The following is a 1,153,433-nucleotide window of genomic DNA, read 5'->3' as shown; positions in this document are numbered from 1 at the left end:
CAAGAATGCTCAATTCCTTACCCCACCAGTCCGCCAAAAACACCCAGGTCAGCAGGCTAGGCCCAAAATGTTCAGGAGTGGAGTCAGAACTCAGATTGCAAAATCAAATATTGTTTCACACTGCCTTCGCCCGTGAACCCCCCTGAATGGTCTACATAATAACCTCCCTATAGAAAGGATATCTTCAAAGGAAGTCTCCCTCCTGAAGAGCCAGTGTGGTCAAAGCTAACAGCTCAGTGCCCCTGACCTTGGCTGTCCTTGGTGGCCTTCACTGCCTCATGTTTGAGAGAAGAGTCTGAAGCAGAAGTCCAGTTCTGGTTTACGATGTCAGCAACAAAAGCTGAGCAAAAGAGAGATACTGGATCATTCCAGATTTCACTGTGCTTTTTATTTTAAATGTAAAACAGTACCTTCATTTGAGTCTAACCTTTCCCAAAGACGTGGCAACAAACTTCAGACCTCTGGAATTCTTTCCATCCCTATCATTCCTATAAATATTTGAACAACTTTTTATTTCTTCTTCTTATTATTATTATTATTTTGAGACAGAGTCTCTCTCTGTCACCCAAGTTGAAGTGCAGCGGTGCAATCTCAGCTCACTGCAACTCCTGCCTCCCAGATTCAAGAGATTTTTTCTGCCTCAGCAGAAAGCCTGAGTAGCTGGGACTACAGGCATCTACCACCATGCCCAACTAAATTTTGTACTTTTAGTAGAGGCAGGGTTTCACCATGTTGTCCAGGCTGGTCTCGAACTCCTGACCTCAAGTGATCCACTGGACTCAGCCTCCCAAAGTGCTGGAATTACAGTCGTGACCACTGCCCCCTCAGTGAACAGTTTTTTTTTAATGCTTACATATCGATCTAAAAGAAAAACGATACATGTGTGGAAAGTGTGGAAAGGTCTACTTTATTCTCAGTGAGAAGCTTTCTCATTTGGTAGGACACAAAGTACTGTCCAATATAGACTCCAATCAAAGGAAACCGTGGTTGAATAAACTTCCACATCGAACTAATTAGAACAGTTCTTACCAATCACTCATCATTTTCCTCAAATAAAATGGCTAAACCAAATGTGAGTTTTATTTAAGTAAATATTTGGCAGCTCATTAAAAACTAAACATGGAAGATCCAAATTTTCTAATGCAGCCTTGGATCAGTATTTAGGCTAAAGAGTTGAAAAGAGTGAAACTATTGTGAAACCATTATGTAATGATATTTTTTCAGCTGAAGTTTCATTGACAGATTATATGTATAATTCATACTTATACATTTTTTAATTTTTATTTTTTTTTACTTTTTGAAATGGAGTCTTGCTCTGTAGGCTGGACTGCAGTCTCTGCACTTGGCTCACTGCAACCTCAGTCTCCTGGGTTCAAGCAATTTTCATGCCTCAGTCTCCCGAGTAGCGGGGATTACAGGCATGTGCCACCGTGCCTGGCTGATTTTTTTTGCATTTTCAGCAGAGACAGGGTTTTGCCATGTTGGCCAGGCTGGTCTTGAACTCCTGGCCTGAAGTGATCTGCCCGCCTCTGCTTCCCAAAGTGCTGGGATGCTCACAAGTGTGAGCCACTGTGCTTGGCCATACTGACACATTTATATATATAAATAATGTATATACATATATATGTGCACATTATTTGTAATCAAAACTGTATCAAGTTCAAATATTATTACAAACTATTTGTTTTGTTTTTGTTTTTGTTTCAAGACAGAGTCTGGCTGTGTTGCCCAGGCTGGAGTGCAGTGGCACAATCTCAGCTCACTGTGACCTCTGCCTCCTGGAATCAAGTGCCTCAGCTTTCCAAAATGCTGGGACTACAGGCATGAGCCACCCCACGCAGCCTATAAACTATTTGTCATGTTCCTCTGTAAGAGCCTGTTCTGACACCAGCTGCTGTTACTGCAGTTTAATTCTGGCACTAACTCCTTGGAGTTAAGTGCAGATCCACATGTTAAAGGGCGTGGTGGTACACAGACTGCCCTTACTTCAGATGCCAGCCACAAACAGTGTCCCCAGGTCACCCAAACTTTTGTCCAACTGGCAACAAATCCAGGGAGTTCCCATGACCCCTCAGGTTTGATAATTCACTGGAACAGCTCACAGAATTCAGAAAAGTGCTACTTTTATGGTCAGTTTTATTGTAAAAAAAAATACAAATCAGAATGAGCCACATGAAGAGACACATCAGACAAGGCCTAAAGGGTCCTGAATGCAGAGCTTCCATGTTGTCTCCCTGTATTAGCCTATTCTCACGTTGCTAACAAAGATATATCTGAGACTGGATAATTTATAAAGGAAAAAAGTTTAATGGACTTCCATTCCAAGCCCCCGCATGGCTAGGGAGGCCTCACAATCATCGTAGAGCCGAAGGAGGAACAAAGCCACGTCTTACATGGTGGTAGGAAAGAGAGTTTGTGCAGGGGAACTCCCATCTATAAAACCATCAGATCTTGTGAGATTTATTCACTATCACAAGAACAGCATGGGAAGACTCGCCTATGATTCAGTTACCTCCCACTGGGTCCCTCCCATGACACATGGGAATTATGGGAGCTACAATTCAAGATAAGATTTGGGTAGGGACACAGCCAAACCATATCACTGCCTACGGAATCAGAGCATGTCACTCTCTTGGCACATCCATGTATTCACTGATCAGGAAGCTCTACTGAATTTTGTCAGTGATGTCCAGAGTTTTTATTGGTGTTTCATTACCCAGGCATAATTGATAACTCAATCTCCAGCCTTCCTTCCTCTCTGGAGGTCAAGCTGTCTCAAAGCTCCAACCCTTTGATCGCAAGATTGGTCTTTTGATAACCAACCCAGTTCCTGAGCCATCTCATTAGCATAAACTCAGGCATTGAAATAACAACAATACTCCCTATCACTTGGTAAATTCCAAGGGTTTTAGAAGCTCCATGCCAGGAACCCTGGACAAAGACCAGAAAAATTATTATACAATAGAGCCAATGGCACAAAACCAAATGCAGTCAGGTAAAGCAATTCTACACATGGCCCGCCTATCTCGGTCCAGGTCCCTCAATTATCTTATGGTCTGGCTTAAAACAAGAGTCAATTTTAGAGTTAAAAGGATGAAATGGACTACTTATCTTTGAAGTTGTCCTTCATAATCGTTGATTCCCTCTGCTATATCTTCAAAATGTATATTATCTAATTAAGACCCCTGAAAAACTGCATGCAAGGAGAAACCTGATAGCTATCACCTTAACCAAGCAATTTGAGGTAACATCATCAATAACGGGACAAGAGACATTGCCTGCTCCATTGCACAATGCACTGAGAAGGATACACCATTACTTCTGTGGTTTTACCACTAAAAATTCACAACTTGAACCTCCTCACAAGGAAACATCAGATAAACATACGTCTCGGGATGTTTTACAAAGCAACTGGCCTGTATGCTTCAAAAATAGCAAGGTCACAAAAAACAAAGACAAAAACGAAGGAGTGGGTCTGGATGAAACAAAAAACTAAAGAGACAGGACAAGTAATTGAATCTCATCACCCTAGGTTGGATCTGGGGTAGGAAAAAAAGATCTTATAAAGGATATTACCGGGCCAGTTTGTATATGGACTGTGGACCAAATGATATTATTATGCCAATGTTATGTTTCGCCCATGCTGGAGTGCAGTGGCACGATCTTGGCTCACTGCAACCTCCACCTCCAGGGTTCAAGCGATTCTTCTGCCTCAGCCTCCCATAGCTGCGACTACAGGCGCACCATGCCCAGCTAATTTTTGTATTTTTAGTAACGACAGGGTTTTACCATATTGACGAGGCTGGTCTCAAACTCCTGATCTCGTGATCTACCCACCTTGGCCTCCCAAAGTGCTGGGATTGCAGGCCTGAGCCTCCGCACCAGCCGAGAGCACTCTTTTATCAAAGTGTCCAATGTTAGAACAAGGAGCAGATGACCAAAATCATAACACTTCTGTCTGTGTTTCTTCTACAGCAGTTAATGGATTTTGTTTGCAACATTACATATTTTCACTGCATGCATAACTTTATTTTTAGATTTTTATTTGATATAATTTTTTTTGAGATGAAGTCTCCCTTTGTCACTCAGGACGGGAGCATCTATGTTCATCATGGAGATTGACCTGAAGTTTTCTTTTTTTGTTGAGTCTCTGCCGGGTTTTGGTATCAGGATGCTGTGTGTCTCATAAAATGATTTGGCGAGGATTCTCTCTTTTTGTATCGTTTGGAATAGTTTCAGAAGGGGTGGTACCAGCTCCTCTTTCTATGTCTGGTAGAATTCGGCTGTGATTCCCTCTGGACCTAGGCTTTTTTTGGTTGGTAGGCTATTAATTGCTGCCTCAACTTCAGCCCTTGTTATTGATCTATTCAGGGTTTCAACTTCTTTCTGGTTTAGGCTTGGGAGGGTGCAAGTGTCCAGGAATTTATCCATTTCTTCCAGGTTTACTGGTTTATATGCATAGAGTTGTTTCTAGTAATCTCTGATGGTAGTTTGTATTTCTGTGGAATCAGTGGTGATATCCCCTTTTTTGTTTTTTCTTGCATCTATTTGATTCTTCTCTCTTTTCTTTTTTATTAATCTGGCTAGTGGTCTATTTTGTTAGTCTTTTCAAAAAACCATCTCCTGGATTTATTGATTTTTTGAAGGATTTTTTGTGTCTCTATCTCCTTCAGTTCTGCTCTGATCTTAGTTATTTCTTGTCTTCTGCTAGCTTTTGAGATTTTTTTTATTGTGCTCCTCTAGCTCTTTCAATTTTGATGATAGGGTGTCGATTTTAGACCTTTCCTTGCTTCTCATGTGGGCATTCATTGCTATAAATTTCCCTCTAGACACTGCTTTAAATGTGTCCCAGAGATTCTGGTACATTGTGTCTTTGTTCTCGTTGGTTTCAAAGAACATCTTTATTTCTGCCTTCATTTCATTGTTTATCCAGTCAACATTCAAGAGCCAGTTGTTCAGTTTCTACGAAGTTGTGCAGTTCTGAGTGAGTTTCTTAATTCTGAGTTCTAATTTGATTGCACAGTGGTCTGAGAGACTGTTTGTTATGATTTCCATTCTTTTGCATTTGCTGAGAAGTGATTTACTTCCCATTATGTGGTCAGTTTTAGAGTAGGTGTGATGTGGTGCTGAGAAGAATGTATATTCTGTGAATTTGGGGTGGAGAGTTCTATAAATGTCTATTGGGTTTACTTGGTCTATATCTGAGTTCAAGTCCTAGATATCCTTATTTATTTTCTGTCTCATTGATCTGTCTAATACTAACAGTGGAGTGTTAAAGTCTCCCACTATTATTATGTGGGAATCTATGTCTCTTTGTAGATCATTAAGAACTTTATGTATGTATCTGGGTGTGCCTGTATTGGGTGCATATATATTTAGGATTGTTAGCTCTTCTTGTTGCATTGATCCTTCTACCTTTATGTAATGTCCTTCTTTGTCTCTCTTGATCTTTGTTGGATTAAAATCTATTTTATCAGAGACTAGGATTGCAACTCCTGCTTTTTTTTTGCTCTCCATTTGCTTGTTAAATCTTCCTCCATCCCTTTATTTTGAGCCTATTTGTGTCCTTGCATGTGAGATGGGTTTCCTGGATACAGCACACTGATGGATTTTGACTTTTTATCCAATTTGCCAGTCTGTGTCTTTTGACTGGGGCATTTAGCCCATTTGCATTTAATGTTAATATTGTTATGTGTGAATTTGATCCTGCCATTTTGATGTTAGCTGGTTGTTTTGCCCATTAGTTGACACATTTTCTTCATTATGTTGATGGTCTTTTGGTCTTTACCATTTGGTATGTTTTTGGAGTGGCTGGTACTGGTTGTTCCTTTCCTTGTTTAGTGCTTCTTTCAGGAGCTCTTGTAAGGCAGGCCTGGTGGTGACAAAATCTCTCAGCAATTGCTTGTTCATAAAAGATTTTATTTCTCCTTTGCTTATTAAGCTTAGTTTGACTGGATGTGAAATTCTAGGTTGAAAGTTCTTTTCTTTCAGGACGTTGAATATTGGCCCCCACTCTCTTCTGGCTTGTAGGGTTTCTGCCAAGCGATCTGCTGTGAGTTTGATGGGCTTCCCTTTGTGGGTAACCCAATAGTTCTCTGACTGCCTTTAGCATTTTTTCCTTCATTTCAACCCTGGTGAATCTGACAGTTATGTGCCTTGGGGTTGCTCTTCTTGAGGAATATCTCTGTGGTGTTCTCTGTATTTCCTGGACTTGAATATTGGCCGCCTTGCTAGGTTGGGGAAGTTCTCCTGGATAATATCCTGAAGAGTGCTTTCTAGCTTGGATTCATTCTTTCCGTCACATTCAGATACACCTATCAAATGCAGATTAGGTATTTTCACATAATCTCATATTTCCTGGCAGCTTTGTTCATTTCTTTTCACTCTTTTTTCTCTAATCTTGGCTTCTCATTTTATTTCATTGAGTTGATCTTCAATCTCTCATATCCTTTCTTCTGATTGGTTGATTCAGCTATTGAAACTTGAGTATGCTTCACAAAGCTCTCGTGTTGTGTTTTTCAGTTCCATCAAGTCATTTATATTCTTCTCTAAGCTGTTTATTCTCATTAGCATTTTGTCAAACCTTTTTCCAAGGTTCTTAGTTTCTTTTCATTGTGTCAGAACATGTTCTTTTAGCTCAGAGAAGTTTGTTATTACCCACCTTCTGAAGCCTGTTTCTGTTAATTCATCACACTCATTCTCCATCCAGCTTTCTTCCCTTGCTGGCGAGGAGTTGTGATCCCTTGGAGGAGGAGAGGCATTCTAGTTTTGGGTGTTTTTACCCTTTTTGCACTGGTTTCTTCCCATCTGTGTGGATTTATCTACCTGTGGTCTTTGTAGTTGGTGACTTTCAGATGGGGTCTCTGAGTGGACATCCTTTTTGTTGATGTTGAAGTTATTTCTTTCTGTTTTTTAGTTTTCCTTCTAACAGTCCAGCCCCACCCCCTGCTGTAGGACCACTGGAGGTCTGCTCCAGACCCTGCTTGCCTGCGGGCTGCAGAACAGTAAGGGTTACTGCCAGTTTCTTCTTCTGTTATATTTGTCCCAGAAGGATACCTGCCAGATGTCAGCCTGCGCTCTCCTTTATGAAGTGTCTCTTTGGATATACGGGGATTGGGGAGCTGCTTGAGGAGACAGCCTGTCCCTTATATGAGCTCAAGTGCTGAGCTGTGAGCTCCGTTGTTCCATTCAGAGGTGCTGAGCAGGCACATTTAAGTCTGTTGCAGCAGAACTCATAACCCACTTTTTTCCCAGGTGCTCTGTCCTGGGAAGGTAGGGCTTTATTTGTAAGTTTCTGACATGTTGCTGCCTTTTTTCAGAGACGCCCTGCCCAACAAGGAGGTAGCCTAGTCACAGTCTGCCAGCAGAGGCATTGCTGAGCTGCTCTGGGCTCTGCCCGGCTGCTATGTGAACTTCCTTGTGGTTTTGTTTACAGAGATATAGTTAGAACAGTCTCTGTAATGGCAGACTGCCTCGGTAAAGGCAGACTGCCTCTGTAATGGTGGACTGCCTCAGTCATGGTGGATAGCCTTGGTAAAGGCAGACTGCCTCTGTAATGGCGGACTGCCTTACTAATGGTGGACTACCTCAGTAGTGACAGACTGCCTGGGTAATGGCGGATACCCTTCCCCCCACAGAGCTGGACCATCCCAGGTCCAGCTGCACTTGCTGTGAAACTCTCAATCCAGAGCATTTCATATTGCTGGTCTTTGTGGGGGTGGGACCTGCAGAGCCAGATCACCTGGCTCCCTGTTTCAGCCCCCTTTTTTCAGTTGAATGGGCTGCTCTGTCTCCCAGGCATTCCAGGCACCAGTTGAAATGGCTGCCCAGATTTGTGTGAGTTTTTGTGCGGAGACCCACTATGCCAGCTGATACAGCCATGCTGGGAACTCATGGCGCTTTTCGGCTCAGGAATCTCCTGGTCTGTGGGCCATAATAACTCGTTTGGAAATGTGGTGATCACTCTACCTCTGCATTGTTCTTGCTGGGAACTACACTCCAGAGTTGTTCCTATTTGGCCATCTTGGATACCCCTCTCAATAATTCTTGATGTATAAGTTAATGCTACCAAAATCCCTAATCCATAGAAAAAATGTTGCACTAGTTATACTAAGTTTAGATAAAATCCTCCAAATTGATTTTTTCTAATTTGTAGCTCATAAATCTTAATCTTCACCCTTCCTCTCTTTTAGAAACTATAGAGAAGCAATACATGTCTGTTGTACATCATCCAATTCTAAAAACTTGAGAGTCCATATATTTTTCAATAGTAGGTGTGGCTATTAGAAAGTATAGCTCCTGTGTATGATTTTTCTACACTCATTGAACTAGCACTGACCACCTGAAATTGATTACTTCAAAAATACGAAAGAGGCAACACCTCTATTTTATCCACATGGATGAAATGAGGCTCTTTCTTGCTTGTGGTAATAAGACACAAAAGGAACCATTATAGCCTTACTACACGTACTGTAGAAGGGCCTATGTCTGGAAATCATTCTTTTCTCCCTTGGGCAAGAACATTTGGCATTATTAACAAAAGTGCTGTGACCAACTATTTCTTGGCCAGAATTCCTTATAATGCTATTGGTTTGGTCCAAAGAACTTGGAAAAAGAAACCAGTTTGGCTTAATTTTACATATACATATGTGTGTGTATATACATATATATATATAAATGTTTTATATAGATGTATACACACAGAAAGAGAGAGAGAAAGAAGATTTTTTATAATTTAACTCATGTATTTTGGGCTTTACATAGGCATTGTTATATATTGTGCTCTCATATGCTTTGAGTAATTAAAAACAACAATTTCTCATCTTAAATATTTGAAAAGGTCCCATTCTGTTCAGGGCATTTGTAAATTGTATGCTTATAACCACCAAAGAAAGACCTCTAAAGTTAATATCAGCAGTACAGCTGTGTTTATTTGTAGTTAAGATGACCAGGAAAATTGAGGGGAGATATTAATCGCATTGCTTTCAAGGCAAGGCAAATTCAGTTACGGTATAGTCAAACATTCATGAGATTAAGCCAGCTAGCTGTTAAGCCTAAATTTGTTCTATTTTGTGGGGTACTTCAAAGGGCATTAATTACCTGTACTCTTCACTGGTTTGTGAGCCCCCTTTGGACCGTCTTCACTTCCCCTTTCTTTCTCCACCTAAAGCCAAATTAAAAAGGGAGATAAAGCTAAGCACATGAGCCACAGTAGAGGCCCTGCAGACAGGGAAAGAAATGAAGCAGAAAATCAAGTGTATTTGGGCAAACTGGGGGAAGCCCCTAAATATATAAATTGAACTAACCAAGAACTTGCGCTTCTGGGCTTATGTCCTTGCCTAAGGAACACCCATGTCACCATCAGTTCCCTGTTCCCACTGGCTTTGAAATACATGGCTCACATGTCTCCCTAAGGATGTCCGACCACCCCCTTCCTCCTCACTGCATCGAGGCCCCTCTCCCCATCACACTCAGTCTGATGAGTATTTCTTATTATTCCAGGCATTATCCATTGATTTATTTGGGCTATGTTTCCCTCAGATTTAAGTGTGCTCTCTATCTCTTTTTTTCTATTTTCACCTATTAATGCTTGACCTTTCCAAGACCCTGTGTAAAAAGACGTATCACCTCTAATATGCAAAACTTCTTAGGCTATTCCCCCACAAATCTCAGTTTTCTTTGCTTGTCTTTTTCACTCTGCTTCCGCTGCAATTATTTACATCAGTGTTGTCCTTCTCTGATATCTATTTTCCATTTCCTTTTTTTCTCATCTGCTGTGACCTTTCATTCTGTAACTACGTTGAACTATATATAACTACAATAAAAACCATGACACATTTGGGAAACAAATGTGTTGTATGAAAGAGATGCATACAAGAAAACTGTCTCACTGCATTGGGAGATTTTCAGCTTTCATTTGTGTTTCCCAATGGGCAGGCTTGAAAGAGGCAACTCGTTTCTGTCATTTTTTACCTGATGTGGTTAGTTTATTGTCAGTGCAAACCACAAAGTAGGTTAGACGAACAACAGAGGAAGAGAGCAATTTTATAAATTATTACAGTGAAGCAAAAGCCAAGCATGGTGGCTCACGCCTATAATCTCAGCACTTTGAGACGTTGAGGCGAGAGAATTGCTTGAGGCCAAGAGTTCAAGACTAGCCTGGGCAACATAGCAAGATCATGTTGCCACAAAAAGTAAAAATAAATGATCCAGGCATGGTGGTGCACACCTGTAGTGCTAGCTACTCAGGAGGCTGAGTGGGGAGGATCTCTTCAGCCCAGGAGGTTTAAGGCTGTGATGAGTGTGCCACTGCACTCCAGCCTCCAGGCATGGTGGTGCACACCTGTAGTGCTAGCTACTCAGGAGGCTGAGTGGGGAGGATCTCTTCAGCCCAGGAGGTTTAAGGCTGTGATGAGTGTGCCACTGCACTCCAGCCTCCAGGCATGGTGGTGCACACCTGTAGTGCTAGCTACTCAGGAGGCTGAGTGGGGAGGATCTCTTCAGCCCAGGAGGTTTAAGGCTGTGATGAGTGTGCCACTGCACTCCAGCCTAGGGGATACAGCAAGATCCTGCCAGGCTGGAGTGCAGTGGCATGATATCGGCTCACTGCAACCTCTGCCCTCCTGGGTTCAAGTGATTCTCCTGCCTCAGCCTCCCAAGTAGCTGGGACTATAGGCGCCCACCACCATGCCCATCTAATTTCTGTATTTTTTTTTTTTTTTAGTACAGAAGGGGGTTTCACCATATTGGCCAGGTTGGTCTCGAACTCCTGACGTTGTGATCCACCCCCCACCTTGGCTTCCCAAAGTGCTGGGATTATAGGCATGAGCCCGCATGCCTGGCCAAGATTTTTAAAAGTGTATGTGTTTTTTTAATCTTTTAAAAAACGTTTTTATGGGATTTTTTTGGGGGTTGTTTTTAACTACAGAGTTGTGAAAAATATAAATATAACTGTAATAAACCTTAAACAAAAGAAGGGTAAAAAAAATGACTTCTTAAATCAGGCAAATTCATGTGGCTATTTCTGTTAAAATAACTGTTTGGGAGAAGGAATAGCAAAATGGAAAAGAATTTTCTTTCTCTCACTCAGGCCGAGAACATCAAGAATGCGTTTTTATTCGTGAGACTTGCTGCAAGTCACTGCCAAAGGGAGAGAGTTTTTGGAAGTTTGTCATGGTCAACCAATGTGTTTGTCATGGGTTAAAGAATGGCAGAAGATACATGAAAACCTGATGCTGATCGCTTGGTTACAAATGACTTGCAGATGTTAAAATGTGTTTCCCAATAAAAAATAAGACAAAATGCCAGGCTGCCTGGCAAGAAGGGGCCAAGCACCTGCCTGAAAACAATGATCAGAATCAGCAGCAGCCACCTAGATGTTCCTGTGACTTCCTGAAAGCTCACAATAGCCTCCTCTAGGTTCTCTTTTTTCACACAAAGTACATATTCTTAGACTGAACCCATATGAGGTGGGTCCTACTAATTTCTTCTCAATATGTATGAGGATATGTCCACTTTTGCAACTCTGGTGAAACTGTGATTCCTATAAGGGCCTGGTTCGCATTCTGTTATTTCTATACTAACTGCAGAAAACGCCTCAAGAGAAGCTTTGGGGCCCGGTGTAGGGCTCCAAATGGCTTGCAGCTGCCGGCTAGCTCTTCAAGTTCATCGTAGAGATTCAGGCAAATTAGCGTAATGTGACAAATGATATTGAAAGAGACCCTCCGGTTCTCTGGCCAGTTTGAGATAGAGATCAACCCTTAAATAGGATCATTTCTCATATACAGACCAAGTGAATTCCTAGGAGGCCTCCAGACAGAGGTGGAAGAGCTATAGGTCACACGCTGGAAAAAGCAAGTTTATTTCAGGTCAAGAGGCAAATACCCAATTACCTTCTAGGCCAATCAGACCTCACTGAGACACAAGTTTTGTATTTAAGGCAGCCTAGTGAATGGATTAGTCCAAAGATTTGCAGACTCTGGGAGCCCATGCAGGAGAGAAAAGGGGTTACAAAAGCCCACGAGGATTAGTCAAACATCCTGAGTTCTTACTTCGCTGTGAATGTCGTAAAGACATCATCGTGGCATGGTTCAAGATACACAGCAGTTAGGCTACGTAAATATATAATTTTGACTTAAAGACAAAAACATGCAATCTCTTCAAAAGTATAAACTTAGGAAAATAATCAATGTCAGTAAACCAACCAGAAAAAGAGACAATAGTTAGGCATTTCTGCTAAAAGAAATAGTCAATCCTCAAACCACCACCTTAAATAATGAGAATGTTTCTTTATTCATACACATATATTTCATTTGTGCTTTGGAAAGATATGAATTTCTAGTAGCAAGTGGTATCGGGACTTTTGGAGTTTGGGTTGTGTTTATTCTTCAAAGACTTGTTTTGGTTAAATGTGAGTTAATTGCATTTAAACCTGTTTAAAAGGTATAATTAAAATAGTTAAGATGTAAAGGTCAAACATTTTTAGTGTCTATTGCCTTGTATTGCTTTGGCTGCTTAATTTTATGCAAACACACACACACACAGACACACATAGACACACAAACACAGACACACACACACAGACACACACACACAGACACACACAAAAGCCCACTTAAGTGAACACCTGCTCAACGAATAGCTTTGTAGAAAGGATCATATCTGAAATTAAATATAAGTTAAAAACCACTCTATAAAATGATACTCCATTATCCTTGGTCTGCTCATAATGAAATACTAAATATTTATACAATATAATGATGAAACTGAATATAGAGAACTACGTGGTCATTTTTAATTTCCCGTCTCAATTGCAATCATTCTTATTCATCAGTTTCATTTGAAAATAAACAGATATACAAACCATTAAAATAAAGATATTCCTTATAAAGATATCAAGAAATTTATTCATCCCTTCACAGAGCGCACAATGCATTATTAAAGTGCACCTGTAGAAATCAAACCAGCAACTGAAAATTTTCTAGAGGTTTGCCTTATTCAAATAATCTTCATTTACAGTGAGAAGCTGTTTTTTGTATGTCATTTCTGTGGAATGTTATCAATGTCATTTATGAATTCAAAAATTCAGTTAAGATATGGCTTATCTGCTATGTTAATTAGACACAGTCCCTCAAATCCCATTCTTTAATAGCTACTCAGAACATTTTCACTTTAAGATTACCTTTCCTTTTTCTTTTTTCTTTTTTTTTTTTTTTTTTTTTGCATACTAGAAGGCTATCATTATATCTAGCATTGTAAAATAAGGTAAGATTTCATCTTCTCCTTAAGTTTAATGATTAGACCATACTTGAAAGATTTCTTTAAACAGCATCAACATTCTTTGAGCAGAGTCCACATATGAAAATTGGTACAGAAATTCTTTTCTGATATAAAACATGTAAGTAAAATTACTGTTTTGTGACATTTGATTCTCTCTTCTGTTTTTAATTATTAGTAGAAGATTCCTGGGTTGGCATCTGATGACTAGATAATTCATCTACGTCACACGAAAAATACGGAAACATTCTGATCACCATGTTTAGGAGTCCTGTCAACTATGATCTTTCTACAAAGGAACACTTTTGGAATATGTGTTCTCAGGACATATTTACAATCTTAAAAAGCTGGCATGACTCCTGAGGTGGTTTAAAGAGTTTATACCCCAATCTTACAAAAGAGGAAGTTTTGATAAGATTTTTATATTAGAGGAATAAAGAGAAAAACAGATGATTCCAGCGATTAGTGGAATGGAAGCCTCCGACAACCTTATTTTTGTTTATTTCATTTTATTAACAAAGACTTCATATACTCTCGTTCCCTCTAGAAAAAAAAAATGAGATTGATAAAAACTTCCATAGGTTTTATAAATACTAAAATTAAAGAGGAATGTCTGGCCTAAGGGGTCCACTCACATTTAAAATATCCCCATAAACTACAACTGCCACCCCAGAGAGTCAAGCTGAACTAGTGGCCACATTTTCACAGGCGCATGCTAAGCAGCTGTCCTCACAGGGTTAACAAGAATCCTAGACAGAAATATAGTTATAAGCATTAATCAGGCTGCACTTTGACCCGCTTCCTTGTAGCCGAAAGTCACGGAGGACTAGATACCCACCACTTCCATCTCCATTGTTCTTATAGATGGGGTTTCTGAGGTTAGAATCATAAGGCCTTTGTTCAAGAATTGCTTAAAGTGTTTTTCAGATCATGAATCCCAGTGAAACAGCTGACACCAACCAGTTTGAAGACTCTCACAAAAAAACGGGATCAGCATGAAAACACAGTTTCTTTTCCTTTTTTTCTTTTTTTCTTTTTTTTTTACGACCGTCTCCCTTTGTCGCCCAGGCTGGAGTGCAGTGGTGTGATCTTGGCTCATGGAAACCTCTGCCTCCTAGGTTCAAGCTATTTTCCTGTCTCAGCCTCCCAAGTAGCAGGGATTACAGGTGTGCGTCACCACACCTGGCTAATTTTTGTATTTTTAGTAGAAACAGGGTTTCTCCGTGTTAGCCAGGCTGGTTTCAAACTCCTGACCTCAGGTGATCTGCCTGCCTCTGCCTCCCAAAGTACTGGGATTACAAGCATGAGCCACAATGCCCACCAAGACCATAGTTTGTTCACCTCCCTGTCCCGTGACTTCACCCTGCACCCTTTGACCAATCGACAATCTCCACACTTGGGCCCACTTCAAAATCCTTAAAAATCATCGCCTTAAATTCCTAGGGGAGATGGATTTGAGGTCTCTCCCCTCTCCTCCAGCAGCCCTAATATAAAACCTCTTTGTTTGCTGCAGTTCTGTGTCTCAGGCATATTGACTTGCTGTGTGTGTGTGATCTGGGCAAGGGATCTGTTAGGGTTATAGAAAGAAGGGCACCTTGAGAGCCACAGGCAGTGGCTTCTGTAATCCGTGCAATTTCTTGCTGCCTGGAAGGAAGTAAATGCATTTAGAGAAGGAGCTGGTTCCTGCAAAGTGGAAGAGAATGATAGGAGAAATCCAGAATCGGCAAACAGAAATGTCTTGTTTTTCTCTGGGTCCCCACTCTTGGTTCCATGATGCTGACACCTTCCACCTGGCAAGGTGTTCACCGAGGCTCAGGCATAGGTCTCTCTCAGACCCTTTAACAGAGGTCTCTGTGGACCCCACTGTCATCACCATGAACACATTAATAACAGCAGTAACAATATGTGTTGAGTTGCTATCAGGGGTCAGGCCCTTCACATACCATCTTGCTCAAACTTTGTAATAGCTCTGCTAAGTAGGAATTATCCTCAAATATTTGAATTAAGGTTCAGAGAGGTAAGGAATGTGTTCAAGGTCACACAAATTCCTGGCTAATCTGGGATTTGGGATTAAGTAAATTGGAGGCCAAATCCAATGCTTATTCCACTTCACCACTCTGCTTAATGAGCTTTCAGATGATACACAGAAGATAGAAGACACATTTTTATTAAAGGAGTCCTCTTAGCACATTTCTAACCCAATCACATATGTCACTTACTCTAAGGCCAAATATCTAAGTGTTGCTGAATCTGTTTCTGCATTGTTTTATCAAACCCAAGTACAATACATCGAACCATATGTAACCTACATTATATTCTTGGATAAAAACAACTTTGCAAATTACCACTAAATTAGGGTGGCAGTTTATGTTATTCAAGTATCCACAAACCGAAATTTAGTTTCATTATGGGATTAATTTGGCAATGCAAGGAGTCACTGCACTTTGATTCCTCCAGCCTGGATTGACTATGACCAGGGAAGCCATTCACAGCTTTTTCCTACAAAATATAGTACTTGAGAGACTTCCCAAAGGATGTGAGTTTCGTCTCATATGAGCTTTGCCTTATATTTCCCAGATTCTTGCATTTCTGAACTCTGGTTTCTCTGATTGTTGATTCTGTCCAATTATCCTACTACCATCACCCTTACCTCCTGCATGGTACTTGCTGAGTCTGTAATGCTGCCCAGAGTTTTTCCTATGCATTTATTGATTCATTCAATGAATATCCAGCAAATTTCTACTATGTACTATGTATAATTTTAGGCACCAGGGACAAAAGGAATGATGAAGATGACCTGGTCCTGCCCCGAAGCGTCTTGTCTCCTGTTCCTGACCGTTGGATGGTCCAGTTCTGATACGGAGCATGTAACCCACAACCCAGCATGATTGGCCCCCACTAGTCATAGGCATGGATGTGGGTTTAGGTGCTGTGGACATTGATAAAGGGTTGGCAGTTATTTCCAAAGATGCAAAGTGCTATAGGAAGTAATTGTTGCCTGGCTGTCAGAAGGCACACTGTCTCATGAAGAATGTGGTTTCTTCTAGACATCTGTGCTTAGATGATTAAAGAACTTTCCTTATCTTGATAAATTGCCCTTTGGTCCAGGATATTCTTTCCATGGATTTGATAACATCTTTTTATCTGACAGTAGGGGGTCTTCTGGTGGTCATTCACATGTGGACGATTACCTCTGAAAAATGGAGAAAAGTGATCTGGTTGGTTTCCTTTGATGCTTTTGAACAAGATAAATGATTATCCTGGGTCCATCGACTTACATGTGTGAGAGGCTGTCTTTAGTATTAAGTAGTTTCTTTCTTCCATGGTCTTCCCCCAAGGGATGTTTTATCATCTAGCTCCATCTCCGATTTGAAATCCCTTGTTAATGAATTGAATAAACCCATGCCTCTTGAACTGTATGATCCTCTTGGCTTCTTCAACATCGAAATTAATTCTTGGGTAAGATCTGTAAGATGACAATCTGCATTAATTCTGATCACATCTGAAATTCTTGTCTTGACCGTTCCTTAATCTAATTATTCTCTTTTTTTCATTCCACCCAATACAGAGAGAAATGATATAATGGATATAAAAGTTTGGATAGGAAGGATTTCGACTAGAGAAATGATTTTGAAATGTCATTCCCCCTTTTCACAGGAAAATTCTTTCTTCCAATAATATTATAAAGTAATATATAAAATATAACAGGATTGTTCTTACTGAGATAGAGGACAGAGCCTTCTTCCATTGTGTTCCTGCTCTCTTTTCCCCATCTAAGCTCTTTCCCATCGTATAGAGCACCTAGTAGTAGAGTTTGAAGATGACCAAGCTAGATTATTTAACTCTGCAATCGCTTCTAGCTCTAACACCAACATCGTGATTCTGAGGTCAGCTACAGTCTTATTACAATCATGTCTTTCCAATACTGATATTTCAAGATATGTATAATTCTAATTTTTGTGCAGATTATAATTACCATTTCCTTGGCAATATTAGTCATCACTAAATCATGGAAGAGGTCCTATTATAAGATTGAATCTTTCACAGAACCCAGCATAGAATGAGATGCAACACACATTCTGCGGTTTAGAGATACTTGGCCCCCTTCAGTGGAAATGCTTATAATGTGTAGGAGAGCAGGAAGCATGTGTGTCTTCCTCACCTTTGTAGCCTCAATGGGACATAGTAGGTGCTCAATAAATGTTCATTGAATGTATGCAATTCATTTATATTAATTTACTAAAAATGTTAATTTTATCTAGTTTTTCTAATTTGTGTTAATTTATGCTTCACCTGCAAAACAATACCTCCCCCACTGGGGGTATTGGAGAGGTTAAACGAGGTAGAAACATTATGTTTGGCATAAAGTAGACATTTAGTAACTATATGTCAATAGGTAAAGAATGTTGCCCCCTTTTATTCTGCAAAGGCTAAGGAAGCATTTGAGTTTACTGAATTTGTCATCTGCTTTATTATCTTAATGAAATAGGGTTGTTGTGTTTTCTTCAACTAGATACCAAAACTGTCAGAATGTAGTCATAAATTTGCCTCTTACATAACTCAGTGTTAGGAGAGTTTCTGTTGGGGTAACTTTTATTGGTTGAGTTTTGCAGAGATTATAAAAGATTATAAGATTATAAGAGATTATAAAATAAAGTATTTTACAATGGAAATAGCCTTTTTGACTTAATTCACCAATAACTCAGAAGCAGCTGCAGGCAATCTTTTTCTTATGTTCCAAAAAGAAAAAAAAATGGCCTCAGAAGAAGCAAAGAAAAGTTTAACCCCAGAGAATAATGTTTTGGAAAGTTCCAATTGAGTGAAACTTGGGGTTACAATAGAAATGTCTTACAAACCTAAGTACGGCTTATACTAGAGTGAATAACATAATGATATTGTGGAATCCAGCTTAATTTACTCTGTAATAGTACTAGACAGCAAACAGGATACAAACAAAAGGAACATTGACGCCTTCTAAAATGAATAGCTGGTAAGAGAATGTTGACAAAGGGTGTTTGTCAGCAAAAACTAGAAGTAGGACCTATACGTGTCTAGTTCTCCCCCTATGCCTTTACAAGGTATTCATTTAAAAGGAATTTGCTATTCTCTCATGTAGTTTACTTGTCAGATGGTACAATTATAGTTATTTTGCAGAGTCAATTTTCTGTTACATAATCACATAGACTTGCATCTAATGCAACAGAAAATTGCCTGAGTGGAATAACTTTCAGGTGTCGGTTTAACTCTGGGGATTTCATGTTTGCTTTTTGGTCACAAAGTTTTATTTTTATTCACATCTCTCTGAGAAGTTTTAGTCCCAACACCCCCTAGGAGAAACACTGCATGTAGTCCTTAAGAAAGAAGGTGCTAGAAAGCTGTGGAGAAACAGGAATGCTTTTACACTGTTAGTGGGAATGTAGATTAGTTCAACCATGTAGAAGACAGTGTGGCAATTCCTCAAGGATCTAGAACTAGAAATAGCATTTGACCCAGCAATCCCATTACTGGGTATATACCCAAAGGATTATAAATCATTCTATTATAAAGACACATGCACTCATATGTCTATTGCAGCACTATTCACAATATCAAAGACCTGGAACCAACCCAAATGCCCATCAATGATAGACTGGATAAAGAAAATGTGGCACATATGCACCATGGAATCCTAGGCAGCCATAAAAAGGAATGAGTTCATGTCTTTGGAGGGACATGGATGAAGCTGGAAGCCATCATCCTCAGCAAACTAACACAGGAACAGAAAACCAAATACTACCTGTTCTCACTTGTAAGTGGGAGATGAACAATGAGAACACATGGACACAGGGAAGGGAACATCACACACTGGGGCCTGTTGGTGAGGCAGGGGGACAGAGAGCATCAGGATAAACAGCTAATGCATGCGGGGCTTAATACCTAGGTGATGGTTGATCTGTGCAGCAAACTACCATGGCACACGTTTACCTATGTAATGAAACTGCACCTTCTGCACATGTATCCCAGAACTTAAAATAAAATTTAAAAAGAAGGTGCTAGAATCAAGTAAAGCTGGTGTTGAATCCCAGCTCCAACACTTACCTGTCATGTATTTCTGGGTGTGTCTTGTGTTGTGAACCGGACCTCTTGGTGAGACAAAGCTGAGTTTACTGCTCACCACAGTGAAGAAGGTCACCACTGCAGAGTTCAGATGGGGTCTTAGAGGCAAGAGGCAAGGTCGATTCTTACTGAGAACTTGAAGTTTGACTTCAGGCAGGTTTTACGAAGCAAGGATTTGATTTGGATTGCGTAAGGATCACAATACAACAGTCTAGGGTTTGTGGAAAGAGAGAGGTGAGAGTTTTAAGACCAAGAATTCCAAGAATTTTAGAACACAAATGTAACTGTAACAGGTCCATTGCCTTATGCTCACAGCAAATCAGTATGCCAAGACGCCAGGCTGCAGCAAAGAAAGAAATGTAATCATAGCGTCTCCAAATGAGGAGATGGGAGGAAACCTCAGATCCATCCCATCAAGGAGCTGGGGCTATAGTTTTCAAGGGGTTTAGGAGTGGGCTGAGGTGTGGAGATTGTTGATAAGTGGAAGAGTGCAGGGCGAAGTCATGAGACAGGATATAACCATCTAGAATTGGTGGAAACAGCTGGCAGAGGGTTTGCAGTGAAGAGCTTGAGTGTCAATGTGAAGGAACTGTGTTCTCAGGCTGATCCCCTTCCTCTGTGGGGGTGTTCAAACTGCTAGCTGGGATTCAGGGTCTGAAAACCATCTTATGCAATCCTTAAGCAAAAGTTTTATGATTCTGATGTCAGAGATCCTGTCTATAGCAACAACGGGGATGCAAATGGTCAGACTCTGGCGCTGCTGACTTTTAGTAACAAGGAAGTGGCTTACAGAACAGCCTGATGAATGCTTCATTATAACTGTTTCTGTCCAGAACCCAGAATGCAATTCTTCTCAACACTGTGGGGACAGTTTCGATAGAGTAGATGGGTCTTTGGTAAATTCCTGTAATGAACGCTCTAACCATCTGCCTGGCAAGAGACTCTCTGGAAAAGTCAAGTATGCTAACGAAGACAGTGGAAGAGCAAAGTCATACTAATGTAGACAGGAAGGTGTGGTTTCTGGTTCTCAGCATCCGGGCTGAGTGTGGTAGCAAAGGCCACACTAAGCCTGTTTTCTCAGCTGTGCAATGTTCTTGGAAGAACTAAAGGAATCAATGAATCAACAGGCTAGCACATCATGGGTGCATAACAAGTAGCAACCATGATTATTTTGACAGTGTATTTCAGGATGAAGTAGTGTTAAAATAGTGCACGGTGGGGTGAGGTGGCGGAGAGACTGTATATGTACGGGCTGGCAGGTCAGATCGTTCCACGCTCCTGGGAGGATGTTCACCAGAATCCCTGGCATCTCCTTTAGTGCTATCCCCCGAAGCAACTTGAGACCCCAGACCATGTTTCTCTACCCAGTTTGGGCACTGATGACCAAAACTACCTGCCCATCCACCCACTTTACTGTCTATGTAAACATGACCTTGCAATTCCACTGTCTTCATGAGCAAAACCTCACTATTCCTAGAAACTCTTACCCAGGCAAATAGTGTGATTGTTCATTAGTTGAACTTTCTGAAACATCCATCAACCCTTCAGTAGGAAGCAGCAACCTGCCTTGTATACCCTAAGACTCTTCATGCTACCAGCTGAGTTGGCTTTTCCCAAAAGATGGAATTCTTTTCTGTCCGTTGCCACAAAGCCAATCCATGGAACCAAAAGTGAGCATCAAGCAGTACAGGCTTCATTCAACGGCCAAGGAATGGAGAAGCAGGAGCATGGCTCACATCAACTCATTCCATGAGAGGCAAGAGGTTAAAATGTACAGTTTTCCAGAAATACCATTTGACCCAGCAATCCTATTACTGGGTATATACCCAAAGGAATATAAGTCATTTGACTATAAAGACACAGGCACACATGCACATGTATGTTTACTGCAGGACTATTTACAATAGCAAAGGCTTGGAACCAACCCAAATGTCCATCAGTGATAGACTAGATCAAGAAAACGTGGTACATATACATCATGGAATACTATGCAGCCATAAAAAGAATGAATTCATGTCCTTTGCAGGGACATGGATGAAGCTGGAAGCCATCATTCTCAGCAAACTAACAGATGAACAGAAAACCAAACACCGCATGTTCTCACTCATAAGTAGGAGTTGAACAATGAGAACACATAGACACGGGGAGGGGAACATCACACACCAGGGCCTGTCAGGGGTCGGGGATCGGGGGAAAGGGGAGGGAGAGCATTAGGACAAATGCCTAATGCATGCGGGCTTAAAACCTAGATGATGGGTTGACAGGTGCAGCAAACCACCATGACACATGTAACCTATGCAACAAGCCTACTTGTTCTGCACATGTATCCAGAACTTAAAGCAAAACTTAAAAAAATGCTAAGAAAAAAGTAAATTAAAAATACGTACAGTTTTCTCTAAGGAAGGGGTTGGGCATTAAAAGCTAGGGGAGAAATATTTGTGTCCATTCTGGGAACGGGCAGTGAACGTCTCGGAACTAGAGTACCACACGCTTTTTGTGCCTTTATGGTTTCTTCCTCTTGTTGTCATGGTGACTGTCAACTGTCATGGCACTGGTGGGAATGTCATTTAGCATGGAAATTAGATTATAATGAAGTCTGAGGTCTATTGGAGGTTGTTCAGCCACCTTGGTTCTAAATGGCTTTCACTGGTTCTCTCGCTGAGGAGGAACGCTTTCTGCATGCCTCCTGTTCCTGAAAGACAAACAGAGTTAGGGAGAGATAGACATCCAGCTACGTCACAGTATGCATTACACTGGGTGACACTCGGATTCCTCACTTCAAAACCTCTGCTAGCCGTTTCCACCAGTTCTAGGCTATTGTATCCTGACCCTTACTCAAGTCTACTCTAGCCCCTGCTTTGAAAGACCGATCTTAAACCAAACCTGAAACCTCAATAAGACCCAACTTTGTCTTTCCTGCTACAGGGCACTATCAGAGTTCTCTTATCGGTGTTCTATCTTACTGCAATAAACACAAAACACAGCTTTGTCTTTTCAACAGGCTGTCTAGGTGATTGCTGGGGAACAAGCATTTGCAGGCTACAGAATTGTATTCCATGATGCTGTCACTCTGAAAATCTAATAGGTAACATTTGGAGGTTTGGGGGCATTTTGTTTGAAATCAGTTTATAAACTCTAAGAAAACAGTTACACGCTTCTCCCACACACAAGGGGTTTAAACCCCCCAACCTGTGCCTCTTCATTTATCCAAGTTCAAAAATAATTTCCTTGTCACTCTAGTTTGTCCTGAGTTTTGTCTTCTGATGTCTCTGTTATTTTGGTTTGAATCTTTTTACTTCTTATAATGAAGACTCTTCCACTGTTCTCTTCTCAAACATTTTAATGCTCAATCTGGAAGTGGGCTGAGCAAAGATGAATACAGCTCGGCCATTTGCCATTAAGGAGTTCTTAATCTAACACTTGAAAGAGAATAAATGTTTCCATGCTGTTATAAACTTTTTGAGAACAGGCATCACGCTTTTATAATGTTCTGTGCCACGGAACCAAATGCATGGCTTGAGCTCAAGGAGTACCTGCCGATTAGAATGGGCTCCCCTCACCCCCACCCACCCCCCTTTCTTGCAGGCAGAGTGTAGAGCGGCAGCTTAGAAGATGCCCTGTTTCCAAGGACACAGTAGAGCTGTATCTGCTTGACATTTAAACAATTTAGTCAAATTCAATCTAAAATCAAGTCAGTCCAGATGTATTTAATTGGGAGACAATGCCTAAGCCCTCTACCAGTATGGCTTTTGGGAAACATGCCTTCAAGACTTGCTTTTCTGCCTTCAGTTTTCTGAACAGTAGAAGGGTAGGGTGGGGGGAAGTCATTAACATTAGCATCGCACACAGGAGGCTTAGATTTTCCTGCTGAGAAACAGACCTTACTATGGATCTTGGGATTTCAGCAGGAGTGAAATTGACTGCCCATTAGACTCATTCACAAGACACTTCCTGTCATTGCCCATCCTTCCTGAAAGTCACATTTTTGACTTGGCTGTAGTGTGAACAGGATGGGGTCGTTCTCTTCATTCGAATCGCAAATGTCCTAAAGAAAGAAAAGAGCTATTGTGTCAGGCACACCTTGGCACTATCTAGTCTTTGTTTATTTCTGCCTGTTTCTTGTGCATTCCCTCTCTTTTTTCTTGTTAGTTCCCTTGGTATTAGTCCAGCTCTTAATAGCCTCCCTTCTGATGTTTTCTCAAACAAAGCATCCTTTGTGTCAACTGTCAAATACATAGGACTTTGCCATGTCCTCTCCTCTTACTTTGTATTTTTTGGACAAATATGAAGAGGCTGTTTGATTTTTTTTTAAATTGTCTTCATTATCTTAAAACAGCAATTAAGACACCAACCAGAACTCTCCTGTGCTCTATTGGAAACAAACCCATCATATTCAGCCTTCCCTATAACTGAATTATTGAAGCTTGATGTCATTTTGGTTTCTGTGCAGAACAAGCCCTTAAGAGCAATTTCATCCTTTCTCAGACCTGATAACCAGTCCTCATGCCAATTCTCTAAGGTACCTGAGATCGAATCTCACAAGGCCATAATTTCATTTTCTTTATCTGTTTTATATCATTTCTTGCCACATAACTGCCCTTAACATTGTTTATATTGTTTTTATTATATCTGTGAATGAAGTTACTAAAACTTTTGCCATTTAAAATACCTGGAAGATTTAGCAACCATTTTGGTGAAATAATTTTAGTGGAGTGGGTTTGACTCTTCCAAATAATACTCTAATCATGCCATTCCGAAGTATAATATAAATTTCTTCGTATTTTTCTTATTAATCAGCTTAAATCTTATGATCAATTTTATTAATTGCTCTATATCATCCTGCTAAATCTAGGACTATTAATAACTGTATTCTTTGTGCACTTTCTGCTCTAATCCCTTGTAATATCTTTCTGAGTTGAAAAATCAGTCTTTGTTTTCTTCTAGGTAGCCAATTTTCATTATAATGGCAAAATAATAATTATTTAAATTGTACTGTGCCTCTGGTAAGCACCAATCATCGGCTCTGAAACTAGGCTGACCTTCTTGGCTGCACAATGAAATAACAGTCTTATTATTATAGGGAAGAACAGAGTCTAGGCTATCATTTTAACTCAATGTGAAAGGCAGAAAAATGTTCTACAAATGATTGTCGCCGAATTGAAGAAGATTGTCCTGCCTTGTCGCTAGTTTCCAGGAAGCCAAGACGTACATTTCTTCCTAAAGGTCTGCTCTTCCACTGTTGCTGGGCGCTGGTGAGCCCCTGGGAAGAGGACGGGGGCAGAGTCCTGTCATTACGCTCAGGTCTTTCCTTCATTATGTGCCACACGATTAGTATTCAGAAGAGCAGATGGAGGAGCCAGTGGAGCTATGGCAAATTATTTAATGAACTCTGCTATACCCACAAGTGTTTCATGAATGCAATTCAGCCGATCTGTTGTGATCCGAGTTTGTGAGGGATGAGCTATATTCAGTCTTTGAACTAATTGTTTAATAGTAGAATTAATATCTTACAGGGCATTTAGTGCCTTACAAATCAAAGTACAGTGACTCCACCTCTGTTTGGGATCTAATGAGGAATTCTATGGCTTTCCATCAATACACTCAACCTCTGATCGTTTTCAGTTACCACAAATTAACCTTCTTTACTTCGGGAAGAAATGTGTTTCAAGTATTTTCAGAAATTGTCTCTTGACTACAAGGAGTTCTTCCGTGATTTCCAGTAGGACAGTACTATTCCAACTGAGTGGGAGCCTTTTCTTATATAAGAAGAGGTTTCTCATCACTTTTTGAAATGCGGTGTCAGGCGCTGGCTCTCCAAATATCCCCAGCACCATACTGCTAGGAATTTTTTTGCTCCCACAGTGAGTGGGGAACACTATTTTCAAAGAGTTTTGGTAGCATCTTGGATTGGGAAGGGCACGTTTGGATTTTCTCAAGATTTTGAAGTTTGGTTTGTCAGGGAGGAAAAACTTTTCCCCACTCTCTTAGTTTTATGTTTAGGGGCATGCAAATTAAACTTACAAAAAACAGACCAGTCATGGTGGCTCACGCCTGTAATCCCAGCACTTTGAGAGGCCGAGGTGGGTGGATTGCTTGAGGTCAAGAGACCAAGACCAGCCTGGCCAACATGGTGAAACTCCATCTCTACTAGAAATACAAAAATTAGCCAGGCATGGTGGCACATGCCTGTAGTCCCAGCTACTCAGGAGGCTGAGGCACAAGAATCACTTGAACCGGGGAGGCAGAGGTTGCAGTGAGCCAAGATTGCACCACTACACTCCAGCCTGGGCAACAGAGCCAGACTCAAGTCTCAATCAATCAATCAATCAATCAATCAATGGCTAAGCACGGTGGCTCACACCTATAATCCCAACACTTTGGGAGATTGAGGCGGGTAGATCACAAGGTCAAGAGATTGAGACCATTCAGGCCAACATGGTGAAACCCTGTCTCTACTAAAAATACAAAAAATTAGCTGGGTGTGGTGGCACACGCCTGTAGTCCAAGCTACGCAGGAGGCTGAGGCAGGAGAATCGCTTGAACCTGGGAGGTGGAGGTTGCTGTGAGCCGAGATTGTGCCACTGCACTCCAGCCTGGTGACAGAGTGAGACTCCTCTCAAAAAATAAATAAATAAATAAATAAACTAACAAAAACCAGAATAGCAAGAGAAAAGACAGATTTTTATTCATCTACATATGAGGGAGTTCACAGAAAATTGTGAGTCAGTGTGGTTAGAATTGGGGGCTTATACACAATCATGATGGGGAAGGGGAAGGGAAGAAGGGACACTTATAAGGAAGCACGTGACTTTTAGGAAAGACACATGGGCCCTTAGGAGAGAAGACATGATTGTTTTGTGACAATGTCCTATCCCAGTGCTGACCACTATTGTCACTGACAGGTGTCACTGTCGTCTGGTTGTGAAACTCCTAGAGAGGGGATTTATGCAGTTGAAGTCTTTTTGGGAGCCTCTGCTTTTAGAGAGATGGAGGAAGTTCAGAAAAAAAGACTTCACACCGTGGTGTATTCTGGATCCATTTGGGCTTACGGTGGGTCTTTCAATGAGGGACAGTAGCAGGGATGCTTAGTTAGAATTGAGTAATGATCGGGACTCCAGAGATTAGGATTGGTGGGAAGAGCAAGAGGAGGAATTTTAGGTAAAGGGATTAAACAGTCTCAGTCTAAAAACCATTTATGCTTCTTTTGAAGGACTGATAGTTCCTGACAGTTGTTCCCACAGTGAACAAACAAGTTACTTGCCAGGACAAGAGTCTCTTGAAATAGTAAAGTTAGGCTAATGAATACAAGGGAATGAATATTAAACTCAAGCTAATGTGGACCACAGACAGCATGCGGGTAGGTGGTTCTTGTTCTCACTACTCAGCACGCTGAACTCCTGCTCTTCCTTTGGTTTATAGACCAGTTCGTATATCCTTTACATCTGTGTGCCTCTAGCCAGAACGTTACAATCAACATTAATTGCTTTTCATAATATTTCATTTGTACTTCGAAAAGGTTGACCTTTCTTCCCTTGATTCTGATTTTGAAATGTTCTGACATCTTGATCACTTGAGTTACTTTAAAAAAAAAAATTGTACGTTAATTATTTCATTGAGGCCTGATACATAAAATACAAAAGTCATCGTAGCCTGCAATCATTTTCTTCATATATAAAGATTAAAACCAATGGCAGGTCAGGCGCGGTGGCTCACTCCTGTAATCCCAGCTCTTTGGGAGGCCGAGGCAGAGGGATTACTTGAGGTCAGGAGTTCAAGACCAGCCTGGCCAGCATGGTAAAACCTCATCTGTACTAAAAATACAAAAATTAGCCAGGCATGGTGGCATTGGCTTGTAGTCTCAGCCACTTGGGAGGCTGATGCTGGAGAATCCCTTGAACCTGGGAGAGGGAGGTTGCAGTGAGCCGAGACTGTGCCACTACACTCCAGCCTGGGCTACAGAGAGAGATGCTGTCTCAAAAAACAAACAAATAATAAAACCAATGGTACGTCTGGGCACGGTGGCTTACACCTATAATCCCAGCACTTTGGGAGGCCGAGCCAGGTGGATCACCTGAAATCAGGAATTTGAGACCAGCCTGACCAACATGGTGAAACTCCCTCTCTACTAAAAATACAAAAATTAGCCAGGCGTGGTTGCGCATGCCTATGGTCCCAGCTACTTGGGAGGCTGAGGCTGGAGAATCGCTTGAACCTGGAGGCAGAGGTTATAGTGAGCTGAGATCACACCATTGCACTCCAGCCTCAAAAAACTCCATCTCAAAAACAAAAGCAAACAAACAAGAAAAACAGTAAACATTCCAGGCCATATAAAATGCCAGAGAAGATAAAATAATCTAGATAAAGAATCGGCTTCCCTAATGTAGTATAAAACGGCCAGGAACCTCAAATCAGCACAGAGACAGGCCTGTGTCTGCCCTCACCCTGTGTTACCTTGTGGACCAGCCAGTTCTTTGCAATCACAGTCTCTGGTGAACCCCAGAATAGTTCCACTCAGGAAAGGCTATGTCCCACAGGAAAGCATAAAGGTGCCTGGCTGCCCCAGTGTGAGTTACAGAGAAGGTCAACCCACGCCAATCCCAGAGACTTATGGATAGCAATGATTAAGAGAATGGACTGGGCCAGGAGCAGTGGCTTACGCCTGTAATCCTAACACTTTGGGAGGCTGCAGTGAGCAGATCACCTGAGGTTGGGGGTTTGATATCAGCCTGACCAACATGAAGAAACCCCATCTCTACCAAAAAATACAAAATTAGCTGGCTGTGGTGGTGCATGCCTGTGATCCCAGCTACTCAGGAGGCTGAGGCAGGAAAATTGCTTGAACCCAGGAGGTAGAAGTTGCAGTGAGCCGAGATCGAGCCAATGCACTCCAACCTAGTCAAAAAGAGCAAAACTTCGTCTCAAAAACAAAAAAGAGAGAGAGAATGGACTGCGTGGGCGTTGATGGAAGCTGTCAAGGACCTGTAAAGGTCTCCCACAGATACTAAGACTCTGTCATTTTTACTTATGTCTCCCTGCCCCGACCTGTCTCATAGTAGGTACCCCAGAAACATTTTAATAATTTCCATTTCATAGACATTTAAAGCCCAGAGTCTTTCCCTTTTCAGTTTTTGGAACTTGTCATCTCTTCTTAGCAGCATGCCACCAAAAGAGCTGTAATGAGGTGCAGTCCTTTGGATGGAGCTGAGAAGCACAAGCAGGGTGTCACTGACTCACAGGGAGCCAAGCTAAATTCTGAAGGAAGGAAGTTTTATCCTGGCAAGTATGTTCTTCATCCTCCTTCTGATATGGACAGGAGGCAGGGAAATACTGGGTAGAAGAGGGGCAGTTTCCTGGCAAAGCCCACCCAAATATTACTTTTTTGGCCTGCCCCATCCCCTTATCCTGTGCCCCAGACCTCAGCTAGCAGAGAGACAAGCAGCTGAAGGTTAAGAGAAGAAGCAACTGAACATTGGAGACTATGGCTAGACGAGGCTTTACTTCAGTCAGCACGACTTCAGAAAGGAGCCCACCGGAGACATCCAGGCTTCAGGAAAAGATCACCTTCTTCCCACACTATCCCCTTTCCAGCTCCCCTTCTTCTGAGAGCCACTTCCACTGCTTAATGCAATCCTCCACATTCATCACCTTTCAAACCATTCGTGTGACCTGATTCTTCCTGGATGCCCAAAAAGAGCCCAGGTACTAAGAGGGCAGGGTGTAAAAGGCTGTCACCCTGACTCTCCACTGAGCTGGTTAATACTTAGTCATCCACGGACAGCAACTGCTAAATGAGCATTGATTGTTAACACACCCCTAGATGCTGCTGTGGGGCTGGAGCCCCAAAGCACTGGCCCCGGCCATGGCACTAGCTGATCTGCATGCTCCCCCTCTGGCAAGGGCTTTGAGCAAGATGGCAGCTGGCTGAGTGAAGGAGCCACTCCCCCATTGCAAGAAGGGGTCAAGGGAACTCTTCTGTCTCACTTCTACTTCTCTTTCCAGGTCTAGCTGTCTTGTTCTAGCCCTTGTTTGCCCAAGATGCTCTGACATGGAACCTGATCTAGGTCTGCTGTCTCCACAAGATTTGACCTCCTTCAAAAGCAAAGCCAATTTCTTCTCAACTTCCACTACTCAGGAATTTGCTCTGGGATAATACACTCCCATTAAACAGTAGGAATATCTTCATCATAATGGACAGAAGCATAGGTTCTCTCAGAAGCCTGAGCTGGAGCTAATGTTAGTGTAAACAAGACTGATGTACACAGTTGTGCACATTATGCACAGTGCAACATAAATGGGAGTGGCGCCCCCTAGTGTTGTGCAGCAACTCTGTCCCATGCAGCCTCTGGGGGGGTCCCTCAAACTGCATAGTACAGATACCTCCAAGTAGGGCCAGCCTTAAATTCACTGAAAAGAGAACACATGCTTTGCTTTTCTGGTAACGACGCTAGATGCAAACTCATGAAGCTTCATTTTCTTTATCACTTTAAAATGTAGCTGGCTGGCTTTCAAGACTCAGATTCGAAATCCTCTGTAACCAATGCTAGTGTGAGGGAGAAGAAACTCTTTTTTTTAACCAATGATATGTCCAGTGCAGCGGCTCATGCCTATAATTTCAGAACTTAGGGAGACTGAGGTGGGAGGTTAGCTTGAAACAAGGAGTTTCAGACCAGCCTGGGCAACATAGTGAGACTGCCATTCCTACAAAAAAAAAAAAAAAAAATCAATATATATGTGTGTGTGTGTGTGTGTGTGTGTGTATCAGGATGTGGTGGCACATGACAGTAGTCCCAGCTACTTAGGAGGCTGAGATGGGAGGATCACTTGAGCCCAGGAGTTGGAGGCTGCAGTGAGCCAATATCATGCTACTACACCCCAGCCTGGGTAACAGAGCAAGATCCTGTCTCTGAAAAAAAAATTTTTTAGAAATCATAACTTATATCATGTTAATTTAAACCTGTGTATCTTGAGCAGTATAAATTGTGGGTTTGTAAGGATAAGATCCCTCAATTCAGGAGAGCTTTATCGAAACTCTAGGTAAGATAGGGAGTCATGTGCAATTTCAAAGGGCTATAAAATAATTTGATATTTTGGAGCAATTATTTTTTGGTAATTGGAAGAGCACAAAGGTCAACAAAACCTTCTGATGGAAATGATTTTCAGGCAGGTGGGATACACGCCTTCAGTGAACGCGTTGGAAACCCTCACAGGAGAAGGGGGCAACTTCCCTGCTTTTTGTTAGTAAAGCGGAGATGGTTACAAAGAAAACACTGTAAACTGCCATATGTAAATTCACCTCCAGGAGGACTGCAGTTCATCTTTGCCAATGTGTCAGGATTCCAAGAGAACACAGTAGTAAATGATAGTGACTCAAGTGGACTTGCAATCTGACAGATCCTAGTGTCTATCTTTGACTCTGCCATTCTTCTGTTGTGTGAGCCTAGACAAATTATTCAATCTCTTTGAGTCTTAGTTTTATCATTTACAAAATGTAATTCATTTGTTGTCATTTCTCATAGGAAAAAATAGCACATATGAAAAACTAGTCCCGGAAATCACCCAATAGATGGCAGCTATTATTGTTATAACCATCTGAACATTTAGAACCATCTTTTGATTTCATCAGTTACCCCAAATTTCTCTCCCATTCTTAAAGAAATCCAAGATCCTGAATCTGTCTCGCTCTGTGTGTGTGTGTGTGTGTGTGTGTGTGTGTGTGTGTGTGAGAGAGTATTCTGGTTTGAAACTCAGTGACATTTGCCTACATCCATTGTGAGAGAAGTCTCCAGTGGTTGTCTATTGCCAAACTGGTCACAGGAGACAGATGAGAATCTCTGTGCCTCCAGGAAGCCCTCACAGTCTCTGGAAGGCAAGAGAGTCAATTTCCCTGAAAGAGAAATTATGGAGAAATCTGTAATAACAGAGAACAATCACTGAGAAGAAAAACCAACAGGGCACAGCTACGTTCGTATACAAGGCTGTGCAGCACATAAGTTTGGCTCATTTTCCAAATCCAGATTAAAAAGAGAAAATACTCAGCTACTCAGTCAGCTCAGGCTCTGTCTATATGTGACTCTAAACACCTCACATATTCAAAGACAGAAAAAATATGCTGCTAATAAAAATAAACCGGAGACTGGGTAATTTATAAAGGAAAGAGGTTTAATGGACTCACACGTCCACATGGCTGGGGAGGCCTCGCAATCATGGTGGAAGGCAAATGAGGAGCAAAGTCACGTCTTACATGGCAGCAGACAAGAGGGCGTGTGCAGGGGAACTCTCCTTTATAAAACCATCAGATCTTATGACACTTATTTACTACCACAAGAACAGTATGGGGGAAATTTCCCCTATGATTCAATTATCTCCGTCTGCTCCCACCGTTGACACATGGGGATTATTACAATTCAAGGTGAGAGTTGGGTGGGACACAGCCAAACCATATCAGCATTATATAGATAAAATACTCATTTTAATTTTGTTTTTGTTTTTATTTCATTTTATTTTATTTCTTGAGACAGGGTCTCACTCTGTCGCCCAGGCTGGAGTGAAGTTTTGTGATCTCAGCTCACTGCAACTTCTGCCTCCCAGGTTCAAGCAATTCTCCTGCCTCAGCCTCCCAAGCAGCTGGAACTACAGGCACATGCCATGTCACCCAGCTAATTTTTTTATTTTTTGGTAGAGATAGGGTTTCACTGTGTTGGCCAGACTGGTCTTGAACTCCTGGCCTCAAGTGATCCACCTGCCTCAATCTCCCAAAGGGCTGAGAATACAGGCATGAACCACCGTGCTTGGTCTATTTTTATTTTTTATAATGTAATATTATTTATTTTTTTGAGACAAGGTTTTGCTCTGTTGCCCAGGCTGGAGTGCAGTGGCGGGATCATGGCTCACTGCAGCCTCAATTTTCTGGGCTCAAGTGATCTTCCTACGTCAGTCTCCTGAGTTTCTGGGACTACAGGTATGCACCACCATGCTTGGTTGATTTTTAATTTAATTTAATTTTTTTTGTAGAGAAGGTGTCTCACTTTGTTGCCCAGGCTAGTCTTGAACTCCTGGACTCAAACCATCTTCTTTTTTTATTTATTTATTTTTTTGAGATGGAGTTTCACTCTTGTCACCCAGGCTGGAATGCAATGGCAGTCTCTTGGCTCACGGCAACCTCAGCCTCCTGGGTTCAAGTGATTCTCCTGCCTCAGCCTCCTGAGTAGCTGGGATTTGAGGCACTGACCACCACACCCAGCTAACTTTTGTATTTTTAGTAGAGACAGGGTTTTGCCATGTTGGCTTGGCTGGTCTCGAACTCCTGACCTCAGGTGAGCCACTGTGCCCAGCCTCAAGCCATCTTGTTACCTCAGCCTCCCAAGTAGCTAGGACTACAGGTGTGAACCACCACATCCAGCTAATTTTTGCATTGTTTGTAGAGATGAGGTTTCACCATGTTGCCAAGGCTTGTCTCGAATTCCTGGTCTCAAGAGATCCTCCCGCCTCAGCCTCCCAAACTGCTGTGATTATGAGTGTGAGCCACTGTGCCCAAATATTATTTTATTTAGATTCAGAGGGCACATGTGCAGGTTATTACTTGGGTATATTGTGTGATGCTGAGATTTGGGTTCTAATGATCCTGTCTCCCAAGTAGGGAATGTAGAACTCAATAGGTAGTTTTTCAGCCCTTGCCCCCTCCTTCCTCCCCCTTTTGGAATCCCCAGTACCAAGTGTCACCATTGTTCGTCGTGTGTACCCAACATTTAGCTGCCACTTATAAAGGAGATCATGCAAAAAATACCCATTTTAAAACTGAACATTTTACTTTTATTTGAATATTTGGCAGCATGTATTTATTTATTTATGTACGCCCCCTACTCCCCCAAAGGGTTGGAGATGGCAACATCATAAAGACAGCCTTAGGTTATAACTTGCTCTAGAAAACCTCTCGTGTAATGCCTTACAAAAACAGTGTTTGAAAAGGAGGAGTTATGGGCTTATGTAAACACAGCACCATTAATTTAAGTAGTAAACTAAAATAACAAACAATATACGAGGCATAAAATTGAATCGGCAATTGTATCTTAAAGTACCAGCGTGAAAACATAATCATTTTAACTAGATGAGAGCACTCTTTATTATAACAAAATTAATCTGCAAAACCCGTTTGCATTTGTCTATGTGCTTGACACCAACACAATTTCAGAAGCCAGCTTCCTAAAGGACTGAAGTTATTACCACACCCCTCTGGTCAAATTCGCCCAGAACAAAAATTCAGTTAGTCCTTAAGTGAGAAAAGAAAAAACACATTTTATGTCACAACAGGACCAAGGTTTCATTTCTTCACATCATTCATATAATACAGTCATAAAAGGAAATCATCAAATTCTAAATAGCAGCTACAACTGTAACAGCTACAATCCCTTAAGAAATTCCTGTGTGTTGACTGCTTTCAATACATGATATAGAATGGTATGGATGAGGGCTGCCCCCTAGTTTGGGTTAGGTGTGTACCATCATTAGATCTTTATTGTTATCATTATATTTTATTAACAATAAATTAAAAATAAGTGGTAAGATGAGTTTACAAATTATATAAGCATTAAATTTTGGTTTGTAGTCTAAGCAGGACTTTGCAAAGCGTGTGTTTTCTCAAGTTAAAATATAAAAATATAGGCTGGACATGGTGGCTCACGCCTGTATTCCCAGCCCTTTGGGAGGCTGAGGCAGGTGGATTACTTGAGGTCAGGAGTTCAAGACCAGCCTGGTCAACATGGTGAAACTCCGACTCTACTAAAAATACAAAAATTAGCCAGGCGTGGTGGCACACACTTGCAGTCACAGCTACTCGGGGGGCTGAGGCATGAGAATCACTTGAACCTGGGAGGCAAAGGTTGCAGTGAGCCGAGATTGCACCACTTCACTCCAGCCTGGGCAACACAGAGAGATTCTGTCGTAAAAAATATATATGTATATGTACATGTGTATTCTGAGTATCTATTTGTACACAAGGGCAAACTAAACATGATTCCACCAGACCTTATCCAGCCTCATGTATTTGTAGCTGCCTTTGTTGAATACTTTTCACTACTCTCCAGGAACAAGCTGACCCCGTTTGGTCCTCACCACAAGCCTGGGAAGAAAGCATTAGTGTGTTTGCCTCACAGTTGGAGAAACTGAGGCTTGGAAGGCACAGACCACAAGTAGGAGACCCTGAGTCCTGTCTGCTTGGCCCCAAAGATTATCATGCCTGTTATCACCACATTCTCCCATGTTTTCTTAACATTTTATCTCATCTTTAATTTGTGTTATTTCTCCATGTGGATTTTTGTTCCTGGTACTAAGAGCATATAATTAAGTAAAGCTCACTGTCAAAGTTTATCTTCATTACTTGTCCTGTAAATAAAATTAAAGCCCCAATAATCTAGGTCTGCAGTTCAAATTCTCTGGTACACATTCCTTCCTGGAAGTGTGACCACACCTGAAGGAGGCTGATCCAATCAGTACCCAAGCAACTGAAGAAAATGGTCTGATGGCTGCCACGCTGGCTTTAGGTGCTGAATCTATTAGCTCATTTTCACGCTGATGATAAAAAAACATACCTGAGACTGGGAAGAAAAGGAGGTTTAATGGACTTACCATGCCACATGGTTGGGGAGGCCTCACAATCATGGCGGGAGGCAGGGAGGAGCAAGTCACATCTTACGTGGAAGGCAGAGCCAAAGAGAGAGCTTGCACAGGCAAACTCTTGTTTTTAAAACCATCAGATCTCATGAGACTCATTCACTATCATGAGAACAGAGCAAGAAAGACCTGCCCCCATAATTAAATCACCTCCCACCAGGTTTCTCCCACAACACAGGGGAATTGCGGGTGTCACAATTCAAGATGACATTTGGGTGGGGACACAGCTGAACCATATTATCCCACCCCCGGCCCCTCCCAAATTTCATATCCTCACATTTCAAAATCGATTACACCCTCCCAGTAATTCTCCAAAATCTTAACTAATTTCAGCATTGACTCAAAAGTCCATGGTCCAACATCTCATCTGAGACAAGACAGTTCCCTTCCACCTATGAGCCTATAAAATCAAAAGCAAGTTAGTTACTTCCTAGATACAATGGGGGTACAGGCATTGGATAAATATGGCCATTCCAAATGAAATAAATTGGCCAAAACAAAGGGCTACAAGCCCCATGCAAGTCCAAAATCCAGCAAAGTAGTTAAATCTCAAAGCTCCAAAATGATCTCCTTTGCATCCATGTCTCATATCCAGGTCACTCTGCTGTGAGAGATGGGTTCCATGGTCTTGGGCAGCTCTCCCTCTGTGGCTTTGCAGGGTACAGGCTTCCTTCTGGCTGCCTTCACAGGCTGGCATTGAGCATCTGTGCCTTCTCCATGCTCACAGTGCAAGCTGTTGGTGTATCTACCATTCTGGGGTCTGGAGGACAGTGGCCCTCTTCTCACAGCTCAACTGGGCAGTGCCCCAGTAGAGATTCTGTGCGGGGGCTCTGATCCCACATTTCTCTCCACACTGCCCAGCAGAGGTTCTCCATGAGACTCTTACCCCTGCAGTAAACTTCTGCCTGTACATCCAGGCATTTCCATATGTTCTCTGAAATCTAGGCAGAGGTTCTCAAACCTTAATTCTTGCCTTCTGTGCACCCAAAGGCTCAACACCACATGGAAGTTGCCAAGGCTTAGGGCTTCCACCCTCTGAAGCCACAGCCTGAGCTGTGCCTTCGCCCCTTTTAGTCATGACTGGAGCAGCCTGGACACAGGGTACCAAGTCCCTGGACTACACACAGAATGGGAACCCTGGGCCTGGCACACTACATCATTTTTTCCTCCTAGACCTCTGGGCCTGTGATAGGAGAGACTGCCACAAAGGTCTCTGACATGCCCTGGAGACATTTTCCCCATTGTCTTGTGGATTAACATTCAGCTCCTCATTACTTATACACGTTTCTGCAGTCGTCTTGAATTTGTCCTCAGAAAATGGGATTTTCTTTTCTATTGCATTGTCAGGTTGCAAATTTTCCAAACTTTTATGCTCAGCTTCCTTTTTAAAACTGAATGTCTTTAATAGAACCCAAATCACCTCTTGAATGCTTTGCTGCTTAGAAATTTTTTCCTCCAGATACCCTAAATCATCTCTCTCAAGTTCAAAGTTCCACAAATCTCTAGGCAGAGACAAAATGCCACCAGTCTCTTTGCTAAAATATACTAAGAGTCCCCTTTGCTCTAGTTCCCAATAAGTTCCTCATCTCCATCTGAGGCCACCTCAGCCTGGATCTCATTATCATTATCAGCATTTTGGTCAAAGCCATTCAACAAGTCTCTAGGAAGTTCTGATCTTTCTCACATTTTTCGTGTCTTCTTCTGAGCTATTTACCACCCAATGCCACTTGTCTAATGTCCTCTAAGTCCCAGAGATTTTATCTGGCTCCTGACAGAATCTCTGCATTCCAGCAGAATTCTCCAACCCCCATTTCCTCCACCCTGCAAACACAGTCACTCCAACTTTTATTTCTTCCACTGTCCTTTTGAGATTATTCTTACCTCCTGCCTTATCCTTACCCTGCTCTCATTTTGTGATTTCTTTAATTCCAACATCTTTCTACCATTTTTCTCACAGGCCCTGCAACTCAAGCCATACTCCTCTGCATTATCCATTTGAGATCTTCAAAAACTTATGTCTCCTTTTTATTTATTTATTTATTTATTTTTGAGGCTGCATCTCACTCTGTTGCCCAGACTGGAGTGCAGTGGCATGATCTCAGCTCACTGCAACCTCCACCTCCCAAGTTCAAGAGATTCTCCTGCTTCACCCTCCTGAGTAGGTGGGATTACAGGCGTGCACCACCCTACTCAGCTAATTGTTGTATTTTTAGAAGAGACGAGGTTTCACCATGTTGACCAGATGGTCTCAAACTCCTGACCTCAAGTGATCACCTGCCTGCCTCAGCCTCCCAAAGTGCTGAGATTACAGGTGTGAACCACTGCACCCAGCCTCATGTCTCCTCTATAAACACAACTCAGAGTAATATTAGCTGCTTCTTTAAAAATGTTCATGCTCTACTATTTATATTTTAATTAAGATAGTGATGTCTCGAGGTACACGGTACCACTTCTCAATTCAACCTACTTTTTTTTTTGAGATAGAATCTCGCTGTGTCACCCAGGCTGGAGTGTGGTGGTGCAATCTTGGCTCACTGCAAACTTCACCTCCTGGGTTCAAGCAATTCTTTGCTTCAGTCTCCCAAGTAGCTGGGATTACAAGCTCCTGCCACCATGCCTGGCTAATTTTTGTATTTTTAGTAGAGATGGGGTTTCACCATCTTGACCAGGCTGGTTTTGAACTCCTGATCTCATCATCCACCCTCTTCGGTCTCCCAAAGTGGTGGGATTACAGACGTGAGCCACTGCACCCATCCCGAACCTACCTTTTAGGAATTTGTTTTCATCACCTCCTCTTCACCCCACTGGTGAGGGAGGATTTCTGCACTAGGTTTACAGGCCAAACACATGTCACCTGACCCTGCTCAGGTGAGACTGACAGCAGTTTCTTAGTCACGTATAAGCACAGCCTGGCGAGGAGGACACCGCATGCCAGCAGCAACACAGGGAGGTTGCCCTGGGGACCCGTGAAGAAGCAGGGGTCTGTGAGAGGCAGGCTTTGTAGTAGCAAGAGGGTGGGGTGACCCATGTTCCCAGTGAGAGGATGGGATTGGCTTGTTTGACTAATTTCTTAGCTTGGCAGAGAACTGAAACCCACTACTCAGGGATAAACAGGAATTGTACATGACCCCATCACAAGGAGATGTATTTGGCCAGAGCCATTTGAGACCCTCCTGGTTTTCTGAGATGTCAAGATACACATCATATCGGGCCTCAGTTTTTAGGCCTTGAACCATAGGAATGACCGTGTTACCTAAGGAGAGCCATAAGGTCTCTTTTACCTGGACACGATAGAATATAATTATATATGAAATGTGAAAAGAGAATTGAGGCCATTGTTTATAATGCATCAGGGGCAGAGAGCAGGGGATAGCTGCCAGCCTGGAGAATTGAATCCAAGTATGCAAGGGCAGAGGCCTCATCCCTCCAAGTCTCTTAGGTCCTGGTGTTACCGGGACCTGTTCTTCCCAGTATGTGTGGTGCTGGCAATGCAACGGCCATGCTGACTGCCGGCCCCTCAGAGTGACAGGACACTGCGCAACCATGGCCTGATCACACCCACATCTTTATGTCCAGAAGTACCGTGAGAGCATGATCTGAGTGGGTCCTATCGTAACCAGCGCGGGGCTGCGTACTCAGCTCCCTCCCCATTCTGATGAGGTCCTTGGCCTCTCTTACCCTGAAGAATGGGGAAAGGGGTCCTGGAGGCATGGTGAGCTTATTGTTGGAATAAATATCGTGGACCCAAAGAGTTTTACAGAGAGCAATGTATTAGGCAGAGAGAGAGAAAGAGAGAGAAGGAGAAACAGCTCCCATGCTTCTGAGGGAGGGAATCTAGAGGAGTCCCTATAGGGAGGGAGCAACGGGATTTTAACCCTTGAGTTATTCCCTCCCCATTCATGTTCTCATCCAATGAGAGGAGTTCTTACAAACTTCCTCTGGAGTGACTGATCTTTGACTCTGATACCAGATTGGCTGCTTGGTCCACAACAGAGCCCCCTCCTCCCAGAGCTTTCCAGGGCTTTTTGGACAACGACAGCCACCTGGATTTTTCCAACTAGCCTGCCGGGAAACCTAGACAGAGAACTTTACATTCCCAGATGGAGGGGTGGAACCGGGAAATTCCTGCCTCTGAAACTCCACCCCTTGTGGACCCAGGAAGAGTCCCTCACTATGTGGCTCAAGTGGAAACATCTCACTGTGGCCAGTAATAATTGTTATACCCTGTACAAGACTGTATGCATCTAGGGAGACAATTTTTATCAAAATAGCCAAACAGAAATGGAAAGTTTGCAATATCTCACTCTACGCCAAGCTTTTCCAACCTGCAGTCCCAAGATAGCTCTGAATGCAGCCCAACACAAATTCATAAACTTTCTTAAAACATTATGAGATTTCTTTGTGGATTATTATTATTATTTTTTTAAATGGAGTCTTGCTCTATCACCCAGGCAGGAGTGCCGTGGTACCATCTTGACTCACCACAACTTCCACCTGCCAGGTTCAAGCGATTCTCCTGCCTCAGCCTCCCGAGTAGCTGGGACTACGGGCGTGTGCCACCACACCCACCTCACTTTTGCATTTTTAGTAGGGACGGGGTTTCACCGTGTTGGTCAGGCTGGTCTTGAACTCCTGACCTAAAATGATCACCTGCCTGCCTCGGCCTCCCAAAGCGCTGAGATCACAGGACTGAGCCACCGCGTCCACCCCTTTGTGATTATTTTTTAGCTCATCAGCTATCGTTAGTGTTAGCGTATCTTATGTCTGGCCCAAGACAATTCTTCTTCTAATGTGGCCCAAGGAAGCCAAAAGCTTGAACACCCCTGCTCTGTACAGTTCACATTGTTCCTCAAATTATTCTGGAATTTAGAATTATTCTACAATTTAGAATTATTCCAGAATTTAGAATTATTTTAGAATATGTTTTTCTGATACTTTTACTCCCTGGAAAACCTAAGGTCTTTAACATTAAGAGTGATTGGCATCTCAGTATTTTGCCTTCTTGATATGCCAGTTTCACCCTTGCAACCAGAATATATAAACGCGAGCCACAGGCTACTGTATAAATGAGGAAGGAGCAGTTGGTTCCACTTAAATGAGCTGATTTATGTTATTCTTTATGGTAATACACACTGATTTTGTGTTCAGAGACTTTTTTACAGGCATTTGTTTATTTTCCGTGAATTTTTCTTTGAGACTTCTGAAAAGACAATGCAAGGCTATTGCTAAACTGTGAGAACATGATAGATTATCCCACACAAACATATGCTATTTCCTTCCTCCCATTTTCTCCCCCTTCTAAAGAATGGCGATTTTTTTTTTTATTGTTGTTTTTGAACATGGTCTTAAAGGGTTGCCCTGAAGTCACATTATGGTGGCCTCACAGCTGAAAGCTTACAGTAACCACTATTCTTACAGGCCATATCCTGCCATTGATTTTTACATAGAACTCCCCATTGACTGCCAAAGGGAGTTTTTTCCTGAGATCGATGGCAGGATACAGCCAGTGACATTAAGCATAGATAAAAGACCCTTGAGTTAACTGTCAAAGGACTAAAATTTAGATGTAAACTCATTTAACAAAAATTGGCTTTCAAAGGTTCATCAAAAAAGAAATCATTTCAAAATGTCCCCTTTAAGGTCAATGTAAATAAGATTTCTTCTTCCCAAATCACTGTTTTCTTAGATTTGTCTTTCTGTGTTTCGTGTTTATTAAAATCACATTCTCGTTAGTACTGCTAACAAATTTAAAGATTTGTTTAAAAGATGTGGGTTTTGCTCTCAAACAATATATAAAATCTAGTAGGGAGGAAAATGGGTACATAATATTTCTAATACAAAGTAAAAGGGGAAAAAGCAAGAGAAGAGAAAAGGGAGACAGTGTTTTAAACTGTGGGGTGTTGAGAAAGAAATCTCTCTACAGTACATATACAGGATCTCAGGGAAAGAAGTAAAAAATTAGAAATTTAATCATCCAAAAGTTTTAATAGTATATAATGCCACACATCTATTGGCCCTATGCATGCATATGTTGGCGTTAAAGCCAAATTACCTGCTAACAGAATGGGCTATTCATAAGGTTACTCTATTTCCCAGTATTCCTGGGAAATCCTAGTTTGCACCTGATGTCCTCCACCAACTTACACTCTCAAAAACGACCCCATTTAACGGATGAATTTCACAAATACACTGTTGGCGATGCTGATGTCAAAATCTGTCTTAGTTGTGGCAAGTTAATGAGCAATGGGAAAGCGAAGTGTGGAGAACTCTGATGTCCCAGTCCAGGGTTCTGAGCGTTGGAGGGGCCAGGGCTCTAATCCAAGGCTACGCTGTGGGCAGCGCGTGGCAGGGTGACGCCCAAGGCCATCCGTAGAGATACGCATGCTGTTATCCTCAAAGATAATTTGTTCTTTCCTTTCCTTGATTTACCCCCATTTTATCTGTCTCTGTCTCTCTTTTTTTCCCTTCTTCCGTCCATCCTAGAGTCACCAGTTGCCGGGTAGTTTATTCTTAAGTCAACTGCTCTGTTGGCCTACCCAAGAGCATCCAAAATGCCTTCCTGATGCTTGAAAACTCATCCTTTCCAATCTGCCAGCCAGTGAGTCAACAAATGTTTGTTGAACAACTGCTTGAACCAGGCGGAGTACACCTGGTTCAAGCATACCTGGAGGGGGCTGCAGACCCCACTACGTATCAGAGATGCAATGATAAAAGTCAAAATAGAACTACAATCCTTTCTATATTTAGATATTTACAGGGGTTCACCATGCAGAACAAATGCCACATAACCGTGATTGCAAATTTGCTGACAAATTTGTGAATGTAGTCACATAAAATTGTCTTGAAGTTTTCATTAGTGTGAACAGTTTAGGTTATTCAAATATTTTTCAAATTAGCAGGATAGCAGTTGGGGTTGATTCATGTATATTTGAAATTGACATTCATCACACTGAAACATGTTTAATGAGCAACCATTAAAATTTGATATAAGTAGTCCACAAGTATGTTCTCTTTTTAACCAAAGAATCGTGTGGGTAAAGTGATACATGCATTCAAGTAGTCTTGGTCACGAGCCATAAAAACATCTGACTGAGGGACCAAAAAAAAAAATTCTGATGTTTCAAAATGATTTTTTAGTTTCATGCTGCTTATTTTCCCCCATCTTCATCAACCCAAGTAAGGAATCAGATTTTGAACAAGATGGGCTGCTCTTGTTGACATTCTGAAAGTAAAAGCTTGAATTTGAAGAAACACAGGCAAATTAAGAGTTAATCTATTTCACACGTTTGGCTTCCAGAACCTTCAGTTAGCAAAAGGACGTTGATACAGCTCTTGAAGTTATTTTATAGGAAACTGAATTGTAGATATCTTCCATTTCATTACTCTTGCCGTCTCTGCCCACGAATTCTCTCTTTCACTGCAGCCAGCAATTAAATATAGGCCTGGATTTGGACAGTCAGATGTAAGCATGGCATTTAGATTTAGCCTTATTTGTAAATAGCGTGATTCACAAAAATCCATGTGAATAACCAAAGGAAGAGGACAGTTCTGTGAGAAGCTTTAATTAATGGGAAGCTAACCCGAGGAAGTGCAGACTGTCAATTTCTTCCTGGCTGCATGGGAGGCTGCAGCTGACGTGTCTGCCCTTATGCAAGAACAGTTTGCAATCTCAGTAAAGCAATCATCATGCAAAAGACTGGTAGATCTGGGAAGCTGTATTAAAAATAATCACTCTCTTCTTAAGGATTACCCTCTGGGTGAAGAGTGAAGAAATATGCTCATTTCCCTGAAGTCCTTCCACGACACATAAAATCATTACATAATATTAGAAGCCCAGAGGGTGGGAATTGCTTTCCCACCAGAAAAGGCTTCCATTTCTCACCACGCCACTATGCTTCCTGCTGGTGTCCTGAGTGGACAGCTGCCTTCCCACCTCCTGAAATAAGACAGTTCAATTCTTCTCGCCATCTCTCTAGCTTAGAAAGCTCTGCAGTCGTATCTAGAAGCTGTCCACAGCTCATTTTCAGGCCAGCAGCGGGGTTCTTAGAACATAAATTAAACAGTTCTATTGTGGTTAAGTACCTGGATGAGTAAGAGGTTTACCGGAGGGATGGGGACAGAGAAGGGCATTGTTTGCTGTCCTTGGGGTTACCTGTTTCAGCTTTAGCTCTTTACTTGCACGTACACACAGGCACCACTCACTCACTCACTTAGGAGAAATTAGAAAAGGCTGTCTGGAATTTTGCCATCACCTCCACTGGCTGTCCAGAGTTGCCGATCTGCATTACTTATAGCTGTGAAACTCATTAGTGCTATCTGGGTTTTTCTTCTAAGGACTGAAGCATTGCAACTGCTCGCCCTCCTACAGTGGGGTGTGGCTCTGGCCAGGGAAGGAAGTGGGTGCGCGGATGCTCCCCTTTCAGATGGAAGCGGCAAGAGTCAGGGGGCAACTTGCCACCCTCTCTTCTTTCCTTTTGCCCCTATAACCGGCAACTTTTTTTTTTTTTTTTTTTTTTTTTTAGCTGGTGGTTGTTTTATACTGGGTCCTGGAGAGAGGAAAATGCAGTAGAGAAAATGATCAAATGCATGGACAGGAAATACACCTTGTGTTTTTTTTAAACTGACAGGCAAGAGTTGCTGGCTGCTATTGTTTAACCTAGCCTCATGGCTGATACGCCAACCCTGACTGCCTAACGGACTTTCAAGAAATTCTTAGGTTTACGCAGACTATCTTGGAACACAGCCCCATGGACCAACATGTCACCTGCGTTCTGCTCAGCAGACAACACTGATGGAGCTGTCAGTCACACTGGAGCCGGCATGGACTCCTGCTGGTTTCCGTATCAGCAAAATGCTTTGCAAAAGCTACCCAACACTTTTGACATCAGCTCTGGGCTGTGTACCTCTGCAAAGAAAAAAAAAAAAAGATGACTTTAAAAGTCCATGCCTTTTGTTTTCGAAACCAGCTCTCGTTCTTTATCAGCTCCCTACCTGAACTTACTCTCTCATAAATCCAAACAAGATGACCAGCCCGTCAGACATTAATAGAGATGTAGGAAACATGCACTTAGTCACCCATTCCTCCGCCTAGCCATTCATCTGCCCCCACTTCCAGGGATGATTTCTGTTGAGAACAGCAGTTATTCTTTCTCCATCCCCCAGTCTGCCTTGGTTGAACCATCTCTGAATTCATAACAGGCAATTTGAAACGCAAACCGACTCAGGGAAGTGGGCTGCCTCTGATCACCAGTGTTGCTGCCTTGGTTTCTCCCACGTGTCCCTCGACTGGGGCCACGCTGTCAGCAGCACCAGCAGCTGGCTTAGGTTTCTCGCCTTCCATCAGCACAGACACATAATAAGAATCGAATCTCAAAAGGCAGCTTTCTGCAAATGTTCGATTTATTAACCTAAAGTTTCCGAAAAAGGTTCAATTGGTGATAGCAGAACCCACTGTCTCCCGCAGTCCTGAAAGAAAAGAAATTTAAGGGGGGAAAAAACCAGTGACATTGAAATATTCAAATGTAGGATCTACATGATAATGGGGAATACTTTGCTCCACATTCTACCTGCAACGATTACAGAGCAGTACAATCATTTGCACGGCAAAATCAAATCCTGTTTCGATTAAACCCAGAAGTTCAAAAGATTGATGGAAATCTTCTGCTCATTTCCAAAACAAAGTCATCAAAGGACACTAGAATACACCCTAGATAACTGGTCTCTCTTTCCGACCTAAGTAACAGCGCTTTTCACTCCATGTCAAAGGCCGCTCTTTGCAGGCAATCTGTAGAGTGGATTGGAAGATGGCACGTTGTTCTGAAGACATTTCTGTTTAGGGAAAGCGATGCCTCCCTGCTGGCGAGGTGCCCGTTTTTCAAGCTTCCCAAAACATTTGCTGAAACTATGTCTGTCTTTTGTCTACTATTCACACCTCGTGGGGACTTGTCTGACACTGCATCCCCTGAGGGCAGGGGCCACGTCTGGTCTTACCATGGTACTCTTGGCAGTAAGCGTCGTGTCTGGCACAGAGCAGATACTCAATAAATACTGAATATTTAGGGCTTTTTCATCACGCCACCTTTGAGCATCCCAGACTCTTGTCATAGCCAAGACAGGAGCAGGGAGAGGCCTGGAGTCCCACTACCTGAGCTCTCCTTCCAGGAAGGAGTTCATCCAAGAAGAAGTCGCACCCACTGCTCAGGGTTCTCTCCTTTAGGGAAAAGTCAAGGGACAGCCTATCTGCTAAGCATCCTAAAACTGTGGAATTATGATTTGGATTTTCCTGCCTTTGTCTTAAAGCATTGAATTCCTGTCTTTTTTTCTTTTTTTTCCAAGACTGGGTCTCTCTCATCCAGACTGGAGTTCAGTGACGCGATCTCAGCTCACTGCAGCTTCTGCCTCCCAGGTTCAAGCGGTTCTCCTGCCTTAGCCTTCTGAGTAGCTGGGGTTACAGGTACGCACCAACACGTCTGGCTAATTTCTATATTTTAGTAGCGATGGGTTTCACCATATTGGCCAGGCTGGTCTCAAACTCCTGACCTCAAGTGATCCACCCACCTCAGCCTCCCAAAGTGCTGGGATTACAGGCGTGAGCCACCACACCCGGCCTGAACTCCTTTTCTGTCTCTTTTCAGCACTCAAGACATCAAAGCAAGAACGTAGTGAGTCCTCCAGTTCAGAATTCTGGATTTTCCTAGGTCTTCCGATAGGAGCTGTGATCACCTGTGCTGACCACACAGGAGCCAGAAATCTATACATCATTCCCATGAAGGGGCTCACAGCTGGACAGACTCCCCACTGCTGGTGTGATGACATGGTGAGGGTCACAGTCAAGAAAGGCAAACCAGAGATCAGAAAGAAGGTCTGTGCAAAAGTGGTCATTTGACGGCAAAAGTCATATTGGAGAAAATAGAACAGTTAAAAAAATTGTTTTGAAGACAATGCAGGGGTCACAGTAAAAAAAGTAAAGGCAAGAGGAAAGGTTCTGCCGTGACAGGGCAAGTCGCAAAGGAGTCTGCAGACCTGTGGCCCGGGATGGCGTCCAGTGCTGGCAGCGTTCATCGTCCGCCAGTATTTCTGGAAAAAGAAAAACATTGATTGGGAGGCTGAGGCGGGTGGATCACGAGGTCAAGAGATCGAGACCATCCTGGTCAACAAGGTGAAACCCTGTCTCTACTAAAAATACAAAAAATCAGCTGGGCACGTGGCGCTTGCCTGTAATCCCAGCTACTCGGGAGGCTGAGGCAGGAGAATTGCCTGAACCCAGGAGGCGGAGGTTGCGGTGAGCCAAGATTGCGCCATTGCACTCCAGCCTGGGTAACAAGGGCAAAACTCCGTCTAAAAAAAAAAAAAAAAGAAAAAGAAAAACATTGAAATGTATTTACCCTCTCACAAAAGAAGGTTTGAACTCTTGATAAAAATATGCCAACGATTGATTCTGCATTTGGCAGATTCCAATCTTAAACACACACATACCACTTATCAAAGGCTTCCCATCAAACTTTTAAAGACCTGAACTCTTTATTTTAACCAACAAGGCCTGGGTAAGCTGAGCCTTAGGGCCCAGCTCTCTGAACTCCTCCCATTTGCTTTTTTCATTCCAGCCAGCCTTCTTTCTACTCTCGGCTCACACCCAGTAACTTCCCAACCCATGGCCTTCACAATGTGAGATTGCCTCTCTCCTAGCATGCTTTCCCCCTAGAACTTTGCATGGCTCACTCCTTCCCCAAGTTTCTAGTGCTTTCTCAGAGAGAGGCCTTTCCAAATCACCTGATCTTTCCTGACCTTGTTGTTCACTCATTTATTTTTTTGAGACAGAGTCTCGCTCTGTCGCCCAGGCTGGAGTGCGGTGATGTGATCTCAGCTTGCTGCAACCTCCTGCCTCAGCCTCCTGAGTAGCTGGAATTACAGGCACACACCACCACGCCCTGTTAATTTTTGTATTTTTGATAGAGATGGAGTTTTCATATTGGCCAGGCTGGTCTCGAACTCCTAACCCCACATGATCCACCCACCTCGGCCTCCCAAAGTGCTGGGATTACAGGTGTGAGCCACCACACCTGGCAACACTTTATTTTGATTCCCTTGTTCACTCTTTTCTTCCTGATAGAGAACACTATCTGCAATGACTCTCTCTCTTTCTTTTTCTCTTTCCTTTCTTTCTTTCCCTTTCCTTCCTTCCTTCCTTTTCCCTGTTTATTGTCTGTGTCTCCTACTATAAAACCCAGGGGGGCTGGGACTCAGTCTCAGCACTCAGGCATACTCACTGGACACCTACTTTGTGAGTCAACACACTTGGGGTTCACAGGGTGAGTGACCTGCTTAGAACCACAGGACCTGGATATTTTGACAGCTCCTCCCAGGGTCTGTCTCTACCACAAGGATGTAGGCAAATAGAAGTCTCAAATCACCTCCTCTTCAGTCCAAGGGACCCAACGGCCCTTTTTGAATAATGTGCTACTTTTCTAGGACTGCCATGACAAAATACCACAACTTGGTGACTTAAAACAACAGAAATGTACTCACAGTTCTGGAGGCCAGAAGTCCAAAATTAAAGTGTCCGCCATGCTGTGCTCCCTCTGAATGCTGTAGGGGACAACCCTTCCTTTTCCCTCTAGCTTCTGGCGGTATCCAGCAGTCCTTGGTGTCCCTAGCTTATATTCATCACTCTCATGCCGCCTCTGCCTTCACATGACCTCTCTCCAAGCATGTCTGTGTTTCTCTTTTCTTCTTCGAATAAGGACACCAGTTATTCGGGTGTCCTCCCCAGCATAACCTCATCTTAGCTACATTGCATCTGCAAAGACTCTACTTCCAAGTAAGGTCACGTTCACAGACACCGAGGTTAAAACTTCAACGTACCTTTTGGGCAAGACGATTCAACCCACAAGAGCTGACTGAGTTGGTCCCATGGAGAACATGCAAGCCACTGAGAGAATAAACCAGTTTTTCTGGCCTGATCTTGAAGCCAGGCCACATAGAAGCTCCTGGGACACAGGCACAGGAGCTACCCCGTGGCATCTTTGTATCAAGAAACTCATCAAGCTGGGTGTAGTGGCTCTCATCTGCAATCCCAGCTACTCAGGAGGCCAAGGTGGGAGGATCACCTGAGGCCAGGAGTTCAAGAATAGCCTGGGCAACATAGCAAGACTCCATCTCTAAAAAAAATTTTAAAGATTAGCTGCGTGTGGTGGTACACCTGTAGTCCCAGCGACTTGGGAGGCTGAGGCTGGAGGATCGCTTGAGCCCAGAAATTTGAGGTTACAGTGAGCTATTATCACACCGCTGCACTCCAGCCTGGGTGACAGAAAAACCTTGGCACTACTAAAAAAAAGAAAAAGAAAAAGAAAAAAGGAAACAGAAGCTTATCAGCCTCAAACACATGGAATTTTGGAAGGAACTACAATAGAAAGAACCTCTAAAATATTTATTATATGCCAGGGACAGGGCTGGACAGAATGCAAAGTATTTAGATGATAAGATGCTGTCAACATTAGTAAGAAGAGAGAAACTTACCAGTGTCTTTAAGAAAACTAGGATTTTAGAAAAAAGATGGGTCCACATTTTTACCAAGAAATCAAACAAATTTAGACTTTGCAGTAAAAATATATTTACTGAATGCACGCATTTCTGGAGCAGAAATGTGAGAAATGACCCCAAAAACCCAAACAACAAGTGGCTATTCTCTGCGCACAAAAACCCTAAAACTGCATCTCAGTAATGCCAAAACCACCAGATGATAGCGTCAAAATTCAGTAAACAGATACTCGTTCTATAGGATACCAAATGTCCGACTGTCATTTTTATTTCTCGCAGAACTGGCACTCTGACCTAGTGTCATGTCGCTGCTCTGAGAAGGCAGGGTTGTGGCCATGACCGCCAGGCTCTTCCACAGGATGAGCAGAGCCATCTTCTCCACTGCAGCTGATCTTTGAAGCTCTACCTGGACCCAGCTGAGGACTGCAGAAGCTTTCTGCTTTCCTTTCCTGCCATGACTGTCATAGGAGGGTCACACCCACAGTGCTGCGAGACTGCTCCACTATGAGGAGAACTGTAGATCTGCTGAAAAATCCAACTCAGCAGAGGGCATTAAGTCAGTGATGACTAAATGTGAATGCATTCCATTCCTAAGCAAATTGACAGTGTGATTTGGAGCTCGTGAGAAGTTCCCGAGGGAAGGCATGGTATCTATTTCCAAGATTGGTATAACTGGGAGTCCTTAAAAAGAGAAATGCATTTCATTTGGCTCAATAGCGCACTCTCCAAAAATAAAATACTTTCATGTGAGGTAGCAGTTGCCTAATTTTTGAAAATATACAAGCAGCAACTAAGATACTATGAAATGAATACCTACAAAATTGAGAGGGACAATCTCCATGTACCTTCCAACTCTAAAAACTGTATAACTTTGAAGTTTTATTTCAGTCCCAGAAGATTTCAGATACACAGATATTTCAAGTTCATTGAAACAGAGATCAGAAAAGTAAAACTTTATACAAGATTGAGAAGCAGTTTAATAATGAACACCGCACACAAAACAAGCAGCTGATCCATCAAAGCAAATGTCTTAGGAGAAAAGAGCAGCTGTCTTCACCTTCAGAGGCTGATGGAAGCAATTTCAGAGGGTGGCTCTAGGACTGCATGACTGGGAAATCAAGTCTTCAGAATCCCCAAAAGAGCCATAAGAAGCTGTACTTCCTTCAGAAGCTTAGATTTGGCTGGGCATGGAGGTTCACACCTGTAATTCCAAGGAAACCCAGGCAGGAGGATTACTTGAGCCCAGGAGTTTGAGACTAGACTGGACAACACGGTGGGATCCCCGTTTACACCCAATTTAAAAATTAGCTGGGCGTAGTGGCATGCACCTGTAGTCCCAGCTACTAGGAAGGCCGAGGCGGGAGGATCACTTGAGCCCAGGAGTTTGAGGCTGCAGTGAGATATAATTGCACCACTGTACTCCAGCCTGGGTAACAGAGCAAGATCTTGTCTCTTAAAAAAAAAGAGTTTATATTTTATAGCACCAGTTCTCAAATTGACAAAGGGATTCTGGGTGAGGTGGAGAGAGCATTAACCAGGAGCCTTCAGATAACATCCTCCCATTCTTGGAAGCTCAGATCTTTTGGTAGAGGATGGAAAGGAGGGGGAAAAGACGGACAGGGATGACAGGAGGAGAGTTTGAAAAGACTTCCCAGGTGATTCTACTAGTCTTAGAATCACTTCATGTGAAATAGAATAAAAAGGATTTTTCTTCTTTCTGTCTACCATTGTGAATGATTTTTCCCCCAAAGCTGGCTTTGCTTTTCATCCGGCCTGACTTTTCTTATGCATGGTAGGCTGTTACAGAAATTCCTGTAATGATTTGCTTAGTAAAACTGACTTAGCCAAGTAAAACTATTAATTTGTGGCGATAACAATCTTTTACATCTTGGGAGTTTGGAGAAAAAATTCAAAATGATATGATTGCCAAACAACGTGGTACATTTCCTTCTGGGTTGCTGCACAAGTATGAGTTTATCCCAAGCAGACCTCCCATGTTAAGGGACTTTCCTCAAACCCCTGACTTTTCAAGATTATGAAATGTGCTCCGGGTACCGCTCCCTTAAGTCTCCACACCCTCCCACTCCATGAAAGAGACAGAACATCTGCTCCTCATCTCTGGGAAAGTATATTTAATTATTGGATGCTTTCCTTTTCAAAATGGTACTGGCTTATTGTGGGTTTTTTTTCTTTCTTTCTTGTTTTTGGCCTCCAAGGCACAAACAAAATAAAATCATCCCTTCGCTGTTTAAATCAGATCATAGCATCTGCATCAACAAAAATAATGGCTAATAGCATAAAATTGTTTCTTTTATACTTACTGAGAAGCAAGAGTCAATAACAGGCGATCGTTCTCTCAGCATCCATGAAATAAATTTTCTAGAGGAAACTTCTAGAAGCAAGGCCGTACCAAGAACAGGGTAGGTAGGAGCAAAGAAAGATTACATCATCTCACAGGTTAGAGGACCCTACAATGATCAGCTATCCTTTCTCGGTCCTAACAGAATCTATCGGAAAATTGTGTTTGTGCGTAAGAGACAGAGAGAGAAGAAAAAAAATGAAAACATTGGGGGAAGGGAGAGAAACGAGCCAAGCCTGTGAGTCTTCTTACTGAGAAAATGTAATGCCTTCCACAACTTAATGTAAAAGACGGTTAAAATGAGAAGCAGAGATTTCACTGCAGTAAATATTTGCCAAAAAACCCACAAAAGTTTCAGCAAGTGTGGGCCTGGTATCATTCACATTTGAACACCAGCTAAAGACCAATATTACCCATTTCTTTAAGAATTTTGGAGGGACAGCTTTGTCATTTTTCTAGTGTCTTCTTTGTTTTAAATCCTGTTCTTCTCAAAGCAAAGAAGAACTAGCCAAAAGAAAATTTGTTTTTGTTTTAGAGCAGGAGAGGGAGAAAAAGATAGGAAGCATTCATCAGTTTCAGTTCAATTTAACTCAATGAATAGTTTCTGAACCACTTCTAAGCCAGACAGAGTCCCTGTTCTCCTGGAGTGGGTATCTGTTGAGGAGACCTGCAGTTAGAGGCGGTTGTAGTGCAGTTTGGAGAGGAACTGAACTCAGACTTGGAGGGAGGGGCAGACCAGGGAAGGTTCTCAGAGGAGAGATATCTACACACGGTTCCCAAGCTCAGCTGCTTTTCAGAATTTCCAGGGAAGCCTTTGAAACTACGTATCCCAGGATCTCTCTCCGGATCTTTTGAAATCAGAATCTCTAAGAGAGGACTGCACTTATGAGTTTCCCCAGGCAAAACAGAAGTGATGATCTGATCCGCGCTGTGGGAGGAGAAATATCGAGGATGTCTAGGAGCCTGGAGGTGAGGACGAGGGCATCGAGGGAAGAACCTTCGATGAGATTACGGGGAACCACACCAGAACCAAGTCCTTCTCTAGGGGTTTTAAACAGCCAGGGGGCCGGGCATGGTGGCTCATGCCTGCAATCCCAGTACTTTGGAAGGCAGAGGTGGGAGGATCGCTGGAGCCCAGGAGGTGGAGGCTGGAGTAAGCCGTGATCGCACTGCTGCACTCCAGCCTGGGAGGGAGACCCTGTCTCAAAAAATAAAATTAAAATAAAATAAAAATCAGTTCCTTCGCCCTTACTCCATTATTTACCGCCCTGTCCCCTTCCATTTTATCTATATGCCTCCCCATGGGGAAAGCAGATGAGGTGGAAATATACATGTTGTTTATAACCGGTTAGTATACCCTTGCTCTTTGACTTGTGTTAGCAGCAATGTACACAACTTCATGAAAGGAGAAACGACGCAGCCCTAAGCCCTTTCCACCACCCCTCTTGCACGACTTCTTTCTCCACGAACACTGCTTCTGATGCTCATTTTACCTGAATCCGCTTGTCAGTCACTGTCCTGGTCTGTTTGCGCCCTCTCCCTCCGACGGTGGGCTGGACCCATGCCGCTGAGACGCAGGGTAGGATGGTGCGCACACGGTCCGCCCTGCCATGTGACCATACCCTCAGGTTACAAATCTCCTTCCCCGATTCATTAGGGAGTCCTCATGTTGTAATGTAAGAATGGGAGCGGACTGGGTGCAACAATAGAGAACGGGTACATAACAGAGGAAAGGTCTTTCATCTTCATGCTGCAGGCAGCCCCGCTAAGGTGCACTGATGCGAGCTCAACTCGTGAAACTGGGAATCAGGAAGAGAGTTCAGCGGGAAGATTCAGTAAAAACATTTAGCAGTAAGGTCAAGAGATAGATCTTTGAAAACCACAGATTTCTCCCGAAGCCTCTGTTTAAGTGAACACACTTGCACTAATAAGAGTTGAGGTTTCCTGAAGCAGAGGAAGTAGATAAGCAAGAGAAACCCGAGTCCTTGATAACAACAGCTAATACCTTTACCAGTAACCACATATCAAATAAACTGTGCTGGAGGACAAATTAAAGACATCCCCTTTGTCCACCAGGTTTTCAAACAGGGATTGTTATTGAAAGAATCACCCAGCCTGGAGAATGTGCAGTTAAATGTAACTACAGACACCGGCCAGCAGGTCACGCCAATCCTTACACAGCTTCTTGTAGCTCTGTTTCTGGGGTTTCTAAGAATGAGGGGAAAAGTAATTAGAGAATGACTAAGCTTGGCCAGGCATGATGGCTGACACCTATAATCCCAGCACTTTGGGAGGCCAAGGTGGGTGGATCACCTGAGGTCTGGAGTTCGAGACCAGCCTGGCCAACATGGTGAAACCCCATCTCTACTAAAAAATACAAAAAATTAGCCAGGCGTGATGGTGGATGCCTATAATCCCAGCTACTCTGGAGGCTGAGGCAGAAGAATCACTTGAACCCGGGAGGCATAGATTGCAGTGAGCTGAGATCACACCACTGCACTCCAGCCTGGGTAACAAGAGTGAAACTCCGTCTCAAAATAAATAAATAAATAAACGGAATGACTAAGGTAAAACTTTGTTTTCTACTTTGGGTTCAATCCTATTTGAACCCCAAATCGAAAGATGGAGAGTCTGAGAGTTTTGATTTCCCCTACTCAGAAGTATTTTCTCCTAAAGCTAGGCTAGTAAGTTGGAAAGAGGACTCTCACAGCTTGAAAACACCTAATAAAGGTCACTGTTGAGATCTACACATTAATTTTGGTGAAAGAGAGCTTCCATACAACAAATCATACCAGGGAGTGTACAGCAGTGTCTTTGCATTGGATTCTTGTTTTGGGGGAAAAAAATCCTTCCATATGAATTGAGTTACGACTCTAACATTGTAGTTTAAATTTGTTGAATGAAGCCAAGATTCAGATCAAAGGTAAAGTAATTTAAAATAAAAACCTAAGAGCTGAGCTCATAACTGAGCTCTGCAAAACAGAGAAAACTTAACACAGTAAGAGTATCACGGTCTTGAGCTATTCTTCCCAGGAGATGGAAAGAAAAATGGAGCAATAAACAGAAGCAGAGAAACGCAGGGAAGATAAGGAAGCCAGAATATTCTGTCATCCATGGGCAGGTAGCTTGCCTGTGTCTCGCTCTTCAGCTGAACCCAAATTCTGAATGTGTAAGTGAGGTAGAATAATAAGTCTTTCCTTGGGTGTTTGATATAGTCTGAAGCTTGTGAATATGGATTCAGAAACATCTGTCTTCCGCATCATCTGACTATAGCTTGCCTTAGACTAAAATCTTGGGTGGAACTAATAACTCCAGTCATGCGAGTTGATGCCTCCCAGGAAAGCAGGTAAGAACGTAGAAATATTAATACAACCATCGGAGAAATGACTTGAAGCCAGCAGCTGACACGATTTAGTCTCATTGACTTACAAGGACTGGGTAGTTTTGAAAGGGAGTTATGAACGTGGTTAAGGGCTTGCTTGAGGAAAATGTTGGCAGGAATCAAAACCAGACTGTTTGCGGCCACTTCTAAGATTTCAGTTGACATGAATTTGTGGTTGAGAAGTCAGGAGGACTTCTCTGGATCTAGAGTTCCGTGCCTCCTATTCTAATGCCAAATCCAAACCTGGGATGAAAGCCAATCTTTAGAGAGTCAAAGACACCGACAGTGTATACACTTTTTTCATCTGATTTCTACAACAGGATTCTGGTTGGTTAAATTTCCATCATGTTGAGGAAGCCGAATGCAAGACACCAAAGCAGGAGACAAGTCTAGGCCTGCTTGGGATCCAGGGGTTAAAAAGTTTGTACTGAGCAATTCCTTAGGCTGTAAGCCTGAAAAATACAATAATGAAACCAAGTTTGGTCCTAAAGCGATAACCCGGGCACTGCAACATCAAATCAAAACCTTCCATTTCTGTGTTTCAGCCAAAAAGGCAAATTAGGTAAATGTGGCCGAAATCAAACGTTTCAACTTCATTAGTGCTCATCCCCAAAATAATATTTATGTTTATATAAAGGAAAAGCAAGGTATTATTTCTGAATCTGCATTTAAGATATGCTTAGAATCTGTACCATACTTCACATTTATTTTATTCCTAACTATTCAAAGACCATTCAGCAAGGCACAGGATGATTTTTATGGCAATTTCATGGTCCTGACTTCAAAGACGTCGCATTATTTTTCTAGATGCACCCAGCAGCACAGATCCCAGAGTCACAAGACCGCTTATTTTCAGTGCTCCGCTTGGCAGGCCGTGCCTAGTCTCCAGATGGGTGGTTTAGTGACGTAGAACTTCATTTTCAGTCATGAGACCTAAGTAGAGGTACAAGCTCCTAACCCTGGGTTCTTTGGTATTGGGCCAATTTGCAGTAATCTATATTTTTGACTTGACTTATATCTAGCCCCTTTAAAACTATATTCCCATCAGAGCTGTTTGTAAGTTCTTTAACTTTTGTTATTAAACATTTTTATGGCATCTACTAGAAAAATGCTTTTGTGAAATACTGAGATACTAAAGCATACACTTTCAAGCCATCTAACCATGGCATAAACATGACATGTGAAGTAGAATACCGTATTTATTAGCAGCATAGCCTCTGAGCTCAACCTCCTTGCCTTAACCACACCTATTAGCTGTATAACCTTGAGCAGGTTTCTTAACTTGTCAGCGTCTGAGGTTTTTTTTTTTTTTTGAAACAGAGTTTCGCTCTTGTTACCCAGGCTGGAGTGCAATGGTGCGATCTCGGCTCACCGCAACCTCCACCTCCTGGGTTCAGGCAATTCTCCTGCCTCAGCCTCCTGAGTAGCTGGGATTACAGGCACGCGCCACCATGCCCAGCTAATTTTTGTATTTTTAGTAGAGACGGGGTTTCACCATGTTGACCAGGATGGTCTCGATCTCTTGACCTCGTGATCCACCCGCCTCGGCCTCCCAAAGTGCTGGGATTACAGGCGTGAGCCACCACGCCCAGCCTGAGGTTTTATAAGTTATCAGCCTTCCAACTTTTTTCTTCTTCTCCATTCTTCCTTTATACCTTTTTATGTTTCAAATTCATACATAAAAACCATACATCTTTTTGAGATACATAGCGATATTTCGGTACATAGATGTGTAACAATCAGATCGGGTAATCGGCATATCCATCATCTCAAACAATCAGCATTTCTTTAGTGAGGAAACTAGGGCACATACCTCATACAATAATTATGTGAGAATTAAAAGCAATAATTTATGTAAAGTTATTAAAAAGAGTGCCTAATGCATAGTATAGTGCTGGATGGTCTGTTTTTATCAAATCAATATTTGTACATAATTTAAAAAGTAAAATAGTACTGAGCAGGAGGAAGGGGAGGTAGGGTTCTAACCACTCCATAAATGGAATTTCCAGCCTTTAGCGAGAGCTTTTTGGCCAGTTCTTGAGCCCACCCCAAGTCCCGAGTCTGTGAAATACTAAAAGGCCTTTTCATCATCGTTTCTTTCTGAAGGCACATATGTTTCCGATGTCGAGTCCCCCTCTGCCCTGCATCTTCTGAAACATCCCGTTCACTGTGTGTCCTCCCCTGTCCTTTGGTTTTCAACCTTTGAAAATCATTTACTTGCCGGGCGCCGTGGCTCACGCCTGTAATCCCAGCACTTTGGGAGGCCGAGGCGGGTGGATCACGAGGTCAAGAGATCGAGACCATCCCGGTTAACATGGTGAAACCCCGTCTCTACTAAAAATACAAAAATTAGCTGGGCATGGTGGCGCGTGCCTGTAATCCCAGCTACTCAGGAGGCTGAGGCAGGAGAATTGCCTGAACCCAGGAGGCGGAGGTTGCGGTGAGCCGAGGTCGCGCCATTGCACTCCAGCCTGGGTAACAAGAGCGAAACTCCGTCTCAAAAAAGAAAAAAAAATTATTTACTGTCCGCTTTGAAGCAATGGGGCTGGCGCAAGGCCGACGGTGTATGCTCAGTGCACCACAGTGCTTAATTATGTTAAATATTTTACTATTTAATATAATAATGTTCATATTGTTAAATACCTTAATTATGTTAATTAAATAATGTTAGGTATTTTACTCTATGTTGTCACGATAATGTTGAATATTTTACTATGGTTGTTATTAACACACAATAACATTCTCAGATGATATTGCTATCATAATCATCATTAAGCATGTCTGTTCACTATGAATCTAAAAACTTCAAACCAGGGGCTGGGTGCGGTGGCTCACGCCTGTAATCCCAGCACTTTGGGAGGCCAAGGCAGGCGGATCACCTGAGGTCAGGAGTTCAAGACCAGCCTGGCCAACATGGCGAAACCCCTCTCTACTAAAAATACAAAAAAATTAGCTGGGCCTGGTGGTGCGCACCTGTAGTCCCAGCTACTCAGAAGACTGAGGCAGGAGAATCGCTTGAACTCGGGAGGCAGCAGTTGCAGTGAGCCAAGATCACGCCATGGCATTCCAACCTCGGAGACAGAATAAGACTTCATCTTAAAAAAAAATTCAAACCAGGAAGTGTTGGTGAAGAGTGGGCCCTGGGCGTGCTCTGCATATCTCAGCCTGGCTCTGAATAGTTCAGCAGTGGAAAATCCTTTCTCCTCCTTCTCAGCAGAATGACTCCTTGATAGTGGCTTTCCTGAAACTTTCTGGGTTTCTCTCCTCCTATAACTTTTTAATAGGCCCCCTGACTACACGTCGACCTCCCAGAACCCTTGATTCCCTGCAAATCTGTCTCTCACAAACCCATCTTAGCATTTGCACATTTCCTTCACGTCTCTCTGTTTCCAGTTGCCCCTGGTTGGCTTTCTCCTTGTCGGGTCATGAGCAGGTCTGGATAATTTGGCTCACAGATCACTGACCCAGCAAGGCATAATGGAGCATTGGATTAAGTCCTTTAATTGTGGCAGGGGGTCCTGAGCTCCTCAGAGAAAAGGATTTTGTGAGGGGGTGAAATGATAAGGGAAATAAGACCAATTGTCCCAGAATGTTTCCAACAATTCCACAAGCAGGCACTGAAGGGAAAATGAGTGTATCGAAAGAGAAGGGTGGGACTCCATTGTGTTCCGTGACCTGGGGTTGTAGAAAAGTTGGCAGCACGGCTTGACTGGAGCTCAGCAGAGACCTCACCTCTGCTCTGGACTGGGCACATGGAGAGAAGTAAAGACGACCTTTCTCCCCTTCTTAACTCGGAGTTGTGCAATGGAATGAGGCAAGAGACTTGGTTTGCCTAGAATGTGAATTATTGGCCGTCTTCCCTCAGGCCTTTAGATACAAGGACTCAAATCTGTGAAGCAAGCTTGAGTTTCCATTCCTGTCTCTTCCTGACTTTCTGAGTACTGCACCATCATGCAGAGAGAACTGGGATTCTGACTGCAAGGGAAGTCTCTGCTCTTCTGGAAGTTTCCCTTGATTTTGGGATTCTCCAGCCAACTTTTCTAAGTATATCCTACGGAGATATAAATGCCCTAAAAAAGGCTGCCATGCAAGAGAAACCTCTGGTTTTATGAAGGAGATTCCAGCTCTACTGAGAAAGAGCAGAGAACAAATGTAAGGAAAACATACAAAGACACAACCCGCAACAGCAGGAGTGAAGAGCTTGGAAGTGATACATGCAACAGGGCAATTGTTTGGCAACTTCCTGTCTACCCAGAGCCAGTACTGCAAGACCAAGCTAGGAAAAGTACACGGTGAATCACGAGGCCTGTGAGTGCTGTTAAATAATGGAATAATTTAGGTGAAATGCTGTCCTCGGCTGAAATCTCCGGCGTTGTAATTGGCTGATACAAAGGAAACATTGGCAAAATCTCAAGTGAGAAATCCTTGGTGGATTTAACTCTCCATTCCCACCATCCCTTACCATACCTCCCAGTGAGTGGAGGAGTCGTGCCAGTGGCATACAATGTTTTGGTTTAGCAGAAGATTGTTTATCTTGGCTGCTAAAATTCCACATGTCATCTCCTACCTTCTCATGGGTTGAACAATACTGAGTTCATGGAAGAGATAAGAAAATTGCCCTTTGGAATAAAATAAAGAAAATACATTTTGATTTATCAGATGCTTCGTAGAACAAATGAAGGCATAGTTATTCTGTAAATATCCCCCACCATCCATTACCTTCCCCACTTTTACTTTCCCAGGAATAGACATCAGCAAGACTGAACAATGATAATTTACACCAGCCTCAGCCCATTCAGGACATGACCTATTTTTTTTAATTAACTTTACATTTTTTTAAAAAGACAGTTCTTTAGCAGCTTTAGGTTCACAGCAAAATTGAGCAGAAAATATAAAATTTCCCATATACGCCTCAACTCCAAATGCATAACTTTCCATATTATCAACATTTCCCTTGAGAGTGGTCTGAGACCTTTTTTAAAAATAAACCAGCCTATCTTGCCCAATCACAACACTGAGTTAACTGTAATATCCATCATCATTATCCAGCTTTAAAGAAAGTAATAAAAATAACAGACTATCTTATCATAGAAGCGACTTTTAAATAATTATTTCATCCAAATTCTTTTTGGTAAATACAGGATTTAATTCTCCTGCAGTCACTTCTGTAGGAAAATTAAAGTATGCAGAAAAGAAAATGTGAGAGGTTTATTAAATTAGGGAAAGCCGTGGCCAACAGAGAAAAAAGTGATGGGGGTGAGGGTGGTATTCGACCAACTGGCCCTACTTAAAAATACTAAGATGGCAGAAGGTTCTCTATCTTTCCATAAGTGGTGATTTTAAAATAGTATTTTAAAGCTTGCACCTCACTCCCGAAGATGCAGCTGCTGTGCTGTTTTTCTTGGCACGTTTAAGGATCCTCCGTGGGTACTGAAGAAACCTGAGCCTCGAAACTCAGCAACTCTAGAACCAGACGGCTCGATGGTTCTCCAGAGAGTTCAAATATTTGAGTGAAAAGATATGTCGAAAACTAACTTCTTGTTTGGATGCAGGGGAATATGGACATGGAACCAGGTGTGAAAACATGACGCAGCTTCTGTAAATGTGCTGGGTATCGCTGGTCTCATGGGAAGATGGAAAATGATCCTTCCCAAGCCATAGAATCTTGGCAGAAAAACTCAACCTCCCGATTTGTACTAAGGAGACGTGTCCACCTCCGCTTTGGTGACCCGGTTTTCTTGGGGCTTTCAATTAGGAGCACATTCCTTTTCTCCCTTTTCTGTTTTCGAGTTTAGTTCAGGTCAATAAGCACCTGAAGCTTTTTGGACAGCAAATAATAAACTTAATCAGCCTCCTGATGAGTGAAAATGCTCTCTGAGTCTTACAGCACTTGAGCTCTTGGCATTTTCCTATTCAAGATAAGCCTAGATAATATCCAGGATCAAATGTGGTTGATGAGGTTTGAAGTATCCAAATACTTACTCCTTTTTTTTTTTTTTTTAAAGAGAACTTAACCCTATTCCACTCATAAAAGTAGACTAGTAAGTACATGGTTTTTTCACTCCAAATCTTCCATCTTTTGAAAAGTTTTCTTTAAAGCCCAAATTTAAATGCATCAGGAAATTTCTACAGTAAAGTTAGTTGCACACGGGAGTCGAAGAGGCCAAGGAAGAGCTTGTTTCAAACTTTGAATCCAGCTGAAATACACAATCGCCATGTCTGTAGAGGTTACTAAAGTCTGTTTAATTTGAGGAGGGCTGGCAGAAATTGAAATAGTGGTTTTATGGAAATCAGTAATCCGCAAGCAATTCATGGTGGTTTTTTCAGAAGCACGCCTATTTCTTTTCTTTTTTTTTTTTTCTTTTTTCTTAGAGATGGGGATCTCACTGTGTTGTCCAGGCTGGTCTTTAACTCTGAGCCTTAAGCAATCCTCCCACCTTGGCCTCCCAAAGTGCTGGCATTACAGGTGTGAGCCAACATCCCCCACCCATCCCTGTGACTTTCTTTGGTAAATTAACTTAGATTCTATTCATAGAAAAAGAACCAAGAAGGAATATCTGAGTCATCCTGTGAAGAGGAGAATTTGTTTCAGTGAACTTGGCACAGAGCTCATCTGCCCTATGAAAAGCCCTCTCTGTGGCACCTTAGTTGCATGGTTCTTGCCTAGCTGCCCTTTTGATTTCTGCTGAACAGTTGAAGGCATGGCTTCCTTCCCAGTCAGTCTTGTCTGCTGTCTCTGATCTGCCAGGCTCCCAGACCCAGACCCAAGGCCTGCTCTACACAAGACCAAGGCTCACCAGGCTGAGAATGGCCACCTCATCGCTACGTCATGATCACGGCGAAAAGGCATGGCCATCTGCAGTGGATACTCACCCCAAAGCGAGCATCGTCTCTGCAACGCAGCGTGGGAAACCGAGGAATGACTAGAATTATTGTCACACTTCACCTACCTGTGGACCTTGCAGGTAAATGTGAAGTGAGTTTTTGTTTTGGGCAAAGCTAGGCGGTGCTAGTTTGAGATACATTGCGGCGTCTTCAGGTCGTGCACAAATACTCAGGTTTCGGTTGAAATAAATTTAGCTTATTTAATTTCATGGTGTATTTGGCCATTCTTGCATTGCTGTAATGAAATATCTAAGACTGTGTAATAAATAAATAAATAAATAAATAAATAAATAAATAAATAAATAAATAAAGAGGTTTCATTGGCTCACAGTTCTGCAGACTGTCCAGGAAGCATGGCCCCAGCATCTGGTCAGCTTCTGGTGAGGGCCTCGGGAAGCCTACAACCATGATGGAAGGCAAAGAGAGAGCAAGCTTGTCCCCTGGCTGCAGCAGGAGCAAGAGAAAGAGGGGGAAGGTGCCACACAATATTAAACTAAATTTCTCTTGAGAAACCATTCACTATCATGAGGTCAGCACCAAGGGGATGACACTAAATGATTCATGAGAAATCTGCCCCCCGATCCAGTCACCTCCCATCAGGCTCCACCTCCAACACGGGTGTGAAAGGAAAATAAATCCTGGCGCCCCAAAATCACTGAGCTAAAGGGAAAAGTCAAGTTGGGACCCGCTCAGGGCAAACCTGCCTCCCATTCTATTAAAAGTCACCCCTCTGCTCACTGAGATAAATGCATATCTGATTGTCTCCTTTGGAAAGGCTAATTAGAAGCTCAATGACCTGGAAGCCCCCTCACCCACTTCCAATTGTCTCGTATTTGCTTCCAGTTGTCCCACCTTTCTGGATCAAACCATTGTTGATCTTATACATATTGATTGATGTCTCACGTCCCCCTACAACGTATAAAACCAGGCTGTGCCCCAACCACCTTGGGCACACGTCATCAGGACCTCCTGAGGCTGTGTCATGGGTATGCATCCTTAACCTTGGCAAAATAAGCTTTCTAAATTGATCCTGTCTCAGATATTCGGGGTTCACACTGGGGATGATATTTCAACATGAGATTTAGAGGAAACAACATTTAAACCATAGCACACGTGTTACAGGAACCCAGAGGGAAACTGTCACTCCTGATTAGAAAGTTCAGAAGACAACACTTATGAAGAACATAGTGTAAGTCTGGTTGCCTCACCTGGAGCTCGGGCGCACACCCCCCTCCTCTTTTTTCCGAAAGCTCGGGCATGCTCGGGCATGTTCCCTTCTCCCTTTCTCGCACAGCCTGGCTTTCCCTTAAAGAACCCAGTATGCAAGCGGGGTCTTGTGATTCTAGCCAATAGCAGCCGAGTCTTTCTAGCCAATAGCAGCCGAGTCTTTCTAGCCAATAGCAGCCGAGTCTTTCTAACCAATAACAGCCAAGTCCTTCTAACCAATAGCAGCCAAGTCCTGTATGCAAACAAAGGCTTGTGACCTTACCCAATAGTAGTCCTGCTCTCCCACAACCAGTCGAGCTCCTTCACTCCCTATAAAACCCCACGTCTGAGAGGAGTCGGCTCGACATCTCCGGCCCCTCCTGTCGGACCGCAGAACCTCGCCCGGGAGCGTGAATAAATTCCTTCATATTGGATCTTCTTGTGTTGGCCTCAGTTTCTTCCTTTTAAACTCGGCAAGAACAAACCTTACACATAGCACTTGAGCAAGATTGTGCAGCAGATGCAGGAAGTGGATCACAGTGGGAGGAGTGGAGAGAGAGAGCGTGCAATGGAAGCAGAGGCGGTGGGGAAGAAATGGGAGTCGATAGTAGGAGGAGAGAAGCTGAAAAACGCAGCTTGAGGGTCCTCCCCCAGTGAACTCTGACTTCTATGCCAAGATGTATTAGTCTGTTCTCACGCTGCTAATAAAGACATAACCAAGAGTGAGTAATCTGTAAAGGAAAGAGGTGTAATTGACTCACACAGCATGGCTGGGGAGGCACCACGAAATGTACAATCACGGCAGGAGGCACCTCTTCACAGGGTGGCAGTAGAGAGAATGGGAGCCAAGCAAAGGGGAAAAGCCCTTATAAAACCATCACCCCCATGGTTCAATTACCTCCCACCTGGTCCCTCTCCTGACATGTGGGGATTATGGGAACTATAATTCGAGATGAGATTTGAGTCGGGACACAGCCAAACCACGTCACAGGGATGTAGCTTATTCTCTGGACAAAGGGGAGCCATTGAAGGTTGCTGAGCAGGAGAGTATCATAATCAGAGCAGTATTTTTAGAAAGATGAATCTGACTATGCTAGTGGATTGGATTGGAGATAGGAAGGACAAGAAGCAGACATCAACTAGGAGGGCACTGAGTGATTTTCAAGGGAAATAAGGGTCTGAGTCACAGGTGACAGCGGTACGGGAGGTCAGGGACAGAAGGGAGAAATGTAAGAAAGGACGGATCAAGGACTTGCATGTGAGTTGGACCCGAAGAGAGATGGAAAAGGGAACTAGGAGGCTACCATTAGTTTCCAAGCCAAAGCGACCATGGGCTCTAAGTTACCAAGGATGAACAAAGGGAATCTATGTTAGCATTGTATTCAATCTAGCCGTGAAGATAGAGGACTCCAGGACAGGAAAGAGCTAAGAGCCAGAAATGGAGATTGGTAGTGGGGAAGGGTCTGCACAAGGTAGGACCCTGTCTTAGTTAATTTTGTGCAGCCATGATGGAACAACTGGGACTGGGTAATTTATAAGGAATAGAGATTTATTTCTTACAGTTCTGGAGGCTGGGAAGTCCAAGGTGGAGGGGCCCACAACTGGTGAGGGCCTCCTTGCTGCATCATCCCATGGCAGAAGGTACAAAGGCAAAAAAGCATGTGTATGCAAGAAAGGGAGGAGGCTAAAGCTATTCTCTTCTCATCAGGAACCCATTCCCACAATAACTAACCCACTCCCAAGATAATGGCATTAATGCATGCATGAGGGCTAAGCCCTCATGACCTAATCACCTTTTAAAGGTCCGATCTCTCAACACTGTTGCATGGGGGATTAAGTTTCCAACACATACTTTATGGAGAACATATCCAAACCATAGAAGACCCCAGGGCAACCAGCACAGTGCTGCTTGCTTCACACCTTTTCCACAAGTGCAGATGCATCTCAACTTGCAATGGGGTCATGTCCCAATTTGAACCCATCCTAAGCTGAGACTAGCGTAAGTTGAAGACATATTTAATACCCCCATAAACCCAGCACAAAGCCAAATTATGATAAGTTGAACCATTGTAAGTCCAGATGATCTTCAACTTATGATGGGGTTATGTCCTAATAAGCCCATTGTAAAATTGAAAAATGGTTAAGTCAAACCATCATAAGTCAGAGATCATCTCAACTAATTAAATGAATAAGAGTGAAAAGGGGGAGGAAAATATGAATATATATGCATTCATTAGACCAGTTTACAACAAAGACTGAATGCAATGAAATTCAGATACAGAAAAAGGCTGGAAAGTAGAAAAGGCATGATGAAGCAGGTGCTCTAAAAAGCTTAGTTAAATTGAAACCATTCCTGCCATCTAGAATTAACTTAATAAAATAGGCATAGCATGATGTAATTATGGCATAGGACATAACTTGCATTAATGAAGTATAACAACCACTCACAAAATCCAATAATATTTTTAAAGTACCAAGAGTACTGCTTTGCTCAGTAAATTATGTAATCAGAATGAATCTATGGCATCCTTCTAAAGTAATGGAATTTCTGAATCCAAGAATTCAGGCACTATACCGCCGGAAGTGGCTCATTACATGGCATGTCAAGCATTTCGAATCTGAGTACAGCACTTTCAGTCATCAGCGGTTGTAAACCGTTTTGTTTTGTTTTATTCTATTTTGTTTACCCTTCTGAAATTAGCAGCATGTGATGGCAGTAAAGTTATAGACAATGGTCACTTCTCCAAGCACTTGATTTTTTTCTCTCTCATTCCATCGGACTTTGGGTGCTAGTGAGAGATAAGTGTGAATACTTGTCCAAGAAACTGTCAGTGGTGGGAAAGAAATGGGAGACTGTAATAATATTACCAATCTGTATTTGTGTAGCAGCCTTACTTGAAAGAGCTTAGAATGCTTTTAGAACTATTTCATTACATCAGTATACATGGAAAATATGGTGGTATTCATATTACAGATTTTTTAGCTTGGTCAATAAAACTTTCTGTACTCCACCAATAAAGAATATTATTAAGATGTCAACTCTTAAATCCGAGTCCTCTTTTCATGAATGGTCAGTTCTTTCTAAATCTCCGTAGTGAATATATCATCTGAAATGGTTTTCACTAAAATTCCCTTAGCTGCAGAGCTAAGCAGGATTAATAATTTGAAGAATCATTGCCTTTAATTTTCAAAGAAAATAATGTTACCACCTGAGTAATGGTGCAGGATGGAGGTAGAAAGAAAAGAGTGAGCTGGACGAGCGGAGAAGAGAATTGTGTAGCGAAACCTCCCCATGCAACGTGCACCTTTTAACTGTGAATAAATAAGGAAATGATTAAAAGGACATTCCAACTCTGTCAATGGAGTCCAGAAATTTCCTAGTTACTCCTCACCTTTTGCAAGCCAGCTGCCCAGGCTAAGGTAAAATGAGTTCTAGCTAATGGAATTCATAAATCATTTGTAAGCGCCTGGGCACCTTTACACTTTAGCATTCTTTTGTGTGGTCCTCAAATGAATGGGCAGGTCAGGCATTTAAAATATCTCTCAGCCACTGTCCTTTCCTCACTGCCACAAACCCTCAAAGAAAGGCAGAGATGGTGAACTAGCAATTCTGCCTTCCAGCTCTACCAGTGACTTCCCCTCAGGCAGCTAGGAGCAGAGATTGGATCTATTCCGATTATGAAAAGAAGAGTCAGCAAAAATGGAAAACACAGCTCAGCTGCCCTTCCCTTTAGCCCTCAAATATTCATGGAGGAGCTGTGGGAGCTAGCCTTGTGAAGGATCCCAAAATAAATAAAACCCACCTCCTGTCCTCAAAATCACTTATCAAGGAAGAAGCTAGGAAACACCCCATTGGTGCCACCATTGGAGGTGGCTGGGCCAGCGAACCTTTGCACCCAGCCCCTTGGGCTATTTGCAAACCCTTCTAATATGTCCTCTTTCAGCCTAGAGGAAGTGGCAGGGCAAAACTATGAATTATTTAATTTGTCGTGGCTTCCTCTGGTCCTATCCATCCACTTCTGTCTTCTCCACGATGCTGCTTCCTCTCTTCCCTCCCTGGCCCATCTCAGAAACATCATCATTTGGTTCATATCTTTCTCACTCTCTCAGGAAAGAATCTGAAGTCTGTTACTGAACAAGAACTGACGTGTGTTTTCTCTTGTGATCAGAATACAGCAAGGCTTCTTGAACAACAGACAGTCACTAAAGTAAGGAGGCTGATTTTCTTACATGACTTTTGTAGGGACACCACCACCCCAACCTTAACAAAAACTTAAGCCCCAGTGACACTTGCACTTAAGGTGTTGCAGTTCAAGCTATTTCAAGCATTATGAACTGATGTGTGTGGCAGTAATCTGAGGGCAAAGGGTGCTTTCTGAGACCTCTCTGAAATCACTCCACTCATATGCCAACACAACATTCTTCATTCTCTCAACCTGTACTGTCCAATGTGGTACCTGGTAGCCACATGTGACTGTTTACATTTAAATTCATCAGAATTAAATGAACTGAGTACAGTGGCTCACGCCTGTAATCCCAGCACTTTGGGAGGCCAGGTAGGTGGATGGCTTGAGCCTGGGCAACATGGTGAAACCCACCTCTACAAAAATACAAAAAATTGGCTGGACATAGTGGCTTGCACCTGTTTGTCCCAGCTACTCAGGAGGCTGAGGAGGGAGGATCGCTTCAGCCCAGGAGGCAGAGGCTGCAATGAGCTGAGATTGCATCACTATACTCCAACCTGGGCAACAGAATAAGACCCTGTCTCAAAATAAATAAATAAATACACAATAAAATAAAATAATTTAAACTTTAGAGTCTCAAAGAATAGGATCATATTTCAAGGGCTCGGTGATCACACCAAATGGTGGCCACCATATTGAACACAAAATGGTTATTTCCATCTTTGTAGAAAGGTCTCCTGGACAGTGTTGCTCTGAACCATTATTCAAGCCATAGCTGAGGATCACTTTTAGATGGGAAGTTCATACGACAGCAATTTAACCATTTGTGGAAAAAATCAGCCACCATAAAAAAATGTAAGCTATACTTAGTTGTGCAAAATAATTTCTTTTTTTGAGACAGAGTCTCGCCCTGTCCCATAGGCTGGAGTGCAATGGTGTGATCTCAGCTCACTGCAACCTCCGCCTCCAGGGTTCAAGCTGTTCTCTGGTCTCAGCCACCTGAGTAGCTGGGATTACAGGCATGTGCTGCCATGCCCAGCTAATTTTTTGTATCTTTAGTAGAGATGGGGTTTCACCATATTGGCCAGGCTGGTCTCGAACTCCTGACCTCATGATCCGCTATGGCTGGCCGTGCAAAACAGTTTATTCTCCCACAATATAATATGACCAGAGACAACATTTTTTATTATATACCAAAGAAAGAACACAACAAAGACTTCCTAGATATATGGCTGGGCATGGTTGCTCACATCTGTAACCCCAGCACTTTGGGAGGCTGAAGTGGGCAGATCACCTGAGGTCAGGAGTTGGAGACCAGCCTGGCCAACATGGTGAAACCCCAACTCTACTAAAAATACAAAAATTAGTTGGGCATGGTGGCAGGTGCCTGTAATCTTAGCTTCTCAGGAGGCTGAGGCAGAAGAATTGCTTGAATCCAGGAGACAGAGTTTGCAGTGAGCCGAGATCAAGCCACTGCACTCCAACCTGGGTGACAGAGCAAGACTCCATCTCAAAAAAAAAAAAAAAAAAAATACATTCCTAGATACAGTAAGGACTGAACTGAAGTGAGATAGGAAAAACAAACCAACATCTTTTAAACAGGCACAGTCTTCAGAGATCTATGGTAAAGAGGCACCTCATAACAATAATAATTCTCAAATAATACTCTAAAATTCACATTAATATTTTCATCTTCATATTGCTCCTTTAGTGTCTAATGAAAACACACACCAAAGGCCTGCAGTGTTATAATTTGATACATCATTACACAACACACAAGGCAATCTCCAGCCAATCAGAAATGGGGCAAAGTGCAGAAACCAGGAGCAAAGGGAATGGCACTAAATACAAAGAGGGCCATGGGACGGCTACTCATGGGGCCCCTCCTGTGTTCCAGCAGCTGGAGAAGCTTGTTTTTGCCTCTTAACAGGACCTGGAGGTATAGTTTGGCTGTGTCCCCACCCAAATCTCACCTTGAATTCCCACCTGTTGTGGGAGGCACCTGGTGGGAGGTCATTGAATTGTGGGGGCAGGTCTTTCCTGAGCTCTCCTGGTGATAGTGAATAAGTCTCACAAGATTTGATGGTGATATAAGGGGGAGTTTCCCTGCACAAGCTCTCTTTTTGCCTGCTCCCATCCATGTAAGACAGGACTTGCCTCCTTGCCCTCCGCCATAATTGTGAGATCTCCCGAGCCACGTGGAACTGTGAGTCCATTAAACCTCTTTCTTTTGTAAATTGCCCAGTCTCAGGTATGTCTTTATCAGCAGTATGAAAACAGACTAATACACTTGGCTGGTGCTTTTCTGTTTTTTTTTTTGGCAGGGTCTGGCTCTGTCGCCCAGGCTGGAGTGCAGTGGCATGATGATCTCAGCTCACTGAAGCCTGGACTTCCCAGGCCCCAGCAATCCTCCCACCTCAGCCTCCCAAGTAGTTGGGACTACAGGCGTGTGCCACCAAGCCCAGTTAATTTTTTTTTTTTTTCAGTAGAGAAGGGGTCTTAGTGTGTTGCCCAAGCTGTTCTTGAACTCCTGGGATTAAGTGATCCTCTTGCCTCTGCCTCCCAAAACACTGGGATTACAGGCATGAGCCACCACAGCTGACCTGATATTCACATGTTAATATGCAATCCTAAAACAATAAATCTTCCTCTTTCTCATACTCTCCTCTTGAATATAAGCAGCGCATCCTCAGTGACACTGGCATTTTCATGCTCTTGAGGAGAGGTGTCAGGGCAAAGTCAAAAGGCTGGGAGTGAACAACCAAGCACTCTCGTCTTCCAGGTTGGATGGGAACACTACATTGGAAGAGATAAACAGGGCTGAACATGTTTAAATCTTCCAAGGAAAAGTAGGAACGCTCAGCTGCTGAGCTGCCCTGTGACTCCACCAGGATGACAGTTTTAATTGCACTAGGCGGATGAGCTAATTATGGTCAGGGAAAGTTAGCACTGAGGTTGCAACGAACGACACATTTTTTTCTGGGAAATGCAGCACACAGGTGACATCCTTATGCAATTCAAGTGCTTCTTCAAAGGTTTGGAAAGATATTTAAACCAAAAGAGTTCAAGATAAAGGGGAGGGAAGAAAGACTATCTGTGTGGAACTGTGAGGGTTGAGTGGTGAGCAGGAAGTGGAGTTCAAAAGAGGTAGAATAATAGCTCGCAAAAGGCAGCAAAAGTAGGAAAGAGCAATTAATTGGATCAGTCTGTTAAGGCTCAAAACAGTCTGATAGAAAGACGACGTAATATCCTGATCCCTGAGTCAGGATCCTGAATCTTCCATATGACTAATAATTAAAGCCAGCTCTTGGGAAATGCATTCTTTAATTTGTACATTTGAGAGGGGGACTGCAGTCAGCCCTCTGACCTTACTCCAAATTTTCCTTTGGAAGGTAAATTCCTTAAGATCTTCAGAAAAGAAAAAAATAATGTTTGGAAGCATTCAATTTAACCATGACGAATTTGGGGTCCTAATGAAAGAACCAGGAAATAACCTTCACTTCCAAACGTTCAACCACATCTCACACGATCCTCGAAGTTTGCTTCTAACACTCAACCGCTCGCTCCCACTGTCCTCCATTCAGGGAGTTTTACTAAGGATGTTGTGTTGTTCTGTTTATTTCTCCACGTTGTTACCCAACTTTTTTTTTTCGAGACAGAGTCTTGCTGCTCCGTTGCCCAGGCTGGAGTGCAGTGGTGCAATGTCGGCTCACTCCAACCTCCGCCTCCCAGGTTCAAGCGATTCTTCTGCCTCAGCCTCCCCAGGAGCTGGGACTACAGGCTTGCATTACCACGCCCAGCTAATTTTTTGTATTTTTAGTAGAGACGGGATTTTGCCACCTTATCCAAGGCTGGTCTCGAACACCTGACCTCAGGTAATCCTCCCGCCTCAGCCTCCCAAAGTGCTGGGTTACAGGCATGAGCCATCACGCCGAGCCGTTACCCAATTTTTATACCCACAGACGCGCGCACACACACACTCTCTCTCTTTCTCTCTCTCTCTCTCTCTCTATCGCCACCAGGAGTTTTAGCAGAAGCAAACGGCTAGTGACACTAGAGTGAGCAGAGCTGGAAAACAGGCCAGTTATTTAGGATCTCAGAATAGAAAACAGAGACATACATCCAGCCCATTGCCCCCGCAACAGCTATCACTCCAGGAGAACCCCAGATTACCACCTGGCCTTTGTCAAGACAGTTGGACAAGGCCAGGCGCAGTGGCTCATGCCTGCAATCCCAGCACTTTGGGAGGCCGAGGTGGGAGGGAGGATGATTTAAACCCAGAAGTTCAAGACCAGCCTGGGGAACAAAGTGAGACCCCACTTCCTACCAAAAAAAATTTAAAAATTAGCCAGGTGTGGTGGCACGTGCCTGTGCTCCTAGCAACTTGGGAGGCTGAGGCAGGAAGATCGTTTTAGCCCAGTAGGTCAAGGCTGCAGTAAGCCATGATCACATCATTGTACTCCAGCCTGGGTGATAGAGTAAAATCCTGTCTCAAGAAAAAATATATAGGCAAGCATGGGCAACATAGTGAGATCCCACCTCTAAAAATAATGATAATAAAATAGTTACTAGTCCAACCATGTTGAATGTTGAAGATTGATTTTTTTTTGTCATGCAGGTTTTAAATTAGATAATAGATCCATCTTCACCTCTGGGAAGGTGAGTTATTCAAGTTTTGGGACTAAGAATAAAATGAGTGAGAAATAGCCATTGAAAGTTCACGGTATTGGCGGTTGAGAAATGAAAAGATTATAAAAGGTGTTTTTTTTCCTTTTTTGAAGGAGGACTTTAGTTTCTGCTTCCAGAAATAGTCACCAGTCCTTCTCCCCGCTCAACAGGAAGAAAGGAAACGTAAAATGGCCCTGACGTTAGGAAGAAACAACGGAAGGTGTGTTGTGCTGTTGGTGGGTTAAGGCAAATGCAGCAGAGGAAAGAAAACAGCTGAACGCATCTCCAGGGACAGTGACTGAGGCTGCTGAGAGCAAGGCACCTGGCAGACGCCAACACCAAAGCCCTGAAGAGCCCGGAGAGCAGAAGAAAGCCTCAGGTCCCTGCTCACACCCATCCCAATCACCATTACCATGCATGGGGGTCAGAGGCCAGGCCTCACACTCCAGAGACTGATTCAGTAGTTCTGGGTGGGGTCAAAGAATTTGAATGTCTAACAAACTCTCAGATAGGGCCAATGCTGCTGGTACTGTGGGTAGGTACATTTCACCTTTCTCTAGAGCCCCTGGCTAATATTCAAGACATTGGACTTCTATGGGGAGCTCAGGCTCCATTCTCCTTCACCAGTAGTACAATGGCATCATCTGTCAGGATTCTTACTGGAAGATGGTGCTGACTCCCTTGCAGGTGAGGACAATCTGACTGTCCCATGGGGCCTGTGTTCTCAGGAGTCAGGAGAGGAGACTCATTTGCTGAATGTTGGTTCTCTGTGACAGAATCATCTCTGCTGAGGGTCACGTTAGGAAATTTGGAGACATGGTTTATATATACATATAGCTTTTAGGACCCTTCTCTAAATTAAGAAAAATGCTTGTTATTCCACTTTTTCACGTTCTCAGTCTGTAAGACACAACTCCAGACACCCCTTGTATTAGTCTGTTATCACATTGCTAATAAAGACATACCCAAGACTGGGTGATTTATAAAGGAAAGAGGTTTAATGGACTCACAGTTCCACATGGCTGGGCAGGCCTCACAATCATGGTGGAAGGCAAGGAGGAAAAGGTCACGTCTTACGTGGATGACACCAGGCAAAGAGAGAGAGCTCATGCAGGGAAACTCCTCCTTATAAAACCATCAGATCGCCTGAGACTTATTCATTATTGAGAACAGCACAGGAAAGACCTACCCCCATGATTCAGTGACTTCCCACTGGGTCCTTCCCAGGACACGTGGAAATTGTGGGCGCTACAATTCAAGATGAGATTTGGGTGGGGACACAGCCAAACAATGCCACTCCTGCATATTATACCAAGACTTTATTCCTCCTCTTCTTCATAAGCAGTGGTTGATCTCCAGGCCTATTAAAAGTCCTTAGAGACTTTTGAACACCTGTTCAGAGAACCGAGAATCACACTAGTCTGGAAAGAAAACTGAGATTGTCAGACACATTGGCTTTGTTTGGTGTTGAACTGGATTTAGTGGTGATAGGATCAGGTGCTCCCAAAGGGAAATTGCAAAGATATACGCAATGCTTTTAACTGAAAAACTCAGTGACTCAGGCAGATCTGTTGTGTTTAGCCACCTAAAAATTGTGTCCCCAGGTGATCTGAGCAAGGCAACTTCTTTAGCCATTGGTTGGAAAGCCTCACTTCCACTGCAAAAACATTTCAGCACTTGCTCATTAAATTTGAAACATCAAAGACGATTTCCAAATCTGGAAAACATTTGTGAAAAATTTAAATGGGGTGTCACTTTGGCAGTGTAAGTGGCATGAACTGTTTGATTTTCAACTATTTACAGATGTAGCTGACTCTGGAATTAACACGTATATTTTCCAGGAGAAGTTCTGTATGCAACGTTTTGACCAAATTTGCCTGCAAGAGGAAAATGAGCTTAAGTCTATATAGTGTGGAACTATTCCCCTATGCATCGCACGTTTGTCTCTTCGGGTGCATATGAGAAAAGAGAAATTTTTTTTTCTGTAAATGTATATTGTATTATAGTTCTTGATATCAGAATTTCTGCATGAGAAGATTTAATAACTTAATGTCCTATCCTCATTTTTGTTTGGAATTCCGAGTCCCAAATTTAACAAATCCTTTCTTTCCTGGTTCAAATTTATGTTTGGGAACTTTGTTTAAATAACTGTGTGAAAACTGGTCACATAAGACAATGTGAACTGAGAACATATTTGGCCCTGTGCAAGTCTAGAAGTTTTCTCAAATATTGTTTTCCTGCCTCGGATTCCAGTAAATGAATCTTTCTGTGACTCAGAGCCTCAACTCTTGGGAAAAGAAGGGAGAAAGTTCACGGTTTGCCTGGAATATTTTGAAATATTGAGCATTTTCTGTAGTTCACATTTTAGTTATTCTTTACTTCACTTTTTACTCCTGAAAGGATTTGATGTGACTTACAAAAGTACATACAATACTTTAAAAAGCAAGCCAAAAAATGGAGGAAAAGAAAAATTAATTGCCATATATATATTTCACTACAGGTTGGCTGCATTTTGGGACCCGAATTTTCTTACATCCAACCCAGAAAATAAAATATTCTTTTTGAAACTATTAGAAATAAAAAAATCAATTGTTCAAGGGAAGTAAGACTAGTCCTGGGACTAAGACCTAAGTGAAATTTTTTACATGGGTCAATTTATTCTATAACAGTCTCAACAACTTTCTTACATAGTATAATAATGAGTCTTAATTTCTATATATAACATATATATTTTAGCGATATAGATATATATTTTAGAAACCCCATCACTAATATATATTTCATAGATATCTATTACATATCTACAATATATAATATTACATATAGCTATATCTATATTAGATATAGATCTATAATACATAATAGCTGTCTATTACATACATAGATATATACAAATAGATAATCTATTACATATATATGTATTACATGTACATACAGATATCTATTACATATTTATGTATATGTATTTTTAATATATATATATATATATATTTTTAGAAACCTCATCTCTACTAGAGATATCTATGTATATACACTTCACCATGTTTCCCAGGCTGGTCTTGATTGGATAATAGATGCAGATTTATTAGAGATATATATATACCTAGAGATATATTTTATATGTATAAAATATGTATTAGAGATATATATCTAGAGATATATTTTATGTATTTTATATATACATATATATGAGATGGGCTTTCTAAAATATATACTATATGTAGATTCACACACACACACACACACACACACACACACACATTTCACCATGCTGCCCAGGCTGGTCTTGAATCATAGGGGCAGATTTATTAGAGATATATATCTAGAGAGATATTTTATATATATATATATATACACACACACACATATATACATATATATATCTCTGAGATGGTGTTTCTAAAATGTATACTATATATACATATTTTGCCATGTTGACCGGGCTGGTCTTGGTTGGATCACAGGGGAAGATTTATTCATAGTTTAGCACCATCCCCTGGGTGCTGTCCTCGTGATAGTGAATGATTTTTTGCATTCTCAATCCCCCTGCCTCAGCCTCCCAAAATGCTGAGATTACAGGCATGAGCCGCCCACCATGCCTGGTCAATAAAGAATTTTAAAAGACTGAGTTCTATACACCCGTGAGCAAAGTCCAGGGCCTCAGCCCCCAAAAACAGCTCAGTCCAGCTTTGCAATGAAAAGGCAGAATGGTGCATTCTGGGAAATCACCTGTACCCTAGGCTGATCTAATCCAAGAAGAAAATTTTGTGTATGTAGCAAAATAGACTGCATATCCTCCAGGCAATCCTTCCTAGACACTATCATTTTGAAAACAAGCCTTTGAAAAGTGTTGAACAATGTCCCACAGTCCTCCTCCTGCATGTCACTAGGGAAGCTTTTTAAACATGCAGATCTTCAGCATCACCCCGGGTCTAATGCATCAGAATTTCTGAGTGAATATCCTAGTACCTGTAAAGCCCCTCTGGGCAGCTGGAGTTGGTTACCATCTGAGCAATTGACCATATTAGTTCATCACTTCTGTGCTTCCTCCACTGCCTTCCGTGACTCTGAACCCTCTTGGCTTGTTTCTTTACTTTTCTCAAAGATACTTTTCAGATTCTGCCCCTTTCTCTTATGCCCTAAATAGTGACATTTTCTTAGTTTTTCTCTTCAGTTTCACACTCAGTGACACAAACAGGAATATACACTTGATATCGTTTGGCCGTTTGTCCCCACCCAAATCTTGTGTTGAAATGTGACCCCAGTGTTGGAGGTGGAGCCTGGTGGGAGGTGATTGAATCACAGAGGAAGATTTATCATGAATGGTTTAGCGCCATCCCCTTGGTGCTGTTCCTGTGATAGTGAATGATTTCTCGCAAGATCTGCTTGCTTAAAATTGTGTGGCAACTTATCCCTCTCTCTCTTGCTCCTGCTCTGGCCACAGGACAGTCTTGCTTTACCTTTGCTTTCCTCCATGATTGCAAATTTCCTGAGGCCTTCACCAGAAGCCAAGCAGATGCTGGAGCCGTGCTTCCTGTACAGCTGACAGAACCATGACCCAATGAACCACTTTATCAATTGTTTAGAGTCAGGTATTTGTTTTCTTTTCCTTTTTTTTTTTTTTTTTAAGACAGAGTCTCACTTTTTCACCCAGGCTGGAGTGCAGTGGCACAATCTCGGTTCACTGCAACCTCTGCCTCCCAGGTTCAAGTGATTCTCTTCTCTCAGCCTCCTGAGTAGCTGGAATTACAGGTACCACCACCACGCCCGGCTAATGTTTGTATTTATTAGTAGAGACAGGATTTTGCCATGTTGGCCAGGCTGGTCTCGAACTCCAGATCTCAGGTGATTCATCAGCCTTGGCCTCCTAAAGTGCTGGGGTTACAGGCATGAGTCACAGCGCCTAGCCCAGGTATTTCTTCATAGCAAAGAAACAGCGGCCTAATACAACATTCAACCAGTCCACCAAAACTTTCGCTCTTTAAAGCTGCCTTTCCCTGGCCACAGTATATTTTCATTTGCCTGGCAAACATCATCTCATGAGTCTCCTATCAATCTTTTAAACCCATACCCATGGGTTTACCCATATCTCTTTAAAAGAGATTCTCTCTTCTTCTTAATCAGCTTCATCATCACCAATACCCTTCCACTTATGCAAATTTGTTCTTGTTTTTATTTTTTAGAGACAGAGCATCTCTCTTGCCCAAGCTGGAGTGCAGTGGTACCATCATAACTCACCGCAGCCTTGAGTTCCTGGGCTCAAGCAATCTTCCCACCTCAGCCTCCAGAATAGTTCCGCAAATTTGAAACCTTGAAGTCATTGTTCTTGCTGTCTTGGCCTTACGACTGTTTTCAACCAATTGCCAAGTTCTCCTAATGACGTTTGTAAAATCAGTCTCGTATTTTGGTCACCACTGTCTTCTCTTTGCTGCTGCCCTATGTTGAGTCATCATTGCATATCACCTGAAATTATCGGACTCTGTAATTTCCTTCAGTCTAGATAAATTGAAAAGAGTCGGAATACTTGGGATAGAATTAAGTTCTAGAGTCCTAAGGCACACCTCTAACCTTAAAATTCTTGTTTCCTTTTACTCACCAGAACAAGTGCTATGCTTTGGGAGCTCTCTTTCGCTTCCCAAACAGCCTTGCCCCTACAGTTCCGGAACTTTCCCATCTCTTTGCCAATGTGCATATTGTTTCCTCTAGTGGAAATATCTCTCTGCTCCCCCACAAAATAAGGTCCAAATCCCACCTAGTCTTCAGGGCCAGTCAACTGTGTATTCTGTACACTAATTTAAAAAATGTCATTTCCAAAGTTGGAATTCAATTAGTGTTGACTGAATGAGTGAAAAGATGAATGAATACATATTTATTTCAGAATTTTCTCTTGGCTGCATCATCCAGAGAAGTAAGACTTTTTTTTTTTTTTCATTAGCGCTCATTTATTTGACTCAGTCTTTTTTGGCCAGGACTCGGGGGAGTCTTTTCGGCCTGCTTTGGCACTTCTTTACAACAAAAGAGCAAAAGAAACCCTTTCCAGGAAGCAGAAAACCTTTCAAGTGAGCCCCATGTTGTGTCCTCTTAAGGAGACCTTGTTTGACACCATGAATCAGAGCCTCTGTGAGGGGCAAGCTGAGGCATGACACAGGGAAATGCACAAGATAGGAATTTGCTCAGGGTCGTGGGCTCCACAAGAGCAATATCTCAGTTAGGAAAGAAGCACCAGGGCTTGGGAGCATGCCTTCCTCTCCACCTGCCTGCTATTACGGGTGCAATGACACCACGGGACACTGTGATTTATCAGAGAAAAATCGCCTGGTAATAGGAGTAGAACTAGCCCTCATTAAGATGAAACACCGTCTGATATCCTTGAGTCAGACAAAAGAGAATATGAAATTGATGTGGTCAGCATTGCTGCCAGGCTGCATTTGAAAAGAATCAAACCAAGTGGCAATTGACAGCACTTCAGGAGACAAAAGACCGACAAGTGAAACAGAAGCATGTTGACTGTAAACTTCTAGTTTTAAACACATTAAAATATGACTTTACACTTGATTTCTTTCCACAGCGAGTCATTCAGAACCAATCTATAAAAGAAGCAAGGTGTACACATTTAATGTGCTCTTGCCGAAGCCCTACAGCAAAGGGTGGTGGTAGGATTAATTTAATTACCAAACTGTCAACCTTTTAAAATAAGTATGGGCATGTTTCTAGTGCTGGAAAGACCAAAAGTGCTTCATGAAAAGGGGCTAGGCTTGGGGGGTGGGGTCAGCTGGTGACACTTGACTTGGAGAATATCACTGTCCCTGGCCAAAGTCTCCAAGGTCTTTAACTATTAAATAAAGGAATTCTGAGTGCTCCAGCATTAATTTGCTTCTTCCTACCTCCTGAAACTGTAGGTAAGATGAAGACATTTGTTTAGAGTACCCTTTAGCTAGCGAGCCAGGCCATCTGTAAATAGGGAAGTTTTCACGCACAGGAAAATCTGCCTTATCAAGTTGCTCTTAAGAAAAGAGCCAACATGCTTGTGTTGGAAAAGCAAGTGGTAGCCTTTTGAAACCAGCCCAATTGTCCCACAGAATTGATGTTTCAGTCTCATTAAATGAACATAGAAATTGGCCCCTCTGGTCTTAAAGCTTCAAACTTGCATTCATGTTATGTGAGTTCCCTCCTCAGGAAACTTACTCTCAGACCTCCCAGATAGTATCAAGAAACTGAAACTCGGGCCGGGCGTGGTGACTCACACCTGTAATCCCAGCACTTTGGGAGGCCGAAGAGGGTGGATCACGAGGTCAAGAGATCGAGACCATCCTGGTCAACATGGTGAAACCCCGTCTCTACTAAAAATACAAAAAATTAGCTGGGCATGGTGGCGCGTGCCTGTAATCCCAGCTACTCAGGAGGCTGAGGCAGGAGAATTGCCTGAACCCAGGAGGTGGAGGTTGCAGTGAGCCGAGATCGCGCCATTGCACTCTAGGCTGGGTAACAAAAGCAAAACTCCGACTCAAAAAACAAAAAAAAATAAATGAAGAAACAAACTCATCAGCTCACCACTTGTAGACCATGAGAAGCCAGAACCCTCGTCCCTCATTTTCTTTGTGTGTGTGTGTTTGATTTTTTTTTTTTTTTTGAGACAGAGTCTGGCTCTGTTGCCCAGGCTGGAGTGCAGCGGCACAATCTCAGCTCACTGAAACCTCCACCTTCCGGGTTCAAGCTATTCTCCTGCCTCAGCCTCCCAAGTAGCTGGGATTACAAGGGCCTGCCAACACACCTGGTTAATTTTTGGATTTTTAGTCAAGATGGGGTTTTGCCATGTTGGCCAGGCTGGTCTTGAACTCCTGGCCTCAAGTGATCCTCCCACCTCAGCTTCCCAAAGTACTGGGACTGCACCTGGCCCCTCATGATTTTCTTAACCCTCCATAATTCCTGTTTACCTGTATATAGTTACATTTCATCCCTGCTATATAAACCCCTACTTGTAGCTGGTCAAGGAGATGGATTAGAGAGACTGAGCTGCCAGCTCCTCAGCTGCAGCACCCGATTAAATCCTTCTTCCCCGGCAGTCCTCGTTGTCTCAGTGATTGGCTTCCTGTGCAGCCAGCAGCAGGACCTAGACCAAACTGGTGTGTCAGTACCACTTTCACTCCATGTCAGATTCAGTATTGCTTGATATGGTTTATGTATTGACTAAAAGAAGAAAACTTGGTGATCACTTCTCTTTTCCAACAAAAGTATCTCTATTCATGCCTTCCATTCACATCCTCCAAAGGCACTACCCCTCTTCTCCTACCCAGGGGCCCATCTCCAGCCTTTTATCTCTCAGTCTTTGATCTCCTTCCCTGCCCTCATCACATTTTCGAAACAACCAAAGGGAAGCTTTGAGCTAAGGAAGGAGCTTCTAAGCTCCTTGGAAATGCAACAGAAGTCAAATCTATTCTGGGGCCCTTACCTTGAGGGCCTCGCGTGGGAGAGAGGAAGTTTCCACTGCTCCCTCCTGGCTACAGTGCCCTTTCTCCCTTCTCTTAGAGGTTAACCACTTTTAAAGTGAGAAACTTGTAGACTTGAAATAATGTGAGGTCATATTTTTAAAACCATTAGCACGGTCAATGTCTTAATTTTAAAAACTTCAAGTGAGATATACGTATATGTGGTAGAGATGACACTGTTTAAAAGTAAACTTCTTGTTGTTAGACGATTTTGCTAAACAGAAAGTTGTATGCAACAAATCTTTGGAGAACATCCTCTCATTGGATGTTCTCTTCAGCTCTTCTTTAGCCAACTCTGACAATAATAATAAAGGGTGCAGTTCTGTGCTGTGGGAAAAGGCAAAGTAAACAGAAAAGTGCAATGTGTTCCTTACAGAGCTTTGCTTTGAAACATGACCCATCGTCACTGCAAAGGAAGAAAATCTCCCACCCTTCTTCAGAAACCTCCCTCATTTGAACTTAAAACTAGGAAACAATGAACTTTTCTGATTTTAATTTTACTTGTTCAAATAAATAAATTCATCTGGCAGGGCAAAGATACAACCTGATTAAAAACAAAACCACATTGAACTGTCCATGCCAAGTCTCAGGACTCCATGAGTCAGCTCCTAAATCTTAATGATCCAGCTTTCCTCACCTGCAAGGTGAGATTCCAAAAGCTGACATCCCTACATGGAGAAAAATTCACCAGTAACAACCAAAAGAAGGCTTCTGAAACTGACACAAGAACACAAAATCAAACACTGCATGTTCTCACTCATAGACGGGTGTTGAACAATGGGAACACATGGACACAGGGAGGGGAGCACCATACACTGGGGTCTGTTGTGGGGGGACAGCGGGGGGTGGGGAGTTGAGGAGAGATAGCATGGGGAGAAATGCCACATATAGGTGAAGGGGAGGAAGGCAGCAAATCACACTGCCACGTATGCACCTATGCAACAATCTTGCATGTTTTTCACATGTACCCCAAAACCTAAAATGCAATAAAAAAAAAAAAGAAAGCTTCTGAACTTTGTGAATACATAAGTCAAATCACAGCATTTATACTACTTTAGGGAACTTTCGTAAGAGACTCATGTTGTTTTTAGCTTTGGCCCTCCCGGTAAATTTTTTCTAAGGAGAATTGCAACAGAAGACAACAGAATTAAAAAACAAAATATTTTCCAAATCTTAGAGCCAACATAAATATGGTGTGTGTGATGCGGGGCAGGATGAGAAGACAAAAAGAACATCACGCTGACCTGCCCCGGACCCCTTGGCCAACCTAGAAGGTTATTTTGCCAATTGAGGGGAGATGCCAGAGTTTACCCCAGAATTAATACTGGGGTCAGAAAAAAGCACTGCAAAAAAAAAATCATAATCCTTTAATTTTTACTGTGAAAAATGAGCATTTTTTTCTCTATATTAAGCATACGGCAAAAAGTAATTTGTCAATGAATTATATGTTTATGAATTAAAGGAGTTTTTGTATGTGATTTAGGAAAAAATGTGAGAAACCACAAACAGAAGAACTGTCATTTCACTTAATATAATTCCCTTTCCCACCCATTTCTCACCATCATGTACTCGTGATATATTTAATCTTTTGCAATGGTTCCCATAGCAACTCCTCCTGGTAGTGGCAGAGCTGAAGGCTACTGTGGTCTTGAAACCGAGCCCTGCCCTGAGCTGGGTTTTTTTTTTTCTTTTATTTTCTCTCTCTCTTCATTTATTTGTTTATATTAAACCCTGGGCATCTTAGAACTCTCCTTGCATTGACCATCAGAATCATGCCAGAGATGAGAACATGAGAATTTTTTAAGGACAAAAGATGTGTTGTTTTCATTTTGGTTTTATGTTTAACGGTTTTCAAAGCAGAGGCCCTGATTCATTTAAATCTGTCCTCTCCATCACCACTTAAAACCTCCTTAACAGCTTGTATGAACATGAGGAGGTGCACTTTAAGGAGTATTAATTAAAATGTGTCCCTAAAGACTGAAAACATTACCTCAGGAACACAAGATAGTGGAAATCCCCGGTGTAAAAATTCATGGGTGACACACGCGGGGTCTGCCATGGCAGCTTTGAGATGGTGTAATGCTTAAGAATTCAAATGGTAGGACACACTTCTCATTGCCTTCCTGCAGTTTGCTTCTCTGCCCCCAGATAATACCAGCTCTGAGGAGTGGGCTCAGGGACTAGAAAATCAAATATTATTATTAATCACTGTAATTACTTTTCTTGGCCCAACTGTGGAGCTGGGAAGCAAACCAAATTCTCTTGAGTGCAGTCTTAACTAAAACATGTTGCTGGGCCACTATTACCTCATTCTTAGTCATCTTAAACTAGAAAGAATATTACTGCAAATTATTTTTTCTGAAATATAATTGTGCTTGTTTATTTACATACATTCCGCTCATAAAAGACAAGGTTTAAAGTGTTTCTCCCTAAAGACCAAGAAAAACCTCGTCGCTAATTCTCAAATGTACAAAAAACTTCAACATAAACAAAATTACTTTAAAAGTTACCCCTAGAGCTAAGCATGGTGGCACTGTGTCTGTAATCCCAGCTAATCAGGAGGCTGAGACAGGCAGCGGATCTTTTGAGCCCCCGAGTTTGATGTTATAATGTCCTGTGATTGTGACTGTGCATAGCCGCACTGCCTGGGCCAGATAGCCAGATTCCATCTCTGAAATTTAAAAGAAAAAAAATCCTCAAAAAACTAAAAGTAGAACTATCACATAATCCAGCAATCCCACTGCTGGGTATACACCCAGAAGCAAGGAATAGTCTATCAAAGAGATATCTGCACTCCTATGTTTGTTACTGCACTTTTCAAAATAGCCAAGATTTGGAAGCAACCTAATTGTTTATGGACATTTAGAAACAACAATTAGAGAGGCTGTTTGATTTTGAAGTGTTGCTTCCAAATCTTAGGTATTGTGAGTGGGAAAAGAAAATGTGATACATATACACAATGGAGTACTATTCAGCCATAAAAAAGAATGAGATCCTGTCATTTGCAACAACAGTGATGGAACTGGAGACCATTATGTGAAGTGAAATAAGCCAGACACAGAAAGACAAATATCACACATTCTCACTCATTTGTGGGGTCTAAAAATCAAAACAATCGAACTCATGGACATAGAGAATACAAGGCTGGTTACCAAAGGCTGGGAAGGGTAGTGGGGATGGGGGTGGGTGATGGGTACAAAAGCAATTCAAATGAATAACACCTACTATATGATAGCACGAGAGGGTGGCTGTAGTCAGTAATAATTTCATTGTGCATTTTAAAACAACTAAAAGAGTGTAATTGGATTGTTCGTGACACAAAGAATAAATGCTTGAGGGGACAGATGGATACCCCATTCTCCTCGATGTGATTATTTCTCATTGCATGCCTGTATCAAAATATTTCATGTACCCCATAAATATATACACCTACTATTTACCCACAAACATTAAAAATAAAAAAATTAAAAAAAGAAAAACAAATTTTATTGTATACATATGAGACTATACTTCTGTTTACCTGTTGAAGAAGATGAAACTTTCAGAGTTAATGATACTTAAGTGTCATATTTGAAATACAACAATTATACTTCTAATAAATGGATGATACATTTTCTTTTCTAATAAATGTACATCTAAGATCTTCAGCACTGCAAAACTCTATAGGGTGCCGTTTGCATTGATGAAATAATAGATTTGTGCATTTATTAAGACCATTTTCCAGCAGATAGAATTAAAGCGGTTTTATCTTAAACAAACCAAAAACAGCATATTATGACATTTTTCTGAGCTTGGAAAGTAAAGTATCCTGACTAATTCGTACCATTTTTTAATTCATGCAGAAGCAATTATTAAATAAATTTAATCCATTTTATTTAAAGCCATCGGTATGGGCTATAGAATATACCAAAACATTCTCACTGACATTTATGGCCAGATAGAAAATGTGGATTATTTTGTGCTATACTCAACAATTAGAAAGACTGTTTAAATTTTTCAACCCATGGATTTACTATCTCAAAGGCAGTAAGCTTTGAGACTATAGGAATTTTACATTGTTGACCATTTATTAAAATGTCACTGCGACTTAGCTTTATGGGTGGCAGAAAACCAAAGCTTTCATTTTCATGAGCTAGTTTAGACACACTGCCTTCTTACATGGTTTGGGGCATGTCAGTCTACTCCCATCCAGTCCTGTTTCTTCACCTAAAAAAAAAATTACAGAATCCCTAAGATCTCTTTGATTGTATATTTCATAACATGATGAATTTGATCCACCTATATTTTCAGGAATATATCATTGCATTGCAGCCAAAGGCACACTCCTTAAAAATCACTGATATTTTGTGGGTTAAATGATAGCTTTGAAATAGTTGTATTTCTATTTTCTTTTTTAAAATGTGACATACAATAAGCAACATATAAAGCATATAATTGGATAAGTCTGATTTATGTAATTGCTTCTTACCATAATCAAGGCAATGAACACTTCTATCATCCAGATAAATTCATGTCCCTCGTTAGTCCTTCTTTTTGGCCTCTCCCCTCCCCAAATCCCACTCTTCAGGAAACCGCTGATATGCTTTGTTTCACCATAGATTATTTTGTATTTCCTAGAATTCGTATATAAACAGAAGTATATATACGAATTTTTTTTGTCTGGCTTCTTTCACCCAGTATAGTCATTTTGAGATTCATGCATGCCGTTGTAAATACTGATCATTTATTCCTTTTGATTGTTGAATGATATTCCACTTTACGAAGATCCCAAAGTTTGTGTATCCAGTCACCTGTTGATGGATATCAGGGCATTGTTACAAATAAAGCTGCTGCAAACATTTGTGTATAACTCTTTATGGAGATATAGGTTTGAGTTCTAAGAGTATACAAACTGGATCATAATGTAGGTATATCGTCACCTTAAGAAACTGACAGATCATTTTCCAAAGGAGTTGCATCCTTGCACATTACCTCCAGCAGAGTATGAGAGTTCCAGTTGCCCTATGCCCTTGCCAACATTGGTATCACAAGTTGGTTTGTTTTTTTTTTAGATGTTCTAACCAATGTATAGTGATATGTCATTGTATTTGTCCATTTCACACTGCTGACAAAGACATACCTGAGACTGGGTAATTTATAAAGAAACACAGGTTTAATGGACTCACAGTTCCACGTGCCTGGGGAGGCCTCACAATCATGGTGGAAGGAGAAAGTCACGTTTTACGTGGTGACAGACGAGAGAATGAGAACCAAACAAAACGGGATTCCCCTTTTAAAACCATCAGATCTCGTGAGACTTATTCACTACCATGAGAAGAGCATGGCGGAAATTGCCCCCATGATTCAATTATCTCCCACTGGATGGCTCCCACAACACATGGGAATTATGGGAGCTACTATTCAAGATGAGATTTGGGTGGGGACACAGCCAAATCATAACAGTCATTGTGGTTTGAATTTGCATTTCCTTGATGATTAATGATGTTCAGCATTTTTTCATGTGCTTATCTGTCATGCATATATATTCTTCAGTGAAATATGTACTCAAATCTTTGGCACATTTTGTATTTGGCTGTTTGTCTTCTTATAACTGGGCCTTGGAAACCTCTTTATATATTCTGAATATAAGTTCCTTAGCTGATACGCGATTTGTAAATATTTTCTCGCTGTCGGTGGCTGTCTTTTCATTCTCTTTACAGTGTCTTTCAAAGAGTGCAGTTCTTCATCTTAATGAAATCTAATTTGTCAGACTTTTTTCTTCTATGGATTGTGCTTTTGGTGCTATATGTAAAAAAATGTTTGCCCAATCAAACATTACAAGGATTTTCTCCTACGTTTTCTTCTAGAAGTTGTATCGTTTTATGTTTTATATGTAAGTCTATGATCCATTTAGAGTTCATATTTGTATGTGGTGCAAGGTGGGTATCGGGGTTCATTTTTGCATATATGGTTATCCAATTGTCCCAGTACAATTTACTGAAAAAACTATTCTTTTCCCACAAAATTGCCTTTGCAACTTGGTCAAAAATTCACTTGCATATATGTGTGGATCCATTTATGGACACTCTATTCTAGGTTTGTCTGTTTATCTCTGCAACTCTACCGATTTTTTCTTCCTGTATTTCGGACTCTGTTATTTAGGTATATTAACATTTACAGTGGTTGCTTTCTGTAATGAATTGACCCTTTTATCATCATGAAATGACCTTCTTTATCACTGCTAATATCCTTTGCTCTGAAAACCGCTTTGTGTGATATTAATATAACCACTGTAGCTTACTTATGATTAGTGTTAGCATGATACATCATTTTCCACACTTTTAACCTAATTGTGTGTTTACAGTTAAACTGCGTTTCTTGCAGGCAGCAGATAGTGGTTCTTGCTTTTATTTTCTTCTGACAACTTCTGCCTTTGAATTTGGCTGTTAAGCCACTGTGATTTAATGTAATTATAGAAATGATTATATCCTCCATCTAACTATTTGTATATTTCCCATCTATTTCCTGTTCCGTTTTTCTCTTTCCTTTTTTCTTTTTTTTTTTTTTTTTTTTTTTGCATTTCTTAAGGGTTTATTCATTGCACTACCTGCAAAGAATGTTTTAAAGCTCCTTGATCTTTTTTTTTCCTTATTCTATTTTTATTTTTTTATTGCATTTTAGGTTTTGGGGTACATGTGAAGAACATGCAAGATTGTTGCATAGGTACATCATTCTCAGCAAACTGACACAAGAACAGAAAACAAAACACCGCATGTTCTCACTCATAGGTGGGTGTTGAACAATGAGAACACATGGACACAGGGAGGGGAGAATCATACACTGGGGTCTGTAGCGGGGAAATAGGGGAGGGACAGTAGGGGGTGGGGAGTTGGGGAGAGATAGCATGGGGAGAAATGCCAGATATAGGTGATGGGGAGGAAGGCAGCACATCACAGTGCCCCTTTTTCTCTTTTCTCTGCCTTTTTGGAGTTGGGAGTTTTTTCTAATTCATTCAGTTATTTAAGAAGTATTTGTCAGGCATGGCGGTAGACACTGGGAATACAACAGTGGGTGAAACAGACAAGATACCTGCCTTGTGAGATTTAAATTCTAGTTGAAGAGATAGTAAGGGGGCCAGTAACACTGGAGTAAGGTGTGGAAGGAAGAGAATGGACAAAACTCAGTAAGAGGTTCAGTGAAGGGACTCACCTAGCAAGTTTTTTGTTTCTCATTGCCTTTTTTTAGTTCTGTAATTTCTATTTGGTTCTTTTTTTATCACTTATGTCTTTGCCAAGGTTTACTATTCTTTTCATTCCTTTCATGAGACTTAGTCATACTTCGCTGAATCATTTTCATGATGGCTGCCTTAAAATCTTAGTTCTTGATGTGCAGGTGATATTTTATTATATCTTGGACATTTTGGATTTTATATTAGGAGATTCTGGGCCCCATTTAGATCTGTGATGACAGCAGACAGTCAGCCTATTTAGGTTTCGCACAGCGGTTCTGGCCTAATTTTATGGGCTGTGTTTCTAATGACAATTTCATTTTCAGAGCTGTCTTGACTGCTTGCTTTCTTCGGTGCCACCGGGGCTCCCAATCGTCCCTGCTGGTACTGCTTGTGGTGGTGGAGGACAGTTTCCCTAAGCCAGGCCGTCTCGTGTTTCCTAGGAGGAGAAAGGAAGTCTCTGACCCAAGGGGACAAATAGTCTTCCTGGATCAGGTCCTTAGAGTCGAGGGATTCCCCTTGCTAGTGTCGCCTGGCCACTCAGTGTCTCTGGGTGGAGGATGGGAGTCGCAAGCCTGGCAAGAAATTAGAGTGTTTTCTGGGCCAGGGGCTTCCTGCAGTGGGTCTCCCTTCCCAGGGCCTGCTGGTGCTTGGGTTGGGGATGAGCATCTCAGCCCCAGTGGGGAAGGAGAGCACGTCACCTGGACGCTTACTCTTAGCAGGGCCCTCAATCAGTCTCCCTTGCCGGGGTTGCTGAACTTGTCATTGCTGGTAGAGTTCATTTGTTTTTCTTTCCATCGCGGCTGCACAAATTAATGGCAGGGCTTTTGTTCAATCCAAGGAAGAAATGAGCTGATCTGAGCCCCCTTTAGTGGATAGGCTGGGAATCAGAAAATGCTAGGCCTGAGTCCCTTTCTTGTGTTGGATAGAGGGGATGTCAGACACACTGCTGCTGTTTTTCTCTGTTCCAGAGGCACCCCACCCCCAGTCTGCCTTCCTCTTTCCATCATGTATAGTTCTTCTTCAACTGCCTCTTATATCATTTCCAGGGTTTATAGTTGCACTTAGCAGGGAGAAATGAGTCTACCCTCTACACCACTTCACCTGGATCAGAAATCCCTGGATTGAGTGTATTTTTAATGATTTCATTGATTACCGTGTTTTCTTATTAGCTATAACTCTGGGTGACATTGTTTTAGTTGTTCTTTTGGGATTTATATTGTACATCTTTACCTTATTAGAATCTACCTTTGAATGTTACTGTATCAATATAATTTCATATATAGTACAAGGATCTTACAATGGTATACTTCCATTTCCAACCTTCTGCTATTTTTGCCATATATTTTATTTCATATATAGTACAAATAATATATACTCCACAATGAATTGTCATTGCTTTAAGCAGTTCATTATCTTTTCAAGAGATTTAAATGAGAAAAATCTCTTAAATTATCTGCATAGTTACCATTTCCTAGGCTCCCTATCACTGTGTGTAGATATAGTTTCCATCTGGAATCATTTTCTTCTGCTGGAAGCACTTTCTTTAAGGTTTCTTGTAGTGCAGGTGTGTTATCAATAAATTTTTTCAGCTTTGTTTGTCTAAGACTTTATTTTGTCTTCGTCTTTGAAAGATGTCTTCGTCTTTGGATCCTGATAAAGAATCCAAGTTGACAGCTTTCTTTCAGAATTTTCTCACTTGCCTTAATTCTGAGGAGGAAACGACTTATTTTTGTTCTGCTGTATATAATGTGTCCTTTGTCTCTGGGTGTTTTCAATATTCTCTGTATTGCTGGTTTTGGACTATTTGATTATGACACGTCGTGACGCAGTTTTCTCCGTGATTCTTGTCTTGGATTTAAGCTTTCTAGATCTGTTGGTTGCAGATTTCATAAATTTTGGAAACGTTTTAGCCATTATTTCTTCAACCCATTTTTCTGTCCTACCCCAATTATGCATATATTAGGCTCCTTAAAGTTGCTTCGTAGCTTACTGATACTCACCTTTTTTTTTTCAGTTTGTTTCCTTTTTGTTTCATTGTGAATCGTTTTTATTGCTATGTCTTCAAGCTCACTAATCTTTTCCTCTGCGACATCTAATCTGCTATTAACCACAGAGATCTTTCATCTCAGGCATCACAGGCTTTGTCTCTAGAAATCTGACTTTCTTTTTTTATATTTTCTGCATCTCTACTTAGCACATTTAATCTTTCCTCTAGTTGTTTTATAATAACTATTTTAATGTCCTTATCTATTAATTTTATCAACCATGTCAATTCTGAGTCAGTTTTGATTAATTGCTGTCTATCCTTATTTTGTATTTTCTGCTTTTTTTTTTTTTTTTTTTGCATGCCTGGTAATTTTCTTTTTTTGTTGTTTATTTATTTATTTATTTTTTGAGATGAAGTCTCACTCTGTAGCCCAGGCTGGAGTGCAGTGGTGCATTCTCAGCACACCACAATCTCTGCTTCCCAGGTACAAGCAATTCTCCTGCCTCAGCCTCCCAAGTAGCTGGAACCACAGGTGTGTGCCACCAAGCCTGGCTAATTTTTTGTATTTTTAGTAGAAGTGTGGTTTCCTGGTGTTAGCCAGGATGGTCTCGATCTCCTGACCTCATGATCCTACCACCTTGGCCTCCCAAAGTGCTGGGATTATAGACATGAGCCACTGCACCCAGCTGGTAATTTCCAAAGTACCAGACACTGTGATTCTTACACTGTTGGCTGCTAAATATTTTTGTATTCCTGTCCATTTTGTTTTGTTTTGTTTTTTTCTGGTATATGATCAAATTACTTTAAAGTAGCTTGATTCTTTTCGATCTTGCTCTTAAGCATTGTTAGACAGAACCAGTGGAGCATGAAGTTCAGGGACAATTTTCCTCCCGACTGAGGCAAAACCCTTCTGAGTATCCTACTTGATAAACCATAAATTATGAGGTTTCCCACTCTGACTGCTGAGAAAATAGGCGTTATTATAGATCCTGATTGAGCTTTGGGTATGTTTTCCACTAATTCCTTTGAGTGGTTATTTCTCAAGCACGAGCAGTTTCCTCACTGACGTGCACTGACCAGTATCCAGCTAAATACCTGCGGAGGACACCTAGCAGATCTCCTGAGTTTTCTCTCTTTGCAGCTCTCTCCTCTCAGGTACTCCACCTCGTGAAATCTAACTACCTTGATCTCCCTGCTCTCCTTTCCTTATTCAGAGAGACTCCTAGACCGCATGCGGCTTCTTCTCCCTGCATCATGGCCTGGAAACTGTCCACGTGATAGCCTAAGTCAATCATGGGACTCACCTGGTTTGTTTCCTTGCCTCAGCTATCCTTGCTCTTCATGACCCAGTGGACTGATATCCAATATCTTGTGAACATTTTTTTCCAATTTATTTTAGAGTCAGTGAGCACATGTGCAGGTTTGTCACCTGGGTATATTACATGATGCGGAGATTTGGAGCACAAATGAGCTCATCACCCAGGTACTGAGAATATACCACATAGGTGGTTTTTCAACCCTTGCCCCCTCCCCTCCAGTAGTTCTCAGTGTCTGTTGTTGCCATTTTTATGTCCACGAGTACCCAATGTTTAGCTACCACTTATAAGTGAGAACACGTGGTTTTCTTTTCCTGTATTAATTTGTTTAGGATAACGATCTCCAGCTGCATCCATGTTGCTGCAAAGAACATGATTTCAGTCTGGGCACAGTGGTTGATGCCTGTAATCCTAGCACTTTGGGAGGCTGAGGCGAGCGGATCACTTGCGGTCAGGGGTTTGAACCATCCTGGCCAACATGGTGAAACCCTGTCCCTATTAAAAATGCAAAAAAGTTTGCAGGGCGTGGTGATGGGTGCCTGTAATCCCAACTACTCAGAAGGTAAGACAGGAGAATCGCTTGAACCGGGGAAGCGGCGGTTGCAGTGAGCAGACATCACGAGCTGTACGCTCCAGCTTAGGAGACAAGAACAAAACTGTGTTTCAAAAAAATAAATTAAAAACAACATGATTCTGTTCCTTTTTATGGCTGCATAGAATTCCATGGTGTACGTATCCCACATTTTCTTTATCCAGTCTACCATTGATGAACACTTAGATTGATGAGCACCTAGACTGATGCCATGTCTTTGCTATTAATGAATAGTACTGTAATGAATATGTGAGTGCAGGTTTCTTTCTGATAGAAAGATTTATTTTATTTTATTTTATTTTAGACACACACCCAGTAATGGGATTGCTGGGTCAACCAGTATTTCTAAGTTCTTTCTTTTTCTTTTTGAGACAGAATCTTGCTCTGTTGCCCAGGCTGGAGTGCAATGGCACAATCTCCGCTCCCCGCAAACTCCGCCTCCTGGATTCAAGCAATTCTCCTGCCTCAGCCTCCCAAACAGCTGGGATTACAGGCATGACCACTGCGTCCGGCCTTCTGTTTTAAGTTATTTGAGAAATCTCCAAACTGCTTTCCACAGTGGCTGAACTCATTTACATTCCCGTTAGCAGTGTGTAAGCATTCCCTTTTCTGGCCAGCATCCATTGTTTTTTTTTTTTGACTTTTTAATACTAGTCATCCTGACTAGTGTGAGATGGTATCCCATTGTGGTTTTGATTATCAATTCCTTGACAATTAGTGGTGGTGAGCATTTTTTCATACATGTGTTGGCTGCTTGTATGTCTTCTTTTGAGAAGTGTCTGTTCATGTCTTTTGCCTGTATTTTGTTGTTGTTTTTTGTTTAATTTAATTTAATTTTTATTTTAAGTTCTGAGTCCATGCGCAGGATGTGCAGGTTTGTTACACAGGTAAACGTGTCCACGGTAGTTTGCTGCACCTTTCAACCTATCACCTAGGTATTAAGCCGAGCATGCATTAGCTATTTTTCCTAATGCTCTCCTTCGCACCACCCACCAAAAGGCCCCAGTGACTGTTGTTCCCCTCCCTGTGTCCATGAGTCCTCACTGTTCAACTCTCACTTATAAGGAGAACATGTAGTGTTTGGTTTTCTGTTTGTGCATTTGTTTACTGAAAATAATGGCTTCCAGCTCCATCCATGTCCCTACAAAGAACATGATCTCATTCCTTTTTATGGCTGCATAGTATTCCACGGTGTATCTGTATCACAATTTATTTATCCAGTCTATCATGGAGAAACTGTTAACAGGGTAAAGAGACAACCTACAGAATAGGGGAAAAAATTCACAACCATGCATCCCATGAAGGTCTAATATCCAGATTCTTTAAGTAACTTAAACAGTTGAACAAGCAAAAGACAAATACTCCCATTTTTAATTAATGCATTTCCATCTAGGTAAGACTAACAAGAAGCAGTAGGGATGGAGAGAAGTGGATAGATTTGAGAGGCATTTGGGAGGTAGGATCAACAGTAGTTGGTGAGCAAAGCATTGTGCCAGAGGAGGGGCAGAGGAGGGAGAAAGGGGTGTTGACTTGCGCTGCTGGGTCATACTGACATTACTCCCTGACATAGCAAATTTAATTGTTTAAGTTTCTGAAAGATCATGGATATTAGACCTTTGTCAGATGCATAGTTTGTAAATATGTTCCCCCCTTCTGTAGGTTATCTGTTTACCCTGTTGATAGTCTCTTTTGCTGTGCAGAAGCTCTTTAATTAGTCTAATTAGGTCCCACTTGTCAGTTTTTGTTTTTGTTGCAATTACTTTTGAGGACTTAGTCGTAAATTCTTTCCCAAGACCAGTGTCTAGGATGATGTTTCCTGGGTTTCTTTTAGGGTTCCTAGAGTTTGAAGTCTTACATTTAAATCTTTAATCCACCTGAAGTTAATTTTCATATATAGTGAATGGTAGAGGTCCAATCTCACTCTTCTGCATATGGCTCGCCAGCTATCCCAGCACCATATATTGAACAGGAAGTCCTTTTCCCATTGCTTATTTCTGTCGACTTTGTCAAAGATCAGATGGCTGTAGATGTGTGGCTTTATTTCTGGGTTCTCTATTCTGTTCCGTTGGTCTGTGTGTCTGTTTTTGTACCATGTTTTAAACCATGCTGTTTTAGTTACTGTAGCCTTATAGTATAATATGAAGTCAGGGAATGTGATACCTCCAACTGTTCTTTTTGCTTAGAATTGCTTTGACCATGTGGAATCTTTTTTGATTCCGTATGAATTTTAGAATTTGTTTTTTTTTGTCTGTGAAAAACAGTGTTGGTAGTTTGATAGGAATAGTATTGAATCTGTACATTGCTTCGGGCAGTATGGCCATTTTAAGGATATTGTTTCTTCCAATCCACATGCATAGAATGTTTTCCCATTTGTTTGTGCCATCTACGATTCTTTCAGCAGTGGTTTGCAGTTATAGAGATCTCTCACCTCTGTGGTTACATGTATTCCTAGGTTCTTGTGGAGGATTTTTTTGTAGCTACTGATTTGGTTCTCAGCTTGAATCTTATTGGTGTATAGAAATGCTACTGATTTTTCTACACTGATTTTTGTATCCTGAAACTTTATTGATGTTGTTTACCAGTTCCAGGAGCCTTTTGGCAGAAATGAACTCTTGTTTTATATATATATAAATTTTTTTTCTAGTCTTTCAGTTTTACAGGCAAAAGGATATATCTAGTACCTGTTAATTTATTTTGGCCTGAAATAGAAATTTGACTCTTACATCCTTTATATAGAAAACTGACCTAGAAGGAGTAGGCATAGACATGGAGGATCCAGTTGGGCTTTGCATTTGCATCCAGGTAAGTCTAGGAAGAACAGTAGGGATGGAGAGAAGTGGATAGGTTTGAAGGCTACGTGGGAGGTTGGACCATCAGTAGTTGGTGACCAATGGATTGTGCAGGAGGAGGGCCAGAGGAGGGAAACGAGGTGTCGCTGGGTACATGGTGACACTACTCCCTGACATAGCAAACTCTGAAGGAGAAGCTACTGTGCAGTGAGGTACGATCAAGTTGGGATATATCCAACTTGATTCTGATGGGTCAAGTGTTTATGGAGTGACAGCGACTTATTAAAAAGTAATCTTGAAGATGAAATAGTAAGAAAGAACATAGGCTGTAAAGAATAGAAAAAGAAAAGAGCTGTGATCACGCCTTTTTATGGTAATTATTATGCATCATTGCCGCTCTCTTTTGTTAGAGGTATTTATTTTATGTGACACTTAGAAATATGGATGTTTCACTGACCACTGCTGACTGCTTTTGACATGTCAACAAAAAATTTAAATGGCCTCAACTTCTGCCTTTAGCATTAGGAGTGCTCGAGATTTTTATTAATGGAGTAAATGTTTCATAATGAATATCCTGTGAGTCAGCTTCTTTATGCATTTAAAAATTCCTGATTTGCACCATCGGGCTCTTATGTTACAAGCTGTCACACCCTATCAAGAAGACACTACCGCTAATGTAGATAGCAGAAGTATAGCAGTGGTCCCCCGCCTTGTTGGCACCAGGGACCGCTTTAGAGGAAGACAATTTTGCCATGGGTTGGGGTGGGGTGATGGTTTCAGGATGATTCAAGCACATTGCATTTATTGTGCACTTTATTTATATTGTTATTACATTATAATATACCATGAAACAATTGTACAACTCACCATAATGTAGAACCAGTGGGAGCCCTGAGCTTGTTTCCCTGCAACTAGATGGTCCCATCTGGGGGTGATGGAAGACAGTGACAGATCATCAGGCATTAGATTCTCATAAGGAGTGTACAACTTAGATCCCTCACATACACAGTTCACAATAGGATTTGCACTCTGATGAGAATCTAATGCCACTGCTGATCTGACAGGAGGCTGAGCTCAGGTGATAATACTAGTGAGAGGGAGTGGCTATAACTACAGAGAAAGCTTCACTTGCTCACAGGCCGCTCACCTCCTGCTGTGTTACCAGGTCCTAACAGGCCATGGACTCCTACCAGTCTGTGGCTGGGGGTTGGGGACCCCTGAAGTATATTCAGAGAAGTCAAAGCATTCGGCCAGATTGACAAAGCAAGGTATAAGAATTTACTTTGGGGGCTGGGCATGGTGGCTCATGCCTCTAATCCCAGCACTTTGCGAGGCTGAGGCGGGCGGATCACTTGAGGTCGGGAGTTCCACACCAGCCTGGCCAACATGGTAAAACCCTATCTCTACTGGAAAAACATAAATTAGCTGGGTGTGGTGTGGGCATCTGAAATCCCCACTACTCAACGGCTGAGTCGGGAGAATCACCTGAACCTGGGAGATGGAGATTGCAGTGAGCCAAGATCACGCCACTGCGCTCCAGCTGGGGCAACAGAGCAAGATTCCATCTCAAAATAAAATAAAATAAAATAAAGAATTTACTTCAGCATTCAGAGAAGATGCTGAGCTTGGACATAACACAATCAAAGAGAAAAAAAACCTCATGATATAAACTGAGAGTTTTTAAATATGAAAAATATGTGCAAGAAATTTATCATAAAATATTGTTCCATTAATAATCATAATAATAACTTTGAAATTCCTAATTCCAAAAATCAGCAGTTGAAACCATTTTGATTTTCTATTGACATGTTAAAAGCAGGCAGAATTGTTTCGGGCTGAGTCCAAATGATCTGATTATGAGCCAACATCAAAAGTGTAGACAGTGTGAGGCAGGAATGGCAGACACGTGCTGAACTCACCGTCATCTTTAATCCTGTGCTGAATTTTGAGATATAAGATCACAGTTTAAATACTTGTCTAACAAAAGAGCATCAGGCTTACGACACTGACCTTTATTTGTCTAAAACACACAGAACACTCTGTCCTGTCAATGAGCATAGCTGTCAGACGCTCTGTGCACAGCTACTAAACACTCTCAAGATTGCAGGTTGCAGTATGGGTATTAAGTACACATTTAATCAGCTGCAGAAGGTGAGAAGGTGCATTACACTGACTAATTTCAATAGTAACTCTAATGTGCTCTTATTTATATTGGGTGTCTGGTAGATTCATTTAGTCTCTGATTGCAAGGCGTAGTGGCAAATATTGAGCAGGTTTACCTCTCTTTAAAGATAGTGCACATTTTAAAAATAAATCGATATTTTCAAAGTACATTGTGGAGAGTGGTAATTGGGGAAACATCTTTAGAGGGCAATTTGGCAATGCCTATCAAAATGGAAATGTGCTTATATTTCCTTGAACCCAGAAATTGAGTCTAGTATTTTATCCTACAGAGAGTCTCCCATGTGTGCACGAAAGCATATGGACAGAGATAGTCATTGAAGAATGGAGGACCAGACTAAAATATTGAAAACTGTTTAAATATTTATCAATAGGGAATTGGTTGAATAAATTTTGGTATTCCCATACAATTGAATAAGGTATGTCTATGAAAAGAAAATGCTACTTGTAGATATACTGATGTGGAATATTTTCTGAGCTGAGCAGACATATGAAGAAAACAAAACACAGAACATTGTGTAATATTTTACTATTTGTGTAACAGATGAAGGATGAGTGTAGATGCTATATGTATAAGCATATGTTTTCCTCTGAAAGGGTATAAAAGAAACGCATAATCAGCTGGTTGCAGTGACTCATGCCTGACATCTTAGTACTTTGGGAGGCCAAGGTGGGAGAATCACTTGAGGCCAGGAGTTTGAAGCCAGCCGGGATGAAAAAAAAAAAAAACAAGCGTCAGGCATGATGGCATGCACCTGTAGTCACAGCTACTCAGGAGGCAGGAGGATTGCTTGACCCTGAAGGCTGCAATGAACTATGATTGTGCCACTGCATTCCAGCCTGGATGGCACGCTGAGACCCCATGTCAAAAAAAAAATCATAATTATGGTCATCTCTGGAAAGGAGAATTCGAAATTGAAAACCAAGGGATAGAGGATGGGAAAAGGTTTATTTTTCATATATATCCTTTATATCTTTTGACTATTTTACTATGCAATATATAGTCTATTCAAAAATTAAAAATTAAAAATTCATCAAATATTAAAATTATATCAAACTCCATTACAAATTTTGACATCACTTCAAGAAAAAATATTTGAATAGAAGATGGAATAGAGGTACTTAAGAATGTACCAAATCTTGTTAAAACTGCATAGTTAAAGGAAATTAGAAGTTTCTGGTAAAACTAATGATCATCAAAAAGAAATCAGAAATACAGAAATAAAGGCGTTAGGATGTCTTACTTGCTTGGCACATTAGCTTCCAATTCTAAGAGAAAAATAATGACAGCTTTCCTGAACAGAAGACAAGCCTGAAAAGTCACTTAGTTCCTAGCAGTCCCTCCTCTTTCTCTTTGCTTGTTCAGACACTGTGGTTACCCAGCCCTTAATAGGATTTTATAAATAAACAGGTGGGTCTGGCCAACAGGGGAAGAAGAATCAGGAAAATGGGGAAGGAAATCATTTAAAATGAAATTGTGTGTGAACAAAGGAGTATGTTTATGGGGATTTGCATCTGAAAACAGTTCCTTTTAACACACTGGAACAAAAATATTTTGTCAAATTTTTGTATAATGAACTGTAAATATCTATGAAGAATGACCTTCATTGTACATTACTTGTAAGTTTACGGAAGAACATAGAATATAAACAAGTGCATACCCTACCATAGATCATAGACAGTCACCACCTGAGTCTCCCGGCAATGCTTTGTAGCCTGGGGAAAGGACATCTAGGTCAAGGTAAATATCTCTTTGTAAATTGTGTTTGAAGATATAAAATCTAAAGTTGTGGCCGCTGTTTTGCATCTATAAATGTCAGGAACTTTGTTAACATTTCATTTTCTAGCCTAAGAAGTATTTTTTAATGATCCTGGTTCAAAACCTTCATGCATACAGGGAGAACTTCTTTTTTTATTAGACACAGAATTCATGTTTTGTTTTCCCTTTCTGGCTTGAAAATGTTTTAACATCCCAGCACTTTGGGAGGCGGAGGTTGAGGGAATCACTCAAAGCCAGGAGTCTGAGACCAGCCTGGGCAACATAGTGAGAATTATGTTTCTATAAAGAATTTAAAAATTGCCCAGGGCACCTGTAGTCCCAGCTACTCAGGAAGCTAAGGCAGGAGGATCACTTGAGCCCAGAAGGTCAAGCCTGCTGTGAGCCATGACAATGCCACTGCATGCCAGCCTGAGCAACAGAGCAAGACCCTGTCTCAAAATTTTTTTTTTGTTCTAACAACAATAAGCTGGTGGGTTACAGGGCACTTATGAGGACAGTAGCCTTCAGTTAAAGAAGCAAATCACCAGGTTGAGGACATACTTCAAATATCAAATTAGCCTGGTTATGAACTGTCTATGAGAAACGTCACTTTTTAGGTGAATAATCAGGTTCATCAAAGTTTAATCATATTCCACAAGTCATTCGATGTTTTCTTGGGCAGATTCCACTCTCGCAGAACCGTACAACTCTAAATACAACTTATGAGACGATTAAAAGAATATGCTTTCTCACACTCACAGGTGGGCACATTTTAAAGAACTGAACCGATGCCAAAGGCAGACAGCAATTTTTATAGGAGACACAAAAAGAGAAGAAAAGGAAAACCAAAGACGATAAAAAGACGGGCTACAGCAGAGCATAAAAAGAGCTCATTTCCCGTAGAGGAACAAACTCCTTTCCTGTCTTCCTGTCTCACTCCCCCAACCAGGACAGCTCCTCTGTCTACAGCAGACCCTAAGTCACACCTGCAGCTCACTGCAGCCTCGAACTCCTGGGCTCAAGTGATCCTCCCACCTCAGTCCCACACCCCACCATCACCCCCCAGTAGCTGAGACTACAGGTATGCACCATCATACGCACCTAATTTTATATATTTTTAGAAATGAAATGTTGCGATATTGCCCAGGCTGGTCTTGAACTCCTAGCCTTCCTCCCACCTCAGTCTCCCAAAGTGTTGGGATTGCAGGTGTGAGCCACCACACTTGGCCTTACAGTCACTTTAGAGGTCATATTTTAATGTTGCAGTGAGTAAGTAAAGCAGACTATAAAGCCATGTAGATCTTTGGGGACATTTTTAGTTGCATTTATTCTTTCTTTTTACATTTTACCACATGAGAAATATATTCAGTTCTTAGATTCAAGTGCTTGGGACCAAAATAGAAGATAAATACCTTTCCCCCCCAACTTTATTTGGACTCACTGACTTAGGGGATATCACTTTAGGGTTAATAATTGGTAAATTACATAATTTATCATGAGAAAAGCTCATTTATGGTTGAGAGGAGTCTCCTTGTACAGAACACTAAATTTTTTTTATGGAGTCTTGCTCTGTCACCCAGGGTGGAGTGCAGTGGTGCAGTCTCAGCTCACTGCAGCCTCCACCTCCTGGGTTCAAGCGATTCTGTCTCAGCCTCCTGAGTAGCTGGGATTACAGGCTAACTTTTGTATTTTCTAGTAGAGATAGAGTTTCACCATGTTGCCCAGGCTGGCCTTGAACTCCTGACCTCAGGTGATCTGCCCTCCTTGGCCTCCCAGAGTGATGGGATTACAGTCATGAGCCACTGCACCTAGCCCAGAACACCACATTTTTTAACACTATTCTCACATGTCAATGAAAAAAACAATGACCCAGCAATATACCACAAGACAGCCCAAGGACAGATAATGAACAGTAACAGAGGCACAGGAATTTACAACCGGAGGCTATCACCTTATTACTAGTCATAGCCATTGCTGCCTACCATAGGATCTGCTTGAAATACTTTATTGCAAATTCCAAATTATAATTACCAATTATTTATTGCCTGGTTCAGGGATTATAGCTTTTTTAAAACTGAATGATTAAATAATGTCTAGAAAACGTGTCTCAAAATTTTACTCTGTATTATTTTAAAAAAAGAAAAAAGAAAAAAAGAAAAATACCTTAATTTAAGAAGGGAGAAAATCCAGAAGATGTAGATGACTGTAGCTTCCAAGTCAAATCACTTAATTTGGTGTTACGTGCTCTGTTAATTTCAGTTTTCCTACCGAAGAGTAAGGCTAATTGAAGGTTTATCTGACATTTCCTCTCTCAGTGCTGTGAATTCTATCCCTTGCCATTTTTCTCTGGCAAATTGATGTACACCATTACTCTCGAAGCACACTTGGAGGCAGCTGCTTCAGCAGAAGTTACCTTTTGCTGAATTCCACAGATTGAACCAGCTATGCATTAGACAAGACAGCTTTGGCCTGGAATTCAGTAGACGGGCATCTCGTCTCAGCTTCCCCACCAGCTTGCTGTTTGACCTTGAAAAAGTCATCGCCTCTCTGCGACCAGATCCTTCCCATCTAATTCAAGGGAAAGGCGGTTGCGGGAGATGGTGTCCGGGGTACCGTCCAGCCCTAATCTGATGGTCTGTGGTTAGAGGAGAGAAATGTCGCCATGGTGAGAATACAGAAAAAAGATGAGTCGCCAGAAAGGAAACTGGTTCAAGCTAAAAACTGAGGCCAGCAATGGGATCCAAAAAATGGCAGGTGGCAGGATTTCCAGTGCCTGCTTTTTGGTTTCAGAGTTCTCAAGTCTTGGAAAACCAACATCTCCGGGCAGTCCCTTCTCCACTTTGGCATCCTCTCACTCCAAGTCAGCCCTGACACCAAACATTTGTTCCTAGTGCCCTAGTGAGGGGCTCCCCGTAGTCTGCACCGCCTCTTTCTTCCCATGTTCCCTTCTGTCTCATATTGACATAGGCATAGCATGAAGAATGAAAAGGCTAACGGCACAGAAACACTAACTTCACACGTTCTCACTCATTTGTGAAAGCTAAACATTAAAACAACTGAACTCATGGAGATAGAGAATAGCATGGTGGTTACCGGAGGCTGGGGAAGGTAAGGGGTGCCGGGGAGTGGGGACGGTTAATGGGCACTAAATGTAGTTGAGAGAATGAGTAAGATCCAGTATTTTATAGCACAACAGGGTGACTACAGCCAACAATAATTTATCGTACACTTTAAAACAAGTAAAAGAGTCTAACTGGAATGTCTGTAACACAGAGAAATGATAAACGCTCGAGGTGATGGATAGCCCGTTTGCCCTGATGTGTGTGCCTGTATCAAAATATCTCATGTACCCCACAAATATACACGCCTACCGTGTACTTATAATAAACTAAAAATTAAAAAGAATGACGAGGTAGAGAAAAAGTAAAGAGAATTTGTGGATATGTAGCAACAAAATAAGGAAGGCAAAGGACAACTCGCTTCACAAAGGAATCCTAAGCAGAGTTTACCAAAAGGTTGACTTAAGAGAGATGGAAGATGCCCCACATCTAGCTAACGGATAATCTTGGAAAATATGGAAAGGAGCAGTAAGGGTCCCATAAGCAGAGGGCTGGCTCGGCCATTCCCAGGAAGGAAGGAATAAACCAAGAAATGGGGGGGTAAAAAAAAATGCTTGCAATCGGGAAGAGACTATATAATCAACTCCTACAGGAAGAAGCCACAGTCCTGTGCTGGCATTATTCAAACCCGATGAGTTGGGGCATCAGAAAGACATTTCAGAGGGAGTACGCCCCAGGGTCAGATGACTGGGCTGCATGACTTAACACATCCTTCCTCACATCTATTTTGGTGCGTAGATGGAAGCCGCAGCAGCGATGGCCCCAAAGCCCCAAGGACGGGAATCACATTGGTGATATTACTCGAGTTGATAGCAATTGGATATCAGTTTATGGGAACAGCATCATAAATTGCTAGTTTGGCAAATGGTGTAGTGAGATACAGTGTGTTTCCCCTGTGAACACCCAGGGTGTTCACTGCCATAGAGCAAAAGCCTCTTCACGATAAGCACACGTTTTCATAACATGGGGGTCCTCGTGGGATTTTCAGGTGGATGAGGAGGTACATGTGGGGAAGGGGAACATTTCGTATTCCATCCATCGAGCTAAACAGAAGAATGTAACAGACTTGTTCTGACCTAGCTAGCGTGAGGAGAATATTCCAGCCAAGACCCCAGCTGCTTCCACAGACCTCTCCGGTCCAGCTGGAGGGGGTGACACACTGCAGTTGGGGCAGCCTGATCCCCTCCATGGCAAACAGCTCCTGGGAGTGTCCTGCTAAGAAGAGGCATCAAAGAGCAGCGATGCTGACTGGAGCCCTCCAATTGTATTCCTGTTTCTCCCAGAGGACAGTATTCTGTCACCCAGGATAGCCACTTCCTTTAGAGGAGAAGACCTCCCACTATAAAACGGATTTGCAAGCGATTTCTGAAAACTGCAGCACCAAAGAAAATAGCGACCGAAGCTAAACTATGCAGGCAGCAGGGCGGCTTCGGGTCACCCACTCAGGTCAGTCCACTTCATCGGACTCCCGAAATGGATTCCCCATTCCTGAAATGCAGTTTTCTATTGCTGCTGTGAAGCAAGCCAGTTCCCAGCTAACAAGAATCCAGGATTCATTTTCTCTGTGGTTTCTAAGCGAGCCCTAACTGATGGAGTTCTGAAATTCCAACAACCTTTGCTATAAGAATAGGGTGTCCTCCAGGATAAAACTTGACCTCCTTCGTAAACAGCTTAGATCCTAATCAGAGATTATATAGAGACTATAAAAGAATAAAGTTCCCTCCCTAAAACTCCAAACTTTTAGCCCGGTAATAACATTTTAAAAAGTCAGTGGCTATTTGGGGTTAGTCCTGGGTTCATTAGAGCTTCAATACCATACCTACCACTGAGCCGATGACAGGTAGGGATTTTACAGAAATCAGTGGATCCAATTAGCACCGGGGTCCACGAGTCAAGCACTTCCAGGCTACAAATTATTGGTGACATTTCTAAACAGAGATTGACAGCTGAATCCAGGACAGCTTTCTCTACACCCTTCAAGCTTTATTAGGGAGCAAATACCCTACCCAAGTTTTCTAATCTACTCTATTAAAAAGAGAGCTTCCTAAGAATTTTACTGTGACACCGGTCCATATTGCTTAGGTGACTGGTACATGCTTACTTTAATGAACCCAAAACAGGCTTCTGAGTGATGTTTACATTTTACGCTTTGAGAAACAGATATCTGCAGGCAACTAGGCTGTGTAAAATTCAGCATCGTGATAAGATTATAAAGTTGTTGGTTAGTAATTGAGTAGACTCTCCTGTCTCCGTAAAATTTCAGAGCCCCGTCTTGCAATAAAGGAGTTAGAGTCCACTTCGGTTTTAAACTCGTCATTTTCAAACTGTTCCCATAAAACAATAGTGCTCCATAAGCCGCGTCAAAATATCCCGCAGATAAAATCCAAGGATGTCAGATACGAACAAGTCCTGGGAAGAATATTGAGTTAATGACCATCAGGCAGGTTTTCCAACATATATTTTTCTTACACCCTCGGTGTTTGCGGCCACGTGTCTGTTAGAATACCACTGGCAGATGATAAAATAGAAGAACAAATAGCAAATAATCAGATGAAAACTCAGTAACTGAGGACTCTGCTGGTTCAATAGCCTGTTTCTCTTCCCATGCGTGTGTGTGTTCATGGCTGTGGTTTTATATCGTAAATATATAGCATGCTCCCATTAAGCTTTGCAATTTTCAGAAGAGGAGGGGTGTCTCGCACACAGCTCAGTTAGCTCTTTAAAATGACGTGTGTACCTTAAGAGAGGAAAAATGGCACATGCATACTCTAACCACTGCTCACGGACTGTGACTTTTAACTCATCGCCTCTCGGTAGTAGCGAAGGTCAGTTGAGAAAAACGAGGCTGAACAATACGTAGCTGATCCCTTTCTCAATCATCTAAAGCAGAAGCAAATTTTACCTGTAAAGACCAGATAATAAAAACTTTAGGCTTTGTGGGCCACGTGGTTTCAGCCTCACCTATTCAACCCTGCTGTTGTAGCCAAAATGCAGGCAAAACATTTAAATAAAGAAGCGTGATGTATGCCAGTGAAACTTTACTTACAGGCAAATGAAATTCGAATTTTATATCATTCTCAGGCATCATGAAATATTATTATTCTTTTTCCAACCACTTATTTTTTAAAAATCATATTTGACTCACAGGCCGTAGTTTGCAAACCTCCATCCTAAATTCTAGATGCTTTAAAATACATCCTTGGTGTCTCAGTTTTCTGTTGCTTATAAGAGAATATCTGAAACTGGGTAACTTATTAGTTATGAAGTCTGAGAAGTCCAGCATGGAGGGGCCGAGTCTGGTGAGGCCTTCTTGCTGATGCAAACTCTCTGCAGAGTCGCCAGGCAGCACAGGGCATCACGTGGTGAGGGTGCTGGCTGAGGTCCCTTTTCCTTCTTCTAATGAAGCCACCAGTTCCTCTCCCTTGATAATGCATTAATCTATTATCCCATTAATCCACAAATCAATTAATCAGAAGTCTCATGACCCAAACATCTGTTAAAGTCTTCACCTCTCTACTGCCACGCTGGGGACTAAATTTCAACAGGAGTTTGGGAGTGGATTGACATCCAAGCAATAACATGGCTATTGGAGAACCGAGCACCTGGACTTTCTCATTTTGACCCTTCGCCAAGTTACATTTGCTGAATTGGCTTTGCCACGGTCCCATCAAATTGCACAAAGGGAGAACTATGAAGCAGCAAATGAACCTCATGATTGGGTTTACTGTGAAGATGCCACCAGAGCATCATGCAATGTGTTTCAGGTGGACGATTTCTCTCAGGTGGTGATCACGGGAATGGTTGTACTCCTGGGAAAATGGCTTATCGAAAAGAATCAGAACACTGATCACTCTCCCTCTTTTCATCTGCTCCAAGGTTCACAGGCCAATTTACTCAGGTGTAGCGAGTATATGGGATTGCATGGCATATGTTCTGTGTAAATATACCCCACCTTTATCTTACTTTTCCAGCCGACTTTTTTCCTTTATAATACATTCTTCACTTTTTAAATATCATTGTATTGCATGGATTTCAGTAATTAGCTTAATAAGGCAGGATACAGATAAAATAACACAACTAAAATATATAGATTATGCTCGTGTTTCTGTACTTAAGATTGTTGGCAATTTATTAAAGAAAGATTATTTGCCATGGTGTTCCCAAAAAGAGCATGATGACCCCCAGATGTGTAAAGAGTAATACCAGTGGATTTCTTTCTCTTTTTTTCTTTTCTTTTTCTTTTTTCTTTTTCTTACTTTTTTTTTTTTTTTGAGCCAGAGTTTCGCTCTTATTGCCCAGGCTGAAGTGCAATAGTGCAATCTCGGTTCACTGCAACGTGCACCTCCCGGGTTCAAGCGACCCTCCTGCCTCAGCCTCCCAAGTAGCTGGGATTACAGGCATGTACCACCATGCCTGGCTGATTTTGTATTTTTTTTAGTGCAGATAGGGTGTTACCATGTTGGTCAGTCTGGTCTCGAACCCCTGACCTCAAGTGATCCACCCGCCTTGGCCTTCCAAGGGTTACAGGGGTGAGCCACTGCGTCCGGCCAGACCAGTGGATTTCTGACTCATGGAGGCTGAACAGTCTTCTCATTGACGGGAATCTTGGGCAGAAGCCTAACAACGCAACACACAAGATGGAGCGGCTCTTTGTGGAGTGGAACTTAGAAGTGGGTACAAAGGCCACCCGAGGACGCTGAAGACCACTGGGAATGCCCTTTAAAATGACAGGTTTCCAGGCTCTGTATCTATGTCTCTCTGGCACTGAGCATAGGAATCTGCATTTTAAATGAAATCCTTGGGGGATTCTTTGAAACACTAAAGGTTGAGCAACAACATTCAAGAGGCCTGCTAAGGGACAACGTGAAAAACACTGTTTCAGGCAGATGCACTCGGTACTGGGGAATTTGGAGAGCGTGGGGCTTTGGTGGGTTCTTGGTGTAAAAACAGAGGCACGTGGTGTTGAACACAGACTCCCTGGAGTTCTGGGTTTGAATCCTGGTTCTGTCGGTTAGTAGCTATGTAAACACGAGCAAGTCATTGAAGCTTCCTCTAAGTACCTTTGTCAGAAGCCTGTGAACCAGAGCAACTCCATCTTGAATAGGAGCTGGGTAAAATGAGGCTGAGACCTACTGGGCTGCATTTCCAGACGGTTAAGGAATTCTAAGTCACAGGGTGAAATAGGTCAGCACAAGACACAGATCATAAAGACCTTGCTGATAAAACAGCCTGCAGTAAAGGAGCCGGCTAAAACCCACCAAAACCAAGATGGTCACGAGAGTGACCTCTGGTCGTCCTCACTGCTACACACCCATCAGCGCCATGACAGTTTACAGACGCCATGGCAACATCAGGAAGTTGCCCTATATGTTCTAAAAAGGGGAGGCATGAATAACCCACCCCTTGTTTAGCTTATCATCAAGAAATAGCCATAAAAGTGGGCAACCAGCAGCCCTTGGGGCTGCTCTGTCTATGGAACAGCCATTCTTTTATTCCTTTACTTTCTTAATAAACCTGCTTTCACTTACGCTACGGACTCACCCTGAATTCTTTCTTGCACAAGATCCAAGAACCCTCTCTTGGGGTCTGGATTGGGACCCTTTTCCGGTAACACCTTCTTCCTCATCGCCATCCCCCATTGTAAAAGCAGGATACTGGGTCAGCAAAGGTTTGTTGGAAAGATGCTGTGAATCACCACAGGTGCATAGAACAATCCCAGAGCACAGTGAAACTCTCCTTCCTCTTCCCATCCAGCCACCTCGTACCGACGCTTCACCACACTTTCCCAGTGTCTCCTCCTATTTTTTCTTCTCTCTTTCCTCTTTTATTTTCTCTACCACCTCTTTTATTCCTATTGTTTTGTATTCGCCCTCTTTGATATCAAAACTGAGTGTTACGGAAGGGAAGTGGGAAAAGGGAAACTGTATCTCTGTGATGGAAGGTGTCAAGAACAAGCTGAAAAGATGAGGAGGAGGGCTGAGAGGAAGAAAAAACGCTTTTACCTTGAGCCATGGTGGAGACTCCACAAAACAGAGTGCAATGTGCACACTACACTTAGCTGAAGTCACTTTCACTTTCACAGCGGATAGAGCTAAATTCTGATCATTCACTGTAGGCCAAGAACGGTTTTCTGATGCCCTATTTGGATCCAGCTACGTCCTCACTCCCTCATCAGCCCAGCAGCTGCAGGGCTGACAGTCCCAGCAGGAGCTGCACATACAACGTGTGAACCTTAATTGCATGTTTTCATGCAAAAACTCATTAAAAGTATATTGCAATCACATTGTGGTTTTGATTTGCATTTCCCAGACCGATAATGATGTTTAGCATTTTTTTCACGTTTGTTGGCCGTTTGTAAACCACAATACGATACCCCCTTACTCTTGCAAGAATGGCCATAATCAAAAAATGAAATAATAATCGATGTTGCTGTGGATGTGGTGAAAAGGGAACACATCTACACTGCTTGTGGGAATATAAACTGGTACAACCACGATGGAAAACAGTGTGGAGGTTCCTTAAAGAACTAACAGTAGAACTATCATTTAATCCAGTAATCCCGCTACCGGGTATCTGCCCAGAGGAAAAGAAGTCATAATACAAAAAAGATACTTGCACATACATGTGTATAGCAGCACAATTTGCAATTGCAAAAGTATGGAACCAACCCAAATGCCCAACAAGTGGATAAAGAAATTGTGGTACATACACACACACACACACACACACACACACACGCACACAACAGACTACTCAGTCATAAAAACAAACAAATTAATGGCATTCATAGCAACCTGGATGGAACTGGAGACCATTATTCTAAGCGAAGTAACTCAGGAATGGAAAACCGAATATCCTATGTTCTCACTTATAAGTGGGAGCTGAACTATGAGGACACAAAGGCATAAGAATGATATAATGGACTCTGGGGACTTGGGGGAAAGGGTGGTGGGAAGGGGGTGAGGGATGAAAGATTACAAATTGGGTTTAGTGTATACTGCTCGGGTGATGGGTGCACCAAAATCTCACAACTCACTGAACCAAAGAACTTAACTCATGTAACCAAACACTATCTGTTCCCCAAAGACCTAGAGAAATAAAAAATAATTTTTTAAGTACTCTGCAATCAGTAGCCAATTATTTCAAAAGGCTTCAGTCACATATAGTGTATTGAGGAAATAAAATGTAATATTCACTTGGTAGTAGAGTGTTTTATATGCATATCTTAGTACATGCATTTAAAGTTGGGGTGCACTATCACCCCAGGGGAATGAAAACTGGTTCCTGGGAAGCAAAAACAGTCTTGGCTATTTTGATTTGTGGCTATATGGAGAGCCGCAGCACACAAATAGATATACAGTATATCTGTGATATTAAAATTTCATGGAAAGAGGAACAATTGGAGAAAAAATAGATTAAAAAGGCACCAGTGGGGCGGGGGATTAATAATGAAAAAAAGATTGAAAAATAACTTTTTAGTGAATACATTGGTGCAAATATGGTGACAGAAAAATCCCAGAATGCTCAGTAGAGATTTCAAGCCCCAGCCATTAAAATAATTCTGACGCCCTCTAAGGATTCAGAGGAGGCCTCGGAACTGCTGGAAGACATTGTGATTGGCAGAAGTGTTAAGATTTCCTGTAGGATGGGATTACATTAAATCAATGTATAGTAAAGGATAGTTACTTAGTGTTCTTAGATCATGGCCTGATTCTAAAAAGCCTTATCATCGAAAACTGAAAAATCATTTATTAGAAGAGAGAAATTTATTCTGTATTCTTGAATTAAAAATTATGCCCCATGAATTCTGAACTGCAACAATAGCTACTATGAAATGATTGAGACGCCCAGACTCATCTCATCTCGCATTCTGCCTGGCCCATTCAAGCACACACACTGCACAAAAGAATGAGCTGCAGCCTTTCTTCTCTCTGCTATCTGTACCTGGAAGGAATGTAGGCAAGATTGTGATCAGGTTCTCCCGTAAACACTCATATAGTCACAAAATGAAGATTGTGTTCTAGAGAGAAGATCAGCTTAAAATTCGGCTTATTAAGACAGAGTAAAACCCCAGAGTTGAAAAGAGCAGTATTAATATTCTGTTCAAATCATCCCTTAATTTCTGTTTCGAAGGGGACCGTAAGACAGCGTGATTTTTATTACAGTGAAGAAAAAGAAAATGACTCCTTTCCATTAATCAAAAAGAACCATAAAAATAGGTTTCACTAAAAGCAACACTGACAAGTCCAAATGGAAAGTTTGATTTTGTCAAAAGATAAAGAATATCTTTAGAAATATTGTAATCAATTCTGAGAAACCTAATTTTTTTCTTCCATAGCTTTTCAGCTATTGTGATCTTCCATCCCAAGTGCTTCTTTGAGCAATTTTATTCTATCCCACAGAAGAAAATGAACTATTTAGCTCCACACTTAATGGCAAACTCCATTTCAGCGTACACATTAAGCCCAGACTCCAGCAGGCTCTGATCAATACATTTGGTTATGAACCAGAGCCCCTTCACGCAGTGAAAGATCCTCACTGGTGATAAAAGACTGGGAGCTGTCAATGATTGATGCCCTCTCAGCAGTGCACTGACAAGGCAGGCCCCAGGAAACAGAAGAAAACCATATGAAAGTCCTTAGGGAGATGCTGACCGGCATGGACCAGAGCTCACATCTAAAAGTCAACAGAACTGAGACCCGGTGTAGCACAGGGCAGTTAACGTGAAATCTGGACTCCGTCTACAAATTCTACACCTAAGAGGTTCTATGAACACAGGGACTCTCTTGGACTCAGACTGGAGAACCTGCTTCAAGGAGAGGGTCACGGAAGTGCTAATTAAGTAGAATGCTGTCACCACACCTCTGCAGTCACACTCTGTGGCTGGCTTTGACTGGCGGCTGTGATGGGACTAGTTACTACAACTACATTCTCCCTAGTGATTGCACTTAGCCTAATACGGTCTACAGATCAAATATCTAGAAGGACAAGTGGTGATAGAGAATTGGCAATGGCAAAGTTCTTATCACAGACAGCTCTCCAAGGTGACAATTCTCCTGATTAAGATTCGGACTCATTTCACTAGACAGGTATGTAGCATACAGACAGGGCTCCTTTTTCTGAATAGCCTGCCAAATATTTGTCAAATTTGCAGGAGAACTTTGAAGCACATTAAAACTTTTTTTTTTTTTTTTTTTTTTTTGAGACGGAGTTTTGCTCTTGTTACCCAGGCTGGAGTGCAATGGCGTGATCTCGGCTCACCGCAACCTCTGCCTCCTGGGTTCAGGCAATTCTCCTGCCTCAGCCTCCTGAGTAGCTGGGATTACAGGCACGCGCCACCATGCCCAGCTAATTTTTTTGTATTTTTAGTAGAGATGGAGTTTCACCATGTTGACCAGGATGGTCTCGATCTCTTGACCTCGTGATCCACCCCCCCCTCGGCTTCCCAAAGTGCTGGAATTACAGGCGTGAACCACCGCGCCCAGCCCACATTAAAACTTTTGAGAGTACCAATGGTAATTCAACCGGGCACATAGCAAGTGATAGTAAAAAGTTAGAAAAAAGCAGCCATCAAGAACATTTTAGCAGCTGGCCATGGATGGTTCATATAGTGAGAGGAGCGAGATGAACCTGGGTTCCTGGACTCCACACCTCTTCTGAGGTGAAACCACAAATAGTCAAAACAAAATTGTTTTTGCCAGTATGTGCACTACTTCAGAGAGAGGATTGGAAGAGAAAAGTCCGACGTTCAAAAATATTTAAATTAATGCCTGGCTATTAAACAGAAAAAATAAATAAATAAAGAGGGAAACATGATTCTGGAAAGAGAGCTGACATGAAAACTGACCTTTGATTTCCAAAGGCTATGGGGATAAACGTGCCCTTCGAGCCTGTAAGATGAAACGATTGTTCATCCTCTCTAATGCACCTGTTCCTCAGTCGCTAACGGAAGGACAGAAAACCCCTATTTTTCGCTCAGCAATTTCATACAGTTTGAATTCCCAGAAAAAAGTAATTACTGTTGAAATCTGATAACCCAAGTGACAGTGTCTTGCACACAGTAGGCCCCTGATAAGAGCTAGCTTCTTTCCTAATATTTGATAGGTCAACTTGCTTTTTTTTTTTTTTTTAGCACAGACATAGCACAGCTATAGGAAAAGATGGCCAGTAGTAATTATCCACGAATCCTCTCTCGGAAGCCCTGTATGTGTTCCAGCACAGTGGCCTACACATCAGTCCTCCAGTTTTGAGGTGAATTTTGATGCACATTATTCATTTGTTGCTATTCCAGGAAATGCATTTGAGATGATATTTCACTGTGATTTTTTTCACCCTTCTTTCTTTCTGATTTTGTTTTTAAATAACAACAGCTGTGCTCTGAATTCACTTCTTTTTGTTCCTTTTAAAGTGGCTGGAATCTGGGAGGTTTGAAAGATGCTTCTCCATACCATTGATCAAAGATTCTTTTCCCCGAGAAGTGGTTCACTCCCTAGCTATACATTAATCAAATCCTCCCCTTTTTCTCAAGCTCCAAAAGTGTTTTCTTTCCCTCCCTCTAGCTGTGAGTATGATTCCACATTAGGAAAGTTGATGAAGTGGCTCTGTTATGAGAGAGACCCAGAGGGCCTTTCATCTCAAAGGCCAGAGATTCCATCCCGTTCAGTCAGACCTGTTTGCTGAACCATCAGGCCACGTCTTATCTGACCCCTCGCAGCCCCCTTCATCGTGGGGTTGAAGGCAGCACCTGAGAACTGGCAGCGGCCAATCTTGCGTGTTTGTGAAGTGCCGACCTACAAGGGACAGCCTCCTGTGGGCCATGACCCCGGAGCACACAGCCCAGATCCTCTTCCAAAGGACAGCTCTCGCCTTTCTTCCCTGTCAGCCTCTCTGCCGTTCATCTCCAGTCATTCATTGTAGCTTTCACAGTAAATTTTTGTTGGCCATCTATAATTCCGTTAGATCTGAAGCTCTCTAACTAGGAATCACCTTGGTCACACCAAGTCCCCTTTTGTCTGAGTAGCGTTAGGGAACCATTGTTTCACCCCACAGAGCAAATGCCCGATGACGTGCCCAACTTTTGACTTCCTGATCGTATTCTAATTGACTGCATTTGTGTTTTTCTGGCTTAGCCAGTCTTCTTCTGAGACCAATCCTTCTAATTCACAATGAATAAGTCAATAAATAGCTGGTATTTGCAAAACCAAAACATTGCACCAGTCCTTTAAGAAATGAGGAGAGCAGGGCTTAGCAATCTGTTGCCTAGCAACATGGTACTAACTTTGCCTTCCATTTTCCAAACCAGTTGATAGCCTCCTGTTGGTTTGTCAGCATTCCAATGCAAAACTTTCCCCCCTTTTAAATTAGAAATGAAATTTTGCTTTTTAGGGCTTTGTTTTAGTTTTTCGGGAATTGACTTGAGCCATCATCACGGTTTCCCACGTTTCACAGTAATCCTGTTTCCCTGATTCCTGGTCAACCCCAGTTTGTTTTCCTTCCCTGATCAAAACTACTTCCTTCTTCGGGTTAAATACTATGTCTAAGAACGATTTGCATGTTTCTCAGAAAAGGACACAAGCCTCACATGGAAGTTTAATTGGTTTTAATTAATAATAATAACACCAGGCAATTAAATGGCAGTTTATCCTTTGCAATATTCTTTCATGTCCGCTCATTCATGTAAACTTTTAGATGCTTATCCAGACTTCTTTGGTTTATGATACCATGTTCCAGACTTTTTTGAATCATGGTAAAGGGTTTATTGGTGGCCCTGTTTCCTGTTTTGCTTTAAATTAGAAAACAGTACGTTGCCACTGGGTTTTCACATGGTAATTTGGCATTTCAACCCCTGAGTCTGGTCGGAAATCTAGGAGAATATCAAAATCAGTTTTTTTCATCTGATCCTTTTTCTTTTCTTCAATGCTGAACTCCTTTGTATAGGTGATAAGCCATGGTGGCGGTAGGGGCGGGGGTGAGACAGGGCCAAGCCCCATTTCCATCTCTTCCAGCAGCGCCAGCCCCTGTGGGTCTTTGACTGACAGTGTCACCAAGACTCAAGGAGAGATGTGTATCCTCGGAGGCTCCCGTGTTCACAGTTATCTTGATGCCATTTTTTTTGCTATTCAAGGTCTTTGAAAACTTCTCCCGATAGAAGATGAAGAGTCTCTAACAAAGCATTTCCTTCTATTTCATAGCACGACTGCTCCTCAAGGTCACCATACGAACACATCAGCTGCGTCAAGTTGGTTCGTGAGGGCTAGTTTTGACTCTGACATTCCTCCCTTCACATTGGCTTCCATGTTGACTCTCAAATCATGGTCTCGTGTTAGATGTCGCCGGCGTCACAAGCACAGCGATTTCTATTCTTTACAAATTCGTGTCAGGAAGCAATTTCCTGGTAAAACAAAATAAATCACCAAGTTGATTAAAATCACCCGCATCTTTTCTCTTTAGTAAAAATCCTCCACAGGGGTCTTGATCTTTGCTTTTGGAGGTTGAAAACAAAGCTTCAGCATAAATCGTCATAAAAACTATCCAGATAGTCAATGTAAAGATGTGAATAAATTAAGTTAGCCGAGGGAATTTTCACTTCAAAGGTCTGTGTTTAGACATCAACAAAATGTAAGAGAAACAAGTGTATCCTAAAATATCCAAATCCTTTGGCAGCTGTATTATTTGGTTTCTGTTTCAGGATATGTGAATATGTATAATGTAAAGTAGAGAAGGAATATAGTTAAATATTCATGCCAGCTTCCCACAATGCTTTCACTGACCAAGTAAACCTTAGGGAAAGGATGTTTCTTTCATTGCTTTTTTTATTCTTTTGCGCCAGAAAAAAGGATTTCCCAAGAGTCTCTTCCATTTAACTCCCTCGTCCTCCCCACAGCAGGCAGCTGGCCTAGCCGTCACCTTCAAGTGGTATATCTCTTTGAAAAGCAGGGGAGAAAATGCCTGCAGTTGTATATAGAACAGGAATATGCCACCGAATGAATGCCCTCTAGTCTGGACCAGTTATATAATTTTCGGGTCCAAACAAAAATGAAAATGCCAGGCCCCTATTTCAAAACTTATTAAGCATGTTTAAGTGGCAATAGTAGAGGACTCGGCCAAGCCCAGGCTCTTTTAAGCACAGGTCTCAGGCCCTGGGAGGACTGCACAGGTGTCAGATGCCCTGCGTCTGGCAGAAGGAGCCCCTCCCAATGGGGCTGGACCCTCCAGAAACACACACACGAAGCAGCCAAGGAGAAGAGCTTCAGCAGGAGCAGGACAGAGAAAAGTGACATCATTCGTATTCTTCCTCAGCCTCCGTGTGTTCTCATCTTTGTTAGCAGGAGAGGCAGTTTGGGGTGAAAAGGAAAGAAAAAAATGCATTGATTAGTGTCAGGCATTATACAGACGGTCGTATTTAATACCTAGGATGGCATTGAACCCTAGAACAACATGCCGAGGAAGATATGGCAATTTAACAGATGAAAGAAACTCAAGAAATATTAGCAACGAATACTCCCAAATTTTATAATTTTCAAGTGAGAGAGACTGTATTTGAATATTGGACAGGCTTCTCTCAAAGCTTGCCCCACTACTGTTTTCTGTAAAGGCAGAAAAGCTCACCCATTAAAAAATTTTTTTTTTAAATTTTATTGATCCAAATATCTGTATGTACTTATGGGTAGATGTGATATTTTGTTACATGCTTGGACTGTGGATGATGAAGTTGGGCATTTCGAATGTCCATCACCTTGAGTATCTACCATTTCTCTGTGTTGGAAATATTTCAAGTGCTCTCTTCTAGCTGTTTTGAGATACACAATATGGTATTGTTAACTACAGATCACTGTACTCTGTAATTAAATAGTAGAACTTATTCCTTAGGCCCAGTAGGATGGCTCATGCCTGTAATTCCAGTGCCTAGGGAGGCCAAGGCAGGAGGATCACCTCAGGCCAGAAGTTTGAGACCAGCCTGGGCAACACAGCAAGACCCCATCTCTACAAAAAATAAAAAAATTAGCAGAGCATGGTGGTGCGCACCTGTAGTCCCAGCTATTCCAGAGGCCAGGGCAGGAGGCTCATTGAGCCCAAGAGTCCGATGCTGCAGTGAGTGAGCTATGATTGTGCCACTGCACTTCAGTCTGGGTGACAGAGTGAGACCCTGTCTCTGTTTTTTAAAAAAAGACAAATGAATTTATTCCTTTATCTAACTGTATGTTTGTAACCATTAACCTACCTGCCATCATCCCCCTCCCTACAGGCCCAACAGGAACCAGCCTCCCTGTTCCTCATTCAAACCTAGATTCTATGATGGTGGCGATAGGGACCCTTGTGATTGATTGATTACCTATTTTAATAGAAGGTTAAGCAACTCCCTTAGAGTGTAATCAATTGTAGCCAACCAAATCCTGAATCTATAGGTTATCCTTTGTATGGAAAATGTTGTAATTCTGTCAGCCCCCATTTTTGTCTATATAAATGATCTTCATTTTCCCTGCGTGGGGAGCAGTGGTCCACTCTTCAATGTCCATGTGTCCAGGACAGCTGCCCTCACACTCCGAGCGTGAATAAACCATTTTAACTGGATCCTGGTCCTTATGACTATTTTAGGTTTTCAAAGGGAAGGCTCTGAACAGCGTTGACTGATCAGATCAACATGTTTGTGAGTTAACGCCTTGACTCACCCCCCAAACGTGAATCATATGTGATTTTTTAAGGCTTCATGAGGAGATCAATGAAGTGAGCCTTCCTTTTTCCTCTGAGGGATGCTTCTCTGTATCCCTCAAATTATACCTCCTGGATACCCTAGGCCTCTTGTGTCAACAGCATTTTTATCCATATAAAAGAAAATAAGTGATTTAGCCACGATGATCAGATTTCTAGGTGAGGTAACAGGTTGTAGGAAATAACTCTGGGTAACACCGTGCTTTCCCAGGGAGCAGCAATGAAATGCTTTCCGTCTGATCTGTAATATCCTGTATCCTGTTAGTGCCAGCCCTGCAGTGAACAAAATTGTCACTTCTGCCAAATTTCATGGTCAGTGATTCTGCAATATGGAGAGATGTCCAGGATGGATTAAAATGAAATCATCAACGACCTTACACTGACGACCTGTGACAGACTTGGACTGTCTCTCCCAAAAGCACATTCATAAGGCGAACCACTTCACTATGGAGTCCACCAAAGCAGTGTGAAAATACTTGGGGAAGCATTTGCATAAAAGCATACTTGTCGCCTTGGCTGGGCATGGTGGCTCATGCCCGTAATCCCAGCACTTTGGGAGGCTGAGGCAGGAGGATTGCTTGAGCTCAGGAGTTTGAGACCACCCTGGGCAACATGACAAAACCTGGTCTCCACTAAAAATACAAAAACTAGCTGGGTGTGGTGACATACGTCTTTAATCTCAGCTGCTTTGGAGACTGAGGCATGAGAATCACTTGAACCAAGGAGGCAGAGATTGCAGTGAGCTGAGATCATGCCACTGCACTCCAGACTGGGCATCAGAACAAGACTCTGTCTCAAAAATGAAAGGAATATTCATCACATCACTATTGTCCTTACTAGATATAATAGACTTTTATCTCTCAGAGTTCCCTGATTTTAATATTCAAATATTTGTATTTGACAGGAAAGAAGCCATATTGTATATCAAGCCTGGTACATGCACAAGTTTCAAACACATTGAAAAGAATCCTCCATTTAAAGCTGGCTTTGGAATTTGATCTTACCCTTGAATGTGCACGTGGTTAAGTGTGGTGTTCTAAGAAATGACTTCTACAAGATAACTAAGTCACACGATGCACGTCTGATCCAGAAGAAACCAGAAGAGTTTCCTACGCTTGTTCTTTCTGCTCATTCTCCGCACATTGGCCATGATTTGCCTTGTGGTCTTGCCTTCGTGAACCGTGATTAACCTTTTCCTCTCCTGGTCTCTTTTTTCTTTGAGGTTCCTCTTCCTTTCCTGCATCCTCCAGGGGCAATCGTGGCTCTCACCTCATTCCTTCTTTCTCACTATGTCGGCTATTCTCTTAGCTACTTCTCACGATGTCAGCTCTTCACCTCTGCTCCAAACCTTTGTCTCCAACTCTGGTCTCTACCGACATGAAATCCTGAATTTCCAGTCTCATCTGTATTGCTTCTTTTCACCATGGATTCTAGAAATCTCAAACAAAACTCCGAAGGCTGAGCTCTGTTTGAGGGTAAAGAATGTCCCTGTGGTTGGTTTTGTCTAACCTTGGGCTAAATGTTCCCTTGGCAAGGTGAGGTAAAGAGGACCTGAACATTGGAAGTTAAGTTGGACTACTCAGCTTTGGTTAAAGTCCCATCAACAAGGAAACAAGGAGAGAGGGAGAGGGAAGAAGGAGGGAGAAGAGGTAGAGATTGCTTCACCTGAGAGAGCACAGAGCTGGGTCTTGGAAAGTGAACAGGATTTTTTAAAATGAAAGGAAGGCTATTACAGGTACAGTGACTGACACATCTAAGGCCTGAGAGAACAAGAGAATATTTTCATACGTACCTTCTGAATCACCAAAGATTAAATGATGCTTAATATAATTGTAACATTGAATAAATTGCATTTTGATTATTAAATCTTATAAGGAGTGGTATTCCCAGAAAAAAAAAGAAAAAGATACTTTTTTCACTGTTTTATTTTTTGAACCAGAAAATGCTGGTTCAAAAAATAAAAGACATTGAATCACCAATGAAGACATCGACTCTATGAAGACATCGAATCACCGATGAAGCGTATCTTCTTTGACCTGGCAAATCACCAGAATGACCTCTGGTTACTGAGATGGAGAACAGGGCTAAGACTGCTGGAAAGATGTCCTTGTGCCCCAGAGAAGAGACATTGTGTGTGAGTTAACTGAAAGATCACTGTCACTTGAGATGTGAGGGGGCAAAGCTGACTTTACATGGAGAACCCTGGCTGTGCTTGAGACGGGAGAAGCAACGACGTGGCATTAGTCACTCTGAATACCGCTGCAAAGAACACACGTTCTTTCAATCTACCAAGTCCAATCAACTCAGTGCAACCAAGGACTGAATATGAAAAAGAAGGAAGGAAACCCTTCCAGGAAAGAAATCTGGCAACGTGTATCAGAAACCTTAAAAAAAGATTCATTTCTTTTGGCCCAATAATCCAACTTCTAGACCCCAAATGATTTAAAATGCAGCCCAAGAAGGCCACAGAAATATGATTAATGAATTCATTATCATAACAAAACAATCAAAAACCATTAGAAGCAACCTTATGGCCTGAGATTTTGCTTATGGTTGTGTAAATTATGAAACATCCCTGAAATAAAGCATTTAGATGCTGTCATCTGAAGTAGTGCTTATGAAGAGCTTATTGAAACAATAGAAGATCTTCATGATATTATGCTAAATTGAGGGAAAACTCAGTTCGTGTCTGTGTATAGAGCGTGATCTCTATTAGCCCGAGATGCCTCCTGCTGCCTTCGCTGTCTCTTCCTCCTCTCCCTGTATATCCAACCACTTGACAGTAACTTCCACCTATACAGAAATGCCGTCTGTGTATCGGTGATGAACACAGTGACTCAACAGAGTAAGCACTAGATAAATACCTTTTGATGAATAAATTAACTTTGTAAACAATACATACACACCCTTTGCTAAGCCCTTAACATTTGGGTAAACTAAAGGTCTAGCCCATTAAAAGAAAAACCTGATTATTAGTTTTTCAGGCACATAGTAGAGTTCAGAGAATGATGCCAGAGAATCACCACCTCCAGTTTTTTATGGAGAATTCCTTGAGGCAAAGTCTATGAACACAAGCCAGGCCTCCTTCCCTGCTCTCACTTGCGCCCTCATTCCCTAAATCACTCAACTCTTCACCATTCCCCAGATTCCGTTTTCCACTTGGGTTTTCTCTTTCCCAATCAAGCTGTGGGTGAAACATTTACAAGAAAAAAAAAAAAGACGTCTATTACAAAGTGGATCTGCTAAAAGATGATTATCTTTTAGCATAACTCTACTATACTAAAAGAGTCACTACCTTATTTTCCTCTGCCTTACCAAATACCTCTTTCTGTTGTGTGACATGTCACTTGTTTGGGTCAGTGTTTCTATCAGTGCTAGCAAAGACTGAATATGTGAAAGAAGGAAGGAAACCATTCATTGTTATGAATTTAAATGCCTTGTGAAACTGGCAGGAGATGTATATACCAAAATAGCAAGAGTGCTTTCCCCTGGGCAGTAAGGTTCCAAATAGTTGTTAATTGTATTTATGCAGACACATTTTTTCCCTGTTTCCTACAATTGGCATATAAACATTAAAAAAAATAATAAATGGTCTACAGCTAGTTGACAACATTCACTAACAATATTCAACATCTTTCTCTGCTGGTCCACAAGTGCATTAAAAGAAACCATAATGTAGAGAAGAAAACTAAGGGGTCATTAAGACACCCCTACAGAGCAGTGTTTTCTTTGAACCAAATCTGAATGGAATCTCCAATTAGATCATACCTCCTACATTATTTTAAAGCAACACACAACTTGTACAGTGTATTAGTCTGTTCTCATGCTGCTAATAAAGACATACCCAAGACTGGATAATTTATAAAGGAAAGAGGTTCAATAGACTCACATTTCCACATGGCTAGGGAGGCCTCACAATCATGGAAGAAGAAGAAGGAAGAGCAAAGGGACGTCTTACATGGCGGCAGGCAACAGAGAGGTGTGTAGGGAACTCCCCTTTATAAAACCATCAGATCTTGCGAGGCTTATTCACTACCATGAGAACAGCCTGGGAAAGACCCACCCCCTTGATTCAATTACCTCCCACCAGGTCCCTCCCATGACACATGGTAACTATGGGAGCTACAATTCAAGATGAGATTTGGGTGGGGACACAGCCAAACCAGATCATATTTCTCCAAAGTTTGCTTTGAAAAGGTTCTTCCCAATCTCTGTTGATGTCCTGCAGTTCAACTGCAGTGGAGCAGTAAGTCTGAATGCACTCTGTAGCCCTTCTCATTAAGACTCCAGTTCAGTACTTTTTAAGAGATTTGGATCCGTACACAAGGCAGGGAAATCTGAATCTCAGCCTTGGTGATGAAAGTGATAATTACTATGGGAAGCCAGTCTAGATGTTTGTGCATTTTGCTGGCCTTACTAGTCATTGAATAAACACCACTTTGGAAAGAAGAAAAACTTAGGAGGCATTTGTGACGGTTTTCATTGATATTTTTGTTTACCTAGTTACTTGCTTTGTTTATTTTGTTAAATACAAGTCAGTTAGTTTCAACCATGTTGTTGATCATTATGAGAGAATCAACAAATAAATGCAAAAAGAGTGACCGTATATTTTGTCAGCATGTGGCTCTTTTTCTCACCCTGTGTGCGCAGCCATGGTACGTTGTCTGTCAATTGCAATTAGCTTCCTTATGAGTCCCACATCTTGGAATGTGCACTTTGCCACAATGCCCACATTCTCTGGCCCTTGAAAACAGACTAATTGAGAGGGCGTGCTGTATCACAAAGCATGATTTGCCTAAAAACGAGATTGCCATCTCGTTCATTAATTTTACATTACCATACTATGCTTCCATTGATGTCATCACAGTGCTTTCTACAGCTACTTACTGCAATTGCAAAAATACACAGACTGTTCTGTCATTAAGAAGAGTAAATGATTTTTTGAGTGATGCAAGGAAAGGAAAAAATTTTATGATCGTTTTCTCTGGCTATGGTAAACTATTCTTTGATTACAGTATGTGTTTATGTGTAAACAGTTGTGTGCAATATACATCGTGGTAGAGCTACTTCATGGCTCTGCTGTAATTGAACCATTTTAAGATGCGTTGCTCCCCCGCAGAATGTTAGTTTTATGGCACATAAACGAAAGAGGGTGTTGACATTGTTATAAAGATGTGACTCCATCTCTATTTTTCCTGTTATTCCTAAATCATTGAAAAATGAATGAGAAAGGATGGCCACAGGGGAACTACCAGAGGAGCTGTCATCATGCAGGCATGTCAATAGACCAAAACACACCACCACCATAGAAAACAATTTGGAAACAGAAATAGTACGTTGTTATGGATTTTAAAAAGCACTGGACTGGGAATCAGAAAATGGGTTTGAGATCTCAATCTGTCACTTATTTATGGAACACTATGGGTAAGTGTGGCATGTCCCTTTACTGACTGCCAGGGCTTTGCAAGTAAGACAGAGCTCCACCATTTTTATCAATGGGTGACCTTGAGCAAAGAACCCCATGCACCTCAGTTTTCTTCATCTAGGAAAGTGGGATAATAATAGTATCCAACCCATGAAGTTGTAAATATTACATGCAATAATGCATGCAAAGTGCTTAGCACAGCGTCTGCTAGACAAGAAATGTCCAATAAATAATAGATATCATTATTGCTATTAAGACATGATTCCTGGGCTTTAAATTCTTCAGCTCTGTAAGATAACTAGACAAGACAAGGTCTAAGGGCTCATCCAGGTATAACAGTCTATGACTGAACTAGAGAATGATTATGTTCTATTCATTTATTTATTTATGCATGTTATTTATTTGTTTGAGATAGGGTCTTGCTCTGTCCCCAAGGCTGGAGTACAGTGGTGTGATCCTAGTTCACTGCAGCCTGTCTCTTGGGCTTAAAGGTCCTCCCGTCTCAGCCTCCAGAGCAGCTAGGACTACAGGTGCATGCCACCACACCCAGTTAATTTTTAATTTTTTTTTGTAGAGACAAGATCTTGCTATGTTGCCCAGGTCTGTCTCAAACTCCTGGCTTCAAGCAATTCTCTAGCTTCAACCTCCCAAAGTGATGCGATTATAGGCATGAGCCATGGCACCTGGCCCTGATTACACTTTACAAAAGAATTTCTCACAAAAAGATTCAAATAAAAATCATATGTCATTTTATTTATACGACTTATTAATCAGGCCAGGTACAGTGGCTCACCTGTAATCCCAGCACTTTGGAAGGCTGAGGTGGGCAGATCACTTGGGGTCAGGAATCTGAGACCAGCTTGGCCAACATGGTGAAACCCCATCTCTACTTTAAAAAAATACAAAAATTAGCCAGGCATCGTGGTGCACAACTGTAATCTCAGCTACTAGGGAGACTGAGGCAGGAGAATCGCTTGAACCCGAGAGGCGGAGGCTGCAGTGAGCCAAGATTGCACCATTGCATGCCAGCCTGGGTAACAGAGCAAGACCTTGTCTCAAAATATACATATATATGTTAATCTATATTTTAGAAATCTTACGTGTGGTAAAGACCTGGAACTAGCAACAGTGTGGGGATTGAGATTGTGTTCCTCTGTGTTTGTTCACCTTTCATAGTAGACAACGTTTTTGGAGGCAGGGATTAATTATTTCTTATTTGTCTTGGGAATCCTAATGTTCAGCTCATTGAGGGATTTTTTTAAATGTAAATAAATAAATTATTCAACGGTAGAAGCCTAAAATCTCTGCCTTTCCAGAGAATTCTGTTGCGTGATAGGTACTTTAAAGAAAAATGAAGACCTTTAGAAAATCCTTCCTGAATTGTGAAGTTTTCAGTAGAGTATTTTAGAGTTGAGGGAGGAGAACAGAGACTCTCAAGAACTCCTAGGACCATCAATTCTGTTGAAGTTCCAGCTTCACTCCCACATTCTCATTTCAGAGTAAAGACTAGAATTAATGTATCTCAAATGTAGATGGCTTTAAGTGGGAGTTCCATCCATTAATCCAACCACCTGTGTAACGTATCCTTCCTGCTCCTTTTGGGTTCATTTGAAGAAGAGAGCTGAGAAGAGTTTGGCTTACATCTATTCGACATAACTAGGCCACAATTCCTAGAATTCTATAGCAAGTTTTCTTAAAGGACTGTGACCAAAAATCTGTCTCTCTTGCTATCTGCCATTTCTGAAGGCTAGTATTATGCCAGTGACATGTGATTCTGTTGGGTCAAGCCATTGTTCTCTATTAAATAAGTTTTTCTACCATGAAAAAGGAAAGCATAAAAGAGGCAAAACAAACACAAACAAACCTCGGACTGAAATTTGCAATTTTAGTGAGAACAGTCAAAGAAACCCTCACTGAGGATATGACATTTGACTATAGACAAGAATGAGAGGGAGTAAGCCACTTTGATGTCTGGGGGAAGAACATTCCCGATGGAGGAGGAGCACCAGATGGAGCGGAAACAGGTGCGAAGGCTCTGATGAGGGAGTCCGATTCGTGTGTTGAAGGAACAGGAAGACACAGGTGTGGCTGAGATGGAGGGAACACAGCAGGAGATGCAATCAGAGAAGAAAAGGGGAGGAGGTCCAGATCATGCGGGGTCCTACGAGGCCTTTCAAAGGATTTGGCTTTTACTTTGAGTGAAAGAAAACTCCTTCCTTGATGTCAAGAGTTCAAGACCAACCTGCACAACATGGCAAGATCTTGACTCTACAAAATATTGAAAAATTATCCAGATGTGGTGGCATGTACCTGTAGTCCTAGCTGCCCCAGAGGCTGAGGTGGGAGGATCTTTGAGCCCAAGAGAGAGGCTCCAGTGAGTTAGGATCACAGCACTGTACTACAGCCTGGTGGACAGAGCAAGACTCTATCTCAGAGAAAACTCTGTTTTATTTTGAATGAACAGAAAACTCTGTTGCCCAGGCTGGAGTGCAGTGTCACAATCATAGCTCACTAAAACCTTGAACTCCTAGATTCAAATGCTCCTTCTGTCTCAGCCTCTGAAGTAGCTGGGAGTGTGAGTGGAGTCTTACTATGTTGCCCAAGCTGGTCTTAAACTCCTGGCCTCAAGTGTCCCTCTTGCCTCAACCTCCCAAAGCTCTAGGATTACAGCTGTAAGCCACTGAGCCCAGCCAGATTTCGGAGTCTGAAGAAAGAGGCAACATGACCTGATTTCCTTGGCTGCTGTGCTGAAGATAGTTGGAGGACATCACTTAGGAAACCATTGCTTCTTGGATAGAGAAGCAATCGATCATGGTGGCTTGGAGCATCATAGTAGAACTGGTAGCAATGAGCTACATCTGGGATAAACAGTGAAAGAACTATAGGATTTCCTCAAAGATAAAATTTAGGATAAAAGACAAGGAGAGGAATCAAAGACGAGCAACTAGAAGGAAACCAGTTCCATTGGCTTAGATGTTAAGACTGTGGGAAAAACAGGTTTAAGGGAAATATTAGAAGCTCAGCCTTTTACTTGTTTGGTTTGAGGTATGTAGGAGCAGGCATCTGAGCAGAAAGCTAAATACACAGAGAGTCTGAAGCTCAGGGTCTAAAGTGACAGCTGAAGGCGTAAGTCAGTAAATATCAGTGAGTAGATGGTATTTAAAGCTATGAAACTGAATGAGATGACACAGGCAATGTGGATAGATAGAAAAGGATGGTCCAAACACTAAGCGTGGGAGTGCTTGAATGTTTTGAATGGGTACCTCGGAGAGAAACCAGCAAGAGTCCAAAGACTGGCTAGTGAGGAAGGAGGAAAACCAGGAACATGCGGATCCTGGAAGCAAAGTCACAGAATTTACCAAGGAAGACCCTGGTTACCAGCGGGTCTAAGGCTGCTTGTAGGTCCAGTCTGACGATGAAGAATTGACCATTCGCAACATGCAAGTCAATCCGTGAAGTGGTCATGGAAGTTCTGGTGGTGTCAGCAAAAGCCAGATGGACAGAATGTAGCAGAGAATGGGTGGAGGAAAATTGGAGAGAGCATGTATGGGAAAATCCCAGTTTGTTTCTATTAAAAAAAGGAGGGAGTTGGGTGATAGCAAAGGGAAGTGGTCTCTAGAGACGGGTTTTTTGTTTTGTTTTGTTTTTTCTAAGATGAGAGAAATAGTCACGTAATTGAAGGCTGATGGGAAAAACCTACTAGAGTGAAAAACGTGACAATGTAGCTGAAAGAGGAAAATTGTGAGGAAAATTCCCTGGTTTGAGTGAGGGAAATATCTACTGAACAAGTTGGGCAGTTGGTTTTAGCTAAGGATCAGGGACAGTTCCTTCATAATCTTCAACAATGAAGATGAAGAAGAAATGAGCAAGTTTAATCATGTGGTTATTTTCATTCTTTTCTAGTGATGGAAATAGACGAGCTTCTTTGTCTTAAGTTCACATTTGATTAACAGAAAAGCCCTGGAGTTATTTTTCTAACATTGCAGATGTTACAGAAATCATTTTAATTTGGCAAATAACACTTTTACCTGACTTTTCAGTAATGCATCTGTTGCCTGACAAATTACTCCTAAACAATATAGCTCACTTCTGGCCCCAACCATGGCACACTGGTTTTTGGGAACAGACTTTTAAATATGTTTACCCTAAAGTGTATGCTTTCTTTATAAGAGAAATATGTAATAATATCTCATATCTGAATTATCTTTCTATACTCTGAAGCAATAACCTTTAAAAATCCCTTTGATTACTCCTCATCTTCTCAGAATAGCCCCTATCATGTATGTCATTTGTTCAACACTCCATCAACTAGAACCTTGTACTGTTGTCTGTTTCCTGTGTGTGATATACATGCATGTATATACCTATCCATGAATGTGTTATAACTAACTATAGAATATGTGATATACATGTATGTGTACATACCTATCCATGAACATGTTATAACTAACTATAGAATATGTGATATACATGTATGTGTACATACCTATCCATGAACATGTTATAACTAACTATAGAATATGATCTGCTTTTGCTTGTATTTCTGCATTACTGATGATGACTGAAGCAGTGACCTAAAAATAAGAAAAACCAGAAAATTCCTGGAGAAGCAGTCATTGTCATCTAGTCATAAATGCAGAGGTAGAAAACAAACAGAAGCATGAGTTCGTGGTTAAATAAGTCTCCTGAACTACTGGGCTAGACACAAATGGTGAGCCTAAATGCATTCCTCAAAAGATGAGGCAACTTCCCGAGACTAACATCAGATCATTTTTATTTCTGTTTGTTTGTTTGTTTGTTTAGAGACAGTCTTGCTCTGTCACCCAGGCTGGAGTGCAGTGGCGTGATCTCAGCTCATTGCAAACTCCACCTCCCAGGTTCAAGCAATTTTCCTGCCTCAGCCTCCCAAGTAGCTGAGATTACAGGCCCACACCACCACGCCCAGCTAATTTTTGTATTTTTAGTACAGACAGCATTTCACCACGTTGGCCAGGCTGGTCTCGATCTCCTGACCTCAGGTGATCCACCCACCTCAGCCTCCAAAAGTGCTGGGATTACAGGCATGAGCCACCAAGGCTGGCCATCAGATCATTTTTTAAAACAATTATTTTTCTTTTAAAAATTGGGCAAAAAAAGTTGCCTAAGGAAGAGAACACTGGAAAATAAAATTCTTAGGACTATAGATGCTCCAGTGTAAACCTCATAGAAGGAAGTGAGATGTCACATATGCAGAATATGAAAGGTTAAATGTCATCCTTCATTGTGATTTGAGATCTTAAGAGTTTTCACCATTGTACCATGTCAGGTATAAATTGTACCAGCTCTTCTTTCCCATGTAAGGTTGATTCTCCTCTGGGACTCACAGTAGGACTTCTTGCTGTAGGTTTCTCAAAGAAAAGTCTTATCTTATATCCTGGTAGCAGGCACATGATAGCACTTGAAATATATTTGTTAAATTAAATGTTTGCAGATGGATCCTCCAGTGATAACAAACCTTTTTTTGGATTGCAGTTCTTAGTTACTGAGTAGCACATGTTAAACCAAAATTGTGGCAAACATTATTTGCCGTAATGAACTAGAGAGTGCAAATTACTATGTTAATCAATAGCATCTTATTGAAAATGATACAATTTAACATACAGTAGATTTAACTCTGTTGACAAAGTTATAATCATATTTTCTGCATTTTTTGAGAAATGCAAAAAAAGTAAAAAAGAAACAAATCATCTGAATTCATTGTTAACAGTTTATTATTCATTGGGGTAAATATTTTCTATATAGTTAGCATTTTATAGTACTGTTTTATAATGTCATTTTTGACATAATTGATAATATGTGAATCGTTTTCTATATCATTAGTTTCCTAAAATATTCTTTCCAGTGACTGCATTAATACACAGATACACCATAATTTATTTAACAAATTCTCTATTGTTGGTCACTAATATTATTCCTAAATTTTTAGTATCGTAAATGATGCTAAAATAAATTTTTCAGTGAATTAATTGGCTAAAATTTAAATCTATTTCCTTAGGTTAAATTCATCAAAGTGGAATTATTTAATCAAAGAGTGAGCATTATCAGGGCTTTGAACCCATGCTGCCAAATGCCTCTACATAGAGGCTAAGTTACATTCATTACATACTATTTTCTCTATGATCTGATATTAGTCTGTGCAAGTTTTCTCCTTCTTTGAAAAGAGAGTATTACCAATTTTGAAAAATCTGACAGATGAAAAATATCTCATTTTAATTTCCATTCCTTTGAATGCTGGTAAGTTGGATTTTTTTCAAATTTTCTGGTTGTTTATAGTTCGTATTTTGCAAAATCTATGTTTTCGCTTTGGTATGGTTTTCTTACATTGATGCGCTCTTCTTTTGCTTTTCATTTTCATTTGTATATTTGTATATCAAAGACATTAGCTATTTACTCTCAAATATAAATATGTCTGTTTTTAATTGTATTAAACGTTTTTGAACTACAGAATTGTTTTAAAGGTCTAATCTATTGATTTTTAGGTAACAAGTATTTGTATTTTGGCTTTCTGCCATCCATTTCCAATGTCCTTTCTCCACTCTCTCTTAGGTACAGCCTAGAGGAACTGTAAATAGAAGACCACCCTGCTTTGCTACACAGTGAATATGTAATCAAAATTAGGCCCAAAGGGCATGCTCTCTTCAAAATTTAAATTTTAGTTGAGTAACAAAGAAATTGAAAAAGGTTAGAATTCACCCAATTCCTGTTGAAGTGCTCTGACCAGACTGTTACCTGCTATAAAATTATTTCTATGGTTTCAATTTCCTAGTCTCCGAGGTTTTTATGGAACCACCATTCCCCCAAGCCTTCCCATTTCTAAGCATTTCCATCCATTCTGTGAGTTCTTGATATTAGTCCAAAGACTACCTTTTTCTTTAATGAATCAAAAACAAAAACAGAAACTTCACCCAAGTTCATTTCTCGCCCAAGTTCCGTGTTGGCAGGAAGGTTTTGTTCCTTATGGTCACTGAGGACTCCAGCCAACTGAACTTTAATAATACATGCTGCCACGATTACAAGGACAGGGGAAAAAGCAGGTTAAATCTCTGAAATGTTCTGCTCCAAAATGAAACCCCATCACTTTTGCCTACTTTTCATCAGTCAAAACTTGTCACATGGCCCAGCAAGATGTTATAGAGGAAGAAAATTGTCACCCTTCTCTGAAGAGAGTCAGTAAATATTTGGAAATAATATTAGAACCTACTATCCTTTTTTAGAAATTTTATTTTTCCATAGGTTACTGGGGTACAGATGGTGTTTGGTTACATGAGTAAGTTCTTTAGTGGTGATTTGTGAGATCCTGGTGCATCCATCACCCAAGCAATGTACACTGCACCCTATTTGTAGCTTTTATCCCTAGCCCTCCTCTCATCCTTGCCCCCAAGTCCTCAAAGTCCAATGTATCATTCTTATGCCTTTGCGTCCTCATAGCTTAGCTCCCTCATATCAGTGAGAAAATACGATGTTTGTTTTTCCATTCCTGAGTTACTTCACTTAGAACGATAACCTCCAATCTCATCCAGGTTACTGTGAAATTTGTTAATTCATTTATTTTTATGGCTGAGTAGTATTCCATTGCATATATATATACACCACAGTTTCTTTATCCATTCCTTGATTGATGGGCATTTGGGTTGGTTCCATGATTTTGCAATTGTGAATTGTGCTGTTACAAACGTGTGTCTGTATCTTTCTCGTATAACGACTTCTTTTCCTCTGGGTAGATACCCAGTAGTGGGATGGCTGAATCAAATGATAGTTGTACTTTTAGTTCTTTAATGAATCTCCACACTGTTTTCCACAGTAGCTGTACTAGTTACATGCCCACCAGCAGTGCAGAAGTGTTTCCTGATCACCACATCCACACCAACATCTACTGTTTTTTTTTATCATGGTCATTCTTGCAGGAATAAGGTAGTATCACATTGTGGTTTTGATTTGCATTTCCCTAATCATTAGTGATGTTAAGCATTTTTTCATTTGTTTATTGGTAATTTGTATATCTTTTTTTTTTTTTTTTTTTGAGACGGAGTTTCGTTCTTGTTACCCAGGCTGGAGTGCAATGGCGCGATCTCGGTTCACCGCAACCTCCGCCTCCTGGGTTCAGGCAATTCTCCTGCCTCAGCCTCCTGAGTAGCTGGGATCACAGGTGTGCGCCACCATGCCCAGCTAATTTTTTGTATTTTTAGTAGAGACGGGGTTTCACCGTGTTGACCAGGATGGTCTCGATCTCTTGACCTTATGATCTACCCGCCTCGGCCTCCCAAAGTGCTGGGATTACAGGCTTGAGCCACCGCGCCCGGCCTTATATATCTTCTTTTCAGAATTGTCTATTCATGTCCTCAGCCCACTTTTTGATAGGATTTTTTTTCTTGCTGATGTGTCTGAGCTCCTCATAGAGAATCTACTATCCTTAGAGGGCTTCCCTGTTGCTTATAGCCAAAGAATCTTAATGGTACAATTTTTCTTTTGGAGTTCTGCCTTTGGTATGTTTAGAAAGGTCTTCCCAAGAAGAATTATAAAAATATTTCTTGAAATTGTCCTCTAGCTTGTTTAGAGCTTTTAATCTAAACTTCCCAAATTAGTATTATACTTTGAAAATAAAAAGAGTTCCACGTAATTATGCCAAATGCTGCATTATAATGCAGTTTGTGAATTCACAAGGCACATTATTTTTAGAATTTTTGTAGTGAAGAAATAAGTATAATTTAGAATTTCACAGACTTTGCCATAAAACTATTTTCTCATGTTAACTCTATTAATAGCTCACATGTTAGTGTTCCTTCAAATACATTTAGAAAATGCCATTTTCTCTTAATTGGAATTTATTTTGTTTGCCAGGAGGTAGAGGTCTACATTTTTAATCCAAAAAAGCAAACAATTGTCCTGACACCATAGATTAAATAAATTTTACTTTACCTAGTAGTTTGATATGTTATTTTTATCAGGCACCGAATTTTTATTTATACTCAGGATTGTGATGTTTATGTTTCATTGATCTTTCTTACAGTTCTGGCACAAGCAATACCTTGTTTTAATCATTATGGTTTTATCATGTTTATTTATCCATTACTGCAGGTCCTTTGCATTATTATTATTATTATTATTATTTTAGGTGGAGTTTTGCTCTTAGGCCAGTAAGCAAGCTGGAGTGAAGTGGTGCCATCTCAATTCACTGCAACCTCCACCCCCGGCCCAGTTGAAGCAATTCTCCTGCCTCAGCCTTCTGAGACTCTGAGATTACAGGTATGTGCCACCATGCCTGGCTAATATTTGTATTTTTAGTAGAGACAGCATTTTGCCATGTTGGCCAGACTGGTCTCGAACTCCTAACCTCAGGTGATTGACTTGCCTTGGCCTCCCAAAGTGCTAGGATTACAGGCGTGAGCCACCACGCCTGGCCTTTTGAAACTCTTTACCTGTTTTTTTTTTTTTTCCTTTTTTCCCATATTTCCATTCAATATTTTACAAAACTAGAGTATCTACTAATGCAGGGAATTGTGATAGACAAATCACCTGAGAGGCATGAGTTAGGCAAGAGTCTCTCCACATATGCAGCTTATATTCCAGCGAATGTGTAGTTATTAAACAGTTAATTACACAAATTATTCATTACAATTTTTATACGTTGTATGAAGAAGTGTTTTGCCATAAAATTAAATAAGAGGAAATATACTTAAGTCCTCCTTGAAATATGTGATCTTGAACTGGTTCTTAAAGAACAGAAAAGAAGTAACCAGGACAAAGGAGGAGAAAGAGAAATTAACGTATAAAAAATAGTAAAGGTCTTGAGATGCAAACACACTACACATTCAGGACACTAAAGCCACCGTGCCCAGAGCGTAGGACAGATCAGGAAAAGCCCAGCATGGGCCTGGTGAGGGCAGGGGGAACCATGTGATCCAGAACATTGGAGACCGTAGGGAGAATATAGCTTTGATTTTAACAGTAAGAGGAAGATATGAAAGGATTTTCAGCAGTGGGGTTGTAAGATCGATATTCCCCTTCTTATAATTGTTTAAGAAAAACTAAAGAAATTGAGGTTGCCATGGATAGGAGTTGAAATCAGTTAGGGCAGCGGTCCCCAACCTGTTTGGCACTAGGGACCGGTTTGGTAAAAGATAGTTTGTCCGTGGACGGGGTGAGGAAGATGGTTTTGGAATGATTTAAGCTCATTACATTTATTGTGTACTTTATTTCTATTTTTATTACATTGTAATATACAATGAAGTAATTTTACAGCTCACTATAATGTAGAATCAGTAGGAGCCCTGAGCTTGTTTTCCTGCAACTAGACAGTCCCATCGATATTTGGGTGTCGCCCAGGCATGGTGGCTCGTGTCTATAATCCCAGAACTTTGGAAGGCCAAGGTGGGTGGACCACCTGAGGTTGGGAGTTCGAGACCAGCCTGACCAACATGGAGAAAGCTTATCTCTACCAAAAAAATACAAAATTAGCTGGGTGTGGTGGCACATGCCTTTAATCCCCTCAGCTACTCAGGAGGCTGAGGCAGGAGAATTGCTTGAACCCAGGAGGCAGAGGTTGCAGTGAGCTGAGATCACGCCACTGCAGTCCAGCCTGGGCAACAAGAGCAAAACTCCATCTCAAAAAAAAAAAAATTGGGAGTCTTCTTCATGTAAATCACATATATTTCTTGTAAGGCAAAATTTTAGGAGTTGTGTTTTCTTGTTGCTGTTATGAATTATAATTTTTTTTGAGACAGAGTCTTGCTCTGTTGCCCAGGCTAGCGTGCATTGGCACAATCTCAGCTCACTGCAACCTCTGCCTCCTGGGTTCAAGCGATTCTCCTGCCTCAGCTTCCCCAGTAGCTGGGATTACAGGTGTTTTGCCACCATGCCCAGCTAATTTTTGTATTTTCGTACCATTAAGTGTGCAATAGCATTATGTCTTATAAACAATGTATATACTGTAATTGAAAAAACTTTATTGCTAAAGACATGCCAATGAGGCCAGGCACAATGGCTCACGTCTGTAATGCCAGCACTTTGGGAGGTCAAGGCAAGTGGATCACCTGAGGTCGGGAGTTTGAGACCAGCCTGACCAACGTAGAGAAGCCCCATTTCTACTAAAAATACAAAATTAGCCGGGTGTGGTGATACATGCCTGTAACTGTAATCCCAGCTACTCAGGAGGCTGAGGTAGGAGAATCGCTTAAACCCAGGAGGCGGAGGTTGCAGTGAGCCAAGATGGAGCCATTGCACTCTAGCCTGGGCAACAAGAGTGAAACTCCGTCTCAAAAAAAAAAAAAAGCCATGCCATTGATCATCTGTGCATCTGTGTTGATGGCTGCTGACTGATCGGGGTTGTGGCTGCTGAAGGCTGGGGTGGCTGTGGCAATTTCTTAAAATAAGACAACAATGAAGTGGACTGCACCCATTGGCTTTTCCTTTCACGAAAGATTTCTCTGTAGTATGTAATGCTGTTTAATAACGTTTCACCCCCAGTAACACCGCTTTCACAATTGGAATCAATCCTCTCAAGCACTGCTGCCGCCTTATCAACTAAATACTTACGGACTATTCTAAATCCTCTGTGACCATTTCAACAATGTACACAGCACTTTCACCAGCGGTAGTTTCTATCTCAAGAAAGCAATTTCTTTTTTTTTTTTTTTTAAGATGGAGTCTCACTGTGTCACCCAGACTGGAGTGCAATGGCACGGTCTCGGCTCACTGCAACCTCCATCTCCCGGGTTCAAGTGATTCTCCTGCCTTAGCCTCGTGAGTAGCTGGGACTATAGGCGTGTGCCACCACATCTGGCTACTTTTAGTAGAGATGGGGTTTTGCCATGTTGGCCAGGCTGGTCTCGAACTCCTGACCTCATGATCCATCTGCCTCGGCCTCCCAAAATGCTGGGATTATAGGCGTGAACCACCACGCCCGGCCAAGAAAACAATTTCTTTACTCATCCATAAGTAGCAACTCGTCATCCATTTAAGTTTTCTCATGAGATGGCAGCAATTCAGTCCCATCTTCAGGCTCTGCTTCTCCTTCTAGTCCTCTTACTGTTTCTACCACATCTGCAGGTATTTCACTGAAGTCTTAAACCCCTCAAAGTCATCCATGAGGGCTGGGATCAACTTCTTCCAAACTCCTGTTAATGTGGATATTTTGACCTCCTCCCATGAATTACAAATGTTCTTAATGGCATCTAAAATGCCAAATTATTTCCAGAAAGATTTCGGTTTGCTTTCCCTAAATCCATCAGAGGAAACAGTCCCTGTGGTAACTATAGCCTCACAAAATGTATTTCTTAAACAACAAGACTTGCAGGTTAAAATTCCCTTGATGCATGGGCTGCAGAGTGCACGCTGTGTTGGCAGGCATGAAAACAACGTTAATCTCCTTGTTGTTCTTCATCAGAGCGAGCACTTGGGTGACCAGGTGCACTGCCTGTAAGCAGTGATATTTTGAAAGCAGTCTTTTTTTCTGAGAAATAGGAATCTTTTTATATCAACAATGAGCTTAAAATCTTCAGTAAGCCATGCTGTAAACAGATGCGCTTTCATCCAGACTTCGGTATTCCATTTCTAGAGCACAGGCAAGCAGATTGAACATAATTCTTAAGGACTCTAAGATTTTTGAAGTAGTAAATGAGCATTGGCTTCAACATAAAGTTACAGCTGCCTTAGCCCCTAACGAGAGACTCAGCCTGTCCTTCAAAGCTTTGAAGCCGGGCTTTGACTTCTTCCCAGCTATGAAAGTCCAGGATGGCATCTTCTTCCAGTAGAAGGCTGTTTCATGTACATTGAAAATCCTGTGTTGCGTGTAGCCACCTTCATCAGTGATCTTGGCTAGATCCGCAGCATCTCCGTCAGCACCTGCTTCTTGACTTTGCCCTTTTAGGTTATGGAGATGGCTTCTTTCCTTAAACAGCATGATCCAACCTCTGCTAGCTTCCAACGTTTCTCCTGTAGCTTCCTCACCTCTCTCAGCCTTCACGGAACTGAAGAGAGTTAGGAACTTACTCTAGATTAGGCTTCAGCTTAGGAAATGTGGTGCGACTGATTTCGTATCAGCAAAAAGGCTGTTTCACTTTCCCAGCACTGTTCACTGGAGGAGCACTTTTAATTTCCTTCAAGGAACTTTTCTTTTGCCTTCACAACTTGACTGTTTGGCCCAAGAGGCCTGGTGTTGTCCTGTCTTTCCTTTCCAAATGCCTTCCTCACTCAGTTCAATCATTCCCCGCTTTTGATTTTGAGGAAGGGACGTGGGACTCTTCCTTTCACTTGAACACTAGGGGGCCATTGTAAGGTTATTAACTGGCCTAATTTCAATAGTGCTGTGTCCCTGGGAATAGACAGACCTATCTCCAAAGAGAAAAGAAGAAGAGAGACAGGAGACGGGCTTTTCAGTGGAGCAGTCAGAACACACGTAAAATTCCACGGGGCGCGGTGGCTCACGCCTGTAATCCCAGCACTTTGGAGGCCGAGGCGGACGGATAGCTTGAGGTCGGAAGTTCCAGACCAGCCTGGCCAACATGGTGAAAGTCCGTCTCTACTAAAAATACAAAAATTAGCCAGGCGTGGTAGCTTGTGCCTGTAATCCCAGCTACTCAGGAGGCTGAGGCAGGAGAATCACTTGAACCTGGGAGGCAGAGGTTGCAGTGAGCTAAGAGGACGCCATTGCACTCCAGCCTGGGTGACAGAGTGAGACTCCATCTCAGAAAAAAAGAACACATGCACAATTTATCCACTAGGTTGACTGGGACCCAAAACAATGATAATAGTAACATGCAAGCTCACTCATCACAGATCACCATAGCAGATATAATGATGATGAAAACACTTGAAATACTGAAAGAATTACCAAACCGCGACCCAGAGACATGAAATGTGCACATGTTATTTTAGGTTCTGGAGGCACCGACGGTTGTGCTCCAGAAGGGTCGCCACAGACCTTCAATTCATGAAATAAACAAAGTACAATAAAATGAGGTTTGCCCGTCTTTATCCCCACTTTTCTGTCCTCCTCAGTATCTTGTAGGCTTCATATTTTGTGAGACAAAAATTAGACAATGCTGCCCACCTGATCCACAGTTGTTCTTCTCTTTGGTTGTAAGAGAGGACTGCTCATCTAACTAATTTGCCTAGTGTCAGTCCCAGAGTCCTGGGAGAGGGAGTCAGCTTGCCCAGTGAGGGCCAGAGATTCTCCCCATCCTCAGGGCTGAAGAAATTCTACACTCCGGGTCCCTAAGGGCTCACCCCAAGGGTAAGAAGAAACAATTCTCAGTTCTCCAAATTCTGTAAAGTCAGGCCACCAGGTAAATTCAGCCCTGTCCTCCCACTGTGGTTATACGAGTTACTCAGAAGATGCCTAGAAAAATCTCTAATGAGGCCGGGTTCAGTGGCTCATGCCTGTAATCCCAGGCCGACATGGGCAGATCACCTGAGGTTGGGAGTTCGAGACCAGCCAGCCCAACATGAAGAAACCCCGTCTCTACCAAAAATACAAAATTAGCTGGGTGAGGTGGCAGGTGCCTGTAATCCCAGCTACTTGGGAGGCTGAGGCAGGAGAATGGCTTGAACCTGGGAGGCGAAGGTTGTGGTCAGCTGAGATCACGTCATTGCATTCCAGCCTGGGCAACAAGGGTGAAACTGTGTCTCAAAAAAAGAAAGAAAAGAAAAACCTCTAATGAATTGCCTTATTTGTATCTGGATAACTCCAAACAATTGGATTCAATTTAAAACTAAGGATTAAGGCCAGGTGTGGAGGCCCATAATCCCAGCACTTTGGGAGGCTGAGATGGGAGGAGCACTTGAGGCGAAGAGTTCGAGACCAGCCTGGGCAACATAACAAGACCTTATCTCCACAAAACAGTCGTTTTTTAATTAGCCAGGTGTGGTGGTGCACACCTATTGATCCAGTTACTTGGGAGGCTGAGGCGGGAGGATCTCTTGAGCCTAAGAGTTTAAGGCTGCAGTGAGTTGAGATCATGCCATTGCACTCCAGTCTAGGAGACAGAGCAAGATCCTACCTCTGGGGAAAAAAAAAAGAACACTAAGGATTAAGTAATTTTCCTCCATTTTGGCCACTGATCTGTGCCTCTGGCACTGTCTGACCAGCTGATATAAGGCTGCAGCTTAGTAAAGAGTGCAGAGCTGGGAATAACTGATATTCTTCTTCTTAGCAATGGCCTAGTTTCAGTGACATCCTTGTTTATATATGACAATTCCTCCTGAATTCAACCTGTTCTTTGAGAATTAAATAAAAACACATTATCCTCCTTCATTTAACTTTTTCTAAATCACACATCAAAGCAATCAGTTCACATTACAAAGTGTAGCAAAAGTTGAATGGATGTGTTAGGAGCAAAATACGCACCTCCGCCTTCACCTGATGAGGAAGCCTGCAGGTGCGTTGTCTGGACCGGCACCCTAGTGCCTCACAAACATAACCTTAGTGCACAGAGGAGCGTGCCTCCTAAGGCATTAACCATCTGGAGCAGTGTTGTAACGGCAGCCCCAATCTTTTTTCCCAGTGACTTCTTCATGGCACGTGTTCCCACAATAACACTCAGAACTCAAATTGTTTCACATCCAGAAAGCCACAAACTATGAATACATATATAAGCTATACCAATAACCAGAGCCACTGCTTGAATAAAGATATTTTTATTGCCACTCATTAAATTACTATGTTTGAAATGTCTTAAACAAATGCTTTGGAACAGTGTCGTGCCAAACGTACCCACACACACAGAAAGGCAATTCAGCTTCAAAAACAACAAGCTCACAGCCACCGTGCTCTGATTTGAGCCACATGGTGCTCTGGGCTTCCACGTGCTGACTTTTCCACCAAAGCTAACTTGGAACGTTTCCTCCAAGGACGCCCTTTCCCATTTCCTCCCCTCTTCTGATTTCAGACACATTCGAAGAAACTTGAATGTTCTTTATCCTTTACCCACAGATAAAAGAAAACACAAAATGATCATGATCATATGTTTATTTAACATCTATAGAGAGCCCATATGTGTGTGTGTGTGTGTGTGTGTGTGTGATTTTTAATCCCTGAGCCATCAAGACATTTTACCTATTCAAATAAACACTGACCCACCTCCCAGACATAATCAATATCAAGTTAATTTTTAGGAGGATCATGGGAGGATGAGGTACGCACCTGAGTGGCTGCCTGGGGCCTGAGGTATGGAGTTACAGTGCTTGGTATGATTGCTTGGGCAGAGCCAAGGTGCCTTATGAAGCTGAGGATGGGGAGAAGCCCTAGGATTCTTCTCACCTGAAGTAGATTGGTAGAGCACAGCCCCAGCTCCTGGGAGAAGAAATGAAATGATGAAGACTTACTTGACATAGGCAAAAGCTCAGACGTGAAGTTGATTCTGCTTGTCCAACATCCCACAGCTCCTGAGAAGTGGAAGCGTCAGACTGAAGCCTAAAAGACTTCAAAGCCCAAACTGCTCCTGCCCCATCACTTAGAATCAAAAGAAATCCTTACAGTAAGATTTCACTTCAGCATAAGAAAAGAGTAGATTTCAACCACAAAACAATAAAATAGTATTTCATTGAATGTCAGATGTTCAACAGTTAGTACTGTTTAAAAGCAGAGTGTGGCCGGGCGTGGTGGCTCATGCCTGTAATTCCAGCACTTTGGGAGGCCTAGGGGGGCAGATCACCTGAGGTCAGGGGTTCGAGAACAGCCTAGGCAATATGGCGAAACCCTGTCTCTACTAAAAATACAAAAAGTTAGCAGGGCGTGATGGTGCACATCTGTAGTCCCAGCTACTCAGGAGGCTGAGGCATGGGAATCAGTTACACCTGAGAGGAGAAAGTTGTAATGAGCCAAGATCGCACCACTGCACTACAGTCCAGGCTGCAGAGAGAGATTCCTTCTCAAAAAAAAATATATATATATAGCAGTTTTGCTAAAACAAAAAAAAGTTTTGCCTTTTACTTGACTTGCACAGAGCATCAGTGTCTGTTTCAGCACAGTAATGCTTCCTAATGTGGACCACGTAATAGCTGTAATACATGAAAACGCTATCTGAGGATAACCAGGACACTCATTTAAATGCCCAGTGGCTTGGCAATATTTGCTTCAAATGAGCATCCTGTAAAGATGGCGCCCCACCCCAGACGCGCATGAATGTGGACACAAAGCTCTGAGATGCAATAAACGAGAGCTATATACTGAGCATTCTCACAGGAGCCGTTCTCACCGTATTGCCTCCTTGCCCCTTGGCCTCCTGTAAACGCCTGGACCTTTCCGGAACGTCAAGAGAAGTTAGAACCTGCTCATCTGCTGCAAAAGAGAACTCTAAGATAGCTACTCCACGCCAAGAAAACAGATGGTTTAATTTCCTTGAAGAAAGGATAGAAGGAAAGGAGTTCAAAGGGTGCTCGATTTATTTTTAGAGGAAAAAGGTATTGAATAGAGTAGTGAGTGGGCTAAATTGTTTTAAGGAATGATTTTAAAGACAGGTGTGTTAGACCAGGTGTACTGTTTCCTGAAATCAGATCACATTTAAAAAAATCTTAAAAAGGAAACGTGTGTCAATGTGTCATCTCCTTGACATGGGAAGCAGTGAGGTTAACTGTTCACCCCACCACCGTGTTTCACCACCTGTCCGCAGGTCCCACTGCTCCAGCCAGGCGGGACGCAGGGCAGCAGTGTACAGCATGAATGCTGCCCCTCTCCACTGGTTGATATCGTTCCACTCTGACCCAGTAAGGGATTTATTCATCCACTCAAAGGTGCTTTCAAATCTCCCCGATACCAAAGCGTAATGTAAAACCACAGAAGTCGTGGGCAAATACCTAGAGAATGCTCGCAGAGAACGTGAAACCCGCAGGACCTGGCAACTAAGGAAGCTGTTCCTAGGCCGTAGTCACTCATGGCAGGGGTCAGGCAGAGTGCACAGGGAGACAAAGCCTCGCTGAGTGTCTTCGCAGATTCAGTCCTCGTGTGAACTAGGAGCCAGAGCAGAAGAGGAGGATGAGGGCTTTCCCCAGCTGCTTTGCAGGGCCCTGCTCTATGGACTCAAAGGGTACATGCCTGGGCCAAGGGCAGAATTGCGCAAGACCCACAGAAGAACAAAGAGGTGGGCTCACAGAAGGAGAAATACGGCCCAGATTCTAACCGGCCTGTTCTCTTACCCAAACTAAGCTCAGCATTCTCACCAATTCCAACTAAGAAGAAATTAAATCAGTCTTTCTTTCTCTTTTTTTCTTTCTTTCTTTTTCCATCTTTGTTTCTTTCTTTCTTTCTTTCTTTCTTTTTTTTGCCAAAATTCTGATAAACATTGGTACCAGGATTGGAACACAGATAAATTCATTTGTTGCCTAAATGACATTTTAACCATATGGAAACTGTGAGCAATTCTCATTGCATTCATGGGTTCCATCCTTTATTCATTACTGTGTGCAGTTAAGATGGCTCCCAGGCCGGGCACAGTGACTCGCGCCTGTAATCCCAGCACTTTGGGAGGCCGAGGCGGGTGGATCACGAGGTCAAGAGATCGAGACCATCCTGGCCAACATGGTGAAACCCTGTCTCTACTAAAAATACAAAAAATTAGCTGGGCATGGTGGCGCGTGCCTGTAGTCCCAGCTACTCAGGAGGCTGAGGCAGGAGAATTGCTTGAACCCAGGAGGCAGAAGTTGCAGTGAGCTATGATTGCATCACTGCACTCCAGCCTGGTGACAGGGTGAGACTCCATCTCAAAAAAAAAAAGATGGCTCCCTTATGGAGGTTGACTCTATCAAAGCTCTATGACCCCTATAGGGAGAGCAGGTGGGTAGCCCTGCTAATAAACAGCCTCAGTTGAGCTTAACCTGCATGCCCCGCACCTCACATCCAAGCAGATGGGAAATGTGCACTAAACACAGCCCGAGCACGTGGCCTTTCAGCCATGGCTGCGACGCCACAAGGGCCTGAAATCCTTTCCTATGACTATCACCTCCCAAGCACAGCCCTTCTTAGACAAAGACCACACGGGAGACGGGAACCGTGACTTACTCAACTTTGTAGCTCGTACCCTACCCCCAAGTCACTCCTCCAATTCCCAGAAGGGTGGCTTCTACGCAACCCACACTAAATATCGACGTCAATCTGCTGTAGCCTTCTTCATGCTAGCACTTCGATGGCGCTGGACGTCCACGCCAGTCATCTTGAGAATAACCAAGGCTGCTTTCCTAAAGAGAAAGCATGGTTTCCAATGACACTTGCGAGCTCTGTCCGATTACAGAAGTAATGCATATTCCTTATAGAAATTTGGAAAATTCAGAAAAGCATAAATAAAAAGTACAATAATTAATAATCCCATCATCTACAAGAGAACCACGGTTAACTTTTTGAAGCTTATTCTTCCAGGATTCCATGTGGTTCCTCTACATATGTAAATTATGAAACTGAGATCACAGTGTTTACTATTTTTAATCTTTTTAAACATAACTTATTAGCTCTGTCATACCCGCCCTTAAATATTCTTGAAGAACAGGATTTCTAATGGCTGCAACGTGTTCCACCATATGGATGTTCTAGTATTCTGTAATTTAACCAATTTCCTTTGTTGGGCATTTTGGTTATTTTCAATTTTCTACTGTTATAAATAAGGATTCAGTGAACATCTTAGTCCATAAATCTTTGCACCCATTTTAATTATTTCCATATGAAAAGTTATTAGAAATGGAATTGCACAAAGACTGAAAAGCAAGACTATCTTGAAGATGAAAAATGGTATGCAGGCCAGAATCCAACTTTATCTGCTTGAGGAGATAAACACCAGACAATGATCAGTTGGCTCCAAGTCAGAACCTTTTGAACTGACTTTCAGTTTATGGACCTGTCCTCTGCCCAGTCTAGGAGAAGATCATCCTCTGTTGAGAGTCGATGCCTTGTGAAGAACAGAGACTTGGGCCAGGCGTGGTGGTTCGCTCCTGTAATCTCAGCACTTTGGGAGGCCAAGGTGGGCGGATCACCTGAGGTCAGGAGTTCAAGACCAGCCTGGGCAACATGGCAAAACTCCATCTCCACTAAAAATGCAAAAATTAGCTGGGTGTGGTGGTGCATGTCTGTAGTCCCAACTACTTGGGAGGCTGAGGCACGAGATTTGCTTGAACCCAGGAGGAAGAGGCTGCAGTGAGCTGAGATCACGCCACTACACTCCAGCCTGGGTGAAAGAGTGAGACTCTGTCTCAGAAAAAAAAAAAAAGAACAGTCCACTTAATACCCATGTGTCCCGAGCTAATGTATTAAGCCGTACTATCTACAAATACGAAATTGAAAGTAAGACGATAGTATAGAGAATGGTAACTACCCAAAATTGGTTCTTCCCTTCTTCCTTGCTACCATATAGGAAGGCACTGTACCTAGGAAATTTATGACAAAGTTCGTTTCCCTTGCAGCTAGATGTGGCCTTCTGGATTAGAACTTAATCATAAGATGTCAGGAAAAATTGTTACAGAACTTCTGGAAAGACTTAAAAGCAGGAATAGCTGGAGAAAAACCCTTTTGACCTCCCTCCTGACGTGGTTTGGATCTGTGTTTCGCCCAACTCTCATGTCAAATCGGAATCCCCAGTGTTGGAAAGGGGGCCTGTGGGAGGTGATTGGACCATGGGGCGGGTTTCTCATGAACGGTTTAGCACCGACCCCCTTGGTGCTGCCCTCGCGATTAGTGGCTGAGTTCTCCTGAGATCTGAAAGCGTGTGGCATTTGAAAGCGTGTGGCACCTTCTCTCTCACTCTCATCTGCTCCTGCTTTCTCCATGTGAATTACCTGCTCCCAATTTGCCTTCCATCATGAGTAAAAGTTTTGTCAGGACTCCCCAGAAGCAGGTGCCACCATGCTTCCTGTACAGCCTGCAGAACCATGAGATTTAAACCTCTTTTCTTATACATCACCCAGCCTCAGGTATTTATTTATAGCAATGTGAGAATGGCTTAATATATCTCCTTCCTGATGCTTGGAATGCAGATGTGATGGCTGGAGCTCCAGCAGTCATCTTGGGGTCTTGAAATAAAACCATACTCTGAAAATATTGGTAAAGAAAAGCAGGTGCCTGCGACCCTTGTGATGGCATGGAACTGTCACATCTGCCTGGGATAGATTCATTCACACAGCTTTGACTGACAGAATAAACCCTGTGTAGTAAAGCTAGCATTGTTTTGAGTTTTCTCTTATAGGTAGTCAAGTTTAATCCTAACTGATGAGGATACACATACATACAAACATAGACATTGCGAGGATAAAACAATCTATTAATATGCCTGGCACATAGCAGGTTAGCAGTACACGTTGGGTCTTTGTATGTGATTGTATTCTTTTTTATTACCAGAGCATGCCAACTTTCTGCTGATTCTCTCTCTCTTTTCCTGCAATACGAAGTCACAAAGGACCCCCTTCTCTGAAGTCCAGTTGAGGATTTCTTCCTGGTAATATCAGCAGTTTACCTTCTGACATAAATTTCTCCCTCTCTCACAAATTTCTGCTTCCCACCTTGAAACCTGGGTTTTTGATGATTTCCTAAGATTTCCGAACTCACACACCTCTCTTAGGTACACCAAACCCAAATCTGATTTTTTTTTCAATAATGAACTTAAAAATTTACTATTCATATTTATCATCAATACATAATCGTTAATCACACATTACTCCAGATAGCTATTACATACTCAGACATATTTGTGCCTGAAGTTCTAATTTACAGTTTGGATTACCTCACTGACCCAGATCTGGCAGCTTTCCTGGACTTCAGTGAAAAAAAAAAAAAAAAAATTTATAGTCAATTTGGAAATCAGAAAAATACCTAATTGCTCCTTCTGAAGTAATAAGGACATGTCGCCCTCAGCTGTATCTCTGCGCTACCTTATCTTAGTGGACTGAGAATCTGTAACCAGGGCAGATTCGAATTCTTCAATGTTGAAATTAAATTAATGTAATTTCAACATTGAATTAATTAATGTAATTAATTAATGTAATTAGACTCAATTTGATCAGTTGTTAAATAAAAAGCAAAGCTATTGTTGGAATTCAAAAATTGCCTTCAACTTTGTTTGCAAATATGCGTGCGATCAGAAATGAGACTAAATTACATTTAACAGTAAAACAATGGAAACAATTTAAATGCGGCAGAGGGTACACGTACTATGTTGCAAACACGTACATCACTATCAGTTATAAAAGTAATGTTTATAAAATAGTAACAAGGAAAACATTTGCTTTATTTTATTATTTTTATTTTTTGGAGACGAAGTTTTGCTCTCGTGTTGCAGGCGGGAGTACAGTGGCACGATCCTGGCTCACTGCAACCTCCACTCCCAGGTTGAAGCGATTCTCCTGCCACAGCCTCTTGAGTGGCTGGGATTACAGGCGCCTGCCACCGTGCCTGGCTAATTTCTGTATTTTTAGTAGAGACGGGGTTTTACCATGTTGGCCAGGCTGGTCTCGAACTCCTGACCTCAAGTGAACCACCTGTCTTGGCCTCCCAAAGTGCTGGGATTACAGGTGTGAGCCACCATGCCCAGCCAAGGAAAACATTTGTAATATTAGGAGAATAAATTAAACAGATGGCATAAACAACGTGACTACTCTGTCCTTTCTAGTCTCTGGATCTGCTAATTTTTCAGTGATTCCCACATATTTGTGGAGCATTTTGGCACCTGAGTGAACACATTTCTCTCCACCCTACTTCTACTCAGTTTTACTGGATGGGATAATTGTCCTAAAGCAAGATGCATCTGCTAACGTTGTCTGTGGATCTCTGATTTTGGGAATTCCAATGATACGCCTTTCTATGTAGCAATCTGCTTCTAAAATCACTGGTTCTTACTAATTAGAATTTTTTTGTCTTATAAACCTTAAAATCCAGTATCACATTTGCTAACTGAATTATTCTTATGGTTCTCCCGCATTCTTACATCTCACACACCATTCTTTAAACTTATTTCTACCTCCAGTCCTTTAATCACTCCCTTTCACCCCCAACCAATTCCTTTCCATCCTCGTGTTTTCACCCCCAACCGATCCCCTTCCATCCTCGTGTTTTCGCCCCCAACCGATCCCCTTCCATCCTCGTGTTTTCGCCCCCAACCGATCCCCTTCCATCCTCGTGTTTTCGCCCCCAACCAATCCCCTTCCATCCTCGTGTTTTCCCTCTTCAAGCAGTATGCCCTGTGCTCTCCATGCTCCTTTGGTTTTCTCTTAACCTCCTTCACTCCTGCTCTGGGAAACATCACCTTTGGACTTACCCAAACACCAGAGTTCTCTGATTCTCCTCTCAGGCTGCTGAAGAGATGGACCCAGCCACACACTGGTATCAAGTCATGATTTCCAACCTCAGCTGAGCCCAGTGCTCCCTGCTCACATTCTGAGATGTTCCAATTCCGAATTATTTCAGAAAAAAAAAAAAAAAAAACCACACCCTCATATTTATCCATATTCTCCTCCCCACTTCCTTACTTCCTTCTTCTGTCTCAAATTCATCCCTTATTTTTGAGGCCATCGTGTTCCACTCCCTGGGACGCTCCTCTGTAGCGTCAGTATTTTTTGTGAGCATCAGAACTACTCCCATCTCAAAAAGGATGTGTTTGCCTCACGCCCATTCCAGCTGCCAGCCTTTACTTTTTCTTCCTGAGCCAAGCTACCCAAAATGATCGCCAACATGTGCTTCCAGTTTTTAAACTCTTCTTCATTCATCAATGCCTCAAGGCTGACCTTTCTCCCCAAAACTGCTTTCCAAGATTACCAAGTGACCACTTTGTTGCACAACTCATTGGAAAAACTTCGGTCTTCATTGTATTGACTATTCTGTAGATGTGGAGATACTTTCTTTTGTTGGGTTGGGGTTTTTGTTTTTGTTTTGGGAAACAGCTTTATTGAGATACAATTTACATACCATAAATTAACCCATTTAAAGCGCCCAATTCAGTGTTTGTTTTAGTATACTCAGAGTTATGCAATCCCCACCACAGTCAATTTTTAGAACATTTTCATCACTCCCAAAAAAAGCCCAAACCCTTTAGCATTCACCCTCATTCCCTTCATGTCCCTCCCCAGCCCCAAGCAATTATGAATCTACTTTCTGTCTATACAGTTTTACCTATTCATGCATGTTTCATATAAATGGAATAATAAATCATACAATCTGTGTGTTTTCTGTGACTACTTTTTACTTAGCACAATGTTTTCAAGTTTCATCCATATTGTGCGAAGGCTCACTACTTCATTCTTTTTCATAGCCAAATAACATTCTGTTATATGAATATGCCACATTTTATTTATCCAGTTCATCAATTGATGGATATTTGGGTTCTTTCTACATTTTGGCTATTATGAATAATGCTGCTGTGAACATTTGTCACAGAGATTTTTCTGTGGACATATGTTTCATTTTATGTTGAGTATATACCTAGTAGTGGAATTGCTGAGTCACATGGTAACTCTATATTCAAACTTTTAAAGAACTGCCAGACTATTTTGCAAAGTGATTGCACCATTACATGTTCTGACCAGCAGCTTATGACGTTTCTAATTTCTCCACATCCTCATCAACACTTCCTATTATCTGTCTTTTTTTATTATAGCCATCCAGGTAAGAATAGTGTGACATCTCATCGTGGTTTTAATTTTCAATGTCCTGATGGTTAACGATGTTTAACAACTTTTTAAATCTTTTTGAATTGATTTATGAGATCCTTTATGTATTTTTGATGTAAATTTATTGACAAATAAATAATTTGCAAATTTTTCCTCCTATTCCATGGATTCTAGTTTCACTTTCTTAATGGTGTCCTTTTAAGAATAAAAATGTTTGATTTTGATTAAGTCCAATTTATCTATTTTCTCTTTTGTTATTTGTGCTTTGGTGTTATCTAAAAAACACCATCTAATCTGAGGTTATGAAGATTTTTCCCTACTTTTCCTTATGAGAGTGTTGTAGTTAGAAAACTACAGTTTTAGTTATAGTTACAACACTCTCATAAGTGTTACAGTTAGAAAACAATAATATCTTCAGAAGAAAAAGTAGGGGAAAATTTTTATGACTTCATTGCTCTTACATTTAAGGCAATAATCCACTATGAGCTAAATTTTGTATATGGTGTGAGGTAAGGGTTGGCCTTAATATTCTTGACACTTGAAACTCTGTTTTCTTGGCCTTAAAGACTAGATTTCCCAAATTTTCACCATGTCTCACTTTACAGCCATTTAGTTTCTATAAAAAGTGCTTCTTTCTTCTCCAGTGTCATTGGACCCAGGTTTCTATGTAATTATAGGTTCAATTTTAATTCCTTTATTTAATTGTAAGATTGAGAACAGAAGCTTCCTTGTTTGACTTTCTCTTCACCAAAGCTTCTGTGGGTATGATAGATACTTGTATTAAAAACAAAACTGGCATCAGAACAAAGGCCTGAAGGTAAACTAGAGAAAGTGCATGCGTGTGTGTGTATATATATATTATATATACACACAGATATACTGATATAAGTCTTGCCTTTTTTCTATTCCTCATGCTTTCTGTAATAAAAACACTTGGAAATATAATAATCATATGCTTTTAAATAATTAAAAGAGTGTAACTGGACTGTTTGTAACACAAAGGATAAATGCTTCAGAGGATGGATGCCCCATTCTCCATGATGTGCTTATTTCACATTGCATGCCTGTATCCAAACATCTCATTGACCCCGTAAATATATGCACCTACTATATACTCACAAAATAGATAAAAGATACATTTTTTAAAAATTGAAAAAAAAGTACTTGGAAACAATAAGAAAAACATCTGTATTTAAGGAACAGAGGAAAAGAAGCTAAAACTTTAACAAGAAGCATAAATTACTACATTAACCACTCCACTGGATTGTGAGATTAAATCAAATCATGTAACTGAAAGCTCCTTTTAATAGAAGCACTACACAAACATAAGGTAAGGCTCTAAACAAATCCCAGATATTGACGCCCTTGCCGTCATCTGCTAAATTCCTTTAGCTCGGGACCCATTTTATGTATCCCCAGGACAATGCCTGGCAAGTAGCACATCTTAATTCTTTTATCTATTCAACCAACGTGTCTGGAGGGGCTGCAATGTGCCAAAAATCATGCAATGTGCTGGAGAATTCAGAAGTCAGAAGAACATGGTTCTTAACGTCATGCCTTATTATGCAGTTGAAATAGGGAATAAATATTTACTGAGAAACATTAAATCCGCTCATGTTCTTGATATGTTACCTTTTTAGAAATGCAATTATAATGACAATATTATATATTTCCAACAATTTTTTAGAAAGCTGTGGAAAAAAATATTAAGGAAGTATTAGCAAAATGAAAACCTATTCAGCATTTACAGAGTGTCTGCTCCAGATGAAACACTGTCCTAGAATCTCTGAGGAATGAGGAGATGGGTAAGACCTGGCTCCCGCCCTGTGAAAGTGCAAAGGCTCATGGAAAGGACAGGTAGACAGACATCTACACAGATAACTCTAATCCAAAGCAAGCTATGGGAAATGGTACAATGAAGGCTTAAACAAAATGTGGAGAGAGTTCAGGGGCAGGCAGGAGTCTGAGAAGAGCATCGTGTTATCTTAGGGAGGTTTCTGCTCATGCCTGTCTGTCTAGCAACTTAGACAGCAACAGCTTTACAAGCAGATTCAAGTGTCTGTGTTCCCGTGAAGTGTTTCCACCTCCCTGCCCACACAGATAGGACGATGGTGGCTCTAAGAGTGATCGGGGAATGCTGGGCTCCTGTGAATGTCTAGGACACGACCTAGGTATGGAGGAGTTTTTCTCTTTTGAAATATATGGGATTGGCACCGTAGGGCAAGAAGGACACCTGGAGACCATCTATTCCAACCTCCCGCTTGGTATATTACTGTTTCTTTGAGCCTACGTCCATGTTTAGCCTTCACCTTCCAGCAGACTATTGGATTTTTGGAGTTACCCACACTTAAAGAAAAAGTAACAAGAAATGAACATTCAATTAAATATAATTCAAACAATCTGTTTTATCAAAGCAAGTTGACCATAAATCAGAAGAAAAGGTGGGGTTTAGATCACATAAATGAGACAGGAACTTGGCAATGCCCATCTTGGCAAGCTGTCATGACAGGTCTACACAAGGTCAATATGGTCATTCGTTTCCTGAAATTACTTAATTCTGCTGTCTGTAACCACACAGTTCTTTGTCTTCTCATATAGGAGCATGTCACTTCAAGGTAAAGATATCTGGCAATCCAAGTTTACAGGCAAGTGGATTGCTACTATGCCATAGGACTTGACTCTTTTACAGAGGCACATTTATTAAACACACTAAAACAGGATTCTGTTCATGGATTTTTAAAAAATTCTTTACACTCTCTTTTCTGTTACATAGTAATTGCATAGAACTAAATGCTTTTCTACCAAAAAAAAAAAAAAAAAAAAAAATTCCTACTATGGTCAGCAGATAATGTTGGTGCTAAGGCAAGTTCCAAAATTTTTATTGGTAGATGTCTTTCTCCTTCCAAGCCAGATTGCGAGAGATCAATTCTAACTTCCTTCCAAATTACAGTAATTAATAACAGATTTTCTTTCCTGTTACTGACCCAGGCATAAATGCAGGCTTGAAAAATAGCCAAAACAGATCTACACGATGCTCTAAAAGAAAGTTTTCCCTATGGCATCGGTGCAAGCCTTATTCCAGATTTCTGGCAAAGCTCTTCTCAGTTGCCTTTCTCCAGCAAAGTGGGCCTACGCACACTGTAAAATAAACTCAGAGAATGTTCAGCAATCTGCTGGCGGAGGTGCTTGCTAAGTGAGCATCTCATCCCTCCGTAAGCTCAAGTGTGATCATTTCTCTGTTCACCTCATTTGCATGATCTAATGAAAAATGCACAACCTTGGATTATATCTAAAGCTATGGATTTATTAGCTCTTTACAATAAGAAGTCAGGCTCATGTGGTCAGCTTCACTGCATGTGTGTGTCTGTGTGTGTACATATATGTTTTGTTTTGTTTTTCCCAAGACAGGGTCTCACTCTGTCACCCAGACTGGAGTGCGGTGGCACAGTCATAGCTCAGTGAATGAAACCTCAAATTCCCATCCTTCCCTTAGCCTATGTAGCTAGGAACACAGGCACACACCACCATGCCTGACTAGTTTTTAACAAATTATTATTATTATTATTATTTTGTAGAGACAAGGTCTCCCTATGTTGCCCAGGCTGATCTCAAACTCCTGGCCTCAAGTGATCCTCCCACTTTCGCCTCCCAAAGTGCTGGGATTACAGATGAGCCACCGCCCCTGGGCCTCACTACATGCATATTTAATCGAACAGTATGGCATAGGCATTATTTGAAGATGTTGCTGAAATGCTTTATCTCTTTATAAAAGCCAAGCATTTATTCAATAAACATTTCACAAACTCTAAGAAGGCAAGGTAAGAAGCTTATAGTTGGTAGAAAGAGATAAACTTGAGGTAGAATGACAGGCTGGATATGTTCTAAGAAAAATGGATGGACCATCAGGAGAGAAGTTGATTCTGTCTTGGGCCAGAGGATGCACTCTGTCTATTTCATGTAAAAAGTGGGGAGGAGAATCGAACCAGGTGATTCTACAAATATCATGCCTTGCTTACTCCAACTTGAAAGCTTTCATGTGATGATATCTTTAGCAGAGGTACAAATACGTTTTTACTTCCTTAAAGCTGAAAGTGTTTTTGGACTAAGTCAGGGAATGACGGCACTGAAAACTCTCTCTTCCAAATAAAAATTGCTATTTTATGCAGATGCGGCTGCATCAGCTGGACTTCCTTACAGTCTGCACGATGCTCACCTTCCTAAGTTAGATGCTGCAGGTGAGCTGATGATATGCTCCCTCCTTTCTTTTGAAGACGAAAATGACAGCTGTCCCTAACACAAGGCTTTGCCATCTGTATCCATTAGGCAAGCCAATTTAATTTTTAGGATAATAGGACTTTCCAAGCCTTCAAAGCTAAAGGCAAAGGAAAAAAATAAAGGACATCTTAGGCTTACTCAGACTCTGGAAGTGATTTTTCTCTCTTCTGTATATTATTGAGATAATGGAAACTGTCAATACCGCTGTATTTACTCCATAAGATCCTGTTCTGTAATTGTATTTGAATACCTATTACAACAAAGGGAGAATAAAAGGCAGAGTGGGATGATGTGTCAGTGTTGGAGCTTGAGAGAACATACACATCGGTGCAGATGGGGTTCTGTGTGGAGCGGTCGTGAATGTCAGAACACATCAGGGCATCAGAAGGACTCAGCCATTTCAACATGTTGCGAATCTGGGACGTCGTTCTGTGTTTCCTATAGAAAGGCACAAGCAGAATCAATCAAATTGGGTTTTAATTAGAACACGAGTCAATCAGGAGACTAAATTCCAAGGCTAATTCTAGCACTGTCCAAAAACCAAAACAATAACAAAAAAGAGCTCAATTAGACATTGTCTTCTCGTTCCCAGCTCAAATGGAAGCATCTGCCTAATTAGAAAAAGACATCATTCATCCAACACAAATTAGGAGGCTCTTCCATGAAGGTTGCATGCAAAATTGTGTGAGGATGGGTAAGAATTCCTATAACTCCCAAGAACATGTTTACAGAATTACACAGCCTTTGATGAAATTCTCATTGCATCCTGCTCTCAGGGTTGCATGAAGGGAGTTATCCTTATCTTTAAGTGAACAAATGCCAAGAATATCCTACCCAATAGCCTCTCTCAGCAGAGCAAGAAAAACGTGTAAGATTTTTTTTTTGACTGAATGCACATTTAGCTTTCCCTTTTCTGTGCTGATTATATTTCCAAACTCATTTCTATCGAATTGGCCTAGCTGAAAATTTAATTGGCTTCATCCAAGACAAAAATAGGTTTCATAACAGTTGTACTGATTTTTTTAATGCAAAATAGAAAAACAAAATAATGCAAGGGCATTATCTATTCAGGGATGCCAATCTCACCCCGCATTCCCATGTGAGTGATTCCATCCAGACCCCAGATCGGTCATCTTCAGATGCCCAGAATATTCTTATACTTGTGACCGTATGAAGCAACTTATCGCTTGATTGAGAGGGAGTAAAAATTACCCATATTACAACTCTGCATTTTAATATAGAGAAAGTAAGTCCATTCAGTCACACATTTAGTGAGAGTTCCTCACCGAAGAACGTCTATTAAGAATCCGCCTGCACATATGTCTCTGTAGAGTACAAAACAAAGCTCACCTGTTTCTGAGGAAACTGAAATGTCAGTGCCTGAAAATAATATACTGTGCAAAGATCATATTTTGTTCATGTGGAATTCAGTTTTCGTGTGCAGAGTAAATTTTTAATGAAATATTTTTCTTCTCTCTGCCCAAATATTATTCCCAGAATATTCTTCAGAGACAAAAAGACATATAATCTTCAAACTCAATTTTTTCTCCAATTCAAGTCACACTCAGATTGAGATCTTGGGGTTTTGTATATTAATAAACCAACTGTGTACGTCATATTGCCTCTGGTTACCTGTGGCAGGTTGGTTAATACTTTAACACATCTTCACTAGGAAAGATTTTTCCTGATTTTGAAGCAAGTCAGGGAGTCAGTGTGAAACACAGCTCCAACCTAGAGAAAGACCTGCCAGGAATGTCCTGGAGATGACTCGAGCCCCAGTACCAAAGGGTTAAGATGGTCCATCCATGAAAATCTCTTCCATCCCTTTCTCAATCTCCTGCAGAGAATGTAGCCTTAAGCCCTCGACGTACTGAGAGGGAAAAATGGTCTCTCGCCAACATTTCTGTGGAAGACTACTGTAAGGCAACAAGAAATCACCTGTTCGTGTAGGAATTCACGGCAAAGAATTCAGTATACACCAGACTATCCATGTGCACTGCAAAAGAAGAGGTGGACAAAAACGTACATCCCTTCGTTCCTGGTCTCCAAGCCCCTTTCTTGCTCCGAATACATCTGCTTTCCTGACCTCTAAAACGTGCCTTAAGTACTCATCCCCACTTTGGTCTGTATCAACCTTTCCATCCAACTCTCTTTGCCTCTTCCAAAAGATGCCTCAAAAGATTCCTCACCTCTTTGATTGCCAAGATTTCCAGCGTTCGCTCCTTTGATAAAAATACTCTGACTTGTGTTCTCTCAGCTCTTTGTTTTGTTGAATACATTCACACATCCACACAGAACTGCACAGGGCTGAGGTGTCGACGGAGCTCGTGGGAGTTAGCTCACCGCTGGCCTCCACTCCCGCTCAGTAGCACAGCTTTCATGCTGTGCTTTGCCTGGGAACAGCCATCGATAGGACAAACAGAGGCGTCCCACAGGCAGTCCAGCCAGGGCTCAGGTTTGTGCCATGTGTAGCTCTGGCCAACAGGGTCAGTGGTAAATTGCTAACTGAAGTGGCTTTCTTGGGATTCAAACCAGGCAAATAGAGAGTGGTCAGTTTATATCCACAGTAGGCTAGAACAAAACAAGGAGATACATGATGACAAAGAGACTGCATTGATCTAAAGAGGGCAGAGAGAGTCATCAGATCCTTGATCTATCTCCAAGTCTAGTCAGCATCTATCTTGAGCAAGTCTGTTGGTTAAAACAGAAAATGCCTAAATAAATACTAAACCATCCATTTTCTCTCCAGATTTACCTCTTCTCTGCTTCCCCCAACACCCAAGAATCCCAACACCATTGTTCACGACTCTAGAATCTTCTGCCTCCCTCTACCCCTGTTCCTTCGGCAAATGCATCTCCCCCTACTCAAGCACGGAGGCTGTTAGAGAGAGCTAAGCCAATAGTCCTATGCCATCTGCTGAATGCAGAAGAAATGCTCTAAAGACTCTTTAGTTAAAAAGCATTGGCTACTATGTAAGAACAGTTGGAAGAAAATTGTCTGAAATGTAGAGGGGAAGGAAATTTTTGGAGACTATTTCCAGGAAGGCAGCAGACCAGAACAAGTGAACATGTGTTCGCATCACCAGTTTCAGAAAGCAGTTTAAGCAAATGACGAAGACTGGGGGTAAGAACCAACAATTAAAATATGGTTCAAAGCTGTCTTTGAAGGCCTGTGGAAAATAGGAACAAGAATCCAAGTAGCCTTTTCGGAATTGTGATGTGTAAGTGAAGATGGCTTTAAATGATGACAATTTTCACCTCGCTGAGTGTCATTGACAGATTTTTTTTTCCCGTCCGGGAAACTTTGTTTTTCTGTTTATTCCTGGTTCCTGACATCTGATTAAGAGCAATGAAATCAACCCACCTTAGATCACGGTAAGTAGCATTTAGCATTATGCTAGTCTGCAATTTGGGATGGGGGCCATCTTTACCACACCTGTGACAGAAATGCAGCTTGCCTTGCTGTACCATCGCAGTAATTAACTCAAAAGGAAAATGAAACGTGTTTTATAGTAAAATAAATGCCTTTTAAGATTTTTAAGCCAAAAAGACTCATTCCCAAAAACTATTTAATTTTATTTCCACTCTGAAAAGTCATCCCATCATCATCCCATTTCCTCCCTGCCCCTGAAAGATGGTACTTTTATCTAAAGCCAAAGTAGGCACTTTGATTCCTCAACCCAAGTCCTTATACCCTGTGTTTCAGCCAGCACACAGTCCCTACACCATGCTATGAGGGTGTTTCTCCATCACTTTCCCAGCCACAGTATATCTCATTGTCAGCAAAATTCCTGGTACCAGGAAGATCCCACAGATTAAAATTTCATTCTTTCATTCTCTACAGAATGCAAGTATTTGAATTAAAGGGAACCACAGAAAGTGGGTTTGGCATTAAAATCACCATGAAGAAGAAAAACTTCTCCTGCTATTTACTTTGTGGTAGAAAATATTCCTCAAAAATCAAACAACAGAAACTCCTTGCTGAAGCACGAACTAAAAATAGATACCATTGGCTCTACTCTAGTTTTCTAATAATCTCAAATGTCTCAGGACAAAATTAATTTTGTGTGTGTGTGTGTGTGTGTGTACATCTATAGATTTCAAAAAGCACCTACAGAAAAAGAGATCCATAAAAAACATGAAGCCAAATAATATTAGACACAAAATAATTGGAAATACTGGACTAGACAATGTGCACAACATTTTCCTTTACTTTTTAAACAAAATGCTGCTCTATCCACGTAATACCCAGTTCTCGGCCGGGCGCGGTGGCTCACGCCTGTAATCCCAGCACTTTGAGAGGCCGAGGTGGGCGGATCACGAGGTCAAGAGATAGAGACCATCCTGGCCAACATGGTGACTCCCCGTCTCTACTAAAAAATACAAAAATTAGCTGGGCATGGTGAACGCACCTGTAGTCCCAGCTACTCGGGAGGCTGAAGCAGGAGAATTGCCTGAACCCAGGAGGCAGAGGTTGCAGTGAGCCGAGATCGCACCATTATACTCCAGACTGGTGCCTGGCAACAGAGCAAGACTCTGTCTCAAAAAAAAAAAAAAAAATACCCAGTTCTCATACAACCACCTCATGCTTAGCAGAGTACACAGTCAATATGAACTAGAGCAAAACCAGATACAGATCATTCATCCTGGGTCTCTTTGAAGATGTCCAAAAGCACAGGTCTGGAGGGGAGGTGCCTGGCCAAGAGGGACAGGTCCTCTCAGGCTCGGACATCAGGCCACAGCAGGTGGCCCTGTGCCTTCCTGGCCACTTGACAATCCCTCTGAAATAGAGTTATCCTGGAGAGTGACGGATTACCAAACCTGGAGGCTACCGCCCTGCGCTGCCAGGGCCAGAACCATGCAAAGGGAAGGAAAGCCGCAGCACCTAATCCGTGACCCCGAGACAGCAATTCAGGGAAACAGAGCTGCCAATTTCAACTGGGTCAATATTTGGTCTTTGTTTTCAAAATTGCCCTTGGGCTTCAACTGTTTTCCTTCTGTGTGGGCTTTGGCGGAATAGGAAGCATGTCTATTTCCTGCAAACAGGCTTAAAATGAGAGGCAGTTTCCAACCATCTCAGTTAATGTCAGTTGAATAAATATTTCTCTGGTAAGAAACTTCCGTCTTCCCATTTGTACCATGAGTTGTGTTCTTCACTTTAGATGTCATCTCTTCTAAGGAATACGGTATCTGTTCTTAGCCCTAGTTACCATTCGGAAACAGAAGATATTAATAAGAGTATGCTGTCCTTCTCAGAACTCATGTTTCTGAGTTTCTTACGTATGAAATGTTCTGATATCTGATACATTGTAATGATGATTTATAAGGAGGTCAGAATCTGGCCCCTGGTTACAGTTAATGAGATGGGGGAGTTACCCGGCCCCCCCGCAGGGTGTGCAACAGGGGTTCAGCTCTCTGTTCAGTGCCGAGAGCTCAAAACCCTTGTGGGAAAGGGAGTGGAGCCACGGTGAGCACTTTGGGCTCCACCCCTACAGTAGTGTCTAGGGGTGGCTGCCTGCAACCCCGGTGTTGCAATGCTGTTTCAGCTCTGTCATCCACAGATGACTTACATGTTAACCAGCTCAGTCCCCCCTTAGCCTTTCTGCAAAGGCAGAGGGCCAGTGTGACAGCGTTCTGTATCCCGAGATTTTGTCCAGCGTCCCAGAAGAATCGGGTCACACAGAGACTTGAAGGATGAATACGGGGTTTAATTGAGTGGTGGAGGTGGCTCTCAGTGGGCTGGATGGGGAGCTGGAAGGGAGGATGGAGTGGGAAGATGGCCTTCCCCTGGAGTTTGGCTGTGCAGTGGTCAAACTCCTCCTGACTAACCGCGTCAAACTCCTCTTTGCATTCAGGAGTTCCTTCTCTTCTCTCTTTCTTTGCCACACTCTTCATCTGCTTGTCTCCTCGCCTCTCATCAGCTTCTGGAGCCTGGGGTTCGGGTTTATATGAGTACAGGATGGGAGCATGGCAGCCAAAAGGCAACTTTTAGGGTGTGAAAACAGGAATGCCCGTCCCATTTAGGGCTGTGGGCCTCCAGGCTTGAGGGTGGGGCCTTTGCCAGGGGACCAGCCTCTTCCACCCAGTATTTTAATGTCTCCTCTCCGTATCAGTAACATGTGCAAAATTTGGTGACTTTATCAGCTGCTTTCATCACAGATGAACAGCTCTCCCAGTGGTCCTTCCTCCCCGGTCTGGTTATCTGGCAATTGACTTATGAACACTCCCAGCATTAACATCCTGCCTCAACATACAGGACAAAATAAGCCTGTCTCTTCCAGTTCTCACAATGAAAATGTCTGTGTCTAAAAATGCCTTCCAAAATACTCACATAAAGAATGGTCCCACTTAGACCCTATTATGTTAAAAAACGAAACATCAAATCTTTGCATCGAATGTTTACCTGGGCTTAGCTGTGTGAATCACCGAGGCATGGCATCACACATTTTTCATGCAACTTCATCTTGGGAAGGGCCTAAGTGACACAAAGACAAATTGTTAGTGTTGTTTAGAAGAAAAAAGTGATATGCTACCTAAATATTTAGGACATAAATACTTTACAAAATGGTCCTTTGTAACCTGATTTCCATCCTGATTTTACCAGGTAACCTTGGTTCACTAAGTAAAGGACAGAGTAGCCCCCTACTTTCTTCCACCGCAATGGGGACACAGGTCTAGAGACAAGTATTTTGTGATTTTCAAGTCTTACACATTTTGGCAAATGGATCACTGGAAAAAAACTAATTTATGCCATTTTGCAAAAAAAACTATCAGGCTATCAGTTGTCAGATAACCAGATCAGGGAGGAAGGACCACTGGGAGAGCTGTTCATCTGTGATGAAAACTGCTGATAAAGTCACCGAATTTTGCACATGTTACTGATATGGAGAGGGGACAGAAAAATACTGGGTGGAAGAGGCTGGTCACCTGGCAAAGGCCCCACCCTCAAGCCTGGAGGCCCACAGCCCTAAGTGGGGACAGGCATTCCTGTTTTCACACCCAAAAGTTGCCCTTGGCCTCCCAAGCCCCCATCCTGTACTCATATAAACCCTGAACCCCAGGCTGCAGAAGCTGATTGATTTGTGGTTTTATAGACATGTATTGTATGACAAAATAATACTATTTTTTTTCTTCTTGATATTTAATAGATCCACATTTTTAAGCCCTTGGGAATTGATTATATATTGGGTTTTTGAGAATTAGATTATCAGATTCATCATTTGTTTTATAAATATGAAGGACCTAGCACCTTACACCTTACCACTAATCACTGAGAATAAAGAAGGTAAGGCTATAGTCTTGGCGTAGTGGAGTTTCCAAACTGCAAATGGCTAAGGACTAATCCTTCATTTTTCCAAGGTCAGTTGGCTAAGCCACAGTCCTATTAGGAAGGGAAATTTGGGGGAAAAAAGAATGTGGGCACTGCCAGGGAGAGTATTTGGCCATCTACTATTTTATATACTGTGCCTGAACTGAAAAAGAGAAGAAGAGAGGGGAAAAAAGACAAATCTACACCTTTGAATGAAATGAGCCACTTTCAATATGTCAGACAAACATGCATTGTGTTCACACCTTTCCTTATAACAGGTTTCTTTCAAATGAAGGTATATTTTTACACTAGCAATTCTTCTAAGATCAGCAAATGCCGAGTTTTTAAAAAAATCTGCAAGGTGCCTAATTCACATATGGACATTTAAGGAGGGGGTGGAGCTGGTTAGACCCAGAAGATACTCAGCATTTTCTAAATGTATACCGGTTCATCACTTTCCTCAGGAGGAAAGGCAAAAGCTGGCTTGCATTTTCCCTCGCTGTAAACATCGGTGTATTCATTTTCTGATCATAAAATAATAATGATTTATAATAGCAGCCCCTCCTGGTCTAGAATCTATTGGCTAGAATCATGTTACTAATGGAATTTGAGCTGTTTTCACTTATTATTCATGGTAGTACTCAGGTTCGGCTTTGAGCAAAATTGTTAAATAGGGAAAACTGATCTTTGCTGCCTCACTTCTCAGTACAAATTCCCCCTCGTGGGGAAATATAGACCGAGACCCCTACTTACTGGGGTATTTATAGCTAACACAGCACAAGATTCAGATTAACTCTTCCAGGGGTACCTGCACATTAACAAGGGATTCTTAACATCCCAGGAAAAGAAAAGTGATTCTCTGATTTTGAGATGCCTGGTCCTGATGGCCATCTAGAGTGGCGTGAGGGCCACAGGAGCTCTGGGCAGCACGTGGCTCTCCACCAACTCTGCCAACGTGGAAGCTGACTCTTGTAAGATCAGCGAAGCACTAATGTTAAGCATAGATATATCTATTAGTTATAAGTATATATTAAAGTAAGCATTTCAATTTAACATAGAATAGCACTTCGCAATCTATGATGTAGAATTTCTGTTCCCTGTGCTTTTTCAAAATACAGAATGCAAGACAAGATACATTTTGTTTTTTAAGTAAATTTCCATGAACTAAGGGAAAGAAGAAACTGCAGACTGTAGGTGAACTCACTGGTCTTCATCTCTCCATCATCTCTACCTAGTCTACAGATAGATTTCTTTTTTTTTGAGACAGAGTCTCACTCTGTTGCCCAGGCTGAATACAATGACATGATCTCAGCTCACTGCAACCTCCACCTCATGGGTTCAAGCGTTTCTCCTGCCTCAGCCTCCTGAATAGCTGGGATTACAGGTGTGTGCTACCACACCCAGCTAATTTTTGTATTTTTAATAGTGATGGGGTTTCACCATGTTGGTCAGGCTGGTCTTGAACCCCTGACCTCTTTATCTGCCTGTCCCAGCCTCCCAAATTTTTTCATTTTCTTTTCTTTTCTTTTTGAGACAGGGTCTCATTCTATTGCCCAGGCTGGAGTACTATGATGCTATCCTGGCTCACTGCAGCCTTAACCTCCCAGGCTCAGGCAATCCTCCCACTGCAGCCTCCTGAGTAGCTAGGACTATGGGTGCATGCCACCATGCCTGGGTAATTTTTTTTTTTTAATATTTTGTAGAGAAGAACTCTCACTATGTTGCCCAGGCTGGTCTTAAACTCCTGGGCTCAAGCAGTCCTCCCATCTTAGCCTCTCAAAGTGCTGGGATTACAGGTGTGACCCACCGAGCCTGGCCTATAGATACCATATTGATGAGAAAGAACAACAGAATGTCCATGGACCCCGTTGCCATAGCAACACTCTGTTTTCAGAATCGTTCCTGGGGAAAGACAAGAGCAGAATGGAATGAATTTTAGACAAAGACCAAAGTTCAAGTCATGGACTTGCCACGGTGAGACCCTGAGCAAATCCCATCTTCCTGAGCTGCAGATTCTTATCTACTGGAGAACTAGTCATCAAAAACACCTGCTGGCATGAAAAACATCTTGTATTTAAGAACACAGGGGGAGAAATGCCAGATATAGGTGAAGGGGAGGGAGGCAGCAAATCATACTGCCACGTGTGCACCTGTGCAACAACCTTGCATGTTATTCACATGTACCCCAAAACCTAAAATGCAATAAAAAAAATAAATAAAATAAAAAAATAAAAGAACACAGTAACAGGCAAACATGACTAATGGTCCAACCGAAGCCCCAACTTGGAGTGATAAAGTATGATTTTAAATATTTGAATTACTAGAAATAATGAATGGCATTCTTATTTCCTCTCCCACATCCATTATCACACTTGCACCTATTACAGCCTTCCAATTATGATTCATTAAGAAGGAAGAAATCTTTCTTCCGGATTTAGTGAAAGGCCCATTTTTAATGTAACTCGGGTCAAAGTTGCCTTTTCTGTGTCGGGTAAAATTACGTAACTACCTCCAGAAATAGGAATACAGAATTGGTAAGATAATAGCATTTCCAATAACTAATGAGTCTGCTTGTCTGGTCTATGCAGTTGATGTTCCATACAGATCCGTATTTATCCTGTAGTCAAACACAGGCCAGAATGAGGAGGGGCAGCTGAATGCCAGTTTTGGTTTGTGGCGTCATCGTAAAGGGAAAGCCCTGTCGATCGCCCTGCTTCGCCCTTTTTCCGCGAATTACCTAATGGTTAACTGTATCTTGAGAAATTGAATTTTCCCTACTTCTCCTCGGGCAGGAACCAAAAACAAGAGGTGGTCTAAATAGGGTTAACAGAACTTTCCTGACACTGAGTGAGGATCGTGGGCTGGATCAGTGCCTTTATTTTCATTTCACGTCATTGTCAGATGAACCCTTTTTAATAATAGACTACTCTTAGAGTCTCTGATTTAAGTAGTGACTATTGATTGACTAGTTAGAACTTCCGTGCTTTATGAATTGTTCTCTAGAGGTGATGAAATGAGGAAATCAATGCTCTTATTTGCGTTTATAGTCAGTCTACAGAGTGAATTGGATTTTGAAACAGCAGAGACAAAGGGATATTTTAGAATGCCATTAGTTGAAGGATAAAATTAAAGAGGGCTAATGATATCAAGACAAATATTGCTAAAAATATTGCTAAACACTCTGAAATCAGTGATTCATGTGAAAAGAGTCACACGACATATGGCTTTCTTTAAAATAGACATTGTCGCCTTCATTACCATTTCCTTGCTTACCTAATGCGTGCAAAGTCGTCTGATGAGCTTGGAGTCAGGGTTCATTGTGGTTCCGTGGTCTTTAGCAGGGGCCTTTGTTCTAATCTGAATCTGGGTTCCTTTTCCTATAAAACGGGCTAAGAATAGTTTTTCCTCGTAGGATTGTAAGAAAGAATAAATGAGATAACACATAAAATGGTGTCTGGCTTATGAAAAGCAAATGGTAAGTGTCATCGTACTCATATTATTGCTATCATTATCGCTAGTACAGAGTGGACCCTCAGTATGTGTTGATGGAATACACTCCGGAAACAAGTTTTCAGAAGTCTGTCACTCCTTGCCTGCGCTGATGTACCTCCCATGTCCCATCCTCACTTGCACTATTTTACCTTTAAGTGTCCTAGAACTTAGTAGTCCAAACCAAGACCCCCAACTCTGCCATTTGGACCTTTGGGTGTTAGTTAACTGAATACACTCCTCTTCCAACAAGATGCAGCCCCCTGAGGCCTCCCCACACCCATCCCCTATAACTAACACTGCTCAGCTGGCCTCATTTCTGTAACCACTGGCCTCCTATGCGTGAGCTTCACTGTGATGGGACTCCTTTTGTGCATATTATCCTAAGTGTGCTCAGCTTGAAGCCTCTGTAGGCTCACTACTTTGTCCACACTGGCTAAGACCTAACACCCTCTTCCGTATTTGACCATCCAGCTCACAGTCCTTCCTTCTGTCCCTCCAGCATGACCAGTGACAACTCCTTGCACTGTACTTCATTATTCCAAATGTTGAAATGTTCTTCAACATTTTCAACCCTGGAAATATTTCCCTGTACTTCATTATGCCAATTAGAACCGCAGCAACGCTCTGAGCCACTCTGGTTTCTCCAAGTCCCAAATCACGGAACACCTGTGCCTGCCTGACCTCCCATCCACTTCACTCCTAAAAAGACACTAAAGCCATTCCTAACTCTACTCACAAACACCAGTGCCTGGGTTCTTCCTCTTCTTCCAGACCAGCTGCCCCTCCCGGCCTCACTTCCCCGCATCTCATTTCCCCACCTCCCTGGTGTCCATGAATTATTTTTTTATAGAATCGCCCACTCTCTCGTTCACTCGCCTTTCTGCCTACTCATGTTCTGCATTCCTAACTTTAGGTAGGCCTGTGACCTGCTCTTTCTTAACTGCTGACTGCTATTAGAGATCAGAGGCGTCTTCTGCGTGAGTCACTGAAAAGGCATATAATTACCCCTTATCTGGTACTCTCACTTTGCTTAGCAATGCCTTTATTCATCTTTACTTTAAATTCGGGGATACATGTGCAGAACGTGCAGGTTTGTTACATAGGTATGCACGTGCCATGGTGGTTTGCTGCATCCATCAACCCGTCATCTAGGTTTTAAGCCCCGCATGCATTAGGTGTTTGTCCTAATGCTCTCCCTCCCCTTTCCCACAGTCATCTGACAAGCCCTGGAGTGTGATGTTCCCTTCTCTGTGTCCATGTGTTCTCACTGTTCAACTCCTACCTATGAGCAAGAACATGTGGTGTTTGGATGTCTGTCCCTGTGTCAGTTTGCTGCAAATGAGTTTCCAGCTTCATCCGTGTCCCTGCAAAGGACGTGAACTCATTCTTTTTTATGGCCGCATGGTGCTCCATGGTGTGCATGCGCCACATTTTCTTTATCTAGTCTATCACTGATACACATTTGGGTTGGTTCCAGGTCTTTGCTATTGTAAATAGTGCTGCAGTAAACATATGTGTCTTTATAGTAGAATGATTTGTAATCCTCTTTACTTTTTATAACCTTTCCCAAAGTCACTATTCAAGTCCCTTTTATTGGCCTCAAGCCACGGCCCTGGTCCTAACTTCCTTAGAAATCTTTAGGCCTAAACTTTACACACACACACACGCATGCGTGCATATGTACACACACAAACGCACAATCGTACCCCCTCCACCCCATGTCCTCTCTCCTCTACCCACGTTCTCTTCTATACTTATAATTTCAAAAGAAGTGTCTCTCCTCTTTATAGAACTAATCCCAATTCTCATAGCCCTAACCAATCTTTTCTGCTTGTTTTCACTTCTACTTAAATTCATTCTTTTCTTTCCTTTTTCTATAATTATTTCCTCTTGCCTGAATCCATTTCCCCACTATCTGCAAAACATTCTCAAATCTGCCCACACATTAATTTTAAAAACTTGTATTTCTTGAGGGGAAGTTGGAAGGAGAAATGAAGGGAGAAAAAAGAATATAATGTGTTTATTACCACTGCACTGTACACTTAATATGATAAAGATAGTAAATTACATACATATATTTCATCTCAATAAAAATAAAATCTGTATATCTTCATTTGACTACTTTACCATCATTCCCAACAGCATTTGTGAAAGGTTCATCTCCATCTCCCAATCACTCATTCCTCTGCTCTTTCTAAACTAACTATACCTACACCTGTTACTGAACTGAACGTGGATCCACCTGCCCAGTGGCAAAGCCAAATACTGACTTCAGGATTCTAGCAGGACAAGGTGGGACGTTGACTGCGGGGCCCCAAGCAAGGAGAATTAGACAGCTCAGGCTCCAGACCCAGATCCCCTGACGGCTCACAGGTGAGGGTTTGCAAAGGCGGAGAGGCAGAAGTTACAGGCAAATTCATATGTTCACACATGGAGGTTGTACGTTGATTTGACCTAAAAATGTAAGACATCTCAAAAACAGCGGTTCACAGGTTATGGGGGATGCAATGACAGAAAATTTCTGACGTGTGATTGGTTAGGGAGATGAAGCTTTGTCAAAACATTTGGGGTCAGCAGAAAAAAATGCTATCTCTCGTTTGTGGGCATGATCTCCAGGCCTCTCAGGAAAAATTTAGAAAAACAAAACCAGTGGTCAGAGTTCAAGTCCTCAGACCCACTTATCTGAGGTCTGTCTGCCAGCAGATCCATTTAGTGGGCTTTTTGGATTCTGGAAAACAGCTTAGGAACCTCCTTTGCTATTGTTTTCAGCTAGTATCAGCTTCTTGCTTATCAAGTTGCCTATTTACTGCTCAGGGCTAACTAGATGCCTGGAATTTTTCTTAAAGGAACTCAAGATTTTCCTTAATTTCACTTTTGGGGAAAAGGAATGTGGTCCCTTAAGAGAGGTCCCTGCTCCATCTCACACCCTCCCAAAAGCATCTCCTCCCTCAAAGGTAACCAGTAACCCATGAGTATTCTAGTTTTCTAATTCCCATCCCCTTGATTTTTCTGTATCATTATAAAATATTTTCCCCTCCTTCACAAAACATTCTCCGTCCCTTCTTTTCTCTATTCATTCTTCTCTGGGCACATTTAGGTTACTTTCATTCTTTGGCAATCTCCCAAAATTTTCATCTTGCTTATCTTATCTCTCTTGTACTTCCCTTTTGACCATTTCATCTACCTCTCTAGCATATATGAGGATAATTACTAAATATATGCCTCAACCTGAAACCCAAGCTTCTGACCACAGGGTATGTCCACAAGTGTTCCAAAGCCTTCTCATTCACAACATGTCAAACAGGTTTGTCCTTACAACTATATATCTATCTACCTGTATCCTATCCATCTATTCGTCCATTCATCTGTCTATTCATCTATCTAACCTATCCATCCATCTATCCATCTGTCTATTCATGCAGCTATCAATCTATTCATCCATTTATCTATTCAACTATCTACCCTCCTATCCATCTGTTCCTTTCTCCATCTATCCATCCATCTAACTATGGATGGATAAATATCCATTCATTCATCTATGTCTATCCATCCACCCATCCATCTAGCTATTCATCTATGTATCCATCCATCTAGCTGTGAAATCTATATATGAAAGCTGACAAAAAAAAAAAAAAAAAAAAAGCCCAAGTGCTCTTCCTTTGATCCTGGAGGGAAGTTTAACCATAGGCAAACAAGTGTTTCTCTTGCCCAACTCCCTAACCACCAATAAAAACTCCCAGCCACTCTTCTTTGCTTTTCTGTCAAGCCAGTTTTAGACTTGCTTGGGAGCCACTCTATTCTCTGTTAGAAAGCTTCATTCTGCGAGTAAAAAACCTTTCCCATACCTTCGTGGTGTGTAGGTGGCATCATCGGTCTCAACATCCAAGTCAAATTTTGGCTAAGATTCATCCTGGTTCTGTAGGGTGATTACAACAGGTACCTTATTAACGGTCTGTGCCTTACTGCAAATGTAAAACTACTCGGCCCAGCCTACACGCTGCCTTCCTAAATCCATTCGCCAATTTTTATGAAGCTTAGATTTATTTATTTTACCCTGAAGAATAATATTCCACAATAAAGAAGAACATTCCACTCTTTTCTTATTGTCTCTCAAATAAATTTTTGACCTAGCATTCAAAATCTTCTATGACCAAAATCCCAATCAAAACGTCTACACTTGTTTTCCATTCTTGTTCATATGCCCTAAAATCTCACTAAATTGTTGGCATCCACCTACCCTCAGCGGGCCTTGCATTTTCCTCTCTTTTTTTTAAGGACGGTGGCTGTTGCCAGGGCAACCAGCTGGGCTTGGATTTTGCTGAGAATTCTGCCCTGCGTTTTCCATTGCTCTGTTGCCTTAGATTGAACTGTCCTTGCCTCATTGCTTGCTGTCCAAACCTGAATGGCTCAGCTAGGATTTGTGGTTGCAAAGAGATGTAAAATTCATCCCAGATTAGCAAAATAATCAAAGATAACTTATTGACTCATATAATTTAAAAAGCTAAGAGTAGTTCAGGCTTCGGGTGAGGCTTGATACAGGGGCTCATATAACGTTCCCAGGATCTAGTTTCTCTCTCTTGGACTTGAAGTTCTGCAAGATTTCCATCCACCTCTCCTCACAATCCCAAAGCCAGTGGAGAGGTGGAGGTTCTTTTCCCATGATCCCGAAAAACCCCTGTATCAACTCTGATTGAGTCATCCTAGGTGATATGTTACCCTGATGCTAGTCATAGCTAAGAGGATGCAAAGCAATGAATGGTTTGGGCTCCAAAGGAAAATGGAATAATTTAATATGTATAGTACTACTAAATGAGTTTTGCTGAAGGTTTTCAAATAACAGTGGCTACATATATACTCTCATTTTCCAGGTTAGCCGGGCATGCTGGCATGTGCCTGTAGTCCCAACTGCTCAAGAGGCTGAGACTGAAGGATCATGTGATCCAAGGAGTTCAAGACCAGACTGGGCAACATAGTGAGATCCCTGTCTCAAAAAAAAAAAATTCCTCTAAGTGATCTCTGGTCCTAGAGAAACTAAAAAGCAACAGTGTTAAAGAGAAGTTACCTGTGTCATGCTCTTGTAGAAAAAATTTCCTCCTGGGCACGAAGTCTCTCCCATACTCCGGGACTACTCAGCCAAGGAGAGAGTTCCGAAGGCAGGGCTGGAGGAAAAGACTCAGGGATCATCTAGGAACTGAGGCTACATGTGCCGGCTCCCAAACTTGCTATTGTTCCTTCTTCAGTCAACAGGTGGTGTGCCCCAAATGCGTAGGGCAGTGGGAATTACAGCGGAGGAGCACGGCGGGAGTGTGAAGAGAGAAGACCAGAGGAAACAAGCTTCCATAACTAAAGTTGCCTTCTTGAGTTATCATTATAACTAAAGGTGCAAAACATGCCAACTTAAATTGCAAAATCTCTAAAAGCTCCCCATGCAATGCCAGTGAATTTTAATTTTTCTCTTTAAAATAAATATCATTACTAGAATTGGGAGGTCATTATGTTCAGTGAAATATGCCCAGCACAGAAAAAGAAATATCACGTGTTCTCACTTACATCTGGGAGCTATAAACGTTGATCTCATGGAGGTAGAGAGTAGAATGATAAACACTAGCGGCTGGGAAGGATGGGAGGTGGGGGGATGAAGAGAGGTTGATTAATGGGTACAAACAAACATTTAGAAGGAATAAGTTTTTTTGTTTTTGTTTTTGAAATGGAGTCTCATTCTGTCACCCAGGCTGGAGTGCAATGGTGCGATCTTGGCTCACTGCAGCCTCTGCCTCCCAGGTTCAAGTAATTCTCCTGCCTGAGACTCCCAAGTATCAGGGATTATAAGCGTTGGCCACCACGCCTGGCTTATTTTTGTATTTTTAGTAGAGAAGGGGTTTCACCACATTGGCCAGGCTGGTCTCAAATTTCTGACCTCAAGTGATCCATCCTCCTCGGCCTCCCAAAGTGCTGGGATTTCAGGCGTGACCCACCGTACCTCGCCAGAAATCAGTTTTAATGTTTGATAACAGTCAAGTGACTACAGTTAACAACAATGTATTGTATATTTCAAAATGGCTAGAAAAGAGGACCTGAAATATTCCCAATCCATAGAAATGATAGATACTCAAGGTGATGGGCACTTCTGAACACCCTGACTTGATCATTACACATTTCACGCATGTAACAACATACCACATGTACCCTATAAATATGTACAAACATTATGTAGCAATAAAAAATATACATGAATAACATTTTTGACCAGGTGCAGTGGCTCCTACTGTAATCCTAGCACTTTGGGAGGCAGCAGTGGGAAGATTGCTTGAGTCTAGGAGTTCCAGACCAATCTCAGCAACATAGAAGATCTCATTTCTGCAAGAAATAAACAAAATTAGCCAGGTGTGGCAGTATACACCTATAGTCCCAGATACTTGAGAAGCTGAGGTGGGAGGATCATTTGAGTCCCAGTTACTTGAGAGGCTGAGGTGGGAGGATCCGTGAGCCTGGGAGGCTGAAGCTGCAGGGAGCTATGGTCATGCCACTGCACTTCAGCCTTGACAGAGCAAGACCCTGTCTCAAAAATATATTTAAAAAAAAAAATCATTATTATGCTTATCGATAGCATCTTTTGAATGGTTAAATTCAGCTCTTGGGGTGCGTGTGTTTTCATTCCGTCTTGCCTTACAATAATTTGGGTAGAGTAACAATCACTGTAAAAAAATTTGAGTTGACTTATTTGGCCCAATACACTCTTATATATTTCCTAAGCTTCAAGACCAAGTATTACAAAAGTTGTGAATGACTTCCCTCTACAAGTGAAAACTCTGTACTTGGGTTCTTTGGTCCTTTCCTTACCATTGCTGGCCTGGTAAGAGCTAGCTATGAGCAATGCGCACAAGGAACAAATCAAAATGTAGAAAATGTACTGTTTGGACATCATCGTGACAATCTGTGTAACTGAAGTTACCACAACGGGTCTTAGCATCTCCAAAATGACGTTTTTTATTCTCTATTAACTTTTTCAGCATTCTAAGTGCTATCAGGCCAAGTGATTAAATACGTTCCAGTGAAGAGAGGAGAGAATGAGAATTTTGTGGTGTTATTTTTAAAAATTGTATTCAAGGCTAGCAAAATGTATGCTCAATGTTTTGATTTCAATCAGAAATGGAAGTTTCCTCCCGTCACTGCACGCCAATGTTTCTTAGTGCAGCCAGTTTTACAGAATTTCATTCCATTTAAAACCATCTTATCTTACAAGTAAAAGTGACAGCTCTGAGTGAAATAAAGACACTCTCTTGAGTCGAAGCAGTAATTATTCCCATTTTTCATTAAAGCAACCCATTCAGTAGTTAGGATCAGAGAAAAATTTAAATGAAGAAATAAAATTGCCATTAAAACAGAAATGAGCTAATGGGAAAAATATGTAAACAAGATGAATATGAATACTTCTGAAATTAAAAAAAACAAGTAATGATCAAAACTAATAACAAATGTTTTGCATTTCTAAACCTTATATCTAGAAACCCTAAGAATCAAAGGCAAATGAACAAATAATTATAATGCATAGGAAGAAAGACAAGGAAGCATTCCCTGTAATCTAAGCAAAGGAAAATAGAAATCCAAAAGGAAAATAAAAACGCAAGAACTTTCTTTCTGCCTCACTCTTCACTCTTTAACATTCTTCTGAGAACTGACTTTTCTTTGAAGATATTTTTCTCTCAGTGGGTTTTCTAGACTCTGTGAGCTTCCTTGGATCACAAAGCAAGATATGCTTGGTGTGCGGGGGCCAGGAGGGTCACGTGTGTGTTTTGGAAGGATACACTCCTTTCCCCACTCTGCTTCATTCTTCCCCCTGCTCTGGTGTTCTGAGTCAAAGGCAAAAACACAATGGGAAGGCAGGGACTAAAATCCCTCCAATCCAGTGACACGTCCTCTAGAAACCTCCTGGGACTTACGCTTGTGCCAAGCTCATCTGAATTTATAGACAGGAGACTCATTGGTAGCACTCACTGTGCCACGTGGTAGCTCTACAAGAATTCAGTCTTTGTGTGTTTTCTCTACATAAGCCAAGACATACCTTCTGTGACTGTATGTGTCCCTACAAACCAGAAATTCCAGAAGAATCTTAATTTCACTTTAATCAAAAGAAATGTGGGAGTTATTGCAAATCTCAAAATCCTCACCAAGATTGTAGAAATTGTGTCTGTTCTTCCGGGTGTCTACACTTTGAAAGGAAAGAAAACTATTGCATTGGACTGTTTTCAGGCTGCTGATAAAGACATATCCCAGACCGGGTAATTTACAAAGGAAAAGGTTTAATGGACTCACAGTTCCACGTGGCTGGGGAGGCCTCACAATCATGGCAGAGGGTGAAAGGCACATCTTACGTGGCAACAGGCAAAGAGAGAATGACAACCAAGCAAAAGAGGTTTTCCCTTATAGGACCATCAGATCTCACGACACTTATTCACTACCATGCGAACAATCTGGAGGAAACTGCCCCCATGATTCCATTATCTCCCACCGGCTCCCTCCCACAACACACGGGGATTACGGAAGGTACGATTCAAGATGAGATTTGGGTGGGGACGCAGCCAAGCCATATCAAATATATCAAGGAAAACAGTTATCGAAACCAAAGTGGAGGCTTCATTTGAGCACTCCGCCCATATCAGTGCACGTATGCTGTCACTGTCGCAGCGGCGTCTGCTCCCTCAGCCCAACAGGAGAGACCTGAGGCTGTCTCCAACTCGAGAGTCAGGTTTCTCATATCCGGGACTGGGAAGGTCACTTACTTTCCACAGGCCTCAATTTTCTCATCTGTAAAATGGGAATTCAGTTAGATTGTGCGGCCTGCCACGCAATCAGTGCTCAGCAGCCATTCTATATTAATTATTAATTTTAAGCCCCTGATGATTAAGAAACATGATGGGAAAGGGGGCATATTAGTAACAAAGAGGCAAGACTGTTTAGAAACAATTTTCAGTTTAGAAGCAATTTTTAATTCACACCAAGTTTAAGTTTTATGATGAGTAGTTAATATCCCCCAGCTAATAGGGGATTAAGGTAATCATTCTACTGTCGTATCTGGTAGAGGGATATGGGGATAAGGTATGGTCTAGAATACTTTCCTGACTTCACTATAAATTTTTCCCAGATTCTCAAAAACCTATTGGCTGATCCCTTGGATTCCTCTAAGACCTATGAAAGGTCATGTTGAGAAGGAACATTGCTGCTTCAATACAAAGAAGATACCTGTGATGGTTAATTTTACGTGTCAATTTGACTGGGCTAAGAAATGCCTGCATTGCTGGTAAAATATTATTTCTAGGTGTGTCTGTGAGGGTGTTTCTGGAAGAAATTAGCAGTGGAATTGGTAGACTGAGTAAAAATCTCCCTGACCGGTGTAAGCAGCATCACGGGATCCACGGAGGGCCTGAATAGAACCAAAAGGCCAAGGAAGGACAGATGCTTAGGCTGGGACGACCATCTTCTCCTGCCTTGGGTGTCAGTGCTCCTGCCTTTCGGTCCTTCTCACTCAGGCCGGGACCTACACCACTAGCCCCCCAGTTCCTGGGCCATCGGGTTTGGACTGGAACCACACCACCGCTTTTCCTTGGCTGCCGGCTTTCAGCTCGCAGACTGTGGGACTTCTCAGCCTCCATCAACACGTGTGCTAATCTCTCTTAATCTCTTTATCTCTATACATCTGCTGAGGTCTGAATGTTTGTGACCTCCAGAAGTCATATGTTGAAATCCTACCCCCCGAGGTGATGGCACTAGGAGGAGGGAGCTTTGGGAGCTGATTGGGTCATGAGGGTGCAGCCGTTGTGAATGGGATTAGTGATCTTATAAAAGAGACTCCAGAGAGATCTCCTGCCCCTTTCGCCATGTGAATGTTACTGGAGGTGAGTCCCTACGTCTGTAGCAACCTCAGTTCTTGCCTCAGAAGAAACAATTCAACTGAGGAGCATAAGGCAGAAGGCGAGACCGAGGCAAGTTTTAGAGCAGGAGAAAAAGTTCATTAAAAAGCTTTAAAGCAGGCTGAGCATGGTGGCATGTGCCTGTAATCCCAGCACTTTGGGGAGACTTACGCACTTTGGGGAGCTTAAAAGGCAGGTGACTCTCTTAAGCTCAAGAGTTCAAGACCAGCCTGGGCAACATGGCAAAACACTGTCTCTAATATATATATATATATTAGCCAGGTGTAGTGGGGCATGCTTGTAGTCCCAGCTACCTGGGAACCTGAGTGGGAGGATGGCTTGAGCCAGGGAGGCAGATGCTGTAGTGCGTCAAGATTGTGCCACTGCACTCCAGCCTGGGTGACAGAGCGAGACTCTGTCAAATAATTTAAAAAAAAAAAAAAAGAAAGAAACTTTAGAGCAGGAATGAAAGGGAGTAAAGTACACTTGGAAGAGGGTCAAGCCGGCGACTTCAGATACCATGTGCACTGTCTGATCTTTGACTTGGAGTTTTATCCATTGGCATGCTTGGGGCGGAGGGGGTGGGGGGTGGTGTTTGCATCCGTTTTCCCGATTCGTCCCTTGGGGTGGGCTGTCCACGTGCGCAGTGGCCCGCCAGCACCTGGGAGAGGCTGCGTGCGCAGCATGGTTACCAAAATTGTGCACATGTTCACTTGAGGTATTCTTCCGTACCAGGCTGCCATTTTGCCCATCAGTGCACATGCTCCAGCCCACTAACCCAGCTCCTGAGATCTTACTGGAAAGTTGATCACCAGTTTCAGGTGTTTCTGTCTATGGGGAGACTGCCTTTCCCTGGCAGCAGTTGTGACCAATTATTATTTTAGCGAGATGGTTGCCTGACATCCCCGGTGATAGTGGTGGGTGGGGGTGCTCTGGCCTTGCTCATGTCTGACTAACTACTTACTGTAACATGAGGACACAGTGAACTAGGAAGTGGGCCCTTACTAGACAGCAATCTGCCAGTATCACGATCTGGAACTTCCCAGCCTCCAGAACTGTGAGAAATAAGTGTTTGTTGCTTATAAGCACCCACCTGACAACAGTTTTGTTTCACCAGCCCTAATGGACTACGGCGATAGCCTCTTGGTTCTGTTTCTCTGGAGAATCCTGACTAATATAGTGCTGTAAGAGAAACCTACTGAGAAAAGAATAAGGACTGCATTGCCCCCACTCCTGCCTCCCACAGAGCTGTGTGATCTTGGGCATATCACTTTTTTTTTTATATTTTTTTTGAGTTGGAGTCTCACTCTGTCACCCAGGCTAGAGTGCAGTGGCACAATCTCAGCTCACTGCAACCTCCGCCGCCTGGGTTCGAGTGATTCTCCTGTCTCAGCCTTCCCAGTAGCTGGGATTACAGGTGCCTGCCATTGTGCCTGGATAATTTTTGTAGTTTTAGTATAAACAGGGTTTCACCATCTTGGCCATGCTGGTCTTGAACTCCTGACCTAGTTATCCAACCCACCTCAGCCTCTCAAAGTGCTGGGATTACAGGCATGAGCCACCACACCCAGCCAGGTATATCACTTAATCCTTTTAAGCAAGGCTCTGCTCATTATCCGTAAATAGTTATTGATTTGTTTATTTATTTATTGAGACAGAGCTTTGCTCTGTTGCTGAGACTGCCTCTCGGGTTCAAGAGATTCTCCTGCCTCAGTCTCCTGAGTAGCCAGGACTACAGGCGCCCACCACCATACCCAGCTAAATTGTTGTATTTTTAGTAGAGATGGGGTTTCATCACATTGGCCAGGCTGGTCTTGACCTCAAGTAATCCACCCTCCTCGACCTCCCAAAGTGCTGGGATTACGGGCCTGGGCCATTGCGCCCAGCCTAAATGGTGATTTTAGCGGGATCTGCTTCACTGGTTGAGTGGTTCACTCCTCAAAGGCTTGGCCAATGATGAACTTTCAGTAAATATTACCTTTTATTTATTAATATTATTGCTCCTCTCCCAAATTCCAAAAGGTGGATGGTAAACATTTAGAGGATGTTTCCATAATGAGGTCAGTTCAAAGGCGTTACTCTTGGCCTCGTGCCTACCTAGTCCAGTACCTACAATAGCAAGTTCCCAGCAGTGGAGCGGCTATACTCAAATGAAAGAGATTAATTGCCTGCTCTGAAATCTGAACAGGAAGTACGCGTCTAGTGTTTGGTTATGAAAACAGAACTACCCTGTTCATTGAATCCCAGTCTCAGCGCTTCCAGCCGATCCTTCCCCTCTCTTGTTTGCAGTGACTAGGATGTCCTGGTGACTGCTAATATCTAGACTTACCATCACTTCAGAGTGTTGCGACAGCAGCTGGATCTGGAAGCCATGTTATCCTTCAGCAGATGACTACAGTCCAGAGGCAGTAATCATTTCAAACTAGCCAGGAGAGGGAGAAGGAGAAAACTATAATAATGTGAGTCAGGTAGCGTTTTCTACCTTATCAGCTCCAGCAGATGCAAACATGCACTGACAAATACTACACCAGAGGGCAGGATAAAAGTGGAATTAGAAAATAGCTACCTTCAGGAGATACCACGCGTCCAAATTTGATATGCAATTGTAATATAGATAACATGGAGAAACAGATAATAAACACAGCTTTTAATTCAAACATGACCTTCAAAGAGCTTTTTCCTTAGAAACACAATTGAAAAGCCCCAATCTTTTGAAAGAAAAGATCCAAACAATAAGCTTTCTTCCTTATCCCCCCAGCCCTGACTACGGGGCGCATGGGAGACCATTCTTCTCAGTAATGGCCTTGCAGCCTGCCTTTATCACATTTTATCGCATATTCTAAAGTTCCTTATCACATTGGAAAGATATGCTTCCCTTACCACAGTTTATCTGATTCCGAAAGTATCTTATCAATATTCCCTGGGCGAGCATATGAGTATTTCTAAATGACAGTACAGAATAGTATATGATAAATGGGGACATTGCTGCCTCCCTGATCAGCGGGCCAGATAAAGAGGATGTGGCCAGCTGGAAAAATCAACTGGGCTTGGCTGAAGCGTCAGGATCATCTGTAACGGGGCAGGGAATGATTCATCACCGAGCACAGAGACCCTCCAAACTTTGTAGGGACCCAAGTAGCACAAGATCGGAATGCCCAAGTTCCTTGCAAAAGTCGCTCCCAACGCAGTCAAGTGGATGCTCCCATTGTCCTTGAGAGGCAAGGGCAGCTTTGCATTAAACTGCTCTCTCCTGGAGCCATATTTTATGGGTGCCAGAACCAAAGCACTTTAATTGAGCTGAACTACGTGCACCGGCCTCTTAAGGACCAAGCAGGCTCCCTCCCACCGTGACTCTGAAACAGAGACTGGTTCTGCTGCTGAACAGTTTGTAAATCACACAGAACATCTTGCAAGGACAGAGACCCCTGTGCTTGCTCCCTTTTCCACATCCCATATCCTTGGTCCCCTTTCTGACATGGACCATTTGTGTCTTGTATGGAAAACTTTCCAAGGGATAAGAGGGTGTAGGAGCCGAGGGAACACTTCCACTTTACCCTCCAAAGGTTTGCTGAAAATTGGCTGTAAAAGGCAGATCAATAGAAGAAAAGGCATGCAAATGTATTGATGTGCACGGAGGGGAAAATCACAGTGATCACCACATCGTGCAATGGGGTACCGGTGGTTCTACACCCTTCTTCTTAGGGAAAGGGAGATGGGGAAGAGTGGGTTCTTTTTGAGGGATAATAAACGATGTTTGGGGAATTGAGTGGGCTTGGAGAACACACAGCGGCCTGGGACAGAGACTATTGGGCCCACAGAGCAGACAGTGGTTTGTGACCAAAGTCTGTCCAGGTGCGTCGTCAGACTTTCGTCTTTCTTCCTACCACAAGTTCAGTTCATGAAAACTCAGGGAAGGGACCAGAGGGGACCGTTTCTTCCTTGGTAAGTCCAGACTTCAGGCAGATAAGAGAACTTCAGAGAACAACTTCATCCTGTGCTTTGAGAGAGACAGAGAAATGAGAGGCAGGAGGAGCAGGAAGGTCCGAGAGACCATGAGGCTTCAGTGCATCACGCCAAAGCGCCAGGTTTTGAGGTATCAGTTTCTGAGCCCCAACAGGGGTAAACATAAAGCTTGCTTTCTCAAACAAGCCTTCCAACATCCAACAGCTCTATTAATTTCCAAGAGTACTGTAAAATAGATTTTTTTCAACAAAATTATATGAAAGGTCTGATTAAGTTTAAATAAGACTGTTTATAATATGCTTATAGTATTATTTGCACAAAGGAGTTAAATTCTACCAAATATAACAAGAGGCACACATTCTCACGTCTAAGACCTGAAAAGTATTCTCTGATTAATGAAATTAAAAAGGCGCAAACTTGATCTGTAATAAGCAGTTGGAATTCAATCCTAATAATTAATATATTAACTAATTCAAAAAGCAGATCAAGTGATACAGTTCAGAAAACTTCCTATTCTTATCAGTCACATGCCTGTCAACCAGGCGCAAAACCAGCCAAAAAGTTATGATGTTACAGATGACCTCTGAGGCAGTTCAGTGACCCCAGTAGACACCGCGATCACTTTTGCCGGACAGAGGAAGTGCAATTCACAAGCAATTGACCGGAAGTGATTTCCTCTCTGGGGCAGTTGAGCTAGCATAACAAAATCACCAGTGCTGTGACTGGGTTAGCTCAGTTGTTTCACAAACAATGCTAATGATGTCAGGGTTGCCGGGTCAAACCCCATATGGGCTCATTGTCTTTGGAAAGGGAGAAATAGTATTGCATGGCCTGGGTCCCTTTGGGAGCAAATGTCTCTGGTCAAACAGGGGTCCAGTATTAGGACATCACCAAAACCCATCAGCAGTTTAGGACAAGTGTCTCCATCTAATTATGCCCAGTAAATATGATCCCTGAAAAAAGACTCAGGTTATGATAGAATCTTGTCAGCCTAGAATGCAAACAGACAGGGAAATGGTCTGACTTTTATCTTATGTCACCAAACAGTCACAGAAGAGACAGCTGGGAAATAAGGACCGGAAGCGTAATTGCTTTAGGGAGAGGAGGTCTCTCAAAAATAAAGATTGATAGAACACTCACAAATGACTTCAAAGGGAAGAACAAGGAGCACAAGGTGAGAAGGCACAGAGAGCTCCAAAGACAGGCGGGCCTCTCATGGCAGCCCCCGACCTCTAACACTCCCACCCTCCCTCCAGCTCCAAAACCTTAACACAGTCTCCCCACTGTACCCTGGAACTGGGCCCCCATGTTGCCGTGGAAAGCAGCTCTAGGAGACATGGCTCTTTCCTCTCTGCTACGATGCATTCTAAGTATAAGGCACATTCAACACACAACTGGACATTCATGAATAAGCACTAAGTTTGTTTCATTTTGTTTTTTATTGAGATGGAGTCTCCCTCTGTCGCCCAGGCTGAAGTGCAGTGGCACAATCTTGGCTCACTGCAACCTTCACGTCCCAGGTTCAAACTCTTAAGTAGCTGGGATTACAGGTGTGCGCCACCATGCCTGGCTAATTTTTCTATTTTTAGTAGAGTTGGGGTTTCACCATGTTGGTCAGACTGGTCATGAACTCCAGGCCTCAAGGGATCTGCCCACCTTAGCCTCCCAAAATGCTGGGATTACAGGCATGATCCACCACACCAAGCCTCACTAAGTTTTAAAGTAACTTATTTATCATACTTTTCACTTTTTTTTCTTTTTTTTTTTGAGTCAGGGTCTTACTCTGTCATGCAGGCTGGGGTGCAGTGGCACAATAATGGCTCACTGCAGCCTCACCCTCCCAGGCTCAAGCAATCCTCCCACCACAGCCTCCCAAGTAGCTGGGACTACAGGCATGCACCACCACACCAGGCTAATATTTTTTTATTTTTGGTAGAGACAGGCTCTCTCTATGTTGTCCAGGCTGACCTTGAACTCCTGGGCTCAGTGCTATCCTCCTGCCTCAGCCTCCCAAAATCCTGGGATTACAGGCATGAGCCATAGCACCTGGCCATAGTTTTCACATTTCTGTTTTTGCATCACTACTAAAGATTTCAATGGAACAGAACAGAGGCCTCAGAAATAACCCCACACATCTACAGTCATCTGATCTTTGACAAACCTGAAAAAACAAGCAATGGGGAAAGGATTCCCTATTTAATAAATAGTGTTGGGAAAACTGGCTAGCCATGTGCAGAAAACTGAAACTAGACCCCCTTCCTTACACCTTATACAAAAATTAACTCAAGATTGATTAAAAACTTAAATGTAAGACCTAAAACCATAAAAACCCTAGAAGAAAACCTAGGCTATAATACCATTCAGGACATAAATGGTCAAAGACTTCGTGACTAAAGCACCAAAAGGAATGGCAACAAAAGCCAAAATTGACCAATGGGATCTAATTAAACTAAAGAGCTTCTGCACAGAAAAAGAAACTATCATCAGAGCGAACAGGCAACCTATAGAAAAATTTTGCAGTCTATCCATCTGACAAAGGACTAATATCCAGAATCTACAAGGAACTTAAATAAATTTACAAGAAAAAAACAACCCCATCAAAGAGTGGGTGAAGGATATGAACAGACACTTCTCAAAAGAAGACATTTATGAGGCCAACAAACATGAAAAAACTTCATCATCACTGGCTATTAGAGAAATGCAAATTGAAACCATGAGATACCATCTCACGCCAGTTAGAATGACAATCATTAAAAAGTCAGGAAACAACAGATGCTGGAGATGATGTGGAGAAATAGGGACACTTTTACACTGTTAGTGGGAGTGTAAATTAGTTCAACCATTGTGGAAGACAGTGTGGTGATTCCTCAAGGATCTAGAACCAGAAATGCCATGTGACCCAGCAATCCCATTACTGGGTATATACGCAAAGGATTATAACTCATTCTACTACAAAGACACATGCACACTTATGATTATTGCAGCACTGTTCACAATAGCAAAGACTTAGAACCAACCTAAATGCCCATCAATGATAGACTGGATAAAGAAAATGTGGCACATATACACCATGGAATACTATGCAGCCATAAAAGAAGTATGAGTTCATGTCCTTTGCAGGGACATGAATGAATCTGGAAACCATCACTCTCAGCAAACTAACACAGGAACAGAAAACCAAACACCAAATGTTCTCACTCATAAGTGGGAGTTGAACAATAATAACACATGGACACAGGGAGGGGAACATCACACACCGGGGCCTGTCAGGGGGTTGGGGGCTGGGGAGGGATAGCATTAGGACAAATACCTAATGTAGATGATGGGTTGATGGGTGCAGCAAACCACCATGGCACGTGTATACCTATGTAACAAACCTGCACATTCTGCACACGTATCCTAGAACTTAAAGTATAATAAACATTAAAGTAAAATAAATAAAATAAAACAAAATAAAATAGAAAAGATTAACTACCACTTCTAAAGAGGAATTCGGTGAGTCAGCGCCTGGAAAGCAAATTAGACGGCAGCAGCATCAGAGAGCTGTCGGACAAGAACCGTCCACCAGTTCAGACTTCAATCCTTTCCTATAAATAAGTTTAGATCCTGCCTTCCTGTCGGGCTGCTGTATGTGCCAAATACAATTCTCCATTTCATTTTTAAAAAGAGAAGATGAAAAAGGATGAGTTGATTGATTAACGTAGCTGAGCAATCATTTAAAAAAAAAAAAAGATTGGATCCTGAATTCTAGCATTTCTCCAATCCAACATTTACCAACAGATGGCATTCCTGAAAATGTAAGATACAACTGGTAGAGACGTCAGAAAAAAAAGACAGTAACTACAAAGGATCTGATGGCTGAGCCTGAGAAATCCATTCATCATGTCTCTGAAGGAGTCAATAATTAAAACCTCAATTTCCCTAAAGGATTACCCTTATCTTCAGACCTGCAGATAAACGCTCTGATATTTTTCATAGCTTTTTTCATCAAGGTGTATGACCTTGGGAAACAAACACAATTGCTTCTCTTAATCCCAGGCCATTTAACAGCATCCCAGTTAGAAACAGGCTTGGGGGACGCCAATCCCAAGTTATGCACACTTGTAGGTCGTTGTCCTGGAAAGCAAAATCAGCAGGAAAGTCCAGACAGGGCTATACTCTTGCAAATTAAAACTATGATTTGAAGAAGACTCTTTAAATGATTTTCCTTGAGAATCTATTTCTAGCTCTAATTGAGGAGGAGAAAGTAGGAGAGAAAACATCAACAGTCAAAAAAGATTGTATTAACATGTTAGAGGATTCAAATAATCAACTTAAAAAAAAACGAGGGTTAATGAGAAAAATGAGAAATGTAATAAGCCTTTTTTGCTCCATTATAAACAGAAGAGCTTAGCATCTTAATGGCTACCTGCTTCATACATTGACAGAGTGGAGCTTTTCATAAAGGGCTCAATCTGGGAAACCTGGTTGCGCCTTCTGAGCTGTCTTTTCCGTCAATCCTTTCTTCTGATGCACTGTGTCACATTTGAATTCTATCTCAGCATTACTCCACCCCTTCCTGGGAATTTGTGATTGCTTAATTGATGTTCAGGGAAAACAGATAAGAAGAAGGAGGGTTGATTCTGTTACTGACGTCCTACACAATGAAGTCTCGTAATAATGTTCAAGCCTTTTCAGTGCCGAGCCCAGGGTAACTGCTCCTCTTCCTTCCTATACGCTCCCATCGCTAACATCCACTTAGTGAAACCGCCTTTGCAAAAATTATAACAGGAGGAAAATTATGGCACTGAAAGAGATCTGATTTAACCCACCCCACCATCTTGCCTTTCCCTAATCACTCTCGGGCTTAGGCTAAGCTAACTTTGGAAGACATTTAGATTATACCTTTTTTTTGAGATAGAGTTTCACTCTCACCCATGCAGAGGGCAGTGGTGCAATCTCAGACCACTGCAACCTCTGCCTCCTGGGTTCAAGCGATTCTTCTGCCTCAATCTCCCAAGTAGCTGGGACTACAGGTGCATACCACCACCTTGCTAATTTTTGTATTTTTAATAGAGACAGGGTTTCAATATTTGGCCAGCTGGTCTCAAACCCCTGACCTCAAGCAATCTGTCCACCTTGACCTTCCAAAGTGCTGGAATTACAGGTGTGAGCCACAACCCCCAGCCTTTTTTTTTTTTTGAGATGGAGTTTTGCTCTTGTTGCCCAGACTGGAGTGCAATGGTGCAATCTCAGTTCGCTGCAATCTCCACCTCCAACGTTCAAGCAATTCTCCTGTCTTAGCCTTCCAAGTAGCTGCCAGTGCAGGTGCATGCCACCATATCTAGCTAATTTTTTGTATTTTCAGTAGAGACAGGGTTTCACCACGTTGGCCAGGCTGGTCTAGAACTCCTGCCTCAGGTGATCCACTCGCCTAGGCCTCCCAGAGTGCTTTAAATGATAATAGCCCTTCCCCAAAACTCAACTGCCTTTGTGAAGCTAATGAAAGGCCATCAGGCTAGGGTGATGGAGAATGGGAAGATATGCAACACCACTATTGCAAGTTGGAATTTGAGGTGTCTTTTCAGGATTTTTGCAGGTCTGACACCCATGGTTACACCTGGACCCAAGGACCCCCTTACCTCCTGTGGCACTTGGTTAAGAGGACAGCATTGACCCCCTATGATTTCATCTCTGCCCCCACTAATCAGCATCAAGCACCCATTACCTGGCCACCTCCAGTCCTTCCCCCAAACTGCCTTCGAAAAATTCCTACCTAAGAGCCTTGAATGAGATTGACTTGAGTACTAACTCCTCTCCTATGTGGCATGGTTGACATCATGGCTATCAAACTCTTTCTTTACCGCAATGCCATGGTCTTTATTTGTGCAGCAGGCAGGAAGAACCCCCCAGGCGGTTACATTAGTATTTACCCTACACCATAGAGTTAGTTGTCTGTTTATGTGTACTATTCATGCGTTCAGAGTAGATGGTCATGTAACTGACACAGGAGCCATTAAGTCTTTTCCTGATAAGAAATAAAGTGATTAATGTCATATATTTCTGTAATATTCCAACACCATATAGCACAGTATCTTGTACAGTCAATTCATATTTATTAAACATGTATATTTTTAGGGGTATTTTGTTAAATAGGCTAAATTTCATTACTCAGCTGCAAGATGAGAGATTAAGATTAGGTGACATTTAAACTTCTTTTGAGCTTTACTAGTCTACGATTCTCATCATTAATTTGCAATCAAATGTTACATTAACATTTATCTTTGCAGAGTCTATAAGTAAAAAGTGCTGACAAACTAATGGAAAATGTTTGAGTGAAGGCTTTTTGTTGTTTTTGCACTTCAGGTGTAGGTAGTTGATTCAACTTGATAATTATAAATCCTTTCTATGCATTCATTTTGATAACATTGTTTTCTTTGGTACTTGTTTTGTTCTTCTTTTATTATTTTCGAGACAGAATCTTGCTCTGTTGCCCAGGCTGGAGTGCAGTGGGATGATCTCAGCTCAGTGCAACCTCTGCCACCTGGGTTCAAGCAATTCTCCTGCCTCAGCCTCCCGAGTAGCTGGGATTACAGGCAGCCACCACCATGCCTGGCTAATTTTTGTATTTTTTTTTTAGTAGAGACAGGGTTTCACCATGTTAGCCAGGCTGGTTCTCAAGCTTCTTCCTCTAACCATCGTTAAATATTAGTGCTAATTAGTTTTTTGTCCCAGTCCTCTTTTCCTCTTAATTTCCTGTTTCTGTCTTCCAATGACTTCAATCACTGTGTGTTTACTGATGACTCCCAGGTCCTATCTCCAAGTCGGAGCTCTTGTCTAACCTGCAGACCCACGTAGCCATTCAGAATCCTTTGAACCTGGGAGGCAGAGTTTGCAGTGAGTCAAGATCACACCACTGCACCCCAGCCAGGGTGACAAGAGCGAGACTCGGTATCAAAAAAATAAAAATCCACTGGATTTAGGGACAAATAAGTCAGTGGGGGTATAAACCAAAAATAACATTCTAAGCTCTCCACCTGACTGAATGGACCCCTCTTCTTGGCCAAGTGCATTCCAAAGCAAATCTAAAAAACTAGTTCAGGCCATTATGGGATGTGGGGGTTGGACAGGCCTCACTACACCCTCCTTCCTTTGGAGTTCGGCCCCAGCTGACCAACATTAACATTAAAACAGAGATGTGAAGGCTGACAGGACAGACTCTTTGTAGCAATAAGATACCCAATTCCAACCTGACTCTAGCATAGCATCACATGGCAGATAGCAGCCCCTGAAAGAAATTAAATATTTTACCCCGAAATATATTTCTTTGACATACTTTTAGATGACCCTGCAAAGCTGTCTCTTGTGGGGAAAATCTCCAGTCTGTAGAGAATCCTCTTGCATTTTCAGGTCTTTTCCTGATCCAAGAGAGATTAACTAAGAGTCAGGCACCTTTTAGGGTCTGATAAGAGACATTTACCATCTACTGTCTCTGAAGCCTGCTACCTGGAGACTTCATCTACATAATACGAAACGTGGCTTCCATAACCTCCCTTATCTTAACTACAAACATTTATTTCTGCTGACTTCAAGTCTTCAGGCATAACAACCCTTATCAACCAATTGCAATCAGGATATCTTTAAATTCACCTTTGAACCCATAGGTTCATAACCCCATAACCCGTAAGCTCCCACTTTCAGGTGTCCTGTCTCTCTAGACAGAACCCATGTACACCTTACATACATTGATTCATGCCTCTGCCTATAAAATAAAATGTCCCCATAAAATGCGTAAAATTAAGCTGTAACCCAAGCACCTCGGGCACGTGTTCTCAGTGCCTCCTGGGGCTGTATCATGGTCATGGTCTTTGTATTTGGCTCAGAATAAGCCTCTTCAAAGACTTTACAGTTTGACTCTTTTTCATTGGCAAGGGCCTGTTTGAGAACAATTTAGTAAAGTGATGATTAAAAGCCACATTGGACCGGGCACGGTGGCTCATGCCTGAAATCCCAGCACTTTTGGAGGCGGAGGCAGGTGGATAACCTGAGGTCAGGAGTTCAAGACGAGCCTGGCCAACATGGTGAAACTCCATCTCTATTTAAAATACAAAAATTCACCAGCCATGGTGGCAGGCACTTGTAATCCCAGATACTCTGGAGGCTGAGGCAGGAGAATCGCTTGAACGCAGGAGGTGGACTTTGCAGTGAGCTGAGGTCACGCCATTGCACTCCAGCCTGGGCGACAAGAGCAAGACTCTGTCTCAAAAGAAAAAAAAAAGCCACATTGTAGAACTCACCTTGCAGACCTCTCAGCAGTACTGGACACAGCTGTCCACTGTCCCTTCCCTTCAACTCCACCGACCTCTGGGTTCCTGCACTCTAGGTTCACTCCTGTCCATCCTGGATTCTTTTCTTCCTGTCGGTATCCACTGAGCATGAGTGCATGAGCATAAGCAAGGCTAACCCCAAACTTCCTGCTCCTCTCCCCACACGCCCCTCACCTCCTGACCTGAGAACCATCCTCAGGCCTGTATCACTTCCCTGGCCAGACCTCTGCTCCTGCTGCTGCCTCCGAAGTGTGCATCTGCCCCTGCCCCCCTCTTTCTCGCCCTCTCTCTTTTTTTCTCTCTGTCTCTGTCTCTCTGTCTCTGTCTCTCTGGATCTCTGCCTCTGTCTCTTCTCTATTCTTTTGTCCTTTTTCTCTTCCTCTCTCTCCTTCTGTCTTCCTTTCTCTTTGTCTCTCTCCCTCCTTCCCTCCTTTTCTCTCTCCCTGTCTCTGTTTCTTTCTGTCTCTCTGTGTCTCTACTTCTCTCTGTTTCTCTGCTTTGCTTCTGTTTTTCCCTCTTTTTCTCTCTCTCTCCCCACTTCCTTCCTCTCCCTCTTTCTCTTCCTCTGACACTGACTTCTGTGTCTTGTACCAGAACAACTCTGTTATCTGTGCACTTTGCTTCTGTAATCCCTCAACTAAAAGCCTCTTACAGTGGGGATAACCCACCTGAACACTTCAGCACCTGTCCCTCCCCACCTCCCAATCCCATTTCCCTATTCTAAAACAGGGGGAGAATTTTCCTCTTCTCTTTTGGTGCCTGCACCCAATCTGTTGAGAAGTCACATTCGCCCTGTCTCCCCAGTATTGCTCCCCTCTTCCCTGCCTTCTGTTACACATTCACCATCCTAGTCTAGGCTGTCCTTACTCTCTCCACGCTAAAATCAGCTCCTCATCAGACTTTTCACATCCAGCCCTTGCACTGGCCTAAGGCCCAGCTCCAATCACGTTTCTGCTGCTTGGAAGTTTCAAGCCTTCTGTTGCCGATTAAGTGCAAACCTCTCCAACGTGCCTTCAGAGCCCTCCACAACCGGATGTGTTATATCCTACCTCCTCTACCTGCACACCATGTCCCAAGCAAACCGGACCAGTCACCCTTCAACAAACTCAGCTGCTCTTCTTTTTAGAGACGAGGACTTGCTCAGTTGCTTAGGCTGGAGCACAGTGGCACAGTCATAACTCACAGCAGCCTTGACCTTCTGGGCTCAATGGATCCTCCCGCCTCAGCCTCCCAAGCACCTGGCACTATAGGTGTGCTCCACCCTGCCTGGCTAATTTTGTTACTTTGAGAGACAGGGTCTTACTTTGTTGTCCAGGCTGGTCTCAAACTCCTGACCTCAAGCGATCCTCCTGCCCCAGCCTCCCAGAACGCTAGGATTACAGGTGTGAGCCACGGTGCCTGGCCTTAACCCCCATTTTGCATCTGGCTTCTGTCGATTGTGTTTCCTCTCTAGAAATTCTTCCATCCCACAATGCTCATCTCCAATGCAATCCCCACCAACTACCAAGCCCTCCCCACCAACAACTGTCCCCTGCCCCACTCCCCAAAATGCCCTCAGAGCATTTTTATGATACTTCTTTTGTGGCTCTTAGTGTTTCTACATAATTACAATCATTTGTGTCCTGCAATTGTCACCCTCTGCTGCAATCCGAGATCCTGTAGACCACATGCGTGTCTGCTCACCTGGGGCTTCTGGTGGGCAGTAATTGTCTGTTGGACCGAAGTCATGTGATTCCACCACACCGAGGCGAGCATTTGTTCCTAAGAGTTAATTTTCCGTTTTCCAATGGCATCTAGAACAGAAGTCCCAAATTGGCAGCTGGAGGCTGAATCTGGCCCACAGAAGTGTTTTGTTGAATCCATCGTTATTTTTTTAATCGAGTCAACATTTTTAAATGGAATATTTTACACGACATGCCAGATTTTCAGCTTCTCTATAAAAGTAGACTGTTCTGGCAACATTCAAGCTCCTACTCCCTTCTGGCAGAAAATGCCTGAAGCTGGGGCCTGACCAGACCCTCTGGATGGGACGTGTGTGCCTCAGTTCCCCTCTCTGCAGCCTCGGGGTACCTTGCGTTCCTGGTCCATTTCCTCATTGATGTTACTGATGGGTCTCCCATAGGTGTTAGAGTTTGCAACCCCTGGTCTAGGGTTCTCATAAGGGCAGTTTGTAGATCCTGTGTCAATCCCTGTTTCTAGCCTAGGACTGCTCCTCGAATCAAATTTGAGGGGTAGGTTGGGCATGGTGGGTCATATTTGTAATCCCAGCACTCTGGGAGGCCAAGGTGTGAGGACTTCTTGAGTTCAAGAGTTTGAGATCAGCCGGGTCAACACAGTGACACCCTACCCCTAGAAAAAAAAAATTAGCCAGGCATGGTGGTACATATCTGTGGTCCCAGCTACCTGGGAGGCAGAGGTTGCAGTGAGCCAAGATCACACCACTGTACTCTGGGCAACAGAGTAAGACCCTGTCATAAAAAAAAAAAAAAAAAAAAAAAAAAAAAAGGGTGAGGGGTAAATGAATTGGATCAGGGCCTTCCTGGGCTTCCTCTCATCACAGCTCTCACCCTCACTTTTACCCTCAGGGCCCCACTGAAGAATCCTTCCACTTAATGTGTCCTGCTGCTCTCTCACCAAAATGCACCTGCCTTCTAATGCAAGCTGCGTGATTCATATGTGTCCAAATGTTAATGGATTAATAATGATAATACGTCCTGCATGGGTGTAGTATGACAAATCTGTGTGAAGAACGATGCTGTGCACACACACGCACCCTCACACATCACGTCAGACATCACAAATCAGTCACCATTCCCTCTCCGGCTAGGTCCAAACAGATGTCAATACAGCACTTTAGGAAGCCACAGCCAGTGGCTCGGAGCTGGCATTGCAGTGGGTCCCCACACCCTCCACAGAGCACCAGGCACACCCAGATCTCACCTCTGGACTCTCACAGCCGGAAAGCGTGGTGGACAGAAGAGGGACCACCATTACCATTTTGAAGATGAGAAAACAGATTCTGAAATATTTGTCCCTAGCAAACATCAAGGAAGGTAAAGTTATCTGAGGCACATTTAAAATCCTGCCCTGGATTGTAGGGGGTGTCACAATCTGCTCCCCTGCAGGAAGGGAGAGTGGTAACTTAAATAACAGCTCAACAGGAAAAGACTTAGGGCCTTAGTTGATCTTAACTAAAAGGGAATGAAAGTAAGACGTGCCTCTCATGTCTATCTGGAGGCTTGAGGCTGCCGCTCTCTTTTGTGTCTCTCAGGGCGTGTATGGTGGGCACTGGGAACATTCTGGTTGCTTCCATTTAAAAGAAATGTGTGGAGGAACCAGCGGCAAAGCATGGGGAATCTCGTGGAAGACACCAGAAAGCAGACTCGGACTTAAGAAAGCAGAGATGTTGAAATGAATATGGTTGCTCACTTTGCAAGCCCTGTTACTGCAAACATTCCTCGGGGTAAGGAGAATCACGGCGTGGGTCTAAGATTCTTTTCATCTCTAATATTCCAGGCTTTCATAGAAAGGTCGCTTAGCTGGGAAGGCCTGAAGCCAAATTTGCTGACACCTGTTCTGACACATGGTCCTGTTCTCTAAGTCCTCTCAGATGATGTATTTGCATTTTAACAGAGAACATCAATGCCTTAGAGCAAAGGAATGCATAATGTGGGGAATTTCAGTCACAGGACTGCCAGAGCCATTCAGTTTCTATTTTTATTGTATAGGGTGAGTTATCCCCAACACTCATATTATTCCACAGAGCATTGCCTTCTTAACCTATGTATAAGCTCAATCCTGCCAACAAAACTCTGTAAAATGCCCAGGGATATTTTCTTCTTAAAAAAAAAAAAAAAAAGAGGCTGGATACGGTGGCTCATGCCTGTAATCCCAGCACTTTGGGAGGCCGAGGAGGGCAGATCACTTGAGGTCAGAAGTTTAAGACCAGCCTGACCAACATGGTAAGCCCCCGACCAACTACTAAAAATACAAAAATTAACTGGGCATGGTGGCGGGTGCCTGTAGTCCCAGCTACTTGGGAGGCTGAGGCAGGAGAATTGCTTGAACCCAGGAGGTGGAGGTTCCCGTGAGCCAAGATTGTGCCACTACACTCCAGCCTGGGCAACAAGAGTGAAACTCCAGCTCAGAAAATAGGATTAAGGCAAATCTACGTAATCATCTATAGCTTTTTAGCTCTTGAGTTATTTGTTGAATTTTGTGTCAACAAATAACCCACGAGCAGGAGTTCTGTTCTTCCTCTGTGGCACCTGGGGTTTGGAGGAGTGAAATCCGGGAACTAGGAGGGCTGTGTACAGGGAGGAGAGAATCAGAAAACAGACAGTTACAGGGAAGGGACCCTCTGTACTGGGAAGCCAGCCGAAGCCTCTCACCAGACAGACCGCAAGACCTGGGTCTGAGAAGAGCTGACCTGGAAGGCACAAAAGGAACAGGTGACCAGAGGCATCAACAGCAGCGCAGGGGCTTTAGGGGTTATGATACAGCGGCCAGGTATGGGTAATGGGGAAAAAAAAGGAGTTAGTTAGAAAGAATGAATAAGCCCCACGCTTTGAGAGCACAGCAGGATGACTATTGTCAGTAATAGCTTAATTGTACGTTTTAAAATAACTTGGCAGGGGTGTACAATCTTTTGGCTTTCCCGGGCTACATTGGAAGAATAAGAATTGTCTTGAGCCACACACAAAATTCATGAACACTAATGATATCTGATGAGCTAAAAAAAAAAAAAAAATTCCTAAAACAATCTCATAATGTTTTAAGAAAGTTTACGAATTTGCGTTGGGCAGCATTCAAAGCCATTCTGGGCCACACGCAGCCCTGGGTTGGACAAGCTTGACTTAGAGTGTGATTGGACTGTTTGTAACTCAAGGATAAATGCTTGAGAGCAGGGATACCCCATTCTCCATGACATGCTTATTTCATACTGCATGCTTGTATCAAAACATCTCATGTACCTCAGAAATGTACATATTCACTATGTACCCATAAAAATTAAAAATTAAAAAAATTAATAAAATAAGTTCATTTTTTTAAGATATAGCAGTGAGTCTGGACAGCAGGCAGACCTAACCACCACCCTGAGGCCCCAACGCCCAGAGGACCCAGAGAAGATCTGCACGTGGAGGAAAGTTCTGAATCATCCGGGAACTTCAGCTATGCTTCCTGGTAGGTCCGGGGCCCAGCCCACGCCGTGGAACCCCGAAGTTCAGAAATGTGAACGGTTAGAGAAGAGAATGCACCGACAGGGAAAGGAGAGGATGTGGACTTTCAAGAACAAGTGTGATCCATCTTGATGGAGACCGTCCCCAGATTCAGGGACCTGCTTTGCAGACTCCTGGCCACGCATCCTGTTCTGTTGTCTAGGATCTCCAGAGTTTAGTGAGGAGTACAGAAGACAACCACTTTGTGAATTTCCAGAGCTGAGAAGTAATACGTATGTCATGGCTGATGTACACACACAGGCTCACGTAGGTTGCCGTGCACACACACTGACACACACATATCCATATACACACATTTTTACTTATTAGTATCCTAAGCCAAACTATGACTCAGTTATGTAGCCTGACAAGAACACAAATGGGAAACATGGAAACAGAATATTCCTGCGTGTCAATACCTGGCAATGCTAATCTTACTCCAGTCTACCTCCCCAATGGAGTATAAGCTTCGCCTTCTGCTAGATTTTCAAAAGGGGTGAAACAAAGCATACATTCCCAGAGAGCAAATACTTCTCTGTCTCCTAAGTGGCCTTGTCGTATAAAGCACTATACACAGGTGGCTGCCTATCAGATGCCTTCTAATGATTCTGGTTCAATACCAGGACTCACCCAACCAATGAGAGGGAGCAGGTTTCCTAGCCTGTGTTCTAAGATGTGCCGAATTCCCTTAGCACCCTAGGCTACATCTGTGGGAGAGAGAGGGCTAATAGCATCTCCTTTCACTCAAATAGTTTTTCACACCAAATAGCTTTGCTCCAAGACAAACTAAAAAAAAAAAAAAAAAAAGGAAAGGAAAAAATGTTGTTTGTTGAAAAAAATTCTAAAAATAATGATTAATGGGTATACTTAACAGGGTACTGCTGACATTCATCTCTGTCGTGAAGTTGCCTTGATAGCTTTTGGAGACCTTTGTCAGTGTTCGTTTTGAAAGCAATGATGATGAGAGGCAGGTTTCCAGACATCACCTGTTATTTCTCAGGACTGGGTGGTAGACTCTCCAGCCTGGGCAACACAGCAAGACCCTCTGCTTAATGAGGGCTCTGTGCCATTAAGATACAAGGGACTGGAAAACATTGCCTGTCTTTCTCTAAACAGAAAATGCCACTGTTTTTCCAACTGCCACGTTCAGGGGCAGATCAATGTCTATTTCTAAGAGTCAGGCTTGGGTAATAACTCTATATTAAATGCTTGACTGAACAGGGTTCTTTCTAATCAGCTGTAGTATACAATCTAAATCCCATTTCTAGGAGTGTGGAGGCAGGAAAAGAAAACATGGTTTCAAATAATCATACTCTGTTTAAGGAAGGGATATGAGGTCTGCTGTCAATAAATAGTACTGCATAGTTCAGCATGACCCCACAACCCTGTAATTCTAAGGAAGCTCTGTCAACACTTGGGGAACTGCTACTAGGTGACAAAGGAGTCTTAGCTACAGAAGCTGGAAATCTTGATTTTTCTTTCCAAATGGCTTCTAAAGTAATGGAAGGTTTTGTAGACCGCAATTCAATTTCTCATATACAAGTGGTTTTATTGAATAAAATGTTCAATTAATTGGCCCACTTAACAATCTATAAGAAAGTTACACCAAAGAAGATGCAATTTATTTATTTATTTTAGAGATGGGGTCTCATTCTGTTGCCCAGGCTGGAGTGCAGTGGCACAAGCTCACTGCAGCTTTGAAATTCTGGGCTCAAGTGGTCCTCCCACCTCAGCCTCCCAAGTAGCTGGGACTACAGGCAAGTGCCACCACATCTGGTTAATTTTATCTATTTTGTTTGTTTGTTTTTGGAGGCAGGGTCTTGCTATATTGCCCAGGCTGGTGTTCATCTCCTGGCCTCAGCAATCCTGCTGTCTCAGCCTCCCAAGTAGCTAGGACTATAGGTCTGTGCCATCACACCCAACTAATTTTATCTATTTACTAATTTGTTTGTTTTTGGAGACAAGGTCTCCTATGTTGCCCAGGCTGATCTCCAACTCCTGGCCTCAGCAATCCTCCTGTCTCAGCCTCCCAAGCAGATGGGATTGTAAGTGCAAGCCACCATGCCCAAGATACAATTGTAAAGAAGAAACTGAAAGGAAAAGAAACAGCTAAGCCTGCCTGATACCTTCCTAAGACTTGGCTTTAGCATCTGCTTCCATTGCACTCTGTGGCTCGTTGATGGGACTTCTGGGCCTTGAAAAGCAGCTCCCCTATCCACACCCACGACGTTGGTCACCACACTGACATTCACCAGGGTGCTCAAGCCAGATTCATGGGTCATAATCTAAAGGGTGGCTTTAGAGAAACAGAAACAGATCCTCTCTATACATGGGACATTCAGACAATGGTGGCACTTTCCATGCAAACAGCAAGAGCCATTATACAAATCTTGATTTTACTTGGATAATATCACAGTTATCTTTTTTACTGTTGATTTGCTGATTCAGGCCTCTTAAGACATTTTTTCAGTGAGTGATCTAATCCCCTTTTAGTGGTTCATTTTAGATGTCAACTTGACTGGACCATGGGGTGTCCATATATTTGGTTAGACATTATTCTGGGTGTGTCTGCGAGGGCGTTTCTGGATGAGATTGACATTTGAATCAACAGACTAAGTAAAGCATCTAATGTGGGTGGGCCTCATCCAATCAGTTGAGGTCCTGAAGAGAACAAAAGGCTGAACAAGACAGAACTCACTCGCTCTGCCTGACGGTCTTAAGCTGAGTCATTGGTCTTCTCCTGCCTTCGGGTTGGACTAGAGCCTACATCATTGACTCTCCTGGTTCTCGAGCCTTCATACTTGGACTAGAATTTACACCGCCAGCTCTCTCTTGCAAGCCTTTGGACTCACACTGAAATTCACACCCTTGGCCTTCCTGGTTCTCAGGCCTTCAAATTGCTGATCTTGGGATTTCTCAGCCTTCATAATTGCATGAGACAACTCCTTGTAATAAATCTGTCTGTCTATCTGCCTATCGTCCACTTATCTGTCCATCTACCCTATTGGTTCTGTTTCTCGGGGGAACCCTGGCTTACACTGTCAGCCTCTCCATGGCCTTCTTTGCCCTGCTGCTGCAATCCCCGACAGCCTTCACTTGGACTCTGAGTTTATTGCTTGACCTGAATGTTGTTACTTCCATCTTGATGTTATTGGCTTGTTTAGTCTCGGAACCTATTTCTGTCTGGTTCTCTTTGTCTCAGCCCTTTCTCCATTCAGAGAGAGCAAGTTAGAGCGACCCAGTTGAAACATCATGAGTACCGTAAGGAAGGACCCTGAGCTTTGCTGTTCTGTAGACCTGAGTTTAGACGTCAACTTGACTGGGCCATGGAGTGCTCAGATGTTTGCTTAGAGATTATTCTGGGTGTGTCTGTGATGCGCAGCCACAGCTGTATATTGTTCCACTCGTCACAAGCAAGGAGCACCTATGAAAGGATTTCTTTCTTTAAATTTTAAGTTCAAGGGTACAGGTGCAGGCTGTGCAGGTTTGTTACATAGGTTAAAAAAAAATGTGCCACGGTGGTTTGCTGCACAGATCAACCCTTCACCTAGGTGTTAGGCCCAGCGTCCATTAGCTTTTCTTTCCGATGTGCTCCCTCCCCACAATCCCCTCTGACAGGCCCCAGGGTGTGCTGTTCCCACTATGTGCCTGTGTGTTCTCATCATTCAGCTCCCACTTATATGTGAGAACATGTGGCGTTTGTTTTTCTGTTCCTGGGTTAGTTTGCTAAGGATAACACCCTCCAGCTCTACCCATGTCCTGGCAAAGTTCATGATCTTATTCCTTTTTTTTTTTGAGATGGAGTCTCACTCTGTCACCCAGGCTGGAGTGCAGTGGTGCAATATCAGCTCCCTGCAACCTCTGCTTCCCCGGTTCAAGCGATTCTCCTGCTCAGCCTCCTGAGTAGCTGGGATTACAGGCGTGCACTCCCAGCTAATTTTTGTATTTTTAGTAGAGACGGGATTTCACCATGTTGGCCAGCTGGTCACGATCTCTTGATCTCGTGATCCGCCCACCTCAGCTTCCTAAAGTGTTGGGATTACAGGTGTGAGCCATCTCACCTGGGCAATCTTGATCCTTTTTATGGCTGCATAGTATTCCATGGTGTATATGTACCACCTTTTCTTTATCTAGCCTATCATTGATGGGCGTTTGGGTTGATTCCATGCCCTTGCATAGCTTTGCCCATGAAAAAACTGGGCTCAGAAGTATTAAATGACATATCTAATGCCCTGGGGCAAGTAGAGGCTGCACTAGAGTTCAAACTGAGGTCTACAGAACGGCAAAGCTCAGGGTCCTTCCATATGATACTCGTGATGTTTCAACTGGTTCACCCTAACCTGCTGTCTCTGAATGGAGAAAAAGCAGGAAAAAAAAAAACAAAAAAAAACACACAGCAATAGGTTCCGAGACTAAACAAGCCAATAACATTCAAGATGGAAGTAACAACACTCAGGTCAAGGCAAGAAACTCAGAGTCCAAGTGAAGGCTGTCGGGGATCGCAGCAGCCGGGCAAAGAAGGCCATGGAGAGGCTGACAGTGTCAGCAGCCCGCCGCCATAGAAGGGAGGGCAAGGACGAGGCTGGCTGGAAACTGGGCTGGCTGCACAGGGAGTGACATAACCCTGATGTCCAGACAAGGGACTTTCCCAAGACCAGATGCTTTTATTCTCTTCTCACCTTGGTTGTGCCAGTCCTTGGTGAGCCTGGCCTAAAGCCCCACAGGTGAGGAAAATGAGAAACAGCTGACAGGCCAGTGCGCGTGGGAGCAACAAGCAGGCCCTCTTCTCTGGCAAAGTCATTCCGCTGACAGGTGGCACGAGGAGAGCCTGTTCCCGATCAAACAGAGTTGGATGGGAACAGCTAAGATGAAACACAAACTCTATGCCATCTCTTCACAGACTCCGCATGCGCTGGGAAGCGGTTGCAGATCTGGACCTCGGTAGGGGACAGAGAGGTCTTTCTGGCTGCGAATTGACACAGAAAGGTCTGTGGCCAGCTCCCTGAAGGCAGCAGAGTCCTGAATCCAGATGCGATTCTAACTCACAGGAGTCATGGTAACAAGGACAAGAACGCCTATGAAAACTCTTCACGGCCAAATGCTTCTCACGTATCTCCTCATCTTATCATCCCAAGAAGCCTGGAATCCTCCCATTTTACAGGTGAGGAGAGGGTGTTCAGAATGGCTAAGTGACTCATGCCCCTTCAAAAGGAGCACACACTCTTGTCAAAGAATGTCCCACAGCTGAGCAGAATGCCAGAGTCAAAAGAATGTGCTCCTCCTACAGCAGCCTGTGAGGGCCTTTTTCCCTCGGCAAGACGTCAGGATGTGGGGACAAGGGAGAGAAAATGAACTCGGGGTGTGTCTGTCTATTCCCTGGGAAAGGTAATACACATGTATGCACCTGCACACACACACACGTGCACACACACATTCACATGCTCTCTCTCTTCTTATATCAAACTTTGTAGGCTTCAAAGTCATCCCAAATCTTTCTTTTTTTTGAGACAGGGTCTCCCTCGGTTGCCCAGGCTGGAGTGCAGTGGCATGATCTCGGCTCACTGCAGCCTCTCTTTCCCAGGTTCAAGCAATTCTCTTGCCTCAGCCTCCTGAGTAGCTGGGATTACAGGTGCCCGCCACCATGCCCAACTAATTTTTGTACTTTTAGTAGAGACAGGGTTTCATCATGTTGGCCAGACTGTTCTTAAACTCCTGACCTCAAGCAATTCACCCGCCTTGGCCTCCCAAAGTGCTGAGATTATAAGTGTGAGCCACCAGGCCCAGTCCCAAATCTTTCTGTCTTAAATGTGTATGTTTAAAACAGCCACACACATCACTTTTTCTCCCAGAAGATATGTCTTAAAACCCATTTAAATGAACTCGTGGTTTTAAAACAGGAATATGAAGTCATTTCTTCACATCCTTCTTAAAGGCAGGTTGCTTCCTAATCATTTCCCAGAACTGAACTTTTTTCAAGATGGATTTTGTTTTTACTTTACAAGAATTGTAAGTCCATTTTTAAATTTAGATGGTATGATATAAATTAGTTATATCATATTAGTTATGCAATGTAGTCTTCATCCAGTATTCCTTCGTGATCTAGATGAATTCTACCACATTTAAAGGGCTCGGCGGAATTCCACAGAAATAGTCCCAGCTAGCATATTTAATCCTCCGATTTTAGGTCGGGAATTGTGGAATGTACCTGTCAAAATGTAAGTTATTTCTGCACACACACACACACACACACACACACAAACACTCATAAAAACTTAAAGAGTTTTTGACTGGGAGCGGCGGCTCACACCTTTAATCCTAGCACTTTGGGAGGCCAAGGCAGGTGGATTACCTGAGGTCAGGAGTTCAAGACCAGCCTGGCCAACATGGCAAAACCCTGTCTCAACTAAAAATACAAAAATTAGCTGGGTGTGGTGGCACATGCCTGTAATCCCAGCTACTGGGGAAGCTAAGGAAGGAGAATCTCTTGAACCTGGGAGGTGGAGGTTGCAGTGAGCCGAGATTGCACCACTGCACTCCAGCCTGTGCAATGGGAATGAGACTCCATCTAAAAAAAAAAAAAGAAAAAAAAAATTAAAGACTTTTTTTCCCATACCATTAACTAAAATGTAGACTAGCACTTTTGCCTATCAATGGGACAAGAATTAGAGTCACACACACACACAAAATGTGTTTCACTAGTTCATCTCAAAGCTTTATGTTTAATCTTCACACACTTCATCTTTTAAAAATCAATTCAATGAAGTTGGTTTTAGGGCCCATACACCTTACTAGTCAGTTGTTCTTATCTGCGATTTTACAATAATGCCAGACAGACCCGTCTGACAGAAACTCCCAAGGCCTGTCACGCCTAGAAGTTCGTCTATTCAACTGCACCAACCTTGTTCCCAAATGGGCGCTCCCTAACAAGCACAGAAGCTGAAAACAGCACGAGAAAAAAATACCCTGGAACAGGGTTCCCAGCATTCTAATGGGTTACAGATGAGCTGGGAGTCTTCCTGCCATTTTTTATTGTTAGCTAGCTTCCTGTCTTCTGTCTCGGTTTTATTGCTTGCTTTCCTGGTTAGCTTCCTGGATGCTTGAATTAACCCACCGAATCTTTCCTTTGCCATGAAGGTCTCCAGATCACAGAGAGGGTGCTGAGGCTTTCAATTGTATTAATATTTCCACATGGTCTGTAAGGAGCCTGGTGAGATGGTTGAAAAGTATATTTCTGTAAAGATATTAAACTTACTTTAACAATTTTTTTTTTAAATCCCCACAGTTAAAATGATGTCCTTGGAGACCAGGGAAGCTTATCCAGCTCAGCCTTATTAGGTCGAATATCAATCAGTGAAGCTCAGGCTGCCAGAGGATTATGTTGTTGGGAAGGAAAAGTCAGCATGTTAATGGCTCTGCCTGTTTGCAGTGTTAACTGGCTCACAAGTCGGAGAAGGATTATGCGCTGACACTTGTGTATTCTTGCTGAACTTGGAATGCGACAGCTCAGATCCCACCAAAAGTAACTGCATCCGATGTTGCTGATGTGGAAACAAAAATCAGCTAATCAAACAGCAGAAGAAAAGGTGGATGGAGGAAGGGTATTGTGTCGGGAAGTGGAAGTCTTAAATTCAGCCCTCAGTGGCGCCCCCTTCCCCCAGGTTCCTAAGAGGAACTTTCCTAGGTGTTTGTTTGTCCAGCCTTCCTTGCCCTGCTGCTTCTGGGAAACGCCCTTCTAACTCCACCACGTGCTTCTAGTGGCTGCTGTCAATCACAGTGCTCAGCCTGCACATGACCCAAGCCAACCAATCAGAGCCCTGCCCTGGGAATTTTTGACTGAGCTAAGAGGCAAATCACCGTGGTGTGTACTGCAGTCTGAGAGCTGCTGGCAAGCACGTTCCTGCTGTTTGGAGGAAGCAGGCCTCTAGTACCAAAAAGGATGCTGGCACTGAGAGTCACAGAAACAAGCAAACTAGAAAATTCCATGATTGCCCAGCTCCAATTCCATCATTCCAGAGGCCCAGAGCCAACTTTGCCCTTCTGCAGTTTCTCCTTGACTTGAGTTTCTCTCACTTGCAACAAAAAAGTGCTGGTGTTGGGAGGCCGAGGCGGGTGGATCACGAGGTCAAGAGATCGAGACCATCCTGGTCAACATGGTGAAACCCCGTCTCTACTAAAAATATAAAAAATTAGCTGGGCATGGTGGCGCGTGCCTGTAATCCCAGCTACTCAGGAGGCTGAGGCCGGAGAATTGCCTGAACCCAGGAGGCGGAGGTTGCGGTGAGCCGAGATCGCGCCATTGCACTCCAGCCTGGGTAACAAGAGCGGAACTCCGTCTCAAAAAAAAAAAAAAAAAAAAAAAAAAAGTGCTGGTGGATGAAAATGCTATAAATTAATCTCTCTAAGCGTGGATGTCTTTGAAAAAACTTTTAAAAGCCCTGTATTACTTGGGATGTCAGTTCCTCTGCTGTCAAAGAGACCTGAAATAACACTGCCTGAGAGTAAAGCAGATAACATTTCAAAGCGAGTTTGCCACTCTGCTCTGTGAATGTGTCAAGGACTCAAGCCCCTTTAGGGAGTACCAGAGTGCTTTCAAAAGAAATGACCACATGACCAGGGATCCGTTGCCATTTCTTCCTGGCAGGATTTATCATTGTTGTGGACGAATTGCTGTTGTATATTTCCCATTCTTCCCTGTTTTGAGTGGGTACTTTTCTAACTACCATTACATGTTGATTATGAAGGAACAGATGACTTGTTTATAGTGTGTAGAGGAAGCTCATGCAGACGTGTCAGAGACGACTGTACATCACCCAGAGGTCCTAGGCTTGGAGGGTGCAGTCACTCCCTGGGACTTCAGGATGATCTCCCCTGGGGAAGGGCTGGCTGTGGTCTATGAAGGAAGAAGAATATGCATGTGGCTGTTTGAGCAGCCAAAATGGGGGTACTGTGACAGAGACTGCTAATTGTCCCTCAATATCTGCTCCTTTACCTAAGAGAATGCCCGGTTTTTGCCTTTATGGACCATTGTAGAATGAAGAATACATCTTCCCAGCCTCCTGGCAGCTCAGAGTGATGACGTGACTAAGCTCTGTTTAATGGGATATGGCAGAAGTGACTCATTTACCTACAGGATCATGCCCTAAAAGGGACAGGCATGCCCTCCTCTTTCTCTTTCCACCCCTCCTGATCGCTGATATGCAGACAGGGTGGTCAACCATCTTGAACAGCACAGATAAGAACAATCAACACCTTAGGGATGCCAGGGCCCCTGGAAAGGAAGATCCTGGATTCCCAACATGGTGAAGCCACTCCATCAGCCCTGGACATGAGATGGAGAAATAAACTTCTATCTTATTTAATCCACTTTTTATTTATTTATTTATTTTAGAGAAAGGGTCTTGCTCTGTGACCCAGGATGGAGTAAGGGGCATTATCATGGCTCATTACAGCCTCCAACTCCTAGGCTCAAGTGATCCTCCTACCTTAGCCTCCCAGGTAGCTGGGATTATGGGCATGAACCATGGCACCCCACTCTAATCTCCTTTATCTTGGTGGCAGTTAGGGCAGCTGGATATTATTTCCTACTATCGCAAGCACTCCATAAATGCAAACCCTGGTAGGTACTCGACTCAGAACTGAAGCCCCTAGAAGTCAAAGACTAAAGCACTCAGTCCCTGGCATGAATGTGAAGAGTGGAGCAAATGCTGGAGAAAGAGGTGAAGGTGATAGGACAGCCAGCAGTGCCTCTGTCCGGCCCTCCTTCCACCTCATGGGGCAGCTGGTACTCGTCTTCCTCCTGGAAGCAGGTCTTTGCCCAGGGCCACCTCATTTTTGCCAGGCCATCTCATTTTTGGTCTCACCAAGGCTGGGCTGCATTTGAAATGAGCTTCCTCTTGAATAGGTTTTTTTTTTTTTTTTTTTGAGATAGAGTCTCACTCTGTCACCCAGACTGGAGTGCAGTGGCACAATCTTGGTTCACTACAACCTCCACCTCCCGGGTTCAAGCAATTCTCCTGCCTCAGCCTCCCAAGTAGCTGGGATTACAGGCGTGCACCACCACACTCTGCTAATTTTTAAAAATTTTTTTTATTTTTAGTAGAGATGGGGTTTCACCAGGTTGGCCAGGCTGGTCTCGAACTCCTGACCTCAAATGATCCACCCACCTTCGCCTCCCAAAGAGCTGTGATTAGAAGTGTGAGCCACCACGCCTGGCTGAAAGCTGATATTATTATATAAGGCACAGGTATGGCTGCTAGGACACAGCAAAATGATAAGGCCTTTGCGCCACTGTGCCAGGCAAGAGTGTGGACAGTTTTCACAGCAGGACTGACACTTATACCCCAGTACCCCTAACCTTGCCCTTACCTCGGTGCCCTTACCCCGGTGTCCAGCAATTAAAAGGTTGGTATACAACTTCTGGCTAGCAAAGCTCCCTGGGAGTTCGATTTGAGGCTAAATCTATTGTCCATTCTTATGTACAGGGCTCTAAGTATGTGAATAATGAAATATTTCAAGTCATCCTTGCCTGTAGGTGCTAGACAATATTTTCCCACTCACCTGCATAATTAGGCCATTCAAATGAACTGTCACAACCACGTGTCCTCTCTGTTCCCTGCCTGTTATTCTGTGTTTCTATTGGAACTGGAGGCCCGTCCAGTCTAGCCTGACACCCTACCACATTCTGCAAATTGTCTTTCCTGCTCGTTGGGCCCTGCCACAAACGGAAATGATTCCTAATTCCATTCCCCTGCCTGCTGCCTTGACACATCCAGCCATGCGCAGTCCGTCCTATGAGGGAGCTTTGACTGACACCTACCATGACCACTCAGGCATGTTCTGTGGATTGCAGTTTAAACTGCGGACTCACAAAACTCGGGCTCGAATCCTAGTTCCATCATTTAGAGTAATGAATCTGGCCTTGGGAAATTAACCTTTCTTTTTCTTTTCTTTTTTTTTTTTTGGGAGAGAGTTTCGCTCTATCACCCAGGCTGGAGTACAGTGGCATGATCTTGACTCACTGTAACCTCCACCTCACTGGTTCAAGTGATTCTCTCACCTCAGGTTCCTGAGTAGCTGGAATTATAGGCACCTGTCATCGTGCCTAGTTAATTTTTGTATTTTTGTAGAGAAGGGGTTTCACCATGTTGGCCAGGCTTGTCTTGAACTCCTGATCTCGGCCTCCCAAAGTACTGGGATTACAGGTGTGAGTCACCGCCCCCAGCCGGGAAAATTAACCTTTCTAAGCCTCAGTACCTTCATCTTCAAAATGCCTTATAGAGTTGTTCTGAGAATTTAATGGCACATAGTAAATATCTTAAGTAAGTTAGTTAGTAAGTAAGAAATTGTGGCTTCATGTAGCGCTGGACACCTGTAATCCCAGCTCTCCAGGAGGCTGAGGTGAGAGGATCACTTGAGGCCAGGAGTTTGAAGCCAGCCTGATCAATGTAATGGAATCCTGTCTCAAAAAAAAAGGCCAGGTGTGGTGGTGCACACCTGTAGTTCCATCTACTATGGAGGCTGAGGTGAGACGATCACTTGAGCCCGGGAGGTTGCGGCTGCAGTGAGCTGTGATCACGCCAGTGCACTCCAGCCTGGGCAACAGAGCGGCCCTGTCTCTAGGAAAAAGAAAAAGAAGAAATGACCTGTTTTGTGGAGCATATATTCAAATGGGGAAAGATACACATTTTAAAGTGATTTTTCAAGCTACTGGCTAAGGAAAAACATTTTTCTTTAAAGAAAGTGTAGCTGACCTGGGTCATTAGAGCTGTGCTCCCCATCCACCTGGCTGCCGCTCCGCGGACACCGAGCTGCCTCTCAGCATCAGGCAGCCTCCGCGGCTGAGAATTTCTCCTCGAGCCATCTGGTCCTGGACTCTGTCCCTAGTCTACCTGGCAGTGTTGCCAACCCCCGACATGAGCATGCTCAGTGCCACCCACACCACGGTGACCTTACTCATGGAAGGCCCTCAGCATGTGCTTAAGGAAGCGATGAACGAGAGAATGAATTAAGTACAGTGCTGGTATCCAGTGTTTTCAAAGACGCACCAAATATCATTTCGAAGCAAAAACACATCCTGATGGCTGCAGAGAGGGCACAGAGCTGCTAAGCATGGTGGCCTTCCCCAAAGGGCTCTCCATCCTCCATCCCTCAGTGTCATTGTCAGAAAGGACAGTGTGAGTCAGGAGACACATCATCTCTTCGTCGCCACATTCCCAGTGACATCCTAGGCCTACCAGGAGGGAAGATCACGCTTGCTTCTGACTTCCCGGGTCCGACCCGATGCTAACACTCTGGTGGCCTCTGCGGTAGGCATGAGTCAGTGGAAGCAATCTGTGCTCCGCTCCCCAGGTAGGACTGCCTCCCTCCATCACCCTGTGGTGGTCTGTCCTGCGGAGGGGCCAGCCAGCAGGAGAGGAAGGAGGGAAGAAGGATGTGCATGCCATCGTGCATCCCCTGCTAGGAAGGAATTCCTAGGCCCTGGCACAGAAGCTGGCAGCAGCTGCTTCTGCCCCGGGAGCAGCCCTGGCCTCTGAGAGCAGAGAAAACTGAGAAAATAGCAGGAGTGGGAAACTTACAACATAGCACCTGCCCCATGGACTGGGACAGGGCCCCCTCGGCCACCACAGTGTGTCAGCCCTCTGTACCACCCTACGGTTTAGAACGAAGGCAGGTATTCAGGTGGCTTTGCCCCAGTTATCATCCCAACCTTGCCTTGGGGAGCTGTGTAAACAGGTGAAAACATTTCTTTTCCCCTTTGAATTTTTTCAGGGAGAAAGGGTCTTGCTCTGTTGTCCAGACAGGAATGCAGTGGTCCAATCATGGCTCACTGCAGCCTTGACCACCCCAGCTCAAGCGATCCTCCCCCGTCAGCCTCCCAAGTAGCTGGGACCACAGGTGAACACCATCATACCCGGCTAATATTTTTTACTTTTCGATAGAGACAAGATCGCATTAGAGCAGGCCAGGCCGATCTCCAACTCCTGGGTTCAAGCAATCTTCCTGCCTTGGCCTCCCAAAGCGCTGAGATCACAGGTGTGACCACTGCCTGGCCTCTTCGCCCCTTGCCGTTCTCTGTTCTCAAGGGCAAGTGTCAAGTCCTGAAAAGAATTTTCATCATTTCACAAAGAGGTGATAGCTGGGTGTGCTTATAGTCCCAGCTACATGGGAGGCTGAAATGGGAGGATTGCTTGAGCCTAGGAGTTCAAAGCTGCGGTGAGCTATGATCGTGCCACTGCACTCCAGCCTGCACGACAGAGCAAAACCTGGTCTCTAAAAAAAATTCAGAATTCAAAATTGTTTTAACATGCTAAAAAAGAAAAGGGGGTAGGAACGGAAATGACGTGAGCAAAGGTTGCAGTGACCCAGGAGAAGTAAACAATTTGGTGAAAGACGGCTGAAGATCAAGAGAGATGGAGCGAAGGGAAGGATTAATTCTGGAAGAACAGTTGGTGGTTTTACATAACCAGTCACACACGGGCCAACAACACCCCGTGGGGCCCACGGGTGCCAGACCCATCTGCATCTAGCTCTACTTGTGGCGCCTGCAAGAGACACAGGTGACTAAACTTAAAGTTTGAGTGCCTCATGGCAGGGTCAAAAAATGTTATCAAAATAGTTCACAGTGATTTCCCTCCCATCGTCTTTCCTATTTCATCAGTGGTTCTAAGGAGCAGCAGCAGTCCCTGGAGAGGTTCAGACCTGTCAGATGTATGTCCCTGAGCTGCAGGATTTCCCTACAGATGCTTACTCTCTTCTTCCATAGCCTCTATCTGCCCGGCTTTGCTCCCAGCAGAGGAATGTTCCCAGCAATGAGGCCCTGGCAATCTGCCTAGAGGGCAGGCATGACTGCAGGGCAGACAGGAGGTTAGTGTGGCTGTGGAATTGGGGTCTCCCTTGGGCTCTGCTCCCCTTAAGCCCAGGCCTGCATGGCAGAATATTCCACAGGCCAAGCAAGTGATAGACCAGAGAAGGAAGGGCCATTTATTTCAGTACTTAACTTTCTTCACTGGAGTAGTTAATTGATTGCTGGTGCATATTAGCCTTTTTCTCTGCATTGGTTATACAGACTCTTTAAGGAGAAGGTCCTCATCCGAGTCATGGTGACTTCTGCACAGTGCAGAGCAGGTGCCGGGGACGTATTGAGATTTAGAGTTTGAGGGCGGACGCATGGGCTTTGAGTCTCTGTGTTTGAGTCTCATTCCCCATTGTAACCATCCTCTATCTATGAAAATGCAACTTCCATCTGTGGCAAAGGAGCATGAAAGTTTGCCAAAATTTTCCCTGCTGCAGAGCTTCTCTCTGGCCAAATATGACTCAATCGGGTCTTAAGCAAAAGGCCTGGAGCGTCTGTCACTTCCAGAGGCCTCATGCCAAGCGCAGGATGTGAGAGCTCACTTCTTCCTTCTACTGCCCACTTACACCGCACAAGAGAAATCTCGCCTCCACCCTCCGGTGACCTTCCTCCCAGAAGCACAAAGGCATTAGCTCACTTTGGGCTCGCCGTTGCCAGAAGTCACAGATTTCTGCACCATGGTGTCTCCTGTCTTTCCCTGGAGGGAATCCCAAACTCGCTCTCACCTTGGAATATTTTTGGGGCCCTGTGAACTGGATATGAATGGCAAAAGGACTCAAAGTAGCTGGGCTTCCTGCATTTCCTTCTGAACCTCCTTGCTACCTCTAACTTACACTGGAACAGTAGCAACAGAGCCAGGGAAGTGTCTAGCACACAGAAGATGTGTAAACGGTTGTTGAAAGTTTTGGTGCGAAGACATAAACTGTCATGGATTTTCGAGCATTCCTGAAAGATTGTTAGACAGCCTTCCCTGTAGAACACCTCCTGGAATCCTGTTAGTTGGATTATTCTTGAAGCATGGATAGCAACATAATAAGTATCTTACACCTAAGACAAATCCATATAGGCAGGCAGCCATTAAAGAATCACTTTCTCATCATTTCCATTAAACTCAACTAATGTCAATGATATGATTTCTGCACACAAACCTCTCTGCCAGCTGTAAGACCAGAATGAGAAGGACAGAGCATCTGTTTTCAGGAAGCGCAACTGTATTGCAAGGATGAGTCAACCAGGCCGATGGCTTCCTGCTTAGTTAACAGATCTCAATGCATCTTCATGATGACGATGATGAAGATGGCTGGCTCCAAAGTATGGAACCACCCTCAGTATTGGCCTGAGGCTGGCTCTGGACTTTGGGTTTCTATGTAACAAACTGCAACCTAACTTAGTAAGTAAACAAACCGAAACCTAGTTTAGGAATATCTTTTCGTAACAAACAGCCAAGCTTCGGCCAATCATAGGCAGCCAGTTGAGCACCCCATGCCCAAACAAGGCAAATGGTTAGCTGTAGCCAATTAGATGGTTTCTCTACTTTGCTTCTATGTCCATCCTATAAAAGCTTGCTGGTCATGCTGCCAGGTGGAGCTCTCTGAACCTCTTCTGATTCTGAATGCTGCCTGATTCATAAATTGTTCTTTGCTCTGTTAAATTTAATTGTCTATGCTGAGCACAGTGGCTCATGCCCATAATCCCAGTGCTTTGGGAGGTTGAGGCAGGAGGATGACTTGAGGCCAGGAGTTCAAGACCAGCCTGGGCAACATAGCAAGATCCTGTCTCTACAAAATAAATAAATAGATAAATAAATGAATACATCTAATTGTCTTAAGTTTTTTAACAGACCTAAGTCCTATAACACCCACTAATATGATTGTTCCTGGAAGTGAGGATGGTGGAGGGAGGCAGGGTCAAGGTTGATTTAGGAAGTGAAGTTGCCCTGGGCTTTGAGTGAGGGTTAGGGTTTTCCTAGATACCAGGTATGTGTGGTGGGGTGGGGGTTGTGGGAAGCAGGGTTAAGTGAGAGTGCAGAAAAACAGATCTTCCTGGCAGGGGAGATTGTAAGCATAGCCACAGAACAGTGAAGACACGACAGTTCTTCTTTATTTTTTATTTATTATTATTTTTTTGAGATGGAGTCTCACTCTGTCACCCAGGCTGGAGTGAAGTGGCACAATCTCAACTCACTGCAGACTCTGCCCCCCGGGTTCAAGCAATTCTCCTGCCTCGGCCTCTCAAGTAGCTGAGATTACAGGCACACATGACCACGCCTGGCTAATTTTTGTATTTTTAGTAGAGATGGAGTTTCTCCGTGTTGGCCAGGCTGACCACTGCACTCCAGCCTGTGTGACAGAGTGAGACCCTATGTCTTCAGAAAAAAAAAGTAGCTAAATAATGATTGGTAAAACTCGGGTATTTGCTCTGTATGTTTTTCTTCCAAATTTTTTGTGGATTAAATTTTTTAAATAAAAAATTGGGGAAAAGCAAATCTCTTTTCTGTTTTCCTTGCGGCTCCCTTCCCTACCTCCTCTGTCCATTCCCACATCACCCACCTTCCAGCTGGGGTGACCACCGCCTGCTTGACCGTGTCAGACTATTTGCCACCACCAGGGACCCAAGGGTGTCGTACTTCCCAGGTTTCTCTTGCAAACCACAGAAGCAAGCAGATGGCTCCCCAGCCCCACCTCCTCCCAGAAGGATCGCTTCCTGCTCTCACTCTAATTTTCTTTTCTTTTGCTTCTTTCTTTCTTTCTTTTTGTTTTTTTTGTTTGTTTGTTAGTTTGTTTTTGAGACAGAATCTTGCTCTGTCACCTAGGCTGGAGTGCAGTGGCATGATCTCAGCTCACTGCAAACTCCACCTTCCAGGTTCCAAGAATTCTCCTGCCTCAGCCTCCCAAGTAGCTAGGATTACGGGCACCCACCACCATGCCTGGCTAATCTTTGTAGTATTAGTAGAGACTAAAGGGTTTTGGACATGTTGGCCAGGCTGCTCTGGCCTCAAATTCCTGACTTCGTGATCCACCTGCCTCAACCTCCCAAAGTGCTGGGATTACAAGTGTGAGCCATTGTGTCCAGCCTGACTAGTTTTCTTTCAAGAAATCCCAGCAACTATGAAATTCTCCACCTCGCAAAACATGGGGTGTGCTACTCCAGGAGTTCCAACTAACATTAACTGAAAAACTCCAGAGTGCTCGGCAATCTCAAGAGCCTAGAGAAATGTAATTCTCAGACAGCCCAGGGGACTCTTGGATCCGATTCCATTTTTAAGTGAATGCATAGAGGGAACATAAGAATTTTTGGCCTTGAAGGGCTGTGAGAATGTGCAAGAACAAATATCTTTTATTTACCATTAAACCTGCTCATCACTGAAATCACTCCTCCTCCAATGACTTTCTCTAGTAAATTAGTAGTTCTGGATTCGTTCACACCATCCTTGGCATGAGACGGTTAAACAAAAGCGTGCTTGATCAGCCAGAGAGGAGAGCTTTGACGACGTTCTGGGAAGCCTCTTGGCGCTGGCATCTGCCGAGAGGGGTCCCCAACCTCCTTGCAATGGCAGCTCTTCAGAGAGCTCACGGGCAATAGCCCCTGAGCCCTCAAAATCAAGTAGAAAGGTGAGCTGCAGCATCCAGCAGCCATTCTGGGGCATTAAGTAAAGCAGGCAGCTGGAATTTTGTAGAGTTTATTGACGCTAAGCAAAGCCTCATTAGCAATTCCATGATAAATGTCATTGGAGTTAAACGCGCTCTGATTATGTGAGAGATATCAAAAAGCAACACCTCAGCACAGAGCCGCGTTGAAGGAGGTGCGAAAGCGGGGGAGAAGGAATAGGGTAGGAATCCCCCACCAAGGACAGGAAGCAGTAACTAAGATGGAGCACAGAACTCAGAACAGTCGCTGGATCTGAATAGAACAGATGCTCATCTCTTAGCTGTACTTTGCAGATAGCATTTCCTATTCCTTAGTTGAAGTGAGGAATAAATATCAGAAACTAACCATGGTAAGCCAAAAAACTGCCCCTGAAGGCATGCAAGTCCTACTCTGCAGAAGCTGTGACTATTACCTGGCAAAAGGGACTTTGAAGATGTGATGAAATTAAGGTTCTTGAAATGGGGAGATTATCCTACACTGTCGGGTGGACTCTGTAATCACAAGGGTCCTTTTAAAAGGGAGAAAAGGAGATCAAAAGGGAAAGAAAACCATGTGATGATGGAAGTGGATTAGAGCGCCGCAGCCACGCAGCAAGGAATGCTGCAAGCTTTAAAACCTGGAAATTAGGCCAGGCACGGTGGTTCACGCCCGTCTTTCCAGCACTTTGGGAAGCTGAGGCGGGTGGATCACCTGAGGGCAGGAGTTCGAGACCACCCTGGCCAACATGGTGAAACCCCATCTCTACTAAAAATACAAAATTAGCCTGGCGTGTGGTGGGCGCCTGTAATCCCAGCTACTTGGGATGCTGAGGCAGAGCCAAGATCGTGCCACTGCACTCCAGCCTGGACAAGAGGGAAACTGTCTCAAATAAATAAAAAAGAGAGAGCGGGTCCTCCCCTGGAATGTTCAGAAGGCATCAGCCCTGCAGACACCTTGACTTTACAAGCCTGACCTCCAGATCTGTAAGAGAATGCATTTGTGTTGTGAGCTACTAAATGTGTGGTAATTTGTCCTGGCAGCAACAGGAAACTAAGCTACCCACCACGCCCAAGTCTATTGCACATGGTTTATTGCATAAGGGCTATGCTAAAGTTAGCTGGCCGGGCGTGGGGACTCATGCCTGTAATCCCAGCGCTTCGAGAGGCTGAAGCAGAAGGACCGCTTGAGCCCAGGAGTTTGAGTTCAGCCTGGGCAACATTGTAAGACCCTGTTTCTACAAAAAAAATAATTTTTACAAATTAGGCTGGAGTAGTGGTGCACACCTACAGTCTTAGCTACTTGGGAGACTGAAGTGAGAGGATTGCTGGAGCCGGGGTGGTTGAGGCTGCAGTGAGTTGTGATTGCGCTGCTATGCTCCGGTCGGGGGCAAAGAGTGAGACCTCATCTCAAAAAAAAAAAAAAAAAAAGGCAGCTGATAGCAAACTGCAGTACTCATTGTTCTCAGTGTAAGTTCAGTATTTCTCATTAAGCCCCATTTTTTTGTATCTTGATAAAATTCTGCATTAATGAATTATTTCAAGCAGTGATATAAGCCCTAGAAGGGTTATCTGGAGGCTGTCAACCCCGCCCAGCACAGCAACCCAGGCAGGCTCCAAAGCTGAGAAACGGGAAGGACGCCGGCAGTGCCCTCTAACGTGGGCATCACCATCTTGACTGCAGAGCCCAGTCCTGGGATCCAAGAACTGGGGGGAAACTTGGAGGTAGCGTAACGGGGTGCCGAGGAGGGCCAGTGGGAGGCAGTCTGATGCGGCAGAAACACAACACTCATGCATTTGCATCTCAGCGCCGCACTGACCAAGTATAAATTCTGAGCTTCTGTTTCACCTAAAAATCAGAAATAGGCCGGGGCTGGTGGCTCACGCCTGTAATCTCAGCACTGTGGGAGGCCAAGGTGGACAGATCACTTGAGGCCGGGAGTTCAAGACCAGCCTGGCCAACATGGCAAAACCCTGTCTCTACTAAAAATACAAAACTTAGCTGGGCGTGGTGGCGGGTGCCTGTAATCCCAGCTACTCGAGAGGCTGAGGCACAAGAATTGCTTAAACCCGGGAGGTGGAGGTTGCAGTGAGCCAAGATCGCACCACTGCAGTCCAGCCTAGGTGACAGATCGAGACTCAGTCTCAAAAAAATAAAATAATAAAATAAAAATCAGAAATAAAAATACTTACTGGCCAGGCACAGTGCCTCACCCCTGTAATCCCAGCACTTTGGGAGGCCAAGATGGGCAGTTTGCTTGAGTTCAGGAGTTCAAGACCAGCCTGGGCAACTTGACAAAACCCTGTCTCTACAAAAAATACAAAAATTAACCGAACATGGTGGTGTGTGCCTGTGGTCCCAGCTCCTCGGGAGGCTGAGGTAGGAGGATCACCTTAGCCTGGGGAGGTTGAGGCTGCAGTGAGCCATGATTGCACCACTGCCCTCCAGCCTGGGTATCAGAGTGAGACCCTATTTCAAAAACAATAATAATAGTAACAATAATACTGACTAGCTTTCTTGAGTGAATGAAATTAGATTATGGAAGTAAAGTTCCTAACATGGTAACTATTACAATTATTGTCTGTTAATAATGGCGGATGACTTTCCCAAGTCTGCACAGAGGGGTTTTGTCCAGAAGAAGATGTTGTCTCTGGCGTCCCTCCGCAACACAGCGCATTCTAGGACACTGAACACGACGCCATTTCAGGGTTCACCAGGCTGCCTTCGACCACCTCAGAGCCCCCGCCCCCCTGGCTTTGTCAATTCCATCCGTTTCCTGGCCCCCCGCGACTGCTGCCTGGACTGCCCTTAGTCCACCGAGTCGAACATTCGCAGGACACCAGCTGTGTGATGCGTGCTGAGAGGTTCGAGGGGGTGGAGAGGGACCTGGATGAACAAAGCAATGGCCCTCCCTCAAGGAAATGATATTTTAGTACGTCTAGACAAGAACAGAACGGACATTTGTGATGTAGAATGAGCGAAGGGGCATCGGGGCGGAGTGAGGAGCCCTGACCGTGCACCGGCAGATGAAAGGCTCCCCAAAGAGAGTGCTGATTGAAGTAGAGGCCCCCGAGACCCCCAGGACCGTGACAGATGGTGGAGGGACGAGGAGTGTGTTATAAGAGCCAGGAGCAGGGACATCTGGGGCCTGCCTAGACACGGGCATGCTGTGTGTGCGGGTGGAACTTAGGGACACTGTGGACACGCTTCCAGCCACTCCACTCTGAGCGTGAACACCCTGTCTCAGTCAGGACAGTTTTGCTCCTTTCTTTCCGGTCCAAACAGAGCACTGAGAAAGGCAGGGTGTTTGACCTGATGCTCACTGCTCTCTTCTTGATGTAGCCAACAAGTAAACACAGAGCTGATTTTCTTTTTTTCTTCTTTTTTAAATTATTTTTAGACATGGAGTCTCACTCTGTTGCCCCGGCTGGAGTGCAGTGGCACCGTCACAGCTCACTGCAGCCTTGAAGTCCTGGGCGCTAGTGATTCTTCTCTCGCCCTCACCTTCCAAGTAACCACGACTACAGGTGTGTACCACCAAGCCCAGCTAATTTTGTTTTTTATTTTTTGTAGAGATGGGGTCTCACTATGTTGCCCAGGCTGGTTTCAAACTCCTGGCCTCAAGCGATCCTCCTGCCTCAGCCTCATAAAGTGCTGAGATTACAGATGTGAGTCACTGCTCCCGGCCCAGAGTTGACTTTCACTCTTAGGAAAAGATAGCTTGAGCTGCTTCTCTTAGTTAAATGATTGTAGAGCCAGCAGGTGCCCATCGGTGTGAGGAAAATGCAGAAGAGACACATTTGTGGCTGGAAGAAGATCCCCAGAAGCTAGTTGGCATAGAGAGTTCTGCAGAGGGGGTGTGCCAGCGTCCGGGGGGAGTCTAGGCCCTTGCTGTCCAATTAAGAAAATCTGAGAAACTGGTTGGCATAAGCCAGGGGAGGGACCCTGACTGTGGTCTGTGGCTGGAAAAGCACCCAAGGATCCCAACAGAATATTTACAAGAGGGAAAAGCGAGCCGAGCATGGTGGCTGATGCCTGTAATCCTCGCACTCTGGGAGGCTGAGGCAGAAAGATTGCCTGAGGTCAGGAGTTTGAGACCAGCCTGGCCAACATGGCAAAACCCCATCTCTACTGAAACACCAAAAATTAGCAGGGACATGATGGCAGGCGCCTGTAATCCCAGCTACTCAAGAGGCTGAGGCGTGAGAATTGCTTGAACCTGGGAGGCGGAGGCTGCAGTGAGCTGAGATCGCGCCACTGCACTCCAGCCTGGGTGGCAGAGTGAGACTCCATCTCAAAAAATAAAAAAAAAAAAAGAGGGAAAGGGGGTTCTGTGCTTGGAACTGGGGCTCAGCAGAGGCCAGGCCAGCATGGTGCAGCATTTTGAAACACATGCCTGGGAACACGGGCGTGAACAAAAAGGGCGTCATTCTTGAAGGCCAGTGAATATGGGATATACAACCGAGACACACTCAGGGCATCAGGCCAGGCTGCCAAGCAGAGGAGAGGCGTCCACCAGGCATCATTGCAGGATCACTCTTCCCCTCAACAACTACCTCACTCTGAGCACAGAAGCATCCATGCCAGATCAGGCTCTCAGTTCTTTCTCTGCCTGCTATTTGGAAGCAAAGCCAAACTCCTTTTTTAAAATTTTTCCTTTTATGTTAAGTTCCAGGATATACGTGCAGGACATGCATGTTTGTTACAGAGGTAAATGTGTGTCATGGTGGTTTGCTGCACCTATCAACCCATCACCTAGGTATTAAGCCCCACATGGATCATTAACTATTTATCCTGATGCTCTCTCTCCTCACCCCGCAAATAAGCCCCAACGTCTATTGTTCCCCACTGTGTCCATGTGTTCTCACTGTTCAGCTCCCACTTATAAGTGAGAACATGCAGTGTTTGGTTTTCTGTTGCTGTGTTAGCTTGCTGAGGATAATGGCTTCCACCTTCATCCATGTCCCTGCAAAGGACATGATCTCATTCCTTTTTATGGCTGCATAGTATTCCTTGGTCTATGTGTACCACATCTTCTTTATCCAGTCTATCATTGATGGGCATTCGGGTTGATTCCATGTCTTTGCTATTGTGAACAGTGCTGCAGTGAACATACACATGCATATATCTTTATAATAGAATGATTTATATTCCTTTGGGTATACAGCCAATAATGAGATTGCTGGGTGAAATGGTATTTCTGGTTTGAGATCTTTGAGGAATCACCACACTGTCTTCCACAGTGGTTAAACTAATTTTCATTCCCACCAACAGTGTAAAAGTGTTTCTATTTCTCCACAGCCCTTCCAGCATTTGTTGTTTCTTGACTTTTTAATAACCTCCATTCTGACGGGCGTGAGATAGTACCTCACGATGGCTTCGATTTGCATTTCTCTACTGATCAGTGATATTGAGGCTTTTTTCATATGTTTGTTGAGCCAGACTCCCTGAACCCCCAAGATCCCCGATGTTGAAGGTGACGTGAGTGTCACAAAAAGAAGAGCCTAGGCTAAAAGTGGTGGTGGGTTACGCATCTACGTGGAGAAACAGAAGAGTGTTTATCACACAAGTATCAGCCAACCGGAAAGATCACGCCATTCCCACAGGTACTGGTCGTGTGAGTGGAGGCTGCAGCCAGGCCACGTTTACATGTACGCCTGCATGGGTGTCATCACTGTGACACGGTGGCTTCCTAAGGGACTCTGGGTGTTAAGCATGCACATTCAGCACGGAGGGTGACAGCCACCCCAGCTCCGAAATGCTTTCAGAGGAGAGTACTGATAAACACGCACTTGTTCCACATCGTCAGGACCTTTCCTGTAACGGGGCCTGCGTGGATTCCGTTCAGTTCCTGAGTAACAGCCTCGTCCACTGGTCTCATTTGTATTCAGTCCTAGATAGAGGTCCCTTTCTTCCACAGCTTCTTGTCACGTATTATTTTTTAATCAGCTAATTTAACATCCAAAACTTCACTGGTGCGGAAGAAAGCAGAGAAATGTGAAGACCAGAGTAACACCAGTTGGTCTTCTGAAGTTCAAGCCCCGGCGCTGAACTGAGCATCTGGCTATATTCTTTGGTGTCTCAAATTCACCAAGGTCAATAACCATCCTTTCTCATGAGCACTCCTCATTTCCAATCTGTCTCCCCAAATGCACAATTTTGTGTGATCAAAGAGGGAAAGATGGTTCCTCAGACCCTCAGAGAAAGGTAAGATCAGGCCGGCAGGGAGGCCAGCCCTGTGGTCCTTCCACCTTGATGGGCACTGTCAGGGTATGTACAGGGAGCGTGGTGACAATGGCCGGAGGCTACTGACCTAAGAGCCCATGTCTTCCATTTTGTGAGGGAGACACAGGCAGACAGCTGCTCCCGGCGTGTTTGTGTGTATGTAAATATCCACACACTCACTCTGAACTCTGAGAGCTGTCTGGCCATCTGCCACAAATGCAGTGTGCGTCCCGACGACGCAGCCCTGTGTCACAGATGGAGCTGGGGCAAGCACTGTGCACCTCCACCCAGGTCTCAGACCCTGGCACACAGACAAACCCAGAACTGAATTTCAGAACCTTTGAGGTTTTCCCAACACATTATTACACTAAATAGAAAACACAATTCAAATTAAATCTTGTCTTATGGTTCCATTGTTCTAAATGGGGCAGGGAGACCCCAAAGCGTTATTAACAAGACAAGGTTGAAAATGCCCAGACAATAGGGGTCCAGACACCTTTTTTTCTCTGTTATCCAAAGCTGTTCTCTAAACACAACCAATAACTCTGCCTCTCAGATCCAAATCAACAGCCCATTGAAAAAGTTCCTACTTCAGCTCCCAGAGACAAAAGTGAATAGCCAAGTAGAGACCCAAATAAATCCTATTATTCCATCTCCCGCCCTCCCTCTCTTCTTCCAACTCAAAGCTTTGCTGTCTTAGCTCTTCCATCGCTCACTGGATTCTCAGCACTGCTGCCTTGTTTCCATAGAATCACAGAAGTCAAAGCTAAAAAAGACTTTGCCTATTTCCCTTCACACAAACCCCCAAGGGCAAAATGTTACCAAACTCCTACTCTTAGATCCACAACAGACTTTTCCGCTGGAAGCCGGGCGTAAACATGGAGTCTTGAGTGATTACCGAGTTCTGTCATCCACACCAGAAAACAGCAGTAGCAGGAGAAGGAGGCTGTGGAATATTTTTGCTTTCATCAGGCTACTTAGCTTTCATTTCCGGCTCACGCGTGGAAGCCTCCATTTCATGTGTATTTCTAGGCAGTCTTGCGGTCCACTGTATCACCAACAGTGCCGCACCTACGCCAAGTCAAGGAACACTCAGAGAGACGACTGGGGCAGAAGACAGACAGACAGACTCTCCGTGCATTGGTCTCGTCTGTGCCGCCATGGGACCTTGGGCTCAAGTTGTAGTGCCCAAGCCCGTGGCAAGCAAGCAGGAAGGCAGGAGATGACGATCGTTCAGAGCATCTGCCTTGGAGCATGGTTTAGTTTTGCTCAGCATCATTCACAAGCCCCCTACGTACACAAAGAGATGTAAAGCCACGTCATGGTCCGTGATGTGCTTTTGTTGAATGCCCATGTGATCACCCACATTTCAGGGGGTGGCTTCTACCCATCTGAACACTGGGAGGTCTGGTTGGCTCCAAAGTCCAAGTTTCTCGGGGTTAGTTTCAAATGCCTTACAAGCCGTACCCCCCGTTATCACCAAGAGTAAGCCCACAGAAACCTCACTGGAGTCTTTTCTCAGTGGGAAGGAGCTTACCTTTGTCTGTTTCAAAGTTGGTGCTAATTTTAATTGTTGACTGTTTTTGTCCTCTGATTAGGGGAAGACAAAACCCACTTACTAGCTGTTCCTTCCCTCTCCCAGACCAAAGTGTGCCTACCTCCTGTGCCATTTTTGAGGGGCCTGCTTGGCTGGTCAAGGTCACCAATTAACCCACAAAACAGTATTAACAAAGTACGAAGATTTTTCATGTGCCCCAGGGTACATTTTAACATCTTCAATATCTTGATACTAAAAGTGCTGCCTAATGATAGAAACATACGGCGCTGAAAGCTAACCAGTGAGATAAATATTGACGAACCCAATGTAATGATGACAGATGACCATCAACTACTCGGCAGGGTCCTGCGTTTAATCTTAAACAACAGAATTGGCAATATCAAGTTGATTTGCCACAGTCTTCACATGATGTCAGTTTCCTGTCACAGAAGGGAATGGCTCTAGGTGGTACACCAGATATACAGACAACAGGGACATGATACTGGCCCCAGACCTGTCCGCCTCTCAGCCAGGCAATGTGGGCATGTCACATGGCCAAGGACAAGTCCCTTCTGTTGGACCAGCTCATCAGGGCAGCTTGGTCCATCACCCCTGTCACCCAGCAGAGTGCGGATTCACACACAAATAACTGATATTTCCTCATGAGCTGTCCAATTTCAAAACTACAGTCATTTTCTCTGCACGCCAGTCTGAAAACCAGCTCCGTTAAGAATCGTGATCGGACCATATCGATCACTTCTCTAAGCATCTCTTCAAGGGATTCTCCAGACACCCTTGACTGAGCTGGATTTAATTTAAGCATTTTGCTGTCTACAAATTCTATCAGTTGAGCCTTGTGAAAATTATGACATTAAGGCTCCAGCTTCCCTAAGGAACTCTGAGCACTGATGCTTTCGACGCCCCGCACTTCCCCTGCTTGGGAACGGCCATCCCTCCCTGCCAGGAGAACCCTGAGTTGCTGGTACCTTCTCACCCATTACACACTGTCTTGCTACCCAGATTTATCTCCTGAAAAGCAATGGTCTACAAAGTGAGAACTAAGACCGTGTGCCCAACTCTCGTAACACATGCTGTCCAACTCTGAGAAGCAAATTTGCCGTTTACAAGGGGAGAAAAATGAAGCCACTTGAAAGAGCCACATCCCCTTGTCATCTAGTTTTTAAAAAATCATCTTCTCACAAAGAAATGACAAATGCTTGAGGTGATGGATACCCCAATTACACTGATGTGATTATTGTGCATTCTATGTCTGTCTCAAAACATCGCATGTACCCCATAAATATATCCATCTACTATGTAACCATAAAAATTAAAAACTAAAAAATGTCAACTTTGATGCCTCAAGAGAAGGTCATTCTGGCAATATCTGCTGACCTGATTTTGTGAGTCACTGACAGTGGGGCAGACTGGAACTATGGCTATGCAGAGAAGATAGATTTTCAGCCCCTTTACTTTCTTGAAACTTTCCTCTTGTCATGTGAATGGAATTTTAAAAAATGATATCTAAAGCACAGTAGGAAAATAATGTAAATCAAGTGCTAGGAAATTCTTCCCTCCGGGCGCCATTCAAAAACCAAACTCATTTGAGAGAAGTTCTAGGGGTTCGGAACAGTTGAGAGGGCACTTGCTTTAGCCTTGCCGGATGACATGAAGGCAAGAGATGAGAGTGTGTGGGGGATCAGCACGGAGGTCCTGGGCTCAGAGCAGGAGCTGTGAGTCAGCCTTGGAGACGCCTACTGCAAACAGCATTCAGGCTTGTCGAGATGATAGCTGGAGGCGTGTGTAGGTGGATCTAGTGTTTCAGATGCTTTCAGAGTATTTTGTCATGTCATTTGTTCCATTAAGGTTTGTTTAAAAGGAAAAAAATCCAGGAAGCTAATGTCAACAACTAAGAGAATTTTGTAAATATCATTCCTCCCACTTCAAGCGACATTGCCTACATCAGCGCTCACCCATGCGTTGGTAATACTTTTGAAAGGAATTATGTGAAGACAACAGTCAAAAGTTCCTATTATTGCAGAAAGCTTTTACCAAATACCTACTTTCATTTTACACTTCTGAACACAAGGAATCAGGACCATGCTTTTAAGTGTAAGCCCTGTTCTGAAATGGATGAGTAACGTTGCCAGGAAACCAAGAAGCTGGTGGGCAGCAAAGCAGAAACGTGATGTGGAATAATGACTTCTGTGCAGTTCCTCACACTTATATAACGTGTCCCTGCATCCATGCGGGGCAAGCATGGATGCTTAAATAGCCCACCCAAAAATGGTAGAAAACTCTTAAACAACAGTAAGAGCAGAATATTCCTCTAAGGAGGGTATGGCTATAGTGAGACACCAAGAAACAGCCAGAGATAATGAGGAGTCTGAGTGAGATGGTAGTCCTTTAGGTAACACTTGGATTGAGAACGAGCTATGGTTTTTGTGTTTCTTACCTAAAACCAGTGTTATTTATCTTTTACCACTGCATCAGCAGGAAGCACTGAAGGTTGTGAAAGTTCTGTTGGTTGGTTAGTTGGTTGGTTGGTTGTTGGTTAATTGGTTGGTTGTTGGTTAATTGGTTGGTAGGTTGGTTGGTGGGTTGGTTGTTGGTTAATTGGTTGGTTGGTTGGTTGGTGGGCTGGATGATTGGTTGGTTGGTTGGTTGTTGGTTAATTGGTTGGTTGGTTGTTGGTTAATTGGTTGGCTGGTGGTTAACTGATTGGTTGGTTGGTGGGTTGGATGATTGGTTGGTTGGTTGGTTGTTGGTTAATTGGTTGGTTGGTGGGCTGGATGATTGGTTGGTTGGTTGGTTGGTTGTTGGTTAATTGGTTGGTTGTTGGTTAATTGGTTGGTTGGTGGTTAACTGGTTGGTTGGTGGGTTGGATGATTGGTTGGTTGGTTGGTTGTTGGTTAATTGATTGGTTGGTTGTTGGTTAATTGGTTGGTTGTTGGTTAATTGGTTGGTTGTTGGTTAATTGGTTGGTTGGTTGGTGGGTGGGTTGGATGATTGGTTGGTTGGTTGGTTGTTGGTTAATTGGTTGGTTGGTTGGTTGATTGGTGGGTTGGTGGGTCGGATGATTGGTTGGTTGGTTGATTGGTTGGTTGGTTGATTGGTGGGTTGGTGGGCTGGATGATAGGTTGGTTGGCTGATTCATTGGTTGGTTGTTAGATTTGGGATGCAGATGCAAAGAAAGGGGAAGAGGAAAAAGAGCAGTCAAAATGCAGTTGGCGAACAATTTGCAGCTAGGAAGGAAACCTCTGTCCCTGGTGCTCCACTCAGAGAAAACAGAGAGTGCTATGTCACCAGAACCCCAGCAAGAGCATCACAGTGTAGTACGGAAGTTTCTGTCTCATCCTAGGGATGGGGTTGAAGCCAGCTCAAATTTGGGACTGATGCAAATTAACTGAGATAATCTTTCCAACTAAGGAAAGACTTGTCACCAAAATTATGAAATGTGGTGTGGCCCTTCCTCTTCCTTCCTTTCCCTGAACTATGCAGTCTTAGAGCTATCAGGTGGGGTAGAGCAAGGGTTGGAGTGAGGGCACCACAGTGGTCCAGAGTGATGAAGACATCAAAAAGGATGAGGAGGACATCTTCTCAGAAGGGTCACCTCAGCCTTGGGCTCTCCTTGCATCGGAGCCCAAGCAGGGAAGGAGGGTGTCCTCCCTTGCGGGGGCAACAGTAGGGGAATCAGTTGGGGATCACTGTGATCAGAAGTGTAAAAGTAGATGTTTGGTAAAAGCTTTCTGCAATAATAGTAACTGTTGACTGCTGTATTCACACAATTCCTTTCAAAAGCATTACCAACATATGGGTGAGCATTGATGTAGAGGTGAGCCTGGGTGGGGAGGGGGATCTCTGTGTGGGGAAAGCTTCAGTAAGCACTGGAAACATATGGAGGGATTGAGCAAATAAGCAAAGAAGCAAACCTGCTAAGAACAATGGGATTCAGGTTTTTACTATAAAAAGAAGGAAGTTACAAATATGTAAAGAGAGGAATTGGAACTGAAACTATTGATATAATTCCTTGGGATTTTCAAAATAGATGGATAGATAAATAGACTTTGATATAGACATAGATGTGAGCATAGAGGTAAATGTACATATATATGTATATGTGTGTTTGTATGTACATACACTGATACCCTACAAACATATATACCCTGTCACTCTCTGTCCATTGCAATAGTAATGGGCACACCCAACACCCAGCAATTGGCCTCTAAATACCCTCCTCCACTGAAAGGAACTAGGGCTCCTTGGGGAAATGGATGATTCCATGGCCAAGGTAGGAAAAGTAAGAATGAGTTGAAACATCTAATTGTTCCAGAAAAGAAGGAAGCATTCAAATAATAACCAAGGATGATGAGTCACAGAAGCCAAATCTAGGGCATTTAGAGAATCAAAATAATGTTAAAAATGGATCATAACTGATACGCTTTGGATCTGTGTCCCCACCAACATCTCATCTGCAACTGTAATCTCCAGGGTTGGAAGTGGGTCCTGTTGGGAGGTGATTGGATTATGGGGGCGGATTCTCAGGAATGGTTTAGCACCATCCTCTTGGTGCCATTCTCATGATAGCAAGTGAGTTCTCGTGAGAGCCAGTTGTTTAATAGTGTGTAGTGTCTCCCCACCCTCTTGCTCCTTCTCCCGCCACGTAAGACACTACTCCTGCTTTGCCTTCTGCCATGATTAGAAGCTTCCTGAGGCTTTCGCAGAAGCAGAAGCACTATGCTTCCTGTACAGCCTGTGGAACCATGAGCCAACGCAAACACTTTTCTTTGCAAATTACCCAGTCGCAGGTTTTCTGGTTTCCTTATAGCAGTGCGAGAACAGACCAAACAGATTGATATAATAACTTAATAAGTAACAAAGGAAAACAGGAATCCATGTTGATATAAATATGAATAGATTGAAAGTTTATGGAGTAACAGGATACTTACATAATTCCTCATTCCTCTACTCAAAAGACTTATTAATTACAAAGGGTGAAAGAATAAATGTAATGTGCAGGGGTCTGATAGATACCATAACCAAGTATCAAAGTCAAACTCACCATTAACAGGACAAACTGGTTGAAGTTGTGTACCTCCTGGTAGGACGCATTAAGAAGAATACAGTATCGGCTGGGCGTGGTGGCTCATGCCTGTAATCCCAGCACTTTGGGAGGCCAAGGCGGGCGGATCATAAAGCTCAGGACTTCAAGACCAGCCTGGCCAACATGGTGAAACTCCGTCTCTACTTAAAAAAATACAAAAATTAGCCAGGTGTGGTGGCAGGTGCCTGTAATCCCACCTACTTAGGAGGCTGAAGCAGGAGAATCACCTGAACCTGGGAACCGGAGGTTGCAGTGAGCCGAGATCACACCACTGCACTACAGCCTGGGTGACAGAGTGAGACTCCATCAGAAGAAGAAAGAAGAAAGAAGGAGAAGGAGAAGGAGAAGGAGAAGGAGAAGGAGAAGGAGAAGAAAGAAGAAGAAGAAGAAAGAAGAAGTAGAAGAAGAAGAAGACAGTATCATTCTGTGATATTTCTGCCAAAAATACATGATCAAAATCAAATCATGAACATGCATCAGACAAACCCAAGTTGAGGGACATTCTACATTAATCTGGCCTGTAATCTTCAAAAATGTCAAGGTCCTAGAGTCAAGCCAAGACTGAAAAACTGCTCCAGACTCCAAGACTAAGGTGGCATGACAACTGAATGCCATGTGTGACTCCAGATTCTGTCCTTTCGCTATCCACACCCTTACTGGAATGATGGGTAAAACTAGAATGAGGTCAGAGGATTCCAACGTAACATTTTTAATATCATAACTGTGATGATCGCATTATGATTATATAAGAGAATGCCCGTGTTTGCAGAAAATACACACTCAAGAATTCAGAAATCAGGTGGGTATGGTGGCTCACATCTGTAATCCCAGCACTTTGGGACACTAAGGACGGGGGCTTGTTGGAACCCAGGAATTTGAGGCCACCCTAGACAACACTTGGAGGCCCCACCTCTATAAAAAATTTAAAAATTAGCCAGGCGTGGTGGTAGGTGCCTGTAGTCCCAGGTACTTGGGAGGCTGAGGCAGAAGGATTGCTTGAGCCCAGGAGGAGGTCAAAGCTGAAGTGAGCTATGATCGCACCATTGCACTCCAGCCTGGGCGGCAAAGCAAGGCCCTGTTTCTAATAATAATAATAATAATACAGAAATCATGGGGCATTTGGTCAACAACTTAATCTCAAATTGTTCCAGAAAAAAAAAAAAAAAAAGAACCTTGCAGGAAAAGCGAATTCTACAGGGATTTTGCATAAATTAACACAGCAGTGGGGCTTTCTGGGTACTGATTGTAACCAAGCATAACAGAATTGTCCAGGGAGTGTTTTAAAACACCCGGATCCACAGGAAGAATCATCCACGTTCAGCTGGTTTACTAGCTGAGTGTGCTCTAGCAGGGAGGCATTGATGCAGGGTCACAGTGCTGGCCCGTGGTTATGTGTACCTCTTGTTACAGGCAAGGGAAGTTTCTAAAGAAAGCTGGGTGAACGTGAAGAAACATTTGCCATTGCTCCTCCTATTGATATGGTACCAGATTAGCACATAAGGCTGTTAACTCCCTTTGTAACCTACATGATTAATTCTAAAACTTTGGTCAGAGTAACAGCAGATGCTTAGTCAGCAGCAGCCATTGCCATCACTGTATGCCAGAAGCTGTTAACGGTGGTGTCCCAAATCCTGACAATAATACTGCAAGGTGTGGTATGTAGCAGGGGAGTTCTAATAACCCACTGAGAGATGAGAACCTGTCCGCCTGAGACTCAGAGAGGCTGAGGCTCTTGCTCAAGATGGCACAGCCAGGGAGACAGATGCAGTGGTTCATGCCTGGAATCTCAACACTTTGGGAGGCCAAAACAGGAGAGTCACTTGAGGCCAGGAGTTCAAGACCAGCCTGGGCAACATAATGAGACCCTGTCTCACAGAAAAAATTAGCCAGGTATGGTAGCATAACTAGGAAGGCTGAGGCAGGAGGATCACTTGGGCCCAGGAGTTTGAGACTGCAGCGAGCTGTAATTGTGCCGCTGCACTCCAGTCTAGGTGACAGAGCAAGACCTTATGTCTATCAAAATTAAAAAAAAAAAAAGGTAACAGGAATGTTGTTACTCCTTTCTCTTTCTGCCCCTGGATAGAGGCTGAATTGCCCTCCCGCCAGGCACTCTTCCCTCAGCTGAACAAGACCCCTCAGCCCCTCAGCACGAAAGACCTAAAGGAAAGACATGGAGGAATTGTTCATGTTTCAAGGATCCGGAAAAAATCCCTTCTCTCACCAGCGCACCTCTGACTAGGGCAAAGCTACTGTAGCATTAAAGCAGCATGTCACTCTCCCAACCTGGGAAGGAGACTGGGGGGTTAACCCTCCCTTCCCTGCTAAGGGGATTGTTGCCCACTTTCTCTGCCAAGGACGTGACTGGGGAGAGAAGCTCAACAAAGATGACCCCAGCACGCTGGGAACCCGGGTCCTCCTGCTCTCCCTACCATGTGCAGTGGGAAAAGGTCCCCACCTGCTCCTGCTAGATGTACCTCCCCGCAATCCCATCACCAGCCTCAGGCCCTGCCTCCTCATCAAGGCAAATGTGATTAGACAATTTTTGTTTGGTTGGTTTTTAGAAAGAGGGTCTCACTCCGTCACTCAGGCTGGAGTGCAGTGGCACAATCAGAGCTCACTACAGCCTTGAACTCCTAGAATCAAGCTATTCTCCCCCCTCAGCCTCCCAAGTAGCTGCGACCACAGGCACACACCACTTGTCCTGGATACTTTTTTAAATTTTTTTGTAGAGATAGGGTTTTGCTTTGCTCCCAGGCTGGTCTTGAACGTCTGGCCTCAAGCAATCCTCCCATTTTGGTCTCCCAAAGTGCCTAGATTACAGGTGCAGCCACCACGCCCAGCCTGTCCTAGCAATTCTAATGCCTGGACATGCAAGGTCTTTAGATAGCCCCGGAGCGGTACAGAAGAGCTATGTTAAATTGTTTGCAATTTTGTGAGATGCGCTGTATTTACACAAACTCTTAGCAAATTTTCATATGAAAATGTATTTTATAATTCCTATTGAAATGGAGTATGTGAACTGAACGCAACTGGATTTCAGCCCCCGTCTTTGTGTCTTCATTTGATAAACAAGCAATTATCCTTAACACAAGCAGTAGCACTTTGATCAGTTCGAGTGCAGGAAAACTTCCTCAAGTGAGTAAGGGAAACTAATATATGGACATCGTAGGCAATATAAAATGGGCAGAAATGCACAGATTAAGTGGTGGAAAATGGATTCATTTTCAACAGTTAAGTCCAAAAGGTGAATGGTCCAGTTCATTCACACGTTTCACAAATATTTTCTGAGAATCTGCTACAAATTGGGCACTGGTCTTTCCTCTGAGTATACAGAGATGAACATGACAAACTGGGGACCAGTGGAGTTCCTTTTTCAAAGAAGACCAGCTCGGATGAGGACTCAGGAAAGTCCAGCCAGTTTGTACCAGCAGAGAATCAATTGCTCACTCACTCTGCAAAGGGCTATGGCTCACACAGTATTCAAAGCACTGAGCTGGTGTAGACGGCTCACTTCTCGCTCTTCCAGCCCCAGTGCTGTTCATACTTAGGTTTTTAAGTGACACGGCCACACAAAAGCACTGCCTTTGGCATATGTAAAAGAGGAGAGTGTGAAACTCTCATCTTTCTTTCTCTCAATTAACAGGACAGAAGTCAGGAGCCGACGATTACAATTTTATCTCAAAGAGGGGCCTGGTGTTGGCAGACCCCAGCCACGTAAGCTTTGACGTTGTACAGGGAGGCGGAGGTTAGTGAACTGAAAATCAGGCAGCCACGTTTACTCTATAGCAAGCTTGTCCAACCCGCAGCCCACGGCTGCATGCGGCCCAGGATGGCTTTGCCTGTGACCCAACGCATTTGTAAACTTTCTTAAAACACTATGAGATTTTTTTTGCAATTTTGTTTTAGCTCATCAGCTATCGCTAGTGTATTTTATGTGTGGCCCAAGACAATTATTCTTCTTCCAGTGTGACCCAGGGAAGCCAAAAGATTGGACACTCCGGCTGTATAGGAAAACGCACATCGCCTAAATAGACAGCTTTAAACACATCCTGGAAAAGAAAACTAACAGTGACCCCCCCACTCCACAGCCTGAAGAGAGAGAAACCCACCACCAGCTGGTTCCCAGGGCCAATTAGCTGGCCAGCTTGTACCCTGTCTGAGTGCAATGAGGCAGCCTTCAATGAATTCCACTATTTTTATGGCAAAGACAAACTTCTAGCGTTGTCTGGGATTTATTTCAGGCCCTCTTTATGATGGGAAAGTAAAGCCTCCCTATTTGTACAAGCCACTGCGTGTTTACAGAGAGATTCTAAACAGACTGCCAACCGGAGAGCACAGGGCTGGCCTAGTTTTAAAAAGAATCTTAATTAGTAACACCAGCAAAAATCCCATTTGGACCAAAATTTCATGTTCTAAAAGTTTTCATCTCAACTCCCCTAAGGCTTATGGATGACTCTTTATTTCTGGAACATTCTAGTGAAGACGGAGGAAGAGATTCCAAGATCATATATTTATCTCATTATATCAAAGGAAAAATTTAGGCGACTCTGAAGTCACAAGTTGGAACATGAGAATAAAATCGTATAAACATGGTTCAGCCCGGGCCTTGCATTTCCTTGAGAAATCTTTCTGTGTTAGGAACGAGTTCACCAAGACCCTTTCTCTGCTTTCCTGGCCAGGCCACAGGGTTGGGCCTTCAAATTTGGTGCCGGGAAGAGCATCTTCATTTAGAAAACGCATCTGCTGGCCAGGCGCAGTGGCTCATGCCTGTAATCCCAGAACTTTGGAAGGCTGAGGCAGACAGATCACTTGAGGTCAAGAAGTTCGAGACCAGCCTGGCCAACGTGGTGAAACCCCAACTCTACTAAAGATACAGGAATTAGCAGGGCATGGTGGTGCGTGCCTGTAATCCCAGCTATTCAGGAGGCTGAGGTGGGAGAATCGTTTGAACCCAGGAGAGAAACGTTGCAGTGAACCGAGATTGTGCCACTGCACTCCAGCCTGGGCTGGAGCCTTGACAGAGCAAGACTCCATCTCAAGAAAAATAAATAAATAAGAAAAAAGAAAATGCATCTTCTTTCTAGGTCAGGTTTCTCTAACATGAATGGATGTATGAACCACCAGATCTTGTTAAAAGCTCAGATTTTGGTTCAGGAGATCTGGGGTGCATCCTAAGAAGCTATACTCTTAAGAAGCCCCCAGGTGATTGCTGATAGCCTGGTCCATGGACCACACTTTGAGTAGTGACGTTCCAAGTGATGATAATTGTGAGGCTGAAAACTCAACGGCATTGCTCAGAAGTGACTCCCAAATAACATCAGAGGAGAATGCGATGCTGGAGAACAGTGATTGGGCTGAGCAGCCTGGGGAGGAAGGTGCTCTGGCTCCCAGAGACCTCAGCCTATGCACGGTCTCTTCCAGCCTCTCACGGGAGATGAGACACAACAAGATGCCAGCTGATGCCCAGCGGGACCACTTCCAAAGGGCTTGTCCAGCGTTGCCCAAATCTTATGCTGCCAAAGGACCCAGAATTCTAGGTACACTTTATATTTACTAGTTAAGAGTCTTGCTTTTGGGACTCTCTTCATTCTTACAAATTGGCTGACTTGCCTGACCCCCTATCCGAGCTGAGCTTTATTTTTTTATTTTTTTAGACAGGGTCTCACTTTGTTGCCCAGGCTAGAGTGCAGTGATGCAATCTCGGCTCATTGCAACCTCTGCCTCCCAGGTTCAAGCATTTCTCCTGCCTCAACCTCCCGAGTAGTCGGGATTACAGGTGCCTGCCACCATGCCTGGCTAATTTTTGCATTTTTAGTAGAGATGGGGTTTCGCCATGTTGGTCAGGCTGGTCTCAAACTCCTGACCTCAGGTAATCCACCTGCCTCGGCCTCCCAAAGTGCTAGGATGACAGGCATGAGCCACCGAGCCCAGCACCAAGCTGATCTTTGACGAAGGGACCTTGCCTCTCCCCAGTTTAGCAGGGCCTGTTATGAAGAGTATTCACCTAGGACTTGGGGCTGCTGGGCTCTGTGGTTCTGAGAAGACTTCTGGTATCTTCTCTGTCCCTCACACATCACTGATGAGCAGGTTGCTGCCTGATGAAGCTTTCTGAATAAATATGTTTTTTAGAGGAAGCAAGGATTAAGATGGTGGAGGTTGATAAATGAAACCAATTTTACTGACCTGGAAAAAAAAAAAAACAAGAAAAATGAAAACAACCATTCATGAGCATGTCTTTTGTTTTTTCATTCTAACATGAATGGGTGTATTAACCACCAGATCTTGTTAAAGCTCAGGCTTTGGTTCAGGAGATCTGGGGTGCATCCTGAGAAGCCACACTCTTAAGAAGCCCCCAGGTGATTGCTAATAGCCTGGTCCATGGACCACACTTTGAGTAGCGACGCTCCAGGTGATGATTGTGAGGCTGAAAACTCAACCGCATTGCTCAGAAGTGACTCCCAAATAACATCAGGAGGAGAAAGTGATGCTGGAGAACAGTGGACTTGCTATGTGGCCCAGGCTGGCCTCCAACTCCTGGAATCAAGTGATCCTCCTGCCTCAGCCTCCCAAAGTGCTGGTATTACAGGTGTGAACAACTGCACCTGGCCATCGTCAGTATATTTGATGAAAGAGTAGAATGTGAAATTGCTGGCTGAGATTGGCTTGGGGTTCTGCTTCTATAGTGTGCCATGAGGCATTCTGCTTTTCTCACATTTTTGGGCCCCCCAAAAATAATCCCAGTTGTGAGTAGGTGGGCCTTCCATGCAGCTGAAGCTCTTCATTGCATTGCCAGTGGAGACGGTTCCTCTCTTGACATCCCAGTTCTTACTAATTCCAAAAACATTTTCCATGTGTGGGAAGGCCTGGTGTGGGGACAAAGGCAGATCCGGGTTCAATGTGAAATGTTCGGAGCACTACAGAATCTGACTGCTCCAAGTGTGGTTTGAGGACCAGCAGCACCGAAACCACTTGGGAACTTGCTGAAAAAGCGGAATCTCTGGCCCCACCTCCAGTCTACTGATTGGAACCTGCATTTTAGCAAGATCATCGTGGGATTTTCAAGGGCATTCATCTTTGAGAAACACTGCCATAGAGTTCCAATGGTTATGGAATCTAACATTTTGGCAACTCTCATTTGAGGCCAATTTGTTTGCTCAGGGAACCAGTCCTGAAATTAAAATGAACTGGCCACATAGCTTGCAATTCCATCCCATAATATCTAGTCTGGGAAATAAAACTCAAGTGCCCTTCTTTCAGATAGATTCTTCTGAAGAAAATGAGGAATTTGTTTGAACATGCACGGACATTCTCAGTTGTCTTTAAAATATTTCCTAGGACAGACAAAAAAAGGTCCACAAATTCTGCTACATGGACCATAGCTGATGGACCGTATTCTACTCCACCTCATGTTACATTTATGGTATTATACCCAAGTGACTCAAAGAGTCAGGGCATGCACTTTGCTCTGTGTCATTGAGTAACAAGAGTAAGTAGACCTCCTCTCCTGCATGACTGTCTCTAGTCTCTTACTACAATGATCTTTCTCTCCTGCTAACGATTACTGAAGCACTTCTATTAGTCATTTTTCTGCCCTAAATTGTGAATAGAAGTGGCTTCCTATTCAGAGGAATGATAAGAAGGTTATTTTGAACCAATCATTCTTCTGACAACAATCAAAATTTTCTGACTAAAATAAATCAATTACCTTCTTAAGGCTATCAGATGGAAAGGAACCCATAGCCCTGAGAGGTATGCAGGCACAGAGCACTTTTGCCTTGAGAGCACAGGCCAATCTGAGAAAGTATGAATTTCATTCTGATCAGTTTGTGATGGAAGAGGACACAGATCATAATTCAGCTCACAAAGGGTAAAGTGGCTCCAAATAAACTGGTACACAGAAGAGGTACACTCTTAGGACAAAAGCAAACCAGAAGTAACCAATCCTTCCTAAAGATTTACATCCAGACTCACATTATCTCAAGTTTTACACTTGGTTTAAGTGCCTGAGACTGGAAATAACCCCAAGCACTTTGCAGAGGCAAACATAAACCCTCTGCAGAGGAAGGGACGTTTAGGCTAGACCTCAAATTATTCCTAAAAATAATCTCAAGTACAATGACTAGCGCTCAGTCAAAGATAACCAGGCAAACAGAGAGGCCAGACACCAGGGGCAGGAATTAACAGAACCAAGAGCTTTTGATATTAGAATTGTCAGACAGTAATTATCAGCACAGTGTTTATTATATTAAAAACCAGAAAATGTTATCTGGAATGCACCTGGGGAGACAAAAAGATAGAAAGTATATTTTCTGTACTTAATGGTAAACTGGTAACAGTTTCCATGGATCATTCTTTCAGTAAAAAGTTTTAAAGGATGTCCTGTATGAATGAACTGAGATACAAGAAAGAATAAAGAGACAAGGAAGTGATTGATCTTATTGAGATCACAATAATGCACAGAAAATATAGAAATAAGATTAAAAGGCATAGAAAATAAATTGAAATATCTAATATACATTTTATTTGATGTATCGAAAGGAAAAGAAGGGAAAGAGGGAAAAACAAATATTAGAAGAAATAATAATTTTAAAATTTCCAGGATAATGAAAGTTACTAAATTACAGATTTACAAGGTACAGTAAATCTCAAGTAGGGTAAATAAAAAGACTCACACATCCATACATCACAGTGAAACTGCGGAAAACTAAAGGCGAAGAGAAAAATCTAAAACAATAAAAGAACAAAAGACTGACAGCTAACTTCTCAAAAGTAACACTAAAAGCTGAATGCCAATGGAAAAACATCTTTCACATACTGAAGAAAATTACCTTCAGTGTAGAATTCTATAGCTACTACAATAATCTTCCAAAAGTATGAGTAAAGGAAAAATAGGCCAGGCGCAGTGGCTCACGCCTGTAATCCCAGCACTTTGGGAGGCCGAGGTGGGTGGATCATTAGGTCAAGAGATCGAGACCATCCTGGTCAACATGGTGAAACCCCGTCTCTACTAAAAATACAAAAAATTAGCTGGACATGGTGGCGCGTGCCTGTAATCCCAGCTACTCAGGAGGCTGAGGCAGGAGAATTGCCTGAACCCAGGAGGCGGAGGTTGCGGTGAGCCGAGATCGTGCCATTGCACTCCAGCCTGGGTAACAAGAGTGAAACTCCATCTCAAAAAAAAAAAAGGAAAAATAAAGGCATGTCACCAGCATACCTGGAGAAGGACCAGGTTTTGTGGGTTTTATATATTTTTGAATTTTCTATCTGTTACAGACTTGAATTTTTGGTTTATACGTTGTGAACAAGTCAAGTAAACTGATCATGCACTTGAATACTGCAGCAATGTCAAATTGCTATGCAAGTTTTAGACTCTCATTTTCTGTACTTGTGGTGAACTGGTAACAGTTTGCAAACTGACAGCCATTCCATGGATCACACTTTCAGTAAAAAGTTTTAAAGGATGCCCTTTAGACAAAAGGAAAGTGATCCCATATGAGTCAGCTGAGATATAAGAAAGAATAAAGAGTCAAGGAAGTGACTGATTTTGAGATCACACAGGAACAATAGCCCAACTCCTTCTAAATAAAGTAAAGCTCGGTTAGCTGAGGTGGCTCATTATATAAGTTTTGCAACCCAGCTTTTTATATGTGGAAGAAAAGAGTTAATCTCATTGCAAAGAGAGAGAGAAAAAAAGAGAGATGTTTCCTCCTCTTCTTAAGATTAATACATTGTATAATGATACACACACAATCTTTTAGGGCATATTACATTTCTACGACAATATAGGTAACTGTAAAAATCCACTTAAGAAAATTGCCCCAGAAAAACCTACTGAAACAAATTTCAAAATCAACTATATTTTCTCTCCAATATGATCATGAATAGCAACTAAAACAAACTGTGGCTAGAGTGACGTAAGTTATGGACTTCTCAGGAGGAGATCCAATAGGATATGGCAGGATCAAGAGCAATGCTTCTGTTTTGATTACTTTCATAAATAATAATGTGACAGTGTAAAAGAAGCATTTACAACCCAAGTCTAGTATTCTTCAAAACAAGGAGAGCTTAAAAATAAGATTCTCGCTGCTGACTTCAGAGGAACTGATCCTACCGACTAAATCAGAAACTGGCACTCCACCATTTCATGTTATTTATGTAAAAGTAGCAAAAAATATGTATTTGAATCTCGTCATTTTATTTCCCTGTCTGAACTTATTAATTTGTTTACTCCTTTTTATCCTCATACATTATTTTCCTTCCCTATTCCTCATTAAAACCCATGACATTGTGTGTAATGTGTATATATATAGTCTCACAAAATACATGTTGTTTGGTGCACTGGTATTTTTATTATGTACAAATGGTGTTGTATTGTACATTTTACACATCCGGGTGGCACCTTATTTTATCAACTCAAAGTTTCACAGAAGTTAAATTGACTTTTGAAGTCAAATCCATCCCCGCTCCCAGAATGGCTTTCCCCTACATCATCTGTGATGTCCAGGCTGGATGCCTGGGCTGGCTTCAACACTCGAGTAGTGGGAACTGCAGCCTTGTAAGGGGACCGATTTCATAATGAGAAAGTCAAAACTGAGTTGTCTGATATGGTTTGGCTGTGTCCCCACCCAAATCTCACCTTGAACTGTAGCTCCCACAATTCCCACATGTCGTGGGAGGAACCCCATGAGAGGTAACTGAATCCTGGAGGTGGTTTCCCCCACACCACTCTCATGGTAGCAAATAAGAGTCGCATGATCTGGTGGTTTTTATAAGGGGTTTCCCTTTGTGCTTGGCTCTCATTCTCTCTTGCCGTCTGCTATGTAAGACGTGGCTTTTGCCTTCTGCCATGATTGTGAGGTCTACCCAGCCACATAGAGCTGTGAATCCATAAAATCTCTTTTTCTTTATAAGGTACCCAGTCTTGGGTATGTCTTTATCAGCAGCATGAAAATGGCCTAAGACACGGTCTCTTCCTTCCCTGGAGGTGAACGAGCTACCCGAAATGCCACCCATGGTGTTGACTCTGCACCAGGACCCACTGCAGCATTGTGGCACAGCAGACGTCTCACCAGGTGTCATTCTGCCATCCAGTTTTCCAGGCTGAGATTTAGGAATTGGCTTTTTCTTTTTATTTATTTATTTATCTTTATTTTGAGATGGAGTCTTGCTCTGTCGCCAGGCTGGAGTGCAGTGGAGTGATCTCTGCTCACAGAATGAGAAGAAAGGGAGAAAAAGAAGAAAGAAAGAAAGAAAGAAAGAAAGAAAGAAAGAAAGAAAGAAAGAAAGAAAGAAAGAAAGAAAGAAAGAAAAGAGGGAGGGAGGGAAAGCAAGAAAGAAAAGAAAGAAAGAAAAGCAGAAGGAGAAGGAGGAGGAGGAGGAGGAGGAAGGAAGCGGAGTGGGGGATGGAAAGGAACAAAAGGAAAGAAAATCACTCATTCTTTCTGAGGCAGGGCTACATTTCCCAGCCCAATGATGTAATACACATCTTGGCAAACTTGTGAAAACAATCTCAATACTCTTAAAAACAGGAATATAAAATATTATCAAAATCTGATAAATCATGAATATCAATTCCCTCCAAAAAGGAATGTAAAATATTATCAAAATCTGATGAATCATGAACAAACTCAATTCCCTCAAAAAAGGAATGTAAAATATTATCAATATCTAATGAATCCTGAAGAAGAAATATCCGCAGCTTGGTGGAAACAGGGCTGCTGCTCCTGCCTTTCATGGAGAAGGATACCAGGTCAGGTTGTGAAAGGCGTCATGAAACACAGGGAGCCTTGGTCACAAAGATGTCTCTTTCATCAATTTTCTTTCCTGGCTTGACTGTGTGAAGACCTTTTGTCATTTCAGAACTCTTGCATGATTCTTTCCAAGGGCCTAAATGGTGAGGACCCCCTTGCCGTTTCAGATGAGGTCAAGTCTCAAGGCCATCCTGTGTGGAGCTAAATGTCACCTTCACGAGTATACCCAGAAATATCTCCCACCGTGTTCTGTACATTGTCGTGGTCCAAGATGCTTCTGGCTCCGTCTTGGTCAAACAGCTGCGGGGGCAGCCCGATGAGCTGTTATTGGAGAGGAAGCTTAGGAGGGGACTGGTCCCTGGAACTTGGTCTTCTCACACAAGTGGAGCAGGGTCAGGGACACTCACCAGCTGGACAGGTGGGGAGGAAGGAAGGCAGGCTAGCGCGGGGCCGAGTTCACAGCAAGGTGACTCTCCAGCCAGCTGCCAGCATCATCATCCTCAGCAGGTGAGAAGAGCAATATGCCACAGAGACCCCTGGGTACTTAGCCAGCATCCAGTCTTCCCTGCCTCCTCAGTGACTGCCACGTGCCATTTAGTGTGGCCAGGCACCCAGGAGAAAGCCTGCACTTCCACCTGCTCCTGCAGCCAGGAGCGGCCAATGAGGTGTATGTGCAAATCATTGAATGGGAATTCTGAGAAAGCTCCTCTGCAGCTGCTGTTCCTTCCCTTTCTTCTTGCATGGAGTATGGACCTCATAGCTGCAGCTCCTGCGGCTCTCACAGTGCGGAAGATACCAGAAACATCCTAGAGACAGGAGGAGCTGGGGTCCTCAATGACTCCGTGGAACCACCATGGCTGTACTGGATGGCTTACCTTCAAGCTTTCTTTAATGGGAATGAATGAACACTTCCTCTGTTTATGCCGTGTATTTGGGTCTCTGTGAGCCCAAGGATCCTCACTCATACTATGGACAAAAAGAGTCACAGAAACAGGACATTCAGAGGCCCAGGCAGGGAACAGCTGCAGATGCTGGAGAGGAAGGCCAGTAAGGAGCGATTCTTGAGTCACCAGCCCACGTGCACGGGAGGGCTCTCCCTCCAGGCTCCCAGGGACCTGGGCTGCTGGTCATGTTGTCCAGATGGACCTTTGTCCAGAGAAATGGACAACAGCTTCCAGAATGTGTACACAAACTGGAACCGAGTTCCAGGAACAAATAAAAGCACATTTATGAGGACCAGCTAGGGCCAAAGTTAAAGCTGCAGGAGCAGCAAAAGGGATTTGGTGCCAAGTTCTGAAACCCCTCCAGCCTGGCGTCAGGACGGGTGCAGAGAGCTGGGTGGGGGTCAGCATGTGGGCAAATGTCTCTCAGCTTTGGCCAGGGCGAGGGCGAAAGGGGATACTGAGGACGGGCAAGGCCACAAGAGCGGCCTCCCTCCCTCCTCTCTGGGATAGTAAGGAGCCAAGTCCTCCCAGAGGGATGAACCCACAGGATCGCCCCCCATGAGAAGCTTCATCAACCTCCATCCCCATCAGATTCCATGCCTCAAACGGGGCTCAGAGAGAGGAGGGAGACAGCAAGGAGCTCCCTACTGCCCAGGGAGAATCAGAAGGAGGTCCTGGGGTCGGGGAAGCTGCTGACCATGCCGGCTCCTGCTTTTGGGGGCACCCATGGAGAATTCCCCATCTGTGGCCCTTCTGTAGTTGACTCCTATGAGGGCGGATCCTCCAGCAGACAGATGAACATTTCTTCAGTGTGTGAACTGGGAAGCTTTAGCTGCCCATGACACTGGCCTGTATTAAAATGGTGCTAGAGGCTGAGTGCAGTGGCTCCTGCCTGGAATCCCAACCCTTTGGGAGGCCAAGGTAGGAGGATCCCTTGAGGCCAGAAGCTCAAGACCAGCCTAGGCAATGTAGTAAGATCCCATCTTTACAAAAAATGTTAAAAAAAATTAGCCATATCCAATGGTGGGCACTTACAGTCCCAGCTACTCAAAAGGCTGAGGTGGGAGGATCGCTTGAGCCAAGGAGGTCAAGGCTGCAGTGAGCCATGATTGCACCACTACACACCAGCCTGGGTGACAGAGCAAGACTCTGTCTCTAAAAATAAACAAATAATAAAACAAAATGGTGCTATAAACTGTTTATGTCCCCCTAAAATTCATACATTTAACCCTAATCCCCAGTGTCACGGTATTGGAGGTGGAGGGTTAGGGGTGATTAGGTCATGAGGGTGGAGCCCTTGTGAATGGGATTAGTGGCCTTACAACAGAGGCCTCAGAGAGCTCCCCTTACGCCATGTGAAGACACAGCAATGGCCATCTGTGAATCAGGAGGGCTGCCCTCACCAGACTCCAATCTGTGGGCACCTTGATCTTGGACTTCCCAGCCTCCAGAACTGTGAGAACTAAATTTCTATTTGTTGTATAAGCCACCCAGTCTATGGTATTTTTGCTATACCAACCCAGACTTAGAATAGACAAAGATAAATAGCTTAAAGGTGAAAGACATTTATTATTTCCCTTAGCAAGAGGACTGGGGATAGTTTATTTCAGGTTTGGTTAATTCAGCAGGACGATAAGTCATCCATCGCGTCCATCTGCCATGCTCAGTTTACTGACCTCACCCTTCTGCCTTGTCTGAACTGTCCCAAATGGCTGCCCCAGTCTACAATGCCATATCTATATTAAAGAGGAAAGCCTTTCTCGTATTTTCCCTTGTATCTAATGAACCGAATTGGGTCATATGACTGCTGCAGGAGAGAATACCAAAATAAATAGGCAGGGCATGTTTTCAAGTCTCTGAGAAGTGGCTTCTGCCAGCAAAGCAGCAGGTTGGAAATGGATGTTAGAAGACAATGAGGGGTGCCTAGCATGGGGCTGGCAGGCGCTGTTCTGCAAGAATAGCCTACTTTGAGGTCTTGGGAGCTGCCTAGAGCCTTATGTCTTGAGACTCTATCTACAAGCTTAACACAGATGGCATCAAAAGAATTGTTTTTCTTAACCCAATCTTCAAGGAACTGCCAGTCAAGGTGTGCTAAACTATCATTGGCCAAGGGGTGGCCTGTGGTCTTGGCACTAAGAAGGGATGTCAAGTGTCACAAGCCACTCAAAACTCTTCCATCTGGGTGGACACAGTGGTTCATGCCTGTAATCCCAGCACTTTGGGAGGCCAAGGTGGAAAGATGGCTAGAGTCCAGGAGATTGAGACCAGCCTGAGTGACATAGCAAAACCCCGATTCTACTAAAAACACAAAAATTAGCCAAGCGTAGTGACACATACTGTTAGTCCCAGCTACTTGGGAGGCTGAGGTGGGAGGATCGCTGGAGCCCAGGAGGCGGAGGTAGCAGTGAGCTGAGATCATGCCACTGCACTCCAGCCTGGGTGACAGAGCGAGACCCTATCTAAAAAAAAATCCTTCCATCAGCCCCCTTCCACCCTTTGCCATTGCCCATTCTGACCAAACTGCTGCCGTAAGTTCCTTTTACATAAAAATTCTAGAGCTGCAATTACAGTATACAGTAACTGATGAATTCCTCTCTCCTGATATTTGAATCTCAAACAAAGTAATAAAAATAGAGGAAATGATGAAAGACACAGTATGCAGACTCAGCTGTCCTTTCGACTCCCTCATACACATCCTTCCAGATCCCTGGTTGCACAGATCAGATTTTTTTTTTTTGAGATGGAGTTTCGTTCTTGTTACCCAGGCTGGAGTGCAATGGCGCGATCTCGGCTCACCGCAACCTCCGCCTCCTGGGTTCAGGCAATTCTCCTGCCTCAGCCTCCTGAGTAGCTGGGATTACAGGTACATGCCACCATGCCCAGCTAATTTTTTGTATTAGTAGAGACGGGGTTTCACCATGTTGACCAGGATGGTCTAGATCTCTTGACCTCGTGATCCACCCGCCTCGGCCTCCCAAAGTGCTGGGATTACAGGCTTGAGCCACCGCACCCGGCCAGATGTTTTTTTTTTAGATATGTGAGCCACCCAATATCATTTAAATAGCTCCTTTCCAATTAGGGGCAGCAGTGCTGCTGTTGCCTGCAATCAAAGAACCCTGGCAACCGCAGGTGGAATCTAACCAGTGCCACTTGTTTGCAGTGAGGTAGAGGGGGGTATAACTCCCATCTTATAAAAACATAACTCTAATTCTATCCATTAAAAGACTTTTAAAAGCCAATTTTTCAACTGCTTTTCTTTTACTCAGGCCGCATTTTTAACACTGAAATCAGCCCCTCAAGGTGAAAAACAAAACATCTACTTGAGGTCTTGTACTAATCGACACCCTCAACTCAACCTATGCTTACATCTGATTTCTCAGCAAATAGATATGAACCCAGTCGTGCAGCCGCGTGCTAGAAAATTGCCTAGCAAACAATGCATGAACGTTCTCTGTCTCTACAGTAAAAGAACACATTAATTTTATCAGGGCATTCGGAGCTAGGATTATGTGCCTGCCTTTCTCAATCGCCCCCTAGAGATTTAGCCAAACAATGTCTCTCAGTCGTGAAAAACAAAATAGAAAGCAATTACTATTAGGAATATTAAACTTTACTCTTAGCTTCTAAAATGACACTATAGTCCTTTCTCCAAAGAGTTCTTCAATCAGGTATTCGCTGTGTACTGCAGAAGAAACCAAGGATGCTTCTGTTAAGCAGGGATTATGAGATAAGATCTGTAATAGACATCCAGCCCTATTGAGGTAACAATATTTCACTACCCTGCATCAAACTAATGCACCATTATAATGATCTGATCATTAGAATAGTGGTTCATTCAGACTAATAGCCCACAAAACGTCAGCCTATAAAACAAAGCTGAGCTTGGTTATAGGCACAGATAGCCCACTGTAGGGCCATATCACAGACTGGGGAGCGAGAATCTTGGGTCTGCAATCACAAATCAATGCCTCCACGCCCTGTGAGGAAAATCTGGAAAGTCACTTGTGTATTATGACATGCCTGTGGTGAGAAGTGGCCTGATTGTCACTTGGGCGCTGTGCTATTCTCTTGACATCGGCATGGTATATTATGGTACTATAGCCACTCGACCCAATGTTCAATTAAAAGAGGGTTTCTTAGCAACCAAACAATATTATTGTGCTGTCAGAGGAAAAACACCAGATTAGCAGAAAATCCCGATTCCAAGATCTGAATCAGCACTTCCGGTCAAACACATGCTCTGCCCTTAACTGGAAGAAGCCTCCACGGCCCACACTCCCCACAGGGCTCTCCTTGGCCACGGCAGCATCGATGGTACCACACAGCGCACGCGCGGGTGCCGGGTGAGGCACCAGCCCCAGCGCTGGGCCTGTAACTAACCAGGTGGGGGCGTGGCAGGCCCAGAGGAGCCGTCCCAGAAGCACCCGCGGCACATTCACTGTGGCAGCGCCAGCTGCGAGGCCTTGTCGCGGAACCATCCCGGCCGCCCTGTGCGTTTCTTCTCTTGGAGGCCCTTCCCTCGGCTCGACATCGTTTCCGTGAGTATCACAGGATGTCCTTGGAGCTCTGCTCTTTAAACTGCTTGGATTCCTGCCCCCCGAGCTGGCAGCCTTCCTTAGCCAGCGAGAAGGTTGCTGGACTCTGTCTGGGAGGACAGACATGGCGGACCCGGGTTCTCTGCACCAGCGCCGCCTGTGGAGGCTCGGGGTGGCCTCTGAGGGGAGAAACGACCCGGTTCAGTCCCTATTTCCCTTCCCCCATCTGCCATGCTCGGCTCAGGGCGTGGGGTGCAGAATAGGACAGACGCCCTCGCTCTGGCCCTCTTCCCTGAACCCTAAGTTTGTTAAGATGTCCCTTTCATGTGCTGTCAGAACAGCCTGTGTGTATTTTTGTGATTTTCATTCACTGTAGTAGCACAGACCACATTATATATTTAAAATGCTCAGAAGTTCTGCTTTACGGGGACGAGACTTCGCCTTATTCACTGTTCAACCCTTACGTGTAACCCACTGCCTAACGGGAGGGAAAATAGGTGAAAAACATTCAATTCGCTTCACACGCAGCACAGAGGACTGACTCGCAGGGGCACAGTGGAGCCCTCGCCCTCTGGGAATATAGAATCTAGGAGATAATCAGCATGGAAGTGTGGGCTTCGGGCAGCACGGGCTGGCGGAGACGTTCAGCAGGCGTTGACGAGAGCTCACAAGCTGGGGAAGGGAGTAACGCCTCCAAGTGAGGACCCCTTCCCAGGCAGCACCTCGCCCACCCACCAAGCCCCAGTGTTGCGTATTGGAGGAAATAAGATGTGTTCCTCTCTTCCCTTAAGAGGAGCCCTATTAATGCCGGCTGCTTAAATTTCCACCTCTGATGTTTTATGTCTCTCTCTGTTAGGCCACCTTTTAAAACCCCGACTCAAATTGGATTCACAAATAAGGAAATTTGCCATTCCACTCGGCAGGAGCAGAACGGGGCAGGCACCCCAGGCCTCTGGTTCTGCATTGCTCTGCTTGTCTCCTGCTCAGCCCCCTCATGGGTTATGTTGGGCTCAGCCTCAGCTTGCCGCAAAATGGGGGCAGCAGCTCCAGCTATCATGTCAGGCATAAATTCCTATGTTAAAGTCAAACCCAGACACCTCAGCATGTGACTGTATTTGGAGACAAGGCCTTTTAAAAACTGATAATGGTAAAATAAGATCATTAGAGTTGGCCTTAATCCAACCGTATTTTTGAAAAGGCGATTAGGACACGGATGAACACAGGGAAGAACTGATGAAGATGCACGGAGAGGCCAGCCATCTGCAAGCCGAGGGGGCTTCAGGAGAAACCAGCCCTGAGGACACCCTGAATGGGAAACTCTGAACTCCAGAACTGTGAGACAATACCTTTCTGTGATTGAAGCTACTCAGTCCCCTATGCTGTACTTTGTCATGGTAGCTCCAGCAGACGCATACACATGGTGACACGTCCAGCTTGGGGCTCTGCCCTTAACAGTCTCTGCCTCCTGTGCCGTTGGCAGGATCACATGTCACACCCCTTCCTGGTCAGCCAGGCAGGATGAATGAGGCTGTTGGCCGCCCTGTTCGGATTACACTTTGCATCTGGGATGGAGTGAATGTGGGGAGGGAGCCCTGGGCAAGTACTCAGGCATACGAAGAACTATCCCCTCTCTACTTCTCTGCCCTCCATCACCTACACCCCAGAGACCACAGGATAGTTTTTTGTTTTTTTTTTGAGACAGGGTCTCACTCTGTTGCCCAGGCTGGAGCACAATGGCATGATCATGACTCACTGCAGCCTTGAACTCAAGGCTCAAGTGATCCTCCCACCTCAGCCTCCCAAAATGCTCAGACTACAGGCATGAGCCACTGCACCAGCCTCTTTTTAAATTCTTTAAATATGCAGGTCTGTTTGATTTGCATAGCAACCAACAATCATCTATCTTATGAAATCAAATCTTATTTATAAAGAAAGATGCAGCATATTCAAAAAAGAATCTCCCAGGCCTGGCATGGTGGCTCATGCCTATAATCCCAGCACTTTGGGAGGCTGAAGCAGGTAGATCACTTGAGGTCAGGAGTTCAAGACCATCCTGGCCAACATGGAGAAACTCTGTCTCTACTAAAAATACAAAAATTAGCCGGGCATGGTGGTGTGCACCTGTAATCCCAGCTACTCGGGAGGCTGAGGCAGGAGAATCACTTGAACCCAGGAAGCAGAGGTTGCAGTGAGCCAAGATCAGGCCACTGCAATCCACCCTGGAGACAGAGAGAGACTTTGACTCAAAAAAAAAAAAATGAAAAGAATCACCCAATATTTGTCCTTTGAGGTCATATGGCCAGATGTCCTTTGTCATCCATAAAGAACCATCTGGGCAGTGCCAGTGCCAGTATTCAATTACTGAATGGAAATTACTTGTTACTTTTAGAACCTTTGCTTTACGCAGACAAGGAAGAAATTGAATGAAAATCTAGGAAATGTTTGTGTAGTAGTGTTCTCCAGGGAAACAGAGCTGGTAGGATGTACATAGATATATCAGAGATTGATCAGGGGAATTGGCCCATGCAACTATGGAGGCCAGGAAGCTCCATGACATGTCATCCGAAAGCTAGAGAAAGGGAAAAGTCAGTGTGTAATTCAGTGTGAGGCCAAAGGCCTGAGAACCAGTGTAGGAGATGGGGAGGACTGGGAACAGGTGTGAGTTTTGGAGTCCAAAGACCCAAGAACAAGGAGCTCTGATGTCCAAGGTAGAAGATGGATGTCTCAGCTCGAGAGGAGAGAATTCACTCTTCCTCTGCCTTTTTGTTCTATCTGGGCCCTCAATGGATTGGATGACAGTCACCCACGTTGGAGAAGGTGAATCCTCTTTACTCAGTCCAGTGATTCAGATGCTAAGCCCTTCTAGGGACACCCTCACAGACACATCTGGAAATAATGTTTTACCAGCTATCTGGCTATCTCTTAGCCTAGTCCAGGTGACTCATAAAATTAACCATCACAGTTTGGGAACCAAACAGAACCAACCAAAGCTAACCAACAGACTGAAACAGTAGATGCTATGCTTCAGCAATCATCCTGCCAGGCTTTAGATATACAGTCACCTCTCTGTTCTTTGCAAACAGGTTGGACTTTTTTTTTTTTTTTCTTAATTTGGGGAAGACATAGATCTGCTGTCCTGCTATCCCCAGATAAAACAGTGCTGGAGTTAACTGCCCCAGAACCTGCCACACCCACAGCCTCTTCCCAGGAAGCTGACCCGCCCACAGCCCCTGCTGCAGGGAAGTCCTTAAATGATCACATTTTAAGTAACACAGCCCTCTCCCCAGCCAGGTCACACTGAATTATACACGAACAACTGATCCACAGGCAAGCCAGTCTCTCTATTGGTCAATGACACCTGCCTGGAAAAATCTAAGATGTGCTAATCAGATTCTTTTTGTGAGAAATCTGAACTGTGAAACTGAATCAAGTTAGCAGCAAGAATCGTATCTGAAAGGGAGCAAAGAGAATGCTCCTAGAACACGGGAAGCACTGCAGATTTACTGAAGGGATGGAAGTCGCTCTGAGGCAGAGTCATGGCCCCTCCATGTTCCAAAGAAGCAGGAACTAAAATTAGGTACAGACCAGGTGAGCAACATGGCGGCCCCATTCCAAACATTAGCTCAAAACACGCCGTATTCTTGTTACATGATGCGGCCACCACCCAGGCTAGCCTTCAAGGTCTTCCTTCCAGGCAAGCAGTGAGTTTTGTTAGGAAGCCCCAAATGTGGCATATTTTCCTCTGAGGGTAGATTCGCTCTTCTCCTGGAGTTATTTATGGCCAAGTCTTATGCGTACTGTTTGTGAAACAACCAGCTGAAGAATATAATAAATGCTGTCCCTGGGATTGAGCGTGCAGATCTGCGGATCAGGGGTTTAGACAAGGATGTCACTGTGGTCTTCTCGTGAGCCACCATGGGACATTCTGCCACTGTGATTCCCACCAATCCCTTCCCTTCTGCGTCGCATCTAGATATGAAGAAATATATGCAAATTTCCCAGGAGGATGAGACCCTATAGAAGGCTTTCATCAAGTTGGGAAAAAGAGCATGAGGAAACTTTGGTGGTGAGGGGTGTGCTCATTTTCTTTACTGGGATGGTGATTTCACAGGAGCATACACATGTCACAACTAACCAGTTACAGCCTTCAAATGCTGCAGTTTACTAAATGTTACTTGTACCTCAGTAAATCTGTTTTTAAACATATAGGCCTTTCACACTCTTCCTGGAACTGCCTCCTGTTTATCCTAAAGACCCAACTTAAGCATCTGTCACCTTCCCAAGGAAGGGTTCTTGGCCACTGCTCCTTCTCTCTCTCACACATTCACTCTGCTTAGGCCTCCTCTATGCTCGCCTGTTTCTCTGGTAATAACATTTATTAGAGTGTTCTCTAATGACTGATTGGCATGTGTGGTACCGAAGGACAGGGCTTCATCTTTTAGGTGTATCCTTGGAAGCTGCCATGGGGACAGGCATATAGATGCTCAGCGAGTGTTTGTTGAATGAATGAGTAAATAAAAGAATTTTATAATGCAGGAACAGAAAAACAAATACTGTATGTTCTCACATATTAGTGGGAGCTAAATGATATAAACTTATGAACATAAAGAAGGAAACAACAGACACTGGGGTCTACTTGAGGCAGGGGGTTGGAAGGAGGGAGAGGAGCAGAAAAGATCACTATTCAGCACTAGGCTTAATACATGGGTGACACAATAATCTGTGCAGCAAATCCCCATGACATGAGTTTACCTGTATAACAAACCTTCACATGTACCCCCAAACTTAAAAGTTAAAAAAGAAGAATTTCAAAATATTTAGTTTGCATCTTCTAAAACACTAGACACCTCCATCAGGACAAAATATATGCTTAACATTCAATAAATGATGGATGGATGGATGGATGGATGGATGGACAGATGGATGGATGGATGGACGGATGGATAAATGGACAGATGATGGATGGATGGATGGATGGACAGATGGATGGATAAATGGACAGATAAATGGATGGATGGATGGACAGATAGATAAATGGATGGATAAATGGATGGATGGATGAATGGATGGATGGATAAATGGACAGATGATGGATGGACAGATGGATGGATAAATGGATGGATAGATGGATGGATGGATGAATGGACAGATGATGGATGGACAGATAGATGGATGGATAAATGGATGGATGGATGGATGGATAAATGGACAGATGATGGATGGACAGATGGATGGATAAATGGATGGATGGATGGATGGATAAATGGACAGATGATGGATGGACAGATAGATGGAGATGGATGGATAAATGGACGGATGGATAGATGAATGGATGGATGCATGCATACATGAATAGAGAGAGCCTCAGCCTAAAGCATCTGAGGCTCGATTTCCCTCTAACCTAGAGTTAGCTTCTGAAATCTCATATCAAACCCTTCCCAATAAACACAGTGCCCCCAGGCTAGCAGCCCAGATGCCCTGCTTCCTCCACATCAGGCATCCCTAGGTTCAGTCCACCCCAGAGCCCTGGCTCAATCTGCTGTGGCATCAGGACTTTTGCTAGGCCTTTCCACATCAATACTTCACCTGGAGAATGTTCTACTCTGTCATGGGTGCTGAGTGGGAGAGAATGGAATAATTTATTCCAGTCAGATGCTTTCTTTTCTTTCCTTTCTAATAAACCCCAATTTTGTAAATTATAATTAAAATAAAAATATTAGAGCACAAACACCATTATAACATTGAATTGCTATATTTGGTGGACTTTTCTCTCTAAATCCACATCAATAGGCAATTTAACAATAGGAGAAATCTCAATGGGAGTTCAGCAGATGAAATTAACACAGTGCAAAGCTCTGGACTGAAATATTTCTTTTCCCATGTAATTGCTTGCAGCCACCCTTGTGTAAAAGCCCCCATCAGATTACAGGATTTGTTGTATGTAAATTGAAGACTAAATGGTTGGTAGCACCTTTCAGCTCTGCAATGCTGGAAATGAGTTTTTTAATGGGAAATTAGATTAGTAATATTTTAGTCAACAAAAATGTGGAAAAATTCTGCATAAAGATGAGAAAATTATTCATGCAAAGAGACTTTTAGAATCAAGAGTGAAAAATTGTTGAAATTTGTGAATGGTTACTCAAAAGCATTTTTACTCAAAAGCATTTCTCAACCCTTCTCCTGGCCAAAGTCCAGGGCAAGAAAAAAAAATGATTTTCTTCATACCTTTATCACAGGATTCCGCAACAATTAATAGTGCAGATAATGGCAGTACAGTCCATTTTTTTCTACAGGCCCCTGCAGTTTGCGTGTCATCTGGAAGTTTGAATCAGTAGCAGGGTAATTACTTTGCCCTCTGCAGCCTAATGCACTGGTGTGGGCAGGGATGCTTCCTTAGAAAGTTGGCGTGTTCTGGAAGCCTGGAAGGTGGGAGGCGGAGGCTATGGGGAGTACGTGGGCTGGGGCAGGTAGATAGACTAGAATCTGGGTGTCAGGTCTTCCTTTTTCCAGCCAATGCACCTGGCTGGGTTCTAGGAACCAGGCTGGCAGGTCTTACTGCTATTCTAAGCCAAAAGTAAAGAGAACATGGAACTGGATCTTTCTGTCTCACCCTAGGAAGTGGGCTTGGGAATCCAGTACAGGGCACAGTTTCAGACAGAACAGGACTTACTGGCCGGGTCACAGAGGCCTGAAGTGCCATACTAAGGGGCGCACTGGAGGGTTCATTTTCAGTTATGGCACCCAGAAGAATCTCTTGAGTAAGGATCATGGTTAATGGAGTGTGAAACTTGTTCAATTGAAGGATGGCTCATAGTAAAGGAGTATAAAATTATGAATACATGGCTAGGCGCGGCGGCTCACGCCTGTAATTCCAGCACTTTGGAAGGCCAAGGCAGTTGGATCACTTGAGGTCAGGAGTTCGAGACCAGCCTGGTCAACATAGTGAAACCTCCATCTCTACTAAAAATACAAAAATTAGCCAAGTGTGGTGGTGCACGCCTATAGTCCCAGCTACTCAGGAGACAGGGACAGGTGAATCACTTGAACCCAGGAGGCAGAGTTTGCAGTGAGCTGAGATCAGGCCATTGCACTCCAGCCTGGACAACAAAGAGAGACTGTCTCAAAAAAAAAAAAAAAAGAAAGAAAAGAAAATTATGAATACTCCATTAGGCACAAGGTCTTGGAAGGGGCTCTGGAACTTAAGCTTCCTGAGCTACCTACCCTGTGAATCCATCTCTGCAATGAGACAAACACAAAGAGGCCGGGAACATTGTACAAAGCTGCGACTCAGGGCTGGGGAGAAAACTACACCAAGGGGTGAGTGGTTTCTTTTCACAAAGGTTGGGTAATGTGGAGAAAGCAGGCAGCACACTGGTGTCTGGGGCTGGTCCCAGAAAGGAAGCCAAAACTGGCTGGAGGTGGCCTGTCCAGCCCTCCTCCACTGGAAGCAGGGATGATGGTGCGTGCCCTGCCGGTAGGTGCGGGCCTTCTAAGAGCCAAGCTGCTCCTTTAAAATGGACACTCAGAAACCTATGCTGAGGGGCAGGAAAACACAGCCCTGGCTGGAATCAAGTGCCCAGGGAATCCAGAAGAGGGGCCTCTGGCTCCTTCTGGCTTTACTGGGGCAACTCTTCAGGGATGGTTCTGTCCTGTGCCCAAGGCTGGAATGCCTGAAAGAGAGGGAGAAGGGCCTGGGGGAACAGCTCACATGAGAGGGAAATTTAGCAGCCAGAGCCTTGGAGAAGCCGCCCAGCCACTCCACACAGCCAGTCTCAGACCGCCCGGTCCCACGTCTTCCTTGTCACAGTGGAAAGCATTGACTCTAGGAAGAGCCACACTGCTTGGGTTCAAATCCTGGCTCAACCACTCACTAGCTGTGTGAGCTTGGATGAATAATAGACCTCTCTGTGCTTGGTTTTCAGATCTGTAATATGGGTACTGTATTAGCATCTACCTCATAGGGTTGTTGTGCGTTAATGTCCATAAAGCACTTAGGACAGGGCCATCATAAATAGAAGCGATTATTATTCTTATCTGTTCCCTTTAAATGACGATTATGCAGACCAGTGGGTCTCCAGTATGGTGTACTGTAGCATCGCTCAACTTTTTTTCTGAGATGGAGTCTTGCTCTGTCGCCCAGGCTGGAGTGCAGTGGCACAATCTTGGCTCGCTAGAACCTCTGCCTCCTGGGTTCAAGCAAATTCTCCTGTCTCAGCCTCCCAAGTAGCTGGGATTACAGGCAAGTGCCACTATGCCTGGCTAATTTTTGTATTTTTAGTAGAGACGGGGTTTCACCTTGTTGGTCAGGCTGGTCTCAAACTCCCGACCTCAGGTGATTCACCTGCCTCGGCCTCCCAAAGTCATGGGATTACAGGCATGAGCCACACGCCTGTAAGGGACAAATGGGAAAAAACACACAAATCATAACTTTGAACTATAAAGGACAAATGGGAAAAATACACAAATCATAACTTTGCAGCTTAATGCATTTTCTCAAAAGTACCTACCATCCATACCATGAACAGAACACAGATGCACATGAAGTGCTTTCATAAATGCAGATTCTCCTGCCTCTTTCTAGAGTCTCTGATGATGGAAAATGGTCTTAGGATTCCCAGCAGCAGACCAGGCATGGTGGCTCATGCCTGTAATCCTAGCACTTTGGGAGACTGAGGTGGGTGGATCACTTGAGGTCAGGAGTTCAATACTAGCCTGGCCAACATGGAGAAACCCCATCTTTACCAAAAATGCAACCAACTAGCCAGGCATGGTGGTATGTGCCTGTGGTCCCAGCTACTTGGGAGGCTGAGGTGGGAGGATTGCTTGAGCTTGGGAGATGGAGGTTGCAGTGAGCTGAGATCATGCCACTGAACTCCAGCCTGGGCAACAGAGTGAGGCTCCATCTCAAAAAAAAAAAAAAAAAAAATTCCCTGTGCCAGGAGAGCTGATGGGGAGACACTGAGAAGCAGCTTAGAACAGGTGTATCCCCTAACTTGAACACTTCTTCCCTTCTAAGCCACATCTTGGAGGAAGAGAGGGGTGAGTCCTGGGTACCCAAGGGCTGCACCAGGTCAGGTGCCCTGCCTCCCAGCTCAGTCTGCCACCCAGGGGTCCCGCTGACTGGGTGATGGACAAAGTGCAGGTGGCCTGGGAACCCACTGCTAGATACTGCCTTTGCCTTGGACAGTTGACTTAACCTGCTCTAGAGACTCTTCCTCTGCAATGTGAAGATAAAGTACACCTTGCAGTCACTGTGAGTAGTGAGTGCATTGGCATCTGCCTCACACCCAGTCAATAATTAGTACTTAATTTCATTTCCATGACCTCATGCTTTGAGGTGTCTCTTGACCCTCTGCAAGAAAGCATCGTCCATGCTGGCCTCGTCCCTGAAACTTCTGGCTCTTCCAGGTCCACGTCACCCCAAGACTCTTCTCTGTGGCTTTCATCTCTGATCTCTCTCGCCTTGGAACCCACCACTCACTACCTTTCTTCGTCTAATTCTGGAGTCCAGTCAATTTCGCACTTTAGTGGATATGGTCTTTCATTTCTGGCTAACTTTCTCCTAATTCTTTCATGTTCCAAATGAATTCTCCCCCTAAACAGTTGGCTGTTTGAAGGTAGGGGCTGTGCCCAGTAATTTTTTCTTTTTAATATTTGGCACTGTGTTTATCCCATGGTACCTGCTCAACACTTGCTGAGTTGATTTGAATTAGTTCTCATCCCTTGATCAGAAGGAAATTGATTGGATCATGTTGATTTTCTGTGCCACTGTTAGGCAGGACTTGCGGGACTGACAAGCTGACAGGTTCCCAAAGACTCTGGACTGGTTTTTAATTAATGTGTGAGTCAAGAACATTTCAGGGAAGCCTGAAATGTGTGTGGAAAGCACTGAGGACGAGATGAAGAAAGAAAGTGCGGTCTTTGTCCCTCAGAAGCTGACATGTCAGTGAGCCCTGTAAAGCGTGAACACACAAAAGCATCCGATGAAGAACCAAACACGAGTGCTCAATGGGAAGTTGGACACGTCACCCAAGAGCCCCGTGTGGCAAGAAATCAAGAGGCTGGAGTAGCCAGGGAGAGTTTCATAGAAAGGAAACACAAATGGAGGCCAGTGTGGTGGCGCATGCCTATAATCCCAGCACTTTGGGAGGCCGAGGTGGGCAGATCACCTGAGGCCATACGTTTAAGAAATTGGGTTGGGCATTGAGGGGTGAATAGGATTCAGGCAAGCAACATGGCTGGGGATGGGGGAGACCGTTCAGTCCGGAATAATGTCGTGGACCCAAGAATCAGGCAGAAGCGCAGGATGTGATTTGATGGTATGGGAAGTTTGGGGATGAACTCGATGAGAAAAAAGGCTGGGATGGTTAAGTCTGGCTCATAGGATCTGACTAGATCCTCAAAGCCAAGCTAAGGAAGTTGGATATTTCATCATCGACTGTGAGAATCAATGAGACTCCGAGGCCGCAGAATGACTTGAGAATGTCAATTCTGAGAAGGGCGGGTCTGGCTTCAGAGCATAGCCTGAACTGGAAACTCTAAGTATAGCTGGCCCCGAAGACCTGAATCATCTAGAAAGTTACCCCAACTGCCACAGGACAGCCTGGCCCTGCCCACCAGGGACTCTTCAGGGTCAGAACTGCTGTGTCCCTCACTTCTCCCGTGTCCACCCAGACGTGGACACTCATCACTCACGTTTGGATATTCCTTCCACATGTGCTCCTGTCTTTCAGGAAGGCAGCCCCTCTTGCTACAAAAGAAACAAAAACAAAAGCAAGAACGAGCCATTTGAGAATTCTTGCAACATCTGTGCAAGCTGGGTAATCAGCAAATATGCTCTTACCTGGGACTGTAACCTCACTGAGCTGCAGAACCAGGAAAATTAAAGAACGAATCAATTTAATAGATTTTTTTTAGTGTGTCCCCCCAGACAGTAACCAAGTGTTCCCCACAGCATAGAATTAAATTACTCCGAAGTACAACGGCTTCCTGAGAAATCAGATAATCTTAATAATTTAAGGAATTTAGGGAAAATAATGAGCTTAAAAAACAAATTATGATTTTGAAGTTATTTATGCAACTTCCATAGAAACACATTGGGGAATTTGCTCAGAAGCATAACGAACCTAAAAAGCCATCACAGGAAACATACCGAATGTGTCTGCCTCATCCTCAGGAAGCAGTGGTGTTATGGCTCACAGCAGGCCCCAGGGTGAGCCAAGCTGTCTTGGGAACAGGAGTGCTGGTCTCTGCTCACAGAGGAAGAGTCAAATCCATAAATCTGGAAAGATTGTTGGGAATGGGGTCCCAGCCTTGAAGTAGGAGGCTCTGACCATGTGATGAACGAGAAGGCAAAGCATCCAATGGTGAGTTTATACAAAAGGCTTCAAGTGAAGGAAAGGAGGGAATGAGGAAAAGGGGACTGTGGATGGGCAAGGGACAGCATAGCAATGGTCTGTCTGGGACACAGATTGTTGTACATCCCTATAAACTCCCTTCTAAGCCCCATGGAAGGAGAGTGACTGCAAGGAAAAGCTTAGGGAATACTTTCCCAAAGGAATCTGTGAAGAGCCTATGCATCTACATTCTTTTGTTTGTTTTGTTTTTGAGACAGTCTCGCTCTGTCACCCAGGCTGGAGTGTAGTGGCACAATCTCAGCTCACTGCAACCTCCACCTCCTGGATTCAAGCAATTCTCCTGTCTCAGCCTCCCAAGTAGCTGGGATTACAGGCACCCACCACCACACCTGACTAAGTTTTATATTTTTATTAGAGATAGTTTCACCATGTTGGCCAGGCTGGTCTCGAACTCCTGACCTTGGGTGATCCACCCACCTTGGCCTCCCAAAGTGCTGGGATAACAAGCATGAGCCACTGTGCCTGGCCAGAATCTACATTCTGAGGATGGAACTTGGTAGTTGCATTACCAGTTAATCCTCCTAACAACCCCATGAGGTAGGAATTATTACGGTCCCCACTTCATGGTTGCAGACACTGAGGCTTGGAAGCGTTAAATGACTCACCCAGGATTACCCAGTAAGTGGCAAAGCTGGGATTCGAAACCAAGTCAGCTGACTGTGAAGCCCACAGTCTAAGAGACTTGGCACTAAATTGTGTCACAAGCAAGGCTAAGAACAATATTATGCAGAATGGAGGAGATGAGAGGAAGACGGGGCACCCCTGTGGGGCAGCCTGGGCTCCAGGACACCAGGGCCTTGAGCAGAGGTATTGCTGAATCCACAGAGGGCACCTGCATTGGAGGCAGTGGCTTCTTGAGTGGCAGATGGGAGCAAAGTAGGCAGAGTGAAGACCATGAGAGCACCAAAGGGCCCCAGAGACATTGAGCGTCTTAAACATGCAGATGGTATGGAAGGGACTGGTAAGGAAGGGGACAGAGAGAGAAGAGGGCGTGGCACCGATCCTGGAGGAACACCAATATTTTAGGGATGAATGAAGGGAAAGGATCTCAAATTCAAAACCAGGAAGGAGAGGGTCAGGATTCTGTCAGCTCGACTGTATTCAAACGTGGGATTTCATCAGGGATAACTCCCCAGTGCTCTCAAGAGCACAGGAGCATTTGCCTTCTTAACTTTCTCTACTTCAGACTCACATCAACATCTCTTTCCCCATAACTTGCTCTCCTCCTCTATTACCATTTACAGGAACATTCCATGTTTGCTTTAAGCACAAAAAGGAAAATGAGAAAGACACTACAGCAAAAGAAAAAAAAAGTATTCCTTTAAAGGCTTCATGCAAAGAATTCATGCCACAAATATTTATTGAGTGCCTACTATGAGAAAAAACCCAGGAGGTGCCAGATTAATTTCATAGTCAATTAATTTCATGAAGTTAACCTATCAGAAGTGATGGATGTTAGTGCCCCGGGTGCCATCTGGGGATGGCAGAGTGTGATCCAAGCCTGGAGTGCACTTGAAGAGATACAGCTGAGCTGTTTGGTCAAACCAAAGAATACTGGAGCACCAGAGACCAAAGAAAGACTTGCCTAGGGTAGAAGTAAAACCAAAGCCAGAAATTAACCTAAAACACAAGACTGGGATTACGAATCCTTGAGGTCAGCTAAGTGAAAAGATCAATATGGGGGAATGTAGGCAGCGGAATCCTGCCTCCCAGTTAGGCTGAGAGGAAGAACACAGGCTGCACGGGGGCTATCGAAGGGCTCCAGCTATTTTTAAAAACAACAATCCAACGTCTTATCTGGATGTACATGGATCTGAGCCCTATGGCACGTGGGAAAATCACTTTATAAGGTGTTGTAATACCCCTTCGGAAATCTTATCTTCAGATTCACCAAAATGGGATGTAACGTGTGTCTCTAAAAATCCTGGCAACAGTGGGGGTTTTCCCCCCCAACTGATGATTCCATTTTCACAGGAAGACCACAGATCTTAGCAAAGAAAGCTCTATAAAGAAAATGGTCTCAGACAAGATGCACGATGATTAAGTCAGCGTAGAGGAGGAGACAACATCTGAAAGGAACAGAGAACAACAACGGATCCATTAAAGTTATGCCGTGGCAACAATCAGAAAGTACATTCTGGCAACAGATACTCCTTAATGTAGAGATTGCCTTAATGTAGCCTATTAACCATGCCGCCCACCTTAGGCCTTTGTTCTCCTTTGCAAGAGACTTTTAATCAGAGAGGGAATAGCATTTCCCCCGCTTCAAAGGTTGATCAATACTCACACCTGTGCCAAGAGGCCATCTGCCAATGCCAGCCTTTTCGCCAGTCTCTCCTCGACTCAAAAGGAAAGTTGGCTTTCCTGAGCAGAGCATGAATCTTAGATGGGTCTCCTAATGGCCAACATTATTAAATAGTAACCATGTGGCTCTAGACGCCTCAGCCTCTTGTTAGCTCAGGATTCAAAGGGCAGCATAAGCCCCAGGCTCCCATCCCTTGTCCCATCTCCTCATCCTTCCAAAGATAAGCTGAAAAACTTGCTTCTTCCTTTCTCAGGATGTGATATGAGTTCTCCGTGTTTCTGGCTCACCCTCAATTTGAGCTCCAGGGAAAAAGAATCATCTCGGGAACACATTCTGGAAAAGTGGTAGTTTGGCCATAAATTAGAAGAGAGAGCTCTCGGGAGGTCTGCCCTGTCGAGAATGTCTGCATTCCAGAGAAAGCTCGGGTCATCTTCCTCCACTAGAGTTCCATTCTCCATCCTGGACATCAATCAGCTGACGCTGTGCTATGAAGGTCCTTATTTCTGGTATGTGTAAAAATTGAGCTCTTAAGCTCTTAAGCTCTTTTTCTGATTAAACTTTAAAATCTTTCAATAAAGGCCAGACAGAAAAGATCAGACCAAGAGTTCATCAATGCAAGAGAACTTTCACTTTGTTTAGCCACTGAATTATGCAGAACAAAGCAGGTAATCAGAATGCAAGGCTGGGGTTTGAGAGCAGTCCTCTGTCTACCTAGGGACCTAGAGAGAGACATGCCCATCTGTACCTCCATAGGCAGGCCAGCCAAATTTGGCATTACAGCCATGGAATTCAGTTCCAGCTCCTCTCAGCTGTGGTCTGAGGGCAGTCCTGCCTGCCCAGGGACTTGCCAGGAAACATACCTGTCCATGCCCCTGGAGGCAGGCCTGCAGATCTTGGTCTCAGCTGTAGACCCTAAAGCAGCCTGTGATTCAATCCCAGTCCCTCTCAGCCATGGTCCAAAGCAAATACTTTCTGCCTAGAGGCCCACCCAGTGACCCAGGGAAAGCCCTCCTAGAGACCCAGAGGAAGCCACACCTGTCTATGCAACTGGTAAGAGGCCCACTTTCTGCAGAAGCAGACCATCATTCCAGCACCAGCCTCACTGACCAAGGAACTGGAGGTAGTCTAGTCTACCCAGAAACCAGATAGAATCCACACCCACTAGAGCCCCTGGTAATAGGCCCACCAGCCTTGGATCCCACTGAAGACTCAGCAGCAGCCCCATGACCAGGCTTCAGGCCCACTTGACTGCAATCCTGGAGGCCATCTTCCCAGCCTGGGCACACAATACAAAGACTTTACCTAGCAAAACCGGACTGTAAAGACTTAAAAAGGTATGGCTCCTTCACATTCACGAAACCACTGCAAGGGTACACAGATAACCATCAGGTTAATATAACACCACCAATGGAAACTAATATAGCTCCAATATCTGACACCAAAGAAATGGATATCACTAAACTGCATGAAAAATAATTCAAAATAATCATCTGAAAGAATCACAATGAGATCCAAGAAAATGCAGATGGACTGATAAATGAAATTAGGAAAACAATGTGTGAAAAAAATGAGAAGTTTAATAAAGAATTAGAAACCATAAAAAGGAACCCAACAAATCCTGGAGCTGAAGAATACAGTGACAGAATTGAGAACTTCAATAGACAGCTTCAGGATATCTTCATGCAAAAGAAGAAATTAGCAAACTCAAATATAGGTCATTTGAAATTAGCCAATTAGAGGAACAAAAAAGAAAAATATTAAAAAAGCAAAAAAAAAAAAAAAGCATGAGGAACCGATTTGACATTATCAAGCATATGAATCTACATATTATGGCAGTCCTATGAGGAGAAGAGAGACAGAAAGGAAAAGAAAGCTTATTTTAAAATATACTGTCTGAGGACAACTGAAATTTTGAGAAAGATATGGCCATTCAGATGTATGAAGCTCAAAGGATCCCAAATAAGATAAACCCAAAAAAGAAAAACACTCTGAGATATATTATAATCAAATTGTCAAAAGCCAAAGACAAATAGGAAATCTTGAAAGCAACAAGAAAAAAAAAAAACTCATTATGTATATGGGAACCCCCATAAGGTAGACTTCTTGCCAGAAACCTTGCAAGCCAGAAGGGAGTGGGATGAGATATTTAAAGTATTGAAAGAAAAAAATTTCCACCTAAGAATCATATGCCCAGCAAAACTGTCCTTCAGAAAAAACATAAGGACATTCCCAGACAAATAAAACTGAGGGAGCTCATTACCATGAGACCTGCCTTACACGAAATGCTAAAGGAAATTCTTCAAGTTGAAATGAAAGAATGCTCAGTAACAGTATGAAAACATATGAAAGTATAAAACTACCAGAAAAGATCAATACATAGTCACATTCAGAATAATACTGTAATGGTGGTGTGTAAATCACTTTAGTATAAATGTTAAAAGACAAAAGTATTAAAAATAACTAAAGCTAGAATAATTTGTTAACAGATACACAATATAAAAAGATGTAAAGTGTGACATCAATGGCATAAAATGTAGGGGAAGTAATCAATGTGTAGAGTTTTTGTTTGTAATTGAAGTTGTTAGCAGCCTTAATTAGAATGTTATCAGATGTTTTATACAAGCCTCATGGTAACCATAGAGAAAAAAACCTCTAGTAGATACACAAAGCATAAAGAAAAAGTAGCCAAAGTATACCATAGGAAGATTTAACAAATCACAAAGGAAGATAGCAAATTGGAAGAAAGAAACAATGGAACAAAAGAACAGTCAGTAAACAATAACAAAATGGCAATTTACAGTGGAGAGATCGTCCAGACAGAGAATCCACAAGGAAACAGCAGACTTGAATAACAGACTTGAATAACACTAGAGGATCTAATGGATCTAATGAGGACCAAGAGGATCTAATGAACATATACAGAACATTCCATCCATTAGTAGTATAATACACATTCTTTTCAAGTGCACATGGAACGTCCTCCAGGAAGATCATATATTGGGACACAAAACAAGTCTTAACAAATTTAAGAAGATTAAAATCATCTTAATTATTTTTTTCTCACCACAATAATATAAACAAGAAATCAAGAACCAGAAAAATTTTGGAAAATTCACAAGTATGTGGAAATTAAACAACACAGTCCTGAACAACTGGGTCAAACAAAAAAAATCAAAAGGGAAATCAAAAATTATCTTGAAACAAGGAAAAATAGAGACACAAAATACCAAAACTCATGGGAGGCAGCAAAAGCAATGGTAAGAAAATTTTAGCAATGAATGTCTACTTTAAGAAAAAAGAAAACAAAGAAACAACCTAACTTCACACCTCAAGGAACTAGAAAAAGAAGAGAATAAACAAAGACCAAGTCAACAGAAGAAAGAAAAAAGATTAGAGCAGAAATAAATGAAAAAGCAAAGAAAGACAAAAGATCTACAAAACTAAGAGTTGTTTTTTTGAAAAGAAACAAAATCAATAAAACTAACTAGACTACCAAGAAAAAAGAGAAGACTCAAATAAATGAAATTATAAATTGAAAAGAAGACATTGTAACTGACAGCAAATAAATACAAAGAATCAAGAAAGACTAGTAAGAACAGTTACATGCTATATATGGGGATATATTCAAAGAAATGTGTTATTAGGCAATTTTGTCATTGTGTAAACATCATAGAGTATATTTACACAGTCTTGGATGGAATAGCCTACTACTATACACCGAGGCTATATAATATAGACTAAAACTTGTACATTTTATTACCATACTGAATACTATAGGCAGGTATAACATATGGTAAGTATTTGCATACCTAAACAAAGGAAAGGTGGTGAATTGCACTACAGTGTCACAGTGGCTATGAGGTCACTAGGCAATAGGAGTTTTTCAGTTCCATTTGATCTTATGGGATTACAGTCTTACATGCAGTTCATCATTGACCACAACATAGTTATGTGGCACATGACTGTATTGAATAACTAAGAAGAAATTGATACATTCCTAAAAACAGACAACTGATCAAGACTAAATTATAAAAAATAGAATATCTGAACAGATCAGTAACAACTAAGGAGATAGAATCAGTAATCAAAAGCTTTCCAACAAAGTAAAGCCCAGGACCAGATGGGTTCACTGGTGAATTTTACCAAGAATTTAAAGATGACTTGTTGCCAATCCTTCTCAAACTCTTCCAAAATACTGAAGAGGAAGGAACACTTCCAAACTCATTTTACAAGGCCAGTGTGATCGTCATACCACAGCCAGATGAGAATGCTACAAGAAAACAAAATTACAGGCCCATATTCCTGATGAATCTAGATTCAAAAAATCCTCAGTAAAATACTAGCAAACCAAATTCAACAGCACATGAAAAGGATCATACACCATGATCATGTGTGATTTATTCTCGAGATGCAAGGATGGTTTAACATGCACAAATCAATAAATTATATACACCATGTTGACATAATAAAAAGATAAAAATCATATGATCATCTCAATGCATGCAGAAAAAGCTTTTGACAAGATGTAACATATTTTGGTGATTAAAAACTCTCAATAAAATAGGTATAGAGGGGGTGTACCTCAACATAGTAAAAGCCACATTTGACAAGTCTGCTGCTAATAGCTTTTTCTCTAAGACTGTTACCAGGAAGTGAGGGAATCCCTGGTCATTGACTAACCCGGAAGAAAAAATTTAGCCAAGAGATGCATAGCAAGGGTTAAGCAGTGGAGTTTATTGAAGGAAGATAAAGTACATACCTAGAGAGCAGTGGAAAATGGCTCCAGGCTGGTCCTGCTGGAAAAGTTGTAGAAGCCTAGTAGCAGTGTTTATTTAAAGAGGTAGTAAGCTCTGAAAGAGAGCAGGCTGCCCAAAAGAATGAACCAGCAGCTGCTAGTGCTGGGGAACGCCCTTTATGAGACTCTTACATGATTATTCATGAAGGGGCCTGAGGGGGTGTCACTTACAATCCTGTTTCAGGAGGTCCCTTTGGGTGCACATGCTCTGTGGTTGTACATGCCAGCACACACATCGTGTGTCTCATTAGCATTTAAAATCTCCATCCAGGGGTGTGCTTTTCACTATTATAATGAGCAAAAGCCTGTTCTAGAGTGAGTTTTGGGAGCAGTGCCTATGCTTGTTGGTGGAGAAAGTCCTAGCATGGTTATCTCCAGCAAGGGCTTGATAAATCCCCTTCAGGGGTGGAGGAGCCCCAACCACAAAACCAGATATCCTTTTCGCTGCCTGCCAGTGGGATACATCTCCAGGACTTCTTTTCCCAGGGGGCTCCCTGGCCTGCTCATTTCCGGCTATCTGCTACTCTAACAAGATCAGGAACAAGACACAGGTGTGCACGCTCAACGCTTGTATCCAACATAGTACTAGAAGACCTAGCCAGAGCAATTAGGCAAGAAAAGAGTAAATCAAAAGCATCCCAATAGGAAAGGGGGAAATTAAATTGTCTCCGTTTGCAGATGACATGATTGGATCCTGGCTCCTGCCATGTGGTGTTTGCGTCTTCATTCAGTCTCCACTCCTCCGTCTGAACACAGGTTCTGTGTGAGGTTGCACGCCGGGGTCATAGGGGCATGCTCAGGTTCCATGACCTTTGACCCGAAGGTATCCATATTCAGCTTTGCTACTTAATCCAAACGCTCCATGATAACTTGTAAGCATTGGGGTTATTCCTTCCCTTTCTGCGCACATGCACACACACACACACACACACATCTATACACATATTTACACGTGTACATGCATATATATGCAGTCATAATGAAGGCACAATTTGATATTCTAGTATCTTTTATTAAACATTATATTGTGATTGTATTTCCGTGTTGGTGGAATTTATTCATAAACATTAATTTTAGTAGCTATAACACACTACTACATCCCATGCCATAATTTCCTTAGCCATTTCCCTAGTTTGAGATGTTTACGTCCAATTTTTCTGACCTATAAACAATATTTTTTTAACAGCTTTGGGCATAAATCTCTGTCTACCTTTTGAGTTTCATCAGCTATATCCTAGAAAACGAAACCTTGGGTTCACAAGGGATCAAGTTTTTGGGATCTTGATATATTGCCAAACTCTTGTTAGATTTTCAAATTCTTCAAGACTCAGTTTACAAATCACGCCTCACCAATTCTCACTGTCCCTCTCTTTTTTTTTTTTTGCTTTTGAGGAGGTCTTGTTCTGCCACACTGGCTGGAGTTCAGTGGTGCAATCATGGCTCACTGCAGCCTCAACTTCCAGGGCTCAAGGGATCCTCTTGCCTCAACCCCCCAAGTAGCTAAGACTACAGGCACACATGACCTGACCACACTTAACTAATTTTTGAACTTTTTGTAGAGACGAGGTCTCCCTATGTTGCCCAGGCTGGTCTCAAACTCCTTGGCTAAAGCGATCCTCTGGTCTTGGCCTCCCAGAGTGCTGGAATTACAGGCATGAACCATGGCGCCTGGCCCCCAACTTAATTATGTCTCCTTTCCCTAGTATTCCCTCACAGAAACTCTGTTTTCGCTGCCCTTGTCACAATGTAATATACTCTATCTAGTAGTGTGTTTACTTAATTAATGTTTGCCCCTGCCTCTGGACTGTCATTTTTATGAGAACATCAAGGACTCTTCGTTGTTCCTGTAGTTGTGGAGGTGGAGTTTCGCCATGTTGCCTAGGCTGGTCTTGAACTCTGAGCTCAAATCTCCCACCCGCCTCAGCCTCAGAAGTGCTGGAATGAAAGGTGTGAGCCACTGCGCCTGGCCCAGGGTCTCTTTAGTTCACCCCTGAATGCCCAGTGATGAAGACAGTATACTGCAGGCCCTGAATGAATGAATGAATGAATGAATGAATGAATGGAGAGAGGGATGTCTATCATAAAGACACAGACACAGCAGGGAAGCAGGATTGGGAACTGGGGCTGCTGTGATGGGTGGAGCTATGATACCCGCCTCTGGGCACTATGCCCACATGTTCCTGGTGAGTCCTGCCTCAGCTCCTAGGACTGGCAGCCTTTAGAGCTGAGTGCCTCCCTTCAGAGACTGCGTGATGCATCCTGCCCTGCACCCCTTTCTGCTTCAGATGTCAGAAGGAAGCCCAAGACCTCCAGGTCCTGTCTTTAGGTGGTCTCACCTCCCTCAGGGATTGTGCAGTCCCCACCCTATTCTTGCCCTCACCGGTGCCTGCCACCTTCCAAGTGGTGGCTGCTGGAGGCCAGGGTTGGACGTGGGACAGCTGTCTTTCTTACTCCTGTTGGCACTTCCAGGTCATTGTTCTTCCTCTCTCAGGAATGCGTCCCTTCCTCCTCGGAAGCTTGTTAATTAGACCATGCGTTATTTCACTCCTTCTCGCTGTCTCCCACAGGCCTGCACTCTGTGAAGGTTTTAGCATTTGAATCACTGTCTTGCCACCATATTTGTTGTTGATAATGATTTTGGTGTCCTCCAGCACACTGGTCTCCCTGTGCCTTGACTGCCTCACCCCTCATCTCACCTTCTGCCTGGTGTCCACCACCATGTCCCAGGCCACTCCTACCAATGTCACTCCTGCCATTATTCCCTCCAGAGTCTCTACTGGAAGCACCCCAGTCTCTCACAACATGGATCCCCCAACTCCAACTCGTCTGCTCCTTCTCACGTCCCAGTCCTGAATCCTTCTTTATTTTCTCCGTCACTGTCTGAACGTTACACAGCCTTGCTACTCCCGGTTAGTGTAAGACTGAGTTATTCCCTGGTGAGTTTCCAGCATCTACATCGTACCTGGTCTACTGCAGGAGCCATGAATGAATGAATGAATGCATGCATGCATGAATGAGTAAATGAATATGAGATAATTATTTCCCCTAAACTGACTGCATATTCTATGTTGTAAATTTCAGGCCACATAAAGTGGCATCTTTAGGAAAAAAATCAATATTGGCTTCTTTGTGGCCTTACAATTACCTTGAACAAATCACACACACAGGATATCTCTGAGTTTCAATTAGTCCAGAGGGAACCACTAAAAGGACTTAGGATACAGAGCAGAAGATACCAGTGTAGTCTGCGGAGTAACCAGTCCGAGATCAGAAGTCTCTGGTGAGCCATCCCCGAATGAATGGAGAGAACATTTCCTGGCTTACGGGAAGGAGAGCCGGAGCCAAGGGAAGTGCCTCGTTCAGCTGGATTAGTTATTGGAAACTCGTTTCCCTAGGCCAGCCAGTCCTTCCAGATGCTGAAAGTCTGTGGCCGTCTAGTCTCTTCTCCAGGGGCGTGGGATCACGAGAGATGGGTCTGCTGCATCAGCTCCTGGCTCCAGCCTTCCACCCCTCGTGGTCCATTTAAAGGCGCAATGGAGGAGAAGCCAGTCCTAGAGTTTCCAGGGAGAGCCCCTCCAGTCCTAGCCGGCTTCCCCAAACTCTGCCTCCATGCTCTGAAACTGACCCAGAAAAGCTGGCACGTTAGCAACTGGCAGTGTTTCTCTCTCAGATACGGGAACTGGGCTGGGATCTTGAGTGAAATAAGCCATCGTTTCATTGGGAATGTCTCAGAGCTCAAAGTTTCTTTCTATGTATGCATAATTAATATTCTACCTCTTTGAAGATAAATTTTATCTATCCAACCCTGTAAATGGATCATTTCCCCTTGGCTATTACGATATCGTCTCCTTCCCCAAAATAAAATAAAATACAAAGACAAAATGGTATGTAAAAAAAAAAAATCCTCACTAGAAATGATTTACATTTTTATTCCCAACATGAAAAGCTCAAGAATGTTTTTAATGCCTGTCCAGCTTGAAACCCGCTGAAATGTCTTACAACATTTTGTAACAGGCTTTTCCCATCTGTGCTGAAAGCAGCTGATGATTTAATGCAAATTGTTATTGTTTCACAATCTCCCAGCGATCTTTTCTACTTTGGATGAGCATCCGAGGCCTTTCTTTGCATCTGCTTCAGAAGCCCCACTGCGAGGAACCGGCGCTTCGTGGTGGCCGTTCCGTGTTCCGCGGTGCCCTGCTTTCCTCAGGTTTCACATCCTCCTCCATTTCCAGCATTTTCACTTAACTCTTCCTTTTCTCCACCTGGAAACTGGCTTAGAAATGAACCCCTTCAGGTCTGAGGGTCATACACGCGGAAGCAGAAGAGGCACAGCATGAAACGTGGTCACCGGCGAGGGAGCCCGGGAGGCCTCGGACATCCACGTGGAAGCCTGGCTGAAACGTCTATTTCAGTAGACATTCCAAATTTATGACGCCCTGTGCCTGACGTGCGAGCGAACCATTATATGTATATGTGTATAAATATGTATTTGCATACATATGTAATATGTAATTTTATAACATAAATAGTATTACGAGTCATAAAAAAAATTTTAAGTTTAAAAAAACAAACTTTTTTTTAGATGGAATCGTGCTCTGTCGCCCAGGCTGGAATGGAGTGGCATGATCTCCACCCACCGCAACCTCCACCTCCTGGGTTCAGGTGATTCTCTTGCCTCAGCCTCCCTAGTAGGTGAGATTACAGGCACGGGCCTACAGACACGCACCACCACACCTGGCTAATTTTTTTTTTGTATTTTTTAGTAGAGATGGGGTTTCATCATGTTGGCCAGGGTGGTCTTCAACTCCTGACCTCAAGTGATCCACCTGCCTTGGCCTCCCAAAGTGCTGGGATTACAGGTGCGAGCCACCGTGCCCTGCCCTAAATTAAAAAAAAAAAAAATTCTAAGACACAGTCTTGCTCTGTTGCCCAGGCAGGAGTGCAATGGTGTGATCATAGCTCACTGCAGCCTTGAACTCCAGGGCTCAAGCAATCCTCCCATTTCATCCTCCCAAGTAGCTAGGCCTATAGGTGCATGCCACCATGCCCGGCTACTGTTTTTACTTTTTGTAGAGATGGGTGTCTTGCTCTGTTGCCAGCCAGGCTGGTCTCAAACTCCTGGCCTCTCGAAGTGCTGGGATTAAAGGCTTGAATGCTTCATTGTACCCATAAAATCTATTTTCAAAGCATTACTAATTTTACAATTGTTTATACATTATATTGTGCTTATTTTCCCTCTCAAAGGAAAGTACAATGACCATCGAGTAAGGAATTTAAAACTGCTGAAGGTAAAATCTTTTTGTTTGATAAGACCTTTGCATCACGAGTAGGGGTCACAGGTGGGGCAATGAGTTTTGGGTTCTGACTGAGCCACTCATTCCTCACCTGGCCAGTCCCAAACTCTCGGTTTCTCAGTCTCCTCATATGTAAAATTGAACTATCATTTCTCTAGCCCACTTCCCAGGGTTTGGGGACTCAAGAAGAAAAGATGAGAATGTTTTGCAAATTGTAAAGTGCTACACAAATTAATCGACCAAATAAAGTGAGAAGCCAGGAGCAGCTGTGGACTTTGCGGGTTCCTATTTTGTGGGAATGCTTTGGTTGCTGGGACCAGAATGGGAGCCCCTTGGGCCCAGATAGACGCCAAGCCAAGCAGATACAATTAAAGCAAGTTTGGAAATGGAGCTTCAAGTCAGGGCACATGCATGCAAATTCACTTTGAGGCTTTACAAGACGAGTTCAAAGGTTTGCTATATTCCAAAACACCCCACGTTCTTTGGCGAGCCCTAATCTGACCCACCTCAGGCTTGTCAGTCAACGTTTCTACCCATTTAATCCCATCGTAAACAACTGCAATGGGTACGTTGCTGCTGACAACTTGAGCTGAATACACGCAGTCGGATACGAACTGAACCCTGAAACCAGATCATCAGCCTGGGTCGCAACTGGTTTAGAAATTTGTGTTTTTTCCTTCCATCACTTGCCAGCAATCTATGGCACTTTTTCCCCTTGTAGTTTGCAGTTGGCTGGGCCCAGGGCCATGCGGAGCTGTTTTTAATGGCAAAACCTTCCAAATTGTACTTAAACTGTTTGTTTGCATCATAAAATCCCTCATGGAAGCCAAACCTCGATTTCAGAAGGAACCTTCTACAAGTGGGGAGACTGCCTTCCGGAAGCAGAGAAGCGCCCCTGCTCATGCTCCTTCCTCCCACAGACGAGGGCGTGAGGCTGCTGACACCCTGGGGAATCAGATCATCCAGAGGCGACCGCAGCATCTAAGAACAAACTCAAAATGGCTTTTCTAAGCCAGCAGCAACGGTGTGAGGTGACTCAGCAGTTCACCGAGCAATTCAGGAAAAAGGTGTTTTCACACATTTAATTGATCCTGTGAGCAAGTAAGTGCTAAGCAGGAAAGATGAGGAATTGTTCAGCTTCACTGTGGGAGGACTCAGTTCCTCCCCTCCTGTCCTCTTCTCCCACATCCAGCGTTAAACACACCCATCCGGAATGGGCCAGGCCAGCACAGACACAATGAGCTTAAAAAACATAAACATCAGGAAATAAAAACTGATGATTTAACTCAGAGCTCAGAAAGGGAAAAAAAATGTGAGAAAAAGTGGTTATATCTTCTTCAGGAAAGGATTCTTGATCTTAGGGGACTCATAATGGAATTCTTTAAAGCTGAAATTCCCTATCATTTCTCAGCCTTTTTGGCTAAGATCAAGTGTGAAAGTGAAATTCCCTATGATGGGACTTAACTGAAGGCAACTGAATTTATGGACAGAGGACATCCATAGGCTTTTACTTTGCTGAATGGAATATGAAAGCTGAGGAGAGGAGGGGGATGCGTGCTGGCGAGAAAGATGCTGAATTCTGGAGACAAGAACCCATCTAGCTGGGTGTGGTGGCTCACGCCTGTAATCTCAGCACTATCAGAGGCTGAGGCAGGCGGATTGCCTGAGGTCAGGAGTTCAAGACCAGCCTGGCCAACATGGCAAAACACCGTTTCTACTAAAAATACAAAAATCAGTCAGGTGTGGTGGCGCACACATAATCCCAGCCACTTGGGAGCCTGGAGCAATAGAATCGCTTGAACCCAAGGCTGAGGTTGCAGTGAGCCGAGATTGTACCACTGCACTCCAGCCTGGGCAACAAAGCAAGACTCTGTCTCGAGGGGAAAAAAAGTTCCTTCTGTGTGGGATGCAATGAGAATCTTCCCTTTCCCCCATAAACACCAAAGCAGAGTATCAGTTTCTTGTTTAAGAAAATTCTTTAAAGCTTATGTTCAGAATTACGACCCTTATCCCCAACACATTAAAAAAAAAGTCAATTTTATTCCACCAGCTTTTGTGATCTAATCATTACTCGGAGCTGAAGGTAGTTTTCCATTAAAGCATCTCCGTCACTCTCACTTTCTGACCTGTGAACGTTCTTACTAGCTGCCTGATTAAGATGATAGCCTGTCTCTGAAGCAAGAAAAGATTATCTCCATATCTGACAAGTCATTATCCGAGTAATCTTTGTTTCCTCCTCCCCACCCGAGTCGGAAAAAAAGAAGCTGACTGTGAACTAGACGTTTAAATGTATAGTACACTGTGCTATCAGACGGAGGACGTGTCTAATGGAATGTACCTGGAGGCAGGTAGCTGAACCTCAGCAACTTACTCTGCCATGACTAGCAAACAAAGCCAGAAAGGAAGACCTACCTGCCTCATCCCAGATTGGTTTCAGAAACACCTGGGCTTTAAGGACTCATAGTATGGAGTAAGAAACCCATTAAAATAATCAAATATCGGATGACATATGTGAAACTACTGATGCCTGTTATGTGAACATGCAACTGTTGCTCTTTCTAATAAAAAATGCCGGAGCAGGGCAGCATTCTTGACGACTGCCATATTTGGGTGAAACAAGGGCGATGGCGGACCGGGATGCTGGTCTCCCACTCGCTGTCTCCTCCTGTTCGTACTAGCTGTGGCCAACGAGCACAAAGAAGATTCTGGACAAGGTGGCTTATTTTCCACTCCTTTTCAACAAGGGTTGAAATAAAACCTACGCCCCCCCACTCTATGAAACAGAAAATTCACTGGGTTTACCCTCTTTATTGATCTATTGGACTTCATTGGCGGAAACCCAGAGAAGCTGGGGTCCTACTCTCTGCTGTATTCTGGGACAGCCCTGTCAATTGTGGGGTGCTTTGTAAGCCAGGGTCCCGGGTTTTCTGGTAGACTGTGGAAAAGTGCCCTCTGGTAACTGTTGCACCTTGAGTTCTCCTTGTTTCACGAAAGTTCCAGGAAGAAGCCCAGACCTAGCAAAATAAAAACCAGTTCATCCAGAGGTGCCTGAACTGGAATGAACCTTGTTGAACTCTTCTCCTGACTGCACTAAACTCCCGCCCAGGGAGGAGCTTATTTACCATGTCCTATCCTTGTGAAGGATCTAGATTGAAGACTCCCCTGCACCACCCTTACTCCACCTCACAGGGTGTCCAATCTTTTGGCTTCCTTGGGCCACACTGGAAGAAGAATTGTCTTGGGCCATACATAAAATACACTAACGATAGCTGATGAGCTAAAAAAAATTTTTTTTAATTGCAAAAAAAATCTCATAACTTTTTTTTTTTTTAAACAGAGTTTCACTCTTGTTGCCCAAGCTGGAGTGCAATGGCACAATCTTGGCTCACCACAACCTCTGCCTCCTGGGTTTGAGCGATTCTCCTGCTTCAGCCTCCCGAGTAGCTGGGATTACAGGCATGCTCCATCATGCCTGGCTAATTTTGTATTTTTAGTAGAGATGGGGTTTCTCCATGTTGGTCAGGCTGGTCTCAAACTCCTGTCCTCAGGTGATCCGCCCGCTTCAGCCTCCCAAAGTGCTGGGATTACAGGCATGAGCCACTGCGGCTGGCCCAATCTCATATTTTAAGAAGGTTTACAAATTTGTGTTGGGCTGCATTCAAAGCCAACCCGGGCCACACGCAGCCTTTGGGCTGCAGGTTAGACAAGCTTGACATACGAAGACTCAGCTCACCAGCCCAATAAAAGCCGTTTTCACCTTCGTTCCGGGAGGTACTGCTTTGGAAAACTATCCCTGAAGTCCGTCCTCCTCGCGCGTTGCCAATGATAAAAGCCTTGGTGAAATCCTCCTTGGCTGTGGTCATTGGACTGTGAGCTGCCAAGTGATTGAACCCTAACACTTTGATCTTTCGGCTACCCTCAGTCTGATCACAGAAAGAGAAGGTGGATGGCACTGCTTTAGTAACATACAATATAGATATGCTATGCAGTATTATTTTAATAATTTATAAGCAAATCTGTATGACTATATACTGTCTTAATGGACTGAGAGTGAGATGATGTTAGTGGAGACAGTAGTGGAGATCATCTTTTCCAAAGGACAGGTGAGTTTCCCCACCTCATCGTCATCAAGACCGGGCTCCAGGGTGCCCCGACCCTCTCTCATGCAATTGTGGCTTCTGAGGGAGCTGGGTAGATTCCAGTGCTCATCTCAATAGCATCCAGCCCGGCCCCTCCTTGGACACACCCTGCCAGGGGATTCCCTTGAGTCTTAGCAGAAGGTCCTGGAGCCAGGAGGCCCGTTTGCCGAGTCAAGACTGCTTCATGAAGCCTATTTTGACTTCTCTGCGAACCATTTCTACTTCTCTTCCCAATGCTGCTCAAATTGTCAGTTTCAATCCACAAGTCCCTTTGTGACTTGGGTCCCCACAACAGGCGACTATTGCCTCCCCTGCTCTGCTGCCCGCTGTCAGTTGTGACAATTAAGCCATGAAGGCATTGGCAGTGGGCCTCCTGGTCAGGGAGAAAATGAACATACCTGTCCATCTTCCCTTTCCACTTCCCACACCTGGCATGCACGGAAGAACCATGGTATTGCCTCGGCTTGCCACACACCTCTCATTCCTAATCTTAAGGTGAGAGAATTTGGATGTAGTGACAGGATGAGGGTTGCTATGGCAACCCACTGATGCTAGGCACTCCATAAGGGCATTTTTGACAGGTCCTCGCAAAGTCTGCCATTTGCGTGAGGACCAAATCTCCTATATTTGTGCACAAGATATACCTAGGGACATAGCACCCTTTATGCCTTCAAAACACCACACACATATTTTTGAGGATCCCTCTCAAAGAAATAGCAAAGCCTTACTTTGTAATTCAGGAAATAAAAACTAGGTTGGTATTGGAAATGGACTAGAATCTGGACCTTTCTCTGGGCTCACAATACTCAAGGCCAGGACTCAATCAAAACATCTGGCTTGCTAGGATGATTCCAAGGACGCAAAGGGCAGTCATGGGAATATCATGTCAGTTTCTGCCTAATTTTTCATTCACTTAGTTCAATCCGTTACTGGCTCCTTCAATTCAGAACTCCCCAGGCTTCTTTAGGCAGCCTGGGCCTTGCAGTGGGCTCACGAAGAAGGTTCCTCTCGCTCCCCTTCCCCTCTCTCCTCAGGTGCTCAAATATGCAACCAACCACTCGTTCCTGTGTTTGCAAACTTCCAACTTTCAGACTTCCACTGTAAGACTATATACTGTCTTAATGGACTAAGAGTGAGAATGATGTCATAATGGGGACCATCTTTTCCAAGGCACAGGTGAGCTCCCCACCACCATCCTCACCCAAGAACGGGCCCCAGGGTTCTCCTGCCCCCTTTCATGCAACTGGGGCTTCTCAGATGTGAGGAAACTTCCAACTTTCTCTAAATACAAAAAAAAAAAAAAAAAAAAAAATCGCATCTGTTAATATACTTTTTAAAAAACCCCAGCTAGGCAAGGATGCCCAGGAACGCTAGAGACACCAAAAGAACAGGAAGAAATATGCCTTTTATTAGGAGTCGCGTATGTACAGAGAAAGCTGTTTCTCACAGCTCAGGGGAGGCTGTGAGAAAGAGCCACTGTCATCCAAGGTCACTGCGCGTACACTGGTAACACCACTTAGACACCGCTGCACATTTTTAAGAACAGAACCATGACACAGAAATGCAGAAGAGACACAGGTATGTGTGCAGACACCTCACATCATTTCTAAAAACAAGTCAACACAAAAATACAATGTGCCAGTAAAAAAAAAAAATAGGCATATCCATACACGTCTTTTTTTCTGTTTTTGTGAATACATGGTAGGCTGAGCTTTCATCTCCAGCTTTTTCCACGTCGGGATTCACAGGCACTTTAGCAACCCAGCCACAGTTTACAATACAGGATGTTCAGAACGATGAAGGAAGACGGGAGCCACCGAGGTCCCCGAGACCCACACATAGCCCCAAATACTGACGTGAGAGTGAGCTTCCTGCCACCGCCGCTGTGGGACCGAAAATGTTCTCTGTGTGATGCGTAAGAGCTTTGCCTTTATTGTCTTTTATGTTTCATGGCAGAATGACTTAGGAGCGTGGCATCGCCAGGCAGAGATGCAGTGTGTGGATGTATTAGACAAGCATCAATTGCCCGTGACTTGAAAAACCATAGAGAGCAGATCAAAATGACTGTTGGTTTATCTCTGTCCCATCCTGTGCCCTTCCTGACATGCTGTCAGAACAAAAACTAATTAAAATAATTACTGGGATGTACTGGGCCATGAGCTCTTCCTAGAATTCCTTTCTTAGCTCTCCCCTCATGACAGACACAGGGCCAATGGCCGGCCCAGCTTCCCCCAGCAGGAGCCACTCCCGTCTCCCACGTTCCCCACGCTGAGCTGTGGTGACTCAGCCCACGTGTGAGGAACAGGACTGAACAAGTGTATGTATAAACGCAGACTAGGATCATCGCTTTATTGGTAATGTTGAGTTATAAGGCAGTTACAAAAGGACCCCCATGGTAACCAGACGATGCTGGACTATGGCTTAGCTTCTGTAACAGGAGGACCAATTCTCCCGTCACAAGGAGCTGGGAAAGAAAAGAGGAAACCACAGACAACGAAGTATGACAAATGGCTGTGCTGTCATGTACCGGAAAGCCCCAGGTCTTGCTGGATGCCGCCCACTTTTCCTCCACCAGGGACTGAGATGTCGCCTCACAGCTAAGAGAACGTAGAGGGAAAAACGGGACCGCACATCACCCTCCACTTCAGGCTGGTGTGTCGCTGCGAGTTGTGCAGGGATGACGTCACCATGTGCGGTCAGCTCATGAGTCGGGCCGAGACTCCTGGGACCGTGGAGAGGCTCAGAGCACGTGAACGCCTGGAACAGATGATTGTCACAGGGTGGGAAATCCTTCCACGAAACAGACACTTGAGACACAGTGGCACAGACATTAAGGCCTTCCGTTTCTTTGCCTACACTGCTTAAAGGCACTGATACCAACAACAGAAATACTCCATAGTACCATCGAGGTTTAAAAAAACTCCCAAAATACAAGTCTTCATAGGAAAAGTCTTTTATTGCGTGACATGAAGCATCCGTTCTCCGCGTGCTCAGGAATAGAAGGGCCTCCCTTTCTCAGGAGTCTGAAGTCTGTTCAGCCTCGCGACCTGAGAAGGGGATGGGGGCACGTCTTGCCGGAAGGGCCCCTTGGGAGGGGCGTAACTGGGGTCCTGGGCTTTCTTATACGAGTCATAATTGCTGGGCCCCTCGGAAGGAGCCTGCTTCTTCATCTGCTGCTCCTTCCGCCTCTGTTCCTGGCGAAGGAGCTCCTGCGTTTCCAGCATGACCCTGGCGTTGAAGCCGTGTCCTCCCAGGTAGCCATTCCTGGAACCTTGGTAGCTGGAGTACCTGGGGTTCTCTTTGGCACTCTGGAAGCCTTCCCCGGGGGAGTAGTTCTGCTCCCAAGAGTCCTGGGAGACCGAGCTGGCATTTTTCCTGCTTTGCCTGGAGAGCAAAACCCAAAGGTTAGCGTGAGGGTAGAAGGAGGGAGAGGGAGGAAAGGGGTAGGATGGGATGGGATGTGCGTTTTCACGTTTCGACAAATATTCCTGTTGTCTTGTCACATGCCAGACACTGCGATAGGGGCTGGAGAATTCAAAAATGACTGTCCTCAGCAAGCGTGTAGTTTCAGACAACTCAACTAACAGTGAGTGAACGGGAGAGAGAAATAGAAACAGAGTCATGCTCCTGTCTCTGGGCAGGTGGCGTCTGTCCTTCTTAGGGTACCGCTGTCTCCGGCAGTTTAGACACATGGCAAAGTGTGGAAGTATTAGAGGTGTCGCAGCTTCCATGTAGGAATAACTGCTCGCTTCAGAACATTACAATTCAATTCTAAACAAGCACAACAAACATTTTACACAGCTGCCACCGTAATGCCAGAAGCACTAGCTAATGGGAGGTACATGTAATAGATTACAATATGAGTTCGGTTATGAAAGATTCAAGTCTAGACTCCTTCATGATAAAACATGCAACAGACAGTCCCTTAAAGCTCTGGCTTTCGAGTTGTGTATGTCAGCAACTTACACTCTTCGGGAGACCTGCTCATCGAGGTTGGATGGAGAGTCCGAAGTCTGTAGAGTAAGCACTATTTTCTTGTACATTTTACCTTCACCAAGGCCAGGGTAACCTACTTAACTCGCTTTCTGTTGTCACAGGACAGGGAAGTAAATCAGAGTCATATGGAAATTTCAGATTCTTACCACTTCTGCACTGGAGTTGCACATGATTTCCAGGAAACATTATTGTTTTGAAACATCTTTAATTTACTATCAAGTCTCTAGATGCTTTTATGAATTTACAATAAGATTGGCTATGATGAAGTAAAACAATTTTGTGCCAGGAAGGAAGACATGCCCTAATTTTTTTGCCTTGAAAATGGAAGAGGGGGAGAGACAATTGAGTAATAAAACAAAATATATTGCTCCATTTATCAATAAGAAAATCATTTGGCAACAGTACGTACTGCTCAGCCTTCTCCATCAACACACACAACATGGCTGACTGTTCACAAAGACTCTCGTGGAAGGAAAAGGAGGTCTGGGAAGCCACTGTGTCTCCCACAGGAATGATCAATGTGCATTTTTGACCATTCAGAATTGCATCAATATGGCTTGGAATGAAATCCACCCATTTTCCATATGGCCTAAAATGTAGTCGGAACATTTTCAGGAAGGAAAATGGCCTTAATGTCCAGCATCACCTCTGGCTGTGACGGCGACTGGCTGAGCGTTCCATAGCGTGTCTGTCTGGGTCTCTTAATGGAAGACTGCACCATTTGTATAGTCAGCCCAGGCAAGAATCCTTAGATGTGATGGAATAGTTTATTTGCCTAAAGCACTGATTATCTTCACTTAAAAAGTCATAAATTAATCTGCCCAGAGACAAGACTGTTGGAAATGCCGGCATGAAACCAGGGATTTGACATTAATCATGAAACTTTAATTAAAACAAGGAACTTGTGACTGATATTACAGCAACAAAAATGGGATTCCTTTATGAGTTATCAGTTTGAAGATCATCAGAAATAGGCTGCAGACATTTTACCTCTTTCGTCCCCGGCCTACTAAGATCCACCAACCCTCTTCCTCCCCAGCTCCGTGGAGCCCCAGGCTTCGCTCTGTGGCGGCTGCGCACCCTAAGTGGATTCCGTGCCATCCCCGGAAGACACAAATCCAGTCTTTCTAGATTTAAACAGGGAGAACTCACTAAAGGTTTGTTAGGGATGGACATTACAACAATGTGGGAGAATGAATTTTTGTAGCTAAAATTTTCTTCATATTAGTCAGTATAGAGAGAAGGAGGGAGACTGCCCTGAGGTCTGAAGTAAGATATGTGGGTAAAATGCACACACATACACACACGTGTACACATTCACACACACACAAGTCCTTGGTAAGGAAGCTAGCAGTGTCAATATGCTCTTGATTAAGGAGAGAATGAGAAATGGGCCAGTTGTGGAGACCAAGGGAAGAAAACAAAATGAGTTTCCTGTACTAGGAAACTAGGCATCCAGGCAGCGGGGCGAGGTGGGAGAGTGGCTTAGGCTCAGACTGATGTGGATTCAAATCCTGCGCCTGCCGCTGGCAGGCTGCCTGATGCTGGGAGAGTGATGCTCACTGGGCTCGAGTTACCTCATCTGTGAAACAGGCAAAATCTCTAACCTTGAAAGGTTGTGGGGAGAAATAAATGAAATAACGCTTGTAAAGTGCTTAGAAAAGTGACTTGCACACAGTACGTGATTAATTAATAGGTCCTGGAGGAGTAGTTTGAAGTCAAAGTCACTCGGCCTTCAAAGATTAGGCTCTGAGCCTGGGTGAGGTGGCTCACGTCTGTGATCTCAGAACTTTTGGAGGATGCGGTGGGAGGACCGCTTGAGGCCAGTTTGATATCAGCCTGGGTAACACAGTGAGATCCCCGCCTCTACAAAAATTTTTTAAAAAATTAGCCAGGCGTGGTGCTGGGTGCCTACGGTCCCAGCTACTTGGGTGGCTGACGTGGGGGAACTGCTTGAGCCCAGGAGGTTGAGGCTTCAGTGAGCCGTGATTATACCATTGCACTGCAGCCTGGGCGACAAAGTGACATCCCATCTCTAAAAGAGGAAAAAAAGTAAAAAAGACTTTGACGGGGGTAGGGGTGGGGGTGGAGGAGTGGGGGTGGAGGTGGCATCTTTTTGACCAATGAAGAAAATTGCTTTTAATTTAGTTAAATTAATTCTTTTTTTTTTTTTTTTTTTTGAGACAGAATCTCACTCTGTTGTCCAGGCTGGAGTGCAGTGGTGCAATCATGGCTCACTGCAACTTCTACCTCCCAGGTTCAAGTGATTGTCCTGCCTCAGCCTCCCGAGTAGCTGGGATTTCAGGCATGCACCATGCCTGGCTAATTTGTGTATTGTTAGTAGGGACAGGGTTTTACCATGTTGGACCAGGCTGGTCTCCAACTTCTGAACTCAAGTGATCTGCCTGCCTCAGCCTCCCACAGTGTTGGGATTACAGGCATGAGCCACTGTGCCCGTAACAACTTAAAAAAATTGCTTTTTAAAAGTTAGCTTTCCCTTTCTTGGTCGGAGGGATTGAGTAGAGATGCCAAGACACAGAAAAGCACCAAAGGAGAAAGGAACCCTTGCTAAGTGAGGGCAATTTCAGCACACTGCTGCAGAGATCAGAGGGAAGCCCGTGTTCTTCCCACTGTCCTGTGAGCCCTTGGCTAAGGCCACAGATAACAACAGCAACAAAACATCAATCTCCTTTCGCTGAATTTCTCTATAACCAACACATAGGATTGTTTGGTCCTGCAATGAGCCCCCTGGAAATTTCTGAATCTACTCAAAGCACATACCACGGTTTGGCAACAACTATTACCTAAAGATTACAGCAACCTCCAACGCGGCCTGGAGACCATCGGCATGGAGAGGACTCAAACCAAAGATCCGATGCTTAAGGAGAGCCATTAGCCACCAGCGGGAGGGGGACACAGGCACATGGAGGAAGACGGAAGGAACAAGGCTAAGAAGTTGGCAAGTAGGCTGGAGACATAATAAATGGGCCTGGTGGAGAGACCGTGGGAGGGTGCAGAGACACGGCTGGGTGAGGTATAAAGCTTTCGAGGAAGCCAGACCACAGCAGACAGGGAGCCACGGAGGGGAGGAAGATGAAGAGGAGGGAGAGGCAGGAAAAGAAAATGAAGGGAAACACCGAACCCAGAACCTTGCGTCTCTCTACTGGTGCCTGTGACTGTGCACACCTCTATTCCATTTGAGGGCTGCCTTTTGGATATTAAGAAACTAATTTAGGCATTAAAAAAAAGACGATGGTCAAAGGGTACAAAATCTGTGACAGAGGAGCAATTTTTCTGTTTTTTCTATCACACAGCACGGTAGGTAGAGTTAATAACAAGAGTATTGTACATTTCACAACTGCTAAGAGAGTAAATATTTGAGGGGATGAATATGTCAGCTAACTTGATTAATTAAACTTAATCAATTCTTTTATGTTGTATTCATAAATCGTAACATCACTTTGTGCCCACGAATTTATACAATTATAAATTATCAATTGATAATTTATAATAAAAAAATTACTTTAGAAAAAGTAAAGTAAGAAAAGGGAAAAAGAAAACACCCTACTGAGAACTAAGCGTAGGGCTACCTCTACCTCTCGGGTCCTTTTTCCTGCCAGCTAGTGTTACCACCTGGCCAGTGTTTGTCTGAATTCTGTCCGGAGAGTTTCTTAATTACAGGGAGGATTCACAAACCACTCTTCTCATATACATACCTCTAATTCAAACCACCTTATCTGATGCAACAGATACAAGGCCCAGACCATTCGTTTTATTTTATGCTCCATTTTGTAACTATGCTTTTGTGTGTGTGTGTGTGTGTGTGTGTGTGTGTGTGTGTGTGTGTAATCTTTTTGGTTTCTAGAGCCATACCATCTTGTTTAGACAAAACTCTGCTAATTGTCAACATCCGAAAAGCAGAGGTCAAGTGTCTTTGAAGAATATCACATGTCAGAAACTTGGACCTGACTCAAGCTCATGGAGGTGGCTGTGGTCCCCGCTGACCTCCTGTTTGCTTTCTTTCCTTGCCTTCAGATCTCTGCACACAGCCTGCCGCAGAGTGGGGCTGCTTTGCGAGGCACCAAGCGGGGCGCAGGGTTCTACATTCCCAGTCTCCCTCACAAACAGCAAGATTCCCATTGAGAAATTACTCTCCAAAGGAAGGCAAAAAGATGCTGGAGAAGCCTACCAGCCTCTGCTGCCCAAACTTTACATAACTCTTTAATTTGAGGATGTCTGCTTTTCTCATATCTAAATAGGATAAAATGACTAAAAATAGGGAGGTACAAATAACCCAGAGGGAAAGCTGTAGTTATTTAGGGCAACACTAAATAACAGCGGAGGCACTAGCGGTAGCGGCTGCACCCTCCTCTGTGTGTAAATATAGACACCTCCACCAGGCGCTTCCGCAGGGAGAAGCAGAGAAGGGAAGAGATGGCGGGGCTGGGAGTAAAGAAGGGAGAGGAATGGGAAGGCGAGGACGAAAGGCTCGGCTGGGAATGCATGAACTACTTTGAATGCAACCAGGAGACATTCAGCGGCGGCACCTGCCTCTCTCTTTTTGCCTCTTCTGAGGACTGGGACCCACGTGCCCCTTCTCCCTCCCAAATGCCCTGCCTTCCAGGCCCGCCCCCCATCTCTCCGACCTCCCTTTCTCAGCCCTCTGCAGCTCTCACGCCACTGCGCTCATTATACACACTTTGTTATGTTTCTCCTTCATTCCTTAGAGACACTCTCAGGCACGGCCAAAATATATGAAGCCAAACAACTGGCCAATAAAAATAAGAGCACAGCCCCTGCCCTGACAACACCATCCACGCGGCTATGAAGTGCCCTGGCCCACCCGTGTGGTTGTACAGGCAGGGCCGTGCCAGGGGGGCCAATTCGTCCACACTGTCAGCTTACCCTTCCACTGGAATGCAGCCACGAAGGCTGGGTGAGGGGAGGAAGCAGTTTACACAGACGAATCTTGATGTCTAATTCTTCAAGTGCTTAGGCATTCGATTCACTGGGTTGATTCACACAGTGACCTCCTTTTAAATGCTGCGGGTAGGCGAGCACTGACAGGAACTTTACACCTGTTAATATCCCAAATTTGGGGCCAGGCATGGTGGCTCATGCCTGTAATCCCAGCACTTTGGGAGGCCGAGGTGGGCAGATCACTTGAGGCCAGGAGTTTGAAACCAGCCTGGACAACATGGCGAAACCCCACCTCTACTAAAAATATAAAAAATAGCCAGGCGAGGTGGTGCATGCCTGTAATCCCAGCTACTTGGGAGGCTGAGGCACAAGAATTGCTTGAGTCTGGGAGGCAGAGGTTGCAGTGAGCCAAAGTCACGCCACTGCACTCCAGCCTGGGCAACAGACCAACATTCTGTCTCAAAAAATTTGGAAACAGAAGCCCTTGATAGCAACGGGCCTTATAAAATCATGGTTTAGGGCATGGGCAGGTTCGGGTTTGAATGCTGGCAAAATGACTTACTAGCTGTGTGAGCTAGGGGAAATTTGCTCACTCTGAGCTGTTTCCTTGTAAGATAAGATTATCTCAAAGGTCCTATAAAGACCTAAACTTTAATGACTCTTACCTAGAGCAGGCTAAAGGGCCTGGCAATTCTCCTCTTTAAAGGAGAAAATAATTTAATACTCAAAGGAGTTATACATAGCCTTATGGATTGAAAAAGGACAACTGAATGAATAAATTGCTACAATAGATGGCACTCATCCCCTTGAAGACTCATTCACATCTGTGTCCCCTTGGCTGACCTGTGTTCACGTGGTGAAGTCCCAGATGGTTGTTATAGTGATTATTTAACATATAAAGAAATTCATCTTTTAGAGACAGGGTCTTGCTCTGTCACCCAGGCTGGAGTGCAGTGGTGTGATCTCAGCTCACTGTAACCTCCACTTCCTAGGATCAAGCAATCCTCCCATTTCAGCCTCCCCAGGAGCTGGGGCTACAGGCACGTGCCACCACACCCGGCTACTTTCTGTATCCTTTTGGAAAAAGTGTTTTGCCATGTTGCCAAGGGTGGTCTTGAACTCCTGGGCTCAAGCGATCTGCCTGCCTCAGCCTCCCAAAGTGCTGGGATTACAGGTGGCATGCCCGGCCAGGACTCAAACTTTATTAGAAATTGGTCAAGATCACTTTAGTCAGTCAGGATAAGCATTTGTCTCCTAACTCCCCAAAACTGTTTTGCTCAAATTCAAAAGCCTACCTGATAGCAACACAGCAAATGAACCTTTTCCCACTTAAAACATCTTTGTCACCTGGTTTTGAAATACAGCAACAAATGCCTATAAGAATTATGACTACAGGAGTCAGTTGTTTGGGGAAGTTTAAAAAGCTGAATGTTTTCCAAAAGATTTATTCTTTACTATGCCTGGAAGAAATACTTTGATGGAAAAATGACTATTATTTCAATGTATTGGCACTCAGTCACCTGACAGCCTTGCAGGCCTTTGTCAGAGAACACCTGGGCCAAGGCGTCTCCCCTGGAGAGCGGGGCAGGTAAGGGTTTCTTGCTTGGTTCCCAGCTAACAAGCTCAGCATTCCTGAGACCCTCTAAAGTTAAACATGGCTGACGGCTGGGGTGACGGGACAGTAGGAGACTGAGGTGTGGGACCGCGGATCCCACACAACCATGGTGTCTGCTGCACTGACTCCGATCCTTTCACGGAGCTAACTGCCCTGTGTGCTAAGCAAAATAAGGGTTATCTGCCCATTTTTCAGATGAAGATTCTGTCTTGTCCACACCGGGAGCAGGAGAACCAATGCTAAGGAGCCAGTAGGAGCTTGTGGGCGAAAATACTGGCATCTCCTGCAGGTGACATTTCCCCCGGCCTCACAGTCAGGCAGCCCCCCACGCTGAGCCACTGTGGCCACCAGCCATGTATTGGTTCCTCTGTTGCTACCAGGGGCGAGCTGGAGAGGCCCGTGCGATTTGGGAAGGAGCACGTTCCTCAGGGCCGGGCGGATCTGGAACCTCGGCCACGCAGGTGTCCTCTTACCGGGGCAGAGAGCTGTACTGGCGCTGGGCCTGCTGGGAGCTCTCGCGCTCCTCCTGCCGCTGCCGCTGCATCTGCACCTCCACGGACACCGAGTGCCGCCCGCTCTGCGCCGCCGGCCGTGCGTTCGGCTGGAAGAGGAACACACAAGCGCATCATTACCCAGAAAGATCTGCACAGATCACACAACTGCTTGACTCCATTTCCATTCTTATGAATTGACTTAGAAACATTTTGAAAATTCTGTGAATTTTTTGTTTTACGAAATCAAGATTCTTTGAGAAAAGGGGCATACGTATAATTGCTTTTTTGAGCCCACACTCACTCACTTGTCTTAAACTGTGATTTTGGCTTTGGCATGTGGTTTGAATGAAAGAGATCAAAAACTTTCTAGTTTTTTTTTTTTTTTTTGCTTTTAGAGATGGGATCTCACTCTGCCACTCAAACAGGAGTACAGTAGCGCAATCATGGCTCACTGCAGCCTTGAACTCCTGGGTTCAAGTGATCCTCCCACCTCAGTCTCCCAAGTAACTACAGGCGTAAGCCACCATGTCTGGCTAATTTTTATTTTTATTTTTGGTAGAGATGGGGTCTCCCTATGTCGTCCTGGCCTCAAGCAATCCTCCTGCCTCAGCCTCCCAAAGTGCTGAGATTACAGGTATAAGCCACTATACCCAGCATCTAGTCTTTTTAATGAGGCTTGGTAAATACTGACATAAGACATCATTTACCTTTCTCATACACAGAGCAGATACAATGAGAGTGAGGCTGTTCAAAAAATCTAGAAGATGTTAATGCCAAACAAATTAAAAAATAAAAATTTGCTACAACTCTCAAAAGTGGGAAAGTCCAGGAGTGCACACTCGCAAGTTGGCCATGCTGGTGAATTCTGGGGGGTAGGTATATATTTTAGTTTCACAGCAGGATACAGTATAGCTGATTCCTCTTTTGCTACAGGATGACAGTGAAATTTTAAGCCAAGATTAGTTGAAACTAGGCACTAACAGGTCTCCTGCAGTCCACAGATGGCAGCCAAACAGGGAACAGAAATGCCTATCAAAAGGACAAACCCAAAAGCTAATTTCTACTTAAATTGGTTATTAGGCAATGCATTTTACCTTAGTTATTAGGAAATGCCAATTTACCTAGGTTAATTATACCCTGTAGAGAGAGCTTCAGTCCTCCTAACTAAATACTTTGGTTAGCACTCCGTTTCCGGAGTTCAAGACCAGCCTGGGCACCACAGTGACACCCTGTCTCTACAAAAAAATTTTAAAATGAGTCAGGCACAGTGGCATATGCCTGTGATCCCAGCTACTTGGGAAGCTGAGACAGGAGGACCACTTCAGCGAGCCATGATCATGCCTCTGCACACTCTAACCTGGGTAATGGTATAAAATCCTGTCTAAAAAGGAAAAACGAAAAGAAAAGGAAAAAAATACTTTGGTCAGCAGGTCATCTGGTGATTGGTGCTTCTCACCGGAGTCAGGTTGCTGAACATGTATACTGCACTGTATAGATCAGGTTTCTGGGATACTTCAACTTCTCACTGACAATGGTTAGCTTACCTTCTAGATCTGGCCTTTTGAAATAAAAGTATCTGTGCTCAAAATAGACAGTGATGCCTCTACATTTACGAAACGTCCCAGTGGTCTGTCACAGCACCAGCGGTGGGGCCCACAAGTGATCCCTTTCCGTACTTGCCACCCTCAGTCCCCGCTCCGTGTTATGCAATGTTGTGCAACAGGCATAGTCTGAGTGAGGAGTGTCTGTTAGAAACAAGTTATTGGTTTTCTTTTAGAATTGAAAGCTAATGGTAGAATTTGACCTGATAATGACTTTCTAAAACAACAGTCTTAGCATTCATTTGGCAAGCTGTCAAATAACAGGCAGACTTGCTACCAAAAGACGGGCTCCTATGATTGGCTTTGGCCAGGACAGAAAGAAATCAGGCATCATCTATTGTTCTCCTTCTGCAAAGCCAGCACAACCCAACTTGTTGGTAAGCAGTCATGAAGCACTATGCAGGACAAACATTTCAAAGCATATGGGCTTCGTTAGTGAGCATATTAAAAATATCCCAATACAAAAATAATGTGTGAGGAGATTAGGCTTTACAATACCCCAGTCTCTACTAGGGGATGTTTATAACCACACTCACTGGAACAAATGTGTGTTCAGAGACCTGCTTCACAACACCATTCAAATAACACATCAGTGAGGCCTTCAGCAAGAAAAACACTTCACTGAGTGAGTTCTGCTTATGCAAACAATTGTTCATCAACTGCATTAAAAGAGACATTTTCTTCCATTACGCTTGATGAGGCTGGCCAAAAAGGAAACTGGGCTGTTTTCTTGTGACAGTGAGCAATGGGAAGCTTGAGATAAACCACTGGACAGACAGAAAACAAGTCAAGAAAACACGACACCATTTCCTTTATGCTCTCAAAAGAACTGTGTTTTCCTTTTCTTTTGCACTCAGGGTAAGCTACGTGCATGTGTCAAACAGTCTTGAAAGGTCTGGCATTCTGTAGCAGGATTTCGTAACCAGCTTTTTAAGCTCCTGCCATTCTGGGACATGCTGCTTGTGGACATGCGAAGGCAAATTGCAAGGTCGTGTAGAAATTTCAGGTGTATTTTTAAGTTGTTTCTCCCACAGGCTTGAAAATGTGATGCTGACAGAAAAAACCAGTTGAAGGATTTTTGTTTCCTCCGCTGTGCGTTTTCTGACACTGTTCATGTCAAACTTTATCAGCTACAAGTATCTAGTTGGATCTGGATACATTCCAATAATGACATTACCAGCATATGGGGTCTGAAAACTTAAAAGGCGCGAATGAGTTTGGGATCAGCAAACTGACATATTTCATACTATCATGCTCACCAAGAAGAAACATAAACATTGGCCTCACCATTAATATTTTACTCCATTTCTCTTTCCAGAGCTTGCAAAAAGGTAGGTTACAAAGAGAATCACTCTTATCTTTAAAATAAAACTTTCATGGGCCACATATTTCAAGGAAGATTGCATACATGACCAGCCTGGACCAACAACTAAATAAGTTCATCCCGGCAAGTTTGACATGTGGCCTGAATAAAAAATCACCCTTCTAATTCACAATTTCAATGAAGATCTCTTAAAAACAAAAATTGGATGAACAGTATTACAATGGCAATCTTGAATTGTACACACTGTGGCTTCGATCCCTGTGGCAGGAACAAAACAATGTATCTGAGTCCAAGCACAAACATGAAATGAAGAAAACAGGTGATTTGTAACCTCACAGAGAAGTGCATGTTTTCAAATAAAATATTGTCAACAAGTGCAGTGACAAAGTAACACCGTATAGGGAAATACCTGCATAGGCATAATTGTAATAGCTCTGGAGATTCACCAGAAAACAAGGTGAAGCTCTGTTTTAACAGTGCAAATTATAAATAACCCTGTGATGAAACTGGTTACAAGCAATGACCTTTTAAATAAAAATACAACCACAGCTGCCAGGGCCACAATAACAATAGAGATTGTAAGATGGAAATAAACACATGGTATATATTACACGGGACGCTGGAGAGCCACGATATGTGAATTTCTTCATGGCTTATGTTTAAAACCACAAGTGACAAATATGTATGTTGTTTTTGTAAGTGGACTAGAAAGTACTTGTCCTTCTCATAGATTATAAAGGGATCATACTTCAAGCTTGAGGAAGCTGTACAACATTGGTATCACTTAGCATTGTAAAATATAACAAATATTTTCCACAGTGTTTTGTTTTTGTGTTTTACATTTTTGGTTTTTATTTTCAAGTCAGAGCCTTGCTCTGTTGCCCAGGCTGGAGTATAGTGGTGCAATCATAGGTTACTGCTGCCTCAAAGTCCTGGGCTGCACCACCATGCCTGCTTAATTTTTCTTTTTAATTTTTATAGAGATAGGGTCTTGCTATGTTGCCCAGGCTGGTCTTGAACTGCTGATCTCAAGTGAGCCTCCCACCTTCGCCTCCCAAAGTGCTGGGGATTACATGCTTGTGATGGTCTCATACGGTGTTTTATGAATTAAGTCATTAAGCATGTCTCTCAATTAAATAAAATCATTGCTTCAAAATAAAAATAGAAAAAAATGAAAACATAAATTGTTTAATAGACAGTTAATAAAGAACAAAAATGAATATCCACAGTACAAAGTTTCAGTACTAATTAGAACTAGGTAATATTTTAAGACTTTGACAGCTTAATATCGAAGTATGCTGCCACTTATGAAACAAAATCATTATTGCTATATTAACATTGACATAGAATATTCAATGATTTCAAATACTCTATAATTTTTCTTCCTATAGATAAGAAAAATAGCATGCAAGCATGTGTGGGTGTGCATGTGTGTGTATAGACCCATACATATATCTATAATATTTTTATAAAGGATCATTGACATTTTCTCCTTAAATTATGAATAATAAAAATATGCACAATTTCACATGTCCAAGGGCACACATAGAAGACAAAAAATAAAATACAAAACATTCAAACACTGTGGATGAAAATCTGTGATGAAGACGATGGTGAGAATGATGCTGATGACAAAAGACCAACAGCATTCCTTTGAGATTCAGAATCCTTATTTTAGCAATTCCAAGATACTGTGACCCTAACAGGAATTCTGTACTCTGATAAGAGTAGCAATTTAAAGATTTGGTAGGGGGCAGAAATCATTTTCATGCCATTAAATCATGTAAAGAGTGTCAACTGCTGACTGTTGAAAAGTGGCCAGTGCTAATATTAGGAATTATTTTCTACAGTAGACTTATGTACAACTTTTAATCAAAACAAAATTAACTCCTGTCTCTCCATCCTGCCTTCCCAGGCTTCCGCACCCACGCGCACATGCCATCACTATATAACTATTGACTGAACTCTCGTGCATCTTGAATGTTGAAACGCTTAATTGCTACTAAGGATGTAAGTAATGGCTGCAAAGACTGCAAAGCATACCCATTTCCCTCATGAATGCTTTAGAAATGAATGTTTTGGTCTTAGTTGTATTTGTCTTCACCTCATCTTTCCCACCAGTGCTTGGACTCTTATCCCTGCCCCCATCTTAAGCAATAGTAACACTGAAAACAAAAAGGCTGCTCTACAAAACAAGCCAGGCACTTCAGTATCTGGGCTAATGGCAACCAATAGAGCTTCAGGAGTTCCCGCCGCCCAAGGTTTCTGAGCATAGCGTTGCCGTGGGTCACAGAGGCTTTGGCTGAGGGACAGGTCACAGGGCAAAAGAAAGTATTGACTTTGGAGCAGTGCAGAGGCTCTCTCCATGTGTGAAGGGCCCCCCTCTGTGGATGGCTTTCTGCAGGTCTATTTCTATGGGAGGTGATTTCCACCCACCTAGAGCTAGGGTCATGCTCATTTCAAGGCTGCCAACTAAGGCAGCATTTTTTGAGTCAAGGCATGGAGGCTGCTATGAGAAAATGACAGCAGATACTTTTTAAGTCTTAAAAAAGATGGAAACAAAAGGAAAACCACCATTTTCTGAAATTCCCTAGGTACAGGGAAGCAATCTAGTGGTGCAGAGTGGCCGTGTGCTGTGATTGTCTTGCCAATTAAAGCAGGCAGAATCCTAAGAGGGAAGGGAGAGCTATTAAAGTCTAAAACAGGAAAAGGGAGAAAAGGACAGATTTTGTTATTCATTGAAAGACGGACAGCTAGGAAACAAGCAGGCTTGAGGGAGAAGAGGATATCCACATTGCAGAGTATCAATTTTCTACCTGAAGGACTAAACTACTTTCGGTCACTCCCAACCTGGGATGGAAAGGATTTAGCAATACAGCTATTATTAAAGGCTCCATTATCCCATCTATCAATCGTCTCAGCCAGCAAGTCTCCTTGTGGGCAACACTCAGGTATCTGCAAAGTTTTTACGGCATACGGTACTTATGTCTGCAGCCTGCAATTTAGTTCTTTTAAAAGCAACACTAAGTCCTGTCCATATCGGAGCTCTGTAATAATAACCCTAACCTCCCCTATTGTTCCATTATCTTAAGAAAGATTTAAAGCAACTTGCTGCTTTATTTATGTTGCACCTGGCACTAAGTGAGGAAGAAGTTGCTTTTTCTTCTTCTCTTGCTCAACTTGGGAGAGAATTCACTTCAATTATGGAGCTAAGAAAATTTTCTGGACCTCTGCTCATCTAAAGACCTTTTGTGCCACAAATCAGCTTCCTCGGGCCCAGAAATTATTTTGAACAAAGGGCCAGGAACAGGTGCATTCCGTACTGCTAGAGTTTATAGAGAACATTTCAAAATAGCTGGATTGAAAGGGCTACTTGGATGAATTTTCTGCAGCATCCTCGGCTGTATGTAAAGTAATTGGTTTACATATTTTTCTATATGACACACCTGGCTGCACTTTGTGTGTGGGCATTTCCAACAAGCATGACAATTTCAACTAATATGGGCTCAGTTGTACACACAGCTTGAAGGTGAGTTTGTGGTTCCTTAAAACTAAACTGATTACAAATCATTCCAATGAATGAGATCACGCTCCTATCTCTTCCAAACACAGTGACCGTTCAAGGTCAGAATACATAAAGGAAGAGAAGAAAAGGATTCCAAGATGCATAAAGCTCATTTTGTAAAACAGATAATTAAAACCATAGACCAAGCTACATTTTAGACAACTGAGCAGCTCTTCCTAAGGTAACCATAAGAATTGATATGAAAATGAATACGCTAAGTAGAATTATAGTCACTTTAAGTTCATTTACGTGATCAGTAAAATGGAGCAAGATCTCAGTTGTTTGAAAATGAAAAAAAATAATAAAAAGAAAAGAAAAGGTCAACTTGTGACCCATAATTTAGAAAATTATTCCATTTCTAAGGTAATCAGCCTGTCATCCAAATAATTCCCTGCTCACTCATTACAGGAAATGCTAATACTAGAAGATGTCTGTCTGAAGTGGCTGTGGCATTTTGATATACAATAACTTGGCCCATGACCTTCAGTAGTTGGGTTTCCAGATGTACAAGATTTCCTCAAACATTTTCCCTAACATGACTATTCATATGAAGTAGACAACACAGAAATGCACTCCAGCCTACTCACTGTTCCCATTCAAAGTTAAAATATTTTAAAGAGACCAAAATAAATTTCAAATCATTTTCACATTTCCCAGTGAAAAATGTCTAGAACTAAGTAGGAAACATGCATTTAGCCTCAAACAAACCTGGAGGTCTTGCATGTGGATATAACGTCAGAAACCAGAAATAAACTCATCAATCTGAGTTCTCAAAGACACGTCTATTTCTGTTATATATTTAAAATATATTTCGACTTCAAAGAGGGGTTCTTTCAAGCCTTTCCTGACCACCCCACACTCATGTGGTCCTCACCGCTCTGTGGTTTTCAGCACCCCACACACGTCCCTAGCCTACCTCTGCTGTATGGTTCCAAGTATTCCTTTATTTTTTATCAGTTCTGTTGGAGAGTTCTGAGGGCATTTTTTCTTTTCGATCTTTGTTCTCCTGTACCAACCACAACACCTGGGACATAGTAAGAACTCAATGAATTTGACTAATTGAACAATTAGTTAAAGAGTAAATGCCAAGATGCTGGTTTGGAATCCACATTCCCAGGCAAAGTCAAATGGCGAACACTGCTCCTTATGGCATGGTATGGAGAATGATGAGCTCACGTGGGGTTGTGCCAGGTTGGAACTGTGTGCATGTGCAATAACTATTTCCATATTTAGTTGCTGACTTTTTCTCCTTAAGCTTAAAACCATGCTTATTACTCTTTTCAGCCCCTTTGTGTAAATATACACAATTAAGAATGTATTTATCACACATCACAAAAGAATCCTGCTTCAAGAAACCTAGTAGGAATGGATTGAGTCAATCATTCCAAACAATATAAGCAGATTAACATAATTCTGCATGTTGCCACATGGGAATGACTCAATTTACTCATCTAGGAAAAGGAACTATATACCTCAGAAAATGCCATTAACAGTAATATTGTTGCAGAAGACAATTAGAGATTTTTTAGATATTAGAGGTAGGGAACTTGTTCTATAACCTCCCAAAGCTGTTAGGCAAGACGTGATTTCATGAGGTGCTTGTACACCTGGATGCTGATCCCATATTGCCAGTTGCCTGTTTAAAGGCCCCATCTTCCTCACCTGAACTAAGCCCTTCAAACTACAGTTGACCCTTGAATACCACAAGTTTATACTTTTTGAAGAGCTGGGGCTTCATCATGTTGCCCAGGCTGATCTTGAACTCCTGGCCTCAAGTGATTCACCCGCCTTGGCCTCCCAAAGCTGGGATTACAGGCGTAAGCCATCGTGCCTGGCCTGCAATCATTTATTCGCATCTTGGTTTAGAGATAAGAAAACTGAGGCTGAGAGCTGGGCCACCTGGCTACTGGGCCAGTGTTCTTTCCTAGCACTATTTCTCTTCAAACTTTCAATCTAGCATTGACTCTTCCTACATTTCTACCTTTAATCTCTCCATGCCTTCAACATAACCAATCCCTCAGTTCCACATCAGCTGGGTGGTTTACCCTGCCTCAAATAAAATGTATAAAATGTTGGGTTTTCTGGTTTGTTTTTTTAATTTCAAGCCCCTTTTTTTTTTCTTTTTTTGAGACAGGGTCTCATTGCAGCCCCAACCTCCCGGGTTCGAGCAATCTTCCCAGCTCAGCCTCCTGAGTAGCTGGGACCACAGGTGTGTGCCACCACATCCGGATAATTAAAAAGTTTTTTTTTTTTTTTTTTTTTTTTGTAGAGATGGGTCTCCCTATGTTGTTGCCCAGGCTGGTCTCAAACTCCTGGGCTCAAGCAATGCTCTCGCCTTGGCCTCCCAAAGTGTTGGGGTGACAGGTGTTGGGGTGACAGGTATGAGCCAACACGCCTGGGCTCCAGCCTTTTATAACACCATTCTTGCTTCTGCGCTACTCTTCCAAATATCTAGTAAATTATATTCCCAACATTTTGTCTGAACTAAACTCGTCAACTTTATGGACACTAATCTCCGCTCTGCTTCTGTGACTCATATGCAAAGGTGGAATGCCTTAGACCTCAGCATCGTCTGAACTACCACCTCTACTTCCAAGATCTTAGACTCCAAAAAATACACTGTTTTGACCACGAACCCCTAGATCCTGGGCCCTCTTGCACACTGCTAGGCTGTGAGGCTAATCCTTCCTTGAGCTATACTTGCCACCCCGCCTGGAACATACAATGCTTCCCAAGTGTCCTTGCAAGGACTCTGACACCTGTCTTGGCTTTCTGCCATGTCTATCTTCCAACCCCCATCACAGAATTAATCTACAGGTTTATTCCTTCTATCCCCAGTCCTCTAGCATTGCTGGTTAGGTCAATTTACCATGTTAACTGGACTTCCTAATACCCCATGTTTGAGTTTCCTACCTTAAGCAGCTTTTTTATTCCCTTCTAACAGACTGACTCTCAAGTCTCTCAAAGAGATTCTTTAAACTCCCCGTCATCTCAAAAAATCTGCCCCAACACCTCCACTCCTAGAAGTGCTATCATCTTTAGGGTGAAACACAAGGTCAGAACACAGGTCTGGCATTGAGAAAGCTATTCAAAGTATTTTCTAGAAAGATCATTCTGGTGGCTACGTGGAGGATGAAGTGCAATGAGATGGATTCAACAAATACACAAAGGGGATGCAAGAGATTAAAGACTCAAGGATTATTAGACCTGGTGCAGTGGCTCACACCTGTAATCCTGACACTTTGGGAGGCTGAGGAATGAGGATCACTTGAGCCTGGGAGTTCGAGACCAGCCTGGGCAACACAGTGAGACCCGGTCTCTACAAAAAATTTAGCACTTAGCCAGGTGTGGTGGCATTTGCCTATAGTCCAGCTATTCGAGTGGTTGAGGTGGGAGGCTTGCCTAAGCCTCGGAATTCGAGGCTGCAGTGAGCTATGATTGCACCACTGCACTCCAGCCTGTGTGACAAAGTGAGACTTCATCTCTTTAAAAAAAAAGAAAAAAAGAATTACTAAACACTGTACTTTGTACATTACAGGCACAACGGAGAAGTGCTGAACAAATTAATTTTGGCTCGGATTCTGATAAATACGTATCTACAGAAAAATAGTCACTAAATTTAAAAAAATATTTAATTGAGAGTAAGAATACTTTTGCTGTCTTGTCATAAGGCTAATGAAACCTATTATGCAATAGACAGATGGTGGAACAAGATATAAAATTAAATTAGCAATGATAAAACCCAGATGGAAATGAGGAAAAGGTCAATATGTTAAAGGTCAAAGGAATTTGGCTCCATCTTGTCTCTTTTCAGAGAGCACTGAGGTCATGGCTTAGTGGCCTTTGCTGCAGGGAAGTTGCAGGACCATCCACTGTGCTGAAGAACCAAATACTTACCCAGGGTTGCTCAAAGCTGTAAGTCCGTCGACGATCTTCTACATCTTCGTCCTGCTTTGCTTGTTGAAATTCTTGCCTCAGACGCTGTATCCGGTCATGGTTGCTAGGAGTTGATCTGTTACTGAAAGAGAGATGAGGCAGCAGTGAATACCCTTCAGAAATATTATCTGTGGACTGCAGTTACTAGCAAAACATGGCAACTTGCTGTGAAATGACGCCATCTAAGAGAAAGTGAATTTTTAAAACAATATGTGGGCATTTAAAATGTGTTTTCATTTTGGTTTTAGGATTAAGGCTTATTGAGGTTATTTCAGACAGATATTCAAGAAGGTAAGCAGTATTTTTAGATATTCTTTTTTTTGCACTGTTCTTTAAAAGCTTCATTTCCTTTCTGTAATCTGGCAAGGTGTTGGCAGGGAAGTTTTTTTGGAAAGGACATTGCATTAAAAGTCAGAAATAACAGGGTTTGGTCCTAGCTTCTGCACCTTCTTAGATTAAGGTACTTAATGTTTCTAAGCTGAAGTTTTTTTAATGTATGGGGTAGAGATTTTACTCTAAATAACTTAGTTATAATAATCAAGTGAGATGACACCATGAAATATAGCTGGACATGTACAGTAATATTTTCATAATATGAAGTTCATATTTATGAGTCATCAGAGGTCTATAAATAAAATTCAATTCTCACAGCAAAAATGAAAAGCACTTTAGAAATAAGGTCAAGTGGTAGTTTGATTTAACCAGTTAGTTAACAACAATACTGCCTTCTTTTTGTATAGCATTGAATTTTAATTCTCACAAAGACCTTATAAGTGCAGAAGGTAGTATTTTATACACCCACCCACCCACCCACCTACACACACACTTACAAATGTAGAAACTGACATTTAAAGAAGATAAGTGGTTTGTTTGGAGTCTCCCAGCTGGCCAGTGGGAAAGTGGGACCAAAATCCAGATTTTCTGGCTCCTAGTCCAACCCTCATTTCACTAAGCCATGCATATCACTTTGTAAAACACGTATCAGCCTCCAAAGCTCTTTATTCATAAAATCACACAAATTTTAAAAACAGTATTTTCACAAGAGTAATAGAGATTGATGACCAACATTAAATCAATCATAAATCTCACAGTGCTTTTGGTCTATGCCATTCACTAAAGCAGTAAGTTTCATCCTATCAGTGATATGGACGGGAGACAGGTAAATACTGGGTAGGAGAGGGCGGTTCCCCGGCAAAGACCCCACCCTCAAAAGCCTGGAAACCCATAGCCCTAAATGAGAACAGCATTCCTGTTTTTGTGCCCAAAAGTTGCCTTTTGGCTCACCACGCAACCCCTATCCTGTACATATAAACTGCAAACCCCAGGCTCTATGAGCAGACAAACAGAAGAGCAGGAGAGAGGCAGAATGGCATGGCAGAGAAAGAGAGATGAGAAGGAGTGTCTGAATATTAAGAGGAGTTTGGCTGAGGATGACTGGAGAGGGGATCGAGCCACTGGATGGCCAAACTCCAGGAGAAGATAATCTTCCCACTCCATCCCCTTTCCAGCTTCCCATCCATCCCCCTGAGAGCCACCTCCATCACTCAATAAAATCCCCGTATTCACCATCTTTCAAGACCATGTGTGATCTGAGTCTTCCTAGATGCCAGACAAGGGTCTGGGTACCAAGGGGGCACTGAGCTGGTTAACACTTAAACCATCTGCAGATGGCAGAGCTAAAAGAGCACTGTACCACACCCAGGGGAGCTTCAGGAGTTGCAGACAACCACAGCTAAACACTACCGTGGGGCTGGAGCCCCAGATCCTGTACCTGCCTGTCTGCGTGCTCCCCCTCCCGTAAGAGGTTTGGGTGCACACAGCAGTTGAATAGATGAGCCACACACCCCTGTTTCATATCCTGTGTGGGGGGTCAGGGAACTCTCTCATTTCATCAGGAAAATGATTCAAGACCATCAGGCATCTACTGTCTCTACAATAAAACGTCAGACTTCTAGAAGACAAGAACCACATCCTCTCCTTATCATATATACCCTCCAGGCTGCTAGCAGAATGGAAAGCTGCAAAGCTTTTAGGAAGACCAGGTCTCTTCACAAAAGCATGTTGCCCTGGTTACTCAGTATGTGCTAGAGTTCTGCTGGCTGCACCCCTCTTGGGTGATGTGATTTGTGAGAGGTAGCTTGGAAAAAGAAATTCTGTCACAGTAGAGTACATAAAATTCTCAAATGGACATAAGACTACATATAATTCCATATATTTTGAAGAATTCCAAAGGTTTAAGAATCTCAAACATGTTCACGTACAGGACCATCATGTTAACATCTTCTGGTGATAGGGAATAGCCTTTCATTGTTTAACATATTGGGAGGGGTCCCTGTACCTTCATCTATCAATTTTACTAGAGCTTCTAGAATATCTTGTCAATACATTCAATTATTTCCTCAGTCAATAAAAGCTTATCTTCCTTTGTTTTTCTTCTGACGAATCTGAACTGATTGGCTTGGAACAATAAAGGTGAACAGGTCTGTAAATTGGGCCACCTGATGACACAAGGCTTCAGTTCACGTCGCTTCAAAATGTCACTCTGTACTTTTGCGACAGGCAGGTTGTTATTCCCACTGGCTTTAGAAATATATACAATGTCCTATATTGTTGCACTGTCCAGTCTAAGAGGGACTTTACTCTATGTGAAACTGCAGTGGTGTGGGCATGAGGATGGTTACCTTCATAAGACGAAAGAGATGGGAAGGTGGGCATTCCTGAATCTCACTGCCATTTTTCCACCTGTGCTTTTTTGTTCCTGGCATACTTCATTGCTTTTAATGGAAGGATTATAGGAGGCTTGGCTGACAAAGTATTTTACAAATCTAACCAGAAGTATTATATCATTTTCATGCAGCATATAGAGTTTTAAGCTCACAATTATTAGGATCATGAAGTCCAAACCATTGATAAAAACTGACCTCCTACTATTTGCGATTAACTGAAAGTTTGTTTTCCCGACAAAGGGAGTTTACCCCATATCCTCAGTGTTAAATTCTGGTGACACTGGTGTTTTTCACAGCAAAAGATAAGTTCTGGAAGTTACTTCTGCCCTTATTTCCAGACCCGGACAGCTAGGCAGACCTTGGGTTTCACCCTCTTTTCCTCTGCTCTTTCTCTCCCAGTACTGTAGAGAAAGCGGGCTGACTTGTCTAAGACTAGCAAAGCCACTTTAATGGCTGAAGCTGGAAAACAGGCTGTGATGGTTTTCATGATTGATGATGATTTCCAAAGACTGGAAAACCGTCAAGCCCCCTTGGGGAACAACGCTTGGCAGTCTGAAGGTGAAGTTCTGGCTTTGAGACACGAAACCATCGCAACTGCTCTGTTCTGTCTCTCAGGCCAGTCTATAACGAGCCAATAATTCAAATTTGGACTTCTAAAGTTCTTGGTGAGCTCTTCTGCCAAGAAAGCTAAAGGAAATTTTAAATATTCATTAGCAAGAGTGACTCATCCCTACACATCCTAATCAACTTATATTTAGGTTCATGGCCAACTTAAAATTGGTCATTATATTTTTGTGTGAGAAATATAATAAAAATACCATCTGAGTTGATCAGATGGGTGAGACAATAAAACCCTTAATGAAGAGTCAGAAATGATAATTTACAGATAGTCCGCATGAGTGGGATCTACACAGGGATGCTGAGAGGAACACAGAGACACTTTCTGTGGAAAACATCCACACAGACAGCTATAAGACAGTTTTAGTCCAAAAACAACACTCAGCCTCCCCGATACGATGGCTTTGTACCCAGCTGGAACTTACTTTCATGTTTCAATTAAATGAAGAGGGTTTGCTTTTGGTTCAGTAATGATGTAGGTTTTGGTTTTTGGTTTTTCCTGACAGGTTTAAGGAAGGGTACCTAAGATCACACAGTACAGAGGTTCCTAGCATGCACAGAACAATGTGGTCCTGAATTATATGAAGCATCCATAATTACCACGGGGACTGCCACGCAGCGGATAAGGCTTCTACATCTTCAGACTGGATACTACCATGTGCTTCTTGAATGTGGCTGAAGATACCCATTCATGCTAGATGCAGCCATGAGCCAATCTGCAGGGAAGCACTGAAGCCTGCCCTGCACCTGTGCCCCACAGGCATGCCAGCTCCACCACTTCCTTAGGTACGATGAGAGGGAACAGAAACTTCACAACAGCGGTTCTCATCTATACGCACTGTGTATATGAGAACCATCCAGAGAGCTTGTTAAAAAATAACTGATTGCCAAGGCTTGCCTTGAGAAATTCTGAGTCAGTCTAGTGCAGGGCCCAAGAATTTATATATATACAGTTCAGAATGTACTGCAGGTATATGGAGAGCACTATGAAGATAACGCCTGCAGTTAGCAGACTGCCAGGAAGGGATGCTGGCCTGGTGCTGCTGCTTTAAGAGAAGATGGAAATACAGTTTTCTCTCCCAAATTTAAAATGTTCACTTACTTTACTTTTTAAATTCTAGGTGAGCCAAACAACTATTTTGTCCATTGGTGGCTATCCTGTAACCACCAGTTCACATTCTGCAGACGCTTTCTGTTTGACGTGTCGCTTCTCTAGGCTATTTACCTTCATTGCAGCAGAATAATAAGGCTCGTGGTCCCCTAGTAACAGTTCCCCAACATATGTTAAAACTGATAACTGGGCACTGTCCAGATAGTCTTGTTTCTCCCAAACTGTCCCCTCCTTCCGAACTGCCTAAGCCTGAACCTGGGTATCCTTCCTTGCAGGCTTGAGGTCTGACCTATCTATTCAGAGGAGGATATGCCGAGAGAGAGGAGCTTGTGATGTGACTGATTAATTCTTTATGGATTAAAAATACTTTAACATTTGCATTTTTAATTATGCAAAAGAAATCTGGAAACCTGGAAGAGATTAGTTTTAAGATCCAGAATTCAATGGAAGGGAGAATTAACCACTCTTTTTTTTAAAGTGAGTCGGTCTCAATATACACTATCCTTCCCATAGCAGAGGGGAAGAAAAGGAAGAGAGAAGACAGAGGAAATAAACCACGGCAGGCTCTCCACACTGTTCAGAAGGCAGAGATGATTATAAACTCTGGTACAGGAAGAGAAAAGCTGCCAAAGAAGAGAGGAAAATAAATTTGCTCGTGGTTTTTTTCCTTAATACCCTCTCCTTTTCCTTCGATCTTCCCAAATTCTACCAGTAAGTCTAAGACATCAATCCACTTCCTTGCAGCCTTTCCTCACTACTCCAGCTCATGTTCACGTCTTCCTTTGGTTCATCTGTAATTGTCCTCTGACCCAAAGGCTGACTTACAGAGTTTACCAGAAGTGGCACGTGTACGGGCTTTTCTCTCTTAAGTCTGTGCCTTCATCACAGCCATTCGACATGTATGTATCTTGTACGTCACTTCCCTGTGGCAGAGCAAATTGGTCAGCAAATATTTGTGATGGACAGATTTAAGGTGGCCCTAATGTCCACACCTTCTGGAGTTCACGCCTTTATGCACTTAAATGTGGACAGAACTCCCACTTGCTTTCTTTAAAATTTAATTTGATTTTAAGTGCCAGGATACATGTGCAGGATGTGCGGGTTTGTTACGTAGGTAAACGTGTGTCAGCTGCACACTTGCTTCTAACCAATGAGAAATGCAGCAGTGATCATGCAGTGTATGTCGTTACAACTGTAGTGTCCTTGCTTGCCACTGTTTCTCTCCTTGCTGGTGTTGAAGTCGCAAGGAGCCATGAATCCCACGGCTGCATAGAACAGAATGCTGCCAACAATGATGGGAGCAGGGAAGCTGATATTTCCCTAGTGGGAGCCTCTACATGAGAACCCAGTCTGGCTGACTCCTTGATTGTACCCTGAGGGAAACTCTGAGCAGAGGATCCACCTCAGCCATGCTGGAACTCCAGGTCCACAGACACTGTGATATAATAAATGTGTGTTGTTTAACCTGCAAAGTTCATCTTACTTTGTTTTGTAGCAAAAGAAAATGAATATCCCATTGATGTTGGCCTTGGCCACGTGGCTTACTTTGGCCAGCAGGATGTTTGTAGATGTGACACAAAAGGGATTTGAAACTGATTGTATGGTGGGAGTATTCTTTGTGTTCCTGACTTCCACCGTAACAAGAACATGCCCGGAGTCTAGGAGACACATGGAGTGAATCTGAATCCAACCTGCAGCTTAAAGTCAAGCCCAGAGGCGCCCAGCCTAGATCAGTCAATCCCCAGCCTCTCTGTAGATGTCCAAGTAAAAAATAAAAGCTTGTTATTAGAGGCCACTGGGTTAGGCAATGTGCTATGTGATGGCACTGCAGCAATAAACTCTCTAGACCTCCCTCCTCAGACCACCCCCACACCAATACTACCACCCCTTCACCTTAAACAGCATTACGGGGGCTGTACATTCTTGTTAAATTCATGGAAATAAAGTAGCCTAGAAACACATAGGCCCTGCCCACAAGTGGAACCAAATAAATGCTGCTTGTTGCAAAAGCACGTAGTTACAAGGGTGGAATAAAAGACAGGCATCCCATTTTACAAGCGAGTTTTACCACCATCATTCATAGAATTAGTCACTGCAAAATTCTGGTCTCTGGGAAAAACTGCACAAGGTAAATACTGCTGTGGAAGATGTAACTGAAAAATGCTCACTGTCAGATCTGAATACATAACACCAATCAAACGTCTTTCCACTGAATACCAGTCTATCATCAAGAATGCCTCATGAAAATCTATTCAATTGCTTAGGGTGACACCTTTTGTCAACCTCCCCACTACTGCACCCAAAACACCTCACTGGGGCTCTGTGATCTCTGAAAGTCAGGCTCGTGAGAGACCAAGGCAAGAATGTGAGTGCTTTCCTGGAGCCTGGCGAAAAGATACCTGCCAACCAGGTGATTCTGTAAAACTGAACTCAAGAGCTCATTGCTGGTTTCTCTTTCTAGCAGAGATTGATGACCTGCTGGGATCTGGGTCAAACACACAACTCACAAAAAGATAATACTGGTTAGCATTTGATTTACTTAGTCTGCCAAGAGCTCAGGACTTAAAAGATGCCCTTCAGATCCACTACTTACAAAAGCACAGGTACATGGTAAAGATTTCTGTTGACCGTATCAGCTTCTATCATTTGGCCGTTTTCCTTTTGCTATCTACTTCCCAGCCCTAGCAATTTACTTTTTGGCCTATGTACAAAATTCTATTTCAAATGCTAGTGAATTTCACACCTGCACTTGGCATCCAATTACTGGAGATGAAAAAGGGACATTATTCTTTTCTCAATTAAAAAAAATACAAAAAGTCAATTTCCAAATTATATCAGCAATCCTGGAAATAATGCCACATCACACTAAAAAAAAAAAAGCTTTTTCCTACTGATACATTTCTATCACTCTGACAGGTTTCCCATACACACATCACAGGGGAAAAAAATATTGTATAGTTCTACTAACTGCCAAGCTCTCTGCTTAAGAAACTCTTTTCTCTTCCACCTGCCAGCATTCGAAGTCCTACAACTTAAGAAACATTGTTATGGTCTGCATCCTCTAACACTCAACTCATTTACACTCAAAGATCCTATTTTCTTGCACTCTGACTTTTCCAAGCCATGATGATGTCTTTTGGGCTCAACCTTCACAGGAGGTTCTTGCATTTCAGTCCCCTTATTTAAGAAAAATGTATCTCTTTACTGACTTCCTTCATAGTTACACAAATGAAAGGACCAAGATCCAGCCCATCAGTAAGAAAACTGTTTCATTTTCACTGCAGAAAAATGAGAACACTTTTTCATTCCTTGCCCAATTACTAACTCTTCTTGTATATCCTGGGAAAGGAAATACTCTGGGTTCCTTTACTTGTACCAATGGTAAGTACAAACTTCACCTATTTCATGGATGTCATTTAAAGCAGACACCAGGACTGGAGTAGGCAAAAAGTGACTCTGGGAGAAACACATATAGGGCAGACCTGTCACGTAGTCTTAGTAACAGGCAGCCGCAATGACCACCAGGGTCTCAGATCATTAAGCAATGTCTTACTGTGATGTCATGCATGGATGTACAGGGTTGTAATCCTTTCAAAACAGACAGACTGTCAGCATGACAAAGTGGATACAAACAAGTTCTGGAACTGGGATGACTAAAGCATTGGTGGGGAGAAATGTCACTGAGCTAAAAAGGGATCCTATGATACAGAACTACCAGATATTGACACTATTCAGAGAGGCAAGTAAACAACCTGCTTCCTACTTAGATATTTTTCTATACTGATTAGCAATTCCATAAAATATTCCTGATCTCTAGATAGGTAGTTCTAATCTACAGACGTCAGAACTGAGTTCTTAATTGCTGTAAATTAATGAGCAAACACAGGTTTCTCATTAAACCCATTACATCCCGTATGTTAAAATGGAACACTTGTCATTTGCTTTTGTTTTTTGCTTTTTTAAAAATATTTTTCTCCTGGCACTTAAACCAGGATCATTCTTGGTAAAATCCTAGGTATAAGCAGTGAAGCAGGGAGACATGGTCAGGATATGTGTGGCAGGTTCCTGCCCCTTACAGTGTTTATTCCTGGGGAGAAAACCTTTCCATGGCAAAGGATTTGTCTTAATTTTAATGATGAGCTGTATTGTGCCTTTATCTTTGCTTTCTTAAGAAAAAGCAAATTGATGTCACCCCCTGTGAAGGCGTTTGCACTTTCTCCCACGGTACCTGTTCAAAGCACACGGTGTGCCTCCTGTAGCCTGTATCACCTGTACAGTTTGTGAAAAAGCATTAATTGCTAAATTAAGAGAGAAGGGAAAGAACAGACTAAAATGCCACAGAAAAGCAAACTGTGAACTTTCAAATTAGTTAAGCATGAGACCAAACTGGCTAAGAAGACTGAGGCTTTTCTCTATGGCTCTACCTCAGGCTAGAAGACGTATGAGGAATGGAGGAAGGGTGGGAGGGTTAAACCAAGAAATGTATCAATTACCAAACTACAAATAAAAATAGCTCCTCTGCACAAGCTTCATTAAGTTTTATCAGCAAGTATCTTGGGGTTTTACACTCAAATCACAGGTCATAAATTCACAGTAAATCCCCCATATGTTCACCAAACACCTGAATTCAATTTCTCTTCTGGTTGTGAAGTAGGAATGTGATGCCCACATTAATTATGCATGCAAAGTTAGTTTCTAACAAGGGCAGCATTTTGCGATGCTGAAGGGTATTTATAACGTCTGAAATTTTGGGATAGATCCTTCTTTAATTTTACCACTCGTATACTAGTTTGTAAGTCTAAATTCCCTCTTCCAAATATGAACATTGAAAAAAAATTATAGTTGGTAAATATCTTGTTATAGTCTTTGCATTTTTCTACGATGATCCCAGACATTTATGATATTGCACAAATGGTCTTGATATTGACTTTGAGGTTTTTAGACAAATATTTCTGTGGTTATGTACATATCACCCTGAATTATAGAGAAAGTCTAAACTGAGGTTAAGTGGCTATATTTATATGTGTCTATGTATACATGTGAAATTAACTACTTAGGAAATATCATGTCATTTTCAGTTTTACTCATCATCTGTAATGTAAAAAGAATTATGAGAAACTCATGCAAATCCCAAAGGTACTCACTTTGCTCAGCTGATAAAATTCATTTCCAGATTCTGACACTCATGATTTGTTGTCCATTTCACACCAATTTCAGTGTAATAAATCATAACAAATTAAAAACATACAGCTATGTTCTCTGGGTTAAAAAGGTGGTCTCCAAAGCTGTTAATCCTGCATTTGCTTCTGATGTGATAGTTCCAGTTCTCTGGTTGCTTTATGGATCACAGGGAGGCCGTCTCTCCATCAGAGAGCCTCAGGACTAGGTCTTACTCCAAGTCCCTCCGTGGTCATTGGGTAACAGGGCTATCATTTTATAAGCAACAAAATCTCAGGAATGTACCCCTTGCCCCATTTTATTACTATCATCACTCTTCCTTATTAGCTTGTCACTGGTCTCAGGCAGGAGTGAGAAAAATTTAGTTTTGCTTTTTGAGAAGTCCTCCAGCAACAGAGAACACACACATGCAGAGACATACATAATTTCAGAACTCAACAATAAATACACACGAAAAAGCCCTAGGTAGCTGATCTTACCTGGTGTCACAAAAATTATCCAAGCTGGCTTCTACTCAAAAGGACTGCTGAATCTATCACAGCCATACCTCCAATGGGGCATGAGCTAAAAACTCAGCATGAAAGTAATACTGCTTAGCAAGTTTTAAAAAATTATCATTGTCAAACTAATTATCAAGTTTTTGGTTTAAGAAACCATATTTGAATAAGATGTTGTAAATAGATGACCTGTGGCCATTGTGACAGTGTGTTAGAGCTTTAAACCTCAAAGACGGTGAACTTCCTCAGGCCCCTGCAAGGTACATGGACCAAGGGCAAGGGCTGAGGTCTGGGCCTCTCAAGTCTCCTCACTCCCTAGCAGGCAATCTTACATAGATTTAAGCAAGCAAAGGAAGAGAGAAGATGTTTTCAGGGTATACTTATGAATTTAAATGCATTTTAGAAAATAAAATGTTGGCTGGGTTCGGGGGCTTATGTCTGTAATCCCAACATTTTGGGTGGCCAAAATGGGAGCATCGCTCTAGCTAGTAGTTTGAGACTAGCCTGGACAACATTGTTAAGATCCCATCTCTTAAAAAAAAAAAATTAGCTGGGTGTGGTCTGGTGGTGTGTGTAGGCCCAGCTACTTGGAAGACTGAAGCAGGAGGATTGCTTGAGCCCAGGAGTCTGAGGCTGCAGTGAGCCACGCTTACGTCACAGCACTCTAGCCTGGGTGAAACAGCAAGACTGTCAAAGAAAAATTAAAAGGCCAGGTATGGTGGCTCATGCCCGTAATCCTAGCAGTTTGGGAGGCTGAGGCAGGCAGATCACCTAAATCTATGTAAGACTGCCTGCTAGGGAGTTAGGAGACTTGAGAGGCCCACACCTTAGCCTCTGCCCTTTGTCCATGTACCTCACAGGGGCCTGAGGATCCCGATCACCTGAGGTCAGGAGTTCAAGACCAGCCTGATGAACATGAAGAAACCCTGTCTCTACTAAAAATACAAAATTAGCCAGAAGTGGTGGCACATGCCTGTAATCCCAGCTACTCGGAAGGCTGAGGCAGAAAAATCACTTGAACCCGGGAGGCGGAGGTTGCAGTGAGCTGACATCGTGCCATTGCACTGCAGCCTGGGTGACAAGAGCAAAACTCTGTCTCAGAAAAAAAAAAAGAAAAGAAAAGAAACAAGGGAAAGAAAAGGAAGGGGAGGGAGAGAGGGAAGGAAGAAGGAAGGAAGGAAGGGAAGACAAAGAAAGAAAAAAATACTATTGCCTTTAAGAACACACCATTTTTCTTTGCACAATGCAAGAAGGTTATAATGGCTAATGCCCAAAGTGCATTTACTTTTCATAGCACTTTTCATGACTTTCTTGAACTCTCTAATAAATGGCAAGGACATGTAAGGTATTCTAATAGGTTAGAGAACTGAAGAAAGTTTATGGATTATATTATTCATTCAGTAAAACCACTGAGGATACAAAGTTTAGCCAGTTGTGACCCACAGTTGAAGTCTGTGCCTCAAACTGAAATACACATTTAGGTGTCTGATTAAAGAGCAAATGAAATTCAATGTTACTGCTGAAAATCTTGACAAACTAAAAAGAGTGAAAAACAGGAATACATTATAAAAATTTGAAATAAAGTCCAGGCGCGGTGGCTCACGCCTGTAATCTCAGCACTTTGGGAGGCTGAGGCGGGCTGTTCACGAGGTCAAGAGATCGAGACCATCCTGGCCAACATGGTGAAACCCTGTCTCTACTAAAAATACAAAAATTAGTCAGGCATGGTGGCATGTGCCTGTAGTGCCAGCTACTTGGGAGGCTGAGGCAGGAGAATCACTTGAACCCAAGAGGTAGAAGTTGCAGTGAGACAAGATCACGCCACTGAATTCCAGCCTGGCAAGACTGTCTCAAAAAAAAAAAAAAAAAAAAAAAATTGAAATAAAAAGGCTATGGAAATTAAATTACAAAACCTGATGGGTTTTGATGACAAAATAAAATGACTATCATGTTCTCCTTCATATTAGAAAGGTTTTATCATACAGGCATAGAAACTAATTATAGAATCATTATTTTAATTCTTTAATCGTGAAAGGATTACAAAGAATTCAAGGCGAACATTTTCTTTGTTTTTGCTTTCTGTCTTTAATGACAGCGTAATTGCAAAACACTATACAAAACTAAGCTATGCTTTTTTACAAGAAAAAATTCCAGTGCAATGCAGCACTTACTTCTAAATCATGTCATAATTCTAAATCATGGCTATATTCTACAGGCTTTCTTGAAATGACACAAAATATTAAATAATGTAACAGGAGATATATCACCTGAAGTTTCATAAGAGGCTGTGAAAATTCTTTGAAAACTAGAATAAAAGTAGTGAAACATACATCTAATAACCAGTTTTCTAAAAAGAAACCATTAATGAAGTTTGTATTACTGTTTTTTAAACATTTTAAAGATCACTAAAATATTCTTGATTGATTTTTCTTTTTTGATTTTTTTACTTCTATTTACTTATGCTCTTGATGAACATTTAAAAAGCTCAGAAAATTATTAATGAATAATGAAATTATCAATGAATAATGAATATTCATTAATAATTTTAAATTTTATTAAAAATTTGATTATTTTAATAATTAATAATTTTCTGAGCTTTCTTTCTATTTACAACTTTGCCATTATTTATCTGGAGAGAGGGAATAAATGAGGAGGAAATATTAATTAATTTAACTTCTCATTTCAGGTTTAGTTATTATATTAGGAAAAGACAGTAACTATGTTGGTTTCAAGTTACTGATCGATTTTGAAAACTAGAGTTATTGACAGATTTTGAAATGGCTTGCAACATTCTTCTGTCAATTACACTTTTTCAAAGTAATATTTACATGTGCGTCGTATGCATTTTAAAATGCTAAAAGGCTTAAAAGAAACTTCTGCTTCACCACACCTTGTCTCTCTGACCACTCTTTGAAAGCCCATGAAAGACTTTCAAAGCTTTCAGCCGTTTTCTATGCTATTTCTTTCTAACTCAACCTGAGATACTGAGAATGAATCAATCATAATTCCTGGTCTGTGATACACTCTTGTTAGTGATTCTTCCATTTCTTACTTTCATTAGTTATGATTTTCAGTGCCATGGTCAATATTATTCAATGTAAGTTGTCAATATGAATCTATTACGCAAAGCAAAAGCTAGGGATTTAATAATAACCCATGTTTGACCAAATTCCTCTGGTATTTAGATGTTGCCAAGTAATATATTTATATCACTATCTCCTGATTTATTACTGTTAAACACATCTGTTTACTTCCTACTAAGATAGATGAAGCACCAGCTGTCTTATACAGCAATCCCAATTCTGACTCCCAATTCTTGTCTTCCTCATCTTCCCAATATAATTATAGCAAAATTTATATGAAAATGATATTTTTCAGATTTCCACAAGAACAAATCTATTATGGTTTATTGAGCCCAGTTGTTTTCCTGGAGCCCTCTAACCTCAGAAGCTCCTACCACATACTCCAATCTGGGCTGCTTGCTCCCTGGTTTTCTGTATAGCAGAAGTCCTGGGGCTTGTTAAAGCACACATTCTGTAGCTTCCTCAGAGGGTATTATAAGTAAAATATTTTGAGTTTGCATGCTTTAAATATATGTATTCTACCATTACCACTCATTGACAGTTTGGCTAGGTATGGACTTTCAGGTAATAAAACATTACCCTTCAATATTTGAATGTGTTGCTATATTATCTTCTAGCTTATAAGATTTATGTGAAGAAATCTGATTACATTTTGATTCCCAACTTTGTATTGTGTATTTTTACAGGGTCTTCTCTTTCTGGCATTCCAAAATTCACAATGCTGACCTTTTTGAAAAATTGATTTTGCTGGACACTAGGTGATTTTTTTTTTTTTTGAGACAGAGTCTCGCTTTGTCGCCCAGGCTGGAGTGCAATGGCTCAATCTCAGCTCATTGCAACCTCCGCCTCCTGGATTCAAGCGATTCTCCCGCCTCAGCCTCCTGAGTAGCTGGGATTATAGCTGCGCACCACCACACCTGGCTAATTTTTCTATTTTAGTAGAGACAGGGTCTCACCATGTTGGTCAGGCTGGTCTCGAACTCCTGACTTTGTGATCCGCCTGACTCCTCCTCCCAAAGTGTTGGGATTACAGGCATGAGCCAGTGCGCCCGGCATAGGTGATTCTGTAATCTGTAATCTTAAATTCTCCAGTTCTGGAAAAGATTCTTGTGTTATTCCTCTAATGATCTCTTCAATATTATCTCTACTCTCTGTTTCTAGAAATTGTTTTCATTAAATGCTGGACCTCCTGACTTCCTTTCTTTCTCACTATACTACTCTGTGTCCTATTTCTCATATTTTCCCTTACGGGAAACTTCTCAACCTCATCTATCAAGCCTTCTATTGTGTTTCTTAATACTGATATTGTATTTATTATTTTCTAAGGGTTCTTTCACTTTTACTCAATAATCGTTTCAATAGACTCCTGTTTATTTTTGATGATTTTAGTATCCTTTCTATTTCACGGAATTACTGTTTAATTCTTAAATAGTTTTCTCTTATGTTTCCTCCAAGTTCTTATAAAAAAAAAACCACTTTGTTGTTTTGTACGCTGTTTCCCACAATTAAGGCTTTTCTGAAATGTTTCACGTTTTTCTGCCCTTTATATTTAACACTGAAGCACTAAGGCTGGGCACGGTGGCTCACGCCTGTAGTCCCAACACTTTGGGAGGCTGAGGCAGGTGGATCACGAGGTCAGGAGTTCAAGACCAGCCTGGCCAAGGTGGTGAAACTCTATCTCTACTAAAATTACAAAAAAATTAGCTGGGAGTGGTGGCAGGCACCTGTAATCCCAGCTACTCGGGAGGCTCAGGAAGAGAATTGCTTGAACCCAGGAGGCAGAGGTTGCAGTGCGCTGAGACTGTGCCACTGCACTGCAATCTGGGCAACATAGTGAGATACTTGTCTCAAAAAAAAAAAAAGAGTGAAGCACGAAGAAGCAGATTAGTCACTGTGTGCCTCAGTGGGGTTTATGAAATGGTGGACAGGAAGGCTGAGCAGAAAGCCACTTTTTTCGTTGGGAATTCTCATGTCAGTGTATGCGGGCTCCTTTTCTAGTACAATTCCATATCTTCAAAGGAGAATCTAACAGTCTTGGTGTGGGGTGCATAAATCTGATTCTCTACATTCCTGTGTGATTCTGTCATCCTATATGATGATAATTATGCCCATTTTCATAAAAATAGAGCTACTGTTTCTATATTTCATTCTGTTTGTTGTTTTGGAGTGATTTCCAAAAGGAAAAGAAGAAGAAATAGCTTTACTCTCTAATGCTAGACTTTTTAATTTGTGTTATTCTTAATCCTCAATTATTTTCAAATAGCTCAAATATCTTTTCAAGAATAAAACTGGCATATGGATGCTTATATATTTTTAAGTATATGAAAGACTTGGATATAAATGTTCAGAAATAACAACTATTAGTTAAAATAACAGAATTATGTCCACCACTTCCTAACACACTTTAGGAATAATTTCTGTATTACTTTTTTACAATATATATGGTTAACTTAGGGACTAAATTTTTAAAACATCAAATTTGTAATCTACAAAGCCTCAAATACAAATAACTGTTTTAAAGATTTAACCAAATCCTCCAAACTTTTTCTTGCGAGCACATGATCTGGTGCAATACTCCAACTAGTTTTCCTTCCTTTGATGTGATGAAGGTCACAGTTTGGATTTAGTTTTCACCCACGTTTACTCCTGCTGGTCAATGTGGTGACTGTGACATACAATGTTTAGTCCTGTCTTCAATCTTTGCTGGTCTTCCTTCTTCGTTCTCCTGCTAAAGAGTGACCAGCTCCTATTCTGATCTGTCCAGAGTATCCAAAGAACGTTTCCCACTGCATGCTCCTGTCACCATTACAGAAGCGCATGCCTTGAGAAGACAATTTCAGGCTCCAGCACATTACACCAGTAGAAGTTGTAGTTTTGTGGCTAAGGCGAGCAAATGGATACAAGTAAACTGAACCTGATACAAGATCCTGAAAATCACAGTCTTAGAAGAACCAGATGGTAAGCTGATTAGCCAAAGGTTTACCGAAAGCCCTTTTTGTTTGTTTCAATCCTTGTGTTTGAAAATCCTTTTAGAAAGCAGTAACGGTCTTGTCCATCTTGAAAAGAAGGAATAATGGATATTTAACTTGAAAAAAACAAAACTTTTGAGATTGTCATGACTCATTGTTGAGTACTTTGTAGAAAAAAGGAAGAAACTGAGTTCTTTTGCTTTCTCACTAATTTTCTGACAGATCCCCCCCAACTCACTCCCACAGCAGCACTTTTATAGGTCTCTACTTCTTGCTTTGAAAAGTATAATCTGCAAACATATTGGCTAATTATGAGTTTGCTTGGTTTCTAGCTAACTGAGATTTTATTGTATCGTTGCTTAATACGTGATTTTAAAATTATACTGTAGCCAATTAAAATGAGAAAAATAAATCTTTACTTTTGTGGCAGAGGTTTTTTTAAATTTTTTTTTCCTCTCTCTCTAGTTTGACATTTTTCTCTCAATTTCAGGGACTTGCAAGTTTCTAAAACAAAAACAAATCCATGTTTAATTCCAGACTCAAACTGCTTAATATGTGGAGAAAAACCTTTTGATCTTTGTAAGTTTATTTATGTAGTAAATTCTCCCATTTATAATGTCTAAAATTAGTCTCTAAATAAAAATTTGTCTCAAAATGATATCTACTTTAATTTGATACTTTACATTGTTTTGGAAAAAATTCCCAACTTAGTATGATTATAGATTTTTAAAATAATTTGTTTCTCTGTTTATATATAGAATTAAAAAAAAAAATCTTTCAGTCCCTATGAAAGGGCTGCGAAAACAGAGTACCAGTACTACCCAGCCAAGGTGCTACCAGATCATGAGGACAAGGGCCAAAGGTCACAGGAATTCAGGTGCACATTTCAAAACCACCTGGTGCCTCAAGGCTCAGTAAGGAAGAGGCAGTGCCAGCTTCTACCTGAGGACAGGAGAGAAAAGAATGGAGCAAAGCATCTGTTAAAACTCAGCATGATCCTTCCCAAGCAGATTGGAACACTGCCTTGCCTGTATTTTATACTTTCGACTGATGTCCAAGTACTGGTGTGCAGGGAGACTAAGCCAAGACCAAAGGGGACTAATTACATGTTTGAAAGCATCAGAGGCCCAGAATGAATAGAGAGAGATACTGACAAACACACTGACATACAGACAGACGTAGGCACAGATTTAGATATAAATATCAGCAATTGTCGAACCCAGGCACCTATACTAAAGAACCACTTTGGGATTTCTTTTCTTGGGTTGCAAAAGAAAGATTTAGAAAATACATACTGAAAGATTAGCCACCTTTGCCACAGGCCAACCACCTGACTTGAAGCTACATTAAGCCTCAGAAGTCACAGGCCTCCACAGATAGCGTTTTGTTTTGTCTTTTCTCGTATTGTAACGTTGCCACAGACTGGCGCTGATATTGTTTCATTCTGATATCATAATAGTGTCTCCATGGATTTTGGCTGACATTTTGTTTTGACATTATGTTACAACAGACCTCCACTGACACTTCATTTTGTCACTACAACATTGTTCCTATAGGTTTCTGCTACATTATTTTGTTTTGACATTAAAATGCCATGTCTGTGGTCTCAGTGCAACATTGTCTAGAGAACTTTTTGAGAAGCTATGAGGGTGCATGAAATAGGTATGTGAAGTGGCACCATGCGGAACATTTAATGAAGCTGAAGATGTTTTCCATAAATTTATGATACTTAATATTTGCAACATTGTTTCCAAGCCCTAAAATTTATTACAATATGGATTCGGTTAGGGTGTTAATGCTGTCTTTCCGATAAAAGGAGACCCCACAATCCCTTTTACATGTCAAAAACTTCAAAGAATTAATCCACTATCCCTCTGTTGCCAAAAACAAGTGTTGTTTTTTTTCTTTAATGAGTATGGTTTGAATTTTGTGTTGCAGAACTGTAGGAAGTATTTATGGCGTAAACAACTATAACCTTTTCAACTGTTGAATTTAAGAAAGCATTGATCATGACACATTTTATAAATGTCTAAGAAGAAAGAAAATGCTCCCAATTAAAATGTCATTGATTATAAGAAGTATCTTGATATCAGGGATTTTAAATCGTGAAAAACTGAATCTTTTAATTGATTTAAAATGGTGATGGTATATATCAATAAAATTGGCAATAGCAGAAACAGCAATAAAAATAATTGATGACAGTTTGTTTTTGAATAATAGGATAAAAACATGAATCTTAAACTGATTTTGCAGTTTTAGGTAGAAATCATTTGATTATCCTGAGAGAGATTTGAAAAAGACTTCCCCCTTTCCTAGTAGTCTTCTGTTTTTTCTTGTATTCACAAAATTCTCTATGAACATTTTACTATTTGAAATAAGACCAAGCAGACTGACCTCTAAAGCTGCATATTTCTAAATTCTATTAACTTAAATTCCCGGGAAACTTATCGTTACAATGTAATGATATATCTTCAGCTCTGACCAAAAGCCAATATGACAAATGGTCATAATGGGAACATTTCTGTGTTTTTTGCAAGCCTATATTAAAAAAAGGTTATTTGATTTGTTATATAATTTTTCTTCTAGAATGTATATAGACATCACAGTGAAATTATATAGTAAATTTAATGCCAGAGAAGGTGCTGCTACAGATAATCGCATACTTATCAAAGAACTGAGCATAAGAAAATTCATGAATCTCAAGCAAGTCTTCATTTGAAAATGTTGTTCTGTTTCGCAATTTATCTATTACATGTAAATATGTTAAAAATACTCCTAGAATTCAGTGCTAGTGAAGGTTTCTCCACATGAACTAACATCTTCCTCTGATCACAGATTAAGATGTTGTTGTTTTTGCCTTGGCTGCCAGGAAACTGAGCTAAAATTAATGTACAATTATAATTACTCAGTCATTCCAATTACGTAGTCATATCAGTTTTGTAATGTTCTCTTTATCATTTTTGTGTCCTCGTAAACTTCATTTGAATAGCTATTTTAAGAAGCTGCTTCAAAGAATTTTTTGGAACTAAGGTGGTCATAACTCATAGAGGGTCACAGTGACCAATCTGTTAAGTATGAAATATAAATCATAGAGTTTCTTTTCCTATTCTGAATAATTTCTTCTGATATTTCTTATAGAAATAATAGTATTGGCTTCAAGTGTATGTCAATAAGACATATACTTGAAGATGAGATATAAGTAAACATCTAACCCAGTGCTGAACACAGAAGAGTCACTTCATAAACACTCAATACAATAAAGAAAAATGACATCTAGGCAGAGACACAGAGTGGGTCGTTAGAAATTCATGCCTGCAGCTCAGGAGAGAAGCGAAACTGAAGATAGAGCTTTGGCAGTCATCGACATGTACACAAGTGTAATTTAAGCCATGGAAGTGGACGAAATTACAGTGACACAACGTGGAGAAGAGGGCGGGGGATCTATGACCAACAACCTTCTTAGAAAATAACTATTTTTACTTTTCATAGTTGAGTCAGAGCAATAGAGAAGCAAAAAGGAAGCCTGGCTTGCTCATGACGTAGGGACCTAGTGGGATATTAAAATGTGCTGGGTTTGAGAGCACTGTGTGAGGTGATGTGCAGGACTCTGCTGCAGAAGACTCACTGCAGGGAGCAGGTGGGAGACCTGAATCTCTCTGCTCCCTCCAGCTGGGCCTCAGGCTTGGGGATACCGGGGCTGCAGCAGGTGAATCTGCTCTGATGGTGAAAAGAAAGAGTTTTCTCAGGGGCTGTCAAGCGAATTACTTCCATGAGTGCTGAGGTTTCATAGTTACAAAAATCTCTAAAGTAAATTAAAAATTTGTTTAACAAAATATGACAGCTCCAATGTGTTGTTATCATAATTTTCCTCTCCAAGTCCATCTCAAAGATTAACCTTCCTACTTCCTTGATTTGAGACAAATATGTTTTCAAATACATGCTTCGTCCCTTCTATTGTTTGGTTAGCTCCTCTCATCAAAAGAGGAAAAGAAATCATACACATCGTATTCTTCTCTTGACCAAGTTCAACATATTCTCAGGATTTCTTTGCAGATGAACTATTTAGTTAATGCAGTTTCTAAGGCCACAATACAATAGTATTGTGAAAGAGAATTTTCAAAGAAAGCTGATTGGACATCTTTAATATACACCAACACCTTCCAAACAAACAAAAACTTTATAAGCTTCATGGTTTTTTTTGCACTTATAACTTAGGACTATGATTCTGTGCAGGACTTAGAAGTAATTCAAATATTAAGTTAAAGATTCCACCAAGAAATGTAGTCTGATTAATGACAAAAAGGAGCCAAAAGGACAATGAGCTTTTTGAATTTTTGAGAAAAAAGCCGGGATTTGTTATCCATAATTGTGGCTTTAGTCGACGTTTGGAAGATCAAGATGTTTGGCACTACAGAGACGAGAGATTTCTTTTATTTTATTTTAAAACACTTGTAATAAAATCCTTATTCTGAAAACATGAGTGTATATATGTGCAGCTCCAAATTTTCCAATTAAAGCTTGTTTGATGTATACTTTTTTTAAAAAAATCCATTTTGTATGCATTAGGGAAAAAGCCGTGAGACCACACTCAAATTCAATCCATAAACGACACATTGTTCACATCTTGCCAAGACATAACTGATGTCATAAAGGGTCGAAAAGCTTCAATTTTTAAAAGTACAGGCATCCTCTCCTTTTCACCACAATGTGTTCTTAGAAACCACATCATAAAGTGGATCAGATTTTCCCAAAGGAGCAACGTTATAATTGGAGGTTATGTTTCTGACCAAGGAGTTGGCTCCATGATATAGCAACGATGGATCACACAGGCAAAGACATAATACCTCTAAATCTTTATAGTAATTTTAGTAGTAAAAGTAGACTACAAGTACCATAAGACAGGTTTAAATACATTCTGTTACTTATTCAAGAGAACTCGAGATTCTATAAAATATACACATACAGTACTAAGGAATTTTTAGAACTTTGGCAAATGAACATGCTAATAACTAAATATTATAATACTTTTGCTTTTTCTTAAAAGACGTAAAATGGCTTTGCAGAGGACTTAGATCAGAATTCTTGAAGAGGAAGAAGAATGTCTTCTGGTTAAATCCTTTAATTTTACTCCAGAGACCCAATGTGCTTCTTGTGTGATTTTTCACAGGATCTTTCTCTTACTTTGGAAAAATTTCTCTGAGGCTAGCAGAGATTAAAAAAAAAATTCCATCAACCTTAGAGCTACAGTTGTGCATTGTTTAACAACGCGGCTACATTCTGAGACATGGGTTGTTAGGCAGTATCATTGTTGTGTGAACATGACAGAGTGTACTTACACAAACAGAGATGACGGAGTCTACCACACAGCTGCGCTGCATGGTGTAACCTATTGCTTGAAGGCTACAAACCTGTACAGCATGTGACTGCATGGAATACTGAAGGCAACTGGAACACAGTAGTAAGTATTTGTGTATCTAAATATATCTACATATAGACAAGGCGCAGGACACATATGGTATAATCTTATGGAACCACCGTTATATGTGCAGCCTGTCATTGACTGAAATGTGGTTACATGGCACATAACTGTATTCCAAAATACTAGAGCCAGGAGGTCACAGATTGCTCCATTAAGTACTTGAATGTGTGCTGATCTCTACCATGGCATCTAATACTTTATGGATTTTTCAAAAGGATTATTCAATCATTTCCCAGATAACTGATACAACTGGCATAGAACAATAACCAGTCTGCACTTGGATTCTTTGCTTGCCTGTTTTCCTGTCCAGACAGACCGTACATAGCACTAAATGGAAGCTTAAAGGCTGAGAAAAGTAAGATGTAGGTGTTAATTAGATGTTGTGGAATGAGTGACGGAATTAAAGAGCATTCCAATGATAAGGTAGCTTTGTGACAATCAGGACGAACCTCTTCGCTTTACTGATGAGGAAACCGAGACCCAGAGAGATCAAGTGACATGACAAAGCCAATAAGCTAGGCGGATGGCTGACTTGGAGCAACACAGAGGTGTAGGTGCCTGCCCAGGGCTACCTCAGCTTGGCTAATATTCTAACCCTCAATTGCTAAGTCTTCCTGATGCACTGACATTGGGGGCAAACTTTTTTTTTGAGACAGAGTTTCCTTCCATCACCTTGGCTGAAGTACACTGATGCAATCAAAGCTCACTGAAGCCTTAAACTCCTGGGATCAGGCAATCCTCCCACTTCAGCCTCCCAAGAGGCTTCAAGTGATCCTCCCAACTTGGCCTCCCAAAGTGCTGGAATTACAGGTGTGAGAAACTGCGCCTGTCCAGGAACCATTATAATCTGTCATATTTGAATTAGGGGAGCGCTCTCTCTCTCACACACACACACACACACATACACACTCATGTGTGCACACACATATATAATAAACTTTAGTCCATAATATGAATATAAAGAAACCTGATACTATTTCTTATTTCACATGGGACCAGTCGATTGAAGTCCTTAATGTACAGCATTACTAGATTAGTACATTTGAGTTATAATGAACAACAATAACAACAAAACAGCCTTTGGCCATTTAAATCCAGATCCCCTCAGAGTAAGCCAAATTTACATAATGCCATTGTCCACACTGAGCCTTTTATCAGTAGTCAGCTTAATTCAAAAGTCCTGTAGAAAAGATGAATTAAATATTCATCAAAGTCCAGAGAATTTTAAGCATCTAGTCCATTATCTTCAATGCAACTGCAAACCACCAAAACAAACTTCTTTTTCCCCTTATCCTTCAACATAAATAAGCCTTTTAGTGTTTCCCCTTCTGGTGTAACTCATACCAAATGATGACACTATTTACAGTATCTTCTGTAAAAGGGCAGAGCTCCTATTCCTATTTCAATTAAAGCCCTCGTGCAATTATGCTTTCAAGAAACAATTAACAGAGGAAAAAACCATTTCCCTCACTGCAGCCTTTTTAGAATTGGGTAGTGAGTACCCTTTCTTACCACTAGTGGCATTGAAGTAATTATTTAATGTTAAGGTTCAATTCCTTGGGTGTAAATTTTGGTTTTAGTTGACACTAAAAAGAAACATCAATTTATTAGGAGATAAAACTTCTTCTCCAGTAATGGAGCAGCTGCGTCCATAAATTTATTGCAGTTTAATGTTCTCACATATGAAGCAATTAGAGTTTTCTGACAAACAGACTTTGCCATTCAATGATCATGTGCATCATGGTGAGGATGGCCTGTGAGACAGGAGAGTATACTGTGAGGTTTCCCTGAAAACAACTGCAGAGACGTAAAATAACAATAATACTAATAATACGCGTTGGGCAAACACAAGTGAGACTGTCTCCTCCATGTGTCTGAATGAAAAGAAAAGCTGCAAATTTAGTAGTCATGGTGAACCCCGACACTGCAGCTCTCCTGGCAACAGACTCACTTAACGATGCCTGGAATGAAGCCTCCTTGCTCAGGGATACAAACACCTTATCTTTAAGATAAGCATCACCTGATTTTCCTCATCAACAAGGAACAACAGTAGACGGGTGAGTAGTTTAAAGTAATTCCAATTGCTGAATATCTAGGTCACACTTGCCCTGTAGAAGACTAAAGCACATTCATGCAAGATTTTGTTTCTCCCCAGACAGTGCCCTGATCTTTCACATACCTCCTCTCACGATGAGAGAGAAAGAGAGAGAGAGAGAGAGAGAGAGAGAGAGAGAGAGAATTATTTATTTCCATCCCTTCCCCTCCCCCGCAACACTCTTCTGCCAATGTAGTAACTACCTCCAGGTGTTGAAACTCATGGGTTGTGGCTGAGCATGTTTCTTTCCCAGTTAATTTGGGAAGACTGATTGAGGCTTAGAACTACTATAAACATATTTTTGTAATTTGTAGTGACAATTACCATTGTTATTTACTAAGCACCTATTAAATGCCAGGCATTGTGTAAACTGTTGAGAATACAGAGGTATGACGATGGTTCCTATATTCGGTGGTCAGATAACAATAATAGGACATTAAGTGATAAAGTTAACTAATGTTTTTTGGGAAGAGGAGGGAGTGATCATTTCTTAAGGAAATGGTAGAGTCCAGGCCAGATGCATTTCCATAGGTTCCCTAAATTTGGGCTGAGTTTGGAGTGAGGAATAGAACTCAGGTTGAGTGATCAGCCCATGAGAAGGCAAGGCAGGTTTAAGAAGTACCAAGTGGTTCCAGGGGTCTCTGGACCAGGTACTAATTATTCTCTAAAAAGAGGCTGCTGAGATGTCCAAATAAACAAGGCAGATTGAGCACATGTATGTAGCCTTGACTCTCTTCTAAAACCCCAATAAATGCCAACAAAGATATAAAAAGTTTTTAAATCACTCAGATAACAAGAATAACAGAGGAGACCTAATGGATAGGTCTTATTATATTGGAAAATGTAGAACCCTAAGCTTACATGAAGGGATACAGTAAACGGCTAAGTGTTGGTTCAGCAGAACCCCAGAAAGACTTGGGAATTGGAGGTACTGGGTACCTCTGAAGATGGGTAACAGGTCAGGGCAGAAGATGAACCTTTGGCCATTTTTGCTTTTCACGGTTTGTTTTTTCCTTTCATCTTCAGAAACCACAAACCTAAAAATGTGTGTGTCTGTGTGTGTCTGTGTGTGTGTGTGTGTGTGTGTGTGTGTGTGTGTGTAGTATATGTATTTATATAATTTTATCTTGCTCTCGTGGCAGCAGCCACAGGATCAATGAAAGGAGCACAGTGCAGCAGTGCTGACCACGGGGACAAGGATGCTCTGTGAACTGACATCTAATGCTGGGGCCACCGTACTCAGAGGCAGGAGGCAGGTGCAACACAGTCCATTCCCAGTGCACAACCTGTGGCTCGAGTTGACGTACAAAAGCAGTACAACAAACACAGCTATTTAGCACAGTCCAAGGGGCCACAGCTCCCACCCGACCTGGAAACTGCTCCCACTCTGAAAATTTTAAGACAGTACTTTCAGCAGGAAGTGGGAGGCATACGCAAGGCATGTGACCTCAAGGCCATAGATGAGTATTAAAATGGATGACTGACTTTCTGATTATTATCTTTTTTAGAGAAAAAATCTCACCGTCACCCAGGGTGGAGTGCACAGGTGCAATCATAGCTCACTGTAATCTTGAACTTCTGGGTTCAAGCAATCTTCCTGCCTTGGCCTCCCAAGTAGCTGGGACCACAGCTACGAGCCACTAATTGTTTAATATTTTTAGAGATGGGGTCTTCTTATGTTGTCCAAGCAGGTCTCAGACTCCAGGGCTCCGGTGATCCTCCTTTCTTGGCCTCCCAAAATGCTAGAATTCAGGTGTGAGTCGCCATGCCTGGCCATGAATCTCAGATTTTTATAAAGCAGCCATGTGTTCTGGATTTTGCTGCACATCACAATTTCCGGTATTCTAATGCTCAAAGAGACTGCTCATGGCCAAACCATAGGTGTAATTTTTAAGTTGTTTTAAGTTGGAACAAAATGGTCAGTAGAAGGCAAGGACTTAAAGGGAAAGGGTTTGTTTGCAAGTGCTCCCAGAAGAAAACTCAGAAGCCATGGACAAGAGTCACCACTTCACTTGCATGAGAAAGTTCCTCATTCTACCCCCAAGTCAAGCCCTCATTAGGAGCGTGGCTGCTGGCATTGGCCAGCCCCACTTTGAGAAGCAGCCTCCCAGAGCTCCGCCAGGCCCCTGCAGCTTCCACGCTCTTCTCATTAGACCAAACCACTGCCCAGACACTTAGTAAATTCCTTGTTTCTTTGGTCTATATGAAAGTAAAGAAAGAACAGCTTCTGCACATTTAATCTTACTATAAACGCCCAAGTGAGGAAAAAAGGTAAGCATGAAGGCCCCTCCCACTCAATTTATTCCTGTTGGCATTCTTTCGGTGGAAAACAGGAGGAAAAACCCAGCCCTTGAGTATGAATGCAACATGTAAAAACCTGTGCTGAATCATGAACATGATTAGTATAGGAGAAGATCCAAACTGCATTGTAAAAACCTCATTTTATAGCTGCTTAAAAACCCTGAGAATAGTTGTACACTGATCTCAGCAAACGTACAAAAGAACACGCATTATCAAGGGCAGAAATTTGCAAGCTTGGTAGGGAAGACAAGGGTGATGTGGGGGCAGGAGATCCTGGCTTGGACAAGGCAAGGTTCCAAGGATGAAAATATCCTTCTGCTGGCTGAGTCGGATGCATCCACACATCCGAGTGCCCTCTGTGCTCAGCTGTCTTAGATTCATGCTGCGTTGGAGCTGTTTGTTTACTGGACTTGCCCCTCTCTGGAATTAGGAAGTCAGATTTGGAGGGCAGGGAGCCAGTCATATTCATCTTTGTTTCCTTAGCCCTGATGCCAGTGTCAGACCAGTAAACGCCCCCATGAACTCGAATGAATGAGGACCTGTGATCTACACCATCCAGCCATAGGCACCTTTATGTCCCATTTTCTCTTCTTTTACAAGTATTTATATTCTCTCTCTGCACTTCCTAACACAGAACATCATGAGTCCATGTACAATAATTTGCCCCATAAAACTAATTAGAAAGGATTCCTTATTCTCAAATCTGCAAGTTTCACAATAAAACCGTTTTGTGTGTGATTCTGCTACCAAACTTGTGATTCATATTTAAAATCTGAAACCATCATCTGCTTCCTACAGAGGGTTCCCTATTCCCAATGACACATACCCCAAATGAAGCACTTGGTTTTCATGGTTCTGATACACATAAAAGGGTGACATAAAACATAAGACACAGCAAGTATAACACTGTTATGGAAAGAGATGTTGGGAAATTAGAAAAAGAATTCTGTTTACTGTGTTAACTACAATTCTAACCCAGTATTTTTCAAACTTTGACCACAACCTACAATAAAAATGACATTTCATGTAGCAACCAGTACAAATGTACATAAATATAAAACTGCAACAGATTATGAAATAAACCCATTTCTATATCCAACATACTCCAACATTTTCTATGTATTCCACCTCATTCTCTTTAAACATTGCTGATGTCAGCCTACTCAAGACAATTTCAAAGCCTGACAATGCAAGGTAACTCATGCTGTAATCCCAGCACTTTGGGAGGCTGAGGCAGGAGGATCTCTTGAAGCCCACAGTTTCAAACCAGCCTGGGCAATGAAGCGAGACCTTGTCTCTCCAAAAAGAGAGAGAGACAGAGAGAGATGACAGAGAGACAGAGAGACAGAGAGAGAGAGAGAGAGAGAGAGAGAGAGAGAGAGAGACAGAGAGACAGAGAGAGAGAGAGAGAGAGAAGGCAAATTAGAGTCATTAAGACCCGTGAGGTAGGAAACAACTTTTATGGGAGGCACTAAAGAACCCAGAATCTTCTGGTTATCTCTCTCCATTTCTTCTCTCTTTGGCATTTCCACTCCTGTGGTTTTCTTGAATAGCTTCTGTGTGTTTGATTCACTATTCTTTTCCATCTCATGTTGTCCATGTGGTTAAGGCCAGGATGAAAACTAAGCAAGATGCAGGGTGGAGCCCCAGAGACATAAAGAAATGACTACTGCCCCGGCCTGACTGGGTCAGTGTGGCTTCATTCTGAAAGGCAAGGGGAAGACTTATAGCCCACCTGTAAGAAACCGGGTCCCAAGCCCTGGCTAGTGATAAAGAGTGTGGATGTGGCAACTGCCTCTGTGATGATCCTCCTAGAATGCTGTCCAACAGAACTGTCTGCCATGATGGAAGTGTTCCGTATCACTTGTTACTATGGTTGCCACTGTCTGCCATGATGGAAGTGTTCCGTATCACTAGTTACTATGGTTACCACTAGCTACAAGTGGCTATTAAGCACTTGATGTTGGCTAATTCAACAAAGAAATGAATTCTTACATTTATTTAATTTTAATTCATTGAAAGTTAAAGAGCCAAATGTGGCTGGTGGCTTCCATAGTGGACAGCATAGCCCTTGAACCTATCAAAGACGGGTAAGAGAAATGAGATTGAAAGGCTTTGGGACAAGTGAGAATTTGGAGATACTGATGCTGGCCATATCTTTCCATCAGATATTTCCAAGGATCAAGACTGAATTGCAGCATTTTGCGTTCTCAAGTCTTGAAAAACAAAAAAGAATGTACAGAACTGAACAAATACAGAGATTCAACTATGAAATGTATTTACTAGTAATAAACAATTCCTTTCAACTGGAACTACAGTGAAAGGTGTTGTACAAACAGTTGCATGTTCTCTTAAGGGGAGGGTAGGCAAGAATTTAGTTCATTCTAAAGTTTTGGGAAGACCTAGGTTTTAGATTCTGCTTGTCACTGATTTGCTGAAGACCTGGAGGAGGTTATAAGCGTTCTTTTTAGCTTCCACAGCTACACATGGGCTGTTGAGTAGTCAATGAGTTGGAGTAAGTAGGGGAAGCACTCAGTGCTGTGGTTTATGGTAGTTACTCACAACAGTCAATAGTGTGTGCACTCAGGCACATGTGCAAATAACTCTTTCCCTCGGCCTTAGGATAACTACCCATTAAATTGCATAGTTAGAAAGAAGCCTAAGTTTATTCATTTTACATCCCTGTAACTCCCAGGAAATGACGAGGTAATCAAAAAAATATGGGAGACATGATAATCTGAATAGCAAATGTTCCAACTTCTTACATCTAGGCAACTAGTAAGTCCTAAAGCTGGAATATGGCTGGTCAAAATCAGAAGTTCTCTGAACTAAAAGACAGTTCCAACAAAATCCTTATCCATTAGTGTATCTACAACAAACAAAGCTAATGCAGCTATTCAGCACTTTCTATATAGAGGTCCTATTCTAGGCGCTTGGGCGTCACAACCATTCTAGTAGGTGAGTACTATTATGGCCATTTTATAGATGAGGTTAAGTGAGAGAGATTGAAAGTGTGAGTAACTTGCCCAAGACCAACAGCAAGTAGGAAGCAGAGCTGGAATTCAACAGGGTGCACACTTTTCATCACTGCGTGACACGCCTCCATATGAGGAGTGGGTTCTGCATGGAGGGCAGTTATCTTAACACCCTCACCCAGGAGCTTGTGTTTAAATAAGCGTGTTAATAGCATCATGGGTGCATTGGTAGAACTGAAAAATCATAGAGGACTAGAGAGAAAGTAGATAGAATATTATAAAAACAGACCAAAATATTTGAACATTTTGGAGTTATTTAATATAGGGGCAACCAGTTCTTATGTCTTATTAACTCAACGAAATAATCAATGCAACAATGCAAACACACGGCCTAGAACCATAAAGTAAGGTTCAATCATCATTTGAATGCGTTGTTAAGAAGGCAGGGAATCATTAAATCCTAAACATAGGGGAAAACTTTGATTCTTAAAAGTAGTAAGTTTTGGTTATTTGGATGATTCACTGTATTGAGCGCATTACGCACTCATGCAGAACTAATGAGGCTTCAGTTAAAGAAGCAGATTGATCTCAACGTCCTCTAAGCACTGACACTCAAGAGACAGGATACAGCTTTGTACAATCAGTAGGCACCAACACATCAGCCTTCAAGAGAACTCTAGTTTCAACATTGCTGTTGATTACATTCTTTAAAATGTGCTAAAATAATGGGCAATTGAAACATTCTTAAATTAGATCCAACACAGTGAATAATTGCTGTGCAAGTCACACTACATTTTATAGACCGTGTTCCTGAACTAAACAAGATGCAGAGATTGCCTTAAAAAGGTATAATCTTCTGTAATTTTTCTTTTTGGTGTTCAAAGCAATTGCTTTCCAATGGAAAAATAAAGCAAGAGAACAATGGTGCATATCCCCAGACGTCGTACCAACATGTAAACTTCGACTGTTCACAGTCTGCAGTTATTAACAACTGGACTAAAGGACAGTATCACCATTAACTTGCCACAACCTCATCTGAAAAGGAGTGAAGTGCCTTTGGAACCTGTTTCTAGTACCTAGATCTAAATGAGGAAGCATGTGGAGAAAGATTTAATCATCATATATAAGGTTAAGTTTTAGGCCAGTGCCAACTAGAAAGAAGAATTATAGTTAGAAGAGAGACTCAAGGCCAGGTGTGGTGGCTCATGTCTGTAATCCCAGCACCTTGAGAGACTGCTCAAGTACGAGGACTGCTTAAGCCCAGAAGTTTGAGACCAGCCTGGGCATTATAGTGATACCTTGGTCTCCACACAAAAAATTTTTTTTAATTATCCAGGCATGGCGGTGCACACCTGTAGTGTGCACTCCCAGCAACTCAGGAGGCTGAGGTGGGAAGATCACTTGAGCCCAGGAGGTTGAGACTGTAGTGAGCCAAGACTGTGCCACTGCACTCCAGGCTGGGCAACAGAGTGAGACCCTATGTCAAAAAAAAAAAAAAAAAAAGGAGAGCATCAAGTTAGAATTAGCATAAAATGGGGAGGGGAGTGAGTGGGAAGGGAGTGCTCAACTGAAATTCGATGCCAAGAGAGTAGAGAATGCGTAATGCCTACATGACCTAGGTAAATCTCTACCTGCCTTAATTCTGCTTTACTTTAGGAAACAGGATGCCTGAGACAAAAGTTCCTCTCATAACCAAACTGGCTAAGACCGGTGGAAGTCTAAAGATGCTGGCTCACTTGACCTCTAAGGAACCTCTAATTTCATTATAATCTAACTTCCATGCTAAATGACACTCCCACCAGCACCATGACAGTTGACAATCACTATGACAATAACTGGCAAAGAACATAAAAGAACAAAAAGGAAAGTGGCAACTCTGGTTCCAAGAAGTTCTCCATTCATTTCAAGACATGAATATTCCTTCCTTTGCTTTTAGTGCCCAACCCATTCATTAAAGATGCCCTGTATCTGTGACTTCCTGGCTCTCATGAGCTGAGAAGCTGATCTGTGAGCCAAGCTGCTGCTCCTCCATTCCATGGCCATCAAATTAAAGCCTGCATTGCTTGACACTCACTTTCAGTTTTGGGTACTAGCTCTGAAGCACCAAACATGGAAAGAGCCCATTTTGGTGGGACCAGCTTTGTCAGTATTAGTGTTATGCCTATAAGAAATACAAACATGAATAAAATATAGTCATTGTAGTTGGAAATGCATGACATATTTGTATATATGATAGAGGCAGGAGGAGAGAACTCTCGTAGGCAGATAGAAGAGGGTCCCTGAAGAATCTCCGACCTGCCCCACAAGGGTTTATACCAGACGTTTTGTGCAGATAAGGTGACCTGCACAGGGAGCTTGCCTGAACATGCTCCCAGCAGACTAAGGGCCCGTATGTACACTGGGGGGAAGGGTTGAAGCCACCAGGAATTCGTGCCTTATACAAATAGGGAACCCAGCCCCATCAGCTTGGCTATATAGAAGCCCTTGTATTCTACTGGGAAGGGAGGCAACTGGCAACCTGCTTTCAGGATCTGTCTTTTTGCTGAGAGCTTTCCTTTTCATTTAATAAATTCTATTCCACTCACTCTTTGATATCCACATGCTTAATTTTTCCTGGTCATGAGACAAGGACCTGGATCTAGCCAAGCCAAGGAGTTTAAAAAACCCTGTGTCACATACACATACACATGTGAGTATGTACACACACATACTCGTGTTATTACATGCATTTTGGCAGTGCCGACTATGCCATGTGTTATGCATAAAGTGATCACTAGAAGACGTATGTTTCCTGTCCGTACAGAACAACTGTGCTAATAATAAATCAACTAGAATTGTGTTATGTGCTGGGAAGAAGAACACAGTGTAACTTGATTGAATTAATCTTGCTACATTCACCTGAATTCTGACTTTGTGAAATAAATGGAAATGACTAGTAAAGAAATCCCACAAAAATTTGATCTGATAGGCTACAAGGGCCCCACAAGGAAGGAAAGTGTCCTCTAATGGGCAGTTAAAGGAACCGGCCTGGCCACACACTTCCAGCAGGATTGTGAGAATTCAGACCCACCCCCTTAACTCCTGGAGGAGCTGCCCAAATAGATGTCATTACCACGAAGGAATCTGAAACCCCATAATTCCAGGGCTGGACATAGTCAAAAAAATCAGCAAGTAGGGTTCTGAGTGAATGCTCTACACATATAGCTAAGAACCATCTCAGGCTCTATCAATGCAGGAATGAGCACATATTCCTGATGCACGTGAGAGGGATGCTTCCTATATTATCATATATAAATTTTCAGCCAACTGCATGTAAGATATTTAACGAGGATACTAGACTCTCCTTTTTTTCTCTAAAGATTCTTTGTGGCCCCTGTTAGAAGACCATCCTAACATTTCATTATGTTCTAAGATACAGACCCCCCCTAAAAAAAAGGTTCCTTTAATTTTAACTCATTTCTCTTTATTTGGGTCTCTAGAGAAATGGAGAGAACTTGTCAGATTCATAAAACCCTTTGTGTCTGAGAATATGAAGTAGGTCTGATCCAGTTTTCTCTTTTCTAAGCCGAATCGATCTCCATTTTAACTTTTATGTGGAGCCTCATATCCATCCCTTCAGTACTGTCTGCCGAGCTGTCCAGCTTCTTCACTTCCCTTTTGAATGTGTAGGAGATTAAAAATTTTACTGTGGCCTTCCATCACTATTTCCAGCATGCCAGATATTCTTATATTAAGATCAGAAAACCTGGAAGTTTTAAGATACAGAACTATGTGTTTACTGGAATTTTCCTCAATGTCTAGCATTTTGCAAGGTGCCACTGGGAAACAAACCTCCTGGTGCCCCAAGAGGAAAAAGCGCTTTGTTCTTGCACAAGGTTAACACACAGAGCTAGTTACACCCCTTTCTACCTTCTCAACACTCAACAATTTGGCCTTAAGCTCCCAAACCATTCTCAAATGATGTTCGAACAGCTTAACAGAGTGAGTGGCCTGTTTTTGGTCTTTGTATTTCTTGCAACACTTGACCCTGCTGGCTCTCCTCTGTTGACTAAAACGTTAATTCTCCATGATCGTTGAGGAGTTACGCAAACTACTGCTCATCTTTTATGTCTATTTGTTTGCTCCATTCCCACTCATTGGCTGGTATATCCCATATCAATGATCATTTTCATGCAGCAAAATCTACCTCCCCAGCTCTATATTCTCATCTAAAAACCATATCCCTTATTCTAATTGCCTGGTGAGTGTTTCGCCTGAATATGCTGACAACATTTTGAAATATACATATACAAGAAAGCTTTATCTTTCTCTCCTGACTTTCCTCTATTTCTATTATCCCTATATTGGTTAAATGCTATCACTATTCTGTTTTTAAAATCAGTCACTTGTTTATTTCCTTCCCTAAAGCTTCCCTCAAATTCAGTGAGCTGGACTTACAGATATAAGTACTTTCTTGCTGATAAGATATGAAGCTTTGAAACAGTTGTTCTGTTGGAGAAAATTAATTAGAAAACAAAATTAAATTTAGCAATAGAGCTTGGTGTGCTCCAAAGCATGGACTATGCTTTCTTAAGTCTCGATGGTTGTTAATTCTTTCCCCGAGTCTCATGGCAAAATTCCATTTGACCCTGACAGAAGCAAACACCAGAAATCTCACTTGCATTAAAAAGAGCTCAGGCCTAGATGAGGTGGCTCACACGTGCAATCCCAGCTCTATGGGAAGCCAAGGCAAGAAGATTGCTTGACACCAGGAGTTCAAGACTAGCCTGGGTAACATAGTGAGATACTGCCTCTACAAAATACATATATATTTTTTTAATTAGCTGGGGCATAGTGGTGTGCCTATAGTCCCAACTACTCAGGAGGATAAGAAAGTAGGGAGCAATTGCTTGAGTCCAGGAGTTTAAGCCTAAAGTGAACTATGACTATGCCACTTCACTCCAGCCTGGATAACAGAGTAAGATCCTGTCTTTAAAAATAAAAGCAGCGGCTCAGAAAGGACTCTACACCCAGGTACCCTGGCTGGGAAGCCCGAGGCCCCTTCCTTCCTCCAGGATGAGTGTCCACTCACAGAACACCAAGCAAGCACCCCCACAACACACACAATAGCCAACCTATAATTCTCCTTAAATACTTCTTTTTTAAGAACACCAACTAAACATAAACCTTAAAGATTGTTGTAAGGTATGTTTTTCCTCCATTCCTCCTTAAGGAAAGGTGGCTGGCACAATTCAGCATCAGCGTGCTGAATGTTCTATCTGAAACCATATACTCTGTTGGAGTCACTATTTGCAAAACAAAACTATCACACTAGTTAAGGAAGTGATTTGTGAGAACAAATAAAAGACGCATGACCAATCTGTCTTTGCAGTCATGATGTAAACCTGGTGGACGACTAAAGATTTATACCTGCTACAGCGTTTAGCTTGGATTTTCTGCTGCTTATGGGCCAGGGTCTGTGTGTCTGAGGCAATAACCCGTCAAGGAAATCTCCCACTTACCCACTATGGCCAATTATATGTTGTTCACTAATAAGTATTATATAGACCTCACCTCCAAGAAGTTTGACTGTAGTAAAGTATCCTTAGCTCAGAATTACACAGAACACCTCAGGGTCACTGTGAACATCAACCATCGTTGCACGATTCTGCCAGCACGTGCATTTTGGCGTGTGGTGGGTTACTGTGCTAGACTGCATGCTGCACAATGCACAATTAGCCTTCCAGTAATGCCTTTTCTCTAAAACAGTCTACACTAGGAATAGCACTGAATGGTTTCATGAAAAGGTGCTCCATACATGACAAGACTTTTTCCTTCTCTGAAGAAATACAAAACATTTAAAAAAAAAACCAAAAACCCTCAAGTCCTGAAATTATTTCTACAGTTAGCAGTAGAAAATAGCAAAAGGTAATATTCAGGTATATGTAAGAAAGAACATCTTAAATGAAAAAAAGTGAGAAAGCACATGGAAAGCAGAATCAAATAAAATAGAAAAATGTTTTGCTTAAGGGTAGTTTTTTTCTTTGATATATGCTAAGCTTATTCTACTTCAGCCAGAATAACTTGTTTATGCTGGAACATGTCTCCAGGAATGGAAGGTCGTTTTATAAGATGCATTTAATTTCTCATTTGTTTTCTAATTTAATTATTTTGATAGCTCATTTGTGTCCTTTGATACAATAATTAACTCTTGATACTAATTGAAATATCCACTGACCCTATGTCCCCAAATCACGTACTGCCATGAGCAAAAAGAAAGGGTGACCTTTGGCCTTCATGTTCCCAGGGGTGCAGGAGTCATATGTTGAAACATGGATTTTTTTGAGCAAAGGTCATGCCACTAGTAATGGCTTGATCTGTTTTTTTTTCTTCTTTTTTTTCCTTAATGAAAGGCTGAATATTTGATAGAATTGTAACACGTATGCCATCTTCATTTTATAGCTTTGGTATCTGTTGCCAAAATACTGTTCTGAGATGTGAAGTTTAAATATTTTATAAAAAATGCCTCCTCCAACAGAAATATTAATAATTTAATATATGATAAACTACACATGAAGTTTCAGAAATAGTTATTTAGTGGTAGTTTTATATTTGATATGAAAGCCTAGATCACTCCCTTGCTGCAAACTTTGATTTAAAAAGGCAGTTTTTCTACAAAATTATCTTAGTAAAAAACAAGTCATGGTAAACACTAATTTTAAAATGACTTTCTGATTTTTTGTTTTTTTGCCTTAAATCCAGAGAACTGAGAGCCTGTTGATGAGTGATGCCAACATGTTTTGCCAAAGTGTGATTTTGATGTTAAATATTCAAGCCCACACATTGCTATGTGATTCCATTTAGCCAATACTTCCTCAGACACTGGTGGGCCTCTCTAGGGCAGGCGTGCGACCTGGTAAGTCATTGGGAATGCGAGGAGCTGCGCTGTCATGTGTCCTGACAGGCTCTCCCCATACAGGGTTCATTGGTTCCGAGGTGGTTACTGAAAAGAGCAGCTATAATCAACAGCTGTGTCCTGATGTTTTGCCAATCTGTGCTCATAAAACATGATGTTTGGTAACATATTTCAAACACAGTTTGCCTTTGTCTTTTCAACACCAAAATTCCCACTTCTGTATTTTCTTTCATCTAAGAATTTCTAAATAGTTTGAGGGCATTAATTATGCCATACAAAATCCTCTCACAGTAATTATTGATGTTCCTGCTTCCTAATTATGTGTAATACCAACAAATCCACTTTCTATACTGGATGGCACCAACGCTACCTAGAAGTATCTGCCGCCTTGTTGACTAATAAAGAGCTCTCAAATGTAGACTACCGAATTTTCTCTGTTCTGCATCTTGCTTTTGCAAGTTAAATTTTGAGCTTTTCTATCTAAAATGCGTCTTCTGTATACAGTGTGTACTTTCCCCTTTGAGTAGGAATTAAGTTTACCAGCTACATTTCTTGATCAATTTCAGAAAAACTGGGGCTAGGTATATCAAAGAACAGGAACAGTTGCTAGGAAATTCAATTTCTATGCGCTGTGCATTGCAGGAAATACAAAGATTTGTGCAACCTTTACTCTCAAGATGCTTACAACTGCATAAGTTAAAATGTAGAGCACAGTACACAAATAAGCTCCGTTTTCCACGACGGTGACAAAAGGAGACAGAAAAATAGCCTGGGAGGAGACACGCAGGAGAGCAGGAGATGACAAAAGAAGCTGGATATTCTGGTGGTAAACTTGGAGTTGAAAGTTCAACTCTTGGTTTTACTGACAAATATAATGAGAAACTTGAAGACCCTAAGGGTATGATACATGAGCCAAGGGGATGGACAAAGAAAACTTTGAGGTGGTCAGCTGTTCCTCCTCACTACTAGGGACCAAATGGAGAAAAATGGGCATTTGGGGATTTAGATGAGAGAAAAAGAATACCTTTCTGACAGCAAGACTTATTAAACTCATGATGGAACAGATTAGAGCAGGAAACTATGAAGATGTCATCTGTGAAAGTCTTTAAAACTGGGATATAGTTTCAACAGCCTGAAGAACGGAGTGAAGGATGGCATGCATAGACTCGTGGAAACCACAGTTAAGGCATTACGGCATTAAGCTCCAACAACTGAATGAAGGCTCCCTGAATACCTCTGCCTGGGGTTCTCTCTCTAAGAATAATGGACATAGTGGGCCACCAGCTTCTCTTCCACAGCCTCCACTGTCCTGCAGTATGTATTGGCAGGGTGCCCAGCAAAAAGGAGCCCAGATTATAATCAGAGAAGCAAGGCTCAGCTTCTGTGTGACATGAGCTGACAGCACTAGATTCACTTGCAGAATCCTTAACAGACTCAATCCACAAACTCAAGTTTGACATCACTAGACGTTTATGACTCTTCAGAGCTAATTTAGGACACCTTTGTTCTTGCTACTTTTTGAGACAGGGTCTCACTCTGTTGCCCATGCTGGAATCCAGTGGTGAAATCACAGCCCACTGCAGCCTCCAACTTTTGGGCTCAAGAGATCCTACTGCCTCAGCCTCCCAAGTAGCTGTGACTACAGGTGCACACCACCATGCTCAGCTAATTTTAAAATTCCTTGTAGACACTGGTCTTGCTATGTTGCCCAGGCTGGTCTAGAACTCTGAGGTCAAGCAATCCTCCCACCTCAGCCTCCCAAAGTATTAATATTACAGGTGTGAGCCACCAGGCCTGGCCCTTAGGATACTTTTTCAGCCGGGTCTATTCATTCAATAACTTCATTGAGTGCCCAATCTGAGTTAGGTGGTAGAGACAGAGCTGCACAAAACAGTTATTACCCTGGGGAAGACTGGCATGTGAACAGTTAATTACACACCACTGTGACAAACATTAGGACAGAGGTAAGCCTAGAGTGTGTGGGAAGCACAGATTGTAGAAACTGACCCTAGACAGAGGGGCCCAGGGAAGGACCACAGACAGACATAGGTGGATCTTGAAGGAAAGAGGTAGCTGACGGAGGAGGAGAAAAGCCTTCTTTCTAGATAAAGGGCATGGCATGATCATAGACATTCCATGTCACAACACAAGGGGATTATGAGAAAGCCCACAGCAAGAGGAAAACTGGCAAAAACACCATCTAGACTAGAGTTCTATTTGCCTTCTACTGCCAAGGCTGCTTTTTAAAATATTTAAGTAAGACCTTCATCCTTGATTAGTGCATCTGTCATATGAATATGTATTTGCTGGCTCCCTGGAATAATGTGCTAGACGCGGAATTCAAATGCTCTTTCATTTACCAATGGCTACTCAGAACTGTAATCAAGCCAGGTCGTCTAATCTAAACAAACTCACTAAATTTAGGAATAGATGTCTAAATAGAAAACATGATTAATTTGATCATTGTTTTCCTCCACCATAAACACTCACTGTTTATTCATGACATATATTCTCGTATGTATACACATGTTTATACACACTATCCATCCATCAAAAAAAGATGGTATCCATGCAATCATTGAATGTATAATGTGACAAGCTAAAACTCAAGCTTTACTGAAAGGCAAAAAGAAGGTTAATGGATTTTTTACATTCCCTGGTTATACATCAGCTCAAACTGAAACACTCAAGAAAGATAATCAAGGTTGCCTTTTTTAGTTCAGCACCCACTGAGGCTTTTGCAGCATCATGTACAGCAATTTACTCTCTCATCTTCTGTCCACATTGCTAAGAGTTTAGATCATACTAAATATGAACAAGATCTCTGCAGAAGCCCAAAATAAAAAATTTCACAAAGTGATATTAATTTAACCTGTAGAAGTAAGGGAGAGAAATGTTAATGTATGTTTAGTAAGAATATGGAGTCTGACAATGCTGCGGCAGCGTGTTCGTTGTTTCAGTGCATGAGACTACATGGTCCTCCTACTCCTCCCATCCTCCCTGAGATGTATACAAAAGAAATTATTCACAAATAGAATCTGCACAGTCCTGCATCAAGATTCAGAGTCCTCAGACCGGGCACCATGGCTCACACCTGTAATCCCAGCACTTTGGGAGGCCGAGGCGGGTGTATCACCTGAGGTCAAGTGTTCAAGACCAGCCTGGCCAATATGGTGAAACCCCGTCTCTACTAAAAATACAAAAATCAGCCAGGTGTGGTGGTGCATGCCTGTAATCCCAGCTACTCGGGAGGCTGAGGCAGGAGAATCGCTGGAACACAGGAGGTGGAGGTTGCAGTGAGCCAAGATGGAGCCACTGCACTCCAGTCTGGGCAACAAGAGCAAAACTGTCTCAAAAAAAAAAAAAAAAAAAATTCAGAGTCCTCAACCCAAACCCCAGCTTCACTAGGTCTTTTCAGTGACTTCTTCCCATTTCTCTTTTCCCCAATCTCTCTACGCTTATGAAAGATTTAGTAAAAAGAGATTTTTTTTTTTTGGACAGGCAATTGCTATTGTAACACAACCTTCTCAAGGGTTAAGTGTAAATGAATCAGAAACACGTGGCTTAAATTTCCCACAAAATTGAATTCATATGGGCTTAGATATGAAAGGAAAAATAGTATTTCCCAAAACATGACTTGAGTTTTGAAAAACTCCAAGTGCTGGGAAAATAGCTTAGGTATTCACTTAACTTTTAACTATGGCTAGGATCACTAATACACAGTACTATAAAACTTCATTGTACTAAACAATGTGTCATGTTCAGAGAAAACTGCATCTATAGAGATTAAACACCCACCTTCACAATTTTGTAAAAAGCTCCAACAGAATAGGATGAGAATGGAACACTAAATGCTTAATGCAAGTATCTGAGACGAGTGATTTCTACCATGTATGTGCATGTGTGTTATTCAGGGATCTTTCAAAAATGTAAATTCTGATTCAGCACATCTGGGGCGGGGTGTGAGAGTCTGTGATGCTGAGGCATGGACCACATTTTGAGTAGCAAGGACTCCGATCCCCCATGCTGTATGTCACAACTCACTGCACAAGTCAGTTTATTCTCTGTTACAAATCTCCTGAGATTTGTCATTATTTGGTGACCAAAAAAAAAAAAAAAAAAAAAAAAACCCACCCAAGTGAAATGACATAAATGGGAATTAAAATATCTTGCTAAAAAGGTACAGATAATTGCTGTGAAATTTACATAACAATATTCACTGATTAGAGGTAATGAGTAATGTATTCATTATTACATATGAACAATGAGAAAACAAATAAGAAACAGTAAATATTCATCACTACCAGCTCTGCTACTACTTTACATCCTACTCCATGGGGAAATCCTTTTATGAAATCTTCCAAATCACTTCAGACATCAGAGATATTGCCTATTTTGAATTCAAGCCCTTCTTTGTTTACTGCATGACTAATTAGTCAGGAATCGTCTAGCTCTATTGCAGGCATTAATTTTGCACATATGGATGCCTTATTTTCACAACTACATCTGAGTCTCTGTGAGGGTGTGGGTTGTGTCTTCCTCCTTCCTAAAATCCCTGAAGTCTTGCAACATGGCTTCCTGGTTGACTGTGAAATCAACTGCACATCCTGTATAACCAGACAGAGTATTGGCAAACCTCAGCTTGTAATATTTCAAGGCCATGCAATAAGCAAACCATGTCCATAGTATCAGGATTTGTGGTGTTCAGGTTGTAATAAATGCAGTTCTGTTTGTCAATGGGGATCAAGGGTTGAGAGCAGGAGTGAACTTTGGGAGCTGCATACAAAAACATCTGATGATCTGAGAACACATTTAATACTTTCCACAAGCTTGACGAAAACACTGTAACTTCTTTCCTCCCTCAGCCCATTTTTCATATATGCAACTCTATAGGAATCTTGTTAAGATGAAGAATGCTATCATTTTCCTCTTGAGTAAATTGAAGTATAGAAGAAACCAACTTTTACATATAACACACATTTATATCACAATGGCAAAGCTAGGAAAAGTGTTTATTAAACCCTCTAACATCCCAGCCATCGATCTCACTTATCTAAGAGGAAGACACTGATTTGACTGCCTCTCTAAGGGCAGGTCATTACCAGTTTTTGGAAAACCAGCTCACACACTCTGCTACTGAATGGGCCACCCAGTCACTGCCCTTAATTTCCACATCAGCGCACCTGGGCAAGCCAAACACCCAAGACAAATGAAGAAGTTTAACTGGTGAATGTGGCCCCAGGAATTCTAGCTATCATCTCCCATCTCTGTTTTGAGTTTTTCTGCAGCTAAATCCCAAGATCATAGGTCCCTATCACCAAGGGAGCTGTACCTAGACACTGCTGCACCCCCAGGGCAAGAACTGAGATGATTTCCTCATATTAGTATGTTACATGATTGGTCATGAAAGCCACGTGTGCTGGCTGGTGGATGGACCGTTAAGACCTCAGTGTCAGGGATGTCACCAAGCATAACAACACTTCATTAGGAAAATGTGCTGCAACATACACGTGGCCAACGAGAAACAAACCTAAGTGCTCTATTCTACTGGGGCTATTTCAAACAGATTTTTGGAAAGATATTACCATAATAAATTCATTCAGTAAGAATTAGCAACTATACGCACGAGTACTGTGCTAGGCTGAGTTTGAGAAGAGTGCAAATTTTTTCCCTTAGTTTTTACTGAAGACACTTGCAATCTAGATGGGAAGATAAGATGTACACATATAAGCAAGTAAGTAGTTTACAGAGCCAAGGATCCTAATGCAAGAGATATTATGAAACTATATTCACTACAGAAAAGAAATGCTCACGTTATGCCTTGAAGATCAGGAAAAATGTGTAAGAAAGAGGGGAAGAGCATTCAAGATTGGGGACGTGACCAGGCACGGTAGCTCACATCTGTAATACCAGCACTTTGGGAGGCCGAGGCAGGTGGATCACGAGGTCAGGAGTTCAAGACCAGCCTGACCAACATGGTGAAACCCCATCTCTACTAAAAATACAAAAATTAGCTGGGTATGGTGGCATGCACCTGTAGTTCCAGCTACTGGGGAGGCTGAGGCAGGAGAATCGCTTGAACCCGGGAGGCAGAGGCTGCAGTGTGCTGAGATCACACCACTGCATGCCAGCCTGGTGACAGAGCAAGACTCCATCTCAAAAAAAAAAAAAAAAAAGGATTGAGGATGTGGAGCACTGAAATCCTGGTGCTTAGTGCACAGTGAGGCCACCTGTCTAGCCGGCCTAAAAGGGATAGTATCAGGTAAAAATTGAGGTTGCAGATGAAGTGGGGAAGTTATCAAGGAGCTTGGTTTCTAACCAGTAAATGAAAATTTTTCAAACAACATTTCTCAGAATCCTATGAGTCTACAGGGGTGCCTCAATATTCTCAAAGATTGATATTAAGGATAAATAAATATAGCTTTGACCTTAAGACAAATTTATACTAGTCATATTGTTTTGATTATTCTTCCATATTATGGTTTTATATATGATCTTACTGGAAAAAAAGAATGATGCTGATCGTGGGAAACTATCTTTTTAGTTATCTCAGAAAAAACAGTTTATGTTAAAGTATTTTATTTATAATACAATTCACTTCAAAATTCATTTAAGAGGCACTGAATTTTCTTTTTCTTCTCAAGACCAATTCATTGTATTTTTAAAATGATATGCATGCTTATTTTAACACCTGGAGCTCCTGGTATCTAGAATGGGGAAGTTTTTACTAATATCATTATTAATTATATCAATCTGGCTGCATCCTGCTATATGATGAGAACTAATTAAATCAGAGCGTGGACCATTATGGGATTTAACCACATATGGTAAAAAATAATCATTTGCTTTATATACACAAAACCCACATTAACTTCATGGAGAGCTAAGCATCGAGCAGGGCTGGCAGATGATGGGCTTTTGTCCTTGAAGACTCTAAAGACAGATATTAATTTCAGTTTTGCAACTCATTCAGAAAATTGCCTGGATAACTTGGGAAAGCCCTGTTTATGCTTTCTGCTAGTGTGTGTGTATGTGTGTGCTTATGCCTGTGTCAGAACCAAAGAAACCATGCCAGCCATAAAGGAAATTAAAAACAAACTTAAATATGCTTCCATATGCCAATGGAGGGGCCCCAGAGACTGGATCATAAACTTGCACATTTAAATTGTCTACATGAATTTTTGATTCAAAAAGTATACTTAAGCAATTTTATCATCACAGTCACATAAAGTAAAATATATTTTCACCTGGGGAAAAATATTCCTTAGGCAAGCAATGGGATATTTTATTTAGACATTCAAGTATCAGATGATTTACAATAAATGAATGTTCTGGATTTTAAAAAGGCTAATAAAGCCACTACTTTCCCTTGTATTAGAAGGAAATACAGAGTGAATATTATAGGAGATATTGGAAAGGGAGTTTAAAACAATCGGTTTTATGGGATGATTGAGAATTTTAAAGTAAAATTATATGAACAATTTAAGTGTTAAATCCCCACGTCACTTTATTCAAACCCTCTTACATTGCTAACAGAATAGTTGTTTACGTTCCTCAACTACTTGCATCATATTCACAACATTCTCTTCTCCTCTTACTGAATTAAGACAATTTTCAAAGGGTGACTTCAGTCACTGAGCATTCTTCACACACTGAGAACAATCCACAAATAGATAAATTAGTAAGTAAATTGTTTAGCAAATATGTTTCTCTAAAACTTTATTTCGTATTTTTGAACTAAAAGTGATCATTCTAATTTGACCATAAGGTGTAATAAAAAAAAAAAAAAGGAGGCGATTTTCATGCTGCTAAAATTACCAGGTCTTGTATGCATATGGGCTCCCTTCTTTGATGTATTAGAGCCAAGAAAATGAAGAGTTAAATCAGTTTAATTTTAATTTCAATTTTAAAAACTGTCTTCCAATAAAACAGCAGTCACAGACTTCTAAGTCAAGAGGTTGCAAAACAAGGGAACTTTAAGTCTTACTAATATGGAACATTATTAAGAAAAATTGGAATGAGTATACATAAAATGGGGACAGGGCAGAAAAGCGCAGGAGATTAAAGTTGGGAGAGATGTGCTTGTTAGCAGAAAATCTACTTGTTTATTGAGAGACAGCCTCAATTAGCTGATGGTGGAAGTAGATCATCTGTTTTTTGTTTCCACTTTGAGGAATGGTTTTCTTACGCATTTCCAACCAAAATAATGGCCCCAGTGGTGTTGCCTTTGTCTCTGGGGCAGTTCCTGCCACCTGTACCTTCTCTGCAATCTCCACTCCCTGATCTCAGCTTGCCAATCATTCTCTCCAGCACCGTTAGAAAGAGGCCTGGACTTCTGCGGTAAGAGACTTAGGTTTTGGAAAGGCTGGTGCAATCAGATCAGAAAATGACTACATTTCAAAACAAGAAATAGTATCTTGCAAAGGAGTAAGCAAGGCTGTGCTCTGGAGATGAAAGTCAGCCAATGGTAAAACCCTAAATGACAAAGCCACTGAATTCCCAGGGCTTTCCTTGGTTACAAAATTGTCAATGGGAAGTGATTTGTAATTTGCACAATCAAGAGTGTTCTTCTCTTTAAAGTCCTTCCTTAGAAGAGGTGTGTGTGTGTGCATGTGCATGTGTGTGTCGGGGTGTGTGTGTTGTGTTGTATGTATCTGTGTGTCAGTGTGGGGGTGTGTGTTGGTTTGGATGGGATTATTTACCCTCTCATTGAAGGGAGCTATGCTACTATTTTGTCTTTATTATAAATGTCTTGGTCTTAAAATTTAAGGCTAACATATACAGGCATGCTGAAGGCAAGAAAGAGCAAAAGGATATCTAATATTTAAAAATTATGAAAATATTTCTAATTGCACCATAGCCCAGCAGATGTGGAAGGTACTCACAACAAATAGCCCATGTGCTGTGCACTGCTCTGACCCCACGTCTTTTCCAGCCCCTCCTCGTCTCCCTATGCAGCTCTGTGCTATTATTTTTTTCCATTGGGAGCAACCCTCTTTCAGAGCTTTGATTTTCATTCATGATCTGATGGGAGAAGATAAAAGATTAGACAAATACTCCCCAAATCAGTTTGACAAGTATTTATCAACCAGATTTCAAAATGTTTAAGAAGGAAACCCTCTACCTTAGACAAAGTAATTAAGAAGAAGAAGTCATTCTTCGTTCTCTCCGATTTGGTCTGCTCACTGGGTTGCCAGCTTTCAAGTCTGACCTTTCCTTGATATCCACTTATTGTCCCCAAACCTCAGCCCACTGAGCAATTAGAACGTAAGACTCGCTTTCCAAGGCTGCCTCGTTTTAGTAGAATGCATGATCAAGGAGTTCTCTTGAAAGGGCAGGAAGCCCACGCCAGTCGAGAGAACATCACAGGCGCTTTAAAGATTGGTGCCTGCGAACTGCTTATATCCGCCCTTCCAGTTACCAGAGAGACACCAGAAAGTGGGGGTCCTCGCTTTCCTTGGCCCTTTCCCCTTAATCTGCTGCATGTGCGATTCTTTTCCCTGCTGCGGACTTCTAGCCCTCAGCTGTTCTAATTTCTTCAAGTGCTTCTCGCCTTATAAAGTTATTGACACAAATTACCATCACTGGTCCTGAGACATACTAGTGTAGGAAAACATAACCTAAAATATACATATCAATGTCTACATAAGTATTTTCTACTGACTTAGCTCTAAAAAAATAACATAGATACAGGAAAGGTTTACGTTTGACAAAAGTGACTTAATTGGAATAATACATTTTTGGCTGCAAATCTCTGAAAATCATGCATTTATTAGAGACAAGGGGATAAAAGATGCATTGTGAATAAGCCAAACTTTCTCTAATAAAATGAACACTGACACCGATGAACTTGCCTCTGACATAATTACCTACAGCAAAGTTGGTTTCTTTTATTCATAAATCCAGTTTCAGCAAGTGGAAATCCTAAAATTTCAGCAACAAAAGAAAAGATGAATTTAGGTCAAGACGTTCCAGGGACCAAATCAGCTTGGTCAACAGCCCATGGACCACTTTGCGCCAGACCACAAAGACGGGGGTGCTAACATTTTTTAATCTTTTCAAGGCAAGATAATGACATTTAATGTCCCTATGCAAAAAAGAAATGCAGGAAGGATAGCTTGTTTCACAAACACGGACCTTTAGCATAAGAATTTCTCTCAAGGAAAAACAGGCATAAGAAAGTAAACTTCCTGGATCCCCCTCACAAAATGGCTCCTCAAAATTTGCAATTGCAATGGAGAACAGACTGGTCCTCCCTCCACTAAATTCGTCACAGAGATGCTAAACCTTTAGGAGCAGGGTTTGGGACCTACAAAAAAGTATTTATTTGTCAACTCCAAGAAAGAAGGAAAGCTCTGTGGTAGAATGAAAAAATAATCTGGTGATAATGGATATAGTAATTTCAACTTCCCATAATTTGCATAGTGGTCACCTAATAGAATGCTTTCATGACTTGAACAAGGACCCACTGTATTATCATAACTGCCTTGCCAGTGATGGAATTGAGGTTCCAAGAAGATAGATGACTTGGTTAGGATGTGACAGGAAACAGGAATTAGTGTCAGGACTTGATGCTGAGTCATGGCTGACAGCCTGGGCAAGTTCACACAGACCACCAGGCAAACACACTGACCCTGCCCCAAATGCCTCACCTCCCACGGGAACTGAGGAAAGGAGAGAAGAAAAGCAAAGGGAAAACACTAAAACAGGGAGAAAAGAAAGACGTCAGTATTTCTCCCTGTTCTTCTAACACAGAAATAGCACATAGGGGATTCATTTACAGTGCGTGTGCGCACAGGCACACACACACACAGAGTTTAGGGACTGTATTTTTAAATTTATTTCAGGTCACAGAGGCCCTAAGTGGAGGTATCTATAACTAGCAAGGGGCTCTGGAAGGACAGCCCTCCGGTGGAACATTTCTGCTGTGTGAATGCTGCTCCTTCTCCAAACACTCGTGGATAAACTGCCATTCTTCAATTGGGAAAGCAAGGAGCAGAGAATGGTTTCTATCATCATGGTAACATGAGATACCTGAGTGTTTCAGTGGAGGAAAAGCAAAGCTTCATATAAATCAACTCAAAATGTAAACATACCACTTAAGTATTAATCAAGGTAATTACAGAAAAACAGTCCAGAAAATCACTGTAACAATCCAAGATAAATACATGTCCCTTCACTAAAAAGAAACTCAGAACTCACTTGTTCATAACCTAACTTGACTTCCTCATATAACTCATACCAAATACCACATGCTTGGCTGTATCTGTCCGAAATGAAATTATCTAATTTGAATCCAGCAAAGCTACGCAAAATGCATATTCAGGTTTATGAAAGAAGACGGAGTCCAAGGTAAAAAGCAAATAAACTAATCACAATACACGTCAACCTGAACCACATCATGCTTTAATAGAGCAGGTTTCTCAACCACGTCCTTTAGGAGAAAGCAAAAGAGGAGAAAAGTCACATGTGCAGGTGGCAGGTATGCTTTAGGTGGGACTGTGGTTAAAATGCCTATTTTTTTTTTTTTTTTTGAGACAGAGTCTTGTTCTGTCACCCAGGCTGGAATGCAGTGAAGCGATCTCGGCTCACTGCAACCTCCGCCTCCCAGGTTCAAGCAATTCTCCTGCCTCAGCCTCCCAAGTAGCTGGGACTACAGGCATGCACCATCACGCCCGGCTAATTTTTGTACTTTTAGTAGAGACAGGATTTCACCATATTGGCCAGGCTGGTCTCGAACTTCTGACCTTGTGATCCACCCACCTCAGCCTCCCAAAGTGCTGGGATTACAGGCGTGAGCCATCACGCCCAGCCAAAATGCCAGATTTTTCTTTAGTTTTTATTTTTTGTGAGAACATAGTAGGTGTATATATTTATGGGGGTACATGAGATGTTTTGATACAGGCATGCAACATGATGTAAGCACATCACGAAGAGTGGGGTAGCCATCCCTTCAAGCATTTTTCCATTGAGTTGCAAACAATCCAAATTACACTTTTTATAAAACTCCTTATTAATACAGGATAGCAATAATGGAGACAGAGAAATTAGAGAGCTTGGTTCTAGGCAGCTGCAGGAAGGAGAGTCTCTCTTCAGTGGTTTGAGACTCCATTTTGCTGAGGCAGCATGGTCATAACGAGAGGAACGTAAAAATGATTTAACACACGAAAAAATTATTTAACCATTTCATTTGACTTATACTATAGTAGAAACATACATGTGTGAACATAAAAACACCTCAAAAATCCACATGCCATTAATTCCTACAATTTGGAAAGAGCTAGACTACTGAAATTGGCTTTTTTACTAATTTATAAAGTTTTAGGCAAATTTGCGGAAAACCGAAATCATTGGGAATCTAAGGAAACAACTGCGCTCCTGTCCGGCTGGAGGAGGCGTCTACGTGCTGCCTGCTTCAGCTCTCTAAAGAGAAAGGAGCTGAGTCCTAAAAGACAAAAAGGACCTCTCTATCATGAGAAAACAGAACTGCACAGAAAAGAAACAGCAAGGGCAAAGGCCCTGGCGCAACACCCAGTGCGAATGCACCTGTGGAACAGAAGCAGAGCCCTGGGGGCTGAAGCATCCTTAGCAAGGGGAAGAGTGTGTAGCTCGGCGCTCGAAGGTATACCGCTCTGGATACTCCAGATACTATTTCCTTCCCATCTTCTCAGCACTTTAAAATTTGAAGAGTGGCTAGGCTAAGTGATCCAAGATTATTACTGAGGCTCCTTTATATTTTTGGTCACCAGAGGAGCAATGAACACAGGTACTTATGACTAGCTGTGTATCCTGAGGTGAGCTACTTTACCTCTCTGAGCCTTAACATCACATGGGGCTAATGACTACCATCTTGATAGACTGTTGTGCTGATATGCAACTGACACACCATACCTGTGCAACATTATTGCTAACACAATATAAATACTCCTTTGAGGTACTTCAAGCTAAAGTGCAAAGACCAATGACAACACCAGACCAACTATAAACACTGATCAGCCAGCTCTGAAGCCTTAACTCAGTGGGAAGCTATGATCCAGTTAACAAAAGTTGGGTTTGGAAATCACTGTTCAAAAATACGTATCTGTATAATGACCAGTTTGTAAGTTGAAACACATTCAGATGCAAAAACTCAGAGGGATGATGATACTGATAGTCTCAGAATTTCCCCCTCCAAGCCATGTGAAGTGCTGTAGAAGAAATGAGCAAGGAAACATTAAGGATGCTTTCAAAGAGCAGATACAACCCACAGTGTCACATCACCACAACCTGTCATTGATTCTCAGTATGTGTTTACTAGATACATACAGTTTTCTACTCTTAATATTTACAAATATTTACACAGTTTTCTACTCTTAGTATCTACTCTATTTCCTCTGAAGTTAGTTAACAATAGAACTCTCCTGCTTGTGACAGCAACAGGTAGCCAGCATCTTTTTGGAACCTGCTGACATCTGGTTACATGAGATTGCTCTGAAACTTCATCATTCAGGAAGTTCCTGCAGGAAACACTGTGTTTGACCTCTATGCAAATGACTTTCTGGACTTTCACAAATCGCTACTGACAGCGCATCTGAAGCCTCCAATAAAGGCATACTTTCAAATTTTAACATCAAGACTCTTCCAAAGGCAGGGTAAGGATGGAAGGAAACGGTGCACAGTTGGAAAGAGAACTCATCCTCGGAGACTGCCCCAGTTTATCGCATTAGGGTCAACCAAATGTGTCAGATAAGAATTTGTTGAATTTACTTCGGCTAACGTTGCTCTCTTTCTGAGTCTACACAGCTGATGAAAAGCCAGATGTTTTCAATCTGGAAAGCTTAACACTACCGCACAGCAAAACCAGCTGGCAACAGCCTAAAAGAAAGTGCATGTCTCGCTGGGAGGAGGAGTCCCAGCGCTGCTTGATTGTCCACAGACCAGACAGAGCTCCCCTGCCCCAGGACATGCCTGTGTTGCTGTCCTGACAGGCAGCTCCAGCAAGGACTGGCCCCGTTTGCATCATCTCTCCTTGAGTTCAAAATACTTGAAATTTTGACGCTTCTTTCACATAGATTTCTCTATGTATACTGTTAACTTAAAAGTAACGTAAAAATGATTTAACAAAAAATGAACCATTTCATCTGACTTCCGTTGAGATGTATGTGTGTGAACATAAAAACATCTCAAGAATTCATATACCATTATTCCTACCACTCAGAAAAAGCCAGAGTGAAGCTGGCTTTTATACTAATTTATACTGGGTTATTGTGCAAATTACTTGAAATTTTGGGACATCTAAAACAATGGGAATCAATTTAGGAAAACACCTGCTATATCCAACTTTTGAGGACCTGAAGAGTAACCTATCTGTTCCACTGTGATACCAGCCAAAGATCACGAGCAAATCTTATCTATTCAGCAAATGCAAACTCCTTCAGTATCACCAATAAGTAGCACTTTGTTGGTTTAGCTTCAAACTACATTTCTTTAAAAAAGAAAAAAGTCATGAATACCAACAGCCTTTTATCTAATAGGCCCGACTGAGTGAGATGTAACTATTGGTGTAAATGGGTTCTCTTATGCCAGGTCATTACTTTCCTCTATGCATAGTGTCTTTCTCACCAGAAATTCAAATATATACAGCAATGTTTACTCATAAATTACATCAACATTGCAAAAACATTTCAATAATCCTAACATTATGTGAGTTGAGCCGACTGGGAAAGCAAAAATACATGACAGAGAATAAAGAAAGTATCACTGGGCAGGGAATTGTTTTTCTCACATATAAGCCTTTGGGGATAACCCCAATTGTCTAACAGGGAGCAAGAACTCAAAAAGTCATATCTGTCAAATAAAGTAGTGACTGAGTGAATAAGTCAACGCTTGAATGAATCTCTGAACTGACTATTAAAACAGCAACAGAAATGCTGATTTCCAGTACGGTCCAGCTGCTGCATCTCTTTTTGAGACAGGGTCTTGCTCTGTCGTCCAGGCTGGAGTGCAGCGGTGTGATGACAGTTCACCGCAGCCTCCACCTCCCTGGGCTGAGGAGATCCTCCTAGTTATTAAGAAATAATTTTTTAGGCAGATAGAGAAGGTAAAAGGACTTCTCAGTAAGGCTTTTTCTTTTAATAAAAGCAACCTCCAAACCATTTCTATTCTAACCCAAAAGTGGCTTGAAGAGCCAGGCCGGCCAGCTTTAATGTGCAAAAACTGGTGAGTAAACTAGGTCCACCCAACATGGCCAACTTGGAGATTCCCGCCCTCTTCTCCTCACCAGGTGTACTGAGCGTCATGGCCACCTCCAGATAACACCATGTGTTCCAAACAGCATGGTGCTCTGCATTTGCGTATTAAAAGTCTAAGGTGGGAGGGCTAGGTTTTTTGTGGGCTATGTAAATAACACACCGGGTCAAACCAATCCCCTGGGCTTTATTCAAACCAGACACCACCTTCTTCAACATCCCAATATGAGCAACCTCTTTTCTGGCAAGCACTGGGTTTCTCTTTGTTCCAAGCCCCCCTCCTTCGTCTCTGTATGGGGGAGCTGTTCTCTTCTTTCTTTCTTGCCTATTAAACTTTTTGGTTACTCCACGTATGTCCGAGTCGTTAGACCTACCAGCACGAAACCAAGAACCCTGGAGTTCCTCCAGTCATCGGAGCCATATCACTCCAACTCCAGCCCCCCAGGTAGCTGGGACTATAGGTGTGCGCCACCATGGCTGGTTGTAGAGACAGGGTTTCTTCTGTGTTACCCAGGCTGGTCTTGAACTCCTAGGCTCAAGCAATCCACCTGCCTCAGCCTCCCAAAGTGCTAGGATTGCAGGTGTGAGCCACTGTGCTCAGTCTGCACATCCTTTTATACTGGGAACAGGTGAACTGAGTCCAGACCTTCACTCTGAGGTTTCTGACCATGAATAAGCAGAGCTTTGAAAATTAAGAGGCGAACAACAGGAGAGAAACTGAATTGTTAGTTGATAGCCTTCAGCCACGGCCATAACATCCAGGTTGATTTCCCACATAGTCTGATCAAAATTCTACCTTGGTTGTTCTTTCTCATAAAAATTCCACTCAACTTCCTGAGCTCCCGAGCTCGCAATGTTCTCCAACTTGCATATCCACTCTGTCAAGAATCACTGGCCCTCCTTCATGATTAGTTACTGATGGCACCCCCTGGCTCATAGGGGGTTTAGAGAATTAATTAATGTTTGCAAAGTGCTTGTAGATCCACAAGGCAGGGGGAGGTACTATATAAATGCAAATTATTAGCATTACTCTGTTTTCCAATGGGGCAGACCGCTCAGAGCACTTATTCATGCCTTATAAGAAACCCAAAGTCCCTTTAACTAGGTCTTCCTCTGTTCAAGGGACTGTGGATTTGCAACCCCAGCTCACCAATGCCTGCACATCAACCTGTGTTCCAGGCCTTTCGGGTTGTTTTCCCCCCTCAAGGAGCTATTTTTGTGCCCTTGGTTCTTGTGTTCAAAGCCTGCAAAAGAGATCAGAACCTACCATGAAAAACACATCCCATCTCCAGAAAGGAGCTTCACATATCACTTTCTCATCTTTTGGAGGAGATAAGACAGAGGTCTTGACTTTTAGAAAGTTCAGTGTCCCTTGGTGGGACCCTGGGAGGCCCTGGCCAAATTCCACTTTGAGTGATGACATTCTGCTCACCCCAAGCTCTGTGCTGCTCCAGTTGCACAGAGAAGTATTTATTGCTACTTCCTGCCCTTGAATGTTTTGCAGACTTTCTCTATTCTGTTTAAACAAATGCTGTGTTTCACCTGTCAGAGCCCTATCCTCTGAAATAAAGGAGGCCCAGAAATCTAACACCACAGCTATCACTTTTAGGGCCTAGACCCCTGGTTTACTTTGTTATGTAGACTGGATGAGCTATTAATATATCAGGTTTACATGTGTAGTTTCTGTCTTTATCTCTGTTATTTGCACTTCAAACCTGGAAAAACAGTTGAGAGGTTATGTAAGCATTGTCCTGGGTCCTGATCCACAAATTTCTTTGCCAACTTTAATTGGTCTTCGAGGATTGCATTCCTTTGTCCTAAAGAATGCTGTCTTTCATATCCCGTCATTAGTATTAGACGGTAGGAGCCAATTTGTCCTATAGATCTCCAAACATACTTAGAAAGAGAAAAGGGTTTAAATTAGTCTTCATGTATATTAAAAACAGAAAAAGACAGAAGGAAATGACTGAAATCTGTCAAAATAATTCCTTCATTTACTGGATTTTTCTTTTTTCTATTCGTGGGCTCATATCTCAACAGTTACTGGATATTTATTGAATTATTATATGCCACACACACACGGCATTTATCTTTATGATATTTTTGCCTCTCATGTTTTAGCTCCCAGTCATCTAAGTCACTTTGGTAGAAAGAGGCCAGGTGGGCAGTGCCCACATCTCCTAATCAACGCTTCGTCTCTGAACTACAGCAGTTACAGAGAACATCGCAGGACCGTGAGCAGGCAGCCAGGTAAAATAATAACACTGAAAAAAGTAACACCTATTATATTATATATATTTGCATAAGAATACCCATATTACACATTGTATTGCAGAGTTTTACAGTTTAAAAAGTGCTTTAAAATTTACCTCCTTTAATTATCACAACTCCAGGGGTTGTTACGTACCATCTTCATCTTACAGAGAAGAAACATTTGCTTCTGAGGAATTGAGCGGCACGTGTAAGATGGCAGGGCCAGTCAAGGTGCTCAGCCTGAACTTGGGCTCAGGGAGCAGTCAGGACTTGGAGAAGGTTCTCTGTCGCACCCTGTAACCCAAACAATGAGCAGCGGGGAGGCATCCGCAAGGAGGAGCAGCAAGAAAAGGAAAGTTCAGGCCACCAGGACACAACTTCCTCCAAACCCAGTCCTAAGGCCAGGCGCGTTGACTCACGCCTGTAATCCCAGCACTTTGGAAGGCAGAGGTGGAGAGATGGCTTGGGCCCAGGAGTTCCAAGGTTGTAGTGGGCTATGACTGTATCACTGCACTCCAGCCTGGGTGACAGAATGAGACCCTCTTAAAAAAAACAAAGCCCAGCCTGCCTCCAGGATGCTCCCCAATCAGATTCACAAACACTGGGATTTTCAGGTGCAGGGTGGAACACTGCCCCTAATGGTTCTGACCCTCAATCTCACCTCACTGTTGGACTGAGAGAGCTGTTCTGGAAGAAGTCATCACCAGGACCACAACCAGTCGCAGACTTTATATCTCAGTTTCTTGGTTTCCCTCTGATGAGCCCAGAGTGAGCTACTGTTCCCAGAGAAGAACGAGGGGAACAACTGGGGAACAGGAGGAGGAGGACATAAGCAGTGGCAACCTCAAAGGGCCATGGAAGATGCCATCCTGTGACCTGTCAGCTTCTCCTTCCTCTTCCCTGGCACCAAGGACTCAGCCATCTGTCTCTGCCCATAGACCTTCTGGTGTCAGCCCCTCTCTCCTGTATTCTTAATGGCTGAGGTCTCCCCTCTCCACCCCAACTCTTCCAAATAGGTCTGTGACTTCCTAAAAGCCAAAGCAGGGCTTCATTTTCTCAGTCTTCCCTGTAGAGCTAGCTCCAAGCCAGGCATTCCAAAAATACCTACTGAATTAGCTCCTGAAAAATCCCAAGTCAAAACCTACCTTTCCTCTCTCCCGCTGTTTAATTGATAGTATGAACTCAATTCAGCGCTTAAGAGCATTACCTTCTGGAGACCGAACATTGGCCCAGCTGTGAACAATGAGTGGTGTTTCAGTTTATTGCTACGTGAAGCCTTGGGTCCAGGTTTTGAGGGTCTCAGGGGTGCATGGGGGTAGGGAGTGGAGACGCTAAAGAACTGCCCTTGAAAGCTGCCAAATGCCTTCACATTCTTCCATTTAGAGGTGCTTTCATAGCAGCAAGAGACAGAGTCCTGGGCAAGAAGTGCAACAGAGCATCTCAGTGCTATTGAAGGGGCTCCACCACGACAATGAAGGGAACTGCCATTTAAAATTTCCATCTGTTATAATCATGTCTAAAAGTCCCAGGCCAAAGCCCACACATTCCTGTACCCACCACAAGTACAACAAAAACAGATGCTTGGAAGCTCTACTTTGAACAAAGGCAGGCTCATTCCTAGTGGTGATTAATTTCTTCTGCATCTCCTCTCACAGGGGGAAGAAATCAAACCACAATATTCATCAAGACACTGTCTAAAGGGGCAAAACAACAAACTCCATGCTAGAAAGCTGTGGCACAAGGAAGTCACAAAGCGTCTTAACAACAGTTTAGGGGAGTGATATAAATTTAGCCCCTAAAATGCTTTACACCTTAACTTCCTTTCTGCGATTCAGATCTCCTCATGTTTTATGGCTAAATCGACTTACATGACATTCACTATCCACACTGGCAAACTGTTTTCCAACTGAATGGAGATCAGTAACATGTTCCTTCTTCTTCTTCTGGGGCAATGTTAATTATGCTCTCCAAAGGAAAGCTGCAATGCTTTGATTTTAAGGTATTCCACTAAATTACTTTAAACCAACGTAGTCAATCTCAGATGCATGATATATTATCTCTACCATGGTGATGAAAAACTTCCTGTGACCCTTGCCAGGATAGGACAACTAGCTGTCTGGGTAAATATGGCTGCGGAGGACTATGGAGCTGCAGATAATTAAAGTGCTTTGGAACACTTGCCAATCGATTTTCCTCTTGTAAAGGTAGCTCAATTGAAATGTTCAGCATAAATCATGTGTTAGAAGTATCTCCTGAACTAAGGGCTGAGAGCATATTGATTAATAATTATTTGCACTAACAGACTCAACTAAGGCAATATCATCAATTGCCTCAAAAAATCGGCTCAGATCAATCACAATGGAATCGGCTAAGTTGGAAGATTCGTTGTCTTTTGTTTAGTATTTAAAGAGATCAACGAAGAGGTAAGAAGGCTCTTGAACAGAGTCCTGAGTAAGCACTGCTGGGCTGGTTGGAATGATTTGTGATTATTTCTGAATATTACACTGACCTAGACCTTTTAACTCAGGATATGTCTCCCACACTTCCACCGAGTGGGAGGTCTTCAGAGTACACAAACGTCTTTTACATATGATCCAGGATAACGTGTAGTCTAAGGAATGCACTTCTGATGACAAAACACAAAGACAATGTGGGCCAGAAAGGAATTACCCAAGATGCCCATCAGCCAACGATGCACGCATATACAAGCGTTAAGTACTGATGCATGTGTATGCACACCCAAACGCATTCACGGAATAGAAATAATACCAGAAAATACTTCAACCTAGTTTCACGCAATTGAGTGTGATTTTGAATGACAACACCACACGGAAGGGTTTACGAATTTGGGGTTTATATAATCATCCTATATTCATATGGCAATTTAAAGAAAATCGCTATTTTTCAGCAATGATGTCCAGTTCCAATTTCCCAACTCCCCAAAAGATGCTCCACTCTCTTGCCACTGTGGTCACTCTAGGATACAAATCAAACCACAGCGCTCCTCCCCTCACGCCCTTCCCAACACAGCATGAACTCTGCAACCTGGTATGGGGGGCCTCTGCTTCACTCTCTAATCAGTCCCATGGCCCCCAAAGTGTGATCTATGGACTCCTAGGGGTCTGCAGGATCCTTCCAGAGGTTTTATGAGGTCAAAAGTATTTGATAAAAATATTAAGACATTTCTTGGCTGGAAGCTGTGGTTCATGCCTATAATCTCAGTGCTTTGGGAGGCTGAGGTGGGAGGATTGCCTAAGGCCAAGAGTTCAAGACAAGCCTAGGCAACAAAGAGAGATCCTGTCTCTACAAAAATAAAAATAATAAATAGGCTGGGGATGGTTCCCAGCTACTTGTGAGGCTGAGGCGAGGGGAGGATCCCTTGAGTCCAGGCACTGGAGGATGCAGTGAGCCTGATAGTGCCACTGCACTGCAGCCTGGGTAATAGAGCAAGACTCTGTATTACAAAATAAAATAGATTTAATAAACTAAGACATTTCTCGCCTTCTTTATGGGATTAACACTTAAGTTGATGGTGCAAAGGCCATAGGAGGGGACAAAATCGCTGGCAACTTGGCACAGATCAAGGCAGCCAGTGGCACCAAACGATACTGGTGGTCACTGCATTCGCCCCTCTGAGCACTTGAAGGAAAATAAATGTCAGTTTCACTTCGGTATGCCCTGGATGAAGCAGGAACTATTAATTTGGTGAATCTCGATCCTCAGTAAGTATCTTTCAAACATGTTATGAAAAGGCAAGTACATGTTTCCATTACCTACTGAAGTATGATGTTTGTCTCCAGGAAAAGCACCCGTGCCATTGAGTTGCCAGTTGAACTAGCCACCCGCTTCACAGAACACCACTTTTACTGAAAAAGGACACCTGACAAAATGCTGTCATTCAGACTTAGGTATTTAAAAAGCCATTTTCTTGAAAATGAGGAAAATGTGCCTGTCCCTTTGAGGAAAAACACTGACAGTATTTGTCTTCAATGATAAAATTTGAGCTTTCAAGTGAAAATCAGAACTTGGGAAAACTTGTATCTGCCACCATGACTTTGATGGCTTCCTAATAAAGATTTCTGTTACCTTTTCTTATTGTATGACAGCATGTACCATCTGTCAGAAGATCTGCATAACTCAGTGGTCCCATATTTTCCAAGTGACCAATGCCTGGTAAAGATCATGGGCAAAAGTGCCAATTGAGGTGCAAGAGAGACCAGCAGTTTTAAGGTAGCAGTAAAAAAGTTCACCTCTCAGGTTTTAGGTTTCACGTTACAACAGCTAGTACCACTTGTCAAGTTTTGATCTAGAAAAATATCTGCAATTAGAATGTATTGACTTCGCAGACATTAAACAACACAATGAACCAGACTGACTAAAGGAGCAGATATCAGAATCTTGTTGTCTTCCCTTCATAAGCCAGACATTAAGAAATTTCCAAAAATCTAAGATGGTGCCACTCATCTTAAAATTTTTTATTCTGTACAGTTATTTATATATTATTTTATAACAGTATTTAATAAATTCATTATCATTGATTTTGAAGGAGTAAATGATTGTAAAATTATCCAGTTTACATTTCAGTAGGAAATATCAACAGATATTTACTCAAATAATAAACCAAATGCCCTTTGAGGTTCTCAACAGTTTTTTTTCTTTTTTTTTTTTTGAGATGGAGTTTCGCTCTTGTTACCCAGGCTGGAGTGCAATGGCGCGATCTCGGCTCACCGCAACCTCCGCCTCCTGGGTTCAGGCAATTCTCCTGCCTCAGCCTCCTGAGTAGCTGGGACTACAGGCACGCACCACCATGCCCAGCTAATTTTTGTATTTTTAGTAGAGACGGAGTTTCACCTTGTTGACCAGGATGGTCTCGATCTCTTGACCTCGTGATCCACCCGCCTTGGCCTCCCAAAGTGCCGGGATTACAGGCGTGAGCCACCGCGCCCAGCCCGCAACAGTTTTTAAGAGTGCAAAGGGATCCTGGGGACACAGAGTTTGAGAAACACTGCCCTAGTCTTATCTCTGGGCACCTTCTCACCCAACACAATTTCTGCCCTTGGGAGCTCATGGCCTAAATGGGAGATCCAGCAGGAAACAACCCGTTAGAGCACTGCGTGATGAATGCTGTAACCAGAGGCCCGGAATGCAACAAAAGAGAGCGTGACAAATTCAGCCTGGGAGGGTGAGAAAAGAAAAGACTCTCCAAGGAGGAGGAAAGTGAGTAGGAGTTTCCAGGCCAACGTGGAAGATGCCGGTGGGGAGGAGCATTTCAGGCAAAGAAAACAGCATATACAAAGGCACAGAAATCTAAATGGCAGCTCGGCATCTTGCGGGTCCTGTGGTTCAACTAGGCTGGTACGTGGAATGTGGGAGAAGAGGAGAGACATGAGTGCAATGGTAGATAGAGCCAGACCCCTTAATACAGGAAACAGGTTAACAACAGAGCATCAGAAAGCCTTTAATCAGGGAATATTATGCAAGGTTCATGTTTTAAGAAAAAGCTGTTTTGTCAACGGGGTGGAGAAAGGAGTGAAGAAGTATGTGATGAGATGGGAGAGCAGCTAGGAGGCTGCTGCATAAACTTAGGGAAGAAATAAAAATGGCCTAATGACAGCATTAGCAATTTGTAAGGAGAAGAGGGCCGATAACGGCATCATTAACCAGGAGAGATCTGGAGCAGAGAATAAGCCAGAATAGAGGAAAGTTATGGAGCTGAATTTGGAATATGTCAGCTATGGTGAATGTGGGATCTCCAGGAGGTGGGCAGCTAGGTGTAGTTTGTGCTACAAATAGAGGAATCACTAACCCGGCCAGTCACTGGCCGAGAGGCAGGAATCGCTAACCCGGCCAGTCACTGGCTGAGAGGCAGCAACTGACACTATCAAGAAATCAGAGAGGGGGAGGAGCTCTAATAGACGGGAAGCTGTCACGCCCAAGTCCCATAGGAGAAAAATGTCCTGGTCCCAGGAGGAAACACCTACTGCGACCCGTCTGATTAAACCTAAATAGACTTGCTGGATATTTGGAAACAGATGTCACTAGCCAGAAGATGCTTTTCAATTCACAGTCCTGGATGGTGTGGTCTGTGCTTCAGCCTCGGGGGTGGGGGTGAGGATACGGACTGGGGGCCTAAGGGAGGATGAAAGAAGCCCGGCATGGATTTAGAAGGATTCCTGGCCCTGCTGAAGAGACAGAGCAGACCCAACTCCCCAGTAAAGAATAACAGTCTCAAAAACAGAAACAAAAAGAGTTAACAGTCTCAGCATCATTTTCTAATTCCCTAGCTCTGACACAGACAGGAAGACCACATGAGGGAATCCAAGTCTAAGAGAGAATTTGTACACTGCACATGATCAAAACTTTATGAACAATTTCTCATCTGTGAGGCCATGAAATAGAGACTATGGGCTTACAGGCTAAAACACCGGCTCAGCTGAAATCAGAGGAATACGCGATCTGGTGGAAAGCAAAAACTCTCACCACGAGAAGCTGAGCTCAGTGGAACACTTCAAAATCAAGCATTCTGAAAATGAGTAAAAAGCACTTTCCTGTTTGTTTTTTTTCCTCTCTTTTTGAGACAGGGTCTAGCTCTGTCACCCTGGCTGGAGTGCAGCAATGCCATCATGGCTCATTGCAACCTCTGCCTCCTGGGCTCAAGTGATCTTCCCACCACCTCAGCCTCTTGAGTAGCTGGGACTACAGGCATGTATCACCATGCCCAGCTAATTTTTGTTTGTGAGGGTTTTTTTTTTTTTTTTTTGTGGGGGTTGGAAGGTAGTAGAGACAGGGTTTTGCCATGTTGCCCAAGCTGGTCTCGAACTCCTGGGCTCAAGGGACCCTCCCACCTTGGCCTCCCAAAGTGCTGGGACTATAGGTGTGAGCCACCATCCCCAGCCCTGTTTGTTTTTCTATTTGTCCATTAGGTTGTTGTGTCTGGGACAGAAATGGCACCAACCTTAGAAGATAGTTTCTGTCTTCTCCACTCAGATCTTATATTTCTTCAATACTTTGCTTGTTGCTTAATGCTTTGCAAAAATTTTTTTCATCTACTTAAGCTAAAGGCTTCTAACTTGAGACCAAATTCCTCTCCTCCTCTTCTGTCCCTGGCAGAGCTGCAAGATGGACAGAACTCACATGGCCCCGAAGAGTAAAGGTGACTTCCTGCGTGTCAGAGCAGGGCTGTTGATGGCACAAGGACGGCATCTTTCCTGTCTTGCTCCTAAAATCTCCTTAAGATCCAGGGATAACTAGAAGGCTGTGATCTGTGTATCTCCAGGCTTTCTAAGAACCCAAGAAATCCAAGTACCACGTGGGATTTCTATGAATGGGATAGAAATAGTGATCCACACATCCACCCACTCTCACTCTCAAATTATCATGCCTGCCTCTCTAAGTCTGTTTTTGAGATAGAGGCATTAAAACTAGAATGTATTTTTATGGCATTCTAATTCTTAGCTTAAACCCAATTTTAAAGTTTAACTGAACCAGGGCAAGCTCCTAAAACCAATTTTTGGACTTTGAAGGAAATGGGAGTGCTGCTAAGGAGAAGCTTCTCAGAATTGTACAAAACACCTTTTGAATTAAACAAGTGAATTCTTTCCACTGAAGTATCTAATTTGAATTTAAACATTTCTTTACATGCTACCTTAATTAGATGCATGTTTCTCTCAGCATCTTAATTTTATGCATTTTACACTTCTAAGCAGCTTGCTAGTGAGGATTGCTTATTTGCATTCATTTACATACAATTTACAAGAAATGTTGAAAAACCTAGAAAGGGAGAGATTGTAAATTCATGGATTTTTCCTTAAATAAAAATGTCAATTTTATGAGGAAACAAACAGTGCGTTTTTCCCCTTGCTTACCTATAGTACTTTCAAAACTACTTTTAATATTTGTATACACAAAGAGATCCATTTAATGAATACTGGAATAGGAAGATTTTCCCCTGCAAGTTAATAAAAGGCTCCAAACTTCTAACGGCCTTCTTAATAAGAAGATGAAACGTCCTCAAGCAGATGATGCCTCCTGACAGATATTATTTGCAAAGTGCATCTTCTCATACAATAAGGACATATTTGATCAATTCTGCTCTAAAGATTCATTCAATTTAAAACCTATTTCTTTTAGCAATGGGTAGTTTATTCTGTATGACTTTCATTCCAGTTAATTGGATTTTCCCCACTTCCCTCTCTTCTGTTGAGCTTGAATTTATATTCACAATAATTCCTGCCCATCCTTACAAGAGCTCAAAGTGAAGCTGGAGGACCAGCCTGGGCCACCCTTTATGAGAGGAAACTCAGTTGGCTGTTTTTCAGAGATGAAGGCTGTTGATACTTCCCTGGTTTTCAATGCCCTGAATTTTCTACTAACATCACCAACTACAGGGTGTTCCTCCTCCTGTGACCTTGGGCATGGGCTTGGACAGCGTTCTGGAAATAGATTTTCTGTAGCAGCTGTTTCTGCAAGGACTGCAGAAGGAGCAGAATGGTAGAAAAGCCTCCAACATTAAAATTTTCTCTCTCCGATTTCACTGGAACATGGCAGGGAGCGCCCCCACCCAAGCTTCATAAATAACCACTGCACTTACAGAAGGCTCTCCCTCTACATATTGAGAGTAATTTTAGGTTACTGCTCTGAGCTTCACAGAAGAAAGCTGCTTCTCCAAAATAAGACATACTAAGCAAAATTTGAGTTGTGACATTCTTCAAGCTGTAAAATAATGTTATCTGGCAGATGGAGTTTATCCTTTAGAAACAGTTGAAAAGGCAGACGTGGAAGCTGCCCACCCAGAGCAGTAACAGGAGGCACACCCACCAGTGTTTCAGAAAGCTCCTGACACAGCACACGGGAGGTTCAGGAGCTGCCTGTGTGGCCCGAGCTGGTCTTCACGTCCCTGTGCCTCACTCCTCCGGTGTAAAACCAAGATCTCACAGAGAAAGCAAAAAACAGATGCTGCACTTGAGATGATCTCTCTAAAGTAAACAAATTAGGAATTTATGCATCAACTGTGGTTTCTGGAAATCAGTTGAAACTGTTTCCTAAAATAACTCAAGAAATCACTATGAATACCCTGGAAAATGCCAAAGCTTTTTTTTCCTTAAATTAACATGTTTTCCCCTCCATTTTCAAAGCAATGTTAGGTGGATGATGGGGAGATAGACCATGAACTGAAGATGAAGTGTTATAAGTTATAATTTATGGTCTCTGAAGGGGATCAATGAAATTGTGAAGAAAAGAGAAGGCTGGGCGCGGCGGCTCATGCCTGTTATTCCAGCACTTTGAGAGGCCAAGATGGGCGGATCACGAGGTCAAGAGATGGAGACCATCCTGGCCAACATGGTGAAATCTCATCTCTACTAAAAATACAAAACTTCGTTGGGTGTGGTGGCACATACCTCTACTCCCAGCTACTCGGGAGGCTGAGGCAGGAGAATCACTGAACCCAGGAGGCGGACACTGCAGTGAGCTAAGATCGTGTCACTGCACTCCAGCCTGGTGACAGAGTGAGACTGTCTCAAAAAAAAAACAAAAAAACGAGATACACTATTTTAATCTACACACTTAAAAATACTTAGAGTTTCTTAGTTATAGTTTGTTAAATATAGTTTATAGGTTATTAAGAATACTCACTAGTTTACCATCATTGTATACTTCAACCATATAGCTGAAGTGATTACTTATATTAGAGAAATTAAATTTGATGAACTTTAAGATAAAATTTCAACTTCTGTTTACTTATGAAACAGATATGCTACATTTGACCAAGCAGAATGAGCTTGTCTTGATTTTGTACCTTCCTAAATCGCCTTCAAGTATCTCAAGATATACCAAAGCAATTTCTCTATGTAAAGTTAATAGGAGAATCCAAACTGCTTTATTTCACAAATAAATATTCCAAACAGTGTCTCTTAAGGAAAAGTGCAATCAATAATGGAGTAGCTGCAAAATAAGTTGTAAAAAGTTGAACACCATGAATCCAATGTTTATGCTTTCTTAAGTAAATATTCACCTTTTCTAATCCTAACTTCAAGATAAACTTAATTATTTTTGTATGCCCATTTTCAGACTTGTAAGAGGATCCTCAGCACTGACAGGGAATTTTCTTCACCACACTGAGCAAAGTGTCTGCTCTCTTCTTTGTTGTTCAAGTAGTGCCTGACACTTAGAACTGGCATTCTGTGCATATAATAAAATGCACATGCACAGAACGCCTGCTACAAATACACACACACACACACACTACAGTGAGTATTAACTGACAACACGAAGCAACATGCTAGGTGCTTATCAGATATAAATCCTTTAAATAGATGTAGTCGAAAGAAACACATCAAAGGCAAACACTTCTAGAGTGCTTATGTGTTAGACAGGAAACACATTCTCTATCCTCAAGAAGTCAGCTCCAGTTTAGGAGACAAGATGTTTACATAATTAAGAATATAAAGCATCATATGTTCCAAGAAGAATGAGAAGGGACAGAAGGTGACACAAAGGCAACAGTGAAAAAAATACATTTAGAGTCATGTGGATGGGCGCAAACATCCCAATCCAAATTTTAGGAAAAGGAATGTGCTGTCATCAAATAGCACAGCACAGGTGTATCTTGCCACTTGCTAGCTAGAAAATCTGAAAATCTTGCCTGAAAATCTTGCCACTTGCTAGCTAGGAAAACTTGGCCACGCTGCTTCACTACCGCTCCAAACCCTAGTTTCCTGGTGCAGTACATGTGGATAACAGTGCTAACTCACAGAGTTGCTGTAAAAGTGAAATGTGAAAATTAAACCCATGTAAAAGGGTTATGCAGTGCTCGGGGCACAGAATATGCATTCAAGAAATATGGGCTATAATAGAACTGGTTTACTTTAAACTTACTTCACCCTTTCTTAACCCAATTATTCATATTTATGCCATTTAATTGGTTCTCATGACTCTTCCTATCCCTTTAATCAATTCCGTTGCTGGCCTGTGAGCTCCTGTGTCTGCAGCTTTCTAGAAATAAGTGACCCAGATGGAGTTCTGTGTTCCTATGCGCCACAGGGCTACATGACGCACAATGACCATATCTCCACTTTGTGACACGATACTTTTGAATAGAGCGCATTAATCTGCGCTAGTTAATACCCTATCAACTCTAGTTAAAGAGCGCTCTCATTTGAGAGTCACTTTAAAAAAATCACCTTTATTCTTAATATCTTGGAATATCCTTATATTGCACTGATTCTTATGTTGATGACAATTTTTGATATCAGACATGATGGTCCTACCTCCCATCTTAAACTGAACAACACTTGAGAGAAATGGTTTTCACGACAGTGGCATTTCTTGTTACTTACTTTTGACTGTATGGTCTTCAAAGTTACAAATACTTTGTGCCCTTTTCTGTTCTGACTGCTAATGCAGGTAAGACGGAGACCAGCCCTAAGGCCTGTGTCTGGGTGACAGCCCACGAGGTGTCTCCCACGCTGATTCTTTTGACACTGACGTTTCTATGCTCTGTAAGCGTTGTCTGTCCATCCGCCTCATGAAACGGCTGGTGGTGTCTGGAGGCCAGGGAGGCATTATGATCCTTTGTCACCCTGTGCCTTACTGTATGCACCTACTACATGAGCAGATGTTCAGCTCCAAACCAAGTTAAATTAATCTGAAGAGTGCAGGTTCTTCGAAAACTGTGTTCTCCTCCTGGTTAAAAGTATGTGTGTATACACACACTTGGCTCATAATCTTAAACGATTTATCACAGTGACCAAATACCACCTATTCTTAGGAAAAATGCTTACCTGCTTCTCAAGATTGAGTCGGCTTCTGAGTTTTCACAGATGCTATTAATGTTTTAACTACTCAATCTGAGAGACTGATTGGACCAGACCTGGAATGAAACCTTAGCCCTCCTGGTTTTGTCTGTGAACTCCTGGTTTTGTCTGTGAACTCCCAGTTCAGAATGAACTCTTAAGACTATGTGTTCTCCCCTCAGAAGAAACACAGACCATCTGCCCGTTCCCACCAAACGAACCTCCTCAAAAACCAACCTCCAAGTTTCCAGCATGTGCTCCTTTGTGAAGTCTTCAACAATGTAAACATCATTAGTTTGCATTTAATGACTTTGGGACATAAAAATTGTTCTATTCCTTCTCTCTTACTTAGACCAGGTGTATGCTGAGTGAGTTAGTAAATTCAAGCCTCCAGGTTTCCTTAAAGTATTTTTAACACAAACTAGTTCTTTGCTTGAATACTCCACCATATTTTGCTGGGTAACCTTTGCCCTTATTGTAGAAGATGAATCTGCTGTTATTTATTGAGAAGATAAAAGTGAGAAATGGTTTTTGGACCTTGGTATTCACAATGCAGCTCCTAACATTAACGATGTTAACAGCAAGACTTCAGAAATTAAAGTTGTAAAAAAATTCAATCAGCCAAGCAAATAGATACTTTCTAGCCAATTTTCAAATCACTTCATTTTTCGATCTTAAGGAACCACATTAAATTCAGGATAATGCAGCTATTTTAAAAAGAAGATAAAAATCACACATAATACTGGTGATTATGACTTTCACATTTTTGTCTTTTTTCTGTAGACAGTCAACATTCACTTAGTGACTCAGCAAAAGACAGATTTATCATATTTCACTAAGTTCCAACCTAGGTACCAATTTTAGCTAAAGTTAGTTAAAAATCCAGAAGAATGCCTATTCGAAATCACTAATTGGGATGTGTGTGTGTGTGTGTGTGTGTGTGTGTGTGTGTGTGTCTGTGTGTGAAGAGGTAATAGGAAGGATGATCCTAGAAGATATCAGTGGGAAGTGGGGTCATTTTTACTTTTTCTTTATGCTTTTCTGCATTTTAGAATATTTATAATGAATGCTGTTCCCTTAATTATTTAAAAAGTTGAAATTATTCTATTTTGATAGAAAATTTTCACTAGCTGTCATTTTGTTTTACAACACTCAACTGAACTGCACCTTGATGTCCTTTACAGATTACAAAAATTGCCAAAAACAGTCAACCCCTTAGAAAGGTGTCAGAAAATAGGCAAATGAAGAGAGAAAGTCAAACAGTCAGATTTAACCCCAGGCCTCCCATGTATTTAGGACTGTGACGCGATAGGTGACTATTAATGCTCAGGAGCCCTGATCCATTGAGGAACAGCTGTAACCATGTCAGACCAATCTGGTTCAACTTTTATGTAACCAAGCTGTGAGTTGCTTTTCAGTTGCCATGGACTCTCAGGTTAAAGGTCACAAAACCTGAGCATCCCTAGATAACACAAGCATGCAACCACAGGCAAAACCTAAGCACTGGGACCAAGGAATGGGGCTGAATTAGGAAGTGGACATCACATGGCAGGATCCAGGATCCAATGAGACTGAGCTCTGGCATCACCCCATGGCAGGGTCCAAGCAGACCATACCTCCCAGCAACACCTCATCTCAAAATCCAATCAGGTCAGACCTTCCAGCATCACCTCATCTCAAAATCCAATCTGGTCGGACCTCATTACCCTATGCTTATAAAATGCAACACAGGCCCCAGCTTTGGGAGGTAGATTTCTGCATATCTTCCTGTCTCCTTGTCAGTTGATTCACAATTAACCTTGCTTGCTATAAAAACCGAGTGCTTTGGTGTTTGTCATTCTGTTGTGAGCAGGCTAATGGACGCAGTTCAGTTTGGTAACGGGGCTTAGCCTGGAGAAGCCACAGACATCTCACACATGGAGCTGGTGTGAGGACTAAGCGGTCATTGCCCTAAGTTGACAATTCCCAATGGCTGGTCAGTGAAGGCAGAACCCAGAGTTAGCGAGGTCATGGCCATGGTTTCATGAGGATGACCAGGGAGCTTTGCTCTGCCCTACAGACATGGGTGGCACGCCTAACCCTGGTTACCTTCAGCAAAGTCTGGCCTGCTGTGTTAAGGAAACCTGAAAAACCTGAATAAAAGCATGAATATAATTTTTAAAAAACAGGAGTATCAAACATTTACTTCCTACTAGGTGTGGAGCAAGAGCGCCTCCTTCCTGCTTTCAAGAATAAAGGATGCAAGCTTTCCTTTCTGAGCAAGTGGTTCAGGAGAACCAGAGAATCAGTAACTGGGCCATAAATGATTGAGCTCCTTGATAGAACAATTTCTACCTGGCTTTCTCCTAGGTTCTTCAGCAACAAAGACTATTCAAATGTGTTGCAACTGCCCGATCTAACAAAAAACAGAATGCCACGCCCATGAAAAATGGGTTTAGTGATTCCAGGATATTGTGTTATCATCTTGAATTTGGTAAAGTCAAGGAAACCAACTAGACAGCCATGGAACATGATTGGTAAGTGAAGGTCATGGTCAAAGAAGGTGGATTTTTATAAATGAACTATCTCTGTGAGCTATGACCATATGGATCTTGGTTACAAATAGTAATCCTAATCACAATTGATCTCTAGCTATGTTAAGGGGCTTTATATTCACTATCTCAGTTAAATCTGAAAACAGCCTTGTAAGATAGGAAATATTACAATTCTTCTTTCATGGAAGAAAACAGCTTACGGAGTTTAAGTAACTGGTATAATGTCACCCAGCTAATTAGAGGCAGGAAAAGCAAGATCCAAGACTGCTGACTTCCAACACCTCTTAAGCAATAACAGAAAAAAAAGCTTCATTTTCCTACAGACAGTTAACTTATTGAGGGATGGCTGATATTTGTGGTTGCTGCCGAATGGAACTTTTGCCAAAGGCTGAAGAGTTAACAAACCCTCAGGAGAGGCAAGAAATGCAAGTCAGGAAATGAATCTGTGGCAGCAGATGGGGTCTCTCTGCCTCCTTGCCTCATCTCTAGTTAAGGAGTCTTAGGCTGTAGCAGAAAGAGGAAACTGTTGCCAGCCCTCTGCCCATCCGTTACATGGCTTAGTACTTACTGAACCCTGATGAGGCATCAGCAGCACATTGGTGATGGTCTAGCCACTCACTAGATGGACAATAAAAAATAGAGGACTAGCTGTGGACACAGAGTTGTGACAACAGGAAAAGGAGGGGACAAAGCTAGGCTACTGGCTCTCTCCACTCTAGGGATACTGCTGCATTATGGAACAAAAGCTCACGTGCAGACGCCATGGCTAGAAGAGCAGATGGTTTTTCAGCTGGCTGCAGGGTCGACACAGGCATCTCAATGAATGGGGCTATTCCTGCATCAGTTTCTGCTATTTCAGAAACTGGGGAGACGCTGAACAAAGTCTCTGGCAGTTCCTTGGCAACCCCCTGCCCCCCACTGCCTGCCTTTCCAATGTATGTGTGAGTGCCTGTATACATGCAGACACACACACCTGCCAAACTGTCTTTATAAACTGTATCTGTTTACAGAGAGTCCTCTTGGAATAGGAAAGGCATGGGATTTAGAGACAGAGAGAACTGGGTTCCAATCCCATCTCTGTCACCATGTACCGTGGGCCACTCTGAGTCTTTAATTTCTCATCTGTCAAAGAAAGATGCGGTTACGTACTCTGCGGGAGCTCTGAGGATAAAGGGAAACAAGGCAGGCTACTGAGCTAGCAGTGTGGCATACCACACTCAATGAACGCTGTTCACTAATACTTCTGTTCATTGCTGCTTCAAGAAATGCTGAGCAATCATTTCATTTCCACTGAAGAACTTATTGGAAGAAAACATGTATTCTCTCATTATTTAAAAGCACTATTTTATAACAAAGGCAGATCCTTATCTCAGCATAAAAAGCTTATTTAAATAAATTATGAAAAAATCAAAGAGAACTATAAATAGAAGGAAATGAAAAGAGGCATAGAATGCTTTGGAGAGAAAAGTTTCAGCTGCTGGTTCATCTCTTCGGAGTGCTGAAAGTGACTCTTTCAAAAGGGGAGCCATGTTTTAAAGTTTTATGTTTAAATTAACATACAGTAAAAAATGGACTTTTTTGTGGTATGCAGTTCTGCGTGTTAAAATTCATAGAGTTGTTCACCAAAAAAAAGGAACTCTAGGGCATGTTGAAAAATAAAATGAATGTTAACACATCAGGAGATTCACGTACCCACCACACCATCGGGATGTAGAGCTTCTGTCATCCTACAAACCGAAGGGGAGAAACGTGATTCTGTTTTGCAAACATTCACTGAGCACTTGCTTCTGCTGACGCTTGTGCTGGATGCTAGGGAGGAAACAATGAGACAGGATCCCCACCCCAGGCACCACTGCTCTTAGAGAGAAGGATCTGGGAGCTTGCAAAGTATCTTTTTTTTTTTTTGGTTTTTAGCCAGTCAGATTTTAGCAGTGGGGGGTTATACACCAACATTTGGGACACTAACATTAATAAGTTCTAATAACCCACTACCATCGGACCAGCCTAATTTTTTTTTAGAGACAAGGTTTCTCTTTGTTGCTCAGGTTAGAGTGCAGTGGTGTGATCACAGCTCACTTCAGCCTCAACCTCCTGGGGCCAAGTAATCATCCCGCCTCAGCCTCCCGAGTAGCTGGAATTACAGGCACACACCACAATACCTGGCTAATTTTTAAATGTTTTATAGAGATGGAATCTCACTATGTTGCCCAGCCTGGTCTTGAACTCCTGGCTTCAAGCAATCCTCCAGCTTTGGCCTCCCAAAGTGCTGGGATTATAGGCGTGAGCCACTGCATTTATAGTGAAAATATTTTAAAGACTTCTTAACATATTCATCACATGTATCTTCAACTTTTTACAGATAAGAAGTATGAAAGAGCCCACTGAGATCGAGAGCCACTCTTTGGAAGAGGAAAGCATCATTTCCAGCCCAAATGCCACATTGCATAAATGAAAAACAGAGGTGCAGAAAGCTAAGTGACTTCACCACATCACACAGATGATCAAGAACCGGGCAAGTGACTGAAACTCTTTGCTCAACATATCTGAGAACTCAATAAAACAAACATTCTCTTCCTTTTATTCCCTGTTACTTTTGCAAAGGGTGGCATTTCTTATATGCATCCATATAACCAAATTACATTCTAGAATCTATTCTTTATATGAGTTTATCTCCAATTTAATAACAGAAGGAAAAGGAAGGTCTAAATATGTGCTTAATATGTTACTTTCCTGGCAATATTTGAGGCATAATACATGAATCTATTTCCCTTCCTGTGACACACAAATGGCTTAGATCCAGAAAAAAATATAACAGTAAACCCTCTCAGCGACAATGGCCATCCTGAGCTGGCTATGATTGATAAGCAACCGCAATGTCTGGTATCCTGAGAGGCCAGAACTTGAATCCACTGAGGTCTGCACTTGAATATAACCAAATGGGCACAGTTACCTTTTGCTGACGCCGGTCCTCCACCACCCAGGCCCCACTGCCAGTTGCAGCCCCGGTGTACACAACCCCAGTTTCTCGCTCTGCCCGTGCCAAGAAAACATGATGGTTTAATTCTGAAGGTCATTTTATGGCACTTTGGAGTGTGGGTATACTGCAAGAGAGAGCAAGCTCTGTTTCTATTTGCCTCTACCAATAGATAGAAAAGCAAAACACTTCAATCTATATGCCAACCACTGAAGAATGAAGGCAAAATGGATTAATCACCCATAGCTCATACAGAGAAATTCTCATTCTATACACAGATCAAATGAATAGCTGTTCTGAGGTTAGTAAAGCTCCCACTGACTCCCAGCCTTCTGCATTCATCTGCAAAGCTTCTGAAGCTTTCCAAATACAGTTGTCCCTTGGTATCCATGGGGGATCGGTTCCAGGACATCCTGTGGATACCAAAATCCATGGATGTGCAAATTATTATATAAAATGGTGTAATAATTGCATATAACCTGCCCACACTGTCCTGTATACTTTAAATCATCTCTAGATTACCTTTGATACCTAATACAATGCAAATATTATATAAATAGTTGCTATCATGTGTTGTTTAGGGAATAACAAGGAAGAAAATGTCTGAACATGTTCAGTATGATGCAGTCATTCATTTTTTTCCCAGATATTTATCATCTGTGGTTGGTCAAATCCATTGATGCAGAACCCATGGATGTAGAGGGCTGACTGTATAGTCAGACAAGTACCACCAGGAATCCACGCACCTGAATTCTATTGATCTGTCAGTGCCTGGTTTTGCAACAGCAGAAGATATGCTCAAATTACAGAATAGGGATAAAGTGAAGACATTTTGTTCATGCGCAAGGGAACTATGGGAGATATCTAATATCTTTCAAAGAAGGTTCTAAATTCCAAAGATGCCTCTCATGTCATGATTAAAACTCAGTGGCAGCTAGACTGTAGTCAGAATTTTCATAAATCAGAATTCTATCACTTGATTAGAGGTTTCTGAATAGTAAACGTGTTGACTAAGCCTAGATCTCACTTAGCATATAGAAAATATGTAGAAAGCTAAGTACATCAACATTTACTAATAATGTTGACAGTACTGATGTTAATAACATATTCCCCTTTCAACAAAAGCTGCAAGTATTGTATGGAACCTCTATTAACCTCAATAGGGAAGGCATCAAGTTCACGACGCCAAAGGAGAGACCCAGAGAAAGCAAATGACACATGGGGTCTTATTTGGGGCTTACATACAGGAAAGAGAGTCCGGTGGCAGTGGGCTGGACAAGATATCCACCTTACATATGGCCCGGTGGTGACAGGCTGGACAGCATAACCTCATGGCCCAGAGTTGGCAGGCTGGGTAGGAAAACCACAACCACTTGCAAACAGCATGCAGTTTATACAGTGTTTTCACTTAACGCCTTCTCCTTAACAACCTCCACCTAGAAACCTTCATTTAACCCAAAACTCAAGGCTTCAATCCTCCATACAGCTTGTGTTCAACGGGATGGGACCGGGGCTCAGATGTTCCTCACAGACAAGGAACAAATCTCTGGGTTGGCCATTCCTGGATGCCCTATCTCAGAACACACACTCAGATGCATGTGCCATCCAGGATCTTCCTAAGGGTCTGCTTAAATTACTGCTATCAGATACATTCCCCCTACAATAAGAAGATCTGAATTCATTTTCAAATTGTCTTTCCTGATGTAAACATGAGCCAGCGTAAGACTTTGAATTCGTGGTACCTATATTATGGCCTCATAAGCAGAAATGAGTAACTTCATAAGTAGAACAGTTGTTTATTTGGCAAACTTTGGATGTGCTTCTCTTATACCTAATTACAAGTCCATTAATTTTTGTAATCATATTAAAGAATGCCAATAAAACTTTCAGTGACTCCAGGGAAAGGTAGTTTTAGACAGTCAGCCGTAATTAAGCCAAATGATTGTACCTGCATTATTATAGCAACTGTAGGGAGTAATTTGAGTCTGGGGATGCTTGTCAAAAAAAAATTGGAAAATAACACACACACCGTAAACCTTTGCATCATAAGCACATTTCACCAACATCAGCCTCAGGGCTCTAGTGAAATCAGTTAGGTGTGTTATACATTTACTGGAAAAAAATCTTTGATTTTGTATTTTTCAACTAAGAGACATCTGATGCTGAAGTCATTGGGACTTTCAGGTGAGAATCAGCAGGAAATGAGATCTTTCACACCTGCTTGTTGAACTTACCTAATCTGACTATATGGAGTCTGTTACACTGATATCTGAACTCAATTGATAAATATTCCTATGTTGGCCTAAATTCTCTTAACACACTAGATAGGCCAGGTGAAATGAAAAATGTTTTAATGCATTAGAAAACAAATTAATAAAGCATTCAAATCCATCTACAGTGTTTTTAAAAAATTATTTTAAGAAAAACACTCTCCTCTGTTCACTTTATCAGTTTTCAGGGTGAAATCCACAAATCTTAATCCCGTGTGAGCGCAGTGAGGTGTCAGATGCAAAGGCAGGCAGAGGGGCTTGCATTTTAAAGAAGGGTGCCAGGCTCTAAGAAAAGGAAGTGAGCAGCCAGGAAGCGGGTGAAGCGACAGGCACGGTGAAGGCCTGGGAGCTGGAGAGGAAGGGGAACGGCAGCAGCAGAGGCTGGGCCTGAGATGGGCAGGGACTCACCTCCTGCAGTTCCTCTTGCCCCTTTACTTTCCTAACTTCCTCTAGGGTTGAGAAAAAACCATGGATTTCAGGATTTTGACTCGTTTCTGCTGCGGCTGTTATGGCTGGCAGCAGGCAGAACATCACAGCGTGTCCTTCGGATAGTGTCCCCCCATCCCCTGGGGCTGGGCATCTGACTGCTGCTGCCACTAAACCACAGCAGCTCATGGCTGAGACCGATGCTGATGCTGAGGGGAGGGGCAGCACCTGTGGTGGTGGTGGGGGGCGGGGAGGGCACATGGATGATTAAAAAAACCCTTTCACACGCATGAACCACAATAGTCAAGCATAATTTCACGACTTCCTCACTTACATCCCATGGAAGGGAGGGGAGGCGCGGCGGGAGGTCCCAGTGCAGGTGTGGAAGGTGGCTGCTGGGCGGCCGGAAGGAACAAGAACAGTGGCCATCAGTGGCACAGGCTGCTCGCTGGTCCAGGGCCCCAGCGCCTCTGGCTATTCACTGCATATCTTTAGCACACTGGGGTATGAAACTAGACTACAGGTCTCAGATGTCATTTGCTATGATGACAGCTTCAGCAAATCCAGCACGGTTGGGAAATAGGAAATGGGCAGCGTTTGCCTGGAGGGAGGCCCTTTTATGGCCTTCCTTCTGCTACCAAGATTTGTCAGCTCTTACTGATGCAGGGCAGGCAAGCCCCAAAGTTGGGGCTTAGCCTGGGAAGGTTCTTGGCTTCACTCAGGAAAGAACTCCAGAGCCAGCCAGTGATGGAAGAAAACAGCTTTACTGAGGCTGTAGTGTTAAATCCCCCTGACTGCCCCTGCAGAACAGAGGCGACCCTGGACAGTGGGTGGAGAGAAGCAGCTCAGGGGCAGTTCTGCAGTCATGTTTATACCCACTCTCAGTTACATGCAAATTAAGGGATGGGTTATTTAGAATTTTCTAGGAAAAGGGTGGTAACTTCCAGGTTGCTGCCCTGGAAAGCAGTGGAAACTTCCAGGTGTTGCCATAGCAATGGTAAACTGACATGGCACTGGCAGGTGTGCCTTACGGAGAGGTGCTCTCATCTCTTCCATTTCAACCGGTCTTCAATCTGGTCTGGAGTAAAGTCTTGCCTCCTACCTCACTAGTAGATCGAGGTCTTGTCCCATACAGTCAGAGAAAAGCAGTATCACCTATAATTTCACAGGATCAATCCTGGACTCTACACAGATTCATTGACCGATAAGCACCTAGCTGTCAACTTACTGTGTGCCCAGCTTTAAGCCACCATCTGCCATGGTGCCTGCTTGCACACAGGTATGTTCACCCGTGTGTTTGGCGAGTTGGGGTGGGTGAGGGCTCTCTGTTTACAATTTAACTAGAAAAACAAGACTTATCAAATAGCCTACATCAGCAATTCACGCCTCAAATACTTCCTCCTTTATCTCACACAGGGGCTCATGATTAGTTACGATTCTGTATTCTGCTTATCTCCCATTCAAATGGTTGGTTGTTTTGTCACTCTTGGGTAAAGACAAAAAGGTAAGCAAATATATTTTAAAATTAAGCACAGCAGCAAGTGTTTTCAATAAGCAACCATCACCCTAACTGCTGAGAGATGGGGCTGATTTCCTACACCTCTCAACATTAAAGTAATTTAATGTAAACAAATCAGGACACAGAAGAAGTGAAACTCCAGCCGTGGGGTTCCCGGCAAAAGCATTTCCAAGGGTGGGGGTAGAACAACTGTCCCTGGTCCTCAGAAGCGGTGTCAGAGGTCACAGCAGGCTGGGACACCATGGATCAAGTTTCACTCACTTCAGGACAAAGCAAATTGCACAAATAAGGCACAGAACCGTTCAAGAGTTAAATGCACACACCACCTTTTCTTTTACCAAGACGGTATTTTCACCCTTTTTACAAATCCCCAAAACTGCACATTAATAAAGAGATACAGTAAACTTTACAGACATTCCCAATTGATATTTACCAAGAGTTTCATTTTAAATCTCTTAATCCCTATTTTAAATAGAAATAACCAGCATGATTCTAGTTTTTAAAGTGACACAATTTTCTTTAGAATGAACAACGAGGCTTTATTAGAAAACTCGGAATGACTGATTTTAAAAAGAAGTGAGCCTCCTGTCCTTTGTCAGAAAATAGACATTCTTCTGTCAAAGAGGCTGTTATCTAACTTTCTGTAAAAGAGAAAAAAGTAATGAGCTCTCTCCGGATAATATATGTCTGAGATTCTCATACAAACAACACACCTTTTTATTTCTCAAAGCTTGAATACTGTCTGTGGTGTAAAACAATTGTAAGTACTTTGGCTAATTAATAGGCTGCTTTAGCTACAAATCAGCAGAACTGCATTTTTTAGAGACATAACCATGAACACATGATTTACTTTTTTTCTTATGTGTGTCTTCTAAAAAATAAAAGTCTCTGTCATGGACATAAGTCAAATCAGGTAGAATAAGCCAGTCTCTAAAGTGCAAATAATAACATTCATTAAAGAAGAAGTCTTTCAGCAGAGAAAAGCAATTGACGAAGAGGATGATGCCTAAGTGAAGACTGTCTGCAGGTGGCCCGATTGGGGGCAGCAGAACCAAATCACAGAGGTTTTGCATGACTAGTTATCCAGTTGTTCAATAAGAGAACAGCAATGTTAGTGACTTCTCATCTAATGTTACTAACACGTCTCTTCTATCTTCCATCTTACGAATCCTGGCCAGGACCACCAAGGGAATGTCAGCCTTTCAGTGCGTTTTTAACAAGGCTGTTTACTAATAGATCACACCTCACGGCACAGGCACCTATAGTTGATTTCTTCTGAAATCATTTTGCAAAGAGTTAAGGATGCAGAGGAGAGAGGCAGGCAAAGATGGCCGCAGAGATGTGTTAGGCATGACCCAACGGTCCCCTAGAACTGCTCACTAGGGTCAAGCATTCAGGAAACAGGAGATGTACCATCCAGCTATCAGTCTTTGAGAACCTCAAGGAGTCAAAATCCTTAAACTTTTAGAAATACACTTGTTTGATACATTATGGTGAAAAGTTAAAGTATTTGAGAATTACAATTTTCATGGAAACTAAAATTTCACATATAATATTTTGACTAGGAAGAAAAAAAGTGAGACAAAGTAAACTTTAACTAGAGGGAAAAAGATGACTTCAGATTTTGTTTCTACTTTGGTGACCTAGAATCCCTTATTCCTTTAATTCTATTTCTTGGGTCAAGAGATGAACAGTACTTTCACTGAAAAATGCACTGGTTGTTTGAATGAGAAACAAACTTCATTTCACAGGAAATTTCTCATCAAAAATCTAGCAGAATATTTATCTGGAGGGTTATTTGGTTATCAGGAGCCGCAAGGATTCAATATTACTTCTTTTAATGTCATGCTATTAAATATTCTCAGCATGAGAAAGGCAGAGCGGATGTGGTGATGTCATCAGGGCCAGTATCAAGAGTTCGAACAAGGAAGAGAACTGCTTCAAGAAGCCAAGTATAGCTGATTCTATCTTCCGTGAGATAATTATTAAAATTAATGTTAGATATTAGTGTGTTGTGGGGGGCAGTCAAAAATTAACATCTTTCATAAATGGAGAAAAATATTCCTCAATTCAGTTTTCCGAACCAAGAGCAAAGAAACGGTTCAGAGAGATGGGTTCAAATCTTGGTTCCCACCACTTACTAGCTATGGGGTCTTGGCTGAGTCACGTCTCTAAGTTTCTATATATTCTGTGTACTACTGTAAAGTGGTTTTTTAAAAAAGTGCTCACCTCACAGGGATGCTACAGAAACCAAATTAGAAAATGCAGGTAAACTCTTGAGAGAAAGCATTTAGTAAATGTTAGCTAATATTAGTTATCGATACCGTTATTTTTATCACAAAGTTTTTATAAGGAAAAACTGTATCAGGTAAGATATTAACAGATCCAAATCCAAAGTAAGTCACTACTTTAATATTTATATGTAAAGTTTATCCTCAGTTACCAAAAATCCTGCCTAGTAGAGATGAGGCTCATTAAATTTCTAACATATATTTTATATGTTGTAAATTTATATAATTAACTACACAGTGCAAGGCTAGGAAGATTTTTAGAATTCACACGAAAATGTGAACATCTGAGTGATACTGTGTTTTTATGAAATGTACTCAATGTGAGGCCAGGACTAAGGACTTCCCAACATATAACATACAGACACATACCTTCTCTGTTATTATAGTCAATGCAAAGACAGGTCATGCATGCAGTCACACATGTATTGTCCATGTAAGGACTTCCCAACATATAACATACAGATACATACCTTCTCTGTTATTATAGTCAATGCAAAGACGGGTCATGCATGCAGTCACACATGTATTGTCCATGTAAGGACTTCCCAACATATAACATACAGACACATACCTTCTCTGTTATTATAGTCAATGCAAAGACAGGTCATGCATGCAGTCACACATGTATTGTCCATGTAAGGACTTCCCAACATATAACATACAGACACATACCTTCTCTGTTATTATAGTCAATGCAAAGACGGCTCATGCATGCAGTCACACATGTATTGTCCATGTAAGGACTTCCCAACATATAACATACAGATACATACCTTCTCTGTTATTATAGTCAATGCAAAGACGGCTCATGCATGCAGTCACACATGTATTGTCCATGTAAGGACGTCCCAACATATAACATACAGACACATACCTTCTCTGTTATTATAGTCAATGCAAAGACGGGTCATGCATGCAGTCACACATGTATTGTCCATGTAAGGACGTCCCAACATATAACATACAGACACATACCTTCTCTGTTATTATAGTCAATGCAAAGACGGCTCATGCATGCAGTCACACATGTATTGTCCATGTAAGGACTTCCCAACATATAACATACAGACACATACCTTCTCTGTTATTATAATCAATGCAAAGACGGGTCATGCATGCAGTCACACATGTATTGTCCATGTAAGGACTTCCCAACATATAACATACAGACACATACCTTCTCTGTTATAGTCAATGCAAAGACGGCTCATGCATGCAGTCACACATGTATTGTCCATGTAAGGACTTCCCAACATATAACATACAGACACATACCTTCTCTGTTATTATAGGCAATGCAAAGATGGGTCATGCATGCAGTCACACATGTATTGTCCATGTATGTATGTGGTGCGGTGCAGGTGGTGGAGAGACAAGGAACGGGAAGAGTATGAGGAATGTTTGAGTTTTCTTTCTTTTGTTCAGTAAGCTTATGGTTTAATTCCTCTGTGACATGTTAACATAAATCAGAACCACTCTTTCATGGGTGAACTGCCCCACGTACTTTGTATGTGGATGTTGGTTGAGGTATTTAGTGGGCTGAGTGGCAACAGGGAGTATTTCTTTTAGATACCACCTTCTGCACTGGAGCCTGCTGGCCTGGGGAGTATACACGACAGCTCACGGTGTTATGACTTTTCTACATGAAAGAGGAGAGACACATCCAGTGGTACAAAGTGGAAATAATTGATCATTCCCTCTTGACTGACATAGTTGATATTAATTATCAAAAGCTTGATACCTGGGAAGGTGCTCAGACTATGTAACAAGAGTGACTCGACCTCTCTGGTCCCCTAGGGGATGTGTACCACAACACTGTCATCACAGCCACGGCCTGGACTTGGTTCTCAGGAAATACGGTGTCTGGGATGATTTCAACCATGTAATTTCTAAGAAAACTAGAATTCGGTGCACAACGGTCACTTAGGAATACAGACAATTTCTTCCTGACTAGATTTTTCAACAGGGTGGTGGTAAGGGGTTGGCTGCACAGTCTCCTGTGACCCTATGCCCCCAATATTAAAAGAAAGTACTGTTTTTCACCTGCTCAGGTGACACCTACCAATCATAAGGGAGGACAGGTGACACGTTTATGGGCTTAGGAGGAGTGAGGAACTGTGTCAAGGTCTTTGTGTGTGTAATCTCATTAACAGAGTAACAGAACCTACTTCACCGGGTTGACATGAGAATTGAGAACAGATACACAGCTCTTTGGCCGGTGACAAGCTCAGTATAAGCATTGATGAATGTTCATTCTCCTCCCTGGACCCTTCGTTCTTGCATTTCTGCGAGGGCAGTGAAATCACCTCCAATCAAACGAGCAGAAATGTGTCTAGGGTCACAAAGATAGGCAGAGGGGGCTGCATAAGGATTTAGGCCCAGTTCTGGCCCATCTGACCCAAAGTCCAGGTAGGGCCATGCCTCTGCCAAGTCACCTCCTACGAAGTATGTGTTTCCTCTTTCAATCACAGTTATGCCAGTGGGAAGAGAGTAAGGATACACTTAAAAATACTCAGAACTGAGTGGGGCATACACAGAGAGGAGGCAGAAGAAAACGGGAAAGAAGGAAACGACAGAGGAAGGGAGCAAAGTTCTAGTTAGAAAATGGAGGCTGGGTGCAGTGGCTCATGTCTGTAATCCCAGCACTTTGGGAGGCTGAGGTGGGCAGATCACTTGAGGTCAGGAGTTTGAGACCAGCCTGGCCAACATGGTGAAACCCCATGTCTTCTAAAAATACAAAAATTAGCTGGATATGGTGGCAGACACCTGTAATCCCAGCTACTGGGGAGGCTGAGGCAGGAGAATTACTTGAACCCAGGAAGTGGAGGTTGCAGTGAGCTGAGATAGTGCCACCGCACTCCAGCCTGGGTGACAGAGCGAGACTACATCTCAAAAAAAAGAAAGAAAAAAAAAAAAAGAAAATGGAGGAGAGATGCCTGTCGATTTCCCCAGAAGTCTCACTGTCGGTGAGTGTATCTGTGTCTCCACCCTCCCCCGGGTTACTCCAAAGTTCTTCCCAAGGCTCCTGCTGGTATTTGGGGACACTGCACTTCCTTCTTTCCATCGAGAGAAAAGCCACTTTTTGGTGTATCATGTAAGATGTTACTTCTTTGGAATCTCGGAGTGCTCTAAACCTTTTTTTGCTCCATGTATTTCTGCTCTATGTTGCTTCCACGTGTGTTTCTGCCCACTCCTCCCATTCCTGCATCTACTGCTTTAAGTGTGCTCAAATCACTATTATCCTAACTTAATTGATGATGCTATCAGGTGAGCCGTGCTGGGGAATCAACACTTACCATCATTTCTCCTACCCGACCCTGTGATGTTATTCCCCTGTGTTCCCACAACTTCTCCAATAGAGATTTAAAAAATATCTCTAATAACATCATGTCGGAACTGGAAGTCCTGTTATCTAGGTCACTCTTCTGGATCTGGTGGTTGTCAACACCTCTCTGAGCAGGGTTCAGTTTTTCTCATCTTTCTAGCCCGATCCTTGATAGCTATGTCTGTTAGCTCAAATTGGTATTGTTATTTTGTTTTCTGCTCTTTTCCCACAGCTTTGTTTCAATCATTCAAAAGTCTGAATACTCTCCTAGGCTATGAGGGCACAGATATATTCAGAAAAGGGCCTCACTTAGGGAAATAACTCCCAGCGTGTCACCATAAAATGTTAAAAACACAACGCAGACAAGACCAGGACTGGACCTGGGGCGCCCTATAGCCCCTTGTGGAGTAGGGAAGAGTGGGAAGGTCAGTGGGAGGGTTCTGAGGGGGCACGGGGGGCAAGGCTCGGAGGTGGATGGAGTTCTGTGGACCAGCTTGAAAAGCCATTAATGAATCGGAAGTTCAACCTGGTCAGAAAACCCTTATATTGAGGATGAACTGGAAAAAGAGAAACTCATGATTAAAAACCAGTTCAGAGGCCTTGCAAGCATCCAGGAGAGGATATCTTATCTTCACCAACACTACCACCAAACCCCAGGCTCAGAGGCATCATCAGGACATTCTTCTCGAAGCCCCTTCATCTTTCTTCATCTACTTCACTCTTAAAATCAGCTTAAGTCACCCTAAAAATTCACTGACTTCTCTTTGCTCTCCACACTACCTCAGGCCTTTCCAAAGCCTGCCCAAGTGTTTTAACACATCATCTTACTCTGTTTTGTGTTACTATCACAGAATATCTGAGACCATGTAATTTACGAAGAGGTTTACTTGGCCCACAATTTTGGTGGCTAGAAGGTTCAAGACTGGGCAGCGGCATGTGGCAAGGGTCTCAGGCTGCTTCAACTCATGGCAGAAAGTGGAAGGGGAGTGGGTGTGTGCAGAGAGATCACACAGCAAGAGAGGAAGCAAGAAAGAGAAACTGAGGAAGCTGGACTCTTAACAATCTGCTCTCCACTCCCGCCAGAGCAAGAATTCACCTCTAGAGGAGGGCATTCATCTGAGGATCTGCCCCAGTGATCCAAGCACCTCCCACCATGCCCCACCTCCAATATCACCACACTGGGGATCAAATGTCAATATGCGTTTCGGTGGGGATGAGCTATATCCTAACTACAGCGCACCTGAAGCTGACCTTTATTTCATTCTCATTTCTTACATTCCACTCAGGCCTGGAAAGCCTATTGGTCTAACTTGGCTCAGTTAATGATTAAATAAATGTTTACAGAGAATTATAAGGGTTTGGTTCCCTATTTGGTTGTGTGGGAGCTGTAAAGATAAAAGAGAGGGCTTCAAAGGGCTCTCAATCCTATAGCAGGGATAAGATGGCTACATAATACCAGGGATAAAAGCGAAGTAAAACCACTGCCTGGCAGCAGAGGACGGCAGGCGACGTGGGCCGTGCTGCTCCACGATTCATGAATGTTTCGTGTGACAATGATAAACAATTGACTTCTTCTGTTATACATTTTTCAACTTATTTTGATTTTTTGCTGGCTGTCTTTTTATATTCTTTTTTTTTTCTTTATCTTTTAGAGACAGGGTCGTGCTCTGTTGCCCAAGCTGGAGTGCAGTTGCAGTGGTGTGATCATAGCTCACTGTAGCCTTGAACTTCTGGGCTCAGGCAATCCTCCCACCTCAGCTTCCTGGGTAGCTAGAACAACAGGTGTGCACCACCACATCCAGCTTAAAAAATATTTTTTTGTAGAGGTGGGGTTGTATTATGTTGCCCAGACTGGTCTTGAACCCCTAGGCTCAAGTGATATGCCTTGGGCTCCCAAGCACTGGGATTACAGGTGTGAGCCACCATGACAATCTTATATTAATTCTTACGTGTGGATGCTTTTGATTAAGTAGAGCACCTAAATTTATAGCTCTTCAGTGTCCACAAGGAGGCTGTGGGTGTTGTGATTTCAGAGAGTCCTAATAACGTTATTGCCATTATTAGTCTCGCTATACATGTGATTCTTGTCAAAAAAAATTCAATAATTCTTCCTCGAACATCATCAATGACAAGCTAAACTGACCACAAAGGCCTTCATGGTTTCAAGCAACATAAGCAACATGGGGTGGTGACGCCCATTTCTGGGCACCCCGAAGAGAAAAACAGCTGAGGAGCCTCCCTTCAGCTCTTCCTCATAGACACCACCACCACTATATAAATGAAAAAAGTGGCTCGTGCCTGTAATTCCACCACTTTGGGAGGCTCAGGCAAGAGGACTGCTTGAGGTCAAAAGTTTAAGACCAGCCTGGGCAATGTAGCAAGACACTGTCTCTATAAAAGATAATAATAATAATCTTAAAGTGTGGTTGTTTACAGTGGGTTAATCACTGAATAATGGATACCTGAAAGTATCATACAGAGAGGACCCTCTTTCTCAGGAGATATATAACATCAGAAGTGACATTTTGAAGATAATTAAAAATTTACAAAGTCAAGACATTTCAGTAAAGAAAGACTATGAGAGGAATTCTCAGTACTTCAAAGAGTCTAGGCCCCTTGAAAAAAAATCTAAGGCCTGGTTTCCTTTAAGGGTGAGATGCAGTCAGGAATGTAAGATGCTAGTTTTGTTGAGGGTTGTCAGATCAACATTAATTGCAATGGCCCATTTTGCTTATGAGGGCCCTCTCACCTATTGGCATTCCCGGCACCTTGCATAAATCCTGCAATAAAACCAATTAAAATCTCATTAAAAGATAAAGCCTAAAACTATGCCAATAAATGCTAAATACACTTTAAATACACTCATTTTGCCTCATTCTTGGAAGGTATAAAATGGAAAAGAATGGTGTGAATGTCGCAAAGGCTTATTGGGGACAGTATCAATCTCAGGAGGTCAGCCTGGAAAATACAATTAAGTTAGTAAAATGTGCCCAGACTTGTCAAATTCCCAGGTCTGGTTTCCATCAGTGCTGTGTTTGAGGGATTTCCTAAGGTTTATGTGAAACTCTGTTTCTACCTGTAATAAAGTAAGAGAGATATTTCCGAGATAAATATGTATTGAAAAATACATAAAATGTCATGATAGGCAAGCTGAAATGTCACTTTCAAAACTCTATCCTTTAATCCAATTCATAGCACATATGTTTCACCAGAAAGCATGGAATTTGCTCTGTGAACATCTTTTACAGAAGGAAGAAGTTACATTCTAAGCATGACACTTGAGGACGACTTGCAGGAACAGAGCTGACCCAGCAAGAATTCTGAGGAGTTCCAACTCCATGGATTATAAAAATGCCTTTTAGTTACACTCTTCAGAAGTACGTAAACACAGGCTTAACTTCTATCCTTTCTGTAATGTTTGTAGGACTGTAAGAGTTAAGAATCTTCTAAGGAAAGCCGTATTTCCTTTAATCGAAAAAGAAAGAAAGAAAGTGAATTATACTCACAGTTAAATGAGTATTTAGCAAAGAAGAGAAGTGTATGTGTCATGCACATGCATGGGTGGGTGGAGGAGGGTATATTTAAAAATAATACCTAAAATACTGCTAGCATCCAAAAATTCAAAATGGTTATCATTGGGTAGTGACATCTGCGGTTTGCATTTGCTTTTCGGTATTGTATACACTTTTTGCATTAAATATGTAGCAGTACTTAGAAAAATATTTGCTCTATAAAAATAAATGAATGGGTATTAGAAATATAAAGAAAGTAGCTGACTGAATCTATTTGATTGATTCCAGAGAAAAGAAAAGAAAATACTCAAATCAGATGGTTGACATTTATTTCTACCATCAACTGCATTCCCTCATTTGGGCACAGCTGATGGTCTAAGATGGCGCCACAACATTCTTGATGTCCTACCTCCCAGTTCAATATTTGTATGCAAATATTTAAGAAACATGCACAAAACTGAGCAAGTGGGATATACCACTTTAACAGTAAGCATTCGTAATGCTATTTGTATGACTACCTGCAGAGAATAACACTGGATGATCTCTTTGGAAATTTTATAAATGGAACACTGTCAAATTTCTAAGCAACATTTTAGACAGCAAATGTGTTGCTTGGATTTTAGCTGTCTTAAACACCGCAAGCAGCTTAACCTTATCTCCTAGTGCCACTGCCTTCCTGGAGTAATTGATGCTTGGAGTCCCCAATTTCACATAAACCAGGACACTGTGTTATTGTATACAGCAATCTGACTGCTGGCAGAGACAGGAAACTGCACTGAACCCAGATCAATAGACACGTCAACAGTAAGCTGGTTAATCTAATTCAGCCTATCTCATCTCAGGGCACAGAGTTTGCAGTTTTGCTGCTGGGTCCCTCTGGCAGGAAATGGTTTGGAAAGTTTAGTCTTAAGAAGTTTAAGTGATATGCTTATCCTTCAGGCTCTTGAATGTTTATTCAGCAGAATAGCTGCTTTAAATGTTTTATAAATGGCAGTAATGTAAACAAGGCATGTCTGACTTCCCTCACATGTGAAAACTATAATGGTGATTTCCTTGACTATGGACATAGAGATTAACACTACAGCCAATTACACTTTAGAGGAAATTGCTTGGGTCCACGTTTCGAGCTAATGCCATCTTTAAACTCTGTCCCCATCCCCATCCTCATTGAATGGCATTCTTCTGAGAAAAAGAAATGCTTTGTTTTACATAAATATTTGTCTAACTATATTATACAAATGACTTCTGTGGGTATGAAACCTCAAACGAATATCCATTAAAGCATCATTCTTCCTTGGAATAGTGTGATAGTGTGGGTGATAGGAAACAGTGGGTTGGCATAGAAGACAGTGTAAAATCCAGTAATTCTGGTCCTGCCTTAGACATCACCATTTTGGCGGAAGGACATCCACCTCACTGCTTCCCTGTCCCTGCGTGCTCTCGCTTGCTTGCTCTCATGCTGTCTCTGTCTCTCTCCAGGAAGGGAGAACTAGATCGTACACGTCATCACTTGGAAGATAGAGAGTGTTAAACACCTGATACTGCCCACAGCTTTGGTGCAAATTGTCCTTGAATTATCAAAAAAGGAAGGGTACATATCATTTTCTACCCTTGTAAAAACACTCCCCTCATCCAAGTCTCAATATTTGGATGAGCCTTTGGAAAGCTAATTCATGATCACTGTCATCCTTAAAATGACCGTTACAGAGGTGTAACAGGTGGTGCAATCCCACTTCATGGGTAAGGAAATCTTGGAGCAGACAACAGACTAGAGGGATAGATGGGCACGGAACCATAGTGGTGGCATACATTCAGACGAGGTAGTGCATGAGGAGGAGCACTGCAATCACGAAGTTCAGAGGCAGTCATGCACTGACTGTGGCCTAAGGGTGAGATGCTTTTGGATTTTGAGTCGTGGGAGACCTATTCAGCTCATGTTTACTGAATTCCTATTGCAAGTCAGGCTTTGTTCTAGGTACTAGGAACACAATGGTGAACAAGACAGGTAGGATTCCTCCATCTGGGACTGTAAAGAGGGAGGAAGGCAGCAAACAGGTACATAAATAATATAGTTTCAGATATTGATGGGTACCTTAAAAAATACAACAAAGTCATGAAGAGTGAGGGTGGGAACTGGACACATTGGGTGGCAGGAGCTGGCCTCTGAAGACGTGACATCTGGGCCCATGTTTGTGACTGATGCCATAATACTACCTCCCTTCCAAAGGCACCTCCTGCACACCCCTATATCCCTGAAACATCACTCAAGGAGGAGATTCTAGACCAGGAAGGAACACCATGCACATCTGACTGCTGGTATTTTAACCTTCAAATGCTTGTACTTTCCAAATAACGTTCTGAATCTCAGGACTTCTCAACCCAGTAGACTCTATTCTGGAAAATTCTATGGAAGGCACATGACATCTTTTCATCTTAGTATAGGAGTTAGCACACAGGACCACACTTGGTACTCCATCAGTTTGCTGGATGAATAAATTAATAAATAGAACCAGAAAAATCTCATAAACAACTTCTATTAACTAACCATCATGAAAAAATAAGCTACAGATGATCACCCTGAAGCTGTGAGTCAAGAGAGTATCTCTAAGTACCATTTACAGCAGACTAGCTTCTACCCTCTCCGTCCCCATCCAGCCCTCCACAAACCTCCTCAATGCTGAGATTGAGGGCCCCAGTAAGAGACTCACTACTTAGCAAATCACTGGTAAAACTGGGAAGGGCAGGACATACTTTGCCATTTGGGGCACTTCTCCAAGGGAAAAAGAATTTCTTTTTTAAAGTTTTAAAACTTATTTTAAAGAAGGTGGTGACAACAATGAAGAAGTTGGAAGAGGAAGAAAAAAAGAATCAGCCATGAGTGGAAAGATAGACTGGAGAAAACACGGAGGGCATGAGGCATGGGAGATGTCATGGGGTGAGGGATATCACAGCGGGTGGGGGATGCAGGACCAGAAAGAGGAAGAGAAAGGGTGAAAACCTGACTGTTCTGTAATCAGTGGCACCTGAAAATAATAGAGCATAAAGGTATTTTAAGATCAGGTCCGCTTCTGGAAATGAATGGGAGCTCCTCTGCTTAACCTAAACGAGCCAAACTTTCTAATGCAAGACGGTGAGGAAGCTGAACCAAATTTGGTCTTAGTGGGAAGCTTGCAGATTCAGGGAAGCATCCGAGAAATTGTCAAAGACCTGAAAATCGGCTGGGTGTGATGGCTCACAGAGCTTTGGGAGGCTGAAGTGGAAGGATCGCTTGAGGCCAGGGGTTCAAGACTGGCCTGGGCAATATAGTGATACTGCCCACAGCTTTGGTGCAAATTGTCCTTGAATTATCAAAAAAGGAAGGGTACATATCATTTTCTACCCTTGTAAAAACAGTCCTTTCGTCCAAGTCTCGATACTCGGATTAGCCTTTGGAAAGGCTAATTTCTTAAAAAATTTAATTAGCTGGACAAAAAAAAATTTTTTTTTAATTAGCTGGACATGGTGGTGTGTTCCTGCAGCCCCAGCTCCTCGGGAGGCTGAGGTGGAGGATGGCTTGAGCACAGGAAGTCGAGGTTGCAGAGGGCTATGACTTTATGTCAATGTTGGTGTCCACTAAGGACCCTGAGAGGTAACATTCAGGGACGTTAGTGAGATTTAACAAGGATGTACTGAGAGCCCAAGTGCAGGAGGTGGAACTGGGGAATGTGGCAGGGAGAAGGGGACATGTGGCCAATTTCCCATTTCCAGCCTACTGGGGCCTCATCCCACGGCTATGCTAATGAGGCCACTGGTGATCAAATAACCCCTTAGGTGACAGAGTGCCAGTGCTAACAAGTTTTGATTGGCAGGGGCCTGAATTTCACTATTTTAAGATAGATATTTATCAGAATTCCATGTTTAACCTAACTTTTATTTATCTAAAAACTATGGTGGCAAGCTAGGATTAATGCTGAGAAATTTTTCTGTCTTCTAGTGAGCATTCAGAACAACACTAAAAACCAGACCTAAGAGAGAGTAACAAGCAAAACTGTAAAAAAGGAATGCCAGCATGGTCAAGGGAGACTGTCACAAGTGATGCTCTACCCAGCCTGAGAGCACATTAGCGGGAACACTCACCAAGTGCGTATCAGAAACACAGGATGGAACTGACATCAGAAAAGACAGAAACTCCAGGCACCCGTGCCCACCAGGCCAGAAGAGCTATTCTCAGTGCCAAGAGATAAGGAAACAGACTCAGTGGCCGAAGAGTCTGCTCAAGGCCACAGGACTGGTGAGCTGCAGAGCCAGGTTTCTGACTCGAGAGGCTTTCCCAGAACTCCTTTTGGGTTTCCTCATACAGCTGCCCGAGGTATGCACTGCGAAATGCCATGACTAAGTGGGCACCATTCACACCACAGACAATGTCAATCTGTAATCGTGGTACAATTTTGTGGCAAGTGACAGTAAGTGTCTCATTTTAATAAAATGCCACACACAGAGGAAATGATGTTTTTGGAGGAAGGCATGCCTTTTCTAAGTGGTGCAAAAGTGCCATATTGGCCAGTGACAGCCCTGACTACAGGTATATCCAATTCAGAAGATGCAGGCGTAAAACCGGGCCAGGAACACAGAGGAAGCTTAGGTTGCTGGAGTTCTCACTGCACCTCAGCTCTCTGAGGCGTGCATTCCAAGTCCATCAACCAACACCAAATCAATAGTTTAAATCATCACCGGATTTCAGGATGGGCCAAAAGTAGCCATAGTATTCAAAGGCCTAGAGCAGGAAGAAGAACTCACTTTAAACATTCACACTAAAAGGTCAAAATCCATTAAAGGCCACTTTTTCAGCTGGATCTGTCCACTTTACGTCAAAATCAAAATGCAACAATCTAGTAACCCATTTTCTGGATTTCTACATAATTTCTACAGCCTCCCTCTGTTTTCAAGGTCAATCATACAAGGCGGTCTTCAGAGGCTGATCTCCCAACTGCGGCAGAGGGACCAGGCAAGAGTTAGAGCTGCAGAGAATGCCTGAAACACTGAGAAACAAAATACTGACAAACTCCATTTGCAGAAAGAAAATAACTCTAGGAAAAAAAAAAACGGTTCCATTTATTATGGCATACATTTTTTAATTAAAGATAAGAAGGTGCCCCCACAAAATGTGCCATTAGCTCTTCCACTGTAGCTGGGGTATGCACCCCCAATCCTAATTAGAAAACAAAGCACACCTTCAGGCACCTGGTGATAGTCTATGCAATGGCATAGTAGAATGTTCAACAGGGATTGTTTTAATAGGGCTGGTAATGAGATCTGGGTGAAAAATCTCTCTGTTAATTTAGCAGGCCTCCTGAGATGTAAAAATTCTAGTTTGCAGGTGTTTTGAAGTTCCTCGCCGAGTCTAACCTCAGCCTGCCCCCTAGTTTTGACGTTAGGATTTAAATATCACCTGTAAATCTCTTAGTCATTTTGTCCCCATCAAAAATCACTTCTAGTCTCTTCTTGCCTCTCCACTAGTGTGAGTCTATTTTGATTTGCCCGGTACTAACTAAAATGCTACTAAATCTGGTACTGTACTAATCTATAAATTTTGAAAGCAAGCCTCTGTGGAGTGTAAACCCTAAGATCTTCCAATCAAAGGCAAGGCGACCTTAAATGGCCAGGATCAACTCGAGCAGCTGCTGTCGTTCTGTGACCTTCTTGTTTTACGAACACATCAGTCCCTGTAAGTGTACTTAGATAAATGACTTGCAAATTAAAAGAAACATTTTTATGATTCACTGCAGTAGCTTGCTTTTTGGGATACAAGGTTAAAAGTGAACAGTAAACCTTTTAAAGTTATTGAAACTAAATTATTAACGCTGGTTTCACCTTCCTTTTGTCCTCTTTATGGCATTCTTCCTAATTACTCACTGCAACTCCACTCCTACAAGTTGTAAATCAAATGAAAAATCTTTAAAGCATAAAAACACCTGATTAAAATATTCAACCACAAGGGAACTACAGAGACGATGGGGAGTGACATCCTGCATTTTTTAAAAACATGAAGCTTCTGATAGCTTATGAAAAAGAATGTTGTGAAAATTGTGCACTTTCATCTCCAGAAGTAACCAAAAGAACAGTCCAACGTTTGAAATCTATTTGTAGCCTTCAAAATAATGAGCACTTTTCTCTACTTGGATCGCACCTGGTGCCTCGCACCCAGAGTGCATTTTACCTGTGCGATTTTGTGCTCAAACATGAGCTGTTTCAAAGGGGGGTGGTGTGGTAACTCTTGGCGGAGAATGGAGTTTTCCTTCAGTCCTCTGAATAGCAGGTGACTGACAAAGCTCCTAAACCAGAATATGGAACCCAAAATGTAATGGAGGAATGCCTAATTCCGCCTTACCTAGTTGGGGCCTCCATTTCCTAGGCTGTGAAATGGGCTGATGGCACCTTCTGCTTAGGTCCTAGTTGGGAAGATTATGTGAACTTCTCAGCACATAGTTGGTTCAATAACATATTCACAGAGGGGACTAATGTGCTACACATTTTATAAAAGCATGTTCTATGATTCCCCAAACAGTTTGAATTACTTAACTGGATTCTGACTAATAAAACCTACCCAATCCCACCTCTTGGTACTGACGCATTACGTCTGGGATAGCCACAGGAGAGAGCTATTGAATGTGAGGAAAGGGCTAGGAACAGGAGCGGGGCCACCTTTGGGAGATGGACCGGCCACTTCAAATGGTCTGATTTAAGGGGCTCCCAAAAGCAATGCTGTCCCCGGCGTCTTCCCTTCCTGCAGGGCTACGTGAAACATGTGCTATGAGCAGGGCCAGCTCCGTGGGTGTGCAACCCCAACAGGCACACAGCCCATGCATGGAGAGCTCTACTGTTCCCGTCTGGCCACTCTCACTAACTTACCTTTGAACTTGTGTAGGTGAAGTCCGATGGGTCAAAGGCACACGTGCATGGTGCGCGGGAGAGGCCATCGGCGAGGTGCGCGTCCACCGCATTCCTTATCACCCCATTTGCACGGCCACCCTTGGCACCCCATAAGCGTAAGCTTCCCATGGACCCAGGAAGCTCGGGAGTTCAGCAGAGGTGCTGAGGGCCTCAGGAGGCCACTCTTTCCATTCAAACCACAACTTGCCTTTTTTTTTTTTGACAAAAATTGTAGATATTTATGGTATACAGTATGATGTTCTGATATACATATAAGTTGTGCAATGGCTAAATCAATTAGCATATGCATGACCTCACATATTTATTTTTGTGTGTGGTAAGAATACTTAAAATCTACTCTCTTAGCAATCAGAACTTGCTCTGAATGCAGAAAGAAGGCAATGGCATTCTATGAAACATGAATGACCATGGAAACCTATCCGTTCCTTTCTTAACAAATGTGTTATATTTCTGTTAGTCAACCACTGACACCAAAGATGACATAGAAAGAAAAAGATCCGGCGACCTACAGTACCATTCCTTTTAGTCCTTCCTTACTCATCAGTAAGCCAAAAGTCAAGGGTGTGGGTACAATGTCCATGTGTCAAGAAATGAGATACAAACAGCTGAGTTAGTTTTGTGCAGTGACTCACCATTCTACTGACAATGCAATACACATGCATGTATAAGCTATGAAATATGAGTTACGTCATTTCAGTGATTCCACATACAAGCTAAATGCTCTTACATTGGCTTTTAAAACTGACGTTCATCACAACAATGTGAATATACCTAATGTTACTCAACTGTACCCTTAAAAATGGTTAAGATGGTAAATTTTATTGAAAAAATAAACCTCTAGCATTGCACCATATATATAGATGAATGGTAAAATTCATGCCAATAACTTAAAATTTTAATTTTTTTTCTTAGAGCAACATTCAATAGCAAATTAAAAACATCATGACAAGTTGGGAAGGAGACCATAGAAGAAAGAAACAAGCCTTTTATTTTAATATCTTTAAAGGAATTTTTTTTCTTGCGTTCTGAATAAGTGGCCCAGCATTTTCATTTCTCGTGGGGCCTAACAAAACACATACTTTGTTAATAATACAAAGTATGTATTAACAGCTAGCACCGACGATGAGCCAGTTATTTGAGTCAGTCTTTATCCCTGGAGTGGCCTAAGAACAACTGAGGCTTGCCCAGGAAGGATTAGGACTTTCCCCTTGCCCTGCAGAAAGCAGTCTCTCCTACTAGGGACTGACAGCATAAGGCCCCAAATGGGAGACCCCTTCAAGATCTAGGAACCGTCTATGTATGTACCTGGCTGCTCTTGGAAGAAAAGTGAAAGCACAAACAACAGCAACATCCGAAGCTTTCTGGCATAACCAGGATAGTAATACATGCAGAGAGAGAGAGATCCATCTGGTGGCGATGAAGGGAGAGTGTGGTTCTCACCTACGTGAAGGTACCCCGGGCCTGTGAGCGTCCCCCACAAGGTCCAGAAAGCACTTGCCAGGTGCTCAGAACTCAACCAGCACTTTACTTAATTTCTGCCTTCAAAGGGATGTTTTCTGCTCTATCAGCCCTTCTGAATCTGCTGCCTCAGTTTACAGAGTCACATTGCTCCTCTCTATTCCAAACCACAGCACAGTAAATCCAAGAAAAGAAAACACAAACGAAACAGCTCTCTTAAGCATTTGCGAGCTTTGACCACACTCACTTAGGACACTCTGCTCCCATCCTCACCTGGTCCACCGGCTCTCCCCTCGTCTCTCTCGGCCGTACTCCCGCACCTGTTCAGCTGCTGAAAACCTTTTCGCAGGTGTACCGTGTGCCTGGAATTGTTCAGGCCTTCCCCTCAGTCATCTCATGGGGAACTCATAGTAACCCTCTGTGTTGTGTAAGTTCCATAGTTAGAGGAGAAGCAGGTTCTGAGAGGAGAAGCAGGACTTGTGGAGCGGGAAAGCAGGGTCGGGACAGGAAACACACGGGACCCGCAGACCATGCTTTCTCATCATCTTACGGGGCTCGCAGGCCATACTTCCCATCACCTCACGGGCCTTGCAGACCACACTTCCCATCACCTCACAGGGATCACAGGCCACACTTCCCATCACCTCACTGGATTCAAAAGCCACACTTCCCATCACCTCATGGGGCTTGCACGTCAGGAGGAAGCCACCAGGCAGGGCCAGAGGACAGGACGTTATACAGGAAAACTCACCCAGACTCCACCAAAATGCCACCACCAGGAGGGACATAAAAAGGAGAGAGGTGGGAGAATGAACGTTCCAAGTGAGAAGAAACTGAAAAAGACGTGACGGCCATGCAATGCATACAATTTAACTGGATCCCAGATCAAAAACAAACTATCCCAATTAGGGGAACTTGAAAACAGGTTATATATTAGATACTATTGAATCAGTGTGTTAATTTATTGTTGAGTGAGTTTCTAAAAATAAACAAGGAACACAGACCCATCTCAGGATACTGCTTAGCTCTTTACGTGGGGGAAGACAAACAGAATGAGAAATAAATTTGACCATATCCATAATGCGTGGTTTATTTAATAAGAACTCTAAAGCATACAAAATAAGAGATACCATATGAGCTACAGACTGCTATGGAGAGATTGTATGGGCTTGGCATCATCAAGTTCATGTCAGCACAGAAATAGCTGAAAACAGTAATAATGACAACCATCTATTAATAACTTCTTATGCACAAGGTAGGCCACCCAATCTCCTTATATTTCTTCATTAACCTCTGTAACACCTCTGTGAGACAGGTGTGAACACTGCTTGTACAGAATGGGAAACTGGGGCTCAGAGAGACCATGCCACAGACTCAAAGACACACAGCCAGCAGGTGGCAGCCCTGGGATTCTAACCCAGGTCTTCATGGCTCCAAATCCCAGCCTAATCACTTTTCTAAATGGCATGTTTTAAACTACATCAGAGGTGAGACGATAAAGGTGGATATTTTAAAAGCTTGCTCTTAAACCTTGAGCGTGTACTTGATCCTTACAGTTTGATATGTTTCAAACTCCTGAGTAGGTCGCCTCAGGAGGGAGAAGTCTCATTCTGAAAGCCTAAGCCAGATCCTATAATCATCACTGCCCTTATATTCGTGTCTCAAAACAACAAACTTCAAGAGATTGACTTAAAAGCTTTTCATAAGACATAGTTAAGAAGATCAGTATCTAAATACATTGCTCCGTGAATCCTGCTTAAGTTAACAATATGGAAAGATAACTCCTCAGCTGGATTGCGGAAAATCTCAAAAGATTTTGCAGAGGTACATGGGGGAATTAGAGCAACGTTTCTTCTTCTTTCATCAATGTTTTAAGCATATTGAAGCTCCCCCTCATGGGAAGAGGCCAGGTGTCATTCGAGTATGCACGTGTCTTCCACAGGGCACGGGGCACAGAGCTTTACACACTCAAAATCCTCAGTAAATATCTGTGGAGAAAGTACACTAGATTCTCTCTCACCTGAATATGCAGAGATACAAACAAACTCCAGCGCAGCAACTTTAAGAGGAATCTCTAAGGCACTGGTTGTCACACGTGTGAAGTAAAGACCTTAGGTGCCATACATAACAGGAAATGCACCGGGCAGGCAGAGGGCCAAGTGCCCATCTCTGCCATCAACAGGGGACTAAACCCTCGGCAGAGCAAAGCGCAGAATGACTGGGAGTGAACAGCAGAGGTGGAACTGGGCGCATGACTACTGTCATCTGAGGGTTTCCAGGTGTTCTTAGATATGCTATTTCATTAGGCCTGGAGCACTTATCCATCATCCTGTTCAGGTCCCATCAAATCAGTGTCCCTTTTTATATGTCTATCTCAACAAGCTACAAAGCAGCTCTACTGAGTATTGTCAGCTAGAATGATTTATTCCTTTTCCTGAACAAGCTGGCTCCCTGGTCTATCTTCATTGTTTTTGTTTCAAATGCTTGAGTGTTTTCAATTTTGAAAGAGAGCAAGAGTTTCAAGGTTTAGAGAGGTTAATATTTAACCAAATTTAACCAAAAATATTTTAGGTCCTACTATGTTTTAGCCACTGAGAACACCAACATGAATAAGCTCATATTCCAGCAGGGAACAGAGACATACACACATCATGACAATGTTGGATTTCATATTCAACAACAGACAAATGTACACAGAGATAAGTAGAAGGAAGCTGTATCAGAGTGGAGAAGAGAGGACCTGGAAAACACCACAGAGGGCTTAAATATCCAAGATGGGTTCTGGAGGACAAATGGAAGATCACCAAGCAGACTGGTCTTTTTTTGTTCTGTCGCCCAGGCTGGAGTGCAGGGGCACAATCTCAGCTCACTGCAACCTCCACCTCCTGAGTTCAAGCAGTTCTCCTGCCTCAGCCTCCTAGGTAGCTGGGACTACAAGCGTGCACCACCATGCCCAGCTAATTTTTGTATTTTTAGTAGAAACGGGGTTTCACTGTGCTAGCCAAGCTGGTCTCAAACTCCTGACCTCGTGATCCACCTGCCTCGGCCTCCCAAAGTGCTGGGATTACAGGCATGAGCCACCACGCCTGGCCAAAGCAAATTATATATATATATATATAATATTATTAATATCATATTAATAAATATATAAATAATTATATATAATTATATATTAATATATAAATTAATAATATATATAATATATATTATATATAAATATTTATATATTATTTATATATTATATAAATATATATTTATATATAAATATAATATATATTTATATATATATATTATATATATATATAAACAAGCCCCAGACTGGGAGAAACACTGGTAATCATACATCTATTACAAGACTTGTACCCAGATCTATAAAGGACTCTGACAATTCAGTAAGAAGATAAACAATCTTATAAAAACTGAGGCAAAGAGATGAATACTTTACCAAAAAAGAAATAAAAAGGGCTATTAATCAAATTTTAAAAAGGGCTATTAAACATTATTAGAAAAATACAAATTAAAATCATAAAATACCACTTCACATTCACTCACTAGGATCGCTATAATAAAAAGGGCAGACAACAGGCCGGGTGTGGTGGCTCACACCTGTAATCCCAGCACTTTGGGAGTCTGAGGCAGGTGGATCACTTAAGGTCAGGAGTTCGAGACCAGCCTGACCAACATAGCAAGACCCCATCTCTACTGAAAATAAAAAAAGTAGCTGAATGTGGTTGTGCATGCCTGTACTCCCAGCTACTTAGGAGGCTGAGGCAGGAGAACTGCTTGAACCCAGGGCAGGGGGGCAGAGGTTGCAGTGAGCCAAGATCATGCCACTGCACACCAGCCTGGGCAACAGTAAGACTTCATCTCCAAAAAAAAAAAAAAAAGACAGACAATAAGTAGTATTGGTGGAGATATGACTATATTGGAACTCTTAAACATTGCTGGTGGGAATGTAAAATGATCCAGCCACTTTGAAAGCTAGTGTGGCAATTTATTAGAAAGTTAAACATAAACTTAGCAGGTAACTCAGCAATCTCACTCCTGGGAAATAAAATGTGTCCACACACAAAACTTGAACACAAGTTCATAACAGTATGATTCTTCATAGCCCCAAACTGAAAAGTCCAAATATTCATCTACTGTTGAATGGATAAATAAAATGTAGTATATCTTATAATGGAATACTATGAAGCAAAATAAAGGAAAAAACTATTAATATATACAACAGCATGGATGAATGCTAAGTTAAAGAATCCACATGCATGGCAAAGATTTCATCAGGAAGACTTGAAAGCAACTGCAACACAAATAAAAATTGACAAGTGGGACCTAATTAAACTAAAGAGCTTCTGCACAACAAAACAAACTATCAACAGAGTAAACACACAATCTACAATCTATGAATGGGAAAAAAATATCTGCAAACTATCTGACAAAGGTCTAATATCTGGAATCTACGAGAAACTTAAATTGACATGCAAAAAACAAATGGCTCCATTAAGAAATGGGCAAAGAACACAAACAGACACTTCCCAAAAGAAGACACACATGTGGCCAACAAGCATATGAAAAAAATGCCCAATCAATATCGCTAGTTATTTAAGAAATACAAATCAAAACCACAATACCATCTCACACCAGTCAGAATGGCTATTATTAAAAAGTCAAAAAATAACAGATGTCAGTGAGGTTGTGGAGAAAAGGGAATGCTTACTGCTGGAGGAATATAAATTACGTCAGCCACTGTGGAAAGCAGTTTGAAGATTTCTCAAAGAACTTAAAACAGAACAACCATCTGACTCAGCAATCCCATAACTGGGTATATACCCAAAGGAATATAAATCATTTTACCATAAAGACACATGCATGCTTATGTTTATCACAGCACTATTCACAATAGCAAAGATAATGGAACCAGCCTAGATGCCCACTAATGGTGAACAGAATAAAGAAAATGTGGCACATCTACACCATGGAATACTAGGCATCCATAAAAAGGAATGAGAGCCTGTCCTTTGCAGCAACACAGTTGGAGCTGGAGGCCATTATCCTAAGCAAACGAATACAGGAACAGAAAGGCAAATCCTTTACATTCTCAACCATAAGTGGGAGCTAAACACTGAGTACACATAGACACAAAGAGGGAACAACAGACACCAGACTTACTGGAGGCAGGAGGGTAAGGATTGAAAACCAGCTATCAAGTACTATGCTCACTACCCAGGTGATAAAATAATGTGTACCCTGAGCCCCCATGAAATGCAATTTGCCCATGAAACAAACCTGCACATGTACCCTGAACCAAAAAATAAAAGCTAGAAATAAAAAAGAATCCATGTGCAAAAAAGTACACGTTAGTGGTTCCATTTACATGAAATGTCTAGAAGAAGCAAATCCACAGAAGCAGATAAGCTGGGGTGAGAACAGTGCTGGAATTTTTGTGGATGAAAGAAATGTTCTAAGACTAGACTGTGGTGACAGTTGCACAACTCTATGAATGTATTGAAAATTATAGATTTGTGCACTTAAAATAGGTGAATCATATGATATGAACACTATACTTCAATAAAGCTGGTACAAAGTATTGCTTAGGATGAAAATGGCAGGGAAAGATATGGGTTTTTAGGCAGCACAGAGGCTAAATAACCTTGTGTTCAACAAAATTTTTAAATGAAAAAATAAACACTGTGCTCCCAAACGCAAGCTGAGACATCCCTCACCATGTGAAACTCTCTTCACCTGTCCGTTGTTACGCATGTATGTTTCTGAGGCAGGTAACTCCAGGATCATTTTGAATCCTCTTACTTTTTTGCTTTTAATTTCTACAGATATCATACCTCGTCTGTGATCACACTGCTTTCCTCTTCATATCCAAGTTACTCCACGACCCTGGTCTCTGTTTCTATGAGTGGAGGGCCAATGAGGACATCCTAACCGTGTTTCCTTACCATTTCCCGCAGCCTCCAAACCCCAGCAACTGGCTCCCCTGTCCCATTGGCACAGTCCTCACAACAGCCACACCTTTTCCACTCACACACCTAGCAAGAGGGCTCACTGAGCCTAGCTTCTCAGCATCAGCTGTGTGCCTGCTTCTGTATGAGATGCCTCTCCTCCAAATATAGCCTAAAACTTTCCTCTTCCTTCTTTTTATTTTATTTAGAGACAGAATTTTGCTCTGTACCCAGGCTGAAGTACAGTAGCGTGATCATAGCTCACTGCAGCCTTGAACTCCTGGGCTCAAGCAATTCTCCCACGTTGGCCTCCTGAATAAGCTGGGACTACAGCTGTGTACCATCATGCCCAGCTAATTTCAGAATTTTTACTGTAGTGATAGGGTCTCACTATGTGGCCCAGGTTGGTCTCTGAATTCCCAACTGCGAGTGATCCTCCTACTTTGACCTCCCAAAGTGCTAGGATTACAGGTGTGAGCCACCTCTGGCCCAAACTCTTCTTTATAAACACATTCCACAACTATTAAGCCTAAATATGCCTCTTTAATACTGTCATTTTGTTCATATTCATACATCCCTTGGTAATTCTTCTCTAGTTGAAGAATGTGTGTGTGTGTGTGTGTGTATGTGTGTTTCAATCTGCTCAAAAGTTCCAAGGTCACAAACTGTGTTCTGTCTCATATTTCTTATGTTTTCAGCACACCTAATCAATTTTTGTTGTTTTTGTTGCTGGGCAAAGAATGAACAAGCAAACAAATGATCAAAGTAAAGAATGAGTGAAGTGCTGATGCAACAAAGAAATTTATAAATGCACAAATTTATTCATCCAATTTATGCATTTTAGTACCTTTTGTTACATAAAAGAAAAGTCTTAAGAATTATTCATCTAACTTTTGTCACGTGGCCCTCAAATGAATTCCTATTTGCATTTGGACAGCTTAAAATACCAAAGCTTTAGTTCACATTTATACACTTGGACAGCAATGAGGTGCGACAGAAAAGGCAAATACATTAGTGTCAAATATGAATAACCTTTCCCTGCCCAGCTCTGGGGAGGCCCTGAACTGAGGAAACAATGTGGCCTTCTGTTTCTATTTAATATATTGTGCAACCACAAATCAAAGACTGTGATCAATAAATAAATAAATAAATACCATAGAACATAAACCAACCCAGCCACAGAAACCAGGAAAGCCTCAACATGTCCATTTCCTGAGCAGGCAGAAACACACCAGGGCTTGTCCACCCAGCAGCAGCGGGTACTGACTGGAAGAGCTGTGTGCCTCTTCCATCCTCCCCTTCTATCTCTACCCCAGACCTCTGTATGAAGACAGATTCCATTCTAAATTCACATTGGTAAAGCTAAGTATTTTGTTTATATTTGCCAAAAAGCAATATACAAAGACACCTCAATATAGCCAATATCTTAAGAAGGAATGGACTGAAAGTTTTCCATACCTAGCAACTCCCATCAGTCACCTGAATATAGATCTGGACTGGCTCGACCTCCTCCAAATTATTTTTCCTTTAGTCAACTTAATACTGAGGATGATGTCTTGTCCTATTTTGGCCTTTTACTTCTCAATGCAAATCAACCACCAGCAAAACAAGAAACTCTTTGGCTCTTCATTCTAAAACGACAAGTTTAGAGGGTAGAGAGGAAACTATACAACTGGCAATTTAAAAAAAATTTTAAAAAATAATTAAAAAAACGAGCTGGGAGTGGTGGCTCACGCCTATAATCCCGGTGATTTGGGAGGCTAGGGTGGAAGGATCACTCGAGGCCAGAGTTTGAGACCAGCCTGAGCAACAGAGTGAGACCTCATCTTTATAAAAACATGTAAACATAGCTAGGCACTAGGCCAGGGTTGCGGTTCCAGCTACTTGGAAGACGGAGGTGGGAAGATCTCTTGAGTGCAGGAGTTCAAGGCTGTAGTGAGCTATAATCGCACCACTAGCATTCCAGCCTGGGTGACAGGGTGAGACCCTGTATCTTAAAAAAGAAAACTCCAAATCAAAATCAAAACCAAAACAATTTCTTCTAAGGTTGCTTTTTGTTCTTAGGTTACTCCACTTGTATTCAAAAGTGGAGGCTCATCCTAGCCACAAAAATTCATCAGTTTGTCAAATTTGTTTTAGACATCCACATATACATACGTGTGTTACAAAATTTCTTAACATAGCTTTATATACTCTATTCTTAACAGGAAAAAATATATGCATGAGCTATTTTTTCCTTTTGATATATACTTGTGTTATTAACATAATCTAAGGCAAAAAGCAAAAAAAGAACTTGTTCATGAACTATTTTCTACAAAGAATCAACTTTTGGTTTCTCAACAATATTACTTCCAGAAGTCACGCTACTGGAAATGTATTAGTTACCTCTGAAGGTCACAACATTTCAATCAGTTCTAGAATGTCAGGGCTGTCTGTGGCATATTCCAAACCTCAGCATTCGAAGTGGCAGCTGTGGCTTACAGATGATCATCTTTCAGGTCCATGCCCAACTGACACCATTTCCACAGGGCAGAGATGTGCAGGAAGCTTGTAGGAGGCAAATGTCTTCTCTTGAATGTCCCTACCACTCTCCCTAAACAGCCACCCATTGTTCTCTGACATGGACAGATTTGCTTTAAATCTTCATCTTTTTTTTTCCCCCTCTTGAAGCTCTCTTGCTTGTTAACTCCCTGACCTTGGCATCTGTGCTCAGATGACAGCTAATGTGATCTGCTCCAACAATGCCGAGTATTGGCAAGGAACATAAGCACGCTCAGTGATGTCACTGAACTCATTAGGGATATATTTGACATTCTGGCCCAAGAGAACATACTTATTAAACACAACCTTAGGGAACAGCAGTGGGGCCTGTTGATAAGTAAAGTAAAACAATACATGTTTTGCCCTCCTATAAAAATAGCACTTTGACCGAGAAATAGGCTTTCTGCTCTTATTTCCTTAATTATAGTAGCAAAGCAAACTAAAACATAACTTACGTATCAAGAGATAATAGGCTGAAACACTCAGTGCTATGTTAGGCACTTTACAGAACTTGAAAAAAGGTCCAAATATTAATCCATCATTAAGCAAATACTTCATTTTCCCAATCCCAGTTTGAGAACAGAGTCAGCGGTTAATGCTGCTGAGATAATATTACCCGATAACATGTCTTATAGGTATACAATAGCAATATCTAAATTATACTCTTAGTCCAGATGTGAGATATTTAGGGACCGATAAAACTCACAAAATGCTTCCTCCAAGGACTCCAATCAATTGCAATTTTATAACCCAATCTATTCAGTAAAGATGACTTGACCTGGGTATGACAGACAGGAAGGGGAGCTTGAAAAGGTTACAGCAACATTTCTGATCTTTAGCATCAGAGCGTACACCTAAAAAGTTTAGGAAACCTGCTAAGACACTGCCATGTGGGCTTCACTTTAGACCTCACGAGAGGCAAACCTTTAATCAGGACTTAAAAGAAATAAAATCCCAACAACCTCTCCTCTGAGAGTTTTCAAACAAGATGACTTTTAGACATGCGAATGAAATTTTCCTCATTTATTGAACAGTGTGACGGAAGAAAGTTCAACACAAAAATCATAAAGTAATGAATATTGTGCAATGCAAGCAAGAACCTGGTCCCCAAATTACAATATACAGAGAGTAACTGGGAAGTGTAGATAGTATTGTTGCCTTGTGGCAGGTATAGTGAAATGTTTTCCCTTTTTCTTTTAGAGATGAAGTCTTGCTGTATTGCTCAAGTGCTAGTGCAAAGGTGTGATCATAGCTCACTGTAACTTTGAACTGCTGGGCTCATGTGATTCTCCCACCTCAGCCCCACAAGTAGCTGGACTACAGGTACACACCATCATGTGTGGCTAATTTTTTAATTTTTTGTAGTGATGAGATCTTGCTATGTTGTCCAGGCTGGTCTCAAACTCCTGGCCTCCAGCAATCCTCCAGTTTCAGCCTCCGAAAGTTTTGGGATTACAGGCATGAGGCACTGTGCCTGGCCCATCCTCAAATGTTAACACTTTTTCTTTTTCCTTTTTCTGCCTAGCTGTAAGCAGGGCCCTGGGCTGAGGAAACTATTTGGCCTTTACATTCCCTTGGACTCTCTGTGTCAGAATGGAGTGTCCTTGCCTCCTGTAAACTCTTCAGCCTTCTACCCCATCAGGCAGGTAGCCAAATATCCTCATGTGGCTAAATCTACGGACATCGTTGTGTCACATCTTACTCAACCATCTCTTGGCTCCACTAGAAACAGTGGACCACTGTCTCCTTCCTGTCTTGGTTTCTATAGGACCGCTCTCTCTTCATTTTGATTATTCTTGCTATCCCATCTCAGTTTCTTTTGCTCCTTCTCACTTCTGTACTGATCTCTCAACACAGGAGGTCCCAAGGGCTTAGAATTAGCCCTTCTCTCTTCCATTCTCTCCCTAGATGACATCATCCATTTTCATAGTTTTAAATACCATCTGCATGTTGATGATTGCCACATCAATATCTCCAGCCTACATGTCTTCTCTGTCCACCATACTCACATACCTAACCGTTTGCTTGACATCTCAAACTTGGCATGTTCTAAACTCAACACCCATAATGCTCAGCCTGGTCCTCTATCTCAAAAGCAGTGCCCCAGATATCCAGTTGTTCAAGTCAGAATCTTTCCAGTCATTTTTTAATTTCCTACCCAATAAGCATCAGGTCCTATTGGCTCTAGGTTTAAAATCTCTCTCAAGTCTATTTATTTCTATCCCATCCCACCTCCATGGAGTGCAAGCCTCCATGATTGCGTCTCAGGACTCAATCAGCAGCTCCTGCACTCAGGCTTCCCTGCCTCAAGGCTGCCCACCATGCTGGGTATTAGCCTACTGTCTCTGAGCTCCAAGCTGGCCCTTTCACACTCTGCACTGTGATGTGGGAGCTGCTTTTGCAGTTATGATCTCCAGTTACTTCTGTGTTGTCTTTTTCTTCTTCCAACACGGTGTAACCAAACCCCTATACCAAATCTCATCTGTTTGAAGTACCTAGTGCAATTTCTGTCTTTCTGGCTGATATAACTACTTTGTAATCTATTTCCCACACAAGCACCATTGGGATGTTTCAAAATTATGAGTCAGACTATGCCCACAATCTGAAAACCACTTTATGGCTTCCCATGACATCCTGAATAAAATTTCCTATTTTAGCCTTGCCCCGGTAGGTTCACCTGCCACATACCTCTCTGATTTCATCCCATAGCACTCAACACACTGCAGCCACACTGGCTACCTTCTCGTTTCTGGACCATGCTGAACATCTCCCTGCCTTTGCTTTGTCCGCATAGCTCCTTCTGCCTGGGTGGCTCTTTTCCTCCCTTCTCTGCATGAACGACTTCTTTTCATCCTTCAGTACTCAGCCCAAATATCATTTTCTCAAAGAAATTACTCAGCACCTTCATTATGCTCTTATCATAATGTATTACTAAATATTTATTTATTTATTTTATTTTTAGTTAACATCCACGCCCCATGCTGGAAAAGCAAGGACTTTATTGAATTCACCACTATGTACATAGCACAATGACCTCCAATACATATTTGCTCAATGAATGAAAGAATGAGTAAATGGATATCATTTCTAAGTTTTTATAAATGAAGGATTTTAAATACCACAAATAATTGGTTAAAACAGAAATAGCTCTCTTTCCTATGAAAACAATTTTGCAGGGCAAATTGAAAACATACATGCACTTTAGGGAGAAAATAACTTAAAAATACTAGTCCATGGTGGATTCTTTAGACATGGCTTTATTTGCCAAGTTTTATGTTATTTGTAAATTTTCCTTATCTATTTGCCAAAGCAATTTCTCCAAGGAACTCCATGAATCTGACAGTAATTAAGTTACTATTAATTTTTTTAAAGAGTCTATAATTCAGATTACTAATTTACTTAGGTCTTTCTCTTGCTTAATGTGAATTTATTAAGTTTTGCCATACTTCTTTCATTTTTTTTTAAAGGCAAGATTTATTATGTTTTAGAACTAAAAATTTCTTAAATTCCTAGATTGAAACTCACAACAAATCTTCCTGGAACTATAAAAGTTAATGACAGGGCTGAGGCATCTGAGAGATTTGCAGTCAGCCCAATTCTGCTGCTAAACATGACAATGACTTGGGTGAGAATCAGCTCAGGGGTTGGTAAGATTCTAGGCATGTGTCCAGAGTCGACCACACTGACTTTTTGTATAACCTCGTTCAAACTGTTTGCCCTTGTCATGTTCTCTCCTACTTACAGATATTTTTGTGATGGATATGACATTATTTGCAATTGGTCGCTATTTGTGGATAATTTGCTTTTTTTTCCCAATTCATCTATGTGTTTATAAAATGCCACATTAACTACCACTGACGTTTAGTTACTGAGTTCTAATGACTGACATAAACAAACAAATGTGTGTGTGTGAATGTGACTGGCATGAAATTGGATCTTGCCGAGCTCTGACTAATGATATCCACTTGAGGTCTTACTGGTCTGATGTGCATCAGGGATGCATATGTGTGAAGAACGAAGGTTGCAATAATTGCTCTGGCTTTCGTATGTCTCTTATATTTTACATTGTACTAAATGATTTTGATTTGTTCTAAGAAAATGTCTGACAATATTCAGTTCAATGCATTTTCCAGCTGAAATGTTTCGAAACACAGAATTTCCCTGAACAAATATCCAACCATATAAGGACATTCAAACACTTTTAAAAGTATTTAGATTAACAGAGACACCAAGAAAACTCTGCACAACTAAAGGGTGTCACTAAGACAATGTCATCTTTTCTATAGTTGGTGAATATCAATAGTTGGAATCAGAGTTTACGATTTTTTTTTTTTTTTGAAAGAAAGAAAGAAAGAAAAAGAATAAAGAAGAGGAGGAAAAAGGAAGAGAAAAAGAGAGAGAGAATGGGAATATTGCTTTCTTGCCCAGGCTAGAATGCAGTTTAGTAATGGGTATTGAAAACCTCTTTTATACCAATAATTATACTTGATATAAACAGGAAGGAATAAGGGAAGAAAATAACAAACGAGCAGCCAACCAATATTTCATTTAAACCTATGAAATGCTATGCGATTACTGAGGAGTGATTTACTTCCAATTATGTAGTCACTTATGGAATAGGTGTGAGGTGGTAATGTATGTTTTATGTATTTGAAGTGGAGAGTTCTATAAATGTTTATTAAGTTTACTTGTTCCGGGTCTGAGTTCAAGTCCTGGATGTCCTTGTTAATTTTCTCTCTCGTTGATCTATAAAACCGTTAGCTCTTCTTGTTACATTGATCCTTTTGCCATTATGTAATGTCCTTCTTTGCCTCTTTTGCTCTTTGTTACTTTAAAGTCTACTTTATCAGCGGTGAGAATTGCATCTCCTGCTTTTTATTTGTTTATTTTTACTCTCTGTTTGGTTGGTAAATCTTCCTCCTTCTCTTCGTTTTGAGTCTTTGTGTATCGTTGCATGTGAGATGGGTCTGGATGCAGCATAGCAATGGGTTTTGGCTTTTTATCCAATTAGAATATATATAACTTTAATACTAGCATTTGGTGCTAGCTGGCTGTTTTGCCCATTAGTTAGTGTAAATTTTTCGTTGTGTTAATGTTCTTTTCTTTTTGATATATTTTTGGAAAGGCTGATATTGGTTGTTCCTTTATTTGTATAGTGCTTCTTTCAGAAGCTCTTGTAAAGCAGGCCTGGTGGTGGTGAACTCTCTAAGTACTTGTTTGTTCGCAAAGGATTTAATTTTTCCTTCGATTATAAAGCTTAGTTTGGCTGGATAGGAAATTCTGGGTTGAAAGTTCTTTTCTTTAAGGATGTTAAATATTGGTCCCCACTCTTTTCTGACTTGTAGGGTTTCTGCTGAGAGATCTGCTGTAAGTCTGATAGGTTTCCCTTTATGGGTAACCTGACCTTTCTCTCTGGCTGCCCTTAGTATTTTCTCCTTCATTTCAACCCTAATAAATCTGGCAATTATGTGCCTTGGGGTTGGTCTTCTTGAAGAATATCTTTGTGGTGTTCCCTGTATTACCTGGAGTTGAATATTACCCTGCCTTGCCAGGTTGGGAAAATTTTCCTGAATGATATCCTGAAGAGTATTTTCCAACTTGGATTCATTCTCTTCATCACATTCAGGTACACCTATCACACGTAGATTAGGTCTTTTCACATAGTACCATATTTCCTGGAGACTTTGCTCATTCCTTTTCATCCTTTTTTCTCCAATCTTGTCTTCTCGTTTCATTTCACTGAGCTGGTTCTCGACTTCTGATGTCCTTTCTTCTACTTGATCAATTCGACTGTTTAAACCTGTGCATGCTTCGCGAAGTTCTCGTGTTGTGTTTTTCAGCTCCATCAATTCACTTATATTCCTCTCTAAATTGTCCATTCTCGTTAACATTTCATCAAACCTTTTTTCAAGGTTCTTAGTTTCTTTGCATTGGGTTAGAGCAAGTTCTTTTAATTCACAGAAGTTTCTTATCACCCACGTTTTGAAGCCTGCTTCTGTTATTGGAACACACTCGTAATCTATTAAGCCTTGTTCCGTTACTGATGAGGAATTGCGATCCCCTGTAGAGGGAGAGGCATTCTGATTTTGAGTATTCTCTGCCTTTTTACGCTGATTTCTTCCCTTCATTACATATTTATCCGTCTGTTGTCTTTGTAATTACCGACTTTCTAACTAGGTCTCTGAGCAGACGTCCAACTTGTTGATTCCCAGCACTGAAATCTGAGCAGTCCACTGTGCCGGCCAAAATAGCGGTTTTAAGATTGATGGTGCTTTTCTGCCTGGGAATCTCCAGACTCTGCACCAAAAACTGGCCCGCTAAGGCACCAGCAAAACCGCCGCAACGGCCACAAGAGTCGCCCTGGCGACTCGTGGGGCTCCTCTGCTGGGAATCTCCTGGTCCGTGAGCAACAAATATTCGTCTGAAAGTGTGGCGTCCTCTCGTTCTCTGCGCTTTCACTGGGACCTAGGAGCCCGAGCTGCTAGTGATCAGCCATCTTGCCATCTTGGATCTCTCTGGAATCAGAGTTTAAAAAGACCTTGGAGAGTATACCTAATCCAACCATCTATTGAAGTACAAGACTAGTTTTGGGGTATGTGATGGCTATAATATGAGTAACCCACAGCTTATGATCTAAGGAAACACGGAGAGAAAGCACTTACTGGAGGGCTGATGACTACATTTCACAATCGACACAGCTGACTGTTTCTCCAGGGATATAATATTCATCAAAGAAAAACTGCATCTGTAGTAATAGACACCATTTACTGGACTAAACACAGCCATTGAAGCCTTTTTTTTTACTTCCCACTCTTATTCCATTTATTTCAGTTTCCAGAGCTGCCTGACTGGGATTACTTTAATACTACCTTTACTAAAGTTTTCCACAACTATAATAAAGAACAGGTAACATATTTGTATCAATACAGAACTAAAGATAACAGCACTTTCCTATAATGAGTATATGACAAATATGTAAAAGCTTTAATTATGAAAAATCTTCTTTTCCTTTTAGCAAGGTAAAAACCTTTTGTTGCATTATTGTTGTTTTTCCTGTTTGGTATCATGCAAAAATTATCTTGCAACCTGACTGCTTGCAACCATTAGTTTACAGGAAGGAACAGAGCTAGACCCATGCTGGTGCTCAAGACGGAAAATGTTAACAGACGTCCAAATCTCTTAAACCAATGTGAAATTTTCAAAAGTTTTCGTGGGATTCAATAAGAAATAACGTGGGGCTGAAGACCTTCACAATACTCTCTTAGCACCAATCAAGTCTATTCTCCAGTAAGTCTGGATGACTGCAGCTCTTTTCATCAAGGGAGTATAGGGGTAGAGTAAGAATTAGGGTTCTTAAAAGGATTTGGAAACTAAGAATACTTCAGCTCTTGGAAAATATTATTCCCAATATTTATCAAAGTTGATGTTAAAATAACATAAAATTTGATCCTCTACAAAAAGAGTGTTTAAATTTCTCCTAATAACAGAGAAGCTGTAACTGACAGATGCTGAGGTCAAGACATCTAGCCTTTTACAGCTAATACAAAACCTATCACAGTGCTCAGTACACATTGCTGGGTTGTGAGAATGAGCATGTGTCTGTAAACTCTTAACCACAGATTAGAGGCTTGCTTCCTGAGGGTTTTTAGTTTCTTTTAAACAGATGGTCCAAAGTGAGGATGAAGGAAGCTGTTTTGATCCATTGTGTAGGTACAGAATGTAATCTTTTGTTTTGTTTAAGCACTACACTGCCTAGAGTTAAATAATTGGGTGAAAATTCTCAGCTTTACCTTTGAAGCTAGAGCACATGGAGGCAAAGTGTTTGATAATTTTCCTTAGTGTATTTGCATAAATGCTTACTCTCCTGCAAATATGAATATAAATACAACTATTCTTATTTATTTAGTTAAGGGTTAGGTGTACTTCTATACACACTAAGAGTGTGTGTGTGTGTGTGTTTTATCAACCATGATAGTTTTTTTATAGAAATAGGAGAAATGCTGCTATTTAACAAGTTTAATTAAGGATGAGGGAAATAGCCATGTATAAATTTCCATACAATATCTCAAACAGCTTTCAAATGGTAGAAAGTAAATCTTCCGGACACATCTTTTGATTACATAAACTATGAACATATACAAGTGACTGTAACTCTGAAATTCCGATTTACTCAGGGACTTGTGATTAGGACATTATTCTGATATATGTTACAATCCCACATTACATTGTTAAAATAATAAAGCTCAAAGTAGTACTTCTCCATGTACATAGGATTGGGAATAAAGAATGCTGTCTTTTTAAACTTAGCATTTGAATGCGTTATTTTATATGCCCCTCCTGGCTTGGTTTCACACTGGTAAATGGTGTTTCATCAGCCCAAATATTGGGAAGGATGGTCCATGAACTCAGTTTATGAATATTGACATATTTCTACCCACAAATAGGAATATAACATTGCATCACAATGGAGCAAAAAGAGAAAAAGGAACAGTCAATAGGAAAATCTAGATGAACTAAACAAAGGCACTTAATTTAATAATGAAAACCACTCCAACTTACAATGTACTGTACTCCACCTCTAGCCATTGAATTATTAAAATAAATGCATATTCAGATGTTTCCCAAAGATGCTTTCCTTCTCTTTCAGATTCAAAAGAATGCCTCTCTAATCCAATACAATTCTTTTCACTCTGCATTTCAGCAGCTGTCTTTCCTGATTTCTAATCAAAGCTGATGATAACTGGCTTTGGCAACAGACTGTAGTATCCCAAATGAGTAATTAAGGCTATAAATGTGCTCACTTATTCCTCAAAACCCAGGGTGCATTTCATAGTGTAACAGATTCAGGTTCAACAAGGCTCTCTTGGTTGTTTTAATTTGATCAGAATTTTTAATACATTAATAAAAGAATAGCTGAGGTTTTGTGTTAGTATTTTTCAATAGCTAGTTCCACTTAATACAAATGTCAGGGCTAGCAAACTCCCCCAGTTCCAACATCTCCCAAGCATATGGCTCCCAGACAAAGAAGCTGGTGGCCAGCAACAGGCTTTGACTAAGAAAGAGAAATACAGGAAAATAAAAACCATGTCATTTAAAAAAAGCCTAAGAAAATATTTTCAAAATCACAGAAAATGCTTTTTAAAAAACCATGCAGCGCTGAACGCTAACATCTTCTCAGAGAAACAGCAGTGATGGGAATAGTTCACTTGGAAGATGGCTCTCCCTTGAAGGAGTATGTTTTTCTTCTAACTCATTCCACTTCCTATAAGAAAGATTTCTGAGTAACTCATGAAATGAAGAAAAGCCTAATAAATCCACTGTGTCAACCTGATTAACAATAAGCAGCATTGCTGGGCGTGGTGGCTCATGCCTGTAATCCCAGCACTTTGGGAGGCTGAGGTGGGTGGATCACGAGGTCAGGAGTTCGAAACCAGCCTGGCCAATATGGTGAAACCCCGTCTCTACTAAAGATACAAAAAATTAGCTGGGTATAGTGGCACATGCCTCTGATCCTAGCTACCTGGGAGACTGTGATAGGAGAATCACTTGAACCCAGGAGGTGGAGTTTGCAGTGAGCCAATAATGCGCCATTGCACTCCAGCCTGGACCACAAAGTGATACTCTCTAACTGAAAAACAAAACAAAACAAAAAAACCTGATATTTGGCTTAAGTAGAAATAGCTTACCATCTTTGATTATACTATTTGAAAATGAAAAAAATGATCATTCTTAGAGTTTAAAAATATGTTATTGGTAGGAAATAGGACAGATCATGGACATCAATCATAGTTCATTTTAAGTTGTTAAAAGATAGGAAATTGGATAAACAAACAGCAGCTAACAGTCACTGAGCACATCCTATGTGACAGGTACATTCTCAGTGCTTTACTGTATGACCCCTATGTATGTTTACTGTATGACAACCCAATTTCTTTACGTTGTTTAAGGCACAATTATTAATACCTTTTACAGACTAACAAACTGAGGCTTAGAGGTTAAGCAACTTGACCAAGATAAACCCATAAAATGAAATATCAGGTAGCCACTTAAAAAATGTTCTCTTAAGAGAATATGGAGTGGCCTGGAAAGATGTTTGTGACGTATTAGGTAAGAGGGGACACTCCTAAAGAGTTATGCATAACATGATTTTATCTTCAGTTCTGAATAAGTACAGATGTGCGAATAACTGTATGTGTCTGAGAATATATTCAAAAATATTAAAAATTCTTGTTTGGGGGGGCTAGGTGATCTTTTCCTTTTCTGTATTTCGTAAGTCTTATACAAAAAAGTATCACTTTCATATTAAGATAATTTTCGGCTTTAGTCAAAGAAATCATTTTATTGTTGTATTCAATGATAACAATTTTCAGGAGTTTTAGTTTTTTAGAAAGCATGTGAAAAGGGTGAATAGCAAAATCTTTGACAAACAGGCTTTTAATTATAGCTGCCTTGAGGTAAGGTGGGGATTTTGGATTTGGTGAAAAGAAGTTGTTTTAAAAACAAGAAACAGGAAGCACCATAAAGAGAGGGCTTGTTTTGCTTCCTGGTGTGCCCTCACAGTGGCACACCCAGGAGTCAGCCTCCTTTTCCCAACCTCTCCCTTCCTGTCCCCAGAGCAAGATTTTTTGAGGCCAGGTTAAACAGTCTTTCCCAGCAAGCAGAGTTCAAAACTACAGACAGAAGGACCTAGAACCGTCAACACAGAGACTGCCTGAGCGTGCACCACCAAACAAAGAAAAGATCAGGGGTGAGGAGCCCACACCCTGCACACGCACATCCATGAAACCAGTGTCAACTGAGCAGCCACTGTCTGCCAGCCGCTGTTTCGGGGCTTACAGACACAGCTTTACAGGACAGACGGGGTCTCTGCTCTCCTAGAGTTACACTTAAGAGGGGAGAATCAGAAACAGAAAAACACAGGAATGAACAGGGCAATGTGAAACATGGATCCATGTGTAAAAAGCATTCAAGAGGGGCCATGTGCTTGCGAGGATGGTGGGAGACGGCTTGTGCTTTAGACAGGACATTGGGGAGACCAGGAAATTCTGAGTGGAGCCCGGATAACAGGAAGATGCTAGCCATTTCAAGATCCAGAGCAGGACACCCAGGAGATGAAACGGCAAGGGCAGGGGCACTAGTAGCCTGGGACTCTGCACTTGGCCTAATCGAGGAGCGCCAAGGAGGCCAGCGTGGCTGGACAGTGAACTCTGGGGAGCATGGTGCAAGGGAGGCTGGGGGAGACCCGGTGGCCCTGGGCGGGCCTCAGCAGAGGGAGGGCACAGAGTGTCTGATGTTCACAGAAGTGAAAAGGCAAAGACGGGCCCATAACAAAGGAAAAAAGGAAAAGCGCAGAATGGAGGAGCACAAAGCAGCATTGGAGTGTTCAAAAGAAGAAGGAAGCAGGGAGATAGAGTGAGCCTGAAAACAGAGCAGGGGCACCACGTCTTAATCACAGCTGCAATGAAGGGCCATCAGGATGTTTCACAAGCATCTGAAACAAACTGCACAATGGCCACAGATGCACTCCAGGGCACCACCTCCACTTGAGCCTGCGGGAGTAATAGGGAGGACAGGGAATTCAGGAGGGACAGAGGTCTCAGTGCCAACGCCAGAAGACACGGACCTAGACGTCCCAGACCACAGCATTCTTTCCAGGTTCTAAATAGGTATGACAGTACTTCAACACTCAATTCACATTTGTCTGGCTTCCTCACAAACAGCTGTATCTGTTTAACTCTCAAGTCAATATGGTTATAACTAACTGTATTGTGCATATCGAGTCTCTTTTTAAAAAAATCTCTTCTCATTTTAAGTCCAAGTAAGACCCTTCACTAGGTATCACTTATAACAGAAACACCTGAATGCAGGTGTATGTACGGTAACCAGCTAGCACGGTCAAGTGTGCTCTGCTTTCCAAAGCTGCTATCATATACATCTTCGCAAGGGAAGTGATTCACTCCTAGAGCTCGTGGGCGAGGTCAGTACACAGGGGTCATAATCATAGCAGAACACAACACACTGGTACAGCTTATATTTTTATGCATGCTTTCATATATATAATTTACTTGATCAGCATATCTTCCTTTTTTAATTGGAAAACCAGGTATGATCATCCCTGTTTAGAAATTTATTAAAAGGCTACTGATAATCAGGTGACCTTGTTCGTCCAAGGCAGCACTCTATTTAAGGACAGTGGCCCCTCTAGCCTGCGGGTGTCCAAATCCGTATCAGGTGTGTGAGGACAACCGTAGAAGGTAAGAGGTGACCACCTTCATCTGCCTCCCTCATCCCCAGCGCCACACCCCACACCAGTTCAGCTTCTGCAAAACGAGAGGTTAAATCATGCTCCTTCCAGCTCTAAAATGGCAGAAATCTATGATTCTAAGTTTTCTTTTCAACATAAAATTTAATGAAAACCAGTGTTTCACCACAAACAAAAGTAACATGTCAAACCGTCACTTCCTTTCCATGAGAAATGTGTGGAGCGCACACATGAAAAATAATTTAAACGCTGAAAGACTGAGGCAGGCAGATTATTTGAGGTCAGGAGTTCTGAGACCAGCCTGACCCTCCCTCTTCTAGAAATACAAAAAATTAGCTGGGCATGGTAGTACACATTTGTAATCCCTTCTACTTGGGAGGCTGAGGCAGGAGAATCACTTGAGCCCAGGAGGCAGAGGCTGCAGTGAGCCGAGATTGCGCCACTGAACTCCAGCCTGGGCAACAGAATGAGATTCTGTCTCAAAAATGGAACCAATTCTTCATTTGTAGCCACAGTTTAAGAAACAGGAAAATCCATTTGCATTTCTATCTTGTTATTATTTGTGTTTTGCTGGTGTTAATAACATAAAATATTTAAAATTTGTTTACACATGAACCAATTATAATTATCTAGTGAGAAAACAATTTTATATTGGGACTCTAAAAATAATCTATTTTACCACTGCAACAGATCACACACATTATGAGATACTACCGCCAATTAATGTTACGGTGGTTCATGTACTGACAGTTCCAGTTTGAAATGCTCTCATCCCAGCTGATGCCCACATTCAAAACACAGGACCCAGAAAACACTAGATAGATGCAAATCACCCTATGCATATGTAATGTATATTAAGTACATTGCCCAATATGTCACATTCAGGGATTATTTCATTTTGTTTACTGCATAGATGGCCTGCAGTTTTTACAGATTAAATTCCATTTAAAATAAACTCCAAGATGTTGTCCAATATTTTATGATGTATTAAAATGAAATGCTTCTTCAAGTAACTGAGCTACCCACTGAAGTCTGAAGATCTACTTACTGGAAGGATGTTTTTAAAAATCATAATATAGCTGGGCACTGTGCCTCACACCTGTAATCCCAGCACTCTGGGAGGCCGAGGTAGATGGATCATGACGTCAGGAGTTCGAGACCAGCCTGGCTAACATGGTGAAGCCCTGTTTCTACTAAAAATACAAAAATTAGCCAGGCATGGTGGTGCGTGCCTGTAATCCCAGCTACTCAGGAGGCTGAGGCAGGAGAATTCCTGGAGCCTAGAATGCTCTGCCAGGAGGCAGAGGTTGCAGTGAGCTGAGATTGTGCTACTGCACCCCAGCCTGGGTGGCAGAGTGAAATTCCCTCTCAAAAAAAAAAAATCATAATATATTTTTGTCATTAAATTTGACCTGTACCACAATTAAATATATGTATAATACTGCAAGCTGTCACTATGCCAATGTTTTAGCTAGGTTAGATCATTCATCCCACACAACAACCCTACAAGATAGTAATTATAATTACTTATGTGTACACAGTTATCTATTTTACAGATGAGAGGAGAAAGGTGTTAAGCTTCCCAAATTCTCACAGTGCTTTAGTTTGAGGGAAAAAAAAATTCCTTATGTCAGAATTAGTTTTTCTACATGGCTGATCAATTAAAGAACACCAATAAATTGATAAATGTGGTAATAAGCTTAATATGTTTCTACTGCACCTCAAGTTCAGTACTGCAGTACAGTAACAGGATGTTACTTCAGACAATGTCTAATTACCAGTGCTTTTGCTTAGAATTTGAAACTAATTGGAATAGGATTTTGTTTAGTATAAACAGACATCTCAAAAGAGGCTGATTAAGGGATAATACGTTTCTTACTCAGGAAACATTTAAAGGAAATCAGCAAAATGTTGTGTCTAGTTAAACATCGGCCCAGTCGTGCCTGAATAACTGCACAGGAAGAAAACAGAGACAAGAGCAAAGATACTGAAGGGCCTCGAAATAACCTACACAATTTGTTTCCTTTTGATACCTGTTCTTGAATCCAGCAGTATCAGGAGGATAATATATCTTGACCACTGGCTTAAGAAATTCACCAAGAAAGAAATGCAATGTTATCAATTCTAAATTATGGTTATTTTTGAGGAAAGAAGTCCTAGCAAAAAAAATTACAGTGTAATAACAGATTTGTAGAGTGATATATTCTGTCCCATGTCATTGATATGTTACTAAAAATCTTACACAATCTAATTTTAAAAATTCAATCATTTGTACATGCTGAGTTCATATGCTATATAAAGGAATCTTCTTAAATAAATGAATCGAATCATTAAGTAACTTGAAGTCATCTTTTTTCATTCATTCATCTTACATACTGCCTTTAAATTCTCCAAAAACGTACAAATGCATTTGGAGGGGATAAGAATGAATGAAGGTATGGTCTTTCTCCTTATCTCCTTAAGCTAAGTTCTTAGTTCCTTACAGGAGAACGTGCCCTTGTACACAGTGGTCACACAGCCCTACATATGATTGTTTCCAACAGCAGCGTAAGTCCTAAACACAGATCTCAGGAAATGCCTTAATGACTCCCCAACATCACCAAGGAAGACGACCAGAGAATATGAAGAAAAGTACAAACTGTGCAACAAGTAGAGGAGATACAGATAGCTTTTAACAATCCTGTTCAGACACTGAAGAAAGTCTCAGCAAACAAACTCTTTCAGATCTGAGGATGGGAAGAGATTCACTCCAACTAAAAGTACTAAATTTGCAGAGAAGATGGCATTGGAGAACTCGGAGAGGGTTGCAGCCAGGCGTGCACACTGATGAGAACGTATACATCACAGGTAGGAAAATGCTTGAGGCCATCTGGGATGGGAGAGAGCCCCCTGTGACTAGTTTCGACGAGGATCAATACTGAGGATCGAGTCAGCAGTGCTTCCCTCGAATTAGAAGGCCACACTGAATTTGTTGGACTTGATTCTGCCATCGTTCTTTGGAGAGGGTAACGCCACCCAGACTAGAATTTAGAAAGATAACAAACGGGACTAAAAAGGATCACAGGGGGCTGAGAGGGGTGTAAATGCTGTGACTTCACTATGCCAGACAGGGGGTAGTACAGTCCTGAATCAAAAAAAGGAAACGGGTGGGGAAGAACTGATGTGAGAAAAAGTGTAGAAACAGAATCAATAAACTCTGTAACTAGATATAAGGGCTAAGGATGGAGAAGCAAGAAGAGCACAGGCAACAGGCAGGATGCTGGTGAAAAGAGCAGAGAGAGGGGACACAGTAGCAACTATAGTCCGGATAATAAAGACCCCACCAGAGTTGTCCCCGTTGAGTTCGTGATGCTGTCAGGATTCCCAGAGACATGTGTGCGGAGCCAAGCCTGGTGTTTGGTACAGAGTGGCGCTACTACAGTGACTCTGGAAATCCCACCAGCGACAGCTGAAGATGTGACAGGGAGAAACCTAGACAAGGCAGTGGGCACATGAGAATCACAATAGGGACAAATGAACCCCCCAAAAGGTGGGAATCAGCAGTGAAGACACAGGAGAGCATCAGAGACCAAGGAAGAAGGGTGTCCTGTCAAGTCAAATGTGGACACATTTTCGTGGCCTCCAGATTTGGCAGTTTTGTCATTTGAAAAGAATCTTCTTTAGTAGAGAGGGGCTGATGCCAATTTTAAGGGTTTTAGGAGTAAGAATGAGGTCAGGAGATGGTAGAAGCCTTTGGTAGAACAATTGGTCAAATATATTTTAAGGGATTTCCACCTCCAGCAATAAGAAGACACGGTAGTCTAGAATTAACTTCCTACCCTAAGCAACTAGAAAACTAGTCAAAACATAGAAAACAACTATTTTCAGCAGAAATTGGGGCCCAAGATGGCTAAGACTGTAACTCCTGAAAAAAGGAAATAAAGAAGGGGTGCCCCATCATCACCTCAACTTTCTGGGCACTGCAGTGCAGGGAGCAAAATCAAACCACACTGCAACAGGGGACAGAATTCTGAAACTGGGGAGGCTAATGTGGTCAGCATCTTTAGACAGACGACCTGAGAGGAGAGAGCTACACAGAGAAAGAGCTCTAGAAATCGGCACGCGACATCCTCAGTCTTTGATTCCTAGCCTGGGCATGAGTAAGAGAAAATCCTATAAGCCCAGACAAGAACAATTCTGTGAAAAGAATAATTACCAGGTGGCCGTAAGATGAACAACCATGGGCACCGTGACAGTACCCAAGCAGAGGAAGAGACTGCATTGACCACGCTGGCTGAATATCCTGGGTATTCGGTCAAGGAGGGCTACGCCTTGGAAATGGGGCTAAATTAGGCCTTAGGATGAATGTTACTCTGAAATTGGTATAAAAAAGATTAAAAGGCAATTTAAAAATAAAGGATTAGCATGTAACTCAACTGCCTGCCAGGAAACAGCCAACACACACAGAAAATAATGAAGCCAGGTGTGGTGGTACACGCCTGTAGTCCCAGCTACTCAGGATGCTGAGGTGGGAGGACTGCTGGAGCCCAGGAGTGTGAGGCTGTAGTGAGCCACCGCACTTCAACTTGGGCATCACAGCAAGAGCCTCCTTCCAAAGGAAAAAAAATTAATTAACAAAAAAAACCCATGAAACCTAAGCCCTCAGTAATACAAAATGTATAATGTCTGACATCCAATAAAAAATTATTAGACATAGGAAAGAAGAGAGAAATGTGGTCTGCAACCAGGAGAAAAATTAATCAATAGAAACAGACCAGCCAGACGCAGTGGCTCACCCCTGTAATTCTAGCGCTTTGGGAGGCTGAGTTGAGTGGATAACCTGAGGTCAGGAGTTCGAGACCAGACTGGCCAACATGGTGAAAACCCATCTCTACCGAAAATACAAAGATTAGCTAGACATGGTGGCGGGCACCTGTAATCCCAGCTACTTAGGCAGGAGAATTGTTTGAACCTGTGAGGCCGAGGTTGCAGTGAGCCGAGATCACGCCACTGCACTCTAGCCTGGGTGACAGAATGACACCCCATCTTAAAAAAAAACCCAGAAAGGACTGTGATGACAGAATCGGAAGAAAAAGAACTTTTCAAAAGATGCTTCAAATACATGCTAAAGAACATAAAGAAAAACAGGAACATAAAGAGGAAAGAAATGAAAGATACAAATATTTTGATGGTACCAAGGAGGCTTGGGATGGAGTAAATACTTAATTCATTGATTAGATCGAAAGACAACTAATACTGGTTACGTTGTTTCATTGCTAAATACAGAAATTGGTGGTATTCTGACTCAAAATGATGTCTACATTGGACCTTTTATAAGAATGGGAAAAGTATAGTCATCCTCCTTTAAACCGTAACTGTTTAAAAAAAAAAGTTACAACTAAGTACTACTATACTCCCATTTTTCACATTTGACTATTACAACATCATTCAAAACCACATCACCTGTACCGTGTACCCTTAGTTAACAGCTTTACGGCAGTCCTGCACATTTTTAGGCATCCGCAACCACACTACGTACGCTCCTTTCTAGATCACGCCACATACCAGTTGCCTGCAGTTCTTTGATGCAACAAATTTCCAATGACTGATGAAAGACAATCTGTACTTTATCCCTTAAGATGGGTGTGTGTATCACCAAGAGCTCGGAAAATGGATCAATTCGAGATAAAACATTTTGCTAACAACTTTCATGGTTCACTGGCAAAGAAAAGAAGGCCTAATAGCTTGGCACTACAGATATGGCCTTGCCCATATGGCAAAAAAAAATACCAGATTTTTCAAAAGTCAATCAAACCATTCTGGCCTATTAAAATAAACAGCATGGTCAATAAAACTGGTGGTGTTATTTAAGTCCGTCTGTTATCCTCCCAAAAGACTGGAAGAACATTACTACCAGAAATTGTATCTGGATTTCTCTTGCAGCCCCAATAGCTTTTAACACAGATCATGATGCATTGCAAGAACATATTTCCTAAATACAAAAATCAGGACACAGCTGACATATGGCCTAACAATAGGACAAAAAATGGAAATACAGATGAATATAATGAGGCTCACAGAGGTCAAATAACTTGCCCAACATCCGAGTAAATGGCAGAGCCAGGATCTGAATCCAATGCCACATGGGTCTGTCCACAATAGCAACTCCTGGCACTGGCACACACCTGCACACACAGGTAGAACAATGGCTGTGAAGCTGCAAAGGCAGGCTGCGATCACAAAGGCCCAATGAAGAGACAGTGTATACTGAAAACTGCTTCCAGGAATCCTAAAGATCATCATAAGCAAAGAATAGTATTAAAACTCATACTCACACAAAGCAAGCCATGTTAACTCTAACACACACACACACACACACACACACACACACACAAAGTGCTAGAAAGCACTATCAATAAATATTCCAAAGGTAAGCAAAATGTGAAGAGTAGCGTTGGTTAAACAGGGACTGGTAATTTTCTAGTCCAATGAATATACTTACACTTCTGAATACATATACATCTGCCAAGTTTTTTCATTATTTCTAATTTAAAAAATCTTTTTAAAGAGACAGGCAGTTCATTATGTTGCCCAGGCTGGTCTCAAACTCCTGGCTTCAAGCAATCCTCCCACCTCAGCCTCCTAAAGTGCTGGGATTACAGGCATGAGCCAGCATGCCCGGCCTGCATTTACCAAGCTTTTAAGGACACAAATTTATTTCTTAACATTTAACAATTTTTACTCAGCATCAAAATTGGCACAGATAGTGAAAGTTAATATGCACTTTATACAAACCATTTAACATGGTTATAAAAGACAGACATGTATTTCATAATCTGGAAGAAATGAAAAACACCTACTTACACATTTATATATATATTTTTCTCATTGCCAGCATCAGCCGGTCAGAATTCCAGTCTGTGCTGGGTATATTTTTATGTTTTAGATTAGCTACTCCCCCAAAAAACCTAAGACGTAACTGTGTGTTGAAAGAGAGGTGCCCGGAGTTTTGGCTTTTAAGAAGTTCCAATCAGATGCCCCCCGACCCTGTATGGTCTGTCTCTGGCTTTGATCTGATAATTATTCTTCTGAAAATGCACACTTTAAGAAGAAGAATGGCTCTTCTCTGCACAAGCACCCTATTAATCTGAGGGCCCATCTCTCAACTTTTCTGCGTCAGAGCCATACTCCCTAGGTGGCAGCACAGACGCCTGGGAAAGCAGCCACTACCTGAGTCCACCAGGCATGCTGCACATCCAAGACCACGTGCTAGGCTACATCTAAAGTAACTAGAGCAATATTTTGAAAATAAGGCATATGCACAGATAGTGATCTCATCTGCTGAGCACGCCACACACAAGATGCTTTGTTCTTTCCAATTGATGGCATAGTCTAAGAATGTGACCAAAACTATGTACTTCCTGCCTGCTGCATACAATAAATCCATCTTAACTCTAAGAACATATGAAATAGAAAATTTACATGTTATTATCAGCAATTTAAAGGATTAAAGAAAACTGTCTAAATACAGACACAGACACATACACACACACACACACATGTGCACACACACACAGAGCCTTCCACAGCCTAGAACTCTTAGCTTTAAGTACAGTTAAAAAAAAAAGTTGGATCAATTAGCAGCCTTGTGAATGTTGGAAACATCTTAACAGTGTCTCAGAGATGAAAGAGCATAATACAGAACGAGAAGAAGAGGGAAAGTTAAATTATGTCTGCAGTCATAATGAATCAAAGCCCAGAAGGAGGTCTGCAAATCAGCAGGTTCTAATGAAATATTAAGGTAAGTGATTATTGATGAAAAATGAATAAGGCTTTTTGATTTCAGCAACCTTTAAATCACACCTAGCTAATTAAAACAACTCAAATGCATTCATTTATTCCTTGATGGGCATTTAGCTATCCTTGGGTATAGAGAGACTTCATTTTAGGAGGTATGTATGTAGTTGATCCCAGGAAAGTAGACAAAATGTGCCAGAAAAAGACATACTCAGTAATAAAATTTTAAAAAGTAAGCCCCTTTTCAGATTTTGTGTATCATTTCCAAGCCGGAAATAAATAAATAAATAAACGCTCAGGACATTTCCTGTTTACCATAAAGAAACATCAATAATAGTATACTACATATTTATTAACATGGAACTTACTTTAATTAGCATATAATGAATACAAGGCATTTATAACACATTATGCAATTCTACAGCAGATGTTATTTATATATAAGGTAAAGCTCTTGAAGATGGCCTTACCATTCCCCTCTACACTTCTAGGAGGAAAGCAGTTTTTTCTTAAGAGCGATAATTATCCAGATTGCATCACAAGCTCTGGGAGAATCTGACTCCAGGCCTGAGGCCTGAACGATCTTCAATCACATCCTCTAATATCATAAACCTCTTTCACCTTAGTCTCCAGCTATGGAAATTAATCTTTGGCTCTTCAAGTGACATACTACACCAAGCTGGGCAAGGTGGATCATGCCTGAAATCCCAGCACTTCACGAGGCCGAGGCAGGGGATCATGAGGTCAAGAGATAGAGACCATCCTGGCCAATATTGTGAAATGCCATCTCTACTAAAAATACAAGAAAATTAGCTAGGTGTGGTCGTACACACCTGTATTCCCAGCTACTCAGGAGGCTGAGGCAGGAGAATCACTTGAACCCAGGAGGTTAAGGTTGCAGTGAGTCAAGACTGCGCCACTGCACTCTAGCCTGACGATGGAGAGAGACTCTAACAGAAAGAAAGACAAGTAAGAAAGTAAGAATGTAAGGAAGTAAGGGAGAAAGAGAAAAAGAGAGAAAGAGGGAAGGAAGGAAGGAAGGGAGGGAAAGAAAGAGAGAGAAAGGAAGGAAGGAAGGAAGGAAAGAAGGAAGGAATGACTACACCTACTAAAGATTAAGATGCTTCCTAATTACAGAAATTAATCAAATGTCCATAACCATGCCCATTTTAGCAGCAGTATGTAATAAAGAGGTACAGACATCAGTTGTAGCATAAAATACAATGGTGAAAAATCTAACAAGTGTTTACACAGAAAAGATGCTAAAAATAAGATACGGAACTCAGTATCATACCCATGCAAAAACAATCTCTGTGGCAAACGTTTTAGCTTCGAAATGTCCTTAGAACTCAAGCATAAAGACGATGGTGATGGTAGCGGTGGCATCATACTAATAATAATAGCAACTGACACTTACGGGGCTGCTCTACGTGCTGGCAGTGTTCGAGGTGCCTTACGTGCAGTCATTCATGTCATACTCACAACAAAACCCCAATGAGGTATGTGTTATCATCCCCATTTTACAGACACAAGAAGTAAGGCACAGGAGGTTAAATGGCAGAGCTGAGACGTGAACTTAAGCAGGCTTCAGAGCTTGTGCTCTTAACAACACCTACATCACATCTTACCTTATCATCTCACGGTATGGTCTTGCACCAAATCCTCTTTTTCTTCCCACCCCCTCAAACTATGTAAGCCCTATGAAATCTGTCAGAATTATAAGTTTAACATATAATAAGCAAAAGGGACTTTAACAGTTAAAATGTTTAACTACATTTTGCTGACAGAAATTCCAGGTTTCTTTTCTAAAACAGGCCCTCTCTGCTTCCACATGGCTTACAGTCTTATCACACATACGTCCCATAAACTGTCTTTGCTGTGCTGATGAGGAGTTTGGTTTATCCATTCCTGAATTTGTTGAACATATTTGAATGCCTATGGGCCAGAACTTGGAATACAGCAGTCAACAGACAACCGCCCCCAACCCCTGGCTCTAAAATGCAACTTCATTCTAGTTGGAGAAGATGGATGATAACATTTTAAAAGTGCATTTATGCCACATCATAATACCATAAGCACTAGTAAGAAAAAGAAAGCAGGGAAGGGAGTCAGGGTGTGCTGAGGAGGGGAGAGCTGCACTTTTAAATTATCCGTGTATCGCCACGTCAGCTAACCCCAGTCACCGTGTGGTGGTGCTGCCTGCCTGCCCCCAGCTGCTGTGCTGTGGGGACAGAGCCAGGCCCCTCAGAGGCAGCTGAGGTCCCTACAGGTGTGTGCTACTGAGAGCATGACATTACACGCAGCAGCACCTGTGACTCACTCCCTCCTAAGGACTGAGGCTCCTGTGACGTCCCAGAATTTGCCTGGGATGCCAACCAACTTGTCTCCTGGCCCTTCTTCTCCCTTCCCAGCTGCTCTCCTTGGAAGTCACACAGGAAAACTTCGACACTGGTGGCCATGGGCAAGCGCTGGCAGAGTCCAGAGAGGGGTCAGGAGAGACAGTCCATGGAAAAGGGTGCCGCCTGTCTGCACACCTGTCTCTATGGTGATGGGGAAATGGCAGAGGCCCTGGCTTATCTGTGTTTCAGCCCTGGATCATCCCGAGACAGGAGAGTTTATCACCAGTGCCTGCAGGAAACATCATTGTTTATTTTACCATTATTCTGAGATACAGTCTCTGTGAATATATATGTATGTGTGTGTGTGTACATATATATAAAACATATATGCATGTATATGTATGTCTATATATATATATATATGCATAGTCATTTGACTTTTAAACATTTTCAAGAATGGTCTAGATACAGAAGTGGGGAAATGATGCTGTCATGCCCTTGCTGTAAAGGAAGTCATAGTGAACCACCTGTCCTTTTTAAAATCAGCTGGCATACTGTTTCAGTTATAAATGGGTAGGATGTTGGAAACTGTGAACCTGTTGGTCTGCAACAGTAGTCAGCAAGAATAACACTACATTTATATCCAGTTTGCCTTGATTACTATAAAAGCTGGAAATCTTATCAAAAAACCAGGACAATTCAAAGATGCACTGGTCATTACAAGAAACTGGGAGAGTAGGTTTTAGATTTGGCTGTTAAAAAGAGAGACTAATGGAACTCTCCCAGAAGCAAATAAAATTCCTTACAAATAAGTATCAGAAGGAAAGTGTGGACTCAATCATGACTTTATGATATTTTCTGTGTCTCTGAAATGGCCTAGTAAGGTAGTCTGTGTCTAGTAGGTGCTCAACAGATACTGTCCCTGACTCACATTAGTTCCTTTACCCAATGCTCTAGCAAAGCCTACAGGCCCTAGCAATGCTGTAAATCACGTCATTCAGAGTCATGAAAGGCCAAACCAAGAATGTTAAATTACCCAAAAGCTTAAAACTATATTAAAGACATAGATATTCAGACAGACCTACTCTGGAACTGATCCATATGGGCACAATCACCACCCACTGTGACGAGCCATGGCACCTGAGACCTAGAAGCCATCTAGTTGCTACCATGGAGGGTCTGTAGCATCCCTTCACGGCCTGGCTCTCCCTCAGTATCCCACAGGTCTTAAGGCCTCAGCTACCTGAGGTTTCAGGACGCCATGAGTATAGAGGCTAAGCAAGCCTTAATTTCTGAAATCCCATTGATACTTTCAAAGAATCAGACCACTCAGGGAAGACACAGCGGTCTGCCAGTGGCTTTTCGGGGCAAGAAGTATCTAGGAACTTTCATAGCAAAGTGTTCATCATATTTAACATTTACCAGGTAGACCTAAGTCCAGTACCTTAACTAGGTGCCCTGTCTGTCAAAACTAGGTCAGCATGTTGTTACTCATAAGTGGGACCTTAAAAATGTGGATGCATGGAAGCAGGGTGTGACATGACAGGCAGCAGAGACTCGGAGGTGTGGGTGTGGGAGGGAGCTGGATGATGGGAGGTTGCTTGGTGGGTACAGCGTACACACTGTTCCAGTGATGGGAGCACTGAAGGCCCTGACTTCCCACAGTATCGTACACCAATGTAGCAACACTGCACTTGTACCTGATGAATATAAACAAATTTCAAGATAAAGTTACATTTGTCATAAAGTCTATGATCTCTGTTTTTGTCATTGTGTAATCAACACTTAAAAATATTGAAGAAAGTGTGTATTAAAATCTAGGTAGGTACACACACACACACACACACACACACACACACACACACACACACATATATATTTAGCTCTTTCCCATTTAGAAATTCAGGATGCAGCTCAAGCACACCACCCCTCAGAAGCCCATCCTTCCTCGACCTGAGTCAATCTCCTTAGCATCCTATTTAATTCTTATCACTCTGTACACAACAGATTGAGTGTGGTCTGCTATGTGATACCAGGTGGGAGGACCTTGAGGGGCGAACAGGTCTTACGCATTTCCACCCCAGGCACCTACCATAATTCTTGGCCACAGTCACCGACGAATTGTGGGGAAGTGAGAGATCAGTCACAAAGGCTGCCAGATACACCGGCAGACAGATGTGTACAAGAACTTTGGGCTTATGCAAAGACTTTAAACCCCTGACTATTTCACAGAGCTGAAACATACAGACCAAAGGAAAGAAGGAAATAAAAGAAAAAGAATAATTAGAAGTCTTAATCTTCAGCTTCAGTTTTTGTTACAAAGCAGGTATTTTTTAAATTATGCTAATAGCTTGCAAAACCCTCAGAACCCTCCCCCACAAACTCTATTGCATCCAAATTCTAATAATTTATGATTTGAATCATTTTTTAGGTCTCCCTCATTTCTGCCACAGAACACAGAGTGACTTTGTGAAAACAGAGAAAACTCTCATTCCTCAAGGCACTTGACTACCAACTGCCAGAACAAAATCACCGGAAGTGTTCCAATCACGCTGGAGTTTTACAGCACCCCTTGGAGTTGTATCGTCTATAACGTGCTCAGCTGGCACTCTACACCCCAGCACACCCCAATTCCATCTGCCTCCTGCCCTTCCCTTCTTTAAAAATCCTAGGTAATATTAGAATTAAAAACAAAGGTGGCATTCAATTTTTATTTTACCAGTGCTCTGCCTTCTAAGTAGCTGATGCAGGTTCAGTGTATTATATAACTTTCAAAACACTAAAAAATTATTGCTTTTCAAACTTTGTGTCTGGCAATGAATGACCTGTTAAGTAATCAAAGCAGAGGCCAGAGAAAAGAGAAAAAAGATATCTGCTATGTGGTTGTTATGCAGATTTATCTGGAAGACACTGTTTTCAGGTCATGATAATCAGTAATTTCTGAAATGGCAAACTTTTTTCCTTTTAAATAACATTTTTCTTCAAGGAAGGTGACACACTATTATTTTAAAAATATATATTCAAGCCAGGGGTGGTGGCTCATGTCTATAATCCCAGCACTTTGGGAGGCTGAGATGGGTGGATCACGAGGTCAGAGGTTGGAGACCAGCCTGATCAACATGGTAAAACCCCATCTCTAAAAAACAAAAAAATAAAAAATATATTTTCACAATTTCAGAATTATATGAAGTCAACATGAAACTATAGCAGTATTTTTCATAAGAGATGGTTTATAATTATTTTACATGCTTTTGAAAATTTATAAAGAAACTTACTTTTCCACTATTAAGTACATTTTCTCCTATATAAATTTATAGTATAAATAAGATTTTAGGGGGATTCATTTGAAAGAAACTTAGAATAACTATTTTCTATTCCATGGTGTTGGAATCAACACATGAATCTCATCAAAACAAAATTTAAGCAAATCTGATCTACTTCAAAATTGGAATGAAAAACAATCCATGATAGAGTTTAAAAAATAAAGATTTACTAACTGAAGCACTGTAAGCCTTTCATGTGAGTTGCTGGATACATTTCAAAGTTCAGAATATCAGATCTTTGAACATACTCACTAATTCAGACTTCATATTGTTTCCTCTACTTAGATGGAAATTATCAATCAAGTCCAAGGAGTGAAGCTTTTGTCTGAATTTGTGCACATCCAGAAAATCCTCTGGACTCATGAACTTGGTCGCCACCATTTCATCTGGACAGTGTGCAGCTCTGGTCACAAGCTGGGCTCCATGGGCTTTTGCTCTTTGGTTTGCTCCACACTTGGTCAGGCCCCAAACCCTGGCAAGGTTACCACCACCAGAGCAGGGACAGGCTGGCCTCTCTTGGAGGCAATCAGGACTTTCAGTTAAAGCAAAGGTCATAAAGAAGTGCAATCTCAGGCTAAGATCAGTTTCTTGCCTGAAAGTGATATTTAACTTATATTTATAGTCTATAAAACTAGTTACGCTGCAAAAGACATCCACCCACCCCACCAGAAGGAATCATCTTGGAGACAACTACCTGGTCCCAAAGTATTTTGTTTTAGTAACAAATATTTTCAAATCTCTGTATTCTTAAAGAGTCAACACAAGATCCCCTATATAGTCACGGAATAGAACTAGTAATGAAAGGCATAAACTGATACAGAAAATTCAGTTTAAAAATATCTGTGAGTTTTACAGAAATGTATATATATACTAATGTACCTTAATTCACTCCAACATTTGAGTTCATTTTATGCAGTATCAAATGCATATTCAAATAGTTACTACACAGCCATAGAACATATGAATTATCTAGTTACTTTCTGTTTTGTAACAATACAGAAAGCTTATAATTTTCACATTTCTATGTATACATCTGTTTTAATGAAAGAAGCTAAGGATATATCAACTTCCTTGATTGGAAAGAAAACAGGTATCTTTTAAAATCAACTACTGCATTTCCATTAGTTACATAAAATCAACCAATGGAAGAAAATGGAAGAAGAAATGAAACAACAACAAAAAGAAAGTAATCAAATAGTTATTTACACCAAGGGCTTAGGGTACCCAAGGAAAAGCTCCAGAACATCTGGGAAGTTAATTTAAAACTGGATTGTGGATTTAGGGCTCGATAAAGTCTCCCAAGAAGTGGAAAATGCATCTCACAATGGGGCTCCACATAAATCCTCATGAATTTTTATTAATAGTTGATTGATATTCCATCCTTATGCAGGAGCAAGGAAGAAAATAACACCAACTTAAGATCACTAAATACCAACAAGATTGGTACTTGAAGCCATGAGTTTGGACTGTCTAAAGGACAGGGGAACCAAGAGATTAGGTCGGAAAAAAAAGATGAGTTATTGTGCCAAATTGCACATGAAGCAGGATCTTGGAGCTTTTGTTAGAAGGCTAAAATCAAAAGAAATACTAGGCAGCTCAAGAAGATTCTGGTCATGGAATGGCCTAGAGTGTCTTTAAAGACCTAAAAGTTCAGTGACCTACGAAGAGAAAGACATTAAAACAAAAATGCATATACTCTGCTGGAGGACTATTTGCCTGCTAACGACCAAAGTCTAAAACAGTTTTCATTTATCCCCATATTTCTGCAGAATATTTAAACTTCCTCTGAGGCTAAAATAAATATATAAATAACTCCCATTACACATTACTTCCACAAACAAATTGTGGTTTCGGGCAATGTTAATCAACAAAAAGAATTAAACAAGAAGTCTTTAAAATTAGCCATGACCTTATTTATGGCTTCATTACTTTCAAGATTTCATTTGTTGGGTGGTTTATGTCACCTCAGCCTTTAATTTCATTGCTGCATCTCTAACTATATTAGAATGGCTTAATGGATGGTGATTGCTTGTTTTTAACTCACCAAAATTTAACATTTGCAGAAAGTATAACACCAAAGAGCCACGTAATTCACCCATGTATTAGATGCAATTGGATTTATCCTTTAAAACCGATCCTCTATTAGGAATGTGAACCAGTATGACACAGTCTGATATAATTAGCCTGAGATTGGAAGTCTTACAGGCCCATAAACACCATACTGAGGGCTTAGACTGCATCTTGGAGACAATAAGCCACAGAATTATTTTAAGCAAGGGAATGACATGGTCATATGTGTTTCAGGTACAAAACTCCAGGTATTGGGTGAAATGCGGACTCGTGGAGAACAAGACTGGAGAGCGGGGAGAGGTCAGATGACAGTAGCCATGGGCCACACGACAGAAGGAGAGAAGGTTGTAGAATTACTTATAATGGCAAATTGGTAGGGCTTTGTCTCTGACTGTCATGGGGGGAGCAGGCTACACAAGAAAGGCTCTGGCTTGAGATATGTGGGTTGTGATTGCATTTGCTGAGATTAGGCTGATGAAACTAGAGGAGGTTTAGAACGAAGAATGGTGAATTCTGTTTTAGATCGATTGGGTTCAGGTGACTGACAGGCACAGGAAATGTGCATTCCCAGCTGGTGGTGCTGCAGGAATCTGGGGCTTGTAAAGAGATAACTGGGCTAGTGAGACCAGGCATCATCATGCCTACTGGTAGTTAAAACCTTAACCAAAAAAACATATAGGAAATAGCAGTGGTCCAGAGCTATTTCCCTAGGAAATCCAAAATCTAAGAGGAAAAAGTAGAATAGAACCTCTAAAGAGTCAGTTAAAGAACAGTCCAAAAGCGCACAGTGGCTCACGCCTGTAATCTCAGCGCTTTGGGAAGCCAAGGTGGGAGGATCGCTTAACCCAGGAGTTCAAGGCAGTATAGCAAGATCCTATGTCTAAAAAAAAAATTTTTTTTAATTAGCTGTGCATGGTAGCACATGCCTGTAGACCCAATTACTTGAGAGACTGAGGCGGGAGAAGTACTTGGGCCCAGGAATTTGAGGTTGCGGTGAGCTGTGATCGCACCACTGACTCCAGCTTGGGTGACAGTGCAAGACTCTGTCTCTGAAAAAAAAAAGGATAGTCTTAAAGGAAGGAGAAAGCAGTACCACAAAAACAAAGAGAACAGAGTTTTAGGAATGCCACAGAGTAATCTAGAATGCAAAGGACTTAAGTTTCATTGAATCAGGCTTCTAGGAAGCCATCAGGAAACAAATACATGATAGGTACTGCAACAAATCACCACAGGTTTATTGCCTTGAGACAATACACATTTATTATATTATAGTTCTGAGGGTCAGAAGTCTGAAATGGGTTTCACTAGGTGAAAATCGAGGTGTTGGCAGCGCCAAGTTCCCTCTGGAGGCTCAAGGGGAGAATCTGCTTCCTCGCTTTTTTTCCAGCTACTGGAAGCCATCTGCATCCCTTGGCTCATGGTCCCTTCCTCCATCTTCAAAGCCAGTAGGGCGGCATCTTCAATCCCTCCCTGACTCTGCTCCTTTTGAATCCCTCTTTCACTGATAAAGCCTTGTGATGACACTGGGTCCAACAGGATAATCCAGGAAAACCTCCCCATTTGAAGGTTCTTTTGCCTTATGAGATAACATTCACAAGTTCCACAGATTAGGGCGTGGGCATCTTTGGGGAAGTATTACCATGTAAAGCATTGTAAAGAGAGAACTGGGCTAGTGAGATCAGGCATTATCATGCTTCCCCAAAGATGCCCAGGCCCTAATCTCTGGAACTTGTGAATGCTGAGAAGAATGAATGAGAGATATGGGAAAGAAGATAACGGTAGTCTATGCCAAATGTATTACTAGATTAATCTGTCAAAAAGTTTGAATTAGAAGTGAAGTGGAAAAACAGGGATACAAATAGCTAGATGGCGAAAAGGGACTTTTTCTTTATTTTTCTTTTTCATTTTAAAGGACAGAATCTCATTTATCAACCAGGTTGGAGTGCAGGGTCTCATTCTGTTGCCTAGGTTGGAGTACAGTGGTACATTCATAGCTCACTGAAGCTTCAAACTCCTGGACTCAAGCAATCTTCCTGCCTCAGCCTCCCAAGTAGCTGAAACTAAGTATGTGCCACCATGCCCAGCTAATTTTATTTTTGTAGAGATGGGGTCTCATTGGGTTGCCCAAGCTGATTTTGAACTCCTGGGCTCAAGCAATCCTCCCATATCCGCCTTCTGAGTAGCTGAGACTGCAGGTGGGTACCACCATGCCCAGCTAATTTTTAAATTTTTGGTAAAGAATGGGTTTTTGCCATGTTGTCCAAAGTGGTCTTGAACTCCTGCGGTCAAGCAATCCTCTAGATTCACCCTCGTGTGATCTTCAGCAATTAAGGAGAGGCAAGTACCCCAGGTACAGACGTGGATGGGCTAGAAGTCTGGAGCCGAGTTGTGTTGAAGGGGGAGTAACAAAGTTTGGAACGGTTGCTAACATGAATGGAGAAGGAGCTAGCCAAGACCAGAGATATTAGTAAACAGCCAAGGACACTGAGACCAGGCCCAGGTTGGATGGAGCACGTTAATTAGCAGAGGCACCAACTTGCAGAACTCACATTGCAATGGGATTGACTACCTTCAAGAATTACTTTCTCACATTTCAAGAAAAGCAGAGGTAAGTAATAGTAAGCAAATGTAAGTAAAGTGGTATTTGACTTTTTGAGTAGCAAATCAACTTTGTTACGTGACCCAACGTTTCTAAAAGAGCACCTGGTTAATAAGTGCCTGTATCTCAGAAAATTAGTTTTGTTCTGTGTTTGCCAGGCTTCCTTTTGACACAACCAGATTCTGATTTTAACGGGAGGGGAAAGTAAGTTCACAAAGGTCTTTTCTTTTAAAATCGGCATTTTTCTCTTTAGTGGCAAAATGCATGCAAAAAGCATGTGATTATGGTATTTATGTTTCCATTAAGGTGTCCTCAGCAAGCAGGGGGAGTCTAGCCTACTATTTTCTTGCTATTTAGATTTATGGTGACACAGTTCCTATTTTATTCCAATTATATTTGAGGACAATGCACTCCTGGTGGCAAATGATTGCATACTGACAGTCAGTAATGTCCATTAAAGCTGTCTTTCTGTAGAATATTTAACTACAGATTCTGGACTCTAGATATAAAAATACAAATTGCATAGTGTACTCAAGCAAATAAAAAACATTATTGACCAGGATTTAATCATTTCTTTGTTAAGAATTGAAAGTGTACTGAACTTTCCAAATGAGAATTGTGTAACCTACAGGAAAAGAAACTTTCTGGTGTCAAGAAACACTGAACAGTGCCAGGCATGGTGGCTCATGCCTGTAATCCCAGCACTTTGTGAGGCCAAGGTGGGTGGATCACTTGAGGCCAAGAGTTCGAGACCAGCCTGGCCAACATGGTGAAACCCTGTCTCTACTAAAAATACAACAATTAGCCGAGCTATTTTGTAATCCCAGCTACTCGGGATGCCGAGGCAGGAGAATCACTTGAACCCAGGAGACGGAGGTTGCGGTGAGCCGAGATCGCGCCATTGCACTCTAGCCTGGGTAACAAGAGTGAAACTCCGTCTCAATAAAAAAATAAAATAAAATAAAAAATGACGATTTGATCATAGACAAACAATGGTCATCATAAGTGCCAGGATAAAGCTGTGTCTAACATAAATGATAAATTATTTCACCACTTCAATGTTAACAGAGTAACAAACTAACTCATACTGGAGTTCCAATTCTTCTTTTATTAGCCCGAGAGAAATGTTTTTCAAAGGGTGGCTGTATCAGAGTCTACTGGGGCGCTTGTTAAAAAATGTGAGTTTGTAGTCAACTACATCTACTGAATCAAAATATCTATGAGGGGAGGTCAGGGTCTGTGAGAAGTGCTCCAGTTCTTTCTACTATGCTAAAGTTAGAAAACTACTGTTTTAAAACACAGCCTGTTACAGTTTTTTTGTTTTTGTTTTTATTTTTTAGAGACAAGGTCTCACTCTGTTGCTGAGTCTGGAATACAGTGCTATGATCATGGCCCACTGCAGCCTCAAAGTGCTGGGCTAAGCAACCCTCCCACCTCAGCCTCCTGAGTAGCTGGGATTACAGGCACGGACTACCATGCCCAGCTAATTTTTTGTATTTTTAGTAGAGACAGGGTTTCACCATGTTGACCAGGATGGTCTCGATCTCTTGACCTCGTGATCCACCCACCTCGGCCTCCCAAAGTGCTGGGATTACGGGTGTGAGCCACCGCGCCCGGCCGAGATCAGGTCTTTATACCACAAACCCCACCACTCTCAAATAAGACATTTCATGCTACCAAGCATATACGTTTAATCTAAGTATTTATATTATAGAAGCCATCTGGAATTCCTTATCCCGAATTCAGTAACTCCTAATTTAAAGATGATGTGATATGATTTACGGAGAATACTTAAGAGACCAAGCTATTTAATGAAGGAAGTGGCATCAGCAGAATTGCATTCCCACACTCCTATATCTATGTTAAGTATAAAGAATCAAACCTGTCTTTATTGATTTTAATTTCATTTCTTGCTTGTTTCTGCATCTGTGTGTGGATGCTGAAAGCGTATGTGCCTTCCTGAGAGTAAAAGCCCATTTCCTAAGCAACAATTGCAACAGCAAACAAATCATGCTAACTATAGACCATGATCTGTGTGAAGTGCTTTATATATCATGAACACAGTTAATCCTTCCCAAACCTAATGAGGTAAGTACCATTATTATCCCCATTTTATAGATGGGGACAGTGAAGCAGAGATTTTACACAGCTGATGGCACAAGAGCCCAGGAGGAAGAGCATGGTGGCTCACACCTGTAATCCTAGCACTGTGGGAGGCCGAGGCAGGTGGATCACTTGAGCCCTGGAGTTTGAGGCCAGCCTGGGCAACATAGCAAGACTCCATCTCTATGAAAAATAAATAAAAATAGTCGAGCATCAGGTCATATGCCTGTAGTTCTAGCTACTCAGGAAGCTGAGGTGGGAGGATTGCTTAAGCCCAGGAGATTAAGGCTGCAGTGAGTCCAAATCATGCTCCAGCCTGGGTGACAGAGTAAGACCCTGTCTCAAAGGGAAAAAAGAAAAGTCCAGGATCAAAGTCAAGCAGTCTGGCTTCATAGTTCATTCTCTTGTATATTATACTTAACTGTATAAAAGAAGTACATTCTTACTTCATAGCAGGATTGAGGTGGAAGTACGAGTTATCAGAGGATAGCAGTGTCTTAAAAGAATTAAGAATAGCTGCTGGCAGACATCTGACTGGTAACGTCTCTTTAATTAGATGCATAACAAAATAAAAGGCAGAAGAGTTAATTGAGCAACACTGGAGAAAACTGCTCATTACTTAATTTCACAAAATATTGTGGAAATTATTTGACCAGGGGATAGTTCTCCAAAATGTACACCATTTTGATCAAACGACAATGATTCCCTTTGGGCTCTTCTGTGCACATTCATTATACAGATGGTCCCAGACTTGCTATGATTCAGCTTGAGATTTTTCAACTTTAGATAGTGCAAAAGTGCTAACGGTTCAGTAGAAACCATACTTTGAGTACCCACACAACCAACCTATTTTTCACTTTTAGTACAGTATTCAATGAATTGTACAAGATCTCCAACACTTCATTATAAAATAGGTTTCGTGTTAGAATGGATGATTTTGCCCAATTGCAGGCTAATGTAAGTGCTCAGAGCATGTTTAAGGTAGGCTAGGCGTTTCATGATGCTGGTAGGTTTTGTGTATTCAATGCATTTTCAATGTGGTATTTTCAACTTATATCAGGACAGAACACCATTGAAAGTTGAGAAGCGTCTGTATTCAGAATGATTTTTGGCTTCATGAAATAGAAACCTGATTGTAGGTAACTTAAACAAGTAACAAGTTCAATTTTCACAGGTGACAAGAACTAGAACAGCTGCTCACAGGACCAGACTGCTACCCTCTTCCTTCCTGTAGCCTATACCTTCAGAATTAAGGAAAATGGCAAAGGGCAAAATGAGTCAGCCCCATTTCACTCAGGCAAAGACTAGCTTTACAGGAAGTCCCAGCTCTAGATCTGCTCCTCACTTAGGAGTCAGAACTATGTCATACGGTCACCTCTTACTGCAAGGGAGTCTAGGAAACTTTTAGCTAAGCACACTGCTAACCAGAAAAAAACTGAGATTTTTTTTTTTTTTCTTAAGAGACAGGATCTTGTTCTGTTGCTCTGACTGGAGTGCGGTGACACAATCACAGCTCACTGCAGTCTCAAACTCGTAGGTTCAAGTGATCCTCCTGCCCCGGCCTCCCGAGTAGCTGGTACTAGAGGCGCATGCCACCATACCTGGCTAATTTATTTTTATTTTTGTAGGGACTGGGTCTCACTTTGTTGCCCAGATTGGTCTCAGACTTTGGGCTTCAAGCAATCCTCTTGCCTTGGCTTCCTAAAGGGCTGGAATTACAGGCGTGAGCCACTGTGCCCGGCCTACGCCAACATTTTTTGCGTTTTATGCCTTGTTATTTATACAAAACGCAAGGATAAGATCTGCTTCTCTTTAGCATCGATCCAACATGAAAAATCAAAATATTACCCATGTCACTAATACATAGTAGTCATAGTGACATTGTGACTACAGCCTACAGTTCACATAATAAAATTAGACATATGACTATTTCTAGACATAGCATGATGCTATCTTGTAAGAAGCATTTTATAAGTAATACATAGAAATTGAGAAAATGTCCCATTTTGACACCAAATTCACCGCATTTAATAAATAACCCCTAGCTGCTTCCATGGGGGGCTACCAGATCCATATTTCTGACTATAAGATCAATTAAAATGATTAAGCAGTGAAATGTAGAATACTGTTTCCTCATTGAACAATGAAAATCCCAGAACAGACGCAGGCTATGCGTCAGACTGTCAACTGCCTGCATTCCCATGAAATCCAAACATTTGAATGGTAAAGGTCATTGGACACCAATTGCAAATTCTGGTGGAATTTAGTCAGTTGACAGGAGTTTCTCTATTGTGTATATTCTTCATATGGGAAATAATCTCTGAGGAGTTTCAAGTTGCATGTTTCCACTTGAATAATTACTTTTCAAAAAAGTTAGCATAAGCATATTCTAGATCACCTTACAGGCGTGTGATTTCACTGTCTGAATTTGGGTTTACACACATAAAGGCACTATGGAATGCTATTTTCACTGTCTCTGGTTAATGATAACAAAAGCGAGCTGAACTTCATATACATGTGATGCCCCTGTGGGATGTGCAGGCCAAAGGTTCCTGAACAGGAACATACAAAAGAACTGCAGAAATTCATCAGAGAAAAGGGATGGGCAAATAGAGTCAGCACTGAGACTGTGGGGGTCGGCAAACAAACCCAAATGAACCTGCCATAGAGCAGCCACCACCATAGTCATGATTTGTGCAAGAGTTGAGATTTAAGACACATTATTGGCCACATTAAGTTAATGTTGTTCATTTGAATGTAATGGCTTTGCCATTTCGTTTGTATTTAATTTGTAAAGATATTTGGTTTTATGGTTGTATAATGGTTGTCAACAGAAGGAGTTTAGTCCTATTTTATTTTTATACATATTTAAGTAACATTATAATCAAAACAATTTAGTTCAATACTGCAATAGCAAGAGATTGTCTTTCCTCTAAAACAAAAAAAAAAAAAGAATCCCTATACTTCTGAAGTCTGAGAAGCACTTTTCTAAAGCTTTCTCTCCAACAGAACAGAATGGAGGTGATGCCATGACTTCTCAGCCAAATTCACATTCCGTTAAAGGTAGGTGAAGAAAGGCTTTATAGGAACAATAATTCCCAACTTTTTGGATTAGTTACATCAATCATTGTTTCATGGACATCTTGTTCTCTGCAAAAATAATAATTACAATAAACTAAAGTTTCTATAGTCCTATAGTCCTTTTTCTTAAAAACATAAATTATGTCTCTCTGAGTTGGAGCATCTTACAAATTACCTAGTCTAATCACCCTTCTGGGACACAAATGCATACAGCTGTGCTTGTGTTAGGCTGAGAGGGGCTTTTGAATACAGTAATGTCTAAAATGTGATTCTGAGTTACTCACAGTTTGGTGTAACTCATCCTCATGACTAAAGTCTCTTCCAGAATGTTTCGCTGAGTGGCTTTTGACAGAAATTAGGAGGTTGAATTTCAGCTTGGGGTTAGCACAGTGCAGGATAGAGACTACAGGTGGGTATGCTGGAGTCCAGAAAGAGTGTGTTCTGAGCATGTTAGCACTAATGAAAATTTGCAGACATTTACTTGCAAGACTTAGACTCTTGTAGGGTACTATGATTTAAACTGGGGTTTTAAGCAACCACTTCTGGACCTCAGGAGCTGGGAAGACAGATCCCATCCGACTCCTGGCTCTGACAGTGTGGGACTTCTGAGCTATGGGAAAAACTGCTACGAGGTAGTCTACTGTTTTTCATATTTTCAAAGTGGATGTGGAAGGTGCAGAAAATGATGAGTGCATTTATCAAAGATCAATAGTGTCAACTAATTATTTTTTACTTCCTCCAAAAGTTACTGACAATGCCAGTGTTATGGTGTCCTTTCTCCCATGAAGATAATTCCAACGGGACATTCATGACCTTCAAGTGCTGTTTGACCTTCTATAAGCAGCATTCACAAGTACAGCAGAAACCAAGTAAAAGCTTTTAAAGAAAATGTCACTGTCACTGATAATTTTATTCTTTGGATCCCAACATACCTGTGGTTAGATAATAAGCAAGTGAACTTCCTAGGTGATCACACCAAAGGGGTCTAAATAAGCCATAAGCCTCCAATGTTAACTTACACAGTCCAGTTATTATAGTCAATACCAAACCGATTTATAGATTTTCATAAGACAATAAGGAAAACTGTAAACCCAACAAAAGCAAAACAAAACAAAAAACAGAAAAATACTCTGGCTAGCATTTCACCTGAAGATCTGGCTTCCCATTTGCTATTTTTAAAAATATTTCCTTCTGGGTTTGCCTGAGAGTTACCCGTTGCATCTGCAAACCTCTATTAAAAATAGCTGGAAGTAGCTAAAATAGAAACTGGGTGCAAAACGTAGCAACCAGTAACACATGGATGCTCTAGATGAAGTAATTCCAGTACATCTCTAGTCTTGCAAGGGTTCTTACAGTGCCATCCCCAGGACCAACGGTACCAGCATCAAACCCGGTCATGTGTAAGAAATGCAACTTTTTTGGCTCAACCTCAGACCTACAGAATCAAAATCTGGGGAGAGAGTCCACCAACGTGTGTTTTAAGAAGCCCTCCAGGAGATTCTGACGCACACTAAAGCTAAAGCACTGAAGCTTGAGAGCCCCTGGTTTCAATGAAACCTGCCATTTATAATGTTCAAAGTCCAGTTTCTAGACAGAGCAACACTTACCAGAAACCATTATAAGAGATGATGGGCCGATTGTATCATTTATGACAATAACATGTAAACATTTGCTATAAAAGGAAATTATTTGCAAACTAAACTCCTCATGGTACTTGAACATACAAACGGAAGAGAGGAAAAGATCTGTTTAAAGTTGTTTCAGTTAAAATTTTAAATAAATATATAGCCATTAAAATACAATTAACAGATAAATAAATACTCAAGCTGAGGGATACCCAAAATATCCTGACTTGATCAATACACATTCTGTGCATGTAAAAAATACTCACATGTATCTCATAAATATGTAAAATATTATGTATCAATTAAAAATGATACAGTTAACACTGCACTCCGGTGTGCTACATTGATATACATAATTCAGATCTGTGGTCTGTGGCTGTCAATAAGCAATCTGTTATACTACACTATTCTCATTTACCGATTCTTTCATAATATAAAGTTTCGCCGCCTTAAAAAAAAGTGATCCATCTAAATCATAATTGGAACAAATCATATCATTCCCCATCTATTTAATTGTCACACCTACAGGCTCTGCTAGCAATAAAAGGATATATCACTTCAGTAGAAGAGTCATAATTTTAAGTTTGCTTTTCATTTGAGTTATAAACTAGAGGTTGGTTCTCAGGTATAAAACCATCTTAAGAACAAAATGAAATATGTTGGAATCATTAGAGAAGCCATCAAAACCTCCGCTGATCCTTCCTTCGGGTTTCGATTTGTGTCAACTCAATACTTTTAGACACAACAGCTTTTTAAAGGCCATTAATAAAAGGCAGTTCTGGTTTGAGGACTGATGAAGGATCTACTCCCTTGTCAGAAGCGTTATAGAAGCTGATTTGGAAGCAATACCATGATTGCTCCTGGCGCCTACCTGTCTACTGGTGAAGGTTTGGAATTCCGCGGCTTTTTGACTTGAGCATACAAAGCATCCATCAAATGACCTTCTCGTGGGCTCTGAGGTCTAGCATTGAGAGCCATGGAACCTTCGTAAGAAGAAACTCCCCCATACATCAACTCATCATCACAGCCAAACGTCCGATGAAAATCTTGGATTTCAGCATAGTCACGCTCCCGGGCCTGTCGCTCCCTAAATTCTCGTGTTTTGGCTTGAATCCTATGAAATCAGAACAAAGCTGAAATCAGAGAAACTACTCCTTTTCTAGGAGCTGCATATAGAAACATTCATCAAAATATGTTGTAAACTATATTTTATATCATGCAGCTATAGGAGATCAGTGGTATAAATAATAGGTCAGATACATTATAGATTGTGAAATGCTATGGATGCTCAGAAATAACAATTTTAGATACTCTTTGTTCATGTCAACAAGATTGCAGTCATAATTTAAATTTTTTTTTGGATAGAGTCATACTCTGTCACCGGGCTGGAGAGCCGTGGCATGAGATCTTGGCTCACTGCAACCTCCGTCTCCCAGGTTCAAGCAATTCTTGTGCCCTAGCTTCCCAAGTAGCTAGGATTACAGGTGTGCAAAACCACGCCTGGCTAATTTTTGTATTTTCAGTAGAGATGGGGTTTTACCGTGTTGCCTAGGCTGGTCTCAAACTCCCGACCTCAAGTGATCCTCCCACCTCAGCTTCCCAAAATGCTGGGATTACGAGTGTGAGCCACCATGCCTGGCTATAATTTAAATCTTAAGTTTAAATTTTCACTTATTAACTAACTTTAAAAACTCACAAGGAATAGATCATTTCTGGCATCTACTTGGATATTACTCATAAATTTAAGGCAAGAAATAATTTTTTTAAGTTACATACACTTTATATATAAAAATATTTATGTGTATGTTTTATATATATATCTCTTACTCATTATTAGTACACCATAAACATTCAACATACAGTGAAGCTTAAACACAATTCATACCATAACTCTTCATTAGTGGCAAAAGAGGATCTTGACTTAATGTCATCAACTGTCATTTTATGGAATGCATACAGAAATGGGGAATCCTTAAATTAAGGACTAGAAGGCATGTATCCAATCAAATTCTGAAGTAAAACTTGCCTACATTACAACTAAGAAACAAATCTTAAATGTTCAACTTTACTGAAGATACATTTAGTTTACTATGATTTTAGTAAACTATTTAATATAACATCCTCTTCAACTTATAATATATTGATATAATTTATGCCCTAAATCAATCTTAGTTACCTGGAAATAATTTTAAAACCCTCAATAGAATTTTAATTAAAAAAATCTCCTTTATATACTTACAAATTTAAATATACACATAAATGCAGTAAAATCTTACTTCTACAAAGCAATACTTTAGACTGAGTTTAATCTTTTATTGCATATATTTGTGAGTTTCATCTTTTATTGCATATATTTGTTTCATGTTTGAAGTAGACCTCTGCTAGAATATACAATACATAAATATATATTCAAAAGAATCCAGAGAAGATACCAACATCAGATAGACAGCAGCAAAAAGAAAAAAAAGGAAGACAGAAGAGAAAGCTATAGGCCAATATTTCTCATGAATATGGAAGCAAAAACCCTTAATGAAATATTAGCAAATGAAATTCAGCAATATATAAAAGAAATTATACACCATGACCAAATGGTGTTTACTGAAGAAATTCAAGCCTGGTCCAATATTCAAAAATCAATTACTACAATCCATCATATTAACAGGTCAAAGAAGAAAAGTTACATGATTATATCAATTGATGCAGAAGCATCTGACAGAATTCAACACCCATCATGTCAGAAAACCTTCAGAAAACTAGACATAAAATAAAACTTCTAAACTTAAGAGCATCTACCAAAAACAGAAAGACTGAATGCTATCCCTAGGATAAAGTAAGGATGTGTGCTCCTACCACTGTAATTCCACACATTGTTGGAAGTTCTAGGCAATGCAATAAGCCTAGAAAAGGAAATAAAAGTACACAGTTTGAAAAGGAAGAAATAAAATGCTTCTTACTTGCAAATGACACAATGATCTACATAGAAAATTCCAAAGAATCTACAAAAATCTCCTAGAACTAAAAAGCAAGTTCAACAAGGTCAGAGGATACAAGATCAACATACAGAAATCCATTGTATTTTCCATATGCTGGCAATAATCACATAGTCACTGAAATTAAAAATACAATGCTATTTATAATTCCTAACAAAATAAAACACATAGATACACATCTATAAGCCAAACTTTAGTTTATGAAGATCTACGTAAGATAGATATATGGAAAACTACACAATGCTGCTGAAAGAAATCAAAAAAGGTTTAAAAGTGGAAGACATACTATGATCATGGATGGAAAGACTCAATGTGGTAAATAAGCCAGTTCTCCCCAAATTGATATACAGGTTTAATGCAATTTTTTAAAAAATCCCAGAAAGACAGCCTAGGCAACATGATGAGATCCCAACTCTACAAAAAATAAAAAAATTAGCCAGGTGTGTTGGTGTGTTGGTGCATGCTTGTAGTCTCAGCTGCTTGGCAGGATGAGGTGGGAGTACTGCTTCAGCTCAGGAGGACGACGCTGCAGTCAGCTGTGATTATGCCACTGCACTCCAGCCTGGGCAACAGAGCAAGACCCTATCTAAAGAAAAAAAAAACCTGAGCAAGATGTTTTTTATAGATATTGACAAGATTATTTGAAAATTAATATAGAAAGGCAAAAGACAGAATAGTTTAACTGTGGAAAAGAACAGTAAAATGGGAGGAATCACATTTCCAGATTGCAAGACTTGTAACACAGGTATCATAGCCTAGACTGTGTAGTACTTACAAAAGGATAAACATACAGATTGATGGAATGGAATAAAGAATCCAGAAATAGCTGAGAAGTACGGCCAACTGATTTCTCACAACTGTACAACAAAAACAATTCAATGTAATAAAATAGTTTTTTCAACCAATAGTGCAGGAGCCATGAGACATCCATAGGAAAAAAGGAAAAATAAATCTAAATTTTATATCATACTAAAAAATTAACTCAAAATGGATCATAGGTTTAAATGTAAATATAAAAGTAGAAAATTTAGGGCTGGCGCGGTGGCTCACGCCTGTAATCGCAGCACTTTGGGAGGCCGAGGCGGGTGGATCACGAGGTCAAGAGATCGAGACCATCCTGGTCAACATGGTGAAACCCCGTCTCTACTAAAAATACAAAAAATTAGCTGGGCATGGTGGCGCGTGCCTGTAATCCCAGCTACTCAGGAGGCTGAGGCAGGAGAATTGCCTGAACCCAGGAGGCGGAGGTTGCGGTGAGCCGAGATTGCGCCATTGCACTCCAGCCTGGGTAACAAGAGCGAAACTCCATCTCAAAAAAAAAAAAAAGAAAATTTAAGAAAAAATGTATGGGATTCTTTAGCAACTAATGCATGGTGAAGGATTTTTAGGACTAATACTAAAACCATTATCCAGAAAATTTAGAAGGATATAAATTGCATGTCATCAAAATAAAAATCTTTTCCCCTATGAAAGCTCTAATTAGAAGATGAAAAAATAAGTACAGACTGGAAAAAATTTTTTGCAAGGCACATATCTGACAAAGGACTCATATCCAGAAAATATTTTTTAAAATACTCAAAACTCAGTCAGCCTTCTTGGCTCACACTTGTAATCCCAGCACTTTGGGAGGCTGACGGGGGTGTACTGCTTGAACCCAGGAGTTCAAGACCAGCCTAAGCAACATAGTAAAACCCTGTCTCTACAAAAAATGCAAAAATTAGCTGGGCATGGTGGTGTACAACTGTAATCCCATCTACTCAGAAGGCTGAGGTGACAGGATTGCCTGGGACATGGAGGCCGAGGCTGCAGTGAGCCATGACTATGCCACTGTACTCCAGCCTGTGTGACAGAGCAAGACACTGACTCAAAAAAATAAAAAAAATCCTAAAACCTCAACAATGAGAAAACATTCCAATTAGAAAATGGCAAAAGACATGAAGAGATGTTTCACTGAAGAGGACATATGGATGACAAGCATGTGAAAAGGTGTTCAACACCACCAGCTATTGGGGAAATGCAAATAAGACACACCTATTACACTGGTTAAAAGAAAAAATAGTGACAATACCAAATGCAGCCATGGATATAGGGAAACTGGGCTTCTCACACATTGCAGTTGGAAATTTAAAATGATACTGTCACCCTGGAAAACAGCCTGATAGTATCTTTAAAAATCAAACATATCTTACTATCCAGCAATTGTGCCCCCAGACACTTATCCCGAAGATGTGAAAACTTACGTCCAAGCAAAAATCTGTACACAATTGTTCACTGCCAAATATTACCTTACTTGTAATATTTAAATACTGGAAACACCCAAAATAGCCTACAATAGGTGAATAGCTTAAAAAAAACTGGGGCGTGTCCATATCACAGAATATTACTCAGCCGTACAAATGAGCAAACTAGTGATACATACAGCAACTTGAATCTGTCTCAAGGGCATTATGCAAAGTGAAAAAAAAAAAAAACAGCCAATCTCACAGGTCACATATGATATGATTTCATTTCTACAACATTCTCAAAATGACAAAAGTATGGAGTTGGTGAACAGGTCGGTGATGGTTAGGGGTTAGATACAGCGGGAGCAGAGAGGCAGGAGGACAGTCTCCGTGATGAAATAGTTCTGTTTCTGCATTGTAGGAGCGGATATACTAATGTGCACAGGTGATGACACAGAACTACACACACCCTGCACCAGTGCGAATTTCCTGGTTTTGATGCTGTACTACAGCTATCTAACTTAACCATTGGGAGAAACTTGACGAAGGGTACATAGGACCTCTTTGTACTATATTTGTAACTTTCTATGAATCTAAAATTATTGCGAACTTAGATTTTTTAAAGACAGAAAATTCCCACATAGCATTACAAGCAAACTTTGCATTTTCCCTGTTTCTTACTTGTATCTAGTGTATCACCATCAACCAATTTTGAATACAGAGAATCGAATTTGTCTGATTTTTCCTCTCTCCCAGCTGTAAAAAATACACAAATTTACCTAGCTAAGTGTTTCTCAACAGGGCCCAGTGACATTTGAAAAGGGGCTATTTGTCATCATGCAGGGCTGGTCACAGCCACATGTAATCCAGCAGTGTCTCCGAACCATTGGGGTAACCAAAACTTTTTCTCCCAAAAATTCCCTGGGGGACCTTATTTCCTGAGGTGACAACCAATGACTTTCTTAACTCACGAGTAAATATTAGAAAGTCAGAAATTTTTATCAGGACTGTTGTAGATTCTAATAACTCTAAGTCTGCAAGTTCCCAAAGACAGAATACCCACAAGAGAAACAGAAATTCAAATTCTAATGTCAAATTTAGCTAAAATTCCACTAGATATTTTTTAAATTTTTACTCCATTTATCCATTTAAAAGCAACTATGACAATCAAGGATGCTATTATAAAAGCTGGTTACCACTAAATACTAGCTATCCATAATGAAAGTTGATAGAAGTTAAGAGATAATTTTATTCTTTGCACCATAAAATCTTTTTGACTCTGGATTTGGTCAGAAATAACTAGCAGAAAGAGGAAAATGAGTTCTTTCTTACATTCAATGGGACATTAATTTGAAACTCAATTATAATCACTTATCTGACAACCCACTATACTATGATATTTGGTCACCATTAGTCAACCACTTAATCATAGGTAATATCCAGGGTGACTGGGCATTCGTATAAGTCTTAAAGTTTGGCAGCCTGAAGAAATTTGAAGGAACACAAAAGACATAAGTAGAATGATACAAAGCTGAAATTTCTGAATTTGGAGAATCTCCAAAAATTAAAAGGAATGACTCAGACTGATTTATTAATGACTAAACACTATGACATATGAAGCTCAATTCATTAAAAGTGAAGAATCCAGCTTACCTACGGCAGAAAATGCACCCCTCCTATGAAAGAAAGCTATCAGAAAGAGAATAGGAACACAATCTTCTCAAGGGAGGCATAAACCTAAATAATCTCCCCAGACTTCTTGCTCACCAGTTTCATTATATTTCTGATGGGTCCTGGATTTAAATGTTCTTTTGTTCCAAATGACACAGAAAATAGTATTAATTAGCAGTCAATTTCTAACAAGTCAATTTCTCAAAAGAAGTGCTCAGCAGCATGAAGTCCTATCTATAAAGTCCAGATCTCAATTGCCTTCTTTTACCCAAATTTGTACATTATGACTAATTACCACATCATTAATAAATGTTACAGCCTAATAAATGTTACAGCCCCATCTATTGTACCTTCCAGAAGCACTGATTTTTTTCCTCTAAGCTCCAATAAAGAAGGAATTGTATTTGTATTGCTTATCTTGTCTCACCAATAATGTTGTCCCCAAAGTTCTAAAACCTGCATCACTGCTTTCCAATGTGGCAGCTTACACTGTTGATGAAAACCTTAGAATAAAACTGTAGTGTAAGTGTGGTCCCCCAGGTAGAACTACTGCACAAAAGGCTAAGGGATCTGGTTAGTAGCCCGAGCTAATGTGCATTTTCAAGTTCATTCTAGAAATTAATGCTAATGAGGCTTGCTGTACAAATAGCACTTTAGAGCAGATTTTTGAAAGCAGGCATGCACAGTGGTTTTCATAAATTTTAGTGGCAATTCATGAACAAAATTAACAAAAGACACTACTGAATTTATTATGATCTTTGATATTTGAATGTCTTGTTACAAAGTGAGAAAATGGACTTTACAACACAACCAAAAGGTTATATTTGCATGTTACGTATTTCCACTCTGTGGAGAAATGTATTTCAGTAAGAAAATATTTGGCTCAAGAAAAAAAACACGTTTGGTGTCCTCATAAGAATAACATGGCTTCTTAAGGAAACTTTAAGAAAAGACAGTGAGTATCTTGCAGTTGAGCACTTCTAGATCCAGACGGCCTGGGCTATAAAAGCATACTCCCTTTATTCTTTTATTGTGACCCTGAGGTCACGAATTATCTCCAATATGTAAGAGTCACTCATTTTTCTAAACAGTCAGACTACTGTTCAGCATTCTATCCCATTTATCTCCGGCCGAACCTCAACAATGACAGAGGTAACTGATTCGTCCAAAACCCAGCAAAAGACATGAATGTCTACTGCTTTAAACATTTCAGTAAGTCCTTCCTAGTTCTAAAAAGGAAAATTATCTGAGGTTCAGCGTATCACAGGCAGTTGTACCACCTGACATTGATGGACAACATTTATACTAGTTCCTATCCTTGAAAATTGAAAAAACAAATTCAAACAATTAAAACCTTTTATCAAGGTATTTTTAAGTTAATAAAGAACTTATTTCAATTCGTTATGTTCAAGCATAAATACACTTTTCCTTTTTGTAAAAAAAAAATAAAAGTCTTCCATTATGATAATGAAATTGCCTTGAACCTGCATAGGAAATAATACACAAAATAATGTAATATACTAAATAAAGTAATAAGGTTAATTTCTTTCCTGCTGTCACTAAATTCATGCTAACAGTCTCTCTCCAGCTTGACATCAATTAATGAATTTAATTCCAGGCTCTTGTCACAGTGTTCGCTACCCTTTTCTCTAATTAAAACGGATGACGCTCGATGAAGATAAAACACACAAGACTTCTGTTTTTGTAACATTTCTATTCATTAGTATTTTTGCTTTTACAGTAAATGGCTTTTAGCACTAATTGCAGTAGAATAAGATGAAAGGAACTTTTTATGAATATATAGTCTTTATATATCCAGAAATATCCAGGTATGGGAATCACCACTGAAGTGACCACACTCCTTAGGATGGAAAACAATGGTGTCCCTAAACCTCTCAGTTACATACCAAATACCTCTGTTTCCAAAGCTATGATGCTCTAACACATGGCTTTTTTTCATGGTGTATTTTTGTAAAGACTACAATAAACAGTCTTTTAATGATTTTTAATTAAAAAATGTTGATGTCTACAGAAAATAGAATATACTAATATTAGTTTAACAGAAAAAAATGTTTTTAATAAATTTCAGATTGCTACATATCAGATAGTTGTTGACTATCTTCAAAACAACGTTCAGGATCTTACAAGCAACTCTCTTGAGAAAGCTTTTACCCCCAACAATGCACGGCCACCCAGAAGCCTCATTCTGGGAATAAAGTTAGTGGATCTTTTCCCAACACCATTTCTTCTCTCAAAAAGTCAGTATTAGAGAAATTGATCAAATAAAACTCAAATTCATGACAAAATGAAACTTAAGCTACAAAACAACTGGAAGGAACAGTTTGTTGCAAAGCAGTTTCAGCCCACTGATTGAAGGCTTTCTTTGGCTCTCTGAGTACTTCAGCAGGTGGCAGGCTTCAAAATTACTGCAGCTCAACTCATCCACCCTTTGGGTGATCCTCCCCCTGCCTGGTGAATCTAACAGCTGCCCCTAACAGTAGGTAAGCTGCCAGTTTGGTGCCTATGTTGAATTCCCAAAAGAGAGGTACTATTCCACTAAATTTCTTACCCTAATAACAGTTCCAATTTTAAGTGGGATTTTAATATCTTTGTCATATTACGGTAAAGGCTGATTGAGAAGAAAGGACTTCCATATTCTAAATGGGTCCTGAAAAAAATTTTCTTGAGTGAAAACAACTGTTTTAAAGGTACACTTTCAACTCCAGGGAAGAATGTAAGTTGCTGAAATCCATAGTGATCCCTTAGAATAGGTGGGAGGGAAAGTTAACTTGCATCCCTTAATGCTAAAATGAAATGAAACCAGTTTTAAAATACAAAATGGTTAAAAATGAAAAAGAGATAAAAGAAAGCATTAACAGGGAGACTACTAACCACTAATACAATGACAACTTGTAAAGAATCCAGGCAGTTAAAAGACTACCTACCTTCCCTTGCATGAGCCTTTGTGCTTCGTGGGAGGGAGATAGAACGTGAGGGTAGAATTTTTCAGCTTGCTAAGTTATACATATTCTTGGGAACAAGATCTACCTCCCAGACTACCATCTCTATGAAGCAAGTCTCTGCTAACTCCAGCCCAACCAATCTTTCCCCTTTCCAAAGCTCTGTAATCACCTGTTTTAACAATTGATTATATTGTCTTTTCCCCCATGCTCAGAGACAAGGTCTTGCTCTGTTGCCCAGGCTGGAGTGCAGTAGTATGATCATAGCTCACTTTAGCCTTGAACTCCTGGACTCAAGCCATCCTCCCACACTAGCCTTCTGAGTATCTGGGACTATAAGTGCATGTCACTGTCCCCAGCTAATTTAAAAAAAAAAATTTAGAGACAGAGTCTTGCTATGTTGCCCAGGCTGGTCTCAAACTCCTGGCCTTAAGTGATCCTCCCACCTCAGCCTTCAGAGCAGCCTTACATCAATTTTTTAATGTTAACATGTATAAATCTTTTTCTCTTAACAAAGGCAAGGGATCCCTGAGAGAGGGAAAAAATTATTAAAATAATAATTTTAACAGGACTTATGCTATCTGATATGGTTTTGCTGTGTCCCCAACCAAATCTCATCCTGAATTGTAATTCCCATTATCTCCACATGCCATGGGAGGGACCAGGTGGAGATAGTTGAATCATGGAGGTGAGTTCCCCTCCTCCTGTTCTCCGGCTAGTGAGTTAGTTCTCACAAAATCTGATGGTTTTATAAGGGGCTCCCCCCTTTGCTGGGCTCTCATTCTTCTCTTTCCTGCCACCAGGTGAAGAAGGACGTGTTTGCTTCCCCTTCTGTAAGTTTCCTGAGGCCTCCCAAGCCCTGTGGGTGGAACTGTGAGTCAATTAGGCCTCTACAAATCACCCAGTCTCAGATATGTCCTTACAGCAGCATGAGAACGGACTAATAGACTGTCTTATACACTTAATATATTGTGAAACAAAAAACAGTTCTCTTATATTCACTAATAAAACACTAGAATAATATTTCCCTAACCAACACACACGAACACACCTCTATAGATACTCACTCAAGTCATGTTCAGGCTTTCATAGGTATTAGAGCACCTACAATTATTGCCAATGCAGAGAGATGCGCTTAAGCCAAATATATCTAGGACAGCTCTCATCAGAAATCAAACTGCATTTTCCTACTTCATTTGCAGTCTCTGTCAGTAAAATCAGTTTCAAATATATAGTATGCCTAAGGCTTAATTTTCCTCAAGTATTCATCTATATTTTTTCCTTTTTCTTTTTTACGAGGCAGGCTCTCACTCTATGGCATGAGCTGGAGTGCAGTGGCACAATCACAGCAGCTCACTGCAGCCTTGAACTCCTGGGCTGAAGCTATGCTCTTGCCAAAGTGTTAGGATTACAGGTGTGAATGACCAGACCCAGTAAAGTACTTATCTAAGTAGTTAAGTTCTACAAAGCAGGTTAACAGATTCTTAAAAATTCTTATTTACCTGTGCAATAAAAATTAAAAGAACAATTTGAAACTTATCCTATTGATTAGAAGTGACTTTCCTGAAGGATTCACGAGGTCAAAGAAACATGAAAAATGCTGCTACAGGATAGAAAAAATGTTTCCCATCAAAAAGTTAATTTTTAAAAGGCCATCTCTGAATGACAGTAAGTGATGTAAATGCAAAGATTATTGTTAGGAAAACAAACATGTATCACCTGCTGAAAAGGAGCCTACAAACTGAGATGATGAAAAAAAGTCTGTCAAAAGTTCACGTGATTACTCAAAGCAGGTATAACTGAGAACAGTTGGTCAAATTAGAAAGAGAGGAAACAGCATGCAGTAAATTCACATCAACTTGCAAAATGACACACCAAGAACAGGGAGTATCCCACTGAAGGACACAGATAGTTCAATGGTCTAGTATTGAAAACACAAGGCTTTGAAGAATGATTAGAACATTAAATACTGGAAAGTTTCAAATCATCTATTTCCTAAGGAGATTGATAAATATTCCTTCTATACTGGGAGGATTTCATAAGAAATTAATTAACTTTTTCATATCTCCACTAGAAGCAGTCAGTATCCCTGGAAATATTCCCAAGCATAACTTACTATGTAGATAAAGATGATAATATTGTAGTAGTTTCAATGGCTGAATAACTACAAAGTACAAGCCAGTTAATGCTACAAACCTCGTTTCATAGAAGGAATAACATGAGGAGAATATTATTTGAGAGTTGGGGAGTTTGGCCAGACGTCACAGCTAATATTTCATGTTTCAAAACATCTTTCTTTCTTTCTGTCCCTCTTTCCCATCTGTCTGTTCACACAGACCTGACCTTGATCCAGAAAACATTTAGCATGATTTTCTAAGAAAGTATAAAAATACAAAATAAATCAAGATGAAAATAGATGTCAGCTTAAAAGTATGTAGGTGTGGACAATATGTACTTTATAGGAAAAAAATGATTAGAATGTCACAGATCCATATGTTAACAGTGGTGTTAATACAGATACATTTTTGTTTTCTGATTTTAATTTTATGGGTTTTCTTCCTAAAATTTTCTGTAGTTTTTAGTACAAGAATAAACTTAGAACTAGAGCTTAAAAAGGGAAATGTTTAAAGCAAGTGAGAAAGAGAAAACTGAAAAAGAAGGAGCAGTTGAGAGGACGTACTTTTAAAAGTCCATAAAACAGAAGCCAGAAAGTAGACAGACGTTACAACACTGCCTTAAACTTGCTCGCAGTTCTACAAAAGTCAACTCCGGTTCCTGTAGCCTATTAGGGGAGTGAGCTGGACACGGGTGAACCAGGAGTCAATGGTCTTTACTTGCCATCAGTATTTCCCCAGTGACTCGGAATGTTGCAGGATGTCAGTATTCCAGGAAAAACAAAAAGTGAGGGGCTGAGAGGATGTTTTGAGAAGAAATAAATTTGGAGGATGGTGACTCTCTGTTCCTATCTTGGTGACTCATGATGTACATGAACTCGGTAGAATTTTGAGAAATAACAGAGTAGAAAAATATGCATACATTGGTTTAAACAAGCGTTTCTCAAACATATCTGTACACAGAACGCACTCTCTGCTGCTGAACACTGGGCAATCCTGTACCACACAGTGTATTTACTACCAATTAAAAATACATGGAGGTATCACTGGAGCAAAAACAACAGAAAGCCAACATGTTCTTTGTGATGCTTGGTCAACAGAGAACTCTATCACTGGGCTTTGTACGGGAGGCTGAGTGGACCTGAAGTTACATAGATCACTTAATTGGAACATGTTCTGTTTGGAGTTTGGAGCCTAAACCTTCAGTGTAGTGGAAATGAGCCAGCAGAGGCGCTGTCCCTAGGCATGCCTGAAAGTCAGAGGCAGGAAGCACTGAATTCACATTTTTGCTTAGTTTCCCAGTCTATCTCCAATGCAGCCAACAGCATTTCAGAAAAGATAGGGTACCTAGGTTCAGCACTCAGAATGAGGAAGTCAAAATAGCATGTCAGAGAGCCGTTAACTTCTCCCTTGGCATCACGCCCAGACTCCCTGCTTCTCAAGAAGACCGTACTCATGGAGGCTCTGGTCTGAGGCAGAGCAGGACTAGTAGAGCAGAGCACAGCTCCATACGGTGATCCTCCTAGTCCTTTCCTCCCATACGGATAGCGTTTACTCAAGACTAACTTCACAGTGTTGGTAGCAAGTGACGGAAAGGGAAGGAAGTTAGCAAGAACGGAGTCAAACTTAATCTTGGACCTTGCTCAGAACAATCTAGTTTATGGTCACCATCTAAATATATCTTAACATTGTAGAAAAAACATTTTAAATTATAGTCATAGCCCTTTTAGTTTTTCAATATTTGTATCTTGAGCAATATTCAGGATTCCCAGATGTACACAGGCAAAAAAAGTTTTGGTTTGTGGACAATCTTAAGTCATGGGGAATGTCAGGTTTTCTATTTTTATATGGAATCAGTCAAAATAATTTTTGGAACTCAAATAGCTACAGTGGTAAATAATGTCTCAGGAGATATTTCACTGCTAGCCAGCAATGAGGGAAAGGTTGTAAGGAGAATATAAGTACTGGCTTATTTATTTTTATTGATTCCTCCAGCCAAAATTTTTTTAAGGAAGCTGCAGTTTCCACTCTCAGGAAGAACACTGTCAACACCACAGACAGAATAGAAAGGAGGACATGTGAAAGAAGCTTGCCCTATAAAATACAAGCACCAGACATACTCCACTTTGTAGTTGAGTCCATTTCTTGCATTCATTTGCTCTATTACAAAATCCATGAGTTTAAATAAAACATTTGCAAAAAGTTGTTATTGAAATACAAAGTCAAAGTAAATAATTTTCTTAAATTATGAGCCTAATTGATTTTTTTAATGGACCATTCACTTGTTCCTTGATCCTGAAAGATCTGTATTTTAGGCCTCCTGTACATTGTAAATTCATTACGATCAACCTAGTTCCCAGAAGTATTGCATCATTAGAGGTACAGAGACGGAAATTAAAAGCAAAACTGTGAAGTGAACTGTGCCTCAGGCAAATTAATAATACAAGTGAAACCATTATGTAAAAATCATTTTTTGGCTAGAAATATTTGACTAAGCATCTTAAAAGTATTTTGGAAAACGTTGATAGAATTCTGCATGGAAATAGCAGTCACCTTAAATGGCAAAGAATAAATATTTAGAACATGAAAAATGGCACAGGATTAATGAAGTTATTCCCTGTGGCAGGTATCAAGATATAGGGGAGGCATAATGTTTCTGTCGCTCAGATTACTCTCTGAGTACATTACATATTTGCCTGTGGAGGAATCTGAATTCATACATTTACCTGGTATTGGCGCCTCCTTTAGGGAGAAGAAACTCTTCTAGGATAGAAGTCTATACTTCTGAGCCACTAAATGCTACATCACGTACACTAAGGAAGACTATGCACCCAAACCCCAAAATAGTTCACTATTAAGTGTGGAAATCCCAAAATTGATGAGGATTAGAAAGAGTCCTACAAAGCAAGGTGAAATGATTTTTTAAAAATAGAAATTGAGGCCAGGCGTGGTGGCTCACATCTGTAATCCCAACTCTTTGGAGGCCAAGGTGGGCAGATCACAAGGTCAGGAGTTCAAGACCAGCCTGGCCAATGTGGTGAAACCCCATCTCTACTAAAAATACAAAAAATTAGCCGGGTGTGGTGGCACAGGCCTGTTGTCCCAGCTGCTCAGAAGGCTGAGGCAGGAGAATCACTTTAACAAGGAGGCAGAGGGTGCAGTGAGCCAAGACTGCACCACAGTATTCCAGCCTGGACGACAGGGCGAGACTCTGTTTTAAAAAATAATAATAATCATTAATGAAAATAAAAATTGAGGAAGAACCAGCAGACTTGCGTCATAAATTTAAAATTCGTATTTTTCCAACATACATTTTCTACCCTGAAAAGGTACAGAGACTCAGAGTAACCATTCCACTCAAAAAATCCTCAGCGGTATTAGAAAGATGAATGAAAAAATACCCAAACACTAATCTCTTTTAAATAAAAATGTTGTAGTAAACTATTTTCAGTCATTTCATTCATTAAGCATTAGAGTGAAAGCATCCTAGCTTTAGATTTATGGCAGGAATACTGCACCTGATTTCAAAGATGCTGGGCTACAGTCCTAGGTATGGACGGTACTTAGCTTTATAATCTTCATCAAGGTCCAAGAAACTCACTTAAATCCCAGATTATTTACAGTAAAATAGGCATAGTACCTCTCGCTATGGCTGCTCAGAAAGTGAAATGTGATGACAGAGAGAAGCTCACTGTGAGCCTGTAAACTCTAATAACAAAAGTGTGAGATGGCTTTCTCACCCCCTGGAATTATAATGAGAAAAATTCTAATCACTTAGAAAAATGGTTTTCGAGTGCCTGCTTAGAGTAACTCTTTTCATTCATTTCATTGGTCTTTAAGCTCTCAACATGGAAATGATTCAACAATAGATAACAATCCTTCCGGAAGACATGGAAAACTTAAGTGGAAAATGTCACAAAATGTGAAGATGGTGAAATAGAAGGAGAATCAAGAAATAAGTGTCAGGTTTCAAAGAAAAACAACATAATGAATAACAGCCTCCTGAATTCTTACTATACTTAAAATGTAATATAAAAATTCAAAGAGTTTTATTTCCAGAAGAGCATTTCTTTAAAGTTATTATAATATACTAAATATCCATATATCAGTGAGGCAGGATTTTAAGCACTTTCTGTGTTATTTAAAAAGTAATACTAAATTCAGTATTCATGTTTGTTTATTCATCTAACATGGCTGTTCTATCTCCTATGCAAAAGATCTTAACTAAAGCAATTAAAATCCACCTTGATGTCTCAAATACATATAAGGTTTTTTTTAAAAAAAATGTCTCTTTACAATATTTTCACCCACAATCATCAATAGTTGGGTTGACACAAGAAATACAAAAAGTAATTAAATGCAAAATCTTTACATTAAAAAAGAAGAAAGTGGAAAGAAAAAAAGAACTTCTTTCTAAGGAGGTTTAATCAAGTAACTGAAGTCTACCTCTCCTGTTCCTGCTTCATTCGTATCCTCTCCTCTTCTGACGTAAAGGATTCCTGTATTTTTATTTTACCCGTTTTCTCAATCTTGTCATCTTTTCGATGTTTGCCAAACCTGTTAATGACAAAAAATTCTAACTTGTCAATATATACAAAATGAGCTTTCGTTCATTTGTGGTAATGATATGTACCCAAGGAAATGAATGTTGGCTTCTTCAAAACAGGGACCAGGTGTCTTCCGCAGTCAATAGTTTGGGTCAGGACTAGTATTTTGAATTAGATTATTTTATTCATTTTAAATTAGAACTTTCCAGAGAAAACTCTTTATGAAAATGGTCTCAATGGCAATTTTTCTTTTAGCAAAACAAAAACAAACAACAATAAGACTTGTGGTTTATCCTTATTAAACAATTAATACATCTCTAGGACTAAGTGCTAAATACTTCAGATGCTAGAGGAAGAAAGATATGCATTGGAGTGGGTTTTGCTTGGGACCAAAGAATGATAATCCACAATCATCTAGTTAATAATCTCTCCATAAATAACTATTCTTTATTTTCACAGCCAGGCTGATTGGAAACATCATCATAGTTTAAAAACTGACAAAGAAGGCCATGTTTGCAAGGTTTAAAGTACAACGGATAATTTACACTGCTAGAATACTTTGTGCTTTAATTAAATTCAAAGGTTTAAGGTATTCTCATCAAACACTCTCCTAAATGGGATGAAAAGCAATTGCTGAATGTAGCATCTTGGACTTGGAAATCTACATCTGATCAAAAACAAACACATGGAACAAACCCATGATTCAAAAACAGTCCAACAAACTTCTGCAGATGGGTGCTGAGCTCTTTAATAAAACACTAACATTATTCTCTTCTGGCATCCAAAATATCCCAGAACCCTCCAACTTGGTATCAATTCCTTTCCCAGCTCTATTATTTTTCTCTATAAAAGACCACGTTGCCTGGAATGCATGCACTCTATATCTGTAAGCAGTCTTCATCTGTAATGCATTGGTCACCAGATGTTTCAAAAAAGAAACATTTTATAGACAGTCACACGACTAAGCATTCAGAAATAATTAAAGTATATTGAGTATTTCTTTCAGAAGAATAACGGGAATCTGGCTTACTGTGACAATTTCATATCAAAAAAGAGGGCCAGGCCCAGTGGCTCACACCTGTAATCCTAGCACTTTGGAAGGCCGACGCAGAAGGATCGCTTGAGCTCAGGACTTCAAGAACAGCCTGGTCAACATATAAGACGTCATCTCTACTAAATATCAAAACAATGTAATATAAAGTAGCTATAATCCCAGCTACTCCAGAGGCTGAGGCAGAAGTGATCCTTCTGCCTCAGCTTCTGGAGTAGGATCACTTGAGCCTGGCAGTTTGAAGCTGCATGAGCCATGATGGTGCCACTGTACTCCAGCCTGGGAAAAAGAGGGAGACCCTGTTTCAAAAAAGAGAGAAAGAAAGAAAGAAACAGAGAAGAGTAAAGGGTCCCAAAGTTGACATAAAAGAGAAAAAATTATTTCTATTAATGTCTTTTTTTGATAGCCTAGATTTTTTTATTAACAGAAATCTGATTTCAAATACTTGTCTACATATGAATTAAAGTATATGTGAGCATTCCTCATATATTGATTAAAATAACACTATATTTGAAAGGGGTTTATAAATATGGAAAGTATTCTTAAAACGTTAAAACAGAAAAAAGTAAGACACCACCATCACTTCTTTAAAAATTACATACACTACATGGCAATCAAAACTGGCTATAAATTAACTTTATAAGGCAAATCTGTGCTTAAAATTAAATTTTTGATCACAGCAATTTCAAAAAAGAAAAAGAGAAAATTCTCCAGAACTTAAATCCCAAATCTGACCACGTTTCACAAGGTGTAAAATACATATTCTGCATTTAAACTAAAAAGTACAAAACACTAATAATTTGCACTATTTTTGTCAATATATCAATAATGCCTCAGAATTATGCACAATCATGGGCTTTCCAGGTGAATGAATAAGTGAAAGAAAAATTATTAAAAACTGATACATCTCAGGAGAAGTCAACATCTAAAATATCACATTCATTCATCAGATGAAAATGTATTGGGCATCTACCATGCATGCAGGGCTTATTTGGGACACCCAGTCTATAAACAGTAAAGAGAGCACATTAGGTCATTTCAACTTCCATAGAGCTTCGACGGCTTATCTTTAGGAAATGTATTAGCATATAACACATCAGAGTGCACAGTGCTGAGGGGGAAAGCAAAGCAGAGTAAGGAGACCGAGAGTGACAGGGAAGAGGCTATTTCATGATGGAAGATGGCCTCTCTGTTAAGTCCCCATGTGAGCAGAGATCTGAGCCTGAAGGAGTCAGCCACGTTGGCTGAGTCAGCAAGGCAGAGGAGCAGGCAAGTGCGAAGGCCCTGAGGCACAGGCAGGCTGAGTGTCTTTGAGGAATGGCAAGGGCAGTGACAGGGCTAGAATGGGAAAAGGCAAAGAGAAGGCAGCAGGAAAGGAAGTAGAGTGGCAGCAGGGGCCAGACCATGTGGGTTCTTGTTCACCACACAGGATTTTGGACTTTACTGAGATGATGTGAAAAACACGGAAGGATCTGGAACAGAGGAGCGGCACTGGTGACATTCTAATGATCCTGGATGCAGTGTGAAGAAAGAACGCACTGCAGGTGCAAAGCTGAAATCAGGGAGAACGGTCAGGAGGCCATGGTGATGAACCAGCTGGCAGTGGAGGAGAGCTCAGTTTCTGGACATATTTTGACAGCAGCACCAATAAAATTTGCTAATAGGGAGGTCATAGATGTTAGGGAAAGAGAGTCACTGATGACTCCAGGGTTTAGCCAAGCAACTGGAAGAAAGGAGTTGCCGTCCAGAGAGATCTACAGAGCCAGGGAAGGAAGAGGTTTGGTGGACTTGGGGGTTAGGATGACATAATAGCAAAAATTCGGTGAACAGCAGGGGGCTGGATAGATTAATCTGAGTGTCATCAGATAGCATTTAAAGCCAGGGCAAGCACTTTATCCTGGACCTTCTGCAACACTGAGGCATCTCAAAGTATAAAATGTACTAAATCCTAACTTCCAGAAAAGTGTAAGTTCAAATTTTAATACATCATATTTACTTATAATGAGGTATTCCAAAAGGTAAATCATTTTAACCATTTAGTGTTTCTGTTCATAATTTTCAAATGATGCAATGTTGCCATATTGACTTACTGGTTTTTAAGACAGCGTGCTGACTCACATTCCTACATTCCAAATGGTATGAATACAACTCTGCATCGTACTTGAGAAACACCATGCAATGACACAGAGAACAACACATTCTCTATCTGTACCAAAAGGTATCGTTTAGTCTTGTAAGAAATAGTGTACATATGCTCCTTAAGTTAGTAATGGTGAGGAAAGATTTGTTGATTTGGCATGTTTTAAAACAGTTTAGATATTTTCAGCCCAAAGCTAATGCTGAATTAATCAACTATGTCAAAATCTTTTTAGAAAACGGTATTGGTCCTATATTGCAAAGAAGGTTTCAGTTTGCTCACCAAGTCTCATATATATATAGAGTCAATCAACCTTCACCTTTTTCTCTTAAGTACATATGACATTTTTAAAAGAGTAGAATCCTGATTCATACCTAAGGATTGCATATTTTCCCATTGTGTTTGATATCGAAATATTAACTAGTTTCCTACACCACCCCCTAATCACTGGAATAACTATTTTATTATTTGTAAATGTATTACCAAGCTGTTATAACACACTTTCCTTTTTCAAGAGTATAGATTTGGCCACACGCAGTGGCTCATGCCTGTAATTCCAGCACTTTGGGAGGACAAGGCAGGCAGATCACTTGAGGTCAGGAGTTCAAGACCGGCCTGGGCAACATGACAAAACCCCGTCTCCATTAACAATACAAAAATGAGCTGGGTGTGGTGGTGCATGCCCATAGTCTCAGCTGCTCAAGGGGCTGAGGTGTGAGGACTGCTTGAGCCTTGGAGGTAGAGGCTGCAGAGATCCATGATTAAGGGTGAGAAACCTTGTCTCAAAAAAAAAAATACAGATTCAAGATTAATGTATGAAAATTAAAGAAACCATAGGTAAAATGTTTATAGGTAAGTATTGGACATTTCTTTCAGTAACTGCTTTAGTTAATAAGTTATGTGATTTCTTTAAGGTATAATATAAAATCAGAGCACATTACTTAATAACTGGGGCAAAAATGGATCACTCAGTTTCATGACAAATGAAATAAACTATAAGTAAAAAAAAATACCAACCATTCTAAAATGTGAAAAAGAAAAAAGTAACTATATCCATATTTACCCTAATAGCCAATATATTCTACTGTACTTCTTAATTTATAGTTGCTTAATTCCTAGAAAGGGGAGGCAGTCATTGAAAAATTTCACCTATACATATACTCCAAGGTCAGTTTCACAGCTGAAATTGGCAATCAGCCAATGAAGACAATCAATAGCAAAATGCTCAAAAACCTGGAAAATATTAATTATTTGTATGTTATCACTTTTTAAAAGCCATGGATGAATGTCAGATGGGCCACTTTCTAAGAAACAGTATAGCTGAAGAGATACTGTGCTAATTGTCTATCCAGCACCAAACACATTCTGAGCACAGAATAAGAGTTTTGCAATCTGCTCTGACCAACTCACACAAAGGTTTAGAGAAAACTCTACTACCCAGCAGGTATGAGGCTGAAAGATAAAGTGGCCACCTACACTGGTACCTCAGGAAGAATTTGCTAGTCATGCATTAAGACATATTAACATAGGAGAATGACTTTTTTTTTTTTTTGAGATAGGGTTTCACTCTGTCACCGTGCTGGAGTGCGAGTGCAGTGGTGCAATCCGATCTTAGCTTACTGCAACCTCCAAGGCTCATGCCTTCCTCTCACCTCAGCCTCCTGAGTAACTGGGACTACAGGTGCGTGCTACCTACGAAGCTCAGCTAATTTTTGTATTTTTGTTAGCAGAGATGAGGTTTTCCATATCGTCCAGGTGGTTTTTTTTTTAGATTTGAGACATAGGCTTGCTCTGTTCACCAGGATGGGGTACAGTGGTGTGGCCTCAGCTCACTGCAGCCTCCACCTCCCAGGTTCCAGTGATTCTCCTGCCTCAGCCTCCCAAGGAGCTAGGACTACAGTCTTGCACCACCACACCTGGCTAATTTTTGGATTTTTAGTAAGGCAGGGTTTCGTCATGTTGGCCAGGCTGATCTCAAACTCCTGGCCTCAAGTGATCCACCCACGTCAGACTCTCAAAGTGCTGGGACTACGGCTGTGAGCCACTGCATCTGGCCGGACCTTAAAAATAATAAAGTTAAGTAGAGGGATAAGAAGAAAACACCTTTCAAAAGTTGAGAGAAATGAAAAATTGCTTAGATGCTTAGAGGTAGTGCTGCTTTGGGAGTGAAGGTACACTTTTAAAAATGTCACAACTCCACCAAAAACTCTTCGCAGAAAGAGGCAGTGGGTGAACCCTGTTTTATTCAGAGTAGAATTGACTGTAACGTGTCTTAAAGGTATGGCTTTCTTCATAAAGGACACAGCAATGTCTTTATTCAGCTAAAGTAATCTCTAACTAATCTGCTAAATGGGTTTTACGATGACAGGTTACAAATGAGATCACTGCTGTCTGTCCAATCAGTCACATGTACCATTACAGTCAAGAATGATAAAACCTACACTCGATGATGAATGGGGAAAGCAAAAAGCAAACAGCACAACAACAAAGGATGGCAACAAATTCTACTGTTTTTATAATGAAATAAACATCATTGAAAAGTAACTACTGGTAAGAATTTCCTTGCTATTAAAACCATCATTTTGTTTTCAGCAAAGTAACATAATTATCTCTGCAGTATAAATACCACTGAAATATTTTACTATTTAAATAGTAATATTTCTACTGCTACCAAAATTAGAGGTCTTTAGAAAAAAAATTACATGGAGTGATAATGCATAGCATCCTGCAATAAATAAAAATACAATTAGTTTTGTACTGAACGCATTTTTCCTAATACCATACTTTGAAACATGATACAATGTTTTTTAAGAAAAAAGTCTTAAAAATCTGCTGCCATATTTAAAAATAGATGAATAGAATATCCGGAACTAATTATCTTGTAAGGTTTAAGAATAGTCTTTAAAATAAGATTTTTTTCCAAAAACCCCACTGAAATGTCACCTAGAAATCCGGTATTTCTCACTGCTAACTACCAAGGTCTTTGTGTCTAAGAAGTCTTTGCTATATTATATGTCTTTTTACCCAAAGAAATTTGTAGATTATGTGATTCTGCTTGGCTGGGGAAGAGAATTTAAAACGAATCAAGTATGAATCAGTGTCAGCCATCAGAAGCCACACACCCTCTGCAGATGCCCAACTCCTGCGCTGCTGTGGTCAATGTCGTCACTAGTTCAACGTTCTGCCTGTGTCTGCCCCTCATTTCTACGTTTTTGCACTATCACATGACCCATTCTGTCCTTTTCTTCAGGAATTCATTTTTTCTTTCTGGAGCCTTCCTGTTGTTTCTGAAGACCATGTGTTTGTACAGCCATTACATAACCTGTCTTTGGCCACGACCAGCTGTGGTAACACTGTCATTTGTCCTAAAGCTCCTTGAGAGACACCAGCTGCCCTATGAGCTGGCCTCAAGGCCCTGCACAGCAAAAGCACATGCCCTGTCCTGTGTCATTCCTGCATCTCAGTCCAGTTCTGGACCCAATAGTCACTCAAATCAAAGCAAACCCAGGAACTTTTAACATCACTCCTCTATTCCTCTGAGTCATACATCTCCTAAATGGCTTTTGATCCAAGTTTCTCTGGAAAACGTTTTTCAATTGATTCTGGACTTTTTCCACATTCTTGGTGCAGAACTAACTTCCCTCAACCCATTACCCTGGTCTCTAACACAATAACAAACTTATTCTTGCTTAAAGTCCTAATAGGCAATTGCTCTAGATTTTATCCAAAGAAAAAAAATCTAGCCATCTATCTTTGTAGATTATCCTACGGCACTCTTGTTCATGTGCACTGAAGACGTATGTCAACGTTTCTGAAAACCAAAGATTACAAATCCCACTACAAGCTAGGACAAATGTTCAACTCAGCTTGTAGCTAGTTTAAAAGGTCTTAATTGGTCTGAACTTGGATGCACCTAAGGGAAAATGAAATTCCAAGACCTATGAAGTTCACTTTGTGTAATTCCTAAGTGAGACATAACTATGCACTTGTTGAATGTTCTTTTGATTCTTTAATGACACTTAGCTAGAACGTATTGAATTCTTATTATGTGCTTTTATCTCATTGATTCCCACAACCAGCATCCAAGATAGGTGTTATCCTCATGCTTAAGGGGAACCTCAGTTAGCACAGGGGCTTGACGGATTTGTCAGGTCGTACAGTGAGTGGGTAGCAAAGCCAGAATTCATACCCAAGACACTGTTTACCATACCCAGACACCTTGTAAGCTTTAGGAACCAAAGACAGAGACTCTATGCTCTCATATTGAGAGCAGCTGGTTAATAAATCTATGTTTAAATGAATGAGATAAGACTGGGTGTGGTGGCTCACGCCTGCAATCCCAACACTTAGCGATGCCAAGGCAGGGGGATCACTTGAAGCCAGGGATTTGAGACCAGCTTGGGCAACAGAGCAAGGCTACCCTCTCCACAATCAATCAATGAGTAAATCTTGCATTGCAGGTGGAAATTAGGCCCAAAGGCCTTGGTTCCTGAACAGAACTTATCTCTGAAGGCCAGGGATTTGAAGGCAAGGTCAGGAATTGCTCCTATTCATTGCAGAGGATCAGAAAGACTGCCCAAATACCCAATCACAGGATGCTGCCAACCTTTCTAAATGCAGTGACACTCCAAATGTCAAAATCATCTGTGCTGGCATATGCAAATACTGTCAGGCAACAGCAGAAGCACGTCAAACTGCCCAAACCCACTCAGAGGAAAAATAACAAGGAATTCACTGCATGCAGTTATCATGTGTAATGATGTGCTCATGGATTCCGGCCACATTTTTTGTACTTCGGCCTCCATTTTACAAATGGGAAAAAGAAAAAAAATAAGTCACTTGTAATATGTCCTTCTTGTATAGGATCTTATATATTTTAGTGACATTTTAAGAAATCGCTACCATGAAAGAGTACTGATTTGCTCGGCAGTAGACTGTGGCTGTGGCAATGCTGGGTGAATCAGGGAAGAGGAGGTTGATTATGAAAAGCAGAAAGCTCCTATTTAGGCAAAAAAGCATCTTGGTAATCAACAATAATGAGAAAGGAGCCTTAGAAAGGGTACATGATAACTTGATAGTGCTTTTGTAAGATGGGATGCAGTTTTAAGTTGGTGGAGTTTGGCAGAGGTTCTCTTTAAAAGGAAATTCACAAACTTGAGAATAATTATTTGACTGTTTACTTTTCATCAGTGCCAGTCTGAAAATATTTAATAAACTAAATTTGTATTGCTTGGCATCTTGGGAAAAAGAGGTAACTTAGTTATTATTTTTCTTAAAAGAAAAAGCAGCTTCTACTTAACCAAGCCAGAACAACCTTTAAATGTGCAATGCAGCCTTAATGAATAACATATCCCTTTCAGGACTCCCATTATATGTCTTTATAAGGGCACTCCTACTCCAGCATAGCCTGTGTTAGCTAATCAAGGATGCACTGATATGCCTCGTAACCTGACACTTCAGAAATCCCAGAAGGATATGGAACAAGGAAATATTAAAGCAATAGTTGAGGAATTGGAGATAGAGGAAATAAATGAAACCCAGCACAGAATCAATTTTGACTTTACAAACTCCAAAGATCTAAAAACCAAACAAACAAAAAACTGTGGGACTCAAACATAAAGAATTAAGAGAAATAAAAGCAAACACAGTAATCCTGCAAAACACAAGATAAACACACAAATCACTGAAATAATATATATAATCTATACTTAGAAGCATTCTAGTAAAATGAAAGAAGATGAGTGAAAGCCTATCTTAATTATGATGCTGAAGCTTTTTGGACATCAACTAGCTCATAGACCAGAAGACATCATTTCTGTAGCAAATAAAGTCCTTCTCTGTAAAAGATACACCTTTGTTTGATGCACTTTATTTTTTTCAAATTATATCCACCTAGGTAATCAAACCACACGAACCTCATAACCCCAAATACCCAAATGCAAATAATAAGCAAATTATATTTCTGTTTCCCGCAACTAAATTGACTTTATTATAAAATATAGACACACATACATATATACGTTAAATATAGTAAGAGCACAGAAGTCTGATTTTTCTAAATGCTTAATTTGGCATTGAAATCAGTCATGTCCACTTAAAATGATTTTGAGAGTGCCTTTCACACAACTACTTCTGTGGATCCTTTCTTTATGACTATACTCCTAATGCTTGCTCTGTTCATTTTAATGCATTATTGTTTCATAATACAATACTACAAATTGCAAATTACATTTGGCTCAAGGAGTGATTATGAAAAATTCTATCACTGCTGCCTTTGCTCGAATAACTCTGATAATAATGAGAGATTGATTGAGCTTTAAGCAGCCCAAGTGATGAGAAGGGTCAATTTGAACATTTCTATTAAGCTTCCTTTGTTAAACCCAACACTTTGCCAGGTCAGAGGCAAATAATCATACCCTACATCTGGTTACCATGGTTTTCCTTTTCCTAAAGCAAGGAAACAATTTAGTAAGTGGCACTGCCCTGAAGGCAGTCCCCATAAGAAATGCTAATGAGGCCTAAGTCACAGAAACACATCCGTTTAAAAGGGCACTTGAAGGAAGAAAAAGGAGAAGGTAGAATGACATTTCACTACACACCTTCTTCTAGGAGGACAAAGAACAGGGGTATTCAGTAACTAAGATGGTAATTTGGGTTGCCATCTGCCCATCTAATGCTCAAATGGCTACCCAGGTTGTAAATGCTTATGAGGTGGTACAAACACAAGCACAAGGCAAGGATATCTTTTCTGAGTTAAAAACGTCCACCCTCGATTAAATATGCATTATGATTCAAATTCTATGTTTCAACTACTGATACGAAGTGATGTATGAACATATGTTACAGCAACTGAAACACTCTCAAATATTTTCTTATCCTTGTATGCTCATAGGGCAGATTAAAGTTACAAAGACAGACAAATAACGTGATCATTAAAGTTTAGGGGTTGGTGGTGGGGGTAAGCCCCAGATGCTTTGCATAGCTTCTGGAAACTTCGACAGATTGAAGCTTCCCTAAAGATCTCATTATCTGTAGAGTTAAGGTGTCCGTCAGCACTTTTTTCTGTCGATTATAGGAAACGATTTCTCAATTCACATTTCTTAGCGAATGCGCTCTACAGAGTAAATTAAGAGGTGCAAATTTTCATTTATTTATCTTTAAGTTGATTCACATATTCAGATTCTACATTAGGGAGATGATGTGTTTTTAAGGCCCAATAAAGGGCTCTATGGACAAATTGGCAAGAATCGGAGACTACATCTAATTCTTAGAACAAAATAGAAAAGATTCCCACAGACGGAGCAGGTTCAAGTCAAGAAGCAAACACCCGCCGTCTACCTGTGCCACAATGCCCCTTTAAAGAACAAGGGACTAGAGGTCACGTATTTGCTTAAAGTTACCGTCTGTGCAGCATGCCTGTATCCTGGAGAGATTATCACACAATTTTACAAACGTGGTAGGTCATAGCTGTAATACCAGCACTTTGGGAGACAGAGGTGGGAGGATCCCTTACGATCCCTTACAGAAGTTCAGGACCAGCATGGGTAACACAGTGACATCCCACTTCTACAAAAAGTCAAAAATTAAAATACACATACAGAAAATGATGATGAGACCTCAAAAAATGTCAATGGCTCTCTTCCAGAAAAGATCCTTCATTCTTTGTGCTGTGGTTTCTCTCCACCAGGATGTATAGCACTAAATATTATTTATGACTCAACTGTGGTTAAGAAGGCAGTTGGAACTAGGATCCAAAATCCTGGGGTGGTTTCAGAAATGGGGCAACAAGGGGTCAGAACAAGGAGAAGTGTTCATTGCCTCATCTCCAATCTGCACGCTGCTCATGTGAAAGGGAACACGAAATTCGACAAATGTCAGACCACCACATCCTTCCTTATTTGACCAAATAGTTCAACAAGTTTCCAAATATATAACTTGTTGATTTGTGCAATGGCCTGGAATTCCTCTCGTCCCATTTCCATCTTCTGAGAACTGTCACATCTGCACTGCCTGCTCTGTCGTCTCAGTCCCTAGACTGGCTCGCTGGCAATCACAAGCAAGGGTGAAGTTCTGGGGGAAGCAGATCCTGTTTATCCAAGACAGCATCCCGGAACTGAAGGCAATGCTACCAAAATCAGTCTCACTGTTCCAGTCTCCCCCAGTCAAGAGCTGCTTTTGCAGGATATTATTACGCTGCTTTTCCCTGGCTACAGGTGGAAGCTATCTTCTCTAAACTAGTGTGTGTACTCATGACGTATTAGCAAAACTCACTTCACTGGGGACAGTACGTACACAAATCTCAAAGGGTACAAATAACTGATACATCTTTTTTTTTTTTTTTTTTAGCAAAGGAGCTCAGAATCTCTATTCAGGAAATGATTCAGGCATAATTAAGCTAAGGGCAGAAAACCCTGTGAAAAAGAACTTAGCAAACAACATGAGTGGACAGATATACCCCGCCTTAAAATTTCAAAAGCCTTCCATACTCATTCTTTCATTTAGTTCTTAAAATTAAATGTGAAGAACAGGGAAAGAAGGAAACCCTGAGGTTGATATGTTTAAATGCCAGAGGCAGTGGGGCAGGGTGGGGCTGAGCTGGGCTGGGTTGGGCAGGGAAGGCAAGAAAGTCTAAATCCCAAATTCTCTCTACTAAAGTGTACTCATCTCCCTCTGATTTACCTCCGCTGCTTTCAGTAACTACATTCTTCATTTGGATATGTTTTAAAATAAGTTACTGACGACCCAACTATTAGCCTCTGCACATAGAACACATCGGACTATAGACGGGGCCTAGCTCTGCCGCCCAGGCTGGAGTGTAGTGGTGCAATCACAGCTCACTGCAGCACTGAACTCCTGGGTTCAAGCGAGTCTGCCACCTCAGCCTCTCCAGTAGCTGGGACTGCAGGCACTTACCACCACACCCAATTAATTTTTAAATTTTTTTGTAGAGACGGGCTCTTGCTATGTTGCCCAAGCAGCTCTCAAGCAATCCCCTTCTCAGCCTCCCAAAGTACTTGGATTACAAGCATGAGCCCCCATACCTGGCCAACTAATTACTTATTACACTAAAATTATATTAAAACAAACTTTTAAAAAGATCACTGTGTAAGAATCTTTAACTAGATTGTAAAATACCTGGATGTGGGAAATGTAACTTGGACTCTTAAACATCTACCAAAATGCATGATGCGGTATTTCTCACCTCAGAGTAACCATCAGTACAGGCTGATGGTGGATGAGCTTGAAAGTATCAGATGGAAAAGTATCAAAGTATTCTAGTAACTTACCTGAAGGTCGATGACTCAATTCAATTACAAGTCATCCATGGCAGTTGAGACTGGGCCAGGTGACCCCTTGTCATACAGGGCTTTCTGATGTGTCACAGCCTCTAACCACTAGATTCTAATAGTACTCTTTCCCTACTTGTGATACTCAAAATGTCACCAGACACTGGAGAACATCCCCTGGGGGGCAAAACCCTGGGGACTGAGAGCCACTAGACTAGGGTGTAAGACAAACTACTAGTTCCCGGTGTTACCTTCATTATTCACCAAGAATAAGAATGAGAGGATGCAAAGGACAGTGATAGGTGTATGTTCTTCACTTTCCAACACTCTACGTATTTCAGGACTGCTTCTGAAACACTGAAGGAAGTCTCCTTCCACTGACACGGTTAGGGCTGAACACAGATGACCATCTAAGTCCCAGAAGACATGATTCAGCATGCTAGAACAAGAATACTTTGCAGGGGCTGGGCGCGGTGGCTGACGCCTGTAATCCCAGCACTTTGGGAGGCTGAGGCAGGTGGATCACGAGGTCAAGAGATCGAGACCATCCTGGCCAACATGGTGAAACTCCGTCTCTACTAAAAATACAAAAATTAGCTGGGTGCCACTGCATTCCAGCCTGGCGACACAGTGAGACTCTGGCTCAAAAAAAAAAAAAAAAGAATACTTTGGGGGATGTTTTCAAAGAAATCACAAGAGAGCTGGGCACCATGGCATGTTCCTGTAATCCCAGCTACTTGGGAGGCTGAGGTCAAAGGAATTTGAGAAGAGCCTGGGCAACAGAGCAAAACCATCTCTTAAAAACAAACAAACCCACTGACCCACAAACAAGACTTACAAGACTAAAAAGACACCAAGGTCAGTACAACCAACATGAAAACACCATGATAAACAGCCTCACTGAGCCTGGGCGCTGTGGCTCACAACTGGAAGTCTAGCACTTAGGGAAGCCAAAGTGGGAGGACTGCTTGAGCCCAGAAGTTCAAGACCAGCTTGGACAACACAGTGAGACCCCATCTCTAGAAAAAGATACAAAAATTAGCCAGATATGGTGGCACAGGCCTGTCATCCTAGTTAGTCAGGAGGCTTAGGTGGAAAGATTGCTTGAGACCAAGGGTTTGAGCCTGTGATAAGTTATGATCACGCCTCTGCACTTCAGTCTCAGTGACAAAGCAAGTCCCTGTCTCTAAAAAAATAAATAAGTAAATAAGAGCTTAACTCCAAAATCAGAAAGACATGGGGTATGTGATGAGTGGTAACTGGCACTATTAAATTATAATAAAAATACTGTATAAAAAATAGCAGTAGCAAAAGATAAAATGCAATAGTGTTTAAAACACATACACACTGCTGGCAGAAATCATCACTGAATATGTAATAGACACTATTTCCTAACAAAAGTATCTAAACATTCATCTCCTCCATTTCCAGGTAGCTACTCTAGTCCGCCTCAGTTTGGAAGCCCATGACCATTTCAGTGGTAGAATTTTCCATCATTTGTGATCTGTTCTGTGTCTTTTTGGTTAAATGAAAATGATCTGGCCAGTGGTGGCTAGTCTTGGCCAGCAGAGTCAAGCAGGAGTGGACCGCAGCCCAGAGTTACAAAGCAGCTGCACTTCCAGAGGCCTGAGGCCACTTGGCTTCAGAGCAGTGGGCTGGAGAGGCAGATGCTGCGAGCTGGCCCCCAACATCCACCTCTTCTTTCTCCTTACCGCGAAAACCCTGATGTGGCTGGGAGAGGAAACGCACCTATCTGAGATAAAACTACCTTCCCCAGCTTCCCTTGAAAACAGGAACTAAACATGAAAACAGTAAAGAGCATGGCCTCTGGAGCCAGAATCCTGGGTTCAAATTCCAGCTCCGCCTCTTCCTAGCGCTACGCTGTCAACTGGCTGTGAGGGGCAACTCATTTAACCTCTTTAAACCTCAATTTCCTCTTTGGTAAAATGTAACCATCCTCACAGATTTATTGTGAAGATGAAATGAATTATTCATCCCTGTGTGTTGGCACATAGAAGCACTAAATAAATATGAGCTGTTTATGATCATTGTTATCCTTCATTTCTGGTTCATAGAAACTGATGAGTGACACTTCTGGAAAAGACCCTGAGGAAGAAGCTGACTTAGCTAGAGTCGTCACCCTGAGGTGACACTGGGGATAGACATACATGTTAAGACACTCGTGTTTGTAGCAGCCTTATTACAACAGCTAGTGCCCATCGATGGGTGAAGAATGGATAAACGAAATGACGTATATACATACAATGAAATATGACTTAGCTTCAAAAGGAAGGAAATCCTCACACACACTACAACCGATGAACTTTGAGGACATTATACCAAGTGCAGTCAATTAACGGCAAAAAGACAAACACGGATTCAACTTATATGAGGGAGCCACAGGAGTCAAATTCATAGAGACAGAAAGTAAAGTGGTGGTTTCCAGGAGTTGGGGGAGAGGGAAATAGGGAGCTAGTGGCTAAGGGGCACAGAGTTTGTTTTGCAAGATGAACGGAGTTCTGGAGATTAATGGTGGTGGTGAAGTGCACAACAATGTGAGCACATTTACTGCTGCTGAACTAAATGGCTGAAAAATGGCTATGATGGAAAATATTAGGTATATTTCAGCACAATTTAAAATGACGACAACAATAAAATACAGATTAAGGATGGCTGAATAAAAAGGAGGTGTTGACGTTGATAACACTCTGAGGCGACCATAGGATTTTTGGGCTTCCAATCCCCAGCCTTATTTTAAAGGAAAGAAAAGAAAACTCTGGCTTAAGCCACAAGTATCTGAGTCTGTGCTACAGCCAAGACAATTTCGTACAGATTGAGGCGTGGAGATAAGCAAGCAAGGAGTGTCTGCTTTCATCTATTTGGTTTCTCAGTGAGACAAAAGAATATATTCTTTGCAACATCTCTGGAAATGCTCCCATCTTCACATCAATACCTAACTTGTTCAGTCCTAGTTCCCAACAACTGATTCTGTCAAGATGGCCCCCTCAAAGCCAACCCACAGTGGCCAACAGAGTGCAGGGAGGAGCCCAGTGCCTCCCAAAAGGCTAAGAGCAGAACTAATTGAGACAACTGCAAATAAACACCAATAGATATTCAGGCCAAGGCTGCTATTCCAGCTGACAAAGACTGTCAGTACTGAAAACAAAAGGAAAACAGCAATCCATGAGTCAGAACTGATTTTCGTTTTCTCCTCATTGTTTCTGATGCTATTTGGGTACGCTCCAGTTGGTGATGGCTTCACGCACTTTCTATTATGTTGGCTGTTAATAAGTGCTTTCTCTCTAATCAGATGGCTGTCCACCAGCTGTGTATACAGACAACGGTGGAAGACACTTCTAAAGAGAGAGGTCCTTTTCCTTTGCTGACCAGACTAAATGGAAATAGGATAAAATTCTGCTTTCGTGACTCCGAGAATGTCCATCTTACAAGATAAATAACGTTTAAAGAAATTCTGTCAAATAGGAGTGTAATCAAAAAGTAAAGCATAGAACTTTGAGAATAAAAGATAATAAGACCTGCATGTATAAAACTAATTTGAACGTGGGAACTTCTGAAAAAGGAGTTCTATAGGAAAAATGCTGTATAAATTTTTCTGTTTGTTCATTAAAATCGAGAAAGATCTAAAACCTTAGTGGTAACCCATTTAAAGACTGTAATGGTATCTAACTATTACCAATATTACCAAACAATAGCTAACTGGTTACATGGTCTACTTTTTTAAAAATAATAATTAATTCATAATACTTTATTACTGAAAATACAATAGAAAATCAAAATTGTGTCACAGCAGGAAATACGTGTAAGTCTACACTTTCCCGGGAAATACACTTTCAGAAACAAATTCAGTTAAAATGGTTTTGGGTGCAATACGCAGAGTACATAATACACAGAATGGCTCATGAAATTAAAAATGCATGTGTAACAATAAAAAGTTTGCATTAATAGTTTGAACATACCAAGAACTTGGTATGTCCCTTTGGATAGACAAGAAAGATGGATACCGTTGCCCTGAAAAACAAGATATCTACAAATCATAGTGTATTAGAAGTTTTTTGAAGTCATGGGAACAGAAGCATCCATGAATCTTAGGAAAACCCAATCAGGGCACGTTGCTAGTGGGGACTCCTGATTATGTGTTATAATGGTGAAATGTCACAATATTTTAAAACAATATTGGAAAAGAAAAGCTTCCAAAAAAAGGTAACTTTGGCCTGGCGTGGTAGCTGATACCTGTAATCCCAACATTCTGGGAGGCTGAGATTGAAAGGATCACTTAAGGTCAGGAGTTTGAGACCAGCCTGGGTAACAAAGTGAAACCCCTGTCTCAACAAAAATAAATAAATAAATAATTGTGCATGCCTGTCAACCCCAGCTACATGGGAGGCTGAGGCAGGAGGTTGCAGTGGGCCGTGCTCGCACTACTGCACTCCAGCCTGTCCAACCTGGGTGACACAGCACCCAGGTGGGGTGTGCGTGTGCGTGTGTGTGTTTAAAGGTGGGGATGGAGGCAGTGTTAAAGCTTGGACTTTGACAAAACAATTTTCCTGACTATAAGTTCTTTTCTTGTTCTGTAAGCATAAGAGAAGACTGGAACTAGGTAGCTAATTTAGAGTAGCTAATGCCACCAAGATCCTTAACTCACAGGCACCTCTGGGAAGGTTGTGTTCAGCAGGACACCTCCCCACACACAAGAGAAAGGCAGAGACAGTGAATGACAGTCTCTCACCACAGAGAGTAAGAAGAGATCCCATGGGCAGCAAAATCAATCACCAAATTTATTTTTCCTGCAACTTCTGTTAAGTATTTACTTACAAATTAATTCTTCATATCCTAAAAGCTACAATCCTTTGTGAAAATCTGCAATTAGGATTCATGTCACCTAAAATGTCATTTCTATTGCTCAAAAACTATGGAAATCTGGCACAGGTCTCGTGCCTGTGTTTGTATCACAGTGTCAGGAAAAATGCTTCTTAAAACAGGGATATGCAATGTTCTTAATTTGAACAAGCATTAGCATCAGAGATGACGGCCACACCCACATCATATGGAAATATTCAAGTATATCACAGAGTGCTGGGTAACCCTTCAAAATAGGTCCAGTTGACACCCACTGACTAATCACTCCAGGTAGCCAAGACCAGGAGGACTTTCTGACCTCAGCAGGAAAGATGTTGACACATCATTCTAATTAACTAAAAACACATCCTTGTTTTAGCGGCTTTAGTGACGGCACTCCTCTGATTTTCCTCCTCTCTCTGCAGGGGCCTCTTCTCAATTACCAGCAGCTCCTTCCTCTGCCCCACCCCTGCCCAAAGCTCCAGGGACATGCGAAGGGGCCTTAGAACTCTCTCAGGCCGCCTTCTATCACTTCTTCCGTCTACATGCATGTCCCAGACAGCCCCCTCACTCACACTGCCATGGTTTCTAGCACTACCTGACGTTTCTTTGATTTCCAAATCTCTACAGTGCCAGCCCTTCCCCCTCATCAGTTACCTCCATGCAGACCTATCACAGGCACATCAGATGCAACATGTCACATGTCCTCCAAATACGACCGTCCTCCAGTATTCGTTAGTCAGAGTGTGACTATCCACCCAGCTGACCAGGCCAAAACTGTGGCAATTCTTTCTTATTGTTCTTTCTCCCTTTTATTTATTTATTTATTTAAAACGAAAAACAAATAAGCAAGTTCCTTAGATTCTACTCGAGAAATAAATCTATGTCTCTGTCCCTGCGGCCACCTCCATCACTGGCCATGATTTTTACAAAAGCTGCCTCACAGTTCCTGGCTTTACTCTGGTCTAGCCTTTCAGTTCACTCTAAATATTGTGGTTAGAGGAATCTTTTAATTTTGTGAACACTTCAAATTTTATCAAGTCATTCTCTTGAATGGCTCTCCACTATCCTTCAGAGCAGAGCCAAGCTATAGCAAGAGTCATTCATGAGAGGCCACCTGCCTCTCCAACACCTCCAGGTTCCTCATCCCGCCTTCGCAAACCAAGAGGACTTCTGCCATCTAAACGATGTTTTTCAAATTGTGTTTTGGAACTCACTGAAGACCTGATACTGATTTAGTGGCACTTACTTACCATTTAAACAAATGAATTCTAGAATACTAGTAACAGTAGCAGCAGCTAATACCTACGAAGTACTTACTTTGTACCAGGAGGAGCGCTAAAGTGCTTTCTATCTATTAATTCACATTAGCTTCAAAACAACCCTGTGAGGCAGGTATCATTGTTATCCACACTTCACAACTGAAAAAAGTAAAACACAAAGAGGTTAATTAACTGGCCCCACATACAAGGCTGGTGAGCATACAGCTGGGATTTGAACTCAGGACATCTAACTTTAGAGTTTAGGCTCTTGGCCACCATGCTGCTGCTCAATAAAATATATCACACTGCATCACATTGAGAAGAGCAGGTATCACCTGTTTTGTGAAATGTTTATTTTAGCTATTTGTGCACATATGGGTATACAAGGTTGCAAGCTGGGATGTATTTCTTCTTAGAGATGATATCAAAAAAGTTTAAATCTCACTGATGCAAAATGTTCCTTTCTCCCCTTTGAGTTCAGAGAAAGACTCAAAACCTCTATCAGACCTCAGTTTTAATGTCCTTTTTCAGGAGGCAGATGGCTTCTAGTCTGTGCTAGGCCCATTTGTGGCAAGTTCTCACAATCTCCCTATCTCCCTTTCATGAGGTCCACAGGAGCAGGACCTACTTACTCAGTGCCTGTCATCTCTCCTGCACCCACCGCTAAATCCCCAACACCTCCAACAGTGCCGAGGATGCAGGAGGCACTCCTGTAATTATTTGTTGAATGTATGAAATGAATGGTTTTACCTCTCAATTACTAAAAACATCACACCTGCTCCATAACCAAGTTTGAAAAAACAATCCACCTGCTCATGTTTAGAAGCCATTTTTGTCAAGTGAGCAATAAAATGCTCAGAATTTATTTCACTGCCCGGGTGATTTTGTGTGTGTGTGCAAGGCAGGTAAATTTTATGTGAATGTGTTCTGCCTAAGTGATTATCAATGCTTTGCCACTGTGCTCAAAGTAAAATCAGGCAGCCAGCTGTTGCTACGTCCTAGAAGGAAAATCAAAGGAAAATTTCCATCCTGTTAGAGTACCTACTTGCAGTTGATCTAAACTTTACTTTCTTAAAACTGTTTCAGAATCAAGCTATCCTGAGATAAATTAAATAGATGTTATCACTTTCTCAATTAAGCAAGTGATTTTATTCTTGCCACTGAGTTTAAGATCTCCATTCAAAAAAAAAAAAAGGAAAAAATTTCTACTACTATAAATTTAAAAAGGAAAGAAATCTGAAATTCTAGAAATTCAGAAGTTCAACTTGGGATGTTTCCCTAATAACTAAAATCAGTTATGAAAGCAGGAATGCGATAAAAGGTCTTTTCCCCTATAATCTTCGGTTAGTGGAAATTTACAAAGGTCAGGTTTGAGGATCCCAGACAGATGTGAGTCAGGTGACGCTGAGCTTGAATAGCCCCCGCAAGGAGCAAAGCCTGGAGAGGTGAGCCTGTGGACCCTCCAAGGATCAGGCAATCGTGATCTGAGCGGCACTGACAGGGCGTGGGTTGAGATGGAGAGAAAGACGAGGAAACAGAGGAATGAGGAGAGGAGGCAAAAACTGCTAACACATCCTGAGGAAAAGAAGAATGACCTCCTAATTGTTTTCATAGGGGAAAATAAGAGGCAGCAGTGGGGGAGGTACAAGGCAGCATGCAGTAAGGAAGGGGAAAATGAGGGTGGGAACAAGAAGAGGGAGAGAATGCGCAGGACAGAGTCACCTGGAAGAAACAGAGCCAAGGAAAGAGGGCATTGTTTTGAAATCATCCTGGCCAGGTGTGGTGGCTCACACCTGTAATCCCAGCACTTTGGGAGACCGGGGCAGGTGGATCAAGAGGTCAGGAGTTCAAGATGAGCCTGGCCAAGATGGTGAAACCCTGTTTCTACTAAAAATACAAAACATTAGCCGGGCGTAGTGGCAGACACCTGTAATCCCAGCTACTTCGGGAGGCTGAAGCAGAGAATTGCTTGAACCCAGGAGGCGGAAATTGCAGTTAGCTGAGATCACACGACTATACTCCAGCTGGGAGTTTGAGACCAGCAGGGGCAACAAAGTGAGTCCCCATCTCTACAAAATTAAAAAAGAAAAAGAAAAAAAAGAATTATTTTGGGAAGAGAAGAGACCACAGACAGAGAAAGTAATAGAAGTCAAGTAAGGGGCTGGGGGCGGTGGCTCACGCCTGTAATCCCAACACTTTCAAAGGCTGAGGCTGGCAGATCATGCGGTCAAGAGATCAAGACCATCCTGGCCAACATGGTGAAACCCTGTCTCTTCTAAAAATACAAAAACTAGCCGGGTGTGGTGGTATGTGCCTGTAGTCCCAGCTACTCGGGAGGCTGGAGGCAGGAGAACCGCTTGAACTCAGGAGGTGGAGGCTGCAGTGAGCTGAGATCACACCATTGCACTCCAGCCTGGTGACAGAGTAAGACTCTGTCTCAATAAAAAAATAAATAAATAAAAGAAAGAAAGAAAGAAAGAAAGAAATCAAATAGGAACAAAATGTGAAAGTCGGGTTTAAAAAATACTAACTTCTGCATTCCAAGCTAGCAACAGATATATTTTTTCCATCACACTCACAATAGCAGTATCATGTTGCATAGCAATCTTGGCTCCCACATAGGTTTTGGGGTAGCAAAGCCTACCTGGAAGGGCTAAGAAGGCTCAGATGGTGCAGGGGAGTGTTAGGAACATGGCCTTTGAGGTTGACCATTGTTCAAATTCGGTGTGGCTCTACCACCAATTATCTTGTGACCTAGGTAAGTTAGTTCCTCTCCGAATCTTTATATTTTAGTTTCTTCATTCATCAAACAGGGCTAAAATTAGTACCTTTTAGGGTTATTAAGAGGCATAGATGGGTTACCGAACACAGGGTTCTCTGCAGTGTCCACCACTATCAACATGCAGTGAGTGCTGACTGCTAGCCAGGGTATCGGCGGACGTAAGCCACATAAGAAACAGCTTATTTTTTGCCTCAAAAAGTCACAATGAGCTACATACCACCTAACTAAATCAGAAATGGGATAAAAACTGATAATAGATAACCCTCTAAATTAGCCAAGAGGGTAGAAACTGAGAAACCCTAATACAGCAAGTAGGAAAACGCTGTAGCTGGTTTCCGTCATTTCAAAGTATCTGTTCAGTTCATTTCAAATTATCTGTTCCTCTGTATGAACGCAGAATGTAAAGTTCTTCCTTCTACTTCCTTTTTTCAAAAAAGACTAACATTGCTAGATCATATTTTCATTATAAAAGAAATGGAAGTCACAATATAAATATTATAAATGTCTTGGGAGAAGAAACTAAGAAGGCGAGGTTGTCATCAGCCTGTCAAGGCATACCTCAGATTCCAGGCCCCAGGTGTGGGCTGGGTCCTGGTGCCTCTGGAGAAACGTGTGGACACCCAGCAGGTAGTAGTGAAAGAGAAAGCCCAAGAGCGCCCCCTGTGGGCAAGGCAGAGGTTGTTTGTAAGTGGTCCATGGCTGTGGCAAGAAGGGAGACCTTCCACCCACTCATTTGCTCTGCAGCAGCTGCCCACAAAGCTTGTGAGGAGTAAAACCAGTTTTGACTTCTTTAGAAACAGAATCTTACACATCTCCTGGACCCTGATGTTTTGAGGCGTAGGCAGACATGAAGGGGCAATTTTAACACACACGCTTTGTTTAAACCTATCGCCACTCAACTATATAATCCTCAGCCTGGAAATAGGAAAATGCCCAACATGAAATACGTAAGCTGGCAATCCTAATTATCTTTTCTGAGAGTCTTATGTACTACAGAATACTTTAATCATGGCTGGGCACGGTGGTGCATGCCTGAAATCCTAGTACTCTGGGAGGTCAGGCAGGAGGATCACCTGAGGCCAGGAGTTTGAAAATAGCCTGGGCAACAAACTGAGACCCCATCTCTACAAAGTAAAAAATAAAAAAATAGCTGGGCATGGTGACATGCGCCTACAGTCCCAGCTACTCAGGAGACTGAGGCAGGAGAATCACCTAAGCCCAGGAGTTCAAGGTTGCAAGGATCACGTTACTGCACTCTAGCCTGGGTGACAGAGCAAGATCCTGTCTCCGAAAAACTTTTATTAAAAAAAATCAAAATTAAGCCAGGCACAGTGGCTAATGCCTGTAATCCTAGCACTATGAGAGGCCCAGGTGGGTGAATCATTTGAGGTCAGGAGTTCGAGACCAGCCTGGCCAACATAGTGAAACCCCATCTCTACTAAAAATATGAAATCAGGCGGGCGTGGTGGGTCATGCCTGTAATCCCAGCTACTTAAGAGGCTGAGGCAGGAGAACTGATTGAACACAGAAGGTGAAGGTTGCAGCGAGCCAAGACCACCAGTGCACTCCACCCTAGGTGACAGAGCAAGAATGTCTCATAAAAAAAAAATCAAAATTAAAAAAATTTTTTTTAATTTACAAAAATCGTCCATTGCTATTTTTAGAAGAAAAAAAAGAAATTCAGTAATAAACCAAAGACCATGATGTAGATCCATGGAGCATGGAAGGCTGCTCTTGGGGACTGTCTGCAGTCACAGTATGCACACATACAAAGGCAGAGACGGCAGTGACATCATCTTCCAAAGATGGGGTCGCCAGCACTGCCCTTGTATGAAGACTTGTCATAAATTGCAAAATTACCCCTAATAGAAGTTTCCAACATACACTATTTGCCACTGATTCCAAACGTTTATTTATTCATTTACTCAATACTGCTTTAGTCTGGATTTCGTCATAAGCAGACCCTGAGACAAGGATTCAGGACGGTGGTTTAAGGGAAGAAACACTTGGGAGGGAAGTGGAGACGCAATAGTGAGGAGGAAAGGCTGTCACAAAGCAGTGTTACTGAGTCTGTGACACAGTGGGTAAGAGGAACACAATCCCATAGGCAAACTCTGGGACCAGGGTAGGGGCTGCTGCCTTTCGACCTGAAATGTGCACAGAAATCTCCAGGGTTGATAAACTGCACATTCTAGTGTCAGTAGATGAGGGCAGGGCCTGGGATTCCGCATTTCTGACAAGCTCCTAGTCTGAGAGTGAAGGGTGCAGACGGTATGCCTTAGTGCTATAAACCCAAGGGGTATGGGGACTGGGGTACATTTACACTGGCGCCGAAGGCTGCTCCAAGGTGGACACATCCAGCAGGCCCAGATGGAAACACAGAGCTGCCTTCCAAGGCTTCAGAGAGGCTTCGGGCACAGAGGCAGAGAATGGCCATGGAAGGGTTTGGCAATGGGGCATCTGTTACACTTACTGGGCACTGATGATGGACGCACCATGCAGTCTGCCAGGCATACAGCAAGGGAAAAACGGGTTTACATTCTCTGTCAATGTCAATGTATATTTACATCAAAAGAGTGGGACCTATCATATCTCAGGTAGGAGTGCAAATGCGAAAAATGATGCCAAAAAGCGGGCTGGACAGTGTCAGGGTGGGAGGGAGCAGGGTTTGCAATTTTGGCTAGATCCTCTAAAAAGCTGACTCTTGAATAAAGATGTTAAAGGTGCAAGAATGAACCCAGGAATACCTGAGAAAAGGGTACTCCAGGTAGAGGGAGGAGCAAGGGAAAAGGTTCTAGTGGACCCGGTGGGTTTAGGGAAGAGTAAAGTTACTGAAGGCAAGAGGGGTGGAGTCAAGGTCAGAGAGGTTGGGGTGGGGGACCAAATCCTGTGGGACCCTAAGGATTTGGCTTTTGCTCTGAGTGGCACTAACAGCTACTGGGAGGTTGAACAGAGGAGGGAAAAGTGCCTTCTGGCTGTGGCGGTGAGAATATACTGTAGGAAGCAGGGGTTGAGGCAGGGGGCACAGGGAGAGAGCTACTGCCTAAACCAGGAAGAGAGCAGACGGAGCTTCGCCCACTGGCGCACAGTAGCAGTGGTGGGGGGAAGCTGAAAAGTAGTAGGATTGCAGATGTGTGCCAAAAAACAGAGCTAATGGACTTTTGCTTTTATACATTCATAAACTGCTTGTGGGGAATAAGGGAAAATCAGGTGTCAAGGATCACTCCAAGGCTTTGGATCTAACCAACTGAAAAGACAAGAGTTGCCATTATCTGAGAGGGAAGGCTCAAGGGAGCAGCGCGCAGGGAGGGGAATCCAGCAGTGAGTTGAGAGCCTGTGAAGTTTCAGGTGTCTGGTTGATCTCCAAGTGAACGTGTCAAGAAGACAGTTGGAACTACAAATGGAGAGTTCCAGGAAAATGTCCAGGCAGGAGAGGTGAATTTGAGAGTCATCTGCCTATAGACTGTATTTAGATTGCAAAGGCTCTGTTTCTTAAGAATATCAAAATTCTGTGTTACCAAAAAGAGAGAAAAAAAGGACGATGGACTGAGCCCTGGGGCACACCAAGACCTGGAGGACAGGGAGGAGGAGGGAAAGCCGGCAGAGGCCATCTCAAAGGAGAGCAATGATTAACATGCGGCGTGCTGCTGGCAGACCACGATGAAGGATGAAAACAGACCTGGATTTCCCAAGGCAGAGGGAACTGGTGACCCAGATGAGAGCAGGATTTGTTGGAAGGGGTCAAGACTTCATTGAAGCAAGTTCAAGAGAGAATGGGAAAACAGAGACAGCAAATATACCAAAGGGTCTGCTGTGATGGGCACAAGAGAACTTGAGATCATAGTTGGAAGAGTAAGTAGGGCTAAGAGAGAATTTTCTCTAAGATGGAGGAAGAGACAGCATAGTACAAAGCAATGTGAATGGATGATCCCGTAGAGAGAAGGCAATGCCAGGAGCAGTGGCTCATGCCTCATCTCAGCATGCTGGGGGATTGCTGGAGGCCAGAAGTTCGAGACCAACCTGGGCAAGAAAGTGAGATCCCATCTCTACAAAAAATTTAAAAAGTTAGCCAGGCACAGTGGTACATGTCTGTAGTTCCAGCTACCAGGAAGGCTGAGGTGGGAGCATCACTTGAGCCCAGCAGTTCAAGGCTCAGTGAGGCATGATTGCACCACTGTACTCCTGCTGGACAACAGAGCAAGACCCTGTCTCAAAATAAATAAATAAACAAAAAGTAGTCACAGATGGGTTTAGAAGAAAGAATTAAGAATTGTTGGAGCAACGTCCTGCAAGAGGCAAGAGAGGACCAGAATGGTTTTCAGGAGCCTGGCCTTGGCTTACAGCATGGGATGGAGCGGGCAGAGGTTCCACCATTCAAAAGAAAAAAAAAAGAGCAGTCATGGATGATGCAGAAAGAATTAAGAATTGCCTGCAAGAGGCAAGAGAGGACCAGAATGGTTTGGCCCTTGGCTTAGAGCATGAGATGCAAGTGGGGAAAAGGGTCAACCATCAAAAAAAAAAAAATGCAAGCAGGTTAATAGGAGACCTGGTTATTTCACTATGATCTAAATTTTATTCTGATTTTAGTCTTTTGCTTCTCAATTGGCTATTATTAAACATGGGCTAGAAGAAAGCCAATACTCAATTAGGAAACAGGTCTCCCAGTAAATTCTTTAAAAGACTGTTTGAGAATAAAACTATTATCTTTATATACTAATTTGTGGCTTGATAAAAATACATTTAGGAATAACATGCACTTGATCTATTATATTTAATGTAAATAATATGGAGCCTTAATGGTAACAAGTAAAAGCATTCAGAAGGAATATTTCCAATATATGTTGTGGTGAATGTCATTAGCTGAGTCTGTCTTCTAAGTGCATTTTTCAATGGTGTGATAGTATTTATTTACCCTATGTTATTAGAAAGTGAATAGTCAGTAGCCTTCAATTTTCACATCAATTGCAGAAAAAAAGATTCCATTTTCCACACAGCCTGGAATTGAAATTGACTTAGCATCTCAGAACTGTCAAGAATTTCTTCTGCGAAAAGGTTTGCTTTACAGAGACTATAAAGTGGGTGTCATCCTTGACACTTGCATTCTATATTCACGCGGCAGGTCTATGGAAAAGGAACGTTAAAGAACATCAGAAAAGGTCTGAGAGGCCCGGCCGTCATGCTTTGTGCCTCCTTCAGCTTCCTCTGCATTCAGCCTGGGCGCTGTGAATGTCAGAGGTTCTCTATTTAAAACTGCTAACCAGGAAAAGAATAATACTTGAAGAATATGGTATCAGCTACCTTAGAGGTCAGTTGGACATGTAGTTTCCTGCGTTAAAAATGGAAACCTCTGTTTCAATTAAAATTAATAGAAGCATACATTAAGTCCTTAGGATTTACAAATTCATAACTCATTCCAAGGAAACCTCCCAGGGTGTTTAATTACAAAACAGCTTTCTTTGTCCAGGTGACAAACAAGAAAGCAAATAAAATCATGTAAAATCTTGCTGCGCTTCATCTGGAGAAGCGTTGCTTTTTATGTGCTTACTTTAACTGCATTCCTTAAATCATCAGCAGACTGCACAGGATGCCACTTGATATGTGAACCTGGTTATATTAATCCCCATGGCAGCCAGGCCCAAGTCATGAAAAACTAGCACAACCAAATAAACACTCTTCTGCGTGTTTCCTTACTAGAATATAACTGGGGGCTTTCCCTTGGGTAGGGTGAGGGTAGAAATGCAAACTGCTCTCAAGTCAGAGCAGAAGTCAAGCCTTCTCACAGGCACTAGACCCAATCCACAATACCCTTTATCGATGGTTTTCAAGACTTCAGTTACTTATTTTTATTTTTTATTAACATTTTTTTTTTAGAGACAGGGCCTTACTATGTTACCCAGGCTGGTCTCGAACTCCTGTGCCTGGAATTACAGGTTTGAGCCAATGCACCCAACCCACATTTATTTTCAATAAGAATGCAATGCTAACATTTTCAGGAAAAAGAACTAACTTAAATATACAGTCTCTGTCTCAAATCCTGAAAAGCCATGAATAATGAAACTGTGAATTAAGGCTTCTTACAACAGAGAAGGTTTCAATCCAAAGTGAGGACTACTGGAGATCCACCTGCACTAGCATTTGGATCTGTGATTCGAACGCTAGGCGGGCGGACTCTTTTCAGAAACATTCATGAACGAGTGTGTGCTCTCTCAACACACGGTCTCAGCAAACTCTGGGATTACTATGTGCCAAAGTAGCTTTCTTCACACAGGAAGGACTTGCTGGTTCAGCCATCCCTAAGCACAGAAATTTGTTTTTCTACACCACCACCCCACAACTGCCCATTTTTGGTCGAAACTCTAATCCACAAATGGACTGAAACCTTTGCCAAAAGGCCCTTCAAACTGGTCCATCTGGTCATCAGTCTATCCACTGCATGTCATCTCTGATGGGTGACTGCACCAGCCCACACACCTCTTTGCCTCTGCCCTGCATCATCTGTGACATCTGCCTGTGTCCCAAAGTCACTGGTGGTTACACAACACAACCAAATGGGTAGTGGCCCTTTACAGAATCTTGAAAACTCTGATTCTAACATCCAATAGGTGTGTGCTGATGATTTCTGAATACGCCAGCAGTGAGAGGACTATGGTTTTCCACTATGAAAAGGGGCCAATAAAGAAGGGAAGAAAACATGTCTCTGCCTTTTCAAGCAGTAATTTAAACCCCAAGCTTGAAATCAAGATCGAAAAGTTCTAAATGGATTAATAAGGAAATTACTAAATCATCAAACTGCTGATGTCGTAAACAAAATTCGTCAACAGCCACTAAGAATTCATTTAAAAGTAAATTTATTTTTTGTTTAAAAAACAACAACTGTGCAATATGTGCTGCTCAAGACATGTTTGGAATCGCTTTGTTGTTCATCTCTTCTCGGGCTTCAGTTTGACCAGGCTAAATGAGAGACACGGTATAGACACACAGTTAGTACAGGTGAGGAAAGCAACAAGAATCTGCGTTTGTTCTTCTTTCAGACGCCTAAGATGTATAATCCAAACTACAACGTTCGTTTTTAAAACCTGTTCATGTTCATTGTGTTCTGAAAACGATCATATTCTAAAAAGGAAAAGAGAGCAGTATATCTGATTTCAACCAAACAAGGTTACAAACTAAATTATCTATTTCCTCTTCAAAACTGAATAAAACAATGCTTCGGGACCCAGGTAATCATTCTAAATGTAATTGGAGGATTCAGTTCTAATGGTAATATTGCAACATTACTTTTGCTTTAGCTTTCTGCACTGATAGGTTCTCAGCCATCACATATGGACAACAGCTAGAAATAAATCTGAGGTATGTACAATAAGGCCTTGTCTAAGAACCTTCAGTTTTAGAGTACATACAATTCTATGACATTCAAACGGTAACAGTTCCAATTCTGCAGCAAACCAACATCAAATTGCACTAACTCTAGGGCTCGCAAAAAGAGAGCACATGATTTTAACTTCTTAATATCTGAGAATACAGTATTTTATTATCTTGCTGGTTATTTCAATTTGGAAATAAAAACTAAGGCAAAACCATGTTGCTTAAGGAGGCTGCTTTCTTTTAAAAATGAACACATTTAAAACATTAAAAAACGTATCTCCCTTCTACTGAAGTACGTACTGTTTCCTCTTTCATGACAATTTCATATAATCGTAGAATTCTCAGAAATATCCTCCAGTATTAAATTTGAATAGTCAAGTGTCTGAGAGCCAAACATATGAAAGACTCAAAATTTCTGCTGCCCACTCTGCTCTGCACTCTGCACACAGAATGATTACATTCACACGTCATGTTTACCTGTTTTGTAATCACACTCAGGTTTCTTAGATACAAAGCCGTTTTAATCAAGGTGATAGAAGCTCCTTGTGTGCAAAAGATGTAGTATGTACGAGAAGAAATTAATACAAACACGAAAAACTCTGCATTTGTTATTTGCTTCTTTATAGATTTGAATTTGGGATTTAGGACTTCCATTAAGGCGGCTTTTGTAGTTCATATACTCCATAATTTATAAACAGAAGAGTGATTCATATGACTCACAACATTCTTTCCTAGAGCTGTTTATCAATAATTAAATCATCTTTGTGACTCTCATTCAATGTGCGAAACAGAAAACCATGCTGTCTGTATATGCCGATGATTAAAAATATCTACCCAAGGTACCATCATTTCCTCTGGTACAGTTTTTAAAACAAGGTCGATTTGAACCTCATCATATTTGACCAAATATCATGAACAACCTGCTGGGGTAGGAACAGTGTATGAGTGAGGGTTGCAGGGAGGCAACAGGATGATGGGTGCGGGACAGGATGGTAGAGGGAGGAGAGCCTGTGAGCCTGTTTTTAAAGGAAAACGTCTTACTTCCTCAAACAGACTAAAGAGAAAAAGCTCATACGCTGCTATATTTACCTACAAAGCTAGACTCCCAATACCTAATGTCCCTTAGCCGTTTTCTCAGCTACAAGATAGAAACAAAAGCATAACACATACAGACACACCCCTGCTTTGCACTGCAGGCCTGCACTGGTCCTCCATTCTTGAACCCTCTTGCAAACTGTACTAAGAAATATATAAGCACGTGCATGTTCTGATGAAGCTATTTAAAAGCAGCACTGCTAAGGAAACCACATCCTAGTATCCTTAAAAGAACAAACAGAAAGGAAGAGACCAATTTTTAAACCTTACTATAGTCCCCTATGTTGTTAGGAGAGGAAAAAAAAAAAAAAAGAAGAAGAAGGAAACATAAAACAATCAACCTGAGGGTATATTCGTTTCAAATAATCAGATCCAGTGGATACGGAAGGAAGGTACTTTAAAATAATGTTTTGGAAAATCTAGCAATGCTTTAAGATAAGAGACTTCTCAAAGACTAATGACGTATCATAATAGTGTGAAGGAAGGATCAAGAGACAACATTCAATAACAAAAAAACTTATTTCATGTTTAACGTATTATTCTGAACTCATATTCAAGGGACAACATTTGGCAACCCATTGGGAAAGGGCTGACACAGCGGTTTGCAATCTGATAGAACCCAGCCATGTCCAGGGGTCCTAGACAAGATGCTGCCACTCTGCTCAAAGGTATTTACATTCACCATGTGGTGCTGTGTTGCTCTCCTGGGAGAAAAGCTCTTGTTTTGTGGAATTCCACAGACTTCCATGGTATAAACACTCCCACGATGGCAAATTTTAAGCTACCAACATGATGTCACTAACCATGGGGCTGGGAAAAGCTACACAGTAGTCATTATATAATATTAGCCCCATGTCCATGCCATAAATGTAAATAATTTCAAGAGCAGAGATCACAGTAAAGTATAGCAAAAATAATTAGGAAGGGATGCATTTTGAGTATTAATTACCTTTGCTTTTTAGATAATGTATTTAATTTTTAATATTGGATGTGTTTGACAACCAGCTTGCAAAATTTCTAAAACTTGATCAATTGGCTCTCGCCAGGCAAGGTGGGGTGACTCCGACAAACCACTGATTTCACATACCTAAAAACGTATGAATGTCTGCTATTTTCTTACCATTCTTAAACACTGGGAGAATATCAGCCCAAATTTTAGGGGAAAAAAAAATCTTCAGCCCCTGACCTGCATATAGAATTTTATTTTCAAGAATATGCAGGGTCATCTTCTTTATCATAAAGTTGGCTTTCATGATAGGTTATGGGTACAGGCTGTAGATACTGATCTAGAGAAAGCATCATGTAATGTTTGATAGGACTTCTAGAAGAGAGAGTTGTGTGGCGGTATTCTTCAAGGTCACTTAGGAACAATACACATTTCTCCCATACTCTCTGCTCCTCTGGTCCCAGATAGAAAGCTCTACCATAGGCCTTTCTTCTGGAGTTGCAAGTTACAGAAAAAGATCACTTAAAATTAACGTAATTCTAAGATACAAGAAGTGTATTTTTTATTCCACGACCAACAGAGCACTTTATCTATCAGATGAATGTTGGCTGATGAATGAAAACCAACAAGCCACTAGCTTTCAGTAAGATGTTAGGAGAGCCCCTGGAAGTGAGAATGTGCTACAAGTCTCAGGGGAAGTTTTCTCCCATCTCTAACCCTATAATTTGAAGAAGACAGTAGTATAAATTCCTTCCATGTTAATTGATGGGCAGCAGCCTTATTTCTGTGGACTGTGGAGGTGCCAGTTTATGAGTTGGCTGTCTGCACATACAGTATGAAAAGGCCCCTGGCTAACACAGAAACTGAAATAAAGTGGCAGCTGGAGCAATTTCTTCCTGTATGATTCTTGGACACAGAGTATAATGAGGAAACATGATCTGACCGAAAATGCATTTGGAGGGAGCGCTATATAAACAAGAAAAACTCTAATGAAAAACTATGAAAATCCCAAAGTTCTGAAGCACTAAGAGACAGAAATCCAAACATATTGAAGAAAATACTGCTCATAGGCCAGGCTTTGTGTTAATGTAAGTCTAGAGTTAATTTCCTTCTTCTATGCACTTAACTTAATCGGACATCTACAGAACACATCTGTTGTGCTGTGTAGCCTTCAGGCTGGGCCATGGTTCCTCGACTTTCCAGGTCTGACTTATCCATAACTCCATGAGCTACTGAGGTCAATTTCAGGATTGTAAATCAACAAATTCTATGAAAATGAAAACTGTTGTTCACATTTTGCAATTTAAAAAAAAGTTTTCTTAATAGGAAGGGGTCCATAATGCAGGATAACTACTTTTTGAAAAGTCAAATGACTGTGCTGTATGTTTTCAATTTCAAACCGTCACCTTGATATGTTTAGGGGTTTAATTTATGGAACAATCAAGCAATCTTTATATTTAACATTAAATGCCTGAATATTATAAATCATCTTAGATGAACATTTATGGGAGAGTTTCAGTGCAACTTCTGAACAAGTTGTCACTTTTATTGTATAGCAATGATTTGAAAAAAATGATATGCTAAGTAATCCTAGAGTATAATTTAGGTGCACAAAAACAACTGTCAAGAAACAGCTAGAGACCACATTTAATGAAATCTTTACAGACTGAAGTAATAAGTATTAAATTAATCAACACAGCTTAATTGAAGCTCTATTTGTAACATTTTTTATTAGACTGGTTATTAATGAACCTTTAAATGCTACCACTAAGTTGAGCTCTCTGTTTAAATTTAAATAATGAACCATTGTTCACACACAAAAAAAGAACAAACACTGCTTTAATAGCCCTTTGTCTCAATGGGCTTTCACTCTTATGCATAACTAATATACAGACAAGTCCCTCCTACCTCTCAACAATTATTTACATGGTTGGCAAGACATCATCATTTAGGCTGCTAAAATAGTCTGAAATACCTAACATGAAATCCATAACAAAGTAAAAATGCAGTAAGTAAAGATTATATAAGAATTTTGGTTGACTTCAAAGATAATGTTTTCAAATCTGTGCTTTCAGCGCTTTTAATTTTTTCTTTTTTTTAAGAGAATAGAATGATCTAGCTATGATGCCCAGGCTGGATTTGGAATCCTGGGCTCAAGCATTCCTCCCAGCTCAGCCTCCCAAGCAGCTGGGATTACAGGTGTGCACTACTGTGTCCAGTTTTTACTACTTTTTGCTAAGCTCACACTCCTGTCTGTGTAAGCAGATTCTGGTTTGGACGGTAGAGACTTACCTGAACATGTCTCCCAAGCCCTTCAGCATGCCCTTCTTGGCTTTCATTTTATCCTTCTCCTTATCTCTATCTTTCTTCTTTTCTTTTCCAGTTTTATCTTTTTTTCTATCAGTCTTATCACCTTTCTCTTGGTTTCCATTCATTTGTCTCTCCAGAGAGTGGGAAGGCTGATCACTGGCTGTGGATACAGACTCTCTCCCTGATCTTGAACTTTCTTCTGTGTCTTCTTCCACTTGGAAGGAAAGAAAAAAAACAATAGGGACACAGTGAACCAACGCAACAAAAATAATAAAGCTAAAATACACTCAAGGACTTTACTTCCCCACACTTTTATTGCAGTATGGGCCTGCCAGCAACATGGACTGCAATGATGTTTAACTTTGAGTAGAATTAAAATGGAATATGGGATACGGATGCCTCCTTGGTGAGGATCGTGGGCCAAGTCGGTAGTAGAGAAGCAGCTTCCTGGTGGGACACTGATGCACCCACAGAAACACCCTCTAGAAATCCGACTGTTCACTACCGTGGGGCCCAGCAAGACCTTGTTATACAACACAGACCTCTAAGGGTCCAGTGAACTATATTTACAAGATGAAAATAAAGAAAACAAGCAGCCCTTCCCAAAGTGCTTCCTTTCTTCTTGGGTAAGAATAATGCGCATACACTCTGGCCCCTCATTAATTTGCTGGACTACACCATTCAAAGTCAGCAGGACTTCTTTCCTCAGGCTCCCAAACACACCCATTTAGAATTGCTGCATGTGGAAGAGCAGATTATTTTGGCTCTGCACAGCCTCTGTAACTTTTCTTTGCATAAGGCCAACATCAGAAGTAAATGCTACTGAATGTTCCAATCCTAAACAATCTTGCATGCCTATCTGCACCATGGAGCTGAACAGAGGCAGAGGGAGCCATGAAAATAAATAAATCAATAAGCTCCCTTCTCTGGACTTTGCAGATAAAAGATCTACTTAGGGATAACAATGTTCCATTCCTTGAATCGACACTTCCTAAGCACATGGTCCAAGGGCACTTCAATACCCCAAAGTTTTTGCCATTGAAAGAATGAGAAGTAAGTGAAGTAGGTTTCCACCTACCAAAAGAGCTTTAAGGGTTTCTCTATTGAGTAAGAAGCAGAAAGGCAAATATGAACAGCCATTCTCAGAAATCTTCTTTTGAGACTAGTCACCTAAAGTTCTCCTCCAAATACAATGAGAATTATAGGGGCTTAAGGTTAATTTATCCTTGAATTCTGAAGTCATTTTTCTTTTCCAGCATCAATAAAAAAAGTATGAATCAATATTTTTGAGTTTCTTGTAAAAAAGAGTCAAACAGAATAGTTTAGCCTCTTCCCAAACTTTTGCAAAGAACTGACCTATAAATCAAGTTAATATATCCTCAGTAAAATTCAGTCCTGCCTTTCCACCAGCAAGGAGCATGTTCTTCTTCTTCTTTTTTTTTTTTTTTTTGAGATGGAGTTTTGCTCTTTTTTTGCCCAGGCTGGAGTGCAATGGCATGATCTTGGCTCACTGCAATCTCTCCCTCCTGAGTTCAAGCATTCTCCTGCCTTGGCCTCCTGAGTAGCTGGGATTACAAGTGTCCACCACCACACCTGGCTAATTTTTTGTACTTTTAGTAGTGATGGGGTGTCATCATGTTGGCCAGCCTGGTATCAAACTCCTGACCTCTGGTGATCCACTCACCTAAGCCTCCCAAAGTGCTGGGATTACAGGCATGAGCCACCACGCTCAATGCAAGGAACACTTTCATTAGCAATACACAATTATCATGGGTATAATAAGACCAGCTGAAATGGTCCTGATAGCTTACATTTCTGCCATTAAACCCTCACAAATCTGAAAAGAAACTGTCAAGTGACAGGACAGCTATGCCCAAGTAATACAGTTGCTTTTTATTGTTGTTGTTTAAAAAAGCCAGCTATTTGTCATAATGCAAAAAACAAAGCTCAGAATTCTTCTTCTTAAGACATTTGATTAAAAGCTTAAGTCAACACATTTCCTACCCCAGCAGGTCGTGTCCCAGGTAGAGACAAAGAGTAAAAACATCTCTGTGCCTAAATCTGGAAGCTACTTTGGACATTTTCTACACCAACTTCAGTTTCCTGCAGTACATGACCTTCATGAATTCTTTGATCAACTCTGTTTGTGACTGCCTGATTCCACACTTCATACAGCATATATTTGGGTAATCTATCATCCAGTCACTACACAGTCTGCCCAGAAGATAATTCCAGCAGTCAGCATTGCATTTCAGAAACCAATTGTCAGTCCTCTGTGGTCACTGTGACTTGTGGCTCATAGTGATGAAATCGCTCAAGAAGCTAGATCAAATGTATACAGGGAGTATGGGACTGGCTAGCAAGCATATACATGACTTCAGAAAGGTTAGCCTCCCTCTCTATTGCAAGTTATCTCATTGTAAGCCATTCTCTTCCTTCAAAGGACATGGTAGCTTTTAAGAAAATTTGCTCCCTTTCCTCTCTAAATAGAATTGTGCAGGTTTATTAGAAAAAGCCAGTTACAATTAGTGATATAGTGAAAATCCATAATCTTACAAATAATACTGAGTTCAGGCTACAATTTCTTGTAGTGTATACAGTGCAGGGAAAGAATATCCTGGCAACTGGCCCAAGGGCTTGCTAATTATGTGCAGCCTTTTCAAATGAGCGCTCCCCCAAAGAATGTAAATACAGCTCAAGCAGGGTTGCAGTGTGTTGCTTAATGCCGTTGAACATGGCTGTGCTCTACCTGCTTGTGAACCACTACTTCAGCACTTCAACACTTTGAGATACGGGTGTGGCCACAAGTTTCAGACAATTGATCAAATCATTATAGAACAATTCCCAAAAGTTCTCTGGAGCTATAAAAACCTAGGTCTATTGGTATACTCAAGACAAATAAACGGATACTAGTGAATTTTCTATAACTCTGCATGGAAGCCTCCTTTCACCTATACTTCCATAGCCCTTTCTTTGTATAATCTATTATTATTGCACTTCTCATATGACATCACAAACATATCTCCCTCCCATTCTCTAAGCTCCTAAAATGAAGACGGTGGGGCCAACAGCAGCTGCTCATAAGTGGCTGTGTAAATGAAAGACTACTGGTGAAAACTAACTTGTGACATTATCCTGACCAAACTTTATCTAATTTCCAGGTATCACCATTCTTCTAGCTTTAGAAAAATGCCTCGAATCAAGCCTGACAAGACTAGCTACAACCCAGCTAGAGTAACAATAGGTAAGAATGCGCGTGGTATTTGCTTTAGCTCTAATTGGTTTCTGGTATATTTTCATGCTATTGTTAGTGCTATATGCATCATCTAATAGATTTTACAGCCCTCTACAATGTCTGAAACTATAAACAGAAAAATGAGCTCAATAAATGTAAATGATTTAGTCTTCCACAGCAAACATTATCATAAATCATGAATGGAACTATCAGCAGCAATTCTGTTAGTTTTCTGCCTAATCGTTTTGGCAGAAGTTCAAGGGGCATATGTCGGCTCTTGGCTTGGGAACAGAATAATGGCAGTGCCTTCACAACTCACTATATGCTGAAGTCATGTTTGTTGCCAATTCTTTTCATATTCAAAATAATTTTCTGGTGTATGTAACACAACTTATTTTCTAAAGTATGTGAAATAAAGTTAGTATGAATTCATTTATTAGCTTCAGGTTCCGTATCCTCATTTTATGAAATTAAAACTCCTACCTCTATTTCATGCCCCAAGAAAGTGGACTGTTTAAAATGACACTTGCGCATTGGAGGATTCTTTATGCTTGTTCTGAACATTCTAATTTAGATAATACATTATCACAGAAACTCTTCTGGGGGTATACTGATTTAACTAATCCCTTTGAATGCCAACTAATTAAAAATATTTAGCAATATGTAGCTTCATATGTACAAACATAAGATGTTCTTTTAAAGTACTGCATTATATATACTTCAAACTCTGAAATTATTTGATAGGGAAAAATAATATTTATCCTGCTCCTATGCAGAAACATTGTAGTTTTAAAAGCTCAAATAAATTGGTTACACATGGTTAATTTTTGAAAAAATATACATATCAAAGTCAATGATGTACTAGTCAGATTTTAAGTGTTAAAACAAATCTGTACATTTAATACAAGCTTTATAATTAGGTACATAAAATATCTTTATTCCCTTAAACTAAGAAAACATAACACATTCATAGAAACAATTTTTCAAGTAAGAAAAGTGCTAGTAATGTATCAGCAATAAATGGCTTGATCTATTGTGTTCATACAGCAAATTACAAGGCAAGAACTAATCATAAATCTACATTTAGATAATGTACTATTTTAAGTGCTATATACATATCTTGATGTTTTTCCTCTTTAATTTTGCTCATTTTGACCAATTATTTGCTTTCCTTTTGCAGATAGCCTACACAAAGAAAGATGATTATCTCCTTCTAAACAAACAGAAATTTCTATTTTTGACAACATTTCTGCCTATTTAAGCTGCTCTATGCACTGAACTATCAGCTACGTTTCTATGTGATTACCTATAAAGACAGGTACTTTCAAGTTTCTTTTTTTAAAGAAGGTGTAGCATGAAGCTGCTTATTTCTCTTTAATGTGGCACAGTCATTCTGCAATTAAGACGTGCCTAATTACCATGTTTTCAACAGATGCAAATGTAGCTCAATTAAAATTCTAGTCCATGTTACAAATTAAGCCACCCAACTCTGAAGGGTATCATGTTAGGACTGGATCACCAAGAAGTTTGGAAAAGATTGGGCATTTACGTGGATCGGGAATTTATGATGGAGAAAATGACTTCGGGTTTTCATTGAAGTGTAAAGTTCTGCAGCTTCTGCCACAAATAATCTATTTCCATCTAAACTTTACAAACATTTTATGGTCAAAGTTGACTCAAAGCCTCAAGGTCAGTAGAGTCTATTTTTTCCCCCATTGAGAAGTGGTGCTACTGTTGATACTGTAATGATTTCTGTTGGCTGATTATCCAAAATCCGTTTCTCCCTTTCTTCTTCCTAATAGAACTCTGTGTTCAGGAATGCAACCTAGCTCCAAGGGGTGAATTCATTACTAAGTTTATGGATACAATACCCCTGCAGATTTGTCAGTCCAAGGTTATCAGACCAAGAATGGCCCCAATGGACTCAATGGACAGATCCCAGGCTTAGGAAGGGCTCTTCCCCTTCTGTTGGACAGGAATGACAGTAAAAGGCCTCTGAGCCCTAAAAGTACCCTATGGATAGCTGAATTATGGAATTATCCTGTGGGTAGCTGACTCATGGAAAGCAGAGCAGAAGGGGCAGGAAAATATTGGGTCTTTGGAGAAATCTCCCTGAAGCTACCCAACTCTAGATTCAAGTTATGCAGGAAAATATATTTCCCTATTGTTTGAGTTGGTCTGAATTGCATTTTCTATTACATGCAGCTGAAAGCATGTGAATAGGTACACTGCATAAAGCAAAGTGTTAGAGCAGCTGTGGAATATCTATTGTGTTATTTGTCACAAGTGTATAATTTAGCAGTAAATATCATTTTAGGTAGCTTTGGCAATTTTACTAGATTTAAATCATTTGTTTAGATTTGCTACTAGATTTAAATGAATTGTTCAATAGGTATAAATAGAGACATACAACACCAAAATAACATAGTGTTACTTCTTATTTAAAACTCAACAATACTCTCCTCTGAGGGAGAGGCCCCAAAAAGCATTATTAAATATTCACTGAGCAATTAAGTGAAGGACTGAATAAGCAGCCAGCAATATGAAGAACTGCCCTTTGCTGCACCCTATTAACAACGAACTACCCTAGTATTAGAAATACTTAGGAACACAGATTCTCGAGCAATTTACAAATTACATTGAAATATAAAGGATCAGATGTAAAAGTTCTACACAGGATGACTCAGTCTTCACAAGCTATCATCTTGAAACAAGACTTTTAAGTTAAAATGAAACATTCATTATAGAAAATTTCACTAGATTTAGTAAATGCATTGAGCACTACCAATTTCTATTAGTGTTAGGTGAAAAACAAGGTAACAAAAATAAATGAGGACTGGACTTTCAGCCACTGCAAACTCCTGCATAGGAATCAAAAACACTGGGGACATAAATCTTATTTTTATTTCTTATTTTGGTGGAATACTTTGACTTTGGAAGAGGAAGAAAGATGTAGGAAATGAACAGCTAGTGACACACAGATGGTGTCGAGTAACAGGATCTGCTGTTCTGGACTCTGACTTTTAACATTAGAATGATGAGCTCCTGGCAGCAGAAAAACTTAGCTTTTTCTGAACACCAAAAAAATGAAACCACACACACACACACACACACACACACACACACAAAGCTGGCATGAGACAGGGAGACTTAGAGCTTTTAGACTAATATGTGGGGTGAGAATCATAACGGATAGGATGAAGACTGTGAGGATGCAAAAAGCTATGAAAGAATCAGGTGACATTTATTAGTGGTATTGTACAGTGGTTTCAGCAACTGGAAGGAAGTTGAAATAGATGACTCCTCAGACACTCTACTCTAAAAATAGCTTTCTTTCATGTTTTAAAAAAACCTTTCAATATATGTGGGTGGAGGAAGAAAAACAATAGAATCACTCTTTTAAAGAGTTATCACCAGAAACCTTTCTTCACTTTTACTTGACATTCTAAACTTCTCTTTAACCCAATCCCCTAAACGAAGCAGGTAAAATGCTCCCACAGATAATGGTAGAATGTCACCTCTATTATCCCTCCCTTCCCAAGACAATGTTGCAGAGCAGGCACAATGAGGGTCACACCCTCAATATTCTGAACCTGTGCAAATTCGCTTTTAGTGTCCAATTGATTTTAACGTTCAAATGATGGCCCACAGTGGATGCTGCTTTCTGTCCATGGGGACAATTTAAAAAGAAGCTTAAGGCTTTTTAAAAACCGATTCTGACCGAAGGACTAGCTACATAATCGAAATGACAGCACTCATAACCCTTACTGTTGGAATTGCCACTAAGAATTTTATTTTAATCAAGGAGAGAGCTTAATAAACACAATGTCTGTTTGAACAACATACAAACTATTATTTATGGCCAAAGAAAGAGACTACAGGCCACTGCTCAGACTCTTTTAACAACATAAAAATGGTCAGGAGTATAAATTAGTGAATGGCTAACAATGCTTTATTTTGTTTTGTGTGTGAGAAATCAGAATACCTGCTCCTCAAAAGCCAGTGTTCTTTTTATTATTATTATTATTATTAATACTTTAAGTTCTGGGGTACACGTGCAGCTCTTGCAGAATTGTTACACAGGTATACACATGTCATGGTGGTTTGCTGCCTCCATCCCCGCTGTCACCTACATTAGGTATTTCTCCTAATGTTATCCCTCCCCAATCTCCCCACCCTCTGCTATCCCTTCCCTAGCCCCGCCCTCCCACAGACCCAGTGTGTGATGTTCCCCTCCCTGTGTTCAAAAGCCAGTGTTCTTAACTACAATGAAACATAATCGATATTGGGTGATCCATAAAAATTTCCTGATGTTAAAAAAGTACTTTATACTAAAAAAATCTCAGATGCACTGTGTAGAATCAGCTGGAGCTTGAGAAAAACTGGATTGTTTGGGGAAAAGATTTTTGAAGACGGAAGATGACGGTATAATATACACGCATTAGAGGGTTGGGGGAGAAAGAAGATACACCTCATGAAGTGTGCACTGCGTGGTACAGGCAAGGGGAAGCACAGACATTTGAAGGGCTATAAGAATCAGATGGTGACTGCAGAGCTCACTGGGCATGTCTAGAGACAGGAGGCCCAGTTGGCAGATCCTAACAATACCTTCTGATATTAAATAACGAGGGTCAGGCCTGGACTGGAAGAGGTGAGATTAGATTACATGTGAAAAAACTAAGAGAGCTTGATAATGGAATGGTGACACAGTGAGATGATGATTCCAAGTTTCTGAGCCTGGAAGTGCTAATGAGAGAAATCACATCATCAACATCCATCTTTGTGTGTGAGATGCTAAGCCCGTAAACAATTTCTTCCTTTGCTCTGGTATTTCCAAGAATCATCACTCACCTGGATTGCCACACTACTATCACAGGAATGTGCTTCTTGCCCTGGTGTTGCTATTTACTATCCCATCCTGATAAGCCATCCTCTACCCTAGAGTCCCAACAATCATATTATTTTATTTGAAACGCAAGTAATTTTAAATAGTCTGTGATCTGCTCTCTGCCTATATCTTTTTGTTGTTGTTGTTGTTTTTTTGAGATGGAATTTGCTTTGTAGCCCAAGCTGGAGTGTAGTGGCATGATCTTGGCTCACTGCAACCTCCGCCTCCTGGGTTCAAGCAATTCTTGTGCCTCAGTGTCCAAAGTAGCTAGGATTACAGGCATGTACCACCATGCCTGGTTAATTTTTATATTTTTAGTAGAGATGGGGTCTTGCCATGTTGGCCAGGCTGGTCTCGAACTCCTGACCTCAAGTGATCCACCTGCCTTGGCCTCCCAAAGTGCTGGGATGACAGGTACCTGTATCTTTAACCTCACTCCTCACTATGCTCTCAACTGTCACATACCCACCAACCTAACAGAACTACTGCAGCCCAGAGATGTTCCCCATTCCCTATGTTCCATATTTCTCCATGTGTCTAGTTGAAGACTCTCAAGCAGTAATACTCAACTCAAGCAATATCTCTCTTCTGGAAATGTCCTCCTCTACTTTCCTCTCCTCCCTAATTCCACATCATCTGGCAACTGACCCACAGTCCTTATCAGGAGCTTGTTTACCCACCAGATTGAATCATCCTCCCAACCACAAGCCCTTAGGAAGTAATAGCCTAAATATCAGATTTTAGGTATGCACTTAAATACTTTGCAGTAGGCTTATCACAATGGGTTTTCCTGTTTGCAAGTGTTTCATATTCTAGAAAAACCATAAAACTGAGAATCAGAAGATATGCATTCTAAGATTTCAACCCTAAGTGCAATATCTTAGTCAAATATATAAATACTATTTCCTCTAAAAATGGTTACAGGCTGGGCGCGGCAGCTTACGCCTGTAATCCCTGCACTTTGGGAGGCCGAGGCGGGTGGATCACGAGGTCAAGAGATCGAGACCATCCTGGTCAACATGGTGAAACCCCATCTCTACTAAAAATACAAAAAATTAGCTGGGCATGGTGGCATGTGCCTGTAATCCCAGCTACTCAGGAGGCTGAGGCAGGAAGAATTGCCTGAACCCAGGAGGCGGAGGTTGCGGTGAGCCAAGATCGTGCCATTGCACTCCAGCCTGGGTAACAAAAGCGAAACTCTGTCTCTTAAAAAAAAAAAAAAAAAAAAAAAAAAAAACAGGTTAGAAATGAGGGTTCTCTCATTCAGATCCTTCATATATGACTTTTCATTGCACTTTCTGCTAAGTTACATTTTACCAAGAAAAAGAAATGTAAGGAATGCCTTTGGCTATTACACATCCATACACCCATACTGTGATCAGAAACCTCCTAAAAATTAATCCAAGCTCCTTTTCTTAAACTGCAGGTTAAGTATATGTATCATTTTAATAGCATAAAATGATGTGATAAGTTAATCTTCTTCCTAGCATTTCAGAACAAGTATTTTTATAGAAAAACATGGAATTATCCACTAAAATGAATTAACCAAATAGGAAATAGTTCACAAAGTACTCTGACTTTGAAGTCTGATCCCAAATTCTTCCAAAATAGATTTACTGTAATCTACTGGGTTTAGCTTATGATAAAATTATACTTAGTTTGCATTACTTTGGCTGAAATAGGTGGTGAGAGAAGGTGGGTAGGAGTGGGTAGAATGCTGAGAGTAGAAAATCTGAGATAGCAAATGCAATATGTTATTTCATAGCTAATAAAACAAAAACAAAATTCCTCTGGAAGCTCTCATATTAGTTGATTTAATAATGTAAATTCAGGCCAGGCACAGTGGCTCACGCCTAAAATCCCAGCACTTTGGGAGGCCAAGGCGGGTGGATCACAAGGTCAGGAGATAGAGACCAACCTGATCAACATGGTTAAAGCCTGTCTCTACTAAAAATACAAAAATTAGCTGGGCGTGGTGGTGTGTGCCTGTAGTCTCAGCTACTCGGGAGGCTGAGGCAGGAGAATCACTTGAACCAGGGAGTCGGAGGTTGCAGTGAGCCAAGATTGCACCACTGCACTCCAGTCTGGTGACACAGTGAGACTTTGTCTCAACAAAAAAGAAAAGAAAACTTAAAAAAATAATGTAAATTCAGTTTCTTCAAATTTCATACTGAAAACCTAAATTATGCGTATTTTAGAAAAGTGCTTTTCTCTTATCTCCTAATGAGAGCTGTATAGAAAAGTATGCAAGCTACCGTCTTCACGTTTGAAGATCATGCCTTCATGTTTGCAAGGCACAAAGTGTGTCACATTTAAAATTCTGAACTTGCTGTATCTTAAAATCAATAGGTACAATTAATAGGAGATATTTGGTTATGCTGTTTCACTTCCTCAACCTTAACAAAAAGCTGTTACAAAACTGAATTTAGGGCTGACAATTTCTGGTAACTTTTAATTATGAAAAAGTAGAATTAATGTATTTTTAAAAAGAAAACAAAGCAATCTTACTGCATGCACTTTCTTGGTAGCAATAGAAACTGATTTATCATGGGGAAAGAAGTCTCTTGCTGAGAGCCAGGCTGGATATGTAATTTGCATAGAAGAGGGAGCAGATTGTCAATGCCCTGACCTGTCAAACACAGGTAGGGTCTCGGAGATAATGGGTCCCAGAATACAAAGCTCCATCTTGATCCAGACAGATACACACAACATGGAGAGGCCAGATGGATTAAATGAGAGACAAAAATGCCGGCTTCTGCCATCTCCACAGGAAGAACGTAAGTGCTGCAGAAGATGACAGATACCAGATACCACATGGATCCCACCCCAGTCTCTTGGCCCCATTGCTGTGCCTGTGCCATGATTTCCACACTGCTGAGAAGAGGCCAGGCTCTTCAGTGCCATGAATATAGTTACTGGGGAGGGGCTCAACCCAACTGACAAGCAATCAACCATGCCTACGCCTAAGTGTCTTACTTGTAAAGAGGGAAAGTGCCACATGATGGTAGAAACCAGAGACTGCAGCCCTATGCAGGGAGCTCTCTGTTCCTACTGACCTCCATATCTAGCTTTTCCACAATGGCTCAGTCTCTAGTCACATGTTTCCAGGATGCACTGCATCCTCAGGAAACGTCCCATGTGACAGAAAGACCATCTGCCTAGACAGTGGTCCTCTTTTCAGAGCCGGGTCCAAGGGGGATGTGATTTTTTAATTTCTACAGGTAGCTGTAACCAAGTTGGACCATGGGACAAGAAAGAACCCACTTCCCCTGACATCCACTGAGCACAGACAATGGAGGATGTTGGACATGCAGCCAGAGGACACACAGCTAAGGGACAAGCCCAGAAAGGCAAAAATGCAGCAGCACAGTCACAGAGACAGCAAGTCCAGAGACCCTGCCATGCAATTCCATTTTCCCTGAAAATGGTGTGGTTAGGAAACTGAAGGAGGGCTGAGCCGGCCTTCTTTCCACAGCTGGAGACAGAAAGTGCCATCACATCTCTAGTTTTATGTAAGCTGATAGTCTAATGATCACCAGCAGTTAACACCACATTTGATAGACTTTTTTTTTTAAGAAAAAGAGTTTGCTGAGATATTGAAGAGCTAGTGCATACAAGGTCCAATGTGGGATACCTCATTCACCTACTCATCCATTTGGCAGACATTCATTGAATTCTATGATTTGCCAAGCCCTATGTTTGATAATGCAGGATGAAAACAGATTGGGTGTTTTCTACATGGGCCTCACAGAAGGTGAGGGGGTTAGCGTGCCGGATGTAGGGTGGTGAGGAGGTACACAGAATCATGGAATGTTAAACTAGGAGGGACTTTGGAAGCCATCAAAACCATCTAAGCCAGAATATTTACAACCTTTTTCTAAATACTCAAAACCACCTTTTTAAAAACTAAAATTTATGAAGGATCCCGATGTACAAAAGTGATTAAAACAACTGTGGAGGTGGTGGTGGGGGTTGCCGCTGGTGGCTTTTCCCACTCCCCAAACCCACTGAGGTACTGCTCCTGACCAGAGGTTACAACACACCATTTGAAAGTCAGTAATCTAGTCCAAATCTTCAGTTTTAAAAATGAAGGAATTAATGCTCAAGCAGCTGAAGTTTTGACCAAAATCCCAAATTACTTAAAAGAATGTAGATGGCTGGGCACGGTGGCTCACGCCTGTAATCCCAGCACTTTGGGAGGCCAAGGCAGAGGTCAAGAGATGGAGACCATCCTGGCCAACGTGGTGAAACCTCATCTCTACTAAAAATACAAAAATTAGCCGGGTGTGGTAATATGTGCCTGTAGTCCCAGCTACTCGGTAGGCTGAGGGAGAATTGCTTGAACCCGGGAGGCAGAGGTTGCAGTGAGCTGAGACTGCGTCACTGCACTCCAGTCTGACGACAGAGTGAGACTACATCTCCAAAAAAGAAAAAAAAAGCATGCAGATGAGGATGCAAGTAACCTGAATTCTGCTTCTTTGCTCATTCCACCCTATGAACACAATTTCAACAACCCAAATTGGAAAAGTTTGGAATTTACAATAGCTGCCTTTCTTCTGCCATATGCAAAATGCTGAAAACTGATCTGCAAAAAATAAAAAAAACAGGACTTTTGAAAAATACGACATTTTGTGGTTGGAGGTGCAGCATGTTTTTAGGGCACCTGCCACACGTGTATTTCCCAGGTCTTGTCCAGAACTTTATCTTTGGTTTGCAAACTGTAATTTGTTTATCCTTTTGTTTCACTTCACTCCTTTTCTCTGAAGGACAGATAAATCAATGAACTTTAACATACTGTTCTCTCTTTTTTTTTTTTAAGCTAGGTTTATATAGGAATGAAATCAGATGTCCACATTAGTGGGACACTCTGGAGGCTGTCCCTACAGAATTAAAAATACACCTTATATACATATGTATTCTATCTCCTGTTACACTGGAAATGAGTGACATACTGTAAGAGCAAACTGCATTTTTAAGGGAAATTAAATAACATTTTAACCAGAACAAGAAAAAATTTCAAAAGCATCATAAATTGTAGATACTCAAAAATTATATAAAGGGGCCAAAGCATAGTAATTTTTGATTAAATATACAAAGCAAGCTCTATAATTGTCAAGTAATATTGATTAGGATGGCAAGGAACCATTATTACAAAAGGAGAAAGGTCAACAGGGTTGAAAGCTCATAGGACTCAGGCTCTTGGAGACCAGATTTGGCAGCGAAAATAGGAAATATGCTCTTCATCCAGCAAGAATACACTGCATATATTTGTAATCACTGGCTGAAGAAACTGCCTGGATTTAGTGAAAAAACTACCTGGATTTAGATGGAGAATCAGGTGGAGGTGGAGAGAAGTGTAGCGATCCTCTAAGTTATGCTTTGCATATTACATTATGTCAGAAATATTCATCTTCCCAAACGCATTATATGTATAAGCTAAATACAAAAGCTTTTCCTTATTCTCAAAATGTGATCTTTGTTATTTAAAAGTCTTCTTCCCTATAAAAATCTTCCTTAGGTATATGTGATAGAAGTGGGCCACTCAAATGTTGAATTGTAAGTAATTTACAATCCACACAAATTATCTCTGGTCTCTGCTTTAGCTTTATTCTGTGGTCCCTGCAACTATTCTTACAATAGTTTGATGGTTGAGTCACATTTGAGGTTAAAACACTAAAAGATAAATTACTAGTTACAAACAAGACAAGACAATCAACAATTTTCACTATTAGGTCTCCTAAGTCCTTTGCTTCTTAGTAAATATATCAGTAGAGCTTTTCCATTATTTTTTAAAAGAATGGTTACTTTAATATAATAAATGTTTAACTCTCTGAAAGGATACATTTGTACATATCTATAAATTTATTTTTTCTCCAATAAACCATGGAAAACATTTGTATTAACCTTTGACTTGTAATAATCTTGGCTTTAAATATTTTGCAGTTTTAAAATAAACCCACACAAATATAGCTTGCTATTTTAGTTACAGGAAAGCAAGAATAATTCCTGAAAACAAAACAAAAATGTGTTCTTGAGATCACAGATTATTACAGACATTCAATGGAGACATCCTAGCAGAGATAACTACAAAGTAGTGGTTTTCAAATATTTTGATCTCATGATAACTTTACACCCCAGAAAATTATTAAGCACTCCAAATTACTTTTTTGTATGTAGATTATATCTAGCAACATGTACTGAATTAAAACTAGGAAAGTCTTAAAATATTACTAAAAAAATTATATATTACAAAAGAAGTGAGAACATTGGCACCGTTAAATATTTTAGAAATTTTTAGTTTAATATTGGCGTAAAAGACGGATTCTCCTATCTGCTTCTGCATTCAATCTAATGCATAATCACATGACATGTGGCCTCCAGAAAACCCCACTGTATACTTATGAGGGAATGTGAGTAAAGGGCAAATAATATCATCTTCTTATTATGAAATAAGAGATTATTGGACCTAAGAGACCTCAGAAATTCCCCTGAAGAGTCTTAGGAAACCCCCAGGGCTCCCTGGAACCCACATTAAGAAATGCTGTTCTATAGAGACATTTTAATTGTTATTCTTTCAGCCATTATAAACTTACAGGTCTCCATGCCTTCGTCATCATCATCTACCGCAGGCTTATCATAAGATTTGTCTATGGCAGCTCTGAAGCTCTCATTGCATCCCCTGCCTCTGATTATCCTCGGCCGTGGGCGATGGAAAGGAATATCTCCATTCAGAGTCACCTCGGCAACTGCAGTCTGCAGACTCTCTAATGAGCTTGACTTCTTCAGACCCAGGGAAGGACCCACATCTCTGCTGGGAGAACCTGGGAGGTTTACAGAAACAAAATGTTAGTGTGAATTAGTGTAAAGTATGTATCTGAATATGCACTGTGGAAAACTTCAGGGACATAACAATTACTGCTCAATAATGAGTTCTGGAATGTATATGGAAAAGACAAAGAATAATTGAAGTAATAGTTGCTAATTTTAATTTTTTCCAAATTTATATTAGACTTGGTCTATTTTCTCTCTTTGTATTAGAAAAAACCTCTAAGTCATTACTTTAAAAAAAAAATTCAACAGATCAAATTGTCAAATCATTTTGCTCCAGTAATAGAAATAAGCTAAAAGAACCAGAATAACCTGGAAGCTCATTTGAAAAGTACGGGACAATGAGGAGAAGGCTAAGGTAAGCAACGAAGAATAGGCTTTGCACTTAAATGAAAACCTTATTTTTTGGCAATTTAAAATTATTTATAACAGAAGTTAGACATGCACATCAATGTGCTTCGTCAAGTCTCTTCCTTGCTAAACTGCAGACTAACAACACTCCATAAGGAGTAAGCACGGGGGCCTACATGTCACCAAAACAATTAGGGCAACCTGGCAGCAGGCAGAAATCAATCCTGGGAAATATGGATATTCTATAGAAAGAGTAACAGAAGCTTTGAATATAAACAGATTATGCAAGGGCTCTTTCTCAGAGGGAAGTGAAAAAGGAGAGACTGGAAAAGAATACTTCTATCTCTAGGCCTGGGAATAGTATGTTTGGAAAACAAGTGACGGACAGAACAAAGATGGCTTAGCAATTAACAAGAACATTTCATGAGGATGACAGGAACAAATTTCGGGAATTAAAAATTTGGCTCTATTTCCTGAGGATCTATAGCAGAAGGGCCAGAGATAATACCAATTGTAGTACCAAGCTGTGGAAGGCTATCAAAACTGATTTCTTTAACCAGGTAAGACAGCCTCATCCATCACTGCCTGACCTGACACTCAAAGGTAGACTAATTTAGCTTCTGGATGACTGAAATACCAGCTTTGCACCACCACCTGGGCAATCCAGGTTATAGAACTGGTTCTTCATGTATACTGTTAAAAAGACAGGTGAAAAAAAATGGGAGGGTAGGAGAAACAAAATAGTTTATCTCTGCATGGGTCATCAGCCCATATGTTGACCATGTTAATACCCAGAAAACAAATAGCTGTGACATAGGCTTTCCACAGCTCAGAATATAAAATAGAATTACATTCAAAGAGTCAAAACAAAAATTAACTTTTTAAGATTCACAGATCTTAAATGAAGCTGTTTTACAAGACATGTTTAAAATGTAGCACAAACAGAAAGGCAAACACATGACCATAATGAAGAAATGATATTCCACAAATTATTGTGCTGGAAAGGAAAAGATCTCATATTTAGCTTTCTCAATGCAGGATCATCTATATTTCTTTATTTATTTTATGACAAAAGTTCACATGACATATTTCTTTCAAAGAGATCAATCTTACTTTTTCTCTGGGTAGCACTACAATTTTTGACAAGTACATTTTCTAAATTACTCATAAAAGTCATGTCATGGGAAGGAAAATGAATTTTGTTCCAAAAACCTACGTAATAAGAAATCAAGGAATCAAAAAGAATGAGAAAAGATCATTCCTAGGTAGGAATATTTACCTTTACAGTTTCTACAATTCGCATGGAAAGATCTTTCTGTGAATAAATTATGCCTATCAATTTTCATCATTCGCCAGCTATATTTGGGTTCTATAAATACATATAAGGCAAATATTTGGTGCTTTCTTGGGTTTATTGAAGATATGTGTATGTGTGCATGTATTTGTATGTGAGTATATATCATGAATAAAGATCTCATGTTTGCAGAAAGAATTCTCATAAAAACACCATTTATTTGTATTAAGCTTTTCTTTATGTAAAGTTAGCTGAGATTTTACTTAGCGTACTCAGAACAATAAAAACTTGAATAACGAATTTGAGAAATGGCATGAGTATTTATTAAAACTGAGTGTCCCTCAGCATAAACACAAGCAAACTTGGAAAGAAAAACAACGGTGAAAGTATCATTTAATAGACAATAATTGTGTAAGTGCACTTCAGAGCTCACCTATCTAGTCGTTTCCCTAAATTCATAACACTGTTAAATAACCTTTCGGCAAAATGTTAATCATTGTGGATGGTGGGCCTTGGGTTTGTGGAAGGTCAGTGAATATTTATATATAGATGAAAACTTGTATAATAAAACATTATACGAAATGTCAATTATGTACAACTTGTGAATCTGCAACACAGGTCAGCAAACCATGAGTCAAATGTGGAAAATCTTGCTGGCACACAGCCACGCCCATGTACTTACATATTGTCTATGGCTGCTTTGATTCAACAACGGTAGAAGGTAAAAGTTGCAACAGAGACCTAAAATATTTACCATCTGTTCCTTTGCAGAAAGAGCTTGCTAACTTTCGATTTATAACGAGTAACATACATTTTAGTACTATATTTGACAAAGAAACTGTAACAAAGGTTTTGAGTGATATGTTAGGATTTCCCAGTGAAGTTATTAAAATCCCTAACATACTGATTCAGTCAAGTGCCTTAAAAAAAAATACTAAAAGGATTTGCTAACAATACAAGCTTAGCATTTTACTAGTAATGAAAATTGAAAAAGTATATTTCTGTATATAAAGTATATGAAAAAGACTTTTTATTTACACCATAAAAATCAGTATCTTTTATCTTAAGTTTAAAACAATATTTTAAGCTCTTACTTTACATAAATCTTTTAGGTCATTAGCATACTTTGCTAATTTTTTATATTTCAAGAATGGGACTATTAGAAATGCAATTCTCTTCTTACACCTGTTCTGCCTTGTTATAATTTGGGGAGAAATCATGTAGAAGATTCCTAAATCTGGAGGAAAAAAAAGAGGGAAATTATAATCATACCATTTTCCCTAGATCTATATTTTACTCCTACTTAGTAATATCCCTCTTGCTCCCTCCAAAAAAAAAAGGGAAAGGAAAGGATGTCTTTTGCAAGGGGCAGACGGAAATGTAATTCAATTTTCATTATGAAAGGCTTATGGCTAGGCTAGACAGATGCTCTATGCTAAAACGCCACTATGATTCTCCCCAAAACCTTTGGACTAATCATAATCTTTCTTGAAAACTCAAGTCAAGTGAAGTGAAGAAAGAAAAATAAGTGAAAATCTGTTCATTATCTAATATTAGGGGACAGAGAGATAATTAAATTATCTACCTTAGGTATTTTATTCATTTAGATGTAAAACCAACAGACCAAGTATTTTGACATCTTTGTAAAAATTTTTTGCCCAAGATTTTCAAATTTAATATGGTAGGATAGACTGCATATAGTACAAAAAAAAAAAAAAAAAAAGGTTCTTTTTTCTCTAGAATCTAACATTTTAAAACACAAAAACATAGTTTGATTTTTGATTAGACTATAAAATCTGCCTTGAAACTTATGTAATGACTTTCCATGAAAGTTATCAAATGCACTGAGTTATAACTTGGATATCATTATGTTGTAGATCACAACAAACTGTCCTTTAACTTACAGTAGCTGTGCGTTGGTTAAATTAAGTATTTTTCTCAGTTTACCTAACTAACATTGTATATAAAGTTAGGTCCTTTAACCTGAGCAGCTCAATTTGGTTTTTGTGAATATTTACTCGGATTGGGGTTACTGCTTGAAAAGTATGAAATACCGCTAACTCTAAACGCTAATTACTATTTTACATATGTGAACTATCGTGTAACATTTTTCTTTAGCTCTGATTCAATAAACTTTAGGTTTCATAAGAACAACAATGACTCAGTAAGGGCTGAGGCTACAGTTAATTGCCTTGCAATACAGTTAATCTTGTGATTTATTAGCTGTATTTTTTATCATTTATCTTTTACTCCAAAGAATACAACTCCAACCATGTCCATAATAATCTTTACATATATATGTGGGATACACATTTTTTAAGTAGGCTAAAACTAATTCACTACTGCAGGTTAAAAAGGTAAATTGAAGCTTATTAGTCCTAAGTAGTGTAACTACATCATATTGGATACAGAATAATTAAAACGCTATTCCTAACTTATAATAAGTCATAAATGGTCAATTGTACAAAGCACATTAACTACACTTAAAGACTTTCCTCTGATTACTGTCATATAATAATAACACAAAAAGCAAAACAGATGACTATAATGCAAACCCAGTCCAATATAATCCATTGTTTCTATGGAATGATTTAGCAGTTTTTTGGAATGAATTTAGAACAAGCTCAGGAATTAAGATATGAAGCCATATGCATTATATAGTCTAATCCAATGTCAGATTAACTACAAGCTAATTCCAGCATCACAAAAAAAAAAAAAAAAAAGGATTTCTGAGTGATTAATGATAGCAATAGTAGACATTGCCCTATAATGAAAAATATTTGCCAGGCGCGGTGGCTCACGCCTATAATCTCAGCACTTTTGGAGGCTGAGGCGGGTGAATCACGAGGTCAAGAGATCGAGACCATCCTGGTCAACATGGTGAAACCCCGTCTCTACTAAAAAATACAAAAATTAGCTGGGCATGGTGGCGCACGCCTGTAGTCGAAGCTACTCAGGAAGCTGAGGCAGGAGAATTGCTTGAACCCAGGAGGCGGAGGTTGCGGTGAGCTGAGATCGCGCCATTGCACTCCAGCCTGGGTAACAAGAGCGAAACTCCGTCTCAAAAAAAAAAAAAAAAGAAAAATATTTATACTGGCACTATTATCTTTCAAATCAAAATCAGCACTCTGAGAATCACTTTTTGGATGTTAACCTAGACATCACATAGATGACTTAAAAACCTAGGAGTCAATAACAGATCATATTTTCAGGATTTTGACTTTTTTTAATTGGGATAAAACATCCTTACATGAATATAATTAAGAAAATCTAGGTTGTTTCTAGCCTTTTTGAAGCAGTAAATTATATTCCTATTTAGTAAGTACACCACTGATAAATTTTTAGTAACAGAAAATATTTCTTTTCTTATGTAATTTGATTTCCCACAATGAAAACATCTGCGTAAGCCGGGAATATGTATGTTTACATGGCATGTGACTGGCAGCTTGATAATTGTGATAAGCTCTGTGGGCCATGGTTTCTATGGCAACAGTCTAACTGTCCGTTCTTACCTGCTTTCTGGTCATCCACTGTATTGAGCTTAGTCTCGTCAGCTACTGTTAAAAGGTAAATGTATAATGGTTAGCCCAGTTAGTTCCCATAGCCCATCATGCTTCCACCATTCCCAGATCTTTTCAGTTAGATGACGATCCTCAGCTAACATTTCATGCAAATACTATGAAACATCAAGCAAACATTCATAATCAAAAAAGGAGGAAAAAAAAGCAGTGTCTCCATGCAATATGCCAGTCATTTCATTTAACAGACATGTGTGTTATATGTTAGCATATCATAATTAGCCAAGGCAATGCATCACCAAATTTTTCTTTACACATATGATAAGTTAATGCTTTTAGTCTTGGAGTACAAACAGCCACCAGAGAATAGCATAAGTTACAGTTGATTAACAAAGGTTTTAAATCATTCAGTGTCTAGATATAATTAATTATTTTACTTTTTTTTTGGTGGATTTGGATTTAAAGAGACACTACCTGATTGGTGTTTGAACAAATATGATTATTTTCCTCCTCTCATTTGCTCTTAAATACTTTTTATAACAAATACTCTCAAATAATTACTTTGATTAAATGCCTTAATTATCAAAACATGAGAGTTTCTAATAAATAAACCTTAAAGAACAGCAATGAAAGGAAGACATCATGAAGTAACCAAATTCCAGACATGGATTGAGATAATGGTTTCTCTCCAAAATTTTCTCTTCCAGTTCAAAAAATCCCACAACCAACCAAATACAATTTCAATGAAACTAGTTTTGAATAGCCAAAGTGTTAAAACATTTCATTTTGTAAAATAAAGATACATGGACATAGTATGATATGCATATGTGTTTGTTTCCTTTCTCATAAGAAAACATGTATATTAACATATTGCATATTATGTAAACATGCCACTTATGAGTAATATTGTTATCTCAAACTCAGAGAAAAACTAATTTTTGCCAAATTGCCACACTTCATATTTATTTTCTCTATTGCTCAAAGTAAACAGACATCTGTTTGGGACCATCAATTTTATCCTGAAAACATTTAAACCTTATTCAGATAAAGATTCATGGAGATCGTACTCACTACCTAAATCCATGCTTTTTGATTTTCGTGTTTTAACGAAATCCAATTGACTGGCATCTGAAAATTGCTTTGTGCGTTTTTCTGACATACTCTGACGTCCAAATCCTTCTCGTTGAAAAGCAAGAACTGGATCAACATCTGGACTCAAAGAGCTGGTGTGAAGAAAAATACAAATATTTACTAATAGCAGACATCCGTTTTAGGAAGGTTCATACATACCTATGTGTGAGAATATATATATATGTATTCCTCAAGAAAAATTGAACTAAATAACACCCATACAGTTCATTAAAAAAAAAACAAAACTGGCTGTATAGAAGGTGATGGAAAAATACAAACTTCATTTAACATTTAGAGTAACTCTTTCTCCATGTGAATTTTCTCCTTCTCTACTTTCCTCTCTGCTTCTTCACTCTATTTGACAATACAGAATTATTTCAAGGTGATTATAAAAAATGAGCCTAATATTGGAAGGATTGAATTTTTCAGGAAACCTGTCACATATTATACAAATACTGGCAGCGAACAAGTGACCACATAAATTGTAATTAAACAGAAGTTTCAAAAAGAGTATATTCTAGCCTTCTTATGTATCTTTTATGTTGCGTTTTAAGGAAAGAAAAAATGTATGTCAGTATGGCATGTCATTTCATTAGGCTGCAGTTTCTCTGAAATATTAAATCAACAAAGAAATCAATTCAACAAACACTTATTAGAACCTATTCTGATTAAGGCATTGTGACAGATACATAGGTCCAAATAACAGATAAGAAAGATCCCTATACTCTGTGAGCTCATAAGAAAAATACTAAACCAGAAGTATGAAACAGATGCCGGGGATGCACAAATGAGTGAATAAACAGAATATGAGAGTCAGGAAGAGCATGACTAAGTTTAGATGACATTTGATTTGGATGACATCAACACAGTGGCTCAAGTGGGGATGATAAGGAAGCATATGGCAAATCGCTGGTAACAGGATGCCTTCTAAAGTGTTCCTCCAATGCAAGTGGTTGAAGATGTCCCAGAATCACTCCTGTTTGAAAAATCTGTGAACGCGTTCTAAAGTGCTATCAGGTGTTCTAGCCACAGTTTATAGTATGAAAAGGATTTTCTCTGTGCTGCGCACTCTGGGTAGATAAGTATACCAGCCCTACTGTATCAGGTCCAGCCACCTTACCTATCTGGCCAGGTGGGAGAACATCCCTCTCTACAGCTAACTGAGCACACTGAAAATGCCTGGGGCTCCTTCCACTGTCAGCTGAATTTATGATAGTCTTCCTCATGTTTCTGATGGAAGCAAGCTTTTCTAACCCTTAACAGCCTAATGAGAATTAACATCCATACTAGTAAAAAGATAGTCAACCTTTGGATTCACATCAGAAATTCAGTTGCCATTTACTGTGCATGAAATGAGAGTTGGCTCTTAAAGAAGAACTAAGCTAAAAGTTTGGAAAAGTAAGATGGCAGGCAAAAGTCCTGCCATTGGGTAGGGTGACTTGAGATATTTTGAGCTATGCATTAATGTGCTCATTAAAGAGAATAGTTGTCTCATCCACTTAAAAAGCTAATGAGAGAATTCAGCAACCTAAGGTGAAAGCTCCATGTAAATTGCTAACTACTAAACAAGTAAGTCATCACCCAAAGAAGACTATATCAAATTATCAAAGTAATATACATTATGGTGCCAGACATCTAGCCTCACATGCCCCTTCACATACTGCTATGCTTTGGTGTACATGGCTTATAATTATCAGAGCACATACACCCCAGTGAAAAAACACACTTCTAGAAGTAAAAAATTAAAACCCATATGATGAGTAATATGACACAATTTTACAGCAGCAAACTCTAAATAATATATTTCCAATAATTCTTTTATGTAGACAGTGGATCTCTCCAGTCACCCTGTACATGCTAATCAATTCTTTTTACATCTTGTGGAATAATTTAAACCTCAACTCCAACATTGCACCAAACTTGTGAACAGAATGAATTTGAAATACAGTGTTAGCAGAAATTATTGGTAAAAGATTTTTCAAAGAAATACAAATTGCCACTGCCAATTTTGCCTGAAAAACACATATTGGTGCATCTTTAATTTTATATCCTCTAAAATTATGCTGCCATTAAGATTAGAATTTGTTACTTCATTTCCCCCATAAACACATTATTAATGTTCCCTCAATTAATAGATTGAAAACAGTATGTTCTCTAAGTAAACAAGTAAGTTTAGTCATTTGACATAGCCTTCAACAACTGTGCAATGAACTACAGACACAATTTAAAATGTCAAATGAGTTTGTGCATTAGTAAGAGTCTTAAAATAACTAAATATTCTTAAATCATGACAAAATTAATTCTTCCCTATCAATATAACCATTAAACTAATTTCAGACACAATAAACAGTACACTAGAATATTTAACAAGTTAGATTGCAGGAATGACAGCTGATTCTTTAAAAAATGTAACCATATCCTGACCTCTAATGTTATTAAAATTCCAGTTATTAATCCTGTCTTATTGGCCTTTTGTTTTCATAACATTTTCATCAAGGATTAGGGAAGATATTGTCAGGCTGGAAAAGCTTACAGTTTCTGCTGTGATTCAGAACAGCTGCCATTCTTGTTTGGATAACCCTTCATTCATATTATTTTCTTTGCCCCACATTCCCCACAGCTAAATTATACAAGTCTTCACCATTTTGCAAATCCCCCTTAGGGAAATTAATGCCACAATCTATCCCTGCTAGTTATTTATCTATTTTCACTAATACAGTGCTTTATGAGGCCCCAAACAGATCTATAACTATGACCACCTCCATGATTTCTCATCATGGTAGAGATTCAAAGGCTTTTGTCCCTAAGATGAATACTGCATCTATGTAATTCTTGCTTTCTCTGTTGCTACTTTCATTTTCAGAAAGAGATGAGACACAGCAGTCAATGTCACACCATCTGCAGATTTCAAATGAGTTTTTACTTTATATTATAGTCTTCCTTTCTATGTTTAACCAAAAAATTCATTCAAAGATGGGCCATTATCATGCAGGTTTGAGTGTAGTTCTATTTTTAAATCCTGTGCTTTCAAAAGGAGAATTAAAAAAGAAAGAAATGAAAAGCTAGAGATGAACTTTTCCAGTTCCCAAATAAGAGGTGAGATTTATTCCAAGAGAACATCTTCAGAATTAACAGATAAATGAACTGTATTTTGTGTGTTCATGTGGTGAGCCAGAGAACAAGACTAGAGGAGTGGTTCACTTTGTTAAGATCATCACTAAAAATGTTAACACAAACAAATGCCAGTCCCCCCGACACCTCCTATCTAATATTTAATGTTAACACAAGCCAGAAAAACAGTAGGAAGCAGGAATGGCTAAGTGGTGAAGGAACACCATAACGTTTAAATATGATTTTGCTGATATATTCATAAAAGACCCCAGAGAAAGGGCAATGAGAAAATTCTGGTACAATACTTCACATGGTTTGTGTTAATTATCACTATAACCTTGCGAGGTTGTCCCCAAGAGGGGCTTTGCTTTTGCTTATTGATGTATATAATTACTAGGCATAAAGATTAAGGCACACATCCCCATTCATGAGCCATACATTGGCTCAGTAATATCAAATGCTTTCTTCTATTTCTAAAGACACAGGAGAAAAATAGCAGGGAGTACCCTAAAAGTCACTATGTTAAAAGCAATTACAAAGCATTTTAAACAGTATAGTTACAGTACTCTAAAAAAAAAAAAAGACTTTAAAAAAAGGCTTCTCCCACTTTTAGAACACATCAACTATTAGTTTTGTCAGTTACCTAACTGTTGCAATCAATTTAGGGAGTTGCCAATAATTTATTTATTTAATTGCAAAACAATGCATCAAATTAACACAGATCTGAAATAAATCATAAACAGAGAAACTTAAAAACAAATGAGCATGGTTTTTGGGTTGGTGGTAATTTTGTCATTGTTTTGGTTACATTACTAACTATAGCTCTTGAAGGTTAAAGCAATTAAGTTTACAGGGTTGGGGTATAATCCTTTTATTAAAAGAGTGATAATTAAGTGTATAAAAACCATGGAAACAGAGCATGGCTATTAAAAAAAATGATTAACTGTATTTAGTGGTAAGCCACTTAAACATAAAACGGGACTGTAATTAATTCATGCTTTCCAACCCTAGATGAGCTTACCAGTCGGCTGAATCACTGATTGCAGCCTTGGCCCAAGTACCAGCATCTGTCGTCACGAACCCCACATCATCATGGGAGCTGGAAGAGGACTGGTCAGAGAGATGTGGAGGAAGCACTGGCAACCTGTCATCTTCTATAATGACAGTGTCATCTTGGGGCATATTCACTGTAGGGGACAGCTGGTATTTACCTGTCCAGTGAAAAAAGAAGAGAAATTCTAGACGTCGATCAAAGTGTTACATCTATTAATTTTAATACTTTGCTACATTAGTAAAAGTCTAACCTTCCACATATCTGCTCAACCTGATAGACCAAAACAGAATGTAGCACATTTGTTTTTCATAAATGACTGTCAAACAGAGACCTTCAGTCTATTACCACCTCTGATGCTCCAACTATGTAGCTCAGGGCACTGCATGCAATTTTTCTGGTTTTAAGTTTCCTAACGTCAAAGACACTCTTTGAAATGTCTTCTAATGTGAAAATGCTACACGCATTCTAAAATGAATGTTCTTTGAAAAATTGTACCAGGAGTCAGGCATGGTGGCTCACGCCTGTAATCCTAGCACTTTGGGAGGCCAAGGTGGGTAGAACACCTGAGGTCGGAATTCGAGACCAGCCTGACCAACATGGAGAAATTTCATCTCTACTAAAAATACAAAAGTAGCTGGGCGTGGTGGCACACGCCTGTAATCTCAGCTGCTTGGGAGGCTGGGCCGGGGAGAATCGCTTGAACCTGGAAGTCAGAGGTTTCAGTGAGCAGAGACTGAGCCACTGCACTCCAGCCTGGGTAACAAGAGTGAAACTCTGTCTCAAAAAAAAAAAAAAAAACAGAAAAATTGTACCAGGATATTAAGCCCCACTACCTTGCATCTTTCATTCATTCATTCATTGAGCAACTGCCACAGAGGAGGTACTGCAAGACACAGTCTCTGTCCTTAAAGGTCATATGCCCTAGTGAAGGAGAAAGAATTACAAGCAGTGATAGTTGTATGGTGGTGTAAGAGATGAGCCCAAAGCCATTCACTTGTATTGTAATTGCCTGGGTCACTGGAGGGTAAAAAGTGCTGGGAATCTTAGCAAAAGTTAAGATCAGAGTTGGGTTTTAAATGGTTAAAATGATCTTTTCTGCCAGAAGAAATTATGACACTTATTTCTGACTTGAGCAGCATCATTATTAAATGCAGGATGGAGAAAGGTACATGGTGCAGTCAGGTGATACTTAAAAAATAACTATGACCAAAAACAAAGTCCAGAAAAGGAGAGATACTTGGGGTAATCTTGATGTAAAAAAAATTAGGATCTGAGTGTCCAGAGGTTTTTCAGGCCTTGATTGAGGATGTTAGGGATGGCATATACAGGCTTGAAGGATTTTAAAACATCTATATTGTTCTAGACATTTCAGCAAAGGAGCAAAATTTAAACTGCTACATCTTTTCGGGATAACCCACGAGAAGGAAACTTGCTGGAGATTTCAACTGCATTCCTCATTTAACATCAACTACTCTATTGTAGAAATACTGTAAGTTCACTGAACCTCTTCTCAGCATGATACAAAAAAAAATTTCTACTTTGATTTCAAATGCACCCATTTTGACAAACTATGAAAATTAACAGCTTTGCCGGGCATGGTGGCTCACGCCTGTAATCCCAGCACTTTGGGAGGCCAAGGCAGGTGTTTCACGAGGTCAGGAGTTCAAGACTAGTCTGGCCAACATGGTGAAACCTCGTCTCTACTAAAAATACAAAAAATTAGCCAGGCATGGTGGTGTCCACCTATAATCCCAGCTACTAGGCAGGCTGAGGCAGGAGAATCGTGTGAGCCCAGGAGGTGAAGGCTGCAGTAAGCCAAGATCGCACCATTGCAATTCTGCATGGGCAACAGTATGAGCGAGACTCTGTCTCAATGAAAAAGAAAATTAACAGCTTTATATTAAGTGCTAATGATAAAAATGTAAATCAAATGTAATACTTAGCAATTTCCCTTACCTGAATTCAAATTACTCATTTATTTCTAATACAGTGTTAGAATATTAGTACAGATACCTGTTCAGCAAAAGTATCATTCATCAATAAGGTAGGACATTATAGCACTATTGGCCAAAGAAATGTTTCCTTCTCAAGACATACTTTTTTCCTCAAAACATACAGAATTATAAAACTAGTTACCCCAATGGACAACTCACCACTGATGAGGCTTGCCAAAATATTAAATACCAAGTCCCCACACGGATATAAGTTATTAAAAGGAAATATTACAGTATAATCATAATGCATTCATTTTTAAACACAAAACTAAAAACTTTAGGTTTTACACATTATATTCTGAGAGATGGCCTAATAAGCAGTATGGAACATTGAATAGTGTATATAATATTTTTGTAATCTGTTCATCTGAGTAGATATATTGTACCTTAACTGTTGTGATACAATATTGTATACATAAATAAATGGCAAGAAATCTTCCTCATAGTAAAAAAAGAATTTAGCATTTTTGTCCTCATGATTTGGAAGGCTAATATTTTACAAGATATGAAAATTCATATTTTAACATGCTTGCCAGGAATATAGTTTTGGGATATGGCTCCAAGATTATACCAGAGTAATGGACAGCTGAAAAACTTAACCACATATTCTACTAAGCTCCGCCTAGACAATACCACAATCCCTTAATTATGCTTGCTAGTACTTGACACAAAATAAATGTGAAATCTTCTAAAACTTGAGAAGGCTTCAATTTATTTTTGATAGACCAATTTGCCACCTTCTTCAACTAGTTAACTAGTGAACTGCAAACTAAGTCAACCTGTTGGTATCTTGCAGAGGAGTGAAACAATGAAATACAAAATGTTTGTTTACTAAACATTTATTCATTGGCAAATTTACATAGAAGGTAACATCACACATGATACTAGAGGAAAACTGTGCCAGTGACATGACTCACAACAAAAACATAAATGTTCCATTTTTCAATGTCAAATTCCTAACAAGATAAAAATATTCGAAATAGAATGTCTTCTTAAACTCACCACATATAAATGAATATAGAAACTACTAAGATAAATTCTAAAATGGATACAACAGATTTCAGTTTTGTTTTAAATAGAAAAATTATTCAGCTAAAAAAAGTTGAGAAAAAGTTAAAGTCCCAGGCTTACAAATGACAATGTGTGATGTCTTTTATGAAGTGTATGTGCTGGTTAAATTAGTACGCCTATCAACCTTGTTACTGTTTTCTTCTGAGATGGAGCCTCACTCTGTTGCCCAGGCTGGAGTGCAGTGGTGCAATTTCAGCTCAACACAAGCTCCGTCTTCCAGGTTTGAGCGATTCTCCTGCCTCAGCCTCCCAAGTAGGTGGGACTAAGGTGTGAATCAACACATCAGCTAATTTTTGTATTTTTAGTAGAGATGGCAATTCATATGTTGGCCAGGCTGGTCTTAAATTCCTGATCTCAGGTCATCCACCTGCCTGGGCCTCCCAGAGTGCTGGGATTACAGGTGTGAGCCACCACACCCAGCTGCCACCTTGTTGCTGTTTTTTATAGTTAGTTAAGAGAGACCAACCATGAAAAAAAAAATTTTTTAAGGATTTTCAAAGGAAGAATCCTATGTAGTCAGGCCCACTACAGATTACTTTTTTATGAATGTCCAGGACTATCAGAAAATCCATTATAGTGGAAATTCTGTCAAAAGAGATGACATTTAGAGAAATCTTGCCTTTGGTCACAATCCCGGCTGACATCAACAAAAGCCAAGGAAATCCTAATCAGGTGTGACTAATGACACAGAAAAACATGCATCCAAATTTTAGTTCAGAAGTATACAAACTGTACAACTTCTGTCAAGTTACTTAATTTATTTGCTCTATAACTTCCTGACATATAAGGTAAGTCAGTTAGATTGTGTGGTTTTGAAGGCTGTTTTTTTTTAAGTTACAGTATCAGGATAGACTCAGATCTGGAGACTTTCGCAGAACGTGCTTATAGATGTAGATAATTGTAAATTGATATTAATAGAGAATGAAGATCTCAGCATGCCCCAGAAAGGCTGTTTTTAGAAAAAGGAAATAGCCAAAAACAAAGTAAAACAAATAACGTCATGGATATCAGGACTTGGTTCCTTTGTCTGTTAAGTGGGAAAGTGTGACTGATGACATCTGACATCCTTCCAACTCTAAAGACTCTTCCTTTAGGGGTATATCTTTTAAAAGCCTTTCTCCAGGGATGTGTTCACATAGGAATGGATCACAAAGCCTCAAAGCTCCGTTTAGCCCAGAGTTTCACATAGGGGATTATTCCAAATGACAATTCAATGTGTTCCCATAAAATTAATAATTCCCTAAGGAAATCAGCTAGAATTTCAATACAAAGTTCTTTTTGCATCCTAGCAGATCATGAAGTAAATACCTCCACCTCCACCAATGTCTACATCAGAGTGATTCCAAACATATAAAAGACAATCATTAACCAAACAGTCTGAGAAATTTCCATGTGCCTAAATACTGTGCAAATTAATAAATACTGTTGTTGTTGGTTTAGGTGAATGGAAATCCAATGTTCTAACGTCTTTGAAAATATGGAATTTATGACTCAGAAAAACATACATCCAAATTTTGGTTCAGAAACTATGTGATTTGTCAAGTTTCTTCAATTTTTTGCTGCATAACTCTCCTAATACCTTGTTTTGGCATTCTGCTGCAAGGAAACATCTTGAACAGGATTTCTATCTTTAAGTGGTAACTAACTTCACAAATAGCATTTGATTCTTACAGCCAATGATACTAGAATAAAGACTGAAAAGAGTGAGAAATTTTCAAATTTGCAAAACACAAGATGAATCAAGACATGCATATACACTTGTCAGGGTAAAACTATATAGAATCCCTAGTTTCTGGTACACATTGTAAAAACCTGTCTTAAGAAAATATCCAAATCGTAAAAACATCAATTTAGGCTACCCTTAAATAGTAATGCATTTGTCACCCACAGCCCAAAGTGGTAAAAGGGCATATACATCACAAAACACAGAACTGGGAGAAAAGTCACTGCCCTGGGGAAGCCTCTGGAGTTTTAAGAGTTCATTACATATCTAGCAGAAGGAAGAGGAAACAATGTCAACTATAACGCAAACTGAAGAGGACTAATGAAGCTGTAGCTAACAAAATCAGGGCAACAGACTATGAAGAAAATGAATGACTCTTCAACCCATATATACAGCATTTCAAAAGGTCACTAGCTGAATTTAGGGATTTTTTTTTGGTTTGATTTTTTAGTTTTAGTTTTTCGCCTTCCTCTGAAGCATCAGGGATTGGAGGCAGGACGCAGGTTACAGGAACTGGTGGACCAATGGTCTGATTCAGTATGGCAAGTCCTATGTTCCTATAATAAAGGGGAAATTACAGCATATCACTTTGTGTGCACACATATCTAGGGACACATGCACACTCTCTCTCTCTCAAGGGGTCTGAAATTTTATCAATAAAAAAATAATTTACCAAAAATAAAGTTTTACACCAAAGCCAAGAAAGTATGAAAAATCCAACAGCAGTGAAGACAGAGGTAAAAGCAAAGATTTAAAAGTGATAACCTATGTATAAAGCCTTTCACCTGACAGGTGTTCAACCCAACAGGTGTGGCACTCTTCCCTGACATTCACTTATGCCAAGCAGATAAGAAGAAAAATGTTGACAAAGTAAAACCGGAAGGCTCACTTGTCTAAGTTTCACATGTAATACAGTAAGAAATCACAAATTCAGCAATTTTTCTGAACTAGAAACCTAGAAAGATTAGAGGAAGAACAACAGACAATTCTACTAGACATGCTTATGTATGTTTTCTATCATGCCTGGTAGAAAGTTCTTTGAAGGCAGAGATTGCTTCTTAATCATCTTTGTAACTACTGCAAAAGTATATACACAATGTCTTGCCAATAGCAGGCCTTTCCATAAACACTCGCTGATGAATAAATTACTGCTTCAATGAGGCTCCATAATGGAAACTTGAATTGTATTAAATCTGCATTAAATGTACTCAAAATGAAGTTAAACTTAGGATTTTACTTTAAATGAGAGCCTTGCAAAATATACCAGTAATAAAAGTGTTTTATGCCAGGTGTTATTTTAATCAAAACAGCTTCTTGTGTTTTAAATTTGAAAACTCTCACAAGCTAATCCCAAGATGAGCAACTCAGTAAATTCAACTACTTCTGTGGCAAAGCAAGTCTTTAATAACTGGATCTGTTAGTAGAAAGCCGAACTGCTGAAAAGCAAGTGCTAATAACCTCATTACCCACTGGGGGCCATGCAGACAGGATGGTACTGAATCCAAACAAAGGATGCAGAAGACTAGTTTCGGGATTTTAAAACTAAGCCTTCAAAAAAGTAAAATACAATTAAAATACAGTAACACCTTATTAAATACAAACCAAATACATGTGAATTTTTATATATGTGTGCATGTATCTGTATATACATATTTTTTCTCCCCCTCCAGGCAGTGCCACTGTGAATGATATATAACTTTTGAATCCTTCTTGCCACAAAACATTAAATTTTTATTCCTTTTTAAACATAGCTTCAGTTATTATCGCAAGTAAGTAAAGAATATCTTGATCACTGGAAAGCATTTCCATATGATCCCTTTCTTTTTGGTTCTTTCTTCATGTTACAGGATCTAAAAGTCACTTAAATCAATGGATTGATTTACTTCTTCACATGAACACTTCTAAATGATTTTAATAAACCTGTTCTCTTGCATCTTGAAAACATTAGGACTTTCATTTATATTGATATTACACTAATATTTATGTTAATACTACACTAACAACCTCTCATTAAACCAATGAAAGCATCAAAATAAGATGTGATAAACAGAGTTTTACCTGACTCACCCATTATCCTACTGAGGGCAGCATTTCTGCTGGGCGATTCATCAAGCCCCTCAATCCCACTGTAGAGGGAATGGGAAATTCTTCGTTCTCTATCATCCAACGCTGTTTCAATGGGTAGCTCAGGTCCAGGGGGACTCCCAGGTGACTTCAGCTACAGCGTAAGGAGTGGGGTGGGGTGGGGGGGCAAAGAAAAATCAGTACGTGGAGGCCCATTAGCAGCATGGGGGAATTATAACAACTTGCCCAAGGCCTGTATCCAACTGGGTACCAAATGAACTAGAACTTTTCACCCTGTACCAAAATAATTTGCGATGACAGCTCTGCCTAATGACCAACTTTCTGTGCCACTTTATACTGTGCCTCCCATGAAGTTCTGTCAGATTTCAACCACTGGAGGAAAAATATGTATATTAAAGACTTTTTTAAAATCAGAGCTTGTTGTTTATTTTTCCAATTTGACTGTTAGTATCTGTTTAAGTCAATTTAAGTTACAGTGTAATTCAGAATTCTTTACTAGACGTTACTCTATAAAAGGTGTGCTTTATCAGAACAGAAGCTGCAATTTAGCTATAGGTCTTATACTTATGGTAGGTAAACACATCTAACAATTAGCACACATTTTTGCATGTGTGCTGGTGGAATTATTACCTACTCTACAAGACCTAAAGATTCCTATTGTCAGCTCAGGTGTCTTGAACAACAAACTGATTTTAAATTCCTCCTGCTAGAAATTAAGAATAATCATGGTATTATCTTACTGTAATGTTTAAGTATACGATAGTAGCTACAATAATCACTTTAGTAGTATACAGAACAATATGAAAATTGGGACCAAATATTCTAAGGAAGTACACAAAGATAAGAGGATTTCCAAAACATATACAATATAATAAATAAGCAATGAATCTATGTCAATTTCGATGACAATAAATTAAAATGGTATGCGGCATTTCTTAAAACAGCTAGCTGTGTCTGATAAGTCATATTTTACATAAAAATAATATGAGTAAGGGATTCATGTTAGTAAGGCCTTCAAACAATTCTGTTTTAAGGAGGATCAAAGTACATTTAACTACAATTCCCACGACGTGGGCTCTGAGGTTTGCCAAAAGGACTGCTATCTCATGCTGCTTTGGTGTTAGCCAGACAGGGAGGGCCACTATGGGGAAGTGGGCAGGAGGGCAGCACCACACAGAACAGTGAGAGAGAGAAGGCACTTATCCCACACAGAAACCACAACTGTCGTGCTTCCTTCAGCTGAACAAATTATTATTTCTGTTAGAAGCTATCATCTGTTTAATATAAATGAGATATTTAATGAAGTTCCGAATTGTAGACTTATCTCTCCCAGTTTGATAAGCACTGGGGAGATTTAATGCATTGAAGGGTCAACACAATTACAACTGGAGGCACGTCAAACTGCAGGAGAATAATAAACTTGCAGCTCTAGTGAATTAGACTCAATAAGGTTTAAATTGTGAAATGAGGATTTGTTTTATTAGGTTTTTTTTAAATTGCAGATTACAACTGACAGCTTTACTGAAAAGTAAATTAAATATTCAAGGTCTCTGATGTAAAGAAATAAAAGAACAGTTTCTAAAAGAATGTAATGCCTAAATTCCAAGAGACTCTGGGGAGGTAAAAAAAAAAAAATGTTAATAAAAGTAATACCGTATACCATTAAAAACAAGCATCGCTTTTAAATGAACACACACACTAAGAAGTGTAACTACATAAAGACTTGGTATGCAAGACTCTATAGACAAGTCTTACTATACAACAATTTATCAGAAGACAGACAACATATCCTTAAGCTTGTCTGAAACATGTATTTAATTGAACTACATAATGCTGTAATTTTCTAGATGATAAAACCTTTATAAAGTTTCTTCTTGAGAAATCCCTAAATATCCCAAAAGGCTATTTTAAAATTTTATAAAGCCAAATAAAAATTTCATTAAAAAACAGTACATTCAGGTTTTCTAGAGAAAAACAATAAGATGTTTGTTCAGAAAAAAAAACAAGTACTTGAACGTTTTCATGGGAAAGATTCTCCACCTCCCTACCTCTCTACCCAAGTTTAATTTGCATCTCAAAAGACAGATTTAAATGAAGACATCAATAGTTGACTACATAAATATTTAACAGAAAATACAATGGCTTTAAATTTCTTTAAAAAAAAATTGATTGGGGTTACAGTTTTGTTTTAAATCTTCTGATGGTTTTTTGTTGTTGCAAGAACACCAGCTTAGGAAAGAGAAATGTGTGGGAAGGGTGCCCCGCCGCACTGAGGAAGAGCGGCAACCCCGGTGGTCTTGGGAGAAGGGCTGGCCTCTGCTTCTCCCCGCTGCTCTCACGCCCTTGCAGACACCTTATATTAAAACCTTATTAAAATTAACCTTCATTAGAAGAAGAAATCAAAGTAAGCAGAACTGTAATTTTCATTTTGTTGTCTGTTTGTGGTTTAATGTCCAAAAATTTTCTTGACTCCAACTAAACACAGTCACCTATAACAGTGGCTGTTTGACCCCTCTGCTCCATCCCAAGGAAAGTCTTTCTACCTATTAAACAACAAAAATAGCTTCAGGTTGCAGCAAGATAACCCACACTCATAGGAGTGTATAGTGATATAGTCTTTGGCTACAGTAATTTGAAAATATATTATCACAACTCAAAAAAAATCTTATTTTTAACTCTTTGAACAGGCCTTTATATTTCATATTGTGGTCACACTATCCCAAAGGAAATAATAAGCTAAGGGAATAATGAAGATTCATGTGACTTCATCTGTGGGGTTTAATAAAATCTGTTTGTTGTGAGTATGCATTAACAAGTCAAATAGTGTCTTTCACCTAAATAAAATGTATCTTACCACCTCCTCTACAAACACTGAAAAGTTCCTATTGGAATGGCCTTAACCTCCTTCAGCAAACCTAAAACTGGATTCTCACTGGTGATTGGAAAGATCATATTACTCAATATTTCAGTTTTTTTTAAACATAATCTATTTTATCCCCAATGCCTAGCATAGAGTAGGCACTGGTGGAATAATTAGATTAATAAATTCATTCCTAAAAGTGAGCGAGTCATATTTTCCTTAAAACACACTACATCGTGTGGAAATAGGCTGTTAAAACTGAGGGCATAGCATAATGTTGAAATTAAAAGATATTTAACCCAGATTACAAATACACATTCTGGAAAATATTAGCATCCAGAAGCCAAGTAAACATAAAGCAACTAATGAAAAGACAGATTTCAGTTTTGGAGGAGAATGAAGGCAGATTTAAGGTACAGTTTCACATTCTGTTTTCAAGCAGGACCACATTTATTTTCCTTCATATCCCCATGAGGGCAACGGCAAGAATCAGAAATGTGAGGTGAGTTCCTCAAGGCAGCATGTGGCAGAGCCAGAATTTCACCGATTCCCTCAGATTGCAAAGCCCATACTTTTATTGTACACTACTTCCCAACACAACTGGGATATAAAATGCCTAAACAACAAAATCACAGTCAATTAGATCCACCCACTTGTGTAAGAGAAACAGACACTTTGCTTCTAAATTACTTTGCCACCTATGCTGGCCTTGCAGCTATTAAAGCAAATCATTTGACCTTTTTGTATTCATTTCTTAATACAGAAAACGAAGAGACTCATAAATGACACCTTAGACCGCTTCCAATTCTAATATAGTTTTCTAATTCTAAGAGGATTAAACCTAGAGAAAGAATTCATCTTAAAGAAGTCCTTGATGACTAAATCCCTCAATATGGGGTCTAAGACAGAAAGCTCACCTGGCGATATTCTCTACTGGCACTAAGAAAAGGCTTTACATAAAATCACTTCTAACATCGGTATAATAAAATGCCTGGAAGCTATGTTAAATTACAGTAATTTCTACAAATATGAATTTCCTTAAAATATTTGAAATCAGCATAATTCTCATATAGAGGCTATTTTCAACGTTCATGGAATGATGCCTGGTGTTTACTTCCATTCCCCACCAGCCTCCTTTAAAAGTCTTCAACAAACATGTCCTTTGGGGTAAGTGAAAACAATTTTTCTCTTGTTGCTTTGTGTATTCCACAACTGAAACAATGGAAAAGAATGCCAGGACTTAAGTTTTTCTCTAAAAAAGTGAAACCATCCTTCAGTAGTTTGAAGCCATCTCTTTATCTTTGAAAAAAGAAACAAGAAAACAAACAATGATTCTTATACAATGCTTTTAAGTGTAGTTAGGTAAGACCATTAGATGTATGGAAAGAAGGAACGCAAAGAAAATAAGAATCACTGCCCCAAATTCATTTTGTACACCTTGTCTGAGGGTGATTTCAGAATTCCAGGTTCTAATATTAACGAGACCAATTTTTCTTTAAAAACTCAAGACTCTCCAGGGTTGCTCCTTGTCGTTCAGGCCAGCTGACATATCAGGCCTGGATTGGATACCAGCAATCGATAGATAGAAATGTGGTAGATGGACCAAGTTCTGGCAGTCTCAGAATTCACAATTCCAGCAAAAGAACATCAAAGAGGAAACCATGACAGTGTGACAGCTGCTGGATGGAGGTGAGTTCACAGGCAATGAAAATACTTCGGAAGAGATAAATGGAAAATGAAAGACTGTGTAATTGTTTGCTAGGATGAGGGGCAGATGGACTGAAGTGGAAGACCTAGAGATGTGAAAGAGCATCCACGTCTGAGAAATTACCAGAAACACTGAGTAGCTGGAGCAGAGGTGCTGCAGAGGCTGTAGGGCACCGATGACAATCACGTATGTCCAAGTGGGCCCCATGATGGAGACTCGTTGATCCTGGAGCCATGGAAAGCTCCTGAAGGATTTCGGCAGGGACCGATGTGATCAATGTGTTTTGCAGAAAAATCTGCCTGACTGCGGCCAGGCGTGGTGGCTCACACCTGTAATCCCAGCACTTTGGGAGGCCAAGGTGGGCGGATCATCTGAGATCAGGAGTTCGAGACCAGACTGACCAACATGGAGAAACCCCATCTCTACTAAAAATACAAAATTAGCCACATGTGGTGGCACATGCTTGTAATCCCAGCTACTCAGGAGGCTGAGGCAGGAGAGTCCCTTGAATCCAGGAGGCAAAGGTTGTAGTGAGAAGAGATCGCACCATTGCACTCCAGCCTGGTCGACAGAGTGAAACTCCATCTTAAAACAACAACAAAAATTGTCTGACTGCATTGGAGAGAATGGATTGAGGGATAAAGCAGAGAAATCTCTCAGGGATCTGCAGCAGTGAGCCTGGTGAGAGGATGAGGTCTGAACTCAGGCAGTGGCAGAGGGAAGAAAGGGGAACAGGCTGAGCGAAGAGAGATTCTATGCCAGGTGCAGTGGCTCACAGGCATAATCCCAATACTCTGGGATGCCAAGGCTGAAAGATTACCATCTTTAAAGAAAAAATTAGCTGGGTGTGATGGTGCATGCCTGTGGTCCCAGCTACTAGGGAGACAGGTGGCAGGATTGCTCGAATTTGGGAAGTCAAGGCTGCAGTGAGCCAAAATTGTACCACTGAACTCTAGCCTAGGTGACAGAGTGAGAGAATGAGACTCTGTCTCCAAAAAAGAAAAGAGAGAAATTCTAGAGGCAGAAGCAACAGGGACAGGCATAGTGACGGCATTTGAGAGGTCAAGGGTGACCCCAGATCTCTGCCTTCTACAACAGAAAGAATGTGGTGCCTTGTGAATTAGGTGCCCATAAAACACAAGGAAATATTTCTCTGGGCAGGTGGACAGAGGGATCTGGCGCCATAGTGGAGTTTTGAGCTGGAAAGAGGATGATGGGATTCATCCTAACATGTGGTTTCAGATGGCCAGAGAGTGGACATCAGCTAGGGAGCACAAGCAGAGTAAAAACAAAGAGACCCGAAGGAACCTTGAAAGATAGGAACAATGAAAGAACAGGCAGAAAAGAGGAACCCTTAGAGAAGACCCAAAGTATGAAAGCAGAAAAATAGAGTAGACAAGAGACACTTTGAGATAGTACCCACAGGTTCCTGAAAGACCAAGCAATTAGGCTAAGAAATAGCCCCCAGAGAAGGTCTCCAATGTGCCCTCTTGGGACTAATGTCAGGGAAATACAGGGCTTTAAAATAATACCTAGTGAAAGGAGTTGACAAATAAATTTAAAGAAAACATATTGGACCAGGTGAGGTGGCTCATGCCTGAAATCTCAGCACTTTGGCAGGCTGAGGCCAGGAGTCAGAGACCAGCATGGACAACATAGCAAGACCCTGTCTCTACAAAAATGAAAAAATAAAGAAAATATATTAAGATAATACATAGCACTTCCATGTGTAAGAGAAAGAAATATGTGATAAAATACAAAAGATTTTCTTTTATACATTCTTATCTTTCCTAGCTTGAAATTAAATAAGCAAATCTTCAGTTTAAAGATGAAATTGCAAAATGCAGTTTTCTGATTGGCAAAGACTGGACTATATTGCTAAAAGACATAGAAAGAAAACTCAGCACATTATTCTGGCTTGAGATTTGTTCAGGACAGCATAATGCTCTATGCTTCTATCAATATTTACTGTAACATAATTTACACACACCCTCCCAGTGTGCAAGGGAGGTGGTTTTCCAAAGGTAATGCATAAGTACAACAGCTGAAAAATCATGTCTTATGCCTTATGGGAAGCTGAATTGAGATCTTCTGTCTTCATACAATTCTTTAGTTAAACCCTATCAGTACAAAAGGCTTCTTGCTAGTATTACAAAGATAGCACAGCACTCATAAGATATTCTCGATATAACTGCTTTATAAGTTCATGCTGTCCTAAAAAATAGTAATGACAAGCAATATATGAAAATGATACCATAAGGAATATTGAATATTAAAGTCTGTTTCTGCCTACTGCAGCTGTTTCCTTACTTAAACCATATTCATTCACACATATTCATATGCAGAAGTGAACAAGACACAGATATCTCATGGGGATTCTAATTTCATGTCTCTTACAGGACAAGAGAGAATAAAATCAGTGCTTTCATCAAAACATTTTCAGGCTGGTACAGGTTTACTTCGTCACTGTTTCAGGGGAACGATCGGGAATAATCTGAATCAGACAAAAGCAGAACACTGATCTTCAGTTCATTTCTGCATTTTTAAGTCCTCCTATAGCATTCAATGTTTCCTGTGAAGGAAAACATTGAGAGGTTGTTGAAATTTTTGGTTGGTCTCTAAACAGACTAAGAAGGTGATACGTTGTCCAGCAGAATGCATCTCAACTGTCTTATTCACTGCTATGTCCCAAGGATCTAACACATTTTTTAATATACATAAGATGCTCAATAAATATCTGTGGAATGAAAACTGTCCTGTGGAATGGAAAAGTATTCAGGTGGCCAAAAAAAAAGGCCTAACAGAGAATGATATATTTATAAACTTACAGTTGAAATGTTTTCATTTAGTGCTTTGTGGGACTTAAGTTAAAAGATCAGCTAATGCTTTTGCAATGAATAAAAACTATTACTCAATCAGTCCAGGAGAGAGGGAAGAGAGGAAAAAAAAAATTAGTCCAGTACCCTACTCTGAGAGATTAGTTTTTATATTTATCTTACATAAATGAATGCTTTTATGTCCCACTCTTTTCCATTCTGAGATTTTTTTGTTAAGGTTACATTGTTCTCTTGATATGGAAATTAATTTGTTAATTACTGTTAACTCATTCCACATTTGGCAAATAATAGTAACAAAATAATTCAGTGGTCAGTGATCTTTCAGAGTACATCACCTTTATATTGACTACCAACTGAGCTCAAGAGTATATTTACATTGTAAAATATGCTTGTATCATGGGTTCAGAGGAGTGGTCATTGCAACCTGAAGTTTGCTTTATATGTTTATTAAACAGAAGTTTTAAAATTAAGAAAAACAATTTAGGTATAATTTTCAGTTTGTATTATTTGCTAATCATTTTATCTTAGCTGATTTTAAAATGTGGGAATCTGAACATCGATTTAAGAAAAACATCACATTTTCAACAGCTCTTTTTTGCACATGGGCAAGTCTGACCTATTTTCTATAGATGGCACGTAATTTATAATGGATCCATGAAATTTAGCTTTTTTCAAGCTCCAATGTTATCAACTCTACATATAATTCATTTTTAACTTTCAAATGTCCTATTCTACAACAAAGTATGTTTTACATATTTGGGAAAACAGATGATCCTACCCTTCAAGAGAGGATGCCCTGTGTCTTTTTCCTCACTCCTAATTCCAGATGGCAACATACATTTAGAACAAGCAGAGTATATTGCAATACAGATCACTGAAAAAGGAGGCATTCAAAGAGAACAGACTCAACCCCACAGAGGAAGAGAAAATAGGGACTGAAGAAAGAGAGGGAGGTATACGCTATTGTTACAGCGTACTGGACATTGATAATGTCCAAGAGAACACCATCATCTAAGAAACCAGACTGTGTGCCAGGTGCTATGGCGCATGCCTGTAATCCCAGGACTTCGGCAGACTGAGGCTGGGGGATTACCTGAGCCCATAAGATGGAGGCTGCAGTGAGCTGTGGCCACAACACTGAACTCCGGCATGGTCAACACAGTGAAATCCTGTCTCAATAACAAAAAAAACAGAAGCGGGAAAGAATCCCTACTGACCTTTGTAAGAGGCATCGCATTTTAGATAAACAAATGAATAAGCAACTGTTTCTCCGCATGATTCACCTCCCAACTAGAAGAGAAAATGTTAGCTCTGAGAAGGAAGATGTGACCCTGATTTCAAGAAGAAAACTGAGCTAAAGGTGCTTTTGAGATCCCAGTGTTTTCTGCCGAGGTGGCAACAGGAGTATTAATATCCAGTTAGGAATACGTTGATCCCAAGAATCAAGAACACAAACCACAATCCACTGACAAAATAATAAAACTACAACAAGCTAAGATAATTTATGGTCTTTTGTGGTAACGTCCTGGAACCTAACACCTTTTGTCCAAAATTAGGACAGAAATGTAGTTTTATTGCAGATGCTACTGCTTTTTTGCATTTTTTTTTACCTCATTGCACTTGCTTATTCTCCTCGCAACAATAAGCTGGATCATTCCTCGTTTATTGCCTTCAGTAGACATAGACCTTCTTAGGGTTTCCATGGCATCTTGGTTTGTCTTGCCCAACAGGGATTCTCCATTTACTGCTATCAGTTGATCATTCACCCGAAGCCTTCCATCCTGGGAAGAAAACAGGTAAAAATATGTGCTATTAAATAGACTGCTATAAAAGAAGTAGCTTTTCCTTTAGTTAATAAACAAAATAAAAACAAAGCAAAAAAAAAAAATAGTTGGGAACTTTAATCCTAATGGATTATGCCCAATTGAATACTGGCATAATAACGTCTAAGCAGTTATTGTAGCCTGTGTCTATTTCAATCATTTATACATTTGTAAATCAAGTCATTATCATAATCTGTTTACCAAAATAGCATACTAATTCAAAGGACACAAAGTGATTACTTTCTTGCTTCCAGAAACACCCATAGAGGTTATTTACAACCCAAGACATGTAAAAGTTCAAGGCTATTAGACAGTTGCAGAGAAGTGTCCCCTTAACAAATGGCCAGGAAATTTTCTCTAGGCTGAGAAATAGAATAAGTGACCCACAAACAAGGGAGGGGAAGGGAAAGATTAACATCTACTATAGGGCAGTTCTGTGCCAGGATCTATGCCAAATCTTTGCATAAATTGCCTTCATTTAACTAGCATGTCTATGGGTTATATGTTCTGTGAGAGAAAAAAATGAAGGGCTGAAGTTATGGACTCCATCCCCACATGACACATCATTGAGGTATCTCCTAGTTGTTTGATTGTGAATATGGGTACCATGAAGAAATGAGTTAACATGAAAAAACATGTTAACTGTACATGTTTTCAAAATAGGAATAGGGTTGAAATTAAAATTTTTGTTAACAGGCATATGTGTGGTAAAGTTGACACTTACTTTAGATGCTGCTCCTCCATTAATAATGGACTTGACAAAGATTCCCAAATCTGCGTGGTTCTCTTTTGACCGGTTACCTTTGACACTGACACCAAGGCCGGCAGATCCTGAATCATTAAGTGGGACTTCAAATGTCAGAAATTCCCTGGTGCCATCAGGTGTGAGAACAATATCCTCATCTTCTGCTTTCTAATAGGGAACAAAATTGCACAGCACATTATATTCCAATGTTTCTTTCTCAAAGTTATTTTTAAAGACTGCTAATGAACAATTCCTTAATCATAAGAGGCAAAATATTTCCACCAAGATTCCATGGCAAGATCCAGGAAAACAGTACATCTGTACACACTCCAGAAGATTTCTGGAACCAGCTGTTAATATTTTTATGTAGCAATTATTCAATATTGAACCAAATGTAAATCAGATTTGAGAAAGATGGGGGGAAATGTAGTAGAAGGACTCAAGACTAGTATAATTCTAAAGTTTGGGTTTTTTTGGTCTATTTATATATTCTAAACCACAGGAGAATAACAGTAACAACAGGAGTCAAGATAAATAAATATAATTCATCTCCCTCTCTTTGAGGAATTTCTGAAGTTATCAATATATTTAATGTTCACTATTGGTATTTATTCACAAAAAAAAAAACAAATCCTGATCATACAAAATCAGCAAAAAAAGGTATCTGGGTTCAAATAGCCCTTAAAGAATTGTAACTTCAGCATCTATGAGACAAAGCAGATACACAATATCACAGAAAATTTTTCCACATTTTATCATACGTAATATAGCTGGTGAATATTATTCAAGCAATATTGTTTAATTAATTAGTTATATATCAAGACTTAACTTCACAGTCACCAAGAACAGAAGATAAAGAAGATTTTTAAAATAAAACACATTTAGGATATACAAATTCTTGTTCACCTCCCTCAAAACAGAGGAAGAAATGAAAGCTTAATGTAAAACTGGATAAAATGCATTAAGATGACAGTCTATCATTAAGAAAGGCTGCAATCCAGAAGAGGAAGCACTCAGCCTTCTAGCTATTCCTCAGCAATCTCATCCATGGCCACGATTTCCACCATCTCTATACTGGTCACATCCAAATCGGTAAGGCCAGGACACTTGTTCAAGCACAAACTCTTGCTCCAACTACATAATGGACACATGGCACAGGCTCTTCAAGTAAAAACTGAATGGCACATCTAGTCCTACAAACTGTTTCTCCTGCTCTTTCCCCACCTTTGAACTATTTCTCCAGCATCTGCTTAGTCATTCAAGCTTGACTTATCAAATTATAATTGAAGAATAAGAAACATAATGGCACACAGATATGTAGGAATATACACTTTAAACAGATTGTGCTTTTACAGAATGTTCAATAACACGAACAAAATAGGTGACTGCATCCTGCCAGATTTTTGAAACATCCTAATAAGAATGAAAATCAACCTAGTAATTATAAAATAGGTGTGGCGAGGAATTTGGGGTGTAAACATGTAGTCTCTGATGTCTCAATTACATAAAATACATTTTGAGAGCACACTACCTCTAAGTGAATTTTTTACATCACAAAATAGGCAATATGCTATCTATAAGTCTTCAGACTCATAGTAATGTGATATGTAAAGTGATGTTTCCAACTCACAAATATTCAATGTTAACATTTTATGGTAGGGCATCTTTGTGCTATCTCAAAAGACAGTCTCATAGTTTTTAAAGACAAGTAACATATCAATTATAATAAACTTGCTACTGGGTTAAAAAAAAACATTAAAACTTATATAATGAAGAACTCAAAATAAGAACCTGAAAAAGTACAGGGTAATGGTCATGCTAACTATGCAAAGTAAATACATTTTACGATCAAAGTCCAAATAAGGCCTTAGGCCTGCTCAGTATAGAAACTATATTTAAAATATTCCCAGAGAACAATTACAGCTCAAAAAAATCCAATGTATTGTAGGTAAAAAAAGATCAAATATATCAAATACTTTGATACAAAATATCTTTATATACATGTTTTGCTCTATAAACATGGACATTCAATACACTTTTTATTTTGGTGCATGTGGCTCAAAACAGTTTTTTTTTTTTTGAGATAGCCTCACTTTGTCACCAAGGCTGGAATGCAGTGATGTAATCACCATTCACTTCAGCTGTGACCTCCCCCGGGCCCCAGGCTCAGGCAATCCTCCTACCTCAGCCTCCAGAGTAGCTGGGACTACAGATGCATGTCATCAAACTGGGTGTATTTTTGTGTTTCTTTAGAGATGGGGTTTCACCATGTTGGCCATGCTGGTCTCAAACTCCGGGGCTCTAGCAATTCACCCCCTTTGGCCTCCCAAAGTATTGGGCTTATGGGCTAGAGCCATATGCCCAGCCCCTTGAAACATTTAAAGAGCACTTAATAATGACTGTGTGTGGATGAACTGCACTATCTCAATATAAAATGTGTTATAAAAATAAAAGGTACAGTAAATTTTGATGTTTAAAATACAAAACAGCATCAATAGCATCAATATACACCAACCACAGTTCCTCTCAACTTTAAATTTAGAGGTAGCTGAAATAAAAAATTATTCTGTCAATCAGTACTTATAAGACTGGAAGAGCTACATTTGAAAAGAAATGGAAAACAAGGATGGTCTATCTATAGACACATCTAAGTCTCATCATTCAATATGCTTACTTGCCTCAATTCTAGAAGGTTCTTAATTGTTACTTCCTGATTTGAATCTTCAGTTGCCTTTTTAGTGTTTACTGAGTTTTACATTTGTATAACATTTTACCAAGGCTTACAATTCTCATATTTTTCCTACTTGAAAGATCAGGATAAGGAGCTGGCTGCATACATGAAGAAAAATTATAATCAAATTGGAATATTTTCTGACTGCCGAACACTGACCCTGTTTTTTTTTAAAAAGCATATTCTCCAGGGGACAGTTTCATTTATCATAATAACTGCAGAATGGGATTAATCTTTTTCAGCTTATCAAGTCATAAGTCATTATTATCATTAAGAACATTGACGTAAAAGACTGTACATTTCATGTGATATTCCATTATTGACCCATTTGGCTCCTGACATAGACAGAAATTAATGCCAGCTTTTAGAACTTAGTTCTCTGGCAGAAAAAAATGTTTTTTAAAATTTTCCTTTTCGGCCGGGCATGGTGGCTCACACCTGTAATACCAGCACTTTGGGAGGCCGAGGCGGGTGGATCACGAGGTCAGGAGATTGAGACCATCCTGGTCAACATGGTGAAACCCCGTCTCTACTAAAAATACAAAAAAATTAGCTGGGCATGGTGGCGCGTGCCTGTAGTCCCAGCTACTCAGGAGGCTGAGGCAGGAGAATTGCTTGAACCCAGGAGGCAGAGGTTGCGGTGAGCCGAGATCGCGCCATTGCACTCCAGCCTGGGTAACAAGAGCAAAACTCTGTCTCAAAAAAAATTTTCTTTTCAAAAATCATTTGAAATGCTCTATTACTGAGAACATTCATAAAGTCTATCAGATAGCATAGGAATCTCTATATCTGATGTAAAGTAGAAGCTAACTTTTGATCACCCTGTTATTCCATCCAGATTCTGCACCTTATCAACTGTATCTTGAATTATGGTCTTCCTACAGAAACGCAAAAAATGTTTTTTCTTTAACTCGCTCCTCACTTCATTTGTGCATGGTCATGCCACTCAAGCACATCTGTCTCTTGCACATACCTGTTTGTATACCTCAAGTGATTTTTTCAACAATAAAGCCTGTCAGTTCTTCCTGTACCCATTTCTCCATTACCATTTGTTGTCTTTAAATGCCCAAAACAAAAGAGCACCTTTGCTAAGGAACCTGCTGAATGGGTATCCTGAAAGCTACTTACTATCCCACTCTCCTGAGAACACCAGAAAAGATGTACATTTGTATCATTTGTATCTGTAGTGAGACAGAAAGAGAGTCACAAGTGGCCACTACCATAGCCCCAGTTTCCTTCTTCCCCAAATAACAGTCCAAAAACTAGAACAGAGATGGCCCATAGGCCCGAATCCACAGTTAATCTGTAGCACAGGTGTATCTATAAAAAAGGAACTAAGAGCTGACTGTGTTAAACAGCAGAGAAACAATCATGGAAATGGTAATCTCTGAGCTGCAACATATGAAGATTTAGATGAGAATGTACAAAATATTGTGAAGAGAAGCACAAAAATCCATGGTCTGTGCACATGTGATAGAAGACCATAAAATTATAGGAGTGAGCTTAATATCCTATTTTGGGCTCTATAACAATATATGTGACTCAGCAAAATTTTATCATTTCACTATAAATCATTAATTTCTCTCTCTCAAGATCTGCTCTTATCTACAGAGTTATTATCTTTTTTCTTTTTTTGACACAGGGTGTTGCTCTGTTGTCCAGGCTGGAATGCAGTGGCGTGATCATAGCTTCCCATAACCTTGAACTACTGGACTCAAGCGATTCTCCAACCCTCAGCCTCCCGAGTAGCTGGCTGGGATTCCAGGGCACACCACCAAGGCTGACTAACTTTTTTTCTTTTTGGTAGAGACAGGGTCTTGCTATGTTGCCCATGCTGCTCTCAAACTCCTGGGCAATCTTCCTGCGTTGGCCTCTCAATGTGCTGGGATTATAGGCAAGAGCCACCATGCCCAGCTGAGTTACTATCTTTAATGTACAAATCTCTAATAAATTAACTAAAAAAAGATAAGAAGTCTGCATCAAAGAGGAAAAAGATGTAAACAAGCCATTCACTAAAGAAAGATGAGTGTATCAATAAATAAATCTCTAAGTACAAGGTTCAATCTTACTTGCAAATCAAAGGTTATTAAATTGCTCCATATATTATATTTTCTTTAAAATAATGATATCCAACAAATACTGCTATGCCATAGAATATTACAAAATGAAAGTAATGATATCTAATACTGTAGAAGATTCTTGCACTGCTGGTGAAAGTAAAAAATGGCACAATATTTATGGAAGCTAATTTGTCAATGCTTGTCTAAATTCTCTACAGTTTGTCTTTTTCTTAAGCTAGAAATATTACTTTTAGTAATATGGCCTATAAAACTAATTGTGATCATGTACAAAGATTTAACTGTTAAGATATTGTTTTAATTATGATAGCTAAAAATTCAAATGTATGACAGTAACTTAAGAAAATTAATATATATGTACACGATGGAAAGCCATACAACTAATGAAGTATCTTAGCAAACTATTTTGTAAGACAAGAAAGTATTTGTGACTAAGAAATTGGGTTTCACCCTGTGGGCTTTCATAACTTCCAGTACGCCAATCAAAAATCTCCACAACATATTTTTATGAAATAATGTCTGCCTTCAAAGATCACTAGAAGATTCACAAGGTAGGAATTTATGTCAGTCTTCACTCATGCCTGGGGCATGACATTTAACAATATAGGATATGTGGCTGGGACATGATACATATAAAATAGGTAGACAAGAATTTCATTTGTCTGTTTTTTTTTTCTGAGATCGAGTCTTGCTCTGTTGCCCAGGCTGAAGTGCAGTGGTATGATCTCAGCTCACTGCAATCTCACTTCCCAGGTTCAAGCACTTGTCCTGCCTCAGCCTCCCAAGTAGTTGGGACTACAAGTGTGTGCCACCACGCCCGGCTAATTTTTATATTTTTAGGAGAGACAGCGTTTCGCTATGTTGGTCAGGCTGGCCTCAAACTCCTGACCTCAAGTGATCCGCCTGCTTTGGCCTCCCAAAGTTCTAGGATGACAGCGGTAAGCCACTGCACCTGACCAAGAAAATTATTTTAAAAAATATGTCACCTTTGGCTAGACTCACAGACACAAATAAAAAAAAATACATCAAAATGACAATACTGAAGTCACAGAATTACAAGTGATTTTAAGCTTCTTCTACGCATGACTGAATTTTCTACAGTTAAGATACATTATTTTTATAATACAAAAAATTCATTGTATACTATTTAATTCTGCTTCCTCAAAAAAACACTGCATCGGGGAGAGAAAATTGGCAGAGGGTTATACAGATGGTCCACAACTTACAATGTTTCGACTTAATGATTTTTTCAACTTTTGATGGTGCCTATGAAACCATTCTGCTTTTCACTTTCAGTACAGTATTCCACAATTTACATGAGATATCCAACACTTTACCGTAAAATAATTTTGTGTTAATTATTTTGCCCAACGGAAGGCTAAAGTAAACATCTTGAGCACATGAGGTAGGTTAGGCTGGGTTACAGTCTTGTAGGTTAGGTGTATAAATGCATTTTCTTTGTATTTTATAGATTTTTTTATTATACTTTAAGTTCTGGGGTACATGTACAGAATGTGCAGGTTTGTTACACAGGTGTCATTGCTGTATCCATCACCCCCCGTCATCTACATTAAGTATTTCACCTAATGCTGTCCCCTCCCTAGCTCCCCACCCACCTGTACATGATGGGCAAGGGCTGCTGCTCGGGACAAAGCCAGGCTACGAATGAGCACCTTAGGGCAGCCCTAACAAAACAGACATGCCATGACAGCAGACCATCGGAGCGCCACACAGAACAGAAATGTTCACAGACATTAAAGAGAGAATAATATACTTATTCAACCAACAGAGATTAAATAAAATGCAGGTAGGTATCTGAGACACTATGAACAACCATTTATATTTTGAACGAGAGAAGGATTTTTTAAATGGAGAAAGTATCATGGTTTTTAAATTTAAGAAAAAATTTAAAACCATGATAAACCTCTTAATAAAATAACCCTCCAATCAAATGCCAAAATTTCCTTAAGTTTCCCATTTTAATTTATCCCATATGTGAGATGAACATTTCTGTATGTCATTTCTGCTGATATTATAAAGTTCATTATTCTTATTAGTAAAGTTCAAATGTCACATCTGGCTTTATTATGCTCTTTTCTAATTCGAATGGTAGATGCCAAACACATTTTGAAAAACTTTTAAATTTTTTGCTTGGTAAAAGAATGCTGAGGAAAAAATGTTTTGCAAAATGATTAATCTTTAATGTTAACCCCCCAAATACCCAATCAAAAAAATATCAGACAAACTCAAATAGAGGGACATTGCCAAAGAAACCTGCCCCTTCAAAAATTAAAAATTTGCACGGAGTAATTTGCTCTTCAAAAACTATTAACAAAGATAAATTGAAGAAATGTTCTAGATTAAAGACGATTAAAGAATCATGAAAACTAAGTGCCATGCATAATCCTGAATTGGAAACAGGACCAAATTCTATCCATGTAATTCATTCATTCATGATATAAAGGACTTTAATTGGGACAACTGATAATACAATTAATTTACTCATTTTCATAACTATAACACAGTTACATAAGAAAATGTCCTCCTTCGGGCCAGGCACAGTGCCTCATGCCTGTAATCCCAACACCTTGGGATGCAGACGTGAGCAGATCACGAGGTCAGGAGATCGAGACCATCCTAGCCAATAAGGTGAAACTCTGTCTCTACTAAAAATACAAAAATTAGCTCAGTGAAGTGGCACCTGCCTGTAATCCCAGCTACTCAGGAGGCTGAGGCAAGAGAATTGCTTGAACTTGGAAGCTGGAGATTACAGTAAGTGGAGCGAGCACCACTGCACTCCAGTCTGGGCAAGAGAATGAGACTCTGTCTCCAAGAAAAAGAAGAAGAAAAAAAGAAAAAATATATCCTCCTTCTTAGGATAGATACACTCAAGCACTCAGGGATAAAGGGAAAGCATGTCTATAATTTATTCTCAATTCACAAAAATATTATATAGGGCATGGGCACAGTGACACCTGTAATCACAGCACTTTGTGACGCCAAGGCAGGAGGATCACTTGAGGTCAGGACCTCGAGACCAGCCTGGCCAACATGGTGAAACTCCGTTTCTACTAAAAATACAAACATTAGCTGGGCATGGTGTCACATGCCTGTAATCCTAGCTACTACAGGAAGGGTGAGGTGGGAGAACCGCTTGAACCTAGTAGGAGGAGGCTGCAGTGAGCTGAGATCATGCCACTGCACTCCAGGCTGGACAACAGAGTAAGATTCTTTCTCAGAAAAAAAAAAAGAAAAAAGAAAAAAGAAATATATATATATACACACATACAAAATATGAGGGAAGGAAAAGGGAAGAAGAGGTAGAGGAAGGAAGAAGGGGAGGAAGAAAGAAAATTATATAGCAAATGTGGTAAAATATTAACAATTGGGGAATGTGGATAAAGAGTATACTAGAGTTCTTTGTACCATACCATTCTTGAAACTTTTCCAAAAGTCTAACAGTTCAGAAAAAAAATTACAGCCTGGAGCAGTGGCTCACACCTGTAATCCCAGTACTTTGGGAAGCCAAGGTGGGTGGATCACGAGGTCAGGAGTTCAAGACCAGCCTGGCTAAGATGGTGAGATCCCGTCTCTACTAAAACTACAAAAATTAGCTAGGCGTGGTGCCAGGTGCCAGTAATCCCGGCTACTCAGGAGGTTGAGGCAGGAGAATCGCTTCAACCTAGCAGCAGAGATTGCAGTGAGCCGAGATCACATGCCACTGCATTCCAGCTTGAGTGACAGAGACTCTGTCTCAAAAAAAAAAAAAAAAAAAAAATTACGTATAGTAATTAAGCCACAATAGTTTTGCAATATCAAAAACCGTCTTTATTATGACTTAAGATTTCAACAGCAAAAAGATCATGTAATAAATCATAAAGAAATGATCAATTTTACCACTATGCTGCAAAAGTGCTATAATTAGACAAAAACTAAGATGTATTCCGGAAGGAAAAACACACCCAACATTAAACAATATTATCTTACTATAATGATAGTAAGCCATCCCAAATGAATTCTGTAAAATCTGTTCCAGATAGTCACTAACCATAATCATTGGCATTTATGTAAGACCATGAAAATATTATTCAATTCCAATTTTGGAATAAGGTTTTTTGTTTTTTTTTTAAATAAGTCTGAATCAACATTTAAGGCACTAGAAGTGGCACACACGTTATAAAATTTGGTTGTGACAATAGCAACATTTGATGCTCAAAATCAAACTACTGAGGTCAACATATGATTACTGTATGTCAGTATAAATCTTCAACAAAAACCTAGATTTTTATACACTTCCATGTATGTTCTCAGGAATATTAAAATTAATTCGCATTATAGGCCTAAAGAAGTATCTGACAATGAGTTTATTTCAGATAATCTGTACACTCTTGAATTCAGAGGTAACGGCTCACAGATTCAATCCTCTTTGAGGTTCCTCTTCTCTTGTCTGACTCAACTGTTTTCTCAACTTACAGCGGATGAATATGGCAGCCTAGGCCATGGGTGGTTGCTCATGTCTGTAATCCCAGCAGTTTGGGAGGCCGAGGCAGATGGATCACTTGAGGTCAGGAGTTCGAGACCAGCCTGGCCAACATGGTGAAAACCTGTCTCTACTTAAAAAAAAAAAAATGCCAGGCGCAGTGGCTCAAGCTTGTGATTCCAGCACTTTGGGAGGCCGAGGCAGGTAGATCACGAGGTCAGGCATTCAAGACCAATCTAGCCGAGATGGTGAAACCCCATCTCTACCAAAAATGCAAAAATTAGCCAGGCATGTTGGCAGATGCCTATAATCCCAGCTACTTGGAAAGCTGAGGCAGGGAACTGCTTGAACCCGGGAGGCAGAGGTTGCAGTGAGCCGAGATCACATCACTGCACTCCAGCCTGGCCAACAGAGTGAGACTCCATGTCAAAAAAAAAAAATTTAGCCAGGTGTGGTAGCGGGCACCTGCAATCCCAGCTACTTGGGAGGCTGAGGCAGGAGAATTGCTTGAGCCTGGGAGGCGAGGCTGCAGTGAGCCAAGATCAAGCCACTGCGCTCCAGCCTAGGCAAGAGAATGAGACTTGGTCAGACACACACACACACAAAACAATATGGCAGCCTATACTTCATCTATTAATACTATAACTGTTAGTAAAATAAACCTAATAGGGACCAGGCTTAATTCCAACTCATTAAATTTCTAAGTTGAGACTATTACCTTTCTGAAGTTAGCCTATCAAGATGGCTTTCTGATCTTCAAAAAAGTTCCTAAAGAATCCCCAATGTAACCCTGTGGTTTCTGTAGGGAAAGCCCACTAACACTTTCTCAAATGCATTTTAAATTCTTGAAATTTAAGCATGTGGCTGGGCACAGTAGTTCATGCCTGTAGTCTTAGCACTTTGGAAGGCCATGGTTGGTGGATCACCAAAGGTCAGGAGTTCAAGACCAGCCTGGCCAACATGGCAAAACCCCATTCTACTAAAACTACAAAAAATTAGCCGGGCTTGCTGGCACATGCCTGTAATCCCAACTACTCAAAAGGCTGAGGCAAAAGAATCACTCGAGCCCAGGAGGAGGAGGCTGCAGTAAGCCAAGATCAGTGAACTTGATTAATAAAGCAAGAAAAATGCATTCTACAAATACAAAGAAACAAAGACAAACAGGACAATGAACTACAAACAGATGAGAACACTAGTTATGGTTAGGGAAAGCCTAATGAGACAGGTAAAAGTCAGTAGGATTACAAGTTGGTGTCCATACAGACAGGCAAAGAAGGGGAAAGCAGCCCAAGTCAGAAGAAAGTGTTCACAACATGGGTCACTGGGCTGGGAAAGGACAAAAGATTCCATGCAGCAGTTAATGGAAATCAATGGTAATAAACACATGTTCTAGGAAAGCCTATGTATCAATCTACGAGCAATATTAAAAAAAAAAATCAACAAGATCTCTTCTCACTATCTTGACTAATGAGATGCTATCTAACCCTGGATTTATTATTTATTTTAATAAAATTCAATCATAGTTTATCAACCTCCAACATGAAACACTATTCAGTAATAGTAATACTCTAATTCAGTAATACTGTATTACCTGAAACTATACATGTAGCTTATCTTTTTTTTTCCCCTTCAACATACCAACCCACATCAAGGAGAAATAAAATCTGCCCTGCAGATTCTGGTGTCAGACAGCCTGAGTTTAATTCTGGCTCCAAGATTTGGAGCATCCTCAGGTTAATTCTTTGTTCTTCCCCTTTCAATAGGATAGTATCACCAACTAAGTCAAGCTTGTCCAACCTGAGACCTGTGGGTGGTAAGTGTTCCAGGATGGCTTTGAATGTGGCCCAACATAAACTTCTAAACTTTCTTAAAACTTCATGAGATTTTTTTGGTGATTTGTATATTTATTGGTTTATCTGCTATCCCTAGTGTTATTATGTGTGGCCCAAGACAATTCTTCCAATGTGACCCAGAGATATGCCTGAACTAAGTCATGGACATTGTACAGATTAAATAAGATAATCCATGTAAAGAGTTTCACACAATAATCAATGAATAAATGCCAGTCATTGATAGGACTGCAATGTTATAAGCAATGCTAAGTGTTAGAGATGAAAGAAATTGCCTTCTATTTTTTGTGAGCCTGTATAAATCATGTATAGTTCCTGACAGAAGTAACATATCTCCTTCAGGAAAAGAAAAAGAATCATAACTGGATGCATAGATAACACTCCTGTGGTTTAAAGTAGATTCACCATGGTTTGCTCCAAAATCAACCCAGAGAAAGCCCAAAATGAAAGAGACCTGCATTTGCAGTGAAATAATTAGTGCTCCACCCTCTCCCCATTTCTAGACATTGACAAAACAGATAATCAAAGATTTCACAGACCTAGAACCTAAAACAAGTCACTAACAAACACTAATAAAAACAGCAAAAGCCTATCATGGAGTTTTCCTTGAGCAATACTATGTGCTAAGATCTAGCAATATTCAAAAAGCCTAAAACAGATCCTCAGCCATCAAAAGGTAGAAAGGCAGAGACTGTGGCCCTGTCAACTTCTTAAATTATCATGTTAATATTAAGCCTTTTACAACTCAAAATGATACTGCATAGCTGGAGCACAAAGAAAGGCACAGATGTAAGCTCATGCATAAAAAATTAAGAAACAGGCCGGGTGCAGTGGCTCACGCCTGTAATCCCAGCACTTTGGGAGGCCGAGGTGGGTGGATCACGAGGTCAAGAGATCGAGACCATCCTGGTCAACATGGTGAAACCCCATCTCTACTAAAAATACAAAAAAATTAGCTGGGCATGGTGGCGCGTGCCTGTAATCCCAGCTACTCAGGAGGCTGAGGCAGGAGAATTGCCTGAACCCAGGAGGCGGAGGTTGCGGTGAGCCGAGATCGTGCCATTGCACTCCAGCCTGGGTAACAAGAGCGACACTCTGTCTCAAAAAAAAAACAAACAAAAAAACAAACAAACAAAAAATTAAGAAACAAACAATATTTTAAACTAAACTACGCTTTTAACTTAGTTTGAGAAACTCGTATTAGAAAAAAAGTCCCCAAGTGTAACTAGAAGTCAGATCCATGTAAAAGTATGCATGACTTCCTTTTTTAAGGTGATTCCCAGTTGCCATGTCATGCTACCATGAACACACAACTTGTGAACTGAAAAGCATCTGGCATTTCTTAACAGAATACCACGTCAAAAGATGCTTCTTTCCCTCTGGTGATGGAGAAGTTCACAGTCAATCATTAGTTTCTTCAACAGGACTATGTGGTTTTTTGATAATTTTTAACTTTCTGGTAGAGATGAGGTCTCGCTATGTTTACCAGGCTGGTCTTCAACTCCTGGGCTCAAGTGATCCTCCCAAAGTGCTAGGATTACAGGTGTGAACCACTGCACTTGGCCCTGACTACATGTTTTGAAAGAATATGCCTATCTTTACTACTTACAGCACTATTTTCCAGCTCAGATTTTCTTAGACATTAATAGATTAGCTTGTGTGAAAAGTCACTGTGTTTCCCAAAATGTTCTATGATATTCATCCTAAACCATAAAGGAATAGGTCTTCCCCCAAGGACCACATTGCAAATACTTCCTCCTTTTGCAATTATCCTACAACAATGTCATGGTACAGATACAAAAGGGGTGTGTGTGTGTGTGTGTGTGTGTGTGTGTGTGTAAATGATTTAATGGATCTATTTTCTTTTACAGATATTTTCCATCTATTTTGATATATGATGAGAAAAAGCTAACGTTTCTAGGTGAATGGGCAATTGTTATAAACACTAAGTAAATTATCCTTTTAAAGCTACTTATCTGAAGTGCCATCTTTAACATACATGCACATACCTATACATATCATAATGTCTGTTTCTATAACCCCTAATCTGTTTCAATGATCCATTTGTTCACCCCTGTAGCAATGCCATGCTGTTTCAGGTATTGTAGCTTTACATTATACTTTGTCATAATTAATGTCTTTTCAAAGAGTAGTATAAATTGTGACTGTACCCCATTTTATTATCTAGAATCAATTTGTCCAATTTCCCCTTGCTTAATCTACCCCCAACACACAAATATCAATGTGATTTTGATGAGATATAATGGCTCTATTTGTTTCATAAACCAAAAATTAAAGCTAGGAATTGTCTATAACACATACTTATTAATGTAGAATATTCTCAAGGTTGTTTACTGATTTTTCCCTCAAGATGTAATTTGTCATTTGTTTTCAGAATTGTGGAATATTTAGGAGGATCACTTGAGCTTAGGAGGTCAAGGCTGCAGTGAGTTATGAAATACTAGACAAAAAAAGAAGGAATATTTGAAAAACAACATTTTGTTTGTTAGTTCGAAGTTATCTGTTTATAAAGCTGTACAGAAAATAAAACCTGTACAGCTTTTTTATTTAAATTATTTATATTCTTACTTTTTTAGTTATTTAAATTATTTATATTCTTGCTTTTTTAGTCAACAACGTAACAATTTTTGGAAGGGAACATACTGATATACCTACTATGGATATGACTTTGCTATATTTTCTATTTACAACAGTTTGAGAATGAATGTTTTTGTGCTACGTCGTTTGACGTGAAAAAGAAAAAAGATCCTGGTTGTTAGAATTTCTATCATGTCAATATAAAATGCCCTTTGTACGCCAATGTAGCGTGATAGAGTGATCCTTCCTTTTATTGTGCCAGTTCTGCCTGCTGGAACTAAGCTTACTCTTTTATCCGTAGTCTGTCTCAGGACTTGTCTTCTAAACAGGATGCAATTATGTTTGCATTTTAACGTGAGCTGTGAGTCCTTAACTTTTATTAAAAGAAATTCTCCCTTTTAGAGTTATTCTAACAACTATGCTTAGCCTAATACACATCCCTTTAATTTTCCTGTGTATACTTTTTTATTGTATTCTCTTAGCCCTTCCTTTTATTCCATGACTGAATCAAGTTTGTTTAACATTTCTTTGCATTTTATGGCCACTTATAATTTAGCATTTCAAAACTCATTAAACTTTTCTTTGCATTTTATGGCCACTTACAATTTAGCATTTCAAAACTCATTAAATATTTTGCATATATGTCAAATAACTAAGCTTTGGATCTTATTATGCAAGTGAATAGGAAATTACTCTAAGGTCTTTCTCTTTTTTGTGTCTGTCTGACCAAAAAAAATCCAAAATATACTCCACTTGGGGTGGTAACAATAAGTCACCTTAAAATAAGACCACTTTGGCATTTAAAAAACCCATGTATTAACTATTATGAGCCAGGAAAAGGCAGGACAAGTAACTTCATATTAAATTAGTAAGAAGTTAGTTCAATGTATCTTTCCAACATCTCTGCATCCTTCAAAAGACAAAGCTCTTACCGTTTCTTTTGGAATCTGCATCTGGCTTGGCTCTGCATTCTAGAAGAATTGAAGAAAAACATAAATACAGACTGACCAAAGCCATCGTCAACACACAGGGACACAATGATTTAAAGAAAATTTTGTTGATTCTTAAAATCCACAAAATATATAAAGGGTAATTATATGATGGCTGATATAATACTCTGTCTTCCGACCTTTTGCTGATGTGTGTGTTTATGTGTGTTCTAAGAAATTTTTCTAAATACACATTTTTATTTGCTCATTCACAGTACATCATGAATTCATTATTTGGAGGAAAACAAGTCTCACCAAACTGCTTTCCTAATCATGGCACTGTTTCTAATTTTGCTTTTAAAATTTCCCAATCAAATCAAAGTTTTAAGGTATAGAATCACTTGATAGCTAGAGCAGATAATAAGTTTGAACCACAGTCTGAACCACAGCTTTATACTTTAAAATGTTGCACAGAGAATAAATGTGATTTTTTTTTCATATAATGTAGACTTGCCTTAATTATCTAGGAATTTACAAGGATGATTTATTTAAAAAAGGCACAGATTGATTAAAATATTTAGATTTAGACACACAGAATTTAAACACAGACACCCCAAACAGAGGCAAGTAGTTATGTCTACTGGATTCAAAGATTATTTTTAAATGCCCCCTCCCTTTAAGTTTTCAGGATCTTATGCTTTTAAATTTTGAAAAAGCAGCTGCAACATGCATAATAGACTGACGGCCTACTGGCATACTCCTTAATGAAAAGCTCACAAGCAATAAATTACATAACCAAGAAAAAAAAAAGTAGGTAGCAGAAGGGAAAAACAGAAGCCTGGAAGATAAAAATTGGACATGAAGAACCTGAATAACCTTAAGCTGGCTATATGTTGGCACTAAGTCTGCAAAAGACTGCTTAAGAGCAGTGTCTAGGCTTTGGCAATCTAATAATGCTAACTAGTGCACTCCGAGACACTAAGGAAGAATTAAAGCTTCAGCAAATCACATGGAAAGCTAGCTGTTTTTTTTTTTAAGTGCTCATTTACAATTTAATAGAGACATCTCCAGATTTAGGATCAGGTGGCATTTTAAGCACAAAATTGGATAACAGTGGGGGCAGAACCAAAAACTGAATTTAAATTGAGAAATAATGCATTAAACATTTTTAAATATAAAGAAGTTTTCATAATTTATTCAAAATCTACTTAAAACAAAAGTGTTCACTTTTCAACCGTATCACAGTCTGAAATTTCCACAAAATCCACATTAAGTTTGAAGACCTGTGCATAACCAGGGGATGAGATATTCATGACTAAAATTTATTTTCATTTATAATTAATATTTACAGAAATACATAGTTTATATAGAGAATAAAAATATTTATTTTATTTATAATAAAATATAAATTTTATCATAACACATCCATACCTGAAGACACAACTTAAGAGAATTAGGACTATACGACAAATTTGGAAAACTCGTTCCTAAAACCTTGTCACTCTAGATTATACAAATTCATTTTTGTTTAGAGCTAAAAGCTAGCTGAAAAGAATGTATTTCAAAATGATCCAAGTAGAATCTGTTTTTGCAATATTTAAAATACCCCTTGTACTTGAAATAAAACAATTTCCTTATCACTCAAAAGACAAAGTCAACTCCTCCAATTATGTCATTTTTATATAGCAGTGAAACCTAGTACTTTTGCAGAAAAACACTCAGAACCATGTAAATTTAAGACAATTATTTCATTCACACCAATATCATGTAAATGCTCAGATGTATTAATGTGTGCATGAAAAGTGAAGGAGATAGGTTGCAAAGGTTACAAATGTCTTTTCATTTCCTCATGTATTCCTGAATAATATGACCTTTATTTGTAATTAATAGCCATGAGGCTTATTGCCACTTAGATCTTTTTATTTTTTATAATAATTTTTGAAAGGTTATTACTTAACAGTAAGCAAGCAAGCAAGCATCTATTTGGCTTAGTGAACTATGAAAATGTGAAATATGAAAATTTGTCATATGCAGTGTGGAAGATGGCAAGCTTTCAGCGACAGTCTGTGGAGTGACAGTTCTGAAATAATCAGTGTCTCTGTACTCAGTCAGTCCATCTGAGGGTGTACAGTGATGAGCATTTGATGCCCTCAAAAATATCCCTACAGCCTGATGTTTAAATACCCCTCCATTCATTACTGTGGATATCCATTTCTGAAACTAAGGGAGTATTAGAGAAAAGAATGTTTGTATTCAATGAGGGCTGAAAGAAATATAAGATATAGAAACTCCTTGGAAAATGTCTCAATAAACATTTGCCATCAGGTAACTAATTCAGACCCCTGGCTGCTGCACATCAGAAATCTTTCATCTACTCTAAATTTACACACCAGTTCCCTTGGGTGGAAGGCGTCTTCCTGGCGAAAGACCAGAAGGCTCACAGTTCCTTCCATCTTGGTGCTTCTCAACAGGGAAACAACTTCCTCTTGAGATTTGCCCACTAAATCTACTCCATTTACCTAAAACAAAACAAAAAAAAAGTTTTCAGCTGTAATCCTGTGCAAACAAGTAACAGAAACACACACACACACACACACACAGAGAGACACACATACACACACACACTCTCTCTCTCTCTCTTTCTCTCTCTCTCAGACTGGCCATATCTGCTATGGAACATAACTCATTTCATGTACAATTCTGCCATGATTTGGGAACCACTGAGGTTTTGTGGCTAATAAAGAAACTAAGACCAGATATCTAGAAGAGAGGAAGTGGTCAATCTTTCAGTGTTCATCATTAAACCCAAGTGACAATCAACCAGGGCACTGACAACTAACAAGTAATAAATATTTCAAAAATGTCAAGTTAACACAAAACTTACTGGCTTAGAACTGAGATATTTTGATGGCCTTGTGCATCATAGGTTTTCCTATACCAAAATAGGTGTTGCTCTTATAAAGGGTAATAAAAACACATAAAAAATATTTTGGTACAGTATTTTCATTTTCAATGAAGTTTTACTGACAAATATAAAGAAATATAAAGAAAACGTTTTACCTCTAAAGGTAAACATTAAAGAAACACAACTACAAAATAATAATATTTTTAGTAGGGAAGCAATATTTCACGTGAAATTTTTTCATTGTTATGAGAGACTTCAAAAAGGGAAAAAAAGTTAAAACAACTTATTCTTAGGGAATCTTATTATCTCACAAGAAGTATAACATCACTATCAAAAGCACAGAAATGAGAGCATACGTTTCCTTTAAAAGGTATTCTACATTTTCCTGTTAGACAAAAATGACTTTTTGTCCAAGGCAAATAAGTTTATAACTTAAACAGCAGTAGCAGGCCAGGCGCGGTGGCTCATGCCTGTAATCCCAGCACTTTGGGAGGCCGAGGTGGGTGGATCACGAGGTCAAGCGATCGAGACCATCCTGGTCAGCACGGTGAAACCCCGTCTCTACTTAAAATACAAAAAATTAGCTGGGCATGGTGGCGCATGCCTGTAATCCCAGCTACTCTGGAGGCTGAGGCAGGAGAATTGCCTGAACCCAGGAGGTGGAGGTTGCAGTGAGCTGAGATCGCGCCATTGCACTCCAGCCTGGGTAACAAGAGAGAAACTCTGTCTCAAAAAAAAAAAAGAAAAAAAAAAAAACAGCAGTATCAAAATTTTCCTGTAGTTAAATATGTTTCGGAATATTTCACCTTCGATAAAAGTCAACCTCATATAGCTCAAGGAACTACTATTAAGGAATTGCAGACAGGAGGACTGAATTCAAGTCCCAGCAGAGACTCTTAAAAATAAAACAAGCTACAACTGCAGACATGGGCTAATGTACCACTCAATTTATACCCCAAGGACAAGCAGCCTTTTCAGGAAGCAGGACCCTAAACATAATTTGTACTCAAACAAAAGAAAGTGAAAAAAAAAATCTAGACAATGAGGTCACTTGATACTTTTTTCTCTGTATGATTCTAAATATTTGGACATTCAGAGAAAATGCCTAAAGTATTAATATTGTATAGCTACCACTATAGGTACTAGAAGGTTGGGCTTAAAACATGCAAAAATGAAGTTTCCATTTTAAGACAAAGCTGAGAGCTATGGAAATAAAGCCTAACTCTAAAGACATACAGAGCGCAGGTCTTCCTCAATTGCTTTAAAACAAAAAAGTTTTTCTAATATGTTGAAAGTAAAGCAATTATGTGATAAAAGAAAAAGTGATTCAACAATAAAGCAATTATCTTTAGAAAGAAAGAAAGAGGGAGAGAGGCAGAAAAGGATAGACATACTTTTTTGGACTCAGAAGACAGGAGGACTGAATTCAAGTCCCAACAGACTCTTACAAATAAAATAAGCTACGACTACAGACGTGGGCTAATGTACCACTCAATTTATACCCCAAGGACAAGCAGCCTTTTCAGGAAGCAGGACCCTAAACATAATTTGTACTCAAACATCTGTTATTTAGCTTCTGTGCCATTTAAAATATGTTGTCACATGCACAAGAGCAAAACAGTGGGAATACAATGTAAAGAAGCTAGGCCCAAAATGTAGATGGAAAAAAATATGGAAATTATCCCTATCCTACCCTACTTTACAAAAATTCTTCAGGAGAACTCAATTTGGAGAGACAGAAACCACATACGAAACTATAAGAAAAAAGAATAATGTGGTAAAAGTTTATCTTAGCATTAGTATTTGAATACTAGTTAATTAGGAAACACAGTATCTGCTAATAAAAATACAACTACATTTTCTCAGGAAAAAAAAACTAAGAAAAATGGCTAAAAATACATTTTTCAATATTCCTTCTCTCCTTTATGTGCAAACCATCACACAAACACAAATTATGTAGGTTTATGTATTTCTAAGGCAGCTTCAAATACCAATGAACCCAAACTCAGAAGACAGAAAAAAAATTTCAAAAACGATTTTTCTTTTCTTTCCTGACATTTGACTCTTATGTCTCAATTCATTCTCCACGCTGCCACTTCAAGATTTCCTTGCTCCTCTTATCCAGACACACTGCTTTCATTTATTTCAGCTGTCTCCATTCTGAATACAAAGTGGATAACATTTTCATATTGCCAGACATAAATATAAAGCCATCTAGAAATGGAACCTTATAGACATTTTATATGACAGAATGTTACCTCATAAACTAAATGTCTGAGTAACTAAAAATTTATAACTAAACTAAACGGGGCTGGGCACAGTGGCTCACATCTAGAATCCCAGCATTCTGGGAAGCCAAGGTAGGTAGATCACTTGAGGTCAGGAGTTCGAGACCAGCCTAGCCAATGTAGTGAAACCCTGTCTCTATGAAAAATAAAAAAAAAAATAGCCGGATGTCGTGGGGCACACCTATAGTCCCAGCTACCAGGGAGGCTGAGGCAGGAGAACCACTTGAACCCAGAAGGTGAAAGCTGCAGTGAGCCAAGATCGTGCCACTGCACTCCAGTCTGGGCAACAGAGTGTGAGACTCTATCTCACTTAAAAAAAACTAAATGGAAAGATAATTTCTCATCAAATAATGTGGAAAAAAGGGTTGGGCACGATGGCTCACACCTGTAATCCCAGCATACTGGGAGGCAGGAGGATCACTTGAGGCCAGCAATTCAAGACCAGTTGGGGCAACACAGTGAGACTGTACAAAAAATTTTAACAATTAAAAATATGTAAAAAAGATAACATGGAAAATGTAAACGTAAAACAGAAACACAACATTCTGTGACGTATACTTCTGCTAAAATGTATATAATTTAATTTTGTATTTTATGAAAATGTTTTTAAAAGTTGGCTCCTGGAAATGGAACATTTCAGGAATTAGGGAACATGTTGCTTGGGGATGGCACTTACCTCTATAAGTCTGTCTCCTGCCTTAAGTCTGCCATCCTGAATGGCCGCCCCCCGGGGGAGGATGTTTTTCACATAGATTGGAGCTGAGCCACCAATTGTTACGTCTCTGGAAGTGATGCTGAATCCCAAACCTTCTGTACCTAAGTATGTGACAGGGGAAGAAAAGTAAATAAAATGAGATACCTTGAATTTTACAGGTATATTGCACTAGTAGACTCTATCTCAACTTGACATTTTGTAACTTTCACAGTGGTCCACATTTCATCTAACACTTTAAAAGTTGTGATAAATTTTTCAAAATAGACTACTACGTTGTGGAAGGTTTAAATGGTTTACATATCAACAGTTATTAATCTAAGAAGAAACAGAAATCTTCTCAAAGACAGATGGAAGTTAATACATAAATATGACTGCTAAAGGTTTTTAAATCAATATAATCTTTGAATAGGAAATTCACTACATGAAGAAAAGAAAAAAACTTCCGTTAAGACCCACAGTACCTCAAAACTCAAGTATTATTGTGCAATAATGACATCCAAATTTTAAGGGTAAGAGGTACGAGCAAGGGAGACAAAAATGTCCAGGGAGATGGAAAAGAATAGTGAAATGAACGATATCTCTAGATACAGGTAATGAAACCTCCCCCAAAATCATAATTATTCAAAGCAATTTACTAAGAGGATAAACCATGAACCATATTATCTTTGCCTAGTTCACTTGTAATTCATCTAAATCTTACTAGGTATATTTCCTTCCCAACCCACCAGTCCCAAAAAAGGCAAATTACTCAGTGAAGAATCCATCTCAGATCATGACTACCAAATCTGGGGATCATCATATTATGTTTAAAGGTACTAAATGAATGATGCATTTAAAAATTACTCTGCTAAGTCACAGAATTTAAATTCTCATTTCTTTGGCAGCTTTATTTACAGGCAGTCTTATATGCTCAATACAATGCAGAAAAGGGTTTGTATGTCATTGGAATCAACATGCAATAAGCCAAAGATTGCCCAGGAAAAACTGTGAAGATAATGATACATTTCTAATGAATCGTAAAATTTTTAGAATACTTCTAATAATGATTTCTACCTAAGCTTTTTTAAAAAGTTACTTCTTAGGATATTAGTATCCATTTCAGTTAAATTAATGTTAAGGCAAATACTTGCTCATTATGGGAAGAATAAAGAGATCTGTAAAGGTGAAAAATCTAGAAAAGAGCACATTAATCTGATACAGCACTCAGTATAAAACTGTAATGAAAAGTATAAAAGCGAACAAAAAATGGGTGAATAAAAATGTAGATTAAAGAAACATTAAAGGAGAAATACAGAAAAAAACTCCAAAATTATTCCTGTAGCAAAACCTACAATCAATACTCTCAACATCAAATAAGGCACTAATTTACTTCTAGTCTGAAGTCACTTTAGGGTTCCTGGACTATTAATTTCTGACGTCTTCCATGCTGAAGACCTGAACGGCATATTGTTCATATGAAATGTTTGTAATTGTTCAGCGGAGACTTTTCCATATCTCTCTGCTTTCACAAAACTAATGACTTGCAACAACACTTACTAAGAAAGAATTCTAAATTATTCTCCTTTTGCAATAGTAATTTCTATGAACGATGAATGCTGTTATAGGAACCTCAATACTATTAAAATATCAGCAATAACCCCTAAATCTGTAAGCTAAAAGTTCAGGCAATGACCTTTCAAGGAAAGATAAGTAGATATCAATTTCATTTAACAAAGCCAACAAAACATTCTGAACTGACTGAAACAGATTACTGACCTTCTCCTCTGACTTTATTAAAAAACTAATTTCTACAAAAGAGCAGAGTATTTGAGAATGCCAAAATGGCACTAAATATTAAGAAATCATAATTATGGAAGCAAGTATACTGGGGCTATTCTATTGTCATGTTATATAATATAGCTCCAAAATTAGGCCGAAGAAACATTATACTGGCATCTTTTGTTTACTAAGAGTTGATCCCAGTTTTTGAAGAACTGCTGCCACTCAAAGCCCATTAGCTCACTTTGAACTCAATCTGAAGTTTAATACTGACACACCCTGTTTTTAATGTACTTCACTAAGAAATGCAATAACTGGTAAAAAAAAAAAAAATCTGCTAGCTACAAGAAAAGCCTGTTCAATTCTCCTACAATCATTATTATTAAAATATATGTATTTAGTCCTAATCAAAGATAATCAGCATTCTTCTCACATTTATAGTAAACATAATTTTTATATAAAATATATTTAGGTATTGGCAGCATGCACAGGCAGCATGTGCTTTTTGTCATACATTCTCACAGTTGGTAAATTAAAATCAAGATAGATCTATGGGACTCTACATCATTAACATTACTTAAGGTGTGGAAAACACTTAAAACCATTGTTTGTACTTCCAGTGATTAAGCATAGCCTTTCTAAATTAGCTTGTGTAACTGCAATCATATTTTTCATTAAATGCTATTAAAATAATATCTGTATTCAAAACAATGGTACTTTTAATGCCAAATCACCTCATTTGAAAAGTTCATGTTATATCATAATTTGTCAAATATCCTAATTTTTGAAGAACTGTAATTAACTAAATGAATATTGCTGTATCAGTATAAAAAGTAAAAGATATTTATGAACCAGTATCTTTATGACAATGGTGAAGCAAACTATTGTACCTTTATTGAGAGATCTCACACAGAATTTTAATTTTTATACAAGTCTATTTGTGGTTCTTGACATGTTTTTGGTTAAAAACAAGGGCCTGTGATTTAAGTAGAGCAAAAGGAGGAAAGAGGATGTGATATTTCTCTCATTTAGGAATTGACAGAGCTAAAGGGGTTTCTGTTGATACGCCTCTGTGTTTGCAAGGAGGCAAGCTGTCAACTCCTGATCATGTCAACCAAGTATTTAGAGCTTAAAAGCCAGTAGCCAGAAATAAGAAACTTGTGGTTCACATAAAGTTCAATGAAAGAATACAATTTAGAAAGGAGAAAGCAGTCTCAGAGTTTACAACCTTGTAAACGCTACCCCCCATGGAAAGAATGGTCTGAATATTCGGATACAGAAAACATTCCAGTACGAATCTGTGGCCCACAGCCATGTGACCTGAGGAAATAATGAACCCCTCTTGGAATCATTTCCATCCAACTGTAAGAGTTGTTGGTTGAGCCCATAAAAGATATATATTATTTATAATAATACCATTTTGAAAGACACGATTTAAAAATATATGAAAATGCTCAGCTAAAATGGATCATGAACAGTAAAACTGTATCTTGGTACCTGGAAACACTGGGTGAAAATCATAAAGTCAAGTCCAATAGTTTGCACTGAACTTTGAAGGAGGCAAACTACAAGAGCACGCTCTCTATATGCAGGGATCCACTATATACAGGAAGGGTACTAAAATACATAAATTGATGGACGATGTATGAAGAATCAGTAATCGCCATCATGACTTTCACATCACCATAAGAAAGAGAAGCAGGGCTGTGTATGGTGGCTTACTCCCACAATCCCAGCACTTTGGGAGGCTGAGGTAGAAAGACTACGTGAGGCCAGGAGTTCCAGATCAACCTGGGCAACATGGCAAGACTCCATCACTACAAAATTTTAAAATTAGATGTGGTGGCACATGCCTATAGTCCCAGCTCTTAGGAGACTGACGTAGGATGTTGGGGGCTACAGAGAGCTATGACTGCGCCACTGCACTGTATGTAGCATGGGCAACAAAGCAAGACCCTGTCTCAAAAAAAAAAAAAAAAAAAGAGAGAGAGAGAAAAGGAAAAGAAAAGAAAAAAGAAAGGGAAGTAATGCAGTAATACAAGAAAACAAAAGACAAGAGCCAATGGCCTGGCTTCTCAGCAACCTACTCTGAACTGCTGGCAGCTTCACACAAATGGGTCACTCCCCATAGCAAATACCGAACTGAAGTGCACGACCTCCGAAGTTCTCTTTGAGGGCTGTATTTAGACAGCAAGTGGGGCAGTCAAAATGGTCAGATCCTGACTACTGTTCTGTGTTTGATATCAATGTCCTGAAACCATTTTCATTCACAATCAAAAATTTTACTGCAGTAGTAACTGCTATCTTCTTCTCATAGACATATTTTAAAGTCTTATTCTCTGCACTTTTACATTTTAATTTCTACATGGCAAAATAAACCTGAGACATATAAGAAATATAATTTTAAATATGTTAAAAGGTAAGTAGCTTTAAAAATATGTATCAGTTCTTTCACAAAATAATGAGATAAAATTCAGGGTGCTTTGGGTTAGTAGGCTGACTTTTAAAATAAATTCCATTTCTACTCCTCTGTGCTGTTACTAAGGAAGGAAAAGAAATTCCACAAAACAAAAACAAGATAGGTCGTACCTTTCTTAAGCTGGATATTAAGCCTCTTGCCTATTTTTTTGGTGTTATAACCACTGCTTATAGTCGTACTAAATACATTCTGAAGTGCTGGGGCCGGAGCGGACGGCGGTTTTCCCGAGGGGTGCGCGCTATGAGGTAGTCGTGAGTGAGAGTCTATCTGCTCAGGCGAGTGGTTCAATCGGGGTGCTCTCTGCACCGTGTGAAGCCCTGCACTGTTCACACTCCTGTTGTCAATATACTGGCTGTCAGGGCTAAAGCGGCTTGAATAATAATTGTTCTTCTCACTTTGGGATAGTTGTTCGTACTGCTCTTTATTTGCTGCAGGAACCACATGGAACCAAATGATGGGTGTACGCATGGCTTGGCGAAACATATGTTGTGCTCTGGGTTTGAGAAAAAATAGAAAATCAGCAAATTAAGACTGGCAGACTAGAAGATATTATGAGCTTAATTAAGTATACTAATTAAGCAATAGGACCTGACAGGCTGTTGAAATTGAAAAGCAAAATTCTAATAACTCATTTATCAATCAAGTTTGCAGCTCTCATCTCCAAATAGCTGTTTCTTCAAATATAAATTTCTCATTCTCTCAATAAAAATAAGAAAATTATCTACAACTATAGAAAAAAATTCTGTTCTCTCAACTGTAAGTCATTAAACGTTTTAAGTACAACAAAGGTATTATAATTTCAATAACAGAAACCAAATGCAACCTTCTCTCTACAACACTGTCTAATACAACTTATAGACATTACAAAATATTTCCTTTTAAGTTTTCAAAGAAAGACATAGCTTTATAATTATATTAGAATCTTGGATTGGGTTAGATATGTATTTAAATTTTTTTAAACACACATACACTTAGAAGACTACAGAAAGTAACTATTAATTATTTATTAAGTTGGTATATGCAAAAATCTCAAGAACAGCAATCCAACCTTAATAATTCAAAATGTTGACAGCTGTGGGTCACAGTGCAACCATACAACCAGCCTGGGAAGCAGCTCTTTCTCATGCTGGTTCCCTGGTCACGTCTCCTCCAAGTCCTTAAGAGTTCTGTTTGTTCCTGCCTTATTTTATAAGAACTGGCCAACTTTTATGTTTTTCATTGACTAACGGTCTGAATCAAGACAAAGGATATCTGAATACAACCCAATATTGAGGTGCAAAGGAGCTTTATCTGCTTATTTGTGTGCAGCAAAGGGAAATTGTGTGCAGCAAAGATAGACATGTGAGTTAAAGTATGATAAAAATGGGCACACTGTCAATTTTCCAAAAGGTGAGGAACCAGCAGAATTGAAAGCCAAAATGGGGGCCATGCTATTTAAGAGTATATCCATCAGAGGACATTTTGAAATACAGTCTAATGATATTAATTACTATGAGTATGATTAGATTTTTAAAAGCTAATGGTAGAAAATATTTCTCTCCAGTATACAGGCTGAGATCACAGACATGCAGTTTGAAGCATGTCAACTGACTGCACTCTGTCATGCCTAACGCACGTAAGAAAAGAAGTGCAGCGAGCACACACTTACTGTTCAAATCTTCTGTTTCGAAGGTCGCCATCATTAATCCTGACAATGCAATCATTCTCATGAAAAAGATTTTCATGTTCAGCTTTACCACCTTTCTCCAACCGTTTTACTAATAACCCCAGGGTTCTGGAACATTAAGAATGCAAATGATTACACATGTGACATCTCCACCATGCACACTGCCCTACCACTTTAATGCTGGTATTATATTTACAAAGGAGCATGTTAAAATCACTATTCATACATTTTTAAACAACAGACAAAAATCACAACAGTTTAAATGATATATAAAAATGGATCCCTTCCATAAATGTAAGAAATCATTTTCTGGCTCGTCAGTATTACGTTTCAAGAACAAGCTATAACACTCTCTATATTTACAAATGCCCCTAACAGAGCCTGCCTAATGGTTGAGTGAGTATTGCAGCATGGAGCATGGATAAGCACGTATTTGTGAATGGCTTGGGCAATTTTCTGTTTTAAGCCAGCTGGTACGCTAGCTTAAAAGACGGCTGCAACCTCTGTCTTTCTATGAAAGTGAAGGTAATGAGGAAAAGCTAACCTCATCACACTGAAGGTTTGAGAATGATAATGGGAAAGATTTCAGAAATAAAAGAGTTTCCGTGCTTTGCATTTGAATTTGACAGTGCTTAATATTGTGAATTTCAAACCTGTTAGGTCTCCCAAAAGTAAGTCATTTATTGCCAATATTCCCATTTGGAAAAACAAATGACCAAACAGAAAAACATCAGTGAGAGGTTCAAATAATGCCAATCACCATTCATTTCTTCTATATATGTACTCACTGAGGTTGAGAGAAAAGTGTGAATGACCTTTGAGAGACCCCTACTTGCTCTAGAACACCAACTTCATAACTGACAGGACATTCTATATAGACTGGGACAAATAGGAAATACTTCTTTAAGTCACAGTATAAGCAACAGGGGTCTTAACCTAGCTCTGATTGTTGTTATTATTGTTTTACTGTTATTTTATTTTTTTTGGAGAGAGAGTTTCCTTCTTGTCCCCAGGCTGGAGTGCAATGGCATAATCTTGGCTCACTGCAACTTCTGCCTCCTGTGTTCAAGCGATTCTCCTCACTCAGCCTCCCGAGTAGCTGGGATCACAAGCATGTACCACTACGCCCAGCTAATTTTTTTGTACTTTTAGTAGAGACGGGGTTTCACCATGTTGGCCAGGCTGCTCTTGAACTCCTGACCTCAGGTAATCCACCCACCTCGGCCTCCCAAAATGCTGGGATTACAGGTGTGAGCGAGCGCATCTGGCCTGATTGCTGTTAATTACTTCGTGGTTGGCATAAATTTGTATCATGATATTAAAATTTTTATAAGAACTTATTTTTTGCACTTCCAAAATTTGTATTTTCTTTCACAATTCTAATAGACAAAAATGCCTAGACAGACACTAAAATTGAGAATCCTGCATAAATTAAAATTGAAGACACCCTAATTTTCAAATAATGTCTATATGATTCCCAAGAGAATTGTAACTTGCAGTCAACTGTATATGTTTTCCACCAGAAATGAAGCAAAATAGATAGCTGCTGCTTCTATACCTTTCCAGTAACTGTTGTATCTGTTCCATGGACATATGTCACATTCTTCTGTTATATACATACCTTATCTCTATTAGTGCATTGTGAACTCCTAGCAGAGAACATAAGATTCGGCAGTTCAAGCACTTAGCTAGTAGTAAGGTCCTGATAAATGACAACTGAAGGAAGGCATGATTGAGTTTAGCTGAGGTAAACAAGTCTCCTACTTCTATAAAGCTTTTTGCAAAATAGAATACAAGTGAACAGAATTTAGATTCAGATCCTTTCTTAATGGAAGTATCATTTCTACTAAAGATACGCCGAAATTGAAATGAATTAAACTCAGGCAAAAGTCCTATTTCACTTGTTATTTTGTGGGTTTTCTTTATGAATATTCATAAGGTCATTAATTTCACTCTAATTTTTATTAATAAATATAAGGAGGCAGCATTACTCGAGTCAAACCTATCAACTGGCAAGAACTGTAACTGTAGCAGTTAAGAATCAGCACCTACTAGTATAAGAGTCTAAAAATATTAGTGACCAGTAAAAACAGTATTATGTAGGTAATATTTACTTACTTACTGTCATGTATTAGAACTATATAAAGATATAAAATTATCTCAAATCAAAGGTAAGAATAAAGTACACTGATTTACCTTCAGGAGCAACTTAATGCTCAGTTCATATTTGGGAGAAAGAGATTCCATAATATGCCAAACCAAAAATTAAGTTATTATTTAAATGTGATCATGTCCATAATTTATCTTCCTGTGATTCCCTACTGTTTGTTTCTATCTGCAACTGAACAAAGTGTTCTATCATAGGAATCAAAGGAATTGTTAAGATATATCTATGGTTCCAATAAATGAGGAAGATTAATACAAGAAATCAAATTAAATCGCAGTGATTGATACCACTAGAACACGCAGAAGATATCTGGCCACATTGCTTTCAATGAAAATCTTGAAGGAAAAGAGGTCTAAGTCACCCACAGGTAATCATAACAGAACCACATGTGAGGTGGCACGGCTGTAGTTAAAAGCCACCACTATAAACCAAGCACACTTTTGGAATATGTACGCTTTCAGTCCTTGTAATAAAAATATGTCCTACCAAGACTCATTCCAGTTAATGAGTTTTTAATTGGTGAAATAATAAGCGATTTCTCAATATGACTACATTACTGCAATCTAAAGTGACTAATAATAAGTACATTTTTATGTATTCTGAAATATTTTGTGTAATGTAAAATAGCCCATAGAACATTTTTAGAAAAAAAATATATATATCTATATAGTCTTTAATGGAAATTACTTAGCAGTTAATTAGCACTGATCATTTATTTAAATTTATAAAGCTATATTGGATATATCCTCTCAGTATTTATGACAGTTTAAAATAGTGTAACTTTGAAATCCTTACTTTATCTTTATTTTAATTTTTTTGAGACAGAATCTTGCTCTGTCATCCAGGCTAGAGGTATAGTGAGCTCAATCACAGCTCACTGCAAGCTCAAACCCCTAGGCTCAAGCAATCCTCCTGCCTCAGCCTTTTGAGTAGCTGGGATTAGAGGTGTGCCACCATCCCTAGCTAGTTTGTTTGTTTGTTTGTTTGTTTTGAAGAGTCAGGTTCCCAGGCTGGTCTCGAACTCCTGGACTCAAGCAATCCTCCTGCCTTGGGCTTCCAAAAGTATTGAGATTACCGGCTTGAGCCACTGTGCCCAGATGAAATCTGCTCTTTAATTCAAACATCAATAACTTTTTTCAGATAAGCAGATGAACAGATTTATATTCATCTCAATTTTTCTGTTTTAAACCTATGTGTTTTTTTCTGTTAATCATTCTAGACTAACAATCCAAAGTAAAAAAGTATACCATGTTTCTTTCTTGAATGATTGCCTTTATAAATAAGTCCTCATCTATGGCCAAATGCATCAGTAATGCTAACATACAGTACAAATGCTACAGATCATAAATAAACACACTATACCTTTACAGAAAACATAATAGAAATGTATTAAATGAGGCTTTAGCAACCAACATTGTTACAAGTCATTAACAATCTCAGATTCCTTTTACTCAGTACTAGAGACCTGATGGGGGGCTGGGAGTAAGAGGGAGGAAGAAGACTGCAGAAGAGAAAAACTTCACCCTGACTGACACAGCAAGTGATCAGGGAATCAAGGGAACAGACTGAATTAAGGTGAAGTTAGTAGCCTGCTGATTTCTAAGTACTTAACCACACTATTAGAATCATTCTCTCAAAAAGAATGGATTAATTTAAAAGGAAAGTGGTACAATCTGCAAAATTATCTCATTTACTCCACTAGGTGAAAATGATTACAAAGGAATGGGAATGATCAAAAAAAAAAAAAAAAAAAAAAACCACACACAAAAATTGAACTGGTAACAGCTAGACTGAGAATGAAAAGAACCTCTGAAGGAAATCAAAAGTAGTAGGAGGAGACACTTTCCTGAAAAATGTATGCTCACAAACAGATATATTTCCACACCCCCCATTTTCAACTTAAAGCTATATCAAATAATATAATTAAAAACAAATTTTAGGGATATATTTTGCAAACAACTAGAAATTAGAGTTTGCTCTAAAGTAATAAAGGACTGACTGCCTAGGGTGTGGCTGCTGCAACAGTTCTATTAGAGAAAGTGATCAAAGTAAATGAAGTTTAAACATTTTTGGCATGTCAATATGGTGGTAGAAAGAAGAGTTTTCCTTCTTGGCAGCTAATGCCAGAATTCCTTATTGGGGCACCCATGTTCCACCCTAAATTTTTATTATGCAAAAAATAAAAAAGGTAGGTGTCAGGAAAGGAGGAATTGGAGTAAGCTCTGTTTGGGGAAATGTTCCAGGAGCAGAACAACCCCAGATTGTCTATGCTAGGAGAAAAAACATAGAATACTTGGGCACTTATTAGTGGAGTGGTATACACTTAAGAAGAAATGACTGGCTGGGCACGGTGGCTCATGCCTGTAATCCCAGCATTTTGAGGGGCAGGTGGATCACAAGGCCAGGAGATTGAGACCATCCTGGCTAATATGGTGAAACCCCATCTCTTTTAAAAAATTAGCTGGGTGTGGTGGCACGCGCCTGTAGTCCCAGCTACTTAGTAGGCTGAGGCAGGAGAATCACTTGAACCCAGCATGTGGAGGTTCCAGTTAGCCAAGACTGAGCCACTGCCCTCCAGCTTGGGTGACAGGGCGAGACTATGTCCTCACCCCACCCCTCAAAAAAAATGACTACAGGAGGTTTTGTGAAACAGAATCTCCTCTACCTTCCTTATGAATCTAAGGTAAACCCTACTTGGCTTTATGCTTTTCAAGCAAATGGATTTTTCCTGATAGATATGAAACATCCCCAGATTTATTTCCTTCCTAGTTTCCTGTATTTTCTTCAAAATTTGAAAAAGAAGAAAACACTATATCTATCGCATACAAATCTCACTTCTGAATAATATTTCTAATAAAAAAGTATGTTACACACATATTTCTTTCAAGACTTCATTTTCGAACAATGTTTCTTTAAAAAAAAGACAAGGAAGGCTACAGTAGCACAAAGCAAGCCATTGAAATGCTGCATCTTTGTACATGATTTTGGATGCATAATTAGAAATTTAACTACTTAGATTATATTAAGGATTGCATCACTACATTTTTACAAGGTTCATTAGCCTAATTATACACTTAATTAAAACAAACGCAGTCACACATGTTAACATTTTCAATTCTAACTATAAATTACAACCAATGATAAAACTGAAAATAAGTAACAAATGTTTTACTGACATCCAAATTGGCTGAGTAAGTCTGAGTTTTGCGTTGCTAATGTAAACTACCACAACTGTTACCCAGCTGTATGGAAATGATTATAATTCATCTTAATAAAAGCTGACACAGTATAAACATCACAATGGTAGGGAAAGCAGAATGAGTGGACAGAATAGGGTTTCATCAACAAGAACCTCTAACCTCCCTGAGTACAGCCCATGGGGGGACAGCAACTACCTACATAAGCCCAGAAACTATGACCACTGAAAGCATGAACGCCAAAAGGAGAAAGTTTAAAGGAACACCAAGTTAAAACCTTAAATCTTAATTTGTTTTTAGAAAAACTTCAATGAATGAGATAAAGCAGGCCAAAAAGGTAAATAAAAATGGAGAATTCCTTTAGATTAGAGCGGAAATCACAGAACCACAATTCATTTCACGTAAGTGTAAATGGCAAATTTTCTCTCTAAAACCAATGCATATGTTATAGTTCTTTATTATAAGAGTCTGCAGATAAGAAAGCACAATTGAAAACTTTCAGACAAAAGACTATTGATTCGGCAAATAAAGTTAAATTGTGTTTTTTCAAAAATAATTATATTAAAAGTTCAAGAGCATATTTATTCTCAGCTAGTTCCATGAAGTTCAAGTTGACTGTAATTCTTCGTTAGCATATGTACCCAATTAGCTAAACAAATGTGTATGGGATTCTCAATTTTATAATAGTAAATTTTCTCCAAGATTCATGATATAAGAGGAAAACGATCACTTTCTCTGATTGTGTAGACTAATCATTACCTACCTAGACAACCAGAATACCAAACCACTGGAGGGAATTTCAAGGCACACGATAAAAGATAAATTGAGTTTAAAAATTCTTCTCATCATTTGACCATTCTTATTAGCTGCCACTGTCAAGGACCTTGTTAAATGATTTACATATATTTTCTTACTTAAACCATACAAAAGTCATGATTCCCATCCTTCATATGTAAGGAGTAGGCCAAGTGAGGTTAACTTGCCAAAGGCCACACTACAGAAAAAAAGACAGAGCCAGGTATCCTTATCTAGTCCTGACAATCCCCCTGCCAATAAAAAGATGACAACACAAAGTCCAGTCAGTCACTGACTGACACAGAGAGGTAATACAAAATTCCCAACTCCAAATCTGGGGGTAAAATAGATTCTGTTTTCGATACAGAAAAAAGCAAAAAATGATAAAGTATACCTTAGATGAACAAATGGATATAACAAACAATATAACTGTGTAAATCTTAGTTGAAGAGACAGCGAAGCTCAGATTCTGCTTAATTAAATGGATGAGTATGATGTAACTCAAGACCATCCAAAGATGTTTGCCTACTAGTCTTGTAGACAGAGAAACATCAGTTTATATTTGAAGGGGAAATTATTCAAGACATGAATGCAGGATATAAAAAACAAATTTTTATATGCCAGTGATTTTCTGAATATAGATTAATTAGAATATATAATCTGAATATAGATTTTAATCATATTCAATTAATCTATATTCAGGTTTAAATAGAATATAAATAATAATACATATGAAATACATATTTTCCAAATGGGTCACTTTTATTTCAACTCAAAAACGCAAAACCTTAAAAATATTCTCTTACTGGCCAGGCGTGACGGCTCACCCCTGTAATCCCAGCACTTTGGAAGGCCGAGGTGGGTGGATCACTTGAGCTCAGGAGTCCGAGATCAGTCCGAGCAACATGGAGAGACCCCGACTTTACCAAAAATACAAAAAGTTAGCTGGGCATGGTGGTGTGTGCCTGTGTGGTCCCAGCTACCAGAGAGGCTGAGGTGGGAGGATTGCTTGAGCATGGAGATGCTACCACTGTACTCCAGCCTGGGTGACAGAGTGAGACTCTGTCTCAAAAAATATAAAGAAAGAAAGTAAAAAACAGAATAAATTTTTAAAATAAAAAATATTCTCTTAGAGATGTGACTTCCTTGTTCAGATTAGATGATAAAATTTATGGACAATAATGTAACGAAGCAAATAAATAAAGAGGGGGAAAAGTCATAAAAATAAACTTTAACACAGAAACTGAAGCAGCTTTTTCCAAAGGATGCTGACACTTCACCTGATATTCTGAAGATTACACTGAAGATAAATGGATGAAAAAAAATTGTTTGGGATAAAAATCAAAGTTAATCAGACAAATCAAATGATGGCAATTCTGTAAAAAGTAAGTTGAGAATAAATTAATAAATAAGCCATCTGCCAAAATGAGTCAGTATAGCAGAAAGCCAGCCCCACACCCAGAGCCCCCTCATCCTGCCACCACCATCTTCACAGGGCCTCATTTTCTAACTGTGAAACTTTAGATTTTTCCTTCAGTCTTACGATTGGCAAGCAGATGTTAAGGAGGATTGTTCTGTGAATACATATTACTAATGAGAGTATGGTTTGTATGGTTTTTTCAACTTCTTCCTGAGAATCAGAGGTATGCACTGGTGGAAATTAATACACAGTTACAATAAAAGAGGCTTTCTTATCAAACAGTAAGTGGAAATGAAAATCCTGTACGCTCTTGTCCCCCAAAGATATGAACAGAAAACAGAGTTGAAAGAGTTTTAGACATGAAGAATACTAGAATGTAAAACTCACAATGGCAGCCATTTTTATTTGTTTGGTTCTCTAGAGCAAGAGCTGACAACTACAGCCTCTGAGCCAATTCAGCCAGCAATCTGTTTTTATAAATGAAGCTTCGTCAAGCTTTGTCTTGTCAATGGTGGCTTTCATGCTACAACAGCAGATTTTCTGGGCCATGATGCCTAAGATACTGATTATCTGACCCTTTACAAAACTTTTGCCAATCTTTGATCTATCAGCGGCACTGAAAATGGTAACTAGTAGATACTAGATCTTATTAATAAAAAAAAAACTTTATATAAACACCCATATACAATTACTATTTTCACAAGAAAAAATAATGTGAAACAAATTTAAGTGCCACAGACACAAGAATAAAGGTAGATGTAAAGAAGTGAGAAATGTCCATTATAAAAAAGATTCAGGCTGGGCAAGGTGGCTTGAGTCCGTAATCCATGCACTTTGGAAGAATAAGGCTGGCGGATCACTTGAGTCCAACAGTTTGAGACCAGACTGGGCAACATGGGGAAACTCCATTTCTACAAAAAAATACAAAAAATTAGCCAGGCATGGAGGCACTTGCCTGTAGTCCCAGTTGCGTAGGAGGCTGAGATGGAAAAATCACATAAGCCCGAGGTTGAGGCTGCAGTGAGCCACTATACTCCAGCCTGGGCAACAGAGTGAGACCCTGCCTCAAAAGAGAAAAAAAGATCCAGAGAAGAAAACTGTACTTTAGGCCAGGTGCAGTCACTCACACCTGTAATCCCAGCACTGTGGGAGACTAGGGTAGCAGGATCACTTGAGGCTAGGAGTTTGAGACCAGCCTGGGCAACAAAGTGAGACCCTATTTTTACTTAATTAATTTAAATTGTTTTAGCCATAACTGTTTTCCATAGGGGAAAAAATTTAGAACATTTACTTTAAGCTAGACTATGAAGTCCAAGTTAAGAATAGTAGTAATTTTTATTTTTATTTTATTGTATTTTATTTACTGAGATGGAGTTTGGTTCTTGTTGTCCAGGCTGGAGTGCAATGGCGTGATCTTAGATCACTGCAACCTCCACCTCCCAGGTTCAAGTGATTCTCCTGCTTCAGCCTCCCGAGTAGCTAGGACTCTACATGCCCGCCAACCACCCCCTGCCGCTAATTTTTGTATTTTTAGTAGAGACACGGTTTCACCATGTTGGCCAGGCTGATCTCACACTCCTGACCTCAGGTGATCCACCCACCTTGGCCTCCCAAAGGGCTGTGATTACAAGTATAAGCCACTGTGCCTGGCTGTATTTTATTTTTATTTTTTTGTTTGTTAGAGACAGGCTCTCACTCTGCTATTCAAGCTGGAGTACAGTGGCATAATCATGGCTCACTGCAGCCTCAAACTCCCAGACTTAAGTAATCCTCCCACCTCAGCCTCTCAAGTGGCTGGGAACATAGGTGTGTCCCACCCCACTCAGATAACTTTTGTATTTTTTGTAGTCAAGATTTGCCATATTGCCAAGGCTGGACTTCAACTCCCAGCTTCAAGTGATCCTTCCACTTCAGCCTCCAAATGTACTGGGTTTACATGCATGAGCCATCATGTCCAGCCTCAAACACAGAATCTTTTATCATTTCATAGGTCTAGTCCCAATTTTGGCATACAATTTTTATGCTGCTTTTTATATACTTGACATTATATCATAATCATATTTGTGTTTCATGAGAAAGTGTCAGAAATACTTATTAACCACCATCCAGGCCAGGATATATCATTGCTGCTTCACTGTTAATATAGTAACACAATACCTAATATGGATAGTCAAGGGTTCATTGGCTCCTGTGCTGATTACACTTTACTAAGCATTACCTATGGTCCTGCAGACCAATATCAACAGCTAGGTTCTAGAAATATTTTAAAAAATAATAAAATAATAATATAAAAGCAAGGTTCTTCAGCCAAAGATAGTCACAACTATTTGGCATAACCTTCCTGAAAATCGTGGCATTTGTGGTTTAAATAAAGAGCTTATGTTTCCTATTTATTTATTTTTGACAGAGTCTTGCTCTGTCACCTATGCTGGAGTGTAGTGGCACCATCTTGGCTCACTGCAACCTCTATCTCCTGGGTTCAAGCATTTCTTGTGTCTCAGCCTCTCATGTAGCTGGGATTATAGGCGCCTGCTGCAATGCCCAGCTAATTTTTTTGTATTTTTAGTAGAGACAGGGTTTCACCATGTTGGTTAGGCTGGTCTTGAACTTTAGACTTGAAGTGCTCCGACTTCCTAGGCCTGTCAAAGTGCTGAGATCACAGGTGTGAGCCACCACGCCCAGCCAATGTTTCTCATTTAAATCAGGAGGAAACGAAACGATACAGGTGAAATAAAATTTGATTCCAAGGTAATGAAACATTTCAGGTAAGTATTTTTCCACTAAGAAAAGAATTTTAAAAAAGCAATCATCAAAGTAATGAAATTGTGAATGACTAGTTCTACATGAGGATCAGTTAACTTTATTTCTGAATAACATACAAGACAATAACTCAAGAAAAACATCATCATGGGGAAGATAATATTGTCTCTGTATCTGTTTGTCTCCATTTCTAAATATCAGCAGGCCTAAGGCAGGGGCTGGAGGATGAGCTAATTGTCATTAATGCCCCTGATGAAAAACAACATTCAACCTAGCCTACAAAATAGTTTTGAAAGTAACCCATGCAAGATTTTTATTTTTTAAAACTTAAGCTGTGCATGGTGGCTCATGCCTGTAATCCCAGTACTTTAAGAGGCCGAGGCGCGTGGATCACTTGAGATCAAGTGTTTCAGACCAACCTGGCCAACATGGTGAAACCCCATGTCTACTAAAAATTCAAAAATTAGCCAGGCGTGGTAGCACATGCCTGCTGTTGCAGCTTCTCGGGAGGCTGAGGCAGAAGAATCACTTGAACCCAGAAGGCAGAGGTTGTAGTGAGCCAGGATCTCCAGCCTGGGTGACAGAGTGAGACTCCATCTCAAAAAAAAAAAAAATTCATCATATATCACACAATAATAAGATCCAAATGGCTGTAAAATTCTAACATTAACTTCACAAGCTTACATTACTATTTTCCGTAATGACATTTGAGGTCCTTCTCTTCACAATAAACAACTGGTGTTCTGCATTATTTCTTAGACTCTGACTTTGAAAATCTAAATGAGAAAGCAATACTGACATGTATTTGTCACTTTTATAAAAACAAGTATTCAATAAGTGTTATTCAATTAGTTATAGCTCCAAAATTGAGAAGGCCCCAGAATGACTGGAATTTTATACAAGGGAAGTTATCCTGGAAATTTCTACTTAAACATATCATGAATATGTATTCCTGTATTCACACTAGATATATGTGCAATTTCTTAATTTCACTTAATTTCTTCCTTTCTGCTATACTACATTGCTTAACTTACTCCTGCAGAAGCCACCATGGAATTGACACAACTACTTTTAAAGCTATCCATCACAGTTAAAAATATCTTCTGCAACAAACCACTTTCAGGTACCTAATTCAGACCATTCTTCCCCTATCTGCTCACAGAGCACCTATTATATAACCATATCAACATTTGCCACATAATTCTAATTGTGTGATTGATTTCTTGGCTATCACTGCATCTAGACTGCAAATCCCTGGAGGAAGAACATATTCTGCTAGTCTTTGTTTCCTAGCACCTAACACAGGAATTGTCACACGTGACATGCTTGAAAAGGTTTCTCATGAAATAACAGGAATCCATTTCTGAGCATTTCTGAGAATGAGAAAGGTGGGTCTCTCTGGGCTCTCGTAGGTTTGTATCTGCTAATCTGAGCAGACCACCTACTTTTTCTCTCCCATTGTTAATCCGACTCTGAGGAACCATGACTATCCAGTCCACGAGGAAGCTTAACGATGTAACACAAGCGGTGGAGAATCACAAACTATTTCTGTTCAGTTTCCATGTGAAAACTGGTGATGCCTAAAAAGAGATTATAAAGAATCTGTTTTTCTTAAATCTCTGTCTCTCTGAAAATCTATGTATGACTTTCTTCATTAAATGCCAAACTAATAGGGATTAAAAATGACTCAGCTATAAAAGAACTAGTTTTGCAAAAACATAGTTGTTTTCTTGAATCTGTTTGGTGTATCAAAACTAAATGCCATGGTAACCAGAAACAGTGGTGAATTTTGTGAAATGCCTTCCTTTGACACAATCTAGACAGTAAGTTTATTTTTCCATCTTACTCTCCTTTCGCTTTAGGCTTTTCATCTGTTCACTTTACCCTAATATCCTTTCACAGTGAGGTAGAAAATATGCAATAAACGACAAAATATAATAACATGTTTGTAATTGAAATGCTGGCTCAAAGCTGGTATAGACACAATTAAATCTCATTTGTGATGAATTATGTTTCACAGGCATTTTAAGGCATATGCATATTGGAAAGCTATAATCCATGCATTTTACCTTATCTTTTTTTTCCTACTCAGGAAAGAAATGAAAAAAGTAATTTAACTTTTGAGGTAGTTTAGAACTCAATTTCCTACACAAAATAAAAGCAAGGCCATGTTGAAAACAATATTCTTAACTATAAGTTATTTGAAGAAATTTTAATGCTTCTCCAAAGTTAAGAAAAGAATTTTAAAGAAAAATAAAAAAGTAAAAGAAGCCACAACTCTGTGAATATAACACCACTCAAAAATTCAAGGTGAATTTTATACCTTGTTTTGTAACACTACCATCCAAGCCTTATTCATATTCCAGCAAAGTTCTAAGTCAAGTTTCAGCTTAGGACATAGGATGAATCATGAGCTTTACTAGAGAGATGAAATCTGAACTCGACACAGTTATTTACATGTAACAAGAAGTTACTACCATTGCTCAAATACTCCTTTTAAAAAATAATATGCGTAATTTAATCACAAACATCTGTCTTTTACAACAACCTAGATGCCTGTAATTCCTTAACAACAGTTTAAACTATGTTCTAAGGTCTCAGTCACTGGTATAAGTCTACCTTCCACCTTCCCCACTTTTTCTCACCATGTAAAGACAGTTAAAATAAAAGGAAAAAAAAATACGGTAATAACGATAAAAGAAATAAGAAGTTACAAATTAAAAAGCCGAAATAGCTCGTAAATATATTTTCCCAGGTAATCATTAGAGAGCAAGTAAGAGAAGATGCAACTAAATTCAACAAGTTCGACATGCACAGGTTCGGACTCAAGGGGAAGGACATGGTGCACCTCACTTGTCTATGACACATGTCTGCCAAGCCTTCCCTGGAAAATCAATTCATTAAAACCAAATTTGTTTGAATACATTAAAACCAAAAATATTACCACAGTCCTTTCACACACACAAAAAAGAGCAGAATCAAAGAAACTGATACAACATTTGAGGTTTTTAAGGATGCATGTTCTGTAAAGTAATGAAGTTGGGATCAATAAACAGTACAACATTTTTACAGTCTGTTCAGAAATCTATGGCTTATCTAATTTTTTAAAATTTCATATTAAAGGTTTTAACAATCAAAAAAGCTTATAAAATTGAAGAACTACATAAACACAAATTTAAAGCTTAAATCAAATTTAAGTCATCCAGATAATTCTTATTGCATTATGCTTTCCCCCCAAAAAATCTGCTTTTAAACTCTCCTTCAAGTTGCAAATCCATCTGGAGTTCTGACTTCAAAGTCCATCATAAATTTACAGCCAAGTAAAATGTTTGCTTGAGTCTGATGAACAATAAATTTATTAGGATAATTCAAATGCACGGTTTCTTCACGTTCCTCTCTTCATCAGGCTAAGTGCTTTCTGTGATTATGACATATACATAGGAATGAAGTAGCAGTTGCCTCCAAATGAGAATGTTTCCTATTAAGCATATGCTAAGTCAACACCACTCTCTATCTGAGCATAAATGAAGATAAAACACTCTACATTATGATTCAATTAAAAACCTCCAAGATACGTTACCTGCCGCCTCGAGCACTGAAAGGCACTACATGGATTCCCAGAGGCCCTCCATCGTTGGGGACTTGTACGAGCTTTACCATATCACTGTGAGACAATGATGAATGAGGGAGCATGAACGTGTACTGTAAACAAACCAAAACCAAAACCAAAACAAAACAGAAAACTGCAACAACACAGACACACAATAAACAACAGAAGAGAAAAGAACAAAAATCCCACCATGCGCACACGCATATACATACATATTCTGGAATATAAGCATGGTGATGAAGGCAACATTAAACACTACATACCTGAACACTAGTCTGATGGCATGGAAGGAGAGCAATCATCAGAGATAACTACATTAAAATGACACAGAACATTTCTCTTGGACCCTATTCTTCTGTGTAATACAAGTTTATGTCTTTCAAGTCAAATCTCTAGACTTACACTAAAACTCTTCCATCCCAACACCTATGTCAAGGACTCTGAAGATTAACAGAATAAAGATGTTGCAGCTACAGAGCACTTTCTAATTTAGAAAGTGCTCTTGTATATGTCACATCATTAATCCTTCCACTAATCCGATGAGATCAAAGTTTTAACCCTGTGAGTGACAGTCCAAAGGAGATCATCATCGTCTTTACTGCTCACTACTTCATGATAAATCAGTCACTATTTCCTAAACTGCTGTAGTAGTGCTGCAAGTGTAGCTTGTAAAACTCCTTCCTCAAAGCCAATAGGTATCTACTATAAATCAAATAATTTTCATAAAATTGCTTGTAATTAATTTTCTTCTTAGAGATGGGGTCTTGCCATGTTGCTCAGGCTGGCCTAGAACTCTTGGGCTCGATCAACCTTCTCGCCTCAGTATCCTGAGTAGTTGGGACTACAGTTATGAAGCTATTTACATTATATGAAATAACATGAAGTTACTATTACAAAACTAAAGTATTCTGAGTAAGGAACATAACCTTATATAACCTATGGATTTGTCAAGGGCCTTCCATGAATCTTTACTATTAATACAATAAAGGCTGAGTTTAATGAAAATTGGTATAATGTAATTTTCTAAACTATTTAAATGAGATTTTGCTTTCTTTGTAGATTTGTTCATATATATATACTATATCAGAGGTCTAAGCAGCATTAACCTAACAACCAATATTTGGAAATAGTCCTTCAATTAAATATCTATTTTAAGCCAGCTGGAAAACCATAAATTATTACCAGTGGATTTCACAAAGATCACAATATAGTTTTTATGTGATGGAAAATGCCAATTTTTCAATTATATTTCTAAAAACCTGAGGTTATCCTATGTACTATGAATGTCCTGCATACACAATACAAAGACTAAATATAATTAAAGACAGGAGTATCAAACAAATCAAAATTGAAAATATGTGCACAGATTTAATCAGATGCACTAATTAGGACAACATAAAAATTGCGCCATACTGCCAAATGGTTAAATGAATTATTTATTACTTTTATTTTTTCACCAAATTTCATAAAATTCTACTTTGGATGCTGATGATCCCATTTGAACACCTATCTAATTATTGGTTTGTAAGCTCAAAATAGTATAACTTCAATAAACTGATTTTATTCCACATTCTAATAGAACTATGGCACGGCAAGTATTTACTTAATGTAAATATTCAGCATGCTGGTTGCTATACATTCAAACAGCATCTGATCCTAGTGCCTGCTTAATCTCACTTCTCTTGGAAGACCAAGAAAAGATAGAATTAAGTACATAAATGTCAATGTCTGTATCCTCAACTTTTACCCAAAGTCAAATAAAAAAATAAAATGACTGCCCTCCCTGCTCTAAGCTACCAAGGAAAGAAGTCCTGAGAATGCTTACCACTTACAGATGTCAATATTTAAAATAAGCAAAAGATTGTAGATCAAATAGAATTTTTTGTCCTTTTATACTTAAAACATTTTCAAGGTCCCTAACCCAGGACCTCCAATTTTTCATCAACTATCTTGAGAGATTCTATTTCTCCAAACAACAATAAATACATACATACACACACACACACACACACACACACACACACACACACACACAATAATAACTAATGTTAACATGATCTAACTAGTTTTTCAAGTATGTCCTTAAATTTTTTTAATTTAGCAAAGCGAAGAACAAACACATGATCAAAATACTGACACAAAGCAATCTGAAAACAGTTACGGTGTTTACAGTGTTATTAACATGACAAACATCTTCAATCAAATACTATTTTATATTATAATTTAATAGTATTTGCCAGGGCATGAAACTCAGGACAGGTACACGTGAAATTCCATGCTATACTGCTTACATTACATAATTAACTCAAGAGACGAAAGATGTTCTTTAGAAAAACAAATCAATGCAAGGCATGTTTTTAACTAAGCACAAACATTCCTCATGCCATACACTTTCAGAATATTTGCTGCAATTAATGATGTCACATGTATTTTGCAAACTTAGTTGAAATCATCAGTAACTTACTCCAGAGAAAAGTTGGGTATGTTCTCTAAACCCGTGTCCGCATGTCCAACAGGTTCAACACGACTGTTATCCTCTTCTGTCCCATCCTCATCCTAGAGGCAGCCAACACAAAGAAAAGTACACTCTGTGTTAGGTTTTTTGCTATAATGTGAAAGGAAACTGGATAAAATAGGAGTCTAATAGGCATTATGATCATGGTAACTGTTTCCTCTAAGAAGGATGACCTTTAATGATAGCTGAGTATGTATTGTAAAAAGCTAAAATTGAAAACAAGAGTCTTATGAAATAGTGTCTCCCAGAAGGTGAACGAGATATACTACTGGGATAAGGAAAGAAAACAAACAAACAAAAATGTATGGTTATGCTAATTTCTTTTTCTTTTTTTGAAACAGAGTTTCACTTTTCTTGCCAAGGCTGGAATGCAATGACGCGATCTTGGCTTACTGCAACCTCTGCCTCCCAGGTTCAAGTGATTCTCCTGCCTCAGCCTCCCCAGTAGCTGGGATTACAGGCATGCACCACCACATCCGGCTAATTTTGTATTTTTAGTAGAGACAGGCTTTCACCATGTTGGTCAGGCTGGTCTCAAACTCCTGACCTCAAGTGATCCACCTGCCTCAGCCTCCCAAAGTGCTGGGATTAAAGGCGTAAGCCACCAATTTTCTTATCTGATCATTTTTCACTTCTTTTCATGTATATTTTAGGAAGTAATTATATATTATTCCACTGTTATGATATATTGATAAACAAATATACAAGACATTGGAAATGCATGTTTGAAAACAGCTTCCTACTCAAAACTATTATAAACCATAACCATTACCAAAAGCTCCAAAGCCATATTTCTCAGTCCTCGATTCCTACTAACAGTTTGTGAGAAGGAACATGCAGTAGTATAGCTGCAGACTTTACAGCCTTTGTCCTGTAAAATTTCACATAAAGTTACCCTAAGCCAATCAACTGATTATTTGGAGGTGTCTGTAAAGACATTAAGGTCTTAGCCATAATGGACCACTTCTGTTTACTTCTGTGCATAAAGGACCAAACACAAGGACAAGCAAAAGTAGAAAAGCACTCCACACCCCCATTTTCCTAGGCTTTCTTTGACAAAGCCAATATTTTGTAAAAACTGTTTCAATATGTTGCAGAAATTCATTAAGTTTGCTGGTACTCAAAAAGGTGCATGTGGAATAAACATGGTAGTTTACAAAATAAATGAAAAGCCACCCAAGAATATGCCTTCATTTATAATCTCGGCCACTGTCTTTTCATTAAAGAGTTCACTATTATTAATAGTTAAAAGTTAACTTTTCAAGATCATTTGAATAATGATAAACACACCTGACTGAGATCAATGGACTTACTAGCCAAATTAGAACTGTTACGAGATCCTCAGATTCTCCAAACACAATGGCGGAGACACAGTCTCTGGCACCTAGTAGAAGCTCTGTAAACATTTTGTTAATTCAAGTAAACTTATGCCTAGGACTCTCTGGAGTAATATATTCCCAAATACAACTAAGTAAAATGTATTTAGAAGTTTATATGTATAATTTATGTATACATATAATTTGTTAGGTTTATCTTTTCTATTACGTAAATTTGACAATTGTGATTTTATCGTTAACTTTTTTCCAAGATAATTCAAAGGTTCATATATTGTGAACTTATTAAGCCACTTATATTAGGATAGGAAGTCCAACACTGGAGAAAAATTTTATATTTTCAATCACGTTATTTGAGAGACTCATAGTAGAAACGTATATCCCATCAACAGGAACAACAATCAACAAAATGAATAAGCAAGAGTTACAGGTTCAAGATACAATGTCAAACAATATATTAAATCATTGAAGAGATACTAAGAGAAGGCAAAGCAGGCAGTAAGGTCCAATTGACATTTCCTCTGCAAACCTACGAGAAGTAGAAACGAAGGGCACCAAGCTTTTCTATGGGTCATAGCTGTGCTCTGTGCTTTCTGGATGGTGGAGCTCTGCAGGAAGCCAGGCTATTTGACTGATGATGCTGTGTCTTGAGAGGCTCTCATAAGTACTTCTTAGACATCTATCTCCTTTAAGCACCAGCACGTAATACATTTCAAAGGTTAACCAGCATCTTAAACCTGCCTGAGAACTGCACTTGGAATGTAAACATGAACTCCCAAAATTATGCTTTTCCAACAGGAATGGGGGTAGGGAGGAGAGAAAATGTGGTTGTTTATAAACTGGATGTGGGACATAAAATAATCTTAAACATTACAGACCTTTTTTTCGGGATTCATTAATAATTTAAGCACTACTGAAATGCCACCAAGATGTATCACCAGTTGAAACACCTATGGTGCACTATGAAACAGCCACATAAATGAAATACCCCAAACTACAATGATAAAACAGTCACTGATAATTTATGCCATGTTCCCACAGTGGCCATTATCAGGCACCCAAGAGCATGGAGAAAATTATTTCATGAAGCTACATATGGTGTCAAGTTTGGATGGAAATATTCACTGCCCTGAGGCTGAGCTCCAGTTGCTGTGGAACCTCAACTTAGATTTTCCCAACATTTGGATGTGTAAATGATCCGCTCTTACATGGTTTTATTCTGTTGTCTGGTACTTTTTTTAAGCTGTGGCTGAATGCAGTTACTTTCAGCAAGAACTATACACTGAATTCCATTATAACTACAGTAAATAAAGCTGTTATTATATATGTCAAATCAATATTTGAGAACTACACAGTATTGGCCAGGTAAGGTGGCTCACGCCTGTAATCTCAGCACTTTCAGAGGCTGAGGTGAGAGGACCACTTGAACCCAGGAGTTCAAAACCAGTAATGGGCAACATGGTGAGATCCCACCTCTATTTTTATTTATTTATTTTTAAAGTTAAAAACAATAGAACTACATAGTTTCAATTTAAACTAAACAGTGCTGAAGAACTTACAGATGAGACAATACAGCTGTTTTTTTTTCTTTTTCCTTTTCCTTCTCTCCATTTCATAGCAGAGTACCAATTTTATAACATTATGCAAGTTACGTACCTTTCTATGTTTATTTATTTTATTTATTTTTTATTTTTTATTTTTTTAAAAGACGGGGTTTCACCATGTTGGTCAGGCTGGTCTTGAACTCCCAATCTCAGATGATCTGCCCACCTTGGCCTCCAGAGTGCTTGGATTACAGGCGTGAGCCACCACACCCAGCTCCTTTCTATGTTTCTATACCTTCTTCTGTAAAATATGAACAACAAAAACATCTTTCTTGGCTGGGCTTAGTGGCTCACACCTGTAACCCCAGAAATTTAGAAGGCTGAGGCAGAGAATGGCTTAACACCAGGAATTCAAGACCAACCTGGGCAACATAGCAAGACTCGGTCTCTACAAAAAAAAAAAAAGCCGGCTGAGACAGTGTGCACCTGTAGTCCCACCTATTGGGAAGGCTGAAGCAAGAAGACTGTTTGAGCCCAGCAGTTGAAGACTGCTGTGAGCTATGACCATGCCACTGCATTCCAGCCTGGGCGACAGAGTGAGACTCCAATTCCCTCTCGCGTGCGCTCTCTCTCTCTCTCTCTCTCTCTCTCTCTCACACACACACACACACACACACACACACACAAATTTAAAAACTCTTCCTCGTAGGACTACTGAGAGAATTAGTAAGAAAATCCACATCACAAGCATTACATGGTACCTGACACATAGTAATGACCCAACAAATGGTAATTTATAAACATTATTGAAGACATAAATAGATAATACGTAATACAGAAAACATACCTTGATAAATCTTTTAGGGCAATTATATACAACGGAAGACATTTTAAGAGTATATACATGTATTCATCTATTTATACAATGTGCTTTGCAAAATGATTTAAAATGAAACACAGTAACCACTTAATCAAATAAAAAACATATTAATAATTTAGAAACTTGCTGATACCTGATATTTACTGTGCTTTGCTGTATACAAGATATTTTCATTGTAAAATGTCTTTAGGGTGAGTAAAGAAACCAAGAAAAAGATACCTAAATGCTATATACAATCAAGTAAATGGCAAGAAGAGGAAAACACTATGGGGTGGTGCTTGAAGACATTTTCAGAGAGAAAGCGGATGTGAAAAAAGTAAGCGGGCTCTTCGATATTTATCCTACCTGAAAGTCACAGCTTTAACAACGCTAGCAGAAGACACAAGACTCCAGGGTCCGAGACAAAGAACTATTAACAACTTGCAGTCACGCCATTAGCCAGAGAATCATCCTTTTATGTACTAGTTACTCAGCTAAGATTCTCACAAGGTGATATGAAGAGGATCCAGGGACACTGGCACACACAGAAGAACCCTAGGCTTAGGGAACCTGAATCTTTTATACAGACAGGAAGTATCCTTGCAGATCCTCTGCTGTCAGAGGAGATCCTATGCCTATCTTGCTCTGCAAACATCCTTCAAAAGATTGTCCACAACAAAGGCATCTGTTCTGTTTTTTTTTTTAACACCTCCTCCTCTTAGACAAGGCATCTGTACAAAATCCAAGAGAACCAAGAAGAGTTATCTTCAAACAGCAGAGTTTAATAGAAGGATTGACCAATGATAGCATGTAGATGACTGCTAGCAGACTAAAACTAGGAATATTAACAAATGCCCTATGATAACAATGCCTTCTGAATAGCGATATTAAATTCTACTAAAACTCTGCTATACTGAAAACAAAAATTCAGTGTAGAACTACGTGCTCAACCAAACAAAAGATCAAGTGTGAAAAATGAAAGGAATTTTGAGACATGCAAGGAAGATCTTTACTTCCTTCACATGAACACTTTCTTATAAAGCTCTGTTTGGATATGCTCTAGCAAAATCCAGAAAGCTCAATAAAAAATCAGTCAGAACCCAAAGAAGGTCCTAGAATATAGGAGAAAAGGCAGTTTAAGGAAGCGGAAACCACTTCAGATTAGAGCAGGATAATGGAGAGGTCTAGTAAGTACATCTCCATGAGAAAAAACAGAAACTAATAATGGGTCTGATACTGTTCTAAAAGTTCTTTCATTCCCCTTTAGGTTTTCTCTTTTTTTGACCTGGGGTCTTGTTATTTTGCCCACTTCTGACTTTAGACTCCTAGGGTCGAGCAACCCTCCAACTTAGGCCACCTAAGTAACTGCGACTACAAGTGTGTACCTCTTCACTGGGCTCAGGTCTGATATTTCTGAATATCTGAGAAATGAAAGGCATCTTGACAGCCCTGACACAGAAGACAGGGGGAAAATAAAAAATACATACAGAGAAAACAGCAACATTAAAAAAAAAATAGCTCTAGGAGAAAAAAATCTGTAAAAGAGGAAATATAATCAGAGTACCCTTGTGGCTATCCAGTGAGCAACTGTTACATTGCCATGTGCTATGACATTGCTATTGACTGAACTTAGACTTCGGATGTAACAGCATTGAGAGGATGGGAACAAGAAACTAGAAGCAGTATAAAAGGAACAACTCTCATCTTCCATATGGCAAGTCAACAGATGTCAGTAACTGGTAATCAGGAAAGAGCAACATAAATATATGATTGAGAAACATGGAAGTAAATATCAGAGCAGACATTTAGGGAGAAAGACTGGAAGAGCAGGAAGAGGGGCGTAGAGAGGCTGTTCGTTTTTATTGTAAGTCTTTTAACATTATGTCTTTATTTTTATTCTGAAATGCCTGCCAAGGAGGTGAAGGGGCTTCGCGGTTCCAACTAACATGCAGACTCTCAAGGCCCCCACAGGCTGCCTGGCACTGGACTGACAATGCAGGGTGGAAGGCAGGAGACCCCACTTGGCAGCAAGGCGGCATCATGCCTTGTTTTCAGGAGGAGTGTGCACCTAGCAGTCCTCACAGCTGTGCAGGAGCCATTCTCTTGGGGTCCCTAGTAGACAGCTCAGGCTTAGGGACTCATATCAGAAGGTTGCAAGCGCTACTAGGACTGAAAAGCCTCATGCCCCAGGGAAGCCAGTGTCTCTTTGAACAATGCCACAGGCTTAAGTTGCTTTTCTCAGATATTTAGTTTTTCAAGTTTTGATAAGATTTACCAATCAGGGGTTACTTCTGGCATAAGGGCAGTTGACATACTATCTTTAAAAAATAACTAAAATTTAACTTCTCATGCAGAAATCAGAAAAGAGCCAGACACAGTGGTGTGCTCCTATAGTCTCAGCTACTCGGGAGACTGAGGCAGGAGGATCACTTGAGCCCAGGGAGTTCGAGTCTGCAGTGAGTTATGTTTGTACAACTGCACTCCAGCCTGGACAACAGCGTAAGACCTTATGTCTGGAAAAAAAAGGAAAAAAAAAATCCAAAAACTGAAGTGATCCTACTACAAAGACATACAGGACTTATAACTAGAACATTTGAGACTAGAATCCTACCCCTATCTCTCACCACAGAAAGCAGAAACACGAATGTTTACAAAACAAGAAAAACAACCATATTGTCTAATTCAGAGGAACACAATAAAACTTAATCTAGAAACCAGCCATCTGCATATCTACATTCAAATTCTGAAGTCTAAAAAGTAAATATTTTGGATATTTATCACTTGAAAGAAAAGCCTATTAATTTTAAGACATTTATCATTTAAAAATGTTCTATAAAAAATAAAATTATACTTCCCTACTTAAATTTCCTATATCTCTATCTTTGATTTTTATATTTAGGAAGCACAAAAATAACGAAAATTCTCATGATACAATGTACAATATTTTCTGTCAAGTGTTTTTAAAAAAAATTATTCTTAACAGCAAAATATTTTAATCAATTCAAATACATCACTACAAAAACTCAATTAAATGTTCTTTTTCATACTTTTTAGAATGCCTCCACGATTTCCCTAACTTAGTGAGAGACATGTTAACTATTAGTGAGCCATAGTATCCTAGAGAAAATATTTATTAGGATGTTGACAGAGTAAATTAAAGCACTTCTTCTTTGGATTACACTTGGTGAAAAATAATTTCAAAGGGAATCTGTTTCCAAGTCTCCTAAGTGTCACAAACAAGATTCCAGAAGGCATTTGTGTTCATGTCCCAACTACTTGATTCACTGGCCAAATCACCAGGAAAACGTAATTTCCCATTATACATGGAAAACAATTGAAAACATCTGGGGAGAGAGGTCTTCACAATTGAAAATGATAAATCTAGAGCAACCTTCCAAAAAAAATAAAATCAGGAAATGTGTAATAAAATTTAAATTCTTGATCATTATATTCTGCCAGAATGAAAACATTCATAAAACAAAAACTGCAAATACTTTTAAGAAAAGACAACACAAGATATAATAAGAACAATATATAGCAATGAGATCTTTTAAAATTAAAAATATTCCCTTGTATAGGGAAATTAATAGTTGTTAAGCTTTTAGACAAAGTCCAGTTCCTTATAATATAAACTGTGCTCTCCTGAAAAAAACTCAACACCAAATTATTTAGGATTCTCTGAAGAATTATTCAGCACCTGTGATATAATTACTGTATATGAGCTTCATCCCCTCAATCAGACTCCTACTATTCTTATCTCAAGCTAGTACTGATCAAATGTAGTATTTAACATAGTCCATGAAATTTCCATTTCCCAGAGAAATGAAATGCCTCCTGTCTTGAAACATACACAACATGACTCCACACAACCAAAGGCAAAAGAACAGATGGTGCTGATTTATGAAAGCTATCTAACCACAAAGAACAACAAAAAGTATGTATCTTTGCACCAGTTCCACATACAATGGAATCTTAAAATTCAGTTCCAATATGTAAGTCTTCTCATTGATTATTAGGATTCCAGAGCATGGAGGAATCTTCTTGGAAGATATTTAGTCCAGTATCTAACAGTACACTGCAATCTGTCTTCACATTCTTCTTCCATTTTGCCTGTCATCAATGATTCACAAAAGAAAATTTACATATTGATGCTTACTAAGAATCACCGACTCTAAAAACTAGTGCCAGCACCCCACCTGCCATCATCTGCCATACTCCTATACATATTTATCCCAAACAGATGACCACTCAAGCAGATGCCACCATGTCAGGAACACTGGCACTGCCTCACTGCCTGTTTTGCATGAAGTGCTCTGTACTGTTCAGGTTTCTCCCGCCACACACTAGTGACCAAGTGGCCACCCTCTAGTTGACATGATTTTATTCAGACCAATCTCTTTTCAGAAGTGACTTGCTTACCAGAAAAACACTTACTTTTCTTTTGAACATTCCTGAAAATATACTGTAACTTACATACTGTTGAAATCTATGGATTCTGTGATCTGACCAATCTTGCCTTTCTAACATTAACCTTCTAATCCTCACTGAAGTGACATTTTAAAATGTTTTATTTTTGAGGTAACATAAGTAATACACAGGTAAGTAAACTATACTTACATATTCAAAGATATATTATAAGACTATGAAAAACTATTTTCATTCAAAAAGATCAATTTCTCCCTGGCTTTAAAATGCTTTTGTTTGTGTTATGTGGGTGTGTGTTCTTTGTTTTTATAGAGATAGGGTCTCACTCTGTCACCCAGGCTGGGGTGCAGTGGTGTAATCATGTCTCACTGCAATTTCAAACTCCTGGCCTCAAGTATTCCTCCTGCCTCAGCCTCCCAAAGTGCTAGCATTACAGGCATAAGCCACCACACGAGGCCTAAAAATGTTTTTAAAATTTGGCAGGGCACAGTGGCTCACGCCTGTAATCCCAGCACTTTGGAGGGCTGAGGTGGGCGGATCACCTGAGGTCTGGAGTTTGAGACCAGCCTGGCCAACATGGTGAAACCCTATCTCGAATTTAATACAAAAATTAGCCGGGAGTGGTGGCAGGCACCTGTAATCCCAGCTACTCAGGAGGCTGAGGCAAGAGAATAGCTTGAACCCGGGAGGCGGAGGTTGCAGTGAGCTGAGATAGTGCCATCGCACTCCAGCCTAGGGGACAAGAGTGAGACTTCATCTCTAAATAAGTAAATAAATAAAAATTGGCAGGTCGCAGTGGCTCACGCCTGTAATCCCAACATTTTGGGAGACCAAGTCAGGTGGATCACATGAGATCAGGAGTTTGAGACCAGCCTGGTCAACATGGATGGCAAAACCCCGTCTCTACTGAAAATACAAAAATTAGCCAGGTGTGGTGTTGGACACCTGAAGTCACAGCTACTTGGGAGGCTGAGGCAGGAGAATCGCTTGAACCCAGAAGGCAGAGGTTGCAGTGAGCTGAGATCCTGCCACTGCACTCCAACCTGAGCAAGAGAGTAAGACTGTGTCTCAAAATAAATAAATAAAATGAGATAAAATTAAAATTGACTAAAGTCTACTAAGATGTACTAAGGCTGGAACTACAATAATTTTTATATCAATTTTTATTTAGATCAACAGTAAGCTAAAGAAATATTATCTTGCAAGTGATACGTGCAAATCACATCTTAAAAAGGCTAAAACCTAACAAATTTTAAAAATAACACCAAAACACAAAAATGATCATTGTTAGTATATACTGAGGACTTCCTAGGCACCACTTAGTTCTTTGGTCTTCAATATGACCTCAATGTAATCCTCAATACAACCCTTGAAAGTATTTTAATAAACAAAACATATGGGACTTTCAATGAAGTAAGTGTGTACTGAGGCTCTTTCCAAACATAACTACATGATAGGTTCCCGAGGATTTGGGCACTTTACAGTAGGGATAACAGAGCTGTGCTGCTGACATGCAAAATGTTTTTTAATAAGGGTTACAGAGCGTGGGTGGGAGTCCAGCCTCTGCCATGTCCCAGTCATGGCACTAAGTGCTAGTTTTCCTAATCTGAATAAAGGAAATACGTTTAGCTTATAAGTCTGCTGTAATGGACTCACAGATGTCACTACTTGCAAAACCCCTTACACATAAAATACAACTTGTAGAAAAAAGAAAAAAAAAATTTACTAATCTACAATGCATCACAAACTGTACAATCTTTCACGTAATCCTCACAACAAGATAGGCATTCTTATTTTAAAGAAATTAGGACTAGAAAAGATTTCATATTGTTAGAGCTGGGATTTGAAAGTTGTATCAAGGACTATGGGGTTCTTTCATTTTCACCTTTTTTTTTTTTTTTAACCCTACTTGACTCCTGGAAGAGTGATCCAAAATTATTAAGAAGTGAATGTGACCCAAGCCAACTAGTTAATGTCAGGGCCACAATCTGTGAGAAAATTTTAAAAACTAAAAGTTATGTTATTAAAAACCATTAAACTCTAAACATTCTCACTTCATATATGAAGTGAGAATTCCTATCTTTTAAGACAGAAACATATAAATAATGAGTATCAAGTGGTATTTCAAGGAAAATATTACCCAAGGTTATTTCTGGATGGCAGGATTACAACTGATTTTTACTGCTGGGTGCAGTGGTTCACGCCTGTAATACTAGCACTTTGGTAGACCAAGGCAGTAGACTGCTTGAACTCAGGGATTCAAATCCAGGTCTGGGCAACATGAGGAAACCCCATCTCTACTAAAAATACAAAAAATTAGCTGGGCGTAGTGGCAGGTACCTGTAGTCTCAGCTACTCAGAAGGCTGAGGCAGGAGAATAACCTGAACCTGGGAGGCAAAGGTTGCAGTGAGCCAAGATTGTGCCACTGCACTCCAGCCTGGGTGACAGAGCGATACTCCGTTTACAAAAAAAAAAAGAAAAAGAAAGAAAGAATAATAAAAAAGAAATAAGATATTTTTACTGTTTTTTTAAAGCTTACAATACTTTCATACATTACATTTTATACATATATGTTGCTGTATTATAATTTCTCCAAAAAGTGACTTTGCTAAGACACAAGGGCCTAGAAAGAAAGCAGAAGATTCAGGGAATCCAAAGGTAGGGCTGTTCACTGATAACAGGATATGTCATGTTTAATCAGTTTTAAAAATCATGCAGAGAGATTTTTCAAACATCAATGTTTCAGTCTAGTATTCTGAACAGTAAAAAAGCTTGAGATGACAGACAAACAGATTGCTAAGATGTTCATCAAACAAATTAGACAACTGGAATAAATTTCTTTTTCTTTTTCTTTTTTTTTTTTTGAGACAGAGTTTTGCTCTTGCTGCCCAGACTGGAGTGCAATATTGCTTTCTCAGCTCACTGCAACCTCTGCTTCCTGGGTTCAAGCAATTCTCCTGCCTCAGCCTCCCGGGTAGCTGGGATAACAGGCATGTGCCACCACGCCCAGCTAATTCTGTATTTTTAGTAGAGACAAAGTTTGTCCATGTTGGTCAGTCTGGTCTCAAACTTCTGAACTCAAGTGATCTACCCACCTCGGCCTCCCAAAGTGCTGGGATTACAGGTGTGAACCACCACTCCCAGATGATAAATTTCATTTAAACAGATCAAATAGGGCCAGGTATGATAGCTCATGCCTGTAATCCTAACACTTTGGGAGGCCAAGGTGGGTGGATTGCTTGAGCCCAGGAGTTCAAGACTAACCTGGGTAACATAGTAATATGCTATATATAAAAATAGTAATAACAATTTTTTTAAAATTAAAGTGAAGAAGGAAGAGTCACAGGGTAGGTTCATCAGCAGCTCTTGGTCCAAAAAAACATAAAATGGCTTACAACAAGAACCAAGATTGATATTTTTCCACAGTTTTCCTTTATAACAAATATTTTGCGACTACTAATAAAGGGCTTGTTAAGAAAACAGCAAGAAAATATTCTACATTTTCCAATGTCTATACCTCATTAAAGTGTTAATGAACAAGAACACATGAGTAGGGCCAGGCACAGTGGCTCACCCCTGTAATCCCAGCCCTTTGGGAGGCTGAGTTACGTGGATCACTTGAGGTCAAGAGTTTGAGCCTGGCCAACGTAGCAAAAGCCCATCGCTACTAAAAAATATAAAAATTAGCTGGGCGTGGCGGTGCATGCCTGTAATCCCAGCTACTCAGGAGGCTGAGGCAGGAGGTGGAGGCCGCAGTGAGTGGAGATGGTTTTTAACTTTAACCCAGGAGGTGGAGGCTGCAGTGAGTGGGGATCATGCCACTGCATTCTACTATGGACAACAGAGTGAGATTCCAGCTCAAAAAAAAAAAAAAAAAACCACGGATAATATAACAAAATCCATTTATGTAAACATACATTAGAATTTTCACTGGTTTATCACATTAGAATACAACATTATAATTTAGTAAGTAGATTTTTTTTTTTTAATCTTGCTATCACTCAATGTTCTAGTAGAACCAAATGAAATAAAATCTAGGTGATAGATTTCTCAAGGATAAACAGACTGTATTATCCCTAATAAAATGAATCTTAATAGATGTTTGACACAAGATGTACAGCAATAATGATTCATTTGAATACTTAATTTTAAATTATGGTTTTAAATGTTTGTCATAATATTTAACATTAACATTAATAAAACTCATTAGCTATGTATTTGTTGCATTGTCCTTAATTCCCAGAATATGATACAAGTGTGAAACAAAAATTAAGATATAAACAAATACAATAATTTAAACTATTAAACATGTTATATTTGATATGGCAGCTGAGCACGGTACTAAAAAAGCATGGATTTTGCATGCAGAATCACTTTGACAAGTTACTTCTCTGTGCCTCAGTTTACTCATTTATGAACTGGGGAAAATAATGTCTCTCACAGAGTTTGCATAAAAATCAAATGAGCTACTTAAAGTACTCGGAAAGCTGTCTTGTAACTATAAGGGCTAACTAGGTGCCCAACACCTCTAGAAAAATAAAAAAAAAAAAGAAAATGGGAATTCGATTGATAACACACTTGTTTTAAAAAATAAGTGTCTTTCATCTTCTGTGGCAAAAAAAGTTTGGTTAGAGTGATTAAAGAACAGCATGTTTCCAGGACACTGTTGTACTGATGTGAGATGATTTGACTTTTCCTCTTACCTTTGGTGTTTACTTCCAGTTTTTTGAGATCATATAGCTTTTTCTTTTTTTACGTAGTAATAATAAAATATAAATAATGTATCATTTTATTGCAATCATTAGAGAAACAATTTTTAATGATTCAATATTCTATCAAGTAAATATATCATCATTTCACAATTCACTCACCAAAGAACATTTTAACTCGTAATTGATAGATTTCTAAATAAGATTTCAATATTCAGGATTTACTTATTTGAAGGAAGTCTGTAACACAATGTTTCAAATGGCATGATCATTTTAAGGTACCCAGTATCAAACTACTTTCTAAAATGACTGAGCCAATTGATATCATTACCAGCCTCATCGTAAACCGTTCATTTCACAGCTTTTATTTTCTGTGTTGGAAGGCAACTGTCCATTTGTCGCTTGCAAATTTGCGTGTCTTGCAAACAGAGGCACTGATTGCTTTTGTTCTGGACTTGCTTTTCAAAGATATCTGTAAAGAGATAAGCCCTGGGAGACAGAGATAGTGTCTCCCTCCAGAGCCAAGGGGAGTGAGTCTTGCTTACTACCATTATTAAAGATTCCTCAGCTCAGAGTCCTCCCCTGTAACATTCCCACAGAGTGTGCAGGCATCCATCTGGGCCCAACGGCATCACTTCCACAGGTCTAGGGAGTAAGAACTGAACCAAATATGCTGATGCTTAGGTTGCATGCTGTACTAAGAGTAACAAATTCCTCATCTCTGAACTAGGAGCCTCATGTCTTCTGCCAGCAACCATGAAACTGACGCAGGTTAACTGTTAGTTTGCAAGCAGGATAAAATCTTAGATCTTTCTCAGTTCTTAGCCAGCTGCTCTAATAGACAGAGATGGGGAGGAGGGAGATAGGGAGATAGACAAAAAGACACACATAGTCCTTACTCCTTTTAATCTGATTAGCAAAAAGTCTTGCTGCTATTCTAGCTGGAATTTAAGATTGAAAGTAAGATTAAAGATATCATAGTGAAAGTTAAGTTTATATGTCAACTTGACTGGGTTCCATGACATCCAGACATTTAGCCCAACATTATTCTGGGTGTGTCTGCCAGGGTGTTTCTGAAAGAGATTAACATTTAAATTAGTAAACTGAGAAAAGCCCAGTGTCTTCCCTAACATGGGTATCATCCAATCAGTTGGAGACCTGCATAGCACAAAAAGGTTGAGGAATAGGAATCCTTCTGCCTGACTGCTTGAGCTGAGATACCCATCTTTTCTTGCCTTTGGACTAAAGTATCTTCTAGGGGAATAGAGCTGCAGGCATTTGGGCTGATCATTACACCACTGGCTCTTCTGGGGGTCCTGCTTGGTGACTGCAGATCTTGAGATGTTTCAGACTCAATAATTATATGAGCCAATTCCTTATAAGAAACTTTGTGTGTATACATTTATAGACTAGATAGATAGATTAGATTAGATAGATAGACAGACAGACAGATAGAATCTCCATTCTACCAGTTCTGTTTCTCTGAAAAACCCTAATACAATAATATTTGTATGATTCCATATACTCTTCACAAGTTTCTTTATCAGGAGTTTCATCTCCTATGTATTTTAACAAAATCTTTATAAGCTAGCCGTGTGTGTGTGTGTGTGTGTGTATGTATTTCCCCTTTTTTAAGAGATGGTCTCATTCTGTCATCTAGGCTGAAGTACAGTAATATAATCATAGCTTACTGCAGTCTCAAACCCCTGGGCTCAAGCAATTCTCCTGCCACAGCCTCCTGAGTGGCTAGGACTAAAGGTGTGTGACATCACACTTGGCCAATTTTTAAAATATTTGTACATGCTGGGTCTCAGTATTTTGCCCATGTTGGTCTCTAACTCCTGGCCTCAAGCAATCTTCCAGGCTTGGCCTCTTAAAGTGCTAGGATTACAGGCATGAGCCCGGGTCCCAGCCAAAATAGCCATTAATCCCTTAGATATCATATAGATTTTACCATGCAATGGAGTGTTTTCATGTTATGTAAAATGACAAGAGAATAACACTTTTTAAAAAGCGATGTACTCTCTTCATTCTTTCCCTTTGCCTTTAATAAGCACCCACATTTCACCTCCTGCTCCACCTTCCTTTTCTCCCAGCCCCAGCAGATATCCACCATCTGCATTAAGCTATAGCCTTTAGAAATACTTCCAACCAGAAAGGGTCTTGAGAAAAGAACGGTTTGAAAGTGGTGATGTCACAGAATGTCCATTTCAACAAACTTATTTATTACTAAAATATCTTGAATCAGTGAAATGAATTAAATGCTGGGAAATCATTTCATTAGATTTAATAACCATATCATTTGCTTTTGATTACACGATTTGGCCCAATTACGTTAGTACTTTCGGTTTCCTCAGGTTCTTCCCTTGGGATATAATTAAATCTGGGATTCATGATTTGCAAATGGACTAAAAAACTTCAGCTCATTTTATATGAAACATTTTCTTATCAATGTTTACCAGAAAGTGATGCCTTCAGAGAAAGAGACATTATAATTTTTAGAAAAATGATTAAACAAATGATACATAGGACAAATAAGAAGTAGAAAATACAGAAGATATTACTTTCATTTACAAAAATAAAAGCTTTGAAATATTTGTTTAGGTCAAACTGAGGGAGCACTACTGTTTTACTCTTAAAACATTTACTCTTAAAATGTTCAGATAAAAGAAGATCAAGATGACTGCTTATTTGTTCTCCAAATAATAGACTAGGGTGAACTAGGTTACTAGTAACAGAAATTTTCTCTCTTGAAAAAATGTCTATTAGGCAGCACTTCAGATTAATATATATATATATATATATATATATATATATATATATAAACATATATATATATATATATAGACTTTGTAACCGATAAAAAACTAAAGTCCATTTTAAAATATCAAACTGTAGGTATATACTTTTAAAAACAATAACACCTATGCATTTAACATCTGACTCCAGAGCATGGATATGTTTAATTGTGTGTAGGAACAAACAGTACACTCACACAAAGACAAAGACAAGGAAAGCCAGTTCAGAAGCCTTCCACACTGTTTCTGTAAAGTCAACCCAGTCTTTGTTATTCAGATTAGCATTTCAAGGGCCAGCTCTACCCTTTTTTTTTTTTTTTTCACTTATTTGAGAAACCTTTTGAATACCAAATACTATTTCTTATTCAAAACCCTGAATATATCATTAGGCAATTTCTAAAATAAGTCTTATAGCTCTTTTATCCAGATTCTTCTTTATTTCTAAGGGTCCCGAGTTGCCTGCCTCACAGATCTCTATCATCACCCTGGGTTTCGCAGGTTTAGGTCTGTCCCTTGGACATTAAGTAGGAAACCCACTCCTCATGTGGCCAAACCATTTTGGCTCTGTTCTCTATCATTCTGAAAATCACCTCTATATATGAGGATTTTTTTTTAAGTGGAATTGCAAAAAAGGGGGAGCAGCTTGGTGACTATAAATATTCTTTAGAGTAGCAAGTCAGATATTAGTAAAATTCTACCTTAAAAGAATCATTAGACCGTGAGAACATTTGTGACACTAGTAATAATATTGCAAATGTCAAAGTTGTTGAGTTAAACAATTGACAAGGTCAAAGAGACTAAGAGTTAACAATCTCATTTCTTTTGACAGTTTAAAAGAAATCCCATCTAGCCTGGGCAACAGTGAGACCTTGTCTTTACAAAAAGAAACACACACATACACACAAAAAAACTAGCAGGGGGAGGTAGATAACACATGCCTATAGTCCCAGCTACTCAGGAGGTTGAGGTGGGAGGATCACTTGAGCCCAGGAAGTCAATGCTGCAGTTAGCTATAATCATGCCACTGCACTCCAGCCTGGGTGACAGAGCAAGACACTTAATCTTAAAAAAAAAAAAAAAAAAAAAAAAGAAGAAGAAGAAAAAAGGTGAGGGAGAACTAAATATCAAGGTAAAAAGTATAAATCATATTAAAAAAAAAAAATGAAGCATGTCAATTGTACCCACATGCTCAAGAAGAGCACTGCTATGGCTCAGCTGTCTTCTCAAGGCACTTAAAACCCCATGACATTGCTAGCCATAAAACATCCTGAAGGAACACTCAGTCAGCCTCGCAACTCAGATAGGACTGAGAAGTTGGAAAGATCAGTTTTAAATCACATTCTCGGGTCAAAACCCTAGGGTTTCTATAAAAGCTGAATCTAGTGACCACAGTTAACAACAATCTGGCTGGGCGTAGGCTCACAGCTGTAATCCTAGCACTGAGTGGCCAAGACAGGCTGATCGCTTGAGCCCAAGAGTTCAAGACCAGCCTGGGCAACACGGCAAGACCCAGTCTCTACAAAAAGAAAAAGAAAAAGAAAAAATAAACAATCTATTGTATATTTCAAAATAGAAAGTAGTGAGGACTTGAAACATACCCAGAGAAATGGTAAATACTGAAGGTGGTGGACATGCCCAGTAGTACTCTGATCATTATACGTTCTATAGATATAACAAAATATCACATGTGCAAGTATTATATATTAAGAAAAAAATCAAACATTTTTAAAAAGCAACGTCACTAAGTAAGTACTGGGAAAATGGAAACTGAAAAAACCTACCCAAGTGCCCTCCATATCACAACTCTTCCAGGAACTTATATAGAGAGAAATGGGGGTGGGCAAACCAGACAAGCAGATGCAGACATGTAGATTCATTTCCAGTAACCAGAAGTTTGATCTTACAGGTGAAAGACAAATATCAACGCAAGGAACAGACTGTTAAAGCCATGACCAGGAGGAAGAACCACCAACTTCTGGAGGGATAACCACCAATGCATAGGAACTGGTGTGAAGAAATGACAGAACCAGAACAAACATCTAATAGCATCTCCAAAAATAAAAAACTGGGGAGAAGCCCTATATGTAGGGTTTGCTGATACCTGTGGCACAAACACTCCAACCCTGGTAACCAATATAGTGTCACTAAACACAGATGGGAAGACACACACACACACAGTCAGCTCAGGAGAAGGGAGAAGTCAGCCAAGTGAATGAAGTGGTACTTGAGTACCATTAGAAAAGAAAGACTTCCGAGATCAACAAATAAGCAAAATCAATAATATAAAGTATCAACACTCTTTCTGAATTTTACTCACAGTTGGCCAGATTATTTCTTTTATATGTATTGTTTTACATCCTACAAGGCCTATTCATATTTCAATGTTACTTGAATATTGTTCATGCGTTCAAATGGTCATATGTTCAAATGTCACTTGAACCAACAAATGAAATACTATCAACCAATGAATTTAAAACAAACCAGTCAAACAGCAAAGAATGATTCTTATCTAAAAAGGAACTTGAACTGTATAGAAGGCCAGTAGAAAGGGATTAGATACCTCAGTGCCTCTGCTCATTGTTATGGTACCTCAGTGGGATTAAGGAGACACTTGGAGGGGACACAGCTTGGGGTGCAGTGTACCCCCAAATCTACCCATAGAGTTGTTATTTGGTGTTTTGTAAGTATACCTGTTGAGTGCATACGTACTGTCTGGAGAAAGCAGTTGATCTTATGAATATTATACTTAAATACCAAAAATAACTTTATATGGAGGGTACCCTCAGAGGGTAAAGATGGGTAGGAGGACAGAAGGCATTAACTTACGGTGGTCACAGATTTAAAAACCTTCGTGAATCTGCCAGGCATTACACACATGCTGTTCCTATTCTAGGAATAGAGAATTGCAGCTCAGAGTAGTTAGGTAATCCATCTCCTGTCTGTGCTAATGAATAGTCAGCTGTCCACATGTATGTAGGTCTACCCTCCTCAAAAGAGAGCTACTTACGAATAAGATACACCACTTGCAAAGAAAGGGCAAAGTACATATATAGCCAGAATCACAAGATGTAAACTGGAAATAGAGTTTACTGGGGAAGGTGTCACAGACAGGGAAGGAGCAGAGAGAGCCCCACAATAACCCAAATCTTGTCATGTCATAGTCAGCTATGCTTTGAGCGGACATAGCTAACTAGATGTATCCTTAAAAGAGGTCCAGGAGAGTGGCCTATTTCAGTGACACTTCACACCAGTTTAAGGAGGGCAGGGGGGACTTTGCAGAGAACTTCACTAACAACAAACACGAGTTTCCTGCTCAAAATGAGACCATATCAGAAGAAGGCAGCCCACAGAGATGAGAGGTTCTATAATAACAGTGAGCAAACTCAGCTCTTCATTAAGCACCTGTCAGGGCCAGGCTTCCCTCAGGCATCTTTGCACCTATAGCATCTAACTCAGTCCCTAACTCTAGTGTTCAGTTGTCCAGAATGCACGGGATTACTAAGGGAACAACCTGATACAAAATGATAATGAAAACCTAGCCAGACACTGCCCGGTATTAGCATCAACATCCATTTGCTAGAGATAGAATATGGAAGGTGAGACTATGAACTAATAGAGGTGGCTGCAAATAAAATAGTATATGAATATTGTGACTTTAAATTCCTTTAAAAAAGATCTTAGGCCGGATGTGGTGGCTCACGCCTGTAATCCTAGCACTTTGGGAGGCTGAGGTGGGTGGATCACCTGAGGTTAGGAGTTCAAGACCAGCCTGGCCATCATGGTGAAACCCTATCTTTAAAAAAAAAAAAAAAAAAGATCTTATTACATCACGAACTGCAATGGCCAGACTGAAATGTCTTTGCAAAATTTTAACAGCAGAAATCTGACATACTTGACTTCATCTTGCTTCTGACCTTCAAACTGTCCTTGGTCATTCCTGTCCACAGGCTGAGCTAACTTTGGAAGGAATTTAGTTTATGGTTTAACCTTAAAGCAAAGATGATTAACAGCCCTTCATAAAACTAAACAGCCCTTCTAAAACTAATGAAAGACCACAAGGTTAGGATTACAAGAGGGACCTGAAGTCTGATAAGATAGGCATAGTTCCTATAATCCCTTACTGCTCAGGGGCCATGTGGCCACAGGTCACAGGATTTGTGACTTCCTCAATTGCTCCTATAGATAACATCACTACTATAGAATCTAAGATGATTTGTTTTTTTAGATTTTTTTTAGATTGACACCACAAGGGATCCTTTACTCAAAACTCAATGAATCCTGTAGTCCCACATAGAGGCATGAGGAATGTTTCCCACACCCCTATGATTTCCTTCCCAACCAATCAGCAGCACCCATTTCCCAGCCTCCTGCCCACCAAATTGTGCATAAAAACCCTAAGCTTCAAGCTTTTGGGGAGATTGACTTAAACGATAACTCCAGTTCTTCAGCATGAACCAACACTGTGTCAATTAAACTCTTTCTCTACTGTAATGCTGGGGTCTCAGTGGACTGATTTTGTTTGTGCAGTGGAAAGAAAGAACCCATCAGGCGATTACAGTATTCAGGTAAGAGTGAATTCACTTTGCAGTTTTAAAAAGCCAAAGAAAAGAACATGGATTTACACTGAATTTCCTATGCTCAAAATTTTTCTTTGGAAAAACTTCAAACTTCAAGAAAATTGAAAGAATATGCTCAACATCATATCCCCTTCACCTATGAACTGCCAATATTGTGTTTCCTCTCTGATTTTTTTTTCTTATTTTTGAATTATTATGATTAAATTGCCATAGAAATTCTTTTTTTTTTTTTTTTTTTTAATATAAAGAGGGGCTTTCCGGCAAAAACCGGAAAGACTGCTTGACAAATTCTAAAAGAACTGTAACACTGCCATAGAAATTCTTAACGGTGATTTGAAGGTAACAGATTAATTATTTTCAAAAAAAACAGAAAATGAAATTTCAATTGTTTGGGTTCATTTTGAATTTCAGAAAATTTTTGAAAGGAAATAATGAGTGCATTTGTCCTACTGGTTTTCAATTACCAATAGCATTTATTACTGTTCAGCTTTTCTGACTTTTCACCATAAAAAAGAGAAAATAGGCTGAGCCTATATTCCACAGGTACTTTTCAATGTGATACAAATAGAAATATATTTCCTTAACCAGTTACCAATGTGATATTATAAAAAATTTCCACAGAGGAAAAATGACCAATGACCAATCCAGAGAAAAACAAAGTTCCTCTTTCAGAGCTGGAGAAAGTAGCAAGACAAGTCTAAAATGAAATTTTAGAAATTAGCCAGGTACAGGGCCTCATACCTGTAAACCTCAGCACTTTGGGAGGCCGAGGCAGGTGGATCATGAAATCAGGAGTTCGAGACTAGCCTGGCCAACATGGTAAAACCCCATTTCTACTAAAAATACAAAACTTAGCCTGGTGCAGTGGCATGTGCCTCTAGTCCCAGCTACTCGGGAGGCTGAGGCAGGAGAATCGCTTGAACCCAGTTGAGGGAGATGGGGGGCAGAGGTTGCAGTGAGCTGAGATAGCACCACTGCACTCCAGCTTGAGCAAGAGCAAGACTCCATCTTAAAAAAAAAAAAAAGAAAGAAATTAAATATACAACATCTTTTTTCAGTAAAAGCATATCTATTACATAGCTATTCATTCTCAACAATTTGTCCTAACCCTGAAAAAGGTATAATTTTACACTCTAAAAGCAATAGTGAACTGTTTGAGATATGGTCTTGTTCTACTGCCCGACTGGAGTGCAGTGGCACAATCTTAGCTCACTGCATACTCGATCTCTTGGGCTGAAATGATCCTCCTATCTCAGCCTCCTGACTAGCTGGGACAGCAGGCACTCACCACCATGCCTGGCTAATTCTTATGTTTTTGTAGAGACAGGGTTTCACCATGTTGCCCAGACTAGTCTTGAACTCCCAGGCTTAAGCGATCCGCCCACTTAGGCCTCCGCAAGTGCTGGGACTACAGGTGTGAGCCACCACACCTGGCCTACATTTTTTATTTTGCACATTATCCACATTTTCGACGGGAATGTGAAATAACTGTTACTCTGCAAGACTTAATCTTTTATCTCATAAACATGAGCAAATAAATTACAGGTCTATTTAAATATTCATGATTATTAATCTTTAGAAAATTACCTAAATCTATTTCAGAAATGTTTAACTCACTAGTCTTTATTGAGTGACTAACTTCAAACACTGAAGTTGACATAAAAACATGTGTTAGTGTGTTCCACTTTCAGAGGGCAAGTAACTCCAGCCTTGTCCAGAGAGAGCTTTAGAATTTCTGTATTTCTTGGGGACAGGGTCTTTCTCTGTCACTCAGACTAGACTGCAGTGGCATAATCACAGCTCACTGTAGCCTCTACCTCTGGGGCTCAAGCGATCTTTCTGCCTCTGCCTTTTGAGTGGCTGGAACTACAGGCACATGTCACCATAACTGGCTAATTTTTGTCATTTTTGTAGAGACAAGGTCTCACTATGTTGCCCAGGCAGGTCTCGAACTCCTGGGCTAAAGCAATCCAATTGCCTACGCCTCCCAAAGTGCTGGGATTCCAGGCATGAGCTACTGTACCTAGCCTAGAATTTTTAATAAAAGATGTATTCATAAAATTAAATTTAAAAAACAGAATAACTATTGAATATTAAATTTTTTTTTTTTTTTTTTTTTTGAGACAGAGTCTTGCTCTGTTGCCAGGCTGGAGTGCAGTGGCATGATTTCAGATCACTGCAACCTCCACCTCCCGGGTTCAAGCAATTCTTCTGCCTCAGCCTCCCAAGCAGCTGGGACTACAGGCACACACCCCACGCGCAGCCAATTTTTGTACTTTTTAGTAGATATTTCATCACCATGTTGGCCAGGATGGTCTCAATCTCTTGACCTCATCATCCGCCTGCCTCGGCCTCCCAAAGTGCTGGGATTACAGGCATGAGCAAATATTAAAATCTTAAAATTTATTATCAAGTAAATTATAAATGAGAGCAAAGGTTCAGTGTTGAGGGGAAAATGGCTAAGAAGTAATGCAAAGAAATATTATTTAAGGCAAGGAAAACCAATCCATCTAAGTTGGGAATGTGTATCTCTTTAGAAAATGTTTTTAACATTTGAGAGTTTTTAATAAGCAGTATTTTGCCATTAATTAGTTTCATAAACTACATAATTAGTAGCAAAGTATATAAAATACAATATTTTACCCTGTATTTCTATTCCAACTCCCTTTTCAGACAGAATTAATCATCATTAACAATTTGGAAAACAATTTTCTTAATTTTATTTCATATATAGGACATATCCACATACTCAACTGCAATTTTTCACAATTAAAACATAAAAATTACGTAAAACTTGTTCTTTTTGCTTAAACAACATGGCTTGCAAATATTTCAATACCTATGAATTTATTTTTACCTCAACTGTATTGACTGATCGATTGAGACAGAGTCTTGCTTTGCTCTATCAGCCAGGCTGGAGTGCAGTGGCACAATCTTGGCAAACTGCAGCCTCCGGGCTAGAGTGATGCTTCCACCTCAGCCTCCAGAGTAGCTAGTATTACAGATGCATGCCACCACACTCGGCTGATATTTTTAAATTTTTTATAAAGTTTTACTATACTGCCCCGGCTAAATCAGTTGTTTTAATAGCTGCAGAGTATCCCACAGTGCAAATATAAAATCATTGATTTAGTCATTCCTCCATTAATGAAGACTTAAGCCTGTTTCTAGCACCCTGTTTTTACTACTACAATTAGCATCCTTATCCATGTGCAAATATTTCTGTAGGTAAGTGAAGAGAGATTTTTTTATTCCTACTTGTTTTAGTAAATTATTCACTCTGATTAACAGCATTCAAACTTTTAACAATCAGTTTATACACGAGAGACAGATGCCCAAGATAAGGGTATACGATCTTTAAAAGGATGAAACAGTTAAATTACTCAAGAGATCATGAGCCTGGAATTCAAGGGGCCTCACTATGTTTGCATCCACACAAGTGTTCCTGCTTTTAAGTTTACTGAACGTGCAGCATTATGGGAAACTATTTAAATGACTGATGACAGGAGTCCTCTCTCTTGACGGCCACTGCCTAATCAACTTTGTTACATATTTTACATGTACATGTACAATAATTCTTGTAGAAATTAATAAAAATACATCACTTGCTGTACAAACAGAAGACAAAGACTACAATGGCAATTCATACTGTATATTTATAACAAATACGTGGGCATTAACTCCCACAGTTTGGTTTCTTGTCTCAAATGGTGACGTCCAAAAATATATGCAGGTTAACGTATTCAGAACAAATTTTAATACTCTTCAATCTGTAATTTTAAAATGCAAAACAGGCCAGGAGAAGTGGCTCATGTTTGTAATCTCAACACTTTCGGAGGCCAAGGTGGGAGGACTGCTTGAGCCCAGGAGTTTGAGACCAGCCCAGGCAACACTACAAGACCTCATCTCTACAAAAAAAAAAAAAAAAAAAAAAAAAAAAAATCAGCCAAGCATGGTGGTGTGCACCCATGGTCCCAGCTACTTGGGAGGCTGAGGTGGAACTATATGAACCTTGGTGGTCAAGGCTGCAGTGAGCCGTGATTATGTCACTGCACTCCAGCCTGGGCAACAAAGCAAGATCCTATTTCAAAATAAAACTAAAATGAAATGCAAAGCATAACTTATCTTTCCAAAATGATGCCAAGAAAAACTGCAAATTGAACTAGTATTTACTAGTTATTAATATATATTATACTAATTATTATGCTATTTATTAAAAATTATAACTAGTTCACAAATTATAATATTTAAAATAAATATAAAATTATCTAAAATAATTATAAACAATTGGATATAATTATACTAGTTATTAATTATACTAGTTATTAATGTAGATCATACATTTCTATGGCTCATATACAACTGAAAATGAGTATCCATGTTTTTTTCATTCTACTTAAAAGCATAGGGATCACCTGAAGTAAACTTTGGGTCTGGTCTGTTAAAGTGAAAATCTGCTAAAAGCCATGAACTCTTTTCCTAGCTGCAAGCTCATTAAACAATAAATCTTGTTTATGAATTCAGAGAGAATTCTCACCCTGAATCATTGACTTATTTATTCAATTACTGAATGTCTATGATATATTAAACACCATCTCAGGTGCTTGAAACAGATGAGTAAACAAAACAGAAAAGATTTCTGCCCTTCGGACACTCATATTTTAATAGACAGGGAACGAAAACATAAAATGAATATAATGAATTTTATGTATGCTAGTGCTATTAAAAATGAGTAAGGTAAGGAGAACTGGAAATACAGAAAGTTGAAGAAGTGAGGACATAGCAGAGGCAGCAAGATAAAGTTGTAAACAGGTCAGGGAAGGTCTCAGTGAGGAGTGAGATTCAAGCAAAGACTTGAAGGACCCAGGAGAATTAAGCAAGGGATATTTGGGTAAAGCAATTTCCAGTCAGAGGACCAGACCAAGGGCCCAAAGGAAGAAACAGATTTCACAGATTTCCCAAAGCATATCCAGGAGCACCCATTCTCACCCCTGTGAATCTCAGTTTATGAAGAATCCACCATTGTCTATGCAGTTATAATTTAGTAGATAATAGCAGGGGTTTTAGAGTTAGAAAGGCTGAGATGTGAAGCCAAGGTATATTTACTGTGTAACCTTTAGCAAGTAATACGGCATTCATAACTCAAGGTCCTCATCCAGAAAAATGATATAATGATGCTTATGTCTACCCCATATGATCTGTTTAAGAACAATGTATATAAAGAACTTAGCGGGGTAAAATTCAAGATATGATCGTTCTTATCAGATATGAACCCAAAGCACAGGTAACAAAAGCAAAAATAGGCAAACAAGATTACATCAAACTAAAAAGCTTCTGCATAGTCAAGGAAACAATCAACAGAGTAAAAGGACAATGTATGGAATAGAAGAAATATTTGGAAATCATATATCTGATAAGAGATTAATACCCAAAATACATTTTAAAAAACTCAAGCAATTTAATAAAAAAACAAGTAACTTGACTTAAAAAATGGGCAAAGAATCTGAATAGATATTTCTCAGAAGAAGACATACAAATAGCCAATAGGTATATGAAAAAATGCTCAGCATTACTAATCAACAGGGAATTCCAAATTAAAACCAGAATGACTATCACCTTCCACGTGTTAGAATGGCTACCATCAAAAACATGAAGGATAACAAGTACTAAAGAGGATGTAGAAAAAAGGGAACCCTTGCACACTGTTGTTGGGAATATAAATTAGTACAGTCATTACGAAAAAGGGTATAGAGGTTCTTCAAAAAATTAAAAATAGTGCTATTATATGATCTAGCAATCCCACCACTGGGATTATCCAAATAAAATGCAATCATATGTTGAAGAGAGAGCCACACTCACATGATTATTGCAGCACTATTTACATTAGCCAAGACATGGAATCAACCTATCTTGTTGTTTATCAGCAGTGTTTATCAGTAGACCGTGAATAAGAAAAATGTGTAATAAACAGACACATACATACATACAGAACACACACAACAAAATACTGTTCTGCCTTTAAAAAGAAAGAAATCTACACTGTGGCCACATGAATGATCATGGAGGACATTATGTTAAGTGAAATAAGCCAGGCGCAGAAAGACAAATATTATATGATCTCGCTTATTATTAAATCTAAAAACACTGAACTCATCAAAGTAGAGAGTGGAATTGTGGTTATCTGGGGTTGGGGGATGGTGAGTGAGGAGCAATTGGTAAAAGTATACAAAATTTCCATGAGGAGAAATAAGTTCAAGAAATTTACTGTACAACATGGTGACAGTAGTTAGCAACGATATACTGTGTACTTGAAAACTGCTAAGAAAGCAGATTTTAAGTGTTCTCACCACACAAAATAAACGAAGTATGTGAGGTATTACATATCTAATTAGCTTGATTTAGCCATTCCATAATGTATATATATTTCAAATCAAGTCGTGCATTGACATTTTTGTCAATTAAAATGTTGTATAAAATTTGAAAAGGAGTAATTCTTGCAATTAGTTATTAACCAAAAATTACCCTAAATACAGCACAAAGATTCACATATGCAAAAATATACATACATTTGATTTGGGCATTTTTTTAAAACAGCTAGCAATGTTATTATCAAAATTGCTTGTATGAGAACCAGAGTTTCAAGCAGTTAAGTCAACTTATGCAACAACTACCTAGGTTTTCCAGACCACCTTAAAATCATAGTGGTGTTTTTCAACTCACAGAACCGTTATTAAAGTTCAAATATTAACAACCTGGCAAATTTATAATCACATGGGGAGTTGAAAAGAAATCATGAAACTCTGGTCCAATTTTTATCTACTTCTTCATAGAAGTCCCCAAGCAATATTATTCCAGCAAAACGCAACTCACCACACACTGAAGATTAACCCTTAAATTCCCTTTTATTTTTAAGGTCACATATATTTCTATATTTGCAAGTGTTATTATTTTATATTAACCTCTTGTCTAATATAATAGAAAAGTCAAAGAGCAGCTAAACATTGATGAACACTTCCATCTTTTTCTTACATAGAGCAATGCATGCAGGGGATAAAAATAAAATCACCAGTCATATCATATTGTCTAACAAACAACATAAAGAATTTCTTAGCATGAACAGAGATTTTAGTAGCAGAATACCCTGAGGTAAGAATCAAGACCAATGTTATTCAATATATTAATAATAATCTGTTCGAAGAAACAGGCAATAAGGTATATTCCAGTAACAGAAAAACATTTAGGTAAGTAGAAACAAGAAGGGTCTTTGAAAGACTCCAGAAGGAACTAATCAAATATGAATCATGATGAAATTTGGCTTAGTAATTCAGGTAATCAAGATTCTATGTTTTTTGTTTTTTTTTTTCTGAGATGAAGTCTTGCTCTGTCACCCAGGCTGGAATGCAGTGGCACAGTCTCAGCTCACTGTAACCTCCGCCTTCTGGGTTCAAGCAATTCTTGTTCCTCAGCCTCCCTGGTAGCTGGGACTACAAGCACACACCACCACAGGCGGCTATTTTTTGTATTTTTAGTAGAGACAAGGTTTCGCCATGTTGCCCAGGCTGGTCTCAAACTCCTGACCTCAGGTGATCCACCCATCTCAGCCTCCCAAAGTGCTGGGATTACAGGTGTGAGCTACCACGCCTGGCCTAAGTTTAAATTTTGAGCAGCAAAACCTATCAGGTGAGCAATGGCTTTTTCCTATCAGCAGTCAACTGGGCAAAAATCTCCCTTATTATTTAAAAAATCAAAACAAATAAGCTTCCTCTATTTCTCTTAGCATTCTATGTTTTATACCTCCCATTTTCTTCATAGCCTCCTAGAAACCCGGGGTGTGTCCCTCCATTCTACTGAAATTGCTGTGAGCCATTTTTAATGTCTCAATCATACAAAAATTACAACTTGATCATGACCAAGACCAACTGATTCTGCCTCCTACTATCTTCCAATTTTTTTCTCTCTACTGCCATAGCCTGCATTTAGAATATTCTTGCTCATCTTCCTAAGGTTTCTCCCTTTTGTCTCTCTCTTCTCAAATCCATTTTCATTATATCTTCATGAATGAAACATTCATTTGTAAGCAATATGACACTCTAGATCCCTTCTTTCACCAACATTGCCTCTTGACGTCATACATTTGGATATTTTCACAACCAGAAGCCAATCTAAGTTCTATGCACCCTGACCACTCACAAACAACTCTCAATACATCAGATTACTCACAAACAAAAATTTCACCAATTTTCTTTTCTTTTTTAGAGACAGGGTCTCATTCTGTGACCCTGGCTAGAGTGTAGTAGCACATTCATAGTTCACTGCAGCCTTGAACTCCTGGGCTGAAGGGATCCTCTCACTTCAGCCTTCCTAGCAGCTAGGACTACAGGCGTACACCACTATGTCCGGCTAACTTTTTTACTCTTGTAGAAAGGGGTATCTCCCTATGTTGCCCAGGATGATCTTGAACTCCTAGGCTCAAATGCTCCTGCTGTCTTGGCCTTCCAAAGTGCTGGGATTACAGGTGCACATCACCGTGAAAATAGGTGGGGCTGAGCACAGTGGCATGCTCTTGTAATCCATTTTCACCTATACTCTGATTCTTTGTCAAGGATTTTAATCCCCTTCTATTTTAACTCTTACTGGTGCTTCAAGTCCTAAAGTCAATACTACCTATTCACCCAAAGCAGCTTTAGTGTTTTGGGCAGAGTCCCCAAATCTCTGTTCAACTGTCAAAGCCACTGAAACGTTCACAGATGCTTTACATCGACCTCTATTGCTTCATCATAAACACAACAATGATCCCAACCTTCTGCGGACCCAATAAACTGTCAGGTATCTGAGAACAGAGTTGGATTTGTTTTTAATCAATACTCAACACCAAAGCCTAGAGTCAATACTAAAGAAATATTTAGGCATAAACGAAATGGCAAATTTAGTATTAAACTTTCAACCGTACAAGAAGTAGTTTTTAAAATCAGAATCAACTGTTTTTAAATTGTTTCTCCATCACTTACCAGGTGGGTAACATGCAAACAGTTTAGTAAAAGGATGTGTTTTCTCACCTTTAAATGGGAATAGTAATGTCTGCTTTACCGACAAGATCATGAACACTGATATTTAGCAGAAACCCTGGCACATTGTGCACATTCAACAAAATGAGTTTCCTCATTACTTGTAGCATTTCGACATAATTGTTAAACAACTGAAAACACAGTAAACAGAAACCATCTACCTTCTGCATGTGCTTGGTGGCTTACTTCACACTAAATGTCCTTTTGGAGAATGGTATTCTTTTGTAGAAAAGAGACAAGGAAAAGAGAACAAAACAGATATAGTGCTATAGAATCCATGTCTATAATTAAAAAATTAAGATAGGCAACTTAAGAACCAACAATTACACAATTATTTCAAAAAACTTACCTGTTAAAATATTTCTAAACAGTACTATACTGGCTTAAGTTTAAGACTAAAATTTAGTGGCAAACATTTGTTCAAATGAATGCCCTTGTGTTCACATGTACTTCAGTGTTAAAAATGTAGGAGACCCTCAATAAGTTACAGTTAAAAGATGAGTCACAACCAGAAAAGGAAGTAGAAGGAGAGCAATCCTCAGTATGTGGAGGCAAAGAAGGGGTAGAGTGGCAACTACATAGCACAGACAGGAAGACACAAACATCCCATATCTCCATGAAGAGGAATGGGGGAGCGAGGTGGAATATACGATGGCAATGGGCAAATGCTACCAGAGACAGAAGGCAGGTAGACCAAGGCTCCTGCAAGGTGAGCGACTCCCAATAAATGACATCATCCCCCAAAACCTCCAGTACTTCCCTAATCTTCAAAATAGGACAACTAATTGGGGAAGAATCTCTCCCAATTCCCCTGACCCCAGTGATAATGAAAACTTTGAAGCAGTATGACTCATAGGATTCTCATGAATAAGCCTAGTCATAAGGTAAGAGACAATGCAAAGGACCCAACATAACCAAAAGCTCTTCACCTACTCACAAATACCTATGATTACTTCATTGCTAAAAACCTCTTAAGCCAAGTTGACGGCATGTGCCTGCAGTTTCAGCTAGTCAGGAGGCTGAGGCAGCAAGATCATTTGAGCCCAGAAATTCAAACCCAGCATAGGCAACATAGTGAGATTCCATCTCCCAGAAAAAAATAAATAAATAAAAAAGGCTTAAAATTCCATAAATTGTCTTTATTTCAAACCTTTAAGTTTAGAAAACTCGTTTATATTAGTGCACAATTTAATTCTTCAAAATACAAATGAAAGTGACGTAGCCCTCTTCACAGTTAAGAAAGAAGACAATAGCTGTGTTTTCTCTGGAGTAAAAGGTCAGAGCCCTGCCAGTGGGACAAAAGGACCAGGAAGGATTACAAAGCCAGTGGTTTAGAGAATTCAAATCATTGGTGGGGGTAGACAAGGCAAGAACTATTTTTATCCTACATTATAAACTAAAGTAAATAATGCAGAAACACTAACACGACATTTTATGAAAGCTTGCACACACACACACATATATACACACATCCAAAATAAAAGTACGGAACAGTCAAGGAAAATCTGTTGGCAATGCAAAATGGTGCACAAAAGCAAGAAAGAACTCTTGCTCAGACTAGAGGTAGTAAAAAAAAGAATAAGCAATAAACAATGATTTTTAAAACCACAGTATGCATATGGAAGGAAATTTTTTTAGAAGTCATAGAGTAGAATCCTTATAAATTCAGGTTGTAAAATGAGTTTACATTAAAAATATCATAAAAAATGAGTCTGCATTGAAAATATACAAAATAATTCCTTTTATATTTTAAAGCCGAAAGTAGGTACAGTGAAGAACTTGAAAAAGACTGTTAGTTCCTATGACAAGAAAAAGGAAGTAAAATCTCAGAAACTGGAAAAACAAACTTTCATATCCCATGTTTGCTGGCTAAAATATTCACAAAATGGAATGATAGAATATAGTCACAAATGAAGGTTTTAGTGACAAAGTTACTTCTGTCTAGATACCTCTCTGAATTTAATCAAAGATTAACCTAGATGAGAAGCATTATAACCATAAGTAAATAAAAATTATTTTTTTCCTTTTTTTTGGATACAGGGTCTCATTCTGTCCCCCAAGCTGGAGTACGGTGGCATGATCATAAGTTACTACAGCCTCCGCTTCCGGAGCTCAAGTGATGATCCTGTCTCAGCCTTCTGGGTAGCCTAAGACTACAGCCCCAACCTAATGCCCAGTTATTTCAAAATTTTTTATAGAGACGGATTCTCATCATGCCGCTCAGGCTGATCTTGAATTCCTAGGCCCAAACAATCCTCCTGATTTGGACTCCCAAAGTGCTAAGATTATAGGAATGAGTCACCGTGCCTGGCTGTAAAAATCTGTTTTATTTACAAAAAGCAGCTTAGCCATAATGCTAGTATTTCTTACTATTAAGAAACACCTATTGAAAGTGTTTACCATTCGAGTGCAATCTGAGAAATACGCCAACTGGCATGTTCTTGAATTACTGGCTACATGGTATTTTTTCTTTTGTTATCAAAGGATTTTAACTATACGTATGACTTTGTGAAAAATATAACCATCTAATAAAGATAATACTGACCATACACCACAAATTTGTTTTAAATTTTAAAAATCCTAACCTAGAATACAATCGAATAGACTGTTGTGTATAATTTACTTATTCTATCTAACAAGGCCTTCCATTTTAAGCAGCAAGTTGATTTCCTAATGATAAACTATGACTATCAAAAATTTGTAGCAATCACTAGGATTGGATATGCAGTGGGAAAAAAACAGATTTTATATTAGGTTTGAATGAACTAGCATACAACTAAAAGAACATTGATTGCTGAACTGTATTATTTTTTGTTATCCTTACTGAAGTCCATGAAATCGGTTCTATCATCTACCATTTTGCAAATGAGAAAACTAAATCAGGAAATAATCATCATTGCCAAGGTCACACAGCTAAAAGAAACACAAATTTTAACTTTTTCTGGATCAAAAGCATAAGTTGTCCACTATGGTATAATCATTAAAGCTTCTGAACAACTGCGTCAGGAAGAAAGAGGCAATTTCCCCAATTATCCAGATAAAGAAATGGAGGCTCAGAGGGGTCAGGCTAACGAACCTCTCAGAGAGAAAGTCAAATCTAGGCCATCTGACTGTGGGCATATTACACCACTTTCTCCTAAGGTGTGACACAGAGGGAGTACCGCAACATCTTTTACTCCACAGAAATGAAGAGGAATATGTAGGTCTTGTGATAAAAACTGATAGGCATTTTCTAGACAGATCATTAATGAAACGGATGATTTGGATTTACACAAAATTCTACCATACACTTTCTTTTTGGGTATCAGTTTTCATTAAGTGACCATTTCAGCCCAGGTTGAGGCCCCTCAAGGAAACTACAGATTAAGTAGCTTATTCTGGTTTTGATTCCAATTAATAACTATGATGCTGAAATCCAACTTTGGTCTGCATGCATAACACCCATGATCCTACCCCTTCGTTTAGTGTGGGCATCCAATACACATGTGTCAAAGACAGAATTAAGTAATGAATGCCACAATGCTGAAAAGGTTGGATCTGAAGTCAGAAGGAACAGAATTGATTTTAAAGGAAGGCACAGCAGTCCACCAGAGCACAAAATATGTGTAAGATCATGGTAGGAGATGATGCCAAAAAAAGTTAAATAGAAATTTGGGCTGGGTGTGGTAGCTCAGGCTGGGCGCCGGGGGCTCACACCTGCAATCCCAACACTGGGAGGCCCGGCAAGTGGATCACCTGAGGTCAGGAGTTCAAGACTAGCCTGGCCAACAGAGTGAAACCCCATCTCTACTAAAGATACAAAATTAGCTGAGGTGCGGTGGCACATGCCTGTAATCCCAGCTACTTGGAAGGCTGAGGCAGGAGAATAGCCTGAACCCAGGAGGCGGAAGTTGCAGTGAGCCAAGATCACACCATTGCACTCCAGCTTGGGCGACAAGAGCAAAACTCTGTCTCAAAAAAAAAAAAGAAAAAAGAAAAAGAAAAGAAAAGAAATTTGGATTGTGGAGAACACAGAATATCAGGATAATAAATTTAATTAAATCAAAATACAGTAGGGAGTTTTCTGCAGGCTTTTAAACTTGCAGGTGAGGCAATCCAAGTGGCAATTTGATAAGCAAATCGGAAAATACAGAATTGATTTTAAAAAGGAACAGATGGAGAGGGAGACAAATATTACATAGGTCTACTCAAAAGGAATATGGCTGAAATAAGAACAGGTGCTATGAAAATAGAAAGATGTACATGTGCATGTGAGCATGCACACACACACACACACACACACAGAGGAGTAAAGGTATAATATATAGTACCTTGTACTAGTTAAGACATGAAAGATTATTAAGAGAAGATAAGAAAGTAAGATTGAAACCCAGGAGACACACAGCAAAAATTAAAAGAAACAAGAAAAGAATGGCCAATCATAGAATTTTCTGGGTATAGGAAATAGGTGGTAAGGTAATTCTGCACACAGAATTGCTATATATGGCCCAGATTCATGGACAGTGAGGTTCAGAACTAGCAGTTTCAAGTCACAATGCCCTTTTTACTAGGGACCACTTCCCATCTCGGGGAAAATACAAAGATGGTTTACTTTCACCCATGTTGAATCTGGGTGATCAATAAGACATCTAGACAGAAGTGATCAGCTAGTCCCTACAGGTATACACAAGTATGAAGGAACAGGAAGAGGAACTAAAGTAATACATAAATTCAAAAAAGAAAAGCATGTAAAAACTCATCCAGAGAAATGACCGGCATTCATGGAGATAGAGCAGAAAGAAGAAATTTCTATAAGTAATATGAAACAATGTCAGAGGAGTGAAGAGGGAAGCTTCTACAGGGTGCCACAGATCCAAAGTGCTATTTCAGCCACTTACTAACAGCAGGGGGAAGCTGCACATGTACCTTAAAGAAAGCACCTAGTACATTTAAAGTACTTTAAAGAAAACTTTACCTTCAATAAAAAAAATTCTCTACATATTTTACCATTTCAATTATATTTAAGAAAATAGGACATAGGATTCATTATTTTATTAAAATCTACAACCAAAGGAATAACAGTTAACTGTTCAGTAATAATGGATAATCTAACATAACTTACCCCCAAGTCAAAAGTAAAAACTTAAAAATCCAAATAGTCATTATATTGAGCCACAGAAAATACACCAAGTCACTGCCTAAGTCATGTCCAATTTTAGACAACTAAATTACCAAAAAGTTTAACAGATTGCTCAACGGAAAAATCTCTTAAAAATAACAAATACATTATTTTATTTGAATCAAGACCTATTTTTCTTGGCCAACCTACAAAAATATGTTTCTCTTTCTAAGAGTTTAGGACATTAATACCAAAGTCTCAGCCAAAAGTTTATGAAAGTATCACTGAACTGGGTCTGTTTATGATTATAATACAAAGTTCTCAGGAAAATTAGTCCCCCAAGGGACTTAAAATATGAGTAATTTCAAAAGCCTAGATTTCTGCTGATATATCAAACTAACATTCCTTGCCCTCCCCTCAAACTTTCTCTAATATTAATCTAGAGAAGATTCTTGAAAAGTTAAACATTCAATGTAAGAAAATATATACTATCTATGGAATAAGATATTTTTTATCAAAATGGTTGTGTTAAAATGTTTTAAGAGAACAACAGTTCCAGATATACAAATTACAAGCAGAAAGCCCTTTACAATAACAAATGTATTCAATAAAAGCATGGTTACCCTAGCCTGCAAACATATGTGACAGAGACCCAATGCCTCCGCACGTTGAGTCATGCCTCCCTCGAAAATGAAATAAATTAGAAACTCAGAGGAACAGATACGGGTCTTGGACTTTTTAAAAAGAAAGACATAATTAAAATGAAACTTGGAAAGGGCAAGGATAGGAAAAGAATAAGACACTACCATGTGCGCCTCACATTGGTTTTGGCATGGGGTGTGGCTAAGAATAATGGGCTGAAGGAGGCAGGTAGCAGGAGATCAGAACAGCAGACCCTAGGCAGGAAAAAGTGGGGAGTTGGCCAGCATGTTCAAAGGCCCAGAGATGTAAGAACAGGGTGAATCTGGAAACTAGAGTGAGTTCATCATGGCTGCTGAACCTGGGAATGCACCCTGGAAGCAGCTGGGATCCAGACAGTGAAGGAACATCGGGAAGATTCGGAAAAGGACAAAAACACCGATATCAACCCTCACACTCAGAGTATTTCACGTGTTTTCGCCACTGTCTTAAGAGCTTTCCATGACTCATCTCATCTCAGCCTCACAATCCTATAAAATATATCACAGTAGATTATGAAGTTTGCTCTGACGCTTAGAAACTTTAGGAGCTTGCTCAGCATAAGACATACTATGCAATTCCAATCTGGGTTGCTGCAACCTCAAGCAACTGTTAACCACTTCACCCACAGTTTTCCTGGCTACGGTCAGAGCCCCAGAGTGTGCCAAGCAGTGCTCCTGACCACACATCAGTCTAGCCACGGTGGACAGGGAAATGTAAACAGGGAGGAGGGCTGCAATGTGCAATGTTGTGTAGTGACCCATATGAGAGCTGTGGACAGCGTGGACTTTGAAAGTAGAAATGAAGATGCAGGGGAACGAACGAATTGAAAAAGACAATTACTGAGATTAGAGGTATAGAGAAAAGAGGAGGAAAAAGTAAGGAACACACTAAATATCACTGGCTAGTAAAAGGTGCAAGCATCAGAATCGTGGACTGTCTTTTCTCTAGTGAAAATTGCCTCAATATAACATCATAACTACCACATTCATACACCAGCACAGCCACATTCACACGAGGCTTTGCTACGAGCTTCGCAAATTCTGTATTTTGTGCAAGCACAAAGTTAATTTAATTAATTAAAACAAGTTGACATATAAGAGATAGAAAACCAAAATAAAGGTTATCAGGGAAATGGTAAAAGACATCTAAACATTTCATCATTCTAAACACTTACGTGTACTTTTAGAAATTCCACATTTGTTATCTATAATTAATTTAATATTTATCCTACATATATGGGTGCATAGCTGTTTCTGGTTTACATTTTGATGTTACAAATAACAGAAAAAAAATGTATGAAGGAAGTCACTGCAGTTGTGGTGCTCTCTGGTACTTTCTGTTGTAATTGCAGATGGCAACAACTCATCATCTCAACTTCTTAAACATCAGAAAGGGAAAAGTCTGGAAATATCAAGAACAATCTAAAATCAGTTGCTTCCAGAGTCAACTAATCAATATACCTGAAGACACAGAATTCCTACCAGCCAGAATTCACCAAATACTCATTTAAGCCAATAAATGTGGGAACAATGAAAGAAAAAGACTACCAGATCCAAATGGGTAGTAAAATAATGAGAATAAAAATTACCAACAATACTTCATGGAATGAGGAAGGTTACAAATGTGACACTAATATCTGTTGACTAAGCCCCCAAATAGACCAATCCAATCAGCAGAAATTTTGTATCTAAAGAACGTGTGCTTTCTTCAGTGAACCCAAGCAATACAGAAAAATACAGCATGTTTAAGTTTGGCAAGAAGACCGCATTCATTCACAAAAGTTTAAATCTTTCACATAGGTGGCTTCCAAACTATTATATAACATACAGTCTAAGACATAACTGGAAAAAAAGTTAACATAGAAATAAATTACTAAGCACCCCACCTTGGGATATACTGTGGGCAGAAAACACTATTGATTCTGTTCAGACAGAATTTACGGGCAAAAGCTACTGTTGAGAACAAAGTATAAAACTCTTATTTTTCAAGAAGCACTTAGTGAATAACTCATCTAAAAAAAGAAAAACTTGTCCTTTTACTCTCCCCATCATTCTACACATTTTCATCCTAGCAAAGTATGCAAAAAGAAAGTTCAACTAACTATCAAATAGGAGCTAGGAACAGTCAGGGGTAATAACTCAATTGTAGTTGATAATAGAAAAATATGAATCAAATACCTGAGATTTCAAATATGAAAAGAATACACAAGTTATGCCAAAGGTAAGAACTTTCAGAAAGTCTCATTTGATTTATGTGAATTTTATGTACTTAACATTTCCAAACATGTTAATTTAAAAGATTCGAAGTCAACTGAAGAAAAACATTTCTTAAACCTATACTTACCAATGCTTTTCTATAAGATTATTCAGGCAAGTTTACCAAATATATTGCACTTGAATCAAAAAATTGACAATAACTTTAATGAAAACTGGCCACTTAAAAATGGATTTTTTGCAGTGTCTGAATTCTTCCCTGTACTCAAACTTCGATAGTGTCCACCAAGAAATTAAGGAAGGAAGGAAAACACTCAGATAAGGAAAAAGGGCATCCAAGGCATTTCAGAGTGATTGATATTTGAGCAAATACTAAAGAATTGAACTCCATGCTCTAAAAGAGCAACAAGAACTCAGCTCCCTCCCCAAGACATCCTTTTCCTTAACTGTTATTTGTCAGAGGAAAGGGGAGGGTTTTGAATGGTCTCTGCTCCCAAACAGTACAGGAGGCCCACTTGTAACCTGCATGCTGGCCAAATGCATCAACAGCCTTCTGCTTTAGAGAATGTGTAAACGGAGATATTTTAAAGCCACAACTGATCACATCAATTTAATAGACTGCATACAACATCATGTCACAATGTGAGGTGATATAGTGAACAGGGTCTCTTGGGCATTGCTAGTGGAGTGTAACATGGTACAAGGTCTACTGAGGTTCAGTTTGACAACATCTATCAAAGTTACAAACGTACATAATATTCCTGTACAATGTATAAATGTACAATTTCATTTTTAGGCATTTATCTTCGAGAAACTCAGTACAAAATGACTTATTTATAATAGGTTATTTACTGCAGTATATTTGTGCAATAGAACAAAGGACAGTAAATAACCTAAACGCCCATCAATAAACATTGTCCCAGATAATACAAAGGAAAATTATCAACGTGTTTAAAAAATGGACACCTTTTATGTGTGTCTGTAAAGATCCTCAAGCTACATTAAGCCCCACCCCCCAAAAAATAAACCTCAAAGCACAGGATACTGTAGTGGCATTTATATAAAAAAGTAAAAAGAGAATATGTTTTCATATTTGCTCATAAAAGCACGGTATCATTTAAAATGAGCCACAAGAAACAAATAACTGGTTGCATATGGGGAGGAGAGCTAGCTGACAAGACAGTTGTAGGAGGGAGACTACTCTTTTGTGTATACATGTATAATGGTTTGATTTTGGAACTATGTATATATTACCTCTGCAAAATTCAAAACAAAATTTTAGAAATTATAAAAATAATGTTATCAAATTAATCCCCCTGAAGTCCAAAGAGTAATGCTGTATCCCACGGGAACAGAGAAGATTCGAGTCCTGCATCTCATAGAGACATCTAATGAACCCTAATCATAATAAGGAATAGGGACACCTATCATCATCAACTCAAAAAAACAAAAAAATCTTCAACAGCTGAAACTTTTTATGCATTACCATAATGAAGAATATTTCTTCTATATTTGAAAATAATTTCCAAAACTCAAAATAATTCCCATATCAAATATCAATTTCTAAAAAATATCCATGTACAAAAAAAGCTTTACTCAGAGAACTGAAAAAAATACTCCCCAAAAGCTATATACTAGGTATTACATATTAATGGTAGATCAGAATTTATAATATCTGTTTTGTATACATTGAACATGTAAGCAAACATCCATTGTTCCTAGAATAAGAAAAAATTCACCTCTAAGAAAAAAATTTTACCAGTTTGGGGTCCTACATTAAGAGCATAATTTATTTTCATTTGAATAAATATAAAAAACCCCTGGACTCTCTGAAGAAAATAAAATTTTAAACAGCTAAAATCTGATCCCAAACAAATAAAATATGTAATATTTTCTGGAGAGAATACTTAACTATGTTATGTTCAACTCAATTGCTTATAAATTATTCAATATAATCAAATGGTTTGTTCAAATATTGTTTTTCCAATTTAACAGAAAATTTATGTCACTTTAGTTATATAAACATGAAGAGTAATTTAATATTTCCTGATAATTAAACATCTTAAATATTTAATTAAATATTTTTAGAGCTAATAGAATTGACAACTATCTTGGGCCTATAAGAATACTTTTTTGGCCTTTTTTTCATTATGTTGCACAAAAGTCTCACATAAGTAGCTCATATCAGGTCTTACCCTCTGTCCCATCACTGACTATACAAAACCCCTGGAGAGCCAGATGGCTTTCCCAGGGCTACTGTGATCAACTGTGATTCAGCAGACACCACTGGACACCGACCAGCAGAGACAGACTGCGGGTACTCATCTTCTAACACTTGAATCTATGCTCAACTGTAAGACGTTCTTGAAGAAAGTTCACAAATAATTAAATTTATGCACAACAAAGGCTGTGCTCTCTATCATATCAAGATTTTAAAAAACAGAAACATTACATTATTTGAGATAACTTACATTTCTCCCCATTTCTTGGTCCTTTGGTTTATAATCACATTTTTCTTTTTGCCATATGCAGATGCTAAGTTAAAGCAATAATGTCATCAAAATATCAATGATGTAATAGTACAACTATTTATGAGGTTTACAAATGTATGTCTTCAAGTTTTCATTTATTTACCTATAATCTATAGTTTATCGCTCATAATTAATAAAAATCACAATATCACATAATATGGCATTATAAAATAGTCAATTTAGTTCACCCAACAAAGATCCACCCATAATACATGATATTAGAAAATGTAAGGACATTATGAACTTTTTCCTTTCAATTTATTGAAAGACTTACATGAGGGTTCACACGGAGCTACAAACAGTAAACGAGATGATGCCTGGGCCATTTTAGGACAGCAAAACAGATAGAAACAAAGACAAAAAATAAAAAAGAAACAAAAGACAAATGTAATTCATAAATATCACAGAAAAGAGGACGGTGAGCAAAGAGACAATAATGGAAGGCTGCAGGGATGTCACCTGCCATTAAATGGGGGGACTGAGGAAGGTCCCTGAGGGGAAGACAGGTGACTGCATAAAACTAAGAGGGAACCAAGTGTGCGAACTTTGAGGGAGCGCAAGCCAGGCTGGGGCCACAGTGAGACAGGGGCTTGCCGGGGAGGACTGGGGTTGGATGAGCCTATCTGCTGATAGGAAAGTTCTAGCAGAGAGAGAAAAACAAGAGACATTCACGACTGTGTAGACAGATTACATGCATGACTCCACAGACAGGAGATTAACACAAAAGCAATGTCCTAATACGGAGAAGGGTTGGGAGACAGGCTGGGAGAGAAAACTTTGGCATTTGAGAGGTCAGGGAAGCTTCTGCATTCCAGGAAGTGCAGGGCTGTAAAAGTGGTGGTGGGAACCATGCTTCCATTTTTTCAATGGAATACAAATCCAAGTCATAAGAGGCCCAGTTAATGAACTGCTTCGGGAAATTAAAGGGCTTACTAAAGGTAGGAAAAGAGGTGGTGCTTCTCAAAGGGTTAAACTTAATTCCAACACATATGAAGACTGCAATTCCATCTTACAGTTGGGAAATGACAGTACTTGCAGGAAAAAGAAAAAAAAAAGTTCAGTCTTGCAGCCTTGCGAAGTTATATATTAAAAATAAAAACATTTCTTCTTTTTTTTTTTTTTTCCCAGACAGAGTCTCACTCTGTTGCTCAGGCTGGAGTGCAGTGGTACAATCTCGGCTTAGCCTCAGCCTCCTGGGTTCAAATGATTATCCTGCCTCAGCCATCTGAGTAGTTGGGATCACAGGTGTGGGCCACCACACCCAGCTGATTTTTGTATTTTTAGTAGAGACAGGGTTTCATCATGTTGGCAAGGCTGGTCTAAAACTCCTGACCTCAAGTAATCCACCTGCCTTAGCCTCCCAAAGTGCTGGAATTGCTAAAAATAATAACATGTAAAAAGTAATATGTGCTTACTATAAAGGATAGTAATAATACTGACATATGAAATGAAACCCAAAAGCCTACCCCAACCTAACCCCAATACCATACTTTCATTTCTTTGTAATTTGTTCAGCTATTTAAAAAGATAATCTACAACCTCCTTCCTAACAGCCATTAGAGCACAGGAAATAAAAAAAGGAAACTAAAGGAAAAGCATGGCTCATATATATACAGAAGAAATAAAAATACTATAGGGCACATACACCCAGGCCTCAGTGGCAGGAAGAGAACATACAACCATTGGGCAAAATGTTTCCACACTTAAGACAGGTTTTTAGGGCCATTTCAAGACCATGTTGAATGTAACTGGGAAAAGCTGGGATAGAAATAGATGAAAAAGTCTAAATACCTAGATCATAAAATTCCAAAATAAAAAATGACCTATAAAAGTGATTCAATTTCTACAAGCAGGCTTGTAGAATACAGGTAGTGAAAACAATACATTACAGACTGAAAATGCAATTTGATAACCAGATAAGAATAGCAGTTGCACAGTTTATGGAACATAGATGGAACTTAGAAACAAAAAACACAATTTCAAAAGCAAATGACATACAGATGGATGGGAATAAAGAGAGATATAGTACAAAGCATGTATTCCTTCCCTTGTCATATTTAATCACACAGCTCACAACAAAAATCTTTAAGACTGCCAAAATGAAAATATGCAAAGGCACCTGAGGGTCAAAGTTAAAAATGAAAATGTATCTTTATCTGTAGTGCAAGTTCTAAGTATCTAGTTCTAGCAGCAGTATTCACAGGTAAGAAAACCATCAGCTCCTAACATTTCATCTGAAGGTTAATCCACACACCACCAAAGGTTTTTCACACAGTAAAATTTCTAAGTTACTTCCCTGCTGCTGCAGGCTTTTAGATCCATAGGCCAAAGAAGCAATAAATACAGACAGCTGTAAAATTTGTTTTAAAGGAGAAATTAACGAGTATTCCATTTAACTGCATACCCCAGGTTCAAAAGCAAATGAGTGACAAGTGACGCTGTGCCCCTTCGAACTCCATTCATATCACACAGGGATCTAGATGCTTAGCAAGTGGCCAAGCAGAAGCCCTCACAACATACTTAGCATTCTTAATGGTATCCTTACATTTAATCTTATTAAAACCAGGAACGCTTGCCAAAAACAAAAGGGAATAAAAGAAATGGACACAGACATAGAGATTAACACTGATGTCATTTTTGTGTCAGATTATGTTGTTCAGAAAAGAACCAGAGATGATTTTAAAAGATTAAATTTTATTCTAATTCTGATATGATGCCACAGAAGCAAAAATCCAATTCTGAAATGATGATGAGGGCATTAGAAATACACCAGCGATGAAAATAAACCACCCCAGCATACCAAATGGTACTTCCAATATGCAAAGAGAAAAATAATATTTAAGAAAAGGAGATACCCAACACATAAGGGAGTAGTTGAGGTGTAACCAATAAACCTAATCTTACCTAAAAATATAGGAAAGAAAACAGCATCTTATGAGTGTGTTCAATATACAAGAAACTGGGTCTTTGTTGGAATGTGTGCTGTGTCACTTAAGCTTTGCACACAAAATCATACCCATCTGCCAAATGGGTATAATTCTCCCTATTTTGTATACAGTGAAAATGCAATTTGCAGTTTACCTATCTTTGATTCTTTCCACACAACCAGTGTTAGGAATCAGAAAACAGGACACACTCATTGGAGGAGCGGCTTGAAGCATGCTTCCCAGACTCACTATGTCTTTTTGATGTTAAATATACGGAAGGGTAAAGTGCCATCTGGTACTCCCAGGTCCAAAGTAACCCTGCACATGACTGGAAGCTCCCCAAAAAATGTGTGTGTCCTTCTAAGAAGAGCGTCCACCAGAGCACACTCCAGCCCTGTGCATCCACTGCTGTTTCTAGTCCAGAATTCTTGGATAATCAAGGCAGAAAATATGCAGGGTTCATGGAAAATAATGTGTCCCATACATAATAGGGTGTTTTGATCATCATTTTTTTAAAAATAATTTTAACACGTGTTAAAATAGTAGGCATTCTATCATGAAAGCACAACAAAATAATCTGCTATTGGCATTAATATATCCAGGTGAAAATACAACTCCCTTAAAAGTTTGTTTTGGTTTTATTTTGGGAGTTACTGTGAACATGACAGATTTCTCTTATCAAAAAAAAGCTCTGGTATTTTATAATAAAAACTAAGTTTAATTTTAAAACAATCTTGATGTTTTTAGTTTCTACATTTGGTGTTGCTAGAGATAAACACAATTATTGTGCTTCTCTACGAATTTTATGAAGGTTTGCCAACTGGTAAATAATATTAATAAATCCTCTTCTTTTTCATAGAACTTTTGGAATTTGGAGGCAAGGGGCCTAGTTTACTTTTAATCAGATAATGTGAACAGTCATTTGGATCCTCAGTGACTACAGGCTACAGAATAAACAAACCCCAAAAACCCACATTTTATTACTATCTGGCAGCATCAGAATCTATCCTTAAGTCTCACTACTGATGGCAGACACCACGAAGCCCTATCTATTCCTATATCACAATTTCTATAGCTCTTCCATGGTTTAATGCTGTAACCCCTTAGTCATTTCCCTGACCAATCTGAAGCTGTTGTAATCAGACTGCTGAATAAACCACCTCCTACTGTAATTGAGAAAATGTAAAATGTAATTTGGGAGGCCAAAGCAGGAGAACCACTTAAGGCCAGGAGTTAGAGACCAGCCTGGGAAACACAGTGTGACCACCCCATCTGTACAAAAAAAATCTTAATTAGCCAGGGGTGATGGTGCACATCAGTAGTCCCAGCTACTCAGGAAGCTAAAGCAGGATGATTGCTTGAGCACAGAAGTTTGAGGCTGAAGGGAGCTATGACTGCACCACTGCTCTCCGGTCTGGGCAACAGAGCAAGAACCCTGTCTCTTAAAGATTAAAAAAGAAAAAAGATAAGAAAACATTATCATTTCATACTCCAGAGTACAACCTCTTTATGTCATCTGGATAGTTCCAGATCTCAGGGAAATGACAATTTTTTCTTTTTTTCACTTAGAAAAGGTTAGTAAGAACTTGGGCAAGGAAGGGGATTTTTCCACTACATAGACAGATCAGTGGAAAAAAAAAAAAAACCAACTCTGATAAGTCACGTGGATGCAGGAACCACAGGTTGATCATCCCAGACACCCACCATTTTATAACAACAAGCTAAAACCTAGGCAAACTTACTTCCACAATTACTTATTGACTAGCCTGGAAAGAAACACATCTTTTAAAAACTGCCTCCATAAAACCTAGATACGCAGAAAAATGTTTCTTCACTAGTTTTTAAATTAATTTTGCCATCGATCTTCAAGAATTTGGCTATAAATTACAATGAAAACTAAAAATTAAACACATAGAAACTTACCTTTTCAAAAAATGTATGAATATAACTTATATATTATGTGTTGTATTAGTCTGTTCTCATGCTGCTGATAAAGACATACCCCAGACTGGTCACAATTTACAAAAGAAAGAGGTTTAATGGACTTACAGTTCCACGTGGCTGGGGAGGCCACACAATCATGGCGGAAGGCAAGGAGGAGCAAGCCACATTTACATGGATGGTGGCAGCAAAGAAAGAGCTCGTGCAGGGAAACTCCCATTTTTAAAACCATCAGAGCTCATGAGACTTATTCATTATCATGAGAACAGCACAGGAAAGACCTGCCCTCATGACTCAATTACCTCCCACCTGGTTCCTCCCATGACATATGGGAACTGTGGGAATTACAATTCAAGATGAGATTTGGGTGGGGACACAGCCAAACCATAGCATGTATCATGTGAATACTGTTTATAATGCATAACTATTCTCAAAAGTATAAAGAAAAAGCATCACAGCTGCAGGAAGTGACAAAGGCTTATTTTTTTTTAAAAAGGAAAAAAAGGCATCAACATTGCTTCCAAAACTCTGGCCTCTGAGACCTTGAGACTTGACACTGGATGGTGGAATTCCTTCATGGCTGGCAAAGGTACAAAAATGAGGTACACATTGGCATTGTGTCTTCATCAATAAACATTTAAGATAGTTTTCCTTCCAGTTTGCCTCCATTTGTATAATCTCCAATAAATGACATTTTTTAGATGGAGAGAACCCGTAAACATGGATTTTGCTCTAAAGGTCAGGGCAGTCATTCCCCTATAACAGAGCTTAAGCAGCAGCTGGAACATGTCTTGTGCCTCCTTGCTGTTTCTGCTAATTGGGCTCAGGCCTGTTCATCAAGAGAAGGTTGTGAAAATGGCAGGCTCCCAATTAGCTTATATTTTCCTTAAGGTCCCTCTACTTTCTGCTCCTAAATTCTTCCAATCAGGTATCACAAAGTTCCTGCTGCCTCTTCTGTGGAATTTATGAGTTGCAGTGAAGTGTGGGGATATAAGAACAATAGGTATAAGAAATAGCTTATGATCTATTATCTGCCAATATCAAACTATATTCTATGCTGAGTCAGGGAAACAGTTACAGTTACAAAGGAATTTGAACTTCTTAAAACACTGTCAAACATCAAAACTAAAGTTTTGTTTTTTTTGTTTCTTGAGTGTCACAGTCCAAATTTCAGAAGCATAAAATGTGTTCAAAGTAAGACAACTACAAACCATTTAGTTTTCGAATCTTTTGTTTCCTCTGAAATCTCCCTTCTTAGGTCAAGATTGACATAAAAGAATGCTTAAAAGATACACAGTGCTCTACTTTGTGAGACGAATCTGAGGTAGGATTCAGCTATGAGTTATTCTGAACAAGGTGATTAGCAACTAAAAAGTCCAGCTACTTTTTAGGAAATTATGTTGTGCTTCCTGACACAGAGTTCTAATAAGATACATAACCTATCTTTTGTTACAGAGATAAAACTAACCAATATTCTTATAGAAATACCACCAAAAGAATAAGACACCCTAGACTTCTAGAGGGGCCTGCTAGCTTAGCACTTTAAAGTCCTCTTTTGCCTTTCCATTTCTTCTGCTTATTCCCACTGGTAAAGCTGATAACATCATAACTGCCTTCAGAAACAGATAATGAGAGACAAGCACTAAGTAGAAAACAGAGCAAAAACAAAACCACAGGAGGCACATAAAATCTAGAACTCTGTTGACCTTGCTCCAGACCACACAACTACAGGAAAATAGCCATCAGTTCTACCTCGGTGTTCCCAAATTGGAAAGGCAGAGGGTTTTTCTTTTTTCTTTTTTTTTAAGCATACAAAATATTCTTCCAACTACATGATGCAATCCTCTTTATTATATGTTTAATAGCAAAAACGAAAGAGAAAAAGCCTCGGAAGAGACATCAGGTCATTAAACTCAGGTGACTTCTGGGAATGGTAAACAGAATAAACTCACAATTAAATGGGAAATAGGTGGAATAGATTTCCAGTGTATAAAGCATAACCTGCACAAACAATAGTGTTTACTTCTGAAAAGATTTTAGAGGGGGTTTTGTTTTTGTGGTTCTTGTCCTGCTCCATAAATTTTGGTTTAATTATTCTGCTAGATGTGAAAACATCAATGGCTTCTACTCCTCTAGTATACAGTCTCACTCAAATCATATTTAAGGAATGGGTTATCATTTTTTTACACTTATGCCAGAGAAGATGTTTTCAGACTTGGATGCCCCCTCAGTCTATGCAAACAACTAACTCAAGCAACTTCAACAGAAGCAAATCAAAGCTCGGACTTTGCTGTGTTTGTGGCTTCTCAATGCCATCCTTTTTGCTTAAAAAGAAACTATTTTATACCAAAATTACAAAGAATAACTATACTACTTCCTTAAAAACAGATCTACAATGACAACAGAAAGATAAAAGTTATTTCTTTATAATTAAGTTGTATATTAGAAACTCTGGGCTGCCCATCTTTTTCTACCAATTTTGCAGTTAAAAAGAAAAGGTCTTATTTAGCATTCTCAGCCAACTTCTAGTTGTCACTCCCCACTGCTGCCCAAATATCCCTTGTTTCTCGCTTCAACAGACCCCTGACTGTGTGTAGTGACCGGCAACTGTGTTTCAGTGAAGGTAAACAAGGGAGCTCCTGCCCCAGCTCCAGCTCCAGAGGTCAAGCTCTATCCATGGAAACCTGGACCAGTGCTTTCACTCACTTTGATTTTGACATGAGCAGAAGAGTAGGGCAATTCCAGCCAGCATGATCAGGGATCTGTCAGGAGGTTATTAGAAAAAATGGATTTGCTTTTACAAAGAATCACAAAAAGAAGACAAGCTCTGTTCCCTTTCCTTTGTGCAAGGATGTGGCTCTGAAAGAAAAGAACAAGCTAGAGCACAGAGCTAAGATGGTCTTGAGGAAGGCTCCCTGAAAAAATGTCAGTGAGGAGGCTAAGCTACACACTTACCCCTCAGATCCTCCCTAGCTCCACACTTCCTGCTACATACATGCCAAACATCTCCTCATTCTAGATTCCAGGTCGACTGTTATCTGTCCTAACTTTTATATTAATACGTTGAATGTTTCTAGGTACCAGGCCTGAATCTAAGCCTTTGGCGGGTATTGTATCACTTGACACTCCAACCTAAGACAAGGTCTACAATTATCCTCATTTGCTGGATGAGTAAACTAATGTACGGACAAGTAGAGTAATTTGCCCAAATCCCACATATGGTAAACAGCTACTGACTAGTCAGTCTGATTCCTGGGCCCATGAGAAACTATCTAAACCTTAAAAACATTTATGTCAAAGTAATTATAAGATACTAATATCGATTAGTTTAAAAATCTGTACTATGTTGAGAAAATTACATTTCCTTCATAGAACTGCTATGGTTGTTTTTTTATTATTTAAAATTATTTCCATCACACAATGTTTGTATGCTAACACTTAATATAATCAAGATATTTCCTGATTTTATTCCTGTGCCATCAGGGCGTGCAAGGCGAGCTGGCCCTTTTTGCTGTTTCATATTTGAATACCCTACATCCACAAAGTTATTTTAGGATCTTTATGCCACAAAACAGGCTGAGATGAAATATGTAAAATACTTATGATTTCTTTCTACAGCTATCATTAATCTAAATTGAAAAACAATTGATTCCATTTATTTAACAAAATTTTTAATAATTTTAAAAATTACCAAAGCAACTAAACTCTCTCTGAGCACTCACCTTGTTTTCCATCCATAGGAACTTTTTAAAGAAAATAAGTGACCAACTAAACAAACATGTGGCTTTTTATTTATTAAAAGCACTGAAAGATACTCAGTATCACATCATCAGGGAAATGTAAATCAAAAGCAAAGTAAGACATCACCTCACACTGGTAGGATGGCTGTTATCAAAACATCAAAATATGGCCCAGCGCAGTGGTTCACGCCTATAATCCCAGCACTTTGGGAGGCTGAAGTGGGTGTGTCACTTGAGATCAGGAGTTTGAGGCCACCCTGGCTAACATGGTGAAACCCTGTCTCTACTAAAAATATAAAAAATTAGCTGGGCATGGTGGTGCTAGCCTATAATCCCAGTTACTTGCGAGACTGAGACAGAAGAATCGCTTGAACCCGGGAGGTGGAAGTTGCAGTGAGCCGAGATTGAGTGACTGCACTCCAGCCTGGGCAACAGAGCGAGACTCCATCTCAAAAAAAAAAAAAAAAGGTGACAATATAAATGTTAGTGAGCATGTGGAGAGAAGGAAACCCAGGTATACTGCTGGTGGTAATGTAAATGAGGACAGCCTCTATGAAAGTATGAAGTCTCCTCAAAACATTTAAAAAATAGAACTACCATATGATCCAGCAATTCCACTTCTGCATATACATCCATAAGAAATGAAATCACTATATCAAAGACATATTTGCACTTCCACGTACACAGAAGCACTATTCACAATAGCCAAGATATGGAGACAACCTGAGTGGCCTACAACAGAGGAATGGATAAAGAAAATGTAATATACAGAGTGTGTGTGTGTGTGTATACATAAATGTATAAAACGGAGTATTATTTGGTCTTTAATAAAAAAGGACATTCTGACGTTTGTGACAATATGGATGAATCTAAAGGGCATTATGCTAAGAGAAATAAGCCAAACACAAAAAGACAAAATCTGTATGTATGATTTTATGTGTAAGTGGAATCTTGGGGGGAAAAAAAATAACTCATACTAACAGTATAGAATGGCAGTTACAAGGGAGTGGGGTGTGGAAAAATGAAAAATATTGCCATAGCTTAAAAACTTTAAATTGTAGGATGAATGACTTCTGGAGACCTAATATATAGCATGTGAGTCTAATTAATTTTATACTTGAAATTTGCTAAGAGGCTAAGCACAGTAGCTCATACCTATAACCATGGCACTTTGGGAGGGCAAAGCAGTAGGATCACTTGAAGCCAGGCGTTCAGGACCAGCCTGGGCAACAAAGTGAGACCCTGTCTCTACAAAAAGAAATTTTTTTAATTAGCTGGACACAGTGGTTTAAACCTGTAGTCCTAGTTACCAGAAAGAATGAGGCAGGAGGAACACTTGAGCCTAGAAGTTCGAAGCTTTAGGGAGCTATATCTGCACCACTGCACGCTAGCTTGGGTGACAGAACAAAACCCCATCTCAAAAAAATGGAACTTAATTTAAAAAATATTTTGCTAACAGAGTAGATCTCAAGTGTTTCCACCACACAAAATTATATCTATGTAATGTGACAGATAGATTATCTTGATTGTGACATTTTATTAATATATACATATATCAAAACCTCACACTGTACCCTTTAAATACATACTATTTTTATTTGTCAATCAAACTTCAATAAAGCTAGGAGAAAACACAATTAAAATTGCAATACTGGGATTCCCTACTACAAAAAAAACCCATTGTTAAGTAAATAAGAAAGAACTGAGGCATTAAAAAAATAACACTGAAAGAATTAACTCATCAGATACATGCTTAGTCTTCATAAGAAGGAAGGACTTCTCTAACAGTAATGTAACAACTTTGTAAACAGTCATTCTTTCCAAGGCAGAAAACAATTATTTCTGAGTGGTAAACAATCCTGATTTCATGAATTGTAGGTGGCTGCACTGCACAGTGAAATAGATAACTCTGAAGACTGATAAACCTAAAATAGGTCCTTGACATTTATGAAGGGATAAGTGCCCAAACTTTACAAAATACTGTAATCTAATTTCTAAAACAACACCATAGGATATATTTCTCTCGTACAGTGAACTTAGATATGACAGCAAGTTTTAATATGTGTCTTCAGATCCTTCGACTTATTACCTATCAAAGAAGAGAAGAGCCTTGAAAGTCTACTCACAAACAGCATGATTCACTGCCAAACACCTGTGCCTCTGCAGCATTACAAATTCTAAAGTCCTGAACCTTCAGAATCTACTGCAAATATTCATAACTGCTCACAATAAATCTTTGATCAGAGACCGGCACAGAAATATCCTACATTTATGTTAGATAAACTCTGACACTGAAAATGGTACTTAACTAAAGTTTGTTAAAATACTTTACTTTTAATCATAACCAATGATTGAGATGGGAGAAACATCTTTGGGGTGTGGGATAGGATGTTACAGCAAGGACGCACATATAAGGATTTGTCATGTTACCTGTTCTTGCTTCTCCAGCCACTTGCCCACCATTGGGTGACTGGCACTCAGAGACGAGCGAGCATTGTCTCTCTGAAATTGGTTAGACCAGTTACTAGTATCCCGTGGGAGGCTTCTGTAGTTTTCATCTTTCTATTCAAAAAGAAACAAAAAGGCGTCTTGTAAAAAACCAGACCTTGCAAATCAGTAATGCACCTGGTTTTTCAAAAGTAGCAGAAAAATGATTCTACATATTTAAAATATCTTTCCAATCCTATACAAAATAGCTGACTGAGGACATCCCACCCAGATTAGACCTCAGAATTATAACCATACACACAAGGTTATAATTACAGGCCAAGGACAGGCAAGTATAGTAATTACAGCAGGAAGGGTGGCACACACACAAGGCACACAACAGACAAAACACTACATTTTGCACTCCTACCCAAATCTATCACCTAAGCCAAGTATGTGCACCGAAAAGTGAAAAGCACTTCTACACAAGACTTTCACTCTGTCTCAACTATGGCATTTTCTCCTCTTTCCAGTCTCATAATTCAATTATGAGGTACCATCTTAATTCATCAGAAATGTTGAAAATAAGGAAGACTAATAAATTTGCCTTTTCTTCAGAGCTTACGGTTTTGTGATTTGGGGTAAGAGATTTAGATTTTCCAAGCTGTTTCTGTTACCTACGTCACAAGTTAGTAGTCAGCATTAACTCAAATACCAAGAAAAAATTGGCCTATCATAGTATTTGTTAGATAACAGGCACATAATTGTTCACTTTGACATGGATATGACAAGTGATGTCTTTATATAAATATTTATCAACTAAGTTTTTAATACTCCCAGAACAACCAAATGCTACTTGACATTTCTTTTAAATAAAAAATTAAACTTCCTTTGGATTAGGAGCTGTAAAACTTCATTTCAATGTTCTAAACAGAAATGAGAAAGCTAGGATAAACTAAAGGAGTCAAACTTTTTAGTTCAATGACGACATCTAAATCATCTCCTACAAGAACAAAGTAAATTATTACCTTCAGCTGGACCCACTTAAATCAGTACACCAAGTTAGGGGAAGTACTAACGTATCCTTAGTAACGCTGTTAAGAGTAATCTGGCTGTAAATATTATATGCATGACTGTTACTTATTCTCCAAGTGCTAAACTATATGAACACTGAGTACAAACACAGAAACAAAAAAGTGCAGTGTTACAGGTTTGCAATGTATAGAACTTAGTTGTAGATCAGGATACTATTTGCTCTTCCTTCATGAGTCCCATTAGGGAATAAAACTTAAAAATGAATTGACAGTCTTGGATTTATGTCAATATTGGGACATATGTTCAAACAAAAAGAAATTGATAAACATTTGCCAATATAAATTTTGATATGAAACTTTATAAACTTTAAGAATTAGCTGCAAGAAATAAAATCTTTAAAAACTCAGTAGCAAGATTAAACTTTAGCAGCAAGTTCTGTTTACTAGAAATAGTAAGGAGAAGACATGGACAAAAACTAAAGAAGGAAGCAAACTAGAAACTAAGGTTCACCATATCTCAACATACTAAGAGTCTCTCCTTAAAACTAGAGCTTCAGAAAAAAGGAAATACTGTTTCATATGATAGTCCATAAATATACTGATAAGAAATTCAGATAAGTCAGAAAGGGTAGATAAACCTATTAATGACAGATCCTAAGGGAAGGAGGACTGAAAGTACACTGAAATGCAAGCATAATTTTATGTCAAAAGTCTTAAGGCTATCACTGACTAGGAAACAGGCTTTTATACTCATTTTCCACCATTTGAGGTGATTATTACACCAACTACTTACTTAGAAAATGAGTAATTAAACCAAAAGTATTTTAAAAATCTATCCTCTCTTTTCAGTACAAACTATATTTCAGAGAAACCAACAGCACCAGTTGATGAGGGGAAACGTGTCTTTTCAGATGACTGCCAAATACTAACAGAATTAGAAACATGACCATTTTCAACTCCTCATGAAATAATTAATTCAGGCAAAGATAATCATACTAAAGCTATTATGTTCAGAGTTGATATGTAACTGGGTATTTGCATAGTGACAAAATATAACTTGAAAAGAAAAAGAATCACCTGTAATCCCGGCACTTTGGGAACCAAGGCAGGTGGATCACAAGGTCAGGAGTTCGAGACCAGCCTAGCCAATATGGTGAAACCCTGTTCTCACTAAAAATACAAAACTTAGCCAGGCGTGGTGGTGGGTGCCTGCAGTTCCAGCTACTTGAGAGGCTGAAGCAGGAGAATCACTTGAAACCCAGAAGTGGAGGTTGCAGTGAGCCAAGATCATGCCACTGTATTCCAGTCTGGGTGACAGAGCAAGACGAAAGAAAACAAAGAAGAGAAGGAAAGAAAGAGAAGAAAAACGAAAGAAAGAAAGAAAGAGAGAGAGAGAAAGAAAGAAAGAGAGAGAGAGAGAAAGGGAAAGGAAATGAAAAGAAAGGAAAAGAAAAGAAAAAGAATCTACTTTTGAAATGAAGAGATCAGGCTTCACACAATTCTCACCTTTTGGTGTCCGGAATCCAGTATGCTACTGGTACCCACCCTCTGCTCCTACTGAATCTGTACCATTTTTCGTCTTCCCATAAATGGTATTGTTGGCACTGTCTATGGACTGCTGATTATTATATCTCTGGACAAGCTCAAAAAGTGCACAATTTCACCATGTCCTATCCTGACAACTTTCAGACACAAGACACAAAAAAGAAACTGTTTCCTGAATTCATGATCTCAATTTCCAACAAGAGGTCCCAAAGACACCTTGAAACTGGGCTCCCTCTTTTCAATCAGGCACCCTTCCCTAAAATATTTAGAATTATCTTTAATCTTCTTCCTCCCTCTTTAATCCACACAGCCGCTAGGTCTTATTGATACCAAATTTTTACTGATTTTAGTCCTTGGCCATAAACCTAGTAGTTCAGGATCAACTTGTCTCTTACCTGAAATTTTAAGAGTGACCTTCTAACTGGACACAGGCTCTAGCCATATCCTCTCTAACAATGTTCTACACCACTTTCTGGCAGAGGAGTTTCCTAAAACGTATGTTGGATCACGTCATACCTACAGCAAACGCTGTAGGTAGACCAGAGGGAATTTCAGACATTGGTACTTGCTGTGCCACACAAACCTCTTCACCTTCATTCTTGCTTTAAGACCTGGACTTCCAATATCATTTCTTCTATAGAAATACTGAACATTCTTCAAAGCCCAGTTCAAATGCTACTTTCTAAGAAGCATTCACAGATTCTCAATAGAACTAATCATGCCACGCTTTTTGTTACAATATTGTAATTTTCCTTTAATTATGGTTCTAACTCATAATTTTGTCAATTTTAAAAATTGCTATTTTTACTCTTACACAGGGAAGCCTGGGCAGATCATCATTCACCTTTAAACCCAAGCACTTAGCACAGTGGCTTACGCCAATGTGGATGACTTTTTCATGAATATTTTTTATGTTCCCTATTTCACATAGTTTCAGAATCCTGGAATTTAAAAAAAAAACATTTTGATAAGTTGTTTTAAAATTTGTTTAGGGAATGCTTTGAAGAAGTATTAAGATAAACTTTAGTAAAATGTGTTTTCAGTGAAATGTAATGACTGTATGTTTAGATTTACACTAAAAGATGCATACCACTGTTACATGCCTATTTCAATTTCATGTCACACCTACAGCATATGATGTCTCTGGCAAATGTGATTATTTCCAATTGCATAGAAAAAACACTACACTGTCTCTCCATGTAAGTCAATGATGACATGCAGTACGTGCAGCACAGCAACACACAATAATAAGGTTAAGAGACAGAATGCCTGAAGATGGCAAGGTCTGTGCATTTACACTGCATTTGAAGAATTCTACAATTTTAGATTTGTGGGATCAACTTGGAGGAGTTCATGGATAAGAAAAATAAAACTGATGTTCACTCTCACAACAAAGCAATTTTCCTAATTCATGTAAAATCAATAATGAATCCATATATTAATGTATATGTAATGTATGAAAAGTTCAGTTATTTACAGCAATCTTAAATTATCAATCAATTCAAGAACTTTTAAAATACATTAATTCCTATCAACATATCTGTTATATGTTTGAGAGCACATGCAGGTCCTACTAGCATTTCAGTCATGTTTCTTCCTCCCATTCCCAAAGTCTGGCCACAGTCTAGTTCACGATCTACTGCAAACAATGTGTACAAGTGCATACTGTAGGCCTGTGAAGTGGTGTCTCTGTATTTATGACGGAAGGGTATCCATAAACATCGCAGCACACAACGTCTTAAGTATTTCCTATGGCACTATGTATACTAGACATTCACCACTGTCCACTGAAATATACATTATGCACTCTATTTTCAACTTGAAAATATTTGTTTTAGTGTAAATAACTGTTAAAATACGGCAGTCATAATTAATCTATTCAAGACTATAAACACTTATGAATCAAATTATAACTATAAATCAAAATTTTTAAATCAATACACTTAATTCTAATGATTATAAAATTTACTAATCACACAAATTAATCTGTTAGCTAAGTCATTACTTTATCTAAAAGATTATACAAGAAAAATGCCATAAGAAATTACTCTCCATTTTTAAAATTATGACGTTAATCCTCCACTTATGAGGCTGCCCCAAATAGCTGCTCAGCTTTGTACCAGGTGGGAAACTGTCCTTCTTGCCAAAAAAAAAAAAAAAACAGATGTTCCTGCTGTGATCAGGGATTTTCCTTATCATCTAAATATACTGCCACAGCATCAGGTGTCAAAAAGACACTCCGGCTGGGAAATGCACATTAATTTGCTGCTCCCTGGTAGCGGTATCCTGGCTATGGAGAAAATCTCTTTCAGGGTAGGGAAAGTAAGTATCCTCTCCCCACCTCAGCCCTCCCCAAATTTATTACAATTCAGTAAAATCACATAGAACCCACCCAAGGCCTTGAGATAGCAGCTCATTCCTGGCACACTAAGCTGCAACTCCAAGGCTTTATCTCCCAGAAACAGCTATTTAGCTGATGGTCAGACTTCTTGGCAAGACTACATCCCTATGTTGCAGAAGTCAGAACTGGGGTTTCATGAACATTATAGAAGTAATTAACATTTCTATGTTAGCACAGGAAACCCAACTATGTTTCCACTTTGCTTTACTGTAAAAATGTCCACTTTTTAAAGACGTATGAGAAATAATACCATATTATGAAATACAAACTACTCAATGCATATACATTTCACTCAGAACCTCTACGCATCATATAGTTTCAAATATTCCCATGTGATGTTAAGATTTTAAATTTCCCATATTTTTCAACTCTGCAATTATGGTAAAAGAGAATTTAATGTTCTGTTTAATTATTTCTTCAGGAAATTATATACAAAAAACAAAGGGAACTATTTTCAGGATATCTAATCTGAAATTAAGAGCCTGGAGTAAAATTAATAATGATGGCTTAGAATAATGTTTTTAATTACATGAAGCTTGCTAAGATGATCAGCAATCATACTGATTTGATGTAGGAGACTTCTTACTGCCTTTGAGGCAGGGGTTCATCTTTTGTACCTCCTTATGGCTACATCAGAGCACGACCTTGGAAGCCATAATATCGCTAATGTGTACAAGAAGATAACAACCATAAGGTGATCTGTAAATAGGATTGTTGTCAGTGAACTTTCCGACCTTCATTCACTCATCTTCTAAAAAATAAATAACAGAAAAAAAGAGAGACACATAAGGGTGAAATAAAATGACTCACATACACAAAAAGCAGGTTTAATAACCAACCTGTAAATGAAGGCAGAAAATTTGGTAGTTCCTATCAGTTTTAATAAACTAAATGCCTATTAAGACTTTTTTAAAAAATAAGAAAACCTTACTTTTTGGAATAAAATAAGGATTTTATTCTAAACACTGTAGTCATTATCACTTACCCTAGGAGCATGGCTATTCCTAAGTATAATGAACTAACTAAAAAGCAGTATTTGAAATCCATGCTAACCAACTTCCTATGTATAATGCCTAATGTTGTAGAACTGACGCCAAGTAATCTGTTCCCCTATTATCTATAATTCCTCAGCACATGAATCAGCACTGGTATATGTGTACAGCTCACTTCTCCTTTCTGCTAACAGGTTTCCCCCACATTCTTAATAGCCATTAATGAGAGGTGTGGAAAAGACAAAAGAAAGAGTATGTGTTTATAAAGTTGTTACAACAGAACTATGGCAAGACAAAGAGGAAACTCAAACATCCATGTGTTTTTGTCAAACAACCAAATTGGGATCCTTTGTGATAATAGTCTGCTAAACTATGGTGAAGTTTGCAACCAAAAACACTGGTCAGAATCCAAAGATTCTGAATGCCCAAAGATAATCATAGCACCTCTTTAGCTCAAATTTCTTAATATTTCATTTTTAATGTCAATTTTCTTTTTTAACTGAGTTAAAAGTTTTCAACAGGAATAAAGTAAAAAAATTTTTGAAAATAATGTATCCAAGCAAATTAACTACCCAACAAATTAATAATACACAAAATAAAATATCCTAACATGTACATTAAATTTTTACCAGGATATTTCCTTTGAAATGTTAAAGGTATTATCTATTGTTCTTAAAACTCACTCTGACTTGAAAAATGAACTGTATCATTCTCCACACTTGATAATGCCTTTTCCAATCTTTCTGACACATACTCAGTATCTTCTAGATAATAAAATTAATTTAATTCGATGAGAACCTCAAGAATGCTGAATAGGCCAAAAAAATTTCATGGTAAATTCTAATACAGAAATAATTTCTATATTAGAAAGAATTTGAAAATTATAATTAAGTTCCCAAATACAATTCCTGTCAAGGCAGCAAACCCTTCAAGTTGATACACTGACAAAATCAAAAGCATAATATTTTAGTTTTAAGTCATAACATATAACGGGCCAATATCTTAACAGTCTTTATAAATCAAACAAGAAAAAACGATCTCAGGAGCATGGATCTGTATCAAGCTATGAACATAAAGGGATCCAATATGAAAAAGGATTGATCAAAATCTCTCCTGGAGATGTAGGTCTGATAAAACTAAAAGGGGCACAGATTTCTCTGAAGCCACCAGACCTGTCCAGAGAGCCAACCAAGGAATTCAAGGAAAAGAGAAAGATCACCAAAACTCAGTCTCTTCCAGGGTACTTGTTTGAACCAATTTTCTCAGCTGTTCCTAACCCACTTTGACAGAGAAGGAAGCCATGAAAAATTTTGGATACAGCATTTTAAAGCTGGAAGGAGCAAGCTAGACAACAGCCAGGTTAACCTCTTACTCACTGAAAGCAGAAACAGGAAACTGAAAAAGTGATAATCAACTTGTGGAGATGAGGATGACAACCCATTCTCACGGTTATACTTACTCACCTCAATGCCCAAATTCTACTCCCTCAATTTCCTTTCTCTTTTTCCTTTGAGACAAGGTCTCACTCTGGCGCCAGGTTGGAGAGCAATGGCACAGTCTTGGCTTAGTGCAACTTCCACTTGTTGAGCTCAAGCAATTCTCCCACCTCAGATTCCCAAGTACCTGAGACTGAGAGGTGCAAGCCACCACCCTCGGCTAATTTTCTGGACAAAGTCTCACTATATTGCTGAGGCTGGTCTTGAACTCCTGGGCTCAAATTATCATCCTGCCTCAGTCTTCCAAGGTACGGAATTACAGGTGTGCACCACCATGCCTAGCCTCTACTCAATCATGAGTAACAAAATTTCCAACTTCTCATTCTAAATCTAACATGGAACCATAGTTTAGATGGGTAATGACAATAATTTCTGATATCTAGTCACAGCTACACAAGGATCCCATCCCATGGAAAGGTATTTCTTGAATTCAAAACAATGATATAATCTTTGATCACAAATTATATTTACATAGAGATGGTTGGTTCACTAAGAAATACTACGTAGTGTTACGAATAATCATAAGTAAAATGTTGGCTTTAAAATTGTTTCATTTCATTCTTATTTTTTTAATTTTGTTTTTAATTTTTATTTTTTGGGAGACAGGATCTCACTCTGTCACCCAGGCTGGAGTGCAGAGGCATACCCACAGCTCACTGAAGCCTCAACCTCCCCAGCTGAAGTGATCCTCCCAAGTAGCTAAGACTATAGGCATGCATCACCATGGTTGGCTAACTTTTTAATTTTTTTAGAGACGGAGTCTTACTATGTTGCCCAGGCTGGTCTCAAGCTCCTGGCCTCAAGAAATTATCCCACCTCGGCCTCCCAAAGTACTGAAATTACAGGTGTGAGCCACTGTGCCCAGTCTAAAATTGTTTTACATTACAAAGATCTGATTAATTTCAGGAGCTTGAGACTGCAGTAAGCAACAGTTGGACTACTGCAATCCAGTCTGGGCAACAGCGGAAGATCCTGTCTCAGAAAAAAAGAAAAATCTTGGCCAGGCGCAGTAGTTCATGCCTGTAATCCCAGCACTTTGGGAGGCCAAGGTGGGTGGATCACAAGGTCAGGAGTTCAAGACCAGCCTGGCCAAGATGGTGAAACCCCATCTCTACTAAAAATACAAAAATTAGCCGGGCATAGTGGTGGTGCCTTTAATCCCAGATACTCGGGAGGCTGAGGCAGAGAACTGCTTGAACTCAGAAGGCAGAGGTTGCAGTGAGCCAAGACTGTGCCACTACACTCCAACAGAGCAAGACTCTGTTTAAAACACACACACACACACACACACACACACACACACACAGAAAAAGAAAATCTCTTTCCAGGCATAACTTAGATTATCTTCTTTATCCTAAGAAAACATGCAGAAAGAGGTAAGGAAGAGACAGATGAGGGAAGTTTAATGTTTTTACCAAATTACAAAAATGTTGCCCACTCGTGGGCTCTGAGGAACTGAAGGACAGAGCCTAAAGCAAAGCAGCACTAACCACAGCTTTCACTTGCTCTCCTGTACAGTATTTCAGAAGGGTCAATGCGGCCCTGAATTCCCCTGGAGCCACCAGCATTCCACTCTCAGCAGTGGTCAGGAATGGAGAATACGGGACCACCATTTTCAACCTATACTCCTTAAAACAAGAAGGGCGAGTGTATAAAAAATAAATAAATAAATATTTCAGGTCCAATTAAATTTTGAAGATCTTGGGCCGGGCGCGGTGGCTCACGCCTGTAATCCCAGCACTTTGGGAGGCCGAGGCGGGTGGATCACGAGGTCAAGCAATCAAGACCATCCTGGTCAACATGGTGAAACCCTGTCTCTACTTAAAATACAAAAATTAGCTGGGCATGGTGGCGCGTGCCTGTAATCCCAGCTACTCAGGAGGCTGAGGCAGGAGAATTGCCTGAACCCAGGAGGCGGAGGTTGCGGTGAGCCGAGATCGCGCCATTGCACTCCAGCCTGGGTAACAAGAGCAAAACTCTGTCTCAAAAAAAAAAAAAAAATTTTTTTTGAAGATCTTGACTCACTTTCTTACACTACACTAAACATGAGGAGCAACACGACTAAAGCTGCTTAACTCTGAGAGACAAACCTATATCTGAAACAATTTAAAAACATTTTAGAAAGTGCTTAACTTTGAAGGCAAGAAATATCCAACGACATTTCATTTTCTTTCAAAAATACGCAACTCTAAATATGTATGCTCCAAAACCAAAATTGTAAGTAACAATAGCATCTTGCATCAAGAGTACTTTGCACAACACCAAAGGAAGGGAACAGATGCTAGAGAGCAAGGGAGAGAAAGTAAAACCTATAGTGGCTGCCTGATTCCAAAATACCTACAGCCTTATACATTATTTAGATGTGCATCATAAATATTTTATATTTATCTAAATATTTTCCATCTGAATTTAAGAATGAATGTATATATACATGTACATTTAAATAAATTACTAAACTTTGAAAATGAAGACATTTACATCACATAAAACTAGCCTGACAAGGTAAAATAATTATCACTTACTTCCAGTTTTCAGCCCACAATCCAAATTCTAAAGGACTGGATGGATGAGCAGAAGAATTGGGTAATTTCTGTGAAAGTCCCTAGGTACAGTCAACCTTAGCTTTCCCCTTAATTGTGAAAGTGCCTCCTCAGGTACACTACCTCCACAGATACTTTCTTTTCTTAATGTAGAAAGTGTTTATTTTCATTTATCATAATCTTACCCTACATATTGTTTCTCATACAGTAATGACTTTTCTGGAGAATTACAACGCCACATGGGAAGCATTTAGAGTAAAAAAAAATGGATGGCACAAACTTCTAAACAACTGAGTTCCTCTCTGCCACTGCATTAGAGGAAAAGGCATGTTCTCTAAACAGGATATTAATATTCAAGGAGACTATTTCTGTCCTCCATTTATGGCTAAAAACTACAATTCTAGAAAATGTGATTCAGGGAATTTGAGTAATTTCTGTTGAAACCTTACCCTCCCGTACCCACCAAAAAAACATAATCTAACTAAAGTGGAAATAAAACAGCTATTGCAAAAAGATGTCCCAACAAAAATTAAAGAAAAAGGTGCAAGTATTCAGCCATGAGAACTCAGCACGTTCATATCACAACTTTAACAGCTGGTTCAATTATTAGGTGAGTTATTTAAACTCTCTAAGGCTCTATTTGCTCATCATTAAAATGGGTATAGCAACAGTACGTATGCTTCTGGTATAGGTATAACTAAATGAGATATAATCTATAACATGGCAAGCATGGCATAGTGCCTAGGAATAGCAAGTATTCAAAAACAACTTGGTTATCATTACTAAAAATATTAAAACCTCGAAAACAGATATGGCTTACAGGTAGGATAGATTGAAACCATTACCACTCCAAAATTTCGAAAATGTTGACTGGAACATATTTCTCCAAAGGCAGCCCAGATCATAACAGGACCAGGAATATATGCAAGGTAAAAGAAAGAATGCTCAAAGCCAGAGCCCTTAGAATGCAAACAGGTGCTCTAGTCGCAGCAATCCATCTGATACTCTTCTTGTTAATAACAGGACTTGAAGGGACTAGATCTAACCTCATAGCTCAAAACAGGTGGGTTTATAAGCTGAATTATAAAAAATTTAGAAACTAGCTTAAAAAGCTGAAGCCAGGCACAGTGGCTTATGCCAATAATCCCAGCACTTTGGGAGGCTGACGCAGGTGGATCACCTGAGGTCAGAATTCAAGACCAGCCTGGCCATCATGGTGAAACCCCGTCTCTACTAAAAACACAAAAATTAGCTGGGCATGGTGGTGGGCACCTGCAATCCCAGCTACTCAGGTGGCTGAAGCAGGAGAATTGTTGAACCCGGGAGGCAGAGGTTGCAGTGAGCTGAGATCATGCCATTGCACTCTAGCCTGGGCAACAGAGTGAGACTCCATCTCAAGAAAAAGGAAAAAAAAAAGATAAAATGAGATAAATTGAGTTTAAAATATTTTTCAATGTACATAAACTATGTAAAATTTTGTTCCATATAGTTTAACCAATGACACTTCCTGGTCCTCTCCCTTAAGTCAAAGTAATCAGGTGTAACATATTCATTTCCCTCTGTGCTATGTGTAACTTTGAGGGCACACAAGAAGGCTTCTGACTTTATTTGGGATTTATACTCCTGTAGTGGTTTGTGAACTCTAAAATATGGCATCCAGTCTCCAAAATTTTATCAGTAACACCTTAGGATTTTATTATTTTGAACACAAAACATTTAAAGCATGTGAAGGCGGACTGTATTCCTAAATGTGGCAAAGAAATAGATGAGATTAGGTTATTAATAACTCAGACCAGTGAGGCCAGCCTATTATAGAAACAATTATAACCATAACTGACGGAAGTCCGAAAATGTGCTGCGTTCAAATTATTTTAATATGCAAAACAGAAGGGTAAATTTTATAGTTATAGAGACCTCTAACAGGAAATACAAATGTTGCAGCAGAATAGTTTAAGGTCTACTCTCAGCTGAATCTCCCTTGAAACTAATGCCGCAGAAAATTAAACAGAGCTACAGGTCTGTCGCAGAGGACATGTGGTTCTAAAGAACTATCTCAGCTCATCCTTTGAGGTTTTGGATGGTTACCACAATGCTGGGAGCTACGCTTGACTCACAAATAACCAAAAGATAAACAATTTCCTCTCAGCAGCCAACTGGTCAAGTGTACTTTGTGGTTTTAAATAATCTTCTTCAAACCCAACAGAGCGTAAAGAAAAAAAAAAAATAAACTTTGAAAAACATAGTTTAGAAATAAAATAGTGCTTTCAAACTTACTAATGTGACAATCGGCCTTGTCAATTAGAAAGAAGAAATGATGAAAAGCAGAAATCAAGAAGTCAAACTGGCTCAGGCCTGTAATCCAAACACACTGGGAGGCCAAGATGGGAGGAACACTTGAGCCCAGGAGTTTGACTAGCCTGGGCAACATAGTGAGATGCCCATCTCTTAAAAAAAAAAAAAAAAAACACTAGCTGGGAGATGTGGTCCATGCTTGTATTCCCAGCTACTCCATGGACTAAGATGGGAGGATCACTTGAACTCAGGAGTTGAAACTGCAATAAGCCATGATCACACCACTGCACTCCAGCCCGGGCAATAGAGCAGAGCCAGACAGTGGCAAAAGAAGAAGGGGAAGGGGAGTGGAAAGGGTGGGGTACAGGTGGGGAGGGGAAGGGGAAGGGGAAGGGCAACGGGGAGGGGAAGAGGGAGGGGAGGGGAAGGGGAGAGGAAGGGGAAGGGGTGGGAAAGGGGAAAGGGAAATGGAAGGAAAGGGGAAGGGAAGGGGAGGGGAAGGGGAAGGGAAAGGGGAAAAGGAAGAGGTAAGGGAAAAGGGGAAATGGAAGGGGTAGGGGAAGGGGAATAAGAAGGGGTAGGGAAAGGGGAAAAGGAAGGGGTAGGGAAAGGGGAAGGGGAGGGGAAAGGGAAAGGGGTAGGGGAACGAGAAGGGGAAAGGGGTAGGGAAAGGAGAAGGGGAAAGGGAAGGGGAGGGGGAGACGTAGGGGAAGGGGAAGGGGGAGGGGATGGGGAGGTGAAGGGGAGGGGAAGGGGGAGGGAAGGGGAGGGAAAGGGGAGGGGAAGGGAAAAGGAAGAGAAACAAAGGGTTTTCAAAGGAAGGAAGGAACACAGAAAGAAACAGTAGACAGAAACATTGTTTTCATTAAGCCTTCTATCTAGAAAAGTATTTCCAGTTCTATTTTTGCATTGATAGTCAATATCCAATATTCAATGAGTTGTGGCAAAAAAAAAAGGGGGGGACTTTTAAAAGACTGAACATTAATTTAATTATCTTTTGAAAATGATAAATTTGTGCAATCTAAGTATAAGAGGAAGTGAAATCCCACAAACCCAAATATAGTAAATATACCAGACTCTATTCTGCTGTAATAGAAAAATTAGCTTAAAGATATCTCGAAAAAATCATTATACAGTCATGCACCCCATAACGACGTTCCTGTAAACAATGGACCGCATATACAATGGTGGTCCCATAAGATTACAATCTGTATTTTTACCGTACTTTTTCTGTTTAGATATCTAAATATAGATGCATTGTGTCCCAGTTGCCTATTCAGTATAGCTGCATGCTTACAGGTTTACAGCCTAGAAGAACAGGATATACCATGTAACCTAGGCGAGTTGTAGGCTACACCATCTAGGTTTGTGTCAGTGCACTCCATGATGTTCAAACAAGTAAGAAATCGCCTAACAATTCAATTCTCAGGATGCATCTCTGTCATTAAGAGAGGCATGACTATACTCCTATTTGCCCTCTCTTAAAATGTAACCACACTTTCTGTTTTCAGCTAGACCTGAGGTTTTGCGGGGCAAAAATAAGACTGGGCTCTGCAAACCACAAAACAGCTTTAAAGAAACACACTTATTTTCTGGAGCAGGTAAAGGAATCTGGTGGTGTCAGCAATGCCTACGTTTCATTTCTTGAAAGTCCACAGGTAATTCTGATGCACACTCATGTAGAACCCTTAAGCTACAGAGTAAGACAGTAAGTTCTGGAATTCAGGAGTAGTACCAGCAGCTTGTTTCCTTCACCACCACCCCCAAGCCTCACTCCTAACGTATCTAGGACTTCTCGGAACATTTTATACATCCTAAGTACGTCATACTTTATTAGGCTTGAATTTTTGTCAAACAATTACCAATAACTTTAAAAATGTTCATCTCCTTACCAAATAAATCTACTTGAGGAATCTAGTCAAAGAAAATAATCAGAGATGCCAATATAAATTGATACATAAGGACATTCTCTGAAGAATACTTCTAAAGGTTACTTATAAGGGCAAACAAAATTGGCAAAAATATAAATGTCATACGACAGAAAAAACAATCAAATAAAGTTAAACATTATAAAAAATCAGCACATAACATTATGCAAACTATCCATATTTATGAGGCACAGAAAAATTCTCTCAATACAGCAGAAATTGGGGGAAATTGCTGGAAATTAAACTATACTTGGATGGTTCCCCCTGGTAATAAGAATAGCCCACATCTGTATAGAGCCATGCTCCACGGAAGTCCCGAAGTTAATACATCAAAATGTCATTATTTCTCATCTTCAAAATTTCAAATTACAATCATCCCTCAGTATCCATGGGGACTGGTTCCAAGACCCCTCGCAGATACCAAAATCCACAGATGCTCAAGTCTCTTACATAAAAAAGTGGAGTACTGCACATAACCTATGTACATCCTCCCATATAGTTTAAAAGATCTCTAGATGACTTACATGACCTAATACAAAGAAAATGCTTTGCATAAGTAGTTGTTATACTGTACTGTTTAGGAAATTAGGACAAAGAAAAGTTTCTACATGTTCAGTACAGACACAACCATTCTTTTTTTGTTGTTGTTCTAAGTATTTTCAATCTAATCTTGGTAGAACTCATGAACGTGGAACCCATGGATACAGTAGCCTGATGGTATTTCCCTGCTTCTGTATACCCTTATTACTGAACATATGCAAAGAGCAAGCTGTATTATTATCAGGGAGAAAAAGTGATAAGGAACCTTAAAATAAACTACAAAAATGTTTATAAAAATAATTTTCTAAACTTAGAACATCTCACCCTTCTAATATTAAGAAAAGCAAGATGACAAAGACATAACTAAGAAAGCATCTCTTACAACAGGTTGTATCAGGGGTACTGGAAAAATACCAAACATGCTAAGCAACTAAATCAAACAGAAATAAACCCAGGGAGTAAGAAACACTTCAAGGTCTCCCTTTAAAAAAACCAAAAGAAAAGGAAGCTAATGATGCCATTGCAATAGGTTCCCTTTATTACCTTCTTCCCCTCTCCCTAATCAGCTAAGAATCTCTTTTGGAAACTTGTCCACCTGGTTTTTATACTAAGTCTACCTATGTTAATTGTTTAGGGGAAAATATAATTTAGAAAAATAATACCACTCATCACTTAGAGGGAAGGAACAATGGCTTGTAGCAACTGCACAGTGAAATGGTCCACAGTCTTTATTCTCAACCCCTCATGGTAGGCTGATTCTTCTAAGTGCTCATTACATCTTTCTTGGGATGAATCACATGCTCTCCACAGACTAGCTGGCCTCTTTATTCAGAGCAACACCGACTTAATAAGAAAGACCAAAGATCTTTATTCAGAGCAACACCAACTTAATAAGAAGGACCAAAGAGGTGGCAAGATGATTTAAGTATTCACGCCAACTGAAATACTCTTCCCCAAGATAAAATATTAACTACATATTAACTCTCAAATGAAAATACAGCCTCTAGAAAGAAACTTTCCACAGAAAGTGTGAACAAAATGTTCCCTAAAACAGTTGGAAAAGGTAGTCGGCCACAAAATACATGACACAGAGGGGAGTATTTCAAAGAACTTTGAAAAAAGCCACAACTCGCCTACTTTCTCCATCTCACCATGAAAATTATTAAGAAATCCAGAAGCCCATGGAACCCTTGGCCGCTTCAAGTTCTCAGCCAGTTGAGTATCATCACCATCTGTGCACCCTGCCCACTAAGTCTAACCGTGGAATGAGATTATGACCACTTTTTGAAGACTCCACCTCTCATTTGTGGTTTTGAGCCAAAGGAGAGAGTCTGACATGGTAGTGCTCTAACATATCAGAATGCAACTTTCCTGCTTAAAAACAAGAGATTTTAATTGATTGGTAACATTATTCTAAAATAATTCACTCTGCTATTTTAACTTGGAAGACTATAAACCACTTAACTATTTAGATGAGTTATTTAAGAATGTTCACTTATTTCAACCACTAGGGATCACTAAATCAGAGGGCTATGAATGCACAACTAATTTATTTCTACCATTTTATATAGAAAACCTGAACCACTACACACACATAAGAATTTATAACATCTTAAAGCATGACAACATAGGTAAGCTCTCATGAGCTTAACAGAAATAAATAAACTGAATGTTTTGTAACTAAGCAGCAAGTATGCTTTCCTTCCTTCTGAATATTAAAAAGATGAGAAGTCTTTTTATAACTAAAAATAAGATACCATTTAATCATATTTATGTATGACTCTCAGACTAAAATACAAACAGCATAAAACGCAGACAGCAAGATTAGTATTTGAAGAGTAAAGCCAAAGAGAATTCAAAAGACTAATTCATTACACGTTACTATTCAAGTATATTGTATGCGAGTATCACTTCATCTAGAAATATATATGTAGATCAAGACCTTTCTTACGGGAAAGCAAGGACATCTGTCTACATTAAAAACTGCTCCATGTAAGGAAAAAGACTGTTGAATATGTAACAATTTTTAAGATAAATATTATATTTACGGATGTCTCACAACACCAATACTTATAACGTGAAAAAAAGGAAAAGAGCATGAATGTTCAAAATCAAGAGAAAACACAGTACATCCTACAATGAAATCTTTTACACTCATTAAAATATTTGTAATAAAATTCACACCAGGGGAAATCCCTATTATATGAGAAATAATGTTGAAATAACCAGGATGGAAATATGTGAACATAGCATGACTCCAACGTGTGTGTGTGTGTGTGTGTGTGTGTGTGTGTGTGTGTGTGTAAATGCTGGTCGCTGCTGGGTTCTGGAATTATGAATAATTTATTTTGTTCTATTCTATAAGTTAGTCAAATTTTCTATAATGATAGAAGCCTGTTATTTAAAATAATGTCAGGCTGGGCATGATGGCTCATGTCTGTAATTCCAGCCTTTGGGAAGCTAAGATGGAAGAATCACCTTAGTCCAAAAGTTTGAGACCAGCCTGGGCAACAGAGCAAGACCCTGTCTCTACAAAAAAATTAAACAATCAGCCAGGTGTGATGGCTAGTGCCTATAGTCCCAGCTACTCGGGCGGGTGAGGCAGGAGACTACTTGAACCTGGGAGGTAGAAGTTGTAGTGAGCTGAGGTCACACCACCGCACTCCAGCCTGGCCGGGGCGGGGGGGGGGGGGAGGTCAGCGAGGTGGATGTGGTTAATTGGCAATGAGGGTCTCAGCGTTCTCCTGACATGTCTTCCTGTGCTGTAGAGGCTTTAAGGCTAATGCTCTATTTCCCACACTCTTCTGCAGATAAGGGTCTAGATACAAACTGGACTCCACCTACTCAGATTCAGTAGTATGAGATTTTAACAGTGGTGTGAAACCTAATTCTCCTGGGCTGTTATGACTGGCAGCATTTCCAGGGTGGGTCTCCAGCTTCACATTGACAGAAGCAAGGTGAATACATCTGGAGGCAGGGCAGTGCGTAGTGTGCAGTAGGCAGGCTTGGGTGGGAGGAGTTGAGGTCCCTGGACTCCACCACCTCCTTTACCACTACAGCGGAGAGGGTAGCTCCACAGGCAAGCCACATCTATGTTACTGCATGGTTACAAAGGTTCTCCAGACCACACTGTAGGACCTTCTCTGCAAACACTTCCAGTAATTTTGTGAAAAACAAATTCTAAGTGTTAAATCCCTTTTGTTAAAAAAATGTTTTATGATAAAAAACAGTTTCTGTTTGCTACAACTGAGTCTGACGCACATATCCAAGATGTTGAATGATTTGAAAAGAAAACCCTGATGACCATAATGGCTTCTGAAGTCACTGTGCTTCAAATAGTTGAAAATTTAGTTAAAAACATTTTTCACTGCCAACTTGACTTGTCTGCACATTTGTGAAAATCTATGCAAATTATATTAGGTCTACGCTAAAAAATAAAACAAAATAAAATAAAATGCCATTGATAAACAGACCCATGGATAAACAGGATTCTGCTGCTTTGGATGGTCTACTGCGATAAAGTTCTCAAACATTTCAAGCTAATCTTAATGTGAAGATCTTTCAATGTGGTTCCTTAGCACACCTACAAAAACAAAATATTTCAGGAGAGCAAGCCTAACAGTTAAGTTCATGATTCAAAATAATCAGAAACTAAATATACTCTTTTTTCCAAGTAGATTCTTCTCAATTTAAATCTATGTTTTCCATGCACCTTTTTTTCTCACTTGAACTAGTACAAAGAGGAGTGTGCTGAAATGCAAAATAAACTTGAAAGAGATATTTAAAACAGGTATTTTTATACCTATGCAAACAGTAAATGAAGCAAATATAAAGCTACATCCTTTTTAATATTATGTGATTAGTATTATCTCGACATTTCTCAATATATACAGTGCTAAATTACTGGGTGCATTGAAAAAATATTTATTAATTCATTCAACAGAAGTTTATTGAGCATCTACAGATTCAGAAGTGAAAATGGCAGATTCAGCAAAATACACATTAAATAAGAGGTGAGAGGTGTGATTAAAAGAAACAATAAGGGTTCTGACAAAGGGAATTAATAATTTTTTTGTCGTTGTTGAGATGCTGTCTCACTCTGTCGCCCAGGCTGGAGTGCAGTGGTGTGATCTTGGCTCACTGCAACTTCCACCTCCTGGGTTCAAGTGATTATTGTGCCTCAGCATCCTGAGTAGCTGGGATTACAGTTGCATGTCATCACACAAGGCTAATTTTTGTATTTTTAGTAGAGACAGGTTTTCACTATTTTGGCCAGGCTGGCCTTGAACTCCTGGCCAGAGTTGCACCTGCCTTGGCTCCTGAAGTGCTGGGATTATAGGTGGGAGCCACTGCACTAAGCCAACAAGTTTTCTAAAACAGACTAAAATAAAGTTTCTTTATTCAGATTAAATAAATTAGGTCAAGGACTAAAATAAATTAGGTCAAGGAAGAAAGTATTATGAACACTAGACAACACATTTCAATTTACAAGGAGACTTAGGATAAAATGATCAACTGGATAGTCAAACTAAATTACCATGAGGTCCATTTTCATCCTTAAAAGTTCATGATGTTCTAAGTTCTGTAATGTACCTCATGAACCAATACAAATATTTGCTTAAACATGTGTCAAATATCCCTGTAAGGACATAAAGAAAGCAAATAAAGAGGCTGTCTGTGAGGAGAAATGGGGGAGGAGACCAGAAGACACAGGAGGAAAGGAATTTTATATGGTACACATTGTGTCAAATGTTTTCCTTTTTAATCATATGAAATGGAATCTGTCCAAAATGCGGATACATTAATAATTGCATAACATACATGGCACTGATTTTCATCAGAAAATTCAAGTGTGATATAAAATAGAGTCTATTCTATCTAACCTTTATATGAAAGTTGGTACCACACTCACAAAGACCATCGTGAAAATGCCCTGGAATCCAATGGTTTACCTAAGACACGACACTCATCATGGACACCAAGAAGTCAGGAGGGGCAAGGGATAGCAACAAACAAGAAGAGGTGGTTACCTTCCGGTCGCAGGTTTTAGGACTCCCAGCAGTGTTCTGCTTGAGGAACCCAGCTGTTGTTGACCAGCGTGTGGGATTTTTCCTTGAAGGCTCTTCAGAGGAAAAATTATTATCACTGATAGAAGTGGAGAGGCCAATTAGAGCTGGGTCGCTACTGCGTCGAACATGAAGAGGCATATCTGTAAACACAAAAGCACTATGCTGAAAAATAACATACTAATGTTGGTAGACTACATGTTAGGAGAATGTAGGGCAATCCTAAAGACTAAGGAACAGAATTACAATTTTTTAAAAGGGGACAGTGGGTCAGCATTCTAAATGCAAATTTCTTTAGGTCCTTTAAAACACTACATGGTGAAAGAGGTGTGGTCAAGTGTCAGCTCCGAGCAAGACTGCCCAGGTGTGTATTTGGGCTTCACTCCTTGTTATCTATGTGGCCCTGGCCAAGTTGCCTAACTGTTCTCTGCCTCTAGTCCTTTCCAACTCAAATGAAAATAAAACAGAACCTCTTTCATCAGGGTAACGTGAATACTAAATAATATAAAGGGGATAAACAGTGCCTGACATATAGTGTGTACTCAGGAGAGAGTGATATTATAACGACCATTACTGCTATAATTATCTCAATATTTCTAAATAATCATCACATATATTATTCAAACAGTAACGAATCTAAGCAAGTAAGCAAATTTCATCTACCTTTTCATCATATCTGTTTGAATAAATATACAGAATCTATATAGTTAACATGTAATTTATTGTATATTTCAAAATAGCTAGAAGAGAGGATTTGAAATTTTTCCAATATAAAAAAAGATAAGACAATTGAGGTGTGAATATCCTCATTACCTTGATTTGACCATTACACACTGTATCAAAACATCACAAACTCTCCATAAATGCATACAATTATGTATTAATTTAAAAAAATCTATAGAATTTAGACATTTGGCTGCTCTATTGAAGTTTTGTTGAATAAAATGTTTCTTCAATAAAGTATTATCAGAAAGTATAGTGCCCAAATATATTATTTATACTTAAGACAGAAAATACTCGCAGTAATATGCTAATCTGCAGGTAGTTTCTGTCATATACTCATATATACAATTACATGAAAGGCAGTATTTTAACAAATGCATTTGCATAGAAGAGTTTGCTTGCAATTGCGATAACAACATCAATAATAAACTCAGATGAACACTTGTACCATTATCAGTAGCACTGAGAACAGCCTGGCAAATATAATCACTGTCACAGCAGAGAAGAAACAGAAAACAAAAATGTAAAGCCAAGAAGAAAAGAGTCTGCAACAGCTGGAATCAGGACTGAAAGTTTCACTCAGCAGCTAGGTGAAATCACTCAAAAATGTAAGACAAAATTTAAATTAAATTATGTTTAGAGTACTCTGTTTTTAAAAACTAGGATGTAAGTTAAGCATTTGTTTTAAAGCCTCTAACAATAGAGATTTATTTATTTTATTTTATTTTTTGAGACAGAGACTGACTCTGTCACCCAAGCTGGAGTGTAGTGGCACAATCTCGGCTAACAGCAACCTCCACCTGCTGGGTTCAAGTGATTCTCCTGTCTCAGCCTCCTGCAGCTACAGGCTACAACAAGCATGAGCCACCAAGCCAGGCTAGTTTTTGTGCTTTTAGTAGAGACAGAGTTTCACCATGTTGGCTAGGCTGGTCTTTTAACTCCTGACCTCAGGTGATCCACCCGCCTCGGCCTCCCAAAGTGCTAGAAGATTACAGACGTGAGCCACCACTGACGTCCGGCCTACTGACGTCTGGCCTACTGACGTCCGGCCTACTGACTTAGCTTTAACCATAAAGTAGTAAATTCATTATCTATCCTAGGAGGGGTAATTTTGAAACACTGGTGCACTGGTCAATGGTAAAAATATAGAGACCTTGAGGATACCAAACTAAAGACAGGCCATTTATATACAGTGAAGGCTATATTTAAACCAATATATGAAAGCAAATTAAAACTAATCAGATAAAACAAAAGCATATGAAACACAGTAATATCAAATTTAACACTGACTTCTACACCATGAGGATTGCATAACAATAACACAGTCTGAGCAACATTACCAGGGCAAAAATTTAGTCAGCTTCTAATTTAATAATGTTGGTGACTATCTTAATTTGATGAAAGAAATGTAAACGACGATTTTAATAATTACTGGATTTATTATGCCTTTGATGCTTATATTTACACCCCAAAAAATAAAAATAAACACCAATAAGAATTATATAGTCATTCTCACAAAAATACACATCTAAGAATCCATGCACGTTAATATTCAATGCCCTTACTATAAGGAAAGCTCTCTACCAAGAGGAAGTACAATTTCCAGAATCATCAAATTAAAAACTGTAAGCAAAAAAGTAACAAAATAGGGAGGAGTGGACAGGAAAAGACTAAATACTTCTAGACAATGCTGTTACTTAGACAAAGGTTCTGTTGCTTTCCAATTACAGGATTAATTACTCAGCTGTTAAGTACCTCTGTACACCTCAAGTTCTCTCCCTCTTCCTCTCGCCCCTCTGCGTGTGTAAGTCTACAAGAAGCACTATTAACTCAGAGGGGAAGGCCTTTAAAAAATGGCACAGACATGAGGATCAAAAGCAGTACCCACTATCTATATTAAAATAATCACATAAAAGTATATTCCAACCCTCAATAAATTCAGGGACTAGACACTGAATTTGCTTGGTCACAATAAAACTGCTTACCCTACTTGTGTTTGAAATTTTCCTCAGGAGAATACATTGCATACATGATTTCAATTATATAAGTAATTAGGATCATCTTCTTCAGACTAGACACAAACATTGTGTTAATGTGTTAGTCTGCAACAGACACACAAAAATAATTAGCATTTCTCTATATATACCGGTAGCTCTTGAAATACAATGTGAACCTGGGGAAAGAGGGGATTTGAGAGGAGGTACATGTCGGACCTCCAGACCCTGTGGGATGTCTCTTCTGGTGCGTGATGGAGCTCATGGAAAGGGTGCTGTTCGCATAAACTGCAATGTGAAGGATGCTACAGGGAATGCTCTATCATGCAGCCCTTCTTCTGAGTCCTTCCAACATTAAACTTTTTGTTTGCATCTCAGTGATACTGATAAATTAAAATAAATAAAGTCTGGATCTTCTATTTCCACTACCTAGTCACTGAGTACTCCCATACAATTTCAAGTCCCACGTTTACATTTATGTCGACTGTCAAATTCAGGAAGGTGTCCTAGATTTGATTACTACGCTGATGAGAAAGAACAAAACCCAATAAAAGAAGTCAAGGAAGCCAGGTGCAGTGGCTCATGCCTGTAATCCCAGCACTTTGGAAGGCCAAGGTAGAGAACTGCTTGAGGTCAGGAGTTCAAGACCAACTTGGGCAACACAGTGAGATCCTGTCTCTACAAAAAAAAAAAAAAAAAAAAAAAAAAAATTAAAAAACTAGGCAACTATGGTGGCACATTTCTGTAGTTGGAAGGTAGAAAGCAGGCCTTGACTGCAGAGGCAGGGCTGGCACACCAGACCAAACGGAGGACTAGCTAAAACAGGGCTAGGGCAGAAGCAGCTTTCCATCAAACACACTCGCCAGCATGCCATGTCAGTTTACTATCTCCATGACAACACCTAGGTGTTACCTACCATTTCCCTGGTAATAACCTAATGTCCTAGTTACTACACCTTCCCTAAATATTTCTGCACAAACTGCCCCTTAATCTGCATGTAATTAAAAGTGAGTATAAACATGACTGCAAAACTGCCCTGGGCTGCTACTCTTTGCCCATAGAGAGTACCTCTGCTCTGCAGAAGCAGTCACAGAGCTATGACACTGTTGCTTCAATAAAGCTGTTTTCTTCTAGCCCCAGCTCACCCTTGAAGTCTTTTCCCGGGCAAAGCCGAGGACCCTTATGGGCTAAGGCCCACTGTGGGGCTCACATGTCCTGCATCAGTCCCAGATGCTCAGAAGTCTTAGGTGGGAAGATCACTTGAGCCCAAAAGTTGAAGCCTGCAGTGAGCTGTGACTGTACTACTGCACTCCAGCCTGGGCCACAGAGCAAGGCCCTGTCAGTCCAAACTGGCCCAGTCAGTCAGAAGTCAACGGCATGTTCTCATCAAAGAATGCCAAATGATATCATAATGATGTTGAAATCAAGGTTTTCTTTAGAAGTGCTGCAAGACCTGAGTCATCATAGTACATAAAGGCAGCATAACCAGGTCCAAATAAAAAGACCCCACGTCACCCCAGGGCATGTCTAGGTTCATACAGCCAACTCTCACAATGATGTGTATCTGATGGGTACCTGTTACATATCTGGATGTGTATTGGTTGATGATTTCTTCTTCTTTTTATGATCGCATGAAAATTATAAGGCATTTTATGCAGTTTTCACACACACAAACACATGCAAACACATACAGTTTAGTAATGCTGTGTTACAACTCACCACTTAAATAGAGGGATATGAAATTTTTTTCTTTAAAAAAGGCACATTAGACACATGGAAAAACATGTGACCCACACCACATATAAGTAAGCTGAGGCTCAGAGAGAGAACATGAAAAGTCAGTTCTCTGGTCAGGACTTCAAGCTCCCGAGTCAGTGCTCAATCATTACTCACAAATTATCAAATCAGATCTATTAAGTTCTATTTCTAGCTACCCGTGAATACAAACGTTAGTTTCAGTTTTTTAAAAAGAAGAATTTTGTTGTTTTCCTAGAATTATGCAATTAGAAATCATATCCTGATTTTAAGTCATAGCATGATTTCATTTTGGGAAGAGGAAGAAACGTTACACTAGCCATAAACATATATTGTAACAACAGGCATCCAAATTTCACAAATGTTAACATAGGAAAAGGAATAAAACTACTGTTAAATGGAGGAAGTACTACATATAATCTAGGAAAGCATGTCTACAAGGAAACAGGACTAGATTCGGTGGTTCCCAAATGCTGACCTCAGGGCCCTTTCACACTCTAAAAATTGATGACCTCAAAGTGTTTTTGTGTATATGAGGCTAGAGCTAACGATATTTACCATTTTAGGAGTGAAAATGAGAACAACTTTAAAATACCTATTTATTAAATCACTTTAATAATAATAAAACCCATCATGTTAACACAAATAAACTAATTTTATGAAAATCGTATTTTATAAAACAAAGCACATTCAGTGGAAAGAGCAGCAATGTTTTTACACTTTGCTTAATAGAAGACATCTGGATTCTCATATCTGCTTATGTATTCTCAGCTGCCATATGAAAAAGTGTATAGAGGAAAAAAAGAACTTCACAAATACGTAGCTGGAAGAGGGAATAGTATCGTAATAGCTTTTCCAGAAAATATTGGATTTTCTTCTCTGATACCACACCATAAGCTGAGCAATGGTGGTTTTTCAAAGGTCAGCTGCAGTATGGATGTGAAGTTTTCTTTGTTACATTAAAATCTATTTGTCTGTCTCACACTTTGTATGAATCTTCTACCCACGAAAAATTCCATAACATTAATCATTTGGAAACTATTAGTTAATAAGTTATGTCAATCTACCAAATGTTGATACATTTCTTTATTTCAGAAAATCACAGGTTAGTATCTCTGCCAATTTAATCAGAAATGTCTTTATGTACTGGGAAGCAGTCATGCTCACAGTGGGACATAAATTTTCCAAAACCTAATTTTCACTAGAAAGTTTGAATTTTATCTTTAGCAACAAATACTGCCCATTTTTTTTTTGCCTTGTAGTGACAGGCTTGTGTCACTCATTTATACAAAACTCTATACCAGATACTCAAGTCTGAACGACCAGCTTTTCTGTCCATACTTCAAACAAAAACACTGTTCTATGAAAAAACCTCAGCATGTAAATCAAGCCTTTGCATAAAAGTATTTCTCAAGACAACCACCGAGAAGCTGGGCATGGTGGCTCACGAATGTAACATCAGCTACTCAGGGAGGCTGAAGCAAAAGGATCACTTGAGCCCAGGAGCTCGAGACCAATCTGGGCAACACAGTGAGACCTTACCTCAACAAAAATAAAATTAAATTAAAATTTAAAAAGGAACTACTGAGCTTCCGTATGTTGGAAAACTGTTTTATGCCTACATCATCACACGAAATGTTAAATTGTGTATTAAAGGGTCAGGCTTTAAGTAATTAATTTTGCTTCTTCATTAAAAAGTGGGTGAAATGAGTTTTTTAAAAAACTGTGAGTGTGTGGGGTGAAGAATACATTTGGTGTCAATGTCTTGATTTGTGCCAAGTGATCTACATTTTTGCCTCTCAGGGTGTGGGGACCACTGATGTAGATGTCAACCCAGTGAACACCACAGAACAGGTTTTCATAAAACTCTGAAAATAACATTGCACTTACAGCCTTCCTGAAATAATCTTAGTGATCCCTTAGGGCCCAGAGATCACATGTTAAGAACCACTGGCCTAGACTCGTGATCCTGGCACATCAGTCACCTCTCTGGGCCTCCATCCCTAATTTATAAATTCAGAGGCTGCACTACTGGTTTTAGAAGTTCCTTTTAATACCAAAAAGGTGTGAGTTCACATATGTTCATACACCCTCAACCAGTGATCATCCACCAAACTTCATCCTGACAGAATGTACAACAATTTATGAAAAATGTATTAGAAAAAGCATAAAAGTATTTCAAAGCAGTCTCAGCAGCCATTCCTCAGGGTAGCTCCAAAGAAGTCAAAATATGACAAGCAACACAGAGTTCTAGAGAATGGTTCCATAGTAGCCACAAATGGTATGAGGTCTTTTCACGAGTTTCACCTTATTTTAAGGAAAGACATTTGTATAAACATCTGGCCTTAACAAAATGAATCATGAAACACAACTTCCAGATTCATCTAAAGGTTTCCCACCTTTAACTGTCCTGACTAAATATAATATTGCATAAAGAAGGTAATTTTGTGTTGGCCTCGGATGAACAAAACACAGTCTTCTCACCTATGATTTGATACATTTCTGGGGCCCATGGCCTATTTCAGCATTACTAATAATCTGATGTAATTTGTGTTCATTACAGTAATTAGAAATAATAAGACCTTCTGATTTAAGGTAATTTGGTCAGTCACTATTAGCCATTCCTTGCATTTTAAAACATGATAAAACTTTCTAATCCCATAATATTCTGATTTATTTAATATATAGATTTTCAAAGTATAACCTCTGAAATATTAAAAAAAAAAATTCAAAGACATGGATCGTCAATAATTAAGCCTCTGCATGAAGCACAGAGCGATTGGCGCGATGTCACTGGGTCTGGAATGACGACGAAGACTGTTTGATGTGTACATTGCTTTGAAGAGGGCATAAAACAGCAATAAACCCTCATCACAAGATCTGAAATTCTCCATGGCACTAATGTACTGTAAATATTGATGTCTCTCTCTAGGTAAGGTGCCTTTTAAATAAGTGGAAGGAATGGTGAATCTAATTATGAATTAGAGCAAACACTAAAGGGCAGATATAGACATTTTTAACTGTTAAATATCCCACCCTTTCTTCTCATCAACTTGCACAATGCCTCTCTTTGTTCATTCTTCGAGTGTTTTTTAAATTATTTAACCACTCAGTATTGTCAAGGTTTTTTCGTATAAAATAAAAATTAAGAAAAATAAATTTTTTAACCACTTAATGAATAAATCTCTGCCAAGAAGACAGTCATAAATTATCAAGGTATTTAACTGAATCTAAATATAATACACACTTACATGTGTGCATTTAGAACTTATGAGGCAAACAGCAAAATTTCTCTTCATGCAAAATGAAAACTGTCTCTCCCCCATCTTCAGGGAAATTATACATTTCCTAAAGAGACATCTAACCATGGGAAGAATTAAGTTATTAACACGTGCCGTGGTGATACAAACCTGTCATCGCGATTGCAAAACTGACCTTCAGATATGTGTTACTCCTTTTCATAAAAGTATTTATCCATATTTCACTTACTTGGGTAGCATCCTGGGAAGAAATTTGTGGAAGGCAAGGCAAGAAATAAGCTTTGAAAAACAACAGATGACTCAAAGAGTAGGATATAAAATTGAGTTTTATCACCTCGTTATTAACTATTTTTTCTATATAAGCAATAAATACAGGATACTATGGTTGGAAGATGCTTAGTGATAAACTGAAATATCACATTTTACAGGTAAGTGCACTGAGCACCACATATATTAAGAGTTAGGTCGAAGGTCACTATGCTCCAATGAAACTCAGCTGCGCCCAGAGCATTTGGTAATTGACTCCCTGTCTTGTACAATTCAGATCTGATCACACTGCTGTCCAGAAAAAACTAAGACATATCAAAAGTACAAAATGCCTATATGGCACTTGAAAAGACAGGTAATTTCTTGGTAAGTTTAAGATACATTTCTGTAGATAACAGGATGTTTTCAATGGTTGCACTGAATCCAAGACAAATGAGGGAAAACAAAGTCAAGGAAAAAATATATATGCGATTTTCTAATGACATATTGTTTCCACTCAAAAAAAGCCAAGCATTTTTCTGAGGCAAATTAAATTTATACCATTAGAATTCTCACTCTGAAACTGACAATATAACCACCCTAATCAAAAACTCTCACTCTCGAAATACTCACCTGAGTACAAGTGAGGAAATCTGAATAAGACTGTATATATTTTTATATAAAGGCTGTATATGAATGTTATGTGAATGTTAATATGCTGGTTGTGACAGAATAGGAACTTTCCTCAAAATCTTACCATTGAGGGAAACATAAAGTGAATTTCTCTGTATCTTTTCTTGTAATGGCATGAAATTTTATAATTAGCTCAAATTTAAATTTTTTTAAAGCACAGAGTTAAGCAAAATCCCAGGTGTAAATTCTCAATATCAAGGCCTGACACAATTGAGACTTATGGTACCTTTCTAACACTATTTCCTAAAATATTCTTCTTATCACCCAATGTTCAACCTCCACAGCCACTGCTGGTAGCCAGCGGCCTGTCCACACGGACAGCTCCCTGAACATGCTCCATAATAGACAACTGCACGGCTCACCAGCACTGCAACTTCTGTTACCAGGAACCTCTTCCCTCCTCTCCACCTACTTCAGTGTGTCCTACGCCCTACAAGTCCTCCTCAAATGACACCACCTCTTCCAACACATTAGATCTAGTATTAGTGTCCCAGCAGCAAGTGGGTGGCGGGCTCAGAAAGGGGTCTTTGAGAAAAGTTTAGTGGAAAGACTGCTTCTAATACATGTCAGGATTAAGGATTGACAGCAAAGGGTACAGTGCCCTCTGCTCACATGAGGCAAGGGGAGCTATGACATTCCCTGGAAGTCCACAGCTACACACAAGCCACAGCCAGGAAGGCTGAATAAGCCTGCTTTTTCCATCTTCCCACTTCCATCAATGCCCTGCTGCTGCAGTCCTTGCAGGCACAAGGCAGAGAGCACAGAGCCTAGTCAGTATGAGAGGCAGACCTTTTGGCGTATGGAGCAGAGCAGGTAGGTGTGCAGGATGAAAGGAAAAGATCCAGCTCAGATGTACTAGTCTTCTGCCCCTTTCTCCCATTGCACCTTGCTTCTCTTTTTTTTCTTTTTTTTTTTTTTTTAACAAGGTCTTGCTCTGCCACACAGGCTGGAGTGCAGTGCAGGATCACAGTTCCCTGTAGACTCGAACTCCTGAGCTTAATGCTACTCCAGCCTCAGTCACACCAATAACTGAGACTACAGGTAGACGCCACTACTCCTAGCTAATTATTATTTTATTTTTTATAAAAATAGGATTTCACAGTGTGGCCCAGGCTGGTCTCAAACTCCAAGCCTCCCAAAGCCTTAAAATTACCAGCATGAACCACCACACCCAACCTGTTTCTACTTTTTTTTTTCCTTTTTTTTTTTTGATACAGAGTTTTGCTCTTGTTGCCCAGCCTGGAGTGCAATTGCGCGATCTCGGCTCACTGCAACCTCAGCCTCCCAGGTTGAAGCTATTCTTCTGCCTCAGCCTCTCAAGTAGCTGGAATTACAGGTGCCTGCCACCACATCTGGCTAATTTTGTATTTTTAGTAGAGACAGGGTTTCTCCATGTTAGTCAGGCTGGTCTGAAACTCCTGACTTCAGGTGCTCCACTTGCCTTGACCTCCCAAAGTGCTGGGATTACAGGCCTAAGCCACCACGCCTGGGCTGTTTCTGGCCCAGAAACATAGCATCGGCCAGTTATTCAGCTAGAGGACAAGTACTGACTATTCATTTTAACAACTTATCCACTCTAGACACACACACACACACAGACACAAACACACACATATACTCCAACAAAGTAGAAACAAAATGTTTTAAAGTTAGCTAAGATGTATCAGGAACAAAAATATTCCCAATTCACTTTTTTAATAGATGTATTTCGATATTTTATTTTTATTTTAAACTTTTACTTTGGCTGCAGGGGTAGATCTGAAGGTTTCTAATACAGGTAAATTTCATGTCACAGAGTTTGGCGTACAGATTATTTTGCTGCCCAGGTAATAAGCACAGTGTCCAATAGATAGTTTTTATAGATAGGACTCTCGAAGGTTGATGTGCACAGAAATCACCTAGGAATCTTGTTAGAGAGCTTCAGTAGGTCTGGGGTGGGTAACATCTGAAATTCTGCATTTCAATGTCCTGGTGACATCGGTGCTGCTGGTCTGAGTGATCATCACCCTTTTGAGACTCTGAGCAGCAGGGCTATGTCATACTTTTTATATATATATATATATATATATATATATGTATATATATGCATATTATATATAGAGATATATATAATCTACTATACATTATATATAATATATAAATGCATATATCTATATGTATATATTCTTTATACAGATTATATATAGACCTATTATATATAGATCTATTACATATAAATCCATATATAGATATATAATATATAAATATATATACTTTATAAACATCTCTATATATTTAAAATTTATATATCTATATATTTACATATATATATTTAGAATGTATATTTATATATAAATATATTTATATATATTTAAAATCAGCTGTGATTTTTTAAAATCTGAACTTCATACTGGCAGTCACGGACCCTCATCATTTCTCAGCTTGATTTAGTCTATCCCTCCTGGCTTGGCCGTCTCCAAGTCATCCTCTATAAAGCACTCATGATACCTTTTCTAAACCACTAATCAGACATCATAACTCAGAATCCTCAGTCTACTTGGGGCACAATACCATTAGAGTACCCTGTGTGAGACAAACAATGAATCTGCACCCTTACACTCAACTGGAACCCTCTGCAACTACAGAAGGCCAAAGAGGCTTTCCAGTTCTCTCTCCTGGCCCTCTTCGCACCTACTGTCTTCTTTAAGGTTGGCCGGGTGGGCATTGCCATCTCTGAGAAGTCTAAGAGGTTTCTACAGCCTAAGTGAAATCACGCTTAATTTCACTTATTAGATCTGGTACTTTCTCATCTGTCACCCTCATTAAATTTTGTGATTCTACCACCAGTTTTTAGTCCAGCAAAGGACAATAAGAAAATGTTTGTTAAAGTGTTACTGCATAAATAAATTAAGAAAATGAATGATTTCCATGTAGAGATACATGACTTCCATCTACCTCTGTCCTTCCATCTACCTCTGTCCTTCCATCTATCTCTGTCCTTCCATCTATCTCTGTCCTTGATTGTCTCAAGTATTGAAGGGCAATCTCTGTAGTAAAGAAACAATTAGAGATGTTAAGAGATGTTGGAAGCTTCCAGAGAATGAAAAAAAGGGTTTTCCACTGGCAAAAGGACAAAGAATTGCTGCTTCAAATACTGGTGATAAACTCCCTGGCTAGAAATCCCATTCAGGTTTTACTGTTTTGTTTTTTTTTTTTAACTATTAATTTTGCACTAGCGCCCTTCATGCAGTGCTGACTCCCTTATGAGAATATCTCAGTAAGAGTCAATCTAAATTAATTCTTCACATATAATTTTATATGTATATGTGAGCCAAATTCCTCATATCACTTCCACTTTACCAATTTAGTTCAACAATCATTAAAATTTAATTTTAATTAAATTTTAAAATTATAACTTCGCCTAACAAGTAATTTGTCTTTCAGAAATTGGCACTGACTATTGATTGCATTTAAGATATTCTCTAAATACTCAATGCCCTCTCCTTTGACATTTGTCTTCTATTATTTTATTAAGGATTCAAGTACAGCAGTAACTGTCAAGTTAACTTTCCATGAGCATTATTTCCCCATTCCTTTATTATTATAACGTTTATTCCACAATACTATATAAAAGCATAATCTTTTTCTCTTACCTGGGGACTAGCAATTCGCCAATTTTATTTGCCAGTTTTCTGTCACTTCAGGATGTGCGTTTGAAGCTCCTGCGCTTTACAGGATTTTATAATTATCCCAGTGTATGTTGACCTCTCTATAGAGCGAGCCTCTCTGTAACTCTGAGGTGTTAAACTTCCACTCTCATCTCTATACTTCCTTTTGGTCAGAGCTGGGCTTTTCACCTTGCACATGAATTTTTTTTTTTTTTTGAGACTAGCTCTCTCTCTGTCGTCCAAGCTGGAGTGCAGTGGCGCGATCTGGGCTCACTGCAGCCTCGACTTCCCAGGCTCAAGGGATCTTCCCCCCACTGCCTCCTGAGCAGCTGGGACCACAGGCACGCGCCACCGCACCAGGATGCGCACGAATCTTCATGGTACTAAAACCCTTTTTTCAACCCTGACATCTAAATCTCTTTTACTGTGTGGTAAGTGGGTCTCTGGTGTTCAGGTAGAGCGCCCTCTGTGCACGGCTTGCTCATGGGCACTGCTTCCCGCGTCCTGGGGCTTCCTAACGGCTGCGGGATGTGCAGGGCCTCCAGCGCATTATCCGCCCAGAAGGCGGGCAGCGCTGTGGCCGGGGCCGTGGCGGTGCACTTTGGCTGGTGAAGTCACACTCGCGCAGCATCTTTCCAACATCTTGTACAGCCACTTAGGATGCCCTTGACAATGCACTTCAGATCAAACGCCATGCTAGACACCTTGGCATCTGTGACGATGGCGGCAGGGACACTGAATCATGAGGAACATGCCTCTCTCTGCGGCCACCTCTCCCCTCAGCACACAAGCATGGAGACTCTCCACCAGGTTCCCAGCAGCCAGTGTGCGCGGCCCAGCATGCCCTGCGCGAGGCCCCGCCCCACCCGTGGTCCAGCCACACTAAAATCTTTCTAGGGAGGTTTAAAGAGTCATTCTTGGCCGAGTACGGTGGCTCACGCCTGTAATCCCAGCACTTTGGGAGGCCGAGGCGGGCGGATCACGAGGTCAAGGGATTGAGACTGTCCTGGTCAACATGATGAAACCCCGTCTCTACTAAAAATACAAAAAAATTAGTCGGGCGTGGTGGCGCGTGCCTGTAATCCCAGATACTCGGGAGGCTGAGGCGGAAGGATCGCTTGAACCCAGGAGGCAGAGGTTGCAGTGAACTGAGATTGCGCCAATGCGCTCCAGCCTCGTGACAGAGCAAGACTCCGTCTCAAAAACGAACAAACAAACAAAAACAAAACAAAACCCAAAAAAAGGTCATTCTTTCAAAGACAAGTATCTACAGCTGGGCCCGTTGGCTGAAGCCTGTAACCCCAGAAGTCTGGAAGGCTGAGGCGGGCAGATCACGTGAGGTCAAAAGTTCTAGACCAGCCTGGCCAACATGGTGCAACCCTGTCTTTACTAAAAATATAAAAATTAGTCAGGCCTGGTGGCACACACCTGTAGTCCCAGCTACTTGGGAGGCTGAGACAAGAGGCAGAAGAATCATTTGAACCTGGAAGGCTAATAATCCCTCCAGGATGTGCCATTCTGATGAGGAGAGGGCAAAGAATACACGTGTGAACAGAGACTATGCCATGAGGAGATCAGTGCTAGGAATGAAAACGAGTAAAGGATCAGATCCTGCCGGAAGTTGAAAATACAAGGGGAGTATGACAGAAGCACTTCAAAAACATTCAAATGGCTCATTATCCGTTTCTCTGTCTTAACTGTTCCAGTTTCAAATTAATTCCTTACCACACAACCCTGTACACACTGGCGATTAATAAAGCCATTTGGCACCAACTGGTTGCTCCGAGGCGGCAATAAGACTTCATGGCTCTGAAACATATGGCTGCGTGTCTGTTTATATTACCTTCAAAGTGCAAAGATCTTTCATAGCTAATCTAAACCATTCATTCTCCTCCTTAAGGAAAGAGTAATGTAAAAGTAAACAGGTCCTGATCATGTATAATAAGCCAATTAAGTCTGTAATCACTAACATTTGTTGAGCATTTACTATGGGTTATGTATATGCTAAGAACCTTAATGCCAGGACTGATCAAATCATCAGAACAAGGCTATAAAACAGGTTCTATTATTATTCCCATTTTATAGGTAGGAAGACTTGGTGTTACAGAGATAAGATACCCTGGCAAAAGTTAATCTAATAGTAACTGGTGGAGATAAAAATCCAAATCTCAGTAGTCAAGGCACAGGAAACATGCTCCTCCTATCCAGTAAGCATGAAATCCTGGAACATTAAGAACTGAAAGAGAGGGACTCTGGCTTATTTGCACCTTTCTCACCTACATCTACCATAACTGTCATCACACAGTAGGAGTGCAGTAAATGCAGGTTAGCTGAATTCAACCACACTGCAAGTCAGACCTGGAAGAAAAGACACTGTCCATTAGACAATGACTCATCTCATGCTTGGATCTAGTAATCATTCTTCCCAGGGAAAAAGAAAGGCCATGAAAAAAAATTTTAAGAATGAAGTAAGTTCCCTTTAGCTAAGACAAGCAAATAGATAAGACTTCTAAATTCATCACAATATTATTAGGGGATTTGTGAAAAGAAACGGGAATGGTACATTGAAGAAAGGGCATGTTACTCTGTGTGTATGTGTGTGTGTGTACACAAAAATCAAAGGCTGTGCTTCATATCTATGTCAGGAACATTTATTTGGATTAACAGAAATGTGTTGGTTGCCCTGAATCCATACATTCACAAAATATGTCACTATCATCTTTACCTCCAAAGTGCTGGTATTATAGGCATGAGCCACCGCACTCAGCCTGTCAATACAGTCTTGTATATTTTCACTGCAAGAGTCTTCTCAGTCAAATGTTTAGTCAATTTAAGATATTAGCACTCAGTACAGGCTAACGCTCTCTTACATATACTGCTCCTATATTAATCTCAACAAAAAGTGGAAAATCCAGGGCAGTGCTTAAGACCTCCCCATCCAAACTTCACAGTTGTTTGTATACTCTTTGAGTAATATATGCAGTTCTAACACTTCACTAGCCATTAAAATGATGTGGGAACACTCTGTAAAATGCTGGTTCCAGGACTCCCACCAGAAATACTCAAAATTTGGCCTAGGAAGAAGCCCAAAAATTACTTTCACAAGCTCTTCAGGTCATTGTAACATGCAGCCAAGACTGGGAATTATTGCTCTAGAATAGACAGTATTGCATATCAGTCCAAAGGGACCTCATTAAAAATACAGATTCTGAATGAGTAGGTCTGGATACGGCCCAAGACTCTGCATTTCCATCAAGTCCCCAGATGATGGAGTCACTAGTCACATTGGCTATTCAGTCATCCTTGGCTCATTTCAGGCCCTCTACAGCTACATGGAGCTAGTGGTCACAGGATAGTGCAAACATACATCTCTCCAACATTATTTTAGAATTAAGCAATGTTATAGGACACTGAATTTAGCCAGAGAAAAGTATAATTAAATCACCATTAATTATATACTCTCAGTTCTATTAATTTTAATCACTCAGAAAAGATCTGAGGGATTTTTCACTACTTCTCTCTAACTTTAATTTGAAAATGTTATATAGAAATAGTTGTTTTCCTACTTATCAAATATAGGACAAAAAAATCTGCATTTTCGAACATCTTATTGAATTTTTTTATGAAACATGTTTCTGTTTGTCTCCTTGGGAATGGTAATACATGCCCATGACTCCCCAAGGAAGTAAACAAATTTATATAAGCTTTTTTTTTATTGAAGTGCTATCTTTAGAACTAGTTCACTGTGACAATTCAAATCCTATTGTAAATTTGTATACAAAATAGGAAATTCCAATGATAATCAAGGAAAACAATAATTCTCTATTTAGCATGTTAAGCAAATCAAACAAATGCTTGGCTGCTTTTTAATTGAGGAGATAAAGCACTTTAATATTGATAAAACATTTCTAGTATTTAAGTAGCACTTTTATAACTCTAAAGCCAAGAACTTTATCCATAACTCTGCCAGTGTGTCAGACAACCAGGCAAACAGAATTCAACCTAGTCGTGGTTTCCTAGGCAACAAGCACAGACAGAACCACTGGGGGAAAAAAAATGAAAACATGAAAAAGCATCGCAGCATTTCCAGTAGGCTTAAGAAATGCATTTTAATTGTCAAAATGTCACAGACAACAATATTGAAAATCATTTCCTTGGAAATGATTCAAAGCAGAATGCCATTTTCATTACAGCAAACGAGGTGTGGAAAAATAGAAAAATTAGATTCCCTTCCTTTGCTCTGAATTAAGTAGGGATGGTGATCAATCTTATTTGATTTTACAAAATATACATACATTAGTACGGATTTCTAATCTGCCTCCTTAGTTTTCTCTGCAAATATTACCATACACTGCCTCAACATAAAAAGAAGAGTCATCCAGGATGACGGGCTAGCGTAGGACGAAGCATCTGGCTGAAGATCATCTGCTACACAGACAGGCTTGTACCTGCTCAGCTCTTAATTCACATGATAAACCACACACTTCAAAACACAGATTCACACAGAACAAGGCTGTCCATATTCATGTGTGCCTCTAGTTTTCTCTTCTATAACAAAAAGGGTGCCGAGCACAGTGGCTCACACCTGTAATCCCAGCACTTTGGGAGGCCGAGGTGGGTGGATCACTTGAGGTCAAGAGTTTGAGATCAGCCTGCCCTACACAGTGAAACCCTATCTCTACTAAAAACGCAAAAAATTAGCTGGATGTGGTAGCAGGTAATCCCTGCTACTCGAGAGGCTGAGGCAGAAGAATCGCTTGAACCCCGTAGGCAGAAGTTGCAGTGAGCCAAGATCATGCCACTGTACTCCACTCTGGATGACACAAGTGAAACTCCATCTCAAAAAAAAAAAAAGGGCGGGGGGGTGCTTACAAGCTTACATTCTATCTTAAAAACTTTTCTGGCCCTAACAGCTTTTGATTTTTAGAAATGAAATACAGAAAGGTTGTTCTGTCTAGAAAGACTGCTTCCAAAATAAATACTATATTCTAAGGCATTTTAAAACTTTTTCTTTATAGGAACTAAATATTGACAGTTAACCTTTAGAAAATAGTATCTGAAACATCCTACTACATGGCTATTAAAACGTCTAAATTTTGCACAAGCTTTTGTGACCCTGATGGCATTTACTCTTATATCCTTGTCAGGAACATTTATTTGGATTAACAGAAATGTGTTGGGTGCCCTTAATCTACACTTTCACACAATATGTCACTACAATCTTGTGAATCATCTCTATTTTCTCCCAAAGAATCTTTTCAGTCAAACCCTAAGTCAATTTAGAAACTTAGGTTGAACTGATTAAGTAACTCAGTCAAAACTACCAATTTAGTAGCTGCAGGCAAATATCACTGAAGCATTTTTCTGATAATTCACCTATCAATGATTGGTAAATGAGGGAAGGAACAGCAAAATGGGAATTCTAAGAAAGAAAGTATTTACCATTCTTTCTGTCTAACTTGTATATCCAACAAAGCACGAGTAATGTATTGTCATTCATTTTTCCAAGCCAGCCACTTGCCACTGGACTTCATTAGATTGATGGCAAGGCCTTAGTGAATCAGTTGCTCCACTGGAGTGGCCTTGAGTATCTGGCTGCATTTGCCCATGTTTCCCTTTGTGAGACATACTTCTTCTCGTATAAAAGCTAGTACGATGCAAGACGTGCAAGTTATAAGAGAATAAGCTGATAACGTATAAGCAAAGTAAATGCCAAGAAATGGCAGCGCATGCATACATTACCTTATTCCAACGTCTTCAATCAGTTCAAACAATGTGACCTGTCTGTGTGTGACACAGGGATCTCTACTCCTGGCTTATATCATTGTATGAGAGAGAATTATTAAATTTTCAGGAATTTTTGAGGGTTGATGGTTAAATAAAGTTATTATTAAAAATTACAGTACAGGCCAGGCACAGTGGCTCATGCCTATAATCTCAGCATTTTGGCAGGCCGGGGCAGGCGGATCACCTGAATTCCAGACCAGTCTGGCCAATCTTGTGAAACCCCGTCTCTACTAAAAATACAAAGAATTATTTTTGGGTATGGTAACAGGCACCCGTAAACACAGCTACTCAGGAGGCTGAGGCAGGAAAATGGCTTGAACCTGGGAGGCGAAAGTTGCAGTGAGCTGAGATGATGCCATTGCACTCTAGCCTGGGCAACAAAATCAAAACTCTGCCTCAAAAAATAAAAAAGTTATAGTACACAAACTTCCAATTAAATTATATTAAAACAAAGATAATACTCAAAACTCTTCATGTTCTAATTATTTGACTATATTTTATTAGTGTCTACATACATGAGGCATCTTCTCCATGTGTTATGGAAATACCATGTTACGGTTTGCTATCATACATCTCATCCCAACTTAACACTCAGTGATATCAATTTGGTAGCTTGAATCTGGCCATGATACTCATATTTACACTATGGAAATAGGAAAATGTGACAAAGCCAGGTTTTTGTGGTTTTCAGAGAGTCAGATATTAAACATTTACCAACATACCAATGGATCTAGAGAACCCACAGAAATTCCCTACTCTCCAGTAGTCACCAAAAATACAATGCGCTACAGGACTATGTAGCAAGTCTATGGAATCCAGAAGCACCAACTGGAGAAACTGTTACCTGAGCAGATTCCTATGGCATGAGTCAAGGTTAGATAGGAGGACACCAAAGAGTAGTTTTACCAGGCAAGGGGAAAACAGAGTGCCTAGAATTAGGCAGGAAGAAGACTCATCCAAGAAAGTCAGAGGCCCAGAGTGCTAGTCATGAGGTAGAAGAGAAAACGCTGCAAAGACACAAAACAATTCTTGCACACTTGGACAAAACACAACAGGATTCTTAACTGTTCTGGGAAGCTACTGAAGGTGTTTAAGCATGGGGGTAGAAGGAAGAGAGATGTGAATTATTAAATGATCACACCTGACTAAACTGGAGAATGGGTCAAAAGATTGCCCAAGAAAAGATGTAGAAAAAGTGACTAGAAAGCAGGTCCAACGACTCCAGACTTTCCTGATAATATAGCCCTGTGAGCAAAATCTTTCTGAGCATACAGCTTATTTAATGATCACTTAAATGCTCAGTTCCAGTAATATAAACATTATTAAACATATGCAAGGAATGGGAAATTTTAAAATGTGAGATAATAAAATACAGATATATGTTTATTCTTTTTTGAACAATTGTTGTTCCCCTAATTCCCATGTTGGTCAAAGGCCCCGGTTTCATTTTCCATGCCACGATGGTTCCACATCACACTTCACAGAACACTGATGAAGCCAGCTTTGGGAGACGAAATGTAGGATGCACGGGCAACAGAACTCGGTAAGGTCTGCAGACTTGAGACCGATTCCACTCTCAGGGAAGACCAAGCTCATTTTCAGACATTCCACACTAGAAAAAACCTCTTCAAAACTTAGCCTACTGAAGACATCACAATGGTTGAGACCATTTTCCTGGCACTGTTTCACTGGGGGCAAATAGAAAATGTTAAACTCATTGAGATGCCATTGCTTCCTCACTATTTGCACTCAAAAACAAAAAAAAGCAAACACAAACAAAAACCCACAACTCAAAATGAGCATAGTGGTCACTGTTTTCTGGCATCCTACCAAAGACAAGCAGATCTGCCCATCAATGATTCTGACACCTGCCAAGTAAGACTTCATCCAACACACAGCCACAGTGCCCGCAGAAAACGTCAGTCTACAGTTCTCTAAGAAGTTCATCAGAGTCTAAATAAAGGAAAATCTGAACTGGCAAGGAGAACCTATGTTTATTGGTACCCTTGGGAAGATTCATCACTCGGCTAATCAAGGGTAGGCTCACTACATCTTCAGACATTGCTGTGAAAACTGAATTTAGAGCCAGGGTGCTCTTGATGTTAACTTACTTTCAAGCATATGCAAAATAAAAGCAATGATTCCAAACAGTGGTCTCTGAATACCCTTTCCCATTAATAGAGGCAAGGCTACTTGGAGAAATGACTGATTCCAGGTATGGGCAGAAAATACATTAGAAGAGCATGAGACACACTGTCACAGCAGAAAGTAAGGATGCTGCTACCAACAGCTCTCAGGAGTCAGCTTGGAGGAGTCTGGCTGTTCAAATGGGGAGCAACTGGAGCATCAGGAGGAAGAATGCAATCGGCTGCAAGAAAAACTATGCTGATGTTTGTGAGTTCTTACGGTATCTTCTAAAAAGGAAAAAAAAAAAAAAAGAAAAAGTAAACATAAACCAGGAGTATGTGGCCCTAGAAAACCAACTTGTTCTTTCTGAAAACCAATAAAGGAGGAGGCCAGCCATGGTGGCTCATGCCTGTAATTTCAGGACTTTGGGAAGCTAAGGTGGGTGGATCACTGAGCTCAAGAGTTTGAGACCAGCCCGGGCAACATGGCAAAACCCTGTCTCTACAAAAATACAAAAATTAGCTGAGCATGGTGGTGTGTGCCTGTAGTTCCAGCTACTTGGGAGGTTAAGGTGGGAGGATTACTTGAGCCCAGGAGGTCGAGGCTGCAGTGAACCAAGATTGTGTCACTGCACTCCAGCCAGGGGGACGGAGTAAGGCCTTGTCTCAAAAAGGGAAAAACAACAACAAAAACTGATAAAGAAGTAGATGAAATAAGCATTTGGCCTACATTTTCTGCATAAACTATATACCTCAGAGTAACCGGCATGAATAGTTGACAAGGAAAAGCTTCTGTTTATAGAAATAGTCCCCTAATAAAATAAAGAAATTAGAGCAGTAACAGGTACATAAATAGAAGATCCAGGTAATAATTACCAATGGCTGCTCACAAAATGATGAACAACCACATTTTCCGTGTATCTGCTGATGGAACCATACAATAACAACCTGGAGATAATATTATTAAAAATTCAAATCAGAGTTATATTAAGAGTCTACATCCAACCATCACTTTAGAAGAAACACAGAGGCTATAGAACATGGTAGATAACACAGAAATGGATTCAGCGAAGTCAAGACACAAGGAAGCCTCAGGAGAAAACAAGCCCAATTTCAATGAAGAAACTGAAACAGATGCACAGGGGTCAGGCAGGAGGAACAATCTCTAGACTTAAGGAATCCTGAGACATATCAATCAAATGTAAGGTGTGGATTCTGTGTGGACTTGAAACAAGCCAAATATAAAGCCACATTTATAAAAACAATCAGAAATTTTAATAACACTTATATATAGCATTAAGTATTTTTTGTTATTAAACAGTACTATTTTTAACATTTCATGTTTTGAAAATGTATACTAAAACATTTTCAGAAGAAATGACATGAGGCCTGGAATTTACTTCAAAATAATCCTGTTTGGATGAGTTTGTAGGAGTACAGATGCAGCAAGATTAGCCATAAATTAGTAACTGTTAGAGCCGATAGCTGAGCTGTATGTTTGAATTTTTCGGTAATAAAAAATTTAACAAAACACATGTGATCTAGCAATCCAGAAGATTATAAAGACAAGTGAAAAATATACAATGTAGGGATACTAAGTACCATTGGTCTTATCTGTTGTTCCACATCCATGGATTCAAATTGAATTCACACACTGAATCTCAACAGATTGAAAATACTTGAAAAAGAAAATAAAAATAACAAATAATGCAAACATTTAAAATAATGCAAATAAAAACAGTATAGTACAACAACTATTTCTTTTTTTTCTCTTTTTTTGCGACAGAGTTTCTCTCTTGTTACCCAGGCTGGAGTGCAATGGCGCGATCTCGGCTCACTGCAACCTCCACCTCCTGGGTTCAGGCAATTCTCCTGCCTCAGCCTCCTGAGTAGCTGGGATTACAGGCACGTGCCACCATGCCCAGCTAATTTTTTGTATTTTTAGTAGAGACGGGGTTTCACCATGTTGACCAGGATGGTCTCGATCTCTTGACCTCGTGATCCACCCGCCTCGGCCTCCCAAAGTGCTGGGATTACAGGCATGAGCCATCGTGCCCGGCCCCACAACAACTATTTATATAGCATTTACATTGTGTTATGCCTTACAAGTAATCTAGAGATGATTTAAAGTGTACAAGAGAACATGTGCAGGTTATATGCAAACTATTACACAATTTTAAATAAGAAAGTGAATATCTTCAGATTTTGGTATCTACAGGAGTTCCTGGAACCAATCCCCAAGTGATAATGAGGAATGACAGTGAGAGCTTTTCCCCACAATTAAGGTTATATTTTTTAAAAGGAAGGTGACTAAAGTTACATCGTCACCATAATAATTTCCATAATATTTTCTGCACTACAATGTAATAAATCTCTTTAGAACAGGTTGTGCTGACTTTATGCAACATTCATTCAGAAGAGGTATGGTTTTACTGAAAGGAATTGCTAAATCAAGCCTCCTAAAATGCTGTTCCTCACAACTTAAATGAGCTACGAAGCCATATGAAATTTAACAACATGATTAGTGGGTCAAGATGTGGCCTCAACTCCATTTACTTAGATGTCCTTGACTATGAAAAGAAATAACAAATACTATTGTAGTGATTTCTTCCATCTTTAAAAAAGATGAAGCACATTTAATTATAATCAAGCTACAAATGTAAAGCAGTTGCATTTTACCCACACATGCTTGGATCTTGGAAAATAATTCCAGGGGTAATGAAGCAATATACAAAAACAGTGATGAAGAAATGTAAAGAGCTGCTTTTTTTTTCTCTCCTAACTCCCTCAAATAACTTTGTATATTATTTTGATGTCCATATGGTATATTACTGTAAGATGTTCAAAAAGATTATATTTATCAATAAGATTGTAGGTAAGTAGGCAGAAAGAACCAAAAATTCCAAATACGAGTAGCAAAGAATCGAGAAGCTTGAAACCCACAGTACTGACAGCAAATTGTAAGAAGCAGTCAGATGTAAACAGAGACACTTCAGTATTTCTCAGCTTCATTTGATTAGTAATTCCTTTAAAAGTCTGACTGAGGGAGACGTACAAGTGTGGTATGTAGGTATTCATTTCAGAGTTTATTAAAATAAACCTAGAAAATAATCCATAGAATACAACATTTCATTTATTTAAGACACATTAGTCGCTGTCCTGTGAGTTTTATACACATCATTCTCATTTCACACATGCCATTTATTCTTGCTATGAATATTTGAAGTAAAAAGATAACTATCCCTTGGACACAGTGTGGCTCACACCTGTAATCCCAGCACTTTGGGAGGCCAAGACAGGAGGATTGCGAGTTCGAGACCAGCCTGGCAAACAGGGAGAAACCCTGTCTCTACTAAAAATTCAAAAATTATCCATGTGTGGTGGCACACGCCTATAATCCCAGCTACCTGAGAGGCTGAGACACAACAACTGCTTGAACCCAGAATGTGGAGGTTGCAGTGAGCTGAAATCGCACCACTGCACTTCAGCCTGAGCAACAGAGCAAGACTCAAAAAGAAATAAACAAAAATTAAAATGCCTACATCAATACTCAATTTTCAGCCAATAAATAGGGATACTCATTTAGGTGTGAACATAGCAATAGAAAGGTAATGAATCATTGCAACCACACACACTCCTACCTTTTTTAGACACTTAGAATAGTACTGAAGTGACAGCCCTGACTCTTGCATAAGAAAGTGTAACACACATATCACTATTTTCATCATCAATAGACAAAGTACATGTTCCTTTTTTTTTAAAGTTGGTAAGAAATAATATAACTACAAAATTATAGCTAAATCATCCTCTTAAGCAATAAAGCCTTGTTCTAAGATCTTAAGAAAATGCAGCAATCTAGAATACTTGGATAACAAAAAGAGTGTGTGAAGATGGATGATAAATTAAACAGCAAAGAGTTATCATTTCAGATGTGCTTTCAGTAGCTATGTTTCCTAATCAAGGGTGTCTCAATTTTCAGTAATGACAGAGTATCGCACTGGACACTCAAGCATATACCAGGTGAGAATATAGATACAAAAAGTTATTTGTGAGGTTTCCACATAAAATTACAATCTTGGAGAATGTACAGAAATTGAAACAGATTGTTTAAATTGTGTCCAGTGGAAAATAGTATGAAATATTTCCTCACTGTAAAAAAAATTCCCATTAAAGGAATATGCTAACTAAAATATGAAGTACACATTTGAACGTGGATCTGTTGAAATTTCATATTTACAACATGTGAATAGTCTTTTATCATGCTGCATTATCTAGAACCTGAAATGAATTAAGTATACTCTCTATTTCTCTAAGCCAACTCTGCCCAAGACCATGCGGCCCTTCCTTTTGATGTCACTGCGAGTTTGACAGGGCTGAGAAGAAAGGGGAATCCAGCCATCCCTCAGTGTCTGTGGGGGATTGGTCCCAGATGCCTGAGAATGCTCAAGTCCTGGATATGATATAGCATAATATTTGCATATAGCCTACACACTTCATCCAGGACACACTAAATCAACTCTACTTATTATTTATAATACCTAATACAATGTAACCACTATGTAAACAGTTGTTATACTGTATGGTTTGGGAAATAATGACAAGAAAAAAAGTCTATACATGTTCAGTATGGATGCAATTTTCTTTTTCAAATATTTTGAATCCATGGTTTGTTGAAGCCATGGATACAGAACACACAGGCACGGATGGCTGACTACATCCTTCTTGAACGCAAAGCATTGAACCCGTGCCACACAGACAGGGATGATGAAGATGTGATTCTGGCTTTATAAAACCTTACGTGCTACAGAGGTCTGGAAGTAGCTACGAAATAAAGCAGAAGGTGGGACACACACAAAAGTAGAAAAGCATGCTATGCTTAAGAAAATTTTAATTCTCTAAAAGATTAGCAAATGCCCAAAACCGCACTTTTTCACAATCAAAAGAAGAAAGTAAGTTGTAAAACAAAAATGGCCTTTAGGTCAACGTGCTCATGAAGACTCATTAGAACCAATCTTCCATCATCTTTAAAGCCTCTGTTCAAAGCAGAATTATTAGAAATGTCTAAAATAGGCCAGGCATGGTGGCTCGCCCCTGTAATCCCAGCAGTTTGGGAGGTGAAGGCGGGCATATCACCTCGGGTTAGGTGTTTGAGACCAGCCTGGCCAAAAGATTAGCTGGGCATGGTGGTGGGCGCTTGTAATCCCAGCTACTCAGGAGGCTGAGGTGAGAGAATAGATTGAACCCAGCGGGTGGAAGCTGCAGTGAGCCGAGATCGCATCACTGCACTCCAGCCTTTTATGTTCCAATATCAAAACTTATATAAAATAACATAAATTATATAATAAAATAAGTACAGTAACATAACTTGTGTTACAATAACTTAATGCTTAAAAGTAAGATAAGTCATACAGAAGGGAGGAAGGCGAGACTGAACAAGAGAGCATACCGGTGAAAGAAATGAAAATTCCCAGCATGCACAGTATTCACAATCCATACATAATTTTTCTCATCAAAATTTCATGTCTATAGCATTAAAAATTACTATAAAAATTATTTTTAATGGTGCAAAGGAGCTAAAAATAACCAACTTTGTTAAACAGATTTTTTTTTTAATCAAGCAACCACAATTATATAATGGCTAGAGTTTTATTTGTACAAATATTGCCCCATATGGCCCACCTAAATAAAAAACGGTCTCAAAGAAATACTCACTGATATAGTCTGGATACTTGCCCCTGCCCAAATCTCTTGTTGAACTGTAATACCCAATGCCGGAGGTGGGGCCTGGTGGGAGGTGTCTGAATCCTGGGGGCGGATCCTTCATGGTCTGGTACTGTCTTCATGACAGTGAGTTCTCAGGATTTCTGATCATTTAAAAGTGTGTGTGTGGCACCCCACTCCGCCCCACTGGCTCCTGCATTTGCCATGCGATGTGTGTGCTCCCCCTTCAACTTTCACCGTGATTGTAAGCTTCCGAAGGGTTCCCTGGATGCCAAGCAGATGCCAGTGCCATGCTTCCTAGAAAGCCCGCAGAAGGGTGAGCCTATGAAAGTTGCCCCAGTCTCAGGTATTTCTTTATAGCAACGTAAGAATGGGCCAATATACTCAGTAGATCATTACTGTTCATTACCTTCCTTCACAAAATACTTAAACTGACCAGCCCATTAATATCACTGGGTCAGATGCTCATTTCATATCATCCTGGAAGACGATGCATTTGTAAAGTGCATTATTTTCACACTACTGTAAATATTTAAATATACGTAAAATGTGGCAGGCAAAATAATGTCCCCTCCCCCCAAAAAAGATGTCCACATCTGAATCCCTAGAGCCTCCCATGTTACCTTACATCATACATGTGATTAAGGTAAAGACCTTAACATCAGGACATTGCCCTAGTGGTATGGAATGAATGCTGTGTCTACCAAAACTCAGGTGTGGAAATCCTAACCCCCAAGGTGATGGTATAGGCTGGGGGGCCTTGCAGGAAGTTGTGCCCTCATGACCTGGATTAGTGCCCTTAATAAAATGGCCCAAGGGAGCTTGTCTGCTCCTCCCACCATGTAAGGATATAGTGAGAAGTAAAGATCTATGGGAGGTCAAGCCTTCACCAGACACCAAAACTGCTGGCACCTTCATCTTGCACTCCCAGCCTGCAGGGCATGAGAAATGAGGTTTGGTTGTTTATAAGCCATCCAATCTAAGGTATTCTGTTGAAGTAGCCTGAACGGAAGAAGACAGTGGGCTCATTTGGATGATCCTGGGGTCTCACTCAATTCAGGACTATGTTACCATATGAGTCTTAAATGTCGAAGAGAAGGTCAGAAGGAAAGAGTCAGTCAGAGAGAGCTGTAACCACAGAGAAGGGTCCACAAGGTAGAGATGGAGGAAGGACCAGACGCCAAGGAAGTCAAGTGGACTCCAGAATCTGGAGAAGGCAAGAAAATGGATTCTCACGTAGAGCCTCCCACAGGAAGGCAGCACTGTCAACCCTGGGTTTCAGCCCACTGAGATCCACACCAAACGCTGACAGGCAGGACTGTAATCAACTCTTAAGCCCTAACACGGAGATGATTTGTTATAGCAAGAATAGACTAGTACTCTGTGTATGTGTGTGTGTCTTTAGCGATATATAGACACATACACACACACACACACACGCAGAACTATAATATACCCTGCTTTTCAAAATTGGAGAAAATAAACTAGACATTAGATTTGGCGAGGTGTGCTGGTGACTGCCTATAGTCCCGGCTATTCAGGAGGCTCAGAGAGAGGATTGCTTAAGCATGGGCAACGTGGCAAGATGCCATCTCAAAAAAAAACTTTGATTAAATTAATTTCCCACTTCTGAAGAAAGACAAGGGCAAATCTTGGACAAGGGGGAGAAGTGAGGAAGGCAGAGCTGGGGGCTTCTCTTCTGGCGGAAGCACAGACACAGGCCCAGGCATATCGCTGCCCACCTGGCTTTCCTCTCCCTCCTTACAAGGGGTCCAACTAAACCAAGGATCACAGACCCATACTCAGAACGCAACGCAGTTTTGTTCTACGATTTCTGATGCATCAGTGTCCTTGTTTCTGCCTCCCACTCCCAACTCCCTTACTCTGCTTATTTAAAACAAAAATTGGCTATTATCAAATATTAGTAGATAATCATGTACTACTTAGACAAACTGATCACCAGCTGGTTTTACTTGTTCTAAGCCACAAATCGTTAGGCTATAACATCTCTGCCAAGCAATACAATATTCGTTTCCAATTCATTAACACAGATTCTGTATTTAAAATAAATACTTCTCAAGCTGTTTTAAATAACAAATTAACCAATGAATCAGCCATGGCTCAAACTGACATTTTAATTAAATGTGATGATGGGTTGAGTACCCTAGCAGTTCGCTAAAATGCCCTTTGCTTACATGTTTTCCATATTACAGGTGGGCTGAGGCATCCCTGACTGATATAACTGTAATTTCCCATCTTAATTATGGGATCCATCTTTTAAAAATAATTTATTTTTCTTAAATTACATGCTATTCCTATAGTTCTTCCATATATAAACTCACTAAATATCAGCTGCGCACACATATATACGTATTTGTATATACAGACGTTACATACCTTTTTTAAAAAAATTACTACCAGAGTACTACTAAAAAGACAAGAAAAAGAGGCTTTCTGTGATGCGGCAGAAACACAACTGCAGGAGGGACAACAGGCTGCTGTGATGGTGACTATCACATATTCACCCTTTCCTCTGTGAGGAAGAGCGAGAAGCTACTTAGAGCAGCTTTCGATCCCTAGGGTAGAAAATTTAGGGTGCAGAAAACTTTCTACAAGTGTTAGAGAGAACCTAAGTAGAAAGGCGTTCTATGCTGGAAATACATAGTGTGCCAGTACACAAGATTAAACAGGTAGATGGTTTGAATTTATGAGAACAACAGGGAAAAATAGTAGATGATATCACAATGCTCCTTTTATGGAGTTTTGAAAATCATTCATTTTACATACGGTTAACTGCTTTCAAATGCCAGTGAGAAAAATAGTTAAAGCAGGGATCAGTTCTGAGACACGGAGAGATTTTTACAAAAACGAGCTTTACTTGAGAAAGTGCTGTCATCAACACGTTCTTGAGCACAACTACGCTCACTGCACTTCCAAATTCACAAGCCATGCTGTGCACACAGTGGAGCCCCCAGATTCTTTTTTTTTTTCTTTTAAGAGATGGGGTCTCACTCTGCCATCTAGGTTAGAATGCAGTGGTGTGATCACGGCTCACTACAGCCTGAACTCCTTGGTTCAAGCAATCCACTTGCCTCGGCCTCCTGAGTAGCTGAGACTACACGTGTGAGCTACCAAGTACAGATATTTTTAAATTTTATTCTTTTTGTAGAGATGGAATATTACTATGGTGCCCATGCTGGTCTGGTCTCAAGCAATCCTCCCACCTCTGCCTCCCAAAGTGCTGGGATTACAGGCTGAGCCAATATGCTCGGCCCCAAGATTATTTAAAAAAAAAATTTGCTGATATATAGGCAATAAATTGACAAATAACAGTTTGTAAGTTACTAATTTACCAATCAATTTAAATAAATAAACATAGAACAACACCATGAATAATAAACTGATTTAGACTACTTTTTTTCCTTTAATAAAATGTAGCCCAGACAGGGACTACCAGCTTTCCATTCTATGGAAAAGTTAGAGGTGAGAATCTCAGAGGCACACTTATTAGCACCTTGCTGGCTTGTAGGCAGCTTCCTCTCCATCCTTCACTGGTTGGGAGTGACTCAGTGATTCTGAGATATGAGGTACCTCTCCAGCTGGGTACAGGAGCCAGACAGGAGCAAGCAGAACTGGGGACACAAAGACATTGCTGACATTAAAAGCAACAAACAAATAAATAAGGAAACATATTCTCAGAAAGTAAAGAAGAGACCTATATCAAGTGCAGCAAAAAGAGAGGAAAGGAATGTATCTGCCAGGCTTTCATGCTGACAAAATAATCCACAATATGGGTCTCTGTGTGACATGCACCAACGGAAAAAAGAACCCAAATACCTGGATGGATTGGAAAGTAAAAACAAAAAAAGAACTCTACTGACCAATGTACAATCTAATCTTAGCTACTGAAACAAACACTTTCATGCAATTATTTTCTCCATGTAACACACATCTTACTACCATTTGGAAATGGGATTTCTTGCTTTGATTTAAATATGCTTTCTTAGCATATTCACAGCTACTGTCCCATTACAAATTTTCACGTGTAACTATTTCTGCTTCAGATAAACAGATAACATCATTAGGCAAATAAGGCTTGTTCCCATGCAAAGGCAAGAGTACCAGGCAAGACCTCAGGGTCAGGCCAAATAGTCAAGGGCAAAAAGAAGTGAAGAGGGCAGAACTGGGCAGTGGGGAAATCTTTTGGGTGGAAAAGATCAACGTGTAAACCTGTTCTTCCCTAAGATTTCAGCACGTTTTGAATAATACGGAGAGCTTTGTGTACACGGGGTAGGGTAGCACATGGTTTGGGTCTAATTTCAAAGGCAAATTCTGGTGGAATCTGTTACTCACCCCATCCTAACAGGCCACATGTCAAGGCTCTGTGAACACCCCACAGGTAGCCCTGTGAACCCCCAACAGGCAAGACTTTCCAGATGAATGCCAGGCCGCTATCTACATCTGATGACATGGGGCAGAAGAATATCTCTAAAAAATACTACTTCCCCAGCCAATGGACTGTGGCAGTTACTATTATAAGTGTAAAATATTGTATTACATACCTGTGAAGATTTTTAATTTCAGGGCTTCACAGAGATGCAATTAAATACATGGGCCAAATGTTTATTCTGCTTAAAGACAACTCAGAAATACTAATGGCAGGCTGCGTGTGGTGGCTCACGCTTGTAATCCCAGCATTTTGGGACGCCGAGGCAGGCAGATCACTTGAGGTCAGGAGTTTGAGACCACCCTGGCCAACATCGTGAAAGTCCATCACTACTAAAAATATGAAAATTAGTCGGGAATTGTGGCAGGCACCTGTAATCCCAGCTACTCGAGAGGCTGAGGCCGGAGAATCACTTAAAACCAGGAGGTGGAAATTGCAGTAAGCCAAGATGGCGCCACTGCACTCCAGCCTGGGCAACAGAGGGAGGCTCCATCAAAAAGGAAAAGAAAAATACTGATGACATGACAGATAGATAGGAACTGCAAAGATGCTTGGGCCCCACCCACGTCAGCTGTTTGGTAATGCCACAGATCTTGAGGGATAATAAGTGCTCATACACTTACAGCAATACCTCTGCTTGTCTTGAATTTGGAGACCTGAGCTTCAGTTATACCATGAGCACAGAATATGCTATCATTTTACATCACTGAGCCTCAATTTCCAAATGGCAAACACCAGAGAGGTGAACTGGGAAGTTTCCTAAGGAGCTGTTATACCCAACAGATTTCCGAAAATCTTTTCCAAATGTCTCCTATACAATATATTGATGGCCCCAATGGGGAGAAGCCAGGCACGTCTAAATTTTCATGTGCCCAATGGGAGCAAAGAATTCCCGGGTAAAGCAAGCGGATATAAATGACATGGTACACTGAAAAGAGTGTAATGTTACCTAAGACTGCTCCAGCGTCAAGACCACAGATGAAATGTTTCAGTCCACCAGAGCAAGTGATCACTTCACTTATATGTTATTAGTGTGTTAGAAAACCTAATATTACTTAGGTCCTTATGTGAGGAAGACACATCCTGTTCATGTTTTATGGTAGAAAAAATGTCCAGAGGCAAACTTAAAAATAACTTTACAATGAAAATCACCGTATGTTAATGGCCATTTATTTTAATTGGAAATCTGAAGGATAAAAGAAATTTCACTGTGATTGCAAATATCAGTGAAAAAGATTTTCTTTGTGGTATTTAATGTAGTTCTCTGGAACACACAACTTGGTTCACGGTGCGCCTGCCGCTGCACTGCTGCAGCCTGACAGCCTGTCTTATCTGCCAAATTGCTCATTAGGTTTGGCAATTTTCACCTGCGCCTCCAGTTTATCTTTCAGCAGGGAATACACATCAGCCTGCTTTTACCATCTTCTGCAGTGAGCTTCCAACACCCCCGAAGTAGCACAGTGTCCCTCCAAACACATCTTGTGTATGCACCATTATTTTTAAATGCCAATACAGCTCCCAGTTTTCTAACCAAAATTGCAGGAGAATTTGCAAAGTAAGCCCTGTATTACAAATACTAAAGTGAGCCGACCAATAATTTACTTAGTTTTTTAATGCAAAAAAGAACACAAAAACCATAGGAACTTAATTTCTCAAGTGCTCATTTTAGAGAGTATTTCTGAGTGAGGCACAGGTGACAAGAGAGCAGAGAATCCTCTTCCAACTGGCTCTGACCCCGCCAACCTTTGTTACAGGTCGAAAAGAAGAGTACTTCAATTTATAAATAAACAATAGAGGCAACATGGCAACGGAACAAAGAGGTAGCTGAGAGTACTACTCAGCTCTCTGCCTGCCTGATTTTACCGATCCCTGCCAATGAGCACTGTGACATTCAGATCGATTAGGAAAAAACAAAACAAAATAAACAAACAAACAAAAAAGAGATGTTTTGTGGGCAAAAAGCACCAAAGATATAAAACAAAATGTCTGAAACCCCATAAAACAACTTCTGATGGAATACTGTTTTTCATTTTGCAGAAGTAAAATATTCACCACCAACCCCGCAATTAGCTAGAAAATTACAATAATTACAGCAATTTTGTATCCCATCTCCAATCCAATTAATAGATATATGACCTTGTCAACATGTAATAATCAGATTGCATCTACAACGAAACTGGATGGGTTTTATATGCTGAATAGAACTTGCACAGTAAGAAGGTAATTATTTGAAATACTGAGAATACCATTTGTATGCCATGCTCCACTTCACAAGTTAAAAGGAAATACAAAAGGAATATTATTTCTATTTGCAATAGGTATTTAAATCAGATCCACAAAATAGTACTCTGATGCCAGCTAATATTAAGAGCATAGATCTCTACACCAAAGGTCTTGGATATTCTAGGAAGACAAAAATCAATCTGTATGTTCTTGGTAAGAAAAAAAAACTAAGAAATCAAGAAGCAAGAGGGGACACTAACTTAGGCAATAATTCTATAACAATTATTGATATTTCTTTAAGATCTACGTGTTAGGAAGATAGCAAAATCTTATCAGTTAATTAAATAACACCATTTCAGAAAAATTTCCCAAGTAATGGATAAAAATCATAAAAGGTTAAAAATGACAAAAGTCTTAAAAGGCAGCAAAAAAAAAAAAAAGAAAGAAAGAAATATAATAAATCAGATACTTTGTTTCCCCCCCATTTTTTTTTTTTTTTTTTTTGAGAGAGTCTCATTCTGTCGCCAGGCACCAGGCTGGAGTGCAATGGCGCAATCTCAGCTCACTGCAACCTCTGCCTCCCAGGCTCAAGCAATTCTTCTGCCTCAGCCTCCCGAGTAGCTGTGACTACAGGCACACACCACCATGCCTAGCTAATTTTTGCATTTTTAGTAGAGACGAGGTTTCACCCTGTTGGCCAGGATGGTCTCGATCTCTTGACCTCGTGATCCGCCCACCTCAGCCTCCCAAAGTGCTGGGATTACAGGAGTGAGCCACCACGCCCAGTTGTTTCCCCAAATTTTTAAAACAATACTATTTCCAGAAATGTCACCATCCCTTGGGCTTATATCATTTTGAAAACAAACTTCCTTCTTCAGTCTAGATCTTCCAGAAGAGACATTTAAAAATTTGAATTATGAGGTAAAAAGGAATCCTGCCATGATTCCAAACCTGGGCTACGCTCAAATAGCTGACTTCTACAATAAGTCCTTAGGAATTGAAGAAGAAAAAAAATCATAGAGTGAAAAAGTCAGATACAAAAAAATCACCAGCCTTGAGCTCAATGATCTGCACTGGAACGGTCTGCCCCTGAAAGCTTTAGGTCTCTCTAAGTCTGATTTGTTAATATTGAAAATAAAGACAGTTGAATGTATATCACAGACATGGTTCCAATTAGACTCTGTAAAAGCTCTACTCCATCTACCTAAGGGGCCAGTAGTGTCCCACACCAGAATGCATGTCCTACTTGGGCTGAGTGACATCTCAACCCCTTTATACATCCCCAAGAAGTGGATCTGCACTCAGGAGGCCTGAACATCCACAGCATTCCACAACCATCCGTTAGTGTAGTGCTTTTCATGTGCCACGGGCTACATCAGAATTGTAAACGTTATGTCATTACTATACAAAACCATCCTGAGGCAGGCAGTCAGAGAGGTGGCCGGTGTCATCACCTACTAACCTTGCCCCCTGTCCAAGATGATGTGACTCTCTTGCCTGTACTCTTTCTGAAATGTAAACACTCTATATTACAAAGAGTATCTGCAGCCAGGCGAGGTAGCTCACGCCTGTAATCCTAGCACTTTGGGAGGCCAAGGTGAGAGGATCACCTGAGGTCAGGAGTTCAAGACCAGCCTGGCCATCATGGTGAAACCCCATCTTTAAATAAATAAATAAATAAATATAAATAAATAAATAAATAAATAAAACAAAGGAGCATCTGCATAACAAGCTCATGTTGAACGCATAAAGCAGAATATACTCCCATAAAGTAGAATATGCACTCAAATTTATCAAAATCTGGGTGGGGGAAAAAAACAAGAGTTATGTAGAATATCTGGTCACCAGTTTCCTTTAGAGCAGAACATGCATCTGCCTGGGAGCAAGCAAAGACCTTCCGAGAGATAGATTTTAACGTATTCCATGTCAAGCTCTTCATGTTCAGTATGCAGCATTCCCTAAGAAGGTTCTAGGAGCCTGAAAACAAGGGGGTCAAGGTGTAACTTGGTTTCTTCCTATCCAATTCTCTATGGTCAACAACCCCAAAGCCAACACATCCACGAGGCAGTGCCCAGGGCCACAATAAGTTTAGAAGCCTAGGATAGTGTTTTATTTTCCTTTGAAGTCAAAAGAGGAAAACAAATTTTTAGAGTCAAAGAAAATTTTTTCACTTCTTTCTCACATCAGAAGAAAATGATACTCTTAGGAACCATGAAAATCAATTGAATGTTGCATAAAATGAAAAAAGTACAATATTGAAGCATATAAAGTTACATGAAATATAATTTTATTACTGACATTATTACGGTGAGAGCAGCCCACGATGGCCGAAGTTCCCAGAGTCCAGGAAGTCATGAAAGTGTCCTGAATAGCTCTTCTGCTTTGCAAAATTTAAAAAACAAACAACAAACACATGCATTGAAAAACTAACAAAAGAAAAATAAGCATCACCTCTTCTGATCTTACAAATGATGCAGGGTACAACTGTGCATAAGAACTTCCAGGATGACATCGCACAGTTTAACACAGCAGCCTTGAGGTTGGTAACATAAATGCCTCTGGATAACAAACGCTTTTGCCACTCAACTAGTTTCTAGAACTCTCCTTTCAACAAAAAAAGAAGGATCTCATAAGCCAGCTTTCAGCTCATTGATATATCTATAAAAATAATTTCTGACAAAGGATCACTAATTGGTGCTTAGCATTTAGCTTGGAGGGATTTAGAAGAATTGAGCAATACTGATGTAACAAAACTCCATTTACTCCCTAATTTTCTCTATTGTTTTGTAGGAACAACCAGAGAAAGCCAAATATGAAACTCTAAACGATCGCATCATATATTCCCCTCTTCTAGGTAGCCCACTTGCCGCTACCTCACGCCAGCAGCTTCCGGTCAGAGCACACACAAGCCCTCCCTTTTCTTCATGCGAAAGTATTCCCACTCCTCAGCCTGCCTGGGAGCCTCTGCAAAAGACAGGCCATGATAGCTGACCCCTTACTACAGCAAGCTCTGAATAAATAGCCATCACCGATTCTCATTTGGATGGTCTTCACTTATTTCCACAGTAAAAGGAAAACATGTTACATACTTGTATATTTGTGCTATTTTGGTCAATTATATACTAATAATAATCACACAGTACTATATTTAAAATTTTAATGTATTTTGTTTATGGCAAAGAAATAAGATGACCAATAAAAAATATTCAATCCTAAAAAAGATGGGGTTAAACTTCTATGCTGTATGAAATGGGGGGAAAAGTCCAAAGAGAAAAGTAATTAAATAGACCTTCAAACTACCAGGAAGTGCCTTACGTGTTTCCTTTATTTAAAAAAAAACAAAAAAACAAAAAAAAACCTTTATTAAGGATAATTTTGAACCAACATATAAAAGTAGACAGAATGGGTAAGCTGAATCTCTAAGTAACCATTCCCTAGGCTGGACGATTCGAAAGCAAATTCTAGAGATACCATTTTAATCATAAATAGTTCATTATGTACTACTAAAAGGTAAAGGTTCTTTTACATATTATTAACTTTATTGCATCTAAATAATTCCTTACTATTAAATACCCAATTTGTGTTTTATTCATCAGCATACAAATGTCATTCTTTCTATTAAGCTTCATTTAAATCAAGATTTAAATAAGATCCAGACATTATGATTGAATGTTACATCTCTTAAAAGTTTCTATTAACGTATAAATTCCCTCTCCATGTCCTTCTGCCCCTGCAGTTGATTTTATTGAAGAACCTGGGTCATTTGTCTTACACAGTTTCCCACCATGTTGACTAGGCTAATCGCATCCCCTATATCATGTTCACTTGGATCTCAGGGTTCTGTATTTCCTGTAAATAGGTAGTTGGATTTTGATGTTTGATCAGATTCATGATTAATTTCTTCTGTCAAGACTACCTCCTAGGAGCTGTTGTGTTTCTTCATCAGGAAGCATACAATGCTTGGTTGTCTCTCCTTGATGATTATTTTTAATGTTAGCAGTGGTTGATGACTGTCTTAGTTCATGTTGTGCTGCTCTAACAGAGTACCTGACATTGCTAATTTAGAAAGAACTGCAATGTACTCTCTCACAGTTCTGGGGCCCAAGATCAAGGGTCTGGCATCTGGAGAGGACCTTCTTACTGCATCCTCACATGTAGGAAGGTGGAAGGGAAAGAGAGAAAGAAGGCAGTGTCCTCACATGACAGAAGGCGACAGAGTGACCCTAACACCTCAAGCTCTTTTTATACTAAGTTCTTTTTATACTAAACTCTTTTTATACTAAGAAGTAATTTTTAATACATAAATACAAAGTAATTTCCTCTTCATCTACTATTTGGTTATACAGTGATACCACTCATATGAAGGACATGTGGAATAGAAAATGTCTTTTTTTCTTTATGACTGGGTCTCCCTCTGTCACTCAGTCTGGTGTACAAGGGACAATCACAGCTCACTGTAGCCTTGATCTCCCAGGCTCAAGAACTCCTCCTGCCTCAGATTCCCGAGCAACAGAGAGTACAGTCACACACCACCATGCCCACCCAAATTTTGACTTTTAATAGAGACGAGGTCCTTTATAAATTACCAACCGGGGCTGGTAATTTTGTCTTTCCTTGAACAGTTTTCCAAATAATAAGCAACTTTATGACCTGGACACCTCCCAACACTGTTGTACTCAGGATTATATTTCCAACATGTAAACTTGCGGGGAGACATTAAGACCAAAGCAATGACCAATACCTAGATCCATTATTTCATCAGGAGTTGCAGAATAGTAATATTACAATGCTGTCTTCATTTATTAGCTGTAATATTTACATAAGAAGTATTTGGATATCCAGTGAAACCACACTACAAAGAAACTCAGAATAGATGAATTATTCCTTTTTTCCTTTATAAGGTTTCCAAATAGTAAGATGATCCACTGGTAGCCTTCTACTTGCTTGATGGCATATTTATCATTATACACTCGTGCATGTATTGCTGTTACTATCTTTATTGATGCACCCACTGTCCTGTCTTTGGCCAGCAGGAGCACTGCGTCCTCTCCTAGGCCCTCTGCCCCACCCTAGTAAACTTTCATAACTGCCCTATTTTCTGATATAACAGGATGATCCGGGGTGATCTCACACATTTCCTGTCCAGACTCGCTTTCAGGCATTTCTCTAAGAAGCTCTGATCCCCTCAAATGAAAAATGCTATTTCCAGAGCATAGTGTGGATTGAGAAATGCTGAGTTACTGGGTTGGCCATTGATTCTAGACCTTTTCTGTGAACATACACAGGAGTTTTTCTTCCCTCCAGGTTTGTTTCATAAAAACTAAAACATATCAGGAATTCATTATGACATGTCTTGTCTAAATTGAGAATTATCCAATTTTTGTTCATTCTCTTCCAACTTACATCTATACACTGTTTCTTCTGTACTAAGAATCCTGGGTACTCAATGACACCAGGAATGACAGAATTAGAATATTATAATTTATCATCTATTTCATCCTGTAATACCTACCCAAAAATCTAAGATTAACAAGCAAAAATATCACCAGACACTGATAAATGTTCCTTGGGGAGAAAACACTCCTGGGTTGAGGAGCAATGATTTAACTAAATCAGAGTTCTCTCTGTATTCTCTATAAAAAAAGCTCAAGGCCAAATTAATGGCAGCTTCTAGGGAAACATAAAAAGACCTCAAAATGACAATTCTATCTATGAAAACCATCTAGGCTTTATCTTAATACCCAAACTTCATATTTATTTTTCTATTGAAAAAAATATGTATACTCTACATGTTTTTGTCAATTTCCACCAATTCTTTATGGAACAAAGGGGATGAGTGAATTCATTCATTGGAAAACACAGGGAAGTGACTACTCCTTCTTTAAAGCAAAAATTAGAAATTTATTTATCTAAAAGCCTTTATCAATCATGTCCCCAATTAGTGTCGATTATCCTTCAATTAAGCAAATCTCTACATATTGTTAGCTTCTTTCTTATCTGAAAATAGTTAGACTACTAACTACAGCTCCTTATAGCAAAGGCTATGCCTTATTAACTCAACCCTGGACTCACCACCTAGCACGAGGCATGGCTAGCACGGACAAATTCATGTTCTATGTCTGAATGAATGTCATTGATGCAGTATGAGAAAACACCTGAACAGACCAGTGACTCATGGATGATGCGTTACGTTCACGTAGTTATGGACCTGTGTAAAGTGGATGCTTAACGTGTACTTACCCAATGCCTGCCAACACCTGAAAATCTAAACAACCTTAGCATATCAAAATCAGAACAAGAAAGTAAGATTTGCATATTCTCCCACTGGTTGCTGCAAGACAACACATATGCTTCAAATGTAACTTCCTTTTCTCAATAAAAACAAAACAAAAAGAGACATTTGGGGTTGAAAACAGCATTTAAATCTTAACACATAAGGCCAGCCAAATGTGGGTGGTTACATGTTAGAAATTTTGTAGAGTCCAGAGGAGTCAAAAGGTAAAAGTTGATGGGAAGTATGTCAATCAAATTCATAAATCAACATCAATAAAGGATTTAACCTTCCCTCTAATATTTGTTTATGGTACAGCTACATTAAAGCTATGTATTGCTTTAGAAAAGATACAAGTACAAAGCTGCAACAATAACACAACAGGAAGTTCTGTATTTAAGTATATACATTACCATGTTATTGCTCAAATAAAGATACTATTTTCCAAACTTCTGGTATCTGAATATCTGAACTATTATTTAATTAAAATTTTCCATGAGTCGAATTTAGGCAGTCTATGTTGTATACACAGGATCATTCCAAGCAGATATCCACTAAGTCAAAGGCTTAATGAGCTAGCAAAAAATAAACTACGGCTGCCTCGTGTGCCACCTACACATCACGTTGTATATCCTGTATGGTATATGCCTCGCCTTTTGAAAAACACTGCAAAAAGCGAATCCAACGTAAGATTTTTTAAACATTATATCCTAGTAGTAAACAAACTTATTTTTACAAAATTAGTTTCTTGCACATGTGCATAAATAAACCTAAATCTCTTGCATGTAAAAAATATTCAACTAAAACAACTTACAGCTTCTGTTCCACCCCAAGCTTCCTGGGAAACATCTGTCATTATATCTGAGTCTGAACTTGTCTGGATGATAGAAAGCAGTTGTAAGAAGTAGTTAGCACTGGTCTGTGGCTGCACGCAATCCTCTAGAGCATCACTAACAATCCTATCTTGAACTATGCCTCTTAAATTCTCTGCACCTGTGCATGGCACACTTCTCCTGTGGGTTCTGATGGGCTAACAGATCTCTACTGCTGAATTGCTCTTCTTTGCTTGTTCTCTTTATATACACCTTCAAGGGACAGTAGAAGCAGTAGTAGTTTCTAAACATCTAGAAGCAAATTGCCAAATTGCTACAGATTGCTATCGATGCAAAAAAATGGGAATTCGGATGCATTTTTAGAAGAATAAACTATACATTCTAAATATTATCTACCTATATTCTTTTCCTAATTATATATTATATTAATATATACTATTACTCATATGTTTATAAAGATCTACTGAAGACTACCAATCAGTAAACACACATAAGACCCAAATTTTCTACTTAAAAAGACTGAAGTGTTTCTAAATAGATGTACCTAAAAAATATATAATTTTTTTTTTTTTTTGAGATAGAGTCTCACTCTGTTGCCCAGGCTGGAGTGCAGTGGTGCAATCTTGGCTCACTGCAACCTCCACCTCCTAGGTTCAAGCGGTTCTCCTATCTCAGCCTCCCAAGTAGCTAAGATTACAGGCACCCACCACCACACCCGGTTAATTTTTGTATTTTTATAGAGCTGGGGTTTCACCATGTTGGCCAGGCTGATCTTGAACTGGTGACCTCAAGTGATCCACCCACCTTAGTCTCCCAAAGTGCTGGGATTACAGGCATGAGCCACCTCGCCCAGCCAAATAATCTTTTAAGCTTATACATTTATTGAAATTGATTTTCTCTTAACAACTACTCAATTACAAGATCATACATCTACAAACAATAAATATTTGTAGCAAAAATATCTCACTTTGATGAGTACCTTCCAGAAATGGCTCACAGAGCTCTTCAGGCAAGTGTCCTGGATCTAGAATACCCAGGGCCCTAGGATTCCTCATCTAGAGCTCATTATGTCCACGTTCCCCTCCCCTGTGGAGGTATTCTAATCACTGCTCTCCCAGATCCCCGAAGATAACTTTGACAGGGAGGTCTCTTCTTCCCCAGCTCTTCAGATAACATTCATATAATATAAGTAATGGTTGTAAAACAGTTGACTGTAATGAATGATGCCATGTTTTGTTTCAGTGCAAAGCTCTTCTGTTATCTCTATTTGTTCTAGCATTCAGATAAAATATATGGAAAGGAAAATACAAATAATTTAACTTGAATTATTTTCCTTATTTACAGTTAGCAAGTCATGGAAAGTCTACTAGTAAGCCTAATCTATTACAATGTAAAAAACTGCCTGCTTCTCTTGCAAAGGACATTTGCCTGGGTCCTAAACTTAATTTTTGGAAAAAAAAAAAAAAAAACAGATAATTAATTCCATTTACAGGAACACAAATGAATAACAAAAGTTGGTACTCCTGTAAATTAAGATGGAATGTGAAGGGAAGAAAGAGCTTTCACTTACTTGCTCGAAGGACTGAAGGTGTGACCTCAATTTCACTTGTTGCTTGGTAAGGCTGAAAGGCCGAGACACTGTTGGTGGCAAGCTCACTACCAAATATCTCTGGGCTCTGGGTACCCGTGGAGCTGGCACTGGTGCCATCACCTCCATGATGTGGATCTTGCTCATCAAATACCGCTACCAGCTAGAAATGAAAGGTAAATGTGCACTTATAAATAAAGGCACTTAACATAGTTAGGTAAATACACAGACAAATGGGTAAGTATACCATCAAATGCTAATGAATGTGTGAGTACACAGAGTTTCCAGCTCTGTTTAAACAGAGTCCCTAGAGGCAATGACACCGAGCACACCTAGTACCCAGATCTTGGTTTCTAATACCATTCTCTAGTTAATGAACAAGGGCTCCTTGAAAAATGGTTGATTTCACAGCTGTGGTCTGGGAAACATATGGTAACCCTGGAATGCCTTGTGATGCCAAATAGTCAGAAGTATTCAAAAATGATGGCCGGGCGCAGTGGCTCACGCCTGTAATCCCAGCACTTTGGGAGGCTGAGACGGGTGGATCACGAGGTCAAGAGATCGAGACCATCCTGGTCAACATGGTGAAACCCCGTCTCTACTAAAAAAAATACAAAAAATTAGCTGGGCATGATGGCGCGTGCCTGTAATCCCAGCTACTCAGGAGGCTGAGGCAGGAGAATTGCCTGAACCCAGGAGGCGGAAGTTGCGGTGAGCCAAGATCACGCCATTGCACTCCAGCCTGGGTTAACAAGAGAGAAACTCCGTCTCAAAAAAAAAAAAAAATGATGAAGGCACACCAAAGGGAAACAGGTGCCAACCTGAAGGAGCTCCCAATGGCCAAAGCTGAGAGAACTTACAAACAAAATAAGTAACACTGGCATTGGATCATAATTCAAAGAAAAAACTAAAATCCATGAGTCCATAATGATATAAATAATTGAACAAATAAATGGTAGAGAATGAACAGCTATTCCCTGCTGTAGCATTCTAAATAACAAATAGAAGGAATGGTGGCAACAGAAACCATCATTAGGCAACCTCCACAGTAAAACGTGTTCAGGTAAAATCTACTAATAGATGCAAACACTGATGGGTATGAATATGATGATAAGCAGGATATTTGCGTAGTTCAAAATGTCTCCCCACAAGAGACATTTTGACTAAAAAGTAAACAGTAATATCACTGAAGTAGAGAAGCCTGGCAACCACCACTGTACCCGGGTTCACAGCATCCATAGTAAGATGTAGCAATATCACGTACCATCTCATAAAAGGCACTGGGAAGTAGATAACATTACTTTTGTGGTATTCTTGCCAAAAATGTATAACTTCCATCTAATCGTGAGGAAACATCAGACAAACGCAAACTGAGGGATATTCTGAAAGATAAAGCTCTCCAAAAGTATCAAGGGTCATGAAAGTAAACGAAAGAATGAGGAAACTGAACACACTGGAGGAGTCTGAGAAGACTGTGAACTACATGCAGCGGGATGAGAGAAAAGGGCATTAGTGAACAGGCCCAATTCTAATGAGCTCTGATTAGCTGACAGAACTGACTCAGTGTGAGTTTCTTACTTTTGATAATTGTTCTATGATTATGTAAAATGATAACATCAGGGATAGATGAAGGGTATAGGGAAATGCTCTGTAACTATTATTCCAATTTTTCTGAAGTATAAAATTATTTCAAATTTAAAATTTTAAATGTTATAACATAATATTTTAAAATGCTATGAAAATAAAAATTTATTCCACGTCTTCTTATAACTAATATAGTTCTTAATACACTAACATACTTCTTCTTATAACTCCCAAAGAGTAGACTGGGCTCGGTGGTTCATGTCTGTAATAGCAGCAGTTTGGGAGGCTAAGGCGGGCAGATCACTTGAGGTCAGGAGTTCAAGATCAGCTTGGCCAACATGATGAAATCCCATTTCTACCAAAAATATAAAAAATTTGCTGGGTATGGTGGCACACACCTGTAATCCCAGCTTCTTGGGAGGCTAGGCAGAAGAACTGCTTGAACCCAGAAGGCGAAGGCTACAGTGAGCTGAGATGGCACCACTGCACTCCAGCCTGGGTAACAGAGCGAGACTCCATCATAAATAAATAAATAAATAAAAATCACAAAGAGTAAAAAACTTCTAAGGATCCACAATGGCCGTCACTGTGAAGATTCACCCTTCAATTCCACACCTAGCAACTCAGCTTAACCTTCTAAGAGAAGAACCATGACTGGAGCCAAAGCAAACCCCTCTTCTGCCTCCGATCCAAGCTTTTTCAAGGCCAATACTCACCTCAGGTAAAAAACAGAAAGGCTAATGTACAGAATGTGAATAGGACTCAAAATTACAACCTTCGTTTTATAAATGGTTTTGTTGTTTTCAACAAATGCTATTTCCACGAATATTTATATGTCATCGATCCATTTACGACACAACAAAGAAAACCTGAGGTATAGACAGAATCAGCTGATTAAACAATCTGGAAGAACTGGTACCAGGGTTCATACCATACCACGGTAACTTGTATGAAGAAATCATCACAGTAGGATAAATAGTTGGGCCACTCAACCTTATAATGAATAACATAAAAAAAGAAGTCCTTAATAGTTACCAAAAAATAGAAAGGTACGCATATGTATACACCAAATTATCCATATACAGTAAAATCAGTTTGTTTATCTGACACTGACTGGCAGGTGTCTGCCTGTATTAGAGACACAGACATACCACTAGATTAGGGGTCAACTGGCAAACCTTTTCTGAAAAGACTAAGATAGTAGATATTTTTGGAGCTGTGGTCCGTACTGCCTCTTCCACACTGTACTCACCCACTGTAGCATGAAAGAGTACCCGTAGACAACATACAAACAAATGACTGTGACTACATTTAAATAAAACTTAACTTATAAAAGTAGACAGCAGGCCAAATTTGGCCAATGGTCCCTAGTTTGACAACCCAGTCCAAGTAGGATGCCCATCTTCCTAGTAACACGCAATTTTAGTTTCAGTTGAGCAATAAAACTTCTCAGCCCTGAAAAACTAAAAATACTCATTTCAAGCTCCGAATGAGGATTTTGGATGTCTACACTTGATTTTAATATCATCCTACTTTTCATAAGGTATGTGGCTTAATATGCATTTTGAAGATATTAAGTTTCGACATTTGGGTGCTTAATTGGAAGCAAATGAAATTCATGTTTTGTTATTAACTTTTCACAATGATGTGTTCTCTCAAGAATCAAGTCCTTTCTGCAAACTGAAAATGGAGATTGAAAATTGTAAAGAACGAGTCTTTAAATGCCACACATGATGGAAGAGCTTATACATATATATTAGTTTCAACAATTATCTCTGGCATTTTTAGAAAACATTATAGAATCACAGTTGGTGATCTGCAATATGCCAATAACATACAATTCTACAGCTTTCTTCTAAACCAAAATTTAAGTGACAGGTGCAGATATGAAGTAATTTTGTGTTAAACTGGGAAAGATATATAATTTTAGAAAATCTACTCTATAAGAATACATATAGTAACACAGCAAAAAAGGGGGGAGAAGAACCTTCATAAAAAAAAAAAAAAACACTGCCTATTAAAAATCTCTATCACGCCCTTCAAAAAGTAAAGGAAATGTCTTTTAAATTTGTGAAATGTTACTCAAATTCTTATTTAACAGATGGAATCTTCACTGCTGTCCACAAGGCAGATCATTTTTGAAAGTTCATTTTTACTTGCAATCATTATTAAACTCTCTTCCATTCCATTCATCTATCAAGTCTCCAAGAGAAAACACAGGCCAAATCCAAGTTACACCTACAATAACTCAAGTATAAATAAACTCTAAGTATTGCCACCCATGTTCCCCTACCTCAGGACAAGTCACTTTAACTATAAAACATCAGAACTGCCCCCCCCAACAGAAAACCTGTTATAGAAACATCACACAGAAATGCTTATAAAACCATTGGATCTAGGGAAGTCCCTTTAATGGGTAAAATTAAGAGCTGAAAGCCCACAAGTGCATGTTAGCAAAGTGGCTAACAGCAATCGAGAATCAGAGAAAGCTACGTTCAAAGCCAGCTCTGACCTTATTTCTTGGGTAGATGTTTGTAAATCCAGTGGCCTAAACCTTACTTTCCTCATTTGGAAAAAAGGATGGTGGTTGTGGGTAGACAGAATAATGGTCCCCCCTCAAAGTTATCCACACCCAAACTCCTGGAACCAGTGAATGTGACCTTCCATGGCAAAAGGGACTTTGCAGACAGGATGGAGGTTAAGGACCTTAAAATGGAAAGGTTATCCTTCATTATCCAGGTAGACTCCTATCTAATTACATAAGTCTGGAAAAATGAAGAGCCTCGCCTGGCTGTGGCCAGAGAGAGATGTGATAATGGCCAGAGAAATGCTACCCTGCCCACCTGGAAGATGCACAAAGGGAGTCATGAGCCAAGGAATGTGAGCAGCATTTAGAAGTCAAGGATATGGATTCTCTCCTAGAGCCTCGAGGAAGGAGCATGGTTAATACCTTGATTTTACGGCATTCTGACGCACGTCAGCCTTCTGCCAGGCAGAACTGCCGGGTAATGAATCTGCATTGTTTTGAGCCACTTACGCCTGCTCTGCCAGATGTGGGACAAATAAAGAGATAAGGTATACAACTCACAGAACACAGGAAGCACGTTTACTATGAGCTTTTATTAAATTATACTGTGATGGTTGATAAATGAGAATCAGTTTCAAAAGGAAAGAAGACTGATGCAAAGCTCAGTCGCTGTGTCTTGGATCTACACAGGAGTGGTAAGGGGAAAAGGAAGCCAACATGCTAGAAAATGCACGTTCAACACAGAGCCACAAAATGAAGACCTTCCACAGACGCTCTACATCCTCCTCCAGAGGGCCCCACAGAAACACAAAGTAGCTTTTATTATTTCACTTAACAGGAAGCAAAGCTGAGGCCCAGAGAGACGGATTTGACTAGCGTACAAATAACTGCAGAATGAATTGGAGATGGGAAATCAAGTCAAAGATCCTATTTTCTACAACTCTTCCTGCTCTGGGGCATCTAACATCCACAGCACAGCTCACTGGCAAGCTAAACACCAAGATCATCTGCAGGCCTCTGAGCAGGATTCTGTTCATTCCTGAGGAACCAAAGGTAATAACCCACCATAATTTACCAAATTAATGCAACTTTGATGACACCACTTAAAATTTTTCTGAACATATCTGAGGGTAACAAAGATCATCACAGACAATGCCATGCTCCTGATGCCATCATGCAGTCTTCAACGGAGGGCTTACAAGGATCAGAAGAACCTGCAGATTCTACCTTCATACAGGAAGATGAAAGCTGATTTAAGTCAAGTCTAAGCAAAATCTCAAAGACCTCTAGCTTCAGACTCCACATACCCTGAGAAGCCATTTTATTGTGACACCCTGTGAGCAGTCTCTCGCTTTCCACTGTTTTCTTCATGTATAAGATAAATATAACCAGGGAAGTTAATTAGGATGGGTGCCACTGGATACTCAATGTCAATATACGGAATTGTTTCACTATGAAATAAAGACCTTTAATTCTTTTAAAAAGGCATCACATTTTAGCACTGCATAAAGTACAAAGCATGTGGAAGAATACTAGAAACAAGAATAAACTTGAAGATGCCTCCATGACCCTCTCTTCACCTAAGAAACATAAGCAGCCACCATGAGTCAAGCCAGATCCAGCAGCTTAGTCAACAAGAAGCACAACACAGAAAGTGAGTGTTTGAGAGACAGCATGGAGATGTCATGGGCAGATGTGCCTATAAAGAATACATGCAACAGAATAGAACAGAAAGAAAATTCAGCAGATATGGGAGAACTAAAGCACAATGCAGTAAGTTTCAAAAATATTCACAATAATATTAAAGGAGTTGCAGATACAGGCATTTTTTTTTTTTGAGGCGGAGTTTCGCTCGTTACCCAGGCTGGAGTGCAATGGCGCGATCTCGGCTCACCGCAACCTCCGCCTCCCGGGTTCAGGCAATTCTCCTGCCTCAGCCTCCTGAGTAGCTGGGATTACAGGCACACGCCACCATGCCCAGCTAATTTTTTGTATTTTTAGTAGAGACGGGGTTTCACCGTGTTGATCAGGATGGTCTCGATCTCTTGACCTCGTGATCCACCCGTCTCGGCCTCCCAAAGTGCTGGGATTATAGGTGTAAGCCACCGCGCCCGGCCCATACAAGCATTTTAAGTTTAAAGTGAGGCTGCTCCATGATGTATGAATCTAAACTATCTCTAATTCAACAACCACTTTTCCTTCCCATAGGTTAAACTATAGATTTCTATAATTAGGATCGTACCTACCAATACATTTAAATTCTTCTGCTTTTTCACTCAGTGATGTCCAAAAGGAATTACTAGATCAAGTATTTGACCTTCTGAATTCACCTGTATCCATCCCCCCCTCCTTTTTTTGAAAAGATTTCCTTTACACTTGTCTCCCATAAAGCACACTTGATAACCTATGGCACTTACATAAAAGAAAAACTAATCAAACACTAAGATGCTTGTGTAGATTATCATAGTGTGTTATCCAACATAAGAAATAGAGCCATTTCCAACAAGATAGCATGCAGGAGAGGGCAGTACATTCCCGCTGCTTCCTGAACAACTCAGGAGGCCACCACCATCATAAACTTCTACCTGTCAATGGCCAAAGAGAGACCTGTCCCACAAGAATTAACGCCATATTCTTGAACACTCATGCCTAATAGAGACGTGCCACTCCATCTGGAAACCACAGTGGAAGATACTCACCTATGATACTCCCTAGCCCTGATGCTTACATTTCAGAGCTGAAGTTTAATTCTGCTGTCCCTCAGTGTGATACACTCTATCACCCACTGAGCCTTCAGACTAATTAGATTCCCAATTTAAGACTTATGTTGAACTAATAGCCTTGAGTATGTCAACCACAAAGCACAATGAAAATATGCAAATGTGTGCAGCCATCAGCTAGCTGACCCACCTGCCAAACGTAATATAAACCCCTCCTGCTCTGCTCCCTGCACAAGTGCCACTGTTCCACTGGTACCCAGCCATGAGGTTACAAATACATCACACTACTGCTTAAGTATTAATAAAAAGTAGGACAGCACAGTAAGACAGAGCAAAATCATTCTGAAATGGGCTAATCACATACAGATAGACTGACTCCGAACTGGAGCGAGTGGCATGAGTTATGATTTTGTCATCAACACATGCAGTGTTCCCTCAAAGAGAACATGGTAGACTGGCAAATGGGCAAGATGAATAGTCTCAGAAGCAAATGTAACTAATTAGTATGTAGACACAAACCAATTTGTAAGCTTTCTGATGACTGAATTTACTTTAATGACACAGAGACAATACTAAATCCTTAATCATTCCTTGAGCCTTACTTGCTAGCATGGTTCATTAAAAACTCATTTAAATAGAGCTAGTGTTTAACTGGACGAGTAAGCAAAACAATAGTAAAAGGATATATTTAGACCAACGATGTTTTGTAATAGCAGTAATATAAACTATACAATAAAAAACCACCACAGAACAAGAATCTCAAGCTTGCCACTGGAAAACTTTAAACGTTCTGTATGCAAGATTAATTCCTTGCTTCATCAGCATTTTAAGAAGTGTATATATTGTCTGATAAAAAAAGACCCAAAACTGGCCAGGCACGGTGGCTCACACCTGTAATCCCAGCACTTTGGGAGGCCGAGGCAGGTGGATCATGAGGTCAGGAGTTCAAGACCAGCCTGGACAACATAGTGAAACCCCGTTTCTACTAAAAACACAAAAATTAGCTGGGCATGGTGGCAGGCACCTGTAATCCCAGCTACTAGGGAGGCTGAGGCAGGAGAATCTCTTGAACTTGGAAGGCAGAGGTTGCAGTGAACTGAGATCGTACCATTGCACTCTAGCCTGGGCAACAGAGCAAGACTCTGTCTCAAAAAAAAAAAAAACCCAAAATTTAGAAAGAAATTCTAAAATAACATGAGCACATTAAAGACTAGCAAATGTTGCTACTGGTTAAGCCAAGAATGGCAAAGTGTGGGCAGACCTTGCCCTCACAGTACCAGAAGACTCAACCTGAAACCTGCCTCAGGCTCTAGCCCCATGGTTTGTGATATTAGTTCTTCACCCATGGGTATACATCCCACCCTGGCCACGCTGCCAACCTTCCAACATACACATATCCAAGAGGGAATAACAAGTGGAAACAGCGTTCAACACCATGGTGTTCTAATCAGTGAACAATTTAGCTTGACAATTCCTATGCATTACGTGTATTCAGAAATGCCTACATTAACAAATGATAAATAAGAGAATCCCTTAATAGTAACTCTTTCAATTAACAACACAATCTGCACAGTCTGGAGATTAGGGATTTTGCCTAAAAGAAAACAAAGTTGCTTTGTTTTTGTTTTTTTTTTTGAGACAGAGTCTCGCTCTGTCGCCCAGGCTGAAGTGCTGTGGCGTAATCTTGGGTTTATTGCAACCTCTGCCTCCTCCTCCTCCTCCTCCTACCAACTTGTACCATTGAGCTCTGTGCTCCAGTTTGTATCCAATGTCGTCAGGAACAAGGGTAATTCCGTCTCTGTCTCTCATCAGGTAAAATCAAACTGACACATTCCCTTGCTGGGCTTCCTCAACCCATCACTCATTTCATTGTTGAACTTTAAAAAATGACTCATCACTAAAACTGCTTGCCATTCAATTATCTGGTAAACTTTGTACTTCATTTTTTGGCAATCAGTAGTGGAAAACTTTTCATTCTAAAATAGAAACTTGAAGGATCACTTCCTTAGTCCTAAATTTTGCAGATTATATTTAAAATGAGAAGCATTAGAAAAGAAAACTTGGCTGTGGCTCCAGCCAATCCATCAGGACGGGGAAGTAGTTAAGCAATGTGCACAAAGTCACGGAAAACATCTCTGCATAATGTTAGGTCTCCAGATGATGCAGCAGGGGTCAGCACATCCCCATCCCTGGCATTTAAAGACAAGATGGTATTTCCAACTCAAAGAAATAGCTTCGTTTCCAAGGCAACCTGCCCTTTGTATAGAGGACTCACTTGGGAGTTCGTAATCCCTTTACCTGCTGACTTCACAATTTGAACAAGTTCCTTAGTGACAACTTAGCTTCCATCTAAAAGCATCACAAGAAAAACTGAGAGCAGTTTAACTACTTTAAAGGAAGAAAGGAATTCAGATGATTCTATTAGACGTGGGCTGGAGTGGGGGAGGGTAGATATTGAAGAAAAACCGTGATTCAGAAAAGAAGAAAGTCGAACTCGGAGTCGCTGCTCTAACAGTGATTTATTTTCAAATTAAGATGTATCAAAACCACTGCTTCTGTTCACTTTAATTCCAAATGAAAGTTCAGGTGAAAAGATGATACACAATGGAAAGTTCAAATTCATTCTGACAACCACAAGCCAGTATTAGCAAAACATCAAAGTTCAATAAATTTGTTTTGTAAAATGTAAGGCTAATGTTACAACACAGAACGACTTTCAGTTTAATTTGCATGCAAAAAGGAAGGGTGTGATTTTTAAATATCCACCCAGGGGCACAGATGAAAAACTTCAAACATTTTCTGACTCCTTTTTTGCTACTCTCATTATTTCAACACCTTCTACAAAGGAGAGATAACGGTGTCCTTGACATTAGCCTAAATTATCTTCAGTATGCAATACAATGCTGATTAAATTAGGCTCATTTTAATCAACTGGCAGGTTTATTCAAAAAGTAACTAAATAATAAAATTCTTTTTCATTAGTATAACCTGCTTAGCAATGTTTCTAAAAAACTGAACACAGAATAAATACTAATTGTGTGCCTATCTTTCACCTCCATATTTGACAGGTGAAAGAAATAACTTGCAAGTTAAATATTTTCCCCAATCCACAAATTACTTTAATACTGAAATTTAACGCCAATCTTCTGGAAGGTAAATATTAGTGCCATCTGATGGATTTACTCAAGCACTTTAGACGGAGTTTCTCTCGTGTTACCCAGGCTGGTGCGATCTCGGCTCACCGCAACCTCCGCCTCCTGGGTTCAGGCAATTCTCCTGCCTCAGCCTCCCGAGTAGCTGGGATTACAGGCACGCGCCACCATGCCCAGCTAATTTTTTGTATTTTTAGTAGTGACGAGGTTTCACCATGTTGACCAGGCTGGTCTCAAACTCCTGACCTCGTGATCCACCCGCCTTGGCCTCCCAAAGTGCTGGGATTACAGGCGCGAGCCACTGCGCCCGGCCTGAAATTTTAAGTTTTAAAGAAAATCTATTCTGAGGAAAACCAAAGCCTCCACTTGCCTTCATTTGCTTCCCTAGACAACATCCACACAAGTGACCCATGATAACAGAGATGGAGAGACTTTACCCTGTGGTTTGCCGGGAACTCCACTCATTCTATTACCACAGGTTTGCGCATCCTGAATGAGCTCTTGAAGACGAGTCATCCTCAAAGAAACAACTCACCAGCTGTGTGGCCCTAGGCAATTTCTTCACTTCTCTGGGCTCGGTAGTGATAGGGGTTGTTGTTGGTTTTTTTCCTGTAAATTTCATTTCATCATGAAAAATTGCTTAGGATACTTCCTGTAAGTAGCAAGTTTTTAAGAAATGTTATTAATATTTGAGGAAGTTTCAAGAGACTGAGGTAATCAAGAGGGGAAAATGAAAGACACTAGAAGGTAAGCCACGTAGACTTTATGCTGAAAACTGTGGGTGTCATTAACACAGTTTAATTTGCATTTATTCTGCACGAGGTTTCTAGGGGTATGGAGAAAGACTAGAAGGGTAAACACTCATTAGTCCAATAATGAAGAAGTCATGAGGGCCTAGGCTAATGCAAAGGTGGTGGAAAGACGATTAAGATGTATAATTATTCAAATACAGAACTGAGACTTATTTAAAAGGACAAGGTATGTGGTGGATGGGTACCATTATGAAGGAAGAGGACAGATTTTAGGTGTCTAGGTTTGTAGTTTGGGTGGTTGGGCAGAGGGCAGGCACGAAGACAAAGAAAGACAAAAAATGATGCATTCATTTAGAGGGAACGCTGTCACATGCTCTCATCCAATTCCTGGGACACAATCGGAGATGGGAGTCCATGGTACAAAGGAGAGTTCAAGGCTAACTACTTGTAATTGTGTGTGGCATCCGCAGGTAGGTATCGCTGAAGCCACAGGTTTCAATAAGGACCCTAATCTGAATGTGAATCACTCATGGAAATCAGAACCAAAACCTGGGTAACTGCTGAGACTGCAGGTTCCTCTGCCCTTCCCCCAAACCACTTTCAAAGGATTTTGAGAACTGACTAAAGAATATAAATAAAATCAAAGAAGCAGAGTTTCGTAAAACTGGGGAAAGGAAAGTACCGAGGAATGACTGGATCTCAGTACTCAACACCAAGGGAGGCCGTGAGCCCTTTCTCTAACAAGGACACGTGCATTATCGCCCCAGTGCTGCTAAACAGGTGACCCTAGAACAATGCAGGGCTGCAAACCCCTCCACACAGTCAAAATCTGAGTATGACTTTTGACTCCCGAGGAACTTAACTACCAAAAGCCTACTACTGACTGGAAGCCTAACCACTATCATGAAACAGTTAACACCAATTTTGTGTGTTATATGTATTCCATACTGGATTCTTACAATAAAGTAAACCTAGAGAAATGAAAATATTAAGAAAATCATAAGGAAAAGAATATAAATATATATTTTACTTTTATTACTATTATTATTTTGAGATGGAGTCTCATTCTGTCACCCAGGCTGGGGTGCAGCAGTACAATCTCAGCTCACTGCAACCTCCACCTCCCAGGTTCAAGCAATTCTCCTGCCTCAGCCTCCCAAGTAGCTAGGCATGCACCGCCATCCCCAGCTAATTTTTGTATTTTTAGTAGAGATGGGGTTTCGGCACGTCGACCAGGCTGGTCTCAAACTACAGATCTCAAGTGATCCACCCGCCTCAGCTTCCCAAAGTGCTGGGATTACAGGCCTGAGTCACCATGCCTGGCAGAAAATATATTTAGTAATCATTAAGTGGAGGTGGACCATCATAAAGGTCTTCATCATCATCATCTTCATGAGGCGGAAGAGCAGAGGTTGGTCTTGCTGTCTCAGGGGTGGCAGAGGCAGAAGAGGTGGGGGAGGTGGAAGGGGAGGCAGACGAGAGAGGCACACACTGTAACTTTACAGAAACACATCACAATTTCTGACTTTTTGCTTTTTTATTTCTCTAAAAATATTTCTATACAGTACCAACCCTTCTTCCACTGTTCGATTTAGTTGCGGTGCACATATCATAGAAGGATTCATGTTATAAAAGAAGTCCAAAATAGTCTCGAATAATCAGAACCCTTCTGCCAGACAGTGTAATTTCAGTCTTCTGGCACTGCTTCGTCTCTGTCTTCTTCCTCACCATCAGACACTGGTTTGGAAACACTCATCTCCATCAGATTATTTCCTATTAATTCCTAAGCTGTGATATCTATAAGCTCCTGAATTTCTCTGAGACCGATACATGAAATCCTTCATCCCACATATTTTTTGGCCATATCCACAATTTCTTTCATAATTTTCTTGGCTAGCTTTGTTGTCAATTTTGTGAAGTCATTCACAACATCTGGATACAGTTGTCTCCAGCAGGAATTTGTTATTTGGAGATTATTGGCTTTCACGGCTTTTTCTATCACAAGGAAGGCATCTTCAATGGTGTGATTCTTCAAACCCTCATAATGATGTTCTATCAGTGTTCTCTTCCCCAGTATCGATCCTTTCAAAAGGGTACTGTGTGTAATGAGCCTTATAGGTCCAAATTAGAGCCATTGTGTTTGAGGCAACTAGACCACTTCAAGGCCTTGAATCCCTGGGGTTCTGGATACCCAGGGAGCATGTGTCAATATCAAAAGAACTTTAAAAGGTGGCAATCCCTTACTGGCAAGATACTTCCTGTCCTCAAGGACAAAGTGTCAACAAAACAATCTGAAAAAGGGTTCTTAGTGTCCAGGCCTTTAGGTTATGCAATCAAAAGATTGGCAGCTGGTGTTTATCTTTTCCTTTCAAGGGCCAGGGTTAGCAACTTCGTAGAGGAAGGCAGTCATGACTGCCTCTGCTCAATACAGCTGAGTTAGCCTATGCCTTCTGAACTTAAATCCTAGTGCTTGATCCTTTTCCTTACTAATAAATATCTTTTGTTGGGATTTTTTTCTAGCACTTTGGCTGCATTAAAAATTTGTTTAGGCTGACACCCTTTCTCCTCAATGATTCTGCATCTGGAAACTCGTCTTCTGCCTCTTGATTGGCAGAAGTTATTAATACTTCTGTTAGCTGAACAAGCCTCTTTAAAAAATTATCAAACCATCCTTTGCTGGCATTAAATCCTCCAGCTTTAAATCCTTCACCTTCCTGTTGCTTTAACCTGTCATATAATGACATCACTTTTTCTCAAATCATATTAGTCTACAAGTACTTTTCCATTAACCATCCTGCATCCACATAAAGGCTGAATTTTCAATATGAGATAAAAAGGTATTTCACCAAAAGTACAAGGTTTTTGTGCCTGCTGGCATACCTGCAGCAACGGCTTTATGAATTTCCTTTCTTGTTTTTTATAATGGTCCTTACACTGCATTCATTTGCCTTGACATGGTGGGCAACCGTAGCAGCTGCAGACCTCAATCTACGGAACATATCAACTCTTTGTTGTAATGTCATAATTTTTCTCTCCTTTTTTGGGAGCATTTCCAGCATCACTAGTGGCACTTCGTATCGGTCCCTTGGTGTTATTCAAGGTTTACAGTTTCACATTAAACATGATGAAAAATGCATGAGAACCAAGAGCAATTACTTTTTATTGTGATATGCAATTTCCTGGGAAGACAAATTGCTCACAAGGAGATGATGAGCATCACACAGCACTTTAAACAGACCCGCGCAACACTTGAGCTCACTGCAAGTAACAACAGGAGGGGGCTATGATATTACCACAGTAGTGCAGTCTGTGCTACAGTTAATTTTATGCAGTTATGATTTAATATTGCATCTTTATGTTTGTTTACATTTCTCTCAAATGCAAATGGCGTCATGTACGCTCTGTGTATGTGTAAGTTTTGATAAATTTTAACTTTGTATAACAGATTTTTATATATTTTATGGTTGTAAATGATAGAATATTTATACATATTTTATACATTCATGACATAAATTTTTCTTAATTTTCTTCATTATCTCTAGGCAACATAGTTCACCTAAAATTTTTAATGTGCCAAATCTCCAAAAAATTTTCCAATATACTTTTGGAAAAAGATCCATGTAAATGTACACCCAAGCCATTCAAACCCAAGCTGTTCAGGGGTCAAGTATACTTTTACTGTAACTCTTATTTCTGATTATATGACTTTGTACCAGCTTATAAGGCTGGACTCGTAACCTGTTTCATTTCCATTTATTCTTTTGTTCACACCATGTGCCCGCTATGTGCCACATGGTGTGAACTGTGTGAAGCACTGCTTATAGAACACTTTGTTAGTCTAGTAAAGCTACAAATGAACTTTCTCCATAAACACAAGCACACAGGTGTTTCGTTCTGGATATACTTTTGGCAGATTCATAGATCTAAGAGAAATTAGAGGAAAAAAATACGTTTTCTAACATTCATTTAAATATCAACAAGCATTTCCTCAATTCTATAATATCACTCTGACATCACAAAGTTACATATTAGCAGAGTTTGAATTTCTTCTGAATATCTTCTAACTCTCTTTATCTTTACACTGAAATATCTCTTCCAGTTGTTCTACTCCATTTTTCTACTTTATGACACAGTCATGTCACTTAACGACAGGGATACGTTCTGAGCAACGAGGTTAGGTGATTTCGCTGTTGTATGAACATCATGGACTATATTACATAAACCTGAAGGTACGGCCTGTTACACACCTAAGCTATTACGTTACAGTCTATTGCTCCTAAGATACGAACCTGTACAAGATGACACTGTTCTGAATTCCCTATGTAACTCGAACACGATGGCAAGTATTCGCATATCTAAACCTAACTGACCAAAGAAAAAGTACAATAAAAATATGGGATTATAATCTTATGGGACCATCATCCTATATGCAAAGCACTGTTGATGAAAATATTGTTATTCAGTGAAAGACCGTATAAATGTTCAAAGGCAGAACCTAAATATAAGCAATATTTTAAGTACACCTACGTGAAGATGGGCACAAGAGACACCAGACACTATCAGAAGGGGGAGGAGGGAAGAGGTCACAGGCTGAAAAACTCCCTACTGGGTACTACGCTCACTACCCAGGTATCATCCATACCCCAAACCTCAACAACACAATATACCCATGTAACAAACCTGCACATGGATCTCCTGAATCCAAAATAAAAGTTGAAAATATTTTTAAAGCAATATTCAATCACTCTATATCAAGAAGAAGAAAATCATAACATGAGAATATCAAAAATATGATTGCAGGCCAGGCACAGTGGCTCACACCTGTAATCCTAGAACTTTGGGAGGCTGAGCAGAGCAGATCACTTGAGTTCAGGAGTTTGTGACCAACCTGGCCAACATGATGAAACCCCAGCTCTACTAAAAATACAAAAATCAGCCAGGCATGGTGACGCAGGCCTGTAATCCCAGCTACATATATATATGATTGCAGTAACAGCAGCAACAGTAGCAATCGTACCGATATTAATGGTACTAGCTGGCATTTCTTACCGATACTCTGCCTTTGGCCTTTTATATGTTATTTCATTTAATCCATAAAATAGAAAGAGTGTTACTATCATACCCATTTCAAGCCCTGGGAAACTGAAAATCTAGAGGGCTTAGTTACTTGGCTATGGTCTGCCATCATTTCTAAGAGTCAGAACTGTCCAGGCACACCTGAAGCAACCAGTTTTGAGCAGACCCTGACCGTGTCCAGCACACACCCATATCAATGCCAACAAGCAGAGGGGTCATTCAAGGATGGTCACATCAAGGAAAAAGAGAGCCACAAGTTTCCATGTAAAGCAAGACTTCAAAGAGAACTAGTGTCAAGAGAGATTATCGGCCGGGAGCGGTGGCTCACACCTGTAATCCCAGCACTTTGGAAGGCCAAGGCAGGTGGATCACTTGAGATCAGGAGTTCAAGACCAGCCTGGGCAATGTGGTGAAACCCCATCTCTACTAAAAATACAAAAATTAGCCAGGCGTGGTGGTGCATGCATCCAAGTGGGAAATGTCCTAAGCTCTTTCTTCTATCTTTAATCTCTCAGTTTTCTAAAAATACCATGTAAAACCTATACAAATATATGACAAGGAAATACAGTACTGAATCATTATTTCCCAAAGACCATCACATTTTCTTATAGAAGGTCCTGAAAACATCTCATAATCTTTAGTGTGGACAGTGTCCACACCACAATACAATCACCAGTATGGAATCTTGAATTGTGGTTCTCACCATTGTTGGTTAAACCTTTGCAGTGATACCTCCTGCCCTCTAGGTTGGCACAGCAGCCTCGACTCATCACCCTGCTCTTCTAGGCAGAAATCAACACAGTCACCACCTTGGGAGGGACATAATTTTAAACATAATTGTAATTATAACCAAAAGACTGAAAGACAAAGTGTTGAGGCCCCTAGGTGGGTGACTGAGCAAAAGAAAAAATAGGACTTTAGTGATAAACTTAATAGGGGTCAAAGTTAGAAATAAAACAGAAAGATACTATTCTGTTTTCTCTGTTAAGAGACAAGGTCCCGCTCTGTCATCCTGGCTGGAGTGCAGTGGGTGTGATTAAGCTTACGGCAACCTCGAACTCCAGGGCTCAAGCAATCCTCCCACCTCAGCCTCCAGAGTAGCTTTGACTACAAGTGCATGCCACTATACCTGGCTCAGGTTTTAATTTTCTGTAGAGACAGGGTCTCACTACTGTATTGCCCTGGCTGGTCTCAAACTCCTGGCCTCAGGTGATCCACCTTGGCCTCCCAAAGCACTGGTATGAGCCACCACATTTGGCCCCTATTCTAACTTTTTGATTCCTTCTCTTGAAGACCTGGTCAATTCTGAACTGAGTTATATTCTGTGTAAAGAAAATTTTAAAAATGGAAAAAAATTTCTGGTGAAGAATGAGGGAGCCAATGACATACAAGGAAGTAACAGCAGTACTAGAAGAGAAGCCAGCACGACGCAGCTGCCAAAGCCAAGGAGCCACTGGGTGTTCACAGATCTGGAGTCCAACCAACCCAGACTTTAACGGGGCCACACTTCCCACTAACAACTTTATCTCTGCAACCGCAGAAATTACAGGAAATGTCTTACTGACCCAGGAGCTGGAAGCCACTCTAACAATAAAATCACTTTCATACACCAGTCCACAGACCATAATAGTAAGGAGACATGACAGCAAACGCAAAGAAAAGCCATTGCTCAGACATCTAAAATCAGTTTTTAGGTCTTTCAATACCAGCCCCAAACAAAGGAAAATAGAAAAGCAAACACTGACCAAATTAGTGTTTATGGTGAAACACAACTCTGATTAGACAATTAACATCCAGGCTGCCTAAAAATAAAACCAAGCTTCGTATAAACAAACCACTAATAAGCTGTTGCTTCTTCTTTGGAAAAAAGATTATTTATAAATTGCTGCCACCTAGAAACGGACCTGATTGAACACTGTCAGACAGGGAAGTACATTTAGGCAAGTGGCAAATGACAAGGGAAAAAACTCACTTCACAAAGTGTGACACCTCACCCTGAGTGTAATAAATGAACAAAGCAGAATACTGCACAACAAGACTGTGAATTGGCTGGCTGAGATCACGCCAATGCACTCCAGCCTGGGCAACAAGAGACTCTGTCTCATAAATAAATAAAATAAAAGAGTTTGTTTATAGTTTCTCACTCATAAAAGGTAATACTAAAGAAAAACCTCTGAATTCAGTAAGTTAGAGCTCCTAGCATCAAATATTCCAAATGGGATCTTAAAAACCACAGGAACATCAAGAAATCAGAGCACCTAGCACATACAGCCACTCTGGGAGACACTGGCTCAGTTGGCTCCGTCCCCAGTGTGAAATCCCTCAGAGACACACTCACTGATAAACAGGCTACAACACGTATAGAAAGATATGGCTAATGACTGACTAGACTGTAACTTGTCTCAATCAGAGAAACTGAAAGACAATAAGCTTTGCCAAGACCCAGAAGCCAAGATCCCAGCCTCTTTAGGAAATGCAGCTCCAGTGCTGGGATGTTTATTCAGAGGTAACTGTAAGTCTCACTTCACTCTTTCAAGTATGTGCTGGGGATCTGCACACCAACTGAGGGTGTGAAAAGAAAAATCAGATGATCTGGCATGAAGCACTGGGCGAGGAGTGGAGGCCAGAGAAGCTGGGCAGAAAGAATGAAGTACAGGATGAGTCGTGAAGGGTGAAGTCCCCAGGACAGCAGCCTTCTAGGAAGAAGAGGCTGCACAAATGCAGGGGTGAGGCACTGCTCCCCCGGGGGCACCAATGATCCAAGCAGGAGAGGAGCTGAGCTGCTTCTCCTTCTCATTTTGAGAAAACACAACACAGTTTCTTCTAGATCTGGATCACCAACTTTGACTTGCAAACACAATGACACAGGTTCATAATAATGCCTTCTCCACAATTCCAAAATCAAATGACTCTCGAAATGAAGTTTGATTCATAAGTTTGTAAGAAGTACATTTGGCGGCAAAAGCAACCCCGAACCGATCCAAGATTATTTATAGTATTTATTTACTCACTTGGTGAATATTTACGTTTTGCTACAGAAATACCAAAATTTTGACTACAAGGTTCTGCCTCAGACATCACAGAAAGTGTATGACACATATTCCAGATAACCTGACTAAAATCTGAACATCTCAGTATTCTGACTATCATCCAGCCATAATGATTTTAGGTAAAGTATTGTGGTGCTCCCAGATGAGGGCTGGAGCCAGTGAAGAGTGGCTTGTGAGAACTCTAAGATTTCAGGAATTGTGCAAGCCAGTTATTACCACATTCATCATTTTAAAATTAAGCTATATAGCTGGGCATGGTGGCTCACACCTATAATCCTAGCACTTTGGGAGGCCAAGGCAGGCAGATCACCTGAAGTCAGGAGTTCGAGACCAGTCTGGACAATATGGTGAAACCCCTTCTCTACTAAAAATACAAAAATTAGCCAGGCATGGTGGCATGCGCCTGTAGTTCCAACTACTCGGGAGGCCGAGGCAGGAGAATTGCTTGAACCTGGGAGGTGGAGGTTGCAGTGAGCCAAGATCACGCCACTGCACTCCACCCTAGGTGACAGAGCAAGACTCTGTCTCCAAAAAATAAAAATAAAATTAAGATATATAAACTTACAGTTAAGTAAATTAAGAGTAAAAGTAATAAATATGTAAAACTCAGCCGGAACAGTGACTCATGCCTGTATTCCCAGCACTTTGGGAGCCCAAGGCAGGTAGATCACCTGAAGTCAGGAGTTCAAGACCAGCCTAGTCAACATGGTGAAACCCCTTCTCTACTAAAAATACAAACATTAGCCAGGCGTGGTGGTGGGCACCTGTAATTTCAGCTACTCGGGAGGCTAGCCAGGGAGAATCGCTTGAACCCAGGAGGCAGAGGATGCAGTAAGCCAAGATCACACCATTGTACTCTTGCTTGGGCACCAGAGGGAGACTCTCTCTCTCCAAAAAAAAAAAAAAAAAAGAGGAAAACTTCCTGTCATCTACTGTGTTGCATTTTACTACTCTGTGTGGCTTTGGATTATCCTCAGTTTGTTGTACCTGCATGGTGGAAACACTACGTCAAAGTGTATGATGGTGTTTTCCAACTCCATACTCAGGAACAGCCCACTGGCTTCCTGAAATAGCCCAGGGTGGGAGTGTGTACACCACAGAAATTGGCAAACACTACAAATCAGTCCCTATTCCTGCAGCCTCAGCCGAGAGTGGCTTTTAAATATTTTACTAACACACTATCACTTTAAGCTCTCTTGTAACCATGAAGACAAAAATGGATACGCTACTACCTTCCGGATCTTCATATTTAGAAAAGGAGTTCCAGAAAACCACACCGAGTGTGGAGGGCGGAATGGGGAGTCAGCGTCTTCAGAACAGAAGCATCAGGAGCCACGGTGTCCCTTCCCAGGACCGTGGCCATTAGTGACAGGCAGCTGTAAGGCTTCTCCATGCCGCCTGCCTCCTGCTTCCCAGGGCATTCAATCACAGGCTATGCTGTCAAACAACAGCACGCATCAGAGTAGGATTGCTCTGCTGCATCCCAGGACCTAGAACAGTGTCCTGCACATAGTAGGTACACAGTTAAGTATCTATTGAAGGAATGAACAAATCCTCCAAAGTACCCTGTGATTCAAAACAGACTATATTTCCAAAAAAAAAAAAAAAAAGGCAAACATACTATCTACTACACCTCTTCTTCTAGTATGAGAATTCATGGAAGGAGGGGAGTTGGATGAAGGGAGACTACTCCAGTATAAATATAAAGATATAAGTATATAATGTTTCCTTTACTTGGCCAGGCATTGTGGCTCACACCTGTAATCCCAGGATTTTGGGAGGCTGAGCGGGCACATGGCTTGAGCCCTGGGGTTCGAGACCAGCCTGGAAAACATAGCAAAATGCTGTCTCTACAAAAAAAAAAAAAAAAAAAAAAGAAAGAAAGAAAAGAAAAATTATCCAGGCATGGTGGCCATGTGCCTATAGTCCCAAATACTCCAAAGGCTGAGATGGGATGATCACGTGAGCCTGGGAAGGTCGAGGCTGCAGTGAGCCATATTATGCCACTGCATTCCAGACTGAGCAACAGAGTGAGATCCTGTCTGGAGGGGGATGGGGAATGGGGGTGTAATTTTTTTACTTTCTGATTTAAATAAATTATTTTTATTTAGTCTGGAATCTATTACTTGCAATATTGTTTCCATGAAAAAATAAAGTTCCAAATAATAGACTTTAAAATGAAATTTTACAACAAAGACCCATTTCTGAACTGGAGACATCAAGCTTAAGAATACAGTCACCATAGCAACTTTTTCAAGATCCAACATCCTTAATTTAAGATACAGGTAAAATTTTAAAGCAAAAACAAAAAGCCATTCAAAAAATTAAATCATCAAAATATTCCATAAAGCCACACTGTGAAAACAATATAGAAAACAGTGACTGATTTTTAGAAGACAAAACCACGTTTCTTTTCCAATCTTAACACAGTATTTAACAAGGCATGTGGAGGATGTTTTATTTATTGCCTAAGGAGAAAGGTTCATCCTACACATAACTGATGCTTCACACAAGGTATTTGTATAAGAAACAAATGCAAAGAGAAGGGAAGAACTTCCAGTGTGCTTAAGTACCTAAAACTATAAATGTTTCCTTTGGAGAAATGAAAATTTAAATTTCTCGAATCTGCAGTATGAGACGCATAAGGCCATCTGCCCCAAGATAGAATCTCTATTCCTGAAGGGACAACAAAACCCTCTCATTCTATATGAATCCTCTGCAAATGAATTCTGAATTCACAGGCAGCCTTCCATCTCAACCTTGTACAAAACCCTGAAGCCCAAGAAGGCACAACCTTTTCATGCTGACAGCACAACGTCTGTCTCCTGAACATGTTTACACCACTCCTCAGACAGTCTGCCTTGTGTGTGATGTGTCGCATTACAGGGAGGAAGCCCCTGGTAAGTGAAGTTGCCTCGACTGCAGCTATTTTTAAGTGTCCACAAATGCAGTCTCCACATCCAACGAAAACAACATTTATTTAACAAGTTTCATTAAAATTAAGCCAATATTATACGTATTCATCACTACACATCCCATCCACAGAGAGCCCAGAACAAGTAATATTATTCAGTCTAGGTATGCCTCGCTTTAAGAAAACCTACATAGATTCAAAACAGTTCATGTTTACGCCACATACGCTTTTTGGGTGGGAAGATGGGGCAGGGTCTCACTCTGTGGCCCAGGCTGGAGTGCCGTGGCACAGTCATGGCTCCCTGCAGCCTTGAAGTCCTGGGCTCGAGCGATCCTCCAGCGTCAGCCTCCCAAGTAGGTGGGACTACAGACAAGCAACACCCTCCTCATCTATGTACATTTTAAAGTGAACACTAACTGTCACAGGAATCACCCTATCCAGAAAAATATCCTCACAAACATTTTTAAATGAAAAGATGTGGAATTAACAGATGAAACAAAATAAAATAGAAAATATCAATGTGTACTTTAAGCAGTAAGGTTGTTTGGTGTGTGCACACACATTCGTGCATTTACACACCAGGCTGCCAAGTGAAATGTATTTCTTGTTCTAAGGGAGTGATTCTCAATAAGGGGCAATTTTGCCCACAGGCGACACTGGCAGTGTCTGAGACACATTTGGTTGTCACAACTGAGGTCAATATTATTTCCCTGACCTATATTCTAAACAGTATAGGTCAGGGAAACTGCAAAACATTCGTAATGCACAGGACAGTCCCACACAACAACGAATAATCCAGTCCAAAATGTCATTTGTGCAGAGGCTGAGAAACTGCATTACAGGAGACAGTAAAAAAATTAGAGGCCACTGACTTACCCGATACGTCACCCCATCTGGTGGTCACTCCCGTAGAACATTCATGGATTTATATGTGCTTTGCCTTAGGTAAAGTCTGATCATATTTACAAAGTAAGTGTAACAGTGGCCTCTTAATGGGCATTGTTAAAACATGGTTACAAATATTTTTCTCCCGATTATAAAATATCATAGGTGCTCACTGAAGAGAACTATGAAACTAAAGAAAGCATCAGGCATTGTGTCACACAATTTTAAAAAGATGGGACAAGGCATCATAATGTTTACATCATTTACCAGAAAGTGATACATTCCTGTGATACACATATTGTGAATAAACTCACTGTTCTTCAGAATTTTTAAACCTCACTGTTTTCACACAAGAACTTTAATGACAACACAATTCTCACTCAAGCCATTAGAACATGCTAAAGAGTTAGATGTCAGAGTTGACTAAAAAAGTTCTAAAATGACATGAAAGTGTACAAAGAACTCAACATTTATTTACATCCATGAACTTGGTTTGGATCCGTAAGGAATATTCTGACTCATTTTTTAAAAAATGATTTTATTCAATTTTAGAAGAAAAAGTTAGCCAGACAGAAGGGTCCCAGTTATTCAGGAGGCTGAAGTGGGAGAAACCCTTGAGCCCAGAAGGTCGAGGCTGCCATAAGCCATGATCATACTACTGCACTCCAGCCTGGGCAACAGAGAAATACCTTGTTCTCCAAAAAAATAAAAATCAAAAGTTTAGGATTTTCTCATGTTTCCATTTAACATAAATAAAAGAATAACATTTTTTAAAACCCTAACACATAAGCTGATACATGAGAAGAGGACTGGAAACTGAAAAGAAGAAAAAAGACCAAACCATGAAATGACGAAATCCACTTGCTGTTCACCAAGCATACTTATGTAAACCATAACGCAACGTCAAGTTCTTGCTCAGCTTCCCATGTGCAACCTGTTCCCACGCAAGGCCAGTGTCATGGAAAACCAGAGCATGTCAAGAATGGAACATAAGCTCCTGTTTGCTTTTCAAACTGTGGAAAATGTGCAACTAAACAACAGAAAAACAAACTATAAAGTCTTAAGTTAAGAGATTTTTTTCAAAAATATTTAATCACAGTCTGATAAATTTTAGTCATTATATTTAAAAGAACCCTAATTACAGACCAAAGAAGTGTGGGTATGCGTACTGTCACTAATGAGATCTCAGGGCATGTGAATAATTTCATAAGCAGCAGCTAGTATCCCAGGATGCACTGTTTCATCATTTGCATTAAGCTGAAATTTTATCAGAAGGCCAATTAATAGTCAATGTAATAGCTTTGTGGAAAAAGCACTAAATTAAGTATGTCAACACCATATATTCAGTACCTGCTCCTGTCTGGCACTCATCAAGAAAATTACATGAGTGAAGCTTAATTCTCACAGATGATGGCAGATCACTGGCAACTCACAACAAGACTCGGTTGACAATTCTAGTTATCTTCCACATGTGCAAGAAATCATGCCACTAAAAGGAGCTCAGCTTCTGCAGCTCTTTCACAGGAAGCTATAAAATAAATGTAAAAGGCTCCTAGCCTAACTTTTCTTTTTGAATTCTGCATCTATTAATACTTAAAATTTCTGAAAAAAAGAAAACACGTTTAAGTGAATAAAATTCAATAGAAACACATGCAGTGTCCACATCCAATGAAAACATTTATTTAACAACTTTCATTACAATTAAGCCATTATCATATGTATATACTTAGGTGCTATCAAAATCCTCAAAAATCTAAATCATCCTATTTCTGAAATAACTAGGTGATTCTAGCTCTAAATTTCCTTAATAATCAAAAACAATTCAAATTTAACTGCTTGGGGCATATGGTACCTATATAATATCAAGTTTGCCCACCTTAAATGTTATTTATTCAGGGAGTTTAAAAAGGAAGGGTTATAACTTACTGGTTCAAAATAACACCTGCCTTTATAATACATTCACCCAGAGTTTCTCCAAGTGTGGTCTCTGCCAGTAGCACCAGCATCACCTGGGAACTGTTAGAAATGTAAATATTCAGGCCCCATGGGTCCTGCTGAATCAGAAACTCTGGGGCTGGAGCCCAGAAATGTAATGCCAACTCAAGTTTGGGAAACTCTGTCCTAACCTTGTAGAGATGACAATTTGAGAATAAAGGACAAGAACAAAGAAAAACTAGAGTATTTATGAAGACTTGCTGTACCACACGACATCCATAAATGTGTTTTGGTTAATTCTTACAGTAATGTTAGGATGTAGTAACTACTATTCTCATTTACACTGGAGCAACTCTGGCTTAGTGAAGTTAAGCCATGAAGCAGAGACACTAAGAGGCAGTATGAAAGCCAAAGCTCACCATTAACCACTACTACAAGCCCAGGCAAGTGCAATTCCTCCCACGTTCTGCTCTCACAGCACCTGTACTGAGTTCATGCACTCAATAAATTGCCGAAGAATTTAGGAAAAAGGGGTTCTCTCAAGACATAATTTCAGTCTTCTATCACATCAGCTTCAAAACCCAACAGGCATAATGCTGTTCCCTCTTCAAAAGACAGAAAGGGTGCTAATGGCTGTTTGATTCCTCCTTCATCAGATTTTTATGAATTACCTGACTGAACAATAACCTACATAGCCCACGTTACCATCTTTGCAACCTGATCACCTGTTCCAGAATCAAGCACAACTGGTTCATCTCAAACCAAAACTTCAACATTCCCAATCTAAAAGGGCGAGGTGCGAGGGTAAGAACTTAACAGGCTACCTGGGAGTAGAGTTTTCAAAGTTAAAACGCCCCTCAAACTCAGGTGTTACGGCCAAACACCAGCACTGCCCCCAAAGCACTTTTCAACAGAAAAAATATTCATAATCTCCTTACAAAAAACTGCTTAAAACACCCTTAAACATACAGAAGATGAGACTAATTAAACAAACCACTTTATAACCATCTTAAGTAAAACCTATGTAGCTATAAAATATACATATCCATAGGCACTGAAAGACAAAACTATGCACCAAAACATTAACATATTGTATGAAATACTTAACACTGTAGAATTATAAGGGATGTATTTTCTGCTTGGTACTCCTTTTTCAATTGTTTGCACTATAAGCATGTCTTTAATGTATATTTATAGTGAAATGAAATTGGAAATACAATAAATAAAATACATGTTCTATACTTTCAGAATCTAACAAATTACCAACATATAGTAGCTGTTAGTATTTTTTTAAATGATGAAAAGTTGTCTTGCATTTTAAAGTTAACACTTTATAAACAGTTAAAATGTGGCAAATTTTAGGCCGCGCATGGTGGCTCACACCTGTTAATCCCAGCACTTTGAGAGGCTGAGGAGGGTGGATCACAAGGTCAGGAGTTCGAGACCAGACTGGCCAACATGGTGAAACCCCCAACACTACTAAAAACACAAATAATTAGCTGGGTGTGGCAGCTAATTATTTAGCTGCCTATAATCCCAGCTATACTTGCAAGACTGAGGCAGGAGAATGGCTTGAACCCGGGAGACAGACGTTGCAGTGAGCTAAGATCACATCACTGCACACCAGCCCGGGTGACACTGCAAGATTCCATCTCAAAAAAAAAAAAGGTGGCAATGTTTTTGTTTTGTTTTTTTTTAGATGAAGTCCATGCTCTGTCACCCAGGCTGGCCAGGAAAATTTTAATGAAAGTAACTACTGCAAATACTGAATGTACTAGATGAATATACCTTTATACAAAGAAAAAATAAGCGATTTGCAGATCACAGTAATTACTAATACCCACATCATCAATAGGTTCCAGGGTTCCAATGGGAGTAAACATATAGCTTTAGTTTTCATTGGAATTAACCGAGCTGGCTTTCCTATTATTTCATATTTTTTTTTTAGGTATTTAATATATTCTTTAGACTAAACACAATGAATGAGCACATTAGAATTTAGGACCATTCTAGAAGGACCCCTGACAGCCAGATAAAACACAGTTATTACTGTCAGAACACAAATGAAATAATCTGAAAAGGCAAGGAATTATTTAGCCCATCAAACACACAAAAGCAAGCAATACTTGTTAAATGTTTAGCTCACTCTAACAAGTTATTTTTTATAAAATTTAGTTACTCAATATTTCATAATAAGAACACAGAAATTTGCCTAGACCACAATGGCTAATGAAACTTGAACCTTCATGCAAATTTATGGATGGTCTGACATTACTGAACAATTCATCAAAAAGTTAGAGGGACGTTCCCTTTGTCAGCCTGTGCCATTAGCAGGTCAACTCAACAAACATTAGCAATTAACAGTAATTTACAAGAGGAAATATTTAAAAAACTGGATTACTTACTGTGCTTAGTTTCTTATAGTCACACAAGCATTTAAAAATAGAACACTGAAGTTTCAAAGTCACATGCATAGCATTTTTTACAATACATTTTAAACATAAACAACATAAACAATCTGCCAGAATTCTGCGACATCATTTTTCCCTTTGGGAAGGCTATAAATGTTACATATACCATATGTATTAAATGATTATGACTAGAGATAATCATAACACACATAAAATATAGGCATCATTGCCAAGAACTCGTCGAGATTTATTACATTGAGATATACAGCTCCTACACTCTGTGAGGAAATCACGTCTTGACTTTAACATTACATAGAAAGGCTCGCTGAAGGCAGGGGAGTGGATAGTAAGTACTTGGGTGAGTTCCCAATCAGACACGTTACCACTGAGCTCTTTCCTCTTCTTCCCATGCCATCACCTGACATCTACTGATCAAGTGGTGACTCCAATTAAAATGCTGTCGCTTAACGATGACAAAAAACGCATTGTGAAGATGGAAAGAAACCATATTACAGGCAATTATGATGCTTAAAAAATTTAAGCATTAAATTAACCAGCAAACTCTAACCCTAAGTGTTGATACCTACTGAAAAAATAGCCCACATTATGAAGTGTTAACATAAAAAACTCTCCATGATGTCATAGATATTGCTGTACATTGATGGGCTCTGAAAGCTAACCAGGTGGTGACCAGCAAGTCATCCAAAGGTATGGACACCTTCGGCCACTCAGCCTCTGCTGACCAAGCACACGGTCTTTCCATCTGATTGTTATAGGTTATAGCAGTTAGGCTACACTTTAAACATTGGAAGCAATAGCATTAATTAATCCAGGAAACTCTATTTTCTGTAGGTCACGGGCAGGTTCTTTCTCTCTTCATTTGTCCATCTCATTTCCTACAGAAGATTCCCCATGATTTAAAACAGTATGGGCCGGCAGGTGGGCGTGGTGGCTCGTGCCTGTAATTCCAGCACACTGGGAGGCTGAGGAGGGTGGATCGCTTGATGCCAGTAGTTGGAGCCTGGTCAATGTGGCAAAACCCTGACTCTGCTAAAAATAAAAATGAAATAAAAACAAAGCCAGGCACAGTGGTGCTTGACTGTAGTCCCAGCTACCAAGGAGCCCAAAGCATGAGAATCACTTGGCCCCAGGTGGTGGAGTTGCAGCGGGTCAAGTGCCACTGCACTGCAGCGTGAGCAAGAGAGCAAGACTCTGTCTCAAAATAAAATAAAATAATAAATAAAACAGCATGGTCATGTATGAAGGATATGTTAAGATAACAGAAAAAAAATAGCATGAAATTAACTACCCAGCTGGCATTAAAATTTCACCCTAAATACAGCAGTCACTCGATGAATGTGGTTTATGAACAATCTTCCTCAACATTCCAGTCTCTTCTGTGGGGAGACTCGCCTCTGATTCCAAGGAAAAGGCCAGGAACTGGGGGCCACAGAGGAGGCAGCCTTTTACTGGCTTTAGTTCCAAATATTTTGAACAAAAATGACAGTCACTTCCTACAAGTCTTTGGTCACTATAATGTCCCATATCCAGTTTCTGTTCAGCACTCTCAAAAACAGTCCACTTTCAACTACTTGGACAGGAATAATCCAGGTATTATAGCCTTTCTCAGACCTTATGTCAGCTGGGTCCAAACAAACCAAACAGTGCCTGCACAGCATTTCTGGAGAGTGGGCTGCAGCAGGAAAACTAAATGCAACCCACAGGCAACTCCCAGCTCGACAGTTGCGCTTCTGTGTGTTTGTACCTGATATTTTCACAAACAGTAGAAATCCTGATCCAACACGTTTTTTCATGCAATTGTAATAACATAGATAATTCAGTATTCTGAAAACTGCTGGCAATAGCACTTGTTCCCATGAGAAATCCTCTGAATTAAGAGCTCCGTGGGGACTATGGGTATGTGTTGCAACAGAACGTGGGTGGCTGCCTTTAACTTAGAGTACCTCACAGTTCAGTCTTACTTGATTAATATAGAAAACTCTATTTTAAATAATTTTTTCCTTTGAAGGTCTTAGATTTTGATGTACCTTATAGTCCAACATCAAAAATAAGTAAAAACACTCTCTTATCCATAGTCCCTGTTTCCACTTTACAGAAATGAGATTCTCTTCTCTTCTGAAGTCCTACAAAGTAGCTCATAATTCACCAACACAAGGTAAGAAAGATATGCAGTGAGATCTGGTGTGTGTTTTAGCTGCTGTTTCCGCTGAGTTTCTGCATTTTGTCAAAAGCTAGGCGGTCCCTGAAGCCCCACCCCAGCCAGGCAGCTGTATTTTTTCATGACACTGATTACCAGTTTAGCGACAAAACATTTATAACATTCCCTAAAATACACTCAATTACACACTGGTTAGGCATTTAAAGGGGGTTTTGCCACTATTTTTAAAATTTTCATCCTACTATCCTCAAACAGGAATAAACTTCATTGAAACTTTATTTCAAACTGCAAAGCCACCGCATCTGTCTTTCGATGAGGCATACTCTCCCACTGTCTCCTTCTGTGGCTGACGTGGGCTGTGTGCCTCTGAGCTCTCGGTAAGAAGGTTCCGATGACAAGCAAGACCAGACAGCGCAAGCATCTAAGCCCTTCAAAATGTCCACTTCTCCTCCACGACCATGCCCAGAGAGCTGGACAAGCAGGAACTATCCAGCATACAAATGTAAGCTCCAGTCAAAAGAATCATACTGCTTTAATCACCGAGAGCCTTGCTGGACCTTCTCACATCCTGGCCAACTACATTAAAAGAAAAACTCTCACGGCCCCATGAAGTGAGTCATGTCCACTGGTTGGTTCTTTCACAAACATCTGGAGCACGTGAATGTGCGAGGTAGCAGCGGATGCACACGTGCACGGTGAGGAAGACACCGTTCTGGCACATCACCACAGACACACGGATCACTGCCATGTGCCCTCCTCCACCTTTTATCTTTGAGACAGGATCTCACTCTGTCACCTAAGCTAGAGTGCAGTGGCAGGACCACTGCCTCAAAGTCCTGGATTCCAGCAATCTTCCCACCTCTGCCTCCCACGTAGCTGGGACTACAGATATGTACCACCATGCCCCGCTTTTATATCTTTAGTAGAGACAGGGTCTTGTCATGTTGCCTAGGTTGGTCTCAAACTACTAAACTCAAGTGATCCTCCCGGGTAGGCCACCCAAAGTGCTGGAATTACAGGAGTGAGCCATTGCGCCTGGCCTATTGGCCACCTTTAATGTACTGGAACCTATACCACCTAGAAAAAAATATATATCTTCCTTTTGAAAAAAAAAAAAATAGAATGCAAAATAAAAATTTCAAGGAAATCATGTTCATAGAAGCTTAAGAAAAACAAATGTCCCTCTCCTCAGGGCTCACTTACTTCACAGTCACTCCATATTTGGAGATAATTAGGATTTCCTTCCAACCCAGAAAAAAAGAAATCGTTGTGCTCTTTTAACTAGTAGTTTAAAAATAAAACAGCAGGAGTACGATATTAAGAGACTTCACTTCAAAAACAGAATGCTTTTCATTATTTTAATAATCTACTCATTTTTCACCTATGCATTATTTTAAAAAACACATCTGCACAATCTCAATCTAAAACATCACAGATACAGTGTTTTCTATTACATATGCCCTTCACTTTCAAGCATGAGCAAGAGCTCTACTTATGCAGGCCACTTTAATGCCATAAGTAGTAGAGAAATTCTCTCATATTTACCCAGCTTTCCTGAGTCCAGTTACAAAAATATACTAATTCGGTGTATGCAGAATGTATGCAAAAAAGAGTAATGCAAAGCAACTGAAATGATAAATGAAACCTCCTATGAATTACAGGACACAATGCTTGGCTCTGAATACTTGGACATGAAAGTTCAAAGTCACAAAGTTCTGCACATCCGCATGTCAAAGGGGGAAGAAGGAAATGCTCGTTTCCTGAAGCGTACAGTGCCCAGTTCGGTCCCTTCAGGAAGCAGGCTGGATGCAGCAGGCCCAACCACCAGCATCACCAGCCCCACCTGCGGCCTCTGAATTTTAACCAACATGACCGCACAACCAATCCATCGAAATGCCTTAAAAGTCATATACAGCATACAGTCACTTTTTAACCCACTGAGTCCATCCACTCACTCAAATGAAAACAAATAAAAGACTCTGACAGGCTGCCTCAGGGTCAAAGAGCCTAGAAGGTCACTGATCCCACCTTTGATTCCAATTGCAACAGCCCTTGGCTGGAGGTTTATGGAAAGGGCTGAGAAACTGTCCCGAGCGGGAGAGCCTCTTGCACCCTGACTCCTGCCTAGGACCAAATCTAAGTGAAAGGAGTCCAGGCAGGGGCAACAGTCGGGGCGGGCGTGGGAGGGTGCTGGAGGGAGACAGAAGGTTCCCCTGGCAAGAAAGCGTAAGTTACAGCTCAGGCTGCGGTCAGGCCAGGATGCAAGGGCAGCGCGGGCACTGAGGGGTGGCCATGGGGAAGGAGAGAGGAGCAAAGCCTGTGTTCCCCAAAGGTTCTCCTAAAGCAGAAAACTGGATAACACCATGGGCAGGAGAAACTGTGACCTCACAGGAGAAGCCACCAGGATTAGTCAATGCATTTGGCAGAGACAAAAAAATCTCTTAGACCGGAGTAGCAACACAGTGTTACTGTCACCCCTAAAGGTTGTCTGTCTTGACCCTACACAAAAAAGTACTACTCAAGACTTCAGGTAAAAGGAAAATTTCATATAACCGTGTATGCTCAAAATTGTGTTTTAGGCAGTGGCCTCTCTAAAAAGACCTCTAGTCATATTTCCACTCAGTGCTTCAAAAAATAAATCTAACTTCAAAAATATATATCATTTATTCTAGAGACAGGGTCTCACTCTGTCACCCACGCTGGAGTACAGTGGTAAATCATACTCACTGCAGCCTCAAACTTAGGGCTTTAGCAATCCTCCCGCCTCAGTCTTCCGAGTAGCTGGGATTACAGGCATGGGCCACAACACCTAACTAAATTTTTTAATTTTTATGTAGAGATGGAGTCTTGCTATGTCACCCAGGCTGGAGTTAAACTCCTGGCCTCAAGTGATCCACCCACCTCAGCCTTCCAAAGGGCTGAGATTATGGCAGAGAGCCACCACACCCAGCCTACAAATCATTTAAATCTAAATTTACAACTGGCATGGTGGCTCACACCTGTAATTCCCAGCGCTTTGGGAGGCCAAGATAGGTGGATCACCTGAGGTCAGGAGACCAGCCTGGCCAACACGGTGAAACTCCATCTCTACTAAAAATTAGAAATAAATAAATAAATCAAGCAAGCAAGCAAGCACGCAGGGCATGGTGATACACACCTGTAATCTCAGCTACTTGAGAGGCTGAGGCAGGAGAATCGGTTGAACCCGGGAGGCAGAGGTTGCAGTGAGCTAAGACCACACCATTGCACTCCAGTCTGGGCAACAAAAGCAAAACTCCATCTCACAAAAAACAAACAAAAATCTAAATTTACATTTCAGGAATCCAATTTTTAACTATTGCCTAAGACTATGACTAATTTTAAGTTTGAAGAGACCTTTAATAAGTGGACTGAAAAAACATTTAAAATATCAAAATCACTATTAAAATACATTGGTACAAAGTAATTAAGGTTTTTAATGGCAAAACCCGTAATTACTTTTACACCAACCTAATACAACAGTAACATTTACTGAAACTACATCAATGCCAACTTAAAGTGACTTTGTCCTTAGATGTAGCAGCCACTTCAAATACTCAAATGCCCTATAAAATGATGCTACATAACAAACTAGACAACATACTATCTGACTGTACTTAAAGTAGACAGGCACATCTGCATGATATCCCGGCAAAGACTTAGCAGAATGGAGCTAAATCGCCATCGATCCACCGAGCGTGGGAAATGGTCTCCCCGACTATCAGCAGCCAGGTTCAGAGTGGAGAAAATGACTGGAAATGACCTGAGTGCTACTGTGGTTGCCGAACGCCATTCCTAGGTCAGAACCATGGAAGGGGCTGGTTAAAAAGGGCGTCCTCCCCAATCTCTGAATCTGAGTGCATGGAGAAGTTCCCAAGAAGCCACATAAAAATACATCCTGGGTGCTGTGATTGCCAGCAGTGTTTTGCATTCAGAGAAACTAAGGTCTTAAGTCTTTGATTAGTAACAAACAATAGAATTTGCAGGACCAAGCAGAGGAGTAGCCATAAAAGTGGAGTGTGGGATAAATAAATGGCAAATTCTCAGCAAAACCACAAAGAGGGGAAGGGGATAAACAGACGAGAAAACTGACTTGCTCGGCACAGCACACGCAAGGTACTGGCATGCTGGCTTCTCATGGAACATGCTAAGGAGAACATATCACAACTGAACACAACTTGGGATGAAAACAGAACCATGAAACAAAAAGCAAGTGTGAGATACAAAAGCTTACATGAATCGAACGTTGGGGTTTTAGGAGAAGGGTTTGGGGTTTTTTAACCCCCCTGGATCAACAGAGCTCCACACATAAATAAGCAATGTTTTTGTTCAAAAGAGGTCTGAGACACTTACCCCCACACTTACAATACTAAAAAGGACGCTATGGAATTCTGCCGAGCAGATCCAGTGGCTGGCATCTTGGGGCTCTGATAAGGTAAATACGACAGCCGCCTACTGCTGTTTTATGAATTTTACTGCTAGACTAGTGATGCATTTAATGCACAAATGCCAGCAATTCCAGGCCAGGATACAAAAACTGATTGCGGATGTGCTTTACGTTAACGTTGATTCCAACGGTCTACATTCCACCAGCTATTCCAGCGCCAATTAGCACCTTAAAAATTGTGTGTAAATATTCGAAAAACATGTTAGCAATTAAAAGGAGGAAATATTCCACATTAAAATCAGGAAGAGACTTTAGGTTAAATGCTAAAAGGCAACTATATTCTCAAAACATCAAGTTTTCACAGCATAATGCAAAACGTACATACACTCTACAATGAAAATCTAACTTGCAGATCCTGTTTAGAATTCAGTAAATGCCAATTATTATTTACTGCTTTCAAAGCTAAAGGTTCTCTAATTGAATATAAGGTTTTAAACTTTGTGCATCATTAACTTATATTCCATGTTAGTAATGAAGTGTTGACAAATGCTTTCAGCGTATTAAGAATGTGAAAGATTCTGGATGAGGGTAGGTTAAGATCTTTCTTTGTACCAACTTTTAATGAAGGCCTTTTTTTAAACAACAGGAAAGCTAAAACGTCTAGCACAGGGTTTTAATGCAAGCTTTATTCTTAAGTCGCTTAAAAGGGAAGATACAGATTTCTCATAACTCAAAGACTTTACACTCCAAGGAAAATAACTAACAGTTTTTTTTTTTTTTGGAGACAGAGTCTCACCCCGTCACCAGGCGCCGGGCTGGAGTGCAGTGGCACAACCTCGGCTCACTGCAACCTCTGCCTCCTGGGTTCAAGCAATTCTCCTGCCTCAGCCTCCAGAGTAGCTGGGACTACAGGCGCGTGCCACCATGCCCAGCTAATTTTTTTGTATTTTTAGTAGAGACAGGGTTTCATCATGTTGGCCAGGATGGTCTCAATCTCTTGACCTCGTGATCCGCCCGCCAGGGCCTCCCAAAGTGCTGGGATTACAGGCGTGAGCCACCGCACCCATCCATAACACAAAGAAACTTGATACAACAAGTTACAAATTTTTTTTTTTTTTTTTGAGGCAGAGTCTCACTCTGTCACCCAGGTTGGAGTGCAGTAGCACAATCTCAGCTCACTACAACCTCTGCCTCCTGGGTTCAAGCAATTCTCTTGTCTCTGCCTCCCAAGTAGCTGGGATTACAGGCAGGTGCCACCACAGCTAATTTTATATTTTTAGTAGAGACAGGGTTTCACCATGTTGGCCAGGCTGGTCTCAAACTCCTGACCTTGTGATCTGCCTGCCTCGGCCTCCCAAAGTGCTGGGATTACAGGCGTGAGCCACCGTGCCCAGCCACAAAGTACAATTAAGGCCAATGACAACTCGACAGCCTTTCATTAGGAATCAAAATTTCACAATATTGGGGCCCATTTTTTAAAAAAATTAGCAAATTTTAAAATTGGAACAAAAATTATTAATATGAGGAATGGATATATTTATATTTAAATCAAATTAACACTTCACAATGAGACAAACAGCCAAAGGCATTTATTCATGAAGAAATAGCTAGACATCAAATACTAAGATACCGAGATGACAGAGTCTAGTACTTCAGAGTCTATTACTTGGTTGAGGATGAGTAGATATAGCCTTTTAAGTATAGAAACTCGAGGGGGTAGAGGGATGAATGCACATAACACAGAAGATTTAGGACACTGAAACCATATTGAATGATACTGTAATGGTGTTATTATAAATTTGTCCAAACCCATTGAATGTACAACACCAAAAGTGAACCCTCATGTAAGCCATGGACTCTGGGTGGTAATGACGTGTCCATGTTGGTTCATCAACTGTAACAAATGTGCCACTTTGGTGGCAGATGTTGCTAATGGGTAGGCTGTGCAAGTTTGTGGAAGAAGGGAATATAGGAACGTGTCTGTACCTTGCACTCAATTTTGCTGTAAACCTAACACTGCCCTAAAAAATTAAGTCCGTTTTTTTAAAAGCACTTTGAATGTTACATTTAAACACGTGAACTACGAACCCATTCCATCTCAACAAAATGATACAATCACTTTTTTACTTGAAAATGATGGGAAGTTTTTCTTCTATTTTCGAATTCACTTAAAATACAAAATATTTTATACTGCCTGCATGGGAAAATAATCTCCCGGGAAAATTCTGTATCAGAAATAACTGAGGAACAAAACACAACAAAAAAAAAGTGTAGGCTCGTAAGTAATAATTCATCTTTTGCTTTACATATCAGGAAACATTAAACCATGGTGGATCATGTAATACCCATGCCTGTATGCTTATCTTTTACACCATATTTAATTGTCCTTATTTTCCTTACACCCTCAATATGTATTAGTCTTTTTAAATCCTATGTAACTTACAAGGCACCAGTTTATCGAAGCTCTGGTAGTTCCCTCCATTCTCTGGGAAATAGCACCACCCGCCCACACACCTACCTACCTACCTACCTAGCCCCCTTCCAAAGGAGTGAGCACTGGGGAGACACAGGTGTCCTGGATGATTCCACCCTATCACCCACAGCCACAGCCATCATCATTGTCATCACCCTGCACCACTTCCTTTTAGCCACCACTGATGAGATCGGGGTTGGACCCTTTAATCTAAATGGGACCAACTAGATTATCTCTCCACAGAATTCGGAGGTAGGACAGAGAGACAGATCTCTACTTGTGGCTAGAACTATCATAAAGAAAATTCAGCAACATGAGTCAGACAAACTGTAACAAAGAAATACAGAGGTAGAGAAAACAACTCAAGGGAAAGAAGAATAAAGCAGAAGTCCACAAGAAAGCAGAAATCAGAGACGGAGTGGAAGTGCTGCTGGAGTTCCCCACGTCCTTCTAGTTCTTGTTTCCTTAACCTTCTGTGCTGGCTGAAGTTACGAACAACCCCGGTAGTGCCATTACAACAGTGTTTGTCTTTTCTACTAAAGCTAAATTAATCTGGCTTTTGTTATGTGAAACATCAAGAAATTCAATTGAATACAGTCTAACATCCTATGTGCAAGAAGAATTTAATATACATAACTGTATTTTCAACCTTCCAATCTCTTTGCTTAAAGAATTTAGATGAGCGAAGTTCATGTTTATTATTTTTTCTGTCCATGTCTGTTCCAGTCATGAACTTCATGAGTTACGTAACCCTCCCACCTAAAACCACACAAACCGCTTCCTTTCCCCTAGTCCACTGTCCCGTACTGGGCTACGTTCTACACCCTAATTATGTAGTAAGGCATACTCCTGTTCACAGATTTTGTATTCTCATTTAAAAAATCTTTCTAGACACGTAGATATACCTGATTCTACCCCTTTGCCAAGCCAAGCCAGGCGAGATGTCCTGTCCTTTAAACCCTAACAGGTGGTAAAGGAAGGTATAACTGCTGGAGTTACATGTTCTTCCTCAGCCACTAGCTCAGCAATGTTCAGTGGACCCAGGGGTCCACCCTGCGGAAAGGAATGCCAACCACGTAGCTGACTTTCTGCCAGACAACATCGATTCCATGATCTCTTTTTTTACTCTTGCCAACGTAGGCCACTCTTCCCTCGAGAACCTGTGTATCTCCGAGCTGACAAGAGGGGGTGTGTTTTATTCAATTCTGTATCCTCAGTATTCAACACATAATACAGAATATGGTACATGCCTGGAAAATAGTTATCAAACAGAATAACTAGAAAATACAAAAGAGCCCAGCTTAGTAAAATCCCAGCATTTTGGGAGGCCAAGGCAGTAGGATTGCTTGAGCCCAGGAGTCTGAGACCAGCCTGGACAACACAGAGAGAATCCCATCTCTACCGTTTTTTTGTTTTTTTGGTTTTTTGAGATGGAATTTCACTCTTGTTGTCCAGGCTGGAGTGCAATGGCGCAATCTTGGCTCACTGCAACTTCCGCCTCCCAGATTGAAGTGATTCTCCTGCCTCAGCCTCCCTAGTAGCTGGGATTACAGGCACCTGCCACCATGCTCGGCTTATTTTTGTATTTTTAGTAGAGACGAGGATTTCACCATGTTGGCCAGGCTGGTCTCAAACTCCTGACCTTAAGCGATCCACCCACCTCAGCCTCCCGGAGTGCTGGGATTACAAGCCTGAGCCACCGTGTCCAGCCTCCCATCTCTATTGTAAAAATAAATAAATAAAGTTAGCTAGGTGTGGTAGTGTGCATCTACAGTCCCAGCTACTTGGGAGGCTAAGATGGGAGGACTGTTTGAGCTCAGGAGGTTGAGATTTCAGTGAACCACTGCACTCCGGCCAACCTGGGTGGCAGAGTGAGACCCTGACACACACACACAAAAAAAAAGTACAAAAGGTATCGCAGAATTGTTACTATTCTTGTTATGAGTTTGCCAGGACTACTTTTCAATCCAAGATGAAGACAACTTTGGCGTAGCTGGCTGCATGTGCTGAGTATGGCTACACACACTCCTCTACAGAATACACTGAACGTTTCTCACTGTATACTCACTCTGCATATGGACTGCACATCTTTTTGCCAAAAAATGTTGAATAAGTAATTATGTTCCCCGTTGCAGCACCCCAAATGAATCTAGTACTGCTATTTCAGAGGTTTATTTATAATCTACTTATTCCAAAACCAATGAGTGGATGCTGTCACAAAGTTTTCAGTAGCTACAGTTCTTAATAGCAATTCTGCTTCACGGTATTAGCCATATGGGATTATAAGCAGGAATCATAAACTATCATATTGCTTTGATCTTCAGAATGATTGATAAAATACTTATCGTTCCTACTACCTCATTTCCTCAAAGCGTTAAGTCATCCATGATTGGAGAATGTATTCTATCTCCTTTCTGACAGCCCCCTTGACTCTAATTATACTAAATCTGCAAGAAGCTGAAGCTGTATTATTCCAGAGAAAGTTTGCCTCAGCTTTCATTGCTGAATACTCCCTTCCTGGAAAAAGTACACATTTACCTTTACTCCAATTATTAATTACATAAATGCACACTGCCAGTCAGGCCCAGTGGCGCATGCCTGTAATTCCAGCACTTTGGGAGGCCGAGGTGGATGGATTACTTGAGGTCAGGAATTCAAGGCCAGCCTGGCCAACATGGTGAAACCCCACAGATCTCAAACTCTATCTTTACTAAAAATACAAAAATTAGCCAGACTTCGTGGCATACACTGTAATCCCAGCTACTTGGGAGGCCGAGGCAGGAGGATCACTTGAACATGGAGGTGGGGGTCACAGTGAGCTGACATTGTGCCACTGTACTCCAACCTGGGCGACAAAGTGACACTCTGTCTTAAAAATTAATTAATTAATAGGAAATAATTAATAAGAAATAAGAAATGTATTTATTTCTTATCCACACATTTGCCATTCCCTCTGCTAGAAGAATCTTCATTAGAATTGAAAACTCTTTTTTTTTTCAGAGTTAACCTCTAAGACCACCTCATTTTGCACTTTCTGAAGCCCCTATGCCAAAGCACTGCGACTTTCTCATTCACCTGGACTTCCACAAGTCTCTAACTTAGGCACCATACTTGGCCTTATATCTTAGTTAATTGTGGACATGCCTCACAAGAGCTCAATTTGACTGAATTGATCTTATTGGCAAAGTAGTGTTTTTCAATGATCCAAGATTAAAAGGCTTATAGGCTAATTGATACAAAACTATTATGATTTTCTAAAACCCATGCCTTTGGTAGAATGTCTTGGCTTCTTATTTGTAACTGTGAAGTACCCATAATTAGCCACGCATTTTTAGGCAGGGGTCATAAACAAATACTAGAGAAGTAGTCAGAGATGTGTTTCTCTGAAAGCTTAAAGTTTTTCTTTCAAAAAAAAGAAAAAAAAAGAAAGGGAAAGGGAAAAGAAAGAAACTGCAAGCCGCTAGGCCTTTCATAGTATTTTCTAAAGAATCTAAACAATAAGACGTGAATTCTACCTGAGTTGCAATAGCAGTCAGAATAGACATACACCAACAGAACAGAAAACAAGATTGCCACCTTTTTAACATTCCAGCACATCGAGATTCTTTTTTTTTTATTTTTGGAGACAGAGTCTCGCTGTTGCCAGGAGCCAGGCTGGAGTGCAGTGGTGCGATCTTGGCTCACTGCAACCTCTGCCTCCTGGGTTCAAGCAATTCTCCTGCCTCAGCCTCCCAAGTAGCTGGGACTACAGGTGCACACCACCACGCACAGCTAATTTTTGTATTTTCAGTAGAGACGGGGTTTCATCATGTTGGCCAGGATGGTGTCGATCTCTTGACCTTGTGATTCACCCGCCTCAGCATCCCAAAGTGCTGGGATTACAGGCGTGAGCCACCGCGCTCGGCCACATCGAGATTCTTCAAGTGAATGCCCACCCATCAATGCCACAGTTCCCTCTGTAAATCATTATTCCGGTGTTTAATAAATGGAGTTACTCAGCCAACGAAGAGACGCACAGTAAGTGATGAAAAAGATGAAGAGAAGTGACTGTATCAACAAAAACGCACTTCTGAGGCTTCGGCTGTTACCACTCATCAAAATAGAGAAGGGTACAATGTGTGTTAGTTAAAATGATCCTGGGAGTTGAACTGAGATCGTTCACATTATGTAGAAATAGGGATTTAAAATGAGTCAGTGAAGAGAGAAGCTTGAGAGTTCTTTTTTTAAAGTAAAACATTTTAAAAGTTTGAATTGAAGGCTGATATAAGACATATATTTATTTAATTATCTGCATCATAAAAACCAATAAACCTTATTGCACATACATTTTCAGAATAATTGAAAATATTGGTAAATCCTTGGCCTCCGAGGAAATGGAAATAATTTCTAAGACTCACATGAGAAACCGTAGCTAACCATAATTCCTAAGAAAGCTACTGGAGCCAAACACAATTATCTTAGGGGAATTTTCCTCGACCTTCAGTTTCTGATGTTACTTTACTCTGAATATTTTTTTTCAGTAGGTTCTATACGGAGGTCTGACATACATCAATCATATTTCTGAAACCCAAAACAGCTGTTGTTCAGAACACTGCCACGCAGAAGAAGTTAACGATATCATAGATACTTGTCTAAGCAGACATTTTTATGCACAGCAGTTCTCGTTCTAGTATTTGAAGAGTTCAGAGGATTGCTGAATGTGAAGGACTTGATGAAAAGAGGACACAGCCCAGGACAAGACAATGTCACAGGAAACCAAAACGACTAAGTACAAACACATTTGCTTTCTGGTTCTTCCATTAGATGGATTTTCACAATGATTTTAATAAATGACTGTCATATTAACAACATTTTCTACATTTGAAAGTTAATGTCAACAGATGCAAGAATTTTATTTTTGAAATTCCAGAGAGACAAAGGCTTTTCAAGAATGGGGGCCTGTCTCCTGTAATTTGGGGAGACGGCGTGGTTCCAGAACAGCAGAAAGTATAGCGTGTCCACTGCATTCATTTTCAGTCTTTTTCTTTTGAGACAATGGTGTTAAATAAATTATGATCACGTTTTCATGAGCTGCAAAGGATAGCTAGGGGAGTAAGTGTCAGCACCTCATCTGAATCTGGTGAGGTATTTGGAACTAATTCAACATTTTCATGCAAAAATACCAGAACTGTATTTCGAACTGCTCTCAGTCCTTCCCTCTGGGCATGTGCGCAGGTGAGGGCTCCCTCAAACCACTATTTGGGATAAGCTTTTAAAGCAAAAAGAAATCCTGGTGGTAAAAACAAGCAGCCCTGCTACTCAGTGTCAACTGTGCAGTTGCTGACCTTCTAATCCTGAGAAGGGGAGAAGGGCCCGGGAAATATTATTCTAAATACTCTAAATGTGTGATGCAAATTGTATCAACTCTCATCTTGAGGGGTGTGAGGTGGGTGGAGGAATGACAGGATAATCAAAAGGTCCCTGAAATCCTTTGGCCTTCACCCCCGAACCTTTTCCTTCTCCAGGAATGAAATTACTCAAGCCTTAAAATACCGTCTTCATCATGGCGATTATAAAGGTGAAATGATGGGAATCTTATCTTGTTAAAGGTTTACCAATTGCTTTGAATTTTTCCTCTCAGTCTCAAACCAGTATTTGATTTGTCAGTTCCAGTTTCCATTTATCTTTATACAAAGTCATATTCATTAAAACTGGGTATAGTAGGAAAGCCACGTTAAAATGTCATTTTCCACAACAGGAGTCTTAGGAAGCCATGAAGCACATTTAAAACTATCAAATCTAGGCTGGGCAGAGTGGCTCACAACTGTAATTCTAGCACTTTGGGAGGCCGAGGTGGGCAGATCACTTGAGGTCAGGAGTTGGAGACCAGCCTGGCCAACACGGTGAAACCCCATCTCTACTAAAAATACAAAAAAATTAGCCAGGTGTGATGGGTGCCTGTAGTCCCAGCCACCTGCGATGCTGAGGAAGGAGAATTGCTTGAACCTGGGAGGCGGAGGCTGCAATGAGCCGAGATTGTGCCACTGCACTCCAGCCTGAATGGCAGAGCAAGACTCTGCCTTTAAAAAAAAAACAACAACTACTCTTGGCTCCCGTCTACCACATTTCCCCCTGAGTGGCAGCAGCGGCACCAAGCTCACATGCAGGTTTGCTCTACAAGCCTGATCCGCTTTTCCATCTTCCAAGCTTCATGTCAGAAATTTTATGGGACAATTCCCATTTTTATTTTTTTAGTCTATCATTTATATAAACGTTAAAATATATTTTTTTAAACCAAGAACAACATAAATAGTCTCAATCAAATGATACACCACCATTATCTGAAGACAGGAGAGAAACAGAGAAATGTGGTCTTTTTAACCTATTAAAACTAATTATTTTTATTAAATTTTTTTTTAATTCTAGGTACAGTGTCTCACTCTGTCACCTGGGCTGGAGTACAGTGGCTCTGCAACAGATCACTGCAATCTCTAACTCCTGGCCTCAAACCATCTTCCCATAACAGCTTCTCAAGTAGGTGGGACTACAGGCATGTGTCACCACACTGCGCTAATTTTTATTTTTTGTAGTGACAGGAGTCTGTCTATCTTTGTTGCCCAGGCTGGTCTCAAATGCCTGCCTTCAAGCAATCCTCCCACCTTGATCTCCCAAATGCTGGACTGCAAGCATGAGCCTCCACACCTGACCTTATTTATTCACTTTAAAAAACGAATCCATTTTTCCAATTCCATGAACATCGGTTAACACTATACTAACCATGACACTACATTCATTCTTCTACATACAACTATATTTTGTATCATCATTCTTTCAGTTACTCAGATTATAAATGTAATATTTTGAATATGGGCAAAAATGAATAATTTTTGAGTATCTAAAAGCCTGAAAATTAGGTTAATGAAGTCACAGGCTGAATAGAATATATACACACCACTGCATAAGATCTAAAGAAATATTTCATAAATCTTATATCCCATGTATATTTAAAAATAGCTAATTCATCAGGAAAAATTTTGCTAGCATGACAATATAAAACACCATGTCATGTATATACAATCTGTTCACAGATAAAATTCATATCTGTTTTCAGAAATAACTAAGGTAAATCAGTGTTGATGATAAAGTAAGATTAATGGTACATCTAATATCCTGACACTTAATGCAAATAAAAAACTACATGCCATAATGGGAAATGCATAAAACTCTGAAGGGTCACATACCTGCTAGCAGTGACTTGTTCTAGCGCCTTGCATTACTGACCTTCTCTATTCAGGAAATCAAGTTCATTTCAATCCCAAAGGGTTTTTATAAGAGAAGTAAAAATGTTATATATACATATATAAATTTATGTTTCATAAAATATCAATTAACCACCCCTAACAGTGTGTACTCAAATGTTAGCCTTTTAATTTGTGCATAAATATTATTTACATATACAAGTATATGACGCAACAAACAAGATTGGCTAAATCACTAACCATTGCAACCTTCCTTCTTCACTAACAGAACCCCAGTCTTCTCAGGGATCTATTTTTCGCTGGTTGACCAGGTAACTCACAGTAAATTTCGTTCCATTTCAGGATTTGCTTAGGAAAAGACAAAAGATGCAGTTCTTGCTCACAAGTCATCAGCAATTTTCTGAAGGTTTTGGGGATAGGTGTTCAGCTCGGGTAGCTGGAATGTGTGTGGTGCAGCTGCTGTGACCTCTGTGATTCTGAAAAGAGCTAGCCTAGATGTTGAGGATGACTGAGAGGAAAGAGAAAGGGTTGGGTCCTTGCTAACATTACTGCATTATACAGTTAATACAATTTCACAGTCAGCCTATTTCGTGGTTATGCAACATACAGATCCTTTATTGTTTGAATCTCTTTTGGATCGATTTTCCGTTACTTGCATACTGATTGACTGAGTAGACATTTAAGATGCTCTTGTTTTTTGAAAATATGTGAACATATTTGATGATCTGTCTACAATTGCAAGCCATTAATATAATTTTAATGTATGTATAAAATACAATAATCAACACATCTCAAATTTTCATGCAACTCATTTAATTCTTATAACAACTTTACAATGTAGGTACATCTGTTATATTCATTTTAGCAATGGGTAAACTGACGTCCAGAAAAGCCAAGAAATTTCCCCAAGTGTACAAAACTAATTAACTTGTGGAGCCAAGATCAGGCAGACTGGCTCTCAAGCCCACACTCACTACGCTGAGCAATACTGTCTATCAAACAGATAGCATTAAAATAATTTTAGACCATCAATGATACTAATTGCTGGCCAGAAACCTAACATCATCTAGTATCCAAGTATACCTCATCATGAAAGCTAGTTTAATTATATCAAGATAGTTCTTCATCGTCACCACAGAAGACCATGTGGTCAGATAAAAGACAAAGGAATAAGGCCACTTTTTTTTTTTTTTTTTTTTTTGAGACAGAATCTTGCTCTGTCATCCAGGCTATAGTGCAGTGGTGCAATCGTGGCTCACGGCAGCCTCTACCTCCTGGGTTCAAGTGACTCTCTTGCCTCACCCTCTTGAGTAGCTGGGATTACCGGCATGAGATACCACACACAGCTAACTTTGCATTTTTAGTAGAGACGGGGTTTCATCATGTTGGCCATGCTGGTCTCCAACTCCTGACCTTAAGTGTTCCACCCTCTTCCATCTCCCAAAGTACTGGGATTACAGGCGAGAGCCACCGTGCCCAGCCAGGACACTTTTCTTAACTCTGTCAATAACTTGCTCTTTAACAACCTTGTACTTTAGGTCATTTATTCCCAGTTTTTCAAATCTTTGTTTTTAAGAATTGATTTTAATGCACAGTGTGGCTGGCACCACTGCTTTAGATAAGCTGTTTTATCTTCATGGCAATTCACTTTTCAGATGTGGAGACAGTGGCCGCTTCCCTTAAGATTCTGTGAAAATTGACAATGCTAATCAGATCACTGTTTTTTTTTTTTTGAAGGCAGAAGCTTCAAAAAATTTGGAATTCAAATGATGATGATAATTGGCTTTTCATAATTTGCTCCGTTTTTCAAAATCCAAAAAAAAAAGTCATGATTCAACTGTTTTTCCATTGGGTCAAAAGGAAAATACACAATGATTAAATAAAGTCCAGTTAACTGGCATTGATAATCCAACTCAATACATTCCATTGATTCTGGAGCCACGCTAGTGGTAACACTGGAGGATGCCTGTTCTTACCACAAGAGGCCTGGGGCTGAGACAATGCTTTGGGATGGGGGTGAGGAACAATGTCGGGCCCGGTTACCACCACAACACACAATGATATTTTCTGTTTTGCAAAAAGGATTGAGCTATTTTGTGTTTCTCAGAGATGGACAAACAGGGGTGTTTGTGTATTCCTGAAAGGGATGTGAAAACAACAGGTAGCAGCTTTGTGGGACATTTCTACACAGGTCATTCAAAGCATCTGCAAAGAGGAAAGCCTTGCAGCCTTTCACAGGCTTAATCTTACAGCACAACACAGATTTTGACTAATTCCAAAAACAGATTAAAACCCTTGAAAATGAGATCACATTCATAACTTGGTCTCTTCTGACCTGCAAGTGCAAAGATACCCTGGGGGAAGGCCAGCTGGAGGCTCAGGGGTACAATGACTAAAATGCGTGGTAAATACATTATCCCGGAAATGCAGACAGAACAGCTGACCAAGAACGGTGAGAAAGTGGTGCAAAACAAATCAAAACAAACCTTCTACCTGTGTATTATCTCCACCCTCCCCAAAAAGTTTATTTAAAACATGTGAGTTTTTTCTCTTACTTAGAGGCATTTGAAAAATGTGTTCTTTTGCTTTTATGATAGAAAATATTACACAAAAGTCCCATCATAGTCCTTGTACAGCGTTCTATCTAGATATTGAGTAAACAAATTAACCTAAGTTTTTTTTTACAACTGGAACCATCCTTTCCAGCATCAGGCCAAATGAAGCAGAGGACACTGACGTGACCGCTGTTGAAGTCAATATTGCTTTAAGATAAGGACATATTTGTAAGTGTTATGATGAACATAATTTTTTTGAATGTACTATTTTAAAGAGTAAAAATGATGAGAATATTTCTAAAATGGTTCAGATACTTCCAGGATTTTTTAAAGTATATTTTAAGATAGCATTTAACTTCTTTGACTTTAGTCACGTCCTCTATAAAGAATTGGAAATAAAGAGGAGTACTGACTAGTTAAGAAAAATTGCTACACAGGAAACAAATAACAGGAAATGCAATTTACAGCTGTTAGTATAGTGCATCACTCAAAGAAAACACGAGGTTAATGAGATCTTGTTGAGCCAACCATTCTTAACAGGTGGACTGCTAGGTGATATGCAATAGAAAAACAGATACTGAACAAAGTACTGATATCAGAATGTATAATATATTTCCATTACGTGATGTACTGATTCTGTGTGTGTTCTAAAAATAAATGCTAATCCACTATACAAATTTTTAAAAACAATGTCAACATAAATGTTCATTTCAAAAATAATGGTAAAGAATGGAGACTATTGAGACTATTTTACCTTAAAATATTAAAAATATATACATACGCATGTGTGCTTAAACACACTATGTATTATCGATATTATAAAAATTTAAACCACCAAGTCACTTCTCAAATAGTTTTAAATGTTAAGAAAAGCTGAGTCCTTAGCGGCATTTTCTTTTTTACGTAGGGTTGACTTAGCATCAAACAAGTAGTCTAGTCAGAATTTCAACCACTCAGAGATTAAATTCATTCACAGCACTTCTTACAAATCCTTAATTAACACAAGGACAGAGAGATACAAACATCAGTTATACACTTTGACAATTTAATCTAATTTAAATTTTTCAGTGGCTTTTAAAGTAGTAATGACATTATTCATTTAAACAATAAGATAATAACAGGAAGATCAGAAACCAGCAGCTACAGCTGGACATGAAGCTATCAATATCGTACCAAGAAGCTTTGCACAATAGATGTGACATGAACAATTTCAAAGTTATCCTCCAGCCATCTGTCCTCAGAATCATGAGATGTAATTGTTGCAGGTGCTAGCTAGCAAGCATGATCAGTTCACTGCAAGGCATATGTTACTGAGCCCCACATCTAACAAAAGAGAATCTCGTTTTGTCAATGGGATAATGACTGCTGATGTGCAGGTTTAGGAAGAAAACCGACCATCTTCCATTCACTAGACAGCATACTTCCTGTGGGGTAATCGAACATTCTGCTCTCTCACCTCTGCCTGCCAGTGTCCATCTGTAACCACTCTGAACCACATTTGAGTCTGTTACCCATGATTCTTAGTGAAGAGAGAACCAGTTGTAGGAACGGCCTTTCAAAAAGTGCATTTGATACTGCTGGGAATACCACTGATCATAAAGTTAAATCAAAATTTACCCTACTAAAGTTAGTATTACAAGTGTGGTTGAACTTTGCCACTGTGATGATCACAGGTTTATGTCTTACTGTGATGTTTCCACTATTGGCAAATGAGATATCCTTTAAGAGGCCTTAATTCATTAGGATTTTAAATACTTTTATGAATCAAAACCTTGTTCATTTTGAAAATGTCGAAACAACAAGAAAGAAAACTGATCTCTTAGATAATTTTATCAAAAAACCACTACAAATTAATTCTATTTCATGGAATTTACAAAAATAATATATAAAAAATCATAGGAATTTGACTTTTTACATAGACTACAGAGATTATATTCATTTTCGTAAGTAACAAAATTCTGAGTCTTAAGAATAATGATTTACACAGTCTTCCAGCTGTGGGGTGGCAAAGCACGTGGAGTGACCTGCCCTGTTGCCAGATGCAGCGACCTCCAAGCTCAAGAACAGAGACACTGCAGTCAAAGAACAGCTGAAGTCCTGCTCCAGAACCTGCTGGCTGTTTGACTTTAGGGCAAATTAACCTCTCTGAACTTCAGTTTCCTCAACTGAAAAAACATGTACTCAAATGTTAATTGCCCAATTCCTAGTCTTCACTTTTTTTTCTAATAATAGTGAATATGAAACACTTTAACTGATAGAGACTTTTTTTTTTTGAGACGGAGTTTCGCTCTTGTTACCCAGACTGGAGTGCAATGGCACGATCTCGGCTCACCGCAACCTCCGCCTCCTGAGTAGCTGGGATTACAGGCACGCACCACTATGCCCAGCTAATTTTCTGTATTTTTAGTAGGGACGGGGTTTCACCATGTTGACCAGGATGGTCTCGATCTCTTGACCTCGTGATCCACCCGCCTCGGCCTCACAAAGTGCTGGAATTACAGGCTTGAGCCACCGCGCCCGGCTCTGATAGAGACTTAATTACATTTTCAGTATATATTATCTCCAAATAAAAATGTTAATAAAACCATCTAAAAATAAACACTAAGGTTATTAATATTCAAATCTAAACTCATCAAATTTTCCAAAGTCCTGTTCATACTAACAAAATATTAGAATAATTTTCTTTTCCTTCAGAAGCAAATCACTGTGGCACTCTTCTGAGTAAGCAAAGACAGCAGACAACGTTAGCCAAATACAACATGAGAAAAATTTTATTCCATTAAAGTTTAAACATCAGCATATGAAAATTGCAGAGAAATGCAAAATCACTCTACAGAATAATAAGGGTTTGGGGAGGAGCTGTTCATATTACCACAGGACATTTACTATAGGACAATTTACACAGGATATTTAATTTGGGAAATTATGAGGGAGAAATTATTCACAAAGTAAATTTGCCATGCTTAAATATAACACTGTGTTACACGTGACTAATTTTATTAAAGAGTGGACATAAGTCAGCATGACTAAAGGATACCAAAACTTATTTTTTAAAAATATCTAAGATCAGAAAAAATGCTAACCTAAAAGTTATTCACAATGAAGATTAAAGAATGAAGATTAAATGACCATTGGTTATGCAAACTTTTTCTTCCTACTCCAGCAAAAAGAAACAATTGATTCGATTATAAATATTTTTCATTTTGTTATTAAAAGCTTTATATCTTGGTAAAATAAAATTAAGAATAGTTGATTCCAATGTTACCATAAGACTTTTTTATTTCCCTCAAGCAGAGACAAATATTAGGATCAGATAAAATTTTCTCAAAATAGGAAACTGAATAGAGTACCTCTATCTAATCCTGTAAGAAGTTGTTCTAGTTTTGAATTCTAAAACATATTCAAATACATATATTTCCATTTCTACCTGTTGCTGGAGTTATTTTATCAACGCAATACAGCAAACTATGTGGTTTTCCAACTGTGCTTGGCAATGTTTGTGTTCGTAGTGGTGAAGGTTGGGGTACCAAGGACTTTTGAGGAAAAATTAAGATGTATAGACTGTTTTTGCTTCCACTGAGAATTCTAATAGTTAATTATTGAGTTCCAAATTGTCTGAGGCTCACTAATCTGTTCTTACTAGATGAAGGTAAATTAAAATTGCCACTCCCCTTTAGATATTAAAATGTTCAATTCTGGGATTCTATGAAAGATAACACAAAATAGACATTTCAAAGTTTTTATCCCCTAATGCTGCAGTGAGCCAAATGAGCTGCCAAACTTGACCTGCCAGGTGGGACTTGGGAGCTGCGTCCTGCTCCTCTCCAGTTTAGAACTAAAGTTTCGATGCCTTGAGAATCTGGATACCCTTAAAAATTATGGAGAACTCAAGAGAGCTTTTGTTAATGTGGGTGAAGTCTGTCAATATTACCCATAACAGAAACTGAAATAGAAAATTTTAGAAAAACAATAGAAAAGCGCATATTGTCACAAACACACTATCAGACAGATGACATCCCAGCACAACAAGAAGCTACAAGGAAAATGCACTGTACACGCTAGAGGGAATGGGAGTTAAAAGACAAATAACAGCAGTATTATGAAAATACTTGTGACCTCAATAAATCTAAAAGGGTCCTGAGGATCCCAAGTGTCCCTAGACCACATTCTTGTAAATACCAAGTGTTCTGATCATCAGGCATATAAAACTACTCTCCTGCATCAACAGGTGGAAGGGGCAAAACTACACCTATACTCCTATCTACAGAAATGTTTTGACTGGGCCAGGCACAGTGGCTCATGCCGGTAATCCCAGCATTCTGGGAGGCCAAGGTAGATGGATCGCCTAAGGTCAGGGGTTTGAGACCAGCCTGACCAACATGGTGAAACTCCGTCTCTACTGAAAATATAAAAACTAGCCAGGCGTGGTGGTGGACACCTGTAATCCCAGCCACTAAGGAGGCTGAGGCAGGAGAATTGCCTGAATCCGAGAAGTGAAGGTTGCAGTGAGCTGAGATAGTGCCATTGCACTCCAACCTGGGCAACAAGAGTGAAACTCCATGTGCAAAAATAAAAAAGAGGATGGACAGATGGACGGGAGGGAGGGATGGATGAGAGGGGAGCAGGGAAGGAGGGAAAAAAGGAGAGAGGGAAGGAAGGAAGAGATGGAGGGAGGGAGGGAAGAAATGTTTCGACTGGGTACAGTGGCTCATGCCTGAAGTCTCAACACTTTGGGAGGCTGAGGAGGGAAGGATTGCTTTAGGCTATGTGTTCAAGGCCAACCTGGGCAATACAGCAAGATCCTATATCTACAAAAACCTTTAAAAATTAGCTAGGCGTGATAGTGCATACCTGTTGTCTTAGCTACTCAAGAGGCTGAGGCTGGAGGATTATTTAAGCCCAGAAAGTCACGGCTACAGTGAGCTATGATTGCATCACTGCACTCCGGCCTAGGTGACAGTGGAAGACCCTATCTTAAAAACAACGAAACAAAAAAATTACCTAAATAAAATTTTCGCAAAGATTTTATATTTAGAATAAATTTCTGCTTTAATTACGAAGATAACATTCACGCTGCTGATGATGTTAACAGGATGACGATGACAAGAGCAGCTAACATATACATGCATTGTTCCGTGTCTGCTACATATATCACTCATTTGGGCTTTACAATCCTGTGAGGAGGATTAAGCTTTACAAATCAATACCATAAAACACAAAGTCTCAAGGCTTCCTCTTCAGCACGACGCAGCAAAACTAGCAGTAATTCTAAATGTAAAAAATCTTATATATTTGGGAAGTAAAGCAAATGACACACCAAAGAATTATAAACCAAAGAACAGATGGAACGGAAACTTTTGTTGAAGAAAGCAATGACTGATTCCATTAAGAAAGCTAATATACCTAGTAAGGCTGAACCAACAATTCAAATTTTGGGAACGCTGGGTTGTGAAATTACTCTTTTATTTAAATGCAGTATTCATATCTGCACCAATTTTATGTGCACCTGCTTTTACAAGGTTAGCTATTCAGGTAAACAAAAATATTTGTTTTTGGAAAAAAGTTACCTAACAAGCAAAAATAACGTAGGACTCTAGATTTAGTGGGAGAAGTAAGTATTATTATGCTCTATCTGGTAAGAAATTATTTGCCTTTGTGTTACACCCAAGCAACTGGAATTTCTACCAAAAAAAAGACACTTCTCAAATTGTGATAAATATGAACATTTGGAACTATGAATTACTAGAGCAAGCAACTATAAACTCTAAATACCTTCTATAAATTATTTTGTATGCTGAAAATATTACTGATGCTCTAAGGAAGGAAAAGATTGGTTTCACTAACAAAACTAACCAAGACAGAAATTGTTCCAAGTAAGATTGTGACTTGAAAAAAAGCACAGTGCGGCCGGGGGAGTGGCTCACCTACAATCCCAGCAACTTATGAGGCTGACGTGGGAGGACTGTTCAACTTAGGAGTTTGAGATCAGCATGGGCAACATGTTGAGACCCTATTTCATTAAAACTTAAAGAGGTTCAGACACAGTGGCTCACACCTGTAATCCTAGCCCTTTGGGAGGCCAAGGCAAGCAGATCACTTGAAGTCAGGAGTTCAAGACCAGCCTGGCCAACATGGTAAAACACTGTCTCTACTAAAAATACAGAAATTAGCTGGGTGTGGTGGGTGCGCCTGTAGTCCCAGCTACTCAGGAGGCTGAGAGGCAGGAGAATTGCTTGAACCTGGGAGGAAGAGACTGCAGTGAGCAGAGATCATGCCACTGCACTCCAGCCTGGGTGACAGAGTGAGGCACTGTCTCAAAAAAAAAGGAGGAAAAACTACAATGAGTTCAGATGAACCATTAAGTAGTGACTAAGTTAATTTTCAACTGATCAGCATCACGACTAACAGCGGTTTTGTTGCTCTTCATCTGTCATCTCTTATGCAGGCCTTATGGACTGATTTTTTTTTTTCTTTTTAAAGATACAGATAAAACATAACAACTAGCTGTGGTATTAGAAGTGATAATGTAATTGTGAAACCTAATGATGAATTTTAACAAAATTCATTTTGGTGACAGAATTGTTTAAAGAATATCTTATTTTCTATTTGTATCCTAAAAAGGTCTCAATGTGGTCTACCTTCCATATTTTCTAGGGGATATTATATCACATAGAGATACTTTAAATTCTGGAGATTTAAAATTGCATCAGTACTTAACATAAAGAAGTTCATGTATAAGACAGGTGTGATGGCTAATACGTGTAATCCCAGCACTTTGGGAGGCCAAAGTGGGAGGATCCCTTGAGGCCAGGAGTTCAAGACTAGCCTGGGCAACACAGCAAGACCCCCATCTCTACAAAATAAGTTCAAAAATTAGCCAGCTGTGATGGTGCATGTCTGTAGTCCCAGCTACTCAAGAGGCTGAGGTTGGAAGATCACTTGAGCCAGGAGGTTGAGGCTAAAGTAAGCCATGATCACAGCACTGCACTCTAACCTAGGCAACAGAGTAAGACCCTGTCTCTTAAAAATAAGAATTTCAAGAATGTATCGCAGTCTTCGCTAAGAATACACAGAATCAGCGAGGCACAGTGGCTCACACCTGGAATCCTAGCACTTTGGGAGGCCAAGGCAGACGGATTGCCTGAGCTCAGGATTTCGAGACCAGCCTGGGCTACACAATTAAACCCCATCTCTACTAAAATACAAAAAAAAAAAAAAAAAAAATTAGTCAGGCATGATGGTGTGCACCTGTAGTCCCAGCTACTCAGGAGGCTGAGGCAGGAGAACTGCTTGAACTTGGGAGGCCGAGGTTGCAGTGAGCCAAGATCGCACCACTGCACTCCAGCCTGGGTGACAGAGAGAGACTCCATCTCCAAAAAAAAGAATACACAGAACCACTCTCCATGTACTGAACTCTACTTGCCTCACGCACACACTCTTGGTACAATGCCACCGTGAAGCATTCGACCAGGAGTTTGCCAGGAAGAGCTCTGCTCCATGGTGGGAGGTGTTCTGACATTGTGAAGACATTGTTTCCAGTTTAGACATGCTTGAGTATTTACATAATGGATTGATATTTTTATTATAAGTTATATCCTTTGTATTTATCTTTCAATGTGAGAGCTCACTAAGTAGCCTATAACACAATACATCCTATAATGTTAATATTATAAATTAATATGGTATATTCTGTAAATATTCAGGTACTTTCTTTTCTCTATTTACCTATTATTCATTTATTTACATTTTCAGTATATTTTCTATGAATTTTATTTTAGGATACCAAAAGGTTACAAAATATTGATTATTAAAAGGGGTCATTGGTCTATAGGTTAAAAATCACTACTTTAAACAATCAAAAGCAAATGATTGTAATTATCTTAACTGTGCCAGTCCTTCCTAAACTCCTCCCTTGAATTCAGTTTCACTGACAGACATACCTAGTCTATCAGCATTCTGATCTGACCATCACCAGATTTTGACCCTTGTCCCTAACTCCTGTGTCCTCCAGGCCTCTGAATATGCAACACAGCAGGATCCACTCCTCAGGGCTCCTACTACCAAAAGGAGCACGGAAATCCTCCGCGTTCACCAGGAATCAAAGACACATGCAAAATCCAATGTTTTGTGACTCCAAAATAGTGACCCGTCCCAGTGCATATGCCTGAAAATCACCAAAAACGGCTTCGAGGCCTCACTCAAGCAGCTGAGTTTCCTCAAATGAAAAGTGAGGGAGTTAAGCCCAAGTAGCTCTTTCTTCTACTGGCTTTATTAAACTATGACTCGAGTATTTATGGTAGTGCTCCCTTTAGACAGGGAACCATGGAATCAAGATACAGGAGCTCCTTCTTTCTGCCCCTCAAAAAATACTCTTGGGAAAGAACAATCATAAACCGGCAGAATCTCTAAGTACTTTGGAATAAGAAACATTATCAAAATTGTCAGCAGGAACTAAGTTCCTAGGCAGCCATGCAGAAATATCTGCTATTCTGGCACCACTTGCACTGATAATTTTATCCAGAACAGTTTACACAAGAGTCCTTATTATTACGAACATATTCATAAAATTGAAAAGATTAGTGAAATGCGCCCCCACCTTAAAGAGACAGGGTCCTGCTCTGTCACCCAGGCTGGACTACAGTGGCCCAATCATAGCTCACTTCAGCCTCAAGCTTACCCTTGGGCTCAAGCATCCTCCTGCCTCGACCTCCCAAAGTGCTAGGATTAAAAGCATAAACCATCATGCCTGGCCTTAAATGTATTGTTCCTTAGTGAAAGTAAAACAAAATTCTGAGAATGTACGAATTCTTAACAAGTCAGATTCAACATCTCAGAATATTTATCTTATTAGATCTTAGGTGAGGCTTAATATTATACAATAATGCAATATTCATAATTAAGAACAGTGATCATTAATTTTTCAGTCATCTTATTTAAAGGAAATTGAGATTCCAACACCAAAGTTTGATTCAATTTTAAACTTTTGGGACATCATCATTAGGGAGGAGGCTTTATCTATTTTCCTCAAATTGGAAAAATTTGGTAGACACAGAAATAATTTGGATCCCAGCTCCCATTTCTGTACAAAAAGAGCACATTCCACAGAATAGGGTTAGCTTCTGTGTAATATGAAACCCCAGGCCTAGAACAGGAACTCATATTTTGTATCTCACAAGTTAGAGGAGCAGCACTTTCCAGTGACACTTGTAGAAAATCAGGTATTTGGCTGGGCGCGGTGACTCACGCCTGTAATCCCAGCACTTTGGGAGGCTGAGGCAGGTGGATCGCCTGAGGTCAGGAGTTCAAGAACAGCCTGGCCAACATGGTGAAACCCTGTCTCTACTACAAATACAAAAATTAGCTTAGGCGCCTGTAATCCCAGCTACTCAAGAGGCTGAGGCAGGAGAGCTGCTTGGACATGGAAGGCAGAGGTTGCAGTGAGCTGAGATTGCGCCATTGCACTCAGCCTGGGCAACAAGAGTGAAACTCCACCTCAAAAAAAGAAAAAGGAAAAAAAATCAGGTATTCGAGCCCTTCCCTGTAGGTTCTGACTGAGATGCACCAGGCATGGGCTTAGCCATCTTTCTTTTCTACTAACTCACAAGAACAAGTCAGGGAAATGAGCGTTGCCTCCTTAAGCTCTGCAGGTGACGGTTACGTGCAGTCTTGAATGAAAAAGCAGCAGTATCACTGATGTTTGACAGAAGAGAACAGGGTAAGCCCTCCTCCCCAAAGTCTCAATCTATTACTTTCAATGGGAGTCCTTGATAAAATATAACAAAAGACACCGTTCCACGTGCACTTAGGTGCTGTGAAGGACAAAATCCTAACAAAATACAATTTGCTTGCCTCTGGCCTCTCTTCCTCACCCCAATTCTCCCCCTCCTGACCTTCCAGAGGGGCTCTGCCTGCTTGCCTGTACATTCTCTCATTAGCAATGTTTCTGTTTGCTTCAACTCTTACAAGCTGTCAATAGCCAAAGCAAAAAAATCTTTAAAAATAAATGTAAGTCAAATTAAATCATCCATAGATATACACTGCGCTATTTTCTTTACATTTTAAGGCAAGAAATTTTTGAAGAAGACAATCTGAAAAGAACAGGGAAAGAGAAAAAAAGACAAAAGCTCTTTTTTGACCATATAAAATTATAGGTAAGCAGATGACAGGTGGTTTCCATTTCACCCCTCTGCCCACCCCTAATTTAGTGTGTCACCCCCTGGCTGCAATGATCAGAACTCTATTGAAGGAGGTGGCTGCGTGAATTTACTGGGAACTAAATAAATCACTACAGAAACAGTCTCCTGTACAAAGATAATCCTGTAAGCTGACCAGTGTCAAGATCTGAATACTAAAACACACAAAACCAAATTTAGATACCTCTACAATATTTTTAGTTACAGTGGAATAAACATGTCACTGTATAGCTTCTCTGCATCTAATGCATAAAAATGAAGGGAAATCTAGTTTTCAACATCACACTCCCACTAAAACAACTTGCAATCAATTAACGTCATCAGCAGCAAAACTCAATTTTCTCCCCTGCGTGTGGGGGTGAACGTACAGAACAGATTGATAATTCCCGTTGAGAGTGTGGCTAAGTGTTTCTAAGCAACCTTGCTCCATCATCTTCTCTGACAAAAACAAGGGAAAGGGTTTGAACTGCAGGCTGATGGAGCTCTGAATACTAATGATGAGGCAAAGAGGAATGGTTCATTACTGACTTCGGGCAGAGAAACACAGGAGCAGCTTCGAGCTGTAAATAAATTCTAATTAAAACTTAGCCTGCATTTCATACAGCTGAACTCAAACCTACGTATGAAGTTCCCTCAGTGACTGTCCATTCATGTGAGATCAACTCATTAATACACCTGCAGAGTTTTAGCAAACGATGCATGTGTGTTTTCTGAAATTGCTTAGGGGAAAAAATCTTCCAGACATGTCCATTTATATGCTGTGGAATTTGCTTAATCCTCTTAGGAACATTTAGAAAGACAACATTCTTAAATTAGCATCTCTGCCCAAGAGAACTTGCACCAAGGAACAAGCACTGAGCTACGCGATGGCCCCCAATCAAAATTTAGAGATGTTTCAAACCGCTGGCCACGCGGCTGAAGGCAGCACAGCATAGCAGAATGACTCCGATTTGAATGAGAATCGATACTGTGTCTCTCGCCAGACACCTATCCTTCTGGCGGAATCCATCACTCTATCACTACTGTAAAATGAGCACTGTATGGCTCATCTCCTCTGTCTGTAAAATGGGGCTGAAAAAAATGTTTATCGATAACTCCACAAGACTACTAGAATATGTGTGGGAGTGTGCACCTGCAGACACGCACAAGCATGGGTACGTAGATGTAGGCATTTCTTTACATTTTAAAATGAGAGCTTTATGCTGACCAGGCATGGGAATCCTTTATTTAATGGATTAGTCAATGCTAGAACAAACTTTTTTTTTTTTTTTTTGACAGACTGAGGTCTCACTCTGTCAACCAAGCTGGAGTGCAGTGGCACAATCATAGCTCACTGCAGCCTCGAACTCCTGGGCTCATACGATCCTGCTGCCTCAGCCTCCTGAGAAGCTGGGATACAGGCATGTGCCAGCACATCTCGCTACATCCAGCTATGTTTTTTGTTTTCTTTCTTTCATTTTTTTTTTTTTTGGTAGAGACAGTGTCTCAGTAAATGCCCAGGCTGTTCTCAAACTCCTGGCCTCAAGCAAACCTATTGCCTCGACCTCCCCAAAGTTCTGAGATTAGAAGCCATAATAAATTTTTTAAAAAGGTGATACTGCCTCCCAATATTCCAACCAAAACATAGCAAACCATTATTCTGAAAATTTTTAAGTTTTTTTAACTGAATCATCACATGCTGCCATCCTTATGCCCATTTACGCCTCATGTTCCATTACTCGAACGCCAAGCATGTGGGAGTTATTTATATCCTACCGCTCAAGGTCATTGCCAAGGTCTGATTTTCAAAATTCAAAAAACTGCAAGGCCAGGTGCTCATGTCTGTAATCCCAGCATTTTGGGAGGCCGAGGTCAGGAGTTGAAGACCAGAATGGCCAACATGGTGAAACCCTGTCTCTACTAAAATACACAAAAATGAGCTGGGCGTGGTGGCTCGTGCCTGTAATCCCAGCTACCTGGGAGGCTGAGGTAGCAGAATTGCTTGAACTGGGACCTGGGAAGCAGAGGTTGCAGTGAGCCGAGATGGTGCCACTACACTCCAGCCTGGGCTATAGAGCAAGACTCCATCTCATTTAAAAAAAAAAAAAAATTCCAACTTTAGGCATAAACGGGTTAGAACATGCCATTTTTCTTAAATCAAGTAAGAAGGTGTTCCCATACCAATGAGCAATAGAATTATCAAAGAATAAGTTTTTAAATAGCAAGAGCAACTAACATTTATTTAGAACATAGTATATGCCAAGCACCATGGTTGTAATTTACACGCATTAGCTCATTTTAACCTGACAACTCAGAGGTGAGTTCTGTCAGTCCGTTTAACACATGAAGAAACTGAAGCTCTAGGTGGTCACACATCAAGTACTTTGTGGAGCTAGAATTCAAACCAAAGCTCCCTGTCTACAGAGCCTGTTGCACCCTTACCAAGCCATATTCAGTATTTCCACCTTCTCAAATACACTCAATTACTGAGAGAAAACATTACCTACAGGCCTAAGAGTAAGTCAACTACCAGTCCTTCAATTATACACGCTAACCAGACTTTTAAATGGCTGAAATTTTTAATTTCTTTTTTTATAATTAGCTCAGGCTGAATTTTACTACTTACAGGTAGAGGTGCGGAGGAAGATGGAGGGAAGCTAGATAGCCTAAGCATATCAATTTTCAAGAGATCAGCTTATTCAAAGAAGAAATCATTAAAGCAACATAGCGGCATCCTTCTCAATAAACCCTGGTGACCCTAAGCACTACCTTGCATGAGGATGCACACCTCTGACTCTGCTGTGAGGCGAGCCCTTCTGTAACTCCCCCTGCCCCATGGTTACATCTCCCATTTGGTTAAATGCCCTCGATGACATTACCTTCCTCAGTTGTGTATGGGAGTTTGGTTAAAAAATTCAATGAAAAAAATATATGTAAGAAGCCTAGTTTGTTATCAGACAATGGGAGCTAAATAAATAAGAGCTAGTATTTTCACCACAGGAAAAAATAAATAATTTTTTTTTTTTTGAGACATAGTTCCACTCTGTCACCCAGGCTGGAGTGCAGTGGCCCAATCTCAGCTCATTGCAACATTCGCCTCCTGAGTTCAAGCAATTCTCCTGCCTCAGCCTCCTCTGTAGCTGAGATTATAGGCGTGTGCTACCATGACCGGATAATTTTTTGCATTTTTAGTAGAGATGAGCCTTCACCATCTTGGCCAGGCTGATCTCGAACTCCTGACATCAGGTGATCCACCCGTCTTGGGCTCCCAAAGCGCTGGGATTACAGGCGTGAACCACCGTGCCTGGCCAGAAAATCATTTTAAATCTTCCAATCACAACATGCTCGGCCAGGCACAGTGACTCATGCCTATAATGCCAGTATTTTGGGAGGCCAAGGCGGGTAGATCACTGGAAAACAGCCTGGGCAACATGACAAAACCCTATCTCAGAAAAAAAATAAAAAGTAAAAACAAAAAGTAGCCAGGCATGGTGGAGTGTACCTGTGGTCCCAGCTATTCAGGAGGTAGAAGGGTCACTGGAGCCTGGGAAGTCGAGGCTGCAGTGAGCTGTAATCTCACCACTGCAGTGAAGCGGGGTGACAGAGCAAGATTCTGCCATTCATTCATTCATAAATAGATAAATCAAGCTTGATTTATTTATTTGAAATAAATAAGTTGTTTGAAATGTGAGGATACTAAAGTCTCAAGAGACATATCCGTTTGCCTGACTCCCATAATGCAAATCTAGAACCAAAATCCAGGCCTTTGAGAACCCAGGACTTGTCCTCTCTTGGTGTAGAGCTGAACCACAGTACTGGAGGGGCTGTGAGAGGCACTTTGGGAAAGAAGGGATTTCATTCACTGTGGATGAGAAATAGAATCTCACAATAATGATATTATGGGCAATCCCTCTAGTGTCTAAAAACTACTATTTAACACGCTTGACAACTGAAACACGCATGAGTTGATTCACTGGCTAACTACAGGCATTCTTTACAACACAGCAAGCTGTTTTCACATTAGCTCTACAACTAAAGGAATATGAAGAATAAAAAGCTGATATCAACTATTTAAAAATTTACACCAAGAACCAAAGAATTCCCCAGTAGAAATATAAAGACTTGCTGGAAGTTTCATTATGTGAATTTATTGCCAATTCAGTCATCTTAAAAGTTGTGCTATAAAACATGTTGTTCTTTGCTGTTCCAAATAACATTTAAAATAAATAATAACTTTCTTAACAGTGTTTCTGGAATTTTCTTCCATTCTCTAAAGCCAAATATTGGACCCTTAAAGAAGTGGTGAGCTGGCATTTTGCCCATAATTCTCTAGGCAATTACTGGTTCCAATAAAGTATAAGGGGGAACAGAATTCCCACGGAAAACTATCCTAGCACCACACTGCCTGCGTTTCCCCCTGAAGACTTTAGGCGGAATGTGAAAATTAAAGGCAGTAAAGAAATTGAGTGTTGGGATAACTGGTTAGAAATTGACTCCTGGTAACAAATATGCTCACCAGTATCCTCTTGTAGTCACTTGTCCACAAATCATTTCAGGTGTCGCTTTTATTATTCGTCTAAATGAATAAAGCAGTTCCTCTAACACACATAGATGTCTCCACATAAAGAATATTCGGTCACAAAATCGTAACCATGATAAACCAATTGCTATAACCCCCAAAGCCATAAACTGGTGAACTGAAGCATCCTCGCTACTGACGGGTGATGCGCTGGATGTGACACAGACTGAGCGGTGCCTACACCAACATCCACTGTTGTATTTCTCCTTCGTAGGGAAATCCTATGTTTAGCTACGCAGTCATGTGCTTACCTTGCAGTAAGCTGTTTTCACATGAGCTTTACAGCTATAAGATGTTAAAGATAAGAATGCTATTTGGTACTTCACAAAAGCATCCTAAAAGGGAAACCACCAGGTGCCCTTCTTTCTTCCTTTCTGCTGCCTGGAATGTCAGCCTGATGGCTGAGCTCAGGCAGCTACCCTGGACCATGAGGTGATTTGCTGAGAATGATACTTGAGGGAGACAAGGGTCTGGTTCTCTGACACTGGGGCTGTCATACATACCAGCCCTGGACTGCCAACTGCTTGACTTCTTTCACATAAGAGAGAAACAAACTCTTAGCATCTTTAAGCTGTTATTATTTTGCAGACTTGGGATTAAATGTGGTAGTATATAACCCCAACTAACAAAGTAAAAAATTTACCAAAATTCACCTACAAATACTGAATATAACTATGACAAGCTATAACCATCTAAGTGTTTGGCTTAATGCTATGAAATTCAAATTGAAATATATGCCAGTAAAACAACAAAACACTGAAAAGAAAACACAAAGTTCTCCTTAAAAGTGGACATCCAAGTGTTCTATTCACGAAAACAGACTGTCAAGAAAGCTGCTACTCTAAGTACAGAGAGACACATGTGCTCCCTGCTTTTATTAGTATCTCTGGGTTTTAATTTTTGCCTTAGTTTTTTTTTAACTTTTGCCTTTGGAAAAATAAGTGAGACTGCTAGTCAAACCAATTTCAAGTGTCACTTTCATTACTTCCAATCTCTATCCCTTCTTTTCCTCTGCCTTCTTCAGTGTTCCAGCAAACAATCAGTCCAGGCTTCTAAACTGAGAAAATCAATCTGCCTCTACACAGTTAAGAAACAGACATTTAAAAACATAATTAGGAAACCTTATCTTCCAGAAGTCACTGCACAGATGAAATATGCGGATATATGTGAATCTACTTTGTAAACACTAAAGTAAAATATAAATGACATTAGTATTGATTTTATGTTAAAATAAGAAAAGAAAACAGATCGTTTTCCCTACCGGAAGCAGAATGTTCTTTACAATTTTCTATCAATTTAATGCTCCGAACTTTTTTCCTACGGAATTGAAGATTTTTTAAAAATCAATGCAAATTAGAGGCTAATTTTAATTATTTCATCTCCACCTATTTAATTCATATCTATGATGTTACCAATTCTAGATATTTTATTTATTAGAGCCTTTGGTAAACACAAATCATTATTTATTAGAGCATAACCAATTTTTAGTATCACTCAGATTACACATGATACACAAATGAAGATATGAGGACGCCTAGCATGCTCTGCTGATTTTTCAAGCTATTGCTTTTCAGACTATTATTTCTTCCTAGCCTAAACCAGACATTCATTTGTTGACGTGAGACTCTTTAACAAAAGGGCAACCCACCATGACTGCTTTAGAGACCGAAACCTTACGTTCCTCTTTGTCCATGTAGACCTATCCCTTACTGCTTCCTAGAACGAAGAATGAACCGCTGATGTTGTCTCAGAACATTACAACGCCAAAGTCTCTCTAGTGTAGTAAGGAGGAGAGAGCTATGCACTTGGCGCGACGACCTCGGACTTTCAGTTCCACTCTGGCCATCGATTCTCTGTACACATTTGGTAAGATATTGCAATGTCTCTAAGGTTAAGCCCAAACACATAGGAAACAGAAAAAAAGACCTAGAGTAAAGTGCATTCGGATGCTAGTTCCTTGGCCCCATTTCACCTCTTCTCAAGCTCCCGTGTGCAGTACCTTGAGGAAAAGCGGTACATGGTGTCCGACTAATCAAAGAGCTGAGTTTCCTAATAATTCACATGAAAACAAATGTCACCTCACTCAACCAATTTTTACGTTTCTCTACGACGTTTGTCTATTTATTTTTTCAGTTGAGAGACAAACCTTTTTTTGAAAACTTCCGTTATTACAGAAGTTCTTCGTTTGCCCAATCCTAAGGCCATCTAATGATGGCTGTCAATTAAGCTAATTGGGCAGACAAAAAAAATAGGCTAAGTCACCCAAGATTACTGTTTGATATGTTTTCATTATATGGAATAAAATACTTTAGGCTCATTAGGTTTTTCTCTCTTGATCATAGGGATGTATCTATCCCCAGATACATTAGTTAGCTTTTTGCAAAGACATCTTTTTCATCTTTTGCTGTTTTACTAAACTTGCATGTCTGACCCTACGGCTTCATTTCCAGTAACACTCACAAAAAAAAAAAAAAAAAAAAAAAAACGCACCTTGTTCATGATCATCCATAGATTTCTTTAATATACTGCTTAGCTAATTCTTCCAGATCATTAAGAAAAAGATACATACACATTATCCTGTGGTTCTCTTCAACTTGACATGTTTTCAATTGCCACTATGTCTTGGACAGTTTATGATACATTTGACATTTCTTTATCCAATTTGGTCAGTTTGGTGAATAAGATTTCAAAAATAGCACTTACTCAAAAATCATAATATTTAACATCTATAGTCTTTTTAAAATCAAGTAATTCCATAGAGCTACCAAGGAAAGTAATCAGGTTTTTCTATGATGATTACTACTTTAAAGTCATTAGTCCTGCACCCATTATCTTATAGATGTTTACACATTCTTGTTAATGTTTATTTCATCAGTCTATTAGGAACTGAAATTAAACAGAATGTTAATTTTGTTTAAACAATCTGTTAAACTTCACCTGCTAATTTTTTACTATTTCTAGTACTAAGGCCCACCACTTTTCCTTTTCTTTTTTTTTTTTTTTTTTTTTGGCAAAACTCTGGAAGCCTATAGATACTACCATCTCTGTGCACAGAAAGTGAAAACTGTGGTGTGCTGGTGTGCGAGTATAATTTTAGAGGTTACTTAGCATACCTACTTCCTACCATTCAAATCACTCTGTCTGCACTGCTTACAGTCCTGAAGGTTTTTGCCTTTTGTAAAATCCCATAAACATTACTTTATATGGTTTTGCTAAAGGCTTAAAAAACTATAAAAATTATTATGTAAAATGAGAGGAAGGTGTATCTGCATTTGCTCATATAAGCATAAAATATCTGTGGAACAACACACACAAACAGACATACACTAACCACACTGCCTCCTGAGAAGGAAGCTGAATAGCTGGGAGATGGAAATTGAATGGCTCCGATATGGTGCCGTCAATTACATATTTTGAATTTTAAGCCATGTGAATGTACCACTTATTCAAAAAAAGCAGGTTATTATCTCAGACCTAGAGAATCAGAATCTTTCACGAGATTTTTATCAGCAATTTTTAAAAATTACCTTTCCAAATCCCTTAACATTCAAATTTCCATGAGGAAAAAAAAAGAGGTAAGTCATATCAAGTAACAACTGCTACTTTAATGCAGATCAGTTTTCAGTCCCAACTGATGGACATAGAAATTCCTGAAAATAACAATATGGGTGAATAAGGTAAAAAGAACCAACAATATAAAAGACATAACAACCCTATGGAAACCTAATCATGTTCCCTAAAATGATGAAAGGAATTCAGGATCAAGAATTTGAAAAAGCACCAAGAGGCAATCTAGCAGGATAAGTAGGAATTGACCTCAGACCATTTTCATCATACCTAGAGTTTCTTAACTGAACAACATTTCTGCGACTTCCATAAGGGAACCTGCACAGCTCCGATAACGTAAAGGGAGGGGAGGGGCAGAGAAACGGGAGCTAGGTCTGAAGATGTATGACTGAGCACATCAGTGTCTGTGTTTTTTGTATAGATCAATCGACAAATCCACCTTACTCATCACCAAGCCATAAGAACACCATGGGGGAAAAAAATACTCTGACAGCCTCTGGCACTGAAAAATGCGTATAAAGAAGATTTTGTTTCTAGCCATATTTGAAAAATATCTGCTAGATGATTCTAAGCATTAAGGTGCTCATGGCTGGGTGCGGAGGCTCACTCCTGTAATCCCAGCACTTTGAGAGGCTGAGCCAGGCAGATTACCTGAGGTCAGGGGTTCGAGACCAGCCTGACCAACATGGTGAAACCCCATCTCTACTAAAAATACAAAATTAGCCAGGCATGGTGGTGCATGCCTGTAATCCCAGCTACTCAGGAGGCTGAGGCAGGAGAATCACTTGAACTCAGGAGTCGGAGGATGCAGTGAGCCAGTTGTGCCACTGCACTCCAGCCTAGGCAACAAGAGTGAAACTCCATCTCAAAAAAAAAGCAGCCATATAGGGGCAATATGGCACAAACTCATTTTTCTAGTCCAGTCAACTGGGACCACAGCCCCCAAATTGACATCCTAACGCCCAGCCTGGGTAAACATGGTAAATTAAGCAGAATAAAAATATAAGCCACTGGGACTAATGTTTATTTTTTTAATTGTGGTTTTTTTTATTTTTATTTGTTTGTTTGTTTGAGACAGTCTCCCTCTGTCACTCAGGCTGGAGGGCAGTGACACAATCTTGGCTCACGGTAACCTCCACCTCCCAGGTTCAAGTGATTCTCTTGTCTCAGCCTCCTGTGTAGCTGGGATTACAGGCACCTGCCACCACGCACAGCTAATTTTTATATTTTTAGTAGAGATGGGGTTTCACCATGTTGGCCAGGCTAGTCTCAAACTCCTGGCCTCAGGCAATCTGTCCACCTTGGCCTCCCAAAGTGCTGGGATTACAAGTGTGAGCCACCGTGCATGGCCTAACCCACACATTTTATAAGCTTGTATTATCAAGATAATAATGATTGTTCCCCTCTGAAAAATGCAATGAATGTTACTCCCAAAGTTAAATATCACGATTAAAAAGCAGGCACAGTGCTACCTTAACGACTAAGGAGAATCATCATCATTGGGCAGAGGAATTCATGTGTCATACCCTGGATTCCTTTGAAACTTTGCGAAAGAAGGACAAGTTATATACTGTAATCACCGTGGTGTTGGTGGTGCTGTTCTGTGGTTTAGACACCAAGATATCCAGAGTCTCAGGAGCAATTTGCTTTAGCTATGTCTCCTAAATGCTAACGTTCCTCCATGCTCTGAGTTTTGTGCAAATACTATGTAAAACTATGACTAGTAAGAAGTATAAGGATTTTGTCACTGGCCAATAAAAGCCATCATCTTACAGATCATTGTGGTAAATGCCCTGAGATCCATCAGCACTCCAACACAGCTCAGGGCTGGCTCCGTGGAAGGTATCACCTGTATACTCACACAGGGGCCACAGTGGGTGTCTTGCTCTGCTGTGGCCAGTTCAAAATTCTGAGTCATTTTTGAACGATGGACCAACATTTTCATTCTGCATTACTAAGATGGAGCAGGGACCCCTCTTAGGGGCCTAACCCCTGCCCCCATCCCCACCAAGCAGGGAAATAAAGGCTTGAGTTCACATGAAGGAAATTCCAGGCACCTAGCTAGCCCTGAGAAGTAAATGAGCAATTTGATAAGTAAGAAGGTAACAGTAGCTTAAAACAGCGGCCAACAAAGTTAGAGTGATAAGATGTTTTATTCTCAACAGAAATGTCAGATAACATCTTAGCATATGTTCTGGTTTTTCAGAAACTTGGACCCTTACTAAACAGACCAGCTGGCATGCAGAGGTCAGGTGAGAGGAAACCGAAGGCGAGCCTCTGACAGCTCTTCTTGTTCTTTGCCGTAAACTCCTTCCTGAGGTGACACAAGCCATTCTTTTCTGCTGACCCCAAATATTTAAACAAGGTTTCTCTTCCTTAACTAACTGCAAATCAGAAAATTTAAAAATCTATCTACCATGTTTAATTAATCACCTGGCGCTTCAAGAAAGCCCGTCTCTTTAGGTCAAAATCATGTACAACTTCCATGAATGAATTTATGACTGTACCTGTGACCTCTGCCTCCCTGCCTTTAAAAATCCCTACCTGTAAGCCACCGGGGAGTTGGGGTTTAAAGCATGAGCTGCCTGATTCTCCTTGCCTGGGGTCATGCAATAAATGTCACACTTTCTCTTGCTGCAGTCTTGTCAGTGTTTGTCTTTGCTACATCATAACATTGAACCTGCAAATTGTGCAGCTACTCCTGGTTCTGTTCCTTAAGCCAAGTTCTGAGGGTCAGCAGCATCAGTATCAACTGGAGAACATGCTAGAAATGCAGGATCTCAAGTTCCACCCAAGACCTACTGAACCAAGACCCACAGGTCATTAACAGACACTTCAAAGTCTGAGGAGTACTGCTCTATTGGAAATAATTCTACATTAAAACATAAAGTAGCACAGGACTCCATGGCTCACACCCATAATCCTAGAACTTTGGGAGGTCGAGGTAGGAGGATCATTTGGTCCAGCCTGGACAGCATAGTGAGACCCTGTCTCTCTCTTTCCACTATGTGAGATTACACAGTAATGAGTGCAAGGGAAATATTTTGCTCTATAGAGATCAGTATAAGAACTTTGGTTAAACAGAGTCAAACAGAGCATACCCTTAAATTCGTTTATCAAGAGCTTCCCACAATCACTTAAAAAAGTGTGCTACTATTATAGGTTGAACCGTGTCCCCCAAAAATTCGTGTTGAAGTCCTAACCCCCAGTACCTCAGAATATGACTGTATTTGGAAATAGAGTCTGTAAAAAAGAAATTAAGTTAAAATGCGGTCATTAGAGCGGGCCCTGATCCAGTATGACTGGCATCCTTTAAAGAAGAAAAAATCTGGACACAGATGCACACAGCAGGACAACTCCATGTGAACATGAAAACGGCCATCTGCCGACACCTTGATCTTGGACTTCCAGCCTCCAGAGCTGTGAGAAAATACATTTCTGTTGCTTAAGCCACCCAGTCTGTGGCACTTTGTTACGGCATCCCAGCAAACTAATATAAGTACATGTCAAACGAAAACCAAGCATATTGAAATATAGTTTATTCTTCTTTGGGATAACATCCATAAACTCACTGTATTTGGTTAATCCTCAGTTCAGTTTTATTGGAGGGTGGGATGATGGAGTGCTGCATTTTTAGAATTCTCCAAATGTCCTTCCGTCAGAATACTCAAGACTCCACGTGCAGGAGTCACAGGTATCAGGCACAGACAGTATTCATTCATAATTTCTACTGCAATGCACACGAGAACTTGCATGCTAACAGGAAGCAGAGAATGACGTGGACATCAACTGTAGTGGCCCGATACCTCCATTTCTGTTATTTATACAAAGATGGTGAACAGTGCCCATCCAGGATCATTTCACACACTTATTTCCATGAAATGCCAATTGCCAGCCTCACTCTGGGTCTTCCTAACATGGATATAATTATACCTTCTATGAAAAACCATCTCAGCAGGTCTTCCCTCTCAAGGCTCTTCTCTTTGGCTGCAGATGGGCAGTGGTCTGATTTAAAACTAGTGCGAAAGAAGGGGCAGGACTCACAATGTCCACTCAAAGGGTCCTAACAGTTATAAGAAATCAAATGTGACTTGCATCCAATTGCTCTCAGAATAGGAACTGTTGCTTGAACGCCTTCTCCTTTTGTTTTCCCCTACTTCCCAATTTTTCCCTTGGAAGGAAAGAAAGGAGAGAGAAAAGACATAAACGTTCATGGAAAACTGTGATACTGTATAATCCACAGTTGACTGCATTTTCACTGATTCGTAGTAAAATTGTTACTTATGATTTTAAAACTGGGAGTGGGCAGAGTAGCTGGAAATGCAGCTAAAGAACAGCAGCTTTTGATTTTTGTGTTAGCCAAAAGAGAGGTCACGTTCATGGGTGCCTGCCACTCTCTTCTCGCTGTCATCTAGGGATCCCTGTCCAACAATGATCATGCTTACAGCATCCTTCCTGGTGTATAAAGAATCCTTCCTAAAAGGGTTCCTGAAAGAACTGGAGATGGGCATGTCCAGAGTCTAGATTTGTCTTTTAGGACTTCTCCTATGGAAATCTTGATTCTTTAAAACGCACAAGAGAAACTTCATAAATACTGTGTCCAGGAGCAGCTGCATGAGACAGGCACTGCAGGCAAACACCCAGATGCTGGAAAACATCTCTTTCTGTCCCTACTATGGCCATGTATTCAACCCTCCGCCTTTCCTTCCTCAGCCACTATCGACCCCATTGACATCTTGAAACGCCTCCTTCTGGCACAGATACAGGTCTGAAGGGCAGGACTACCAGGAAACAGGGCAGGAAACAACAGAGGAAAACACACCTGCACACCATTCTGTCCCAACACAGAGGGTCCCAGCCCCAGACATGAAGACCAGCTTGTTCCTGGACCCCCCATCACCCCTTCCCCACCCCACTTCACAGAGCTGTAAGAAGAAAAATGATGGATGAGAAAACTACTATTTGCACAACAGACGCACAGTGTAAGTAACCAAATCAGATAAATCAGATAAATTATGTACCTGCTTGAAAATAAAACATTAGAACTGACTATATACATCTATGATTCCATGTCTACATATATACGCATATAAATTTAAAGGACTTTTAAAACTCAACAAGTATTTCTCAGTTGAGCATGAATTTATAAAAGGTGTACAAAGCAATGAATAAGCTGAATGACAGACACAAACCATACCAATACTCACCAGTCACAGAGATAATACGTGTTTTTATGATACAGAATGTGTATCATTTCTAATCACCTATTTAGATTAACTAGGATGAGCTCACACACACACACAGAGAAACACAAATGCACCTCCCAGCATTCAAACCTATAAATCACTGAGTATCTCAGAGCTATTAGAAAACATTAATTCAATTCCTCAAGCTAAATTACATTTCACAATTTCCATCAATGGACTTGAACAGAACTTTGAGATGATTAATGTTTTATCGGATATTACCCAGACAGGAGAACAGAGAGCCTGCCATTTCAAATTTAGAATGTTAGTTCAGTACCACGCACACAGGAAGACCTGAGCTACCATTTGTACGGGCATTATTATTCAAATTTAGTAAAAACTTGAAAAAGTTCAACTTATTTAAGAATTCATTTTGTCATGTAAGACTTGATATTGTTCTCTTGCTAGAAAATCAAGAGTCTGGAAATTTCTGAGAAGCTTTAGAAATCCCACTGTTAAAAAAGATGGATAATTCTTCTATGATCTGGGCTCCTGAGAGGAATACTAGGGCATGGTTTTGCAAGACTCTGCAACTCAGCTGTTTGAAGCTAACCCATTTTTCATGGATTTACATTTATCACAGCCTACAGTTATGACTTATGCCTCTCCCAAGCACTCAGACTACAGCTTCCTTTTGCACCTCAGAGAAAGCAAAGGTTTATTACTGTAACATTCAATTGTATGCCCTGAGGACAACACAGAGCACAGGGCACGTGTTCTGTTAGTAAGACTTTCTGCTCAATCTAAGCACGCTCCTGGAAGGACCTAGTATGTGTGTAATCAATTTGTAAAAACAGTGTCTTTGAAATGATACACAGTTTCCTCTTAATTTAATGACTATTACTTTTAAACTCAAATTTCCAACTACCAGAAAGCCTTAAGAAAACTGTGTACAGCCACTGCTATTATAAAGAAGTAAACTAAATGGGCTTCTCCAATATTTTTATTAACTTTGTGACCCATTTACACCAGTATATGTACCCATGAAGCCTGTATAAAAAGCTTTTCAACTCAGCTCTCACCTGGCTATACAAGAGACCAGAAAACCTCAAGAAGAGAGTAAGTGATGCCAGGAATTACAAGGGCAGGATTATATTACATGCAAAGTCCTGAAGGGAGAGGAGAACAATGAAAAGAAAATAGGCTTTAAAATAAGTCACCCAGCCTGCACAACATGGTGAGGCCTCAACTCTACAAAAAAATACAAAAATTAGCCAGGTGTGACGGCTCATGCCTGTAGTCCCAGCTACTTGAGAGGGTGAGGGGGGTGAGGTGAGAGAATAACTTCAGCCCAGGAGGTCAAGGCTGTAGCGAACTATGATCGCACCACTGCACGCCAGGCTGGGCAAAAGTGTGAAACCTTGTCTCAAAAAAAATAAAATAAAAGTAAATAAAATAAATCAGATCCAGGCCTTTATTCCAGTTTTGGCATCTCCCATGTGGTACATCTTGGCCACGTGACTCTCTTTAGTCTCTCCATGTAGCACCTTGGGAGTTGTTTTCCTTCTAAATGTGGTAATGTCTAAAACACACAGGACAGAGCCCAGCTATACAGTAGACGTCTAGCAAAGGACTATTATAATGATTCTTCTTTTTTTGTTGTTTTTTTCTGAGACAGAGTTTCACTCTGTCGCCCAGCCTGGAGTACAGTAGCGTGCAATCTCAGCTCATGGCAACCTCCGCACCCCAGATTCAAGCAATTCTCCTGCCTCAGCTTCCCGAATAGCTGGGATTACAGGCGCTTGCCACCATGCCCGGCTAATTTTTGAAATTTTAGTAGAGACGGGGTTTCACCATGTTGGCCAAGCTGGTCTTGAACTCCTGACCTCGTGATCCACCCGCCTTGGCCTCCCAAAGTGCTGGGATTACAGGCGTGAGCCACCACACCCAGCCATAATGATTATTCTTAATTTACTTGCCAAACAACCAAACATGAGATTGGAGTTCTGCAGTTAAAAAACACAAGTACTTTTTAAGACTTAGATGTCAACACATTCTCTTAAGAATATCAGGATGTCAAGTTCAGACTACAGTTTGTGAAATTCTGTCTCCATTCTTCCGTTCAACCTTTAAAGAAGTCAAATTTGCCTCATTGAGTGTATAAGTCTTGTGAGATGGGGTAAGGGAGAAGTAGATATTTATTTTCCTAACAACACAGCAAAGATTAATAAACTGAAAATACTAAATTTTATACACTACAATAGAAATCTCCAAGGCAAAATATTCATTAATGGCCTAAGTATTTACTGAGTATTCATTCAGAGTTGTTGTTAAGAGTCCTTTCAAAACCTGAAAATAAAAAAAATTTGTTTAAAACTAGCACTTAAGTCTACTATAAATGTGACTACATTCCATAAAGCACCTTACAAGGCACAGTGTCATCAATCTGGTTAAATTTCAAGTTGATTTCACCACATTTTCTTATCCTAACGACTACCCGATGACACTCCACGTGCCAATTACACTGATTCTTTTCAGTCCCTCCAATCTAAAGTATTTCAAGAAAAAGAGTGTCTGGTACCATAACCTTCAGGAAAAAGAATAAAGTTTCTGTATGTCATAGTGGAATAAAATAAGCTTTTACGTTAAAATAGACAAAAAATAAAATTTTATTTTCAATTCATTATTTCAAACATAAGGAATTCATTTTTTAGGTTAAAAAAACACTTTGTCTCAGTTTATACATTAGAATTTCCTTGGTTTTCTTTTTCCTATTCTTCCTCAAACACTGAATAAATGAGGCCAGGTCTAATGACTCACACCTGTAACCCCAGCACTTTGGGAGGCCAAGGTGGGAGAATTGCTTGAGCCCACAAGTTCGAGACCAGCCTCCCCAACACTGTGAGACTCTGTCTCCATAAAAATAAATAAACAAATGATTAAAATAAAAACTTAATATTACCCTTGTGTTGCACACCAACTTTTTCCTTGAAAAACAATGGAAGTGGATACCATATTACTCTTTAAGAATCAAACTGTGTTCAAATTACAGCTTTTGTGCCCAAGCTCTAATTCAATTTAAATGTTAGAGCCACTACAGATCAGATGAGATTCATCGTACCTGTGAAAATAACCTTGGAAGCATTCAAGTTTGTAAGCAATATCCATTGAATCCAAATTTAAATTTTTTTTTTTTCTTTTGAGATCGAGTCTAGCTCTGTTGCCAGGCTGGAGTGCAGTGGCACAAACTCGTCTCACTGTGACCACCACCACACACATTCAATCGATTCTCCTGCCTCAGCCTTCTGAGTAGCTGGGACTACAGATGTGAGCCACCATGCTCAAGTAATTTTTGAGTTTTCAGTAGAGACAGGGTTTCACCATGTTAGACAGGATGGTCTTGATCTTTTGACCTCGTGATCCACCCATCTTGGCATCCCAAAGTGCTGGGATTACAGGCATGAGCCACTATGCCCAGCCACTTTTTTTTTTTTTTTTAAGGAAATGAGCTCATGTAGTTGACCACTAACTGCATATAGACTTTCCTTCCATCACACACACAAATGTTCAAAGTCCTTGTATCAGTCTGATCTCACGCTGCTATGAAGAAACACCTGAGACTGCGTAACCTATAAAGAAAACAGGTTTAATCAACTCACAATTCTGCATGGCTGGAGCAGCCTTGGCAAACTTATAATCAGGGCAAAAGACACCTCTTCCCAAAACTACAGGAGACAGAATGAGTACAGAGAAAAGGAGGAAAAGCCCTTTATAAAACTATCAGATCTTGTGAGAACTCACTCACTATCCCCAACGCACGGGGGTGACAATTAGGATTACAATTCAAGATGAGATTTGGGTGGGGACACAGACATATCAGCCCTGTAGAAAATGCCAACACACACCACAGGTGCTAACCCAATTCCAGGCACCGGGAGGATGAGACGGAGAAGGGAAGGGCTAGTGATACTGTAGTGCAGCAATCTCAAAGAGTGGCAGAGGTGTACACTCACAATTTGTAATATATTACCTAAATCTTAAATACATCTCGAAAGAGACTGCTAAGGAGAGTGGGGATTTAACTAGCTTTAGATACATCAATAAGAAATTGCTCCCAGCTGTAGGCTTACATACGGGGAGTGACAATTTTACAACACCCCACCACCCATGCCAAAGACATTCCAAGAATTTGCCTCATCAAAGAAACAATGAAAACTACAGAAGGTTCCAGGCTCTTATCAGAATGGTCAAGGAAAAGATCCTGCGTGTTACCTTGGAAACAGGAGAAGAGTAGTACTGAAAGGCATTATCAAGAATATATTAGAGTACAAATGGCTGGGAAGGGTTTGGTGTTGTCGGTCACCCTGGATTTGCAGTGACGGCAGGACCAGCATGGCAGCTGCTGCTCAGGGCACCTGACCTCCAAGAGGCATAACTGCACCTCTGCTTTTAATATAATTTTAGTGATTTTGTTCTTGTTTATATTTATATAAAATAAATTGATATATTGCTCATGTGTTTTCATAATATATTTTTGTCTTTCAGTCATCACCAATAAGTTTTACTGGCACCAATATCTTATTTTTTAACCTTTTAATTATTTATTTATTTATGTATTTATGTGAGACAGGGTCTCACTATGTCTCTCAGGCTGGAGTAGGAGTATCACAATCACAGCTCACTGCAGCCTCCAACTCCCGGACTCAACGGATCCTCCCATCTCAACCTCCCAATTAGCTGGGATTGCAGGCATGAGCCACCACATTCAGCCAATGTGTCTTGCTTAGAAAAACAATTTTCTCTTCGCCATCATTCAACATATTGTTTCCAAGAAAAGTAATTCCTAGAATTATTCTAATTTTCTGTGCATGGGGAAGATGAAGCTGGGGTAAGCTGGGGTGAGCTGGGGTACACGAGATCAGAAGAGAAGATGAAGTCTCTGGGTATGAGGACCACACCCTGACCCTGGCTGGTTGTCCAGTAAGCTGGGCTGAGAGCATCACCGTCTCTAGAAGCAGGAGGCAAACTTCACTTTCAGTCAGCAATTAAGCCTTAAATATCTGCTCTTGAAAGAAGAGGATTTTGATTTTTGCCACTGGGTGTCAATTACTATTTGTTTGGTTAAGATTCTGAAGTAGCGGCTTTCTCACAGGCCCTATACCCATCTCCACAAGAAACTATCAAGAACTCTGAAACCCTTTGTCCTTGAAAATTCAGACATTTATCTGCTTTTAAAATGAGCTCATAAGTAACAACTATTACCCATAAGTGTCTATCTGTGAGAGCTGAAAAGTATTCCTGAGCTGAGAACTACAGAACACAGTTAATTATGCACATTCATATCATCTCCTTAGGACACTGAAGAAGAGAAGGAATTCTAATATGTTCCGAGGAACAAGGGATCTCTGAAGCTGCCCGCAGAATCAAAGTGAGTCAAAAAAATAACACCCATTGAAAGGAAGAACACAAAGACACAATTACGAAAAAAATGATATTACAAATATAGGGAAGGTGGAATTTTAAATATAAATAAAATACTGGAACGTAGAACAGGCAGCAGATGTCAGCTTGAAATTAAACTTTCAGTTTTATGGCAAGGAACTGTCCACCTTGATTTACATATCTTAGTATTCAAAGGTAAAAATAAATAGAACATTCAATGAATGTTACACTGTAACTTTTCAGTGCACTCTCTTGACAATATAAGAATGAAAAATATTATTTTTAAAATCGAGGAGGAGAGAATATCTGTAAACGAGGCTCTTTTTCCAAAACGTTTATTAAGCTGAACTATTATTACACATGCTTCATTTTAAACCAGGACTTCATTAATAAATGGGGTTATACTCCATTACCAAATACATTTGAAAATTTGGGAAAACTAGGGCAGGGGTACAAGAGGCATCAGTAAGCCCTGGGGGTACCAGCAGTTATGAAGAGCCTCTAACACGGGAGAAAATGCTACTGCCATAAGATCTACAATTACAAATCTGAACACTCAGATTTGGCAAATCTGGGCAAAGCGTTCCCAAGACTGAAAGCCCAAGCCCCTCAGCACCATGGAGGATGGTCTTCCCAAGTCCAGCCCCACCCGCCCTGCCCTTTATGGTCCAGAATTGCACACACAGAACCCTGCCCCCGCCTCTGCCGGTGTGGATACCTCTCCCTAAACCAGGAATATCCCTGCGCCTTCCCCCGAAGCTAAACTGATCCAATCAACATAAGGCACATGTCTGAGAGCATTCCCCACTCTCTACAACCATCACCCCTCTCTCCCCACTCTCCTGCAAACAAAACCCACAAGCAACCACATCCCCCATTGTGTCATCAGCACATCCTGAAGGTGACTCCATCCTACCTCTTAACATAAGCATGGCTTGCAATTATCATCGCTGTTACCTAATCCCTTCATAAATGCTAAAACTCGTCTTACTCAGCACCAGACACATGAGGGTTAAACAAATCATAGCTAACCCTCACTTAGGGCAGACTGATTCCATGGCTCACTCCACCGTCCAAAATGATTAAATCACTCGGCTTCAAATACAGACATAAATCAATAAAATGTATATGAACAGTTCAATTCCACTCATTGGAAGATTATGACAGAGCAGGCATTTATAATTAGAATTCAGACTGCCGGTGTGGAACTGAAAAACCTAACCCCTACTAAATCTTACTGAAGAGACAACTCAGACTAGGAATGTTGTTATCTTCAAGTATTTGAATGAACCAAGTCTACATAAAATTCAACGTTAAAATTTTACTTTATGACCTCATTCAAATTAATGTCAGGAAAAAAACAGCCAACAACTGAAGAGATTCTCTCATTTTACTTTGGCAATTCAAATGACTTTATGTGGGCTTACTGGGTTACTCTGCAGGTCCAGAAGTCAAGATCACAGAGAGTAAGGCCCACATTCAACCTGAGGTCTAAAAGAGAGCAAAGCCCTTTCTTTCCACTACAACATGTTCATGAAATCATATTAAAACCATGTTTTAAATTTACTATGGCATAATTAAATTTTCCTTTTAATAAAAGGCCTTCTTGGAACTTCTTTAATCTGATAAATGATATCCACAAAGAAGGCTACATTTGTCATGGTAACAAACTGGAGCCTTTCCTCTAGGCTCATGAACAAGACAAAGTGAGACACGCTACTGTGACCATATTCGACACTGTGACGAGATCCTAGCCAGTGGAACAAGGCATAAAAAAGAAATAAAAGGGCCAGGCTCAGTGGCTCATGCCTGTAACCCCAGCACTTTGGAAGGCCAAGGCGGATGGATGACTTGAGCTCAGGAGTTTGAGACCCACCTGGGCAACATGGTAAAGCCCTGTCTCTACCAAAAATATAGGAAAAAAAAAAAAAAAAAAAAACTGGCCAGGCGCAGCGGCTTACGCCTGTAATCCCACCGAGGTGGGCAGATCACGAGGTCTAGAGATTGAGACCATCCTGGCCAACATGGTGAAACTGTCTCTACTAAAAATACAAAAACTTAGCTGGGCATGGTGGTGCGTGCCTGTAGTCCCAGCTACTGGGGAGGCTGAGGCAGGAGAATCACTTGAACATGGGAGGCAGAAGGTGCAGTGAGACAAGATCATGCCACTGCCCTCCAGCCTGGCAACAGAGCAAGACAACAGCCAAAAAAAAAAAAAAAAATTAGCCAAATGTAGTATCACGAGCCTGTAGTCGTAGCTACTCAGGAGGCTGAAGTGACAGGATCGCCTGAGCCCAGCAGGTGGAGGTTGCAGTGAGCTTAGACTGCACCACTGCACGCCAGCCTGGGCATCAGACCAAGACCCTGTCTCAAAAATAAATGAATGAATGAATGAATGAATAAATGAATGAATGAAAGAAATAAAAGGTGTTGAGATTGGAAAGGAGTCGGAATACTGTTGTTATTTACAGAACACATGCAGAATGTCTAAAATGAAAAAAAATCAGTAGTATCCAGTGTTCTGGAGGATGTGCACCCATGTGTCCCCAGAATATCTGTACATGAATATTGAAAGGAGGCATGTTCAGAGCAAGACCTTAAGCCAAGGAAGGAAAGGCAAAGGGACTGACCCAGGTATGGCCAAATAAGAAACAGACTGAAGAAAATCTGAAAACAATTAGTCTGAAAATTCATCTCATTTTTAGGATCACCACGTACTAGCAATTTCAAACAATCTCACAAATGAAAGATTCCTCCCCAAACATTATCATCTTACTCGTCTAAGTTCTAAACACCTGGTAGGGCTACCATCAAGTCTTGCTTTTAATTTTTTGAGACAAAGTCTTGCTATGTTGCCCAGGCTGGAGTGCAGTGGCAGCATCACAGCTTACTGCACTCTCGAACTCCCCAGCTCAAGTGGTAATTCCACCTCAGCCTCCCGAGAAGCTGAGGCCCTGAGCATGTGACACCATGCCCAGCTCATTTTTGAACGTTTTTTGTAGAGACGGGGTCTCACCATGTTCCCCAGGCTGGTTTCAAACTCCTGAACTCCAGCAATCTTCCTGCGTTGGTCTCCCAAAATGCTGGGATTACACACGTGAGCCATCGTGCCCAGCCTAAATTTTAATTTACATTTAAAATTCAAGGCCAGGCACAGTGGCTCACCCTTGTAATCCTAAATGCTGTTGGAGGCCAAGGCAGGAGGATCATGCCTGAGGGCCAGGAGTTTGAGACCAGTCTGGGCAACAGAGCAAGACTCTATCTCTACAAAATAAAATAAAATATAAAAATTAGCCAGTATGGTGGCAGGGGCCTGTGGTCCCAGCTACTCAGAAGGCTGAGGCAAGAGGATCTTGAGTCCAGGAGTTGAAGGCTGCAGTGAGGTATGACTGAGCCACTGCACTCTACAGGTGACAAAGTGAGATCCCCATCATTCACTCATTCATGAATAAATACATAAATAACATTCAGATTAGCATATTAGGTTATATGACACAAATATAACTATATTATGCTTTAGCAAACATTGTTTTTCTCATGGAAGTTAATTCAGAAAACTCATTATAGAGCGGCCTACCCCACAGGTATTGAGTCACACAGATTCATTTCAAGTAGGTTTCTAAGAGTTGAAAACAATTCAAGCTTGCCCTAAACACAGCTTCTTTCTCCAATCTCTGTGGCACTATGGAATCCCTCAGTTTTACAGTACAATTGAAATTCATTAAACATCATTAATAAATGATAGCGAAGTTTATTGCAATGATAAAGAAATACAACTTACTTCCATTCTGTCATTCTACATGGGCCCTTGGACTTTTTATGTATGCTTAAAATGTTTCAACTATGGAGACATCATTTGAAACTCACTAATGCCCAGAAGAGGAAAAAAAAAAAACTTGCAATTCCTGGAATTTACTGTGAAATGAGATGTTTATGAAGCTCAGGCAAAAATCTTGAGACAGAGTCTCGCTCCATCACCCAGGCTGGCTCACTGCAACCTCTGCCTCCTGGGTTCAAGTAATTCTCCTATCTCAGCCTCCCGAGTAGCTGGGACTATAGGCAACTGCCACCATGCCTGGCTAATTTTTGCACTTTTAGTAAAGACAAGGTTTCACCTTATTGGTCAGGTTGGTCTCGAACTCCTGATCTCAGGTGATCCACCCACCTCAGCCTCCCAAAGTGCTGGGATTACAGGCATGAGCTACTGTGCCTGGTCACAAAATTATCTTTTATCTGTAAGATGTTTCCTAATTACTTGTATACAGGTTGTTCCTTTATGTCAAAGAAATTTTTCAAGATTAAAATTATTAAAAAATACAAGTGTACTTTGTCGAACTGTAAGCAAAAAAGATATTGACATATCTCGCTGTACTGTCAAAGTCCCTGATAAATTTGCAGAAGATTCAAAAGAGAAAACTGCATTGCTGTTATTTATTACAGGACAGACCAATATATAAGTTTACATTTTTCACTTTTCAAAAAAAATTCAATGTTACTAAAAACAATTAGTCTATTTCTTCTTTTCCTTCCTTGTATGGTAATTTTTTAACTGACATAATTAAATAGATTCACTAATGGAAAACTTTCCCTGAATTTCTCTTCTGGTGATTATTATATGTTTCCTGCTCTGATTATTAATGAAAATAATGTTGCTGTATACTGGGGTGGTATAAAAATAATCTACGCTGGATGTCGACCCCACGAGGTATGCCACCGATTTGAAACAGCCCCAAAATGGAAATACTCTTAAATGTTCATCCGCACTTGAAATGGAGTAAAAAAGAAAATTGTGGAAAAATTATACGACAAAATACTGTGCAAGATGGACTACAGTTACACCCAACAGCAGAGATGAATCTTACAGATACGAGCAAAGAAGGCAGTAACAAGAGAATGTATGATGTGTGTATAATCCATGGTGTGAACGCTGGGAGGGATACTGACTGGGAAGGCCACAGGCGAGCCTTCTGGGCACAGAAAGTGTTCTGTATTCTCACCTACGTGAAAGTTACATGGGTTCATGGACACGCAAAAAGCTTCTCAAGCCTTCACTCCATTTCCTCTTTTTTTTAAAGGCCTCTACTGCCCACACAGGCACACAATTAACAGAAAGCAAAACTGAGGTCCAAAGAATGCCAAATGTGTACATAACATCATTAGTACTTAAAAGTTGTTAGAGATAGTTAACAACAGTTGACAAATAACCGTGCTGTGGTTTTGAAATTTCGAGATGTGGCTGGGCACGGTGGCTCACACCTATAATCCCAGCACTTTGGGAAGCCGAGGCGGGTGGATCACGAGGTCAAGAGATCGAGACCATCCTGGTCAACAAGGTGAAACCCCGTCCCTACTAAAAATACAAAAATTAGCTGGGCATGGTGGTGCGCGCCTGTAGTCGCAGCTACTCGGGAGGCTGAGGCAGGAGAATTGCCTGAACCCAGGAGGCGGAGGTTGTGGTGAGCCGAGATCACGCCATTGCACTCCAGTTGGGTAACAAGAGCGAAACTCCATCTCAAAAAAAAAAAAAAGAAATTTCGAGATGTAATTATGTTATATCCTTTGGTGTGATCGTTTGGTAGAAAGAGTAAGGAAGAGAACAAAGTACAGTCAAGTCCTGGAGCAGCGAACGGCTGTCAACAGACACGAGGGAGTACACCAGAAAAATAAACGTGGTGCTTAGAAAATTACCCCTAGCTGGCAGGTTGTCAAAATGTCCCAGAATGAAGCAACAGCGCCTTGGTGGGCTGCAAGTTTAAATCAGAAAGGACCACCTGCATGGTGCTCCGCAGCTCTGATGTTTAGAAAGCTGCATCCTAGTGTCCCTCAAGAGCTTATCTCTGTCCCTGATGGCCCTGCCCTCAGCAGAGAATTGACATATTCCAAGAGCCCCAGGGGTTCATGTTCTTTGCCCAATGACAATATTAACTTGCCTGGGTTCAATCTGCAAAGATTGTCTCTTCTGCCTAATTTCCTCCAAAATAAGGCAAAGAGGAAAGCAAACAGTCTAGGAACACATTGAACAGGAGACGCTCAGTTCAGGATGGAACATTTCAGCTTGTGTTTGGGCAAAGGAACTTACAAGTCCATCAGAGTTCAATATGCAGACCAGAACCCCAATTCACAAACCAATTAGCAAAGAGGAACTCCAAATGACTCACTTCTTGGCCATGATCTTTAGAACCACAGGCATGTAATAGTACACGAGGCCATAATATCCATCCCAGCATATCAGACAGGGAGTAGAAGGATCAGAGGAGGTAGAAAGTGAGCACAGAATGAAAGCGGAAAAACTGTGCCAGAAAACATTAAATACGCATGTGGCACTCACAGCAAAAAAAGAAAAAGGTGGGCAGGCATTAGGCTGGTTTAGGCTACTGCTCTGAGCTCAATGACAGACAGCAACCAAGGGGACATTACTCAGAGAAAACTGTCTGACATGTGGCCAGTCCCTCCATAACCAAATCCTGAAGGGAGGCGGTGATGGTCAAAGGTGTCTTTAGTCCCAGGTGCTTCCAGGAACAAGAAATTCAAAAACCATCTAGCTTTCCCCCCAACACCTGCTACCTTAAAATCCTCTTAACAAGGGAGTAAATGCCCTCAGGCCACAAACAGGGACCAAAAGCAAGGGCAAATGTCCAAGTGAAATAAACTGCAACCCATCAGTCAACAAGTGCAAGTAATTTCTTGTTAGTCTTCCCAGTTTTCGGAAAAGAAGGACACTGGGTATGTGATGGTTAATAATACTGAGTGTTAACTTGATTGGATTGAGGGCTGCAGAGTATTGACCCTGGGTGTGTCTGTGAGGGTGCTGCCAGAAGAGATCAGCATTTGAGTCAGTGGGCTGGGGAAAGCAGATCCACCCTTAATCTGGGTGGGCACCATCTAATCAGCTTCCAGTGAAGATAAAGCAGGCAGAAAAACAGGAAAAGGAGAGACAGACCTGCTTCCCAGCCTACATCTTTCTCCCATGCTGGATGCTATCTGCCCTCGAAGATCGGACTCCAAGATCTTCAGTTTCGGGGCTCAGACTGGCTGTCCTTGCTCCTCAGCTTGCAGACAGCACACTGTGGGACCTTATGATCGTGTAAGTTAATACTTAAAAACTCCCCTTTATATATCATATATATATTTAAATGATATATAAAGGGGAGTTATTAAGACAGAACTAATAGGATCTCTCTCTCTCTCTCTCCCCATATATATATATATATATAAAGACAGATACTATTAGTTCTGTCCAAGAGAACCCTGACTAAAACAGCATACATCTGCAGATGTGTGCAGATGTGCACAGGCACACGCTCCGGGTGGAGAGAAAGGCATTATGGGTACCATAAACTTAGGCAGAGTCACCAAGAGGAGGAGAAGGATAAGGCTGAAGCAAGTGGAAAAAAATCAAGCCCCCCAGATCCAGTTCCTGTCTCAAACTCACATTCCCTGGAGCAAGATTTTCCAAGATTTCTTTTGGTTGGTTGGTTTTTCCTGGGACTTGGGAAATAAAGAAGCTATATTTTCATAAAAGTTGGAGTATCAGCCTGGCATGGTGGCTTATGCCTATAATTCCAGCCTTTTGGGTGGCTGAGGCAGGAGGATAACTTGAGGCCAGGAGTTCAAGACCAGCCTGGGCAACATGGTGAAACCCCATGTCTTTATTTTTAAAAAAAAAAAAAAAATTGTCTATCAGTAAGACAGCTCTGGCACAGCTGGAGCATATAAGTGGCTGTCCAAATTAGTAGATAGATGCATTAGACAAGAGGTCACGTTGAGAAATGTGTTTTAGCACAAACCTTAATCTTAAGGGCCCATCTAAGTTCCTGGAAAACTAGTACCAAGTTTTCTTCATTTTACAGATTTCAAAACTGACAGAGCTTCACCCTATCCCACCCGCAAAGTCATTACTCAAGATCCATTAGAAGTGTAAGAAATTCCAGCATTTTATAGGTAAATGCACAACACATGCAATCTGTATTTGCAAACAACCCTCCAGGGTACACAAAAATGTGCTAAAAAATGCAATATTTCACAGACATATAAGAAATAAGAAGATGACAGCCTCCCCAAGATGAGGCTTAAGTGATGGACCTTGTGCCAACAACAGGAATTCTTCATGCATAACAGCTAGAAGAGCCGCTGAATAATTAAGTAACTTCCTGGGACAGTGGGTGGGAAAAGAGTGCAAATGGAGAATGAACGGACAGAAAAAGGGATAGTCTGTGTTTTATACAAATTCTAATAATTACACGAGTTCCAAATGACAGCTACCCTAGGTGGCATCTGTTTGCATGATCCTTTTTCTGTTGCAAATGTGTTGGTAAAACGGAGCGAAAGGCAAGTCCATCCTTTGGAACCTATCAGACACTTCTGTTTGCATCATGGACCCACTCCTGCTAGCTCAGTCTGCAGTCTGTGGAAGGACCATGGACTAACTACCAAGAAGACTTTAAAGATCTAGAATGTTTAGGGCTGAGTCAACTCCCATGCCACTCTGTTGTCTCATGTTAGAATTAAGAACCAAAGCTTTGTGAGAAACATATAGGAGATTTTCTTCCACCTAAGGTCAGAGCACAGGAGGCTTTGGGGATGCCACCCACCCCAGCATCAGCACAGATCTTCTATGTTTTTTTTGAAGCTCTGTTGTCAATGTTTTCAAATTCTTAATTTTTGAACAAAGTGCCCTGCACATTCATTCTGGACTGTGCCCTGAAAATCACGCAGCCAGCCCTGAGAAATCCCTAGTAAGGGTCTTGTTTGTTCTTAGGGGCCCGCTCATCTTGCTGGCTGCTAACCCAGCGCTCCCATACCCTGACATGTGCCAAGTCTCTCAACGCTGCACGGTCCTAGCACGGGAGGCTGCAGCCATCAGAGCAGGGGACTTCAAGTTCTTCCGAATTCCATGCTGATAAAAATATTAGCATTAAAATACTGACAGCCACCCACAACCGTTTCTCCATAATTCTTGCCTGGCTCTTCCACAATTACTGCTCACACCCACAGATTGATTTATACATATATAAATCAATTTGATGTGTATTAATACTCTCTGAACTGACTCTCTGTCTCTGTCTCTGTCTCTCTCTCTCTCTATATATATATATAGCGCTCGCTCTCTCTCTATATATATATATAGAGAGAGAGAGAGAGAGCGCTTTCATAAGAGATCATATGAAAGCTGGGAAAGATGGAAATCATTGTCTTCTCCATTATATATATATATTTAAAAAGGACCAAAACACCCCCCTAGCACCATCTAGTTCTTAGGCCACACTACAATCAGTTCTCTGTATCCATGCATTCTGCATCTATGGATTCAACCAATCTCAGATTGAAAATATTCAGAATAAACAACACAGTAAAAAAGAATACAAATTTTCAAAACTAACAGAGTACAGCAACAATTACATGGCGTTTACATTGTATCAGGTATTATAAGTAATCTAGAGATCATCTACAGTCTACAGGAGGGTACAAACAGGTGCTCTGCAAACAATACACCACCCTATATGAGGACCTTGAGCACCTTCAGATTTTCATATCCACAGGGCTCTGGAACCAACCCCTCATGAAAACCAAGGAATGACTGTGCTTCTCTGTTCTTTTCCATGGAAGAAGGCTGACTGGAATCTTTGGTTGATGTGTATTAATACTCTCTGAACTGACTAGATAAGCCCTGTTAAGACGTGCATCCAAAGGCCCAGAACATTTAAAAAAATCTTAATCCTGAGATTTCATGTGAATAAGTCATTCATAGGACAACTAATTTTGGACTCAAGGCAATAGTGTAAACATCTTTAAAACTAACAGTTCTGTGTGAAATTTAGGCTCCCCAGGTACATTTTCAATTCCACAGTTATTTTTGGTCTATTAATTATAAGAGTCTAAAATTAATTAATATTCACACAACATTAAAACAAGATTCCTCTGCCAAAAGCAGGCCAAAATTATTACCAGTAGATACAGATAAGCTCCAAGAATTCAGTATGGGAAAGTCTGTAGGGGAGGTTTTGTAAAAATGAAAAATTCAAACAATGTTAAGGCAAACACCACCAATCGCGATACTGCCTAGACTATGTAGATACTAAAACCTGCTCTTAGAAGTATACCGCATTCCTGAGATACTGAGCCAGTTGGTTAAGGAGCATAAGAAGAGATCGAGGTCTTGAACACGTGCTTCCCTCTTTTTGTTTGGTTTGTTTAGAGACAGGGTCTCCCTCTGTCACCCAGGCTGGAGTGCAGAGGCACAATCATAGCCCACTGTATTCCTCAACCCCTGGACGCCAGTGATCCCCCTATCTCAGCCTCCATAGTAGCTAGGACTATCTAGTATCACATCCTACTGTTTTTATTTTTTGTTTTGTCAAGAGAAAACAAAAAAACCTGTTGTGTAGGCTGGTCTCAAACTACTGGCCTCAAGCAACTCTCCCACTTCAATCTCCCAAAGTGCTGATTAGAGAGAGGTGTGAGCCACCTCGCCCAGCCTCTTACTTCGCTCGATTGTGTTTTTAAAAGCACCAGAAATTATCAGAACGTTACAAAGTGCTAGGCAATAAACTATGAGACAAGAAAAATCATTTGACATTAAATTACCAACAGAAAAGCTGCGAAACCTTCTGCAGAATTATTTTTTATTATGAGTAGTGAAATTTCTATCTAATGGAAATACACCAAAACTTATGTAGCGGCCAATTGTTTCAAAGTTCAGAATTTTATACCGAAGAGTCCTTTTATTGAAGCTCTGGTTATTCATGACAGATTCATCAACAGCTACTCTAGCCTCTGGTAGTATATTCCTGCACTATTTAATGTGCATTCTATTGGCAACAATTGGAAGCAATATTAAATATATCGGCTAGGGCATGCGGCAAGAAGGATGAGAGTCATTAAACTATCCTGAAGTTCCAATCAATAATCCAGGCACCTAGCAAACCATCCAGGGAACGTGAAAGTTGCTGAATGCTCTTGATTAGAAGGCCAACCATATGGCTATTATCATAAGAAATGCTCTGATACATACAAAGAGAAACTGTCACTATGTTCTATCACTGTTCGAAAAATAAAAAATGGCAATACTCATCAAGAATTGGTCAGACATTATAGGAACAGAACACCCTTCAAACAACTGAATCATGAGGATAATATGAAACAGAAATATAGCCTTAGAGGACAGCTAGGAAGACGACCAAGTAACCCAAAAGGGGGTACGTGTGGACCTGAGTTAATCAAAGAAGGAAAAGTAAGCATGCCTGTAACCGAGAATGAGCGTGAGGAAAATTCTCAGGAACCAGTAGGATCGTGGTTCAACTATAGAGTTCCCAGAATACGCTAGACATATTACGAGTTTCCTTTTTTAAAACATATTTAATGCAGTTGCTGATAGCATTTTGCTTTATTTCAGCTCATAATCTTTATTGCTTCTAAGCAAAATTAAACTGCTAAACGTGTATGATTAACTAGTAGGTATATTCTAAGTTTTATAAAGTATGATATGCAGCAGAACAATTAGAAGTACCCATAGCTTTTGATTACTGAAAATACACCAGATCTACTTACATCTGTAAAGCATGTGTGTGGTGGCAGGGAGAGGTGAGGGGGAGTTTGAAATTTTCAGCTCTGAATGATTTTAAAAAGTAAGCAGCTCCCAGGGAAATCTATTCATGCAATGACAGAAAAAGTAGGTGGCTTTCTTTTCCTTTTTAAAAATAACTAGTTGCTGAAAATATTCTAGTCTTTGAACAGTTTAGCAGAGCTGAAAGCAGTCTATATTAATGATGCATCCCAAACTCAGTCCCAAAAATGGAAGAAAATTATTCTTGAGTGAGACAGACCAGTTTACTCTTACATGTATTAATGCTTCAGTGCTCAGATACAGGAAAGTTCTATGATGGCTGTAATTAGCTTTCAAAGACATTCTGTGTTTACTAGTTCTTCTACAACGTAAGGTGACACACATATAAATGTTTTCCATCACAACTTTGTATCTTTAATAAGACATTTTAGAAGCATGTTAGCTGAGTTAGTTTACTGTTAAAACAACTGTAGCCCTTGCCCTAAATATGGAAAAGAAGTCAGTCAGTCAAAATGTGAAATTGTTCTGGAAATACAAAACATTTTACAAGAAAGCATAACCCTTAAGGCCTACCTAGCCAAGCACTGTCCAAACTGGAAGGCAGAATGGATCAAAAATCAAACCATCAAAAGGAACACAGAGCATATACCGAGGATGGCAAGGAAAAGACACGTGCAGGAATAATTTCGGGATTTTCTGATGCATTTTAAATTTAATTTCAAATATGATCAGAAAAATTAACTGGACAAATCACGAGATTAATACTACTTTTAGAGTTCCTTCCTTCTAGACTTCTCATAAGGCAAATCAGAATACAATTATAAACCATCTGGATCTTGAACCAACCACAAAAATCCTGTGACTTCTGAGGTCCTATACACAATTTTCCAAAATGAAATGGTGGGGAGGGGAGGGGCGCGGGGGAGCGCTAAAAAACGGCTGAATTTATTTTAATCCATGTACATGAAGATGGGAAATAAATGTGATACATTTCTAATAAGGACACTGAAGTGCCGTATGCATCTATACACACAGTGTACAAGCTATACAGAAATATAACTATAGGCTAGAAATGCATGTATTTAATTGTATGTTTATGCCCAAGTGTTTGAAAGCTGTGTCTAATATGAAAAATCATAAAAATTGAAAACAATTTTAACAAATAAATCCTTTTCCAAATATACCACCAGAATATTGGAATATACACATATTTTTTCCTATCAGAGAGAAATTATTCCTTAGGAAGAAGACAATCATGTTGTTTCTAAAGCCTAATACAATGGAAGGTTAAAAAAATACTTAGGAAAAATAGAAAACAAAAACACTTAGTTTCCAGCTCTTTGCCTACTTTTTCCAAAGGATCGACATGGAGCCGTAAGAGTGACAATTATGTGAGGAGCACGACGTCTGGTGCTCTACACACACAGCCCTAGCTCGGCTCCTTAGGACTTCACCCAACCTTGACAAAGCCATGTGAACCTTGATGACTCATTTCCTTATTGGAAAACTAGGGCAACAGTTCTTACCCCAGAGAGCTATAGTGAGGTTTTATGAGCTAGTGGCTGCAGAAAGCTTCTTAATGCTGGCATATAGCACCAGACACAATGAATAAAACCATTACTGCTAGTCATCACAGCAATGCTGCAAGATGGGCATCATCATTCTCATCTTAACATGAAGGTATAACTTACTTGCCTGTGAAATAATTGAGCAATTGTGGGCGGGGAAACAGCTGAAGAGGTGATAAAGTACTTGAATAGACAATCAAATAAAAAATGCTAGTTATTGTTTATCTGTATCTCTAATAAAAATTAAGCTTTTAAAAAGTTAACATACACAATTATCCACATAGTATACAAAACCTAAACCTACATAGGTGACCATAAATCAACCAAAGCTACAAACAGTACAAATATTCATAAATATTTCTACCTAAAGTCCAACATACAAAATAAACCTTTTTTCCTGAATTTAAAGGCATGCTCAGAACCAGCCTACAATTGCTCAATCATTTCAAGTTATTTTAAAGCACTAAAATAAATGTATCTTTGCACTTTGATTAAAATATATTTAAAACATAGCAAGGTGAACAATAAATCAAAAAAGCAAATTCCCCGGATCTCACACACACACACACATACACACACACTGACCACCTCCTTTCTTTTTGATTCAGCTTCTAGTATCACCTTTCTAGGGCTTGTTAGTGAATTGCAAAGATATATAAATTCTTGTTTTCATAAGAAAGCAGCCCCAAAACATTTTTATGGCTTGAAATTTGAGCTCAACAACATCTGTACAATTACAAGGTATATCTTGTAGGAATAATAGAGCTATGTACCATAAATACATACCAGTAGCCAAATGTTAAAATCATTAACTCTTATTTAATTACTATCCACTCTCTGAAATGCACATGGTCCAGCTTACAATTAATCATAATTATTCAGCCCCACAGCATAGCACCACCACATAGCATCCAGAGGATTAGCAGGGTGCGGCCTTCTTATTCATTCTGCCTATTATAAGAACAGAAAGAAAATTCAGACGCTATGGCACCACAGGAAAAAAGGCAAACAGATTCATTTCCTGTAGAATAAAAAAAGGTTTCAAAAATAGGTTTCTCTTCCACATTCTCTGGAGATCAGCTTCCAAGATTCTCAGTTTATAGGGGAAACCAATTAGGGTCAACAGGAAGAAACCATTTTGCATCTTTTTCTAATAACTTGGTTAATTTTTATTTTAAATTTGCTTTTTAAAATTATGTTGCATCACAAGCTATGGATCTATCACCTACAAATCCCTTCACGAACTAACTTATTCAAGATATAAAACTACAGCAATCATTAAGAATGTACTGCCTAGGCTATCCTTACAGGAAAAGTTTATAAACACAGAAACATGAGAACATGTATACTCATACATACATGTGTTTGTAAGCTTCATCTAGCTTTCAATGGCAAATCACTAAATTCAAGAAAAGGAAAACATGTTTTCCTACTGTAAAAATTTATTACTTCTTGGTTAAAATAATCGTATTAAGTCAACCAACATAGAAAAGTAACGTGAGTCAATGGCCTCTTTCCTTCTGTTCCACTACATGGGATGAAAGACTAAATCCCTCAGAGGAAGGAGCAGGAACCTGGGAAATTATTTGAAAGTTCGCTCAAAAAAAAAAAGCAGCTAACCAGAGCAGAAGCTCTGGAGACTGTAAATTTGAAAATCTCAAGAAGTTCTTAAGGGAAAAAAAAAGAAAACCATAAATTTACAAGAAACTAAGTCAGACTTTTAAAAAGTGTCCTATTCTAGGGTAACAAGGCTGATGACAATGAACGATAAACAGTTTATTAACAAGTTATCTCATTAAACCCAGATCATTTCTTTCTTTAAATTATGTTAACATAGACATATTTTTAAATGTTTTCAACATAAATGTCTACATATACTTAAAACATTTTAGAGATGTCTAAATGTCTAACATAGATTTAAAATACTGGTTGATATCAGTGCTTAACTTTCGAAATAAAAATTAACTACATTTCATATTACCCAAAATGATCCACAGATTCAATGCAACCCTCATCGAGACACCAGAAACAGAAGAAAACCATCCTAAAATGTATATAAAACCACAAAAGACCTCAAATAGCCAAAGTGATACTAAGCAAAGTAAACAAAGCTAGAGGCATCCCACTACCTGGCTTTAAAAAACACAAAGCTACAGTAACAAAACAGCATCGGCATGGGAGTGGACCAATGGAACAGAAATAAATCCATATGCATGTAGCAAGAGCAGAAACAACATGCATACACTCTCTTCAACAAACCCTGATGAGGAAACGGTGTAACCAGATGCAGCGGAGTGGAACTAGACCCCTATGACTCTCAACATATAAAAATCAACTCTAATGGATTAAGGACTTAAATGCAAGCCCAAAACTAAGAAACTAGAAACAAACATAGGAAAAATGCTTCCCGACATGGGTCTAAGCAAAGATCTCAGTCAACTAAAACAAAAATAGACGAATGAAATTATATCAGACTAAAAGCTTCTGCACAGCAACAAAAACAATGAAAAACATGAAGTGACAACCTACGGAAGGGAGAAAATACGTGCAAACTATGTATCCAATAAGGGGGTGACATACACAATATATAAGAAACTCAAAAACAAAATAATCAAATCTACAACTGAGAAAATAATCTGAATAGAGATTTCTCAAAAGAAGACATACAAATGGCCAAGAAATATATGAAAATATGTTCAATATCATTATTCATAAGAAAAATGCAAATCAAAACCACACTGTGATGTCATCTCACCCCAGTTAGAATGGCTATTATCAAAAAGACAAAAAAATCACTGATGCTGGTGAGGATGTGGAGAAATGAGAACTCTTCTTATGCATCATTGGTGGGAATGCAAATTAGTACAGCAATTACAGAAAATAGAATAAGGTTTCTTTCAAAAATAAAAATCTGTAATCCTAGCACTTTGGGAGGCAGAGGCAGGTGGATCACCTGAGGCCACGAGTTTGAGACCAGCCTGGCCAACAAGGTGAAACCCGTCTCTACTAAAAATACAAAACTTAGCCAGGTGTGGTAGCACATGCCTGTACTCCCAGCTACTCGGGAGACTGAGGCACAAGAATTGTTTGAACCCAGAAGGTGGAAGTTGCAGTGAGTCGAGATCATGCTACTGCACTCCAGCCTGGTTGACAGAGCAAGACTGTGTCTCAAAAAATAAAAATAAACAGAACAACTATACATTCAGCAACCCCACTGCTACATATACACCCAATGGAAAAGAAAACAGCAGATCAATGAGATATCTGCATTCCCATGTTCACCGCAGCCTTATTCATAATAGACAAAATATTAAAATCAAGGTGTCCAGGAACAGATGAATGGGTAAAGAAAATGTGGTCTATACACACAATCGAATACTATGCAGGCAGCATAAATTAGTACAGCAATTATAGAAGACAGAATAAAGTTTTCCAGAATGACCCTGGAGGACATTATGTGAGGTAAAGTAAGTTAGGTTGAGAAAGATAAATTCAGCATGTAATCCCAGCACTGTAATCCCACGCCTGTAATCCCAGCTCTTTTTGGGAGACCAGGGAGAGAGAACTGCTTCAGCCCAGGAGTTTGAGACCAACCTGGGCAACACAGGGAGAACCGATCCCTACCAAAAAAACAAGAGCCAGGCATGGTGACATGGGCTCACGGTCCCAGCTACTCAGAAGGCTGAGATGGAAGGAACATTTGAGCACAGGAGGTCAAGGCAGCAGTGAACTGAGATCACAGCACTGCACTCCAGCCTGGGCAACAGAGCACCTGACTCAAAAAGTAAAAATAAAAAATTAACAACTAAAATAAAAAGTTAAAAAGTCAATCTCGGCTGGGCGCGGTGGCTCACACCTGTAATCTTAGTACTTTGGGAGCCCGAGGCAGGCAGATCACTTGAGGTCAGGAGTTCAAAACCAGCCTGGCCAACATGGTGAAACCCCGTCTCTATTAAAAATTCAAAAAAAAAATTAGTCTAGATGTTGCTGTGAAAAAAAAATACAGAAAAATTAACCAGGTGCGGTGGCGGGTGCCTGTAATCTCAGCTACTCAGGAGGCTGAGGCAGGAGAATCGCTTGAACCCGGGAGGTGAAGGTTGCAGTGAGCTAAGATCGCGCCACTGCACTCCAGCCTGGGCAACAGTGCGAGACTGCATCTCAAAAAAAAAAAAAATTGATTTCATAGAAGTAGAGCGTAAAACAGAGCTTACCAAAGACTAGGAAGGGAAGGGTAAGAAGAGGTCAGTTAACCAACTCAAAATTACAGCTAGACAGGAAGAATAAGTTCTAGTAGTCTAAGGCCCTGTAGGGTGAAAACAAACACTAATGTGTTGTATATTTAAATGGCTGGAAGAAAGCATTTCTGATGTTCCCAAAACAAAGAAATAAAAAATGTGTGAAGAGTCTGATACACTACTTACACTAATATGACCACTGCACATCATTTAAATATCACACTGTACGCCACACATATGTATAATTTTATGTCAATTAAAAATAATAAAATAATGTTTAAAGTACATTTCTATTTGTCTATAGATAACCATAACCAAGTAATTGTTTCTCAAATTGAAAGCGAAGCACACACAGACTGAAGGCAAAGGAGACACGAGTAGGCAGCTTTCATGGGATTCGCTTCGTAAGTTGAAAAAGGGACAGCTCCTTCAAAGAATAAAGGGCTATACTCTAGGGACTCAGCCTAGAGAGATCAAAACTATAAATTTTATTTATTTCATTTTACTTTTTAATTTCTCAGATTGGATTAAAATTGTGAGAGAAAATTTTTTAAAAATACAATTTGTTTTGAAATTTTAAAAGTAAAACATTTTAAAGTATTAGCTATAGCTTCTCTATACATTTTGGTGCCCAACTTTATTCTGATTCAAAAATTACTTTCTTTTAATAGAGGATCCTCAAAACTATGACCTTTCTAAACTATAACCATAGGGCTATTTAAAAAACTAAAAATAATGCACAGATCCTCTACCAGTTCCTCTGAAATTTGGGCTTCCTAATCTGTATTTAAATTGCTAAGACTTTTAAACATAACTCTATTTATTAAGTGTTCAACGATTTTTCCATTAACAATGACCTATAGTCAATGAATGAATCCAAATAAAAAAGTCATTTAACCTAAGACCTCCTAACATCAGAAGATGTGCACGTCTTTAGAAATTCTTACTTTGCTTCAAAATAGTGACTCCTGTAAACACTGAAATAGATTCCTTTCCCACCCTACTTAAAATAGCTTTTCTTAACACTTGGTGACATCAAGTGACATCTTGTACTGTGAAGCCAGCATGTGAGAATGCTTCCGTAACCGTGGCAAAGTAAGTCACAATTCAGGTAAAAATGAGAAAGTGACATCTCCAAAAAAGAAGTGATAGCACTCTGGTAAACATGCCTATCAATTCATTTTAAAAGAAACTGGATCCAAAAAATAACAGCCCCCAACTGAACCAAAGGTATGTACAAATCAAGAAACACTGAGCCACTTTCAAAACTTCGAATCTCTGCTTAGCTAGGACATCCTTCCTGATTGACTGTTTCCAAGACGATTTCCAAAATATCACACTCTACACATCTAAGATCACACCACTTTCCACCTGCTCCACATTTGTCTGGCAGAGGCACTGGCTTTTTCCAACCCACTGGAGTCATACACACTCCTCCTCCCTCCTCAGTTACACAGGTGACTCCTCAACACTAAGGTAATATTAAAGGTCAGCCACAGTATGAGCCCAGCTTCCTCTCTGATTTCACCTGCTGCCACTTCCCGAAGGTTTTCTCACGGCCCTTGGAGCACACACCTCGTGATTACTATAACTTAGCATTCACTCATCCCACAGTCCCTCACTGGATGCTCTAGAGTTCACCAATTAGTCCCATAAAGTCTTTCTTTTTTTTTTTTTTTTTTGACAGAGTCTCACTCTGTCACCCAGGCTGGAGTGCAGTGGCATGACTCAGCTCACTCCAACTTTCCACCTCTCGGGTTCAAGCAATTCTCGTGCCTCAGCCTCCCAAGTAGCTGGAATTACAGGCGTGCACTACCATGCCTGGCTAAATTTTGTATTTCTGGTAGAGATGGGTTTCACGTGTTGGCCAGGCTGGTCTGGAACTGCTGACTTCAAGTGATCTGCCTGCCTCAGCCTCCCAAAGTGCTGTGATTACAGGCATGAGCCACCATGCCCAGCCCACAATCCCATAAACTCTTTATGGTGTAGCTCAACTCCATCTTCCCCTAACAAATGTTGTTGTTCTCTCTCCAACTACAATGATGACCCTGACACCTATGATGTTTATTGGCATTCAATTATTTATTGAATGAATAAATGGCTTAAATATCCTGCATTTCACTGTACGAAACTATAATGTTATTTGCCAACTTTTTTTTTTTTTAGTTTCTATTTTACCAACACCACCATGAGACTGAGAATTCTCCAGCATGAGTAGTCATCCCGTTTCACACACTGCCGAATCTGTCTCCTGTGATGTTCGCATTGTTATAGAGACAGCAGGTGCTCAAATATTTAATGGAGTCTCAGAATATAAACAGCATTTTAGGATCACCTGATTTAATACCAATTAAAGATATCTGAATGCCCTCTACAATATTTCCACTGCTCATCCTCTACCTGAACTCCCTTCTTCCCCAGGCAGCCAAATGTAAGTTCAGAGCTCTGAGTCCAGGAAACTCTTCCTGACACTGGCTCTCCAGTCTTCCCCCTGACATTGCATAAAAGAAGCTTACCTCTCTCTGTTTCTGCATAAGAGCAGAATGAACCTTCATGAAGGTTCATCCCTTCATACATTCATTCAACAAATACCCCAAGGCCAGGCACCTGGGATATAAAGAACGTACACACCACCACCTTCACCTCCTCCTCAGAGGCCTCATTGTCACGGTGTTAAAAATAAGCAGAAAATACAGACACTGTTCAAATAATCACCCATGCCATATATGCCCAGCTCACCAACCACTGGCACATGATATGATCCTACCTCCCCTTGGTCATTCTGGCTTCTTGCTCCCAAATGCCACCAATTTATTCCAGAAAACATCACCCACCTCCCTGACAACCAAAATATGACTCCCACTCCACTGGTAGCCAAAGCAGAGAAACCTAAGCCCACTTGTGATCCCAGATCCCATTTATAAGGTCCAAATTCACCATTCCCAGAAACCAAGAGGTTTTTTGTGATGTGGAAAGTCTCTCTCTTCCTCAATCCTCCATCTGAACCAGGAGGATCCATTTTGCAAACAAAACATTTCACAGAACCCTAATACATAAAAGAGCTAAAATCAACATTAGCATAAATGTATCTTTGAATTTGGAATGCATGCCCATTTCTTATTAAAAAGACAATCAAAGGAAACAACGAGGCTTTCTGATGAATAAAACAGTAACTGGAAACTGGGATGGAGCATTACATCAACCTTGGAATCCAATTTGTTTCTGCATTTCTGTTCTGCTTACAAAGCATCTGCTTAAACCTCTTGCAGATAAACAGATAAAAAACTCACCCTGCAATTTCAGGATGCTCTTTAATTAAACAGATTCAAAAGCTCGAAAAAGAAATGAGAAGTTTCTGATTCAAAAAGTTGAATCACTAACAATGGACCAGTTCTCATTTTTTATGAAAACTGCAGGAGAAACAAGCACCCCATTCCTTAGAATAGGCCAATAAAGAAAAAAGAGAAACCACATATGCACAAAAAAACACATCTTGCCACATCTTGCTACATGTGTTCTTTCATTATGACACAAGTGAAGCACCTAAACCTTCCCTGGCACTTAACTAGGCCTGGTGAGCAAGTGCAACTGCCATATACAGAAACGGCACACATTTACCAGAGTGGGCCGGGGGAAAACCCAACCTTCCCAGCAACAGTACATTGGAGAAACCTTTGAACAGAGATGGCAGGAGATGCCGGCTCTAATCTAAAGTTTGCACAGAAAAAGATTTCATCTGGCAGGACGCATGAAAGAATCGGTGGTTTCCAAGCTGTTTTTGTTGTTGTTGTTTTTGTTTTTTGAGATGACATCTCTGTCACCCAGGCTCACTGCAACTCCACCTCCCAGGTTTAAGCGGCTCTCATGTCTCAGCCTCCCGAGCAGCTGGGATTACAGGCATGCGCCACCACACCTGGCTGATTTTTGTATTTTTAGTAGAGATGGGGTTTCACCATGTTGGTCAGGCTGGTCTCAAACTCCTGACCTCAAGTGATCCGTCTCCCCGTCGGCCTCCCAAAGTGCTGGTTTTACAGGCGTGAGCCACCGCACCCAGCCTAGTTTCCAGCTGTTAACACCGGAACATGACTTATTTGTACATTCCTAGCATTTCAAGAACACTCTCGAAAACTCCTAAGACTGAACCCAAACCCCAGAGTTGACAGCACAAATTGAAAAAGAGAGTACAGCTACTTTGATGCCTTTTACAAAAATCATTACACTGACTATCTGCACACTACACTTTCTAATGGGGCGTGGATATTGTTATTGTTCTCTAGAAGTTTCTATGACAGACTACTTCGATAAACAAATGCAATTACATTATGCTCAGATTTTATAATTTTTTTAAATGTCAGGTTCTTTTCTTATTAAACCAACTTCACAGTACCAAAACTCAAAAAAAGAACATGTATGCAAACATTATTTCACGTGAAATGCATTTTGATAAAGTTCCCGAAGCATGGTGCTCAGAGGTTATAACGGTCCATGTAGGTTGAAGAAAAAGAGTTCTCAATCAATACATGACTATCGATCATTTATTTAATCATTATTTGGTTTCCACACACCTTAAAATTCAGTAGAAGAACAAGTACTCCTAAAGGTGGCCATTCCTATACCTGCCATCAATCACATTATTTTGCTTAAATTAAGCTTATATTATATCTGACAACATTCCTTGTTAAAACAAAGAATAGAATTCCTCTAAATAGGGCAGTATTACACAACTATTAGAAATACACCAAAAAAAAAAAAAGATAATTATAGAACTCAATTTGGAAAACATTCCAGGAACAGAAATCCAAGATCATCATTTATTCTGAAGAAATGAATTTGTTCTGATTTATACATTTTGCATGAATTTCATATAAATATTAATTTTGGATTTTCAGACTGAAGCAGGCTTAAATTAAAACACAAAGGCTCAAGATATCATGAATTAACATATGAAGAGACATCAGATAAGCAAATTACTTGTTTCCTTCTCTGAAATTTCTAAAACTAATACATCAGAACTTTCATCTAAAAAGCTAGCCATTTCAATTGTCAGAAAAGCACAGGTTCGATAATATTTGTCACAAAAGCAGTTATTCCTTCTTTGACGGTTGAGGGAGAAAGTCATTTCAGTGATAAAAATGAATTAGTATTTGTAAGCAAGATTATCATTTCCAGTTAGGCCCCATCAGGCTACAGGGAAACACTGAATAAATTATGGTGGTTGAATGAATGTCTTGGACAAACTTTAGTCAGTCATTTTCAGTTTCTTCACAAAAAACAAGAAGCTTTTGGGAAACCAACATGATTTTGTTATGAGAAAACCGAAGGCAGAAAGTAATAGAGGGGCCACAGGAATCTAAGTGTTTCATGACTACCAATGGGTTGGCTTTCTTTCTTTTTTTTTTTTTTTTCGTACACAGGGCATATTCCATATTAATATTATTTCTCATAATCCTCCTGAAACAATCACTATGAAGAGCGTAAACTGGGCCTTTTCAGGACCTTCTTCCCATGTACTTCCTTTTTTCCTGACAAATGGACTGTGGTCTTTTCCTCTCCTGGCCCCTCAGCCAAGCACAAGCGGTGTAAGAGTTTACGGGTCACGTGTGAAACTTCAGTGTTTCCACCCCGTGAAGGCAGAGTAAGAAAAGTGATGACACTGCAAAACTCCACCCTGAGCGTGCTCTACCAAGACACACACACGCGTATGGGAATATAAGCTGGGCTTCGACAGCTGAAAGTGAAAAATGATTCTTTCACGGCTGTGTCGTTAACACATACAGGAGAAGCCCAGGAACACCACTGAAGGCTGTTCCCGCCCAGAGAAACCGCATTTTCACGTCTGACAACATCTATTTAGAGCAGACGTGGTTTCTGCAGACAACGATTATTTATGCACATTAGATATGCATTATTTAATGGTACTGCTACACCAAAATGGGAATTTTCTACGCATCTTTGAATAGGCCCTCAAACTCTCCTTCCCTTCAATCAGTATGTTCAGTTTTAAATAAATCTTCAATGTTAACTGAAAACAAAGCATCTGTATTAAAACCTCTGGAGCAGAGTGATTTTACTGTCTTAACAAAACAGGTGGCTGAAAGGAAGACTTAGCGACATTTCCTATAATTAACCAAGAAGAGTTGAAAAAGCTTTTAACTAGGTACATCTCAGCAAAAGTGACAAACCAATCCACACTTGAACCCCCTAAACCCCAGCTCCACCCAGTCCAGACAGGCCCCTGCTTTAACAATGCCAGCGCACACGCAGCCGTCCTGCTCCAGTGGCCCCAGGCACCGGCTGCCCGGTCTCTAGAAGCCACGCGTGATTATGTGCACACGGCTCCTGTTCCACACGGTTTTCTGCTGGTGTTTCCCATCATCTGCCAAGGAAGACTGTAGAATCCTTCAGTGCAGAACTGCGTTTCATGACTGCCTGCGTCTCCCACACTAACGTCTGGGGCTTTCTTGTTTTAGGCAGGAAAAGGCGTGTAACAGGTGAAACAGCCCTTCTGCTGGGAAGGTAGCAGTTGGAATCGAAGCGACAGCTTTGAAGTATTTAGTGTGATGCTTGGACCCTCCTTCCACCTTCCACCGCTGGGAGGAAGGAACTTTTTAAAGGAAACTGCGCAAAAAACCACAACGAAAAGGATCTGTTGTGACTAAGGGCAGAGTCTTTTCAGACAAATCGATTTCTGCTCAAAGCCACAGAATCAGAATAAACAGTCCTTGTTCACGTACCCAGAGCAGAAACAGACTGACTCGTGTCATTTCGGGGTCGGGCGAGGCCTCTGAGATGTCACAGATCCTCGGCACACTCAGAGGCTGATGTAGCCAGTGAGACCCGATGTCAGTCACTAAGGCCAGAAGCCACCAGGAGGAGGACAGGCCTTCATTCAAGGGGCTCGTCTGGGCCCCCCTGCAGGCAGGAGGATGTTGGTGGAGAGGACAGGAGGCTGACACTGTGCCCTGCACTGGCCCCTCTGCAACGTGGATCCCAAAGACACCTACAGTACCAGCCGCTCAGCCTACTCTGATGCCAACCAGCCGTCGGGGCTGCGTCCTCCAGGGCCGACATCCCACTGCAGCAAGACAAGCTCTAAGCCTCCCATGCAACCCAGGACACACTGCTGGGGGAACCGGCTTCTCAGGACCCTGGCCAGGGATACAGGTCACCAGACCTCAACAAGCACATGTCAACAGTTCTGAGCCCTGGGCTGCAAAGACATACAAGAGCTAAGAAAGGTGACCTCTCACAGAGCCCTCAGCCCCGGGCATGCTCAACTGTTCAGCTTCCACAGGGACTTTCCTGCATATGACTGATTTGGGGAGCGTAAGAACCATGTTGATGGTCCCCAATGTTGTCAAGGGTCTATAACGGAGAGTCAAAAACTGAGTGTGCCTGTGGATTCTGAGGCCACGGCCTCCTCTCCTTTCAGATTCTGACTGCAGCAGAAAAAGGTTTACAAAGCACTTCCTATAGAAGTGAGACTTTACAGTCCTCACGGAGGCTCCTGAAACTCTCATGAGTAGGGCAGGCAGCAGTTACTTTTTGAAAACAAAAAGGAGCTTAAACAACACGTTTACTGAGCACCAACTATGTACCTGGCAAATTTCTCGGCGTAAATCTGGCTGCCGCTGAGACCCCACTCAGGGAAAGTCCTTCTCCAGGTGCAGACGCACACCAGGTGCCTGTGCTGGCAGTGGGCCTGGAGACTCCACGCACAGGGGTTTTAGTCCATGCACTCAAGTTGACACTACATAGCTAGAAAAGTACAAGCTCGGTCATTTCCTGTTAATGAGGCCTGAGTGGAGGGTTTTTGACTTTTGAAAACAAAGGAATTGAAGGGATTCAAAGTAAGATTAAAAGTCAACTTCACCAGAGTCCCATCTGAATATGGCGACAGGTTCTTAAGCCTATCTCACAAGAGATGCCAAGACCTTGCCTAATCAATATTCTACCTTAAAATATCTTTAAAACGCCCAGAGTTGGGCCGGGCACGGTGGCTCACGCCTGTAATCCCAGCACTTTGGGAGGTCGAGGCGGGTGGATCACGAGGTCAAGAGATCGAGACCATCCTGGTCAACATGGTGAAATCCCGTCTCCACTAAAAATACAAAAAATTAGCTGGGCATGGTGGCGCGTGCCTGTAATCCCAGCTACTCAGGAGGCTGATGCAGGAGAATTGCCTGAACCCAGGAGGCGGAGGTTGCGGTGAGCCGAGATCGCGCCATTGCACTCCAGCCTGGGTAACGAGAGCGAAACTCCGTCTCAGAAAATAAATAAATAAATAAAACGCCCAGAGTTTTGGTTGCCTCAAACATGCAGTAACTGGCTTGTGTTCAAGGGTCATAAAAGACCACTCCCTCTTCCCCAGAAAGAAAGGAGGGCCTGTAAACATTGGAATTACACTCAGTGCAACAAGATGCTGACCCTGGACCAAGGGAAGAGCAGACTGACACCTCTTGTTAATGCTCATTCTCTCACGTGTTCATGGAGTGGAATGGCAGGTGCACTGGCAGCCCTTTTGAAGTCACTCATCGTCCCTGTGTGCCTGCTTTCTCTCTCTTCACCTCTTTGTGTGCAAAGTGTCCTGTCTGTTTCTCCCTCTCTTTCTTTCTGAGTCTCATACCCTCTCTGTGTGAGAATACAGTTTGTTCTTTTTCACTTCTCTTTCTTTTGGTGGAGGGCAAGGGATAGAAAAAAGAGAACAAACAATGTAATTGGCCATTATTCTGTGATTAACGTATAACTCTACATTTTGGCATTATATAATCTCTGAAACTACTCACAGGGCGGATATTCTATCTGTTATGACTAAAATGTAAAATGAAGAAAATGCTGTCTGCTTTGAGAGCCCTAACTCATATTTGGATGCAAACATCTGAAAATTAGCCAAGGAACTGACAAAACACACAAGAAGAACATGGTTATGACACTCAAATCTAACACAGTTCCACGTACTGTAATTACAGAGCAAGCTTTCAAAAAACACTCCCTTCCTTCTAACCACAGCCAAAGATATGAATGATGGAATGCGCACATCCAACGTGAAATGTCCTAACCACCACGACTCACACCTAAGCCCATGTCTAAGCCCAGGCGATCGTGTTCCAGACTCTCTAGGCTCAGAGGATAACATGTCATCTTCGCCTGGCTATATTTTCATAAGACTCTACTTTCCAAGCCAAATATTCTTTTGAATTATATTGATCTGAGATACCTATACCCCCTTTTGAGACGGGGTCATATTCCGTCACCTAGGTAGAGTGCAGTGGCACAAACACAGCTCACTGCAGCCTTGACCTCCTGGGCAAGCCTGTCCCAGGTAGCTGGGGCCATAGGCATGTGCCACCACAACAAGCTAATTTTTTATTTTATTTTTTAAATAGAGATGGGATCTCACTTTGTTGCCCAGGCTGGTCTTGAACTCCTGGGCTCAAGCCCAGGCTGGTCTTGAACTCCTGGGCTCAAGCAGTTCTCCTGCCATGGCCTTCCAAAGTGCTGGGATTACAGACATGAGACACCGTGCCCAGCTGCCTACCTATTATGAATTGAATTGCTCCCCCCCCGCCACAAAATAAATATGTGAAGCCCTAAACCTCACTATGTCAGAACGTGATTGTATTTGGAGATCAGATCTTTATAGCAGTAATTAAGTTAAAGTGAGGTCATTAGGGTGGGCGCTAATCCAAGATGGCTAACGTCCTTATACAAACCGGAAGCGTGGCACAGAGGCAGACAGACGCGAAGGGAAGAGGCTGTGCAGGCACCAGGAGGAGGCCAGGTAAAGGTGCAGGCTGGACTGATGCACCCACAAGGCCAGGCACACCCGGGTTCCCGAAGCTAGGAAGAGCACAGAGCAGGTTCTTCTCTAGAGCCTTCGGGGAGGGGGGTGTGACCCTGCCAAAGCCTTGATCTCAGGCTTCCAGCCTCCAGAACGGTGAGACAATGAATGAGTTTCTGTGTGTTAAACCGTCCAGTCCTGGGTACTTTGTTATGACATTGCTACAAAACTAGCAGACCATACGGAAGCCCTTTGACGGAAAAGTGTGATGTGGATAGTACGATCACAGAGTCCAAAGTTGCCACAAGCCCTCTTAGTAGACAGAGTCTGCCTTCTGCTCTAAAGCCCAGAACAGTGCCGAGTTGACATGCCGTCCCCTCATCTGCCCTACTCTGCTGGGATCTGCAGAGCCATGATGAGGAATCAATTCACAATGGATGCAGAAAGTTCACCCGCGCTACGTGGGAATACTTTCCAAACTCTGGCAACTTCTTTCCTCAATTCTTCCATTTTCCTGTTGAGAGGTACTGCAGAGGAGCTCAGACAAGATTTGCATTTAATAACAACAGGATGGGATGCTCCATCCACAAGAACTAAGCTCAAGCACATACTCTGCCATGTCTTTACTACAGGGGGTACAAGTAGTCAAACGCTAGGGGCCAGCGACTCTGTGTACATATTAAGTGATACCTGATTGGGAAGCTTGTAATAGATCCATCGAATTCCTGCTACAATTTAGGTCAAGGCTCAGCACATGTTTCCTGTAAAGGGCCAGACAGTATGGATTTTAGGCTCTGCAGGTCACATGTCCTCTGTCCCAAGAATCGCCAATGCTCATGCTATCAGTACAGAAAAGAGTGGGTGTGGCTGTGCTTCAATAAAGGAGCTGCACTTGGCCTTAGACGCTGGGGAGATGAGGCAGCCCTGCCCTGGAGTGAGTGGCTTCATCATGCCTGGGAGAGAGAGACCAGAAAGCAAAGAGCTTTGACAGCCATGCTGCACAGCACTGATGGGCCTGACCAGGACAGAGAGGCGGCTACACTTGTGTTCGGAGCAAATATTATTTTACAGAGTGAAGCAGTGAAAAATTGGAAAACCAACAACACAAAAAAGAAACAGGAAAGAAAAATGAAGAATGAGAAACAAACAAAAATTGCATGCATTACAGATAGGAGTGGTTCACAAAGCACCAGCCAGGGTTGCAGGTGACATTAAAATACTTCCCTATCCTCCCAACATGATTTTTTAAAATCCCTGTGAAAAGCCAAATGGCCTATAAATGGGTAAAAGAATAGGTCTTTAAGCCCTCCTCAAAATGGGGAGAGAGGGGTGTTAAATCCCTCCTTCACCACGATCTCTACCAGCCATCTAATATTGCAGAGTTATGAGGTGAGAATAATGGACCCAATTGGTGTAGTAATGAAAGTCCCTGGGCAGAAACATGGGCTCCATCCACCCATACACTGTGGACATCTATTTTAACAAGGCTGTGTGTGATTTACTGCCCCAGACTCTCATATTAAACATTTTCAATATCTTTTAGCAGTTTGATAAAACCTGTTAAAATTAAATTCCAACCACGACTCACTCATCTACACCTTAGGAAGCAAAGGTTATACTAATGTGATCTCCCTTTATGGCCCTTGACAAGAAACGAAAGGAAGTCTTTCCGTCTGCATGTACAAAAGTAGTGATCCGAAAGCACAAAGGGGAGTATTTCCGCAATCCACACATGTTATGTGTGTGTGCACGTGCACGCACACACACACACACGCACATGCACGCACGTGTGCACATTAAGGTCAATGAATCCGGATTTGGAAATAGGTTTTGCTGCTCAGAGTGTGGCTAACTGCAAACTCAAGAAAGATCACCTCCGATCTGTTAGATGAAATCCTACAAAGAGGGCCTCAGTTGCACGTTTCATATGTATGTACACAGATGGAGCGAAATTAATATTGCACTGCATTATCTGAGACCCATTAAAAAGAGACCACCCAGTGGCTCAAATGTTTGAGATGAAACACTTCATCTGGTTGTCATAACCCTTTGTTTAGTGACTTATTTAAAACAATAAGCATTAAAATATTCAGACCCACAGCTTCTATTCGGAGATTTTAAGACTATTTTGGGGATAATCGGTCATTTTCTCAAGGTCAATGGTCCATAGTGTTAATTTATTCAATAAGCAAATATTACAGATAAAGTATGCATAGATATTAAATATATTTCACATGAGATATTTATCTAAGTATCTAATGTATAACAAAATAAAACACACAAAGAATACATGCAGCTGTCCCCAACTGTGGTCAGCAAAACCTGGCCTGTATTACTCACCAAAACATGCAGCCCCTCTGCAGACTGCCCAGACTTAGGGCCCAGCAAACTAGAGGAGGGCAGGAGAGAGGAGCTGGAAAAGGGATCTAAAATCACCGACGTAGCGATGATACTCCTGGAGCTCAGAAACTGACAGCATTTCAACTCCTTGTGGGCCTGCACTCACTCAGCATGGAGCTGGACCCCCGATCACCAAAACTGGAAAGACAAATTCCCTTCTGCATCTGTGACCAGGCCTTGTCTGATTTCAAGGAGGCTTAAACGATGGTCAAAACACCCTGCCCAGATCCGGCAGAGACTCCTCCTGCAGGAATGTAGCTTTTCACATCCAGGTTCCCAACCTCCAAACACCCATGAACAACTCTGGCCACAAGTACAGCCCTGAGCCTCCCTATTTTTTCTATTTTTTTAAGACAGGGTCTTGCTCTATCACCCAGGCTGGAGTGCAGTGGCACAATCTCAGTTTACTGCAACCTCCACCTCCTAGGCTCAAGTGACCCTTCCACCTCAACCTCCTGAATAACTGGAGACCATATGCACAAGCCACCACACCTGGCTAATTTTTGTATTTTTTGTAGAGACGGAGCTTCACCACGTTGCCCAGGATGGTCTCAAACTTCTGAGCTCAAGTGATCCTCCCACCTTGGCCTCCCAAAGTGCTGAGATTACAGGCATGAGCCACTGCACTCAGCCTCTTATCCTCTTTTTTTTTTTTTTTTTTTTTTTTTTTTTTGAGACGGGATGATATCTCGCTCTGTCACCAGGCTGTAGTGCAATGGCACAATCTCGGCTCACTGCAACCTCCGCCCACTGGGTTCAAGCAATTCTCTAGCCTCAGCCTCCCAAGTAGCTGGGATTACAGGTGCCCACCACTACACCTGGCTAATTTTTGTATTTTTAGTAGAGACGGGGTTTCACAGTGTTAGCCAGCATGGTCTAGATCTCCTGACCTCATGGTCCACCCGCCTCAGCCTCCCAAAGTGCTGGGATTACAGGCATGAGCCGCCACACTCAGCCTCTTATCCTCTTTTTCTAAGGCTGTGCTAGGAAGAGCAAACACACATAGTGATTTCTGTAAACACAATTTACTTACTTGTTTATTTTTAGAGACAAGGGGTCTCCAGGCTGGAGTGCAGTGGCACAATCATAGTTCACTCCAGCCTCAAACTCCTGGACTCATGCAATCCTGCCACTTCAGCTTCCCAAGTGGCTGGGGCTCCAGGTGCATGCCACCACGCCTGGATAATTGTTTAATTAAAGACAGGGTCTCATTCTATCACCCAGACTGAAGTCCGTGGCACAATCTTGGGTTACTACAGCCTCAACCTCCTGTGCTTGAGCAATCCTCCAACCACCTGAGTAGCTGGGACTATATGCACATGCCACTATACCTGGTTACATTTTTTAAATTTTCTGTAGAGACAAGGTCTTACCACGTTGCTCAAGCTGGTCTCAAACTCCTGGCCTCAATTGATCTGCCTGCCTCAGCCTCCCAAAGTACTGGGATTACAGGTGTAAGCCACCACATCCAGCCACTGAGGTCTTAATAGATGGTGTTTTTATAAGTGACAACATTGTCAATGTTTAGGTCTCCTGTATTGTTGTTTAACTAGGAATAATAGCCTAAGGTTGGGCAGAGTGGCTCACACTTGTAATCTCAGCATTTTGGAAGGGGGAGGCTTTTGAGATCAGCCTGGCAAACATGACAAAACCCTGTCTCTACGAAAAATATAAAAATTAGCCAGGTGTGGTGGTGGGCACCTGTAATCCTAGCTACTTGAGGCTGAGGCGCCAGAATTGCTTGGACCCAAGAGGCAGAGATTGCAGTGAGCTGAGATTGCACCGCTGCACTCCAGCCTGGGCAACAGAGCAAGACCCTGTCTCAAAAAAAGGACCTCAGCATCAGGCTCCCTGCTCACTTTAGCTATTCCATTCCCTAGATCACCCCCATCCCTAATCCTGAGAACCATTCCCAGAATCCAGCCCCATCCTCTGCGCTGAGGCGGCCACCACAAACTTCACACCCCATTAGCCAGGGGACAGAGGGGGATCACTTTTCTCTTAAGTGAATCAGGCCCATATAGATAGAACAAAGGAATTAACTTTGGTTTTAAAGAGCTGGCAAAAGACAGACCAGAGAAGAACAGTATCTAAGAAGGGTATGAATAGACGCAGGTAAACGCAGGTGATGAGGCTGACACCAGCTCCTCTGGCATCTGCACCAGACAGATAAAAATCAGAACTGCTGCTTCTGAGAGAAATTAGAAATGGGGTAGCTAAAAATGCGTATTTTGAAAATGAGAATCTTATGCAGTCAAAAGCTTAGTATACTAATTATACATATACAAAGCATTAGTAGTGTACAGCTCTAGCGGATAAACCCAGCAAGTCTTAACTTCAAAGCGTCTATAACACTTGAATATATTCAAACAGAAGGAATCAATTATCGTTCTGATTGCGGTTTTTCTAATGCATGGTTGGGCTGTTTTTACTTCCTGTTGGTTTAACAGAGCTCCAGTGGCCACAGGTGGCTCAGGGAGGAACCCAGAAGGCCGCGCGGAGGCTAAGAAGGGAGGAACCCAGAAGGCCGCGCGGAGGCTAAGAAGGGAGGAACCCAGAAGGCCGCGCGGAGGCTAAGAAGGGAGGAACCCAGAAGGCCGCGCGGAGGCTAAGAAGGGAGGAACCCAGAAGGCTGTGTGGAGGCTAAGAAGGAAGGCGAACTCTCAGGCCAAATGACGGAGCAGGGCTTTCATCCCCAGAAGCTCCCCTGACTTGGGGGCTCAGGATTTGAGACTTTCTTAATTCCTCTTGTATATTGACAAGTTTTCATTGTATATATTTATGAAGTACAAACATGACATTGTTTAACATAATGTGGAATGAATAAATCAAGTTAACTAACATTTCCATCCCCTCAAATAGTCAACATTTTTATGATAAGAGCATTTGAAATTTACTCTCAGCAGTATTAAAATGTACAGAGCTTGATTATTAGCTATATTTAACACGCCACGCAGCTAAGCTCCAAAAAAAAAACAAACAAACAAAAAAACGAGCAAGAAATAAATAAATCAGGCCAGACGCAGCGGCTCATGCCTGTAATCTCAGCACTTGGGAGGCTGAGGCGGCGTGAGACCAGCCTGGCTGGCCAACCGAGTGAAACTCCGTCTCTACTAAACAATAATAATAATAATACAGAAATTAGCCAGGCATGGTGGCATGGGCCTGTAATCCCAGCTACTCGGCAGGGTGAGGCAGGAGAATCGCTCGAACCCTGGAGGTTGCAGTGAGCTGAGATCGCGCCATTGCACCCCATCCTGGGCGACAGAGTGAGACCTTATCTCGAAAAAAAGAAAATGAGTAAGAAATAAATAAACCTAAACCTAAGCCTCCTTTCTAACCCAGCCTTTGCACCCTTTGGTTATGACCTTCCCAAACCCTTCCCAACGTGAGTTGAATGGTTTCAGATTCTGTGCATCCGTGAACACATGCAGTATTTGTCCTTCTGTGTTTGGCTTATTTCACCTAACACAATGTTCTCCAGTTCCATACGCGTTGTCACAGGTGACAGAAGTTCTTGCTATTTTATGACTGACTGATACTGCACTGTGTACACACACCATTTATCCACCCGTCCAACGTAGGCTGGTGCCGCATCTTAGCTACAGTGAGCGGCGCTGCCACAGACAGGCGTGGAGGCATCTCTTTGACATACTGATTTCGTATCTTTCAGGTAAACACCCAGAAGCAGGAGTGCTGGATCACACGGTGAGTTCTATTTAAAGAGCTTCCATGCTGTTTTCCATAATGTCTGCATTAATTTACATTCCCGCCAACAGTGTATGAGGGTTCCTTTTCCTCCACATCCTTGCCAACACTTGTTATTCTGGGGTCTTCTGGATAATAGCCATTCTAAGAAGAGGGAGGTGATACTTCCCTGTGGCTTCACTTCGCCTTTCTCTAGTTTTGAGAGTTCTAAGTAGAAGGCCGTTGCTGTATATTTCCACACTCAACTCCCTCTGCCTGTCTAGTTCCAGCCTAGTCCTCTGACGTAATCAGTAACCCAGGGAGCTCCACGCCGGCGGGAGTAGATGACACTAGAAGATGAAGCTCCTTCCTAAAGAAAGCAGAGCTGGAAGAGTGCTGTGTGGGGAGAACCCTGGGAACAGATCCAAGATGGCTTGTTCCGAAACCCAGAAAAAATAGGGGAGTTGTGAGAAATTATCCCCTAATTACTAAGGAGCTGTTAACAGATGAAGTCAATCTATATTTGCTGATGCAGAAACATATCCAAGATATATTGGCAGAACAGTACGTATGGCAGGAAACCATTTGTGTGTGTGGGTGTGCTTAAAATGCTCATATACGTGCAGAAAATTTCTGGAAAGATGCGGGAAAAAGAGAGAATTGTGTTTTCCCTCCGGGGAGGGAAGGCATGTGGTATTCAGGGCATTGTTATTTATTTTCCAGTTTACACGCTTCTCTATTCTCTTTCCCAGTAGCATGTACTACTGCTGTCATAACTAAACAGGAAATACTCAGGCTTTAAAGAAACAGAAGGAATTGAAGGCAGGACAGGAACGAGGTTCTTAAGAATTGTTCTGTTCAGTAAGAAGGAAAGAAACAAAACCGGGGCAAAAAGTACTCTTCCGCGCACAAAGAAATGACTGAAAACAAAAGTGCCTTCCAGAGAAACATGGAGACAGCTTCGGCTTTTTGCTGAGACCCTAAAGTTGGTGCTTTCAAACTATCACGGACGGAATGAAAGCTGCAAAGCACCATTTCCAGAACTGGAGTTCTTTCGATGTGTCGGGTGATTTCTAGTTAAGATCGCAGTGCTGGGAACAAAAGGCATCAACAAGCAAAGAGGTGGCCTCCTGAACGTGAATGAGGCGAGGGACAGCCACGATGGCATCGCCACAGGAAGTATGCCTGAGTCCAGGGCACAGCGGTGCTTAATGCCCAATGTCCACCTGAAGAATGGTAGCCTCCACGGGGTCCCCAAAGAGTCACTGCGTTCCAGAACACACCCAGATGTCATCACGAGGGCTCCACTGAAAACACCGCTCGAAACAGGAGACTCACTTCTAATGTGAGGTATAGAAAAATAAGTATTTCAGAAACGTTTAAGGGAGGAGAACCGGAGAAACGGAGCAATGTGCTCAAGCTCCATGGACAAATTCAAGGTTTCTCCCCGTGAGTGCTCCGACCCACCATATGGCCTGCCCTCTCATTCTATTTGCAGGGAAATGCTAAAGGCTTAGTATTTCAAATAGGGGAAGCCGGAAAGCGTTAGACAGTAAGTGTTTCACTAAGGCCAACTCACAACGGAGAGGTGCCGGGCATAAGGCTGAGGGCTGGGGCCCTAGGGCCAGACGGTGCGTTTGGGCCTCAGCTCCGTTTCCCCACAGGGGAGGCACCTCAGGGGTAAGACCATGAAGGCAGGGGTGAGGGGTCCCAACGTGACAGGGTTGTTACAGAACTAAGGGACACAGTGAAGCACTCGGAACAGCACCCAGGGCGACTCAAATTCATACGACTATTACTCTGAAAATACCAACCAAGTCTGCAAAATGGCTCATTCCTTTTAGTCAGTCAACTGGCATGTAGAAAATAATAAGATATTTGTTGTCATTTTTCTTCTTTGCTATTCATTGAATCTTAAAGGATGATGAAGGAAGAGAAAAGAACAAGTGAGCGCCTAGCGGTATGTCCCAGAACTGAGCTGGACTTCTATAAATACAGCAGAATGTTCTCTTCACATTTGCTGTGCGGGCTGATATTAACCAGAGTAAGAAAGTCTGGGAAGGTTCTGGAACTACTCAAGGTTGCAAAGCTGACCATGTGGGCAGACTGGGCCTTCAACCCCAAGTCGGTGAGAACAGAGCCTGGACGCCTCCCGCCCCACATTCCCTCCACAGAATTTGTTTTCTGTTTTGTTGTTTTATGACAAGGATAATTTTTCTCAAGTAATTTTCTTCCATTAAAAAAAAAAAAAAGAAGCCAAAACTCTTCAACGGTTTTTCATCCCTTGCCGGAGGACAGTCTTACGCCTTTGCATGTACCCAAGGTCCTCATCGGTTTAAGCCAAACCAGGGCCGGCGCTCCGGCACACCTGCAGACAAACCCTCTCCTGCGGTCCAGGGACACCCACCCTGTGTTCACCCTCTTCTTCCCAAATCTCTCCTTTCCCTCTGTCATCCAAAGCCACACTGCCGCCTCCAATATCTGGGCTCAGGGCTGACAGCCCTTTGCTCGCCCTTCCGAGGTCATACCGCTGTCTGGCACTGATTCACTGCTGGGCCCTGTCCAATCTCTCCACACCACCACAAGGCCACAGCTGAGAGGCTTTGGAAGCACAGGCCACAGGAACCCAGATGGTCACCACACAGGCGCTTCTGCAGAGCAGGGGCACGGAAAACAGGGATCAAACTGCACCTAAGTCACCTCACAAAGAGTCGAAGTAACCATGACGCTGACGGTGATGTGCTAGTTCCCATCAAGCCTGATGTTGTCACCCAATTAGTAGAATAAATTGATTTCCTTCATAATGGGCTCTGTCTCCACGTTCATTTGCCTGCATGAGCTCTAGGGGAGGATTCGTGCCTGGAGAAAAGGTGGGGCAGGGCAAGGGGGACCACAGGAAAGGCCCGATGCCACGATGGGCAGCAGGAGGGTGCACGGCTGCCCATGACAACAAAGCATGGCTCATAAAGAGTAAGTAAACATGAAACAGGAAGACCAAGGGGGGCTAAGGAATTGTGCAGTTGCTCCTAGCACAAAAACTATTAGGCAAATGCCTACTGAGTCATACCCATTCACAGCGCTGTTAGGGAGCAAGAATGTTGAGAATAAGGTAGGAACTTAAAATCAAGATGATTGCCTGAGACATGTTGCACAACTGACATAAAAACCAATCTGAAAGTATAATTATACCCTATTGCAAGGATTTAAATAGTTAAACGGTCCAGTTTAGTGCCTGCTTTACTTCCAGAAATCAATAAGTAAAATAAACCTGTTAGCCAGGACTCTATCAGGTGCTATGAGCCCAGTTTTGCGCAAGATGGATAAAATAATCCATATGCCTTTACTTGCAAGTATTTTCCATTCTTTTCAAAAACAACGACAAAACCCAGCATGTAAGCTTTTTCCCAACTAACTCCTCTCACCTCCACGCCTCATAACTATTCAAAGGATAAAAGAAAAAGGCTCCCTCAAAGGCCTCCCACATATTTTGAAAGTTCTACAATGAGAAACGTCGATTAACGTGCGAGCTCACCCCCATCCACAAGTGTTAGCTTTAATTACAAGTGATCCTGTGTATCAGGCCCTGCCAGGGAGACCAGTCGTGGGGGCTCTGAGAATTTCCCAGAAAGTGCATTTTAATTCACTACAATGCTTTGTCGCTGGGGGTTTCAGCGTTTGGTAATAATGTGCTTTGTTCTCAAAAATGCCCCCCACACCTGCCAACTGAAAAGAAAGCCAAGGAGACCCTTGCAGGCTGGTGTGCAATCACGCTGCCACCCAGTGGGCACTGCCGGTACAGCAGCCCTAAAGAAGGTCAGCACAAATGGGGAATCAGCACCTCTGCATCAGGCAGACAGGAAAAGCGCTGGACACCAGTAAGTGCAAGGAGCAAGAAAAACTAAAACAGAAGTGCATCTAAGAGAAAAGCCAAGTGATCTCCTCTAAAGATTCCATGGGCGTCAAATAACCAAGTGTGCAGGTGTGAAATATACTCAAAAGCCAGTTATACAACCACGTCTACACAGTACCTAAAACTTTTACATACGAAAAGCTGAGGCAAAAAACATCTCTGTATCTGCAAGTGTGCATATGAACAAGACACACAGATTAACTGCACCTGCCATTCTCATAGTGGAGAAAACGGACGATTCAGTCTGCAGAATATAATGGCTGTGCTAATCTGATAGACAAAAGAATAAGCAAAAGATAATTTCGACATTGTGGGGAGGAGGAAACATGGAGAGTGGACTAACGGGGGCTGTGAGATTCTCCATTGCAAATGCAACTATTTCCCAGGATTCAGAGCAGGGAAGGAAATACTTGAGATTTCATAAAAATTAAAAATTCACGGGCCAGGCACAGTGGCTCACGCTTGTAATCCCAGCACTTTGGGAGGCCAAGGCAGGAGGATCACAAGGTCAAGAGATCAAGACCATCCTGGCCAACATGGTGAAACCCCGCCTATATTAAAAACACAAAAATTTGCTGGGCATGGCAGCGCGCACCTGTAGTCCCCCCAGCTACTCGGGAGGCTGAGGCAGAAGAATCGCTTGACCCAGGAAGTCGGAGGTTGCAGTGAGCCGAGATCACACTACTGCACTCCAGCCTGGCGACAGAGCAAGCCCTCTGTCTCAAAAAAAAAAAAAAAAAATTCACACTAAGTCATAAAGCCACTAATAAGAAACTTCCTTGCTTTCCTTTTGGTTACCTATCAAAAGTTTTAAATTTCTCCCTAAATTCGTAAGTAGTGAGATTTCCTTTACACAACGCAAATCGAATTCCAGGAGGAGAGGCAAAGTAGGGATCCAGCCACATATTATTAGTAGCAGTCCCCAGTTAGCTGAACCATGCTAACTAAGTAGCTAACTGTAAAATGTTCAGCACATCTAGGTAGCAGGAAACAGCAATATCTTCTACGACACCTACCAATGCTATTATGACACCTATAATAACTTTCATGACAACATTCTAAAATAAAATGTAACTATTTCCACATCACACTCAGACCCATTTCCTCTGGGAAGTGCAGGCAGGCGCAGGCTCACGCATCCGCCAGCAGGGATGCTCACTCACAAACTGGCAGTGCCCTCTGCTGGACACTCCATGAACCACACCCAAACAAGAAAAGTATTGCTTTCCATTTCTGGGTATTTTGAAATAAAAATACCACGAAACAGCTCAACTATTTATCCTTAATATAGTCCCTTCAAAACCACGTAAAAATCTTATGCTTTCAGCAGGCTTGCTCTGATGTGTACATTAGTTCTAAATTGAGTTCAATCCTCCACAAACATTCTTTGTCTTTGTTACTATATACATATGATTTATAGTTCTCCCTCCAGGGAAATAAAGTTAAGTTCTTTCACAATTCTTAGAAGAGAAATATGAAATATGGCTCTATGAAGTTATTTCAAAGATGATTTCTAACGAAGCCTAGGATCCTCATACCATTAGCATAATACCTACAATTTCCTCTGGTCTCAAATTCATTCTCATCTATGAAAGAAGATATGATTAGGCATGAAGGTGTATAAAGATGACACCAAAGGACAGCCAGGCACAGCGGCTCATGCCTGTAATCCCAGCACTTTGGGAGGCCGAGGTGGGCGGATCACCTGAGGTCAGGAGTTTGAGACCAGACTACCCAACGTGGTGAAAGCCTGTCTCTATAGGTAGGGATTAAATACAAAACTTAGCCAGGTGTGGTGTGGCATGCACCTGTAGTCCCAGCTACTTGGGATGTTGAGGCAGGAAAATTGCTTGAACCTGGGAGACAAAGGCTGCTGTGAGCTGAGATCACGCCACTGCACTCCAGCCTGGACAACAGAGGGAGACTCCATCTCAAAAAAAAACCGGAGGCGGGGGGTGGTGGGGTGGGCACTTTTAGGGAGGACAATTTGACAACACCTATCCAAATTTTAAATGCACGCTCCCTGACCCAGCAGTGCCACTGACAGTTATATACTCTGTGGGACGCTGCAGTATTGTGCTTTATGGGAGAAAAACGAGACCGGAAGGGAGGGAATGTGATAATAAACATGGAATAATTTTCATCAAAACAGGGTGGAACAGGTTTAGCACATGCACATCAAGAAAGAAACCCAAATTATAAACTAAATTTTACAAGGAAAATTTCAGAAGAGTATACATGAGTGGGTCTGTTTATACATTTAACATTTCCAGAACAATATACACCGAAAAGTATTTGTGATTAATTCTGGGGAGTAAGGTGGGGGAGGCGGTGGAACATCCTTCTTTACAGGCTCTGTGATGTGACCTCCTTACCACGAGCACACTTTATGTTATAATTAAAAGAACTCCGATAATGAACTCTTACTTGAATTAAACACACATCCAAGGAGGCCGACGAGGAAATCACAGAGGCCAATTAAAATTAACCAGGTTCTCCCTCCCCGCACCTGCCCATACCCTGAGCCACCAGGGAAGCCTCGGGGAGGCTACGTGGGGGATTGGGGCTTGGCCTATCTTTGCTTCTTCAGCAAAAAGGCACGGTCCTATCTGAGCTAATGTCTGCAAAGGCAGAAACTGAAAGTATCTGAGCTTCGCATTCTGCTCTTTGACTTAATAGTGGTCTTTACTGGCAGATTAAGTAATAGTAACAGGCACCGCATGAAAGTCTAGGGGCCTGGAGGGAGCCTCGCGGAGCGCACAAGACACAGGAAGGTGCCCGGCACAGGAACCAGCAGGCCATCCTGCACATGGCTCTGGGCCGCTCAAGGCCTCCAGCCCAGCACCCCCTCACTGGTGCCCTCTGCAGCTGAGACGCACCGAGCACAGCTGGGTGAGCTGTGCCGCAATTCATCAGCCCTGAGCCGGCCCCTATCTGTGAAGTGGGCTGATGACCCAGTGGTGGGAGGCGTGCGCATCGCAGGAACAGCTCTGTAGGTGGTGGCTGACAGACCATGGAACAGTGTCTGTCCCGCACCACATGAAACGCAGATGGGTGCACAAGGCGTCCAGAAGGGAGGGTGGAGGCAGCAGAGGAGAAGGGGCATGGGGCCTCCCCACCAGCTCTGCCTGACTAGAAACTCCCTGTCTGTGAACAAGACTAAATGGTAATGAACACCTAAGGTCCCAGGGCCAAGCGGGAGCACGGGGACGCCGTGCCCAGAGCCCACTACCCCATGAGTGCAGTCCCCACCCACCGGGGACACATCACCCCCTGCGGGCAGCACCCACTCACTGGGGCCCCTGACAAGGTAGGCACGGTCCCCGCCCACCCTGGGCCCACACCTGGGCATGTGGGCTCCCCACTCCCGCAAGGCCCATGGCCCCCCGGCACAGTCCCTGCCTTCCTGAGCCTCCTGCTGCCGCACTCTCCATCATCTCCAGCTGCTTCTGTACCCGCCACCTCCTCTCCACTCAGTCCTTCCAACCACCACATCAAAGGGCCCGGCTGTCACAATTCTTTCTAAGAACATGCTTTTGCTTTCTAAGCCCTCTGGAATGAAAGCCACCCCTTAGCCTCCGTCCTGATCCACCCAGCCCTGTCTGGCCCCACTCTTCACCTCCCACTCACTCTGCACCCCCCACCCTGGCTCTGCCCCACCAGCCTGCTCTCCCTGAGACCCTGAGTCACTCCACCTGGCAGAGAACTTCCAGGTCCACTTCTCCTGCCCAGGCCTCTCCTGAGCCCCCAGTCTGATCATCTGCACAAATTGCAATTTGGATGCCAAATGGCACCCCATTCAACATTACCCAAATTTGCCTAGTGACTGCCCAAACCTCTTCCCCTTCTCTGTGGTACCTGTTATAAACCCTGAGGACAGCTACGTAGACAGCCCCCTCTCCAGGAGCCCCCCGTGAGCCCTTGCAATCTACCTCCCCAGATAGCATCTCTCAAATCCGGTCACCTTGCCCTCTTCACTGCTGGTCAAGCTACCTGCACCTCCTGCCTAGACTGCAGGGGCCTCCTACCCGGCTCCGTCATCTACAGGGCAGCCAGATGACCTTATCACTCTCCTCCAGCAGACCCCAAATCCATGGCTTCCCATTGCCCTGATAATTGACTCGGAAACCTTCATATGCCCAGAAGGCCCTTTGCTGAAATGCTCCCCCATCAGAGAAAGCGGACTTGGCCTAAGACCCTACTCCACCCATCCAGGCCTGTCCTGCCCCGCGGACTCTGGCACACTGATCTCCACCCGCAGCACCATCAATCCCCCATCAACATAAAGATCACAAGCACAGAAGGTGGCTAGCTAGGGAACCTGCAATCGGCTGGGTCCCGTGGTCACGCGGCATCTGCTGGCTGGAGGGACGGAAGGCTCCCCCGGCTCTCACCACCTCACCTTGGTCTAACTCTCCCTTTCTGTGCTCGGCAGCGCAACTTCGGCTTCTAACTGTGTGTCCTCTTTGCCTCGAGCTGACAGTGTGAGCGTCACCAAGGCAGGGCCTCTGTGTCCTCTGCCTCACGTCTCCAGCCACAGCACATACACAGAACCAGCTCAGTGAACCTCTGTCCAGTGAAAGTCAGCCTACATGCATTCTAATAGTGCCTCTACGGCCGAGATACATCAAAACATCCATCACTCACACACAGGTAAAACAAAGGGCTGAATGGGCATCAGGGCGTCTGTAATGCTGTTAGTGCCCTGCTGTGTATAAACATAGCACCACAGGGAGTCCCCTGACTTCAGGGCACCACACCGCCACTTTAAAACAGCATCACTTCTCATGTCTACAGTAACATTACAGGCCAGGGGCGGTGGCTCACAACTGCATTCTAAGCAGTTTGAGAGACAGAACTGGGAGGCTCACCTGAGGCCAGGAGTTAAAGATTGGCCTGGGCAACGCATCTCTACAAAAAAATTAGAAAACTAGCTGGGCATGGTGGTGTGCGCCTCTAGTCCCAGCTACCCGGGAGGCTGGGCCGGGAGGATGGCCTGAGCCCAGCAAGTGGAGGCTACACTGAGCTCTGACTGCACCACTGCACTCCATTCTGGGCAACAGAGTGAGACCCTGTCTCTAAGTAAATAAATAAAAATAAAGAGAATTACAGAACACTCAAGAGTGGAAGGCTCCGTGGAGGGATGCGTATGTGCCTTTGTGTGCACACACGTGTATGCGTGTTTTTCCGATTTTTAATGTACTGCTTGCATAAATTTTTTAGGCTGCCAAAGACTGCAAAGCTGTTCACCGTGACTGGATATTGAAGGCTGAAACCAGTACAACACAGAAGAGACAAGAAACGAAATTCAAAACCATCTCTCCTTGCCTGCCCTTTGGGGCTTCTAGAGTCAAATCTGCCAGCAACACATCTTCGTGCCTAAGACTGCAGCCCAGGGGAGACATCTGCCCTACAGCTGGAAACTGATAAGACACAGAGAGGGACCCGGAGGACACAAAGTCTTTACCCAGCTCAGTGGGGCTTCTCCAGGCTCAAGATTTTGAAACTGCTTCATACAAGCAGCAGCTAAATCCCAGGGGCCGGCCCCACACTCCGGCAGTTCTGTGACTATGACATCAAGTGAAGGCTTGTTCTCTGGTGCCACAGCACGGCTGGTGCCGGCTGACACGGCCCAGGGCAGCGGCAGGAGGGAGCTGTGCGCAAGGTTTCAGCCACGTTAAACCCTTCAACCACTGCCAGTGCAGAGGGAATCCCAAAATTCTTAACTGGTGGCTTATTTCAAGAACAAATCTACGGAATGAGGACAAACGATGTATCTTGACAATGTGACTCTCATTTCTCAGGGTCGTCACATGAGGAGTGTAATAACAACTATGAAAAGTCTTTACATTTGGGCACATTTTCGTGACTGATGGAGATTAGAGCTCAATTTAGCACACACAGATCTGCTAGGACGAGAGCATTCTCAGTGACAAGAACAGTGGAATTCAATGTCTCGTAGTTTATGAGTTCTAAGGAATTTAATTGCTGAATAATTAGTGGCAAAACTACATATTTTATTTTATTTACTTATTTTAGAAATAAGGTCTTCTTCCCCATAAATTTACAGGCAAATGAGAAAAAAAAAAAAAAAGAAACAGGGTTTCCCCATGTTGACTAGGCTGATCTTGAACTCCTGACCTCAAGTGATCCACCTGCCTCAGCCTCCCAATATGCTGGGATTACAGGCATGAGCCACCATGCCCAGCCAAGACTACATATTTTAAATGAGCAAAATAGAGCCTGTACATTATGCTAAAATTACTTGTGGCACTGGATTACTTACCTAATTTTCCAAAACGGGCATCTCTTACCATCTGACCAGCAGACAGTATGGCTTAAAGAAAACAACATGAAATGAACCAAGAAACGCAGATTCTAGAGATCGCTCTGCAGCTGCAGCTGGGAGCAACTAAGCATCTCTGTAGGTGCCCCTTCTCGCTGGGATATCAAGAAACCAAGTTTTTACAAAAGTAGGCATTTGAACAGAAAGGCTATCAGCTGATGAGCAGATTCTTAGGGTGAATTATTAAAATGTGTTAGCATATTTGACATGTTCTAATTCTTTCCAGTTTTATTTTTAGATACTATTTTACTACTAAATCTCCAAGCTAAGATCTGAAATGGAAAAGAAAATCTCTTTAACTGATTAGCTCTTGGGAGAATCACCAGGACACAGAACCTGGATAAGAGTCTACGTTGCAGTAACTAGGCCATGACCCCCAAAACACAGCGAGACGCACACACAGTCACAAAATACCGTCCTTCATAAAACAGGCAAGTTAGAAAAACTGAATATATGGTTATCATATCCAACCACTCACAGTCAAAACATAAATTGTTTTACCTCAATAAAAATCTTCGATAACTCCTTATTTCTGTTTTTGGATTAGAACAGATGAATGACTACAATTAGCTAAGCATTTTTTTGTAACCATAATTAAGTCCAGGTACATGAGAAACAAACTCAACTCCCTCATGAATAATTTAGAAAATAATATACTTTATTACTCAAATTTTGCCCTAAAGCTTCTCTGCTGTCCAAATAATTTCCCAACTGCATTTCAAATTAAACTCCTAAGTTTTCACCTCTCTCCCCTAGGGTGTTTTTCTGCATTACAACATATTTTTATATGTTTAAATGATAGCAATGCTATAAAGTGTTATTTCTCACTGAAAACAGATTAATATCACTTCATACCTCAGAGAGCAGAACAGTAATATGGTAATAAAACAAAGCAGGATCATCACCACTAATAACCTGAGAGGGAAGTCCTGCTAGGCCTTCATCTCTATCACAGGATATTCTGGTCATTACTTAGATGGGAGCATTTCCACATCACATCTCTACTTCAATAATTGCTTTTCGTGTGTGTGTGAGACGGGGTCTTGTTCTTTCGCCCAGGCTGGAGTGCAATGGCACAGTCACAGCTCACTGAAGCCTCCCCTTCCCTTGCCCAAGTCATTCTCCTTAGTGATTCCCACCTTAGCTTCCCAAGAAGCTGGGACCCACAGATGCATGCCACCACCCCCAGCTAATTATTATTATTATTATTATCCTTTTAGGCTGACATGGTTTCCATGTACTTTTATATAATTACTGTCTCCCTCCCCAAATTTCCATACACCTCTGATAGTCTCATAACCTGTCTGACATCAGAACCACGTAACTCCCACTTGGGTATTTATTTTTTTGGAAATGTGAAAATATTTGCTTTTCTTTCACAAAGAGCTTTGTCAACTACTCATTCACTCTGATTGCTATAGTAGGCTTTAAGAGGAAGGGAAAAAAGGTGGAAAGGAGGGAAGGAGGGAGGGAATAAAGCAAGAAGGCTTTTTAAACCTGGAACTTCGAATTGTCTGTAGTTAACCAGAATCACCTTTTGAAGATCCATCCATTATTCATCCTTCCCTGTGAATAACCTCACAATGTTCATTATTGATTATAAACAGCAAGTCATAAGCTGGAGTCTAAGCCCATGAGGGCAGGAGCTTTGTCTCCATTCACGACTGCATCCCAGCATCTGGAAGAGCGCCTCGCACACGGTGGCACGCACTCATTGAAAGGAGGAGCGGGTGAGTTAAACAAGGGGGTCACTTCGAAGTGTCTGTTTTGCACGTGTTCAGCAAAGCCAGCAGTCCCCCTGATAAGACTCCACAAATTTAAAGTTGTTCTGTATTCTACCACATAGGCAGTACCAGGGCAGAAACAATGAAAACGTTAAAGACTTCTTTTCAAGCCCAGAGAAAATACAACCAAATCTGTCCAAGTTTATATCCCAGAAAGTTTTCTTTTTCTTTTTTTCTCTTTTAAGCTTTGCTGGGCTTTTGACTGCACCTTTTCTTGATGTAGTCAACGCACCACACTTAGCGTGTGGCTCCTGTTCTTCTAATACGTGGCATCCTAAGGTGAATCACAGTTCTAATTACTTTATCTTCTAGATAAAATGCAAGCAAACGTAAAGTTTCCCTTTCCATCTTCTAATACATATTAGTAGCTGCTAAGGCCCATTTGAGAGAAATCCTAGGATAAGTCAGCTTTTGCAAATATACAAATGATAAACATATTTGGAAGCCTAGCTTTGTTCGGTTTGAAGCTAGCAGCTGGGAGTAGGGATACTGAAGTGCTGTTTCCTGGGCCTAAATTAAAACCTCAGAGAATGGAATCAAAGAGGAGGCTGCAGTGAGACCCCTGACACTTCATTCTTCTTCTCTGTACACATAGATATGTACCAATTCTAGACTCAAGTCCAACACGCAAATAATATGTGAAGTACTCAGATCTGTTTATAAACAGAAATATCTTCTTCGTCCCAGCATTGCCACGTGGCATGCACATGAGTCTGAGGACCACATTTGATTTATACAAACAGACTCAAACCTCATCTTAAAATGCACATGTGAACCAAAGACGAAAAACTGTAAGGCCCAGGTGAACTGCAGAGCCAACTGTAATAAACGCAATAATGTTACGTCAGCTTCAAAGAAATTCTTAAAAGAAACTCCAAAAACTTTCATCAATGTTTTATAGTTATTTTTAATATTGATGTATTTCTTCTTACAACCAATGCCAAGAGCTGCCGTGACTGGCTCATCTTTTCATGCTGGTGTGCTGCTAAGAGTCTCGAGAGAGTGGAAAAAAAAGAGTCTCTGAGAAGAGCAAAAATCACTTCACACTACTGCAAGATCTAAACCAGTGGCCCCCAACTTGTTTTGGCAACAAGGACCAGTTTCATGGAAGACAATTTTTCCACGGATGGGGGCTTGGGAGGAGGGTTTCAGGATGAAACCGTCCCACCTCCACCTGAGATCATCAGGCATTAGATTCTCAAAAGGAGCGCGCAACCTAGCACCCTCACACACACAGTTCAGCTGACAGGGAGGCTGACCTGACAGGTGGTGGTGCTTGGTTGGAAATGCTCGCTCCCCAGCGGCTCACCTCCGGCTGTGCGGCCTGGTTCCTAAGGGGCCGTGGACCGGTACCAGACAGTGGTCTGAAGCTTGAGGACCCCTGATCTAAACAACACTACACAAATGTGGAAGTCTATGTCCTTGTACAGGACACTTTTAAGGAAGCCCAGCAAGCTCAGAGAGCCGGTCATTTCACACCTCCTAGATGAGCCAGCTGTTCTCTGGGGAATGGCCAGGATAAACTCACTATGGTCGTTTACAAATGAATCCTCCAAAAATGGAACACCATCATCATCAGTTTTAAATATGGCTGTGGAGCTACGTCTGCTAAGCACTAAATGAACCAAGTGTGGGAGGTTCCTGAACTTTGATGCATTTCATAGGCCTGAAAGCCACATCTGACAGACGACTATGCAAGTATCCAGTAAAGGCCAGGCATGACATGAGCATACAGAAACATGCATCGCTTAACGACAGGGATCCACTCATTCTGAGAAACCGGGGTCTGGGTATGTGGTTCACACCTGTAACATCCACGCTTCGGGAGCCAGGAAGGAGGATTATTTGAGCCCAGGAATTTGAGATCAGCCTGGGCAACACAGCAAGACCTTAGCTCTATCACTAATGTGAAAGAGAAATGTGATTCGGGGATCTCACACTTACACTATCACACTGGAGTGCGCGCGCACACACTTAGAGGGTACAGCCTCCGACACACCTAGGCCACAAGCCTGTACAACACGCATTGTCCTGAATACTGCAGGCCACTGGAACACAACGTAAGTGTCTGTGCATCCAAGCGCACACGAGGTACGGTAAAACATTGGGTATACAAGGTGAGTTAAGGTATGCCACGTAGGCACTCCCCACGAATGGAGCCTGCAGGCCTGGAAGTTGCGTGGGTGGGTCAGCGAGTGAGTGGCGAGTGTCAGGGCCCAGGGGATGACCGTACAGGACTGCCAAGTTTAGAAACACTGCATGCTGAGGCTACACTACGTCTTAAAAATGTTCTTTCTTCCACAGTAGATTAACCTTGGATTACTGTCACTGTTTTACTTTACGAACTTTTACTTTTTTCAACTTTTTGACTCTTCTAACATTTGACTTAAAACACACCCGTTGTACAACTGTACAGAAATATTACCTTTCCATCCTTCTCCTATCAACATTTTTCTATTTTTAAATTATGGTTTCTTTTTTTTACTTTTTAAACATTGTTGTGGAAGACTGAGACAGGCACACATTAGCCTAGGCCTACACAGGGTCAGGATCACCGGCACCTCTGCCCCGCTGGAAGGGCTTTAGAGGAGACGGCACATGCGAAGCTGCCGTCTTCTGGGTACCTCCTGAAGGCCCTGCCGGAAGGTGTTTTACAATGGGCCTTCTTCCTCTAAAATAACAATAAAAAGGACAGTAAATACATAGACTGTCATGACCAAGTACTATGCACGGTGCGTGACTGCATGTCCTAGATGTTCCTACGATCGCAGCACGGTAGGTCTGTCCACGGCAGCGGCAGCACCATGGACACGTGAGGAATACGCACTAGGCAATAGGAATTCTCAGTTCCGTTATAATCCTAGGGGACCACCGTGGTTTATGTGGTCCGTCACAGACTGAAATGCTTTTATGCCAGTCAGCAACACTTGCTCCCCTGCCGCTGGCCTCCTGCTGCGTGCCCTGGTTCCTGATGGGCCACGGACCGGTACCAGACGGTGGTCTGTGGGTCGGGGATCCGCGCAGTCACAAATAATGTGACTGGTTTTGTATTTGCATGTGAATTGCGAAGCCAAAGAGACCACATGCATCTTGTGGGGTGGTGAGCAGGGTGTGTAGGGAGAACTGTGCCTGAGCAGGGGAGAACTCTAAAGATGAAGTGGATTTTTTTTATAAGTTGCTTTGACGATTAGAGAATGCCAGACAAAAACTGAGTCTTGAGGATTGCTCTTAGAACGTGTCTTCATAATCAATTCATGCATTAAGGTACATGTTGCCAGCACTTAGGTCAGAAAGCACAAAAGAACGCTAAAATAAAAAACCAAAAAGTGCAAGAAGCAGCACACCGGATCACACTGTGGATGCACTGGACCTTGCGGAGGCGAAGGAGGCACAGCCACGCCCCGCTGACTGTGTGAGGAATTACGCGTTCCCGGCTCCCTTTCACAAAATTACACGGTCCCGGCATCACTTTCACAAAAACTAGATTTTTGCTCCAAATGGCAAAAATAAATACAGTCAAAACTTTCCACATCTTCTTTTTGTTTTTGTAAGAATGACACACACGTCCTCTTAAGACCAGTCTCTCTCTCACATAGTGAGCACTCACAATCGCTTGACACTCCTCCCTAAAGGGAATGCCACCAGCTTCTCAGTGCAGAGAAAGAAGCCCGCAGATCAAGAAGGGAAAGTGGGAAACAGATTCACACCAGGAATTGGTGAAGCCCCTTCCCTGCCCACCAGCCAGACACGGGTGTCCCACAGACAGAGGCCACTGCCCTAGGCAGCAAGTGGGGACGATGAAGCCAAGGACTGCATTTTCTATAGCCAGCCGCCGTCCCCAAAGAGGGGTCTGCAGTAACACCAAAAACCATCAACACTGCCGACAGATCAACAAAGGCCCGGCCCCGCGGCTTGTTTTTCGGGAGCAACGTTAATATTGTACGCTGCTAAGAGACCCGGGCTTCGGAGAAACTGTATCATATTAGTTACTCAGACCCTTTTCATCCTGGATAACAAGGAATTTTCTCTTTTTGGCAGAACAAAGTGGACAGTCTGGTCACTTATCTTCTGCTCGTGTTTTAGATTTCAACACAATTATTTTTTCCTAAGAAAGCTGTAAGTGGAATTCCCTTATTCCGGTTGTACCATGCAATCACCCTCCTGGCAAATCTGATACTTCAGAGTGCAGTCACTTCACTGATTAATGGCTGGCCTCTAAGAAGTTCCAAGAAGCAGACACAGTATCTGTTCTTGCTTAACAGCAGTCCCCACCGTCAGTCTCAGCAGTCTCAGCGTCTGACCCGCACAGCCAGCACTTTCTCCTCTGAGTTCTCACTGAGTTCCCAAGCAAGCTGGCTGGAATCCGCTCTTGTTAGAGACAGGGTCTCACTATGCTTCCCATGCTAGATTTGAACTCCTGGGCTCAAGTGATTCTCCCACCTCAGCCTTCTGAGCAGCTGGGACAACAAGCACGTGCCACTGCACTGGGGTCGCTGGCTGAAGCTGTGTCAACAGCAGCCTCTCTCCATGCGTGATTTTGGGTCAGGGCAACTTTGCTGGTCCACTGCCAGCCATCAAGAAGTATGTCAAGGAGCATGGACAGAGGCTACTGGCTGAGAAGAAAAGGATAATGACCCAGGAGGCTTTCACACACAAGTGTGTTGGGGAGGGAGCCTGTTTTCTTAGGCAAGCCCAATTTCACCTTCTTCCCAAGCTAAACACCAGATCCCAGAAAACAGGGAATGCGCCTAGTTTGAGAAGTCTGCTGAATGACCACATGGATGGTGAAGCCAGCAGGGTAGAGACGTGATAGAAATACGACTCCAAGACAGTCAGTACTCTTCCAGTAATACACAACAGCACAGATATGGATGGCTCAACCTCACATAAAAACAATGCCCTTACTGCAGTGCACGCTGTCTGGGGGACGGATCACATCCCACTCACACCTAACAAGGAGATGACTGCCCTCTCTCAGTGTGCTGATGGTTTCCCTAGAACATTCCATATGGAAAAGACAGACACACATATACATTCTAGAGAATGAAAAAACATTAGAGCAAGGCAGACTACAGCCATAACCAACAGCTATGTGAATTCTTCAGTCGTAAGAAGGAGCTTATATACAAAGTTAACGGTGCATGCGTGCGTTAGGTTTTGGCTGTTATATAAATATCTGCATTTCAAATAAAAAAATGAGTAGCTAAGGCAGACGGACCGATGAGCCTGGAGGACATTTAAACAGAAGTGTTCATTTTAATGACAAACCTTAGAGCTCTCTAAAAGAAGGGAGGGGGCATAGACTGCCCCCCCTCCAAAAAAAATCACATGCTTAAGAGAACAAAGTGTTATGCATTCGCATGGGTCACTTCTAAGGAAGAGAAAGCTCTGGAGGGTCTTATATAAAGTGATAGTCATCAGAAAAATGGTACTTCGGGCTGTTGCAAGGACTGTACTCTTTAAGGGGAAGCAAATTATGTGCAAACAGTTTTAAAAAGACAGTATTTGAGAGTAGAACCCATTAAGCAAAAAAGCCTGTTTCCAATACTAAAATGTGCAACATGTGATGTCCTTCTAAAGTCCTTGACCTACATATGCTCTCTCAACCAGCAAGGAAGAATCCCCCCCGCCTCTTCCCTCACATCCAATAATACTCCTTCCTCAGTCCCTCAACAGAAACGGGTTTATCATGTTTAAGGACTCAAAAGCCATACAGCTTCACCTTTGCCCTTGTTTGGACAAACTCTCTCTTATCTGAAGAAAAAAAAAAAAAAGAAAAGCTCCCACAAGGAACACAAAAATAGCATGTATAGCATGAGATTTTTCCACAAACAATGACAATGAATACGGGTTTGGAAGGTAAAGAGGAAAAGACGCAGACCAACATCACAATTTTATACAAAAATGCATTTGAAACGGCCAGGTGTGGTGGTGCACGTTGGTCCCAGCTACAGAAGAGGCTGAGGCAGGAGGATCGCTTGAGCCTAAGAGTTCAAGGATGCAGTGAGCTATGATTGCACCTGTGAATAGCCACTGTACTCCAGCCTAGACAACACAGCAAGACCTCATCTCAGAAACAAACAAACAAACAAAATGCATATGAAGATGGGATTTCTGACCTTGATGATTCCAGAAGACCCTGAGATAGCCTCAGTGTGTGCACTGGCTCAGATTTCACTCTCAGATTACTTGGAGATATGATTATAGAGCTGAAAAAGAAATGTTGTGCCCATGTACACAGACACGCACACCCAATCATGGTGAGATGCATGCTTATACGCTGCTTCACACGAAGACAGAGGCAAGTTAACAGAACAACTCACACCTTGTCTTTATTAATTGCTTGAATATTAAACTGACAACCTTTATACAAATATGAATGTAATTACATAGTTCTAATGGGGACTAGGTGTAGATAAACACATTTAGTGCCAGTAAAATTGGAAAACAAAAAAAAAGGTTCGAAGAACTATCATAAACATTATTCCGCTACTGGCTCCTGGAAAAGAAATGGCAAATACAAAACAAGGCAAGAATAACAGCTAACATGTATAAGGTAATATCACATAAAAAACAATGTTTTCACCATCACAACATCCCATGCAATAGGTACAACTGTTATCATGATTTTACAGACATGCTAAAAGGTTAAATAACTTGCCCAAGGTCACACAGCCAATAAACAGCAGGGCTGAACTTTGAACTCAAGCCAACAGAATCCAAACTCTGTGCTCTAGAATCCAATCTGCACCGCCTGCCTTTCTATGGAAAAATATCTATAACTCTCTACGGAAAAGCACAAGTTCAACTGATGAAAAACAAAAACAGAGTTCCAGGTTCCACAAAAACTCCTGCATTGCTAAGTTATATCAAATAGCACAAAAAATCCAATCCCAATCTACTTCTCCATTTCCCACAACCCATTTGCCCTGCAATCACAGGATGCTCCAAGCTCACCTCTAATGTGCAGCTTTCAAGATCTTCCACAGCACAGCTCCTCCCAAGCCTCCCACAGACACTCAGCTGGGATATGGACACACACCGCCCCTTCCCTCATCCATGCTTTCCTTAATTCTGATCCATGTCCAAAACATTTTTGACCCCCACCTTTTTTAACATCACCTTTGCTCCGTGACTGTGCACACCTCTTACCCACTCTCCCCGTCTACACTCTTACTGCCTTACAGTAAGAACCCTTAAATTAGGCACTTTAAAATTACCTTGAATTCTTACCATGACAACAGACGTGCCCAAGACAAATGCTTTTTCTGAGCCCAGCATTTCCACCCACCTTTCTTGGGCACATCAACAACTTTGATACTAATAGTTGCAATTTTCTTTTCTTTTTTTTTTTTTTTGAGACGGAGTCTTGCTCTGTCGCCAGGCTGGAGTGCAGTGGTGCGATCTCGGCTCACCGCAACCTCTGCCTCCTGGGTTCAAGCAATTCTCCTGCCTCAGCCTCCTGAGTAGCTGGGACTACAGGCGCACGCCACCGTGTCCAGCTAATTTTTGTATTTTTAGTAGAGATGGGGTTTCACCATGTTGCCCAGGATGGTCTCGATCTCTTGACCTTGTGATCTGCCCGCCTCAGCCTCCCAAAGTGCTGGGATTATAGGCGTAAGCCACCTCACTCGGCCCTGCAGTTTGAACTGTTAAGGAAACAGCTACTTCCTTTATCTAATATCAACTGACTGATATGCCCGAACATACTTACTCTGCAATCTTACCTGTGTTACACTGACGATCTGAAGACGAGGTCTGTTCAGAGGAAAAATAAACAACTCCATATCAAACCATTACAAAGTGGAGTTCAAATTATATATAACATAAAGAGTACCTGTGAGTTTCTCATCTAGGGACCCCTATTTAGCTTTCTCACAATGCACGTTTGTCTGTAACTTGTTCTAGAATATTAGTTCACATTGATTTGTGTGTTTTATTTGTAACACACAACAGGCACTGCCCTAGTCTGTGTTTCTCCTGATGCAGGACTTTGGGTGTGTGTGAGAGGGAGGCGTCATCACGACCAACCCTAGGGAAGAGGCCAGAATGGGGAGGAGCAGGAATTACCAGCGCATGATTCATACTCCAACGCTCAACTCTGATGTCTGGCTTTTAAGACCTTCCATTTTATGGCTCCTCCCAAGCTATTCTCTACCAACCCGGCAGAAGAGGGTAGAATGCAGAGGAGAGTAAATAAGGCGATGAGAACACTGACCAATATAGCCATCGTCCCTTCTTCAAGAGCAGTAATCAAGTTACATTAGGGGCTGTTTAACCAAGAGCCTGGAGGATGACAATACAAACAGTAGACACAAGGGGGAGCCAGTGGGTCCATCTTAAAAGTGGAGACAAGGAAATTTGGTTTTTAAGAACTTCAAATTCCACAGACAAGCCACAAAATGGGAATGAATAAAGGCTAAGAGTAACAACAGACGCCATTAGGAAAGCAGCAAACAGCAGGAGACACTGAGGTTTCTGGTTCTTAAATTCAGTTCTGAACTGAATCAAACCAAAAGATTTTTTTGTTTTAATTGTGTTCTTCAATGTGAACTCAAAAACAAACAAACATATGAGAAGGACGGCTTGGGAATGGCCACTCACATAGTAGCAACACGTCAAAATTTTTTATGATATGCAAATTTGACATTGAAGAAAAAAGTAAAGAGTAATTTTTTAAATTCCCTGCCTCTGTTAAATGTCTTTACCACCACTGCCCCCCATAAACCACAAAAATTGTAATGTTAATGGGCTTCTCTTAGCCTTTCCTATTTTGTATTCTGTTTTCAACCGAGATAAAAAAGAAAAAAAAACTATCTGAAATGCATTCTGGTTCTAGATAACTGACCTTAATTCCAGGAAATATTCTATGATAAATATATTGTCGGTAAAGGTTTTAAATATTGCTACTAAAGATGTAATTATAGATGCTCAAGTTTTCGTACTATTGAAGCACATTAATTAAAACTTGGCACAGCTGAAGGAAATCACAGAACATATGAAAAGAGGGTGGCGTGTATTTCCTATCGAGGGTAGCATAATTATTACCTTTTTTTGATGAAGACGTTGGGAAGAAGGCGAGAGCGCTGTGCCTGTGATAAGTTTAATCATCGCTGAATACAAAAGAAACAATCCATCAAGATCCAAAGGGATCTGCTTATTGTTATGCTTTTAGAAGGCTCATCAGGTATTTCCACCAAATGCTTCCTAACGACAGTAATTAAACATCTGGTAATGGTGACCTACTTGCGGCTGCTGAACTTCCTCGGATGGTCTTTTCCATTAATTATGTACATGCTGGGAACTGAGAGAGAATTTACATTATGAATAATAACTCAGACCGCAGGAGAAGTCAGAAACCGACAGGGGCAACTCCCTGCTGTCCTCACTGCTATCTGTATTAAGGCCTTGTTAGCGCTCTTCTATTTGGGAACAGATGCTACATAAAAATTGCAAAAGCACCAAGCTAAGGCATGCCTGCATCTTGAGGTAAACACGTTGTGAGGAAACAGCCTTCTAATAAACACTCAGCACTGTGCCTAAGGCTGGGAAGAGCCAAGCTGTCACGTTTTCTGCATTTTACTCTGTGTGGAATTATGGATCTGAAGCAAACTTTGACCCTAAACTTCAGCAAATAAGGCCCAGGTCTGTTCTGGCCTTGGCAATAGCATACATAAGAAAAGGCAGATCACAGCTGGGCACGATGGCTCACATCTGTAATTCCAGCACTTCTGCAGGGCTGATTGGGGCCAGAAGTTTGAGATCAGCCTGGGCAACAAAGGAGACCTCACCTCTACAAAAAATAAAAAATAAATAAATTTAAGAAAAGAAGTAAGAAAAGCCAGATTGAGATCATGCACACTTTGAAATATTTCATAGTTCCTTAAATTTCAGGGTGAAATGGGAGAGAAAGGTGGAACTGAGATGGTGAAGTTTTTAGTGGTCTGATATTCATCTGACATGAAATAATTATTACCAAAAAAAAAAAAAAAAAGTCCACTTGGATGTATTTTTAAAAATCACCTGATAACCATTTATTCTCTTTGGATCCTCATCCTTCCCCAAACCCATATGAGTTTACTAATTAACACATCACTGCTACCTTTCTGCTTCTCAGCTTTCTTTTTTATTTTTTATGTTTTTTTGAGACTGAGTCTTGTTCTGTTGCCCAGACTGGAGTGCAGTGGCACAATCTCAGCTCACTGCAACCTCCACTTCCCAGGTTCCAGTGATTCTCCTGCCTCAGTATCCCTAGTAGCTGGGATTACAGGTGTGCGCCACCACGCCTGGCTAATTTTTGTATTTTTAGTAGAGACATCGTTTCACCATGTTGGCCAGGCTGGTCTCAAACTCCTGCCTGACCTCAGGTGATCCACCTGCCTCAGCCTCCCAAATTGCTGGGATTACAGGCATGAGCCACCACACCCAGCCACTTCTCAGCTTTTTAAGAGATCAAAAATATGAGTGGATTTATTCAAATGTTTTTTTAAAAAAGCATTTTATACCTTTTGGAAAAGATGTAACAGTAAGTACTAGCACTAATAACTAGATACTATTTTAATTTACAATATTCCTTAGAATAAATTCAGTGTGCTAAATTCTAAATATCATTTAATAAACATCAAAAATAATGTCAGGATCCAGTAAGAAAAACAAATCACAACAGAGAATTTAATCTAAGGAAGAGGGTAAACAGGTAACTGCAGAGCACCGACCACCCACAGAGCTGAGGAAACTGGCTTATCAGAGTCTAGAAGCTTGGAGGTGGCACCCAGGGCAGATGGTACCCGCCCTCCGAGGAGAAGATACTCGGGGCTGAGGCTGAGGCCTGAGGAGCTTAGCAGAAGGACCTCCTGGAGCTGGGACTCTGCCCCATGAGGGCTAGTGCTGATTCTGTGGACGGGCCTAAGGAGGCGGACGGTGAGGGGGTGGGAACCTGAAAACTAGAAGGGCCTGCAACTTAATGACCATTGCTGGGCAATACGGACAGGAACAGGAAGCCAGCAAGGGCCATGCCCCCCTCCTGCCTGCCAGGCTCCAGCTCCCCCTAAAATGCCAGGGAGCAGCTGGCAAAGGAGACGTCTCCTGGAAAAGTAGAGCATAAACAGCTGAACTCCAGCTGAGAAGTAACAACTTAATCCTGGTGCATTCTCACTGAGCTTCAATTTCCTCACCTATAAAGTGGACAAAATACTGGAGCCCATTCACAGAGTTCATCGTGTGTTAAAATTAGTACCGCACCTACAATAACTGTGCATGTCACAGAAGACATGCTGAATTTGTATATATTATTTTCCAAGTGTTTGAGTTTCTACGATTTTACTGCTTAGAATTTACCTACAAATTCCATGTTCTTGGTGAGGAGTAGCACAGTGCAAGAGCACACACAGCACCGGCTTTGTGCACACCTTCAGGAATCGGAGCCTGAAAGGCAGACCCTGCACAGTGAGGACCAGGAGGCCTGCACCTCCCAAGAGGCTCCACCTCCAAGGAGCCTCCATACACTGGGCAAACCAACACATGTCATCTGGCCTGACTTTCTTCCACTCAACAACAGAGCTAGAGAACATTAGTTCTAAGGGATTTTCCCCCAGTATTTAAGAAGGTAATCACAAAAACTCTTTTTAGTTTTTTTAATGATCTGTTTTGCCAAACTTGCAAAAAAGTAGAGAGGATAATTTAATGAACCCTTAGCCTATGCTTCACTCACTCAGCTGTGGTGATTATCGATCTTCGCCAAAACTGTTTCATTGCCTTCCTTTTTTTATTTTTGGCCGGGCTATTTTTAAGGAAATGTCACTTATGTTGCAGCACCCAGAGGCCATTTCTTAATGGTTCATAGGATTATGCTAGATGATACATAATAACATATAAATGAAGACATAATAGCACGCATGAAAAAAAGGTGTGTTAATTCTTTTCCTTAAGGTATACATCTGGATCACTTTTTATTTTCCCCCCACTGTGAATCAATTTACATTTTTAACATAAAAGGATGGTGAAAATGATGCCACTTAAAAAGCCACCAAGCTCCACTCAGGATAATGCTGTTAATTTCTAATTCATACCACCTGACTCAGTAAAGCCCTACTTCTCTTCTTCCTGTAGTACAAGTTAGGTCCTAGTTAGGACCTGTTTTACTAAGCCATGCCATCTAGGTTATAAAACACAAACCCCAGAACCTTTAACGGTAGGTATTTTTATTAAAATTAGCACTATCATGTTGCTTCCACGCATGCATTTTCTCCCCTAGAAATATTCCATTCGAAGGCTATTTACATTAGCCACAAACTAAAATTAGCATCTTCATTTTCATAAAACAGTTACTAAGAAGTACTCAGAAATCTCTCAGAATTTATTTAACTTTGGGGAAGGCAGAAAACATTAATTTAAAATGCATATGTTTTCCCCAAATCTTCCCCTCTATTGCTGAAATAACCCATAACATCAATAACTCTAAGAAAACACAATGTAAGCTATAACTTAAAATATGGTCAAACATGGCTACATATCACATGCAATTTTCCCCACCTCTCCCCCCATTGTGGGTATTTCTCTCCCAACTCCAATTATTGGGGGAAAATAATTTCATAATTTGAAACTAATTTCCAAATGCTTCCTTGATTTTAATTAAGGCTTATCATAGGACAGAAGTTTAGATAACCACAAATAATATCTAGATAAATACCTTATCTATGTTTATTTTTCTCTAAACAGGGGCAATTTAAAAGTCAGAATAAATTTTTAGTACATAAAGAACATCTTTAACACAGGGGTATGTTCAAAGGAGCTTTACACAGACATATGTCACTGTGTGCAGGCTGCTGCATGCACCTGGGATTAAGGGAGCCACGAGGGCATGGCCATGTACACGGCAGCCCTGATCACATGGCTGCTGAAATGCACAGCAAAACCGGGCAAATGGAGATGCATTTGAGAATCAAGTGTATCTGTCATCCACTCACCGACTCGAACGCGCACCAATGCACACGTAAACAGACAATTTTCAGGGTTATAAAGTGTAAGTTCAGCAACCACTAGGCATCCCTTGGCTGAAATTGCAACATCAGTACCAAACAGGATAGCAATTCCTGCACAGCAAGAACGCAAGGAGCTAAGGCAGCAAACAGAAGCTATGCTCGGCTGTTTCCAGACTGGAAAATTATTTTAAAACATGACACGGAAATACTGTATTTCATTATAATTTTTAAATTTTTTTTTTTGCTTGTGTGCCAATTTATCCCTAACATTCGATGCTAGCACTGAGGAACTGAATCCACTGACATAACGAACTAGTAATGGCAATAAACGTTACTTTTTTAAAAACTGAATTGAAAACATTCTTTTGCACATTAAATTCGCTTTTTACATGGGGCAGAAACACTCAGATTATGACTAATGGAACTGGTACAAACAGTTTGAGGATTGTGTGTAATAGAGAGGTTTCAGCTTTTGAGGTAGCCCTTCAGAGCATAGTGGGAATCTGAGATTTTTTTTTTTTAAAAATCATTTTTAATTGAAGCTATAATCACTCTACTTGAGAAACATGGACAAAAAGATGCATTTCGTGTACCCAATTTGCTGACAAAGCTAACTCATCTATAATCAATGAAGAAACAGTTTATTATGAAACAATACAAACTTTCAAATATGCTAAAACAAACGTAAAAATAAAGTACCTCGGGACATTTATACAGTGCAAATGTCAAACTTCTGTATTGATCATGCTTGATTAGGGTCTCTTTATTTCCCCAAATTTGAGGAAAGAACATGAACTGGCTAACCACCACTCTGACAGCCTTATGGAGTCAATCAATACAAAGCAAATTGGTAGGAGAAAAACAGGGGCAAATCTATTCTCAACAGAGGTTAGAAACAGCAAATTAGAACTGTTAGGAAGGCCTAATGTTTTACTGCATAGAATAAAGGGGAAAGAAACAAGAATGAACATGACCATTTATTCATCTGCAGGAAAAACTGGGTCTGGTTATGATCCATCCATCATCTGGACTTCATCTAGATTCAATGGTCTATAATCAAAGAATCACAGAGATCAGAATTGTTATCACATCTTGGGCAAAGCGGCTGTCAAAGGAGGGACCGCCCAGACAGTAAATGAGACAATGGAGAAAAGAGGCTGTGACTTTCAGACAAGCCCTTCAGTGTGGAAGGTGGGGCATTTTATCCAGTCAGTGTTAGATAAAGGTTCCCATCACGGAGCAGTGCAACAGTCCAAGAAAGAGGCAGATTTCTACCCTGAAAGCCCCACAGGAGAGAAGATCCTGGAGCCAGATCCCGCAGGTAAGCACCCTGGGGAGAGGGTCAAATTCTGCTCCTTTGACCTGCAGGCCTAAGTGAAGGCTACTGCAGAGCAGGGAGCTACTTAGACAACTGCTGGGCGGACATCTCAGAGTGCCTCGAACGAACTTCTGGTCCTTCCATCAGCATTCCTCACTCTCAAAATGTTCCCTTTCCCCAACATCACTGATCATCAGGAAAATGCAAATCAAAACTACAATAAGGTATCATTTCACCTCAGTTAACATGGCTTTTACCCAAAAGACAACTAATAACAAAAGCTTGCAAGGGTGTGGAGAAAAAGGGAACTCTCATACGCTGTTGGTGGGACTGTAAATTAGTACAACCACGACAGAAAACAGTTTGGAGGTTCCTTAAAAACTAAAAATAGAGCTATCACACGATCCAGCCATTCCACTGCTGGGTGTATACTCAAAGGCAAGAAAATCAGTATATCCAAGAGTTATCTGCACTCTTATGTTTATTGCAGCACTGTTCACAATAACCAAGATTTGGAAGCAACCTAAGTTTCTACCAACAGATGAATGAATAAAGAAAATGGTACATACACACAGTGAAGTACTATACAGCCATAAAAAAGAATGAGATTGGCCAGGCATTGTGGCTCATGCCTGTAATCCCTTTGGGAGGTCGAGGCAAGAGGATCACTTGAAGCCAGGAGTTCGAGACCAGCCTGGCCAACATGGTGAAACCTCATCTCTACTAAAAATATAAAAATTAGCCCAGCATGATGGTGGATGCCTGTTAATCCCAGCTACTCAGGAGGCTGAGGCAGGAGAATCCCTTGAACCTGGGAGGCCGAGGTTGCAGTGAGGTGAGATTGTGCCACTGCACTCCAGCCTGGGCGACAGAGTGAGATCCTGTCTTTTTTTAAAAAAAAAAAAAAAAAAAAGGGGACTCAAACTGAAGATCGTTATGTTAGGTGAAACAAGCCAGGCACAGAAAGACAAACATCACATGTTCTCACTCATTTGTGGGAGTTAAAAATTAAAACAACTGAACTCATGGAAATACAGAGGCTGGGAGAGGTGGAGGGGCTGCGAGTGGGAGAGTGGGGTTAATGGGTACAAAAATATAGTCAGAATAAATAAGAACTAATACGGCTAGCACAGCAGGGTGACTAGTAATAATTTCACTGTATATTAAAAAAAATTAAAAGTGGCTGGGCGCAGTGGCTAATGCATGTAATCCTAGCACTTTGGAAGGGCTGAGGCAGGTGGATTGCCTGAGCTCAGGAGTTTGAGACCAGCCTAGGTAATACGGCAAAGCCCCATCTCCACTAAAAATATAAAAAAATTAGCCAGGCATAGTGATGCATGCCTGTAATCTCAGCTACTCAGGAGGCTGAGGCAGGAGAATTGCTTGAACTTGGGAGATGGAGGTTGCAGTGAGCCGAGACTGCACCACTGCACTCCAGCCTAGGCAACAGATTGAGACTCCGTCTCCAAAAAAGAAAAACAAAAAAACCTAAAAGAGTATAATTGGATTCTTGGTAACACGAAGGATAAATGCTTGGGGTAGATACCCCATTTAATCTCATGTGATTATTAGTCATCACATATCCATACCAAAATATCTCATACGCCCCTAAATATATACACCTACTATGTAGCCATAAAAATTAAACATTGTTTTAAAAAGTTCCTTCTCTACTCCCAAGCATCTGATTTGAGACGAAGCTAAAGCTGAGAGGCCCGCTGAACACAGGGGGCTGCTGCCCTGTTTATGCTCCGGAGGTTCCAGGTTTGTCAAGCATTTAAAAGAAGCTTTGTCATTCTTTTCATCCACAAAACTCTTCATTTCCCCCTCAGTTTTTATAAGTCCCAAAGAATTCTTTAGAAGAAAAAAAAAACCAGAACACGTATTCCATGACCCAACATTGCAACTCTGAAGATGAGCTGGAGGCTGCAGTAGCTGCCCTGGGGTCTGGGTGCTGTCCTTCATGGAGCCCAGGCCTGAATCTGCAGCGTACAACGTGTAGGCGCCTCATTCGACCAGCCCTGGTGGTGCTCTGTCTTTTTGCCTTGGCACTCCAGTTCTGCCTTCTCTTGGCTTGGCAGGCCGGGGCCTCAGGGCCGCAGCAGCACAAGGAGCGTGTCTGGCTGTGATGCTTCCCTAAGGATGACGCTCCCTTCCTCATCTCGCTTCTACAACTGAGACCAAAGATACCAGAGGTGCAAGTCCTTCTTAATACATTTGGTTATGTCATTGCCTGGATCATGTCTGGCTGTGATGCTTCCCTAAGGATGACACTCCCTTCCTCATCTCGCTTCTACAACTGAGACCAAAGAGACCAGAGGTGCAAGTCCTTCTTAATACATTTGGTTATGTCATTGCCTGGATCAATAGCAAATACAATCAGAAACCTTTTTCTTCTTTTTTCTTTTTTTTTGAGATAGAGTCTCACTCTGTCATCCAGGCTGGAGTACAGTGGTGTGATCTCAGCTCACAGCAACCTCCGCCTTCCTGGTTCAAGCGATTCTCCTGCCTCAGCCTCCCGAGTGGCAGGGATTACAGGTGCGCCCCACCACGCCCAGCTACTTTTTGTATTTTTAGTAGAGACAGAGTTTCACCGTGTTGGTCAGGCTGGCCTCGATCTCCTGACCTCATAATCCACCTGCCTCGACCTCACAAAGTGCTGGGATTACAGGTATGAGCCACCAGGACCAGCCCACAAACCTTTTGTACTCAAATTAGCAATTGCTACAGTCTGTTATTTCAGACAAGGCTGTGAAGAGGTACATGCCAGGCAGGTCTTAGTGTGCAGAATGTTGAACGCCCTCCTCTGATTCACTTCTCTTCTATGATGGCTTACAAAGAATTTGTAACAGTACAGAACTGCTTCCTGGTGAGTGCGTGTGTGTGTGCGTGCGTGTGTGTGTGGTTTGTGTGAGGAGAGAGAGAGAGACAGAGACAGGGAGGGAGGGACGGGGGAGAGGGAGGGGAATCCTACTGAATAAAGGCAACGTAAGTAAAACCACAATTACAAATTTTTTTAATTAAAAAAAAAACCTGCCTAACATCGTACCTAACACAATCTGTTAAAGTTATTAATAGTTAAGATTTCCAGAATGTGTTTATTAAAATAACAACTCAAATAACCTAGGGTATAATCATACTAAAAAAGAAATTATAAGGTGGTGCCTGATGGCTCACACCTATAATCCCAGCACTTTCGGAGGCCAAGGAGGATGGATCACCTGAGGTGGGGAGTTCGAGACCAGCCTGACCAACATGGAAAAACCCCGTCTCAACTAAAAATACAAAAAAAATAGCCAGGCATGGTGGCACATGCCTGTAATTCCAGCTACTCAGGAGGCTGAGGCAGGAGAATTGCTTGAAACCAGGAGGTAGTGGTTATGGTGAGCCGAGATCACGTCATTGCACTCCAGCCTGGGAAACAAGAGCAAAATTCCTTCTCAAAAAAATAAAATGAAAAAGGAAATTCTAGGGCAGGTGTTCACACCTATAATTCCAGCTCCGTAGGGGGCCAAGGCAGGAAGATTGCTTGAAACCAGGAGTTTGAGATCAGCTTGACAACCAAGTGAGACCCTGTCTCTACAAAAAAAAAAAAAAAAATTTTTTTAATTAGCCAGGCATAGTGGCACATGCCTGTAGTCCCAGCTACTTGGAAGGCTGAAGGCTGATGTAGGAGGACAGCTTGAGCCCAGGAGGCTGCAGTAAGCCAGGATTATACCAGTGTACTCCAGCCTTGATGACAGAACAAGATCCTATCTTAAAAAAAAAAGAAGAAGAAAGAAAAAAATAATCTCATGTTTTCATGAACCATCGATTTCTTTATCCTTAAACAGAAGACAATTCTCAAAAAAAAAAAGAAATCTGAGTTTAAGTCTAGAAGGTGCCCTAGTGAACTGTGGCATGTAGATTCATACCGTATATGGTAACTAGTTACGTGGCTGACCAAGCAGCAAGAAACTGATCCTGATTCCAGTGACTACTGAGTCTCTTTCATGACTCAGAACAAAAATGTCTGAGAATCTCAAGTTCTCCATGCTCCTTGACAAAGCTTAGAACTTAATTCAGTATTGCCATTAGACTGTAGGTGGCACTGGAGGAATTAGTCAACAAAATCCCGAGCACACTGCCAGATACTGAAGTCCATTCTTGCTAACCTCCAGGAGTCCACTAAAGCATTCCTCATGTGTTGTGCTTCTGCCTCTGGACGCCTTCTCCTCACCCTCAGCCCTCCAGGCAGGAGGACAGGGACAGGGCAGGCACACCTACCATGGGACTGACAGTTCCAAAACCTGAAGCCTTTAGTTTTCAATCAGACCTTGTTTGGAGGACCTAATTTGGAAACCAGACCTTGATTTGCATACAGAACACCTTCCACCTCACCTACTCCTGCCCCTCCAAAAAAGAAAAGAAAATACATTTGAGACCGTTCGGAAATATTCTAAGCGTGGCTGGGTGCAGTGGCTCACGCCTGTAATCCCAGCACTTTGGGAGGCTGAGGCAGGCGGAACGCCTGAGGTCAGGTGCTCAAGACCAGCCTGGTCAACGTGGTGAAACCTGTCTCTACTAAAAATACAAATATTAGCCAGCTGTGGTGGTGCACCCCTGTAATCCCAGCTACACCGGAGACTGAAGCATGAGAATCGCTTGAACCCAGGAGGTGGAGATTGCAGTGATCTGGGATCATCCCGCTGTACTCCACCCTGGGCAAAAGAGAACAGATAGCTTATAACAAGATTATTGACACATGGGTTGAGAAATAGGTTTGAAAATCCAAGAACAAAATCCAAACATTAAAATGAACAAATCATCTGCAGCAAATCTAGATAGCTGGTAGGAGTGATCTTTCTGCTTAGTAAATGCCAATAGGTCAAAATAAAAGTTTCATTTCTTTTTTTTTTTTTTTTGAGATCAAGTTTTGCTCTTGTTGCCCAGGCTAGAGGGCAGTGGCGCGATCTCGGCTCACTGCAACCTCCACCTCCCGGGTTCAAGCAATTCTCCTGCCTCAGGCTCCTGAGGAGCTGGGATTATAGGCACGCGCCACCATGCCCAGCTAGTTTTGTATTTTTAGGTTTCTCCATGTTGGTCAGGCTGGTTTCGAACTCCCAACCTCAGGTGATGCGCCCACCTTGGCCTCAGAAAGTGCTGAGATTACAGGCATGAGCCACCACGCCCATCTAAAAGTTTAATTTCTAAAGAAAGAACAGGCTAAACTCCAAGTGTCATTCCACAGGGTTTCACAAAGCACATGTATCAACGTCTAATGCATCCCGGAGGCAGTGGTTGGAAGATCAGTGGTGCCCTGCTCTGCAGCGGCATTTACCATGATATTACTGATAATAGCGCAGGAATTTGAGGCTACAAGACTGTCACCTATTCATCACTGAACTATGAAAACACAATGGGAAAAAAAAGATATTTGAAAGATGCACTGAGAAATGCATAACAATTTAAGATGATTTTGTTTCTAGTCATATTTGAAAACTATTTGCTAGATGATTCTAAGCATTAAGGTACTCATATAGGGGTGATATGAGACAAACTTGTCTTTCTAGTCCGGTCCAGTGAGACCAGCCACAAAATTGACAGCCAGCTTGAATAGGCATGGTAAATTAAGCAGAATATAAATAGCAGCCACTGAGGCTAATGTTTAGTTTTAAATTCCACAATAATAATATCGTGACGACATCATTAAGGTTAACACATCATACCAAGCTCCATTCTCCTCCATGGGGCCTGAAGGCGAAATCACCTGCTGCTTTAATGTTCTAAAGTCACATAAAAAGGAATGAGGAGGAGGGGTGTTCTGAAACCAGAGGAGGAGGTGCAGTACTCTAATGGTGCACATCTCCGGTTCAGCCTTTACTTCCCGCATGGAGTGAGGACGGACATGGATTGTCCTCAAGCGGCCTGAAATGGTCAAGGTGGGAGAATAAGCAAGAGAGTAACCACTAAGGGTTCACAAATGCAGGACAACGAAAACAGCTCAGCGACAAACAATTCCTCATCTACAACAACTACAAATGAACGCCATGAAGGCTCCAGGACTCCGAGACAAACCTCTTCTCGGGCAAATGTTTTGACCTTATCAAAAAAACTCAGCAGATTTCTTGGCCTTGTCACAAAGTTCTGTGGTTACTGGCCTAAAAACGCCTTTCTCTGGTGAACTCTTCTATTTTCAATACGGTATTGTCTATCACGGGATTCTGTAGGTGCTTTCTACCTGACATTACCTGCTCAGTGTAACTGAATCATTGTTACTGCATCACATCAAAGTTCTGAACTAGGAAGTCAGTTATCTATCACATTTCACATCCACGTGAGTAGCTTCAAGAGAGTTCAAAATCCAGAAAGAGCAGAGAGTGGAAGATGAAAAACAGATGCCTCTCCTCCTCCAAAACTATAGCATTCATTATTGTGACTCCCACAATATATATTCAAACACAGGAAGAAGAGAACACTCCAAAGCCTTTTATCTTCAAAGTTATATCTTATGGTACATATTTAATTTTCATTGATAACCAAAAGAAGAAGAAAAACTTGGCTAGGCACAGTGGCTCACGCCTGTAATTCTAGTAGTTTCAGATGCAAGGGTGGGAGGATCGCTTGAGCCCAGGAGTTCAAGACTAGCCTGGGCAACCCAGCAAGACCCCATCTATACTAAAATTTTTTTTAAGTTTTTTTTTTTTTTTTTTACAAGAAACTTATTTGCATAATAGGACCTTCTCAAGGCAAAGACAGATTAGGTATTAATTCATTTCCATTTTATTCATTCATTCATTCAATAAATGTTTACTGAATGCTTATGAACATTATTCTAGGACATGAGGATATAGCAGTGAACAGAACAGATTAAAACAGGTGGGAATGTAAGTTAGCACAACCTCTATGAAAAACAGTATGGAGATTTCCCAAAGAACTAAAAATATAACTACCATTTGATCCAGCAATCCCACTACCAGGTATCATCTACCCAAAGGAAAACAAATCATTATCTCAAAAAGATACCTACACTCATATATGTATCTCAGCACTAGTCATAGTAGCAAAGATAGGGAATCAATCTAACTGTCCAACAACAGGTGACTGGATAAAGAAAATGTGATATACAGACACAACAGACTACTATTCAGCCATAAAAAAGAATGAAATCTTATCTTTTGCAGCAATATTCATGGAACTGAAGGTCATTACCCAAAGTGAAACAACTCAGAAAGTCAAGTACTGCACATTCTCACTTATAAGTGCGAGCTAATAATGTATACACATGGACACAGAGTGTGGAATGATAGGTGGGGAGACTCAGAAGGGTGGGAGGACGGGAGAGGGTGAGGAGTAAGAAATTACTTAATGGGTACAACAACATACATTATTCAAATTATGATTAAAACCAAGAATTCAGCACCACACGATACACCCACGTAACGAAACTGCACTTGCACTCCTTACATTTACACAAGGTTTAAAACATTTTAGAAAAAAGAAAAAATTATCTGTACCTACTAACAAAATTATGTACTGTGAGAGAGAAGGAGGTGATCATTTGCTTGGAACAAATGAAAAGGAAAAGGACCCTTCACAAAATACTTATTTCCACATACTTTAATGATTTGATTTTACAAGTATCCGCATCAAAACGTGATTTGAAAAAAAAAGTCTAAGGTATCTAACACCTCACGTGGTCCTCAAACATGAGTGCAGAAACGTATTTCAAAGGCATTTATTAAAAATCTGACTTTTAATCCTACAATAAAAGCAAAATTCAACTAGGAAGAATAAAAATACAGTACGTTTGACAAAGCTACTTACGTGTCTAATAAAAGATCTACAGTGAAAAGGTAAAAGTTAGATAACCAGAAATGGCTAACATGAACACAGTCACGGTTTATGTTAGCAGGCTGAGAGATTCTTAATTAGTAACCAGGTTACAGACTTGTATATTGAGACTTTTTAAATTTTTGATCCAAAAGCAGGTGGCTTGCCCGTGCTGTTATCACTGATAAAGGCCATCTCTCTGGCCTGGGAATCTGAGCAGCAGTTGGTGGCTAGCCTCCCATCTCCATGCACAGGCACCTCTGTGCAGCTGCACGTGCTTCCTCAGAACTTGAGAAGCCTCAAAACACAAGGGACACCTTCATGAAAGCTGGCACTAATACCAGCCAGCGCGTGCACACTGGCTCAACAGGCCGCGGCTGGCTCTTAGGCAGGCAATCTTCACAGGCAAGTGATCTGCACCACTCTGCTTCTGATTTCTCCTGGGGCGAGCACAGGGCATACGCTCAAATGCCACTGGTTTCTTTCTCAAATCTGTCACTAGACAGTTCTATTGCCTTCACATTGCCTGGCCGCTCCAGACCTCACCTGGTTTCTTCACCTGGCAATATTTAGGCCAGATTCACTTTGGGACCTTTGAGGGAGGAAGTGAAGGGACCTGACTATCCCCAACCCCATCCCACCACCACTGCAGATTCTGATTCAGCTAGTCCTGAGTGGTTTCTGGGCATCTGTGGGGTGGGATGTATGAGTGCGTGCATGTTTTAGAGTATCGATAAGCACCTAGTGAAACCATAGTTAAGAATTCCTACATTAAATGACAAAGTCAAATCAAGCTTTAAGAATCCAGGGTCCAATCCAATTCCACCTGTGCACAGTTACAATCCCTACCCTTGATCAAAGAACTTTGTTGTTGGTTTTGCTTACGTTTTCAATCTTGTGTTTAAGACACAAACAGGGAAAGAACTTACATCATCAGCAACCTGAAGTTGCGTGTAACTGGACCTCCCAGAAAAGACAAGAGTACATTTCCACCTCCTCATTTTACAGCTGGTTACTTCAGCAGCACATCGGCAGTCACAAAGGTTTAGACCAGACCAACGCCAGAGTCATCGGACAGAGGCAAATGAGGTGGCATCTGGCTAGAGAGATGGAGGACACCTGTCAATGGCTGCTCTTGCAAAAGTGACTGAGACTCACAATAAGAATTACAGCCTTCAAATCAAAAGAAATAGCACTTAGGCTGCAACACACAGCATAAGACAGCTGCTGTGGGCCTTTGCCTGTGGATACAGTTTCTGATGCAATGTCACGGCTCCGAAAAAAGGCGGAGAAGCATTACAAAGAAATAACTACGTGTCAGATAACTCAAACATATCGATAGATAGTCTAATGATATAAAACGTTAATTTTGGTGGGGAAAAATAAAGTGATACATACAAGTCAAACTTTCACTTTAAATAGGATGAATTTAAAACCTCTTTCCTCAAGCAATACATTCATCTAGGCCACAATGCTGAAATCTTAATTTTAAAAAAACTTTAAAATTGTTTGTGGTATTTCACATTAAAATACAGCGGTAAAAAAACTAAGAAATCTTATCATATGCATCACAGCAATAAATACAATCTCTCAAACTGCAGAAGAAGATTAAAATCAAGAAAAATACCAAGGAGTCGCTATCACCATACAAGGCTACAAAATAAATGTTAAAATCAGGAAAAGTAGAAAGGGGTAAAATGAAAGTGATAAAATGTTTGCCAAAATAAGATTATATGTACTTCCAAATGTGGGAGAACTGATTCTTTTCAGAGTTAATGACCAGCATTAACTGTACAATCTGTACTTCTCCAAGAATTCAGAAGTAGCACTCCTAAGGTGAAAAAGAAGTCATAAATTACAAAAACACTCCTTACAATTTTAAAGATATAACTCTAAGATCCACGGATCACAAAAAACTGGGTTTAGTTACATATGACTTTTATTCAAAAAAATAACCCTGGAGGGGCCAAGGTGTGAGGATTGCTGGAGGCCAGAGCATTCAAGACTGGCCTGGGCAACACATCTGTACAAAAAGTAAAAAATTAGCCAGGCATGACGGTGCATGCCTGTCAGCTACTGGGAGGCTGAGACAGAAGGATCACTTGAGCCCAGGAGTTCGAGGCTGCAGTGAACCATGATCACGCTACTACACTCCAGCCTGGGTGACAAACAAGGATTCTCTTTTTTAGGAAAAGAATAACCTCTCTCCCTTTCACTACTACCATTAGTATTTATGCACAATTTTTATCTTTCTCACCCACACTTACAATCAAGTACAACGCTGAAGACTTTTAAAGCACAAATTAACATAAATTACAGTGCAGTTAGTTCACAACCCAAAAAGGTAAACAACAAATTTACCACCAGCTGAGCACCCACTCACTCCCACCAAGCGGCTACAGGCTCCCAGGCAGCACGCTCCATCATTCTGTTCCCACAGCAACAGCTCCTCGCTGTGTCACGTAATCATGTAACTAGCAGTTCTCAGGATGTACCGGGTCTCTCAACTAACTGCATTCTATCCACTCTGTATTAATAAACACGAACGGCTCGGTGCATTGGCCCATGCCTGTAATCCTAGCCCTTGGGAGGCCAAGGCAGGAGGACTGCTTGAGGTCAGGAGTTCGAGGCAACAGTGAGCTATGATCACACTACTGCATTCCAGCCTGGGCAACAGAGCGAGACCCTATTTCTAAAAAAGCATAACAACAAGTACGCTCCTTGTAGGAGAACTATTGCCTTTCAGGAAATATATATTAATCTTCCAACCATATGATCCACGTTTTTTTCTTCAAAATAAGCAATGGTTCCATGTTGGTCCTCCCGCACTTTGACATCTGATGCCTGCTTTACTTGGTATTATTAAGTGGCAAAAGTTCTACCTGGAGTAAGGGATACAGAATACGGGTCAAGCTGAAAGACCTCGCCTGGCTTGATTCTTTCTTGGCTGAACCACGTTCAGCAGGCTTTTCTGTTGTTAATACTTCCAGGGTGACAAATTCCTCTCTCTCTGTCACCTATCTGTACTTTATTTCTCTTTAACATCTAGGGCTTCAACGATCTAAAATGTCATATTCTTAAATCCAATGTTATCTCAGCATAGTTTAAACTTGGCTTCTGTTTCTGGGAAAAAATCTTAATAGAGCACCAAGAAGTACGATTAATAGTCGACACCCTGCGTAATATTTCCTTAAAAATAACTAAGGAGAACATGCTTCAATCCAAATCAGGAATCTCTCAATCTGGGGAGAGCATGCTTTTGGAAGGAAAGCTTATTTGCCACAGATTAAACTGAAGACAGCAAAAACTTAATGTTTTTTTTTTTAATTTTAAACTAATATTTTGAGTACTGTGATACGCACATTCTCACCTAGTTACATAAAGCTAAACTTAATTATTTCAAAAATCATAAGCTATCCTCAAATATATGAATTGTATTTAAGTTTTGGAAACTCTTATTACTTGCAGTTGATAAAGGAAGACAGAACACACAATTTGCACAACACAAGAGTAACAAGAAATCAAGTTCCAGAATATTTTCATATTTACACAGGAAAGCAATGTCACAAACTTATCAAGAACACATTAATCCTTTAGGGCTGGGATGACATCAGTAGCCACCGTCACCTTTTCTGCTATGATTAGGAAACTAATAATGAAGAAAATAAACACACTACAAGTATCCACACATATATATTCTGTTTTCTATTTAGGAATCAAAGTCATTCTCTCCACTACAAACAAGAGAGAGAAGAGAAAAGATCTCAAGAGACAGAGACAGAGAGAGACAGAAAATTGAGACCAGCCCAAGCAACACAGTGAAACCCCATCTCTACTAAAAATACGAAAATTAGCTGGGCCTGGTGACACATGCCTGTGATCCCAGCTATGCGGGAGGCTGAAGCAGGAGTATCACTTGAACCTGGGAGGCAGAGGCTGTAGTGAGCCATGATTATGCCACTGCACTCCAGCGTGGATGACAGAGTAAGACTTTGCATCAAAACAAACAAACAAACAAACAAACATGAGGAGAGTTCTAATTACCAACTTGTTACATATTCTTAACAAGTAGTTTTCCAACACAGCACTTAGCCAAAACATAGGTTGTTATTTTTTTTGAGACAGAGTCTCGCTCTGTCACCAGGCACCAGGCTGGAGTGCAATGGCGCGATCTCAGCTCACTGCAACCTCCGCATCCCGGGTTCAAGCAATTGTCCTGCCTCAGCCTCCCGAGTAGCTGGGACTACAGGCGCAAGCCACTGCACCCAGCTAATGTTTGTATTTTTAGTAGAGACGGGGTTTCACCATGTTGGCCAGGATGGTCTCGATCTCTTGACCTCATGATCCACCTGCCTCGGCCTCCCAAAGTGCTAGGATTACAGGTGAGCCATCAAAGCCGGCCATAGGTATATTTTAATACATTTTTATAAACAGTGTTGGACTTCAGATTATCCTGGTTATTTCTGCATTTCCTCAATAACAAGAAGTTGCCCGGGCACGGTGGCTCACGCCTGTAATCCCAGCACTTTGGAAGGCCAAGGCGGGCGGATCATGAGGTAAAGAGATCAAGACCATCTTGGCCAACATGGTGAAATCCCATCTCTACTAAAAAACACAAAAATTAGCTGGGTGTGGTGGCGCACACCTGTAGTCCGAGCTACTCGGGAGGCTGAGGTGGGAGAATTGCTTGAACCCGGGAGGCGGAGGTTGCGGTGGGCCGAGATTGCACCACTGCACTCCAGCCTGGCGCCTGGTGACAGAGTAAGACTCTGTCGTTGCATTGTCTACTGTACAAAGAACGACTGTATAAAAAGCACCTCTCAAAAGACACGTCCACCAGCGCCCTGACAGTTTAACACCGCCATGGCAACACCTGAAAGTTACCACCCATTTCTAGAAATTTCTGAATAGCCTGCCCACTAATTTGCATTCATTAAAAGTGGGTATAAACATGACTGCTGAACTGCCCCTAAGCTGCCACCCTGCCTAGAGGGTAGGCCTGCTCTGCAGAAGCAGTCACAGAGCTATAATACTGCAGCCTCAATAAAGCTGTTTCCTTCTACCACTGGCTCACTCTTAAATTTATTTTTTAAAGACAAAGTTTCGCTCTGTTGCCCAGGCTGGAGTGCAGTGGCACAATCTTGGCTCATTGCAACCTCCGCCTCCTGGATTCAAGCAATTCTTCTGCCTCAACCTCCCAAGTAGTTGGAATTACAGGCACCCGCCACCACAAGTGGCTAATTTTTGTATTTTTAGTAGAGACGGGGTTTCACCATGTTGGCCAGGCTGGTCTCGAACTCCTGACCTCAGGTGATCCACTGGGCCCAGCCGTCACTCTTGAGTTATTTTCTGAGCGAAGCCAAGGACCTTCCCAGTCTAAGCCCAATTTTGAGGCTCACTTTGCCCTGCATCAATGTAACTATAATTCTACTGCAAGCAAATCTGAGAACATAGAAAATTACAAAACAACACACCTTACTATGTTGTCTTCACACATGTATACATACGTAATAGATATTATAATAATATCTCTAGATTGCTGAAATACAAAATCCGCCCAATATGCCTTGCTTCTTACCTTTTCTAGCAAGGGGATTCACAATTACCTTAAGGTCTTACAAGAGCAAGGCAGCGCTATTTTAAGTTGTGTCTTCTATTAATACTTCCTTGAAAAAGAAGTCTTTTTAACAGATAAGCTATCATCTGTATCTCTGATTTACAGCTTTTAAAGTTTTTTGTTGAATTTTTAAAAATCATCTAACTTTCTGAGTCACCATCACTGGTTTTCCACTGTTAAGCAACCTTGTTAGATTGTATCATTCTGATGACTTCTAGATCTAGGTTGCTATTTTCTGTATATTTAAAACCTAGAAATCTGTATACAGATTCAGATATACAGATAACCATAACCTAGGTGTCAAAGTGGTGACTGAAGTCCACATGCCTAGTCATGCAGACATCTGGATGCATGAATTTCAATCATTTGCTTCAAAACCATGTTCTGCTTTTGCTGAGGCAGAAATCTCAATCATCTATGCTATAAACTAAACTTCTCACCCAGTGAGCTCAGCAAACTCCCCATATATGATATTTCAGCTTCTTTTTTTTCCATTTAATACAATATTCCAAGTTGTGTTTGTTTGTTTGTTTGAGGAACATGAGCCAAAGTTTTATTTGCTCATTTCTTGCGTTTGAAGTGCTCTTCAATGACATCCTTGGCCTAAGATTGCTTCCACCACTGTAGTCCTGAACTCTACACAACTGCAACCAATCACCCTACTCCCTCTGTCAGTATCACAGAGGCCTACCCACTCCCCTGGTTGTTTTCATCAACCTTGATCAGGCTGATCTGGCGTTGAGCACATGGGCCTCCACCAACTTAACACGCACACGCTCATCACAGCTGATTCAGGCAGGCGAAGATGGGCTTGGTGCTTGTCTAAGACTCTGCGTGCTTGGCGAATTCCACGTGCTGGGCCGTCATAGATGAGGGTGGTCTTCAGCACCCCTTGTAAAGCAGTGCTAACATCCATCATGCCGCCAGCAGTAATGCCCTCCTCAGCCACCAAGGCAGGTCATAGGTAACCAGTGAAGCCTAATCTTGAACACACCCAAGCCTCCACCTCCACATACCTCAACAGTGGCAAGGAAAAGGCATGGTCTCACAATTCTCTTGACAAATCTCAGAGGTATTATACTCTTATTCCAACTATATCTCCCTCCTCCCAGAAAAGCACACAAAACAATTTTAAAACTTATGTTTTCTACGGAAATCTTACCTCAAACAAAGTGATGCTCAAAACTGAAATTATACAGCTGCTTAAATGTTACATCCTGGCTCCTAGCAGGGAAACAAAATGCTCTGAAGATGGAATGGTTCCTGCTTGAGGGGAGAAAGGTCTTTCTTGGTGCTCCATCCCACGATAAACAAATGATCTAGGAATTTTGTACAAGAAGTCTACACGATTCTTCATCTACCCACAATGTCCCCAGCCACACACATCCTGCAAAAGGCCACATCTCATCTTCAAGATGAAAAGTAATTCCATTTTACCTGCCAGCTTGGAACTTAATAATTTAAAGGCATGTTTACAAGGACGGAACAACTTCATTATCATCACTACCACCGGAATGACACGCAATTAGAAGTCGTTTAGGGAAGGAAGTTGGAAATACTTGGCAGAATTTAATTAGACAAATTGGGTTTTGGCAGAGAGCTCTAGGCCAACACCCTACTTCTATAAACAATGTCATGGAATTCTCAATGACAACACAAGGTACTCATTCACATTCTCAATTAGCACATACCGACACTTAGGCCACCACACTCAGGTTCAAGCACTTTTAAACACAATGCTTCTTCAAAAGGGAACAGAAAAGATTGTGCCCACTGAATCTGCAGCTAGACTCTCAGGCAGTACTTGAATTTCCTCGTTCATTTCTGAACGAGGTATCACTTTCTGCATAGTCTACACAGAAGGTTTAATGTCTTAAAAACAGGTTTTATCCTGTGTCTTTACTCAAATTACATTAATCTGAAGAAAACATCATCACATTGAAGAAAATCAGGTTTACTGAAAATTCTTTACCAACACACATCCATTAGGTGGCAGTTTCTGCTGAAGGAATATATTATATATAAATTAATTAGAGATTTGGAATGTCTTGGACTTGATTTATTTTCAGTATTTCAGTGTCCTCTATGATAATCAGAAAAATATCAGAAAGATGATTAAACTGGCCAATGGCTCACACCTGTAATCCCAGAACTTTGGGAGGCTAAGGCTGGAGGATTGCTTGGAACCAGGAGTTTGCAATCAGCCAGGACAACATAGTGAGACCCCACACCTACAAAAAAAAATAAAATTAACAGGGCATGGTGGCACGTGCCTGTGGTCTCGGCTACTTGGGAGGCTGAGGTGGGAAGACTGCTTGAGCCCAGGAGATTGAGGCTATGGTGAGCTGTGATCATACCACTGCACTCCAGCCTGGGCAACAGATCGAGACTGTCTCAAAAAAAAGATGAAACTAAAACGACAAGATTTGGCAGACATGTGAGGACCAAATTAAGTGTAGAATTGATAACATATTAAGTGTCCATTTCTATAAACCATTAAGAGATATTCCCAAAACGCATATCATTTATAAACTGGCCCAAATCAATATCACAGTTTGAGCTGAATTTGTAATAAGAAAGAAACAGTCTGAAGTACTTATCTGTAATGCTACAAGGTACCATTCTTCCCTGGGCAGGGGGACATGGATATGACTAATTCTCTATGGTTTCACAGCTCAGAAATCACTATTCTAATGAAAGACCACTGGAGGGCACACATAACCCATGGCACTCATCCAGAAATTAAATAAAAAGTAAAATTTTAAAAATCACATTTTATGTGCAGGATTATTTTTACTTTTTGCTCATTATTGTTCTTTGGTAATTACAAACCAGCTCCAAAAATATCAACGTTAAAAAAAGGAATCTTAAATTTTTTGCAAATAATACTGTTCAAAGATCCACTGCACAGCCTAATTTTTTTTTAATTTAAATTTTTTGTTTTGTTTCTTTTGAGACAGGGTCTCACTCTGTCACCAAGGCTAGAGTGCAGTGGTGTGATCTCAGCTCACCGCAGCCTCAACTTCCCCAGGCTCAGGCGATTCTCCCACCTCGGCCTCCTGAGTAGCTGGGCCTATGGGCATGCAACACCACGCCTGGCTATTTTTGTATTTTTTGTAGAGACGGGGTTTCACCATGTTGCCCAGGATGCTCTCAAACTTCTAGGTTCAAGTGATTCACCCGCCTCAGCCTCCCAAAGTGCTGGTATTACAAACACACACCACAGTGCCTGGCCCAAAGTATTCTTTAGAAAAAATATTTTTAATTTCAAACAATCTACAGAACCATGAAATTATAGAAACACTAATTTGATTTTATTCTATTATTTTGTTATACATAAAAATCAACTAATCCCTTTTAGAGAGATTTTTGGGTAACATCAGCATCTTCATTAAAACCATGTTTTAGTAAAAGATTCCATATTAGTCATCAGGATCTGCTAACATCACAACTTGTTAGTATTGTGGCACACAAGAATTTAAACCCTTGCAATAAACGAATAAACATATACACTAATAAAGAATAAGCATTCACAAATGAATTGATAACACAGAAAATAGCAGTAGGATTCTGAAGACACAGAAAAATGTTCAAAATTAATCAGAAAACTTCTTCAAAACAATATGAAGGAATAAACACAAAGAATAACCATGACTTTTAATTCCCCCCACCAAAAAAAAAAATTAAAGGGGTGTTTTAAGGAAATTTCCATACCAACCTGCCTTTTGCTGATGTCTGAAGTGGCTCTTTTGAGGTTCAGTGACCTTGAAAACCTCAGCGCCTTCACTGAATCCTTCCGAGAGGTCCTGGAAAAGGAGTAATACCTCTCTGCAGGTCTCCCCCTCACTCTGTCTGCCATCTCAATCCATCAGAAAAGCAAAATCCTCAATGGCATGGACTTCAAAACCACAGAATAAAATCATCCCCAAATAAACAGTCCGCCCAAAATGTAAATATACAACTTATGTTTTCCTCAGTCCTCAAGGAAAGACTAAAAAATGAAAAGCAGGTGGAAAATAGGACGGCACAATGGAGGCACAGGCAGGCGGCATTCAGCAGTGTGGACTCCAGGCTCACCAGGGAAGCCAAGTATGGCTCAATTGCACCAAATTAAAACAACTGCACCAGTCAAACAGGCCGGAGGTAGTTTGTCAAGAGTAAAACAGGGTGTAGCAAACCACCCTGGAGTCAGCAGGGTGTGAGTGCACACATCAGGTTCAAAGAAGTCTCTCCACGCGTTCCTTGCCAAAATAGACAGAGGGCGATGGGACAGGATCAAATCACCACTCCTACTTCACACCAGGAGCCCTCAGAGTGTGACTATTCTGTTGAGCTCTTTGGGCACTCTCTTCTTCCAGTGAATAAGAAAGGGAGTGATCAGACGTTCAAATACACATTTTACTCGGAGAAATACAGAATAAAATACTCACAAGCATTACGAATTTGGAGTCTGGAACGCTGCCTCCCATGCTACACAGAAAGAGGAGGAAGGGTGTTTTATACCCTTTCGAAAGGCAACAGGACCATCTTTCCTTTATTTTATCTCAGGTCTAACTGAACTGACGTTGAGGGTGAGAAGAGGTCATGAAAATAAGAGAGTCGTCTGTGCAGGAACAGGGATGGAACTGGAGGCCGTCACCCTACGTGAAATCCCTAAGTCAGACACATGTTCCACTTACAAGAGGAAGCCAAACAGTAGGTACAGACAGACACACGGAGTGGAATAACAGACACTGAGGACTCCAAAAGGTGGGAGGCTGGGAGCGGCGAGGGCTGAAAATTACCTTCTGCGCACATGTTCGCTATTCAGGCGATGGATGCTCTAAAAGTCCTGAGTCCACCACTACCTAGTATAAGCATGTAAGAAACCTGCACTTGTACCATCTAAATATATAAAAATAAAAATTTATCTTTAAAAAGAGAGAAAATAAAACATGAGAAAATGGAGAAATAGGTTTCTAGAGAGAGTACCGAGTACCATATCTGCAATACAATTTTACCTTTAATACTATCTGACTTTATATACTAGAACCCCACGAAACCCAATGCTTTAGGACACGTACAAGCATAACCCAAGGATTGAAAGATACAGTATATTCAGGGTAACGTTTTTAAATTTAGCAAATAATATTAGAATTTAATTTTTTAATGAGGCATGCAATTACTTTTTAAAACACATACCAATCATTAAAGAAGTTGCATAACCAAACAGCCTGTACCAGAGATATATAGCTGGTGAATAATATAAACACAGAAAATTTAAGGGCAACCGTATTTAATGGTGCTATATAATGCAGTGTTACTCCAAGCATGGTCCCAGTCTGCATGAAGTACAGAAATAGAGTAAGCTTTTGAGAACACAGCAAGCTGGCTAATTTTATATCTGTTAATTCTAATAATAGCTAAAATAAAGGCCCATAAAACACAAGCCACTTTATCCTAGTAATTTATTTTCATTGTATTTTGAAAGTATTGTTCTGCCACAGGTTGGAGGGAAAAACAACAATCACAAATCTAGTCCTTCACAGCAATAGTTGGAGAAGTAATTAATTGTGTTAACTAAAGGTACAAAGAACATTCAAGACTGTCTTTCTGGGGAGAGAGGGAACATCAGAACTAGCCCTAGTGATCCGGAAGCATTTCCCATCTGGAGGCTCACCTCAACGGACCTGATTTATCCAGGCTGAATGTTCCCACCTACAGATGAGACTTTCCTTGTTTTAAAAGTATGTGGAATGTAGTTATACTAAGAAAAAAAGTATACCAAACTTTATGTACCTTATAAAACATGGAACACCACTGTTGCAGCTGTAAATATTTTGCTAGGATTTTCCTTTTTTCATCATATATGATATAATATTTATATATGATATATATACATATATATATATTTTTTAAATGAGACAGGGTCTCACTATGTTGCCCAGGCTGGCCTTGAACTTCTGGGCTCAAGTGGACCTCCCACCTTGGCCTCCCAAAGTGCTGGGATTACAGGCGTGAGCTACCAGGACCTGGCCAATATTTTCATCTCCCAAGTTTACAACAGATCTCTAGGCAAGTGTTCTCTATTCAATTCAGTCTCTCAAGTCCTGACCAGAATGGAACAGATGCTCAATAACTATGTGGGACTAAATGAAAGAAAATGATGCTGTTACAGAAATGCAACTCCAGGGTCATCTCAACTTCAAGTTCCCAGCAGCCAAGAGATCCCTGCCGAGACCACCCACAAGTGCTGACAACAACATGCCTGGGAGAGGAGTCATTCGACTGTGCCCTTGAAAAGGAGTATCTCTTACCAATCGTTTGTAAGAAAGTAAGTCAAGCAGTATGCCACACATTCGGACACAAAGAACTTCGGAATTCTGAAAGACAGGGTACAGATTCTCTAAGTCTCTCATTCCAGGAGAATCTCTGATTTTATACTGTGTGCTTTTCCATTAAATAAGCTCTTTTCTGAATGGCAGGCAAGTGTCCTCAAACATCAAATGGTTACAACCATCAAATTCCTAGCAGTTTTCTGAATCTGATTTCAGAACATATTTTAGAAATCATGCAACAATTTGTCTCATGTCTGAAAAGTCATCTCCCTTTAGAGTATTTCAAATGCAGCTGGGTTTTTTTCTTTTCCAAAATACAAATTTTGTGTTCCTGTCCTCAGAAGTTTGGATGCAGGAGAATTTGCAGAGTTCCCCTCTCACATTAGAGACTCTATTTCTTAATTTAAATTTATTGGTATTTTCTTGGCCAGGCGTGGTGGGTCATGCTGTAATCCCAGCACTTTCGGAGACTGAGGCGGGTGGATCACTTGAGGTCAGGAGTTCGAGACCAGAAGAAGAAGAAGAACCAGTAAGGTTATCAGGTTGGAACAACTGCACATTTCTGCCATGTGAAAATATTTGTTGCATGCCTTTAACTACCATCTGCTCTATGTGGATGTGACTCCCAAATTCCTATATCCAATTCTAATCTCTCCCTTGAGCTTCAGACATACGTCCACCGACCTACCTGACATCTGTGTTGGAACCTCATGGGCATTTCACATTCAGCTCAATGTGCCATAGAAGACTTGGCTTGTCCCTGTGTCCTACTTCCCCTCCTCGAGCCTTCTGCATCCCGGTCAGGGAGCCTCTGTGTCCCTCCTCCATTTGCTCCACTATTCATCCTTAGATCCTTGTTTGCCTTCATTCCTCACAGCCTGAAATCCTGGATTCTCTCTCTTTTTTTTTTTTTTTTATTTTAGACAGAGTCTCGCCGTGTCACCCAGACTGGAGTGCAGTGGCACGATCTCGGCTCACTGCAACCTTTGCCTCTTGGGTTCAAGCGATTCTGCTGCCTTGGCTTCTTGAGTAGCAGGGATTACATGCACCTGCCACCACACCGGCTAATTTTTGTGTTTTCGGTACAGATGGGGTTTCACCACTGTATTGGCCATGGTGGTCTCGAACTCCTGACCTCAAGTGATCTTCCTGTCTCGGCCTCCCAAAGTGCTCACATTACAGGCATGAACCACCATGCCTGGCCTGAAATCCTGGAAATTTTAACTCCGAAACATATCTGAACTTCATTCATTTTCCTCCAAAGCCACTGTAGTCTCAGCCACCGTCCCCTCTTCCCTGGATGGCTGGCTGCCTTCTCATTGGTCTTTCCTAGGATCTTGCCCATCTATAATGCACTCTTCCCACAGGAATCTTCTAAAAATACAGACCTGATTATGTCACTCCACAGTGTGACAGTTTGGTGATTTTTTATGGTATTTCATATCAAATCTCAAAATCCCTTAACACAGTCTTTAACGCCATCCCTGATCTCAATCCTACCTTCTCCTCCTCCAACCCCATTTCCTTCTCCTTTCCCGGATGCTTGCTGCATCCCAGACACACTCATTCCCTTTTGATTCATGAACACCTTCACCTTTTTTCCATTTCACATATTTGTACATGCTGCTCTATCTAGACTATTCTGCCCCCAGCTGATCCCAGGGACAGTTCTTTCTCATCCAAAGTCCAGCCCACCTGTCTCCTCCAGAGAGCTATCCTTTCCAACCACCTTAAGGGGCCACTCACACCCCTGCTGACTATCACATCCACACTCACCTCCTTTATTCAGTATTCCTCACTGTAAGCAGCTCTATGAACCAGAAACTCACCTCCTGCTCAATGACGCATCCTCAGCACCTCTGTTTCTCAAACATATTAGGGACTGAACAAGTATTTCTTAAATGAATGCAGAAAGGACGGGATGAATGAATCTGCAAGACACACTTAACCTTTGCCCAAACAAATCCTATCATTTTAGTTGGACATATGAACAACGGGCATCAATAAACATGAACTGTGGTAGAATTATACACAACACTAAACTCCTGACCTCTTAACAAATAATCATGTTAGAAGACATAGGAAGAAAGAGACAACATAGAAATCTGAGAAAATGAAGCAGGTGTGGCAGCTCACACCTGTAATCCCAACAACCCAGGAAGATGGCTTGAGCCCAGGAGTTCGAGATCAACCTGAGCTGAGACCCACCCCCAACTCAAGAAAACATTTGATTAAGCTAATTTCCCTGTCGCTACAAAAAAAAAATTTATTCAATTAGCCGAGCGTGTTGTGGCACACACATGTAGTCTCAGCTACCTGGGAGGCTGACGCAGGAGGATCACCTGATCCCAGAAGTTTGAGGCTGCAGTAAGCTATGATTGCACCACTGCATGCCAGCCTGGGTGACAAAGAGAGACCCTGTCAAAGAAAGAAAAATAAAGAAAAAAATAAAAGCAAAGAAGATAAATGAAAGAGAAAAAGAAAGAAAGAGGAAAGAAGGGCGGGAGGGAGGGTACCACATTCACAATTTAGGTGATGAGTTCACCAAAGTTCGAATCTCATCATCATGAATATACATATGTAATATTTTTTAAAAACTCATAAGATAGGTACCATGATTGTACCCCATTGAGAGATGGGAAAAATGAGGTAAGAGAAGTCAAGTAAAGACAACATGAAGCCAGGATTCAAATGCAGGCAGTGTGGCTCCACAACCCACCACACGAGATGCCCGGCACTTCCAAAGCAACTGAAAAGCCCAGTGCTGCACAGCAAGTCATCAAGCCCCAGCCTGGGATTGGTGTCACTGAGTGAGAGTCTCCGTCCCCTGACTCACTGGGTGGCCCTAGAGAAGCAAAGTCTTGAGGGCATTCACTAGGAGGACTGAGGCCCAGCCCACCCTGTGCAGGCAGACACCAAATGTAAAGCTCCAACTGTTTGTGAGAACCCTCACCTGTCATGCAGGAGGCCTGACCCCTCCCGACTCCCCTTCACTAACACCTCCCTGATCTACCTGTACACATCATCTGGCCCTGTGCTCCCACAAACTGATGAACTGTGGCCAAACCAGTACCCACAAAACACTTAAATGTTGGCAAGTAATCCTTCTGAATTCATAGCCATTTAGAGCTCTGCTTGGCAGCAAATTTAAATGTTTGCTTCTTTACAGTCTAAAGTAAGTTCACTTAGGAGGAAAAGTCATCTAGTTAATGAAGTCAATTTATACAAGCTATGTCATTTCCAGGTCATCAAAATCTTTAAATCATTCAGTTCCTATGCCAATTCATACTGAAGTTCAAAAAGAGTTGCTTCTATTCTAAGCTATATTTAGAACTAAACCTACTGCTTCTTTCCTACAGGAATTAAGCAGAAGTAGAATACAGAGTGCACAGTGAGAACAAAAAACAGTGAACCACACGCGCCATCCACCAGAGGTGACCATACTGACACTTTTTGTCTATCCTTTCAAACTTTTTCCAACATATATAATTATTTGCACTAAAATTTGACCGTATTTGGTACACTGTTTTAAACTGATTTTTAACAAAGCTATATCAAATTCACAGATTTATCTACGGTTAGCCCCAAATAGCCAGCTGCCTAACTAACAGCTCCAAGACACCCAAACTCACAGAAGGCAACACTGAATCTAATCTCCTGTCCCCAGTCTGGCAACCTTGCAGCACTCCCCACCTTGGTGAATGCCCCACCATCGCCAACCGGCCCAATGGCCATCAATTTCAACCTCCTTCCACAAAACCAGCAGGAGCCACACACTGCCTGTGTTGGAATCCTGGTTCCACAAAACCTGCTGACTGGCCTCTGCCTTCCATGCTACCTCCCCATTCATTCTTCACAGAGCCTGCAGGGGGGTGTTTTTCAAATGTAAACCTGATCATTTAACACCCGCTAGTCTTTCACTTATGACTTGTGTGTCTTTAAGACTTCGCCTTGATCATATAAATAATCATATACATATATATACACCCTACATTGTATAGCAGCACTAAGCCCAATGCTTGGTACGGAATAGGTGCTCAGTAAACTGAGTTACCTACAAATATGAGTCTGATTTTCTTGCAAAGAAAATTATTCCATATCCTGTCTTTTACATTATTCAAGCACTCTTGTTTGAAAAACTTCTCTTACTAACCTTTGAGAAGGGGAGGGAGGCCACTTAGCTTTGATTCAATATTGAAACTAGGTTTTAATTTATTCCATTTAATCTTAATCTCAAATATTCATTAAAAGACAGTAGGGTATGTATTTATGAATAAGTAAATTATTCCTTTTCATTAAGACAAGAGAAAACACATAAGTTTTTCATTATACTGTTTTCTGTAAGTAGGATTTATGATAAGGTATGCCTTCAGAAAACACTTATTTAAAATGTGTATTTCCCCCAAGACAGAAAGATTAAGATGCCTGCATTAAAAGCATGTTCTCCTGGGCTGCATCCACTTCACCTGAGGGAAGGCAAGGAAGACAGAGTCAACAACTCACCTACCTGATCAGCAAAACAGCATGCCGGTCACCATGTAACACCCTAGGCAGACGTCATAATTGATGTTAACTTACGGAAATTAAGCCACAAAGTGCACAAAGCAAAAAAACTCCAAATAAATCAGTGGCTGAAACATTCTTGCTTTGTCACCCAGGCTGGAGTGCAGCGGGGCGATCTCTGCTCACTGCAACCTCCGCCTCCCAGCCTCTCACAATTCTCATGCCTCAGCCTCTCAAGTGACTGCGAGGACAGGCGTGCACACCTACACCTGGCTAATTTTCGTATTTTTAATAGAGGCAGGGTTTCACCATGTTGGCCAGGCTATCTTGACCTCCTTGCCTCAAATGATCCACCCGCCTCAGCCTCCCAAAGTGCTGGGATTACAAGGGTGAGCCACCGAGCCTGTCCTTTCTGCAATCATTTTAAAATTCAGTGCAGTAATCATATGATGCCATGTCCTAACAGAAATTAAACACTTTTCTGGGATCCCCATCCTGCAACCCAACCCATTTTTGCATGTAAAACACTCAACTCACATTAATTTCACATGTTTAGTAATAACTAAAATACTACTTACTTGAAATAAGAACACCTTAGTTATTTTAGATATCACTCCTTTTCACTAACACATAATTTACTTGAATTTCTTAAGTGTGAAGTACAATTGTTACAAATGTAGTATCTGAGGCCCTCCCTTGTTTAATATGTGTCTTTTGTTTTTACAGCTTGTAGCTCTGCGAAATGTTAACAAATTAGAATCTTGACAATAATTTACAACCTCGGTCCTTATGCATTAATTTTCCTATGGCTCTTTTCTGTCTGTTCACTACATACTCAAGTTGGTTTTAATATTTTGTATATTTTAATGTTAAAGGAAATTGGCCATAACTGAAAATTCTATCTAGCAAAGATACCTCTTTAGGAAACTTCAGTACGTATTAGTAAGAACTACCTTAAAAAAACAAAACAGGGCTGGGCACAGTGGCTCATGCCTGTAATCCCAGCACTCTGGGAGGCCAAGGCAGAGTGGATCACCTGAGGTCAGGAGTTCCGAGATCAGCCTGGCCAACATGGTGAAACCCCATCTCTACTAAAAATACAAACATTAACCAGGCATGGTGGCAGGCGCCTGTAATCACAGCTACTAGGGAGGCTGAGGGAGGAGAATCACTTGAACCCAGGAGGCAGAGATCTCAGTGAGCTAAGATCGTGCCACTGCACTCCAGTCTGAGTGACAAAGCAAGACTCAGTCTCAAAATAAATAAATAAATAAATAAATTAGAAAAGTAAAAAATTATGAAAATACCAATATAAAATGCCTAGTGGGGCAGTAATTTTATTACCGTAAAAGGCACCAAAACTGTATCCATTTGTAAGTTAGAGACTATCCCCCCAGGGGGCAGGGGCTAGGTGAGGAGGGAAGTGCCCCTCTGCTAACTTTTCCTCAGCACATGGAGTTGTTGCCTGCCTATGATCCCCAGTAAGTTTTTTAAAGTTTCTTCTTCTTCCCAACATGTTTTTAACAGAGGAAGTGGCCAAACCATCCCCCAGAAAATCCCAAATTCTCTGATAAATATCAACAAGCTTAGAAGCCAGCAATCTCCGCCACAATCCTTTCCCATGCCAGGCTCCAGCATAAATGTGCAAACTCTCTGAAATGAGTTGACACAGCCATTTTATCCAAGACTTCCTCCACGAAGGGCAAGAAACATAGTGCAAGGCATCTCACAAGGTCACCACCAAAACAGGACATGCATGGCATCATTCCTGCTCAACGCAAAATTACGCCCAAGAATGACAGAGGAAGTGCTTGATACGACGACATCTCTAAATAACCTTCGGATCAAAGACAGTTAAAGATGATCCCGTGGGGAAGAGGAAGACTTTCTCCCTGCTGATCACCCACATAAAAGTGCACTCCCCTGCCATCTACTGCCTCCACGTGCCCCGTCAGTTACACCTGAAATCTTTGAAATCTTTTTTTTTTTTTTTTTTTGAGACAGGGTCTTGCTCTGTTGCCCAGGCTTGGGTACAGCAGCGTGATCCCAGCTCACTGCAGCCTCAACCTCACAGGCTCAATGCAATCCTCCCACCTCAGCCTTCCAATAGGTGAGACTACAGGCCCGCGCCACCACACCCAGCTAATTTTAGTATTTTGTGTAGAAACAGTCTCCCTGGGTTGCCCAGGCTGGTCTCAAACTTCTGGGCTCAAGTGATCCACCTGCTTTGCCTCCCACAGTGCTGGGATTATAGGCCTGAGCCATGGCACCTGGCTCTGAAATCTTTGTTTATGTCCTTACGATCAGTCTCAGGTGACTGGGCTGCTCAGGGAACTGAATCCCAAGTATTTTATTCTGTGATAAATGTGGAAAATTTATCCACATTTCTAAATCTGCTGTACTACCCAGAGGGAATAAACAGGAGTGGCCAAGACCCACTGTTGAGAACTAAGGGAAGGTCCTGCAATAATAAATGGCGAAGACCAAACCAGACAGAGATTCAGACAGCTTGTCGGTTAGGAAGGCTCACCTGCACAAATGCATGACAGCTGCTCTAAATGGTGGTGAAGATAACATGAAACTGTTTCCGTTTTTCATAATTTGGCAAAATGTCAATTGAGAAAACTCAGACTGAGATGCTGAGAGTGAACACGACATCACTGTAATTCAGTTCCCCTACTGGAAAGCAGAAACACAGAGAAAGGACAAAAAAAGCAAAGTACCTTTTTACAATCAAAGTAGATCTAGAGTATTCTATACCTTAGAAAAGCAAACCTACTCCAAGAAGCCAGAGCAATCTACAGTAGTACCATTTGAACAAATTTGGAAAAATCCTAAACGGTATGGGTACCAACAGAAAACCTCCTCAGTGCTGTGCCCTGAAAGCTAATAATTAAAGGATAATGAGGAAAATCACGCGTAATTAAGTACTTGACTTTAATTTTCTTTTGGTATCATTTAAAATACTACCTCTTCCCCTCCATAAAAAATGAGTTTTTATAATGTTACAAATTCACAACGACCAGGCATAAAATTTGCATCTCCGAGACTGTATCCCTGCTACAGAGACAGGACCATTAGAGCTGTGGTTTCCTGACATAGTGAGCCTAAATGCCAGCAGGAGGGGCTGTAAAATGCAGATGACCAGGCCCCTTCAGAGCTCCTAATTCCCAGGCTGGGTATCTACATTTTCAACATGCATCCAGGGGATTTTCACAAAACAGGACATTTTTCAGATAAATGTTATTATTATTTAAAAGAGGTATAATGCTGCTTCTTTTTTCCTTAAACCAAAAAGCAAAATAAGTGTCAAAATCCTTACTCGGAGTAGCTACCAAAAATAGATGAAAACATTCCATGATGATTAAATCAGAATCGAATGTCAGAGCCATGGAAAAGAGCTGTGTGACTGACTGCATCACACAACCCCTCAGTCCAAATAATGCATCCAGCCATGTCTGTGAATCTGGGTGTGGTGAGTCTAAGGTACTAATCATATTTCTTACAGTTTCAACTTACAATGGGCACTTTAGGAATGTCACTCAAAGGTGTTTAATTATGCATATATTTTTGAAGTATTTCTGAACAAATAAAACACACCTTTAAACACACTTCAGTCTATGATACGATGTACTCTAGCATTTTTCTATTTGGAAACTGATTTCAATCAACATGATATAAAATTGTCTAAAGTGGTATTTTACCTATTAATGTTTAAAACATTTTTCCCAGGTTAAGGGACAATTTAATTTGTATAGAAAATATGCTAAATGATTCTAGAAAATACAGATTTATCATCATCAAATTCACAGATGGATACAAAATCTAAAATGTCATTTATTAAGAATTGTGTGATTTTAATATGCCAGTATTTAAAAAGATCAAGCATAGTTTGTCTTATGCTTGGTTTTGTGTATAACCTAACAGTTAATTGTGTTGAAAAAAAAAAGTGCATAACTTTCAGTTGCTGAATAACAAATTTTTCAGTAACAGTTTCATCCACCTTAACCTCACTGATTTTTAAATTTTATTTTTATTTTTTATTCTTTGAGATGGAGTTTTGCTGTGTCGCCCAGGCTGGAGTGCAGTGAAGCAATCTCGACTCACTGCAACGTCTGCAAGCAGTTCTCGTGACTCAGCCTCCCGAGTAGCTGGGATGACAGGCACGTGCTACTACGCCCGGATAATTTTTGTATTTTTAGTAGAGATGGGGTTTCGTCATGTTGGCCAGGCTGGTCTTGAACTCCTGACCTCAAGTGATCTGTCCACCTCAGCTTCCCAAAGTGCTGAGATTACAGATGTGAGCCACTGCGCCCAGATGGCCTCACTGAATTTTTATAACACTCAACCCAATGACTACAGAATACATTATTTTCAAGTACCCGTAAGACGTCCACCAAAAAGGCCATATGCTGGACCAAAAAGTAAGTCTCCATGTATTTCAAAAGACTTTGCAGAAACCACCGTGCTGAACGTCTACATCCTAATGTTCTGCCGCCTCAAAGCGTAAACTCTGTCCAGGGCATCTGTGTCAGCTGGAGTGCAAGGGGACGAATGGAAACAGACATTGGTACTGCGTAACCCTTCTGCCTAACTACATTCTGCTGAACCTGAGTCCACTGAGTTCAGCATTCTCAGAAGCATCAAGACCGTACAGCCCCATAAATCCTACTTGTGCAACAACCAAACTTCCACAACAGGCTATTCTAAGCCACATATCGGGACCAGGCATATCCCAGAAAACATATTATAAGCCACTCCTCACTTGCTCTATGGAAAGGCACAAAGTCAAGGTGTAAAGCAGGATGGCACCACCCCGAGGGAAAGCTCAAGTCTGTAAAAGAGAAAGGAACCGTGGTTGACAAACAGGCGTGCTCACCCCAGCTGCTCAGAGCACAGAGAGTGCCAAAGGGAACAGTGCACAGGTGAGCACTGCAGCTGTCTCCACAGTCATCTAAGTGTCCATGGCAAGTACAACGAGACTGCATGTGAATCCATACATCAAAAGACAGCTGGACGCAATGGCTCATGCCTGTAGTTCCAGCACGTTGGGAGGCCGAGGCAGGAGGCACACTTGAGCCTACGAGTTTGAGACAAGCATTCATCGTGCAGTATGCCTATAGTTCCAGCCACTCAAGAGGCTGAGGTGGCACCTAAATAGGAAGACAGGAAGTCAAACTATCCCTGTTTGCAGGCAATATGGTTCTATACCTAGAAAACCCGACAGTCTCTGCCCAAAAGCTCCTTGATCTGATAAACAACTTCAGCAAAGTTTCAGCATACAAAATCAATGTATAAAAATGAGTAGCATTCCTGCACACCTCAACATCCAAGCTGACAGTCAAATAAAAAACACAATCCCATTCACAATAGCCACAAAAAGAATAACATGCCTAAAAATATAACTAAGCAAAGAAAGGAAAGATCTCTAAAAGGAGAATTAAAAACACTGCTCAAAGAAACCAGATATGATACAAACAAATGGAAAAACTTTTCATGCTCTTGGATTGAAACAGCAAATATTGTTAAAATGGCCATACTGCCCAAAGCAATTTACAGATTCAATGCTACCCCTATCAAACTACCAATGACATCCTTCAAAGAATTAGAAAAAAATATTTTAAAATTCACGTGGAACTGAAAAAGAACCTGAATAGCCAAGGCAATCCTAAGCAAAAAGAACAAAGCTGGAGGCATCACATTACTCAACTTTAAACTATAGTACAAGGCTACAGTACCCAAAACAGCATGGTACTGCTACAAAAACAGACACACAGACCCATGGAACAGAACAGAGAGCCCAAAAATAATGCTACACACCTACAACCATCTGATCTTTGACAAAGCTGACAAAAACAAGCAACAGGGAAAGGACACCCCATTCAATAAATGGTGCTGGGATAACTGGCTAGCCATCTGCAGAATATTGACACTGGACCCCTTCCTTAAACCACACATAAAAATCAATTCAAGATGGATTAAAGAATTAAATATAAAATCTAAAACTATAAAAACCCTGGAAGATAACCAAGGAAATACCATTCTGACCACAGGTCCAGGCCAAGACTTCATGATGAAGACAGCAAAAGCAGCTGCAACAAAAACAAAAATTGACAAATGGGACCTAATTAAACTAAAGACCTTTTGCACAGCAAAAGAAACTATCAACCTACAGAATGGGAGAAAATATTTGCAAATTATGTATCCAACAAAGGTTGAATATCCAGCATCTGTAAAGAACTTAAGCAAACTAACAAGAAAAAAACAACCCCATTAAAAAGTGGGCAAAGAGGTCGGGTACAGTGGCTCAGACCTGTAATCCTAACACCTTGGGAGGCTGAGGCGGGCGGATCACCTGAGGTCAAGCATTCAAGACCAGCCTGCCCAACACGGCAAAACCCCATTTCTACTAAAAATACAAAAATTAGCCGGGCATGGTGGTGATCACTTGTAATACCAGCTACTCAGGAGGCTGAGGCATGAGAATCACTTGAACCCAGGGCGGAGGGTGCAGTGATCCAAGACTGCTCCACTTCACTCTAGACTAGGCAAAAGAATGAGACTCCATCTCAAAAAAAAAAAAAAAAATTGGGCAAGGAACAAGAACAGATGCTTTTCAAAAGAATACATATAAATGGCCAATAAACTTATGAAAAAATGTTCAACATTACTATTATTAGAGAAATGCAAACCAGAACCACAATGAGACACCACCTCCCACCAGTCAGAATGGCTATTATTAAGTCAAACAATGCATCCATGTGATGGGTGATATTTGAAGAAAAAAAATTAAAAGTCAAAAAATAACAGATGCTAGAGGTGCAGAGAAAAGGGTGCAGAGAAAAGGGAATGCTTCTACACTGCTGGTGGGAGTGTAAATTAGTTCAGCCATTGTGGAAAGCAGTATGGCAATTTCTCTATGAATTTAAAACAGTTATTATTCAACCCAGCAATCCCATTACTGTGTGTATATCCAAAGAAATATAAATTGTTCTGCCATAAAGACACACATATGTGTGAGAACAATTGATACACACAATGAACATATACACATATGTTCACTGCAGCACTATTCACAATAGCAAAGACATGGAATCAACCTAAATGCCCACCAGTGGTAGACTGGATAAAGAAAATGTGGTACAGATACACCATGGAATACTAGACAGCCATAAAAAAGAACAAGGTCATGTTTTTTGCAGCAACATGAATGGAGCTGGAGGCTAGGACTCCTAAGTGAACTAACGCAGGAGCAGAAAACCAAATGATGCGATCTCACATGGACATAAACAGAAAAACAACAGACAGCAGGGCCTACTTGAAGAGAGAGAGAATCAAAACCTTCACCTATCAGGTACTGTGTTTATTATCTGGGGTGACAATCTGTACACCAAACCCCCATGACACTCAATTTACCTATATAACAAACCTGCACATGTACCCCTGAATCTAGAATAAAATTAAAAAAAAAAAAAAAAAAGAGGCTGAGGCAGGAAGATCACTTGAGCCTGGGAGGCTGAGGTTGCAGTGAGCTATATAATTACACCACTGCACTCCAGCCTGGGTGACAGAAGGAAACCTTGTCTCTAAGTAAATTAAATTAAAACAACACACTGCACAGCCATGCTGGCATAGCTATGGTTCATGGACACAGAAATATATACATATACTAACCTCAAAATTTAAAAAAAACTATTCAAGTCTCTTTAGAGAAAAAGATTATGTATCTGAAGAAAGAGACGAGTCAGGATGAAAACCTCAAACAACAGCGATGAGCTTTCAGCGACAGCAGAATGGCAGGTGATTCGTTCCTTTGTATGTGTCTGCATTTTCCAATTTTTCCTCACAAGGAGTTACGGTTTTTGTTTTGTTTTATTTTTTCAGGGGGGAGACAGAGTCTTCTTGCCCTGTGGCCCAGTCTGGAGTCCAATGGTGTGATCTCGGCTCACTGCAACCTCTACCTTCCGGGTTCAAGTGATTCTCCTGCCTCAGCCTCCTGAGCAGCCGGAATTACAGGCATGTGCCACCACACCCAGCTAATTTTTTGTATCTTTAATAGAGACAGGCTTACCATGCCCGGCTAATTTTTTGTATCTTTAGTAGAAACGGGGTTTCACCATGTTGGCCAGGCTGGTCTCAAACTCCTGACCTTGTGATCCACCCACCTTGGATTCCCAAAGTGCTGGGATTACAGGCATGAGCCACCACACCCAACCAGAGCTGTGCTATTTTTACATAGGAAATAATAGCAAGAGAGAGGAATAGAGAAACAGAGGGAGGAGAGAAGAAAAAAACCACAGAAAAAGACGTAAGAAGAAGAAGGGAGAAGAGGAAGCCACTGAGAGATCGATTCATTAATTCATCCCTTTCTAATCTCCTGGTGGAGAAAGAACACCTGTTTAAATTCTTCATAAATCTCTGTAGTTGCCTTAAACACTGGAATTTAGGCACACAATAAATGAAAGATGGTACTCTTCACGTGGACTGCAGAAAAGGATTTCAGAGTTACCCTAAGCCTGGCTCACTGAAAAGCCCGAGAAGGAGAAAAGGCACCAAGAAAAATAGCATCAAAACTTAAGTCAGCAGGAAGTTCTGCGTTTGTTGACATAATGTATTCCTCGCCCACAGGAGCCACATGTGACAAACTCCACTATGACAGGTGCTAAGTTAATCTAATCTTCCGAATGTATACAATATTTGGCATTTGATGTTTTTTGTTTTGCTTGAAATTTCACGAAAACATGTACGACATGCCCCAACTCTCAGCCAGGCACAATGCTGTCAGGAATGCAGGTGTGCATAAGACACACAGCTGTGCACACCCAGCTCGCAGCGGAGGGCAAGAACAGCAGGCCGGGAAGAGCGGGCCAGGAACCAGACGGAGCCCCAGTAGGAAGCAGAGTGAGTGTCCGGGTGACCTTACCATCTTCCGACCTTGTGATGTAACCTGGCTGGCTCAATACCCTGTGCCACTGCAGTGAGGTTTTAGGAGACAGCCAACCAGGTCGTTGCCTCCATACAACCATGCTGATGCAACTACACATGTGGCTATGAGCCCTTCTGCAATTCCTTATAAACCAAATACAAAAGGAGTGGCCAGATGGCTCCAGAAGCCTGCTCAAGTCTCCTCAGAACCATAAAGAATGTGCTGGGCTTGGCACAGTGGCTCACGCCTGCAATCACAACACTTTGGGAGGCCGAGGTGGGAGGATCACTTGATCACAGGAGTTGAGAGCAGCCTGAGCAACATAGCAAGACCCTGTTTCCACAAGTAATTTAGAAATCAGTGGGCATGGCTGGCTACTCAGGAGGCTGAGGTGGGAGGCTCACGTGAGTCTCGGAGGTGGAGGCTGCAGTGAGCCGTGATCACACCACCGCACTCCAGCCTGGGCAACAGAGCAAGACCCTGTCTCCAAAAAGAACTTGCTGACTTCTACATACAGAGCCAAACAGCCCGTCATGCATTCTCAAAATGCTGAACGTTCCTCCTCCCTCTCCTCCTCCCTTCCTCATTCCTCTCAAGAGTACAGAAAAAAGTGGGGAGGGAACACGGAAGTGCAGTAGGTGGATATGTCCAGGATCCAAACTCACAGACCACAGTAAAGACGGGGGAAGACACACAGAGCACAGTGCACTGTCAGAGAAAAGGCTGAGCTTCCTAACAGCCAGGCCCTGCACGGGAGGACACAGTCGCCCATCACACAGCAAGGCCGAGCTACCTGAGAGCCAGGCCCTGCATGGGAGGACACACTCGCCCATCACACAGCAAGGCCAAGCTACCTGAGAGCCAGGCCCTGCATGGGAGGACACACTCGCCCATCATACAGCAAGGCCCAGCTACCTGAGAGCCAGGTCCTGCATGGGAGGGCTGCCCAGGACACACTCGTCCATCACACAGCAAGGCCAAGCTACCTGAGAGCCAGGCCCCGAATGGAGGGGATGCCAGGGACACACTCACCCATCACACAGCAAGGCCAAGCTACCTGAGAGCCAGGCCCTGCATGGAGGGGATGTCTGGGACACACTCGCCCATCACACAGCAAGGCCCAGCTACCTGAGAGCCAGGCCCTGCATGGGAGTGCTGCCCAGGACACACTCGCCCATCACACAGCAAGACCGAGCTACCTGTGAGCCAGGCCCTGCTTGGAGGGGATGCCAGGGACACAGTCGTCCATCACACAGCAAGGCCGAGCTTCCTGAGAGCCAGATCCTGCATGATGGGGCTGCCCGGGACACACTCTCCCATCACAGAGCAAGGCCAAGCTTCCTGAGAGCCAGACCCTGCACGATGGGGCTGCTCAGGACACACTCGACCATCACACAGGAATGCAGTGGGCTGCACAGTCTGCTGTTGGGATGGATCTTCTCTGGACCAACACTGGGACCAGAACGCAGAGCTGCTGCATACTGTGTGACACGGAGATGATAAGGACAGGCCCGAGTTGTCAAGAAAGGTGTTATGTTTGGTTAAATTAAGGTGGAATAAGGCACAAAAATCTTTTTGTGATACTTCCATTGCAAAGCTGTAATTTTAAAACCCTAAAACTTAGTGTTAAGTCCCAGGTATCAAGAAAATCATTATACCTTGGTATTCAGGACAGTGAAGATTCGTGATACTTACTATAAAAGAAAATATAGTAGTGTGGGTGGCTCAAACATAATTTAAAGTATGTGTCTAAAACAGAAAGGAAAAGAATCGCACCCACTCCGCAGCCCTCAAAAATAATGCATGCAGAGCAGGTTCCCCGGGACTTGAACTTACTCTGTCTTTATCATCTGCTACATCACACAGAATATCATCAAGGTCTAGTATTCCTCCATCTCCATGTTCCAAGCGATGCACCTGTATCCAGTAGTTTGGATCCTAAAGGAAAGAACAGAAACACTGAATATAGCAAGTTAGCATCACCAAAAGGGAATCAGACATTTCAAACCATGATAACTTCCTGCCCATAAACAAGAATCGACCGTATCAACAATACTGTAATTGATTTAAAATTCAGGCAGCACCCTAAGTTTGGTGTTAAGTTACTGCTCCTTTTATGATGGAGTGACTCATACACACTCTTCCCTCTGGCTCTGATACTGATACTCCATTATGACAGGAGCTGCATAAACCAGCAATATGTACTGCATAAGAAATACTGATTTCCCTAAAGCATACTAGATTTCCCTAAAGCATACTGATTTCCCTAAAGCACACTAGATTTCCCTAAAGCATACTGATTTCCCTAAAGCATACCAGATTTCCCTAAAGCACACTAGATTTCCCTAAAGCACACTAGATTTCCCTAAAGCATACCAGATTTCCCTAAAGCACACTAGATTTCCAATTGCCCAATATATGAAACACTTATCAATCCACCCAATGCAATCTACAGAAATATTCTAAAGAGCAAACAGCATATATTATGTGTCTGAAGAATTCATATTTTTGCTCATCTGTAAAAAGTAGTTTGCACACCCTGGTGGCTCAAAGTGTTTCTTACAAACAGGTCTAAAGATAGGGACGCAGAAGGATGCTGACAAGACCATAGTGAACAAAGCGCTTCCTGTGTGGTTTGAGCCTCCTTTCAGAGAGGCAAAATCACACACACACACACATACACACACACACACACACACACACACACCCCTAAACATACACACCGAAATTTGCAGTGGTTATCACTGCAGTGGAATTGGAGAGAAGGGAAAAAAGGGACATCATTTTAAATTGTATACACTTCTATCTGGTGAACACATATTTTAAAATCCTTAAAACACTGCTTTCAAATTATCTGAAGGAACACAGTTGTGTGTTTCTGAACTTCCACATCACTCTCATGTACATATTCAAATGAAAATATACTAAATTGTATGTTTCACCATTCCCTACTGTTTTCATTCTGCAACACACAACTGCTATCCAAAAGTTCAAGGTAATCCTCCATTCTTCAAATCTAAAAGGTGACGTCTGATATAGTTCTTTCCTGAAACAAAGCTTGGAAGAAGGAGGGAAACAATTAATGAGAGTTAAAATACGGATTCCTGGACTCCAGATATACTGACATGACCCTGGGGCAGGGGTGTGGGGAGAATCTATATTCTTTTTTTCTTCTTTTGTTTGTTTTTGAGAATCCATATTCTTAAGAAGCTCTCCAAGTCCATCTCTAACAAAGCACGCCTAAGAATCACTAAAATGGAACACTTATTTTAAAAATGCAGACTGACCAATCTTTGTCACTTTTTAACCAGTACAGCAAGAGCTCAGACCTTAATCCTCCAAGTTTTTAAACATTACCATTAAAACCATTATGCAAATAACAGAATTCCTCTGCACCTTCATCTGTCTGGACCTCTATGAAAGGAATCATTTATCTAGAACACTGAGAATAAGTTTGTAAACACACGCACACACACACGCACCCCTTGGCTTCCTCTTCATTTGTGGAGCCTACTCTGACTGCACATGAATCCTAATTACAATGTCGTCCAGGAGTCCTTGGGACACTTGCCACTGAGACAGCTCCAGAATTTGTCATCTCCAGATGTGTTGAGTCCCCAAAGAATGAAGTCCCAAAACCGTTTACTAATGGTAAATGGTATTTCCTCTTCAAGGAAAATTGAAAGTCATTAATGTCCTGAGGGTGAATAAGGAAGAGGTGCTCCCTGGTCATTTAGAAAACCACATCCTGCCCACCTCTTCCCACCAAGCAAGCTCAAGGGTGACCCAATCAACTTAAATATCAACCATTTGTTTCGAAAATACTTCCACACACACACAAGCACACTGACCTCCAAAATGTGGCTTGTGAAACCATTCTTTAAGCCTCGTAATCCTGTTAACTCCCTCCAGATGAAATCATTGTCTACAGCCTTTATATAACATTCGTAGCCACCCCTTGGAAATAAATCCCCACCTATGGACTTTCTCAACCTCCTAACTTCATCCTCAAAACTTGCTACATTTTCGCCTTTTCCCCAGCACCTCTCCTTTCACAGCCTCTATTAGGCCCTGCACAATTCCATCTACCCACCCCCACCCCTGACTTCGTGCCCAAGGCCTCCAATGCCTGGACCCCACCTTACCCTCCAGGCCAACCCTGTCCATCCATCAAGACTTCCACAGGCATCCACTTCACCAAGAGCTCTTCCTGACCATCACACCCCCAAATCAGATCAGCAATCTAACTCCTTGCCCACTGTTTTCTTTTGTTTAAGACAGGGTCTCGCTCTGTCATCCAAGCTGAAGTACAATGATGTAAACATAGCCCACTGCAGCTTCCAACTCCTGGGCTCAAGCAGTCCTCCCACCTCAGCCTCCCAAAATGCTGGGATGATAGGCATGAGCCACTGAGCCCAGCCTGTCCCGCTGTTAATGTTCCTAAAAACTACAATCATATGGAAGATAGTAGTCAGGTGTCAAGCTTGAGCCTTTAAAGGCTGTGAATTATTTTTACACATGCAGCACAAAACCTTTCACTGACCCTACTTTACCTTCCAGTTATTATACCAATTCTTTGATCCTCTTGACAGCAAAATATTTTAAAGAATTGTCTATACTTGCTTCAAGCGTGTCTCCTCCCATAACCCCATTCCAATCAGGCTTCCTCTTCCCCCACAGTCCCAAAACCACCCATCACATCCACAACGGCCTCCACAATGCTTAACCCAAGTCTGTTGTCTGTCCTCATCTTATTTGGTCTATCAGCGGAATTTGTTATCCCCTCTTCAAAATAGTCTATAAACTTGGCTTATCATCCTCCAACTAACTGATCAAGGGTTCTCTAATTTTGAGAGTCAACTGTCAACTCCTGCCTCTGGAGGGGTCCTGGCTCAACGCTCAGCTATGCCAAGCAGTCGTGGTAACATCATGCCAAGGCAAATACCAGGCTGCCACTTATTAAATGCTACTCCATAAAAATGTGCTGAATGGATATTACTTTTTGAAGATAACTCAGCAGGACAACAACAGTAACCCCAACAGAGCATGTTGCATTTAAAAAAAAAATCATATAAAAATGACCTCCTCCCACTAGAGTTTATAAACCAGGAAGGATATTTTTGCCACTGAAAAATACAACTCCTTAGAACAGTGGTCTCTTGGGAGATTTTCACTGGCAGCTTTCATAACATAATTCCCTTTCAATAAACAGAGGACTTGCTGTATTTTCAAGGGAAGAGTCAAATATCCAATAAAGAAAATGCTGGAGCATGCTTATTAATTCCACTTTGTAGTAGTTTGCTTTTAAAAGTTTAAAATAATAATGGTAGAAATCATGGCTGTCCAGTCCATAGACACTTAGAAATGTAGCTGGACAAAAAATATTGTGATAAGGTCTGGCCTGGTGGCTGATCCCTGTAATCCCAAAACTTTGGGAGGTCAAGGCATAGTGACCCACACCTTTAGTCCCAACTAACTGAGAGACTGAGGCAGGAGGATCCCTGGAGCACAAGAGTACAAGGCCACAGTGAGCTATGACTGCACCACTGCACTACAGCCTGGGCAGCAGAATGAGGCCCCATGTCTCAGGGGGAAGATAAAAGTTGTGATAAGCCACTTTTTATACTACCAATAAACACTAATTCTATAATAACTGTATCAGTCATTGGGTTAATAAACATAACACAACATTCAATTTAAAATTGAGAAGAGCCGGGCATGGTGGCTCACGCCTGTATTCCTAGCACTTTGGGAGGCCGAGATGGGTGGATCAACTGAGGTCAGGAGTTCAAGACCAGCCTGGCCATCATGGTGAAACCCCATCTTTAAAAAAAATAAAAAAATAAAAAAAGAAGAAGAATGTTTCTCATTCAGGATATATCCATTTAAAATAATGAAAGACTTAAACACTAACAATAATTGTATATTATGACAACCAAAAATCCATCATACACAGCAATAAATGAGGAGAGGAGTTCATCCATCAAACAGATGATCAAGCAGCAAATGACCTTGTGGGGCAAGGCTCCCGAGGATGGGTCCAAAGCCACAGAAGAAACCTGGAGACAAAACCACATGAAGAATCGCTGCTCTTGTTCAGATGAACACGAGCTTGACCTGGCCTTGTGCTAGAGAGAACATTTCCTGAGACTAAGTTAGAATGTAAGCAGAGGTAACCCTACCAGATGCAAGCTGCAAGGCATGCTGATGCCCACTCTGCCGCAGGATGTGGTAAGAGAAAACAGTGCAAAGTCCTAAGGAGAGACTACCTCCTAGCCTACCTTCAGGAAATCTCTCAGATTCTATAAACAGCATCTTCATACCACGCAGCAAGTTAATGAACTTCTGTGAGTTATGACCTGTATAATGCATATTACCTGCATGTGCAAATTTCAAGAAAAGTATCTGCAACTAGAAATAACACCCTACTTTTGCATTAACCATGGCATACAGCAATGGTCAATATCCTGTCTAACTTAAGACCAGAAAAAGATCACTGAAAAATCCAGGTTGATTTAAAAAAAAAATTGAGTACTTACTACATGCAAAGCATTGCATGAAGGCAAAGAAACCATCATCACCCAATGTCAGAAATTAAAATATATCTGACAGGTCAAGTGCAATGGCTCACACCTATAATCCCAGCACTTTGGGAGACCAAGGCAGGCAGGTCACCCCAACATGATGAAACCCTATCTCTACAAAAGATACAAAAATTAGCCAGGCATGATGGCACATGCCTGTAGTCCCAGCTCCTCCTTCTTCTGTAGTCCCAGGAGAATCACTTGAACCCAGGAGGTGGAGGCTGTAGTAAGCCGAGATCACACCACTGCACTCCACCCTGGGCAACAGAGCGAAACTTCGTCTCAAAAATAAAATAAAATTTATCCGACAAAACATAAGTCATAAAAAAAGAGGAAGCCCATGTGTTAAAAAAAAAAACTACACCCAAAAAAAGAAAATGTTTTGTGAATTCAGGAAGGAAAGATCACTCTTACTTGGAAAGCTCGGTTTACGGGGAGGTTTTAGCAGAATCAGCTCTTAACAAGTGAGTAAAGGGGAGGGCCAGGGCACAAGAGGAGGACCCCGAGCAGGGGGAAGGAGGGTGTGAGCGGAGGGAGGGGTGGCAGAGGTGATTCAGAACGCTGTGAACACAAAGATAAAAATGAAAGGCTAAAAACATCGTTATCAGACAGATACACTTTTATTTTTCTTTCCTCCTGAAAGCCCACTGAAACCACAATACCTGTGGGGATTTTGTTGTTGTTGTTTTTGTTTTTTCCAAGCATAATCCCACAAAGACAAAGAGAACAGAGGGAAGTGAGGGAAACACAATTTTTGGAAGCTGGGAAGCAGATGGCCCAGAGGCGACACATTTTGCAGAACTGAGAAAGGAAACCCCAAGGAAACTGTGGGGAAAGCCAGAAAGCAGCATGACTTGCCCCGCAGAGCCTGTAAGAGGGTCTGGAACGGGAGAACCAAGAATGTCAGAACACAGTGACACAGATGGGAAGAAGCCGGGCACGGTAGTTCATGCTTCCATTCCCAGCACTTTGGAAGGCAGGGGCAGGAGGATCACTCAAGTCCAAGAGTTCCAGACCAGTCTGGGGAACAGTGAGGCAGCATCTCTACAAAACACTGAAAAAAAATCAGCCAGGTGTGGCAATGTGCACCTGTGCCTATAGTCCAGCTACTTGGGAGGCTAAGGTGGAGGATCTCTTGAGCCCAGGAGTTCAAGGCTGTAGTGAGCTTATCTCTTAAACTAATAAAACAATTTTGGCTGGGTGTGATGACTCATTCCTGTAATCCTAGCACTTTGGGAGACCGAGGCAAGTGGATCACTTGAAGTCAGGAGTTCTAAACCAGCCTGGCCAACATGGTGAAACCCTGTCTCTACTAAAGATACCTGTAATCCCAGCTACACGTAATCCCAGCGGATACCTGTAATCCCAGCTACTCAGGAGGCTGAGGCAGGAGAATCACTTGAACACGAGAGGCAGAGGGTGCAGTGAGCTGAGATTGCGCCACTGCACTCCAGCCTGAGCAAGAGAGCAACACTGCATCTCAAAATAATAATAATAAAACAATTTTAATTTTTTTTAAAAAGAGAGAGAGCTGGGCATGGTAGTGATGCCTGTAGTCCCAGCTACCTAGAAGGCTAAGATGGGAGGATCACTTGACCCTGGGGAGGTCGCGGCTGCAGTGAGCCATGACTGTGTCACTGCATTCCAGCCTGGGCATGGTGAGACCCTCTCTCAGAACAAGTAATAATAATACATTCAAAAGATGGGAGGAAAACAACGAGACTGTCTGAAAGTCTAGGCAGCAATTAATGCCCCCGTTTCCCAGTGCTTCCACACAGCACAGCGACAGCACCCGCCAGCCCCTGGCAGTTCACTGCAGGCTCAGACAGCAGGTCTGGACTAGAGGAGGAACAATTACAGAGGTGCCTTGTTGAAAATGAGAGGAGACACGTCAATATTTATGTACTGACTGTAGAAAAATCCAGCCCTTTGCTTCCACTTGCTCCCAGAATGGCAACCAGGGCTTATGCCCCCAGACTAGAGGTGGGAAGATCTTTCCCTGGGCCTCTGTTCATCTAAAGAGAAAAGGCCACGGGGAATCTGGCCCAGTCCAGGGACTCTCCAGTGAAGCGCACAGTGTAAGCGCCCTGGCCCGAGCTCAGGGCTCTCAAGTTACCGTTAGTGCCTTAAGTCAGAGCCAACCATGGAGAGACAGGCTTTTAAGAACACCCCAAGGATGAAGAGAGAACAAAACAAATAGTAAACAACTTGAAAGAACCAGAGACTGTATAAAAAGATGCTATTAAAAATCCATCACTGATATCCAAAGAGAGGTCAGATGATGGTACGCCCAGGCTGCAGAGGAAGATGAGAAGGGAGAAAAGCAAGAAAGGGAGAAATGTGCTGAGGGAGAATTTAAAAAAAAAAAAAAGCATTTTGAAATTAAAATACAAAAAATGGGCCAGGCACAGTGGTTCATCCCTGTAAAAAAAAATCCCACTGCGTTGGAGACCAAGGCAGGTGAACTACTTGAGGCCAGGTCTTCAAGACCAGCCTGGGCAACACAGCAAGATCCCATCTGTACAAAAAAGAAGAAAGAAAGAAAGGAAAACTAAAAATAAGCCAGGTGTGGTGGTACACATCTACATTCCCAGTTACTTAGGAGGCTGTGGCAGGAAGATTGCTTGCACCCAGGAGTTCAAGGCTATGATGAGCTACGACTGGGCCACTGCACTCTAGCCTGTACGACAGAGATGCTGTCTAAAAACATAAATAAAATGCTAAAAAAAATCTCCCCTAGGAAGCTGGAAAAAAAAAAAAAGACAAAGACAAAATAGAAAGGCCAGTAACAAAATTAGACCAGTCAAGTAAGTCAAGCAACTGAGTAACAGGAGTTCCAGAAAAAGAGAATTGGAAAAACAGAAAAATAACCAAAAATAATTTCTAGTTAATTCCCCAAAAAGACGTATGTTTCCACATTAAAAAGTTCCACAGAGACCCCAACACAACGTATGAAAGCAGACATCACCAAGTCACATCAGAGCACAAAAGAAAAACAGAAGACTGGGCTGGGCATGGTGGCTCACACCTGTAATCCCAGCACTTTGGAAGGCCGAGGCAGGTGGATCACCTGAGGTCAGGAGTTCGAGACTAGCCTGGACAACATGATGAAACCCCATCTCTACTAAAAATACAAAAATTAGCCAGGCGTGGTGGCAGGCACCTATAATCCCAGCTACTGGGGAGGCTAAGGCAGGAGAATCGCTTGAACTCGGGGCGTGGAGGTTGCAGTGAGCTGAGATCACACCACTGCACTCCAGCCTGGGTGACAGAGTGAGAGTCCATCTCAAAAAAAAAAAAAGAAAAAAAGAAAGAAAAACAGAAGATTGGCAGGGGTTAGGGGAGGAGGACTTCCAGAAAATACAACAGGCCACAGTGAGAGAGAAGGAGTCAGAGCAATACTGAAATCTGGATAATCATCTACCCGTGACTTCAAAATTCCTACAAGAATTTCCCATCCTAGAATTCCACATCTTGCCCAAATACCAGTAAAGTATTAAAGCAGAAAAAAGATATTTCTTAGAAATGCAATGTTTCCAAAAATATTACCCCTTTGTCACTAGAAGATGTGTTCCAACAAAATAAGGCAATAACCTATGAATGAGAATGACACAGACAGCATACGAAAACAAGAGACATGGCCGGGTGCAGTGGCTCATGCCTGTAATCCCAGCACTTTGGGAGGCGGAGGCAGGCAGATCAACTGAGGTCGGGAGTTTGAGACTAGCCTGACCAACATAGAGAAACCCCATCTCTACTAAAAACACAAAATAAGCCGGGCGTGGTGGCGCATGCCTGTAATCCCAGCTCCTCGGAGGCTGAGGCAGGAGAATCACTTGAACCTGGGAGGCGGAGGTTGCAGTGAGCCGAGATCGTTCCATTGCACTCCAGTCTGGACAAGAAGAGCGAAACTACGTATCAAAAAAACAAAAAGAAAGAAAGTAAACAGGAGTCATAACACAGAAAACAGCTCCCGGGACGATGGTGAAGGTGGATCCCAGATTCCAGGACATCAGCTGCAAACCAGGAGCAGAGTGACCAGTCCAGACACCCCACATGTGACCTCTTCAAGATGGCACTGAAAGAGTACTCATTGCAACTAAACACAGCAAGACGCATTTTAACAACTGACTAAAGCTGAGGCTAATTAGTTATAAATTCACAGAAGGCCAACCAAAGGAAAAAACATTCCTCGTTTCAGGGAAAACGCAAAAGTCGTGAAGGAAAGAAAAGGTAATCAAGGTATCATACGTGGTTCATATATGAGCAGCTTTAATAATAAAAATAATGTGAACCTAGAATATTTATCAAATTTGTAACTACATTTGCAACAAAGCGGTCTAAAAAATATCTGTGTAAGAGCGAGGAGAAAGACAGACACAAATACATATGAAGGAACAGAGATCCTGGAAGTGGCTATCTGTGAGTGGGGACACAGCACACACAGGGTAGTGAAATAGGTTAAATCTTCCAGGTTGAGTCAGTAGATGACAAAAAGAAAAAGGAAATGAGATAGGCAATTTACATTAAAATACAAAAGTCAGTATCAAAAGAACCAGGTGCAAGAGCTGGAAAAGGCAAACTATCCCAAAGAAAGCTCTGCCCCTTTTCATGACAATCCTAGTAGTGCTATCTGACCATGTGCACACATGTCAGGTTGAGAAACACAAAGACTGAAGAGAAACAAGTTTGAAAAGTCCTTTAAACAATAACCACGGCGCACAGTTTACAGCCCAGCATCCACCAGCCAGATCAGCCACATGACTGTCACCTTACCAAGACAAATAAAGTCCTAGTTAGTGATATAATAAATAAAAACATTTCCATGTTTTTGTTTTTAAAAATGCCCCTCAGATGTCTAAAATATTTCATAAGCCGGGCGCGGTGGCTCACGCCTGTAATCCCAGCACTTTGGGAGGCCAAGGCGGGTGGATCACGAGGTCAAGAGATCGAGACCATCCTGGTCAACATGGTGAAACCCCGTCTCTACTAAAAATACAAAAAATTAGCTGGGCATGGTGGCGCGTGCCTGTAATCCCAGCTACTCGGGAGGCTGAGGCAGGAGAATTGCCTGAACCCAGGAAGCGGAGGTTGCGGTGAGCCGAGATCGCGCCATTGCACTCCAGCCTGGGAAACAAGAGCGAAACTCCGTCTCGGAAAAAAAAAAAAAAGAGCAAGCACACTCAGCAGGAATTATGCTTCTCTCTAGATTCTCGAGGTATGCAACTCTCCAATTTAAACCAAAAACATTTTTAGAATATATTCTGAAGTTCTGTTCTTTAAAAAAAAAAATGAATCTTTGAGCTGGACACAGTGGCACACGCCTGTGATCCCAGCACTTTGGGAGGCCGAGGCAGGCAGATCACCAAGTCAGGAGATGGAGACCAGCCTGGCAAATATGGTGAAACCCCATCTCTACTAAAAATACAAAAATTATCTGGGCGTGGTGGCATGTGCCTGTAATCCCAGCTACTCGGGAGGCTGAGGCAGGAGAATCGCTTAAACCAGGGAGTCAGAGGTTGCAGTGAGACGAGATGGCAGCACTGCACTCTAGCCTGGCAACAGATCGAGAATCAGTCTCAAAAAAAACAAAAAAATCTTTGGCATTTCAAGACAGATACCACACATGCAATTCTGACTTTTCCTGATTTAATCAGCTTCATTTTTAAAATGTCAATTGGCCATATACAGTAGCTCACATCTGTAATTCCAGCACTTTCAGAGGCAAAGGTGGGAGGATTGCTTGAGCCCAGGAGTTCGAGACAAACCTGGCCAATGTAGGGAGACCCCGTCTCTACCAAGAACTTCTTTTTCTTGTTGTGGTTTTTGGTTTTTTAATTAGCTGGGCATGGTGGTGTGTGCCTATAGTCCCAGCTATCCAGGAGGCTGAAGCAGGAGGATCACTTGAGCCCGAGAGGTAGAGGATACAGTGGGCTATGACAGCACCATCGCACTCCAGACTGGGCAACAGGTTGAGACCCTGTCTCAGGAGAAAAAAAAAGCCATTCTTTTCCTATAAACTGAAACATAGGGCCCATTTTCAATCTTGTTACAGGAACACTGCTAAACATTATTTAAATGTTTCTGTTGCCTTCTCAATGAAGGGAGAAGACACAGATAGTCAGACGTCATAGCTGATATTCAACAAAATAATGACCTGTATCCCCACAAGGGAGAGGCTAGTATCTCATGCTAAGTACACTACTCGGCCCCCACTTCTCCACTCCAAACCACACCCACCACCAACGCCAAAACCTCAGTACAACACAACACAGAGCAAACCACAGACCTGCTGCCACCCTTGACAGGAAGACAGCTCCATGTATCCAATCAATCAAAAATGAGAACGGCAGCGTGAAACCAGGTGAGGTCCAAGCTCCAGGAAGTAACTCTGGCATTCCGTTTTATTAGAACTAACACGTAATCTCTCATAGAGTCACAAATTATTCAGTAATGTGGGAAATCAGCCCATCGATGACGGGAGGGGAGGGGAGGGGAGGAAAAAATGGTGTGTGCTGTTAAAACCAAGTCTGACATGACTTTCGTGCCAACACAAAGTCATGGAAGTCCCTCAACTCCTCCACCTTTCTACAGAAACTGAGGGAAAGGCCTCAGACTAAGGCCGGCAAAGGACAGAGCGAGGCAAGAATGAGACAGCAGTCACCACTAGTTATATCTGCACTGCCTTTTATCATTCTAAAAACTGCATTTATGTGCATTATCTCAGGTGCCAAGAGAGCTTATAATTCCTATTTTCAGATGAGAGAACCGAGACTCAGAGAGCATAAATTGCAGGCAAGAGGTGACAATTCATAAATGCTGTCAGCCAGGACTCCGACCCAGGTCTGCTGACTCATTCATTCCCAAGTCCTTTCTCAGACTAACACCGACAGTTTCCAATCTGAAGTGTCAGGGTTCCTTGTCTTCTTTGCACAGCCCGTCCTCCCAGCCTCTTCTCAACAGCTTCATTTGTTAATATAGTGCATAAACAGGAGTTCCAGCCAGGCACGGTGGCCCAGGCCCATAATCCCAGCACTCTGAGAGGCCATGGTCGATTGCTGGAGTTCAGGAGTCCTAGACCAGCCTGGGCAATATGGCAAGACCGTGTCTCTATAAAATACAAAAATCAAAGCAAAATAAAAAACCTTAGCCAGGCGTGGTGGCAGGTACCAGTAGTCCCAGCTACTCAGGAGGCTGAGGCATGAGGATCACTTGAGCCTAGAAGGTTGAGGCTGCTGTGAACCATGATTGTACCACTGCACTCCAGGCGGGATAAGAAAGTGAGACCTTGTCTCATAAATTAATTAAAATAAATAAAAGGCGAGGTCCACAAAACATTTCTTTTAATAAAAAGGGCCAGGTGTGGTGGCCCATGCCTCCAATTCCAACATTTTGAAAGGAAGAGGCAGGAGGATCACTTGAGCCCAGGAGTTAAAGAGACCAGCCTGGGCAACACAGTGAGATCCTGTTTCTACAAAAAAATTTAAAAATTAGGGCTGGGCACGGTGGCTCATGCCTGTAATCCCAGCAGTCTGGGGGGCAGAGGTGAGTAGATTACTTGAGGTCAGGAGTTTGAGACTAGCCTGGCCAACATGATGAAATCCCATCAATACTAATAACACAAAAATTAGCCAGGTGTGGTGGCACACATCTGTGGTCTGAGCTAATTGGGAGGCTGCCAGGGGAGGATTGCTTCAGCCCAGGAGGTCAAGGCTGCAGTAAGCAGTGATCGTGCCACTGCACTCCAGCCTGGGAGACAGAGTGAGACCCTGACTCAAAAAAAAAAAAAGAAGAAGAAGAAAAGGAGGGGAGAGGGGAGATGGGAGAGAGTGGGGGGAGAAGGGGGAGAGGGGAGAAGGGGGAGAGGGGAGAAGGGGGAAAGGGGAGGGGGGAGGGGGGAGAGGGGGAGAGGGGGGAGGGGGGAGGGGGGAGAGGGGGAGAGGGGAGAGAGGGGAGAGGAGGGAGGGGAGAGGGGAGAGGAGGGAGGGGAGAGGGGAGGGGGGAAGAGAGAAGAGGTAAAAAAGATATGGGCTGTTAAAACCAAGTCTGAAAAGCCACTCTGTTAAAATTTCTATTACATGTTCTAACCACATCCTGATTTAAAGTGGTGGTTCTCCAAATGGGAGTCCAGGCCAGTATCACCTGATAATACGTTGGAAATTCCAATGCTTGGGATACACCCTAGTTTCTACAAAAAAAACAAAAAGGCTCTGGAAGCGGGGCCCAGACACCTATTAATACATTTAAACTAGCCCTCCAGGTGTTTCTGATGCACACTAAAGTTTGAGAACCAGTGATTCAGAATGAGGGGTGAGGGGAGATCAGAAAGGAAGCTGAAACACCCTGCACCTCTTCGATACACTATGTTGTACAGTTAGCTACTACATCTTTAAAATGGTTCCCATGAACACACATACACACATATTTGTCTCCTGTAAGCATACAGATAATTTCAGTGTTCACTGTCAGAGTCTCTTTCTCAGTGTTGTTTCAACTCTAGCCTCTGTGCAGAGAATTGCTAAAGCCACATCTTCAGACCAGAACCCCCCACCAGCATTCCCACTCCAAACATCCACCTCTCACTGCAGCTCACCCTGGGAGCAGTTTGAATCCTCCAAGGAGCTACTTTTAAAAGCCTGCCAGGAAAATTGTACACAACAAACAAAAGAATTCCCATTTGGAAATTACTTGTGACTGGACAATGTTTTTATGGAGTCTTATGTTTCTTCAAATAGATTAAGCTTATATTCCTTATCTTCCCTCTAACAGCAACTTCTTGCCTTTTTCATTCCTACTGATAGAAGCATCCTCCTGATTTAACCTAATCAAAACATAACGTAACTTCTTTACAGGAAATACAGGGGATAGAGAACCAAGGTGAACAATACCATAAGGAAACAATCAGACAAATTCAGAATGTGAGTTTTTTCTTTTCGTTTGTCTTTACAACGCAACTGCACTGATCTTTAAAGGAAGAAAAAAGTCCACTTCGTCTGACATCTAATTGTAATGTATGGTCCTGAGTGGATCCTGCATCTGGAAGGAAAAAGCGCTGGGAAAAAGGAAAGGCCAACTGAAGAAATTTGTCAGGTTAGGCCATGGAATCATACATTGATAAGTTTTCTGAATGTGATCACTGCACTATAGTTATATAAAGAGTAGTCATGTTTTGAGGAAATGTATGCTTGAGTAATAAGGGTGAGAAGTGTTATAATATCTGTAGTTTAGTCTTAAATGGTTCAGTACAGAAAAATGGATACTACTACTGATGTGTATCTGTGTGTTTACATTGATGGAAAACCAACGTAGCAAATGTTAACAACTGGTGGATCTAGGTAAAGTGTCAGTGGCGCATTTCACTAAACTGTACATTAGAAACTTCAAGAGAAAATGTTAAAATTCTGTCATTAAAAAAATAAACTGGGGACTCTTCTAGATCAAAAAGATTAAGGAGGAATACCCAAATTCAAGGTCTGAGTCATGTTTGGGTCCTTGCTGGGGTTAAAACAGAACTCACTGTAGAAGACCTCTTGGGAAGAACGAGGGAAATTTTAATATGGCTCAATATGAGATAACATTAGGAAATGATTCTCAATTGTCCATGTGATAACAGCTTTGTGCATATTTAAGGAAACACCTTTATTCTAAGGAGATGTGTTTTGAAGTATTTCAAGTGCCATGTCTGCAAACAACAAAAAAAATACATATACACACATGTACATAATACGTACATGTACACATGTCCACATACAGGTGAGAATCTCTTAACCAAAAATGCTTGAGACCAGAAGTGTTTCGGATTTCCAATTTTTTCAGATTTTGGAATATTTGCATGCACATGAGATTTCTCAAAGATGGGACCTAAATTTAAACAAAAAAGTCATTTATGTTTCAAATAGGTCTTATACATGTAACCTGAAGGTAACTTTATACAGTATTTTAAATAATTTTTTACACAAAACCAAGTTTGTATTAAGTCCAAGTTTGTGTTAAGTACTTATGTGTGGAATTTTCCATTTGTGGCATCATGTCAGGACTCAGAAAGTTCCAGTTCTGGAGCATTTCAGATTTGCAGATGACAGATGCTCCACCTGTACACACACACACACCCCCCACACGAATAAATATGTATCATTTGGAGTGTGACCAGGAAAATGCAAATCATCTAAGTATTTTAAAGAGAGGGAAGTTAACACAAGGAACTGGTACAAAGATTTGTAAGAAGAGTCGTGACTCTAAACCAGGATGGCAATGAAGGCAGGGGCCACCCACAGGTTAGCAGTAGCAGGAAGCTATGACTACTCCTGGGCTGAGGGAATAAGGGGACGTAGCACCAGAACCCAGGGCTGCAGCGCCGCAGCAGAAGCAAGAGCCGTGGAGGACCCGGGGCCAGGAGCGGGAATCTGGGGAGAAACTTGGCTGCTACAGAGACACGGCCCGAAACAGAGAGGGAGCGGGGACCCACCTTGGGGCTGTCTCATCACGGAGCCTCCTATCTCCCACCACACCTCCCACTGGCCAAACCCAACCAGAGGTCAACTGACACAGCTGTGCTTTGTATGATTCTCTCAGCTACTATCTGAGTTGTTCATAACAAACTGAGAAACCAGATTAATTTTAAACGAATTTAATGACCCAGAGTTCATGAGAATACAGGAAGCCAGCATTCTCACATACAGCTCCTGAGTATTTCGCACACAGTTTTGGTGGGGAGGGGGGGACGGGGAAGTAGAATTTGGTACCATGCATCAAAATGCTTAAAATGAAATATGCCCATTGACCCAGAAGTTTAAAATGTGGAGAAAGACACATGGTCAAGATGCATATACTAAATGGAATATTTTAATACATAGCAACAGAGAATGGGAAACTAGCTAAACACGCAAAAAGTAAGGAACAGGTTGAACACATCCAATCAATGAAACACAACAGAGCAATTCACAATGTTACTCACAGACAGTTACACAGGCGTTGTTTCACACCAGTTTGAAGAGTGTACTATCTACAGCCATAGACAGAAGAACTGCTATACACAACTGGCAGTGCTTGTATATAATTCCTAACTTTTCATAATATACATGAGCACTTTTAAATTTTTGTCCTCTTAAATAACTAGTGAATACATTTCATTCTTTCCCATAATATAATGACTGTCCAATTCATCTCCCTGCTTCTACACCCCATCTCTTGAATCCTGTCCCACATCTTGCTACATTTATCTTCGCAAAATATTCCTTTTATGTCACTGTCCTGTAATATGAGTCATTTCCAATGACTCACTACTTTCTAAAGGTCAAAATCTAACGTCCTTGGCCAAGCACTCAAAGCTCGTCCCAAGCCAGATGGTGACCAGCCTCAGTGTTGCTTCACCATATTTGGATGTTCAGATGTTCTGTTCACTGATAAACCCCAAGCACCTAAAACAGTGTCTGAGACAGAGCAGAAGATACTCACTCAATACTAGTCGAGTGAATTAATCCTTGTGTTTTTATTTACTCTCTTCCACATATTTGGAAAGCTTTCATCCCCAGAGTTCCAACTATGCAAATTGTACATATCTTCCAAATCCAGTTCAAAAACCATCCCCTTGGCTGGACACAGTGGCTGGCACCCATAACCTCAGCACTCCAGGAACCCAGGGCAGGAGGATCACTCAATGCCAGGAATTCAAGACCAGCCTGGGAAATGCAGCAAGACCCCATCTCTACAAAACAATTAAAACTTAGTTGTCAGGGTGCACACCTGTAGTCCCAGGTATTCTGGAGGCTGAGGTAGGAGGATCACTTGAGCCCAAAGTTCAAGCTGGCAGGTGAACTAAGATTGCATCACCACATTCCAGCATGTGTAACAGACCCAAACCCCATGTCTACAAGAAAGAAAAAACACTCCCTCTATGAAATGTGCTCCAACGCTAAAGTATTTACCTAGGCCAGGTGCAATGGCTCACACCTGTAATCCCAGCACTTCGGGAGGCTGAAACGGGTGGCTCGCTTGAGGACAGGAGTTCGATATCAGCCTGGCCAACATGGTAAAACCCCGTCTGTACTAAAAATCCAAAAAATTAGCTGGGCATGGTGATGCATGTCTGTAATCCCCAGTACTCTAAAGGCTGAGGCAGGAGAATCACTTGAACCCAGGAGGCGAAGGCTGCAGTGAGCCAAGACCGTGCCACTGCACTCCAGCCTGGGTAACAGGGCAAAAGACTCTGTCTAAAAATAAATAAATATTTACCTAGAACACATTTGTCACTTAATAGCCTATTTCCTGTACATGCATGGTATTTTGTTTATCTCTAGATAAGATCTCCAAAGGCAGGGGCCATCTTCAGCCTTTTTTTTAGCACAGAACAAAGAACAAAGCACTGTGTTGCATAATTAGTGTGCCCTAGAAAAAAATAAAAATAATACCCCTATTGGGTATTGGAAAGAGCTTACACAAGAGTTTCTAGGAGAATATAATCAACAAACACAGGTCTGTGCTCTCCCAGCTGCCAAAAGAAATGCGTGGACATGCCGGCCCATGTCGGGATCAACACCCCCACTCACCCTTTATCCTGTCCCTCAGAGCTGGCTCAAGAAACGCTGTGCAATTATTCCAGCTTACATTCCAGGCAACATTTCAGATGTGGGGAGAGAAGACATCCAGATACTATTCCCTTGCAATGAAAAGGAACCCAAATTGCAATATCAATACCTTCGTCCTCACCTGTAGAGGTGGGTCCTCAGGCAGAAGAAGTAAGTTTAAGCCCGGATAAAAATCTTACTCACACCCCAGAGAAAAGATGGCAAGCCAAAACTCACCTTGGCCAACCCAGTTCTCCCCACTCTAGTCCTGGTGGATGTAAGAGCGTGGAAAGGTATGAACAGTGTGGGTAGTATTGTTACCTGATGGACTGGTAGACAGAAAACAGAAGGCTTTACTGAGGGAAGGTAGTGAATATGGAATAATCCAAGCCTAAGTCCCTAAACCACAGTGTGGACCTACAGGAAATTCTGCTACAGAACTCGAAATCTGTATCTGCAAGCTTCACAACCATCAGCACCATGAAAGCAGGCACCTGGCATTGTGCCCACCTCTAATCCATTCCATTCCTTCACCCTCACTAGGATTACAGAGCACTTCTGACATGACACCTGCATTCCCGTGGGACAATCCTGCAAGATAAATGTTTTCAGCTGTATTTTGTAGAGGAAGAGACTAAGGAATAGGAAGGACACTTGTCTTTCCTGAGATCAATACCACGTAATGTTGCAGTCAAGCACAGCTTAGGCTCAGATGCTGACTTGGAAATCCACACTGGACACACTGACTCTTCCAAGAAGTTTGCCAAGGGGACACATTAGGAAGGGATATTGTCACAATACCCAAAATAAAAGATCTTTTTTAAGTGAGTACACATGGACATAAAGATGGCAACAATAAACACTGGGGATTATTAGAAGGAGAAGGGAGGGTGAGGAGAGGGCTGAAAAACTACTGGGTACTATGCTCACTACCTGGGTGATGAAATCAGTCGTACCCCAAACCTCAGCATCATGCAATATACCCATGTAACAAACCTGCACAAGTATCCCTGAATCTAAAATAAAAGCTGAGGCTGGGCACAGCAGTTCACGGCTGTAATCCCAGCACTTTGGGAGGCCAAGGCAAGGCAGATCACTTGAAGTCAGGAGTTCGAGACCAGCCTGGCCAATATGGTAAAATCACCTCTACTAAAATACAAAAAATTTAGCAGGGCGTGTTGGTGGGTGCCTGCAATCCCAACTACTTGGGAGGATGAGGCAGGAGAATCGCTTGGACCCGGGAGGCAGAAGTGACAGTGAGCCAAGATCCCGCCACTGCACTCCAGCCTGGGTGACAGAGTGAGACTCCATCTCAAAAATAAACAAATAAAGTAAAAGTTGAAGTTATTTTTAAAAATAAAATTTTAAAAGAGAAACCTTTTTTTGTTAAAAAAGAAAAAATGGAATAATAAAAGCTGTATCATCCACCAGGTAATATGCTAGGCTAATTTCACTATGAAGAAGTCACACTGTGCATCACATTGCCTATCACAGATAAAGAATTTAAGATGCATCCCATTCCATGCTCCAGGAAGCACTAGATTCAAAGCTTTGAAAGAATAACCCAGGCCAGGTGTGGTGGCTCACACCTGTAATCCCAGAACACTTTGGGAGGCCGAGGCAGGCGGGTTGCTTGAGGCCAGGAGTTCAAAACCAGCCTGGGCAACACCGCGAGATCCCAACTCTACAAAAAAAATTTAAAAATAAAACTAGTCAGGCCTGGCATTCTTCACCCATAGTCCCAGCTGCTCAGGGGGCTGAAGTGAGAGGATCATTGGAGCCCAGGAGGTTGAGGCTGCAGAGAGCTACTACCATATCACCGCACTCCAGCCTGGGCAACAGAGAGAGACACTATCTCAAAAAAGAAAAAGAAAAAAGAAACAAAGACAACCATAAACATAAAATAGGGTCACAGACATCTCCAGGCAGAGATCTGCCCTTAGGCCCAATAACCGTTATATTGGGTGATATTTTAAAAAACTAAAATATTGAATGTTCTTCTCATATTTATAAAAGAAATAATTTAAAACAACCAACCAGGGAGAACTTTAAGGTTCCTCATCCAGCCTAAGAGAAGAAAGACCTACCCTCTCCTGTTTACTTCTCCCTAGCAAGCAAGACATGCTGACACAGACCAAAAGGAATTTTTCTGACCTGGAAAGAAAAACCTTAACGAAACATGATAAATTCTAAACGGCTCTGAGTCCCAAAGCCAACAAACAAAAACTTGACCCCGAAGTAGCTCCCCGCTTCCCTGTCACATTACTTAATCCAAAAATGACCTGATTTTTCATAAGGAAGGCTCCCAAATCACTTCAACATACAGGATTAATTCCTTACACCTGGCTATATGAAACCCAACTGAACCGGAAGAAATATTCCTACATGAATACAGCGGAGTAGACTATTATCAGGAAAAAAATCAGCCCTGACGAAGGACTTGCACCTACCTCTGATATCTTCTTTGGAGCTACGGACAAACAGTTATCCAACTGCACCTTGTGGCATCTGTACTCAAATCCAGCACACCCCATACTGCGTGGGGTCCAAGTTGGAGCACAACAGCACCCCAACATCCTAAGTGTGGCCCCAAGGAGCGGACACCAGACTGTGGCACAGCTTAGATCACAGCCATACGTGAGGACAGAGAGGCCTGTTCCCAATGTCTCCTCAGGACTGCTGATGCCTAAGGTGGGGTTCCCATCTCCTTGCAGGATACTCCTACTCAGCCCAGGGAGGGATCTAGATGGTATCTTCAAAATATTTCCACAAGATCACAGGGTGCTCCTGAGTCTCATTATCACACACATCTTTGTCCTCAATGAACACACATCAACTTTTTTTTTTTTTTTTTAAGAGACAGAGTCTCGCTCTGTCACTCAGGCTGGAGTACAGTGGTGTTATCATAGCTCACTGCAGCCTTGAACCCCTGGCCTCAAGCCATCCACCTGCCTCAGCATTCCAAGTAGCTGAGACTATAGGTATACACCACCATGCCCTGCACATTTTTAAATTTTTTGTAGAGACGTGGTCTCACTGTGTTGCCCAGACTGGTCTGCAACTCCTGGGCTCAAGTGATCTTCCTGCTTTGGCCTCCCAGAGTGCTGAGGACTGCACCTGGCCCTATGCATCACCTTTGAGAAAAGAATATGAGCAGGGACTGAGCCATACACACAGGGCATATGTACCTTCACACAGGGTATATACACACAGGGTATATGTACCTTCATATATGACAAGATACAAGCCATGAAGTCCATGGGATCTCCCTGTTGCTCAAACTTGTTATCTGCTTGTCTGTACTTCCTGGAAAGCCATCCCTATCTCTTCCCTTGCAGAAATCTTACCCACATTTGAGATCCTGGCTGAAATGTATGTCTCTAAGACAGCTGTCTTCAATCCTACTTTTATCTTATGCCCAGCTGCCCCAAAGCACTTAAAGTAACGACTTAAAGATGTGCATGTTTTAGGGTTTATCATCACGATGAGTCCCATACGCCACAGTATTCATTCATTCTGCAAATATCCACGAAGCATCTACCACATGGCAGGCACGGAACTAGATGCAGGGTCATCGGAATGAATGGGCCCCACCCTCCTAGATTCTGTGGTCTAGCATACGAAACAACTAGGGCTCCCTTTTAAACACAGCCTGCACACCACAAAACATTCACTGAAGTATGTTTCTGGTTATCTCAAGCCAAAGATCAATTTACATTCCTTTGCTAACCTATTTTGTTTCCAAATCTATTGGCACTTTGATTTTTCTGAAAGGCCCTAATATTATGATTCAAGAGTTCATCTAGGCCATCTGGTCAGTTACAAATACAGGCATCCATTTAAAATGGGAGAATTTTAAAGTACGGACTCCAAGACACATTATAAAATACACGTAAAAGAGATTTTATATGTTAATTCCATAAAATTCATCATTCCTTACATACATGGTTAGTTCTCTGTTCCTATAAAGTGTTCTCTTATGAGACATTTGAAATGTAATACCTGTGCCTTCCACTTATTTATTTTAAGAAATTATGGTACACAGTGTCTCAGAAAAAGGAAGTTTAACACAAAACATTAAAACAAGAGAATACAGCCAGCACAAATACAACTAGTCTGCACTGGTAATATTCCACAGGAAACTTTAAAGTTTCTGATAAAATCCTGCACGGAAGCATGGAAACAAATTAGCTGTATGGGAACTCAGGCAAAACAGAATCACACAACTAGTAATTAAAGTGTGAAATGGACTACCTCAAACAACAATAAAACTTGTAACTATAAATTTATCAGATGGGAGGAGGGGACAAAGGAGCAAAGTAGGTTGTGAAGCTTGAAGGCAACTTCGTCCAACCCGCCGCCCAAGGGATGCGTGCAGCCCGGATGGCTTTGAACGTGGTCCCACACACATTCATAAACTTTCTCAAAATAGTAAGGCATTTTTTTGAAAATTTTTTTTAGCTCATCAGATATTGTTCGTGTATCTTATATCTGGCCCAAGATAACTCTTCTTCTTCCAAAGAGGCCAAGGGATGCCATAATATTGGACACCCTGCTTTAAAGACGTACAGGTAGATTGTGCGCAGCAAGAGACCTGGGCTTTGATAACAAGAGCATCTAGTGAGTGCAAGCCTAGTCTATCAGTAGCCACAAAAAAAGGCAATGAAGTGACTCTGTGGTTAAGAGGCCTGAAACTGCACAAGTTATTTCCTGTTTGTGGGCACCCAAGTTCTTCTGTATAAAAACGAGAGAGTTAGATGGTCTCTGAGGTTCCTATATTACTTCACCAGTCTATGATGCTGTATCAGAAAAAGTAAACACACTCCAGGCAGCCTTTTTTCCACAAGTAGAAATAAAACAGCCATTCCTAACAACACATAATTAGATCTTGAAAACAACTCATAATACAAAATTAAAAGTACCTAATCTCATCTACAACCTTCTGTGTTAAACATGCATTTATAAGCATGACTTCCTGCAATCGCAAAGTTCAAAGCTGTGTAGACACCATTCACCCAGAACAGCTTTCCAAACCCTGAGAGTCTGGTGGAGGTGCTGGGAACACCATGAGCGAGCAAGGTCATGATCCCCCGCAGATTACTGGAAAAGCCTCCTAAGAGCAAGAAAAGTCAAATGTCAAGAAGAGCGTCCAAGTGGCTATTACTGGCTGGTCACATTTCTATACTTAGGATGCACTGTGACAGCAGCTGGGGATAGCAGGATGGCATGCTGCACACCACCAGTGAACTAAGAACCTAACACCCAGTCTGAAAATAATTGTGTTATGGAATAACAGGGGTACAGCCATATCTATAATAAAACCCCTGTTCTATAGTACTTAAAAATCAATTTTGGGGCCAGGCACGGTGGCTCACGCCCATAATCCCAGCACTCTGGGAGGCCGAGGCGGATGGATTGTCTGAGTTCAGGAGTTCGAGACCACCCTGGGCAACACGGTAAAACACCATCTCTACTAAAATACAAAAAATTAGCCAGGCATGGTGGCATGTGCCTGTAATCCCAGCTACTTGGGAGGCTGAAGCAGGAGAATCGCTTGAGCCCGGGGGGTGGAGATTGCAGTGAGCTGAAATGACACCACTGCACTCCAGCCTGGGTGACAGAGTGAGACTCCATCACAAAAAAATAAAATAAATTTTTGGAGGCAAGTCATAGGTATATGAAAAATTCACTAACAATACTCAATTATGGAAATTAAGTGCCAACCAAGTAGTACAGGAATTTCAAAAATACAGAAAACACTAAAGACAAAGAATGCTTCATGAAGAAATTGCCATTTATTTTCAATCAGGAGAAATCTCAGGACGGAGGTGAGGAGGTCAAAACACGCACAGTGAGGCCGGGCACAGCGGCTCACACCTGGAATCCCAGCACTGTGGGAGGCGGAGGCCAGAACATAGCTTGAACCCAGGAGTTCCAGACCAGCTTGGGCAACAAAATGAGAATCAGCCATGCATGGTGGTGCACACCTGTAGTCGCAGCTACTGAGAGGCTGAGGTTAGAGGACTGCTTGAGCCCAGGAGACCAAGGATGTAGTGAGCTGTGATCACACCACTGTACTCCAGCCTGGGCAACACGGCAAGACCCTATCTCAAAACTAAAAATAAATTTTAAAAAAAAAAAAAAAAACGCATGGTGTATTGGAACAAGCAGGGAAAAACCCTGGATATAATAAACTCTTCAGAACTTGTGGTTTTATCCTTATCCATCCTTTCTCCCCATATCATACTGATGCGTTGAGTTGAGCCAGCCACACATAAGATCTCTGCTAAGCGTAGACTAGGGCAGAGCCATTTTTACACCTGTGTGAAAAAAGCTAGTGCTCAAATCCTAACCTTCATGTCATCGTTAATTATGATGTTTGTTCTAAAGAACATTTTTTTTTTTTTTGAGGCAGAGTCTCGCTCTGTCACCCAGGCTGGAATGCAGTGGCGCAATCTCTGCTCACTGCAACCTCCGCCTCCCGGATTCAAGCGATTCTCCTGCCTCAGCCTCCCGAGTACCTGTGATTACAGGCATGCGCCACCGTGCCCAGTTAATTTTTGTATTTTTAGTAGAGACAGGGTTTCACCATGTTGGCCAGGCTGGTCTTGAACTCCTGACTTTGAGGCGATCCACCCGCCTCGGCCTCTCAAAGTGCTGGGATTACAGGTGAGAGCCACCACGCCCAGTCTAAACAACCTTAAAGCAAAGTAATATACCACCAACAAAAACAGAAAATGTGAATCCAGAATCTGAGGTTTCAAGAGAAAAAAAGGCATTTCGAAAGGCCCAAAATAAATTTAATTCTAAAATTTTAAGGATTATTTCATTTTCTTAGAGCTGCATCACTCTCCCCCTTCTACTTTTTTTTAAGTTAAATCCCTTCTCATCCCTCCAATCTGTGTAATATTAATAGTTACTTAACACATTCCTGAGTGCAGTGCAGCAACACTTCCTGTTTATCAAAAGACTAAAATAAATAGCAGGCCAACAAGACTAGACAAGGAAAACACAAAACTCGTTTGACAGCTGGGGCCAGAAACGTGTTCATATGCATATGAAACAACCACCTGCCTTTTTAGTTGGACCTGCCTGATATCGCATAGCAAGCAGATTATTGCAATACAACCCTCAATCCACGCCCCCTCTTGTCTTCTCCCCTTCAAAAAGACGTTTAAAGCCAACTGGAGATTTAAGCAGTGAATTTATGAAATTCAAGTTCAAGACGTTCGACTTTCATATTACAATGTAGTGATGAATATTGCAAATGAGATTTGATCAACAAAATTGGCACCTCCTCCTAAGTGAAAGATGGCACTAAAGCCCATTCTTGCTGAAAATCTATGATGACAAACAAGTCGCAGGGCAGGGCAAACCCCATGTGGTTGAGTGTTTGTTTTGATGCGAAGCCTCTGGTTTTGTTCCTGTCCTGGCCCGTCCCACAGTCATCCGACATTTCTGCAAAGACTTGTTATTTTGGATGGACACACAACCAACAGAATTGGCACTGAAATTTCAGTTTATGGGGCAGGGGTATGTTAGGGTACAATTTCTCCCTCAAGTAAATACTGAAATACTGACATGTGGGTTTTGTGGGGTTTTTTTGCTTTCAATTTCTAAAAATTTGACTGGGCGCAGTGGCTCAGGCCTGTAATCCCAGCACTTTGGGAGGCCAAAGCAGGCGGATCCCCTGAGGTCAGAAGTTCAAGACCAGCCTAGCCAACATGCGGAAACCCCATCTCTACTAAAAATACAAAAATTAGAAGGGTGTGGTGGTGAGCACTTATAATCCTAACTACTCAGGAGGCTGAGGCAGGAGGCTCACTTGAACCCGGGAGACAGAGGTTGTAGTGAGCCAAGATCACGCCATTGCACTCCAGCCGAGGCAGCAAGAGCGAAACTCCATCTCAAAAAAAAAAAAAAATTGCCAGCCGGGTGTTGTGGCTCACGCCTATAATCCCAGCACTTCGGGAGGCCCAGGTAGGTGGATCAGGCGGAGGTTGCAGTGAGCTAAGATCACACTACTGCACTCCAGCCTGGGCAACAGAACGAGGCTCTGTCTCAAAAAAAAAAAAAAATTGCCTTGGAAATAATGCCACTGTGTACTGCGTCAAGAATTCTCAACCCACCTAAAATAAAACATGAGAAAGATATCTGCCTGAGCACATACACCAGTCATAAAAACATCCCCAAATTATGCAGTAAGGCTAACTCTACCATAATTTACACATAATAATTTGCCTTTAAGGATTATTACTCTCAGTTAAAAGGCCCAATGTTATGAAGTAAAAGAAAATACGTTTCAGGCAGATTAGAGGACACTCGGCAGAACGATGAGCTGCATTATTATAGTAAGGCAACAGAAATATCCTGAGAATGGTGACTCGTTTGTTCTAAATCTATATCAACTATTCAAAGTACCTTTGAAAAAGCTTACCTAAGGGAATATGATACAGAGGTAGAAACTGACTCAGTTATATATAAATCTTAAGCAATGTCGTGCTCCTTACAAAGACCAACAGCAAGCAAAAGAAATCAATTCCAGAACTAGAGAGACTGCGTTCTAAAATTAAGAGAATTTTAAGCTTCAAATTAAGTTATTTCCTTCCTGTACCTCCATCCCGTCTTTGAAAAGAGTCAAACAATTGTGGAGCAAATAGAGCATCAAGTAAGCCATGTGAAAAGAAGATAAACCACAGCGACCAGCGCCACAGGAATGCTTAAGCTGCACACACAGGGTGTGCCTGGGCAGCCGGCGAGCTGAGGGCAGGAAGGAGTCTGACCCTGTCCTCCAACCTCATCACCAGCGAAAAGGCGACACCCTGAGAGGGGCTCGAGAGCACTCCCCAACAATGCCCAGCGTCCACAAGTGATGAGCTGAGTGACCAGAGGCTCAACCACCTGCAGGGCTGCCAGGAGAGCGAGACCCTGCTTTTCCGCATTGCGAACCACACACAGTTCCTGTACAGGCATCTCATGGAGCTGTGAGATTCCCAGCTCTTACCAAATATGGTAAAAATAAAGAGAGTGAGATCCATTCAGTAGGTACATTCAGTTACCTGCTGGAAGTTGTAACTAAAGCATTAAATACCACTACTAAGCTGAGTTATGTCAAAAAATAAATTTTGGAGTTATATTCAATTAACCACGTACTAAATTATAACATACAAACTCCAACACTAGAAAAACAATGGCTTTAATATTGTCTAAACAGGCTGGTGCAGTGGCTCATGCCTGTAATCCTAACACTTTGGGAGGCTAAGGCAGGCAGATAGCTTGAGTCCAGGAGTTCAAGACCAGCCTGGGCAATACAGTGAGAACTCATCTTAAAAAAAAAAAAAACAAAAAAATACAAAAATTAGCCAGTCATGGTGCCACAAACCTGTAGTCCCAGCTACTCCAGAGGCTGAGGCAGGAGGATCACCTGAGCCCAGGGAGCTCAAGGCTGCAGTGAACCATGATGGTGCCACTGCACTCCAGCCTGGTGATAAAGTGAGACCCTGTCTCAAAATATATATTTTTGAAACATATATTTTAATACTATATATATATATATATATATATATATATACTGTTTATATATAAACTGTTTATACAAGTGCCATAGTACATATGACTACATAATAGTCATATGACTGTTTATCTATATATATAAACTGTTTGATTATCTATCTATATATATATAGACTGTCTAAACAGTAACAAGAAAGATGTGCCCATCACTACACTGTCATTCACTCTTGCTCTCTCCAGGGCTTTGTGCCTGCACAGAAAACAAATTCTAGTTTACCCAGTCCAACTTTTAATAAAAAACTGGCTCGATGCTTCTGCACGAGGTCACTATAATCACAGAAAACATCCATGTATGTGTTTTGAGGAATGAGGACTGAAGAACTGGCCTGGCCACCTAATCTCCTATGACAGCAGGGTAAGGCCACGCTTGATGTTTGGCGTGGTGCTCCCTGGGGTCGTTCCCTCTCACCGTTCAGGGCGGGGCACTTTAGGCCTCACACCGCCTGTGCACACTTGCCCCACAGTTTTCCAGCCTATGCTCTGAAAGTTGTTGACAGCCTTCATCTCAAAAACATTTAGCTTCATATTTTTGCCTCTGCATTTAGAACATCACAAAGCGTTTTGTAAGCCACCTTTCAAAACACAGTATCTTCTTTACAAAGTGAGGCAGAAGGCAAGATATTAGTTTAATATTCCGTTTTGCCAAATACATATACTAAACATGATGAAATATTTATGAATAAGTTAACTGTCTGATAGCTAAGATTTATTTCAAAACAATGGAATGGAAATAGCGAGAGGGTATAGAAGAAACAAGACTGGACAAAAATGTTGATTGCTGAAGTTGGGTGACAGGTACATGGAGATTCTGTTATTCTCTTAACAATTGTAGTATATTTGAAATTGTCCCTAAAGAAAATATATTTTTACAAAAATACATATACTGGCCAGGTACAATGGCTTTTGCCTGTAATCCCAGCACGTTGGGAGGCTGAGGTGGGCAGATTCAAGACCAGCCTGGCCAACATGGCAAAACCTTGTCTCTACTAAAAATACAAAAAATAGCCAAGTATGGTGACACACACTTGTAATCCCAGCTACTTGGGAGGCTGAGGCAGGAGAACCCAGGAGGCCTGGCAACAGAGCAAGACTCTGCCTCAGGGAAAGAAAAAGAAATCATATACTGACTTGAAGGGGTAAAAGATGCCTTTGCTTCACATGTATCAAACAAAACCATACAAGAAAAAGGTCATCAATGATGGCTGACAGCCAGACAGACACACAGACGCAAAGTCACCACGCTTATTATGCATTTCTGGTTGCTTTTTTCCTTAAAGAAGCATAGTGCCTTTGACTTCCATTACTGACTCCCCAAATTTAAGGTCAGTGTTCACCTCAGATAAGATCATAAACTTCTTTTCGCTTACATCACAGATTATTTCAAACTCTGTTTGAAAAAACAAAACGTATTAGGTATCAATCAGATCATAGTAATTAATCTTGGCTTTATGATATCAGAAGACTTTTAAACTTCCCATTTTCCACAGCTAGTTCCCTGCTTGGGGAAAAAAAACCCAACCACTTCATAAATTCTGCATCATCCTAGCACACTGTGTTTTAAAATATGCTCAAGTATTGATCACAGTGACGCAGCGGCGGAACCACGGGCTTGACCACACCGCAGGGATGCAGGACCAGGAATGGGGTGGCTTCTTGAGGGGCCGCCTGCAATGGCACTCTAGGCTCACAGCGCAGGGGTGCCGCAGGCTGGGAGCCAGGCTCCTTTGACTTTCCAGTTGCAGTTCCCTTGTCTACACTTCACTAGTGGATCTGTTACTAATTTTAAAACCCAAAGCCGCCAGCAGAGAGCACTCAATGAGCACAAGCTCGCCGATTCCTGTTCTCTGCAGAGTGAAACAGGAGTGCACATCATTAAGGCAAGAACGCATTCCTAATGGAAACCTTGTATGCAGCACGGGGGCGGTGTAATCGGAAATTCAAATAAACTCAAGTGTTTCTGAGAAAAGAAGCAGGCAATCCTACCGTTCCTGTGAACTGTATCTCATATAGTTTAATTCTTTTTCTAAGTAATACTCTTAGGGTATTTTTTTTTTAAGCCAATGCAGTACGGTCAGAAACTGCATTGTGATCTATGTCTTTCTCCATGCAATTAAAATAGCCTGGCAAATTATGCCCATTTTTAAAAGCTTATACAAGCACCCACTCTCTTGCAATAGTGAAGATAGCACTACTGTTTATTCCTCTTCAGTTCTCTTACATAACTAGTTTGTTTTGTAAGCTCATACATTCGCTAGAAAAAATTATAAATTTGCCAGTACATTTCTAAACTTGCTATTAAAAAAAAATTAAGTTATATATGAGGCTGCCCTGTTCTAATCCCAATAAAGTATTTTAAATAATTTTATTATGATCACAGTAAACACAGCACACAGAACTACGGGAAATACTACAGTGAAGATATCTAACAAGTTAAACTGGCTAGTTCTCACTAAACCCAGGAACTAGAAAACTGACCATGAGATATTTTTTATTTTCTTTTTACTGTTACATTGTATCATTAACTGAAGACAAAAGTGGGTGCATAGGGGTGAGGAAGAGCTCTGGGGAGAGGTGAGTCACTGGGCCGGGCTGCCATGGGCAGCAGAAGACTGCAGGAGAAGCCTTGCACGTCGCAGTCTACTGGATGCTGCAACCCAGGCAACGACATAACTGCAGAGCAAATGCTCGCGCAGGAGAAAAGCCAGAGCTTCTAAAACCAGCTCCGTGAGCGCATCAGTCACAAATATGAAGGAAGCATCACTCAGTGCAAGCAATGGAGCCTACAAGTTAAGAGTGAAGACTGGACATAGCTGGAGCAAATGACTTCACCTCTCTCTGCCCGTTTCCCTCATCTGAGAAATGTGAGTAACAAGAGTCCCTAACTCATAGAATTGTTAAAAGGACTGAATGAGTCAAAACTTTACTCCCTCTCCAAATAGCTCAAGGCATTCAGTCACTGCTCCCTAAGTATCTGTTGCCATTCTGATAAGCCAGAATTTTCACAACAGTCCCTACTTCCTCAACTGTGTAGACTAGTACTATCACAGTTAAAATCTACCCTTGGGGGCCACAGTATCTGGAACCAATCGATCTCAAAAGGGAATGAGGGAATACATGGTGGTTCTCAATCCTGGCTACATCAGAAACACCTGGGAGCTTTATTAACTACACAACACCCCAACCAAGACCAAGTGAATTAGAAAGAAACTCAAATGACACAATGTCCAGCCAGCTTTGGGCGCTAACACCAGGATCGCAGCTGAACAACAAAAGTTACTTCGCAAAAAGGCAGATTCTTTACTACATCTAAAATGTTATTTCCTTGATGTGGAGTAGTTCTACCATCCTGAGTGAATCCATTTGTGTGTTGTTTTTTTAAATCCTGTGTTCTCAGTCATATAACAGACAACTGCAGTATCTAAGCATACATGTCTTTATGATGTCATTTGATTAAAGTTCTTCCCAGCCTTAAGGGAGTGTAAAGGTTATCAATTAGCACCACAAAGATATTTGCCTGTCTTTAAACCAGCAACAGATGTCACATAACTTCCTGAAGCTCTTGGCTCTAACTAATTTTACACTTAGAGCAAATCGAGTTAATGTTTTACTAAAACAAAAGCTTTGGCCCGGCATGGTGGCTCACATCTGTAATCCCAGCACTTTGGGAGGCCAAGGTGGGCGAATCACCTAAGGTCAGGAGTTCAAGACCAGCCTGGTCCACATTGTGAAACCCTGTCTCTATTGAAAACACAAAATATTAGCCAGGCATGGTGGCGGGTGCCTATAATCCTAGCTACTCAGGAGGCTGAGGCGGGAGAATTGCTTGAACTTGGGAAGTGGAGACTGCAGTGAGCCGAGGGGTCATGCCACTGTACTCCAGCCTGTGCAGGAAGAGTGAAATTCCATCTCAAAAAAATGGGCGGGGGGGGCTTTTTTGTCTCATATATATAGGAAAGGCCAGCATTACATCTTTATTCTCTCTCTTCTCTGAGCACAGACCTCTGAGCTTCTCCTCTGACAACAGGGCCCTCGATTGTCAGCAACTTTCCACCCTTTTCTGCAGACAGGGACTCAAGTCCGGTCTTTGCTTTGCCAATACCCAGCTGGATAAGCCCAAATTCCCCGACCTGTAAAATAAAGGGAGGTACAAGATCTACAGGCACCACTGCTGTTACCGTTATACGATCCTTAGAGCCCGCAAAGCATCCCTGCCCACAGCACCCCGCGCGGTGGGTGATTTCATCCTTCCAATATGTCTAACGACTTTGGCTCAAGAGTCATAAGCTCACGAGCCTACGGGAACCGAGTGAGTAACTGAAGGGCAGGATGAGTGGGTGCCTGCAAGCCTGAGAGCACAAACCCTATCTAAGAAACGGGCAGCATACCAGCCCGCTCTGGCCCAGGCTCCCCAGATCTCAGGAAGCACTGCACGTTCCCACGTTTTATGCAGCATCTTCTCAATTTCTCAGGCTGGCGATGACAGACAACATTAAAGCAATGTGTTCCAGCCTCCTCCCTGCAGGCAGGGCAAGCCTCATTGGACCCCAAGTCCATCAGTCCTTCTAGACTGCTGATACCTGAAAGCACAGTGAACTACCACCTTGTACTCTCTAGTCAAAATATATTTAAATGAAGCAGGTCTGAGCACAGCAACAAGCGAGACTGCTGTGTTTATTTTTTGAGTAACAACAAAAAATAAAAACAGTCCAAGTTTATATACATGATGATTTACGAGCACTTTGAAGCCCTTAAGGGTTTCTTTCTGCTCCTGGTCTCTCGTCTCTCCATTCGCAATCCTACACACTGTTGCCAGAGTGACATTCTTCCAGTCTTGTTATGAAAACCCCCTCCTGTTGAAGAATGAAAAGCAGGTTTCCCTACTGTGGGTGTCACAAGTATGCGTCCCCCTCCGCCCCCACATACACACACACACATACACACACACACACACACACACACACGCACGCATGCACCCCACACCCCACTTCCATTCAACCCCTCCAGGCTCATCCACTACCACACGCTGGGCACAGCCCTTTTTAGCACCGATATCTGACAAGCAACGTCCAACAATCTCAACCCAGAGACAATACAAGGCTCTCGCAATGCACTCTGGACCAACAAGCAGGTATGTTAAGTCTAATTTATCAGACTGTAGGCATTTTGAGGCTTCACAGTATGTATGATGAATCTGTAGGCGAGAAAAACGCAGAGTGGAAGCCCTTTATTCTCCATTTTCCTGCCTAGTTAAGAATTTACCATAAGTAATAAAACACAGTTTTTAGAAAACACTCAAATTTAGGCTCTTAAATATTTGACAAAATTATATACTGCTTCAAATACTTACAAATACACTTCAGGAAGCCTGTACATTAAATAGCAAATAAAACAGCTAAAGGATTCTGATGCTAAATAAGTGTCATTTCTGAATATTTTTGTAATTTAGAAATATAGTCGCATTAGCAACCAGCTAGTCCCACATCTTGAATACTTTCACAGACTTGCAATGACGTAGTGGCACTTCAGGGAAAAAAAGCAGCAAACCTCTCTTCAACCCTGAAATGTGCCCTAACAGATGAATAATAAAAATGAAAAACATGTGCCTCAAAGTACTCTCCACTTAAACTGACACACTTGCGTTTGTCCTAATGCTGCTAACCAGTTTACAGTGACTATGCCACATTGCTCTCTACTTCTGAGTGCTCCCAGTTTGGAGGAAGTCATCCCAAGCAGCTGTAAAAGGCTTTTATTGCCCAGCAGAATACAACCATTTCTGTACTTGTCTTTTGTTTCTCATTACCTAGATGTAGCAATCAAAAAGTCCAAATTTTCAGGAGGTACATGAAATTTTTTTTTTTTTGGAGACAGAGTCTCACACTGTCGCCCAGGCTGTAGTGCAGTGGCACGATCTCAGCTCACTGCAATCTCCGCCTCCTGGGTTCAAGCCATTCTCCTGCCTCAGCCTCCTGAGTAGCTGGGACTACAGGCATGCACCACCCTACCCAGCTAATATTTTTTTATATTTAGTAGAGACAGAGTTTCACCATGTTGGCAAGGATGGTCTCCATCTCTTGACTTTGTGATCCGCCTGCCTCGGTCTCCCAAAGTGCTGCGATTACAGGCGTGAGCCACCGCGCCCAGCCACATTAATATTTAAAATAGTTCTCATAGTTAATGTAATATTCTAGATTTCTTATTAGGCAAAATTCTCAAGTTATCGTCACGCAGCCATGCACCGCAAAACATTTCAGTAAACAACAGACAACTGCACACGGGCAGTGGTCCCATAAGATTATAATACCGTATTTTGGCCAGGCGCAGTGGCTCACGCCTGTAATCCCAGCACTTTGGGAGGCCTAGGCAGGTGGATCGTAAGGTCAAGAGATGGAGACCATCCTTGGTCTAACATAGTGAAACCCATGTCTACTAAGGATACAAAAATTAGCTGGGCATGGTGGTGCATGCCTGTAATCCCAGCTACTCAGGAGGCTGAGGAGGAGAATCGCTTGAACCTGGGAGGCAGAGGTTGCAGTGAGTCGAGATTGCGCCTCTGTTCTCCAGCCTGGTGACTCTTTCTCAGAAAAAAAAAACTATAATACTGTATTTCTACCATACCTTTTCTAGGTTCCGATATGTTTAGAAACACCACGTACCACTGTGTTCTAATTGCCCGCAGTATTCAGGGAAGTAACGTGCTGTATAGGTTTGCTGTCCGCACAGCCTAGGTGTGCAGTAGGCTCTGCAAGCCAGGTTTGTGTAAGTTCACTCTATGATGCTCCCACAACGAAACTGCCTAACGACTCCTTTCACAGAATGAATCCTCCTTAAGCATGCATGACACTATGAATATAAATCCTTAAAAGGCTGAATGCAACCTACACTTTTAAAGATATGATGCTACAGGCCGGGCGCAGCTCACGTCTATAAACCCAGCACTTTGAGAGGTCGAGGTGGGCAGATCACTTAAGGTCAGGAGTTCAAAGCCAGCCTGGCCAACATGGTGAAACTCCGTCTCTACTAAAAATACAAAAAGAATTAGCCAGGCGTGGTGGTACACACCTGTAATCCCAGCTACTTGGGAGGCTGAGGCAGGAGAATCACTTGAACCTGAGAGACAGAGGTTGCAGTAAACTGAGATCACATCACTGTACTCCAGCCTGGGTGACAGAGCAAGACTTTGTCTTAAACTATATATATATATATGATGCTATAAAAAAGGATTGTTGTGAGAATTTGAAGGATTCTACATGTAAAATGGAAGCTAAACATCCTTAAATAGTAAAAGTTGATTTAATATAGAAGGGTCTGCTACAATAAACTAACCTGACAACTAAGTGCCCCAAAATTTTCCCATTAATTAAAAATCCACTAAGGAAGTTACACACACAAATTACTTTATTATGCAACAAGCAGTCTCCTGCAGAAGCCGGAAAGTAATCTGACCGGGGTCCAAGGAGCCCTTGTACTTCACTCCTGGCTGTCGTGTACACATCTGTGATCCATCCCCAGGGAGAGATTAAATTTAAACAGATTGGAAAGAGAAGGAAAGATCCTTCCTTCCGATAAAAAACACATCCAACATCACCTCCCTACCATGGAAATCAGGGGCTTTCAATATGTGTTTTGGAGAATTTTAATAGGTTTTATAGCCTGAACCAGTGCTAAAGAGCAATTCATTAAGCATTTTAGTGTGTTTCCTAAAATACTCAATAAAATAAAATAATGTCTCAGAGCTATATCCTGACCTAAAATATTTTATTAAGGCCAGAACAAACCTGATACCAAAATCAGAGAAATATGTATATAGCTTCTCCCTCATGAACTAAGGTTCAAAAATCAGTAAAAATATATTATCAAATTAAATCCAACACAAAAGCATCTTGTCTAAAATCTCAGCTCTCTCTCTCCAAAATCCAATTTTTTTTCCTAAAGGATAAATTAACCAGGTCTAGAAATTAATGAATTTGCAGACTGAAAGGTTTTCACCAACTTTACACTTCACTGTACAACTATAAATTAACATAACACAGGACTACTTTTTAACAATAATCTAGAAATCAGGGGAAATCGATTTTTAAAAAACAAGATGAAGCCAAAGGCAGTATCCAAAATATATTCCAATTTTTAAAAAAACAAGATGAAGCCAAAGGCAGTATTCATGCCTATAATCCCAACACTTTGGGAGGCCCAGGCAGGAGGATGGCTTGAGGCCAGGGGTTCAAGACCAGCCTATCCAACATGGCAAGCCCTTGTCTCTACAAAAAATTGTTAAAATTAGCCAGATGTGATGGCGCATGCCTGCAGTCCTACCTATACTGGAGAGGCTGAGGTGGTAGGCTCACCTCAGCACAGGAGGACAAGGCTGCAGTGAGCTATGATTGCACCACTGCACTCAGCCAGAGTGACTCTATCACCAAAATAAAATAAAATTGAAATTAATAAAAATTCAAATTTAAAAAACGCACTCCATTAGATCCTACAAAGCATTAGTAGATGCTGTGAGGATTCCAGCAGCCTTAATGAGCCGATACACACAAAGAGAGAACCATGACTATTCATTTCTCTTGTGAAATTCTTTTTTTTTTTTTTTAAGACGGAGTTTCGCTCTTGTTACCCAGGCTGGAGTGCAATGGCGCGATCTCGGCTCACCGCAACCTCCGCCTCCTGGGTTCAGGCAATTCTCCTGCCTCCGCCTCCCGAGTAGCTGGGATTACAGAGACGCGCCACCGTGCCCAGCTAATTTTTTGTATTTTTAGTAGAGACGGGGTTTCACCATGTTGACCAGGATGGTCTCGATCTCTTGACCTCATGATCCACCCGCCTCGGCCTCCCAAAGTGCTGGGATTACAGGCGTGAGCCACCGCACTCGGCGTGAAATTCTTAAAGTAGCCCACAATTTGATCTGGTTATAGTTCTATTAGTGTAAGTACACAACTTTGTGTCCCAAACTTAAGAATTTTACAGCTACAAATTTCCACAGGCAGGGTTTCCAAATGATAAAGATATTTGTGTATACTTGATTATTAAGTCATCATTATAAGCAACTGCTGAATATGCTTTGAGCAATTTCTTTCTGCTGTTTTCTCTCTCAGCTTTAATAATGACCTTCTGAATTAGAAAAATGTCAAAATATAAAATTAGGACTGATCATCTTCTTTTAGGAATTCTTCTGTAGAGCAGCGCGGGGTTTCAACTTGCATGGCAGAAAACGTATGCAAAGAAAATGTACTCTGGTATGAGACCCTCAGTCGCCCTGCAGACTTCAGTCAACTTATTTGGAGAGCTGCACTTTCCCTCTTAGTCTTTTCAAGTCTTATTAGTCCTTTACACAAACCACTCACACTGACAGCTGTGAAAGTTACACTTGCTACTCTAGTGCTGACTAAACTCCAGTGACACCACATTCCCTCAACTATCATTCCAAGTTTGTCTGAAAACAACAGAGAAACCCATAGCTATATATTCTATGAAATTAAGGCTCTTCATTAAAAGACCACACTCTTAAGGTCATAAAATAATATAAAGTACTTATTTGCCATTAAAATCACAGAACTTTAAGAGATTGCAAAGACTCTAGAGGTCATCGACAACGGAGAAAAGATAAAAATACAAAATCAAAAAGTAATTTTTTTCACAATTAAATAGCAGTTGGATAGCAAAATCTAACACTCCTATCTCCTAACTCCTAGCTCCATAGACTCCAATTTTTTTCATCATGACACACACAGTTTATCAAAATCTTTACTTTTTAAATTTTATTATTATTTTTTAAACAGAGTCTCACTCTGTCGCCCGAGCTGGAGTGCAATGGCATGATCTCGGCTCACTGCAACCTCCGCCTCCCGGGTTCAAACGATTCTCCTGCCTCAGCCTCCCGAGTAGCTGGAACTACAGGCACCCGCCACCATGCCCAGTTAATTTAGTAGAGACGGGGTTTCACCATGTTGGCCAGGCTGGTATCAAATGCCTGACCTCAAGTGATCTGCCCGCTTCGGCCTCCCAAAGTGCTGGGATTACAGGTGTGAACCACCGCACCCAGCCCAAAATCTTTATTTTTAATTTAAATCACAAGAAAGGCTAACGCTGTAATGAATTTGCAAATATTTACAAGAGTGGAGTGAAGAGGTAAGCCCACTAAATTCAGTGAGACAAGTATAATGGGAAATAATCCCAAGGCTCATTTTTCTCAGTTTCTCACAATTGATAACAATAAAAGGAAGGGAAGAAATTTTGCAAGACCAACTCCCAAAAAGAAGGGCTATTTGCAGGATGAATCACGGCTATTAATCTTTTCTTGAAAAATGTACGACAGCAGGGTGTTTTTCCTGTCTCTAACTTTAAAAGACTGGCTGCTAAAGGGCTATTCAATGAAAACATTACACACCATTATTAAGATATGCACTCTTTCAACCTGAGAAAGCTTATTGAAAGGTAAGAAAAAAAAGATATGCAACCTTCTGAAAACGTTGAACTACAAGACAGTCCCGTTGGAACAAAAGCACAGCCAGGCCTGACAATGCAGTTCCATTACCTTCTCAAGTATATGCAAAAGTAGTAAGATCGAGGACAGTCTAGGGTAGGAGGCCTGAAGCAAACTGCATCAACCCGTGTCCACGCCCACCCAAACAAAGTGTCTTTGAAGTATCTCGTGAGGCATCTCAATTTTATTTCAAAAATACAAATAGTCCAGGCACAATGGCTCACACTTATAATAGCATTTTGGGAGGCCAAGGTGGGAGGACAGCTTGAGGCCAGGAGTTTGAGATAGGCCTGACAACACAGAAAAGCCTCATTTCTACAAAAAAAAAAAAAAAAATTTCTTTTAATTAGCCAAGCACAGTGACATGTGCCTGTAGTTCCAGCTATTCAGGAGGCTGAGGCGGGAGGATCACTTGAACCCAGGAGCTGGGGGCTGCAGTGAGCTATGATCATACCATTGCACTCCAGCCTGGAGGACAGGGCAAGACAATCAATCAATAATTATTAGTAATTAATTAATCAGTAATAAGTAGGTAAATAAGTTAAAATTCATATAAAATTTATGTTACACCATAATATTTTTCTTTGCAATATGAAAGCTGAGCCTTCAGATAAATGGAAAACCGTCCCTGGAGGACAGGGCAAGACAATCAATCAATAATTATTAGTTATTAATTAATCAGTAATAAGTAGGTAAATAAGTTAAAATTCATATAAAATTTATGTTACGCCATAATATTTGTCTCGCAATATGAAAGCTGAGCCTTCAGATAAATGGAAAACCGCCCCTGATCAGCCCACACCTCCCCCAGCAATACTCACACCCAGGTGAGGAACCTGCTGTAAGGCCACTACAAATAGCAGCAACGTAAGAGACAGCCATCAGGCACCAGGCAGACAAGGGACCCACGGAGGAGCTCCTCCATGAAGACCCCAGGCCAGTGTGTCTTCCCCACCTCCCACCCACTTCGACCTCCCTCTCTCTTCTGCCCTCTACAGGAAACAAGGTGATACTACAATAAAGGGGTCTGAGATAAGGTCAGACAAAGAAACAGGAAGTTCACCTCTATCAACGGAAAACATAAAAGTCTCACTATTACTATGAAACATTTCCCTGCCTTTACTTAGACTTTATACCAAAGTTCAAAGTTAACACCATTAATCACCATGCACAAAAGAATGACCAAGTCATGATTAACTAGTCATTTCCTGATTGCAAATAGAAGAATTTTCCCAGTATCATTGACAGTGACTATTAGAATGTCTTGAAAATCCTTTGCAATCACTCTTCCAAAGAAACTTCAAGACAAAATTTAAAGGAAAATAAAAATTTTATTCACCGACAGTTGTCTAAGATTCTAATTCAAACATAATTCCATGTTGTCATTAAAAATTACCCACCTTTAAAAAAAAAAAAAAAAAAAAAAAAAACTAGTGACAAACATGATTAGAGCTTTGTTTTGTTTTGGTTTTTGTTTTTTTGAGACTGAGTCTTGCTCTGTCGCCCAGGCTGGAGTGCAGCGGCACCATCTCAGCTCCCTGCAACCTCTACCTCCTGGTAGAGGTTCATGCAATTCTCCTGCCTCAGCCTCCGGAGTAGCTAGGATTACAGGTGTATGCCACCACATCTGGCAAATTTTGGCATTTTTAGTAGAGACAGGGTTTGAGATCTGAGGGGTTTCACCATATTGGCCGGGCTGGTCTCAAACTCCTGACCTCAGGTGATCCGCCCACCTCAGCCTCTCAAAGTGCTGGGATTGTGGGCGTGAGCCACCACATACTGCCATGGTTAGAGTCTTTATCAGGTGTTTGTTCTGGTAAGTGGACTCAAAATTAATATAAACCATCTTTCTCAAAACTCCTAATATAAAGCTAACACCAATTCACAAAAGAAGAGAGTAAATTATGCTTCTGTAAAAGTAAAATCAAAGCTTTGCTTTTTACCACAAGCAGTCATAGAAAGAAACAAAGCTGTTTAATACTTATTTCCCATTGACAGAATTAACCTCATACATAACACTCACTCATTCAGAAAAAAAAAGTGTAAAGAGTATACAAGCAAGCCATATGGTTTTAATGTTTCCTAATCTCCTAGTTTATTATCTAGAATGTTAAAATGTGTTTCTCAGGTTAAAAAAAATCCTTTAAAAAACTTTTATCATAATGCTTTATCAGTATTACACAACTCCCATAAAGTAAACTCGTGATAATAGATACACACAGCACGTTACAAAGGCATGTGATTGATACACTTCTGCACTTGAACAATCTGTCAAATTCCCATCAGTGGAGATTACACATGTAAGAAATACATGGGGCATTTTTAAAACAAAAAAAGAAAACAAAAAAACTTCACGTGCTGTGTTAAAACAACTGGCTTTCCCATTGGAGGGTTGTGGGGAAGAAATTAGGTCAGTACCTTACCAAATAAAAAATCAATCCCATCTGAATTCAAGATTAGATTCTACATGCTTTCTTTCATTAATGTTAAATTATTAGATATAAAAAGAGAATATATTTGCAATTTAAGGTGAAACCTTAAGCAAGACACTAGATGTTAATAACCAAAAGCCAGACCATTTGACATTTCTGTACAAGTGTGGTATACGCCATTTTAAAAAGTTAAACAGCAGACAAAATACAGAAATGATTTTCAATGCGTACAGCTGTTAGCGTTACTATTATAAAGGGCTTGTGAAAAAAAGCAAAATGGATAAATTAACAGGAAATTCTGAGAAAAGGATGTAAAACATGAGAAAACAGTAAAATTCCTGGCACTAAGGGAAATTAAAGCAATGATGATGAGGTACTTTTTGACTACACCCAAATGGACAAGAGAAAATAGTAAGTAGATAACCTAGTATTCACAAGAGATAAATAAATTATGTTTTTTTAGTGCCATCTGTCAATAAGACATAAGTTGTACATTTCTTTTGCTCTAAGCTACTCAAAGCTTCCATTTACAAGAACAGAGCTGTAGAGATGCCATAGCACGATTTACAGCAGAAAATTTGAGAAAATATTATTTTCATTAAAGGAAAAATATTTTCATTAAAGGAATAAAGTTATAGTTTCACATAAGATTATGGAATATGCAATAACAATTACAGGACTTCTCACTAGTTGCAAATTGAAACTCTGACTCAATCTGACATTGAACTCCAATACAACTAACCACAGTCGAAGTTCTGTCCCCGTTCCTTGAAAGATCTGTTCCAACACAACAGATCTGCTGCCAATCCCAAAATCTATCTTATATTAAACATTCCATCTCCCTGACTTCATCAGCAATGCTCACCAAAATCATACCTAACCTAACCAAATGGGCTTCCAATTTTTCCCGTAAGAAAACAATACAGACAATGATTTATTTGAAAAGATTCTCATCAGACCCTTTGCAGTAAAAAAGAAAAAAAAAACTGAAACAATTAATCCCCCTTATTTTTTATTCCTTTCAAAGTAAGTGGCAAATATCAGTACACTTTCCCTGGAATCATTTCAGCAATGCAATATACCTACTGTGGTATAATCCCATTTTTAACAGAGGTATTTTATATACATATATATGGTATACACTCCACTTGGGTAATGACACTTTTCTTGGAATAATAAAAATCAGAGTTTGTATTCATGTGCATTTTCTCCAATATATTTTCCATATGCCATTAGGACTTTAAAAATCATACCCAAAATTGAGTCATTCTGAGAGGAGGAAAGTACTAAAACACAAATAATCAAAGTCGTTTTCATCTTTCTTTCCTTAAAATCTATTTTTTCAAAGGAAATGCAATATTTGCAACTGAATATATGCATTCATATTTTCACCCTATCAATGAAACATTTCCTTTCTTTTGCCTTAAGTGGAAAACAAAACAGGACAAAAAGAAGTAGTTACTTAAGGTATAATCTAATTCTTAAGTTAAATTTTTCAACAACGTTAAACTCTGGAACAAAAACTCTTTAAGTTAGGTACGTTGAACCTAATTTATTCTAGCTTTCCCTTGATCTCTTATAGAGTCTCACGTTGTCGCCAAGGCTGGAGTGTAATGGTACAATCATAGCTCATTGCAGCTCCAATTTCTGACCTCAATGATCCTCCTGCCTCAGCCTCCCAAAAAATACTGGGATTATAGGTGTAAACCACCACACCCAGTCCTTTCGACTCCTTTTTCTAATACCAGTTTTATTCACTAATGAAACACATCCCATTTACTCGGAAACATTTTTCTCACACTATTATGAAACTATTCAAACATACAGAAAAGTTGAAAGAAGTATACAATGGATATCGACGTATCCACTATTTAGATTCTGTACTTAACAGTTTGCCATATTTGCTTTATCAAAAACCTATTCATCTATCCACCCATTATTCCACTTGTTTTTTTTTTTTTTTGTAGAGATAAGGTCTCACTGTGTTGCCCAGGCTGCTCTCGAACTCCTGGCCTCAAGTGTCTTCCCACCTCAGCCTCCCAAAGTGCTGTCATTACAGGTGTGAGCTGCTGTGCCCGGAGTCATCTTATTTTTTGACTATTTCAAAATTGCAGCCATCAGGACACTTTGCCCCAAATCACTTCAGCATGTATAGTATTAACTAGAGATAAATATTTGAATATTAAAAACACTCCATATATTTTTATTCAGGCATGTTTTCTTCCTTTTAGCAAGAACCATAACAGCAGTTAAAATTTTCTGTGGAAAAGTCTCGTTCGTGCGCCCATGACAGAGCTCCCTGCACTAGGAGGACACACTCTCCATGGGGAAAACCAACATAGGCTCAGCCCTGAGAGATCAAATGTCAACTATGCACATTGAGGGGCTGCTCCCCAGAGGCCACCTCTAGCCCCCAATATCCCATCCGGCCACAGGGAGCTGCTGGCACATGATCAGTTAGTTCCCGGACCCCTACTGAGGCATGATGTATCGGGCCAGATGGATGATGGATCACATCATCCCCGGGATACTGGCCTAAATTTCTGATATTGTCATTAGCTGTATATGTCTTATCTTCTCAAATACTTTACTACCTTCTAAAATATAGGGGCCATTCTCTACAGTATTAAATAAGTATAAAGCATCGTTTTAATTCAAATATGTGGTATGAGGTCTAAAATTAAGGCCCAATATAACGTGGTGCCTTCACATTTGGGGATACTCAAGGGTTTCTAATGGCATCACTGCAAGTTCCCCTTCCACTATGACCCTGATGGATAAGGTCCCCTAGCCCAACAGCCCTCTTAACACCAGCACCTGGGATCGTTTCTACCCATCTCCAGACGAAGGGCTTTAACTTTTCACCACCCCACAGAATTATTCAAACAAGACAATCACATTCTCTTGCAGGAGCCAGGAGTCTCCCGACCTCTTGAGACTACAAAGCCTGCCTCCCAAGGCCATGACTGTTCACTCTGTTCCGAGGGTCCCCGAGCGCCACGCAGTGCCCTCCTGCCCCCGGCTGGCTGGAAGGCTGTGTCACTGATAAACTGCTGTCAAGCACTGCTGTCCAGTGTCAGCTGTCTGTGTCTAGGCATGCCCATAACCCTAGGGCAGGACTCCATCCCCATCAACGGGGGGTGACGAGGAGACAACCAAACAAAATATTCCTTTTTAGTTAATACATACATGATGCCTGAAGAGAGAAAAACAGATGACCATTATAAATGCAACAAGAAACAAAAGCTCTAAACTTACACGATAGAAGAACAGGAAGGTGGAATGACATTCTTTAGTCATGAGAACACGAGTATAGAATTCTGGCCTTTACAAAAACACAAAATACACTGCCAGAATCTCAAACTCAACATAGCCAAATGCAACTCTCTGAGGTCCCTCCAGACAAGCTCCTCCCTGAGAGGCAGTGACAGGCACCACCATCCACACAGCTAGCCTGCAAGCCAAAGCCAACTGCGCACAACCAGGAGCCTGCATTCCTATTTCCTGCTGTGACTCCATCAGCTGGGCTAGCATAGAGTACGTTCCTTATAAATGTCTGTAGAATAAAGAAGTTCCTTTAAAAGGTAAGTTTGCCTTTTATGCATTTCTATACATTTATAATGTATCTTTGGCTAAACTCAATTTAGAGGTGATTTATTTTCTTTCTTTCCAATTTATTTATTTTTTAACAGCAATAGGGTCTCACTCTGTTGCCCAGGCTGGTCTCAAACTCCTGGGATCAACTCATCAATCCTTCTGCCTCAACCTCCCAAATTGCTGGGATTATAGGCATGGCCCACCACCCCGAGCTTGTTACCAGGGTCTTGCTCTGTCACCCAGGCTGCAGGCTGGAGTGCAGTGGCATGATCACAGCTCACTTGCAGCCTCAAACTCCTGTGCTCCAGCAATCCTCCCACCTCAGCCTCCATAATAGCTGAGAACAAAGACACATGCCACCGCATTTTTCATCAGCAGAAAATGCTATAAAAGAAATGAGACAAAAACAGATTACTTGAATCTGCACTACTGTCTGTGCTCATAAAGAAATCGACAACTACAGAGAAGAAAGAGTTACTTGAAAACATTGGAAATAGGTTACTTTATCTGTTTTTTGAGACAGATTCTCACTTTGTTGCCCTGGATGGAGTGCAGTGGTGCAATCTCGGCTCACTGAAACCTCTACCTCCCAAGTTCAAGTGATTCTTCTGTCTCAGCCTTCCAAGTAGCTGGGATTACAGGTGTGCACCACCATGCCTAGCTAATTTGTGTGTGTGTGTGTGTGTGTGTGTGTGTGTTTTTGAGACAGAGTCTGGCTCTATCGCCAGGCTGGAGTGCAGTGACGCGATCCTGGCTCACTGCAACTTCTGTTTTCCAGTTTCAAGCAATTCTCCTGCCTCAGCCTCCCAAGTAGCTGGGACTACAGGCACGCACCACCACACCTGGCTAATTTTTTGTATTTTTAGTAGAGACAGGGTTTCACCATGTTGGCCAGGCTGGTCTCGAACTCCTGATCTCAGGTGATCCACCTGCCTTGGCCTCCCAAAGTGCTGGGATTACAGGCATGAGCCACTGTGCTCAGCCAAAATAGGTTACTTTAGACATCCCAAAAGGTGAGAAGCAACAAGTCTCATTTTTCCCTCCCCTTTTTACTGTTGCGATGCTCCACAATCCCAACTGAGACCAGAAAGATATAGCTACAGAAACAGAAATGAGAAAGTGGGTGAAGGGGAGAGGGGGGCCAGAGACAAGCAGGAGTCTGCAGTATTGACCTGGTCCCAAGAATGCAGGGTGTTTATTTAGGTGGTGGAGCACATAGTCGGAGAGGTCAAAGGTATCTCATGCATACGATCTGCCTTTCACTTTTTAACAGGAGCCATGGGTCATTCAGTGATTAAGTGGTCAGGCAAGGAGGATTTCCCACTTCTGTACTAACAACAGTCGGAAGCGGACAGTTCCACTCAGGGGCTTGACTACGTTTTTCCTTAAAGGACAGATGAAGTTGTGCTGTTACCTCAGCCCCACCAAAGGCTGAGAAAGACGTCTGCCCCATATTATGGAGCAGATTTCACCACAGAGGTGAAAATCCTATCCCCTCCCACAAAGAGCATTCTATTCGGGGGAGGCAAAACCACAGTGCTCTGGTTTGCACATTTGTGTCCCCTCCACAATTCATGCTGAAACTTAACCCCCAATGCAACAGTAGAGAGAGGAGGGGCCGTTAGAAGGAGATTAGCCTTAGAAGAGGGCCCTCTGCCTCCCACCACATGAAGAACACTCAGCTGCAAGGCACCAACCTAGCAGCAGAATCCGGGCCCACACTAGATACCAGCACCTGGTTTGGACTTCCAGCCTTCAGAATTGTGAGAAATAAATCTTTTGTTTTATAAATCACCCAACTTCAGGTCTTTTCTTATAGCAGCATGAATGGACTAAGACCTACAGCAAACCAGCATTAATGATCTAGGAAAGCAAGAACCCAAGAACACAGCACACCCCACTCAAGATGCCTCGTCAGCAGGTGGTTCTCAGAACCGCCACTGAGACGGAACACCCAGAGCAAAGGACCCACGAGGCAAAGGCCCAGGAGGAAGAAGGCAACAGCAGACGGGGGCGTCTTGCTGAAAAAGCTGAGACTCTGGACTGCCTCACACAGGATACGGGTCTTACTACAGGCAATGCCCTCCAATATTTCTACTCTATTCTTTCTCCCACTACCAAACACAAACAGACATACGCTAGACTAACCACGCTACGTGATACATGCATGTATGATTTTAGTGAAAACACTTTTAATAGACAGCTGGGGGGAATGATCAAGCTTTTATAAGCACCACTAGTCCTGGGAAAGCTGGCAGTAGACACACAGCAAACCAGCATGAAACATCCAGGAAAGCAGGAACACAAGAACACAGAACATCCAGCCATATAAAAAGAACCCCGTTTTTGTTTTTATTTTATTTTAGAGATGGGGTCTCACTATATTGCCCAGGCTGCTCTGGAACTCCTGGCCTCAAGGGATCCTGCCACCTTGGGGGCCCCGCAAAGTGCTGGGATTATAGGCGTTGAGCCACCTCACCTGGACTCAGAATCCCATTTTTAATAAGCGCCACAGCACATCACTTTACTTCATAAAAATATCTCATTAAAATGGAAGAAAAGCCTGGCAACGTAGGGAGACCCCATCTCTACACACGTGGTCCCAGCTCCCTGAGAGGCTGAAGTGACAGGATCGCCTAAGCCCAGTAAGTCCAGGCCACAGCGAGTGAGCTGTGTTCACGCCACTGCACTGCACTCCAGCCTGGTGACAGAGTAAGACCCTATCTCAAGAAAAGGGGGCAGAAGCGGTCGGGGGAGGAAGCCTATTGCCACTTCAGACAACGTACTGATAATTTTACTTGTAAAATGTATGTAACCATTGTAGCATAAAACACAAAACCAGAACAAGTGCAAATGGGGGTGTTCAGTAAATGGTAATGGTTGATAGATCTGAACAAAAATTTACAAATGGATGTAAAGAAACATTTCAGTTAGTAGAAGGTAACTCACTCTCTCCCTTTTGTTTAAGGGATTACCTCCTTAAACGAAATTACCAACTACTGAATGTAGGTAAAGTTTTTATTAATCAGATGAAGCTGACAACTAAATGCAATGCAGTCCTCTGGATCGCATCCTGGAATAGAAAGAGGACACTAACTGAAAAACCGGTGAACGGCAAATAAAGTCTGAAGTTTTGTTAAAGTCAACGTTGGTTCATTTTGACAAACGCATCACAGTGATGTCAGATGGTAGCAAAGAGGATGAGGTGAGGGGTACGCTCTCTGTACTATCTTTGCAGTTCTTGAAAAATCTAAAAATTATTTTAAAATAAGTGGCCAGGCGCGGTGGCTCACGCCTGTAATCCCAGCACTTTGGGAGGCCAAGGCAGGCGGATCACGAGGTCAAGATATCGAGACCATCCTGACCAACATGGTGAAACCCTGTCTCTACTAAAATACAAAAATTAGCTGGGTGTGGTGGCGCATGCCTGTAGTCCCAGCTACTCAGGAGGCTGAGGCAGGAGAATTGCTTGAACCTGGGAGGCAGAGGTTGCAGTGAGCCGAGATCGCGCCACTGCACTCCAGCCTGGTGCTTGGCGACAAAGCAAGACTCTGTCTCAAAAGACATATATATTTTTTAAAATAAAAAGTTTCTGTTAAAGAATGACTGCACCATAAGCCGAGATCATGCCACTGCACTCCAGCCTGGTGACAGAACGAGAGACTGTCTAATAAAAAAAAAAAAAAAAAAAAGAATGCACCAGAGGCTGTTCTAGACATGAGGAAGGGATCAACCATTTCAAGTACTACTGAGGAATCTAGCAAGCTCAGCATCCACTAGACTTCTATTAACCACCTTGTGCAACCTCCCTGGTGCTTCGCAATGTTCTAGAATGAATCAGAAGATCACCGCAGCTTTCTCTGAACTTAGGAATGCACCCTAAACTACTGAGTTCAGTATGATATCCAATAAAGTGGGAGCAGGAAATAGAAAACGTAGCATGCACTGTCCTTTTAAATCCTGTGCAAGATTCTACACAGAAGATCTTTCTGCACACACCACATGGAATGTTTTCCAAAGCCTGCTGGGAATATCCCCTATCTTCTGTCAAAGAAATACGGAAAGGATAAGTCAGGAGGAGGGCAGAACCAGTTGGAAGGCAAGGACAGCTGCTAGGGTTCACCCTCCTACACGCTGACCCGCCAGCGACTCCCCGCAAGTTCAAGGAGAAGGGAAGAGAGGAAAGGTGTCAGCTGACTTGAGCTGGACAGAGAGAAAAACACAAAGGCGACAGCTGGTGAGAGCCTCCCGCCCCCACCCCAAAAGAGAAAGGGAGGAAACCTGAAACCACTTCAAAAGGGAAAAGAGGCAGTCCCATTACGGCCAGCTGCCTCCCCGCGGTTCGCCTCCCCCAGGTTCCAGCAGAGCCCGCGAGCTGGGAGGCAGCCGCGGCCTGCTGGGAAAGCCCCCTGGGACCTGAGCAGCCGGAGAGGGCTCGAGAGCTCTCCTGGGTTCTGACACAGCAGTGAATTCAAGGAGACAAGGATGCTCTGAAGGCAAAAGATAAAAAATGGATCAGTGCATCTGGTCTCCCTGTCAACAAACTCATCGTCCTGATGCCACCTCTTTCACGACCCAAGAATCTTTTGAATCCGTGGCAACAGCACAAGACAACTTCCTTGACGATCGCAGTGCCTGTTCTAACAAAATGCAGTTTTCTATCATCGGTGACTGAAGGACCATAAAAGGTGTGCTCAGAGCTGAGCTGTTCTTGTGACTCCTGCCCCCACCTCCTCCTCCCACTCCTTCTACCTGTCAGCTCCCAGGGTTCCCCGACTTTCACACCAAGCTGTTCCAAGGTTTCCCAAGGCCTCCCTCACCAGCCTTTTCTACATCATGTGAACCACAAATCACGTTCCCTCCCCTCTTTTCCTAGTGATTCAGACAGAATGTTCATTCTGAACAACTACAAATTGACATACATCTTTTGAGATCCAGACTTCACAGCATAAGAAAATTGATAAAATCTACTAATTATACCAAGCAGGGTAAACAGTGGTTAAAACTTTCTTTAATGTGAAGCTTGACTGAAGTCTACTAATGCAGAGCTATCGCTGTATCGACGATATGGTAGGCAGGTAATGCTGGTGTCGCAAATTAACTCGAGTTCAACTTCTAACAAAAGTATAAATGCAAAGAATTTGTTTACACAAGACTTTTTCCCCATAAAACAAGTATTATAGCTTATGAGAACTGGCCTATTTGTGGGTGAGCAGAACAAAAAGCTAACAGGCTACACTCAATACTACATCTCCAAACGCAATAAAATGCCAAACCTACCAATTGCCTATGCAAAGTCAACAGCAGTGTTTTCATATGCCAAAAAACAAAAACATTTTTTTTGAGAGAGAGTCTCACTCTGTTGCCCAGCCTGGAGTGCAGTGACGTGATCACAACTCACTGCAGCTTCAACTTCCTGGGCTTAAGTATTCGTCCCACCTCACTCTCCCTAGTAGCTGGGACTACAGGCATGCACTACCACATCTGGCTAATTTTTTTTTTTTTTTTGTAATGGTAGAGTCTCACTATGTTGACCAGGCTGGTCTTGAACTCCTGAGCTCAAGCAATCCTCCTGCCTCAAGTCTCCCAAAGTACTGGGATTACAGGCATGAGCCACTGTATCCTGCCTATTTTTATTTATAAAAAGAAAATTCTGGGTAAAGAAGAAAGGGAATATCTAATTCTCACTTGTGTGGGGTTTCAGACACCAAATCATGCAGAAGTGACAGGCCCTGTGCCGATGAGTGCAGCCATCTAGAATTGGACTGCAGACCAAACAGAATGCCCTGCTCTCGGCACAGAAACTCTTCCTATACTGATCAGTGCCACTGTGATACCTGCTTCCCTGGAGCAGAGGATCCTGGGATCATGTTATCCCTCATCATGCATGGAGATTCAGTAGGCACTGAGAAATCTCTTCTAGTTTAACGGAAGTCATGCACTGTCTTGACTTCTAGTTTAACAGAAGCACACAAAACACAGGAAAATTAACAAAGTTGATAGAACACTTCAAAAGACCATTACTGGTTTTTGTTAACTCACAGGATCATTCCAGACTTTGCAACCATTAGAACATAAAAGACCCCAGAATTTCTTAAAACATACAATATAACAATAAGGTAAATTCATAACAGGTTCAGTGACAATACTTAGAAACAATGAGACAATCCCATCCCATTGCCTGGCACAGGAACTGCCTATTTAGTTTTCAAGGTGTTTTTACTTCTTTTGTCTCAATCTCCCAGAACAACCTTGGGAGGATGAAAACTCATATGGTATCTCCATGCTACTGATGTACAGAGTGAGGAATCTTGGTTCCTCCAAGCTTCTTCCACTCCGTTAAACTTCCAAATTACTTGCCTTTGAGAACTATTTTTAACGACAAACTACAAAGACCCATAGAGCTTACAAGGGCCAGAACTGGGGTGAGATCAGAGGCACTTGTCTCTGACACCAAATGTAAGGTCGGACTAAAAATCTCAGTAGTCACAATAAATACTTTAATGCAACAATTCAACAAGAGATTGTTCGGATAGAGATCAATAGATTAACAGACTGACTAACAGAGATTAATCCAATCTGCTGCCACAACAGATCTCCTGGTTCACAGACCTTGGCTGGACTGCCCCTGCACAACACAGCTCCCAAGAGTGGTCTCCGTCTCACAGACCCTATAGGCCAAGTTCTTTACTTCTCAGTTTCCGTGTTCATAAAATGTCCTAGAAGTAGAACTGGATCATAAAATCAATGGCGATTACTTTGACCTAAAAAAACAGAGACTCTCATAGATGATCTAGTGAACCACATCCCAACCAACCAATCCAGGGTTGATCTACCCACATTCTGCACTGCTAGGGAGTACCGGTCACTATTAGGGAGTAAAGTGTCAAGAGCGGATTGCGCGCCTTAATTTTGCATTGCTTGCAATTATATGTAAATTTGTACATTATTTGTAAAAACTAATTTCTCAAAAGTGTCAAGAAGAGATTGCATTCTTTAATTTTGCACTACTTGCAATTATTTGTAAATCTGTAAATTATTTGTAAAAACTAATTTTTCAAAACAAGAAGGAAAACAGTGCAGGCAGGCCTCTCCGTTTTGATAGTGAAGAATCTACAATCAGCAACAAGGCACAGCAGCCCGCAACATTCAAAACTGCGGACCCTATGTTCCTACCACAGGCTCCTTGGCTGAAAGCAGGAGCTTCGGAGTCACACAGTCTTGGGCGCCAAGTCCCACTCAGCCACTGATTAATATCGCCAAGCCTCAATGTCCTTTTGTATGAAAGACAATATATAATTCATTGTATTATAAATTCATATGTTGAAGGCCTAAGGGTATGCAGTGGACTTAGCAAATATTCAGTCATCATCTTCTCATTATTATCTTCCCATTGTATCCTTCCCCAAACTGGAAAATCTCTAGTTTCCATGACGACATGTTCACAGAAAGAATCAAAGGCATGGCAGAGCTGCATACTAGGCCATGGTACTCCTCTGCTGCCGTCTTCACCAATGGGTGAGCGGTTTCCTAAGGAACTAGACACACACACAACTTGTCAACAGCACTCGTCTTCTTATCTGCACTGCTCCCAACCAACAGCCCAATATAGCTTTGTCACCTTGGGAGAGAAGGTAGTGGTACACCTTCAGACCAGCTTCTTTTATTCACCTAAAAAACATACAACTGAATGTGAGATGCATCAATCCTAATACGACTCCAACATAAATCAGCAGCTGTCACACAGAAGACCGCATCTCAACCTCACACTAACCTGTCGGAATAAATTCGAAATCTACACTAAATTTCAGGTCCGAAAATCCCGTGCCAATCAACAGAGAGTATAATATCACAAACACAAGTAGCCAAACTCTCCAGTATCTAAAAATCTACCTTCTCAAGCCACAAGGACATCCTAAGTAGCCTTGACAGATTGTACATACAGCAGTGCTGGTGCTGGGTATCTGAACTTGAAGTCATTGTTCCATTTCATATGAAGATTCAAACTGCACGTCGGCTGTCTGGACTCAATGCCAAGGTTGGAGGAGGGAGAGGGAAAACAGGGTCAGTGTAAGAGCACACGGAAGCCATGTGACTGCCCCCATGATCACGCCTGGCTGCAGCCCCCAGCTAAGGGCATGGTGGGTCCTCCCCTGCCACCCTTCCCTGCCATATATAGCAGTGCTGGGCACCTGGCACAGACTCCCTTCACACTCATGGCAGCCTGCAGAATTGCTCAGAGTAACAGCATGTCTCAGCTAGTTGAAGAGATCTCCAGACACCCTGAGCCTGTGAAAGAAGCAACAAACAGCCAGGCCCGAGCCAATCCAGATGACTGCTGGAGCAGCAGCAATCTCAGCTGTGCCAACTGGAACAGTCACCACGCACCTTACTGCCTCTCTCCCTCTGGCCACATGGCTCTCCATGGTGTCCCTTAGAAACACAATAAATAGCACAACTTAATTTTATAGTGAAAATGCAAGAAGCCAAACAGGTCTGATTCTCCTAACATTAGCTATTATCCATGCAAGTCTTCAGATATTTCCCATGCAAAATCCCATTTTAATACATAGTCACCATGAAGAGGAATTCAATAGCAAGGATATTATATTTACCATCTCAAAAATATAAAAACATTTTGTAAATTAATCCAGTATTTGGCCGTTTATGATTTACCATCCAAGATTAAGAAACTGAAAGGCTTCGCTTGTCCCCAAGGGGAGAGACTGGCAGCAGCTTCGAGATCTGCCTCCCAGGTGTTTTGTTACGTTTTTACAACTGCTACCGCACAGCAACTAAGTGAGCATAAACAGGCATCGTTCACCAGCGCATCACTGGAATCTCGATTAAGCTTCCAAATTACTTGGTTTTGATTAACTATTTTTAATGACAAACTACAAGGAATCACAGTGTTTACAAGGGCTGGAACAGGGGTGAGACCAGAGGCACTTGCGTCTGACACAAAATTTAAGGACCAAACAGTAGTCAAGAGAAATAGTTAAATGCAATAACTGAACAAAAAAATTGATGCACAAAAATCCAAGATAAGCAAAATGCCAAAATTTTAAATAAAAACAGACTCATCTGAGTGTTCTGTCTGATAAGAGGAAGATTAGAAACCTTCTCTCCAGAGGGTCATCACAATCGCAGGCCACCCAGCTCCCAGGGGACCCAAAGAGCTTCAGTGGACTGCAGGAAGTGAGTGCACACCCCGGAGCTCAGGTGCCTCGGACCTTCTGCATCCTCCACCACCCCTCAGACATCTGGTCCTCCCAGGAACATAGTCTCTGGCCTGACCCCAGAAAAATCAACAGCAATAACCTAGCAACCAACCCGGTCATTTTACAAATTAAAAAAAACAAGGCTGGTTGTGGCAGCTCACACCTGTAATCTCAGTGCTTTGGGAGGCCAAGGCAGGAGAATCACTTGAGGCCAGGAGTTTGAGAACAGCTTGGGCTACAAAGCAAGATCTCATTTCTACAAAAAATGTTAAAAAAAAATTAGCCAGGCTTGGTAGCATGAGCCTGTAGTCACAGGTACCGGGAGGCTGAGGTAGAAGAATCTCTTGAGCCTGAGAGTTGCAGGATGCAGTGAACTATTATCATGTGACTGTACTCCAGCTTGGATGACAGAGCAAGACCCTGTCTCCACAAAAGAAAGAAAAGATATGAAGTAAAAGGAAAGAAGGAAGAAAAGGAAACGAAGGGAGGGGAGGAGGAGGGGGGGAGAGGGAGGGAGGGAGGGAGGGAAAGGAAAGAAATGAATACACACACTCTGGGGTGTCGACTGTTGGAGGAAAGGGGCTAGGACAAGAACCTAAGACTCCCACCCCAGGGCTTGGAGCATTCCTGGCAATCCTCAGATGAACCACCACCCAAGGAAGACTCTGCAATATGGACAGGCCTTCTATTGCTTAAAAAATTTCAGCTGAGCACAGTGGCTCACACCTGCAATCCCAGCACTTAGGGATTACAATTGATCTCAGGGAGTTCAATGCTGCAGTAAGCCCTGAGCCATGATCACGCCACTACACTCCATACTATGTAAAGGAAATTGGCACAGTAATTCTTGGAAAATAATTAAGAAACACAGAAGCCACTAAACAATAACTCTACTATCAAAAGTAATTTCTTGGCTGGGCACTGTGGCTCATGCCTGTAATCTCAGTAGGAGGCTCACTTGAGGCCAGGAGTTCAGGAACAGCCTGGCAAACAGCAAGATTCCGTCTCTACAAAAAAAAAAAAAAAAACAGCCGGGCAAAGCAGCACACACCTACAGTCACTGCTACTCAGCAGGCTGAAACGGGAGGATGAAGCCCAGGAGTTCAAGGTTATAGCGAGCTACGATCACCCCCAGCTGCAGTCAACCTGGGCAACAGAGTAAGACCTCATCTCCAAATATAATAATTTTTAAATAATTTCTTAATATTATTTTTAAATAATAACATATTTATTAAAGCCATGAAGTCAAATGTCTCAAATTTAGGATTCTAATTACTTTTGCAAATATGTCTGTAAGTAGCCCAAAATTGTAGCCAGCTTCATATCGAATAGAAAAAAATAATCACAAGCATCTATAACGAAAATTGTCAACTTCACTGATTTCGCTAATTTTTAAAAGTTGAAAAATTATGAAAGGCGCTCAAAAGAGCAGCTACGTACATACCCAATTTCCTTTCTGTGTTAAGTTTCTAGGTTGCCAGGAATCTCCTCTGAGAAACAGGAAATGTATTTGCTTTTACTAATGAATCAATTGCCAATAACATAAAACATAAATAAATTTCTGAGGTATTTTTACTAAAAGGGAGCCATATCTCCTTCTAGACAGCTGGAGAATAACCTTTCAGCCACGCCCAGGCCGGACACTCTGACCCCTGCAGTGGACACCCAGGCTGTTGGGGTTCAGGGTCACCGCATTTCTGTTCCTCGATCCTCTGCTGTGGGGCGTAGAAGGCAGAGAAAGCAGCCTTGGTTCCTGCTCTCATATGTGGTTTTCCTGAAACTCTACTTATCATGGAAACCAAATATCTTCTATTAAAAATACTTGTTTCTGCTTCTGCTGAGGTATCTGCTTCTGCTAAGATTATGAGAACAGAAATTTGTACACTGGAAATCAATGTAAAAATCTAATACACATTTTCTGATTGGTCTGCTGTTTTGGCTCTTTTTTTTCCCTTTAGCTTTAGGAATTAGGAACATCATTTGCACCATGATTCTAAGACAACTGGGGTGGCCATGGCTGCAGACAGCCACTCTAGAGAGAGGCAGCATCTCTGGGGAAGACTAAGGTGGCAATTCCTTTTCCTCGTGGAAATTCTTGAGGATCTGAGCACCAGCCCAAACCATGCATGGTTTTGTATTTCAATAAAGAGGCCATTTCTAAATGTTCAAAACATATTATTTTCCTACTTTAGAAAAAGAAAAGCAAAAAATATGGAGCTCTAAATGCAAAGTCAAATCCTGGTAACAAGTCAAATAGTGGTAACTTTTACTGTCATCTTATCTCAACTAAAAATGAAGATTTTTCATTGTCAACTACTCTTTGCCAGTACCCCTTTCACTGAGCTTCAGGGGCTTCCAGGACACCCATTCGGAACTCCATCTGAGTCTCAGAAAGCTCGTGTCGTGATACGCCCATCATGCCCGGCTCCCTCACAAGAGTTCATCTCATCAAAGCTTCCATGACGAACAACGATTTAAAAGCCACTTGTGAACGCTGTTGAAACATGTTCACATACAATGAGTAAAAGAACACCAGTTAGAAAATGGCTTTTATAGGATGGTTCTGCGGCAGACACTGCAATTGGCTGACTCAGCATCCACTCCTAAGGCCCTCTCTCCCTGCCTGTCTTTGCCTATGGTGGCTATAAAAGTAAAAATCTTGTACTCACTGGTCCAGCCTCCCCGCTGTAGCTGGGCATGGTCACATGACAGCTTCCTAACCAAGGAGACCTAAGCCCAAGCAGTCGTGGGGCAGGGAGGGAGCGCAGGAATGGACGTGGGGTTGCCACCGTGACAAGCCTCCTTCCTGTCCGGAACATCATGGAAAACGTAGAAAATGTGGGAGGTGGTGTCTAGGTCAGCCAGCCACTGAGGGCTGCAATCCACATCTCAGCCACCAGAACCCCTCCACACATCACTCAGAAAGCTCTGCTCTCGGCCAGGCATGGTGGCTCATGCCTGTAATCTCAGCACTTTGGGAGGCCGAGGCGAGCAGATCACTTGAGGTCAGGAGTTTGAGACCAGCCTGTCCAACATGGTGAAACCCTGTGTCTACTCAAAACACCAAAATTAGCTGGGTGTGGTGGCATTCGCCTGTAACCCCAGCCACTGAGAAGGCTGAGGCACAAGAATCACTTGACCCCAGAAGGTGGAGGCTGCAGGTTGCAGTGAGCCAAGATCGTGCCACTGCACTCTAGCCTGGGCAACAGAGTGAGATTTTGCCAAAAAAAGAGAGCTGTGTTCTCAGCACCTCCACACCCTCCCCTTGCACCCCTCAGTCCTCCGTAAGCACTCCACACCCCAGAGAGAACAGACTTGCCCTCCGCTCTGGAATGCTTCCCCTGTATCAAACTCCTCAAGTAGCAGCATCTCCCTCTGCTCCCACTCTCTCTACCAGCAAAAACCTGGCTCACCGCCCCCACAACACTGGCCAAGACCCACAGAGAAGAGTGGCTTCATTCATTCATGAAGACAGACTTGAGCACCTACTCCATGCCAGGCACCGTGCTAGGTGCAGGCACTGCAGCAGCAGAGGCGGGTGATGCTGCCTTCTAATAAAATCCCATGACACTGTGACTCAGGACACATTATAACATTCAGGCTCCCACTGCACTAATCACTAAGGATGCTCCCCTCATTCGTACTCAGCACCCAGAGTGCCCTGGGCCACAGGCCCTTCATGGTGGATGTTAATCTTCCTCAACTTGGTAGCACCTGTCAGACCTGAGGCACAACTGGCTGTTAAATACTAACACATGAAGCGTAACCTATCAACCTGGGGACTGACTTCAATTTCCTCCCATCATACTTGCCCATTACCTACTTTCCAAATTCTAGTCCTACTCTCCTACTTCACCCCATATCCTTTTGCTTTTATTTTCCCTTTAGCTGTTTCCAAAATTATAAATACAGCAGTCCAATGTTCTTGTGGTGAACTTGATGTCCTGATACCAAAAACCATTATGAGGAGGTCTAGCATGTAGTTAACTAGATGCTTCCCAATGCCATGATTATTTAACATTATTCTGGAAATGCAATTAAACAGAAAAGTAAATGTTTGCTATAAATACAGAAAGAAGGCAACATTATTATTTGCACACAATAAAACTTCATACCTGGAAAACCCAAGAAAATAACTTGAATTAATATACAACTAAGGGAATTCTTAGTTTTGAAGGTCATAAAAATATAGGTTATAAAAAATACATAAAATAAACTATATATAAGCTATAACCAGTTTTTAAAAATGTAAGAAAAACCTGAAAGTGGCAATGTAAAGTTTAAATCCCTAAGAAATACTTAACAAACATGTAGAACCTATATCATGTACATAGAACTTTAAAAAGTGAAAAAAAAAAGGCAAGTCAAATAGCATTTAATATATATTCTTAGATACATGTATTTCTTGGATAGTTAGAAGTAACTACTTGAAAAATGTCATTCCCTCCTAAAATAATACATAAGGCCAGGTACAGCGACTCACACCTATAATTCCAGCACTTTGAGAGGCAGAAGGACAGATCACTTGAGTTCAGGAGTTTGAGGCAACATTGTGAAACCCCGTCTCTACTAAAAATACAAAAAATTAGCCAGGTGTTGTGGTGCGCACCTGTGGTCCCAGCTACTCAGGAGGCTGAGGAGGGAGAATCCCTTGAGCCCAAGGGGCAGAGGTTGCAAGGAGCTGAGATGGCAGAACTGCACTCCTGCCTGAGCGACAGAATGAGACCCCCTCTCAAGAAAAGTACACAAACACACAAAACAACAACAACAACAAAAAGGCCAGGTGCGGTGGCTCACGTCTGTAATCCCAGCACTTTGGGAGGCCAAGGCAGGTGGATCACAAGGTCAGGAGATCGAGACCATCCTGGCCAACATGGTGAGACCCCATCTCTACTAAAAATACAAAAATTAGTCGGCGTGATGACATGCGCCTGTATTACCAGCTACTCAGGAGGTTGAGGCAGGAGAACAGCTTGAACCCGGGAGGCTGAGGTTACAGTGAGCCAAGACTGTGCCACTGCGCTCCAGCCTGAGTGACAGAGCAAGGCTTTGTCCCCCCAAAAAAATCAGCGCCACCAGCACCAAAGAATCAACTTAAAAATTAACAGAATTTGTGTTGTTTTCATGGGAGGGGTCCACTTTTGCAAAATGAGTCTAAAGTCATAAGCTTGGGAAACAAAAGCAGAAAATTCACAAAAATTATGAAAATAAAAAGCAATATGAAAGTACCTTTTTATAATTAAAAACAGCTTGGGATTAAAAACAGAAAAAGAGAAAAAAGCAAAACAGAATTCAGAAATAAAGTAAAACATATATTAATCTACGGAAATAGGGCATTTCAACCAAAAGCAGAAAAGAGTGATTATTTTTAAAATGATCCAGAAATTCCATTTCTAGAAAGCTACAGACACACTTGTAGTACCAACCCTGCAGTTATAGCCTCTTTCTCTCAATCTCTCTCTCTCTCTCTCTCACACACACACACACACACACACACACACCCTACCCCTAATACTACAGAGGACGGGAAAGCTATACAGAAGGCACAATTCACAAGGGGCAGGGAGCCTTATTTCTTCTCTGTACTCATTAAGTTTTCTAAATGTTAATGCATTTTTAATGTTAATTTGGATTATTCTTGGTAGTGACATAAGAATCTTTTTCTTTTTTCTTTTTGAGATGGAGTCACGCTCTGTCGCCCAGGCTGGAGTGCAGTGGCACAATCTCGGCTCACTGCAACCTCCATCTCCCGGGTTCAAGCGATTCTCCTGTCTCAGACTCCTGAGTAGCTGAGATTACAGGCGCCCACCACCACGCCCAGTTAGTTTTTGTATTTTTAGTATAGACGGGGTTTCACCATGTTGGCCAGGCTGGTCTCGAACTCCTGCTCTACCCACCTCGGCCTCCCAAAGTGCTGGCATTGCAGGTGTGAGCCACCACGCCTGAATGACATAAGAATATTTCTTATTTATACTCTTTTGCACTGCAAATTAGGAGTGGGAGGCATACACATCAGTTCAGGTTTTGTCAACAAACAAAAAACCAGGTTCACACCTGTCACTTCCACACACTGCTGATGTTGTCTCAGAGAAGTTGCTTATCTCCCATTAAGTCCATCCATTCATCTGGGGATAATACCCTCACTGAGTTGCTATAAGTATTAAATGTAATAAAAAAAAAATAGCCTCGGACTTGGTGCATAATTACCTAATAAATGGAATTGGTTGTTGTGCTGATGATTTTGGTCAAAATAACAATTATCTTGATACTCTAAACCTGTAAGACAGACAGGTGTGGTGGCCAAAGCAACTCCATCTTAGGTGCTAATCTGCCATGCTGACTTCTGATTAACACCAGTTCTGGGATGGCCTCTAACGTTTCCCATTTATCTACTGTTCCTTGTGTAAAAGCAGGCACTGCCCAGAGGTCAAACAACCTTGACATTATAATACTTTAATTGTCCTACACATCCCTTCAGAGTCACCCTTTCCCTACAGCGTATCAGCCCTGGGTCTGGGGGTAACGGAGAGTCCACCATCTGGTCTCACTGTTGTGGAGAAACAGACATGGCTTCTGTTCCCAAGTCCCAATTAAATGTTTCTCTTTTTTTGAGATGGGGGTCTCACTCTATGACCCAGTCTAGAGTGTTGTGGCGCCATCACACCTCACTGCAGCCTCAACTTCCGAGGCTCAAGCAATCCTCCCACCTCAGCCCTCCAAGCAGCTGGGACCACACGTGTATACCACCATACCTAATTTTTTTTTATTTTTTTAATAGAGATGAGGTCTCGCTATGTTGCCCAGGCTGGTCTCAAACTCCTGGCCTCAAGTGATCCTCCAGGCTTGGCCTCCCAAAGTGCTGAGATTACCAACCTGGGCCACCTCACCTTACCTAAATGCTTCTTTATGAGAACCTGGAATTGTGAGCCTCTTTCTTTGGCCTCTCAGCTTCCTCAGGCTTTGCAAGTAGGTTTGTACAGACCTGCCCACCAGAGAACGGGAAGTGAAGTTAGTTGTATATCTAAGATGTGGTTTTCCTAATTTGGTAACCTAATGCTTTACTCAGTACATGATAATTTAGTCGTATTTTCTTATAGAATAACAACGTATTTTTGTGGGAGGGTTTCTGTGGGATGAGAAAAAAACAGCTTCTAAGGTTGCTGCAAAACTGTTACGAACTGGTGGGTCAAACTCACCGGAAAACAACTCATCTTTTAATCACATTAAAATAAATATGTGTATTCTCTTTGCCTTTAGCTTAAAAAAAAAGTAAGATACAAATTAAGAACTATGTGATAAAGGCTATCTCTGTCCCATCCCCAGTTCAAACCTTAATGAGACAACTTGAAAATAACTTACTCAAGTCAGCATGTCACGCAGACATCACTACCAATTTGGCACTATGCACTGACTACCGCACTACTGACATAGTCAGCCTCTTGTATTATTTATAAGCTTTTAAGACATTTAAATGCTCCTGAAGCCACAGCAAAAGCTAACAGTCTTGCAGGGGGAAAGAAACCCGGAAGCGAAGTCACAGCTGACTGTTATGAAGACCAGCCACGGCATCGTAAAGTGTTTTGTGTGATGTAATGATTACCTCCAATACTTGCTGCCTCTCAATTCAATAGAATCTCTTTGCAAAATATTCAAACAAAATGCAAGTGCATTTTGAAGTGCATGTTGCATGCTATGACTTACAACAGACACCTGTCGGTAATCAGAAGGGGGACGCTATTACCAGCCACACAACTCAAAGTGGAAAGATGGGAATTTGGTAACTACCAGAAGACAGTGCTTTGATTTGGGGTTATGATCTCCATGTGCAGAGGCAGGGGCTGTCTGCAAATACCTCAGCTAAAGGCTATTGTTTCAAGAAAGCCTATCCTTACCCTACCAAAACAATTACAGAGATTGGTCTCAAAGTCAGAGTGGAAATTCTTTTTCTAACACTACCTTTTTTTTCCAAATGCTCCATTCATGAGATGTTTTCTAATGGAAGAAAACAGCCGGGGCAGCAGTCGAAAGCCTCCTCTATGCACTCCGGTCACCTCAGCCTGTTGTTTCAGTTCCAAGGACAGGGCCTCAGGATTGGTCCAAAAAGCACCCTGATTCTCCAGCTGCAGCGGGGTCCTGATTGCTGTGTGTACAAAGTCTCTCTTCTTCACACATGCCCACATGAGGAGGCAAATGGGATGACACTCTATCCAAGCCCCAAGGCCATGTGGACTGACAAATGGAAAAGCAAACTAAGAGCCCGGGACACCTTTGGAGAAGCTGGTAAATAAGCTCCAGGCAAACCTCGAAGAACAGGCAGGCAACTGATGCCAGCCCTAAGCCCTGTGTGCCACATCTGACTGTTGGAACACACTAATTAATTTCATCCTTACCATCCTCCTACAGAAGACGAGACCACCACAAATGAAGCCTTGGGGTACACAGCCGCATAACATGGCAAAGGTCCACGCAAATATTTCTGAAGACCTTGCCACATAGGTAACACAGAAAGCAGCTCATGCTCTGGTGAATAATGCAATTCTGTATTTTGCTGATGCCTGTGAAACGACCCAGTGGGATAAAAATAAATATTTAGGGTGGGGCACTGTGGCTCACACCTGTAATCCCAGCACTTTGGGAGGCCAAGGCGGGGGGATCACGAGGTCAAAGAGATCGAGACCATCCTGGTCAACATGGTGAAACCTCGTCTCTACTAAAAATACAAAAAATTAGCTGGGCATGGTGGCACGTGCCTGTAATCCTAGCTACTCAGGAGGCTGAGGCAGGAGAATTGCCTGAACCCAGGAGGCGGAGGTTGCGGTCAGCCAAGATCGCGCCATTGCACTCCAGCCTGGGTAACAAGAGCGAAACTCCGTCTCAAAATAAATAAATATATATATATATTTAGCCTACTTATTGGTAAAAATATCCTCCCAGTACCCCATCCCTATAGGGCATGGCAGAGAATTGTGTGAATTCTGGACATGCAGATGTTTGATTAATAAAATCCAAGAGGACATTGGTTTCAAATATTCTTGTATCTCTAGACCAGCAAACCCAGCCACGAGGAGAAGCAGAGACTCACAGACAGGTAGAGCATGCTGTGAAAAAGCCGGGGCTGCACAGGCTATCTCAAAGCACGCAGGGAGTCAGGGAAAGGATGAGGGAGAAAACACAACCTTAAAACAAAAAGGAGCACACAGTTCTCAGCTAGGACACTTCTAAAGTGGCTTCCCCTCAGTCAGTGGTTTTTATAACGTAGAAAAAACAAAAATAGTCTTCATAGATCAGACAACGTATGGAATTTTGGTTTTACTTTTTTTAGAGATATCGTCTCCTTGTTGCCCAAGCTGGAGTGCACTGATGCAGTCATAGCTCACTGCAGCCTCAGCTTCCTGGGTCAGGTGATCCTCTCATTTCAGCCTCCTGAATAGCTGGGACTATAGGCACTTGCCACCATGCTTGGCTAATTTTACTTTTTGTAGAGATAGAATCTTGCTATGTTATCCAGGCTGGATTTGAACTCCTGGCCTCAACCAATCCTCTTGCCCAGCCTCCCAAAGTGCTGGGATTACAGGCATGAGCCACCATGCCTGGCCTGGCATTTTTTTTTTTACTGCTAGATTAATGTATTGAAAAACATACAAGCATCTGTTTACCTTACCAATAAAAACAATTTCAAGTCAGAAGTAGCTCTTTCTACAACCCCTGTCTTAGGAAACATCATGTGTCTTGTCCTGTACTTCCCAAAATAAGCAAGTTCTTTTAAAGCAAGAATCACATTTCACATTTACCTATCGTGTACACACCCACATGGTTACATGGGACACACTCAAATACTTTATTAATAAAGAGTCTTCTGTTGCAACGAATCTTTTCATATAGATACAATTGTTAAAAGCCACTGATTTTTAAATCGGGCAGATTTTCTTTTTCTTTCTTTTTGCTCTAACATGTACAAATTCTAGGCGTCTCTGAGCAAATTGGACAGGCTGAAATGAAACCATGCCAATTTCCAAAAACTATTTCAGACTGTGTTGGATTACAGACAATCCCCTGATTTAAACTACACACATACAAATACCTCATTAGAAATAATTCTCAGAAGAATATCCTTCCTCCTGTTAATAAATGGCATTTATGAGTAACTAACAACAGAAAGAGACTCTTCAACTAAAGCCATGATGTCAATACTGATGAGAACATGAGGTGGGGCTTATAAGCAGAGACCTATACCCTTGACCACAAGGACGCAAGACTACGTGTGAGAAGTCCTTAAAACTTATGAGCAAATGGAGCGTTTTGGTCAACGTGAGACTGTCATTTTTCCAAGGTCCTTAAAACAGGTAGGGTGAGCAAAAAAAAAAAAAAAAAAATTTAAATGAGGCAAAGGATGACGGACAGCTTCAGGAAGAATTGCTGGGCCAAGGCTGGGCACAATGGTTCATGCTGTAATCCCAGCACTTTGTGAGGCTGAGGCAGGCGGATCACTTGAAGTCAGGAGTTCTAGACCAGCCTGGCCAACATGGTGCAACCTCGTCTCTACTAAAAAAATTTTTTTAATTAGCCGGGCATGGTGGCGTGTGCCCATATTCCCAGCTACTGAGGCAGGAGGATCACTTGAGCCAGGGAAGCAGAGGTTGCAGTAAGCTGAGATTGCATCACTGCACTCCAGCCTGGGTGACAGGAGAGAAATCCTGTCTCAAAGAAAAAACAACAGAAAAAGAACTGTTGGGCTGATCCCAAGAGGCCAGGTACCCCTCCCACAGCAAATCCTCCCTTCATGAGGCTCAACCAGCAACTCGGGAGGTCATAACTGGGTATCTGTCTATGCTCAGCGCTACAGGATCTGGACCACTTGTGGTTAACAGATAACCTAAACTGGCCTCGACATTGGCATCTGATCTCCTTCTCAGCAGTTTTCTCATCAAATGGTTTCCAAGAACAGTCTCTCCTTAAGGATATGGATAATCAAAGAATTGGCATTAACTGGGAATTGAGATGAGGAATGGGGAAAAAAAAACATTCCATCCTAAGCATATATAACATGCTTTTTTGCCATTTTTCCCCTTCTGTCCCTATCGACCAATTACAAAACTAAAATAATAGTGACAAATAACAAGATAGGCATTAATGTCAAGGCCCGAGACAGGCCGTGCTTACCTGCATCAAAGGCCACCGTATCTGGGAACTGAACTTACTGGCCCCACCTGCTCTAGTCCTGGGACTAAGTGCCTCCCCACAGTCACAGAGATGCTCATGCTCCTTTACTCTGGGCTCAAACACACACCAAACTCACAATAAGGTGTTAAACAAAACCAGCAGAGGGTCTAGGATGCTAATCTGGGTTGATACCACTGTACAGGTAGGCAGTGCCCCAAACCCTCTTCCCATCTCCTCTAACAACCCGTTTAAAAAAAAAATGCATCTCTTATTTATTTTTTTTTTTTAAAGAGACAGCTCTGTTGCCCAGCGTGTGGTGCAGAGGTAGCTTTGAACGCCTGAGCTCAAGCGATCTTCCTGCCTCAGCCTTGAGTAGCTGGGACTGCAGGCACGCACCACCACACTTGACTAATTTTTTTACTTTTTATAGAGATAGGGTCTCACTATGTTGTCCAAGCTGGTCTCAAACTGCTGGCCTCAAGCAATCCTCCCACCTCAGCCTCCTTAAGTGCTGGGATTACAGGTGTTAGTCACTGCACCTAACCAAAGCCATTCATCATTTTAAAGACAGTTTCTGTCCTTTGAACCAATAAAATCATCACTGTGCAAAGCTCCTAGTTCCTGGTGAACAGGCTGAAAAGACAAAAGGGAACACTGTTAACAGATTCTCAACCACTGCTTTTTTCTCCTAAAATTTTATTCTTTTACTTATCTTTCTGCATGAATCATAGTTTCAACTTTTAGACTCTAATCACCAAAAGGTACTGTCATTCCCCTAAAAGGAAAGTTCTAAACAAGATACATAACATGATGTCTTGAATGTTTGTGGGGAAAAATTTCTCCTTGATTCCTCTGGTAGGTGCAATGTTTTTATCCACCTCCATTTTTGAAGTCTATGACAGCATTTTGAATCTTTTTCTTTACTTTGAGCTTCCATTTATATCACATCTAAAATACATATTTCCACAGTATCTGCACGGGAGGTTCAAACACTGATCGTGACTGAAGGTTATACTTAATTATTAGTCATCATTAAAAAAAATTAAGCTCTTATTCTCATCTAACACAGTATCTGGTTAGCAGAAAGTTGCAAATAACTGTGAGCTGTGACATGCTACAGCCTGTCCTTCATCTACCTGTCTTTCCTTTTCCACTTGCTGACTCTTAAATTATCTTTAAGAAAACACGTCCTGGGTGGCTCTTGCCTGTAACCCCAGCACTTTGGGAGCAGAGGCAGGCAGATCACTTGAAGCCAGGAGTTAACCAGCCTGGACAACATGGCAAATCCGTATCTCTGCTAAAAATACAAAAAAATTAGCCAGGCATGGTGGCCTACGCCTATAATCCCAGCTACTAGAGAGGCTGAGGTGGGAGAATTGCTTGAACCAGGGAGGTGGAGGTTGCAGTGAGCTAAGATCACGCTACTGCGCCCCAGCCTGGGCAGCACAGTAAGACCCTGTCTCCAAAAAAAAAAAAAAAGAAAGAAAACACATCGTGAAAACCATAGCAAATTCCACTCGTGCCAACTAGGACCATGCCCAGGATTCTAGTCCCCATTTAACCTCATCAGTGACACATTTTTCTGTCACCGGTCACAAAATTCAGATTAAATGCCTCATTTTGTCCTTGCACCAGAAGGGCTGCACAGATGATGCTTCAGTACAATATTTTCTAAAATTCTCCTCTCTCCTAGATAAACCTGCATTTTTAGACATAAAATGTTTAGGCATAAAATTTAATTTCCTTATTGGCAGATTTTGATATTTACTCCTAAAAATGCATCTGTTCCTGACCCCTTTGCACGCACTCAATGTATTCATTCTGTAGTCTAACATCGGCCTAAACAACGAAATGCCAGAAAATGCTACAATTATCTACATGGGTCACTTTAAGAAAACCTCATGCAATCAGGGCATAGTACTGACCTGAGAAAAGTTAGGATAAACATTAGCTGAGTAAAGAAAAAGTTTAAAAATCACACTAGCTTTTTGGGAGTACCCAGGAATTTCCATATGCCATTGCTATATGTTATTTTACACATTCTTATTTTTAACAAATCCCTTCAAGAAAGGTGGTGTGCTCCCATCTCATAAGGAAACCCAGGTTCAGGAAGAGGTAAGCGATTTTTTCAGTTAACACAGCTAGAGTGGCAGAGCATTATTTTCCAAAGCCTTTCCACTCCACCACACTATGCCTCATAGCCATCTGCAGAAGAGCAGCTTTGGAAGGAAGGATGTCAGGAGAGGCGAGTGAATGGTGACTGGGAAGTCACTGTGTTGCCCACAATTTCCTTCTTCTTCTATCACATCACACTCTCTACTGAAGGACACCTCATGATGAGTCATGTTCTAGTTGGGGCACTCAAGCACTAAGGCCCTTCAACTTACAGACAGCGTAATATGGACATGTGTTTTAATCCTGGAAGCACTGCGTTTGGATTAATTTCACTTTACTCATTCACAGAAGAAAAGAGTTCCTATGAACAGCTCCTACCTAAAATGCTTGAACTAGAAAAGTTCAAGCCCGCCCTGTGAAAGGACACGCCTTGGAAGCTCCTGAGGTTGGTGATGGGTGACAAGGAAGGCTTAACAGCACAGGAAATCCCCCATGGTATAAATTATACTGGGTGTGACCGAAACGACTAAATCAGGTCATGATAGATGGTTGTGTCAGACAGAACAGGTTGTGCAAACAAAGGCTATGACATGGAGGATGGTTTTTGCTGCACAGGAAGTACAACAGAAAGAGGCAGGAGGAAAAAGCTACAGAATTATAGGCACTGAAGACAAATGAAAACTAAAATAAATGAAGACAAAATACAAGGGCTTCCAGTAATAAAAACTCAGTAGTGAAACTTTTCAAAAATGGAAAGAAAAGCCTTTAGCTGCCATCTTGCGTCCCCACGTGTGTGCGTGTAATCTCATCTGGTCCACCCGAGACCCCCTGAGCACCAACTCTAGTCCCCCGCGCGACCCCTTATCCGCTCCGACAAGATGAAAGAAACAATCATGAACCAGGAAAAACTCGCCAAACTGCAGGCACAAGTGCGCATTGGTGGGAAAGGAACTGCTCACAGAAAGAAGAAGGTGGTTCATAGAACAGCCACAGCAGATGATAAAAAACTTCAGTTCTCCTTAAAGAAGTTAGGGGTAAACAATATCTCTGGTATTGAAGAGGTGAATATGTTTACAAACCAAGGAACTGTGATCCACTTTAACAACCCTAAAGTGCAGGCATCTCTGGCAGCGAACACTTTCACCTTTACAGGCCATGCCGAGACAAAGCAGCTGACAGAAGTGCTACCCAGCCTCTTCAACCAGCCTGGGGCAGACAGTCCGACTAGTTTAAGGACACTGGCTGAAGCTCTGCCCAAACAATCTGTGGATGGAAAAGCACCACTTGCTACTGGAGAGGAGGAGGACGATGAAGCTCCAGATCTTGTGGAGAATTTTGATGAGGCTTCCAAGAATGAGGCAAACTGAACTGAGTCAACTTCTGAAGATAAAACTTGAAGAAGTTACTGGGAGCTGCTATTTTATATTATGACTGCTTTTTAAGAAATTTTTGTTTATGGATCTGATAAAATCTAGATCTCGAATATTTTTAAGCCCAAGCCCCTTGAACACTGCAGCTCTTTTCAGTTTTTTGCTTAGACACAATTCATTTTTTGCAGCTAATTAAGCCAAAGAAGGCTGGGAATCAAGTTTGAAACCAAGGTTAATAAAGTTCTTTGCAAAAGAAAGAAAAGAAAAGAAAAGAAAGAAAGAAAGAAAGAAAACGAACCTCAGTACTGAGAATAGATACAATTCAACAAGCATTAGATATGAAACACTTATTATTATTTTTTTTCTAATAGGGAACCAAAGAAATATACTACAGCATAGAAAACTGGCTCAGAATAGACCTGGCAAAAAATTTTATTCACACTTGTAAATCTTCAAACTTAGGTCCTAAAGGGTCCTATCACATTAGAAGAAAAACAATGTACATAACATTTAATCAATCAGTAAGCGCCTAGTAGATACACTGTGCTCTTGAGAACTGTTTCACAAGTGGCCTTGCCAAAGTAGACTATCACATTTTAGTTAGAACCACCCAGAGTATTTCCAAAAGTGATTGATATACTCAATGCATCAGCAAAAGGAAAAAAGAAACTTCTAGAACTTTCCACCTCAAACATTTCACTGAATGATGACACACGTAGCAATCAAACATTCCGATTTTAAGCAAGTAAAAGAGAGCGAAGAAAAATTATCCATATAAAACAGGAAGTGAGAGGGACAATCTGAGGCAGCCAATTCAACAGCTCCTCACCCAAGATCAAGGCAGAATTCTTTTCAGCAGGCATTATGCTAAGTACAAGGATTTCAGCCAACATAACGTGTGTGCTGGGGCAAAAATACTACGCAAGAGGACCGTTGAATAAAGGCACCCACCATGGCATTTCACAACTCACTTTATTCCACATACGGAACGAGAGAGAAACTGTCTTATGGCTTCATTTTTAATACTGTGTGAAAAGCTCTGCATATACTGCTGTGCTTCTGATTGCTGTCTACTTTAAAGATTAGCTGAGAACGCTTATGAATCTAAAAATACCTCATTTTCCTGGGAGTGGAATTTCTTTATTCATATTTACACATGGCTTTACCCGTCAAATCCTTCACATTGCCACTAGGTATATGGGTTTCAACAAGTTTAATATAATTCCAACCTTAGCCAACTACATTATATAAGTAAACTCTATGTGGGAGGCAGCCTCTAAAATGAACCCCAATGATCTCCCTATCTTCTGGTTTTATGTCTCCGTGTAAACCCCTCCCCAGTCTACTCCTCTTTTTTTGTGGAGGGAGGTAGAAACAGGGTTCACTATGTTGCTCCAGGTAGTCTCCAACTCCTGGACTCAAGTGATCCTCCCACCTTGGCCTCCCAAAGTGCTGAGATTACAGGCATAAGGTATTATGCCTGGTCCCAATCTACTTCTTTTGTTTTGCTTTGAAACAGGGTCTCGCTGTGTCACCCAGGCTGGAGTGCAGTGGCATGATCTCTACTCACCGTAATCTCCACCTCCTGGATTCGGTGATTCTTGTGCCTCAGCCTCCCAAGTAGCTGGGATTATAGGCACCTGCCACCATGCATAGCTAATTTTTGTATTTTTAGTAGAGATGTTTCACCTTCTTGGCCAGGGTAGAACTCCTGACCTCAAGTGATCTCCCCACCTCAGCCTCCCAAAGTGCTGGGATTACAGGCATGTGCCACTGTGCCCAGCCCCAATCTACTTCTAATGAACAGAATATAGCAGAAGTGACAGGATGTCGCTTCCAAATAGTTTATAAAGAGCATGTGCCTTCTGTTTTAGACACTCACTGGCTATCTCTCATATTACAAGCTGCATGTGGTGAGGAGGTGACATCTGCTGTCAACAACCATCTGAATAGGCTTGGAAGCAGAATGCCCAGCCCTGCTCCCCCTTCAGAGACTGCAACCTCACAGGAGACAGTCATGGAGATCCAACTAAGAACACACACCTGAAGTCCTGGCCCACAGAAACCATGTGTCAGTAAATGTCTGTTTTTTAAGCCGCTGAGTTTGGGGATAATGGGTTATACTGCAATAAATACATTAATTAGATAAACTGGACAATAAATATATTTATTTACATATGATCCTGTCACAGAACATATAACATTATTTGGACATAAAGTTTAACCCCACCAAAAAAGAGATGGGGTGAAACACAAATATATTCAACTATCTAGCCTTAATAAACACAAAAAGGGTCAGGTGCAGTGGCTCACACCTGTAATCCCAGCATTTTGGGAAGCTGAGGCAGGCAAATCACTTTAAGTCAGGAGTTCGAGACCAACCTGGCCTACATGGTGAAATTTTGTCTCTACTAAAAATAAAAAAATTAGCCATGCTTATTCGAGTGTACCTGTAGTCCCAGCTCAGGAGGCTGAGGCAGGAGGATCACCTGAACTCAGGAGGTTGAGGTTGCAGTGGTCCACGATCACACCACTGCACTCCAGCCTGGGTGACAGAGCAAGACTCTATCTCAAAAAATAAAAGGAATCCCAATTTGGATTTATTATCTTTCAAACATAAAAAAATTAGGCCGAGCACAGTGACTCACACCTGTAATCTCAGCACTTTGGGAGGCAGAGGCGGGCGGATCATCTGAGGTCCGGAGTTCAAGACCAGCCTGACCAACATGGAGAAACCCCATCTCTACTAAAAATACAAAATTAGCTGGGCGCGGTAGCAGGCGCCTGTTATCCCAGCTACTTGGGAGGCTAAGGCAACAGAATCACTGGAACCCCTGAGGCAGAGGTTGTGGTGAGCCGAGATTGCACCACTGCATTCCAGTCTGGGCAACAAGAGCAAAACTCCATCTCAAAAAACAAAAACAAAAACAAATTATACACATATTCTGGTATCTAGGCTAGTTTAAAACAAAACAAATTAGATTTATTATTTTTCAGTCCTAAGAAATGATTCGTGAAACATTTTAGAAATATAGCCAAATTATAAAATTCCTGGGAGATTTCCAGTGGCAAATGGCCTATTTCTTCTACTAACTCACATAAAAAGATTCTAGCTTTCCTCCCTAGAATGAGCAGATTACCCTGGAGAATCAACGTTAAGCAAAGACGAATGCCTGCCTTCCATTGTCTTTTTGTGGTATTTTGTGCTCTGTAGTGCACTGTTCTGCAAAGAAAGGGTGATGGCCTTCTACTTAAGAAAATGATGAGTCCTAAAGGAACAAAGTACAGCCACCAAAATAATGATGTCTGTCATGATAATCCAGGGAGGAAGATGTGTTAAGGATGGGATTTGAAAAAGTGCCTCCACACATATAAACGTAACACAGATACAAACACAAACACACACATATTAAAAATAAATACATGTGTACATGATATGAACACATCCACAAAAGAGCATTTAATTTTACTTCACGAAGCTATTTTGATGTCCTAGCTTACACTCATCATTTTGTTGACATTGAAATAAGTTGGTCTTTAAAAAAGAAAATCATATAAATAGAAACTCTAACACTGTTTCCAAACCTGAAAGTCACCAGGTCACTCCTATAACAGGTTCAGGTTCTAAAACAAAACCCTAAAATATTTATCAGCCCATTTTACTAAACAGCTTACTTTTTCTTTTTTTGGAAGAGAGACAGACAGACAGAGACAGACAGACAGACCGACAGACAGACAGACAGACAGACCGACAGACCGACAGACAGACAGACAGACAGAAAAGGGGTCTCACTCTGTCACCCAGGCTGCAGTAGAGTAACACGATCACAACTCACTACAAACTTGACCTCCCAGGGTCAAGTGATCCTCCCACTTCAGCCTTCCAACTAGCTGTGGGAATACAGGCATGTGCCACCATGCCTGACTGTTTTTTTTTTTTTTTTGGTAGAGATGGGGGGTTTCACTAGGTGGCCCAGGCTGGTCTTGAACTCCTGGACTCAAGCAATCCTCTAGCCTCAGCCTCCCAAAGTGCTAGGATTAAAGGTGTGACCCACTGCACATGGCCAAAAGCTTACTTTTTAAAAGTGGGTGCCTATATGCTGTTATATACTTGACAAAAACTCTCATGTTCCACAAAAGAGTTTTGATGTACTGGGGACTGGGAGTCAGGGAAAATGACCGTTGCTGATGAAGAAACCCCAGCCCTTTGTGCTGGGCTGGCAGGGCTTTGCACTCACAGTGAAGATGAGCCATAGATGTGATGTCTTGAGTGCCCACATCCAGCCACCAGCAAAGCTACCAGCTACCACTCAAAGGACTACATGTAATTTCCAAATGCAATATACACCTGGGTATGTTTCAAGAATAAGAAACACTGTCGGATGTCAAGCATATGAAATTAATACTAAAAAAAGAATAAGAAACATTATACATCAGAACATCAATATTTATCATATGATTCAAATCAACACTCCATACACTGAGAATTTTCTCTGCAGTGGGGACACTAAGGGACGGATTCCATCAGAAGGCATATTTTTTCCCCATCTTAGTAGTTCTTAAAAGGGCAGAACCACTGTCCAAAGGGCATTTTGGAAATTTTGTTGTCACAGTGACTGGAGGTCACTGCTGGCATTTAGTGGCAGAGATCAGGGACCTCTAAACATTCTGCAGTGTGTGGGACGGTCTCACAAAAGGAAGAAACTGTCTGCAATATCTGAAGGTCCCACCAGACACTCGGGTAAGAAATTTGTGTATAATTTTCTGAGCCTTGAGCACATAAGCACAAACTATTTTTGCTCAGTGTCGATAGCACTTAATATTTCAGGAACACAGTGACCATTCTCTCAATCTACATGGGCACTGCATTCCTGAAATAGGAACTTTCTAAAGAAAGGTCACTATTTTCGAAGAGCCTAGGACTACAGCAAGGCTGGACTGCAGCAAGGCTGTCTGTGATACTGGATGGCAATGCCCCCCACCTGCATCAGCATCCCGTCCTGTGTCCTCTGCGGGAAGCTGGGGGAAGGATACAGGGTCATTTCTCTGTATCACTGCAACTTCCTGTGGATCTGTAATTATTTCAAAATTAAAAGATAAAATAAAGATGCTGAGTCATACTGTGCTGAGAACCACTACCGTGAGCTTACCAGCTTTAAGGTAAGGATAAACGTCACCACTGAAGCCCACCTAGGACAAAGCAATCTTCATCTTATTTACAGCCCATTTCTAGCCCATTACCTACAAACTACAGCTGGAGCTGTGTCTAGCCCAAGGCCGCCTGGGTACTCAGGAGAGATGGCATGTGGGTACCAGAGCCCATGTTTCCTGGCTCCCAAGTCAATGCTTTTGCTGCAACACAGATTATGTGATTTTCTGCCACTGGGTATACTGGGTAGAAATATTCCCGAATACTGTAATAGTGTTCAGGCAGCATTTTCTTTTCAGAATTGAAATAAATTCAAATGACTTCATCTCCTCCCAGCCACGTACTAATAAGATCCAAATATGTCAGTGAAGTCACTGGACTGTCACTTAGTTCACATGGCCATCACCAATAAATAGGCACTGGTTCCCAAGTTTTTATATTCTGTGGCACATAAAGAAAATGGAATTTGTACAACACCACGGGACTACTCACAGGACTAAGGTGCATCACCGTCCTGCATGCCAAGTGGGAAGCTACGGGTGACCCCAGGCACTGGCTATGTATTATCTCAGGTTTACAATTCTCAAGAAACCCAACAGAAATTCATCAACAGGCGTCTGTCTGCAAGACCTTAAGGAAAATGAGCAACCTAGGATTTCTTTGAAACTTCTGTAGGAAGGCATTCTAAATCTAGGGTACTCATTAAATATAATATCTCCTAATTATACACTCACCTGACATGTTATGGCCAGCCTACGTACTTCAGCCAATGAATGCAATCTCCTTAAATAAAAAATGGTGGTTGGAAAACACAATTTAAAATAAAATTCCTCAAGAGTCCTTCCTCATCTTTGAGTGATACATATAGAAGAAATCTACAGTAAAAATGATATATTTTGGGTGATTTGCTTTGTACTAATCCAGCAGGTGCTAGAGGAGGTGGGGAAGGGAGTCACAGATAAACAAGACTGGCCATGCATCTGTGTGGCAGCTGCTGGAGCTGGGTGGTGGGTGCCTGAGGGCTCATTATTCTACTCTCTGCTTACATAGCTTGAAAATTTCCATAATGAAACATTACTTTAAAAAACTATGCTTGGTGTATGCTAAAAAAAAAAAATAGCTTGGTGTGTGTTAGGGGTAGTGTGTTAAGAGGTGAATGGTGGGAACTGTTGACTGGCAAGAAAATGAAGGCAAAACTAAGCCCGGGGGTGGGAGCAGGGTTTCCCTCTCAGGTCAGTTCTGAACTGTAACAGCTCTTCTAGAGAAGCACCTGGCTCTCCTGTGTTTCTCATTAGCTCAGCACACAGTGCTCAAAGTGCTGTAAGACAAAAACATTTACCTTCATAATCAGACTGCACTGTCCATAATCTATGTACTTCACCTTCCCATAAGTTGAAAAGGGGACGAAGGTAGGGTTAGGTCTCATCCTTCTCATTGCCACCCACAGCAGGAAAGACACTTATTTGCCAATTCTTAGACTTCAGCATCCTCCCCTCCTTATGGTATATGTAAAAAAAAGCTAAAAGTACACATAGTATTGAGAGAAAGACACACCTGCCAAAAAAAGAAAGATACCGTTCAAATTCAATGCACTAGTTTTCCGGTACTTTTATCCAATACCTCCATCCCCAAACAAAGAAAAATATAAAGTTTAAGGGTGAAAGCTCAAACCTAAGCAAGATGTCCAAAAATCTACACTTCCGAACTAAAGCATTCTATCCAAACTACGTGTGTCCCAGGTAACAACAGCTAGTGCAACCCTCATCTCAGGAGAAAGAAAGCCACTCTATGTAAGCCAGGCATGGGTTTGAGTACAGCATTTCTTCTTAAGATTTGGGCTTCTTCGGCTGGGCATGGTGGCTCACACCTGTAATCCCAGCACTGTGGAAGGCTGAGGTGGGCGGATCACCTGAGGTCAGGAGTTTGAGACCAGCCTGGCCAACGTGGTGAAACTCTATCTCTAATAAAAATACAAAAATTAGCCAGGCGTGGTGGTGCATGCCTATAATCCCAGCTACTTGAGAGGCTGAGACAGGAGAATCGCTTGAACCCAGGAGGCAGAAATTGCCGTGAGCTGAGATCATGCCTCTTTACTCCAGGCTGGTTGACAGAGTAAGACTCTGTCTTTAAAAAAAAAAAAAAAAAAGAAAAGAAAAAAAGATTTGGGTTTCCACTAGCCTTTGTACTAAAAATAGGAGCAGTCATAGAGTTTATCGTTTATTTCTCCGAGGAGGAGGAGGAAGAGACTTTGGTGGTGATATTACAGTGGCTAACATCCCTGCAGGGACTATGAGCCAGGGAACATTCTCAGCACTTTTCATTTGTTAACTCATGCCATCCTCATTCAATCCTAAAAGTAAGTACTATTATTACACACACACCCCATTCCACAGATGAGGAAAGTGAGGTACTGTAATGTTAGGTGATTTGCCTAAAGACGACACAGAGCTGAATTTCAAACCCAGACATCCTGCCTACAGTCTGTGCTCTGAACCCCCCCCACAATAGGAACTCTGAAGAATCAAACTGTATTTTATTGAAATCACTCCTTTTACTGTTATGAATCAACAGTCCACGTTAACTGTGCATTTATTAATGATTCACTGGTTACCAAGTCAATCAACACATTGTACTTACATCAGAATAAAGCATTACGGATTAACCAATACTAAATTATGCTTTATTACTTGTGTTGTATCAGACTTCTTTGTCAGGCTCTGTGTAATCCTGTATGGGGGGTGAAGGGGTCACACAAAGCTGGCACTAGCAGGTCAGAAGTGGGTATTTGCCAAGGGAGACACTTCAAGGTACAAGAGCAGATTTAAACTACTCTGATTCAACACAGACATCTGCTCTGCCAGAAGCCACCATCTGCTTCATATCCCAGACAGCAAAACATTTCAATAGGAAGTGTCAAATCTGACTCCTAATCAGGAAACAATTATCTACATTCGCTACTAGCCCCAAAGCTTATTTGAAACTCCTGGGGCAAAAGTTAATGGAAAAACCACACTACAGGTACACATTCTAATGAGACTAGACATCGGCCAAGAATCCTACCAGCTCTAATATTTTAAATACTTAATTGACAAAAAAAAAAAAACCCACAAGACCTAAGATGAGAGACGTTGAGAAAATTTTCAGAGGAGAAAAAAAGCAGGAGTATAGGAAAGAAAGGCCTTTGAGGAAAAGATTCAAGGGACTCCTGACTCAAAGGAACCTACCGTCAGACAACTATGCACACAGAATGCAGGAACATGGCACAAGGCATCTTTAAGGTAATTACAATGACTTTCAGAGGTTCAAACAGGCGAGCACTAGAGCCTGTGAGGATGTTAGGAAAGGTTTTGTGGAAGAAACCAGCAACTGGAAGTTAGGTCCTAAAGAATCCCCATGTCCTCAGACCTCGACTCAGCGAGAAAGGAGGCATTCCAGGGAGAAGAGGTCCCACAAGCAGCACACCCTAACCAGGAGCTGCAGCACCCCGGACTCCCTGCGGTGCCATTCACGAAGATGGGCCGAGAGAGTGGCCTGGGGTAAACTGGAGACAAGGGCCAACCTCTGCATGTGTTTCACAAGCTACAGAAACCCTCCGGAGTTCATGCAAAGAACATATATTCAGCACCTACAAAGGGCCCAAGGCTGGGGATTCAGCATGAACTGGAAAAACAGAGTGCTTGTTATAACAGAGCTGGGATCCTAGGCAATGAGACAAAGTCAAACATGTAAGATAATTTCAGTTCGTAAGAAACACACAGAAGAAAATAAAACAAGATCCTGAGATAGAGACGGGCAGGTGGGGTGCCACCTGACAGCACAGCAGCTGGGAAGCGCGGCTGCCTGAGAACTCGCCATGTTCCTCTGAAAGGTGTGCTGGGGCAGGGGGGAGAGGAACACAGCTCAGGAGGTGCACATCCCACTGACGGCCCTCACAGAGTGCCTGGAACACCCGGCAGCCTGACGACTCCGTGACTTTTCAATTCAACCTCATTAATTGAGCTAATGAGAGGTTACTTCCAAAATGACTTTGTATGATGGTAAGACTATGCAGCCTTTCTTTTGTTTGTTTGTTTTTTGAGATGGAGTCTCTGTCACCCAGACTGGAGGGCAGTGGTGTGATCTCAGCTCGCTGCAGCCTCCACTTCCTGGGTCCAAGCAATTCTCCTGCCCAGAGTAGCTGGGATCACAGCTGCACACCACCACACCCAGCTAACATTTTTGTATTTTTAGTACAGACGGGGTTTCACCATGTTGGCCAGGCTGGTCTGGAACTCCTGACCTTAAGTGATCCACTCGCCTCAGCCTCCCAAAGTGCTGGAATTACAGGCGTGGGCCTCTGCGCCTGGCCCAATTAATACCTTCCTACAAAGCAACATGGCAATACATATAAGGTTGGTTTCTTTTGATCCAATAATTTCTCTATTGAAATCTAAAGATAAAATTAGATGTTTAGGTAAGTATTTACATATAAACAAGTTCAGTACAGTGTTATTTATGTAAGCAAATTAAATATCCAAGAAGTTAAACTTTTTGTCTTATACATCCATACAAAAATATGCATAAACAATTAAGAATGTTTGAAATAATATTATTTTATTTTTTTAAATAAAGACAGGGTCTCGTTCTGTTGCTCAGGCTGGTCTCAAACTCTTGGCCTCAAGTGATCCTTCTGCCTTGGCTTTCCAAAGGGTTGGGATTTACAGGCGTGAGCCCTGCTAGGCTCATTTATGTTTTTAAAAGCAGGAAATTATCAGACCTAGGGTGACCTCCAAATTCATAAGAATGTGAGAGAGGCTGGGCGTGATGGATCACACCTGTAATCCCAGCACTTTGGGAGGCCAAGGCAGGCAGATCACCTGAGGTCAGGAGTTCGAAACCAGCCTGGGCAACATGGTGAAACCCTATCTCTACTAAAAATACAAAAATTAGCTGGGCGTGGTAGCACACCCTTGTAATCCCAGCTACTTGGGAGGCCGAGGTTACAGTGAGCCAAGATTGTGCCCCTGAACGCCACACTGGGCTACAGTGAGACTCTGTCTCAAAAAAAAAAAAAAAAAAAGAGAGATGTTTAAAGGGATGAAAATATAAAATGTTAAGTGATGACATTCTACTCTATGAGGATAAATTTGTTTTCAAAAACCTACGTGCATTTTTTTCTTCTTTGAAATTCTTTTTCAACATCTCCTTATGTTGTCAGTCCATCAGTTAACTAGACTTAAGTGCTCTAAGGATATTCTACATTCCAAGTTTTCCATACATGAGCCTGTGAACCCCCAAAATCTGAGACAGATCTTGGTCAGTTTAGGAAGCTTATTTTACCAAAGTTAAGGACACACACCAATGACACAGCCTCAGGAGGTCCTAACGACAAGTGCCTGAGGTGGTCAGAGCACAGCTTGGTTTTATGCATTTTTAGGGAGACATGAGACATCAATCAACATATATAAGATGAACATTGGTTCAGTCTGGAAAGGCGGGACAACTAGAAGCAAAGGCAGGACAACTGGAAGTAGGCAGGGGGCTTCCAGGTCAAAGGTAGATAAGAGACAAATGGTTGCATTCTTTTGAGTTTCTGATTATCCTCTCCAAATGAGGCAATCAGATATGCATTTATCTCAGTGAGCAGAGGGATGACTTTGAATTGAATGGGAGGCAGATTTGTCCTAAGCAGTTCCTAGCTTGTCTTTTCCCTGCTTCGTGATTCTGGGGCCCCCAAGATTTATTTTCCTTTCACAAGCCCTATTACTCAACACTCTGAGGGTGTCACAGCAGAGTGAAAAAGAGAAGGGAAAACTTACTTGGCTTTGGCCCACCTTTATTCTCTGTACTCTGGATGGCGGAGCCAGGCAAATGGCTTGGTCCCTGGCTGCCAGCCTTGGCTGAAGCCCTGCACACATGCCACTACCTGCTGAGTGCACTCGGGGTGCGGCTCCACCCCAGGCACAGTGACAGAGCTCCGACGGGAGGTGAATATCCAGTTCCCAGCACTGAACTCCAGCTCACGTCAACCTCGGTGCCCAAACTTTACTGCTCAGCCCACCTAAGAACACTCTGCTCATTATCTGCCTTGAATCTGCCTCCTGCCAAAACTGAATGCATTCTATTGAATTCTATTATCCCACTGTCTCTCAATCTCAAGCTGGTGTCTCTATCAGCAAACCTTCACCCTCCACATAAACAAGGTGGCCCCTTCTGCTCCAAGTCATGCTCTGCAGCTGTCTGCACAGGGCTGACAGCACAGCTGACCCCCAGGACTTCTAGGATGCTGGCAGACCTCCACGGATACCGACCACCTCTGGTATGGCCACCACCAGGGCTAGGCCTGCCTACCAACACCCTGACCGAATCAGTCACAAGATATCTACCCACCCCTGTAGCCACATTCTCACTTAAAATACTGCCTTCCAAAGGCTTCACAGAATGCCTCTGAAAACCGAACACCAAATTAGCACTGCCAAAAACTCAGTTGGCCCTGAATTCATCCTACCTCCTCCCATTTATCATCTCCAGGCAAAAATCATTACTGTAAATTTCTTTCTTTGTCTAAAACCACACCTCCCAGCACCGTGGGAGGCTGAGGCAGGTGGATCGCTTGAGTTCAGGAGTCCGACACCAGCCTGGGCAACACAGGAAAACCCTGTCTCCATAAAAAATACAAAAATTAGCCAGGCACACAGTGGCAGGCACTGTAGTTCCAGCTACTCAGGAGGCTGAAGTGACAGGATCGCTTGAGCCCAGGAGGTCAAGGCTTCAGTGACCGGGATCACACCACTGCACACCAGCCTGGGCAACAGACAGAAACCATGTCTCAAAAAAAAAAAAAAAAGAAAGAAAGAAAAGAAAACTATACCTAGTGTTCTTCGGATATACTTCTCTCAAATTCACACACACAAAATGATAACCATTTCATTCTTACCAGGGCTCCTTTCCTAAGTGACATTAATTCAGAATGTGGGGTCCCCTTCTCTAGTACACCCTTACCATCAAACCAGCTGCATCTGGTTCAAACACAGCCCCAAACAATTTTCCTGCTCAAAATTTTCACTGGCTCCCAATTACTTCCTCGGTATGAGCTGATGGCCCTTCCTCCAAGACCCTCCGTGACAGTCATTTCCCAGACTTATCTTCTGCCTGCACCCCACCTCACCCAGCCAAATGTTACCTGCTCCTTAGACACAAGTCATCCCTTCATGCAGTTCCAGTCACCATGCCCACACATCTGTCCTTCTATGAAGATCTAGTCAATGCCTTCCAAAATCAATCTAGTCAATCTCCTCCCAAAAGTCTTTCCTGGTTATGGCCAGTCCCTGATCATCTCTCATGCCTTCGAATTGCAAAAGTGCTTTCTACTGCTGATTAAAACTATCATTTTTTGCCTGGTAGTCTAAGCATCCTTTTTTTTGGGTGGGGGGTGGAGTCTCACACTTGATATGACACCTCCAACCCTCAGCTAGCCTGTAAACCTTCAGGGCAGCGCTCCCAACCAAACACCCTGCACATAAAAGGGTTTTCTGGATATGATCAAGTGACTTGCACCCAGACTTTTCATCCCAGAGGCCCTGAGGGTCAGGAAGAACTGTGTGTAAGTGAAAGGGAGCCCTGGACATTTCTGAACAGGAGACTCCTGCGCTGGACCTGCACTGTGAGAAAATCAAGGTGTCCCAGCACAGCAGAAAATATTAGCCTTTCAGTCAAGACTCGCCTGCCACTTAGGAGGTATGTGGCCTTGGACAGCTGACTCTCCCACCGCGGACCACAGGAACCTAATCTAGAACTTGTGCTTTGATAGTAGGAAGGAAGATAAATTGTATCTCAAGTTCCAGTTTCCTAGGGGTGATCACCTGCAATGATGTAGGGACTCCAAGACTCCAGGCAGGATGTGCCCCATTCTCAGTCTGCACCATAGACCCAGAAAGCGGGGCAGCACTGTGAGGCCATGGATTTGCCAGCCCTGGGCCCTGTGATCTGTAAGGTCTGACATCATTGCATGTGGGGAGGCTTTGAGATGTTCCTCTGGGAACTCAAGCCCTAAACATCTATGGTGTTACCCTGCAAAGGAGCTGCCGAACTCCTCTGCGATGGGAGAGAGAAAGGAAAAGAGGGAGAGAGGGAAGGAAGAATACTGACCTAGTATTAAAATCTGTCATTTAAAAACATGCAAGCCCATGTGATTTTCATCAGGGAACTGCACAAAAAGTATATTCAATATGTCTTTTAAAAGTTTACATTCCTTGGATTAAAATGTTCTGGCTTTTGAAAGCAAATGTGGACAAAGAGCTGGTGATGCCAAAGGCGCCGGGCACAGAGGCTGCAGCAGGAAGGCAGACGGTGCGGCTCGGAGCGGGGCTCTGCCTGTCCCTGTGGCTGATTCAAAATGTTCAATCTCCCTGCTTCATCTGGGGTGACAGCAGCAACCATGGCCAGCACACACGATCACTGTGAGATTAAAGGGGTCCCAGGTGTGGCACAATGCCTGGCACACAGGCAATGAAGAATAAAGGCTGGTTACCGTTACTGTCACCGTCATCAAGATCACGACTATGTCACTGGCGGCATATTTCTGTTGGGGGGTTGTCGATGCAAAACAATTTTTTTAAACAGAAAATAGTTACACAAAACAGAGAAAGAAAAATCACATCGGTCAGCCCGACCTAGTCTTTCTTTGGTGTCTGGTTTTGATGCCAGCCAAGGAACAGTTGTCACTAACTCTTTTGGGTTTTGTGGTGTATCTTATGAAGCAATAGGTAATAGGTGCTTAGACAAAGACACACACATGTTCAGGCTGGTATACAAAAAAGAACTGATCTGATGAAAATTAACATCCTGTGCTTTTAGGCAGAAACAAAGGAGTTTTTCAACAGAGCGAGCTCAAACCATGTTTTCTGGAGCTTCAGAGGAATACAGCAAGTTAAAATGACACTATTTCCTAACAGTTCACCAGGATAAGCCAGTGAAGATGGGGCACAACTGGAAACAGCTTCCATCAACCCCTGGCAGGGGTGAGAAGTCATTTGTGCATTCCTTTCACAAAAGCAAATAGTAAGGAAGCTGTGCACTGGGGAAAGTGGACACTCATCTCACCTGAAAAGAAGAATGCAAGATGCACCCTTCCATGGGTTTCTACTTTCACTCACAACTCCAGAATGCCCTGGTCAGTCCTACAGCAGAAAACTCAAGCTCACCAGGCACGGTGGCTCACGCCTGTAATCCCAGCACTTTGTGGGCAGATCACCTGAGGTCAGGAAATCGAGACCAGCCTGACCAATATAGTGAAACCTCATCTCTACTAAAAATACAAAATAAACTAGCTAGGTGTGGTGGTGCATGCCTGTAATCCCAGCTACTCAGGAGGCTGAGACAGAAGAATCGCCTGAACCCAGGAGGCGGAGGTTGCAGTGAGCCGAGATTGTGCCGCTACACTTCAGCCTGGGGGGCAAGAGCAAAAATTTGTCTCAAAAATAAAAAAGAAGAAAGAGAAAGAGAAAAAAAAAAAACCCAAGCTCAACTCACACTGGATTATAATGCCTGGCACAAAATAAGACACTCAAGCCCACTTAAACTGATTGAACAAACAAACTACGTACAGTTGGCTATAAACACTAGCTCTGTATATAAAGGTCTTGCACAGGGCACATCAGCAGCTTTGAAGCCCACCCTCTCAAGTCAGCTAATCTCTCTGAAACCCTACACATCATGGCAAAATCTCCCACATCTGCTACTGAAGCATTTGCTAACGGAGTTGGCAGGCAAAGTCAGTGCAGTCTGTGTTCATCACAGCTGTCAGCGCTAAGAGAACCAGGGTGCAAGGAGCATTTTCACTACATTAAACAACTGACATGCATATTATGTATATGGCTTTGCTGCTGCTGCTGCCAAGGGTGCATGACACGTAGCTTAAACAAGTAACTACTTAAAACAGCCATGACAAATAGACACACATTAGATCTCTGAACAAAGGAAATGATACTGAAGTTGGCAAAAGTGGTGTCCAGACTTAATTATATTAAAAATGTGAATGGAAAATAATCCAGTTGATTATTTTAACAGTGCTTTAAAATGTTAGATTTGACATTCAGAAATGAACCTAACAACTACACACATTGAGAACACAGTTTGAATTTCAACACACACATCCTTAAGAATTCTTAAAAAAAAAAAGCAGAAATCAATCAACTCAATCAGGCCAGCCTTTGGAAGGTCTACCAATACTTTTATTTATTTATTTTTGAGATAGAGTCTCACTTTGTCACCCAGTCTGGAGTGCAGTGGCACAATCACAGCTCACTACAGCCTCGACCTCCCAGGCTCAAGCAATCCTCCCGTCTCAGCCTCCCAAGTAGCTGGGACTACAAGTGTGCATCACCACACCTGGCTAATTTTTATTTACTTATTTTTGGTGAGCAGGGAGTGAAGATAGGGTTTCGCCATGTTACCCAGGCTGGTCTCAAACTCCTGCACTCAGCGATCCACTGACCTCACCCTCCACAAGTGCTGGGATGATAGGCATGAGCCACCATGCCCAGCCTACCAAATACTTTAAAAAATATATAAAGTATCTTAAGTATATAAAGCAATAAACAGAGTGGAATTTTCCAAAAAGCACAGGCAACACAATGAGAATGAATGCTGAAAAGCAGACTAATTTAATGCTTACTTGACCTGCTTTTTTAATTGATTTCTCCATATTCCCTTTATTTAAAACACCTATTTATAGATACTTCTCTAAAGGAGATATACAACCAGGAGGCAACCTTCCATAGAAAGGAAACTTTCATTATCTATCCACAATTACCTTCTTAAGCAGCTTCAACTACTTTTGTTTCAACACAATTGGCACCAAATGTGACAGATATACATTTACATTTAAAATTTCAGTAATCCATTCCAAAATGTTTTACAGAATATTTTATTCCACTGTGTTCTCATGATTCAAAACAAAAGGAATCCATTTTTTTGGAAGCTATTAAAATAAACCTTGCTAATTTTCTATAAACTATTCTGAATTACATACACCTTGCCAAAAGTCATTTGGAAACACACTGTATTTTGCAGCTAGTATTAAACTGTGTGGGTTTCTTTAAGATTAAAAAGGGCATCACTATTCAAATGTCAAGTTTATTCTAATAAGGTGTTTTCAAAAACATTAATATTTCTATAACGCAAGCTCAAGAAAGAGGGAAACAGTAGCTTTTTTGATGTATCAGCAATAGGAAAAACAAAGAGCAAACAAAATCTGCTCTCACAGCAATATTAAAATAACACTAGGCCAGGCACGGTGGACCACACCTGTAATCCCAGCACTTTGGGAGGCTGAGGCGGGCAGATCGCAAGGTCAAGAGATAGAGACTAGCCCGGTCAACATGGAGAAACCATGGTCAACATGGATCTCTACTAAAAATACAAAAATTAGTTGGGTGTGGTGGTGCACGCCTGTAGTCCCAGCTACTTGGGAGGCTGAGGCAGGAGAACTCCTTGAACCCGGGAGGCGGAGGTTGCAGTGAGCCGAGATCACACCACTGCACTCCAGCCTGGCGACACAGCGAGACTCCATCTCAAAAAAAAAAAAAAAAAAAAGTGCCGGGAGCGGTGGCTCACGCCTGTAATCTCAGCACGTTGGGAGGTCGAGGCAAGCAGATTACCTGAGGTCAGGAGGTCGAAACCAGCCTGACCAACCCGGAAAAACCCCGTCTCTACTAAAAATACAAAATTAGCCGGATGTGGTGGCATATGCCTGTAATCCAAGCTACTCGGGAGGCTGAGGCAGGAGAATCACTTGAACCTGGGAGGTGAAGGTTGAGGTGAACCAAGATGGCTCCACTGCACTCCAGCCAGGACACAAGAGCAAAACTCCGTCTCAAAAAACAAAAAGGAAAATGTTAATTCAAAAAAAAAAGCTAAAAACCAGGTGTACTGAAGTTCCTTCTTCACAGTAATTAGTTTCAAAATCTGTAATTTAAGTAGAAGTTACTTCCTGCAGAGCCTCCCTACTCCTGGTCCTGAACAGTCCAGAGGCATCAGCATCACCTGGGAACTTGTTTGAAATGTAGACTCTTAGGCCTCACTCCAGGTCTCCTGAATCAGAATCTGCATAATTACAGGATCCCCCAGGGACATGCGTTTGAGAAGCATGGCATTAAAAACAAAAACTTTCTATAAAATATCAACAGAAAACCAGCTAAAACCAGGCCTCTCAAATGCAGCAGTGATAAAAACCCAACAGTCTTACTGTAATATCCAAATGACAAATTTTGCACACTAAAAACAAGAATGTATGGGGCCTGAATGTATCCCCTGACTTCAAATCAGGGCTGTTCCAAAAATAATAAGATGTGACTCTCATAAAAGGAGAGAATTCTAACACTCTGAAGTTTCAGGGAAGTTCCAGGTTAAGTCCATAGTTCAGAGAAGCAAATTCATGTGCTAGTTACAAAGACGATTGATGAGCTCTAACATTGAGTTGATAATGAGTAAGAAAAATGGAGCAAAGATTTTTATTAGATGACAGATCTGTCTTCCTCACAGTACTGTGATTTTTCAAACAGACATCCACCTGTAATTTTGGATTGTTTAACATCTTTAAGGTTTTTGTGCACTTTTCTCAGGAAAGAAAGGAAAAGAAACAATAAAGAATGGGAAATGCGAGCAATGAGAAAAACAGAACTCAGCTCAAAGGGTAGTTGAGACTGGCACAAAAACCCTCTACCACGAACATCCAAACCTTTCTTAAAGAAGACGTTGTATAGTAAAACCCTCCCTGAACCTTCAGACCTTGCCAGACGCCCTCCAATTTTTAAACTATTTCCTTTCTCCCTTCTTGCACCAGCCCAAAAGGAAATTTCTAAGCCGGTCACTGTTCCTCTTACCCTTCTGCCTGTCTCCAATCTAAACTACATTTTTGCCTCCTCCTTCTCAAAGAAGCATCCATGTCTCTTGCATTTGGCCTTTCAAGTCCCACTAGCATCTTTGTTCAGACACTCATCACTTCACTACCTATGCTATGCAAGTGTCCTTCCATTATATGAGTACGTACCGCAGACAGGTCGCCTGCCTCCCCTCTTCCAAATTAAATCCATCCTGCAGATCCCTGCCAGCAATGTCATCTTAAAATATCTTCCTAATATATCATCAGGAATGTAACCTGTTCAAAACTTGACGGATTCTCATTTCTTAGAGAATGAGGGGGCCAGGTGCAGGAACTCGTACCTGTAATCACAGTGCTTTGGGAAGCCAAGGTGGTAGGATCACTAGAGGCCAGGAGTTTGAGATCAGCCTGACCAACATAGCAAGACCTTCACTTCTCCAAAAAAAAAAAAAAATTTTAAGTAGCCACATGTGGTGGCATGCACCTGCAGTCCTGGCTACTTGGGAGGCTGAGGCAGAAGAACTGCTTGCACCCAGGAGTTCAAGGATGCAGTGTGTTGTACTGAGACACTGCACTCCAGTCTGGGCAACAGGGTGAGACCATGTCCCAAAAAAGAGAAAGAGAATAAGGGAGATATTCCCAAATCTGCATGTGACATCAGATCAGCCTCACAACCTCTCCCACCTGACTTTCCATGACTCCCAACACCTACCCTCTCAGCCACTCGCAAACTGTAGTGCACTAGAGCCTCCATATTTGAGATTGCTCAAGCTTGTCACCTGACCTGCAATTTGTTACCAAAGACAATCCAATCTTCAAGACCAAGGCCTGCTTCCTCCAGGGAGCCTCCCTTGAGCATACAAAGCTACAGAGCTATTTCCCAAAACTCCTGGGAGAATCCATATTCACTGACATTCACTCAGCTTTCTTCTCTTGTACTATTAGGGAGCCATCACAGGTTCCGTCCAGGTAATGACTATATTTTGAATCCTTTTATAATAGCAAACCAGGTAGGGGATCAACAAATACTTCAGGGAGTGAGCAATGACTGGCTAAGCCTGCAACAAAAGGAATGTGTCCCGAGTTGGTGCTAACACCCACCCAAATATTAGGAAATTATTTCTTTTCTGGATGAAGAAGGAAAAAGAGATCCCTCAACATGATTTTTTTCTATCAAATGTCATATTTTCAAAAGAAGTATAACTCTTACTAATTTCTAAAACTTATGACAATTATTTTCTTCTAAAGAGATGAATCTTACTTTCTAAAACAGCCTCTAAAACACACAAGTGCTGGGATACCATGTTTCTATAAATAAGTTCCTCGCAAAGTGTCTGGGACCTAGTAAGTGACCAATAATATTTGTTAAATAAATGGATGGGGATTTCCTTTTGCTTTGATCCATTTATCATACAAAGAGACTCCGATAAGCACAGAAATAAAGTTCCCAAATGAAATGGAGGAGTTGAAGAAACTCAGTAAAGAATGAGCCCTAGGCCAGATACAGTGGCTCAAGCCTGTAATCCCAACACTTTGGGAGGCCAAGGTGGGTGAATCATGAGTTCAGAAGTTCAAGACCAGCCTGGCCAAGATGCTGAAACCCCATCTTGACTAAAATTACACTACGGCTACAGGGTGTGGGTTACAGTGTCATTAATAAGTTAATTTATACCTACTTGTGGAAATATCAAGCAGTTTCAAGAGACAAGTATGTAAGTCACGCATGGTGGCACATGCCTGTAGTCACAGCTACTCAGGAGGCCCAGGCAAGAGGACAGCCTGAGCCCACGTGTTCGAGGCTGCAGTGAGCTATATGATCATGCCACCGCACTCCAACCTGGGTGACAGAGGAAGACCCTGTCTCAAAAAATTAGTGAATAAAAGAGATCACTACATAGCTCAAAGGGGACAGTCAGGTGTTACTGCTGTCTCATTTTAATGTCTCTCTGGGCCTGAAAATTAAAAGGACAGTGGCTCAGGCCTATAATCTCAGCACTTTGGGAGGCTGAGGTGGGTGGATCACTTGAGCTCAGGAGTTCGAGACCAGCCTGGCCAACATGGTGAAACCCCATCTCTACTAAAACTACAAAAAATTAGCCAAGAGTGATGGCAGGCACTTGTAATGCCAGCTACTCAGGAGGTTGAGGCAGGAGAAAATCACCTGAACCCGGGAGGTGGAGGTTGCAGTGAGCCAAGATGGTGCCACTGCACTTCAGCCTGGGTGACAGAGCAAAATTCTGTCTCAAAAATAAACAAACAAGAAAAGAGAACTTGTATTCCTCAAATAAAAGTTACTCTCTCATTATCAATTGTAAACCTGTTTCTAAACGTTGATACCAACTGACAATATAAAATTTAAGAAAGTACCCTTGAAATCAAAGTAAATAAAACTTTAAAATGAGGAATGTAGGCCAGGTGCGAGGGCTCCCGCCTGTAATCCTAGCACTTTGGGAGGCTGAGGCGGGAGGAACAGTAGAGCTCAGGAGTTCGAGACCAGCCTGGCCAACATGGCAAAACCCCATCTCTATTAAAAACACAAAAAATGAGCCAGGCATTGTGGTGGGTGCCTGTAATCCCAGCTACTCAGGAGGCTGAGGCAGGAGAATTGCTTAAACCTGGGAGACAGAGGTTGCAATGGGCCAAGATGGCACCACTGAACTCTAGCCTGGGTGACACAGCAAGACTCCATCTCAAAAAAAAAAAAAAAAAAAAAAGAATGAGTCAAAAGATTTACTCTAAAATGCTTACCGCAGACCCAAAAAAAAACTATTTCTACATGGTTCTATAGCTTGTATTCTCCATGGAGCAAGAAAGCCTGTAATAAATACCTTTGCAAATACAGAACACTCAGCAGATGGAATCTGAACTTTAAAATATGGTCTTCACATGTTACTTTACCAAAATTACTTCCCATTCATACCCAGGCATCTTGGAAAGCTACATCCATTTACAAAGCAAATGAGCAGTTTGTAGAACCGCACGGCACACCCGAAATAGCTGACACATCTCCTTGGATTTAAAACAAAGTCATCCCCACATCTCATTTTCATCCGACCATAGCCTTATCTAATTCTTTAATGTTCTTTTTACTTTGATGAAGAATTTAATTATAAACAAAAGAAAGAAAATACATCTATAAATGCTCTATCCCACAACTAATAACACTTAGGTATTATGTTAGTTATAACATGTTTAACCTTGTTCTCATCAGTGTTCATTTAATTTTCCACCTTCTGTCACTTGGTCTAGTGTAACCATGTTTCACCTGCTACATAGTCTCTATAGCCATTAAATGGCTGCCTGCTATTTCTTCTAATGAATAAACCGTGGCTCACTTAACCATTTTCCTGTGTTGAACTTCTGAAGTTATTCTAATGGTTTCAGAAATTAAATAATGTGGGACTGAATAGCCTTACCCACGATTTCAATTCCCTAGGGATAAACAGTATCACAGAGGACTGCAAGGGCATGAACATTTTTGTAGATGTCGATCATCACGCCAAACTGCTGTTCCTAAGAAGATGTACTCTTACACAACATCACCAACAATGTGCAAATGTACCAGGCCGCTGTGACTTGGCAGTGTCAGGTATGTTAACCATTTTTGGTTTTGCCAATTTAACAGGATATAGGATAATATTTTAATTTTTCAGTCTCTGAAGACTAGGTTTCTTCAATGCTTTTCTGTGGCTTTTTACTGGTTAATTCCCTCCTTTGTGAATTGCCCACTTGGGTCCTTTGGGCAAACATCCACTGGGCACTTAACGTTCTTCTCATAAATTTGATGGAGTCAAAGTGCCCCATAAGTGCTCTGCATTTTCAATTAGAAGCTGAAAGAATAATAGAGACTTAATTCCATCACTGATCAGTTGGATAAATGCTCCGAAGTAAACCAACATATCACTACCCCCAAGGACTCTCACCTCTGGGAAATAAAGTGTGCTTTAAGCCAGTGGCTCGCCAAGTTACTGTATATAGCCGACATTTCTCACCCATGACTACTTTCCATGATAAAAATGGACTATCACCATGTAAACAGTGGGGAGAAAATACACGTGTATTTGGAAACAGGGTCACAATGATTCCTAATTTAACAGCAAAGCATAACTGACTTCAATTCCCATCATTAGGAAATTATAACCCCAAAGCACTGCTGATACTAAAACTCAGCACTACATCCTGTAGATCTGGCCAAATAACTCTCAACAAACTGCATGGAGTCACCTTTTAGACAAGGCTTGGCTTCTAAAATCAAGGCTAAGGTTAAGACAAAATTATCCTTGAAAATTACTTAAACAGCACACACAGTAAGCGCATGGTTTTCTGAGTGGCCGCAATACCTTCCACAAAGCCTAACCCTGCCAGTTTTCCTGTACCATTGGAAGAGACTGCTGTTTCTACAGTTGAATACCAGAAGAACTGCATCTGGCCTGTATTTAAGGAGATGGTGCATGAAAAAAATATACTGCTAATTATTTTTAAGCAAATATTTAGACTGAATTAGTATAAGTTAAATGCACATGATACAATGCAACTGTAAACTGATGATAAAGACAAATGAACTAATTTATAATTTAAAACCGAAACAAAAGCAGCAATTGTAAACCACAACCAACTCAACACTACACTGATCTTATGTATCGATAAAACATCCCTCTCACAATCAACTTGAATTAAAACTACCTGCATGCACGTATGTCACTGCTTTGCAACGCTGCCAAGTACTAAGTGATACCCAGACTTTAGAATACTGAACTGAAATCATCAATGAAATCTAGCGGTTTCACTGGCATCTGTATTTGATACAATTTTTCATTGACAGCTACCACATTTCAGTGACTCCTGGAAATGTACCTAGTTACGAAGATGTATGGAACAGAAGAACCCGGCAGAGGATTTACATCAACACTCAAGGTTTCTCAGTGATTGTGCTCTGAATGTCACCGCTTTGAAAACAAGTGCCAAAGAGATAAAGGAAACAAGAAATATGCGCAAAAGTGGGGATTTTTTTCTTAAAGTTCTAAATCCTTTCAATTTGGAGACTTACACAGCATAGAAGCAGCATAGTACCCAGTATTTCGAGCTCATACGACAGAGCAGCTGCTCAAACTAAAGCAGTACTCTAAATTTATGTGCTATTAAACCAAGACTGACCACCAAAAAGAACACATCAGCCCAGCATGGTGGCTCACACCTGTAATCCCAACAGTTTGGGAGGCTGAAGCGGGAGGATCGCTTGAGGTCAGGAGTTGAGACCAGCCTGGGCAACAAAGCAGGACCCCATCTCTCTACACAAAAACATTAAAACTAGCCAGGCATGGTGGTGTGTGCCTGTAGTCTCACCTACTGGAGAAGCTGAGACAGGAGGATCGCTTTAGCCCAGGAGTTTGAGGCTGCAGTGAGCTACAATTGCACCACTGCACTCCAGCCTGGACCACAGAGCAAGACCCTATCTCAAAAAGCAAAAAGAAATGACAAGTCTCTTTACAGGACCAAGACTGGGCAGGCAAGCAGAATGCAAGGCTGCCAATTCAAGGCGCCCTTTATCTAAACTATCCACTACAAGAGACAATTGTACGTGTGAGAGGATGGAGAAATTTGGGTGCAAATACAGAGGAAAGCAAAGTAGATCTGCCTCACATGTCAAGTATTGCTAAGACAGTCTGTCACTTACTGTCTAGAGAAACCAAAGAAGTTGAGGGAACTCTCTTATTTTTTAGCCACACAAATTCGTACAGAATCAAGATGTAAAGAGAAATCTGTAGTTATTATTCTAGAATTTAAAAGACCTATCATAAGAACTCTTGACCCACCTCTGAAGAAGTAATAAGCAAAGCTCTCATCCTCACTACCTTCATGCTTTTCAATTAATACTCTGTTCATTTTGCAAAGTAACATATGGCCAGGCACAGTGGCTTGCACCTGTAATCCCAAAACTTTGAGAGGCTAAAGTGGAAGAATCCATTGAGCCCAGGAGTTCAAGACCAGCCTGGGCAACACAGCGAGACCATGTCTCTACTAAAAATTTACATATACAGTAATACAGGCTCATGGTTGAAATTCTGGAAAAGCAGGAAGCCAATAAAATTCATCCATAATTCTGACCAAAAAGGAATTGATGAGTTAGGCAGCCAAGAACCCTGGAAGAAGGTGAGAAGACAATTTTGGAACTAGTAATAAGACGACAAGGGAACAATAAACCCAGCAGGACACCATCTCTGAGCTCTAGAGTACTAATTTTGAGAAGTCCAAGAAAAATACACATCACACACCTACAAGAGATGACTGTTTATGTGGCACAGGAGACACTAACATATGACAACCTGAGAAAGACAGGATGGCATGATCCAAAGCAGCTAATCTGACTGGCTGGGGAGCGCCATTTTTTAAACAGCAGATCTAAACACTGCAGGGCCACGACACGGCCAAGGGGGAGACACAAATGTGGTATGGACCACGGGGAACTGTGTAGAAGACAAATCCAGAATTAGCTGAAACTCCTGAACTTTTTTTTTTTTTTTTAAGTAAGCACAGGAAGGGGAGCAAGGTTTTAAGCTGCATTTGGGGCCAGGAAGAGATAAGCTACAGATAGAATGTAGCTCCTATTAACTAATCTTATGTTTTCTTGGTCTTTCACAACAGAAGACTCTTCAAACTAACGAAGGAACAACATTGTGAGCAGAATATTAGAAGCATCCTCCCATCAGAATTCCACCACTGGTGAAAAAAAAAATTAAGTAGAATATTTCCAAGTGTTTTCAGTAGTCTAATATCATTTCCCTGCATTGGAATCTTCGAAGACTCCTGCCAGCTCACAAAGACGGGACCTCTTCCTATATGACAATAAGCTTCTATACTCGGTCCTTCCAGCCCCTTCCTTCCACCGTCCCATCCTCCTCCCCTGGTGGACTCAGCCAGATCTGCCTCAGATGTCAATTTCCCTGGCTGGTCTCTAACTGACCATCAGCCTGAGAAGCGGTAAGAAGGCCTTCCCTGCAGCCCCACGTCCTCACATGTGTGTCTCCTGCTCCATTTCCACCTTTGCGAACGTTTTACACAACATCTCTCTCGCTCTTAGAGGGCATCCTCACAGCGTGGCACCAGGTATACAGCAGATGCTCATTAAACATTTGAATTTTTTATATTTTTTAGAGACAAGGTCTCACTCTGTCACCCAGGCGGGAATATAGTGGAGCAACCACTGCAGCCTCGAACTCCCAGGCTCAAGCAATCGTCCCACCTCACCCTCCCAAGTAGCTGATACTACAGGCATGCACTACAATAGCCAGCTAATTTTTTTTTTTTGGTAGAGATGGGGGTTTCTCTTTGTTGCCCAAACTGGTCTCGAACTCCTGGGCTCAAACAACCCTCCGGCCTCGGCCTCCCCAAAGTATTGGGATTACAGGTGTGAGCCCCCTCACCTAGCCAAGCATTTGTTAATTAATCGACAGACTTGATTCCCTGAAGAATGATGATGAGACTAGGAAAGAGACCAGAAAACTAAAATGAACACTGCCCTCCCTCCTGCAAGGAGGCCTTTGGGAAAGAGACTGCTGCCAAGTTACCACCACATCCATGGCTTGAATTAGAGCTTTATCCTCCAACAGCCTTCAGAGGTACCAGTGTCCCTCCATATCCGTGAGGACTTAGTTCCAGGACCCCTGTGGCTACCAAAATCCAAGGATGCTGAAGTCCCTAATATGAAATGGCACAGCATCTGCATATAACCTCTTGTATACTCTCAATCAGCTCTAAATCACTTATAATTCCTAATAAAAAACTCACTAAGCTCCAAGCCAGTGTGTGTGGTTTTAGGCAAGACATTTAAGCTTGCGATATCTCAAGGTGTTCATCTGTAAAAGGGCAGGGGAGATAGGGAGGAAGGTTACAAGAGGAAGGTTGCAGTCTGCTGGATTCTAAATCCCTCCAGCCAAGGACAGAAATGAGGCAAAGGCTGGGTCAAATCCACTTGTTTGGTAAGCAGTCGGCAATTTCACTGCGCTGCCTTCACCATCAGGTCCTCAGCTTTAAGAATTCAGCATCAAGAATGAAGGGGAACAGATCTGATCTGTGTTGCTAAATGGCAAACGTGAATTAACAAGGGGGAAATACAGCAACAATCAGGCCAACAGAGCATTTTCCAATAAGAAATGTTATCCCTTAGAACCGGCTGCCTTGAAAGGTGCCAAAATGCACAGACGCAGACAATATCCTCCAGCAGAGACACGACGGAGAAAAAACTTCTACAGTTTATAATGTCTACATATTTAGAAGGGACCTCCTCTTCTAAATGTGTAGACCTTCCAAACAGTGCACCTCTTAGGTTCCTTTCAACTCTAAATTCTAGTTTATGAATTATAAGACTAAGAAACTATATGTATGCTGAAAAGATGTAAATGGCAAATTATATTTTAATAACAATAAGAGCTTGCAAAAAAAAAAAAAGCTTGCTGTTTAAAATACCTAGTATGATTGATTACATAAATCTCATTTCACCTATCAAGTTTTCCTTAACATGAGGCAGACCAGTATTTTTGTTCACAAAGGAATGACAACAGCTAATTGAGAAAGTTGTCAGATTCTGACTTAGAAAACTCTAGCATCCTTCAGCATACATAGTATATTTAGTCAATCAGCATTAATATGGATAAAGTTACAGTCACCATCCAAATAAACTAAAGCAGGCTGGGCGCAATGGCTCACACCTGCAATCCCAGCACTTTGGGAGGACAAGGTGGGTGGATCACTTGCAGTGAAAAGGTCAAGACCAGCCTGACCAACATGGCGAAAACCCGTCTCTACTAAAAATACAAAAATTAGCCAGGTGGTGCACGCCTGTAATCCCAGATAGTTGGGAGGCTGAGACAGGAGAATCGCTTGAACCCAGGAGGCGAAGGCTGCAATGAGGCAAGATCATGCCACTGCCCTCCAGCCTGGGTGACAGAGCTAGACTCCATCTCAAAAAAAACAACACTAAACTACACTAAAATGAACTAAAGAAACTATGCAGATATCACCAGCTTCTAAATGTTCTTCAAGAAACCTCTGGATTCAGTGCTTCTGTGAAGAAAGATGCATTACCTGACCTGTGACGGCAGGCAACGGAAGATGTTCGTTAGCTAGAACATTTCAATAGCACAGCACGCAAAGCTGCAAACACCATCTAAACAAGATCATGCCTGGAGGCATCCAAAGTGGCACGTTCAAGATGTGCCCATTTCAAAGTCCTACACACGAATTCCTTGGTGACCTTCTTGGGTGTGTCTTCTCTGAGTCCCTTCTAGCTGTGGATCTAGACGCTCGGAAATAAACAATGACACTAATGCCACCGAGCGGCACCTGGAACCAACTGTGACTCTCTACCATGCCCCATCCTGTTCCACTTTCCTCCATCATCTTCTTTCCCCGGAAGATGCATGACACCCACCGGTAATCTCCATGGAAACTACGTGAAGTTCATTTTAACTCTGCTTCTTTTGTATGAATGGTTTTAAAGTTGCTGGGACTTCCTGTATTTAAAAAATTAATTTGCTCTTGACAAAACTAACCTCACAAACTAATTGCCAAATACTTTCCTGGTTTTCCATTTCTACCTCCAGACCTGAATGCTGTTTAACAATGGAGATGCCGAGCACATTGGCTGTAAGTCCAAGTACTGGTTTACGGTAGACGTCTTGGAGATTTACCTCAATAGCCGTCTCAAAACACATCTGTAATGATGTCGAATATAAAATAACAATTTACATAATAAGGTGCATAAGCACTTCTTTGCACTATTAATAAAGTTTTCTGACAATATTTCCTAGGGACAAACATCTTTTTTGGGGGGGCGGGGGATGGAGTTTTGCTCTTGTTGCCTGGCTGGAGTGCAATAGCACAATCTCGGCTCACCACAACCTCTGCCTCTCAGGTTCAAGCGATTGTCCTCTCTCAGTCTCCCAAGTACCTGGGACTACAGATAACCACCACCATGCCCAGTTAATTTTTTGTATTTTCAGTAAAGACGGAGCTTCTCCATGTTGGTCAGGCTGGTCTCGAACTCCTGACCTCAGGTGATCTGCCCGCCTCGGCCTCCCAAAGTGCTGGGATTACGGGCGTGAGCCACTGCCCCCCGCCACATCTAATCATTACAAGCCTGTAATCAGAAAAATGTCTCATGAGCACGACACTCAGGAATTATTTCTTGGAGGTCATCAGGAATCACAACAGGAGGAAATCCTGCCCTGCTGTTAAAACTCTACTGGGATTCATTAGTAAAAGCACTGCTGGGTAGAAATGCAGTCTTTGGTCTCCTGTCTATTTTATTCCCAGGGACAACAGTACGCCTCTCTTTTCTCTTGCCGCAGTTTTTTACAGAAGCTGTACTTTCTAACATAAAAGGAGGGGAAGCTGCCATTCAAAATTGCTGTTATTTTCCTATTCTGTTTCTCTGGATAAAACAAGACTTCTAAACTAACAAAGGACAATAATCAGTGCAGAGGCGAGACACGCTGAAATATGGAAATGCTGAAAACTAACATTCACCATGCCACACGTAAAAAGCAGCTGAAACTCAACGTGAAAGCTAAACCCCAAGGTATGACTTCAAACAGCTATAACGGGAAACATAAAAGCAACTTGGGATTTCCTCTATTTGAAAGGATGCATTTCCGTTTACTTTGTACTTTCCTTGAACTTGAGGCAGGACATCAGTCTCGCATCCCACGCTTCTCAGCTCAGGCTCAGTATCCAAAAAAAGCTCTGTGCCTCTGGGGACCTGGGGCATCCCTCCCCCCGCTGGCCCTCCGGAGCACCCACATGTGCAGAGGCTCACAGGAGCATAAATCAAGTGGCGTGGCTGACACTAAGCACGGCTGAGAGCCTGCACAGCTGCAGACACAGCTCACAAGGTAGACATCCCTCTGCAGGAGGCAGCTGTGGTATTTCACTTGCCCCTCTGACCAGGACCCGTGCAGTCCTTGGAAGAGCTGGGTGCTCCCCAGGGAAACTGGTATTTCCTGCCTGCTCTTTGGTCACTTCCCATTCTTTTTTACTGGTTTCTGGTGGATTCCACATTTGGATAAACAGAGTAGGATAAAGAGGTCCGCCAGATTTCAGCTTCCTTTCACAGCTGAGGCTTGATTTGAAAGGAAAATGAACAGAAGAAAACGTACAAACCATCAGCCTGATGGTATTTTTAGGAAAAGGTTACTATGGTTTTGTATGAATGGTAGGTGAGAGCTGGATCTGATTCTCTAAATATACCATGCCTTTTCCAAAAGATATTTATAATAAATTATTTGTTCTTAAATTCAGGGGGACCTCTGGGAGAAAAAGTTGAGGGCAGGAAAGCAGAACAGAAATTAATTTCCAACTGTACTGTGCTCAGCATGGTACACAGAGTGTAAAAGATATAAAATATCACCCCCGACCTAGAACGCACACTTCTGTAGGGTAAGACAGCCAAATAATGCCAGAACCAATGAGAGAACACTGTGCTCTATGGGATAATCCAGAACTGAACTGGATGGTCCAAATAATCACAAACATTCAGACAGCAGTGGAAATGTTTCTGAACTTTTTAGACAAACAGAACTGTATAATTAATGGATTTTTCCCTTCACAGTACATAAGCATTCTGAAAGGTAGTACCTAAATCAGGCACCTACTGAGAAATGGTGACACAGCTGCAATGATTTTTTAGATATTTTTAACTTGTAAAGAGAACAGAGTAAGGAAGTGCACTTTGACCCAATTTTAACCATCTGTATTTTTTTTTCTTCCAATAGCATCCTAACTGGCTTCTAGACCCAAGTGCTAATATGACTGCAAAAGGAAAGTTGCCAACAAATTGTGGAGGCCTAATTTAAGGACAGCGTGCAACCTAAACACATTGCAATCAAGCAGTGTGTATGAAGAGAGCTATGCCTGTAAGTAAACACTGAAGTTCTAAGACAGCAGAGGCAGAATCCGGTCTCCTCCACTGGGCACTGGAGCAAAGTTTTAGAAAGGTCACCCAGGGACTCTTGACAGGGGACTGCAGTGTGCTCAGAGCAGCCAGATGTGCTCAACCAACCTCAGGGCACATCAAAAAATCTCCAGTGAGAACTCTCCACCCTTCACAATCCCAAAATGTTCCAATCAACTTCATATCCATTCTTTCTTCTTTTTTTCTTTGAGACGGAGTTTCGTTCTTGTCACCCAAGCTGAAGTGCAGTGGCGTGATCTCAGCTCAAGCCTCCTCCCAGGCTCAAGCGATTCTCCTGCCTCAGCCTCCTGAGTAGCTGGGATTACAGGCACCCACCACCATGATGGACTAATTTTCTGTATTTTTAGTAGAGACAGGGTTTTGCCATGTTGGGCAGGCTGGTCTCGAACTCCTGACCTCAAGTGATCTACCCACCTCGGCCTCCCAAAGGCTGGGATTACATGCGTGAGCCACCTCACCCGGCCCCATTCTTCTTAAATAACTTTAATCCTCATGATGACATCAAACCATTTTAAGCACTAACCACTCCACTTTTGGCTGATCAAAAGACGTAACAGTATTACTTCCTTTACACATAAAACATTGTTACCTCTACCAGCAACTTACAGAGATTAATTTATTTTTCTCTCACCCCTACTCTACACCAACTTTATTCCAAGGACTTAGAGTGAGAATATATAAGCAAACATTAGGAAAGTTTGTTATTGCTGCTGCTGTTGTTTTTGAGACTAAGTCTCGCTCTGCCACCCAGGCTGGAGTGCAGTAGCGTGATCTCGGCTCACTGCAGCCTCTGCCTCCAGGGTTCTAGCGATTCTCCTGCCTCAGCCTCTCGGGTAGCTGGGAATACAGGCTCGCACCACCACGCCCAGCTAATTTTTGTATTTTTAGTAGAGACAGGGTTTCACCATGTTGGTCAGGCTAGTCTCAAACTCCTGACCTCAGTTGATCCACCTGACTCAGCCTCCAAAGTGCTAGGATTACAGGCATGAGCCAACGTGCCTGGCCAAGATTTTAAATGTTATTTACTTTGAAACATTTTAAGATGTGTTTGTCAGGGTGTCAAAACCTAAGATTTAGTTGAATCAAGTTGAATGTATTTTAATCCAAGGGACGATAGGTAAAAAGCATTAATTTGGGAGTATAACACACTGAATGATGCCACTCTCATCTAGAAATTAGGTTTCCAAATATGCTCTCTAAAATATACTTAATTGAATTTTCAAATATTTCTGATTGGCCTCCATTTTTATTTGGAATAGTTTTGCCTCAGGATATATTTTAATTATTTAATGTAAGTCCTCCTGCACATTTATAATAAAAGCAAATGATTATAGTTTTATTGCAAAAAAAAAATCAACCACATCATTAAAACTCTAGAAAGAAAAAAAGGCACAACAACCCATAATCCCGTTACTCCAAAGCAAATACTATTATTGGCTTAGTACGTTGCCAAATCACTTAGTGCATTTTTTCTAACTATTTGAAAGCAGACTATATACCTAACAGCATCTCATTAAGTGGTTTTTCAAACTTCTACAGTTTTATTACTAACATTCTATCATTTAAAATCAGTATTCTAGGCCAGGTACAGTGCCCCATGCCTGTAATCCCAGTACTTTAACAGGCTGAGGCAGAAGAATCATTTGAGCCCAAGAGTTTGAGATCAGCCTGGGCAACACAGTGAGACCATGTCTCTACAAAAAAACTTTTTTAAAAATTAGCCAGGCATGGTGGTGCACGCCTGTAGTCCCAGCTACTTGGGTGGCTGAGGCAGGAGGATTGGTTGAGCCAGGGTGGTGGAGGCCGCAGTGAGCTGTGACCATGCCACTGTACGACATCCTGGGCGATGGAGAAAACTTGTCTCAAAAAAATAAAAAATCAGTATTCTAAAAAGTTAATAGTATTCCAAGTCATACAATATAAATAGCAATATATAAAAAGTAAAGAAAGCAAACTGTAGCCCTATTTGAGACAGAAGGAGAAAAAAAGACCCACATGTTTTAGGATCTTTCACATTCCCTAATGAAGACTTGAATCTTACCAAGAATCTTAACAAGAGCAGAGCAAAGTGGAGATAAACAGTCTCCCGGTATTTTCCAATATAGCGGTTTTTTTGTTTTTTTTTTTTTGAGATGGAGTCTCGCTCTGTCAACTTGGCTGGAGTGCAGTGGTGTGATATTGGCTCACTGCAAGCTCTGCCTCCCAGATTCAAGCTATTCTCCTGCCTCAGCCTCCCAAGTAGCTGGGATTACAGGCGCGTGCCACCATGCCCGGCTAATTTTTATATTCTTAGTAGAGACAGGGCTTAGCCATGTTGGCCAGGGTGGTCTCGAACTCCTGACCTCAGGTGATCTGCCCACTTCAGCCTCCCAAAGTGTTGAGATTACAGGCGTGAGCCACCATACCCAGCCCCAATATACTTTTTTGAAGATTGTCTTCCCCTTTCATTCCCCGTCTCTTCATTTCTTCTCATCTTGTGGAAGGCTGGAAAATTAAATATCCCCACACCGTCAAGTGGAAACATCACTGTTCATCAGTGCGAAACCTCCCCGCCGTGATGTACGACAGTCATTTTTCTAGCATGCATTCCCATTTTCACCTCTTAATGTCCTTTGAAAAGTTAGTGCCAGAACTCTCATCACTAGCTAAGTTTCGTCCCTTCCTTAGACTGCAGGAAATGGCTAAAAAGGATACTGGAATTTATTTTATTTGTAGGAACAAATATTAAACTAATTACTTAATATACATGGTGCAAAAAAAATTCTATATATGGACTACTAGACAAAGAGTTCTAAGGACTCTTACAAGGAAAACAATTGCTAAAGCCTCATCCAGGAATGCCATTAATCTTTCAGGCTATGCAAAGCTATCTGAGATGTTGTTATATTTCTGTTTAAATATGAGAATGAGATATAACTTTACCTTTTAAAAAATAAATGGTTTTTCAAATCTCAAAGGACCTCAATATCCAAAACCCTGCACATATATCACACATTTAGGCTTTTGAAACCCCAGAAATATAAATCTATAATTATATGTCCTTAATTTTGCATTTTGTGATTTATCCTCTTTAAGTATAGAATAATCTTCTTGAAGTAAAAGTATTTTTTGCATCATACTTTTTTTCTTAAGAAAGAAAAAGAGGGCAGGTGCAGTGGCTCACATTTGTAATTCCAGCACTTTGGGAGGCTGAGGCAGGCAGATTGCTTGAGCCCAAGAGTTAAGAGACCAGCCTGGGCAATACAGCAAGACCATGTCTACAAAAAAAATTAGCCAAACATGGTGGTGCACACCTGTAGTCCCAGCTACTTGGGAGGCTGAGGTGGGAGGATTGCCTGAGCCCAGGAGTTCAAAGCTGCAGTGAGCCAAGATCACGTCACTAACATGCATTTATAAGGCACAAATGGGACAGGCTCATGTGACGGACATGTGTCCATGTGGACAGATAGAAATTTATCTAGACATTAGGAAACTTTTGAATTTCACTCCACATAACATTCTCAAGAGAAGAAAAAAAAAATTACACATTGTTCTTTCAACTATTTTATACAGAACCCTAGTTCAAAGAAGCACTTTGTATGTCCCCCTGAAAGTGTAGGACCATTTGATGTAGTTACGTGTCATCTCCTGGGTGACAAAGTGAGACCCTGTCTTAAAAAAAAAAAAAAAAAGAACAGTGTCTTTCCTGCATTTCTCCCCACCCCATGCGTCTTCCTCTTTTTCACTCGTGTGTGTGGTAGAGCCGTTAATCAGTGAAATAACGTCTCAACAGACGAAGGCAGACATACAAACGAAATCACATATGAAATACAGAACTCTAACAATTCACTGTTTCCCATGCAAAGGCCGAGTCAACACAAGCATACCCAGCTAACTTACCTCCCAGGCTTCACCCAGGAGGCCCTGTGGAAGCTCCATCTCACAAATATTCTCAGCTGATGAGCCCACGGCCAATGCCCCATCCCAAGGTCACAGTTTCCACTACATGTTATTTATTCTCACAATGACTTTTCCTATGTTCTGGCCAAAGCTTAGACCCTAACTATTGACTAAAAGTGGTCCACTGATGATGAAGGACTAGCCCAAAGCCACAAAGAAAGATATCCCACCAGACAGTAAAATACACGTTTTACAGCATCTAGGCCCCAGAAGAGAAATGACAAGGAGGCTCTTGGGGACGGCAGAAGTCTGCTGACATTTTGAACAGCCTTACGCACAACAGAACAAGTGCCACCCAGGAGGACTGATGAGCAATTTTATGAATGGCAAATGCAAGTAACCACAGTCCCAGGCATCTCATTACATCCGGGATTAGAGAGCAATGGAATGTGCCTGTCAGCATGAGACACGGACACGTCTCCATGAGACCCACACACTGATCCAATTAATGTTTCTATTTAAGTACTCTGTAAAAAGCCACTTAAAATGTATCCACTCCTGACACTTACTGCTTACTAGAGGCCTTTTAAAAACTGAAAAATGAGTTTTAGGATCCTTTATATATTTCTCTTCCAATATGTACATATAGATTTGTTTTTCAGAAGGCCAAAAATGGCATGCAGAGTTCAAAGAGATCATCGTTTTTGGGTAGAGCAAACAAAAAGACTGATAGTTGCAATGGTCTAAAAACCTGTTCTCTAAAACGATTAGTCTAAAAATCAGCAACATAACCAGCTTAAAAGTCAAGTAACCAGAAAACTGCTATATCTTTCACATCTTTTGTCAATCCTTGGAGACTCAGTAAAAATCCCTATGACTCTACTCTACACCAAGAATACAAAGATGGGCCAGGCACGGGTGGCTCACGTCTGTAATCCCAGCACTTTGGGAGGCTGAGGCGAGCAGATCACTTGAGGTCAGGAGTTGGAGACCAGTCTGGTCAACACAGTGAAACGCCGTCTCTATTAAAAATACAAAAATTAGGCCAGGCACAGTGGCTCATATCTGTAATCCTAGCACTTTGGGAGGCCAAGGTGGGTGGATCATGAGGTCAGGAGTTCGAAACCAGCCTGACCAACATGGGGAAACCCCATCTCTACTAAAAATACCAAAATTAGCTGGGCGTGGTGGTGGGCACCTGTAATCCCAGCTACTCAGGAGGCTGAGGCAGAATTGCTTGAACCCAGGAGGCGGAGGTTGCGGTGAGCTGAGATCGCGCCATTGCACTCCAGCCTAGGTGACAGAGCAAGACTCCATCTTGGAAAAACAAAAAAACTTAGCCAGATGTAGTGCCAGGTGCCTGTAGTCCCAGCTATTCAGGAGGCTGAGGCAGGAGAACTTCTTGAACCCAGGAGGCAGAGGTTACAGTGAGCCGAGATCACACCACTGCACTCCAGCCTGGGTGACAGAGCGAGACTCTGTCTCAGAAAAAAAAAAAAGAATACAAAGATGAACCCATTTCATGTGAACAATACTAAACATGTATAGTTATTAAGAACACATTTTTCACTTACAATAGGGGAACTGCGATGCACCCCAAAGAAAAGGACAAAATAATAATGATTCCAAAATGGCAGAATCTTAAGGAAAGACAAAGTACTAACTAGGATAACCAGGTGAAGTTACCCACGTCCGTAAGAAGGTGAGCCGCCAAGCGAGACTTGCGAAGGAAACTGCTAAGGGCCGATGCTCTTGACAGCTGATCTCAATCAGGCTTGAAAGCATCCGAGCAGCAGCACAGATAATGCTGCAGAGAGATACTCAGCAAATTACATGTGTAAGTCTTAAAAAAGAGAAAAGGTAACTGTCAGAGTCATAATGCAGACAGGCTAGCAGAAAACAGGAAAATTGTCCACACCCAAAGCACAGAGCAAAGGGGCAGCCAATGTGCTTTTTTATTTTCTTTTGAGACAGAGTCTCACTCTGTTGCCCAGGCTAGTGTAGAGTGGCACAATCAGATCTCCCTGCAGCCTCGAACTCCTAGACTCAAGCAATTCTCCCACCTCTGCCTCCTGAGTAGTTAGCACTAAAGGCACACAGTCATCATCCAACACACCTGGCTAAAGTTTTGGGTTCTTTCTGTTTTTGTTTTTGTTTGTAGAGACAGGGTCTTGTCATGCTGTCCAGGTGGCCAGCGAATTCCTGGCTTCAAGCAATCCTCCCGCCTTGGCCTCCCAAAGTGTTGGGACTACAGGCATTAGTCACCTCACCCCAGCCCCAGTGTGCATTCATAAAGCACAAATGGGACAGGGTCATGCAAGGGCCTGATAAGACATGAGTTGACCATGTGGACAGACAGGAAATTATACAGACATCAGGAAACTTTTGAATTTCACTCCACGTAACATTCTCAGGAAAGAAAAAATATTAATATTACACATTGCTTTTCAAACTATTTTCTCCAGAACCCCAGTTCAAAGTAGCACTTTGCGTGTCACCCAGAAAGTGCTGGACCAGCTGATGTCATCTCCCAATCATCACTCTGCTCCAGTAACACGGAAGAATCTAAACACCAGACAAGATCAGCCACCGCATCTACCACGCAGCCACTGCATACCTTGGGCCAGGCTCTAAATCCAGTTCTTTGCATATTTATCTCTCACACAACTTTCAAGGAGAAGGGGGTAGTCAGCTCCACTAACATATGATCAAAATGAGAGACTGGAGTCCTGGGCCCAGCGACTCAATAGCAGCTGCAAAACAGTGACAGCACCATCACCTACCGGCCCAGGAGATCTCCCTCCTTGGCGGAGGCAGAGAGCACTCATCCATGCAGACCAGGTGTACACTGGCACACCCCATCTTGAAAACAAACTGGCCAAGTGCATAAACTGAGGGCCTTGAAACGTTCATGATTTCCTATCCAATAATTATACTTCACAAAACTTTTAAGTCAATAATATACACTGATTATCACAATATTTTTAAATGGTGAAAAATGAGAAAATTAACATCCCAACAATAGTTAAATAGGTCAGTACTTATATATCCACATAATGAAGTGCTTGCTATATGACCTTTAAAAAGTATTATGGGCTGGGCACAGTGGCTCATGCCTGTAATCCCAGTACTACTGGAGGCCAAGGCAGGAAAATGGCCGGAGCCCAGGAGGTCAAGGCCACAATGAGCCATAAAGAATTGTGCCACAGCACTCCAGCCCAGGCAACAGAGGGAGACTTTGTCTCAAAAAAGAAAAAAATTGTCAAAGGTTTTGTGAGGCATGGGAAGACGCTGATATATTAAGTAAAATAAGTAGGAACTGTGTATGCACTATGATTTTAACTATCAATATTTTTTAAAGCATTTGGTGGGGTGCCATGACTCACACCTGTAATCCAAACACTTTGGCTGGCCAAGACGGGAGGATCACCTGAGGCCAGGTGCAGCCTGGGCAGCACAGTGAGACTGTCTCTCTACAAAAAAAAATACACAAAATTAGCCAGGCATGGGGGCCTGTGTCTGTCGCTCCAGCTACTCAGGAGGTTGGGGCAGGAGGATTACTGGAATCCAGGAGGTCAAGTCTGCCATAAGCTGTGATGGCACCACTGCACTCTAACCTGGGCAACAGAGCAAGACTCTGTCTGTTACCAAAAAAAAAAAAGAAAAAGAAAAAAAGCATCTGTATTTATATATACACAAACAGACTGTAAAGAAATGAAAAAAAAACACTTTTTTTTAGATTATTCTGGGTGGCGAGAATATGGGTGATTTACTACCTTCTTTAAAATCATCTGTACTTCCCACTTTTCCTACAATAAGTATGAATGTATTTTATTATAAACAATTAATGCTTAACATTTTTCAAGAAAACATCCCGTATCCTTGCTCAAACCAGTGTCCCCACGGCAGAATCCGGAGCTCTAGGGTGCTGAAGCAGGAACTATACAGACAATTCACTGGCAGGAGCAGACTGTCTGAATCACGGGAAAGCTTTGAGTTGGGATAAAACTTGTCATATTCTGGGTTAATTATTGATGAATCTGGAAATTGCCCCATTTATTAAAGACTTACGTGCTTTCGAAGATGGAGGCGTGGTGAGCAAGCAGTTTCTAGACTGTAATGGGATTACATGTGGTGTTCTCAAAGGACGAAATCCAATAAAATAAATTGTAGAGTGTACTCGTTTAAACAAAACACACTCACATATTGTCTTCTACTTCCTCTGCTGGCACTAATTTACCAATCAGTCTGATCCCCAGGGAGGCATGCACAGTAATGAAGCTGATGCAGAAACAAGGGGAAGAAATACACTGAAATTATTTCACTGGGAATAGCGCTGAGCAGCCACGACAGATTAACTGAAAGTGACAGTGAATGGAAATTCAGCAGCTCTGCCCTCCCCATGGTAAGCAAGGCTTGCAAGCCGCGACTGAAATCCTCCCATCCTTGGGATGCTTCTGTCAGGGCCAGAACTGCTGAAAAACCAGCGTTCATGCAATGCAGAGGCTGCAAGCAAATGAGAAGCTGAAGTGACAGGAAAGAGAAAAAAGAATGAGTATTCTTTTTAAAACAAAGCAAATAAATAAGTTATGGCTGAGTTAACAAAATTTTTTTTAAAGTTTTATTGTAAGATTTGTGTAAATATTCCAGCAAATGTATCCTATTGTAAGTAGAGTTTTTTTCTTAAGATTTACTAAGTTGGCTGGGTGTGGTGGCTCACGCCTGTAATCCAAGTACTTTGGAGGCCAAGGCAGGTGGATTACCTGAGGTCGGCAGTTCAAGACCAGCCTGACCAACATGGTGAAACCCCATCTTAAAAAAAAAAAAAAAAAAAAAGATTTTCTAAGGCATACAAAAATTGACTGCATTTATTTAATCCAAGGAGTTACATAAAAAGAATCACTTAGCGCTTGAAAGAAACCAAAAAATGGCCTGTGATCCAAAAATGAATTCCAAGTCTTCCCTGGAAACTCCAGCGTCAGTCATGGCCATCCCTTCCATCCCAGCCTCCTACACGCATGCATGGGGATACACAGGCATGACATGCACGTAGGCGCACACACACACAGACACACACACTTACTGATCATTTGAGAGCATCAGAAAGCACAAAATAACTCACCTGGAGGAAAAGAGAAGTGCAGCTCAACTGTATTCTCAACTGCTTACTCCTCTATTCAGTTAGGTAATAGGAAATACACTGTTTCCAATTAGAGCATTCCTAAACCTGGCTAGACAGAAACAGTCACCATGTAACATTCTACACTGCCCTAAGTGAGAGGCACTGACGCTTGTACTGGTCACCAACCAGCAGCAGCTATATAGGAAGCCAGCAGCCAACACAGGTGACCCTGACAGTCCCAGGCAGAAGCCTCTGGCCTGAGTCTCATCACCTGCGTCCCTCTCAATGTTCCGTCATGCTGTTGGCAGCCGCAAAACCAAGACTTGAAAGCTCCCTAGCATCACTGTGGGCAGCATCACCTCCAGGCCCGGGACCAGGTCAGGCCCTCCTCCCCAGGAAGCCAGCCTCAAAGCCAATACTGAGCCCTGGGTTAAGGGACGAGCTCCTGAGCTCCTCCAAAGGGCGGCTTCGGCCCTCGAGTGAAGAAACAAGACGCAGGGACACGTGGCAAAGGACAGCGAAAGAGCCAGGTCCCCACAGCCGCAACCCATCAGAGCCAGGCGTGGTGGCAAGTGCCTGGAGTCCCAGTGCCTTGGGAGGCCCAGTCTCGACAATCAGCTAACAATCAGCCAGGGGTTCAAGACCTCATCTCTACAAAAAAAATTTTTTTAATTAGCCAGTATATTCTCAGCACTTTGAGTGGCAAAGGTGGAACGACCACTGGAGTCCAGGAGGTTGAGGCTACAGTGAGCTGTGATTGCACCACTCCACCCTGGCCAGGGAGACAGAGCCAGACCCTGCCTCAGTTATTGTTTTGTCTTGTTTTTTTAAATTGGATAACTGCCTGCGACCCTTCCCAGGGAGCCAATATGGTGGCTATCAGCATCCCTGATCCAAGGGCCTACAAACTGAATGCCTTGTTACACACGGACTTCCCTCTATGCTTCCTACTCTTTTTTTGAGACAGAGTCTCACTCTGCTGCCCAGGCTGGAGTGCACTGGCACCATCTCGGCTCCCTGCAACCTTCTCCTCCCGGGTTCAAGCGATTCTCCTGTCTCAGCTTCCTAAGTAGATGGGATTATAGGCACGTCGCCACGCCCAGCTAATTTTTTGTATTTTTAGTAGAGATGGGGTTTCACCATGTTCCCCAGGCTGGTCTTGAACTTCTAAGCTCAGGCAACCCACCCACCTCGGCCTCCCAAAGTGCTAGGATTACAGGTGTGAACCACCATGCCCGGCCCTTTTTTTTTTTCTTCTTCTTCTTTTGAGAAGGAGTCTCATTCTGTCACCCAGGCTGGAGTGCAATGGTGCAATCTCAGCTCACTGCAACTACCACCTCTCGGGTTCAAGCGATTCTCCTGTCTCAGCCTCCCAAGTAGCTGAGATTACAGGTGCACACCTCCACAACCAGCTAATTTTTTGTATTTTAGTAGAGACAGGGTTTCAGTTTTGCCCAGGCTAGTCTCAAACTCCTGAGCTCAGGCAATCCACCCGCCTCGGCCTCCCAAAATGCTAGGTTTACAGGTGTGAGCCACCACACCTGGCTGCTTCCTACTTTTTTAACTCCACTCCAACCTCTGCTGAGCCTCCCTCGGCCACCTCCCAGGACACATCACGTACTCGCCTCGTGACATGAGCCCGCATGCTCACTTCGGACCTGTGCACCACTAGCTCACCTGGGACATGCACCCACATGCTCTTTGTGGGGCTCTCTGGCTCACCCAGCGCTGGTGGAAAGAAGACCTGTGGAGACAGAACAAAGTCTACAGGCTCTTCCCTGTAGAAAGAAAGGTACAAGATCTCGTTATGTTGCCCAGGCAGGTCTCACACTCCTGGCCTCAAGCGATGCGCCTGCCTCAGCCTCCCAAGGCACTGGGACTGCAGGTGCAGACACTGCGCCTAGCACCAGCTCCCTGTTTTTCTTTACTATAGCAACATCCGTTCTTCCATTATCAACACACCACAAACTCTACACAGCAGAGCACAGCAAATGCTAAAATATACCTCAATATTCACTTACGTTTAATTAAAAGAGAAGAAAAGCAGCACGACGAAGCCAGAGAAGTATTTCTTAATAACCATTAGTCCTGGCTGCCCTGCAGTTCTCAAGTACACTGTTTTTTCACAAGGATGCACGTACCCCTGTTGTCTTCGAGAAACAAGTCACCGCCCCCTGCAGCTGCACCTGCACCCAGGAGCTCCACAGTGACCTGTGCAGCAGTAAATCCAGCAGCAGGCAGTGGAGGACTCCAGGCAGTGCTCATGCCTCCAGGCTGCTGGGTGAACACTCTCCCCAAAGAATAAAGAAATCCTCCTTGATGGTATCAGCTCAGTCTCTCTTAAATGTTCATCCACTTTTAATTATTTACAACTAATAAAACATGTAATAACATGGTCAAAATTATCGGGGTAACTTCCTTTCAAAAAGCACATGTTTGCACAGTGATTCTTTCTTGAACTCGACATAATCTACTTTTGTATCTCCCTGGGTTGTGGGTGGAGAGTCCGGGAAGGCACCATCTAGGCGGTGCCTGGGGCGGCAGCAGGGACGGCAGGCACGGGCTCCAGCAGTGGCACTAGTGTGGCACTGAGAAGCCCAGGTGGTGCACAAGCCTCTTGGGGAGCTGGAGGCCCGTCCTGGAGGCCATAAAGAGCTTTCTGAGCAAAAAGTACAGTTCTAGCAGAAGTGCAGATGAAAGAATGGGAGAGTCAAGAGGAGAGGGAAACGGAGGGACAGAGTATCCCAGGCCAGGGACAACACACTAACACAAGGTTGCTGGAGCGCAGAGGACTCCAGGACAGTAGTGAGAGCCAGTTCTGCCATGATCAGGGAAAAGGAAGAAAGGAAGGGGTCGTGGAAGGAAATAAAGGGAAAAGGGCAGGCTGGGGTCAGTTTTCAGGCTGATAAATTTGAATTCTACTTGGAAAACCACACAGAAACCATGGAGCTCTCTGTATTAGTCAGGGATATGATAAAAGCCATCCTTAGAAAGTTTACGTTGGGGAGGCCAGGCACCGTGGCTCACACCTGTAATCCCAGCACTTTGGGAGGCTGAGGCAGGTGGATCACCTGAGGTCAGGAGTTCAAGACCAGCCTGACCAACATGGTGAAAGCCTGTCTCTACTAAAAATACAAAAATTAGCTGGGCATGGTGGTGAGCACCTGTTATCCCAGCTACTTGGGAGGCTGAGGCAGGAGAATCGCTTGAACCTGGAAGGCAGAGGTTGCAGTGAGCCAAGATCACGCCATTGCACTCCAGCCTGGGCAACAAGCGAAACTCTTGTCTCAAAAAAAAAAAAAATTTTTTTTTACTCTGGGAAAATGTGAAGAGTGGATCACTTCATATAAGACTGCAATATTCACATGGATGAACCTGGAAACCATCATTCTCAGCAAACTGACACAAGAACAGAAAATCAAACACCGCATGTTCTCACTCATAGGAGGCGTTGAACAATGAGAACACTTGGACACAGAACGGGGAGCGTCACACACTGGGGTCTGTTGTGGGGGACTATGGGAGGGACAGTTGGAGGGAGGGTGGGGGAGGGATAACATGGGGAGAAATGTCAGGTATAAGTGATGTGGGGATGGTGGCAGCAAACCACCTTGCCATGTATGTACCTATGCAACAATCTTGCATGATCTGCACATGTACCCCAGAATCTAAAGTACAATAAAAAAAAGAAACGAAAAGAAAAAAAAAAGTCTGCAATATTCATGAACCAGGAGATAATGTGTAACAAATGGTGGCTGAAAAACTATTTATTCCCAAAGCCTGATACCATCAATTGGATGTAAAGTATCTCACTTTAAGCAAAACTGAATGAACTTAAGTAATATCACATTTACGGTGGACTTGCATCTTATTCAAAGGATAAGCTCTAAACAGCAGAGGTAAGCAAACTCAACACATGGTTGAATTATCCTTGAAAACCCCATTTAATCTCCCATAAGTACAAAGAGGTGCTCCCACAATCAGCAGGGGGAGGGAGGACTCATGAACAGATATCACATGGGAGACAAGGGTTTCTACTTCCAATGTCACGCTCAGTCCTGGCCATATACTCAGTACAGGGATGGCCACATAACCACCTACACCCTTTCTACTGTATGTTTCTGTCTCTACTGAGCATGCAGACTTTTTATTCCATTACAGACATCCTTGAAATGCAACACCCCTAAACATCTCCCCAAAAAAATTTCACTTCAGAAAAATAACTAACTCTTCTTTAAACATGACACTTCTTTGATAAATAGTATGCTATTTATTAACAGGCACATGAAAGTTAATTTCTATCATTTTCCAAAGTCTTATCTAAGAAAGGCAGATTCACAGACGTTCTATCAGTAAACAGATCACTACCAGAGCTTCTGGATGCTGTTCATTAGTAGAATGATGAAATCACTGCATTCCGCCTGCGTATGAACTTGGGGCACTATGGCTTATGGACTTCACAGTATATTCCCATAAAGAAATCATGAGTGGAACCACCACTTTGAACCCCTTAGAAGATGCCACATAAACCTAAGATGTTATTATCATTATCTCTTTCTGCCACATAGTCTGGGAAAGTTGTTAGGTCTTTGGGCTCATGAAATATGAATACAAACTACTTCTTAAGTTTGTCAGCTTCAAAAGTTCAGGACTTACTTATTGCCCTTGCTGAGATCAAGAAAAAGATGACTTTGAAACATGACACAGAACAATAAAAATGTTTGATGTTATATGTGATACACATGCATAAAAGTGCGCACGCACGCACGCGCGCACACACCCCTATGGCAATAAAGATGACCACGAGGCCTTGGACACTCCTCACACTGACAAGTGGAGTCTGTGTCCCCTGCCCCCGAATCTAGGCAGGCTTATGACTAACTTGGTAAACAGAGCACAGGGACAATAAAACTGTGCTGTCTTCCAGGTCTAGCTCTTGAGAGAGCAGCAGCGGCTTCTTCCTGGCTCTTGGGACACCATCTAGGAGCTCCCGAGCCACAGTATAAGTCCAACCATCCTGAGTCCTCTATGCTGGGGACACCACATGCAGGTGCTCCAGTCAACAAGTCCCAGCTGAGGGTTGTATACACTGAAGAACATGGGTTGTGGGATTGATCTGTGGCTTTGGCAAGATTAAAATCATGGCAAGTCCAGAAGGTGATGCTCAATTCTAGTTCACTGGTAGTAAAAAAAATATTTCAGGCCGAGCACAGTGGCTCATGCCTATAATCCCAGCACTTTGAGAGGCCAAGGGAGGAGGCTCACTTAAGCCCAGGAATTTGAGACCAGCCCGGGCAACACGGTATGACCCTGAGTCTATAAAAATGTAAAAATTAGCCGGGCATAGCGGCACACATCTGTAGTCCCTGATACTTGGGAGGCTGAGAGGTGGGAGAATCACTTGAGCCCAGCATTTTGAGGCTATAGTGAGCTACGATTGCACCACTGTACTCCAGCCTGGGCAACAGAACAAGACCCTATCTCAAAAAATATAAAATAAAATAAAATAAAAGGTCAACCTAATATTCACACAGGTGGGATGAACTGTGTACTGGCCACATATAGAGACACTGCTTTGATGATCTTAATACTTCAAGTTAAGGTCTTTAAAAACTCCAGCTGTGAAAGCAATATACATGGGTTCTCAACTGTCCGTACCTCATCTGTTAAGTTCTCATGCCTGGAAAAGCTAATGTCAACTCATCATGTGATAATTCAATTTGCACAAAAAATTATGAACCTGAAAAAACCAAAACACAGTCTCAGGCAAGCCCAGCATTCTAGTTAGCTACCACCACCAAACACCAGATACATGGATAAAGCCATCTAGGACTTCCCAGGCCAGGTTATCACCTGCCATGTAAATACATGCAAGTAACCCCAAGTGGAGCGGAGAATAACCCAGCTGAGCCCTGCCCAAATTCCTGACCCACAGAATCACGAGATATAACTAAATAGTTGTTTATTTAAGCCATTAAGTTTTGGGTTGGTTATGCAACAACACCTAAATATAAACTAGTGTTCAAAAATGATTTTTACTATCCACTTGGGGTTAAGCACTATTTGAAACTGCTGAATATTATTTTAAAAATTCTTATATGAGCATTACTATCAGACATATTATGTCTTCAGAGTAATTTCTATCATGTCTATAAAATTCAGTACTAGTCAGTTCCTATAGTTGGAGTAGATTTGAAGAAAATATTTTAAAATAGTATTTCAAAGAACTGCACTTTGCAGTCCTGAAAGTACCCTTGAATAAATTATTTCCTGGCCAGATGTAGTGGCTCACGCTTGTAACCCCAGCGCTTTCTGAGGCCACAGCAGGCAAATCACCTGAGATCAGGAGCTGGAGACCAGTCTAGCCAACATGGCAAAACACGGTCTCTACTAAAAATACAAAATTTAGCGAGGCATGGTGGTGCACGCCTGTAGTCCCAGCTACTTGGGAGGCTGAGGCAGGAGAATTGCTTGAACTCAGGAGACTGAGGTTGCAGTGAGCCGAGATCACACCATTGCACTCCAGCCAGGGCAACAAGAGTAAAACTCCACCTCAAAAAAACAAAAACAAAAACAAAAACAAACAAACAGCAGACTACACAGAGCCATGCTGACTAGAAAACTAAAACTATGCTACATTGACGATAACAAAATCAATCCATGGGCTGGGCACGATGGCTCATGCCTATAACCCCAGCACTTTTTTTGTTACTATTGTTTTTGAGAAAGAGTCTCATTCCGTCACCCAGGCTGCAGTGCAGTGGGGTGATCTCAGCCCACTGCAACCTTCGCCTCTCGTGTTCAAGCGATTCTACTGCCTCAGCCTCCTGAATAGCTGTGACTACAGGCGCATCCCACCACACCCAGATAATTTTTGTATTTTTAGTAGATACGGGGTTTCTCCACGTTGGCCAGGCTGGTCTCAAACTCCTGACAGGTGATCCACCTGCCTCGGCCTCCCAAAGTGCTGGGATTACAGGTGTAAGCCACCACGCCCAGCCTCAATATAGATTCTTATACAGAGGGTCTAGAATGGGGCCTGAGATTGTGTGTTTCTAGCAAATTCCCAAGAGATGCCAGTGCAGCTGACCCATGGGCCACACCAGAGAAGCAAGGTCTCTGACAGCTAGCCACGCACCTTTTTTACCCTCACCAACCTGAAGGTGAGTCCAAATGTGTACTTCTTCCCTGAACCCATAAACCATTTGAGCAAACCCAAGTCAGGAAAACACCCTGTTCTTCTCCCGCCAGATGACTGACTCTCTCTTCTGGAACTGCAGCATCCTAAAATGCACATCAGTTTGTCATGGTGTATTTACTGTGCAGGCTCTGAAGTTATAGTCTGCCAAAGGCGGCCAAGCTGGCTGGGCACAGTGGCTAGTACTTCCAATCCCAGCACTTTGGGCAGCCAAAGTGGGAGGATCACTTGAGCCCAGGAATTCAAGATCAGCCTGTACAGAAAAGTAAGACTTCGTCTCAACAACAACAAAAAAAAATAAGTTAGCCAAGTGTGGTGGCACATGCCTGTAGTCCCAGCTACTTGTGAAGCTGAGGCAGGAAGATCGCTTGAGCCCAGAAGTTTAAGACCAGCCTGGGCAATACAGTGAGACTCCGTCTCTACAAAAATAAAAATAAATTAGCTAGGCATGGGTGGTACACACCTGTACTCCCAGCTACTCAGGAGGCAGAGGCAGGAAAATCGACTGAGCCCAGGAGGTTGAGGCTGCAGTAAGCCAGGATCATGCCACTGCATTCCAGTCTGGTGACAGAGCAAGACCCTCAGCTGTACAACTTCCCAAAAGCTTATCCTCTCTAGCCCAAGCTTCTTCATCTGTAAACTCAGGATTACACCAATATCACAACTCCGTGAGATTAACATATATACATAAAGCACCGAGTCCAGGCCGGCGCAGTGGCTCAAACCTGTAATCCCTGCACTTTGGGAGGCTGAGGTGGGCAGATCACAAAGTCAGGAGTTTGAGACTAGCCTGACCAACATGGTGAAACCTGTCTCTATTTAAGAAAATTAAATTAAAAAAAAAAAAAAGCACTGAGTCCAGCACAGAGGGTCTGATACAACATGTGCCATAAGTGCTTACCATTATGCTTGATAATAACAGCAATACTGGCCAGGTGCAGTGGCTCACGCCTATAATCCCAGCATTTTGGGAGGCTGACGCAGGTGGATCACCTGAGGTCAGGAGTTTGAGACCACCCTGGCCAACATGGTGAAACCCTATCTCTACTAAAAATATAAAAATTAGCGCTGGGCGCGGTGGCTCACACCTGTAATCCCAGCACTATGGGAGGCCGAGGCGGGTGGATCACGAGGTCAAGAGATCAAGACCATCCTGGTCAACATGGTGAAACCCCATCTCTACTAAAAATACAAAAAATCAGCTGGGCACAGTAGTGCGTGCCTGTAATCCCAGCTACTCAGGAAGCTGAGGCAGGAGAATTGCCTGAACCCAGGAGGCGGAGGTTGCTGTGAGCCAAGATCGCGCCATTGCACTCCAGCCTGGGTAACAAGAGCGAAACTCTGTCTCTAAATAAATAAATAAATAAATAAAATAAAATAAAAAATAAAAATAAATAAAAAAATAAAAATTAGCTGGGCATGGTGGCACACACCTGTAATCCCAGCTACTCGGGAGGCTGAGGCAGGAGAATTGCTTGAACCCAGGAGGCGGAGGTTGCAATGAGCCGAGACTGCACAACTGCACTCCAGCCTGGGTGACACGGCGAGACTCTGTCTCAAAAAAATAAAATAAAATAATAATAATAATAATAGTAACAATACCATTTTCTGATACCACTGTCTCCTGGGTCTCCTCCTTGTTCTGTGAAACTCCTTCACAATAAGTTAAGACTGAAAAAAAAGTAGCACGTTTCACCGTTGTTAAAAGGGTACCTTCTCGACAACTCCCCAAACTGATAGGCAGATAAATAATGCCGTGATAAAAGCACCTCTTATGCAAGAGCTTTCGATCATGAGTTCTGACCTAAAAAGCTTTCTAACACCAAAAGCAGAGACTGAGCTGAAAATACCACTCCCTGGAATCTATAAAGAAAGCAGTTTCCCTTCTCATCAGTAAAGAAATACTCCAGGGCCAAAACTCTTCTGCCTCAGACTAAAATCCCCACTATTAACACACTAAGATCTGTCAAAAATTTTCCCAGTTATTTCTCTGCAATCTTGTTATAAAACGCTTTAGCATTCTGGAAAGTTTTTGAAAGCACCATTCATCAGTATCATTAGCAAAGCACAGAAACAAAGAGGAAGTATGAAGGCAGAGATAGATGCACATAAATACATTCCAATCTCCCGTGCTGCTTGCTGGGTCTTTTTCACATCCTGTAGGAAACCAAAGCTTGGGCCTTCAAATGCACTCACATGAAAAAATGTTTACAAATAAAAACAGGACGGGATCCATCAAAATATGAGTGCTGCACCACTAGATAATCTTTACTACTTCAATCACTGCTCGGCAACTTCCCTAAATACATATGGAGAGAGGGAAGAAGCATTACTTTAATTAATGAGATGTTTAAGGTCCTCAAAGAGGAAAACAACTTTCAATATTGTGGTATGGAAAAGACGGATGAGAGGAGGCAGTCCTCGAGTCCAAAGCCAGGGTGTTGATAACTTTAAGTCTGACCTAATCGCACTGCCTGCCAAGCCCAGAATGTGAATGAGCCTTCAAGACACCACTCCCTATTTAGCATGATAAATAGGTCAACTCCTGGGTGAAGTCTTCAGGTGATTGGCACCGGGTGCCTTTAGCTGAACTAAAGTATTAAAAGTTGCATCAATCTGTCAACCCTTACAACTACCTACCTAAGCAAAAGATGTTCTGTGTTCCTTTACTGCTGATTTAGCTGCCCCAAATCACCATCTTAAGATGCCCAAAATCACATCTTAGGAAGTATTATGGGAGCATGAATTATCGAAGCCTATATAATAAGGATTAGAGAAGTCACAAAAATGTCAACTTTCCCATTTATTTTATAACACAGATTATCTCTTTGAGCTCCAGGGTATTCTCAGAACTACTACTAGTTAATAAACACTAAAGGCCTTTAAAACATTTCTGCATTTTATTAATACAGACAGTATTTACATTTTCTAATTTTATCCTTTCCAAGTTTTAAAAGTATTTTTAATGAAACGTGTGATGCCTTTTAACATATTTTAAAAACAGAAATGAATTTTATGTCATTTCCTTTGCAGTAGCAGTGTAGCAGCTGCAATTATTTTAGAAAGTAACAAGTAGAAAGTCCCAAGCTAAGATAGCAGACAAACACAATTCTCCTTGACCTGTAAAAGAATCAGCTCAAACCGTTGGGTGATCTTTAGATCATCGTTCTCAGCTAAATGACGTATACATACTAACACTGGAATTTCTAAAGGACTTTCAGAAAAATTTTAAAAAAAAAAAAAGTAGCACTTTAACAGAAAACCTGGAAAAACAACAATTGATATCATAAGAATCAAGGTGATTTTGTGAAATAGCCATTAAAATTTTGCCTAATCTATGTTTGAAACTTGAGAAAGAAAAAGGTCTAATATTGGCAGAATCTATTACATGACAGGGCATTGCCTGCAGTGAATCAGTTAATCTCCACGACAGCCTACAAAGGATGGCAGTCCCAAACTACAGACAGGAAAACAGGCTTGCAGAGCTTGTGGTATGCGCCAAAGCTTTGGTCTGGGGGGGCCCAACCAAAGCCCGGAGAAGCTCTTCCATTATGGACATGTTTGGAGCATCCAAATCAATGTCACTGGAATGTTATTTCTTAAATTGTAGAAGAAGGTTTCCTTAGGTGACTTTCTTTTTAAAGGAGACAGTTTTGCAACATGATTTCCTGCATGTAGTAAAGTTCTAACGAGGATGAGATAAAACAGTTTAGAAGAGCTTATTCTAGTGAGCCTTTATCACTGGCAAACACTCCTGGTAAGAACAAAGGGACAGTACAGCTAACATGTAGTCCACCTGACCTCCTACAGCACCTTTTCACATTCTCTCTTTGAACCTAGACAAGAACCCCATAAGGCAGGTGGTATTAGAAGGCAGGAATCCCGACCAGGCATGGTGGCTGGACCACTTGAGGTGGTCCAGTGGGTGAGGCAGGTAGACCACTTGAGTTTATGAGTTCAAGACCAACCTGTCCAACAACCCCGTCTCTACTAAAAATACAAAAAAAAAAAAAGAATTAGCTGAGGGTGGTGGTGCATGCCTGTAATCCCAGCTACTTAGGAGGCTGAGATGGGAGAATCACTTGAACCCGGAAGACGGAGGTTGCAGTGAGCCGAGATCAGGCCACTGCACTCCGGCCTGGGCAACAGAGTGAGACTCCATTTCAAAAGAATCACATGCTCGCAAAGGTACTGCTCTTAACTCTTCACAAATGCCTGAGAGAGATTCCTCTTCAGAATCCTGATCCGTGGTGTGTTGCTCTGATGTTTTTCCCTCCTAGAAGCAAAAATACCCACCACCGAACTTTCCACTGTCAGCTACTGGTGTTTTAGTAAACATCTGTGTGAGTCATAACATGTGAAAGATAAAACTGACCCCACCATAAAAAGTTCAGGAGTTGGCTGAGCACAGAGGTGCACACCTCTAATCCCAGCACTTTGGGAGGCCGAGATGGGCGGATCACTTGAGGTCAGGAGTTCAAGACTACCCTGGCGGACATGGGGAAACCCCATTCCTGCTAAAAAATACAAAAAATTAGCCAGGCATGGTGGCAGGCACCTGTAATCCCAACTACTCAGGAGGTTAATGAAGGAGAATTGCTTGAACCCAGGAGGCGGAGGTTGCAGTGAGCTGAGATGACACCATTGCACTCCAGCCTGGGTGAAAGAGCAAGACTCTGTCTCAAAAAAAAAAAAAAGTTCAGGAGTTTATTAGCATTGCAAGTTTCCTTGGAAAAAGTATTCCTGATAGATGTGCCTTCATAATTTAAAATACGCTCATTTCATATTCCTCAATGGTACAACTGCTGAAATGCCACCACCTTCCAGATGCAGCAAAAAATAGTTATCAATCCAAATGATGCACTTGATTTTTGTTTTTTGAGACAGTGTCTCACTCTATCGCCCAGGCTGGAGTGCAGTGGCGCGATCTCGACTCACTGCAACCTCCGCCTTCCAGTTTCAAGCAATTCTCGTGACTCAGTCTCCTGAGTAGCTGGGATTTCAGGCGCCTGCCAGCACACCCAGCTCTTTTTTTGTTTTAGTTTTTGTTTTGGTTTTTGTAGAGTCGGGGTTTCGCCATGTTGGCCAGGCTGGTCTTCGACTCCTGGCCCCAAGTGATCCATCCGCATTGGCCTTCCAAAGTACTGGGATTTACAGGCATGAGCCACCGCACCTGGCCAAGATTCACTTGATTTGTATAGATTTTTTTTCCAGTTCTCTAACAAGGTGGTAAAGGTACCAAATCCCATGTTCAACGTTAATGAATTTAGTGATTAGTCATATCCTGTGTTGCAGTTCATCAGGAACCAATACCCTGCACATTTTACCTCCTCTTCTGCAGGTGCTGCTGTCTATAATAAAACAAATCCGAGTTTAGAATATAACCCTGCGGGGCAGGAATCTGGCGAACCATTATTCACACATGGCTTTGCACACTGGGTTTCGGTGTTATAAATGATACACCTTAAATGCTTTGTGACGTAAGAAAATAATTCCCTGGAAAAGAGTTTTTTTTTCCTTCGTCCTTCAGACTTCTCAAGAGTTTATTTTTTAATTTTGGACTGAATTGGGAATTGGAGAAGGAAATTAGGACATAGATGTAAGAACTTGTTTTCAATTTGTATTGTCTGCATAGAAGAAATGGAACAAAAAAATCTAGTTACACATATATCACCTACACAAAAACAAGACTCCTTTCCTTGTGTTTTTAATGTTAATATACACATTTTGATTAGTTAGCAATTTTAGGTTTTTGAGATATATATCACTTTGTTTTCTTCAGCGTTGGAGAAGGAAACACTTTTAGTGTAGTCTATCTCAAAGAAGCCTTTTCAAATATATAAACCCTATAATATAGATTAGTTTTTTTTTTTTTTTTTTTTTTGAGACAGAGTTTAAAAAAAGACCTGTTACCCAGGCTGGAGTCCAATGGCGCAATCTCGGCTCACCGCAACCTCCGCCTCCTGGGTTCAGGCAATTCTCCTGCCTCAGCCTCCTGAGTAGCTGGGATTACAGGCACGCACCACCATGCCCAGCTAATTTTTTGTATTTTTAGTAGAGACAGGGGGGTTTCACCATGTTGACCAGGATGGTCTCGATCTCTTGACCTCGTGATCCACCCACCTCGGCCTCACAAAGTGCTGGGACTACAGGCGTGAGCCACCGCGCCCGGCCCTAGATTAGTTTTCTAATCTAAAGGGATGCGGTACAGTCAACAAGAAGGGAAAGGCTGGGCGCAGTGGCTCACGCCTGTAATCCCAGCACTTTGGAAGGCCGAGGCAGATGGATCACGAGGTCAGGAGTTCAAAACCAGCCTGGCCAACATGGTGAAACCCCGTCTCTACTAAAAATACAAATTAGCTGGGCATGGTGGCAAGCACTTGTAATCCCAGCTACTTGGGAGGCTGAGGCAGGAGAATCGCTTCAACCCAGGAGACAGAGGTCGCAGTGAGTGGAGACCATGCCACCATACTCCAGCCTGGGCAACAGACCGAGACTTTGTTTTAAAAAAAAAAAGAGGGGAGGAACAAACACTAGAAAAATATACATCTGAGTACCAAAAATTTAAATCTTACAGTGTCTGAGTAGTTAAAAACACCAAGATTGGGAGAATGCTGACTTGACTGTCATCTCTAAAATGACTTAAATTTATACCAACATAGAACATCAACCCCAGAAATATACACGTACGTATGTGTGTGTGTGTATATATATATATATGTATCTCATACATTTAGCATCATGCAATATCATGCATCTATAATTCATAAAGGGAATTCTCTTAGTCACTTCTGAGCATGACGTGGTTTACCTTATAAGATACTTATCTTAAGTCAATAAGAAATTCTGAAGGACACCCCAGACAAAAATTTTTTTTTCTATTAAGAGACAGGGTCTCACTGTATTACCCAAACTGGAGAGCAGTGACGCCATCATAGCTCACTGCAGTCTCAAACTCCTGAGCTCAAGCAATCCTCCCACATCAGCCTCCTGAGCAGCTGGGACTAGAGGTGCACACCACCATGCCTGGCAAAAATTTTTTTTTAAAGAGATGAGGTCTCTGTGTTGCCCAGGCTGGCTCTTGAACTCCTGGCCTCAGGCAATCCTCCCGCCTCAGCCTCCCAAAGCACTGGGATTACAGGTGTGAGCCTTCTCACCCAGCCAACCCTGGGCAAAATTTACCCTAACTTTCAACAGCATGCATTTGACCTGGAATGGCGGAGCAAAATATTCTCACAGCATGGTGGGAGGAGTAAGAGGTCCTGGACCCTGTTTGCCCCTCTAAAAAGCCACTGCACATCACTCATGGTCCCATGAGCACCAAAACCAACCATGCAGATCAGGAGTGCCTGCACAGCTCAGGGAACTGGCAGCAGGAGTCCAGCACAGCACCTCTGAATATGAGGAGACAGAGGTTCACACAGCTTGTAAGATTTGTCAAAGCTCAAAACCACTGGGAGCCAAAGCCAAATACCGGAAAAGGCTCATCCATTATGTGCATCCTTGGGGCATTCTCATCAACCTCCACTGCACAAAGGCAGCTGGCGAGCTGGGCAGAAAAGAGTCTCTGGCTGAAGAACAACTGGTGAAGCCCCGAGAGGGGTAAGGTGTAGCACATAGAGGCCAGGGGACCTGGAGGCTCAGCAGCCAGGAGCTTACCAGACAGTAAACAGGACACGCTGGACAGGCCTAAGAAAGCAGGGACTCCACGCTGTATGGAAAACTCCTAAACACAGCCAGTTTTCATATGAAGTATTCTGAGCATCTCTGACACGCATATATGTCATTTTATGGAACACTCAGAGCTATAAAATACCTGAAACCTTGTTCATAGTGCCTTATGCAGTCTATTTTTCTAACATCTTTATTGAGACGTAATCACATTCCATAAAATCCATCCACTAAAAATATACATTTGAATAGAATTGTGCAATCATCAACAGTATCTTAGAATATTTTCATGATCCCAAAAGGAAACCTCATACCCATTCACAGTCTCCATCACCCCTAACTCCCAGTCCTAGGGAAACACCACTCTACTGTCTGTAGAGCTGCCCAATCCGGTCATTTTATGGGAATAGAATTATACAATATGTGGGCTGGGCTTGATGCTACGGACATTTATGTACAGTTTTTGTGTAGACACACATTTTCATTTCTCTTGTGTGTTTGTGTCTGTATATAAAGAGTATATACAAAATATACACAGAATAGAGGACAGAGAATATATACAAAATATACTCTGTTTAAGTGAAAAAAATAAATAATGATATTTAAAGTCACTTGGATGTGGAGCTTGAAATCTTATTTGCAGGGATCAATGAGTTGATGGAGAAAAAGGAACACACAAAAATAAAATTTAAATGGCAAAAAACACATAAAGATAGCAGGCCAGATGGAAGAAAGCACAGACCTATAAAGGGAAGTTATTTTAACTTTATTTACTCAAATTTCTACTTATTTACTAAATAAGTTATTAACAAAGCTTTTTTTACTTATACGCTAAAATGTAGGCCGGGCATGGTGGCTCATGCCCATAATCCCAGCACTCGGGGAGGCCAAGACGGGTGGACTGCTTGAGCTCGGGAGTTTGAGATCAGCCTGGCCAACATGGCGAGATGCCGACTCTACAAAAACTACAAAAATTAGCCAGGCGTGGTGGCACGGGACTGTAGTCCCACCTAGTTGAGGGGCTGAGGCAGGAGGATCACTTGAGCCTGGGAGGTCGAGGCTGCAGTGAAGTAGAGATCAAGTCACTGCACTCCTGCCTGGGTGACAAAGTAAGACCCTGTCTCAAAACAAAAAAAAAAACCTTTTAAATAATGACTAAAAGACAAAAAATCAGTCACCTTTCTACTTTGTTCACTGAACTTGGCATTTATTTTGATAAAGATTTGCTTTTGTACAGAAAAGGTACCCAAAATAGGTAAAACTGTATACACGTCCAGCTCCACCTACCTTGGTCCCGGCCAGCAATGCTGTGCAAGTGGCCGAGCAGGAGGAAAGCATGCGGCGTGGCCTAGCAACCCTCTCCTCCTGATGGAAAATTACCTACAGAAAGCACGTACTGCCCAGTCTTACATGTTTAGTTCCAACCTCCGAAAAAATACGGAGGGCTCTACTCATCTATGGAGAACTCAGCAGCACCCACTTGCATCCAGTGTGGGGAGGGAGAACCTCTCAGGACAGATGGAGGATCCATCTGTGGGTCTGCATCCAAGTGGGACTTTAAATCTTCCCTCTACAACCAATTCATCCGTGTCTACCGTAAGCCAAGAAGCGCTTCACTCCACCAGATTCTCTCTGAGAATCTCAGATCCTAAACATTCCTACTTAGTCCTGGCACCCAGCCAAGCATCTCAACTGATGGAATCAGAGGCGCCAGACCAAGCACAGGGTGTCCTGGGGCCAGAACGCAGCCCTAGCCCCCTGCCTTGAACCTCGCCCAATGTGAACCCCAGGAGGGTCCTCTGCTTGATCTGAAAAACAAACCGAATTCCCTCAAGACAGCTGATATGGAAGAGTAACTTCTACATACTCCAAAGCTCACTAAACCTTAGTTTCCACTATTACAAGCTGTTGGTGCCGGTATGTCAACCACACCAAACCTTAAAATCCTTAAAATTCACATGTGCTGATGGTAGTCTTCTCAGCAGAAGTGTATTTTTTGTGTGAGAACAATGTAACATGTTGATTCTCAACTTTGTATTTGCTCAACATTCTGACTGCTATGTGACAGACACCGGCTATTCACTAGGAGAGAAGCTCACCCACTGCTTCAAGCATTTCACCCAGAGGGAGGAGGGGCGCACAGATACACTTGACACTTGAGAACCACACAGCACAGCCCGAACATCTGAGTTGGTGTGTGAGCTACCAGGAGTGGCAAGAGGCAGGGAGAAAGAACCTCCAGCAGCTTGGTATGAAGAGGCAGCCTCCTGGAGATGGCTGGTCTGGTCTGGGACTCACAAATGAGTGCAAGGAGGGAGCAAACGGGTTCCAGGCAGAAGAAACAGAAAATACCAGAACAGAGACAGCAAAGTGTATGTGAACCCCAGCGGGTGGAGCGGCTGCAGAGGGACTGGCTGGAAGGCAAGAGGGGTCTCTACGGAGACGGGCTGTGCTCAGAAGGCAGGAATTGGCTGGGCATGGTGGCTTATGGCTGTAATTCCAGCACTTTGGGAGGCCAAGGCAGATGGATCACAAGGTCAGGAGTTCAAGACCAGCCTGGCCAATATGGTGAAACCCCCGTCTCTACTAAAAATACAAAAATTAGCCCAGGCGGGGTGGCTCACACCTGTAATCCCACAACTTTGGGAGGTTGAGGCAGGTGGATCACGAGGTCAGGAGTTCTAGACCAGCCTGACCAACATGGTGAAACCCCATCTCTACTAAAAATACAAAAATTAGCCGGGCATGGTGGTGCATGCCTGTAATCCCAGCTACTCAGGAGGCTGAGGCAGGAAAATCGCTTGAACCGGTTTAGCGGAGGTTGCAGTGACCCCAGATCACACCACTGCACTCCAGCCTAGGCGCCACAGTGAGACTCTGTCTCAAAAAAGAAAAAAATACAAATACAAACACAAAAATTAGCTGGGCATGGTGGCAGGCGCCTGTACTCTCAGCTATTGGGGTGGCTGAAGCAGGAGAATCGCATCCAGGAGGCAGAGGTTGCAGTGAGCCAAGATCATGCCACTGCACTCCAACCTGAATAACGGAGCAAGACTCTCGTCTCAAAAAAAAAAAAAGAAGAAGAAAAGAAAGAAAGAAAAAGAAGGCAGGACTTTGGGAAAGCAGGACAAAGGCGCTTCAGCACCAGAGGACAATGAGACTTGAATTCTAGAAAGATCAGCCTTTCAAAACTGTTTAGTTTCTTTTTTCTTTTTGAGAGGGAAGGCAGAAATATTAATAAAATAATAAAGCTGCTTTCACTTCACTGTTTTTATGCTTCCTCTATTCTCTTTCAATCTCTGCAACAGTACAACTATTTTCCTAAGTTTCATTACGCTTGTAAATGAATAACATGCAGTCATACATTTATTCACAGAAAAATTCCATACCAACCACAAGATTTTTCATAAAAACCACGACTGTCATTATGTGAGTAATCAACAGTCCCCCGCAACCAAAAAAAGCACATTTTCGAAAGTTTCTGTCCATGAACTCAACTTTTTAAAAAATATAGGTCAAGCATCCCTAATCGAAAAATCCAAAATCCCAAATAATCCAAAATCTGAAACATTTTGAGGACTCATGTGACGCCACAACTGGAAAATTCCACACATAAGCATTTAACACAGACTTTGTTTCAAGCACAGAAATACTGCATAAAATTACATTTCAGGCTATGTATATAAGGTGCATAGGAAACATACATAAATTCCAACAATACATTAGACTCGGGTTCCATCTTCAAGCTATCTCTTTAGATATACACAAATATCCCAAAGTCCAGAAAAGTCCAAAATATTCCCTGGTCCCAAGTATTTTGGATAAGGGACACTCAACCTGTAATAACAACAGGTTACTATTAAATCACTCTAAAGTGACACACTTGAGGGACAGAAGCAGTGGCCCAGAAGCCAGAGGCCCCAGTAATCAACCTGTAATCAAGCCAACACCCACAGCCTTTACTTCTCCTGCCCATACACACGTGGGACACACAATTGTGTTCTCCTGACTGCGGGGCCGCATGGGCAACCCTAACGTTCTTACCTATCCTTCAGTGAATTACCTGCTGCCTTTTTCGGTAAAGGGGAAAAATCCAAGCAGCTACAGTGGAACACTTGGGCAAGTTCCCAGGGTGGGAAACCGCTTGGTGGATAAAACATTTTGGTGACTCCATTCATCTTTACAGAGCAGGCAGTACGGGCCAGGCCCAGGACTGAAGAGTTTCCCTCTCATCATCCTGTTCAATACTTATCCCATCAGAGAATATTCCACTCTGTAGGGCTGGTGTGCCCAAGGTTAAATGGCCTGTAAACCTAGATCACCAAACCCAGTCCAAAGCTCCCCTACCCACTGAGAGGAGGGCTATGGGGGAAGGAGAGGCAGTGAGCGAGGGGGCTCCAGCACCTCCTCTCCTCACTTTGGCCCTTCAATCTCTTCCTTTTGTTCACTCAGCAGCATTTATTTAGACTGAAATGCTAAGGAATTATCCATCCAAACCTCATCTAAGGTTGCTCAACTAGTTATTGCCCTGCCTCCTAGCTACATACCACAGTCCTTCCTACTGCAAGGAGTCCCTGAGTCTCATCCTGGCGTTCAGTCCTCCTCAGTTTGATCCTGACCCCCTGGGCTCAATGCCTGAATCGCCTTTGTCCACAGGGCCTTCTTGGAAGGTCCTCCCTCTCACTTCTCAGAATCATAGCAGACATTCTGCAGATTCACACAACTAGACTCCAACTGTAGACTCACAGACCCAGAGCCCTTCTGCCCCTGCAGGCAGGTGCCTTTTGAGGTCACTACCCATCCCAGTTAGCAAGCACTACCCTCTATCAAGGCCAGCCTTCCCACCGACCAAGCCCAGTTCAAATCCTAGTGACTAAATGAGACTCCCACACACACCCCGTAATGATTAGCACCCACCTCCAAAATCCAGAAGCGATTACTGACTGTATTACACTGGTGCCAATTAATGCTACCACCTACTGTTTTTTATAGTTTTATATGTTCTTCCTGTCTCCTAGGTCATCCTTTTTTTTGGAAAAGTGCACAAATTCATTGTTACTTTTTTTTTCATAGAGCATGAGGTTTTATACACAGCAGCCCTAAAACCAACCCCACATTTAGTGCTGCTGCGCTGCACCGTGTCCACCAGGAATCACGGGTGTCAGGCCACAGGCACAGAAGAACAGATGCAGTGGGCACAGTGGCTCAAGCCTATAATCCCAGCACTTTGGGAAGCCAAGGCGGACAGATCACCTGAGGTCAGGAGTTCAAGACCAACCTAAGCAACATGGAGAAACCCTGTCTCTACTAAAAATACAAAATTAGCCAGCATGGTGGCACATGCGTGTAATCCCAGCTACTCAGGAGGCTGAGGCAGGAGAATGGCTTGAACCGAGGAGGGAGAGGTTGCAGTGAGCCTAGATCGCACCATTACACTCCAGCCTGGGAAACAAGAGCAAAACACCATCTCAGAAAAAAAAAAAAGAACAGATGCAGACAGACACAGTCCATCCTCTCATTCTGCATCCTCATGAGAACGGTCCATGTCACGCTGTTCCCCACGTCTAGCACCACACTGTCCTCAGAGAGGCTCCCGATGTGGATGGGTGGATGGGGATGAACAGCTGGTCCCACCCATCAGTGATCACAACCATAAAAACATCTTTCATGAGAAGAAAAAAGAAATGTCACATATGACTAAGTATAAGCCTTCAAATATCTACTACTCACTGAGGACATGTCTAGTATTAAATCATGGCATTTCACTATCCAGAAAAATTGATTTGTGTAACCTGAGTAGAAAACAGCTCAGATGTAACGCCAGAAAATTAGCCCCACCACACCAGAAAATGTTTACTGCAGAGAAAGCCTTGGCGATTTGGGAGTTGGGACCTTTCTCTTTTCATTTTTTATTTTGGCTTGGTTATTATACAAATCATAAACATGATCTGCCCACATTTTTCCCCACCAGATGGGAGTTCATCACACCACATGTCACCTAGCAACCCAAACACCGCTCCACAGCTCTCCAGCCACCCAGTTCTCCACACAGAATTTGTCTTGTTCTGTTAAGCAACACCAGTAAGTAAGGAACAGGTAAGAGAATAAAAGTTAAAACAATGTTAAATACATATTAACACTTTCTCACACTTAATATAGAATGGAAAAAGTGGTAAGAAAGACTAAAAATTAATCTTAATCATTATCTAGCAATTTCAGAAGAAAAAGGAGAAAGGGGCCCAGAAGACCCCCGAGTTCTGGCAATATCTGAGGGTCAACGGACCTGATCTAACGACTGAACTTGGTATACTGCAAAGCCCCTGTTCAAATTCACCTATAAGTTGTACTTAAAGAGCATGTAAGTGTTGGAACCCCTGAACTACCTCTCACCCTCTCTCTCATCTCCAGCTCCCATATCACTATCACCCTCCCTTCCTTCAGCTCATAGGCCCCCCTTTTCTCTTTGTGACACCTTCCCAGATACCCTTAAGAAATCTGCACTCCCTTTTCTATGCCCCAGGTCCTTGTGGAAACCACCACTGCTAATCATTAATAACAAGAGCCAGGTAGGCCCTGATCTAGCCACCCAGCATCCCAGAGGCCACCTCTTCTCCCCACGTCACCACCGGCCCCTTCACCTGGAGGACCTTGCAGCCTCTTGCTCAGCCTCTCACAGCCAGTGGGTCCCCTAGATGTCCAGCACCCAGAACAGTGCCTTGGACATAGTCAAAGCTTAAGAATTTCTGTGGAACGAGTTAATGCCTCAAACAACCACATTTGAACTACTGCCAAACAGGCAGTTCAGCCTATGTCTATTTTGTGCGTGATGAAACGTGAGACACAGTAGGTAAAACAATTTTAATCACATAAAATTAGTAAAGGGAAAGGAAACTTCGATCATCCTACCTATTCAGGAAGCAAGACATACTACAGAGTGTGTATTATTTTATTTCTCTTTCCCTGCACAATTTATTTTGTTGGGTTCCAGAGCACCTGAACAATTTGAATATTCTTCTGGAACATTTAAAGCATAAACTGTCACACATAAACAATCACTAAAAATGCTGAATGTCCATTTAGATGGTTTTCTTTCCCTCTCAGCTTTGCAAGATAAACAGGTGCCCAATTCCCACTAATTTTATTTGATTTTCAATAAAAGAGTTCAACCAACTGAAAGGAACATAACAGAACTATTAAAGCCAACGTCTTCCAGCCTTATGTCAGGTTCCTAAACGTCCCCCAAAATTATCTTTAAAAGGCCACATTTACGCTATTTTTTCCAATATATACTAAAAGCAAAACAGCAGTCTAAAAAGCATTTTCTTCTTAATTTCTGAGATCACTGACGAGGACACCCAGAGCACCGCTGTACGCTCAATAGGGCTGGCCAAGCCACTTTCCAACGTCATCTGCAGCCCCCAAGCCCACAGGCGCCAGGCCACTGTCGGGAACAAATAGGAAACAGTACACCCAAGAGAATGTGCTCCCCACCAAACAGGACTCTACGACAAAGGAAATATCCTCGGGTGCTTGGGAGAAACTTCAGCGTGGGCTGTTGTCAAATACAGACCCAGTAGGTAAAACAATTTAACAAAATGCCTTTTCACTTCTGACACATAGTAGAGGAATGCAGTGAAGTGGAGACAATGTTATCACTCCAGCAGGAAAAAGGGAAATCCATTCGGCTCCCGAGTCAGGCCCGTCTCCGCAGTCCTCCGCATGGAAGCAGCCCGGGATGGATAGGAGCTGAGGTCCTCGAAGGAAAACTTTTCATTCCGCGACTGTGCCGAGGCTGTGCTTTCCCGAGTCCAGCAAGGGTGATCAACTCAGTAAATGCTCGCAAGCGAGTGCCAACGGTGGCCCTCCCGGGAACGCCTCCCCAACCCCAAGCCAGAGACTCCCCCAACCCTGCAGCCCCCGGCCTGCCGGGGGACGCAGAGGGAAAAGCCCCTCGCCGCGGTCCCGCCCCCGCCCGAGGAAGGGAGAAGAGAAGGGAAAGCTCGCAGCCCGCCTCCGTCGGGAGTTAAGTCCCGAAACTCTCCTCACACCAAAAGTTCCCAGTCCCCGGCCTGTGCCCGCGGGGCCTGGGAGCCGGGAGAGGCCTGGGGCTGGATTTCCCGGCCAGCGCCCCCCGCGCGCCGGCTCCGGGCTTGGCTGGGTCTGCAGACTCTGGGGAGGCGCCCGGGGCCGGCCTGTGCGCCGCGGCCCGGGCTCGCCCCGCGCTCCCGAGGCCAGAGCTCCCAGGGGGCGGCGGGGGCCGCGGCGCGGTGCCCCCGAGGCTGCGCCCCGGCCGGCGCGGAGAACTTTGGCGCCCGCAGCCCGGGGCGGGGGGCGCCCGCGAGGCCGGCCCGGCCGCACTTTCCCTTTCCCCGCCTCCCTGCGCCTCTCCTCCCCCTTCCAGGAAGCGCCATATTGATCCCGGCGCCGTCCCCGCCGCCGCCCCCCTCCCCGCCCGCGCCCCCAGCCCCTCACCTTGGCGATGGCCTTCCGGTAGCGGGTCACCGCCTGCTGGATGAGGCTGAAAACTTTCATGTGGCCGTCCCCGCACGGCACGACCACCCGGGTCCGTCCGAAGCACACGGTCACTTTCATGCCGCCGCCGCGGGCGGGCCCGCGCCCCTCGCCGAGCGCAGGCGGAGTTGCCGGGCCGGGGACGCTGGGAACGGGGGAGCCGCGGGGGACTCGGGCGCGCGGGCGGCTAGGGGCGCGGGCAGGCGGCGGCGACGCCGGGGGGCCGCTCGGCTCGCATGCCCGGCCCGACCCGGCCGCCCTCGCCTCGCCCGGGGCTCGTCTCGCCTCTCCCCGCCGCGACGCCCGCAGCCTCCGGCCACCTGTTCGGCGTCTCGGCGCGCTCGGCGGCGGCGGCCCGGGGCTGTGTGGCGCTGGCGCTCGCTCGGGGCCGCTGGGGGAGGGGACGGCGCGAGGGAAGGGGAGGGGAGGGGAGGGGGAGGAGCAGGGCCGGGCACACAACACCGCGCACATGCGGCAGGGGGAGGCGCGGCAGGGGGAGGCGCGGCCGGCTCCCCGCGCTGGGCGGAGCGCACGACCGCTGCCCGCGCCCCCGCCGCCGCCCTCCCCGGCTTCCCACCTCCCTCCGGGGGCGCAGGACCCCTCGCCCCACCGCCAGCCGGGGCAAGCGGCCGTGGGTCCCCACCATCCCCGGGCCGGGCGCCCCCAGCCCCCTTCGCCCGCCCGCCCAGCACCCTGCGGGGCTGCGCTCGCCCCTCCTCTGGGACGCCCTTCCACGCCTCCAGACGTCTCCACGGAGCCCCCCTTCCCCTTCCTTTGTCACTTTTAATCCCCTTCCTCGGACTAGAGGGTTCGGGTGCAGACGCTGCGGGGGAAAGCAGTTTGTGCCCCGCGCGGCGAGTGCCCTCCACCGTCCCGGAGACTCCAGCCCGAGCCCCTCGGCCCGCCGGGACCCGAGCCCGCCGCTCGCTCGGCCGGGTTTCTGCCCCCGTCGCTCCCCAGCTCGGCTGCAGGGCCGGGCAGCGGCGGTTTTGCCTGAAACACAGAAATGAATCGTCTGCTCTAGGGAGGCGGTGGGGAAGCTGTGAGCGACCCGGCCTTTTCCCGAGGCCACTATTTACCTTGAAGTTTCCCGTTGACCCGCTGCTGACCCACCCGCTTAAATAGATTAGACCTTGAGCATCGCAATTCTGATACATTTATTTCTTTGAAATTCTGCAGCATAAGAAATCCTAACGCGAATCCGAAAACAGTCTATTCTGACGCCGCGGGGAAACCGCGCGCGGGGATCCCCACGCTGTGCCCGCGCTTAACGCAGACGCCTGAACCCCGGGGAAGGCTGCGACTCCGCGATGAGTGACATGCGACTTGAGACGTTTTAAAGGAACGTGGACCGACTTAGGGAACGTAACTGAAGCTCACTTTGTCTTGGTTATGGACTATGGTTCCTTAATAAACGTATGTCATTGTGTTTAAAGAATGACAAATGTCAGCAAAGAGTGCCAGCGGTGGTAAGCTGGTACCAGACTGTGTGAAATTCATTTTTGCCAGTTGTTTCCAAGGGACGTGAAAGCAATCAAGCTCCCAGGACCTCGGCACTTAGAGCTGGGAGAGCTGCATATCGACCATCCATCCCACTCCACCTCCAATCTTAAAACAAGGAAACAAGACGAGAGGTTCGTCCGCTTGCCACACTCGCTGCGCTTGGCAGCACCACAGCTGCCCCAGCTACAGTGCAGTTTCTCCTAGGAAACATTGCCCTTCCTCTCCTCTGCCAGCCCCGACCCCCACATTCCACCACCTGTCCCAGCAAATCAGTGCAATGGCGTTAGCCCCATCTTAATCCAGGACATTGGCCAAGAACTGAAGTCACTCGCCCAAGGCGGCAGAGGAAGCTCGAGGCAGACCCAGAAATAGAGCCTAGGTTTCCCTCCTTCCCCTCCGCCGTGGGAGAGGCTCCTCCTACTGCTGTTTGGCTGCGGCACTCGACATTTCTACCCAGTAATTAAGTTTGCGACAACGATGACAACAACTGTGGCTGTGGGCTTTTTGCGTTTTACATAGATACTTGGATCCACAACAACAATTACTCATAATTATAGGTGGTGGTTCTGTTTTCATGCATGGGGGAGCATACTAGTTTAGAGTGTATACTAGTTTATTTTGTTTTATTTGTTTTATTTTTTTCTTTTTGAAACGAACTCTCACTCTATTGCCAAGGCTGGAGAGCAGTGACCTGATCTTGGCTTACTGCAACCTCCACCTTCTGAGTTCAAGCGGTTCTCCTGCCTCACCTCCCGAGTAGCTGGGATTACAGGTTCCCGCCACCACACCTAGTTAATTTTTGTATTTTTAGTAGAGACGGGATTTCACCATGTTGGCCAGGCTGGTCTCTAACTCCTGACCTCAAGTGGTCAGCCTCCCAAAGTGCTAGGATTCCAGGCATGAGTCACCACCCCCAGCAGAGAATGTTTACTAGTTTATATGCTATACTAGTTCAGAGGGTATACTAGTTTGAGTATAATAATTTTAGAGTGGGGCTTTCTGAAAATAATTCTAATCAAAAGTCATTTTTAGTAGTAACCGGAGTACATCGGACATCATACAGACTAGGTTCAAATCCATATTAGACCATTTGCTAGTGCCTTAGACACAACACTCACTCTTCAGCCCGTTTTATCAGCTGAGAAGTAGAGAAGTAGAGCTTATCATATCCATATCCATCTCATAGATCTCATAGGTTATGAGTCAGTCTGTTTTTTTGTTTGTTTGTTTTTGAGATAGAGTCTAGCTCTGTTGTCCAGGCTGGAGTGCAGTGGTGCAATCTCAGCTCACTGCTGCCTCAGACTCCCAGGCTCAAGCAATCCTTCCTCAGCCTCCAGAGCAGCTAAGACTACAGGCAAATACCACCATGCCCAGCTAATTTTTAAATTGTTTGTAGATATAAGATCTCACTCTGTGGCCCAGGCTGGTCTTGAACTCCTATCCTTAAGCGATTCTCCTGCTTCAGCCTCCCGTAGTGCTGGGATTACAGGTGTGAGCCACGGCACCCAGTCATAAATTATGAATATTAAATGAAATACTGTGTCAAAACACAGTACACGCTGCCACCTGGGAATATATAGCGTAGTACAGACCAGTTACTGAAACGAAGGCAGAGGGTAACAGAGTCCGGGACAGGATAGCAAATGGTGACAATGGTGGAGGAGGGAGAGATGAGGGGGAGAGAAGACCAAGGCTCAAAGAAAATGACCGGCCAGGTGATACAACTTTCCAGGGATTGGGCCAGGACTACAACCAAAAACTCCAGCCCTGACTCTCAGGCTTGCACTCAATTCACTTAAATTTGATTCCATATGCAGCTTGTAAAGACCTTCCATGCAGGAAGCACCGGCTAAATATTACAGAATTATAAAGGTGAGTAAAAGAAGGACAATCTAGGCCGGGCGCGGTGGCTCACGCCTGTAATCCCAGCACTTTGGGAGGCCGAGGCGGGTGGATCACGAGGTCAAGAGATCGAGACCATCCTGGCCAACATGGCGAAACCCCATCTCTACTAAAAATACAGAAAATTAGCTGGGCATAGTGGCGCGTGCCTGTAATCCCAGCTGTTCTGGAGGCTGAGGCAGGAGAATTGCCTGAACCCAGGAGGCGGAGGTTGCGGTGAGCCGATATCGTGCCATTGCACTCCAGCCTGGGTAACAAGAGCGAAACTCCGTCTCAAAAAAAAAAGAAGGACAATCTAGAGGTCAGAATAAGAAACCTACTCCAATAACTATAATTCAAGACATTAAATATTCAGTGTCAGCAAAGTGTTTATGGCAGTACTAGAGAGAGGAGAAGCTTTCATAAAAGAGATGACATCAGGATATGTGGGTACCATTTTATGTACATCAGTTCCTTTCACTACTCAATACTTAATAAGGATCTAGATTTTTTTAAAAAATATGATCCAAAGGGTTAATAACACGGATTCAGCCAACCAGATGAAGCCTTACAGCTGTATTTAAATCTACCTAGTTTATCTAGATGTAGTGATTCCCTTTGTATTAGTAATGGATGAAAAACTAATACTGTATAATTCTAGATGCTAGAGCCTTTGGTGTCTTGAGTCAAAATTCATGAAAAAAAAAACTTTGTCGCCCTCAACCAGTCCATCAGCCCATCAGCTCCCATCACCAAAGTATCCACTGCTTTGTTTTTCTTTATTTTTTGAAACAGAGTCATGTTCTGTTGTCTAGGCTGGAGTGCAGTAGCACGATTTCAGTTCACTGTAACCTCTGCCTCCAGGGTTCAAGGGATTCTCCTGCCTCAGCCTCCCAAGTAGCTGGGATTACAGGCATACACCACCACACCCAGCTAATTTTCGTATTTTTGGTAGAGACAGGATCTCACCATGTTGGCCAAGCTGGTCTCAAACTCCTGACCTCAAATGATCCACCCGCCTCGGCCCGGCCTCCCAAATTGCTGGCATTACAGGTGTGAGCCACCATGCTTGACCCTTCTGTGCATTTTCGTTCTCCTGTTTGGGCTCCCAGACACTGCTGGAAGGTATGTCAGCCCTGCCCTGCTGAGAGAGTCAACTTGCAAAAGCTTGAGTGCGGGCTGAGGTCACCATTTCCAGAAGCCCCGCTGTTGCCCAGCCTCAGAATAACGGAAAAGGCCCAGGTTCCCTGCAGAGGGCAAGCACCCATGTTTGCCATGACCCACCACACAGAGCCCAAGTCCCCAGTCAAATATCTCCCTCCTTCCCAGTTCCCAGAGCTGAAGAATGAGGGATCTTGTTGGTGAAGTCCATGAAAGTTGGCAGAACAAGGTGGAGGCTGGCAGAGCTGGTGATATTAACATTCAACTCTGTTAGAGACAAATCTGCAGCAGGTGGAATAAAGCCACCTAAACCGCTCACTTTCTGGCAGTCCGGCTTGACTGGAGGCAGGATTTGGAGAGTCCAGTGATATGAAGAGGTGCTTCCTGATGACACTTTATAAATGCCAGTTCTGGGAGTGGTGCCTCATGCCTGATGCAGACTTTAGAAAGCCGAGGTGGGAGGATCACTTCAGCCTAGGAGTTTGAGACCAGCCTGGGAAACATAGTGAGACTTCATCTATACGAAAATTAAAAATTAGCTGGGTTGGCTAGGTGCAGTGGCTCATGCGGGAAATCCCAGCACTTTGGGAGGCTGAAGCAGGCGGATCACCTGAGGTCACAAGTTCGACACCAGCCTGGCCAACATGGTGAAACCCCGTCTCTACTAAAAAATACAAACATTGGCCAGGCATGGTGGCTCATGCCTATAATCCCAGCACTTTGGGAGGCCGAGGCGGGCGGATCATAAGGTCAGGAGTTCAAGACCAGAGTGGCCAACATGGTGAAACCCCGTCTCTACTAAAAAATACAAAAATTAGCTGGGCATGGTGGTTCGTGCCTGTAATCCCAGCCACTTGGGAGACTGAGGTAGAAGAACTGCTTGAACCGGGACCTGGGAGGCAGAGGTTGCAGTGAGCCGAGATCGCGCCACTGCACTGCAGCCTGGGCTACAGAGCAAGATTCCATCTCAAAAAAAAAAAAAAATTAGCCAGGCAGGAAAATGGCTTGAACCCAGGAGGCGGAGGTTACAGTGAGCTGAGATCACGCCATTGCACTCCAGCCTGGGGGACAAAAGCGAGACTCCATCTCAAAAAAATAATAATACATAAATAAGCTGGATATAGTGGCACACACCTGTGGTTTCAGTTACTCAGGCAGATGAGGTTGAAGGATCACTTGAACCCAGGAGTTTGAGGCTGCAGTGAGCCATGATCATGTCCCTGCACTCCAGTCTGGGTAACAGAGTGACACCCTGTCTCAAAACATAAAATATGGTCAGACACAGTGGCTCTTTCCTGTAATCCCAGCACTTTGGGAGGATGAGGCAGGTGGATCACCTGAGATCAGGAGTTGGAGACCAGCCTGGCCAACATGGTGAACCCTCCTCTTTACTAAAAATACAAAAAGTTAGCTGGGCATGGTGGCAGATGCCTGTAATCCCAGCTACTTGGGAGGCTGAGACAGGAGAATTGCTTGAACCCAGAGGCAGAGGTTGCAGTAAACTGAGATCATGCTACTGTACTCTGCCCTGGGCAACAAGAGTGAAACTCCATCTCAAAAAATAAAATAAAATATGAATTCCCGTTCTTTCAGCCTAATCTTTGAGAGTGAAGTTCGGAGTCAAGTTACTGGTGAGGCTTACAGTGCTGACCCTCTACGTTGCTGATGAAGCCAAAAGCGCAGGTAGTAAGATTGCTGCTGTTTGAGAAAATTTCAGCGTTTGAACCGGGATTCTCTGGTGGGTAAAAGGCCATCCTGCCTTCCCTCTGAGGCAGACATGGCTTCATCAGGAACATAAGGTACTGCAATTTGGCTGAGGGTGGTGGCTCACACCTGTAATCCCAGCTACTTGGGAGGCAGAGGCAGGAGGATCACTTGAGCCCAGAAGTTCAGGACGTACCTGGGCAACATAGTAAGACCACATCTCTACAGACAGTTAAAAATTTAGCCAAGCTTGATGGTGCATGCCTGTAGTACCACCTACCTGGGAGGCCAAGGTGGGAGAATCGCTTGAGCCCAGGAGTTGGAGACTGCAGTGCGCCATGATTGAGCTGCTGCACTCCAGCCTGGGAGACAGAGTGAGACCTTATCTCTATAAAAAGAGAAAAAAAAGTATGAAAAGGTTTTTTTTTTTTTTTTCCTCTCTCTCTCTCTCCTTTAAAAAACTTTGAGAATGACCGGGCATGGTGGTTTATGCCTGTAATCTCAGCACTTTGGGAGGCCAAGGATGGCAGATCGCCTGAGGTCAGGAGTTCAAGACCAGCCTGGCCAACATGACAAAACCCCGTCTCTACTAAAACACAAAAATTAAGGCTGGGCAAGGTGTCTCCTGCCTGTAATCTCAGCACTTTGGGAGGCCAAGGTGGGTGGAATATCTTAGGTTGGGAGTTCAAGACCAGCCTGACCAATGTGGAGAAACCTGGTCTCTACTAAAAATACAAAATTAGCTGGGCATGGTGGTGGGCGCCTGTAATCCCAGCTACTTGGGAGGCTGAGGCAGGAAAATTGCTTGAACCTGGGAGGCAGAGGTTGCTGTCAGCCAAGATCATGCCACAGGACTTCAGCCTGGGCGACAAGAGTGAAATTCCGTCTCAAAAAAAAAAAAAGTACAAAAATTAGCCGGGTATGGTGGCAGGCACCTGTATTTCCAGCATTGAGATGAGCTTGCGCCATTACACTCCTGCCTGGGTGACAAAGTGAGACTCTGTCTCAAATAAAAATAAATAGATAATTAAAAAAAAAAAAAACCTTTGAGAAAATGAGTTGAGAATGGGAGCAGCTCAAGGAAATGATATGAAGCATTTAAGCACCCAGAGGACACTTAACATTTGGTGATTAAAAGAGAAAGGATAAAATGAATTCACATAAAGCCTCACTCCAGTGCTTAGATAAATCTTAGCTCTAAAGGATTTCCAACAAGTGTATGCAAACCAGCTTTTAGAGACTATTTAACAAATATAGCTAAGCAGTTTGATTTAATAAAGAGAAAAAAATGCATTAAGGTTGATCATTGGAACACAATATGCATTTTTGACATGACCCCGTTAAGATTAAATGGCTCAAATTCTCAAATCCTGACACAAGCAGGATGGGTAAAAGAAACACTTTAGCTGGAGCCTGTAATCCCAGCAACTGGAGAAGCTGAGATGGGAGGATCGCTTGAGCCCAGGAGTTCAAGGCTGCAGTGAGTGATGATGACACACTGCAGTGTAGCCTGGGCAACAGAGTGAGACCCATCTCTAACAAAACGAAAAAAGGAGGCTGGGCATGGTGGCTCACGCCTATAATCCCAGCACTTTGGGAAGCTGAGGCGGGGTGGTCGGGGGTGTGGGGAATCACCTGAGGTCGGGAGATCGAAACCAGCCTGACCAACATGGAAAACCCCTGTCTCTACTAGAAATTAAAAAAAAAAAAAAAAAAAAAAAAAAAAAATTAGCCAGGTGTGGTGGTGCATGCCTGTAATCTCAGTTACTGTTACTTGGTCAGGAGGCTGAGGCCAGAGAATCACTTGAACCTGGGAGGCGGGGGTTGCGGTGAGCTAAGATCATGCCCCAGCTCGAGCAAAAAGAGTGAAAAACTCCATCTCAAAAAAAAAAAAAAAAAAAAAAACACAAGAATGGGCGGGGAGGGGAGGGGAGGGGGGAGGGGAACATCCTCTGCCCAGTAGACTCTCCAGAGCCAGAGCTGCAGGTATCAGAGGAGGTGAGTGGCTTTGAGGCTGTTTCAGATGAAGCCCAGGGCCCCGGGCCCCTGACATTCTGTGTAATAATTCTGGTATGCTGTACCAGTGCACATCCACTCCCATTAATCCCCTGTACCTGATTTTAAATGGCTGACTCATCCCTCCCACCTCTGTCAATTTACTCTGCTAAGCCGGGAGTTCAATTTCAAAAACTCTCTGTGGTGCTTTGGAATTTCTTTTTTTGTGTGTAGCGGGGGAGGATTGAGTCTCACGCTGTCGCCCAGGCTGAAGTGCAATGGCGCGATCTCAGCTCACTGCAACGTCTGCCTCCCGAGTTCAGGTGATTCTCCTGCCTTTGCCTCCGGAGTAGCTGGGATTACAGGCGCCCACCTCTATGCCTAGCTAATTTTTTGTAGTTTTAGTAGAGATGGGGTTTTGCCATGTTGGCCAGGCTGGTTTAAAACTCTTGACCTCGTGATTCACCTGCCTCAGCCTCCCAAAGTGCTGGGATTACAGGCGTGAGCCACCGCACCCTGCTGGTGCTTTGGAATTTAATTTGCCCAGTGTCGTGGCAGAGGCAACATGCTTGTTGCAGCCGGGGAGGTTTACTGGGTGGTACACAAGGCAGTGGATCTGCAGTCGTAGGTCCAGAACCCACAGACATCTTTTGTGGTTGTCGTTGCTATGGTTGTTGTACTTGTTGTTGTTGGAGGCAGTGTATTGCTGTGTACCCAACGCTGGAGTGCAGTGGCGCAGTCATAGCTCACTGCAGCCTCAAATTCCTGGCCTCAAGCAATCTTCCTGCCTCAGCCTCCCAAGTAGCTAGGACTACAGGTCTGTTCCACCATGCATGGATAATTTTTTTGAAAAATATTTTTTCATTTTTTGAGACGGAGTTTCGCTCTTGTTACCCAGGCTGGAGTGCAATGGCGCGATCTCGGCTCACCGCAACCTCCGCCTCCTGGGTTCAAGCAATTCTCCTGCCTCAGCCTCCTGAGTAGCTGGGACTACAGGCACGCGCCACCACACCCAGCTAATTTTTTTGTATTTTTAGTAGAGACAGGGTTTCACCATGTTGACCAGGATGGTCTCGATCTCTCGACCTCGTGATCCACCCGCCTCGGCCTCCCAAAGTGCTGGGATTACAGGCGTGAGCCACCGCGCCCAGCTGAAAAAATTTTTATAGATGGCTGGGCACGGTGGCTCACACCTGTAATCCCAGCACTTTGGGAGGCCAAGGTGAATGGATCACAAGGCAGAGAGATTGAGACCATCCTGGCCAATATGGCGAAACCCCATCCCTACTAAAAATACAAAGATTAGCTGGGTATGGTGACCCACACCTGTAGTCACAGCTACTCAGGAGGCTGAGGCAGGAGAATTGCTTGAACCCAGGAGTCGGAGGTTGCAGTGAGCCGAGATCACACCACTGCACTCCAGCCTGGTGACACAGTAAGACTCTGTCTCAAAATAAATTATATACACACACACACACACACACACACACACACACACACACACATTTTATTTTTTTTTTTTTTGGTAGAGATGAGGTCTTCCTATGTTGTCCTGGCTGGTTGTGAAGTGGTCCTCCTGCCTCAACCTCCCAAAGTGCTGGGATTACAGGCATGAGCCACTGCGTCCAGCCTATTTTTTTTTTTTTTTAATTTAAAGACCGGGATCTAGGCTGGAGCAGTGGCTATGCCTGTAATCCCAGTGCTTTGGGAGGCCAAGGCAGGTGGATCATGAGGTCAAGAAATCGAGACCATCCTGGCCAATATGGTGAAACCCCATCTCTACTAAGAATCCAAAAAAAAATTAGCTGGGCGTGGTGGTGCGCACCTGCAGTCCCAGCTACTTGGGAGACTGAGGCAAGAGAATCACTTGAATCCCAAAGACGGAGGTTGCAGTAAGCCAAGATCACACCACTGCACTCCAGCCTGGCGACAGAGTAAGACTCCATCTCAAAAAAAAAAAAGAAAGAAAGAAAGAAAAGAAAAAGAAAAAAGACGGGGATCTCACTATGTTACCTAGTCTGGTCTTGAACTCTTGGCCTCAAGCTATCATTCCCCATGGCTTCCCAAAATGCTGTGATCACAAGCATGAGCCATTGTGCCTGGCCTGGTCATCCATATTTTAAGATGACCACCTGGTGACTCTAATGCACAGTGAAGTCTGAGAGCCACTACTTGTCTCAAACTTGTCTACCAGTTAGAATCAAGGTATTATAATATCATATTCAACGTGAGACCCTAGAATGGACAGCTGCTCCCCTCCCCTAGCTGCTGGGGCCTCCAGCTCACTCTGCTGCCCTCCTTGGCATGACCACTGCCACACTCTCCACTGCACTGCTGCAGTCTGCTCCTCCTGCCCCAGGCTGGGACATTCATCTTCTCCCCAGCTCCGGAGTGAACCCCAGGCTTATTCACCCACCTCACTGGCCACAGCTAGAGATGAGGGCGCCCTGCTTCCTCCCAAGTCCCTCAGAAACTTTCCCAGGGACCTAAAGCTGCCCAGAGTCAGAAATAAGTTGGGGTGTGTAAGTTGTGGCCCTGAGGCCACGCATCCGCCCCGTGTCCTCTCTCTGAATACCTGGGTCCTAACCCGGGATTCTGGTGCCTCAGCCACCTTCAAGCCTGTTTTCCGCTGCAGCACGACCCCTGATTTCACATGCCTCCAGGGCATCCGGGTAGTCTTCTGCAGAAATTTCACTCACTCATTCAACTTTTACTGGGTAATTAGTGTTTTGTCAAGCATTGTGTTAACTAATAGTGATAAAAAGGTGAGATACAGTATCTGCCCTCAAGATATCCTCTTCCTGCAAGGAGGGGGCTGGAGATTGATGTAAATAGGCCACTGTAATACAATATGTAGTTTACTAGGGGAACAAAGACTAGAAACCTCCCGGGGGCAGAAGAATGGAAATAGATTACAAACAGATTGAGGAGTTCCTCTAAGAAAGGATCAAAAAGACTTCAGGCCACAGCTAGAGTCCTAACCCTGGGTCCTAACCCTGGAGGCTGGGCACGGTTGCTCACGTCTGTAATTCTAGCACTTCAGAAGGCCAAGGTGGGTGGATTACATGAGGATTACATTGCCCAGCCTGGGCAACATGGCAAAACCCCATCTCTACAAAAAATACAAAAATCAGCCGGGTGTGGAGGCGTGCACCTATAGTCCCAGTAGGGAGGCTGGGGTGGGAGGGTTACTTGAGCCTGGGAGGTCGAGGCTGCAGTGAGTTGAGATAGCTCCACTACACTCCAGCCCAGGTGATAAAGTGAGAACTTGCCTCAAAAATAATAATACGTATTTAAAAATGAAACTACATCACCGGGGTGGTTTCCTGACATGTCTTCCTGTGCTGCAGAGGCTGGAAGGCTAATGCTCTATTTCCCACACTCTTCTGCAGATAAGGGTCTAGGTACAAACTGGACTCCACTTATTCAGGTTCAGTAGCATGACTTTTTTTTTTTTTTTTTTTTTTTTTGAGACAGAGTCTCGTTCTGTCATCCAGGCTGGAGTGCAGTGGCGCCATCTCGGCTCACTGCAACCTCTGCCTCCTGGGTTCAAGTAATTCTGCCTCAGCCTCCCACCCAAGTAGCTAGGCTTACAGGCATGTGCCACCATGCCTAACTAATTTTTGGTATTTATTTTTTCAGTAGAGACGAGGTTTCACCATGGTGGCCAGGCTGGTCTCGGACTCCTGACCTCATGATCCGCCTGCCTTAGCCTCCCAAAGTGCTGGAATTACAGGCGTGAGCCGCCGCACCCAGCCATAGCATAAGATTTTAATGGTGGTGTGAAACAGAATTTTTCTGGGTGGTTATGACTGGCAGCATTTCTGGGGTGAGTGACCAGCTTCACAGGTAACCAGAGCAAGGTGAGGACATCCGGAGGCAGGGCATAGTGTGCGGTAGGCAGGCCCGGTGGGAGGAGTTCAGCTTTGCCCGACTGCAGTGCCTCCTTCACCACTGCAGCTGAGATCAAGCGACTGCACTCTAGCCTGGGCAACAGAACGAAACCCTGTCTCAAAAAAAAAAAAAAAAACAAAAAACAAAAAACAAGACGGTAAAATGACCAGATATAAAATAAAATGAGAAGACGAGAGCAAAGATAACTAAAGTTCAATACTGTGATAACAGGAAAATTATAGGGTCACTGGCAGGTATGTAACTCAGTAGGAGTATCAGGGCTTTTTCTTTGTTTGTGGTTGTTTTTGTTTTTTTAGATGAAGTCTGGTTCTATCACCTGGACTGCAGTGCAGTGGCATGATTTCAGCTCGCTGCAACTTCTGCCTACTGGGTTCAAGTGATTCTCATGCCTCAGCCTCCTAAGTAGATGGGATTACAGATGCACGCCATTACGCTCCATTAATTTTTGTATTTTTAGTAGAGTCATTTAGTAGTTTCACCATATTCGCCAGGCTGGTCTAGAACTCCTGACCTCAAGTGATCCACCCGCCTCGACATCCCTAAGTGCTGGGATTACAAGGCGTGAGGCACCACACCTGGTTTAGGAGTAGCAGTTTTAAGGTAAGGAAAACGGTGTTAAATATGTGAAGATTCCACAGTTGAGAGGGGAATGTGGAAAATAGTTCGGAAGAACATTGTTATTGCAGATTGTAATTGTATGGCTTTGCATCACGTGCAGGAGGGGATCTTGTGCATCCATTGAGAGTGCGTGGGAGAATAACTAAATATCCTTGTAAAACAGCTCTCTGTATTGTGAAATGGAAAGAATAGGAGATTTAAATGCAGAAGACCTGAATTTGAGCCTTCTCTCCACTGGCAGTGTGGTTGGCCACGTTAAGTAACCAATAATTATGACACTCTGTTTCTACATCTGTACAATGTGAAAAACTCAAGTGTGTAACTCCAGGGTTGCCGTAACAATCAAATGAGGTGTTTTGTGTTTGTTTGACAGGATTTTGCATTTTTTTTAAGACAGTTTTGTTCTTGCTGCCCAGTCTGGGGTGCAATGGCATGATCTCGGCTCACCACAACCTCTACCTCCCAGGTTCAAGTGATTCTCCTGCCTCAGCCTCCCACGTAGCTGGGATTACAGCTGTGTGTGCCACCACGCCTGGCTAATTTTGTATTTTTGATAGAGACGGGGTTTCTCCATGTTGGTCAGGCTTGTCTCCTGACTTCAGGTTATCTGTCCGCCTTGGCCTCCCAAATGCTGGGATTACAGGCAAGAGCCACTGTGCCCGGCCAGAATTTCACTCTTTCGCCGGGGCTGGAGTGCAGTGGTGTAATCTGGGCTCACTGCAACCTCCGCCTTCCGGGTTTTCAAGAGATTCTCCTGCCTCAGCCTCCTGAATAGCTGGGATTACAGGCACACGCCACCATGCCCAGCTAAAAGTATTTTTAGTAGAGACGGGGTTTCACCATGTTGACCAGGCTAATCTCAAACTCCTGACCTAGTGATCCACCCGCCTCAGCCTCCCAAAGTGCTGGGATTACAGGCATGAGCCACTGTGCCCAGCGTGTTTCGTTTTTTTTGAAACAGGGTCTTGTTCTGTCACCTAAGCTGGAGGTCAGTGGCGTAGTCATGGTTCATTGCAGCCTACATCTCCTGGACTCAAGCAGTCCTTCCCACCTCAGCCTCACAGGTGCACCACCACACCCAGTTAATTTTTTAACATTTTGTAGAGAGAGGGTCTCGCTATGTTGCCCAGGCTGGTCTTAAACTCCTGGGCTCAAGTGATCCTCTCACTTCAGTCTCCCAAAGTGAGGAATAAGATTCTTAAACAAAAATGTTTTGTTAAATGTAATACGTGCTGTAAATGTCAGTGATGGTGATTCCTGTTTCAATTTTCAGCTTGCCCTCTTTCTAATGTTTTACAAATGTCTTTGAAACGTCAAGGCCAGTGATTTTTTTCCCACTGATATTTTTTAGAGGGGCATGTTTATCATCATGGTTTTTCTGATTACAAAGGTGAACATGCTCTGTTAACACAATTCAGACATAATGTAAATAGATACGAGAAAAAACGGGCTGGGCCTGGTGGCTCACGCCTGTGATCCCAGCACTTTGGGAGGCCAAGGCGGGTAGATCACCTGAGGTCAGGAGTTTGAGACTCTGTCTCAAAAATAGAAAATAAAAATTAGAAAAAAAAAAGAGAGAGCAAGAAAGTGAGTAACACCCATCCACCCCAACCCTTGCCCCCCACAAGAGATATCCAGAGTCTGCTACATTCTGTTTCTAGACATCTTCCTTTGTTTATGAACTTAGGCTTTCCATTAAGTCCAACGGGGAAATGTCATAGAAACTCCACTTTATTTTTCTTTCCCTCTGCCTTTGTAAAGTTTATTCAGCGGAGCCTGGCCACAGTGGCTCATGCTTCTAATTCCAATACTTTGGGAGGCAGAGGTAGGTGGGTCATCTGAGATCAGGAGTTCAAGACCAGCCTGGACAACATGTCGAAACCGAATCTCTACTAAAAATATAAAAATTAGCCAGGTGTGGTAGCATGAACCTGTAGTCCCACCTACTCAGGAGGCAGAGCCAGAAGAATTGCTTGAACCCAGGTGGTGAAGGTTACAGTGAGCCGAGATCATGCTACTGCACTCCAGCCTGGGTGACAGTGAGACTCTCATCTCAAAACAAACAATGACAACAAACATTTATTCAGTGGGGAACTTTTCCCCTGCCCATGGCTGGGAACTTGGCAGTTCCCTCAATTTTCTTGCTCAGAAGACTGTCCGGCAATCACAAAATACAGTGTCAAATCAAAAATTAGGTTCCACATTTTATTCATCAACTCACCCTTGGTTCAAAGACAAGATGTTTCCTTTCCTGCAGGTGGTGTGGTCTAGTCTTCTTTCTCTTTTATCCTCTTTCCCTATTGCTTATCGGCAAAGTCAAAGACGATGGAGAAGAGAAGGGAGGCTGGGCATGGTGGCTCATGCCTGTAATCTCAGCACTTTGGGAGGCCGAAGTGGGTGGATCCCCTAAGGTCAGGAGTCTGAGACCAGCCTGGCCAACATGGTGAAACTCCATCTTTTTTTTTTGAGATGGAGTTTCGCTTTTGTCGCCCAGGCTGGAGGGCAGTGGCACAATCTCAGCTCACCACAACCTCTGCCTCCTGGTTCAAGCGATTCTCCTGCCTCAGCCTCCTGAGTAGCTGAGATTACAGGCATGTGCTACCACGCCCGGCTAATTTTGTATTTTTAGTAGAGACGGGGTTTCTCCATGTTGGTCAGACTGGTCTCGAACTCCCGACCTCAGGTGATCTGCTCGCCTTGGCCTCCCAAAGTGCTGGGATTAAAGGCGTGAGCCACCACGCCCGGCTGAAATCCCATCTTTACTAAAACTACCGAAAAATTAGCTGGGCGTGGTGGCACGTGCCTTTAATTCCAGCTAGTAGGGAGGCTAAGGCAGGAGAATCGCTTGAACCCAGGAAGGCAAGGTGGCAGTGAGCCAAGATGGCGCCACAGCACTCCAGCCTGGGTGACAGAGCAAGACTGTCTCAAAAAAAAGAGAAAAAAAAAAGGGTAAGAAGATAAACAGTACAGAACCAGTTTTCAGTATTTACTTTGCCCCAAGGTGGGCTGTGTCACACTCCATTTAAAATCTGGTATCAGGGCCGGGCGCGGTGGCTCAAGCCTGTAATCCCAGCACTTTGGGAGGCCGAGGCGGGTGGATCACGAGGTCAAGAGATCGAGACCATCCTGGTCAACATGGTGAAACCCCGTCTCTACTAATACGAAAAATTAGCTGGGCACGGTGGCGCGTGCCTGTAATCCCAGCTACTCAGGAGGCTGAGGCAGGAGAATTGCCTGAACCCAGGAGGCGGAGGTTGCGGTGAGCCGAGATCGCGCCATTGCACTCCAGCCTGGGTAACGAGCGAAACTCCGCCTCAAAAAAAAAAAAAAAAAAAAAAAAATCTGGTATCAGACCTTAATCATGCAGTAGAAAGTTACATTTTAATGGACAGTTCCATGTATTCATACATATGTAAATATATTTTTAAATAAAATACTATATTATGAAGAAAGTTTTGCAATTTAATGTTTTCCACTTATATCTTGGACATCTTTTCATGTCAGTACAAACAGGTCCACCTAATGAACACTGAGTGTTATAATTAGCCTGGAGAGCACAGAACCTGTCAATGTAAAGAAATTCTGTTGTGATTTAAAACTGCTTCTGGAAGAATATGGTCATCTAACCTAATTTTTGGCCTTGACAGCAGCAAAGAAAATGATGGATATAGTCCTAGGCTGGGCGGCAGTGATGGGAAGGTGGTGGGTGGTGGGTGGTGGGTGGTGGGAGGCGGGAGGCAGGCTGGGGTAGTGTGGCAGCATTCCCTGAAGGGCTGTGATTAGTTAGAGTAGCTGCTCAACAGAGTGACACCCTGGCCCCTGGGTACACTGAGTATTTAAATAATGGGGTAGGGGCCGGGCACGATGGCTCATGCCTGTAATCCCAGCACTTTGGGAGGCCGAAGTGGGTGGATTAACTGAGGCTGGGAGTTCAAGACCAGCCTGGGCAACATGGCGAAACCTTGTCCCTACTAAAAATACAAAAATTAGCTGCTTGTGATAGCGGGCGCCTGTAATCTCAGCTACTCGGGAGTCTGAGGCAGGAGAATCTCTTGAACCCAGGAGGTGAAGGTTGTGGTGTGTCAAGACTGTGCCACTGCACTCCAGCGTGGGCAACAGTCTCAAAAAAACAAAATAGCCTGGGCTCGGTGGCTCACTCCTATAATCCCAGCAGGAGGCTGAGGTGGGTGGATCACGAGGTCAAGAGTTCAAGAGCAGCCTGGATAAATGGTAAAACCCCATCTCTACTAAAAATACAAAAATTAGCCAGCTGTGGTGGCACACTCCTGTAATCCCAGCTACTTGGGAGGCTGAGGAAGGAGAACTGCTTGAACCTGGGAGGCGGAGGTTGCAGTGAGCCGAGATTGCACCACTGCACTCCAGCCTGGGCGACAGAGTGAGACTTTGTCTCAAAAATAAATAAATAAATAAAATAAAATAATGAATGGGGTGGGGAGTAAAAATGCAACCCTCCTGCCTTTTCCAGGCCCTGGGTCCAGCTCAACGCTGTTGCATGCTCCAGATGCATCTTGGAAAAGCACTTCTATTTTTCTTTTTCTTTCTTTCTTTTTTTTTTTTTGAGATGGAGTTTCGCTCTTGTTACCCAGGCTGGAGTGCAATGGTGCAATCTTGGCTTACCGCAACCTCCGCCTCCTGGGTTCAGGCAATTCTCCTGCCTCAGCTTCCCGAGTAGCTGGGATTACAGGCGTGCGCCACCATGCCCAGCTAATTTTTGTATTTTTTAGTAGAGACGGGGTTTCACCATGTTGACCAGGATGGTCTCGATCTCTTGACCTCGTGATCCACCCGCCTCAGCCTCCCAAAGTGCTGGGATTACAGGCGTGAGCCACCGCGCCCGGCCAGCACTTCTGTTTTTCTGACTCTTCCGCTTTTCCTTTCTTTCCCCCACGATGCTTGGGATTGAGGGGAAGAGAAGGTGAGTAGGAAATGTTAGTAATTGTGGTTACCATTGAAGGGGGAGGGTGGGTGCTATTCAAGAGAAACATGAAGCAGCAAGAAGCCCAAAAGAGCTGCAGCAGAAGAGCAAGCACTTTCTCTCTGTATCATCCCCATTCTTTCCCGTCTTTCTTCTCCTACTTCAGCTCCACTACAAAGAGAGGTGAGCAAAGTTAGCTCCAAAACTGCGTACCTTGGGGAAGAAAAAAAAAGGCCACTGACAAAGAGCTGTTCACGACCACTTCTTGCTCTATCCCACGCGGCTCATCAATGTGATAATAATTCATTAGCCATCTGATTGTGAGAGGCTGTAAACATCCGGTGTAAAGATGCAGGGAGTGAAATTGCAATCTCCTGAAACATGACGCAGGGGTTTTCACGGAAACGACGTTGGAGAGCTGCTGTCTGTGGGGATCGCTCCCATGTGAAGCCCCTCGGAATTGGGCCTCACCATATGGTGAGCTTGAGCTCAGACAGTTTCCCGTTGGAGGCAGTCGAGTTAAACTGAGATCAAAGGATATCTAAAAACAACTTTGCTAGACGATGAAGGTGATACCTATGTGGTCTGAGAAGACATTGTATTTATTTTCTGTTTCTGCATTTTATGACTTTGTCTACCCATTTGCTGGGTCCTGTGCTTGTTCTTGTGACTGCTGTTTGCACAGTTAACAGGCTTACTGCCTCTCTGGTGCCCTGCATAGATAGTTAACTTTTTAACTTTAGGTTTCCCTAACCTGATAATGAGACCCACCTGGACGACTTGATTGTATCGGATTATGTACCTGATTTTACTATTGTGTTATCTGCTGCCCAAGCTTGTATCCCAGGACTTTCTGTTCCCTTTGATGTATGAGATATTGGTGTCTGTTCCTGCAAACGAAGTAGGAAAAAGATATATATACTAACTGTGTGCAAAATAAATTTGTCATTTGAGCAAAAGCTCACTTGACCCTCCGGACCTTGCTATCTCTCTCTCTCTTTTCTTCCTGCGCACTCCCCTATTCAGGTTGGAACCCTCTTGCTGGCCAAGAGTCCCCGGCAGACGTGCCGGCCGACCGGGAGCCCAGAGCTGTCATCACAGGCAGAGTCGTTGCGCAGGGAGGATCTATCAGTGTTAGGCTGTTTAAAACTGACGAGAACATTTGCAAGCATGGTGCAAGGTAGGTGCTTCAATGAATGGCTTAAACATCAAAGGATTTAAAAAGGCCCTTGGGAAAACGGATCAAGCTAGGAGGTATTTTTGTAAAAACAGTTCTTTTTATGATGAGACTGTAAGATCAACCGTGAAGCAAAAATCAGATATACGATTGTGTCAGTAAGTTCCTCCCCTCTCCAAATAAGTAATTCATGCACTCTTGGTTTATTTCAAGACTTAGTCTATTCTAACATCGAAATAAACGTCTTTTTATGTGAGCTACTTTTCTTTGTTTTATTGTTCATTTTTTATTTTTTTGAGATGGAATCTCCTCTATCGCCCAGGCTGAAGTGCAGTGGCACAATTTTGGCTCACTGCAACCTCCGCCTCCCAGGTTCAAGCAATTCTCCTGCCTCAGTCTCCAGAGTAACTGGGATTACAGGCATCCACTGCCATGCCCAGCTAATTTTTTTTTTTCTTTGAGATGGAGTCTTGCTCTATCGCCCAGGCTAGAGTGCAGTGGTATGATCTCTGCAACCTCCTCCTCTTGGATACAAGTGATTTTCCTGCCTCAGCCTCCCAAATAACTGGGATTATAGGCATGCACCACCATGACCAGCTAATTTTTTTTTTTTTGTATTCCTAGTCAGGGGTGGGTTTCACCATGTTGGCCAGGCTGCTTTTGAACTCTTGACCTCATAACATGCCCACCTTGGCCTGCCGAAAGAGGCCTGGACAACATTGTGAAACTCTATCTCTGCAAAACAAAAATAAAAACAAAACAGGCTGGACGCGGTGGCTCACACCTGTAATCCCGGCACTTTGGGAGGCAGTTCCAGACCAACCTGGCCAATATGGTGAAACCCTGTTTCTACTAAAAATACAAAAATTAGCCAGGCGTGGTGGCATGTGCCTGTAATCCTAGCTTCTCAGGAGGCTGAGGCAGGAGAATCACTGGAACCCGGGAGGCAGAGGCTGCAGTGAGCCGAGATTGTACCACTGTACTCCAGCCTGGGTGACAGAGCAAGACTCTGTCTCAAAAAATAAAAATAAAAATAAAAAAATAATTAGCAAGCTGTGGTGGCCCGTGCTTATAGCCCCAGCTACTCAGGAGGCTGAGGCGGTAGGATCCCCTGAGCCTAGAAGCCTGGAATTTGAGGCTGTAGTGAGCCAACATCATGCCACTGCACTCCAGCCTGGGTGACAGCAAGAAAAGAAAAACGACTTAGTTCATCTTTTTTTTTTTTTTTTTTTTTTTTGAGACGGAGTTTTGCTCTTGTTACCCAGGCTGGAATGCAATGGTGCGATCTTGGCTCACTGCAACCTCTGCTTCCTGGGTTCAGGCAATTCTCCTGCCTCAGCCTCCTGAGTAGCTGGGATTACAGGCACGCGCCACCATGCCCAGCTAATTTTTTGTATTTTTAGTAGAGACGGGGTTTCACCATGTTGACCAGGATGGTCTCGATCTCTTGACCTCGTGATCCACCCGCCTCGGCTTCCCAAAGTGCTGGGATTACAGGCGTGAGCCACCGCGCCCGGCCCAACTTAGTTCATCTTTGTAATATATAACCTCAATCTTCCTAAACATAAATTTTAAAGTTTTTCACATTTTTCATTTCATTTTTATATGTAAATTTCAATCAAATATTAAAAAATAAATTCACATGAAATTTTACTCCCCACTGGAAGTGGGTCCCAGGAAAGTGGCTTTCTATCCTCAGACAATGAGGGGCCTCTTACATGGCATACAGGCACAAAGAATAGCTTATTTTTTAAAGCTTAGCAATGGCTCATTCTCCAGGTTGATGTTAAAAATGTAAGAAAGGCTTTTTCAATCAAGAGTCCAAGCCAATAAGTTCTCATTCCCTGGAGCTCTTCATGACCTAGATAGGAGGAAAACTCAGTAGCAGTCTTGGCTTTCCATAAACACTTCCCATCACCCAGGCAATAATTCCACTATTGAGCATCTTTTCTGGATATCAAGCTCTTAGAGAATTACAAAGGAAATAAAAAGTAGTAAAAAAAAAAATTAAAAAACCCCACACATTTTTAGTTCTCAAGCAGATCGCAATACAATCACACACAGTTATTTATGAACTCTAAATAAAGAGTCTTCAGAAAATATAAAAACCTTAAACACAGCTTGCTAGAACTTGTCCTGAACAGATCACATCTATTCCCATGGGACTTTTTGTTTTCAGGCAATGGTTGGTATGAGAAAATAGTGCTTGCATTAACAATGGTGACTGTTTTAGTCCTGAGAGAAAAAAACTTAATAATTTCAAAATGGGGAAAAAAATGAAGCGGCTTCTAGACAGAACAGTGTGACAGGTTACTAGTATCTTGGCAACCATCAGATGCAACATAGCCAAGAGGTTCTCTGGTAGGAGCCCAGGGCCTGTGGGGTTGTGGGAAACAGGGTGGAGAGGCATTGGGATGGGGGCTTGCGAAATCTGAGTCTGCGCATGGTTGGGCAATCAAAGCACCTTGGCACCCACCGATCCGAATTGAGATCCTAGATCTCTTACCTGTTAATCACGAGCAAATTAGACACTCTAAGGCTCAATGTCCTCAATTGTAAGAATCTGCAAAAATAGTAATTTCCTCTCATCTGGGTGTTATCTGAGTGATAAATAAAGCAGCAGACTTAGAATCATTAACCTGACTTATAACCATTAAGCACTATTACTGCACCGTGGTCATTGCTACTTTTATTCATAATATTTATTCTGCATTCCAGAGTTACAGAAGAACCTTGATTTTTCTTTTTTTTTTTTTTAAGACAGGGTTTCACCATGTTGGCTAGGCTGGTCTTGAACTCCCTACCTCAGGTGATCTACCCACCTTGGCCTCCAAAGTGCTTGGATTACAGGCATGAGCCACTACACCCGGCCGATTTTTTTTTTTTTTTTCAAAATCAAATGTTGGCAACACTCTGTTGACAGTAACTCAAATTCTGTTTTTTATCACTTTTTGGGGAGGGGAGGGTGTAGGGGGACAAAGTCTTGCTGTTACCCAGGCTGGAGTGCAGTGGTATGATCATAGCTCACTGATGCCTTGACCTCCTGGGCTCAGGCGATCCTCCCACCTCAGCCTCCTGAGTCGCTAGGACTAGATAGTTGGGTGACACCATGCCTGGCTAACTTTCTTGTTTTGTTTTGTATTTTTAGATGAAGTTGACCAGGCTGGAGTGCAATGGCGCAACTCGGCTCACTGCAACCTCCGCCTCCCAAGTTCAAGTGATTCTCCTCCTGCCTCAGCCTCCCAAGCAGCTGGGATTATAGGCAAGCACCAGCATGCCCAGCTAGTTTTGTATTTTTAGTAGAGATGGGATTTCTCTCTGTTGGTCAGGCTGGTCTCAAACTCCAGGCCTCAGGGGACCTGCCGCGTTGACCTCCCAAAGTGCTGGGATTGCAAGCATGAGCCGCCGTGCCCTGCCTTTTTGTATATTTTGTAGAGATACAGCCTCACTATGTTGCCCAGGCTGGCCTCAAACTTCTGGGTCCAAGTAAACCTCCCACCTCAGCCTCCCAAAGCGTTGGGATTACAGGATTACAGGGATGAGCCATCATGCCCAGCCTCTTATCTCTTCTTGTCTCAAGAATTTTAGTCCCCAAATTTTTCATCAACATTTCACTGTTTTGTTTTGTTTTGTTTTGTTTTGAAGACACAGTCTTGCTCTGTCACCCAGGCTGGAGTGCAGTGATGCGATCTCAGCTCACTACAGCCTCTACCTCCCGGGTTCAAGCGATTCTCATGACTCAGCCTCCTGAGTAGCTGGAATTACAAGTGCCCACCACCACGCCCAGCTGATTTTTGTATTTTCAGTAGACACAGGGTTTCACCATGTTGGTCAGGCTAGTCTCAAACTCCTAGTCTCAAGCGATCTGCCTGCCTTGGCCTCCCAAGGTGTTGATATTACAGTTGTGAGCCACCGCTCCCAGCCAGCATTTCACTCTATTGAATTATTCCCATTAGTATACAAACAAGTTCTAAAATCTCATGGATTGAAAGATAACAAGAAAAAGACCAAACACCTTCCCTTCACCTCCTCCAGAAAATGCTCCCGTTTTTCTGTTACTCTTTATTTTTCCTCTTTTTTATTTATTGAGACAGGGTCTTGCTCTGTTGCCCAGGCTGGAGTGCAGCGGCACGATCTCAGCTCACTGTAACCACCGACCAGGTTCAAGTGATTCTCGTGCCTCAGCCTCCTGAGTAGCTGGGATTACAGGCATGTGCCACCACACCTGGCTAATTTCTGTATTTTTTTTCTTTTTAATTTTTGTATTTTTAGTAGATATGGGGTTTTGCCATGTTGGCCAGGCTGATCTCGAACTCTTAAGCTCAAGTGATTACCTGCCTTGGGCTCCCAAAGTGCTGGGATTACAGGCGGGAGCCACCACGCCCAGCCTGTTTCCCCCGTCTTAAAGCATCTCTTCATCTCTTGGCTTCCATCATACCACACTCCTCAGTCTTTCTCCTACTTTCCTACCTACTCATTTTCCTTCACCGTGGCTGGATGTCTGGGATGTGAGGAGTCACACATTTTGGAATGCCACAAGGATCAGCCCCATTATCTTCATCATTATCTCATTTAGAGCAAAACTGTGAAGGGCTCCCCCAGTCCCACTGTCTCCTCCACATCTCCTGGCTGCCTAGATAACCCCCTAAGTCACAAGGGCTTAAACAGCACCTACGCCTTTGTCTCTGCTAGAGAGACAGGTCCTTGGCAGACAGAGGGAGGGGCATAGTTATCTAGCCCTCACTTTCTCTCTGAATCCCAGGCTCCTCTTTCTGTCTACTCCTGACTTCTGGATGCAGAAAAGGCGTTTGAAGTTGAACATGCAGAAAGAGACCCCCTGATATCCCATCCACTCACTTCCCCCAGGCTTCTGAACCTCAGTAGACAGCCCCACTGTTCCTTCAGCTGCTTAAGCCATAAACCTGAAAATCAGCAAGTCTTCCCTTCCCCATGTCCTCAGGCTTCATTGATTCCCTCTGCAAACCTTCCCCTGAATCTGCCCAGTTCTCTCCAGGTTCTTTGCAAGCACCACCCTCTTCATCTTGATCATTCCTCTTCTGAAGCCTGTAGGTGGCTTTCCACCACACTCAGAATAAAAGCTTTGTAGGTTCCCTGGAGACCGTGTGTGCTCTGGTCCCTGCCTTCTCCACATTTATTCCCTGCACACTTGGTGACAGAGCAAGACTTCGTCTCAAGTAGGAGAGAGAGAGAGAGAGAGAGAGAGAGAGAGAGAGGGAGGGATGGAGGGAAGGAGGGAGGGGGAGAGAGAGAGAGAGAAAGACAGAAAGAAAGAAAGAAAGGAAAAAAGAAAGAAAAAAGAAGGAAGGAAAGGAGGCTGGCTGGGTGCAATGTCACGCCTGTAATTCCAACACTTTGGGAGGCTGAGGCAGGTGGATCACTTGAGGCCAGGAGTTTAAGGTCAGCTAATTCTCTCCCCACTCCTACACCCTGACACACTGGCCAGGCTTCTGTTCCTCTATTCACCCTTGGGCCTGTGTACTTACTTTCTATTTTTTTTTTTTCTTTCAGATGGAGTCTCACTCTGTCGCCCAGGCTGGAATGCAGTGGCACGATCTTGGCTCCCTGCAGCTCACTGCAACCTCCACCTCCCAGGTTCAAGTGATTCTCCTGCCTCAGCCTCCTAAGTAACTGGGACTACAGGTGCGTGTCACCACATCTGGCTAATTTTTTTGGCATTTTTAGGAGAGACATGGTTTCACCACATTGGCCAAGCTGACCTTAAACTCCTGACCTCAAGTGATCCACCTGCCTCAGCCTCCCAAAGTGTTGGAATTACAGGCGTGACATTGCACCCAGCCAGCCTCCTTTCCTTCCTTCTTTTTTCTTTTTTTCCTTTCTTTCTTTCTTTCTTTCTGTCTTTCTCTCTCTCTCTCTCCCCCTCCCTCCTTCCCTCCATCCCTCCCTCTCTCTCTCTCTCTCTCTCTCTCTCTCTCTCTCTCTCTCCTACTTGAGACGAAGTCTTGCTCTGTCACCAGGCTGGAGTGCAGTGGCACAACCATGGCTCACTGCAACCTCTGCCTCCCGGGTTCAAATGATTCCCCTGCCTCGGCCTCCTGCCACCACACCCAGATGATTTTTGTATTTTTAGTAGAGATGGGGGTTTTACCATGTTGGCCAGGATGGTCTCAATCTCCTGGCCTTGTGATCTGCCCACCTCGGCCTCCCAAAGTGCTGGGATTACAGGCGTGAGCCACCGTACCCGGCCACTTTCTATTGCCTCTATTGAGAATGTTCTTCCCAAAGATTTTCCAAACACGTTTGCTTCTCTTCTCATCATTAGGTCTCAGTGCAGTTGTTCGCTCCTCAGACGGGGCTTCCCTGACCACTCAGTCACTCTAAAGGAACCCATACTACTGCCTATCCCCACAACCTTGTTAATCATTTGCATTGCACACACATACTACTGTCTGATATACATATATGTATTAAATATAAAGAGAGAGAGATTTTTTTTTGAGACAGGTCTTGCTCTGTTGCCCAGGCTGGAGTGCAGTAGCACAGTCATACCTCATTGTAGCCTCAAGCCATCCTCCCACTTCAGCCTCCTGAGTATCTGAGACCACAGGCTCACACCACCACACCCAGCTAATTTTAACATTTTTTGTGGAGATGGGGCCTCGCTGTCTTTCCCAGGCTGGTCTTCAACTCCTGGGCTCAAGCAATCCTCCCGCCTGGTCCTCCCAAAGTGCTGGGATTCCAGGTGGGAGCCATTGCACCCAGTCCTGATATTTTCTTTTTCTTTTTTTTTTTTTTTTTCTGTTTTCTTTTTTTTGAGACAGTCTTGCTCTGTGACCCAGGCTGGAGTGCCATGGTGCAATCTCGGCTCACTGCAACCTCCACTTCCTGGGTTCAAGCAATTCTCCTGCCTCAGCCTCCCAAGTAGATGGGACTACAAGTGCCTGCTACCATGTCCAGCTAAGTTTTGTATTTTTAATGGAGACAGGGTTTCACTATGTTGACCAGGCTGGTCTCAAACTCCTGACCTCAGGTGATCCACCCACCTTGGCCTCCCAAAGTGCTGAGATTACAGGCATGAGCCACCTCGCCTGGCCTGGAACTGCCTTCTCTGGCTGAGGTCTGCATTGTATGGTTGCCTGCACCCAGCAAGCAGCCACGGAGGCCCTACTGTGCACCAGCCACTCACCTGCTGAGACTGCAAAGATAAATGTCACTGCCCTCAAGGAGCTCACACTCTAGGGAATAGAGACACACAACAAATGGTTGCAATCTGCAGTTGGTCCTTGGATTGCTTGGAAGTTGTGGGCCAGGATGCCCAGTATTTCTTTTTCTTTTTCAGACAGAGTTTTTGCTCGTGTTGCCCAGTCTGGAGTGCAATAGCGTGATCTTGGCTCAGAGAAACGTCAGCCTCCCGGGTTCAAGCAATTCTTCTGCCTCAGTCTCCTGGGTAGCTGGGATTACAGGCATGTGCCACAATGCCCAGCCAATTTTTTTTGTATTTTTAGTAGAGATGGGGTTTCTCCATATTGGTCAGGCTGGTCTCGAACTCCAGACCTCAAGTGATCCACCTGCCTCCGCCTCCCAAAGTGCTGGGATATAGGCGTTAGTCATCGTGCCCGGCTATTTATTTACTTTATTATTATCATTTTTGAGGTGGGGTCTCACTCTGTCACCCAGGCTGGAGTGCAGTGGCATGATCTCGGCTCACTGCAACCGCTGCCTGCCGGGTTCAAGTAGTTCCCCTGCCACAGCCTCCTGAGTAGCTGGGATTACAGGCACACGCCACCACGCCCGGCTCATTTTATGATTTTAGTAGATACAGGGTTTCACCATGTTGGTCAGGCTGGTCTCGAACTCCTGACCTTGTGATCTGTCCTCCTTGGCCTCCCAAAGTGCTGGGCTTAAGGCATGAGCCACTGTGCCTGGTGATACCCAGTTTTAAAAAGTTCTCCTGGAGGTGGAACCACAAGGCTGACTCTGAAGGCATGAGCTGGGGATGGTGGGCCAGACAGGGGAGAGAAGGCACAATGGCTAACGCTGGAGATTAAAGTGCACAGCAGGCAAACAGAAGAAACTCTGCAGAAAAGAAGGAACGATCACAGAAAACAGCTTAGTCTACTTGTGTTAGATCATTAGGGCTGCTGTTGCAAAGTGCCACAGACTGGGTGGCTGTGGCCACAGAAAGAGTGACACAGAAATTAATGGCGTCTTCCCCCTGTGTCTTCACAGGGTCATCCTCTGTGTGTGTCTGTGTCCTAATCTCTTCTTATAAGGACACCAGTCATATTAGATTAGGGTCTGCCTGAATGACCTCATTTTAACTTAATTACCTCTTTAAAGACCGTATATCCAAATATAGTCACATTCTGAGATACTGGGGGTTAGGATTTCAACAGATGAATTGGGTGGAGGCAGAGAGCTGCTGGGGCACAACTCAGCACATAACATTAGTAAAGAAAGAAGAACATTTTATCATAAAGACACCAGAACATTTTATCATAAAGACACCGGGATCTCACATGACCAGAATGCCTCTGAGGCCAGGCACAGGGGGAAGGGGTTCACGCCTGGAACCCCAGCACTTTGGGAGGCCAAGACGGGAGAATTGCTTGAGCCCAGGAGTTTGAGACTAGACTGGGCCAAATGGTGAAACCCCCATCTCTACAAAAAACACAAAAACTAGCCGGGTGTGGTGGCACACACCTGTAGTCCCAGCTATTGGGAGGCTGAGGCAGGAGGATCATTTGAGCCTGGGAGGCAGAGGTTGCAGTAAGCCAAGATCATGCCACTGTACTCCAGCCTGAGTGACAAAGCCAGACCCTGTCACACAAAAAAAGCAGCTCGGCATGTGGAAAGTCTCTCTCCTTTTCTCTCTCTTTTCCCTCTCTCTCTGCCTCCTGCCAATCTTACAGTTCTCCTCTCTCTCTTTAATATAATTGTATAGATATTCAGTTAAAAAAAAATCATAATGACTCCTATAATCATATAACTTGTCCCTAAGAAACAGATACTTTTAGTATCTGTTAGAATACTAAGAGTTACACATCTTTTTTTTTTTTTTTTTTGACAGGGTCTTCTCTGCCACCCAGGCTGGTGCAGTGGTGCTGCCACAGCTCACTACAGCCTCTAGCTCCCTGGCTCAAGTGATCCTCCCACCTCAGCCTCCCAAGTAGCTGGGACCACACAACCATGCCTGGTTAATTTTTTGTAGAGACAGGGTCTCTCTATGTTGCACACGGCAAGCTGGTCCCCAATTCCCAGGCTCAAGCGATCCTCCTGCCTCAGCCTCCCAAAGTGCTGGGACTACAGGCGTGAGCCACCGCGTCCGGCCTTAGAGACAGAAGTAAGCCACAGAAACACTGTGATTCTAAGCCCCTTCCATTCCTCCTCTTTCCTGAATGACGTGTCAACTGTCCCCCCTTTTCCTTTGTTTTATGTGACAAGTACACACTCCTAAGCAACATATTCCTTCAGTTTTGCCTATTTTATACTTCATAAAAGTGAAATTGTATGGTGTATAGTATATGATGTGCTTTCTGTATGCTGAGATCGCGCCACTGCACTCCAGCCTGGGCGATAGAGCAAGAACAAAACCAAAATCAAACCAAGTGGATCTCTAAGTGCATCATTTGGATTTATAACTATTTTTTGCTGCATCTGGAAGGTGGTGGCATTTCAGCAGTTGTACTGTTGAGGAATATGAAATGAGTATATTTTAAATTATGAAGGCACCACATCCTATCAGGAATATTTTTTTCTAAGGAAACTTGCAATGCTAATAAACTCCTGAACTTTCTTTTTTTTGTGTGACGGAGTCTCGCTCTGTCACCCAGCCCGGGGTGCAATGGCATGATCTCAGCTCATTGCAACCTTCACCTCCCAGGTTTGAGCAAATCTCCTGCCTCGGCCTCCTGAGTAGCTAGGATTACAGGCATGTGCCACCATGCCTGGCTAATTTTTGTATTTTTAGCAGAGACGGGGTTTCACCATGTTGGCCAGGCTGGTCTCGAACTCCTGACCTCTGGTGATCCACCGGCCTCAGTCTCCCAAAGTGCTGGGATTACAGGCGTGAGCCACTGGGCCTGACTGATTATTTTTCTTTATACTTAGTGCTTTTTATGTCTTGTTTAAAATATCTATACCTACTTTAAGGTCATAAATATATTTTCCTAATGGTCTTCCGAATTTTTTCATAGTTTTGCTTTTTAATGTTGTCTTTTTTTTTTTTTTTAAGACGGAGTTTCGCTCTTGTTACCCAGGCTGGAGTGCAATGGTGCGATCTCGGCTCACTGCAACCTCCGCCTCCCGGGTTCAAGCAATTCTCCTGCCTCAGCCTCCTGAGTAGCTGGGACTACAGGCATGTGCCAACATGCCCGGCTAATTATTTTTGGATTTTTTAGTAGAGACGGGGTTTCACCATGTTGACCAGGATGGTCTCGATCTCTTGACCTCGTGATCCACCCGCCTCGGCCTCCCAAAGTGCTGGGATTACAGGCGTGAGCCACCGCGCCCGGCTTTAATGCTGTCTTTAATTCATCTAGAATAGATTTTTGATGTGTAAGGGAGCAATCCAATTTACCTTTTTCTGTTGGATAGCTAATTGATTCAATAGCATTTATTCTCTATCCTTTTTGCATTGATGTGTAATGCCTGCTTAGGTATAAATAGATGTTCCATATTTTCATTAGTCTGTTGCTGGTTTTTTTTTTTTTTTCCTTGAGACAGAATCTGATTCTGTCCCAGGTTCATGTGCAGTAGCACGATCTCTGCTGAGGGCAACCTCCGCCTCATGGATTCAAACAATTCTCCTGCCTCAGCCTCTGAGTTGCTGGGATCACAGGCGTGTGCCACCATGCCCAGCTAATTTTTGTAATTTTAGTAGAGGCGAGGTTTCACCATGTTGGCCAGGCTGGTCTCGAACTCCTGACCTCAAATGATCCACCTACCTTGGCCTCCTAAAGTGTTGGGATTACAGGTGTTAGCCACCGTGCCCGGCCCCAGCTGCCTTTATTACAATAGCTTTATGATAAGTTTCGATACGCTAATCCAATTCACTGCTTTGGCAGTCTCTAGACCACTTTTCACCTTTTGTTCTTCACACGTTTTAGGATGGGTTTATCAAGTTCCAGACAGGGAAGGGCAGGGGAGACCTCTTGAGACCTTGATTTGAAATGAGTTGATTAGATCCAGGTGTGGTGGTGCATGCCTGTAGCTCCAGTTACTCTGGAGGCTGAGGCAGGAGGATTGCTTGAGCCCAGGGGTTTGAGGTTGTACTGGGCCATGATCATCCCACTGCACTCCAACCTGAGCAGCAGAGCGAGACCCGACCTCTAAAAAGAAAATAAAATGAATGAATCAATTTAGAAACAATTGATATTGAGTCTTTCCATCTATGAATACGATACAGCTTTACATTTGTTTTGCTCTTCCTTGATGTCAATCCATAAAAATTTAAAATTTCATAAAGAACTTGCTGGTTTTGAAATAGGAGGAAAGATTAGCAAAACTTTAGTTTTATAGCAAAACTATAGTTTTGCTGCTATTGCAAATGGTCTTTTTCAAAATTACACATTGTCTAACTACTTTTGCTGATGCATAAAAATGCAATTGGCATTTATGCATTTATTTTGTATTCAGCAATGTAGCCAACCTCTCTTATTGATTTTCATAATTTTTCTACAGATTCTTTTGGGTTTTCTATGTATACAATCATATCATCCATATCATCAATAAATAATATGTCTATTTCCTCCTTTCTAATCCTCATGCCTTTTTATTTCTTTTACTCACTGGCTAGGACCTTCAGCAGAACGTTGAACAGAAGCGGGGATAATGCACATGTTTGTTTTGATCCTGGTCTTGGAGGAAATGTTTTAAACCTTCCATCATTACAAATTAATTTTGTGGCCGGGCGCAGGGGCTCATGCCTGTAATTCCAGCACTTTGGGAGGCTGAGGCGGGTGGATCACCTGAGGTCAGGTGTTCGAGACCAGCCTGGCCAACGTGGTGAAACCCTGTCTCTGCTAAAAATACAAAAATTAACCAGGCATGGTGGCGGGCGCCTGTAGTCCCAGCTAATCGGGAGGCTGAGGCAGGAGAATCACTTGAACCTGGGAGATGGAGGTTGCAGTGAGCCAGGATTACGACACTACACTCCAGCCTGGGCAACAGAGTGAGACTCCATCTCAAAAAACAAACAAACAAACAAACAAACAAAAAAGTAGATGTTTCTGGCCATGATCTTCTTCATCTTTTTTTTTTTTTTTTTTTACTGTGTATTCCAGGAAAGATCTTCATTTGTGTTATGCAGCTCAGCCCACCCTGTCCTATCAGGGTGAAGCAGGCTTACCTCTCTAATCATAATCTCTCTCAGTTGTGCTATTAGAGCATGAGAAGGTGAGCCTGTTTTGACTAGGAGCTACTCCTGGAGGAACTTGGAGCTCTTCGGGTCACTGCTGTAGTGGGAGCTGTTTGCAAAGAAAGAGGAATGCAGAGACGGGGAGACACTGGTCCCTCAAGCATTTAGGGATATATAATTCCAATCTTACACAAACTCTACTGGGGATAAAAAGCTGGAAGTCATCTAACTCATGTATTGAGGTTAGCAAAATCTTGGTATCAAAACCAGAAAGGATAGTATGAAACAGGAAAATTGTGTCAGTCTTACCCATGAACATGGATGCAAGAGTCCTAAACATTGCTGAGTGTGACAGCTTATGCCTATGGTCCCAGCTACTTGGGAGGCTGAAGTGGAAGGATTCCCTGAGCCGAGGAGGTTGAAGCTGCAGTGAGCCATGATCACCCCACTGCACTCCAGGCTGGGTGACAGAACAAGACCCTGTCTGTAAAAGAAAAAGGAAGGTTGGGGGGTCGGTGCAGTGACTCATACCTGTAATCCCAGCACTTTGGGAGGCCAAAGCGGGTGGATCACCTGAGGTCAGGAGTTTGAGACCAGCCTGACCAATATGGTGAAACCCCGTCTCTACTAAGAATATAAAAATTAGCTGGGCGTGGTGGCATGTGCCTGTTGCTTTGGTGGCCTTGTGGAAGCCTGACCCAATCAAGATGACAGTAGAAGAATGAATGCCAGCTCAGAGATTGTTGGGTATTCCGGAAAACAGTTCGTGAAAGCCCGATCACCCACAATTATAGAACCAACATGTTAGGGACACAGATAAAAACTATTTTGGAGTTATAAGCAGAAAGTTTGAGATGTGCTGGGTTAAAAGGGTAAGTGCGACATAATAAGGAACATGTACTTGGTGTCTCTCTCCAGTTCCCGACACGGGGCCCTCAAGACCATTGTAGTTTCCTGAGGGATGGGGTGACAGGAGCAGCTTTCATTATAATCTTTGGTCTTGGTCGGTGATTCCTGACACAAGAGCTTCTTTTTTTTTTTTTTTTTGAGACGGAGTTTTGCTCTTGTTACCCAGGCTGGAGTGCAATGGCGCGATCTCGGCTCACCGCAACCTCTGCCTCCTGGGTTCAAGCAATGCTCCTGCCTCAGCCTCCTGAGTAGCTGGGATTACAGGCACGCGCCACCATGCCCAGCTAATTTTTGTATTTTTAGTAGAGACGGGGTTTCACCTTATTGACCAGGATGGTCTCGATCTCTTGACCTCGTGATCCACCTGCCTCGGCCTCCCAAAGTGCTGGGATTACAGGCGTGAGCCACCGCGCCCGGCTGTTTACAAGAGCTTCTAAGACCCATATGGAATCTCCAGAGTGATGAGTGTCCTTTTCTATGCGAATGAGGTGACTGAGGTACCCAGAGTTCAGGATGAGTCTGGCTACTAGAGCCACCATGTGGCTAGAGAACTGGAGCTTTCAGGCCCACTCCCCAGTCTCCATGGAGGAGAGGGCATCTGGAGACTGAGCTCAACCCCCAGTGGCTAATGATTTAATCAATGGTGTCAGTATAATGGAACCTCCATAAAAACCCTAAAAGACAGGATTTGGAGAGCTTCTGGGTTGGTGAATGCCTCCATGTGCAAAGAGGGTGGTACCTCCCTCCACAGGGACAGAAGCTCCTGCACCCAGGACCCTTCCAGACCTCACTGTGCACCCCTCCATCTGGCTGTTCATAGGTGTCCTTTATGACATCCTTTATAATAAACCCATCATAGTGAGTAAAGTGTTTCTCTGAGTTCTGACAGCTGTTACAGCAAATTATCAAGCATGCAGACGAGGTCATAGGAACCCCCAATTTGTAGCCATCAATCAGAAGTCCTAGTGGCCCTGGACTTGAGATTGGCGTCTGAAGTGGGGACAGTCTTGTGGGACTAAGCCCTTAACTTGTGGGGTACAACGCTAACTCCAGGTAGACAGTGTCAGAATTGAATTGAAATGAACTGTGCAACTTCCAGTTGGTGTCTGCAGAGTTGGAGAATTGGTTGTTAATGTGGGGGAAAAAAAACAAAAATGAAAAACACACATTTCTGAGAAATGCCGAGAGCATAGAAACAGTGTTTTCTTTTACTGAGAGAAAAGGAAGAATCAAGGATATTTCCCCAGTCATATTCTTTTTTTTTTTTTGAGATGGAGTGTCACTCTGTCACCAGGCTGGAGTGCAGTGGCAAGCTCTCAGCTCACCGCACTCTCCATCTCCCGGGTTCAAGCAATTCTCCCACCTCAGCCTCCTGAGTAGCTGGGATTACAGGCCTGCACCACCAAGCCCAGCTAATTTTTGTATTTTCAGTAGAGTTGGTGTTTCACCATGTTGGCCAGGCTGGTCTCAAACTCTTGACCTCGTGATCCACCAGCCTTGGCCTCCCCAGTCATATTCTACATATGATGACAGACAGTGTCCCCACCTGAAAGACTATAAAAGGAAAAACTAATTAAATAAAAACGAATATCATACACAGACTGGTCAATTTAATTTGTTTGAACCGGTATAGATTTGTTAACCTGTATAGAATGGGATCATGTCTGTAACTTTTACCATCACCAGCTTTTATGAAGGATACTGATGATGTCAACCTTTAATATTATGTGTTTGCAAAGTACAATATCTATTCAATGTAACCAGGTAGATTTATTTTCCCAGGAGTCTTGAAAAACAAATGAGCAGACCTGATGCGGTGGCTCCCACGGAGGTTGCGGTGAGCCGAGATTGCGCCACTGGACTCCAGCCTGCGAGACAGCGAGACTCTGTCTCAATAAAATAAAATAAAAAGAAAAGTAAATGAGCAGTATTAGCACCATCATCGTCAATACCGCAAGTCTTCTTTCAGAGTCTTACTAAATTGCTTCAGTCAACTTAAAAATTGTGAATTATGCTGTAAAATATTCACATTGAGGTTATACTTACGTATTTGATTGAGGGGAAGGTGAAACCTTGTCTCTACTAAAAAACACAAAAATGAGCTGGATGTGGTGGTGCGCACCTGTAGTTCCTGCTACTCTGGAGGCTGAGGCAGGAGAATTGCTTGAACCTGGGAGGTGGAGGTTGCAGTGAGCCGAGATCGCAACACTGCACTCCAGCCTGGCAACAGAGCGAGACTCTGTCTCAAAAAAGAGGAAGAATATGATCTTTCCCCTAAAAATTAAAGATGTAGAGAGCTGAATTATAAAATTGAGGTCTGGGGCCAGGCGTGGTGGCTCACACCTATAATCCCAGCACTTTGGGAGGCCAAGGTAGGCGGATCACCTGCAGTCAGGAGTTCGTGACCAGCCTGGCTAACATGGTAAAAGCCCATCTCTACTAAAAATACAAAAATCAGAAAAAAAATAAAAAAAAATTAATAATTAAAAAAAGAGAAAATTTTAAAAATGATTTTAAGTTGTCTCTGCAGTAGGCAGCTTATCAGACTCATAAAAATATTTTTTAAATATTATAGAATGGAGAACACTTGAGCATACTTCTTCATTTAAAATACTATAATAGCTTATATCCTCTCTTTAAAGAAAACGTAAATTTACTTATTTTTCTTTTTAATCACTACCTCAAGTGTTTTACTTGGTAAAGAAAACATAGATTTAAAGTTCTCCTGAAAGTAATCTTTTTACTCTCCTGCCTTGTTTTTTTTTTTTTTTTTTTAACATCTAAACTAATTTAAGGTTCTTTGGCATGAGCATTAATAATATTGAATAATGTATGCCTTAAAATAAAGGTTTCCTTTTGCATGTAAAGAAGGCTTCAGTATAAAATAGTTTGACCTATTAGAAGAGTATTACAGGAAATTAAGTGCAGGGAAGTCAAGGAAAAAACGTGAACACAGGAGACTGGAAGGCCAGTCGTATTATCAAGAAGAGCTGCGGTACCCAGAGGTGAATCCTAGAGCCAGACTGCCTGGGTTTAATTCTGTCTCTGCCACTTACACCCATGTGACCTTGGCCCAGCCAATTAACTTGGCTGGGACTCAGTTTGCTCATCTGTAAAACAGGAATAACAATGAACACCTACCTCATGGGATTGTGATGAAAATTAAATTAATCAATAAAACACGTATTCCTTGGCAAAGTGCCAGCAGGCATTGGTTCATACATTCATTAATTCACAAAACATTTCATGAGCATCTTCTACATGCTGGGCACTGTTTTAGGTACTGTGAATACATCAGCAAACAGAAAAGATCAAAATTCCTGCCCTCACTGAGCTTATATTCACGTGAGGAGCAGAGAGACTCTGGATACGTTTTGAAGGTAGAGAGCTCAATAAGGTCAACTATTCTTCTTCCTATTATTACTTGAGACAGGGAGTGCAGTGATTTGATCTCAGCTCACTGCAATCTCCACGTCCTGGGCTCAAGCAATCCTCCACCTCAGCATCGCAAGTAGCTAGGACGAAAGCTGCACACCATCATGCCCAGTTAATTTTTTAGTAGAGACAGGGTCTTCTTATGTTTTCGAGTCTGGTCCTGAACTCCTGGGCTCAAGTGATCTTCCCTCCTCAACTCCCAAAGTGTTAGGATTACAGGCATGAGCCATAGCACCCAGCCATTATTATTAATGAGAAAAAGAACATGATATACATGACAATCACATAGAGAGGTTTGTATTGATTGGTTGAGTTAATGAAAATTTTTAATACATGAATAATTACATAAATATATATTATTTAATAAAGCCTATGCATCTAATTGAAGAAATATTCAGTTCCCTGTTCGTACGGTAACTGAATACACATTAGGAACCTGTGAAGACAGCTTGTTTAAATGCAGAAGAGGGCCGGGCGTGGTGGCTCACGCCTATAATCCCAGCACTTTGGGAGGCTGAGGCAGGTGGATCACGAGGTCAAGAGATCACGAGGTGGATCACGAGGTCACGAGACCATCCTGGTCAACATGGTGAAACCCCGTCTCTACTAAAAATAAAAAAAAAATTAGCTGGGCGTGGTGGCGCGTGCCTGTAATCCCAGCTACTCAGGAGGCTGAGGCAGGAGAATCACCTGAACCCAGGAGGCAGAGGTTGGGGTGAGCCGAGATCGGGCCATTGCACTCCAGCCTGGGTAACAAGAGCGAATCTCCATCTCAAAAAAAAGAAAAAAAAATGAATAAATAAATGCAGAAGAGTCACGCCTGCCCTCCCCACCCCCATTGATGTTCTCAAGGCTCTGAATGGCTATGCTTTCTCAGCTTTTCTTTTATTTCCTTTTTTTTTTTTTGGCATGCAGTGGTGCCATCATAGCTCATTGCAGCCCTGAATTCCTGAGCTCAAAGAATCCTCCTGCCTCAGCCTCCAAGTAGCTGGGATTACAGGCATGTGTCATCATGGCCCGTTAACGTTAAGAAATTTTTGTAGAGGCTGGGTGTAGTGAGTCATGTCTGTAATCCCAGCACTTTGGGAGGCCAAGAGATGCAGATTGCTTGAGGCCATGAGCTCGAGACCAGCCTGGCCAACATGGTGAAACCCTGTCTCTACCAAAATTACAAAAATTAGCTGGGCGTGGTGGTGGATGCCTGTAATCCCAGCTACTTGGGAGGCTGAGGCACAAGAATCCCTTGAACCTGAGAGGCAGAGGTTGCAGTGAGCCGAGACTGCATTACTGCACTCCAGCCTGGGCGACAGAGCGAGACTCTGTCTCAAAAAAAAGGAAAGAAAAAGAAAAGAAAAGAAATTTTTGTGGAGACAGAGTGTCACTCTGTTGCCCAGGCTGGGCTTCTCAGCTTTTCAAGACAAGGCTGCCTCCTCAAACCTCTGCTCCCTCTCATCACCCGTCTCATCCTGGGGCTCAGCCCACTGCGTTCCTCCAGGTTACACACAGCCCCTGGACTCTTTTTGTGTTTGTTGTTTTTCTGCTGCTTCCTGGATTTTTGTCAGCAATCCAGCTTCACAAATTGGTTGGCTGAGATTCATATTTGCCGTCTTCCTTTAAACTGTGATTCACAGTGTACACCCTTTAAACAGAATCCTCTCAGCCTGCAAGACGAAAAGCTTGTTTTAAAAACAAATTGCAGAACAGGCTGTCTACCCAGGGTTTTCACACAGCATGCTCAGATGGGCAAATATAATTAAGAGGGTACATTCAAAATCTCTATTTTTTAAATGAGCCAAAATGTTTTTAGATGCTGATCAGATGGTGATGTCACTTCGCACCTCCAGGGTGCCCAAGACAAATCCAGTCAGCTGAGAAAACAAACTTCAAAATTAGAGCTTGATAAAGAAGACAAGAACATGCTGACCGTCTTCAAAGTAGGCTTAGAATTTGTCTAAGATGTATTCAGATTGGACGTTTTCATTTATCTTTTATTTATTCATTTTCAAGATGGAGTCTCTGTTGCCCAGGCTGGAGTGCAATGGTACCATCTCGGCTCACTGCAGCCTGCGCCTCCCAGGTTCAAGCAATTCTCCTGCCTCAGCCTCCCAAATAGCTGGGATTACAGGTGCCTGCCACTACGCCTGGCTAATTTTTGTATGTTTAGTAGAGACAGGGTTTCACCATGTTGACCAAGCTGGTCTCAAACTCCTGACCTCAGGTGATCTGTCTGCCTCAGCCTCTCAAAGTGCTGGGATTACAGGCATGAGCCACTGCACCCTGCCTGGATGTTTTCATTTAATAAGAAAAGGTGGTGATCACAGTAGGCTTGTAGGCTCATTGGTTTATAAATTTGTAACTCTATTATTTTTTAATTTTTATTTATTTATTTATTTTTTTGAGACGGAGTTTCGCTCTTGTTACCCAGGCTGGAGTGCAATGGCGCGATCTCGGCTCACCGCAACCTCCGCCTCCTGGGTTCAGGCAATTCTCCTGCCTCAGCCTCCTGAGTAGCTGGGATTACAGGCACGCACCACCATGCCCAGCTAATTTTTTGTATTTTTAGTAGAGACGGAGTTTCACCATGTTGACCAGGATGGTCTCGATCTCTTGACCTTGTGATCCACCCGCCTCGGCCTCCCAAAGTGCTGGGATTACAGGCTTGAGCCACGGCACCCGGCCAAATTTGTAACTCTAGACAGAGCCTTCAGTTATCTCTTCTCCTCCCCAACCCTCATGCCTAGGAGGGAAAGTGATAACATTGTCCTCTTGGTGTTATTTAGGGAATTCAGTAAGGTAATGTATGTTGGCTGGGTGTGGTGACTCACGCCTGTAATCCCAGCCCTTAGGGAGGCTAAAGTGGGAGGACTGCTTGAGTCCAGGAGTTTGAGACCAGTCTGGACAATACAGCAAGACCTTACTCTTAAAAAAATAATTTAAAAATTAGCTGGGCATGGTGGTTCACACCTGTAGTCCCAGCTACTCAGGAGACTGAGGTGGGAGGATCGCTTGAGCCCAGGAGGTGGAGGCTGCAGTGAGCTATGAAGGTACCACTGCACTCCAACCTGGGTGACAGAGTAAGACTCTGTCTCAAAAACAAACAAACAAACAAAAATATAATATATGTCAACAGTACCATGCCAGAGCAGAGCAACTGTTCAACAGATGTTGGCTGTTACTGTTATTATTTTCTGTATAGTGGGGCAATGTGCACCCCCCGAGGAGAAAGAGGGGTACAAAAGCGTGGTGTTGTGTCTATGACCTGCCCACGCCTAGCATCTTAAGAACCTCTGGCTTCTGGCAGGGTGCGGTAGCTCATGCCTATAATCCCAGCACTTTGGGAGGCCAAGGGGGGTCAGATTACTTGAGGTCAGGAGTTCGAGACCAGCCTGACCAGCATGGCAAAACACCATCTCTACCAAAAATACAAAAATTAGCCTGGTGTGGTGGCATGTACCTGTAATCTCAGCTACTCACTTGAACCCAGGAGGCAGAGGTTGCAATGAGCCAAGATCTCACCACTGCACTCCAGCCTGGGCAGCAGAGCAAGACTCCGTCTCAAAAAAAAAGAGGAACCCCTGTCTTCTTGTAAATTACTTCCCACTGTCTCAGAGGACCCTCCAGGAGCGTCGTGAATCTGTTCTGAGAAGTGAGCCCTCTTGGCTGCTCCAACATTGATGTCGTTTTTTCTAAGCTTCCAAACCCTCTGCCAATGGCCACGTATAGCCCTACTTATCTGCCCTGGACATAGCCAGCCAGACAGCTTATTCCTCCAGCCTCTGGGTCCTCCTGAGGCCACCTTCACCTGCCTGTTAGGATGCCGTAAGGAGACACGCATGGAGCAGGCCTTTCACTGTTACCACCTGCTCTGCTCAGGGTTCCAGCGCGTGTTCCATCCCCTGCTATCTGGGCCCCCTTCTCTCACCCAGTGTCTTCCTTCTGCTGAGTTATTTGCCTGGGGCTCTCCAGGTGGCCCTAGAGGATCTGCCCAACCTGTTTTCCAAAATTTCTGGAATGATTCCAGCTTTCCCTCCCTTCCTTCCTTCCTCTCTTTCTTTGTTTCTTTCCTTTTCTTTTCTTTTTCTTTCTTGAGATAGGATGTTGCTCTGTCCACCAGGCCAGAGTGCAGTGGTGCAATCACAGCTCACTGAAGCCTTGAACTCTTGGGCTCAAGCGATCCTCCTGTCTCAGCCACCCAGGTAGCTAGGATTACAGCCATGTGCCCCCATGCCAGGCTAATTGTTTTATTTTTTGTAGAGACAGGGTCTCGCTATATTGCTCAGGCTAGTCTCAAACTCCAGGCTTCCAGTGATCCTCCCACCTCAGCCTCCGAGGAGGGTGTTCAGAGTCCCAGATCCAGTGTGGCCACTGCTGGTCGTGTCAATTTGGGCAGCTACTGCCCCTTTCTGTGCCTCAGCTCCCCCTCCTTTAAGTGGGGATGACCATACCCCTGACAGGTTTTACAGTAAGGGTTAAATGAAATAACTCAGGTAAAGTGGTCAGCACGGCCTCAGGGTCAAAGTCAGCTCTCACCATGGCTGCTTTTATTATTCCCAGATCCCCACTGCCAGGGGTACAATTCCAGGCAGACTTCCCGCCAGCACCATCTTCTGCAAAACTGTTGTTCTTCCCTCCTGGCCTTTATCCACCACAGCAAGATCCTGCCATGTCTAGCCCAGAAACACCATCAGAGTCTATCCACCCTCCTCTCCATTCCGGCTGCCATCGCCTTCCTCCAGACCTTAAGAGACCCTGAAGTATTGCAACAGCGTCTTAACTAAACATGAACGCCTATCCCGGCTCTTTTCCTTTCCAGACATTCTGCACATTGCAGAGATGTAAAGACAGCTGACCCGTTCACCCTCAGCGGCAGGAAAAGGCAAAAAAGCAACACACCGGATAGACATGAAAGGCACTCGCAATCCCCACACCTGCGTTCTCAGACTCACAGTGCACCGCTCTGCCCTGAGGGGCTCTTGCTTTCGGGCATCTGCACTGTTCTAGGTCCATGCAATGAATCTCACCACCCCTCCGCTGGCTGTGCAGGGTTGATACCACGGCCCCTTACTCAGATGCGTGACTCTGTAAGCTTCTGGGGCTGACCCTTGGCTCTCTGTCTTGGAAATGAGCTCATGACCCCTCTTGGAGTCTGGGCACCAGAGCTGCAAGTAATCACTGCCCTCGCCTTCTACTCAGCTCTGCGGGGCATGGCTTCTATGGCATCTCTACCATCAGGGAGAGCAGAGCATACCCTGGTCACCTGAAACTTCTCACCCATCTGCTCAGTGATCCAGTGTCTCTGAGCTGGGTAGGTGGCATGTGCCCATAATCTTAGATGGTACTCAGGAGGCTGAGGTGGGAGGATGGCTTGAGCCCAGGAGCTGGAGATCAGCCTGGACAATGCAGCAAGAGACTTAAAGAAAAAAACACAATAGGCTGGGCTCGGGGCTCACGCCTGTAATCCCAGCACTTTGGGAGGCCGAGGTGTGGGCGGATCACGAGGTCAGGTCCAGCCTGGGTGACAGAGTGAAACTCCATCAAAAAAAAAAAAAAAAAAGGCAATAATCCATCGCCTTTGTTGGCTGTTGATTTTTTTTTTTTTTTTTTTTTTTTTTTTTTGTGACGGAGTCTTGCTCTGTAGTGCAGTGGCGCGATCTCAGCTCACTGCAACCTTCGCCTCTCAGGGTCAAATGATTCTCCTGCCTCAGCCTCCCAAGCAGCTGGGATTACAGGCATGTGCCACCACGCCCAGCTAATTTTTGTATTTTTAGTAGAGACGGGTTTCACCACTTTGGCCAGGCTGGTCTTGAACTCCTGACCTCAAGTCATCCACCCGCCTCAGGCTCCCAAAGTGCTGGGATTACAGGAGTGAGCCATGGCGCCTGGCCCTTGTTCATCTTTTTATATTCAACTCCTAGCAAACAACATAGTAAGCTGCTATGTAAGTTCATTAAATAAATACTGAAGAACAGATACATGAATGGAAGCTGTGGTTTTTGTTTTTCTTTTCCTTGTAGATAAGTCACAATTCCAAGACCCTAGTGGTCTGAGAAAGTACAGAAGAGTAGTTTTCCAAAGGGCAAATTCCCGGGGGTTTGAAACAATTTCCCAGCTATAGCACTGATAACCTCAACTACCAGAAAAAGTCCTGAATTTTCTCTTTTGCTTCGTGTGTGGAGATCAAGTCCTTGAGCAGCTAACAAGAAGGGCCAGATTCACCAGGGCCTTGGAAGGCTGCCATCCAATGTGAATCTAAACCTCTGTGCTGACCCACGACCATGCAAACATTCCTGCTATTAAATAGCGTTAGTGAACAAACTGAGGCCTTGAAAATGAGTCTCTGGGTAAATGCGGAATAATTTCTAACTGTGGCCCTTCCTCAAGAGTGTAGTAAGTTCATGCGATGCAAGAAGTTCTTAACCTCATCGTGCATGAACATTATTCACAATAATATATTACTATTAAATATATTTAATGCTGGCTGGTCATGGTGGCTCACACCTATAATCCCAGCATTTTGGGAGGCCAAGGTGGGAGGATCACCTGAGGCCAGGAGTTCAAGGCTGCAGTGAGCTGTGTTTGCATCACTGTACCCCAGCCTGGGTGAGAGAGCGAGGCCCGATCTCCAAAAACAACCACAATGACAACAAAATGCATTTCATGCTATGAGATGAGCATGATGGGAAGTGTTTTTTTTTTTTGAGATGGAGTCTTGCTCTGCTGCCCATGCTCTTGGCTCGCTGCAACCTCTGCCTCCCAGGTTCAAGCACTTCTTCCTCAGCCTTCCCAGTAGCTGGGATCACAGGTATGTGCCACCGTGCCCAGCTAACTGTTTTGTATTTTTATTAGAGATGGGGTTTCACCATGTTGCCCAGGCTGGTCTTGAACCGCTGAGCTCAAGTGATCCACCCACCTCGGCCTCCCAAAGTGCTGGGATTACACATGTGAGCCACCACGCCCGGCCAAAGTGTTTTAGATGCACGAACTCATTTAACTCTCATACTGATCATGACATATGATATGTGCTCTGTGATTAGCTCCATTTACAGATGGGCAAACTGAGGCACTGGCACAGGGTTTGACTCCAGTCAGATCTCTAGAGCCCCTGCTCTTAACCTTATGCCAAAGAAAAAAACAAGAAAACTCAAAACAAAAAGTGTTTTTGAGAACGATATTTAAAATGTCTTCATATTGTCTCCTAGGGCATTCTTTTCTAAAAGGAACATTCCAAATAGTGTGTGGTCTTCATACCTAGAAACTCTGCAGCCCAAATTCCGACGAGGCTGACTCCTCCCAGAAACACAGGAGTAGCCATGAGTGTGGGCAAAAATTCCGCACTGGCCAGGCGCAGTGGCTCACACCTGTGATCGCAGCACTTTGGGAGGCCAAGGCGGGTGGATCACCTGAGATTGGGAGTTTGAGACCAGCCTGGCCAACATGGTGAAACCCCGTCTCTACTAAAAATACAAAAATTAGCCAGGTGGTGGCGTGCGCCTGTAATCCCAGCTACTCGAGAGGCTGAGGCAGGAGAATCGCTTGAACCTGGGAGGCAGAGGCTGCAGTGAGCTGAGATTGCACCACTGCATTCCAGCCTAGGTGACAGAGCAAGACTCTGTCTCAAAAAAAAAAAAAAATCATGCCCAGACTTCAGTGGTCTCCTCCTGTAACTGAGGCAATGCAGCCCCCTTTGTGGACAGGGTAGGGTGGGAGAGGTGAAGGTGCCAGCAGTCCTGGGTTTGTCTGACGGCCACTCTGGAAAACCATTGCGGATGCAGGTCTCTGAGTGACCTGTTCCATGTCAGACAGAGTGCCCACTCCCCAGATCTTACCAAATTCTCCACCGCATCTGCATGCTGCTCTCTTTATATTCAGTTCCCTTGAGAAAAATGTCCTTTAAAAAAAAAACTGAAATGGGGTCTGGCTGTAATGCCCAGGCTGATCTCAAACTCCTGGGCTCAAATCATCCTTTCGCCTGAACCTCCCAAAATGCTGAGATTACTGGCCTGAGCCACTGCACCCAGCCAAGAGAAAAACGTTCTACCTGGTTCTTCAATTCATACTCACTAACCTTCACAAAAGAACAAGAAAAGAAAAGAAAAACCTTAAGAAGTCTCCCTGCCAAGGATGAAGACAGAGCTCCAGGGGCCTCTGCAGACGGAGAGGGGCTGAAGACTCTGATGGAGCCGAAATAACCACAGTATCAACAGCTACATCTTCCAGATTCTCTTTTCTTCTTTTCCCATTTCCCAAAAGTATAACTGCAATAATTTATCTTACATGATATTTATTTATTGTCATCTAAATCGTTTTTGGAGGCTGCGTACCATGGCTCACGCCTGTAATCCCAGCACTTTGAGGTGCTGGGGTGGGCAGATCACTCGAGCCCAGGACTTTGAGACCAGCCTAGGAAATATAGTGAGACCCTATCTCTACAAAAAATACAAGAATCAGCTGGGCCTGGTGGTCCATGCCTGTGGTCTGTTACTCAGGAGGCTGAGGTGGGAGGATCACTTGAGCCCAGGAGGCTGAAGCTGCAGTGAGCCGAGATTTTGCCACTTCACTGCAGCCTGAGACAGGGCAAGTTGTCTGAAAACAAATAAATAAATAAATACATAAAAATTAAAAGATAGTTTTTAGGGGTCCCCAAGCCCAAATTTCCCATCGGATGTAAATGCATGAAACAGTTGAGAAGCACACCCTTCTATTTTCAAAACCAAAAGTACCACCCTTGACTTGGTCTGGAGAGCAAACATGAATCTTGGAGCCCTCTCTGAAGCCGGCTCCCTTCTCACGGGCGTGGCAGGCCCTGCCTTCTGCACTTACATGTCCCAAGAGGCATAAGCCTGCCCGCCGAAATCCAAAGCCACATAATGTCAACACAGTCCTCCTGTGTAAATATTTGGTCCAGGGAAAATGCCCTGAACGCTTGTACAACCGATTTTCTGGCAGGCGGTGAGATGAAAAGGAGAATAAATGGATGCATTAAAATAATTTCTTATAAAAGCCCAAACAATCGCTGTGCAGCCTTCATCACAACACACACTAAACGGCCTTTCCTACCGCCCTCTCTCCAGTCATCCTCCCCACCCCCAGCTCTCCTAATAAAAAACACGCTAAGTCTTTAGCTCTGCTGGCAAGGAGAATTAAATTGCTATTCGCCACCTGGTGTTGTCTTACTTAACATATTTCCAAATCGCTCTCAAGTCTCCCTTCGAAACTCAGAGTTTAAATACTAGAACGAAGGAAAGAAAGTAAGAAGAGAGAAAAACCAAAAAGTGAGAAAATTTGCATAATTTGCAAACATTGTCTTTTTAACAGGCTGTAGTCTGTTTTTTCTTCTCTTTGCCTTAATCTTCTGTTTATTATCTCATTTCTCTTGTTCATCTGTCCTTCAGAATTTAATCAAAGAAGAAATATGTTTCTTCCCATGGAGTTCAAAATGGGGTAGTCTGAGTGTTTTTAACAGAGTCGTTTGTTTGTTTAGATGGAGTCTCGCTCTGTAGCCCAGGCTGGAGTGCAATGGCACCATCTCGGCTCACTGCAACCTCTACCTCCTGGGTTCGAGCGACTCTCCTGCTCAGCCTCCTGAACCTGGGTTTACAAGAATATACCACTATGCCCCACTAATTTTTTGTTTTTTGTAGAGATGGGGTTTCGCCATGTTGGCCAGCCTGGTCACAAACTCCTGACCACAAGTGATCCACCTACCTCGGCCTCCCAGTGCTGGGATTATAGGCATAAGCCACCGAACCCGGCCATTTTCAGTAGAGTTTCATCCCAGAAGCTATGAGATCCTGCCCATTGTAACCCTGTTTTTATGTTTTCAGGGTCCCTTCCTTTTCTCCAGTTAATTTCTCCTCCTCCTCCTCCTTCTTCTTCCTTCTTTTTTTTTGAGACGGAGTCTTGCTGTGTTGCCCAGCCTGCAGTGCAGTGGCGTGCTCATGGTTCCCTGTAGCTTCAACCTCCCAGGCTCAAGAGAACCTCCCACTTCAGCCTCCCGAGAAGCTGGGACTACAGGTACATGCCATCATGCCTGGCTAATTTTTTTATTTTTTGTAGAGACAGGGTTTTGCCAGTTGCCCAGGTTGGTCTCAAACTTCTGGGCTCAAACGAACCGCCTGCCTTAGCCTTCCAAAGTGCTGGAATTACAGCCGTGAGCAGCCACACACGGCTCATTTAATTTATTTGTTCAGCAAACCCTTTGTTGAGGACTTATTCTTGTCTAGCACCATGCTCTTTTCCTTTCTCACAGTTTTCTACTTTCTATTTCAATTATCAACTACCAAGGCAGCAGAATCACAAAATTCAACAGCTCCCTCAACTGCACAAAAGTCCCCTCCTTTCAACTGTAAGACACTCTTCTCTCTGCAGCTTTTTGTAATACAGCGAAGAATTTTAATTAGCAAAATGTTTTATAACACTTTATCAAATAACAAATACTTAATTTCTACTAAAATGAGTTGTTTCCAAGGAGTAGGGATGAGTCATCCTCAACAGCCATTGACGATAATGTTTTTCTTCTAAATAAGGCGCAGAGACGCTTTGGAGGCCCCATTTCATTCACTATAACAGCAACTTGCTGGCGGAGTGCGGTGCCTCACACCTGTATTCAGCACTTTGGGAGGCTCAGGTGGGTGGATCACCTGAGGTCAGGAGTTCGAGACCAGCCTGGCCAACATGGTGAAACCCTGTCTTTACTAAAAATACAAAAATTAGCCAGGCGTGATGGCAGGCACCTGCAGTCCTAGCTGCTTGGGAGGTTGAGGCAGAAGAAGTGCTTGAACCCAGAGGAGATGGAGGTTACAGTGAGCCGAGATTGCACCACTGCACTCCAGCCTGGGTGACAGAGCAAGACTCTGTCTCCAAAAAGGCAACTTGCTGAGGCCTGCAACAGGAGACAAGGAAAAGAATCAGCTGACAAACCAACAACAATTGCAGAGTCAATTTAGGATCCTTTAGGCAATTTATAATCTGAGAAAAGAGGTCATAGGACTCACAAATGAAAATAACACAGTAAAGCATTTTATTGATACACACTTCACTGACAGATTGCCTACTGGTGGGATTAACCTATCGACAGACGTCATGGAAGGTAAGGGTAGTTTCCAAAGGAAAAGCTGGACAGAGTTGGAGTGGGAAGGAACCTCGCTCACATATTTATACCCATTCTGTTTTTCTGTTTTTTGTTTACTTTTGAGACTGAGTCTCACTCTGTCATCCAGGGTGGAGTGCAGTGGCACAATTTTAGCTCTCTGCTATCTCTGCCTCTCAAGTTCAAGAGATTCTCCTCCCTCAGCCTCCCGAGTAGCTGGGATTACAGGTACGTACCGCCATGCCTGGCTAATATTTTTTATTTTTTATTTTTTATTTTTTTTTTAGTACAGACAGGGTTTTGCCACATTGGTCAGGCTGGTCTTAAATTCCTGACCTCAAGTGATCCTCCTGCCCCGGCCTCCCAAAGTACTGGGAATGCAGGTGTGAACCACCATACCTGACCTATTTACAGGCATCCTGTTTAAGAGATGTTTCAGGCCAGGCGAGGTGTCTCACGCCTATAATCCTAGCACCTTGGGAGGCCGAGGCAGGAGGATCACTTGAGCCCAGGAGTTTGAGACCAGCCTGGGCAACATGGCAAAACCCTGTCTCTACAAGCCTCTAAGCAAGGAGTAGCAAAATGTTGAAAAGGTAATTAACATCTGTATTCTAAAGAACAGCAGAGAGCAGGTTAGACAGATGGTTTCAGAAGCCATAAAAATAACTGAGGACAGTGTGTAGGTGGAAGAAAGAGCTTCCCCACATGAGTGACAGGTACTGTAGTAAATAGTTCATTCGCGTTTTCTGTGGTCTTAACACTTGCTTTAACTGGGTGGTTTGAGCATTAATAAGGAGATGGCTTGTGTATTGTTACCTTGATGAATAATTTCTTTGGAAAAAAGTACAAATGTAATGAGTGTTGTATCCTTGCCTATCTGTTTGCTGCATCTGGAAGTAAATCTAATCTCAGTCAGAAACTATCAATAAAACAGGAGGCAGTTACCTGCCAACAAGCTGTAGAGCTGAACTCTAGCCCTATGTGAAGTGCTGCAGCGTGAAAAATCTCACCTTAAAAAAAAAGTGGTGCTCGCAGGGCGCCGTGGCTCACACCTGTTGTCCCAGCACTTTGGGAGACTGAGGCGGGCAGATCACGAGGACAAGAGATCGAGACCATCCTGGCCAACATGGTGAAACCCCGTCTCTACTAAAAATACAAAAATTAGCTGGGCATGGTGGCGCGCGCCTGTAATCCCAGCTACTCGGGAGGCTGAGGCAGGAGAATTGCCTGAACCCAGGAGGCGGAGGTTGCAGTGAGCTGAGATCGCGCCACTGCTCTCCAGCCTGGCGCCTGGCTACAGAGCGAGACTCTGTCTCAAAAAAAAAAAAGAAAAGAAAAGAAAAGAAAAAGTGGTGTTTGGTAAAAGATAAGAGAACAAAATATAACAGGAAAAGACCCATGAGTTAAAGCCATAGTTATAGAAAATCTAGTAGAAGCACTTGCTTTCAAAAGGCTGACCTCCAGACGGCAATAATTCACTGATTTGGGGAACTTTCCAAATAACAAAATATTCTGTATTTCAGAAGTGTCTTGAGCTTGTAGGAGATGGGAATAGAGAAAGGGGATGGTGCTCATTCAGGTCTAGCTTTGTTTTTATGCTAAACAAAAGTTCTCCCAGAGAGAATATTGAGTCTCCAATAAGGTAGGATGACATTTAAAGAAAACAATCTTTTTTTTTTTTTTTTTTTTTTGTGACGGAGTCTCGATCTATTGCCCAGGCTGGAGTGCAGTGGCACAATCTCAGCTAACTGCAACCTCTGCCTCCCAGGTTCAAGCGATTCTCTGGCCTCAGCCTCCCAAGTAGCTGGAATTAACAGGCACGTGCCACCTCGCCTGGCCATTTTTTTTGTATTTTTAGTAGAGACAGGGTTTCACCATGTTGGCCAGGCTGGTCTCAAACTCCTGACCTCAGGTCATCCACCTACCTTGGCTTTCCAAAGCGTTGGGATTACAGGTGTGAGCAACTGTGCCTGACCAAGAAAACAATCTTTATTCCCATTTAAGAGAGCTATCTAAGTGTGTTTAATCCTCACTTCAAGTTAATTTCTTAGAGTTGGTTGTTTTTCTATACAAGCAAATATCCTGAATGCTTTCCTTCACCGTGTGTGTGTGTGTGTGTGTGTGTGTGTGTGTGTGTGTGTACTTTTAGAGACAAGGTCTCACTCTGGTACCCAGGCTATAGTACAGTGGCACATTCACAGCTCACTGCAGCCTCAACCTCCTGGGCTCAAGTAAACTTCCCACCTCAGCCTCCTGAGTAGCAGAAACTACAGATGGGTGCCACCATGCCCAGCTAAATTTTAATTTTCTTTTGTAGACTCAGGGTCTTGCTATGTCTCCCAAGGTGGTCTCAGACTCCTGGGCTTAAACAATCCACTTGGCTAACGCTCCCAAAGTGCTGGGATTACAGGTATGAGCCCATGCCTGGCCCATATTCTTTGTTTACAATGAGATTTATAAAACAGTTAGTAATAACACATGGATTGAAGAATTTGAAAACTAGAAGACACTTGTCAAGAAAATTCCCCAGGATTATAGTAACTAAAGTACAGTTAAGGTGAGACAGTTCTCAAGTTGTTTACCACCTACTCAGAGCCAATCCCTTTTTTTTAATTTTTTTTATTTGAGATGGAATCTCACTCTGTCACCCAGGCTGGAGTGCAGTGGCGCGATCTCGGCTCACTGCAATCTTCACCTCCTGGGTTCAAGAGATTCTCCTGCCTCAGCCTCCCAAGTAGCTGGGACTACAGGCGCTTGCCATCATGCCCGGCTAATTTTTTGTATTTTTAGTAGAGACAGGGTTTCACTGTATTAGCCAGGATGGTCTTGATCTCCTGACTTTGTGATCCACCTGCCTCGGCCTCCCAAAGTGCTGGGATGACAGGCATGACAATCCCTTTTTTTAAACTTGCCAAACCATTTGAGAATGTGCAGATGCTATTTTATTTATATCTTTGGTTATTCCACAGGTTTTTAAATTCAATTTGCAATATGATCATAGTAGCAAAAAGTCATGTTAATTTTTTATTTGATAGAAAAATATCTAATAGTAATTATAATAGCAAATGATAGTGCTTTACCAATAATATCGAATGCTTTCATAAATTTTGGAAAACTGATAATGTTGAAAAATTAATGCAATTCAGGAAAGAGTTAAAAGCTCAATATAATGTTAATTGATCCTGACGATGATTTATTTCTGCAGTTTGCACAGAGCCCTTAAAAGGAGATATTTCTTGAAGGATGAATAGGGATTTGGCAACTGAAAGCGAAATAGGGCAATGCTCTAGCAGAATGTATGGCGCGGGCAGAGGCATGACCATCAGGAGAGGCCCTGGCATTTGGGGGAGGGGCTCCAGTGACCAGCGCATGAGTCTTCTCTCCCTCTGCTGAGGGTGCTGGCTCATGCAGGCTTCACTGAGCGCTGTGAGAAACGGAAGCATGATATTCAATTATGAAAGAAGGGCCGGGCACGCTGGCTCATGTATGTAATCAGCACTTTGGGAGGGCAAATCACTTGAGGTCAGAAGTTCGAGACCAGCCTGGCCAACATGGTGAAACCCTAAAACTACAACAATTAGCCAGGCGTGGTGGCACGTGCCTATAGTCCCAGCTACTCGGGAGGCTGAGGCAGGAGAATCACTTGAACCCGGGAAGCGGAGGTTGCAGTCAGCAGAGATCGTACCACTGTACTCCAGCCTGGGTGACAAAGCGAGAGTTCATCTGAAAAAAAAAGAAAAAGAAATTAGTAATAATAATAACATATCCTAGAAGGAAGGAAGCCAAAGCCCCCGGGCTCGCTAACTTCTGTCCGCCTCTGTGGATCCTCTTGCCCGAGTTCACCCTGCTCTGTGCCCCGGGAGGGCTTCCTTGTCTTTCAGTTTCCTGTCGGGCTGAAGCAATGCGAGTACCACAGCGGATCAGCGGCGGGAGTGGGGAGGGACCGGCTGCATGGGTTCCCAACGCCGCAGCCCGCTTCAGAAAGCCCTCTCCAGCAAATCCCCATCTGGTACCCAATAACTGTTCCTTTCCCCTGCTTCTACAGGCCTGGGAATAACAGCTCCCTGTGGTTTACTGCACAGCCAGAGTGTGCGATGCCAGGTACTGTGTACTCTGCTAGCTCTGATGGATTTCCTCAAAATTTGCACTCACCATGGTAAATAATCCCTTCATTAAATTATTTTTTTATCATCTTTTTTTTTTTTTCTTTGAGACAGGGTCTCTGTTACCGAGGCTGGAGTGCAGTGGTGCCATCATACCCCCGGGCTCCAGGGATCCTCCTAGCCTCCTGAGTAGCTGGGACTGGAGGCGTGCACCACTATGCTTGGCTAACTTTTAAAACATTATTTTTTGGCCGGGCGCGGTGGCTCACGCCTATAATCCCAGCACTTTGGGAGGCTGAGGTGGGTGGATCACGAGGTCAAGAGATCGAGACCATCCTGGTCAACAAGGTGAAACCCTATCTCTACTAAAAAATACAAAAATTAGCTGGGCATGGTGGTGCATGCCTGTAATCCCAGCTACTCGGAAGGCTGAGGCAGGAGAATTACTTGAACCCAGGAGACGGAGGTTGCGGTGAGCCAAGATCGCGCCATTGCACTCCAGCCTGGGTAACAAGAGCGAAACTCCGTAAAAAAAAAAAAAATATGTATTTTTTGGGCCAGGCACAGTGACTTACACCTATAATCCCAGCACTTTGGGAGGCCGAGGCAGGCGGATCACCTGAGGTCAGGCGTTTAAAACTAGCCTGGCCAAGATGGCAAAACCCCATCTCTACTAAAAATCCAAAATTAGCAGGACATGGTGACAGGTACCTGTAGTCCCAGCTACTTGAGACGCTGAGGCAGGAGAATCGCTTGAACCCAGGAGGCAGAGTTTACAGTGAGATGAAATCATGCCACTGCACTCCAGCCTGGGCAACAGAGTGAGACTTCATCTCAAAAAAATATATACAAATATATATATATTTTTTAGAGATGGGGTCTTGCTGTGTTGCCCAGGCTGATCTCAAACTCCTGGCCTTAAGCAATCCACCTGCCTTGGCCTCCCAAAGCCCCAGGATTATAGGAATAAGCCATTGCACCCAGCCCCATCACCTAATTTTGAGTATGCTATCTGTTTCCTGCTAGGGCTCTGTGAGATACACTCTCTTTCCCTAAAAGAAGAAGAAGCTGGACTTGCTAGCAGTCCTCAGAAAGCTGAGCAAAATCAGAGCCAACAGACAGAGATGGGAGCTTGAGAACATCCTTTGAGCACCTGGACCCAGTTTCATCTGCAGCTAGCTGTATCCCAGTCTTTCTAGAAATGGGAAAGAATACATTCTCATTTTTCACTCTGCTAATTGGTACAGGGTACATAGAATTTATGTGGAGACTCCCGGCTGCCTGCGAAGCAGCACAGGAACATAGTTCTCATCTTGGTCAATATCACGTGGTCAACGGCAGGTTGGTTTATTTCTTGATGCTGTTATCTCTAGAATATTTATACGCTGAATGTTCGCCTGCCCCTGCTAGCCTATCATGTGGTATAGTTAATTAAGAGATTCAAATCACAAGGAAAGTCTAGCTTTTGTGCTAAGGATATTGGCAATGAAGTTCAAGGTTGAAAAGAACATTATTGGTTCAATCCGAACGGGCAGTTGTAAAAAAATAATAAATAAGTAAATAAAAGAAAAAGAGAACATTGTTGGGAGGAATATTGATGGTATTCTCTCAAGAGATCCAGAACATTACATAGAAGTTTCATGTTATGCTTCCTTATACTGGTAATTCAGAATCCTAGGAACAGAGGACTTACAAGGAAAACATAGATAATGCACTTCATCACTGGCCAGGCGTGGTGGCTCATGCCTGTAATCCCAGCACTTTGGGAGGCCAAGGCAGGTGGATCACTTGAAGTCAGAAGTTTGAGACCAGCCTGGCCAACATGGCGTAACCTCGTCTCTACTAAAATATAAAAATTAGCTGGACGTGAGTGTCTGTAATCCCAGCTACCCGGGAGGCTGAGGCAGGAGAATCACTTGAACCGGGGAGGCAGAGGTTGCAGTGAGCCGGAATTGTGCTAATGTACTCCACCAGAGGAAGACTCTGTCAAAAAAAAAAAAAAAGCACTTCATCTGGGTCTCTGGCAGCCTGGGGAGCTGGGTAGATCTGCTTTGGTGTCTGTCACAGGCAGATGCTGGGATTTGCTTACTCAGTATCCATGACTACCTTTTCTTCCTTGCTAATACAACTCAAATTTTGTTGGAACACCAATATCCCAGCCCTAGGTTCTAGAGCATCCTAGATCTGGTCTAATCAGTACAAATCAATGTTTTCTACGACTGTAGTCTCCCTGAAGCTAGGGATGGCCATGCGCTCGTATTTACCCAACGGCACCTAAAGGAAAGTCTGCAGGTGTGGTTTAGAGCAGGGTCTCTCGGCCTTGGCACCATTGGCAATGGTGTTGCGAGGTGTTTTTCTGGGGATTGACCAATGTTTACATCATCCCTGGCCCCTACCCACTAGATGACAATAGCGCCCCCTTAGTTATGACAACCACAAATATCTCCAAAACAGTGTGAAATGTTGTCTGGAAAGTAAAATTGTCCTCAGTTGAGAACTACTGTTTTAGAGGAAAGATCTTGATTGGCTGATAAAAGGCAACCAATGTACCTGGTACCTCCTTCTCTCCCCTTCTTGCCTTGAACAGGATGTGAGGATTGCAGCTGCAATAACCATTCTGCAACTGTGAGGAAGAAGTCAAAAGATTCTCCTTGAAACCATTGCTACTTTACAGCAATCACTCTCCTCTGATGTCTTACTATGTGAGGGGGGAAATGCTCTTTATAGTTAATGTCACTATAGCAAAACTTTCTGAACTTTGAACCAAAGACATCTTGTCTTATTCATTTTGTGTTGCCATAACAGACTACCAGAGACTGGGTGATTTATAAAGAAAAGAGGCTTATTTAGCTCATGATCCTACAGGCTGAGAAGTTCGAGGGCATGGCCCCTGCTTCTGACGGGGGGTTTTGTGCTGCAGCATAACACGGTGGAAGGTCAAAGAGGAAACAGACATGTGCAAAGGGGCTGAACACAAAGGGCGCCTTCACTTTATAACAACATGCCATCGTGGGGACAAACCCACTCCTGCGAGAACTGATCAAGTTTCATGAGAGTGAGAACTCACTACCATGAGAACAACACCAAGCCACTCGAAAAAGCAGCACTCCCATGAACCAAATGCCTCCCATTAGGTTCCGCCTCTTAAAGGTTCCACCTCTCAGTGTTGTTACATTAGCAATTAAGTTTTTGTTTTTTCAAACAAGGTCTTACTGCGTCGTCCAGGCTGGATCGAAACTCCTGGGTTCAAGCAATCCTCCTGCCTCAGCATCTTGAGGAGCTGGGGCTATGGCAGTTACATTTTAACATGAATTTCTTTGGGGATGAATCATATCCATACTATAGCACATCGTGCTTAAGATATTGGCAATGCAATTAATGGTTTAAAAAGCTTGATGGGAAAGAGTAGGGACAGTGCATATAATAAAGTACGTATAGTGAAGCAGGGTGTGGCGTGCTCCCTACTGTAGCATAAATGCAGTACTGAAGATTGCAGGATGTGTTTAATATGATTTTGCATATTTGATTAATATGTGAAAATCAATCGCATTTCCATTTAAATGGAAATTAAAACATTTATAATGAGCCATGCACAGTAGCTCGTCCCTGTAATCTCAGCACTTTGGGAGGCCGAGGTGGCCAGATCGCCTGAGCTCAGAGTGCGAGACCACCCTGGGTAACATGGTGAAACCCTGTCTCTACTAAAATACAAAAAAATTAGCGAGGCACGGTGGTGCGCACCTGTAGTCTCAGCTACTCAGGAGGCTGAGGCATGAGAATCGCTTAAGCCCAGGAGACAGAGGTTGCAGTGAGCAGAGACCTCACCACTGCACTCCATCTTGGGCTACAGAGTGAGACTCCATCTCAAAAAAAAAAAAAAAAACATTAAATGATTTAGAAAAATATTTAATACTTGAAAATAAATCTGATGAAAGATGTACAAAATGTGTACATTGAAAACAGCACGGCCGGGCACAGTGGTTCACACCTGTAATCCCAGCACTTTGGGAGGCCAAGGCAGGTGGATCACCTGAGGTCAGGAGTTCGAGACAAGCCTGGCTAACATGGTGAAATCTCGTCTCTACTAAAAATACAAAATTAGCTGGCTGTGGTGGCACATGTCTGTAATCCCAGCTACTTGGGAGGAACCTGGGAGGCAGAGGTTGCAGTGAGCTGAGATTGCCCCATTGCACTCCAGCCTGGGCAACAAGAGCAAAACTTCGTCCTTATGTAGTGCCCTTCTTTATCCCGGAAAACTTTCCTTGCTGTGATTCTGCTTTGTCTGAAACCAATATAGCGACTCCTGTTTTCTTCTGATTGGTGTTATGTATATCTTTTTCCATACATTTACCTTTTTATCTTTTTTTTTTTTAGATGGAGTATCACTCTGTTGCTCAGGTTGGAGTGCAGTGGCACAATATCTAGTTGCTCACCACAACCTCCACCTCCTGAGTTCAAGTGATTCTCCTGCCTCAGCCTTCCAAGTAGCTGGGATTTCAAGCGTGAGCTGCCACCACACTCGGCTAATTTTTGTAGAGATGGGGTTTCACCAGGTTGGCCAGGCTAGTCTCGAACTCCTGACCACAAGTAATCCACCCACCTCAGCCTCCCAGAGTACTGGCATTGCGGGCAAGAAGCACTACGTCCAGCCACCATTCTGTTCTTAACATCGCCTGCCCTACGGGAAACCATTTTAGCAGAGCATAACCTTCTTGGGCTCTATCAGAGCCTGACTGACGTTGGGAAAGGAAATGCTCAACTCCAGCCCCCTCCAATCATCCTGTCCCACCTAAGGAGGGAGGGAACTGAAGCACTGGTGAAGTTCACAGTTCAGGGGCACAGGCTCACCGAAGGACTGAAACCTAACCGTAGGTCTACAGAATGCTCCTCCTCTCTCCACACCTGACCACCACAAAACTAAAGGCCTATGTACCACTGGTCCTTTTACTCAGTACAACATGCCTGGTGATCAAGAAAAGAAAGACAGCCCATACCAAAATGAAAAACACAGTTTGAAGAGACAGAATAAGCATCAGAGCTAGACGAGACAGAGATGTTGGAATTATCAGATCAGGAATTTCAAACAACTAGGATTCATATGCTAAGGGCTCTAAGGGGTAGGGTGGACAGCATACAAGAACGGATGAACAGTGTAGGCAGAGAGATGGGAAGTATAAGAAAAATAAACAAAAAGAAAAGCTAGAGATCAAAAGCACGCTTGGAATCACAGCTACTCGTAACAGAAATTAGGAGTAAATTTGATGGGCTTATTAGTAGGCTGGAAACACCTGACAAAAGAATCTCTGAGCTTGAAAACATCCCATTAGAAATATCTGAAACTGAAAACAAAAAGAGACTGAGAAAAAAACACGGAATATTCAAGAACTGTGAGAAAACTACACAAAGTATAACATGTACACAGTGATAATACCAGAAGGAGAAGAAATAGAGCGAGGAACAGAAGAAATATTGGAAACAACGATGACTGAGAATTTCCCCCAAATTAATGCCAGATACCAAACCACAGATCCAGGAAGCACAGAGAATAGCAAGCCAGATAAATACCAAAACAAAACAAAAAATACCTTGGCATACCATAGTTAAATTACATAAAATTCAAAGATGGGCCAGGCATGGTGGCTCATGCCTGTAATCCCAGCACTTTGGGAGGCCGAGTCGGGTGGATCAGCTGAGGTGAGGAGTTCGAGACCAGCCTGGCCAACCTAGTGAAACCCCTTCTCTACTGAAAATACAAAAATTAGCCAGGCGTGGTGGCTCACACTTGTAATCCCAGCTACTAAGGAAGCTGAGGCATGAGAATCACTTGAACTAAGCGAGGTGGAGGTTGCGGTGAGCCAATACTGTGCCACTGCACTCCAACCTGAGCAACAGAGTGAAACTCCATCTAAAAATAAAAAAGATAAAAAAGTAAAGGGATGGAAAAAGATATACATAACACCAATCAGAAGAAAACAGGAGTCGCTATATTTGTTTCAGACAAAGCAGAATCACAGCAAGGAATACACAGAAACACACCCCTTCCGGGATAAAGAAGGGCACTACATAAGGATAAAGGGAACAATTCTCCAAGGAGACATAACAAGCTTTAATGTACTTGCACCTGACAGCAAAGTGTCTGACCACATGAGGTACAACTAACAGAACTACAAGGGTAAGTGAAAATCCATTATTCTAGTCGGAGACCTTAACACCCATTCATCAGAAATAGACAGGTTCAGCAAGCAGAAAATCAGCAAGAACATTGTTAAATTCAACAACACCATCAATTCACTGGACACAGGGACAACAATTGACTACTTCATCCAGCAAGAGCAGATTACACATTTTTCTCAAGTTCACATAAAACACCCACCAAGATAGACAGATTCCGGGCCATAAAAGAGTATCTTAACAAAATTTTACAAACAGAAGTCATACAATGCCTGCTTTCCGACCACAATTAAATTAAACTAAAAATTAATAACAGAAAGATAACTGGAAAAATCCTGAAATACTTGGAAATTAACACATTTATAAGTAACAAATGGGTCAGAGAAGAATTCTTGAAGAGAAAATTTAAAAATATTCTGAACTAAATGAAAATGAAAATACAACTTATCAAAATGTGTGACATGCAGTAAAAGCCGTGCTTAAAGAGAAATAAATAGCATTGAATGCATGTATTAGAAAAGAAGAAAGCTCTGTAATCATTAATGTAAGCTTATACCTTAGGAAACTAGAAAGAGTATTAATTAAAGAGTAAAATTAAATCCAAAGTAAGCAGAAGAAAACAAATAATTACAGCAGAAATCAAGGAAATGAAAAACAAGAAATCAATAGAGAAAATCAATCAAACCAAAAGCTAATTCTTTGATAAGTTCAATAAGGCCAGGCGTGGTAGTTTACACCTATAATCCCAGGTCTCTGAGAGGCCAAGGCAGGCAGATCACTTGAGATCAGGAGTTTGAGACTAGCCTGGCCAACATGGTAAAACCCTCTCTCTACTAAAAATACAAAAATTGGCTGGGCATGGTGGCGAGTGCCTGTAATCCCACCTACTCAGGAGGCTGAGGCAGGAGAATCACATGAACCCGGAAGTCAGAGGTTACAGTGAGCCGAGATCACATCACTGCACTCCAGCCTGGGAGACAGAATGAGACTCCATCTCAAAAAAAAAAAAAGAGAGAGAAGTTCAATAAAATTAATAAGCTCCTAACCAAGTTAAGAAAAAAAGAGAACGAACACACATTATTAATATCAAAAATGACATATTTCATACTTCTTGGACATTTAAAGGATAATAATGAAATGCTATGAACAACTCCTCTATACCTATAAATTTGATAACCTACATGAAATGGACCAATTCCTTGAAAGACACAATCTGCCAAAACTTACACAAGAAGAAATAAATAATCTAAATAGGCCTATATTTATTTTTAAAATTGAATCAATAATTGGTAACTTCCCAAACAAAAGCACCTGGCTCAGATGGGTTTAGAGGTGAATTCAACAAAACATTTTATTTTTTGAGACGGAATCTCTCTCTGTCGCCCAGGCTGGATTTTAATGGGGCAATCTCAGCTCACTGTGACCTCTGCCTCCCAGGTTCAAGCGATTCTCCTGCCTCAGCCTCCTGAGTAGCTGGGACTGCAGGCACGCGCCACCATGCCCAGCTAATTTTTTTGTATTTTTAGTAGAGATGGGGTTTCACCATGTTGACCAGGATGGTCTCGATCTCTTGACCTCGTGATCCACCCACCTCGGCCTCCCAAAGTGCTGGGATTATAGGCGTGAGACACCACGCCCGGCCCACCTTTACTCCTTTTCAAAGATCAATTGACTGTATTTATGTGGGTCTATTTCTGGGCTTTCTTTTTGTTCCATTGTAAAGAACTGACATCATGACAATATTGAGTCTTCCTGTTGGTAAATGTGGAATCTCTCTCCATTTATTTAGTTTTCCTTTAGTGTCTTTCATGAGAGTTTTATAGTTTTCCTCACATAAGACTTGTACATGTTTTCTTAGATTTGTACCTAAGTATTTTACTTCTGGGGGTGCTAATGTAAATGGTTCTATGTAATATGTTTTAATTTCAAATTTAAAAAGAACAAAGGCCAGGTGCGGTGGTTCATGCCTGTAATCCCCACACTTTGGGAGGCCAAGGTAGGTGGATTACCTGAGGTCAGGAGTTTAAGATCAGCCTGGCCAATATGATAAAACTCCGTCTCTACTAAAAACACAAAAATTAGCTGGCCATAGTGGCGGGCACCTGTAATCCCAGCCACTTGGGAGGCTGAGGCAGGAGAACTGCTTGAACCCAGGAGGCAGAGGTTGTGGTGAGCCGAGATCACGCCATTGCACTCCAGCCTAGGTAACAAGAGTGAAACTCTGTCTCAAAAAAAAAAAAAAAAAAAAAAAGGAGTAAAGGTGATACAATGAAACACAGATAGTCTTTTCAACAAATGCTGCTGGAATAACTAGACATCCACATCCAAAAAAATAAAATGATTCTAGACACAGACTTTACACCCTTCACAAAAGTTCACTCAAAAAGGATCGTAGACCTGAACGTAAAATGTAAAACTATGCAACGCCTAGACAGTAAGGTAAGAGAAAATCTGGACGGCTGAGGGTTTTATGATGACTCTTTAGATACAACACCTGGACTTTATTAAAATTCAAATTTTCTGCTCTGGCCGGGTGCAGTGGCTCACGCCTGTAATCCCAGCACTTTGGGAGGCCGAGGCTGGTGGATCACGAGGTCAAGAGATCGAGACCATCCTGGTCAACATGGTGAAACCCCGTCTCTACTAAAAATACAAAAAATTAGCTAGGCATAGTGGCGCGTACCTGTAATCCCAGCTACTCAAGAGGCTGAGGCAGGAGAATTGCCTGAACCCAGGAGGCGGAGGTTGCGGTGAGCTGAGATCGCGCCATTGCACTCCAGCCTGAGTAACAAGTGCGAAACTCTGTCTCAAAAAAAAAAAAAAATTCTGCTCTGAAGAAGACATGCCAAGAGAAAGAAAAGACAAGCCACACATCAGGAGGAAATATTTGCAAAAGACTTATCTGATGAAGGACTGTTATTCAAAATATACAAAGAATGCCTAAAACTCAGCAAGAAGAAAAAACAAACAGCCCGATTTTAAAATGGGCAAAAGACCTGAACAGATGCCTCACCAGAGAAAATACACAGATGGCAAATAAGCATATGAAAAGATGCTGCACATCACACGTCACCCGGGAAATGCAAATTAAAATGATAATGAGATACCACTACACACCTATTAGAACGACCAAAGTTCAGAACACGGACAACACCAAACGCTGGTGGGGATGTGGAGTAATAGGAGCTCTCATTCATTGCTGGTGGGAATGCAAAATGGTACAGCCAGATTGAAAGGCACTTTGGCAGTTTCTTATAAAACTAAGCATTCTCTTACCATATGATGCAGCAATCACAGCCCTTGGTATTTATCCAAAAGAGCTGAAAACTTATGTCCACACAAAAGCCTGCACACAAATGTTTATAGCAGCTTTAGTTTAAGTTGTCAAAACATGGAGGCAGTAAAGACATCCCTGGTAGGTAAAAGGATAAATAGACTGTGGTATATCCAGAGAGTGGAATATTATTCAGTGCTAACGAGAAAGGAGCTATCTGGTCCGGCGCGGTGGCTCATGCCTGTAATTCCAACACTTTGGGAGACCGAGACAGGCAGATCGCTTGAGGTCAGGAGTTCAAGACCAGTCTGGCCAACATGGTGAAATCCTGTCTCTATTAAAAATACAAAAATTACCCGGGCATGGTGGCACACACCTGTAGTCCCAGCTACCTGGGAGGCTGAGGCAGTAGAATCGCTTGAACCTAGGAGGTGGAGGTTGCAGTGAGCTGAGATCACGCCACTGCAATCCAACCTGGGCGACAAAGTGAGACTCTGTCAAAAAAAGGAAAGAAAAGAAGAAAGAAAGAAAGGAGCTATCAAGCCATGAAAAGACATGGAGGAAACTTAAATATGTATGAAGTGAAAGAAGGCACTTTGAAAAGGCCACATCCTATGTGATTTCAACTATATGACATTCTGGAAAAGCCAAACTCTCGAGACAGTAAATAGATCAGTGGTTTTCAGGAGGCAGAAGGAAGTGACGGATGAACAGGCAGACCACAGAGGATTTTTAGGCTAATGCAACTATTCTGTGCTATACTCTAATGATGGATCTATGTCATTATACACTTGTCCAAACCCAGAGGGTGGGCAACACCAAGAATGAGCCCTAATGCAATCTATGGACTTTGTGTCAATGTAGGTTGACACGTGTGACAAATGTACCACTCCAGTTGATGCTGATAATCGGGAATCCATGCATGTCTGAGGGCAGAGGGCATATGAGATATCTTTGTACCTTCCTCTTAGTTTTGCTGTGAATCTAAAACTGCTCTTTTAAAAAAGTCTAAAAAACAAAAAAAAGAAAAGGTCAGATGTAGTGGCTCACGCCTATAATCCCAGCACTTTGGGAAGCCAGGATGGGAGGAGCACTCGAGCCCAGGAGTTCAAGATCAGCCTGGCCAACATAGCAAGACCCCATTTCTATATTATGTTTTTAAACAAAAAAATACAATTGAATTTTAAAAAAATTAAAAAGAAAACCTCAATCCTTTTCTTACATCATACACTAAATTAACTTGATCATGGACCTACGTATAAATGCTTAAACTTTGAGATAACCACAACTCACAACAACAACAACAACAAAAATAAATAAATAAATAAATAAATAACAAATTTTAAAAATGCTTAAACTATCAAATCTCTAGGAAAAAAAAAAAATCTCTCTCTTTTTTTTTTAGAGACAGGGTCACCCAGGCTGGAGTGCAAAGAAGATCATATTCATTGTAGCCTCAAAATCCTGGGTTCAAATGATCCTCCTGCTTCAGCCTCCCAAGTTACTGGGACTACAGGTGCACAGAAAATCTATTCTTACTTGGAGTGGGCAAAGATTATTTAGATAGAACAAAAATATCAACCTGCAAAAGAACAGAATTGGTAAGTTGTACTTTATCACAATTAAGATCTTCTGTGCCTTCAAGGCCATTGAAGATAAAATGGCAAACCACTGGGGAGGAAAAAATATTAATATATTTGCAACACATATATCTGACAAAGACCATGTTTCCAGAGTATATAAAAGACCCTTATAACTCAATAATGAGAAGGAAAAAAAAAACCTTTTATTGACTTTTGTTGTTTTGAGACAGGGTCTTGCTCTATTGGTCAGGCTGGAGTGCAGTGGCACGATCATAGCTCACTACAGCCTCAAAGTCCCAGCCTCAAGCAATCCTCCCACCTCAGCCTCACAAAGTATTGGGATTAAAGGTGTGAGCCTCTGAGTCTGGCCCCACCTAATTTAAACATGTGCAAAAAATTTCAACTGACATTTTACAAAAGAAAAAATAGAAATGGCCAATAAGTCCATGGAATGATGCTCAAGTATAATTTGTCATCAGAGAAAAGTGTATTAAAGCACAGTGAAAACTGTACATATCCACTGGAATGGGTAAAACTAAAAAAAAAAAAAACAAAACAAAACTGACCAAACCAAATGTTGGTCAGGATGTGAAGCAATGAAAACTCTCATAAATGGCTCATGGGAATGGAAAATATGAGACAAGCAATCTGGAAAACAACTCAGCCGTTTCTGACAAAGTTAAGAATATGGGCCGGGTGCAGTGGCTCACCCCTGTAATCCCAGGGAGGCCAAGGCAGGCGGATTACTTGAGGTCAGCAGTTTGAGACCAACCTGGCCACCATGGCGAAACCCCATCTCTACTAAAAATACAAAAATTAGCCGGGCATGGTATCTGCACCTGTAGTCCTAGCTACTTGGGAGGCTGAGGCAGGAGAATCTCTTGAGCCTGGGAGGTGGAGGTTGCAGTGAGCCGAGATTGCACCACTGCGCTCCAGCCTGGGCAAAAGAGCAAGAATCCGTTAAAAAAAAAAAATGCACTTACAATATGATCCAGCAATTCCACTCTGAGGCATTTACCCAAGAACAATAAAAACACATGTTCACAGAGACTTTTACGAATAGTCCTAGCAGCTCCATGTATAATAGCCAATAACTGGAAACAACTCACCTATCTCCTGGCTGGTGAATAGATGCACGAATTGTGGTATAGACAATGGAATGCTACCCAGCAACACAATGTAAGACACGGATGCAAAAACCACACAGAACAGTCTTAAAAGCAAAAAAGCAGCAAGAGCCCGGGCGCGGTGGCTCACATCTGTAATCCCAGCATTTTGGGAGGCTGAGGCAGGCATATCACAAGGTCAGGAGTTTGAGATCTGCCTGGCCAACATGGTGAAACACCGTCTCTACTAAAAGTACAAAAATATTAGCTGGGCATGGTGGCGCGTGCCTGTAATCTCAGCTACTTGGGAGGCTGAGGCGGGAGAATCGCTTGAACCCAGGAGGCAGAGGTTGTGGTGAGCTGAGATCGTGCCACTGCATCCAGCCTGGGCAACAGAGTGAGACTCCGTCTCAAAAAAAAAAAAAAAAAAAAAAAAAGCAGCAAGACATAAATGAGTGCATGCTATAGGATTATATTTACAAGAAATTCTAGAAAAAGCCAAACTAGGCCGGGTGTGGTGGCTTATACCTGTAATACCAGAACACTGGGAGGCTGAGGTGGGTGGATCACAAGGTCAGGAGTTCAAGACCAGCCTGACCAGCATGGTGAAACCCCGTCTCTACTAAACATATAAAAAATGAGCCAGGTTTGGTGGTGGACACCTGTAATCACAGCTACTCAGGAGGCTGCGGCAGGAGAATCGCTTGAACCTGGGAGGCAGAGGTTGCAGTAAGCCGAGATGGTGTCATTGCACTCCAGCCTGGGTGACAGAGTAAGACTCTGTCTTAGAAAACAAAACAAAACAAAACAAAACACTAATCTACAATGTATTTGCTGCCTGGGTTGTGGGGGAGTTGAGATTTTCTGCAAAAGGACACAAGGGAACTTTCTGGAGTATTAAAAATATATTTTTTCTATTTTTTAGCCCAAAAGTGAAAATATTGATGACCGAGTGATTGATTTTCTTCTATTATTATTATTTGTTTAGAGATGAGGTCTGACTCTGTCACCAAGGCTGGACTGCAGTGGCACCATCATGGTTTACTGCAGCCTCAACCTCCCAGGCTCAAGCCACTTTCCTGGCTCCAGTCTGCTGTCCTCACAACAGCCCGAGCAATATTTATGTTTAAAATCAACATCTGGGGCCGGTCGCGGTGGCTTACACCTGTCATCTCAGCACTTGAAAGGCCAAGGTGGGCAGATCACTTGAGGTCAGGAGTCTCAGACCAGCCTGGGCAACATGGTGAAACCCCATCTCTACTAAAAATACAAAAACTAGCCGGGCATGGTGGCACACGCCTGTAATCCCAGCTACTCGGGAGGCTGAGGCAGGAGAATCGCTTAAGTCCGGGAGGTGGAGTTTGCAGTGAGCTGAGATCATGTTGCTGCACTCTAGCCCAGGTGACAGAATGAGACTCCATGTCAAAATAAATGAATAAAAATAAAATCAACATCTGCTTATAAAGCCCTGCACAACCTGCCCCCTGCCATCCTTTCCAATGTCATGAGGGAGCTATTTCCCCTCACTTACCTCACTGAGGACCATCCCGATCTTACTTTGGGTTCATCACATTGCCTCCTGCCTCAGGACCTTGGCACATGCTGTGTTCTTTGCAAAGACCCCTCCCTCACCCCCACACAACTCATTCCTCAGGCTCTGTTAAAATACCACATTTTTGGAGCGGCTTCCCTGACTCCTCTTTTCCAGATCCAAACAGACCTCTCCACTCTCTTTCATTTTAACCTGGGTTTCACAGCCATGGCACTTGTCACAATTTGAAGTTATCTTCCTCTTTCTGGGTATAACTGGTATATCCTGCTTCACCAGATGGAGTGAAACTAACTCGTACTGCCTTCTTCTTCAAGTCAGAACTGGCCCTCGTTTCCACTTGCCACATTTCCAGGAAGCTCGTTTACCTCTCTTGAGTTTTTCTCCTTCTATCAAACTGCTCCCAAACTTCAGGGATTTACTAAGCTTGAAGGAGCCAATTCTGATCTCAAATACTTTGACAAGAATAAGATAGCCTCTGATCGGTTTGCAAGTTTACTGCTTTTGTTGTTGTTGTTTTGTTTTGTAACAGTTGCTGCTCCCCGTGTGGTTAAAAACTGGCCCTGGCCAGGCGCAGTGGCTCATGCCTGTAATCTCAGCACTTTGGGAGGCTGAGGCAGGACGATGTCTTGAGCACAGGAGTTTTGAGATCACACTGGGCAACATAGTCAGCCATCCCCCACATCTCTACTAAACATAAAAATAAAACGATTAGCTGGGCATAGTGGCACATGCTTGTAGCCTTAGCTATGTGAGAGGTGAAAGCAGAGAGGGTCGCTTGAGCCCAGGAGGTCAAGGCTGCTGTGAGCCGTAATTGCACCACTGCAGTCCAGCCTCGGAGATGGAGCCAGACTCTGTCTATAAATTTAAAAAGTAAAATAAATAAATAAAAATAAAATTGGATGTCTTCAAGAGACCTGCTGGCAGAGAGAACACCAAAGGTCCTGAGGGAAGCTTGTGATGAGGGAAGGGGTCTCTGGTTACACTCTTGCAGCCAATGCTTTGAGGAGCGAGCAGCTGTCAGCCAGTGGGTTACAGATGAGGAGACCCGGGGAGACGGGAAAGGGAGTCGGGAGTCAAGCAGGCATGTGCTCTCCGCAAAAGCTCCCAGGGGTGGTAGCTTCGGCTGGATCTCACAGCGGACTTGGGCGTCAGTTTACCTGAAACTTATCTACACTCTGAAGTGGAAGGGACAGGGCCACAAAACTGGTAGAAAGGAGTTTTAGTGGCCGGGCGCGGTGGCTCACGCCTGTAATCCCAGCACTTTGGGAGGCCGAGGCGGGTGGATCACGAGGTCAAGAGATCGAGACCATCCTGGCCAACATGGTGAAACCCCGTCTCTACTAAAAATACAAAAATTAGCGAGGCGTGGTGGTGCGTGCCTGTGGTCCCACCTACTCCGGAGGCTGAGGCGGGAGAATCGTTTGCACCAGGGAGGCGGAGGTTGTCATGAGCCAAGATCGCACCAATGTACTCCAGCCTAGCAGAGTGAGACACTGTCAAAAAAAAAAAAAAAAAAAAAAAACAAAGAAAGAAAGGAAGGAAGGAAGGAAAAGGGTCTTAGTGGCTCTGAGCAGAACGGGACCGCCAAATGCTACAAAGGGGAATCCTGCAACCTGGGGAGTGGGATGAGGGGAAGAAGTGTGGAGACCTGGCCGGTCCGGGTGGGTGTGGGAGGTGGGGGCCAGGGAGATGAACTTCATCCACTCTGGGGCTAAGTCCCTTTTGAACCTCTCACCCAGACATGGCGTATCATCTTTGGAAACCACTGCTAACCAGGTCATTGTCCTACCTAAGTAGAGCCGGAAGTCCCAGGAGAGCTGGGAGGTCCCAGAACAGGGGACGGTGTGTCAGCCACTGTGCCTGGTGTGAGCCACTGTCCCTGGCTCTGTCTCAATTTAAAGGTTCTTTTTTTTTTTTTTTTGAGACGGAGTTTTACTCTTGTTACCCAGGCTGGAGTGCAATGGCACGATCTCAGCTCACCGCAACCTCCGCCTCCTGGGTTCAGGCAATTCTCCTGCCTCAGCCTCCTGAGTAGCTGGGACTACAGGCACGTGCCACCATGCCAAGCTAATTTTTTGTATTTTTAGTAGAGACAGGGTTTCACCATGTTGACCAGAATGGTCTCGATCTCTTGACCTCGTGATCCACCCGCCTTGGCCTCCCAAAGTGCTGGGATTACAGGTGTGAGCCACCGCGCCTGGCCTAATTTAAAGGTTCTAAAACACCTCATCTACCATAAAGGTCTCCTTTCATTTCTTCCCCATAAGTTCCTTGGCCTCTGTCCAAGTGTGCCCACCTCCTCCCTAAGGCTCTGATTACCAGGAGGAATCAGGAAAAGAAGCTTCTGTCAAGCCACACACACAAATGCCTTTTTCATTTCTTGCCCTCAAGTCAAGGGTGCCACTTACCCTCTCATGACAAAGAAGGCTACCCAAGTGCTTCTTTCCAATGCAAAGGCAATTTGCTCCCAAAGAAATGAGAATGTTCCTAGATAGAAACTGTGAGAAACTTTTAAATAGAGGCTCATTTCAGATGTTAAAAGAAAAGAGTTTTGTTTACTAAGTGTTCACTAGCTGCGTGTTGATCTGCCTGGTCTTCTGCTTTTTTGTAAACCCAGGGCTTCCTGGGCATTCAATACATATTTGTTGAATGAATGAATGAGTCACCAACTTCTGAATAAAACCATCAGTAAACTAGAACAAGACTTTGAGAACCAAAGAATTAATTATCTCATCATTGTATTAAATGCTGATCATTGGTGGATATGTATGTGTGCATATACATGCAGTTTTACAGAGGTTTTCTTCTTTTTAATTTAAAGAAGACCCCTTCAGGCTGGGCACTGTGGCTCATGCCTGTAATCCTAGCACTTTGGGAGACCAAGGTAGGCGGATCACCTGAGGTCAGGAGATTGAGACCAGCGGGGCCAACATGGTGGAAGCCCATCTCTACTAAAAAAAATTCAGAAATTAGCCAGGCTTGGTGGTGGGCTTCTGTAGTGCCTGCTACTAGGGAGGCTGAGGCAGGAGAATCGCTTGAACTCTGGAGGCAGAGGCTGCAGTGAGCCGAGATAGCGTCTCCGTCTCCAAAAAAAATAATAATAATGAAAAGCCCCTTCTTTTTATTTTGAAATTCTAAAGAAAGATTTCAGACATGCAAAATGTCATAAAAAGTAATATAAGAAACACCAGGAAACCCACCATAAAGCTTAAGAAATAACAAGGCCGGGCGTGATGGCTCATGTCTGTCTCTCATGTTTGGGAGACTGAGGTGGGAGGATGACTTGAGTGGGTCAAGGTTGCAGTGATCTATGATTGCACCACTGCACTCAGCCTGGGTGAAAGAGCAAGACCCTGCCTCAAACAAGTAAATAAAGTAGAAGCCACCTGCGCATGCCTTCCCACTTCCTTTCCTACCGGAAGGGACCACTGTCTTCAATTAAAGCAACTTCCATAGTCCTGGGAGGGATGGCTCCATGTGCTCTCCTTTTCCTCTCTAATCACAGGTGACTAAGCCAAGGTGGACACCTGGCACACCTGTGCCAATCAGTTTCTTCCGCCCAGGAACTTAGAAATGAAGGCCTGAGCTAATTTGCTGTGATGAGCGAAACTGACAGGTCATGCTAATTTCAGGGCTCAGACTTTTTTCTAGCAGTGTGGCCATCATGAGCCCTGTGCAAAAAGAAGAGTGTGAATCATTGAAAGGGACCAAAAGAACAGACACACAGAGATAGGAAAAGGAGGAGAGGGAAGAAAGAGGGAGAGAGGCTTTTTTTTTTCTTTCTAGAGACAGAGTCTCACTCTGTCGTCTGGGCTGGAGTGCATGGTACGATCTTGGCTCACTGCAACCTCCGCCACCTGGGTTCAAGTGATTCTCCTACCTCAGCCTCCCCAGTAGCTGGGATTACAGGTGCCCACCACCATGCCTGCCTGGCTAATTTTTGTATTTTTATAGAGACGGGGTTTCACCTTGTTGACGGCCGGTCTCGAACTCCTGGCCTCAAGTGATTGCCTGTCTCATTCTCCCAAAGTGCTGCGATTACAGGCATGAGCCACCGCACCAGGCCTCTTTCTGTATATATGTTTGTTTCATTTGCCCTCCCACCCCACTCCCATTGAAATGTAAGCTCTATGAAAGCAGGGAGGTGGTCTATTTTATTCTCTGCTGTATCTGTGATGACTAGAACAATAAAAGGTACTCAGTAAATATTTATAGCACCAGACCCCTTCTCTCCCATTGAAACAGTCCCCAGATAAGAAGTGCTGCACACGGCACTTGTTGCACACAGCTTACCTCCTTGCCTCGGTGACCTAATGGGGGTGGACCCCCTTTTTGCACATGACCCTCTACTACTGCATTGGTTTACAGCATCCTTCTATAGGGATCCTTTGAGTCTCCAGCACCCCGAACATCCGGTGGGGGAGGTCCATCGAAACCCAAGAACAAACCTCACACTAAGGAAACAGGTCTGTTTCAATGGGAGAGAAGAGGTCCGGTGCTGCCCAGACCCGTGGGGTCTCTCCGTTCTGCCACTAACCTCTCGCTGAGTGACTCTGCACAGGTTATGTAACCTCTCTGAACCTCAGTGTCACATGGTGATAACAGTACCTGTGAGCTACAGAAAGTTGTTGGGAGGATTAACTGGAGTCCTGGGTTGAATGAAGTACCTGGAAGTGAGAGAAGGTGCTGGATAAATCGCAGCTACAGTGACTGTGTATTGTCTTAGCAGGGGAAGGGAGCCAAGACCCAAAGCCCGGATACTTAGGGGAGGGCAATCCTCCTGCGGGGAAGGGAGAGGACAAGGGGCAGGTCCCGGGCGAAGCTCAGAGGCCGCAGGCAGAAGATCTGGGCTGGAGGCACAGGTTGCTTGATGACGATAGTTGGCAATCTGTGTCAAATCTCTTCTTGAAAATCAGATTTTCTTATCTCCCAACCTCATAGGCTTTACCTGAGGATCAAAAAAATATATTGCATACAAAGAAGCTCTCTTTAAAGCATAAAGCACTGAATAAAGGCTTTTGTGATGGTTTCCCAATTTTGCCCGTGGCTGGCTGGATAAATACATGCCTGTCCTGTCCTTCTCAGCAGAAGCTGCTTCATTCTCCAGAAACTCGTGTTCCTGGGGCCTGGACAGGTAGGAGCGTGGCTGGGTGTCTGCATCTATCTCTGCTCCAAAGACCCAGTTACCTCCGGTGATTTTACATTATTTTAAGCCTATTTTAACATGGGTTCTTAGCAGGACAAATGCACTTCTTCTACTATTCCTTTATTATTTTATAATTCCTTTAGGAGATATTTACTTCTGAAAAATGGCTAGCTGCTTCTTCTTTTTTTTTCTTTTTTTTTTTTTTGAGACAGAGTTTCGCTCTTGTTACCCAGGCTGGAGTGCAGTGGCGCCATCTCAGCTCACTGCAACCTCCGCCTCCCGGGTTCAAGCAATTCTTCTGCCTCAGTCTCCTGAGTAGCTGGGACTACAGGCACGTGCCACCACACCTGGCCAATTTTTGTATTATTAATAGAGATGAGGTTTCACCATATTGGCCAGGCTGGTCTTGAACTCCTGACCTTGTGATCCACCTGCCTCAGCCTTCCAAAGTGCTGGGATTACAGATGTGAGCCACCGTGCCCAGCTGGCTAGGTTCTTCTAATATGAATATTAACCTGACCTGTTGATAGAATCCTTCTGTTCAGTTTATCCTGTTCAATATATATATTACTTTGGCTCATTTTTACTCCTGTAATCCTCTCCCTAGCCTAATCTCCACAACATCATTAAGATATAAATTGTGGGAATACTTCTTTTTACTCAGCATTATTCATGCCTTCATTTGATCATTCATTCACTCAACAAACATCTATAAAGTGCCCACAATGTGCCAGGCACTGCTGTATTGAGGGTAAGCAGCAAACCCAACAGATTTAATCGTAGGAACTATGAAGGAAAATAAATCAGGGGATGGGGTAAAGGGTTTTGACTGTAGGGGTTTCAACATTGACTAGGGATGGCCTGAAAGGGCTCATGTGAAGGTGACTTTTTTTTTTTAAAAGCAATGAGGTCTTCCTGTGTTTCACAGGCCGGCCTCAAACTCCTGGGCTTAAGCAATCCTCCCGCATCAGCCCCTCTACTAGCTGAGACTACAGATGTGTACCACCAGACTCCCACACTCTGCTCAAAGTGACATTTTTGTAACGACATGAAGGAATTAGAGGACAGTTCCAGTATCTTGCAGAGGAAGTGGGAACAGCAGATACGCAGACCCGAGGGAAATGACTTGGGAGAGAAAACATGAAGAGAACAGGATGAGGAGGGAGCGGAGTGGGAGACGCACACTTGTGGGAGGGAGTGTGCAGGGGCCACGTCGAGACTGACTTGCTTCTAAGTGAAACAGACAGCTGCGCAGAGGTTCTGGTGATAGGAGTGGCACAATCAGACCAACACGGTCACAGTCACCCTGGCTGTTCTGCTGGTGACAGTCGGAAGCAGAGCTGTTCTTCAGCCAGTAGGCACTGGAGCCTGGAGGTCTTGCTGCATTTTTGTTTTGCTTTGTTTTTGAGACAGAGTCTTGCTCTGTTGCCCAAGCTGGAGTGCAGTGGCTTGATCTTGGCTCACTGAAACCTCTGCCTCCCAGGTTTAAGCAATTTTCCTGCCTCTCTAACTTTCCCAGACTCTTAAGTAGCTGGGACTACAGGTGCCCACCACCACACCTGGCTAATTTTTGTATTTTTAGTAGAGATGGGGTTTCACCATGTTGGCCAGGCTGGTCTCAAACTCCTGACATCAAGTGATCCACTGGCATCAGCCTCCCAAAGTGCTGGGATTACAGGTGAGAGCCACCACGCCCAGCTCTTCCTGCATGTTCTTACATCACCTTGGTCTGAAGGAGGCAAGGGGGCACACTGGGAGATGGGTCCCTCAGAGAGCCATGGCAGCCACGCAGGTGAGCGATTCAGGTGGCATGGACCGGGGAGGTGGCAGCAGATGTGCTGAGAAGTGTTGGATTCTGGGCATCTCAGTTATTACACTGGAAATGTGACTTCACTAGTATGACATCTCTTGGGCTTAAATCATTCTTTTTCATACCGAACACACAGAAGGCTAGCATTCGTTATTTCCTGTGATGTCTCATCCCAAATTCCACCCATCGATTTCAGCGAAGCCACTTTCTCCCACCTCCCAACTCCATAGACACAACTCCTCTGCGATAGATTTCCTTCCTCAAAGGCCAGGCTGGGGACTCCACTTCCCAAATGGACACTCTTCCCACTGCGCCCCTCAGTCTCCAGCTCTCTAACTTTCTGGATTTCTTTTTCTTTTCTTTCTGTCTTTTTTTGAAATGGAATCTCGCTGTGTCATCCAAACTGGAGTGCAGTGTCGTGATCTCAGCTCACTTCAACCTCCGCCTCCCAAGTTCAAGCAATTCTCCTGCCTCAGCCTCTCCAGTAGCTGGGATTGCAGGCATGTGCCACCACGCCCAGCTAATTTTTGTATTTTTAGTAGAGACGGGGGTTTCACCATCTTGGCCAGGCTCATCTTGAACTCCTGACCTCAGGGGATCTGCCCGTCTCAGCCTCCAAAAGTGCTGGGATTACAGGTGTGAGCCACTGTGCCCGGCCGCTTCTGGATTTCATTGACATTACAAACCTAGGTGCTTTGACTTGAAATGACACAAAAATAGTCATTGTCTCTCTAAAAACTTGACTGGTGGCCAGGCGCGGTGGCTCACGCCTGTAATCCCAGCACTTTGGGAGGCCGAGGCGGGTGGATCATGAGGTCAAGAGATCGAGACCATCCTGGTCAACATGGTGAAACCCCGTCTCTACTAAAAATACAAAAAATTAGCTGGGCATGGTGGTGCGTGCCTGTAATCCCAGCTACTCAGGAGGCTGAGGCAGGAGAATTGCCTGAACCCAGGAGGCGGAGGTTGCGGTGAGCCGAGATCGCGCCATTGCTCTCCAGCCTGGGTAACAAGAGTGAAACTTCATCTCAAAAAAACAAACAAACAAAAAAAAACTTGACTGGTTAAGGCTAGTCAAGGGTGAAAATGGCACTTTAAAAGTTATTGACCTAAGTGTGTGACCTAAATTATGCCATTGGCTGCGTGAAGTGGGGTTTACGAAACGCCGTGATAGAGAGTGGAGCTGGAAGCCGTGTGATGTTATCAGCCAAGCTGCCGTCTCCCCAGGACTGCAGCGGTCAGGACATCACCTGGCATTTTGCTCTCAGTAGCTTTAAATATCCTTCGTGATGATCTAACTCGACTCCCACAGGAATACCATTTGCTGCTTTCTATTGTAGTTCTTAGTAGTAGGAGTCCTTTTTCCCCAACAACGAACGCACAACCTGATCTTGTGTCTTTCTTTCCCGCATTGCATGCGTTTCACGCTGTCGTGTTCTGTGTTCTTATTTTCAGAATACATTAAAAAAAAGAATAGATATCTACAGGTGAAAATAATGCCTATGAAACGGTTATCCACTACCCCGAGGGTGGGTAGAAATAATTCTACAAACTATGAAATTGATTATATGTCACCGAGCGATGTCAACTCCTTACATTTTATTTCAGCATGTTTCGGGAATAGAACTGGGAAATTTTGTTTTTTCGTTTTTTGTTTGTTTGTTTGTTTTTTTTTTCGAGACGGAGTTTCGCTCTTGTTACCCAGGCTGGAGTGCAATGGCGTGATCTCGGCTCACCGCAACCTCCGCCTCCTGGGTTCAGGCAATTCTCCTGCCTCAGCCTCCTGAGTAGCTGGGATTACAGGCACGCACCACCATGCCCAGCTAATTTTTTGTATTAGTAGAGACGGGGTTTCACCATGTTGACCAGGATGGTCTCGATCTCTTGACCTCGTGATCCACCCACCTCGGCCTCCCAAAGTGCTGGGATTACAGGCGTGAGCCACCGCGCCCGGCCTGTTTTTTCGTTTTGTTTTGTTTTTTGTTTTTTGAGACGGAATCTTGCTCTGTTGCCCACGCTGGAGTGCAATGGTGCGATCTCGGATCACTGCAATCTCCATCTCCCGGGTTCAAGTGAGTCTCCTGCCTCAGCCTCCCAAGTAGCTGGGACTACAGGCATGTGCCACCTCACCAGACTAATTTTTTGTATTTTTAGTAGAGACGGGATTTCACCATGTTAGCCAGGATGGTCTTGATCTCCTGACCTCATGATGTGCCCGCCTTGGCCTCCCAAAGTGCTGGGATTACAGGCATGAGCCGCGGCGCCCGGTCAGAACTAGGAAATTTTTGAAATCCAGATTAAACAACACTCATTTTCTGACCCAAACCAAACTGAACCTCCTTTAATTTTGAGACAGAGGAAAAAACAAAAAAATGAAATCTTTCTCTTTTTCAGTTTTGCTTTATATTCTTCATATACTTTTAATGTTGTTTTTGTTTATGGCAAACAAATACTATAATGATAATAACAGGCTGGACACGGTAGCTCACACCCGTAATCACAGCACTTTGGGAGGCTGAGGTCGGCGGATCACCTGAAGTCAGGAGTTCAAGACCAGCCTGGCCAACATGGTGAAACCCCATCTCTATTAAAAATACGAAAATCAGCTGGGCATGGTGGTGGGCGCCTGTAATCCCAGGTACCCGGGAGGCTGAGGCAGGAGAATCGCTTGAACCTGGGAGGCAGAGGTTGCAGTGAGCCGAGACAGTGCCATTGCACTCCAGCCTGGGCAACAAAAGTGAAATTCCGTCTGAAAAAAAAGCCGGGTGCGGTGGCTCACGCCTATAATCCCAACACTTCGGGAGGCCGAGGCGGGTGGATCACGAGGTCAAGAGATCGAGACCATCCTGGTCAACATGGTGAAACCCCGTCTCTATTAAAAATACAAAAATTAGCTGGGCATGGTGGCGCACGCCTGTAGTCCCAGCTACTCAGGAGGCTGAGGCAGGAGAATTGTTTGAACCCAGGAGACGGAGGTTGCGGTGAGCTGAGATCGCGCCATTGCACTCCAGCCTGGGTAACAAGAGCGAAACTCCGTCCTCAAAAAAAATAAAAATAAAAAATAAGTAATAACAAAAGCAACCACCTACAGTCCACACACATCGTTAACTTTGAGTCATCCTGGGGTGGCAGGGGGTGGTGGCAATGGGTGTTCTCCTTGAATCCTGTCTCATCACTTGATAACTTTGGGTTTTATTTTATTTTATTTTATTTTAGAGATGGGGTCTTGCTCTGTCACCCAGGCTAGAGTGCAGTGACACAATCATAGCTCACTGCAGCCTCCAGCTCCTGGGCTCAAGCAATCCCCCCAGCTCAGCCTCCCGATCCCTGTGGTCAGACAGAGGACACTGTGGATTGATCAGATCCACAGGAAATGGGAGAGAGGTGATTCCCTGAAAGAAGTGATGCTTGCAGACAAATACAACTTACTCATCTCCATTCTAAAACCGTAACCTCAACAAAAGAAAACATAAAGTCTACTGCTTCTGTGGGGTAGAAAAATAAACCAGAACATTCTTACTTAAACAACTTAACCTCTTTATAAGGTTGTTTGTTTTTGTTCATTGTAAATATCATTCCATAATACAAGCAGTAGAGACTCATGGTTAAGAATCTACCCAACTAAACTGTCAATCAAACAGAGAGTATAATAAAGATATTTTTAGTCTTAGTAAAGTTTCAAAACATTACTTCCTATGTACTCTTTCTTAGGAATATCCTAGAGATATGCTTCATTTAAATCAGGAAATGGTTTTTTTTGAGACAGAGTCTTGCGCTGCTGCCTAGCCTGGAACACAGTGGTGAAATCTTGGCTCACTACAACCTCCACCTCCCAGGTTCAAATGATTCTCCTGCCTCAGCCTCCCAAATAGCTGGGATTGCAGGTGTACACCACCATGCCTGGTTAATTTTTATATTTTTTGTAAAGATAGGTGTTTTTTTCTTTTGTGTTTTTTTTTTTTTTGAGACAGAGTCTTGTTCCATTGCCAGGCGCCAGGCTTGAGTGCAGTGGTGCGATCTAGGCTCACTGCAACCTCCGACTCCCAGGTTCAAGCAATACTCCTGCCTCAACTTCCCGAGTAGCTGGGACTACAGGCCTGTGCCACCTCGCCCCGCTAATTTTTGTATTTTCAGTAGAGACGGGATTTCACCATGTTGGCCAGGATGGTCTCGATTTCTTGACCTCGAGATTTGCCCACCTCGGCCTCCCAAAGTGCTGGGATTACAAGCATGAGCCACCGTGCCCGGCAGAGATGGGGTTTTGACACGTTACCAGGCTGGTCTCAACTTCCGACCTCAGGTGATCCACCCGCCTTGGCCTCCCAAAGTGCTGACATTACAGGTGTGAGCCACTGTACCTGGCCAGGAAATAAATTTTTACAAAGAGGATTAGGAATATCCTAGAAGATATACCTCATTAAATTAAAAAAGAGGAAGACACAGGATAAGGCGACAGGAAGTCCAGCACAGGAGGGAGAGAAGGAACCCCAGGGTTGTGGGAAGCACCTCCCAGGGTGACAGTTCCCAGAGAACAACCAGGACAGAGGGCGCTGGAGGCGGGGGCTGCAGAAGAGATCAAGAATTCTCACGGGGAGAAGCGGTAAGATCACAATAAAAATGATAAAAATTATTCAACAAAAATAAACATAAAGCCAATGATTTATGATAAAACAATGATTCTGAATCTATTAAGGGACTTACTGTGCTGTGTTGAGAATGTTAGAAGGTGCTGTAATAGAAAATGTGAGACCAAGTGAACAAAAACTCAAATGTAGAAACAAGTCCAAATCAATTCCTATCTCTAGGAGGGACGTAGAGCAAGACAAACACTGTATTCATAGTATACTCAATGGCTCTGTTGTCAATACTACTATACAGATCATAAAATGTAAATAATTAAAATCAATTAAATAAAAATTGTGCTACAACCCTATTGATAAGATTCGGGGAGGAGAGGGGTACCGAAAAGCAACATGCATGTGGAGTGAAAAGTAAATAAATGCTTTTCTTCACTTGCACCCAGTATAATTAATGAGTTGACACAGAGAACCTTTATTTCTTATTGAATCACTGCTCCTTCCTTCCTTCCCTCCTTCCTTCCTTCCTTTTTCCTGTCTTCTTTCTTTTTTTCTTTTTCTTTTCTTTCTTTTTTTAACAGACTATGGCATTACAGGCATGAGCCACTGCACCTGGCCAGGAAATAAATTTTTAAGAAGAGGAGTATCCTGGAGGATAGACCTCATTTGCACAGGCTGGAGTGCAGTGGTGTAATCTCGGCTCACTGCAACCTCTGCCTCCTGGGTTCAAGTGATTCTCCTGCCTCAGCCTCCCGAGTATCTGGGATTGCAGGCGTGGGTCACCAAGCCTGGCTAATTTTTGTATTTTAGTAGCGACAGGGTTTCACCATGTTGGCCAGGCTGATCTTGAACTCCTGGACTCAAGCCATCCAACTGCCTCAGCCTCCCAACGTGCTGAGGTTACAGTCATGAGCCGCTGCGCCCAGCCATTGCCCTTTTTTTCAAATACGCACTAGTTGAAATTTCCCCTCTACTCATAGAAACAATGTTATATTCAGTCACTTTCAGGTATATAACAGGAAGTCTCTTTTTCATGTGCCAAAGTCTAATCATATCTATTCTGATATCAAAACTGCAGTCTAGATTTTGCCCTGGGTATAATGGACTTGAATATAGACATCTCCCCTGTAGGAAACAATGATCAAAGCTGAACGTGACATGAAAAGCAACGACGAGAAAGTCCTAGAGCATGAGCGGAAGGTGGCGGCGGCTGGTGAGGAGTGCAGCTGGCGTGCTGGTGCGTGGACGGAGGGAGCCAGGCAAGCAAATGCCATCTCTGTGGCTTTTTGCCTGTGGCTGTGTGCAGTCCATGCAGCATGAAGACCAGTAGACGTGGCAAATGCACAGGTTTTCTGGCACGGGGGACAAGAAAAATGAGGCCAGAAAATCATGAATGCTGAAGAGAATGAGAGGGTCCCAGAAGAGAGACATTTAGAGATGGGATGCCCAAGTTATATCTCTGACAGACCCCAAAGGCACACATATGTGAAACAGGCTTAAAGCAGCCCAGCTCAGGAAATTAAATCTAAACTGAGAACAGAGCTCCCATCCAAGAGACACTCTTCACGCTAAACTTTCCTGCTAACACAAAGGGGGAAAAACACACACTGGAGAAAAATAGCAGAATCCGGAATCCCCACAATTTAACATTTGAATTCTAGGATCAATCCAAATTACCTGTCATGTGAAGAATCAAGAACATGGAATTCGGCCGGGCATGATGACTCACACCTGTAATCCCAGCACTTTGGGAGGCCAAGGCAGGTGGATCACCTGAGGTCAGGAGTTCGAGACTAGCCTGGCCAATATGGTGAAACCCTGTCTGTACTACAAATACACAAATTAGCTAGGTGTGGTGGTGTGTGTCTGTAGTCCCAGCTACTAAAGTGGCTGAGACAGGAGAATCCTTGAACCCAGGAGGTGGAGGTTGCAGTGAGTCGAGATCATGTCACTGCACTCCTGCCTGGGTGACAGAGTGAGACTCCGAAAAAAAAAAAAAAAAAAAAAGAAAGAAAGAAGAAGGAAGGAAGGAAGGAAGGAAGGAAGGAAGGAAGGAAGGAAGGAAGGAGAAAATGGAATTCATTCTCAAGAGGGAAGAGAATCAATGAAGGCACATCCCAATTTGAACCCAAGTTGAAACTCACAGACAGGATTTTAAAGTAGATGTTGTAGCTATTGTCAACGAAGTAAAAGACACAAGTTTTCAACGGAAGAAAGTCTCAGCAAATAGAAAATCTCATCAGAGGACAGACAAAATAAAATGCAAGATAGGTCAATAAAAATTACCCAGGCCTGGCGTGGTTGCTCACGCCTGTAATCCCAGCACTTTGGGAGGCCAAGGAGGGAGGATCCCTTAAGCCCACGAATTCAAGACCAAACTGGGAAACATGGCAAGGTCCCATCTCTAAAAAATAAAAATGAAAGGATTGGCCAGGTATGATTATGTGGGCCTATAGTTCCAGCTACTTGGGAGCCTGAGGTGGGAGGATCGCTTGAGCCCACAAGTTAGAGGCTGCAGTGAGCCAAGATCATGCCATTGCACTTCAGCCTGGGCGACAGCAAATCCCTGTCACACACAGAAAAGAAAAATGACTCCAAATAGTCATAAATATTCTAGAAAAGTTACTGAACTTTTAATGAAATGGTAGACTTTTTTTGGGAAGCCCCTTACACAAAAATCTAGTTATTTACAAAAGGGGAAAAATCAGGCTGGCCTTGGATTCCTGTGTGCACTATGTTAACCCATTAAACAGTAGAACAATACCCACAAGATATTTAAGGAAAGAAAGGGACAAGAATGGCTCTCGAGCCTAACTGTCTTTAAGTGTGAGTCTAGAGATGCAGTTTTTCTATCTTGTTTTCTTTGTTTTGTTTTTAGGATGGAGTGCCACTCACTCTGTCGCCCAGGCTGGTCTTGAACTCCTGACTTCAGGTGATCCACCCTCCTCGGCCTCCCAAAGTGTTGGGATTACAGGCGTGAGCCACTGCACCCAGCCTAAAGTCAATCGGTTTTGAAGGTTTTAGTGTGGTTTCTGTTTTTCTAGCCCTGATTGATACTAAAATTGACCGCTCAAGTAATAAAACAATAAACATATTAAAAAAGCAAAGGTTAATAGTAATAAAGATTACATTAGTGTAGAAAATAAGGTGGTAATAGAATGGAAGAGAAGGGAAAACATACTAATCTTCTCATTGCTTATAGTAGAGAACTAACAGATATGTTCTAAATAAAGAGGGTTAGAGGCATTATAGAAAGTTATCATTATAGCCGGGCACAGTGGCTCACACCTGTAATCCCAGCACTTTGGGAGGCTGAGAAGGGTGGATCACTTGAGGTCAGGAGTTTGAGACGAGCCTGGCCAACATAGTGAAACCCAGTCTCTACTAGAAAATACAAAAATTAGCCAGGCGTGGCGGCACACCCCTGTAGTCCCAGCTTCTCAGGAGGCTAAGGTGGGAGCATCGCCTGGACCTGGAAAGTGGAGGTGGCAGTGAGCCAAGATTGTGCCACTGCACTCCAGCCTGGGTAACAGAGTGAGACTCCATCTACAAAAAATAAAAATTAAATTAAATAAAGTTATCATTATAAAGGTGTCTATTAGAAAAAAATATATTAATCTTTCTAAATATCAGAAGAACTACATATAAAAAGCAAAGCAAAAGAAAACAGACAAATTTAAAAAAAGAAAATGGAAAATGGCCGAATGAGTAAGGTGGCTCACGCCTGTAATCCCAGCACTTTGGGAGGCTGAAGCTGGCAGATCACGAGATCAGGAGATCAAGACCAGCCTGGCCAACATAGTGAAGCCTCATCTCTCCTAAAAAATACAAAAAAATTAGCCAGGCATGGTGGTGGGTGCCTGTAATCCCAGCTACCCGGGAGGCTGAGGCAGGAGAATTGATTGAACCTGGGAGGTGGAAGCTGCAGTGAGCCGAGATCGCGCCATTGCCCTCCAGCCTGGGTGACAGAGCAAGACTCCGTCTCAAAAACAAAACAAAACAAAACAGAAAACCATATAACATATCTAAGACTGAACGTACCTTAGTCACATCTACAAATTCAACTGGGGTTAGCACCCCAACTAAGAGAAAATATTTTCAAGTTAAATCATAAGGCAAAACATAACTCTCTCCATGTGAAACACAACTAAAACAGTATTGAAAATAAAAAGATGAGTAAAGCTGTATTGGGGAGAGTACACCAAAAGAAAGCAAAAGTCATGGTTTTAATTTAAGTTTAGGTAAATTGAAATTCAAGCGAAGAAAAAAAAGATTAAGTAAGACCAATAAAAACACCTTATAATGCTAAAGGGTATGATTCACAGTGAAAATATAGTAGTTACAAATAGCTGAGTACGAAATAACAATGCAATGGCACTCATAAACTTGGAATTATAGGATGCAAAAGGAGTAAGAGACAGAATCATGCTGGTTTCATTCCTGACTCTATAGTCTATGACAAATCAAATGAATAAAAATAAAATCAATAGGCCGGGCGCAGTGGCTCACACCTGTAATCTCAACACTTTGGAAGGCTGAGGAGAGTGGATCACCTGAGGTCAGGAGTTCAAGATCAGCCTGACCCAAATGGTGAAACCCCATCTCTACTAACAATACAAAAAATTCGTGGGGCATGGTGGCAGGGACATGTAATCCCAGCTACTGGGGAGGCTGAGGCAGAAGAATTCCTTGAACCCGAGAGGCAGATGTTGCAGTGAGCTGAGGTTGCACCATTGCACTCCAGCCTGGGCAGCAAGAGCAAAACTCTGTCTCAAAAATAAAATAAATAATCCAGAACTCTCATATAATCCATGTTAAATATATTCTCTATACATAGAGCATATTCTTATTTCAAGAATAGTCAAGAATGGAACATTCAAGAAAATCGACTGCATAAGAGGTCTCCAAGAAAAACCTTCAATAAATTCCAGAATGTAGAAATAGCATAGGCAAAATTCTTTGGTCACTGTGCAATAACACGATAAATTAATTTTTAAAATCAGATAAAAATTCCTTTTCACCTTAACATTTTTAAAGTTTATCCTAAATGAATTTTAATTTAAAGAAATTCTTATCTCTTGGATCAAAATGTAATATTAACCTAAATCACAGGACTTCTAGAAAATAAAAATAACAAAAACAATACGTTTTCCACACCTTGAAATCTATGAGATAGCGTTAAGGTAGTAGTTGAATGAAGGAAAATTCACAGATTTAAATACTTAAATAAATAATAAAAACCAAATGTATCAAGCATCTAGCTTAGAAAAAGAACAATAAAATAAACTGAAGGGATGTAGAAAGAATAAATTGATAAAAATAAAAACAGAACTTTCTAACTTACTGAATTAGAAAACATAAAAAAAAGAAGTAAACTGAATCTTTGGGGAAAAGAATTAAAAAATAGAAAAGCACTAGCTAACCTAAACAGAAAAAAAAGTAGAAAATGCAAATGTACAAAATAAGAAAGAATAAGAGAAAAATAACCACAAAACTATATTAATATGGAACTACTTTGCTTAACTCCATAAACATAAACCTTGAGCCAGGCATGATGGCTCACGCCTGTAACCCCAGCACTTTGGGAGGCCAAGGTGGGCGGATCACCTGAGGTTGGGAGTTCGAGACCCACCTGACCAACATGGAGAAACCCCATCTCCACTAAAAATACAAAATTAGCCAGGTGTGGTGGTGCATGCTTGTGATCTCAGCTACTCAGGAGGCTGAGGCAGGAGAATCTCTTAAACCTGGGAGGTGGAAGTTGCAGTGAGCCGAGATCGCACTATTGCACTCTGGCCTGGGCAACAAGAGTGAAACTCCCTCTAAAAAAAAAAAAAGTAAATAAAACTTGGGTGAAAGATACAATTTTCATGGAAAATATAATTTAGCAAAATGGACCTCAGAAGAGAAAAAACCCAAAGCATTCTGATTCTCATACAACAAAGAGAAAAAGTTTTCAGAGTTCCCTCAGAAATGCCCAACTAGTGTCACAGGGACATTCTAAGACACCTTTAAAGAGCAGGTAGCACTCAATTCTGTTTGAATTGTTCCAGCATGTAGAAAAGAAGGAATGTTCTTGGATTATTTTATGAAATACAACATTGATTTCAAAACCTGAGATGGCACACTTTAACCAAGAGAACTACAGTTGAATCTCATGTATTAATGCAAAAATCATAAGAAACAAATAACTTTCAGAAAATTACATGGGAATAATTTGGGGACAATTCTGTGATCACCGTTGAGAAAATGCAATGTGACACAACTTTGAGTCTGGACCAGTTGCCTCAGGTGAACCCCGGGTGCTGGGTCTGGAAGCAGCAATGGCTGTGTTCCTCGCCCAGATGGCTGCCTGATACACACCCTTAATGCACATTCCTTCATGCGTGCATTCTTCAGCAGGCAGCACAAGGCCACTCACTGCTGCTACCTCCTCCTTTTATATAGTATCAGAAAGTTCCAGAGAGGCCAGGCAAAGTGGCTCACGTCTGTAATCCCAGCACTCTGGGAGGCTGAAGTGGCTGGATCACGAGGTCGGGAGTTCAAGACCAGCCTGGCCAACATGGCAAAACCCCTCCTCTTACAAAAATACAAAAATTAGCCGGGTGTGGTGGCACATGCCTGTAATTCTAGCTACTTGGGAGGCTGAAGCAGGAGAATCACTTATCTCAGGAGCCAGAGGTGGCACTGAGTTGAGATCACACTACTGCACTCCAGTCTGGGTGACAGAGCAAGATTCTGTCAAAAAAAAAAAAAAAAAAAGATTCCAGAGAGTTCCAGAACCTTCTTTCAAAACTCGGAGACTCCTGGCTTTTATTCAAGAGGCCCCTCCTCTGACTGGCTGCCTACTCAGATAAACAGCATTTCCAGTAATCTTTAATGGATGATTATGGGGTTCTGTGATGCCCTTTGGTGTAACATATTTGTGTATTTTTGTTTGTTTTCCAGAGACAGGGTCTTGCTATGTGGCCTTGGCTGGCCTCAAACTCCTAGGCTCAAGCGATTCTCCTGTCTGGGGCTCCCAAAGTGCTAAGATTACAGGCATGGGCCACACCCAGCCCATATTTGTGTTTTAATTGTGGATCCCTTGACTTTTAGCTCCTTTAAATAAAAGATGCAGACACTGGAGGCACTGTGACCTGTTAAGAGAAAGGACATTTTAGGGGGACTTGTAAGCATCTGGTGTCTCCCATATTACACAGTGTAAGTGACTTTTTTTTTTTTGAGGTGGAGTTTCACTCTTGTCACCCAGGCTGGAGTGCAATGGCACCATCTTGGATTACTGCAACCTCTACCTACTGGATTCAAGCGATTCTCCTGCATCAGCCTCCCAAGCAGCTGGGATTACAGGCATGCGCCACCACGTTTGGCTAATTTTGTATTTTTAGTAGAGATGGGGTTTTACCATGTTGGTCAGGCTGGTCTCGAACTCCTGACCTCAAGTGATCCACCCACCTCGGCCTCCCAAAGTGCTGGGATTACAGGTGTGAGCCAGCGTGCCTGGCCTACACAGTTAAGTGACTTTTGATGGTTTCAACAGGCAGCCTAACCTATTAGCACTACCACAGGTTAGCTGAGGTATTTGTAAAATCAGCATATTCTTGGGTGCACATTGTGTAAATCGTGACTGCCAAGTTCCCAGGAGGAACTCGACTATCCTGTATTTCCGGGATTTCTCCCCTTTTCGGCTGCACCTGGCTGAGCACTTGCTTGGAAGCCCCGTCTCCATGCCTAGAACTACTGGTTACCCCAGACCCTCTCCCTGCCCCGCACCTGGATGGAGTGTATCCTGCAGACAGAACATAGCCGTCACTACCTTTGGAAGAAGCTTCCTCAATTAGTTCTCTTTCAGGCTGGAGTTACTCTCGGGCTGGGTCTGATCTAGCTTCAGGGAAGTGCTGTCAACCCTGACCCCTGACCCCTGATCCCTGATCCCTCAGGCACAGGGTTGGCTTCTCCAGACATTCCCAGGGCACCCCCTTCTGCCAGGCTTGGGTGTGGACAAGTGTAATTAATCCAGTCCTCACCACCAAAGCTTGTTTGGATTTGTCAGTCGGTTGGTTTTTTAATTATTCTGTTCTACATTCTTTTCACTGGGTCAGCAGGTTGTTTATCCTACAGCACACAGGCAAAGGTGAATGGTGTTAAATGCAGGGAGGAATTAGGGAAGAAGGATGTCGTTTGATCAGGACTTTTCACAGGAAATGAAAATCAAGTTTATGGATAGAAACAAGGTAGGAAGCAAAGGATTGGGAGAATTTCAGCCTGTGTTACGAAGAATCCACTCTCATTTCTTACTAGATGCGGGGTCTACCTGGATTAGAAATGAGACGCTCACTTCATCCAGGACACGGAGAGCAAGCTTGCAGAGCACTTGCCCAGGCCTGCATCCGCCTTCCTTGCCTTCCCTCGGATGGGGCTGCTGGATCGCAGCTGCCTGCACCACATTGGGTAGAAGCAGGGAGACCTGCTCATTAGAAAACCAGGAGATCATCACTGCGGGTCAATTTTCAGAATCTGGGCTGGGTCAGGCACAGTGGCTCATGCCTTTGGGAGGCCAAGGTGGGTGGATCACAAAGTCAGGAGTTCGAGGCCAGCCTGGCCAATATGGTGAAACCCTTTCTCTACTAGAAATAAAAAAATTAGCCAACCATGGTGGCAGGCAACTGTAGTCCCAGCTACTCAGGAGGCTGAGGCAGGAGAATTGCTTGAACCCAGGAGGTGGAGGTTGCAGTGAGCCAAGATCACACCACTGCACTCCAGTCTGGGTGACAGAGCAAGACTCCGTCTCAAAAAAAAATCAGAAAAAATATGGGTTGGACATAAACTGGAGTTCTTCTAATCTGATCAGGATACCTAGGGCTGTGGCAAGGAAGCAAATTCTGTTTTTCAAAGGACAGGAGAATTGCTCTATCTGAATACCGTGATGGCTCGCACCACCTCTTACACGAAAATCACAAGACAACTTAGGGTTGCTGGATCTGTATTACAAGCCCAGCAGCCTTCAGCTTGTCCACACACTCGAGATAAAGAAATGTTAGCCAGAGTCTAAACCATAGGAACAGATATGACTGAAATGGATTTCCACCAGAGATTCCCAAGTCAGATTCACAAACACGTGGTGCCTTCTGGTGGATAAACCTTTTTGCGGGAGACACATGTGTGAAGAGTCTTGGTCCCTTTGGCTCGTGTCGAGACTGAGTCTTGCGTCCTGAAGTAACAACGCGGTGCCGAGGCACTCCACTCGGAAGGACGTGAGAGCCTGACCTCTGAGGCTGGAGTGCAAGCAAAAATCCAGACCACACCATCGGGATGCACGGAGCACGTCCAAGAGGAGGAGGCTGGTGCCGACAGTTGATGCAGCCCAGCCTGCTGGCCACAGGGAGAAGCAGATCTCACGTCGTGAGCAGTGGCCTCTGCACGTCCCTGGGAGGCTTGGGAAATGCAGGGACTGAGGCACTCCTGCTTCATCTGCCAGGGGAACAAGGAAAGGCCCTCGGTACCTTAACAAGAACAGAAAAGCTTCCAGAGCAAACTGGAGCACGTTGCTTGGTGCAACGCACATGCCAGCCACACCACTCCCCGACTTCTTCTCTGCTGGGAGAGCCTCGTTTTGTCCTGGTGTCCACACATCTCCTCTGAGGCTCAGAGGCAAACCTCAGTGTTTTCAGCCAGCTGTAATAGCTCCATTCCCCCGGGCAGTGATTTATCTAGGGACCTGCCTGTACCCATTTCTGGCCTCATGCAAAATAAGAGGGCGTTTCTGGGAATGGGGAGGGAGGTCTAAGCAATGTTTTCTGGTTTATAAAAGGAGGAGACTATCCTGGGCAACACATTGAAATCCCGTCTCTGTGAAGTCCCACCTCTACTAAAAAGACAAAAATTAGCCGGGTGTGGTGGCGGGTGCCTGTAATTCCAGCTACTCGGGAGTCTGAGTCAGGAGAATCGCTTGAACCTGGAGCTGAAGTTGCAGTGAGCTAAGGTCGTGCCACTGTACTCCAGCCTGGCGACAGAGCGAGACTCCATCTCAAAAAAAAAGAGGAGTGAAGAACAATCATTTTCCTTTCACCAGTGCCGCCGCAGCTGGGTGTGGGGCTTGGACTGCAGCCATATCTTGTGAATATGAGGAGTAAAGTTCACCCTGAGGATGGAAGAGTGGAGAGATGGAAAGAAGGGGGACCCTAATGCCTGTGCTGAGCCCTGAATTAACCAACGCCAAGCCTTCCTCCTCTGGACCTCTTATTAGGGAACAGACTCCCTAGTTGCTTTAGGCCGTTAAGTGGGGTTATTTTTTGTTTTTGTTTTTGTTTTTAAATAGAGATAGGGTCTCACTATGTTGCCTAGGCTGGTCTTGAACTCTGGGCTCAAGTAATTCTCTCACCTTGGCCCCCCCAAAGTGCTGGGATTACATGTGTGAACCATTGTGCCCAGCCCAAGTTGGGTTTTTCTGCTACTTGTATCAAAAAAATTCTTTTTTTTTTTTTTGAGACGGAGTTTCGCTCTTGTTACCAGGCTGGAATACAATGGCGCGATCTTGGCTCACTGCAACCTCCGTCTCCTGGGTTCAAGCAATTCTCCTGCCTCAGCCTCCTGAGTAGCTGGGACTACAGGCGTGCACCACCATGCCCAGCTAATTTTTGTATTTTTAGTAGAGACGGGGTTTCACTATGTTGACCAGGATGGTCTTGATCTCTTGACCTCATGATCCACCCGCCTCTGCCTCCCAAATGCTGGGATTATAGGCGTGAGCCACCACGCCCGGCCGTATCAAAAAAATTCTAAACCGACACATAAAGAAAGAGGAAGGAAAGAAGGAAGGAAGGAATGAAGGGAGGGAGGGAGGGAGGGAAGGAAGGAAGGAGGGAGGGAGGGGATCCTTAGCAGAAATTTTGCTGGCTGGGCACAGTGGCTCACATCTGTGGTCCCAGCACTTTGGGAGGCTGGAGTCGGATGATTGCTTGAGCCCAGGAGTTCAAGAACAGCCTGGACAACATAGAGAGACCCCCTTCTCTACAAAAACATTTTTAAAAATTAGCCAGGTGTGGTGGTGCATGCATGTGGTCCCAGTGGCTCAGGAAGCTGAGGTGGGAGGATGGGTTGAGCCCATGAGTTCGAGGCTGCAGTGAGCCATGATCGTGCCACTGCACTCCAGCCAGACAGAGCAAGACCCTGTATCAAAAAAAAAAAAAAAAGAAAAGAAAAGAAAAAAAATGTTTTCTGTTCTCACAGGTAATGGTCTTGACTATTTAAGACAAATGTTTCAGTCCAGTAACGCAGAATGGAATTCTGATGTCCACTTCACTAAAACTGTACACCTCTCCTTACAGGAACTGCTATAAACTACTATCAATAAAATTAATATCTTCTCAGAAGATTTAGCTTCTCAATCAATCAGTAGCCATTCATTGACCAGTCAACAGCCTGTTTGTGGAGCAATATCAAAAGAGAACAAAAATTATTCCCTCTAAAAAGAAATGTGCACTCCATATAAAGAATCCCATTCCTGGCCAAGCTCAGTGGCTCATGCCTGTAATCCCAGCACTATGGCAGGCCAAGGTGGGGAGATCACAAGGTCAAGAAATCGAGAACATCCTGGCCAACATGGTGAAACCCCATCCCTACTAAAATACCAAAAAATTACCTGGGCTTGGTGGTGCGCTCCTGTAGGCCCAGCTACTCGGCAGAATTGCTTGAACCCAGGAGGCAGAGGTTGCAGTGAGCCAAGATTGTGCCACTGCACTCCAGCCTGGTGACATAGCAAGATGCCGTCTCAAAAAAAAAAAAAAAATTGCATCTTTTTTTTGTTTTGTTTTGTTGAGACTGAGTCTCGCTCTGTTGCCCAGGCTGGAGTGCAGTGGCATGATTTCGGCTCACTGCAACCTCTGCCTCCTGGCTTCGAGATTCTCCTGCCTCAGCCTCCCACGTAGCTGGGATTACAGGTGCCTGCCACCACACCCAACTGATTTTTGTATTTTTAGTAGCAACACAGTTTTACCACATTGACCAGACTAGTCTCAAACTCCCGACCTCAAGTGATGAACCTGCCTCGGCCTCCCAAAGTGCTGGGATTACAGGCATGAGCCACCGTGCCCGGTTAAAGAATCCCATTCTTAATTCCACATAACGAATCCCTGCCAACCTATGTAATGAAGGAACTTCACGGCTCACAGGGCTCTCACAGCTTCTCTAAGTGTTGCCCTTGTCTTTCTCAGAAGAGTCTGAAACTTTCCTCAAGGACCTAGAAATAGAAATTCCATTTGACCCAGCAATCCCATTACTGGGTATATATCCAAAGGATTATAAATCGTTCTACTATAAGGACACATGCACACGAATGTTCATTGCAGCACTGTTTACAATAGCAAAGACCTGGAACCAACTCAAGTGCCCATCGATAATAGACTGGACAGGGAAAATGTGGCACGTATACACCATGGAATATTATGCAGCCATCAAAAACGATGAGTTCGTGTCCTTTGTAGGGACATGGATGAACCTGGAAACCATCATTCTCAGCAAACTGATACAACAGAAAATCAAACACCGCATGTTCTCACTCATAGGTGGATGTTGAACAATGAGAACACATGGACACAGGAAGGGGAGCATCACACACTGGGGTCTGTTGGGGGGAAATAGGCGAGGGAAAGGGGAGGTGGGGAGTTGGGGAGAGATAGCATGGGGAGAAATGCCACATATAGGTGATGGGGAGGAAGGCAGCAAATCACACTGCCACGTGTGTACCTATGCAACAATCTTGCATGTCCTTCACATGTACCCCAAAACCTAAAATGCAATTTAAAAAAAAGAGTCTGAAACACAGGTAGGGAAATTATTTTCAAATCTCACAGGACTGGAGGAATGGAAGAGGCCTAGAAAGTCCCCCAGACCATTTTCTCATTTCATGCTGGATGCTTCCACAAAGCCACCTACTCTGAAGCTAGAACCTAGGTCTTCTGCTTGCCAGTTTGGTGCTCTTGTTCATTTTGGTCAACAAAGAGAAAAAAGACACAATACACCTATCTTCAGGAAAAACCACTTCAACACACCTTTGTAGCCCCCAACCTATTTTGTTTTTGTTTTTGTTTTTTGTTTGTTTGTTTTCTAAGGGCTTAGAAAAGCAGCTACCTATTTATACATTAAGGCCTGTGTCTTTTTTTAATTATTATTTCTTAATTTTTTTTTAGAGACAGTCTCACTCTGTCACCTAGGTTGGAGCACAGTGGTGCAATCGTGGCTCACTGCAGCCTCTAACTCCCAGGCTCAAGCAATCCTCCTGCCTCAGCTTCCCAAGCACCTAAGACTACAGACACATGTCACCATGTCCAGCTAGGCCTGTGTTGTTTCAACCAAAGTTATAAGTCACGTTGTCCAGGTAATGAATATGAATTACATTTGCTAAATCAGCGTATAAAAACATAACACTTTTCATGTTTCTATAAAGAAACAATTTTTGATTGGAGCCCCTATTCCTCTTATAACTTCACGCATTTTCTAGACTCTGAGTCCATCCAGCGTCTAGCCTCCTGCAGCCCAAATGCAGGGGTTTTTTTTGTTTTGTTTTGTTTTTGAGACAGAGTCTTGCTCTGTCACCAGGCCGGAGTGCAGTGGTGCAATCTCAGCTCACTGCAACCTCCACCTCCCGAGTTCAAGCAATTCTCCTGCCTCAGCCTCTTGAGTAGCTGGGACTACAGGCACCTGCAACCACGCCCGGCTAATTTTTGTATTTTTAGTAGAGACGGGGTTTCACCATGTTGGCCAGGATGGTCTTGATCTCTCGACCTCGTGATCTGCCCACCTTGGCCTCCCAAAGTGCTGGGATTACAGGCGTAGCCACCGCGCCTGGCCGTAACACAGGGGTTTTAAACACTTTTGAAGTCTGATGAAGCTTATAGATCCCATCTCAGAAAATGTTTTCAAATATGAAAATGAAAAGCATAGAACTACAAAATAAACCAAGCACATGGAAATACATTTGTTTGGCAGACACATCTCACAACAATAACTTAATAGCATATCCTGAGATGACCCTATAGTCTAAGAAGAACGTGATTCAGGGATCTGAGCTGAGGAGTCCTGGAGCGGCCAACGCAGAGATTCATTCTCTCTCTATGAAGGACATCCGAACCCCTGGCCCATCCCTTAAAATGCGGGCTGTAGAGGGGGTCGAGGCCCTTTGTTCTGGGTTAGATGAGGGTTTGGAGGTGGAGGTTGCTAGGGAGGGTGCCAGGTGAAAATGCTTTATGAGCTGCATGTTTTGTATAAACCGCACTGTTCTCTTGTCCACCCTGCTGCCTCTGGACTTCCCTGGATGTAAGTTCCCTCATAAACCTCATGTCTCATTTGGCCCTGGGTCACTTCTTTGACCTCTCAACCATGGTGCCATCCCTACTGAAGCCAATAGGGGTCCAGAATGACAACATTTATCAAAATATTTGAGTTGTTATGTAATGCTTATTTTCCTTTTTTATTTTTATTTTATTTTTATTTTTATTTTTTTTTGAGATGGTGTTTTCCTATTGTTGCCCAGCCTGAGTGCAGTGGTGCGACCTTGGCTCACCGCAACCTCCGCCTCCAGGTTTAAACAATTCTCCTGCCTCAGCCTCCCAAGTAGCTGGGATTACAGGCATGTGCCACCACGCTAATTTGGTATTTTTAGTAGAGACAGGGTTTTCCCATGTTGGTTAGGCTGATCTCAAACTCCTGACCTCAACTGATCTGCCTGCCTTGGCCTTCCAAAGTGCTGGGATTACAGGTGTGAGCCACTGCACTGGCTTTTTTTTTTTTTTTTGAGATGGAGTCTTGCTGTTTCACCCAGGCTGGAGTGGTGCCATTTTGGCTCACTGCAACCTCCGCCTCTCAGGTTCAAACAATTCTCCTGCTTCAGCCTCCCTAGTAGCTGAGATTACAGGTGTGCACCACCACTCCCAGCTAATTTTTTGTATTTTTAGTAGAGACGGGCTTCACCATGTTAGTCAGGCTGGTCTCGAACTCTTAACCTCAGGTGATCCACCTGCCTCGACCTCCCCAAGTGCTGGGATTGCAGGCTTGAGCCACCATGCCTGGCCAACAATTAAGTTTCAACATGTGAATTGTGAGGGACGCATTCACACCATAGCACTTCCCCAGCACTCTTGAACCCCAGTGAAAAAACTCTGAGTCTAAAGACTTTTCTGTACCTCCCTGCTGTATCACCTTTGCCCAAGGCCATGAATATGGCTGATTGAACGGGGAAAGGTCTACAAGATAGAAGGAAATTCCAGAAACAAAATTCCGTGCCCCTCAGTTGGGAGAATAAACTCTCAGCTCCCCAGAGTGCTGAGCAGTCACCTTCACACCCAAAAGTGGAGGAATCTCTGTCTCTTTGCTCCCATCACCGGTGCTAGCAGAATTTCTTCACTTAAATACTCAGCTGTTAGAATCAGAAGTCAGCTGGGTGTGTTGGCTTGCACGTGTAATCCCAGCACTTTGGGAGGCCAAGGCAGGAGGATTGCTTGAGTCCAGGAATTTGAGACCAGCCTGGGTACAAGTTGAGACCCTGATCCTACAAAAAATAGAAAAAATTAGCTGGGTATGGTGGTGTGCGCCTGTGGTCCCAGCTACGTGGGAGGCTGAGGTGGGAGCACCGCTTGGGCCAAGGAGCTCAAGCCTGCAGTGAGCTGTGATCGCACGACTGCATTCCAGCCTGGGTGACAGAGCAAGATCCTGTCTCAAAAAAGAAAAGAATAGAATCAGAAATTAACACAGGATGTCTAAACGTGATTAATTAAAAAATAGCAGAACAAGTTAACTCTTTAGAAATATTAGCTTAGTAAGTTGGTTAGTATATTAGTAAAGTTAGTAAATACTAGAAGAAAGAGCTAGAAACACTGAAATATTTGCCTGGGCTGGCGGAGGGTGGTCTCGAACTCCCGACCTTTTACAGGTCCTCTATAGCTTGAATATTTGTTTCCCTCCGAACTCACGTTAAAATTTAACCCCCAATGTAGCAGTATTGAGAGGTGAGGGCTTTAAGAGATGACTGGATTGTGAGGGCTCTACCCTTATGAATGGATTAATCCATTTATGAATGAACGGTTAAGGGATGAATGGGCTCTTGGTTATCAGTGGGGTGGGACTGGTGGCTTTACAAGAAGAAGGGGAGACCCCTGAGTGTGGCATGTCAGGAAGCCCAGCCTCCTCGCCATGTGATACCTGGCACCACCTTGGGCCTCGGCAGAGGCCTCACCAGCAAGAAAGCTCTCACCTTCTCCAACCTGGGGCTTTTCAGCCTCCATAACTGTAAGACACGCATTTCTTTTCTTTATAAACTACCCAGCTTCAGGTAGTCTGTTATAAGAAACAGGAAATGGACTAAGGAGACAGGGATACGGCAGCTGTGCAGCCAGAGTGAGGGTGGCCTGGGGGTGTATGGGGGCTCCAGTGAGCACCTGGGCTGTGGCCACAGTTAGGGGTAGTTTTGTTTTATGTTTTTGTGGGGTTGTTTTGAGACAGGGTCTCATTCTGTCACTCAGGGTGGAATGCAGTGGTGCAATCACAGCTCACTGCAGCCTTGAACTCCTGGGCTCAAGTGATCCTCCTACCTCAGTCTCCTGAGTAGCTGGGACCACAGGGGCTTGCCATCATTTCCACACAGTTTTTCAATTTCTTTCTTTCTTTTTTTTTTTGAGACAGAGTTTCGCTCTTGTTACCCAGGCTGGAGTGCAATGGTGTGATCTCGGCTCACTGCAACCTCCGCCTCCTGGGTTCAGGCAATTCTCCTGCCTCAGCCTCCTGGGTAGCTGGGATTACAGGCACGTGCCACCGTGCCCAGCTAATTTTTTGTATTTTTAGTAGAGACGGGGTTTCACCATATTGACCAGGATGGTCTCGATCTCTTGACCTCATGATCCACCTGCCTCGGCCTCCCAAAGTGCTGGGATTACAGGCGTGAGCCACCGCACCCGGCCTTCTTTCTTTCTTTCTTTCTTTCTTTTTAGAGATAGGGTCTTGCTACATTGCTCAGGCTTAGTTTTAGGCCCTGAAGAGTTTGGGGAGTTTGACTGGAATAGGAGGATGGAGCAGAAGGAGAAGAAATCAAGCTAAAATGAAGAGAGGAGAAAGGTAAGAGGCAAAGAAAGGGGAACAGTAATGCAGCAATGAAAAAAAGCAAAGATGAAAATGAAAACTAATGTCAATAGATGGAGAATGTTTATGGCTTTACTCTAAAAGGATAACAAATGTATTTGAGAATTTGTTTTCATGTTGGTGATGATAAGAACTGGTAAATATCCCTCTATGGGAACTTAACCTAGATTACCTTCTATAGGGTCTTTTACGGGTTGAAAATTTAGGGAAATGAATGAATTTGGAGAGATTTTGCTGGCACTCAGAAGCGATTTTAGGTCCGGGCATGGTGGCTTAAGCCCGTAATCCCAGCACTTTGGGAGGCCGAGGCCGGCAGATCACGAGGTCAAGAGATTGAGACCATCCAGGCCAACATGGTGAAACCCCGTCTCTACTAAAAATACAAAAAAATTAGCTGGGCGTGGTGGTGTGCACCTGTAGTCCCAGCTACCTGGGAGGCTGAGGCAGGAGAATTGCTTGAACTCGGGAGGTGGAGGTTGCAGTGAGCCGAGATGGCACCACTGCACTCCAGCCTGGTGCTTGGCACCTGGAGACAGAGCGAGACTCTGTCTCAAAAAAAAAAAAAAAAAAGAAGTGATTTTAGGTAACAATTTTGTTCTCATAACCTCTTCGGTAGTGAGAGGCCTGGACAAAAATTAGGTATGACTGATCTTCTGGGTCCCAGGAGGAATGGAGTATCAAGAAAAAGTGTCCTGGACAGGAGTGGTGGCTCACGCCTGTAATCCCAGCATTTCAGGAGGACAAGGCGGGTGTATCACTCCAGTCCAGGAGTTCGAGACCAGCCTGAGCAAGGTGGCCAAAGACTGTCTCTATTAAAAAAAAAAAAAAGCAAGAGTCCCCAGGCCAAAAAACGGGTCTCAGTAGCTCCTTGTGGGCACAGAGGCAGTTCCTGAGTAGGCAGGGGCTGGAGGTGGGACTCAATGCCTCATGTGAACCAGCAAACTGTCCAGAAAGTGAGTCCTCCCCTGCCTTCCTCTTGCACACTGCTGACTCCTGAGAAATAACTTTGTTTAGTCCTATATTTATAAAACCCACAAAATAGGAGCAAGGATGGTAAAACTTAACAAAATCAAATGATCCTACAACAGTAGATATTTAGCCTAGGAGTCCCTTATTTTATTTTATTTTATTTTATTTTTTATAATTAAAACAAAGTCCTGCTCTGCCACGCAGACTGGAGTGCTGTGGTGCGATTACAGTTCACTGCAGCCTTGACCTCCTGGGCTCAAGCAATCCTCCCACATTAGCCTCCTCATGGACCTACAGGCACATGCCACCATCCCCAGCTGATTTCCCTTATTTTTTCTAGAAATGGGGTCTCACTATGTTGCCCAGGCTGGTCTCCAACTCCTGGGCCCAAGCAATCTTCCCACCTCATCCTCCCAAAGTGTTGGGATTACATGCATGAGCTATTGCTCCTGGCAGGAATTTTTTTTTTTTTTTGAGACGGAGTCTCCAGCTCTGCCCAGGCTGGAGTGCAGTGTTGCAGTCCCGGCTCACTGCAACCTCTGCCTCCAGGGTTCAAGTGATTCTCCTGCCTCAGTCTCCCAAGTAGCTGAGACTACAGACACACACCACCATGCCTGGCTAATTTTTTGTATTTTTAGTAGAGACAGCATTTCACCATGTTGGCCAGGCTGGTCTTGAACTCCTGACCTCAAGTGATCTGCCCGCCTCGGCCTCCCAAAGTGCTGAGATTACAGACGTGAGCCATTGCACCCAGCCCAGAATTTATTTTTCACTGCCGCAACGATCCACTTATTAACATGTATTTGTATTTCCTGAAAATACAGATGATTGGGGATGAGGAATATGGATCAGAATTTTAATTTCCTGTCTACCCATAGAGTAGGTTAAAATAAGAAAAGGTAGATCATGCAGTGGTTTGGAAATATTTGTTCCTAGGAAACTACCGTACGTCTGGCTGAATCGTATTTTGCTTTATCGTTGAGGTCACCCATATTTCCCATAACTAGTTTGCCCTCTCTTCTCTGGGGGGCATCCTCTGAGATATTCGTGACTGTCCTTGGAAATATTAAGCAATTCAGGCCGGGCGCGGTAGCTCACGCTTATAATCCCAGCACTTTGGGAGGCCGAGGCGGGTGGATCACGAGGTCAAGAGATCGAGACCATCCTGGTCAACATGGTAAAACCCCGTCTCTACTAAAAATACAAAAATTAGCTGGGCATGGTGGCATGTGCCTGTAGTCCCAGCTACTCGGGAGGCTGAGGCAGGAGAATTGCTTGAACCGGGGAGGCAGAGGTTGCGGTGAGCCAAGATCGCGCCATTGCACTCCAGCCTGGGTAACAAGAGCGAAACTCCGTCTCAAAAAAAAAGAAAAAGAAAAAAAAAAAGCAATTCCACATTGAATTCCTAATACAAAACAAAAGAAAGAGAAAAAGAAATAGTGGGCAATATGAGAGTGAAAACAACCACCGTTCGTATTACTGTGTTATTTATCATGTAGAGATGATCCTGCAGGGTAGATAGTCATCCCTTTGGTTTCTATCTGAACAAACTCAAATTCGAAGCAATTAAGCAACGCTCCCAATCTCACCCAGCCTAAGCTCGTCTCTTTCCACTGTAGGCCCGTGCAGATATTTAGGCGGAGAAGAAACTGCTCCACTAGTGAGACCTAAAACAGGCTTGTCATTTGCTTTCCTTCTGGCAACAGGAAAAAGAAAATCTGTCCAGATTTCCAACTCTATCCTCTGAATGGGTCTGTGCAAACATCAGGACCTAAAATAGATCTTCCGTTAGATAGCACAAAGCGGGGGACAGGAGGAAGAAGCCCGCCAGCCATATAAAATAATACTGCCCTCTGTTCCAGGAACATGACATATATCATGTCATCTCCATCAAAGCAGGCTTTATGATGTTCATTTGCTAAATAAGGACATGAGAACGTTAATTAATTTCCCTAAGGTCACAGAGCTCTGAGTAACTGAACCGGATTGAAAGCCCTCTCTGTGTGAGGCCGAGATTTGGGCTGTTTTTCCCTCAATTGCAGTGTGCCTGTGTGAGTGTGTGTACACGTGCATGAGTGTGTGTATGCATTGTGTGCAAATGCATGTATGGTTTCCAATTTTATGAGTGTGGAAACTTTCTGTATCAAGTCGGAATATACCCATCTGTCAGAGTAAGACAGGAGTAAAAATCGAATTAAATTAAAAGTAGGGGTCAGGCGCGGTGGCTTATGCCTGTAATCCCAGCACTTTGGGAGGCCGAGGTGGGCAGAACATCAGGTCAGGAGTTCGCGACCAGCCTGGCCAACATAGTGAAACCCTGTCTCTACTAAAAATACAAAAAATTAGCCAGCTATGGTGGCAGGCACCTATAATCCCAGCTACTCAGGAGGCTGAGGCAGGAGAATCACTTGAACCCGGGAGGTGGAGGTTGCAGTGAGCCGAGATCGCGCCACTGAACTCCAGGCCGGGCAACGGTGCGAGACTCCATCTTAAAAAAAAAAAAAAAAAAAAATGTAGAACTACTAAGCAGGAGACCGAATTCTCAGCACCAAATCTCAGGCCCAACACAGGCGCCTCCCACCTACCACTGCTCACTCTGAGGCAGCCCAAAAAGCCTGAGTTCATCAGGACAAATCCTGGGAGGCAGAGCACAGAGCTCCAAGCCAGCCTGGCAGAAATGACTCCTCCAGCGATCCCCACAGCGAGGAGCCGCTGCCCTCACCCCCACTTGCATTAGCTAACTTTTTCAAAAGTGAATCAGAGTTTCGGATGAAGCTCCATAAAACCGTGGGCCGTTCTGAGACTGCAAATTGCTAGCAGATGTCTTTTTGGTTTGAGTACAGTCACATTCCTGCCAAGCATAAAAATGAGAGGTTAAGAGAAACAGATCATTTTATTATCACATAAGGAAAGCTGGCCAATTAAGCCTTCATGTTTTTCAGTTATATGTGGCATGGATTTTGAAATCTCCTGGCAAAGGATCATATCTTTGATAACTAAAAAAGGCCTTGTCTCTTCAAGGTGAAGTCCTTCGCATCCAAATTTTATTCATTTGAAAATACAAAATAGGGTGTGTATGTTTCTTTGTTTCTTTTTTTTTTTTTTGAGTCAGAGTCTCACTCTGTCCCCCAGGCTGGAGTGCAGTGGCTCAATCGCTGCTCACTGCAACCTCCACCTCCCGAGTTCAAGCGATTCTCTTGCCTCAGCCTCCTGAGAATAGCTGGGATTACAGGCACCCGCCACCATGCCCGGCTAATTTTTTTATGTTTAGTAGAGACAGGGTTTCACCGTGTTGGCCAGGTTGATCTCAAATTCCCAACCTCAGGTGACCTGCCCCACCCCGCAGCCTCTCAAAGTGCTGGGATTGCGGAGGAGAGCCACCACACCAGACCAAGGGTGTGTGTTTCTACATTTATTACCTATTAGGGCAGAGTGATTTTCTTTTAAACATACTACAAGCCACTCTAACATACATTATTGCTAAAATTTCATCAGAGCCTGGACCATTTTCTTATTTGTTCTTGTTCTATAATCATATGTAACAAATTATAAGATTTCAGCTGAAAGGAGATGTGTGTGTGTGTATATGTATATGCTATAATTTTTCTTTTTGTGGGTAGTGGGTGGGGCTTTACAGCACATATTTTTACTTATCAGGCAAAGAGTGTGGTTGTCACAAAATTTCCATTTTAAGAGTACTTACTAGTCTGGTTAAACACTTGTAAAAATGTTAATGGTCAATAACCTTTTAAATCAAACAGCTGAGTTTGACTAGGGGTGAGCTTAATTTAGCAATTAGCCTGGCCAAATTGTCTGTTATTATATAAGAAAAGTTTATAATAAAGAACATGCCTCGGTATAATAACTTTTGCCAGGCACGGTAATTCAAAAACCATACATCTGCTGAGTCAGCTCCAACTGCAGGGACGGCAGCTAAAAATGTCTCTGACTTACAATGCAGTTCGTATCCTCCGTGTTTAACATTAAACCTGAAGATAAACACTGCAAGTTTAAGAACACCAGTGGAGTTATATTTTCTCAGTGCAGTTCAAATGCATGAATCTGCTAGCCTCTTTGTAGTAGGAGACTATGAAGCTCATAGGGGAAAATATTGGCCATATTTCTGACTAGTGAATTCAGCCAGAAACCAGCAGCCCTCATAACATTTGTTTTTGTTTGTCGGCACATGGCCATGAGCCACAGAAAATTGCAGAGCAGCCTGGGAACTGCTACAGATGAACGCTCTTGCCCCGCCCCCGCCAACCCCATGACTTTTTAATCCCTAAGTTGTAAGTGTTTTGAAGCCCCTCTGGTCTTAATCATACAGCCCTTCGTCACTCAGAGCTGAATCTCTTAGATGAAGTGGTTTTTGTTTTTGTTTGTTTGTTTATTTTGAGACAGAGTTTCACTTGTCGCCTAGGCTGGACTGCAGTGGCATGATCTCGGCTCCCTGCAACCTCTGCCTCCTGGGTTCAAGTGATTCTCCTGCCTCAGCCTCCTGAATAGCTGGGATTACAGGTGCCTGTCACCACCCCCAGCTAATTTTTGTATTTTTAGTAGAGACAGAGTTTCACCATGTCGCAGTGTGTATGTGTGAGTGTGCACTTGTGTGCATATGCATGTACGATTTCCAACTTTATCAGTTTGGAAACTTTCTGTATCACGTCAGAATAATGGCATGTTGCATTTGTCGCCAACCGTGTTGGTCAGGCTGGTCTTGAACTCCTGACCTCAAGTGATCCGCCTGCCTCAGCCTCCCAAAGTGCTGGGATTATAGGCGTGAGCCACCACGCCCAGCCGATGAAGTGATTTTCTGGCCCTTTTTTTTTCTTTAGGAGACCAAGTCTCGCTGTGTTGCCCAGGCTGGAGCACAGTGGCTATTCACAGCCGTGATCCCACTACTGATCAGCACAGGAGTTTTGACCTGCTCCGTTTCCGACCTGGGCTGGTTCACCCCTCCTTAGGCAGCCTGGTGGTCCCCCGCTCCCGGGAGGTCACCATATTGACGCCGAACTTAGTGCAGACACCCGATCGGCATAGCGCATTACAGTCCAGAACTCCTGGGCTCAAGTGATCCTCCCACCTCAGCCTCCTGAGTAGCTGGGAGTCCTGGAGGCTACAGGGAGTCCTAGAGGGCTTGCCACGCTGTCCTTTGGGCACTCTTGTGTCCCCAGGGGCCAGGAGGTGGAGAACATTGGGCCGAATCACCATGCAATGTCAGCGTGATAGAATAGATCTCCTTACACATCCTTTATCACTAGCTATCTAAAGCTTAGAAATACAGAACGGCCCTCTGCATACACAATACTTCACTACAGGCACGTGCCACCATGCCCGGCATTTTTTTTTGTTTTTTTTTTTTGAGACTGAGTTTCACTCTGTCACCCAGGCTGGAGTGCAATGGCGTGATGTTGGCTCACTGCAACATTTGTCTCCCCGGTTCAAGCAATTCTCCTTCCTCAGCCTCCCAAGTAGCTGAGATTACAGGTGCATGCCACCAGGCCTGGCTAATTTTTTTCGTATTCACCATATTGGCCAGGCTGGTCTTGAACTCCTGACCTTAGGTGATCCGCCCACCTCAGCCTCCCAAGGTGCTGGGATTACAGGCATGGGCCACTGCGCCTGGCTGGTTTTCTAGACCTTTAAGCCAGTTGCAGCAGAGCCCACTCCCCAAATTTACAAAGCACACTCCACACTGTCTCCCCATTGCCCCTCCGCCCCTCCGCCTCAGATGGTTGCATTTACTGTTAGCTCTGCCGCCCTAACCTTAAGCAGAGAGCAGGGAGCCTATAATCAGTCAACCAACCAGTCAGTCAATCAATCAATCTGTGTTTACTGAGCGTCTGCCAAGTGACCAGCACTTGCTCTGTAAACATCATCTCTGGAGATAGAAAATGGGCAGAATGGAGCATCCACAGCATCACCGGGAAACAGAAAACAATTATCAGCTGACTTTGCATCAACAGCCTAACTCAAAAATAGCACGAGGCCGGGCACAGTGGCTCACACCTGTAATCCCAGCACTTTGGGACCCGAGGCAGGAGGATTGCTTGAGCCCAGGAGTTTGACAAGCCTGGGCAACATGGTGAGACCCCCCTTTCTTCAAGAAATTTCAAAATTAGCCAGGCGTGGTGGTGCATGTTTGCATTCCTAGCTGCTCAGGAGGCCGGGGTGGGAGGATCACTTGATCAGGGAGGTTGAGGCGGCAGTGAGCCGAGACCGTGTCACTTGCACTCCAGCCTGAGTGACAGAGCAAGACCGTGTCTCAGCCAACAAATGAAAAGGTAGTGCAATGTGAGGAGGATATTCTGGGAAGGTAAGATGTTACCTTACCTTTTAAATGAAATGTGAGTGGGTGGTGTTCTGCGCAGCCCCATCCTGGAATCCTGCATCGAGGCATCCAGCGCCAGCTGTGGGAGCTCCCCCTCTGCAGAAAGAGCTGCCGGAATGTGCCTGTCCTGGCCTCCCCAGCTCTCCCGTCACCCCCAGCATCCCAAATCCCCCACTCCAGGCCTACCCCAGCCAGAAGGGACTTGGTGAGCTCTGCCCTATGCCACAAAGTGGCAGGATCCATATAATGTCTGGATGTGAACTACAGCAAAGAGGCATGACAAATACAAGCTCCTAGAAAAGGGGATGGTCGAGAAGACTAACTTGATGCTTCCGCTTCGAAAGTTTCTGTCCGGCCGGGCAAGATGGCTCACGCCTGTAATCCCAGCACTCTGGGAGGCTGAGGCGGGTGGATCACCTGAGCTCAGGAGTTCGAGATCAGCCTGGCCAACATGGTGAAACCCTGTCTCTACTAAAAATACAAAAATTTAGCTGGGCATGGTGGCAGACGCCTGTATTCTGAGCTACTTGGGAGGCTGAGGCAGGAGAATTGCTTGAACCCAGGAGGCAGAGGTTGCAGTGAGCCAAGATCACGCCATTGCACTCCTGCCTGGGTGACAAGAGTGAAACTCCATCTCAAAAAAAAAAAAAAAAGTTTCTTTCCAGCTCTTTGAAATAACACGCAGCCCTCTTTTATTGTTGAGTTGCAAGGTTCTTTATATATTCAGGATACAAGCCCTATATTGGATGTGTGATTTGTATACATTTTCTGATTCTGCGGGTTGTGAGTGTGAGCTGTTATTTCCCAAGTGAGGCTGTTTGGCTGACATTTAATTAACTCTGTAGATGGAATCTTAGGGCAGTGTTAGACATTGTCGTCGCCAGCCATAGCCTGGGAGTCTAGAACATGAGCTTCTCATTAGTGCACCTTCGTCCCTGACAGCCGACCACATGGCCTCATGTGAGGGATTGGCTTGTGGAATAATTTGGAAAAGAGAAAGAACAACTCATTTCTCTTGTTAATTAAAAATTATCATCTCATAGCTTAAACTTGATGTATTTTCAAATGAGCCAAATTACTCTAGCTTGATAAAGAAACTCACATGGTTGGCCGAGCATGATGGCTGATGCCTGTAATCCCAGTGCTTTGCGAGGCTGAGGACAGAGGACTGCTGAGCCTAGGAGTTTGAAACCAGCCTGTGCCACATGGTGAGATCAGATCTCTACAAATTTAAAATTAGACAGACATGGAGGCTAAGGCAGGAGCTTCATGTGAGCCCAGAAGCTCTAGGCTGTGGTGAGCTATGATTGCACCAGCACACTCCAGCCTGGGTGACAGAGTGAGGCCCTGTCGGAAGGAAGGAAGGAAGGAAGGAATGAGAGAGAGAGAGAGAGGAAGAAGAAAGAGAAGAAAGAAAGAGAGAGAAAGAGAGAGAGAGAGAAGGGAGAAGGAAAGAGAAGAAAGAGAAGGGAGAAGGAAAGAGAGAGGTAGGAAGGAAAGAAGGAAGGAAGAGAGGGAGGGAGGGAGGGAAGAGAAGGAGGGAGGAAGGAAGGGAAAGAAAGAAGAGGGAGGAAAAAAGGGAGGGAAGGAAGGGAGCAAAAAGAAAGAAAGAAAAGCAAAGAAGCCGGGCGCGGTGGCTCACGCCTGTAATCCCAGCACTTTGGGAGGCCGAGGAGGGTGGATCAGGAGGTCAAGAGATCGAGACCATCCTGGCCAACACGGTGAAACCCCGTCTCTACTAAAAATAGAAAAAAATTAGCCGGGCGTGGTGGCATGTGCCTGTGGTCCCAGCTACTCAGGAGGCTGAGGCAGAAGAATCACTTGAACCTGGGAGGTGGAGGTGGCAGTGAGTCGAGATTGCACCACTGCACTCCAGCCCAGGCAACAGAGCAAGACTCTGTCTCAGAAAAAAAAAGAAAAAGAAGAAGAGAGAAATGCACACGGGAGATGTTCCTGGCCACCTAAACCGATTTTGTTGATCCTTTTGAGTAGGTGATCATGTAGTTCAAATGGTGACTATTTCCACAAGCATCTCGTAAGTTGAACCAAAAAGCAATATACTATCTACAGATATAGTACTAACATTTTCAGGAAAGTCACCTACTAATGATCTAATGATATCTACTTGCCTCCCATGCTGGGCTGAAAACTTGTTTTACTTTTCCTGATAATACGCAGGAAAAACCTTCATTTCCTAAGGATCTTCTCACCCAGTCCGCCACGAACACTCTGAGATGCAAACGACTCTGAACCCAGAAGAAGCAAATCTCACGATTAGTGCTCCCTTGGCCGATCACATTCTCTTTTTTTTTTTTTTTTTTTTGAGACAGAGTCTCGCTCTGTCTCCCAGGCTGGAGTATAATGGTGTGATCTTGGCTCACTGCAACCTCTGCGTCCCGGGTTCAAGTGATTCTCCTCCCTCAGCCTTCAGAGTAGGTGGGATTACAGGCATGCACCACCACATCCCGCTAATGTTTTGTATTTTTAGTAGAGACAGGGTTTCACCATGTTGGCCAGGCTGGTCTCGAACTCCTGACTTCAGGTGATCCACCCACCTCGGCCTCCCAAAGTGCTGGAATTACAGGAATGAGCCATCGCACCCAGCCTACATTTTTTTTTCTAATTGACAAACAATTGTATGTACTTACGGTGTACAAGATGATGTTTGCATATATGAACACTGATGGAATGACTAAAGCAAATTAACATACCAATTTCCTTACATACGCATCTTTTTTTTGTGGTGAGAACATTTAAAATCTACTCCCTTAGCAATTTCAAATATATAATACATTGTCATTAACCATACTAATCAGTGCTGTTTGAAAAACACAAAAGCTTATGAGTCATTTCTATGCATTCTTTTCCATTCTAAAAGCTAGTTATTCATGAAAACGAGATAAACTGATTCTTAGGAACACGAATTACGTCAGCACAGAAAACGGTCTAGTAAGATGTGGGTAATGATGGAAGCAAAATCCGAAGCTCAAGTAACTTCCACCTGAAGCGACTGTAAGTCGAGAAAGGGAGCCCTCAGAATTCTGGGAGTGCTCCACACAAAAAGCAAAGATCGGTCTTAGATGGCGAATTAATGTCTGTATCAACACTTGATCACCTCACAAGGAGAGAAGATGTGGAAGAAGTACCTTTTAAAGAAAACAGAAATTCAGAAGATATGGAGTGAGTTATTTCCTACTCCAGCTGAATGCCAGGATTCCTACACACACTTTCACTCAGCAGGCTTATTATGTAATATGCGTTCAGATTCTTAAAGGCAGAATTTAATAACTGCAGCCTATAAACCTGTAGACAGTTTTTCCTTTGGACAGTCCAGGTAGGTCAGAAATAGCTTTTTTTTTTAGAGACAGGATCTCAGTTTGTCGCCCAGGCTGGAGCACAGTGGTATGATCCTGGCTGCACCCTCGACCTCCTGGGCTCAAGTGAGCCTCCCACCTCAGCCTCCTACATAGCTGGGCCTATAGGCACTAGTCACCATGCCTGGCTAGTTTTTAATTTTTTGTAGAGACAGGGTCTCACCATGTTACCCAAGCTGGTCTTGAACTCCTGGCCTCAAGCAATTCTCATACCTTGGCCTCCCAAAGTGTTGGGATTACAGGTGTGAGTCACTGTACCTGGCCAGAAGTTGCATTTGATGGTAGAGAGAGATACTAACTGGAAATCATCATGTCCACATAACAAGTAGCATCTTTACTTTAAATTTAAATCTGATTTCTTTCTTTCTTTTTCTTTTCTTTTGTTTTCAGATGGAGTCTCACTCTATTGTCCAGGCTGGAGTGCAGTGGTGCAATCTCAGTTCACTGCAACTTCTGCCTCCCAAGTTCAAGCAATTCTGCCCCAGCCTCCTGAGTAGCTGGGACTATAGGCGCGTGCCACCACACCCAGTTAATTTTTTATATTTTTAGTAGAGACGGGGTTTCACTGTGTTATCCAGGACGGTCTCCATCTCCTGACCTTGTGATCCGCCCACCTCAGCCTCCCAAAGTGCTGGGATTACAGGCATGAGCCACTGCACCCGGACTGAAACCTGATTCTTTTCAGCTTGGCCCAGTTCTGTTGAAGCCCTGAAACTGTTAGTCAAAATCAACTTGTTGAGCAGAGTGACATGTTCTGAATTTCAATACTGCAACGTAAGAAAGAAAACAAGGACAGACTGAGGATTTCAGGACTCAGCATCTGAGTTTACTCATTCCACATTAGAGCCGTCTGAAGATTGCCTCTGAGTGGCACAGTGTTGATATTTCTGCCCGTGTTTAATTTCTTGATTTTACGAACAGCTTGGATTTTTGAAGAAGTGTTTCTGACTCATTCACATATGTTTGCCTGACATAAGCCCACACACCATTTGCTCACAAATATGTCAATGACTGAATCCACCAAGAGCCTGGAGCTGAGAAACCTGGACCCAGATGACCGGGAGGCTCTGTGGCTTCTCCTATACAGTCTTTCTCCTCATCAGCCCCGTGAGTCAATATCATATATTAATATGGAATTCTCCCTTGTTAACATGCAAATCGCTTTAGCAAAGTGTTATGTTTGTATGGAGAGCTTGGAGTTAACATCAAGAATTTCATTTCCTTTTTTAAAAATTAGTTGTTGTTGTTGTTTTATAGAGATGGGGGTCTCATTATATTGGCTAGGCTGGTCTTGAACTTTGGGCCTCAAGCAATCCTCCTATGTCGGCCTCCCAAAGTGCTGAGATGACAGGTGTGAGCCACCACACCCAGCCTTCTTTTCCTTCTAAAAGCTGAAGTTAGATTCTACAGGGATCTAAAGGGACTGTTAGTCCAAAGTCTTCTTTGCCCCTCAAAGATACTCTTTAAAAATCCAGTTCTTATCCTCGTAACTCATAAATACCAGACAGAAGCAAGGCGCAGGAAGTTATGCCCTCTACATTGGTGGATTCATATCCCTGGATTCAATCAACCACCAATCAAAAATATTAGGAGCCAGGCATGGTGGCTAACACCTGTAATCACAGCACTTTGGGAGGCCGAGGTGGGCAGATCACGAGGTCAGGAGTTTGATACTAGCCTGACCAACATGGTGAAACCCCATCTCTACTAAAAATACAAAAGTTAGCTGGGCATGGTGGCACCCACCTGTAATCTGAGCTACTTGGGAGGCTGAGACAGGACAATCGCTTGAACTGGGAGGCGGAGGTTGCAGTGAGCCGAGATCGCACCACTGCACTCCAGCCTGGGCATCAGATCAAGACTCCATCTCAAAAAAAAAAAAAAAAAAAAATATATATATATATATATATATATATATGAAAGGGCTGGGTGCAGTGGCTCACTCCTGTAATCGCGGAACTTTGGGAGGCCAAGGCAGGTGGATCACCTGAGGTCAGGAGTTTGAGAGCAGCCTGGTCAACATGGTGAAACCCGATTTCTCCTAAAAATACATAAATTAGCCGGGCCTGGTGGCACATGCCTGTAGTCCCATCTACTTGAGAGGCTGAGGCAGGAGAATCATTTGAACCTGGGAGGAGGAGGTTGCAGTGAGCCGAGACTGTACCACTGCTGAGGCAGGAGCATCTGTTGCGCTCATTATTCCCTGACAAACAATATTCACACAGCATTTATATTGTATTAGTTAGTATTTTGTTTTTTGTTGTTTTTTGCTTTTAGAGACAAGGGTCTCACTCTGTTGTCCAGGCTGGAGTGCAGTGGCACCACCATAGCTCACTGCAGCCTTGAACTGGACTCAAAAGATCCTTCCTTCTCAGCCTCCCAAGTAGCTGGAAGAGACTATGGGTGCACACCACCAAACCAAGCTCATTACAAAAAATTTTTTTTGTAGAGATGGGATCTTGCTGTGTTGCCCAAGCTGGTCTTGAACTCCTGGCCTCAAGTGATCCTCCCGCCTCAGCCTCCCAAAGTGCTGAGATTACCAAACTCGGCCTCAAACAGCCCTCCTTGCCCATGTGTAGTCCAGTAACCTCGTCTGACCACCGTATCTCGAGTTTATTGACTCTCATGGAATTGCATCTTCTTATGAAATTATCTCATGTCTATGACTTAAGCTCTTTTCACAGAGTTAATAGTAAATTACTGGCAACCAACATTAAAAACATGACCCACACTGACTTCTGAGGAAGAGCTGCCCTGGCACTTGGCAGCCTCCTGGGAAAGGCAGTTGAGGTGAGGGGGTCACCCCCAGAAGGAGGTGGTGAAATGAAGTATCCACATCATACAGTGACGCCCAGAGGAGGAGAGCTTCCTACATTCCCGGACCGGAGCCGTGCCTCAATTAGCAGAGTTTTTAGTGGCGCCGCAGAAGCATATTAACCTCGTGACCCCATGACTGGCACAGAAGTGGGTTCTTTCTCCACACTCCCTGCCTCCGTGGGTGACCGTTTTCATCCTTAATACTCAACGTGACATGAAATATGTACAATAGCAACCGAATCACCGACACCAGATGTGCTAACAAATGGTCTGCATTACCCAAACAGCTGCAATGGGGCCGCCGTCCACACTTCCAGCTTCAGCCCTGAAAAACGACCCTGTGGAGGCTGCTGGGGCTGCGGCTGCAGCTGTCACCTGGCAGCTCGGCTCAGGGCGCCCTCTCCTCTGCCCTTCTGGGCTGGGCAGGTTGGAGGCTCTTCGGGATGGTGACCCCCAGAGGCTCGTTTTCAGCTGCTGTCCTTTGTGTACCATCAGTTGCTCTCCGGGGTTCACCACCTCCTAAGGGGACTTTACAGCTGCTCCAGGAAAGAGCCACCCCCCTTTGCTGTTTCTTCTCATTTCATTTTCCTGCGAAGTCAGAGTCATTCACCGCTCACTGCTGCATAATCAGTCTTATCAAGATACTAATGAATTTAAGAGGCTTATTTGTCTCCTTGGATGTTGCTAAATGCCCACTGCTCCGAAATACAGCTGTGTCATCCTCCCTCAATTTCCATCCGCACTGAAGCTATGACAGAGCAGGAGCTTTGTTCTGCTCAGGGCAGCTGCCGCTCTGTGACACACATCAAAGGGCGTGTGCTTCCACCCGCATCTCCCAGGCGCACAGTGAGTGGCATTTGAGGGAGTTTGATGGAACCATCTGAGTAAGTACTTGTGTTTAATGAGATTCATTCTTCATGGATTCCCACTCGATGCAAGACGGTTTTACATTTACCGGAACTGTAACACCATAACACTCCATTTTAATGACGGCCAGTGGCAGCTGGCACCCCAATTCACAGCACCAACTTTTGTTAATGATATGCAATTCGCATATAGTTATCCCCTACTGAGAGATGAGAGCACAGCAGCCAATCGGCTTGTGCTTGTCTGACTTGAGCATAAGGATCAGAGTAACAGGGACCCAGTTTTCATGGCCTGTTATCTTTTGCTACGTCCCAGGTCCCGAGAGTCTCGCGGACTCTTAAATCCCCACTGAAGCTCATGAGCCTGAGCGTCTGAGAAGCAGCCAGGACTTTGTCTCTAACTGTTTGCACAAACAGGCTCCTTAGGCTTCGCATCTGAGGTCTTTTGGAATAAAATCAGATAGCAGGAGGATGCCTACAGGTAGGAAGAACATGAAGAAATTTCATTCATTCATTCATTCACTCAACAGACAAATTCAGACAATAAACAATAAAGAAGCAGGCTGAGGCCAGACGTGGTGGTTCACACCTGTATTCACACCTGTAATCCCAGCACATTGGGAGGCTGAGTCAGGAGGAAGACTTGAGCCCAGGAGTTCAAAACCAGCTTGGGCAACACAGCAAGACACCTTTCTACAGAAAGTAGAAAAATTAGCCAAGAGTGGTGGCATGTGCCTCTAGTTCCAGCTATGCAGGAGGCTGAGGTAGGAGGATCACCTGAACCCAGGGAGGTAGAGGCTGCAGTGAGCTTTGATTGCACTACCACTGCACTCCAGCCTGGGCAACAGAGTGAGACCCTGTCTCAAAAATAAATAAATAAGGCCAGGTGCGGTGGCTCATGCCTGTAATCCCAGCACTTTGGGAGGCTGAGATGGGTGGATCACCTCAGGTCAGGAGTTCAAGACCAATCTGGTCAACAAGGTGAAACCCCATCCCTACGAAAAGTACAAAAAATTTAGCCAGACATGGTAGCACACGACTGTAATCTCAGTTACTCAGGAGGCTGAGGCCGAAGACTCGCTGGAACTCGGGAGATAGAGGTTGCAGTGAGCCGAGATCACGCCACTGCACTCCAGCTTGGGTGACAGAGCAAGATTCTGTCTCAAATAAATACATAAACAAATAAATAAATAAAACAAAGAAGAAAATACGTAGATCAGAAGAAGAACAGAATCATGAAAATAAGTAAATTTTGGTTAAATAAATAATGTTGGAGCCTCAAACGGATCGAGAGGATGTTTTCGTTACCTTAGGAGGATTCAAGTGGATTGTAATGACGAGAGAGCTGGAATTGAAAACATTTTATTTTTATTTATTCATTTTAATATTTTTGAGACAGAGTTTCACTCTTGTTGCCCAGGTTGGAGTGCAATGGTGTGATCTGGGCTCACTGCAACCTCCACCTCCCATATTCAAGCAATTCTCCTGCCTCAGCCTCCCAGGTAGCTGGGATTACAGGGAGCGCCACCAGGCCTGGCTAATTTTGTATTTGTAGTAGAGATGGGGTTTCTCCATGTTGGTCAGGCTGGTCTCGAACTCCCAACCTCAGGTGATCCACCAGCCTTGGCCTCTCATAGTGCTAGAATTACAGGTGTGAGCCACCGCGCTCGGCCCGAAAACGTTTTAAAATCAGCAAGGCAACTCTCAAAGATCTCCCAGGCAAAGAAGTCCTGAGCTTCCCACAGTGATTTCAGCTCATTTTTAGACCCATTTCTTGTCTAAGATTTAGAGGCACAAAAGATCAGAATCTGCCTGTTCTGACATAGCATCCAGTCCTAAGGACAACAAAATGGTCACCCTCATTTGAAGAATTTTTTTTTTCTTCTTATAAAAATTATACAAATTCTCAGTCGGGCACGGTGGCTCATGCCTGTAATCCCAGCACTTTGGGAGGCCAACGTGGGCAGATCGCAAGGTTAGGAGTTCGATACCAGCCTGACCAACATGGTGAAACCCTGTCTCCATTAAAAATACAAAAATTAGCCAGGCATGGTGGCACATGCCTGTAATCCCAGCTACTCAGGAGGCTGAGGCAGGAGAATTGCTTGAACCCAGGAGGCGGTGGTTGCAGTGAGCCAAGATCACGGCACTGCACTCCAGCCTGAGAGCAAGACTATCTAAAAAAAAAAAATTGTATACAAATTCTGGCCAGGTGTGGTGGCTCACGCCTGTAATCCCAGCACTTTGGGAAGCTGAGGCTAGCAGATCACCTGAGGTCAGGAATTTGAGGCCGATCATTTGAGGCCTGGAGTTCAAGTCCAGCCTGGCCAAGATGGTGAAACCCCGTCTCTACCAAAAATACAAAAATTAGATGGGTGTGGTGGCAGGCGCCTATAATCCCAGCTACTCGAGGGGCTGAGGTATGAGAATTGCTTGAACCTGGGACGCGGAGGTTGCAGTGAGCCAAGACTGTGCCATTGTACTCCAGCCTGAGTGACAGAGCGAGACTCCATCTCCAAAAATACAAACAACAACAACAACAAAAAAGAGGCCGGGCACGGTGGCTCACACCTATAATCCCAGCACTTTGGGAGGCAGAGACAGGCAGATAACCTGAGGTCAGGAGTTTGAGACCAGCCTGGCCAACATGGAGAAACCCCGTCTCTATTAAAAATATAAAATTAGCCAGGAATGGTGGTGCATGCCTGTAATCCCAGCTACTCAGGAGACTGAGGCAGGAGAATAGCTTGAACCCTGGAGGCGGAGTTGCAGTGAGCTGAGATTGCGCCATTGCGCTCCAGCCTGGGCGACAAGAGCGAAACTCTTGCCTGACTGACAACAGGACACTGAGGATCACCCAGAAGGAGGAGAAGGAGTGGGTTCTCTGGAGGGAGCCTGTTTGGGACGGGAGGACAATGCCAAGGGCCCTGAGACAGGACTGTGCTTGGAATGTTTGAGAAAGAGCAAAAAAGTCCACAGGCGAGGAGGCGAGACTGTAGGGGACAAGGTCAGAGAGGGAGCAGAGGCTGAATGACACTCGTGGCCGGTGTCAGGGTGTGGGCTGCTGCTGGGTAAAGGGGAAGCCAGCAGTTTTACACAGAAGAGAGGCACGCCCTGAGCACATCTCAACGGGCTCACCAGCTTCTATGTCGCAATAGACTACCGTGGGCAAGGGCAGGACAGAGAGACCCGTCGGGAGCTGTACTACGCAAGGGCTGCCATAACCAGATACGGCAGCCTGGGCAGCTTCAGCCACAGACATCTGTGTTCTTACAGTTCTTGAGACTAGAAGTCCCAGATCAAGGTGTCGGCTGGTTCGGTTTCTCCGGGGGCCTCTCTCCTTGGCTTGTGCACGACCACCTTTGTGCTGCGTCCTTACATGGCCTGTCCCCTGCGTGGGCACCGTGTCTCCTCCTCCTCCAAGAACAGCAGCCGGATTGGATCAGGGCTCCACCATTATCATCTCCTTTCACGTCTTAAAAGGCACCATCTGCAAATACAGTCATACCGGGAGTTAGGGCTTCTGCATATGAATTTTGTCCGTAATTCAGTTCATAACAGGAAGTGACTGCGCTAACCGTAAGGCCAGTTACCTCGCCGGGAGCTCGGATGCACATCCCCTCCCCTACCTTTTTTCCGAAAGCTAGGACATGCTCGGGCATGTTCCCTTCTCCCTTTCTCGCACAGCCTGGCCTTCCCTTAAAGAACCCAGTATGCTGGCTGGGTGTGGTGGCTCAAGTCTGTAATCCCAGTACTTTGGGAGGCCGAGGCGGGCGGATCACGAGGTCAAGAGATCGAGACCATCCTGGTCAACATGGTGAAACCCCATGTCTACTAAAAATACAAAAAATTAGCTGGGCATGGTGGCGCATGCCTGTAATCCCAGCTACTCGGGAGGCTGAGGCAGAAGAGTTGCCTGAACCCAGGAGGCAGAGGTTGCGGTGAGCCGAGATCGTGCCATTGCACTCCAGCCTGGGTAACAAGAGCGAAACTCTGTCTCAAAAAAAAAAAGAACCCAGTATGCAAGTGGGGTCTTGTGATTCTAGCCAATAGCAGCCAAGTCTTTCTAGCCAATAGCAGCCAAGTCCTGTATGCAAACAAAGGCTTGTGACCTTACCCAATAGTAGTTCTGCTCTCCCACAACCAATCGAGCTCCTTCACTCCCTATAAAACCCCACGTCTGAGAGGAGTCCATGGGACTTCTCCAGCCCTTCCTGTCGGACCACAGAACCTCGCCCGGGAGCCTGAATAAACCCTTCACATTGGATCTTCTTGTGTTGGCCTCAGTTTCTTCTTTTTAAACTCGGCAAGAACCCAAGAACAAACCTTACACTAACCCCAACGAGAGAGGACCGTGTTCGGACCCTGGTCTTACCAGCGGAGATGGTGAGAAGGAGCTGGGTTTGGGCTTTTCTCATGAAGGCTGAATGAGACAGAAACGTTTTTGTTCCAGCGTTCTTGAGTATCAAGAATGAGTGAAAGGAAGACATTAAATTGTGAACACTAGAAAAAAGAATAGCGGAGAGGCCAGGGGGTTGGAAGGAATTTTCTTTTAGCTCCTCTGCTTTTTAGTTCTGAAAACAAGCCTGTAATGAAGTCTAACTGAAAGAAAATAGAAATACAAAGGAATTTTTATTTAAGTATAAAACAATTTTTTAAAAGTTTGTAGCTCTTGAAATTTAAAAGTACAATTTAAAAGTAAAGGCATTTTGTTAGCTTTTTATTGAAATATAATAAACTTTCAGTAACATGCACATAAATAAAAAAATAAAAATAAACTGTGTAGTATTGGCATACAGACAGACATATAGACGAATAGAACACGATAGAGAGCCCAGAATTGCTCATTCTGGCAGCACACACACTAAAATTGGAAAGATACAGAGAAGAGTTGCATAGCCCCTGCACAAGGATGACACGCAAAAATAAAAAATTATTTTAAAAAATTAAAAGACTACAGAGCCCAGAAATAAGCTCTCATACATATAGTCCAATAGTTTTTAAATTAGGGTCCCAAGATCAGTCAGTGGAGAAAGGAGTATTTTCAACAAATGGTTTTGGGAAAACCGGATATCTACATGCAAATGAATGAACCTGGGCCCTTACCTTATGCTATATACAAAAACTAACTCTAAATGGATCCAAGACCCAAATGTAAGACCTAAAATAATAAAACTCTTCTTCTTTTCTTCCTTCCTCTCTCCCTCCCTCTTTTCTCTCTCTTTCTTTCTGTCTTCCTTTCTTTTTTTCCTTCTTTCTTTCTTTTTTTCTTTTTTTTTTGAGACGGAGTTTCACTCTTGTTACCCAGGCTGGAGTGCAATGGTGCGATCTCAGCTCACCGCAACCTCCGCCTCCTGGGTTCAGGCAATTCTCCTGCCTCAGCCTCCCGAGTAGCTGGGATTACAGGCACGCGCCACCATGCCCAGCTAATTTTTTGTATTTTTAGTAGAGACGGGGTTTCACCATGTTGACCAGGATGGTCTCGATCTCTTGACCTCGTGATCCACCCGCCTCGGCCTCCCAAAGTGCTGGGATTACAGACGTGAGCCACTGTGCCCAGCCCTCTTTCTTTCTTTCCTTTTCTTTCTTTCTTCAAAATTACCCGCTAATTTTGGCGTTTTTAGCAGAGACGGGGTTTCACCATGTTGGCCAGGCTGGTCTCGAACTCCTGAGCTCAGGTGATCCACTTGCCTTGGCCTCCCAAAGTGCTGGCATTACAGGTATGAGCCACTGTGCCGGCCAGATTTTTTTAAAATATAGTGGACACCATATTTCTGTAACTAAACTTTACAGAAAAATTCTAAAGAAAATATAGATGCTGAATTTCCAAATTTCTTGATAGGAGATGAAATGAAAAAAACAACATCCTATTATAGTTGCTGGAAAACAGACCATGGGTTTTGTTAGAAGAAAATACTCTTGAACTTGAACCAAGGGAGTTGTACATAAGCCGCCCCTGTGAATCTGCCTTCAGTACTCAGAATTTACTTCTCTCAAGCTGAAGAATGTTAGACTATCGATAACTCTTTTATTTATTTATTCATTTTGAGATGGAGTCTCACTCTGTTGTCCAGACTGGAGTATAATGGCGTGATCTTGGCTCACTGCAACATCCGCCTCCCAGGTTCAAGTGATTCTCCTGCTTCACTCTCCCGAGTAGCTGGAATAACAGGTGCCCACCACCACACCAGGTTATTTTTTTGTATTTTTAGTAGAGACGAGGTTTCACCATCTTGGCCAGACTGGTCTCAAACTCCTGAGGCAGGTGATCCACCTTCCTCAGCCTCCCAAAGTGCTGGGATTACAGGCATGAGCCAGCATGCCTGGCCAAGATGACACTTTTGATAGTAAACAGATGAGCAGTGGATCCTACTCACCCAGAACTATAACCAAAAAATCTTCCGAACAGTGAATGACATCACAGCAACTGCGGCCTTTCTAGGAATTTCCCAGTTCTGTGTTTTGGATTTTAGAGACCCTAGGTAAAATAGTGAGAAAATTATCCTCAGAGAGCACCCCCACCACCATAAGCTCTTCTCCCCCAAAATGAGCTGTGTGTGTCTCTGTTTCAGCACTTCACATGGGAGTCTATGCGCCTCAGCCCCCTCCATCCCCCATCAGGAAGTAGGTGGTCCTGGTGCCTTCCCTGCTTCTCAAGGGGACAGCCAGTGAATGCCGTCCCTGAATCTAGACTAACACAAATTGCGTGAAAATATAGTCTTCCTTTGGCCACATACTGGCATCTGTATTTTTAAAATTATTATTATCATTATTTTTGTTTTTTTTGAGACGGAGTTTTGCTTTTATTGTCCAGACTGGAGTGGAATGGCACGATCTTGGCTCACTGAAACCTCCACCTCCCAGGTTCAAGCGATTCTCCTGCCTCAACCTCCTGAGTAGCTGGGATTACAGGCATGCGTCACCACGCCCGGCTAATTTTTGCATTTTCACTTGAGACGAGTTTTCTCCATGTTGTTCAGGCTGATCTTGAATTCTTGACCTCAGGTGATCTGCCCACCTTGGGCTTTCAAAGTGCTGGGATTACAAACGTGAGCCACTGTGCCTGTCCTTATTTATTTATTTATTTATTTTATTTTATATTTTTTGATACGGAGTCTCGCTCTTGTCACCCAGGCTTGAGTGTAATGGCATGATCTCAGCTCACTGCAACCTCCACCTCCTGGGCTCAAATGATTCTCCTGCCTCAGCCTCTCAAGTAGCTGGGATTACAGGTGCCCACCACCATACCCACTGATTTTTGTATTTTTAGTAGAAACAGGGTTTCACCATGTTGACCAGGCTGGTCTCAAACTCCCGATCTCAGATGATCTGCCTGCTTCAGCCTCCCAAAGTGCTGGGATTATATGCTGGCGTGAGCCACTGCACCTGGCCCCAACTGTATCTTTAACGGTGAAACTCTCAATATTTGCTGGAGATTGGGTTAGGGACTGGGGGCAGAGAGATTTGGTGCTCCTCAAAACTGAGCAGCTGCCCCCCCACCACCACTAGTGCCGAATCCCAGGGCAGTTCTGCTCTGACCAAGGCTGGAAGGCTCGACTGAGGGCATAGAGAGCCGGAGAAGGGAGAGAGGGCACCTGCTTTACCATTTTTGGCTAGGATTCAGTTGAAACATTCCAGCCAGCCAAAAGGGCATTTACTATTACAGTAGCTCCTTGGAGAATCCCAGACAGAGAGCGGCCCCTTCTAAATACTTGATCAGCCATTCCTGTGTGAGACGTAGACAGTGAGACTGAGATGTCTGGGAGGAATGCAGTTTCCCAAAGCATATTCTCTGAGCAAAGTTTCCAAGTTTCATAGATCTGTAGTTTCCCACACTGTAGGGACAGAGTGGTGGTGGCTCTGACTGTCGTATTCTTGATCAATGGGCAGAACGACGGGGCAGTTGCTGCTGGCCTGAGTGGAGTGTTAGCATATGGATGGCACCCAGTGGTTCCAGCCTCAACTAACCCCAGCCCTTTGTCAGCTGCATATAGATAAGGCGGCAGAGAGCAAAGCCAGACGATTTCCCGCTTTGGCCCATGCAGACACTGCCGGTACAGTGTTCGTCTATGTTCTTAGCAGCCTGCAGCAGCAGGGTAAATTATTCTCAGTAATGTTCTCAGCCAACTCTTTTTCTGAACTCATTTTTTCTTTTTCCCTGCACAGTTTCAGTCCCTGGAACATCTCATTTTAAAATGCATCAGTCAGGGCATGATGGCTCGTGCCTGTAATCCCAGCACTCTGTGAGGCCGAGAAGGGAGGATCACCTGAGGTCAGGAGTTCAAGACCAGCCTGGTCAACATGGTGAAACCCCATCTCTACCAAAATTACAAGAATTAGCTCAGCATGGTGGGCACCTGTAATCCCAGCTACTCGGGAGTCTGAGGCAGGAGAACCTCTTGAACCCGGGAGGCAGAGGTTGCAGTGAGCCAAGATCGCGCCACTGCACTCCAGCCTGGTGCCTGGCGACAGAGCAAGACTCTGTCTCAAAAAAAAAAAAAAGATGCATGTCACGAAATGCTTGCATTCCTGCACATCTGGAAATAAAAAAGAGGTTGGGCGCACTGGCTCACATCTATAATCCCAGCACTTTGAGAGGCTGAGGAGGGAGGATTGCTTGAGGTCAGGAGTGCGAGAGACCAGCTTGGGCAACATAGTGAGACCCCATGTCTACACAAAAATTAAAGTTTAGCCGAGCATGGTGGTGTGCACCTGTGGGTCCCAGCTGCTCAGGAGGTTGAGGTGGGAGGATTGCCTGAGCCTGGTAGGTTGAGGCTGCAGTGAGTCGTGACATGATTGTGCCACCACACTCCCACCTGAGTAACAGAGTGAGACCCTGTCTCCAAAAATAAGAAATTAAAAAGGAAAATATTATTTTTAGCTCCCCTTGGAAAGGTAAAATATCTTCAAACTCAAAATTTCCTGCCAGGGGCGATGGCTCACACCTGGAATCCCAGCACTTTGGGAGGCTGAGGCAGGCAGATCATGAGATCAGGAGATTGAGACCATCCTGCCTAACACAGTGAAACCCCATCTCTACTAAAAATACAAAAAAATTAGGCCGGCGTGGTGGCAGGTGCCTATAATCCCAGCTACTCGGGGTCTAAGGTAGAGAATTGCTTGAACCCAGGAGGTGGAGGCTGCAGTGAACCAAGATCACACCATTGCACGCCAGCCTGGGCAACAGAGCGAGACTCCATTTCAAAAAAAAAAAAAAAAAAAAGAAATTCAAAATTTCCAATTGTCAAAAAGCAGGATAGAAAAACAACTGGAATTCTTTCCAGAAACTCTAGGTAAGAAATGCATTTGAGGTTGGGTGCAGTGGCTTATACCTGTAATTTCAACACTTTAGGAGACCAAGGTGGACAGATCACGAGGTCAGGAGTTCAAGACCAGCCTGGCCAATGTAGTGAAACCCCATCTCTACTAAAAATACAAAAATTAGCTGGGTGTGGTAGTGGATGCCTGTAATCTCAGCTACTCGGGAGGCTGAGGCAGGAGATTCTGGAAGGCAGAGGTTGCAGTGAGCCAAGACTGCGCCATTGCACTTCAGCATGGCAACAGAGTGAGACTCCATCTCGAAAGAAAGAAAGGAAGAAAGAAGAAAGGAAGGAAGGAAAAGAAAGAAAGAAAAATGCATTTGCAGGCAAAGTCAGTGTGAAGCTTTTGGCCTAAACCTACCAGAAGTAAGATAAACTAAAGAATGGGAAATTCACTAGGAATGGTGCAGAATAGAGGGATGAGAGGATGGAACAGCTGTTTATTTACTCCTGTGTGACAGAACATGCTGGGTGTGCTAAATTCATCATCCCACAAGATGTACAAAGTAGGGACCCTTTACACCATAGGAAACAGACGTCAGAGAATGCCAGTCGTTCGCAAGGGGTAAAGCCAAGGGTGAAACCTCAGTCCATCTGAGGTCACACACAGTCTCTGAAACGGTTTACTGTGCTGTGCCCTGAGTCTTCTTGATAACTGTTATTTGATAGAAATCATTTCTGCATCTTTTTAAAAAGTGCATTTTTTTTTTGAGACGGAGTCTCACTCTGTCATCCAGGCTGGAGTGCAGTGGCACAATCTCGGCTCACTGCAGCCTCCACCTCCCGGGTTCAAGTGATTCTCCTGCCTCAGTCTCCTGAGTAGCTGGGATTACAGGCACATGCCACCACACCCAGCTAATTTTTGTATTTTTAATAGAGACGTGGGTTTCACCATGTTGGCCAGGCTGGTCTTGAACTCCTGGCTTTAGGTGATTCACCCACCTCAGCCTCCCAAAGTGCTGGGACTACAGGTGTGAGCCACCATGTCCAGCAAAAAGTACTATTTCTGAAAATAATTTTTTGTTGGATATTTAGGGGGCACGAGTGCAGATTTCTTACATTTGTATAATGTGCTATGGTAAAGTTTGGGCTTCTAGTGAACCCATCACCTGAATAGTGTATGCTGTACCCATGCATAGTATTTCAACCCTCAGCTCTTCTCACTTTCCTGCCTTTCGGAGTCTCCAATGTCTCTATTTCCACCCACGAGTACCCTTTGTTCAGCTCCCGCCAATGAGAACATGCCATATTTGACTTTGTGTTTCTGGGTCATTTTATGGAACATTTCACTGAAGCCTCTGGCTCCATCCATATTGCTACAAAAGACATTATCTCATCATTTTTTATGTCTGTGATATATATACCACATTTTCTTTCTTTAAAAAAATTTTTTTTTACCTTGTTTTTCTTTTTTTAAAAACCAGAGATGAAGTCTCAGTGTGTTGGCCAGGCTGGTCTCAAACTCCTGAACAAAAGCAATCCACCTGCCTCAGCCTCCCAAAGTGCTTGGATTACAGGCGTGGGCCACCACACCCGGCCATATACTACATTTCCTTTATTCGATCATCCGTTGATGGGCACTTCGGCAGATTCTTTATCTTAACCATTGTGAATAGCTCTGCAACACACACAACAGCTCAGGTATCTTTTTGACATAGCGGTTTCTTTCCCTTTGCGTAGATACCCAGAAGTGGGATTGCTGGAGCGAATGGTAGATCTATCTTTAGCTCTTTGAGACATCTCCATGCTGTTTTCCACAGAAGTTGTGCTCGTTTACATTCCCACCAGCCGTGTGTAAGCTGTCCCTTTTCTCCACAGCCCCACCAACTGTAAGGTCTTTTAGGCTGACTGTTGGCGCCATAGACACCATGGTGGCCCCCGTGACGCGCATGTACACCTCTGGCTGGCCTCCTGGAACTAGAAAATCTGAAGTAACTAGAAGACCACGAAAAGGGGAAGAATGATCAACCCCTGCAGCACCTAATTAACTTGAGACATTCTTCCATTGTTCCTTATTCACACCTCGACTGATAAGGCAATTGGACTTTGTAACCGACCTTGGTCAACCTCGTGACTCCAGACCCTACGACCCCCTCCCAGCTTGCAAAAAAACGCCCTAAACTGTAACTTCTGTAACTTTCCACTGCCTACCCCAAACCTATAAAACCAACTCCTACCCCACCGCCCTCCACTGACTCTCTTTTTGGACTCATCCCACCCGTGCCCGGGTGAATAAACAGCCATGTTGCTCACACAAAGCCTGTCTGAGGGCTCTATTCATTCAGAGTGTGCATTTTAACACCAACATCTGATGTTTTTAGACCAAAAAGTACTATTGTTATTATGTTTGTTTGTTTCTTTAGAGACAGAGTCTCAGTCTGTCACCCAGGCTGGAGTGTAGTGCGTGATCTTGGCTCACTGCAACCTCCGCCTCCCTGGTTCAAGCGATTCTCCTGCCTCAGCCTCTGGAGTAGTTGAGAGTACAGACATGAATCACCACGTCCATAATTTTTTGTATTTTTAGTAGAGATACTGTTTCACCATGTTGGCCAGGCTGGTCTTGAACTCCCGACCTCAGGTGATCCACCCGCCTCAGCCTCCCAAAGTGCTGGGATTACAGGCGTGAGCCACCACATCCGGCCTCCTTCTTATGTTTTCAGTTTTCTCGCTGCTGGTGCAGGATGACGTCAGGCACGAACAGCTGAACTGGAGCCTGGATTCCCGTCTTGTGTCTGCTGGCTCTCCTGTCCTAAAGCCTAACGTTCCTACTGGTAGAGCTGAGAAGAGTCCTTCTCCCTGATTTTTATTGCAAGACACAGACAGTAATTACCTCCAAGGTAATTGCACAACTTCGGTGTTGTGCCTCGCAAGCCTGGCCCCCAGCCACTTACATACGTGCAGAATGGAGAGTCTGCGTGATGGGATCTGCCACCCCAAAGGGCATGATTGGAAAATAACTGGCCAGGCTGTGCCAGAATTTTGTTTTGTGATCTCCCAAAGACACAGCCTTCAGAGAGTTAGAACCAAAAGATCTTAAAGGCCTTGAATTTGCATAACAAACACTGTTTCTTTGTCTCAAATGTTTGGAATAAGTCTATAGATAGAATGCATCGAATTTATTGTGTTTCTGGGGAAGAAACACAATGGAAGTTAATCATGACTATATAAAATTAAAAGTATCTGCTGAAAGGTGACAGGGAGGGTGAGGATAGACAGAGGTGGAGCCCTGAGCTGTTGCTTTTCATGAAGACTTTCTGTGCAATTTGGATTTAAAAAAAAAAATCGAGAGCTGGGCACAGTGGCTCATGCCTGTAATCCCAGCACTTTGGGAGGCCAAGGTGGGTGGATCATTTGGAGTCAGGAGTTCAAGACCAGCCTGGGCAAAATGGTGAAACCTCATGTCTACTAAAAATACAAAAAAAAAAAAAAAAAAAAAAATAGCTGGGCGTGGTGGTGTGTGACTGTAATCCCAGCTACTTGGGAGACTGAGGTAGAATTGCTTGAATCTGGGAGGTAGAGGTTGCAGTGAGCCGAGATTGTGCAATTGCACTTCAGCCTGGGCAACAAGAGCAAAACTCTGTCTCAAAAAAAAAAAAAGATAGAGACAGGGTCTTTCTCTATCCCCCAGGCTGGAGTGCAGCGGCGTGATCATAGTTCACTGTTATGTTGAACTCCTGGGTTCAAGCCATCCTCCTGCTTCAGGCTCCTGAGTAGCTGGGACTACAGACACGTGCCAATCACATGTAGCTATTTTTTTTTTTTTTTTTTTTGGCAGAGATGGAGTCTTACTATATTATCCAGCCGGGTCTCGAACTCCTGGCCTCAAGCAATTGTCCCGCCTCAACCTCTCAAAGTGCAGGGACTACAAGCATGAGCCACCACACCGGGCCTGCTGTTTGGATTTTTAAAACGAGGTGCATGTACCAATTTTGTCACAATTTTGACAAAATTAAGTGATATACTAAAAGATATTAAACTAGTCATTTACACCCACACACAGTCCCACAGCATTAAACAGCAACCTTTGGAGTCTGAGGATGGTATTCAAGGTGCTCTGTAAACAACTATTATATTCTGCTCTTATTCCTTTGCTGCCATTGAAGGTCGAAGTTGCCAGTTACTTAGCAGTCTGTTTGAGAACGTGTTCAGAAATGAGCAGAGACATTCATCAAAAGAAGCACATTTGACAGAGCGGGCTGAGTCCATCAGACCTCACAGCCGAGGGCTGACAGGACCTGAGCCCAGAGACCGGCCTCTCCAGAACCAGCTCTCCACCAAGTAGGAGCATGGGGAGCAGCGTGGATTTGTTACACAAGCGCACTGTATTTTCTGGCCTTAAACGAAGAAGCCAGCTGGACCTGGTGGCTCAAGCCTGTAATCCCAGCACTTTGGGAGGCCGAGGAGGGCGGATCACCTGAAGCCAGGAGTTCAAGGCCAGCCTGGCCAACATGATGAAACCCCGTCTTTACTAAAAACAAAAATTTTCCAGCCGTGGTGGCGGTGCCTGTAATCCCAGCTACTCAGAGGCTGAGGCACGAGAATTGCTTGAACCTGGAGACAGCGGTTACAGTAAGCCAAGATCATGCCACTGCACTCCATCATGGGCGACAGAACAAGACTCTGTCTCAAAAAAAAAAGAGGAAGAAGCCGCCGAGGTAAATTTCTGGGCTGGAGCAAGTAGGTGCAGGGCAGGCTCAGACTGGACCAGTCGAGGACACCCCTCGCCAAACATCAGGCAGCCCCCTGGCTCCTCCATCCTCTTTGTCAGAAAGAGCGTTTTTTGTGATCTTCTATAATTTTAGATGTGTTCCGCAGAAGACTTTTCCTGGAGGAGAGGATTCTCAAGCAAAAGCTGTCCGGTCTCCGCAGGGGATTTTAGAACATGGTGTTCTAATAACAGTCCTTGGCTGCAGCCCAAGAGCTGTCAGGCTTCCTCCTGGGGGTCAGGGTGCAGTTGGCGGGAAGATGAAGCCACCTTGGAACAGGAATGCTTTCTCTAGGCATCCTGGGAACGCGCCCTCAGCAGGCCACCCGTGCACTGGGAACACATTGGAACCGCTGCTTTTCTGGGTTAAGGGTTTTTTATCTACAGGTGAGTCCCAAGGAAACCACCGAGACTGTCAGAACCCCACAGATTTTTTTCTCCAAGGGATATTCAACCTCAAATGAATGGAAACTTCCCATGTCCCCGCAGAAGGCTTTTCATTTATTTTTATTTATTTTAATTCTTAGATTTTGGCCAGGTGCGGTGGCTCATGTCTATAATCCCAGCACTTTGGGAGGCCGAGGCAGGTGGATCATGAGGTCAGGAGTTCAAGACCAGCCTGGCCAAGATGGTGAAACCCCATCTCTACTAAAAACTACAAAAATTAGCCGGGCACACTGAGAGGCACCTGTAATCCCAGCTACTCAGGAAGTTGAAGCAGGGGAATCGCTTGAACCCAGACAGCAAAGGTTGCAGTGAACCAGTATCATGCCACTGCACTCTAGCTTGGGCGACAGAGTGAGACTCTGTCTCAAAAAAAAAAAAATTCTTAGAGTTTATTTTGTAGAGACAGGATCTTGCTATGTTGCCCAGCGTGGTCTTCTAGATATCCTCCCACTTTGGCCTCCCAAAGTGCTGGGATTACAGGAATGAGCCACCATGCTTGGTGCATAGAAACCTTTTTAGTTACCAGGTGGAAAGTAACAGGCTTAATTCTTTCAAATGAACCCAAGTGTTCCAACTAATTTGTTTTAAAAGGCAGCCTTTAGGCCAAGCACAGTGGCTCATGCCTGTAATCCCAGCACTTTGGGAGGCTGAGGCAGGTGGATCACGACATCAGGAGATTGACACCATCCTGGCTAACACGGTGAAACCCCGTCTCTACTAAATAATACAAAAAATTAGCCGGGTGTAGTGAAAAGTGCCTGTAGTCCCAGCTACTTGGGTTTCTGAGGCAGGAGAATCAATCGCTTGACCTGGGAGGCAGAGGTTGCAATGAGCCAAGATCGTGCCACTGCACTCCAGCCTGGGCGACAAGAGCAAGACTCCATCTCAAAAAAACAAAGCAAAACAAAAAAGGCATCCTTTAACATACCCAACCTTCACTTTTTAAAAACACTGCTGGGCGCGGTGGCTTATGCCTGCAATCCCAGTACTTCTGGAGGCTGAGGCAGGTGGATCACAAGGTCAGGAGTTCGAGACCAGCCTGGCCAACATAGTGAAACCCTGTCTCTACTAACAATGCAAATAAATTAGCCAAGCAAGGTGGCAAGCCCCTGTAGTACTAGCTACTGGGGAGGCTGAGGCAGGTGAATTGCTTGAACCCAGGAGGCAAAGGTTGCAGTGAGCCAAGATTGCGCCATTGCACTCCAACCTGGGCAACAGAGCAAGACTCCATCTTAGAAGCAAAAAAACACCTGCTATAATGTTGTTTTTCCTGAAGGTTTATAAACACAGCATTCAAGACTTTTCTTTTTCTTGTAGGATTTTGCCTACAATACAGAGCATGCTTCTACTGGGGCGATCATGTGGTTCAAACTGCCTGGATTCGGCCAGCTATGGGGCTAATTAAAAGAGAATTGATACTTTTTTTTCTTTTCTGAGACGGAGTTTTGCCCTTGTGCCCAGGCTGGAGTGCAGTGGTGTAATCTCGGCTCACTGCAACCCCTGCTGACCAGATTCAAGCGATTGTCCTGCCTCAGCCTCACGAAGAGCTGGGCCCGCCACCACACTCGGCTGATTTTTGTATTTTTAGTTGAGATGGGGTTTCACCATGTTGGCCAGTCTGGTCTCAAACTCCTGACCTCAGGTGATCCACCCACCTTGACCTCCCAAAGTGCTGGGATTACAGGTGTGAGCCACTGTGCCAGGCCTGTATGACTGTTTTCCCTTCAGAAGTGTCCTTAAAACTTACCCTTTTTTGAAAAAATAATAATAATAATAAAAGGCCTGATCCCACCCATCTAGCCCTTATTATTATACTCTCTTTCCTGGGTTTTGTGAATGAGGAAAACCAAATTCAGTCTTTCCTGTAGAATCCCATACCATTTACATCTTGCTTCTGATACAAAACTTCAGTTATAAAATTTTCACTAAATATCAGAAAATGTTTTCTTTTAAGGGACTCGCCTTTCCTTCAGGGAAAAGCATTTTCAACCTCTCGGGGAGATGGCTTGAAAGGAGCTTTGTATGTCTGACTTCAGAGGCACTTCCAGCCAGGCGCAGCCCTGTCCTGGGCACAGACTCACTGCCTGTCCTCAAAGAGGCCCTTTCCTTCCACACCAGGGGCACCTGCTCTGAAGCCCACCCCGCTGAAGGCCGGGGAACAGTCACAGGTGTTGTCAACAGCATCCAGGAAAACAGGATCCGAGAGGAGATTCCACGAGGTGAAAGGGCATGTAGGAAACGCGGAACCAGTCACTCTGCTGTCTTTGTTTTTTTTTTTTTTTGAGACGAGGTTTCACCATCTTGGCCAGGCTGGTCTTGAACTCCTAACCTCGTGATCCACCCCTCAGCCTCCCAAAGTGCTGGGATTACAGGCTTGAGCCACTGCGCCCGGCCACTCTGCTGTCTTTGACTCGGTACCTCTGCCTCTGCCGCTACGCCCATCTTTTGTCTTTTGTGGTCTGTGATGCTTTTTCTTTGTCTCTCAGGAGGCCAAGTTGACTAAAATCATGAAACAGGGCTGGGCGCATTGGCTCATGTCTGTAATCCCAGCACTTTTTGGGAGGCTGAGGTGGAAGGACCGCTTGAGCTCAGAAGTTCGAAACTCGGTCAAGCTATGATCATGCCCTTGCACTCCAGCCCGGGTGACAGAGCCAATCCTGTCTCAAAAAAAAAAAAAGAAAGAAAGAAAGAAAAAGAAAAAAACATTTAATCTAGTCCAAGTCCCTTTCACATAATAGACGGGGACTCTTGGGGCCCGGGGAGGTTATCTCACTTCCTCAGTCACCAACCCAGCTCGTGGGAGAACCGGGCCAAGATCCAGGCTCCCGTCTTCACAGCTTTATCTGATGACCTGAGCCCGAATAAACTCAGCAGAGAGCTGGCGGACTGGCTCTTGAGGGGCTCGGACATCACTGCATAGGTCTGGGGTCACTCCAGAGCCAGAGGCGGCCTGTACCCTCAGCTCACTCAGGGGAACACTTGTGCCATTTATTTTATTTGATGCGTTTATTTTTGGAGTGAGGCCTTTCTCTGAGTGCCATTTATCATAGCACCATTTATCACGTGTCTGCCACATTGCATGATCCCAAGTGCTTTGCCTAGAGTTTCTCGGTTTTCACCCAAGCTCTGCAAAACTCTATCCGTTCTGTTTGACACAGGAGGAAGCGTTAAGCAACGAGGTCAAGATCACACGTTGGTGAGCAGGAAGGCTAAGGAAGCACGGGCTCCTCTCATTTCTAGCCGGCGCTGGTTCCGTTCGTGACGCAGGCTCCCAAAATCCACACTGAGGGTAGACAGTGCCCAGTGCGAATGCATCGTGTCCCTGGAAGGCACCAATAACCGTGTCTAACCACACCACTTGTTTCAGCCCATCATCACAGCCTCTCCCCAGTGGGAAACTCACTTGGAAATGCAAATTAAGATGGGAAAGTTACTTATTGAATACAATGACAGAACAAAGGAAACCCCGTATCCTTGGAGGATCCTATTATCAAGGCAATAGCCTAGTGAGACAGCACCTCCACTGTGGGGCCGGCTCCTGCCCCTGCCTAGCCGGCAGGAGGACGTGTGTCAGCCTGCCCCGGACACCGCTCTGACACAGCGCATCTCTGGAGCCACCTGGCAAACTCTTAGCCTGACTCTTTCCTTTGTGACCACATTTTCACAGCTGTGATTCAGCCTCCCTTCCCCAGTTACATTTCAGAGGAGTCACAACTCACAGCTCATTTTGTGGTTGGGTACAGTTTAAGTGGTCGATTTTTTTTTTTTTTTTTTGAGACAGAGTCTTGCTCTGTCACCCAGGGTGGAGTGCAGTGGTGCAATCTGGACTCACTGCAACCTCCGAAGTGACCACTTCTTAATGGAATCTAGGGAAGGTCCCCACACATCTCCGGGCAGTAGTTAGGCAGGATCACCTCTGGGAAATGATTAGCTTTCTAAATCTCATTTACCGCAAATGCATTCAAGTACACGTCAAAGACTTCGGACCTTGCTTGACTGGAATCCCGTAGCCAACCGGAAATCCAGTTCCCATTGGTCTGTAGTAGCCACTGTTTGTGATTGACACCCAAGGTTTTTGTTTTTCTCTTTTGTTTGCTTTCATTGATAGCATATGCTTTTATCCCAACAAGCAGCATAAAAGGGAAGACGCTCTCCTCCCAGCCTAAACATCTGATCCTCAGTTACACATTGATGTTTAATTATTTTCAATGAAAAGTGACAATCTGCGTTCCAAAAAGTGATTGTGTGCTTCCAGATCTACCACAGACATGTATGTATGTATGTGTTTATTTATTAAGACAGTCTCTACACAAAGAGAAATAAGACAAATTAATTTAAAAAAAAAAAAAAAGACAAAGTCTCTCTCTGTCGTCCAGGCTGGAGTGCAGTGGCTCGATCTTGGCTCACTGCAACCTCTGCTTCCCGGGTTCAAGCGATTCTCCTGCCTCAGCCTCCTGAGTAGCTGGAATTAGAGGCATGCACCACCATGCCCAGATAATTTTTGTATTTTTAGTAAAGGTGGGGTTTTACCATGTTGATCAGGCTGATCTCAAACTCCTGATCTCGTGATCGGCCCTCCTTGGCCTCTCAAAATGCTGGGATTACAAGCGTGAGCCAACGCTCCAGGCCACAGTTTTTTTAATGTTAAATTCCACACTTGCTTCGGCAGTACATTTATTAAAATTGCAATGATACAGAGATTAGCATGGTCCCTGAGCAAGGATGACATGCAATATAAAATTCAAATTGAAAAAGTTTTCAAGTTAATTCCATTTCCTATATAAGCCTTCATGCTCCCTCTCTCAGGCAGCTCTCTGCCCTAAAGTCTCTGTGAACCTGGAGAGGAAGCAAATCTCAAATCCCTTTGGCTTCCTGCCAGTAGATCTGGCAATGGCTTTAGTATCAAATGTGATTGAACTAATGGGCAAAATGCTGATTTTTTATTAAGTTAGGATATTAGGATCTGGAGCTGCCTTGTCTGATATGATAATACGGACGAAACCAGTCAAACTCTAAAATATTTGAAGAGATTTATTCTGAACAAAATACGATGAACCGTGGCCCATCACACAGTCGCGGGAGATCCAGGGAACATGCAAGGTGGTCGGGATACAGCTTGGTTTTACACGTTTTAGGGAGACATAGACATCAATCAGTACACGTAAGATGTGTGTTGGTTTGGCGTGGAAAGGCAGGACAACTGGAATCCAGGTTTTAGTAACCTGCATTCCACTTACCTGGCTAGTGTCAGAAGCCTTTGAACAAGAGCAATTCCATCTTGAATAGAGGCTGGGTAAAATAAGCCTGCCTTCCCAGGGGTTAAGTCAGAGCATGAGCTAGGAGATCGGCACAAGATACACGTCACAAAGACTTTGCTGATAAACCAGGAGGCCACTAAGAAGCCAGATAAACTCCACCAAAACCAAGATGGCAATGAAAGTGACCTCTGGTCGTCCTCACTGCTCATTATACATTAATTATAATGCATTAGGGTGCTAAAAGACACTCCCATCAGCGCCAGGGCAGTTTACAAAAGCCACGGCAGCATCAGGAAGTTATCCTATGTGGTGTAAAAAGGGGAGGGACCCTCAATTCCGGGAAATGACCACCTCTTTCCCAGGAAATCGTGAATAAGCCACCTCTTGTTTGGCATATAATCAAGAAGAAATGGCCAGGTGTGGTGACTCACGCCTGTAATCCCAGCACTTTGGGAGGCTGAGGCAGGAAGATCACTTGAGATCAGGAGTTCAAGACCAGACTGGCCAACATGGCGAAACGCTGTGTCTACTAAAAATACAAAAATTAGCTGGGCGTGGTGGTGGGCGCCTGTAATACCAGCTACTTGGGAGGCTGAAGCAGGAGAATCACTTGAACCCGGGAGGTTGAGGCTGCAGTGAGCAGAGATCATGCCACTGCACTCCAGCCTGGGTGACAGAGCAAGACTCTGTCTCAACCCCCGCCCCCCGAAAAAACAATTAATAATAAGTATAAGCAGTTGGGTAGCCCATGCTGCTGCTCTGCCTATGAAGTAACCATTCTTTGTTTCTTGGGTTTTTTTTGTTTTGTTTTGTTTGTTTTGAGACAGAGTCTCAGCACCAGCCACCAAGCCCAGCTATTTTTTGTATTTTTAGTAGAGTCCAGGTTTCACCATGTTGGCCAGGCTGGTCTTGAACTCCTAACCTCAAGTGATCTGGCCACCTTGGCCTCTGAAAGTGCTGGGATTTTGTTTCTTTACTTCTCTAACTTGCTTTCACTTTACTCTATGGATTCGTCTTGAATTCTTTCTTGCACAAGATCCAAGAACCTTCTCTTGGGATCTGGATCGGACCCTTTTCTGATAAAAATAGGCAGATTGAAGGATTTTCTGATTGGCAATTGGTTGAAAGAGTTTATCTAAAGACCTGAAATCTATAGAAGAAGGTGTCCAGGTTGGGATAAGGTGTTGTGGAGACCAAGGTTCTTATTACTCAGATGAAGCCTCCGGGTAGGAGGCTTCAGGGAGAATAGATGGGAAATGTTTCTTATCAGGTTAAAAATGTGTCAGACTCTTAATCTCTCCTGGATCAGGAAAAAGACCTGCAAAGGGAAAGGGATTCTCTACAGAATGTAGATTTTCCCAAGTGACAGTTTTGCAGGGCCACTTCCAAATATGTGGAAGAAATACATTTTAGGGTAAAATTATTCAATTTATTTCAGAGCCTGCTATCACATTGGTGTCTTGGGAGGCCGAGGTGGGTGGATCACAAGGTCAGGAGTTCGAGACCAGCCCAGCCAACACAGTGAAACCCTGTCTCTACTAAAAGTACAAAAATTAGCCAGGCTTGGTGGTGGGTAGTCCCAACTACTAGGAGGCTGAGGAAGGAGAATTACTTGAACCCAGGAGGCGGAGGTCGTGGTGAGCCGAGATTATGCCACTGCACTCCAGCCTGGGCAACAGAGGGAGACTCAGTCTTAAAAAAAAGAAAAAAAAAGAGACGCTGGGCCTGGTGGCTCAAGCCTGTAATCCCAGCACTTTGGGAGGACGCGGCACGTGGATCACCTGAGGTCAGGAGTTTGAGACCAGCCTGACCAACATGGAGAAACGCCTGTCTCTACTAAAAATACAAAAGTAGCCAGGCATGGTGGTAGGTGCCTGTAATCCCAGCTACTCGGGAGGCTGAGGTAAGAGAATCATTTGAACCCAGGAGGCAGATGTTGCGGTGAGCCGAGATCGTGCTCCAGCCTGGCAACAGAGTGAAACTCTGGGAGTTAAAAAAAAAGAAAGAAAGAAAGGAAAGAAAGATGCAGGCAGAGCTGGGAGAGGTATGGCTACAGCTGGCAACATCAAGGACTGCTGTAAGCCCGACCTGAGACAGGAGCCAGCCCTGCCCCGGGAACCCAGGAAGGCTGGCGAGGGGGTCAGCCTTGGGGTCCACCACAGCCACCTCCTACCCTTTCAGACTCTGGCATACACAGTCCTCCCCTTTCCTGACCAGACGCTGACATGTCCTCTGAAAAGCATCTAAAGGAAAAACTGTGTTCAGTACAATTGTACATACATAGTACATGGGAATGTCAGATGCATTGCCAAAATGATCACGGTAATATGGTGTATCCATTTTATCCAGTTTCAATTCATTAGTTAATGTATTTTCATACTATTTTCCACCATTGTAGGTTTCGGTGAACAGAGTGAATAATCAAGATGTTACTCTCAGCTAGGTGCGGTGGCTCACGCCTGTAATCCCAGCACTTTGGGAGGCTGAGGTAGACAGATCACCTGAGGTCAGGAGTTCGAGACCAGCCTGACCAATATGGTGAAACCCCATCTTTTTAAAAAAAAAAAAAAAAAAAAGATGTCACTCTCCCAGTTGGGATTTAACATAAACTTCAATAATTCCTTCTTCTCCCCAAGTAATCTCATGGCGGACCATGCGATGGGAAGGAAGATCCAGGCTGGTCTCAAACTCCTGATCTTAAGTGATCTGCCTGCCTCAGCCTCTCAAAGTGCCAGGATTACAGCCGTGAACCACTGCCCCTGGCCACAAGATTTCTGGAAAAGTAATTTTCAGAAATTTCCCTTTCCTTTCATCCATATCTGACAATGGAAGCTAATAATGAGGAAGAAGAAAACATCACATTAAGAATATTCTCCAGTGTTTGAAGCTGCACACAGTTTCAACTATCTGCATCTTTTAATCTGATTTTTTAAATGGATCCTATTTCCCAAATGAAAATAGACATTTGCTTTTTATAACAACTGCAGAAAATGAGGTAAAATCTAAATCCCAGGTCTTCCCTTTAGTAATTTTCTGTCAGTATAAATGCAGCGTGGCAGTAATTTTCTATCTTGTACATTATACCTTGGGGAATGACAGTTTTCTTTTATTCAGATCTAGCTTCACATGCTAAAAATACTGAAATAAATTAAAAGCACACAGTCAGATATGTTCTGTTCAAAGAGGAAAGAACTCCTTTTCTGAACTACTTTGTTTATCCAAAAGACTATAGTCTTCTTTTTTGAGAGTAAAGTATAACATAATAAGGCTGGGTGAGGTGGCTCATACCTGCAATTCCAGCACTTTGGGAGGCTAAAACTGGTGGATCACCTGAAGTCAGGAGTTTGAGACCAGCCTGGTCAACATGGTTAAACCCCCATCTCTACTAAAATTACAAAAAATTAGCCGGACATGGTGGCAGGCCTCTGTAATCCCAGCTACTCGGGGGGCTGAGGCAGGAGAATTGCTTGAACCAGGGAGGCAGAAGTCGCCGTGAGCCGAGATCGTGCCATTGCACTACAGCATGAGTGACAGAAAGAAATTCTGTCTCAAAAACAAAAACAATAACATAATAGGGCAATTCTTCAAGTGATAAAGCGAACCTTGATGTACTTACGCAGCTTTAGGTATGACATTCACAAATACAAATAAACTAAGCCAAGTTCTAGGAGTCTATGTGGACTTATGTGTTGGTTATCTACAGCTGATATGATTATCATTATTTTATTTATTTATTTATTTTTGCTCCCACCCCTTCCCCAGCTGATGGTCATTATTATTAATCCAACCTATGGATTGGAAAAACTGTATTTATTACCGTCAGAGGCGTTTGAACCAGAGTGACTCCATCTTGAGTAGGACCTGGGTAAAATAAGGCTGAGATCTATGGGGCTGCATTCCCAGGAGTGTAGGCATTCCAAGTCACGGCATGAGACAGGAGGTCAGCACTAGATACGGGTCACAAGGACCTTGCTATGAAACAGGATGTGGTAAAGAAGCCAGACAAAAGCCACCAAAACCAAGAGGGCACTTGTCCTCACTGCTTACTATCTGTTAATTATTAATGCATTAGCATGCTAAAAAGACACTCCCGCCAGTGCCATGACAGCTTACAAATGCCATGGCAACATCAGAAACTTACCCTACATCGTCTACAAAGGGGAGGAACCCTCAGTTCTGGGAATTGCACACTCTTTTCCGGGAAAACTCATGAATAATCCACCACTTGTTTAGCATATAGTCAAGAAATAACTATAAAAATAGGCAACCAGCTGAGCGAGGTGGCTCATGCCTGTAATCCCAGCACTTTGGGAGGCCGAGGCAGGTGGATCACTTGAAGTCGGGAGTTCAAGACCAATCCTGGCCAACATGGAGAAACCCCATTGCTACTAAAAATACAAAAATTAGCCAGGCGTGGTGGCACGTGCCTGTAATCCCAGCGACTCCAGAGGCTGAGGCAGGAGAATCGCTTGAACCCGGGAGGTGGAGGTTGCAGTGAGCCAAGATCGCACCACTCTACTCCAGCCTGGGCAACAGAGTGAGACTCTGTCTCAAAAAAAAAAAAAAAAAAAAAAAAAGGAAAGGAAAAAATACAGGCAACCAGCCACCCTCGGTGCTGCTCTGCCTGTGGAGTAGCCATTCTTTTCTTCCTTTTCCTTCTTAATAGACGTGCTTTCACTTTATGGACTCGCCTCGAATTCTTTCTTGCGCTGGATCCAGGATCCTTTTCTTGGGGTCTGGATCAAGACCCCTTTCCAGTAACATTACCATTCTACATATTATGTGTGAATTTCATACATGAGTCACATGAATTATTGGCATAATATGCCTTTTTAAAAAAAATAAATAAAGACGGGGTTTCACCATGTTGGTCAGGCTGGTCTTGAACTCCCGACCTCAGGTGATCTGCCCGCCTTGGCCTCCAAAGTGCTTGGATTACAGGCATGAGCCACCGTGCCCGGCTGCATTTCTATTTTATTTATTTATTTATTTATTTAAGTGTTCTATTATTTATTTATTTATTTATTGAGGCGGAGTTTCGCTCTTGCTACCCAGGCTGGAGTGCAATGGCGCGATCTCGGCTCACCGCAACTTCCGCCTCCTGGGTTCAGGCAATTCTCCTGCCTCAGCCTCCTGAGTAGCTGGGATTACAGGCACGCACCACTATGCCCAGCTAATTTTTTGTATTTTTAGTAGAGACGGGGTTTCACCATGTTGACCAGAATGGTCTCGATCTCTTGACTTCGTGATCCACCCGCCTTGGCCTCCCAAAGTGCTGGGATTACAGGCGTGAGCCACCACACCCGGCCTCTATCTTTATTTATTTTTAATTGACTTTTATTTTTTGAGGCAGAGGCTTGCTCCGATGCCTAGGCGGGAGTACAGTGGTGTGATCCTAGCTCCCTGCACTCTCGATCTCCAGGGCTCAAGTGATTCTCTTCCTTCACCCTCCCAAGTAGCTAGGACTACAGTTGTATGCCACCACACTTGGTAATTTCTTTTTTTTTTTTTTGGTAGGACAGCATATTGCTCTTGCCCAGACTGACCTCAAATTCCTGGTTTCAAGGAGTCCTCCTGCCTTGACCTCCCAAAGTTCTGGAATTACAGATTTGTTGAGCCAATGTGCCCAACCTAATATGCAGTTTTATGTTTTCAACTTTAATTCACTCATTAAACACTACGTACGTATGCCCTTTGGACTAGATTTCTGGAGACAAATGCTCAAAACCTCATTAATTAAATCCCTTGATAACCTTTTCTAGCTGGTCTTATTAGTCATTTGAGCAGTTCCTCCCTACTTAGCCATTTGCTCAGTCCTGACACTCCTGAGCCATCCTGTCCATCAAGACATCAAAAACACGAGGAGAACACTGTTGTAGCCCTGCACGTGGGAGTGGACGAGGTGGGCTCAGTGCTGAGCAGGGTGAACCAGAGGCGAGAGAAGGGAAGAGCGTTCTCAGTTAAGTAGAGGCCTTCTTCCAGTACCTCTGCAAATTGTGTTTCTACTAGAAGTATTTTCTCTCCGTTTTTGTCTTATTTATTTATTTATTTATTGAGATGGAGTTTCACTCTTGTCACCCGGGCTGGAGTGCAATGGTACAATCTCGGCACACTGCAACCTCCGCCTCCCGGGTTCAAGCAATTCTCCTGCTTCAGCCTCCTGAGTAGCTGGGATTACAGGTGCCCGCCACCACACCCGGCTAATTTTTTATTTTCTATTTTTTTTAAAAAATAGAGATGGGGTTTCACCATGTTGGCCAGGTTGGTCTTGAACTGCTGACCTCAGGTAATCCACCCGCCTCGGCCTCCAAAAGTGCTGGGATTACAAGTGTGAGCCACCACACCTGGCCAATTTTTTATTTTTTTTTTAGTAGAGACCGGGTTTTACCACATTGGCCAGGCTGGTCTCGAACTCCTGACCTCAGGTGATATGCCCACCTCGGCCTCCCAAAGTGCTGTGATTACAGGTGTGAGCCACCGAGTTTGGCCTATGTTTATTTTTTTAAAAAAACCGAGTTTGCTCTTGGATATTCAATTTCCATGGTATTGGTTTAACATAATTATCAGGCCAGGCACAGTGAGTCATGCCTATAATCCCAGCACTTTGGGAAGCCAAAGTAGGTGAATCACCTGAGATCAGGAGTTCGAGATCAGCCTGGCCAACATGGTGAAAGCCCGTCTCTACTAAAAATACAAAAACTTAGCTGGGCATGGTGGCGGGTCCCAGTAATTCCAGTTACTCGGAAGGCTGAGGCAGGAGAATCGCTTACACCTGGGAGGTAGAGGTTGCAGTGAGCCAAGATTGCGCCACTGCACTCTAGCCTGAGCGACAGAATGAGATTCTGTCTAGAAAATAAATAAATAAATAAATAAATAAATAAGAATAAAATAAGTAAAATAATTATCAACCTATTATGGATGCAGGTACCCCACCTCCCATGGGAGCAGATCCTTGCACGTCTGAACTGAGTTTCAATAATCACACAGAGAGGAAGCACGCTGGGTTGGTGAGGAGCATGAGCTTGGGAATAAAGCAGACTTGAATTTCGGTCCCATCCTTGCTGCTCACCAGCTCCATTACTTGTTGGACCTCCCATTTCCTCATCTGCAAAATAGCAAACCCAATCACAAAGGTAAGGAAGCATCTGCCTACCCACAGTAGGTACGTTAGTACCAGATTACTGCCTCCCAGTGTCGTCTGGAGGACTGAATTCGCATTTGCTCAAACATCTTGTCAACTGTAAAGTGCTGGCCGGGCGCGGTGGCTGACGCCTGTAATCCCAGCACTTTGGGAGGCCGAGGCGGGTGGATCATGAGGTCAAGAGATCGGGACCATCCTTGTCAACATGGTGAAACCCCGTCTCTACTAAAAATATAAAAATTAGCTGGGCGTGGTGGCGCGTGCCTGTAATCCCAGCTACTCAGGAGGCTGAGGCAGGAGAATTGCCTGAACCCAGGAGGCGGAGGTTGCGGTGAGCCGAGATCGCGCCACTGCACTCCAGCCTGGGTAACAAGAGCGAAACTCCGTCTCAAAAAAAAACAAAAACAAAAAACAAAAAAAACAAAAAACTGTAAAGTGCTGTAGGAACTTTGTATCCGTAGCTTATTTAGACTGCTGGGAGGCCCTTGCTGTGGAAGAACTTAGAAAGGTAACTTGCTCTCTCAGTTCCCAAGTGCCTGGTCCACTGCCAAGGAACCCCTCCCGAACTCAGGCTGCTAACCCTGGCTGCTGGCAGGAGGAAGCAGCCTGGGAACTGAGCCCAGCCGGAGCCGGAGAAACAGGTTCCTGCCCTCAACCCTGACGGCCTGAGGCTCATGCTCTGATCTGCAAAAGCGGCAGAAGTCTCTGTAGCTCTGTAGCCAAACTGGGGTTGGCTCTCTGGTGTAGTGAGACCAGAGGTCTATACTGACATTGGTGTTTATTTGTAGAGAGCCAGGTGAGGACGGAAGGCAGTCCCCACATTTGTGATGGCTTGTAGGTAAGGATTTTGTTTTTCCTTTTTTTTTTTTGTTTTTGTTTTGTTTTGAGACAAGATCTCTCTGTTGCCCAGCCTGGACTGCAATGGCGGGATCTCAGCTCCATGCAACCTCTGCCTCCTGGGTTCAAGCGATTCTCCTGCCTTAGCCTCCCAAGTAGCTGGGATTACAGGCGCCGGCCACCTCACCTGGCTAATTTTTGTATTTTCAGTGGAGATGGGGTTTCACCATGTTGGCCAGGATGGTCTCAAATTTCCAGGCTCAAGTAATCCACCCGCCTCAGCCTCCCAAAGTGCTGGGGTTACAGGTGTCCACTGCCGCGCTGGCCTAAAGTGGCTTTTAGCAAAGCTGCCCCCTAGAGCATGGCATGCTCCATGCCAGCCTTGGCATTTTGCTCTTTGTTCCCCTGGTTCCACTGGAGGGTCGACAAGCTCGCAGCTTCTCTCCCAGCGCCCTGACTCAGGTCTCACATCCATTTCCTTGGGGCTCCAGAGAGAGTCCTCACCCCTGGGTCTCCCTAGGACCTCGGGGACACTGCACAGGGAAGACGCATCAGAGACAATAGTCATGTCAGTCACAGCGGCCTTGACGATGACATCAATTATATGAGGTTTGATGGCCTCCCTTTCTCACTGTAAAGGAAAGCATGCTGCCCATCTGGCAGCCAGGGAAAGTTCTAGAGTTGGGGACCTTGCCATCCAGTGGTGCTGCCTCGGGCTTTGACTTTTAGTCTTACCAAGGATCGGGGGAAAGCCAGCCTGGAGCTGCGTCCTCTTCCGCTTTGACAGTGACCGGATGTCCCCATCGCTCAGTTGGCCTCCTCCACACCGGGCCACTGCAGCCCAGACCTGTGCCACCAGCCTCCCTCCAGACTCCGCCTCCACCAGCTGGTGACAAGCTGAAACGTCCCAGAGGAGCCAGTATGCACCCCAAAGGAAGGCCGCGTGGTCGTTCTCACCTCTAGTGCAACGTCCAGGCTGGAACAGGCATCCTCTGTGTTGACTGACACATGTTGTCACTAACCTACTTCTCAGAAAGTGCTCTTGAAGTCACAGAGCATTGCCCAAATGTAAAGTGGTATTTTGATTGCTGTGACCAAACTGCTGGAATCCAAACGGGTTTTGTCTGCAGGATTTCACAGTCTTTCTCCTCCAGAAGCATGTGATTTTAGAGAGCACAAGGTGTGTACTTATCTTAAAATGCAGGAAGTTAAAAAGATTTTATTTTTAGAATTTCACAATAGCTCTTGGAATAATTCAAGACGCCTGGGGTGTCCTAAAATCAGGTTGGGAATCATTGATTTAACCACTTGGAAATTAGCATAAATAGGGCTGGTACCCAGGGGGACTTGAAAATCTGGTTCAATTTTTTTTCAGCACTCTGTGTCTATAAACTAGCCACCGTGGGCAGGGAAAGGTGGGGTAAGGAAAAAGAGAAGCAGACTCAAGATTTAACAAACATAATTCTCTCCTCTGGTCAGGGTATCTGGGAACATTGTTTTTTCCAGTTAGTCATCAGCTTTTTAAAACATTTAGTTTATACCGGGAACGGTGGCTCATACCTGTAATCCCACCACTTTGGGAGACCGAGGCAGATGGATCACCTGAAATTGGGAGTTCGAAACCAGCCTGGCCAGCATGGTGAAACCCCGTCTCTACTAAAAATACAAACATTAGCCAGGTGTGGTGGTGTATGCCTGTAATCCCAGCTACTCGGGAGGCTGAGGCATGAGAATCATGTGAACCCAGGAGGCAGACGATTCAGTGAGCCAAGATCATGTCACTGCACTCCAGCCTGGGCTACAGAGCGAGACTATGTCTCAAGATAAATAAATAAATAAGTAATTCAATTTATTTTTATAGAGATGGGGTTTCACTATGTTGCCCAGGCTGGTCCCGAACTCGTGGCCTCAAACGATCCTCCTGCCTTGACCTCCTAAAGTGCTAGGATTACAGTGTGAGGAGGAGTCTCTGTTTTCGCCTTTCCTCTTAGCCACTAGAGCTACCCGTGGGTGCAGTGCTTGGTTATCTTTGCTAAGCCTCAAAGCTGTGCTTGCCCAGCTCACAAGGATGGACCCTGCTGCCATAACCCAACCAACCTGTCATCAACCTGATGCAGTGCACAGAACCCAGGGGAAGGGGAGACGCCCACTCATACCCATAGGAAGGGGAGACCCACTCACACCCATAGGAAGGGGAGACCCACTCACACCTATAGGAAGGGGAGACCCACTCACACCCATAGGAAGGGGAGACGCCCACTCACACCCATAGGAAGGGGAGACCCACTCACACCCATAGGAAGGGGAGACGCCCACTCACACCCATAGGAAGGGGAGACCCACTTACATCCAGGTCTCCTGTTAGTGAGCTTCATTTTGACTCTTTTCTTTTTTCATTTTTTCATTATTTTAGACTGACTCTCGCTCTGTTGCCTAGGCTGGAGGGCAGTGGCACAACCTCAACCTCCCAGGTTCAAGCAATTCTCCTGCCTCAGCCTCCTGAGTAGCTGGGACTACAGGCATGCACCACCATGCACAGCTAATTTTTAAAAATGTTATAGAGATGGGGGTCTCACTATGCTGCCCAGTCTGGTCTTTAACTCCTGGCCTCAAGTGATCCTCCTACCTGGGCCTCCAAAAGTACTGGGATTACAACTGTGAGCCATTGCACCTGGCCCCAGCTTGATATTACTTCTTTTTTGTATTTCTGTGTTCTTTTTCATTCCTTTTTTTAAAAAAAAAAAAATGGAATTTAGCTCTGTCACCCAGACTGGAGTGCAGTGGCACAATCTCAGCTCACTGCAACCTCCACCTCCCAGGTTCAAGCAAGTCTTGCCTCAGCCTCCCAAGTAGCTGGGATTACAGGCAGTCACCACCATGCCCAGCTAATTTTTGTATTTTTAGTAGAGATGAGGTTTCACTGTGTTGGCCAGGCTGGTCTCGAACTCCTGACCTCGCGATCCGCTCACCTCGGCCTCCTTAAGTGCTGGAATTACAAGCGTGAGTCACCATGCCAGGCCTTTCTTTTTTATTCTTGTCTTGATATTACTTCTTCAAGGATCCCACACTGTGTAGTCTCAGGACACACTTTCAGGGTTCAGGAGTGGTCTCCAGATGCTCCGTATCCTCAGTCCTGTCTGACTTCCCAAGGCAGGCCCAGTCAGGCACACCCAGAAGCAGCCTCATGTGGGGCGAGGGCTCAGGCCTTCCCAGCCTCACTCCCTGGATGGTGGCGGAAGTGCCCAGCTGCTGATGCCTCTCCGGAGCCCTTTCTGGCTGTGTGTGCAGTGGGTCCAGGCCTGACTGATATCCTGCAAGCTTTGGTTGCCCACCTGGCATCTGGGTCCCCTGGCCACACCTGGATCCAGTGCTCATTCTGCACTGGAGTCCAAGGCAGTCGAGGCAAAGGGGCACAGTGGCTGGACACAGAGCATGCGCCTGTAGTCCCAGCTACTCGGGAGGCTGAAGCAGGAAGATCATGAGTTTGAGCCCAGACTGGACAGTATAGCAAGACCCCATTTCCAAAAGAGGCACCTCCCCTGCCTCTCCTCCTATCCATTTTATTTTTATCTTTTCTTTTTTTAATTTTTATTTATTTATTTATTTATTTGAGACAGGGTCTTGTGGTCACCCTGGCTGGAGCACAGTGACTCAGTCATAGTTCGCTGCAGCCTCAACCTCCTGAGCTCCAGGGATCCTTCTGCCTCAGCCTCCCAAGCAGCTAGGACTACAAGCGTGCACCAACATGCCCAGCTAATATATATTTTTTAAATCTTTGTAGAGAGAGAGTCTCACTATATTGCGTAGACTGGTCTCAAACTCCTGGGTTCAAGCGATCCTCCTGCCTCAGCCTCCCAAAGTGCTAGGATTATAGGCTGAGTCACCACACTCAGCCCAACCTCCCTCTTTCTTTCTTTCTTTCTTTCTCTTTCTTTCTTTCTGTCTGTCTTTCTGTCTTTCTTCAGAAAGTGGTTTTTATAATTTGCAGCAATGTTTTCACTATGGAAACTCTTTTTCCCAACCATCCATTTCCAGAAGTGAATGTCTTTTTTTTTTTTTTTTTTTTGAGGCGGAGTGTTGCTCTTGATACCCAGGCTGGAGTGCAATGGCGCGATCTCGGCTCACCACAACCTCCACCTCCTGGGTTCAAGCAATTCTCCTGCCTCAGCCTCCTGAGTAGCTGGGACTACAGGCTTGCACCACCATGCCCAGCTAATTTTTGTATTTTTTAGTAGAGATGGGGTTTCACCATGTTGACCAGGATGATCTCTATTTCTTGACCTCGTGATCCACCCGCCTCAGCCTCCCAAAGTGCTGGGATTACAGGCGTGAGCCACCACGCCCGGTCCCAGAAGTGAACTTCAACAGAAAAAGAACACAACGTACATCAGTCACCAACACGCCCAGAATCTAATTTGGGAATAAAAGAGTAACCGGACTGGGGTCAGGCCCTGTGTGCACGTGGGCTGTGCTGGGAGCTGCTCTGTCTGCTGAGTGCCGGCGTGAGGCTGGTTAGCAGGTCAACGAGGAGAAAAGGAACTCATGCCTGTCCACTCTGGGACACAGAACGTGAGTGTGGACTTGACACTGTATGGTGTCTCCGGTGATCAGTGATCTTTATACCATTAAAAAAAACTGTGACTCTCAAAAGTTAATTAAATGTGAAGTTGTTCTGGAAAGTTCTCCCTTGCCTGCAGATTCCATTAAAAGCATTCCTGGTCGCGTGCAATGGCTCACACCTGTAATCCCAGCACTTTGGGAGGTCAAGGCGGGTGGATCGCTTGAGGTCAGGATTTCAATGCCAGCCTGGCCAACATAATGAAACCCCATCTCTGCTAAAAATACAAAAATTACCTGAGTGCAGTGGCGAGCGCCTGTAATCCCAGCTACTCCATAGGCTGAGGCAGGAGAATTGCTTGAACCTGGCAGGCAGAGGTTGCAGTGAACTGAGATCGCATCACCGCACTCCACCAGCCTGGTGACAGAGCGAAACTCCATCTCAAAATAAATACATAGATAAAAATAAAAAAATTCCTTGCAGTTCCTCCGGAGTTTCCCTCTGTGTTCCATGATCTGCCAGCCAGATGGCATGGAATCCAGACATGCCCAAGGGCGCCCCAGCCGCCTGTGGCCATTTCACTCCAGTGTGTCTGTTGTCACAGGTAACAGACCCCTGCTGGGCTGATGCTGCCCCTTAGAGCTCTCTGTGACAAATAGGCCTTTCTTCCTACCCCGGTTCTGTTGCTTTGCTCCCTGGGGCTCGTTCGTCACAGAGGTTCTCACACCACACACAAGGCTTTAGATTAGGCAGGTTGTAAATAAATACGCATATTTTAGCTGCAAAACTGTTATAAACATCCCACTAGTGTATACAGCTTCTGACGTCCTTCATGGACACCTCTCTCTTGAGGGCGAGCTCTGCCAACTGTCTGACCAATGACACAGTGCAGTTTCAGAGGACCGCGGTTAGGTTAATCAAGGGTCAAATGCTGATACAGATCTGGATCTTCAGGGGCCTTGGGAAGGGGGAAGTGAGGGGTACCAGCTTGTTAGAAGGCCCTAGGGAAGAAGGCACTGGCTTTCCAAGGGCCTTTATTTCTTAATTAAATACATAGCTCCCTGCATACCCTCTACTTAAGTGCGGCCAGCGAGATGGATTTTCTGTAGCCCTTAGCGCAAAGGAGTAAGAGAAAAACCAAAGCTTCCGAGAATGTTCCGCCTACCCCTCATGAATGCCAACTCACCCTACTGCTTGATGATGCTAGAACTTGGCTCTATTTAAAGATCACAAAACCTTTTTCTTTTTTATACTTTTTTTTTTAAGACAGAGTTTTGCTCTTGTCACCCAGGCTGGAGTACAGTGGCGCCATCTCAGCTCACTGCAACCTCCACCTTCCAGGTTCAAGCAATTCTCCTGCCTCAGCCTACGGAGTAGCTGGGATTACAGGTATGCGCCACCATGCCTGGTTAATTTCGTATTTTTAGTAGAGACAGGGTTTCACCATGTTGACCAGGCTGGTCTCGAACTCCTGATTTGCCTACTTCAGCCTCCCAAAGTGCTGGAATTACAGGCGTGAGCCACTAAGCCCAACTGTTTTTTTTTTTTTTTTTTTTTTTTAAAGACGGGGTTTCACCATGTTGGTCGGGCTGGTCTTGAACTCCCGACTTCAGGTGATCCGCCCGCCTTGGCCTCCAAAGTGCTTGGATTACAGGCGTGAGCCACCACACCCGGCCAACGCCCAACTTTTTAAATTCTTTTTATCAAAGTAATATGCATACTTAGCCCAGGCTGGAGTGTAGTGGCAAAATCATAGCTCATTGCAGCCTTGAACTCCTGGGCTCAAGTGATCCTCCTACTTCAGCCTCTTGAGTAGCTAGGACTACAGGTGTGCCACACCACACCCAGCTAATGTTTTTGTTTTTTGTAGAGATGGGGTCTCACTATGTTGCCCAGGCTGGCCTTAAACTCCTGTCCTCAAGCAATTGTCTCACCCCAGCCTCCCAAAGTGCTGGGATTGCAGGTGTGAGCCACCACACTGCCTAAGATTCTATTGAAAAGTTCCACGTACAGTAAAGCCACTTTCCCAGCGGAGCATTTAAAATCCCTGCCATTCCCAGCGTCTCTCACCACTAAGGGATGGATTTGGGGGGTGGGTTTCACCTCATTGATTTGGAACTGAGTGGGGAGGGAAGCAGGGTGAGAGGCCTACGTTTTGCAGATGTGGGTTGTGCAGAAGAGGCTGGGCCTGCTGCTGACAGCTGGGGCAGTGGGCATCTGGCGCGGCGGCCCCTGGTTTGGGTAGGGGCTGGCACACCTGTGGTGGCCATTTCCGAGTGCACTTAGGAACCTCTGTGGAAGCACAGCCTAGAGTCTCCCTCTTCGGGTCTCCCCGTGAGTCCTGCAAGTCCTGCAGCTGTCAGGTTTTTTTTTAAGATCACAAAACTCTTTCGCCCAGGCTGGAGTGCAATGGCATGATCTCGGCTCACTGCAACCTCTGCCTCCCCAGTTCAAGCGATTCTCCTGTCTTAGCATCCCAAATTGCTGGGATTACAGGCACACGCTGCCACGCCTGGCTAATTTTTTGTATTTTAGTGGAGATGGAGTTTCACTATTTTGCCCAAGCTGGTCTCAAACTCCTGAACTCAGCCAGTCCACCCGCCTCGGCCTCCCAAAGTGTCAGGATTACAGGCGTGAGCCACCTCGCCCGGCCAGTATTTCTTAATAAACTCATGTCTTGCTGAGTGCAGTGGCTCATGCCTATAATCTCAGCACTTTGGGAGGCCAAGGCAGAAGGATGGCTTGGCCAGCCTGGGCAACATAACAAGACCCATGTCTGTTTTGAAAAATTAAATAAATAACTAAACTTGTCTCGGAGCTCGAGACCAGTGTAGGCAACATAGCGAGTCCCCAGTTTCTACAAAAATAAGAAAATTAGCCGGGTGCAGTGATGGCACACGCCTGTAGTGCCAGCTATTTGGGAGGCAGAGGTGGGAGAATTGCTTGAGCCCAGGAGTTTGAGGCTGCAGTGAGCTATAATTGCACCACAGCACTCCAGGATGACTGACAGGAGAAGACCCTGTTTCCAAAAGTGAATAAATAAATAATAAACTCCTGTCTTTTTATTTTTATTTTTATTTTTTTGAGACGGAGTCTCACTCTGTCACCAGGCTAGAGTGCAGTGGCATGATCTCGGCTCACTGCCACCTCCACCTCCAGGGTTCAAGCAATTCTCCTGCCTCAGCCTCCCAAGAAGCTGGGACTACAGGTGCAAACCACCACACCTAGCTAATTTTTGTATTTTCACTAGAGACAGGGTTTCACCATGTTAGCCAGGATGGTCTTGAGCTCTTGACCTCATAATCCACCCGCCTCAATCTCCCAAAGTGCTGGGATTACAGGTGTGAACCCCTGTGCCCCGCTGCTTCTGGTATATGTTAACTCTAAGCAGAGGTGACGCTTGAGCAACATGGGTCTGAACTATGACGGTCCACTTAGATGTGGCTTTTCTTCTGCCTCTGCGACCCCTGAGACAGCAAGTCCAAGCCCTCCTCTTCCTCCTCCGCAGCCTACTGGAGGTGAAGGTGACAGGGATGAAGGCCTTTAGGATGATCACTTACACTTTATGAAGAGTAAATATATTTTCATTTCCTTATGACTTTCTTATTTTTTCGGTGTCATGGGGGCATAGGGTCTCGCTCTGTTGCCCAGGCTTGAGTGCAGTGGCATGATCACGGCTCACTGCAGCCTCAACTTCCCAGGCTCAAGCAAGCCTCCCACCTCAGCCTCCCGAGTAGCTGGTACTACAGGCATGCAATACCACGCCTGGCTAATTAAAAAAAAATTTTTTTGTAGAGCTGGGGTCTCACTATGTTGCCCAGGCTGGTCTCAAACTCTTTAGCTCAAGTGATCCTCCCACCTGGCCTCCTCCCAAATTGTTGGGATTACAGGCATGAGTTGCCACACCTGGGCTAAGGTTTTCTTATATATGTGTGTGTGTGTGTGTATATGTGTGTGTGGGGTACGTGTGTATATATATGTGTGTATATATATGTGGGTGTGTGGTGTGTGTGTACATATATGTGTGTATGCATGTGTGTGTGTGTGGTGTGTGTGTATATATATGTGTGTTTATATATGTGTTTATATATGTGTGTGGTGTATGTGTGTATATGTGTGTGTGGTATGTGTGTATATGTGTGTGGTGTGTGTATATATGTGTATTTATATATGTGTGTGGTGTGTGTGTGTACATATGTGTGTGTATATATATGTGTGTTGTGTGTGTATGTGTATATATGTGTGTGTGTATATGTGTGTGGTGTATGTGCATATATGTGTGTATATATATGCGTGTGTGTGTGTGTGTGTGTGTGTGTATATATACATATTTTTTTTTAAGAGGAAGTCTCTCTCTGTCGCCTGGGCTGAAGTGTAGTGGTGCCGTCTCAGCTCACCACAACCTCTGCCTCCTGGGTTCAAGCAATTCTCTTGCCTTAGCTTCCCAAGTAGTTGGGATTACAGGTGCGTGCCACCGTGCTGGGCTAATTTTTATATTTTAGAAGAGCCAGGGTTTCACCGTGTTGGTCAAGCTGGTCTCAAACTCCTGACCTCAAATTATCTGCCCGCCTCGGCCTCCCAAAGTGCTGGGATTACAGGCACGAGCCACTGCGCCCGGCCATAAAAAATATTTTGAGCAGAAGTCCTTTGAGTTCCTGAAATCTTTTATCTGCCTAACAAGCAGAGCCTCTCAAGAAATAACATGAAAAACCTTAATTATCATACATTCCCTTCAGAGAAGCGGCCAGGGAAGACTGACGCCTGTCATGGAGACAAAGAGAAGTTGTCACCACACCTAGACATTGTCACAAAACTCTCCTGTTTCCCATCTGTTCTACTAAAGGCCCGTTTATCTTTCTTAAAAATCATTTGCCTTGCCTTGAGTGCCCTGCTCCCCTCCTGCCCCGTGAAGATGGAATTTAACCCCCAAATTCTAACCGCTTGCCGGAGTCACATGTTTCTGCGAACTCCCAGGTGTGCATAATGAATCTGTCTTTCCTCTTGTTAATCTGTTTTTTGTCAGTTTAATTCACAGAGCTCCAATTTCTGAACCTAAGAGGACAGAGAAAGTTGTTCCTTCTCATTACAGCACATTCCTGCTTTCCCTCCTTCGCTCTCCCGGCATATTTACACATTAAGGGTCCATTTTGCTGGATGTCGCAGCTCATGACTGTAATCCCAGCACTTTGAGAGGCCGAGGTGAGAGGACGGCTTGAGCACAGGAGTTTTGAGACCAGCCTGGGCAAGACAGGAAGATCCCATCTCTACAAAGAGGAAAAAAAGTCTGAAGTGGTCCATCTTATATTATTTTGCTTTGTTTTATTTTAAATTTTAATATCTTTTTTTAAATATAAGACGGTCTTGCTCTGTCACCCAGGCTGGAATGCAGTGGCACGATCTCGGCTCACTGCATCCTCTGTCTCCCAGGTTCAAGCGATTCTCCTGCCTCAGCCTCCCAAGAAGCTGGGACTACAGGTGCGCACCACCACGCCCAGCTAATTTTTGCATTTTTAGTAGAGAAGGGGTTTCACCATGTTGGCCAGGATGGTCTCGATCTGTTGACCTTGTGATCCACCCACCTCAGCCTCCCAAAGTGCTGAGATTACAGGCGTGAGCCACCGCGCCCGGCCCCATTTTATATTATGTTAATGATGTATATATTGCTTTGTTCCTGCTTTCTCTTAATAGAATCATAACCATGTAAATGTTTACTGTGGAGTCAAGCTGTGTACAGTATGCGGCCCTCCCCATGTAACGTTATTTCATTATTTTTCATTAACTCCGTTTTCTAAGCCAAAGAGAGCTATTGCTCTAATTTTCAAATGTACCAACAGATCCGGTGACGCCTTCCCGGGACCATAATGTTTCCTCAATTTGCTCAAAATGCTGGAGAGACGCTTGCTTTGGCAGCACATCTACTAAAAATTGGAACTATTCAGAGATTGGCAAATATAAATTATTATTATTATTTTCATTTTTTATTTTTTGGAGACAGTTTCACTGTCACCCAGGCTGGAGGGCAGTGGCGTGATCTCGGCTCACTGCAACTTCCGCCTTCCAGGTTCAAGCAGTTCTCCTGCCTCAGCCTCCTGAGTAGCTGGGACTACAGGCGTCCACCGCCACGCCTGGCTAATTTTTTGCAGAGACGGGGTTTCACTACGTTGCCCAAGCTGGTCTCGAACTCCTGAGCTCAGGCAATCCGGCTGCCTTGGCCTCGCAGAGTGCTAAGATTACAGGCGTGAGCCACCATGCATGGCCATAAATTATTTTTCTTAATGTTAGAGAATAGATGACAAAAGATGCAATGAGAACCCAGTTTCAGTGTCCTGAGCGGGCTTGCCATCAGATATATACATATATACACACACACAAAAATCAGAAGGTAAGCAGTGATACACACTGAGGCAAATCTAGAATTGAATCTGGTTCAAAGAAAATGCTGCTGGCCGGGTGCAGTGGCTCACGCCTGTAATCCCAGCACTTTGGGAGGCCGAGGTGGGTGGATGGCTTGAATCCAGGTGTTCGAGACTAGCCTAGGCAACATAGTGAAACCCCATTTCTACTAAAAATAGAAAAATTATCTGGGTGTGGTGGCACACACCTGTAATCCCAGTTACTCGGGAGGTTGAGTCAGGAGAATTTCTTGAACTCGGGAGGAGGAGGCTTCAGTGAGCTGAGATCGCACCACTGCCCTCCAGCCTGGGCAACAGAGTGAGTGCTGCCTCAAAAACAAAGAGGAAGCAGCTGAGCTAACAGCACAGACCCAACATCCACGGATTTATAGCGGCAGTTTCAACTATTCTCGGAAGAGGCAGTTTCGGTGAATCCCAAATTTATTATATTTTTGTCTAGGCTTCAAATATTTATTAGATTGATTATTTTATTAATTTTCTTTTTTCTTTTGCTTATTTTTTTTCTTATTTTAAAATTTTTATTTTATTTATTTATTTTTTTGAGATAGTCTCGCTCTGTCATCCAGGCTGGAGTGCAACTGTGTAATCTCAGCTCACTGCAATCTCCACCTCCTAGGTTCAAGCGATTCTCCTGTCTCAGCCTCCCAAGTAGCTGGGATTACAGGTACATGCCACAATGCCCAGGTAATTTTTTGTATTTTAATAGAGACAGAGTTTCACCATGTTTCCCAGGCTGGTCTCGAACTCCTGAGCTCAGGCAATTCGCCTGCCTCGGCCTCCCAAAGTGCTCGGATTACAGGCATGAGCCACTGCACTTGGCTTTTCTTTTTAAAATGTTTATTTTATTATTACTATTTTTGATACAGGGTCTTGTTCTGTTGCCTAGGCTGGAGTGCAGTGGCATGATCACAGCTCACTTTAGCCTCTGCCTCCCAGGCTCAAGCCGTCTTTCCACCTCAGTTCCCCAGGTAGCTGGGACTACAGGCTCAGGCCACCACATCCGGCTAATTAAAAAAAAAAAAAATTTTTGTAGAGACAGGGTCTCACTGTGTTGCCCAGGCTTGTCTCAAACTCCTGGGCTCAAGCGATCATCTTGCCTTGACCTCCCAAAGTGCTGAGATTGCAGCCGTGATACACTGTGTCTAGCCCTAAAGAAACATTTAAAAGACTAGTAGCTTTTAGAAAATAACTCTAGCCAGGCGAGGTGGCTCATGCCCATAATTCCAAAAACTTTGGGAGGCCGAGGCAGGCAGATCATCTAAGGTAAGGAGTTCGAGACCAGCCTGGCCAACATGATGAAACTCCTTTTCTACTAAAAACACAAAAATTAGGCCGGCATGGTAATGGGCACCTGTAATCCCAGCTACTCTGGAGGCTGAGGCAGGAGCATCGCTTGAACCTGGGATGGGGAGGTTGCAGTGAGCTGAGGTCATACCACTGTACTCCGGCCTGGGTGACAGAGCAAAACTCCATTTTGAAAAGAAAAAAAAAACTCTATAAAAACTAATTGCTAGGTGTTAGGGGTGGAAGTAAAAAAAAAAAAAAAAATTATAAGCTGATGGTTTTTTTTTTTTTTTGAGACGGGGGTTTCACCATGTTAGTCAGACTGGTCTCGAACTCCTGACCTCAGGTAACCCACCGGTCTCGGCCACCCAAAGTGGTGGGATTACAGGCGTGAGCCACCGCACCCGGCAACTGATGGTTCTTAACCAGAAAAATCAAAGTTTTAAGTAAACTAAAGAGTAGGACTTTAGATCTGGTGTTGCCTTGGATGACGCGTGTGAACAAATGACGGTCCAGGCTGCTCTACAAACCGCTAACTAGACAAAGACAGTGGCTCCTGGGACTCTTCTCAGCAGAGGTTCTAAGTCATGCAAAAACTGCTCATGTGGGGAATATTACTGAAAATTAGAACTCTCATTAACTTGTGCTGGGTGAGGATCATCACAAAAACTCAGAAACTCTGAAACTCTGATACCAGATGGAAATATGTGGTCAAGAGCCACAAGAAACACTTCTTTTGCCAAAACTTGTATGGATTATAAATGTCTCCAAAAATATCCTTTGGCCTGGTGCGGTGGCTCACGCCTGTAATCCCAGCACCTTGGGAGGCCCAGGTGGGCAGATCACCTAAGGTCAGGAGTTTGAGACCAGCCTGACCAACATGATGAAATCCCGTCTCTCCTAAAAACACAAAATTAGCTGGGCGTGGTGGTGGGTGCCTGTAATCCCAGCTACGTGGGATGCTGAGGCAGAAGAATCACTTGAACCCAGGAGGCAGAGGTTGCAGTGAGCCAAGATCGTGCCGCTGCACTCCAGCCTGGGCAAAAAAGAGTGAAACTCTGTCTCAAAAAAAAAAAAAAAAAGAAAGAAAATCCTCTTCTGGTGATTGAGGACATTGCTGGAGAAGTAGGAAATCCTTGAGAAGTTGGTTGGATGGTCCTGCCGGGACCCAGGGCAGGTGAGGACTGTTGATGTGAATTTCAGGACTACAGCCTGAGGCCAGGGTCATAGAGGGGTGCGTGTTGGGCCTCCAGACCTCCACACACAGCTGTCCTGTCCTGCCCCAAACCACCCAGGCCATTGTTTGCCACCAGCTCCTGCCTCTGGCCATTTTTTTTTTCTTTTTGAGACAAAATCACACTCTGTCGCCCAGGCTGGAGTACAGTGGCGCAATCTTGGCTCACTGCAACCTCCACCTCCCACGTTTAAGCAATTCTCTTGCCTCAGCCTCCCGAGTAGCTGGGACTACAGGTGCATGCCACCATGCCCAGCTAATTATTTTTTTATTTTTAGTAGAGACAGGGTTTCACCATGTTGGCCAGGATGGTCTTGATCTCTTGACTTCATGATCTGCCCGCCTTGGCCTCCCAAAGTGCTGGGATTACAGGCAAAAGCCACTGCGCCCAGCCAAGGAAGGATGTTCCCTGCAGGCTTCAGTGGGAGCACAACCCTACCAACACCTGGATTTTGGACTCTTGGAGGCCACCAGCTGGCAGGATGGCCCCATTCCCACGGCCTGTCATTGCAAGAAGGCCCCAGGGTATTAGGTCACTGAGTGAGTGTGTGCCCCAGGAGCCAGCAGGGCATCTGGCATCACAAAGAGATCCAGAAGTGAGTTTCAATTCTGTTTTCTCAGATGCCACACCTCTCTCTAAGGACTCTGGCCCCGACTCTATTAGCGACTCACCTGCTGAGCCAGATTAAAAGCACAGGAAGTGCACCCCAATCGCTGCCTCCCTCCCACCCCCAGCAGAGCAAGCCCATGGAGAGGGTGCTCAGCGCATGCCTGTAGTCCCAGCTGCTCGGGAGGCTGAGGCAGTAGAATCGCTTGAACCCGGGAGGCGGAGGCTGCAGTGAGCTGAGATTGCACCACTGCCCTCCAGCCTGGGCAACAAGAGCAAAACTCTGTCTCAGAAAAAAAGAAAAGAAAAGAAAAAAAAAAGAAATTGGGCCTCTATAGACTGATAGCAGGTGCTGCTTTAAAAAAAAAAAAAATTCTTCTCTGAACCAGATTCTAACACCAAATCAGCAGGCAGAACCATTTTAAGAGGACAGGGTGTGGTGGTTCACACCTGTAATCTCAGTACTTTGGGAGCCCAAGACAGGTGGATCACTTGAGGTCAGGAGTTCAAGACCAGCCTGTCCAACATGGTAAAACCCCATCTCTACCTAAAAATACAAAAATTAGCTGGGCGTGGCAGCGTGTACCTCTAATCCCAGCTACTCAGGAGGCTGAAGTGGGAGAATTGCTTGAACCCAGGAGGCGGAGGTTGCGGTGAGCGGAGATCGTGCCACTGCACTCCAGCATGGGCGACAGAGTTGAAACTTGATCTTAAAAAAAAAAGAAACGCCGGGTGTGGTAGTTCACGCCTGTAATCCCAGCACTTTGGGAGGCCGAGGCGGACGGATCACGAAGTCAAGAGATTGAGACCATCCTGGCCAACATGGTGAAACCCCGTCTCTACTAAAAATACAAAAATTAGCCAGGTGCAGTGGCACGCGCCTGTGGTCCCAGCTACTCCGGAGGCTGAGGTGGAAGAATCGCTTGAACCCAGGAGGCGGAGGTTGCAGTGAGCCGAGATCACGCCACTGCGCTCCAACCTGGTGACAGAGCAAGACTCCATCTCAAAAAAAAAAAAGCGAAAAAACAAACAAACAGAAAAAAAAAAAAAAACAGGACAGGGGAGATCTGCGGAGAGCTAAGGTCACAGGATCCAGAACCCAGCAGGGTCTCAGGCTGCATGGAATCAGGAATCAGGCTGAATTATTCCTCGGAGTAGACACAGGAGAAACCCAGGAGGAACCCGAGTGTGGACGTGTTACTGAAGAGGGAGCCAGGCAGCCCCAGCGGAGTCGCAACCACTGACATGACTTCGGGTAGAGCAGCAGCCGCAGGACGTGGAGGGCAGGCGGCAAGCAGGACCGTGTTCCTGCTCTGGGAGCGGGTGGCAAGGCCCTGCGCGCAGGAGAGAGTTCCAGGCAAAGCAAACGCGCTCGGTCTTGTCTCTACGGTGGTTCTCACGTTGTGTCCCTCGGGGTGGAGAGTTGGGCTGAAGAAGCAAGCTCAGGCCAGACTGTGCACAGTGGCTCACACCTGTCATCTCAGTGGTTTGGGAGGCTCAGGTGGGAGGACCACTTGAGGCCGGGAGCTCAAGAGCAGCCTGGGCAACAGAGCAAGACCTTGTTTCTAGAAGAAACTGAAAGAAAAATCATGACTGGCCAGGCGTGGTCATGTGCACATGTCGTCCCAGATACTCCAGAGGCTGAGGTGGGAGGATCGCCTGAGCCCAGTGAGCCATGATCATGCCACTGCACTTGAGACTGGGCAGCAGAGTGAGATCATCTCCAAAAAATAAAATAAAAATAATAACAAAGGGCCGGGTGCGGTGGCTCACGCCTGTAATCCCAGCACTTTGGGAGGCCAAGGCAGGTGGATCACGAGGTCAAGAGATCGAGACCATCCTGGTCAACATGGTGAAACCCCGTCTCTACTAAAAATACAAAAAATTAGCTGGGCATGGTGGCGCGCGCCTGTAATCCCAGCTACTCAGGAGGCTGAGGCAGGAGAATTGCCTGAACCCAGGAGGCGGAGGTTGCAGTGAGCTGAGATTGTGCCACTGCACTCCAGCCTGGGTAACAAGAGCGAAACTCTGTCTCAAAAAAAAAAATTAAAAAATAAAGAAGTGGGCTCAGGCCAGAGAACAAGAGGAACGGGCCTCATGTCTCCTCTGCATGACTGGAGAGGATTCTACTCATGTCTTTCACAGGCAGAGCAGCCGGGTAAACAGATACAGGGTGGCAGGGCACTGAGCACACGGGTCCACACATCTGGCGATCCTGCGTCTGGCCTTGGCCCATGCAGCTTACAGTCAGGGCCTCCAGTAACACACATTTCGGAAAGCTCACTCCTGACTTCAAGGCCACTGCCCTGGTGGATGGCGCCTTCAAGGAGGGAAAGCTGCTGGACTTCAGATGGAAGCACGTGGTCCTCTTTTTCCATCCTCTGGACTTGACTTTTTTTTTTTTTTGAAATGGAGTCTGACTCTGTTGCCCAGGCTGGAGTGCAGTGGCACGGTCTCAGCTTGCTGCAACCTCTGTCTTTTAGGTTCAAGCAATTCTCCTGCCTCAGCCTCCCAAGTAGCTGGGACTATGGGCATGTGCCACCATGCTCTGCTAATTTTGTGTTTTTAGTACAGACGGAGTTTCACCATGTTGGTCAGGCTGGTCTCGAACTCCTGACCTCAGATAATCCACCTGCCTCGGCCTCCCAAAGTGCTGGGATTAGAGTCGTGAGCCACCGTGCCTTGGACTTCACTTTTGTGTGCCTGCAATGGAGATCATCGCATTCAGCGACCATGCTGAGGGCTTGCAAAAGCTGCGAAGTGCTAGGGGCCCCAGTGGGCTCAATTCATCCACCTGGCTTGGATCAGTGCCTCCGCTGAGGGAAGGAGGCTTGGACCCCCTGAACACCCCCTTGCTTGCTGACATGACCAGAGTGTGTCTGAGAATGATGGCATGCTGAAAACAGACAATGGCGCCATCTGCAGGGGCCTCTTTTTTGTTTTTTTGAGTCAAGAGTTTCACTCTTGTTGCCCAGGCTGGAGTGCAGTGATGCGATCTCGGCTCACCGCAACCTCCGCCTCCCGGGTTCAAGTGATTCTCCTGCTTCAGCCTCCCTAGTAGCTGAGATTACAGGCACGTGCTACCACGCCTGGCTAATTTTTGTATTTTTAGTAGAGACCAGCTCTCTCCATGTTGGTCAGGCTGGTCTCAAACTCCCGACCTCGGGTGATCCGCCCACCTCGGCCTCCCTGTAATCCTGCTGGGATGACAGGCATAAGCCACCACGCCCGGCCTGCAGGGGCCTCTTTATCATCCATGGTGGCCTTCCCCAGATCGCTGTTAATGATTGGCCTGTGGGACTCTCTGTGAATGAGGCTCTGCGGCTGGTGCAGGCCTTCCGGTACACAGATGAGCATCTGGAAGTTTGTCCTGCTGGCTAGAAGCCTAGCAGTGACACGATCAAGCCCAGCGTGAATGACAGCAAGGTATACTCCTAACACAGCTAGGCTGGCTTGTACCCCTACATGGGTGCCCTGTGTGGGCTCAGGAGAGGCCAGATCTGCCCCTCCAAACTCCACAGTCTGGGACCCTGGATAGCTAGGCCAAGGCCTTCTCATGCCTCCAACTGGGAGCTGGGGAATAGTAACGTCCTCCCCGAAACCCACCCAGCTGCACACAGACCTAGAGTTGACCAGTAAAGTATGAGGGACAGAAAATAAATAAATAAATAAATACATGCTGCATGCACACATACATAAATACAGGACGTCCAGTTAAATCTGAATTTCAGATAAACAGTGAATACTCTGTAATGCAAGTATGTGCAAATACTCCATGGGCAGTCCGGGCGTGATGCCTCGCATCTGTAATCCCAGCACTTTGGGAAGCTGAGGCCGAAGGACTGTTTGAGCCAAGGAGTTGGAGACCAGGCTGGAAAACATAGGAAGACCCCATCTCTGAAAAAATTTAAAAATTAGCCAGGCATGGTGTTGTGCGCCTGTAATCCCGGCTACCTGGGAGGCTGAGGCAGGAGAATCGCTTGAACCCGGGAGGTGGAGGTTGCAGTGACAGAGCAAGACTCCACCTCCAAAAAAAAAACCCCAAATCAATCAAACCAACAATAAAACAAATATTGTGTGGGATATATTTATATATGAAAACAAAAAATAATTTCAATGTGTGTCCTAAAAATTGCGTGGGACACACTTACACTAAAAAATTCTTCACACCTGGAAATCTGATCTAAGTGGGTATCCTGCATTTTCATTTGCCAAATCTGGCAACCCTATCCCAGGCAACAAAGAAGCCACCTTGGCCGGGCGCGGTGGCTCACACCTGTAATCCCAGCACTTTGGGAGGCTGAGGCGGGTGGATCATGAGGTCAGGAGTTTGAGACCAGCCTGGCCAATATAGTGAAACCCCATCTCTACTAAAAACACAAAAAATTAGCTGGGCATGGTGGTGGGCGCCTGTAATCCCAGCTACTAGGGAGGCTGAGGCAGGAGAATCACTTGAACCCAGGAGGTGGAGGTTGCGGTGAGCCAAGATTGCACCACTGCACTCCAGCCCAGGCAACAGTGCAAAACTCCATCTCAAAAAAAAGAGAAAGAAAGAAGAAGAAAGAAGGAAAGAAAGAGAAAGAAGAAAGAAAGAGAAAGAAATACAAAGAAAGAAAAAAAGAGAAAGAAAGAAAGAGAAAGAAGAAAGAAAGAGAAAGAAATACAAAGAAAGAAAAAAGAGAAAGAAAGAAAAAGAAAGAAAGAAAGAAAGAAAGCACTCCTTCAGCATCACATTTTGCATCGACACTCGATTAAAAAAAGGCTGCAGAGAGGAGCGGGGTTATTGGAACCAGCAGAAACATGATAAATTAAGCTCCTCTTTTCCTGCCTCAAGCACTCTGAAGGTCACGGTGATGACAACCCTGTAGAAACTCAACCCAAACAGCCACTTGTTGCTCCAGAGCAAACCCGAGGAAGTCGCAGGAGTTTTCGACTTCTCTTAGAATTACTACCCGAAGGCACCACACTGAATGCAGCCTGGGATGCCGGCCCCGTGGTTTGGAACTGGGTCCAGCGCAGTTTTTCCCAGAGCTGTTATAAGGAAGCAGTCATGGAACAAGACGGACGGCCTATGGTTGAGAACCGTAGAGCCGACCAGAATATTTCTAATGTGTGGAACTAGCTGGCAAGCGGAGAGCCTGAGCAAACAAATAGAGCGGCTTGGCTGCTTTGAAACGTCCAGGTCCTCGAAGTGCGGCTTTTCCTCTGTGCCGTTAGCTGCGATCCAACAGGCAGAGAGCCAAGGGGGGGCTTCCAGCGGGGCCATGTTGGCAGCCATACCGTTTGGCCTTGACAGCTTCATTTGGAGGGCAAGACAGGGTGAGAGGGAGGGAGGGCCAGGGGGGATCGGGAGCCAGAGGACAAGCCCTTACCTCTGTGGGGTGCCGCGGAGGGCCACCAAAGACACTCACGTGCCACTCGCTTCTTGCAAAGACTGCCTGAAATAGGTACTGTTTTCTCCATTTTACAGATGGGGAAAGTGATGTTTCCAAAGTTACCTAGTGGGTTGGAATTCAAACTCAACGCTTTTTTTGTTTGTTTGTTTGTTTGTTTTTTGAGACAAAGTCTTGCACCGTTACCCAGGCTGGAGTGCAATGGCGTGATCTTGGCTCACTGCAACCTCCGCCTCCCGGGTTCAAGCGATTCTTTTGCCTCAGCCTCCCGAGCAGCTGGGATTACAGGCACCCGCCACCACGCCTAGCTCATTTTTGTATCTTTAGTAGAGACGGGGTTTCACCATGTTGGCCAGGCTGGTCTGGAACTCTTGACCTCAGGTGATCTGCCCTCCCCAGCCTCCCAAAGTGCTGGGATTACAGGGTGAGCTACCATGCCCAGCCCGAGAGATTTTATAAATAAATACTTTTCTGCTTTTCTTTTTCAGACAGATGATATTTCCTATACACACTATTCTGCTGTTCTCACTCAAATCAGGCTCTTTCAGTCCTGATCTAGTGCTCTATCTCTTATTATTATTACTATTATTATTTTAGAGACAGGGTCTCTCTGTGTTGCCCAAGCTGGAGTGCAGTGGTACAATTGTAACCCACTGTAACCTTCAATTCCTGGGCTCAAGCAATCCTCCTGCCTCAGCCTCCTGAGCAGGGTCGCTGTGATGACAGGCATGTGCCACCATGCCAAGCTAATTTTCTTTAGAGACAAGGTTTGCCCAGGGCGGTCTCAAATTCCTGGGCTCTTGGCCTCTCAAAATGTTGGGATTATAGGCATGAGCCACTGCACCCAGCCTGCTCTTTCTTACCAAAAAAACCAAAAAAGTATTTCCCATTAGAAAATATAGTAAATTTAATACAAAAAAAGGTGGGAAGAATAAACTATTGTCTCTTGGCCGAGTGTGGTGGCTCACGCCTGTAATCCTAGCACTTTGGGAGGCCAAGGTGGGTGGATCACGAGGTCAGGAGCTCCACTCCAGCCTGGCCAACATAGTGAAACTCGGTCTCTACTAAAAATACAAAAATTAGCCAGGTGTGGTGGCACGTGCCTGTAGTCCCAGTTACTCGGGAGGCTGAGGCAGGAGAATCACCTGAACCTTGGAGGCGGAGGTTGCAATGAGTTGAGACCACGCCACTGCACTCCATTCTGGGTGACAGAGTGAGACTCCATCTCAAAAAACAAACAAACAAACAAATATCATCTATTGTCCTACTCCCCAAAAGCCCCTGCTGTTAAACATTTGCCATTTCACTCCAGGCTTTGTTTGTAAATGATTTTATGTGGACTCTTTCTGCTATACCACAGTCACTTCTTGGGGCATAACTAGGGACAGAAAGACCATGGGGCCAGGTGAGGTGGCTCACACCTGTAATCTCAGGAATTTGGAAGGCTGAGCAGGAGGATCCCTTGAGCTCAGGAGTTCAAGACCAGCCTGGGCAACAGAGTGAGACCCTGTCTCTTTAAAAAATAAAAAAAAAATAACTAGGCATGGTGGTGCACACCTGTAATTCTGGGGGGATGAAGTGGGAGGATTGCTTTAGTCCAGGAGGCCAAGGCTGCAGGGGGTCATGATGGCGCCACTGTGCTCCAGCCTGGGCAACGGAGTGAGACCCTGTTTCAGGGGGAAAAAAATGATGGGAAGCAGAAAAGAAGAAAGAAACAGAAGCAAATGTGTCCAGCAGGTGTGGGACTGATGTGAGTCAGGAGAGGTCAGCTGAGGAAGTGGGTGTTTTATCCATCCTTTTGAGGACCTTTTTTTCTTTGAGCCCCTAGTTCCTGCTCTGTGAAAACACAGAGGCTAAAATAAAACCAGGCTGGGCGTGGTGGCGCACGCCTGTAATTCCAGCTGCTCAGAAGGCTGAATCAGGAGAATCGCTTGAACCTGGGAGGCAGAGGTTGCAGTGTGCCAAGACCACATTTCAGACTGGGTGACAGAACAAGACTCTGTCTCAAAAAAAAAAAAAAATAGGCCAGGCGCAGTGGCTCACGCCTATAATCCCAGCACTTTGGGAGGCCAAGGCAGGTGGATCACCTGAGTTCGAGACCAGCATGACCAACATGGAGAAACCTTGTCTCTACAAAAATTATAAAATTAGCCGGGCATGGTGGCCTATGTAATCCCAGCTACTTGGGAGACTGAGGCAGGAGAATCGCTGGAACCAGGAGGCGGAGGTTGCAGTGAGCCGAAATCCTTCCATTGCACTCCAGCCTGGGCAACAAGAGCGAAACTCCATCTCAAAATAAATAAATAAATAAATGAAACCGAGAGCAGAGAAAAATGAAGGAACTGGCCATTTCGACACTGCAGTAGGTGCTAGGACAGACAGCCGGAAGCACGGTGGCCTGAAGAAGCCCGAGTAGGAGGTGTGGGTCAGAGAGGGCCCTGGGGGAGCGCCCAGGGCTGGGTCACAGTCGCCAGGGCCATTCCTGCAGAAGGGATTACAGAAGTAGAGACAGTTTAGTGTAGTGGAGTGGGAAGGGCCAGGTATATAATATAAAAGGAACTTAGGCTTAATCCCGAGGGTAACATGAAGCTCTTGAAAGTTCCAAAGCAGGAAATTGACATGATTGGATTTGCACTTTGACACGACCAAGTCTGGAGGAGCGGAGGAGGCGGAAGGGAGTCTGGAGATTGGAGAATTCGTTACGGGACTGTCGCATGTAACCCGGTGAGACAAGATGGTGGCGTGAACTAAGGTTGTAGGGATGGAGAGTTCTTAAGGGGCTACAGATACAGAATTGTGACTGAGTGGGGATCAGAATGGTTCACACATGGAAGCCTGGGCGCAAGATTCCTCACCGGCCCCATTTATCTACAAAGATGGAAGCTTCGGGGCTTGGCATGGGGACTCTCAATGACGTCACTTCAACCGTGTTTTGTCATCTCTCTCTCTCTTTCCTTCTCTACCGGTACTTGAACCAGATTGGAACTCGATTGGAATTCAGTGATTTTCTGGGCATGCTGTCTCTTTGACTCATGTCCTTCTCCCCACACCTGGGCTTCTGAAAGCATCTCTGTCTTTCAAGCCCAGCCCGAGGCCACATCTCTAAAGAAAGCCTTGGGGAGCCTGCCTTCCCCTCCTTCCCACTACTCCTCTTTTGTAATGAATCTCCTAGTGAGTTGCTTCTCCATCTGTGGAAACACTCACCATCTTCTGCATTGCACTTTTTGTGGAAGTGGCTGATTTTTTTTTTTTTTTTTTTTTGAGACAGTCTCATTTTGTCGCCCAGGCTGGAGTACAGTGGTGTGATCTCAGCTCACTGCAACCTCTACCTCCCTGGTCCATGCAATTCTCCTGCCTCAATCTCCCAAGTAGCTGGGATTATAGGCACATGCCACCACATCCAGCTAAATTTTTTTATTTTTAGTACAGATGGGGTTTCGCCATGTTGGCCAGGCTGGTCTCGAACTCCTGACTGCAGGTGATCCGCCTGCTTCAGCCTCCTAAAGCGTTGGGATTATAGGCGTGAGCCAATATGCCTGGCCAGCTGATTTTTACTACAAAGTTAAAGCCCCCTCGAGGCTGACGCCACACCTGTCTTGGGAGCTCAAGGAATGTTTGTCAAATTCAAATGAGCACTCCCCGGAAAACCCAAATTCAGAGCCAAGAAGGTTTGTGAAATAAAGAATCAGGCAGGCACAGGGGTTCTGCTGGGCAAACAGAGGAAAACCGTGAGAAGACCCTGAAGGCAGGAAGGACCAACAAGGGTAGGGTTGGTGATAAGACCGTGACCTCGGGCATAGGATAGAGGATGATGCCCTAGTCTAAAGCCCCGGCTGTGTGCTGTGGTCCTTAGGATTGTGACGGCCTCCACCCAGAAGCAGAGACCTCAGATGCTGGTAGACCCCGAATAGCATGGACGGGAGTGCGTGAAGTCAGACTCTTAACCCATTGGGTTAGGGAACTCAGAGGGTTTCCTGAAACGGTGAAATCCCGCCATCTCCTTCCAGAATAAGAACGATGCCTCCTCCTCTTACCTTCTCTGAGTATGTGTTTGTTGTTGTTGTTTTTGAAGATACGGTCTTGCTTCGTCACCCAGGCTGGAGTGCAGTGGTGCAATCTTGGCTCACTGCAGCCTTGAACTCCTGGGCTCAAGCGATCTTCCTGCCTTAGGCTCCTGAGTAACTAGGACCACAGGTGTGTGCCACTATGCCTGGCTAAATTTCTTAATTTTTATGGAGATGGGTCTCACTATGTTGCCCAGGCTGGTCTTAAACTCCTGAGCTGAAGCCATCCTCCCATCTCGGCCTCCCAAAGTGCTGGGTTTACAGGCGTGAGCCATTGAGCCTGGCTCCCTGAGCCCTTACTGTCAACTGTCACCACATGTAGGGGCCTGCAGTGACCACAGGTCAGGCTGCCACTGTCAGGAGCTCCCACAGTTTAGCCTCAAAGCAACTCTGTCTAGCTGAGCGTCTCTCAAAACAGAGGTGGAGGAAGGGGATGAGGAAGAACACTGCATTGAGATGGTGTTCTGACGATCCTGGCCTGAGTAGAGGTCCCGTGTTCTGGGTGTCACCTTATGAGCCATCAGAAACTAAAGTAAACCTTTATTCTTCCCAGAGTCTACCTTCTGAACAGAGACATGAAGGATCAATTAAGAGAAAAGAGAAGTTCCACAAGATGCATTCTAGATTCTAGGGCCAGGCACAGTGGCTCATGCCTGTAAACCCAGCACTTTGGGAGGCCAAGGCAGGAGGATCACTTGAGGTCAGGAGTTTGAGACTGGCCTGGGCAACATTGCCTGACTCCTGTCTCTACAAAAAATATTTTAAAAATTAGCCCAGTGTGGTGGTGTGCACCTGTGGTCCCAGCAACTCAGGAGGCTGAGGGAGGAGGATCACTTGAGGCCAGAAGTTCGAGGCTGCAGTGAGCTATGATCACATCACTACACTCCAACCTGGGCAACAGAGTGAGACCATATCTAAAGAAATTAAAACATTAAAAATTAATTTTTTTTTCAAGACAGAGTCTCACTGTTGCCCAGTCTGGAGTGCAGTGGTGCGATCTCAGCTCACTGCAGCCTCTGCTTCCTGGGGTCAAGCAATTCTCCTGCCTCAGCCTCCTGAGTAGCTGGGATAATGGGCACACGTGACCACACACAGCTAATTTTTGTATTTTCAGTAGAGATGCAGTTTCACCACGTTGGCCAGGCTGATCTCGAACTCCTGACCTCAAATGATCCCCTCGCCTCATCTCCCAAAGTGCTGGGATTACAGGCATGAGCCACCATGCCCGGCAAAAATTTTAAATAATGCTTCCTAGCACTCTGGGTGTTACACCACAGAGGCCAGAGGCAGTAGCCCGGAGAATGTGGGATTCTGGGGTAGAGACGGGAACGATGGGAATGCAGGCAAGAGTAAGGCCATGGTGAAGTGTCCCCAACCTGCATGCATCAGACAACTGCAGTCTCTGAGCCCCGTCCTTGTGGCCAGGCACAGCTCAGGTCAGAGGCAACAAACAGTAAGTAAATGACTGCTGAGATAAGGAACCCTGGGAGAAGATGGGGCGCCCACCAAAAGGGCGAGTTACAGGAATGGGAAGGAATCCAGAGCATGAGAGATGGGAAAATGAACACCCCTCCTATTGTAAGAAAGAGGAGGTGGCGCGAGCCAGGCAGAAGCCAACAGGACTGCAGGTTTGGGAGCTGGAAACAGAGGTATCTCCAGGTAAGTGCTTCCCTGTGCGGGTGTTCGCTTTTCTCTAGCTCACCTGAGGCTCCTCCTGTGGCTTTCGTTGTTACTGGAGCCCATTCACCCACGTTGCTGCACGTGGTGGGAGTTTATGTTGACTGCTTCTGACGAACACAGTTTTCATTGCACCGCTTATCCATATCCATTCTGCTGTTAATGGACATGTGAATTCTTTCCAGTCTTGGGATATTTCAAATAATGCTGCTATGTATATTCTTTTATTTTTAATGTGCTCCTAAATTTATCTTTATTAATTGTTTTCCTTTAGAGATAGGGTTTTGCTCTGTTGCCCAGGCTAGAGTACAGTGGCACTATGATAGCTCACTGTAACTTCAAACTCCTGGGCTCAAGTGATCTTCCCACCTTAGCCTCCTAAACAGCTGGGACTACAGGTAAGTGGCAGGACGCTAAGCTAAGTTTTCAGTTTTTTGTAGAGATGGGGGTCTTGCTGTGTTGCCCAGGCTGGTCTTGAACTCCTGGACTCCAAGTCATGGCCTCCCAAAGTGTTGGGATTACAGGTGTGAGCCACTGAACTTGGCCTATGTACATTGTTTTTGGTTTTTTTTTTTTGAGACGGAGTCTTGCTCTGTTGCCAGGCTGGAGTGCAGTGGCACGATCTCAGCTCACTGCAACGTCCATCTCCCGGGTTCAAACGATTCCCCTGTCTCAGCCTCCTGAGTAGCTGGGACTACAGTGCACGCCACCATGCCCGGCTAATTTTTTATATTTTAGTAGAGACCGGGTTTCACCACGGCCAGGATGGTCTCGATATCCTGACCCTGTGATCCACCCGCCTCGGCCTCCCAAAGTGCTGGGATTAGAGGTGTGAGCCACCACGCCCAGCCCTATGTACATTCTTATACAACTCTTTTCATTGCTATGAGCATATTTTGGGGGGGTATATATCTAGGAGTAGAATTGCTGAGTCACAGGATATGCAAATGTTCAACTTTAGAAGACAGTGCCACACTGTTTCCTAAAGACACTGTTCCAACTAACTCCCACCAGTAACGCATGAAATTGTCAGTTGCTTCACTCCTCAAATAGCCTGTTTTTAAAATTCTAACCATTCTGGTGAGTGGGTAACGGTATTTCACTGTGATTTAAATTTTCATTTCCCTAATTACTAATGAAGTTGAGCATCAGTTCATATGTTTATTGACCATCTGGACTTTAAAATAAATGATCTTTTCCCCACTTCTTTGCAGTGATACTTCTGTCAAGAATCAATCTCCAGCTGGGCGTGGTGGCAGGCACCTGTAATCCCAGCTACTGGGGAGGCTGAGGCAGGGGAATCACTTGAACTCAGAAGGTACAGTGGCTCATGCCTATAATTTGGGAGGCTACGGTGGGTGGATCACCCAGAGTTCAAGACCAGCCTGGCCAACATGGTAAAACTCCATCTCTACTAAAACACAAAAACTAGCCAGGTGTGGTGGCGGGTGCCTACAATCCCAGCTACTCTGGAGGCTGAGGCAGGAGAATCACTTGAACCTGGGAGGCAAAAGTTGCAGTGAGCCGAGATCATACCAATGTACTCCAGCCTGGGCGATAAGAATGAAACGCTGTCTCAAAAACAAAACAAAACAAAAAATTTACCGTTTTAGATGATCTGGGAAAATGGATCTCGTCCTTTGAGTATTTTTTTCCCATGCTGGAGGACACCGAGGCTTTCTCAGTAGAGTGCTGGACAGACACTGCAGGTGAAGGTCCCAGTGTGCTCGGCTGGGCAGGCTCTTGCAGAGTGCATGGCTTTTCCTGTGCAGGCTTCTGCATTGAGTGCAGCCTCCTCCTCTCCCAGCTCCAGCAGTGTGCCCAGGACTCTCTGCCCGGGCACTTTTATAGTACAGCATCTCATTTCTAGTGACGCCCTTCCCTGTGGACAGCTTTCCCCAGCACCCTAAAGGACAGGGTATTTGTCTGTTTTCATGCTGCCAAAAAGGACATACCCGAGACGGGCAATTTACAAAAGAAAGAAACTTAATGGACTTACAGTTCCACGTATCTGGGGAGGCCTCACAATCATAGCGGAAGGTGAAAGGCACATCTCACTATGTTGCTTAGGCTGGCCTTAAACACCTGGGATTAAGTGATCCTCCCGCCTTAGCCTCCAAATTTGCTGGGGTTATAGGCCTGAGCCACCATGCACAGCCCAATGTAACTTTTTTTTTTTTTGAGACGGAGTTTCGCTCTCGTTACCCAGGCTGGAGTGCAATGGTGCGATCTCGGCTCACTGAAACCTCCGCCTCCTGGGTTCAGACAATTCTCCTGCCTCAGCCTCCTGAGTAGCTGGGACTACAGGCACGCGCCACCGTGCCCAGCTAATTTTTTGTATTTTTAGTAGAGACAGGGTTTCACCATGTTGGCCAGGCTGGTCTCGAACTCCTGACCTCAGGTGATCCACCCGCCTCAGCCTCCCAAAGTGCTGGGGTTACAGGCGTGAGCCACCACGCCCGGCCCCAATGTAACTTTTTGTAGTTATAGTTCCTTCCTGAAAATGTTGATTTCCATCTCCATGAACATAACACGTAGTGATTTTACAGTTTGTGTCTGGTAGTTGCACTGTCAGGAGTAGCTGTGAGTCTGTCCCTACTGTCTGCTGACACTGATTCTCATTATTTGGCCTTGTTCCCTCAAGCAGTAATTTGGCGGCTGGGCAAGGTGGCTCACGCCTGTAATCCCAGCACTCTGGGATGCTGAGGTGGGTGGATCACCTGAGGTCAGGAGTTCGAGACCAGCCTGGCCAACATGGTGAAATCCCATCTCTACTAAAAATACAAAAATTAGCCAGGCGTGGTGGATGCCTGTAATTCCAGCTACTCAGGAGGCTGAGGCAGGAGACTCTCTTGAACCTGGGAGGCAGAGGTTGCAGTGAGCCGAGATCGCGCCATTGCACTCCAGCCCGGGCAACAAGAGTGAAACTCCATCTCAAAAAAAAGCGGGAAATTGGATCTGATTTTGCGTTGGTCATTACTTTTTTTTTGAGTCTCACTCTGTAGCCCAGGCTGGAGTGCAGTGACACTATCTCAGCTCACTGCAACCTCTGCCTCTCGGGTCCCGGTTCAAGCATTCTCCTGCCTCAGCCTCCCGAGTATCTGGAATTACAGGCATGTGCCACCATGCCCAGCTAATTTTTGTATTTTTAGTAGAGATGGGGTTTCACCACGTTGGCCAGGCTGGTCTCAAACTCCTGGCCTCAAGTGATCCGCCTGCCTCCCCCTCTCAAAGTGCTGGGATTCCAGGTGTGAGCCACCGCACCCGGCTAATTCTCTATTTAATCCTATCTAGATCGTGAGTTACTTGAGGGCAAGTAACTCTTTGTATCCCTGGTGTCTATCATGGTGTCTTGCACCTAGGTGACATCCAATAACTGCTACGTGAATGAAGGAATGGTTAAGAAAGGATTTATTCTGATTTCTTAAATTTTGACATTTCCTCCAAAAAATGATCTTATCTTTGGGAGCAAGAGTTCAATCCATTTTTCAAGGACTGAATCCTGAGGACTGAACCTACGGAGCCTGCTCAGGCTTGCCATAGACGCCTTTCTTCCTCTTTCCCATAGAGCTAATCTCTGCTTCACAGAGAGCTTTTCTTTCCAGGTATTCGTGTTTCAGCAAGTCAAGAAGCAAATGATTTGACGTTAATTTGGTGTCAAAAAGAAGTCAGCCCAGGAACCCAAAAATAGATTTTAAAACAGCAACGCATGGAGATTAATTTTGTTTAAAATACTGTAACTTTCTTTAAGGTACTTTGGCAAGGATAATGTGATGTGTGCATGCATGCCTCTGTGTGTGTGTGTGTGTGTGTGTGTGTGTGTGTGTTCGTTTAAGATACACTTAAGTGAAGTCAATGTTTTTAATCAGGAACTCGCTCTTCAAGAGTGCTCAGCTAACATTTCACCTTAAGGCCTCACAGCAGTCAGCTACCACAAAGGCTTCACTGTACATACGTTGATCAGTAGGAGTGGGGTTTTAGTAGCAAAATGAATGTCATAAATAGGTTTTCATTTGTAAAATTAGTGGCTTGCTAAACAGTATGATGGATGTCAGAGATGGGCTCTTTTCCTACAAAGAAAACCCTAAGCCCAGTTAGTTTCACAGGCAAGTCAACTTCTCTGAAAAATGTCCTTCTAATTTTATAGATTTTCCTAGAGAGTAGAGGAAAAAAAGATTACTTCCCAACTCATTTCATGAGGTCTATATACATTCCATTAAAGCTGGCTGCGGTGGCTCATGCCTGTAATCCCAGCACTTTGGGAGGCTGAAGCAGGAGAATCACTTGAACCCAGGAGGTGGAGGTTACAGTGAGCCAAGATCATGCCATTGGACTCCAGCCTGGGCAACAAGAGGAAAACTCCAGCTCAAAAATAAATAAATAATTAAATAATTCTATTAAAAAAATTAGTATCCAGCTGGGCATGGTGGCTCATGCCTGTAATCCCAGCACTTTGGGAGGCCGAGGCAGGTACATCATGAGGTCAGGAGTTCAAGACCAGCCTGACCAACATGGTGAAATTCCATCTCTATTAAAAATACAAAAATTAGCCAGGCATGGTGGTGCACACCTGTAATCCCAGCTACTCAGGAGGCTGAGGCAGGAGAATGGCTAGAACTCGGGAGGTGGAGGTTACAGTGAGCCGAGATAGAGCCACTGTGCTCTAGCCTGGGCGACCGAGCAAGATTCCATCTCAAAAAAAAAAAAATTAGTATTCTTTAAAATCAGGAAGAAGACAAAGATACCCTGTATTACCATGTCCATTCCACATATTCCGGCCAACACAAGAAAAATAAATTCAAGTCAAAGGCCTGAAAGGGAGGAAATAAAACTATAATTATTTTGTGATTGTATGAATCCTCTCCTAGAAGACTGAATATATAAAGGAGTTTAGCAAGATGATAAATATATCTACATATAATGCATGACTATATAATACGCAAATATGCAGTCTATTCACTAGCAACAATATTACTAATACTGTTAGTAATATTACTCCTTTACTATTTATTTTACACTGGCATTTCCTCTCTTTACTTTTTTTTTTTTTTTGAGATGAAGTCTCGTTCTTGTTCCCCAGGCTGGAGTGCAATGGCACGATCTCAGCTCACTGCAACCTCTGCCTCCTGGGTTCAAGCCATTCTCCTGCCTCGGCCTCCCGAGGAGCTGGGATTACAGGCATGCGCCGCCATGCCCAGCTAAGTTTTGCATTTTTAGTGGAGATGGAGTTTCACCATGTTGGCCAGGCTGGTCTTGAACTCCAGACCTCAAGTGATCCACCCGCCTTGGCCTCCCAAAGTGCTGGGATTATAGACGTGAGCCACCATGACTGGCCTTTTTTTTTTTTTTTTTGCTGATGTGATCACATCCTCCTTTATTTCACCTTTCCTACTTACTATTTTGGAGACTGGCCAGCAAGCTGCTTTCCAACTGGGAAGATGGATGCTGAGGGACTGCTCAGTGATGCCAAGGGGCTGACCCTGACCCCTGCTCCCACGCCAGGATGTGGCCTGCCTAGCTCTAAATTTGCCTGAAGAAACAGCAGATCCCCAAAATTAGATTTTAAATGTTCTCACCACAAAGAGCTGCGCATGGGGGCTCACACCTGTAATCCTAGCACTTTGGGAAGCCGAGGTAGGAGGATTGCTTGAGGTCAGGAGTTCAAGACCAGACTGGGCAACATAGTGAAACCCCGTCTCTACTAAAAATACAAAAATTAGCTGGGCATGGTGGTGCGCACCTGAAATTCCAGCTACTCGGGAGGCTGAGGCAGGAGAACTGCTTGAACCCAGGAGGCGGAGGTTGCGGTGAGCCGAGATTGCGCCATTGCACTCCAGTCTGGGTAACAACAGCAAAACTCTGCCTCAGAAAAAAAAAAAAATTAACCAGGTATGATGGCACGTGCCTATAATCCCAGCTACTCGGGAAGCTGAGGTGGAAGGATCCCTTGAACCTGGGAGGCGGAGATCACAGTGAGTCTAGGTAGCATCACTGCACTCCAGCCTGGGCAGCAGAGTGAGACTCTGTCTCAAAACAACAACAACAACAAAAGTTCTCTTCACAAAGAAATGACAGTATAAGGCCAGGCACAGTGGCTCACACCTGTAATCCCAGCACTTTGGAAGGCCGAGGTGGGCGGATCACGAGGTCAGGAGTTCGAGACCAGCCTGGCCAACATGGTGAAATCCCGTCTTTACTGAAAAAAAGACAAAAATCAGCCGGGCGTGGTGGCACGTGCCTGTAGTCCCAGCTACTTGGGAGGCTGAGGTGGGAGAACCGCTCAAGGTTGCAGTTTGCAGTGAGCCGAGATCGAACCACTGCACTCCCAACTGGGCGATAGTGAGACTCCATCTCAAAAAAAAAAAAAGGAATGAGAGTATGTGAGGTGATAGATATGTTCACTAGCTTGATTTAATCAGTCCACACTGCCAACACGCTTCAAATCATCATATTGTACCCCATGAATATATACAAGTATTACTTGTCAATTAAAAATAAAATTAGGTCAGGCTCTGTCGCTCATGTCTGTAATCCCAGTGCTTTGGTTGGTTTATTTATTTATTTATTTTCAAGACAGAGTTTTCCTCTTGTCGCCCAGGCTGGAGTGCAATGGTGCAATCTCGGCTCACTGCAACCTCTGCCTCCCAGGTTCAAGTAATTCTCCTGCCTCAGCGTTCCAAGTAGCTGGGATTACAGGCTTACAGGCAAGTGCCACCACGCCTAGCTAATTCTGTATTTTTAGTAGAGACGGGGTTTCACCATGTTGGTCAGGCCCGTCTCGAACTCCTGACCTCAAGTGATCTGCCTGTCTCGGCCTTTCAAAGTGCTGGGATAACATGCATGAGTTACCAAGCCTGGCCTGTAATTCCAGTGCTTTAGGAAGCCCAGGCAGAAAAAATGCTTGAGGCCAGGAGTAAGAAACCAGCCTGGGCAACATAGCAAGACCCCATCTCCACAAAAAATTGTAAAATTGGCCAAGCATGGTGGCACATGCCTGTGGTCCCAGCTACTCAGGGGTTCAGGCAGGAGGATTATTTAAGCCTAGGAGTTTGAGGCTGAAGTGAACCATAATCATGCCACTGTACTCCAGCCTGAATGAAAGAGGGAGACCCCGTCTCTAAAAAAAAAATGAAATAAAATAAAAACAAATTAAAATTAAAAAACCCTTATAACTAGTTAGATGGTACATTTAAACCTAATAGATCAACCCTTTTATTAAACTTTAATGTCATAAATATGCCAATAAAAAGACATAGATTGTCTCACACACACACACACACACACACACACACACACACACACACCAAGCAGCCCCTCATGTTTGTATCCATTCATTACATAGAAGTATTAAGGTCATTTGTATAAATTTTTCTTGAACAGAGTGCAAGTCCTAAAAACACAGGGCTGTTAAACACCCTAGAATTAAACCTCTCAAATCAGGCAAGATTCTAGCAGCACCAAAAAAACACATCTCTTCTGGTTCTGCATGATCTCTTGAATTTGTTAAGCTTCTGTGTCCTTGGCTAAAGAAATCAAGAATTTCCAGTGTACGGATGTGGAAATCGCAAGTGGGGATGGAGCAAGGAATGGGTGTGTGAATAAGTTCAAGTCATTCCTTAACAGACCTGAAAAATGCAAAGTTCTGATGGAATTTTCCATTTAACTAATGATTCCATCCTATACTGGATACACATAAATATTTCTCTACCATTACCTGTGAAAAGGAAAACAGAAGCACAGGATGAAGTATTTCGTTCACCAAGGCACACCATTCCTTGACCATCCCTTATCTTTATTACGATAAACTCTTTTTTTTTTTTTTTCCTCCTGCTCCCTCTGATTGATAAACTCTTCAGAATGCTATAACTGGCTGGGCGAGGTGGCTCACGCCTGTAATTCCAGCACTTTGGGAAGCCAAGGCGGGTGGATCACGAGGTCAGGAGTTCAAGACCAGCCTGGCCAACCTGGTGAAACCCCGTCTCTACAAAAATAAATAAATAAAAAAACAAGAAATGCTAAAGAAAAAGAAAAAAGAAAAAAAATAAAAATAAATTTACAAAAAGAAGCTATAACTATCTTTCTGCTCCCTTACCCAGTATTACTACACACACATGCATACGCACACACACACACACACACAAACACAAGTTCATTACTCATCACTGCAATCTTGTAGTCTTCTTTCTGATTTAATTATAGTTTGATTAGAGTTCTTCTGGAATATTTTCTTTTTTTTTTTTGAGACGGAGTTTCGCTCGTTACCCAGGCTGGAGTGCAATGGCGCGATCTCGGCTCACCGCAACCTCCGCCTCCTGGGTTCAGGCAATTCTCCTGCCTCAGCCTCCTGAGTAGCTGGGATTACAGGCACGCGCCACCATGCCCAGCTAATTTTTTGTATTTTTAGTAGAGACGGGGTTTCACCATGTTGACCAGGATGGTCTCGATCTCTTGACCTCGTGATCCACCCGCCTCGGCCTCCCAAAGTGCTGGGATTACAGGCTTGAGCCACCACGCCCGGCCTGGAATATTTTCATCAAACAGAAGTAGGTGTAGGATTTATTCTCCAAATTTTGTGTAATTTTGAATATATTTCTTTTCTTTTCTTTTCTTTTCTTTTTGAGACAGAATTTCGCTCCCGTCCCCCAGGCTGGAGTGCAATGGCACGATCTCAGCTCACTGCAAACTCTGCCTTCCAGTTTCAAGTCATTCTCCTGCCTCAGCCTCCTGAGTAGCTGGGATTACAGGTGCTTGTCACCACGCCCAGCTAATTTTCGTATTTTTAGTAGAAATGGGGTTTCACCATGTTGGCCAGGCTGTTCTTGAACTCCTGACCTTGTCATCTGCCCACCTTGGCCTCCCAAAGTGCTGGGATTACAGGCGTGAGCCACCGCGCCCAGCCTTGAATATATTTCTTTTAACTGAACAGTTATATAGGCTGGGAGCAGTGGCTCATTCCTGTAATCCCAGCACTGAGGGAGGCTGGCGCAGGGGGATCACTTTAGGTCAGGAGTTCAAGACCAGCCTGGCCAAAGCTGGGATTACAGACGTGAGCCACCGTGCCCAGCTCACCAGTAAGTTCCTTAAGAGTTTTATTAATCCAGATTGGAATTTGGTAAATTCTTTCCCTTTGAATACTCAATTTTTTTTTAGTACATAGGATTTATTATCATTATTATTGGTTGGCTTAATTATAGCTTCTCTTCTACTTTTCTTTTTAAAAAATATTTCTAGACATTTTACTGTTTACATGTAAAGCTGTCTGAATCAAGACTTCAAATATTTTGTCAGTTTTTTTCAATATTTCCATCTGTTTATAATTCTGTTTTATGTTTTGAGATTTTTCTCTCACCGAATATTCTGGGTCACTAATTTAGCTTGCAACTATTCTCTTCTTCAATCCATCAATTGAAATTTAAAATGAAAAACTCATGTTTCTTATCTCCACAACGTATTTTATGCTGTAATAGAATCTCTTCTATTTTGGCTGGGCATAGTGGCTCATAACTGTAATCCCAGCACTTTGGGAGGCTGAGGCAGGTGGATCACTTGAGGTCAGGAGTTTGAGACCAGCCTGGCCAACACGGTGAAACCTTGTCTCTACTGAAAATACAAAAATTAGCTGGGCATGGTGGCAGATACCTGTAGTCTCAGCTTGGGAGGCTGAGGTGGGAAAATCACTTGAACCCGGGAGGCAGAGGTTGCAGTCACACCACTGCACTCCGACCTGGGCAACAGAGTGAGACTCTGTCTCAAAAAAAAAAATTCTCTTTTATTTTATTTATGTCTATAAATTTAAGGGGTACAAGTGCATTTTGTTACATGGATAGATCGTGTAGTGGGGAAGTCTTGGTTTTTAGTGTAACCATCACCCAAATATTCAATTTTACCTTCTTTGGTTCAAGTTATTGAAAGCATTCATATATTCCTGCTTTTCCTCGGGCTGGTTCCTTCCAGATGGGCCAGTTCCTTTCCTTAGCTCACTCATGAGTCTATTTATCACTGGGGTCCAGACCCAGCTAACAGGATACTTTTGCAATCTCTTAAGTTGTGCAAGGTGTAGGATTGGCTTCCCCTGTGGTAGGTGACATGCCAGCTGGCAGGTGGAAAGGGGATCCGGGAAGCTTTACTGTCCCTGCTGTCTTCAATGGCAAAAGCTAGATCTGTGCAGCCTCAGGCCTGTGGGACACCATCTTTTCATCCTTGACGCTCTCTCCTTGGGAGATCAGCAGTGCCCAGCTGTCCCCAGAAAGGGAGCTCTGGTCATTGCTCTGGGCGTCTTACTGCTGGTCCCACCCCCATCCTGCGTCAGTCATTCCTACTGGCCAGACAGGAGGCACCAAGCCTCACCTGCCTGATGGCCACCGCGTCTGCTGCACTAAGGAAGGGGAGTTAAGCTGGTGGTTGAAATAGAGGTAGGAAGAGAAACTTGCCACGTGTCTCCTTGGTGTAGTTTAGGGATGCGGAACCACGGCAACTTCCACGAAAGGCTGCAGAGAGAAAAAGAAATACTTAGAGCAGTGTGTTTTTGTTTTTGTTTTTTTTCAATTGCTGGCTGTAGAGTCTGAATCAGTAGGAAGGCAAATGTTATTCATCGAACACTTAAAATAGTATGTCAGGCATGGCGCTAGGAACTTCAGATAAGTTATCTCATACAATCTTCACGACAACAATATAGTTTTTGTTCGTTGAGAGATGTGAAGGCACTTGCTCAGGATCAGCCCGGCAAGCGATTCGATGAACTAGAATGATTCAAATGTCTGCAGTTCCCCATTGAGCTGGGGACAGAGGGCAGCCTCCCTAACGAGCCGATTCTACAGCTTCGGCTCCCGAAGCTTGCAGAGCACCAGTTACCATGACAACAGGACAAAATGCAGAGACCCTAGCTGCTGGGAGAAAATGACATGAGCCAAAAGAGTAAAAATTCACCCCGTATTGGGAATCTATGAGTTATTTACAAAGAACGCCTACAACTGTGAGAGCTGAAACCACCAGAGGGAGACAGAGATCGCCACAGGCGGGGGACCCACCTGTATTCCAAAAGCAGCTTCCTCCCAGCGCTCCCACCTCTTTCCCACACTAGGGGCCCCTGCCCAGTCTCCCGGGCTGACCCTCCCTCTTTCAGAGCTCTTCAAACTGTCTCCTCCCAACCGGAGCTCAGGACTTGGGACTCGGCCCCTTGAGGGTGACGGGAAGGTGACTTGCTTCTTCTGCTGGAAAAAGCAGAGGCATTCAGAAATGAGGGCCCTTCCAGAAAACCAGTTTGCACAACAGCCAGGAACTCTGACACTTCAAGCCGATAGGAATCTCGAATAGAGAAATCTTAGACACCGAGGTAAGGGTGATGCTTGGAAAGTGTTTTGGTGTGAGATTTTTCCAGTCCCTTTGATTCCTAGTGGCATAGACGCCGGCAACCTGCTTGCTAGTAGCCCAAGTGATTCCAGCCTGGTGCCAGGGAGGAAGATGCCCTTGGTCCTCATTCATGTGGAAAAAGCAGGGTAGCGTGTGTTAACTCTTCCATATCCAATTCCTCTGGGAATTCTGGGGATTCCTTTTATTTGGCTCAGAGAGGAATCACCTAGAACATTTATACTCTAACCCAGAGAACTGAAGTGGCTTCCTGGGTATTTCTGCTATGCATGAAGAAAGAAGCTATTTCATCTGAGCCAAAAACCTAAGTGGGGGCTGGATTCAAAAGCAGACTTTCCTCTTAAAACAGCTTCTTAATTTCTGTCTTTCTTTCTTTCTTTTTTGAGACAGAGTCTTGCTCTGTCACCCAGGCTAGAGAGCAATGGTGGGATGTCGGCTCGCTGCAACCTCCGCCTCCTGGGTTCAAGCAATTCTCTACCTCAACCTCCCGAGTAGCTGGGATTACAGGTGCCAGCCATTAGGCCCAGCTAATTTTTTTTTTTTTTTACAAAAAAACAGGGAAAGCGCTAACGCGGTCCCAACTAATTTTTTGTATTTTTAGTAGAGACGGGTTTCACCACGTTGGCCAGGCTAGTCTTGAACTCCTGACCTTGTGATCCACCCACCTCGGCCTCCCAAAGTGCTGGGATTACAGGCGTGGGCCACTGTGCCCGGCCTCAAAACAGCTTCTTTGTTTGCTTCTAGTCATTAGAGACAAGTCATGAGCCTCTTAAGCAGTAAGCACGTGAACCATTGGTCTGGTTCTAACAAGCGGCCCTTCCAGCAGGACTCTGGGAGCAGAAGCCTACGCACCGCTGCAGAAAACGAGTTGGAAACCATCATAAAGGAGGAATGCTGAACTTGCAGGACAAGCCATGAAGAATCATCATGTAGCAGGGGAATTACATGTCTTCTCTCCTGCTCCAGAGAACTACACTAGAACCGAAGGGCAGTCCTGGGTATGAGGCATGAGGAGAACGAGGTAGGGAAGAGGTCTGTGGAGAAGTAGTAGACCCCAGAGAATGGAAACAAACACAGCCAGTGCAGACAGAGTCTGATTCTACCCAGGGCTTCTAGGCAGCTCAAAGCCTAGCGTCAGAGGATGTAATAAACTCAGCACCATTTGCGGCAGTCACTGGGACCAGGTGCTCCACTCCAGCAGGCAGGGCAAAGGACGCTAGGAAGCTTTCCAAAGATCCTTCCTCAAAGGACCATCACAGCCGGCGGTGGGGAATGTGGAGGGCAGGAGGCGACAGAGAGAATGCACGGTCCCAGCATTCCATCACCAGGACAGGGCCCTGTATTGGCAGGAAGCTAGGTCACTGAATAGAAACTAAGGGGCTAGGTGCAGTGGCTCACATCTGTGTTAAAAAATAAAATTAAGGCCGGGCGTGGTGGCTCACTCCTATAATCCCAGCACTTTGGGAGGCTGAGACGGGTGGATCATGAGGTCAAGAGATCGAGACCATCGTGGTCAACATGGTGAAACCCCGTCTCTACTAAAAATACAAAAATTAGCTGGGCATGGTGGCTCCCGCCTGTAGTCCCAGCTAATCAGGAGGATGGGGCAGGAGAATTGCCTGAACCCAGGAGGCGGAGGTTGCGGTGAGCCGAGATCGCGCCATTGCACTCCAGCCTGGGTAACAAGAGCGAAACTCAGTCTCAAAAAAAAAAAAAAATTAAATTAAATTAAAAGTTGACTTTAGTCAAATTAAATTTAAAGGAGTTTAACTGAGCGAAGAAGGACTGCCAAATCGGGCCATCTCCTGAGCCAGAGTAGGATCAGAGGCTCCAGCGCAGCCATGTGTTGGAAGAAGACTTACGGGCAGAGAAAGGAAAGTGACAGAAAAGATGGAAGAGAGGTACAGCAACAGGCAGACTGGTTATAGCTCAGCGTTTGCCTTATTAGAACGTGGTTGGAACAGCTGACCACATCTGATGGGCCAAAACTCGGTGACTGATACAAGAGTAGGCTACAGTCTGTTTACAGTTCCATTTAGCTTATCGTCCGTGATGTACAGAGAAACCTTTAGGTCAAACCTAAAATATGTAAGGAGGAAGCTTTAGGCTAAACTTGATTTAATACTTTTTTTTTTTTTTGAGGCGGAGTTTTGCTTTTATTGACCAAGCTGGAGTGCAATGGCACGATCTCGGCTCACTGCAACCTCCGCCTCCCGGGTTCAAGTGATTCTCCTGCCTCAGCCTCCTGAGTAGTTAGGATAACAGGCCTGTGCTACCATGCCCAGCTAATTTTGTATTTTTAGTAGAGATGGGGTTTCTCCATGTTGGTCAGGCTGGTCTTGAACTCCCGACGTCAGGTGATCCGCCTTCCTCGGCTTCCCAAAGTGCTAGGATTACAGGCGTGAGCCATCACACCCAGCAATTTAATACTTCTAATCCAGCCATGTTAGTAAGCTGAGGCAGGAGGATCTCTTGAGGTCAGGAGTTTGAGACCAGCCTTGGCAACATAGGGAGACCCTCATCTCTATAAAAAAATTAGCCAGGGCATGGTGGTGTGTGTCTGTAGTCCCAGCTACTCGGGAGGCTGAGGTGGGAGGATTGCTTGAGCCCAGGAGCTCGAGGCCACAGTGAGCTATGATGGCACCATTGTACTCCAGCCTGGGTGACAGAGTGAGACCTTGTCTCTGAAAAAAGAAGAAAGAAAAAGGAACTAAGGGAGAAGCCTCCCGGTTACAGCGCAGCCAGTGGACTCAGCCAATAAAACAGGAGGATTAGGCAGGAAGAAGGAACACTGTGGCTTGAAGTTGCTTCACACGGCCCAGGATGCATGAGGCCTGTGGTGCCCTACCGTGAGAGCTGTGGCAGAGCACAAGGTATTCTGGAATCTCTGAATTCTCAGCCATATTTTTCAATCCTTGAAATAAAATACTCAAGATTATAAAGAAAACCAACTACACTGAAAGATTATCAAAATAGTATTAGAAAACAAATTTTTGAGGACAGGTACAGTGGCTCATACCTGTAATCCCAGCACTTTGGGAAGCCAAGGAAGGCGGATCACCTGAGGTCAGGAGTTCAAGACCAGCCTGGCCAACATGGTGAAACCCCGTCTCTAATAAAAATACAAAAATTAGCCAGGTACAGTGGCATGTGTCTACAGTCCCAGTTACTTGGGAAGCTCAGGCAGGAGAATCACTTGAACCCAAGAGGCCTTGCACTCCAGCCTGAGACTGTCTCAAAAAAAAGACATGAGTAAAGAAAAACTCCGGGCCGGGCGCAGTGGCTCACGCCTGTAATCCCAGCACTTTGGGAGGCCGAGGCGGGCGGATCACGAGGTCAAGAGATCGAGACCATCCTGGCCAACATGGTGAAACCCCGTCTCTACTAAAAATACAAAAAATAGCCTGGCATGGTGGCACGTGCCTGTGGTCCCAGCTACTTGGGAGGCTGAGGCGGAAGAATCGCTTGAATCTAGGAGGCGGAGGTTGCGGTGAGCCGAGATTGTGCCATTGCACTCCAGCCTGGCGATAGAGCAAAACTCCGTTTCAAAAAAAGAAAAGGAAAAAGAAAAACTCCAAGTTTTTTGGCCTGAGAAACTGAAAGGAAGGAGCTGTCATCAACTGAGATGGGCAAGGCTGGAGGAAGACTGTCTTGGCTGGCTCAGATTACTATAACAAAACGCGTTAGGCTGCATAATTTATAAACAACGGAAGTTTCTTTCTTACAGTTGTAGAGGCTGGGAAGTCCAAGATGAAGGCAGCAGCCAAGTCTGTGTCTGGTGAGGGCTCACTTGCTCTGCTTCATAGATGGTGTCTTCTCACCCTTATTCCCTGTAGCTGCAGGGCTGAGATTGCTGAAAGTCAGACACGGAATCTCACCCTGTGTCTGGCTGAGTTTCACTGGAAGTTGCACTCCTGGCCTGCCAGAGTGCCCACTATTAAAGTGAGGGCAGTGACTGAGAAAGAAAGGAATCTCATCAGTTGAGGTGGGGATGTGTGGCAAGATCCTGACAAAGTGGGGGGCACTGAGCCCCCACATTCTGATGAGTCTATTTGCCAGTGGAAGAGGTCTCACCCACAGTGGTATCAGCTCCTCTACTCACAGCGGGATCAGCCTTTCCACCCAGTCAGGACTCACAGGTCCAGGAATCAAGGGGTGAAAGTGAGAGCAGCACTGTTCATTATTACCCCTGGTAGCCCATTAGCAAAATCCTTGCTTCCTGGCCCCATGACCTTATGCTCTGGTGACCTAGAGGTCTTAGTTCCAGAGGGAGGAATGCTTCAATCAGGAAACACAGCAACGATTTCCCCGAACTGGAAGTTAAGACTGTCCCCAGTCACTTTGAGCTCCTCGTGGCTCTGAATCGACAGGCAAAGAAGACAGTTACTGTGCTGGCTGCGGTGACCGATCCTGAATACCCGGAGGAAATGGGACAACTACTCCACGGTGAAGATCAGGAAGAGTAAATCTGGAATACAGGAGATCCCTTAAAGTGGTCTCTTGGTACTACCTATGATTAAGTTCAACGGAAAACTACAACAACCCAATTCAGGCAGGACTATTGATAGCCGAGACTCTTCAGAAATAAAGGTTTGGGTCACCCCAGCAGATGAAGAGCTAGAACCAGCTGCAAAGGGAGTGTACAGTGGGTCGTAGAAAGAAGGTGGTTACAAATACCAGCTACGGCCATGTGAGCAGTTACAAAAACAAGGACTGTAATTGTCATATTTCCCCCTCAACTTGTTCTGAATGTTTGTATTTTTCATCTCTCATTCCTTTATCATATAATGGAAGATATACTGACTTTATATCATAGTATTTATTAATTTTACACCATAGTATTTAAATTATGGGCTATCAAGAGAAGAAGAAACGTCACTCGAGGATTTTATGCTCTCTTTTGGGGAAGGGATTGGTGCGTTTTCAGTTGCATACAGGATTGTTGTAGTGAGGTGGAACTATGACCTTGCTATTGACTTTTTTTTATTGTTGTTTTGAGGAGTCTCACTCTGTCGCCCAGGCTGGAGTACAGTGGCACGATCTCGGTTTATGCAACCTCTGCCTCCCAGGTTCAAATGATTCTCCTGCCTCAGCCTCCAGAGTAGCTGGGATTACAGGCATGCACCACCACCATATCTGGCTAATTTTTTGTATTTGTAGTAGAGATGGGGTGTCACCATGTTGGTCAAGCTGGTCTCAAACTTCTGACCTTAAATGATCTGCCCTCCTCGGCCTTTCAAAGTGCTGGGATTACAGGCATGAGCCATCATGCCCAGACTGTTACTGTCTTTCTTTGGAGATTGAATATGCTTTACAGGGAGGCATACGGGTGCCAGGTTGACAAGAGGTGGACTTGTGATGGCTAATTTTATGTGTCAGTTTTACCCGCCCTCAGGATGCCCAGATACCTGCTTAAACGTTATTTCTGGGTGTGTCTGTGAGGAGGTTCTGGAAAAGATTAGCATTTAAATCAGCGGACTGAGTAAAGCAGATTGTCCTCTCCGCTATGGATGGGCATAATTCAACCCTTTGAGGGCCCAAGTAGAAGAAAAAGGTGAAAGAAGGTTTAACTCTGTCTCTACTTGAGAGCTTGAGCTGAGACATCGGCCTTCTCCTTATCTCAGAATGTGAATTATGCCATTGGCATTCCTCCCTCTCAGGCCATCAGACTCAGGCTGGAATGTACACCATTGGCCCTCCTGGGTCTCCAGCTAGCAGAGAGCAGATTGTGGGACTGGTCAACCACCAGTATCTTGTGAGCCAATTCCTTATAATAAATCTCATTTTGGGCCGGGCATTGTGGTTCACACTTATAATCCCAGCACTTGGGGAGGCCAAGGTGGGCAGGTCACTTGAGGTCAGGAGTTCAAGACCAGCCGGGCCAACATGGTGAAACCCCGTCTCTACTAAAAATACAAAAAATTAGCCAGGTGTGGTGGTGCACACCTGGAATCCCAGCTACTCAGGAGGCTGAGGCAGGAAAATCCCTTGAACCTGGGAGGTGGAGGTTGCAGTGAGCCGAGATCGCGCCATTATACTCCAGCCTGGGCAACAAGAGCAAAACTCCATCTCAAAATAAACAAACAAAATTAAAATCTCATTTTACACATACAGTCAGCCCCTGTATTCATGGGTTCCATATCCATGGATTCAACCAACCACAGCACAAAAAGTTTGATAAAAAGAAAGAATAGCCGGGTGCGGTGGTTCACGCCTGTAATCCCAGCACTTTGGGAGGCTGAGGCGGGTGGATCACCTGAGGTCAGGAGTTCGAGACCAGCCTGACCAATATGGTAAAACCCTGTCTTAAAAAAAAAAAGAAAAAGAAAAAGAAAGAATAGTTGCATCTGTACTGAACATGTCCAGACTTCTTTTTCTTCTTCTCATTTCCTAAACAACACAGTATAACAACTACTTATATAGCCTTTACCTTGTGTTAGAGATTATAAGTAATCTAGAGATGATTTAAAGCATATAGGAAGATGTGCACAGGTTCTATGCAAATACTATATCATTTTGAATAATGGACTTGAGGATTTGTGGATTTTGGTATCTGTGAGAGGTCCTGGACCCAATCCCCCATGTATACTGAGGGACAACTGTGTGTGTGTGTGTGTGTGTGTGTGTACACTGCATTTTTTTTAAGGGTAGTTCTGGAAACCACAGCACAATACTGTGTTCTGCTGCATCCCAGGAGATTCCTCGGTTGGCCACATACTTGCCCTTTTATGGATAGTCCCTGGTGGGTTTGATGGTCTAGCAGGGATCAAAATGAACTGGCTGTCTGACCCTTCCCTTCATCTCTGCTTCCTAAAGAATCCCACACTGGTTGCTTCAAGGACTTCCAATTGCTGCCAGAACTTTCAGATCTAATTAGATTGGATTTTAACTACTGGTCAGCAGTGAGCTTGATCTGACTTTTCAAGAGCTAAGGTTGATCCCCGCTAAGGGTGCAACCACCCAAGGAATGCAAACTGGCTCACCCCATTTAGACTTGGAGGCCAAATGCCAGAAATAGTTCAGAAAAGTAGTGGCGGCTGGCTATTGAAGCCTCTTGCTTAATTTGAGGAGCTAACTCTTCCCTGCTTTACAGACCAGTGGAGATGGCGGCCCAAAATTAACATTACAAAGTGGCTGGAGGTCCTCATCTTTCTTGGCTATCAACAGTTAGAGATGATTATTTAAAATATACAATTGTTTAAAATATACAATCTGAGCCAGGCATGGTGGCTTACGCCTGGAATCCCAGCACTTTGGGAGGCCGAGGCAGGCAGATCACTTGAGGTCAGGAGTTCGAGACCAGCCTGGCCAACATGGTAAAACTCCCATCTCTACTAAAAATACAAAAATTAGCCAGGTGTGGTAGCACACGCCTATAATCCCAGCTTGGATTACTTGGAGGCTGAGGCAGGAGAATTTGTTTAACCCGGAAGGCGGAAGTAGCAGTGAGCTGAGACTGCACCACTGCACTCCAGCTCGGACAACAGAGTGAGACTCCATTTCAAAAAACAAAAACAATAAAATGTACAATCTACAGACGGTGTCTCAGATATTTACTTTGTCGCATTGCATTGACTTGCATTTGGTGACTTCAGTAGTATATAAACTAAGATACTGAAACAGCTTGTCTTTTCGGCATTCGCGTTTCCTTTAATGTCAGCATACTTCCCCCACGTCATTGACCTCCTCAGGCCAAAAGTTTGATAAACTTGACGCTAGACCAGCGTTCTTTTTTGTTGTTGTTGTTGTTGTTGTTTGCTTTTTGTGTTTTTTTTTTTTGAGATGGCTCTGTCACCCTGGCTGGAGCACAGTGGCAGGATCTCAGCTCACTGCAGCCTCGGCCTACTGGATTCAAGTGATTCTCGTGCCTCGGCCTCCCGAGTAGCTGGGACTACAGGCACCTGCCACCACACTTCCCGAGTAGCTAGGACTACAGGCGCCCACCACTAAGCCCAGCTAATTTTTGTATTTTTAGTAGAGACAGGGTTTCACCATATTGGCCAGTCTGGTCTCAAACTCCTGACCTCGAATGATCAGCCCGTCTTGGCCTCCCAAAGTGCTGGGATTACAGATGTAAGCCACTGCGCCAGGCCACTGCACCAGCTTTGTTTCTGCTAAGAGTAGATCTGAGCTTATCATGTCTGTCCTTTCACCCCTAGAAGACAAACAGCCTGAAAACTACCACTTAAGAATGCTGAGGCTCTCTGCACAGGATTGAGTACTGAGCTAGGGGCAGCCCCATAGGCTAGCTGATACCTGCACAGGGCTGCTTATGAAAGTCACAGAAAATTTTCATTTTTTTTCTGCAACACCAAAGTTCCTCCAAGGAAAATATCAATCTGGTCATCCAGGTATAAAAATAGCAACTTGCTAAGTTTTCTCCTTACCCGAGGCTGCAAACTTCAACACAGACTGCAATTCTTCAATTACTGTAACTATAAATAGCAAGCTGGCTGGGTGCGGTGGCTCACGCCTATAATCCCAGTACTTTGGGAGGCTGAGGTGGGCGGATTACCCGAGGTCAGAAGTTCGAGACCAGGTTGGCCAACATGGTGAAACCCCATCTCTACTAAAAATACAAAAATTAGCTGGGCATGGTGGTGCATGCCTGTAATCCCAGCTACTCCAGAGGCTGAGGCAGGAGAATCACTTGAACCTGGGAGACGGAGGTTGCAGTGAGCCAAGATGGTGCCATTGCACCTTGCACCCCAGTCTGGGCAACAAGAGTGAAACTGCAAAACTCCATCTCAAAAAATAAATAAATAGGAAACTACTAACAATAGAGAAAAAAAAAAAAGTAACAAAACATCTAACACTGCCCTTTGTTATTCAAATTCTTTTCCAGGATTGGTTCCCAAAGCGTTCTTCCATTGCTGATGATTCCTTTCAAGCTTACCAGGAGTGCAGTACAAAACCAGTAATGGGCAAAGATTTGTGAATATCAGAAAGAACCATCCAGCAGGTTCACTCTGGGCTCAATGACCTCGCTTCTGTAAATATGTCCTGACCTCAAAGCGGGGATGACAAGGCCACTCACTGAAACACAGGAAGGCAAACCCTAGAATGTATCAATGTATTAATAACTAAAGGAAAAATCTCATTCCTCTTCATTCCCTGCTTTTATGACTTAACATGTCTGCAACATATTCACGTGGTAGTAAATGTTTGTTATTCTCTAGTCACAATGAACTGGAAAGTGTTGACTCAGGGGCTAGAGTCAGAGAAAGAATGGTTCAAACAGCTTCTACGGATTGGTTTTTAAGAATCAGGGTGGGAGCATGTGCACAGTGGAGTTTCAGCCTTGACAACCAACAGCCTGCTACAGTTGGACATCTCAAAAGCACATCAAGTGCATGTGGTCTAAAACCAAGCCTACTAACTTCCTTCTCCATTCTGGCTTCTAGGATCCCCCCAACTCACTAAATGGCATTAGCTGTGAAAGCCAAAAACCTAGGTGTCATCCTTGACTCACCTGTTCCCCCCACTCACCCTATCTCAATCCATGTCACTCCGGTTCGTCCACTTGATCCTTCTGGAAGTAGCCACTGTCATTAAGATCACTCCTGAGCCAGGCACAGTGGCTCATGCCTGTAATCCCAGCACTTTGGGAGGCTGAGGCGGGGGGATCACTTGAGGTCAGGAGTTTGAGTCCGGCCTGGCCAATATGGTGAAACCCTGACTCTACTAAAAATACAGAAATTTAGCGGAGTGCTGTCACGCAACTGTAATCCCAGCTACTCAGGAGGCTAAGTCATGAGAATCGCTCGAACCTGGGAGGCGGCATTTGCAGTGAGCAGAGATTGCGCCACTGCACTCCAACCGGGCAACAGAGCGAGACTCTGTCTCAAAAAAAAAAATTACTCCCGCCCAGAACTTCTAATTTCTCCTGATCCATTTCCCCTTAAAATTTACAAATATTATGACACAGGTCACAACGCCAAAGCAAAATAATATACAAATATGTACACCATAAAGCATGCTAACAAAATGAATATTCACAGACCAATTAGCCCAGTTACGAAAACATTACCATCATTTTAAAAAAATGTAAATATAACCAAATCACTCTTTGCTTAAAACGCATATATTTCAGCCACACCGGTCTTTTTGATTTCCAGGTTCTGGCTGCCCCTATCTCAGGATCTTTGCTGTTACTTCCGTTTAGGTGAGCTCTCCCACCTTCATTCTCCACCGTTTAACGTCTTATGAAATCCTCCAGGATTTCCTTCGCAAGCACTTACCACGTCTGGAATGACCCAGTTCTGACTGTTAAAAACTGGAAGCTCCACGTGAGCACATGCCGCGTCTTTTCTGCTCATCGCTGCGTATCTTGTACTCAGCGTAATGCCCGGCACCGGTACCTGTTTGCTAGACGATGAAAGGAAGAGGAATTTCCTGGATTGTGGACGGGGGCCAGGGGAAGAAAAAAAAAAAATCTCTTACAATTTCTTAGGTAGTGCAGCCATTGCTTATGAAAATTATCATTCTTCCCCATCAGTAAATCCTACCTTCAATGAATTCTAGCCTATGGGGCTGTATATTTCAAAGAAGGATTGCCTAATTTAGTTGCTTTGGCTTTTTTTTTTTTTTTTGAGATGGAGTCTTGCTCTGTTGCCAGGCTGGAGTACAGCGGCAAGATCTCGGCTCACTGCAACTTCCACCTCCCAGGTTCAAGCTATTCCCCTGCCTCAGCCTCCTGAGTAGCTGGGATTACAGGTGTGCAGCACCACGCCCGGCTAATTTTGTTTGTTTTGTATTTTTGGTAGAGACAGGGTTTCACCATGTTGGCCAGGATGGTCTCTGTCTCCTGACCTCGTGATCTGCCCAACCTGGCCTCCCAAAGTGCTGGGATTACAGGCGTGAGCCACCGTGCTCGGCTTTGGCCTTGATACACTTCAAGAACACAGCAATCTTCAACTAGTGGGTCTCTCCATATTAATTTCCACTCATTTCGCTATGGCCCATGTGCAACAGCCCTTAGGACTAGTATTTTTATTTTTTTAACTAAAAATAATTTTTTTTTGAGAGGAGTTTTGCTGTTGCCCAGGCTCAAGGACAATGGCGCGATCTTGGCTCATTGCAACCTCCGCCTCCTGGGTTCAAGTGATTCTCCTGCCTCAGCCTCTCAAGTAGCTGGAATTACAGATGCCCGCCATCACACCCAGCTAATTTTTATATTTTTAGTAGAGACAGGGTTTCACCATGTTGGTTAGGCTGGTCTCGAACTCCTGACCTCAGGTGATCCACTCACCTCGGCCTCCCAAAGTGCTGGGATGGGCTACAGGTGTGAGCCATCATGCCTGGCCAAAGTCTAGTCTTTTTAAAGTTCACATCTTGATTTTGACTTTGCTCAACTAAGAATGTAATTCTTTGAACCAAAAATTAAGAGGTGAATAATTATCCTTTGCTAGTACATAGCTCAACAAAATTAACTGATAACAACTTTTAAGTATATATACACTGTGAAATAAATGTTCTGTAATAGTACATGTGAATGCAAAATATTAAATTAACAAATACCCTTTGCCATGAATCAGCTATGCGCCAAGACAAATTCCTTAACCGTGTGTATTGACATCATCTTAAATATCTTATGAAAAATATGAAGTGTTTATCATATATTAACTAGAAACATTGTTATTCTGAAAAGTCAAAAAAACCCACTCTTCTCTATGTATGAAATAGTTATTTCTACTTATTTTAGAGGCTGTGTACACAGAGAGGCCATACTTATAACATCCATGGATTTGACTGACAATTAAATTCAGGTTCTGCAGTTTACAACAGTAACTCCCAGAAAAGTCTCCTCATTTAGTTTCCTATGGAAAAGAGAAGCATTGCCTCTCAAATAGGATTACCTGACGATTAAACGAAATAACATAGGTGGAAGCACCTGTCATCATTTACACTCAAAGTGAACAGACATGGGATAGCATGGTAGCATATATAGGTTACAAAATCCTATAAAGATAGTAAGTTATAAAGAAAATAAAGCCTGGCATGGTGGCTCACACCTGTAATCCCAGCACTTTGGGAGGCCAAGGCAGACGAATTGCTTGAGCTCCGGAGTTTGAGACCAGCCTGGGCAGCATGGTAAAGCCTTGTCTCTCCAAAAAATACAGAGATTAGCCGAGTATGGTAGCATGTGCCTGTGGTCCCAGCTACTTGGGAGGCTGAGGTGGGAGAATCACTTGAGCCCAGCAGGTTAAGGTTGCAGTGCACCGTGATTGCACCGCTGCACTCCAGCCTGGGTGACAGAGCGAGACCCTGTCTTAAAAACAACAAAACACACAACCCCCAGAATGTTTCTTTATATTAAAGCAAATGGTCATAAAATATTGGACTAAACCTTAGAATAAGTCTGTACCTTCAATAGCAATTAAAATATTTGCTTTCAAAGGGAAGGGATTGGCGTGTTGACACAGCCTCATGCTGGCTGGCTATACAATGCATCACTGACTCACACATGTAAACTACCTTAGTATTAATGGCTTCTAAAAAACAGAGTTTTGCTCACGTGTTTTCTGCAGTGAAGCATAGAAAACCCTCCTCTCCTTGGTCCTTTTTCCTTTTCGTAGTTCGGAGCTGTTTTGCCCACATGCACTAGTGACTGCACAGCAGGACGGCCAGGTACCAGGTAAGGGCTCTGGGCTGTGTGCTACAGCTTCTGCAATGACTTCAATCTCCTCACCTAATGTGACAAGACTGCAACTCTTCCCCGCACTCTCTGCAGGGGAAGATGTGTGCTACAATGAATTCCAATCATTGCTCCCTTTCTGAATGGTGCCTTGGTCGAACCAATCTGGTCCCTTTTCTTCCTCATGTGAGAGATGTTTCGTTACAGGTGACTAGA

The 1,153,433-nt window shown here is 42.1% G+C and overlaps 2 protein-coding genes, 1 long non-coding RNA gene, 2 other non-coding genes and 1 pseudogene across 25 annotated transcripts; 3 read left to right on the top strand and 3 right to left on the bottom strand.

Annotated features, from left to right (window-relative positions):
- Window positions 1-149,047: 149,047 nt before the first annotated feature.
- Window positions 149,048-166,257, bottom strand: LOC110567075 (uncharacterized). The gene is made up of 5 exons (XR_010339509.1): window positions 165,578-166,257; window positions 164,361-164,431; window positions 160,297-160,412; window positions 156,118-156,189; window positions 149,048-150,152 (listed from the first exon to the last, which is right to left on the bottom strand). It is a non-coding gene; the product is annotated as an uncharacterized LOC110567075 (long non-coding RNA).
- Window positions 166,258-264,818: 98,561 nt separating this feature from the next.
- PARD3 (par-3 family cell polarity regulator) lies at window positions 264,819-969,176 on the bottom strand. Of its 20 annotated transcripts, none has more exons than XM_021665196.2 (25): window positions 968,771-969,176; window positions 839,191-839,292; window positions 669,788-669,968; window positions 628,456-628,634; window positions 608,661-608,792; window positions 557,737-557,828; window positions 555,243-555,326; window positions 541,306-541,431; window positions 539,768-540,150; window positions 535,382-535,521; window positions 531,903-532,031; window positions 529,516-529,554; window positions 514,826-515,014; window positions 513,889-514,059; window positions 504,847-505,006; window positions 497,968-498,157; window positions 493,776-493,927; window positions 492,699-492,743; window positions 487,307-487,534; window positions 472,573-472,804; window positions 439,398-439,508; window positions 423,866-424,108; window positions 284,845-284,965; window positions 274,437-274,564; window positions 264,819-266,816 (listed from the first exon to the last, which is right to left on the bottom strand). In XM_021665196.2, exons 1-25 carry the CDS (start codon window positions 968,888-968,890, stop codon window positions 266,423-266,425), a joined length of 4,071 nt encoding a protein of 1,356 aa, XP_021520871.2. In that variant the 5' UTR covers window positions 968,891-969,176; the 3' UTR covers window positions 264,819-266,422. The 20 variants fall into 20 exon arrangements, with proteins under 20 accessions (XP_021520871.2, XP_021520873.2, XP_064224539.1 ...); XM_021665198.2 differs by having other exon boundaries at window positions 504,856-505,006; XM_064368469.1 differs by having other exon boundaries at window positions 493,779-493,927; window positions 504,856-505,006; window positions 968,771-968,890.
- On the bottom strand, window positions 578,283-578,344 carry LOC135271429 (U7 small nuclear RNA). The gene has a single exon (XR_010339571.1). It is a non-coding gene; the product is annotated as a U7 small nuclear RNA (small nuclear RNA).
- On the top strand, window positions 905,927-906,589 carry LOC105712537 (transcription factor BTF3-like). 2 transcript variants are annotated; one of them, XM_064368437.1, is made up of 2 exons: window positions 905,927-906,342; window positions 906,400-906,589. In XM_064368437.1, the coding sequence occupies exons 1-2, from the start codon at window positions 905,958-905,960 to the stop codon at window positions 906,444-906,446; spliced, it is 432 nt and encodes a 143-aa protein (XP_064224507.1). In that variant the 5' UTR covers window positions 905,927-905,957; the 3' UTR covers window positions 906,447-906,589. The 2 variants fall into 2 exon arrangements, with proteins under 2 accessions (XP_064224507.1, XP_064224506.1); XM_064368436.1 differs by having other exon boundaries at window positions 905,927-906,589.
- A 111,939-nt stretch (window positions 969,177-1,081,115) lies between the features above and the next one.
- LOC135271418 (U6 spliceosomal RNA) lies at window positions 1,081,116-1,081,223 on the top strand. The gene has a single exon (XR_010339563.1). It is a non-coding gene; the product is annotated as a U6 spliceosomal RNA (small nuclear RNA).
- A 14,181-nt stretch (window positions 1,081,224-1,095,404) lies between these two features.
- On the top strand, window positions 1,095,405-1,095,505 carry LOC135271422 (U6 spliceosomal RNA; annotated as a pseudogene).
- The last annotated feature ends 57,928 nt before the right edge of the window (window positions 1,095,506-1,153,433 follow it).

Source organism: Aotus nancymaae, unplaced genomic scaffold (assembly GCF_030222135.1).
Source record: "Aotus nancymaae isolate 86718 unplaced genomic scaffold, 86718_ANA_hifiasm-v0.15.2.pri h1tg000077l, whole genome shotgun sequence".
NCBI lineage: Eukaryota > Metazoa > Chordata > Mammalia > Primates > Aotidae > Aotus > Aotus nancymaae.
This window is presented reverse-complemented; position numbering and strand designations above follow the sequence as displayed.

Bases quoted from the DNA above. Each gene is read 5' to 3' on its own strand.
- LOC105712537 (XM_064368436.1), top strand. From the start codon at position 905,958: ATGAAAGAAACAATCATGAACCAGGAAAAACTCGCCAAACTGCAGGCA.
- PARD3 (XM_021665196.2), bottom strand. From the start codon at position 968,890: ATGAAAGTGACCGTGTGCTTCGGACGGACCCGGGTGGTCGTGCCGTGC. The intron at 669,969-839,190 runs GTAAGTTCAAGT...TTTCATTTCTAG, and splicing joins TAGCAGATGATAAAGACAGA to CTGGTAGCGGTATTTGATGA. The intron at 628,635-669,787 runs GTAAGTGAAAGC...TTGTGTTTACAG, and splicing joins ACCTTCAGTCCTTCGAGCAA to ATATGCCTCTTCATGTTCGA.